The sequence below is a fragment of the Drosophila nasuta genome, chromosome 2L, assembly GCF_023558535.2.
Source record: "Drosophila nasuta strain 15112-1781.00 chromosome 2L, ASM2355853v1, whole genome shotgun sequence".
NCBI classification, from domain to species: Eukaryota; Metazoa; Arthropoda; class Insecta; order Diptera; family Drosophilidae; genus Drosophila; species Drosophila nasuta.
Window position 1 is genome coordinate 6,308,516 of NC_083455.1, and position 968,469 is coordinate 7,276,984.

Genomic DNA, 968,469 nt, shown 5'->3' on the forward strand with positions numbered 1-968,469 from the left:
TCATTATGCAGTTCTTAATATTTTATAAACGTATGGCTTTCGAATACTAATTTTATTTTTAAAAGAATCGATCGTATATTTTGTTTTTTTCATTTTATGCATTTCAATCCATTTAAAGTTTAGCATATTAATTAATTTGAAGTGCTGCTATTTTTTGCAGTGTGTACGGAACAAAAGTGCAAATCAAATATTTGTGCAACGTTTCACTGGGCTGCAGTAGTCGGGAGTCGCCAGTCGGCAGTTGGCAGTTGGCAGTCGGTGTCTGGCTCTGCATCCGCGAGGCAGCAGCGGCTGTTGGCAGTGCTTTGGGGATTGCAGCGACAATATCCTTAGATTGGTTTGTGCTGAATCGCGCCCGGAACGTGGTACAAGAAATTGGCACACAAACCGACATGACAAGCTCAAGAGGAGCAATGCAAGGGGCAAGGAGACGTCTTCTAAATGGCAGGCCAGGACAGAGGAGGACAAGCCTGGCACATGCATTGGCATTGGCAAACAGGATCAACAGGAATTTGCATTTTATGGCGTCTGCGAATGCAGCAACTCACCCGCAAATTGCAGTGGCCCAGTCTGTCTCTCTGCTCCCTTTCTGCTCCCCATTCAATGTGTTCAGTAATTGTTTAAATTAAGAAAAGAAAAAAACATCTCACTAAATGCAATTAAAGCCAGGCGAAGAATTGAAACGAATAGCCGCAAATAATGGACGTCATTTGAGTTTGTAACTGATGTCCTTGTGCGAAGTATCCTTATTGTGTTCTCCACACGCTGTTGGGCAATTAAAATGTCAAAAATATTATAAACACCAAACAGACAACAGCATCAGACACGACGAGGACGCCAACGTGAACGTCGACAAGGACAGCGTATCGCTTTACATTTTTTTTTAATTGTCCCTGACATCGCAGCTTGTTTATCTTTTTCTCCAAAATGCAGTGTGATTTGCAGCAGTTGGCCGAAAGGGGGAGGGTCGGAAAGTTCACGGGTCATGAGTATATAACTGATGAACAGTGTGTTATGCACTAAGTTTATGTGTGAAGCGTTTTTAGCTGTAAGTGTTTCTCTATATTGACTGCAAAAGACTTTTACGAATCATGATTATAAGTCATTTTTATCTTAAATGTTCATTATAAAATATTGTGAAATAATTTTCTTGCTTTAGTTAAATAATAATTAACTTCTATCTTTCTTAAAGAATATTTTAAATATTTTTTTCAAAATACTACGCGAATATCCCAAATTGTTTCGCTAATCTATTTAAAAACAATAAAGATCCTAAATTCCGTAAAATTGTTGTATTTTTATTTGATTATAAAGTGGAGTATCCTCAAGTATTTCTACTTTATTCGATTTCCATTCCTTTCTGTTGTCTTTCACATTTCGTTGGTCGACTTCTGTCAGGATCATAAAATATTTGTCAAATAAAAGCGAAATGCAGTCGAACTCGCTCTCCCTACGTTCTCCGACCTCTTTGTTTTGCCAAACCACTTGGTCTAGTTCCTTTCATGTACATCCATGAATTTTGCTGTAATTTGAGTTTTATGCAGCACTCGACATGCAATTTTGTGTGTGTATGTGACTTCTTGTGGTCGGATCGTCTTTACTTACAGTTCTCATATTCCTCAGTTTCCCTTCTCCGCTCCCCTCTTGATGTCATTTGTCGCTGCGCCACGACATATCGATATATCTTGCAGGAGCCACCCACCCATCAATATGCCCAGGCTTTATATATTTAAGTAAATAGGTCGACAAACGGCAACTTTCATCGTGCTTGTTTTAGCTCACATACACACACACCCACATACTACGCTTGACTTGTTGTTGTCGTTAATGATGTGATAAGACTGATGATAATTATAATAATGCTCATTAAAGCTATTCTTACAGAGCTATAACAAAAGATGCTCTACTATCTTTTACAATAAAGTTTAAAGATAAGCGTCTAATAAACTTTTTATTTTTGTAAGTGATTATCTTAAATTCTTTTAATTATTATTCATTAATTTATTTAAAGTGGAAGTGGATACAACATATAATAAATATACAAATGTGTGAGTGGAAGTAAAATACACAAATTGGTTCAACATTTAAAAAACTAATGAGAATATAAATATAAAATGAGAAGTAAGTAATCTACAGTCAAGTGTGGTCGATTGTGAGATACCCGCTTCACATTTAAATAAAAGCAATACGGTGCGGTATTATTTTTAAGATATAACAAATTAATATACCACAAAAATACTAAAATATACAAAACGCTAAATTTTGTATACTGATATAATACTACATTCAAATTATATCTCTATCTCCTATAGTCTCTGAGATGTTGCAGTTCATACAGACGGACATCGCTCGTCTCGCTGTTGATGCTAATGAAGAATATATATACTTATAGGGTCGGAGAATGCCTGTTAAATACATTTCATACAGGCACAAAAATATAATATGTATGTGTCAAACAAAAGTAATCTATAAGTGAAGGGGAATTGAAACTTAAAGAGTCTGGTTTTGTTTACGCCAAAACTGCTCTTTGCTGAATACATATTCAATTCTCTTCTTAATATTCTCTGCCGCTGCGACTGCTTCTGACTGTTTCCTCTCTTTTGAGATTGCTGATCAGCTAAACGTATTTGCGAACACAAAACCAATTGAAAACAGTGAGCATTTAAATTTTGCTGAGTGTGCATGCGAATTTCCTAGCGCAATGCTGATTGTTGCTGTGATATTTTCACTGTTTGGATTACTGGAGGCAATCGATTGCTCAAATCAAATAACTTGTGGCGATGGGCTGATCTGTTATTATGGAAATAGTTGCAGCTGTCTGACTGGTTATGATACTCGTATAGTTTATTGCGATGTACAAGGCGGCATGTGTGCCGATGATAAAGATCGTGGATGGATTTGTGCCCCTCATGGCAGTTGTTCTGGTGCCAGCGAGCAATGGCAACTCACATCAAGTATTTTTGGAAATAGCTTTGCATTGGCCTGTAATTGCATTGAAGGTCATGCCCGTGATTTTGAAGGAGTTTGTGCCGAGATTCCATACCGATATCATACATCAATGTTAGATTACCTAATTATAGATTTCATTAAGCTTATTCAAAGTAACGCGCCAAAGATTGAAACATTACCAAGTGCGTTGTCCACTTTGAGTTTTATGATACTATTCTTTCTGCTAATTGTATTTCTAATCGGAGTTCATCAACAACTTAAGCGGAATTTTGACAGTACTTTGGCAAATCAGAACTTCAGCAATGTTGTGAACACTTCCTTAACACTTCCCGAAAATAAATGAAATACAAATGAAGAATTTATTATTTAAAATTGCGAGATTGCTTACCGTTTCATGGAATTTTATGGGCGCTCGTTCTCTTACATTTGAGTATATACAGAAATGGGCACATACATAAATACTATATGTACATATTGTATACATTAAGGGATAAAATGTTGAATTAGTGATAAAAGGTGAAGGTTATTTAACATACATAAATATTTTGATACTTTGTGAGTTCTTAGTTTGATCTGAAATACCGAACAATTCGAATCTGTGACTAATATTGATAAGCGTTTTATTTATTTAAGAGAAAAGAATATTCGAATTCGAACTCGAATCTGTGACTCATATTGATAGGAATTTCCTTATTTAAGAGAAGAGAATATTCAAATTCGTACATATATTCTTTAAATGTATTTCAATGGAACATTTATATTCGAGTTATGAATTAATTTAAATAAAGAATATCTGAAATTAATTGTAGTTTTTGTGCTTATATGACAATATATTTTTAAATGTATTTTCTCTTTTACCTAATGGGAAATATATGTACAGTCAGCGCCACAAAAAAAGCCGCACTTTTAAGGGTTACGAATTTGTAACTTTCAGGGCCTGTGGTTTCATTATATGATTTCGGATTCGCCCAATTTTTTTTTTAACAAGTTAATTGATGGTATGTTAATAAAAGTGCATACCAATTTTTATTTTAAATTTGCTTTTAATATTAAAAAAAATGTTGCTTTTGGTTTCACCCTAGTTTTAACGACTTTTCACTATTATGGCAAAATTAATGAAAAAAATCATAAAAGTAATAATAATGAAAAAATTCAACAAAAACTATTTTTTTCCAATCGAACACCTTACTAACTATAAAAACATATTAAATCTAGGCAATTTAACATTAGACATATTTTTTTAATTTAGCTTAATACTTAGAAATGCCGCCTTTGGCCTTAATTACAGATTTTACCCTATGGGGCATAGAATCGTAAATTGAATCCAAATATTCCTTCGTTATATCGTGTATCCATACTTTTTCTATAATTTGTTTTAGCTCCTCCATAGTTTTGGGCTTTCGCTTTCTTATTTTGGCCCCCATATAGGCCCCAACATTCTCGATTGGACTAAGGTCTGGACTGTTTTCTGGCCAATCTAACGACTTAATGCCCAATTCCTCCTTCAAATTTATTATCTTTAGATAGAAAAATGTTAAATTTATCTGAATAAGTTGTTTTGATAACAATCGGACACTGAATAACTCACAGATCGGGCTCGATGGCAAGGTGCAGAATCATCCTGAAAAATGGGTTCTTCTTCTTCTTCACTTATGGACTCAATGCTAGGCACGACTCCACTTAAAATTATTTCTTTGTATTTTTCTGCATTGACCATACCCTGAACCATTAAAATTGATTCAGTTTTATATTTGGATATGCATCCCCATACCATAACATACGGTGAATGCTTTACTGTGGCTATGTAGCAATTTTCAGAAAACCGTTACCCACGTCTACGGCGCACCTTGAGAATTCCATCAGATGCAATGAGATTAAATTTGGACTCATCTGAAAATAGCACTCTTGACCAATCAGAATCAGTCCAATTTGAAGAAAGAATTGGGCATTAAGTCGTTGGATTGGCCAGAAAACAGTCCAGACCTTAGTCCAATCGAGAATGTTGGGGCCTATATGGGGGCCAAAATAAGAAAGCGAAATCCCAAAACTATGGAGAAGCTAAAACAAATTATAGAAAAAGTATGGATACACGATATAACGAAGGAATATTTGGATTCAATTTACGATTCTATGCCCCATAGGGTAAAATCTGTAATTAAGGCCAAAGGCGGCATTTCTAAGTATTAAGCTAAATTAAAAAAATATGTCTAATGTTAAATTGCCTAGATTTACATTTTTTTTATAGTTAGTATGGTGTTCAATTGGAAAAAAATAGTTTTTGTTGAATTTTTTCATTATTATTACTTTTATGATTTTTTTCATTAAGTTTGCCATAATAGTGAAAAGTCGTTAAAACTAGGGTGAAACCAAAAGCAACATTTTTTTTAATATTAAAAGCAAATTTAAAATAAAAATTGGTATGCACTTTTATTAACATACCATCAATTAACTTGTTAAAAAAAAAATTGGGCGAATCCGAAATCATATAATGAAACCACAGGCCCTGAAAGTTACAAATTCGTAACCCTTAAAAGTGCGGCTTTTTTTGTACATAAGTGCGCAGTATGCAGTTGTACTTCGTATTTTTGTACATACATACATACGTATGTAATACATACATACTTACATACATACATATGTATTATGTATGCACAAAGCATTGTGCAAAGCAGGCATCAAATGCATTTGTATTTTCTGCCGAATGAGCATATTTTGGCTTTGAGCGTTTTTGTGGTATGAAGTAACCAAAGCTTTATCTTCAGTTAAGCTGTTGGAATATCGATATATGATTGTTCATATCGATGTTTGCGATGAGTGTTATCGAATACTTTGAATACAGAATATAATTTATTAATTCTTCAATTTTAGTGGTTCACTTTAGACATTGAGAAATACTATGCAAATTTAATAATTATTGAAATATATTGATGTGTTTTTATCTTCTTTATGACTTTGCTTTCCTGTCTGCGCTGAACATTTAGATGCGTTGGATTTGCTGATGTAATATTTGCTAGCTCTGAGATGGCATTGCTTGGAAGCATACGAGTATCATAATTAAATGAGAATTGAGCCAACGAAATGTGCCAGAATGCAGATAAAGAATCGTTACCATTAGAAACCTCACCGTAATGCGCTAAAAAAATTAATGAGAAAAGTTGGACAAATACATACATCAGCGACTTAGGCTATGGTTGCAATTATAATAAACAATGTTTAATAGGGCTTGCAAAGAGCAATATGAACATAGTTTTTATACGAAATTTTTAAAATCAATTACGTCATTGACATATTGATATTATTCATACATTAACATTGAATATTGTATTCGTCACCGTGATTGTTTTAAAAGAGAGTTAACCAAATTTAAGATAGAATAATTAAAGAAATTTAGTTTTTTTTTTTTTTAGCATTTTCTTCATTATTGAAACATAAGTATATTAGTTTATCAAAGAGGTCAGCTAAAAACATTGATATTTTGAAAATAATCGAGCTCAACTTTCTGCGCAAAAAACGTTTCGTAATAAAAAATGTTATTTTCTCAATATGATCCTAATTTTATACTGTCTAATGATATTAAATTCAATAAAATTAAATAATTTATACATTTTTTCCCCTCAGTCCAACACTTTTGATATTCTGCAGTATAGACTCTGCACATGCAAAGCTTCTTATAGTAATCTTGCCTCGTGGACATCTGAAAAACAACTGATATGATTTTCTGTGGCGATTCGTTGCCGAAGTTAAAAAAATCAACTGAAGCTTCTCAAAGCTATGCGAGCTATGTTTTCAGAATTTGGAGACAGCTTATTTACTTTTGCCAAATTTTATGTGGAAGCATGTAGACATGAACTATTTACTTTTGTATATAAATATTTATATGTGTGTTTGTAGGTACATATGTATGCCTGCACCAAATGCACATTTTATTTTGTATGATCTGCCGTTAGCATTTATTTAAATTCAATGACTCACACTGAAATTGCCCTAAGCAATTATTTTACTTTTTCTGAATATTATGTGCATTGAGTCAAGCAGCTAAAATATCGATGTTTTTTAAGCATAAAGAAATATATCATGTAGAATTAGTTAATTAATTGTAATATCTGTCTATTACCCATTCAAATATAAATTACAATTTTAAAAGCTTTTAAATAATTTTGTTTCTGTTTTTTTTTTTTATCGATATTTTAAGGTGCAACATCGATGATTTCATTGACGTTTTTATCTTCGCTGAAGTCTTTGCTCTTCAGTCTGCATTTGACATTCACGTTCAACAGTTCTGTGCTTCGATGGATTTTTTCAGAGAGCTGACTGTTCTCTTCCTACTAACATTTCTTGGAACCATATCACCATTAAAAGGGGAATTCGTGGAAGAATTGTGCGGAGAGGATGAAGGTTTAGAATCGCGTCCATGTATTTATTTGAAGATAAGAAACCACTCCCTCTGCATATGTGTTCTTGGCTTTATTAATAACGGCACGGAAAATTGCGTTCGCTATTGCCAACGAGGTGAAAGGTGGTGTGGAAATTTGAACAAATGCATTTGTGACACAGGATATGGCCGGATAATGGAAAACGAATGTCTTAAGTGCTCACACTGGGGAAGCAAAGATCGTTATAGTGCTGAGATCAAGGACTGGAAATGCTACTATGAAGAAGTTAAAAAACAATATCAATATGAAAGCGGAAATACAAACACAATTTTAGTACCTCGAATTAAGATTACCAAACGAACTACTCGTTTCTTCATTGCTGCTTTTTTCTTGGGAATTGCAGTGATCTGGTATGTCACCAAATGGTGCTTGATTTGTTTGAACAAAATTTGTTGTTCGTAAAAAATATAAATACACCAAATAATATTACCATAAATGGAGACGAATACTGTACTATTAAGAAAAATTATTCATTCGAAATATTCAACGAGTATTTGTTTTAATAAATGAAGATTGTGAGGAAACATTGAATTATAATTTTTATTAATAAAATGTAATTGTGTAATGAAAAAATATGCCTTAGAATCTACAGATGTAAATTATTTCACGAGTATTTCTTTACATCTCTCTCTCTCTAGCAGTCGTTGAATATTGATAATTGTGAAGGATTCTTTTAGCAGTAGCTTAAAAATTACACTGATATTTCATTGATTATTTTAAACTATAAAAGTTAATTACAATTTTTGTAGTTTTTGAGGGTAGTGGTCGAAAATCTTTAAATTGAGATCCGATTTAAACTGGCAATTGTAGAAATATGCTGGAGTTTAGAAAAAAGTTTTTTGCTTCTTGAAGTATTTGTTGTAAATTATAATATGTTGCATAGAACAATTTTTTCTCTTTAGCAGAGATTGGCAAATTTAATTTGAAACTTTTGTACATGCGGTAAGTTAATATATTTACATCTTCCTGTAGGAAATATATGTAGCATGCAACACTATATATACTATATATTTTATACTTTAATATATATTGCCGATTCTGCAAATCAACATCAATTTTGTAGCTAGATTTTTGGTAAATAGTATGTACTACATACAATAATAACTGTAGTAGTTAAGGTTCCTGAAAATTTGGTAGCGATAATATTGAAATAGTAGAAGTTTTAAAAAAAAAGATACTTTTGCATTGGATTTTAATTCCATAGGTTGACAATCTGGTATATTTTACGACATATGGAATATTTTAAATGTAGTACTATATCAATATACCAAATATGGTCTTTGAAGTATTTTTAGTATTTTTGTGGTATATTAATTATGTATATTTTAAAATTAATATTGCACTGTTTAGCTTTTATTCACAATGCTTAGAAGGTATCTCACAGTCGAGCACACTCGACTGTATCTTTCTTACTTCTTTTGTTTGAAATGAATGAATGAAATATTGAAGATGTATGTTAATAAATACCATATGGATAAAAATAATGAATTCAAAAAACTGGGGTACCATTGTGTTACTTGCACATGGCCTTAAGTTTTCTTATCAAGACTTCAACTTGCGTTCGATGATTCATATATTTAGAGTTAAAATCGCAAAGATCGTGATTGTAAGACCCATTTTTTTCGGTCTTAATGCCTCGTTTTTAATGATATTTTTTTAGTAAGCATTCGTCATTCAAAAATACCGAGCATTAGCTTCAGAAATGATTTTACTCTATGAACTGAGAATTCTCGTCGTATTCACATTGCCTAGAAGAATATCAGGATTAAACGCATGGAGTACTGAAATGTGCGGAAATTATGTTGAGGAGCCAATCAATTGCAACTTAACAGAAAATATCTGTAAATGTCCAGAAGGCTACTATGAAAACATTGAAAATAAATGCACTCTCTGCCCAATTCGTGAAAGATGATGCGAAAATTTAAAGAAGTGTATATGTAAGAGTGGCTATTACCGAGATGATTATCATATTTGTTGGCAATGCTTCAAAAAGTTGGAATATGATTTTAATGCGGAGGAATACAAATGCGTCGCTAATAGTAAAACATCAGAAGGCCTTACAACACTTGAAATCAAATTGAATGAGTTCCTGTCTACACCTGAAATTAAAATACATGAGGCGAAAGCAACACCTGACATCGACAAAAGCGTCGCTAATAGTAAGGCACCTGAAGTCAAAGAGAATAATTCACAATATACACCTGACATTAAAGGATATGAAACGACAGCAACACCTGACAACAATGTTCGTCAAATTACTGAAGATCTTACAACAAAAAAAATCCAAGAGAATGAATTACAAGCAACAGCGGAGGTAAACCTGACTAACTTACAAGAGATTCGCAATTCGATTTCAAACTTTTCACATAATTCATTTGATTATAAAAAAGGTTGCATTACATCTAGCGTTGTAGTCCTATTGAACATATTTATTTTTCTCCTTTTCTTTCGTAAATAACGTATTTGTATTTGATTATTAAACGAAATTTGTGTATAATTTGAAGAAACAAACATTGTTAATAATTACAAAAAATTTAACAAAAATTAAAAAAGTACCACACAAATAACTCAAATAATTGCTTATACTCAATTCTCCATTTTTTGGTTTTTTATTCATTTATAGTAAAATCTTCCTCAGTGAAGACAAGTAAGAAAGTTACAGTCGAGTGTACTCCACTTTGAGATACTCGCTATCCACTTTAAAAAAAGAAAGCGAAACAGTGGAGTATTCATTTTACAATCTACCAAATATACCACATGAATACTAAAAATATACCGAATTATATATTTGGTATACTGATAAAGTATTACATTCAAAATACTATATAACAACTATGGCCCGTAGAAAGTATGAGTTTTTGCTCACACAAAAGTATTTCATCAATAACTTCTAACTTTGAATCAAATTTTTGGCAAACAAAAATACTGTAATTATTATTATATATACCAAAAATTGCGACTCTAAATTACGCCATTTATTCGATTTTATCCGTATTGTGGGGGAGGTAGTAGGCGTTGCAAACATTTGAAACCAAATGAGTTTCTGAGATCTAGGTTTTTATATGGACACAGACAGACACAGACACAGACACACAGATAAACAGACATGGTTGTAAAACTCTTATACCCTTTTATACATATTTTCAGTTTTTATACCCGCTACCCATAGGGTAAAAGGGTATGATACGAAACATTGAAGATGTGTGTAAATAAATACTATATGGTTAATAATAAATGAATTCAAAGAACTTACCATTGTTTATCTTGCACATGGCCTCAAGTATTTTTTTCAAGACTTTAACGCGAAAAAACCGAGCTGAGGGGTTTTTTTCGACTGAACTGAATTTGCGTTCGATGTTTTTAATGTGCGTAAACATATATTTCGTATTAAAATCGCCTAGATGGTGATTGTATAACCCATTTTTTCGGTTATAAAGCTACGCTTTTCACAATATTTTTTTAGTAAGCATTTGTTATTCAATAGAGTAAAAGCTGCCAAACATTAACTTCAGAAATGATTTTATTTTATGGACTGAGAGTTCTTTTTGTATTGCTTGGAAGAATATCAGGATTAAACGCATGGAGTACTGATGCTTATCCTTTAATCAAATGCATTCCTACTGATGGTATCTCCAAATGTCCAGAAGGATTTCAAGTGCGTCACTAATAATAAAGCATCCGAACATTCAACATTCGCGTTCAAAAGTTCTGTGCTTCGATGTGTGATCTGACTGCTCTCTTCCTACTAACAGTTTTTCGGAATTACATATATCACCATTGAAAGGGGAATTCGTGGAAGATTTGTGTGATGAGGATGGCGATTTAGAATCGCGTCCATTAATTTATTTGAAAATAAGAAATCATTCCATCTGAATGTGTTTCTGTGTCTTTATTAATAATTTGGCAAGTAAATCTCATTGACCTATATTTTCTTGAACAGTTTTTGAAGCTTTTGTTCATGCGGTAAGTTAATATATTTTTGTTTATATATTTTCATTGGGTATTTATATATGTAATATTGAATAAATATGTGTATAAATATTATATACATATTGTGTAGGGGGGCGTCTTCAGATAAATAAACAACACTTTAACTTTTGAAACTTTACAATTATTTTATTGCACTTGGAAATGCACTTGTTGTGCCGAGAATAGAAACATATGTTGTTAGGAAAAAGCACTAAAAGAGGGCAGGGTGACCAACGTGAGGATAAACTAGATCAGTGTGACTCCGCGTGTGACAAGGTCACACGCACAGTACTACTAGCTTTGTCACTATCGATATTAATTGATCGCGACCACACTTTCAGCTGTTTTGAGTGGTCACACCTGCCATCATCTGGCATCGACATCCTCCCCCCTTGCAATGAGTTGCAAACGGAATTATTGTCCACATGGACCGGGCAGAATCCAACTCTATGTGGAGTTCTGGGCCATTGGCAAACCGTTGCTGCTCGGCAGCAGGCCAGGTTGAATGATGTGAGGATACACATCAGTGTTGAGCACCAAGGAGGTGAAGTCGTTCGGAGAATCGAGAAGAGGAGCAGAAACATCACGCCATGAATCCCTTGGGGTAATCGCATTCGTAGAACAGCAACTGGAACTGATGCGTAAAGCTGGCCACGAATTGCAATCTTTGGAAGGTGGCCAAGTACTTCTTCCACCAAATGAATTCTTGGTACTCGGGTCCCATGGCAGCCATCATGTAGTAGAAGTACACCTCAATGTGTACGAGCGAGTTGAGGCCCATCCACACGGAGAAGGGCATGCAACATGGAACGAAATAAGAACAAATGATTATTTCAGTAGCTTCTTTACATTGTCACATGGAACAGTATACAGTATAGGACGGCACAGGACGACGAATAGAGAAACGAAGTAGGTTATTCGTCTTTGTGTCGGTGCCTATCTGGTTTGAATGAATGATGAGGCAGATAAAAATTAGGAGTGGTGACAGGCTTCCGGAATGGAAGAGTCACCCGAGATCTGCCACATCTGCTGCGTGAAGTTGTGTTTTCGCAGCTAACCAGCTTCGACGGAATATCCTCCGCCTCCCAAACTTTGGAGCTTAGTCTGTCGAGTTGATCGTCTGCTTGGATAGCGACTCTTGTCGAAAACGCAGAGACAGTTGTCGACACATTCTGGGAGACGGGGCCGGTGAGAATCAAACCAAACACGGTTTGTTGGCCAAGGAGCGAGCCACAAATGTTTGGCCGGGAACCGCTCAGGATGACTGACGGAAGGATATCCGCGCCAATTAAGATGTCAATCTGAGCACTTTTGTAGAAGTTTGGATCTGCCAGTTCAATCGCTGGTAGATCCTTTAGGAAGCCTTTCGGCACACGGAATGATGGCAGCTTGTCTGCCAGTTGTGGAATAACGAACGCTGAGGTCTCGATATGGAGCCTCGGCTTTGTTGGACAACCAATGCTGAAGTGGCATAACTTCTGCGGTTGGGCCGCAATTGCATGATTCAGCCCAGATACTTGGGCTTGCACGGATTGGAATGGCAACTTTATGCGCTGGAATAAACGCTCAGAAATGAAAGTCGCTTCGGACCCCGAGTCGATTAGGGCTCGTGTGGTGTAGGTAGTACCTAGATGGCATACATTGACAACCGCCGTGCCGAGAAGGATGTTCTGAGCGTTAATGGCAAAGTAATTTTGCACATTCGTTGCCGATTGATTCGGAGGGGACTGTATGTTGGAAAGTGTGGCTGAAGTGGAAGAGGCACCATTGTGGGCACTGTCGCCCCGATGGAGAAGAGTGTGGTGCCGCCCCTTGCATGTCAAGCAATTGTGCGCACTCGTATACTCTCGGAGTTGGTGACCTCTTGCGAAACAGTTTAAACAGAGACTTTTCTGTTTGATGTAGCTCATCCGATCATTGACCGACATTTCAAGGAAGCTTGGACAAACCCGGACAGGGTGATTCTCTTTTGAGCACAAGTCACATGATTTGCCTCTCTGAGTGACTCGGGCCTTGAAAGAGTTAATTCGCTTTGAACTCTGCTGTGGACGGGATGGTCCAGCGGTAGAGTTCTGCGAGTTGTTTTGCTTCACGTCCTCAACAGCCTCGAGCGTACGATAACGCTCGTTGAGGAATGTGCTCATATCCTGCCATGCGGGAATCTTGGACTTGTCCACCAATGATTGCTCCCATAGTGAGAGTGTAAGTTTGGGGAGCTTGGATGAGCAAAGAAAGACCAGGTCGCAGTCGGCGAAAGGACTAGAGACTGAAATGTCTGAGTGGTCAAGAGCGGTCAAACACCGCTGAATTGTGCCATGCAGCTCCTTAATCGCTGCTCCAGACTCTTGCGAAACCGTGGACAGGTTGAAAAGAATTTTTAATTGGCTCGTTATTAACAAGCGCTTGTTTTCGAATCGCTCGCAGAGAGCACTCCAAGCCGACGCGAAACCATCGTTCGTCAGCGGAAATTTGGCTACGATCTCATTGGCCTCATCTGCGGTTTTTGAATTGAGATGGAATAGTTTCTCAACCGGAGTCAACCTCGGATTGTTGACGTAGATGGCCGTGAAAAGATCACGGAAGGTCGGCCACCGCAAGTAATCCCCACAGAATACTTCGGTGTCGACTGAAGGAAGTCGGCAGCCACTGGAGTACACAGGAGGAGCGGATGCTTCTCTCCTGGTTGATTCGGAAACTTGTGTAATTTGCCCCTTTACATGGGCGAGACACCGCTCATACACTGCATAGCAGTGGTCATATTTCGCCTCCATGGCCTGTATGCCTTCGTTGTCGCCGTCTCGATGCAGTGCATCAGCGGTCTCTACACTGTCCCAGAGGGCTTGCAGGCGGTCACGACGAATCTCGTACGTCTGTACATTGTCGTCTTCGGCTGCAGGCCCTCTGACCCGACTCTCAAAGTGCACCAGTCTGTCAGAGACGGTGACGAAGTTGCTGAGAGCCATCGCACGGGTGTTGTTAAGTTTAGCCTCGACGGATCGTGTAGTTGCAGAAGAAGCAGACGGCGACGGACGATCAACTTTGACTCGGAGTTGAGCGGCAGGAGTGGCGGATTTGGATCCCGAAGGAGCGGGCGAAGCGGACGACAGGCGACGAGCAGTGGTCGGAAGCTTTAAGGAAAGTTTAGAGTCCTTTTCACTCTTTTGGCTTTTGGACAAACTACTATGTATATATATATATATGAAGTATAGTGGATCTACGCGAGTTTGTTTTTAATAGAGTGAAACTTCCTTGTTATTTAGAGTAAAATAACACGAAGAGGTTGCATACACTGGAGTGTGTCAAAAAAGCAGAAATGTAACAAAGTACATACAACAGCGGCCAAATCGTAAAATATAAGCGAACTCTTTTAAACTGTATAGATACTTACACATACATATACATATAAGGATATATATATATATATATCTATATATATATATATATAAAGTATACAAAGTATACACAAAGTAGAAAAGATAGCGGAAAGAAAGCCGGTAGAACGCTTATGTACTTATATATAATATATGCTGTGTCACATATATATAAGGTACAAGGAAAAAGAATATGGCGCGAACACGACACTTGCACAAAATGTATGGAGAAAAAAAGTGTATTCCTTATTTTAACAACCAATTGCTTGCTGGGGTCGAGCGATATCCAAATATCCGGCTCGAAGGACCAAAATGTGTAGGGGGCGTCTTCAGATAAATAAACAACACTTTAACCTTTGAAACTTTACAATTATTTTATTGCACTTGGAAATGCACTTGTTGTGCCGAGAATAGAAACATATGTTGTTAGGAAAAAGCACTAAAAGAGGGCAGGGTGACCAACGTGAGGATAAACTAGATCAGTGTGACTCCGCGTGTGACAAGGTCATACGCACAGTATACTAGCTTTGTCACTATCGATATCAATTGATCGCGACCACACTGTCAGCTGTTTTGAGTGGTCACACCTGCCATCATCTGGCATCGACACATACATATGTATATAAGAATTAATCAACTCCACGATCTGGGGGTCAATTGCTATTCTTGTACCCACGGGCCTGTGGGGCCCCCTGAATTTGCGGTCGATGACTCTAATGTGAGTAATACATATATGGTGATGGTGATTGTATAACCCATATATTATTGCTTGGAAGAATATCAGGATTGAACGCATGGAGTACTGAAGTGTGCGGAAATGATGCTCATCCTTTAATCAAATGCATTCCTACTGATGGTATCTGCAAATGTCCAGAAGACTCCGAAAGGGACATTAACAACATATGTACTAAATGCAAAAGTCAAGAAAGATGGTGCGGAAATTTAAACGGGTGTGTTTGTGAGAACGGCTTCTACCGAGGTGGCTTTAAGCAATGCGCAAAATGCGCTAAAAACACAGAATATGATTCTAATATAAAGGATTTCAAGTGCGTCACTAATAATAAAGCATCTGAAGTCCCTACAAAACCTGAAACCAAAGGGAATGGATTAAACCAAACACAAAATATCCAAGAGAATGAATTACAAGCAAACGCGAAGGTGCGAGTAAACCTGACTAATTCGATTTCAAACTTTTCACATAATTGTATTTGATTACTGAACGAAATTTGTCATTAACCCGCTACCCATAGGGTAGAAGGGTATTATAACTTTGTGCCGGCAGGAAATGTATGTACCAGGTAGAAAAAGGCATCTCCGACCCTATAAAGTATACATATTCTTGATCAGCGTTAACAGCCGTGACGATCTAGCCATGTCCGTCTGTGTGTCTGTGTGTCTGTCCGTATAAACACATAGATCTCAGAGACAATAAGAGATAGAGCTATAATTTTCGACAGCATTTGTTATGTTTGCACGCAGATCAAGTTTGTTTCAAATGTTGTTGCATTACATCTAGCGTTGTAGTCCTATTGAACATATTTATTTTTCTCCTTTTCTTTCGTAAATAACGTATTTGTATTTGATTATTAAACGAAATTTGTGTATAATTTGAAGAAACAAACATTGTTAATAATTACAAAAAATTTAACAAAAATTAAAAAAGTACCACACAAATAACTCAAATAATTGCTTATACTCAATTCTCCATTTTTTGGTTTTTTATTCATTTATAGTAAAATCTTCCTGTGAAGACAAGTAAGAAAGTTACAGTCGAGTGTACTCCACTTTGAGATACTCGCTATCCACTTTAAAAAAAGAAAGCGAAACAGTGGAGTATTCATTTTACAATCTACCAAATATACCACATGAATACTAAAAATATACCGAATTATATATTTGGTATACTGATAAAGTATTACATTCAAAATACTATATAACAACTATGACAAAAGTATTTCATCAATAACTTCTAACTTTGAATCAAATTTTTGGCAAACAAAAATACTGTAATTATTATTATATATACCAAAAATTGCGACTCTAAATTACGCCATTTATTCGATTTTTTCCGTATTGTGGGGGAGGTAGTAGGCGTTGCAAACATTTGAAACCAAATGAGTTTCTGAGATCTAGGTTTTTATATGGACAGACGAATAGACAGATAAACAGACATGGTTGTAAAACTCTTATACCCTGTGGGTAGCTTTTATATTTTTATACATATTTTCAGTTTTTATACCCGCTACCCATAGGGTAAAAGGGTATTATACGAAACATTGAAGATGTGTGTAAATAAATACTATATGGTTAATAATAAATGAATTCAAAGAACTTACCATTGTTTATCTTGCACATGGCCTCAAGTATTTTTTTCAAGACTTCAAGGTTTCCAGGTTTTTTTCGACTGAACTGAATTTGCGTTCGATGTTTTTAATGTGCGTAAACATATATTTCGTATTAAAATCGCCTAGTTGGTGATTGTATAACCCATTTTTTCGGTTATAAAGCTACGCTTTTCACAATATTTTTTTTAGTAAGCATTTGTTATTCAATAGAGTAAAAGCTGCCAAACATTAACTTCAGAAATGATTTTACTTTATGGACTGAGAGTTCTTTTTGTATTGCTTGGAAGAATATCAGGATTAAACGCATGGAGTACTGATGCTTATCATTTAATCAAATGCATTCCTACTGATGGTATCTCCAAATGTCCAGAAGGCTACTATGCAAACATTGAAAATAAATGCACTCGCTGCCCAATTCGCGAAAGATGGTGCGAAAAATTAAAGAAGTGTGCTTGTGAGAGCGGCTACTACCGAGATAACTTTAAGCAATGCGCGAAATGCTTCAAAAATACAGAATATGATTCTAATAAAAAGGATTTCAAGTGCGTCACTAATAATAAAGCATCCGAACATTCAACATTCGCGTTCAAAAGTTCTGTGCTTCGATGTGTGATCTGACTGCTCTCTTCCTACTAACAGTTTTTCGGAATTACATATATCACCATTGAAAGGGGAATTCGTGGAAGATTTGTGTGATGAGGATGGCGAATTAGAATCGCGTCCATGCATTTATTTGAAAATAAGAAATCATTCCATCTGAATGTGTTTCTGTGTCTTTGTTAATAATTTGGCAAGTAAATCTCATTGACCTATATTTTTCTTGAACAGCTTTTGAAGCTTTTGTTCATGCGGTAAGTTAATACATTTTTGTTTATATATTTTCATTGGGTATTTATATATGTAATATTGAATAAATATGTGTATAAATATTATAAACATATGTATATAAGAATTAATCAACTCCACGATCTGGGAGTCAATTGCTATTCTTGTACCCACGCGCCTGTGGGGCCCCTGAATTTGAGGTCGATGACTCTAATGTGAGTAATACATATATTTCTTGTTATAACCGCCAAGATGGTGATTGTATAACCCATTTTTTCGGTTATAAAGCTTCGCTTTTCACAATATTTTTTTAGTAAGCATTTGTTATTCAATAGAGTAAAAGCTGCCAAACTTTAACTTCAGAAATGATTTTAATCTACGGACTGAGAGTTCTCTTCTTATTCATATTGCTTGGAAGAATATCAGGATTGAACGCATGGAGTATTGAAGTGTGCGGAAATGATACTCAACCTGAAATCAAATGCATTCCTACTGATGGTATCTGCAAATGTCCAGAAGACTCCGAAAGGGACATATGTACTAAATGCAAAAGTCAAGAAAGATGGTGCGGAAATTTAAACGGGTGTGTTTGTGAGAGCGGCTTCTACCGAGATGACCGTAAGGAATGTTCGAAGTGCCTTGAAGACACAGAATATGATTCTAATATAAAGGATTTCAAGTGCGTCACTAATAATAAAACATCTGAAGTCCCTACAAAACCTGAAACCAAAGGGAATGGATTAAACAAAACACAAAATATCCAAGAGAATGAATTACAAGCAAACGCGAAGTGCCTTGAAAACACAGAATATGATTCTAATTGCGTCACTAATAATATAACATCTGAAGTCCCTACAAAACCTGAAACCAAAGGGAATGGATTAAACAAAACACAAAATATCCAAGAGAATGAATTACAAGCAAACGCGAAGGTGCGAGTAAACCTGACTAATTCGATTTCAAACTTTTCACATAATTCATTTGATTATAAAAAAGGACGCGTTACATCTAGCGTTGTAGTCCTCATGAACATATTTATTTTTCGCATTTTCTTTCGTAAATAAAGTAATTGTATTTGATTATTGAACGAAATTTGTCATTAATTTTAAGAAACAAACATTTTTATTAATTCAAAAATTGCAAAATAAAAAAGTACTAAATAAATTCAACTCAAATAATTGGTGATACTCACTTCTCCTTTTTTTAATTAAGTAGGCGTGGCAAAAATTTGAAACATACTTGATCTGCGTGCAAAAACATAACGAGTGCTATCGATAAAAAAAAAACAAGTAAGAAAGTTACAGTCGAGTGTGCTCGACTGTGAGATACCCGCTACCCAAATTTAATAATGCCAAAATATTGCGGTATCATTTTCAAAATATACCGAAAATACTAAAAAAATACTAAAAATATACCGAATGATATGTTTGGTATATCGATATAGTACACCATTCAAAATATACCATAGACGGCACAATATACCAGATTGTCAGCCAAAGTAACTAAGACGCCTAGTAAGTAGGCGTTTTTGCCCATACAAAAGTATTTCTTTAATAACTTCCACAATTTTTATCTGATCGCAACCAAATTTTCAGGAATTATAAATACTATTCTCTAGCTTTAAAATAACGCTTGTTATTCGATTTTTTTGATTTGCGGGGGCAGAAGTGGGCGTGGCAAAAATTTGAAACAAACTTGATCTGCGTGCAAACATAACAAATGCTGTCAAAAAAAAATTATAGCTCTATCTCTTATAGTCTCTGAGATCCAGTGTTTCATACGGACGGACGGACAGACACACAGACACACAGACGGACACACGGACATGGCTATATCGTCTCGGCTGTTGTCGCTGATCAAGAATATATATACTTTATAGGGTCGGAGATGCCTCCTTCTACCTGTTACATACATTTCCTGACGGCACAAAGTTATAATACCCTTCTACCCTATGGGTAGCGGGTATAATTATAGTTCTAAGTCTCTTATAGTTTCTGAGATCTAGGTGTTCATACCCTTACATACAAAACCTTTTTACCCTGTGGGTAGCTTTTATATGTTTATTCATATTTTCAGTTTTTTTTTATTTAAGCCCTTTGATATAAAGTTTATATCGTGTTTTATTGCCAGATAGATATATTTTATTTTATGTTGCAATCTTACTTCCGCAATTGTTTTTAAATCCAAAAATTCGCAAACTTAATTTTTTCCTGGTTTTTAGAACTCTATTTTCTCTATTATTCGCGATAAAAAATTAGATTTGAATATTTTTTTTTATCTTATTTTGTAAATGAAAAGTAATGTAGATTTTTTTTATCACATAAGACCTACATACTATTGTATATATAATATAAGTCTTTTCTGTGCGGCGCTACATTTTGAGAGCGATGTTCAAATGCGCATAGAAAAAAACAGGGAAATTTCAATAATGGACGAGATAATGTAAATTCAATATACAGAAGTACATATTTTCAGTACTTCACATTGATATATCCGATAACAAATATTTTATTATAATATTGTAAAAAAAGATTTTTAAAAATCTGTACGAGATCGAGAACAAATGTGTGTCTACGGAAGACTCAAGATAAAATAGAAATACAATACACACACAAAATAATGAATGCATGCATATTCTCGCAAGCTTGGAAATCGCACAATGCAAAGCACGTGGTTGAAGTTCTATTACGAGCATTTCTCTCGCTATATCATCAGCGTCAGGGAGCAGCGCTCTCTCTCTCTCTCACATTTTTTATATTCTATTTATTCTGTTTTGTCATTCAGTTGAGTAGTCAGTATCAGTTGAATTGTGGTTTGCATTAGATGTGTCGTCATTAATTCGCTCGCTAAGATCTTATCAGTAATGCGAAATGTTGTGAAGCTGATTGTGTTGCATGTGTTGATACTACTTGTTGCACTGCAGCGTAGTGAAGCTAAGGTTGCACCAATCTGTGGTGATCACGAAGACGTCGCGCCACCCAAGGACTTCGAAGAGAAGCCACATTGTTGGACACTCTCGGCAGCGCCCCTAGAGGGCACGTGTGACTGTGGCATTGCCTATGTGGCAGACACATTCGGCAGGTGCACTAGCTGCAGCGATGGCTTCAAGCGCAATGACAAAAACGAATGTGTTCACTGCCCCAATCGAAATGAGAGATGGTGTTCCAAGAAGAAGAAGTGCATATGTTTTCAAAACTTCCACCGCAACGAGACAAAATCATGTGTTCCCTGCGATGAGTTTGAGGAATCGAATGGATACTCGAAATGTAAATGTGCTCACGGTTACACACGTAGACATGAGAACGACTCAGTTGAAGGCAGCTGTGTGCTTGCTCCCAATTCTCACGGCACAAAGAGAATTATTGTGGCCATAGTCTCGATTTCCTTTTTGGGCTCCACCATTGGATACACGGAAAGAAACACGGATCACGGTTTATTCCATGTATGAAGAAATAGAATATGTATATGTGTTAGATAAGTTAATGCTGAATCTACTTTATGAACACGTAATTTAATTGTTATTAATTATACATACATAGAAAATAGAGAAAACCTGTTACTCATACATGTACATACATACATATGTGCTCAATTGCTTAAACACACGACGTCTTTGAGTTGTCAAGCTCTAAGTTTTCCAGCTTTTGAATGACGTAATTTAAATTATTCACAAATTTTCTTCAAGAGCGAGAAATTCCCTCCCATAGTTGTTTAGCTTTCCCATTCCATGTAAATCTATTCGAAAATGAAAATGACACGTTTTATAGTTAAGCATTTGGAGTTTTTCCTGAGTTACAGATACAAATAAAGTACACAATAAGTTGCATAAAGAGACTAATACAATAAATAAAAATATAATTTACTTATGTGTCGAAGATGAAGATATATAATATTTGCTATTTATATATAAATATATCTTATAATAGATAGATTTCTAGCACCTATTTCTTGATAATTATTTCTTAGTTCAACGGTTCATACAAAACAATTTTTAGCTTATTATAAAGTACTTATTGATTATATTTAGTTATTCATTTAAAAATGATCAATTAATTTATTTTTATTTTTAATAGAAACGGAATATATTGTTAATACAAAACGATTATTGATTTATAATAGTTGTTTATATTTAGTTAGTCATTGATAAAATAAATAAATTTATTTATTATTACATTGCAATAATTTCTTGTTGAGTTTACTTAATAAATTACGCCCAAAACTTTGCTGAAGCACTCACGTCAAAGATAAGTAAGTAATCGTAATTTCACGTAGATTTTTGAAGTGATCTCTAAGTGTTTAATTTCAGAGTCACCAGGTCAGTTGTGGTCGGTCACTTCAGAGGAGAGGACAACTTGAACCAAACGCTTCAGACGACAAGCAAGAACCAGTACATGTCCTTGTGGAGTTAAAGTTAACACACACACACAAGCACAGACACACAGACACAGTCACTTAACTGATTTAGTATGTGTGTAAATATTTTGCACTCCATGCAAAGCCCAAATGCCTGGCGAGGCAATATGGAGAGAGGTCCTAGTTGTCGTTGCATTTGTCCTTTGTGCCGCACGGTCAGAGCTCATGTTACAAGGACACTCAGTTCTTTGTCCTTCTCTCCCTTTTATTCGCTCCTAATGTGCGGCCCATTGCTCGCCATTTGCTGCAACTTCCGTTTCCGTTGCGCGGGTGATGGCCGCTCTTCGTAGTGTGTGTGTGGGTGTGTGTGTGTGTGTGTATGTGAATGTTACTACACAAAACTACTCAGCATAGCAGGCATCTGGAAATTTACGATTATGCCACATGCTGCATTCCTCAAATTACCGACACGCATATTTTATATTGGACCTGCATTAAAATCCAGAGTTCAGAGTTCGCAGCTCCCAACTCGCAGCTCGCGACTATCTCTTGCAATTTGCGGCGCTTTTAATTAAGGGAAATTTATGCATAATGCTCAAACCATTTGCAGCTATCCATTGTCGCATGGTCGCGAGTTGCAAGTTATGTGCCGTCGACGAAATGCGAAAATTACAACAGGCAACCGCAAATAAACGATCCGTTGAAGTTTATAATTATACTCAAGCATTTTTAATACCTGTTCTCAATGAAAGAGTAATCTGTAAAAGATTGAATATAGCATAACTTGCTGATAGCATATAGATTTATAACTATGAATTAAAGAAAAGCACAGCATTAAAATAATATTATGAAGAAAATGATTATTCAGGAAATAAATTAATACAAATATGAAAGCACATATTCCGCATTAGAATAATAGTATGAATGAAATAATAAAATTAATAAATAACTATAATAAAAACAAATAAAACAAGACGTTAACAATCATTTCATTTTATGTTTTTTGCACTACATTCAACAAGCCAAAAATAAATATTTCTAAAATTATATTGACATCGTTAAAGTTTAGTCAATGACAGAATAATTTGGTAATTTTCATTGAATGCCCAAATATTCCATTTGTTTATTTTCCGCATAGCAACAATTACAAAGGCCAGCAAACTAATATGTTTCAATTATCTGCTGTCATTCATATGACATTTTTCACATGGAAACAAATTCGGACCGCTGTTTTTGCTTTAGTTTGACACAAAATTAGTTAAATACAATTTCAGAATAGATGATAATTCCCTCTAAATTGGCGCATTTCTCAGCAAGCGCCCAAACAAAAAAAAAAGATAAAAACATTTTCCTAAAAATAAACCAAATTTTCATTTAATTTGTTTTAAGCAGCTTTCGAATGTCTACAACAAAAAACTGAAGTAAAAACTGAACTTTAGCTGCGAGGGTCATAAAAAGTTTTCATTGTTGCTAGAGTAACCAAGTGCTGGATAAGAGGGGTGTGACAAAGGTGCAACACTGGGGCAGATTCAACAGGTGGTCATGGCCATTCAATGAATGGAGGCGTAAATCTTGCATTAAGCACACTTCGTTAAAGGACCACAAACATGTACGACACAAGGCAGCTGCCGGCATGAAAATTCTCAAATGCGCAGACTCTGCAACATGTGGCAAGCAACGCGCCAACTTGAAATACTATTCTGCTTGCCTGCTGCCACTAATCTTTCGTATACAAATAAAATATTTTAATATTTAACAATCTAATTTACTAAAAAAAATATAAAAATTTGTTCAATTTACTAACTACATAAAGTAAGTAATAAGTTCGAAAATGTGAAGTTGGTTATCGGAATATAATAAGAATTTATTGCAAGTTTATTTCAAAAGGGACAATATTTGATATAATACAATAAATGTACATTTTTGAATAAAAAGATTACTAATTAAATATGATAACTATTCAGAAAACTATGAACCAAAATACTATCATATCAATTATAGATGATGTGCTAAAAGTTCGGTTACTTGGTATTAATTTATTTAATTTTAATCAATTGTGATTTGATGGGGAAAAATGTAAAAATTTATTTTTTGAGTGCGGTAATACCTTAATAATTTGTTATATTGATTTACTTCTACATATAGTATATTCAAAATATACCAAAGAGTACTAAACATACCAGATTTTCAACCAGAGCAGATATGAGTATATTCTTCGTCAGGAAGCTTAAATACTGTGGTTATTATTGTTACAAAATTACACTCCATTAGATTTTTTGATTTTGCAAACAAGCCTCATCTGCGTGCAACAATAACAAGAGCTGCAAAAAAAACTATCTCTCTCTCTCTCTCTCTCTCTCTCTCTCACATAGTTTCTGAGATCCAGGTGTACGGATACGGATAAATGGACAGATGAACATGGCTGTTAACACGTATCAAGAATATACATATGTATAATCTTTATAGGGTCGGAGATGGCTGTTGCATATATTTAAAATTAAAATTAAAATATTATTTTATTATTTTAAATTTAAATGATTTTTTTTTTATTTATATGTTTTGTAAATTGTTGAAAATTAAAATAAATAAATATAATACAGTATTTAAACTCTTCTTAATTTAGGGGAAGCAATAAAAGAAAATTGCGGCAGAATGTCAACATGTGATGTTGCTGGCAACATTTAAATATGTTGCTGACGCTTCTGTTGCTGCCGTTGCTGTTGTCGATGTCATTGTTGTTGTTGTCGTTGTCGATGCCGTTGCCAATGTTGCCGTTGAATGAGGCTCCCCGAAATAAACAACATAGTTGTGAGTTCAGTACGCTTTGTGCGTTCGACGCGTGCGGTTCATATTAACGGATAACTGGATAACAAAATAGCCAAGTGGCAAATTGAATCGTGGCCAAAACGGATAACTTGGCTCAAAGTTTTGAGTTTTGATTTTTGCAGTTGTGCTGTTGCTGCTCTGTGTGAAAAGGTGCCGCAAGTTTTGTAGGCGCGTGAGCTCGTTACGCATAAATTAAGTTTCTGACCGAGTTTTTTACAACAGATCAACGCAGCAGCAACAACAACATCAACAACAACAACAGCTGCAGAGACTGCGTGCAATTTGTTGCAAGGAGTCGCCAGCGTATTGTTGCAGCTTTCCTCTGTTTGTTGTTGTTGCTGCTGTTGCTGCTGCTGTTGCGGTTTTTATTGGCGTTAAAGGTCGTTTACTGTTTGGCGGCATCAACAACTTTTTTGTTGTTGTTTTGATTTTGATTTTCATCTGCCTGTGTGCGAGTGCGTGTATGTGTGTGCAAGTGTGTGTGTGTCACTAGTGCGTGTTTGTTTTTGTAACTCATATATTAAAACACACTTTCAATTTTCAATAAAATTGGCGCGCTCGACTGCTGATCGATGACGTCGATTTGTTTGCATTACTCGTGACGATATTATGTGCCCAGAGTCGTGATTTCGATAGCCTATAAAAATATTATAAATGTGCCATATAAATACACATTATATCGTTCGTATATGGCACACGTTTGATGTCCCATGTGTCAGTGTTTTATGTTGTTCAAATAGCAGAAATAAAAATAACACTGCAAATTAAATTATTTCACTTTAATTAAATAAATTATGCACAATTAAACTCGGCAAGTGGAAATACATTTTGCGTCAATTAAAACGCACATTTGGAAGTAATTAATTTTGCAAGTGCTACGTAAACAAACAACATATTTTATCTGATATCAAAGCCTAATAGAAAATTGAAGTCTGTTCTAAAGTAAAACAGTGAAAAGTTATCTAGAAATAAATTTAATGTATTATCTACTCAAACTTGGTGCTTTAATTCATTTTTGTGAAATATGAAATTTAAAATACAACAACAGCGCGAAATTTAAAGCAGTTAGTCGAATGGTGATAAATATAGAATAAAATATAAAATGCATACATTCGCCTTATGGAATCGATCGAACATCGTAAATAATGTGAGAAAAATTATAATATTCTCTGCATGCCATAAAATGAATAATAAATGAACTGTAAACATACAATAAAAATATAAAAGGAATGGCATATAAAAAAATTAGCAATTGCATAAAAAGCGTACGAATATGATTTTAAAGTGCATTGAATACATTTCAATTCATTTTCCGCAAACACATTTTCACATTAAATGTTTACATTATAAAAAGATTGCAAACTAAAAAGCATGATAAATAAACTGATATAAACAGTGATACAAACTAAATAACAATTTAATTAAACGCAGAGAATTAAAAATGTTTCGCTCGATGATGCCTTTTAAAAGCGTATCTATTGTGTTTATGTAAGTTAATTTAATTTGCAAACAATGAACTTTTAATTAATTTGCACTTCAGTACAAATCGCGATAAACTAAGTAACTATTTTATTTGGAATGACATACAAATTAAACTTGAATTGTGAATATTATTATAATTAAATGTGGTCAGACTCTTTTATAGTAAAAGACAACTGGCAATTATAAGTTAATTTTGTTCATAAACAATGTACTTTAAATTAATTGGCTCATCAGCTACAAATCGCGATTAACTATTTTACTTTAAATGATTTAAAAAATGAAGTATTCAACTAAATTGTGAATATTATTATAAGAAAATGTGGTCAGACTCATTTATAGTGAAATACAACTGACAAATATGTCAATAAAAATGTCAATGCACTCAGCCAGAGTCATGAGAACCCACCGAAAATCCGAAATAAGAAACAACAGAAGATACAAAGTAACCATCTACGAGCTGATTGCAAGTAATTATGTATGCCAATGTGGTAGCAAAATGAACATAACACTTTAGTGGTTAAAAAAGCGAAGACACAAGAGAAAGAGATCGACAAAGAGATTGAGAAAGAGAGAGAGACAGAGACTGAAATCTCACGACAAGTGTCCAAAAGGCAAACCTTGAGTCCAGCCACCCACCGACCCACCAAAAACAGAAAAAAAAGTGTTGAGTAAGTGGCGCGTGTTTGGATTTTGATTTAGGCCCCAACTTTTGGTCGGGGCACCTTTCTTGCATATTTAATCAGACCCTGACAGCGTTCACAGACTTTAACTTGACTTTTGGGCTACAGTATATCAATTACGTCTTCATTGGTAATCCATCAAGAAACCTTTTTCTGTTTTGTCGATTGTCTAGTTTTTTTTCTGTTTTTCTTTGGAAGCTTCATCAATTTTGTTGCTGCTCAAAATGCGTAGCAGCTGCGTGCGGTCAGTGCAAAAATTGCAGTCAATTGTAAAGAGTATAGAACGAAATATTAAAGCCTAAGTGCATTTCCAAGGCGATCCACACAATTCGATCCGATCCGATCCGAGTTGCCTCTGTGAATTGGTTAACGAGCTTTGGAGGAGGCGTGTTTTGCCTTAAACGCTTGCAACGTGTCGGGCTAGGGGGGAAAAACCACAATGACGATGACGACAGTTTATGAAAATTACGCACAGTCAACTAATTTTCATTATAAAATCCATGCGAATATGCTGCGACACTGAAAAGGCGACAATTAAATGCACTACTTTATTTAATACTTTTTTTTTAAAACGGTTTTCGTTAGTTATAATAAATTGTTTCACAAGTATCTCTTCGTCTTTTAAATTTAAAAGAGTTTCATTAAATATATTAAAAATTTAATACGAATTTCTTTATTATTATAAAAAATATATTATATTTCGTTCATATCTATTGTTAAATACTTAACTTCGATAACAAAATAATTATTCAGTTTTTTTAATTAGTATCTAAATAAGTCTTAAAACTTATCCGAACCACAACAGTCAGAGATATTAGAAAGTATTTGTTAAAGACATTAAGCAATAGTAGCAATAAATTATTTGTCTAATTTCTTTTTATTTATTTCTCTACTCTTAACTCGTTCGATCCTAACATAAATAATTATTACAGAATATAAATACTGTTAATTAATACGATTATTTTCTTTCACTTAAATATTTGTTGCAATTTACCAAAAATAAACTAGAGTGTAGAATTCTTTCATTAACATTTTCTAGTTGCCAAAATTTTAAAGCTTGGTAAAACAAATTTCAAAATAATAATGCTAAATGTAAGATATCAGAAAATCATCTTCAAAGACAACAAGCGTTTTAATTGCTGACATTACAACTTAATCTAGATGATAATCTATATTAATCCGAGTTAATTTAACGTCATCTTTTGGCTGTCAGACTTCTGAGAAAATCGCTGTACTCGTTGAACTGAAAGCGTATGCAAACAAGTCTTGGGGCATCGAGCGCTTTTGGTAGCGCAAAAATAATCATTTTCATTAAAATTTTATATTTATTGAATGGCTGGCGACATTTCTTTGATATGATATATGGTGCGACGATAGGCTCGACCGATATCTGGAGCCACAAACTGGCGTGGGTGTCAGATCGTCGTTGTCTGGGGCGGCAGCGGAAATTATTTTTAAATACTTGCGTATGGAAAATTGCAACGCAATTGACATGATTTCCCAAATAAACACCGTGAGACCATCTAGTATAGATTTACATACTTACTTACATACACATATGTATGTAGTACACATCTTTTGTGTTGCCTTGGTTTTAATCAAAGCAGAGCTGTTGCAAGTTTTTAATGATGTTGCCACTTTTGGCATAATTAGGCAAATGGGCTAAAAGAAAAGTGTGACAAGGGGAAAGGGCAAATGGGAAACGGAAAATCGCTCAAGTTGAAAGCGAAAACTTTTGCGTTAATGCAATTTGCGACAACAGTTGCCACAAATGGAAAATTTTCTACTTCGTTTGTAGCGACAAGTGGCAGGATTCTCGCGGGCATCCCTTTGAGATTGCTAGCTTCGAGAGGTGTGAAATACACCTGAACACTGATGAGGAGGTGTGCTTCAGTGTCGAATTGATTGGAAAAATGAATAGATGCCGCACCATGAAAGGTAGTCAGGTTCAATTTTTTGCTTAAAGTTGAACCTATTCAACTCTGTCTCATTGGCAGTCGTTGCGAATATCCTGATAGCAATAAATGTCACACCCAAATGAGACTCCACACAATTTACACACACACACACAAACACTCATACATCCATAGACAATTCAGAGACCACAAAAATCTGGCAACAACAGCAACAATTACACACGAAAATATTCACACAGTGATGCGAAGAGTGTGAGAGCGAACACAATACTTTTGGGGTGTTCTGGAGCTGACACTGAGCCCCATCGTCCTCGAATAGACGAGGCTCATAAAAATGTCTGCACAACGAGAGAGAACAACAAACGACACAAATGAAATGTTCAAAACGTTCATCTCGTTTAGTTCTTAGTTCTCTGCCAAAATTACAATTGTTATCTATATTGAGTTGAGTCGTGGTATGCGTGTCGTATACGTAATCAATTGTTGCAGCTGGTCCAGTGGCACGCTTGACCTCCAGCACACAGTTCATCGAGGTGGCAAAACTTGCCACAAACCCGGTCGCAGCCAACGAACGAATCGTATTGCCTATTATTTTTGGCTTCTGCTTTTGCTCCGCTTCATTTGCGTTGGCTTTTATAGATTTTCTTTTATATGTTTATTTTTTATTCAATTTTTTTTTTCTTTTTTTTCGCCTTTGTCACAATTACACTTTGCTTAATCGAGTTGTGCGTTCTGCGCATATTTTCAGGTCACTTGGCAGCCTTTGTGTTCCTTTCAGTTTCTATTGATTTTCAACTGTCTCCACTCGAAAAACTGCATTCAAAATTGTTGCAAAAAATATAACGAAGAGTGAAGTAAAATTGAGTTTGCCAAAAGTGTTGAACAAATAAACACATTTCAGTTTCGTTCCCAATCCATTTACTTGTTTATTGTTACAATAACAGACAACAAAATTCTTGTAAAATATCCAAATTTATGCGAACTTCAAGCACTGCTTGTAAATTGCATTTGTGTTTCAATTTGTGCACCAGATTGGCAAGACCAATCACGATCTAAAAGCAAAATACTTCGGTATAAAATTTCTGACAATTTACTTTGTGCAATGTCAGTTCATTAAAGAAGAAATTTTAATATTTTGATGGCTGCTTACTATAGGAAATGTTTGTAACAGGCAGACGGATTCATCTCCAACAAAAAAAAATTATTTATATTTCTTGATCAGCGTCAACATTCGAGACGAATGGATTATTTTGAATATATTTATATAACATGACATATTTTTGGGGTATATTAATTTGATATATTTTATCAATAATACGCACTGTTATGCTTTTATTCAAAAAGTGTTACACTTAAAGTTTATCGTTAATTCGAATTAATATTAAAAAAAACATACAGTTTTGTTTTAAATCATTGTAAATACCTTGAAATGTGCGATTCGCTCACTTGAAACTCGGACAGACCAACACATTTCATTTGACAGACAATTGACCCAAACTGCCAATAAAATTGAGTAGCGTGAAATGTAAATAAGAAGGCTTCGCTAATAGCCCGATTATGATGAGTTCGATGACGTTGCCAATTTCGTAGATTCTTCATAACTTATGTGTATGTACATATATATGAGTATGTAATGAGAAAGCTATAAAATAAACAGTTGAATAATCAGCAATAATGCGAACGCCTCGGGCGGAACACGAAATCGATTCATTGGTAACAAGAAAACAAAAAAATAATAATAATAACAACAATTGAATGAAGAATAAACGCTGGCGAGAGGAGTAAAGGGAAGATCAGGAACAGTTCAGTATCAAGAGTAAAGATCAAAGCCATCAGAATTTAAAATAGCGGCAAGGTGTGAACTTTGATGTGGCATCTTTCCACTTCAGTCAAATGAGAACTGTTCTCAGTCAAAATATATGCATACAATATATAATTGTTATTCGATTTGGTAAATAAAATCTAAACAAATATTATTAATCACATTAATTTATGTAAATCGCATTCTTTCCGCATTTTTTCGTTTTTCGTTCACTGTTTACAGAACAAAATGTTTGCTCATTTTATTTCCTAAACTTTTGATGAATTGGGAAATTTATGATTCAGGAAATATGACGAATTGAAGCGTGAATAAATTTGAAATCATTTTTTCTCTCTTGCTGCAACCGGAAAAGTTCTAAGGTTAAACAATGTTTCTTAATTTATTTTTCACACTCGGCGTTCATCACTTTTCCTCACATTACTAATTAGTTACCATAAAATTGTAGCCCCAAAACGAAAATCACATTTAATTATTTATCTCCTAAAAGTTTGTTGAACGAGCCAAAAAAACAAAAATTAAATAAATTATGCAACAACTGTCATTAATAAAGTCGAGCGAAAAAAAATCCCACAATGAATGAAGGTCAGCATAAAGCAGCATAAATGCAACTACAAAAAAAAAAAAACTACAAAATCAACAGCAAAAGCAGCAACAAAATTAAAGTTGCATTTTGTGTTGAAATACCAGTTTTTGTATTTGGTGAGCTGCACTTGAAATAAAAACTCGAAAATAAGTGAAAAACGACGAAAAGTAAAAGCCAGATTCCATCAAAATATACCCTGTATTTAATTTTTCTTTGGCTTTACTATTCTTGATTAATTTATATTTGTATTAAATATTTCTTACTTTACTCTTAAAGTTTTAAATACACTTTATTCCATTCACAAATTCAATCAATATATGTGTTTTATCGGATATTTACAGGGTATACAATGTTGCTTCCACTGCTTCCACTTTATTTAGCTTTTGGCAAACGATTCGTAAAATGATTTAATCAATGCGCCAAGCCCCAAGCATAGTTCGACACCTTTTTAAGTCTTCGATTCGAGTGACGCACTTTGTTGATGTTGTTTACAATTTTCCGCCAACTTTTCAATTGCATTGTTTGAAACTAATATTGCGCATATTATTGTTTGGTATCTGGTATTTGTTCTCTTATGTCAAAAGCAATTGAAGTGCGTTTTTTTGTGCAAAAGTTCATAGTAATATTTCTAGCTCAGGGAATTTTCATATTTTCCATACGCAGAGTAGTTGTTTTAGGGCGTGGCAGAGTCGCCCAAGTTTCGCTTGTAATTAATCGCTGTGTGTGCAGCAATTTATGAGATTTTCATGAAATTTTGATGCTGTTTGAGTTATGTGTGGGTTGCTCTGAAAATTTTTAGCTTTAGCATTGAAGTGCGTAAAAAACGAAACACGTGTGTCTATAAATTTTCATTCAATTCATGCGTGTTTGTGTGTGTGTGTGTGTATAAAGTGGCTATATATCAATTACAGTCACAACAAATTGTGTGACAATTAAAAATTGGCATGCGTTCAGGTGTAAGCATTTGCATATGCCATGAGAGCGGCTTAGCTAAAGAGTCTAGCAAACAATTTATTCACTTACTTACATTTCGTAGGCTGGCATCTATAACAATTAATTATAATTAATTAAGAAATTTATCTAAAACAACAGCACTAAAAGTTTGTGACTTAAAATACTTTTATTCAATTGAAGTGAGCGATTAAAGTGCGTTCGTTTTTCAAACTTCGATTAATGCATTAATCTTGCAATTTATTTCATTTGATTAGGTTAATTTCTGTAAAAAAAGTAAACACCAAATAAATATCATTATGTTATTAAAGTAATAAGTGTAATGTTGGTTATATAGATAACCTTTGATTAGTTAATATGTGGCATATTTGATAATAATAGTTAATTGTGTTTTTTAGTACAGCCAATAAGAACTAAAGTTTTTTATGATTCCTGAACATTTGATTGCGATCGGACAAGTGTTGTAGAAGTTAAATAAGATATATTGTTGCAGGGGCAAAAACACCTACTTACTACGGGTCTTTGACAATGATATATTTGCACTACGCGGTATATTTTTAGTGTAGTATGATACTATATCAAATTTTAAGAATTTTTGCGGTATATTTAGTATATTTTAAAATAAATACCGCACTGTTTTGCTTTTATTCACAATGGATAGCTGATATCTCACAGTTGAACACACTCGACTGTAGCTTTCTTACTTATTATGACTGATGATCTACTTCTCATGTCTGCTGCTCTACTTCTGACTACTGATGATACCGATAGTGCCTATCGACTTGCTAATGCCAGCCGATATCTATCGACTAGCCTCCATCTCTATTACATAATTATTAAGTAGTGACTGTTTTTCTTTTGGTCATAATTCTATTTCTAGAAATAATTATATTAAATATTTATATACAAATAGAAGTGTAATCGAATTTCAGTATTTAACAATTTATATTCTAAATTTTAACATTGTAAATTTAAGGAAATATTTAAGGTCATGGCTTCAAAATCATAGCAATCACATAATTATTCTTCTTGTTCTTGATTGGCATATTTAAAAGGTCTCTGGCATTAGTTAAATGTAGTGCTAAAATAATAAACTCTCCGTAACCCAAAGTGACGTTTGCCATGCACAAGTTTTGTGTATCTTTTTATCAAAAGCAAACACAATCCTTTCAGTTATTATTAGCACTCGGCAGATGGCAAACACTTTGCCACAGCAGCCGCCAGACGGAGTCTGCCACAAAACCGGCAAAAGTGGCAAAAGTAAAAACAGAAAACAAAAAACAAAACCAAAGCAGACTCAATTGAGACACGTGTGTACGTATCTTAAATTTGTGTATGAGAATTTCTCCATCTTGTTTTCCTACCGTTTCCCTTGATTCACACCCACTTATTAGTTCAGTGTAAATATTTGCATTTTAGCTTCGGTTCTTTTACGGTTGTTGTTTGAGCAAAAACTTAAAAACAATGGATTGTTGCTAGGCATTTCAAATTTTATGGGAAAATCGAAAATTGGCAAAATTGCATAAATCTGGAAAGTGGTGCTAAAGAAAATTGGGAGAAATAATTCAGCAGCTTGTCGCCAATCTGTGAAAACTCTTTCAAAATCGCATTAAAGAACCTGAGCAAATATTGATTGTTTACAATCAAACAAAACGAGTAGCTAATAAATATACAACTACTGCTTGAATATTGTTTACAATTATAAGCACTACCACTAGATTATTTATGAATGAATACTCATAAATACTAAACAGATTCAAATCGATTCGTGCTGTGTTTCGCTTTGAGAACAATTCACAATCATTTCGATTAGCGGGAACAATTGACATTATTCACTTTGGCTTCAACAACGACAACAACATGGCCATCAAAGACAAACTATCCTGAAATATTTATTGTATGTTTTTTATTGTTGTTGTTGTTGCTATTGTTGTTGTTACGGCGAGGTCAGCGGCACATAAACATGTCATAAATCATCGGTGAAATGTGCGAGTTAAATGGAGGCGCGTGCTTCGGATTAAAGCCAAGTGACTGTGGAAAATCGAAGGGAAATGAAAGTGACCAGGAAATGTGCTTTATTTATTGCGACATCTCTGAGATATCTATGGCTAGTTTTGGGCATCCCTTTGGAAATTACTTTTGCCATCGCTGGACTTCCTAGCTCTGCATCTTATTCTTCTTTTTTGCACTCATAACATGGCCAGTTTTATTCACTCACTTTTTTTCTTTTGGGCAATTTAAAGAGCATTGCCAAAAATTCCAAGAGCTGTCAACAGTTTCATTAATTACATGCAGCAAGTGTTGAGAAATGGGCGTGGTAACTGTCAAATTTGTCATTCATCAGTTGCGCTTTGTGCTTGGCCCTCGATTCGTTCTGCCCTTTGTTTCTGACAGCTACATCATCAGCAGAAACAGAAAGAGCAACAGCAGCAGCAACAATCCCACAAAGAATGGGTCACTAACTAGCTCACAGGGATGGAGGATGATAAACTTCAAAATTCTCAACGGTTTTTTTGTTAGAAGTGCAAACATTTGCTTATGATAAAAGTTTAAGAAACAAGAGATAAACAATGACATTATTTTTATAAAAGCTGAATTAATGATTATAGATATTCCTCGTGTTGAACTTCGTATTCCCAAAATAGAAGAAACCTATTTCACTTTTAACTTTTAAGTTTTAAGTTTTGAATTTGTTATTATTTTCAATATTTAATATTTCAATCTCAACACCACACCACATTCACATTGAAATCAAGATCGAAAATAAAAGAAGAAATCCAAGTGTGATCAGCTCATAGAACCTTTATTAAAATTGTCGATATATGAATTGATATTTTTAATTGTTTGAATAATGAAATTTCAAATCCTCGCTTAACAGCCTCAACCAAATAGATACAGCAATAAATTGATTGTATTATTTCACAATGATCGATAAGTACTGTTTAAAGATTAATTCAACAAATATTATGTTTAATTAATTGTGATCAGCTGTTATGTGTTGATAGCTCAAAACGAAGTGGTCGTTAAACAAGGATGTAAAATATTTGTTTCTCTTCTTTGTAATTTATAGGAAAATGTGAATTCCGCTCGTTTATTTTAGCCTCAGTTTTGATTTTACTACCTGACTAAAATGGGGAAAATATGCCGCTAAATTAAATTCGGTATGGACGTTAAGTTGAAGTGGCGTTAATACGAAAAACTTAAGCTCTATATTGGTATATTTTCCACGAAAGTTTATTCTCAGCTCATACTCTATTTATGCTAGTATAAATAACTTCACTTCAATTTAGTATTGCATTGTAAAAAAAAACATTTATTACCAAACTTATGACGCATCAAGTTTCTGAAGTTTAATTAAAAAAATTAATGAATGCATGTATGCCGCTAAATTAAAAACTTTGTGATAATTAAGTATAAAAACAGTTGGTAAGCGTAGTGTTAATAAATTTATTAAAAATATTTATTCTTAGACTCGTTAGCTACACACACATTTTTCTACTACTTGTACTAAATATAATAGTTTTATTGGGTAGACTTTAATAGCTTGATTAAGTAAACCTAACATTTATTTACCTATCATACTTAAAATGCACAGAGTAGCAAACTTAATGCTGCAGTAGGTAACCGACTGCATTTATTGCGTATACGCAACTAATGACAGACATTTCAATCATTTCGTTGCGCCAACTGACAGACAGCATCAATCACAGATAAACTGAGAACTTTTGAAAAGTAAACTTTGAAACCTTAAACAAACTTCATGCGCGATAACAAAGTGAATCGAAGCCAAAACGAAGCTGCAAAACCAACAAATTGCAAACACAATGAAATGCAACTGAAGCAGAAAGTGAATGTAAATCAAATGAAATAAAATAAAATACAAATACAAAGCAAAGACAACACACAAAAAGTGAGCGAACTAACGGCAGCGGCGACACAGCGGCAATCGTGCAAAGAAACAACAACAACGACAACCACATAATAATAATACAACGGGCGGCTGCGGCTGCGGCAACAACAACAAGGAGAGCAGAAAATCATGAGCGAGAAACGAATTGCGCACAAAACTGTCATCAAATGACAAATGCTTGACAGCATCAATCAGCAACTGCTGCAGCAGCGACAGCGACAGCAACGGCAACAGCAACAGCGGCAGAGACTGCGACTGCGACAGCGAGTGTAACTGAGTGGAGAACAGAGACGATGGCAGCGCATTGCCGGCGCCGCCGCCAACTGCGCAGCGACGCCGGCAAAGCAGCAGCAACAGCAACGGCAACGGCAACAACAACAGCGATCGGGTTACAATTGTTGCTGCTCTCAGCATTGCTGTCTGTGCTCGCCACAGCAATGTCGACGTCGATGGCGACGTTAAATGCGACGTCGTCCAGCACTCAGAATGCTGCTCACAATGAAACCAAAGAAAATCGAAGCACGGCGAAGCAACAACTTAGCGAAATTAGTGTCAATATTGTGTCAAGCACGCCCACAGCCACGCCCATTGGCATAAGGGAGAACGTAATGCTGCCCTCATCGGATCCAGAGCGAGAGGCGCAAATTCTCTACGAGAAGTCACTGCAGGAGTATCACGGCGCTCAGCGTGCCACCGAGACAGTCACACTCTCAGCTGGCGACGGCGACGGCGACGTCGACAGCAGCGTCAGCGGCAATGGCAGCAAGAGTTCAGCACAACGCAACCTGCACAGCGTCTGCGAGCTGTGGCTGCAGAAGCATTGCCATTGCACCGGCAGCTTGGAGAATCTCAAATTGAGCTGTCGCAGCATAGGAATTCTCGCTGTGCCAGTCAACTTACCCAGCGAGGTGTTGCAGCTGTGAGTACCCTTTGAATATTCATATTTACACTTCAAGTTTCCCCTCGCATTCATCGAGACTTGGTTTTCCCCTAGGGTAAAAATAAGTTAGTGGGCAACCTCATTTTAGTTCGGAATTTTTCATTTCCACGTGCATAATATTTGGCCTATATTCTAGTAACATTTTGAAGCCTGGGTAAATTAAGACAAGGAAGAAAACTACAAGCAATTAAACACGTGTTTCATTTCTATAAAATGACTTTTAAAAGCTTCTTATCGCCACCAAAGTTGCTGACAATCATTTTTAATTGCTTGCAATAACTTTTAATCTTCTATTGGGTAACTACCCAAAGCTTTAAACAGTAGAATTCATATCATATTCACTCTGATGATTATAAGAAATACCTACATATGTTTGATGCATAGAACTGTAAAAGTCATGAATATTCAAAGATATGAAATGAGCCTTACATAAAAGGAATTAAAGTGAATAGTAATAATAATAATAATAATTTTGACTTTTGGCTGAAATTCAAAGTAAGCAATAAATTTGGTAATGTTTTCATTTACACATTTTTAAAAAGTGTAATAATATTACTAAGAAATTTTAACTGTGAAATAATAGACCATTTGTACATAAACATATTTTAAGGAAAGTATGTTAACTGAGTAGCCATAATCCATAAATTTTAACAACTTTCGACAAAGATGAGTTTTCGCTCTTTGAGGTGGTTCCTTTAGGCAAATATGTATGTTATAAAGCATTTCTTATATATTGCATAAGCAATATAATTATAGTAAACTATTTAAATCCTAAAACAGCTACAATTATTTATTCCAACTTATGTAGGGTAGATAGAAGTATTTATATCATATCATTTCTATAAATTTTTAGATATATTTATCTAAGTGTGTTAGACTATTTAATTAGGTCGTTTAGAGCTGCATACGTAATAGTGCTCCTTACTCCTTTTCTAAAAGATAAAAAAATGTCACAATAAAAGGAACTCAAATTAATTTATACTAAAAATATGTCTTTTCGCTTTTGGTTCAATGTAAGTTGAGCTATTTTAATTGCAACCACAATAAAATATGAAATGATGTAATACATTAAATAAATCCAAGTCATAAATAAAATTGTCATTGATTTAAAAAAAAATGATTTTGAAAATATGTATAATTAGACCTTTTATACTTGAAGACATTCATTGATTTATAGGAATGTTTTAAATTGTTGAGAGTGAGATAGACAGACTCAAAATCAATCAATCTTGACAACTTTTGACACAGATGACTCATAAGGCAAATATGTATAATGTATAAACATTTTACATAGATCTTTTATATTATATATAATAATTTTTAATTAGAACAACATATTTAAATTGTGTTTCAATGAATATTGCAATACATTAGCAAAACACAGCTTTGTTACAAATTATTAAATGAATTCTACCTTTTCCAAGTCAATGAATCTAATCATGATTTCTGACAGTTATTTACCCCTCACTTTGATTGAACTCAAGGAAACAATGTGGAACACATTCCCATGCGTTCATAATCATTCGCATCCATTGGCGATATTAAATGATTAAACGTTTGCATTATTAAGCGATTATCAGATGATAAAATTGAGCAGTTTGTTGCGTGAATTCCTCGTTTTTTCCCCATTCGTATAATTACAAGTCAATTTCGCAGTGTTTCGAATCTGTTTTCGGTTCTGTTTTGGCATGCGGTTTAATCTAATTACACATACGCCACGTTGTGCGGAGTTTCACAATCGTCGTTCGCCGTCGCGTCGTTTGGAGTTTTCTTGTGTATTTAAGTCACGTTTTCTTGCCGCCGCAGACCTCTCAAAGGAGTTAGCCCCATTTTGGTGGCCAAGCAGCGCCAAACTTGCCCATTGATTAATGGCCAAAGCGAGTTGGCCATAAATAAATAAAAAAAAATTATTTATTAATTAACGCATCGCCCAGAGACAAGTCATCAGCTATCAAACAGCTGCAAAATATGTGCTGCATTATTCAAAGTTTTCAATTCCAATTGTTTGGGCCGCGCTGTTCATCTTCATTTTTTTGCCATTTTCCTCGCCTTAGGGCAAGTTCAATATTTTTTTCTTGTATGTACGTTGATGCCATTTACGTTTTTGATTGATGGCTTACAGAAAAGTTTAGCCATGTTTGGCAACATTTAGGATTCATTTTGTATTCAAGAGTCTGTTGATATATTTTATTTCAGTTGTAAGAAGCTTATTGAAATTGATAGATGACATTGAGTGAGAGCCGATAAACTTATTAATTTTATTAAGCCTATTTTCTTCTTTATTATTTTCTTTGTGACAGTGACTTGGGCAACAATAACATCACCAAGCTGGAGGCCAATTCATTTTTCATGGTGCCACATTTAGAAGAGCTGTAAGTATGCGTTAATGTTAATAAAGAGCAAGAAAATAAAATGAATTTTGTTTTTCACAATAATCCAAATTAAATAAAAATGCAATTATTATTCTATTTAAATGTTACACATACTGTTGGTATAAATAATATCTAAAACGTAAACTTGGCTATTATAAATCTTAATAGTTTTCCACCTCGAAGAGCTGACTCGAAGCTGCTAAATCCGTATAATTAATGAGCAGGGTTGTTAAATTAAGCTTCTGCTATTTAGCTTCCCAACTCTGCCCGAGTATTGTTTAAGCTACCCAATTCACGTAATGTTTTTACATGCCACAAAGCCTCATCCCCTTCCCTTTCCGTTTTTAATCTGTATACTAAGCATCTAGTGATTGTTGAAAACACACAAAGTTATGTGAAAAGCATAACAAAAGCAAAACAAAGGCGACAACAACATGCAAAAAAACACAAAAATGAAAGAAAAAAACTTTCATTGTTGCCTGTCATGAGCGCTGCGACTCATTATTCAATTTCACAGCAACCTCCCAGCCACACCCCTAACCCAAAAAAGCGAAAGCGAAAAAAATGAAATCACAGTGGTCAGTCAGCTGTAGTTGATGAGGAGGGGAATGAGGATAGAGTCGGGGGGATAGTCAGGATTGCTGCAACGGCAACAGCAGCAGTTGGGGGTAATATAAATTACTTGATTACGTTGTATATTTCAGCGACTTTGCAGGATTAATTACTCAGGCTGTTATCCTTGCAATTTCCTGCACTTTAGCTTAGCGTCTAAAGACTTTCGACTTCGACTTCTTGCGCGCAACTGTTGACCAAGGGAAGGTTTTTATTTGCAGAACGTTGTCCGACAATAGCATCATTAATATGGATCCCTACACGTTTTATGGACTCGCCAAATTGAAACGTTTAAGTTTGCAAAACTGCGGCCTTAAATCGTTGGCTCCGCATTCATTTCAAGGACTCGGCCAGCTTGTCAGCCTGTGAGTATGCAACACAAGTCGAATTGCCAAACGTATCTGTAAGTGTGTGTGTGTGCCTGTCTGTCTGTGTGAGTGTGTTTTTGTGTGCGTGAGTATGTTTTAATGTTTGCTTTTAAGCGTATGATACAGCGAAGGATGCGCCCGAAGTCGAAACAGACGCCTGCAGGATCAATTAGTACGCTTGCTGCCATTTAGTTTGTTGCCTTCACACACATCAACACCCAACACTCCCCACACACACACAGTCGCACACATGTATACGCACACGCACTAGCACAAGCAAACTTAAGAGGACTTGCCAGCACTTGCCAGCAATTACACGCTATTTTGCTCATACTTTTCGCTTTCCCTTTTTCTCTTTTTTCTTTTACTCATTTCAAATTGCAAATCGTTTAAAAAAATATGAACAAAAAATACACACACACACACTTCACTCACACAACACTCGACCCCAATGGTAAAATGGGGGAAAACCCTGACGGAACTCAGTCAATTGAATGGCAACGCCTTGGTCAGTTTGGATGGCAATTGTTTGGGCAACCTGCTGAAACTGCGCTCCTTGCGCCTTGAGGGGAACCTCTTCTATCGCATTCCAACAAACGCTCTGGCCGGACTTAGAACACTCGAAGCACTGTGAGAGTTTTTTCCTTTTATCATTTCTATATTTCTAGCATTTTGCATGCTTAAAGAACTATTCCAATATAATCCACAGACAAATTGGCAATGCTTTGTTATGAAAATTTATTGCCCTCTAATTATGCATATTACGTATTCTTCCATTTTAGTTGTTAACTATACAAATCCTTATTTGCTGCATAATTTTCCATGTGTAATTAGCAAATTTGACTTCAGTGTTGAAATGTGTATTTTATGTGCGGTTTGGTTACAAATGTTTTTGGGGTCTAATCGAAATGCATGCGCTTAATGAATCATGTGAAATGTATAATATTCAATGCTATGACAAGGGGTTGACAATTGCCTTAAATCGTATGGTGGAATTTAATTTAACCTGCATTTCATTTTCTGCTCAATTGAACAAATATGTAATGTGAGAACTGCTGCGGAATGCAATTAATTATCATTAATAAGATGTGTTGCTTTTCTCAACTGTTATTTAGTATTTATTAACTGAGCAAACATTCATAATTTTCTGTAAAATAAAAATTTAATTGAAATTTACTGATAACTGAAACAAAAAGTAATTCTAATTCCTTAAATAAAATTTAATTTCTTATAATATTTTTAATATTTTATACTCACTTTTATTCTAAGAAAAATGTAACTTCCATTTTATTTTCTAAATAATGCAACTTTTTGTAACACAGAGAACTGCTGTGGAATTATAATTAATTATCATTATAATAATGATGTGTTGCTTTCCTTATGAGTTGTTTAGCATTTATTTATTGAAAAATCATAAATCATGTTATTCTTAATACATATCGTATAATAATTTACTATTGATTGAAGAACTTCATCTAATTCATTAAATTACATTTAACACTTACCAATATTTTAACACTTTTCACTGGTAACATTAAATTAAAGCTGGGTTTTATTTTTTGCCCATTTGAATGAACTGTTTTGCGACATGAAAATTGCTGCGAAATGCATTTAATTGTAATTAATACAATTTATTGCTTTTCTTATGCGTTGTTTATTATTAATTAACTTCAAAAGCATTAATCAAATTAATATTCATTTAAATTATTAAATGAAGTAGCAAATACTTCTATTAATTTTTCTCTATTCGAACATAAAAATAAGTACACGCACAGTATACTATAAGCACTTGCTCTAGAATACTAACTATGACTTCCTAATAGATTTGATATGATAATTCAACATTAATTTAATGCGCATGTTTTTAACGTACTTTGAACTCGTTCAACAAACTCATTTACAATTTTTATCCATAATTCAGGAATTTGTACTTTCTCATCTACTCTATAAAAACAAAACGTATTACAGATCTAAAGATTTTGGCCATTAAATTGTGCAATTACTCATAATTTTTTTCCTCTTCACTTTCGTTCGTAATGCGACTTCATTAACAATTTCGGAACCAACAGCAATTTGGGCAGCAATTTGTTGACAATAATAAACGATGACGATTTTCCAAGGATGCCAAACTTGATCGTGCTGTAAGTGATAGCTTATAGATGGAGTCTGTTTAGTAGTTAATATTATGCGAAATATTACTTTTACTTACATATATGGTTTGTCTTTTTGTTTGCAGTTTACTGAAGCGAAATCAAATCATGAAAATCTCTGCGGGCGCTCTTAAGAATTTAACGGCTTTAAAAGTTCTGTAAGTAACTAAAGCAATAACAAATACTTTAAGAACTTCACACACTTGCCCATATACACACACACACACACACACATATACAAACATGACTTGACAGGACACGACAGGATGGTAGAGAGCAGGACAGACGACCCACGGCGCGACCTACAAAATGCAATTGATATCAAAGTGAAATTGAATTCAATGACTCTTGAATGCTCTAAGATGTGTCATTAAAACAAAACAAATCCATAGCATATACTAAGAAAAAAGGCTACTTATTTCCCTATTTTAAAAACGAAGAAGTAATAAGGAATTTATGGAAAAATCATTTTATCATTCGGCTTCACTCTTCTAATAATTACAATTTTGTTTGAAGTCAAAGTTTGCAAATTAAAATATTTAGAAATTTCAATTCGTATGAACATTATATTTTGTTTGTTATTGAAAACAAATATTTTTTATCTTAAAAATAAGAATATCCATCCGCAAATCATCGTTTTTTTATAGAGTATATATTGAATGTGCCGCTGCACCGCAAACGTCTTTTGAAACTTTTAATACTCGATTCTTCCTCAAGGGAGTAAACACAAGCAGAAGTTGAAGTGCAAGTGGAAATGGTGTTTATCCGTTTCTTTTTCATTCGTTTTTCTTTTTTCGGGGCATAGCTCGAATAAATTTCAATTTTGCAACAAAGCGGGCAAAACTTGTTGTATTTTTTTTAACTTTACTTTGCGACAGCTTAAATTGTCGACGTTGTGACGCCGCTGCTGACATCGCTGCCGCCGTCGCCGTCGCTGTCGCTGTTTACCGCAAATTTTTGGTTTTTGCGTTGCATACTTTGGGGCGTGCGCATAAAATTCGCTTAACTTCAGATGCAACGAGGGCTGCAGACGATGACAAATATGCAAATTTATGTTGTGGCTGACTGACGCGTTAGTCAAACTAAACAGACAAACCTCAAGATACCAGGGGATAAGCAAACGCATGCAACCTCTGAAGACGAAGTATGCATCAAGTGAAAGTGAAAAACTTTCGCCGTGCAACGCGTAAATCTGTGTTGAAAAGTATAAAGAAATTTACCGTATGCATTCGCTGAAGATTTATGAGTATCCACCTTCCTTCAATCTTCCCCCGCGCTAGCGTGGCGTGTCTGTTATGTGTTCTCCAAGTGAAAGTTGGGAAAGTTTTGTTTTATGCCAGGCACGCACATTGCTGAAAAGGGAAATGGACACGCTCAGGGATAGACAGCGTAAACATGAAATTCTTATAAGGGTTTATATGGATATCAATTGATTAATTTCGATTATTGAAATTAAAGAATATTTATATATTTATTTAAAGGTAGCGGAAGGGATCACTTAAATTTAATTGGTACAATTAAAAAAGTAGACTTTTTATTAAATAAGTTCACTTTGAATGAACAAAATATAATTTCAAATTAAATAATTTCGTAATTAATAAGTTTTAAATAAAATGAATAACCCCAAAATCAACAAGTAAGAAAGCTACAGTCGAGAGTTCTCGACTGTCAGGTATACACTATCCATTTTCAATAAAACTATATTCTACAAATATACCAAAAATATACGGAAAAATTAAATATCTGAAAGGCTATATTTGGTTTAGCAATATTACCATATAATATTTAAAATATACCATGGAGTAAAAAATATACCATTACATACAAAATATACAACATATACTACACTCGCAATATATGGTACAATAGAGAGCAAACTATACTAGAAATGGTATTAACAAGTTTTTCTTGGTAGATGACTTTTAGTTACAATTGAAATTAATTTGAACTTTATCGGAAACTAATGTGTTATTTTAATAAATAAACAAATAATAAAATATAATTAAATAATAACCCGATATACTATATTGGACAAACTCAAAATATATAATAGCAAACATGATAAATAAAAATACTAATTGAAAAATTAAATTAATTTATTATTAAATATGTTATTTAACTAAAATACATATAATTGAAATGAATACATTATTTTGAAAACTACAGGGTAGTGAATGAATTCAATAAGCACAAAGGCAAATGTACAAACAAATGTAAGGTTCTTATTAAAAGGAATTTAAAATAATCACCTAAGATATTCAGATTTTATAAGTTGACCACTTGACTGAAATGGCTTCAAACGTATTTTGCTTTTATCGAACACCCTCACGTATAATTGAAATCAATGCACTTTGTGGGAAACTAAACTTTATTTTCATACATAAATTTGCATGGCACACACAGTTGGTGTCCCAGAATCAGATCCAATCAGAATTCTGTACCCCGGCTACGTGCGAACACGTACGGACTGACCCTCGAAATAACCGCAATGTGAGACACATGCAAATACGCTCTTTGAGTTGTTCATGCAGTGCACAGAAGCGAAACCGAAGCGAGTATAAACAAGTAAGAAAGCTACAGTCGAGTGTACTCGACTGTGAGATACCCGCTACCCATTTGGAATAAAAGAAATATATTTTGCGGTATTTTCTCAAAATATACCGAAAATACTGCAAAAATACTAATAATATACCGAATGGTATATTTGGTATATCGACATAGTACCGCATTCAAAATATACCATAGACGGCACAATATACCAGATTGTCAGCCAAAGCAACTCAGACCCCTAGTAAGTAGGCGCTTTTGCCCATACAAAAGTATTTCTTTAATAACTTCGACAATTTTTATCTGATTGCAATTCAGGAATCATAACTACTATAGTTATTATTGTATATACCAAAATTCGGAACTCTAGCTTTAAAATTACGCTTGTTATTCGATTTTTTTGATTTGCGGGGGCGGAAGTGGGCGTGGCAAAAATTTGAAACAAACTTGATCTGCGTGCAAACATAACAAATGCTGTCGAAAAAAAATTATAGCTCTATCTCTTATAGTCTCTGAGATCCAGTGTTTCATACGGACAGACGGACAGACGGACAGACACACAGACGGACAGACGGACATGGCTATATCGTCTCGGCTGTTGACGCTGATCAAGAATATATTATATATACTTTATAGGGTCGGAGATGCCTCCTTCTACCTGTTACATACATTTCCTGCCGGCACAAAGTTATAATACCCTTCTACCCTATGGGTAGCGGGTATAAAAATCGCAATATTTATAAGCGAATTTTGAAATGTGCTTCAATAATATATTGAATATATTTTTGTATATTTGTTTTCTTTGCAGGGAATTGGATGATAATTTGATAAGCAGCTTGCCAGAGGGACTCAGCAAATTGACACAACTGCAAGAGCTGTAAGTATTCATTGCACAGGTGTTGCTCAAAGATTAGCAGCACACAATGACCTCAACGAGGGGTCTGGGTGGGGGCCGGGAGAAGGCAAGATAATGGGGAAGAAAATATCGTTTTCACTTTAGCTGGCAGCACAACATTTGCTACTTTGTCAGGCGGCAAACAAGCGGAAACCAAAAATCATAACGCATCATTACTTTGTGAATTTACGACGAACCCCGCGACGCTCTCTTTCTCTCTGCTAAGTCCCCCTCTTCCATCCGGTGTGATTGCAGTTGCCTTTGACTAGTTCCACATCCTGTAGCCATTGCAGTTGCAACTCTTTTTTCTTCTACTTTACTTGGATACAGTTGCTTTGTCACTCACTTTGTGTCGTTAGCACAACAATGTCTCCGTGTGCATGGATTAAAAAAGTTCACAATGTTTTGCAAGCTTGTTTTCTGCGTTAGATCAATCGCAGTCTTTTCAATAAAGAATCAATTTAAAGTTCATAGTTTTGCTCAATTGAAAATTACATAGAAAAAATTCATAAAGCTTTATGAGACTGTTTTCGTTAGATTGCTTGCAGTCTTCTTCTTCTTTCATAGTTTTCCTCAATCAATATCAATTTAATAGTTTTGCTGAATCAAATATAGAAAAGCCAAAAGCAACAAAATATTATTTAATAACAATAATTTATAGTATTTAAATATTCTTTAAATATTTGTTAAAATATTATAATACATTTTTGATTTAATATTTAGAGTATACAAAATTCGTTAGTTTGCCAGTAATATTTGAAATCTAAGTAGTCGTGGCTGCATTTTGTTTTTGCCACGCACTTCCTGCGAGTGGCAGCTGCGGCAACTGGCGACTGTCATTGGAATCGTTGACATCGTTGCAAGTTTTTTGCCTTGCAACGTTTCTCAAATGTCTCCCCAAGGAAATTCAATTTCTGGTAAACAGGATAATTATGAGCATGTTAAATGTTGCGATAAAAGCCACGCTGCGTTGCACTCACCATCCAGCCGAGCCATTGCATATCCCATGATTGGGGAATTAAACTAGTAAATAAATTCGCTACTTTTGCTCTGCTGTTGTTGAGAAGAGACTTGCACTTTTTTTCGTTGTGATGTGGTTTTTCCCGCTGCTAGAAAAACAAATTTAAAAGGATTAAAAACATTTTGTAATGCTCGCAGTTGGCAGTTTGTTGATTGCCAACAAAGTTAACTGTTTCTTCGAGGGCAACCAAAGGAAAATAAACAGACAGAGTCGAAGCAACAAATTAAACCGATAAATACAGAGATTTCGTAGAAGTTTGCACAAATTAAGCAAAATTAAAGACACCACTTAAATACATTGTTAATTGAGAGATTAAGATGGTTGCATCAATATCTTAAAATGAACTAATGTACGAGTATAGTAAAAGTTAAGTTTTTGTTACCTTAAAGAGTTCACTCTTGGCTCTTCAAACTTCTCCACTGCCTTGAGCATTTCCTGAATGTTGGCCAAGAAAAACCAAAAGACGATAACAAAATGTTAGCCCAAAAATATACACTGATTTTATGCGTGGCAGTTGTCACATGTCCCCGACTTGGTGCCTCGCCAACTTGACTCTCAAATGCAGCTGCCACGCAGTGGCACTTGAGAACAGAGTGTGCAACTTAGAAATAGATGTTTATATGCCATAGATGTTTAGATTTTAACCCTGATTGTGCTACAGCTCCATGACCAGCAATCGCCTGCGCTGGATAAATGATACGGAACTACCCAGAAGCATGCAGATCCTGGACTTTAGAGCCAATCCTTTGTCCACCATCACCAACGGCGCCTTTCGTGGCATGACCAAGCTGAGAAAACTGTAAGTTGAACATATGAATTTATATATTGTAGTATAACGATTTCATTGAGCAGTATATTGTCCGATGTGCGCACCCTGAGAAACTTCCCGGAACTGGAGGCCTGCCATGCCTTGGAGATCCTCAAGTTGGACCGAGCTGGCATTCAGGATGTGCCAGCAAAACTGTGTCGTCAAACGCCAAGACTGAAGAGTTTGTAAGTATCAATTAAATTGCCTAATTACTTCTTTTCTTTACTTTTTTATTTCAATTATTCTTTTTTGCTTAAGAAAGATTCCAAGCTTTAAATTGTTTTCTAAATAAAACAAACATATTAATGTTATACCAAATGTAAAAGTTAATTTAAATTATAAAGCGTTAATTAGATAAATTTGTATTTTATTTTTGTACATAAATTTTTAAATATTTACTATTCTATTTTATTATATTTCTATTATATTTCTTAAGAGCTTACTTTAATAAATAAAATTACTCTAATATCTAATTAATTCAATTTTGTTTCAAATTTCATTTAGAGAACTTAAAACCAATTCCTTGAAAAGCATCCCAAATTTAAATAGCTGCAGAGACTTAAGGCTGTTGTAAGTATTCTATCTATATAGTGTGGAACGACTTATTCATTTTTAATTTGTATTTACCAGAGATTTATCGAGTAATCAAATCGAATCACTGCAAGGACGACCATTTTTCGGGCTGAAACAACTGCACGATCTTTTGCTCTCCTACAATCGCATCAAGTCCTTGCCACAGGATGCCTTTCAGGGCATTCCCAAGTTGCAATTGCTGTAAGTGCAAATAAGATTTACTAAAACCATTATTAACTGCTTGCTTTATTTACCAGTGATCTGGAGGGCAATGAGATTGCCTTTATACATAAGGACGCCTTTGCAGTGTTTACAGCTCTGGAGGATCTCAACTTGGGCAACAACATCTTTCCACATCTGCCTGAGGCAGGCCTCAGTGCTCTGCTCCATCTGAAGACGTTCAACAATCCGAAACTACGTGAATTCCCACCGCCCGAAACCTTTCCGCGAATTCAGACATTGATTCTCTCCTATGCCTATCATTGCTGTGCCTTCCTCCCTTTGGTCGCCATGTCGGCGCAGCGCAAGACGTCCCAGGTGCAGGAGGCGGTGCTCTTTCCCTCCGATGCAGAGTTTGATATGACTCTTTGGAACACCACCATGATGAACATCTGGCCACAAATGTGTGCGTATCCAATCAATCACATAGTACTTTTTATCAAGTGTAAAACATTAGTTTCAGTTCTTTTTAAAGTTTATTTAGCAAACTGTCTCAGAAATACATTAAAAGATCTTGATTTCCAATTAGTCTAAGAAATGTTCCGAAGGTATCGTTTCTATCTATTCTTGCAGAAGAATTGAAATACTTAAGGAATAAATCCTAATGAACTACTTAAATTTTAGAAGACAAGGAATGATTTTTTTTGATTCAGATCTGTATAAAATGGGAACATTTTTTTATAAGAATCTGTTTTAATCAGACTAGTAAGGACACTTAGAACACTTGTCCTAGATACTTCTTTGGAGAACAGTGAATTTTGGAATAGAATTCAACTCAAAAAACTATCCTGGAATGTTGCAGTTACAGCTCTTAGATAACCACCTAGTCAGAAAACAATTATTAAAATTTTGCAGTTTTGTAGTTAGTCTACTAGCAGCTCTCTCATTTTTGGTATGTTATTCAATTATTTGCAAATAAATGAAACAAAATTACTCCAAGAACCTTCATTCCTCAACGTATCTAATACACTTCCGCATTTATTAATTTTTCTTACAGATAATCTGAGCAAGCAGCTGGGCGCCAGCTCACACGAGCTGTGGGATTCACCCAACTACATGACCAACTACAAGTTCAACGAAGATCTGCAGCAGCTGCCAACAGGCAGCCAGTCGCCCAGCAGCTACATGGAAGACTACTTTGAGAGTCACGACGTGAGTGCACCTGGTACAGGCTTTGGCTTTGGCACAGGTCTCTTCAGTGGCATCTCTGCGGATGATCTGCAGCCTGGATCGGTGCAGTGTCTGCCCATGCCTGGTCCCTTTTTGCCTTGTGCCGATCTCTTCGATTGGTGGACGCTGCGCTGTGGAGTCTGGGTTGTCTTCCTCCTCGCTCTTCTCGGCAATGGCACGGTGGTCTTTGTGCTCGTCTGCTCGAGATCCAAGATGGATGTGCCGCGATTTCTAGTCTGCAATCTGGCTGCTGCTGACTTCTTTATGGGCATCTATTTGGGCATTCTGGCCATTGTCGATGCCGCCACCTTGGGTGAGTTTCGCATGTTCGCCATTCCCTGGCAGATGTCGCTGCTCTGCCAGCTGGCTGGCTTTCTGGCGGTGCTCAGCTCTGAGCTGTCCGTCTACACGCTGGCAGTGATTACGCTGGAGCGCAACTATGCCATAACCCATGCGATACACTTGAACAAGCGTCTCTCGCTGCGCCAGGCGGGCTACATCATGAGTGTGGGCTGGATCTTTGCTCTGATGATGGCTTTGCTGCCACTCTTGGGCGTCTCTGACTATCGAAAGTTTGCCGTCTGCTTGCCCTTTGAGACGACAACGGGACCGGCGAGTTTAACCTATGTGATTAGTCTGATGTTCATCAATGGCTGCGCCTTTCTCACTCTCATGGGCTGTTACCTCAAGATGTATTGGGCCATTCGGGGCAGTCAGGCCTGGAACACGAATGACTCAAGGATTGCCAAGCGTATGGCTCTGCTGGTGTTCACGGACTTTCTCTGCTGGTCGCCTATTGCCTTCTTCTCGATTACGGCCATCTTTGGACTGCAGTTGATCTCGCTGGAGCAGGCCAAGATATTCACAGTGTTTGTGCTGCCGTTGAACAGCTGCTGCAATCCATTTCTGTATGCCATCATGACCAAGCAGTTCAAGAAGGATTGCGTCACACTCTGCAAGCACTTCGAGGAGACACGCGTGGGTGGCACAACAGCAGCGCGTGCCGCACGTGGCAAGCGAGGCGTCGAGTTGCCGCCACCACTGTTGCCAGCCGCAGCCGTTGCTCATCCGCCCGGTTGCCGCTGCCTGCGCATGCTGCCCAGCGAGATGCCCAATTGGCATAAGATGGAGCAGACGCCAACGCTCTGGCAACGCCTCAAGCGACTCTGCTGCGGGCAGCGCAGCCGACGCAAGCAGCGCCGTCAGCCGCAACAGCGACGTCAACGTGCCTACACCGCAGCGGCGGCGAATCCGTATCAATATCAGTTCGCTGAGCTACGTCAACAGCGGAAGAATCGCGCCAGCTCCATTTCCAGTGAGAACTTCTGCAGCTCACGCAGTTCCAGTTGGCGACATGGCGCCAACTCATCGACGCCAGCACCGCAGTCGAATTGCAGCATGCCGTTGAAGCTAATGGATCCCAGTCAGGGACATACGCACGGTCGGCGACGGCACTCGGCCTGGCTGATCACCAGAAAGACGTCCCAGGACTCGAATCTGTCCAGTTCGCGAAACGATTCCTCCGCCTCAGCCACAACGGCCAGCACCTCCACATTCCGCTTGTCGCGCTCCAGTGCCGGCAGCAGCACTCCCCTGCCCTCGATTATAGGTGAGAATAATCATTTTAATACTCTACATTTCAAGTTGAATTTTCGATTAACCATGTCGTATGCGTAATTTGCTTCAAAATCCATTTTTTAATGACAAAGTTGTCCCATCAAATTTTAAACGAATGCAGAGATATTATTAATTTATAATATGTAAATTTTTAATGGTAAATTGCTAAAACGTTTGGTAATATGTAACCAAGAAATATGCGAAAACCCATGTTGTATGCGTAATTTTTTTTAATGTTTTTGTATAATTTCATAAAATGTATTATAATTTGTACGACGGTTGCAATTCACTTATACTTTGCAGAACATAAAGATAAGCTAATGAGTATTATTTTGTAATATTAAGTATTCAACCATCCGATAGTAAATTGAACTTTAAAATTTGTATTCATTTTCTTAGGCACATCAAAACTGTTGCCAGTGATGTGAAGAACTAATTATTATATAATTATTGAAGACATAGTTTAATATCATTATGACATAGTTTAATATCATTATTGTTATTGGTTATTTGAATTGTGTAAATTAATTTGTGTTTATTATTTTTATTGATTATCTGCAACCTGCTAACTTTACACAATATAATTTAGCACATACGAATATTTTAGTATTTTTCGAAGTCATTAATTTACAAGAAATAGTCACTGAATCAGAATATTTATTTATGTCTTTACAGCTCACAATGGCAAGCAGCAACACGAAACACTGAACAAGCCGCGTTTGGTGCGCCAGGAAGCTGTGCAAGAGGAGGAGGATTCATCCCCGCCACGATTGGGTGTGAGATTTTTGCCCACAATTCCCTCCGCTGCAGATAGCTCGGTCATCATGGAAGATGGCGACTCGGCCAATGCCGCAGCTGGAGGAGCAGCATTTCTGGGCATGCCACTGCCTGGTGTCTCTAGTGGATTTCTGGTGACGCCACCAGCTCAGCTGCAGCCGGACAAGCCGCCACCAGCGCCTAATGATGCACCACCGTGACCAGACAGTGGTCAAGGATTTTGGGGCAGCTAATGGCGAAAAGGAAGGCAACCTGGATCGGAAACCTTTCTTTAAATGGGGATGTCAATGGGGAACAGAAAGCTCACTGTGTTCATAGATTGTATATGTTTGGTTTGGTAAAAAGAGAACCAGAAATATTTTGGGGACATAGTGTAATATCGAGAAAGGCCACAAAGAGTTGCAATACGCAGCTAAACAAATAAGAGTTAGTATTAAGTAGTCAATTGATTGGATTCGAGTCGGAGAATGAGAATTCCATGTGAATCCAATTGTTGCTGTAGTCTAAGAATGCGAAACAGTCGAACAAATGCTTTTCGGCAAAAGAGTATTACGAGTATGTACTACATAGTACATAGTAAATGTATGTAACTTATTACTAGGTTAGATTATCTGTAGTCTTATATAACATATATACTCCATATATCTAGCATAGTTTAGCATAGTTTATATGTCTATATATTTCGATATACAAATGCAAATGCTAAGCATTTCTCGAGTTGCACCTCGAAATAAATAGAAAAAGAAAATAGTTCTATATAAAAAAAAAACGATTAAAATAAAACGATATGAAAGCAAGTCATACAAATTATTAAAGTTAATCTATTTACAGTAAATATGGTTGATTTATTTTTAACATTCAAAGGATAGCAGTCGCATTACGATTGGTTGTTGAAGGGATGTACTATAGTTAAATTTTGAATGAAATAATATAAATTGAAATAGGCGAGTGATGAAGGTTATAACATTCAACTGATGTGACTGTGTTGTCTCTTATTAAGAACAATTATCGCTTCATTTCTCTATTATTTGGTTCGGTTATAGCACTTCTTATACCCGCTACTCATTCAATAAATTACTTTTATTGCAAAAAATGCCTACTGCAATCGGGTCTTAGATGATTTGGCTGGCAATCTGATATACTTAGTATATTTTCTACTATATGACATATTTAGCACATATATAAATATAATTATATATGTTTTTAGTATTTTTTTCCTATATTTTCGGTATATTTTGAGAAATATTAATTTGTACTAAATATATATTGGTTCATTTCATATAATTGAACATCTTCAAATATCTCAAATATTAGAAACTTGATTCAAAAATTCATGTGAGTAATAAGTACGATGGAGGGCTAAAAGGAAGTTGATCCTGGTAATAAATTATTTTATTTTCAAAAAAATTGCTGGATAATATACTTTATTTTCATATATTTAAAAAATTTTAATGAAGTTATCTTTGATTTTTCATTTACTTTTTCAGTCCAATAACTTTGGGAATGTTACAACTTATTAAGTAGTAGTTAAATAATGTAAATGTCTCAGTTGATTTATTGTATTTCATTATCAAGTAAGTAGAAAAGGTTTTACAATCATACCAGCTTTTTAGTTATTGTGTACTTATGGCTATGAAGCGTTTTAACATATAAGATATTTATTGTTTAAGGGCAATCTAGAGAGTGGCTTAATCTCCCAAACCGATCTCCTGGTTGTCGTTCGATTGCTCCTCGCTGGCTGCCAGGCAAACACCATAGCTGGGATTCTCGATGAGATGCACACGATGCTTGTCGCTCTCCACTCGTCGCCGCTGTTGCACATGCCGCATCAATAACAGTGGCAGCATCACAAGCACCACACACAGCAGCACAGCACCGCCCAGCATTGTCCAGCAGGAGAGGCCAGCGCCTCCACCCGTGGAGAGAGCACGATATGGACGCTGCTCACAGATGTCGGGAGCAACACAGACGCTACCGCTGTCACACTCCTCGTCACAGATAGGTGCACATTCGTTGAGGCTGCCTGGGATGAGGCTGTAGCCAAAGAGGCAGCTGCACTCATTGGGACGTAGGCACTCGGCATTGATGCAACGCTCCTTGCACTGGGCGTTGCACAGATGAGGTTCACTTGAGTTGGTCACCACATAGCCAGCACTGCATTCGCATTGTCCTGGCGCCACACAGCGTCCGTTGACACAGGCGGGACGACAACTTGGTGTGCAGACGTAAGGATTCTTGGTATCCTCGTAGCCTGGCAAACACTCACACTGATTGGGCTCTACACACTTGCCATATTGGCACGTGGAGGCGCAGTACGGTTCGCAGACGTTGTTAGAGAATTCACGCTTAGTATAACCCTCGTAGCAGACGCAACCACCGCCGGTATCGTAACCGACGCAGCGACTGTTGATGCACTTCTGGGGACAGTTGGGCTCACAGGAACCGCTGGGCCAGCGCTTGGCGAAGCCGGGATTGCATTTGCAGATCTCGGGCGCAATACAATGGCCGCCGATGCCACAGCTCTCCGAGCAGATGGGCTCACAAACATAGGGATCGGTTGGACTAGGTCGATAGCCGGTAAAGCAGCGGCAACGATTCGGCGCCACGCAGCTGCCATGGACACACTTGCGACTGCAGCTGGCCGCGCAGTAGAACGACGTCAGAGCTTCGTAGCCCGCAAGACAAGAGCAAACGCCCGGACTGCTGCAGATGCCATTGTAGCATGACTTCGGGCACTGCGGCTCACATTCCCGCAGGCTGCCATTGATGGGCGCATACCCTTCGTCGCACTGGCAGAGGTCGGGCGCCGTGCAACGTGCATTGTTGCCACACGCCGGATTGCAGACAGCTGTGCAACGATGTGGCGCCAGTTTAATGTATCCCTCATGGCATTCACAACGTCCGGGAGCATTGCAGAAACCATTCTCGCATCCTAGGCGACAGCTCGGAACGCAGACGGAATGCGAACTATTGAGCGGGACATGTCCCTCATCGCAGCGGCAGAGATTGGGCGCCACACAGGTGCCATTGACGCAGCCAGGCTGGCAGTTGGGTTCACAGCCCTCGGAGATGCGACCATCCTTATGGGAGTAGCCCAGATTGCAGGCACAGCGTTCGGGCTCCAGGCACAGGCCATTGCGACAGCCACTTTTGCAAACGGGATCACAGCTATAAGGTCGATCGAGTCGTGCCTCATAGCCTGGATGGCAACCACACTCATTCGGACCCACGCAGTCGCCATGCTCGCATTTCTCCTCACATATGGGCAAGCACTTGGCCAGTGTCTCGTTGCGTTGATAGCCCACGTGGCATTCGCATTTGCCCGGTGCCACGCAGTGGCCATTGCTGCAATCCACGCTGCAGATGGGCTCACAGAAGGTCTGGCTGTCGGGTCGAAATCGATAGCCTTCCAGGCACTCGCAGACATCCACCGAAGTGCAGCGTCCATTGATGCAGGGCTCGCTGCACTGCGCCTCGCAGATACTCTGATTTCTATGGTTGTTGTAGCCATCGCCACAGTGGCAAACTCCCGGAGCAATGCATCTGCCGGACGTGCCGCAACCGGTGCACTTGGGTCGACACTGCTCACTGAAAAGATCAACGAAACAAATTAGAGAAATAACTCGGTATAATAGCACATTGTGTGCTCACTTACCTAGAGTCATCAATGCGTTCGTAGCCCTCACAGCAGACCAAATCTATGGACATGTAAGTCTGCAAAATCCAGAAAAATTCTTATTAAAAGGTTGAGTTTTCTATATTTTTATTATTATTATTTTGAATTTTTATTGTAATGTTTATCTGCAGACTGTTCGTAGTTGTCATTCAAATAAATATTTTTAATAATCTATCTGCAAATATCATTATACACATATGTAAGAGCGTTCTTAATAAAATCTTTTAAAATAAAAAACATTGATTCCAACATTAAAAGTAATGCAACTGCACTTGCAAAGTGCTCGTGGGTCAAGTTGAGTCCACAACAATCTTGAAAGTCGCTCTTATTAACAGCATTGCAGCACTGCTGATAAGTAATATATAATTGTTTTATTTGTTGTATCTTTATTCACATTCACTTAAGAACAGCAAAATATGATTACTTTGCTCATTTTAAAATGATAATAGCCCGAAAGGCATGGGAACATTACTAAACTTTCTATTCAAAACATTATTTAAAATTTAGGTTTACACATTACCACCTTAAAAAATTGTTTATATGTATTTTGCATTCAATGAAACTAATTTTAAAGGTAAACTTTAATCACAACAAGCTATAGAAATTTAAAATGCTATCAACATAATAATAAATTATATTAATTTTGCATTTTATACATGTTTAAAAAAATTTTAACATTTATATAAAACTCAGGCCAAGGTTTATAGATTCGGTAATTTTCCTGCTAAATTCAAATTAGATTTACGAAATTAAGTTGTGATAGATCTAAATACTGTGTTATAATCTTTGTGTTGTGAAATATTATGTTTTTTATATCTTCTTATTATAATAAGATATACATAAATATTGACAATAATTGTTACATACAACAGAACAAAAAACCAAATTAAAATAAATCAACATTTGTCAATCAAATGAAGACCGTTAAAATCTTCAAAGCATTGCATTTGCTGAAATCAGTGTTCAAATAAGTCGCCACAAAAGTGAATTTACTTATTTTATGGTATTCTGGTGATATTAACTATAAAAAATTTATTTTTGTTTTCGTTGATTTATTTCAAATTGCTTTCGCTATCAAATACACTAAATAACGTGTAAATGTAATAATTTATATCTTATTGTATTTCAAACAACTCTTAAAATAATAATAAATGCTTTTGGCTTCTCATAAGTCATTTAAGTATTCTATTATTTCCAGCTTTCTTGTATATTTGGAACTTATATGAATTACGCTGCATATTTTATGAAAAGTGCAAACAGAATTGGAAATTTTTATTTTTGTTGCATGTGTCACAGCAATTCAATTCTTTATATAAAAGTAAATACCTTTTATGACATTCAAAAATAAATTTTGAAAATTGAGCTTATCAGCCGGCAATACATACCTCTTTGACGGGTCGCACAACCAAAGCTCCACAGTCGTGGGTGCAATTACTCATGCTCTGATATTTTCGCATAGTCAATAAGTTGATCCTTACTTTGGCGACACTTTGAATTTGGGTGAGGTTATCACTTGATGAAGATTCACAGAATATCGATATCATCGACAGATTACTTACGGCACGCGTTCGACACAGGCATCGATTTGAAGCCAAAGCAGTCCCGAACTCGCTAAGCATATTAATATCACTCGCCACATGGCTAGGAACTCGTGGAACTCACACCACTCGATCGAAGACACAAATTACAAATGAACTGGCAAATGAGCTTCCAATTGGAGCACAAGGCAGAGAATAGGACGGACTTGAAAACATCTTATCAGCTTACAGTAGATACTGCATATAAGCAAGAATAAAAGCAGCAACAGCATGTGTTTGTTGAACCCACCATGAAGCAAGACAAGACAACTTCTCCAACAAGCTGCTGATCATGATAAGTCGAGGTCCTTAACATTGAAAATGACATATGAGTTTTAATATTTCGCTTATCAACCGGTGTTATATACATATATACATACGTAAAACAAGATCTTTCATCTAATATAAAATTGTCTTGTATTTTCATTTTTTTTATATACAACACTGTGTAAGAAAAAACCTTTAATTTTAATTATATTTTCAAATCTCTTTTATTAATTTAATTCCAATTAATTTCATAAAGAGTTTTAATTAGCTTTCATTTGTGATTCATAACATGACTACCCATATTCAAAGAATCAAAGATTAACTTAATACTTGAGTGAGTCAAGTCAAGTGAAGGAAATTATTGCAGTAGACAGTGCTGCCCGTTTATCAATTTAGTTGCTAGATCTAGCAAGTTTTCAAAAAATTTGCAACTTTTTTTTTTGAAAATGCAATTAGTTACAAATCTAGCAACTTTTAAGTTATTTTTTTTTTAGCAGTTTTAGCTATTTTAGCAATTTTTCATTTATATTTTACTAAAAGCCTTTTTATTTTGTATTCCCTTTTTGCCATTTACTGCAAAAATTGCGATTAATAGTTCACAATGAAATCGGAACTTGTACTTAACTTAATGCTTCGATAATTTGAGCTAATTGGGTTCCCTGACTTGAAAAGTTAACTGCATTTTAAAAGTTCACTGTGTCACTATGCCAAAAGTATATAAACAAAATTTATAAGGTAGTTTGGAATTTAAATATTTTATGAAAATAAAAAAAAAAATTATATATTAACTTTCTATATACATATATCTATAAACAGGTATGGACTACATAAGCGTGAAAAATGTTGCCATAAATATGTACTTCTCTATGAATACTTACTAAAACGAAAAGCACACGGATATTTTTGTAATAGGTGTTAACAAAAGAAGATACGAAATTTTAATTTTTTTTATTTTAAATTTCATTATTTGATTCCTAAATTAATTAAAAATGTATATAATCTATGAAAACTTACATTTAAAAGATTTAACAATTTTTTTTGGCAATTTTTTTTTATATCATTTTTAGCTATTTTTACCAACTTTTTTTCTCAAATCTAGCAACTTTTACTCCGGAAATTCTATTTCCTGTGCATTTGGGCTGTGGAAGTGCTTAAAAGGCTGCCGAAAAGTTCAAAATAAATCAGTTTTATAGCGGACTTCGACACAACATGATGGTGCGAAAAAATTGTGTATTTCTCTTTCTATTTCTGATCCAGCTCTACGCGAGTATCAGCAAGTGCGAGGAGAATATTTCGTGGTGCTTGCCCGATACGGTTATCGAAAACACAACGGAATCTGTGAATGTGGAGCACGTTCAAATACTATCAGATGGAAAAATAAATAGGTTTCAATTGAAGGAAAAAAAACCAAGTTCAAGAGGTATAAATTATTTACAAATAACCGATATTGCTGTGGAATAACTAAAGAATCCTCCTGTACAGGCTATCCCAAGGTATAATTCCACTACCTGTAGACCAAAGTGCTCTCCAACTTGTGTTGAGCATTCCACTTGTAAACGAATACCTCATGTCAGACGACCCCAATGCATATGTGACGAGGGCTACTCAGGTAATGGTTGTTTGCCACAATGTGAAAAAACAACTTGCGGTAAAAATACTGTGTGCAACAGTCCAGGATATTGTGAGTGCCTCCCGGGATACATGAGATCGACATACAATACGATGGACTGCGTTCCTGTATGTGATGAGCCGTGTGGAAAATTTCAAAGCTGTGTCGCACCGAACGTCTGTAATTGCACTACAGGATATGAGAAAGATTCACTGGGCCACTGTCATCCAATCTGTAGCAAGAGCTGTAACATTAATAATTTTCAAGTGTGCGTAAAACCTAACGATTGCCAATGTGCCGAGGGTTATGCTAGGGTAGAAAACAAGTGCCAACCTCAATGTCCTCAAAAATGTGGGCTTCATCAAAAATGTGTAAAACCAGAAGTCTGCCTATGCGAAACTAACTACAAATTCGACTACCTTGGAGTCTGTCAGCCAATTTGTTTAGAGAAATGTGGCAAGAACGAAGAGTGTATAAAACCTGGAAATTGCACTTGCAAAGTTGGCTATTGGAAAAATAATAAAACGGAAACGTGTGAGCCTTATTGCTCGAAAGGCTGCCCAAATTACAGTACCTGTGGCGAACCCGAAAAGTGTAAGTGTAATGATGGCTATCAGATGTCCATCTCTGGAATCTGTGAGCCCAAGTGCGATAAGTGTGGCAATCACACGTATTGCAAAGAGCCTGAAAAATGTCTTTGCCTCGATGGCTACCATCGACCAACGGTGATCACTGTCTACCCACTTGCAAAAATGAGTGTGCACCTTATGCCGAATGCACTAGCCCAAACAACTGCGATTGCCATCCTGGATACAAGAAGAACGCAACTGGTGACTGTTTACCCATATGTGCACCAGAGTGTGAGGAGTTCAGCTATTGCATCAGTCCTGGGACGTGCGCCTGCAAAGATGGTTATCAGGGCGAGGGCAATTATTGTACGCCAATCTGCAGCAACGAGTGTGAAGACAACAGCTACTGTGCCCAGCCAGAGAAATGCGAGTGTTTCCCCGGCTATAATGCCGATGATCAGGATAATCGCAACTGTTCCAGCCCGACGGCCATGTGGATACTCATATTCCTTGGCGTGGTTACAGTTATTGCTCTCATTTCGCTTATTTCATTCATTGTCTATGTTTTCACCAGATATTGTAAGAAACCCAGCTATTCTAATGAAAAAGATATCGATGTCTCAGATATGAGAAATGTGGAAATGAAGAACATTACTAAACTTTCTGTTGAAAACATTATTTAAAATTTGATTTTACACATTACAACTAATTTTACACTGAAACTAATTTTAAAGGTAAACTTCAATCACAACAAACGAAAGAAATCTAAAATGCTATCAATATAATAATAAACAAATTTAAACATTTATATACAACGCAGGTCAAGGTTTATAGATTCGGTAATTTTCTTGCTCGATTTAAATTAGATTTACGAAATTTAGTTTTGATAGATCTATATACTATGTTATAATCTTTGTGATGTGAAATATTCTCTTTTTTATATCCTCTTCTTATAATACACCGCATAATTATTGTATACAAATATTGTTACATTTAACAGAAAAAACAAGTAAGAAAGCTACAGTCGAGTGTACTCGACTGTGAGATACCCGCTACCCATTTTGAATAAAAGCAATATATTTTGCGGTATTATTCTCAAAATATACCAAATATACTGCAAAAATACTAAAAATATACCAAATAGTATATGTGGTATATCGATATAGTACCGCATTCAAAATATACCATAGACGGCACAATATACCAGATTGTCAGCCAAAGCAACTCAGACCCCTAGTAAGTAGGCGTTTTTGCCCATACAAAAGTATTTCTTTAATAACTTCGACAATTTCTATTTGATCGCAACCAAATTTTCAGGGATCATAACTACTATAGTTATTACTGTATATACCAAAATTCGTAACTCTAGCTTACGCTTGTTATTCGATTTTTTTTGATTTGCAGGGGCGGAAGTGGGCGTGGCAAAAATTTGAAACAAACTTGATCTGCGTGCAAACATAACAAATGCTGTCGAAAAAAATTATAGCTCTATCTCTTATAGTCTCTGAGATCTAGGTGTTCATACGGACAGACGGACAGACGGACGGACGGACAGACGGACATGGCTATATCGCTTCGGCTGTTGACGCTGATCAAGAATATATATACTTTATAGGGTCGGAGATGCCTCCTTCTACCTGTTACATACATTTCCTGCCGGCACAAAGTTATAATACCCTTCTACCCTATGGGTAGCGGGTATAAAAACCAGATTAAGATAAATCAACATTTGTCTATCAAATGAAGACCGTTAAAATCTGCAAAGCATTCGATTTTAAAATTTTTCGGATTAACATTTATCCAAAGGTTTTGCTGAAATTAGTGTTTAAATAAGTCGCCACGAAAGTGAATTTACTTATTTGATAGTATTCTGGTGATTTTAACCATACAAATTTATTTTTGTTTTCGTTGATTTATTTCATAATGCTTTCGTTATGGAATATACTAAAAACGCGTAAATGTTATAATTTATATCTTATTATATCTCAAACAACTCTTAAAAAAAATAATAAATGGTTTTGGCTTCTCATAAGTCATTTAAGTATTAAATTATTCCTAGCTCTCTTGTATATTTAGATCTTATATGCATTACTCTGCATATTTTATGAAAAGTGCAAACAGAATTGGAAATTTTTATTTGTGTTGCATGTGTCACAGCAATTCTTTCGCATAAATGTAAAAACGTTTTATAAGACTGAAAATTACCCTTTGAAAATTGAGCTTATCAGCCGGCAAAAAATACCTCTTTGACGGGTCGCAAGCATATTAACATCACTCGCCACATGGCTAGGAACTCGGGGAACTCACACCACTCGATCGAAGACACAAATTAAAAATGAACTGGCAAATGAGTTTCCAATTGGAGCAGAAGGCAGAGAATAGGACGGACTTGAAAACATCTTATCAGCGTACAGTAGATACCGCATATAAACAAGAATAAAAGCAGCAACAGCATGTGTTTGTTGAACCCACCATGAAGCAAGACAAGACAACTTCTCCAACAAGCTGCTGATCATGATAAGTCGAGGTCCTTAACATTGAAAATGACATATGAGTTTTAATATTTCGCTTATCAACCGGTGTCATATACATATATACATACGTAAAACAAGATCTTTCATCTAATATAAAATTGTCTTGTATTTTCATTTTTTTATATACAACGCTGTGTAAGAAACAACCTTTATTTTTAATTATATTTTCAAATCTCTCTCATTAATTTAATTCCATTTAATTTCACAAAGAGTTTTAATTAGCTTTCATTTGTGATTCATAACATGACTACCCTTATTCAAAGTTTTAATCAAAGATTAACTTAATACGTGAATAAGTCCAGTATGTGAAGGAAGTTATTGCGGTAGATGCCATGACGTATTTGGACTGTGGAAGTGCTTAAAAGGCTGCAGTAAAGCTCGAAATAAATCAGTTTTATATCGGACTACGATACAGCATTTTGCATGATGGCGCGGAGAAATCGTGAATTTCTCTTCCTATTTCTGATCCAGCTCTACGTGAGTATCAACAAGTGCGAGGAGGATATTTCGTGGTGTTTACCCGATACGGTTATCGAAAACATTACGAAATCTGTGACTGTGGATCACGTTCAAATATTAGTAGATGGAAAAACAAATAGGATTCAAGTGAAGGAAAAAAACCAAGTTCAAGAGGTATAAATTATTTACAAATAACCGATATTGCTGTGGAATAACTAAAGAATCCTCCTGTACAGGCTATCCCAAGGTATAATTCCACTACCTGTAGACCAAAGTGCTCTCCAACTTGTGTTGAGCATTCCACTTGTAAACGAATACCTCATGTCAGACGACCCCAATGCATATGTGACGAGGGCTACTCAGGTAATGGTTGTTTGCCACAATGTGAAAAAACAACTTGTGGTAAAAATACTGTGTGCAACAGTCCAGGAAATTGTGACTGCCTCTCGGGATACGTGAGATCGACAGACAATACGACAAACTGCGTTCCTGTATGTGATAAGCCGTGTGGAAAATTTCAAAGCTGTGTCGCACCGAACGTCTGTAATTGCACTATAGGATATGAGCAAGATCCACTGGGCCACTGTCATCCAATCTGTAGCAAGAGCTGTAATATTACTAATTTTGAAGTGTGCGTAAAACCTAACGATTGCCAATGTGTCGAGGGTTATGCTAGGGTAGAAAACAAGTGCCAGCCTCAATGTCCTCAAAAATGTGGGCTTCATCAAAAATGTGTAAAACCAGAAGTCTGCCTATGCGAAACTAACTACAAATTCGACTATCTTGGAGTCTGTCAGCCAATTTGTTTAGAGAAATGTGGCAAGAACGAAGAGTGTATAAAACCTGGAAATTGCACTTGCAAAGTTGGCTATTGGAAAAATAATAAAACGGAAACGTGTGAGCCTTATTGCTCGAAAGGCTGCCCAAATTACAGTACCTGTGGCGAACCCGAAAAGTGTAAGTGTAATGATGGCTATCAGATGTCCATCTCTGGAATCTGTGAGCCCAAGTGCGATAAGTGTGGCAATCACACGTATTGCAAAGAGCCTGAAAAATGTCTTTGCCTCGATGGCTACCATCGACCAACGCCAAGCAGTGATCCCTGTCTACCCACTTGCAAAAATGAGTGTGGACCTTATGCCGAATGCACCAGCCCAAACAACTGCGATTGCCATCCTGGATACAAGAAGAACGCAACTGGTGACTGTTTACCCATATGTGCACCAGAGTGTGAGGAGTTCAGCTATTGCATCAGTCCTGGGACGTGCGCCTGCAAAGATGGTTATCAGGGCGAGGGCAATTATTGTACGCCAATCTGCAGCAACGAGTGTGAAGAAAACAGCTACTGTGCCCAGCCAGAGAAATGCGAGTGTTTCCCCGGCTATAATGCCGATGATCAGGATAATCGCAACTGTTCCAGCCCGACGGCCATGTGGATACTCATATTCCTTGGCGTGGTTACAGTTATTGCTCTCATTTCGCTTATTTCATTCATTGTCTATGTTTTCATCAGATGTTGTAAGAAACCCAGCTATTCTAATGAAAAAGATATCATTGTCTCAGATATGCGAAATGTGGATTTGGGTCAAGTCGACACCAGCCCCGAAGGCATTGACAACAGCTCCTATATTTAAACTTGCATAGCATATGTATGTAAAATTCAGTACATACTACAGTTCTCATCGACACAATTTTTATTATAGCAAAACTATATGTATTGCGCTATACTTACTCTTTATTCACCGCAATGATTCACTAAAAAATATATAAAATAAAAACCTCAAACAAATGTGGTGTATTGCAATTAGAAATCATAAATTATATTTATTCGTAATTTATTTTATTAAATAAATCACAGACTTAGCAATGGATTACACTGCTATAATTATTTATAACAACTGGTTGATACTCTTGCCAAATGGTTATAATTATGTAACAAAACCCAAAGTATATAGAATTTTGCTCAAAACCGATCATTGCGTTTTGTAATTTATAATTTAAAAACAATCTCATAACCTTTCAGAAAGGGATTAAGATTTCTTTTTGTTATTTGTATTGCCTCTATCTTAAAGGTTTTAAAACTTTAAGATAATTAAAATTGTCATAAATTATCATAAATGCAATCCTATAAGGTGCACGTTTTTTATCAGCATCAAAAATCATACAAAAACCAAATATAATACATACATAAATAATAAATTATCACGGAATAATTGGTCAAAGGCAAAATAAATTAAAGTCTACAATATGTTCCAGTTACATCTACACTTAATGTTTTCAGCCTCAAACTTTTAATTTAGTGAATAGTTTTATGACTAATCAAGAAGTACAGCAAGATTAGTGAGTCAAGTGCAACCCAATAAGCGGAGATTAGAATCCAGATCATTTGCTAATTTAAAAAATGAAAATATCGCGAGCAGCTTCGCGAGTTCTACTTTTTCGTATATGTTTATGTTACATATGGTAACATACATATGTAAATACTGGTAGGTGCGTATACATTCTATGTCTGGATTATGTGCTTAGCTATATTTTCTGTTATTGCGATGCAACATACTTGCTATAATCTACAAATGGATAGCACAAATGGAGCTTTTTTGGTTGTTTTGTCTGGTTGTCTTCAAAATTTTCCATTCAGTTAATATTAAATTCTAAACCCATATGCATAAGATAAGAAAACCGACACTAAAATATTATATATTACATAATAATTGTTTCTCGAGCATAATGCACTGATAAAATGATGAAATGCAGTCCAAGGTCGTTTCCCCTGGAAATCAAGCATATTAGTATTAAAACTGTAGAGGTTAGAAAAAATAATTTTCATATATCTTCTTCAAATTATAGGATTTGTTTTTTATATGGCATTTATTCGGAATAAAATAATATTATATTATTTTTAATATTTTACGCATCAAAAAGTCGCTCCGGCATTCCTCTACAGAATGAAGTCTTATCAAGTCGTTTTTAGCTAAACTCTCGAAACGAGAGAGCTGAGCGGATGTCTACTTACAGAAACAAGACTCGCAAACAAGACTTTATTCTTTAGTTTAGTTTAAAACGCGCTATAGAGCTGTTGAAATCTAGTGAAATGAAAAAAAATATAATTTTTTGTATTAGCTTTCTTATTTTTTGCAATTATTTTGCAATAATTAATGCATATGGACATGTTTGCCTTAGACGAGACCAAGTAACATATATGGATGAAGAGCTTGCATATGTATCCGTGCCATACAAAGAAAAAAATTGGTATGGACGTTATGTTGTTAAAACCAGAATGCAATTTCAGTGGGTTCCAAAGGTAAATTTACAAACCGAATCTGAAACATATAAGAAAGCTACAGTTGAGTGTGTATGACTGTGAGATAGCCGCTATCCATGTTAAATCAAATCAAAAAAGTGCGGTATTAATTTTAAAATATACCGAATTAATGGACTGCATAATGTGTCATAGAGTGCCAGACTGTCAGCCAAAGCAACTTAGACCCAAAGTAGTGCGGTATTAATTTAAATATATACCTAATAAATATTCTGCAAAAACACTAAAAATATTTCAATATACTTGATATATTTATATAGAACTACATTCAAAATATAACAAGAGGGCAAATATATCAGACTGTCAGCCAAAGCAATTAAGACCCCTAGTAACCATGTACGTAGGTGTTTTTCCCGATACAAAAGTATTTTTTTAATAACTTATACAATTTTTATATGATTGAAAAATTTCAGGTATCATAAAGTCTACAGTTATTATTGCACAATATATCTGGACTCTAAAAAATTTCAAGAAAGTTATATCGCTATTTCTTATATTCTCTCCTTCTGTTTATTACATACATTTCCTGGAGGCACAAAGTAATAATATCCTTCTACCGTATGGGTAGCGGGTATAACAATAGTCAAAAATTTAAACAAAAGCTAATGAATTGAAAACGGCAACTGTATTCCTGATAAATATCAATAGTCTATCTAACTTAGCCATGTCCGATGTCTGTCTGACTGTGTAAGATTTCAGAAACTAAGAATTAGAAACATAAAAAGTGAAGTTCTTAATATACCCTGAATAAGATAAGCACAAGAAGGAATATTTGTAGAATAACGTAATAAACTGTGAATTATTAGAAATTAAAAGATTATAAAAGCATTGGACACTACTCTGTGTCAAATCGTCTCGTAGTCAAGCCGTAGTCAAGACGTAAACAGAGTGAGTAAGTTGTAACTTCCGGAACTGAATATGAGTAATGCGCAATTGCGTCTGTTTATATCCGATATATGTATTCATTCGCACATTTTTTCTTGCAGCTCAAATATAAATTTCAAAACACTTATTATTGCTGTGAAGAATTTGAATACATTGAAAAAACGTGTCCCGAGCATAGTTATTGCTCAAGCTCATATGCCAAATGTGTATGCTATGATGGCTATTCTGGAGATGACTGCACGTTGATCGATTGCGATAATTGCGGGACGAACATGCACTGCTACTCGCCCAATAAGTGTGAATGCAACACAGGTTACCACAAGATCTATGACGACGATGTCGATTGTGTACCCGAATGCAACCCGCGATGTGGAGCTCATAGCTTCTGCTCCTCGCCCAACAACTGCGAGTGTGAAGTGGGCTACAAGGCAGTTGTGAACGGATACAACTCAACCGATTGTCGTCCAATCTGTGCTGAGGAATGTGCGCCACACAGCAGTTGCACTGCGCCTGGTAAATGTGAATGTGATGAGGGTTGGCATATGACGGATGGCAAATGCCAGCCAATCTGCAGTTTGAGCTGCCAGGAGCACAGCATTTGTAAGGCACCGGAATTCTGTGAATGTGTCGAGGGCTATCAGCAGAGGGAACCAGATGTCTGTGTCCCAAGCTGTCCCAAGGGATGCGCCGCCTTTGCTAGGTGTGTGTCGCCCAACCAATGTGAATGCTACGATGGCTATGAGATCAGTGCGGAATCAGCGCAAGAGTGTGTACCAAAGTGTATGCAAGGCTGTCCAAATGGTCGATGCATTGCACCTGAAAAGTGTGCCTGCAACTCTGGCTACCTAATGGGCCCCCAAAACAGCTGCGAGCCCCAATGCAGCCCTGCCTGCCAACACGGAATCTGCACTGGTCCCGACACCTGTGAGTGTGAAGCTGGCTATCGGTTCGCTGCGAACTCTCAGCATATTTGTGAGCCGATCTGTGAGCCAAGTTGCCAAAATGCCGCCTGTTTAGCACCCCAGATCTGCATCTGTGATGTGCACTACGAAATGGACATGTCTGCACCTGGGCACGTCTGCAAGCCGAGCTGCCAATTGGAGTGTGTGAATGGCACATGTGTGTCGCCCGATGTGTGCGGCTGCTTGCCGGGATACACTGGTCCAACTGTCGAGGGTAACTCCTCCATTTGCCGACCTCACTGCAGCGGGGGTTGTGAAAACGGTGTCTGCACTGCACCCGACACTTGTGTGTGCTTTGCTGGCTACGAGAGCAGCTCGCAGGGATGTCAACGAGTCACGACTACCACTACTTCTACCACTTCCATCTCCACCACAATCAGCGATACGCCTCCCTCTGATACTACCGAAGATCTATCCGAATATTGTTCGAGCAGCTGCAAATGTTGGACTGAACAATCAACTGAGAACGGTGTTAACACCTCGGGCAAGTGCTTCAGCAAGTGCATGGATGACTTTGAGAAGGCATGCTTGCATCCCTCCAAGTGTCGCTGCAATAAGTCAACAGGACAGCTACACTGTGACGTCGATGGCTCCAGTGAACTGCGAACGTTTTTCTGTTCAGAGATTAGTCCAAAAGATGATTTGTCCTCGAAGGAAGCTGCCTTAAACGCTTCGACGTCCGACCAAAGCGCTATCAACTGGCAGACAATCCTAGTTTGGTGTGTTGCCATAACCGTCCTCTTGGCAATGATCTCGACTGTCGCCTATCTCTATCTTAGGCATGAGAGCCAACAACCTGCACTTTACTCTGGCATCAATGGCAGATTTGAGAATGTGCAGTAAGCAATTGCTTAATTAAATATTATTATACATAAAAATAACATGTATTTTATAACTGTTTTATTTACTGCAAGTTTAACACTAATAAATCATACGTTATCCTGTAATTGTTTTAGTCTCCTTAAACAGGCACACATATCGTCGAGTGCTCGTGGTATGTGAAGCCGGGATCGCAGATGCATCGATTCCGGCTCACGCAGATTCCATTATTGCATTTCCTGGAGGATATATAAAATATAATTAATTATATGTATATAATAGTCTAATAAATTAATTTTGATGATAATTAAATAAATTTAGAACGTCATCGTTAGTAAAACTCTTAGACTACTGAGCATATGCTTTTCCATTTAACTTTCAATATTATTTGTAACAGCTGTGATAGAATAAAGCAATATGTAACAAACCTTTAGCAAGCAATTATAGAATTTTGGGATTAGATGACTTAAGCAAAACTAGATTGGTAGACTCAGACTTCGAAAGCTAGATAATTAACAAATTATATACATTAGGGAATATTTTTTAAGTTCTCATTCTTAAAATTGTATTTACTAGCCCGAAATGTGAAAATGTATGCCAGACATTTAAATTAGCAAAATGGAAATTAGTTTTCTTCCTATTGCAGTTGTAATTCTTGTCAATATACTGTGTTGTCCGATTAGTATATGACTTAAATGATTGTCTGTGCTTAGCGAATACTCACTGATAGCAATCGGTCTGGCAGACGCCATCCTTGAGCGTGTAGCCCGCTCCGCAGTCGCAGATGTTGTTGTCCCGGCAAAGGCCTCCAATGCCACAGTCGGGATCACAGACGGGCTGGCAGCCATTATTGTCGGTCAGCTGATAGCCCTTGGCACAGCTGCAGGTCTCCGGCTCGGTGCAATTGTGGCGTCCGTTGTTGCTGCAGCCGCTGCTGCAGATGGGACGACAGAAGCGACGCGTTTCGTCCAACGTATAGCCCGGATCGCATTGGCAACTGCCGTCAAGGAAACAACGACCATTCTGACAGCCCAACGGGCAGGCAAAGACACAGTCTCCATTATCGTTCTTCACGAATCCCTCGAAGCAATCGCACTCGCCGGGCATACGACAAACACCGTTCAGGCAGCCACAAATCGGACGACAAACAGTAACGCCGAGATGCCGTATGGCAATGGTGCCGGTGCAACAGACCTCAATGTTGGCCAGCTTGTTGGCCATATCTGATGATATGATATTTGCCAACGGATACTTTGACACCATATCGACCCTAAGCAGAGTATAACATAAATATCACATCTAAAGTGTAGGACTCGTACTTACGGCACCCAAATGCGGCACCTGTGATGCTCACGATCCGTGACTGACTCGTGAGCACGCACCAAGTACTCACGACTCAGCGGCTGCTGTTGGTCATTGTCCACTTGGTTGTAGTTTCCGCCTGGTCGCTGATAAGGCGTCTGTAGGGGCAGCTGCTGCCTATTGCCGTTGCTGCCACCTGAATAGTATCGAGATTCTTGTCCCGCTCCTCGCCGATTGTCATAACGCTGCTCGTACTCCGAGTAGCTGGTCACATTCAGAGCAATGCTGGCCAGGCACAGCATTATCATTAGCCACTGACAATGCAAATTCAGTGAGCACATTTCCACATACCAATCTGAACACAGTTGTTGCTCGCGAATCACTCGCTAAATTCAAACTAAATTCTCATGTTCCGCTGCTGTTCCACTGCCCTAATAATTCCGAAAGCCGCTTATCAGTTGTTTTCTGTTCCACAGTCGAAGCATTTCGGAAATACTTACTATATACATATTTTACATATGCCTCGATCCTCTCAGTAAACAACCTTGCGAAAGCCGAGAAGTAGTTTTTTTGAGTAAGTACAGAGACCGCAATTTACTTATTTAATAGTCATAGTATTTATTTTTTATTTTTGATAGCGATATATTTACGATTTGTTTTGAAAAATATATTTGTTTCTCAATTGTTAATTATTAGTACAATTAGTACAACGCATTACAATGATTATTTATTACTACGCAGAAAATAAAACTAAAATTAATTCGAAGTGCACACTAAATTGCCTAATTTCTATTCAATCTTCAATGCAATGATTTTTATATGAAATTTGAGGAATATTACTACAAAACTATGGCAACATATTAACAATTTTATTTATTAATTTTTTTGTTATCATCCTGCAAATACAACTTAGAGATGGAAAACTATGCCGTTATTTAATATTTCTTTATTCTGACAAATTGTATATTTTATATTTTAATTATTTTTATTTCAAATGAAATTATTTCTACAAATCGATTTCTTTATTTATTTATTTTTTTTTAAGTCATTTGGATTTTTTGTAATTAAGAATTTTCTATAAATTGCCAGATATATATCCAAGATTGATGTTTCAAACTTTTTCCTTACATCTCATAAGATGCAAGTCTTCTCCTATAATATATAGTAATGTACATAAAATAAAATAAGAAACATATTTCGAAATTTGATGTCTTCAAACTTCTTCACATAGTCTTCTCTTAATTTCCGTCTCTCTCTCTCTCTCTCTCTCTCTCTCTCTCTCTCTCTCTCTCTCTCTCTCTCTCTCTCTCTCTCTCTCTCTCTCTCGCTCTGTCCATCTCTTATTCTGTCACTATTTCGAATTCTTCTCCTCTCCTCACAGGCAGAATGTTGAAGTACTCTTAATTCCAGTGGTACGCAGCGTCTCGCTAATAATGCTTTAATTAAAAGCCCGTCCTCTTATCGCTGCTTTCCTCCCAGAGCAACGATTAGGCGCTGACCCGTTTCTCTAACTTGCCAGTCGCCGGAACAACAGTAAACAACTGCGAGTTGAATGTTGCAGAGCGGCAAAGATGCGTACAGTATTAGTAGTGTTCCGGATTGCGGCGATCGTGCCCAGGAGAATGGTTTTTGCTTGCCAAGCGGTCGCTGTCAATGCTTCAATGACTATCGAAACAACAATGTGTGCCCACCTGTCCGTTGGGCTTTCCCTATGGCACTTGTAGATGCGACAAGGGCTTCGAGCTGGACGGCTCGAATGCGAATGCTTTCCCAACTACAAAAAGCGTGAAAATCGCTCATCCTGTGAAAGCTATTGTTATTTGTGAGTTTAAAATAACATACTATAACTTAACAGTGTAGTGTAGAGCTGCTTGCCTTTAGATATATTAAGCGCTAGGCAACATTCAGGTTAATGTAATAGTTTAGAAATGAATATAGAACCACCTACGTTTAGATAAAATAAATTTCCTAGTAACAGGCACACATATTGTGGATTGCTCGTGGTATGTAAAACCGGGATCGCAGATGCATCGATTGCGGCTCACGCAGATTCCATTATTGCATTTTCTGGAGGAAATATGAAATAGAATAAATTGTATATAATCGCTTACTAAAATTTTTTTGATAGTAAAACTCTTAGACTATTGAAAATTGGCTTTATCATTTAACTTTCAATAATATTTGTAACGATAGATAGACCTAAAGCTATATCTGGCAAGCCTTTAGAAAGCATTTCTAGAATTTTGGGATTATTTGACCTAGGCAAAAGTAGATTGTTAGACTCAAACTGCGGCATAAATAAATAAACAAGAAATAATATACTTTAGGGAATACTTTTATTTTTAACAAATGGACACCATTTGAAAACAAGTAAAAAAGCTAGTGTACTCGACTTTCAAGTCGAGACACTACCAGCTACGCATTTTTAATAAAACTGTATTCCACAAATATACTAAAACTATACCCCAAAAATACTAAAATATACAAAATAATATACCGATATACGTTCAAAATATACCTGACTGTCAGTCAAAGCATCTAAACCCCGATTGAAGTAGGATTTTTATACCCAGTACTAATAGGGTAGAAGTGTATTACAACTTTGTGCCGGCAGGAAATGTATGTAACAGGTGGAAGGAGGCATCTGCGACACCTTAAAGTATATATATTTTCTTGATCAGCCGAGACGTCCGTCTGTCCGTATGAAACACTGGATCTCAGAGACATAAAGACCAAAGTTTAACGTGAGAGCCTGTCACAAGTGACTTTATCTCACTGTGCCCGAGTACAGGGATACAATTTAAGAGTTGATCAGCGCCCCCTGGAGACTCTCCGCAGATACACCCTGAATCTTTTGGATGTAAATCACAGCCACTACAATACTCCTCGAAGGGCCACAACCCCGCGGACTTTGTCCGCCCTGGCACGAGTCGATCAGTCAGCGTAGCACAGCATCCCACTCCACGTGGTCGAATGCTCCTTTGAAGTCCACGAAGACTTAGAGTACATATCTGCCGGCCTGGTGTCGACAGTACTCCTCATGTGCCTCCAGGCATCCTCCACACAGCGTCCAGGTTGAAATCCAAATTGCCATCGGCTGACCATGATACCCTCAAGCACCTTACCAAAGACTGGAAGCAGACATATACCACGATAAGAGCCAGGATCGCTCCTGTCCTCATCGGGCCCCTTAAGCAGTAGCACAACGCGTGGGCATTTCCACTTAGAAGGAAAAAGTCCTTCGACTAAACAGCGGGCATACAACGCTGTAAGATGCTGAGGAATAGCACGCCATACCTCCTCGCAGATCACTCCAGTGATGCCGTCCATGCCAAGCGATCGTCTGCTCCGTAACCTAGCGACACAAGCACTCACTTCGTACTCATCGAGTATAAGCGGATGCACATCTGGGATAGCAATTGTGGCATGTTACGACTGGCTCGCACTTTCAACCGTGGGGACATCCGCAGGTCAGTAGCAAGTCTCTGTCACGACAACGACCATTCTGTACCCGCCGTCCCTTCTGACCTCACGGCGCTTTTTAAGGTCGGCATTCCACCAGACCACTTTCCGAACGGCTCTCGGCTGCCTGCGTCCAAATACATAGAAGTGTACACTGTGTACCAGTGAACGCGTTGCAAACACTTGATCGTCAATGGACATCTCCGTGTAGTCCTGCGGAACGACTGCCTACGCGCAATGAAGAAGTTCCAGGACCGAACAGGAGCATCGCTCTCGACACAGATCAGGTTGTGGTCACTGAAGTCCCACTCGTCCACTCGACAGCCATATGTGGCCCACATAGACGCTGTTTTGTTGGCAAAACAGCTGACCTCATTAAGCACTGGATTCACTCAGTCAGCAGTTCACCCCGTTGGTAGTTTAAGTTGCCACGCTCGAGCGATTTACTGAAGCACATGGGGAACACTACGTTCGCATCCAAGCCAAAGAAAACCGAACTGCTACCAGCAAGTAGTAGCACGTAATCTAAGTACGCAATGTACGGCTCCAACTCCGTATTGTATTGGCAATATACGCAACTCAGAAAGATTGAGCCAAATCATCCAGTGACACTCACGCATACGCCAAAGTCCGTTAGGACCAACTCAATCGGCATGCAGATGGCATCCGGGTCGTCCAAAAAGATGGCAGCTCGAACACCGATCAAAAAGCACACGCATCCCGGACGGAATGCCCGTAATGCAGTGAAATCTGTCGACAAACGGGTCCTGCACCAAAGCGAAAATGTGGCGGGAGTCTCGCACCCGAACTAAAAGTTCAATGGTAGCGGCTCGACCTCGACCACAATTACCTTGATGAAGCTAAACATCTTAGCACCTAGTTTGCACCCTCGCTAAGCCCGCACCATATATTGGGCATATCTCCGACAGCATATAGTGGCCGAAGGGAAAACCGCAGTTTCGGCAGTTCACGGGGCTAGCAATGCCCGCAATGACGGCATACTTCGCTTTTCAAGCGCCATCTCAGAGACTATAAGAGATAGAGATATAACGACAGCATTTGTTATATTTGCACGCAGATCAAGTTTGATATATACAATAATAATAATAATAATTGTGATTCCTGGTTGCGATCAGATAAAAATTGTCGCAGATATTAAGGAAATACTTTTGTATGGGCAAAAACACCTACTTACTAGGGGTCTTAGTTGCTTTGGCTGACAATCTGGTATATTTTGCAGTATTTTTATATTTTTGGATTGTGGTACTATATGGATATGTAAAATATACCATTTTGTATATGTTTAGTAGTTTTGTAATATATTATTTTGGTATATTATGAGCAAAATACTGCAATATTTTGCTTTTATTCAAAATGGTTAGCGCATATCTGACAGTCGAGCACACCTGACTGTAGTTTTCTTACTTGTTTGCAATACAAAAGTATCTTTTAAAGAACTTCTACAATTTTTATCTGATTTTGGGGAGTCAAAAAATCCAGAGAAAAAAAAAACTCTTATTATACGATTATTTCGATTTGAAAAATTAGGCGTTGCCAAAATTTGAAGAAAATTTCATCTGCGTGCAAAAAATACAAATGTCATCGAAAAGAAATTATAGCTTCATATCCTACAGTCTCTGAGATCTAAGTGTTCATACGGACAGATGGATACCCTCACAAATAGACAGACGGACAAGGCTATACCGTCTCTGCTGTTTTTGCCGATCAAGAATATTGTGACAGAAATCGCATAATATTATTGCTAAACTGATAAGTGCTTAGCTGCTTACACAAACGAATCTTCTGATTCCTAAAAATCTATTAATTAATCCGAAATGGACTAATATATAGCAGGCGTTTAAATAAGGTAAATTAAATTTAGTTTTCTTCGTAGTGCACCTAATTGTAGTTGGAAGTATCGTCTTTTTGTGCGGATTAGTATATGACTTAAATGACTGTCTGTGCTTAGCGAATACTCACTGATAGCAATCCGTCTGACAGACGCCATCCTTGAGCGTGTAGCCCGCTCCGCAGTCGCAGATGTTGTTGTCCCGGCAAAGGCCTCCAATGCCACAGTCGGGATCACAGACGGGCTGGCAGCCATTGTTGTCGGTCAGCTGATAGCCCTTGGCACAGCTGCAGGTCTCCGGCTCGGTGCAATTGTGGCGTCCGTTGTTGCTGCAGCCGCTGCTGCAGATGGGACGACAGAAGCGACGCGTTTCGTCCAACGTATAGCCCGGATCGCATTGGCAACTTCCGTCAAGGAAGCAACGACCATTCTGACAGCCCAACGGGCAGGCAAAGACACAGTCTCCATTATCGTTCTTCACGAATCCCTCGAAGCAATCGCACTCGCCGGGCATACGACAAACACCATTCAGGCAGCCACAAATCGGACGACAAACAGTAACGCCGAGATGCCGTATGGCAATGGTGCCGGTGCAACAGACCTCAATGTTGGCCAGCTTGTTGGCCGTATCTGATGATATGATATTTGCCAACGGATACTTGTACACCATATCGACCCTAAGCAGAGTATAACATAAATATCACATCTAAAGTGTAGGACTCGTACTTACGGCACCCAAATGCGGCACCTGTGATGCTCTCGATCCGTGACTGACTCGTGAGCACGCACCAAGTACTCACGACTCAGCGGCTGCTGTTGGTCATTGTCCACTTGGTTGTAGTTTCCGCCTGGTCGCTGATAAGGCATCTGTGCAGACAGCTGCTGCCTATTGCCGTTGCTGCCACCTGAATAGTATCGAGATTCTTGTCCCGCTCCTCGCCGATTGTCATAACGCTGCTCGTACTCCGAGTAGCTGGTCACATTCAGAGCAATGCTGGCCAGGCACAGCATTATCATTAGCCACTGACAATGCAAATTCAGTGAGCACATTTCCACATACCAATCTGAACACAGTTGTTGCTCGCGAATCACTCGCTAAATTCAAACTAAATTCTCATGTTCCGCTGCTGTTCCACTGCCCTAATAATTCCGAAAGCCGCTTATCAGTTGTTTTCTGTTCCACAGTCGAAGCATTTCGGAAATACTTACTATATACATATTTTACATATGCCTCGATCCTCTCAGTAAACAACCTTGCGAAAGCCGAGCAGTAGTTTTTTGAGTACAGAGAGCGCAATTTACTTATGTATTTAATAATCAAAGTATTTATTTTTTATTTTTGATAGCGATATATATAGAATTTACGATTTGTTTTGAAAAATATATTTGTTTATCAATTGTTAATAATTTATCAAAATTATTAATAAGCAGTAACTACAACGCATTGCAATGACTATTTATTACTACGCAGAAAATAAAACTAAAATTAATTCGAAGTTCACACTAAATTGCCTAATTTATATTCAATCTTCAATGCAATGATTTTGATATGAAATTCAAAGATTATTACCCCAAAACTATGGAAACATAAAATATTTTTATTTATTTGTTACCATTCTGCAAATACAACTTAGAGGTGGTAAGGTATGCCGTTATTTAATATTTCTGTATTGAGACAAAGCAGTACTCTAGCTATTTTTAATTGAAATGAAATTGTATTATACATTATATTATATAAAATTATTATTATACAAATCGATTTCTTTATTTATTGTCTTGAAATGTCTTGAAACTGTTTCATTACATCTTATAAGATGCAAGTCATCTCCTATAATATATCGTTATAAGAAACATATTTCGAAATTTGATGTCTTCACATAGTTCTTCTCTTAATTTCCGTCTCTCTCTCTCTCTCTCTCTCTCTCTCTCTCTCTCTCTCTGTCTCTGTCTCTCTCTCTCTCTCTCTCTCTCTTTCTCTCTCTGTCCACCACTTATTCTGACACTCTTTTGTATTCTTCTCTCCTCACAGGCAGCATGTTGAAGTACTCTTAATTCGAGTGGTACGCAGCGTCTCGCTAATAATGTTTTAATTAAAAGCCCGTCCTCTTATCGCTGTTTTCCTCCCAGAGCAACGATTAGGCGCTGACCCGTTTCTCTAACTTGCCTGTCGCCGGAACAACAGTAAACAACTGTGAGTTGAACGTTGCAGAGCGGCAAAGTTGCGTACGAGTTAAAACAAAAAAAAAGGAAAAAGTACTATTAGAAATGGGAAAATTGCTACAAAAGCTGTCCATACAGGTCAGTTTGCTGCTGATGTTCATCTGCCTGATGCAAGCTTTAGACTTTCACGAGCAGCAGTTGCAGCAACAGACGCTGGACGAGCAGCTGCGCCTGCAACACCAGCAACAGATGCAGCAACAGCAGCGTGAGCAGCAGCTGCTACTACGTCACGCCTCCACGACAACGACACGAAAGCCCTATGTGATACCCCAAGGTCTGTCGCTGCCACAACGCGGAATAAATCCGCCGAAATGTTTCCGGGAAGTGCCGTAAGTCGAGACGTATGTGAAGACGGACGATAACTACTATAATATTGTGTCTGTGGTTAGTGCTGTGTTCTTTCAGTACGACAAGGATGTAAAAATCGTTGGCAACAGCACCGTCGATCGGTACTTCAATGTCATCGAGGTCTGCTGCAAGGGCTGGCGGCGTTACGAGTATGATTGGAGCAGATGTGTTCCGGATTGCGGCGATCGTTGCCAGGAGAATGGTTTTTGCTTGCCAGGCGGTCGCTGTCAATGTTTCAATGACTTTGTACTCAACTATCGCAACAATTGTGTGCCCACCTGTCCGCTGGGCTGTCCCCATGGCCAGTGCTTTTTGAATGGCACTTGCAGATGCGACAAGGGATTCGAGCTGGACGGCTCGAAACGCTTCTGCCAGCCACAGTGCAACACCACTTGTGGCCACAACGAGATCTGCATGGAGCCCGGCAAGTGTGTCTGTGCCGAGGGCTATGCCAGAGGATTGCGTGAATCCGATTCCCTGGGCTGCCAGCCCATGTGTATTCCCGATTGCGGCTATGGACATTGTGTAGCACCAAATCAATGCGAATGCTTTCCCAACTACAAAAAGCGTGAAAATCGCTCATCCTGTGAGAGTGATTGTTATTTGTGAGTTTAAAATAAGAGGTTTAAATACTGAACGAAAATTATAAGGTATTTGGTGAAGAGCTGCTCGCCCTTAGATATAATATATTAAGCGCTAGGCAACATTCAGGTTTAGAAATGAAAACAAAAGCAGCAACGTGTATATAACATAAATGCCCCAGTAACCAACTGTTTTAAAAAAAATATAAAAAAAACAAAGATTTACATACAAAATATTTTTCAAAGTCAAATGTTTCAAATTAGAAAATTAGTTTTGTTGATTGAGAACAGCAACTTATTTGTTTTGTGGCATTATATGAAATAGATCAATTTAAATGTTTCAAAGAGGACAAAATCATCAGTATTAAAATAATAATTCGTAAAGAAAACGTCCGCCACTCAGACAGACTGACAAATACAAAGTCCATATTACAGACCTTAAGAACATTTAATTTACTATTTATTTTGTATTTTATGCTAGTTAAATTTTATCTTACCTTTTATTAAATATTGTTTTGTTTTAAGAGTAATTTCCGCATAGTTAAAATGGAAAATCGTCAGTTCCAAACAAAGTAATTCGTAAAAAAGACTTCTGTCCCATAGAGAAACAGACAAATGGACTCACGCACATCAATATTTACGGCACACCAAAAATATTTGCTTATTAGTAATTTATAAATTTGATTAAGTCATATATAATTTACCTTATTAACAACACACTACTGATATTAATTGACTTCATCCTCTTCATTTAGTCGATGTGAGAATGGCTTCTGTGCAAATCGCACAACCTGTGTGTGTCAAAATGGCTATCGATACGATCAGAACACGACCAGCTGCCTGCCGGACTGTGGAGACGACTGTGAAAATGGGGTTTGCATTTCCCCGGGAAATTGTCGCTGCTTCAATGGCTATGTGAGGAATCGACAGCGTTGCGAGGCGGTCTGTGATCGCGGCTGCGGCTTCTATGGCCGATGCATTGCACCCAATGTGTGCGGCTGTGCCGTTGTTCCAGGCCCCTTTAGCAGCTACCAGAGATGCGAAAATGGCTATTGCAATGCCGAGGGACACTGTCGCTGTGTGGTGGGCAAGACTCGATTCATTGACATGTGCATGTCCCCGGATGCGGTTACCACATATGCTGCCATGAATCCACCGCGGGTGAATGCCTCGCTGATGCATGAGTTCGATCTTCTGCTGGGCAGGCACTTTACACTGGGTGGTGTCGACATGTATCACTCTTCCATGTGGTGGGTGTAATGTGGAGCGATAAGCATACTATAAATGTAAATCCAAATACGCATAATTAATATTTACGTTTTCGATGTCAAGCATAAAAGAAAATATTGTCTTGAAATTGAAATACAGACTAAAACAATATACAGCGCTTGTTATCAGCATCCCAACGGCATTGGCGTAGCTGAAAGGGCGACTGCTCGCAGTCAACTGAAATCCCCCCTTGAGCGACACCACTGCCCAAAAATATACTCTTAATTATCTAGCCACAAGTCTACAACAGTTCAGTTTCTTCTCTATAAGTGCTTCGTCTACAGCGACAACAGTTCAGTTTAAAGCGCGAACGCGACAGTTTTACAGACAGACAGAGAAATGGTCGCGCCATATACATTAATCGGACTGCTGATCGGCTGTCTAGCATTGGAATTACCTTGGCAGACACATGGTCAATTCTGGAAGAACTCGCAGAATCAACATCAGAGCTGGGAGCGAGAGATGATTGCATTACGCGATTCGGGAATTTGCTACAAGACTCAAGTGTAGATACCGTCCAAAGAACTATCCATCTACATCAAAGCATTCCTCTCAAGATCATAATTTTGCAGTGTTGAGACCTTGAATCCCGAGCTGAGACAACGACAAATCTCCTACTGCTGTGACGGTTATCGCAATCGGGGCACCTCGAAAATACTCAAATGCGAGCCCATCTGTGAGGAGGATTGCTCCAATGGTGTCTGTATTGCACCTGGCAACTGTGAGTGTGCTCCAGGATTTTATAGAGAGCTGGCTCGTTGCCGCATATATGGCGACTAACATTGACTGCGAATTGTTAACTATTTAAATATACATAATAAAATTAAAGCCTGCTATTGAACATTTATTTTTGTGTTGTTAGAATACAAACTCAGAACTATATTTAGCAAGTGTCTTATGCATATGTGTGTGTATTCTTGACTTTCGTAATACCTCGAGAGCCGGCATTGTTCATTGCTTTTGATTTTTATTAAATAATGTTTTCACGAACAGTCTCCAACATTGGAATTTAAAAATTTTGATTTAGAATATAAAAAATAATGGGCATAAAAAAAATTTCAAATTTTAATTCATAATAAATTTTTCAAATATATTTGACTAATGCGATCACGATTAGATATTGGACACAGCAGATCTATAGAATTGAAACGTTATGCGTAGTAACTGCAAATGAAAATTAAACTTAGATAAATTCACATTATGTAGTAATTCACTTTTTAAACTACTGAACAATTTTGATGTAGGTGATTGGTCAGTTTTGATAATTTTAACATAACCGTTGCTTTTTGTAAAATCCATTGTGAAAATCAAATATTTTACTTACCGAACTCGACAAAACCTTTAATGCGTTAAAATTCGTTAAGCTAATCAAGTGTAAAAGTTTTTACACAATCATTTAATCTATTTACGGTAATTTCATAGTTAAACAATTCATCAATGTTTTGAAAAGTGAACAAAAATGCCGAATAGCTACATTTACTAAAGTTTTTATATAGTTACCGAATGGAAAATGTGTGTAACCCCATAAATCTGTATACGAAATTAGAAAATAAAAATGAAAAGGAATCCTAATTTTAAAGTTATATACATTTTTTATGATTCCCGAAAAATTTGTTGCGATTAAATACAAATCTTAGAAGCTATTATGTACTGCAATTAATGGCTGCTGCTGTCTGTCTTTTTTGTATTGCTTGCGAATCTGGTATATTTTTAACTCTAAATTAAAAATTTACCTTTTTAAATATAGCCTTAGGCATACTTCAGCAAATTTTCGATATATAAATTGGGTATATTTTTAGAAAAACAACTTTTGCTTTCTTTCTTATTTAAGGAAAATACCTTTCAATTTTAAATTTTATTGTAATAATGAATAAAACATAATATTATTGGTAGGTTATATTGCTACAAGTTTTTAAATAAAGTAAAGTAGAATCTGTGCTCAGTAAATTGATAATAATTGATAACTTTATTAAAATGCCCCCACACGATTAATTAATAGAGTCAAAATAGTATGCGTGAGATGATAAATAATCTTCATTCGCCGACATTTCTTTTGAAGAATATTATTTTATTGAACGACTTAATACAATCAATACAAAATGAGTAATATATTTATCATAACATATCGAAATAAGTCATTATTTTATTGTTTGTTTAGTATTAAAATTAACATCTTCATCAATCTCTCTCAAATAAAATGGTAAATTATCGATGTTTACTCACTCATCGAATTCTCGGAATAAAACATAAACAAAAAAGATTAAACTTTTGACAGGTTGAGACCAGCTTGTCAGCATCGAAAATAAAGCTTATGAGCAAACCAGAGAGCGTGGGTTGTGCCCTCTGGGGTAATGAAAACAACAAACAATAATTCCAAAGAAACATCTGATGAGAGAGTAACCTTCGTTTTATTGATAGACATATTGCGAGGTGCTGATTAGAAGCTGAGCTCTGAGCTCTAGCTTGAAACTAGAGGCTGGAGCCGTTTTGCGACTGGTTTGAGTATTTAAATTATTGTTTTGAATCTGCTTTGCGCTTAGTTAAACTGCAGCAGCTGTGAAGTTCAGACGTGTGCAGTTCATCAATTTGAATTCGTTATTTATAACCTCTCACCAAAAGCTACATCAGGCATGAGGTCATCGTGGCAGCTGTTCATCGCATTAGCGGTGCTATCAACGCTTTGCAGCATCGCCCAAGCCCAGTACAAGACGGCAGGCATCAAGACTCGGCAACCTCCGCCACCGTCAGCCAATCTGCAGTACTTTGGCAATGCCACCGAGCAGCATCAATATACAAACTATGGCAGCTACAGTTCCGGTTATGTGCCTGCAGAGACGTATCAAGGCGGCAGCTTCAATCAGTACAACGGACACTATGTGCAGCCTGTGATCCCTGTAACTCCTGCACCACAAATTCTGGATGAGACGGCGCTGTTCATTAACAAAACTCGCTCGGCCATGGCCAGTGGCATCTGCTATAAGGAAGTTCCGTAAGTCGAGGGGAGGAGGGCGGGGGAAACCCCATTGCATAAGCTTCAGTAATTATCACAGTGTTTTTTGAGGCAATTGAAAATAAGCCAGTGACACATTGAACTAACGACCTCGACATCCTCAGTGGCTTGATAATGAAATGCGTCTTGAAATTCAATTCAATGTGCGATTACAATTAATGTACAAGTATGAATGTGCTCTTGTATGTGTAATACACATTGTGTATGCATTTCAGTTTGAATGTGATATATTTTGTGCGATTAATTTGACGCAGACTTAGAATCAGACTCAGACTCAGTCCTAGAGCAACAAGAGAACTGTTAATGATATGAAGCTGCAATGCACTACAATGAACTTATATTCATTGAAGTGCACTCATATAAGTTTTTAAATTTATATCTTGAAATATTTGTTTAAAAATGAGTAGCGAATAACTCACAGCCGCGCAGACTCGACTGTGTTTATACCCGTTACCCATTTTTGCCACGCCCGAAAATCGACAAAAATCTAAAAGCATGAATAATTTTTGAGCTAAGTCGAATATTGGTACAGACTATAGTAAATATAGTATTTCTTATTCATGAGATCGGATGATAATTGTAGAAGGTATTTAAGAAATACTTTTGTATGGTAAATAACGCCTATTGTAATAGGGTATCAGCTGCTTTGGCTGACAATCTGGTATATTTTGACCTGTAAAGCGCATTTTAAAGGGATAACTTAATCGATATACCAAATACGGTCTTATAAATATGGTATATTTGAGTATTTTTGGTGCATTACTTTGTATATTCTTATAATAATACCTCATTGCTTTTGTTTAGTCGAGTACACCCGACTGTAGCTTTCTCACTTGTTTTTACTTGTTCTATAAACAGAAGCTTGGAGAATATACTATATTATTTTGAATTTGTAACTGGTATTTTTATTAGTTTGTCTTCAGATCAAAGTTTCATTTATACTTTAACTGTTTTCCACACCTTTTCAATCATACGTACATAGTTAAGGCAAATCATTTGTAATTCTTTTTTAAATTTGGTCGTTTTCTGATTATTTTCAATTTTGTAGAACTGCCTCATTGCTGCATGGATCGCGGGACAACTACGTTGGCAATGGCACAACTCCCGACAAGAGCCGCATTCAAGTTTGCTGCGAGGGATACGAACGCAATCCGCACATCTATCGTCGCTGTGAGCCAGTCTGCGCTGACGATTGTCCCAACGGGATCTGCACGGCGCCTAATACCTGTGTCTGCATACCGGGACACGTGAGGAACGTGGAGGGTAAATGCATCTCCACCTGCCCCCTGGGTTGTGGAAATGGCGTGTGCGATGAGCAGAATCAATGTCGCTGTCATGAGGGCTACACCTTAGATCCCGTTAGCCAGAAGTACTGTCTGCCCGAGTGCAAGCCAGGCTGTGCCCATGGCCATTGTGTGGCACCCAATAAATGCGACTGTCTGCCTGGGTATCGGCAAGCAGCCGATGGCAGCTGTGCTCCCGTCTGTGAACAGTGCGAGAACGGACAGTGCACGGCTCCAGGAGTCTGCAGCTGTAACACTGGCTACTTGAAGGTTGAGGGACGCTGCGAACCCATTTGCGAAAAGTAAGTCGATCAACTTAATACCCTATATTGCTGCTAATGAATGTCTTCAATAGACCCTGCCAAAATGGACGCTGCACTGCGCCCAACACCTGTGAGTGCCAGCCAGGCAATGAATGGGATCACAAGAGTGGCCAGTGTGTGCCCCACTGTGATATTCCTTGCTTGAATGGTGTCTGCATTGGCCAAAACAAATGCGAGTGCAAACCTGGCTACATTCTCGACGAGCTGCAGCGCAACATTTGCCAACCACACTGTCCACAAGGCTGCCCCAATGGCTTCTGCAGTGCGCCCAATTTCTGCATCTGCCAGCCGGGATTCATCAAGAGCGGCATCAAAGGACGTCAGAGCTGTCAGCGCGTTTAATATGCATTTTTATTTATAATTAAAGTCGATCTGTGTCTATGTCTCATTCCCAAATCAAATTAAACAGACGTCCAATCAGTGCATTAAATTCGTATTTCAGTTCTTCACTTCGCTCCCTCCGCCGATCCAAGCTACTTAGATGATGTTCAATGTGCTGCGGCTGCAGACAGCGACCAACGAAGTTGACTTGTCCAGTTGGACACTGGCAATGGCCATTGGCATCACAGCTGCCCAGCTGGCAGAGCTGATTATCAGGAACACAGCCACACACATTGGGTGCCAGGCATTTGCCATACTGGCCACAAGATCTGAAAGTAAAGTAGGGAAATCTTTTAAACATTTGTAGTTCACTTCCTGATTAAGAGAAAGACTCTAGAAATTGTTTGAAAGTTCTTTCGAACTTAACTGCCATTCAGTCTATCTTACTATACTTTTAAAAGTCTCTTAATTAATTTGAAGTTGCAATGATATGACTGTTGAGTGAATTTGAGGATTTATTAGCTTTTATACTAGCAATTCATAAGGATTTTTATACCCGCTACCCATAGGGTAGAAGGGTATTATAACTTTGTGCCGGCAGGAAATGTATGTAACAGGTAGAAGGAGGCATCTCCGACCCTATAAAGTATATATATTCTTGATCAGCGTCAACAGCCGAGACGATCTAGCCATGTCCGTCTGTCCGTCTGTGTGTCTGTCCGTCTGTCCGTCTGTCCGTATGAAACACTGGATCTCAGAGACTATAAGAGATAGAGCTATAATTTTTTTTTTCGACAGCATTTGTTATGTTTGCACGCAGATCAAGTTTGTTTCAAATTTTTGCCACGCCCACTTTCGCCCCCGAAAATCAAAAAAATCGAATAACAAGCGTAATTTTAAAGCTAGAGTTGCGAGTTTTGGTATATACAATATTTACTATAGTAGTTATGATTCCTGAAAATTTGGTTGCGATCAGATAAAAATTGTCGAAGTTATTAAAGAAATACTTTTGTATGGGCAAAAACGCCTACTTACTAGGGGTCTTAGTTGCTTTGACTGACAATCTGGTATATTGTGCCGTCTATGGTATATTTTGAATGTGGTACTATGTCGATATACCAAATATACCATTTGGTATATTTTTAGTATTTTTGCAATATATTCGGTATATTTTGAGAAAATACCGCAAAATATGTTTCTTTTATTCAAAATGGGTAGCGGGTATCTCACAGTCGAGTACACTCGACTGTAGCTTTCTTACTTGTTTAAGTTTATTCAATAACCATTTCACTAAACTTACCACTCTGCTAGTATTCTTTCAGTTATTATTTCGAATTAATAGTGGTACTTTAAATTCAAGATTTTGATCTCAAAAAAAAATTCACTTTGAGCTACTTTTAAAAGCTTCTTATATTATATACTGAAATCACTACTTTTTAATCTAACTCATTTTGGGCATTTACTGTCAATACTTTGTGATATTTGAAATTTTTGAGTCTCCCAAAAAAATGTTGCAATGAAGTTACTTTTCAAAGCTTCTTATATACTGAAATCACTCTTTTTTAAACTAACTCTTTTTGGGCATTAACTGTCAATACTTTGTTGTACTTCTAGTTAGTACAACTAAATTGAAATCAAGCTTATATATTAGTTCTTTAAGACTCACCGCTCGCACTTTGGTACACAGCTGTTGCCGTGCAGCTCGTAGCCCTCGAAGCAGCGACAGACACCAGGAGCCATGCAAACTCCGTTGCCCTGGCCACAGTTGTCCTGGCACTCGGGCAAGCAGCTGGTGGTGTTGACATCATAGCGATAACCCTCTCGGCAATGGCACTTGTAGCGTGACTCGCAGAAACCATTCTCGCAATTACTGTTAATATTAAAAGTAAGGTCAGAGGTTCGTCTTTTTTTATAAATTCGAACTGGTTGCACTCACATGTAACACTCGGCCTCGCAGACATTGCGCTGAGGTCGCTTTATAAAACCGGGAAAGCATTCGCATTGATTGGGCGCCACACATTTTCCGTATCCACAGTCTGGGGCACAGATCGGTTGACAGCCCAATTGCGCAGTACGGCGATAACCAGTTAGGCAGTTGCATTGACCAGGAGCCACACATTCCTCATGTGTGCCACAGGCGGTGGGACACTCGGGACGACAGAAGAGACGCGTCTCGGCATCGAGTACATAGCCTGGCTTGCAAACACAGGTGCCATTGAGATAGCATCGTCCATGCTGACAGGCGATGGGACAGGTGTGAATGCATGCACCCTGATCATTGCGCACGAACTCTGCGAAGCACTCGCAATATCCGGGAGCACGGCAGAAGCCATTGCGACAGTTGTCTGGCGAGCTGTGGCCACAATCTGGCACACAATGCTCCGAATACGGATCTGGGCGATAGCCATCACAGCAGACCTCAATGCGATGATAATAAATCGTAGAGCCATTGCCACGCACAGGAGAATTCTTCAGTGTCTGAAAGAAGATTGCACTAAGGCGTACGAAATACTCTTACTTTTAAACTCCGAAAAAGATTAAAACATTGTTACTTACGGCAGCTCACGCTGGCACAGATGCTGCTGCTGCTGGCGCTGTCGTGTTTGACTGAGTGATTCGAACTCTCCCTGAACGTGTATATCGCCATAGAGCTCCGCTTCGGCTGCTGACGTCGATGTCGCTGTCGTTACCTCTGCCAGAGCTAACGTCAACGTTAGCAGCGCTGTTAAAACACTCCAATTACAACGCATTCTGTGTTGTTTCTCCCGCCAGTTTCATTCATCGAATGAGCAACTCAAGATTGCGGCTCTTGCAAGCGGAGCCCTTATCAGTATCACGCTTCACCCACTTGCTCTCAGACTCTTCTTCTCTTAAGTCTCTCGATTGGCAAAGCACATACATATACATATATACATATATTAAGTGTTCAGAGAAAAATGCCTCTTTCCCCTAAATGTCTATGAAAGTTGTCAGTGACATCGAGCTTCACATACATATTATTCAAAATATATTAATAATATAACAATACACCTATTGCATAAGCATTTGCTAAATTACCTCGGTAATGCTGAAGATTTTATTAAGCACAATGGAATTTCAAATAAAGTGCTTCGGACATATTGTTGTCATTGTTGACACTTCATATCTTGATCGAAATTACAATTGCAAATTCAACTAAAATGTGGTGAAAAACAGGAAAATACTAAGGATGCATTCGCAAAGAAGGCATTCTCCGCGAAGAAGATGTCATCGAATGCCTTAAAAATATATGTGATGCCATATGTGGTTACAATCAGATATGTATGGATGGTCAGTCAGCTGTGCCAAAAAAATTTAATGCAAATTCGCAGAACTTTACTTAACGTTACCTGCAATGAAGCATTCCAGTTCCAATGTATTCTGTATTGCTCTACGATTATGGCTCATGGAAGAGTATGAAAACTTTTTCTATGAGTTGAGATTCATTTAAGAATGTTAAGCAAAGTCAGCCTTAAAATATTTAGGATTATTTTTTTAAATAAATGTGCGTTATTTTACAAAATTTACACTTTATATTTATATTATTTATAAGCTAGTTCAAAAACATTCATGAATAACATCAAATTACAAAACTTTGTGATTTTAACCAAAAACCTTAAGATTTCAATATATGTTCTCAACGCTTACGCATAATATAAAATAAAGATCTTTTCGCTGAATATTTTTAATTTCTAAAAATATCACAATGTACCACATTTTCCACAATTTCACAATTAATTGAATTCAGTACACATAATCAAATTGATGATGCAGCACTGACAGCAAATTCACCTAAGTGTGAACAATATCGATATCAAGGTTCTATCTAACCAAAATATATCTAAATATACAAAAATATAAATCATGAGCTAGATTTAAAACGTGAGTAATTGCAATGCGGGTCTCAAACAACCATTTTGGTCTCGCAAATGTACATTTGCGTACCTAATTAGATGGCGAAGGAATGAAAGAAATAGAAAGGGCACAATATGAATAAACCTTCGACATTAGAACGTATCTCTTACGATGCAATCATTTGTGATTCCGCCCAGCGTGCCATGATCCTGCAAAGCCAATTACAACCATCCTCATCTAAGCGGCGCATTGTTCCAAATTAGAAAAACAATTACCACATTTATTATAAATTAAAAACATAAACAAACATTAATACTGAGCAGAAAAGAAAACATTAACATTAATAAATTCCAAGCTTCCGGCCGATCCAGTTTGTTTGTTATTAAATACATTGCATTTAAATCGTCAATATGATGTGTAAGTTTACTAATTATTGTCGACCGCTGCATTATATTCAAAAGCTAAATTAAAATTTTTTAATATTGTTTATTATGTTTTCTGCATATTTCATATACATATCTATCATATCAAATGCAACTAACGTTCAGTGGAATCAATAGAACAAATTTGTGTGAAGAGTTATCATGACTTAGAGCAATTACTGATTACTAAGAACATATTAACATACTACTTAGTTCATAAAACTATAATCATGTGTCTAAGTTTCATTCCAAGACTTCAGTGCCTTGAATCATTTTGCTCCCCGCATCGCCCAGGCTGCTTCGATAATGATCATTGTTCCGCAAACATAGGTAGTATGTTTTATTCAGCTATTTAAATTATCCCTGAACCAAAGCTAATGTAATCATAAGCAGCGCTGATGCATTCCATTCCGCTCGTTCCTCGCGCCATATTCATTCATCGAATGGGTAACTCAAGATGACAGCTTAATTTAGTGAAACTCTTATTTTTCATATATTTTCTACATATATGTATATAGTAGCAAATTGCGAAACCAGGTCATTCATTTGACTCGAGTGTATAATACGAGGGTAGGCTGATAAAAAGTCGGCCTTACAAACAAAATACGTTTTTTTTTTTAATTTTGCTTTTTTATTTCTCAACATAATCTCCTTTTCGACGTACACACTTGGACCACCGATCCTCCAGTTTCCCAATACCTTCCATAAAATAGGATTTGTCCAGGTCCTCAAAATAAGCGTTTGCTTCACAGATTACCTGTTTATTTGACTGAAATTTCTTACCCCCCAAGCCATTTTTTTAAGTTTGGAAATAAATAATAGTTACAGGGTGCTAAATCTGGAGAATAGGGTGGATGGGGTAGAATTTCGTAGTGCAATTCACATAATTTCGACATGGCGACAACGCTCTTGTGAGTGGGAGCATTGTCCTGGTGAAACATGTGCGGCCTTTTTTACTTCAGCTCCGAATCAAATCGTCCCAAGAGATTGAAATAGTATTCTCCCGTAATTGTTCTGCTTTTTTCCAGATAATCCACATGAATTACACTTCGGGCATACCAGAAAACCGTTGCCATCACCCTGTTGGCCGATAAACCGATCTTTGCCTTTTTCGGTGCCGTTTCTCCAGTTGAAATCCATTGCTTTGACTGTTCCTTACTCTCTGGTGTATGGTGATGAATCCAGGTATCGTCAACAGTCACAAAACGATGAAAACATTCGTTTTTGTTTGCGTTAAGCAATGCCAAACTCTCCTTCGCAATGTGCAAACGGTTGCGTTTATTTTCCATTGTGAGCAATCGCGGCACACATCTTGACGAAATCTTACTCATGTGTAAAAATTTGTGAAAATGCTTCCAACGCGTTCCCGAGAAATGTTTAGAGCATTTGCAATCTATCGCAGCTTGATTCGGCGATCATCTATCATTCCATGGACTTTATCCACAATTTCTGGTGTTGTCACCTCTCTGCGACGACCCGGGCGATAATCGTCAAAAATGCTTGTCCGCCCGCGTTTAAATTCAGCAGTCCAATATTTTATTGTTAAAAACGATGGAGCTGAATCCTTATAAACTTTGTCTAGCTCCTTTTTAATATCGTCGTTGGATTTCTCTTTTAAAAACAGAAATCTTATGACAGCACGATATTCGATTTTATTCATGTTGACGACAATGCAAAAGTGAATGCGCTAAAAGTCCCGCCAAAATTACCAGTGTTGATAAAACCGAATGAAACTTTCATAGTAATCAGAAAACACTAATCGAATAAAATATTTACGAATTTTAAAAAATTTTTTTTCTTTGTTAGGCCGACTTTTTATCAGCCCACCCTCGTAACTACGTAAAAAATATTTATTCAAAATATAAAAAGCACATGACTTAAAGTATACGTTTTACTGGAGATGCAGAATTGCTCTGCGGTTCCTAAGCCCCTATGCAGTTCTCAACTTATATAGGTGACTAGCATTATTATGGTGTAAGATTCATATACCAGCACAATTGAAAAGCAACATAAATAGCGAAACCATTTGGCAATTCATCTCAGTATTGTGAAAGATTTTTTCAAAGACCGGCGATTAAAAAAAAAAACGAAACATGAAAGAGAAATGGTACAAATCGGGACTCTTCTGTTTATTGATGTCACTTGTGGTCTTAAATATTGGAGCAGACGAGACTCCAAGTGCGGAACAGAACCCAACAAAAATTGAGTGTGACGAAACATGTGGTAGTGGAAATCAGACCCTATTTGACAACTGCACATGTGGTTGTGAAGAAGGATATGAAAAAGATGATCAAGATTTTAATTGCGTAAAAAGTGTTTGTGCACCTGAATGCCCTTCCATGGAGGGAGTGAAATGTCAACGGAATGAATGCGTTTGTAAAACAGGATATTTGAATGTGAATGGGAAGCCTGGAGCCCCTAACTGCGTTTTGAATACAACAACACAGTTTACCGAACAAAGGTTGGCAACAAAACCTGCACTTCCCACCAACAACAATATACCAACACCTATCCTCACTACTAATAGCACAAATGTAACATTACCACATACTCCCACAACTCAAAACTCAACGGCAACGAAGGCAACCTCACTTACCCCAACCAGTCAAGGCACTCTAACAATACATCTAAACATAACCACCATCACCCAGGATTCGAATCCTGTGAAAAAGCCTGACGAACAAAAATATGTAATGGGTAAATGGGCCATCACCGGAATTATCGTACTTGTAGCTTGTCTGGTTGGAGCTTTAGTATATGTGTGCTATAAGAACAGACATCGGGGATCTCTTAGAATCGCCACATCAACTACATTATAAGTTATCTTCTAACTTATCTCGGAGATACTTCCAATAAATTCAAATAATGAAATAAATTTCACTTCATTTATTAGTTTAGATGGTTTAAAAGAAATACAATAGAGTAAAAAAATCTCGCATATAATAGTTATACATATTATCGATCAAACTCACCGATTCATTCTCATAACCAGTATTTCTATAAATTGTTACGATGTTAATCATTTATATGCAACGGAATTCGTGTACATTGTATTTATAAAGATTAAGATTCATATACCACCACAATTGCAAAACAATATAAATAGCGAGACCATTTGCCTATTCATCTCAGTACTGTGAAAGACTTTTTCGAAGATCGGCGAATAAAAAAAAATTAAAATGAAGTGGTGCATACCGGGATACTCTTGTTTATTGTTGTCATTTGTTGTCTTGACTATTGGAGCAGACGAGATTCCAAGTGCAGAACAGCAACTAATACAAATGGATTGTTTGGAAACATGTAGTGGAAATCAGACCCTATTTGAGGACTGCACATGTGGCTGTGAAAATGGATTTCACAAAGATGAACAAGAAATTTATTGCGTAAAAAGTATTTGTGATCCCTCATGTGATGAAGATGGTGGGATATGTGTAATGGGTGAATGTGTTTGTGATGAAAACTATTCTAATTATGGTATTCCTGGATCTCCTAAATGCGTTATGACAACAACAACATAGCTTATCAACCAAACGATTTTAGCAATACCCGCGGATCCCACCGATAACACAACAACAACACCTGTGCCCACTACTAAGAACATAACAACAACAATTACATAAGCACCACATATTTCGATAACTAACAGAAAAACAGAACAACAACAACACCGATTGCTACGATTACGAAGGCAACCTCACCTTTTCTATGTGCTATAAAAATATATAGTAAATTGAATCACTTTGAGTCGCTCCATCAAACACCTTATAGTTAATTACATAATTTATCTCGAATTTAAAAAATATTTTATACATGATTATACATATTATCGATCAAACTCACAGCCCGTATTTCTATAAATTGTTACTATATTAATCATTTATTTAAAACAAAACCCGTATGCATTGTATTTATAAAAGCTGAACTTGAAACAGCGGCGCTTAGTCCCCATCAAAACTCAAAAGGGTGCATAACATACAATTGTTAAAAATGGCATATGGAATTTTTTACTGCTTCACTGTACTCCTTGCACTAATCCTGAAGGCTAACGCTCAAGTTTTGATTGGTAACGATACAACTATTCCATCGGCGATAAGTACTCCGCATCAAGAGACAACATCAATACATAACTACTCTTCTGCAACAAAGTCAACCAAAACAACGACCATCAGTCCAATATTATCAACCTTTGAGTCAAGGCCAACCTACAGACCTCATATAAAAAAATTGAGTGGATGGGCAATCACCGAGATTGTAATTTTACTGGCGTGTATTATTGCCTTCGGCATATTTCTCTTTTGCAAAAACCGAAGACGAAGGAGTTATCTAGGGACACCGTTTATGGAAATCTGACGAAATACATATTGTACTATTCAAAATTGTCATAATTTATGTCCCAATTAATAGTATTTGATGAAAGTAAATAAAGATAATTATTTAATATTGGTAATTCGTTTATTATTGGCAATTGATCATAAATTAAACTTATTTAAATCTTACAAGAAAAAAGGAAAGTTCCATATACATAAGTTTGCAGATTATTTTGCTCTCCTTTTTATTGATACTGAACCAAAACAAAATAAACAAGTAAGAAAGCTACAGTCGCGTGTTCTCGACTGTGAGATTCCCGCTACCCATTTTAAACAAAAGAAATATATTTTGCGGTATTTTTCTCAAAATATATCGAAAATACTACAAAAATACTAAAATATACCAAAATGGTATATTTGGTATATCGATATAGTACTGCATTCAAAATATACCATAGACGGCACAATATACCAGATTGTCAGCCAAAACAACTAAGACCCCTAGTAAGTAGGCGTTTTTGCCCATACAAAAGTATTTCTTCAATAACATCGACAATTTTTATCTGATCGCAATCATTTACAGAAATCATAAATACTATAGTTATTATACTATACTATATATTATTATGCACCAAAATTCGCAGCTCTAGCTTTTATATAACGTTTGTTTTCAATTTTTTTTTTGATTTGCGGGGGCGGAAGTGGGCGTGGCAAAAATATGAAACAAACTTGATTTGCGTGCAATCATAACAAATGCTCTCGAAACAAAATAATAGCTCAATCTCTTATAGTCTCTGAGATTCAGGTGTTCATACGGACAGACGGACAGGCAGACGGACAGACGGACATGGCTAGATCGTCTCGGCTATTGATGCTGATCGGAGATGCCTCCTTCTACCTGTTACATACATTTCCTGCCGGCACAAAGTTATAATACCCTTCTACCCTATGGGTAGCGGGTATAATTAAATTACTAGAGCCGTGGGGCAAGCGCGTTCGCATTTGCCACAAAAAAACTTTTGCCTACTTTTAGGAAAGAAAAAATTCCAAGCAGCCAATCCAGTTTGTTAGTGCATGATAGTTTTAATTTAGTTCAATACATTGCATTTAAAACGTCAATATGATATGTAAGTTTACTAATTATTGTCGACCGCTGCAATATACTCAAAAGCTAAATTAAAATCTTATAATATCGTTTATTTTGTTTTCTGCATATTTCATATATCCATCATATCAAATGCAGCTAACGTTGAATTACTGATTACTAAGAACATATTAACATACTACTTAGTTCATAAAACTATAATCATGTGTCTAAGTTTCATTCCAAGACTTCAGTGCCTTGAATCATTTTGCTCCCCGCATCGCCCAGGCTGCTTAGATGATGATCAATGTTCCGCAAACATAGGTAGTATGTTTTATTCAGCATTTTAAATTATCCCTGAACCAAAGCTAATGTAATTACAAGCATCGCTGATACATTTCATTGGTTTTGTTCCTCACGCCAAATTCATTCATCGAATGGGCAACTCAAGATGACAGCTTGATTTAGTGAAACTCTTATTTATTTTATATAGCTCTTATTTATTTATACATTTATAAATTGCGAAACCAGGTCATTCATTTGACTCGAGCGTATAATAACTACAAAAAAAAATATTTATTCAAAATGTAATAAGCACATGACTTAAAGTATACGTTTTACTGGAGATGCAGAATTGCGCTGCGGTTCCTAAGCCCCTATGCAGTTCTTAACTAGCATTATTATGGTGCAAGATTCATATACCAGCACAATTGAAAAGCAACATAAATAGCGAAATCATTTGGCAATTCATCTCAGTATTGTAAAAGCCTTTTTACAAGACCGTCGATTTAAAAAAAACGAAACATCAAAGAGAAATGGTACAAATCTGGACTCTTCTGTTTATTGATGTCATTTGTGGTCTTAAATATTGGAGCAGACGAGACTCCAAGTGCGGAACAGAACCCAACAAAAATTGAGTGTGACGAAACATGTGGTAGTGGAAATCAGACCCTATTTGACAACTGCACATGTGGTTGTGAAAATGGATTTCACAAAGATGAACAAGACATTTATTGCGTGAAAAGTATTTGTGAAGATGGTTTGATATGTGTAATGGGGTAATGTGTTTGTGATGAAAACTATTCTAATTATGGTATTCCTCGATCTCCTAAATGCGTTATGACAACAACAACATAGCTTATCAACCAAACGATTTTAGCAATACCCGCGGATCCAACCGACATCACAACAACCACACCAGTTCCCACTACTATGAACATAACAACAACTATATAAGCACCACATATTTCGATAACTAACAGAAAAACAGAACAACAACAATACCTATTGCAACGAATACGAGAGCAATCTCACCTTATCTATGTTCTATAAAAACAAATAGTAAATTGAATCACTTTGAGTCGCCCCATCAAACACCTTATAGTTAATTACATAATTTATCTCGAAGATAGCTTCATATACATTCAAATATTGAAAAAGTACTTAATTTATTAGCTTAGTTGGTTTAATAGAAATACAACAATTTAAAAAATATATTATATATGTTTATACATATTATCGATCAAACTCACAGCCCGTATTTCTATAAATTATTAATCATTTATTTAAAACAAAACCCGTATGCATTGTATTTATAAAAGGTGAACTTGAAACAGCGGCGCTTAGTCCCCATCAAAACTCAAAAGGGTGCATAACATACAATTGTCAAAAATGGCATATGGAATTTTTTACTGCTTCACTGTACTCCTTGTACTAATCCTGAAGGCTAACGCTCAAGTTTTGATTGGTAACGATACAACTATTCCATCGGCGATAAGTACTCCGCATCAAGAGACAACATCAATACATAACTACTCTTCTGCAACAAAGTCAACCAAAACAACGACCATCAGTCCAATATTATCAACCTTTGAGCCAAGGCTAACCTACAGACGTCGTACCATAAAATTGAGCGGATTGACAATCACCGAGATTGTAATTGTAATTATCCTGTCGATTATTATTTCCATCGTCATGTTTGTCTTTTGCAAATACCGAAGACGAAGGAGATATCTAAGTTATCATAATTTATCGAACAATTAATGGTATTATATTTGATGAAAGTAAATAAAAATAATTATTTAATATTGGTAATTTGTTTTATTGACAACTAATCATACATTAAATTTATTTAAATTTTAACCGAAAAAAGGAAAGTTTCATATACATGGTCTCCTTATTATTGATACTGAGCCAAAACAAAACATAACATTATTCTTCAAGAATGTAAATATCCGGAAATGTATGACTATATCGTATCGGCTGCTGACGCTTAATCAATGATGACAATTCAACACTCCTTTCTTAGGCTATGGTGTTTGTCGAAATACTTTAATTAAATTGCTCCAAATTTATTTAACAACGATTTTTCTCCAACTGCATGACTGAAAGAAATTTGAGTGGGAATTTTTGCAAATCAAACCTTATAGCACGATCAAAATTTTTGGTTCCAGCTCTTGCCATTTGAGTCAGCAAATAAAGATTACCACATAGGATATATATATAGTAGATGTATTATAAAATTAAACAAACGAATAAATGTTATTTTTGTTTATTGTACATGTACGTATATATAATAATATAGAGTTTGCAAAAGTTATATTATATGTATGGCCATGCTATTTTTGCGAATGTAATCCAAAACTATTTTTCAATTTAATGACAATTTTAAGAGACAATTGACAAAGTATTAAAAAATTCCTTTGTATCAATGACAAACTCACAAGTGGGCAATCTTTTGTGTTGTAATCTGGTTTGGTACCTGTAGAAACTTTGAATCTTGTGGTGGAATTATTAAGTGGGAAACATGAGAGTTTGGCGCATGTTGCTGTTGATGTTGTTGTGGATGGTGATTTGACTGCCGCTGCATCAATGGGGGCGGTAGATAGGCGGCTGCTATGGTGGAATGCTGGTAACGTATTTGCGAGGTGTGTGGTTGGTGAGGTTGCTGCTGCTGCTGCTGATGATGGTGGTGATGTTGATGTTGATGTTGATGTGGGTGTTGATGATGCAGTTGCTGGAAGTGTTGCTGCTGCTGCTGCTGCTGCTGCTGTTGCTGATGATATCGTATCTCGTCATAAAGATGCGAGTCGAGGCTGCCCTTTCGCGACTTCGGCGAGATTACCGAATAGAGTGACTCCTTCCTGGCATAGGCATATGGCGGTGTTCTAATTGATGAGTTATTACTAGGTGTATCATACAGTTCCGGTTGAGAAACTGCAAGAATTTCTTAAGAATTAGTTTGAATGATTAACTACGCGGCCAATACGATAAATAACTTGATATTCTTAACACGTTTTTATATTCATTAAGAATTCTCAGATTAGTCATCGAATCGCCCTCGCAACAGCCGGGCGACACTTACATACCCTCATTCGGTAGAGTTTGGCTAATGGAATTTGCAGCTGGAACTTTTGGCAGTGGTCCGTGAAATATTTTTCCCATAGCGCCAGACTCGCTAATCACAACTTCGGGATTGGTATTGTGGGGGTGAGTTGAAAGCGTGCCATTCGCATTATAGATGACAGCGTCCTTCTGGAGATGTTGTCGTCGATAGACATAAAGGAAGCCGAGCACAATGACAGTCATCAACACAAGAAGTATGACGATCATTGTGCTCAGCAAACTGGTATCATGATCATGGGCACTTCTGCTTGGATTACTCTCGCCTGCCGCAAATCCCGCAAGGTTCAGCTGAGGCTGATGCTCCTGCGACACACTGCCACCATTGGTAATCACGTGTATGACCTCGGGAGTTGGCACGCCAGCCGCTGCGGCTGTGTGTAAGTTCTCCAAGAGGGCATTGCTCGACTCGTGCAGAATGATCTTGGGCGTGTGTGACGCCTCCTGAACGGGCTGCTTGATCAGTATCACCTCGGGCAGCGGACTAGGCGAGGCCTGGTCAAGGCCTCCCACTTCCTGCATGCTGCCAATGCGCTTGGCAATGCTATTGATATTGTGCGTAAGGTTCGCCATGGTCGAGTTGATGGTCTCCAGCACCACATGACTGACATTCAAGGCACCCACCACATGATCCTGGCGTATACACTCGCCGGTCTGAGGATGGCACAGTCTCTCGGCACATTCGCATGCCTTGCGGCACATGACACCATGTGTGCCCGGCGGACAAGGCTGTTCACAGCTGAAAGTTCACTTTATTCAGTGAATGAATCAATTAAAAATTGAGCGCTTTACTCACAATTGCCCCGCCCAGCCGGCGATGCAATGACAGACGCCAGTTTTGTTGTCACAGACCGCATCGTTTCGACATTGGCACGGATTCTTACAGTCCAGTCCCCAGCGATCGTGATCGCAGCCTGTAAAAATCATGAACTGGCAAATCAGATGAGACAATTGGCTATAAGTGGCGGAGTACTCACGTTGAGTGCAGTGCTTGCCCGTGTAGCCTTCTTCGCAACTGCAGATGTCGGGCATAAGGCAACTGCCGCGCCCACATCCCCCCCGACAAATGGGCTTGCAACTGGCTTGGCTGTCCGAGAGATTGCCCTCATAGCCTTGACAGCAAAAGCGAACAGTGCGCGTTTTGTTCAGTTTCTAATATAAAACACAAAAGAATGTGGAAGTGAGTAAAACGCTATGAGTGACAAGTATTTAGATAAAGAGAGGGAGAGAGAGAGAGAGAGAGAGAGAAAAGGAAAGAGAGAGAAAGAAAGATAAATACATAAAATAATGAGAGCAGTAATGTCAGAAATTTTTTAGTTAGTAGCATAAAAATGAATATCAGGGCTAAATGATGTTTGAAGACACACATTAGATTGAAAAGTATTCATCGTACTACTAATAAATAAAAAAAACTTATTCAATTGTGAGTCGAACATTTATATTCAATAATATGCAGAAAAGGGCATCTCCAAAGTAGATACATTTATTCTTGATCAGTGTTAACAGCCGAGACGATGTAGACTTGTCCGTCTGTCTGTCTGTCCTTTCGTCCGAATGAACACCTAGGAAGACTATAAGAGATAGTGATATTATTTTTCGACAACACTTGTTATTTTTGCACGCAGTTCAAGTTTGTTTCAAATTTTTGCCACGCCCTCTTCCGCCCCTGCGAATACAACCATAATTTTTAAGCTCTCAGTTGAAAATTAATGAAGTTATTATATTTCATGGGCTTGAAATTCTCATTTAAGAAATAATCAACATCTCTGAATGAAAACAGCGGTCTTTCAAAAAATGATTCATATAGTTTATGGAATACATAATATCTATAGAAGACTTGTGGCCATTATATTTATATTTATTTCTTATGAATTTTTGAATTCCCCTACAGTGTTATCAATATGAATTTCCTGTTGCAACCTTCAAATTCACAAGCAAGCCGTCTCAATATCGTTAGTTCTGTACAAGCAGCTTGTGGACTCGGACGTCGGACTACAAGAGTTCTTAGAAATGAATATCAACAAAACTACGTGCAATATATTTTCGAGTGTAATTCACGGGGCTTTGATGCTGATGTTCACTTGCGTATCCTCCCAATCCTATGACGATTACCTAAATGTAAGGGGCAAAAATTTGAAACAAACTTGATCTGCATGCAAACATAACAAATGCTGTCGAAAAAAGCTCTATCTCTTATAGTCTCTGAGATCTAGGTGTTGATACGAACAGACAGACAGTCGGACATGGCTAGATCGTCTCGGCTGTTGATGCTGATCAAGAATATATATACTTTATAGGGTCGGAGATGCCTCCTTCTACCTGTTACATACATTTCCTGCCGGCACAAAGTTATAATACCCTTTTACCCTATGGGTAGCGGGTATAAACAGCGGTCTCTGAAAAAATGGTTCATATAGTTTATGGAATACATAATATCTATATTTATTTCTTATGAATTTTTGAATTCTACTACAGTGTAATCAATTCGAATTTCCTGTTCCAAACTTCAAATTCACAAACGGCTTGAGAGCATATCTCAATATCGTTAGTTCTGTACAAGCAGTTTGTGGATTCGGACGTCGTAGACGACAAGAGTTTTTAGAAATTAATATCAACAAAATTATGTGCAATATATTTTCCAGTGTAGTTAATGTGGCTTTGATGCTGATGTTCACTTTCGTATTCTCCTAGCTGGAGGCCCTCATGATGATCGAAACGACAACTCAATCAAAATCATCTTATGAAACAGAAGAAACCACACAAGTCACCGATGTAACACAACCAACAACCGTTGCACCTCCTCAAGTCACCGACCTAACACAACCAACAACCGTTGCACCTCCTCAAGAGATGCATGGATGGGAGGAAACTTGTATAATCCTTGCGGCTTCTGTACTTCTAGTTGGAGTCTTCATATACTTGATTTGTAAAGTTAAAAATAACCGCGAATATGATGTGCAATCAGCGCAACGTGTTTAATTTTTTTTTAATAATTACACATCATTCCAAAACAAATTACATTATAAAATTATGTCTCATAATAAAAAAATTTAAAATTTAAACTTTTATAAAATTCTTTTAAAAGTGAAATTTGATCAATATTTTGCAATCGGTTAAATAAATGTAAAAATCATTATATAGAAAATAAATGATTTGTTTTTAAAAAAAGAAATAATTAGGAAAGCTTCAGTCGATTGTGTTCGACTATGAAATACACGCTACCCATTTTCAATAAAACCATATTCTAAATATGTTACTAAAAAATAATAAAATACACTGAACGCGTAAATGGGTATATCGATATAGTTCATTCAAAATATACCTAAGAGTTGGCGTTATTTCCCATACAACAGTTTTTCTTAAATAACTTAAATAACAGGAATTGTAAAAATTATAGCTGTTATTGTTTGTATACAAAATCGCAACTGTACTTTCAAAATTACGCTTGGTTTTCGATTTTTATCATGGTGCGTGAACGGAAGTGATCTGCGTGCAAACATAACAAGTGTTGTGGAAAAAAGTTACATATATCTCTATGTCTTATAGTCTCTGAGATCTTGGTGTATGGGTATTTTTTTCCTGTTACGGACTTCTATTACCGAGATATAAGATTTGAACTGAAAATATACATATTTTATTTTTTTGTATTTAAACATTTGAAGTATATAAATTTCATATCTTTTTACATTTTTTTTTATTATGCAATAATTAATTTGTTTTCTTTTTTTTTTTGGTTTATCGGACTAGACAATATATATTATTACGAATACTTTCGTCATTTGAGATTTATTATTTATTTATTTAAATGCTCCTAAAGGTATGCTAATAGTTGGCTACTTAAATAGTACGCCCAAAAGTATGCCATATATTTTTTTATTATGTTTAAGTAGCATTCATATATTCATTCCGCAATAAAAGAACGTAAAACATACAATTTTTAAATTGATGCTAATTTTTCGTGTTTGCACTTTATGCAGTTTTTAATGCGATGCTTAATACTTGAAAAAGATTTGTAAGAACAACTTCGAAAACAGTTTAGTAGAATTTTGAGAACTAGACTTGAAAAGTGGATGGCAGTCTATGCTTATGAGTTTTTAAACCATTATGAAATGTTTTAGTAAGCATCCTACCTATGTGTGAAACATAAATGAAAGACGGTTGGAAGACAATAAGTCATTATTTTACACATTCATTTCATTTGTCATTTCCTCAAATGAACTGAGTAAGGAGCTTTTCTGGTTCCGATGTTCACAATTCAAAATCAGCATTACGATAATCGTAAGGAGTGTCACTTTACAATGACAATTTTCATATAATTCAATTTTCTTCATATGTTATCATCTTAATCATCAATTTTGACACCAGAGCTGATGCGGAAAATCTAATAAGCAACTGAGAGCACTCCGTTGATGCTACATACGAATATTCCCTTCCAAGCAATTCAATGTCAATTTACTGGCCCTCATTGAACTTTGTAACGCTGCTCAATTCTTGAGATTTACAAAAGTCAAAGCGCTGATTATAATAAAGCTGAGACCCACAGGGCGAGACCACAACCACAGTCATGCACTCACACAAAGACTCAGACATTCATAAATAGTCCACCCCTTGAGTTGCCAATTTAATTGAATAACTGAATGCGAACAGCTTCTCACAATCATTTGCAGTGTCCATGCCAAAGCATTCCCGGCTTTCATTCACTACTCGTATAATCCCGCCCAACTTACGCATTGTTCTGTCAGATACTGATGAATTTGTATCCGTGGCCGTTGTTGTTGTGTCTCAGTCTGTGTTTGTCACAGCATAAATTAATAAGGCGGAAATTTTAATATAAACACAGATATTCGATTCGAATTTTTCATTTATTTTTTTCTTTGTACTGTTTTTCCTGTTTTATCGCTGTTTTGCATTCGGTGGAAGCATAATTAAGTGCAGCCTTTTGTCAAATGTTCACCATAAATATGACAAATACCTCATACTCAGTACTCGACTGGTAATTGAATACATGTTGAGCAATGGTTTACATCTACATAAGCGACTCAAATTACGACCACAACTCATATAGCTTCCAGCTCTCTTCTTCCTCGCCATCTCTCCTTCTCTCACTCTTTCTATCTGTCAGTCAATCAATCATCTGATTTAGAAATTTAACTATTAGGCGCCGGGGTATGTTTTTTTTATGTAATTCACTTGATTTGAAAATCTTTTTTGGAAAATCTTTCGGCACTTAGGCGACGCGTCGTTGCAAATTTGAAGACAGAAACTTGTTTTATTTTCCAACTCGTAAATGGCTTTTCGACACTGTATCATTTTTTTGTTGTTGTAATTTTCATGTTAATTAATTAAACGTAATTGGCAATTAGCAAAGGCATTTACTGTGCAAATATTTCGTTGCAAAAATCTAACACCAAAACATGAATTTCTCACCACATATTTGGGACGCACCTAGAAAAACTGGGATAGTGTAATTTAGTTGGCAAAACAATTAGATTGTGATTAATTTCCTTTGCAGTGTCTGCTGCTCTGCTTTGAAATCTAAATCAATTTAATTGCGTTGGCATTTCTTAGTTATATTTTTCAAGATTCCGTGACCGCTCCAGGAAAAAACCCAATGATGAAATCTTAAATACTTAAATTATGAAATTAATGTTTATCAAGCTAAGCAGCCACAAATATACAACCACACACGCACATGCACATGTCCACCATTTGCACAAATAATTAGAGCCGAAACTGTAAACTAAGCTAAAACTGGCTGCATCTTATGGCCACTTTGTGCCGCACGCTGCGGTGATGCAATCGAAAGTGTGTCAACAGCTTCGAATGCGACGACGACTGCAAATTCGACTTCGACTTCGACTTCAACTTGGACTGCAACAACGACAGCAACTTCAACACTAACTGCCCCAAAACTCCTTGCTAGTGGAGCACTTAATTGTGCTGTTGGCCTGCCTGCGCATAGATGCTGGATTTTCCGCTTTTCATTTGCACTTTCCGTCACTGACACCATGACATAATTATTATTTTTTTTAGTTTATCCAAATAAAAATATAAAAACCAGCCATACCTGATTAGGCGCCACACAGTCAACCGGATTCTGACCATATTTGCTATTCACTTGTTTTTCTCGATTTTTCTCGCTTTTTTATTCACTACAAAAGTGTTTACTCTCATCTGCGTTCACAGTATTTTCATACTATAAAAAATAGAGCAAGCATTTACTATAGCTTAATAATGGGGTTAGTGGGTGCCTAATATAGGGGTATAAAAATACGATTTATTTACCAGGAAAAGCCTCCATTCAGTATTATAAATCACACATTTGGCAGCGAATTCGTATCTAGTATTCACTTTGAAAATGCAATATGCATATCGCGTATACGACGAGGGCGCCCAAAAGTTCATACAACTTTTGGCAGCCAAGGACGTTACCTGCCGTTTTATTTTCGTGGGTCAAAACCGGTCGCAATTATTGAAGTTTCAATGGTTTTTCACACACACACAAACACACAGCTGCGACTTCCGTTCTTAGTGTTATTGAGTTTCCTCTCAGCGCGCTTGCGCAACTTTTTCATCATAAGTTTTGTTTCTTTTGGTTTGACAGAACCCATAAAATATACTTAAAATATGAGAAAAATAATCAAAGGCAGCCATCGAATGTTGCCAATTTAATGGAATAGCTAGACGATCGGCTTCCTGGTTGAGCAAATGAAATCAGGTTTGTGGGGCAAGTGGCCAAGACTTGGTAAATGGCCACTGCGAAGGTGTTGCCAGTAGTGAGGAGGATGACGTAATAGCTACCCGCTAAGGTAGAGCCGGCAGTTAAGCAGTTAAGTAGTGAAACACCTGCTGCCAGCTTAGGCAGATTAACTATATAGTAATAGTAATAATACTCACCTGCTCTCTCATCACCTCGCGCATTTCCGTCTTGAACGAGGAGCATCGCGGCGGTATATCCAAGCACCAGCTGGATGTACGAACTCGCACCGGCTGTACCTCCGGCACCTGGATCACCTCCTCATAGGGCTCTTCGCGTGTGCAGATATTGCCCGCAGCCTGTATTGATGGCAAGGCCATAGCTGTAGGGCCCATCTCCTTGAGATATGTGTTCACTCGCAAGCTGCTGTTCTGAGAGCAAATGCAGTTCAGTTGCCAGAGAAACAACAACAGCCATATATGCAACTGTTTCATATTTACAATAGTTTTATAATTTCAATGCTGGAGTCACTTAATCACTGGCTAGCAAGTTGCATTCATTTCACAAACATTTATTTTCAACTTAATTTATTTGTATTTGTATATGTAACTTCACTTTCTTGAACTTTCGCTGACTTTCTAAACAGTTCTGATTCTTTCCGCTCGACTTGCGTTGCGTGTGCGTTGATTGCGCGACTCTCATAAAGACTGTTTGATCCCGCAGCTCAGTCGCATGTTCCTTCTCCAAAAACTCAGTCAGTAAACAGTAAACAAACACACACACACGCACACACTCAGAAATTATAAAAAAAAATAAGTTGTCATTGCAAATTGTCGACGGCGACGACACTTTTTGTCGAGCTAATGAAGGCCGTCGTGCGCTTGGCGGGTCTGAGGCGGCGACAGGGCGGAAGTACGCAATGCACAGTTAAATTCTACAATGAAAGTGAAATGCGAGACACACACGCACAAACTCTACACTACAGCTGCACTCAACTCTCCACAACGATCGAGTTACGCTTCCCCCCGCCCCATCACCTTGCCAGACAGACGATGATTGCATCTAATTGAAATGTTGATAATGTCCTTAACATGCTGATGCAGTTGTCGTTGCTGCGAGGTAAACGCGCTTTTGTTTTTATACCCGGTAGTCAACGATTAGCAAGGTGTAATGAGTTTGTGCCCATCTTTTTTTACTTTGACATTAACATTAACAATAAAATTAAAATTACATTTTTTATGTAAAATTAGAGTATGACTTTATTGTCATATGAATAACTTACATAGTTCGGGTATATTAAAGTCGGACACACTACTGTTGAGCTTTCTTACTTATTTTTATATTTGATCTTATTACTGCGCTTTTCTGTTGCTGGCATAAATGTCATATTGAAGGAAGAAACGTGGGAGAAAGTTAAGCCTAAGTTAATCTAACTAGTTTGACATATGCGAATTAATATGAAATTAAGAAATGGATCTATAGTACTTAATCAAAACGGATCTAACTTGAAAAGACTTTTAATTTTTAAATTACATTTTAGGAAATTTTGTATCAAATTTGAGGTTCTTCATACATTTCATAACTAGATCAAAGCAATCAACAAAAACAATTAAATTTAATTTAACGAAATATTTATCCGAAATTCTACTACTTTATATAAAGAATGTTCTTTCTAATCAGGGACTCTTAATTAAAGTATACTAAATTCTGTAATAATCTAACATAGAACTAACATGGAAGACCGGTTACTTCTAGTTACATTCAAAGTTATTTCTCTCCAATTTGACGCTATTAATTAAGATGTAATTTCCTTATCCGGTGTTTAACAATCTGTCAAATTTAATGCTCACATAAATAGTATTATATTTCAACTTCAAGTAAATATTGTCATGAAGTCAAATTATTTGGGGAATGGCTCATAATATAAATTATACCTTCTACACTTTTATTTTACATACTAAAACTAAACCTTAGAGTATTAACTTCAAAAATGTAATTCTTTATTATCTTTTTTATTCATATTCTTAAAAATTGAGTAAGAGTTTACTAAGCAATTGAGTTAAGTTGCACTAATGATAATAATGATATAATATCTTTTACCACACACACAATCATACGCACAAATAATAAAGCTAGCTCGTTGATAGTAATAGACTTGTAAACAAAGTGCGAACTCTGGCATCAGACGGACAAAGAACTTGCTCTGCACTCACTTTACTAAAGTGTCTGATTTCTTAGACAAACTTTAGAACAATGACACTGAGTTGCACACTGTCTCTTTGCCCCTTGGATGCTTCTCTGCCCCCTCGGTCAAGTGAGGTTGTACCAAGCCCCATGACACTACGCGCTGAGCCGTTGATTATCTTGTTTACACTGAAGTTGCAGTTTGCAGTTGCAGCCCAAGTCGTTTTATGCTTTTTTTGCAATTTATTAAATCAAAAACGAAAAGCGAAACCAGTTGAGAGAAAACAAAAAGCAACAGCGAATGCAGTCGAAGCGGTTTGTTTATTATTTTTATTATTTGATTAAATTATGAACCAACCAACAACAACAGCAACCACAGTCGAAATGTGCGTGCGACGCTGGTGTTCCAATGACCCGCATCAACGCAGTCCCATCTCTCCGCTCCCCAGCTGTTTACTATCCCCCTTTCGCCCAGGGAAACCCCAGCAAACAGGTTTTGCTTAGGGTGCCGCCAATTTGTTTTTTGTTTATGTGTGTGTTTAGTTTTTTTTTTATTGGATTTAGAATTGTTTTTGGCATTGATTCAAGTTCAACACGGCCAGAAATCAGCGATATGTGCAACTTGAAGTTTTGCGGAAATTAATATATTACAACAAAAATAAGTGCGTTTGACTGTTAAACTTAGACTGATTGTACTTAGACTGTTAGCAACCACAGTCCGATCGTGAGAATCAGCATTATAATACTGCCCTCCGATCTGCTCACTCCATTATAGTAGCCACCAAATATCTGCAGTCCGGCTGTTTCGATGCTACGTTTACAGTAATCGCCATCATAATTCCAGCCCACATATTCATTCGTTCGCAGCGATTCCAGGCGCAGCCATTCCTCCAAGGGTGCAAAGTACTCTCTCAGTGCACTTCCGTCCAAGCGGCCCTCGCCCAACGTCTCCTCCAACACCTCTTGCCAAGGCTGTGAAGCGCCCTTCGACATAAGGTTTCTGCAAACAGAAATAATATATAATTGTAAATGAATTTGGTATGCTTTAATCATTGTATCCTTCTTAATTTAATTAATGATTGATTAGGTTTGATTGGTTTCCTATTTAGTTATTCTCTTTGAAGTGCTTTGATTAGTTTTAATGCATTGCATAAATTCAATTATTTTTTCCATTTGTTTGACTTAGTTATTTATAGCTTAATTATTTAATTGTAATTGTAAAATATAGGATTATATGAATTTTATTTAATTGCAATTTAGTGTCTAAACTGATTCAATTTTTTGCTTGGCAAAAAGGAAATTGTTTGTTTTTTTGCTACTTCTAATATTGGATTTTAAATCCGCTTTAAATAATTTTAATAAATTAGTGGGGTTATTTGATTATTAATAAATTTAAGTTTTTTGTAGGATTGATTAAAATCAAAATCTTTTCCCAATAATTTCAATGAAAGTAACATCAAATTATTTTTAATTTTTCTTTATATGATTTCCAATCTAAAGGTTTTCTTTATAATTTGTAATTATAGATAAATTACTTAATTGAATGAATATGTTTGAATGGATTATATTTATTATTACAATTTTGTTAGTTTTAATTGAATGGATTGGTGTAATTTAATTACTAAGTTGCTTTTGTTATTATTTCTTTGTAATGACTTTTTTGAATATCTTATTTACACTCTATATTTATATGTTATATTATAATTAACTGTTTTGATTAGTTTAAGTGTAATATTAAGATTGTATCTTATTTTCAACTGGTTAAATTTCAGTATATTGTTAATACCATATTTAAATAAGTTCACAACTTACTTGAGTATATTGCCTGCGGCTGGCTGCCGATAGATGTCGCATTTGTGCAATGGTTTTCTCGGATCGTTGGGCACATATTGACCGGCGGCAAGGCACATGCGTCTATAAAGCTGAAATTGCAGCACCGTGGAGAAAAAGTATCTGCAAGATACAAACATGTTATGGTATACGGTTAAAATAACATGACTTTTAGAATGGCAACGGTCACGCTTAATGATTATATGTATATACATATATATATGGCACAATGGTTGGGTAAAAATTGTCAATTGTTCTGGGTGAGAGTTGATCGACTGCAGCCAAGTACAAACTTGTTGGGCTCCACATAGTGGCTCAAGGTCGAGCCACAATTGCAACTAAACCGTAGCAACCATTGCAGTCAATATTAAAGTTGATTTTTGCATTTCGCAACCACGCAAAAGTCTGCTTTATTATCCGGTAATTGCAATTCGCTCAGCTCACTTTCATTTAATCACATTTGTAACCAAGGTATCCAATTACACTTCGACAAAATTCTTTGCTTTAGCAAGTCTCAATATTCAAATAATTAAATGAGACTTATAACAGATAATAATAGATTATTAAGAATAATAATTAGTTCCAATAACGTCACTTTTTAATTCAGTTTCTTCAACCATTTGATTCATATTTTTGCTATATAAAAATGATTTAACATTTTCTTGAATAGATTTATTTACATTTTAACTGCGCTTTATGAGCATCTTTTGCAAAGCTGAACTTGACGGTTAAAGATAAAAATAAAATTCAGGGTCGTTGATGGTGGCATTTTGTAGCCAGCTTCGAGATTTGATAATTTTATAAATTAATAAATTTGTCGAGTCATTTCTAAATTGATTGCTGATTATTATGCAATGTTTGGCACATTGTCAAAACAAGTTGACTATTGTGTGATCCAGAACAAGTTCAACTAATATATTTTGTTGACGATTTTGAAATTCAATCAGCTGATCGATTTTTGATAAGTTTATTGTCGCTTCAGTTAAACAATGAATGGTAGAATACTGATGATCTTAAAGCCAGTTATTTTTAGAACTTAAAAGATTCTAATAACGTTGACATAACAAAAATGCAAATTGGTAGTTTCTATGATTGTTCTACTAGGGGATTCACCTATTTAACTTGTTCTTGAATACGATTATAATATATATATTTTATATTTTGTAACTAATTCCAAAATCCAAATTTTGTCAAAGCTGAAAAATGAGATAATCTAGAAAGAAACATAGCTTTTTTTGTATTTTTACTAAATAATGAATACTGATGATCTTAAAGACACATTTTTTTTTAAATGTAAACGATTTGACTAATTCTTGCATAATAATGGTTCAGTTCGGTAGCAAACATGGTTGACGTTCCAGGGGATTCACAAATTTAGCCAGTTATCTTAAGAATTTGAACAAACAAAATAAATTTTATAATAAATATAAAAATGCCTATGCTTTAAAAGAACACAAAATTGAGTATAATAATTAAGTACAATGACATATGATAATTTTGATATTCTAACAGCTGATTGATATTAATAAGTTTATTTTATAGTTTAACAATGAATAATAGAATATTGATGATCATAAAGACATTGATCTCAAGAAAAATAAAAAATTCTATTAATGCCAAAATGTTGTTCCAGGGGAATCACATTTTTTAACCAGTTCTTGTAGACAAGAAGATAATACATTTTGTAACGAATGCCAAAATGTATATGTTTTAAAAAACCTACATTTTGTCAGAGCCGGTTCTTTTTGATAGTCCAGAAATAAACAGTTAATTGTTTGCAAATTGAAAATGATTTCAAGATGAAAGTATAATGAAACAGCACATTGATTAGTGTTACCCTAATTAACTTTTATTACTTGTTTACTTCTTAAAATAATTTTGAACAAGAGCACGTTTGTTGTGCTTCTTAGGCAACAGGTTTGCGGTCTAAATCTTTTGATTGGAGATTTTAAAAAGAGAACTAATTGCTGTGCACGTGCAAATGGCAACAGTTTGGCCACAAAGATCTTTTATTTACCAAGTTACCCAATGAATGTCTTTGAGCTGCACTCAACAGCACTGAACCGAGTCTGAACTGCAGCGAACCATTCATTAGCAGTGTGCAGTTTAACGACATTGCTCATACGCCCCGCGGCACCGAAGCACCGAAGCAGCTGAATAATTGGAGCCGTTTTGTGAATGGCTTAAGAGAATTAAAGATTTTTCAAATATTTCCCATTGCAGAACGCGACGCGAAACACATGTTTCATGTCCAAGCAGAAAACAGAAAACAGTTGAAAGAATTTTCGCAACACTTAATTTTAGCACAAAACAGCAAAAAATTGGACTAATTGCCGGCAATGTTCGGCTGTGGATCGTTTGTGCCGAGTTACCAAGCCACCGAGCTGCCTGACTGACTGATTTACTGGACGTGAACTGGTTACCCCAGTCGCCCAGACCCAGCCATAGTCAGTCTTGTTTTTGATTGAATGATTGAGTGGCACTGGCAACAGTCGACACAACAACACAGACACAGTCCAAGTTGCTCTGCCAACGATGCAGAAGCAACAGCAGCAGCCACTGCAGCGGCATCAACAACAACAGCTGCCGTGTCGCCGTCGCCTAATCCCTGTTATTGGGTCATGTCTGAGACACAGTCTCAGTCACAATTTCAGTCTCGAATTCGGTCTCGATCGGAGAGTCTCTGGGAAAATGTGGCGACGATGTGGCAATTGCTGCCAAGTGCCAAAAACATAACACACCACACAATGTTACTCTTGCTCTTGCTGTAGTTGTTGCTATAGTTGTTGTAGATGATGTTAATGTTGCCGTTGTTGTTGTGGTTGTTGTTGCTGATGCTGATGCACTTAATGGCACTTTGGCATGTTGTTGCTGTTTCTCGACATGATCGAACATTGTGAAAAGTGTGCATTAAAAATATTTGCGTTTTTGTTTCTCTTTTTCTCTCTTGCAACATTCTCATTGGCAAATATTTCGGGAATGTGTGAAATACAAATATGAAACGATTTGATTGGGCGATAAATACGCAGAGTTATCGACGAAATTGATTAATTTCTGCACAAAAAGTCAAAGTAAATCGACCTCCAAGTGGAGATAAAAAAAACAGATTGAGGGAAAAACAAATGCAGAGTAAAATGACCTCTAATCAATGAAGCTCAATTAATTTGATACTTTTCGAAAACTGCAATTATGTCTGTTCAAGAAATACTATTAAATTACTTTAAGGTTTTCCCCTGGATTTTTCACAATTTCATTACGAAATCTGAAATTATTACCAAAATTGACAAATGTCAAGGTCAAGTCATAAACAAGGCAAAAAAAACAACAACAAATTAAAATTTTCGCTTTGTCAAGCACAACAATGGGAAAAGCAACAAGTAACTACTACAACAACATCGCAGACAAAGACAAACGAAAAATCTTGTCAAAGCCAAAAAAACAGAAACTTACATGACCAAAAATTATTGGCCCAGCATTTGACCATTTGAATTTTGTCAGACGCGTCTAGCGAAACGTTTGAATGCATTCACTGAATGTTTGGACAGTGATCAACGTTTGGTGGCTGCCTGCATTGGACATTGAACCACATTTGTGTCTCGCAGTGGACGGCCAAGTGACCACAGCAAGTGGTAGAGCAATCGAAATGACCTTAACGTGCTCACATTAACGTGACATTCACAACAACATACAGTGAACAAACATATTTGATCTGAATCTGATATACGACGAGTGGAGCTATACTCGTAAAATGTATAAACTGTAGTAACTAGCATCTGAACATTTATGAGACCATAAAAGTTAAAGGCACGATTTAAGCAGCTACTAGAAGTTGATGTCAACAGCTGAGAATTCGTTTATTGGAGAGTTTCATATTTAAAATATATTTGTATATTAGATTTTAATTGTTAATATAATAATACTAATTAATAAAGTAATTAATTTACAAGATTGAAATTCTTTTCAAATGCAACTTTAACTATTTATAGTTTATTATTAAATACGAGTAAGAAACAAATGAGTGGCACAACTAGTATTGCACTTTAAGAGAATTAGATCAAGTTCGATTTTGTATTTTTAGTTTACCTGCGATCTAAACGTATCTTGACTGCCTTCAGCGCAATGCATAGCATGAGATCAGGTCGTTTGTTTGCTTGGCTTCGATTGAGGCGAATGACTGAGTTGCTTATTATTGATTTATGCGCACGGATCTTGGCACGGATCTCGCCAATAATAGAGAACTCTATGACGTTATGAGCTTAGCTCAAATTAAATGTTAATTAGCTGGCAAAACGGATCTAGCACAGTGACAATACATTAATTAATGACATAATTAGGAGCAGAACAAAGTGTTTTTTTTTTTCTTAGTTGGCTGGCAATGATTTTGTGTCGCAGCTGTTGCCGAATCGGAATTCAAGCTCGAACTCGAGTGTAAAATCAAAAACGAAACACCGAAGCTGAAACTGAAACTGAAAGTGCATTCAAGTTGTTGCATTGTGCAACGCACCGCATCGAACAACAGCAACTATTTATGGCCAAAACAAAAACCGGCCCCAACTTCTTGTCTGTGACTGCATCCGCAATGTTTCTAAGCGGCTGCCAAACGGCGGCGGCCAACGCAAAACTAACTCGACTCAAAAAAGCCATCAAAACCAAAAAACTTACTATAAAACGATGTCTAAAGGAAGCTGTGCTCTATTTTTCCATTCAGTGACTATATTGTCGATGTTGTTGTTGTTGTTGTTGCTGCAGCTGGTTTTTTTCTGTTTTGTTTTGCACGCCTATGGCGCTTAAATGATTTGCGGCTGGCCACGAAAAAGCGCGCAAATGGCCAACAGGGCGTATACTTAATACCTACCATATATACACATGGACTGGCCGATCGTTTTGCCTGCGCTGCAACGTTTTGGCATTTTGACATATCAAGTGAAAAACTTTACCGATTTCCGACAAGCGACCAGTTTCGTTTGTTTTTATTGTTGTTTTTGTTCGTTTTGAATGTGCATATATTAAAATAAAGAAAAAAATTAAAATAAATCGAAAAGTTGTATTTTAATTAAGGCATGGAAAAGCCGAAAATAACAAAGGGCTAATTGACGGCTCCCTTCACTTCAGATGTCTTGACTACATGTAAGGGCAACTTAGCGATGCTAAAAGGATTTCCTGTTCTATAGAAACAATTAAAGCTTGACTTAACACTTAATTCATTTAAATTCGATTCATGCATAAACATAAATTTGAGTGGCGCTAAAATACAGAAGCAATAAACTAAAAGCTTATTGAATAATCAAAATGAATTTTGGAAGATTTTTGGCACGATAGAGATATAAATAAATACTTTTATTTCCGAAGTTTATCCCTCTGAGTTATTTCTTTTCATACGAAAATTTAAAAATCTAAATCAATTTTCTAGTATTTTTATATTATTTCGAAAATTATTGCAGTAATTATATCGCAAATCGAAAAAAATTAGAGATTTTTATTTTATATATGTATAATAATAACTCAAGCTTGATGATTCCTAAAAATTAAGATATCAGATAAAAATATTGTATGGGTAAAAACGCATACTTACTACGGGTATTTATTGCTTTGGCTGACAATCTGGAATATTTGGAATTTAGTACTATATCAATATACCAAATATAGTGTTTGGTATATTTTTAGTATTTTGTGTATATTATTTTGGTATATTTTAAAATAAGCACCGCACTGTTTCACTTTTTTGCAATATGGGTACTGGGTATCTCACAGTCGAGCACACTCGAAAAAATCTTTCTACCAATTTTTATGTGTAAAAAGTAGCATTAGTTTTTTTGGGTTATTTAAATCTAAATTTATTTTAAAACGAAATAATAAAATAAAAAGAAATATACGTTATATATACGTTATATATTTTGCACCTATTCGAAAATTTCCCATGTTTGTAGATTTAAAATTCGCAATAATGATTTAGGATCCACTTCTTTTTAGCCCAAGCAGCTCAGCAGCTTCTTGTATACGACTAGTTGATTTTGTCAACTGATACACACACTTTTTCCACACTTTGCCAAATTCTCAGACTGTGTGGTAAGCTGAGTCGTCTGCTTGCAATCTTAAGCGATCTGCATACATAAATGTAGCCTATATACGATCCTCTATCTATGTTAGACCAACTGTAGTACAATTGTGTGAATATCGCATGACAAACTGAGGCAGCAAACAAAGACTGTGCGCCTTTTGCCAGCTGCCTATCTGTCTGGCTTGTCAGTCTTGTGGCTGTAATAATCCATAATTATATTAGCTAATTTGAGGCCTTCTTTTCGCATATTGAATTTCAAATAAAACCAATCGGTCTGATCAAGTGGTTGGGCCTTCCAAAAGACCCGCAAAACCAACATATAGCACACAAGCACACATACTAAATGAACAGACAATTGCTCATAAATCAGCAGGTAACAAATGCTCTTGTGCTGGTAAACCCAAGTGGTGGAGAGGCGGGAGGGGAGGGTTTACTCCATTGCAGTGCAGTTATTGTTGTCGTTATAATCAATGAATTACGTCGCATCGGCTGCATCGGTTGACCACAATTTATGGCGATGGCAAACATGAGAATCCGAAATGCGAAGCACAAAAACTGCCAATGCAACTTGCAACTGCAGCAGCCACACGAGTGTGTGGCACCACCACGAAGAGCGGGGGGACTTAAGGGGAGTGGCTAGTAGTGGCTGTAACCAGCACTCGCCTCGGCTTTTATGTTGCAATCCGGAGCATGCAACAAAGCGCCCAAGTCGCATGCCAAGTCACAACCAAGCAACCTCCACAACGAACCGCCTCCGCCTTCGTCTCTTTCTTCTTCTGCTTCTGCTTCTACTTCTTCACCTCCGACTCCACTTGCACCTCGATCTCTGCCACAACCATCAGCAGCAGCAGCAGCAGCAGCTCCGCCTCCATCTCCTGCCAAGCAACAGCCCCAAACGCCAGCATCTCTCAATTGTAACTCGCATCTGTTGGGTTCGTTGTCTGACAGAATCGTAACGTTTGTCGCTGTTTTTGTTGTTTCTATTGCTGTTGCTGTTTGCCGCATTTGTTGTTGTTGCGGGCAGCTGCACTGGTTGCTTGACTTGGTTAACTTGGTTCCATCTGGTCGAACATAGAAAACGACACATTTTGCAAAAGTAAAAGTTGACCACTTTGTCCAGTTGTGCCTTAAAGTGGATGCTACCAACGGCCAACGGCGCAGCACTTCTTGCAACATGCAGCAATAAATTGAACTCCATTTGCCGCAAACCAATCAAGAACCAGAACTTTGTTTAATCCTATTATTAGTTAAATGCCGCTCATAAATTTACAATTCAATTGATCCGAAATAAACACCTAGCAAGACTGAGATATTTTTATCTACAAATTGCAATACAAAAAAAAAAAGATTGTGAACACCAAAAATTGTCAAAATTATAAACGGTCAACAACAAGTCTCAACTCTAATTATAAGCAATAAAATTTAATTTAAGACAACAAAAGAACTAAACGAGATCCAAGGCGGATTTAAGTGCTAAAACACCTTCATAAAATGATCCAATTAAATTAAACAGTATTAAACTATGTTGAAAATAGAATAATGATAATTCAGGCATCTCAGCAAATTTGTTTATTGAAACTTGTTAATTGTTTTTTTTTTTTTTTGAAATTCAATCAGTCGAAATCAAAATTGATTAAATTCAATCGATCCTCAGAGCTTTAAGAATTCAAAATCATTTGAATTTGGAAAGTTGTTTAATGTACTAAAAGTGTGTGTGTGACAAACAAGGTTGTCTAAATGTCCAAGTCCATTATAGAATCGTCTGAAAAACACACAATTGAAAATGCAAATCGATGTTTGCGGAATATTAAGTTGAAGTTGGGCGCCAATATTCCCAACAGGTTTCATTTTGCTCGTGTGTCGCCTCAAATAGATCACAATTTTGTTTTTCTTGCCAGCAATTGCCAAATCGCAGCCATCCATCTGATATGTAATCTGACTTGAGCGACCCATAAAGGCCTTTCACTTTTGCGGCAACTCTCACGCATTGCAAATACCTCGTACCCCACCGAATACACCGCCTGCCAGGGGTTGGCTCAACAGTCAACTCCAGTAGCTACTTATGTCTGTTTGATTTCCAGATTTGTTGCAACACTGTGATTTAAATTAGAAACACGATCTCTCCGCTATTGCTGCCACATGATTATGTGTTGCCTATGCAATCGCAATCGCAATTGCAGCAAACACAATGAAACGCAATTCAAAGCATCCAAAAAGTGCGTGAAATGCGCAATAGGCTATTGGATTGCCCTATGTATGGATCCCAAGCAATATGCCGCTCTTATCGCATTTCCCACAGCTTCCGCTTCCATTTTCCCGGTGAGGAAGTCGAAAACTATTTGCCATACACTCGCAAAAATTGAGCAGTGGGTTTCAAATTAATAAAAAAAACTTAATTTATATTTTTAAAATTTTTCTGCAATATTTGTTTCAACAGATTACTTAATTCAACAGTATAAACAGAAATTATAATTATAATTATATTAATCATATTCTCTCAGTGTCGATGATTAAGTCATAATAAATTCGAATATTATAAGTTGAAAGCATTTCCACAACTGTCGTCTGCGGTTTTGCAGCTCACATTATGCAATCCGTGTTTTGCATATCGAAATCAGATGAGAAATGTGGGAAACAAACCAAGCTATGCAACGATATCACACACAAAAGAAGAGCATAAATTAATGCTTTCATTTGAATAATTGGCACATTCTAATTTATACTTTATTTTGATAATTATAGAAGTCTGGCACAATAAATCTGCCAGGGCATGAAAATAAATGTAATCGTATTCGAGACAATATGATTTTATGTAGGATTCTTTGGGTTTTGCCCGGTTGAGTGCTATTCGAAATCTGGTTTCCCAATGTCAAAAACCTGATAGAAGCCCAATTAAAAACTGTTCAAAATAATCTTATGACATTTCTTAAGATACGAGTATTCTTTCAAAATATAAAAAGGAGACAAACACACAAACAGAAAAAAAGAAAGAAATAATAAATCTAATAAATAAGTTATTTTTCTGGAATTCCCCAAAGCACACATTGTTTCACTTACCGAAAGTAATTTATGGCAAACGAAAACATTTTTAATGACTCTTAAGTTGATCAATTTCGAAAAATCATGATATTCTTCTGCTCGCCTCACTACCACAATCAAAGCTCAGCAGATCTTGCGGTGGTATTAGTGCAATGCATTTGTAGTGGTAAGCGCTTCCGCTGAAAACTTTCCGAGCCCACGCACACTCTTAAAGCTTACCAATACCAACGCAACTCTCGCGAGCTTTGCAGAGAGTCAGACAAAGTGAGAGAGAGCGAGAGAGAGAGAGAGTGCAAAGCGTCTCTCGGCTTTTGCGACTTCGGCTGTGGTTGCCGCTGCGGCTGCGCTTTTGAAAGCTTTTACGACGACGCTCTATTAACTTGGCTAGCTGTGCTTGGCGGCGTTTTCAGTTTCGTTTTGACACAAAAACTCTTTGGGGGTATAAAAGTGCGCCACTGACCACAGACAGCATCCAGTCAAAGGTTTGGAATCGTGTGTGATTCTACACTCCTTAAACAGTTGATTTCAATAATATTTCTGAGTTGCTCGTAAGTGTTGGCAAATGTTTCAAATTTTTCTGAATTTACAAGTTTCTGTGCAAAATTTTAAAATTAAATGAAAAATAGTTTTGTGATATACGATCTAAAAAAAATAAATAATAAATATTAAATAATAATCACGAAAATATAGTTCAATTTGTGTGCACAGTTTTAAACAAAAAAAATATATCAAACCGTTATTAACATGCAAACTATTTTTTTTTATTTACAGCCTTGGCAAGTCCCAACACACTTCACAATGAAAGTTTTCGTAAGTAACAATAACAATTCCATTTGTTTTTTTTCTGAATCAATTATGTGTAAATATTTTCATTGAGAAACATAGAAAAAGAATTTCAGAATAACTGATTTAAATGTGAGAAATATTGAATTGTAATCAAATGAATATCCATTGAAGTCAGTTCCCACATAGATTAAATATGACATGCACAGACCTTCTAATCCATCATAATAATCATATGCACTATATATCTACATATATTGCAAGTCTTCGGATCGGGTGCTTGACCGATCCACTCACTTCCTATATACGCTAATTGCATAATGTCTTTGCCGAAATACAAAAACAAACAGTAAATGATAAACTTCAACTTGAACAAATCAAATCAATGGCTAATTGTCTTTGGCTCTCTATAAATGATGATCATTGCATTATGATTGCCATCCACGTTTAATAGCAATCAAACTAAGCCAACTAGCTAATCAATTAAATTGGCAACAACAAATATGATATAAAGACTGCGGTGAATGCATCCACAACAGCAGCTGGTCATGCGTGACGTCTGCGGCGCACATTTTGTCATGTCTGGGGCAGTCACAGCTACAGCTGAAGCTTGGAACGCATTACGCATGCGGAGCACATATCAATTTCACTTGACCATTTGAAAGCGAAGTAAACAGTAAACAGTAAACCGACAATGTTATAGCCAAGTGGGCGGCATATCGCTGAAATAACTTTCTAATGCGATTACCTAATCAATTTACATGTGTAGTGACATAACTTGTAGGCCCTTGCACTAGAACTAACCGCATTTCAGCCAATTGCAATTACCAATTTAACCTGATTGCATTGTTCGTCTAGATCTGCTTAGCCGCTCTGCTGGTGGCCTCAGCCTGCGCCAGCAAGACCGAGGAGGAGAAGGTTCCACTGGAGAAGAAGCTGGACAAGCGCGGTCTGCTTGATCTCGGCTATGGCTATGGCCATGCTGGTCTCGATGTTGGCCACATTGGTCACGGCTCCCTCGCCGGTGGTCTGACCGGCTACGGTCACTCTGCCCCCGCCGCCGTTGCTGTGGGACACAGCGGTCCTGCCATCGCCTATGGCCACAGCGCTCCCGCCGTTGCCGTCCAAGCTCACGCCGTGCCCGCCCCCTATGTGATCAGCAAGCAGGCTGATGTGCACAAGACCATCACCATCACCAAGGGCATCCCAGTGCCCGTACATGTCGATCGCCCCTACCCCGTTGTGCATGAGAAGCGCGTGCCCGTTGAGGTTAAGGTGCCCGTGCCCCAGCCCTATGAGGTGATCAGGAAGGTCGCTGTCCCTGTCAAGGAATACGTCAAGGTGCCCGTCCCAGTGCCACAGCCCTACGAAGTCATCCGTCACGAGAAGGTGCCAATCCATGTGCCCGTCGACCGTCCAGTGCCCGTTGAGGTACCCAAGCCATACCCCGTCCCCGTCGAGAAGCCCTACCCCGTCTACGTGGAGAAGGTGCAGAAGGTGCCCGTGCACATCCCCGTCGACCGTCCATACCCCGTCTACGTCAAGGTGCCCGTTGTCTCGCACTCCGTGGTGAAGCACGCACCTTCCGTTGCCGTCAGCAGCATCCCCGTCAGCCACTACCCCGTCAGCAGCATCGGTCATGACGCCACCGTCTACGCCGACCATGGTGGTTACCACAAGTAGAGCGGGAGCGAATTCAAATGGAGCAAACGGGATTCACAAGAAATATGCCGAATCAAATTTAGCAACATTTTTTTCAATTCTATCCAAAAAAAAAACAAAGAAAGATAAAAACGAAAACAAAAAAAATGAAACTTCTCACACGGTCTCTGCGCTCCCCCCTAAAAAAAAACACACACACTTTCCAAGAAGTTCTATTTAGTAGAACTTCTACCCTGCCACTCTGTTAGCTCTTAAGACAACCCAAGGAAGAACAACAAAACCTTTTGTAAATTATTTCCAAGTAACCATCAAATGGGACATTGTTATGTTTGGAATTACACTTTAGGATAAAACGCGGCTAAATGTTTATAAAAGAATCTCAATTTTTATAATCATCTTAGCTGTTGCTGTTTATCAGTGATCGGTTTCGTCATACAATGAATGAAAAGCATAGAACAACAACAAATATGTAAAAATCTATTAAGAAATAAAATTGTAAAAAAAAAATAATTTAATCGTTTTACTTTATTCACGTAGAAAATAAAATCAATTAGACAGAAAAGAGATTTAAAAAAATACTATTTCAGAAAGCTATTAAGAATGGTTTTCTACATTAAGAGATTAGTAGTATCTTTGAATACTACCAACAGAAAATTAAATCATCCACCACTCAAGTTTAAAAAATTACACTTGCTCGCTATGCACGTTTCCTAGGAGAAAATAAATGTTTAAGACTTTTCCGATTTTTACATCATTTTATTTTCAATATATGCATTTATGTATTAAGTTAAATTCGTTGACTCCAATAACAATAAAATATTATTAGTTTATCAATTTTGGATAAAACATTATTAAACAACTAAGATAGCAACAGTCGAGCGGGCTCCACTATCAGATACCCGATACCCATTTCAATAAAACATATTCTCCAAAAAGTGTACCAAATTAATATACCGTAAAAATACTGAAACATACCAAAGTCTATAATTATAGTACTACATTTTAAAAAAAAGGAAGGAAAAGGGCGGAAGTGGACGTGGCAAAAAGAAAATTAAAACAAACTTCTTCTACGTAGGTACCAATATAACAACAGCTGTCTCGTATCTGATATCTGTATAGGTCTTCATAGCATGGCTGTCATAACAGCCCTGGCTGTTGACGTTAATCAAGAATATATACTTTATACTTATACTTTATGGTATCGGGGATACCTCCCTCTACCTGTGACATATATGGATTTTCTGCAGACAAAGTTATTACCCTTCTACCCTTTGAGACTCATTATCCATGAAAATGTAAAAAAATATTCATCAAATTTCCGTGACAAACTGAGTGTCTCGTTTATTAGATAAGTATAAAACAACAATTTAAAATGTAATAGGTTAGGTTATTAAAAATCACAAATCTTATTTTCATTTATAATATAATGGCATATTATTTAGCTTAAGATGGAGTGTGGTATTTATGTTGAAACTCTTAGACTAATGTGTTGTTGAAGTCATTAAAAAATTTCTTATAAAATTTATTTAAATTATATCTTATGATCAAGGCGCAACAAAAAGACTCCCACAATTATTTAATTTGATGAATAGTTCGGAGAAATCAACATCTCGGTTCTAAATTGCAGTCAGCAAAGGCAACAAATAGATGACAATATGTATGTAGATGCAAGTCTAAATACTATCTAGAGCATTTAATTTAATGACTTGGATGGCATTTGATGTGATTAAATTTTTAATGTACCTTAATTTATAGATCATAAATTGTGTTTTATATGTCGCAAAATTGCGAATTGAACTGCAGAAGCCGCTCTACAATTCTCGAAGCGGACAATCTAAAGTGAGCTGTGGATTGACCCAGTTTTCTGGTAGATTGCAGGAACTGCATGTCATTGGCATTGAGGGACAATAGCGAAACGATCCATAACTCATTACGCTGGCTGCAAAGTGTCCGTCCAAGTGTCATATAAATGACACAGGGCAACAGCTAAGATATCTTGAAATAAGATGCGATTTATCTGACAGATGCACGTACAAGGCCACCAGCCAGACTTACAGACTTACAGACAGATAGACAGATCCCGGCCTGTCAGATGCGCACATGTCAACTCTGTTTGCAACTGTGTTTACAAGAGGAGTTCAACTAAAGGTCAGTCTCTAAGCGCTCGTAAATAATTTAATAACAACAAATGCACAAAAACGAAACAAATTAAAACCAGAGCAAACACGGACAATTGATATGTCACTTAAAGCATCTTGGGTTTTTTTCTTTCCCAACTTCAAAATACCAAAATTTCAACTTTCAAAAAAAGCAACAAACAATCCAAACTGCAGCGCGCTGTGGCAAGTTCTAAGAGCGAAAGGCAAACATCACTTTTAATTGACCATAAAAACCACTAAAATAAAAATTGTTTTGTTTGCTGGTTTGATTTTGATGAATTGAATCGTTTAACATTTTAGGACTATTTTGCATTTTCCACTTGGTTTTTGGGTTTTTCAAACAGCAATTAGAAGATGGAACATTAAGAGCACAAAAAGATATTTTAAATAAAGAAAAAAAAAACAAAATAAAAAATAAAAACAAAAACAAAAACCGGTTCATTTGGACCGTTTTAATGGGCGGTATAAAAAAGCTTTTGTAAGCGCGTTGACCATATATCAAACATCTGCTATGGGTTGATTTGTTTTACGTTGGGATCTGTGGCGCATCTCATCTTGGGGCCAAAGCCCCCGCAAGTCACCTTTCAGTATGCTCAAGGACATTGCTGACGGAACTAAAACAACTTTCTAATAAAAAAGTCGTCTCGGATCTCTCTGATTTAATTTTCTTTTCGATACGTTACGATTCTGATTCTGATTCGGATTCTGATTCGGATTCTTGTTTTTTCAGCTCAAAGAGTTGCAGAACATACATGATACAACAATCCACACTACAGCACACTACAGACTAGAGAACAGAACCAGTTACCAGGCGAAAGAATTACGAGTAATAATAATATCTACTCAAGGTCATCGGCTTTACAAGGCGCGCGCAAATAAAGAGGCGTGGCAATGCTTGTGTGCAGCTTATGTGTCTACAGCTTGTTTACCAATGCACTTTTCTATAAGTATTATTAATACATTTTAATTTTCGTTTGCCATCATTTGTTACAAATTGTGCAAACTGCAAATTGTTGCTGCAGGTTCCAAGTGTCTCGTAGGTGTTGCCACTTGAATTTTCTTGCAGCTTGTGCAACCGCTGGGCAATTATCAAGCGGATCTCTCAATGAAACTTAATCGTTCTAATGTCATTTTGTAGGGTTCAATTATAACAAATTAAATCGAGCACAAGAATGCTGCACGTAATTAAATACAATAATTATTAACAATTTGCACAGCAGGCGAACTTTTAACGTAGACAAGAACATGAATGCCAAGTGCGGACTAAGTTAATAATATCTTAATTATATTGTTGAGAAAATAATCATTTATATTCTGATTTATCAAGATAAAAACTATACATTTATAAATTATAAATAAGAGTATTCAAAGTAATTCTTTTCATATTATTAACAAACATGCAAATATTACATTTGTTTTTAGTATTTTTCAAGTTATATTTCTAGTCATATTTTATAATCAAAGAATTAAGAGTTCTCAAACTGATTTGTAATGATTTTAACTATAGCAGCAATTAGAAATACTTATAACTTCACAAGCAGAGTTCAATTTTTGTGGCATTTAATCGTGTCAACGACTTCAATTGCTCCATAAAAAATGGATAAAAAGAAACATGCAAAATAAAAAAAAAAACAACAAGAAAAAACGATATGAAAAGCAGTTTACAGCACAACTTGCTGGCCAATTCAAGCATTAAAGCCAAATGCAGGGCAGCCAAAGAATCCCAAAGACGACACACGTATGTTATGTTATGCATGATGTTGGACACAAGGAGGCAAGGGAGGAGGAGAGAGGTTAGTCAGGGATTTCCAGATTGCCACAGTTGCCGCTAGCTGCTTGGACGAGCACGACGGCGACGAATTGCTGCAAATGCTTTCGGAGGCTGATTTCGATATCATTTTGGTTGAGTTTTGGTTTCTGTATCGAGTCGTATGAGTCGAAACTGGTGCAACTTGTACTAAAGCTATGGCGTTTTAGCTGCCAACTGACGCGAATTCGATGCATTTTTTAGCCAAAAACGAAGCCAAATTCATTTCGCAATCAAACTACAACAACAGCAGCAACAATAACAATAACAACAACAACACATTTGCTTCAATTGGATGGACAACTTGGCGTCGGTGACGGAGTCAGCGGTGACCTCCAAAACTAGCTGTCTAGATCAGTTCATTGCTTGTATAGTCGCTCATTAGAGCAAAATGTGCAACGTCTCTCTGGGCTTTTTCTCAGACAGTCAACAACAACAACTACAACGACAACGACATGGACAAAATAAAATCAAAAAGATAAAACAGACCAAATACACAAAAAAAAACCAAAAACAAAAAAAAATAAAGCAAAAAACGAAATTGCGAAAAATTACATTTTGAGTTTTTCCATTTGCCGTCGAAATTGCCGTTGCTGTTGTCGTTGCCTTTGCCGTAGTCTCTGTCATTTTGAGGCAATTAATTAATTTCAACAAATATGCGTACACCCCCAACCTGCCTTCGTTTGCCAAGCAAGATTTTATGGCAAAAATATTGTTTTAATTGCCCCTTTAGTTGCCGCAATTTGTTGCTTGTCTCTTCAGCATTTTGGGTGGCCTCATGCCGAAGTCATCGATGCAGAGAGAAATCAGACACAATGTACCATTTGTTATACTCCTTGACTTAACCTAAGGGCTTGCTGCTTTTCTTATTGATTTATGTCTGCATTAAGCGTTCCATTCAAGTATGATCGAAATGGAGAAGAGTAACTTCAATTATGATAATTAACAAGTTTATCATAATAATTGAGGCAGCAGCAAAATCAATCTTGTTTTAGTTTAAATTAAGGTAGACTTAAGGATAACATTTAATACGATCAAATTTCAACAGAATAATAAAAAGTACGGCTTCATAATTTCTGAGTCATTTCAAAACGAAGTCAGTTGAATCTTAATGCGTGACCTCTCGCTGACTATAAAACCCTTGTCCTCCCACCGAAGTACGAGAGTATGCGAACTATCGGCTATGAAGCGTGGCACATCAGCATAAATATTTCTCATCGCATGCATTTAAATTGCAACAATTAAAGTAGCTACCGCATCGCATCGCATCACAGTGGGTTTTATTATGCAATTGGCCATTTGACCATTTGGCATGGCATTTTTCGCCGCAGTTTTGCACTGTCCGTATCCCGCCATGCAATATGAATTATAGCTCCAAATTGCAGCATTTTCTCACCGGGGTGTGTCTTGGGTGAAATCGAAACACACGAAGCACACACATCTAGCTTGAAGGGGGCACATCGGAGAGCCTCAGATCCTTTCACCTGCTAAGCGAAACAAAAGACTTAGGCAACGAACTCGATTTGCTTATTTGGCTTTTATTTTGTATTATTTTATATCGAAAGTGTTTCGCGACGCTCTCCAAATGCAGTAGCACTCCCTGAAAGTGTTCTCTATCCGAAAGCACTTAAATAATTGACTATTGTAGTGTTACGCCTTTTCAGGGCATAACCAAAAGCAAAGCAACAACATCGAAAACAACGGCTAAAAAAACAGCGCATTTGTAGAGTAATTGAATGCGACATATCTCAAAAACATCTCTGGCAAATACAACATAAATAGCCAGGCGAATGGTTTGCAGCTTCCCAAATGCGGCAGGCATTTGACTGCTAACTGTTTACCGCTGCCTACCACCGATCTGCCGCCGCAGCCGCAGTCGCAACCACTGCCGCTGACGCTGACGCTGCCGCAGTTGTTCCACTGCTAGCAGCTGTCCGCGTTGGCGAAGTCGCAAATGTTGCATAATTTCAGTTTTCTTCGACTTCGTCGTGGCTAAGTTGCATGTGTTGCTTCTGTTGTTGTTGTTGTTGCTGTTGCTGTTGTTTGTGTGCTGCTGGTTTGGAAGTCACCCAGTTAGTGTGTCACTGTGGCATTTGAGTTAGGCCATTGAATAGTTGTTTTTGTTGTTGGCACTGTTGTCGTTATTGTTATTGTCGCTATTGGGCCTTTGTGTGTCTGAAAATTTGGATATTAGTAATTTGATATTCCACATTGTCATGCATGTTGTTATTGTTATTGTACCTATTGTTGTTGTGGTTGTGAAAATCAAATAAAATGATTTCGTTAAATTATATATTTATTTGTCTTCAGCTGTAAATGGGTGTGGCACTCCAATTTTACAATTTTAAAACTTAAATGCATTGATTACAAATAGAATGCTGATTACTAAAATTACAAAATTACATTATCGAAATCTGCTGATCGAAAAGTTAAACTTTTTGCTAAAATGAGAACAGAATGTAATTATTTGTAGAATAAACAAATTTATCGAGGTTAAACTCGAACCTCAACTAGTTAATTTTATGCAAATAAATATCTGATCTATAGAAAACGAAATTCGCGCAGATTTGACATAAAGATTAGAAATTCGAGAATTGGATTAGTATAAAAACCATTTAAAGCATACATCGCAGATTAATGACATAATAAGAATTTAAATTTGAATCAAGATACCATTTTTAAGAAAGGGAAGCTTAATAAAACCTAAAATATGATGCTTTAAAGTTGGCTGCAAATTATGAAATTATAACTTTATATGTTCGCACAAGTAAGTACTTAAAATAGAATGAGATTAAAATAAGCAAATCTTCAAAATCAGCTCCTGAATCGTTAAATACTGCACAGATTCATTAAACAAACCATTGATTTGATATTTTTATTTTAATTAGAATCGACTACTTGAATTAAGAGTTGAACTATAAATATTCATTTTTATTGGGTGTCTTGTCTATTAATGCCAAAAGTTTGATCAGCTTCTACTCGTTTTTATTTCTTTGTTGATTCGTGTAATTTTGAATGTGTTTATTGTGTTTCTTCAGTGACAAGAGTATTGCACCATAAAGACAATAATTTAAATTCAAGTTACTGCAACTTTGGTGCTAATAATAAGAGCAGAGCAGATGTGGTTCCCACACACCTCATATATGTGTGTAACACAACATTCAACACAAACAACAGTCGAGCAAACGACATAATTCCCATAGCAAAGGTTTTGTTCGTTTCTATTTTTTGTTTTTCTCTCTTTTTTTGCATTTTTTATCCAATTTGGTATATTTTTTCGTGATCTTATTGTTTCATTTTTGCGCTAATTGCTGCGCAGTTTTCTCGACATGAAGTGGACAGCAAAAGCAAAGGCAACGACAGCAACTGAATGAAATGATTAATGCATTATTTTATATTGTCAAACACGAGTGGAGTACAACACGACATGGAAAAAAAAGGATTATATTAAGAACTTAGCTAACAATGACAGCTTTTGCTAAGTTTTTAATAATTCAATTAGTATTTATTTCTGCAAAGCTGATACAGCACAGTTATTAATCGAAATATAAAGTAAGTATTTTGACCCAAAATAAATCACATTATTTATTGATATTCAATTCAACCCGTTTTCAATTAAACAGAAAAATCAATATATAACCCCAAATTATATTTAAATAAATTTGGCTTATATTATTTATACACAAATTATACTTAATTCATTCTTAATTGTTTGGGCGTTATTAAATAATTCTGAATTCAAATATAATGTCAAGTTTGTTTGGCAAGCATTAAACCCGTCCGCAACAAATCCTCATTTATTTTGTTTCTTTTTATCAAAACTTGCTGCTCAGCAGACTCTGGGCAATTTGTGTGTTACTTGAAGTGCAAATGTGGGCGTTAGGTGGGCGTGTCAGCCAGTTCTTTGAATCATTTGCCGCCACACGAATGCCGCAGGCCCCTCTTGTAGTATTCTGTCGAGCCTCAAGTCTGGTTCCGTGTACACCTCGTGTAGGTGTAGTTGTTGCTTTTGCTTTGCAGTTGAAGCCTGGCATTGTGTTGCCTATTAGCAAGTTGGATATTTCAAGGTCTTCCAAGCCGTGCCCCTCGCCAATTGCATGGAAAATGTCAAATGGATAAAAATTGTATTTTTCTTATTTTGTGTGTATTTTTTTTCCCAACTTCGCCTTGTGTACGGTTGTTTGTATTTAATGTACAAGCATTTTCCCAAAACATTAAATGAAAATTTAAGTGCGAAAAGTGTTACGGAGTAAACAAAGGTCAGCTACCGTTTATTGCGTTGGGTGTTGAGGTCAAAGCGTAATAATAATAACAGTAATAACGACAACGAATTGGGTTAACAGTGGCTCGAAGATCCGCAGCGTTAACAATGAAATCAAAATTTTTACTTTGCCTGACCTTTTCGTGCAATTATCAAAAATATCCAAGTTGATGGAAAAAATGTATAAAAATGTAAGAGAGTAGTTGTTGTTTTGTTTGGTTTTTATGTAAACAACTTTTTTCTGACCGTTTTCTTAAAAACTAAGTAAACGTGCACAGTTCAAAATGTGGCCAAATTAAATGTCGAAGGTTTTGCACGACTGTCTCGAAGCTCGAAGCTTGAGGCCCGGTGTTTCAATTGACAAATACTATCCGTACCTACCTCAACTAACCTCGATTGGCTCCAACCTAAGCACGAATTCAGCCAACAGAAGAAATCTTCCACCAGTCAGTCAGGCCACCACAAAATTTAGGCCAAATTGTGTCGCTTGAGTTGAACTGTCGACGTCTTTAATTTTGATAAATTTTACTGATTTCTTTCCACTGATTACCCAAATGACCCTGGCACAAGTAATACGAATATACAGGTAACTGCAAGTACTAACCTAAATGGTCAAATTAATCGTTCGCATTTTGTTAGTATTTTTAACTCTTTTTTATGAGTCGTATTAAGTGCAAAGCTTTGTATTTAATATAGTTTTTAACAAATGAATTAAAGCACTAAGTAGAGTGAAATAAATATATTATACAATCATAAGAAAAATAAATATTTTATTGAATACATTATACACTTGTTTTTTTTATCAATACACTAAATATTCATTGCTCACAGTCGTTCTATACTTAATCTTATCCAAAACTTCATGCTACTGCCATTAAAGTGCAATTAGTTGACTAGCAAAAAAAATTAAAAAAAAGTTGCTCTACTAAAAAGTAAAATTAATCGCTTTTTCAACATAGCTCCACGATTGTGCATTTGAAACATGTTCGGCACTCGAAAATCAATTGCAAAGTTTAAAACATGCGACAAAAATGCAACAAATGAGGCATGAAAAGCAGGCAACAAAAAATCCTCAACGATTGACAAATGCGAAGCATCTTAAAGTGGAGCACTTGCAATGAGAGATTGCTCACATCTTTCGACTACAGACCTACGTATCGGAGACTATATTAAAAGTAATTTTTTTCACCAGCTTAACGCGACGAAAAAATTGGCAGACTCATCGATTAAATGGCAAATGACAAATGCTTAACACAGAGCCAATAAATTGATGGGTTAAAAAAACGGACAGACTTGAAGTCGAAATCTGTTCAACATACTTAATGGCAACATTTATTATTTAGCAATACCTCTTAATCACCGTCTGCGTAAAGTATATTTGTCTTAAAACGAAACTGAACACAAACCCTACATGAATGAATGCGAATTATTTCACAGAGTATCTGACAGTTGCATACCCTCAAAAGTTGCTTAGCTTTTAATTGTTCTCCAATAAACAATGGCAACACCGAATTTGAATGTATTTTTCGGCCATAATTTATGGTCTCATGACACGTAAAACACGTAAAATCTTTTTAGTATAAGCAGAACCGCATTTTATACTTTTTAACAAATTTGTGCAATATTTGCAGAAGGTTATTTCTGTTTTTATATTTTTTCTAGATCAAAGCGATAAAAATGCATAAAATCAGAATTTAAGCTGTACTCCCACTCAACCAGCTATTGTGAATAACGTAAGTCTAATACATTATTTCAATGAAATATTGTCATACAGTTGTCTTGTGACTTTATTATGATAATAAAAATAAATACAGTAAAAAATAAATCAACATATTGCTACGAATTTTGATTCACACTCAAACTTCATTGAAATCTATTTGCAATTCCAATCGCTTTATGAAATAAACAAAAAACAAAATACAACAAACTTGTGGAAATGTTTGAATTGAAATGAAGCAAACAACCAAAATTTCTAAATAAAGAAATGCGACTATAATTTAAAAAAAACTCGAAGCTAAACAAATAAAGAAAAAAGAAATCATGTTTTATGCTTCAAAATTTGTTTACTCGTCTTTAGAACTGGTTCACCTCAACACAGCCAGCAGACATTAGGTATTAATTATAAAGTTCCCTGGCAGGCGACAAGTTTTCAGACTGAATATTCCAATCATACTTAACTCAGCTAATGGCCCGTTGATATTTTATGCAAATGCCGTGCTCTGCATTTAGACAGCGTCTGACTACATAATTGGACGTTCGCATAATCACACCAACGATATTAGAATATCCATAAATTTATCAAATTAAAGAATATGAAAAATAAAAACAAATAAAGTGAAAAACAATATAGACAAGTTCTGTAGCTTTGAATGTGAAATACGCTTACTTAAAATAAACTGGAAGCAATTAAATAGATTTTAACTGATTCCACAGAGTAAGAAAACAACAGTCGAGTGTGCTCGACTGTGAGTTACCCTTTACCCATTTTGATTAAGGGCAAAAAAGTGTGGTATAAATATAAAAAAATATGGTATAAATATAATTAAAATATACCAAATAAATATACCGCACATATACTGATACATAACGAAGAAAATATATGTTGTATATTGAAATTGTTCTACGTTTATAATATACCATTGGGTGTAAAATATACCAAATTATCAGCCAAAGCAACTAAGAACCGATTGCCGTAGGCGTTTATAATCTCTGAGATCTAGGTGGTCATCCGGACAGACGGATATGGCTATATCGTCTCGGATGTTGTCACTGATCAAGAATATATATACCTTATGGGATCTGTTATGACTCCTTCTGCCTGTTACTTACATTTCCTGCCTGCACCCAGCTATAATACCCTTCTTACCTATGGGTAGTGGGTGTACAAATTATAACACCCTCGAAGAGGCAATTAGGAGTAATCAATTAATAAGTAAAGCTAAATTTATTGATTGATGAATATTCAACATATATTTAATTCCAAGATTTATACTGGTATCATCCATATTATCAAACACAGCAATTCAAATGATCTGAATATATGGCGCTATAATTTAATTTGAATTTGCATATGGATCTGAGGTTCCTACGATTGTTTTTAAAAACAAGAACGTTACTTTGCTCAGAATTTTAGTGGTTTCGTTTAAAATTCGCGCGTGTGCGAAATGAAAGTTAAGCAATAAGAAGTATGTAAAAAAAACACAACATTTTTAGTAGATATAATGAAACCCCCACATAAAAACATAAAATCCACATAAACTTGAACTTGAATTTAATGTTGGGCCTTAACCGCTACGTTTCCCTTCACTTTGCGTATTTATTATGCCATCGAGAGTTGTTGATTTTCTTCTTCTTCTCCATCTTCTTCTTGGTCTTCTTCATGATTTCAATGCTTTTTTTTGGGGTCATCTGCTTGATGCATCGTTCTTTCAATGCGTTCGACTTGGCCACAAAAGAGGCCTCACAATGCCCAGCCAAGACAAAGGCCTCATTTTTGATCTGTTTGATAATGTGGTTCAACTTTGCTACTCTACTCAAAATGAGCCACATAATGATAATGATAATGATGATGATCGACCTTCGCCTTCAACTGCACATTACAATGCACAGCGCTCTAATGGCGTCTAACGTCTTTAGTATTAATCACAATAATTTCGTGAAAAATGTCCGTAAATCTAAGATTCAGTATGTTTCTGTTCTTTTTATTTCAAATCTTTCCATCTCTCTCCTTCATTGTGTTTTGGCCTCTTGGCACTCTTTGTTCACACGTTCCATTTATGTACATACATATATAGCCACTGACCGGTTAGTCTTATACTGCAAGTACCGACTTATGTATTTCCTATGCACATTAAAATGTCAAGTTGCACATTCAAACACACAAGCAAGCAAAAATTGAGGTACACAAAACATTCAATCATTGCACCTACAATTCGAAATTTGCTTCGCAAAAACAAAATCTGAGATCAAAAGTTCAGTCACGAAACCAACCGAACCCAGCCGAACTCTGCACAGAACTCACAGACCAAGCGGCGCATGTTTTTCTCAAAAACAAAAACCAAAAAAAAACCAAAGCTGAAAAATCAACTTTGGATTCTACTTATGCAACTTATTTCACTTAGTCCCAAAACATCAACATAAGCTATTGTTCATTTAACACTAAAAATACTTTTTATTTTATTTATTTACTTTATTATTCTACTTTCAAAGAATAATACTTTTAACTTTTTCGTTGATTTAAAATACAACTATATATTATTTATATTTATTAAATTGCAATTTTTCTTTATGAATTTTAATGAGTTCCCACTTTTAATATTTTCTTTAACACATTTCAATTTTTCTCGATTTAGGTTGTATATTTTGTTAATTTTTAATAGTGTATTCAGCACCACTAATACTAATTTTAATAATAATAAAAGCAAATAAAAGATTTACTTCGAATTAATATTAAAACTTATTTTTATTATTATAAAAAATGTATTTTGGCTGTTAAATCGCTGAGAGTGTTTTTTGTATCTCATGCCCCCAGTTGACTACTAAGTACTTGGTACCATTAAAAGTTAGGAGACCTGCCAACTGATACGAATGCACACGCACACACTCCCAACCTCACATGTACTGTATATGGCAAGCAGCTCACACGTATTGCTCGTATACACATATAGTATCCGTGTGAGTTGCGCGATCAGTTCGCTTAGAAGCCGAAAGCTCACACCGATTGCCTGCTCAGCATTTCCTTTTGGCATAGAGAGCGAGTGCGCTTAAAGAGCGAGAGCGCGCCTGTTTCGCAGAAGAAAGACAGAGAGGGAGAAGGAGAGAGAGCGAGCTTTTGGTCTGCGTTATGGACTAATGCGGCTGCGTGAATGATCTCGACATCGACGTCGACGGCCATTGCAGAAATCGCAAAGCAGCATCAAAGCTGTCGGCATCGGCATATAAAAGCTTGCAATGTCTGTGCAAAATTATTCAGTTAACAGTTGTGGGTTGGTTGAGACATACACACCCCGGCCAAAGTTGAGTTGAGTGCGCCTGTCTAGGAGTTATAACAAAAAAAAGTGCAAAATGAAATCCATGGTATGTTGTGCTTAAGCGTACTAAATATCAATTCCCAATATAATAATATAACATCACAATCGCAACTGTTGAAAGTTCTTGAAGTGTTTGCATCAAAAATAAAAAAAAAAAAAACTTCTTAAAATGTAACGAAGAATAAAGTGATGTCAACTGAAACTTTAATAATCATTTTGTGCTAGTATATTAATTGTGTTCCCAAAAGTTCTAATTAATTTCTTTATATAGGAAATTTGAAAACATAACCCGCGATATTATAAAGCGTACCAGCTAAAGATGTAAAATTTATATATTTCAAAAGAATTTTTATTAATTTAAAGTTCTGAACTAAAAAAAAATTAATTTTGTAAAGTATAGAATTATACTTAACTAATCATGGTTGAAAAAGAGCACTCACACATATTTATTTATAAGACAATTTAAACAATCAAGTAATATTCAATTTCATTCACATACACTTCATATACAAATTTGCAATTAACTGTGAGAAATTTGCAATGCGCATACGCAGCTTGGTACACAATTCGAGTTCTTGTACATCACGTATGCGCCACATTGCACACGATTTGCCGTCAAATTGAACTTGGCGCACTGCCGAGCAATTGCTTGGCTTCACTTGATTCGATTCGACTAGGCTTGGCTTTGCTTTGCATGGCTTGTCTTGTCTTGTCTTGTCTCGACTTGGCTTTGCATAGCATGCCAGTTCACTTTCAACATTGCATAATTGTCATATTCGTAATTATGGACACAGCAGACGGAAGTGCTGCCGGTGTTGTATAACCGACTAATACGGCTGTCTAACCCACTTTGGTAACATTTTCAATTGCAGCTTATTTTTGGCCTATTGGCTGTGTTCGTGTTGGCTGCCAACGCCAGCGAGGAGGCCAAGAAAGTTGAGGTTGCCGCTGAGAGCGCGACAGCCGAGAAGAAGCAGGAGAAGCGCGGCATCGGCCATTTGGGCTACGGCTATGGTCCATCATCGATCGGTGGTGGTGCCATTCTGAGCACTGGACACGCTGCCATCGCTGCCCCAGTTGCTGTGGCTGCCCCCGCTGTCGCCCATCTGCCCACTCAGGTGCACACCAACACCGTGATCAAGACCGTCCAGGTGCCCTACCAGGTGGAGCGTCATGTGCCCTACCCAGTTGAGAAGACTGTCACCTACCCAGTTAAGGTGCCAGTGCCACAGCCCTACCCAGTCGAGAAGATCGTCCACTACCAGGTGAAGGAGATCGTCAAGGTGCCCGTCGAAGTGCCCCAGCCCTACCCAGTCGAGAAGATCGTCAAGGTCCCAGTCAAGATCCCAGTCGATCGTCCATACACCGTCCATGTGCCCAAGCCATACCCCGTGCCCGTTGAGAAGCCAGTGCCCTACACCGTCGAGAAGCGTGTGATCCAGAAGGTCCCCATCCATGTGGATCGTCCAGTCCCCTATGAGGTGAAAGTGCCCGTTCCCGTGCACGTTGAGAGCCACGTGAAGCCCGCTGTTGCCATCACCCACACCGTTGCCGCCGCCCCAGCTGTCTACAGCCACGGCATCTCTGGTCATGGTATCTCCGGTCATGGCATCTCTGGCCCCGGTATCTCATACGGCAGCACTGGTCACGGTATCTCTGGCCATGGCATCTCCTCGTACGGCATCTCCAGCCACGGCGGTTACCTCCACAAAAAGTAGATCAATTTAACGCACACACACAATCGAGGGCCATCTACAATGAAATCGGGTGAAGGCGAGCACAACAACATCCTCTCGAAATTATCCACTTCAAAAGAAAACAAGCGAAGCCAAACTGGAACACAACCCTAACCCGAATCCGCACCCTCAATGTACGACTTACAATTTAGTTTTTAGTTTGTGATACCAACCGAAATTCTAGGAGGAAGCAACAATCGAGCGACAAATTCCGACAAGGGATTCCGTCTAGACGGAACCCTCTGGAAGCTTGCCAACAATCCCAAAATCGCATTCGTTTGTTATGCTTATGTGTATTATATCACTCGCCCTCTTATGTACAGTTCTTTCTAGACAGAAAAACAAAAATTAGTTGCTCCTTCGACTTTTTCATGTCAATTTCTATTCTATGAAATTTTTGTACATATTTAATAATGTAAATAAAAAGAAAATTAATGAAAAGCTGTTATTTCTTCTTTCAATTGAATGCATTTAATTATATGCATATGCATTATTGGTGGTCAATGATACCGAGATTAATACGAATGTAATTGTCAGACAAGAAAAAAAAATAACTTGAAAATTTTAAGCTAAAAACTTAAAAATCATATTTTTTGGTTTTAATTTTGATTTGATTTGATTAATATGAATTTTGTAGAGGTAAGAACTGGTACTAAAAATATCAACATAATATATTATATTTTTAAATACTGAAATATCCTAAAGGCCACATTTGGTATACTGATATACTAGTCAAAGTATATAGAGTTGAAATACATATATACAGATTATCATTCGAACCAGATAGAACCCGATTGTCGCATCTGTTTTTTGGCATATACAATTATTCCCTAAATAACTTTTACAATTTCTATCTGACCACAAACATTGCTGTCATAAGGATTCAAGATACTACATTTACCCCAGCGTTCAGAATATATATGATATTCGATTTTTTCAACTTGCAGGTGTTGAAGTGGGCGTTGCAAAAGTCTAAAACAAAGTTGATCTGCGTGCATACATTTGCTGAAAGCACAAAGTTATAATACTCTTTTACTATACTCACAGCGGGTATAATAAACATCAGTAGATCCAACTCTGTTACTTAAGTCAGACTTATATATCCAAATATGATTATCAGGTCGCACGATAGCACCCGATTTTAGATTATTTACTTTTAAAATAAAAGCACTAACTACTTGTTTAAAAATGGGTATAACTTTGCTTTTGCAAATCCAAGCTTTGCAAAGCTCTCGTTGAATCGTGCAAAAAGCTCGTCATTGACAGCCCTCAATTTTAAACAAAGCTTTTTGGTAAATTCACAAATACATTGCTCCTATAAGTATGCAACAGATCTTTAATAAATGAATATCAAAATGTAATAATATTAATTGGATAAGCCTAATACTATGCAACTCTACGTACAAATGTCAGCTGTGTATATTAATATATAATTTTTTAACAATTTCCACTCATCTGTAGAGCTTAGTTGGGCTTATCAACTCACTTAAACTCACAAGAGTATCAAGTACCAAGAGAATGCTATTATTATATCCATTTCAGTTCAGTTTCAAGTCCATCCCCGCGAGGAACGTGAAAATTTTGTTGGCACACCCGAAAATGTTTCGTTTTCTTATTGTGATATGTTTTATTCTTTTGCCTAGTGCACTATTGCAAACTGAGAATCCAAACATATGTGAAGAAACTGTAACAGTTGAATACACTGCTAGAGAACGTTTGCCAGTGGAGGCCTATGGATCATTTGCAGAAAGTTTTAGAAAATATGGTATTCAAGGTGCAATGCAAAATGTGGTCAGTAAGCATGATGAGTTAGATACAATTATTTTGGAATAAGGAATTTTTGTGTGTTAATATATAGTTGAAAACGAAGCTGGAGGTCCATAAAGTTTGCTGCCCTGGGTATGAGGACACAAATCCATTGAATCTAAGCTGTCAGGCGATTTCAACAACCACAACAGAGTCGTCTGACTTGTATGATGGAACAACTACAATTAATGAACTGTCCCAAAGTTTCACCAGAGAGCGAACAGGATTCGATCAATGGATTATAATATGTGGTGCTTTATTAGTTGCCATTGCCTTTGTAGCTCTAACATTGTTGTCTTGGCACTTTATAAAACAAAAAAGATTGCGCATGGCTATGGAAAGAAACGACGTTGGCAATGAACTTGATGCACGCACTGCTTTATTTGCTGAGACATAGAATTTTGAGAACGATAAAATAAATTTTTACAAACTTTCCAGTAAAGAACGAGCTTATATTTTGAATTCTGCGCAATTGAATATTTAGTATTAGGCAAACTATGTGGTTTCATTATGAATGTAATTCATAAATGAATCAACGTTCATTGTTGATAACCAGAATATATATTTAATAAATACACATATACACACATATATACAAGATATCTTAAGTTATATAGTACATTCTAGAAGGCAATGAAGCCGCACAGCTCCGTTGTGGAAACTGATAAATTTAGTTACATTGAGAATGCATTATTGCAATCATCGTTGATTATTTAACGCTAAAAATGTCGAAAGTTTGGATATTCATTTCATTTAATCTATTAGTGAACTGCATAAATTGTGCAAAAGATCCTCATATGTGCGTCAAAGACGTCGAAGATGTTGTAAGAAATAAAATTTAATTAATATCGCTTTGATTTTAAACAATTTCTGCCTGCATAAAACTCAATTAAAGTCCCAAGAGAAATGCTGAGAAGGGTATGTGGCATCCTCTATAGAGGGCGAGGGCTGCCAGACTGTTCAATACCTGAAGTGATGTACAATAAACGAATTCCATGAAATTGTTTACATAATAATATATACATACTCTATTTCGTGTGCTCATTGCTATACTAACATACATACATGATAAGAGAGAATATATGTGTATGTTATTACATACGGATTATGCATGATAAGCATGAGCATCTAAGCGAGGCTCTTTCAATTGGAAATTGTCAGCGCAATAGTTCGGATGTTTAACGGAATATATAAAATTCATTCCAGTTATGTGGCGAAAGGAATGTCAAATATATTTCGGATGTCTTCTTCTAGTTTTCGGATGCTTTGCTCTTCCTAGCCCAATAGCAACCCCCACCGATATTCAGACTTCCGACGAAAATACAGCAATTAACGAAACTACGCCTTGTTTAGTCGAAAAAGATCCAAATTTGTGTTCCAAGGAAGAGGAAGTGGATTTGGATAGCTCAGAGAGTCTGCAAAAACTAAGGGAAGCCTTTGAGGAATTTAATATAACATTTCCCAGTGAGCTTTCGGTTAGTATTTAAAATGTTTTTACTATAAACGAACAATACTAATCGCAATTTCTTATCAATAGGATGGCGTAAGAACGAGAACATTTTGCTGTACCGGCTATGAGAGGCAAAGCAATCTTGAACTATGTCAACCTATCTGCTCTCCCAAATGCGGGAGAAACCGGTATTGCTCTAAACCAAATGTATGTGAGTGCGCAACAGGATACGAAGAATTTAATGGCACTTGTCGCAGACTCTGTTCTTCGAACTGCAGTGCAACTAGCAACTGTGCAGATGGAAAATATTGTGACTGCAAGGAGGGATTCCAGATGTTAGATGGAGATTGTTTGACCAGTGAGGAAATAGAGTTGACAGTTGAAGATCCGAATCTATGTACGAAAACGATCGAAGTTGAGACAAATTGTAATTTGCCAACCCCTTGGCTTCCAATGAAACAAGAGTTCGATGAACTAAATATTCCATTTCCCAATGACTTATATGTGAGTACAATTGAATTCAAAGATCAAGTCTGACTGATAAGTTATGCAATATGCAATATTTATAGATAATCAAGACAACAGAAATACAGAAATTTTGTTGCGAGGGCTACGAGAAGCGAGAAGGGAAACACTTGTGCCAACCTGTGTGTCCCGCAAACTGTGGTGAGCATAGTTTCTGTGGTGAATCAGGCTTGTGTGAATGTGAGCTCAACTATCAAGTGACATCGACTGGAAATTGTATCAAGAATCCTGTCGACTTCCTATCAAACGATCCGCATTTGTGCAAAACTAATAAGACTGTGAGCTATGTGGATCAGAGTAACTTAAACACTTTATTGACAACTAAAAAGGCAGCACAGAATCTGGTAACTAATTAACAATTGTAAATCATTCGTAAACTTTATTATTCCATTTCAATTAGATCCGAAGCAAATTAGAAACTCTTTTGAGTTGCTGCCATGGTTACAAGCAAATCACAAACGGCGGTCTTTGCCTGCCAGTATACCACGAAACCCAATGCATGGCTGGCTATCGAAAGGGCAAATACGGAAACTGTGAGCCAATTTGCACGGCCACTTGCCCACCAGATAGCAGCTGTATCAGACCAGAGGAGTGTCAGTGTAATGTTGGCTACTTTAACAGTACCAGCTTGGACAACGAATTCACGTGTGAGCCCATCTGCTTGGGGGATATTCCCGAGAATAGTGTCTGTGTGCGGCCCGAGCAATGGGAGTGTGACACTGGCTATATCAAGGTCCGCACGGCCGATGGGACGGCTTTCCGCTGTTCTCCGCATTGTGAGGAAACCTGCCCCAGATTTTCCAAGTGCGCTTCCCCCGATATTTGCAAATGTCTTCCGGGATACACTGAAACTAATATAGAATATGACCAAAATAAATACCGACAAATTTGTTTTGCCGACGATAATGAACTAAAAAATAAGGATGAAGTAGAAACTAGTACGGCAAGCCTTGACTATGGCGAAATCTCATATCGAGTTGGAAAATGATTTTAAAAAAATTTTGCAAGCCAAAACAATATACCATTGATTTCTTTTTTCTTTGTCTATAGCTGTTGCCTGTCCTCAAAATAAAAATGTTTTAAGATAAATGTTTTCTCTTTTTTTCCATTTGCATTTTATTTTATAAATTGATTAAAAATAAAATTTCTATAACTTTGCGCTTGTTTCTAAAGACTTCGCTAATCTTTTGTTGCACTTTCTTCACTGTAATCAAGTAAGAAAGCTACAGTCGAGTGTGCCCAACTGTGAGATACCCGCTACCCATTTTGAAAAAGAGCAATATATTTTGCGGTATTATTCTCAAAATATACCGAATATACTACAAAAATACTAAGAAAAATATACCAAATAGTATTATGGTATATCGATATAGTACCGCACTCAAAATATACCATAGACGGCACAATGTACCAGATTGTCAGCCAAAGCAACTAAGACCTCTAGTAAGTAGGTGTTTTTACCCATACAAAGGTATTTCTTTACTAACTTCCACAATATTTATCTGATCGCAACCAAATTTTCAGGAATCATAACTACTATAGTTGTTATTGTATATAATAAAAATTATGTATATAATAAAATTATTCGATTTCTTTGATTTGCGGGGCGGAAGTGGGCGTGGCAAAAATTTGAAACAAACTTGATCTGCGTGCAAACATAACAAATGGTGTCGAAAATTATAGCTCTATCTCTTATAGTTTCTGAGATCCAGTGTTTCATACGGACAAACGGACGGATGGTTAGATCGCCTAGGGTCGGAGATGCCTCGTTCTACCTGTTACATACATTTCCTGCCGGCACCTTCAGAATAGAAGAAGAAGCGTATCAAAATCAACAGAAAGCGAATTTGTTAATTTTTGCAACTGTCAGAAGAGAAAATAAAACAGAAAGAAAATTCAAAAAACATTCTTAACTCTAATTAAAGTAACATAGAGCTGTAAAAATAACCTTTTCTTATTTTTAAAATTGTTTCAGTTTATGTTATTTTCAATGTAAAGAGTCTCGCACGGGACAAATACCGTCATGGAATTACCCATATGTTAAAAGACTTCTATATATATTTCGTGTACTAGAGAAACCCGTAAAAGCATACTATATACTCGTACATATACGAGGTGTGTTCAAAAAGTAAGGTGACTTTTCAAATTTCGCGGGCAACATATTTTCCATTATCGATTCAATTGTTTTGTTTTGTTGGTACACTCTTCCCTAATATCTGTACCAAGTTTCAATTAAATCCCCTTTTTTGTTTGGTTGTGAGAGGCGTAAAGGTTATAAGTTGTTTTGCGTGCTCGGCGATTTTTTGCTATCGAAAAATAAGGATTAAAGGATTGCATCAAATTTTGTGTAAAAAATAAAATTAAGTGCACGGAAACACTTGAAATATTGACAGTGGCATACGGTGAAACTGTTCTGAGTAAAAACAAGTAAGAAAGCTACAGTCGAGTGTACTCGACTGTGAGATACCCGCTACCCAATTTGATTAAAAGCAATATATTTTGCGGTATTATTCTCAAAATATACCGAATATACTGCAAATATACTAAAAAAATACTAAGAATATACCAAATGGTATGTTTGGTATATCGATATAGTACACCATTCAAAATATACCATAGACGGCACAATGTGCTAGATTGTTGGCCAAAGCAACTCAGACCCCTAGTAAGTAGGCGTTTTTGCCCATACAAAAGTATTTCTTTAATAACTTCCACAATTTTTATCTGATCGCAACCAAATTTCCAGGAATCATAACTACTATAGTAATTATTGTATATACCAAAATTACGCTTGTTATTCGATTTTTTTGATTTGCGGGTGCGGAAGTGGGCGTGGCAAAAATTTGAAACAAACTTGATCTGCGTGCAAACATAACAAATGCTTTCTATCTTTTATAATCTCTGAGATCTAGGTGTTCATACGGACGGACGGACAGACACACAGACGGACAGACGGACATGGCTAGATCGTCTCGGCTGTTGACGCTGATCAAGAATATATATACTTTATAGGGTCGGAGATGCCTCCTTCTACCTGTTACATACATTTCCTGTCGGCACAAAGTTATAATACCCTTCTACCCTATGGGTAGCGGGTATAAAAATGTTTACAAGTGGTATAAACTCTTCCAAGATGGCCGAGAAGATGCCAATGATGAGCCTCGCTCTGAACGTCAACAACTGATAAACACGTTCAAGCAGTGAAGAAAATTGTTTTGGAAAATCGTCGAATCACTATCAGAGAAGTTGTGAAGATGTCGGTATATCGCTTGGCTTGTGCCATGAAATTTTTTCAAACGTTTTGGGCATGAGTCGTGTGTCAGCGAAGTTTGTTCTGAAATTGCTGAATTTCGACCAAAAGAACCGTCGCAAGAACATCGCTCAAGAGCTGTTGAATGACGTCAACGACGTATGAAAGAACGGAGATTTGCAACGATTGAAGAGTTAAAGACTGCATCGTTGAAAGAGGTCAAGGCTATACCGAAAATTCATTGCTTATGGGAAGTGCTTTGAGAATTGGGAAAACCGTTGGCATAAGTGTATTGTATCTGAGGGGGATTTCTTTGAAGGGGACAACATAAATATTAATAGATAAATAAATTAATAGTTTTTCTTGAAAGTCACCTTACTTTTTGAACACACCTCGTATGTACATGTGTATGTACATATGTTTTTAAATAGGGTGCACGCGATAGTGCCCAGTGAAATAACAACACGTAATTACGCAGCCAAAAAGTTTAATCATCATTCGAAGGAATTTTATTATAATTATTATAGTAACTTTAAGAGAGCTATGAGGTTATTGTTTCCTATAGAACTGGTAATTTTTTTTAATTCACAGAACAAATGACGCATGATGCACAAAATTGCACATGTTCGAGAAAAAATCCCGAGTCTAGAACCAGACTTCTAGCAAGAACTGGTCATGCTTACGTAAATTTGCAGAGTTTTTTGAGAAAAGTAGGTGTTAGGGAAATTACGCGTTGCGCTAAGAGGGCACGTACACCAGCCTCGTTGGCGGACGCTGTCTGCAAGACGAGTCATCCAGCGATTTACTGGACTGTCTGCCAGTCACGGGCATGGCATGACACGAAACACAATTGGGTAGTTGCCGGATGCCCTGCTTTTACTAATACGAAACGACGTTGACAATGAACTGGATGCACGCATTGCTTTATTTTCTGAGACATAGAATTTTTTAACAATTAAATTTTTACAAGTTTTCCAGTAATGAACGAACTTATATTTTGAATTCGGCGCAATTGAATAAATGTAATTCAATAATGAATCAGCGTTCATTGTTGATAGCAAGAGTATATACACACATATATTATATATACAAGATATCTTAAGTTATATAGTACATTCTAGAAAGCAATGAAGCCGCACAGCTCCGTTGTGGCAACTAAGAAATTTAGTTACATTGAGAATGCATTATTGCAATCATCGTTGATTATTTAACGCTAAAAATGTCAAAAGTTTGGATATTCATTTCATTTAATCTATTAGTGAACTGCATAAATTGTGCAAAAGATCCTCATATGTGCGTCAAAGACGTCGAAGATGTTGTAAGAAATAAAATTTAATTAAAATCGCTTTAATTTTAAATAATTTCTGCCTGCAGACTAAAACACAATTAAAGTCCCAAGAGCTATGCTGCGAAGGGTATGTGGCATCCTCTATAAAGGGCGAGGGTTGCCAGCCTGTTCAATACCTGAATAGTGAAGAAGAGCTTGAAGAAGATGAAGGCTCAGTCGAGCCTATATTCCAAATATCTGCAACAATGACTAATTATGTTCCACTAAGCAAGTGTTCTCTTGCGTTGCTTTGTGTGCTTATTTGGAAATTTCCAAAATTGATTTATATTTGGTGCTGTTTTTAATGAGATTTATGATTAATGAGATAATTATAGAATTTGCAATCTCAATGGCGTTTTCTTTTTTCGAAGTAATATTTGTTGTAAAGTAATATTGTACTCTTACAACCAAGCTATTCAATCAATTAAAGTAAATTACTAAGTTCAATCATTTCAACTGCACACATATGTAAATATGTACTATAAATTAATTCCAAGAATTTTAACACATACACATAAATACATACTCTCTTTATTTTCAATCTGTGCTTATTTGTATACTATGTACAAGATAAGAGTCAATATATAAGTATGTGAATATATACGAATTTCATGTTAAGCATGAGATTTATAGTAAGGCTAGAACAGTTTAATTTCATCAGCGCAACAGTTCGGAATCCATTCCAGTTATGTGGCGAAAGGAATGTCAAATATATTTCAATTGTCTTCTACTAGTTGTCGGTTGCTTTGCTCTTCCTAGTCCAATAGCAACCCCCACCGATATTCAGACTTCCGATGAAAATACAGCAATTAACGAAACTACGCCCTGTTTAGTCGAAAAAGATCCAAATTTGTGCACCAAGGAAGAGGATGTGGATTTGAATAGCTCAGAGAGTCTACAAAAACTAAGGGAAGCCTTTGAGGAATTTAATATAACATTGCCCAGAGAGCTTTCGGTTAGTATTGAAATGTTACTATAAACGAGCAATACTAATCGCAATTTCTTATCAATAGGATGGCGTAAGAACGAGAACATTTTGCTGTACCGGCTATGAGAGGCAAAGCAATCTTGAACTATGTCAACCTATCTGCTCTCCCAAATGCGGGAGAAACCGGTATTGCTCTAAACCAAATGTATGTGAGTGCGCAACGGGATACGAAGAATTTAATGGCACATGTCGCAGACTCTGTGCTTCGAACTGCAGTGCAACTAGCAACTGTGCAGATGGAAAATATTGTGACTGCAAGGAGGGATTCCAGATGTTAGATGGAGATTGTTTGACCAGTGAGGAAATAGAGTTGACAGTTGAAGATCCGAATCTATGTACGAAAACGATCGAAGTTGAGACAAATTGTAGTTTGCCAACCCCTTGGCTTCCAATGAAACAAGAGTTCGATGAACTAAATATTCCATTTCCCAATGACTTATATGTGAGTACAATTGAATTCAAAGATCAAGTCTGACTGATAATTTATTTCCATGCATTATTTATAGGTAATCAAGACAACAGAAATACAGAAATTTTGTTGCGAGGGTTACGAGAAGCGAGAAGGGAAACACTTGTGCCAACCTGTGTGTCCCGCAAACTGTGGTGAGCATAGTTTCTGTGGTGAATCAGGCTTGTGTGAATGTGAGCTCAACTATCAAGTGACATCGACTGGAAATTGTATCAAGAATCCTGTCGACTTCCTATCAAACGATCCGCATTTGTGCAAAACGAATAAGACCGTGAGCTATGTGGATCAGAGTAACTTAACCTCTTTATTGACATCTCCAAAGACAGCAAAAAATCTGGTAACTAATTAACAATTGTTAATCATTCGTAAACTTTATTATTCCATTTCAATTAGATCCGAAGCAAATTAGAAACTCTGTTGAGTTGCTGCCATGGTTACGAGCAAATCACAAATGGCGGTCTTTGCTTGCCAGTATACCACGAAAACGAATGCATGGCTGGCTATCGAAAGGGCAAATATGGAAACTGTGAGCCAATTTGCACAGCCACTTGCCCACCAGATAGCAGCTGTATCAGGCCAGAGGAGTGTCAGTGTAATGTTGGCTACTTTAACAGTACCAGCTTGGACAACGAATTCACGTGTGAGCCCATCTGCTTGGGGGATATTCCCGAGAATAGTGTCTGTGTGCGGCCCGAGCAATGGGAGTGTGACACTGGCTATATCAGGCTCCTTACGGCCGATGGGAAGGCTTTCCGCTGTTCTCCGCATTGTGAGGAAACCTGCCCCGAATTTTCCAAGTGCGTTTCCCCCGATATTTGCAAATGTCTTCCGGGATACTCTGAAACTAATGTAGAAGATATTAATAATACCAATAACTACCGAAAAGTTTGTGCTCTTGAGAATGAACTAAAAAATAAGGATGAAGTAGACACAAGTTCGGCAAGCCTTGACTATGGGGAAATCTCATATCGAGTTGGAAAATGATTTTAAAAAAAGTTTTGGAGACAAAAACAATAATAATACCATTGATTTCTTTTTTCTTTGTCTATAGCTGTTGCCTCTCCTCAAAATGAAAATGTTTTAACATAAATGTTTTCTCTTTTTTTCCATTTGCATTTTATTTTATAAACTGATTAAAAATAAAATTTTATTGCGCTTGTTTCTAAAGCCTTCGCAAAATTTTTGTTGCACTTTCTTCACTGAAAAAAATAGAAACTGACCGATGGAAATGCTTCTATGTATGATGCAAGTGTCAACACAAAAGCCGCATCATTCAAACATCTTTTTAGGTGTGAAAAAGTAAACAAACTCAGAAGAGAAGAAGAAGCGTATCAAAAGCGATAGAAACGAATCAACAGAGAACTGGAAAGTTCAACCTGTCCACTTTATTTAACATTTCTCAAATGTATAATCTTCCAGTTATATTATTATGCTCAGCAAAAAGTATTTTGGTAACACTATTGGATTTTTGAGTAACGCAAGCTAGTCTAAAAGCTAGCTTATCTGAAAGCAAACTGAAGTTTAGCAATATGTAAAATGTAATCCAAACGTAGAGAATTGACGGTAAAAAGTAATTAAGCTACAGTCGAGTTTTCTCGACTGTGGGATATCCGCTACCCATTTTTGGTTTTCAATAAACTTGAATATTGTTGTAATTAAAAAATTTGTGTTCGATATATTTGCTTAAAATCAACGTATACGTAATGCGAAACATGCATATGTATGTTCTATTCCAGAGATGAACCCTGTTAATGTAAGCTACTCTGTTATGTTAAGTCAGTCACTACTAAAATGTTGCACAAACCATACAAAGTGGTATCAATAAACTCGAATAATTTGAATTTAATAATTAAAACACAACAGCAAACCAAGCATTCAGTGAGTGGCCAAAGTTGAACGATTATCGTAAATGCAGGCTCAATCATTACTTTGCAAAAAAAACTGGAATAGCTTCTTGTCCTCACACATACTCGCATGTCTGAACACAACTCGCACATAATATATCATAATTAAGCTAAAAGCGAAACCAAAACATGCAAAAACTTTTAGCATTATGTAAGATTTAATGCAAGCGGAAAGCATTGAAAGTCAATGAGATCAACACCCAAATGCATCATTATTAATTGCAATGACAAATTGTATCAACAAATAAAAAAAACACAAATTTTTAATAAAAGACAAACACACAAAAAGTGTTTCAAGTTCGTTGCCAAAGTTTTTCGTTTCTGGCTGCTGCCAGAACCTGTTGAGCTGACCAGCAGGCAAAGCATTGATCTTGTCCTTTACTTGCACACAATTTTTTTTTGGATGGATGGTATGTGGCAAGTGGCAAGCTGCAAACAGAGAATGCCACAACCCAAAAGTAAGAAATTAAAGAAAAATCCAAAAAAGAGTCAAAGCTAAAACAAAGTGAATGCAACAACTGATTCGCAGAGACGCAATCAATTAGCGGCTGTGCGATGACGTCGAAAATGTTGACGACGCGTAGTCGTCGAAGTTGAGGCAAACGTCGACGTCGACGTCGACGCTGAAGCTGAAGCTGACGTTAGCGTTGGCGCTAAAGCCGCTGCCACATGTGGCGGTTGCGTCATGGCGCCAAGCAGACCGTCTAGCGGTAATTGACTTGCAATTTCTTTTGCAGCAACTTTTCGGTTGCAAAGAAATTTGCCAAATATGTTGCAATAGTTGCCAATCCGACAAAGCAGCCGCAGAGAGTGAGGACTGGGACACTGAGCGTTGTGAAGTATGCGGCTAATTTATCAGCATTTATCATGAGGTAGTTTTCTTAACCATTAAAGTACAATGGGAATAGCTTAAACATTTCTTAAAGAGACACAGAGAATAAACAAAAACCTTGGAAAAAGAAAATATAAAATATTTATAGAATTTAAAGGTTGAATTGATGTTTCAAATGTATTAACACATAAAAGATGACTTTCAAATGTGCTAATGTTTCAAAAAATTGCACAAGCTACAAAATAATATAACGTTACTACTAATTATCAGAAGCCTTAAATATATTATATATGTATATGTATAATATATAGTATCAACACCAAGTTCGTCATTAAGCATATGCAAGTTAAGTTCACCTCACTTAATCAACTTTATTTACGGACTTGCAAATTTATGATTTTAATTATAGTTTTTGGTTTTCTTCGGTGGCCTGATTTCCTATCATTTATTATAAAAAACACTCGCAACTTCAGCTCGATGCCAATTTAAATGCATTTTTAATGTATTCATTTTTGCTTTCTTAATGCTCTTTTGCTTCACTTGTTGCACTAGCTTTTTGAGTCGCGAAGAGGAAGTAGGTAATCACTTTTTATCAATTTTATTTTGATTTACGCTTATGGGAGAAAATCATAAATTTAATCGATGTCTTTGGGATGCATATTATTTATTCAATCAAACAATTAACACACATTCAGCGGCATTTTGCAATTCTCCTCAATATTTCACGTTTTCTATAAATATAACTGTGCAAATCTTTTTTAACAAAAAGATATTATTATTATTTTTTTGTGACTTGAGCAATAACTTAATTATTTTATGTTTTATTTGTGCTTTTGGTTAATTTACAAACATTTTAGTGCTGCCTAATTACAGCTCGCTCTATATTTTTACCCCAATAGAGGGTAGCTTAAGTTATTTGAAAAACAAGTAAGAAAGATACAGTCGAGTATGCTCGACTGTCAGATACCCGCTACCCATTTTTAATAAAAGCAAAATATTGCGATATTATTTTCAAAATACACCGAAAATACTACTAAAAATACTAAAAATATACCAATTGGTATATATGGTATATCGATAGAGTACACCATTCAAAATATAACAAAATATACTATAGTAGTTAGTATATACCAAAATTCGCAACTATAGCTTTAAAATTACGCTTGTTATTCGATTCGATTTACGGGAGCGGAAGTGGGCGTGGCAAAATTTTGAAACAAACTTACTCTGCGGGCAAACATAACAAATGCTGAAGAAAAAAAATTATAGCTCTATCTCTTATAGTCTCTGAGATCCAGTGTTTCATACGGACGGACGGACAGTCGGACATGGCTAGATCGTCTCAGCTGTTGACGCTGATCAAGAATATATATACTTTATAGGGTCGGAGATGCCTCGTTCTTCCTACATTTCCTGCCGGCACAAATTTATAATACCCTTCTACCCTATGGGTGCGGGTATAACAAGTAAGAAAGCTACAGTCGGGTGTGCTCGACTACCATTTCGAGTAAAAGCACAACAGTGCGGTATTACTCTTAAAATATACCGAATTAATATACCCCAAAAATACTAAAATATACCAAAGTCTACAATTGGTATATTGATATAGTAAAACATTCAAAATATATAAATACACACATAGAGTACAAATATCAAATTGTTAGGCAATGCTAGAAAAACCCGTAGTAAGTAAGCTGGTTATGTTTTTCCTAAAAGTCATTCCGTTCTAGTAAATAAACAACTCTTTTGGCACCTCTCGCTGCAAGTTAGTCGTACAATGAACGGCTTCTACGCCTCAGTGCGGCCAAAAGCGGCAACCAAAAAAAAAAAGAGAAACAGTGCCGAAAACAAAGACTACCAAATAGATTTACAAAATGTACAACGAGAGTCGACTTCATAGCATAATGTTTATTCAATTTACGCAATTTACACCAAAAACAGCAACACTAACAGCAACAAAACTTCGGCTGGCATTTGATTGCCAACTGTCTTAATATTGTTGTAATTATGAGTCAAGAAAAGGAAAAACCGTATAAAAAACTGTAACGAAATTTGGTACGAGTAAATTATTAAAATGATTTGCCAGCAATGACCAAACAACAAATCACCAAGAAGTTGCTAAATATAGTACACTTAGTTTCTTCTAATTTTAGACGCAAATTACACGATGTGTAGTAAGTCAATGGGTCAAGCTGCACGTCCCCCTCTGCTCTGTTACCCGGAAAATCGACCCCTCAGCAGTTACAACTTGTGACCGGCTCTCGAGACTGGCGCGAGACTGGCACAGCTGCAGATCTCCTGAGGCGGAATTATTACTATGATAATAAATAGTTTTTTGACTGGTTTTTCTGGCTTGAGTTTGGGCGCAAAAATTTGCATAGATTTGCAGTTGTCTGTGACTACGGGATTAGGCCAATGACCAACGGCCAACGGCGAACAGCCAAACAGGTAAACAGTTAATCAGTTAAATAGACAACAACCAAAAGTTGACTTCCTTGTTTATCAGCTGGGCCAGCCTTAAGAGATCTGTAAATAGATCACAACCACAACACACACAGATTAAGTGGACTTCATGCTCTGTTACTCAGCTACTCAGCTGATCAATCGCCACACAAACTTGGCTTAATCAATTGGGCGCAGCATTCAACGGCGCGTGACAATTTGGCCAAGTTAACCACAATCATCGCACAATGGCAGCGAGTGGGTCATAAAACCAAGACGACGCACCACAAGAGTTCAAATGCTTTTGCCATTGACCTCTTTTTCGTTAACCACCAGTTTTAGACCTTAGCTGAGAAGTGTTAAGACTAGAGATATCTATCTGTCTGTCTGTCTGGTCATTCAATTGCCGTGATTATCACTTTCAAATCACAAACAAATCAAATCAGTGACTTTTACATGCTTCAATGTCATGAAAAGGCTGCTGATTGAAAGGGCTGCGATTACGATTACGATTGCAGTTTACAATTTGTAACTTGTTTGCTCGCTCACTCAATTGTTCAGTCAGTTTTCCCATTAAACATTAATTAAGGGGCAAGCTTTACCTTATGTTGAGGTTTCGAAATTGATATTGCAGTTAAATTTTGGAAAAGGTAAAGAAATATATGAGAAGAAAAACAGAATAGCAATGCATAACCAAATTATAAAAAAAATGTTTTATTTTAAAACAATATACATTAATCCTATACATGACAATAATTAACCACATATAATATAAATAAAGCTTAAACACCTCCACAAAATGATTATATCCACCCAATTTAAATGCACAGGGTCTCAGAAGAAATATCTGCAGAATATGGAAACTAAAAGTATTTTTTGGTAATTTTCCGTGGGTAGAAACCTTCCAAAAACCACACAAAGTGCAACTAACTAAATAAGTAGAGAGAGACAATTACTTGGCCACATTTTGCAGTCACTTAGCTATGCTAACAACCGCAACAGCCAAAACAATCCACAAGAGCGACACAAGCGACAGGCAATGACCTTGACCAGAAATGCAATGAACCCTGTAGAGTTTTACCCCAAAAAGCAAAAGTATATATTTCTTCGATATATGTATGTAAATCTTCATCGTACTCTTACACATGAAAAGAAAATAAACTTTAACGTTAATGTTAACGTCAAAGACGAAACTACCGAAACATAAACAGTTACAAGCCTGACTGAACAGAGGCCTTTGTAAGTGGCACATAAAATGTCATAATTGTCAGTTTTCTGTTTTTTTGACTGACTTAAAGGCCTCGTCGGGCCCATTTGCGAGATCATCTGACATCAATGGGAACGAAGTGGAATGGAATGCGCATGTCGAATCACGTCCAAGTCACGTCACACACAAAGTAAATTGTTACACAAATCATCAAAATAGCTAACAAAAAACTGATATAAAAAGCGGCAACACTTAAATGAAAATGCAAATGCAAATGCGAATTGAAGACGCCTCCAATGATGATTAATCGACACCTGCTTCATCTATGACACCTTTGTTGACGTCCCAAGCAAGTCTTGGAAATTGACCAAAAATATAAAACTACATTTAAAAATATGAAACAATTTATGTAAAGCTACGTTTATCGAAACATAAATAAGACAAGGTCAGGTCGTTGAAAAGATGATAAAAATAAAAAAGCCTGACAATGCATTCAAATAAACAAAAGTTATTAATGCATATGATTAACTATGCGAGTGTGTGTGTCTGTGCGTGTGCATACAATATGCGCAAGTTTTATAAATAATTCAAGGAAGTGTGTAATTGTAATGTTGGATTTAAGACAATGGCGCTTATAACTAAGCACTCGATGTCGGTCCGTCTATCAAAACAAACAGTCGACGGCGCCCCCGTGCAAACTTATGACATAATCAGCTGGAGCGTCTAACGGTGGCAGCCTCCAATAGCTCACCATCTCTCCCTCTCTCTCTCTGTTCGTATGTTTTGCATTCTCTCTCTTTCTTTGGCATACATTATATTGAACACAATGTGGTCAAGACATGCAAGCAATGCGAATGAAACTAAATCGAAAGTTGCATGCAACAGCACAGCAGCAACAGCAACAACAACAACTCGTAACAACCTCGCGTAGAGTTGTCTCACACACAGGTATGAGTGTGTCATGAGTGTGTATGAGTAAACCCACCAGACCCATTGACATAATAACGAGGAAGGTAACCAAAGTCTTCGTATACGTATTCGTATTCGTCTTCTTCTTCGACAGCAACTGGGGCGTCAATTACACGACCCACAATATGAAATTGAAACGAGTTGCCGCTGCCCCAAACTTGTTGCCAGTGTCTTAGGTTATGGTTACTGACCGCACAACAAGCCCACACCATACTTACACAGTTACCAACTCTATGACACAATACACAATCAAATGACCGAGTGACACACTCACTTGGTTGACAAACGTTTTCCCCATTTTTGGCCACTTGCTTTCCTGACTCTCGTATTGCGACTGCGACCAACTCTGGTAAGAGGGAGTTGGGCCTGGCCAAGTCCGACCAGGTCTGGTCTTGTCTGGTCTGGTCAAGTGAATGTGCACGTGAATACAAAAGTAAAAGGACAGCATTACGAATTGGCCTTTTGTCGGTTGACAGATGACAGAGGACAGCTGACTGCAGGCAAAAATGTGCATAGGATTGGCCGAAAGTCGTGCTGTGAATACTGATAATAACTACCGAAGAGAAATGCATTTCAGCTGGAAAACTAAAAAGCCAAAGCTTTGGTCTCTACAATTTTTCTAAGGATTGCACAATTTTTAAAAATAACAATTTAAGAGCATAATCAATTGAAGAGCATAATAATTGTTTGAAATGTATTTCAAAAATTTTAGTTTAGTTAGCTTTTAAAGACAATGATTCGTAGAGATTTCAGAATTTTTTTATTGAGCTGTAACTTAGATTGTTAATACAATCTTAAAGAGTTTTAGAACTTTATATTTAAAAAAGCGATTTTATGTCAATTGCTGATTAGAAATTGCTGAAATAAATTTAGTACAATTAATTAGCAGGCAATTAACATTTTCTCAAAGCCGAAACAGTGCTAAAGTTGAAGCCTCATGGCATCACATCTGGCACATTTAGGTATTATTCAATTACCCACACAAAAAAAATGTGGTTTATTGCTATTGGGGATTGTTGTGGCTATAAGTCAATGCTCGTAAAAGGCTTAAGAAACCACAGAAAAATAAAAATAACTGCAACAACAAACGGCAACGGCAGCTGGCAAGTGGCGGTAGTCGAATTAAACAGCAAAATGGCACGCATCCATAGAGCTGCCTTTCCCCCTCGTCGCGACTCGTCGCGCAGCGTTCGGCTGTTGCAATTGCTGCATTTGGCGTCGCTTGCCACTTGGCTGCGTCGAGTTCGCGCCTCCGAAATTCAAGCAACCAACCGATCCAACCACCTAACCAGCCAACAAGCAAACGATCCAACCAAGTAACCAAAGTAACCATCCAACGAAAACCGACGCGACGACTCGAATGACGACAACAGCAACAACTTCGACTGCGACTGCGACTTCGACTTCGACTATGACTACGACAACGAACCATTCACCATTCGCTTCATGTGTTTTGGGACTATTGCGATTATTATTATACTATAGCTTTTGTTGTTATCTTTGCCTTTGTTGTTGCTGTTGTTGTTGTGGAGCTCGGCTTTGGCATCGCTCGTCGGCACAATCATTTAGCCACCGGACTTAAGAGTATAAAAGTTCGGGCAGGCGCTGCAGTTGGCATCATTAAACCGTTAACCATCGAGCAGTGTAGAGTGGTACGGAACGTGTAGAGTTCAGTTCGATTCCCTTCAAAAAACATCTATATATATTGTCGACGGGACACAGTTTCGACGGATTCCCTCAACTAACAAGTGCAGCGTCAAGGATATTACGCCAGCAACATGAAGTTGATGGTATGTATGATATAAAGGATCTCAGTGAAGTGAAGTGCCTTGAAGTGATCATTCAGAACTTTAAAAAACAATCAGAGTATAACTGTCAAGTTGAAAAGTGCATGAATAAATAAACAATTTCGTAGTGCATCTGCACAATAATCTAAAAATAATTCAAAAATTTGGATCTCAAACTGTTCGTCTTTTCTGTGAGATTAAAACTGATCGACATAAACTGAAACATATTCGGTTCAATTTATTAAAAATAAGCCCAAATATATTTATTCGTTTCTTCAACCTTTCAGCGTACAGCGACAACGCTCGCTCTAGTGCTGTTGCTTGCAACAAGCTATGCACAGGCAGAGGAAGAGAAGAGTGCCGCTGTGGAAAAGAAAGAAGCTGAGCCTGTAGAGAAGAAGGCTGAGGAAGCTGCTAGTGAGGATACCACAAAATCGAAACGTGGACTACATCACTATGAGGATTACCATCATCATCATGTGCCACACTTCCCCATCCATGAGGAGAAGACTCTGACAGTCATTAAGAAGGTGCCAGTCCCAGTGCCCATCGAGAAGATTGTCCATGTGCCCGTTGAGAAACACGTCCATGTGCCCGTGAAAGTCAAGGTGCCCAAGCCCTATCCAGTGGTCAAGCACGTTCCCTATGAGGTTAAGGAGATCGTGAAGGTGCCTTATGAAGTTCCAGCGCCATATCCCGTCGAAAAGAAGATTCCTGTGCCAGTCCATGTGCCCTACGATCGTCCTGTGCCCGTCAAGGTATAATTACCTCTACTCTAAGGTAAAAAAAATCGTTCTAATTCTCCAAGATCTATCTTTACTTCAGGTTCATGTGCCCGCTCCTTACCCAGTCGAGAAGAAGGTTCATGTCCCAGTGAAGGTTCATGTTCCAGCTCCCTACCCAGTTGAAAAAATTGTCCACTACAAGGTTGAGAAGCACGTACATGTCGACAAGCCCTACCCCGTTGAAAAGGTCGTTCACTACCCCGTCAAGGTGCCCGTTGAGAAGCCTGTGCCCTACCACGTAGATAAGCCAGTGCCACACTACGTTGACAAGCCAGTGCCTGTGCCAGTGATCAAGAAGGTGCCAGTCCCAGTTCATGTGCCCTATGACCGTCCAGTGCCCGTCCATGTCGACAAACCAGTGCCTTATGAAGTGAAAATCCACGTTCCCCAACCTTACCCCGTGATCAAGGAAGTACCAGTCAAGGTTGAGAAACACGTTCCGTACCCCGTGAAAGTCCCAGTGGAGAAGCCCGTCCATGTCCACATTGAAAAGCACGTCCCAGAGTATCACGAGAAGCATGTGACCTACAAGGAACCCGAGTTTGTGCACAAGCACATTGAGGAAGAGCATCATCATCATCATGAGCCCATCCATCACTCATCCCATTCATATTCGGCTCCTATTGAGGAACATCATGAACATGAGCATGAGGTGGAGCATGACTTTAACTATCATGATTATCATTCATATCATGGTTACTAAAATGGTGAAATGAATTTCTTTCTCTCACTTCTCTTTGCAGCATTGAAAAGCGTAAGCGTAGCGGTTATGAATGGATTAAAATCTAACTAAATTTCCATTTCCTTCACAAACATACTCTTAGAAACATTTCTAACATATTCCATATCATACCATATGCCTACCATTCCAATTCCACATTGCTATGTAGAACGTGATAACGATAGAGATTCAGATATCAATTTTAATAACGACTAACGTGACGACGAACTTAGTTTTTACTTTATACACTCAACGAACTCTCTCTTAACTTAGACTAAGCCATAAAAACAAAACCAGAAAGGATTCGAAAACATAAGAATGATACAAGGACGACGATTAACTAGACTTTATGAACAAGATACCATAACACATTTGGGCCGCACAGCCCACATATAGAAACAAGACCTAGACCAACATAATAACAACATTATCAACAACAACAACAACAACAACATGAAAGGCAACACACACATACACATGAGAAACCTCTAAAGGATCAATCTTGGATGTTGTGCTGTTCGACCTAGACTCTGGGTGCAACTGACGTGGTTGCTGCTGCTGTTTTGTCCTCCAGCTGCGGCTTCTCCTCCTTCTGCTCTGGTCCACCGACTTGTGCACCCGTTTGACTGTTCGACTTGGTTCGATTTTATTTGATTTGAGATGATTTGCGTTGATTTTGTTTCGATAGATGAAATGGTTGTAATATATTCAGATCTCATCGATGATCTGGATAGCGTGTGATATAAGACTTCTGTTAGTGTTTAAGTGTTTACTCGATAAGAACGAAGATGTAAGAAGATGGAAGGCAGTGCGGTTGAGCCTAGCCTAGCCTATTTAAGTCAGTTTGTACTCGTAAACGAACGTATTGTATTATTTGTAATATTGTTTGCTATTTAGTTTGTAACTCAACCATATCTATAGTGTTGCTTATTGTAAAAAGCAATTGAAACGGATTTATAAAAAGTACTTAGTTTACCAAATATTTTTGTCTCTGTAAAAAAGAAAACACCCTCACAAGAAAATCAATAATGATAATGAAGCTGATGAATGTTATTGTAATATTAAAAACGAAAACCAAGTGATCAAACATAAAAAGACTTTTGATTTATTTCTTTCATCCTTGGGATTAGTTAAAAATGTTAAATAAAAAAGCATTGCTCTGAATATGACAAACAAATGTTAAAATATAAAAACTAAAATATCAAATATATAATAAATTTCTGACATTGAACTTTAGAAATTTATTACAAGGCATAAAACATTTAATACAAATTGGGAGGCTATGAAGTTCGAGCACATATTCTGAAGATTTTTTAAATATTTTAAAAATAAGCTAAAATTTTCAAATACATTGACGATAAATAATATAAGCAACTTGGGAAAATACTCTACTCGGTAAATTGCATAAGAAATCATTTTTCATTTCATAATTAAATCAGAAGCTTCGAACTTTGATTCGTTTCATTAATTAATTTAATAAAAGTCATAAAACCTGCCAGAGCATTTTATATGATTCTTTCGATGCTTTTTATACTCTCTACCCATAAGGTCAAAAGGTATTATAACTTTGTGCCCCCAGAAAATATATGTAATAAGCAGAAGGATATCCCACCCTATAAAGTACATATCTATATTCATAATCAGCGTCAACGATATAGCTATCTATGTATGTATGTCCGTCTGACCGTCCGTCCGCTTGAATACCTAGATCGCATAGACTATAAGAAAATATATAATTGTTTTCGACAGCACTTTTTATACACGCATATCAAGTTTGCTTGAAATATTATATATGTCACACCCACTTCCGCCTCCGCAAATCGAATATAGTAGTATATCAATATACCTACCATATATGGCCTGTGGCACATTTTTGTAGTATATTAATTTGGTATGTTTTTATAAAAATGTCGCACTGTATTGATTTTATTCAAAATGAGTAACGGGTATGTCACAGTCGAGCACACTCGACTGTAGCTTTCTAACTTGTTTTAGAGCTAAGTTTAATTTTGGAAACTTGTTCTGTTTTACGATAAAATATATAAATTCGTTCATTTTTTGGTTTTGCGTACGAATTTGTTAATTTTTGCAATTATCAGAACAGAAAACAAAACAGAAAGAAAATTCCAAAACCATTCTTAGCTCTAATTAAAGTACTAATCTAGAGCTATCTATTTTTATACCCGCTACCCATAGGGTAGAAGGGTATTATAACTTTGTGCCGGCAGGTAATGTATGTAACAGGTAGAAAGAGGCATTTCCGACCCTATAAAGTATATATATTCTTGATCAGCGTCAACAGCCGAGACGATATAGCCATGTCCGTCTGTCCGTCTGTCCGTCCGTCCGTCTGTTCGTATGAACACCTAGATCTCAGAGACTATAAGAGATAGAGCTCTAATTTCGACAGCATTTGTTATGTTTGCACGCAGATCAAGTTTGTTTCAAATTTTTGCCACGCCCACTTCCGCCCCCGCAAATCAAAAAAAATCGAATAACAAGCGTTATTTTGAAGCTAGAGTTGCGTTTATACAATATTAAGAATAGTATTTATGATTCCTGAAAATTTGGTTGCGATCAGATAAAAATTGTGGAAGTTATTAAAGAAATACTTTTGTATGGGCAAAAATGCCTAATTACTAGGGCTCTGAGTTGCTTTGGCCGACAATCTGGTACATTTTGCCGTCTATGGTATATTTTGAATGGTGTGCTGTATCGATATACCAAACATACCATTTGGTGTATTTTTAGTATTTTTTTAGTATTTTCGGTATATTTTGAAAATGATACCGCAATATTTTGCCTTTATTAAAAATGGGTGGCGGGTATCTCACAGTCGAGCACACTCGACTGTAACTTTCTTACTTGTTAAAATTGTTTCAGGTTATGTTTATTTTTGGTTCACTGAAAAGATGGTCGCACGCGACATCCGTCAGAAAATTACCAATATATTATCCTGACATATATGGAAAATTGGTTGTGCTAAGAAGTTAATTAAATTTATTTAAAAATTAGAATCTTGTTAACATGTACACAAAAAATTGTAAAACAAAAAATTGTAATAAAAAATGTTGAGGGAAATAAAGAGGGAAAAATTGAAGAATTCGAATTAATGGAAAATAGTTATAAAACCTTAGAGGCAATACATATATTATTCAAATAAATATGATGAGCTTCAACAGACTAGATGAGATGGCCATGTCCAACTATTCGTCTATCTGTCTGACTATCTGTCCGTATAAACATCTAGGTTTTATTGACTATGTTATTAGAGATAAAACTATAATTTTAAAACCTGAAGGGTCATATAACGTGGTACCTGCATGAAATTTCATCTCCGATCTTATGAGGTATATACATATATGATCACCACTTGATCACCATCAATAGATTAACCGTTTATCGGCCTATCTGTCTGTTTGTCAGTCTGACCGTATGAAACACCGGATCTCACAGATTATAAGATATAAATATTGACAACACTTGTTATTTTTTAGCGCATATCAAATTTGTTTTAAATATTTTCTGACACCCTTTTACGCCCTCGTAAATCGAAAACAAATCAAGTAGCAAAATGTAGCTAGAATCTCGATAACAACAGTATTTATGATTCCTGATTCTTCGATTCAATTAGATACAAATTGTAAAAGGAAGGAAAAGGAAACATGACTGAAGAAGTCAGGTCATAGCTGCTTTGGTTCACAATCTCTACTTTATGGTATATTTTAAATGAAGTGGTATATCGACATACCAAATATCGCTTCCGGTATATTAAATGTTTTTCAGAATATTAATTTGAAATATTTTAAGAATAATACCACCATCTTTTACTTTTACTAAAAATGGGTAACGGGTATCTCACAGTCGAGCAAAATCGACTTTCTTACTTATTTTTTGTTAAATACTGGCGACCCTGAATTATTATGAGTTGTGCAAAGTTCATTGATCGGTCCGTTTGTTGCTTTTACAAATAAAGCAAGAAACTTTCGAAGAAGTTGGTTGTCTTTCACCAAATTGTGGAAAATATAAAATAATAAATTATTTCGCCGTGGCTGCCGGAATTGCATATTCTAAATTTCAAAACGAATTACTCATACGATCCTATGGATAGACAAGGTTAATTTTCACAAGACTTTGGCCCTTTGACTACCTTAAAACTAACATGATTAACAAACAATTGTCGCTTAGTCTATTATATTCTGTTTAACTTTTGTTCAGTTCTAATTCGTCGATCTCTATAAGATATCAGTTAAAATTTGAAAATACATAAGATTTTCAGTAACACTAATACAGGCAATTCTAAAAATTATAAAAAAAAAATTATATCATGATTGGATAATTGATGCAGATGTTATTCAAGTAAGCTGTCTACGTAATGCGGTGGCAGCGGAAGCACAAAAAGAAGCAGTATTAACTTCACAATTCGAATTTCGAAGCGTTTTGCAGCTTATTCGTTCGCGTGTTAAATATGTATTTTGTGTGTATGTTTGTGCGAATACTTGTTAGGGTAGTCGAGAGTGCTCGACTTGTTATACGATAGCTAATGTTGCTATTGCTTTCGCTACTGTCACTTTTGCTGTTATTTCACTTGGTACATTCATTCACTGGTCTTTAGAGTATAAAAGTTCGGCAGACAATGTAGTTGGCATCATTAAACCGTTAACCATCGAACAGTGTAGAGTTGTACGGAACGTGTAGAGAGTTCACTTCGATTCCCTTCCAAAACAAATATATCAACTATCGACGGACACAGTTTCGACGGATTTCCTTTAAAATTTCATTTGCTAAGGATATTACACCAGCAAAATGAAATTGATGGTAGGTATTAAGGATCCTAGTGAAGTGCAGTGTCTTGAAGTGATAACAAAGAACTTCATCAAAAACAATTTCAAATGGGACTTTTAAAAGTGAAAAGATTTATAGTTACGAATCATTATAAATTATGTACAAATTGAGTGTTTCGTTTTTCCAATATGAAATGAGTGAATAAGTGTGACGAATTCCACACAAGAAAGCACATGTCGTAAATTTATTTTCTCTGAACTTTCAGCGTACAGCGACAACGCTCGCTCTAGTGCTGTTGCTTGCAACAAGCTATGCACAGGCAGAGGAAGAAAAGAGTGCCGCTGTGGAAAAGAAAGAAGCTGAGCCTGTAGAGAAGAAGGCTGAGGAAGCTGCTAGTGAGGATACCACAAAATCGAAACGTGGACTACATCACTATGAGGATTACCATCATCATCATGTGCCACACTTCCCCATCCATGAGGAGAAGACTCTGACAGTCATTAAGAAGGTGCCAGTTCCAGTGCCCGTTGAAAAAATTGTCCATGTGCCCGTTGAGAAACACGTCCATGTGCCCGTGAAAGTCAAGGTTCCCAAGCCCTATCCAGTGATTAAGCATGTTCCTTATGAGGTTAAGGAGATCGTGAAGGTGCCTTATGAAGTTCCAGCGCCATATCCCGTCGAAAAGAAGATTCCTGTGCCAGTTCATGTGCACTACGATCGTCCTGTGCCCGTCAAGGTAAAACCTCTTTTCTAACGTACAAAATAAATGGTTCTAACTCTCCAGTCCATCAGGTTCATGTGCCCGCTCCATACCCCGTCGAAAAGAAGGTTCATGTCCCAGTGAAGGTTCATGTTCCAGCTCCCTACCCAGTTGAAAAGATTGTCCACTACAATGTAGAGAAGAAAGTGCATGTCGACAAACCCTACCCCGTCGAGAAGATCGTTCACTACGCTGTGAAGGTTCCAGTTGAGAAACCAGTTCCTTATCACGTCGATAAGCCAGTGCCCCACTATGTTGACAAGCCAGTGCCCGTAGAGGTCATCAAAAAGGTTCCAGTTGCCGTTCACGTTCCATATGATCGTCCAGTGCCCGTCCATGTCGACAAGCCAGTGCCTTATGAGGTTAAAATTCATGTACCCCAACCTTACCCCGTGATCAAGGAAGTACCTGTCAAAATTGAGAAGAAAGTTCCGTACCCCGTGAAAATTCCAGTCGAAAAGCCAGTTCATGTTCCAATTGAGAAACACGTCCCAGAGTATCACGAGAAGCATGTGACCTACAAGGAACCCGAGTTTGTGCATAAGCACATCGAGGAGGAGGAGCATGATTCTCATTCTCATCATCATCATCATCATGAGCCCATTCATCACTCATCCCATTCATATGCAACTCCCATTGAGGAACATCACGAACATGAGCAAGAGGTGGAGCATGACTACCACGATTATCATTCAGATCACGGTTACTAAAATGGTGAAATGAATTTCTTTCTCTCACTTCTCTTTGCAGCATTGAAAAGTGTAAGCGTAGCGGTTATGAATGGATCAAAATCTAACTAAATTTCCATTTCCTTCACAAACATACTCTTAGAAACATTTCTAACATATTCCATATCATACCATATGCCTACCATTCCAATTCCACATTGCTATGTAGAACGTGATAACGATAGAGATTCAGATATCAATTTTAATAACGACTAACGTGACGACGAACTTAGTTTTTACTTTATACACTCAACGAACTCTCTTAACTTAATAACAAAACCAGAAAGGATTCGAAAACATGAGAATGATACAAGGATGACGATTAACTAGACTTTATGAACAAGATACCATAACACATTTGGGCCGCACAGCCCACATATAGAAACAAGACCTAGACCAACATAATAACAACATTATCAACAACAACAACAACAACAACATGAAAGGCAACACACACATACACATGAGAAACCTCTAAAGGATCAATCTTGGATGTTGTGCTGTTCGACCTAGACTCTGGGTGCAACTGACGTGGTTGCTGCTGCTGTTTTGTCCTCCAGCTGCGGCTTCTCCTCCTTCTGCTCTGGTCCACCGACTTGTGCACCCGTTTGACTGTTCGACTTGGTTCGATTTTATTTGATTTGAGATGATTTGCGTTGATTTTGTTTCGATAGATGAAATGGTTGTAATATATTCAGATCTCATCGATGATCTGGATAGCGTGTGATATAAGACTTCTGTTAGTGTTTAAGTGTTTACTCGATAAGAACGAAGATGTAAGAAGATGGAAGGCAGTGCGGTTGAGCCTAGCCTAGCCTATTTAAGTCAGTTTGTACTCGTAAACGAACGTATTGTATTATTTGTAATATTGTTTGCTATTTAGTTTGTAACTCAACCATATCTATAGTGTTGCTTATTGTAAAAAGCAATTGAAACGGATTTATAAAAAGTACTTAATTTATCGTATATTTGTCTATATACAATAAACAAAACACAAAACGAAAGTCAAAGGCGATTTGAAGCTAATAAATTTTAACAATAAAATCAAGTGATAAAAACAAAACAACAAATCAATGAATTATTTATTTATATTTTAGTGGGAGGCAACTACTCAAGGAAGACATCAATATTAAGTATTGTCTTAATTTAAATTCATTATTATCAAATCCAACTGAATTTGTTACTAATACAGTTTCCAAAAAATGCAACTATAAATGAAAGTGTTTTTATTTAATCTTTGGAATTTTCTAAATTTATATTTAAGTTTTCTTATCTAAAACAAATGAAAAAGAAAACATATTCACATGAAGTTTACTTTAGAGATTGAAGTGTTTGTTGAGTTTCCCACCGCGTTTTTCTCTGTTTGACAGTGTTTATCCATAAGTGAAAACGTGCAACGTCATGCTAACTGAAATCAAGTCATTTGGCATTACCCATAAACGGCTTATCTAATTTTCAAATGAGGTAAACATTGCCTGGCATTCATAATTGCATATTCAAAAGTCTCTCGCCCACTGAGCGAGAGGCAGGCAACATGTTTATTACATTTGCCACACTACGTTTTTATCATTTCGCTTTCCATGACACAACAACTGCAACATAAGAGACAGCAACAACAAGAAGAACAAAAACAACAACAGCAACGACAACCCGCTGACGGCACTGGCGTCCATTTCCTAGCGTTTATTTTGCGGTCTGGCATTACTTTTTATTAGCACCGACGATTTGTGTGGTTCGTATGCTTGTCAATTACTACAATATACCCTGTAGTCAAGCATTGCATTAAAATGGTCATTATAAATTTGTGTAGTCACGGTGATTTTGGCATTAGTGAAATACAAAAGAATTTAAAGTTGTATGATTCCTTTATCTATTTATTTTTGTTAATTACGAAAATCATGTATATTATTAAAATTAGTAGAGTTCAATAAATCAAATATGTAATCTAGAATTAAATAATGGTACATATTAATAACTATACATTCAGTTGTGTTTTTAATTCGAAATGAAATAAAGCGTAAGATTTATTTACAATATAAAATGTAAGACACATTATATCTATAAATATTCAGTGCAATCATCTGATATTCAGAAATTAAACCAGTTTTGCCAATACGAATATACAAAATATTTGTGCAACTCTACAGAGTATTTAATAACCAAGTAATCGCTTTGTTGCAGCAAGCTTAGTTGCCTATGGCACTGTGAGCTGGGGAGTATAAAGATTAGGTTTCAATTTGCATTTCGGTTCCATTGAAGCGGTGCTGCAATTTTGGTACGAGCAGTAAGTGGGGCATAGATTTATCACGTTTTTCTTAGTCGGTTTGTAGGACATGTGCTCCTAACCGATATTTCAGACGAGGCGCATGCAAAACGTGTTGTGAAATGAAATGAAAAGTGTGCAGAGAGCTCAGCAGTCTTGGACACCAATACAGTTCCCCAGTTTAACTCTGAGCTCCGCTTTAACTGTACCAGTGACTGCGACTGCGACTGAGAGTACGACTGCGATTGTGGCTCTGGTCTTTATTACCATATCTAGGCTAACTCTCTTGGTGGCTTTTGTTTATGTAACTGTAGCATTTGCAGTTTATGGATTATGCAATAAATAATCAACACACTCACTAACAATAGGCCAGCGAGTGTTGTAATTTCCCCCCGCGAAAGAATGGACAGCCATAAAAGGCTAGATAATGGTTTCATGTCTGGCTAATTAAAAGATTACATATAAAAGGGGTTTACAATATAAGTTTTCATTTAGATTTTCCACAATCTTGTTTTCACTACACCTTGAAAGAACTCCAAACTAAGCGATGCAAATGCAAAACGCAATCTATTGGTAAAATCTTATGCAATTTGCCCCAGTGCGACTGTCATAACATTCAAAGCCCTGTCTTACATTTTAAATAGACGATAGACGTTTTGGGCCAACAAAATGAACAAAAAACTGCAGGCAACGAGCTGCGAATGAAATGAAAATAAGAAAAGAAAAAATAAATACAATACTCATAGTACTATAGAAAACATTGTTCCAACTGGTCAGCGGCGGCATGGTCAGCGTTAATGGGCGAGTCGAGTCATTGACACCAACAGAAAACGATGGTGCCATTGCTCCAGTCGGCAACGCTTTGTGGTGACATAGATTTGCATTTGTATTCGCCGGAAAAATGTGTGTTTACATACCCTATAGCCACAGCAAATGGGTATGAAATATGTTAAGAAATAATTTGGAAGAAAGAGAGTTTGGAGTTTAGACACGAACACGAAGAGATCTTCTGGAAATATTTTATATATTTGGGTACCAACGTTGTCCACGGACAAGAATGTCTTCCTATCTTTTTTTAATAATTTAGTATACTCTTTTTTGGATGCAATTTAACAGTAGTGTATTTCTTATTGTTTTTAATACAACTTTAATTATGTAGTTGCTGAAAACGTTAAATTTAATGCACATGTTTTTCCATTTAAGGACATCTGCTTAAGATATCCGCTAGTTGATCAATCCACTTCTTGCCCTGCTACTCGCTCTCTCTCTCTCTCTCTCTCTCTCTCTCTCTCTCTCTCTAATTTAATGGGTCAGTTTTGCCAGACAGATAGCCTGCATGGGAGACAATTCGATATATGTATGACTTTTCGTAACAGTTTCTGTTTTGGCTTATTTAAATGATGTCAGAGCTGCGCCGAGTAAAGCAGAGTCGAGAGTCGAACCAGTCCCCAGCCATGTGGAAAGTGAATGCGGGAAATATCTTGAACATGTAAGTTTTCTATTTCATTTTCTTTCGTTTCCAGCCAAACATGTGTGTGTCTTTTACCGTCCATCCGTCTGTCTGACCGTCTGTCTTGTCTATTGGCTTGGTCATTATGTGCAGTCAGTGGGCCAACTTTGTGGCCACATTGCCTTGCCGTCTCAGCAATTCGAATATTACGACGCGTAATCGACGCCAATTTAATAGAAAATACTAAAAATGAGTGTGTGTTTTTTTGTGTTTGCTATAAGTGTGTGTCTGAGTGTTTGAATTGTAATCGAAAGTAGCGAAATTAATAACATGCTTTATTTGTTTGCTTTTTAATTGCTGCATTTGCGTTATGTGGCAAATTAGATAAGTAAGCAACGATTCATGCGGTAATACATTTAACATGTAATCAAAACTCCTTTAGATGTAATACGACTTTGGATTTAACAAGCATCAGTTATTCATAGTCTCAACATACGCAAAATTGAAGTTCACATAAAATAAATGTACTGCAAAGTCTTGCAAATGCATTTAAGTTGTACTCGCAATAAATTTGAATCCTAAATAACTACATAACATATAACAAAATATTACATCCTTTAGGATATAACTTTTGTTAGTTTAGAAAGAGTAATATTATCGAGGTCATGATGTTAATCCGCTAATTAATCATTAGCAGTTTGATTCTTATAAAATACTTTTTACAAAATTCAGATTGTACAGAATTTGGTAAACAGAATTATGTTGTATAAAAAATCAGTTTCAAATACACCACTGAAAAAGCAGTCAATGATTTTAAAAATCACTTTAAAATAATTTATGGAAGGTAATTATTGATTGAATATTGAATAAGATATTTATGCAAAGAGTTGTACTCACTTAACATAAGGTATATTAGCGGGAATATGATACTTCGCACCCAAGTCAAAGTCCTGCTCGGAACGTAGAACAGGTGGCTTTATGCCCGCATATCTCTCACTGCAAATAAGAAGGGCTTTAATAAGTTGTGACAACATTACAATGACAAGTATTATCACCGTAAGTTCCAATAGTGACAGTTCATAATTCGCTTGTTCACGTTGCCGCTGAAGATGTCGTAACGCCAGTTATCCAAGGTTAAGGCAAAGGGAAGAAATGCAATCTAAACATCCAATACACAATGAGTATTTAGTTATTAAGACTATCTTAAAACTTGCCTTGTCAATGGCCATCGTGAACAAATAGTTAATATCGTAGCTGGACTCATCCAGAGAGCGTTGAAGCAGCCCTAAGGTCTGCAAATGCTTCGGTGTGGAAACTGAGAGACCAATCGCATCGCCCACCGCCTGATGGAAGGCGGGATTAGCGCCATTGCGAAAGATCTTGGGCAAATGGCGGTACTGCAGGAAGTACTGAATATGTGCCATCTCATGATGCACACTGATCAGACTGCGCTGATTGATGTCTGTGCAGATCTTGACGCGAAAATCGTGACGATTGCAAAAGTCCCAGGCAGAAGGTTCGCACAGCACCCGTCTATCGAGTGGCTGTTCAAATACGGAATTTCTATAGAATTCCGGACCCACTGCGGACATATTGATTGAAGTAAAGAACTCCTCGGCCAGCTGGAACATCAGCAGCGGTGTGTAGCCCTGCTCCACCATGCGAGGCGTCACATCAATCAGCTTTCGACCCGGATAGGGTATTATAATGTCCAATACATTCGACCAGGACTGACCGTACATATTGCCCAATATATGCGAGGGAATCGGAGCAATGCGATTAATCCGATCAGGACCATAATAATCCCTCAGCTTGCGACGCACATACGAATGAAGTAGCTCATAAAGCGGACGAATCTGCTCCCAAACAATATCCATATCCTGTCGAAAGTTACCCGATTCATAGGCCAAATACCAGTACTCGCCTCCGTTGGTAACATCTGTGAATTAGCTCGTATTTTTTAAAGCGACTTCTCAAGTTGCTAAAAAGAGTAACTCACTGTTTACATAGGCCACCTCCTGCATCACATCGATCAGCTGTTCGTAGTTGTCGCGCATGCCACGCCCAGCTTTGCGGTGATACTCCACCCAGGTGTGCTGCAGTTCATCCCAATCTCTGCTCTTGGCCATAATGTCCTTCAAGTTGGGTATATAATGCAAATCGCACTGGAAAGGCTGTTGATACGCACAAATGCTGGCTCCATTATACAGGAAGAGCATTTCATTCAACAGTCGATTGTACTGAAATTATAGTTTTGATTAATATTGATTTGTATTTTATTAGAACTAAAACATACTCTATCGAGAACATCTAGTGGCAGCGCATTAGGTCCCACTTCCGATTGCAGCATCAGTTGTCGATATAGTCGTCTATCGAATATGAGATCTTTGTTGATATGTTTCGATTGTTCAGCTGTTATGCGCTGATACTCCACATAACGTTGCTGGGCATTTAGCTATAATGAATTTATCAAAAAATATAAAAATTCATATTAAGAATAATTGGTCGTTAAGATAGCTAAACTCTAAGTGTTCATCACCATCAACGAATAAGGCGAATGATGAAATCAAAAACATTTCAGTTGTTTGTTAAAAAATAAATAAATGGGAAACATTTTTTTGAGTATTTGTGAATCACGTGTATAGGATTTTCAATGTTCGCTTTAAATTCATAAAAATACAAAAAATGGAAAATATTGAAATAGCAGTTGTTAATTCAATCGCGTGTGCTCTACTGTGACAAGGCGACCCATTTTGAAGAAAAGCAAATTATTCCGGTATTATTCTTAAAATATACCAAGCAAGTGCCGTCGAAAAAAATTATATCTCTATCTCAGATGGACAGACATACATACATGGCTATATCGTTCCGGCTATTGACGATGTTGAAGAATATATGTACATATATAATATATACATATATTTTATAGGTTAAATTTAGTGTACAACTAAAATAGGTATAAATTTAAAAACAGAAAAGTTTTAGCCAGAAATTTATGAATGATTTTATAAAAATGTAATGTCAAAATACAATTTTGTTTGAATTTACAAATATACTATATAATATTCTTATTTATTACAATCCAAGTGCAATGTGATTCAATGAAATTAAAGTAGTATTTAAGTTTTAAACATTGTCGCGTTTTTAAGTTTTCTTTAAAAATAAACAAATTATCCTGAAGATTCACAGCTTTACAAGACATGGAGACCGGCTGCAGCCTTGTATAAAAGCGTATATCAAAATTCTCTCGCCCTGCAAAATACTTTATAAAAGTCTAAGAGTACAATAAGAGTACTTTGACATTGGCATGTCTGCCTGGGAACATCGCCAGGCAAACGACCTTCAGCAGCCAACTTTGTTGTGTGAGTGTTGTAAGTGTGTGTGTGTGTCTTACACGTTGTGTCTATTTGCGATGTCAAGAAAATTGTCGAGTTGCACACGAATTAATCTGAGGCTGATGAGAATACACTCAACAGTGAACACACAGTCATGTTTTTAAAAGATCGCGTGCCACTTCGCCACAATCTCAACTCCAATTACGATTGCAATAACAATATTTCAAGGGTGTTTAGCCCGACTTTAACTTAATGTAACCCACTCACCGCTTCCGACTGGGTAAAATCGTTAACATTTGTCTCGAAATTCCATTGAGCCGCCACATTGGCGGTGCACTCCAAGGAGCCTTTTTGATCCGTTTCGACTAGAAGATTACGCAACTTTTCCAACTCCTGCTGATGGCGACGATCCTGTTGATAGCGCTGACGATCTCCGTACTGCTGATTCAGATTGAATCTATCCTGATTGGGTAAATAGGGATTCTCGAAACGATTGCGTTGATTCACATTCACAAATTCCACATTCGGATTGTTGTTGTAGTTGTACTGATCATTCACCCTTCCATCGATTCTATAGTTATTATTATTCAGATTGTTGAAATCGTTGTAATTGCGATCAGTGCTCGATGTGGGACCATAGTTGTGATTCGCATATCGATTGGCATCCCCGCCACTAAACGGTGAGTCATTGACGCGATCACTGAAGTTCAAACGGGGCGTGGGATAGGCGTAACCCAAACGCATACGTTCGTCATAGGTCTGACCGTACTGCAAACGAGAAAGCGATCAGTAGTCAGTCATATATAGGACATATCTATATAAAACACACCCTAAAATCGTCCAGTCCATCATCACTACTGCTGCTACTGCCTCCTCCGCCCCCATCATCCGCATAGGGCGGTCCATAGCGTTGGCTACGATCGCGATCAGCTCGCAGCTGAGCGGGCGTGGTTGCCACATTGGGCGTGTAGCCATTGTAGAAGATCTCCGGCTGTGGCGTGGGCAGTTGGAGTTGTGGATTGCCACAGACTAGAGCCAGCGTCCACATTGTGGAGCACATGAAAATGAGTCCATTCCACATGTTTTGCTAATCCAACAATTGAGATCTAGATAGTATATACTTAGCACTGTCAAGGTCGACTCGCACCGCTTATTAAATCTTTCACAAGCAATTAACAATTTTAATTACAGTCCGCTGCAATGCGATTATATAATGCCAAGCTGAAAGTGCGGATCAGCTGTAGAATAAAAGACTTCACTTCACAAGAAAAGAATATTCACTTGAACTTCAAAATAAAGAATAATTGAAAGTGAATTTCATTAACATTTATCTGGCTGGCTTTTCTTTGTAACACTGTTAGAGCACTTGCTTTTAAGACCGTTTGGGACTTTTCGGAGCCCACATACACCCACGTAACGTCACGGAACGCGTCTAAAACTCTACTGAGTTGAGTGTAAGAATTTTTATTTTCGAAATTACTTTGTGACTTTTTTTTCGACTTGAAAATGAATTCAAATTTCAACAACGTCGCACTTGCAGTCGCGGTCTCAGTCACCGACGCAGTCGCAGTCGCAGTCAACGCAATGCCTGATGCTTCTATATGTTGTATTAGATAATCGCAATTAGCACTCGTTGCGCTGCCTCTGCTGACGTCGACGTCGAAGCTGGCGACACACTGCTGTCAACAAGCGAGAAATCAACCATAAGCTTGGGAACAACAATGGTGTCCATGTGTGAGTGTGAGTGTGTGTGCATGTAAATGTTTTGCATGCTTGCAATTATAAGAGAGGGTGAGGGCGCCATAGACAACAACAAGTACACGAATACGTCAACGAATACTCATACTCATACACGTACACACACGACTACTAATCAGTCAAAAAAAAAAAAAAGGTTTCAACCGCATAATAATAGTGACTGTGAGAAAGTCACTGTAAACCACTCTTAACTGAGTGAATACTTTTGGATAATAGAAAAGATGAACCGCGAATGAATGCCGACTCCGAGATCTGAAATGAATGACAATATTCGTAGTGAACGATCTGAGCTTAATGGACGTTATATCGCCAACTAACTGAGTCCTTTATATTGTTATAGCAAATATGCAATAGCACAAATACATATACATATGTATATAACATATGTATATTTTTTTTGTTGTTTTTTAGAAATGTAGTAACTATGCGGAAAATGCATGCTCATATGGACATACATATGTATGTATATCTTAATTAGTATTGGCAAAGTCTTAATACAGCATATGTAAATAAATACTACATATGAATATATGATTCATGTAATATACTAATTAGTATAACAAACAAACGATAGATTGTACACGAGTAAATATAAAGCGGATTTACATAACAATAGGATATCTGCCATCATCATCAACTTTTAACAAATAACATAACAGTTGCATATACTGAACTACAAATTATTCTGAAATTTGCCATATAGTAAGTAGTCCTAGTCAGCTGTTTTTTAATATTATCACAATTTAATTTAATGGACCTTGTCTATAAAATATTTGTCTCAAAATAATTTGGATTATCCAAACTTTTAATATCTTTCAAAAGTAAGTTCTTCATTTTATTAATTTGTTTGCCCTAAAACTACTGCGAATAGCAACATGAAATGAAAAATAAGTTAAATTCTGAAGTAAATGACAGTCTTTTTGTAATTACAAAAGTATACACTTAAATAACCTTTCATTAGGACTTAGCATTAATTGAGCAAGTTTAAGCAAATCCAGCTAATTCGTGTCGTTAACATATTGAAGCAATTTCTCATCACCTTCGTGTGTGACTGTGACTGTGACCATATATAATATCGCACAATATCGTATAATGCTTCAATGAGTTTGCGAAACAAATTTTCCTAATGCGCCAGCGTTAAGCACTGTCGCGCAGTCGCTGTTAATGCTAGCGTCGACGTCAGCGTCAGCGTCGACGTCGCAGTCACTGGCCGCATCGTTGCTGCTGCGCATGCGTTCCACTACGATGCAAAGCACCCGCAACACATCCCCCACACCCGCACACTTTCCATAATGTCTGGTGGGGCTCTTGGAATGTTTGTTGTAGTCACTCTTGACCTAGCCGCATGTGAAAAATGCTTTGACTCATGCTCTGCTGAGATAGAGGAGAATTGAGGCGGGTTAATTGATGAATATGCAGGTAAGATTTGCTTGAAAGATAAGGAGAGTGCGAGTGAGATGGTGATAGATAGAACTGTCTCTGAGGTGCTAACTGGAGGAGTCATGACTCGCCAGTGAGTACTCGGTCTTGGCATACTGATTGATAGCTTGATTGTCGCATCGAGCATGCAAAATTAACCAGCTTAATTAAAAACGAGATTACTCGACTACAACATACTCAGCACACAATATTTGACATTATTTCATTCAAAAGATGTGATAAATATCCACATAAACAATTTATTATTAAATTTTAATAATTATATAAACACATTAAAAATTACTTATTTAATATTTTTTAATTTAATTTTTTTATTGTTGGTGGGCATATTATATTTCGACTAAAAGTATTAACTTGATTTAATATTTTTATATTATTTAAATTTTTATTAAATTCAAATTTGTTAAGACATTATAATCTTATTGATGTATTAAATAATATTGCAATGTTATTATGACAATAACCCATATAGATCAGTCAAGCATCCATCTGAACGAGTCCAGGGTATTGAAAAAGATGTGATTCAGCGTATAATTAGTTCGGGATTGAGATAGGGTTCTGTCTCGGAAATGAGCTCTGTCTTGGAAATGAGCTCATAAATAAGCGCTAGCTTTGTGATGTGGTTGAAGTAATTCTATATAAACGTATTTATATCTGCAACAATTCTACAAGTCGCATTACTTATTTTCTCTTATTGTTGTCGAGGAACTTGAAAGTCAAGGTCAAGTGCAAAGTACTTGGGATGGTGGTATACTAAATGCGAAGACAGTAAGTGACCAGAAGCCATTGCAAACCGTGGGAAAATCAATTTTCATAAGGTGTCTGTAACTAATTGAGCTATGTCTATGAATGAATAATTTGAGTACCCGTTACGCCCCTACCTTGTACACCCAATTGGCATGGGGCAGTCAACAATAATTTACTTCAACTTTTTACTTTGTTCTAACAATTAGTTGTCGAGTGAAGCACCTCCGAGAATCAACAACAATAATGAATTGCATTTTAATTACATATATTTTTATTATACCCGCTACCCATAGGGTAGAAGGGTATTATAACTTTGTGCCGGCAGGAAATGTATGTAACAGGCAGAAGGAGGCATCTCCGACCCTATAAAGTATATATATTCTTGATCAGCTTCAACAGCCGAGACGATCTAGCCATGTCCGTCTGTCCGTCTGTGTGTCTGTCCGTCTGTGTGTCCGTCCGTCTGTCCGTATGAACACCTAGATCTCAGAGACTATAAGAGATAGAGCTATAATTTTTTTTCGACAACATTTGTTATGTTTGCACGCAGATCAAGTTTGTTTCAAATTTTTGCCACGCCCCTTCCGCCCCGCAAATAAAAAATCGAATAACAAGCGTAATTTTAAAGCTAGAGTTACGAATTTTGGTATATATAATAATTACTATAGTAGTTATGATTCCTAAAAATTTGGTTGCGATCAGATAAAAATTGTCGAAGTTATTAAAGAAATACTTTTGTATGGGCAAAAACGCCTACTTACTAGGGGTCTAATTTGCTTTGGCCGACAGTCTGGTATATTGTGCTGTCTATGGTATATTTTGAATGCGGTACTATATCGATATACCAAATATACCATTTGGTATATTTTTTTTTGGTTTTTAGTAGTATATTTGGTATATTTTGAGAAATATACCGCAAAATATATTGCTTTTATTCAAAATGGGTAGCGGGTATCTCACAGTCGAGTACACTCGACTGTAGCTTTCTTACTTGTTTTTGTTTTAGATTCTTTCCGGTTGTTTTCTCGTTTTGCATTTCGCACAACTTAATTGTCTTATTTCAAAGTGAACTACTAAAATGTTTTTCGAATCCTGATACTCAGTAATTTAAATTCCATTTAACTAATTTAAATTTCATTATGGCATTAATTATGCAACACAGAAATAAGGCTTAATGGTGATTTTAATTAATGTTTGAAATGCTCTTTTTCAGTTATCACTTGGTTGAGTTAAAAATAACTCATGGAAATTAGCATTTGACAATTTTATTTATAACATACTCAAAGTTTATATTCTTCAATTCATTAAATTTTTGTAATAACTTTATCTTAAAATATAAACTTTATGTTTTTCGTTAAACACAACACTTTTTAGCAGCTTTTTTTGATTGCAGAGTTTTGTTATTTTATAAATCATTAAATCAAATATAATTATTTAAGCATTTATTTAGAGAATTTGGAATTGGTAAATTTAAAAAAAAAAAAATGTTTCTATTATAAAATTTATAAAACTATAAGTTTAACTTGCACTGCAAGAAATTTGAACTTTGAGGCCAATTTGATCCATCTTATTACTCTGGGCTTATATTTTTTCAGCTCGCTTTAGACAGCCATAAAGTGCTCGACTATGAGTGCGTTGAGTATGTTATGATATGTATGATTATAAACCAATTTTGTTAAATTAATGTATGAAATAATTGAGTCGCGCTCTTCAAAATGTTCAAGTAAAATCATTGTTCTGGTTACGTGTTTAAACATGGCATGCTGCGAATATGCTCTTATCTATTTTTTATTATATAGAATGATGATAACATTATGGAATAAGAATTATAAGTTAGAGTAGCTTCATGTTGTTGACTGTCGACTATGAACAGATGAGCAAAAATCGTGTTTTCTAAATTAAAATTCAATTGAACTTGTACATAAATAATTGCATACTTTTCTGCTGAACTTCGTTAAACGATTTTTTGTTGCATACTTTCGGGCGGAACTAACTAAATTTAAATCCAGCCAATCTCTACATTATTTTGACGATTCTGTTGTATCAGCCAATCGTGTAGAGGTTGAAAATATGTCAAAAGTCCATCCATGTTAATTTCTTTAGTACCTATAAGATGTTGCAAAACTTCCCTGTAGTGCAACGATGAGCCCAGCGACATGGCATGAAATATACTTGGACCTAACTCACGTTGATCTGATAAATCGCAGAGATCCAATGGCGTGTGCACAGAACCCTCCACATACTGACCAGTCTTACTGCAGAAGTGTTTGTAGAGTTGAAACTGCAGCACAGTGCTTAAGAATTGGCTGCGAATATGGAAGAATCTTTAGGATATATCTAGGGTTATTTTAAAGATTGCTTACCTTGTGTACTGATCATCTACCTCCATGAGTAGCTTGGCGGGCACATCGAACTGCTCATTGCTGCGTCTTCGTGGAGCTGTGGCTCCAGTGTACAGCTCAGTCAGTCTCCAGTATGCTTCATTGTCGTCCGCCTTGATGTGTCCACTCAGCACTTCTACTCTATAGCGATCCAGCACATAGAAAACGGGCAGTAGAAAGATAACCTTCAATCCCTGTAGATACAAACGATTCAGGCGAGCAGGAAGATCCAACCACTTTTTGCTGCGGAGCAAGCCAAGCTTGCGCAGATAAGGTGGAGAGGAGGCAGCGAGGGAGAAGCATTTGCCTAGAGCATCACCAAAGTTGGGAAAAGGTTCCTCCTGTAACAGCGTGGGTTGAGCCGCGGATGCTTGGTAATACTGTAGATCAGACTGTGCCTCAAACATGCTGAAGAAACGCTCCTCGTCGTTAAGTGGACAGTAGCTAAAGTTGACACTGGTGACGGTGTAAAATCTCCAAGCCTTGTGCCAGCATTCATCCTCGTTGTGGGCAGCCACAGTCTTTGCATTAGACCACAACGCACTGCTCAATATGAAAAAAGTCAAATAAATTTTTCGATTTATATAATATTATGATTTACCTATGCAATTGGGGCAACCCCAGTCCATGAAAGTACTCCGCCACATTCCAAAATACACGCTGGGTTGTGCTCATTCCACGTCGATGCAATGCCTCTGTTATATTGGCGAGTCCCCACTCTGGAGACGGCATGTCCTTAAACCAATCATCCCGAGGACGTCTAAAAGCATTGCCCAAAAAGATCTCAGCTAGGTGCTGAGGATAAGGACGACCTCTTGGCACAATCTGCTCGCCATACATCTTTCTAAGCGCAGCACGCACATGAGCATGAAACTGTAGAAATAAAGGACGCAGTGCGGTCATCATGTCATTTAATAGCTTCATAGCCTGGTCACCACTCAACTCCAGTTGTCGGAACCAAAAATCCTCGGCATGGACAAAACCATTGAGCTTCGCCGACTTCTGATACAACTCCATGAAGGCCACAAACTGATGCCGCTTGGACAGACCTGCAGCTCGTCGCCACTCCAACCAATAGTACTCAATCTCGTCCAGATTCGTAGACTCCTGCACCAACTTCTGCACATCTGGTATAAGTCTTAATGAACAATTAGTTGGTTCTCTATAGGCGCATAGCTTAACTCTTTGAGAGATGTTACTCAAGTTGGCTGCCAGAGCATAAAGATGATTCACTTCTACGTCACCAAGTGCCTCGTAGCCCAGCTGAGAAATACGCTCCAGCTGACGTCGCTGCAGTGCATCTCCCACATGCAATCGCTTATACTTGGCCACTCGCGAGTGCTGACCCTTCACATAGCTGAGCAGCTTCTCATTGGCTAAACTTGCTTGGAGAAGTGCTGTGGAATCGCTCTGTCCACTTAACTCGCTTTTCATCAGGGCCAAAATTTCCTCATCGTAAATAGCGCCCAGCTGCTGATTAATCTCTGACAGAAATATAGCCAAGTTGCTATCACTCATGGGATTGGCCAGCACTGAAGCCAGCCCAATCTAGAGAAAAAGAAGTTTTGTGTAAGAATCATGATTTTTGTTTACTCTAGAAACTGTCTATTTTATTGATTGCATAACTTATCTTAGCTATTCAATTAATAAGTTAAACCAGCCACATAAGTATTGTAAATCTTTTATCAATCTCTTATCCTAATCCTCATATCTTAATTATCTTCAACTAATTACTGAATTTAACCGATTTGTTGCTTTACTTACAAAAATGATCAGAACTGTGAGCATTTTACTACTCAGTTTGAGGATTTAAGATTCTCGACACGTAATAAAATTTGAAGTTAAGAAAAAAACGTTGAAAGCATGCGCAGCTCTCGAAAGCAACTGAGAAACTGACAAAAAAAACCTAAATTCAAGAAAGACACCTAGAGAAAACTGAAAATGGAATTGCCAATTTGTAATTGTAATGTGTCCCACTTAATAAGAACAAGTTTTGATTGTAAAATTGCTTTTAATACACTTCAAAACAAGGGAAGAAGCTATAATTCATTGACCAACGAACTTCTGGGAAATTGGTTGGGACATTTCCAATTACGACGACACACATTCTGCGAATATAAAGAAAATTAGATGTTAGAGAATATCTAAAGGAATATATATGATTACTTACTGTCGGATGCGGTCCAGCCAATATGCACATTATTCTTGATGTTCTCGGCCTCGAGCCAGACGCGAAGAGGTTCAAAGAACTCGGCGATTGCCTTGCCGCTCATAATACGCTCCCCGTTGAAGGCCTCCAGTGCATCGGGCCAGGGCTTCGAAGCACCCAAAGAGAGCATATTCCTATTAAGAACAAGTTAATTAATTAAGTTGTACCAAGTGAAATTTGGTCGTACTTACTGGAATGCGGCACCAGCTGCTGCACTGCCATAGATATCACAGTTGTCCAAGGGCAAATCGGGATTTGTGGCATCGTATTGACCAGCCTTGATGCAAGCGGACTTATAGAATTGGAATTGGATGATGAATGAAACTAGATATCTATAAAATATAAACAAATTTTAAAATCCACTACTAATACTCAAAAGCTGTTTTACTCACCTCAAGTATTCTACATCAGCTGAAATGTGATATTTGGCTGGAGGATCAAAGTCCTTCTCGGAACGCACAACTGGGGGTTCAATGCCGGAGTATTCCTCACGCAGCTTCCAGAAGGCGCAGTTCCAGTTGGCTTTGTCCACCTCACCTCGGAACAACGACCAACGATACTTGTCCAGGGTGAACGCGAAAGGCAAAAATACAATCTTATCGAGCGCGGTCCGGAACAGCTGATTGATACGGGCCTCCTCATCGAGCACAAAGTTCTTCAACAGTCCAATCTTCTCCAGATGCCTTGGTGTCGAAACAGACAGCGAAAGCACGTCGCCAACAGCCTCATGGAAACCGGGATTGGCGCCACCGCGATACACAAATGGCTGATGTTGATACTGCAGGTAGTATTGGATGTGACCCTGTTCGTGGTGCACGGTAAAAAACTGACTTTGGGTAACCGAAGTGCACTGCTTGATGCGCACATCGTCCTTAAGATAGAAGTCCCAGGCGCTGGCATGGCAGATCAAATCCCGACCATCAGTGGGCTTCTCAATGATCGACTTATCCCAGAAAGGTCTATAAGCCGAAATTATTTCATTATTTTAAACACCTGAGGTCATAAAGCGTCTCGAGCTTACTGTGGCAATTTGGTAAGGTTCATGGAGGTGAAGAAATCATCGGCCATTTGGAACATCTTAAGTGGAGTGTACCCTTGATTGATCATTTCACTGGTCACATCCACGAGCGGCTTGTCAGGGAATGGTGTCACCAACGAAGCAATATTCGACCATTTTTGTGCCCACATATTGCCCAATAGATGCATGGGCAATGGGCCCTTTTCAGACACGACATCATCACCGTAATGCTGCCTTAGGCGGTAGCGCACATAACCATGGATTTGCTCATAGAGTGGACGAATCTCGGCAAAAATATCATCCAGCTGTTTCTCGAAAGTATCATCCTCATATTCATCCAGCCAGAGTTCAGCACCAGAAGTGAAATCTAAGTAAAGAAGTTATCATTATGTAAAAGATTGAGAAGGAATATATGAATTTAACACTGCCTACAACTATTTGGCGCATACTTTTGGAACTTTAATATATATATTTTGTATTTTAAGCTATATATTTTAAATTGAACCAAATGAAATTAAATTTTTTTAATAATACGATTAAGATAATAGCAAGTAAAAAAGCCACAGTCGAGCCCACTCGAAATGCCGGCTACTCATTTTGAGTAAAGGCAAAAAGTGCTGTATTATTCCTTAAATATACTCGACTGTTGACGCTGACCATACTTTATGGGGTCGGAGATGCGTCTTTCTGTCTATTACAAGAATAATTATGAATCTTTTGCGACATTAGGAAGCGAACTTCCATATTCCTTCAGGTATATTACTACTAGTTTTATTGTGCACTTACTATTCAGTATGGCTGCCTTTGTATTTAACTCAACGTAACGCTCGAATTCGGAACGCACAGGTGTTCCAGCCTTATCGTAGAACTGCACCCAATAGTACTTTAGTTCTTCGGGGTCGCGGCTTGTCTGGATGACTTCCTCGATTTCGGGCTCAAGTGCCAAATCACATTTCGTGTTATTTTTGTAGTCACACACCTTGACTTTAGCATAGTTGGAGTCCATAGCTGAAATGGTCTCCAGGAACTCAGCATAATCGGCCTCGGTCAAAGCAGCATATCCGAGTTTGGAGAGCGATTTGAACTGACGCTTAATATCCTCAGATTGATAGGTGCGCCAACTGAACTTCTGTATATCGGAAGCTACTTCCTTCATGAACTTTGCCAGATCAGCGGATAGCTCGTTCTTATTCTTATCGTTCTCATCGGTGATGTTCGAAGCATAGGCCCAGGAAGCTTCTGTCACAACATTGGTGCGCTTCGCAAGCTCCTTATTTAAATTTTCTAAATATTCCTTCGCCTGAATCTCCTCCTTGACTAGAGCTTGCGTAAGCTACAAATCCCAGAGATAGTTAGATGAAAACTTCCCAAAATTGGGGCAAATAACTTACCGCAAATATAGCCACAAGGGCTAACAATAAAAGCTTCATGCTCCGAAAAACTTTCAGCTGAAAGTAAACATTTTTAACTTTTATCAGTTTAGAATAGACATAAAACTGGTGACGCTGATATTTACTTCTACAGAGAAATATTAAAGTATATTAGCACACAATTCATTAAGATGACTCTGAGGTCAATTTTGGCAGATCTCCATCTCGGGTATAATCATTATTCAAGTTGTTCTTATTTTCTTCGCCCAAAGTAGTGAAATGCAATTTGTCCAGTTGCATAATCAGTTGAATGACATTATTAATACTTCGAACAAGTCGATAAGCAAGTAGTACTTGAAGTAATTATAGTTCAAAACTTGTGCCGATAAGCATTTTAAAGTTATATAAGTGAAGTGTAAGTATATATTTTTTAAATTGGTTAAACATTTGTCGATATATTTCCAATAATGAGTTACAGAGAAATCTGTGAGTTAATGATTTATGGATCATATATTTCAAGTACGTACTTAAAATTGCAAACAAACACATGAAATTAAAAATTTATACTTCGATTTTAAAAGATTTTTTGAAGAAAATGCTATACAGACTTATTCATGGGGTGTCGAATGGAAAGTTTTATAAGTTTTAATCAGCTCGATGGGATGGCAAATATTTGTTAATTGTTCAAAAGAGCAGGAGAAGTTATTAAAATTTTTAAGTCTACTGTAATGTTAGCTTAGCACTTGACTAGCGACAACACGGGATTACGTCTATATCGAAACACATATCAGGATCGTAAACAATTGCTGATAAGCTGGAATAAGAATTCGTTTACTATTTACTGATACTTTCAAGGGGCAAAACGATAAGATTTCAATCGGATTATCGTTAAAAGTCAATTGAATCATATGAAGAACGATAAAAAGAATAAATGTTTTTGCAGTAGTTACTTTAAATTTAGAAACCGATTGTCATGGCAATTGAGTGTTCAGTAAATTGAAACAAATACATTAATTAATTAATTACAAAATCGTGTAATTTGCAAGTGCAACGACTCATTTCAAGTTCTTATGACAATAAAATTAAAACAAAAAACTAATATACATAATAAAAACAACAACATAAACGTACTTAATTGATATGCAGCAACGATAGAGCCGCAAACGATCTTGAACGAACCGCGCGCGAATTGAAACTGAAACTGTTGTAAATTCGGTGCCTTAATTTTATAGAAGTGACTAGCTCTCGGACAGACGAATTGTTCGCGATATGGCTGCCGATAAACTGAATGCCGAATGTCGGCAGTCGTCAGTCGCCGAAAGTGCTGTTAGATAAAAATTAAAAAACTGCCGTCTACCTTAGACGAACCTTGGACGCACTCAAGTCTAACTCAATATTACAAAACTACAAACCGAGCGAGTAATATTCGACAATTCATAAAATTGGAAGACGCAGGCTAACCAGCTGCTGTTGCACCTAGAACCGTTGGCAATTTGTAATTGTAATGTATTCCACTTAATAAGAACAATGAGTTTTGATTGTTTAATGTCTTTTAATACTTCACACTACAAAATAAAGAAATAAGGCATACTTTATTGAACAACGAACTTCGTGGAAATTGGTTGGGACATTTCCAATTACGACGACACACATTCTGCGAATATAAAGAAAATTAGATGTTAGAGAATATCTAAAGGAATATATATGATCACTTACTGTCGGATGCGGTCCAGCCAATATGCACATTATTCTTGATGTTCTCGGCCTCGAGCCAGACGCGAAGAGGTTCAAAGAACTCGGCGATTGCCTTGCCGCTCATAATACGCTCCCCGTTGAAGGCCTCCAGTGCATCGGGCCAGGGCTTCGAAGCACCCAAAGAGAGCATATTCCTATTAAGAACAAGTTAATTAATTAAGTTGTACCAAGTGAAATTTGGTCGTACTTACTGGAATGCGGCACCAGCTGCTGCACTGCCATAGATATCACAGTTGTCCAAGGGCAAATCGGGATTTGTGGCATCGTATTGACCAGCCTTGATGCAAGCGGACTTATAGAATTGGAATTGGATGATGAATGAAACTAGATATCTATAAAATATAAACAAATTTTAAAATCCACTACTAATACTCAAAAGCTGTTTTACTCACCTCAAGTATTCTACATCAGCTGAAATGTGATATTTGGCTGGAGGATCAAAGTCCTTCTCGGAACGCACAACTGGGGGTTCAATGCCGGAGTATTCCTCACGCAGCTTCCAGAAGGCGCAGTTCCAGTTGGCTTTGTCCACCTCACCTCGGAACAACGACCAACGATACTTGTCCAGGGTGAACGCGAAAGGCAAAAACACAATCTTATCGAGCGCAGTCAGGAATAGCTGATTGATACGGGCCTCCTCATCTAGCACAAAGTTCTTCAACAGTCCAATCTTCTCCAGATGCCTTGGTGTCGAAACAGACAGCGAAAGCACGTCGCCAACAGCCTCATGGAAACCGGGATTGGCGCCAGTACGATACACAAATGGCTGATGTTGATACTGCAGGAAGTATTGAATGTGACCCTGTTCGTGGTGCACGGTGAAAAATTGACTTTGGGTAACCGTAGTGCACTGCTTGATGCGCACATCGTCCGTAAGGTAGAAGTCCCAGGCGCTGGCATGGCAGATCAAGTCGCGACCATCAGTGGGCTTCTCAATGATCGACTTGTCCCAGAAAGCTCTATAAATAGAAATAATTTTCTCAGTATATTAAAGACCCGAGGTTGTAAAGCATCTTAAGCTTACTGTGGCAACTTGGTTAGGTTCATGGAGGTAAAGAAATCATCGGCCATTTGGAACATCTTAAGTGGAGTGTACCCTTGATTGATCATTTCACTGGTCACATCCACGAGCGGCTTGTCAGGGAAAGGTGAGACCAACGAAGCAATATCCGACCATTGTTGTGCCCACATATTGCCCAACAGATGCATGGGCAATGGACCCTTTTCAGAAACGACATCATCACCGTAATGCTTTCTTAGGCGGTAGCGCACATAGCCATGGATTTGCTCATAGAGTGGACGAATCTCGGCAAAAATATCATCCAACTGTTTCTCGAAAGTATCATCCTCATATTCATCCAGCCAGAGTTCAGCACCAGAGGTGAAATCTAAATAAAAAAGTTATAAGGAATGAATATAACTATAACTATTTAAAGCATACTTTAAGAACTACGATATGACTTTTTTAAACTAAAATTTTAAGAGCTATGCAATTTCTTAAGAGTTTATGAGGACTACCCGCTAGTGTAGAAGGGTATTATAACGTTGTGCCAGTATATATGTGTATAAAGTATATATGTACATATATTCATCATATGCGTCAGCATTCGAGAAAACATAGCCATATCTGTTTGTCCTTGCGAACACCTAGATGTCAGAGACTATAAGAGATGGAGCTATAATTTTCAGACAGCATTTTCACGCAGATCAAGTTTGTTTAAAATTTTTGCCACGCCCAACAAGCGAATTTTGGTATAGACAATAATAACTATGGTACTTTTGATTCCTAAGAAGATACCAAAATAATTTACCTCAAAAATACTTAAATATATATTCGAAATGCTATATTTGGTATATTGATATAGTACTAAATTCAACATATACCATAGATTACAAAATATACCGGATTGTCAGCAAAAGCAACAACCCCCTTGGTGAGTAGGCGCTTTTGCCCATAAAAAAGTATCTCTTAAATAACTTCTATAATTTTCAATACTCTTACTCTTCAAAACTGTTACTATTGTATGTACCGCTTACGCTTGTCAATCGATTTTTGTCAATTTACGGAAATGGGCTGTCAAATATTTGAAACAAACTTCATTTGCGTGCAAAAATTACAAATGCTGTCAAATTATAGTATATACATTTATCTGTTATAGTCTCTGATATCCAGTGTTTCAGACGGACATGGCTATATCGTTTCGGCTATTGACGCTGATCAATACTGATATAAACTATATATGTATATGGGGTCGGAGATGCGTCTTTCTGACTATTACATACAGTCTTATAAAATCTTTTGACGACATTATGAAGCGAACATTCCTTCAAGGTATATTACTACTAGTTTTATTCTGCACTTACTATTCAGTTTTGCTGCCTTTGTGTTCAACTCAACGTAACGCTCGAATTCGGAACGCACAGCTGTTCCAGCCTTATCGTAGAATTGCACCCAATAGTGCTTCAGTTCTTCGGGGTCGCGGCTTGTCTGGATGACTTCCTCGATTTCGGGTTCAAGTGCCAAATCACATTTCGTGTTATTTTTGTAGTCACACACTTTGACTTTAGCATAGTTGGATTCCATGGCGGAAATAGTGTCCAGGAACTGAGCATAATCGGCATCGGTCAAAGCGGCATATCCAAGTTTGGAGAGCGATTTGAACTGACGCTTAATATCCTCAGATTGATAGGTGCGCCAACTGAACTTCTGTATATCGGAAGCTACTTCCTTCATGAACTTGGCCAGTTCAGCAGATATTTCGTTCTTCTTCTTTTCGTTCTCATCGTTAATGTTGGAAGCATAGGCCCATGAAGCTTCTGTTTCGACATTGGTGCGCTTTGCGAGCTCCTTATTCAAATTTTCTAAATACTCCTTGGCCTGAATCTCCTCCTTGACCAGAGCTTGCGTAAGCTACAAATCCCAGAGATAGTCAGATGAAAACTTTCCAAAATTGTGGCAAATAACTTACCGCAAATGTAGCCACAAGGGCTAACAGTAAAACCTTCATGCTTCCGAACAACTTTCAACTGGAAGAAAACATTTTTAATTTTGATCAGTTTAGAAAAAGAAATAAAACTGGTGACGCTGATCTTTAGTTCTATATTTAGAGTGAAAAATAAAAGTATCTCAACACAAAATTGATTAAGATGACTCTGAGGTCAATTCCGACAGATCTCCATCTCGGGCATAATCATTATTAAATTTGTTCTTATTTAATTTGCCCATATGTCGATCAAAGTAAAGAAATGCAATTTGCCCAGTTGCACAATCAGTCTGATGTGCACATTTCCAGGTATTATTAATACGTCGCAAGCCGATAAGCAAGTACTACTTGAAGTAATTATTGTTTAAAACTTGTGCCGATAACTATTTTTATTTTATATAAGTGAGAAATCTGTGAGGTGATATATTAATGATTTATGGATCATATAATTTAAGTACGTACTTAAAATTGCAAACAAATACATAAAATTGAAAATGTGTAATTAATATTAATACCTCGATTTCAAAAAAAATTTTTTTTTGTAATTCTTATGGGCTGTCGAATGGAAAGTTTTATAAGCTTTAATCAGCTCGATGAGATGGCAAATATTTGTTAATTCTTCGGAAGAGCAGAAAAAGTCTTTAAAATATTTAAGTGTACTGTAATGTTAGTTTGACTAGCGACAGCACGGGATTATATGTATATCAAAACACATGTCAGGATCGTAAACAATTGCCGATAAGCTGGAATAATCTACCGAAGAATTCGTTCACTATTTACTGATACTTTCATGGGGCAAGACGATAAGATTTAAATCTAATTATCATCGAAAGTGAATTGAATCATATGAGTAACGAACAATAGATTATATAGTATTGGATTAGTTACTTTAAATTTAGAAAACGATTGTCATGGCAATTAAGTGTTCAGTAAATTGAAATAAAAGCACAAATTAACAAGGCAGCGCGTCGCAAGCAATGACGATTTCGCATTAATTAATTAATTAATTACAAAATCGTGCTTATTTGCGAGTGCAACGACTCACTTCAAGTTCTTATGACGATAAAACAAAAAAAAAAAACATTAATATAAAAACAACAACATAAACGTACCTAATTGATACGCTGCAATGATAGAGCCGCAAACGATCTTGAACGAACCGCGCGCGAATTGAAACTGAAATTGTTGGAATCTTGGTGCGTGAGTTTTATAGCAGCCGAATGGTTGACTGGCTCTCAGCCAGACGATATGGATCACCTACAACGAATTGATTGCGACGTGACTGCCGATGAACTGAATGTAGTCGGCAGTCGTCAGTGGCCGAAAGTGCTGTCAGATAAAAATTAAAACCCGATCAATATTTATTGCCGATGCGCGCACCTAAGTGGAAAAGAAGTCGCACAGCGCAGCTGCCGCCTACCTAAGACGAACCTGGGACGCACCTATACCTAAGCTGGGTTTATGCTCATTGCTATGCCTGACACACTTCGATGACAAGTTGTGTGTTGGTCAAAAACGAAGAAAGGTGGTAATTTTATATGAACATAATAAAAATATCTATATACATATGTATGTATGTGTACATAAATACATTCATACAACAAGAGAGAAGGTTGCACCGTGCTGATTGCCATACCTAATGCGCATCCCTATAAAATAATTCTATACAAATGTCGCAAATTTACGATTGACTGATTCGTTCAACTCTATAAATTTATTGATAATATCTGTCATCTTTGTTCCATAGAAATATCATTATTTTTATTATTAAATCTGTAGAATAGTAAAAAAACTAATATTACAGTTGTACATACATACAAATTTAAAAAGTGAAATAAATTTAGACATAACATATAACATAATATAACATAAAAACACAGATACACACTTGTAATAACTCAATATTACAAAGCTACAAACCGAACGAGAAATATTCGGCAATTCATCAATTTAAAAAACGCGCGCGCTCCAGCTGCTACTGCCAATAAATATTAACCAGCACTGCTGTAACCTATCGATAGCCGCCTATCGAACTAATAACCTTTTTAACACTGGCAGTGATTCACACATTTTTACGCGCTAGTTCGTATTCTGCGTCAGTCAGTACATAAATCACATCTAGAGCGTTTCATAATTAATAGGTAACTTAAGCAAATATGTATTAAATATTGAATTTGCGTCTGTGATCAATTCGCGACGGAAGCATTCCGCAAGATCCCCAATCACATCAGCTGTGAACCAGTTCCATTTGCAACGCATGGAAATCGCGGTCTGACCGTTCAATGTCACTTTGTTGTTAACAAAGAAGGGAAAAGCGTCGCAAAACGTGAAATATCTGCAGTCTAAAAACTATATAAAACTGATAAAGGTAATGCAAATCACGACTGTAAAACATCTATTTACGTACAATCAACAGTCGCGCGCAACACAAGCAACAATAATACACCAGAAGTGCGTGAAAGTGCAAAAAAACAACACAAAAGTATGTGTATTTCGCCAGCAGTGTAAAAAGAGACTTGCATAGAAAATGCCAGAGCAGCGCAGAAGGCAGCAGCCAGTTTAATTGATTATTCAATACGCAATACATATATATGTATATGTGTATACAACATATGCGAGCATCTTTGTGTGTGTGTGTACAACAAACACGCGTTGTCAGCATTTTTGGCATCAAAAACAAGCTGCAAATTTCTGAGTAAATAAAATTCGTCAGACTAAGAAAATACCAGCAACAATAAATAAGTTGTAAAACAATAACAAAACCAAAAACCCACTAGAAAAAAAGAACTGTACTGAATCAGCTGGAAAGTTTTCGAGTTCATTGCGTCTTTGTTATTGTTGTCAGTCAGTTGTAATTGATATATTTCTTATTATTTTTTTATAGTGTCTAACACTTCGACCATGGAGTCAACACTGAGTTCCGGCGGCTCAAACGCTTCCAGCGAGTGCGCCGTTGACACGGGCGGCGGCAGCATCGGCAGCAAAACTCGCTGCCGCACTTTAGAAGCGACGCTCTGCAGCGTCGTCCATCACAATGGATCGCAATCGAGCAACGGCAACGCATCCTTAAGCCAAGAGGTTAAGGATCTCTATCGGTATAATGCAAACACTTTCAATATTATATTATGTTAGCTAATTCTGTTTTAATTTATATAGCACCTTATACACCGTCTCCAAGCAGCTGGACGATGCCAAGCGAAATGTGCAGAACATTGGTCAACTGTTCCAGCACGACATCGAGGAGAAACGCGCCAATCTAGTGCAGCTATGCAAGCAGATCATATTCAAGGTAATAGTCGAGTAAACACAGGGTATTGAGCATACAGTACACTGTGAATAAGAGTGATGCAACTATCTGCAATGAGCAATTTAATATATTGCTTTTACATTTGAAATATATAGTTTTGATAAGCCCACATTCGGAGGCATTAAAATTTGCAATACGGTATAATCTCTATAATTGCACCAAATTGTTCTTTTAATATAATTGTATCAGATCCAAAAAAATGTTTAATTTTTCCTTTCAAAGATGGGTGCAATTGTGATTATTATACTTTTAATCTATATCCGAAATTGGCAATTATATTCAATTGAAAAGGCTTTACAGCGAATAAACTCAATTTTGCCATTGAAATGCAATTGTAATTTGCTTTGATAAGGCACTTAAAAAAAACAGTATGTATTTCATATTCTTTAATCCGCATTTTTTTAAGTAAATCCATAGGATAAAAGGTACTAATTATAAAATTATAATGCAATTTGTTGCAAAATACTTTTTGTAGCCACTTTGATATTTATTCATAGATTTCAGCATTGTCACTGTTGCATATTATCAATTTATACTGTACTTTATTAATGCTTTATCATCTCACTTAATACGATAAGATGAGATATACTTTCCCATGACGTCATAGAATCGTTATCTTATATTCTTGTCGTTTCTATTGTCTTATTTTTGACCTAGGGATACCATGGGGACAGTGCATGTTAGACACATGTAGGACATACCCTAAACGCATAAAAGTACAATGTATATCGTCTTAAAAGTTATTTTATTGTGATGATTGTTAAAAATAATGTAAAAGCAGTTGATGCCAAAAGACAGTCAAGAATTTTGAAAGAATTTCTGTTTAATCACAAATCAAAATATCTTTGCATAATTTCAATTTAGTATTATTTTTTAAAATAAGCCAAGTGTATTTGTTCTGTATGTACATATAACAATACTGTAATTTATCTCTTCTTTTTTAGGACTATCAATCGGTGGGCAAAAAGGTGCGCGAGGTGATGTGGCGACGTGGATACTACGAGTTCATCGCCTTTGTGAAGAAACATTCGCATAAGCAGGGCATGGATGAAGAGCAAATGCAGAAATTGGAACGCTTCTTATGCGCCGGCATCTTCAACTACAAACGTCTTTCGGCCAAAATGGAGGAGATCTATGATTTGGATTTAAAGTATCTTATTGATTTCTCCATCATCAGCGAAGGCTACATTAGTGATTTTATTGGCGACTCTTCGGCTGTGGGTCAGGAGGTGGAGCCATCGGGAGCCGGAGCTGTCGATAAGAGTCTGGAGGCCGTGTCCTTTGCTTTGGACACCATACACTCATCGCTTCTTAGCTTGGGTGATTTGCATCGCTATTTTCTAGACTTTCGCATTGACAGCCAGCTGAGTTTGAGCATCAGCAAGGAGCAGGTGGCAAAGTATTATTTGGAAGCATTCAAACTGAATCCGGCCATTGGCATGGCTCAGAATCAGCTAGGAACCCTCTACTATGGCCAAAACTATGATTTGGACTCAACTTATCACTATCTGTACTCTTTGGTCTGCATTATTCCATTCGAGCTGAGTGAAAACAATTTGAACAAATTGTTTGCAAAGCACACCGAGTATCTGGAGCAAATGGATCCTGCTAAAGTGGATTTCAACATTGAGGATTTCTATGCACGTTTCTATTTGATTGTGGACATATTCTTCTTTGACAAGGAAGTGCCCGATTTCAATTCCCTGTGCCATTGCGTGCTCATTGATTTGCGCAAGATTCTCTGCGCCCAAATGCTGCGTGTGCCCGAATCAAGCATCTTTAAAATCATCTCCATACTGTTCTTTTGCCTCTCCAAACTCAAGATGATTAACTCGCCCAAGGTCTATTCATTGCACGCCTTTCTGGTAGCCGCCTGCTCCGATCTTATGGATGCCTGCATTGTCAACATCGAGCAAATGATTTTGGCTCGTGCCGCAGACAATGAGAAATTCCAGACAGAGTACGAGCAGCGTTTCCAGGAATTCGACACCACAGTGCGCAAGTCACGCAATGAGTATAAGAACTGGCTGGCCGCTGTAGGCGAATGCGAACGGAAGGACAAAAAACTAATGGCCAGACCACATTCTGTCAAGGATTGCAGCACAGACTCACGCGATTCACAGCACTCGGCCGATGATGGCGGCGCCAAGACACAGGAAGCCACTGATACTGATAAACTTGGCGGCGGCGAACCCATCTCAACACGCTCTAGCGATGAAGCCAAGGAGAGCGATCTCAAGACACCGCTCTCCTGCAAAAGCAAGCGTCGCGGCATGCGTCTACGGCGTCGTCGTCGCAAGATTGCCCAATCGGATGATAGCTCATGCTACGACAGCGAAAGCGACATGGACACCGATTTCTATAGCGATGAGGAGGACTACACCGATCTGAGCTCCAACTTCGATACTGATTTCAGTGACATTGATGTCGCCGAGCCCGATGAGGCGCCAATTGGTGAGTTAACTCTTATCTAGTTTCTTTGTTGATTTCTCTCTTATCTAATAATGTTTGTCTGAAGCAGACTATGCCAAGAAGGAACGTGCTGGACGCCAGCAAGCAGGTGCTGATAACTATTCAGATGGCGAGGATGTGGTAATTGAGGAGGTGCGACTTGTCTATCCAGATGAACTAGAACGTCGCCCCAACTCCCAAGAAATCGACTCTGAGGGATTGTTGCGGAGCTTCGAAGTGCTACAGTTGAATTTCAAGAGCGCCGAGGATCCTTTGGCTAATTTGGCAGCTGCAGCCGGCACGGCATCGCTGGCCCCAGATGCCGGCATTGATGGAGCTCAAGTTCCACCGGTTACCATCTCGGAGCCGCCAAAGAAACTAGTGTATCGCAACAAGTACACCAAGATTAATCCCAACATCATTATCGATTGTCTGCACAATGAGCCCACCATTCGAGCGCTGAAGATGCTCTTCGACTGGCTCCGCATCAATCCAGAGATATTGATTGGTTGCTATCACTCGAATCCAGAATTTGTGCACAAGATCATGAAGTTGCTGAACTACTGCAACATTGATGTGTTCACACGCAAGGTTTACTTTGAACGCGATCTGCTAACCACCAGCAATGTGCGAGAGGCGCTCGTCGAGCTTTTCGATGTGCGCGCCAATGTCCCACTCACCGAAGACTTTGCTTTTAAGAACTTCGACATCTTCCAGAGCACTCAAATCACCCTTGACTGGGAGACTATCATAAGGGAGCGTGTAACGCCACAGGAAGAATCCATATTGCGCATCTTCAAGATGGTTGATTTTGGTTTCTTTATCTGCAAACAGAAGAAGTTTAACTATCGCTTCTGTGTCAAGACGCGTCGCTTCACCGAGAATCAGAAGAAGAAACGCGAAGAGAAGAAGGGCGGCTGCTCCCGACGTCGCGAACGTCGCACGGCTCCAAAAACCACACGCAAACGCAACGAGGGACGCACACGTCGCTACTCGGATCGCAAGAATGGAATCGTGCGCAAGAGCTACACCAGCAACGAGGAGAAGGACACCGTCGAGGAGTGCCGCAAGGTACCACGCAAGGGCTATCTACGCAATCGGAATGCGGAGAAGGCAGCTGCTGTTATTGCCAGTGCAACAGGCACATCGGTGGCTGGCGGCACCTCAGCTTCAGCCTCGACTACGACAAATAGCGTGATTGAGAAACTGAATCTGCAGTCGAGTAGCGGCGCCGATGAGGAACGCTCCGAGGCCATGTCCAAGAAATGCGAAATTATGGGCAAGCTCTGGCTGCAAAACGAGGTCGAAACCCTCGAGGAGGAACTACGTGACAGTCCCGCACACGTCGTGATGTCGCCGTTTGTTGTTGTAGACGCCAAGGCATTGACAGAATACAACGGTATTGTGAAGTCGCTAGTAAGGACCAAAAAGTGTATTGTTCTCATCCCCAATGCTGGTGAGTAATAAAATGAGTGGTGTCTCATTTTTGCTAGTGACTAAATAAGAATTTTCTGTTTCCATTAGTGCTCAACGAGCTGGACGAGCTAAAGAAGCGCAGCGAGAATGTGCGTCACGTTATACGCTGGCTGGAGCAGGAGTTTAAGCATGGCAATCGTCATCTGCGCGCCCAGCGCGACAACGAGAGTCAGCCGCTATCGCTGCTCAAGATCTCACGCAAAATGGGTAAGAGTTGGCAGAGATAAAAGTTAATACAGAGTAATTAATGTTCTTGAAATTCCCACAGATCGCGATGCATCAGTATTTTTGAAAATAGCACAGTTCTGCAATCATCTTGTAGCCAATCATGCCGATCCGCATGTGAGTGAACTACAAAAGAACGTGGTCACGTATCTGTCGGGAGATAATCTACATGAGAAGAACCGTCAGCAGCAAAACTTCAGTTACACCGGCATTCTCGACTCCATACCCGTTCGCTATGCCCAAATCCAAAGCTTCTATGCCAAGTTTAAGGCCAACAAAAAATGAGTGACGACCAGAAGCGGACGCTAGGTGGCAAATGCAAGGCAACTGCAGATGCAAATTATGCAAGGATGCAAGCGTGTGTTCTCTGTACAACCACAAAAAACGACATGGAGTTCCAAGTTAACGAAGTTTCTCTCAAGACGCGACCAGCGGGCAACGGCAACCAAATCAACCAACCAGCGATCGCTGAACCACCTCAAACAAAGTGGGTTGTTTGTCTGTTTGTTGTTTGCTTGGCTGTTGTTGTGATAGAAGCAGCAGCAGTCGCAGCAGCAGTTGTTGTGGTTGTGAATAATTTTCACCAACAATCAATTTAAAAAAAAAAGCAATCATAAGCAGCATCAACAACAACAACATCAGAGAACAACATCATAATAACATCAAATCAAACAAATCGTACAACAAACTGAACAACCAACCCATCAATAGGGGTCCGTCTCATGCGGCAGCAGCATTGCGTGGAATTTGCTTGTGTTGTTGTGTTAGAAAACAAAATCAAAAATGAAAAAAAAAATCGTTCACTTTTAACTCAAATGGCAACAACGATGACGACTCAGCTAACGTATAATGGAATCACGGTCAACAAACAGAAAAAAGGAAAAAATAATGAAAATGGAAAAAAAAACAAAAAAAAAGTTACTACTGAAAATCAAATCAAAGAAATTGTTCATGATACAACTTTATCAACTAACATAACCTCCAGAGCTTAGGAAAGAAAGGTTTACGAACAAATCCAAACAAGGAGCTCATGGAGAGAACGGAGATTATGTCTAATCTAGCTTTCCCTCCCGCACAGCCCCTCTTGCAGCGCATACATTTTAGCTTTCTTTGTAGAGCGCGCTTTCCTCAAACTAATAATTCTTTTTCCGGAGAATATTTTCAATTGAGAAAACTCGTAATTGCATGGAACGGTTCAATAGTTCTCCATCCGCCCTCATCGTGTTATTTTGTTCTATCTTAACTTTTGACGTCGGAGAATTCATTCGTTTTTGCCCAACTCCACACAATTCAAATCTATATAACACATATATAACAATTTAATCTCTAAAAATTCATTGCAAAAACTTTGTCGGATAAATGTGTGTAATAAGACTTATCAACCAAGAAGCGATGTAATCAATTTTCTTACATCACATTTTACATTTTTTCAATTTTTCAGAGACTACATTGTAATACCATTCTGAACTAATAAAAAACACCCGGCAAACAAATTACGCGTATTTTATTCTCCAAGATAAATGAGATGGGAATGCAAAGGATTTTTTTCTAGTAGGCAATATTCTTTCCATTGCCTGAATTAAAAAAGGAATAAAAAGTATCCCTGTTATTTGCAAAACTAAAGGACTCTTCGAATATGCTTTGGCCAAGTCATATAACTTATCAAATTGAGTTGATTAACACGTCAAGACCTGTCTGACGTCTTTTAATCCTTCAAAATTTTCCATGCCCACTCCTTAAAACAAACATTTGAAATTTTTTAGCTGCAATTTGCTTCTAAGTTCTAAAGGCAAAATCTTTCTAATATTTTAAAGGATATAACCAAGTTATTGCTCATAAAAGTATTAAATAAATACAGTAAGTTGAAACATTTTTTTTTTTTTAATTTTAATCAATTTTTATTTGTTGTTTTTTGGGGTGTTTTTGTTTGTGTTTTATATATTTGTGCCTGTTTGCTTTTAATCCAATTTAATTGATTTTTGTCACTTTCTGTTGTGTTTTGTGTTTCGAATGGTACAAATAGCGTACACAATAGGTATTTTGGGGTGTATACATATATGTATATATATAATTTGTTATGTATAGAGATTTTATAACTATATTGTATAATTGGTTTGAAATACTTTCAAGTGTTGCTTCATAGTATATCATATATATTTTGTTTGCCATTTCTTTATAACTGTTCTGATCTAATGCGATCCTCAGACAACAAATGTTCAAAGAGAGTTAATTAATTTGTTTTACATTCAGTTTTGTTTTCTTTCGGATTTTGTATTTTGGAATTTTGATAGCAAAATTAAGTCAAGCGTGTTTTTGACCGATTATCAAGCAATTTCAACTTTGTATATATGTATATATTTATATATTCATATTGTTTATTTATAGTGTAATAAGTGGTTTTTGGCTTTAGTCTTAGTTTCACTATGTTTATACGTATATTGATCTCTTGCCTCAGTTGAGTAAATAATTATATCTACTCACATACAATATTTATATATAGACTGATGACAAATATGAGACTGTTCAAACTGTAATAATTAAAAGGGGGTGCTTACATAATTACTTAAACTGTTGTTTTGCAAACGACATTAAAATAAAAACCTGCACACATTTAAAAACAATAATAAAAGTAATAATAGGTCGTAATAATACATAATACGAAAATAATAAATTAATAAAAAACTTGAGATTACAACAAGACTGTACAGATTGTGCTTATGCATAGATGCAACTTAAAATATAGAAACTTATGTGAATTTCCATTCAACGCTGGCCAAATAATTTGCACATTTTCAATAAAAACTATTAACTAATCGACACTGACATCGACTATTCATCTTTTTTCCTTCTTTTTTGCTTTTTTAAACATTTCTATACACAGAATGAATATTACCATTGCGAATTTAAACTAATTACAGACAACATATTAAACATTTGAAATCAATTGTACAATTAAATACACAATACAAATTCATACAGCTCTTTTCTTTGAAATTCAACTAATCTCTCATCTCTCCCCTTAGATGACACCCGATACAGATTTCTCATACGGTGTGCCCAGCGTGTCCCGTCTCCTTGGCAGCGTACCACTGGCCGTAAGTGGCGCCGATTCCGGACAACCTAAGCCAACCAGTAACTCAACCAGTGCCGTCGTATCCTCCACATTGTATTGTGGAGCCGGAATGCCACCGTTTGCCGCAGCCGATGGCGCTGGAGTCGGCGCCGGAGCCGGAGTGCCAGCTGCCAACGCAGCAGCCGCCTTCATCGACTTGGCCGTGGCCAACGATTGCGCTGCCCGTGCATACGCCAAGCAGGTGCGTCCCTCATGGTCGGTGTGCTTGATGTTTGCACCGTTCTGCAATTGCAAATATAATTAGTGAGATGAGCTTTGAAGGCATTGTAAATATGAACTTACCCAGACGAGCAGCTGGGCAATGGCCAGATTGCCAATGGCACAAGCCAGCAAGAGAGGAGTACGCACATCCCGTGTGCTCACATTGGCATTGGTCACCTCCGACTGACAGTTGGCCAATATCGACACAATCGACTTGATGTCCGCTCGAATCACCGCTTCGATGAGCTGCTGTCCTGGCGAGGCTGCGTTCGCATGATTTCCACTGCCTAGAGGCGTGAGGAACTCCTTGGCCTCGTACTTGCTGCGTATCCAGCGCTCCTTCTCCTCGTGATTGGCCAGTGCAGTGGGCTTTACACGCTGTCGCGTATTCGCTTCCCACACCGAGTTGGCCAAACTATTGCCAATCGCCAGCATGACGCTTAGATGCGGCGCACTAAATGGAGAAAGAAATATGTTACGCATTGTTCTTGTGAGAATATACAAAAACCTTTTTACTTACGGCCAATCATCCAGACCCAGAGAGCGCACCTTGGAGATGTGCGAGCCGAGATTGCGATGTATGCCAGAGCACTCAATGCACATGAGCACTCCCAGATTCAAGCTGGCCCATTCGGGATCTGCAAAATACGTTAAAACATGAAATTAGTATGCCATGCCGAGTCCTCCTAATGGTTCTATTCACTTACTGGGTGCACCACAGTCCACGCAGTGTCCATTGCCGGGTACACGTTGTCTTATAGCCACCATGGCGGCCAACTCGGTGCTGGTTGCCTGCTTCGTCTTGCTGCTCTCGATGCTCTGCAGACTCTTGAAGATCTCCTGCTCGACGGCAGCGACCCACTCATCGCGCTCCTCGGAATTGGCGGCCTCAAAGTGCCATTGCTTCGAGTCCAGCGAGACAATATAGAACTCATAGCCATCGTTGTCATCCGCCTCGTTCGCCTTGACGCTGCTGCTCTTCATGCGACGATGTCGCTTCTTCACATTGGGAGTTTGCGCTTCCAATTTACTGTTGGCCGTTAGCGCCTCACCAGCTATGAACGTCTGTGAATTGGAATTGGACATAGCAATGCCCTCGTCACCGCTGGTCTGTTGTGAGCTATTCGATTTCAATGGCTCTGCGCCAGCGCCGGCGCCCAACAGCGACAGCTTCTCATTCAGCTTACGCTGATTATCCTTGGCCAGCGTGAGGCAACCGAATCCCTCGTTGAGTGTGCCCTGTGCCCGCTGACCGTTGGCCAGCAGTGAACTGGTCAATGCGCTGTTCGTGATGATGGACTTGGAGCCTCGAGGCTTCTGGCCAGGCACCTTCACAGTCACATACTGCAATGGTATCTCCTTGCCATGCACATCGTCCATATAGTCATGAAGCGAGGGATAATAGCTGAGTCTGCCATCAGCACAGATCGTCACATACTTCTTCTTCCACTCCTTGTTGAGCGACTTGCTGGAACGCTTGTACAAATAGCCCTGCTTGATGGGTATGGAGCGTCCGCTGCCCAGTTCGCTGCTCTTCGGCTCCTTGTCGTTCTTCTTCGACGAGCTGGGTATAAAGAGATTTGAGCGCCGTCGACTCTTACGGCTTGTCGTGGGCGTTGAAGTGGGCGTCGGCAGCTCCTTGCCAGGTGGCGGCGCCAAGTCACGAGGATCGCGCAGTTGCACTTGCGAGCAATCGCCTTGCAGCGACAACTGTTGTTGCTGCTGCTGCTGCTGCTGATGAAGCTGCTGCTGTTGTTGTTGTTGCTGTGGTGCTGCAGCAGCTGGATTGTATTTGGTAATGTTGTTGTTCTCATTGGTGGCCAGTGAGGCACCCGACGACGAAGCCGACTGCAGTGACCAGAGCTTCTGCTCCGCCTGTGCGAAATCTGCACTCATCCGCAACGGCAACTGCTGCTGTGCCCGCTGTCCGTTTGTTGGCGCCTGATACGAGGCCAGACCCAGGCGAGAACCTTGCGGCGTCGTTGGACGCGACGGCTGCATAGCCGGCGGAAGCGGCAGACGCTGTGAGAGTATCTTCTGACAAGCTGCGAAGAGAATTAGGAATCAAGTACATGTTGACCAATGATGCTAATCCCTTAGCTTTACTTACCATCCTGAAAGACGCGCTCCACATTCAGGCCGTAAGTGGCGCAGGTCTCGTAGTAGGAGCAACGCTTCAAATCGCTGGCCAATTTCCGGGCGCGTGTGTCGTCGATAACACGAGGATTACGCTCACTGATGGCGTCTGTGGTGAATAGAGAAAGAAATGAGATTAGAAAAATTCAGATTAACTTAAATATAAAAGCGAAGAGACTAGCTCAATAAAAGAGTAAGAACGTCGGGAAATGCTTCATTTGAGTAAATAAAAAAAATATTATCATTTAATGATCGGATTATGGACAATTATCTATTTAATTGCTGATTTTTAAGGTTGACTATGAAACAGAAGTATGATAATTCTATTCAATTTAATCTTAAAATATTAAAACATTTTATTTTTTTTTTTGTATTTAGCTGACGTATTTTAGTTTTTAAACTGTTTTCGGTTAAACTTACCCTGTGTGCCCACCAATATCATGGGTATGTCCTGTCCATTGCGAAAATGCGCCATTTTGGTATAATAATTGTAGACGGTGTTGAAGCTGCCTTCGTTCTCCAGGCTGAACACAAAGATTACCGCATCCACCCAGCCAGCGAACTGAAAGTAAGACAAAAAAAAAAAAACGAATTCAGTTAAATAAGCCAAAAGAACGAACACACACACACTCAGAAAGAGAAAAGAATGAAACCAAAACAAAACAAAAGCGCCTTTAAAATGCACACGAAAATATGAGAAAAAAGGATTAAATCGAAAACACAAAACTTTTGGCCGCGAGTCCTTGACTTTGTGAGTCGCCGTTGCAAGGCGACGCAGTCGAAGGACGACGCGACGTGAGGAGTAAACAAATTGCGGCGTCTGGCAGCGGGCAGCACAAAAGGCGGAAGCGCGCTTAACAATGGACATGCACAACAAGGATCTCTGGCCAAAGGCAGTGGCGGGCGACACAAGGCGAAGAATCAAGGAGCAGGAGCAGTAGCAAGGAGCAAGGAGGGGGGACAACAGCAGCACGTCTCGACACACACTTGAGAAAGTCGCTAATGAAGCACTTGAATCCTTCGGCAGGACCCGTCGCCGTGTGCTAAACTTTTAATGATTTTTGTACAACTCAAACGCACACATTCTCCACTCCAAAACACACACACTCACACATACAGACACATAGGCAATTGCAGGATAATGAACTTTTAGATGGCATGTAAACAGTGGCTTTTGTGTGTGTGTTTACTGCGCAGGATTCAGATGTCCTGGCAACAAACTATCGATTGAATTCGATTCAATTTGAAAGCCATTTTAATTATGCATTCAAATCCAAATCAACTCACTCGCTTTATATTCAACTAATTCACAATCAATTATTTATATAGTTTTCGGTTTTCCTTCGTCGAGTCCTGCAACAGGATTGCGCGATGCGATGCGAAGCACACGAAATAAATGCCGCCCGCCTGCTTTGCCAGTCGACAAACAACTGGCGCTTTTCTCAGTTGTCGTTATCCTGCCGTCGTTGTCCTGCGACGCGTCGTTGCTCACAGACACAGTGGGTGGTTCAACAGACGGCGGGCGGTGGGTGGTTGGGCTGCGTTTTGGGTGGTTGTCGTTGCCGCTTTTTATGATTTGTTGTGAAAAAGTATGCAGAGGAAACAGGAAAGCAACGGCAAAAAAAAGTTGCAGCAAATGCAGCACCAAATGGCGGCGACACGGGAAGCTCACAAACACACACTCGCACACACACACAGACACTCAGTTACACTTGGAAGGAGACACATGCTTGACAACAATACATTTCAATTGCGGGGGGAAACAGAAGCCAGCACAATGCCGTTCAGCCAAATAGAAACGAACAATGAAGCAACTTCAAACTGGGTTAAGAACCATTTCAAGTGTCTCCTTAAAATCAATCTAAAAGGCTTTGGATACAGGTTGAAAATAGTTACGCCAGGATTATAGACTAAAACTTAGACTGAATAAATAAATTCTGAGCGAGAAAGACGCGGAAAATGAAAACAACTTGAACAATTCATAAGAATTTAGAAATAATATGTTTTTTATAACAAAAGCGGACTATATTGAATAATATTTCAATTAACAATGAAAAGAAAGAAGTTTAAATGAGAAACTTCACGAAATATTAGATCACTAATGGAAATTCATTAATTTAATTTTCAATCGAACTGTGAAATTGAATATTGTTTCTTATATAGTTGTTGGTTTAAAATTGTTATATGTTTTTATTGATGAAACATTCAAATATGTTCATATATTACTTTTTTTTGTATTACTATTGAAACTTAAATTCCTATTTGAACGCTTCTAAAAGCATGAACTGCACTGTTTAGTATGTGGCTCTATCCCCAAAAAATATGTAAGAAAAATTGTGCAGAATCGACAACTGTCGCTAGTCGCATGCAATATTGTCGTGCCGTATATGGTAATGATATCCTGTCTCAGCCAGAAAGCAAATAAAAACAAAAACATAACAAAATGCGACTGAGTGGCGTCGCCTTGCCATTGAGTGATTTCATCCAAAGTTGCGAGTTTGTTTTTACTGTACTGTTCGTATTTTCTTGTACCCTATAAGCGCATTTGACAAAGTCTACATTAAGATACCCTCATAATATTGAGTGCTTTCTATGATGAAAGATAACCTTATGAACTTCTCTACTTTTCAGGCTTTACGGCTTTACGTATGCCAAATTAACTACAGAGTATGTCAAAGTTTGGCATTTTAAGCCTCAAAATTCCTGAGCGGGTTTTTTTTTCTTGCCGTCTGAGGGGGTGGCTGGCTTCACATGGGGTTGCTGGAAAACTGAGGGTTATTTTTGCAATGAAATATGGTTTATTGTGTTGCATAAAGACGTCGAATGACAGAAGTTAGCCAAGAAAGTGACATAAAATTAGTTAAATCGCGAGAGAAACGATTTGCGGATGACAACTGTAACAAAAAGTGGGGAGAATCTCAGCCAGACGCGCAAAGAGAGAGAGAGTTAGTTAGCGAGGGAGAAAGGGAGCTATCCACATAATCACCCCGCCACAGCTTGCCAAGCATTGTTATGCAATAACACAAGAAGCTGCCTGCATATCAAGGGCCTTCAAAACTGTTGTGGTGTGACTCTAAAACTGTTTGCGGACTGTGCTACTCAAACTGCAAAGTGCTCGAATATTCCGCTACAAAATTGGGTCAATCACATGCTTGACTTGCACAAATATTAACAACAATAATTAAAAAGGGAAAATTATCAAAAATTAGAATTTAAATAAAGTACGCAAAAGGCTTTCGGCATTAGTCAACTGCTGAGCCAAGGGATGTATAGACTAGGTATTATGGCATATTATTATGGGATTTGCGAGGGTCGCGTCGCGTGTCAGCCACATTTTTTTTTTTTTACTTTTTTTACATTGTTGTCGAGAAGAGCAACCCCTACCCCCCGCCCGAGTCTGCAATACACCCTAACCTATAAAGCGAACCGCAAATAAAAAAAAAATGTAGAAGAGGAATGTGTAAAAAAGCGAAAGCAGCTTAAAAATTATAATCCACACTTTCACCCTTTTAAGCCATCGGTGCCGCCTGTCCCCGGGGGGGCGAGAGGGATTCAGAGGCTGTCAAATAAACAGGGTACATAGAAGTTTGTGCAAATATTGTGTCCGGATTGCGAATTCAAAGGAATCATTGCGCACATTCTATGCAACAAATGCGGAACAAAAGCTTCGAGCGCCGATCAATGAGTCAACAAATTGTTTGCCCTCGAAAAACGGTCCATAGAAATGCAAATAGCTCGAAGAAAACTTTGCTTTAATTGCACGCGGGTTTAGTGTGCGAAGATTGCGAATGCAATAAACTAGGGGTTGCACAGGAGGGGGTGCGGTATGAGGGATAAATGAGCTGAACTTTAACCTATTGAGTGGCGAAATTGTATTGGCCAAGTTTGTCGCATCACATAATGTCATAACGGTAAACAGACCTTTGGCTAGACGATAAAAAAAAGTGTTGCATCAAAAGTTATTTGGCCCGAGGCCAGTTCATCCCCAGCCCCCCAGTTGTTGCCTTGCCAAAGGTCGAAGTTCGATTGAGTGACTCAGCCTGAAAAACCTGCTGCTGGAAGGGAGTGGAGTGGAGGGGGAATCCCCAGTAGCCGAGGCCAAAGGCAACAACATTGTGGCAAGTTTGAATGCGAAAACTGCCAGCACAGCAGAAATTTCGCCATCTAGAAAAAGTTAATAATTGGCAAAATGCGACAAATGGAAAGTTCTGCAGAGAATTGGCCAGAGTTGCCACAGTTACCAGACAAAGTAGTAGCAAAGTAAATAAGATATCAGTGGCTAAGAAAACACTTAGAGCATAAATCACTTAATATTTATAACTAAACAAAGTCGAAACCTATTCCCTTATTTATTGCAGTGTACAGCAAACAAAAAAATAAAAGGCAAAAAAAAACCTGCAGCTTAACAACCCTCAAAGTTCTCTTGGCATCCCCAACTGTTCTTTTTTTTTTTGCTGCGCCCCCTTGTGATCCCGTGTTGACCTCAATTCAAATATTTACAAGATGATAAGGGAAAATATATTTGTACACACAACAGGAAAAACTTTTTCCCACTACAAAGTGCTACCGTTGCCTCCAGCTCCAATTCCTGGTACACCTCCATTCACAAACACGGGCAATACATCATTTTACCATTTCATGCATATTTTATGAATTAAGATTGGGGTAGAATGTTCACATAGCATTACATATGTACCATATATACTACACATGTCTGTCGCGAGTCTTACCTGCATTTCTGGAGCGCCGCCCTCGTCGCGTATCAGCAGTAAATAGCTTTGACCATCGATAAAGACCTCCTTCTTGAAGCGTCCTCCCTCAGGCGACTCCTCTTGCATATAGGAACCGGTGAGATAACGATGCACCAGGGCCGATTTACCCGAATTCAGAGAGCCAACGATGCCCAGCCTCAAATCGGGCACCGAACGCGAAATTGTCCATTCCTGACTGTTCACAAAGGAATCTGTAATTGAGGTTGGGTAGAAGAAATCAAATCGTCATTAGTGAAAACAGTTCTCTCAACTAGTTCGACACGTAATTAGCGAGATTCAAAACTCGTTTCATCTTCATGTCATCTTTGACCTAGAATAGTTGTGGCGGGCAAAAGTTTTTCGAGCCCTCCGCCATCCCAGGCACCCATCATTAGTAATTCTTCTTATGCAAATGTAGTTGAGAACCTACTACAGATATGATGTGTACGCCATATGTATAACATACATATATCATTAGTGTAGTCCTTGCCTCGCACTGCATTTTGATTGACAGCTTTGGAAGCTACTTTTCGGTTTTGAGTCTTGAGTTTTCGGCAATTGTGTTGCTTGTCTTCGGGGTATCTCTCGCTCTCGTCCTGAGGGTTGTGCAAAAACTTTGAAATTGCCAGTTGCTTGAACACTTTTCTGATTTAAATTAGCTTAGCTCATTGTTGAACCGAGTCGTTCAATCAAAACTAAGATCTACAGTCAGCTGTCTGCCGTCTGGCTTCTGATTACGAAGCATTCAAGGTCAGATTAAATTAGCGGCAACTGTTGCCAGGAAATTAAGCTGAAGCACCAGCACAGCTGTCGATGTATTAGTGAGCTTTTGAAAGCTGCACCCAATCGCCTTATTGGTTGCAGAGCTTTCTGTCTGCATGTGATTTATCTGTGTGAAAGCTGTTCGCATCTTTTTTTCTTACTCGCCTCTCTTTTTCCATCATTTTAAATTTTAGACAAATTTCCTACTGAATTTATTGCTCACTTCATGCCCAAAATGTGTAACTAAGTGTTAAACCCAAAATAAAAACACTATAAAAATGCCACTTTGTATGCTCGTAAATCTCGAGAGCAAAGTCCAAACCCAAGCCATTAGAATACGAGTGCCACGATCAATTTCAATTTCAGTGAAGGGCTCAACCCACCAAAGCCACCTCCCCTCTCCTCTTTGAAGACAGCCCAAGACGTTGGGCAGTTTGTTGTTAGGTCGAAAGGAGTGACAATAGAAGGAGCTGTGATCCTTTTTTTTGACTGACCAGTTGTCGGTGCAAGTCGTGTGATGATTTACTAGGCAGCAAGGACACGTGAAAATTGCTCTATTATGAGTTGTTAAGAGTTGCCTGAGTAAACAGTGAAAGGGAGACTGGGACATGGATCGACATGGATATGGACAACGTCTCGAGGGTGACACTGAGAACTTGTTCCAGCTTGTTAATGGACTTCACAAGACAAGACATGCAGAGAGCGGGCTGAGTTGTACTTCGACTTGAGTTGCGACTCCTTGTATGGACAGTGAAGATTCGGTAACAAGTTCAACTGGTTTCAAGCGCTTCACTCGCCTTGACCATAGCACAAAATTACAAATTAAAACGAAATAAATATGCCTTTTGTTATATAATGCAATCCAGAAAAAAAAGCATTGCAAATGCAGAGAAAAGAAGGAAAATACTTTGTGAAACTGATATGCCTAAGGCAGTAGAAGAAGGCAGCAAAAAATTAGCGCGGTTTTGCAATTTGCATGGCCATAAAATGAAATGAAATCAAATCAAACATGGCCGGCAACTGGTTTCTGGAGATCATTTTCATAGTAGAACCTAACCCCAAATTGTAACAAATTCTTCTTCAAAGCGAAATACTTGGCAATGCCGGTCGTCTAATTAATGAGTATCTCAGCCTCGCTCTAGGCGCTTAAAGTTACAAACCGAAGACAAAACCGTCAGTTACAAATGCGTCTTTAAGTTTGACTAATGATGTCAAATGTCTGGTAGGGGGATCAACGAAAAAGAAACAAAAACAGTTGATCGGCTTATGTGTAAAGTTCAAACCGCCAGCCAGTCAGCCGGAGGTGTAAAGATAAGATAACCCCCAACCCTAGCTGTAACTCTCTGCCTCACTCTCTTCTCTTACTTCATTTATCTGTGTTCGTAACGATCGTAACTCAAACTCATGTTAAATGTCGCCATCGTTGTCACAATTCCCAAACTAATTACGTATGCAAACGAGCCTCGTTCTTCGACCCAAGACTGCTTTTGATTTTCCAAAAAAAAATGGAAAACTTCTTTGCGCCTTCTCGATTTGGACTTGGCGAGAACACAGGGAGAAAGTGCACTGCAGAAAGGGTTGTTGGCCCAGTTTGTTTTTGTTTGTTTGTTTACTGCTATTTACCATATATCCCATTTACGATTACAATTCCTATTCTTCGTTTTTCACTCTCTCAGGGATTTGCCTTTTGATGTGGGTTAAGCATTTTAATTAGCGCACAATGTGAACATTTTTATCTTTTCTACTTCATTTTCGACATCTTTTATGCCTTTCTTTCAAAATTCCTTTGCAGTTATTATTGACCTTCTGACCCGAGTTATCATCAAGTAGCTGGCTTAGTTTTTATTGCTGGCAGCTGAAAATAACTCTATTTGATTACCATTGGAAGCGTGCCACGATTAAGGATCAGATACTATACGAAAAGGACCTGAAAAATGTCGTAAATTTTATAACCGTTTTGTGGTCAACGGTAGCCCAAAAACATGAACATTTTGTATCTGTCCAGTTGGCAGTTTTTACGATCGCCCACCACAAACACAGCTTGTGGCAGAACACAGTTAAATTTAAAGAGCTGTCAGGCTGTTGAAATGATCAGGTAAATGCAAAAGAGTACTAAGTAGAGAGAGATAAACGTGGTATTTTAAAGTGTTTAGCGACATTCACCTTGACGAGCATTTAAAATGCAGCCTTGCAACGGTTTCCCTCTCTCATTAGTAAGCTGAATGCGAATGCATTTACGCTATTTAGAGAGACCACAGTGAATGCTGTGAATTCTATTGATATTTCCCATACACTATAGAAATATTCCATGCATGTTTTGATACTTTTGGCAAAATAATAGGTTTTTAATAAGCCATAACCATAAGCCATGGCAAATTTACTTTCGGTATGGAATTGTGAATTTCATATCCACATACATATAAATCATATGAGTAGTAGAGGTTGTATTTGCATGGACCAAGCCCACAAGAACCTATGATAATATTTAGGTAGGCTGACCGTGTCGACATCTCGGCACAGTGGACTGTCCGAGTAGAACAATAAATCAGATGGGAACACACAATGATCTCTCTGAGTAGGGCCTGAGTCTGAGCCTCAGTCTTAGCATTTCTTTTGGATTTCTTTCATTTTCAGTGTTGGCGTTATTGTAGGATGCAGCACATCTGCTCCACAATCTGATTTACTTTCTTTGTGTGCTGCCACGAGAGTAAGAGAGTGTGAGAGAGAGAGAGAAAGAGATCACGGAAACTGGTGGCAAAAAGCAAGCAAAAACGGTAGTTGAAAGCAGATTTTTCATTCCCAAAATGTGAGACAAAGGTAAAGAAAATTAGCCAAAGCCCAAAAAAGGAGCAGAGGGCGATCACACAAACAAGATTAAGACGGGGCAAACACACGACGAGGAACAAAAAGAATCGTAGAGAAAGAGACCAGAAAAGGCAGAAAGGTAAATCAACTACTGCTCTGCAGAAGCAAATTCTTTAGTGTTAATAGTAACCTATTTAATATAGTTCAGCGAATTACTCAATTTTTAGAGAGAGAACTAGCTATCATATATTTAACAATTTAATGATAGTCTAAGTTATCACATAGAACTAAAGTATACGAAATCATATCACTAACAAAAAAAAAAAGAATATTACCATTCATATTCTTGGGAAAAGTGAACGAATTCGCAATTCTTGAAACCTTTTCGATAAGATACAAATGTATAATCATCTCGAAGTTACAGTATGAATTCTTTTACATTTAAAAGTGATAAGATTGTGTTATTTTACTAGGAAATTGTTGAACTAAAAATGAACATGGTAGAACATTTTTTTAGTTGACAATTTCTTTAGCAAAGCTGGCATTATTTGGGGCAAAACATGAATACATCAAGTAGTAATAATTTCAAAATACATCAAAAATTATAAGAGAGAGAGCGAGAGAGTCAAGGAAAGGGTGTGGACTGCTCATCCAACTGTTGTCTATTGGAAAAGTTCTGCACGAATGAATGCGACACCTTCAAGGTTCGGTCACGCAACGTTCTCAGCGTGTTGCCAGATACAAAATGTATCTGACAGCTACGTCACGTGTCACGTGCAGGAATCCCATATGTATTGTACATATGAATATTAAATTCATCAAAGGGTAGAGTGGAAGGAATAGATACTTGCTATGACTTCATCCGTCAACTATTTTGCGTTGTATTTAAGAACTGCTGAACTGACACAGAAATGAACGCATCATTAGCAAAATAATACGAAGCATAAACAAACAAACATATGAATGAGTGAATGAACCATCGAGTAAGTGAGTGTAAGTGAATAGTTTCGAGTGGGGGGGCGTTAAACATGTGTTGAATTTTGATAAATTGAATTGAATATGCGGCGCGCCAAACCGCTCGCTTCCCAATTGCCTTTAATTCGTTGTCCAAACACAGCTGAAGGTTGTGAATGATGCCACATACCAAACGAATACACACACAGAGAAGCATGTGGTTGTGTGCGTGTTAAGTGGCTCTACATCCTGAGTTGAGAAAGATCAGCATAGACCACACCCCTTTGAACTGGCAGGGTCAATTGGAAAGGGTTAGTTCAGAAGATGCGAAATACGCTCTCTCACTGCTCATTGGTCCAAGGAATAAAGATTTACGAGCTCAGGTACAAGTTTAGGCGATATCGCCACTACAATTTATGCATCGCAAGCCTGAAGGTCTTGCACTCCATTTTTGGCAAACTGGAAATACTATAAAATGTGAACACATAAAAAAAAGCAGAAATTAGCTGCCCAATATGCGCATATGGCATTTGTTTCTGCTTCGCTTTTTTATCAGCCAACAACAGTCAATTCCAATTTGTGACTGTATGGCAACTCATTTATCATATAACAGATTTTGTAGAAAAAATAATAATAAAAAAGAATTGAATTGCGAAACACGACAAACGGAAACCAGAAAATAAATTAAACAAAAAAAAGAAAGAAATAAACAACTTTAGTTATCAGCACTTAAGACACCTTCGGTGGGGAGTTTTCTTATCAATTTTCATATAAGCTACAACTTTTACTACGACTTCAACAACAGTCCCCCCATTCCCCACCATTCTCGTTGCTTGTCCCTCGCTCCGTCTCTATGCTCTCTCTTTTTTTTCATTTCAATTACGTGCAATTAGCAAATTGTTTCAGCACATGAAAAATGACACGCAAATGCGCCACAAAAGTATCTTGAACTGTCGAACAAGTCTATGAGAAGGAATGCACAAAGATAAATAATAAAACTAACGAGCTTGCTCGACTCTAACACACGCTGTGCTCAAATCGATTTGTTAAGTAATAAATTGAAGCTTGCACTCAAAATATTGTAAATTTTCCATAATTGAAAGTTTATGTGCATTCGCAATAGGCTTTTTAGGACTTTAGATATGAATTGTAACGTTGAAAGTAATAAAAAATCTATGATTCACTTAATTTAATCTAATCAAATGGTTGAGGAATCTTATCGGAGCTGCATTTCTTCATACGAAGCCAATGACCAGACCTTGCTCAATACCAAGGAAACACAAAAACGATTAAATGTCAAATTTATGACACAGATCAGTTTACAATGATCAAAAAAATACATTTTCTACCTATTTTTTTCTTGATATTTTTTTTCTCTTCCACTTTCTCCCAAGCACAAATGATGATGGTAGAAGTGGGAAAAAAAGGACACCCGTTAGAGAGATGAGGTGAGTCAATCAAACGATATGACAATGGTGGATAGAATGCAAGTGAGCAGCACGAGAATAAAAAGTCAAAGCAGGCGTTTTACTTGGTGGTGGTGGTTGACGAAGATTCTTCTTCTTCTTCTTCTTAGTTCCCAGTAGCATCTCCAGAAGTTGCAACTGCTGAACTCTATTAAATATGACATATTTATGAAGTGCCAGCTGTGTACAATGGAAAAACTGCAATGGGAAATGCACAGCAAAAATGGTAGGAAAAGTGCTGCGATTATTTCTTTCACTTCATCTTTTCTTCTTTTTGGCTGCCCAGCGAGAGTTGTGTATTTGATTTTTCTTGGGATTTTCACTGCACGCGTCCTATGCAGCTGCAGCCCGTGCCTCTAACTGTCGGTCTGTCTGTCCATAACTGTGATTCTATGCCTCTACACCTACCCTTACCCCTGCCCCTGGTCCTGAAATTGTGATTGCTTCTGGGCCCTGCCTCTAGCCAAATGGCAAACGTATTTATATTTCATATTTATGATCATAATCATCTTCATTTGATTGCTTGTGGTTATCCTGTACTCACACATCGAATTCAGAATCAATGCCAGCTTAGCAACCACATTTTAAGGATCACAACATTCGATTCTAATATTTGCTTAAATGATAATTTTTTAATGTTTTTGAAATATGAAATTGCATAACTTTTTCAATAATATAGTTTTTATATTTCTTGATTTCTTTTAATTATCAGTTCTTGGCACTATTCATTTAATGTTTACTTCTTTAACAAAGAATTTTTTGGAACTCTTTTTACTTAGTATATTTCTACAAAATGTTTATGATACTCAGCAGTTAAATTTCTGTTAACTTTTGCAATTGTCTTTGAGATGTCGTAACTGCTCCGAGTTCGCACAAAATGAAATAAATTCAAGCCAATTAATCGATTTTCACGGTCAGCAGCTAATTAAGCAGCGTCTTACATGTATTTCGTAAAGCAGCTGGATCGACTGACCAGCTGACTTTTCTTTCTGCTCGCTTTCTTAGCTCTGGCGAAGCGAAACAAATCTTTAAATTGCTTACTTTTACTTTCCGCATTTTGCCGCCAACCGCAGCGGGACTCTGCGAAACTCTATCGAGAAGCATTTGCTTGCTTGGTTGGTTGGTTGGTCAGTCAGTCAGTTTGTTCGCTTGACCTTTCTATAGAAATCGGAGCGCCTCTCTTGTGTGCAAAGTTATGATGCCCATTGTTCCTGCACTCGTTCATTACATTCTTATTTATGGGCACGGTGCTGGGACCGGCGAGGTTTCAACTAAACATAGATGCCCATAAACAACATCGTGTGGCAGCTAGTTAGTTGGCCGAAAAGCTGAATAACCAAAAAAATAGGTTCATTGGCAGTTATCCTCAGAGTGAATTAAATTAGCGGTAGTTACGGTTTTTCCCCTCCTCGGTTGTCTTCGAGTTGTCTGCCAAAACGTCTGACGTGTTGAAGAGTTGAATTTTTGAGGCTGTTTTTGTTGTTGGCCACAATCCCAATCGGGCCATGTCTCTGTCTTTTGCGGTTCAATGACTTTCAGCTCATTACACTGTTGCTGCTGTTGTTGTTGTTGTTGCTGGTTTAGCAGAGCTTATGTAGGCACCTACTACGACAGACAGTAAGTAACTGCTATCAGTCATACGCCAATGCATGTCTGCTGCCGAGCTATTGAATTACACTCTCCAACAAGCATGCGGATTGAACTTGAGAAGACGCTACAACGAAATACAGATTCTTGAGGCTTCTATTACCTAGCACAATGATAACTATTGTCAGCGCTTGAATTCGAGACTTTTTCTTAAATGTGGCTAATAACTTTGTGTCACGCCCAGGCCATAAAATAAAACAGGCTTAAAGATATTCGTTAAATTCTTAAGGGGCTTCTAAGTTCTCAACAAACCTTTTAAATTATAATGTGCTATTTTGTATCTCTAGCATCTTGAGTGTATTAACAATACTTAATTAGCAAGCCCGCAGGATAGTGTAGATTTCACACACACACACTGTCATAACTGCCCACCAAAGAGGAGAGCAACCGAAAATGCGAAACAACAACCGCAATAACCACTTGAACCGGTTATGTTGTAAGATTCATGTAAGTTCCCCAGAAGAGAATCACTTGAGTGTGACTGAACCTTAGCACACACACAGAGTCATATATGCACACATACATATACAATCATGTATATGATGCCTAACTTAATGATCGACACTTGGGCTTTATGTTTAAGAACCTTGGATACCATTTTATTGGCTATAGTGTTTCAGGGCGTCGGACTGCAACGTCACATTAGAATTACAATGGACAGTTAAGAGCTGAATGGCATCGAACTTCCGCTTTTCGATTTCCCAAATAGGGGCAGAGACATATAGTGGAGAGAGTTAGAGTGAGAGGGAGTTTGGACTTTTGGGATTTGTCCAATGCTCAAAACCCAAAACAATAGAGCTCGACCCAAAGGGCCAGAACCGAATATGGTCAACAAGTGTGCAACGCATTTACATTATTCACTATTCACTATCAAACTATCCACTATTCAATGCTGATCGTTTCTTGCATGCCGAATGCGAGCTTCAATAGGTAATACAATAAAAAAAAAAAACTGGCGGCTTATTTGGTAGGAAAATCCCCGCTAACCTCTAGCCATAGTTCTACAACTGGAACTGGAACGGGACTGCGACTGCCATTGGGATGGATTCGATGAGGTGAGGTGAGGTGAGGTGAGGGGCAGTTGGTAGTGCACTTGGTGGTGGATATTTTTTTGTCATGGACATCAAACAAGTGTCTCTCCATCGAGTTGGCAACGGAAGCGGCGCTTGAAACGTGTCGTTTGGTCAACTCATTTGCATATATATGTATATGTATATTTCTTTTCCTCCCTCCCCATTTCCATTTCTCATTTTCTATGGCAATTTTTCATTAGAGTAAGGAAAATGCATTTAAATTTCATTTCCATTTGACAGGTTTTTCACGTCTTCCATTCAAATGATTTAATTGAAAATACGCAAAGTGTTTGAAAAACTGTCTAAATAAATTTAAATATTGAAGATGTACAACTGACTTGACTGACGTGGGATAGAATGAGGGCTATTCGTATTTCGTATTCCTCTGATTGCTGGGAAAATTCAAGACGGAATTTTCTTACCCAAAAATTGTTTACTATTTTGGATTTCGTTACAGTCGAAAGCGCAGCTTTGCATATTCCGAGGGTTAGCCGAGTGGGTGCTATCAAATGTTCGACTAATTGGTTTGAAAATTTGTTATGAATTGCCTGAAAAGCAACAGGAAGACGCATAGATCAACCGTTCTCTTGAGATCTGTTTCCTTATGCGTATTTCTAGCTACGCTTCAGCGATCATTCTTAGTTGACAGGCGGAAAATTCTCACGGTTTAAACTACAACCAGTTGAAAATTGAAATCTAGAATAGTGATTAAAATACTTTAACTGTTTTATAATAATCAAAAAGAATAATGCATTTTATTAAACTTTTTGGAGCAGCTGAAAAGTAAACTAACCAAATTTCAAGACAGTTTTCATATCATACATCATCATTTTTGGCACCGTTCGACTTTCCAACAACCAGCCCCAATAATTATGACTTGCATCTTAACTAAACGACCTCAATGATAAAGACTTTAAAAATTGGTCAAGTACTTATTAAAATTATCATATCTGCCATTTATGAAAGATCACACAAAACTTCATTAATTATAGCAACGAAAGAGAAAAAGATAATTACAGGTCTAGATCGAAAGGTGCATTTACTTTCGGTTTTGAGAGGCGGCGCGTGCGACGAGCAAAGTAGAAAAAGAATAATAAAAAGATAAAGATATGGGCAGAACAAAGAAAAACAGAAACATATTTAACACCATTTGGTAAGCGCTGTCGCAATCGTTGGACATATTTGGAAGTGCGCCCAACTATAGAACCATATAAAGAAGCGTCACAGTCGTCCCGTCCCGTCTCGTCTTGTTTGTATCTTGGCCGTGAAGTCAATGATTAATGATGCTCGAGTTGAACTCGCTTCTGAAGTCGCGGCGCTCAATCGATCGATTGTTCTGCAAGCGTGCCTAATAGATGAACCTGGTCTAGAGGCCTCAACTTGATTCGAAAACGAATCTATAGTAATTTAGTCGCACTTTTGGCATGACTCAAGTCTGTGAGCTGTGCCCAAACACAGTGCGCCGTAAAAGGCAACTACCACACTATGTTTTTCTTTGCTTTTTTTGTGATTTAGTGGGCGTTTTTGTTTAATTGGCGTGGGCTGATCATTAATTCAGCTTAGCAAGACTCTTTTCTACTCAAATTCTCAGTGAGATCACGAAAATTTGTAGAGTTTAATTAAGGGCACGCGTGAGTTTTAGTATGAGGAAGTTTTGGTTCGCCAGAGGTCATTCTGTAGGCGATGAGAATATTGACGGACTGATGGACAAGTGAAATTTATTTTGTTAAACTATGATTAAAGCAATTATAATGCAATTACAACTATAAAACATGTCTGAAAGTTCCGCAATTCCGTGGATTTCACTTTTCCACAAAATTTCACAGATTTCCCATAGTTTAGCGACCTCTTCTATAATTTATACACGCAATCCAAGTGAAACTTGTACAAGTACATGACCAGAGTTCAGCATTTATTGCCATGATCTCACACACGATCATGTAGACGCTGTTCATGTTGATAGTGATGGTGATGGTGATGATGATGAACAATACAAGCGAGTCATCTAAATGATCCCATGATCTGCTTCTGCCACATACGTACTATGTGTACTCTTGTGATTCGAGACCCGGTTTGTATATTATAATATGCATAAACAATTGCGTATTATTTTAATTATTTTACATTTGTTCGCTCAATTTTATTTGGCAACGTTCTACGAAATCTTCTTCTTGATAAATTATCTTCCTCTTTTCTTCTGTTCGCGCAAAATGTGCTAAGTAAATGCTTGTTTTTGTACTTGGTTTTCTGGTTTGCCAACTAAATGTTTTTTCAAAAAGCTGCGCAGAGTGCACAAGCAACAAAAAAGAACAAAAAAAAAAACTAAATAAAATTTAAGCTTTAAAAGCAGCAACAACAAAGAAATAATTAAATAAACAAATGCAAAAAAACATATAAAAAATAAACTGTGTGGGGAGGTAATAAAGCAAGCAAGAATTATAATTTTCAAGGTACCGAATATTGAATACCCTTCCTCGCATTGCCTTAAGTAGCTAAATATTACTCATATCTACCCAATTTTTAAGACTTAACTGGTCAACTGATTTTATTAAATTAAAAAAAAATAAATGTCTCAATGCGTCACACATTCCGTGGTAATTTCATAACGTCTTTGTGAGGGTAAGCGAATAAAATAAAAGCTTTATTTAAAGTGTTGCTGCCTTTCAGTCATATCATCGTACGTAAATCTAAGATCCATTTCCATGTTAGAACGTCAGCGAAGCGTCAAGGTCTTTGAAAAGTCAACAAGCTGCAGGAAATTGGAGCACATTTCGTATATCGAGATACTGTGTGAAATCTTTGTTATATACGTTTATATACTTGCCCGATATTTGCCTAGACAGATATAGACGGCACCTACTATACATTATCTGACAGCAGTCGCATACTGTCATGCTTATCAGTACAGTTTTGGGTCGCTCGACTGAATATGAATGCGGATTTTTTTATTTAATTAACTATTTATGGAGCAGGCCAAGTGAATGAACGCTAATAAATGAAAAAAATACTATTTGTTTATACGCGCCTATGTTATCATAGCGAAGCGTCTTCGACCATTGCAAGTGGTGCAATCTCAGATCAAGAGCCGTACAATAATGGAATAGAATCTTATATACATACATATTGTTATATATGGAATATCTTAATGAGCTTGGCGAATGTCGTGAAATTCGCAATTTGCGATAGTGTATAAAGATTAATGGGGTCTGGGGAGGTCAGGTTGAAAATAGATGGTGACATAAGAGCAAGAAATAGCCAATGAAAGGCTGAGAATATCGAACAGGTAAAGTGTTAAACCTGATGAAATTATTTGAGACAATTTCGAAAAAAATTGTTATAGCTGTATAATGAAGAGGAATTACCGGATTCTCTCAATCTTGATTTCATTTATACTTAAATTTTTGGCAAGCTAAAGTGTATTATATTATAGCCGAATATACTAAGAATTATTAAATAAAGTTTATTATAGTGCAATGCAGTTCTATTTATAATTTATTCATGCGCAATCTTTTGCTTATTAATTCAATCTTTGACATCAGCTAGCAACCGTGCCGTTAAAGCTTGTTCCACGTCACTTTACAATCTATTTTTCCATATTTCATCATTCTCACCTAACACCAGTCAAGCCCTTTAATATAAGAAGGGTTCATCTATATAGTATATCTTGTAGTCTTATACATTTTACTGTTTGCCTTTGACGTCATTAGCTGACATTGATTGTCGCGTACTACCTGCAAAATATTTCAAGGTTTACGGCTATTGCCCGCATTGTGCGAGAATCGATAATTGCATGCTAAGTGCTACTGGAAGAAGCCAAAAAGTGAGTCAATGTTACACGGGTTGACAATCAGAGCAATTTCTACTATACACTCATTTAGTTGGTGAAGGGTATTTATTTTTGGTTCCTTTGTCAAATGAAAACTTTCGCTTTTTTCGGCCCTTTCACTTGATTTGCAATTCGACAAAAGCATGGCAAATTATCATTATCATTGTTATTGCGATTGGCTGATCAAAAAGCTCTTTTGACAAAATGTTGTCAAATCTCTGCCATTTGTTGGCCAAATTTTGACATAACAGCTCTCGGAACTGAGGAAGTGTCTGAGTGAAAGAAACTATGTCAAATTGCATTATAATTATCATTGTCTTTGGTTGCTGTTTCTCCCTTTGTTTTTTTTCGGGTTTTGTTGCCAAACTTTGGCATATGACACGCAAAGTGCCACTTTTTGATGGAGGTTTCCAAACAATATCTATAGACAATATATTTTTTGGACAACTCTTTCGGTATTAATATAGTTTTTTGCGCAAGGTCATCAACAGTTGATTTTACATTTTGGGTACAATTAAAAATTGCATAAATGAGCTTGAGACTTAATGAATACAACTTTTTTAGTTGAGTTTGTTTAAGACCAAATTATAAAATAAGTAGTTAATGAAAACTATGTTAAGTGTCGATTTCAGGGCTACCAGCTCTTATGCGATGTAACCTAATGACATTAGAGGGGTCTTTCGAGTTATGAGTAGTAAATTTTAAACGATATTAAACGAAAAAGTTCACACTCTAGTGGAGTTAAAGGTAAAGCTTCGTTTTGAATTATATAAAAGATAATAAAAGTTGTCAGATGCATATAGATGCAATTACTTAAAACTTAAACACAATTGGGTCAGTTTATATATGGAGTATTCCTGGAGAGTTCAATCACAGAGCGGACTTAACATTAAAAGCTTGACTAATGTGTGTTGTTGTTTAAGCTGTAATCCGTCTAAGTACGCATTAAGCTCAGCAGGTCGCATTTACATCGACACTGTACCTCACCTGATTTGCGTTTCTCGCGATCCGGCACCACTAAGCTTTTGGCGCGTTTTACTCTCAGAGAGCGACGTCGAATGGACCGCAGGAAAGCTTCTGGCATCCTCGAGAAGCGTTGTGGTGTCTCTGGAGCTTTGGTGCGCTCCGGCAGAAAGAAGTTTTTAACAGCTAGCATGGTGATGATGATGATGATAATCACTAACGAATCGCTTTGCGCCTTCTCTTTTTTTGCCTCCTTCCTACACTTTAATGTTGTTATTGCACGTGTTGGCAATGAAAAACTGTTTGCAGCTCTAGCTGTTGCTATTTTTACTTTGTGTCTGTTTTTGTTTTGCAAGTGATTTTATTTTTGTGTAATCCTTTTCGTTGTTTGTTGTTCTTTTACTTGCTGCTATGCACTTATTTATTTATTTTGCTTTGCACTTATTGGCTTCCTCGGCAACATTCTTGCAACTTGTTTGGCTTTGTTTTGCATTTTAAAATTTTGTTTATGACTAATGTCGGTTTTTTGTTGAATCCATTTGATTGTTGCTATTGTTTAGTCACTTTGCTTTGTATATCTGGCGCAGCCAAAATTTTATATGCAAATGGTAAGTATTTTTATAGCTGACGACATTGGTGCGTGGCTTTGCCAATATATTATTTTATTGATGTCAATATTTTGATTGCCAAAAGAAAAAAAAACTTGAGTTAACCCGTCCAAAATTACGCGAAATGTACGCGATACGCTAAACCGAGAAGCGGCAAAAAATAAAACAGCGTCATACGTCTACACTGTACGCTGGTTGAAACCGAACTGTTGGGAAGTTTTAGCAGAGCACACATAAAAGCGGCAGCAACAGCTCTCTCTGCAAACCGGTGTCTGTTAATACGGGCAGAAGGTAAATTTTACAGAGCGCCTTTACCTCTTGCATTTCCAAGCGCTGCTAGCGTTGTGAGAGCCGGCTTGTGTACTTTAACAGATGGATGTTATACACAGCTCGGATGTCATGTAAACACAACAAACCAACTGGACAGCAGCTGTGTTAGTTTAGCACGTGCTGTTAACAGCTGCAATTGACCCAAAGGACAGGTAAGACCAATATCAAGAACATAAGGAATGTTTTCTTTTTTTATATATACTCAAATATAATATTTTTTGATCTTCTGCTTTAAGCTCGTAATTTTATATGGGAACTTCCGTCGCATTTATGGCGGAAGCGGTGCCGAATTGCAACTGCTGATACTCTGAGTAGTCTGGGGATTTTTCTTAAAACGCAGTTATCCGAGGAATTTCATACTGCGGCTGATTCATTGAAAGCCAATAATAAATTATACATTTTTATAAACTTTTTATCAACTGCACACAAAAGTGACGGATGCCTATGCGGCTGATAAGCGTAACAACAGTCGCAACAGGCTGCCTAACAGAACACTGTTAAAATTTCCCTTCTCACTTGTGGCTATTGAGAGCCAGAGAAGAGAGAGCGTAGCGAGAAGGAGTGGTGATGAGACTGCGTCAGTAAAGCATACGGAAATCAAAATGCAATAATAAACATTTGTTGCCGTTGCTGCGGTTGTTGTTTTTGTTGTAGAGAGGTAATAATCAACTGGCTGCTGTGATGATGATAATAATAATGATAATATGCCATGGATGTGGGGGAAACCGAACCCTGCTGCATGTCTGCAGCATTTGTGGTTGTCGTTGTTAGTCGGGGTTTCGGTTAGTGGGCCGCTTGGGAGCAACCTCAACTGTTGTTGCTGTTGCTGCTGCTGTTGTTTTGGTTTTTGCATTTTATTTGTGCAATGCAAAAATTCACTTCCTATAGAGACGAACAAATATGAACGGACACAGCCGCGAGTCGAACATGTGCCATTATATATTACTATGAACAACAATAATTTGTCGCTCGTTATTGTTGTTGTTGTTTCGGCTTGTTAACGAGATTTATGCAATGCTGAGATAATTTACGAAAGTCTATTGAGGAAAATATATGGCGGAAAAAGGCGTCAAATACCGCATTAATTGAAAATTGATTTTCAAAAGTTATGTGCAGCTTACGTAGGGCGACAGTTTCGGTATTGTATAAGCCCAAAGATAAATGTTAGAATTATATTACCGCGAGCCTATAGATAACCTTATCTTTACAGCTAAGATAATTATTCAGGAAATACTAGTTAAAAAAGATTCTTACATTTTAACGTAAAGTGAACTAATTTTTTTATAATGAGGTTGTAAATTTTGATTTTTATTTAACCTTACTAAAAATAGTAACACATTTGACTGCGTTATAATGGGTTGCTAGATCAACAGAAATATAACTGTTACATATGTTTAAGAAACATTTAATATAGCATCCTTTAAATAAATTTCAAATTTCTGCTTTATATGGTGTACATAATTGATATAAAAACAGATTTCGCAACATAAATATGTATATACTTTTTTAATAAACTTATGTATTTCAAGTTCAGCTGTTAATTAAACTTTCGTTTACTTTATAAGTTGTTATATCAAGGGATCTCACAATCTTTATAAATAGAGATTTTTTGTGGACAATAGGAATGACTTTATAAACTTATCGTAAAATGAGTTCTTATCACTTATCTAACTTTAATGTGTAGAGCGACTCATTTGGGGTTTCATAATAAATGCAAATCTAGAGATGACTGTAAATTCAGTTGAGATTACAAAACGCGATAAACGCGCAAAATACTATGGAGAGCAATCGGATCGTATGCGACACGTGAACTGCATTATGTGCTCGATAATTTGATACGCTCGCCACACTTATCGAGGCCACACGACGCACCAGACGCGTCACGACCACGAACACGAGACGAGACGGAACGAGACGGAATGAGACGAGACGAGACCATCCCAAGCAGGGACACACTTTGCGACTTAATTAGACGACATCGTTTGAAGACAGAGAAGGAGTTTGGGAGAGGAGAGAGCGAAAACGAGAGCGACTGAAGTCACACGCGAATTTGCAATGGAACTTGAAAATTGTCACTAGTTGTCGTTTCATAGTTTCATAGTTTTGATATTTCAGTGTCGAGGGTGGTTTGGATGGGTATCCCCCTTGGAAAATTAGTTGTGGAAAACAACAACACTCGGGTGTGGCTACCGTTCATTTCGTTTTTATAGAATTTTAATGGAATTTCTAATCAACCTGCAGCAGACGAAACACAGCAACTTTAAGGGAGCGCCGACACTTCCCGCTCCCGCTCAAGACTTGCCCAGATTTGGCCAGACAAATGTTGCACATTGTGTTATAAATGAGATGACTTTGGGGTTGCAATGTGGGTGGTTGTTGTTTGCCACGCAACACCCACACACACACACCCAGCGGGGGCGGCGAGCGCGGGGAGCATGTGCGACACTTTCCCTTTTTCAATTGAGCTACTACAAGCACTTCACAGTCGCTGGGTTTTCCACAGAAATCATCGTGACCAAAATAAAAGAAACTTAAATGACGTTCATAAAAATTGCTGTGCTTTTTAAGGGTTAAAAGCTCAAGTGCCGCTAGAACTAACAGTGATGCAGCCCACCCTCGTTTGCGGCTAATTACGTGAGCTACTTGACTTGAGGGTGCGCTCGATACTCGCTACTCGACTCTCCTTGACTCTCCTACCCCCCACCCCTAGCAACTCCCCTAGCAATTTTAATTGCATGTCTATATGTGTGTGTGTGTATGTTTAACAAATTAGGCTTCCCTTGAGCTTTGGTCACTTAATACTAGAAGGCGTTGCCTAACCACCAAAAGTTGTAACCACCACAAACAAAAACCCACCCACCCATCGCATCCCTTCCCATCCCTTGGTCACTTGATACTTTTGTATCAAATGCATGTCGTTTCCCCGCCCGCCTTTTGCATTTGTTCCCCTCGCACAATTTCCGCAACTGTTGCTCAAATATTTGCAAGCTTTATTAGTTCATCATTTGACTTTAACACTCTCAAATTTACTCGCTCACTCTCAGTCAATTTCTCTGTTTCTGGCAACCGCAATTTGTCATATTCTTTTTACTGGGGGATGAACTCTATAACTTAACTGTAGGACAAGCAATTTCATTTGATTTAGTTGCCCAGTATGTAAGCGGAAATTGAAAACTTGGTAAGGTGTTTCCGAGCGGGCGGTGAAAACAATTGAAGAGTCCGACAAGCGTACGCCTCATTTGTATTAACATCTAGCGGAGAAAGTTTTACGGGTCAGTCCGAACATTGCATAGAACACGGTGAATGAGTGTATTCAAATATTCATCACACATGTCTCTGCTGCGTTGTGCGGAAACACAGATGATTCATGAGCTGTTCCAAAATCGCACTTGATGATTATTCATGGTATTTATAATGGTGAGCGAACTGTAAACAGACTCTCTTCATTTAAACCCAGCGAATAATTTTGCCTTACGTATCTGGGTTTTCCGAGAAAAACTTGAAAACTGCTTGAACTGTCATTAAAATAAATATGCAAAGACAATTTAATTTATCGTGCAGATTTGCGTAGAACGGAAAATAGTTCAACTGATGCCCTAGATACTTGTGTGAATATCAATTCAATCAATCAATGTCAAAATATGGATTTCCAATAAACATAAGTTGTATCTGTTAAATGTAAATACACACTTCTTAAGCCTAAAACTAGATATTTAAAGTTAATTCTTTAATTATTTATCAACTTTCATGTTAGAATTTCCCTTTCAGTTCTCTCATTTTTTAAACAGAATTTTAAATCAGATCAGCTTCTGAATATGATTGCATCTTAAAACACTTCTTACACATAATAAATATTTGCATATCAAATAAAACAGTCCATTTAATTTTTAGTTTTACATTCATAATTCCATGGCTTAAATAGAGCAGCAACATAATCGCATTCTTACGCAGATATGACGGCAACAAAACGGATTCCACTAGAAACCAATTTCGAGCTCATTCAATTCGATGCGATTCATGAGCTCAACCAACTAATTTAATATTCATAATTTTGTAATTTCCATAACATGGAGAGTTCGAGTCATCATTTTCGGTGCCATATTCACCCCAATCCTCAATTACAAGCGCATTAGTTCTCACGCCCAAATGGGATTAAATCTTATGGGGCAAGGCAACCCTTTCTTTGGGTTTGCCATAATTAATAATTCATAATTCGCAAAAATCTAAAAACGGCAACGATGAAAATTGCAACTTAAATTTTCGATGGACCTAGCAAAATGCATAAAATATTACATGGGACATTTATTCGCTAATTTGTTTTAATGAAGCGTAAAACGCTCCGAGAAACATGAACAACTTAAAATCCATGAAATTGGACAGCGTAAAGGGCGAAAGAGTTTGCAAAAAAAAATAAAAAGAAAGAATGTAAGGAGAAAGGCCAAAGACAAGACTGAGTCGATTTGCAGAATGTGCAACAATGAGAGTTGACATAATTATTAGAGGTAAGTCAAGGCAGAGGGGCGCGGGGATGGCGACAAGTCAAACCCCTCGACTCGTATGAACTTTGCGGAAAATGGTCGATGTTTCTCTTGCTTAATCAACGCTTTGCTATACTCTGTAACTAATGATCGAATGGGGTAGATATTTATATACATAACATGTATTCCTGACAGTAAATGTACTTGAATCAAATTAAATTTTTAAATATTATAGAGGAGGTATTACCCTGAACTATACTTAAAAGTATTGATTTTTTGAATAGAAGTTCTAAAATCAACATATATTATATATATTCCAATTTACGAGGCACCTGCTAGTCCATCATTATCTTCCACACAATTATTACTCGCTTTTATTTTCTGCATTTTGCACTTTAAACGCAAATTGAGTTGATTAATTGAAATGTGTAGACTCTGGGGATGCGTAGGAGCGACAGCGGGGAATTGGAGAGTTAGGATCTGGGCACGGGGAGGGGAACACTGAGGATGGGAGAAGGGCCAATTGCGTGGCCAAAGGGCAAAATTGCAGACGGCAGAAAATCAATAATTTTAATGGGACCCCAGCCCGCATTTGCTCCCCACTCTTGTGCATACATTTATGTGTATGTATATGTGTCTGCTTGTCAATGCAAATATGTTAAGTACCGAGTACGACAAACTCCCCAAAAATGTGGAGCACATCTTCCTCGCTCTCACTCTCCCTGTCTGTGACAGCTCCAACTTTGAGGGAGGTTGTTGGTGCCTCGAGCGTATTTGGTGCGGCAGTCAAATTGGATTTAATTTTCAAAAGAGGCTACAGTAAAAAGATAAAATGAAGTTGTCTCAGGGGAATGCGATGCTCAAATACCCTAACATAAATAATTGTGCATAAGAATGTGGAAAACACAAATTCAATTTGCACCTATAAAGGAAATCAAAAGGTATTTCTCAAGGCAAAAGAGTTTATCACAGTCCTCAGATTTTTAAAAGTGTTTGTTTTAGGAACACCAACAATTTGTTTTATGAGAAAATTATAAAAAGTTAAATAAATTTGAGATTCTTCAAGTTTCAAATATATATTTACATTTAATATTCAATTATATCCCAAATAATTACATATGAAGCCCTTAGGCATCTTTCATATCATACTGATGAGAACTGAAATATTAAAAGAGTACAAGCTGTGACGTTAAATACAATTTGCTTTTAGATGCAGCAGCCGACGATGAAAATCGCTGGCAAGTCAAAAAATATAAGAAAACGAAGGAAAACAAATTAAAGTAAAATTATGATGACGAGTATTTAAAATGAAACAATTAAATTATATATATTCTCGCTCGCAATTATTCGGATACGCAAAGCCAAGAGCACAGCTGACGCAAATTCTATCTATAAATTGCCCCCACAGGGTCAGTGGGTGAGAGCACGGGGGGCAGCAAGCGGGGTGAGGAAGATGATGGGGAGCCGAATTGCAGCTTGTTTTTCACTTGAATTTTTTTGCTTATTTGTGTTTATTTATTTGTCTTATGCTTTTCGTGTTTTCCTCTCTCTCTCTCTCTCTCACTCTTTCTCTTTCTCGTTTTTAGTACTTAAATAACAGAGCACAATTGTGGCGTTACAAAATATTCTGGATTATTGCCGATAGATTTATGGTCCATTCGAGTATCTCAATTGGAATTGTGAAATTATGCAATAAGCGATAGATGACATATCATATCGGGGGCTGCTATAATTAGATCGAAGCAATTTCCAGCGATAATCGAGTTAAGCCAATTGAATATTCTGTTTCCATTGAGCATCGATCTGCATTGATCAATTTGAATTGTATCAATCTAGTTCTAGTCGAAAAAACATCATTCAGGTCAACTCGTTTAGCTGCTGCCGTCATTCAGTCCCTTTCACTTTCACTACAGAATGTTGTAATTAATATTTCAACATTTTTTCACTTTTTTAGGGATGATTCCACAGATCATAGGCACGCTCGAGTAATTTTTCTTTAGCACGCAAGGTCAGAGTTCAAATTAGAAATAAGTAGAGGCAAAAAAAAAAAAGAGAAAATGAAATACATGAAATATAAATGTTGCAATTTTTGCATTCTTTTCATCCCATTTTTAACAAAGGGTGGAACTGCAAATCTTCTCTGCGATTCTTAGGGTTTCGCTTCTTTCTTTAAATGCCGTGCAAAATGTAATATTGATCAAAAGCGATTTTGACATTTTTTTTGCGCAATTTTTTAAGACATTTTATGTGGTGTTGTGCCTTTGGTGTGACGGTTTTATGATCGCATTACCCAAGATTATCAGCATCAACTTCGCATATTCCTTGTTCCCAGGGCATTTGATGCGCCTGTCATTTAATAATTTCGCAAGAATTTATGTAAGTGCAACTTTATGGCATGTAGCATAATTCGTTGTGCCAAATTGTATGAAGTGAATGGAACCAAAGAGTTGCCCACATTCATGAGTTAATGGCGCAATCGAAAGTGTGTGACTTATTGATACCCTAGAATTTACTAAACTAAAAATAGTATATTTAATATTCCAAAATTTAAAAGACAATCTTTTTACTAAGTATAAGTGTATTTAAAACCCCAGAAAAACCAGCAATCGCTTCACAAATGTTTAGCAATATTTTGAGCTCATGTTTGAGTCAGCGTTTAATTATGATATCAGCCACAACTAAGCGATCAATTAAATGCGCAAATAATATATTATTTATACTTAGTCATTCGATGAGCAACGGTTGATGTAATCATGCTTACCTGCAATGAAATAAAAAAAGAGAAGAGAAAGGAAAAGTTAGAGACACTCAAGGCAGGTGAAGAAGAATTAACAGATCATGATTAAACAGAATTTTAAGATAAATTTAACCTACTTAAAATGTATTCCACATAATGCGGCATTATAAAGTGACTTTGTGTGATTAATTGCGACTGTAGCTGAACACAAATGAATATCCAACAGTTTTAAACGAAAATCAAATATATCACGGAAAATATACCCCAACAAATTTGCCCATGTCGAGACCTAAATCAACACGAAAATTGCAAACAAATTGCAAGAAAATTGCGATATTTCATGTGAAAGTCGAACGAAACTGAAATTTTTGGCCTCAAGATCGAACGAAATTTGTTTGCCAAATCAATCAATTGGCCAAAAGAGAAGAAAGAAATGCGAGCAGGGTAAAAGTAGAAGCGAAAGAACGGTTCTCTCCCTGATCTTGCGGCATTTTTCAATGTCAAGTTACTCAGTTCGTGTGCGGATATTTGACATTAATCTTGCGACCAGTCCAAGGATTTCACGCAACGCTAACGCATTAGATTGCCCAGAACCCCCCTCGCCATCACCTGATAAGGATATGCGATACGGGCATAGAAATTATATCAAACATTCTATTTTCTATTTTTGTAAAACTCACCCCCACTCTACGACGATTATGATCATGCCAGTGCTACTGGAGAGGCATTTGCAGGACACGTGACGCGTGTCCTCGGCACATTCTAACCTGTAATTGTGGTTTTGCCAAAGACAAATCGTTGGAAATTAACTAATTATATTAGCGGCAGCAGCAAACTGGCTTCAGTTGCTCTCCCCCACCACAAAGGCATAATTAAAATAATTGAAATTGAAAAAAAGGACGACGGCCAAAAAAAAAAGACAATTAAACAATCAAATTTATACGGCATTAAAAAACGCAGCAACAGCAACAACGACAACAATTCGCAGGACGAACTGTCAGTGCTAACCGAGGAGGACAATAGAGTTCTGGGTTCCAGATAAGCCAGTCAAACGGGTTGCCATTATGCTAACCCATTCAAGGATAACCCCCGCGCGAATTCGGTATTTAATACGCTATCCTATAAAGTGAGGTAGCTTCGCTATGTTGTGAAATACAGTTAAGTACATAGATAGGTGTATAAATATATATAATAAAGATACACATGTATGGATTAAAATTGATTTATATGGTAGTTACAAATGTATAGATAGATATATACGTAGATATTCATTCCAATAATTCTCTAGCATAAAGTGTCCTTCTATATACTTAAAACTAACTTATATCAAGTAATATACATATGTTTTTTTAAAAATCAACCTTTTGACAAATTTGGAGATATTGATAAGTAAATAATCATAGCTGTACCCATAGAAAATATATTTAAAGATAATACTATACTTGATATTATACTTAAGTATATGGATGTCTGTAAAAATCTAAAGATGACTTTAAATTTATGTCAAAATCTTTCCAATAAAGAAGAAAAGAACAATTAAAGAAACATGTGTATCAAGTTGTAGATATATCGATGTACGTTTTAATAGCTATGAAATCATATATACACTCCCTTTTAGGGTATACACTATTCTATTTTCTGTTTCAATGCTTTCACTCAGTTTGTGATTTGCTTGATGGACAGATATACAATGCATGTCCTGCAGCAGGACATAGTCGACGCGCGTCGCGACTCATTTCATTAGCAGTGCAAAGCAAATAATATGCAACTGACTGCAGGACTCGCCCGAGTTGCTCAAGTGTGCTCATTAGTTGGCCTGCAAGCTGAAAGGGGTAGGAGGTTAGGGGTTGGGGTAGCAATAGAGCTAGCTGGTGCCATGTCAAAAAGGGGTTGGCCCACTGGCTGCTCAGCTAGTTCGTTAGAAATTACGAATGCAGCTCGCGTTCTTTTTGGCCAGAGCATCGCCTCGGGATGTGCTGCCCCCGTCCACTTTCGCTTCCCCTAACTCTGTCCATCCATCTGATAATACAAAGCTCATATCTTGATGTTATGAAATTTTATGAAAAAAAAAAACATTTAGCGGCCACACAACTCTAGTTGCTAAGCAGGCAAAAAAGAACGAAAAGCAGGGCAGCATCCGATGTCCAGGTTGAGGTCCATTTTCCATTTAGCATTTCCCTTTTGCCACTTCCCACTCCCCACTATCGCTCTCTCTCGTACATGTTTGCATAAACGGCCCCTACTTCAAAGTGCTGCTGATGTTGTTGTTATGGGTGGTTCAACTGCTCGGTGGATGCTTCAGTGGGTTTTTGTTAGACACTCGTATTTTTATTTGGGTTGGCCAGCTGCTGGATTAAAGCATCGCATCATTGTGATATGATGTGTGATGTGATGTGTCGGGGCAAGTGATGAAAAAAGTTGTTAGCTATCGCTATCATGGTTAGCTCATGTTTTGGTTATTACAGCTGCTGCTGACCATACACACTGCACCACATAACCTTTCCCTTTCCCATTTCCATTCCCGTTCCCGTTGCCTTCCCCCGACTTCAGCCACGTGCTGATGGTGTAGTCAAATGGAAAGCCAACTAATTGTCTGAGTGCTCGGAACACTGCGAATGCTTGGTGTAGTTATAATAATAATGGCGAACCCTCAATGTGATAATACATATGCTAATGCCGGGATCATCTCGACATACTATCAAAATATGCTCTACTTATATTTTATGCAGCTATAATATGGAACTCATGATGCACTCTATGAAACTTAAATGCTTAGAATTTAATCCGTGGGTAGAATCATAAGATACAATACAAAGTGACGAATTGTATATGAGGATTATATTCTTATTGTTATTATTATTGTATTGTATTATTATTATTATTATTACTAGATACGTGTGGTATTCTATACATTTAAAGCAAATTCTTATCGATAATATATTCAGTTTAAACAATATTAAATTATAACACTCCATCGAACAAGCCTTAAGTCAAAGGCTGCTTTTAATGACATTTACTACAAGTATTGGATTATGATGTTATTTAGGTAAATACATTTTTTATATTTCAGTATTTTAGAGATATATTTATTTGGTATATTTTAAAGTTAATACCGCTTTCATATTGTTTTGTTTGCATTACAATTAAGTAGGGAATTTTTCATAGCCGAGTTCGCCTAGAGAGAGAATACCATAATTATTATGAAAGCATATGAAATTTAATCCGGAACATAAATCATATTTAAAGGAATTGCTATATTTTTTATATTAGATATTTCTTAAGCTCCACTCATTCGTAATCCCCTTTAAAGAACAAATAAATAGAACTCAAGTCCCTCTCTTATTACGCATTCGTTATGCCCGCGATAGCGATTAAAATAATTTCTATATAGACGAAGCTGTCAAATGACATATTGACAAATGACATTAGGCTTGATAGCCATTAAGTGCAGCCGCCGACACTCAACGGTCAGTTGAGACATCAATCAAACTAGGGTAGTATGAAATGCTATATAAAAAAAGAGTTCCCCTCCCTTCTTACCCTGTCGATCGTTGCACTGCGAAGGGTTCGCGTGAGCAACGAGACAAAAAAAAATATAAATAAAACGGAAAGCTTAAAAAGTCGAATGCAACGCGACAACAAGGAAGGATTTCAGCAGTTGACCGCTGGTCAAATGGTAGCAGGAAGCAAGTCAGAGGAGGGGGAGGGAGGAGAGCAGTGAGATCGCTGTTGCAACCCTAAAAGTGTACTAAGTGCACGGGCATTTAAACTGTCTGCGCCTGCGCGTCGCTAGATCGCCAAATCCTGCCGCAGGATACGTGAGCGGGTCAGCGTTATGTGGGGTGGTGGTCGAGGGAGGGGGAGGGGGAGGGGTGGTAGTTCATTAAAATGCGAGCGTTGTAATGAGCAAAATGCACTGTAATGAAATTAAAGTGAACACGCGACATGCGTCAGAGGCAGAAGCAGACAGACTGCCCGCTGGTTGCATGCAACATCCACCATCCCTGCAACAGCAACGTCAAGTGCCGCGCTATTTTGTTGCACCTTGACTTTTATTATTAATTTTTTTCCTCTTTTGCCTTTCTGCATTCATTTTTTTTGCATAGCCCGCATAATTGGCAAATTTGCGCATTGAAGAAGTGTTCCAGTAAATGAAAGCGCACTCATTAGTTCGAGTTTGTTTAGCGAGCACAAAGCGCGATTCGTGCTATGCCAAAAGTATAACACAATGAAGAAAAAGTATGCGAATCTGCTCGACTAGCAGAGACCCTGTAAAAATACATTTTTAGAGTATTCAAAGAAGCTTTTATAGAACGTTTTGAGACTAAGAATTATCGTAAAATATTTTAGAATTTATATTCTGAGTTGAAGTAACATACATTTAATTGTTGAAATAAAACTATATAATAAATTTGTTATAGCTAGCTGTGTTAGTTTCTAGGATCAAAACTTGAATATATTTTATGTTCCCAACATCAACATCAACATCACCTTCAGAAACATATATTCGTAATTGGTGTATATTAACTGCATTAAAAGATTTTTTAATTTTCGGTCATTTAAATTAAAGTTAATTAATTTTTCTCACCAAATTAAAATCTATAAATGTTAAAGAATATGTCATAAAATTTTCAATTGACAATTTCCAAAACTTTGAAATAGATGGTTTTGCTGCATAATTAGCCCTAAAGCTATTTCTGAGTTAGGATACTCCACTCAGCTAAACTTGTATCGGAATACTTAAATCATACTCTTATATACCCCATAGTGCAATAGTTTTCCTTTTGTTTGTAATGTTTATGCATTACAGGGTGTGGAAACAGGATGCTACGTGCCTGCGTCATAAGGATGTGGGCTTTAGCCTGTGGAATGTATGCAGAGCATATCAAAATTATGACAAGCTTAGAACAATCAAAGTGTCAAATAAATATGTCAAATATGCACAGCGATTGCCACTAATCTGTCAACAAAGGTGAGAGTTCCGAAGCTGCTGCTGCTTCTGCTGTTGCTTTGTCGCATATCCTGTTTCCTGTTTTGGTCATTACAACGCCAAGGGGTTGTTGCAACACCAGACAAACTCATTCACTGACTGAATGGCTCGCTGGCTGGCTGGCTGGCTGGCTGGCTGACTGACTGACTTACTGACCGCTCGTCAGCCCCTGGGCCGGCTGTCATAATTAAAATATGACGCGTGTCCATGTCTCGTGCAAGCCGAAACAATTGCACTCGGAGCAGCGGGTAGCTGGACGGACAGAGCGTGCTGCATGCCGCACGGTAGGCGGCAGCTTCGGTAGTTGCCACCATTCGACACGCAAAGCATTCCACACCAGGCCAAGTCTGGTGTGGCCAGCTGAATGGCCATGGCGTCGTCCTTCTGCCAGGACATGTGCCTCAACTTAAGGGCCAAAACTTCAGCGTGTTAAATGTGCATGCATAGATGATCCTGTCCACAGATATATGCATGTGTTTGTATCCATTGCATAGAGGCTAAAGCGGTCATTGTCCTGGCTAGAGCCAGTACGATTGCAGCTAATTGTTTGGCATTTGCCAATTATACAGTTCCTCCAAGGAAATTAACTCAAATCACGTGAATAGTAGCAAAGAATGGCTGGAAAATGCCTGAAAATGTTCTCTATGAATGGCTTAGACTAATTTAGATATTCACAAAGGTCGTAATTGGATCAATTACAAGCATACCAACTGAAAAGTAGAACAATTTAAATATGAAAATGTCAGGCTATGATGGTATTTATTCCAATCAATTTGCTATTGTTATCACATGCTTTATGACGGTGTATAGTTTTTACGTTATGATTTTTTTTATATTGAAGCCTAAAGAATATTTATAAATATTTTTAAAGTTTGCGCAGTCTGATCAACACAGACTGATTTTAAAAAAAATCGTAAACATTTAAGATAAATAAAATAAAAATCGGAATTAAGTCAAGAGAATAAATATTGAAGCCTAAACAATAATAAAATTAAAGTGAAATATGACATGTAATATTCCGAAACTTTTCACATCATATTTGCGAGATATTTATCAAAAGAAATATATGCCTGAATTTTCCAAAAACTGTTTTTCAATAAAAGTGTGCAAAATATATATACCTTACATTATGTAGATATTTGATACAATTATCTAAACTATTTGTAACACTCGATTCCGCTTATAAGGCATAAGATGTATTTCCATCCTTCTCCACTGCCCATTTAACCCATCTTTTGTGTCATATTATCTCCTTCGATTGGCCACAGTCCATAAAAAGTTTAATTGTTATTTTCACGGATCATTTTGTATGTCCTGATCAATAAGAGAACGAATCGTCTCAGATATCAACTAATTCAATGCAACAGCTGTGATGCGAATGGATAAATATCTTCAACATTTCATAGAAGAAATATTTAAGAATATTTCGTGGCAGCTCGTTAACCTTATCCGCCCCAAATTGAGGGTGTGACTGAAAGGAAAAAGAAATAATAAAAACGAGAGAAGCCGATTCATTTAAGCTAATTTGTCTGACGTCGGGATGTGACAAGGATTGAGGGAGTTGAGAGGGAGCTGAAAGGCAGATGAGGAGCAGTTGCCATTGTCAGATGCATTCAATGGGACGACAGCTTTGCGAAAACAAACCGCCGACCCACTTTCTTATACAATGCTAGCCCATTGCATGGCAGGACATTCAGGACATTGAGGACACACAGTAAATGTAACACTGCAGGCGCATCAATGTAGAGCAAAACTCATTTAGAGTAGCTGCTGTTGCTATTGCTGATGTTGACTGTCTGTCGCTGTTATCCTTTTAATGCAGAACGAAGCGAAGCCTATTTCAGGATAGCACAGGACATACATGAAATGATGCGCAAACAAGCAAGCAAGCAAGCAGCACATGCAATTTCTCATTTGACGTCGACGACAACATTTCATCAAAGTAGGTTGAAAACAACATTTCCAAGGAACACAAAAGTTGTGTTGATAGATTGCCGGAGGCATTTTGGGATGAGAAGGGGCGCTCTCGCTACCAGGATTCAGGACTCGAGAGGCAATATCTGTATGTGCCTCTGTGTGTGTGTGTGTGTGTGTGTGTGTGTGTGTGTGTGCAGGTGTTGGCCTCATTGCCAAATCCTTTTAGCTCTGGCAAAAACCAAAAACGTTGACAGCCAACTAATTACTTGCGAAAGCAGTGCTAAAGGGATTTCTGCACAACTCAAACTCTGGCTCAACAATCGCCCAAAAAAATAGCCACCACAGGACCGGAATTTCCAGCAAGTCAATGAATGACAGTTGACATGTTAGATGTTGTATAAGGTCCGGCAGGTAGTCGCCCAACAATAAATCCTGCAACTGAACTGACATTCTGTCACTGTCAACCAACAAACGAAAAACAAAAAATCAAAACCAAAAACAAACACCACTGAAAGAAGCGCAAAAATTCCATCAGGTTGTGTGAAGATTTCGCAAGGATTCTGTGAGGATTACTGTGCCCAGAGGCAGGGCTAAAGCGGTTAGCAGTAGCATTGATAGCAAAAGTTGTAATGATTCACCTTTAACCGTAATTTATAAAAGTAAATCTATACAGATTATTAATATTACTATTAATTTAGAATAACGTCAACTTGTCTGAATAAAAGTTTTAGTGATAAACTGCTCTCTAACATTTAAAACTGTTTTAATAAAACTATCTCATGAATTATAACAATAAATAAAAATATATTTATATATATGTATATACCATTAAAATGTTTCTTATTTACAATTCTTTTTGATTTCCACACGAAAGATTATCACATAGATTTGTATTCTATGAATAGTTTAAATCCGATGCTGATAAACTCAAATCTTGAAAGATTTCTTATTCAATAAATTTCTGTAATTGACTTATTTATAATTCGAATGGAATCATATAATATTTTACGGTTTTCATCGACATGCTTAAACAAATGTTGCGTTTATAATTTCAATAACTCCTTTGCAGCATTGGGATCCTCTTTGGCAAAGCCAAAATCCTCTAATAACGGTTACAAACAAACTCGCAAACTATTCACACACACGCACACTCAGAATCCAATCCCAGCCAATCCAAAACTAAACAAAATGAAATCCTTTAAGGAGACCCCAAAGAACAACAATTTGGGAAATGCCAGGTTGAAGAGAGGATAGAAGTTGAAAACCAGAAATTGCAAGATATAGGCTACTTTCGTGTCGAAGAAAAAGACAAATACCGAACGAAAATAGTTAATCCTTTCACTGCATAAAATTGCAAAGGATGCCGAAAAGGATGCCTTTGGCCGGAACAAGCCTGCGAATTTGTCAAAGAGTTGTGCAAACAACGCAGCAAAGAGGAAAAAGAATACACAAAAAAAAAAAACAGAGCAACAACAAATCGAATGCAATCAAAATTAAAGCGCTTTAGCTGTGACAACAGCCGGGCCAAAACAATCGGGAGTAGACGAGGGATACCGAGGGTGAGGGAGAGCAAGGACACAGGCAATCCTTAAAGGATTTTTTTTTTATTTTTCGCACAAAGGGCATAGCCCCTTGTGTCGGGTCCAATGTCCTTCCGACAATTTAAGCGAATTAAATCAAAAGTTTTGCTAAGACGCTATTGATTTAGGTTGCGCCTTGAGCTGCAGCGAATAAATCGAAGGAAGGAACGAGGAGCAAGGATGTAGAGCGTCTCCTGCTGCGTGTTCAGCGGGAAATAGAAAAAAGCGGAGCACGACGAAACACGCAAACAAAAACAAAAATACGACACTCGAAGCGTTTAACTTTGGCTTAAGTGTTTGCCAAGACGTGCCCCGGGAGGTGTCTTACCCCTTTGCCCCCCTGCTCCCTGCCCCTTACCCCGTTTTACCTGACAACATGCAACGTTGCATATCCTTGTGCTGGCTGCGGTAAAGCGGGCGCAGTTCCAAATATCCCTCCAAGTGTCATCGACACTTGTGCCGGCTGCTTAAGGGTTGCCCCAGCAACAGCGTCGGGATGTGGCAAGCATAGCGCGCTCTGTGTTGCAAGCACCAAATGTGTCGCTTAAGTGCTAATAATTGTGCCCTCGCACAGTTGGCGGTCGACCCAAAAGAATCCCGATTCCTTAACATTCAGGTTCTGGAACGTTGGAAAAACCTGGAGACCTGCCTGCGGGATATGCAAAGCGCTCGGAACTCGAGCATTTAGCATTTTAGCATTTTGGCCACGGGCAAAGAGAGAAGGCAGAACCTGAAAATTTTGTGAACTCCACCCGTTAAATGTTTGACAACAGGCTCTATTGATCTTATTCAAGGGCGTCAACGAACTGATATTATGCCCCGAAGGCGTACGATTTACATGCTAGGAAAAGGCGTCGCGAGTTTTCTTAATTTGAGGTTGCATTTACATAACTGCATAAACAGGTCAAAATATACGTAAAGGGTAAATAAACAATACTTGAAGATGGCGCAAGGCATAAATCTTTATACGAGAAAAAAGTAATTACCGAAACCAAACAAACAAAAAAATCCGTGGACGGGATAAAATTGAGGAAACTGAATTTTAAAATAATGCATATGAAATAATAATCAGTTGAGTGTTAAGCTCTTCCAAAAAAATTCTCTTTGTAACAACTGTTATACATAATATTTTCTGTACCTCTTTCTGTCTTTTGGATTCTATTTACATTAATTCTAATAGATTGATACCCTATTTATAGTATTATATAATTATATTTAATTTTTCTTAAGTATGAAGAGAATTAATTCACTTGGAAAAAATATGAAGTTTTTTAAAACTATTTGAGGCGCATCATATTTCCAATTTTTTAATTTTTGAAATATTCATCGATACTTTAACATATAAATATATTTTTTAACTTTTAGTAAACTTACAAATTCATCAATTTTTGAATTCATGAATTAGCGGCATTACATTTAAAGGTAGAAATGGACTCCACCCCATCATTATTGATAGAAGCAATTTTATTATCAACAAAATTCGATAAGATTTTCCACAAATTTGCTCTATTTTCCCACAGTTTTTGAGTATAAGTTATTCGAGGACGTCAGCAATCGAGCTAAGAACATCAAATTACCCTAAACTAACGCGCAGTAATGAGACTCGATGAATGATTAATGAAACAAATGTGATGTCAACTCTTAAAGTGTGAACTCAGTGCCAGCAAGTTCAATTCATTGACCAGAATTCTAGAGCGAATTAATGTTTGATCCAGGCAAAAAATATTGCGGTTATCCGCATACTGAGGACACTCCATTCATTAGTTGCCAAAAAAAAAGAGAGAGGAAGGAGAGAAAATCATCATTAGCTGCAGCTTCGTAGGGGCATGATTAATGACTTGTGGTATGTGTCCTGTGTGGTAAGGACATGCGGCAATGCATGTTGCTCTCAAGTGCAACAAGCATCAAGCCACTGAACCACTGAACCGTTACAGATAAATCATACGTGCATATGTGGTAGGCATCAGCTTTTCATCTTTCATCTTTTGCAATGATCGCAAAAACCGTAAATTGATTGAGTTTTGATGACGTCACAAAATGTCTTTTTTTTTATCTATGAAATTGTACAGTTTGAAGATGCATTTTCTTTCTTTATGATTTTTTTTTTTTGGGTCTTTATCAATGTGCTCTCATCTAAAAAATTACCTTCAAGTAATTTGTGTTGTCTCTTGGCATTGATCGCATTCAGTTTTTATTTTTACAGTTTTCTATGATTTATTTCGAAAGTGCGTGGACAATTGTTGTCTTACCCTGCGACACAAACAGATCGATTACTGTAGCCATTGTTATAGTTGTTGCGGTTGTCTTTTATGACACTGAAACAGAACCCTAATCGGATCTGATATGGGCGAGCCAATCATACAAAGCTGCTTAAAGTTCAGTCAAGCGATGGCTCTAAGAAAAAACCTCAAGAACTAACCAGATTTCTTTAATCGAGGATATCTTATGAGGGGGAAAACCATGTCCCAAACCTCTTTAACTCTCCTAAAGATAAGATCTACAATAAGATCATGAAATTGAAATCTCTAAATACTTACTAAAATTAATCTCATCGACTTATGTGCAATTCTTCCACTAACCTAAAATGCTGACTAAAGTAAATCTCTTCGACGTATTCGCAATTCTCTTTGAATCTATCAATTCCCAAGATAATTAAAACAATTAATATACAACCCGGCTGGGAATCAGCCTCACTACATTACGAAACTCTAAGATGACAATCTTTTGTACATGGCATAAGATCAACAAACACGCTGAAGGAAATCCTGTGAAGATCCGCTTGACTCCTAAGTCCTACAAGCCGAAAGCTAAACTCAATTTGAAGGAACTTTAATTATAGTAATTATTCAAGCGTAACAGACAGATTCTGTCGCCGACAGAGACGATGACGATGACGGAGAGAGGATTACATCGACGAGACTGGCTGGCGTGTTACAAATCCAGGATTTAACATATGTAGATCACCGCCAGGGGTACACAATTTTTTCTGTCTATTTTTTTCCTTCTTTTCATTAGACAGCAACATGTTTTTTTTTGTTTCATCTTATGTGTGTGTGTCTTTGGCTTGCAGCTTGAGGAACCACAGGAACAATGCCGTAGCATAAAACAGCATCCTTATGAGATTAAAAATGCAAATCAGGCCGAAGGCAGCCGCAGGAAAATATGATGAGCCAAAAGGAAACATCGAATGACGTTGCAGTTGAGGAAAATTGTAATTGTTGTCAGTCAGTCAGTCACTTCTGCCTGCTTGCCTGCATGCCTGCCTGCCGTTTGTTGTATCTGTCTGTTTGCCCAAAACATGACAGCTTCATGTACGATCAGGAGATGCAGCTGCGCTTGCTCCCTTCTCGACTTGGTCTGAAGTAGATCCTCAATTCTTGGCGGTTTCTCGCCTACCGCCAGCTCAACATTTTTATGCACTTTTGCATTGATTTCATTAGCGTTTTCAATGAGGAATTTTTCCCCTCTTTGTTTTTTTTTTTGGCTTCTGCAGAATTTTGAGTTTTTTTTAGCAGCCGTTTGCATGATTTGACATAATTTTGATGAATTATTTTAGCTGGCTTTGGTTTTAGCTGGCGGTTTGCTGCCGCTGCCTCTGACAACCGTTAATAACTATATTCCGCTATGGTTGCAGCGAATAGTATTAAATAACCGCAATGGGAATTAATTTTAAATGCACAGTCGTTCGATATTTATTTGAAAGCAAAACCATAAATACACACATTTTAATGTTATACAAGCACTGACAAAAATTGGCAATGTTAAAGATAAAAAATGTGCTAAACTTAAGAGAAAAACCTTCGATTTAAATCCATTACATTTTCGGAAAACATTTTTTATTTATTATTAAAAATTTTCTAGTTAAAAGGAAAATCAATTTTTTTAAATTCCAATTATTTCTTTTTGAAATAAGCCAGTAAAAATTGTTAGTGCTATGGTAAGCTATAAAAAAATGGCAACCGTATGACAATGAAAAATCTACACTAGATAGTTCGAAGTATAAAAGATATTTTTAGCAATTTGCAGAGCTCAGTTGCGCTCCGTTAATACTATAAATCCCCAAACAAATGGCACTAATTAAACATAAAATTAACAAAACATTGCCAACAATTCGACGACAATTGTTGATCCCGTTTCCTATTCCTATACCGACCCCGTAGACCGTCCAACCTTGAGGACGTCACAAGGTAACCCCTTAACCCAATACAGATGCCGGCTTAAACAATGGCGCCTAAAGGGTTAAAGGTGTAAACATTTGACAAAAGTGTCACATCAAATCGTAGCCCGATTTCTTAAGACATCTGTCCATGTGTTGTGGTGATCTGGGCCTTCCCGGTGGTGGCTGAAGGATAGCCCGTACACTCAATCGCACGGGATATGCAGAAATATGGAATATGTAGCATTGTCATGCTAATGGAAGCAACAAACATCGTGCAAGTGTGTATCTATAGCTCTGGTTTGACATCTGTCAAAAGTCTAATAAGTCATATACAATGTTTGTTAGAGCGCCCCCTGCATGTCAAGGCAAGGATTAACGGAGCGATTGAACTGTAATTGTATAGACCGATTGATTGATTGATTGATGGGCCAACTCAGTTTAGAATATGATACTGTATTAATGTGGAGCTTGTGCAGCTGCTTGAATTAAAGAGCTAGACACCTACTCAGAGGCTGAAAGCTACTCGCACTTCAGTTCACTGGAATTTTGCAGAAAATTTCTCAATTAAAAGGCGCAACAGAGCAGCAAATTGATTGATACTCGCAGCCAGGGAGGAGGCAATCAAATTCAATCAGCTGTCTATCAAAATCGCTGGGAAACGAAAACCAGACTCCGAAATGGGATAAGCCCAAGCTACAGATATTTTGCTTTAAAACGCAAGTGGCAGGAGACTCAGATTCCGATTCAAGACGAAGCGAAGCGAGCTCAAGTCGAAAAGTGTAATCCTGTCGCAACTTTTTCAACCCCCCGACCCAATTTGAAATGCGCAATTTTCAGCTTGACTTGTCGCGTGAAACAAATTTCGGGCGCAAGGAGAAAGGTAAAAGGATACAGGAGACACATGTCAAACTTAATTGAAAAAAACACAAGGCGCCAGCATCCTTGCTGCATCCTTTAGCTGGGCTGTTCATTTACAGGACAACGCACCTATTGGGAAAATTGCGCGGCTCAATTACAAAAGCAACAACAAAAACAAAAATTGTACAAAATAAAAAGAGCACAACGCGAATCCTTGGCGAGGTTGCCTGGACTCGCCTTTTCCTTCACCGTTGACTTGGCGCACACAATTGCCGTGAGGCCCAAAAAGGAGCTACTACGTTTCAAATTAAAACTCATTTAATGCGCAACAAGGGCATCAACTTTTTTTACTGCGTTGGTAAAAATGCTTTAAATAAACACAGCACATCCAGAACTCAATTTCATCTCACATGTTCAACTTTTTGATTTATGTTTGTGCGCCATATTGTTAAGATCCTGCATCCTTTACACCACTCCTTTCCCGTCTTCGTTCGCGTATCGCTAATGAATCGTAATTTTCTCTGTTTAACAATTGCTGCATTCAAGTGCCTCAGTCATAAATTTTAAATAATTCGCGAAAACCCTTTTTATGGCACTCTTAACCATATCGCATACAAGTAAGTACACAGGGATTTCTGTTTGCTGAATAATAAGGACCTCAAGTACACGAGCTGCATGCAAATATTTACGACTTTTTGTTTCGACAAACTGAAAGTTGTCGTCTAAAGTTTTCAATTAACATTGCCTCAGCCGAAGGAAAGTCAAAGGAAAAGCTAACGAAGGATGCTTGAAAGCACAACCGCAGGCAATTTCAACCTAATCCTTAGGTCGGTTGCAGCGAATTATAGCGATTAAAATTAAGTAAAAGGGTTGTAGAACTAAAGTTTTAAGAAGTTCCCTTGAATCGCCTTAAAAAACGAAGCCAGAAGCTTCTTTACTTAACTGATTTTAATTCTTACTTACTATGAATTAGAAAATAGTGAAAGAAATGTAAAATAAACCGTTATATAATTGGGAAACTAGAGCCAGTCTTAGATTGTAAGATTCAGCGAAACAGATTTGAAATATTTTTGTATTTTTAATATTCTGAATTATTAAGAACACAAGTTTAACGTCTTAGATAATACTAAATTACCCACACAATAACTCACAAACAATTTATTTCCATTTAGAGTTAACTGTAATCAACACCTTAGTAAAACTAATGTTTTTGGTGTAAGTTGCCTCTGCCATTACTCTGTTTTTTGCTAGATAAATTAAACTTTTGTGGTGTATGCAAACATCCCTTGCAAGGATTTTAGCTTGAACAAACTTTTTAACTAGTGACATATGAAAACTACGCAACCTACCTAGGCAATTTGTGACCCAAACAAGAATCGAGGCTAATCAAACTAGGCCAACTAGCTGCCAGGGGTTCTGTAAGATGGGGAGCTAAACCGCAAGCCGTAAGAGCGAAAGTATTGACCGAGTTTGTAATGATTTGAGGGGTTTCGGAAAATTGCATCGTAAATGTCAACAAAATGGACATAAACAAAAAAAATAAAAAGGAAAAGCGAAACTTTGCTGGCAACGTAATGGGAAATAGCAAAACGCTCAAGGCTCCCAAGTTGAATGGGCCGAGGCCGCAAGGACATGGAAATCTCAGCAGAAAGAAAACAATGCACAATGCGCAAGAGACTGTTAGTCTGTTCGTTAGATCGTAAAACTTCAATGTTGGACAATGGCAACACCGCAGGATGGCTCAGATGTTTGTGGCTGAGCACGTACTCATAAAAGGACATTTGGCTGAGAGTATGTGCGGTGTCCTGGCATTCTCTCTGTGCATTATGACAGCCTCAAGTCCGAGCCAAGGTGCAAGGTGTGTGCCCGATTGTATGTGTGTGCAAAAGGACTCATAAATTGCAAATGAAATGAGCCAAAACGAATTCGAAACGTACAGCAACAATTTTGTGAGAAGCCAACAATAAGAATAAGCGATTACTGCAACAGGATCAAGAGAATGCTCTTCGGCTGAGCTGCACGATTTGCACTAATTATCAACAAATAATGATATTATTATATTTTCTAGTTTAACAAATAACACAAAAAAGTTGTTGGATAGGATAGCAAGATGAAGAAAAAACATCTGCCACAGACACGGCTGGTCCGAGTCTGGTTTTTAACGGGTGTCGCAAAATCCTCAGTTGAGGCTAGAAAGTGTTGAGCCAAAGGACCACCCGTTGTACTCCTGCTGTGCCAGGACTCGTGCATTGGTTTGAACTCTCCAGCAGCAGGCCGGTCGACCAGAATGTCGGCCAATGAATTGAGATGTCCCGCTGGCGCTCACGGCGACACTTAAATCCGATTATGGATTCTATTTTCATTTCATTTTTTTCCTCTAACCTTCCCCTTGCTGGCTTGGCTCGCTTTCATATGCACATATTATGACCGATAATTTATGGTAAAAGCGATTAGGACTATTCGAATAATGCAATAAATTGATAAGTTTTCAGCATTTTCCTGATGACACAATACCCCGAATATGTTTAGTTTACTTACTCATTGATTAGTGATTATGATAATAGATTTGCAATCTTATCACGCTTACCTGCAAAATGCAAAAGAAAAAGAATTTGATTAGTATTTGCAGTTAATTATAGTAAGTGGCAAACAATAGTGGCGGAAATCTATAAGTTAAGATTAGTTAGGTTTTCTGAGGAAACAATTTGTTAGGTAGTGGAAAAAGTAGCATTATGATTTAAACATATATAAGACTGGGAGAGATAAAAAGAGGTAAGGTAAATGATAATGCCCCTTTCTTCATTCTTATCTGACAAGCTTTTGAAAGGCGGAAGTTTTGAATGAGAGATTCAGAAATTTAATTGAGCTGCGAGTTAAGCAAATGATAAAAAACACGTTAATTTTTCAAGTGCCGTAACTTTTAAAATGAATTGAAGATAACTGTGATAACGAATTTAAAGGACACTTGGGAAACTAATAGAAAAACTTATTTTTTACAACTGTTAAATATGCTCTGTTGCTATCAAGGAGCCGATAAACAGATTATTCCCAATATTCCCCACAACTTCTATCAAAATTTCTCCAATAAGAATCACAGAAAGCAGCCATAGTACTATACTGATTAAAAAAAATGCAATACATTGAACTTATATGAATAGTTGAACCATTTATTGATAACAAACGAACATTAGATTAGACGTTGACAGCGCCCTTAACAGATAGGTTCGACGGGAATTATGCCCTTGACAAGGCCCAGAATAATAGCAGTAATCTCATACCAAGCAACATTATCAAGCACATCATTCATAGGAGGTACGATCAGTTGCTCCATTATCTCCGAAATCTCAGTGGGATTATCATTGATCAGCAACTCTAGGAAATCTTCGATAATTTTATTGAACATCTTAGAAACAATTTGAGATTTGCCCAAGATGCCTGTGATGCGAGATGAAGCTTTGCCGAGCTGCCAATCCACCTTCCAGCTTTTGATGTAAGTGCTATGCGTAATTGCGGCAGGACGGATTATAAAGCTGCCATTGGCACGCAGATCAGTCAATTCCACGTCGAACACACCATCACCCCACAAGGACATATCGGAGCCAAAGAGACGCGATAAAATATTCAGCTTATAGTTAGAACTGCTTATTTGAATGCGAGGAAAAGTCATATCGAACTTAATGGTGTGCCGAATATTGCTCCACTGCAGTTGGAAGAACTCGAAACCATCCAGACCAACAATCGAGAGATCCGTAAAATTGCCCTGACAACTACAAGTCACAAAAAAAGATAAGTCAAATTAATATTGCTCCATATGATGCTGTTTCTCTTACCGCAGACTATCTGTGTTGATGTCAATGGGCTTAAAAGCCGCCTGAGCTGGAGCCAAGATCGGAATGCCACGATCTGGATAGCCACATTGCATCTGCAGGCGAAGGAACTCGGTTAGCTCACGCAGATCATCATCGAAGAGAGTGGCAGTGCCCAAGGAGGAGCAAAGCAATAAACTAAGGACCAACAACGAACTGCGCATGGTGATCAATAAACTAAGACTGTTGGAAACCCCATCGCACATTAGACCAGCCATAGAACGATTAGGAATTGAAGTGGCTGTTCAAATGATTAGATAGGATTAGCACAGGTGTTGTGCATTGATAGCACCGGTTATCGTTTAGCAAACAACTTATCCCAGCTGCCTGAAAGTAGACTAGACTTAGCAATGCACTAACAAGAGAAGAGGACAACAAGACTTCAAAAGCAATAAACAGTTTCACAAACGAACCCGGAAAACAAAAGAGGCGACTGCTTCGGTATGAACAAGAAAAACGATGTAGAAAATACTTGATATAATTCAAAATATGACTTAAGAAGGAATTGTTTTGAAAACTGATAATCTTATTTCAAATAATCACAAGAATATGTTAAGAATCGTCTTAAGCTTCCCTTTTGTGAAAAATACTTTTGAAAAATTATATTCATAAGACAATTGCAATTGTATATTGTCGAAAAGTAACTTTCAATTAGTTAAACAAAAATTTGAATTTGTTAGTAAGCAAGTCATTTCAAGAAAAGACTTTTGAGAAAATTCAATCAAATTCAAATGGGGCACTAAAGGATATCCCAATAACACTAACAACTTGCTTAAAGTACGGAAGTTTTTCATCATGAAGAAAATTCCTAAAAATAAAATACGTGATATCTAGTGAAAAAACTCGTTGGACTTTATTAAGTAAATAATTGTTTGTACTTAAGCCCATGGATCAGCTGGTGCCACACAGTCTACGACAATTGGGTCATCCTCACTTTCGCCATCGCTGCTGGCCAAGATCAGATCAACCAATGTCCAGAAGTCCTTGCCCTTAAGCATCTTGTTGACGCGTGGCACAATCGTATCCTCAATAAGATCTGAGATGCTATCCTGATTGTTGTTGATCGCCGCAACCACAGTTTTCTCCAGCTGGCGATTGATGGCGCCATTGATCTTGCCATTGCCCATGAAACCGGTGATGTCCGACTCGACGGCATCCAATCCAATGGTTGTCTTCAGCGACGTAATCTTGGCCGAGCCCCACAGCACGGGCAGCTTGTACTTCAACACACCGCTAATACGCAAATTGATCAGATCGAAGAGCAAAGAGCCAGAGCCCTCATACTCGACAGAAAGACCCAGCTGACGCAGGGCATCGATCAGAGTATCAGTCTCGTACTTCTGGGCGGTGGTATCGATGTTGCTGAACAGGAAATCAAAGGTGACCTTTGATGTGATCACATTCAATTTGAACTTGCTGATCTTGAAGTCATCCAGACCCTCGATTTTAAGACGGAACACATGGTTGATGGTCTCAAAGATACCCTTCTTCAGGTCCAAGTTCGCCTCATTGATTCTAAGTGGGGCCAATGGGGGAATACCCAAACCGGGCCAGCCGCAGACCATTTGCTTTTGCAGTTTGCGGATCATGCGACGTGCCTGCCACGACACAATGAACTGGGGAGCAACTGCGAAAGTAAAACCCTCATTTAATGCCAAGAACTGCAACTGTGAATTGCTTGAGCTCACCTTCAACTAGACCATCTTCGGGCTCAGCAAATAACTCAATATCGCCATTCTCATCGGCAAATTGCAGCAGACGCTGCTCGATGGGATGGGATGGCTGCAAAGTGCCGGCGGCACACACGGCCACCAAAGCGGCCAAAACTACTAGAAAACGCATGTTGATTTGTTTATGGTAAACCTCAACCAGCTACTGAATGGCCAACCAATCGAGTAGCACCTTTTATAGGCGCACAATCAAGTGGCCTGCAGAACGTGATAAGACTTGGGGGGTAGGCTAGATAATACAATCGATTGGATGGTTGGAAAGGTCTAATTAAAAGTCAGAATCGTTAAATCGCTACACCTGCTTTTGTTTTATTGACAATTCAGAATTGACAGTCGTCCCCATTATCCCCTCACTGAATGGCCAACCAGGGGGCCGGTGTGGGAGTGCACTTCTTGGAGGAGTTGGTCAACATGCCCAGGAGATACCAGACCTTATGACCCTTAAGTTTGTCATTCACCAATGGGACAAAGATGCTCTCGATCTTATCGCTGATCTGCTTTTGACGTCCATTCACAAAGGCAGGCACCTCGTACTCAATGATATCGTTAATCATTTCGTTGATCCTTCCATTGCCCAGAATGCCACCAATGTGCGAAGTGACGCCACCAAGGCCCACAACACACTCAAAGTTGTAGATCTTAATGCTGCCAAAGATGAAGGGCATCTTGTATTTGAACTGACCCTGAATCGATAGGTTCTCCAACGAGAAGGAGAGTGGTCCAGTGCCCTCATAACGCACCGACAATCCCAACTCCTTGAGCAAATCAATCAAGGTGTCTGTGTTGAGCACATGCGCGCTGGCTTTCAGCTGCTTGAAGTTGAAGTGGTACTTAACCTTCTTGCTGAAGGTATAGCTGACCTTCATCTTCTTGATCTCCATGGTCTCCAAGCCATCGAAGCGGAAACGCAAGAACTGCACTAGAGTACTACAGATAATAGAAATAGTTCTTGTAAATCGTGTAAGTGAAGACACCTGCACTTATATAACTCACTCGACAACAGATTGGGCTAGGTGGATGGAAAGATCGGCATTGGTGTAGGGAGCAAGTGGAGGAATGCCGTATTCAGGAAATCCGCAGGGCAGCTGCTCCATCAGATTCTTCACCGCCTTCTTAGCCTGCGAGTTCAATATCAAACCATGCTCATCGGGCTTCACAGCTAACAAAGTCGCAAAAGGGGATTAATGCTATCTGGGATTTATTAGGGGGAAATTTAAACTTACGAGTGGTTTCGACCTTTTCGACGAAACGGTTCCACTGCTCCTCGGTAAGGAAATCTACCTCATAGGCAGCAGTATACGCCAAAAGGGCCACAAAAACATAGACGATAGCTTTCATTGTTACACGTTGAAGCTGATCTATGCAGTTGAAGTAAGCGGCTTTTATAGCCAAAATGACTAGTCGGACTAGACGCTGATAATTTCATTAATAATTTATATCATGCTCTCGAGTTGATTATTTGGAACGACGGTAATCGCCCCATCGTATTATATATAAGGCTATAGATGTAGTGCAAAACACTTGGAGCACTTGTTTAGCAATCCATTAAGTGGTTTAATCTTTAAGAAATTGCCCAATCCGCATGTCGCCATGATTTATTTTCAAATATATGGTATGGAATGTCACTCCAATCATAGTCAAATTTAAAAACAAAAACAAAAAAAATCTTCAACACATTTTATTGCGTCAAAACCACAAACAGGTGTTTCTAGATCCCCCACAGAGTGCACGCGATGGTCGCTTGGATCACGCGGTCCTTTGGCAGCAGCATTATTCTTGCCAGACATTATTATTTATTAATTTATGAACTCGCTCCTCAAGTATTATAAATAATGTAACGTGATCAAAACTTAATCATAGCTAACTCTTTTAAGACCTTTTTAAAACCCTTTTAATTAAAAAAAAAGGAAATATCATTTAATGAAGGGCAAACTAATTGCATCGAAGTTTAATTGTCGCTTTAAACTCATCTATCTCTTTAAAAATATTCCCAAATTAGTATAATTTAATGTTAGTGAGATTAAAGCTGCCTTTTTATCACAAGAGTTGTAGTATATTCTTCCCTCGGTCTAATTTATTCTAGAAATTTACATTCTTTTAAATGCATTAAATTGAGAAAATTCTTTGCTTTATTTGTTACCAAAGAAAGACCATTTGATTTATTAGAGCAAAAGAATGATTGACAAAATAAAATATTAAGTAGGCATTTTGTTTTAAAGTACATAATTTTAGCCTGAGATCGCAGCGCATTGTTGAGTCGATGCAATAAACAAATAATCGAAAAATTTTATAAATACATTCACTTACAAGTGGGCAAAATATGATTATAAATCACACTCAAGTAGCATAGCTAATCCATCTTAAATTCTATAATTAAAAGCTATTTCTGGTCAAACAAAGATACTGTAAATCACAAAGGTAAATTTGACGATAACATTGGATTAAAGAATTCGCAACCCCCCGCGGAAAGGCACGTCTGTATCGATTAAAAACTTTGTACCCAAAGAATGAGCTTCAATTGACAATGTCAACATCTAATGCATTGATTTTTATAACTCATGTGAAATCTCTTTAGTTTCCTTTTGCCGTAATTAATTATATATTTATTTTTCATACACATATATACATATTTCACCTTTCTCAATATTTTTTTGGACAAAACTTGAATCAAGACAAGGTCTTAATTAAAAATTGATTTGACTTTCGCCATTCGAAATTGGCCATTTGAACGGATTCACCAGCGCTAGAGAGTCGAGATAAGACAGCAAACCCGTAGTCAATACCCGTAGTCAATAAAATTATCAAATGTGAAGCAAGTGTTCGATTCCTTGTGTTTGTTGTTCTTGGTTCGTTATCACATCGCACCTCAAGGGGTCTATAAAAGCCAGCTGGACGATTAGTATAAATACCGGTGGCACCTGTTTGGTTAATGAGACTTTTCAGTCAGTAGTCAAAGAACATGAAACGCTTTGTCGCTCTTCTGGCACTCGTTGCCATAGCAAATGCTGCCTCTGTGGGCGAACCCATTGGTAAGTGAATCGAGAGAGAAGAGAGGATGAGTTTCAATCATGTATAGCTTAACACTTCCGCTCTTCTTGACCCCATTTAGATTCGGCGTCCATCTCCAGCACGGTTGTGGATCTTATCGAGGGCATTCGCGACCAGATGCCATGCGGCTTCCCTGGCCTTGGCATTCCGCCAATTGCCCCCCTAAGAATCGATCACAAGAACATCGATATCGATACTGAGGCTTTAAGAATGAAGGGTAGCATCGACCATTTCCGTCTCAATGGCCTCAACGATTTCGACATCGATGAGATGAAGATCAATGCTATCACCAGCAGGGTCACCTACAAGTTCAGTTTCCGTAACGTGAATGTCGACACCAAATACGACTTGGAGGTGTTGTTGAAGAAATTCGGTTTCACCATCAATCTCATTGGTGCCGGCCAAGCCAAATTCGCCATCAAGGATATGGTCATCTGGGGCACACTGAGATACTCCCTGGGCGTTCTCTCTGGCAAGTTGAAGCTTAGGTCTCTGGAGGTGCGCACCCATCTGGGTGAGGTCGATTCCGAGATCGAGGGCATCCTTGGCGATGGCAGCATCAACGAGAAGATGAACGAGTATTTGGCCGAGATCGTTGAGACAACCATCAATGAGAACGAGGATCTGATCGCTGATACCATTGAGTCTGTTGCTTTGCCCGTTGTTAACAATGTTTTGGATGAAGTCAGCATTGCTGATATCATCTCTGGCGGCGGTGGTGATGGCGAAGGCGGTGAGAAGGAGGTCTGCATTCCCCCAGAGTTGGAATGGTAAACAATGTGAAAGATCATTTTGATTAAAGTCATTTTAAACGAAAAATAAAACATGTATTTTTCACTTTATTGGAAACTCTTTTTGGGGACAACTTTAGGATGTTGGACTGGAAGAGCTTTTTAAGCTTAAATATGTTTTAAATTTCTATTAAGGATTGTTTAGTTTATTTAGCCAAAGCTAAATTAAGGATTTGCGTTTGACTATATGAAGTTGTTGGGATATTCGACCCTCTTAGCGATGTTCCACTGTTTGAGCTTTGGAGCTTTAAAAGCTTTGAAGCTTTGGCCCCCTGCTGTTTTTGCTGGTTCCTTGCAGGGTTGAATCTATAAACGTTCTGCTAATCTTAAGCAGTTATTATTTATCAGCTGATTGTCAATAATCGCATAAAGAAATATGTGACAACCGTGTATATATAATTTTTATAGTTTATCTGGGCTATATAAGAGCTATGGACTGGACTCACAAGTGGGCAGTCTTGCTTTGTGCTTCAAGGTAATACTATCAACAGCAAACACTAGAAATGAAGTTCCTGTCGCTACTCGTGATTATCGCAGCCCTTGCTGCTTGTCAAGGAGCTGAAGTGGCCGAAAGTCTGGATGGTAAGTGAATACACAATATTATATAGAAAACCCGGATGTAAATGCAAGTGCTTTTGCAGCTCATCAGCGTTCTGTAAGCAGCATTATTGTTGATACTCTGGAAGACCTCAAAGTGAAAATGGCCGATGGCTGGCCAGAATATGGCATTCCTAGTCTTGCTCCTCTTGAGATTTCCCACAAGGACGTCAATTATGCGACTGGCGAGGTTTTCGCAAATGGCGAATTTGATGATATTGTTGTAAGAGGACTCAACGAATTCGAAATTAAGACCATGGAGTACAGTCTCCTGTTCAGTCGTATCAGGTACGAGTTTGTCTTTGCCAGCCTGAACGTCAGCACACAGTACAAGGCTGATGTCGGCGCTGGTTATCATTTGGCACGCGATGGTGGCGCATTCCTGGCCTTAGAGAATCTTAGGATCACCGGACAGGTCAGATACTCAACGGGTATTGTGGGAAGCAACAACAATTTCCGCATCAGGGACCTTCAGGTGAACATTTCTGTGGACAACGTGGTGTCAAACATTGAAAATCTTTCCAAATATCGCATCATGAATCGCAAACTTAACCAGATTGTCGAGGAGTTCATCGATCTGACAATCAATGAAAATACTGAACTGATCGCCGATTGGATTGATAGCACAGTGACGCCCATTTGCAATGAATTAATTGGAGATCGTTCACTCAGCGATCTGTTGGGTCTTATTACTGGAGGTGGCAGCAATTAGATTTTTACACCTGTGACATTAATAATAACTGCGAAATATTACTCTATTTTACCTGCCTATCACTCAAAAATACCACTTAGTGTGGCCATAAAACACATGTGCAGAAAGCAATCATAAAGTGGCTTAATCTAATCACCCAGATTAGCTTAAAGTTCGGGACTTTTAACACACTATTCGCGAAATATAATCGTTTATAGAACGTGACTGTAAACGCCAATAACTCATTGTATCAACTTTTAATTTATTAATATGGCATTGTCGGGAAATGCAGTTTCATTCATAATTATAAACCCTAGGAACTAGGAATATTTATATGCTAAAAATGTAGATCGTTAATCCTAAAAGTATGCAGCATAATATTTTATTGTCTTACACATACAAACTATTTGTGACAGCCCAAAAGTATGCAATGCTTTTTAGAATGTCTTTATACTGGCAAATGGTTGAGTATTTTTAATAGTTGGTCTACAACTAAAGCTTTTGATAAACTTTCTCAGTATAATATTAAAAAAAAAGAATTTAACTAAAAAGGTGTTTCATATTTCTAATATTCTAATATGTCAAAGCAAACAGCACACATGCGCTTTGAGCAAACTGCATATATGTTGCATACTTTTGTGCAGCCTCGGATTTAGCTACCAATACGATTTTAGTCCAATCAGAATATCATTTCGATAGAATCACATCTCCTTATCAGATAGGGCGAAACCCAGACAACCTATTGGTTGCGATTGACCTCGACTTGACGCTGTCTGAGGGGTAGCATTTTAGAAACGTGCCGAAAATCATAATAATTAAACTAATAATTTGAGGCTGCGACGCAATTTCAAACCACAATATCATGAGATCACATTATTAATATTAACATGAATAAAACTCAATGCGAGAAGAAATTGATAAGGTGTTTTTATTTTTATTTTTTTTTGTATACGCTTTACCCTATATGAGGGGTATGCAGAGGGGTATTTCATTTAACATAGTATTTGCTGTATAGATCTGTTCAGGAAAGTACGGGGTATTTGTCTGGCTGTTCAAAACATTTCCATGTTTGCTGAGTAAAAGCCTCATAGAGCTGATAAGCCTGCTGCAAACATTCGACAGTCATAAGATCAGATTCCTAGTGTCAAATCAGTTTCAAATTATCAATCGATTGCTAAAGACGTACTTTACAAATTTCTGAAAAACATGTTGTTCAAATATTTTCCATTCATTTTACTCTGGGCTCAGGTGAGTTACCGTCAAGAGCATCTCGACTATATTCGGAATTTAAGAAAAATATACATTTTCACAGTGCCTGTTGGCAGCGCCCACACGTGAAGCAGTTTCGGCAGCAGCCCAACATCAGCTGGAGCAGGAGGCACAAGCTGAGACGATCAATTTGCTGAATTCTCTATTCCGGGCACAAATCGCCTACTTTAGCGGCGTGCGAGCGAAACTTGCTCCAACTACGAAACGTGCCCGTGACATTGAGGTCTATGTGACGCGTTTGAATGAGGCGATTGCAGAGCCGGATCTCGACAAGAAGAATGCCATGTGGCTCAACATATTCGAGCAGGTAATTACTTGATCTCTACCAAACATATTTGGAGTTAGCACTATGTTAATATCTATATTTGTATCTCATTTACAGTTTAGTAAATCGCCGCTATTGCTTAACAAGCCGGAGGAAACGGGACTTAGCAATGCTGAGTATCAGGTGTTGCTGACTGATGTCAAGCTGCAGGAGATAACAAAAAGTTACATTCGTGATGTGTCCACCTACTTCTTTAAAATGGCCAGAATCAGCGGCAAAGTTGTCGAGAACGGCATCGATGATTACTTCGCACAAACCAATGTAAGACGGCACCAATAAATAGTTTAAAATTTCATTCCAAAATATGTGTTCTAAGTGCTTAATGGAGCTGAGAACATATCGATAACAAGCCACACCGATAGAAAGTTCGATTAGCATTCAATGCTTTTAAAACTGTAACCGAAATAAAAGCAAGCTTGCGATTATAACTTAATTTGTATAAACTATCAATTATCTCAATTATTTATCCCGCTTATGCTATTAACACCTCAATCTGAACAATACTCAAACTGTAGAAAATTTCGATTATATCATTAGCGTGTTGTTCAACGATATATTCGTATATGTAAGTATGGTTTACACTAGAAACTGCGGAAATGATGCTCTTCGGCCTCCCACACGTTTATCACAGTTTCCATTCATGGCAAACTGAGGGGGGAGAATGAGAAATAAACAGCAAACAAAAAAAATGACGATAAATTTCTATAGCTGTCAACTGTCACGATTTGTGAATCATCATCAAAAGCATTCAACAAATTCAATTTGGGCACATTTGTGACTTAATTGCGCACAAGGCAAATTCTTTTCAGTTTTTTTGTTTCATTTCTTTTCGTTTATTGTAATTCCAATTTATCTTTTCGTTTATTTTTTGTCGAGCTGGGTCAAAAATTTGCAATAACAAAGTTGTGCAATTTCTATAAAAATAGCTAAGCTAAGCAAAGTGCAAGGTATTTTTAATGCAATTTGTGTTAAAAATAAAATGGGCAAATAGTCAGAAAAGGTTGGGGATGGGGGTGAGCTGGGGAGCTGGGGAGCTGGGGAGGGGCACCAGACGGCGGACACGCATGCCTAACTCGCTGTCTACGTCGATGCTGGTGCGGCTGCGGCACACATGTTGTGTTGTTGTCGCCGGTCGCTGATATTTGAAATCAACGCATTTGCCCCCCAAGCCCCTCCAGCTCCTTCCGAGCTCACAGTTGATGCCACATCGCATGCTGCGCATTCGAGCGTGTCGCCTCAACAATTGCCACTTCCGAATGCCCGACTCCACTCCAAAAACACAAAAACCAAAAACAACTATGCGAATGGCACCCACTGGAATCTCGGTTAATTTGTTTAAAATACATTTTATCAATATTATTGTACAATTAAAAAAGAGACACAAATAAAGTCAGCCATAAAGACAACAATTGGCGATAAGCAACAAACAGAGATTGCCAATAAAATGAACAACATTTTCAACAGACAGTCCCAACAAGCGAATATCAGCACCCCGAACTTAAAATGTTCTATCAAACAGTCATTCATAATTATTATTTTATAAATTCCATTTAATAAAACATCGGTTATAATATACTTTTTTACTAATTAAAGTCAATTATTATATTGCCAAGACCTCTTTCCGAAATTAAACGAATTAAGCACATGAAGCTTTAGTAGATTCATAAAAACTCGAATTATTTCAACCATTCTATGAAAAGTTTTAATTATTATTATTTAATTAATAATGTTAATTAGTTTTCAAACTCAAATTTACAAATCTCTGATCCTGTACATAATAAGTATGATCCCGTATTATACATAAATATAAGTGCTCGAGATATTTTGCAAATTCTGTAGAATTAAATACTTGCGACACTTGGTCGATGAATATGATAATGAAATGCGAATTTTTTATTATTTGTATTTCTTCAATAAAGCTTTGCATTGTCGAACCGAATAATATACGTTTTTAATGAAAGCTAATAGCTAAGAAATTCCACACATTTATTTTCAATTTCAAGTAAACAAAATCGTCTTCAAATAAGTCAAGTTTCTTAAAAAAAAAATAAATAATTATATAAACTTCAATACATTTGATAACTAGCGGAATTGCTGCGTAGGTTGACAAACCAATTCGTCAGTATTGCACACATTAATTATATTGTAGTAATACTTATAAGTAAACTAGCTATGAATATTTAATGCTTTCAGGTTTTACAAATGTTTTATAAATCGTCCGATAGGTTTTTACCCTATTCGTGTTACCTTTCAATGTTTAGGGTAGAGTAAACACAGTCTATGGCGGCTAATTGCAAAAGTACTTATTTTGATGGGGGCCACTGTGCCGTAGATAAGAGAGGAAATTTGTTTCTGGCTACCGCCTTGGGCATTGTTTTTATTTGTGTATAGTAGCTAGGAGGCTCTTTGGTGGCTTTTACAATAAACTGAAAGACAAACAAATTTACAAATAGATTGTTGAGGTGTGTGTCGTCCATTAATCTATAATGATGCTATTCATATGCTGATATCATCTGCCATAATGTAAAGCGATTTCTTTTGTCATTGTGTGCTGAAGGTCATAGAACTTAACTAATTCTATTTTTGTGATTTTCAAAGCATTTTTTTTTTCATACCTAAAGGTAAGTTTGACACAAAATGAAATGCGAAAATATTTGGATTTTATTACGGTAACTCACCGTAAAAAATGAGCTTAACATATGAGATGTCTTCTAATTATTTTGTGTTCCACATCAACCCTTTAAAAACAAAAACTCTAATATTTAGTTAAGAAACATTTGCACCTGAATTTGAATTGGAAATTAAATTTCAAGTTGACCTGGGTAAGAATACATATTTTATTTAGAATAGAATACTGAAATTCTAAGGTTAACCGAATCAATTCTTAGCAACCATTTCTTATGCAAATGGCCTAAGTATCGTTCAATTTTTAAGGCATTCCCCAGTTGCTTCATCATGTATGAATATGTTTATGTGTGTCTGTGTATTCACTATTCTGCTATGCACAGTTATTTGACCCTATTGACCACGTAGCACCAAAAACTTTTGATTATTAAAATGGCAATTGGAACACGAATTGCGCGAATCGATCCATCATCGTTTCTTTCCTTCGTTGCCATCGATTAGTTTCAATGCCAATAAGAAAGTCGCGTGCAAAACTAAAACGGTTTATATCATATTTATTGCTCTTATTCTTGTTATTGTTGTTGCTGTATCTGTTGCTTTGGGGTATCTGGTTTGTCGATAAGCACACAAAAATCATGTTGAACAACACGAACTACAACAACAAAAGGCAGACTGACAATTTTTGTTTACATTTTGGCGTTGTTGTAGTTGTTGTCGACAGATTTTCTAATAAACCATTTAGAACCGGTTTTTCTTTATTTCTTCTTTTTTTTTGTTTTTGTGAACGGTTTCGGCTTTTGGTTTTTTGCTTTTGCCTTGCTACCACGAAGAAGAGGAAGAAGCAGCGAGAGCATCAAATTTCATGCTGCACACATACATATACGCATGCCGTACACAAACATAAACGCACACAGCCGCAGAGACGAAAAGCTTGTTTTATACAAAAATGAAGCTCTTTCTTTTTAGGGACCAAGCAACAACTGCTAGCGAATAACGGCAAGAAACAAGAGGCAACACTTTCAATAGCCTTCTGCCTGGGCAAGGGTTAGATTTTTGGTCATAGATTAGCATAAAGCACACACTCAAATTACTCATACACAAAGGAAATCAGCGCACACATATACGTAGGTACACAAATGTAGGTAACAAAAGCAAACCACAATGCACAATAACAATAACATTGTGCGCACACACACACATTGTATGCACTTTTCGTTCGCACTCTCTCACTCCTGCTTTAACTCTTTGCTGTCTCTGTTTATGGCACACGCACACAAAAACACACTCGCACTCACCTTCAATGCAAACGACGTGATCGCGTATCTGTTGAGCAATCTGGGCGTCCGGCAGCGGCAGCAAATCGATTAAATCGTAAATAGCATAAATCGATGGATGGACGCTTTCAAAGCGCTGTATCTCCTGGCGTATGGCCAGCGAATTGCTTATCAGCGGCTGGGGCGGCTGCGCTACCAAAATCGAATTCCCAGTCGACGCAGCAGCAGCAGTGCCCGCAGTCGACGTCGACGTCAACTGAGCTTGGGTGGTTGTGGGCGTATGATTCTGACGCTGCTGCTGCTGGTGCTGGGGAGGCGTCGGCGTTGCTGTCAACTGTAAATTCGACGGCAGATGATGGTGATGATGATTCTGAAGCTGATTTTGAAGTTGTTGTTGGTGTTGCAATTGCTGGAGATGGGACATCGACGCGTGCGGATGATAATTACTCATTTTAAGTGCGTTGGCGAGCACTCGAAACTTAGCTAACGTTTTTAATTAACTTAAATTGCTTGATTGCTTTTACTTTTGCTTTTGCTTGAGATGCCGATAGAGCCCAACAAAAAAAACGTAAACTAAACGCGCACACACATACACATACACACACACTTGCACGTACACGCACTCGCAATGGCACAATTTTCTGTCAGACCGATGACACTGTGGAACAACATATTTGCCATAAAGCAATCATTATTAATAACAACAGTGACGAGTTTATGCAACGAATACTGTAAACTTTACACTTGTTCCACATATAAATCACAAATTTTAAATCGCATTCTTTTCGATGAATTCTTGTTTTTGTTGTCTTAAAGAGCGACGAGCAGCTCGGTACTTGAAGCAGTTTTATATTTACACCTGTGTCGGAGTGTGACCATAAGCTATGTTTCTAAAATATACCATTTAACGCCAATGGCATATACCAAAAGTACAGAAAACTCGATAATTGCATATGGTTACACTTCCATCGAGACTGCAAGCATTTAAAAAAGTTGGCTTAAACCGCTACCAAAAAAAACAACATCTCACTGATCAGATTTCCATAAAAATAATTATTTTCAGATAAATTCGAGATCGAGAAACTAATAACGGTATTATATAATGAAGATGAAACTATACTACTATTTTAAAAGCTCAAAAATTGCAAAACAGCACTTAACGTTCTTTTCAGAATTTACATACCAAAAAATGTATATTATACAAATTAAAAATATATATATTCCAAAATATAAAAAAAAAATTATCCTCCACCTACTAACCTAATTTTCAGTAAAATAAAATTTGTTTAATTCGTTTATTAAAAAGTAATTAATTATTTATTTTCAATGTTAACATTATAGTTTCGACATGCACAAAATTTCACCACTTACAAAATCTACTCAAAATACCAATGTTGTTTAAAAGTATCGAGTACTTTGTGTTTGCCGCAGCGCATGTCGTAATAATAATAAATTAAAAGCAAATATCAAGTAAAATATCATAACTATGGCACAAAGCAGGCTCGAAAAGATTGGTACCATCTTCACCAGGTGAGTTGAAGCCCTGAGCAATGCACCCCACCTACTACTTCCCTGCTTTCACAGAATTCAGGGTCTGTTGCGAGGAGGCGCAATGAAAGCGGAGGACAAACCCATTTGGTATGATGTATATGCAGCATTTCCGCCCAAACTGGAGCCGCGTTATGACCGCCCAGCATCCAATTTGCCCATACGCAGGATTTTCTACGCAGAGGATGTAGTGCGAGCGTAAGTTAATCACGCTTTCCTGCTTATGTGCAACTAATCAAAATCCATTTTGCATATAGAAAACTTCATAAGCAAAACAGACCCAACGAAACCATTTCATTAACGGATCACAGGCGCAACACGCAATCTCAGCAGTTTGTGCAGCTCTACGAGAATCTAAGATCACAGGGTGCGCTGGATGAGCAACGTATCTATGAAACAACACTCGATTTGCTGGCCGAGCAACGACAACAACTGCGTTCTGAAGAGAGAGCAGACGATAATTTGGGAACATTACCTAGTGATGAGCTGGAGACCAACAAGAGCTCGTTGCTCAATGATTTCCAGCAAGCAGAGGAGCAGCAGACAACGACTCCAACTTCAACTCCCGGCAAAGCGAAAAAGGAAGGCGTAGGCATTAACATAGACAGTTTATTCAAAGATTAGACTTGTGATTTCTATGGTGAACTTAATATACATTTCTAATGTGCTGTTGCTAAACCGCCAACGCATCGTTTTGCGACTCGTGACTGAGTTGTGTCTGTAGATTGGAAAGTTTATTCTTCAGCACCTGGACACCCATTATGACAATATTTTCGGGTTTCAATGCTCCTGATGACTCCACATTGAAAAAGAACTTGTTGGCCTTTGCTTCCCAATTATATGGCGCCTCAAATTGATCATCCTCCAGTTCAGTGTGCTCGCTCTTGGGCCATTCATCGGGCTTGGGAAAAAGCGTATGACGCATAGAGTTATCGGGATCGTATTCAAAGCAAACACCCGCTGTGGGATTCCACTTGGCGTGCTCCTTGCCAAAGCCCTTTTTAGCATAAGCGCGCAGCTTAAGTTCTTGTCCCTTGCGCAGTTTTATAATGAGAATTTCGTCCGTACTCTCGCCGTACTCATTGTCTTCCTCGCCTTGGTTACGTGACGTTACAGGCAGCACTTTGGCATTGCTGGACTTCAAATCGGCGGTGGTTACATGACGTGTTTGCTCCTCATTACATTTAACATCCAGAGTAAATTCCACACTGCACTCTGGGCAAAAGTCCAGGCAGATGCAATCACGAGTGTACTGCAACCGCTCGACCACATCATCGGATATGAGGGGAATGAGGCCAATGCGATGAGCGAGGAACTCGTCGGACAACACAGTTGAGTTGGCCTCAAGTTGTACCCAGTCGATGGCCAGTGTTGGTGTCTCGGCAATGAAAACGCGGCGCAAACTGTTCGCTACACTCAGTTCGGTATCCTCAAGCACAAACTTGACATTGTCGTCAGTCAGCTCGTTGATTTGCACAGACGGTTGATTTGCATACGGCATTTTTATTAGAAATTAACCAAAATAAACACAAAACAGCGCTAAAATGCTGTAAACCGGGTAGAGTTGATTTTCTAATAGTTATCGACTGCATGCAAACTTATCAGTAACTGAATTTCAGACGATTAATAGTGTTATGGATTTAAAGAGCCTTACAACACTAAATTTTTCCAAAGTGTGGCAATTTTGTGAATTACTATTTTAAAATTACAATAGAGAATATAATCGAAGTCTGAAGTTCAGACTCTGAACGATTAGCACGAAGCTGCAACCAGTATTGAAATAAAGCGTAGTGTTAATTTATCTAAAGTAATCGATTTTATCGCGAACCTTTCAAAAAGTCGATTAATAATAATAACGCTATGCTTTTGCTCTAGTATATTAACGCTTTGCAATACTGCAAAATTGTCCAAAATGTTGCGAATTGTTTTTACGCGTTTTTATTGCCAAATTGCAGCTAAAAATATTATTAAAACATCAACGTCTATTAATCAAAAGCAAATTGATTTTACGAAACTAAATCATACCACAAAAGTGCCACAGTCGCCGGTTCCAACGGCATTTCCAGACACCAGCGACAACGAACTTGAAATCGACACTAAAACTATTCAACTGTTAGAGCGTTTATCTTTAGTGGATCTGGACAGTGAACAGGCACTGGTTACGCTCAAGAGCAGCATCCAATTTGCGGACAAGATTGCGCATATCAACACTCAAGGCGTGCGTCCGTTGTACACGGTGCTGGAGACGCAACAGTTGCAGTTACGCAACGACGAAGTGAGTGAAGGAAATTGCCGAGAACAGTTGCTAAAAATTGCCAAGGTGACAGACGAGGATTACTACGTGTCGCCGCCGGGCAACATACCGCTGGAACAATAGTAATGTCGACACGTCTCAGCCGCTGCCTCAAAGCTATGCAAACTGTTGGCTTCTGGCGCAGCACAGAGAATGGAAAGACTCCCAGTTTGGAACTGCTGCATCATGGCACTGTTTATGCCAATCAGCTGCAACACCATTGGCTAAGCATGCGACAGCTGGCTGTTAACTTTGGCCACATTGAACACACTACAGAAATGATTGATCAGTCTCGTTTCTCCTTTACCCATTCCAAGCAATTTCGGGAACAGTTTCAACAGCTTCGGCAATCGTATCCCAGCAGGGCGAAATGTCCCACAGTGCTAAAGCATCAAAAGAGCATGCCATCTAACTCAAAATCAAATACAATCTTTCAGCATCAAAGCAACGTCACACAACTAATTACAGACTTCTTTGTGGACCCGCACCGGGGCCTGGAGCACTTTTATAATCTGCAGCGCGAGAGCAAAATCTGGTGGATGCGCTACTCCTCAAATCCCAGTCGTTATGCTATCGTGCCCTACGATTGTCATGCAGACCTAGAGCATTGTCAGGCCATTGATATTAAAGCTGGCTTCGGGGAAGCAGGCGAAGTGACTGTGGAACAGCTCAGTTTGGTGCCGCTGCCCGCTGGAAACGATTTTGAATTACCCGATGCACGCACTACCAAAATGCAGCTGCCAATGGTGATCCGCTCTGTCATCGAACTGGAACCAGCCACCTGTGGTAAACCAATTTAATCTATCTTTATGTATAATTTATAAAGGATTAGGTTTTTGATTAGGTGTAATGGAATTACTATGGCATTTCTCAAACTCGATTATCGTTAGTCAAACAGGAATATAATTGGACGATTTCTTATTACCAAGAATCGCAAACTGCAAATATTTAATCATTACGTTTTAGTAAATACAATAAAAATTATGAATAACAATTGCAGGTTCTTTATGAACAAGTCTAAAAGATTAAATTAAAGTTATGGGTTTATCTACATCATAATTAATATATTCATAATGCTTTTATTAAAACATAATAACCCAAAAGTGAACACTAAAATAGTTTAAAAAATACACAACATTCGTGATTTTAAGATGTCAGCAAAGGTGTAAAGTACAGTTGTATCATTCCGTGCGATTCATTCCAATCGATGAATCTCCAAGTTGAAGGCTTAAAAGATAGCTTCAGTTGTGGATGCTTGAAATACTGACGCATCAACTGTTCATTTTTGTAAGTGTTATAACAATTTAATATTACAGGCTGCAAACGATTGTTCAGTGTCTTCTCCATTGCACTCCGATCAAGTTCAAAAAAATTCTCGCATAGTTTCATACCCGATATATTTAGAATTTTTAGCGATGGGCATTTGGCAACAATTCGCCAAAGTTCCTTCTCATTAAGCCAGCTCTGAAAGTCTATGAAATCCAATCGCTCCAGCTGCTTTAAATTGGCAATCAGCTTACAAATTTTTTTAATGGAGAAATAAACTCTTGCCAGGGTCAAATGGCGCAAGTTGCTCGCCTTGCGCAGCCTGGAAATGTAATATAGATTATTTATGTCACTAAGGGTCATCTTATAAACATCCTTGCCACGATTCTCCAGCAGTTCAACTGCAATGTCTTCGTGGAGAGCATGATGATTAGTTAGGATGATCGAAAGTTTGTATAGCTTGGGCAACGCCATGATTTGATCATAAATTCCAGGCCAACGAAAATAATGATTCAGCTGCAGTTTTTCCAGCATTTTACACTGGATAACCTCTATAGGACTAACTTGGCTTTTATAGTTGGAGAACCAATTGACCAAATTCAGTTCGCCCAACTGAGTCCATTTTGACAGTTGGCCGCAGTGAAAATCACCATGAGGCGTTACACGAAGTAGTCCAGGAAAGAGATTTGACATTATTTGTAAAGCTTCGTCAGCTTCATGTTTAGAACCATACGATGGAACTAATAAGTATTTCAGTGTTCTCATACTGGGAAATGTGTAATTTTTCCATCGTTTTAGAAACTTCAGTGTAACCCATTGTAATATCAATTTCTGCACGATTTCACTAATGCTGGAGAGAAATATGTCCAACATCTCCGGCATCTCCTCAAACCTCTCAAAGTTATATTCATCCAATTTGAAGCAACGCTGATGCTCCCAGGAAAATATCACATTTGTATACAAGCGATTTGAATGGTTTTTAGAGGCCTCACAAAGCGCTATTTGATCGTTAAGCTGTAAATATTTGATTATAATTAACTGACAGTCACTATTGAGTTCGTCCAACATCGTGATATATTTGTCTGTCGATTCCAAAAGTTTTGATTAAAATGAAATTGTTCTGTAAAGATTATAGCTCACAAATAACTGATCGCTCTTTGTTGTCTATAAATAAATCTCGCTTACTCAACTCAACCCCTATACACTCTTTAGGTAACCGTAATAGAGCCCAACTCTCAAAGATGAGTGTCACAAAAATGAACAATATTCGCCTTAGTGAAAGTGAGGGAGGTACAATCAAGTGTGTTTGATATAACAATATAACATATAGTACATAACTTTCAAAATATACAATTTTATAAGCCCAACAAACGAATTGTAGCTTCATCTCTTATAGTCTCTGAGATCAGATAGGCGGACATGTCTATATCATCTCGGCTGTTGACTCTGATCAATATTTACATAAATATTTATTCTTCAGACTTTAATGTAGCAATTATTGAGATGGTACTGTATATGAAATAATAATTATTAAATGCTCAATATTTGCAGCCCTTTTATTGGACGGCTGCGACCATGGCAGAGAGTCGCGTTCACTGCTACTGAATCGAGTGCTGGCGCCTTATCAATGTGGCATTGTAGCAATGCAAAAGGCTGAGAAATCCTCAACAGAACTTCATGATCTTTGCGCTCACATGGTGGACGTTTTACAGAGTGCCCGACTACGGCTTCATGTTATTGATGATCAAGGCTACAGTTTGGCCAAGAATAAAGAAGAAATGACACATCACCTGGAACAATCCGATTGCCTAGGAGTCCCATATATGTTGCTGTTAGATGAGCGACAGTCGCTTACCAATGGACTGATGCAATTGCGCAGCCGCGACACGCAGCTGGCAGAGATGATACACATTAGTGATTTACCAGACTATTTGTTAAATATATTTAGAAGCTTTTAAATTAATTAAATTCAACTTGTTGGCTACATAAAGTCACAGAGATATTGCCGCACATTGAAGCCAACGACTTTGCCAATGTAGAGTACAAACTCGAGTCCAACGGTACACTGTAACTTGGCGGAACCATCCATAATATTTTGCTCGCCAGAGACAAAGCTGAGCAGCTTCAAATGCACCAGCGTTGAGATCTGTGACAGCAGATTGCAAGTGAGACCCACTTTCTCATCGAGTATGGCATAGAAAATAGCCAATAGGCGATCAATGCTAAAGGATTTAGGTCCCAGGGTGGTGGACATCTTTTCGGCATTCTATGATGAGAAAGAGAACTTATTGTGAGTTATATTATGAGCGTTTCTGTGTAATCATCATCTAAAACGATGATTATATATGATGCATAATATAAGAATAAACTTATTTTGGTCGTTAAGTAATAATGATTAAAGTCAAAAATAGAATATAATATAATATTATAATCGTTGCAGAAAACGTGATACTACTTTTTCCTAAAAATAATGATAATGATTTGTGCCTATTTTAAAATATTTTAAGTTAAGAAAAGAGAATCATTTACCTTGGCTCTGGCGTTGACTGTCTGCATTCGCTTTCGCTGCTTGCCATGATGCTTTACAAAGAGTCGCTTATCCTGCTTGGCCGAGTTGTGACTGGCGAGAAAGGCGGCAATCAGTAGATATTTTCCATAGTAGGGCAGCTCTAATGACTGCGCTAACTTTCGTACACTTTGATCCTCCATGACGGTCTCACCCAGCAGCGGCTTCTCAATGCGCATATAGATCTGTGTGAGGGCCGCACGCAATGGACCAGCTATGTGTCGCCAGAGACGCGACACATCCGCGCACTCTACGCTGCCATCGAGAACCGGTTCCATGTAGATGCCAAAACACTTGCGTGCCGTTAGACGTAATTCAGGCACATCACGGCAAGCCTTGTAGAAGACGCTAAGAAACAGATTCAGATAATTATTATAAAAATCTGGCGTCATGGCTGCCTCACAAATGTCCAGTCGTTGCTGCTGCTGTTGCTCCTGTGATTGTTGCTGTAGCAGTTGCTGACGCACTTGATCAAAGTCGGTGCTGAGAATGCGCAACGTTTCCGCCTTGTTATATTGGCCCAAGTGAAGCGTGATAATCTCACTTAGTCCCGTCTTGTTGTAATACTTCTCAAAGGGCAGCTGGGAGAGCAGTAGCACACACACATTCAGACTGGTTATCTGCTGTAGTCGCATCAACACGGGAAGCACATTCGCGTCCATGTCCCGCAATCTTTCCGCATTGTCGATGGCAATAAGAAAACCATGCGTTTCTGCCGTGTGTAAACAACGCAATTGTTCCACAAATTCCAGCATATTGTCGGCCGGCGACTGTTGCACCGCCAACGAATCCAGCACATTCTCTATCATGATCTTGGTCGTATAACATTCTATGGCATTTAGTTGTGCAATGCGTACTTTTTGCTGCTTCTGGCATTGTTTCAGGAAGCTGTTAATTAATGTTGTTTTGCCTGTCCCACTGTGGCCGAAAACATAGATTACAGGTGGATAGGCCTCTTCACAGTCGCCAATAAGTTCGCCCAAAGTCGTTATAGCTGTTTCCCGACACGGAAATTGCGGCTCCAACGCTGCACAGATTTGCTCCATTTGTTTATGTTTGGCAACAAGAAAACGACTGTAGCAGCTGGAAGTATTGCGCGGCAAAATCAAGGGTTGCACTGTATAAGAAACAAACGAACCGGCACGCTATCGATTATTTGAAGGGATACACGAAAAAAACCTATCGAGCCGGTGTCGCTTAGTGACTTGCACAACACTGCTCGCTGACCCAAAGACGCGGTTTGCAGCTACACAACACAGGCTGGCTTCTCCACCAAAGGTGATTAATTTCTGCATTTTACATGTTTGCTGAAACGCTTGAAAAAATTCTGGTGTTTTACTTTTTGTGAATTGACGCAGGTAAAGCGGAATAACGACGTTCAACTCTAGCTTAATCGTGTAGACGGCCCAGAGTCCGCGATTAAAACTAGCCAACAACTCATCAAACAAAACGACGCCTCCTCGAAAAAAACAACACAAAAACAACGCCCAATTGTTCAACGTGTGTGGTTAAAAGTTGTGCAGCATTTAATTAATACCTTTTAACCCAATTTTGCGCTATGGCCGAAAAGTATACCTTTGGCACCTCGCTGGCTTCCATAACGTGCCACGCCTGGAACAAGGATCGCACGCGTGAGTAACAAATGACCTCTTTTATATTTGTTTGCTAATCGAGTGACTCATTTTTGGTTGACTCAGAAATCGCTTTATCACCGAATAACCATGAGATTCATATCTATCGTCGCGACGGTAGTAGCTGGAAACTGACCGATGTGCTGAATCAACACGACTTGCGTGTCATGGGCATCGATTGGGCCAAGAACACCAATCGCATCGTTAGTTGTGCCGCCGATCGCAATGCGTATGTTTGGACCCAAGGCGACGATGGAAAATGGAAGCCAACGCTTGTTCTGTTGCGCATCAATCGCGCCGCCACCTGCGTTAAGTGGTCACCGGCTGAGAATAAGTTTGCCGTCGGCTCGGGCGCTCGCCTAATATCGGTCTGCTACTTTGAATCCGAGAACGATTGGTGGGTCTCCAAGCACATTAAGAAGCCCATACGCTCCACGGTAACTTCGCTGGACTGGCATCCCAATAATGTGCTGCTCGTGGCTGGATCCACGGACTATAAGGTGCGGGTGTTCTCTGCCTTCATCAAGGACATTGAGGAACCACCATCACCTACGCCATGGGGCAATCGCAAGCCCCTGGGCCAGTTGATGGCCGAGTTTAGGAACTCGCTCACATCTGGCGGCGGCTGGATTAACAATGTGAGCTTTTCCAGCGATGGCAACAAAGTGTGCTGGGTGGGCCACGACAGCTGTGTAAGCATTGCCGACGCCACCAATGGCAACGCTGTTATACGCTGCCGCACCGGCTATTTACCCTTCCTCTCCTGCGAATGGGTGTCGCCCACCTCAGTGGTCGTCGCCGGTTACAGTTGTGTTCCGCTGCTGTACAGTTTGACTTCGGACAATAAGCTGGTGTTGAGTGGCAAACTGGACAAGTCACAGAAACGAGAGGCTAGTGGCATAACAGCTATGAGCATTTTTCAATCGATGGATCGCAATATGCGAACGGAGAATACGGACACAGCTGTGGATTCTATACATCAGAATGCCATTACGAGCATGAGACTGTATGCTGGTGAGAAGGACAGTGCCAGCAAGGTGTCCACGTCAGGTGTCGATGGTCAGCTGGTTATTTGGAATGTGGAACAGGGCGGCATCAATGGCGGCATGAGAAATCTGCAAATTTAAATGTAACTTCTGTTGTGTGTCTCGCTTGTTGGATCCGCTTGTTGTGTCAGCCGGCAAATTCTTGTTATTTGTTTAAAACAAAACTTTGTGAGTTGCAGGCCTGGCAGGAGTGGGGGATGCACAGTATTTTTGCCAAATTGTTTTCGAAAATCGCTCTTAAACCAATTGTGTATCGCGTATGAAAGCTTTTATATATATTAATTTTTTATTCAAATAACTAAGGAGATTATGTTCTATCTTCACCCCATTTCATCACAAAAGTCTGTGTATGTGTTTTTAATATGTCTAATCAATTGCAACAAGTGAAACTATTTTATTTGATGAATCTGAATTATCTTTTTGGGGTTTGTTTTGGGGGACTAGTTTAAAAATCAGTTGATCGCTAATCGATGCGAGCACGAGCATCGATATCAATACTTGCATCGAGTAATGATGTAATTAATTTGTACTTGTAGTCATTTATCGATAGTTATGGCTAGCTCGATAAATATTTACTTTTTGCTGCGCGCTGAGTTTTGTGTGTAAATATTTTAAGATTATGACTGAAGTTGCTGACTAACAATGCGTCTGTTACGCTGTTATGCTACCAAAGTTGGCCGCGACCATTATGCTAGCAGCAGCACTAAAGTGTTTCGCAAATTGCCCAGCAAAAACAACAAACCAAAACCAAAGCCCAAACATGCGCAACAAGCTGATGAGGAATATGCCGAAAATCTAGTAAAAGTGCAGATGATATCGCAGAATTTACATAGACAAATCTTTCCCCAGGCATTGCGACAATACAGCGATGTGCAGAAGGCAGCTGCCAATCTGTACAATGCGGAACTAAAGCGACACGGCATTGATGTAGCAAGCACATCGTGCATGCCGGATGTGCAGCTAAAGTTGCCGCAATTGCGCGGTCCGAACATTGAGCAGCACTTCCATGCTATTGCCAAGGAACAAGTGCAGCCTTACTTGGCGCTGCTGCATCCACTTGTGGCCTGCAATGAACTGCCCGCGAAACCCAAGCGTTGGGCCTTCTATGCCGGCTGGACAGCATACGATCCAACGGATGGGAGCGCGACTCCAGTGCAGAAACCGTTGGAGCACGGCCTTGTGTTCGATGTGGAAGTGTGTGTGCGTGAGGGCAGCACCCCAGTGCTGGCCACAGCTGTCAGTACCAAGCGATGGTATTGTTGGGTAAGTCCAAGACTAACGAAGCATCGGCTAAATGTACCATCCATGGATCCCATCGATGTGGATCATAACAACGAACGACCGCATTACAGTTTAGACGAACTCATTTCCCTGGGGCGCGATGAGCCGTCTCTAATTGTCGGTCACAATGTCTCATACGATAGAGCGCGATTGCGGGAGCAGTATTTGATTGAGGACACGGGCACACGCTTTGTGGATACCATGTCGCTTCATATGTGCGTCAGCGGCGTCACTAGCTATCAGCGTGCCATGCTCAAGTCGAAAAAGGAGCCGGCTGTGGAGGATCTCGAATGGTTAGAGCAGAGTTCGCTCAACAGTTTGGTAGATGTGCATCGTTTGTATTGCGGCGGCGACGAATTGTCCAAGGAACCGCGCAACATCTTTGTGGAGGGCACGCTGGATCAGGTGCGCCAGCACTTCCAGTCGTTGGTTAATTACTGCGCTGGTGACGTAGAGGCAACACATCGAGTGTTGCGCGTGCTTTATCCACTCTACGCCGAACGCTTTCCACATCCTGTTACTTTGGCGGGCATGCTAGAAATGGGTTCCGCCTATCTGCCCGTAAACTCCAACTGGGAGCGCTATATCCGTGATGCACAGCTGACCTATGAGGATCTCAGTATTGAGGCCAAATATCACTTGGGTCGTCGAGCAGAAGAAGCTTGTGCCTTACTCCATGATGAGCAATATCGTCAGCATCTTTGGCTGTGGGATGAGGACTGGAGCGTACAGACGCTCAAATTAAAGCAGCCGCCCAAGCGTAAGCCATTACCCAGCGTGGAGTTGCAGCATCGTGATCTCAGCACAAACCAACGGCAGCTGCAACAGAAGTTTCAACATCTCTACGATCAACGCGCCTTGTTGCCAGCGCGTCGTCCCTTGTTGCCCGGCTATCCGCAATGGTATCGCAAATTATGTCGCAAGCCTCCCTCAGTTTACAGCGAGGATGAGCCGCTGGCTGATGAGGAGGAAGAGCTTTGGACGCCGGGTGCCAGTGAAATTAGTACTGGCATGCAGATTGCTCCTAAATTATTGTCGCTTTGCTGGGAGGGCTATCCCCTCCACTACAAGCGGGAGCATGGCTGGGGATTTCTGGTACCATTTCGAAGTGATTCAATCTCCGCGCACACTAAACTGCCCATGGATCAGCTGCTTGAGCGCTGTGCCATCCCAGAATTTGCTCGGCAATTTGCTTCGGAGGAACACAGCGAGCTGGCCATGGATATGCTGCCCCAACAAATAGATGAGCAGCTGGGCAAGCGACAGCATTACAAAAAAATCTCGCAACGTCAGCAACGGCTTGAAGAAAACTACAAAGGTAAGTCGAGATTATGCACATCTTCAACTTTATAAAGTAAATACTATTCATTTTCAGGCTCCGGAGTCTGGTGTAACCAGGTGCTAGACGACATCTGCTTTTTCCTCAAACTTCCCCACAAGAACGGACCGTCGTTTCGGGTGGGCAATCCGTTGTCTAAGGACTTTCTCAACAAGTTCTCGGAGCACGCGTTGAGTAGTGGAGATCCCACTTGCCAGGGGGCGTCGCGGGTCATTGAGATTGCTCGCATGATGTCCTACTGGCGCAACAATCGTGATCGTATTCTTAATCAAATGGTTGTTTGGCTGCAGCCAGAGGAGCTGCCTACGGCACTGGCTTCGCATGCTCAGCGCATTGCCTATGGCGCCATTTGTCCGCAGGTTGTCGTGGCTGGCACCTTGACGCGTCGCGCTATGGAATCCACCTGGATGACAGCGTCCAATTCACGCGCCAATCGCATTGGCTCCGAGTTGCGTGCCATGGTTCAAGCCCCGCCAGGTTATAAGCTCGTCGGTGCAGACGTGGACTCTCAAGAGCTATGGATAGCCTCAGTGCTGGGTGATTCCTATGCGCATGGCGAGCATGGTGCCACGCCTTTGGGTTGGATGACCCTCAGCGGCAGCAAGGCCAATGGCAGCGACATGCATTCCATCACCGCCAAAGTGGTGGGTATCTCTCGTGATCAGGCTAAGGTGATAAACTATGCACGTATCTATGGAGCTGGACAACAATTTGCCGAGACGCTGCTGCAACAATTCAATCCCTCGCTAAGCGCCAGCGAAGCCAAGGCCAAGGCCATGAAGATGTTTGCGGCCACAAAGGGCAAACGTGTCTATCGGCTGCGAGAAGAGTTCCATGACGAACTGGATGACAGAGCGTATGTAGTATTCATAAACCCTAATATTATTCACAGATTAATCACTGTATTGTTCCAACAGCTACAGCAGCTATGAGGCTAATCGCCTGGCAATGCAACGTCAACGTTCCATTGGCGAGGTGTTTCATCGTCCAAGCTGGCAGGGTGGCACGGAGAGTGCCATGTTCAATCGGCTGGAGGAGATTGCCACACGTAAGCAGCCCGAGACGCCGTTTCTCGGCTGCCGCTTGAGCCGTGCCTTGGAGTCGCAGGATCAGGAGCAACGATTTCTGCCCACTCGTGTCAATTGGGTGGTGCAAAGTGGTGCCGTTGACTTTCTGCACTTGATGTTGGTGAGCATGCGTTGGCTGCTCGGACCTCACGCGCGTTTCTGTTTGAGTTTTCACGACGAACTGCGCTATCTAGTCAAGGATGATGTAGCTCCGAAAGCCGCACTGGCCATGCACATTACCAATTTGCTAACACGCTCCTTTTGTGCCTCTCGCATTGGACTCACCGATCTGCCCATGTCCGTTGCCTTTTTCTCGTCCGTCGAAGTGGACACCGTACTGCGCAAAGAGTGCACCATGGACTGCCAGACGCCCTCAAATCCACATGGCCTTAAAATTGGCTACGGCATTGCGCCCGGTCAGAGTCTTAGCATAAGCGAGGCCATCGAGAAGGCAGGAGGTTCTGATGTCAGTCAATGGGAGTGGCTCAAAGAAGAGTCAAATTAAACGAAGAACTGAGCAGTAGTTTATTTGTTTGTTAAGATTTGGTAAAATTACGAGGGTTGCTATTTAAGTTTCTGGCCTAGGTCACTTCTAGCCATATTAGGACCAATTGGCTATTTCCCAAAAAAAGTTTGGACTTTTATCAATAAAAGCTCCATACAACTTGTTCATGTACGAGCACGTTTGATATCGATAAACGATTAATCAAAAACTTACCTCGGCAGAAAAATCGAATTAACTCGTGAACACTTTTGAGCAAAAATTTTTCACAACTTTCGACTTGGATTATTACGACACGAGTGCACCGATGAACTTAAATCTTTATAAGGCGATGAAGTGCCATCCTATAGCCCTGTGAAATACTGGTTTAATAGATTCTATCGTGGCCGATGCTCGCTAGAAGACGAAGGTTGTGAAGGTCGTCCAAAAACGGACGTTGGGCCAGAAAACATTGATGCCGTGCGTGAACTGATAATGCTAGATCGACATGTGACATATCGTGAGATAGAGGCATCCTTTGACATTTCTTCCACCAGAATACATTCGATATTGCATAAACACCTGGTCGTAAAAGGATTGTTCTCATTGGATCCCGCACAATTTAACGATTGCTCAAAAAAAGGCTTGTGTGGATTGGTTCAAAGAAATTTTGAAAAAATACATTCCCTGTGCTTCAAAAGACATTTATAAGATGGTCACAGGTGACGAATCATGGATCTATGGTTATGAGCCCAAAACAAAACAGCAATCGACCGTGTGGGTCTTTGAAGACGAGCCAAATCCAACGAACCTTGTTCGTGGAGGAAGCACTATTCAGCAAATGGTCGCCTGTTTCTTCGGTAAAACTGGTCATGTGGCGACTGTTTCGCTTGAGCAATGTAGGACGGTCAATTCTGAGTGGTACACCATAATTTGTAAGCCTGAACTCCTTGTAGAAATTCGAAAACGAACAAGAAAAGATGGATCATTCCGCACCATGACAACGCGAACTCCCACACACCAGCTCAAACCCGCGCGTTTTTTTGCGGTCAAAACGTGGAATTCATGGGTCATCCGCCGTACAGCCCTGACTTGACTTCTTTTTATACCCGCACATCATCGAAAAAAGGCGTGGTCATTGATTTTCGATGTCAGAAGATGCTGTTAAAGTGTTCAAAAACCATGTTTTGGAGGTGCCTCAATCAGAGTGGAAAAAGTGCTTCGACAATTGATTTGAGGGCATTCAAAAGTATATAAATCTTGCTGGAGAATACTGTGACAAACAATAAATCCATTTTTTTTTATAAATATTCGCATTTTCATTATTAGGCCAGAAATATAAATAGCAACCCTCGTAATTGCTAAAATGTAAACATGTGGACTCAATCGATTGTGAAAGACTATAAGTTTTCAATATATATATTGTATATAAGTATTTAAAAGTGTTAGTGCACTTTGTAATGAAATACTTTGTATGCTGCTTACGAGTGTGATTTATTATCTTGCTTTCTCTTTTCTCGAAGCGTTTCAGTTGCAGTTGAAATAATTTGTTCTGAAATTTTCAGGAAATGATTGCATTTGAAGTTTTGAAATATATTTCCTAACTTCAATGAATTTTGTTTTTATACTTTGTAGTCATATTTAATATTGAAAAGTACTATATTAATTTTGTAATTCATTCGATGATAAAGAAATCCAATTGGCTTATAATAGCAGTGTATGGCTATTGTCAACAAATATTCGCAATCGAAGTCTTTGAGGTGGTATGCAAAAAACTTAATAGACCGTCGAGGTTTTAAGTCTAAATCTTTTTACAACTAAAGAAAGGAATATAATCTTTATATATAATTATAATAAAGAGTCTGTGATCTTCCACTTAACAGAACGAAAGAATTGCATAAAATATCCTGCTTCAAAAATAAAACAGCTAGTTAATTAATCTATACAATCTAAATATTTATTATTGTATCACCTTAAAATACTTAAATTTGCATTACGATGTATTGTGATGATCGCGATAAGTTAATACCGGTTACAATTCCATTGTATGCTATGTACATCATATGCCTAAGAAGAATGTTCTTAATACATCAAAAAGTCGCCTTCGAACAGCGATGCAGCACTACAATTTTTGTCCCAGGGTTTCGATCTCGTTGAGGAAATAGAGCATATCGGATTCATCGAGGCAGGAGTTCTGCAGCACCAGACGGAAGAAGTTGGGCAGCTTGCGCAGCGGCTGATATGTGATCATCATCGAGCCCTTCTTAATCATCGCCTCCTTGATCTTGGGCGCCACCTTATGCAGCTTGTCGTAGAACTCCTGATTGCGTTCCATTTGCCTGAGACTGGGCGGCACATACCAAAACGTGATGTTGGTGCATTCCGGATGATCGAGGACCAGCTCGAAACCAGGACGCTCACGCAGCTTGGCGGTAAAGTACTCGGCCATGGTAAAGACCTGCTCCACATGCGCCGTGAATCCTTCGCTACCTTTGGCCTTCCACATGAACCAAAACTTGAAAACATCCGCACGACGACCACACTGAATGTGCTTGTCGCCCGTATCAAAGGAGGTGTCATAGAACTTATCCTTCTGGAACAAGTACGCGGCATTTGTCGAGTGACATTGGCCGAGAATCTGTGCGTGACGCGTGAGGAAGGTGGAGCACTGCTGTGACGCCGACAGCAGCTTGTGAGGATTCCAAGTGACCGAATCAGCGCTAAGCAATAGAAGTATTTAAAATTATTTTAAGTCTTGCAATCAGTTTATTCTCCACTTCAACTTACAGTTCAATTCCGTTGAGCAACTGGCGATACTTCTTGGACATGAGTGCACCACCGCCCCAAGCAGCGTCCACATGCATCCACATGTTGTGCTTGCGGCACAGCTCCGAGATGCCCACCAACTCATCAAAGGCGCCCAGCACTGTGGTGCCAGCTGTGGCCGATACCATCAGTGGCTGCCAGTTGTTCTCCAGACACAACTGAATCTGCGCCTCCAGATCGCTGAGTCGCATCTTGCCCAACTCATTGGTGGCTATCTTGCGCACATGCTCGCTGCCAAAGCCCATGAACATGGCCAGCTTCTCCACGGAGTAATGCGCATCCTCTGAGGTGAATATTATCAAGGGCTTCGCATTAAACAGTCCGTTTTTCTATGAAATTAAAGAGAATGCAGCATTGCAATTAAAGTGTTGTTAATGATAATGCTTAATGCTTATAAATAATAATTAAAAAATGTAAATATTATAATATAAAAGCAAACAAATATCAGCTCGTAAACATATTTTTGCAAATTTATCGTTACGAATTTATCCTCAATTTAATCAAAAAATCTTTTAAAAAATTGAAGAAATCTAATAATTATTTGAGTTTGAAAACATAACAAAAAATGTATATAAATAATGTATGTAATAAGTTTGAAAACTTATAAAAAAAATATATATAAATTAGGCTGAAATTGTCATTCTCTGTACGATAAAATTCCCATCTAAGTACAGAGAAAAATAAGTTGAAAACGAATAATTATCTACAATGGTTGCTTAAGTCATAAAAGTAATATGAAACTTTCAAATACGTATACGCCGTGGAGTCAGCAAAAATAAACCATTTTTTATACATTGATGAAACATCTAAAAAACACATTACGTATATGTCAAGTATCACATTAAGTATTCGTCACAAACTACAAGAGTTAAGGAAAACTACATATGTAATTATGAATTGAAACTGGTCATTATTGGTATTACGTATACGCCATGTACTGTCGCAAAAAAAGTAAGCGTCACAAAGAACTACCTTGGAATTGAAATTAGTTAATAATTCGTTATAAGAAACATGTTACTACTCGCACAAATGTGAATGAGAACAAGACTGTACTCTAACAAGTTGTCTGTTACGATATCCGAGTTCGCCTCTAGGTCGCTTGCATTGTGCTTCCGCTTTGTTTGGCTTCAAACAGCAAAAAACACACACATACACAGACAGAGTGACACACAGGCAGACAGATAGACAAACTAGCGAACAGAAATGAACCAAAGCAGCAGCGTCAAGTGGTTTGGCCTTCGCTCGGCATGGTGCTCACCTTGGACTCGGGCGCATATTTGTAGCGTGCACAGCTGATTGCATAACCGTTGGCTATCGAACCGCCTGGGCAGAAGATGCCATCGCCATGTCCGTTGTCCGGGAAGCCCACAATGCGTCGCATCTCGGCCAGCACCTGCTCTTCCATGAGTGTAAACACTGGCGCCACCTCATATGTGTACACACTGGGATTGAGGGCATCCGTTAGCCATTGGCCAATGAGGGCATAGGGATCGACGCCCGAATACAACTGATTGATGAAATATGGATGTCCTGTCTTCACCGAGAAGCGTATGGTTTCGCGAAGCAGATTACGCAGCTTGTCCTGCGACTCTGGCTTGTCGCGCAGCTCGAAATCAAAGAGCTGTCGCAGCTCGGCGGGCTCATGCCATTCCACCACCTTGGAGGAGCGATTGGTGCCCTGGAACACGGCCAGCTGTATAATCTCATCAACGCAGGCGCGTATGAATCCTTCGAATTCAGCTGCTGGGTGACTGGCCACAAAACTGGACAAACCATTGGCACTGCAATTGTTATTATTGTTGTTTTTGATGCTGATGTTATTATTATTATTATTATTATTGTTGCTGTTGCTGTTGGTGGTCAACATTTTGGCTGGTGTGTCGAACTCGACTGCGGCCGGTTGCATTGATGCTGCTGCTGCGCCATCGATCACAGCTGCATCACTCGATGACGACGTGCTTAGGGCCAATGTCTTGGTCACACTTGCCAAATCATCAACGTTCGCATTGTATGGCTTATATATAGACTTCTTGAAGTGATGGGTGGGAAATGTTTCACTGGCCAGCATTTTGTTGGCACCACTAAATCTTGTGGCTGATCTCTTGAACTGAATGCTAAAATGATCTTGAATGAATTTCCTCTCAGATTGCTTGCTGCCTTGCCTCTGTATAACTGTTGATCCTGGCAATGTGTTGCACAATGTTTCTGAATCGGATTCTGATTCTGAAGTTCACAACCGAACTGAACAAATTGTTGTGGTTCTTGCCGCTTTTATAAAAGCTGCCGTTCTCTCTCTCTCTCTCGATCTCTCCGCCTCTGCCACAAAGTAAACGCAATGCGACTTACATAAAGACAATGCCGACGCTCTCCCATGACGAGAGAATTAAGATCGCCAACCCGAGCGGTTCTCGGCAGTTTGTTTTTGTTTTTGTTTGGTTTGTTTTTCCTTTTTTTTATTATTATTTCAATCATATGGGAAAGTTAAGCGACACCTGCATCCCCATCCCATCTTAGCAGTATTATCGAGTGAGAGGCTCTTTGCAGGCTCAAGATTAATGCTAATGAACACCAGCTTTTTTATCTTAAGCTAAAGATAACTTCAAGTATGCATATTATATATTGTAAAAGGGGCGTGTTCTGTTGTTTACTTTATTTTACTTTCCAATCATATCAAATATCTATAGAATTGCGAGTTTTTCCTGTTAATGGCTAATTAAGATTAATTAGAAAATATTTATTTAATTGAGGGAAATAAACACATTCATAAATTAAAGAATTATTGTGAAATTTGTAGAGTATTTCATAGCAAGCCAATGCTTAAAGACAGTTTCTTTACTCTCTAAAATTTGAACGTAATTTCATTTGTTCAACACGCGCAGCGACAGCGCGGGGAATTTCAGGTTGATTCACCAGCGATTACTTCGAATCAGTTTTGGTTGTGGGGATTGTTAAAGAAGATACATTTTTGTGATTGGGGGAATTCGCCAATTATATTTGTTATTTTGCCGACTGGCTAAATGATGTGCTCATGTAAGACCATTATGCATTTGACCAATTTAAGTTGCTAATTATGCGAGATGCTATTGCCTTCGAAGAGGTAAATTTGAATTGTTGTCGTTGTGATTTCTCTCTCATTTGCAACAATCAGCAGCAGAAGCAATTAAATGCAAATTCATTGAATAATTTCAGCAATTGCTGTGGGTGTTTCTTTTTCAATTTTTAATTTTGTTTGTCTCTTTTATTATTTTTTGAATGGTAGTTAATTGCACAACTGAAACGTGAAGACGGTAAACATCTGAAACTCTCGAGCTGTGAGCAAATCGTTGGCTTAGGTCGTGACTAGATGGTGTGAATGAAGAAGTTGGTCAAGACTATTGGAGAAATGCAATCAAGAAACAATCAATTCTACTCAATTTAGTGCTTAGCTAACCTTCAGCATTATATATACATATGTATGTATATAGTAGTCAACAACTTTCTCTGAATGTGCAACATGCAATAAATCAATGCGGAAGAATTTTATTCGTTATTTATAAGAATGCTATTGCTAGAAACAGATTTCATTTATGTAGTATCTATTGAGATGCTGCACCCACAAGTTAAGGAACTGATCTTGGGCAATGACCTTGACTGTCTGTCTGTCTGCATTTCAATTCAATTTCTCTATAAATAAAAGCGAAATTACATGCAAGAATTTATTTCTCGCTTACGTTAATTTTCTACATAATTTTTTTTATTATTCAGAATTCTTTCGAATGCGATTACTCAACAAATTTTCCTTTAAACATACAATATCCTCGACGCGTGGTTGTCATGTTCAGTTGTTGCCAATTATATAATTTAGGTTGTTCAACCTTCTACCTGTTGGAAAGGCTAAAAGAACAGCAGGTGCTTCACCAGAACTGCATTAAAAAAAAAAACAAGTGCACAATAAAAATTGCAACATTTGATTTCTTAAGAAACGCACTTGCAACACCCTAACAACACTTTGTCTGATATTAATAAACTTCAATTTCAGTTAGGGTTTAATCATTAAAATATTTCATATTTAAATTTATGAAATTGAAATTATGTACAATGAAAAATGTTTGTATTTCTATTATAGCCACGTTACATATTCCGTTAGGAAATTGTAATACTCTCTCTAATGAATGAATGAAGATCAAAAGCAAAACCTGCCTTCGTTTGTTGCAAAAATAAATGTCTCAAAATGCACGAAAAACCAGTTCAAGCAGCAATCAACCAAAATTCAGGAAGCATTTGAGCGACGTCATCAACAACTCTGTTGGCTGTCTGTCTGAAAAGCGAAAGGAAACGAACGAATCAACATAGTAAGTATAATTGCAATGCAGTACAGCAATATAGAGACAACAATTAGCACAATCGCTATTAATGAGGCCTCTTTCGCTATGCCCCCCAACTTCATATCGCCCTTCTGTGCTCTATGGAACTAGCAATACAACTTGGACGGTGGGGTTCCTATTTCCAACTAATTAACCATAAAGATTTATGTTAACAAATGTCTACGAATGCCTTTCAAAGTGCCTACTGCCAGGTGTTCCGGCCAGTTTGCGGTTAGCCACAGTTGGTCAAGCTTTAGTTGGCTATTTATCTGGTTAATGGCACAGTTTTGTCTTAAATTTTTGATGATTCGACAAGGTCGTTGGCCAGTAGCTCAAAGAATATTTATAATACGGCATGAAAATCGTATCAAATGGCAAAGAGCACGAATCAAAACAAAACAAATGATAAATAAAAAATAAATTCTGATAATTAAAGAAATCATTTAACCTCGGTAACTTTATTACGAAAGAAAGAAGCATGATAAAAAATAATAACAATCCTGTACAACTGCAATCTCAATTTGATATAGTAAATGTGTAGAATAAACGATCGGTGCGAATGTCTAACAATAGTGTTATACTTTATTGTTTTTACGCTCTACAATCATTACAATGTTCTTGATATTTACAATTGTTTATAATATAATTAATATAATAACATAAATTTGCATTTTGCTTTGAGTTTCGAATAATAAAAATCGGTCAGATTTAACTCGGTCCATATCTCATTTGAATACACACACAAACATATACACTTCTTATTTGTTTCATTTTGTATCTCTCGTTCAGTTGTATCCTATGCTGCACTTGCCGCCCCACGTTTCAACGTATCTTGGCATTGTTTTGTATTTTCCATTTTGTTTTTGTCCTATCACACATCGCCAGGCAATAAATATTATTCTTGGTTTGTACTTGGGTAAAGAAACATCGTACCTTTATCTGCAAAATGCCATTCAGTTGTAATTAGTTACGATTGAATTTGAGAGATGCTTGACTCACCTGGATTGTTGTAGAAGTTTGCGCTTAGACTAGGTTTTGGTGGAAGTTTGGGTGTGCCCTCGTGACTCGTATTAATCGGAAAGAATTCCTTTGGGGACGAGCGTCTATTTGGAAGCTGTGATGGATGATGTTGAGTGTGCGGATGTGAATGCGTATGCGTATGATGCGTTTGGTGATGATGTTGTTGCTGTAGCTGTTGCGAATGGTGGTGATGATGATGATGCGTTTGTTGTTGTTGCTGCTGTGCAAAAATCACTGGCTGTTGCTGCTGCTGTTGTTGTTGCTGCTGTGATCTGAGACGCGCTTGATGCGGATAACTGCTCGACGTGCTGTTTTCAATTGTGCTGGGAATGTACGGGGACATGGGCGTCATTGGTGTCATCGGTGATGTGGTTGTGGAGGAGCTTAACGCCGGTGAGATCGACTGCGGTGGCTGCTGCTGTTGCAGTTGCTGCTCATCGCTGACTATTCCAATGGATGCTATCGTTGACGCCGACGAATGTGAGGCATTGATTAGCGTTGAAGCTATGGCATTGGTTGAGCTCAATGCCGTTGCTGTGGCAGCAGCGGCTGTTGTTGCACCAACCCCCAGCGATGGTTGTTTTGCCGAATTGCGGCGTATCATAATACTGCTCGTGTTAGGCAGCAAAAGACTGCTGCTTTTACCCACAAACTCTCTTGGCTGACGTCCATAGCCCGCTGCCATGGAATGATTGAGTCGAGGCGGTATTGGCGGCGGACTCAGTTCGCCATCGCGTGGCGGAAGCTGCAAGGGATGAGCACAATAAATAATTCCAATGGCAACATGATTTACGCATCATACTTACAGTGGGTGCATCGGGAGCCTGTTGCTTTTGCGCCATGTCGGCGCAACTTTCGGTGCGCTCCTTGCGGCGCGGTGGTAGTGGTGGTGGAACTGCTCTATACTCTAGCGTGGCTGTTGGCACATTGACGTGCGGCGATATGGGCACCGCACCCGTCTGGCCCTGCTCACTGTTATAATAGAAACCACCAAGCTGTGGACTTACATCGCCCAGGCCACCGCCAATGAGTGTCACAGTGCTGGCAATGCTGTGCGTGGGACTGTACTGCATCTGCATCTGCGGAGCACGTCCATGGAATGGTGAACGATTGCCTGCTGGTGGCGGTTGCGGAACTGCCTCGTGACGTGGACTTATCATCAATTTGGGAAGCGGCGATGGCGGCAGCACATCCGATACATCAGAACTCACATAAAAATCGTTCACATTGCCCCAACTGCTGTTAGCAGATGCTGTTGCTGCCGTTGCTAGTGGAAGCTGCTGCTCTGATAGTGCTGGACTAAAGTTATCCGTCGCCGCAATGTTATTGTTGTGCGTCCACACGTGCGCCGCTGGCTTTCGGGGCAAGTGCGGCGCCGGCGCCACCTCACCATTGTCTGTCGTCCGATGCAATGAAATGCCACTCCATGTGCTGCCGCCATTGCGCTCCGGTATGATGACGGGTGCAAACACAGAATACGCATGCGGGTTGTGTTGTGGACTTTGATCCCCGACACCTACGCTGGACGCTGCTGATGCTGTTGATGATGTTGACGCCGTTGGCTGTTCAACGTTGATCGGCGCATTGTTGGACAGCTTGTTGCTGTTGTTGTTCTGGTTGTGACGTCGAGGCTTAATGCCCGGCGATTTAAGCGGAATGTTCGGCCACTTACGGGGCTGAAAACAATACGAAAATGAATTTCAAATGACTAAATTGTTTGTAGATTATGGTAAAACTTACAAATTTGGGCACCGTCTTGCAGGAGCGCGGCTCAATGCGCAGACTCTCATTGTATAGATAGTCGGACATTTCCTTGTCAGAACGTCCATTGAAGGGATCGAGTTGCTCAAAAAAAGTGCCGTATGGTTGGCTCCTCGTTGAGGCAATATGGTTGATTCTGATACTGCTGTATCTCACCAATGATTTCCGAAACTTTTCGTCGTTTCGAGAAGTTTATCAACTCCGTATTGGTCAACAGATCCGGATTGCCCTCCTCCAGATGCAGTATATGTGTTAGGTAACGACCAAAGAATGGCACACAGGGCGGATTAATGGAACGCAAGCGTTCCTGGTATTTTTTTTTAAATGGTCTTCGCTCAGTTCTCGACACTCGTCCAGAAACTTGCGATGCCGCTCCGGCAGACCATTAAATGTGGCACGCAGCCGAAACACCGCTGCCGTACCCATGGCTGCGACTATCGACAGAATGCCATTAAAATTGTTTAGCTCCAGCATCACCATCATCACCTCAATAGAGCGCTGCATGATGGCCAAGCGCTCATCAAAATTCTCTGCTTCCATGATGGACTTCTCAATCCAACGCGTCACATTTGTAGTGTGTTTCATGATCTTCAGCAGATTCGGACTTTTCAACTCTTTGTCCTTCTTGGTCCACGGCGAGCCGACCAGTTCCGATGGCTTCACATTCTTGTACATCTCGAACTCCAATAGTGTTAGCTGACGCGCCGCCTCAAGTGGATGCAATGTCAGTAGCGTAATCTCATCTTCTGGCACATTTAAATGAAACTCAATCGGCGGCGGATCATGACCGTAGGCATAGACAATCTTCTTATTGCTTTGTTTGTTCTGCAAATGGACAACGAAAACAATTGAGCAAATGTGTCTATTATTATATATTATTTATTAGTTACCTTGCGATCAACAATTTTGCGTACGGAGTCGACCCATTTACGCATGGATTTACTGTTGACATCGTTTAGGAAATGCAACAGTCTGTCCAGTAGTGTCGGATCCTTCTCAAAATCATAAAAATGATGGTCCACCCAGTGTCGCAATACGTTCAATACACGAAATTGCACCGGCTGTACAAACTCCTTGCGATATCGTTTCCAATCCTCGCGCTGCGAGTTCTTCAACATCTTGTCGCTATCCGCTGTCGCCGTCGTTGTGGTGCCATCCTTGTCGAGATCATTGCCGCCACTGCTGCCAATAGAGGGCTGCTCTTGATACACCAAACTAGGCTCTGGTATCTCAAAGCGTTCGATTAGCAGCGTCAGCAGCTGCTGAGGCGAACAAAAGTAACGATATGTGGTAAGAAAAGTTCGCACAAATGTGGGGTCCGCATAAATGTGATAGGTGAGACGTTCAATTAATTTACAGAGCGTTGCACCCTTTATCATCGGCACCACACCACTGTCTCTATCCTCGAGCACAATATTCTCGGCACTGTCGGGGATAGCGAATTTATAAATTTCAGGACTGGGCATGCGCAACGGATGCTTTCGTTCAATGTCCTGCAGTATGCTGTCCAAAATCCGATCAAGCATTGATTTCGTATTCACCATAATTAGATCTGCCATAAAATTGTTTTTATCCTGTGCACTTTGCGCTGACAATACAATTGCTGGATGCATGCGTGTTGTGAGCTCAAAGCTGTGCTTCAGTTCGTCGGTATCCGCGCGATCACAAATCTCCACACGTCGCATAAAGAACTTCTCCTTTAGACGATACTCGTAGGCAGTGGCGCCCGCTGATGGCGTTTGTTTCTTGGTATTCGCTTTGCAAAGCACCATGAGACCATCGAAAAGAAACACCTTACGTTCACTCCAAATGCGTTTGCCGGACCCGAGTTTACTCAACGAGTCCTCTGTGTTTGTATAAATAGTTTGTGTTATTAGTAATTGTCTTTGCCAATCGGAAAACACAACTTACCGCGTATGAACTCGTTGCAATTTAGACCGACATCCTTGTCGTCCCAATGTTCGACTTTCATCTGCAGTTCGCGTGTGCGTTCAATTGCCATTTGACGTCGCACACGTCCGCTAACTGGCACCGGCATGGACAGATTGGCCATGACTTTCTCAAGATCGCGATGTAGCGGATGCAGTAGTCCCTGCACTTGGGCAAAGCTCTCGATGTCGTCCTGTGATGTACTGAGATCCATGAGGTGTTTGATATAATCAAAATAGACAAATGCGTGGCAGATGGGCACCAGCAACAGCTTGGGCAAATAATACTTGACTGCCTCCCGGAAACCATGACCCGCTGACATAAGCGAAGGTGCCTTGAAGATTAAAATTATATACATTAAGGCTTGCTTCGTTTTAGATATTGATAGAAATTATACACTACTTACATTGGGATTAGCCAGGAGACTACTTAAAGCATCGCGCGCTGCTTGCGAGGTCACATCGTAGGCATACTTTTTGTACACATCGAACTCCTCGGCCTCAGCGAGCTCCTCAAAGCAGCTCGCGACACACGGCGCATTCTGTTCCTGCGACATCTCAATCACATCCTCGAGAGAGCCCAGCAGTGTCACCGTCACCTCATAGATGTCCATAATATTTGAGAAGATCGGTTCGAGTTCCTTTGGGTCGCGTGCTATCTTCACCAGTTCCTCGCGAAACACTCGAATAATCATGTGCAGATCTCGCTGATATTGCTTCTCATCGTTGATCAGCTCCTTCACCGTTTCCTCGTATGTAGCGCTTGCCCTTTGCGCCGGCAACGATAGTGGACTGGGCAGCATATTGCATTTCAGTTGCTCGCTGCTCTGGTCCAGCATGTCCAACATGTCGAGGACACGTTCGGCATTCATGACCACCTCCAGATCCTCTTTGACAATCTCACAGTGCGAGATATTGCACACATATTCGGCAGCCATCTTAAGTATATCGCTGGAGATACACTCAAGCACCGCCACCAAATAGGCCGAAACAGAGTTATCGATTTTATACTGCAGCACATCCTTTTGCAGGAGCGTATGCACCCGTTCCGTGGGTAGCAGAGATTTACGTTTCTTGGAATTGATCACCTCGTTGGCCTCCTTGAGGGCCCATTGCACGATAGGCACGGGAAAAGATTTGTTTACCTTTTCCTCCACATCTTGAACCGAATGTGGCAACGGTTTGGTGCACAATTTGGCCAGCAGGCGCACGCAGAGATTCTCCACATAGAGCAATGCATCTTCCTTGGCCGTGACGTTAGGATTCACTTGCTCCAGCACCTTGCGCAACGATGGGATGAACAGTCCTCGCCAGCGTGCAGCGTTTTCGATTTTTGTAAAGTCATAACCACCATCGGAGGAGCTCTGCATGGATGCGGCAGATGAAACGCCAACGCTAATCCCATGGCTGCCACCGCTGGAAAACATTTCTGCACTCCACACACACAGGCACACGCACACGCGCTACTCACATACACTCGCTCACACGCTCATGCACTCTGACAGTTACACGCACACACACTCTCTTGTTATTAGTCAACAGAAACTTCGTCTTCGTTGGGCAGCATTTTAAGCGGTGTGTTTATCCGTTTTTTTGCCTATATTCTAACGCAGCGCACTTCTTAATTGCAATCGAAACAAATAAAAACAAAACTTTGTTTTCACATGCTATACACACAATTTTTCAATATATTTTCTCTGCAAATTCTGCTTACAACGACGTTAAGTTAGCTGCACAATTGCTTGTTAGTGCTGGTTAACGAACAAAAAGGCATATTCGATAATGATTTAATACCGATTCTCGATAACACATTTGAATATGTCCAAATTTAAATTTATAAACTTACATAAATAGATTCATAGAGTATTTATATGTTATATAATTGGTTGCAAGTGTTAAATTAAATATTATTCTTTACTTGTGTCATTTGGCCAAACAATTTGCTCAATCCATTCGCGATAGTATGAAACTCTGGCGTGAAGAGTAAAAGCACCTTCACCGTCCCTTTGTAATGATGCCCATGACCGAAAAAAGGCAATTCTTATGATTAGGATCTGAGCTAAAAACTGGACCGCCAGAGTCGCCACGACAAACATTTCCGCCAGTTTTACCATTTGGCCCTGCACAGAAGTGAAGAGTTTCATTCAATTCCGTGAAGGCCGTAAAATTGCATTTTGTAATATCGCGTGTCATTAAAGTTGTTTGCAACAATTCACTTGATTCCTTCCCTCTATTGGTCTTGCCAAAACCAGCAGCTCTAAATTCTGTGATATCCTCTCTACTTGATGTGGGCAAGCAAGCTGGTCGAATTTTAAACGTGCTAAAATCTGCTGGTCTTTCCATTTCCAGTATAGCAATATCATTCAATGTATGATTGTAGTTAGGATGTATTGTTATATTTTTTACATTAAATCGAGTACTATAATTTATTTCCGTTTTATTATGGGCACCCAAGAGAACTGAAATCTTTCTAGAAAATTAATATTAACTTTTATCATATTCTTAATTATTGTATTCTTAAAAGACTTACGTTGGGTTTTTTTTGAACTCATGTACACAATGCGCTGCAGTCAAAATAAACTTTGTGTCAATCAACGACCCACCGCATATCCAATCCCAACTAAGATCCGATTTTTTTCTTATTTGCAGTGAAGCGATAAACGGAATTGAGTGTGGATCTACTGGTTTGCCATCTACGACCAATCCTGTCTCATTACACAAATTTTTCAGTTTTGAAAATTCTGTACATTCTGATGTAAAAATAATGAAATCAATATCACATATTGACACAGTGCTCAACTATCAGGTGTCCACCCCTTTATTAGAAAATTGAAAAAAATATTTATACCCACTACCCATAGAAAGAAGGGTAATTTATTTTTATTTTGTGCCGAAAATAAAGTAACAAGCAGATATATTCTTGATCGGCGTGTTTAATATTGTTACCAAAAATTAGATTCGCAAGTTACAAACTTACTTTTTTCTGAGATTGTGAGTTCTAGGGGACTCGGGCAACAATAGTAGTCTTCACTTGGCAAAGGGCAAGGCTGTAAGATGCTTTTATTTGTATGGTATTGTTTAACTTTAGATGCATAATGACATTCACTTTCATGTATGCAATTACATTCAGTTTTAGCGGAATTACTTGACCAAACAAAACAACAAAAATTCATTATAATTAATATTGTAATTGCATACACAATTTTGCAAAAGCTCATTTTAAATAGATTACGATTATTGATGTTATTATAAATCGTATTTAAAACTTTTTCTTGCTTTAATTAAAATGGTCGAGTTATTGATGGCACAAAATATCTTAATCAACCGAACTAGCACGAATGAGAGTTACTGAATTCAATTTTTGTTCAGTTGTCGTAGAATAATTATGGGCGTAATTATACCAGCTACCCAAAGGGCGGAGATATCTCCTCTACATACATATGTATGTATATTCTTGATTAGCGTCAACAGCCGAGACCATATAGCTATGTCCGTCTGTCAGTCTGTTCGTTCGTCTGTATAAACACCTAGATCTCTCTAGACTATAAGAGATAGAGATATAATTTTTGTTGAACAACTCTTAGATAGAGCGGAATTTTGGTACATACAATAATACGTATAGTATTTATGGTTCCTGGGAATTTGGTTGTGATCGGATAAGAATTGTCGAATTTATTAAAGAAAAACTTTTGTATGGCAAATTACGGCTACTGCAATAGGGTCCTAGTTGCTTTGACTGACAGTCTGGTATATTTTGACTTCTATGATAGATTTTTGGAATGTTGTACTTCTTCAATATACCAAATATAGCCATCGGTATATTTTATTATTTTTTAAAATATTACCACATTGTTTAGCTTTTATTCAAAATGTGTAGCAGTCTAACATACTCGAGTGTATATTACTTGTTTTAAAGGAATTTCAGTACATCGTGCATGCATATTGATTAGGAAATAGCAATTGTCATTGTCTTCGCGCAGTTTTCTTATTGTTTTGATTACATTTTCAAATAATTTCTTTCTTATTTATTATTATTTTTATACCCGATACCCATAGTGTAGAATGGTATTATAACTTTGCGCCGGCAGGAAATGTATGTAACAGGTAGAAGAAGGCATCTCTGACCCCATAAAGTATATATATTCTGATCAGCGTTTACTGCCGAGACAATATAGCCATGATCGTCTATCCGTATGAAACTCTTGATATGAGAGACTATAAAAGATAAAACATATATTTTTTTTCGACAGCACTTGTTATTTTTTATAAAGTTTGTTTTAAGTTTTTGCCACGGTCCCATCCAACCCGCTAATCGACAAAAAATCAATTAGCAAACGTAATTTTGAACCTAGAGAGCTGATCCAAAAATAACTAGTATTTGTGACTCCTTAAAATTTGCTAGCGATCAGAAGAACATTTTAGAATAATTGACAAAATACTTTCGTATGGCAAAAACGCCTACTGCAATTGGACATTAGTGGCTTCGGCTGACAATCTGGTATATTTTGTACTCTTTGTTATATTTTGAATGTAGTACAATATCCACATGCCAAATATAGCCTTCAGTATATGTTAGTATTTTGCGGTATATTTTTATAAAAGTGTTTTTTTTTTTTTGAAAATGTTTAGCAAGTATATTACTCGTATATATTTCACAACATAATTTATATTTATAATATATATGTATTTATTAATTTGATATTTCAAACCAATGTAACATACAGTTATGAATTCTTCTCATTGGGCCATACAATACTCTCAATCCATTCTCGATAATACCAAACTCTAGTATGAAACGTATGAGGATCATCGACATTGCAGAAATTCCCTTCGGAAACGATGCCCATTACCGCATAAAGGCAATCATTGCGACCAGGATATTCTATGAATACTGGACCGCCAGAGTCACCAGGACAAACATCGCCACCAGTTCTTCCGTTCGGCGCTGCGCAGAATTGAAGAGTTTCATTTAACTGGGTATCTTCCGTAAGGCGGCAATTTTCAATTGGCTTTGTCATCAAAGTTGTCTGCAATAATGCACTTGGGAAATCGCGCCCATTGGTTGTACCAAAACCAGCAGCCCTAAATTCTTTAATTTCCTTTCCACTTGATGTAGGCAAGCAAGCTGGTCGAATTCTAGGCGTTCTAATGTCTGCAGCACTTCCCAGTTCCAGAAGAGCAATGTCACCAAATGGACTATTGAAATAATCCTCGTGTATTTTAATTGTTACATTAAATCGTCCATAATCATTCCTTTCTGTTGTTTCGGTTATATTATGAGCTCCTAAGAGAACAGTAATTTCTCTGCAAGATATTACGATTAATATTATTTTAGACAAAAATATCTTACTTACGTTGTTGCAGTATCGATATTTTCAAAGCAATGCGCTGCAGTCAAAACAAACTTCGGATCAATCAATGTCCCACCGCACTTCCATTCCCAAGGAGATTTATCATCAGATTTGTCTCTCATTTGAATTGAGGCGATAAATGATATTTCATTCGGCTCTACAGGTTTTCCTCTGTTGATCAAATGATGCTCCTTACAAAAGTTTTCAATTTGCGAAAATTCTTTGCATTCTGATGGAAAAACGATAGTAATAAACATAGATTACTTAATCTTTTTTTTTTAACAACTACTAATTAACCAATAACGCAATTAGTACTTAAGACTTAATTACAAAATATTTTAAATTGTTGTGTTTGGGTTTTAAAAAACAGCTCATTTTTTCCTTAATTTTGGCTCCAAAAATTATTTGTGCTTTTTGAGACGTGTTTAACCTAAATGTGTAAACAAGTAAGAAAGCTACAGTCGAGTGTACTCGACTATGATATACTAAAAAAATTACAAATTATATATTTGGTATAATTATGTCGATTGATATTGATTCAAGATATACTATAAAATGCAAAATATACCAGATTGTATGCCAAACAACTAACAACCCTAGAAAGTGGGCGTTTTTGCGCATAGTATTTCTTTAATAACTTCGGCAATTTCTATCTGATCGCAACCAAATTTTGAGGAATCACAGTTACTATAGTTTGCGGGGCGGATGTGGGCGTGACAAAAATTTGAAACAAACTTGATCTGCGTGCAAACATAACAAATGCGTTAGGTCTATCTCTTATAGTCTCTGAGATCTAGTGTTTTATACAGAAAGACAGACAGACGTATACACGGACATGGCTAGATCGTCCCGGCTGTTGACGCTGATCAAGAATATATATACTTTATAGGGTCAGATATGCCTCTTTCTACCTGTCGGCAGAAAGTTATAATACCTTTCTATCCTATGGGTTGCGGGTATAAAAATACCGACTTATTTTGGAGATTGCTAATTTTTATACCCGCTACCCATAGGGTAGAAGGGTATTATAACTTTGTGCCGGCAGGAAATGTATGTAGTTTTGGTATATATAAGTTTTGGTATATATAATAACAACTATAGTAGTTATGATTCCTGAAAATTTGGTTGCGATCAGATGAAAATTGTCGAAGTTATTAAAGAACTACTTTTGTATGGGCCTACTTACTAGGGGTCTTAGTTGCTTTAGATGACAATCTGGTATATTGTGCCGCCTATGGTATATTTTGAATGCGGTACTATATCAATATACCAAATATAATATTTGGTATATTTTTAGTATTTTTGCAGTATATTCGGTATATTTTGAGAAAAATATCGCAAAATATATTCTTTTATTCAAAATGGGAAGCGGGTATCTCACAGTCGAGTACACTCGACTGTAGCTTTCTTACTTGTTTTTGTTGTCTCGAGCAGCAATAGTAGAATCCCATTCAGGGCTAAGCTGGCACATCGCATGACTTTATTTTCGTTTGATCTCTAGATACATACTACAAGTATATACATATAAGTAAAGCATCACATTGGTATGCAGTTTCATTAGATATGGTTGAGTCAATACTTATAATTACTATAATTGTATATATAAATTTAGTCACATACACGTAAGGGAATGTCATTTTGTAAATGCCTATATGCAACATCCGATCTCTTCTAGTTGGTTTGATAATACCTAGGCTTTAACAATATTGGTTTTAATTTGAATTGTTTTACTTTTTATGCGAAAACCTGAATTTTTGTTACCAAAATTGGATTCGCAAGTTACAAACTTACTTCTTTCTGAAATTGTGGTTTTTATAGGACTCGGACAGCAATAGAAGTCTTCACTTGGCAAAGCGCAAGGCTGTAAGATCCTTAGATCTTTGTAGAAGTATTTAGCTTTAGATACATAATCACATTCACTTTCATGTATGCAATCACATGGAGTTTCACTTAAGCAAACAACAGTTTTGTTAAAAATACTTGAGTCAATAATTAGAATTATTATAATGGTATATGTACATTTTCGATAGTCCATTTTGTTTAGAGTATTGATACTATAAAGGATGTAATTTTTCTTTAAATGATAAGCGATCAACTTTTTTCTTTAACTAACGACTTAATAAAACCAACTGGCGTTACAAATGCAGTGACTATCATTTTATAGAATCTCTCGGGCGTGTCTATGCAATCGGGTTGTATGAGGGATTTCTCAGGAATAGTAGATGAAAATTAAAATTAAAGATTGATTTCTCAAGCATCACATTCACCGAGCTATTTAGCCCCCTAATAATTGGCGATTTGAAAATCTGGAAAAATTGGCCCTGAGGAATGTGTTTGTGCATTTTAAAGTTTTTGCCTCTGTATAAAAAACATCGGTATTATTGAACGCAATTAAAAATTAAAATTTCAGTAGTTACACCGGCTGTTTCTGGAACAGCCCTCGCGTGTGTGTTTTTTTTTTTAATTTATTATTTATTAAGTTGTTGTTGCAATAAATATGAGCAAATAAAGTTATCTTTCCAGTAAGGTGCCCCGTTGCTTTTTCTGGGGGGGCTGAGCAATATCCGGTTTAAAATTAGCACCTAGATCTGTCAGCTTGCCCCCTTTGCGCTGAAGCTGTTTCTCAATAATTCGAGCATTATTCGCGTAACTGTCAGCAATTTCTCGCTAAAAAAAAAACGATGGTATTAATAAGTCAACAACATTTTCATCTGAGCAAAGTTCCACTTACCGCCTCAATTTCGTCTTCTTCCTCATCTATAGTGGACACAGTAACAGAACTAAACTTGCCCATATTTTTTGTATGACGGGTCACCATAACCTTCTTGCCGCTGGCATCCACTATGCCCGAATCATCGACATTTGCAGTCGCTGTCGCGTTTGCCACTCCACTTGGAGCAACAACTGTAGTTGTTGTGGGGTTACTCTTTGTTTCAGCAGCCAGAAGCTGGGCCAAGGGATGTTCGCCTTTATTGCGCACAAGTGCATTGCTCATTACGAAAGTAATTTGGGAGTCATTGTTATGTCGATAGTATAATGGTAGATTGCAGCTACGACACTGTAAAACACATAGGCAATATTATTAAGAATATATTTTTTTTAAATTTTAAAACCCACTTTATAGCGATATTGTTTCTCAATTCCTTTCTCTTTGCGACGAATATAAATTATTTGCGGTGCTGGGTTGAATGTCAATTTGTTGGCGTGGTCATTGGTATCAATAACTCGCGCATTATCCACTTCGCGCAAAGGCAATTGAGTAATAGCGCAATCTAAATAAAAATGAAATTTATTAATAAAATATTTGTATTGGCATTCTAATATTAAGACGTACCCAATATTAATGACATTTTCCCACATAAACAATAGTAAATGTTTAGCGGTTTTTCCTCATTATATTCCTCTTGATCTTTTGTGTCAGAACAAACAATACTTCGTGAGACTACTTTCGGCATGCCTTTTTTTGTTAAAGTTACAAAATTGTTTTGTATTTTGCAACTACAATTATTGTTTTGTTTTTAATATTGTGTTCAGACCAGATGTGTTGTTGTGTTATCGATTCATCGAAAGTCACCATGCAGCACAGGGTGTCTGTTTGTGCCATACTAATCAAAACAGGCATGACTTATATTAAATTGCGTATTATATATAATATTTATGAATAAGAAAAATTTCTATATAATTTATATAAATGTATATTTTTTATGCAATTGGATGGTATATTTTCGGCCGCAGCGGCTACACAATCTGGCACCGATTTGAGATCGGTTTTAATCGATTTTTTGCTAAACTATTTACGAACTCACTTCCATCTCTATTGTTTCTAATGTGCTCTCAAGTTGACAACAAACCAACTGTGCAACAGATTGCACAATTATGTTACAACAAATTCCGCGAATTACCAAAAACTGGCAAACCCACAAATGGACAATGGACAGTATTATCAGGAGTAGTGCAGTACAATAGGCGAACACAAACCAGTAAAGTAGTGTCTCTGGCAACGGGGTAACTATTTAAATTTGTTGTTATAAAGATGATATATTTTATAGAATTGTGAATTAAAAAATATATAGCACCAAATGCATTGGCCGCACTAAACTTTGTGCCAGTGGATTCATATTAAATGACTCCCATGCCGAAGTACTCGCAAGACGTGCATTTCTCCGGTATTTATACTACGAAATACTGAAAGCCGCCAAGCAACAAAGGCAGCCACAGGATAAGGTTGACGAAACAATATTCAGCTGGAAGTCAGATTCAGTTTATTTTATGCTCGACAAGGAACTAGAGTTTCATTTTCTAAGCACACAAACCCCTTGCGGGGATGCGTGCATAGTAGATGAATCTAAGGAATCATTACCAAAACGACAACGACTTGACGTTGATAATGACAATGAAAGTGGAATGCCATTATGTGACAGCAATTCAGTTTTTACGGGCGCAAAACTGATAAATCAGGACGTAAAGACTGGTGATGATTGCATGCTTCAAACACCGGCGGCTTTACGCACCAAGCCCGGTCGTGGTGAACGTACGCTGTCCATGTCCTGCAGCGATAAGTTATCTCGCTGGAATGTGATCGGTATTCAAGGAGCGCTGCTTGATATGCTGATTGACAAGCCCATCTACTTCAGTAGTTACAATTTTAGCTGTCGCTACGCACATATTGACAGCCTAAAACGAGCCATTTACCAACGATGGCGTGGTAAAAACTATCCACAAAGGTGCTGCCCTCCTCAAGAGCCACTGATTCGAGTTGATGCGACGCAAAAATTCGAGTACGCACAACGTGCAGATTGGCAGCCATCACCGAGTGGTTTAATTTGGTCTCAAATGCCAGAATTATTGCGGTAAGCAGCATTACCTTTACAAATTTTTACCGAAGGTGTATTACAACAGTACTAATTTCTTTAGGCCTTTTGAAATTGCGGTCAATGGCAAACGCCAAGGCGTTACTAAGAAGCAATTGTCCACTCCACAAGCCGCATGTGCAGTTAGTAAATATAAGTTACTCCACGGATTTCTAGATATTCTGCATTGCTGCAGCGAGTTGCGTGAAAAGTTGCAGCTGCAATTGACTGATCTGGACAGTTTGTCATATGCGAAGTGTAAAAACATGGCTGTGGATTATCAATTGGCATGGTCACAATTGAAATCTGAATACTTCCAACAATGGACCCAAAAGCCGAACAATCTGCAAGAATTTGCTAAGCACGCGGCGTAAAAATGTTGTCCTTCCCCCAATAGACAACAAATTGCTGATGAAGTATATTTTAGATTTATTTAAATTAAGCCATCGCAGACGCTCAATGTAAGCCATCCATCTAGTGAAAGTAGAATCAGGTCTAAGACAAATGGAAGTTAAAGTAAGCAAATAAAAATGCAAGCTCTTTAAGTTTACCCTTAAATGGACTATATGATCTAGAGTTCGCCTCGATAGACTCACTTCGCGTATGCACACCTAAGCTAAGAGCACACAAAACTAAAATAAATCAACCTCTATTTAGTTATAAACGATCAATCTTCTGCTTTCTATTCTGTACTAATAAAACCCATATAATCCTATGAGTTAATGGTGGGGACTGCTAGCAAAACCAAAATCGATATTTTTCATACAGCCTAGTCAAAAATCTTTAGATCTATTAGATATATAGTATATTCAACTACTGCAGTCTGTTGCCCGAGTCCGTCATATTGATTAACCTACCCAGCGATAGTTATTAAGAATGTGGGTTAATCGCAAGAAAAGATTCAATAATAAAACTAAAGTATAAAAAAAATATATTTATGTTCTCCAATTTTATATATGAAACCAATGTCCAGTTTCCGATTATTTGAGGTTTCTATATTTTTATATTTAGCGTGTTCGTATGAAATGGATGATTAAGTAAATAGAAATAATAAATATTACAGGCACTCTGATAGGTGATGTCATTAAAACTGTGGCATTAGGATCGATCATTACTCGATTTGAACTCCAAGTGAAATGTATCGCTATAAACTTGTTACGGTGTTGCTTCTTCAAATCATGTTGCCATTGGCACTGGTTGAAAGTAAGTTTTTCTAATGTTCACAAACTTTTACTTAAATTGATTTTTTTTTAATTTTCCATAGGCTCTAATTTTAGCACTAGAGTAGAGTACAAGGAAGTCAATACAGTGCCAAGTAATTTGCATAAAAAACCTGGAGCCTTTCAAATTAATCGGACGCAATTATTATTACATAGCAAAGGATGAAGAAAATTGGTTTCAAGCTGCACAGAAATGTCGCAAACTAAGCAGCAACCTTATTAACTTAGCGAATGACGAAGAACGTCTGTTCATAAGTTTGTATCTCAATGAGACTAAGAAGTATTGGTTGGATCTTAACAATCTCGGCCAGGAGGATTATATTTCGATTAGCACGGGATCGCATCCTGTTTATGTCAAATGGATCGATAAAGCCATGAAAGTGGATGACGAAAGAAAATGCGTGGCATTAGTAAGTGATTCTCAAGAGAATGGGTTTGTTATGAAAAAGGTGAAGTGCTTAGAAAAGAGTCGATTTATATGCCAACTAAAGTCTCCACGCACTATTTCCATTTTGGTTTGGTGATAAGTTGTGTAAATTAATGAATAATACAAACATATATAATTCATTTGATTATATACTTAACATAGCTAATGAATCACATGTGAATTTATGGCCTTCATTAAAATTTGTATGTTTTTACTGTATTCTTTTTATTTGTTTTATCTGACTGCAATTCGAGTGTCTACTTAATTTGATTTTTATCTGTTATAGCCAAAACAGTTTAAATTAGGAATTCCTGATCACGAGTTATATCGTCATGCTGATTCAAACTGTGGTTACTTAATAATTGAGTGATGACTGTTCCATATGTTTAATTATATATTTTTATTAGTAACACCAGCCTTAACCAATATTTAAAGCAATTCAAGACAAAATATAAATGTTTAATATAGTAAGGCTGTTTATGCCAAAAAAAGTTCATCCCATAATGAAAATTAAAGAAAATAAATAAAAATAATTTTGCAGAGTTAAAAATTACGAAGGACAAACATTATATTGTCATAATATTTAAAATGACGTGACAAATAAAATGAAAAGCAAGTGTATTCATTCCATATTTCCAACAAAAGCATATTAGAAAGTGTAATTTAACATAAATGGTTTTAAAATTGTTGAATAATATTTGTAGTACTTTTCTTAATGATTGCTATACGGAAATAAAATAAAATAGTCTTTTAGAAATCTTATATCTTTGGATTTTAATAAGTTTAGTAAAATTAATTATTTTTTCTACATAAATTATATTCTTTGAATCTTTTTCTGTCATTTACTTCTATTTACTATATCCTTTTATGCATGTGATCTCTCTTATTTTTTTTTAGACGTTCTGTTTTTTTTTTAATCATTTAATTTCTTGCTTATTAAACCAATTAAGTGTATAATATTAACAATGTAAAAAGTTTTTAAAAATCTCAACGTGGAACTCATGAAACATTTGACCAGCATTGTTGATTCCTGCGATTCGAATTTTTTGAACCACCCGAAAGTATGCAGTTAAAATTGGTGCTATTAAGTATGAAATTTCAATACAATTGGAAATAGTTCAAGAACCTTCGAAGAGGAATGATTAGGTGCTCCTCTATGTTCAATCAATATACATAGATAGCATATAAAAAGAATTTGGGTATTTCTGGCTATCGTTTTGACTTCAGAAGTGAGCGAGAGAGAGAGAGTTTAGACAGTATGTTGCAAATATTAATGTAATGAAAACAGAAGCCGTCCGTCTGAGATAGGTCAAAGATAACAAGATAGTTGCTATTAGCTCTATCTACAAAATGACCCATCTCGTAATCAGTTGAAAGAAAAAAATAAGTAAATAAATACATTTCTTTTGACTGTTTTTCATTGCAACATCTAAACGTAATATATTTATTTTGTAATACCGTAAAGTGTAATACACATTAATCTAATTGTCATTATTTAGCAAATGTTTAACAAACAAACGTACAGATACAAGATACATGTTACACATACAATTATACAAGCAGATACTTAATAAAGAGGTACAAGTGTTTGTTATAAAGTAATAAGAACTAAAACGAGACTAACAATTTGGATCATCGGCATCGAGTGCCTCCCATCCATCTATATAAGGTGCACGCTGTGATATACTAAGCATACGACTTGAATCCAATCACTTTTGACCATCCGTTCTATCCAAGAAATCCATTGCTCCATCCTCAGTGTCCACCAATTTCACGAAGCTCGCGTTTGCCTAGCGGCAGAGGAGGGCGGAAATTGTTGATCACCTTGCCGTTGAACTCGTTGCAAGGACACTCCTCCTTGACGTCGTAGGCATTGAGATTGCGCATGGCATTCAATTGATCGTCCGACACCTGAATGGGTGTCTTGAACACAATCCAGATGACGCACTCAGAGCATGGGGGCGTCGTCAAGGAGCCCTCATAAGTCCAGTAGGTGTGGACATCGGGCAGCAGCTTGCCAGGATCACAGCCCTGGGGCAGGGTGACCCGATCACCCTTGTGCAGCACAAACTGCAGCAGGCTGGTCACAGTGTCCAGCTCAGCATGATGATCACCCGGCTGCAGGAACACGCCCAATACAGCCAGACCATCGGGAGCGGCGGCTGCTTCGCCGAAAGACTTATACTTGGTGGTATTCCAGTGAACCAGATGCAGTTCGCCGGCATAGGAGACTCCATCGACTGTGTGCTCCGACCCCTTGGAGTCCTGGCAGCCCCAGTGGCAATGGAACTGTTCCAGCTTAAAGATTTGATCGCCCAATGGTCCACCAGTCAATTCAGAATTGGCACCATTCACATCCACGCGCCAGCAATAGCCTGCAATCGACATAATCATTGGGAATAAGCAAAATGCTGTGCATAGAATTATCTAGTACTATTTACCGGGATTGACCAGACTCTTGGTGTCTTCTGGCACATACTTCCACTTGAGGGGAGCCACCTTGAGGTCGCTGCCCTTGGTGGCGGTGGAGGGTGTTATATCCACCGGCGATTGACGATGACCGGATGCCTGTGGATAGTCTTTGGCCCAGTGTGCGGGTCCTGGAATTAAGCAAAGTTCGTAAACTATTATTAGCCAGCAATTTAACTAAATGTCATTTCATTTTGGAGCAAATCAATTGACTAACTTCTATTGAAGGCTACAATCTGTAATTACTAATCACCTTTTCACTCAAGTGTTTTATCATTTGGACTTTATTAATAACAACCGATTTGTCATTAAACAAAGCAAAGTAAATAAAACAAACCACAATTTTCCATGATTATTTACTCAATTTGTGGTGGTGACACGAAAGTGAAGTCATTGAAGATAAATCACATTATATATTATATATAAATTCTTTAGGTTAAAATTGGGTAACTTTGAGTTGCGAGAGATGAATTATTTGTGTAAAAAGTTGACACACAAAATCACGAGTTTCGCCTATATCTAGGTGTTCAAACGGACAGCAGACATGGCCATTGGCTATATCGTCTCGGTCTGATCAAGAATATATATACTTTATGGTTTTTAGGATGCCTTATTCTGCCTGAAGGCACAAAGTTATAATACCCATCTACCCTATGGATAGCAGATATAAAAACTACTCCAAGCTCATTAGTATTATGATTTTGGATTTGTTTCTGATCCCTGACAAAAAAAAAATATTTAAACTTGCATTTATTTAACTCAAGAATCTGTGACTATTTTAGTCTATTTCAAGGATTAGTTAAACAGTTTTATTTTATATAACGTTTAGGCCATAATCTCGATATTTGGTATGTGGTTTCCTCTTTATATTTTGAATAATAATGAAATTTAAACAGACATTTATATAAATCGCTCTGCTAAACAAGTAACTTATAGTATGACGTTCAAATTGCGTTAACAATTTCAGCCAAAAACTAATTTGAGTAAAATAAAAATTTATATTTATTATTAATAATTATTGGTATTTTAAGAGAAATGTTTACGAAAAACACAAAAAAATATATAATTGACTGAGGGTAATAAAATATATTACAATTAGTTAGTGGATTTTACGAGCCTAGCAATCGTTTGCTTGCATAAACTTGTTCTTAAGTCTATAGGCATAAAGATAGTTGGGGATTGTAAAAGTGTTTTAATGCCGTTGCAAATATTGCATAAATAACTTTTACTTGAAAAAGCGACAATAGAGGCATTTTATCTAGTCAACCAGCTGTGCAAGCAATCGCTTGATCTTATTTGCGCTGTTTGCTGCATTTGGTTTTTGTTGTTGTTTAATTATTGTTGTCGTGTGGAGCTGCAACAGCTACAACCGCAAGAACAAATAGAAACAAATGTTGACTGCGGGCGTATGGCGTCACGTGCCGATCTACAGAATCACACAAAAGTTATTGGTGCGGGGGAGGAGGAAGGTGGGAGGTGGAAGGCGAGTCATGTGATAGGATCGTCGCACTGACGCATACACGAGATAAACCGCAAAAGAAGCCACCAAGCCAACCCACATACCGTGGGGTTAAAAGGGGGTTACGAGTTGCGGCCAACGAAAAGGAAAAAGTATCTTACGAATGTTAAGGTTGCACCTGCCTTATCTATCTATCTATCTACCTAGCTTGGAATACATTTTGCTCTTTGACACATGATAAATCATTAGAGCCCAAGCTATGGTCTTAAGGTGTCTTTGCGCAGTTAATGTCTGCGATTTTAAAGCCCAGCGAAATTGATAAATCAAATAAATAGTCATGTGCATTGCATTTTTCTTATCAATATCGATGGCTTTGCTCTTCCTCTTCCTCATTGGTTATGTAACTAAGTGAAAGACTGTCAATTCGGCTAAAGAATTGTAGGAGAGTTGTGCAGGCAATTTGAGCATGTGACAAACAAATTGACAGCGTCAATAAATACAAACTGACTTTCGTTTTATATGCGTGCATATATCAAGTATACGCCACGATCGAGAATCCGCACAATCCTTTTCTGTAATTGAGCGAGTTTGTGCAAATTTCCGCCCAGTAATAAAGCTGATGATTTATAACAATATTTTGCCAGCTTACGAAGTTAATGAAGCTGTCATTTTCTCTGCTGCTTTGTTGGTTCTTCATTTACTCAATTTTATCATATTTATCTACTCTGCCTTTTTCGCTCGAGTTTTGTTTTTTCTTTTTTGACTGCAGCCACAGACAAATATTTTGCCAAGTTTGTTGTTGACGTTTACTGGTGATTCTAAAGATCAAGCGTCAACGTTCGCTCAACTGATAAAAAGTTTGTTAAATAAATACAGCCGGTTGAAATTCTAGCATTCTAACTGCCAGCAATTAAATACTCTATCGGGAATAAATAGAATAGTAGAGAAATTTAAGTTTATATTATATTAATCTAAAACTAAAACTGTGATGGAAACATATTCTTAAAAAAAGAGAGACTTACAAAGTCGATGAATGTATTACCGAATGGATATACCCGTCTATTGTAGTGAATACAATTATAATAATTGTCAACTGAACTTGGACACTTGTTCAAAGCAGCTGGAGGAAATTCACGTGCCAGAAATTTACAATTGCAATAAAAAGCAAAAATCATAGGAAGCATATGGGAGAAATGTAGGAAGCTCTAATGGATTAGCACATAAATATTTGCACTAAGCACATATAAATAGTAGAACTGTCGTTAATATTTAAACATATTGCGACAATACACGCTTCATAAACAATTGCAACATTTAGCACTTCAATTAGAGCAAAAATGCTGCAATTAACGACTGATCAGTTGCGATAAAATCCAAATGGTTTTTTAAATTGAATTACTGCAAATAACAAAATAACCCGCTCTTAATATGGCATTCGAAATACACACCATATATGTATGCATAGAATAGTATATGGAGTAAACAGTGGAACAGCCGAGACAGACAACAGCTTGTTAAATCGGAAAACTTGTTTTTTTTTGCGTCTATTTTTCCAGACACCAGGAAATAAGCGAGTGCTAGCTTTGGAAATTTCATTAGAATTTATGCAAGATTCCTCTTTCATGCACTCTCGTTTCCATTCCGCAAAACATCAACAAACAGAAAGCCAACGACGGAAATATACCCTATAAATGAGTATATAAAACGAGATTTTAAAATGCGCTAACTTTCTTGTTTATGGTCTGTATCTGCGATCAGCCAGACAAAGTTTATGATGTCGCACAACTTTTGATGGCATTTCACGACGTTCAAATGAGCAGAGGGTATACGGTGCGTATAAGTATTACAGCTCATGTGTCATCCATTAAGATTTGTGAATAAAATATTCGAGCTATTAAACAAACAAAACTGGGCAGACAAATTATTACGATGCATCTCAAAGCTTTCCATTAATATATAAGAATTTTATATAAGTGTCATCATGAGTTTATTGCGTGCCTCTCATGTGTCAATCGCATCACATCGCGTCGGATCGGGTCGGGGCGTAAGGAAATGCATGCTAATTGGGCCTTCAGATGAATGAGCAACTCGTACAATGAACTGAGACGAAAATGGAATATTCAAGTTGGGACACTAGTATTCTCACTCGAAATGATACCTCCCTCTATAGTATAACTGGTATTGAATAAGCAACCCTCTTGCATAATGCCAGCGACAGACACTGGGAAGCCCCAACACTGCCAGCTTAAGCTGCTAGACAACGTTTATCGAACACTTCATGGCCAGTACAATTTGGACGTAACCCTTTTGACAAAATTGTTTATGGCTAATTATTTGTTTGCATGTGAAAATTGTCGGTCATAAACCGGACGAGGAGGCCCAGGAATAGAATTATTGGATTCCCATAAATACTATTGTAAATAAATAAAACTTTTGCGAATTCTATTGTAAATTCGATCAAATTGTCACGTACGAAGCACAATTTGTGGTGTGGCTGCTTGGAATGCTAATCTGCAGGCAAAAATTTTCCAAATCATAAATTTGATTGTTTTTCTCATTTTCAAGCAAGTTTGCTTATAAATTAAATGTATATTTTTATCACACCGCGCCAGGCAAGAAATTATATAAAAATATTATGAAAATAACATTTTCTCACACCTCCGGGGAGCTCTTTGATCAGCTATCAGCTATCGAGAAAGGAATATTGGGCATAGTATATTATATACAACATATATCTTGAACGCGTCAATAAGTTTATCAACAATTTGAATAATCTTTTGTAATGCTGAAAAGGGAATCACTCTGTAGAAATATGACTATCTAATTCATACATGGCATTAAGAAGTGAGTGTGGAATATAATGAGATAAAAAATAATGATTCAGATTTCTATATGAATTTGCACATTTTTAAGAGCTGGTGTGCAAAGTCTGTGAATCACAAGAGAAAGGAAATTTTAAGTAAAAGATAAGGCAGTTGGCAAAGAGAACAATCAGTTAATTAAAGAATACATCTAAGGTATTTTTAAATAAAATATAAATACGCCCAGTTTTTAGTCATTATGATTAGAAATATATCAAACATCGCACAATTCCCCTGTGACTTCTTTGTAGATAAGCAAAAAGACAGGGGTAAAGTATACTTTATAGGTAGTAAGTTATTAATAATAGAATACAATTTATAGGACTTTGTATTATCAGCGGACGAAAGTAACGCGTCTTTAATGAAATTTGATTGATTTACAAAATATAAACACGCGAGTTTTAATCTGAAATTCTAGTATAAGCGTGTCTGCAGGTTTGACAGGGGCAGAGGTGTGTGAGTGTGTGTGAATTGAAATGCTTTGATTAGAAAGATCACATAATCTTGATGTGTGTATAGTATAATAAACAATATAGTATATACTGCTACCTATATATGAGTATATACTATATACGAGTAAACATATAGAAATACTCAATTTAGGAACACTTATGCTTAATGTAAAAAACACTCAAGCGTTGAGTGGGCCATAAATATGAATGTGTTATACTTGGTATGGAGTACTGTCTTCTGATAAGAGTGGAAGCAAAATAGATAGAGGAGAGCGGCGAGGGGAAGCGCCCGCATTGGAAAGTTTCCGTCGCAGACAAATCAAATCAATCAACGCAATCAGCTCCATTTAAACAAATCAAAACGAATTGCCAAAAATGTGAAGTCGATTTCGTAGATGCAAACATTTCTTTTATGATCGAGCTCACATATCATTTTATTGAACGATAAGTGAAGTAAAATGAATATATCATGTGACGTTAAATGAGTCCAGGGATGGGCAGAGACACAAACAAAGGCAGGGTTTTTTTAAGTTTTTTTTTGTTGTTGTTTTGTTTGCAGCAGAACATTTGACAGGCTGTGAGCCATGACAACAATACAGTATTTGACTTTGGAACCGGTCTTTAATGCGTCCTTAAGAACCGAACATGCACTTGACCAGCGTCGCATAAGTAAATGAACTGCCTTCAAAAGCCACCATATATCAAGAGTTTGTGGGAGAGAGAGATAGAGAGAGGGAAGGCGAAATGAAAACGAAAACGCGAAACGAAGTCAACGATATTAATGCGAAATAAACACTAAAGGCAGACAAAAGAATTGAGAGTATTAACGAATGGCCGATACACTATTAGAATTTAGATTGGAAGAAATTCCCCTTTTAATGAGCTTATTAAAGTTGGCAATTTGAAGGTTGTGTTCTTTCAATGCAAATTTGCTAATAATTACGAATTAAAATGTTAAATACGCTAATTAATAGCCTTTTAATTGGTTTAAATATATTTATGATGCAATAACATGAAATAGTTATTTTATGTGCTAATATGTGACTATTTTAAATCAGATTAAATTGGTTTTCCTTTAAAAAGACTTTTTATGAGAGTTGGTAATATCTACTCGGAATAATTTTGTATACTACAAAATTTGCCAAGAAATGCGTAATAACCCGTGCCACAAGTGTAGCGTTAAAGAGAACTCGGAACTGGTTTCAATGCGATCGGTTTTTGTCTGGCTCTCTTTGCGACTGGTTTAATGGGAAGCACCCGCAACAACTAGCGTCTAGTGGAGATCACGAGACACAGCTCGTGCTAAGCGGCGACTGCTGGAACACAACTCTGCTCTCTTCACCTCTCCAGAGACAGAGCCAGCCCCAGAGTCAGAGCTATACGATTTAATTATGGCTGTCGCATATTTATGAACACCCAACGAACGTGCCGATGTCTCTATATAAAACTCTTGACTGTCGTTGGTGTACTACATATACGATTATGTTTGTGGTTGTGTGTAGGGTGTTTGGGTGTGCGAGTTTTGTGGAGTGGCGATTCGATGATGCATATAATTGAACGCGCCAAGCGTCATTTGCGGGCAAACTGTGCTTGATTCAATTAACTGCGAATGTTCCCACTGAGAACATGAAGCTGGGAACTGGGAACTGGGAGCTGAGAACTGAGAACTGGGAGTTGAAGCTGCGACCCGGTATTAACCAGTGTGAACCCAACAAAAACAAATTACGAAAATAAAAATAAGGAACCAAAATTTGCCACAGCTGAGTAATCAATGATATAGCAATTACTTAAAATTTAGTCACTCTACTACCTCTCTCTGCCTTTCAGTGGGGAAGATAATGACTCGGCTGACTTAAGCAATTGTTTCATTTTTTTTACACGTTTCTCAACTGAGAAATAAAAAACTTACTCGCATGCTCGCATATATAGTATATCTTATCGTTTTGCAAAAATTCATTAGAAACCTTGCTCGCTGTCTGCGGCCACAAATGCCGATGACGTATTTGATTCATCAAACAAACAAACAAGAACAATGCAAGTGCTGCCTGTTATCTATTAGATAACATGTGTATTCAATCAAGACTCGCCTCAATTGACCAGCAAACATTACATTACATAGCATAACATTGCAGCATTACAGCATTGCAGCATTTGTATGCAACAAACTGCACGTACTCGCAGATCAGAGCACCCTTCAGCACTGATCGAACCTGTCCCAATCTGGCTCGACAAAAAAAAACTTTCCCAAAACACGCACGCTGCGCTTGCGTGAATTCGTTTCTTGTTTGTAAACAAAAATTTTTTTGGGTTGAGCACAAAACAAAACCGAAGATTGTATGCACTACTACGCATATGTTTTTAGAGAATTTGTTTTTAACTCATGGTTGAATGCGATCATTGAACTTGATTTCAAATAGCGAAATAGCTAATGAAATTCCGATTTGTATTTCACAAATGTATTTACTTTATTTGATCACTAACACTATTTCCTAAGTCTGCTACTTACCATTCTCTTCGGTGTAACCCCAGTGGTGGCTCATCTTAAGAATTGATCTTTGGTTGTCTATTTAACGTAAGAGTTTTGCTGTTGCACTCGCGGTTTCTGGCACGCGTTTGAGTTTCGTGTAGAACGTTACGGCTCGTTTTATACAGAACCCGGGAAACTTGGTTGGTTACCTTTCACGTTTATGGGGAAAATGGGAATGGGAGCGCGTCTGCTTAGTTAGTCCGCTGGCCGTAGACTGCTCGACTCGAGGTAGCGTCGCTGACTTCGAAGCCGTTGCGCCAACTGAAAAGTAATAAACACAAAAAAACACGCACCTAAACCGTCAGAGAGGCAAGAGAGCGCAAAGAGCGAGCGGGAGAAAGAGAGAAAGACGAAAGACGAAAGAGAGCGCGTCAATTGGAAGCAACAACAACAAACAAGAACGACGACGACAACAACAACAAATAATAAGCGCGATGAGTGAGCAGCGGCAACAAAATGAACTTAAACTACAGTTGAACCTCGTTGAGAGCAGCGTTTTGTATGGTGAGGGGGTATTTGGGGGGTCGCTCGGCTTTGAGTAGTGGCCGAGTGTTAAAAATACTGTTGACAGTTCAATAGCTCACCCCACCATGGCTGGCTACACCTCCCCTTAATGCTCAACGCACAAAGCAGCGCGTTAATTGCCCTGTGCACTGTGGCGCAATACATTGCGTATACGCAATGTCTACAATATACGAATATTAGAGAGCCCTGCGATCGATAACAGTTATCGGTACTGTCAACAGTTAACAGTTTATTGTTAACAGACACTGGTTGCAGAATTGCATTATATTTTCCCTTTGGGCCTCACTGTGCTAAACAAATTGTCTAAGCACGACGTATAATTTATTGTTGAACTTTAGTGCATTGTTTTTTGCTATTTGTGTTGTTGTTATTCTTGCGTGATCACACACACAAGCAGACGTTGTAAGAGAACAAGCGAGAGATGACAAGTTAATCTCGGACTGGAAATAGGAAGAGGGCTTAACCACACAATTGGCATGGGGATGATGTTTTTGCTGAAAACAGGCCGCAAAGGTGCGAGGGAAATGGGGGATCACAAAATGCTGCTGTGCCTCAATTTTCATCAACGATGCTGACAACGTTTATTGCATTAGACCGATCCGCACACGTTGTTGCCGTAGACAGTTTAGCGAGTTAAACCAAATTTGCCGCTAATTGAAATTTTGTATAATTTTCACTGGCTTTGTTTCTGGGGTTTTGTTTTGTTTTGTTTTTTGCTCATATGATAAATCTCTATATAAATACATATCGTCGTGTGACTGCCATAATAGGATTGTATAAGGGACCCGTTCCACGACCGCACCACGCTGCGTATGCGCAATTAATTTAAGCGTGCGAAATTACATTTCCCAATTGTTTGCTTTAGACTCAATTCTATAGACTTATTTTTTTCAATTAAGAGCAGCGACAATTTTTTGTATTTGCACTTTGCGCACTTTTATCTCTAGTTTCGAACTCACGTGAACAGGCCGTCGCCAACTTCATTACATTTCCGTAATTGCGATGCCGTGATTCAAAATTGCATTGGGCGGAGGGGTTAACGTATTTTCGACATTCTGATATTTGTTCGCACTTTCTGACAAAAAAAAAACTGAAGGTCAGTCAGTTGCATTTAAATGGAATTTAATTTCATTAGATTCTTATCTCAATTTATGACATTTAAGTTAGGAAACGCTCTCCAGACAGTTCCTGGCAGAGATCGGGTCATGAACTCTCTCATGGACGCATTATTCGTTAACTAATCACTTGCGCTGATAAGGAAAAATAAATAAACCAGCATCTGACTCTGTGTGTTTGGATCTAAAAGCCTGCACTACTGTGTTTATTTGTTTCTCATTTGTTTTGTCTCGTTGTTTTCATTTTTTTTTTATAGATAAACACGCGTGCCTAGCGACTGTTTTTGGCTTAACATCCGACACGGTTAGGCTTTACAAATTATGATATTAATTATCTTTTATGTCGCCTAACCCAGAGAACCTCAACAACGAGCATATATAGTAAAATAATCCTACTTTGAAAGAGGTTAATAAATTGTCAGGCAATGGCTAAAAACATATCTTATCTCAACTCTGGACAACTAACCTAAAAGTTGTTGAGGACTTTCGCATGACTATTACTCATTGTTGCTCATTTTACAAAATCATATTAAAGATTATTTTTAGATTATCTGAATTTTAATTATTTTATCAGTTAAGCTCGTCTGTAGAAAAACAAAATTAAAATATTCCTCAAGGAAAAAGTATTTTGTTGAATCAGTATCTCTAAAAGAAAAAAAACTAAGGCGAATAAGGTCTGATACACGCATATTTTTTTAACAGATACTAAAAACAACAGAGAAAAATAAAAATGTTATAATTTATACTGTTATTAATCAGGATAAAATATGATCTGCAAAACTTCTCAAGTCTTAAAATTTAAATGATTTTTTAGTTCATCCCTTTCGGTAACTTATTGATATTCTGACGTGCTCCAGTAAATTTCTGGTTTTTTTCTTAAATTGATCATGCAGAAAAAACCGTTCGCTGGCAATTAGCACATCACGAAACCTCATGATTTCAATGGCCACAAGGCGTTAAAGAGTGAGAGCCTGATTAAGTTCCAATGAAATTGACATATTAACAAGATTTATTAGCACAAGACTCAAAATTTGAAATTCACACATTCCCTCGCTTCCCCTACTACTTTCGACTAATAAGTAACACAACACGTCATTCATTCATTCCTATCTATTTTTGTGGTTAGTTAGCAAGCAACAGAGCAACTTTGAAAGAAGAAAGGAATAACAAACATATTGATGGATGTCATGAGAAGACTTTTAACAAACACGTTCAAGGTCCAACACACAAGCATCTCAACACTAAGAATTTTATGTGTATAATGCGAAGTATATGAAACCATTCCTCGCTGCAAATCGTACGTTCCAAGATCCATTAAAATAGACATCATGCGGAATACTTATGAGCAGACATTTGCAGAGGCGAATTAAATGCTTTTTATTAGATTTTATAAATAAATTTCGTGCTATTGGGCTGGACTGGACTCTGCTCTGCTTCTTTAATCAAATTCATTCAAAATTGGCAACAGGCCTCATCGACTATATAGTCGTACGATTATTCAGCCACCACAACCGCCTGCTCCTAATTTAGAATTGCGCGTGTGCTGAAGACTCCTCTTGATTCGCGTACGTATACTTAATATAAGCGTACGAGTGAATTTATTTATTATAATAAATGCGCCACACACATCTTGAGAATCATAAAAAAGCTATAAATGAGCGCCCAAATATCTGCAAAACACACTTAAAACATATGATATTCATTCGACGTAAGTGATTGACTATTTAATACCCTCTACTATTATCATATGGTACCAATGCCTGCGAATGGTATACGTATAAAGAAAGATGTTGTGATGACACTGAGTGACGGGCAAATGTTCTACAGCTATAGTTATGAAATATTTCAACAAACTAAACACATTATTGCTTTAATCAGGTATTTGTACTTTAAATAAATACTTACTGAAATAAATTCATAAATTCAGCTACAATTAAATGAGTTTCGTGTTTTCCCCCTTCTCTATACATCATATTATAAATGTTATTAAAATCCAATATTAAATCCTTTTATTGAGACCGTATTTCTATGTGCCATTTTCAATTTATTTTTATTTTGATTTTTATTAGTTCTTTAGTGTTTTTTTTATTTATAACGAACAAGATTGAATGAGCAATCAAACGAAACTACATTAATTAATAGACTTACTGTATTTGACGAAAATTCGTTGTAGACTTTGAGTCATATTAGAGAAATGTTTCAATAAATATAAGAAAACAAAGATGCAAGTCTTATTGTTGTAATAGATATATTTGAAATATATAATTTGATTTAAATTAAAACTAGCAATATACAGGCTAAGGATTAGCATAGGTTAATTATTATTTATACTACACAATAATAGATAGATAATAATAGATTTAGTAGTGAATAATCAAATAAATGGTTACACCAATAATTTTCATTTTTATTATTTTCTTTTGCCAAATTCAGAACGAAAAACCGAAAAAAAACTATAGATCATACAGGTGACACTCACACACAAATACTCACATATTAAAGCCTTTCACGCGTACGCACACACACACACACACACGCATTTAGTGCGGGTGCAACGATGCGTGCGTGTGCGTAAACATTATATAAAACAACAACACTTTGTTTAACCTATAAACATTACAATTGCATATGTATGTATATGTATATATAAATATATAATAAAAATATAAACTCTGCTTTCGGAGGCCAATGGGAAAAGCAAGATAACAATAAAGCCAAGATATATACTATATGCATGTACATCGGAGTATACGGAGTATATATACGTAACTAAAACGGTGCTAATTGGAGATGTACGTGTGTGGGAACGGGGGCGTGGTGATCGATCGTAACGGTAACATTAATGTTAACGGAGGCGGGGTCATCAAACGGGGCGTGACTGGTAAGTGGAGCGCCTTGACTATTTCATATTCGCACTGACGTTCATTATATTGAATACTGGACCGATGCGCATAAACACGCGCCTAAGGACACTTCTCAGTTCGGGCTTCAGGTCAAAGCACATCATGTCGCAGAGCAGGCTGTAATAGTTTGACACATGTGTGGCAAACTGCAAGCGATGATTGAGTATTAGTCTTTTAAAGTCGTCAAATCATTTAATTAGTACTCACCCGGTCGTCAGACATCTTCAGCAACCGCGTCAAGATAAGTAACAGTAGCGATGTCCAGGCATCGCGATGCGCCTCGCTCTGCAGACTCAGAAAATAGCCCAGCGCCTCTTTGCATACCTGCACCAACTCCTGTTCGATGCCCGGCCAGTCACTGCGACGATTCTCATCGCCGTACATTTTGAAAAAGATGCGCAGCACACAAGCCAACGATGCTGTCTCCTGCTTGAGCAGATTGGGTTTAACCGAACCCTTGAAGCCGGCACGCCACAGTAAATTGCGCTGATCCTGATCGGCGTTGAAGCGTTTAGCAAAACGATGCGACTGCATTAGACACTCAGCGAGTGTGAACAGTTGCCGAGTGCGCAAATATCCATACATGCCCTGCTCCTCACGTTGGCAATCCAACTGCAATTGCTGCGATTGCGTCGAACCACCACGACTACCACTGAGATCGGCTGCAGCCTGAGCCAATGTCTCGGCATCCTCCTTGCGCGATGTCGCTGGGAAGAACACAATGTTGTCCATCGTCTGTATCAGCTCCAACTGCACCACACATTTGATGTGCAACGCCTCAAAGTGATTGTGTGCTAGTGCCATAACTGGCGGCTCCTGTGCACTGTTATTGGAATGTGGAGTGGTTGAGGCGCGACGAGGCTGCTGTTGCTGCTGAAGCTGTTCGTTGCCCTTTGTGGGACGCCAATGGAGCAGCTCCTTGGGCAGCGTTGCATTGAAAATGTCCAATATGCACTGACATGTTTTGTCCCAGGTGACCTCATTGAACTTGAAGCCATTCGAAATGACCAGATTCTCAAGGCAATTGGTGCCGGAGCGTGCGAGTTGTTCATTGTTTTGCTGGACACACCAGTGCAGCTGAGCAAACAGCTCCTCGAGCAGCAAATGACCAAGCACATCAAAGTATTGCGTGAACACATCAATGATGGCATACAGTGCATGATTGCAAGTCGTCGTCATCCACTCAGATTTCTCGGTCACATGCTCAGGTAGCTTCATGTTGTCAAAGATGCGGAAAATCACATTGAACAGATCCTTCCACCAGTTGGGCTTAAAGCTATCGCCATGCGTCTTAACAATCTCAAACAACACAGTGAGACCGCGCGTGCGCACATCCAGCTTACAGCGATTGACCACGCAGGAGAGAGAGAAGAGCATTGGGAACCAGCCGCGAACCCACACACGATCCTCCTCGGCCACAGAAGCATCGTTCTCCATGCCCGCATGCTCGGCAAACAATTGCGGAGCATCGTGAACACATTGGGCGCAATTGCGCACAAGTCGTATAGCCTCCATGCTAGTGTCCGGAAAGCGGGCATTGCACGCAAACTCCGACAGACACTTAACGGCATCCTGAAAAGAGTCTACCATGACGGCAAACTGTCGCCGATAGAGATCGCCAATGATTTTGCCGGTTGTCTGGAACGCCAACTCAACAATTGGCTCCTCGTGATCCCCAGCAGCCAGGTGAAAGATGGAAAAAATGTTCTTCCAACCGGAACGAATGTTGTGCGCCTTTAATAAAGATTTCCACATATATCTATGGTTTGCCAAGACAGATTCTTATCTTACCTGGGAGTTGACCATCTGAGCAATGCAACGCACCACCATGTCGCGTATTGCCGGCGAGTTATTCTTCTTCATGATGTGCTCGAAGGGACGCAAGAAATCCTTTTGAAAACGAAAGTTGCTGAATTCACCCTTCTCCATAAACTTCATCGAAAGCTGACGCAGTGAATCCAGCGCAAAGAATGCAATCTCCTCGTTGCTATTGCAGCCAACCGTATTAAAATGCTCGCCAAGCACTTGCCAGATGCGGGACCATTGCAATCGAATACGCTCCATGTTGTAGTAACTAATCTCGACGATCTTCTGCAGAGAGAACATACGTGGTTGGGTCTGCTGGAGCTCATCCACTGATACTTGGCATAATGCCTTTACAAAGTCCACAATGGCATCGCCATCGAGTCGCATGGAGCCGGTAAAGATGCGATCCACGGCCACCACAACGCTCTGGCTGCTTGTCTCGCCAATATGCTCCTTGACGCTGGGATTAAGTGTGTCCTTGAGCGTGGTCTGTGCTCCTGATAGAAACTGCGGCCGCACTCCAGTGCCAATCAACTGTGCCAGCTCCAATTGGCTAATGCATTTGACAATGTCCAGCCAACTGCTGCCTAAATAATTGCCATCCGTATGGGCGACCATAATCAGCGTCTTGATGGTGTCAATGTTCTTGGCCTTCATCTCATTGATGGGCGAGTTGGCGTTCAATAAGGTGAAACGCGCCAAAGCCTGCACGTAAGCATCTCGCTCCAGCGACATGTGAAAGATGCAGGCAATGCGTATGGCGCAACGTATGCCGTCCAAGCAAAGCGTTGCAATCTCTGGATCGTCGCAGTCTTGAAGACCTACAGAGAAGGCAGCCAGAAACGGTGTCCATGCCATTTTGAACATGGGTCGTACATGTTCCAAGTGCTTGGCCGATGTGAATGGCGATTTGACATGTGAAACCGACTGCATCAGATTGGTGGCCGTCAGCGAGATCACCTCCATTTCCATATTCCAAAGCAGCTTGCGTCGCTTCTCCGTTATGAAGGGCTGTTTGCCAACTGGCTTTGGTGCCATTAGCATTGTGGTATTGTTCTTCATTTTGATTTCATGCTCGGCGATTTCATCATAAATGGATGATAAGTATTCTTCGGGCAGATCGTCCTTGCTATCGCCAATGCCGCGATTCATTTTGATGTATTGCTCCTTGGTCATTTTATGCTTCACCTGCGGCGAATGCAGATCCGTTGTCAACATAATGATGCTAAAGGCGAGCACATAAACAGTATCAGCCATTTGGAATAACTGATTCTGTGGATTACATTCGCAGTATCTGCTTGCAAATTTCTCCATTAGCCGATCAATCTTTTGCGCCTCGCCGGGCAATCGAAATTCCTCGAGCAGAATGCGCAATGCGGCCACCACCTCCAGTTGCCGAAAGTCAAAGGCATCAATGTAAGCGCACATCACCTCCTTTGAGTGATCATCGTTCTCGCCCAGATAGTTGCCAATGACTGTTTTGTCGAGGCGCTCATCTTCATGCAGCCAACGCGCGATATCTTGGCAAGTGCTGCCCAGCAGCTGCTTCTCCTGCAAAAATTGCACACCCTTCTGTGGCTTGCGATTGAACAGCTCAATGCCCGTTTCCATCACCTCTTTGCGCATCTTGCGTTCTTCGAGTGCCTCGGGTAAATCCAAGAGCTCTTGATTCTTGGCGCTACCATAAGAGTTGAGGCTGTGACTGGAGCCTCCGTGAGTTGAGCGCAGGCTCGAATTATGCGCAGATAGCGAGTCCACATTGTCAGTGACCTGCGAGTCCTGCGTCGGTGACTGCAGTGCTTGCATCTGAAAAATAATTGCATCCATTATGGCTCGGTTCTTTTTGCAAAACTACAATATTACATACTTGCAAAGCAGGCGCTGGCATATTGGGATTCACGTACAGATCCTTGCTCCATTCGACCATACACTTTAATATGGAGACGAGACATTCCAAGCCACGTATCCGCATTGATTTCTCCTGCATGGGATTGGCACCGAGTTCCAGTGCTTGTCGTCCCTGGGCAATTTTGGATAAATCATTGACGAGCCGCTCGAATAAGTTAGCAGCCGAAAAATCGCAATCGTAATTCACATAAATGTCCACCACAGACTGGGCATCGGCGCAAATGCGTGTCAGAGCCTGTATGACCATCCATTTGTGCTCGAATGAACTAGAGCTGGCCTCCAGAATATTAAGAAAGATTTCCTTGAAGAAGACCTCAATCTGGCGCTTCAGATGAACCTTAAAGTTTGACAGGAGTGCCACAAAAATAGAAAGCGACAACTCGAAAACTTCGGCGACCAGACTAACGCCATTGTTGGACAGTGCCACACATAGGTATTGCTTGATGGCCATGATGAACATCTCGTTGGAACGGAAGACAGGCCCAGCATTCTGCAGTATAAGCAGCAACAGATGCAGTGACAATACTTTCGATCGCAGCTCATGCGACTTAGGATCCGGCTGACCTTCGGGCAACGGCTTCATAGATAGCTTGCACAAGGCGCGGAACACCAAGAAGGCGTCTTTTTGCAGGATGTGTGTAAATTTAGCCGTTACTATGGCATCATTCTCGCTATGGAGCTCCACGCTGTCGTGATCCGAATGCGAGGAATCCACCGAGCCATTGCCATTCACAGTGGGCTCCACCTCGGCTAGTTCCTCAGCCGAACTCTGCTCTTTCATGGCCTCATTGAAAGCAGCTGTAATAAAAGGCAAAATTTAAGATTTCAATTAAAAAATCGAAATTTGCAATGCCTAAATGCGCTAATGAAATTAAATTTTAAGCATATCGATATTTTTGCATATGGGTAATTCTCTGACGGACCATCTTTTCAGTTAACAAAATAAACACAACCTGAAACAATTTTAAAAATAAGAAAAGGTGATTTTAATAGCTCTAGATAAGTACTTTAATTAGAGCTAAGAATGGTTTTGGAATCTTCTGTTTTGTTTTCTGTTCTGATAGTTGCAAAAATTAGCAAATTCATACGCAAAACCAAAAAAATTAACGAATTTATATATTTTATCGTAAAACATAATAAGTTTCTAAAATCAATTTTAGCTCTAAAAATAGTGCTAATCCAAAGATTTAAGATTAACCTTCACTTATTTTTAAAATTGTTTTAGTTTATGTTTTTTTTTTTAACTTTTTTACCAGAGAATTACCCGTATACATTCTTGTCGCAATAAAGCGTAATCGATTAGTCACCTGTTATTATCTCAGCCAGTAGCTCAGAGGCAATTGCTTCATCACTGTCCGCTCCTTCGGTCGTCACTGCTGGCAGATCCTCCGTGTTGTCCGGACTGTTGATGCCACCATTTAATGCCGCCACCGTTGTGGGAGTTGGTGTTGCTGCCACCTCGTATACTTGATTCTCCATGCGCGCAAAGATCACATTCAACATTTGGGTGAGCGTCGCTCGTGCTGTCGTTTGATTCACCAGATTACGACTAGACAAATAGATGTCATAGCAGGTGCGCACTGCCTGCAACAGGGTGAACTCATGGATCTCCACATGCTGTGACGTCACGACCGTAAGCAGTGCCTTGATGATCTGCAGTTGAACGCCCTCGTCCGTCTGGGGGCCATTGAAGCAGCCATATATGGTAATAACAATGCGATCGATCAGCAAATGCCCTGGATTCGCCGAGTCTTGAATGGCACCCGTCAAATGTCCATAAGCAATGAGTTTCTGCAGGCAATCCAAAGCGGTGACCACAATGCGCGGTGAGCGACTCTTACAGGCGAGTTCGAAGGGCAGAAAATAAGTTTCTGCATTGATGATGCTCGCAGCATCATTTTTGGGCAACGGTAGCGCGGCGCAGGGCAGCTCATTGCCCTCGGCGATTTGGCCGGCTTGGATGAGCTCTGCTTTGATCTGTTCAAGCGCTGTGTCGCAGGACTTTTTCAGCTGCGAGTGATGTGAACGCCGTATGTCCTTATCGGCAAGGATTTTTTCTAAAGCACGCACAATAAACATTTCCTTAGTTTTCGTGGAGTTACTTTGCATATTGTATGCAACTCCAAGGTCGTTCTATACTTTTGTTTTGTTGTTGCTGTTCTCGTTGATGTCTTCCTCTTTTACTAATTACAGTCTTGGTGAAGTGGTGAGACGGCGACGGCGTTTGTGGATAGCGATTGTCAATGGTGTGATGGCCACTTTCGCGCTGCTGCAAAACGACGACAACGGAACCACAACAAGCAGGGCGTGTGTGTTGTTGCTGTATGTTGGGTTGTGTTGCTTAGCTCGATTGCTACACTGGTCGGCACCCACTGTGTGTTATTTGATTGTTATATGTTTTTGCATATTGCAATTGTTTAAATTTTCCACATCAAATATGCTTAAAAAAATACAATGCGTGAAAAAACGTCATCAGTGCTGAACAACATTGCCAGACTGTTTGAACACCGATAATCGATTGCGATTAGAATGATGCAGTCGATAATATACTTAATCCATTTATCAAACTATCTACAGCTATACCTCAACTCATTGGTTATTAGTTAAAAAATTAGTTTCAAAACTTTCGAATCGCGATTTTGCAATTACTTCTAGCTGCATTGACTATACAATTGCCCAGGGCTGCAACACAGCTACAACCAGGGCGTACTGCATTCCTGATAAGAACCCGCAACTTACAGTTTGATGTATATTGCACAATTTAATTCCAAAATTGAAAATCCGTCAATTATCGTTATGTATTGCTTTTATTTGTAATACTATTTAGATCATGTTAAAATAAAAATTGCCTATACTTATAAAAACATATATTCACTATAATTTCCATTCTTCTTGTGTGCAATCCGACATAAGCAACACATTATTCATGTGATCGCTCATTAATTTTTTATGTTGTGCCAGCACTTCAGCGCCAGCGGCTGTAAAAAGACGGGCGGGTGGAATCGCTGATGCAGGAATATGCAGATATTTCTTGGATAGACTGTGCAGAAATGGATGGAACTGGGCGAGATCCTTCCACAAGAGCAATGGTTCTGTTTGCAAACTGCTGATATTCGCGAAGAAATAGCTGGAGATCTCATCCTGATTCTCTTGCTCACCGATCATGGTGATTTGCTTATGCTTTTCCTGTGAAAATGCTCTATATGCAGACCAAATATCATAGCCATCCGTTGTGGTTTCATCATCCGAATCGTCAGCCGTTGTTTCAACTTTCTCTTCATACAGATTGTAGAAATGTGTCATATATTTAGCCACCAATGAGACACTCTGAAACGGCATATTTCGAAAACGTGGATCTAGTAAACTTGACATGGCCAATATCATATTTTTCTCCAATCCGTCAAAACACTCTTCCAGCTGCTTGATCACAAACAATCGCATTTCATATGCGATTTGGTGTTGTTGCTGATTGACATTCTCCGGCTGCTTCAGCTCGTTAAGAATTGTGTATAATATGGGCAGAGCGTTACTAGCACAAGGGTACGAAGATATAGTCGAACCACACACCTGTCGCACAGCACTGGCCAATGGGCCCAGCACACTTAGCAACTCCAAAGCCAGCTCGATTTCATCACTATTCAAGGCAGGTGTCGTTGCATCAATTGTCGACAATTGACTCGAATTCGGATTTTGTAATTTGTGCGATGTATGCGTAGTATGACGCACATACAGTTCAAGCATCTCGTAGCTGCTTATAGCACGTCCATTAACATCCAGCTTTACATCTGTCGTCGTTAAGCTGTTACTCAATTGATGGGCAACACGGCGACGCACCTTATCGCACAGTTCACTGAACTCTTGGCGTTGTACCACAGATTCCATCATCGTTTCCAGTAACTGTGCAAAGCAAGGCACATGCCGTTGACTGCCCAGCAATGTGGCAACTGCATTTTCCAGCATTCGGTTGCTCCGACTGACGATGCACATAATTTTTGACTTGTTGATCTCAAAACGCTGACAAATGCGTTCCAAGCGCTCCACAATACTGCTGGTATTGTACTGCATGGGAAGTGTTTGTACTGAAAGTGTCCGCGACCTCCGATGTACTCCCTCATGGTAATGTGCAGCTACCTCCAGATAAGATAGCTCTGCAGTGCCGTTGGCTTGATTGATGTTGCAGCTTAGCGAAAGTGTTTGCATGTTACCCAATTGCTGTCGCATTTGTGTCGTATGCAGCTCTGCTTTCTGCGCGATGCGTGCGCCCAGTTGCTTAATACTAGGCAGCTGGAAAGATGGGCAGAGTACTTGGGTGAAGCGCTTGAAACCCTCGCCTTTTATGATATCTAATGGCTGTTTATCACGACACACAAAGTAGGCGAGGTTATCCTGATAAACGCTACTGTACACACTTTGACAGTCGCTGTAAAGAAAGTAATTGCTTAGCTCAGTTTACAACTTAGCATGATTGGTAACTGCTTACTTTATATCGTCCAACTCTGGCAAAGAGTCTCCATGTTGCTCATGCTGTTGATCGCTTTGATACAGCGCCTCTTTTGGCTCAAATTCAATTATGTCTGCCGCACTCACAATCTCGGCTGCTGATTCTGTTTCTGCTGTGGTCCAATTGGCATATGTTTCTTCATTCACAACGCTCTCCACTGCAGCATGTGCTTCGGCATCCACAAACTCAATCATGTTCACATCCATGTCCCCCACTGGGTCAGAATTATGTTCACGCTTTGGCTCGGACTTAACCTTAATGGATGCATATTTTAATATCTTTTTGCCCCGTGTTTTAAGGGGCATTGACTCCCTTTTCAACATTCCCCGCACTACAATCGACTGGTGATCATTAACATCTCTGCAATTAAAAACGCAACGTTTAGTAGAATCTAATGCGGCCGATAGACGCGAGATTATGGCCTTGGGGTCTTACATGGTAGGATGGGTTTTCATGTGCTTCATCAGGTTGGAGGTGTTTCCACTGGTTTTGATAATCTTTTCGCATAGGAGGCATTGTGCTGTCTGAAGATCCAATTTATCGTAATATTTCCAAATTTTGCTACGCGCCATTTATGTATGTTGTTTATTTATGCGTCTACGTGCAGTGTGACCGCAAGCTGCATTAAAAAATATACCAAGAAGTACCATTGCTATTAATGAATATATAATTTTTTTGTCAATGTGGCCATAAGTAGATTAAATATTTCACTTCAGTCAGTTTGCTACAATTTCTTGCAAAATACAAATAAACCTATTCCATGAGTAGAAAAATATACAAAATATTCCCAGTTATTTTGGTTTTGTGACAATAAGAAGTTGGCGAAAGTTATTGGCTTACAAAAACTGGTACATAAATGCATTCGTAAGTCGTGGAAATGTAATAACAGAGCATGAGACATAATTTTATGATAATGTGTTATCAGTACCCTGCGGCCATCTTAAGGTAATTAATAATAATACAATACAATGTATGTAAGTTGTGACAATACAAACCTTTTGCCGACATTTATAATTTTATTCGTACTGTATGTGTGTATATATGTGTGTGTTATTACGCGCCAATGAGAAGTTATCGATTGTAAAATTGATGTTTCGATGTTTTCAATACTTAAGCAAAATCGATGTTTATCTTGTCACTATCGATGCTTATCAAAACTCTCGCACAAATTGGTGTACGAAATAAATTAATGGTTTCCCTAAATTTAACAAATGACAATTTTTACCATAGAAATTATTATGGCCAAAGTCAGAATTTTTTTGGCAAGTCCTCATGGCTTATTGACTTTCTTCAATCAAGAAAAAAACAATTACTTTATTTATTGATTGTTACCGTTTTCAATATCCCTTTAGAGAAAACTAGAAATTTCTGTAAAACTTCTCTTCACACCGTCAACCAAATTGTATTGTATAAGAAATAATTCAAATATGTAATTAAAATATAAATTAAACATCTGAAGCCATTAGTAGATAATCTGGTAAACAAATTATTTTTAAAATATGTAAGCACTGAAGTCTTCATCTACTTTGAATGTATTTAATACTGTCATACAAAAATATGCTTTGATTACGAGTTCATACTTTTAAATGACTTCACATGAGACCAAAATAAGATTACCTGGAAGTTCTAAGCTTTATCGGTATCTATTGCCCTTGCTATGCTTAAATTAAACCTACATATGTACTATGTATGTATATTTCAGGGAACAATTATACGTAAAAGATAAATAACGCCTTTCTCGTACATGTTAAATATATTGTATGAAATATATGATTTAATATACATATGTATATGCAAAAAGACTCACAAATCCTTACAAATAATGTTAATTAGAATTAGACTACTTGCGGGCAGAATCAAACGTACTCCACTATCGACGCTGCCCGCTGGGATGATTTTTTGTTGTTTTTCGAATTTCAAAAATATGTCTTCCAGAGTGCACTCATTCACAGAGTAATACTCAACAAGTTCACTTAATCCGTCAGCCAGATAGTCTTTCGTTATTTTAAATACATTCGACCAAATTATTTGCTCATTGGTTTTCACAAAATATGTTAATGTTCCCGCGTGACTTTCACGTAAATCCAAGTTCTCGAAATTTTTCTTTAAAGTGTTGGTTATAGTCCTTACATTGTTCTCCGTTTCAGTATCAATTTTCATTTTCAATTTAATGGTAAAGCCACTTAACCTTTTTAGGGCGCAAATATTGTTGACACATTTGAATTTGCCATCAGCCATAATAGCCAAACGATTGCAGAGCTCCTCGCATTCATCCATACTGAAAGAGAAATTATTTTAACTGGACTTATCATCACAAGACATGCACTCACCTGTGCGATGTGAGCACCACAGTTCTATCCTTGTCCTGGAAATCTTTGATACATTGCCACAAAAAAGCGTCGGGATATGGGATCGACGCCCGTTGTTGGCTCATCCAAGAGAACTAATGATGGAGCACCGATCATGGCCATAGCTGCCAGAAGTTTACGCTTCGTGCCTCCCGAATAATTGCGCACCTGGACATACTGATACTTCTGCAGGTTCATTTTTTGCAACCAAAATTGCACATTAGAATCCACTCCAGACATATCATTCTTATTTGTACTCAGGCCACGCAACAATGCCATATAATGCAGACACTGCTGTGCAGTCATGAATTTGTTCAGTGCGTCGTACTGCGGACAGTAGCCAAATTGTTGACGATAAGTAACCTCATTCTGTTTTATATCAATGCCATCAATCTGTATCTGACCCTTGTCGATTACCGAATTTGCGGTAATCATTTGAAACGTGCTTGTTTTGCCCGCACCATTCACACCGAGCAGACCAAAGCATTCGCCTCGCCCAACAACAAATGCAAGACCATTGACAGCCGGTTTTCCAGCATAACTCTTACGCAGATCGTTGACAATCAGTGGATATTCTTGCACCGCCCTTTGTCCTTCAGCTAACAGCTGCTTTGCGCGCTTCTCCTCTCGCACGCAGTCATCAAGGCAATCCATTGCCAATTGGGGATCAATGCTAGTCACAGTGCCACTTTTCGGCGGTTTTGTACACGATTGACACTGGAAGAAATCCCATATCCGCTGGCAATGATACATATTCTCTAGAATAATCACAAAGAAAGACATGACGGCGGTGCATACAAAAAGCGCATATACAAAAAATATGCCGGTGGGTTCCATAATTCCCTTCGAGGAATGGCTCCTCCGTGATATGAAATTCTCATTTATGATTCGCAATTGATGATTCAAATTGAAGTCGGGAAGGAAACGTAAGAAACCAATTTCTGTGGCGTGCTGTTTCATTGCTTGTACATTTCCAGATGTGATCAGCGGTGCAATTTCTGAAAGCATTTATAAAATAATTAACTGCAGATACGGGCTTGGCAGACGTTCGAGTACTCACGAGAGATGATAAGCATAAGGAGTAGATATGTTGATATGGTTGATATGGATTTGAAGCTATTGCCTAAAGCATACAAAATGGGCAGATAGCTGCAGCCGTAGAAGAATATGCTAAGTACTATACTCTGTAGATCTTCGGTCTTGTAGAGCTCTGCGGGCATTATCAACTGCTGTATCAGAAACAATGCCACACAGAGTGTGCCATGCATGATAATGTCAAAGGCAAATGTGGAGAACCAAAAAGTATAACGCGACATTGCTTGCAACTGCCGGAAGCCATTAGCATTCTCTCGGAAGGGCAAGGAAATGTAGTAAAACATGCTGAAGAACATTGCAGCTGATACAACGACAGCGTAGTACTCCAGTCGCCCCGAACTGACGTCGGCAATAAAGCGCCTAATGGGCACGTATACCGTCTGTATATATATGTCTTTCTGTGAACTAGACACCTGCAGTATGCACGTGTTCACCATATTGATAAGCATGACGGTGCTGTGGTATCGATTTGTGGCGTACAATATTGTTAAGCTGGCTCTGTCCCCGGTATCTTCTATGGCAACTAACCCAATTGTATCTTCCAGAAATGCAGGTAAATTCTCCTGTTGCAACTGCAAGAGTTCATCATTAATGGCTTCTGACGATGATGCACCATCCAGATTGCTACGCAGCGTTAAAGTTTTCGCATTGAGACCACTCTGTTCTATAAACTGGCGTAGGTGCTGCTCCATTGCGTCGTGATGACCCGTCGGATTGTAGATGTAAACACTGCCCGCGCGCATCTGTTTCAGATTTAAAGGCAATACGTCATCATTGGTGACTATGGACATCGCGTGCATTTGTAGAATGACTCCACAGACGAGCAGCAATGGTAGGCTTAACTGCAAAAAAACGAAATTTAATATTTCAATAGTTAGACTGACCCTTTTTCGTAAAATTATTATTAGTATGTTAATTTTTAGTAAATTATGTTTTTAAATTACTCGACTGATAGTGGAATTTGTATGTTAAAAGGTTTACAAGTGGTTATTACATTTTTCAAAAAGCCGAATAAAAATATTGCCTGTTACATATAATATAGGGGGTGAATAATGAATCATGCGTAGATGCACATAGATGCACTTGTTATTTATCAACAAAAAGGGGTGCTTGTCACAAGTACAGTTGTGCATACTAACCATGCAACTAGCATATCGCCATTCGTTGAATAAAAAGGTAAATTTTTTGTAGAAAACCGCGGACCACAATTGTCTCCAATTGGGTTGATTGTGTACCAGGCGTTTATATGGCACGGTCAGCAGTGGTCCATCATTACGTATTCCAATATCTGGGGTATCCACTTGATCTGTTTCGCCAGCACAACTAAAATACATATGCATATTAAATAATCGAATCATTGTAATAAATAAGATTTGTGGCAATTGAAACCTACTTCAGAAATACAGTTTCCAATGTGGTATCCGTAATCGAGATTGTTTCGATGCCCAACATATCTCTATTCGATTCCAAACAGTGTAACATTTCATGGAATTTCGATTGATAATCATATGGCAGACATATGTTAACCGTAGGCTTTACAACGCTCTAATAAGTTGGAAAATTATTAAGAATTAACGACTTAATTTTGTTATTCATTAAATAAGTAACCTGCACACAAGCATTAGGTATGAAACGTGTGATTATTTCCAATGTTTCATTTTCCTGGTAGTGCGTTTCGTGGGCTTCTAGCTTCAAGCGATATCCGCTGCCCAGTTTGCGTTTCAATTGCAATGGCGTACCGTTTGCCTGTAGTTTTCCATTGGCCAGAATGCAGATGGTATCGCCCAGTACTTCTGCCTCTTCCATGTAATGTGTAGTCACCAATATAGCCTTCTCTTTGCGCAATGTGAGCAGAATATCCCACAGTTCGCGACGTGATTCAATGTCTAGACCAGAAGATGGTTCGTCTAGAATTACAATTCTGCAAATAGAAACAAAAATATTTTGGAATTTTCAATTGCAAATAGGAAAACAATATCAATTTACTTTGTATTGCCTGCAATCGCAATACCAAGCGATAGACGCCTTTTCATGCCGCCAGACAGATGTTCACCATATTTATCTGCCTTCTCGGTCAAATTAAGTTTTTCTAACTTTATTTTGGCCCACTCTCGGGCATCGGAACGCTTGGCACCGCGGAGCTGGGCAAAGAACTCGAGATGTTGCTGGCAAGTCATATAGCTCATAAAGACACTGTGTTGCGGACAAAAGCCAATTAGATGACGATACGAAGACACATCTCGTTCGCTGCAAACAACAATTTTACCCGAATCTTTTGGCACAAGTCCTGTAAACAGATTGAAGATTACGTTTAAGCAAATAAGGAAACATTTATTATCATCTTACCCATTATCATGTTCATCATGGTCGTCTTACCGGCACCATTATGCCCCAACAATACGGTGATCTCTTTGTTATTGATTGTCATATTTAAATGGTCTGCAATTTGAGTTTCGCGTTTGCTTGTCTGGAATCTTTTGCAGAGATCACTGATGATGATAGCTTGAGTGCCACGTGGTGATGTCGTATATTCATTCCGCTGCCTTTTTTTGTAAGTATCGGGCTATGAATAAAAAAAATATTAGCTTTCATTTGCGAATTTTTAAAAATGTGCGCCACTTACATTTAAAAAAAAGAACAATGGGCGTTTAAGGCCGCCAGGACCAGGAAAAACACAAACAAGGTAGTTGTAAAGCACTGCATAAAGAATTGTCTGGAATATCAGAACAATATACACAGAAGAAAGACGACTCGAATCGTCTTTAATAACATGAAACAGATCTGCGCCGGTGAAGTGGCGATCTGTAAGTTATAAAAGTAAATTATAGAAAGTTTTTAAAACTGCTTTGTAGTATCTACTTACGTTTGTTGCTGAAGGTTTGAAAGATATCAAGACCTTCCAGGAATGAGTTGGTACAGAACAGATAGAATGCCAGCTTAGTTAACCAGCTACGGGCAAAGCTAAACACATACGGAATGATGAGCAACATTAATCCACCAATTTTGGCGTAAAACACTGTAAAACCAATATATGAAATATATGCTTCAATTTTTTCGATCATTGACACAACTTACCAGAGTGAAAGCAAACGGATATTAGATATGCATACGACATGTTGGCAATAATATACAACAAATACAGAAAAAATATATAAGGAAAACTGACCAGGCCCAAGGCCGCATATTTCCACGACAATATCATAGTTGCCGCAAGGAATATAAAGTAGTAGATGAAGCGCATAAGGAAAAAGGTCAGGCCATTCAAAAAGCTCATGGGAGTGACAAGATTGAGAAATTCTTTGAGACCATTCTGTTTTTCCTCGACAAAGGGCACAACAAATGTACTGAGCAATAAAACACTAAACAATATGCTCATCAGTGTGCCGCAGTTGTTGAGACGATAGCTATCCGAATTGCTAACCTCCAGATTAGCCATTGCCCCCAGCCGCACATCATAATTTGAAGTCAGACCACGATTCTCCACGTACAGTTGATCAATTGCTAACTGCAGCGTAAGGAAACCAGATCGTATATATTCATCACTATCTGCAAGAACAAAGAGAGATATTATAGACAAAAAACAAAGGAAATTATAGAAATGAATACCTTTCTGGTGATTGATTTCATCGTCATTTACGAATCGTTTCTTTGGCGAAGTTCGCATTTGATTCGAACTCAAGCTGTATTTAAAGTCTCCTTCTGCCCTTGGGTCGGGAAATTCTTTGAAATCAATAGAGAAGCATCTAGCTCTACAATCCTCCTCCATGTCCGCTTGCATCTCTGAGCTGCTGTTGTATCCTTTAAAACCTGCAATGCATTTAAAAAATATAGAATTAATTTTTATAAATTAAATTTAATCTTTTACGTACTTGCTGCCTGTATTGAGAACCGTGCTCCCAATTCCTCAATAATCAATCTCTCATTTTCATTGTTGGGCGCATAATATATCCAGTCATAATTTCCTTGGGGAAAGTAGTCCATCAGGTCATGCTAAAAATAAAGTAAACAAAACAAAAATTTGTTACAAATTGTGCCGAATACAACACACTAATGCGATTAACAAAAGATTCGCATGTTAATGAGCTTGGAGCAGTTGTACTAATGTATGTATGTATATGTATGTATAAATCCAAACAAACATTAATAAGTACATATAGTATATAGTATGTATGTATGCTGATAAAGTATTTATAGATAATGCAATAGCTTAGTGCATTATACTTACGAAGTTTTTTTGTTTCGTAGTTTTCCATTCGCAATTGAACTGGACTGTCTGTCCAGTGCAAATATGCGAAAATTACAAGAATCCATCCCAATTGAACGATAAACAATGATATTTTATTATATGACAAATACAGCCAGTTCTTGCGCCAGAACACATAAAACAACGGACTGCAACTACAAGCCATTGTGTTTTAAATTGTTAATTAAGTACATCACTCATTTTTCAAATAACAAAAAGGCGTAACCTGCTGTAGATATTTTTATACACTGCAGATAATGAACGTATCAAAAGCTATCGAAAAGTTACTCTATATATCGAATAGTTACTATACGTTGTAAATGTCAAATGAGGGTGCAGCAACTAATAACACCCTCATTTGCCATTTTCAACGACTATAATAGAGGGTTATACTTGAAGAATTTAAAACCCCGCTTCAAATAATTATTAGTTGTAGTAAGTAGCGTTTTTTTTGAAAATAAGTTTAATTTCTATTTATTTCTCTGAATTGCATATTTATTCGATAAATATCGATTTCAAACTGCCGATTTTTCCGGCATATTTCACTGAACTGGTTCAAAACAAACCTTACTGTTAACAAATTATTACGTATTATTTATTTATTAGTAAATAAGTAGAAATATTTTTGTGTACTCTACTGCAAACGTTTTCATTATTATGTTTTCATTAATTTTCAAGAAGATGGTTAAAAAAAGAAACAGGGGTCCTGAACTGTTATTATGTGATGGAAAAAATTATATACATAAATCATATAGAAATAAGAAAAAATATTTGTGTTACTAGAAGAAAAAGTCTACCACTAATTAGACAATGAGAGCGAAAAGAAATAAAAATGCCGTTGTTGCATTGAAAATCCAAATTTGTTTTTGATAAGTGAAGCTTTGATCATTTACTATATTCATGTACATCACCATTATTAATGATGAATATGTATTTGGCTTAAATCCGTGTGTAACGTCATACATATGTATGTATGTTTGTCGCATGGAACTATTCGATTAATAATATCGATTTATTTAGCAAGCAATTTTGGTACATTCTGTTGTGAAATATAGTATATTCCTAAATTAAAATTGCGGTCACGCTCGCTCCAAAATAGAAAACAAACAAAAAATGAGCAATAAATCAACATTATTTCCTATAAACCTCGATAAACTGTCCGCCAAAGAACGTCACAACTATATTCTTAGTCATTTTGTGCTGCCCACAGCAGCTGAAACTGAATCACGTAAACACAAGCGAGATATTGACGTTATACGGGAGAACCATCGATTTCTCTGGAATGAAGAGGACGAAGACATTGACACATTAACCTGGGAGCAGCGACTGGCATTACGCTATTATCGTAAGCTCTTCAAAGAATACTGCATTGCGGACCTCACTCGCTACAAGGAGAATAAAATTGCCTTGCGTTGGCGCACCGAACAGGAAGTTGTCACAGGTTTGGGACAATTCCAATGCGGCAGTCGACATTGTGGAGAGCGCGAAGGTTTGCGCAGCTGGGAAGTTAACTTCAAATACCTTGAAAATGGGGCTCCTCAAAATGCATTAGTGAAGGTAATAAAACGAACATATATAATTATAATAATTAGGGAATGTAATGAAGTTGAGTACTTTTTGGGAGCCACTTTTTCTATTTTAAAAATTCAATTAATGTCCTACATATATAGGTACGTCTGTGTCCAATACATACGGAGCAACTAAACTATCGTACAAAGAAAAAAGAACACAAGCGCCAACGACGACGGGAGAGGGAAGAACGTAGATCCGAAAGAAAGCACAAAAAGCGAAAGTTAAATGAAGATGACGTGTCGAGCAAAGAACTGGAAGAGCAACAAACGCAACTCTCAGAAGATGCCTCAAATGATGATGAGCCAACTGTAGCCTCGAAAAACAGCCAAGAAGTTGCAGATGATCAAATCTGGAGTAAGCAACTGGATATGAGCAAAGAGCAGCCATCGCGAGAACAGGAATTCGAGCGTTATCTGGAAGATTTGCTAATGTAATTGAAAGAGTACGCTTTGGTTTTGGAAAGAAGAACTGTTGTAAACACAATAGCACTTTTATATATTTATTATTTGGAGCTTTTGCTCTTCTCTAAGCTATAGCTGAAGGATGGCACATCACTTCAGACCAATCCCGCATTGACCTTTCCTTGTCTTGTACATAATAAGTATAGATACATACAAACATTTACATTCATACAATACACAAAAGTTTAAAGTTAAATACCAACACCAAAAAAAAGTAGAGTTAAACTGGACATTGTAAGGCTGTGTGACGTTTGTGTTTTAGAAACAGTTACGAATACGATTGGACTCTCGCTAGTTAAAAACTAAATGTGTAGCATCATTTATTGACTTTTTTTAGTTCGTTGCTGTGTTGTGCTATAGTAATTCCTTCTCATCCTATTATTGTTGGGCCTGCGGCAAAAGTTCTGCAAAAGCCTTTGGGGGTTTGAAGCCACTCACTTCGGTGAAGACCAGCTCTTTCCACTTTTCCACTGGCAGCTCGTTCTCCTCGAAACTTTGATCGTACAACGTCGATGTGGCCTCATCGCTGGGATCATGCCATTTCTCCATATACGGATGAGCCAGTGCCTGCTCAGCCGTAATACGTTTCTCCGCATCCAATTCCAGCATTTTCTCCAGCAAATCAATGGCCAGTGGATTGGCACCACGGAACACATCACGGAAACTGCGGCGTGGCATCACTGGCAATGAACGAATGTAGGTGCGAGCGCTCTCTGAGGATATCTTGTTCATAAACTCATCGTTGGGTGTTCCCAGCACCTCCATGATCAGGTTCAGCTGATGTATGTGATCGGTGCCTGGAAAAAGAGTACGTCCAGTCAACAGCTCAGCCATAATACAGCCCACCGACCAAATGTCCACTGTCTGATTGTAGTGCATCCAGTTGAGCATGATTTCGGGTGCCCGATACCAACGCGTAGCCACATAACCCGTCATTTCACTCTCAGCTGGACGTGCCAGGCCAAAATCCAGGATGCGCAGCTCACAATCCTCGTTCACAGCCAGATTGGAAGGCTTCAGATCACGATGGATAACACCAGCGCTGTGTATATACTTGAGACCTCGCAGAATCTGATAGACCAAGAATTGCACATGCTCATCGGATAGTTTTTGCGTGCGTATAATGTTATTGAGATCGGCATCCATCAGATGCGTCACCATATAGACCTGCTGAAACTGTTCTAATGAATCAGCTGGCTGACCAGGGTGGAATACATCTAGCAGACCAATCACATTCTCGTGATCCATATGCTTCAGTAGGCGTAGCTCGCGATAGGTGCGTTTGGCGTGCACTGCAGATTGAAAGGGGCGGGCTAACTTCTTAATCGCCACCTTTGTGCTGGTGCCTCGCACTAGTGCTTTGCACACCTGACCATAAGCACCTTGTCCCACTGGCTGCAGGTTCTGGTATGTTTCGGGTATTTCCCATTCAGTGCGGTTTATGTCAAGTTTGTAGAACTTCGGCATTTTTCGTTGTTCTTGTTGCTGTGATTATCTTGGATCGCACTGAATTTTGGATTATATTTTTCTTTATTTCACGAAGGAATGCTTCTTCTTTTAGTGATGTAAAAAGCATCGATCAAAAATATTCTATTCATCGATGACCAACAATCGATTTTCGTATATATTCTATGCATCGACATTAGTAGATATTTGGAGGTAAACAGCTGATTGGCGCGAGCTTTCGATACAGTTTGTAAACTTTTCAGCGCCCACTGTATCAGCTGGAAGGAGAACAGCTTTTCAGTCAGTTTCAATCGGTCGTTTGTTAACGCTACAGCATAAGCGCGGTCTACGCTTCTTTGTGTCTTGGCGTTTTTTGCACGAGTTTTTTCCTTACGTATTTATTCATTGACAAAAACTCAAGCTGCGCTTCGTATGTGTGTGTGAGTGCGCGCGTTGGTGAGGCCGCCTTTGTGTGTGTATTTGCAGCTCAGGCTCTGTGTTGATTTGTGTGCAGAATACATTTTTTGCAAATATTCATATGTATATAAAGAATAAATGGAAAATAAGTGAATAAACCAAATACATATATACAATTTTTCCTAAATTCAAACTTGCCTAGCATCTTACGTTAAAGGTGCAAAAGTTTTCAATTTATATTTACATAAAACGTTACGTAGAAAGAAAAGTTGTGATCGATAACCGTCAAAGGAATAGAACGAACGAACTTCAAAAACCGTTGCTTAAAAAAGAAAATGGCCACGACCGCGGCTGCCGTGGCTGCGACCAGTGTTGTTGTATTAGATCGTGGCAATAATACGACATGCACAATCAACTTGCATGGTAAGTGATCATTGATCTGTGTGCGTGTATTTGTGTGTGTCAAAAAGATAATAATAATTACTCATAATTAAGTGAGAAACACAATAACATTTTGGCAGTAAATTCATATCTTCAGTTTGGGAGCTTTTTGAAAAGTTGTTGGCGTTATTTTTAGCGCATGATTAGCAATGTTTTTGTTTCTGCTTTTTTTGTTTTATTTTGCCAACTAAATTGGTTAAGCGTTTTATGGACTTTCGTTTTATAAGATAGAGCTTCACAGCGCCTCACAACTTGATTGAGCTTCGTTCGCTGACGTTCGACAATTTGCGCGCGACCTCTAGAGGTTATCATGAGTACTACGAAAGCCAAACAACCTTGTTAACCTTGTTAATATGCGTTTGTTTTGTGGCAGTATCATTGTTGTGTTCTGAAGTCAGTAAATAGTCCGGTTAAGTGGCCACGTAACCAGTCAGCAGCCAGTATCTTATCAGTGCTGTCCCAATGATCTCTTTTGGGATATGCGCAACTAGCCAAATCGCCTCTGAGAGATCGTCAGTCAAGTCTTTGCGGCTCCTACTCAACCAACTACGACACATTTCGATTAGGCGTTATATACTTGCATATGTATGTCTGATCGCCTGTATGTGTGTGTTTCGTATGTTTTATGTACAGAGCGCACTTTCAACAATTACGACTCGTTCGGTTCGTTCGCTGCCCACGTTGCGTTTGAGCAACAGTCAGAGACACATTTGCCACCACAAAAAAAAAACAACAACAACAACAAAAATAATACAACAAAAAGAGAAACCAGGCAAATTCAATCGCGACTCCGACAAGTTTTCGAGTGCGCTTTGCCTTAGTACAACGCAACTTTACCCACCTTTTTGATTTCCTCTATTTTTTCTGTCTTTCTTTGTTTTGTTTAATATTCAAAACTCAAAATTTTTGCTAGGCAAAAACTTTAAATTGTAAACCAGGCTTGGGCCAAAACAGGCCTCGTCTAACGCCCACAACAAACCAAGCTGTGTGTGTTGCACCCACCCAATAGTCAATGGCTACAGAGCTTTAACTGTACTGGAGCCGAAGCTGGAGATTGCGGTAAAGCTGGAATACTCAAACGTCTTGTGTGTTTCAGTCTCCCGTCAGTCAGCCAGTTTACTTACAGACAAGACTCTCTACACTTATATTTATGTGGGTTAGAGGCGAATACATACATACATACATATGTCTCTAATTTGAACCCATGTGTCTACTAAGTGCGTCATTGGTTCAAACTTTATAGCTGATTTGCATTTGAATAATTCACTTGCTTAATCTATCATATATAACAGAATTAACAGCTAACTAACAGCTAATTAGCTGAAAGCGTTATAAATATTTAAGCTGATATTAAAATAAAACACTAAAACAACTTTCTGCGATCTTTAGAACTTGAAATTTAATGACTCCAAGGTTAGTCGAACTTCTGCTTTAGGCATGCATCATCAAAAAACCAAACCTTGCATTCTAAAGTGAAATAGAGAGAATGAATGAATGAATTATGCGCTTAAAGCAAAACTCGAAAACTTAAAAAAAGCAAATACAAACCAAAAAAGAAAAAATTATAAAATAAAAACTACGAAAATTAAGAAAATGTGAAATGATATTTAATACATTAAAAAAAATATTCTTAATTAGTTTTTTCTTGAATAAAGTGAATATATTTTAATTCAAATATGATTCATACATGCAACCAATAACATTAATTTTTATTTTACGAAAATGCGGTATAATTAAATCAATGATATTGATAAAATATGCGAAAACCAAGGATAAAATTTCTTTATTTATATAAAAATACTTATTTTTAATAATAAAGTTAATTCAGCTAATTTTAAATATTAAGGTTAATAAAATGAATTTAATATAATAAATTAAATGAAATATCTTTTTAACAGGTGCGACAGTTGTGTCCTGGCGTGTGAATAATCAGGAACAGTTGTTTGTGAGGTAAGCGAATTAAGGCACTTTTAAATATAACGCATACGCCACAGTGGCGCGCGCTCTTTAAGCTCAAAGCGCAGCGTCCACAACAGTTTGAAGCAGTTGTTGAAGCTAAAGCTGCAGCGAAGCAACCAACTTACGCAAGTCCACGGTAACTAACGGCATGCAACCTAAAAAGTGTTTTGCTAAAACTTTTCAACGGACTCGCACAAATACGAGAGCTGGCCACAAAGGATGCTTTGCCAAGAGGTCAATAGGGGCGAGGAGTGGTGGGTAGGTGAGTGTAGGCAACTAGCCAGTCTTTGCCATTCTGTTTGGCGGCAAAATGTTTTTGTATGATGCGCCAACAAAAACACGACGGCACCAGCAACAACAACAACGTGAAACCAACGAACCGCACCAAGAGACCCAGCACAAAAAAAGCAACGAGAGAGCAAAGGAAAGAGCGAGAGAGTTTGGAGAGAGAGCTTGCTGCACATGCACTATCAAGCAGGCAGGCAGGCAGGCTGATAGGGAGCGTGAGAGTGAGAGGAGCGGTCGTACAATGGACCGCGGACTGGGCAACTTGTGTTTCTCCCATTGAGGGCCGTTGTTTTTCACTGTTTTGCTGCCTACGTCGTCCTCCTATGCAACAGCAACAACACGCACTCATACACACTAACAACAACAGCAACAACAACAAGCCAAACAATGTGCTGGTTTTTATGAATGGAGTTTTTGGCGCGGCATCTAGATCGATAAATCCCGACTACGACTACATGATGTTCCATGTACCGAATACGTTGTGCGAACAGTGGTGTAGATTTTATATGTGGCCGGCAAACAACAGTTGGGCCACAGTTGGTGCTGAACGTGTCTTGGCATTGACAATGCCTTTTTTTTGTTTAGTTTTTTCTTAAAGACAAATACTATTGTTCTATTTAATACCCTGTATCTAAGGAGTTAGCTTAAATTGAGGTTTGTAATATTTACAAATTTGTTTCGAATATTTTAAACATATTAGTTTGCGTGGTTTTTAAGAACATTCGACTACACATAATTTACTAAATACACAATTACTGGAATGTATAATGTAGAATATTCAACTATTGAAGGTATTTAAAAGGGTATTTGTTATAAATATTAAATGTTGTCCAAAACATGCTTGTGATAAATATCTTTAAAATGAAAACCTTAGAGAACATTGTAAAATTCTCATTGGGAATGCATCTTACAAATTTGTTATATTGTATTAATACAGAGTTCAGTTTAGAATAATATACATATATTTCTGATTTTGCAGAGTATTGTACAGTCTAGCAATTAAATTATGCCTTTTTATACCCGCTACCCATAGGGTAGAAGGGTATTATAACTTTGTGCCGGCAGGAAATGTATGTAACAGGCAGAAGGAGGCATCTCCGACCCTATAAAGTATATATATTCTTGATCAGCTTCAACAGCCGAGACGATCTAGCCATGTCCGTCTGTCCGTCTGTGTGTCTGTCCGTCTGTGTGTCCGTCCGTCTGTCCGTATGAACACCTAGATCTCAGAGACTATAAGAGATAGAGCTATAATTTTTTTTCGACAACATTTGTTATGTTTGCACGCAGATCAAGTTTGTTTCAAATTTTTGCCACGCCCCCTTCCGCCCCCGCAAATAAAAAAAATCGAATAACAAGCGTAATTTTAAAGCTAGAGTTACGAATTTTGGTATATATAATAATTATTATAGTAGTTATGATTCCTAAAAATTTGGTTGCGATCAGATAAAAATTGTCGAAGTTATTAAAGAAATACTTTTGTATGGGCAAAAACGCCTACTTGCTAGGGGTCTAATTTGCTTTGGCCGACAGTCTGGTATATTGTGCTGTCTATGGTATATTTTGAATGCGGTACTATATCGATATACCAAATATACCATTTGGTATATTTTTTTTTGGTTTTTAGTAGTATATTTGGTATATTTTGAGAAATATACCGCAAAATATATTGCTTTTATTCAAAATGGGTAGCGGGTATCTCACAGTCGAGTACACTCGACTGTAGCTTTCTTACTTGTTTCTTACTAATTTTCCTTGCTCTGCGACGAGTTTTTCTCAACTTTTCGTCTGTTTGTCCGAATGTTCGTTGCCTGCTTTTCCTTGTAGCTGTCGTTATTGTTGTCGTTGTTGTTGCTGCTGCGCCCAGTTGGCAATTGCCGTCTCATTGGCATTTGGAAACCCGGCAACAGCGACGAGGAACTTTGAAATGTTGCACAAAAACCGCCCGTGAGTTGAGTTTTGCGGCAAAAACCAGGAGCACTTTTTGTGTGTGCGGTGCGGCTTGTGGAGCCAAAGGAACTCCAACGTGTGCCAACAACTGTGACCAGACTTCAAGCTAGGCAGCAACCAAAACCGAAACAGCGACAGCAGCAGAAATTGAAATTGAATTTCAAACAGAAGCACCAACAGAAACAGAAACAGTTGCAGAAGTTAAAAACGGATTGCTAATGCTTAAAGAGCTGCCACAATAAATGCCACTTGGATGAATTCCACACAAACTGGACGGAGATGTCCAAAACGTCATGTGACCAAGTGATCCGATCCGATGTTGCATGTGCAACATCTTGGCCAAGCACTACAACCTGACAATATTAATGACACAATTGCCCAGCCCAGCCCAGACACACAAAAGGGAGATGGCCAGGTCAGAGCAGGAGCCACTTGATGGATGCGTCGGCAAATTAGCGCACACACAAGACATAAGTATAAAAAAACACACACACAATAAAAAACATCATGGAAAGAGGACAACCTAAAGACGAAACTGACGAATCATCGAGCAAAAAGTGGGCAATTGCCAGACACTTTTTTGTGCCTTGCACCGAGAACCGAGAGAAGTTCTTTCGTTCCTACAGAAATATCTGAATGTCTGCTTGAGTTTTTCTGGCCGGGCTTGCAAAATATTTAGTCAGCTCAAAAGCTTTGCCTGCCAGTTGTCAGTTTCTTAGAGAGAGGGTCTCCACAACCAACAATGTCCAAGACAACCCCCAATCCCTGACAAAGCCCAATCTGCGACAGACCCTTTCCTCTGTCCCAAATATTAATCGAGTATTTCGCTCTTTGCAGCAAACTTGCATCGTTTGATGGCAAGAAGGCGATACGTGGTGGCATACCCTTTGTCTTTCGTAAGTTTCTTATTGCTGCCTTTTCATACTCGAGTCTAAACAGTAGCTCATCTTTCCGCACACATTTAGCTCAATTTGGCGCTTGGTCATTTGGCCCCCAACATGGATTTGCGAGAATCACACGATGGCACTTGGATCGGGCCCCAGAGCGTCTTCACAATGGCGATGTCGAGGCGATATTTTCACTGATGGATAACGAGTTTACACGCTCCATATGGAACTATCAGTAGGACCACAAAAGTCCATAGTATTTCTAGTAATTATCTAATATTAAAACTGTTTAAATTCCAATAGATTCCGTATTACTTATCGCCTGATTCTGCGCGAGAAGGAGCTGCACTTTCATATTGGCGTCTACAATCCCAGCAAAGATCTAAGTTTTACCTTCAATATGCTACTGCACACCTATCTGAAGGTGCCCGATGTTCGTCGATGCCAGATAACAGGACTGCAGGGCTGTCACTTCATTGACAAAACCCGTGAGGGCGCCTTATATCAGGTAAAGTTGTGGAGTTGTAAATAGTATGCTTAGATTTGCAATAATTATTTTTTTATCAGGAGGGCCGCGAGGTGGTTACGGTCAACGAGTGGACAGACCGCATCTATCAGCACACACCACAGGAGCATGTGATTACCAATGTGGTCTCTGGGCGCAAGATGAGACTTCACAAATACAATTTTCCTGATACGGGTAAGTTATATAAGTTAGTAATTAATACTATTCATAGAGAATGAATTTTGAATTTAAATTTAATTTCGAAATCTTTTCTGAATTAAAAATTAAGGACTGTGATTTACACCAACATATATTAATAAAATTTATTCTCAAAATTTTTCTGAAAATGGGCACATAATTTCTGATGACTATGCTCCAAAATTAAAATATATTCAATTCTAAATTGGCTTTATATTAAATTATTATTAATCGGTTGCCTTATAAAGCGGTATTAAATATACATTTTTTATATCTGCTAAAAATTTCCTAAAATAATTAGTATTAATACTTAAATATCTCATCAAATTATACAAATATTCGTTATCCAGTAATTTGGAATCCCTGGATCGATCGCTCAAGGGAAATGAGCGACTTTGGTGATGATGAATTCCCAAACATGCTGTGCGTGGAAGCTGGCAATGTCAGTGCCCCGGTTATATTATTACCTGGCACTGCATTTGAGGCCAGCCAGATACTTCAGGTATTTATTACATAATTACTTTAAGTCTTGAAGTTTTAAGTGCAAATCAAATCAAATCAAACCAACAACCAGGTGGCAAAGTGCCCATACTATAAGCCAACAAAAGATCGTTTAGTGAATATTAATTATAATACCGTTGGCGAGTCGTATCACTCGACTTCTCATACGACTGGATCGTTTATTGATGTCGTTTCCGAAGTGCAACGCCGGCAAATGCCATTTGATTAAGAACTTCAATATCAAATCTGTCAAAATGCTGTGATTAAATTGTAAATTCTTTGAATGCATAGATTATCATCGAGGGAAATGTGAGTCGTAAAACAAAAAGGAATCGCTAGCGTTTAAGGAATCGGAACCCACTGAGGTAAACCGATTCAAGCACTTGAAACTGAAGTCCCCGACAGAAAGAGAGACATATGGAGATGGATATGAAGTCAGATCAGCAGCAATTTAAACAGATTTGTTTTGGATTTAGTTATTAATATGTAAATTTTAAGTAACAATCATTCCGACTAGCAATATTGATTGAGCCCAAAAGTTGTAAACCTATGTACCACTAGTAACTCTATGTTAAATAAATGCTCACATTGAATGGGTTCGTGTCGTGTCCACACAAAACAAAATACAAATGAAAACTTTAAAGATAATTCGCCCTCTCAATACGTACATATGTAAATGTGCATTCACTTACTTAAATACATGATTAGATATTATGTCTAGGCATCAGATTATATGGCAATGTGTATACGATTTGATCTATTTAGATATTTTACAAGTTAGTCTAAAGCGTTTCTGTGTAAAATACTACAAAATAAAACTCAAATAAATGAATTAACATTTACTTTGTCATAGTTTTAGTTAACTAATTGCAAATACAATGCCACACAAATACAATCTTTATGGGTTTCTAGATACCTCGTCTATCTTCGCGACGGATCCAAAATGGGGCAAATGTATCCATAATCATTAGCATACCGTAACTGACATTCGACATGATCTTCTGCTTATCGGATTCTTGGCGTTTCTGTGAGAATAATTATTTCTAAATAATATCAAGTCGATTAAACTGAATGCTGCTTACTTGATAATAGCTATTCCAAAATCCAGAGGAAACTACTTCAATAAATAATAATGCATATACAAAGGAAACCAGCACAAATATAATGCGCATTGTGATGTCTTGCAGTGCTGAGCTTGGGTGTGTCTAGATAAATTAAACAAAGCTGAGCTTAAAACCATCTGTTCAGCTATTAATTCCATACACTGCTACGCCACAGCTGACGAGCTGTTATCAACATTTTTTTTTGTAAGCTTAATGCTGATAAAATCGGGCTAACATTAATCGAAACATTTACAATGTTAATTTTACTTTAATCACTTATTTGCCATTTATACTTAGCTTATTTTATTAGATTTCTTGTATTTATGTTTTAGCTTATAGATTAGGATTTTTACTTTACATATATAAATTAGGCATTTCTAGAATGTATCCTAACGCAATGCACTCGAGACATGAGTGATCCCCAAGGAAAGGAAATACTATTGAAGCGTAGTAATTGAGTTTTTTGTTGGGAAAAGCACAGCAGATGGATGGAAGGAAAATTATAGCACGATTTTGATGATCGGAGAGTAGGAGGAGGAGCTGAAGGTTGAACAGAATATTACACATGGCCTTTGGCTGATTTTTTTGGGGGCTTGGTACATTTGCTTTTATAATGCTAGGCTGTCATATATAAATATTTATAATATAGGCAATAAGTATTACGATCAAATGATATATTGCGGGGATAGTTTGGCGTGCAGCGTTTTGTAAATAAGAAGCTTCTCTAATCGATCTTCACAGCACCATAGATTTTCAGTATGAAAACGTAAGCAGCAAAGAAGCCAATAGATCCAGTCAATAGCCAGAACGTAAGCACCATTAGACCTGTAATTGGTTTTTTAAAGATTAGCAATTGAAGCAATGCCAAATAGTAATGAGGTCCCACCTGTATAACCCAAGTAGAGCAATGTGGGTATAAATTCTGTAATCTCCAGTTTGGTAAAGAAGTAAAATATGCTATAAAAAAGCACATAAACAGCTGAGCCACCCGATACGATAAAGCTTCGCCACCACCAACGATAGTCCTACAAAGATCAAGAGTAAGTTGTACACACATTGACAAGCATGAGAACAATTCCTTTTTACCTCGCCACACAGTTGAAAATATGTCATGACAATTGAGATTTGCGCGCAGCTGACTACAAGAATGCAAAAGACCAAAAACAAAAATCCAAATAGATAATAGAATTGATTCTGCCAAATGGCAGTAAAGACAAAGAAAAGCTCGATAAAAACCGCTCCAAATGGTAAAATGCCAGCCATTAGAGTGCTATAAAAATGAAAGAATAAAAGTTTCATTATTGATTCAACTGTAAAGAATAAAACAAACTTACCTCAATGCGGCATTCATGTACCATTGTTGAGCGGGCACCTGTCGTGGAATCATGTTGGTGCGCACGGGATGCTGATACGGCTGTTTGCGATAGCCCAGATAGAAGCCAAGGTAAACAAGTGGCACTGAAATGCCAAACCAAAGCAACAACAGCGAGATCATTGTGGTAAAGGGAACAGCACCACTCGATGACTTATCCCAAATGAAAAAGTTCAGAAAGAAGCCAGTGCTAAAATAAGATTCGGCATAAATCAAATTATTTAAATAAATTTGAAATATAACTTACCCAAAAACAATACCCGGGTACAAAGTAGCTGTAAGAAAGGCCGCACGCTTCCACTCGCGTCCCTTCATCGTCTTGTAGAGTCGTGCAGCATAGTAGCCAGCAATAGTGCCCATAAACACATACATGAAGATGCCAGAGGTCATCAAAGCGCCACGTGACGAAGGCGACAGCATGCCCAGCATAGCAAAGAAGATGGTTATCATGGCCATGAAGAAGATTTGAATGCCGCTGCCAATGATGGCCGAGAAAAGTCTTGTGTTCTTGGGCGGACGGAATACATCACCATGCACCAATTTCCAGCCGGTCTCTTCAAGAGTATCTTCGATGTTGTCGTCTGTGTTGTAGCGAGCAATGTCGCGACGCAGCGTACGAATCATGATCATGGTCAGTATGCCAGACAGGAAGAAGACGACGACCAGCGAATTGATGATGCTAAACCAATGGATCTGTACGTCACGCATGCCCAGGTAGATGTCCCAGCGTGAGGCCCAGCTCACTTTGGACTCCTTCCAGACCACAGAGTAGGTGAAATACAGTTTGGTTTCGCCCGAGGGATTTACAAGCTGTGGTCGCGGATTATCCGGAAAATTGCAAGTGTCATCCTCAAATTTGAGCTCCTTGTGATTGACAGAGCCTGTAACAACTTCAAAGCCAACCACACGATACTTATCCTTAGTGTACATGTGATAGGACAGAATAAACTTCAAATGATTGTTGATATAAATGTTGTCACCATCTACTTGGCCTAATCGATAGCCATGCTCATAAGTAATATCATTGGGATTGTTGGCACTGACAATCCGTGTTGCCACCGGCAGATTATCGACCAGTAGATGGACATAGTATTCATGTTGTATGCGTTCCGCTACCGTGGCCGAATCCTCTTTGGTCCAAGTAATGGGCAAATCCTTTTGATTGCACAGCAGTTTGCAGTTAATATTCTCTGCCATTTGCACCTCGTAGGGTGTGTTGACAATTCGATCGCCACGCAGCACTTCACCGAGATTCTCCGACTTAAAGATAAGTGTGCCGTTCTTGGGGTAACAGAACCGTAGCGAATAATACTGATATGGCAGCTGTGTGCGGCTGCTCGTCATTTTTACCGCCTTTACATCGATTTTTTGGCCTCGCACAAATTCTACGGGTGCCACGCCGGGCACATAGAAGCAATCGACAATGATGACGCTGCTGCCGAACAGCGCCAGCACTAGCAACAGCAGCCTAGGCGCCCACTACAAAAAAGAAGCAAACAAACAATAAAGAACATAAACAAACAATACACATAAAGAAAGCCACATCAAGAACGAAGAATGTCAATTGATTGCGTGTCTCTTTGCATACGCTCAGTGAGCCGCAGTTTCCATCAATGTATTTTAATAATTAAGCGAACTTTTCTCGATGTCGCATTGCAGCGATAACTTCAAACTTACCAGCATAGTTGGATGCGGGGCTGTAGCTTAAATGATATGCACTAAATGTATATAATAAACTAAAAATTTGCCAATTACAAAACTAGCTAATATTCTTTTACGCTTGCTCTCCTTTAAAGGTGGAGATATATCGATTACAATATCGATGCATCTCAACTTTTGAAAAAATATTAAACATCGATATTTTCATATGTCGAATATCGATGTAAATATTTCTTTTTGTATAAGTTATTCAAACTGAAACATTTGTCATGCACATGGGCATCAATAAAGCAACTTTATGTAACTGCGCACAAATCCCAACATATCCGTTTTAAAGCCGGATATACAAAAATACATTGGTTTCATCGGACTATCATAGTAAAAGAGGAGAAACATCGATGGGTCTATCGATGATTTGCTGGAGTATTCCTCAAACTGTACAGTTTTATTTTCGGCCACTCGAAACAACGATAGTTTAGCAATAGAATATTTCACATAATTTTAAATGATTACTCACATACTATTTTTGAAAATATGTCAATCATAAATACGGGTGCAGGTATGTATATCACTACATTAGGTCATATGATTTTAGCTTTGTGCACCAATTTATTTTATTTTCTTAATATGCATTTAACGGTCAATTTTTTAATGTAAATATGGCAGAGATTTCACAAAAATATGAGTGCTTTCTCTGAATCGGCTGCTCTTTTGTTAACATTGCATACAATAACAATACTAATAATAATAAAAGAAAGCAATTCGATTATTTCTGAATTTAAGACCGTACGACAATATGTTTAAGTTAATTCAAAAATACTCTTAGGGTCAAATTCAAGGAACTCCTCGTGCTATTCCTCGTTCGACTTAATCAAAATTCTCGGCGATGAACTGCTATCATCAGTTCCAGAAATCCAGCTGCTCCAAAAGCCGTTATCAATCAGCTCAAGCTTTTTGTTTTTAACTAATATTTTCGGCTTCTGAAAAATGCATGAAAACATAAGATATATATTTTCAAATACAATTCATACAAGCAAATCTATAGTGAATTAGGATTTGAATTGAAATGAATTGCAAAAGACACAAAAAAATTAAAAATTATACATATGTAAATATTGTTATTTTTTTTAAACATATAATCTCTTTTAAATCAGTTTTAAGTAAACTCGAAAGTCAACTTTTTCAAAGTTCGCGCGTACAGCCATATTATATTCTTTTTAAAGCTTTTAGTATAATTTGCGAAAATAAATCTTATTTTTAGTGTATGGCGCATGCGGCCACACTGATGCACAGTTTGGCGAGTCTGCAAGAAGCAAAAGAAATATGTGTTGTCTCAAATAGTGTTTAATTACTGCAAATCTCATTAACTTTAGCTTATTTTTGTTTCTGTTTATTAAAAAGCAACACAAACAATTTTCTAATTTGCTATACGCGCTGGGGAGTGACGTACACATTTAATTCTTAGCATTTTGCACGCAGTTTGTTGATGTTGTTGTTGTTCCACTTGTTTTGAGAATTGTGCAAGGACGTTGTTGGTGGGACGCTGTCGTGCTTGTCCTCGAATGCGAAGAAGGCGCAACAATTAGAACGCGCAACAAGGCGGGTGAGTGCGTGTCTATCTCTGTGTGTGTACGAGTGTATGGGAAAATCAATAATAGTCAAAAAACTGCATACAAAGCAGCGTCACTTGTACGTGTGCGTAACTTTGTAACTTCGTGTGTGTATGTGTGTGTGAATGCTAATGTCTGTGTGTGTCTGCTGTACAGAAGTATGTGTGTGGGTGTAGGTGTTTAGTACTAATAAACTTTCTTTTTCTACAACAGACAACAATAGAGAGAAATACCAAAAATACCAAAACGTATCAATCGTAATATGGACAATGCAGCAACAACAACAGCCGCAGCAGCAGTCGAAGCTGCCGCCGATGATAATGACAGCGACAATGATGTAGTCACCGATTTTCTAAACTCGAATTGCAACAGCAACGGCGACGTGTCAGCTAAAGTAGTCAATGGAGCCAGTGCAATCATTACCAATGGCAAAATTCTAGGCTCGACACCGCGCGCTACAGTTGAAAGCCAAAACTACTGTATACCTGTTATAAACGCGCCTCCTCCGACGTCTGTTGTGCCCGGCAACAACAATAACAACAGCAGCAACATTAATAGTATTAGCAACAGCAACAACAACAATATGAACATGATACCCACCATAAATGTAACGCCTCATAGTCCCGCCTCGGCATCCAAATACAATAATATCTTCGAGGATACACTCAGTCAACTGCAAAACATTCGTGAGACGGTGCAACAAATGAAGAACTCGACCAGTCAACAGCATCATGACGGCTTGGCAAACAGCTATGGCCTTCTTAGTGCTGCCATCTTAAGCGCCTCGTTGCCGGATCTCAGCAACGCGGGCAATGGCAGCGGCAACGTGGGTGTCATGTGGTCAGCGGCACCGCAGCAGTGTCTTCTGCTGCACACGGATCGTCGCAAGTCCTGGACAGCTGTGGATGATGCCAGCGCCACAGGCGGCGATTGCACTAATAAAAGCGTCAGTCTCTCGAGCCTGGACAGCGAGGAACAGGAAACCATACGAGTCACCGAGCAGCGACGTCGTTCAGCACGCAACAGCACTGGCGGTAAGTAGAAGCTTAAAGTTAAGGTTGCTATCTAATGGCAAGAGTTGGACCAGAGAACAGTGGGTTCCATTTGCTGCAAGATATACATATATTTGAAATAGAAAAGATACCAGTTCCCTTGGGATAAGATAATATCTTGCGAAGTCCAAAATCTCTCAACTTCTTCGAAAAAAGGTTTGTCGAGTAATTGGGATCGCCTCTAACAACAGATTCAGTGAAGTTGTATAGATATAGTATGTACATAGGCTACAGTTCTTCTCTGATTTCTTATTGCAAATTGTTGTGGGTTCGGTTTATGGCGACTGTAAAATCACAGCTAATTAACAGTATACCTACAAACACGGCGGGTGTCTTTCAACTTGACATTGCAAATGCAACTAAAGTGTAGGGGAGAAATCGGAGAGTGATGATGATGAGATCAGTTGAGACTGTTTATTGAATAACCTGGTTCTGGTCTTTGGTTGCATACAACTTTAAAGCGAAAAGTGGTTCTGCCCACGCTGCTGCCTAATAATGCAAACAATGCAGCGAATTTGAAAACAAATGGGGTTTTTCAAGTTGATGCAAGAGACAATTTGACGATGATAGAAGATTCTAGAATCTTGATTAGTTTTAAGATATTTAACACATGAACGATTGTGACGATTTAGTTAATTTTGGATACCCGAAGAACATTTTAATTTTATTTTTTTTTTATAGTTTAGTTTCGCACCAAAATTGTAAGGTATATTTAGGCCAAATGAACAAAAATATACCTGTCTTGTGGTTAAATTCAATTTAAAAAAAATATACCAAACAAAAGAAACCCCTTATCTTATTTCAACCATCTCAAAATTATGATAGTTTATTTTTATTAAAATATTTTAGTGTATCATATAGATCGAATAGTTTTGTATAGTAAAAATAAATAATGATACATGTTAATTTTGGAAAATGAAAAGCTTACACAAAGTGGTTTAATAAGATGATTAAAATTGTGTTGACTCCATTAATATTTAGTTGATTACAATAGCAAATAGGTAATCATGCTAATAATTGATTAAATTTCTTCGGATAAAAGCGAAGTGTTAATTATTGTTAAGTCCATTTTTAGATTACTTCGGGTATTTTTTTTTAATGAATTTTTAATCTACAAAAACAATATCAGATGTACGTAACAATAATTATAGAAGCAAAACAATCACTTTATAAAAATAAAATAATTTTTGTGACGAATACATAAATGAAAAGTCTGGTGATCATAATTAAAGAGAGCCTTTTATTAATATCAACTGTAAACGGTCAAAATAGTAAATTGTGTATGTTTTCATAAAATGTTGTTTATTTACAATCTGTCTTAGTATTATAAACAAAAGGTACTTTCCAGCGACCTCTCCGATATAATCTACACATTTTGTGTTTATTTAAAGAAATGTTAAAATAAACACACAAGAGATTCCATTGTGCCAACATACCGCATCAATTTGAGGCAATTGTGAGTAGGGGATACGTGCCGAAGTTAGTTTCGATTACGATAAGAAATTCCACAAGAGCCCCGGTTCCGTGTATTTGTGTTATCAGTGAGTCGATGGCATTGGCAAGTCCAAGAGGCAACTCACCGTCTAATGCAATAGTTAGTTAACAAGTGTCTAACGCTCTTTATTTTCGCTTGCAGGCATTTCAACGCATTCACTTAACGAGGCAGAGTTGGCACGAGACTTCGAGCGGATTGCAGCCAAGAGGAGTCTGGCCACAGAGATCATCAGTCGGATACCGTTACAAAAGAGTATCTCGACATCGTCGATCATCGCCAAGGAGGACATCAAGGCGCTTGCTCGACATCTCACGGATAGCGAGGATGAGAATCAGAGTCTGTTGCGTTCGCATGCCAAAATCGAGGTCTACGATCACGTAGAGAAGCGTCCCAAGCGCGGTTCCCTATTCTTTCGCAAAAAGAAACCCAAGGCCAAGACGAAGTCTCTGGTGGGCGGTGTTCAGCTAAACGCCTGTGACATGGACGCCCATCTCGAGAGTAGCGGCAAGTTGCATGGCAAGAAGTTGTCGGCAGCGGGTCAAGACTATTGCGATGGCTCCGAGGCGCTACAGTTGCAGCTGCAGCACCTGAGCCATCAGCAGGAGGAGCAACAGCCACTGATACGGGCCGCCGAGCTGCAGTTCCTCAATGAGCCACCGATTGAGGCTCAAGATTTGGGCGCAGATCCAGCATTGGGCATCGTGCTGCTGGAGCCCGATTCCTGGACACCGAATGTGCCCAAGGAGCAACTGAAAGCACTGAAAGAGTTGCAAATCAAACGACAGGAGCACATCTATGAGTTCATCATGACCGAGAAACATCACTGCCAGACGCTCATCGTAATGCGTAAGGTGTTCGTGGAGAGTCTGGAGCGTCATTTTCCCGCTCTCAACATACACAGTATGTTTCCCCGCTTGCAGCAGCTGACGGAACTTCACACCTGCTTCCTGCGCCAGCTGCGACAGAAGCAGCGCGAGAATCTCGTTGTGGACAGTATTGCGGACATTCTGCTCGAGTTCTTTTCGCAGGAGCAGGCGCAATGTTTGCGTCTTGCCTACGGCGAATTTTGTGCAAATCATCGCAGCGCGCTGGAACAGTTTAAGCAGTGTTTGGCCGAGCCAAGCTTTGCGGAGTGGTATAAGCACTGTCTGCAGAATCCGTTGCTCAAGAAAAAGGGCATTCCAGAGTGCATACTTTTTGTGACACAGCGTCTCACCAAATATCCGCTGCTCATCGAACCGCTGCTGAAGAGCGCACGCGACAATAAACTAGAGACGGACAAGCTGCAACATGCTTTAAACTTGGTCAAGTCGCTGCTGGTTGATGTCGATGCCTGTGTGGCGGAAAAGGAGTTGCGCGAGCGTCAGCTGGAGATTTATGCGCGAGTCGATGCCAAATCCTTTGCGATCTACAAAAATAAACCATTTCGTAAAACAGAACTGGGCGTGGAGTCGCGACGACGTCTGAAATTCGATGGACTCGCCACGCTTATGCAGGGACGTGCCAAAACGCAGCTGGTGCTCGTCGTCGTGCTCACCGATTGCTTGTGCTTCCTTAGCGAGAATTCGGCGCACAACAAGTACGCCTTTTTTACGCCCGAGCACAAGGCGGGTGTGGTGCCGCTGCAGAAGTTGTTGATACGCGAGAAGGCGGGCACCGAATCCCGTGGCATTTATATCATCAGCTCCAATCCTGATTTTCCCGAGATGTACGAACTGAAGGTGCAAACGCCCAAGGATAAACAGACCTGGATACAAACCATACGCCAGGCGGTGCTCGATTGCCCGGCCACCGATATTATTGAGGCGGAGGCTTTGACGGCCGAGGAGAAGCTGCGCATTGGTGTGAATAAGCGCGAGACGATCGAGAAGATGCGACAGAAGGACATCGAGCAGGCGCTGCTGCTCGAGGAGAAACTTATGCTGCAGTTCAATCTGCTGAAGCAACAGCAACCGTTTAGCGGCGACATCAACACCAACAATGCCAACGGCAATGCAGCCAATTTTCTGGCTGCCTTCGGCTCGTACAAGGAGCTGGTGAGCACCGACTGTGACACTGCCGAGCTTTGGCGACGTGTGCTCAACACAGTGCAGGACATTAGCCAGCTGGCGGCGAGCATTTACAGTGCCTCCACAGGGCTGCCCGTCTCGCGCACCGTCAGCAGCGTGGGCGAGAAACAGAGCGTGCTCTATGCGTCGCCCACGCTGCCGAAGCGTGCGGAAACATTCGCTGGTTTCGATGAGAAGCGCGGCAAACTTGGAGGACGCGAGACGGCGGCCAGCAAGCTGAATACGTTGCAGGTGTTGACGCCACGACTGCAGGAGCTGGAGGAGAAGCGTGAACTCAAGACGCCTGCAACAGAGAGAGAGCGAGAGCCGCCACAAGCGCAACCGCAGCAGCTGCAGCTGCATGCGAGCACGCTGCCAGCGAACAGCAAAGAGCACAACTATGCAGTGCTGCAGGTGTCGCACCATCTACACACGCTGCTTTGCATCATCTCGCAGCAGATGACCTGCATCCAGAGTCTGCAGCTGCAGTTGGCACTGTATCGTGAGAGTCCGCGCAACAGCAGCGGTGGCGGTGGCAGCGGCTCAACGGGCTATACACACAAGGACCAGCTGGAGGAGCTGCGTAATTTGCAGGACAAGCTGCAGGAGGAGAAGACCGCCTGGTTGCGTCAAAAGCAACAGCAGCTCGACGAGTTGACCGAAATGAAGGCACAGCAGTTGCAGCTGCAGCAGCAAATCAAGGCCGAGCAGGAGGATGTGCGCCAGCAGCGTGAGCAGCTCTATCGCAAAATGGAGCTGCTCTCCAGCCAGGGATTACTGCTGTCGCCAAGCACACCGCTGCCCACTCTGGCGCCGGCCATGGCGCCCGTCGCTGTGCCCGAGGATGCCTACGAGCTGGACACGCCAACTGGTGGCGCCGCAACACCCACAACAACAACGACAGCAGCCGCCGCTTCAACGATTGATCGACGCAAGGAAAAATGGCTGAGTGGCAGCTCCAATTGCAAGACGCCGCCCGTGCATTTGCTGAGCGCCAACAATGCGCCCAAAGCGAATTCAACGCTGGTCAAACAGAAGCTGCCCATGAAGCTATCGTCGCTGTCCTCTGGTGCACGTGTCGACAAATCCGCCAGCTTCAACAACAGCTCCAACAACGGAGCTTCACCTGCCACCGCAGGTAGCGCGGGCGTGCAACAAATGTTTCCCCTTAAGCTGGCTGATAAGCAGCGACAGACAACCGTGGTGACCCCTACGCCGCAACATGCACGCACAGGCAGCTCGCCGGCTATCATCCAGCAATCGACAACCACACCTGCCACCACGAGCAGCACGCCTAGCGTTGCACGTGCCGAGTCGCAAGCGCATTACTCAACCTATGCTTCCGCTCAGCAGCGTCACAACCAGACGCCCACTAGCAGTCGAGGGCAACAATCGACAGGAACGACAGGAGGAGTTCGTAGTGGGCAGGCGCCACGGGCCAAACCCGAGGAGGAGGAGATCTACTTCTGACGCAAGTTCACGCCAGAGGTTGAAATCTAAACTCAAAAAAAAAAAGAAACTTAACATTCCAATGCAGCTCAATAATGCAGCACGATTTGCCTGAAAGTTCCCTCTATAAGTTTAAAGTTAATTTTTTATCGTCTTACGCGATAATTTTTAATTTACGTACTGACTTATTTTTTATTTATTGACTATGCTTATCAGCATAAAGCATGTGTAGTATCTATGGCAGGTTTAAACAACATAGCTTTAAAACCAACTGGAATTTTGAGCAACAGATTAACAAACGACTAATGACTAAATAATAGACAAGCTATAGGCGAGTGTGCTCGACTGTGAGTTACCCGATACCCTAATCTGGACAATATCTTAAACGTGTAACAGAAAAAAGAAAGTCTGATCAACAGAATTTACGACAGAATAATAATTTTCATATTAATTTTCTGATCATATTTAAACGGAACGCATTTAAATTATCGCATACTATACATCTTAATAAGATGATAAACGGTTTCATTACATGAAATTCGTTTTCTCCGTGTCTAGCGATATTCCGAAAAATACTTTATCTACCTCTGACCTATTGGAGTATTATTATCTAATTGGACAGTTTTAGCTCTAATAGTCTCTGAGATTTAAGTATTGTTCTAAATGGACAGACGGAAACACAGTCAATCATATCGACACTTTGGCTACCGGGTATAAAAATACCATAAAAAGGTATTTAAGAGTAATAAATGCTGATTTATTGTGCTTAACTAAACTAAAGACTTAACAATGTAACAACATAGTATTTAATGCAGTAATCTTTCGCTAAGTTACGCAGCTCTTTTGGCATAATTCGAAATTCAGATTTGTTGAGGGCAACTAGGCAAATTGTGCTGCAATCCCAAGGCATCTCAAAGCGTGCAGTCAAAGTTCGAGTGCTCGTCCATAAACTTAAGTAATTCCAAGTCTGTGTTTATCAATACTGTATGTGTATGTATGTTATGTACTTAAAACAACGTTCCATTTTTCATCTCAAGTATCTCAAAGATGTGTGTTCGCTTTCCATAAGCTAAAACGACGACGATAACGACAACGACTTACATATGTAACTGAGTTTTGTTAGTGTGTTCGCAAATGCATTTCCCTTTTTCGCGTTTAAAACTTCAAAATAGACAAAACAAGTATGTAATAATCACATGCGTAGCTTAAATGTTCTTAACGTAAATCTTAACTATTTATTCACTCGATGTATTTATTAATTAAATATCTTTAACGTGGAAGCTTTTTCCTAAATAACATTTCATGATTTTAAACAAACTTCCAAAACTGAATCGACTATGTGTGTATGAGTGTAAAACGAAACGAAAGAAAAACAAAGGCATATTTATATGTTATATATATAAAATCGAAGCGTATACATAATATTAGATAAGATAATGTACTGTATGGCAGTTTAAAGGACATGGATTAACGATAAACTTTCGTAGTTTACGGACTTTTTTTTATTTCATTTTCAAAAGCATTACGAACATGTCCTTTGAAATCCGTTACGCCTAATGGCAGTTTATTTTATCTTTAACAACGAACCCATGCATTATTGTATTATTTTTTACGATATCGTATATACAGTATATACAAAATGTGTACCTTATTTTACATATCTTTTTTTTCGCGCTACAAATGCTTGTAACCCAAACCTTGGAAGGATTGGACTATATAACCAACTGATATCTGTTGCTCGCTCCAATAAATGTTTAAATTATATTTACTGAAGTCTTTTTCCGTTTTTCGTTCAGCAGTCGAAATCGTTCTTACGTGGACACTTGTTCCTTGTATGTCCCTCCTCTCGACACAATCCACAGCGACGTCCTTGTCGATTGCCATTTGTTGGAGCTGGGGCTGCTCTCGTGCCCTTTGTTGCCGAAGAGCGACCTTGTTGCTGGTTGCCTGCAAACGATAGAAAGGGTTTAATGCATTTTCTAGGCATATCACATGGTTAAATGCTTACCCTGATTCTCATCAGTGTCGGCCCACTGGAAGAAGCCACAGCTTTTTTCTCGATTGGCACAGGAATAAAAAGGTCGTCCTTTATTTGGCGTTTCCTTGCGCACAATAAGACTGATGGCGGGCTTGCCGCAGTTGCATTGAACATTGTTGGAGTTAGCTGCTGGTCGTTTGGGACTTTGCGTAATGGTCACTGTGCTGCTGGAATTGGAACGCATTTTGGTCCCTCCAAAGCTAGAAGTTATATTCGAGTTATTGCCACGACTTGTAGCGGCGGATTTTGTGGCGTTGTTACGGTTGGGTTGTGAATTGTTCCAGCTAGAAGTATTGTTTTTGCTGCTGCCCCATGAGCTGGTTTCGGTAGCGTTATTACTGCCCCAATTTGCATTAGAGCTTCCCCCTTTTTGATTTGCTGCTCCGCCTGTGCCCCAACTAGAGGCGTTATGGCTATAATCCTGTGATGTTCTTGATGTCGGTACTGCAGCTCCAGCGCTGCCCCAGGATATTGTTTCGTTCGAAGCGCTGCCTCGACGATTTGCAGCACCGTTTGATCCCCACATCTCAGAATCCTCTGATCCTCTAGACCTTTGCTGCGCAGCTCCACCTGTGCCCCATCCTGACGAGCTATTACCACTGCCCCACGCATCAGAATCTTGCGAAGTTCCCCAGGAATTGTTATTGCGATTTGCTGCTCCAGCCGTTCCCCATGTAACTTTGTCTTGGGAATCTCGTGTTCTTGTTTGTGCTGCTGCTCCACTGTTAGCCACTCGTGTAGGATTATCGCCTGATGTAGCGGGCGGCTGCTCATCAGCCCACTGGAAGAACTTGCACTGTTGTTGCTTGGGACACTTGTAAAACTGTCGCCCTTGATTGGGACCAGCGGAACGTGTCGTGAGCTGAAGTGCCGGCTGATGACAGCCACTGCAAAGAACCGCGCTAGGAGCAACTGCGTCTGGCATTGAAGCATCGCTGAGCCGCACGCGTTTGGGCGCTGGCTGTGCCTCAGCGGCAGCACGCGCTTGTCTGCCCCACACCATTGGAACCTCGTCGGCCTCGTATTTTTTTTTCATCCATTGAGTCAAGCTGTCGTCTAAATTCTGCGGCTCGCCTGCTGGTGGGGGTGAGGGAGGTGGTTGCGGATTGCTGCCACCTGCGTTAACCAATGCCTCGAAGTCAGCATCATCATCGGCTGCAAAGGCGGCGGCAATATCGTCGTCCAGCTCAGCTGCTGGCAGCGGATTCGTTTCAACAACTGAAGCGGCCGCAAGCATCTGCTCTTCGAAACCATCATTGCTGTCAAAGAAGCCATCCAGACTGGCAGTTCTTGAGCTAGCGACTCCCGTGAAGTAGCTTCTGATACCACCAGTTCCAGTTGTAGCTTCAGTTTTGCTATTTCGCTTCATTCTGGTGGCCGTGACTCCACCTGCAGCTTTCTTTGTGGTTTTGCTTGCAGTGTTGCCTTTTGACTTTGAGCCCTTTGAAGCGCCGTCGCCACCAGCACCACCACCAGTCGTGCCCCAGCCACTGACAGTCGCTCCACCACCTGTTCTAGAGCCACCGCCACCTGGTCCAGGACCTGGTCCACTACCAGCGCCGTTCGTCTGAGCCACAATGCGTCCCACCCGCTTCACCTGATCCAGATTGATGTTGAAGGTGTTGCGAAACAACTCGTCACATCGCAGGCAATTCTTGTACCAGCCACTGGGTGCATTAAACAGTCCGCGATAGTAGGGCGTGCTGAAGCGGAATTTGAGCATGTGATAACCCTCACCACATTGAGCACAGCACTCGTCTAGCACTTGGTAATCCTTGCACTCCTCGGGTAGCCACACTACATTCTTGCAATCGGGGAAATTGAGGCATCCAATGAAGAAGCTGCCCGGATTCTTTTTGGGCTTCAGTGCCAATGGCGCCGTATCACATTTGGGGCACTGGAACAACTCGCGTATCATGCTGCCGCTTGCTTCGGGTGCAGTGTCATTTGCGGGCGTGGCCACGGGAGTTTCATTCAAGCGTTGCGATATCTTCGCATCCATGGCGGTAATTTTGTCGGTGATCTGCTGATAGGCCTGCTTGTACTTGGCAACTTGCTCGCGCAGCACCTGCTTGGGATCCTTTTCACCCAAACAAATCCGTTTTAAGTCCGCCTCGAATTCAGCACGCAGCTGCGGTTTGGCCAGAGCCAGCTCCATGGCATCATAGCCCTCATACAAGCCCATGCCAATGACACCGGGAATGAGGGCGCCCTTGTCTACGACGCCAATGTATCCGCGTTCCTTGATAGTGTTTATGTGCTCAGCATGCGTGGCATCGGTGCCAATGCCATGCTTCTCCATCAACGCTATCAGATCGGCTTCGGTGAGCAAAGGTGGTGCTGTTGTGGCGCCCTCATGCAGCATAATCTCGGTGGGTTCAAAACGCTGACCCTGTTTATAGTCGTGAATCTGCTTAGCACTCCACTTGTCATACACATAGACATCCAAGTAGTTGCGCTCATAAATAACCAAGCCGTTGGCACTGAACTTCTCGCCCGCAATGTCAATATTGACAATGGTCTCCGAACCAACGGCATCTTTGCTGACACAGGCGAGAAAGTGGCGCACAACCAGTTCATAGACACGAGCCTCGTTGCCCTGCAGATCTATAAGGCATGTAATAATAAATGAGATAATTTAATATAAAATGTGCACAACTCACTTGTCACCATCTTTGTGGGATGTATCGGAGGATGTGCCTGATCCGATTTGTTACCATTGCGCGGATTTGGACCCCATTCCAGCACGCGACGCGCAAACGCGCCCCAAGCTTCGTGCTCCGTCTGCTGTTCGACAAGTGGTGCTAGCGCAAATTCCTTGGAGAACTGATTCGTCTCGGTACGTGGATAGCTTATTAAGCCTTTGCTGTACAGCTTTTCAGCTATCGCCATTGTTTCCTTAGCCGAGAGTTTTAGTTTACGCGATCCCAGTTTTTCCATTTCCACCGTATCCAGGGGTGTGGGTCGCCACTTGTGCTTGGGTTTTACGGTGACGCTCTCAACGGTGGCACGCGGCTCCGGCTCCGCCAGGCACAGCAGCAGATAGTTCTCACACGCCTCCTTATCGAACAGTCGATTGCGTGCCCAATTGAACTCCACGGTCAGCTCTTCGATGGTGTGCAGCACTGCGGTGAAATTAACATTAAAAACAATTAAGAAAGCCATCAAAATATCAAGTAGCTACCTCTTATCTTCCAAAAAGCCTCTGATACGAACGCTTCGATCTCCTTGTAGCGCTCGGCCACAAAGCCTAGCGTGGGTATCTGACAGCTGCCATAGGATATGAGCTTGTCGGCAATCTTCTCGGGAAACAAACGTTGCAAACGTAGCGTCTGAAACCGTGTGATAGCTGCTCCAGTGCGCAGATCCAGTTCGGTACGCACATCGACAGCATCGCTCTGCCTTTTGTCCGGCTCGCCAAGTTGCTGCAACGCACGTCGAACTGCGGGTGTCGTAATCTCTGAGAAACTGGCACGGTAGATGGTCAAATTGGGCTTGATGGCGCGACAAACTTCGATGATCTCGTAGCCAATATTTTCGCCCTCGCGATCGCAATCCGTCCAAATGATCAAGCCTTGGCAGCCGCGTATTTCACGTTCCAGCGTCCTCTTAATGCCCTGATAGTCCTCGCCGACGGTTTTGCGAATTGGGGCATCGAAGAGCGAACGTGGATCAACGTTGCGCCAGTTGCGATATGAGACGAGGAACTCCAGCCGCATCAAATGACCAGAGACGGAAGTCATAACCATTTTGGCATTGCGACCCCGCACTTGAGCTTCGAAGTCATAAATTTTGTTGTACACCGAGTAGCCTTCACGCTGCAATAAAGATTAGTTAATTATAAGCCGGATATGACCACAAATACAACTTGTTGCTTACTCGATGTGCAGCTCCATTGGATAAAAGGCCAGCGATGGTTTTGGCCGCATCGTTCTTTTCGGCCACATTGAGAAATTTCATTTCTTTATTCCTTATAGTCTTAGTGCTGTGAAAGTAACGCGAACACTTTGTATACCGCAAACATTTTAAGAGACTAAACATTAATGAATTGGTCAACAATTGATGGAATTATGTTTTATTCCCGCCACAAGCAACATATTCGTTGGAGATGGCAAAACCATGAAAGTAGCTTATCAAACGATTGAAAAAGTTTATCGATTGGTTGGAAAATCTACATCGACAAAGTAATCGATATAGTCCAATCGAGTTTATCGTCGCAATCTAATTTAAAAAAAGAAGTAAACAAGGACCGATTACCAGCTGTTAGCCGTCTGATCTTTGTACTTTAATTGATTTCTTCAGAGTTAGATCGAAATTACTGAATTTACTTTATCAACATGGCCTCAGCAATGAAGTATTATTACGATCTGCTGTCTCCGCCTTCGCGTGCGCTTTGGATTGCACTAAAATTGGCCAAAACCCCTTTCGAAGATTGCCCCGTGGCATTGCGCAAGCAGGAACAGCTATCCGATGAGTACAAGAGCATCAATCGCTTCCAAAAAGTGCCTGCATTGGTCGACGGCAACTTCCATTTGTCCGAAAGTGTTGCTATGGTTCGCTTTTTTGGCCGATACGAAGCAACTCACGGAACAACTGTATCCAAAGTCCATTCAAGATCGAGCCCGCATGGATGAGTATCTGGAATGGCAACACTTTAACTTGAGATTACCTTGCAATCTGTATTTTCGGGATGGATGGTTATTCCCCATCAATGGCATTACACCAAAGCCAAAGGCGGAAGAGCTTGAGAACTATATCAATAATGTTGACAATAGTTTGGAATTACTTGAACATTTTTGGTTGGACCAAAACTTCTTGACTGGGTCGCATCTGACGGTGGCGGATTTGTTCAGCTCCTCTGATATTGAGCAACTCAAGCTTTGCCAGTACACGGTGGATGAGCAGAAGTTTCCCAAAGTGGCAAAATGGTTGGATCGTGTACGTGACGCTTCCCAGCCTTATCATGATAAAGCTTATGCATTCCTTCAAAGGAAATCCAAGGCGACTGCTCAATCCCAAGCTATAAGCGGCAACTCAACCTGCGAATGGCTGCCTAAATGTTAACATTCTAATATGTTATAAATACTATAGCTTGTCATCTTCTCGCACCTAGAATTGAATATATTCAATATAATGTCAATTTATACGATTTGACATTAATACGTGCTTTAAAAAGGATTCGCTTGGAAGTCTAAGTAATATTATTTCGATGCAATATAGCACTGTCAAATTTTTGTGTTCAATATAATTTTAAAAAATTTAAATTTTTTGTTTTTGTATATTAGCGAAATAATAATGAAGCAAGGGAACGAGTTCCGATTAATCTCAAACTCAGCTCGAATTTTAGTTTATACGAGTTTGAAACCTGTTTCACTTAGATATGATATAATAGTATTGTTATCTTACCATATCTGCATCTAAAATTATATACATATATTTATATATGACTCTTGAAAGAGTAAGCAAAAGGAAGGTTTTAGTATTATGTACTTTGCTTTCCACAATATTGATTTGACAACCGGTCCCTGGGGGACCAAGTTCTGATAACGTAATTGTTATCACTTGAATCTTATCGCAAGAAATGCGGCACTAGATTTGTTTTCACTTTCGACATTGCAAATAAAACAATTTTGTATTTTATGTGAAATTAAAAGCAAATACGAAACTATTTACTTTATTTTTTATACTCTCTATATAACTTGCTCTTGTATTCACGTTGCTATGTTTTTTGTTTGTTTTTACTTTGATTTGTTTTGTTTTACCATTTTTTTGTTTAGTAATTTTTTGTTTGTTTTTCGTTTTTTGTTTTCTTTTTGTTTTGTTTGTTTGTTTAACTGAACATAAAGGATAGCAGGGGAAAAAATTGTAAATACAAAGAAGTACCTAATATAAGATGCTTAATCAATGCATTAGCTGCATTTTTAACACACGCATAATTGTGTAGCTGTTGTTGGTGTTGATTTTGATCCAGATTCCTCTCTAATGTTCTCTTCTGTTGGTGTTGCTTATTGTTGCTCCTGTTATTATTTATGGACTATAAATGGGCGCTTAGTCTAAACCCTAAATCCATTCGTTTATCGAATGCGATGTACAATTGTATAAGCATATACAATACATACAAATATATAACTTATATTCGGTAAATATTAGTAATAGTAAGAGCGTTTAATTTAAGACCATTACGGTTGAATTTCCTTTAGGATTAGCAGTAGACCTGCACACAAACAGTTGCAAATCTCCATTCTTTTTTTTTTGAGGGGCATGCTGTTTTTTGCCTTTTTGTTTACAATGTTAGCGCTTGTTTTTTGTGTTTTGTTTGTTTTGTGGATGCGTTGTATACAATTAACAATGTTACTTTTGTTTTGCATACGCGCAGTTTTAGATATAGAATAACAACAAATAGAAATACAATAATGCTTTGCCTTTGCCTAACGATTATGAGCCACATCGAGCTTGCCACCCCGCACTAGGAGGAGCGCGGCGGGGCGTTGCATCAACGGCGCCAGGAACGATCTTCAGACTCCTCGTCCTCCTCTTCATCCTCCAGACGTAGCTCTGGCAGTGTATCGCTTCCCAACAGCGACTCACTTTCGCTTACCGACTGCATCAATTGCTTCGGATTGTCCAGTTTATCACCAGCCGCATTCGAAAGAGGTGAAATAATAGAGCTGGCCAACTTATCCGCCGGTGCGCCCATTGGTACAGCTGCTGGCTTCGTCACTACAGGTGCCCAGGATATCTATATACAGTCATCAAAGTGTTATTAGTAATTCGAACTGATCTCACGAGCCTTTTACTTACCTGCAGACGCTTGTCTTTATAGATTTTGCCACGGAGCACAGCTTGTTCCGCATTGATGCGTGTGGCATATGAGAGTATCAATTGTGGAATTTCACGGTCAACATCGTGCTTAGATATCTCGCCGAAATGCTGCAATCATTTTATATGATTATTTAATTATAAGTTGTATATACTTAGTTAGTTATTTATAGTTGAATGATATTGCAAACATGTGTTTATTCTTAGAGTTTTGTATTAGTTTTGTTATTTTCGCAACACTTGTATGTTGTGTATTGCATATTTACCTTAAAGTGACCCAGCACAAAATCGGCCTCTTCAGCGGCAAAACCGGTAACGACAATTGCTTTAGGTCGTCGATCTACGCGGGTGGAGCCTTCGGGGAATGTGGTACGCTTTCGTGCACCACCTCCGGCTGGTTTTGTGCCACCGCCGCCGGCGGTACCAAGAGGTCCGCCTCCTGTGCCGGAGAGCGTGCGCTGCAGCTCCTCAAGCCGTTTCTGTATGGCAGTTGTATCATTACCCTCCTGCTGCTGAGCAATCAGCTCCAATTCCATGTCGAGCAGCTCCTTCTTCTGTTGCTCTTTGGTTTTCTTAACGGCCTGCGGTTGCAGTTGTTGCTGCTGCTGTTGTTGTTGCTGTTGAATTTGCGCCTGCAACTGATCCTGATCGGCATGCACATCCTTGCGCAACTTGTCAATGGTCGCCTGTAGCACTTTGATCGTCTCTAGCGTCGGTGCACGTTGCACATCCTGCAGATCCATGCGTTCGACTAGTTCCAGTGCTGTTTTCATTTGTTTCACATAGCTCTGCAGCAACTCCTGCTTCCGCTTACGCAGTCCATTGGCTAGCTGATGCATCGCCTTCTGCTGCTCCTCCTGTTTCTTCCGTATACTCGCTGCATTTGCTGCAGGTGTCAGTCCACGTGCAGCAGCACCATTCGCTGCCGCGTTGCCCGCTGCCGCTGCGCTCGTGTTGAGCTTTAATCGCATCGAAGCTGGCGCTGCTGTGCTGGCCAAAGCTTGATCGGAGGATGTGGGCGTAATGCCTGCTGCGTTGTTGTTCGTGCTGCCTGCCTCGCCAAGAGGCGTGGTCAGATTTCCATTATTACTGATCTTGGCGCTATCTGCATTCGGCGTTGGCACTGCGGGCACATTATGCAAATGATATTGACTCTTGCGATTCACATTTAAATTGCCCGATTCGTTATTGTTGGCGTTGCTGTTGCCAACGCCGCCACCGCCACCGCTGCTGTTGTTGTCGTTGTGCCAGAAGACCTTGATGAACCGATTGTTGAGCACCGCCTCGGTGCTGCGATAGGCAACATTCGCTTCCGCATGCGTGGAGAAGGTCACAATAGCCGCCTCGGGATCTCCCTCATATGACACTTGTATGTTAACGATTTTGCCAAACTTGGCGAAATGGTTGTTCAGATGGGCAATAGTATTCAGGCCACGCGGCACCTTGCGGAGTTCTAGCGAGCTGTTGTGTTGCTGCATATTAGGATTGACGCGGGGTCCTAGACGACTGTTGATGGGCACTTTGCGCATTTTACTGGGCACATCGGCAATGGCCACGCTGTCCTCCAGCTCGAAGCGGCGTTTGCCCATCTCGGCAGGAATGCCGCCAGCAATGCCGCCGGCACCACCATCCATCACCGGAATGGGAATAAGTTGACGTTGCAGAGGTGTTGTGACCGCTGTAGGATTGAAGGGAAATGGCATCATTGGCGGCGGTGCGGGCACCGGCGGAACCTGACCTGGTTGGCGTGAATAATCCGCTGGATTAGGCACACCCAGCGGTGCACAGGCGCGCACATTGCCACTGAACGGATTGATGCTGCTCTGACCCGGTTGAGGTGGTCCAGGCAAAGGTGGTTGGCTGCCAGCTCCGGCGCCTGCTACGCCCGGCACGCCAGCTGGACCGCCACGTGCCCAAATCTCTGGGGCATCGGGATTGTACTCGCGCATAGACATCATCAGTGCCGAATTGTTAATACCTTCAAAGACAACAGGGTTTATGCCATGGTCCCAAGGACAAGTCTCGCCCCGCACACAATAGCCCTTCTCGTCGAAGTCACGACAACGTTGACGCACTGGCGCCACCGAATGCACCACAGGCGGCGGCACTGGAACTGCAGCGCCCGCTGCAGACGCTGAGGAACCGGCAATGGGTTCCACATTGTTGCCACGGCGCGTGTTGCGTGTCTCCGGGGAATTGGAGCGACTGCGCGGCGAGTGTCGTCCCTTGTTGCCTCCAAAGCGTTGACCGCGTTCATCCATGTTGCTATTGCTGTTGTTACTGTTGCCAATGCGACGTCTGTCAAAGCTGCTGTTGTTGCTATTGTTGTTGTTATTGTTGTTGTTGCGTCTATGTCGCTGATCACTAGCACCCCCTGGTGGAGATTTGTTGCGAAACTGTCGCTGACTTTTTTCGCGCTCATTAACACGACGATCCCGTGAACGCGAGCGCCTAAACGAGCGATCATTGGATCGAGAGCGGGAACGTGAACGGGACCGCAAGGAAGCGCGACGGCGGCGACTATCACGCGGCTGATTCTCCTTGTCTGCGGCATAGGCACCACCAGCAGGATTGCTGCCACCGGAACTACGCATAGGCGGGCTAGCGCTGCGCACAAAGCCGCCAGCTACCGCACCGCTGCTGCTGCTGCCGCTGTGGTGATGATGATGCGTGATCTGCTGTTGTTGATGGCTGCTGTAAGAGTCTTTGGTTTTGTGCTGCCAAGCAAAGTTAAGTTTATTATTATAATTGTCTGAGAAAGAGAGATAAGGAAGACTTACATCGAAGGCTGGTTTGGTGCTGTGTGTCCCTGTTGTGCTTTGTGGTGCATCTGTGGCAGTCGCTGAGACACTGTTACCTGGCATCGAAGACTGTGATTCGGACGCGGGCTCTCTACTGCTTTCGTTATTCTGTTGCTGCTGATTGCCATCGGGCTTTATCACATTATCTTTTGGCGGGGGTGGGGGCGGTGATGAAGCTGCAGCCAATACAGCCTCAAGATCAGCAATACCATCCAGGTCATGCTCCAATTCCAGTTCGGCAACACTAGAAGACGCCGCTGCCATGGATGCTGGCATTGGTGCGGGATTCGTTAGATACTCCTCGCTAGCAATGGCATCAAACAGGCGATCAACGAAACGTGTCGTTTCCTCAGAGAGAAACACATCCAATTGTTCGATCATGATGCGTTTGAGATCTTTATCCGATTTATCTTTTTTTCAGCAACGCAATCACGTAACGCGCCAAAGCCGAGGAGTCAGCATCGCAGCTGGATTAAATAAATAGAAGAAAATTCAATTTAATTTAATTCAAAGTCGAATTCAAATATAAAATACTGCAATCGATAGCCCCATTTCGTAACTTGCGTTTGTATCGCAACTCTAGTTATCGATAACCTCGATTAATACTTACAGCGGCTCGAGCACAACGCTCAGCCAATCCTTGAGCTTATCCGAGTTCTCTAATATCATTTTATTGAATAGCCGCAAATGTTGTTGCTGATCTGCCTTTGCGTTGATCTGCGCTCTTCTTCCTTTTCTCAGAGCTGTTGCCGCTGCTGTTGTTGTTATGTGTAGGGGGCCAAAAATATACTTATTTTTAATATGACCTCTGCTGCTGTTTGCGCCGTCTCTGTCTAACCACCACTGGGCGGGGGGTTTGTTTCGAGTTTACTGCTTTTATGATATATGTACAATATTAGCTAGAATGCCTGCAAATAAACACAAGAACAACATACAATAAATTTATTAGCACTGGGATTTTTTGGGCCATGAAGGTTCTGTTTCTTCTTATTTTACAACTCCCTTATCATACCCACTTTATTAAAGGAAGGGCACAACTGCTGTAAATATTTTCTATCAAATTGCTTACAATTTATGTATTACTCAATTCGGTCTGATATCTGCAAAATATTGATGTAATTTTAGCAATTTGACAGCAGCTGGCTTAAACAAACATACACACACAAACGTACTTCGTTAGCGTGACAGCCCTCGCTTGTTGTATATTATTCCAATAAGAAAGTTTCTCGATTTTGCTACCCGATACTTTTGCTTGCGTACGAATGGCTACACAACACACACACGCACATGCACTCATACTCTCATACACAGAAACGCACACATGCAAAGCGTACACCCAAAATTTTGCGCTCAAATTTCGCCTACTTATCGTAGTTTGTTTTGGTTGTTAATACATTTTTCACATACCTTATGCACTAAATTTAACTTATGCAATAGTCTTTTACAATAAATTACAGTTTAATATAGTTATTTTTGTATTTTTCACTGCACTATATGCTGCGCGCAAGGTTGCTTGCTAGACGAGTTGGCTGCATATCGCACACATACACTGTCTTGATAGCACACAATTATCGATATCGTTAGCGACGCTGAGTACACGACAAAAGTAGTGTGCCACCTCTAATATAAACACGCGCCCAGTTGTCGTGCTTAGATTGAGTTTTTGTTTAATTTCGTTTGCTCTTGAAATACTTTGGATAATGTGTAGTATTGGCGAAGATGACTTTGGTGACGAGGGTGCCACGCATGCAATGCCAACTGGTTCAACAGCAACGGGCACTGTCCTCGGCACTGGTATTTGCAACAAGTGTGGCGTTAATTCCAATGAACTCTACAAATTAAACTTTCGTGCTGCCGAATGTCAGGATTGTTTTCTGAATTATGCCAGGCACAAGTTCCGTGCTGCTTTGGGCGCTGCTAAGTTGCTACCGCGTAATGCCGAAGTGTTGCTTCATATCGATGGCAGCGCTGAGTCTTTGGTATTGCTAGATATGCTGCACTTTGCTCAGACTCAAAACACGTTTAAGCGACTGCATTGCAATGCCCAAGTGATCTATGTGGACATCAACGATCCAGCGTGCGACCCGCTGCCATCGCTACTCGCTCTTCAGATACGCTATGCACCTTTTCAATTTTATATTGTACAACTTGGAGCTGACCCAAGTAACGTGCGGCTGCTTAATGATTACATTGTAACCTCGGAAATTGCTGGCCCCAAGCAACTGCGCAGTTTGACGGCTCATCAGGATTATGAGCAGCAGCAGCGCAAAGCACTCATTGGCGCTGTGGCCGCTCAATTGCAATGCTCACATATATTTGAGCCAAGTATAAGCACAACGCTTGCCACTCAACTGTTGACTTCAGTGGCTCTGGGTCGCGGCGGCAGTGTGGCTTTGGATGTTGCGCTGCTGGACGACCGTCTGCCAGATGGAGTCAAGCTACTACGACCTCTCAAGGATCTCAACGAACAGGAAGTGCAATTCTATGTGCATGCCAAGCTTTTGGAACCTTTCGGAAGCGGCAATCAAGAGTCATCATCACATGCCAGTCTGCAGAATCTAACTAGAGCATTTGTAGACAATCTGCAGCAGAACTATGCATCTACAGTATCCACCGTGTTTCGCACTGGTGATAAAATGGCCATCAACCAACAGACGAAAGATGAAACCCTCTCCACATGCAAACTATGCAAATCCGTTCTAGATTCGGGACTTTCGGACACGTTGCTGGCTATTGAATACTCACGGGCTGTTTCCGAGATGGGCGCGGCACTGCAGCTTAAGAATAATGTAGCGGAATTGGAGCAGAGTGCCGCAATGTGCTTGAAATCAAGCGACGAATTGTGCCACGCTTGTCGCAATATAAAATCAGAGCTAAATAGTGATAGTTTACTGACTTTGTTTTGACAAATCTAAGTACATATGTATGTATGTATATTATAGACTATATGTATATATATAGATGTAATTTATATCGCAAACAGTCTATGTAAGCTTATCCTTCGGTTAACATGAAATCTTTTATTGTCTTTTTAATGCTAGAACCCGATTTAGAAAAATCACGACTGTGAAGAACCACATTAAAAAAAAAAAAACAAATTTGATAACTAAATTTGAAAATCATAAAAAATTATGTTTTTGTGAAATTTGAACAGTTCAATTATATTAGCATCTAGAATTTATTGTTTAAAAAAATGCAATGCAATTTTTTTATATTTATTGTATTAGCATAACTGTTTAAAGTTTGTTATCAAAAAATTATGTTTTAATTTATTTCTTTATTGACTTAAGGGTTGAATTATTAGTGCACAGCGTGAATGCTCAAAGCTAGAAGCCTTTATAAATTAGAAATTTAGAAATTATTTTCTACCCAGCACTGCTTTTATATGATATGTTTTTTTCAAGTATACGTCTTTTTCTTGATCTACGTGTGTATGTATGTATATAGTGTATGTACACAAAAAGAAAAACATCAGCAATTTAACCACAGTATTATGCATAACGGAATATAATATTATTTAGTTAAGTTAATAGTAATTTTAGGACAACTACCTAAATGTTTACTGCCCCGTTACGCTGAATATTTACATACAAACTTTTCTGATTTACTGCCTTAATGACTGAACTGTAAAATGCATCTTAAATAGTTAGAGCTAAAATTGGTGAAGAGTGTAAAAAGTTTTACAATTTAGCTAGCTGAGTGTTGACCAAAGCTTGAAGTGGCAAATGCTCATCAAGTGGCTGTATATTGCATGCCAAATCGACTCGATGAAAATCGTAAATGATATAACGATGATAGTGCTTTGCACGTCGATTAACTTCTTCAATGGAATCCGGCAATATGATTGACTCCGTATAGTTTTGCGGCTGGTCCAGGTAAAGCTCATCGCCGGGCAAAACGCCAAGCAAACATCCATCACAGCGATAATAAATTGGTTGAAACAGCGTTGAACCACGACTGCTCCGTTGACTAGCAAATTGTAGCAGCTGCTTCCAATTCTGCATGTTCATGAGTCTTGCTGTCTCATAGAGCAGCATAAATGGCAGCCAAATGATGGATTCTTGTGACTGTCGCCAGCAGTCGCCTGGATGCAGCCAATGAACCGATGCCACTTCAGTGGGTTCGGGTAGCAGTGGCACATTGCTTGACTCCAAGGCGGCAAAATAATAGACCAAATCGTATTTCCTCGTTGCCGAGGCGGGAGTACGCCAAACAGACCATTCGCTCAAGGCCCAGAGATCAGGTATGACGTCTAAGTAACGGCACAATTGCAAAAACTGTTTTGCATCTTGATGAACGCGGTGTTGCCACAACTCACGGTCAAATGGCTGTAGGAGAACATGAGCTGCATGAGTAGTGTTCGTCAAATTCTTTACAGAACATCGTGGCTGGCAGAGAAGAATACCAACTTCCTCGAAAGCTTCACGCAGGGCAGTGAGACGCAAAGAGATGTCGCGCGTAAAATTTCGACCTTGAGTCATGAGCTCTGGTCTCTCAGACGTTTGGGGACTATGTAGCAACTCCAGTTGGAAGTCTTGGACGCCAGAGCTGTGTAGATAATCCAACCAATCGTTGGATTCATCCGCCTCGAGGTCAAAGACGCCGCCAGGAAAGACGCAGTGATTGAGGGCAAAAGATGTGCGTTCCGTGCGCTTTATTAATAAAACCTGTTGAGTATAAATCAGATGTGTAATTTTGTTTTTTGTTGTAGTTTTATTTCTTACGCTATAATCATATTGTTCGCTGTCTGGAAATGTCTGTTTGCCAGCTAGGATTAAACTAGCCGACGGTCTATAATCCTTGATGCTTGTCATATTGTCAACTAAACTTGTCTCATCTGGTCTTTGAATCCATTTCAAACAACATTTTTTCTCACCTTTGCACCCGCAAAATATCGTGAGTTCAAAACAGCTGCTCAATTTGAGCTGATAACATTTGGCTTTGCAATCGATAGCTTTTGTCAGCGTGATCGATAGGCGCGTGTGACCTATCGATGTTAGTTTCTGTTTTTGTTATCTAGAGAAACGATGGCAAAACAAGTCACAACCAAATTACGTCAATCTGCAAGTTTGATACTCCTGGCAAAGGACAAAAACGCTGTTCCGTCTACTCCCACTTACGACTACAATGTTTGTGTATATTGATTAAATGTGTAAGATGTTGGATAAATATTTGTCTCCATTGCAGGCGCTGCTGCTCAAGAGGCAATCAAAGTCCAGTTTCATGCCGGATTCATCTGTTTTTCCTGGTGGCGTTTGTGAAGCAACCGATGCTTCACCAGCTTGGTTAAAACATTTTGAGCGCCATGATGTTGGCGCTGCTAAATTGAAAGAGTTCTGTCAGACGACACAAATTGAGGCCTTGAACCCGAATGATCAGACACTAAATACGTAAGTTGATTAGTACTCATTTAAATGATTGGCAATACCCGCTTTTTAAAGGGAAGCAGAAGAATATTGTAACTTTGTAAGAAAAGGAAATGAATGTCACTAGAAAAAGTAATTATGGCATCTAAACTATTCATATATACTTACATATTTAGACTCAAAACTCGGCATAGTTTAGCCGACTGTTTTATTACAGATAAAAACCCCTAATTTACTACCATTATTATCCTTATATCCTCACCAGAACAATTTAGTTTTATAATTTAACAGCTCCGTTATTTAGCATTTGACACTCAGTTTACTTAACAGTCTCATCAGGTTTACAGTACAGTTTTAGGTGCACTGAATAAATAGTTTTATCTTTACAGAGTCCTGTCGCTGCGCTTAACTGCCCTGCGAGAGACCTTTGAGGAAATGGGCATCTTATTGTGTCGAGATAGCAAAACTTGGACCAATACAGACGGATATGCGAGGTTCAATGAGCAGTTTGATCGAAAGCATTGGCAACATGAGGTGCATAATGATGCCAGCAAGTTTCTAACGCTTTGCGAAGAGCTTGACGTATTACCCGATGTATGGTCACTGCATGAATGGTGTGCTTGGCGCACACCATCGACATTCAAGGCGCGCTTCCAAACCGCCTTTTATCTGACTGCGCTCAAAGAACAGCCAAATGTATTGAGTGAGGTGAATGAAGTTAAAGACTATTATGTAAGTATAAATATTGAAAATTGGAAAACTTTTTAAAATGACCTAATTAATGTTGATAATTGCATACTTATCTTCTACACATGCGCTGCAATGCGCAATTAAAATATTTTTGGATTTACTTTTTTTACGAACAACAATCGTACAATTTTTTTGCTGAGCTGATAAATGGTTGAAACTGAACAGCTGGTGTGCGTGTAGCCTAAACTTTTATTTTTGATCCTATAATAATTTTATGTTAAGTTCATAAGATATGCATATAAAAAATATTATTTTATGTATAAGCAGCAATCAGAAATATATATATATATTGCATTTTAATGTTGGTGAAAATTATCGACTTTTTCCTGTACTAAGCCACTATTATTAATTTTATTTCCTTTTGCTGCAGTGGCATTCGCCATTGGACTATCTGCAGAGCGCATTAAGAAAGGAGATTTGGCTGCCACCTCCACAATTCTATGAGCTATCGCGATTCCTCAACTTTAAATCGCTGGAACAGCTGCGTCAGTTTGCCCAGAAGCGCGAAGTGAAAGGATGTGTGCTCATACATCCTGTGATGTACAAGTGCACCGATGGTATGGTGCATTTGCTGCCTGGTGACGATAAGTATCCCGAGAATCCTGATGCCACCTCGGATAAGATCGAAACCGGACTGTCTACTGCAGCTTTTCGAGCGCTAGCCAAAAATCTACATCGCTCAGAGCATAAAAATCAACACGAGTCGCAACTGTTGATAAACTTTGATCCATCAGATGGACAGGTTAATCCCATAGATCCTCGTACGCTATAAATGTGATATTGAATGACTCGAGGGATGTTCAAAACAACCACTTTTATTAATATGTAAAAACAGACTTTACACGATAAATTATTGTGAGGCTCAACATGAAAGTGCATTTATTAGTTTAAAAATCAAAACGCAATTGTTGTTAGATTAAATAAATGAAATTTTGTTGTAGATGAAATAGAGGCGACTACTTCTGATCCTTGCCGTACCACAGTTGGTAGAGATAGGAAGCTTCCTCAGCATTAGAGTTGGAATAATCGCTGCCATATTCGGAGTTCGATGATGATGATGAAGATGACTTGGATGGTTCCTTGTGGCTATAAGCACAAAGATAGGAATACTAAAAATACTGCAATGTGGAAGAGAAATTTGAAACATACCCATACTCGGGAGCGTATCTGGGCTCAGCGTAGGAGTCTTCGTGGTGCTTGGGCTCAGCATAGGAGTCTTCATGTTGCTTGGGCTCATGGTAGGGCTCTGGGGCTGGATGACGCTGACACTTCTTGCATTCCTCGAGGCCACGTTCGATGTTCTTCTGAGTGCTTAGCAGCACGCCCAGTTTATTGTCAATCTGCCAGGTGGTGGAGCCAACCTGATGCACTGTTTCACTAATGGCGGACAATTGCAGCTGCTGCGAGACATTCAACGAACGCACTCCCTGCTCAAGGAGCTGAACCTTATTTGCTGTAATGCCAGTCAAAGCGGCAAGCTCATCCAAGTATCCAATCTTATTCTCAATGTGCTTCTGTGAATTCTCCAATTTCTTGGCTGCTTGGTTCAAGTTCACCAACTCCTTGAGCACCGACTGCTTAAGTACACTATCCAGTCCATCAAGATGATCATGCACAGACTTGGCCACATTGTTCAGATCCGCTTCGTATTTGTTTTGATTGGCATCCACCTGGATCAACACCTGTTTGATCTCCTGTTGCGTCTTACTGAGTCCAAGGATGGCGCGATCTGTGCGATCCTCAGCGGATTTAATGTTGTTCGTCAAATTTTTGACGCCCTGTGCCGTCGACTTGAAATTGTCTGCGGTGAGCTTCTCCAGCTTCTTCAGGTCATCCTCGATGTGCTCAATTTCGGACAGATCTCTGGCAATGGCCTTCAACTTGTTTTCAATGCCCTTTTGGGTGTTGCTAATGGTGTGCGTATTCCTGTCCAAGATGTCAAGTTTCTTGCTGTTGTCTTCCAAAATGCGAATGATTTTGGGATCACTGACACCCTTTTCAGGAGCCTTTGTTGTCCTTGGCGGTAGGATCTGGGGGAGATTGAATATTCAATTTATTAACATATTATTATCCAGGATTTAATGAGCTGAACCTCAATGAGCTCCTCCTCCTGAGCAAAGGCTGCACCAGCGCTAAGGCAGATGATGAGTACGAGTAGTTGGCTTTTCATGGTTGGACTGTGACTGTGATTCCAGAACTGTCTTTTGGTGTCATGGGTTACAGTTTAAATAGTCAAAACGATCGTCGCATGGCACGTGTCAGGTCGACTTTAGGCTAATCAGTGTAAGCAAGTGGCTTGTGGCCAAGTGGTCTATAAATATTTTTTATACTCCATTTGATGATAGTTAGAAAAGCGCTTTCTGACCCAGTTTAATTCGTCATTATCACATGTGCGCCAAGCTATCAAATCTTGTGGTTGATGATGTAGTATCATCTATTAAGACCCAGTCTCAAATTGACCTTTTGTCTTATCTAATTAAAGTGGTTCAACGACATTTTGGACTGAACTTGAAACGTGCAAATATTTGTTGAGTCACGTCTGAACATTCTTAGATGATAAAGCTATAAATAGTTTTCGTAGTTTCGTAGCGCCTCTTTTTGGTAAAAGCAGTCGTGCCAAATAATGAATATTTCGGAATTTCTGACTGACTCAAGTCAACTACGTCAGCGTTGTTAGTTGTTGGTTTCCGACTTCAATAGAATTGTTCATTCATTTATTGACATGTTAATTATTATACAAAATAATATAATAACTAAAAGAAGGGAGTGCTAGCAACTAAGGCCATCGAATTGTTCATTCAAAAAATTTTGTTTTTATATATTTGTTTAGAGTTACTAAAAACTTTATTGGAAAGACTCAAATATTGGAAAATTTTTAAATTAATAAGTTATAAACTTGTTATTTTGACTTTTAAATTAAATAATTTATATACAATATTACTATGACGATACAAATATACACGAAGTTCGTGACATGAACCGAGGATATTGCATTTACATATACAAATATTTCTTTAATAACTTTTATCTAATCGCAACCAAAATTTCAGGAATCACAAAGACTATAGTTGTTATTGTAACATATATACTCTAGCTTTGTCGAGTCGACAAAAATTTGAAACAAACTTGATCTGCCTGCAAACATAAGAAGTGATGTCGAAAAAAAATGTATAGCTCTATTTCTTATAGTCTCTGAGATATTGGTGTTCATACGGACAGACAGACAAACAGTCGGATATGGCTAAATCGTCTCGGCTGTTGACGCTGATCAAAAATATGTAACATATATGCCTGTTACATACATTTCCTGCCGGCCCAAAGTTATAATACCCTATGGGTTTCTGTTATAAGAAGGGTTAAAAACACGTATGAATCCGACAAAATTATAATGAGATTCCATGAAATCAGCATAGTTCTACAGTCATGTGGTTACTCTGTAATACTGACATACTATACTTCCTGCTAACCTACATACATACATTGTAGAAAAATGTACATAAGTTGTACTTATTTGTATATTCATTTAAAAAATATAAAATATTGTGTTTATTAAACAATTTCCATTTTTGATCCTATGATTGTAAATTCATAAAGGATTTGAACCGTAGTTTAAAGTGCTTACCGAGACTTTTTATTAAAAATATTACACATAATAAATACCTTTTTTCCCTTCAAATATAATATTGGTTTTATTTATTTTTATTTTATTTATTGCTTAAGATTTTATTGCTTTAATATTAGAATAAAAGAAAACGTTTAAAACAGATTGTTTTTTCCACCATTGCAATTGTGTTTCTTGAGTTTTATTTGTAATTAACAAAGCTCTGTTACAATTTGCCTTCATTTCATATTTCATATACTTAGTAAGTTTGACATTAGCCTTAATTGTTCACAAATTCCGAAAAGTGAAGTGAAGTCTATTTGTTGAAATAGAGATGTGAATTACTTAGCCAGATCATTTCCATTGATACAAGTTTGTTTCTAGATATTTTATACTTTGTTAAATATTTATTTAATGATGGAAAATTTGGCTAAAAAGGGAAATATAAATTAGTTTTAGAAGAGAATTTCAATTGACTTCATTTGGAATGAAGTAAAGGAGCTTTAATAGCTGTCTGCTTGGGCATCAACGCTGTACCAGGATATGGCTTGGCCGGGCTTGGAGCCCTTTTGCTGATATTCTTGGCGGGAATGGGATTGTGGTGATGGTGCTTCATAGCTAGCTGCTGGCGCATAGTGACTTGGATTAGGTGACTGCTGCTGAGCACAAGGTTTGGAGTTGGGTGCTGGTCGTTTACGTTCTGCTCCAGATGGTTTAGGCCTGGGAGATGGTGCTGGGGCTGCGCCGTAGCTTTCCCAGGGCAGAGGTTGTTGCCAAGACACTGCATGACCAGGTTCGGGCTTAGCGGGACTGGCTCCATAATTTCTATTGGCAGGTTTTGGTTTCGACTGAGGGGCATTTGCATAAGCATTCGCATAAAAGGAGCTGGAACCTGATAACAGAATAGAACGCTTAGTTGTGTTAAATAAATGTAAGTGTTCAGAACGTACTTTGCTGACTCGGCTCCTTTATGCTCCAGGCCTGCACTAGATCCACCTGCTTGCCAGCTTGGTTTCTAGCATGCACCTTGGTTGTCTGCGGCTCATAGGACTCATCATAAGAAACGGGGATATCGGGAATGCTGAAGGGTGGTGGCGAGTGCTTTTGGCATGCTTCCAAGTCCAATTCAATGCGTTTCTGGGATATAATCAGTTCACGCAAAGCGCTCTCAATGTGCCACGAGCTGAGTGGCTTCAATTGCTTCACAGCCGAGGACAGTGCAGTGAGTCCTGTGTGCTGGGTGCGATTCAGGCTGCGCAGTTGCTCGCCCAGAGTGTTGAGCTTGCTGTTCGTATCGTCGCTGATGTCCTTTATGCGTTCTAGACCCTTCAGTTCTACCTCAACGTTGATCTGCGACGTTTCCAGACTATCGAAGGAGCATTGCAGTCCATTTAGCTGCGGCAGCACAGCGCGTGTAATCAGTTTCGTCAGCTCCAAGATGTTGTTGTCAATGCTGCGAGCATTGAGCAGCACGTGCTTTTGGTAGGCTTCCATCTTCTGCTCTAAATTGACGATTTGTTGCTTAGTCGACAACTGCAATTGCGCTAGTCCAAAGAGATCCTTGGACAAACGTTCGGTATAGCCTTCTGCCTTGTGTGTTATATTGTGCAAGGCCTCCAACACTACAACAGATTGTACATCCAGAAACTCGTTAAGCTTGGCCAAGAGAACGTCCACATTTTTTATGGCAACTATCCAGACTTGTTGTTTTTCAATGTCCTCTTTAATACGTTTATTTGTGGCATCGACGTGGCTCATTAGCACCTGAGTGTCGGCCAAATGCTTGTTATTCTCCGTTAGCAGCTCTTCAATTTGATGCACGTCGCTTGCACCAGTGCTGCCGGCGCAGAAAATGCATGCCAACCAGATGATTGTTACAAATAGTTTCATGTTACTATTGTTGCTTTGGAAGATGTAAGTTGAAGTGATGTCAATTGGCATTTACTGCCCCTTTAAATACTTGCATCGTACTGTTCCGGTCGCTTCTTTGGCACGTGGTTGTACGCTTCTCAACCTATCTGCTAAAACCATTCTTTTTGTTTATGTTGCTCAAAGCCGCGTTATTAATTTGGTTGTTTTTGTGTTTTGGTTTTTATCATAGTATTCGCTGCTTTTGCCATTTGCCGTTGTGCACGACTTTGAAACGGCGGTAGTGTTGATAAACGCATGTGTTCAGCTTAGGAACAACAAGTACCGATAAAGTGTGTACCGATAGCCGATTATTTGTTTTAATTTTTTTGCTGTCAGCTGTAATCAACCATTCAGCTGTTTAAGGCAGTCACAGGTACACAGGGTGGAAAACTATTGTTCTAGAAAGAACACATATTGTGCATAAATAAATGCAAGACTTATATGTGCGTGAATTTTCGAGTGACGACATTTAAAGAGACTTAATTTACATCTTATAAATACGCAGAACGCACAAAACGAAACGAAACTCCAGCGAAACGTGTTCAAAGTCCGTTAATCAACAGTGTGGGAAGCAGTAAAAGAAAGTAATCTACAAATATGGACACGCAAAATACAATTGAGACTGATGCAACAGTCGAGGAATCTTCATCATTTCTGGCAGCCGCATTTCGCGAAATCTTCTACAGTCCCATGAACCTTGCTCTGCTTTCCATCATTGTCTTCTTGGTCTACAAAATAGTGCGTGATCGCACAGAAGGTCCCGGGGCTCGCGACTTGTCTCAGCAACAGGCGGAACCAGAATTACCAAAGTTGCGACGTGACTTTACGATCAAGGAGCTGCGACCCTACGATGGCAATCAACCGGATGGTCGCGTCTTGGTTGCCGTGAATGGTAATGTCTATGACGTCACAAAGGGAAAACGGTTCTATGGTCCTGGCGGACCATATGCTACATTCGCCGGACGCGACGCATCGCGTAATTTAGCCACATTCAGTGTGGTGGCCAATGAGAAGGACGAGTACGATGATCTGAGTGATCTGGGCGCCATGGAAATGGATTCAGTGCGTGATTGGGATATGCAGTTCAAGGAGAAATACGATTATGTGGGCAAGTTGCTGCGTAACGGTGAGCAGCCGACTGACTATGATAACGAGAACGATGATGATGATGAGGTGCCGCCCGTCGCTGCTGATGACAAGAAAAAAGATTAGAGTGGTGGAAAGCATAGCTGTTGTAACGATGACTGGGCACAAAGCCGGCGATTGAGCACTTGAAATCGGTATATCGAACACAGCTTTGCAATCAACATAGTTGCATTCCCCACCACATCCTCCACAATACACCACACACTGATAGCACACCACAGCCTTCCTCTTCTCACCATACACATAATTATACACACGAAATGGAACAGGCAACCTGTAAAAACATTTAGCAATTTAACGGAAAACTATACTAAGATTTATACATGTACTAAAGACCAAAAACTAATGTTGGTATGAAAATCTAATTTGTGCACCACTAAAAAAAAAGAAACCTAATCAAAATTGTATACATAAAAAGAGTACTTCTTTTCCACTGGCATGATTATTATTATTGTTAGCCCGAAGATTTAAATACATGTACATGTATATGAATATGGCATAGTGTTGATTACAAAATAAATATATATTTGGGAAGTATGTGTGCAATTTGAATTATTTGTTGTTGCTATTAAGTGTAAGCAAATGTGTCAAGTTCACCTCTGGTTAGCTATTATCATTTCGTAATCGGATTGAATAATAATCGTAAAGTTATCGATAAGCTATCGGATTTTGCTTTATGGCCCACACAACGCAATTGTTTAACTGCTGCAGTTGGCAAATGTTTATTTCTGGTTTTGTTGCTGATTAAATAAGAAATATATTTAAAAATACAATATGACATCTGGTACAAAATACCGCACATCGGCGAGTCTCATTTTGGTTGCGCCGCCATCAACGGCAACAAGTAGCAGCGATTATAATGTAAGTTGAATCAACAGGTGAAACTGACAACAAATCTGATCTTTGATCTCTTCAACAGCTGCTTATGCTGAAACGTAGCGATGCCACGGCCATAGTACAAAATCAGTGCGTTTTCCCTGGCGGCATGTTGGACAACGTTGGCGATGAAAGCGTTGCTTGGTTGGAATACTTCGATCAATTTGGTGTCCCAGAAGTTGCACTGCGTCGTCTGGTGCTAATCAGTGATCATCGACCTGGATTGTTGGCGCCCCAGGGCAATGGTTGCTATGATCGTTTCTTTAAACGTACAAAAATTTGGGCACGGTCAGTTCAAGGTTCAAACCACGTATCGTACAGATAGCGTCTAATCATTATGCTACTTGCATTAGAGAGATAATACTACGTTTAACTGCACTGCGTGAATGCTTCGAGGAGGTTGGAATTCTTTTGTGTCGGACACGAGAGCAACTGGCGCATCTTAATGATGAGCATCTGTTGGCGCAGTTCCAGCAAGACTTTGATCGGGACGCGTGGCAACGACGTGTTCATAACAAACCCAGCGAATTTCTTGATCTGTGTCGGGAATTAAAAGTGGTGCCGGATTTGTGGGCACTACAGGAGTGGTCGGCTTGGGCTAGTCCAGCTATTATCAACAAAGGGCAAGTTATATTACAATGCTAAGTTAATAAGCACTGTCATAAGTTTCTGCAAGTTTCTGTTAACTAAACCGTTTTATCACAATGCTAAATTTACAAATTCAGTACAATTTTTGGTGATAAAAAAATAATGGCAGAACAAAATTGGTTTTGGCTAGAATTTTATTCATAATAATTTTCTTAATTTTCTTAAAATTTCAGTGGAACTTTTTTTCTTATTATGAGCCTTGAACTTTCTATTTTGCAGCCACGAGACTGCATTCTTTATGGCTTTTGTAAATACTCAACCTAGTCTACAAGTGGAACCCTCTGAAGTCAAAGAGTGCTTGGTAAAAATATTAATTTTCAACATTGCACGATTTAGTTTAAATTTAAATTTTAATTTAGTGGAGCACACCCAAGGAACTGTTAACTCTATATCACCATGGAGAGCTGTGGTTTTTGCCACCACAAATCTATGAACTGTCGCGTCTGCTGGGCATTAAAGATTATCAGAAACTTCACGCGTTCGCTGTTCAGCGTAGTAAACTGGGAACTACTTTGTTTCTACCCGTCGTTTATAGTTGCAGCGATAGCATGGTTTATGCACTGCCAGGTAGGTTATGTGCTCCTCTTAAAGATTAATTACTGATATTATTACTTTTTTGCAGGTGACGAGTTTTATGTGCCTGAGCCACATTTGGTCAGCGATGTAATTAGTTTTCCAGGGACAGCCTCTGATCTTAGATCCCGTTCCAAGCGTATACATCGTTATGAGTATAAAAACCAGACGGCTATAGAACTGTATTTGAATTTTGAAGCCCCAAATGGACATCTGGCTCCCCAGAAATTTCCTTTCGAGTTGCATAAACTTTAAACGGCTGTAGTGCAATTAAAAAAAAACCTGTATTTGTATTCTCAAGAAATATTGTTATTGATGATTAAAATGTTAGAACGTTTAAGACATAAAATTCACAATCATGAAATTTAAAATGCTTGCTTTCACTCGTTACGTATTCATTAGAATTATCTCTAAAATCAAGATAAAAACTTTTTTTAAATCAAGAATAACATAACATTTTCAATTGTATAATACAAATCATATTGTAATAGGGTCTATTGCATTCCTTTTTATTAAAATGTTTTAAGTTAATTAAATATGTCTGTAGCAATATAATATGAAATATAAAAAAGCAGCTTAAATGTTCATAGTTTTTAATTTCTAGAATTGTAAATATTAAATGTATTGACCATGATTAGATATTTAATTCGATGTCTTAGCGAAAATTTTTGAAATGTTGCTAAAAATTTCGCTGGCAATACAATTTTGTACGAATTATTTCTATTTATCCCTCGACTTCGGTCCATCCATTAGTTAAGCTTCATTGCGAGGTCGGTCATTGGCGTCCAATGCGAATGCGACCGCTGCTTAGCATAGATAAGAAAGTCTTAATGTGACCCATAAACGGCGAGTGCTACAAATTATTCCCTGAAATGATTTTAAGCGGATTTGTGTGTTTCGCGCGTCGCTCATCAAATTTCTTCACTTTGAGAAGAATTTGATAAGCAATGCTTTTAATTAAAAGAAAAATGTAGTTTAAGTGAGAATCATAAGTTAGCTTCAAGCCAGAAACTGCCGAAAGGATGAGTCCCTCAAAGTCCACTTCAACACGCTGTTGTCTGCTGCACATCAAAAGCGCAAAAAGCAAGCCTATGCATATTCAGATTAAGATTGGAGTGGGATACAGCTGAAGGGCAACTGCTGAGTGGAGTGTACTGCGTGAAACCGCAAATCAGACCGAGCACATAATTTCATCCCATTAAGAATGCATTTAAATCACTTTGTGGTCCCCAACCCACCACCCACCGTCCAAGGCAATGCTGCCGCCACCTGCCGTGTGACTTTGTGCGCTTTACTGACGGCAATCCGCCGCTTCTTGCCTTGTTCCTTTCCATGCCAAAGCCCAGTCGTAATTGCTCTGCTGATAACAAACTTTACACTCGACTGTATTTTCAATAAATAGGTACCAGTAGTAAATATCAAAACTAAAATTTTATTTTTATTAAATTAATTTTAACGTTCAAATCTTTATTTCATTACTTCAATTTTAAAAATACTTTTAATTGAACATAATACAGATTTAATAATATAATATGAGGACAGTGACATTTTCATAGGACACTTACGCTACGATGTCCAATAGTCGATGCGCTGTCCTCATCATGTCATGGCATGAAATACAATTGGGTTTGCTTGCTTGCTGTTTCTCTACTTCCCCATGCCATTCGTTTAAAAATCAAAATTTCAGCGAGCTTCCCCCACAGTGCTTGGTGTGTGTGCTTGGGTAACTGTTTGTTGTGCATTGTGTCGGCGTCCAACCCTCCCAAGCAGATGCAGACAAAGATGAAAATGTCCAGTACTGGGGGGTGTTGTCTGTGTCGGTAACAATTACTTCGTTTAATTTAACCTTTTGTGGCTTTTCCGGCGTTTATTGTTCCTTGAGCTCTTCTGAGACCTGCTCATTTAATATCGATTAATTATGTTATTATGTTCCCAGCCAACAACAGCAAGAAGTAATCATTATCAAGCAATTATCGTTGGGGCACACTATTCTGATTAGGTGGCAATGCCACCTGTAAGTGGACGTAAATCTGGTCATAAATTAGAAAATAAATTAAAATATGCGACAAACGTCGTGCTGCAGCCAAGCAAGGCAAATGAGTTATGAGCACCTTTAGTTGAAGTTGGTAGCTTCTAAAGCCGCTTAAAATGTAATAATAAGACGCACGCCTCGCTTGGCAAATTTATTTTGTGGGGGAGGGGCGACAGGTTGTGGCAACCATCTTGATTTATGTATGCAAGCATCGCAGGTACCTTGAAAGACAAGAAGACTTAAGACAACCCAACTTCCTTTCCCTCCCCCAGCCCCACGTTGTAATTGAATTTTGAGCTCATTTTCATTTCCGTTTTCAACATAATGCTGATTTACGTGGTCCACTGATAAATGTGGAGCAGTGGAATTGGCTTATTAATTGCCTCTGTTAAGGACAGTATGAGTAGTAGATCTTGCCAAACTATAATGCACAGCACGTATTTTTTCCTTTCTGGTCAAAGCAAAGCCCAATTATAGCGATTATTGTAATAGGTAGTTGCTGCAAGTGACATGAATACCAAATACACTGTTACTTCTTCAGTTCATAATAACCGATGTGACATCGAGTTCGATGTTCGAAGTAATTGGCAACGCGGTGGACATTGACAGCCATTAAAAAAACCTCGCCACAGAGGACTTCCCACGGGTATAACTAAACACACTTGTAACTTGTACAAGCAACGAAACGCTTCTACCTCACACACATCACACTCCCAGTTGGAGATTTATTTTTATTGTGTGCATTGTTTGCACTCGACTTGAACATGGGCCACAGCTCCCACTGTTTTGCGGGTGACTAAATGAGTATTACCGCAATAAATCGCCGCAATTCATTTAAGGGCAGCAGCAACCCTTAAATCAGCAGCCAAGCAGCTGCAAACTGTTGATGAACCCACCGCACATACAACTCCCACCCATCAACACCCATCTCCCTAAAGTCGACAGACCGTGAACCTGTTACGGCATTTTCAACTCTCATGTCAAATTGCCACTGGGGACCACAAAGAGCAAGGACTAGCTAAAGACTAGTGTACATCTAGCTAGCGACCCAATTGCCGCCAGCTTGTACATGGCTGTCGAACAAATTGCATCAATTGACTTGCGTGTTCAACATAATGGCAAATTGTGGGTGGTGCCGAAAGTTAGACTAATGTGCTACACGATTTTCTAATGATTTCTTTATTTTGTCGCATGTACTTAGATTTCTTCTTTACGACAAGCAGGTGTTGACTTAACGCATTGTGCAAGAGCGAACGATATACATACATACTTTTGCAATTTTGTTTAAAATAAGTTGGCAACGCGTTTATTGATGGCCGCCTTTTTTTCCATCTATCCAACTGGTGAGGGTTAGCAAAACACTAGACAGCGAAATTACTTCAAAATAAAGGTGCAAATAGTTTGCAGCAAGCAAACATAATGTAATGGAAGATTGTGCATGAACACACATACGTGAGTTGATTCACATGCATGTTATTTGCAATTGCCGTCATATTTACACCTACATGCGTACAGATAAAGTTAAACTGAAAATTCTCTCTGCATGCACTTATGTATGTGTGAATATGTGCATTTCGCAAAGAAGACTGCGTAAGGAATGAGAAGAAAGCAAAGAGGGCGTTACATTTCTGTTAAATATGAATTATGCGCTTGCTCCACTCTAATACAAGTACTTGTTGTTGTTATTTCTTGCTCCTCTTTGCGGTTATTTCTATTACTCTCTTTATGCGTCTCTTTAGCTTCACACCTAAATAGCATCGGCTTCAGCATCAGCAGCCATGGCCGCCATTATTGCTTTTTGCACTGTTGTTGTTGTTCTTGTAGTTGTTGTTGGGATTCGTCTGGTGTCGCTCGTTGCCCCTACTACGGAGCACTTGTAATTCATTTTCCAGTCTCGGACCTGCGCAAAAGCAATGCTGGGAAATATTTTTTTACTGTTGGCCACATTGGGGTAGGTGGTGTCTGCTGGTCTCCTCCTACCCCGCCCCTTTTCCATCGCACCTCATCCCTCTCTGTAGCCGTCTACTGGCATTATGTTGTCACGGATTTCAATTGCATTCCATGGAAAGGCGACACACACACATACTTGTACAATTGTATATGCCATGTACATTTGTTTCTCATGTGCAAAATTGCAATTTTGTTAGCGGCGTCGTCGTCGTCGTCGTCGTCACTTTTAGCATTTTTCCCTTGTCTGTGCAAAAATTGTGACCTTGTAACTTGGTTTTAATTGCGATTGTGAATGCAGTTTGTTACATTTTTCGTGGCTCTTGAAAAAAGAATAACAATAACAATAGCATATTTATCAATCAAATGATAGCAACTTTCTTCCAATAAACTTGGCCAATAGAATGTTTTGGCCATAGAAGATACATATTGCATTGTGACCCTTCTCAAAATCCCTTCAATTTGCCCTGCATAATGCGTAGCATGTGCGTCTCAAATTTCACCACGAGCAAAAACAGTTGAAAAAGGGGGGCATCATTTAAGAAACCATAAATTTGACGGCAATAACGGATAAAGTATGTTTATTTCGATATTAGGCTAAGCAGCAAAACGGGAAACTCTCGTAAAAAAAGGGCTACAAAAAGACATTGTTGAGGAGGGAAGCAACTTTGCGACTTCAAAACTCTTTAACACTTGATTTCACTTTTTGACTATGTCATCTTGGGCGCCCAGGGAGAAGGGGATGGTTTGCGTGTGGCATATGAATATGAATTGTAATAGATTTAGATTGGGATCACAAGCACAAAGAACGGGCAAAACTTTTGACAGTGAAAGGAGTCAGTCGCACCGGAAAATCTTTTAAAATTGATACAGAAAAAAGATAGCTTTGTCAATGTTTTGGTAAAGCTGCTTAAGAAAGATCCAAAGAAAGAAAATTGCAAAAATATTTCAAAAAGAATTATTATGTTCAAGCGGGATATTAATTTCTTTTCATAATGAGAAAAATTCTTTTAAGCTAAATGAACTCGTCAATTGCAAAGCAAAACTCTTCAAGTGGTCAACAAAGTTGATAGAATTCGAGACTATCAAAATGTCTTTACGCTTTAAAAACGTTTTTCTTTCCATCAAAATGCAGGAAAAAAGTTTAAAGGCAGATTGAGCGTATCAAATTTGACACTCAGAAAGACCAAATGTATATTAAACTATGATATCCACTTAGACATACCCTTTAATTCCAATAAAATTGTAAATCTTATTTATTCTTTAACTTTTGTTGTTAATAATTAAACTTTATCTACATGTTACTTTCACATTACTATCTGGAATTTAAGAACCAACAAACTATTAACAATATTGAAAAATATAATCATTTCCTATTCATATTTCAACCTATACCGGCATTTAATGTTTGCTATAGGGTATACAACATATATAAAAAAAAGGACCCAGAGAAAAGACGTTGATTTTTTTACTGCTCAGTCGCTTGATATAAATTATATGGCACTTGCCACGTGTCGTTGATTGTACAACAACAGAAAAGTGTGAAAAATGCCGGCATGGGCCTCAAGGACTCTATAATATGGCCAACACGCCCATCGCCCAGCATTTTGTCTGCCAGTTGATGCATGAAATATTTTTTTTTCTTCCTGCATGCTTCCGAGGAAAATTTAATTCGTGCGGAAATTCAGTCAATTTAAAAGACGCTCCACACATACACACTCATATGAGTCCTTACATCCTTGATACACGACACAAGGACGAGAACGAGAACGAGGGCGACGCCTTTGGCACGCCCACTTTGCTGGCAGGGTTCATTGTATCCGATTTGTAGCCGAACTGCTTAATCCGTTTTATTGTGGTAATAAAACTACAATACAAATTGTTTGAATGAGATTGAACAACATTTGAATTGAGCACGAAATGATGCTGCTTGTGACATGGTTTGCTTCGTAGATTCCTTAACAATTTCTTGCCGTTCACTGACTTGTTTTTGTTATTGTCGATATTTATAGATTTTTGTTTCATGGTATTCCCAAATAGCTGGTTAGTTAAAGACCAGATTTTTGGCATTTTTGTGGTTGTTTCGTACGTAAAATGACTTGAGTCTGTTTCTATCGCGGGAGTTGAACGTGGATTACAGATTACACGGGATTTTACTACATTGAAAGCTCATAAGGATACTTTTGAAGAGACTTTGATGTTCACATGTATTTTTTCTAACCTATTCATAAAAGGTGAATTTCAAAACTATTCTAAAACTTTTGATTTTAATCTCCTCTTCAATTTGCTTTCTTTCTTCTTTTAAAAAATATTAGATAGACTGAGTACAATAGTTGTTGACTATCAGAGTCCTGTGCATGTTTTTTTAGTAATCTTGCTGAATTTATAACTCTTACATATTCGATTTAGTAGCTTGAGTTTTCATTTTTACAGTTTGTTTGACTTTCAAAAAGTAAACTCATAAAATTGTTGTATTAATTACATTTTGCAATGCTGTGGAAAAAGCCTATTAAATTTTTGCTAATAAAATAACCTCCGATAAGAAGCAAAAAAGAAAGCAAGCAAGGAAACAAGGTCAAAGGGATTCACGACACACAAAAGGCGAAACACCAGCTTGGCAATTTGCTTGACCGGTTGAATCTCTGTGGTTTCTGGTAACTGGTAACTGGTCTCGTGTATAATCTACATGTTTATGGCTATTTGCGTTTTGACCTCCGCTAAGTCAAGATAAGCCATAATTTGATTAAGTCTCCCCCCCCTTGCAGGAAGTGGGAATGTGTTAAGTGAATAAAAATATGTAAAGCATAATTCAAACAAGGACCACAATGCATATGTACGTTTTGCCGCCCCTCAAAAAAGGCTTATGAACATTCCCATAAAACGGAATGTGTGCGCATCATAAACGGGTTGTGACGCCTCCTCTTCCCTTCCCTTCTCTTCATGGTCCTGCGCTGCCGTAATCCCGTGGTCAGCTTGACCAAGCGTGTGTGTGTGCGGCCTTGTTTAACCAGCGATTATGGAAATTGTGATACCGGGGGGATGCCCCAAAGATTTGTACTACCAGATAGACCAAATGACACGTAGCCCGGAGCTGGAGCTGGAGCTGGTCCGAAACCCGCATAAAGTGGGCGACACCATCTAAAAAATATTTGTTCACACATGTGGGCTGAATGGATGGATGGATGAAGAATGCCAGTGCCACATGGCCCTGACTTTTATGTTGACTAACCACCGGACGATGGTCGCTGCAGTCACGTGTGCTGTCTTTTATTTGTAGCTTTTTTGTTTCTTTTGCTTTCTGCCACTTGCCACACATAAATTGCATTTGCTGTGGGGCACGCGGGGTGACAGGGATGAAAGGGAATCTTCTGGTCAGTGCGAGACAACGCTTTGTGTTATTTTAAGTAAATCAGGTTCCGAGATATCAACGTCAAATTGGCAGACAAGTCGAAACTTCAGCGACTGAACATAAAAATAATCATAAACGTTTATCACATCGAAACGAGCACAACAAAAGAGACTCGCAAGTAGTCCAGCGTTTGATGAAAAGGATAACGTGCATTCGCAGCTCGCCAACCGGAACGTGACATTCGTAGACTGGATATTTCCTTTGTGGGTCAGCCTAGAACCTGGCGGAAGAAAAGCGAAAACAGCCAAAGAATTATCATCATGGGAAAATTGAAGTGACGACAGATTGCTTGAAGCAGGAAGTAAAAGACTGTAATCTAATAAGCAGGGATATGTATAAGGATATCATTGAAGAGGGCAACTGAAAAACGAAGATAGAAGCACGCTTCAGGCTGTTTGATATGCTGCACAATATAGCAAGTAAAAGAATGCATATTAAGTGAAAATTTGAGATGTAGCCTACTTCTTAGGATAAAAGCAGTATAATTCATATAATATATATTTCTAGAATTAACATATAAAGAAACCTGAAAAAGGACTTGGTAAGTTAAGAGTAAAATAAGACTCTAAATCTTCCCCAACTCAAGTAGTAACCCCTTTTGTGAGACTCAATCCATGAGCTAAGTTGCAAATTGCACTTAAGTGTAGTTGAACGGGCAATTTCCGGTTGCAGGTTGGGCGTGAATCTGGACACATTGTTGATGGAACAATGAACACTTAATAAAGCAATGCAAATGATTTCACCTATTCACACATGGCATTTAAAACTCAACTTGCCGAGTCAAGTTAACCACACATGAAAGATTTTGGTTTGGTTTCTGGCTCGCAATTAAATGTTGGCCAACTCATCTGATGTTCCATCCCTCGCCAGTTTAATGGTGCCCCTGGCGCTTGGTTGTGTTTACATCAAATGAGGGTCATTAAGTTGCCCAGTTGTCGACAGTGTGTTCACCAGTTTATCGATGAGAATTGGTCTTCTTCCTCCTCCTCCTCCTTTCTCCCTGTCTTGTTATGTGTGCTAATCTCTTAATGCGTTTAGCGCACATTTCTATTTGCTTAATGAATTGTTACCGAATACATTCATTTCCATTCTTGTTCCCGTATTCGCATTCACATTCGCATTCACATTCATTGATTCATTTACCCAGCTCATTGCTGGGTCATTTGTCGGCGTTTGTCTTTTGACTCGCCCGTGTAGGGCGACAAAAGGCAGTACATATAGTAGTTGTAGCCTGATTTCGAAAAAGGGCCAATGGTCAGCCCAATTAGACTGATTGGGGCATGGTCAGTGCCAACTAGGGAAGAAGAAGATGTTAAGCACAAACATTTCTTAACTATTTGTGTTATAGTTTTATTGAAAAATTAAACGTAAAGAGAAGTATTTTTTTTTTCGAAATGAGTTCGTTTTATTCTGAGCCCTATGAATTGTATATGGAGTAAATTCAAGGAAGACCATAGATCGTATCCTTGATACTTGTCTACAGTTAAAGAGCATTAGAGTCTCCGAGTTTGGTCGCCAGGTACCATCTAACCTCTTACAAACTCCTTCAAAGGAATTCATATTGAAAATGTACAATTTAAAAATCAAAACTTTCTAAAACTACCAAAAAACCTAATTTATAATAAGTACAGATATTTTTTTCAGTCGAAGGCACCAGCAGCCATTACTCCTTTCTATTAAATGTAGTATTAAATACTTGATTTAATATAATAAATACAAATAAGTATTCAAGGGAATATTCCTTTTAGTTCTAATTTATTTTATTACAATTAAAATTAAGAAAATTACTTATTTTACCCGCTACCCGTAGGGTGAAAGGATATTGTAACGACAACATCCATTCCTGAAAATTGGCAAGTACATAAAATAATAACTATCAACTTTATGATACCCGATCAAATAAAAATTGTACAAGTTATAAAAGAAAAAATTTGATGTATCAAAAAATATTGTGCAGAGCGGGTGTATCTGATTTGCATGACAATCTGGAATATTTTGTGCTCTATTGTGTATACCAAATATAACTTTTGATATGTTTTAGTATTTTTTCAGTATAGTTGGGTACATTTTAAGAATAATATCACACTGTTTTGTCTCTATTAAAAATGGGTAGCGTGTTTCTCTAAGTCGAGCACACTCGACTGAAGTTTTCTTACTTGTTTTTTTTTAACTAGAGTGCTGGCTACTATGTATATCCTTCAGCTCTATTCTTTTACAACCATTTCACATAAGATAAATTTTTCTTTTTATTTGCTTTTGCTTTAAGAAGAATTTGACTAAAACTGAAAGGAATTGTCTGCAGGATAGTATTTGCTCAATATATATTAAGTGAATTAGAGATTTAATATAGGAATTCTTATAATATATTTAATATTTAGTTAAACTGTTGGATAAAATATTGACTTGCACATAATTCTAAACCACTATAGTTCCAATTTTACTACAAAAACAAAGAAATTCATCGAAGATATATTTTAGCTGGGCACTCTTCACAATACACTTACTTTACTTACTTGATATTCTCCAGCTCCATTTCCATTTGAACATTACGCTCCAATGAACAACAGTCCAAGAAAACAGACCAATTATCCAGCCACACATATGACATGTATCCAGCGTATCCTCATGCTGTGTATTTGTATCTTTGTATCTTTTAACTGCAGCCGCAACATATCTATAAACAATAATTTTATTGCCACGAGGATGGGGTGATGTGAGCGATATGCAGCCATTGGTTACGGCATAAATTACAATCAAAATGAATTGATATGCGTGTTAATAAAGGCAGCCACTGAGGGGGAGGAAGCGGGTGTACAGCAGACAGACAACTCTCGACACGGCGCTGAGGCAGACAGGAAGTCTGGAAGTTTGGCAGCAGCCACCACGAAATGAAGGCATTTCGATTTTACGCTTTTATGATTTCTCGATTTTTGGCCAGGCAGAAACAAAGAAGGAGATACGCAAAAACAAAGAGTGAGCGGGATAAAGAGCGAGAGGGATGGAATGCTCTTAATTAATAAGCTCGGCAAGTTGTGTGTTTGTATGCTAAATATTTGCCAGGCATAAATTAAGAGTGCCCTGTGCTCCACACACACACACACATGCACACACACACAATGGCAGGTACAGTTGCGACAGCAGTTCGATAAACATGCAGATTGAAATGTTGATGATTGTATAATTGGACATGATGCAAGGCGAGGTGAGGCCAGGCATTTACCATGTAATTCAATATTAATTAAATCATCAAATTGCATTTGTGCGAGCACAATAAATAAATTAAGCGACGGAAAAGACGCTACCACTTAATGCTGATCTCTGCAATCGATTTTCGATATCCGTTCTCGACGTAAAGCGAAGGGTATATGCAGTTGCAATAAGTTTTTAAATGCTTATCGAGTAAGTAATAGTAATAGAGTAAGTATAAGTAAAACACTTTATAACATTGTTTAGTAAGATCCAACTTAGATTACTGTATTTCAATATTCGTTGTTAATTTTAATGTTACTCAAAACTGTTTAACGATTAGTTTAAAATATAAAGTTGTGATAGTAATGTAATAAATTTTATTCGAGTCATTTTCCTTTTGAAAGTTTTGCATTTAATTCAGCTTTATTTCTATGACATTTTAACTGATCTCAAAACAGGTGCAGTCATATTATAATCGTGTACTCTTTAGCTTTAATTTCGTTTCTTCTTCAACTTTCTTTTTACTCTGCCTACCTTTTAATTTATTGCGAATTCAGCGCTAAAAACAATTTGCGCAAACTGTTTTGTTGTTGTTGCTCGCTCGGTCTGATAACATTATGCTGTCGAAATTGAAATGCAATTTATTATAAACATTTTTCAAAATACCAAAAAAAAAGGCAACAAAATCGGAGAAGAATAACGCAAAAAAATGTGCATTAATTGTAACCTCATTAAGTGCATAATTCGTCGTCACTACGGCGCGTGCATTTCCCCGTAGGTGTTCATAGCTGAAAAGCGCCCAGAACGTAAACCCAACTCGAGCGCTAAATTGCAATCGCAATCAGTTTTTCGATTTTTATTTTTTTAATTCGTTTTTTTTCTGTTTGTTTTTTGTGCTTTCCGCCCGCGGTTCATTGACCGACACAGACGACCCCAGAGTGCTGACACGAGCACTTCGCAACGGGCCAATGCAGCCCCCCTTTGCTTGCCCCTTTGCCGCCCCACGTGTTGCAATCGGTTTGCATCGCGTCTTTCTTCTAATCAGCACAAATCAACAGGTCTCTTCTAAATCCCTCGAGACAGACGTCTACACAGATCCAAGCTACATATGTTTGTTACGTGCTCACGTTCGATGAATATTTATATAGTTGTTCCTTATGTTCCGATTTCAGTTGAATTCTAATTGTTTATAGATGAACGTGCTACATGCTGTACTACTTATTGTTTATGTTCCCACGCTGGTGGGAACATTTTTAGGGGTGACAATTGACGAGCTTGTATCTAATTTCAACACTATCAATTTACATTGCTGGCACACTTGAGTAATTATTAAATTGTGACATTAAAACTATTTTCGATGGTAGAATACGTTTTTTTTTAGTAGCTAGATATAAGTTATAGGAATGCTTTAGATGAATAAAAAAGTTTATTGATTTAAATATCAATAAGAATTACATTAATCTATATGGAAACCCTATTTAATACTACGATTAAAAATGTCTAATTGATTTATTTTTTTTTTTTTTGTGAAGGAGAAGTAAAGCTTAGAGAGTAAAGACACTAAATATATGGGAGACATTATAATATATAATTGTATATGCTTAAAAATGCTTATTTATTTAAGAGGAGTGAAGGTTAGAGAGAGAACACACTTTTAAAAAGGGAAACATAAAATATAACTGTATAATATACTTACACTTCATTTACAATTTGGAATTTAATAATTGATCGCTCTACTTGTATTTCCTTCAAATTCTTGTCCTCTTAACAACGTGCTTCGCAGTAAGCTTGCCTGTCTGACATGAAATTGAAACACCTCAGACATACCATAAGTATTATCTTCCTGTTCCTTAAAGAATTTTCCGTATATTCTAGCTTGTTAGTTATCAGTTGTTTTTCTGCGAAAACTTTCGTTAATCTCTCAAACATTTTCAAATGCATTCTTCTTGTATTTTCTGCGAATATTGCAACGCAAAACTCTTACCTATCTAAAGCTTATATACTTATATATATATAGCGGTATATATAAGTGTGCTCATTACTCATCTGCTTTTAGTGCTGCATTTGTTTTTGGTGGTCTTTTTATATAAGCCCCAAAACAGCGACAGAAAACTGCCGAGTTAGCGGAAAGTGGAAACCCAAAACAGAAAAAAAAGAGTATCAACATGAGATTCATATATACCATAAGAATAATAAGTATGCAGCCGTCGTCGTATATAAGTTTGAAGAATTGTAAAGCGAAAAAGCAAACAATAATATGGATGCACCTGCTACAACTACCTGGTTGTTGGCTTCGAGTTCGGGTACGGGGTGCTGCACAACCTTCTGCAGAAGGTTGACCCAAAACCGCTACTTAAAGTGAGCCAAAGCAGCGCGAAACCTTTTTTATGGCCAAAATCAAATTCAAGCAATTTGCAATCGCAATTGGTGAACTGAAGAAGGGGAAGTAGAGGAATGGGTAATGCTAAGGGCAATCCTCATATGCTACATGCTACGTACAGCCAATGAACCGTATACGACCCCCAAAAAGTAGACTATGAAAAAAAAGAAAAGCCGAAATGTGATTTAATTTATTATTACAAACGTTAAAAGGAGTCGAAGTCACAGTCACAGTCGATGGCGGAGTCGAAGTCGGATTCGGAGTTGGAGTCGACGACTTACTCGATTTACGGCAGCGCATCAATAGTAGCGTCCCAAGCAAGGGGACTGGCAAATGAGTTCCATTTATATCATTGGTCATTACGGAAATTATGCGAGCACCCTTCCCTTCCCTTCCATGCCCGCCTGGACTGAACTGAGCTGGCGACTCAACTGACCCGTCCACAAACGAAAGAAAGCACGGAAGCGGTATAAAGCGATAAAGATACATGGCAAACGAATGCGGATATGTATGAGAATCGCCTCGAGAAAGGACAAATGCACTGCCAGCCTTGGCACACACGTTAGTCCAGTCCAGTTGTGTTCAGTCCAGTTCATTGGGTTTGGGGCAGCAGGCAGCAGGCAGCGGGCAGCGGGCAGGAGAGGGAACGATAGTCGTAAAAAACAGCACAGCGGCCCATCAATAAAAATGCAAGACAATGACACACTGAATTGGGGGCGCAAAAATACTAAACAAAAAACGAAGAGAATCGAACAAGATAGAAAGCGTGTCAGGCATGGGCATGAGCAAAATGGGCACAAGTGGGTTTATTTTGAATGGTTTTATGGTTCGCTCCGTTTGCCGGTTGCTCGAACATGATGCCAGTGGGAGATAGACGTCGATATGGAAGTGACTAGATTATCATGCTTTTTGTCTCGTATTGGCGATTTAAAGTTAGGATTGAAACTGTTATAAGACTGTTATTAAAGTGTTATACAAATGTTATGAAAGTGTTATGTAACAGTTATAAAGTGTTATATAACTGTTATACAAGTGTTATACAACTGTTATACAAGTACTAAAAACGCACGATTTTCATAACACTCAGACTAAGATTTTTGAAAAAGATTAAATTTGTTTTTCTATTACTCGATTGATTCGCATTAATTATGAGCAATCAAGAGTTTTACCTTTAAATTACTTTTTTTTATTTTTATCTTAGAAGACATTTGCACTCTTAAAAGTGTTATCCGATTCTAAACACTAATAATATTCTAACACGCTTGTTCATATTAAGTGTTTGATTTGATTTTTACTTTCATACGATATAATAATACCTAAAAAATCAAGCAATCTTTACCTTATAACATATAAAGCAAAGTGTTTAAGATTTATTTATATCTACTACACGTGCTGCAAGTAAAACGTGTGAATTGCGAAAACAACTCGGGCTCAAACAGCATAATTAAAGTAACAAGTGTATTACAAGCGCTAAACAAGTGTTGCATAAGAAGATTGTGAACATCAAAGTAACAGCCATCACTTACCAACTGTTATACGAGGCAATAAATTGCCAAGGACGCGCGCAACTTTGAGTTATGGAAGTTTTTCTAAGCAATCCAATCCACATCCCATCACATACGTCCAATGATTGATAAGCGATGGGAAAAGTTTTTGGCACTTGTCTTTTGGCGCGATAAATTTCGTTTTTTCGCCTTTTCATGCTGCCAAAATGAGATTTACGAGCATATTTTGCACAAAACTTTTACGCAGGACATAGAACAAGGACAAGACAAACTAATGAGCTAATGAGCTTTTGAAGCGCCATCGACTGGGTTAGCTTCATTAGCCTAATGAGTGCCCAGACTTGGACCACTTGGATACTTGGCGTGACAAGGCAAATGAGTGGCAACTATTTACGGTTTAAGGTTAAAGTTAAATACGTAAAAGAGAGAAAAACCCCCAACACGCGATCCGATGCGATGCGGAACTGGTCCGTAGCACTTTGACAATGTCGCAGCTACGTGTGCGGCATGCAAACAAACAAACAACAGCCGACAAGACAACTGACAGGAAGCCCCCCAATCATGTGATTACATGTGTGAACTATCGATTGAATTAAGACAAAAACGCAGTGAGAAGTGGTTTAGTAGTAGCATGGTGGTAGGTGGAGTGTGGCAGCCACTTAAGCGCGTCCACTTGAGGCATAAAAAAAAAGCGAAGAACTCTGGGACGCAACAACCCCAGATGCCGAAGCTCATCAAACTCATCGACGACGACGTCAACACGTCGCACTGCAGGCATAAAAACAGTACGCAGCATAATCAAGCTGTGTGTGTGTGTGTAATAAACGTTGACAACTTACCCGGTCACCAGCCCCTCACACCCTTCGCCGTGGCACTGATTATGCCCCCGCCATGTGCCTCGAACTGGACCCTGAGCTCTTGCCAATTGTCATTGCCACTTTTTGCCGTGTCTATAAATTTCATTTCTTCCCTCGTCTTCTTTCCTTTCCTTTCCTTTATTTTTTTTTTTTATCTTTTTTGACGAGCTGCGTGCCGCCCCTGGAGCAATCACTTGAGCCACTCTTCAACCCCGCCCTCCAGTTTTTAGCCCACGGCCAGGGTCTGGCTAAGCGACGTTTTGCATCAGAATTCAATAATTATTGTTTAATATGCACTTGAACCGAGCCAAAAAAAGTAAATGTCGCAGATCTCAAGTTGGATCTGCTTCGCTTTTGGGGTAATGCTTTAGTCAGAACAAATTGAAGGGAAAGTATAAGATGAGCAGCGACTTATTGTGGGAGGATTACTTCAAAATCACACAAATATTAAAATAATTGCATACTCGTATTTTAATTATCGAATAGTTGGAAAGGAAATATCGGTACAGAAAAATAGGCCATATCTTAAATGATGTCGTAAACGGAATAGTTAGCAATTTGTATTAAATTATTGATGTAGAAAAATAGCTTTTAACTTAAATTATATTTTCTGGAAAGCAGTCAAAGAAAATCTTTTATACATTAATGATATATGTACATATATAGAGATCAGAATCAATGTATCAAAAAAGTAGTTTAGCAAAATCTATAGAAAATAATAATTTCTAATATCCAAACTTTTTATGCTTATTCTGCACGAAACTGATCGAAAGTATTTAATTTGAAATTTTGACTTAATGCCCAAATTAGAGATATTCTTCAAAGTTGTATCGGTTCCATTGAAGGCATTAAACTTACTTGTTTGTTGTTGTTATTTTTTTATGAGACTTCTGGATCGTTGCATGCGCCGCTTTCATGTCAAAAAAAAAAATCTGAAAACAATTGTAACTTGACACTTCCTGCTGGCCAACGAAGGGAGCGACAAGCAAAATAAATAATAAAAGAAAAGAAATCAAATTAAAATGGCCACTTGATGGTCAATCATTTTATAGCGCGATATACTCCAATATGCAAGAAGATGATATATGTATGTACATCAAATTCGACAAAAAGTACTTGCGCAACTCCATCGCGATTTCGTTCATTCTCCGGTCTGCGGTCTCCATTTTTCACTACCCATTCTCCTATACCCGTTCTCAATTACATAAAGCCGAGACGATTGCCCATGGCGTTGGCATTCGTTGGAAGGCAGGAAATCCACATAACGCTTATAAACAATAACAAAAACAAAATTGTTTATATTTTGTTTGTTGAAGTCGAAGTTTTAAATACCCTAAGAAAAATTACCAAATATTGAATATTCATAGCAATTAGATTCGCATTTTAATGCCAGGATTAATACTAAGTTCATGTTATTAATGTAAAAGATAACTATTACCAAATCCGTAGAATAGTTTTCTCCAAATTCTCTTTTTATATATCTCCCAATTCCACTTTCTGTTCAGGATGATAAATTAGTGATGCTTTCTATGGAAGAGTGAAAAATACCGCCACCAAAGTCGAGTAGCGAACCGGATAATCATAACGAGCCCTAAGAGGATTTGGTCAGATCTAAACAAAATAAACAACTTAATATTTCGGTACATTAAAAACCGAATTGTATCGTATAAAGAAGCCGAATGGGGAACTTTACTGAAATCTACAGCGATGTCCACTTCACCGAATTACGCCCCCGATCGGGAGCTCTTTTTTAAACAGAGGTTCTGCAGTGACTTCTGTAGATGGCTGTAATCCAGTCTTTTCAGATCTTGCTGTCCCCTAAGTATTGGCAAGTGGCACAGTCGTTCTCTCGATTTGTTTGTTGACACAATTTTGGACCCTTGCACTTGGACTTGCGATCGTCTGCGGGATGCTGTTCAGATGCCATTGTATTTGTTTACTTTGAATGTATCGAGTTCTGCAACAGTTGCTGGTGGTCGGCTTCAACAATGCCGACAGACCACACAATATAAATTTCGTAGAATTCAGAAGTTCTTATCAATCCCAAGAAACGATATAGAGCTTTGGTGAGCAAACATATGCAGGTGAATTTAATGCTCTCGTTTGGTATTATATTTATGAGCTAGAAAAGCAAACTTAAAAATCTTAAGAGACAACATAAAAAAGTTCTACAATGCTTCAATAATACATTGTACTTTTTAACATTTTTTGTTTTTCAAAATGTTTGGCAATGAATAGAATCAAAATTGCCATTAATATGTTATAAAGTTTTCGGAAAATTAGGATTCAGATTTGTATTTTCCTTGCAGAAAGAAGCTCTACATGACCATGGTCATTTTGTTTGAAATAATACCAGTCGTTGTTAAAATTAAAAAAAGATAATAATTTTGTTAATTTTCAATAACAATGTCAGCTCATGAATAAGATTAACTTAATGATTAGATTCTAATCAATGCTTCTCCTGGCACACATTTTTTATTTGTTTTAATTTGTAATATGTAATAAAAATTGAAAAAAAATTTTAGAGAAACTGAATTGCAAAAAATATCAAAGTACTCGTATTAAGAAACACAGTTTGTTGTATTTTATTTTATAGTTGTTTTGCATTTATTACTAGTTTCATTATGCACACTTAAGAACTATTCACAATTTTTCGTATCGTATTCTTTAAACTTTAATTGTAAAGACAGACAGCGAATGGTTTAGCTTATAATTTATACAATTTATTTTGTATTTACAAATAATTTGATTTATTTCGTCGTTGATCTCATTGAGTTTATAGGACTTTGATTTATTGTAGTTGTTAGTTGCAGTTTCGAGTGTCAAGTGTCAGCGTGTGTTGTGTTTAAAACATAATACAACCTTTGTTTTATGGATTAGGATGTGTGGAAACCAAATGAAAGCGAAACATGCTATACAGATTTATTTTTGTAGAACCTCAGACTACATAGACATAGTATATATAAATACTATATACTCGTATTGGGTTTATACTATATAAGTATGTTTTGTTTGTTTAATGATATCTCTCGCTTAATACTAGGGAAACTAAAGCTAGAACTAATCAACAAATAAGCGTGTGTTACTAACTCGTAATTTGTAATACAATGTTGTGATCGATCGAATGTCCGATCCGACAGTTCAACCGATCGATTTATCATTAATCAGTAGCTGAAACTAAACAAATACAAATACAAATAAATTCTAATGCTTGTCATACATTATTTTAATCAATAAAATTGCCCTATGTGTTTCGGGGTGTGCGATCAATGTGTATATATGAAATGATGATGATTATTCAGCCAAAGTTTCGATTCGAATCGTATCGCATCGAATCGATTCGATAACTTAACAAGAACTTACAAAATTAGTTGAAAATTTATTGTCACAAATCGAAAGTGAAATATATGTAGTTTTTTTTTTATCATGAATTTCATGCTTCTTCAATTAAATGCTCGAAAATACCTTTAGCAGTTGTTGAGCAACTGAAGTTAGCCGCAAAGCAAATCGTAATATAGGAAAAAGATTGAAGATATTATTATAGACTTAGATCAGAATATCTTATTAAAGAAATTAGAAGTTAAATTTAAATGATGAAGAAATTAAATTAAATGAATTTCAGAGAAAGATTGAAATATTTTTAGATGGACTCTTGAAAATAGTTGAGAAGGGATTGTTTAAGAGATCATAGAAAGCTTTTAGAGACACTTTTAGAATAAGACAGAATTAATTATAGATTAATTGTGAAAGAATTTTCTAAACAAATGTGAAGAATGTAAAGAATATAAGTCGAGGGGATAAACCTTGTATAGTTTTGAAATTGGAAGATTCTTAAAATGGTAGATTTGCTTTGGAAATGACTTCAGCCACGCTTCACTTAATGTGTAGTTTACTTAATTGACCACCTGCTGAGGTGGCCACTGCGGATGAGGATGCCCATGTGGATGCGAATGTGTGTGTGTATGCGAGGCACGATGCTGCTGCTGTGGCTGCGACTGCAACTGATGCGAGTTCGTTGAGGTGGAAGCTGATGAGGCCGCCGCCAGTTGGCGTCATAGATAGAACTCGGGTGAACTCTGGCTGTCCGCACCGGCGGCGCCCGTTCGCTGTTGCTGCAGACGCTGCATCAGTGTGTCGCGCTCCTGGCAGACGCGCGAATACTCCAGCTTGAGTCGATGCAGATCCTGATTGAGCTGGCGATTGGCCTTCTCCAGTTCGTGTCGTTGATGTAGTCTCTTGGAGCGACAGTTCTGGGCATAGCCGCGATTCTTGAGCGTGCGACGTTTCTGCTTCAGACGCACAACCTCCTCACGTGGACAGCCATGAAGGCGTTTATTAAGTTCCCGCACCGTCAGTGTAGTCAGCATGTCATCGTTGATGCAATCCTCAAGCGTCGCATTGCTGTATGCGCCGGAGCACGTGCGTGGCGAGTTGTTTGAGCTGCGTGAGGAGCTGGCCGAGAGCGGACGACACGGCTGCAGTATGGAGCGCACACAGCCGCGTGAATTGGAGCCACTGCTGGCGCCGCTACTGCTGCCCGCCGATGGCATATGTGGTCCGCATTGGCTGATCGTGGGGCAGAGCGAACCGCCGGGTCCGAGCACGGTCACGGGACCCGGACTGCCCGCATATGAGTTGGTGGAATTCGAGTGCATGTTAATGGGCAGCGCGTGCTCCAGACTGTGGAAATGATGATGCGAGGGATGCTGTGCCTGCGCCATTAGCCGGCCCGGTCCATGATGATGGTGACTCTGCATCAGCGGATGGCCATGATGATGGTGTGCAGCCGCCGCTGCCGCATGCATCGCATATTCCCGCTGACGTTCCCATTCCTCGGCCTCTTCCTGCGAACCGGGACAGGCCAGTGGACGCAGATCCAGTGGCTGTTGATCGGCGCGCATCGCATTGGGCAGCCATCTCATTTCCTGACACAGACCCACAGCAGCCACATTCGCGGTGGCATTACTGGGACCGGCATGGTAGTGATGCGCATACGCCTGACTGGGACAGCTGCTGCTGCCCGTTGGGGAACCGACCACGGGCGGCGTCTCAGGCGGTGTGCTGGGTACGCCGCCAGGCACAGCGGAGGCTGAGGCGGATGCAGAGGCGGATGCAGCAGCCGCTGCAGCAGCCACAGCCGCCGCTGCTGCCGACGAGGAGGAGGAGGAAGTGTTCACGAGCACGGCTTGTCCGCCCATCGGTCCGCCCACGTAGCCCTCGGGCGGCGGACTTAGCGGCTGCAGACGCCGCTCGTCCATCTGCCACTGTTGGCCCGAAAAAGAGCGTAGCTTAATATGTGATTCGGCCGCCAGTTGGACGACGTCCCCGGCGGCTGCTTCCGGCACAGCAATTGGCAGTGGCATTGCGAGTGGCATCGGTTCCGACTCATCATCCGCTGGCGGCTCTGCGCCGTGCACTGTCGTCCATTTGACCGGCTGTGGTGGACTGTGATCTTCGCGCTTCACATGTCCAATGGCGGCCACGGAGACGGGCGTTAGTGTGGTCACTGAGTTACCGGCGACACCAACTCCCAAATGATCCAAATTAAATTCCTGCACATATGTGTCTGCAATGGTGGGATCTTCCATTTTCATTGGATCGCCGGTTCACATGCAACTCAATTCTCAAGTGTCGTTATGTGGGGGTGATTCGATTTTGTTAGGGGTAGTTTTGTCAGTGATCAGTAATCGCGGAGAGGGAAGGGGAGGCGACTCACTAAACAACACTTTACACTAAAGCAATGATCAATATTCGATTGCAGTTTTGGTCACACTTTAATTAAATAGTCACACTGCACTTGGGCTTAATAATTATTCTAGCGCTAAATTCGTTAGCACTTTCTCTTAAACTATTTCAAATTATTCCAATGTGTTTTTTAATTTTTTTATAAATTGTGTTTTTGAATTAAATATATTTTCTCTGTTGAATTTGGCGCGCCCGCGTCGCTTTTGCCGCTCGCTGCGTCCAGTTTCAAAGAGTTAACGGTGGCGACTGAGTCTGAGTCTGGCCGAATGGATGACTGAAGGGTGGCCCTGGCGGCAGAATGGCCGCGACGCGCGCATCGCATCAATTTTATTCACACACATACTCAGAGGTTAAAAAGTTTGTGTATGTGTGTATATGCAAAGAGCAACAGCAGCAGCTCCACCATACAAACACTTTTGCAGCTCGCACGCCATTCGCTGTTGAGCTCCTGCTGGAATTGCAAAAGCTTGACTCTTGAGCATTTTACCCAAACACTCAGAGCAGCAGCAACAACAACCATTCGCTGAGAGCATTGGGCACCCTTTTCGTCGTTTTTGTTGCCGCTCTTGTTCAAATCAAATGAGAAAGCTTTCATCTGCTGCACAGTGTCACGCAGACCGATAGAAATTGTGAAAATTCAAGTTATGCAGACTTTGTAGCATGTTAGAGCGGTTGTTTAAGAAATGTTAATTTCGTATTTCAAATATTACAATTTCAATAAAAACTGTTTCCCGCTTATGATTGTAGTGTAATGAATCCACTGTGCAGGAACTTATGAGAGTGAGCGCATTGAAAGCTTCTCTTCGCGCTTGCTCTCCCTGTAGCTTCGGATATGTTTGTTCGTGTTCTGTCCCAATGCTGCCGACTTCGTTGTCGTTGTAGCTGGCTATGCTTTCGTTGTTGTTGCTGTCATCGTTGTCGTCGTTTGCTTTACTTTCGGTGGTGGTTGTTGTTCTTGCTGTTCTTGAAGTAGGCGTTTTGAATTGCCATGGAGCGCATAAAAAATGGCACATATATTCACACACACAGACACAAGCGCTAGCATAGCGCGACAGAGTACCACACAGACAAGCGCACCTTATGCTGTCACGGCTCCGCCCACTTGCTGCTGACCATGGAGTGTTGTATGAGTGTCGAAAATGTATGTGTGTGTGTGTGTTGCGCATATTTATGAGAAACTACCACAGAAATTCCTACATAGTCCACATTTCCAGTTTGGTCGCAAACGTTTGGTTGGCGCTTGCATTGGAAGTTTAGCATGCGATGGGAGCGCTTGCTTTACTGAGCATCCTGTGGGGCATCCATTGTTCCAGTTTCCAGTGCATAAGTCAATGGGGAGATACTTTAGTGCTGATAAGTCGCTCGATTTGTTTTGCTTCTCGCTATATACTATATGTGTATAGAACTTCACACATACACACACGTATGCATATAATATGCTTATGCTTATGTATTTGTGTGTTTGCTTTAGCTTGGCTTGTGTAAAGGATTTCGTAGTGGACTGCACAGGTGCATTGGGTTGTTGCTGAGCCAGCAATAAAACCGTTGGTCCCTCCCATCGAGTTTGACTTGGTCGGTGTTGGGTATTGGACATGGGCGTTGAGAGTTCTCTTGTTTTTATTTTAATTTGATATTTTTTCTGTGCAAATGTTTTGGCTGCCAAAACCAAACAGATTTCGTTAGATTCTGTTATGTAATATTGTTGTGAGATATGCGCGTTGAGGGGGAGAGTATGTGTGTTTTATTGCCCCAACTTTTGTGCAACAAGTTTTTTTTTATTAGAAGTTCGGACGTAGGCCATGGGGAGCCACCAAATATGGGCTACATATCGAATACAAAAAAAAAACAAGTAAGAAAGCTACAGTCGAGTGCACTCGACTGTGAGATACCCGCTACCCATTTTGAATAAAAGAAATATATTTTGCGATAATTTTCTCAAAATATACTGAATATACTGCAAAAATACTAAAAATATACCAAATAGTATATTTGGTATATTGATATAGTACCGCATTCAAAATATACCATAGACGGCACAATATACCAGATTGTCATCTAAAGCAACAACCCTAGTAAGTAGACGTGTTTGCCCATACAAAAGTATTTCTTTAATAACTTCGACAATTTTCATCTGATCGCAACCAAATTTTCAGGAATCATAACTTTAAACTACGCTTGTTATTCGATTTTTTTGATTTTCGGGGGCGGAAGTGGGCGTGGCAAAAATTTGAAACAAACTTGATCTGCGTGCAAACATAACAAATGCTGTCGAAAAAAAATTATAGCTCTATCTCTTATAGTCTCTGAGATCTAGGTGTTCATACGGACGGACGGACAGACACACAGACACACAGACACACAGACGGACAGACGGACAGACGGACATGGCTAGATCGTCTCGGCTGTTAACGCTGATCAAGAATATATATACTTTATAGGGTCGGAGATGCCTCCTTCTACCTGTTACATACATTTCCTGCCGGCACAAAGTTATAATACCCTTCTACCCTATGGGTAGCGGGTATAACAACATAAAGAAAGCCTAATTTATTCAACTTTAAGTTCTGGCGAAACTTAGGCGCATTTAATGGAATCGGTTTCGTTTTAAAACTCTTCCTGGAATACACATTGTTTTTCAATTTATCGACAACTAAATATACATTTGATAACTTTTTAAGATTTCCCTCACTCTTAAAATATTTGTGAAAAATAACATTTAAAAAAAAAAACAACTTTAACACTAATAAATTTGATGAAAAAAAATTTCAATAGATTCTAAAGAACTCATCAAATATATTTACAAATATTTAGTACTAAAGGCAGTTACAATTTTTGCATTCGAATTAATTTCATAAATAGTTAAATTTTTCAAACAATTTTTTTAATTTTTATATCAAATTTGAGTTTTTCAATTCAAAATTAAGTCTATACTTTACCCATTTCAATAGGTTTCACATCTCATAACAAATATTAAACAACATTTAACAGAAAATACTTTTTAGAAATATATTTCAAATTCTAAATAATATTTATTAAATCGAAAATTATAAAAAGGTATTTTCGAATTTGACAGATTCTTACTTAGAATTCATAGTTTTTGTTTTGCTTGTTTTATGATGTCACTTTAATTGGTGCTCCAATTTGATGAAATAATAGCCGATTGTCCATTGGCTTCTAGTCAACTATTCTAAGCCACAAAAAGTGACCACAAAATCTATTTAAGTCTGCTGTTTCTCCTCTTAGTTTTACCCTTAGAGAGCTATTCTCCGCATCCCCCTGCACAGCAACTGTTGTATCATTGTAAGAGGGGTAAACAATGTGGCATATACAGCCAGCAGAAAACATAAAACAAAATCAAATCAACTGCCGCCTCGCCCAGTTCTTGTGCCGTTCCACACCCCACTGGGATGCATAGATCCTTGGGCTAGGATTGCTGTGCCATTGAAGCTTGTCAAAATTAAATTGAACACAATCGAATTATTCTCCAGTGCATGCTCCATTTGGCTTTTTGTTTTGTTCCTTAATACTCTGTGCTGAATGGCGTAGAAGGTTGTGTCAATTCGTAACAAAATTATTTATTTTCTAATTTCGAATCTTAAATATTTTCAATATAAATAGAGGAAATACATATTATTTAAACATAGTTTACTTAAGGTTTAGCATATCAAATTATGTTATTATAGGGTATCTTTACGTTGTTCTTACATCATATATATTTTTTTTCCTACTTTTTTTTGCTCATTTCGATGGCCCCATTTGGAAATGACTAGAGACTGCGGTCGGACAACTGTGATTTAACCAACGAGGTTTCCATTTGGCTGGATGAGAGTCAACAGTGACGTTGAGTCGAGCGAAGCGAAGCACTTTGGCATATTAAAAAGGGTTAAAGGTGTGCAAATATTTACCAGCGGCCAATTAATAAATTGTAATAATCAACGCAATCGACAGGAGAAAGGGAATCAAGCTGGGCCACCCATCAGGCAGGTGGCGGAACGACACGTGTTGTGAGAGACACAGCAGAGAAAACTCCGCGCCGTTCTATTTACATTTTGCCCTCATGCCTAAAAGTATGCAGCGGTTTTCTCATTTACAACTAAATCGCAACTCAAGAGCCACGCTTCGACTTTTGTTTGTTGACTTGTCGTGGATTTTGTTAGTCTTATACAAATCTGTGAGTGTATTTTGCATTGTACTGTGGGTTAAATTCCCCATTATTAAGAGTTAACTCATTCTCTTATTTCCAGTTTATTAAATAATGCTGTAAAACTGTGGCATTTACCCCATAGTCAATGTATCCAGTCAAATATTTGCATGACGAGTCCTTTTCAATTGCATTTCAATTGATTCCCGCATATTACGGTGAATGTTTATTACGCCGGATTAGGCAGCATTAAAAGTGCATAGTTGTTGTCCTCGCATGTCGCCGACTTCAATCCGCCATGTGATCTGATTGATTGTAAGCCAGTCAACCAGCATCCTTTGCACACCCCACGCAATCGTGTTCTCTGTACAGCCTTCACTACGTCTTCTTCTTCTTTGCTCTGTATCAGCGCTCCTTGTCTCCTGGAGTGCACTTTAAACATGAAGTATATCGTGTTTTATCACAAATAATTTCTGGTAAATCAACAGAAAATCGATGCCAACGTTGACATCCTCTCTAAAATTTACATTGTCCTCACCCGCCATGTCCTGTTTGTTGCGAGTGCAGTCAGCGGGTTGTCGCCTGTGTGTTAGGCAATGAAATTGTGCACTCAACGGGCGAGTTTAATGACATGTGAGGGATGCTCCACGTCGCGTCGTAGGGAATCGATATTGGCGGACGACAGTTCGATTTATAAACTTCACCATTTTGATACGTATTGGGTACTGTTATAATTTATTAACTGTTAAACAGTTCAGGTTTTTTTTTACATGTGAGTACAAAAGTGTCATTAATGTAAATTGTCACTGTCATTTATACAGCAAATTTTAATCACTTCTACTCATACATATACCTTTAGGATACTCTTTTAACATATTGCATATTGTAGTGAAATAACTGTAACACTATGATATTTTGCAGAAACAGATTTTTAATCAATACTTAACAATTTGTTCGTAAGATCATAATTGATTCCTTCTAAACACTATTTTATTAAATTATTACTGATATTCGAATTTTAAACTTTGACTTTTATTAAGCTGTTATACATTATAAGTAGTATACTGTTATACAATCGAATCATTTACTGTAAATAATTCAATAAACAATTGATTGCTCCCATAAAATTGACTGTGGCCAGTCGAGATGGTCTCATTATACAGCGTTTATAGCTCAATCCCATCTTAATCCGCAATGATTTCTTCGGCACGCACAAGAGTGCCCATATCCAAAGAACAAGTCAACTATAGATATATATTTTGCAACCATTTATCAAACATGGGTCGCGACCCCCATAACGATGTGGCCATGGTCCTTGTGCCATTGCCTGGCCGGTGTCTGTGGTAACCAGAGCCATAACGAGCCACCATTTATACAGTTTACACCTTCGCCTCCGGACAGAAGAAGATGCTCGGCTCCGGCCAACTGCGGACAACTGTGAACGACGCCAACGGAAGTCAACACATTGACAGCAAATATTTCAATTATTTTAGCCGGGACTTTATTTATGGGAAATATTTGCAGTGATTCTGGGGTTCTACTGACGTTGTATTGTTTACAAATCGCTGCCCATTATTTATTGTCCTGCTTGTTGTGGCTTTGCTGCCAATGAGTGAATGATAAACTGCGTCCACAGATAACTAGCGACATTGGCTGATGTATGCTCAGCAGACACAAAGAATGAGACACAGCAAGAGGAAAAGAGGACAGAGAGAGAGAGATGGAGGGTTGGACAGTGGTTATAGAGCTCATTAGGAAACAATTACAAAAGCTGGCACGCTCTCAGTTTAGGGTTGCCGTCAAACGTCACCCTTCTCTGTAAGTATGTTTGTGCTCGGTGAAAGGTCAGGTACGGCATGTCAAATGTCGAGAGTTGACTGACGGATGACATCAGGGAGACGCCCACAAATGTGGCCCTTCTGTAATATAGTTAATTTTTAGTGGGGTGTGAAATAATGGTGGGGGAAATCTGCACAAAATATTAGTATACGGCTAAGAACAAAACGTGTTGCTTATCATTTTGATGTGAAGATATTATTCTTTAATTTGACAAATAATAAAAAGTTATGATAGAATAAAAAAAAGCTTCTCTATCTTATCTATATATGAAAGAAAAACTATAATTTAACCAATAAATGTTATTATAGCAATTATAAATGTTCAACAAAACAAGAACAAAGTGTTAAAAAAATGTCTGGATTGAATTATAACTTAAAAAATATTCAATTGACCTAAAAAATTGAAAATAAAAGATTTTCTGCAACTATAAATTATTTATTAAATCGTGAAATGACATTTTTTTAAATCAGCAATTATTTTAATCCATTCTATCGAGGAAGTACAATATTAATTATCACAAGTTTCTCGCCATTTCTTCACTTTTTTATTTTATATAAGTAACTGAATGCAGTCCATCCATATCTGATATATCTTTTGCCACACAAGAACACTATTTACAAAGCAGTCATAACTCGGCGTCTTATACGACATAAAGTGCGACATATGTTGAGGAGAATAGAGTACTGTTTGGGCAACTTGGACACCCTTTGCCCCCTGCACAGAGGCACAAATAAATTTGGTTCGCAAGCAATAAATTATGGACAGTTCAGCCTTTGGCTCACACACGTGTTACCCAAACTGAACTAATAATGGGACAGTGGCCGTGTCTCCCCAAAAATGTAGGCTATACTGTACTCTCATATGTATATGTTGGCTGCCATTCTATTTTTTGGTTTTTTTATTTTTTTTGCTGGGTGTGTGATGGTGCTACTGTCCCCATAAATATTTGCGCAATAAATTTTTTAATCTTGTCGGTTTAATCGCACAAATGACGCTGCCTTTTATACGCTCGCATCGACATCGAGATTATGTCCGGGGCTCGAACAGGGACCCCTTGGCACCCAAAATCAATTTCACTATCGTTTGACCAAAGGCCTGGTAGGGGAGGAAGTGGTAAGGGGAACGTTTTTTTATTGTTTGTTTGTGAGACGGCAGCAGTAGCAGCAGCTTCCTGTGCCAAAAGAATTCAATAAAAAATATCAAACATATTTGTAACGGTCAACAGCAACGAGATGAAGCGAGACAGACTTAGTTTGAGTGAGAGGGAGTGCTAGATATATTTATGATCTGGAAGCAGCCGGGCTGCATTTAATGCGTTGTCCAACACTCAATTACCATAACGGCAAATCACAGCTATTGTCCGTCCTGCTCTAGCACCAACAAGCACTTTGCATATAAAACACATAAAACGAACATGTCGAAGATGTCCTCGCCTTGAATCCTTGACCGGAACAAATTTCCATGTGGACTCGTTTCCTCATTTGATTTGTTTCCTCTCTCCCTTGTTGTTGTCATTTTGGCTTTGTCTGACTCACAAATGTGTAACACATAAAATTTTATAACAGACCTAACCTCAAAATGCTCATTGCCTAACCTCAAATTGTTTGCTCCAACCTCAAATTGGCATTCGCGTTTAGATTAGTATTTTAGCATTATGATTAACACTGACGATTGACTCTGAAACATTTAGACTGATAAACTATGAAAATACTTTCAAGGTGAAAATTTCCTATAGATTAAACATATTATTTTTTAAAAGTGTAAGTCTGCAGATATACATATATGAGTTACCGGAACTTAATGAAAATTAAAATTATATGCCTTATTAATTGACATTTCCCAGTTTAAGTAGAAAATAGAAGTAGAGAGAACACCATAAGAGAGAAGACACAACTTATTCGAAAATAAATCCCAGCTGTTCCATATCCTTTTGAACTGAATTGCCTGCACAGTCATGCTGCAGCATGTCCAACCACAAGGTATAGGAATAATCCTCATGCATACCTCCATATCTAAAGAAAACAAATGTAATGGTATTCCATTTGAAGTACATATCATCTTACCTCTTCGGTAAATTCTCAGGATTAATATGTTTGTGCAAGGAACTCATATCACTGCCATGTACAAAAAGACGTTCCCGCATGCCGGCATTGAGAAAAGGTTTGAAAATCTTAAATGCGGCATTGAACAGCCAGTTCTGATTAACGATATGCAGGGCTGAAGTGCGAATGGGCATAGAAGTCTGCAAAGGGAAGACTATATTAAAGAAATCTAGAGGTGCAATTAAAGATCACACATACCACCAGTAGAGCAATCATCTTTTGAGCCACACTCGGACTCAGATGCAGCAAATGCTCCAGGCCCAAATCTTTTAGATCGAAGATGCCAACACCTCCCATAATCTGAGAGATTGGCTCCAATGATCCAAGTTCTTGTAGCACGATGGTTGCACGAAAGATATCATCAACAGTAACACGATTTGGTCGCCAGAGTCCAAAGCGATAGATGAGTATACGATGTCCAAGTTGATCGCGATACGGCGTCACTGTCAATATATCCTCATCGCCGAGATGCCGCAGATCAAAGGGACGAACCTTCTCGTAGAACTTTTTGTTCTCCTCTCGGAACTTATAATAGCTGCACAGCTGTCAATGCACATTGTACAAATTATAATCGCCAATTAAAACTTTTACCTTCGATGCAATCTCACCAATTTGTAACTGTTATCAATTTTCCAGTAGCGGGCCCGTAAAAACTTCTCTAGGTACTTATCATCATTACGATGTGGTTGGCACTGTTTTTGATCTAGAGGCAATAAAATCCATTTACTTCTAGATATGTGTTTATAAGCATGCTGAACTTACCTAAAATGTAATGACGGAATTCGGCAATGGTTTCCTTTTTGGTCTTTGGACATTCTCCTTGTTTTTCCGATATTAGACGTATATTATCGGGTATTTCCTCCTCAGTGATATTCAATTTGTGCTCAATTGCCGGCATTTTGTGACTTTGGCTTAATGCGGTTGTGGCCTTTTAGTAAAATAAAGTAAATTCTACAGCAATTAGAAAGTTTGTTACACAACTTGAGCTAGCAACAATGTTGTTAGACTATTATATTTACAAATAATTGATGATAATTCTGGCCTTAATAATCTTGGAAGAATATATTATTTTTGTCATGTATGTGTGTGATTGAACGAAACCCACTTTAAGAACGTATTAAAATATTAATGCTTTGTCTTGTGTTTATTTCGCAATCTAATTAGCGAAATTGATGACTAAAGTGTTTCAGTGTTTCATGCTAAGTGTATCAGTTAACTTTACTTAACTAAATAATTTTCAGTTTTGAGCGAAAGAACTTGGAATCTAAATTTTGAATAAACTTTATTAAAAAAACATTTTAGTGTCCGATTGACATTCGCATAAAAAGTATGAAAATCTGCTAGGATTATAAATTGTTGAAATACTATTTTGTTCTGGAAGATTATGATTAAATCAGAGTACAAATCACGTGCTCATCTCTAATCATCCTTTGCAACATTGTTCTTAATGGCAACTCTCACTTGTTGCAGACACACGAGAATGTTGCGTGTTTCTTTTGTACAACAGTTAACAAATGTGAAGTGATTTTCACACAGTTGTTGCAGCAATTAACTGCACGTTATCACAGATATATACAGATATAGCTAACCTCACGTGTCACACAGACATTCTCACAGATTTATTACTGGGTTCAACTTGAACTGCTGCACGGGTATAATAAAAAAAAAACACTTGACATTGACGAACAAGCATCTATTGGATTGAGTATACAATTAAAATGGGAAGATGCTTTACCATATTATTTTATTTAAAATTTTTGAAGTGTGTTCTCCAACCCACGATTTGCTGCCTTCGACTTCAAGTTTGAAACTGAACAAACAACATCGGAATCAGGCCAAATGCTTTCAATCCCATGCAATTTGTTGTGACACATTTACGAACAAATACATTGTCACATTCAACTAAATGTGTATATTATAAAAATGATAATCAAAACGTTGGTAATTGCGATATGTCCCAAGCAAGTGACATACATACAGACGAGTACAAGTTCGAGCAGTCGAAGCAAAAGCGATTATCACAACCACCCAGTCCAATCCTCTGGCTGTTCTGAACTCAACTGAACCAAATGGTTTCTGATAAGGGCATTCTCTTGCTCGTAGTACTCACAATATACCCATCATTCTAATCTCTGTGGTGATGCATTGTGTTTCCCTGATCGGGTTCGAGCACGTACCGAAAATTCGTGCTAATTGCCTCAGCTCACAACTAACAAGTTGACAATAAAATTAGCAAAAATCCAAGTAATTGTACAATTCAAAGTGCAATGGGATATAAACTTGTGCAAATATTTATCTTTTTCTACCTGGAGTATAGTACAAATGCAACTTGTCAATATGTCAGATACTCGAAGAACCACATGTTCACATCATTGCTTTTTGCCCTTAGCTTGTCAGGCAATTATTTGTTTAATATTATATTAGACGCTTTAACCAATATTTTTAGTGGCTATCCGTCTCTACTTTGTAACGTGACACACCCAGCTTATTACTTGTAAATTCGCGTGGAATTACAAAGTTCCAAATTCCATGTCACTGGCACAGATGGCAAATATTGATGAGTGGGTTTTACTCACTTGAGATAATTGCAGGGCACTGCAGGGAACTCGAATGCAATTCGGAGTGTAGTTCAAGTGTTAATGAACTATTACTTAAGTACTCAAATGCTGAATACTAATTGGTCTTGCACTTTACTTAATTGCAACACTCCATCTGATTCACAATGAAAAGCGTGAATTTTCCTTTTTAGATTATTAATTCCGATTTAATTGGCATAACAAGAAGTGAATTCCAACGCAGCATCAATTAGTTACACTTGAGACATTTAAATAGATCGTATTTCTACTTGGAACATTAACTACTACGTATGCGAATTTAATAAGAAAAAAGTTGTTTATTGTTGATTATTTATTTACCTAAAGTTATTACTTGAATACTTGAAAGTACTTATTGTCGTAATTTAAGACCAACAGCTGCAAAAAGCCGCATCGCCCGTCACACAAGTTCGCACTAAGACTGAGCCCAAGATCGCATAGAACAAAACTTTAAATGCCCCCACATCAAAACCGTATAACACTTCAAACAACGCTCACAGAAGCAAAACTTGTATCCAAGTCGAATGACAAGCATCAAGCTCATATTTTAGCAGAATGAAATGCTGCACTCACCACCTCAAAGAATAAATGCTCTTCCCCTATTTATTCTAATCATTGAGAAGGTAACTTTAAATACAAATTTGCTTTGATTAAAATTGCAAATAATTGCAATATTCGACAGATGCCAAACTTGACATTTTTATGAAAAGACAAAAAATGTACCAAATCTTATTAAAAAAGAAAACATTTAAAAAAATTACAAGATGTTATGAAGATTTAGAATAAGTCCGCTAAAAATATATAAATGCTTTGTAAGAACATTTATATTACTGTAAAATTTTAATAATAACAGATTTACACATAAGATAAGTTTGATATTGCGCTTAAAATATTGAAACTATTTTATGTGCAAGGAATGTGAAAAGACATTTGTAGGGTATGTTGCTATTCGAATTTGCACTAAAATGTCATCAAGAGTGAAAACGAATGGAGTTGCGAAGAAGCGTTTCAAAATGGAGTACTGAACTTTTTGCTCACATTCATACAATTAAGCATGTATGTTCATATGTTCATTAATTGAGAGTCTAAGGCAAGTTCAAGTTGCTTCCGTGACGTCACATGGCGATACGTAGTTATACGCAATGGGTAACTGACCTAAACAATTTCATTACTTGCAAATTTTCAGAACTGCTGATGGCGCTTTTTATACTCTCTGATTATTTCAATTCGGAGCATTCTCTGTTTACAACTAAAACAAGTTTTAGCTGATCGCTCATAAATGTGTTTGAGTGTGTTCACACTGTAAAGTGCAACAAACCCCATATAACCGTTGGTCAAGGTCAGGTGACCGGCTTGGGAACAAAACTTGTTTAGCTGGCCATTCTGTTCTTTTAATTTAAGTTAAATTACCTTTCTACCTTGTATATCTAATTATCTACACCTATCTCAGCAATGTTTCTAATCCCTGTGAAATAGAAATATCAAGAAATGCATTTTTCCCCTGTTGCTTTTTTCACATATTCAAAATAAGGACCGTTTTATTAACATGCCAATAACAATCATTAAAAAAAAAAACGTTAAACAAAAAAATATTAAATTTGGAAGCACGACGGTTATAATTTAAATTTAAGTGCTGCCACACAGTTAAAAAAATTATAATTCGACATGTTGAGTTATTTGGTATTTTTATTTCCTCGGCGTCATCGGAAATGCTATGTGATTTCAAATGCCTTATCGATATTTATCGAATTTCAATCTTCTGTTTTCAATCATCTCTTTACGTTTATTGGCATTCTCATATGTTTTTTCGTATTCTTTCGAAGTGTTTATTTTAATAAAAATCAATAAATTCAGGATTTCATCTACTTTATTTTGAAATATTATTAGAATAACAAATGGAAACTAATGCGCCTTTAATACGTAACCGTCGATAAGATTGATCAAAATATAGAAATATCGATAATTGTCACCAGACGACATACAATTTATTGAAATAAAAATGTAGTCAGATGACAATTATCGATGTTTATATATATTGCTTAGAAATAAAATACGAAAAAATAAACTACTTTAACAAAGCTAGTTAAAAAAAAAAACAAATAAGTCTGAATTTGTTGAAAATAACAATTTGTCCAATAATAAGTGATTTTATAGCTACAGGCAATCATCGATGTCTTTTTCCATAAAAAGCGTTGTTTGCAACAATTGAGAGTACATGAGCTTATCGATATTGCAATCGATGTTGATTAAGGTACGCTTCATTCGGGTGGCATCTTTTCAAGTAGTTGGTCGTATTATTCCTTAATACAGTCGTATTAATCCTTAATACAACTAATTGCTGCGAGTGTATTTTAGCATTAAGTTTTACTCAACAATATCTACCATCATTGTCATCAAAGTGTGGTTTTAAAAACTCATACCACGCGTACGTACCACAATACAAAACGAAGTGCGGCGTCGTTTATTGTGTGTGCAATTTTTGCTGTGGCGGCCGCGCGGTTCTTTATCCATTGAACAAACGAACAAATTCTTGCAACTAAATAAAAAGGTGAGCGAATTACTTAACCTATTTGTTAAAACAACAACTTAGCAGAACAGTTGAACAATTAAATGTTAAGAGGTTTAGTGTTTGTGGCCAAAAAAGAGTGAATTTGGCCAGCGGCATCGCATTTGCAAATTAAAAATGGCGCTGCCTATGTAGATAGAATTTCTGTGCGTGAGTTGTGTATACGAAATTCCCTTACTCAAGGCAAAAAACAAACAAGCCACAAAACCATCTATTAATTAATATAATATGCATGTATACACAATTTTCTTTCGAGGCATTTCGGTATTTTTGTTAAATGGGTTCCTTGCGAAAGCCGGCATAAAAACTATTAAAAAGAGAATGAGCAAGAAAGGTACATGTGTACCCGACCACGAACATAGCTGTGGTGCCGTCATTTAATCTCCTTTGTTACATAATTACTGAAAAGATTTGTTAAAATATATCGTTTTTTATTCGGATTTTTGCTGTTGGTTTTTTTGTTGCCCTCGATGGAAGATAGATGCATTAGCAGCCGGCTCAACAGTACAGCGAACACTTAAGACAGGGTTGTTTAACACATGCGTTGCGCGCGCTCTTTTTTCTTTGGCTTTAAATACACTTCTTCTCGCTCTTACATGGTATTTGCTGCAGCGCGTAACTGCCTGCAGTCGTTCAAATATGTTATTCTGAATGCAAACACAAAATACTCAACGACTGGATTTTGTTGACTTCTGTTGTGCAGAAAATACTCTTAAACGACAACTTTATAGAACGCTTAAATAAATAAAAATAAAACTGAAATATTTTAGACGACTATACTTTCCATAATACCAAAGAAAATTAGATTTCTATTGATATCAATTTGAATTCTTGAAGCAACTTTTTTGCAATTATTAATACTGTTGATCCTCACCAAGCACTTCTCAAAAGATGACAGAATAACATATTTCATGTTAAAAAATAACTGAAATTTGACATTAAATAGAGAACATGTAGGTTCTTTCAGTATACTCAAGGTATATAACAAAATTACCTTAAAAAGAGACAGCATTGAAAAATGTATACAGTAAAAAATATAAAATAAAACAGTTCTCTGGAGCACTGTACTAATCTTATGGTGAAATTGCTTATGTTTCGTAATTCTATTAAGAAAAGCGTTGGCTCGTTTATGATTAATCGCAGTTTGCCGTTTGTCTTTCTATTCGTAAATAAAAGCACAGCAAAAACAATAGCACCAACAGCAACTAGAAGAAGAACGTTTAGTGGGTACAGTTATGCAAAGTTATTCTTAACAGTTTTTCAATAAATTCATAATTCTATGTTGTGGTTGTTTTTTTTTAGCACGTTCACACGAACAATAATAAACTCAAGATGCAGAACGGAAACAAAGCCATGTCCATCGAGCAGATGTACCAGAAGAAATCGCAACTGGAGCACATCCTGTTGCGTCCCGACTCATACATTGGCTCCGTTGAGTTCACGAAGGAATTGATGTGGGTCTACGAGGCAGAGGGTAATCGTATGGTGCAGCGTGAGATTTCATTTGTGCCCGGTCTGTATAAGATATTTGATGAGATCTTGGTAAATGCGGCCGACAACAAACAGCGCGATAAATCCATGAATACCATTAAAGTGGATATTGATCCCGAAAAAAATCTGGTGTCTATATGGAACAATGGCCAAGGTATACCGGTCACCATGCACAAGGAACAGAAGATGTATGTGCCAACGATGATCTTTGGACATTTGTTGACGTCGTCCAACTACAATGATGATGAGAAAAAGGTTACGGGTGGTCGCAATGGCTACGGAGCCAAACTATGCAACATCTTCTCACAGAGCTTCACTTTGGAAACGGCGACTAAGCAGTACAAGAAAAGTTTTAAGCAAACCTGGGGCGATAACATGGGCAAGGCGTCTGATCCAATTGTACGTAAAATAATTATTTTGTCTTAACCGCGTCTAATTATAATTCTATTGAAAATTGTAGATTAAGGACTTTAATGGCACGGATTTCACCAGAATTACATTCAGTCCAGATTTAGCCAAGTTTAAAATGGAGAAACTGGACGAAGATATTGTGGCATTGATGTCGCGACGCGCCTATGATGTGGCTGCCTCAACAAAAGGCGTTTCTGTCTATTTGAATGGCACGAAAGTGGGTGTGAAGAATTTCAAAGATTACATTGATTTGTTTGTGAAGAATAGTGAAGACGACTCCCAACAACCAATAAAAGTGATTTACGAGAATGCCGGCGAACGCTGGGAAGTTGCTTGTTGTCCCTCTGATCGTGGATTTCAACAAGTCTCGTTCGTAAACTCCATAGCAACGACTAAAGGTGGTCGGCATGTTGATCACGTAGCGGACAGTGTTATCAAGCAGTTGATTGAGGTGCTGAAAAAGAAAAACAAGAATGGCATCAACATAAAACCGTTTCAAGTTCGCAATCATCTATGGATATTTGTCAATTGTTTGATTGAGAATCCCACATTTGATTCACAGACCAAGGAGAACATGACACTTCAGGCCAAAAGTTTTGGCTCCAAGTGCACCCTGTCTGAGAAGTTCATTGGCAATCTAGCCAAGGCGGGCATTGTTGAAAGTGTGCTCGCGTGGGCAAAGTTTAAGGCGCAGAATGACATTGCCAAAACCGGTGGTAAAAAGTCAACTAAAATCAAGGGAATTCCCAAGTTGGAAGATGCCAACGAGGCGGGCACAAAGAATTCATTGAATTGTACTCTTATCCTCACCGAGGGAGACTCAGCCAAATCTTTAGCTGTCTCTGGCCTAGGTGTCATTGGTCGCAACTATTATGGCGTCTTTCCACTGCGCGGTAAATTGTTAAACGTGCGCGAAGCATCATTCAAACAGCTAACCGAGAACGCTGAGATCAACAACCTCTGCAAAATTATTGGATTGCAGTATAAAAAGAAGTATTTAACCATGGATGATTTAAAGACACTGCGCTATGGTAAAGTAATGATCATGACTGATCAGGATCAGGATGGTTCTCACATTAAAGGATTGCTTATCAATTTTATACACACAAACTGGCCCGAACTATTACGTTTGCCCTTCCTGGAAGAGTTTATTACACCTATTGTGAAGGCAACCAAAAAGAACGAAGAGCTTTCATTCTATTCGCTGCCTGAATTTGAGGAATGGAAAATGGATACACCCAATCATCATACGTACAATATCAAGTACTATAAGGGTCTCGGTACTTCGACATCCAAGGAGGCCAAAGAATATTTTCAGGTATATGGATTTATAGTGTTATTACTCTCCAATTTGTATTCATATTCTGTTTCTATTCTTGCAGGATATGGAACGTCATCGTATATTGTTCAAGTACGATGGTGCAGTCGATGATGATAGCATTATGATGGCATTTGCCAAGAAACATGTCGATTTGCGTAAGACCTGGTTAACCAATCACATGGACGAAGTAAAGCGTCGCAAGCAGCTGGGTTTGCCCGAGCGTTATTTGTACACCAAAGGTACCAAGCATATCAGTTATGCAGATTTTGTCAATTTGGAACTTGTGCTCTTCTCGAATGCTGACAACGAACGCTCAATACCAAGTATGGTAGATGGCTTAAAGCCTGGTCAGCGGAAGGTTATGTTTACGTGTTTTAAGCGTAACGACAAGCGTGAAGTTAAGGTTGCCCAGCTGTCGGGTTCCGTTGCCGAAATGTCATCGTATCATCATGGTGAAGTCTCGCTGCAAATGACCATTGTGAATTTGGCGCAGAACTATGTGGGATCGAACAACATTAATTTGTTAGAGCCACGCGGTCAATTCGGTACTCGTCTCACCGGTGGAAAAGATTGTGCAAGCGCTCGTTACATTTTCACGATAATGTCGCCACTAACACGTCTCATTTTCCATCCTTTGGACGATCCATTAATGCAGTATCAGGTCGACGATGGCCAAAAAATTGAGCCGACATGGTATATACCTATTATACCCATGGTATTAGTCAACGGCGCTGAAGGTATTGGTACCGGCTGGTCAACTAAAATAGCCAATTACAACCCTCGCGAAATTATTGAGAATTTACGTCGCATGATCAACGGCGAACCGCAAACAACAATGATTCCGTGGTACAAGAACTTCAAGGGCACAATGGAATCTGTTGGGGATAACCGCTTCTGTCATTCGGGCAATATTCAGATACTTCCAGATAATCGCATCGAAATCACTGAATTGCCTGTTGGCGTCTGGACGCAAACGTATAAGGAGAATGTGCTAGAAGCATTGTCCAACGGCACTGAAAAAGTTAAGGCGGTGATTTCTGATTATCGTGAATATCATACCGATACAACAGTGCGATTTGTCATCAGTTTCAATGCGGGTGAATTTGAGCGGCTTAGGGCTGAGGAAGGTGGTTTCCATCGGGTGTTTAAATTATGCTCATCCATATCCCTGAACCAGATGCATGCATTCGATGATAACAATTGCCTGCGTCGCTTCCCCTCACCTAAGGAGATTATGGAGGAATTTTTCAAACTCCGCTTGGAGTATTACAATCGTCGCAAGGATTATCTTGTTGGTCAGCTCACAGCTCAATCCGATCGACTTAGCGATCAAGCCCGCTTCATTTTGGAGAAATGTGAGAAGAAGCTGGTAGTGGAAAATAAGCAGCGTAAGGCCATGATTGATGAGCTAATTAAGCGTGGCTATCGTCCAGATCCAGTTAAGGAATGGCAGCGGCGCATTAAAATTGAAGACGAAGCGGAACCGGAAGATGATGGGGACGAAGAGGAGCAGGCATTATCGTCGTCTTCTAAAGCCAAGGTTAAGAAAGAAGTGGATCCTGAAAAGGCATTCCAGAAGCTGACAGAGGTCAAGAAGTTCGATTATTTACTGGGCATGTCTATGTGGATGCTGACGGAGGAGCGTAAAAATGAATTGCTTAAACAGCGTGATAACAAACTGGAAGAGCTCGATAATTTGATAAAGAAAACGCCGCAAATGCTCTGGATGACTGATCTCGATGTGCTGCATCAAAAGCTGGATGAAGTGGAAGAAAAGGAGCGACTTGAAGAACAAGGTATTAATTTGAAACAATCCAAGGCGATCAAGGGCCAAAAGGCTGTTGCTGGTAAAGGCAAGGCAAAGGGCAAGGCTGCTGCTGGCAACGAAGACATCTTCCCCGATCCCATCGGCGAAAAGGTGGCATTTAAGGTTACTGATGATCTGCTTAAAAAGTGGCAGCCTCCGAAGGAACGCGTACCCCGAGTGAAAGCTGAAAAGAAATCAGCCGGCGATGAGGTCGATGATTTCGATGCGCTTGTCGAGGGCGGCGTTGCAAAGACATCACCCAAAGCAAAGAAGTCGGCTGTCAAGAAGGAACCGGGCGAGAAGAAACCACGTCAAAAGAAGGAGAACGGCGATGGTCTCAAACAGGGAAAACTCGACTTTACCAAGTCTAAGGCAAGTTGTAACTATAAAATTGATTACGAATACAAAATATAAAATTATTTATTATCTATTAATAGCCCAAGAAGAAGGCAAATTCATTGGATGATGATGATGATGAAGAGGAAGATTTTGAGAGCATAACGGTGGCACCTCGGGAGGATCGTCCTGGTCGCCGCGCTGCAAGCAAAAAGATTGATTACTCTTTCATTGATGATGATGATGAGGCTGCTAATGATAACAGCAAGGCTGGAGAAGATGATGATGACTTTGAGTCGACTGACGACTCACCCATCAAGCGTCCAAAGAAACGTCAGCGTGATGACGACAGCGGCAGCAGTGGTGGAAAGAAAAAGGCAACTCAGAAGAAATATCGTGCTCTTGAAAGCGATGAAAGCGATGATGCCGAATTTGTGGACGATGATGATTCGGATTTTGAAGGATAAACTATCATTTCTTCATCTCATTATTTTGTCGTGGTCTATGTTCAAGTTGATCTATGTACTATGGTATATTATTTCAAATATCTTTATAAAAGCAAAAAGAAAACAATCTGTTGTTAATCACAGGAAAGCAATTTATTTGATTGATTAAGTAAAAAGATTTCTAATATACCTATGCGTAAGACCGAATAAATATGTATCTAGTTGACACCACACATAAACCGATCCACCATAATCACATACACTTTTATATGTATAACCAAAAAGAAAAATAATTTTTTTAAATGTCACAATTGTCCATCCCCCACGTCGAAAGTTTTAACACATATTTTAATTACTCATATTTGTATAACAACAACTTCGCAACATTCTTTAATTGTAGTTTTAACAAAGAAGCGATAATCCACCAATAACACGATACTATACATATTATACAATCCGAATATAATGTTTTATTAACGTAGTTACTTTTTTCATGTAAATAAATTTATTTTACGTTATTTTGTGGATGTACCGGGTCTTTATTGTATTTACTTACTAGGACAGGCAGGAAAAAGTTACTTCGTCTCAGAAAACTATTCAAACAAATAAATATACTTATTTGAATAAAATTGTATAATTTTACATTCATTTTATTTGGAGTATTTTGTTTCTTTTGACATACTTCCGGATATTCTATATTATTTTTATTTATATATATATAAAAAAAGTAGTTTTTTACTTAATATTTGCAGCTGCTTTTAAAACAAACTAACTAAATGTCAAGATTTATGTATATACTACTTTTTTAAACATAATTTATTTACATCTCAATTTTTCTTTTATACGTGAAAATTTCTCACAATTCTTTTCTTTATTATCCCTTGAAATTTCATAAAAATTCTTGCTTAAGACAAACCAACCAAATCTTAAGATTTAAAAATTTATTTATAATTTTTATGCAAAATTTATTTAGTAGGACAACAATATCCTAAATACGAATTGGCAAACATGACGTTAGGAATCTAGTTACACATCAAGTTTTTCAAGAAATAGTTTAAATGTATTTTTAATATTATCATTGGCAAACTGTTGTTTTTCCAGAGCTTCGCGCAAAGCATAGCGACAGCTTTTAACATCATAGTCCGTTTTGAAGTGCTCCTCACTTCGCAGCAAGCCAAGCTGCTTTAGAACATAATCCAATACTCGAGTCTCTTGATTCGTTTGGATGGCATAATCAAAAGTGGCCTGATACAGTGAAATGGCCAGATCCAGTGCAGGTTTTGAGGTCTTCGACAGATGTGCGCACTTCAGTGTCGTGAAGACCAGTAGCAACAAATGATCATCGCCGTTGAATTGCTGTAATATGATATGATGTTATGATATGTAAGTTAATGTTGGCAAAAAATTAATGGGCTCATACTATCAACTTACATTAATTATATTATTCAGCGAGAGCAGTTTATCAGCTTCCAGAGAATTGAACTGCTGCAGAGAACAGGGTGTTTGACTCAAGCAGAACTCAGCTGGTGTGCAGCTAGTATTGGCGGCAATAGTGTTACCATTATTGCCAAAAGCAAATGTATTGTTGCCGGTTCCGACGGTGTCATTAAATAGCTAGAAGAATTAATACATTGCTTAACATGCCGTAATCAAAAGTGAATTTTGTTGTCAAACTTACCTTTGGAGGAAAGTTATTTGTGGTCACGTATGCTGTCTCTTCAGCGGAATTGTCTTTGCCGTATTCCTCCTCATCCTCCTCTTCGTCGACCTCTTCGGTAGTATCATTTGGATCATATTCGTCCTCCTCATTTTCATCATAATCATCGTCCGCGTACTCAGCGGTATCATTGTCATCGTCCTGTTCATCGTCTTGGCCACTCTCGTCGCCCTCCTCCGCCGACACATCCTCTTCGAAGGGCATCAATGCATTAGGATTCAAGCTGTGCGCCATTTGCGCAATGATTTGTGCACAACCCTCGCGACCAAATGTATTTCCATCCAAGTATAATTTCTTTAGATTTGGCTTGTTCTGTATGGCGGTTATAATCATGAGACCAGCATCGTCATTGATCTCATTGTAACTTAAATCGAGCACTTCCAAATTAACATGATTCCTTTCCAAGGCCTCGGCAAACATATAGGCGCCATCGGTTTTCAACAGGCAATCGCCAAAATTGATCTCACGCAAGCTGCCAAATGTAAAAAAGGGGATTATTCGGATTATTTAAGTCTGTTTCATTGTTACTCACAGTGGCGTATGCTCAAAGACCTCGGCAATCTTGGCAGAGCCCTTGGCGGTCACCGTATTGTCGTTCATGTTGAGCAATCGCAAGTGTGGATTCATTTTGAAGCCCTCGGCCAAAGCACTGATGCCTACATGGTAGATGGAATTCTGTGGCATGCTAATCTCCTCCAGCGTTTGTAATGTCTTCAGCGTTAATGACAGCGCTTTGGCGCCCACATTCTCCAATCGATTGCGTCCGGCCACAAAGATGCGCAGCTGCAATGGCGATCCCGCTGCCTTGGCATTCTCGTAGAGATCAATCAATGCTGTAGCTAGCATTCTGCCACCCTCAGGTCCCAGGCCACAGTTGTTTAGGTACAGCTCCTGTAGCGAATATAAGACAGGTGAGCGCAAAAATTCCTCCAATCCCCGCATTCCATTGGGTCCAAGTGCATTATCGCTCAAATCAAGCACTGTCAACTTCGCGCCGGCGGCAATCAGACCAGCGCCCAGATGCTGCAGTGCCAAAGGGATTTCGGATTTGAGACGGCGTGTGAAGAGATTCTTCCATAAGGCTTTGCGAAATTCCGGATGCCGTTTGAGGGCCTCGCCAATGGCTTCGGCAGCCTCAACTCCGAGTGTGTTGCCATCCAAGTTGAGGAAGTGCACCGGCGTCTTTGAGTTTAGCTCATCAACCACCGCCTTGACTGCAAATTTAAACAAAACTTTCAGTACTATCAATATAGATTACAGGAAAAATTGCTTACCATCTACGGCTGTGTTCCAGGTTTCCGCTTTATCTTGGAACGAGATGCCTTGCTCGACACTCTCTTTAGCCGCCATGCTGGCAAAGTTAAAGTTAGCCATTGCCATAATTAGCAAATCGAATTTTTTGAAATTATAATTTAGTTCAAGTTAAGCACTGTACTTTTTTCGCAAAACGCTGTGCAAATTTCGTTTAACCTCGCAAGCAAGCACAAAAAGAGCGCTAGAAGTTTGACAACCGTTGCGGCAGCGGCTTCGGTTTGTTTGTAGCAGCTGCAATTTTGACAGCTGCTTGTGTTTGTTGCTCTCGCTGAGAAATTAGCGTCGTCTCGTTCTAGCTTTTTTGTGCAATGTGCAAAACTGTTTGTATAGTTGCACCACTTTACAACACTGTTTAACACAGCTGTTTGCTGTCAATTAGTTATCTGCTGCCTACCAACAACAACGCGACGCAGTTAATAAATTGAATTTTTAAACAAATAAATACTGGCATTTTTTTTCGTGACGTTTTTCACCTTATAAAGGCATCTACCACTTCTCGGTCGGGTGCTTAGGGAGCGGCCAAATAATTCCCCCCTGCCCATGCGTCGGGTGGTAACTTAAAACACAAAAAAAATAAATACTGGCACTTAGCGGTGACTGCAAAATATATATAGTATTGACTTTTCTATTCAGTATTAATACGATACAACGTGTTCGCAGTGCTGTAAAAATGTTTGATACACATCAATGAACTTACTAGTTTAAGGAAACTGTGACATGTTTAAGGGAACATTAATTGGTGGTGTTGGCGGCTCCTGGATCGCTGCTATATTCGATGAGATAGCATTAGAAGGCTTGGATGGCTGCACACTACCATGTAAGTGCACAAAGCAGTAGCCAACAATGATTTTTTTTATCATTTACCCTGTTTTAGGGCTATGGACGTTGCTCTCCATACGCTTGGAATGTGGACCACAGCTCTCAGAAAAATTGCAGCAACAAATTTGGACGCTGCTGCTGCGATCCATCGACAAAGTTTCGTTCTATCAATTGAAGGAGGAGCGTCCTTTGCTGCCACCATATCGACGCAGCGATGACATGGACACTGAGATCAATAACCCATTGGTGCCAAAAACATGTCCCATTGTCCGTTTGCCCTATGGACCTATCAAGGATGGCCCTATCATGGGCAACTGTTTCGATTACAGAACACGTCAGCGTGTAGACGTTAAGGAGCTGCAAGGCATGACAGCCAGCGAAGCCACTCAGCACTGGCATCAAACATTGGTTGTTGTGGCCAGTCAGGAGCTGCGTTCAATGGCACTCCAGCCGAGCAATGCGGTGATGCCCAAGTCACTGCCCATTCAGCAGTACGTGTTCCTAGAGAATGTGGGTCGCTCGCGGTACAATGGGGAGACCACGGGAGGTCCCTGGTCCGCGATGTATCACTTCAAGGACTCCAGCTTTATATTCTACATGAAGTAAGTTGCGGTTACGATTAATATTATTTAATATTCTATTAAAACCCTCGGAACCTTTTTTATATTAAAATAATTTATTTACATTAAAAATTCATTTAGGGGCAAGAAGCTTACAGATTTATGTTAGATTACTTAATTAGAAAAATATTAAAAGTCGAAAAATAATCAGTGCCATGTTATTTGCATAATATTAATATCTAATAATGTTTACGCTCTTTGATAATAATACATATTTTTAATTCCCACCCCAACAGGAACAGGTTGCGTACACTACGTTTGGTCACTTCCCAACCTTATGTGGAGCGACTTCCGACCCGTACAATTTGTTCAAGCTTGGTAATGCTGCCACGCTTTCAAAAGATATACAAGACTCATATGCAGCGTGTGCTTGAGAAGCTCTACATGGTCATTAAGGTGCGCCCAGAACGTCACATTCCCATCGCGGAAATACCAGATGTTCTCGATGAACTCACTTCAGGGCAAACCAAGAAGCTGTTGATTTCGCATGGCCTGCGTAGAGTCTATGAGTCGACACAGGTGATGCAGCCCAGCAAGCAGACGGGCAAGATGCGCAAGGTGACGGTGTTGCGACTGCGCAATCCTGATCTCAAATTCGATGAGATAATGCAACACGATAGCAATGAGGGCAAAGAGGACAAATCTACAGCGGAGTTTCTCAATCAAAGTCGCGTCTATGTGGATATGCCGTTGGAACTCGAATGTCTGCGTGCCGTCGCACGCTCGGGTACGAGGGGCATGAGCACAATCGAGGTGGCCCAGTATGTGGCAGCCAATATACATGCGGTGCGCGGTAGCCTTAAGTACTTGCAGCGTGTCGAAGAGATCAAGAGCTTTACGGAGTCGGAGGGCAAGACACGTATCACACGGTTTGTGGCCGGTACAGAGGCGGCTGCTGATATGGCTCAAAAGCAGGAGCAAATCGCTGCACAGTCACAGATGCTGCAGTGTCAGGAGGAACCTGTAAGTAGCGCAAAGAAAACTAATTTAAAATCTATGTTAGTATAACAATATTATTGCTATTTTAAAAAGTTTTAATCTGTTTGAAGTAGGTTCTTAAGTATATGATAATAGCTGGATTCACAAAAAAGTAGTATAAATACAAAATTGGTAAAGAAATTTCAAGTGGCTTAATTAGTGTAGAAAATTTGTATGTTTCAAATAAACAATTCGGTTATTTAACATAGATAATAAGCTTGCATTGCATGTATAAAATACATATTGACTTTAAATACTTTTGCAGACCGTACCATCACACGTTGACATTGTGCTGAACGACCTGCCCGAAATAACGGCCAATATACGGCACTTCACATTCCCGCCAGCTGTGAAATCGGAGAAGCAATCGCAACGTCTACTCGATCGCAAGATACTCATTGTACGGCAGGTGAACGAGCGGACTATTGTGCACTTCACCGATCTGATCAAGGTGATCAATGAGATGGACTACTATGTGAACAGTCAGGAGTCCATCTGCCGCAAAACATTGTTTCGTATGCTGCATAAGATGCAAACGGCGGGCATCATCAATGCCTATGAGCTGACGCTGAAGTATGAGCAGCGATTGCGCATCTATCGCTTGGTGACGCATCCCAAAATAGACATGGAACACGATCTGATGCGGCGCGAAGTGTTGCGGCTTAAGAGCAATTTCCACTTGATTAGCGAGGAGCAGCTGCGGCGACCCTCTCAGCTGAACAGCATGAAGAGGAACAAGGACATTTTACCACGCAAAAAGCTGACAACGAGTGCCAAGGGTATACCGAAGCCATCCTCACCCAAGCTGCTGCTTGCCTGCATCCTGCACGAGTTCTTCTTCTATCTTGTCTACGAGCAGCAGCGTGATCAGAAACCGCTGCCCATGAGCGCTGAGTTGCTGCAGCATTGGCAGAACACGGAGCCATCGCTGCAGACGCGACAATACCTGGAGGAGTGGCAGACCAATGAGTCGCATGTGTTGCCCTACACGGATGAGATTAGCTGGCGCACGTTCCTGCAACCGTTGCCCAGCTACGAGGACAAACCGCCAGGTTGGTTCTACTTTATGGATGCCTTGGAACGCATGCCATTGTCACTAATGCAGCGCATGTTTCGTGTGGAGCGCGATGGCACGGAACAGCTGCGTCCACATCTGCTTCATCAGGTACGGCAGCACTATCAGTTGCGCCAACTGAATCTGCAGCTCTTGATACCACGTCTGCGTCAGCAGCAGATCTACATTGGTACTCTGAGACTGCTCAATAACATGGGGCTGATTCAGGTTAGCGAACGACAGCAGGGACGTGATCCGCTGCAGCGTTGGGTCTACTTGAATCAACGCAGCTGCCTGCTGGACACCACCACGAGCAGTGGTCACAATTACAATCGCATCAGCGCAGGACGCAAGTACGAGGAACTTCAATTTGAGTTTGCGACGCGGGAACATGTCACCGACTATTGGGCCAAGCTGCAGCATGTCTGCATCTATACCAAGCTGGGATTTATGAAACATCGGGAACCATCGAAAGGTAAAAAGGCCAGAGTGCGTCTGCCGCAGCTGACCTTTGTGCGCAAAGTGGACTTTGATGAGGCGGAAGCGTTGGACAATGGCAGTGTGCCGGGTGATCGTCAGGGTGCCGCTGGTCTTAGTTCATTGCTGTTTGCGCATCAGTTTCGCCATTGGTCGTGGGTGAAACGCACCATTGCCACCACGAAAAGATCAATTCTGCCAAACGCTATGGGCAAGACGGCGAATGTAATGCCGGTGCGCAAGCGGATGAATCGATTGCGTTTGAAGCCAGTGGAAAAGTTGCGCAGAGCACGCGGTGTGAACGCCTGTGCGAGACGTAAGTCTGGACCACGAGATGACGTCGATCGCGATGCCTTGCGCAACATGCGCACATTGCGTGTCACCTGGACAGCGGCCGAGGATCGTCTGCTGAAGATGGGACGTGCTGTCTACTTGTTCATTGATGCGCCGCTGCCAGCTTTGGCGCTCTGCAATGTGGGCACCGTTTGTCGGGATGTGATACGTCAGTACTTGGGCATCTGCAACAAGACGACGCAGGCGTGTGTGCGTCGCCTGCAGTTCCTCATCCGACAGAAACGCGACCAACCCGATGTGCCCAATTGGATTTACGCCATACAAACACAGCCCAAAATCTGTGCCATGTACAATGAGAACTTCCTTGCGGAAATAAAGCGCGAGTATCCTGTGCGCAGTGAGCAGAACGAGGCGCTGCTCGTTCACTTTGTGCTCATTCTAAGCATGCTGCATCGCATGGTCAGCAGCGCGGTAAGTCACAAGACTTTATTCTTAAACATGCTCTCATATACAGTAGTATTCGGTTATAACGACTCCGCTTATAGTGTCCGACCGGTTATTACGACGAAAACTCGATGGTTTAGTTGGTCCCCATACAAACTTATATGAAAGGGCTTAGAACGTCTCCGCTTTTAGCGACTAACCGCTTATAACGACGAAATTTTTCAGAATTCAACCGGATATTGCGACGAAAAAAAAAATCAGCGAAATAATGCCAAAAAATTTAAGCATCAAACGACGCTGTTAGAAATGTATGTATTTAACAGTGATCGGCAATCTTGCTTGTTGCGTTCGAGCGACAGGAAGGTTCTTATATTCTCACTACTCTCTGTTAGTTTTAGCTGATAACTTAGCTTATGCTAAGGAACATGCAGGTATACGATTTATTATGGAAAAACGACGATATTAAATGAAATTTATAAATATTGTTTGTATTGTTTAAAAATTAATTTGTTTTATCTTAAAACCCTATTACGAACATGGCAACCATAAAAAACAAAACAAAACAAAAATTTGTTTTGCTCCTTTCGGTTAGTGCGTCTTCCGGGTAAACCTACGTAAAATCGTCGGTCCCTTGAAAGTCGCTATAACCGGAATCTACTGTATTTACATTCTTAGCAGGAAGAAATAAAAATATAGAATTTAATAATTCCCGACGTTAGTAAAATTGTTGTAAATCGAATCGAGATCAATTTTATTTGCCTGTGTTTAAAACTCTAAATCTAAACTTAGAATCTTTATAGAATTTGTTTACAATGCTAATATACATTGTTTGTTATTTGGAGCCCTATTTTTGAAAATAACCTAATAGACATTTCATTTTGTTTTTATAAAATAATTGCCAATTAACAATCTGAGATATCGTGTCAAGATTCCGCCTACCAATGTAAAAAGAAGTTATAAAATAGTGATCAATATGCAGTTCATGTTTTTTTTGTTTAATATAACCATGCTCTATCCCTTATTCTTAAATAACTACATAGGTATTTCTTTTTGCTTAAACTGATTTCTATCTGGCTTACTGTCTGTTCTTACTTTTCATCATAAGTGTATTAATTAAATATTACAGTTACCACAATTGTTGAGAACAATGGTACAAGCTCTTTACAAAAATCGTATATTCGAGAATATTACCACAGAATTTAAAAGATTTCATTTAAATAACTAACATAAAACTTAGAAATTTAGTATTAATTAAAAGGTTTTTTTTTTGCAATTTAGAAAGTTTATTATATTTTACTTACATATGGTTATATAACTTATAATTTTATTAACGTTTCTTCCGTACTTGTCTAAATTTCCATTTCATTCCATTACCAATTGATATATTGTCAGGACACCGTGCGGCGTCAGTTCACACTGCCCGACTACATGGAGGATTATCAGCGGCAGTTCAGGGAATGTGGGCCCTTAAATGCGGATGCGGATCAAGTGCTGTTTGCGAATCCCACCACTGAAACCGAGCTGCAGGTTAACATCGCTCTTGGCGTGTTGCACAGCATACTGTGCAGTGCCAAGGACAAGACGCTATTCAATCTGCAGGCCTTCGAGATCTACAAGAACTTCTCGGAGGATGTGCTCAGCGCCGCCTTTAATAAAGCGCGTATGGACTCGCTGCTGGTGGCTATGAAGCGTCGGAACATTCATCCAGTGAGTCGTCAGGTGACGGGACCATCGCATCTGCTCAGCGCCAAGTACAAGAGCCGTCTGTTCTGTCAGAAACTGGGTCATCTACTCTACGACACATACCATAGGTTTGAGAAGCAATTGCAGGAACAACGCGCGGAGAATAAATTGCAATTGTCGTCACCCAACTTTGCCCAGCTGTTTTTGATGGGCGAGTGGATGGCCAAGGACCGTCTACAGTTGAGCCTGCAGCTGCCTGCGAATATACTCACCGTGGACACCTGGAGCATGTCGCAGCCGGGCAGCTCCTCGACGGATCGCATACTCGATCACTACAGCAGTATCTTTGACAACGCACCGCAAACTGAATATTCCAAGCGGCTGGAGAGCGAGTGCAGTGCACGGCAAGCGGCGCGTGTTCGCTTCCATCCGGCGAATCTCACATATCGTCTACAGTGCGGCGTATACAATCAATTGTCGAAGCTGCCGTTGCGTGCTATGCACTTCTTTTGCGCCTTGGACTCTATTGGGCAGTCGGTGAACATCAGCTGTGCTCGGCTAGAGCAGGGCGAGTGTCCCTTTGCCACATGCATCATGCGCAGCGGCAACTACTTGAATGCCGTGGAGCGCATCTCGTATGAGCATCGTCCCTTACTCAAGCAACTGATTGCCGATGCCTTACCACCAGCTACATCTCAGCTGCAATTGCCACTGGATGGCTCCAGCTCCGTGGCGGGCAGCACAACGCTCACCGTGTCCGCAACCAATTGGCTGTCGCTAGTCCAGCAACTGGAAACGTATTGGCGCCAGCAACAGCATCAGCAGGAATGCAAGGATGTGGGCAAGGCGCTTGCCGAACGCACGCTCCACAAACTGACGGACTGGCGTAGCCTTTGCACTGGACTGCTGGAGTTTGAGGCGGGTAAGGAAGAAGTAGAGCGCACTCAGGATTATGAGCCATCGCTCAACAAGGAAGAGCGTGCCAGGGCGCAGGATGTGTTTGTGGTGCATCTGCCCACCATTCAGCTTCATATGGAGCAGAATGATCAGCAGCAGCAGGCCAAGGAAGCGCAGCTGCATAAGTCGCTGCTCGAGAAGGTGATCAAGTAAGTGGAAGTGAACGGTACCAACATTATTTTTATATTTTCAAGCCGCAACACTTGTCGTATTTTTGCCGTCACTTGATTGCAGCTCTTCGTTTTGGCGCTATACGGAGAACAGCTTTGAGACGCTGCTGCCTCAGCTGCAGGCCATGGATTACGATGCCAATGCCATTCAGCACATTAAGGAAATTCTCGAATACATTGAGCAACATCCACTGGGCGTGGTGGGCTTGGAGCTGCGTCGCATTTTCCCATTCAACAAACTGCTGCTGGAGATGCTGCATCAGCTGGAGGCGCACGATCTCATCAAGCGCGTGGGCATCGCTAGTCACATGTATGTGCACAAGTTGCACATGCGTCACTGGGTGGTGCACACATTCCACATTACACGATTGGAGCGAGAACGCATTCAACCGCAGGTGGCTGCCGTGTCAGCAATGCCACACGTGGCGTTCGCCAAGAAGCGCAAGGCTTCTGCTGGGGAACAGGATACGGAGCAGCCCACTAGCAGTAAACAGGCGAAGCTAACATTGGAGCCACTGCCAGTGAGTAGTGAGGACTCGAGTGATTACGAGTTGCCCAGTCGAAGCTCGAAACGCATCAGAGCGAATATCAACAAGCAACAGTCGCCATCGACAACGCAGCCAGTCACAGAAGATGTTGCTCGAGAAGTGATTGTGATGCGTCCGCAGCCCTGGATACGTGCGAATGCTTCACTGAATCGTCGTGTGCTTGATCGCTGGCTGGGCGCTTTGCTGAGTGAGTGCATCAGTCGAGCCGGCTGCACGGTGTACAGTCTGTTTCTGCGTTTCCCGCATCTCCAGCCTGTGGATATTATGCTGCTAATGGAGTTGTTGTGCCATCTGGATTGCATACATCTCATGGAGTTGGAGACACCAACGGTTCACATTGAATCTTCTTACGATGACGACTTAAAGGAGGAGCAGGTCAGCGAGCTGTACGACCCTAGCTGCACCTATGTGACAGCTCATTGCAATGCCATAGGCAGTCTCACCAGATTCATTGGCACAAAGAAGTATTCCAATGAGTTCATCTAAGTGGTAAACTAGACTAAGATAACCAAACTTTTGGAAATAATGTGAAGTTATGCTAGGACTAAATTGGTTCGCGTTTTCCATAAGCATTGGATTGAATACTTGCTATGTTTTGTGCCTTAACGAAGCTGCGTTCTGGAGCCAATTTTAATTTATGATTTTAAATAATTAAGTGGTGACAATCTAAAAAAACAATTCTTAACCTTTACAATAAAGGGCGCGATAAGCGTCAAGCATAATGTAATAATAAAGCATTGCAGCTTTTAATAGTTACCAAATGTAGTTTTTGTTTTCATTCCTCAAAGAACAGTATATCTAAGTAGCTCCTAAGTGAGAGGCTGAGTATTCTCATTTTAAGAGGTAGAAATGTGAAATGCTTAAACAATTATCATCCTAATGCCTAATGAAAGTGGGAATCTTTTGCACATTAAAATGCTGTTCTGTAAGTGTTAAGTCCTAAACTAGGAAGTGGCTCAATGGAAATGGAAATGAATGGTATTTGGGCAGAAATCAACTTCATAGTGACATATAGCACCATTTCTTTTAAGTGTTGCAATTACTTTGACTACAATCCTCAGTATTTACACTAGTTCGAGAATTAATTGAATTAAATGGCACAAATATTAAAAAGGCGGATAAATATTGGCCCATTAAACGAATTAAATAAGGTGTAATTAAATTACAGCTATCAATTAGTTTTTTTTCACTATGTTCTTTATACACCAACAATTAAAAAACAAAATCAAACTTTTTTCGCGCTACAAACTTTCATTTGTAACTCTTTTTTTTAATTAGTTTGTCACTATGATTTTTGTTGTTTCTTAAATGATGTTTGTTGTTGTAAAACCGTAGCACTTCACTTTGCTCTCCGTCGCAACAACCGGTAAAACTAACAGACTGCTTGATGTTGTTGCTGCTGCTGTTGTTGTTGTGGTGGTTGTTGTTGTTGTTTACCGCTTTCCACCGACGCGAGGCGCAGACTTCTGCGTCACCTTGGTGGCCTTCTGTTTGGGCGCGGACTTCTTGGCGGGAGCGGGGGCAGCAGCCTTCTTGGCGGCCTTAACGGCGCGCTTCTGTTCCTTTGCCACCTTGATGGCCTGATCGCGCTGTGCCTTGCGCACCTCGGGCTTCATGTTACGCTTGGCCATGATTTCCGCCAGCGAGGCACCAACAATGGCGCGCTGGAATTTCTGTGTGCGACGGGTGCGCTTCTTGGAGGCCTCCTCCTCGATACCCTTACGGTGCTTACGACGGTACAGCACAGTCCAGGTGACCTTACGGGGATTACGCTTCATCAGATAGGAGCGCTCGCACTTCTTGTCCAGGAAGGTGAAGGTCTAAAAGCCAAAAGAGCGCATTTTAAAAGCCATTGACGCTTGTTATATGCTTTTGTTTACATTACCTTGCCATCAACTTTGACCATGGTCTTGCCATGGCCCGGGTAAATTTTGTACCCACTGAATGCACACAAACCGATTCTGCAATTAAAACGTATTGTTTGAGCATACACATAGGAAATAACATGTTGTAACACCACGGGGCAATATTAATTGTTGCTTTTAAACAGTTACGTTTGCCTTTGCCCAGTGATGTTGGCATTATTTATAAATTAATCCAATTTTTACGTACTTCATCTTGCTGGTCAAAAGTGAAAAGAAACGGAAGTGGACGCGATATTTGACAGGCGCTGTCACTTTCGAACAGCTGATTAGTGTTTATAATCATGGTGGCAACCCTTTTGTATTTGTAGTGTTCTTAATCGTCTAATAAGATTATTTAAAAAACTGTAGTTCGTAATGAGTACATTACATTATTTTTTTAATAATTTTCTTAAAAATTAAATTAAAATGAATTATAATTTTATTGTTTTTTTTTAGCAACATCCACAATAAGTCAAAAATAAATATTTAAATACTGCTGCACAAAAAAAACAAGTTGTAATAAGATACTGAAAAATATCTAAAATGCTGAGCTCAAAGTACTTCCATTGAAAAAAAATTGATTTTTTAACTGATTAGTGAGAACTTTAATGGCGAGAACGCAGTTTGCAAGAGACCGTACGGATTCTTGGAAAAAGGCGAAAATAACAAGCTTTTAAAATAACACCTTTTTACTTACACGCCGTGAAAATATACCAAAATACCAAGTGAAGTGTAACGAGGTGACTGTCCCTGTATTTAGGGTATATGTACATATATTCTCTTCTATTTCCAAAGAACAAAACCAGTTGATTGACTTTATTAAAGATTATAAACAACTAATTTATTGAAAAGCTATTGCTTTAATTTACGATTACACAATGATTGAGAATGGGATGGGTGTCAGTCATCAAACCTCATATAATCCAAATCATCCTCATAATAGCCCAATGGATCCTCCTCTTGTGTGGGGATTATATAACCAATACAAGAATATCGATCCATGTGCACACTTGTAAAATCATCCAGTTCTTTCCGTTGCGCCTCAGTTAAGCTGCTCAGGTCGTCATATTTGAAAGGATCCTCCGCGGGCGGCAGATTAAGCAATAAACGCGTATTTTCGCGACCTGCCATATGATGATGAACTCCATTAGGGCCATAAAAATGTTTGGCATAAGACACATCATAAATCTTATTGTTAACAGCAAATAAAATACGTTCGCCTTCCACAGTGCCATTATATTTTAGCAGCTCCCTCAGCGTAAAATCTTTGAAATGCAAAGACGGCGAGAAACGATGTGCCAAAATTTGTGCATCTATATATTCAATATCAGGTTCAGCGATCGCAAGCCGGTTCCCTGTTGCACCTTGACTTTGTCGACCTGATGTCTTCATTTTGTAATAGACCAATGCGGAGACACAGAGCAAAGTTAGTTGCGATGGAGCCTCTTTGATGGCGTTGTATAGTCTATGGTACCATGGTATTTTTTCCTGGTTACCATTTGCGTCGTTCCTTTCCGACATCTTGTGAACCAGTTTTTTATGTTTGATTCCCCGTTAAACTCACGGGTCGTTATATTTTCAGTGATCGTGTGTGCTGTTTACTTAAAAATCAATTTTATTTTCCAGATTATTACTCCATAGCTTTTGCAGCCTGCTATAGTAATATTTTATTTTTTTTGTTATATTCTTCAAATAACGGCATTCTGTTCTTGTACGAATATGGTCGCAATAAAATTTGATAAGTGACCGCCAATTGGATTTTGAAATATACTATAATTAAATACGGTCCTCCTAATTACGGTATTTTTTCATACCGGGTTATTCGCCGTAAAAATGAATTAATTTTGAAATACATTACAAATATTTTGTGTGGTAATAGTAAATAAAAAAGAGAAAATGTATCAAATTTCAAGCAATATTTTAGAAACAATTGTTATGCTTATGTTTAAATTAAAAGGTCCAGGGCTGCAGAGCATTAAGCCAGCTGTTGCTGCTAGACGCCATTTTGCAACACTGCTGAATTTGTGACGCGCAATTAGCAGCTCTCAATTTCGCCGCATTCCATTGCAACCAAGCGCGCAGTACTATAAACAATTTCGAAAGCATATAGCTGTTATTATATATTATGTTAAAGAACAATGTAAAATAGCAGAACAGAGTGCATCAATTGGATTTGTTTAAAAAATGATTATTAGAACTGGGAGATAATGGAAAATGGTACGTAGTAATTAATTGATTTCAAAGATGCAACGTTGCGAAGTGGTTATGACCACTTTAAAACGCTAAATGAAACCGAATTAGTGTGGTTTAATATTATATTGCCGTTTGTAGATATCCTTGCTGACGTGGAACTTCAGGAATTTTTGGCGTTGGAGCGCAAGCAGTTGGAGCAAGAGCGTCAGCGTCTTAATGCAGTCGACAATCAGTCAAGAAGCAACAACATCAACAATGCACAATCGACTTGTCCAGCGGCCTTGTTACTGCAAAAGGATAACTTTGTAGCAGTGCAATGTCAGCGCATGGCCAATGGGTGCAATGAACCCAGCTCAGCAACAGCGACGTCTTCTGCCTTGGCAACGCAAAACCAAAACTACGTCGAACTACAGCTGCAACTGGATGAGCTGAAGGACGACAACAAGGACGAGAACGAAAACGGGAAACAGGAGGCCACTAGCATAACGCTGCTTAAGTCAGCCAAGGAATTTGTGAATCAGCGCGAACTGCTTGTTGGCAGTGCGCGACAATACAAATCACCAAATGCGTCGTCGTTGCATCGCCAGTTGGAAAGCGAGCGACCCCAAAGCGAGAATCGTTTGCCAATTGGGCGGCACAAAAAGGCGGTAAGTCGAGAAAGGGGACTGGGGGTCGCTTGCCAATTTGTTGTTCACGCTTGATTGGCGTAACGCCAAAGAATAACACAAAAAACTAAAAAAATGTTCGCATTTATTCCATAACTGTGAGAAATTCTTTACGGCTCGTTGAACCACTTGAAGCTTTGAGACCAGCTGCCAAATCTTTGACGTTTAGTTGTCTGCAGTTTTCCAAAAGTGTTTGTTCATAGTCACTTCGTCAGCCAGTGAGTTGGTGAGTTTTCCACCCACTTTCACTTTCCACATTTCGCTTTCATCAACTTCGTAATTGTTAATTATTAATTGCATGATGTCAATTATAATTGCCACAACATTTGTGCCCCACTTATGCGGCTTAACAAATATGACTCTCTAACATGACAATGGGCTGCAGCTGTTGCAAGTTGCCACCTGGTCTAGGACAAACTATTAAATGTTGTGACACCCGCTATATTTACGATAGAAGGGTATTTTAATTTAACGGCAAGCATAAGAGGGAGTAAAGTGTATATATTTTTGATCAGAGGACGAGACTGTATCGAAGATTTTAAGAGCTAAAACTACCAAATATATATATACAACATCTCTATTATCCATCATTCAACATAAACGGTTACAAACTGTATTAATAAAAGATTTGGACAAGTTCTAAAAACCTTATAGCGGTCCATTTCTAATTTATATATTTCGTCAGGTATATCAACGTCGAGCATTCTGAACTGTAACTTTGCGACTTGCTTTTCAATAATTAAGTAATTCATTTGTGCATTCTAAAGTTTTAAGCGCATTTTGCGCCCCATATTCGTTAGGCTACATGAAACTTTAATGACCTTTTTCTACTGTTGTTCTATTGCTATTGTTGCTGTCAACGCTTTTGTTGTATCTGCTTCTATATATAACGTATACTATAGGCTAGCAGTAGTGTTGGTATTGTGTTATTTCGTGCTCCAGTTACTATTTCGACTCTCTATTGACGTCCATTCGCTTAATGAATTTGCCTGCGCTGCTCAGTTGTAATTTGAAGCTCGTTTCGTTTCGTTTGTTGCGTTACTTTTGTTCGCCTGAACTTGAAATTCGTTGAACAAATAAACCCTACAAAAGACGTACTTAACCATTATACTATACAATATAAATTAATTGCATATGTGAAGGTGAGCTGGGCGTGTTCTAACAAATTGTCACTAATTTAAATGCACAAAGAGGAACAAATAAATTATAGCAAATTTAATTGCTCTTATTATAACTACGTGCTCACGTTTGTCGTTTAAATGCAAATTTCACAGTGACCAATGTATGCAAAATGCCGGTGATGGGGGAAAATGAAAATGCAAGAAATTGTTGATGGAAAATGCAAGCAAACAAAACGTCGAAAGTTTACACATGACAAGAAAAATGTGCACGACTGTAGGAAATATATTCTAGAGCTGTATGCCCTATAACAACTGGAAGTTTATTAACTAGTTTTTCAAATGAAATTCAGTTATAGTTTGTTTTTTATTATGTTATTGCAGTAATAATGAATATTAATGAAAGATATGCCAACAAAATCAATAGCATTGTCTATGTAGTTCTATATATTTTATTGCGATGCCTTTGTGTTCTCGGACTATAAAATAGTTATAACATTCCTTGGCATAGGAAATTTGCACTTTAGTTTACCAAATTTCAAGTGGAAATACAATAGATTTATTTTTGTCTTTTTTATAGCAGAATAGAACAAAATCTATAAATTTTTGTAATAAATATTTTTATTCTGCTTTAATATTTTTAATCTTTTGGTTAGTTTGGCACTAACAAAAGAATTAGATTTGATTATATTATAATTTTTGCAAATTGTACTCTATTAAAGCTATGGAATTTCATTAAAGTTAAAATATTTGTAATAAGTTTTAGGGTATTGTTTTTTTTTTTTAAATAAACATATAAGATTTTAAATTGCTTAATTAAAATATTATAGAAATGAATAAAGTAATAAAATCCCATATTCAAACACATATTCGTCATAGAAAAAAAAAGTTTTTGGTTCAAAGGGTAAAGATATTTCACGTATGTATATAAAAATCAATAAGAACTTTCAGGAAGAGTAAAAATAAACCTCATATGGTAAAGCCTTATTTTTTCGAAATATTTGTACAAACTATTTTTTGTCGACTTTAAAGTTTTTTCCTCGCCAACTTGTTTGTATTTTTTTAGCGGTTCTTTTTATATATTTTTTTATGGGATAGAGCATGGAAACCGAAAGCCGTTGGTCATGCAATTTCCGTCCACAAAGTGCATTGTGCCATTTGGGTTCGTTGACGAGGTTTTGCACGGGATGCGGGGGTCATTTGCCCGGTCATTTCCGCAACCGCTTGCTTACTTAATAGCTAATGACAATTTTGTATGTGGATGATTGATGAGGTGACCAAGGCTCATCGATAGTTATAGTTTTATAGACCATCGAAGCCCTTAATTCACAAGAGGCCAAGGGAAGCGACCTGCGCAAGGTCATATAACATATTATGTATAGCATGCCCTCTAATTAATTTGTCAGCTATTTACTACTTACAAACGAATCGGTAGTATTGAGATTATTATTAGTATTATTTCGATTTAGATTTCATGTCGCTTAGGTCAGCGTTTGGTCGTCATTGGTTAATGAACCGTTAAGAGTAATTTGAAAAGCGTGACACTAAAAGCTTTCGGTGCTTAAAAGGGGTTGGAGAGCAAAGAGAGATACGCTGCGATATGTCCTATAGTGCTTTAAATTCCATTCAATGGCCTTGAACTTAAAGCTAGCATAATTGTACCTACCTAATGATATTCCAACACCTTCCCCCGCTTCTCCCAGTCGCTTGTTGTGCTTTCCACTCGCTGCGCTTTACACGCATTTTCATTAGCTTTCGCACTTTTCGCGCTCGGCATCGGCAAAACGAGTTTTACCCACTTAGTTAACCTAATTCGAGCGGAACACGCAAGAGGAGACGCTAATGAATGGACGTAGTAAAACTTTGATAATGTCCAGACAATGGACAAGTAATATGGCAAAGTGTGGATAAAATTTAACTAAGCTTAGCATTAAGCTCAAATGGGTTAACGGTTTACTGTATACGGTGCAAAAGCTTTTAGTAACTGCAAATTTTTAGTTCAACTGTAAGTAGAATATTACTCGTATATGTATTCAAAATTGCTTAGAGGTTGTAGCTTGATTGACTGATTGTCAATCAACGGAAAGCTCAGCCTACAAACTTAAAACTTAAAACCTTTAAAAAAAATGGCCATGTTGAGTTTGCACTTGTGTTCGATTTTTATCAAACTTTTACTTAACTAAGTAGTTTCCATAGGTTAATTGAACTCAAAAATAGTTTTTTTCTTGAAATATATAAACATTTATTTATTTAAGCAAATAAATTGTTATTTATTTTTAACAATGCTGTTTTACTATCATTCGAATCATACAAAATTTTAATAGTTAATATATTTATGTTTGCTATCTTGTTGATTTATAATTTACATTTGAAAGCTCATAAGAAAGCCGTAGCAAAAATAGTAATTATCGACTAGCTATATATTGACTTAAAGGTGTTGGTCTGTAAATCTCTTCTCGGAAATTAAGATATATTTTGTGGTCGCAGATGTTCACATTATTTGTACAAACCTTATAATTTTATTTTGCTGATTTTTTACATTTTTGTCAATTAAATCGTGATCTGTTCGATTGTACTTACCAACGTCTATGTCTTAGATCAACGTACCCTTAATACACAGTAGGACACCACAATCGAACCCACTCCTAAGATGCGTGAACTATTTATTTTCTCTCTTTAGCGTTTAACACGCCTTTCTTTGTTCTTCTTGTTTTTGTTTTGGTTTTTGTTTCGTTGATAGTTTCCTTGACCCGAATAACAAAGTGCGAGTATATGCAAATTATTTGAGGACTATTTGTTGACGGAATGGAATGGCTGACTAATAACACTCACTTGCTGTCGATTTGAGACTTTTAACTCAAAATTGGCATTAATTATCGCATGTCTTTAACTAAATTGCACAACTTGAAGCTGTCAAGTGATGAAATTGTTAAAATGTACTTTAATAAAGCCGCACATCACGGCTAACGAGACGCGATAGGACGAGTCGAGTCGAGTGAAATATATGCTGCTAATAAATTGAAGCACCTTTTTGGGGTGCAAGAACTCATGCTAGAAGAGAAACCTTGCCTTGTGTTGCCTTGCCCTGGGTTCGAGCAGGTCGTAACAGCTGAGCCTTGTTGATAAACTGCCATGGCGAGCGTCTTTACCTGGTGTTGATGACGCAGTTGTTGCTGCCCCTCCGTACTGCTCATAATGTGAATTGTATATGTATATAAATGTACCCTGCATTTTAAAATGAGGGGTATATATAGCATAACATATGCTGCAAAGTACACTGTATTGATTTCGATAAATTGAAATAGTGTTCTCTCGTAACTGATTTAGAGACAATATGAAATGTTGTATGTCTTTTCTTCTTTCCTAAAAGTATAATATTCAGGACATTGTTAGAGAATAATAATAATATAATAATATATAATAATAAGGTTACCAAAGCTAGTAACTGTATCTTTGAAGTTCGTGATCTTCTTGTTAGCCTTCTTAAATATACTATATTATATAATTCGAAACAAAAGGTATTATATATTTACCGTAGTAAAAATCTATTTTAAATTTGTCCAGAAAACTTCACTTATTTTATGAGTTTAAATTGAATGTGAATTTAAGAAATATTTTACGGAGTTTTATTTTAGGTTCACTTTAGTTGTAGTTGCAAATGAATCTTAAGGAAGACTACATTGCCTTCCCAGGATATCTTGAAGTTCATTCAAAGTCAATGTGTTCAATTTCTCACCTGTGTGTTTTTTATTTCTCTATAATTTTTGATGCCATCGCAGCACGCGATTTGCAACGTCGACGTCAAAGTCGCGCCGGCATAAAAATTATGTGGCAAAAGTGGCAGTAGGCAATGTGGAGCCTTCGCTGGAGCAGCTACAGCTCCAGCTCCAGTCCGTTGCCATTTGAACACTTGAACGCCATCGTCTGACCCCAAAAACAAAGAAACGTAGTTAGACCCATAATTTCCCCTGTTGGAGCGCGAGGGTCGCCTCGAAATTAGAAGAAGAAGTGGTCAAGAGAAGCAAGCGAGCGAGCGAGAGAGCGAGCAACCACCTTAGCAAAATGTACACGAGCTTCCTGCTGGTGGTTAGTGTCGCCAAATCCTGCGTGACACACACAAATACAAATACAAATCCACAAATACAAATAAGAGCAAAGCATAGACCGATATTAAGTATACGAGAGTTTTTCTTCTCTTTCATTCACTCTCAACAGGATGATATGGAGCAATGGGTTACGGACACATTTTACTCGTATTTTCCCGGCTTTAACAATGAAAATCAGAAACGACAAAATTATTTGCGTGAGCGACAGCGCGAGAATCAGCAGAACTTTCTCAAGCACCAGGTAAGCAGCAGTCGCAGTCATAATCCATGGCGTCAACTTCGGTTATGGTAATCAGTGTGAAATTTATGACCTGTGGACGACTATGTTAATGATTTGTTGTGCGTTCTACAACTGTATTTGTATAGATGCTACATCCGCCGGCGCCGAAACAGCGACGTCAGGTGAAGCTGTCGCAGCCAGAGGAGTTGCAAACGTCGCGCTCGAATCATTCCACAAGCACGAGCTCGACGTCCAACAGCAGAACGGATAAGACTGACCTAGAATTAATTGTAAATAGTAATCCCAATTACGTGCCGCCCAAGAAACGGCCAGGCACCACACGACAACAGCTTCTGCAAGATCTGGGTCACGTGGAGCTCTCCAACATTGTCACTGGCGATGGCATCCTGGAGCGTAATATGCGCAGTGCCGAATTGGAAACGGCGCGCAAAAGGGACTATCAACGGGATCTGATGCAACAGATTGAGGAGAAGCGTCGCTCCATTGAGATTCTGCGCGAAAAGGAGCGCAGACAGGAGGAGGCTTTGACCAGGTGAGCTTCACATTGAAATCAATGAATTTCAAAATTCGATGAATATCACATTGTTTTATTTAAAAGGCGCTTGGAAGCTCAACTGAAGACAATTCACTTGCAGGAGCAGCTGGAGAAGCAGCGACAACGTGCCGAAAAGGTGAGTTGAGTGTTGATAAATTATTGTAAAAAAGATATAGATCAGCACAGATAGAATTGCGAGGTATGTACCATTGATTATTAGACATAGGAATATCTGCGCATATACTCAAGAAATACTTAGACTCCGTTACACTAACCATTATTTTGGGACGAAATAAGATTGAGGTTTACAATTCAGATAAAATGTTGTTCTTTGCTTTAAATTGAGTTAGAGCTCCTTATTTTTGTAATTTATCGATTTATTATTTGATTATTACTATTTATTTTATGCAATACATTAATAAAATGTATTATTTTGAATTAATAACTAAATTGTGCAGTTTACAACATATTATATTTACTGAAGAAGTGTAGGCTTCAGGTTGAATTTTTATTTGGTTGGTGAATATCTCGAAGTAGTTCATTCAATTGAGTTCTCCTTAGTTCAGTGTGGCTCTGCTTTATTTGGTTTGCTTGTATTAGTTTTGCATTAGGGTCGCAAAATTAGCACAACATACTTAGAGGGCGGAAGTTGCGCGACAATTAATTACAAATTGAACAAATCAAAAGCTAGCTATAAAAGAGAAAGGGCAACATAATTAGTAATGAAATTAGCGAGCAGAGCAATTTAATTATTTATTTTTGAACACCTCACATATTAAAAAGAATATATATTAAAACAATAGAATAAATGGAATAATCAGATATTATTTATTTAAAATAAATTAATAATTTTATTATTATAATTCTTATATTTACCTATTTACTGATTTGTCTATTAAACCTATAAAAATGTATACCTTTTGTAACGTGTAAATTTGTATTCAATAGGCACGCAAGGACTCAGATCACAATCGCCTGATGCGGGAGCAGCTGCTGGCCAAGCTAGAGGAGGATGCACAGCTGTTGCCCGCCAAGGAACACAACGACTTGGCTGGATCTGTCAGGAATGGGAATACAAAGGCCGACAACAAGGATATCAATGGCAATGCCAACAAAAGCAATACGACAAACACCAACAAGGTGTACAAATACTTTAGCAATTCGGCGCGACACGAGTATCGTCGAGGTGAACCATTGCCTGCGGGCGTGGAGCTTGACTTTGAGTTGCCGGAAATGTCGAAAATCGAACGCGAGTGCTTCCATTTGTGCGAAAAGATCTGTCCGCTCTGCGATGAGCCGTTGAAGAGCTATGAAAGCTGTTGTCTGCGCTGCCAGCGCAAGTTGGCACTGAAAATGAAACAGCAGCGACAGCCCAGCGATGATACAGGTGGACAGCAGAGCGACGAGACGACTGAAGCTGCTGATGCTGTGGATCACGATTGCCAGAATAGCTATGCGCTCGTTTGTCTCAAGTGCGAACGCCTTTATGCGTTGTGTAGCCAATGTCTGGTGAAGAGTGATGTGTGTCGAGCCTGCCAACGGGAGCGCAATGTTTGCATGAATTGTCGCCGAAATCTGTGCTCCTTTTGCTTGGAGGAGATCGCGTGTGGCCGGGACACTGAGCGCACACATGTCAACGAAGTGAATGAAGAAAAACCACAGAAATCAGATGACGCGTTTCGTGTGCTGGAACTTAATTATGCTGTGCCATCCCCAACAGCGGAAACGAATGCCGCGAATCCCACTGAGGCAGACTCGCCTCCCTATTCCTTCAACATTTCACCGAATTCAGTGTTCCACGCGGATTACAAACCCACGCCGGTGAAGCCGCTGTTGATCGATCAACTGCCCATTGCCACGAGTAGTGCGAACAACAGCTTCGAGCTGGATAGCGCTGATGAGCAGGCGATGGAACGAGTGCGCCGGCAGACAGATAAGCGTCTATCACGTTACCTCAAAAACTACGGCGATCTGGCTTCCAAGCATCAACAAGATGCGCGTAGCAATAGCGAGTCACGGCACCGGGGCACACAGACAATGCCTCAAAGTTTAGGCAGGCGAGATGTGGTGCTGCTCGAGCCACCGACGCATAATCTATCGATGCCACTGCTGCGTGAAATGCCCAAGATGACGCGTAAGGAGACGAGTGCGTTGCCTGCCGAGAGCACTCAACGAAAGATGGATAATCTCAAGAAGCGCTGGGAGGTACGTAATTACGATATTCGTAATTGTTTACTTACCTAATCAGTCCAATTTGTTACAGGTGCCTGCGGTGCAAAAGTTTACCGTGTCCTCTACATCTCCTAAGATACTCACCCAGGTGGGTGCCATACGTAAGCAACTGCAGGCATCGCGATTCTTTGACGATGCCCAGGACGAGGTGGATGGCGATGACGACTACTGACCCTTAGACCGAAGGCTAACAACAATTTTTCAACTCTTGAACAAATTGAGTCTGTTTAGTTTTACAGTCTTGCCAGTTTTTTTTTGTTTTGTTCGTTCTCTTTGCACAATTCGATTTCACTTTTTTGCAATTATTATGGATTTTCATTTAATCCGTTTTGATCTATATAAAATTCTAACCATCCCTGAGATATTGATAATGTAATTAATGAGATACCATGTGCTTCTGCTGTTTCATGCAGCGTCAAATTGTATATTTAAGGCAAAAAGTTTGTTAATGTTTTTACAAATATATATAAATCAAACTCATAAGCTTAACAGACAAAAAGTGTTCTTGTTTTCATGAATTCGATTACATTTATATTAGTTTTTAACCTATAGAAAATCTATTGTTTAATTTTTATACCCATTACGTATGTAACAGGCAGAAGGAGGCATCTGCGGCCCACTAAGTTATATAAATTCTTGATCAGTGTCAACAGCCGAGAAGAAATAGCCATGTCCGTCTGTCTGTATGAACACTTAGATCTCAGAGACTATAAGATATAGGGCAATACATTTTTTCGACCGCATTTATGTTTTTTTATTATTTCATTTACGATTTCCGAGAATTTGGTATTAATCTGATAAAAATTGTAGAAGTTATTTCTGAATTGCGCCTGCTGCAATCGGGTCTTAGCTGCTTTGGCTGCCAAGAATGTAGAATGTAGTATACATCGATATTCCAAATGTAGCCTTTGATAAATTATAGCATTGTGCGCCATATTTTCAGTATATTTGTATAATATAGTTTTATGGAAAATAGGTAGCGAGTATCTCACAATTGATTGTAGCTGTCGTTCTTGTTAATGCTAAAATAGTATATATGTCATTTTTCGGTTTTTATGATCATTTCAAATATAGAGCACTGAAGATTATTATATTATATTATACTTTCAAATGTGCTATTATAAAAAAAATCTTTTTGGCGTCTTTAGGAAAACATCTAGCTCAATTAAGTGTGTTACCTCAGTCAAATTTGATGAAACAGCAAAACCATTGAAGCGATTCAAGGTGGAATCAACCATGAAATACCCATAAAGAAAGTAATTCGAATAATCCAAAATTGCAAAACAGCATTAATTTGTAGGTAATAAATTCGTTTTTTATTCAATTGATTTAGTGCGTCGTGCTGATCGTGCTGTCAGTTTACCACTGCAGAGGGCGGGGTGCGTAGACGGGAGCGTAGTGGGAGTAGGCGCCAGCGGAGCCATAGCTAGGTGCTGGAGCGCTGCATGGAACTGGCGTCAAGTTGGGCTGACAGCTGAACAAGTAGTTCTTGGGGCAGGGTGGCGCCGGGATGGCAACGGGGGCTGGTGCGGCATAAGAGGGAGCTGCGGGTGCAGGTGCGGCATACGCTGAGGCAGCGGCGGCTGCAGCGGGCTGGCCATATCCACCACCTCCGTAGGAGGAGCCTAGCATCTTGTCATCTTTATCGGTAGCGGCGGCGTTGACGTATACGGCCAACAGGCAAACGGCGATGAGCACAAACACTTTCATGTTGATTTTTGAGCTAAACTTGGCTTGAAGTGAACTACAATGTTGACTACGACAATTCATCGGCCTTATATACCCAAAGAGCTGCCAGCAGTCTAATAAAACTGCCGCGTTAAGCATTGACCAAGTTTTGAGCCAATTCAACAAGCTCAGCATTTTTTTTTTCAAGCTTTGCGACATAAAAACTATTGGATTTTTTTTTATATTGTATATTTTTTATTTGTTTCCGCTGTCATTTTTAAAGTTTTTTTTTTTTAAATTATTATGCCAGTTTACATTAATATTTAAAGCATTTTTATTTAAATTTTGTAATTAATTCATGTAATTATCTATAAATATGTAAGCTTGAATATTCAAACCATTTTTATATATTCATAGTTAACATATGTATATGTATATTTAGATGCGAAAAGGTCGCGTGCGATATTTTTTAAATTGAAAAACATATACCCAAACATTCTTTCATTTTAAATAAAGATTTATTTCAAAAAAATAATTAAAAAATAAAAAAAATTAAATAAATATTTATTATACCTTATTAGCACTTTCATTAAAATTAAAAACAATCTTGGAATTATTTTTCAATTTTAAGATAATTGCAAAAATGAACAAATTCGTACAAAAAATATACAAATTTATATAGTTTATCGTAAAACAGAAAAAGTTGCAAAAATCAATCTTAGCTCTAAATGAAGTGTCAATCTAGAGATGTACAATTAATTTGTACTTTTTTTATTGATTCAGTTTATGCTTTTTTTTTAATGAAAACATTGTTGCATGTGAAATTTTTCGCTAGGGATTTACCCATATTAAAAATAAATGTTAAGTTAACAATCTCTGCTTATGAATATAGCGATTTTTCGCTTACTAATTAAATTAAAAAAAAAACATTATGTTTAAAATATCAACTTGACCTCTATAAAACTAATAACTAAATTTTTGAAGTAATTTGCATTTCATTAAATTACAAAAAATAATGTTTTAGGTTTAAAATTGAAGTTCCATCATTATGTTATTATGTCAGGCTTAGACTTTTAAGTTTATCAATAGAAAATTATTTAAAAAAGTGCTCTCTAATTTGGAATACCGAATGATGCCCCTCCTGCAACTTTGCTGTCGCGTGTGGCCAAGAGCAGTTGCATTGCAACGCTGTTGTCACTCGTTGCCCACTCAAAATTTAAAGAGCATCGATGAAGCTTTGGTGAAGGGAAAGTTATTGCAAACGGAAGCGATACTCAAGCAGGCTACAACTTTGTATAAACCCGACGAGGTGATGCTGTGCTTCAATGGTGGCAAGGATTGCACCGTGCTGTTGGACGTGCTGATCAGGCAATGCAAGGATGCGACGCCATTGCGTGCGATGTGCGTTAATTCCCACGAACCCTTCGAGGAGATGGAACAGTTTATTGCCACCACCCTGCAGCGTTATTCCGTCAAGCTGCAACGATACAATGGCCATCTGAAGCTCGCTGTCGAACAAGCGCTGGCCGAGCAGCCGCAGGTGCGTGCCATGTTTCTGGGCTGCCGACGCACCGATCCTGGCTGTGCTGAGCTCACATCGATGATGCCCTGCGACAATGGTTGGCCAGCGCTAATGCGCATCTTTCCTCTGTTGGACTGGAGCTATCACGACGTTTGGAACTATCTCCGCAGTCGTCAGCTGCCTTATTGTTCGCTCTATGATCAGGGTTACACATCGTTGGGAGAACGCAGCAGCACTCGGATGAATCCTAGCTTGTTAGCCTTTGATGAGCAGCTGGGCAAATTGATTTATCGGCCGGCGTATGAGCTCAAGGATGACAAACTGGAGCGTGCCAATCGCGAAGATACTCAACTAGTTAATCGCACTCGCCAGCACCATCAAAATCCTTAAAGCAAAGCATCCTTGCATACAAAAAAGTCAAATAGAAATCATGTCAAGTGCAAGTGTATTTTGTTGTTGTGCTTTTTGTGTTTCAGTCAGTCAGATTTGGCTTGAAGTTGCAGCCAAATTGCCAATTTCTTGCAATTGGAGCAGCAAGTGTCAAATAAGTGTGCCACACGCACACTCACATACACACACACACTTACACTTATCAGCTAAATTGGCCCGACAGTATGCGAGTACTCGTATGCTAGCAATTTTCGAAGAGTGCAGGCTGAATATAAGAGCTGCGAGCGCACTTGCAGACTATTTGTTGTACCCATATTTTGTGGTTAAAATGTACCATTTCCGAAACCAGTTTACTTAAAAATAAGAAATATATTATATTATATATATTTATCAAATATATATACTACCATATATGGTAGATGTGAAATACAAAAACATTTTACTTGCTTATGTGCTTACAAAATTTCTAGTTTGCGAATTTAAAATTGTTTTCAGCGTGAAATTGTTAGAGTTTTAAATTAAAAAGCATAGTTTAAATTGCGGCATAAATATATATTTTTTCATTCTTTTACAGATAATTGTTGCATAAATAATGATGATAGATTTTATATTTTGGAGTTGTGGGATTCTGCAAAATATGATAATGAAAGTTAAAAAATTATTTTAAGCCCTTGATAAAGTACACAAAATTCTTGACCATTGAGACTTCAGTGCCATTTTGCCCCTTATTGTGTGGGGGCGTGGTATTTGCTGGCAATTCGCCCACCAGCAACAGTGGTCGATTGCCGTTCGATTTCAATAGCTGTTTGACTTCCAATTTATTGTTTGATTCGTCGTGATCTTCGCTAGCCAACAATTGGCCGTAGACCTTGAGTAGATTGTGCTCCTCGGATCTTTCTAAAAAGTTGAGCAACTCTTGTATGGTCTTATCATGTTTATGCGCCAGCTGTGCATCGAAGGGCGGAGATTTTCTTGTTGCAAACTGGGCGCGGTAACCGAATTTGTTGTTGTTGTTGTTGTTGGTGGGCGTCAAACTGACGCGATACCAACGCTGATCCTCAGGATCATGGCCGAGTAATGCATATTCAAACTGTGGCGCGGCCGTCGTAACTGTCTGCTCTGGACGCTTCCCACCCAAGCGATCTGTTGTTGGCACCAGGCTGCTGTTGTGGGCACTGGAGTTGGTTGCTTGCGGTGGCTTATGTCTAGTCCATAGAATGAGAATACATGCTGTAATTTTGTGAATTCGAAAGTGACTTTTACTTACCCTAGTTGATTATAGCGAGGCACTTCCATGGGCAAAGCGCCAGCAAAGACTTGCATCAGACAATGGATGCAGATGGAGATGACGAGAGGGACGCTGAGATTTTGCTGCTTCCACATATTTGCAAGTTGCACTGCGCTGACTGTTGCCCATTTGTGACTTTGTCTGTCGTTTTTATAGCTCCATAATAGACGCCACACAATCGCAACTCTTGCTGTTGTTGTTGTTGGTATTGAATTGCATCAGCTGCTGGCCTCGAATGCGACGTTGTAAATCAGCATGTAAATGAAGCTTTGACTATAACAGAACTTTTGATTCTACAGCGGAACTTCTTAGATATCGCAGAACTCTTCCTCAGCCGCATAATAATAGAGAGTCACGTCTGAATTGTTGAGCGATATAATTTGAAGCCAGCTCGAAATAGAATGAGATTTGATAATAACACCGAATATAACAAAACGAGTTATTAAATTACATTGTTATAAAAATATATTGCAGTATTAGACAAACTTATCGATGGTGCATTTCTTTAGGGTTGTGAGCTCTGCCAGTACATTTGACTGGTAGATTGTTTTTAAGTCTAGGTATTTTATTATTCTTTTTATTTTATAAATTTTATCGATTTGCGGAGGCGGACGTGAGCATAGAAACAATTTGAAACAAACTGCCCACAAACATAACAAGTGCTGTCGACAATATTCTCTCGCTATCTCTTATAGTTTCTGAGATACAGGTGATCAAGAATATATATAGAGATATCGGAGATGCCTCTTTCTGGAGGCTTAGAGGCTTGAAAATACTATTCAAGCGTAGCGGCTTTTACTGGATTTAATAGAAATGTTAATAAATCATAATGAAATATTTTCTTGTCAATAATAAATCATGTCATAGACAGAAATACTCAATTTAGTTGAAAATGTCTTACACTTGGCTCGTTTTTGATTTGGTTGAATTGCAACTTATTGGCAAAAGCCGTTGGCAATTGTTTGCTTAAGGAAATGCCACTTACCAACGGCCACTTCCGGTCAGCAATTCAAAAGTGGTCAGCGAGTGGATTATTGTTGTCTCTCTCTCTCGCTCTTTCAGTCTCCTTGTCTGCTGATAGCATTGCCAACATCAATGATAAATTATTATCAGTGAAATTGGCGACCTTTCTAATGGCATTGTGTGTGTGTGTGGTTGTGTGTGGGTGGAGGGAGTGCCCCACAATTGCCTGTTAATCAGCAAGAATACTTTCACTTTAACAGGCAAGCCACTCTGCGCGTGCTCTCTCTCTTTCTCTCTCTCGCTTTCGCTCTTTTTGACTTGCTCGCTCTCGGTTTGTTGTGGCTCTCGGTTAACTCTCAGCAGCTGTCGCTGTCGCTCAGCTGTTGTGGGCGACATTGCCATTTGCCTGTTGTGTGCAAGCGTTGGCAATTTGCGCGCGCATTGCCCAACACTGAACTACACCGACACACGCACTCCGCACGTTACACATACGCAACGTTGACCGTAGAGTAGCACCATCACCAGCACCAGCAGAAGCTGAAGCAGAAGCAGCAAAGCTCTTCTGTCTCTGCCTATGTCTCGACTCAGTTCGGTTGGCTGTTGGCTCGGGCCGAGTTTTTGCAAATTCAGTAGACAATCTTTCCTCATTTCGTTAACACACACAGACACGCAACAGCACAACAAACTGGCTTCAATTTCAAGCAACAAACTGTAACTCTAATAAAACCAAATTCCACAATAATAAGAATTATTATAATATCAAACATAAAATAAAAGCCAACATATTAATAATAGAATCAATTGCAAATCTAAATTAATTAATATTAAAAAAGAAATATTCAAAATACTTGAATTAATTTGGTAGTGTTTAATGAGCTTACTGTGTGCATCTTTGTCTATCGGTCGTGAAATTAACAAACAAATAAAAATTCGAAAACGTATTGAACTAACATAATTATTAACCACACGAATATCTGTTGTCCATGCAAAATGTTTCCTGCCGTGCGCGTCTTGTTGTTGTGCTTCTTCTTGCTCTGACTGTAGCTTCTAACGAAAGTACGTAAAAAAATGTATCTCTTATCAGCAAAGTTATGCGTAGCGTCTCGAATAAGCAGATAAAATGCTTTTAGTAAACAGCCAATTGAAGTGTTGCCCCATTGCATGTCTCGGCCCAGTTATGTTTTGCATCTTGGAATGGGCTTTGAGCCCCAAGCACCTCGTGTTTATATAGTTATTAGAGCCTCTGAATCCTCCATAAACAGACTGACAACGGAAATAATGAAATTATAATTGTTGTGTACCATGTTTAATAACATGGGCTGTCGAGTGAGAAACATGTCAATGCAAACCCGAAACAATATATTAAATATTTTTCAACCATAAATCATACAGTAAACCTTTGCGTTTTATTTGTACATTGCAATATTTTTGTTTAATTCTATTTTGTTTGATTTAAAGCATAGCAAAATATTGTTTGCTTGATATCAAAGTTTAATATACGTTACACACCCAAAAGTATGCTAAGTGTTAATTAGAAATCTGGAGAAGTTTCACTAGGGAAATTTCTGTTACAGCTGTAATATTATATTCGGTAAACAAAAGTGTATTTAAAGACTATAGTAGTTTTTGCTTAAATCGTTTGTTGTCGGTTATTTTTTTTTTGTGGTTTGTGGTTTTTCTTTGGTTTAATTCACATGCTATTTTTAATTAAATTAAATGTTCAGCTCATGTCCGGGCCTGGAATTTACGAATTTACGTTGCCTGCGTGTTCAAGTAGCGTGTAAAGTAATTTAGCAGGGCCAACAAAAGTTTCGTGGCTGTTTAATTTTTAGCGCAAAATAAATAAACAATCGCAAATGGCAAGAAGAGAACAAAATGCCAAAAAGTCCTTCAAAATGAGCCAAGTTGATTTTCACTTGAGTTAGTTAAGCAGAAAAATAAGAAAAATAAAATGGAAACTTTGACTATGCCATTACTTTCGCTTTTTGCTGCCTCAGTTGCTTTGTTGTCGTTATTGTTGTTGCTGTTGTCTAAGTCAAGTGTAAAGGCAGAGCGTATATTCCACATAAGTATGTGTGAGTATATGCTTGTGCGTATGTACTCCGTCTATAGAATGTGTGTATGTGTGTGTATGTGTGTGTGTGTCTGACACTCAGGTGTGTCTACTACACGTGCGCTTGACTGTGTGAGTGTGTGTGAGTTCGCCTGTCCTTCAACAATTTTGCAATTGTAAAACTTATGGAGGGTATATTATGTGTTCTTTCTTTCTTCTCAACTTAAGCATATAATCGGTTTTTATAGATGATCCAGTTTTTTCCACATATACAATAATGGACTTTAAATACGCTTAAACTGTAATCTAATATGCTTGTACAAAATCTTCTTTGAATAAGTGGACAAGTCTCATTATCTTTGGCATCGTTGATTTTTATCATATTAATCATTCTCTAGAGTCGAATATTTCATTGAGAATTATCTTCTTGATTGATGTTGCATCGCGGAATAAATAGTTTTTTGTTCCACTTCATAACGACTATTAAGTTGAAATTGCTTTTATTATATTAACCTCTTAAATTTCTATAGCCTTATCAAACTTCACTTTCATTTTTTTTTGCTATTTGATTTTCTTTTATTTTTGCTGGAAACCATTTATTTTACTTAAGCCCAATGCGAGAGAACATGTGGGTGGCCCATGTGAGTGAGTGTGAGTGTGTGTATGGGTGTGAATGGGGGTGTGTATTGGTGTGCGTGTGAGAGCGCCTTTTCTATAAGGTGAGCAGGCTGAGCCATAAAAACAGTGGTCCTCCTTTCTCTGGAGTCGTAAATTGTTCTTGTTGGTGCTGGCCGACTCGTTGTAATGAATATAAAACTGGCTTTTAACTGCCTGTATTTTTTTTTATGCATTGTGTTTGAGGGCAAACATATACACATCGATACCCTTGTGTTGTAGATTTTACATTTTGTGCATTTCCTTTACACATTGGTGGACTTGGCCTAGACTTGAGCTTTAAGTGTTAGCCAAGCTTTTTTGTCCAACATGTATTGTGTTTCAACAAGAAACTTGTTGAGGCATTGACCAGGCAAACACTTCTGGCAGCGAAAATAATGCACGGAATAAAGAAATGAAGAAATATTTAAGCTTTTTGGCATGCCATAAACAAGTATACAATTTTTAAGCACTTTCTTTGAGACCTGCAATGCTCAAAAAACATTTCGACATTTCACTTACAATTTCTTGCTCCAATTCCAGTTGGCAACTTTTCGTTTTTCGTTTTTCTTTTTCTTTTATTCTTTATTCTTTTTTTTTCGGTGTGTATGTGTGTGTGAATTTTTTTTTTTGCAAATTTTGCCATAGACTCACAAGCAACCAGTGTTTCCTGTGAGATAAGCAGCTTGCTGATGGGGCTGGTAGGATGGTGCAGCAGGCAACGCAGCTGCACGAGCTTGCGAAGCTTGTGGCGCTACCAAGGCCAGGCAGTGAGGCAGTGTGGCAGTCAGGCAAGGAGGTTGCTTTGGCTTCTAGCTTGGCCTGGCGGCACGTACGAAGCTAGATGATAATTTCGTTGAATATATACAAAGCAGTCTCGAATATATAACACACTTTCGTGATGGGGGGCGGAAGGCGTGCCATTGAGAGGGGGAGTTGTACTGGCCTCGGTAGTGTTAAGTGTTGAGCTGCTATGCAAAATAGATTATAGCTTCGACTTTTGCAAGCCAAACTGAATTGCATTTCTTATAAGCACTGCACTAAGAAATACTGCAAATTTGCCAACTAAGCCAAGGCATTCTTCAGCTCTTTTTCAATGTATTCTCGATGGACAATCGTGATGGAAGTTATCTATTCTTTTTTAGAGGGTGTTGTAAACTTGCCACAACATGTGAATGATTTGTATTCAACTTATTGATCGTGACGATAAGCGGTTTCTATGCTATTGAATATTTTAATGTATTCTGATTCAGTTTATCAAAAGTTGGTTTATTCAACAGCTTTGACGACTTGCAAATTGTTGACATTATCATGTGTTTTAAAAACATAAAAATGATTTATTAATTCTAAATATAAGACTAAATATACATAAGTAATAGACGATGGTTGTTCCTTTGCAAATAATTGTATTTATCTGTAGTATTTATTGACTTTTGTAGTGCCAATTAGCTGTCAATTAGACAAACGAATTGATTGATGGACGCCAAGCTGAAGGAGTGCTCGAAGCTGTTCGTTTTACCTTCTCTGATTAGCACGATTAAGTTTGGTTTGGCCCTTTAATGGGACCTGGTCAATGCCAATGCGAGTGTTTATATTTATTTCAAAGTCGTCATCTTCATCATCGATTGTGTGGGTGTGAGCCACAGCCAAATCCATATGTGTGGCCTGGCCAACGCCTGACAGTCTCAGCAGAAACAAAAAACAGAAAACCGAAAACAAAAAACAAAAATTTCTAAGTAAATTCCTTGAAATCGGTTGGAACAAGGCGCCGCGTGCGTCTTGCCAACTTTTCAAAAGTTCAAGTTAAGTGCTGCAACAGCAGCAACAACAACAACAACGACAACAACATAAATCTCAATAACAATAACAACAGCAAGAACAACATCAACAACTATGACTACACACTTTACTGCCGAGAGAGTTTTGTTGTTATAAACAAGCCCGAAAGCGAAGTCAACTCTCCCAACTGCCGCTCTTTGGATACGCTGCGCGCGCATTTGAACAAAGAGCCGAGTACAGGATACACGACACACTCTTCCCACAGGAGCTGAGACGCAGCTGCTCCACATCTGTCCTTAGTATACAAAACGCTGGCGAACGCGTCGCATGCCACAGGCAACAGCAACAGCGGCGGCAGTGGCAGTGGCAGTCGCAAAAGCAGCTGAAGCGAGAACTCGCAGCGCCAAATAGAAATATGCGACGACTGTAGTGAGAAGTGAAAGTTTTCAAGGTGGCCCGTTTCATGTGGCGTATGTGTAATATTCTCAACAGTTCTTTACGACTTTATACGATTTTCAACTTTAATCAACTGCCATACACAAACTCTCTGATTGCTATATTACGCATTTCGGGCTTCATTTTCTGTAGGCTATTACAACTTTTATTGCTGTCTAATAAACATCAAAAGCATCATGAAAGTCTACGTCGGTTTTACTTTTTAGAGACAATCCAGTGGCTAGATTCTAATAAAAAATGTTTTCAAACATACAAATTTTGGTCAAAAATTTCCATTGAAAGTGTTGTCTTATAATTGCACAGAAGTCATATAAAAAATTCGTGTCAATTGCTTTTCCGGACGATTTTTATAATTATTGTTATTCCTTTATCTTTTTCGAGATGAGCCAGTGACTAATTTCCAACAAAAAATGTTTTTAAACTTTCAAACTTTAGTCCGAAATTTACATTGAAAGTGAAATCTTATATTTGAATAGAAGTAAATTAAACTTTGAGTAAATTTTTTCGGAAAGACAAATATTTATATCCCATAGCGCTTTTTACAGATAAGCTAATAACTAAATTGAAAGACAAAAATATTTGTAAACCTATAGATATATCCGAGAATTATATAGTCAAACATGTGCAAAGAAATGCTATTTAAAATCAAATTGTTGTTGTTATGTCGACGAAAAGTATTTATAATGATATTCTTATATTTGTTATCTTTTGTTTGTCGCATTATATTCGGTTTTGGTTTGTGATCTTATCTAAAGCCAACTCAGGTGCTACCATTTCACATTATAAACAATTCTTTTAACGGGTTTTGTGTATTGTTTATAATCATGAAATCAAAGGAAAAACATAGATGGCTTAGAAAGTTTATCTAAAATGATGTTTAAACAATACTTTGATATTCATTAGCTTAAAAGTGTTGTATGTGTATATTTGATACTCAATAACACATAAATAATAAAAAGCTGTTATTAGTTTTTAAGTATAGTAATATCGCTTGGGGGTTTATAAGTTAATTAGTTTAGTTTGAATATATACATAGTTTACATAAATATTGTGAAGAGATACATAAGAAATCATTGAGTTATTAGAAAATGAAATTTTTTGACGAGTTTTTTTAATGCTTTCAGAGCATCGTTTTATGTGAATTGTATGCAAATGATGCACATTGCAAGGCTAAAATGAAACAAGAAACTGAAACTAAAAGCCAAAACTGAAACTAGAACTATAACTTTGGAAGCCATTAAACCAACGACTTTGATAACAAACTTAAATAACTGCTAACGGCAATTGTGAAATTGTGGAAAGTGCAATCAAATAATTTTTTGCTGACATACAATAAACGTAGCGCCAAAGGTCAGTCAAGGAAAATGTGTATTAAAAATTGCGCCCACATTCAATTTGGGTGCAGCGACAGCAGCAGCAACAACAACAACAACGACAGCAATAGTAACAACAACAACAACACTTTAAACAACAACGTCAACGAAAGCAAAGAGTCAGAAGAGAACGTTAGCCGGTTAGAATACCAATTCCAATTGCAATTGCCCAGAAAATCAGCCAAAGGCGGCAAGTTATCGAGCTTAAAAATATTCATGTGTTGTTGCTATTTTATCATCATTATCATGTTGATCTAAACAAACAAATGAATGTAGTGAATCGAGTAACTAAATAATGTTTTAATACAACGTAAAACACTCGCTGACAACTGCAACACGCATCAGCAGGTAAATTCGATATAATTGGTGTATTTTATGTACATAAATGATGTTAATGTAAAGTACTAAGCTGAGTAAAAATAGCAATGTTGGATATCAGTATGTATAATATACGTTTAATAATTCGATCATAATTGACTTGCATATGAGGAAGGTCTCACTTTTCTATTTGTATTTTTATATATATTTATAATTAAATAAATTCTTTTGTAAATACAAATAAGGAATAAAATACTGAAATATATTAAATTTATTGATATAAATTTAACATTTTGGTAAACGTATTTTATCCATATTACTGCAGGATATATTTTAACCGTGAACTGACATTGTTTACATTCTTTTATTAGTCTGCTGGTATATTTAGTCTTTATTGAATGTGACATTTAGCTTTATTGAAATTAGTGTTAAATTGATTTATGCCACAATATGTTAACGTACTAACAACAACAACCACACAAAGCCACACAAAGAGAAGAGACATACAATATTACGCATACACAACATTGTACTGTGCGTCTTGTTTGTTTGCCTGCTGATTACTCATACGACGCGTGGCACAGTTTAATGAAAATTGATTTTACAGCGTGACAAACAAAGCACAAAACATTACGCACACACTCACAGCCGCACTCCCACACCCTGAACACCTATGTATGCATACATACTCATACATACATACATATGTGTAGTAATTCATTGTTGTTGTCGTTCTCATTGCTGCTTTTCAATTCACATTGCTGACCTACATTTCCAATTTTTTGTTGCTATTGTTATTGTTCTTGTTGACGGTTGAGTGGGTGGACTGTGTTTTTTATCCTGTCGTCCAAGCGGTTTGAAAAAATTATGACACTTGGCTATAAATATTGTTGGTTTGCAAATGTGCTGTTTACCAGCAAATTAATTAGTCCAGAAGCCCGCAAAATTTACACCTGTCCAACCCAATCCTTGCAAGATTTTCTATTTATATTTCAATATTATTTATGGCATTTGTCAAATGTCATGTATGACAGAAAGGAATATTTCAATTATATTATTTGAATGTGAATATTTCAATTATATTATTTGAAATGGTTATTTGTAAATTTAAATAAATAGTAAAATATCTTTTAAATTTATATTAAACAAAATTTATTAAAATTAAAAATTGTCAATAGCTTTATGTGTAAGTTCTTTTTAAAAGAAAGTGTAAATTAAATTTACTTTAATAACTTTTAAATTATTGAAGAGCCTCTTTTGTAACATTCGTTTCAATTTATAAATTGTCAATAGATTTATACTTTTCATTTTCATACGTATCTGCCAGTCAAAAGAATATTTTTTCTACTGGTTTTTATACGCTCATAACTTCAATATTTTCATAGCGAGCCATCTGTGCAATGCAATAGCCGAGCTTATGCGTGTGAAGGATTTGTAAATGCAGAATTCGGTTCTCAAATACATTTATTTTTATATTATCGCACTTTATGGCCGCAGTAAATATATGCATTTTGAGAAAAGCCTTGTATAGGTTTTATCTTGAGTTTTAAAGCTCTTGCACATGCCTAATCTACATTCAAGATTTATATGCATATTTATATGTCGTGCAGATGGGGCTATTTATGTAAATCCAATTCAATCCATCGTAGTATGCAACCAAATCCGAAACGGGACTCGTCATAAATTTATTAAATATGTGAAAAACGTGCATTAAAAGTAAAAAAATAAATAAAACACATATATACACAAAAATCGATGGTAAATGTTCAATGGGCGTGTGTAAACACGCAAAATATAAGAGATATTCAGATACTCTAACTTTTGATCTGGATGTTTTAAAATAACTTTCACTTCTGTAGATTAATTTTTACAATAAAATTACTAAAGGGTATTTTTGACAAAATTAAGTATTGTTAGCGTTAGATAATAATAATCAAAAATCTAAGTGCATCAATATATTTTTTTATTTAATGTAGTTTTTCACTTATCTATGTATATAACAATTATTATTTAATGTTTCCAAAAATTCAATTTGTATTTCTTATGTCATCAAAGAATTTCACCTGTCATTTTGAATTGGCAAATTTAATAATAATTAAGCACATTATTTAAGTGATTATTCAAGTTTATTCTATATGGACACGGACCACTGTGCACGCGACTTTCAGGTTATACACAGACAGAACATTCGGCTGAATATCATTTTAGCGTTGTATGCATAGATAAACCCTTTATTACCTTTTCGATGGCCACACAAAACACTCAGCTAAATATATTTGTTTGTTGTTGCTGTCATTGTTGTCAGAGTTGTTGTAAAACAAATCGGTTTGATGTTGATTTTGTGTTAGCAGCGCTTACGCATGCATTTACAATAAATTATATGGAATTGTCACTAATGTTGTGGCAAGGACAACAGAGAGTTGCCCCCATTGAGAATTATGTTAAGGTGCAGAGGTTATATTTAAGGGACTGCAATAAGGTTAAGAGATATAATTAAATAAATATTCACATATCTTTTATCAATATCTTCTATTTCTAGCCACGGCGAAGTTGGCCATAAAATATAATTTGAATTACCCAACTCTGCTTATATGTGTATTAGTGGTAAACTATTTCAGTGTCTATCTTAATATCGTGTATAAATAATATAAATGTCTACGTGTGTGCTTTAAAATCAGATTTAACCTATTTTAATAGAAAAATATGCCATAAAGCAAAATAAAATTCGAGTTCCAGTGGTCAGTGTATATAAAGTGTGAAAGTGTGCTTTAATAACGATGGCACATTCAATATAAGCACCATGCTCTCTTTAATTTACCATGCAAACTAAACCAACAACTCCAATCGGCAGCCTCATCATAAAGGAGACATTCTCAATGTGAGTATATTAGACAATGATATCTTGTTGTAGTTAATTGTGGAATATTTCAAACATTTTTCTTAAATTGGTATTGAAATCTTTCCCGTGTATATAGTATAAAAAATAATGTAATATATTCATAGCGTAATTTAAGTTCTGTAGAGGATATTTATCACGTATGCTTCATTGTTTAGCTAGTTGAATATAGCCATAAAATCTTTGTAATATTTATAGCAAATCTTTCCACCTTAGCGTTTAGATTCGCATTAAATCATCAATAGGATTTTTGAAATTTTTAAAATTGCGGCATATTTATCATGTTTATGAAGCCATTCTGCAAAAATATTTATCAAATATCAATATTTAATGCCACGCAAATTGTCAAAATGTTAACATGCGAACATTTCTAAGGTAAAACAAACAAAAAGTTACCAACTCAAATCATAGACAGTCAACAGCTCTCTCTCCCATGTGTGCGCCTGTGTCTGTCCGTGTGTGTGTGTGTGGGTGTGTGTTTTGTGTGTTTGTGTGTGTTCAACCGGCTAGTCATGCGTTTAGCCTGCCACTGTGTGATGTGGTACTTGTGTGTCCTTTTCAGGCTGCGGCCCTTGTCAATAGCACAGAAAATTTTAAACATGTCGAGTAATTGTTTTATGGCACTCATAGGACACACAAAACAAATCAAAGCCAAGGCCCAGGACTACAAATCCTGCTCATATAAACATTATTTTCAAGATTTACGACCACTTTGTTGCAGATTAAGCTGTTGCTATTTGCACGCACACATTAAATTGTGAAAAATAAAATATGTTTTTCGATTTAAAATCATCGATGGTGTTAAAAATGTTAAATATACATACATAAGTATTGAAGTCAAATATTTCGAAATGTTTTTCTTATAGCGTAAGCTTTTAGTAATAATACTACGTATTTATGATAGGAGTATGAGGTTTGACTTGAATGAGTTTTCTCTAAATTGTGTTGTTATGGTACTTTATTGTACAGGTTCAACTATTTAATAAATTTAAACATATCTTAAACGAGATAGAACGGTAGAGTCAAATGTGCTTGACTGTGATATGTATATCCGCTATCCATTTTGAGTAAAAGCAAAATAGTGGGGTATTGATTAATATTAATATACCAAAAAAATACTAAAAATATACCAAATACTATTTTAGGTATGTTGATACAGTACAAAATATACCATAAAGTGCAAAATATTTTAGATCGTCAGCCAAAGCAACTGAGATCCGTAGTAAGTAGTCGTTTTTGCCATACAAAAGTATTTATTAAATAACCTCAACAATTTTTATCAGACAGACAGTATTTCTTTAATAACTTCAACAATGTTTATCAGACAGACAGTTTTTGATAAATCGCAGGATTCTGCCAATTGTCGATTGCTAAATAAAATCGATTGCTTAAAGACTAGTAGAATTAAACTTTAAATGAAGTCAGTTCTTGAATGGAGGTCAAAGTTGACAACATAACGCAGAAGGCAACAGCTAAATGCCAACCAGCAGCAATGACATTTACTGATATGTACTGCCACATCCAGTCAGCTGACGGCCACTCTCATCTGTATTACGAATGCAGAGATACCAACAAGTCGCGACTCGCGACTCGGAATCGCGTTTCGAGGCGTCGTTCAAGGTCTGTCTTTGCGCAATGCGTTAATTAAGTAATTTTGGCCAGCCCAGCTGTGGTCTGGTCACGCTCACCTTTCTCAAACATACCTCAAACGGTTTGAATGCTATGGCAAAAAATCGATTTGCGGCGCGTTTCGTGACTTCTTCAAAGAATCATTAAAAAAGAAGTATAAATACACAGTGAAAATCGATGCAATTTTCAACTCAGTTCTCATTAGTTTGTCTTTAATCGGAATTCTAAATTTAAAAAAATAATAATAATATTATTAATTTATTATATCCTTTTTTTAAAGTGCATTTCTCTAAGCTAATGTCCTTTGAAGATTTTCATTGAAAAACAATAAAATTTCCGATTAATATATATTTTTAATTGTATTATTGCCTTTAATAAAGCGCTAGGCAATTTTATATTTCGTTTGCGATTTGTATTTATCATGCACTTTCTTCTTATCCATCCTTTTTCTCGCCCTTATAAGTCGGATCGTATGGTTGAACCTCTGCTGTACCCCAGATTGCAAATATTATAGCAGATATTACCATAATTATTAGGCCTATCCAGAATACAATACGCCACTCACTCATTGTTGCCTGTAGAAGAAGAAATGTTTATAATTGTTTTATTTTTATTGCATCTAATGCTACTATGTGTTATATTTTGGCAAATGCATTGAGATACAGAATATTATGTACATGAATATATCATTATGTATATATCGTTTTCAAAAGCCTTAGAAATCCTTTAAATTGAGCATACTTCAAAATTTTCATTTTTTTATCGTTTATATGGTACTTACATTAGGCGTTAAAAAACCGACAAGAGTAGGCGATAGTATGCCAGCTAAAGAGCCAAGTCCATTTGAGATGGCTGTAAGTGTGCCTGAAAAGCTTGGCGACATATCCATGGGTGTCAACTTTTGTCCAGCGTAATAGAGACCCATTACAAACATCGAGATGGTAAAGAGTGCTATTACCAGAAATTTATCGCATCCTGCATACGACGCTGCCACCATCAAAGCTCCAGGTCCAAGGGCAGCTAATATAAGCTAAATTATTAGATATTTACTCCTTTGATGCAGTTACTCACCTAAAAAAGTGAGCAATTTGCGAATATTGCTTATAGATATTAGACCTTTGTGAATTACATAATCTGTCACAAATCCACTGATATTCGAAGAAATGAACATAGCAAGAAAAGGAAGGGCCGTCACAAATCCATTAGATCGTATCGAAAACCGAATTACATCACTGATGTACTTGGGCAAACACGTGATCATTACATAGTAACCCCAGTCATGGCCAATTTGGCTTATTATCAAGGCCACTAATGCTTTACTCAGCAACAACTCCTTCCAGGGTATTGGTAATTTACCTTTGTTACGATCACCCATTGTTTCAATGAGATAGCTAAGCTCCTTGGGCTTCATACAAGGATGACCGTCTGGTCGGCTGGTACACAATAACAGCTAGAAGAGAATTTAGATAAAATTCGGATGTTTCCAATAACATAGAAATACTTACAAAAACTATGCACCAAACAATTGACAAGCCACCAAAAACAATTAACGTAACCGACCAGTGGAAGTAATGAAGCATGACGCCAGAGCAAGAGTTGCTTACGACAGTACCTAAAATAACTCCACTGTATGTGAAGGCGCCCAAGGAGCCTCGTTCCCTGACTGGCACCCAAGCGGAAAGTAGTGCTGTTACCGCAGGGAACATGGTTCCTTGGGCAGCTCCCATGATTACACGATCGACTATTAGACCCCATTCTTCGAAATAAATAATTGCTAAAGGACAAAGCATTGTACATAGTGCGGAGATCAACATGCATATGAGCAGCACCCATTTGGCTCCAAATTTGTCCGATAAGATACCACCGGGCATATGGGTGATAATGTAACCTACATAGAAGCAGCTAAGAATAATGCCCTGCATCTGTTCACTCCAACGATATTCGCCTCTATGCTGAGTACGTATTCTAGTATTTACCATCTATATAAGAATTAGTTTAAAATGCCACTTACATCAGAGGGAGTCGTGGACACGTCATCATCTGCAGGGCATACATCCTCTTTATCCTCGTCGTCTGAGGTTCTGTTTATAGGTACTACTAGCTGGGTGATAACATGAGACAGCGAGACACGGTGTGTATAGGCGAACAGGAGTGCAAAGAACGACATTATCCCGACGATAATGCGTTGAGGTACACAACAAGCTGTTATATATATATATATAGGACACAAATTACATTATATTTCTAAGTTTCCACTAACCATGACTGCATGCTTGGCCCCATTTTGGCCGATTATCCTCCATGTATTAAGAACACTGAGAATTTTGTTGATTTTTTTTTTTTTTTAAATATATTTTCTTTGAGAATTTTTAAGTGAACGACATATTACTGATGGGGATTCCAGATCACAATTATGAAATTGTTAAACGGTGGAGCTGCAAAAACATCGATAGACCATTGATGTTTTCAAACATCAAAATTTGTAGATTAAAGAAAGAGTATTATATCTTTTCACGCATAAAAAGCATTTCCGAACCCATAAACTATATATATTCTTAATCAGCGTCAACAGTCAAGACGATATAGCCATACCCACCTGTTTGTCAGTCAGTCAGTATTAAAACCTAACAAAGGTCTGAGAAACTATAAGAAATCGAGATATATTTTTTCGGCAGCACTTGTTGTTTTTCGGGTCTTTCGCAAATTGAAAAGAATAAAACATAGCAAGCGTAATATTTAAGTCTTGATTTTTGTTATATGTGTTATAATAATAACTAAGGTCTTTTTGGTTCGTTACGAATTGATCCAAATTTCCCAAGTTATTTTAAGAAATAAATGTATTTGGTAAAACGTCGGCTTTTGCTATCAAGTCTTAGTTTGACGATCTAGTATATTCTGTACATTATGCTATATTTTCAATGTAATAGTAATGATTTTTATTTAAGTTAATTATTTAATTTTATTTTTTCGGCATATTTTCAGAACGATACTGCTTGTAAGCGGATATCTTATACGAGACTGTAGTTTTCTTAAAATTAATAAAAATATCCTCATGAATGAATCATGAATCATCATGAAACATTTTTATAGATATTGTAGAATCTGCATATGTCATTATCTGAAAAGGAATACTAGTTGGATTGTTAAACTCCAACTAGATTGAGGCAATTAAGGAAGCACAACTGAACGAAAACTGTAAAAAGAATAAAATAAAATCAATAAACTTCAGTTAACATTGTGAATTGCTTACACGTGCGTACAACATCTTTAATATTCCAATATTCCATATTCTAATGAGTTTCCATGCAGCGCAAATTCAAGCATTTAACATAAGTGATCGTAAACAAAGTAATAAATAATGGTCCCTTTGGAGAGATTTATAAAAATAAAGAAATATTTATAAGCACAATAGGGCAAAAAAATATTGGGAAACAAATTTAAACAAGCCAAAGACATGCTGACACTTTTTATGGCTTATTGCTTGTTAGAGAAGCATGTGTATAAAAAAATGGGCCATCTAATTGGCTAGCCTGCATATTTTACGATGCTAATGGCCTGTTGCTCCATCACTTTGTTTGACAGCCTGAATGTTCCTCAAGGACAGTCTGACGTTGACAGGATGTGATTAAAATCCCTTATTCCGTCAATTGTCATTTGATAAATCAACTGGTTATTTTTTTTAGGCGTGCTTACAGATACTCTTAATAGATGGATTGAAAACTATTTCCGGTCGAAAGTAACAAAGTAGAACTTAAAAAAAAAATGTAATATTTTTTGTAAAATTATTGTAACTACTTTATTCTATATTCATACATCATAGATTTATCCTTTTTTCTTTTCGCCTGTATATGCTGGATCGTAAGGCTGAACCTCTGCTGTGCCAATGACCGCAAATACAATGGCAGATATGATAAAGATCACGAAACCCAACCAAAATACAACGCGCCACTCATTCATTGTGGCCTGTTAAAAAGATACTTTAGTTTAAGCACACTTGTTGATTGAGCATCAGCTTACGTTTGGCGTCAAATAACCGACAACTGGAGGAGAGGCTAAACCTGCAAGAGAGCCAAGTCCATTGCAAATCGCCATTAAGGTGCCTGCATAGCTTGGTGACATGTCCATGGGTGTCAACTTTTGTCCAGAGTAATAAAAACCCATTAGAAACATTGCAAAAGTAAACAAACCAATTACAAGAATCTTATTGCATCCTGCATATGAAGCCAAAACGGTGAATGCACCAGGTCCAAAGGCAGCTAGTAGAAATAATATTAGAAGATAAATAAGATGGAATATTCAATAGTGACAGCTTACATATAAAAGTATATAATTTACGTTCATTGGTTATAGACATTTTTCCCGACTTAATTATATAATCTGCAAGTAAACCAGCAAGATTCGTACAAATGAACATAGCAAGAAATGGAAGGGCCGTCACAAATCCATTCGATCGAATCGAAAACCGAATAACATTAGCAATGTATTTGGGAAGACACGTAATCATTACATAGTAACCCCAGTCATGGCCGATTTGACTTATTACCAACGCCAGTAAAGGTACACTGAGTAACAATTCCTTCCATGGTAGCGGCGACTTTCCCTGGCTACGTTCTCCTAATGCTTCAGTCAGATAGCTAAGTTCTTCAGGCTTAATGCACGGATGTTGGTCCGGTCGTAGTACATAAAAAAAACTTAGATTGGGATAGATTAGAAACGGGTTCATAGATTCGCAACTAGGAATACATACAAATATTATAAACCACACAGGTCCCGTTAAACCAAAAACCACAAAGGTAACTGACCAATGGTAGTAGTGAAGCATGAGCCCAGAACTTAGGTTACTAACGACCGTACCTATAGTAACTCCACTGAAGGCAAAGGCACACAATCTGCCACGCTCATGGGATGGTACCCAAGAGGAGAGCAAGGCCGTGAGCCCTGGAAACAGAGGTCCTTGTGCTAGTCCCGTAAACACACGCATTACTATTAGTCCCCATTCTTCACCCACATGTATTGCCAATGGCAAACACATTGTACACAGACCAGAAAGCAGCAAGCATGCACTCAGCACCCATTTGGCACCATATTTGTCAGCCAAGACTCCGCCTGGCAGTTGCGAGATAAGATAACCCAAATAGAAGCTGCCCAGAATGTAGCCCTGCATCTGTTCACTCCAGTCGTAATCGCCTTTATTCTGCATACTGCGTAGTATCAATCGAAAAGCTTTTATTAAATGCAACTTACTAGAGGGGTCTCTGTCGAGGTGTCTTCATCTACTGGGCATACATCTTCGTGATCCACTTCATCGTTTGTCCGATTAATGGGTACTACCAATTTGGTGATAACATGAGAAATTGAAACACGATGAGTGTAGGCGCAAATAATTGCCAAAAAACTCATTATAGCAACAACAACACGTTGGGGTAAAAGACATCCTATATATACAAAAACATTAGACATAAACAATATACATATAGAAACCATCTGAATTAATTTGTCACATACCACGACTACATCCTTTTCCCCACTCTGGTCTATTATCCATATTAAATAAAAATACTTACAATTTTGATAACTTAAATTTTTTTTTATTTTTTGTCCTTGATTTAGTTTGTAAAAGTAAAATAAAGGTAATGCATAGTTTTTTATTGACAGTTAATCAATAGGAATCTTGGTATAGCACCACATATTTTGTTAAGCTAGAGATCTAAATTGGTAATTTATGAAAATTCGTCTGATAGACTTAGGTTGTCATAAGAAACATGAAATTAATGCGGTGTCCTTTTTCTTTTGTAGGCGAATTGTAGATGATTTCGATTGATTTTTATCTTTTCTTCTTACCCTTGTCAAGTTGTTTATTCCTTCACATCTAACTTGTCTTTTCTCTTACCCTTGTCAACTTCTATATTCATTTAAATCTAACTAGATGCAACATCCTCACTCACCTGAACTAATTAGACTAATCGCAAATCCCCAGCTTAATATTTTAAGATTCGAAACCTTACAACAAATGTCCGTAATATAATGCCAACTAAAATGTAGCTGTAGTTCGAATTACGTCCTGAATCGTCTATTCAAATTATGCCACAAATGAGTGATTTTAAGATGAGCCTGCAAATGCTTCCTTTATTAGAATTATATTTAGTATTATACTGAACATTATTATATATATTTATTAGAGCCTGTTGGCATATCCATTATTTGAAATTCACCTGCAAATGTGTTTGGCTTTAATTAAAATTGGATTGGCTGCTTCAGAAAATGGAACGAGAACTGTGTTGATAGGTGACGTGTGGCCTTTTCCAACTATTCGCAACTGTCGCTTGTCGTCATAAATCAGCCAAGTGGAATGCTTGCATAATTTGTTAGGGCCGTCTCAGGAGCTGCTGCTAAAAGCAATTTGCTGTAAAAGTAAATACCAAATCGTATTTCATGTCCTACTCGACAGCCGGCAGGCAACACCACACTATACATACATACATATGTAGTACATTCGTGCATACATTTAAATAAATATACATACAAATTTAGATACACATACACATATGCATATCTCAATCAAATTGCGTTGTTTGTAAGGAGATTGTTTTTTATTTATCTTTTTGATTTTCGACAGCAATTTAGGCAACTGCTGTACTCTGGTATATCCTGATAAATCCACGCTGATTGTACTAAGGGGTTCCTGGTATACATACTGCAGAAGAAGTCTCAGGATGGACTCCAAATTGAAACTCAATTTCATTTAAAACGAATTCAAGTACTGAACATATCTAGTTGTTGGTTTGCGACCGGAAACGGAAGTGTGCACATTGCGAAATGGCGCAAGTCAGAGTCGCCAAGATGTTGCAGAATAGCTTGGCCCGACTTAAATAACTTGCACAACTTGCTGTAGCTGGGGTATTCTTTGGGGAGTTGGCAACGTTCGGCTTTAGACTTTTGCTCTGGCCACTTAAATACCTGAAAAAGTTTTTCGCGCTTCCTCCGGATATTACTGCACATACAGCAAACATGCCAACTGAACTGCAAGTTTGTGGGCGTGTGGGCTTCGTATGAAATCTTCTGAAATGCACAACCAGTCAAGGAAATGCCAAAGGAAATTCATTTTCTTTTGAGACACGCAAAAAGAAAAGTGACAATGTGCGAGTTTGAAAGGAAAATTCCAGTTACTGAGCCCTTTCAGTTGTACACCAAAATGTTGCACAAGTGTTCGACAGTCGCTGAGCTGTGCAAACAGTATTCAAAACTGCAATAGCAACAGCAGCAACAACAGCTCGTTAAAATTACAAATAGAAGGCAAGTGGCAGAAAAGTGCGCTCAAGGACACGCTTAGGGCCGTCTAAAGGTGCGACTGGGGGTTTGTTATCCATGCTGCCCCTTCAACCTTCCACGTTCTGAGTTTGTATTTGAGCGTCAGAGAACTGCAAGTGAAACTCAGTGCGTTTTGCTTATCGCCGCATCAAAAATTTCCTTGAAACTACTTCAATTACAAAACGCGTTGCATCTTGGTTGATGTGTCCTAAGCAGCGCACTGCTCAAGTATAAAAATGACGAGAAATAGTACAAAAAGACTTATTAGAAATATAAACATTGCTGCTAGAAGTACGAGGATCAACTTATTTGATATTGTTGGCCCTGCTGGAAGACTGGTCAGAATAGGTGCTTAGGGTAAACAAATGAACTCTTTTCAGTGCGTACCCTGATTCCTGTCGTGCGTCCCTTCAATAGCCTCCATTTGCACCTACAACGCGTTCAATTTTTAAATTAATTTAATTTTGACATACGATAAAAAACAAAAATAAAATTTGACGTTATTATACTCGATTCCTGTACCTTGGAAGGGTATTATAAATTTGTACTGGCAGGAAATATATGAAACATCTCTAACCCCATAAAGTATATATAATATATTCTTGATCAGGCGATAGGCGAGACGATATAATCACGACCGTCCATCTGTCTGTCGGGATCAGAGACTATAATATATTGAGCTATAATTTATTACTTTTCCACGACCATAAAGTTTATTTAAAATTTTTTTTATACGTCTACTTCCGTTTCGCAATTCGAAAAAAATCAAATAGAAAGCGTAGTTTTGAAACTAGAGCCACAAACAATAATAAGAACAGTATTTATGATTCCTGATTTGGTGTGATCACATAAAAATTGTCAAAGTTATTTAAGAATTAATTTTACATAGCAAAAACCGGCTGCTGTCTGGAATCAATCAATTACACTCAACTGTATTTTTCTAACTTGATTTAATTATACTTTATTGTAGTATTGAGATAATCAATACTAACAAGCGTTGTTTTTATACCAGCTGGGAGGCATCACCGACCCGAAAAAGTAGATATAATATATTCTTGATCAGCGTCAACACTCTAGATGATATAGCTATGTTCGTCCGTCTGTCTGTTTGGAATGTGGTTTAAACAGTTTTAAGTTTTAAATGTATTATGGATTACTTTTAAATATTTAATTATAAATATCCTTATCTTAAATTATTTAAAATCGTTGCACAAATGTATTATTATTTATGATAGTATGCTAAAAAGAGAGAAAAAAAGAAAATTGCATTAATAAAAAGTTCAAACATATCGATTGGAAATCGATGTCGCATATTACATCATGTCGGTGTGTCAAACTATCAACAATTGCAGTCGTCTTCGTTTTCGAGTCTTCTGTCGCTGAAGCTGCACGAGCTGAGCTGGATCGGTAACTTTTGCTGACCGCTGGGCTCAAACTTCGAGTTTTGAAATGACCCGAAGAGACTCCGGAGATCAAATCGCAGCGCTCCGCTTTTCTTTACTTCAAATATGCTGTTGAAAGTGAATTCACTTAGCTTTAAGAGATAAAGTCTCTATGTATAGTGGTTTGTGGTAATAGTATCTCGATATAACAAATAAAGTCTTCGGTATATTTTAAGAACAATATAACAATTGAAACTGAGTAGTGGGCATCTCAGTTTTTTTACTAATCTCATATTGACTTAATGACAAATTGAGACAACCAACATGTATCAAGAAAATATAGATTCGTATACATTATACCAGTTATCTGTTATCCATGATTTTTTGCAGGTTTTTTGGAGATCAAGGCAAACTAATCTGCTGTGCTACATTTCAAGCTTTTTAAAATTACTCTCAAAATCAAATATCAAATATCTTAATGAATTTATTATTATTATTTTAAAGCATTCTTATAAAATGTAATTCTTATTAAACCCTATGAATGCTTTTGCTTTTATTTTGTTTCATTTTTTATAAATACATATTCAACATAATATTAATTAAGCAGGCATTGAAATTTGTAACTTTGCTACCTTTTGCTCGCTTTGAAATTTCAAAACTAAATTACAATGCAAAACAATTTCCCTTGGCAATAATTTGAATTAATCTCGTCTCAGCACGCTTGTTGTACTCTATTAGTGAACTAATTAACAACTCGCTATCCTTGATCGGGACAGACAGAGAAACGAGAAAGTGGAGCGGTCAGTCGCCAGTGATTTGTGCTGACAAATTATGCACATTTATTTTCACATACTCGTAAAAGCTAAGAGACCCCAGACCAGGGACCCATTGGTCGCGGTTCGAGTACAGTGTCGCCAGAAGAGCACATAATAAACTTGTAATGCGTGACAGGATGTGCATATGTATGAACTGTGTGTGTGTTTATGTGTCTGTATAACCATAGTGAACTGAACCAAAAGCCATAAGTGGTTATGCCTCATTTAGCAGTCGATGCATCTTTTATATCGCATCGCAGTATTCGGCTTGACTTTTAGGGTTCTGTTTAATCCACATTGATTGAAATTTATGTGAGTGCATTTTTATTTAAATTTAATTGATATTTGTTCTCATTTATATGCATAGTCGTATGTGCTTGTAATATAGTATCAATAATTACAATCTCAGCGTTATTGGACTATTATTTATATTTACGACTTGGGAGCTCCGTCTTTGAGCAGCGCTTTACTATGACAGCTATATTTTATTATTATTTTGGCAAGTAACAAAATTATTTTATTGTCTTTAATTTTTTACAACTACAATCTCCAAACAATAAAAATAAAACGAAAGTGGTGTTATCGATAAAGTATGCCTAATTAATGACTTAAAAAATCTTAACATATGTATATCAAAATGTATATTTGGTATATCAATACGAAATTCCGCTCTTAACTACAAATAAAACAGACTTTGCTGCGTGCAATCAAAAGTCTCAAATATCGCAGAGCACACGCACAATGTTGATGCATGTTGTTGTTACTGCTGCTGTTGCTTCTGTTGATGCGGCAGATATGACATGCATTATGGCGATATAACAAATATGACCCAGCTGAAGGGGTGCCAGAGGCATGTGGTATGCGGCATGGGGCGCCACTCGAATGACATAATCGAGCGCTGCAGTTTCCGCCTGCTTCACAGAGAGAGTTGGGTGCTGTGGCAGCTTCCTGCTGCTTCCTGTTATGAGACGACGATGTCATGACACTGCGCCCAGTTGCTATTATATAACCTAGAATATTTTTTACATACACACACACTGCTATATACCTATGTACATTGGTTTGTAGGAATGTATGAGCTTCTTCTCTTGCCCTATCTGATAGCTTTTGCAGCTCTCTGTAAAGTTCTTAATTAGGCTAGCGAGCGTGTGAGCGGGCGGATAGCATATAAAAAAGGAGAAAAACGACTGGTTAAAAAAATACTAATAAGAAGCTTTGACTACAAAATACTCTGCAGTTTTGTATGTCCAACTTTACCATAAATGTTTTAAATCTAATTGAAACAAAGACTAAAATTATCCAAGTTTTGTTTCTGAATTGTTATTCTAGATATTTGAATAATGCTAAGAACTTCTAATTATGATTTTAATGCTTTGAATAAATATAGTGCTCTTTTTATTGATAGAACAAGCAATAATTAATGATTCGATACTTGATTAGTGATGCCGAGTTACAACTCTCAAATTTAAGCATGGTGACGCTTTCCTTTTATCTTTTTTGAATGAGAAGGGCATGCCAAAAATCTGTAAAGTTTTCTTTGTCGCAGTTAATTGCAGTTGAAGTTACTGCTAATGCGGGTTGATGCTGATGCCATTACTTGTGCTTCTGCTTTTGCTGCTTGAGCCAACGATGCTGCTGCTGTTGATATAATGATAATTATGACGATTAATCAGACTGTGGCGTTGATTAGCTTACGCCCGCCAACTTTTTCTATGGATGCGCGAAAGTTGGCCGGAAATGATGGAAATCTTTTTCGTATTTTCCTTATATATATTTTATATATATATATATATATATATTTTTATTACATATTGGCGTAAAGTTTGTGTCAAGTACTTAATGGACTTAATGAAAAAGCTGATAAGTAGTTTTGAAATAATGTTAAGATTATTGATAACATATTTTTTTTTATATGAATTGAAAATATTTTAAATGAGTTCAAAAGCTTTATAAGTGATTGAACGTAACAGCATTTAAACATATGTCAGTGGCTTTCAAGTGTCCTAAAATAAAATGATTTCTATTACTATTAATTATATTAAGTTAGTATGAAGAAGCCCACATATGCTTTAAATAACTTACATTGTCTCAAAGAAATTCCTACCATCGATAAATTTATTAATCAAATGGCTTTTAAATGAGTCACCCGAATTTCCAGTATACGTTCCCAAAGATGGCAACTCAAAGGTGTCGGATTCACTCTTTATAGTAAAGTGACTATATCGAGTTCTCTAGCAGTATATACAACTCGTGCGGTTGCGATTTAGTTAACAGCTAATCCCAAAGGATTTATACCAAAGCCTTTGCAGTAATCCAAATCTATGACAATGATGGCAACATGAACTTATCGATCTCTATTCATTTAATTCATTGCTTCATATTTTTATTTAGATCAATAGTCATTATTAATCAATTGTGTATATTTTCAGAACACATTGGTTTATGTTTTCGAAACTTCGTTTTGTTGAACTTGTCAATTTGATCGCCAACGTCTGAGATCAGCAATAAACTTAAACTCAATGCTGAATCATCTGAGTTTTCAGCTCTTTCGCGAACTTTTATCTTTTGTTTGTTTTCTCATAATAGCAAGCTCACACTCAAGTGTTGGAGTAATCATTAGCTGTGCAATACCATTAAATAAATATTTACTTTGTACTCGCTTGGTTCATTAGTTTTGCCCCCCGCAGTCTTCTCAACTAACATTAGAAACTACGTTTCGGATTTTCTTAATTTCTCCATTGCGCATAAGGCGTCATTTATCCGGGGGTGAATCCTTAAAATGAATATTTTTCAGTTCGCTGAATCGAATGATGCGACTGGCGCTGAACTAAACTGCAAACTTGCAGTATTCCCATTTGCAGCACCTTTTTTACGTCTCATTAATTTCCACAAGCGTAAAGTGTAACAATTGCAACAACAACCACAACATTGGTTGCCATATCTATGCGAGTGAGTGTGCATGTGTGTGTGTGGGTTCTTATAATTTATTGTATGTTTGCTTTACACTCGAGTGCTAGCGATATGGAGGTCTGGGCATTTGACGACTTGCTTTTGTTGCACTTATGCGGCATTTGCATATTTCGTGCCCCGCACTCTTGCCGCGCTTGCCGCCTGGATAAATGCAGCCAGCCAGCCCGCCAGCCAGCGAATGCAACAATTTCTCATTTGCAACTTTGCTGCTTATGCAAATAAAAAATGGGCAAAAGATGACTGAAAGGTACACAGATACGCATATGTGTTAGTGTGCATCTGTATCTTTGAGCAGATATTTTGCATACGTACTCGTACTCGCATGTGTGCATGAGAGAGTTTGTGTGCTTTGGTCTTGGCCGAGCTTGCATAATTTATTCGCTGCAGTTGTTTTGGCCAACAGGCAAAATGTTCTTGCCTCCAGGAGGCCGCACAGTGGAATGCGTACGACAATCTCCGCTTCGACAAAATGATAAAAAGAGCCAACTTTAATGGCTATTGTTATAGATTTTAATTTTATACTTGATGAAATCGCTTTGTCTGCACAGTTGGCGTCTTGTGCTTCATATTATTATTATTGCATTTGCTTGCTGCTTACCCAATTTGAAGGAGTACTCGTAAGTTTATCTCGTACATTCAATATGATGGCCGTGCCAGCCGTTTGCGTAGTTTGTAGTTATTTAAACTTGGCCCCTGGAAAAGTTCTAGTGCTTCAGTTTGTCAGTTCTTCATTCAGGCCAACAACCCTCGCCCCATTCACTTTCGCAATCCCTCAATGCGCCACAGGTACGATGCGAGTACGATGCGAGTGCGAGTACTTTGTAGATACATTCTGTATAGAGAGTGTATACTATATAAAGATACAAGCTGTGCCTCAGCTTTACGTGAAAGTTTGCTGTAGGGCAACTCGTTTTTTTTTCCCAAACATTTTTAACTACCCAGTGAAATTGTAAATGCAGATATGATGAATTGATATTAATTCAATTTATTTGACTAATAAAAATTAGAAGATTTTGTACAGTTATAACAAACTGAAATAAATATAATTTATTAATGATTTCATCACATTTTATTCCCTTTGCTGAGTATCTATCGTTTCTCACATTTATAATTTCGCCGATTCATTTGACTAATAAATATCACAAGATTTAGTACAGTTCCAATTTAAATACAACTAACTGATAAAAAGTAAAAGTTATTAGTTAGTTTTTCGCATTGTATTCTTTTTTGCTGAGTATCTATCGTCTCTCACTTTTATAATTTCACCGAAAACTTTTTGGTATTTCACTTTTTACGCTGTTTTCTGTCGAATTTGTTGTTGCTGGTTCTTTATTTCGGCGTTGTCGCATTTGTTTCATGCGCCGTTGCATCTGAACACTTGCGATGTCGACTGCATCTGCATCTAAAGTTGACAGCAGCAGCAGCATCTGTTTAATTTCTATGCTGCTGGGCTGGATCAAGTGAATTCCCATTGGGGACGCAGAGGTGCGTTGATTTTCCCCTCTTTTTTAATATACCCTATATTAATGTGTAAACGTGCTCTACAATTGCAACCAAAATTATTATTATTCTTTTTTTTTTTAAATTATTTTTAATGTCACAACTAGAAACAAATCGCCTTCGGTTTTCCAATGAAGGGTAACTTTAAGTCAAGCATAAACTTGTGCATACACATTTGGCTTTTCATACGAACTTCTATCACAGTGTGTGTGTGTGTGTGTGTGTGTGTGTGTGTGTGTGTGTGTGTGAGGGTGTCCTTGGCGTGTGCATCGGCAACTGCGAGTCACGCCCATGCCCAAGCACCCACACGCCTCGTCGCAGCATTTTTCGCCTCTTCTGCGGTCTGTGCACAACAGACCAACACCAACAACAACAAAAGCGTTAGGGACAGGGACAACAAAAACGAAAAAACTCGTCTACTTAGCTAGCTTTGAACTGCAGTTGAGCGTTAAATTTAATGGCGTTGGTTGGGTCTGAATTAAAAATAAACCGCTCAGGTTAAAAATATTCATTTGTTGCTGTTGCTTTTGGTGCCAAAGTCAAAGAAAAAGTGTTGAGTAACGCAAAGCTTTGCACAGCAGCCATCATTAAAATTGCTGAAAGACCTCAAACCGTTCAATTACTTCGAGCGATTTGCAAATCATCGAAGTCTTGAACCTTTAAGATTAAAGTACCACATAGAAATTTAGCAAAAGTCTTAATCGAAACTTAAGTATCGCTTGCAATATTTGTAATCTATTGCGGTTACAGTCAAAGCTTCTTTTCGATGCCATGTTTAATATTGTGTGCACTTGATAAATTTCTCACTCAGCTGGCATTTGATATTTGGCGAACTGTCGAAGAGCAAAGTCATGCTAAATGTAGCGTACAAATTGCCAAATGCAATTTTTCTTACAAAACACATGAAATAACAGGCCTGAGGGGACATGAGGAGGACCAACTCGACCATGGAAGTGAGAAGGGAGGAGGGAAAGGAAATTACACATGTGGTTGGCCGCAAGAAATGTTGACAACACTTTCTGCTGTTGCACACAATGAGAGCAACAACAAACTAGAACAGCAATCGGATGCTGACAAAGATGATGCGAAGATGAGACAACAAAAAGACACAATCATACACACTCTGACACACATTTGAGTAAGTTGTTGGGTGAGTACAGTATAGCAACACCTAGCATACAAAGCGATGGAGGCGGCGACGCCTTCAAGACCATGAAAGACAAAAACAGAAAACAAAATCCGGACATGCTACAGTTGCCATTTATTATGGCATTTTGACAATTTGGGCAGAGCAGCAGTCGAAGCAGAAGCAGAAGAACCAGCTGTAGTAAACACAGTGCAACTACGCGGCGTATACTTAACATTTGTGCAGCAACCAAATAACAAATTGCCATTTGCTGCGCTGTGGTCCACCATGCGAGCACCATGAGAAATGTTGTTGCCCGACAAATTGAACACTTTCTCAGCAAGTTGCAAGACGCTGGACAAAATGATTGATTCGAGTGTAAGGCATACACGAATATTAGAAAGAGAATAAAAAAGCAAAGGGGCAAGCTAATAACAAGGTGCATCAATTGGGCAGTTGTTGGACACGAAAAAATTGCTGCTCGCCTTTATGTAATTTGTAAACTAAATTGATTTTTATGGGTATCAAGTTTCCGATCAAGGTAATATGTATTATCGGGTTTAATATGTTTTTAATAAATAGTTCTCATCTGTGAGCAATTTAGATGATTACAGTTTATTCACTTTTATATTTTTGGTTCGTTATTACTCAAAGACCATGATTTAATCTGATTGGTAGCCTTTTATCTCATTGCTCGAGTCACTAGTTTTAATTTTAAGCAAATAACAAATAAACTATAATCATTATTTTATATAATAAAATCTAATAATAATCTAAAATAATAATAATAAAATCATTATTTAGAATTGGAATTATTATCATTATTAGAGACTAAACAAGACCTGAAAATATTTCTCGAATTGAAATTCTCAATATAATACTTTTAATGATTAAAGTCCCTGTTTTAATATATGCATCTTGAAGCTATTTTAATTTGTTTTACTTGCGGAAGAAGTCAAATAGTTGTATTGCTTATACTGTGGAAAGTAAGTAAGTATTTCGTATTGGTTGTCAAAAGTTTCCTTTAAGAGAAACTTTCAGTTTGCTTGCATCAAAGCAAGTGTGTGTTTCGAGTGGCCTAAATGGCAATTCGTGTGGTGCACAGTTCCATCTATGCCCACATTAGACAACTAACAAATTCCTTCTGCTATACTGACTATACGCAACGTTTGCACATTTCATTGATAGTGAGCTGTGAATAGAATTCGAGAAGCAGCTAACATAACACAAAAGTTTATTGATTTGAGACCAAAAGTTGATCTCGTTGCTCAATGCTGGTACATTTAATTTGATTTTTCAAATGCCAAGCACAGCCACACACACATACATAAATGCATGTGGAGTTCACACACAGATAGAAATTGCACAGATAGAAATTGCACAAAATGTTTGGCACAGAAAGAATGGAAATGCATTTCATTTGTGGTCTCAGCAGCAGTAGCAGCAACAGTAGCATTGTCCTGGTTGTAGTTGCTTTTGTTGTTGTTGCGGTTGTTATTTCTATTTGTCTATGCTGCAATGTTGTTATTATTGTTGTTGTTGCCTTGCTGCTTATTTATCCAAAGAGCTTAGATGCTGTCGGTGCTTTGTGTATATTTTGATTTAATTTGCAGACTGCACTTCAAATGCTCAAAATGCATTTCGTTTTCCATCGTTTCATTCCGCATGCAATTTGCCAAATGTCAAGGGGGAGTTCTGTTGGGTGGAAGGAGGGATTTGAATGGATTTGGATCTGTTGGTTTAAGCTGCCATAACAATTGCGTTAGCTGACAGTTGCCAGCTGCCGGTTGCCTTCTGTTGCCATCATCCCAGTTTGCCACGTGCCGCAGGACCAAGGGACTGACATAAATTAGCTAAGCGGTTGAGCTATGTATGCGTCTGTCTCTTGGTGTCTGTGCTTTATATGTGTTTGCTGTCTCTGTCTGTGTCTCTAGCTGCGTCTGTGTGTGTGCTTGGCAATTTAGTGTTGACATTTATGTGAAATGCCCTTTTAAGTGGTCCAAGTCCAAGCTGATTGATGTGGCTTTCAAGCGCCGTCAACCTCTCTGCCATTTGCATAACGAAATCTGTGCGGCACACTCAACCGAATGGAGTCAGAAGCTCATTATTATTTACGAGGGTTGTTCATTAAGTACTCTTAATCATTTACCCCCTCCCCATGTCGCAAACAGACGAAATTGTGTCAGATACAACTGAACGTGTCATACATTTGAAAATTAATTACACTTCCTTTAGTTTTGCAATTTTACATGAAATGCTGAGTGTCCTCAAAGTCAAGTGAGTCTCTCAGTGGCCACAATGATGCCGGTCGAGTGTGAAACTCTATCAATCACATGTATTGATACTTAACGTCTGCACCTGCAACGTGCACCACATCGCGTATGCGTAATGCCCATGAACATTGTGTAATTGGGCGTAAAATTGTGTTTGATTCCTGAAAAGGTCAGGCTTATATGGACGAGCTTCTCGCGGGACTTACATACAAGATCCTTTTAATTGTCGTTGAAAAGTTTTTTGACTGGTATGGGGTATGTGTGTGTGTATGTGGGTTTGTGGTGCGAGGCTGCGCGTCGCTTGTCCAAAACTGTTAATTGAGTTGCAGCCGTCAAAGCAAAAATGAATTATGAAAAACTTGTTCGAGGCGGGGGCTCAAATTTTTACGTGGCTGGCACCACAATTTCCTAAAGTTTGCAAGGTCTGGTCTGGGTTCTGGGCCTTCAGCCCTTACACTATGGGGAATTTAACCACTTTTTGTGACCAAAATTAATTGCTCAAAAGAAGAAACCAAATATCTAGAGTTGGCTTTTCGAATTTAGTTTATGCCACCATTAAATATTAGATTTGAAATGGTAGGCGTTGCACTATCCTTTGTAGTTTACGATGGGCGTGGATCGTCTAAGTCTTAAATAAAACATAAAAAAAAAATAAATTTACCACCTGTGTCTTGGACGACATTCCTTAAAACTTTATGCGTGATAAAGTTGTTTACATTTTTTATATCCACGATTCTGCTCATTCTCAAAAATATTGTATTACTAAAATGCTATTCTAAATTGTGCCAGAAGTAAAGCAAAATCTTATTTTTATTTTACTGTCTTTATAACTTTTGGCAGATGAATGTATAAAAACATATCAAAGTAATTCTGTAATTTTCAATAAGCTGCTAAGAGGTATTCCAAGTTTAAACAAATAATTAGAAAAAGTCTAGAAAATGTCGTATTTTTTATTAAGATTTTTTTTATTGTCCTTTAGACTATCATTTTACCATTTTTGTGCATTCTCAGCTAAAGTTGCACTATTATTTAATAATTTTTCACTTTTGTCATGTTAAAACTGCGACAAAATATTTTGGCCTTGCAACAGCTGCGTTTGTCACCCAGCTATTGAGATGTCTTGTATGCTACTTTGAAGATTAATCTTTAGTTAATTTTGTGACTTTTTGGGAATACATTTGTTTTCTAAGATTAGTAAAATTTCCCACAGTACATTGGCTTTTGAGTTTTCGTTTAGGCCTGGCAGGTAGGACAACCTTGGCGGACAAGCTGGGCTCATGACGATGGCAATGCTTGATTGACTTGGCATTATGGGGCAACTTATTTTTGATCATGCGTCCATGTGGGACGACTCTCAGTTAAGGTTGAAGCTACGCGGATACATAAGTTATTGGCCGGAGCGTGGGTCTGTACGCAGCTGTCACAGTTTAACGGTTAGACGGATTGACGGCTGGAAATGTTGTGCGTTTACTTGTGAGAGGGGTGTGTCTTTGAGCTAAATATTGTGGTCGCCTCATTGATTATACTTGGGTATACATTAAGGCATTATTCCCAGACGTCCATCCATTATTGATACACGTATGCATAAACAATTCTTAAAGTCGCATTCTGGCCACTTAGCTGTTGCGAAGGTACTTAAAAAATGTTGAAATATTTATTAGATACAAATATCCATAAATACCTCACAATATGTAGATTTGTTGTTAACAGGCAAATAAATTAGTGAAATATCAATTGAAAATTGTGCGAAGACTGTAAGTGCACGTGATTTTTAAATCGATTTTAAAAATTTTGTGAGTAAAGTGTTTGGGGTGTGAAGCCATAAAAGTTGAAAGATATGTTAATCGATATTTAAATTTTTAAATAGTTTTAATACAATTACAAGTAATTATTGATAGTAATGTGTAATGTTCTTAGCATCAAACATAATGGAAAATGTTGATAGTTCCTTTTTGAGACCTAATGATAGTGATCGATACTTGAAGTTCACTTTGATTTGTCATTTCAAATATTTAACGCCCCTACTTGGTAAAAAGAAATCTTATCGCGGTTTGCTGACTATCAGCAATTTGCGGTTCTTTAAAGTAGGCAACAAATTTTATTGTTTTATGCATTTCGCTAGTTTTGTTTTTAGCTTCTGACTCATGTACTCTTCTCAGTCAGTTCATTGATAATGTAAAAGAACCCCAATCCCAAGAACTAATACGAGAAAGTGAGTAAAAGACTGTATTGTCCCCTTGACAAACGGTTTAGAATGAAGAGCGGCAATCATAAATGAACGCAGACAATCAGCTGTGAACCCCTCGCAAGTTGAAAATAAATCAATATGGTTTTTATTATTATTGATAAGCCACTAGAGATGATATAATACCGCGCAATTTTGAAGCTAATTCTGACCAAGGTGATTGACTACAAAGATTAAAATTTAAATTATGACGTTAGTAATCAGCTCGTGACGGACTATATATAATATATTTAATATTAGGAACACAAAAATAAGTTAGTAACACACTTAACAGGGGTTACAAAATTGTTGCTAATTGGATGTTTTGGCCATTTTAAGCAGTAACTATATTTTTAATTTTCATAGTTTTTTAAAACAAATAATTTGACATTGATGACATTCCTGTGACATTTTGATCACAAATTTAATTGTATTTTTAAAGAATGTCCAATTTTTAACGGATTTAAAACACATTTTTTTCTTTTAGATGTATCTAATTTAAAAGTTTTGAACTCTTTTTTGCACACGCGTTGAACTCTCGATGTTGTTGATTGAACGTAGGCACCTGTTGTTTGTTTCCATTTTTATCAGTCTTTTGCTCGTGTCGCAAATATAAGTGTATTCGTTGTCACTGGTATGTGTCGATATCGATATCAATGAAGAGCAGACTCTTTTCCTGATAAGACGATGATAAAGAAATATACTCGAAGCAATGGCAATTCGTTGTGGCAAAAGTCAAAAATCCAGTCACACTTGAGGCGTTGCCCTAGCCGCTTTCGTTTTCCTCAGTCGTCGCCAATGGTCGCGCGCATAAAGTGAATAACTAATGAATTAAATGTGTATAATTTGTGAGTGTGAGTGCGAGCACGAGCAAACATGTTCTCTTATCAAATTCTGCTCGTCATTATGACCACACTTGTGGCCACAGACAGAGCTCAGATCGTTCCACTCTCGAGCTATTGCCATGATGTGCACGATGCGTGCACCTGTGAACCGCAATCGAATCTTGTGCGCGTCCATTGTCCATATGAGTACGCGATGATTATGGAAGTATCAAACGATGGTGTCAATATCGCAATGAGTTACTATTCCAACAACAGTGTTACTTGGTTGCCGCGTTTTGATATCGATCAGGTGTCTCTATTCGAGTTTGATGCCTATAACTATTGGTCCGAGACATTCTTTCGCGATTTACTCAGCTCTCTGGGCGTGCAGGAAGTGCTCAGTGTGCAGTTTCGAGATCGCAGTATGGAAACCGAAGTTAATCGTCAGGATAAATATGATAGCTTCGATGAGTTTTTGGCTGCCAACATTACCAACACTTGGTACTTTAGTCCTGTGCCTGCCTTGGAGTATTTCAAATTCGAAAGCACGCAACAGGTGCTGCCAGTGACAATATTTCAAGCTTTCAACAATCTGACAACCCTCGAGCTCCGTTTGGCTGTGCGCGATTTGCCGACGGGTCTTTTCTCCTCGATTTCGCATAGCCTTCAAACGTTGTCGATTGTAAATCCGCACATGTTTCACTTTCGACCCGAAATGCTTTGGGAGTTGCAGCAGTTGCGCAATCTCAGTTTGATGTTATCACCAACACCGGCGAATAAATCCGATCAGCTGAGGAATCACATATTCACCTCAATGCTGAAGCTGGAAGAGCTGCGACTCTCGCGTGCCAACAATCATGTGGATGCCCAGATGTTTAGGGGCAGCTACAGATTGCGATTCATACATATCAATAAGAACAATCAGCTGACGGAACTGCCCAGCGAACTCTTTGTGGATCAGGGTAATCTTACGTTCTTGGATCTTTCCTGCAACTCATTGTCCAAGCTGCCTGTGGATCTGTTCAAAAGCCAGGGCAAACTCAAGTTTCTAGATCTGTCGTCCAACAGACTGGCCAGCATATCAAGGTGGGTGGCTATCTGCAGATTAACAGATGGCTCAAATCAATGCCCGATAGCTGATAGTCGCAAATAAATAAGTTTAGGCCAAATAATAAATAAACTTGGTGGTTTGTCTACCGCGCACTTTTCAAAGTTTCAACAAATTTTTGTTTTTTTTTATTACTTATCACTTTTCGCTTATCGGCGGCGCCTTGTTTAGATTGCGACTCTCAAATATCAAATGGCGGCTGAAAAGTTGAAAATAAATATTGATTTCTTGATGCTAAGATGGGTGCTTCGTGTGCAGAATACGTGAATCAATCAACTGCAAGTAGATGTATCTCGAAGTTATTTCTGTTGTTAGACATCTAAATATAGCATATCTTCTTTATTTTTGTCCTATGATAACTTATATCAATACTTATTATTTTTATATTAACTGTGTCGACAGTCTATTGTATCTATATTATGATGGATATTTAAAGAATAGCCTCACAATCAATCATATCACAATAAAGTAAATCGAAAAACCAATAAAGTTATTTAATAATTGTCAAATCAAATATCTGATAAATTAATAGAGACATTAATATTTTGTTTTAGAAACAAATTGTTTTTGTTAAACCTTATTATAGATCAATTTTTTGGGATATTTGTACTTCATTTCGAAATAAATAGTGTTTTCAAAAAACCTAGCTAGATTCATACAACATAATACTATAATGGTATACATTTTTTCTTAAACTTTATAGAAAAAGTAAATTAGAAATACATTTATAGCGAAATTCAAATTTTATTTGAAGACAAATTGTTATATTTTTTTCTTAACCTTATAGAGTACAACATTTTAGATACACTTTATATAACCAAGTTAATGTTTCTTCTGAGTAAATAAATGAAATCTTAGCAATTTACAAATATTGATTATTTTTAAAATAAATTGTACATACTTGCAGTTTATATACCGTATTTAAAGATTAGCAATTCCAAAAAAAATTTGCGTTTTAGCTTGGAGATATAAATGGAAAAATATATAATATGTATGTATTTCATTGTATAGGCATTTTGTAGATAAAGTTCTGGTCATTCTCCATTTAGAACCCCGTTCAGCATCACAGAATTCAGACAATGCTAGCCTAACACAATTTATGTTAATAACTCACGATCGTTCCACAGCGAATTGTTTGGCCCACTGAAGTCACTTAAGAAACTGTCGATCAATCAAAACTCGCTGACGGCGCTGGATCCCACGACCTTTGCTGAAGTGAGGAGCCTCAACTTCATCGATATGCGGGGCACACAGTTCTATGGCGTCAAGCTGGACATGCCGTTTGAGGCACTTGTGTGCACTAACGATGACATTTGTCAGTACAAGTCGGATCACTGGGAGTGCGATCCCCACTGCATCTGCTGGGTGCAGCACCGATCGCTGGAGCTGGTTATGGACTGTCGTGGTGCAGCTTTGGGTAGCTTGCCGCCTTTGCCGCACACCAGATTGGTGACCACGGTGCTCAAGTTGAAGAACAATAGCATCAGCGAACTGCCAGAATCTGGGGAAGTGATTGGATATGCCAATGTCAGTCAGTTGAATCTGTCGGACAATGAGCTGAGCAGCTTGGATGCAGTGCGTCAACTGCCCGCCAACCTCACTCAACTGGATGTGCGTCGGAATTTGATCAGCGTCTTGGATCAGACTTTTATAGAATATATGCTACAAGAGAATAATACTATGAACATGTTTTTGGCCGGCAATCCATTGATCTGCGATTGCAATGCATTGCCTCTGCTGGGATTTGTTCGAGCTCAGCCACAGCGCGTTTCAGACATTGGGGAAATCTACTGTCCCGGGTTTCCGGATAGACCCTTTCAACAACTGGAGGTTTGGGAATTGTGTCCCTCGTATGTGCTGCTCATCGGCTGTATTCTCGGTGGCCTCGTCATTGTGGCATGCCTGATCAGCGTGTTCTATTTGATTTATCAGCAGGAGCTGAAGATTTGGCTCTACAATCACAATTGCTGTCTGTGGTGGGTGTCCGAGGAGGAGCTGGACAAGGACAAGACCTACGATGCCTTCATTTCCTACTCACACAAGGATGAGCAGATCATTGGCGAGCTGTTGCCCAAACTGGAGAATGGTCTCCACGCCTTTCGTGTCTGTCTCCATGGTCGCGATTGGCTTGTGGGCGATTGCATTCCCGAGCAGATTGTGCGTACCGTCAATGACTCGAAGCGGGTGATCATTGTGCTCTCGCAGCACTTTATCGACTCGGTCTGGGCTCGCATGGAGTTTCGCATTGCGTACCAGGCGACGCTGCAGGATAAGCGCAAGCGCATCATCATTATCCTGTACAAGGAGCTGCAGCATTTTGATGGCATTGACAGCGAGCTGCGTGCCTATCTCAAGCTCAACACCTATCTCAAGTGGGGTGATCCACTGTTCTGGAACAAGTTGCACTATGCCATGCCCCACAATCGGCGAGTGCTCAAGGGGCAGAAGAAGCATGCGGGTCCTCTCATCTGATTTCGATTATAGACGTAGTTTCTAGGTTAACCATAATGGGGGTGCGGGGGTTTTAGGTGGACTTGAATTGATATTGCTTCGATTTAAAAATATGGTTCACGTCATTCTTTATGATTAACTAATCTTAACTTTATTTATGATAAGGAATAAGTAAGAGATTTTTTCTATAAATGCCTTTAAGTTAATATACACGATGTTTTCTTTTTTAATGTTATCTCTAACTAAATTCTAAGATATAAAAATAAAACTACATACTATTGTGGTTAGTGCAATATTGTAATTTACGCTTACCAAACTTATTAAAGTATTTTCTACATACCTCAGTTTTCTTGGCTTCTACTTCACTCAAATTTAATAAAACGTAAATCAAAACGACAACAGAACGTGTCCCCTTTTCAGCTTAGCCCAGTTCCATTTTTCTTTCCCTTATTCCATGTACGGTTTCTCCCTGGAAAATTATGATATTGTTTTCGAGAAATTTTAATTAAAACCTAACGCTGGACATATTTTGCAGCAATAAATTGTGCGTTGGGGTGTCGAGATAGAGCATTGTGTGTTGGAATATTACCAAGGAGATTTTGTCATATATTTTATATTTAATTGCACGTCATTTAGCAACTGACATCAGCACAGGGAGGGACTGTAAATAATAAAACTTATTCTACTTGTTTATGAAAGAACGGAAAATGCATTTTATGAAATAGCAACAGGTCTCACTCAATGGAATAATTACTATTGAGCAGCCTAGGCACTTCATCCGATTGCGCTGTCATTCGGTTTGTCATTTTGTCGCTAGCATTACAATAGCTTCCGTTCAATAAACTAACTTAAATATTTATTTAGTCGACAGCGCTCCGAAATGGGCCTAGCGCCAACGTCAGACTCTAATTATCCACTTCAGTAATTGTGGCGGCCTTCAATGCTCGGGCCCCCAGTCAGCTACTGAGCACAGCCCATGGCAAATGGCAGCCAATTTCGAGTGAAAAAATATAAAAAAAGATGTAGAAAAAAACGTTTGGCCAAGTTTTACGCTGTCAGCCCTTTTGGCCACAATTGCTTGGCCTTTTGGACATCAGCTATAAGTATGCGTCTGTGTGTGTGTGTGTTTCTGTGTGTTTAAGTGGGTCTTGAAGATTCATTGCCCGCCCGCCGGCTTCGCCATCTCCATCGCCAACGCCAAAGCTTCGTGGGCGTTTCAAAGTGTCATAAAGCAAATGGCATTGAAGCGAAGACAACCCAGCAATTTCATACTTAAATTTGCGAGTTCCGTATATACTTGCGGAGCTGAAATTTATATCAATTTCGTTTCAAATTCATAACAAAAATGAGTAATATTGCAATGTTTTCATTATTGATAAGAAATTGAAAAAGTATCTACGTGTAAAATTATTTATATTTTCAATTAAATACATATTTTAAAAATATACATATTAATGGTTGGTCCCTTATTTATTTTATTTTAAACATTTTCCAGCATTATGTATCTTTGTTGTAAGTGGTCTAAAACCCATAATACTTAAAAAACGCAAAGCTAAATTCAACGGAATGCGGATTTTAACATAATAGCTTAACATAAATAAGAGTGCTTACAGAGCACTGATAACTCAATAATTTTGCCAAAATAATATTCAAACTTACATTATTCCAACAATCTTACACTTAAAAGAATATAAATTGCATAGCATTATTTTTGAAATAAAATTTAAAAATATAATTATTATTTTTTTTTTTTGTTTATAGAGTACATAATACTCTCTTATGAATATCCAGTTAAAAATTTGTTTTTTATTTTTTTATCAAGCTCTGAAAGATATACTTTAAAGAATATAAAATGCATTAAATTAATGTGGAAGTGTAATTAAATGGATTGCATACTTTAATCAATATTCACAGAATATTATCCCTATGAAGTGACCCAACTGAACTTTATCGTAATTAACGTGTATATAAGCTGTAATTATATAGATGCTTGCAGTTAAATGAAGCATGGCGGAATGAAACGTGGCAACTAATGGAAATTGATTGCAGGGCTCACACTTTGCAGCTGCCGCACACAATAATTTCAGCTCATTTTTCATAAGCTCGATTTCTGCAAACCGTTCGCCGCGATGCCGTTGCCGATGCCATCGCAACCCATTTCATTCATTCTTTCTCCAGACATCTCAGCATCTCGTATTTATCACAAACATCTGTTTGCAGCTGCTCTTCATTTATCATAACTTTCAAAAGCAACTACTCGTATAAAAAATTCTGCTTGTAACTGCTCAAGCCTCAAGCTCATGCCGTAAACTTATGCGGCTGTTGCCGTTGCTGCTGTTGCTGCTGTACGTGACCTAGCTGGGCATATACTATTTGCGAGCAGTGTAGCACTGATGCTGCTGCCCAAACAGTTGCCAATAAACTAACGGACCTCAACTAACCGTGCAGACTGGAGAACTTGAATGCATGGCACACAAGAGGTTAAAGGCCTTCATTATATCTAAGTGTGTGTGAGTGTAAGTGTGTGTAAGAGTGTCTGTATGTATATATTTGTGAATAGAATGTGGTCGGTTGGGTGGTTTATCGGGATCGAAATGTGTGCGCTTTCTAAAGCCCAAGCATTTGTTACTGCCGAGAGCATTACATAAAATGGAATCGACAGCAAGTCATTTGAGCCATAAACCTAGCAGGACACAAATCACAATAAACGAGCTCGTGTATGAGTAAGAATACGAGTATATTCAATATTATTTGATATTATTCGATATTATTTGCTGAGCACTGCAATTGTGTGCATGTTGCCGATGCAGTTGCATATTATTACATTTGATTCCATTGCCAGCTCTCAGTTCCATTCATTTCATAAGCCCTTTCTGTGGCTGCCATTGGCAGAAAAAAGAAAATTCAAATTCAACAGTTATGTCGAGTTATGAGAGTGTGCTTCAAATTCAAGTGGGTTACTTCATAAACTTTAAGTTACTTTAAATGGATCAAACAGCGTTTGTGCTGTAATTTAACCCCATGTTTAATGAACTATGCTAATCGAGAGAAAAAGTTTTTGACGTTTGACAAAACTCTTACAGACTTTAATGTTCAAGGAAATTGTCAATTCAAACAGGCTGTTTTTGTGGCTTCCCGAAATTTCTTTTTGCAGCTGTTCGCATTGCAGCCGATGGCGAAATCATTTGCAGCTCGCTATTATTGGTAACTTTCTATCAACTAACCACAATCATGTATACGCACTGTTGACATACTATATATCGTATCAGCAGAACGCGCAAACGAAATATCAACACAATTTACAAACAAGTACACATCAATTCATGTTATAAATGTCTCCCGATCTGGAATAAAGTTATTCCTTTCCTTAAAAAATTACCTTCTTCAACACAATTTACAAACAAGCACTCATCAATTCGTGTTATAAATGTCACTCGCTTTGGAATAAAACAATTATTTTCCTTAACTAATTACCTTCCTGTGTTTTACATGCAATTATCTCTATTATTTTCACTGCCATTTGATTTACTTTGTCAACCTACAAAGCGCGAAACCTTGATATTGAAATTTCACAGAATTTAATTAACGAACAAGGTCAAATCAGGTGCAAAGAGTTATTTTATAATTACTCAATAAATTGAGAAATGGAGGGTTGCAACTCGCAATTATTTTGAAGTCGCCCATTTGGTAAAAGTTAGTTAGTTGGCAAGCTGTGGCATTTGGCAAAACTCGTTGCTAATTGCTGGCAAGCTAGCCAGCTTGGCTCTAATTAAACAATTTGGCTAGTTGCCTGAGTTACCTCAGTTCTCTGTTACGCTCTTCCCACGTTGAAGAAATGAGCGACAGTTCTTGGGTGACTGATAAGATGAGTTGCCCTCATCTAGAAATACACAGATTCGGCAAAATACTTGATAACAAATTTCAAGTTCTAACGTTTCAATTTCATATTTTAATTGGTGCTTGGCAAGTGCAAACGTCAGAGATGATTATAAAATTAAATATAATTTTTGTATTAATTTGTGTCTTCATTAAAACGAGTGAACAATGGAAAGAAAGTGAGACTTCATGTTCGGTTATTAAAGAATATGATAAACAATGTGGTTATTATTGTTACACTATTTTGAAACCACTTCTACAATACACAGCATCGATGAGATTAAAGGAAGATAAGAACAATGAACTTGAAAGTAAAGTACACGAACTTGAATTGACTATAAAACATTTTGAAGAAATCATTACAAATAAGGAAATACAACTGACAATGCAGATTGAATTGGCTAAAGTTTATAAAGAAAAGAACATAATTAATGAAGAGTTAATACGGGAAAAGAATAAACAAATATCAGATTTAAAAATACAAATATCACAAAACCATAATAAAGAGAATTTAGAAGTCGATAATAATTCGGAAAAAATAATAGAAGAATTTGTGAACCCATTACAGTCAAATCGAATGCAAAATCAAGAACTTAATTTACCAATAAAACAAACAGAAATTAGAAATCACGAAGATTCTGAAAATATATTTGTAAAATATATGGACGTAAATTGTATAGGCAAAACAACGGATGCTTATATGGTTAAATTACCAGGAGTTGAGAAATTTGTATTACCTTGTGATTCCAAAATCGTCGGATCCGGTTGGACAGTTATTCAACGCCGTCAAGATGGAACTGAAAATTTTAATCGCAATTGGACAGAGTATCAAAGGGGTTTTGGAAATATTAGAACTGAATTTTTCATTGGACTTGAGAAACTATATCTCATAACGAATGCGCAGCCACATTATTTGTATATTTATCTCGAGGACTTTAATAACGATATACGATATGCAACTTATCAAAACTTTGCTATTGCTAATGAACACGAATCCTATGCCCTCAAAACACTTGGAGAATATTCAGGAAATGCTGAGAATGCATTGTTGACTCACAAGAACAAGAAATTCTCGACACCCGATCATTATGTTGACAATGCGTTCAATTGTGCTGAGAATTACAATTCTGGTTGGTGGTTCAATGATGACTGCTATCTATGGTAATGAATTAACATTGCTAGTCCATAAAAGAAATTTATAAAATTGCTAATTTTCAGTAATCTCAATGCACCATATGTTAGAGGGAGTGATGAGAACTCAAATGGCATCGAATGGAGAACTTGGCATTTCAGGCCGCTCAAGTTCGTTCAAATGATGATTAAGCCGAAAACTTTTAAATAATATATCAAATGGTTTATATTAAAATATATTCATAAGGTCAGGAAGTTTAGGCAATAACTTAGTTTAAACATTCTGTTAGTTTAAGGCCGGCAAATAATTTCCAAACCGTTAACATTTGTTAATTAAATTATACTCATTGCTGCTGAAATTAAACCTGCATTCATAAATACGTAATATCATTTAAATTATATGTGTTTTTTATTATTTAAATACAATTAATACACAAACCATTTAATTTAATAAAAAAAAATCTGGTAGGAAATTCCATTGTGACATTCCTAGTTCTCGAATGCTAGTCACTGCTTTTAAATGGTCGAAACGCGGAATACTTTGTTTTGATGACGTACAATTCAGCACATGGCAACTGTTTATATATTAGGATCTCATTCCTCCTCGCTTTAGTCCGACATCAACACAGTGCTGACCTCTGTCCAGTGGCGCTGTTGATAAATGAACCTTTTTTGTGACGGGGAGCAGGGCTTAGAAGAAGCTTGACCACAATGTGGAGTAAATCAAATTTTGAAATGACTGTTGACGGATGCAGTTGCGCGTTCGTAAATCGCCGTCAGCTGTCATGTGGCATAAGGTCATGCATTTGTCTTGCAGCCAAATTGTAAACGTCGTCTAAGTGGCAGTTCACTTCAGCCACTGTCCACAATACAAAAAAAAATCAATCGGAATTCCCGTCAAGCAATCTCCCCAACCATTCTCTCTTTCTCTGCAAGTGCCAGCGACATGCTGGGCATTAATCAAAAACCCATTTCGAGGGGCCAAGGACGAACAACTACTACTACTAGTGCCGAAGTGACTACAGCTGTAGGCTTAGGTGATTAGTTGTGCGTTAACCCCGCTGCGGTTCAGTTCAGTTTGGTTCGGTTTGGTACGGTACGGTAAGGTTCGGTTCGGTTCGGTTCAGTTTTGTTTCCGTGTGGCTCAGTACGATTTGGTTTGGATTGGTTTTGGTTCGTTTCCCTTCGGCTGCTGCTGCTGCCGCTGCTGCATTCGTGCGTTGCATTGAATTATTCATTATTCATTTCACTTTCCGCTGTGTTTTTTTCGGCGAGTTCAGTGGAAACGCCTTTTTTGGCGCACTTGCAGATAAATTTACAGTGGAAATTTATGTGGGCAACTGTCGTTGGCATGTGGTGGCAGCAACACTAGGTCAATTAATAGCGCCCGACAGCCAGTCGTTGTGTGTGTGTGTGCGAGTGTGCGAGAGTGTGTGGCATTTATCTTTAGTGGCAGACGAAAATTGCAGCACTTGCGTCACTTGGCTCAACACGACACCAAGTGATTGACGCTACGAAAAAGCAATTTATTAAAGCTCGCCCAGAAATACTCCGATATCCATTATTGAATGTTACCCACGCATTATGAGCCTCTCGTCCTTCCCCCTCCCTTAACCAGCCAACAATCAAACCAAACCTCTAATTGAACCTGCACCAAGACACAAAAGGAACCAACAAACTTCCAAAGAAAGTCAGTTCCTAAATCGAGTGGTTGAACGATAGCAGTTTCAACAGCAGCAAAAGCAACCGCAGCAAAAGCAGAAGCCACTTGTTTAACGCTTGAGTGCAAATTGGATTAGCCTACAAAAGGGAGGAAGTTGTGCAACAACAACCATGATTGAGAGGATGCTTAAACTCAATGCACGCGATCTTCTGGTATGTCCCTATAAAGTCTTTAAGTGCAAGTCAATTTATTCCACGAATTCCAGAATTTGTCATTGTAAATTACATGAGCAATTGTGTTTTCCCATTTGTAATGATTGTAGAAACAAATTGTGTCTTGTTTAACACATTGTTATACAGATGTGACTTCACTTTTAGTTCTTTTTTGCAAAATCCATTTATTAATTTTAATTTTCAAATGTTAAAAAAGTTAAGTGTCTATCGGTGAGCAATTTTCTCTTTCTCGAAAATAATAATAAGTAAAATTATCCTTTCGTATTTTCAATTAAAGTCAAATGGTTTTTATTTATACAAGAACTTCGTGATGTGTGAGATAAATTTAGAATTAATCTATCAAGAGTAGTGTAGAAAGTCGTTGGCTGTGCAATTGAGATACACTACTTAGGTATATTATGTAAAAAGTATATTTTCATTTATCAGCTATCAAACTAAGATAAAAACTGATGAAATTGAATGAGATTACAAAAATGTAATTAACAAAACATTACTGATTGTAAAGCGAAATACACCGTACTATACATATGTGAACAGTATGTATTAAAAATTGTCAGTAACTATCTTAAAAAAAAAGATGAGATTAAGCGGAAATTAAACAAAAACAGTTAACATAACATTCCTGTGTGTAGACTAAGAATAGTAGTAAGAATTCTTTGTTAGGATTCGAGTCGATTGAAATTCTTTAATTCAATTTGGGTTTGGCACGACCACGACCCAATTTCTTGGCACGCAGCTTGGACATGTGCGACATGACCAAATAACTGCCCGGAAGAGCGAGCAGCAGGAGATAGACTTTCAGAAACAGCACCATGTCAAAGGTTGAGTTCCATTTGTTGGGCATATCGACGCAGAAGCGTTTTGTCTCCTCAATATAGGGTATGCTGCGCAGCAGAATCACACCTTCACATACAATGCCCATGGGATAGAGTGGTATCCAAATGGTATAGCGCAGCCATGTCAGCAGAGCACTCTCTCGCTTCAGCAGTTGGCTAACATAGTATGGATACCTACGAGATAAATAAATCTGCTAATTACAATGGTATGAGAAGGAAAATATTTCACTTACCGCACCAGCTCAACCAGTGACCATATTATGAACACATAACACACTACGGGCTTGTCATGCATGCGTGGTTCCATTTCTATCATTAGAAAGAGCACAAAATTGCGTCCAGAGATTTGAAAGAACGGTACCAACGGGCTGCCCTTTGAGTAGCCAAAGATAGGATGCATTACCTCCATGTATTGCATCAATTGCACGAATTTAAACGATGTTCCCACATACTCATAGGTGTGCTTTATGCTGGCCGTGCCATCGCGCAAATACAGCACTCCAATGATAATAAGAATGTGCAGATAACCAACAAACATGGCCAGATTGTAGATGACCAAGTAAACCTTTTTGGCATTCTCTAAAACACATAAAAGACAATTGAATTTGGATGATGAGGATATGGAGAACTTCTTGCTTACCCCGCACATAGCCAATTTCCTGCTTTTGCAGATTGCTATACTCCTCTACATAATCTTCGCGCACATCTCGCGGTGGATCATTCAATTCCCCATCATCCTCAGAGACCCATCGATCAAAGTCAATGCGCAACCAGTGCGGTTTCTGTGGTGTCGCCACTAGACGTACCCACCAAGCCGGCTCCACTTTGCGTATCATAAGCTCAATTTTGTGGTCAGTCACTGTGAAGGTTGCCGTCTCATCGTCGATGAACTCGTAGAAGCGCAGCTGGAACTTGTACGCATTCCGGCCGCGGGCTCCATGGCCATTGGCACTAAATGAGAGCGTTGTTGGTGTGAAGTCTGCAATAACGCCCTGTAACAAATGCCGGGTCAAGCAAATATTGATTTTTCCTTCATGTGGACGACTGTCTGCTACTTACCTTGGCATCTTTTAGATCCACTTTGAGAAGTAATGTGTGCTTCGTTTGTGACCAGTAAACGAAGGGACTTAATTCAGTTGGGTCCATGGCACTTGCATTGGACATCGGAGACATCTTTCTTGTCTTCAACTGCCGTAAAGTTTGGTTGAGATAACAATGTAGCAATGTACGAGATTCACGCTCTTATTGGCATCGAAAACATACTACTTTATTTACAATATATTACAACTGTCAATACGCAATTATTAACTTAAAAATTAATTAACTTCAATCCGTCACCCTTAAAATCGGAAACTGTGGAATAAGGGTCGCGAATAGAGAAGCATTAATGAGAAATATTTGAATCGATGTTTTTAAGGCATCGATTTCTTGTCGTAAGCATCGATATTTTATGCAACCAAATAAAAATTTTAATATTCTGTTATTGAATAAATTAATCAAAAAAATTGTTTGTTTTAATCAATATGATAAATAAGCGCTCTATTTGAAACCAAAAACTCCCTTTAATTAAAATATTTGTGGTTCTCATGCTAAAATGAAGCAACCCTAACGATAACTTTTCACATATCGATAACATTGACATTCTGTGCCTCGTTACGGTAGCTGGTTGCTATGAGACGCAACTAACGTATGTAGTAAGCTAAATGCTTTATACAAGCGCGCGCAAATTCAAAAATTCGATTTTTTTTTAGAAACAGAATTTTTACATGGTAAAACAAATAATAAAACAATTTAAAAAATCATACTAAATTTAAAGCATTTATAGTTGACGTTAAGAATAACTAACCATGTTACGCATATTATTGCCCATGTAATGTTATGAAATATTTATTTCTGAGGTTGCTTGAATGTGTAAATGTGTGTGTGTGTGTGTGGCGTGTGAGTGTGTGGCTGGGGTCATTTTGATTTATGAGCCGCCAGCACAAAAGTCGGAAGCCGCCAGACAAAATGACTGAACAGCTGAGGGTCTTGTTGTTGAGTGGGAGAATGGGTTTGAATTTTATGACTGGCTTGGGTTGTGTTTTGTTTTTGCTTCTGATATCCTTCCGTTGTGTGCTTCCTTCCTAGAACGTTGCTAAAACAAAGAGCGACAACTTGTCAAAAAATGTTTTTGAAGATTGGTTTTTATGCGAAAACAATGGAGCATACGAGTTATCAGGCTTAAAGTTTTAAGAGAACTATGTATTTGTGTCGTCTAGCTAATCTCTATATGCGAATATTTTTCTACTTTTGCAGCTAACAAATCCACACACGAATTTACATATACTAATACTAATTTTGCACACCGAACACTTCTGGCACCACAGCAAAATGTTGCGTTTTCTAAAGAACCGTTAGACACGGCCCAGATTAAGTTGCGCCTACCTACCGCACCATCGCTCAACCTATCTATCAATCTCTACCATATACCATATATATATATATATATATTATAAATATATTGTATATATATGTGTGCGTATGCGTGTGCTTACTGTAATGACGTCATGCTTTTGGTGTAGCTCACAGAACGTTTAACATGTCATAGAAAAGGTAAGTGGATTGATTTATTTTATAAACTCAAATTTATTTAATTTAAGTCAAAACATCGATGCAAAGTTCTCAATGGTATCCCCCAAATGAATTTGTACAAATAAAAACGTACCAACTAAATGGTCAACATGATTTAAATTAAAGATATTCAATTTAATAGTTATCGCATCGTTTATATCGCGCCAAATACTGGGACAGAGTAAATCGATAATGCAACAATCGAGAATTGACACAGAACTGATAATGTGTTCAGCCAATTTGCTGTTGCATTATTCAAAGCGTAATTTTGTCAGCACAAAATTGAGCAGAAACACCGTTGAGCAAGTGACCCCATAAATTTGTAAATACTATACGTGTAAGCGTATATTATAAATGTGTTTGAGTGTGTTACCAGATGTTGCAGTGTGTTTCAAAAAGTAATAATCATTTAACCCTCAACCTGAAGCAGTAGCTGTATAATACGTATACGCAATATGCTTCACACTCTTTTCTTGCTATTATTGTGGCCAATCATAGTAAATGACGTATATGGTTTGCTACGCTAAAGCAAATATAACATTCAGCTATTCACTTCGATGTGGAGCTAAATGAAAGCTCTTCTATTTCCGCTTCGCCTTCTGTTTTCCGCTTTACGTTTTCACCATTGTTGTTGTTGCTGGCAGCTGGCAGCGGTTAAGGTCAAGTAAACAAGTTGGTTAAGTGACAGTGCTGAGCCTGATGAAGGCGGCGTAGTAAGCGGAGGGGGGTCTGCATTGTGTAGGACTGCTCACTCTGAATTACTGTCTGTCTGTGTATCTGAGTGTCTGAGTGCCTGCGTGTTCACATGAGTCAAATTATAATTGCCGGCATGAGCATAGTAGATAAATAAAATGCCTGATACACTGCAACAATTAGGGATGCATTAACATTATCGCAATAAATGTCTTACGACGATAAGAATTGTTCAGTAAAAAACGAAAGATTGCTGATTAAGTCTATTTTTGAATATTACACAACAGTGAAATTAACCATGGACTATCTCGATTCCTCAATAATCAATGAATAGTTTCGATATATATTATTTTTCAATTAAGTAATAGAGCGCTTTAAAATCAATAGACTATATTACAAAAATAAATATCGTTGTTTTCCTAATTGTTTTTGAAGAAATAAATGCAACTGGAATGGTTCAATAGTAATTCTATTTCTGCATAACTTATTTTGGAATATATTATAATATTTTTTCTGCAATTTTTGGGTGACACTAAACCACTGTGCAAAAATAGATTTCAACTGACAGTCACAATTTAGTGGCAGAATGTTTTGCACGCGTAAATAGTTTTATTTTTAAGCCTTAGAGCATTATAAGGGAGACAGAATTATATGCAAGCATTGTCGACTATAATCCTAATTTAAAAATATCCATCGTAATAAAACACTTCCAAAATTTAGTCGAGTTCAAATAAAGTACTTCCGATAAACAGTTTCACTTCTTGTGTAGGGTATCTGAAAGTTGATAATTTAAGTTTTTCTCGACGACTTTTTACAATGTTCCAAGTTGTGTTTTTTTCATTTCGTAATTTTATTTTAACAACAAATATTATATTTGCGCCATGTTTTCAGCCTTGTCTTTGCCGCTGTAAATGTGTGTTTCTATACGCCACTGTGTGTGTGTGTGTACATTTGTGAGTGTATTGTGTGTGTTTTTGTTGTGTTCATTTTATTAAATGTGTTGTGCACGTGTTGGTAAACTAAAGCGGACACACGACTGTCGCCATCACACACACACACACACACACTGATATACGCATACACATAGAGAGACACACACACACAAACAGAGACACAGCTGGCAGACAGTCGCGTCGGACATTAATATTAACGTTAAAAAAATAACAACAACAACACGTTCATCAAACATGCAGCGTTTAGTAAGCAAACAAAAAGAGAGAAAGATACACAGCAAGACAAAGTGAGCAAGAGACAGAGAGCAAAAGCGAAATCGAAAGCGAAAGCGAGACTAAAACAGAAAAAGAGAGAGAGAAAGACAGAGAGAGAGGGAAGGCATTTGAGCGCGAGGACACGCTGTGGGTTAGTGCTATGAGCGAGAGCGAGATGCGAAACTTAGACATTTCCTTTTTGGCTTTTCCGGTGCGTTTCGCTGTCGCTTACATTTTCGTTTTGCTTGTTTTGTCCGACGCGACGCTTTTCAGTTTGCGGCGAGCGTTTTGTTCGATCAAAACGAAGTCGACCACGCGGCGGCTGCTTTGATTTTTGTGTGGCATTAACCACACACACGACTTGCGTCGGCCAAGCCAAACGTGTCTCGTCCTTTTTGGGGGTCAGCAGTTTTCATTTTCAGTGTTTGCCGTGTTCGTATAGTCGGTTGTGTGAGTTCAAGAAGTTGCAAGCATGGCTCTGGTGGCGCATCGCATGATGCTGCCGGCGCGCCATCGTCGCACCCAACAGCAGGTGGCGCGCAATAAAGTTGGTGTCCTGCTTGTGCCTAGTCTGGCGGATTACTACAACAAGGATGGCGATCAACTGCAGCAGCAACCACAACAGCAGCAGCAGCAACTGCAGCTGCAACTGCAACAGCAGGTGACACCGGCTACGTCGCAGCTGGAGCTGCAGGCCGGCGAAGGCAAAGTAAGTGCAACAAGTTGCAGCAAACTCAAATTTCACACGCGTTGCATGCCAAAACAATTCGCTTTTGCCGTCTTTTTTTGCCATTTGGCCAACACTTTACCACGTGGCTGAAATAGTTAGAATTTCCCTCTCAGCTCTCTCTATCTGCTCCTTGCTAAATTATTCACCTCCCACTTTCTATTATTTGTCTAGTCTCCTCTTCATTTCGTTTCGCTTTCGTCCTTTATTTTTTTTTGCTTTGCTGGCGCCAAGTTTATGCGGCTCATTGTGCTCAGACATGCTTAGGATGTTGTTTTTGCTCTATTCCTTTGCTTTTTTTATTGTTGTTATTGTTGTCGTTGCTGCTGGTCAGGGTTTTCCTCAGCGGGTGGTTTTCTTCATCTTCAACTTTGCTGTCTAGAAAAAGCACCAGTAAAAGCTGCTGGATTCTTATTTTTGCCCCAGCCAGTATTAAGGGATTAGCAGTATCTTATAACTAATACAATTTCCACATTCTTGAATTTTATTTACTATTATTCATAACATTTTTCACCCAAAGAAGCTGTTGAAAAAATGTAATTTGCACTTTAATGCTGCTCCAAAAAGTATGCTATGAATTTTTATGCAAGCGTATTTCAAGAATTTGGCTGTGCTTAAAATGTGAATAGAGTATTTTTTTTTAATATAAGCAATCTTTATATCACTTACTAAATTGTGAATATACGACTCATAGAAATTTAAAATATCATATGTAATGATAATGATTGAAACTCATATCAAAGGCCAGATCATTATTCGATTTTCCTCTTATTCTAAAATGTAATTATCTAAAAATTCAATTGTAGTAATTGATAATGCTTTTTATAAAACTAGTTGTTTCAGTGGTTTTCTATTTTGAATTGGAAAAGTTTAGAATATTTGAGTTCAATTAAGTTCTATTTATGTCACTACACAAAAAAGACTCGTTATCGAAATGTCATTGTATTTGGAGTCCTCAATTCTGTGGAGCTAAAGTGTTTGATTGACGGAGTAAATAATTGATTTACAATGATTCGTGATTTACTTTCGATTATTCTTATGGCCATTTGATGTGTCGCTCTTTTGAACAACTCGTGTCGTTTCGTTGTATACAAACTCGAATAAAGTTTATTACACCTACACCACACAAAATACTTATAACGGAAACCAAAACTCTCGCCTCTCGCCTCCACTCAACAAATGGAATTTTTAATATTAATGTTTGGCTGCGTAATTGAATAGGTGTCGCCTTTTGTTTTGGCTTCAACAGCGTCAGCGTCGGTCAACCCAACTCTCCCTCTCTCTTTCTCTCTCTCACTGATGAGGGAAAACAATGAAAAGTAAACAAATTGTTTATTTAATGGAAAGGGAAACTTATACAAACTGTTTGATAGACTGATACCAACTACAGCAATCAATAAGATTGAAGTCACAACCTTGGCAAGCCACTCGCACTATATATAGCACAAGATTCTTTATATAGCTCTATCATATTACTGGATTAATCACTGGGGTGGAGTGCGTTGACATTTGTTTGTTTGGACGAAACTCGCTTCAAGACGAGTGACAATACTGATATAAGTATTAAGCCATTACCATTTCATCGGGCTTATTAGGATAATTGTCGTGGTAATTAGTTATTAGAAGAAATATTTCAGGTGATTAATTTGATACAAGTCCATGCTCGAAAGTTCAATACGATTAGGAAAAATATATATAAGATGTTTGACAGTGATATGACAATTGTAATTCATAGTTATTTGTAATAATAACTGATAAATATAATATCATAGTTCAAATTTTAACTTTTACTCACAAATTAGTTCACAGTAAAAATAAATCTAAACTTCAACACGATATAAGCTTAATCAATTAAGCTAAGCTTAGTCAATTAAATTTTACATTTTGTTTTTATATTAATTGTATTTTAAAACTATTAAAATTAATAATTATTTAAATATTTTTAAATTTAAGTTTAAGCTTATATTTCTATTTTTTTTCTTGCAATTTCTTGAAAAAACATAAATATTATAATTGTTTAATGATTTTTGTAATTAAGTGAAAATATAGAAATTATTTTTAAAATAAAAATGTGTCCTGCTTCCTTTTGTGTCTCACATTCAGGACCAGAATTTGATTTAGCTCTAATTTTTATAGATTTTTTAAAACCTTTAACTATATAAATTCTTTGAATATGGTGTGGAATGTAGATTTGTTCACTAATAAGTCATTACTGACCTACTGTCTTGGAACCTACCACAACACACAAGAAAGTGGTGTAACTCTAATGCAATAAGTGTTTCTGGGAGTTAGCGAGGACAGCAACCAGCATGAGCTTTAGCAGGAAACTGAGGAAACAGGCGGAGAATGTAAAGCGCCGGAGCTTTAGGTGGTTTGAAAAGCTCTCACAAAGCACACAGGTTCTGTGTACAATTAGCCCTTAAGCCTTTAATGAACTGGCTGCGATTTATGCGGCGCCTTTGACCTAGGCACTCAATGGGTTCTGAGCCAAATTGTTCACTTACTTCACACTTCGTACTCTCAATATATCGTTATTGAAAATTGACACAAATTGAAATGAACGGGGCAAGTTGAGAGGCGAGTGAAATGAGTCGACTTGTTGATGTGGGAAGTTAGACTGGGCCTTTGTCTGTGCAAATTGTTTACAAAAAACTGAAATTGACTCGGAAGCCGATAGGAAATACACAAGTATCAAATTATTTGCTGGTGTTAGCATCGCTTATTCCCTTGAATTGCGACAACTGTATTTGGGGCTACATTGGAATTGGAAGAAATGCGTTCAGTTCAGTGTGAAGCGATAACTGAGCTAACCAAGACAAGCTGGCCCATATCTGGTACCGCCTCGAACCCGCCGCCTACGAGGAGGTGCGCAGCAATTACAGTCACAGAAATAATTCAATGGAACAGGATCGAAAAAAGGAAGAGATGGTGGTTACCGAGATCATCACTCAAGCAGCAGTGGATCATGAAAAGCAGAAGAAACAATGGTTTTATGAGGCCAAGGAGAAGCACAGCATCAGCTCTTCTGAAAATAAAAATAAATACAGCTAGCATCGAAATATAAGAATTTATTTTCAAGTTCAAAGTCCTAATAAAAATGATCATCTTGGTATAAAGTTCTATGTTTTAATTCCAATGAGTTGTCCTGAAGGATAATTTGTAAGTGGAGAATTCGTTAATTATGTTAAACTTTTTAGAACCTCAACTTATTTATTATTCCCAAAAAACATTTTTAACACCTTACCCAAAAGAATGTAATCTAATTAAAACTATGCATAAATGATTGCAACAACATGCAAACTTACCAAACTGTCCCCGAAGACTACTTGAAAATGAGAAGATATTTTATGTAGATTAGCTAAAGATGATTACAAATCCGTATAAATATTGTAGTTAAGTTCTTGTAAGCATCTTTTAGTCGCATGGCCAATTGTCATAATTTATGCAACTCGAGTCTCGGTCTCAGTCTCGAGCCAGCCAGCGATTTGTCCCTTTCTGAAACTTTAATTAAGTTGAACTTATCTTTGCGTTACACATGAGACCCAAAGCATTTCGTTTGCGGTTCACCCACTGTCGCTCTCGCTCGTTCTCTTGCATTATATACTCTCCTACTTTCCTGTTCGCCTGCTCTCACACTTTCGCTCTCTTTGGCAGTGCCACGCACACGACAGAAAGTGCGCTCAAATATGCAAATGAATGTGGCACTGACACGTCAAATGCGGCTTTACACCCACGTTCGCTCACATACATACGCGCACACACACCTAACACGAGGACACACTCATAAACAATCATACACTCTTTTACACATTCGCACACACCTTAGGGAACATGCATTTTGGTCATGTTTACAATGTCAGCTAGGATAACATGCAAGCACATGAGTTGCTCTCATTGCAGTCGAAAGCTTTGGAGAGGCGGCCTTAGCAATGTCAGCAAATTGGGGCAAAGCAATGAAAGCATAGAAACAGCTGTTTGCCTGCCAGCGAACGAGAGATAGTGCACAACACTGAGAGAGAGAGTGAGAGAGCTAGGGTATTTCGACAGAGAACAAACTGTATACGAACACAACAGCAACGCCCACACACAGCTGACTGAGAGAGTGCAAACGAAGCTTTTAACGAGCACGTTCAGCACGTTCAGTAGTTACCTGACTCAACTTCGTGTGACTGTGACTATGGGCATGTAAACAAAGCGCGCGCTCTGCTGCTTCTGCTGCCTGCTGCAATGCAGAGCAGAGTCATGAGAGGCCGAGTGACTGACTGAACAACCGAGCGAGCGACCCACTTCGTGCCAATGCCTTTCAATTTCGTTCAACCTGAGTTACTACGGTGCGTCGTCGGCTTCGCTTTCAATTTCGTGTTCGTTATTCGTTGCTGGCCGTTGGACGGCTCAGTCGTGTTTTTGTTGTGGTACATCGCGCGTGTCTCGCTGTCGTCGTCCTCGCCGTCGTCGCCGCGGCAGCACCAGCAGCAGCAGCAGCACAAGCAGCAGCAGCAGCAGCTGGGCTACCAAGCACAAGGAGCGTTGGTCCGTCTTTTCGCCTGCAGTTTTGCACGCCGCGTCGCGTTGCCGTTAGACTACGAACAACAACAACTACTACCATGAGAAAAATAAAATATATATATTGAATAAAAGGGAAAACAAAAACAAACACAACAAATTTCTACACTTTTTTCTACTCGCAATAAAAGCAAAGTTGTTCAATTCAGTGCAATTCAAAGTGCAATTCGCAATGTAAATTCGCAATTGAGTTTTATGCCTTAGAAATAGTTTTGTGTAAATTAAATCGCCTTACAACAAATCTTGTTAATAATTAAAACCAGACAAAAGGCTGCCGATGCGAGTCCTCTGCATAATAAATAATAATGCTTCAATTACAATGCAAATGTACGAGTAATGTCTTATTAATTATACTACAACAACAGTCAACAACAACAACAACCACTAAAAACTTGCAACGACAATAACAAATCTTTGCAAACTATATATCTTCCCACAAAGTGTCGTCCATTCGGCCTATTATCCTTGTGTCCTGGCAAATGGCGATGCATGACTGACAACTGTCAATTTGCACAATTTGCAGAACAACAACAGCAGCGACAATAAAAGTCAATCAAAATCAATACAAACTTCAAATAAAATAAAAATAAAATCACTTAATAACGATTGTTGTGTGTCCATTTTATTTCGAAATTCAAATTACACGGAAATTTATATGCCACTACGATTTCTGAAATTGAAGTCATAAATCAATGAAAAAACACATTTAATCACTACAATAAATGAATTCAAATTGAAAAATAAATAAATTAAAATATAATAAGAATATTAAAATATACAAATACGTTAAATCCAATTTTCGATAACATGGAATTTAATAACTTTAAAAAAATAACAAAAATAATGCGACATTTAATTAAAAATATACAAATTAAAAATGACATAGAATATTGAGAGTTAAGGAAAACAAAATTCGATTGATGATTTTCGTTTAACATAAATTTCATAAAAATTCAATTTTAAACTGATATTAGTTTTGAGACTTTGCATGATCCTCGCTGCCTTTTTTTTATTGTACTGAAAGTTTTTTTTGTCATCATTTGTTAAGCTTCTCATTTTCATTGAATTCGGTAAATATTTTAATAAAAAAAATATTTTTTTCAAAACTTTTATGAACATAAAAGTCAATTTTTTGTAAATTCAGAAATGATTTTTTTAAGATTTGAAGCCAAGCTGAAACTAATAACAATAACAACAAATTAAAACGATGTGACAACGTTAACATTAAACTATAATTATCTTTTCAAACAGAATAATACAAAAATATAAATTTAGCACGCTTATAAATATTCTCGTTACCAAAGCAGAGATTGTCAAATTGAAAAGTTTGCTGAATAGGCGCAAACAACTACAAAAAGCTGTCTCGTATAAAGGGTATGTGTGGATGTGTGTGAGTAGATTCACATGTGGGGATGGTTGCCACATGTCAACAACAACAAAAACCACAACACACATCAAACAGCGAATAGCAGCCAACAACAAAAACAACATTAAAAAACCAAAAAAAAAAAAGAAAAACAAAAAACAACAAGTGCAACAAGACAGCGTGAAAAATGATAATGACAGCCGCAACTGTGGCAGCCACAGCCAATGTGAAAAGTGATTATATTTACTTATACAAATATGCATGTAGATGTTATGAGGGGTTGGGAGGCGGGGGCGATGAGTGCTGGGAGTTGTGACTGGAAAATAAGTTAATTACCCACACAAAGAGCGACGTTGATATGCAGATAAAATCGTGCATCGATTTTACGATATTTACTCAGTCCGATTTCAACGACGTCCACCTCCTTTTGGCATTGCGAACTGTTTAAATGAGAATTTGCCTTCTTCTTCTGTGTGTATTAATTGCAAATTATAACAAGCTGTAACCGAACACCGCTAGTTACCACACCACACATACACTGCGTATACGTAATGCGACATTAATTTGTTACCACAAACCGAGCGAGCGAGCTAGCAAGCGGTCTGCCCCATTTACAACCAATTACGCTAATATCTGCCACTTAATTAGAGGACCCACCTTCTCAGCCTCAACAGTAAAAGGCGTTCTTCCATATACTATATAGTCGAGAAGAAGAAGAAGAAGAAGAAGAAGAAGGGAAAAATGCAAATGTAAATGCGAATGCGAATGAAAAATGAAATATATTTCTTTTGGCCATATCTCAGTTTCTGTTAGTTGAGACAACTTTGTTCAGGTGTTGTTTGTCAGCACATGTTTTCCACCTCCTCCTGTGGTGTGATGTCTGTTTTTGAAGTGCTGAGCATGGCTTCAGGTCTTGAGTGGATGACTGAGTGGGTGAATGGATGGTTGGTTGGTTGGCTGGTGGTTCTGCTGACACCGCCTTGACTTACCTTTGGCCTTTTTGGCAGCGTGGCAACCTTAAAGCACGTGTAGCTGCAGTTTCAAGCACTGCACAAATTTCATAATATATATTATAATAATTTTACTGAGTGCTGAGTTACAAGAGATCCTTGAAATGAAATATGCAGAGTCCTTTGTATAATGCAAAATACAAACAAAAAAAATTGAAAAACTTTTTCATGTGTAATTCTGAAGTTTTTATTTGTTAAAAAATAACTTTACAAACAGCTCATGGCAATGACTTTAAATGGTATTTAAATTTAAGTAAATCTGTAGTTCAATATTTATTCAGTACTTTTTTACTTATTCTCGAGTTTTTCGGCGAATTTTAAAAATAATACCGCATTGTTTTCTGCTCATAGTTGTTTTAAGTATAAACATACTATAAAAAGTTTCTCAGTTTTTCAGTTCAATTCTGAAATGTTTTTGACTTTAAACTCCCTCTTCTTAAGTTTTGCTTTTATCATTATCGTAAATGTTTCACTCGCTCTTGTTGCAACCACAAGCTTTTAAAACTCACTCAACTAAATTTTGCGAATTCTTAAAACTTTTAAAATGATCCTAACAAGTTTTGAAGACATTGAAAAAATGCGTTTATTTAGTCAAGCTCAACTGAAATTCAACGTTGAGGCTTATCCGCAATGGATTTCCCCAATTACGCTCAAAAGGGTAACAGAATTCAATAGAATATTTATGCTGAGCTGGAGAAATTCATTAGGGACACATGTATGTGACCTTGAAGCCCACGCCTTTTGGGAATTTTGTTGGCGTGCCTCTTCGGTCAGTCGACCTACAAGAATTCCGTTTTCTTCTCTTCTTTCGTTGTTCGTTTTTCCATTTCGTGCATGCGAACCATATTTCAAAATTCAATTTTAGCCACATGGTCGAGCAGCCAAAATAGTGCAAAGTAGTCAACAATAACAATAACAATAACAGCAGCAACCACAGCCACGCACAGGAATCAAACGCATGTGTGTGTATGTGTGTGTGAGTGTATATGTCAGCCTAAGGCATAAGCGTTTGTGTTAGCTTTGGCGTGGGCTGTGTGCAAGCACTCATAGAAAGGAACGCAGGCTGCGTCGGCGAACGTGGTCATAATTCAAACGATGCGCCAACTAACTACTTAATGTTATTAGATATGTCTTTGCTGGGCGCTGCCACGCCCCTCACACCCTATTCGCTATTGTTGTAGGCGCGAGTCGTCGTCGACGTCGACAACAACAAAAAAAAAGAAGGCAGAAAAGTTGCACGGATTTTTTCCCGAGTTCTACATACGCATCCTGTCGACGGCTGTGGGCAAGTGTGTGTGTGTGTGTGTGTTTGTGTTATTCTTGTCTTTTTCAGTTAAGTTTATGCTGATGTTGTTGATTACAGATGCTGGTCGACATCTTTTTTCTCAGTTTGCCTACTTTTTTGCCTGCTCTCTACCCTACAATATAAATCATATGCAAGAAAGGAACTGTGTAAAAAGTAATTTTATACGTTTAAAACATTTTTCATATTTATAAAACTTCTACTAAGTAGAGGATATCTGCTAGTCGCATTTTTTCCACTTTCTACCTCCGGTGTGTGCGCCCAACATTCTATCGTTGACATTTTGTTTTCAACGTTCGCTCTCGAGGTCTGCTGCTTTCATTTTTTCTATTTTATTTTTGCCTGAGCCTGAGCCTGGTCCTGGCCAGAAGAAGTGGAAGAAGAAGAAGCTGAAGGCTGTCTGAGCTGCAGGTGCTGCATTTAAAATGAAATATGGCAGACATTTTTGCGGTTGAGATAAATGCGGCGCAGTTTGTTTGCGCTTTGCGTTCCTCTTTGCTGACTTACTTATTAGATTTAGCCATTTCCTCTTTGCCTTCACATTTCTTACTCATAGCTATTTATTCTATCGGTTTGACAGTTCTATTTTTGCTTGCCATACCGTAATAATTATGTCTTATACCCAATAGGAATTATTTTTCGAAATATATTTGTTTTTCAATTTAAAATATAAATTAATAAGAAGGTGGGTTCGACTGTGAGTTGCCCGCTACCCAATTTTAATGAAAGCAAAGCTGAGCGGAATTAATTTTAAAATATACAAAATTTACATACCGCAAACTTATTACAAAATATACCAAAGGTATGTTGTTTGGTATGTTGATATAGTACAGCATGCAAATTATACCATAGAGTACAAAACACCAGATTGTCAGACCGTAAAATATGGGCGATTTTTTCTATACAAAAGTATTCAGCTTCTCATTTAGTTTTCAGTATTATATTACATTCATATAATTATTATATATGTATGTATATTATGAATATTATATTCATCTTACAATACATTTAATTGAAAGCCTAAAACAATTTTTTGGAAAGATTACGAAATACTTGTTTATACCTCTTAAAAAGAAAGAAAATATAAATTGAAAATAAGTAAATAAATAAAAAAAAAAGTTCAAAAAATTCTTTAAAGTTGAAATGATTTATAATACTTAGTTAAGTGATACTTCAGAAATAATATTAAAACTGTAAACTTTGTTAGTTGTATAAAAGCAGAGAGAGGAGAGAAATGCAGCACTAAATGAAAAGTACTGAACCGTCTTCAAGTCTCCAATTCTTCCTCCCTCTTACTTCTGCCTCTTATGTATGGAAGCAATTAGCTTAAATCACAAGCAGAAGCAGCCAATCAGGCAATGTGCAGCACTTAAAAACTTTGCACAACTCGAGATGCAATGGAGCTCTGTCCCAGAATGGGCGCAGTGGAGTGTTAAGATCCTTGCAACGGGGTCATAAAAATCTATGCGCCGTAACAGTTTGCAGAGACCCTGAGTGGCTCTCGATGTGCTATAACAATCGCTTCAATGATTATTTTGCATATGGTCTTTAGGAATTGAAATGTATAAATTTCAAGCAGCTCGTTAAAGTTTTTTGTAGCTAGCACATTTATCAGGTTTTAGGCCAGTTGTTTGTTGAGATTTTAATCTCGGCTCGGATTAGGTGGTCGAAAGCAAAAAGATTATTTGTATTTGGCAAATTTACGCTTATCGGGGGAGCAAATGTTTTTTAATGAATCAGCTCATACAGCTCAGACAGACAAGAGCAGGCCAGAAGTGAGTTTGGCTGCTCAGCTCACTCTTTTAGCCATCAGTCGTCTCGTCTCCCCAGTCTGAGGTTGTTTATGGCCTTAGCTTGTGTGGATAGATATGAAGATAGGCCTGTCATTTATTAGCTTGAATTTGCATTTAAGCCCACAAAAGCCGTGCCAAGGGGTTGAGCAAATTTTGCCTAAGACAACAGCCTTTAAAACACGCTGTCACTGGCTAGTTCACGATACAGCCAATAAAGCAGAGTTATCCTCTGGCAGTACAGACAGCACTCTGTGCTTGTGTAATTAAAACAGTAAAGCTTCGTACTGAAGAACTTTTAACAAAATACCAAGAAGGGGGGAGAGAACTGCAACGTTGTATATTATGTTTTGCAGTCAACATTTCCACTCGCTCTAGAGTCTCGTCTTTACTTGTGAAGCACACTTGCAAACCCTCGAAAAATACGTCTCATGGTTTCTGTTCAAAATGCCAACAAGCCATAATGACTAAGCACCTAATTTACAGAGCGTAGGCTCTCAGCTTCTTCTGCTAAGCATCGCTTCAGTCAATATACAGCCCAAAAATGCGAAAGTTTCCCTTCTCCCCGCTTCTCAGAGGTCTTTAGCAAGTCGCTTTCCGTTTGCTTTAACTTTTAAGTGTTGCTTTGTTTTCATTGCTCTGCGCAATCTACGACAGCGCCCCTCGCCCCTCAGTCCCTTAGTCCCTTAGTCCCTCTCTGAGGTTCCACCTGCAACCCCCAAGTCAAGGCGCTGACTCTAGCCTACTTATGAGCGCAGTCTACACACACAAACACACTCTCAAAGCTGTTGACACTGCTTCTCTGTGTTGTTGTTGTTGTGTGCCAGGAAGCAAACACTCTACGCCTACTTGGAGGGTTTTCTAGATACCCTACACAAGTAAACAATGCCAAAGGGCATACACAAATTATGTAAGTCGCCAAATCGAACACGAATCTAAGACAAATATTTAGAGAAGCTCACAAATTTAAAGTTTATTAAGCGTATTTAAATTCAATACTGTTTTTTAGGTAGTTAGATTATCAGTCCAGGGTCCACTTTAGTCGGTGCTTTGTCCCTTTCCCTATGCCGGAGGCTGCAACGCTGCTACAGCGCCTCAAGCTCAAGTGTGTGTCGTGCCCTCCAACGCTGCCAGGGTCATTTCATTTGTTCATTTGCATTTTCAAGACTTTTGTCTTTCGCATTCTGCACTTTGCATTTCACATTCTGCATTGTGCTTTATACTTTTGAGCGTTGTCTGCATTTAAAATGAGAAAATTCGGTTATAAAAATAATTAAAAAAACAACGTTGAGCGTGACGCAAATGTAAAATGCAAATTGAAATCGTTTGTGGCTAGCTAAGAACGACGTCGCTGCTTCTAACGCCAAAAATGAATTGACATCTTCTGCTACCATGTTGTTGGGCAGTCTCAACTAATTGGGTTATGTTCTCCCCAGATACACGTGCCGCATGTGGCATGTTGCATGTGCTGTACTTAGCAAATACGCCTACCCCTTGCCGATGACGTTGATGGCTCTCAAAGTGCACTTCATTGGCACTCACTTGTCGTACACAAAGGCAAAGTCACTTATAGATTCAAATCAGATTGCAGCTGCAGCAACATTTTGGAGGTCAAAATTGATGTTCGATATATTCGGTCTAATCATTCGACCAGCTGTATGTCTAATTTTAGAAACAAGTAACAAAGCTACATTCGAGTGTGCTCGGCTGTGAAGTACCCGCTACCCATTCTCAATAAAAGCTTAACAGTGCGGTATTATTCTTTAAATATTCCTAGTTCATACTCCGAAAAAATATACAGGTATACCAGAGGATATATTCGGTATATTGATATACTACTAAGGAGTAGTAAACATGCCACATTGTTGTAGGCATAATTTGGCATACAAAAGTATTTCTTGACCTTATGTTAACTGTTACATTTTTATCTGATCACAAGCAAATTTTCAGGAATCATAAATATTGTAGTTATTATTGTATGTATCGAAAATGTAGCTTTAAAAGACTTGTTACTTGATGTTTTTTGATTTGCGGGGTGTTTCAAAAGTTTGAAACAATCTTGATCGGGATGCAGAAATTACAAATGTTGTAGAAAATTATAGCTCTCTCTCTCTCTTAGATTAAGGTGATGAACAAAATACTAATAATTTATATTTTTATTTGAAGATCAATATCTTTTATATATAAATAAAATTATATATAATATATCATTTTTGCTCTATTTGTTCTAAAATAGAGTGTGATTTTAAATTTTAGTTAAGCAAATTATATTAATTGACTGTGAAATCCCTGATTCAGATTTCTATAAACATGTCTAAATATCAAATGTACAACTACATTTAAATATAAAGTACACAGCACAGAAGTTTTATTCGTTGACTGGGATAAAGAGGAAAGCGGGGAGCGGGGAGCAGATCGGTCAACATGACATTTTCATGTTGAATGTACAACAAAACGTCAACAAGATAGCATTTTCCATTTTACATTCAACATTTGCATAACGCGTTGCTTTTCCGATTTTCACCTGGCTGCCTTGCTGACTTTGACTGGCAGCAACATTGTCAATAGAGACGAAGGAGGGAGCAGACACCGAAAAAGCGAGGAGGAAGAGGAGGCGGAAGGACACGCTGTGTTGTAGTAGGATAGATAACAATGACAATGACGAGGTTTTCAGGTTCAGGTTGTTGCTACTTATTTGTTTGCCGTTCGATGTAGTATTTACATAGCAATCTATTTGTTTACATATTTTATTATTTATTGGTCGCTCTGCCAGTCACATTGTGGCATTATCATGTAGCATGCCACTCTGGGGCTGAACTGGGATTTCAAAAGCAAACAGCTGGTGAATGTGATTTCGATTCCCATTACGTTTCTGATGCCGATTTAGTTTCTGTTGATTCAACAAGTGCTGCGACTGGTCTGAGTATTAATTACTAAGCATATTTCAAATGCCAATTATGAGTGTGTGGGATAAAAGGGTCAAGGGTGTGGCTGGATGACGAGGGTTGAATCTGGAAAATCAATCATACGCCAAGTGTGTCAATATGTCAAGCATTTCATGCTGACCTGACCCAGGCATTGTTTGTGTGTGCGCCTTTTGTTTTGTTGCGGCCAAAAAGGTTATGCATAATATTTTTCTTTTTCTGATTTTCTGATTTTATACTGCCGTCGCCTTCTCCTTTTCCTGCCTTCGAGCAATGCTGTCTAAACAGAACTAACCTCATTTTTTATTGGTCAACAAAGGAGGCTCCGACAAAACTGACCTCAATACACAAAGCAAAATAAATTGCAAAATGTGTTCTCAATGCAAAAAGGATGCAAAATAAATTCTCCGAGACACCCTTTGACGCCGCCCACACACACACACAAACCCAAACGCAAACAACAAGGAAAACCGGTCAGAGAAAAAAAGGAAAACAATGTGAGACAGAACTAAGGTTGGCTCGCAGAGTCAACTGCGAGTTTCAAGTGGAAAGTCGAGTGCAATTTTTCCAACTGCTGCACAGATAAACACACACTGTTCTTTTTTATGGGCAATGGACAACAATTTGTAAAAGCCATTCCATAATAATTCTTTTCCATTTGCATAGCCATTATAATAATCGATTAAGTTGCAAATGGAGCGCAGATTAAGGGATACTTATTTAGCGAAATGAAGGTAGCTTAAGCTTATACCAAAAACTTAAAAAGTATTACTTAAGCATTATAGGTTTACTTAGCACTTGAATGAATTTACAGGCGAAGATGCAAATCAGAGCAAGTTTCAAGACTTTATTTGTCACGTTCCGAACACCCGCAACTTTGCATTCAGCTTCAATCCTTGCCCGGCAACACTTTTTGGTCAGCACTTGGGAAACTGTTGCTGATTGTCGTCAAACTGTGCGATGAGAACTGCAACTGTATTTCACTTGCAAATGGCGACGGGCAACTGGGCCCCAACCGAGCCCAAATGTAGCCATTAAGGCAGCACATAAAAGGCAATAAACACAGTCGCTTCACGGTGTAGTTTATGCCATTTATGCCCAGAGAACGAGCGCCCTTAGCTGCGCTTTAAACTGCTCCCCTTAAGGCAGCCAACCGCCAGGCTTGGGAGGCTTGTCCAATGGCTTTTTGCTCGATGGCTCCTGCTGCTATATTGTGGTGTTGTTATTTATGTTCATCGTCGATGTTGCCGTTGCTGTTGCTGGCTTTATGTTGTGCTGCCTGCCTGAGCCTGAGCCTGAACCTGACTGCATGACTGCCTGTTGCCGGGCATAGGTGCTTTGTCTTAATCCAAGGCTCATTCTACGCAACATTGCACTCTACCTTGCTCCTCTTTCACTGCGGGGGCCTTAACGGCTTCAATTAAGCAGAAATGATAGCAAATGATATAATGTATATGCGTTCGATGCCACAACTTACGCTTGACTATAAAGCAATCAATATTACGTATACGTAATCCAGCTCGGGCAAAAATGTTTTCATTTATGTTAAAGCTTTTGCAACTTGAGTTTTATGTCAGTAAATTAGTTTTTATTTTACATAAAAATATTAAAAGCAATAATCAATAAATTTTTATAATAAATGCAAATTGAACTGAAATACTAACCAGTTTTCTTTCTATTTATAATATATATTCATTTTTGTATGTGTGTATTTAGAATATTTGTTTTTGTATTTATTATTTGTTTTTTTAATTATCTATTTTTTTAGTTATTTATTTTATATCTATGTATTTGCATGCGCAATTTTAAAGCTTTAGTCGATTTTTGGTCAACAATAAAAAAACAAAAATATAAAAATTGTTGAAGTTATTTAAGAAATACTTTTGTAAGGTCTACTTTTTACGGGTCTTAGTTGCCTCGGCTGATAATCCGGTATATTTTGTACTATATGGTATATCGTGAATGCAGCACTGTATGAATATACCAAATTTAGAATTTTTGTGGCATATTAATTGGTATATTTTAAGAATAATAACGCACTCTTTTGCTATTATTCAAAATGGTTATTTGGTATCTCTTTGTAGCCTACTTACTTGTTTACTTGTTCACTTTAGTCCCAATGCCAACGCTTCAGGTATAATTCTTTTAATTTATTGGGAAAGTTACATCAATGCATTGGGAAATATAAATATTTTGTAATTGGAACTACATGAATTTATAACAAACAGTTAGTAACGCAATATCATTATAGTTAATTAAAATGTTTTAATTTGAACGTGTCTTGTACGCAAAATTTTAGTAAAATTAGAAATGTGTAACAAATTATTAGTTGCCATGTTGCAAGGAAACCACTCAATGTCAGTGGCAACACTCAATTCGCTGCTTTTGAAGTGCCAAAAAACAGCCCTTGCATGCCACTCAGTGAGTGAGTCAGTCAGTCATTCCGTCATTCAATCAGTAAGTTAGGCAGAAAGTCAGTTAGTTAGTTAGTCAGTCAGCTGTTTGGCTAACACTTTAATTAAAAATGTGCCTAAATTTGATATCAACTCAAAACCTTTGAATGACAGCCACTATTCCCCTCTTCTTCCCTTCCTCCAAATTCCCTTCGCTTGCCAACAATCTGCGCCCTTGCCAACAGCGTACTGTCTGCTTCAAGTGTCGGCAAACGAACAGAAAAAAACAACGCAAACGGAAACGGAAGTAGACAGGCAAAGAGCTGAAATAGGGACAGACAGCGTGAAGTAAGGGGCAGGAAGAAGGGGCGGTGCAGATAGCGGCTTATTAGGACTGCAGCAACAACATAAGCAGCAACAATGGGAACAACAACTGTAACAAGCAAGTTGCGTTTTGCCATTTGCCCCACTTACATAAGAAATCAAACGGCTTGTTGCCAAAAATACCAGAAACGGGGCGACCAGCCTCAAATAGTTGCTATCAAATTGATATGTTTTCTTGCACATGTAGCGCGTGCCACAAAAAAAAAAAGAAAGAGAATGGTTGAGTAATAAATGGAAATGATATAATATAATAGAATAAGGGGAGAAAAAAATGTTAAACGTTGCGATAATCAATAATATTTCCGGCTCTGACTGGTTATAAGCATTCCCTACATACTTCTCCATAAAGGGACGTTGTCTTTTCCATATGCCTGTCAGCCATTCAATTCCCCCCGAGTCCTTGGTCCTGCACATTTATATGTAAGATAGAAAGAGACAGCGAGAGAGCGAAAGCGAGTGTGTTTGTGTGTCAATTTTATTGACAAATTTGCATGGCGATGGCTCTGAAATTGTTTGTAGTAAATTGTACAAAATTTGGCGCCCTCGAGTGCTGTCAATAAGTGCTCAATAACATATCCACTACCACTACTACACAGGATTGTATGTACTCTTGACTATATAGTATGGTGTGTGCGTGTGAAGGCAGCAAAAATATTGAAAAATAGACAGTCGCAACATAATAATGATGACGATAATATCAGCGCAGGTAAAGTCAATAACCTGTAGATTGCATATTCAGTGTGCAGATATTATTCAATCATTCAATGCACAACGGTGCCGGAGTATCAAAAGGTGAAATTGATTTTAATAAGTTGTGGTTCACATTCATTCTAAATGTGCCCTTTCGAAGTCTTGAGATTAAAGACCCCGGAAAAAAATATTTTGTATTGCATTTTCCCTATGAAATATGTCTTAAAAAAATACAAATTGTAAAAAATCGAAATTAAAGTATAATGTATCTTGAAGACAAGAGCATTTATTTTAAATTAATGAGGACCTCTCGACTAATGAATATGTTCAATATTCTATACTTTGTTTATAGTAAATTTCAATTTTTAAATTTAAAGTAACATTAAGTTCTATGTTTACCCATAAAAACATCTTTTAAATTACTGTTTGATATATTCGAATTAATGATTCATTTATTCTTATGCTTAATACAATACATATTAAATAATATTTATATATTTGCGAGCATTTATTATTGTTTGCATTCGCAAACATACCCAAAAAAAACAAGAGTATCAACTGCAACTGGCAGGGCAAACAAACTTTAGTTAATTCACGCTAAATTAGCCTACAAAGAGTAACTTTGAAAGGCCCTCAAAGGCAGCAGCAGCTACTCGTGTGTGCAACGTTCAACGCAAACGTGGCGTAGGCCAAAAAAAGAGCTGGCTGGCTGGCAACAAATAAAACGATGGCCAAACTGCCACAAAAGTCAACTTAAAATAAATTTAAATTTTAATTTCAATCTCAACAAGCGGTGCACACACAAAAGCCAAATGCGGCGAGAGTGAGCAGAGCGACGGCGGCGGCATTGAAAGCTGCTGCTGCTGCTGCTACTGCTGCGTAGACAACTTTACGTGCCACAGCTGCCACTACACTAAGAGACTGTGTGTGTATGTGTTTGTGTGTGTGCGGTCTGACGGCAGCCATTGGCAGGTCCCTGGTAGGGTGCCGCCTGTTCGCATGTCTCCCTCACGCTATGTATGGATGTGTGTGTGCATTGCACACACGGGCAAACTGACGCATGAATGACTTAATCGCACGTGTTCTGTAATGCGAAATCTCCTTTTTAAAATCGACGACCATTTGTTTTGAAATTTGTTGACAAACTTCTCCATGATCAATGCTTATGCTTTGTTTCAATTTGTATTTTTCTGTTTAACGCGAACAAAAAAGGAAACTTTATCCAAATGATTCTTGGAATGCTCTCGCTTGTTGACGTATGTGTTTTTGTTGTCGCGGAAGGAGAGAAGAAAGCTGAGGAGGTGGTGACTTTTGTGTGGTTGTGTGGCTGTTAGATATTCATGCGCCATGAATGAATAAAGCGAATCGCTTGTGCTGCTGCCGTCTGCTGCCTGCTGCCTGCTGTTTGCTACCTTTTGCCTGCTGCTCCTTTGGCAGCTCACATGACGTATACGCCGCGTTGTCTGACTCTGACTGGCAGACGCTTGATATAATGTCTCCTGTGGCCAGTCGGCTTGCTCGATTTGCGTAACTATGCACAAGTTGACTCATGCCTTACTCTGTGAGTGTGTGTATTTGTGCTTACACTCCCCTCCCGTTCACTCTCCCCGCTCTCAGGCTCTCAATGCGTGGGTGTGTTGTGTTTGCCGCAAAACAATTGTGGGGACTTTTTAACTATAATGGCACACGCCTGACCAACAACCAACGACCAACAGCCAACAGCATCAGACTGTAATTAGCTAACTTGCATAATTTAGGGCCGTGTTTTTCGGTTACTCAGTGTTTGTTGCCCGCATTTTACACCGACGACTCGCTCTGAATGTAAGCCAACGCCTTTTGTTGTACCACAAACTGCTATTTGTTTGCAATACTCGTTGTATTGATTTTTACCAAGCTTACGACTGCTGCAAATGCGCCATTTCAGAGCATTAATTGCTGTCATCTAAATTCATATTACCTGGCTCTCAGCCATTTCGTTAGCCATATTAATTTGTGGTCAACACGCAAAATATCCTTCGCCAATTGTACAAATTCCTTCATTAACCTTCTGGCGTTAGATATCCAATTTAATAATTGCAATATCGCTAGTGTTTGTTTTTATTTTGTTGTATTTTAAATTGCATTCAAAGGTAGATTAAGTCTTTTAACATTTTATAAAAACTAATGTATCAAAAATACTGAAATATACCAATCGATGTAGTACTACATTCAAAATATACTATAAAATACAAAATATACGAAATGAACCGGATGTTGTCATATATTTTGAGTAAAAGATACATTATTTTTCGTTTTTATTTTACGCGTAATAAGTGGCATTCTCAAAAGAAGATGGAAAATAGTCAATACTTATATTCAAATATACCAAAAATACTGAAATAGGACAAAATCTGTCATATTTCAAGTGTCAACATATCTAAAATATACCGTAAAATACTAAACATATGCCATATTATAAACTAATGAATACAACTGCAGTATTAAACATACAAAAAAATCCCTTAAAAACTTCTAAGTTTATTTTAATTGTTTTAGTATTTTGCGAACTTAGTTGCACTTGAAATAAATCTCTAAGGAATAATAAAGCTAATAACGTTCTAAAGATATAGCGCATAAATATACCGAAATATGTATGTATATATGTATAAACATACTAATATATATATAATATTTAATGATACTATAACTTTCAAAATAAACCATTGAATACAAAATTCAATAGGTTCTTAAGCTGCAGCCAGTTATTGTGACATATTTCTTAAATAATTTCAAAGTTTTTTGTCTCATCGCTTTTATCTTTCGCGTAATTGCTTGCACTTTAAGGAGGATTAATGCTAATACCATGTAATGAATTGGGGAATTAATATTTCAGCAATATTGCAAAACAATTATGTGCTTATCTCTAATTAGGTTTTTGCATTAGAAGTAAAATTAAATTTGAACTTTACGACCCGAATGCTTCTACAAATATTTGGCTGTACACGTGCTCAGGCATATACAGCTAATTGTATTATTGCAATCATTAGTTAAACGAACTAGCAACACGTCAGCAGCACCCGGCCAGGGCATTTGGCATTTGGGCCAACTACCAACTATCTGGGCTATATGCTCCAACTATGGAGCAACGACTGCGGGCGCCCTGTGCTTTGGCTGGGGCGTTGCCGGGGCCAGAGTTTTAATTAGTCTTGAGTGCGTGTGCCGGGCCAAAAGGCATCAACAAATTGTTATATAAACACACGCCCAACAACAAAGTGTTTTAAGGGCCTAAACATTGTCGCCACTTGCGAGTATTGTACACAAAGAGCAAAGCAAAAAAAAAGAACAAAACCAAACCGAGTTGGGACAAAGCGAAGCGGCTGAGGAAGTGAAATTTAGGTAAGAAGGGATCGCCATTGGCTTAAAAGGATATGTTAGCGCTTATTATGACCCTGAATGTTTGTTGAATGTGTTGTTCGGCTTTGGCCTGACGAACCGAACCCAAAACGCAAAGCCGAAGCTAAGCGAACCTCAACCTCGCAGAGGCCATCAGGGCAAATGTTAAGGTTACAACACAACCCACCAACACAAAAAACAAAAACACAACAAAAAAAAGTGAACCATTTTTAATTTGCGTGTTTACGACAAAATTGCATGTGCCAACATTAAAACAAACAAAAGCCCCAAACTGAAAAGTTGCAAAAGAAGTTGCAAAGAAAGCAAACCGAATCCGAATGGAACCATATGCAATCAGCGGCAAAATAAATAAATAACACATAACATGGTTATTGTTATTGTCGAACAGGAACATGAATATATGATACGAGAGTATCCCGCATCGATTCGTGTAATACTCCTGCCCCATTGGCGCATCGTTAACTTGGTTATTATGGCTGGTCTTTTTTTGCAACAAAACTTTAAGCCATTTTGCCATTGCCAGTTTATGCCAGCGAAATGTGTGGTCGAAAAGATGAAAATTCATGGCCTGCTCTTTTCGCTTATTCTTTTTGTGTTTTTTTGCAATATGTTGGCAGTTTGAGGGTTTGAAACTTTTGTCAGACAACTCGAAGGATTCAAAGTGAAAGTCAAAATGAAAAGTTTGCGCATTTTGATTGTTTGACGGCGTTTTTTCTTTCGAATGGTGGGCGTGGCAACGCGTGAAGATTGTTTTCAATGGTTCTTTTCTTTTTTCTTTACTTTACGTTCAGCAAATCATCCATAACGAGTTGCGAAATTGATTAATGATGGATGAGTTGGGAATTGAGTGCAATTGAAAGAGGGAGTAAAAAAAATAAAATGATTTCTTGACTGAAAATGAATGCTTTGATTACACTTATCACTCGGACAGGCTTCAACAAGACATTGAATAATTTTCTAGGAATTATTAAAGTTAAATTCAATCTTCTTCAAGGTTTTACATTAAACGTCTGACTATTTGATATATTAAATATTGCGCGTGATATTATTGAAAATTTTGTTGGGAATTTTTATTAATGTTGGAATTTCTCGACAACTGAAAATATATTATAAAGTTTTTCAAGGTCTCTTATTATACATCCTATTACTTAGTTTATTAACCATTAATATTTTTTTAAAATATATGTTGCATACTTTTTGGGGCTTGCCAACGAGAACTTTGCAACATCGATGTTAGTTTTAATGCATTTCTATTAATTAATCGGTATTATTCAACACTCTTTAATCAACGCTTTACAGCCTAGTTAATAAATTGTAACATTCAATATATGTGTCTACCATATAGTTCATTATAATTTTAAGTACTGTTACTACATGATCGTCGTGTTCCTTGCAGCAAATCCGTCTTTATGTATAAGTTTAGATAAACAATGAAAATGTTAAGCTGTCAAAGTGCAACAATGCAGCAAAATAGTGCAACAATTTAATTATAAATTAGAGAACAAAGCAAAATTGTAAAATGTAGTCCAGCTGATCCGATCCGATCTGACAAGGATAAAGCGTGTGAGAGCGTGTGTATATCAACTGGCCAAAAATTGTGCATCTGAATGTTAGCAAAATAGAGAAATTAAAAAAAAAAATAATAAAAAACACAAAAAACAAATTACGATAAAGTTATTTAATGACAACGGGCTTTAGGACGCTTCCATGTTAAACTGAACTTATGAGCCACAGCAGAGTCAAAGGAACAAAAGATAGAAACCACAAACAACAGAAGAAGAAATAATTAAAATAATCCATTCAATTGCTTACATGTATAACGGTAGTGAGTGTGTGCATGTGTGTGTGTTTTGGCTATAGGCGCTTTTTGTACGCTAGTGGACACTAGTTAGACACAATTACAAAACAAATATATACATATACATATAGTTTATATAAATGCATATAAATATGCGAATTAAATTTTATAAATAATCCAGGCAGCTTTTAGCAAAAAACACAAACAACCGAAATAGTAAATGTATTAGTTAATTTCTTTTGTTATGTAACCCGAAGTGAAGTACAGAGCTCTAAGCAGAAGCAAGAAAGATAAAAAAAAATATACAGACAATACGCCCGAAATAAATAGAAAATATGCAATTCGATTGTGAGACAGAGCATATTTTTGAAATGTTTATAAGCAGAGAGTCAAAGTATTTGTAAAAACCCAAAAGAAATAAAAACAAATTTTTAAAAAATAGACATCAAATCGATAACAAATTTTTTGACATATATATACATACATATATATAGATATCTATATATTTTGATAAACAAACGAAAACGAAAACGAAACAAAGACAAGAAGTTAAGTGAAAATAATGCACAAAATGTATTTATTTGTATACCCTAGCCCAAGTTAAATGAGGTTTTAATTTAGTTAGTTCAAATTTGAAAATAACAACACATTTTTTACTTTCGATGGTTTCACGAGATTCATTTCAACGATTTTGTATGTCACTCGGTTGATGCTTAAGCAAGTAATCCAAAGTACAATCATTTTTGTCAAACAGACACCCCAAAACAAAACAAAACAAAACAAAAGAAAACCAAACCAAAACAAACAAAACCAAATAGAACAGCACAGAAGAAAACAAATAAACACACAGATGGAAAACTATCGGAAAGGCATCAAAGATAGCAGAATAACATTTTAAAGGTTAGGCACATTTACAGGGACAACAGACAGACAAGAAAAACAACAAGTAAACAAACAAAACTTTTGCTAAGAATTTTTAAATTTATTTTACACACGCTTTATATGAGCAACTGAAGAGAGAGTTTTTGCTTAAAGTGAGATTTCAAAAGCGCAAAATTGGCATTAGAATCGAGACAATTGAGATTAGAATTGCTTAGACAGAAATTCAAAACAACATTCCTACAAACTGATGAGTGAATTGAAAATTGTAAGAAGCGAAGAAGAGAAGAAGAAGTCATTATAGAAAGTGCTAAGTGCAGTCATTAAATTATCGAAACCGAATGTTAATTAAGTGCAAATTCGTAGTCTGTAACTAGAGCTACACCTAAGCAGAAGCCGAAGCCGAAGCCGAAGCAGAAGCAGCAAAATGTATGCAGCTGCTGGTGGCGCCTCGTTGGCATCGCGCCAAGCGCGTCAACGCCAGCGCCAGCAGAAGAAGAACCAACAACTACAAGCGAAACTACATCCACCGAAAGCGGCGGGCGCCGGTGCGGGTCTCGGGGCAGCCGATCATGGCGGCGCCTCGACGCCAACGCGCAGCCAGTCGCGGCAGTTCCATCAGCTGCCCACCAACTACTTGCGTGCCCCGCAGCCGCAGGGACGCAAGCTGAGTGCCACCTACACGCAATCGCGCTCGCTGCTGCCGATCGAAGAGGCCGGCGACACGCAGTCCGTGCTGCAGTTGCGCATGCACTCGCACACACATGGCCCACACGCCCACGGACATGCACACGCCCACATGGGCGGACATGGGCACAGCCATCTGCATCACAGTCATCTGCATGGCGGCGGCGCCGTCGCGGGTCCACCTCAGACGCCCTATCAACAGTTTGCCTCGTCACACGGACGCGTCTCACCGAAGCTTGTGCATCGTCACAGCGGCAGCAGCAGCGCTGGCTTCCACCCGGCTGCCACATCGCAGCTGCACAAGTCGGCGACGGCAACGCTGCCGCTGGTGTCGCAGATGGAGCCGACGCCGCCAACGACACCCGCGTTGCCATCGGCTGCGGTCGGCGTTAAAACGACAGCGATGTCGTTGGAAGCAGGCGCCACGCCAGAACCAGAGTCAACACTGGGCATGGGCATGGCCATGGCCAGCACATCCGCAGCAGCGGCGGCGGCGGCTGCCGAGGCCGTAGCCGAAGCCGATGCCGCTGACCTGCAGCTGGCCGGCGCCGCAGCCATGTTTGCAGCCCACCATGATGCGATCATTGTAACGCCGGCCACGCCCATGGCCTCGCCGGGTCACGTGGCTGCCATCAAGCTGCGTCGCGGCGATCACGACCAGGACCACGACGACGATGTGCTGCACGATGCCGCCGAACGTCAGCCGCTCACCGCCGCCACCGATGCCTACGACGAGGACGAGGCCATGCAACCGCCAGCCGGACCGCTGGAGCGCAAGTGCAGCGTCTATCGCATGCGGCGCAGCGATGCATTCGAGCAGGGCGACGCCGGGGGCGGCGGCGTCACCGGCGGCCTCAAGCGTCAGCTGCGCGAGCTGCAGTTCCAGCAGACGCAGTACGAGCCCCTGGTAAGCGATGAGCCGCAGCTGCTCTTCAAGGGACTGGGCAATGGACGCAAGTGGCAGCTCTGTGCCTACTGCGAGGAAGGTATCTGCGTCTGTGAGCACATCGAGGTAAATCGGAGCAATTCCTAATGCCCAACTACTGCGTTTATTTCAGTGTAGTATTCTATGTGTATCTTTACGTATGTGTGTGTGATTGTGTGTGTGCTTAAATTCTCTTGCATGTCAACCTAAGTGTCTGTTGTATGCGATTGCAAGTGCCCCAAAAAGTATGCAATTCTTTTGACAAATTTATTCGTATTGTGTTTTCTTATATAATTTATTATTTAAACTGGGTTACAGATACGTATTTGACAGCTAAAGAAAGAAAAAACAATAATAACAATTTAACACCTTAAACATTAAATAATGTTATGATATGAAGAATACATAAATCACCTTTTTAAGCATTATGATGAAACACTGGAGAAGAAAATGAAAATTTATTTTATGGCATAGAAATGCGATATATGACAATTCTTATTTTAGATTTTATCTCTAAAAGAAATACAGTTGATAAATATTAATCTTCCAAAACATTTCTTTGATATAAATTTGCATTTAATCTACCTACAAAGAAATGCAATTTCATAAACTTATATATTTAATTCAATCCATCTTTATAGTTAAACAAAATTGCATATTAGATACATTTATAAAAACAAAAATTAATTATTAATACACTTTCTACATTTCGAACAAAATTTATTTAATGAATCCTATGAATCCTTTATATACATATTTTTTCAAACGTCTAGTTAAACGTCTGGTTGCGATTGATTTGGGAATTGTGTAAAATGTTGCTCATATTTGTTGGTTTGTTCTTCGGTTTCTTTGAGGTTATCTATAACTAATGCGATTCTAGGATATTTAAAATTTTATAAATAAAAGAAAACCCATATTGAGAACACCTCTTTTGTCTCTGCATTGTGCATTCTCGTGTACGTTGGCTCCACATTATCGAAAACAACTTCTAACCTGATTTGAAGTTTCGAAAAATATTATGTCGTTTGTTTGAACTGCTTTAATGGACATTCGCTGTGTCATATCTTTCTCGCTTAGCTAACTTAACTAACCTCATTCTGTTGCGATGCCATAACTGCCAAAAACGAGAGCAAAAGCAAATCGGATGCGCATAATGTACCAATGTATCGGTCTGATAATGCGACGCCCCGACAAAAAAAAAACACATACTTGGCAAACTGAGAGACTCCCACGCCTCGGTGCCGCCCAATTTTTAAACGTGGCGCCACGCTTGCCAAATGTTGTGTAAAAGGCAAAAGTCAGCCACCGAAAGTATGTCATAAAAGTGCAACATCCAAAAGCTTTGAAGGTGAAAACGGAAGTGGAAAGTGAAGGCGGCTGGCGTGTGACGATGGGGAAAACTCGCTTTAAGTTTCATTCAGCTTCACTTAACGAGCGACAGCAACAAATTAAAAAACTTAACGCTGTGCAATTATTTGACTTGCATAAGCAGCTGAAATAGCAGCAACAACAACAACAACTACATTACAACTGCACAACACAAAAAGATAGAAAATTGCTAAAAATTAAACAAAAGAAAATCTCTGTAGCGAATCAACGAAAATTAGTTGCAAAAAAGCAAACAGCAAAAGCAAATGGCAGCTAAAATTTATTATATTCTGCACACGCCCGCACTTCATCTCCCACTTTCGCTCACTTAGTGAATCTCTAGTGCAACATCCTTCTCTCTTGCACTTCCACTTCCACCGCCGAGTAGCCACTCAAGTCTCTAAAAGAGACATAGCTATAAATATATATATATATATAGTGATCGAGGGCAGTTCGTCAAGTTTATATCGAATGGAAATACCAGGTTATTTTCAGGTTATATTTTCATTTACTTGACACATTTAACTTACGTTCAATATTAAAGCAATGAAATCCCAGTTTTAGAGAACTTGGAGTGTTAGTTAAAGCATTTTCGACTATTTCCAACTCCAATATTAAATTTTATAACATTTTTCGATTTAATCAATGTTCATTTAGAATTTAGAAATAAATTTAAGATGCATCAGCCAAATTCAGTAACTTTTAAAACTACCCTCGCTCTGATATATATGCTGCATAGTTTTCTACAAGAACAACAGCTAGTAAATTAGCTGGAAAATAGTGGAAAAAGTGTGCGGCGAAATGGCGGACGCCAAAAATGTGAAAAAATATAGCGAATAGAAAAACAACAGCAACAGCAGAAAAGAACAACAAAAATAACGTTATGAAAATGCCAAAAGGTAAAAAGGCAAAAGGTGTAAAGATATGGATTTATGTATGTGTGCTATAAGTAGTTAGTTACGTCGTATGTGTGTGTGGGTGAGCTTAGCTGTGGCATGAACTGAGATGGAGTGTTGTCCGCCATGAATAAGCACCTGAGCAAGATGACGACATTGAGATTGTCGACTGCATTAGCATTAGATGTCGCAACGCGAAGTAGCTGATATGTTCACTATCGTGAATTTATTTCAACTTTAAGTTTAATTTAGAGTGGTTTTTAGACTTGCAGCTCGCAAAATTTGTGGGATTGATGATTGATAGATTATTGATCTGTATTCAATATTTTATATAGGTTATCCTGTTTGTTTGATTAACCTTTGTTTAGTTTAATAGGTAAATGTTTTTAATATTTGGAAAACCAGTTTTTGTCGTTGGCACGTCAAAGCAATCAAAATAACCTCTCTCGATATTTACTCGTTCCTCGTGTAATCGATAGGATAGATTCTGCAATCGATAAATTCCTCACGCGGCGTTGCCAGATCCAATCCCACATAATAAACAGCTAACCAATTTATTGCTCTACTCATTATATTTAACTAAAATGTATTCCGAAGCTGAAACTAAAACATACTCTTGATTCGATGCCATTGTGTAATATATTTTAATTGAAAATCAGCATAATTGAAACAAGTGGTAAAGCAGTAAAGATTTCGTTTAAATAATTACGAGCTTTGCCAGTAACTCTTTATAAAGTCGTGCTTCAATTTAATTGTTATGTCATTCACTTTTCTGCGCTGCAATTTTATCTCTTTAATTTATATGAAATATAATTATTAAAATTTATTAATTGATAGGCATTTCAGCTACTGGTTGACAGAATTGCCTTAATTGTAATTTTTCTCGGTTGACTTTTATCACTGATTGAAAATCTTTTGTTATGGATTTCAGAGCAATCAGCTGCAATTTGCTGGCCATGAGATAATATCTTTGGCTGGTCACAGCAACGAATCGAGTAAATCAAATTGTTAACGCTTAAGTGCACTGCCCGATTTAGACATACATATATATATGTATGTATGTATATATATACTATATATTTTTTACACTCACCCTTTTGGCAGAAATTGTCATCGAGCAGCAATTTAATTTTCAATTACGCGATGGCTGCCAAAAAATGAGACTGTTGTCGATGTTGGCCATTCCAAAATTGCAGTCTCAATAATTACTCAAACTGTCGCCTGTGGCATACTAGCATCCTTTTCCCATCTCTTTCTCCTTCTGCTGGCAGCCTGTCGTCCCCTTCATTGGTTGGCTGTGCATGCTGCTGACCAAGGCTCACAGGAGACTCGTTTGGTTCGCTTCGCTTCGGTTTTTTCGTGTTTCTGTTGTTGTTGTCGTAATTGTTTGTCAGGCTTGTCGTTTACTCTTTACTGTTGTTGTCGTAATTGTATGTGACACACTGAAGTCCCAGTTACCCCATTTGCCATCTTTTTCAGTCGTTCAATTCATACCCTATTCAATGACAAGTCACAATTAAGTGACAATCAGCTTGGGCTTGGCCAAGCAGTGAGCGACAGTTGACTTTCTTTTGCGTTCTTTTTTACAGCATGCTGAGAAATTGAATTTCAGTTGCATAATTCATTGACTCACATAAACACACACACACACACACACACACACACTCTGTGACAAGCTTTGTGGCCACTGAGACAAGATAAACGCATATCGTTTATTATAAAGCCACATTTAAATTCATTTTCGATTTTGGCTCGCTGCGTTCACCCTCTCTCGCATCCTTATTGGGCAAACATTTATCTCCAGTGTTTGTCCATTTTATATATGTACATGTGTGCTACATACATGTGTGTGTGTGTGTTCTTGGCGTTGTCGCTGTCATTGACAATAAAAAGCATTTAAAAGGACACAAATTATAACGTCCCCACAGAACTCAATTGCAGTTGACATTTTTATGGGCTAAACTTTGAGATGCGATTCGAACAAAATGAATCCAACAAATATGTTGCTTAATCGCTCGTATGGCTTATTGACTGTAGCAAAGAATGTTTTATCTTGTAGTTTATTAAGTCTGGATTGCGAGTGTACTTTGTTTGCGATAGCATTCTATAAGCCATTTTAATTAACTGGACACTAATCAAATGCTTGTTCAAGTCACATCAAATGGCTCAATAACTTGTGCACAATTAACTTTGTTTCGCGGTGGCAAATATAGCTTTTACGGTTGAATAAACAACATTCAATACACAGACACACACATCGATATCCACACACAACACACAGAGACAGGTTGTAAGATATACGATTGCTTTCGACAATCAAATAACATGGCTTTCAACGAGGACAGTTGCCATTTCTCACGGCATGTGGCATATGCAAATTTTTCGAGGCGATTCACTGGCTTTAATTACCTGTAGACAAGGCAGTCATAACACACCTCCCTTACCCCCATCACCCATCCATTGCCTCACCTGTAACGACCTTTTTGCCCAGCGATGGTAACCCCAATTGACATGTGAACAAGCCAACGGGCGTTGTGCCAAAATTGGCAATACCAAGATGTATGCGAATACAACTGAATACTAAGTGCCGAATGAACTCAGTGCTGCTGAGTACTACTAAAAGCTGAGTGCTGAGTGCTGAGTGCTGAATGTTGAATGTTGACTACTGAAGTGCTTAATACAAGAACGCTGAATGCTTGTACTTGTAATTCGCATTAATTAGCAAAAGGGCAGCAACTTTGTCAACTTTGTTTTAGCCACACAACTCGTAATGTGGGCGTGGCTCTCGGTTGTGCACATACATAGTGGCTGGTTAGTGGCCATTACGATACTAAGTTGAGGTGGTTTTGAATATGGAAAGTTTTCCATATGCAAACACAACCTTTGAGCTTGTGTTATTGATTCCCTCAGTCTTGGGTCGCAATCCGACTGCAACGGCATTTAAATGTGAAAGTTGACTTTGGCTGTTGGCCATCATAAAAAATACCAGATATGTCTATGACTGCATACCCACTGCATAATGCTTAAGATAAGGCAAGACTTGAACGAAAATTTAAAGTAGAATCACGAAAAACTTGGAACCCCTGTTAAGAAGTAGAAAGTATATAAGACTTAAGAGTTGATTGCGAATAATATGTGAACAATATGGTGCATACATTTTCTGCACATTTGATAAATGACAAAAACCATATTCTTTTGATCATTTTCTAAAGTGTGTTTCACAAATGTTTAAGCTATGTACGTGTCAATGAACTATTGCGCAACACGATAAACTGATATATATCTTATTAAACTGACTTTCTGGTAGACAAAAAGAATTTTCTTAATTTGCATTCGAAATAACTTCATGTCATAAAACATTATATAAAAAGGAATGAATTACTAAAGAACTAAATTAAATTAAACTGAACGTTGTATGTATATAGTAATGCCTATAAGCATCTCAACTAATTTCCGAGTTCATCTATTTATGTACTCTAACCTTTAGTTTTTTAATAGATAATTACTTTTACGTGTGCACTTATCACGCTGTCAATTTCGATTTGCATAAATTGAAAAAGTTATCGCTAGCATTTAATGTCAGTCACTGGACTGCGGTCAAGAGCCAAGAGCACAACTCGCTTCGAATTGCAAATGACAATTTAGTGTTAATGAAATTTATAAAGTATATGTAATATATTGCTATTTAGAGGAGCATCCATGCAGAGTTGTGTCTGGCACGCACACATTGGCAAAATCTGGACACAAATTAATTTCCATAGCATACTTTCGAGCGCTTATGTTGTCAGCGTGACATTGTTGCTGTTGTGATGGCAACAACAGCAACATGTGTACGCTGCACATGCAACATGCAGCACAACGCATATAACCAGTGCCAAAACATTGTAACAGTATGTGTGTGCGCGTCTGTGTTTAATTGCAAAAATGTAGCAATCTTTTAGGCGTCGCTTTTGTTATGTCAGCTGCTGCTATGCCGTATATCTATGTGTGCTTGTGTGTGAGGGTCTCTGTGCGCCATGTTATTGTCTATTAACGGCCCTGACTGCAATGTTCCTTTGTGTGTGTGTATGTGTGTGAGCTAGTGAGAGTGTGTGTGGTTTTTTCATGAATCTGTATTTCATTAAAATTTCATCTGCATCGTTCAACGAGTGACTTTTTCCGCTTTGCGCTGTTGAATTATTGAAATTTTTGGGTTCGCAGTTGCCAGTTTTACTCAGTCGCCACGCTCTGCTTGCAACTTGCCACCAGCTCTAAATCTCAAAAAAAAAAAAGAGAAACAAAAAAAAACACCAGAAGAAGAAATGTACAACAAAAACAAAAAGTCAGCCTCGGCTGCTGTTGCAGCATTTGCATATGAATTCCAACAGCTGCATCAGTTCTCTGTAACTTTTGTGATTTTGAGGGCCGCGAAATGGTCTCTGACACATTCATACTACACACACGCATACATATACTCATAATACATACACACATGCATCTCGTATTCACATGAATGTGCTGGATAGCAGCAAGTCTTGACTGGCATTTGAATTATGGCTTAGCAGTGCTGTAACATGGCTTATACGAGGAGTCTAGTATGCCATAAATATTTGCTATGTTTGCATTACTCACAAGACTTTTGCCAGAGATTTGCAAACGGTCTGGAAAACTTTGCACTCGACTTGACTTTGAGCTCCAGCAACATGCAATGAAAGCCCCCCAAATGTAGAAAAGGGAACACAAATGCGAATACTCGTAGTCTGCAAATTGATTCAAGTCAAATATAAAATTAATATCAACGGCTTGGAATCTTGCTAAATAAATGAGCAATTTCCTACATACATACTTGGAATATATGAGAATGTGTACAAAATGCATTTCACATATTTCGACTTATGCATATTTATCTGCCCCCAAAGTGGTTCTTAGGCAGAGATTGCAAATGAGGTGGTGAAGGTTGTGGCTTTCATTTGCGATTAAATCCACAAAGTGAAAAGCACTTAGCAAAAGTAAAATCAATGTAAGCTGCATGATAAAATGAGCATAAATATAAATGAAAACCACTTGAATAATATTCTATTCAACGATATTATTTTAGTATGTGCAAAATCAACTTTCAAAAATAATACAAACTTGATAAATGAAATGAAATATTCATAACAAATGTCCTATGAATAATTAACATGATCCACATCAATCAAATAAACGATAAACAAATTTGCATAAAGTTTGCAAATCACAAGATAATTTTTCAAAATATTGACTTGTTATATTAAACTGATTTGATATTGAATTTATAAATCGATAATTACTCAGATTTGCGACGTAAAATGGACACAACAATCAGTGAATCGTTATTTAATACCTATTATTAAAAATAACATACAATTTTCCCTCAAATAGCATGTTTTAAAAGGCCACACGTTACTATTTATGAATAATAATACAACCAAACATCTATAGATAAAAAAAAATATATGAAAAAGCAAAAAAAAAAACAACTGCAACATATGTGATATGAACTAAAAAAAAATTATTTAAAAATATATATTCTAAATCAACATGACAGCAGATGGCAGCAAATGGAGAGCGAATCAAAGCAAATGCAAACAATCTGTAGTTAACCTTTGGAGCTGCAGTAAAAGCTTTAAATATATTTTCTACTTGAATAGAAACTGTTAACAATAATAATACAAATTAAAGTTAAAATTCAAACGCACCAAATGTGATCGAACGTAATAACGTATTGAACGTAAAACTAAAACAAAATTCAATTGAACAATAAATTCAAAACAACAACATTGCCTTCTTTCATTTACATGCAAAACGTAAATCGAAATCGTAGCTTAAAATTACACTAACTAAGCGAAAAGTAACAAAACTGACAACTAAAATTGTTAATCGATAGGATTTGAGTACCAAAAAAATAATAATAACAATAGTGACAATTTTTCTACGTACGCATTAGCTGTAGTTTAGTTAGGCAATGCATAGACAAAGTCTGGTAATCAATTACGGTAACGTGATAGTGCGCTTACGTTAACGTTACGCCAAAGCGGGCAGCAGGCAACACAAAGAAATCAATAAATGTTTATAGCTTTCAATGCCAAAATACAAACGAAAATGAAATCACCAACGAATACGATGCTGCGTGACGTTAACGCGACGTAGCAAACGCAGCACTAGCGTTACGTTACGTTACGCTGCGCTACGTAGCGGAGGCCAATCAATAGACGCAAAGAACAAATTCTGCATTACAATCAATTCTCTCACGCCATTGCCATAAAACCAGTCGAGTATAACGTTACGTAAAGTGAACGCGAAACGATAACAATTACGTCATCAACGCGATCAACGCAGCCGAAACGTCATTTCAGATAACGTAGCAAGCAGTCATCGGTGTCTCATCGCGGGATACGTAACAGCAGCAGAGCAGCAGCAGCAGCAGCAGTAGCAACAACAACAACAACAACCACAACAACAACGACGTAACGGAGCTAGCGAGCAGAGCCGACCACTGGCGATCAACGCAGCCCATCCTCAGCCCGCCACTCAGCTGCGCCAGGGCTTAACCACTGACGCAGCTACTTCGAATTCAACAATCCCCGAATAAGCACAACAGAGAAAAGAACAACAACAAAAACACCAACAACCAACCACAGCAATAACAATAACAGCACAACAAACACTTAGAAGAGAAACAAAAAAGAAGAAAACAAAACAAATAAGGAATTTTTCTTAAAATACTCTTTGCTTCTATATATATATATATATTTCTATAATCCTCCTCCTTGTGCCTAATCGAACGTGCGCTCATTATACGTATTCTCTCATTCGAACGTTGCGTTAACGTAGCTGTGAGCATTACGTGACAATTTGTTACGCAATTGGATGCAGCCACATGCAAATCGATTGACCTAACTTGAATTCTTAACGTGACATTTAGTTTTGACGTAATTAAGCTCCTAAAAACGTAACCTGTATCATCCCATTGATTTCGTACTGAACACTTAACTCTAACTTTAACTATACCAACAACCAAAAACAAAACAAAACAAAACAAAATAAAAACAAATACTAAACTTAAACAAAAGAAAAACAGAACAAAAGAAAACTTAACAGACGCTGTTTATATTTTGTATGAGACGTTAAACGTTTGACAGTCGACAATCGACAGTTGACAGTTGACCATTGACAGCTTGACAGCTTGACTGCTTGACCTTTTGACCGTTTAAACAAAAAGCAAAACAACAACAAACAAGATGCAGGCCGCATTGATGCTAAGATCGAAATCTCGGGTGGCGAGAAGAAGAAAGCTACGAAAATTAGGTGGAAGACTTGAGTTGCCTAGTAATGTAGCAACTAAAGAAATAGCTCCATTTCCTCGTTATCCACCTGAGTCATGGGTAATAATATAAAATACCAAAAACCAAATACCAATAAATTATAATAAATTTATACCACATTCTCTCTAAATAATAGAAAGGCAAAGTACCCACAAAAAAAACAAAACGATTAAATTGCTTTCTATCTCTTAACTACTCGATAACATAAAAAAATAAGAAAAGAAAGAAAAAGAAACCACAACGAGCGCAATCTCTTTTAAAAAGCCGTCAAATGAAAATCATCAGCTAAAATGAAACTCTAATGTCCAGTTCCCTGATCCAATTAAACCAAATATATACCTTAAACTGAATACGAATTAAATCCCAGTATCTCAACTATCCCTTTCGAGCTATCTCTCTCTGTCTCTCTCTCTATCTCTCTCGCTCTATGTCTATGTCTCAACTGTCTCTCATTATCAACTTCTGTCTCTCTCATTATATCTCTCCTTATCTCTCTCTCTCTCTCTCTATCTCTGTCTCTGTCTCTCTCTGAGTCCAAGACACACTCCATTATGATTTTGTCAATCCCAAGAAATAACTCCACAGAGCATTTGATTTAATATTAGTTGTGTGCCTAGAGGTTAAGCACAAGTTATACGCTAGGTTTTACATGCTAGTATTCAAGTTTTATTCAAATCTTTTACATATATACTCTAACATCTATATAGATCTATATATATATATTCTTGATCCTGATATTAAACTTGAACGTGCAGTTAACTTTAGCGTACGCCCAAATCTGTTTGGCATTGAAACGACTCCCCTCTAGATCTTTTTAACCGCTTTGGAACGTACCTAACTCTTTGCTCTCTTAACTTAGTAGTGATAATAATAAAATAATATTCGATATATGGAACTTTAGATACAATATATACTTATATTTCAAGTTTTGAGCGCTCTGCCAGCCAACTACTTAATGCGCTGTACAATTAGCTTAAAAACCACCTATTTTCCAACTCTACAAGTACTTAATATTTAACAAATAAATACAATTTATATCTCTAGCGCTTTTGCTCTACTTCTAAGACACACCTACCCACCCGTTACTCTGTCCCCAAACGGCTTTCTCTATCTCTATCTCTCTCTCTCTCTCTGTCTCTTTCTTTCCAAACTAACTACTATAACTCTATAAATATTCTAACCTACAACTCTCTATACGTAAATCTATATCTGTCTCTGTCTATCTCACCCCACCCACCACCAACCACTTCACACCTAGCTTTAAATGTAGTTGTACTACCCAAAATACCGCCCGCACTGACAACCTACCCCCCACTGCCCACTACCCACCTCACCCTTAGCAAAGATCAAGCAAACACTTTCGCCTACCTTGCACTTGCTTCTAAACCCTCTTTAATCTTAAACTCAACGTACAACGTGTGTAGCTCTTCACACCACAAAACAGCAACTAAGACAAATTAGTGCGCTCTTTCTCGCTCTCTATCTCTCCTCTCTGTCTAACAAACACACACGTTGCACTATTAACTAGACCAAGTAGTAATCAAGAAATATCAAGCAAAACGCTTCCTAAATAAGTATATTTCACATAAAACTCTAAACAAACCTTAATCAAATAGTAAAAAACGAGCTATGAAATATCAAATACAAATTACCTACATAACAAATATAAAGCACATCAATCAATTTGCGATACACTCACACCAACACATACACAACATACTCTCTCTCTCTCTATATCTCTCTCTTTCACTCACTTTTACGTTGTAGTCACCAGATTTTATTTTCGTACTTGTTGCATAGATCGAAGACTATTTAATAGATCCATGGTTCAAGTTTTTAAAGTTTACACATTTAGTACATTAGCTAATCGCTCTCTTTCTCCCATACACATACATATATCACATCACATATTCTGTATCTTACCATCTCTATCTATCACTCTATCTCTCTCTCTCTCTCTCTGTGTATTTCGCGCTGTCACTTTCGCTTGCTGACACTTACGAATACGTAACGTCAACATGACAACACATTAAATAAAAACGTGCAATTCTTTTCACGTATCTTTTACGTTTTTCAATCTTACACACTTGCGTCTCGATGTCGTTGCGATAATACGTAAACCAATTACCACATTACGTTTACGTAACTCTTTTTTGTAACTAGAAAAATACATACGTAACAACGCCACCGGCGCCACAGCCGGAGCCGCCGCCGCCACCGCCGGAAGTAAGTGACAATAAAAGAGAAAAATTCAAAAAGAAAATTCCCATTTCCCATTCACAACTCAACTCAACTCAAAAAAAAAGATATCGAACAAAACACATGCAACTGAATAATCTTTTTTGCCGTTTTTGAACGTTCATCACGTATACAGTTTTTTTGTGTATGTGTAACGTAATAAACACTATGCAACAACGTTGTGCCGTTTACGTTGTCGTCTTGCAGTTGGTTGTAATTTGAAAGTACAATGAAAATGCCTGTAAATAAATTCATTGCTTTTGCCTACAACTCTATTTATCTACTCTTATTTCTCTATCTGTATTTTGTAATTGTAACTGAAACTGCTTTTTTTTGTTTAGTGTATATTTTCTTTTAATTTCCCACTACGCATTTGCATATAAAATATTTAAAATACTTTGTTGGTGTGCATTTGGTGTGTTGTTCTTCCTTTTCGCCATTTTCATTATGCCAGAGCCAATAAAATATTTTAAATATTTTATAAACTGCAAAGCAAGGACGTAGCTGATGAGTGCAAAAAAAAGCCCGCCTTTTAAAGCAAACAAAAGAAAAGGCGAAGAAAAAAGAAACAAAAAAACGAAATTGCATTGAATATTTACAAGCATTTTCATTGCTTTGATTTGAACGACCTATGTATGATATGTACTTGGAGTAGTATCTCTGCCCCTCCTGATGCCGTATAAGTAAAGAGCAAGCGACTGTACTGCAAGAGCTGCCAACCTAACTTAAATCACACATGCAAACTAGCAACCTCAGACTGCCAACTCATGCCATTAACATATTTAAATCTACACACATACACACACATGTATTGTATTTATTTAATTAGTATTCCATTAAATGAATGCGCGCACACAAAATATTGTATCTTTTTGTTGTCAACATTTTAGGGAATACACCAATTAATTTAGAAGAAATTCGAAAACATTTTTAATGAACAATTCTGCGAATTTGTGATAGAAAAAATCATAATTAATTTTAGGTTTTATTTTACAACTATAAATATTTTATATAAAATGGATTCAAAATAACCTCTGCCAGGATCTCTTGTGCACTATTGGGAATTTCATTTGAAATTGAATTTGCAATTAACCATAAAATTTGTTGTGCCAAACCTCTCTAAAACCACTCGTGCTAGATATTTCGTCATAAATTAACGCTTTAATTCGCAAATGCAAATGTTGCGGATTTTAATGAACATGGCAGCGGGCCGACTATTAGCATAAATCAATTTAGCTCCTCAACAAGTTGAAAGCCACAAAGTGAGCACTTTTGAGTGAATATTTGTACATCAGAATATTTTGCGTGTGCGGTTTAAAATAGTATTTAATGATGTTTTATTTGATAATTTAGATAAACATTTAATTTTGCTCATCTTAAAGCTTTACTTTGATTTGTAGTCATTAAATGAAAACTAAACTACATACAATACAAATCAACAAATATCAACAAATAAACCAAAAGAAAGTATGCAACATTAACTAACAACCAGAACAAACCACCAACAACAAAATACACGAAAAACACAAAACAAGCAAAACAACAAAATAAGCATTTAAATCTAATAATTATGAAAAATGGTATCAAGTTTTCCCAAAAAGATTCTGTAAAGCTTACTTGCCTCTCATTCCCGTTTTCGATCTAGGAGCTCAACTTGATTCAATTGCGAAATTTGTTCCACAAAGTCAAACATAGAAAACAATAATAAAAAAAACCAATACGCTCAGCTTACGGTAAACATAAGTAAACATAATTTGAATGTTTTACAAAACGTATAAAAATAGAATTTTCGTCTTGACAATCCAACTGACGATTGCCAAAGCGAAACCACTTTTGTCTCAAATTTAAATGCAAATTTTTATTTGGGCTCAATCAATAAATATTATTTATTCTTTTGTGGAACATTCACATGTTGAAGCAAGCGCTAAAAACTAAAAACAAATCTTAAAATTAAAATGCAATATCAAAAAGAAAACAAGGAAAATTACTAAAAGAAAAACCGCAACGTGTACGCATAGCATAAGTTAAAAAAAAAGATGGGGTTGCTGGGGTCTTTCATTGTTTTTGCTTGGGTTCTCGTAAGTCTTTAAAAACAAATTTACCCACTTGCAGCACTCTGGGTAAGTCGGAGCTGGCGTATTACCAACAAAACATACATAACTACATATTACAATACGTTATACTAAATAATGTGTTTCAGTAGATTAGCAAGCCTTTGAGTTTAGCTTTGCCGGCCCATCCATATGTACAAATATCTTATCTGATCCTTGCTGAAATTAAAAAAAATAAAATAAAAATAAATTCAGATTTCATCGTAACCAAATTATTTATTATTTCGCATTATAAATAAAATTCTTAAAACGTAATTTAAGAACATTTCGATTGAGTTTCGCCCTTACTCGTGTCCAGATGCCAAAAGTGAATTTAAGCACCCTTTTTGGGATCGTACCAAACATTTTGCTGCATACCTTTCGAGTCTCTGAGAACCTAAGAACCTACTTGACTGATAATGCATCACATCCACATACTATTTAATGAATATTTATTATAAGTTTATTTGTTGAACACTTCAAACTTGCGCTTTATAAACAAAAAAGAATTGCTTTCGTTTTCTGTCGCTCATCTTCAGCTTTTCTTTTCCACAAACACAGACACACACTTAAACAAAAGAAATTGCTTATCGTTTCTTCTATTTTTCTATCTTTTTCTCCCTACTATCCCTTTTTCCCTCTCTTTCTCTCTCTCAGTTTCTTTCTCTTTACCTCGACTATTCGAAGCACGCACCGAAAATTTAAAAGAAAATAAGTACACACACTGACACACACACACACACACACACACCTAACACTTTACTGTTAATTTTTTTCTCAACGCAGGTACGCGACATTAAATTACAATTTATCATGCGCTCTTTTCTCGCTCTCTCTCTCTTTCTCTCTGACACACCCAACCAAATAACGCCTTAAAGTATGCAACGCACTTGCCAAAAAACAATATCTGAAATATTAGGTACAGTCAAAAATTTAATGTTTCTCAGCATTTAATAAACTATTGGTGTCTAAACGTCTAATCGCAATGCTCTCTCTCTCTCTTTCTATCTCTCTTAAATATATATTATATTGTATATCTCTCTCACTCACTGTATCTCTCTCTCTCTCTCTTTGTGCTGTGACCCATGCTCTGTGTGACTAAGAACATAGTAGCGTGCTAGGTTTAGTAAATATAGCTTCTAGCTTATATGAGTATGGCTGTCTGTCTCTGTGCGTCTGTGTGTGTATGTGAGTGTGTGTGCGAGCGTGCGAGTGTGTGCGACAACTATCTGTATCTGTGTATGTATGTATGTGTGCGGCATATCGAAAGTATCGTTAGGCCAGCAACTATCGTATAATTTTCTAAACAAAAAACAAAAACAAATATTGCCTCTTGCATGTTTGCATTGCCTTGCGCTCATTTTTAAAATTAAGCTAACTATTGTTGTTGCTCTCGCTCTCTTTATCTATCTCTCTCTCTCTCACTCACTTTTCTTACTATTTCTATTGTTCTCTCGTTTGCTCCTTTTGGTGTTTGTGCGTTGCTCGCATGCGCTTAATTATCAAAAAATATTTCATTTTCTTGTACATTTTTTTTGTTAATTTTTCGATTCTTTGTTTGTTTTTCGTTTGATAAGTGGGCCAGAAAGTAATCGCATGGCATCTATCCATAATGTGGGGCTGCCAACCCGCTAAAAACTATCGAGCAGCTAATGATTTACAATACACTCTGTGTGCACTCTTTAATCTAACAACAAAAAATGCTTTCCTTAGTTTTACGTTTGGTTTTTGGCAACGTTTTCTTGAAATATTATAGGGTATACAACTTAAAACATCATAGTCTTTATAGCAGGACTAACTTAAATATTGAGAGATCATTTACCCAGTCTATAGTACAAGGCCAGGCCCAGCCATTTTGCTCTAGTCTTCCATCAGTAACATCCGACATAATGAATGATTACCATGAAATCTCCAAGTTTTCGCTGTAATTCTTCTCACTCGCGCCTGTAAATATTCGTGTCTAAACATTGTGGTAAGATCTTAACAATCTACGTAAATAATTGCCATGTTCATGTAAGTAATACGCTTTTCAAATATGTATACATCATTTCTGCTGAAATCCTAAAATCTTTAAGACATTTAACTTTAACAAGGCCTCTTTTTGTCAACGAAAAGTTTTGTACAAGTTGCAGCCCATTTCCTGCTGCAACTGCACTCGACTGCAATCAAATGGAAACGAAATAAGAACCGATTCCCCCCAGCCATTCCTTTTCGCCACGTCTCTACAGCACTCTGCTCCCCATTGTTTTTTTTTTCCTGTGCTCGGCATCTCTCGAGTTGAGAGTTGAGTTGAATTTTAGTGCTTGGCGCAGCACTTTTAAAAATTTGATTGCGAGCAAATTATGTAGCATATTTCTGTCTGCTCCTCCTCCTTCTCCTCTGTTGCCGCTCTATGATGTATGTGAAATTGAGTGCAAGACAGATCGATGGAGCAAAAGTGGCTTGTACATAGTCATGGTTGGAATTCTCTTTAATCAAGCCGCGACACGCGTTCAATTAGCAGCATATTTCGACTTCGTTTGGCGTCAGCAGACGGCAGTCGGCAGTCGACAGTCGTTTGACATTTTCATTTTCAAAAGAAAAAGGAAAAACAAAAGAATCCGAAAAAGAAAAAGAAAAAGCAAAACTAAAACGACGTTTACATTTCATGGCCGGAAGTACAGCAAAAGAAGAAAAACTAAAAGAAACGCTCACTTCCGCTGCAGCACACTGTGCGTCCACCCTGAAACAGAAAACTCAAAGACCAACACTCACTCACACACACACACACACAGTTTTACAAAAAAACAAACACATACATATATGCTTATATACACTGACTGCCACATTAAGCCACAAAACGACTTTAATTTGCGGTGCCCGTGGGTTAGATCCTGCCCCGGCCTCAAATACCCCATTCCACATGTCTAAACTTTGAGCCGTTGGTCCAATTCCGATTCCGATTTCATTATACAATCTGCGCCTTGTGCTTTCCTGGCTCTGAAACTGAATTTCTGCCCTCTTCTCCCTCGCCTATTGACAAGGTATCTTAACTTTTGTATGCTCAGACGCAAATAAAGTTTCGATTAAATCACACCACACTTTGATAATAAATTTTTGATGAACTGCAACTTTGCTTGGCAAACACAAATATTGATTTCAATTTAACTAGTTTTCAAATTGAATGACTTTCCAAAAATATAAATGCGGATAATACTTGATAAATTATTATAGAATTTATAATTTCACTAGATCTGTTTAGAGGATATCTGTCAGTCGAATACGCTCGACTAAAACAAGTTTAGTTGTTTGCCTTTAAATTGGTTTTTTTGGACTCGTCGCTGCAACTTTTCTCTTTGGTCGACATTTCCTTTTTTTCCTGTTGAATTCGTTACTCTAAGCATAGCCTTGAAAGTTTTCTCTTTTGCTCACCCGTTTTCTCTGTCTCTTCCTGCGTGTTAAATCTGTATGTGTCTCATGTGTTGAATGTGTTTTATGCATTTAACGCGCACCAAACTGCATTTCAATTGAATTTCATTCGATCGACTATCCGACTAAGTGAGAAGATACAAATCCAATAGCTATGTATTTCAGGATAGCAAAAAAGAGCTTTAAGCACTTTAGAATAGATTTTATCAAATGTATTCATATATTTAACTTAACAATTAACAAGTAAGAAAGTCGAGTCTGCTCGATTGTGAAATTACAGCAATCCAATTTAAATAACAGCAAAACAGTGCGGTATTATTCTAAAAATATACCAAATTAATATATTATAAAATATTAAAACATACTGAATGCTATATTTGGTATATTAATATGGGACGACATTCAAAATAAACGGATGAGTATACCAGATTGTCATTTGAAATGTTAAGACCCGATTGCTTTTTTAGTCATACAAAAAAATTTCTTAAATAATGCCCCGTTTCCTCAGCCACTCGGTATTTTTTATTTTTACCCATTTTGACGTTTTTACACAAAAAAAAAATTTAAAAAACGGCAAGGGTAAATTTTTTAGTGTGACAGCAAAACACTTGAGCTGAATGTAATGAAACTTTAAAGACATATTCGCACATATTTTTATTATCAACTTCAAAATACACCGAAAAAATTATATTTCTACGTTTGTGTTCGATATTTTCACATAGCTCACGAACATAGAAAAACCGAGTTTTTTCTTATGGATTTTCACATGGGGCAAATGTAACATTTGAGGGAAATTGAAAATAAAATGCCCAGAAAAACCAAGTTTTTGATGCTATGAGAACATTGCACAGCTTCTACAATTTACAATTCTACAAATGTTCAGGAACCATAAATAATGTAGTTAATTATAGCTCTATCTCTTATATTCTCTTCAATTCTGAGTTTTATACGGACAAACATACTGTTGGCGATGATCAAGAATATATATAATTTATAAGGTCGGAGATGTCTCCTTCAGCCTCTCACATCCATTTCCTGCAGGTACAAAGTTATAATACCCTTCTACCCTATGGGTACCGAGTATAAAACCTCTATCACTTTATGTTAAGTTAATTTTGTTCGCAGTGAAAATATTTACTCTTTAAAGTCACAATTGGTGTATTTTTGTTTGAGAACAAGCATTACACACTAGATTGGACCACATTGCGGTTGTCTTTGAAGTGGCCAATGGCAATATTGACCCTAATGAACTGCTGGAGAACAGGTTGAATAGGGTCTGAGCTTAGAGTCCTGGGTCTATTTAATGCTGATTTGTGTAGCAAATTTACTGCAAAGTCTCTTTCGTATGCCCTCATCCTTGCCCCTGGCCATGGACCAGATATAGGCTCCATAAGTAGAACCATGCACCGCATGAGCTGTGAACACCTTGAGGCTTTTTTGCTTCAGGGCTGCGACAGCAAAACAAAGGAAACATCAACACCCGGCAAGGCTCTTGCCAGAAACTAAGAGACTGTTGGCCGTTGAGGATGTTGGATGTTAGATGAGGAATACGGGTTGGAGGGGGTAGGGCCAACACGTTCAGTGTCATTTAGTGAAATTGGCTGTAATGTCTCTATAGCTGTCCCTGAGTAGCATAGTGTCGTCTCTTTCGGTTTCTCCTTCTCGTTTGCACTGTTCCCATCCAGTTGACTGCATTGTCTAAGCATTACGTTTTTCTTTTTTTTATGCGCCTCTCTCTCTCTGTGTGTGTCAGTCGCAGCTGTGGCTGCTGCAGCTGCATTTTTCATTAGCCTGCGCACATTTTTTTCCTTCAGCTCTCCAGCTCGAGCTCGAGCTCGAGACTTAGGGACTTGGCTGGCAGCCCACCTGTGTGCCTCTGGCTGTGCCACAGTATTTGATTGTTGATTTTCAAGTGCATTTTGCACTTGATTCAGCTCAGCTCTTTCCATTTCAGCTCAACTAAACTCAAGTCGTTGCTTGCCGAGCTGCTTACATTCACAATCACATACGTCCAGTGGCAGTTAGTAGCTGTCGACAAGGACGTGGACTGAACGTAAACGTGGAGATGGATGTGAACGTGCAATTGTAATGTTATGGTTGCTGTTTGGGTAGATCGAACTTGGAGGAAATGGAAAGCTCTTAAATCGAAGTCAATGTAAAATTGAACGAAGATTGAGTTACAACCAATTGATAGTTCAGTCTCCAACTAAAGTCGCTTTGATAAAATTAAAGCATAACTCAAACGAAACTAGTTGACACATGTTTCCAGTTGTCTATGCATTCAATCAGTGAATTGAACTTCCGGCTACAGTTGTGATTGTCAGCTCCATTTCCAACTCGAAATGAATTATTTATGTCCCTCGCTGATCTATAATTAGGCATACCTCGAGTCCCATGTCAGTCAAGTACTTACAACAAGTTAACAGCAAACAAAGCCCAAAAGGCAAACAACAATCACAAAACAATCTTCAACAATCAATAGGGCCACAATAAATTACAGTCGTTAATGTGTTGTACACTTCCTGCGCCTTTGTCACGTCGCGGCGTATAGTTGCAGCTACATGTTAATTTTCGGCGCCACAACAATTTATTATTATGAAAGAAATCAATGGCGGCAATCTGTGTGGCCAGAAAATCCCAAACCAGCAGCTAATTATCGTTATTAAAAGCTGCACTGCAATTAACTTGTATTTCCCCAACAACATTTGTACACACGAAGTATATAATCACTCATTTTATAAGTATAATTTAATATAAACTAGGAGAGAATTGTCATTTACCAAATCAATTTCATTTTTTATAAGAAAGGTTTAAAGTGAGGTTAAATAACTTTTTCTAATCAACTGGCTTACAGGTAATGAACTAATCACAATTTTCGATGTTAAGGTAGCCTGTGTGACCATATTTTTGAGTTGTCGTAGTACTTCGATTTGCCATAAAACGTCAAATTTTGTAGCACAATTTTTGGGGCAGCTGCCATTTGCTTCCGTGAGTGCTGTTCATTAGCGTTTTGTCACCCTCGTACAACATGAAAAAGAATGCAAAAAGAAGAGAAAAATTTTGAGGTTTTGGCTGTAATTTCGACAACCTTTTTTTTCGGTGCTCGACGTTGCGTGTGCTTAAAAACGTTGAGTGTAATACTAAGGAAGGGGAAGAATGAAGGAAATAGCTAGCTAGCTAACTTTATGGTATGCGGGTAGTGTGTTTAAAAATAGCTAATCCATTGTGATATGGATTCAGCGATTAGTTTGGGAAGCCATTGTCAAAAGGTGAAAGTTTAATGAACACCTGGCGTGATCGACTTGAAAATAAAGTATGCAAAAAAAAAAAATAAAAGCGAACATGAAAAAATTTCTACTGAAATAGAATGCAAATTTTAAATGAATTGCCATTTGCCACGTGTCGCTGTCACAGTTCGGCCCACAATATTGCAATAATAATAATAATAATTATATTTGTGGTCTCACAATTGGCAAATTATATTCCAGTTAGCTATAATTTTCGCATTTCACATTTGGAGGGCCGGGCAGGCCAAACAAACCAAGAGCCCGAATAAACACACCTGCCACGTCGTCAACTGCGAACTTGACAACAACATTTTGTTTACAACCAACCACCTCAACCCCCCTCTCCATGCAGCTCAGCACAAGCTGCGTGAATGCGTGTAAGTTACTACAACTGTGGTCTGCTGTGGCGCCTCCGTCATTCGTCAATCAGCGTCGCAAATTGTTGATTACACCTACTACAAGAACAGCAGCAGCAACAACAAGAACAAGAACAAGTCAAGGGCAACATACAACACAGTTACAGTTATGTGGAGCACTCAGTGCCGATCGATAAGCCTCCTCCATGTGGCTGCGATTTCGCACACGAAAAGCAAACGAAACCAGAAACAGAAACAGCACCAAAAACTCCGTCGAGCGTGCGAGCGACCTGACGACGCTTTCACATACTCGCTTTATATGATATACTATAGCATATACGTGCAGATATTATATATACTATATATATATATATATATATGTGTATATATATAGAAATAGTAACAACACTTAGATATCTATATATCTGATGGCTCTGTATATAGGCCACTCTGTGCATCTGTATGTCTGTGTGGATGTGTCATTTTATTTGCCTTATTACTAACACGCAGCATATTTAGTAGCTGGCTTAGCGGCAGTCCCCTGTTAATATGGTATCGTATCGTATAGTCTAGTAAGGTCTACGGCTCTGAGGTTTAGCGTCCCCGTATCGCGAGTCGCGACAGCCCATTAGAATGTCTAAATGTGGGTCTGTCTATGCCTGTGAGTGAATGAGGAGTGTGGAGTGGGTGTGTGTGTGTGTGTGTGTTTGCTTGTGTGTCCAAGTTGAAATGGCATTGACTTTTGTTTGTCTGATTTGCGGAAAGTTTACTTTAAAAAGCAAATAAATAAATAAAACATATGTATATGTATACAGTGGTTAAATCAACCTAATTATTCATTTTAACATTTTAAAATTTAATACATTATTTTTTTTCAATTACATTACAAATATTATCTATTTTATTGATTTCACTAAACATTAAAAAATTAACAATTTTGATCAAATATAACTTAAATAAATATTAAAATTTAGTTTATATTTGATACCTTTTTTTAATATATTAATAAAGGTTGAGAGCGTTTTGTGGCAAACATTTCAGGGACTTAGTCTATAATTTGAATATTATTGCATGACTGATCTACGATGATTGATACATATTTTTACTATATCTTGCTATGAAAGCTTTCCCAAGCTTGGCGCTGAGGCATGAGAATATTATTTAAAGTTAGCATATGGAGTTTGGAATACCCTACAATTTCTTGAATGCAGTTCAAGTTGTGTCTTGCAGTGTGTTGACCTTTCTCTTTCAATTAATATTTATTTTTTATGTTTTCTTTCTCGATGTGTTGACGTTTCCACTCTTCTCTCTTCCCTTCAACCTCTTTCCATTTACTTGATGTGTTTTTTCATATATTATGTTTTCATAACCTAACTGTTAACTGTTTACTCTCCTTCTTAACTCAATGTGTGTTTATGCCTTTTACTAACAAAAAAAAAAAAAAAAAAAAATCGAAAATATATACTTAAATCGTTGTACAAGTTATTGGCTGTCAAGTATTTTTAATATTGTTGTTGTAATTGATGGAAATCATTGAAAGTGTAACCCAAAACCACAAACAACTTTATGAAATTGAATATTGAATTGAGAATTGCAAAATTGAAATTAAAAGTTGATTGCTTTTGCATTAGTCGTTACTCTCTTGTGAAATGAGTTGTACTTTTGTTTTGTTACATTTTCTTTTTGTTGTATGCTTTTACCAAATATATATTTATACTAATAGTCGAAAAAAAAAGTCAAAAGTAAATAAGAAAAACAAAAAGAAAATCCACCGAGCGATGCTCTCACACAGCCAAACTAATCACAGTAACTGTATATATTTTCTATGCATTTGCCCCACCACCACAACCACCGACCACCGACCACCAACCACCGACCACCGATTAACGACTAACGACACTACCCACCACCCACCGCCACCAACAACACAACACCATCCGGCCACACCATCACGCTATCTATGTGTGGGCGTGCGTGCGTGTGTGTGCGCGTGTGTTTGTGTGTGTGCGTGCGTGCGTGCGCGTGTTGTAATCGTCGATGTCGATGTCGCTGTCGCTGTCGTCATCGTCGCCGTCGTCATCGATACCACTATCGATATCGATATCGATGTCGCATTCGCCTTTTGATGTTCGTGACCATACGTTGTCCGCATATCGATAAAATCTAACCAATCGATACTGTGATCCCACAGTGCGCTCAGGGACGCGCCGCTTGGCTGGAACGCGGCCGCCGCTGCAGCGTACAGGAGCAGCAACAGCAACAGGCCACCTGCCATCGACGCTGGGTGAAGCGTAACCGAGTAAGTCCATCACGTAGAGCCTCTCACATAGCGCTGTGTAAATACCGTACCATCTGCATCTGCATCCGCAACAACAACTACAACAAAAAACCAACCTACAACAATAATAACCCAACTACCACAACTATCGAAAAACAACAAATTACCAACCAATTTACTACAAATCAAGGAAATCAGTTTCCTTTTATCAATTGTCGCACATTTAATTCCTTCAACTGCATCATTTATTCGTATGTCCTCTTTCTTTATGATCACACCTCGCTTTAAGCAATATGTTCAGCGCATTCGATTCTAGGTGGCGCAGGAATTTATATTTATAGAAGCCATATATACTCGTACCTACCATTATTATTATTATTATTGTTGTTATTGATACTCTACAATCCAAATGCCAAACATTTTTAAGTTCATTTTAACTGCGATTTTCATGCCCTTTTTACCCATATTAAACTATAATTACAATTCTTTTCCATTTCCGAGTGTTAGCCCCTCTTTAGAATGCAAAGATAACTGAGATAATATCAGACTGTAGCCAGGACTTGTATTATATACGAAATTCACATTTTTCACATCCTCAGTTATCTCAATTAACTTGCATAAGTTGGGGAAATAATGCTCTGATCATTTTCATTTGTACTCGCATAGTAATAGATTTGTCTCTCACTTCACAGATACAAGATGCCTCTTTGGGCGGCTCCTCGGACGATGAAGATTTCCTGGGCGTTCTACGAGGACCCAGCACATTTGCGAACGCCTTTCTCTATGTGGGACTTGGCACAGTGGCGCTGGGTCTGGTCATTGCATTTGTCGGCACCGGCGAGAAGGGTTTTAAAACAGTGGAGCTAAGACTTATAGGGCCCTCTCTCATAGGCAATAATACAATTGTTATCTCTTACTGTATTACTATCAACATATTAAATGTGTTTCCCTTACAGGACTGGGCCTGATCTGTTGCATTTTACGCATCCTCTTCTGCATCTGTCCATCACACTGCATCTCATCCAGCAAGAAGACGCGCAAGAAAAATGGTAACAAGATCGATGCGGATCACACAACTTCTCTGCTTCGCAATGAGAGCAAACGCGTCTCCATTGCTCGCGGACCTGCGGTGCAGGTAAGTTAAGATCCTGACGAATAATAGTGTACAACCTTCAATTTCAAATAATGTACAGTAGAATTTGGATATTTACATGCAATTACAAGTAATTGCATAAAATTGTTTGTTCATCAAAAACTTAATCGCATTGCGCATAACTGCCCATTTTAGATTATCGCATAGTTTTTAAGACAGCACATTTTGTGTTGTGTGTGAAAAGTTGAAAACAAAGTTGTAGGTAAACATAAAGCAGCTATTAAATCTCGTCACTTGTGCGATTAACAAAAGTATACGATGATCCAGTTTTTGAGGGATTTCTTTCAGTAAAGCATACTATAGCTTTGAAGTTCCAGGTAGCTCAATGAAAATATACCAAAGAATATTAATAAACCAGATTGTCAATGAATTGTTTTAAGCCACATTTTTGTGTTAAGTATTAGAATACAATTATCGACATTCTACTGTACTACTGTACTACTGTAGATGACTTATCATTTCATAAAATTTGGTTGCAAACACATTACAAATTGTAGAAGTTTTTTAAGAAATTCTTTCATATGGTAAAACACCTACTAACTACGGGTCTTATTTGGCTTGGCTGGCAATGCGGTATGTTTTGAATTCGATGGTATATTTTAAATGTAGTTCTATGTGATTACACCAAAAATAGCCCTTGGTACATTAGTATTTTTGTGATAAAATCGGTAAAGGGTATCCAACAGTCGAGCACACTCAACTGTAGCTTTCTTCTTAAATAATAAACAAATTATTTTTTCAGCCGAAATATCCGATTGCGCATAAGCGCAGCCAGAGCAAGATGCTTAATGAGGGAATGGAGGCACTGCGACAAATTGCCACCACATCGCTGTTCATGCAAAACGAGCAGAAGACAGCGATCAATCGAGTTGTGCCCATCATCAATGAGCCAGAGAGCATGGATCACATGGGTGGTTAGTTTATTTGAATAGTAATCATTTGAAATGTATGTGTATTTATAATGTGAACTAATTACAGCTGATGCGCCGCTAGAGATGAAGAAACTGCAAACGGCTCTGAACATGTGCGAGATGAGCGATGAGGAGCAGGAGATTGTGCAGCAACAGCTGCAGCTAGCCAAACGTACAGCAACAACAACAACTGCCGTTACGAGTAGTACCACCAAAGCAACAGCACCAACAGAATCAACAACAGCAGCAACGGCAACCAAAGCCACAACAACCCTGAGCACACTAGATGAAAAACCCAATAGCAAATTGGTGCGCCAACGTGTTGCACTGCAGCAACAGAGACAACTGCAGCAGCAACAACGACAGCAACAACAGCAACATCAACAGTTGCAAGAGCAACCGGAGCAGTCGCAGTCGTTGTCCTCCTCCTCCACCGTTAGAGATTCGCTGGATGGCATTGTGGTCGTCGAGGAAACTTCCCTAATGGACACAGAGATTGTGCCACCAACGACTACATCAACTGCAACATCAACGTCTACATCGACGGCGCCGATGCCGATGGCATTGCCAAGCAGCTGCAGCACCGGAGCGATACCAAGACTCAAAAGCAATACGGCGGCGTTCAGCACGCCAGCGCAACGTCCGGGCATCTCAACGGGTGCCACGCCCAAGACGACCACAACGCCCACCACCAACAACAACACACGTCTGACCAGCTCACAATCACATCCCACAAGCTACGATCTGCCGCCGGCGCAGCCGCACACCTATTCAGCCGCGGCGACGGTGCGTGGTCCGCTGGGCATGACGTTGACAGGCTCGAGTTCCGTCTATGCGATGCCAGCCAGCCGCTTGAGTGGATTAACGGCAACGTCGAGTGCGTCGCCAACACTCAGCACAACGACAACGATCAGTTTGCTGCCGCTGCCCGCGCCGCCGACGTCATCGATAGCGGGCACTGCCATGGCAAGCATACCCGGCCAGGTTCTGGAGCCAACGGGCATTGCAACCACAAGTCTGAGCATATTGCAGCCGTTAACAGCAGCCAAGGCAGCGACGGGGGCAACGGGGATGACAGGGATGACGTCGGCAATGACAATGCAGCGGCCAGCAACGGCCTCATCGGCATCTACGTCGGCGTCCCTTTTTGGCATGGAGCACAAATCACAGCCGTCATCCGCAAGCGCAACAATGGGAGGGCGTGGCAGCTCCCTGCTGCCACCGCCACAGCCATCGGCTAGCAAATTCGAGCCGGAGCTGGTGCTCAGTCCAGCAAAGCTTGGCCAATAAATGATGATGCGACAGTTAGTTACGATTTTAGTTAGGATTTCATGCAGCCACAATCTAGGTACCATTGTGTGTGTATGCGAGTGTGCTCGAATGTTTGTGTGTGCGTAAGTGAGAGTGTGAGTGTGAGACTGAGTGAGTATGAATGTGTGCGTGTATGTGTACTATAACACTATCTTTTGAATGTGCCACAAGATCAAGCAACAATTACTATAAACAAGAAGAATCAAGAAACAAACAAACAAAAAACACTCCGTTAAAAGCCCAACAGTCGTGTTCTCAATTTCCAAATCCCCAAAATTATGCAAACCTAAAAAAATATTGTAACTATTTGTTCTCATTTTCAACATTTGAGAGAAGAACAATGTATTATAATAGAACCTAAATTCGTGAATTCAGAGCATGACTGACATTACAATATACTGTTGAACCTTACAACGAGCTTTCAGTGTCTATTAATTCCCTAGGGCTTGCTCCTTTTAATATATGTAACATAACATATATTCTATCATTTTGAGAAACTTCTTGAACTGTTAGTATCGACTTGAATGTATTTTTCTTTCTGGATCAGAATTCTCTTTATTTTCCAACTCTGTGGCAATTACATAATTGGCCAAGTGCTCAGCAAAAAAAAATAAATAATGAAAAGAAAATTGCCAACCCGCGCTTTCTAAAGCTATCCCTATATTAGTCAGGGTATTATAAAGTTTGTATACCAACATATCGTTAAATAAATATACAACAGATAATAGAATACTTATAATAACAAGAAATTTTTGAAAAAAGCGAAGGAAAGCCATCGTGTCGTCCAGTTGGTTCCCATCAACTAAGAGCTAAATTTCAATAAGGATTTCCGTGTGGGCATTATAAAAACTAAAAGAATCAAATAATACAAAAGTAATTGAATTAAAAACAAAAGCATGCAATATAACAATTAGATATGTATCCCCAAAATTGAGTGTCCATGTAGTTGAATGTAACAAATTAAATAACAACTACACTGGCCCAAAAGTAACAAATAAGTAGAATGAACAGAAGCATCCCTAAAACACAGACAGTTTCCAAATGAGTCTTAAAACGTTGAAAGAGCTCTCAACCAAAAACAAAAGAAAAACCAAAAAAATAAAAATAATTTATGACAACAAATTATTAAAGTATAAGAAATATGATTCAATTTCGTTCAACTTAAACACACATTTTTCATTTTCTCAAAGTTCTTTTCACTTTTTAAGGCACTTTTTAAAAGCTACTGCAAAAATTCAAATTCGAACAATAATGGCTGGCTCTTTCAACTAGCGCATCGAAGAAATTATAAAAAAAAAAAACAATTAAATCGATAATGATAGCAAAAAAAACCAAATCAAGTGATTCAAGAGAATAAAGCTACATAACATTTGGGCAAATAATAGAAACTACTTAATTGAAAATAAAATGCATAACAAGCAAAACTATGCAACTAATAGAAAACTATGATTATAAAGATGAAATATGAATTAGTATGTATGTCAGTAAATGTATGTGCAGAATAAAACCGAAATACATAAAGAAAAATTATTGGAATCTTTTCTTTAGTCTAATAAATATTAAAAAGACATTAGTCAAGTATTATTTAAAGACCAGGGTTTATATTGTCTTAAAGAATATTTCTTTAGACTGTCAAATTTGGGATAGTCTTAATGATTTGTCCGTCTTTCATAGATACAAGTGTACTATGTTGTCAAATGCAAATTTTACAAAACTTTGCATACTTTTAGGATTTTAGGCTTGTGAATTCAAACATATTGACAATATGTCGAACTGTTATATGTTATAGATAGATTTTTACCTGTGTGGAACTCTTCCCTAAAGCTGTATTCCATAGTACCTTTGTCTAGATGTGACCGCACGCAAAATTTACCAAAATATTTGGTATATTTCCATTTAGCACTGCGTTGATTTTAATATTTCGCAAAATAATTTGAATATTTTTTCGGAAGCTTTAAATGTGTTTCTCTCAATCTCAAGAATTGTTTCCGAAAGATACAAATCCATAAAATGAATAGCGTAATTTATTAAATTAACCGTCAAACAGTGCTTAGCTTTTGCACACAGCCAACTTCACGTGAGTACAATTTTTGCGCGCAGCCAACTTAACTATTATTTTCAAAACTTACCTGGTCACCCTAAATTTGAAAACTTGAAGGGCTAACGTATTTTTGGAATATAAGAAAAACAACTTTACCAGTTTCATAACCATATTCATTTATTTCATTTGTATTTGTTGAAAGTTTTGTGTTGCCAAAAGGTCTGTTTTCATTTACATTATCTATTTTTTTCACTATAACGTAAAATATAAATTTGTATGATAGATTTGATTGGGTTTAAGTTTCGCTACGGTTTGAAACGGTTTCAGTCAAGCTGCTAAAAAGGGACTTCTTGATTTGAGAATTACAATATATGCATGCAGTATGTACGTTATGTGTGTATGTATATTATAAAAAGATCTACTACAACAATAATATCAGTATCAGTTTGTGTGTACCCATTACCAAACAATTCAATTAATTATTTTGCGTTATCATCGATTTTAATCAATTCAGTCTCGCCGTGGTTAAGCACCTGGCATCATAATCCTCATCATTATCATAATCGTCATAGTCATCATCTTCAGTTCAAAAGTTTACTCATTGTGAATACCTAAACTTTGAGTTCGGAATCGCATCCTCCAAAAGTGCTCGAAGAGGTTATTAGTACATAAATGTACATAATATTGCATATCTTGAACTATGTATTTATTTTTACTTGTATATTTGAGAATATATATCAATTTGTTTGCTTGTTAATAGAATTTCTTTTCATCATTTTTGATTGTGGGCATTTGACATTAAAGTTCTACTAATGTTTGAATTGTTGAATTCTAAATTGATTAATTGCCATTTCTAGGGATTAACATAGACACCAAAAAAACATGAGTAATAAATATGTACGTTTCGTGTATTTTGAGTGTATTATGTGTAGTATTTGTTATAAATCTATTATTAGTTGCTCTTTCATTTTATGTATTTAGAAATGTTTGTATTGCTTAGGGGACTGGATCTCTTAACTCAACTCAATTTATCTCAATTCAACACAATTCACCTTCCATCTTAACTGGTTCGAAAGGCCTACGGGCGGCATTTAGGGCGCTAGTTTAGAGTATTCTAAACTAAGCATACAATTTGTAATCATTCGTTTTCATTATCATTTTCTTCGTCTTTGTTTCGGTTTTGTTTGTTTTATTCTGCCTTTCCTTTTAAAAATCCCTGAAAATTGCTTAGCGCTGCTTATGACTTTCGAAAATTGTTTAGCTAATGTTTAAATCTTTGATGACATTTAATATGTATTGTATTTTTCACATTAAAGCAAAGTTGTTGATTCATTTTTTTAAATGCTCTATGCGCATAGTTAATAAATAATGTATAGTATGTATATTTATATATATATATATATCGTATATCGTATATATTGTGCTCTAAAAGCAAATTTCAAAACTGCATTTCTTTTTCGTTTTTTTTGTTTATGTTTAACTACGTTACATATAATTATTATTTATAAATGTATCATTTGTTTGTTGGTTTGTTAGACATTTAATTATCACACCAATTTATATGCTGGCGGGTAGTTGCTTATATAGATACAAATCTTATGTTTATCAACTTTATCCACAATGTATCACCCTTGCGCTACAGTGAAGCCTGACTTACGTGTCTACAAAACATTCAAATGCAAAGGTAAACGCTACAAAGTATAAGTACTCTTAGTACATTTACACACACCACACCCATGGTTATTATTATTATTGTTATTAAGATAAATTTTTCTTTTAGAGCTGCTGCACATCATAGACTCTTTCTCTCTCACGAATTTGCGCTTCTCCCTCTTTATTCTTGTAACTTTCTTAGCTACTATCACTTTTCACTACGAATTGTCTTGTAAACGCATCCAAATTGCATTTATCAGAACATGCAAAAGGTTTTACAACTAGTATCATAGCTTTTTTGTGAGTATTGCTTTAGTTTTTACAGGGTTCCATTTGTTAATCTATTTATCTCGAATATTTACGTCTGAATACTAATCATGCTTCAACTTGATTGTAGCTGCATTTGTCTATAAGTATACAAATTAATAATTCAATATATAATAACGTTACCTTAAGAATGCTGTAAAATTAAAACAAAAAGAAATAAAACAAATTCAATTGCATTTGTAAATCAAAAGTTTTGCTTGTACTCGTAAGTAAGTGTTGTAACAATCGTAAATGATAAAGGGAATAGACAATATTATAAAATCTCAGCTATACAGATCCATTTTCATAAATCTAAACACTGCTTCATTATATTGATAAGTTTTTCGCAAAACATAAATTCATTGCTAATTGTTTATTCAAAGTACTCGAGAATCGAAAATTATTTAAATTACTTTTGGCCTTGCCAAAAAGGTCACACAGTTTGGCATGTCGCTTTGATAGGAAATTAATAGACCTCCAGCGGATCATTCATATTCCAAACTGACGAGAATATTTAGATCTGATACAGGAAATTTACAAAAAAAATACAAGAGAAAGCACACGCATAGAAATCTCTCAACTGAGGACTAGAACATATTCAATATAGTAATGCATATTTGGGACTGCTTAACAAGTTATTAATATGGCTCAATGTTGTGACTGGGAATACTTAGAGAAAACAAAAGAAAACTCGCACTCAAAACGGACAGACAGATTAAAGTACGAAATTTTAAGGCCATGCCAGACCGTTTTTGTTTTTGTAAAAAAAAATATATGTATATATATATTGTATATAGTATACAGTATTAAACAGAGCGACAAATACGAGAGATCGTGTAAAAGTGGACCACAATTGTTAGTCCATAGATTTCAAGCTATTTTACATTATGTCATAGATTCTATAGATGTAAGTATGTTTATGTCTTATGATCTAGATATACATGTGTGTATTACTATATATATTTTTGTATATATATATATCTATCGTTTAAGATTTGATTTGACTTGTTGTTGATTGCCTACAAGCTAGTAATACCTTAGGTTTGCGCTAAGATTTCTAAACTTCATATTTAGAGATAAAGATGTATTATCATATTATATGTCTAGGTAAATATGTATATGTAAGTTATTATGTATACAATTGTATAATATTGCAAATATTTCAAATATTCAGTTTCATGAATTATATGCGAATATATAAATATAAGTGTGTGTGGTATGTTTGTGTGTGGTGTGTGCTAAGCCTATATACAATACAAATTGCTTGTCTTCACTTTGTTATCATTTAATATTACAATTTGAGTTGTCATTTTTTTGAGAGGGAGCTTGCTTATAGAGCGTTCTTAGAGTAGAGGAAATTTCGAGTGCTCTCCATGTACAATGTTTGTTTTGTTTTCTTCGTGTGTTACAACTACAGTCTATAAAATTATTATATGTTTCGGGTTTTCAATTTAAATACAACACAAATACAAAATTTGCAAATGAAATGAATATTACTATGTTTTGCATTTTCACTTTCATGTAGTAATATCGAATACATGTAATTGAATTGTTGAGTGCGGAATTTTCACTTGGTACAACTGTTTTTAAATCATTTTTATATTGTAAAAGTGAATTCTCTCCGTATTGAAGTTTTCAGTTCTTAACTCATTCTACGTTTGGTTTTTCTTGCTTTTCATAAGAGTTCATAAGTTTTATATAGAAATGTTAGTTAGTTTCAATTTTGTTCGCGTTTCACCTTACAAAGTTAGGGATGATTTAAAGTAAAATACATGTAGATATAGAAGCATGTTTGCATCTGCATCAGTTTCTTTCGGTTCTATTACGGTTTCTGCATCAGTTTGTGTATCATCTATTTTCTATTCGCATTGTCCTTCACATTCAGAATAGACCCTTGGCGCCGGCTAATCGATGTCGACGCCGAAATCACATAAATCATCATTTGAGCGTATTGTATATGTTATCCTCGCCAGCCAGCTCCACTGTAGTCACATGCTGAGCTCCCGCAGTCGCATGACGCTCGCCAAGCGGTTCCTCGCCCAAATAAACCGTGTGGTAGCTAATGGCGCTTGTGGCGGGCGTGCAGTTGATTTCCACGCGACTAACAGACTGTGGTCCATTCGGCTGATACTTCAGCGAGGCATAGTCACCATCATCATCATCATCGTCCACATTGTCGTCTCCCTCGTCGTGTTGTGGCAGCTGCGTCAGCTGCGTAACGCCCGAGAAAGTGTCACATGTGTGTGAGGCGCAAATCTCCGCATATATATTCTCCTTGGTGTAGTCGACAGCAATGGGTGCGACAGTTGCTTGAGGTGCTGCCGAAGCGGGGACACTGCCCAGGCTGGACAACACCAGAGAATCGCGCACATTCGAGTAGGGCAAATCATCCTCCACCAGAGAGGTGGGCGACAGCAATGCAGCTGGCGACAAAGCCACCAAACCACCCAGTAATGAGACGCCACCAGCAGCACGTCGTCCAGTGATGGGCTCCTTGGCCAGCTGCTGCTGCTCGGCCTTAAATTGCGCCAGACTGCGACGTTCACGTTCCGTTTCATGCAGCTGCATCTTCTGCGGCAGCGAAAAGTGTCGCAACTGATGCAGGCTGCTCGACGATTTGCTGTATTGTCTGGTCTTTACATGGAACTCATTGTACAGCTTTTCGGTGATGAATGATTGCGGCGGTGGCGTTTGATTCTCCACATCTTCCAGCTCGGTGCCTGCCTCACTAATGGCATCCGCATTGCCAGCCGCATTATGTGCCGAAAGAAGATCGGGACGCTGCTGTCGCTGTCCATTCAAGAGCTCAATGTCCTGCAGCGACATTGACTTTTGCAACAGAGTGTCCAACGACTTGGGCATGGAGCTGTGGTCAATGCTGGTGGTTAACGTTGTCGTTTCCGTCTCGCTGTGTAGCGACTGTGTGTCCGCGTGGACTGTGGCAATGGATGTCTCATTGTCGACATTGCCAAAACGCTCCTGCAACAACTTGGACATGTCCGTATAACGCTCCATGCTCATGCGCTTCGCCTGCACATCCATTTGCAGTTCCGCAACACAAGATTTATCCTCCTGCTGTTGTTGCTGCTGCTGATGTTGTTGTTGCTTGCGAAACCACTTCTTTTTGGTGGATTGAAAGACCTTCATGCGCTCGGTGATGCGATTTGTTCCCTGCGTTGAGGTTTCATTGCTGCTGTTGAGCGTTGCCGCTGCGGCTGCAGCAGCTGCTGCCGCCTCTTTGGCTTCGAGTTGCTCCAGATCGGTTTTGCTAAGAAATATGATCGAGTCCTCCTTCTCATGGGCCGACGTATTCGTTATTGCCGCCATACTGCTCTTCTCGCGCCGCAACAGCTTCGGCAAATGCAACGGCTTGAGGATCTTGAGACCTTCACGGGTTTTACTGCCGGATCGTTCGCTGCGTTGCAGCAACTCAACCTCCACCAGTTTTAGAAACTGATCGCAATTGAATTGACAAAACTTGAGCAAACTCTGCACATATCCATTGGCCAGCATACGCTGATCTGATACGAATCCCAGCAGACACTTTACCAACTGCATATCACTGCTCCAATACAATTTGCGCAATTGCAACGGCGGCTGTGCGGCCGATGGTGGTGTTGAGCTGTGAGCATACTGTTCGTCAATGGGACAGCCAATGACCACATCCTCCTTGCTCACATGACTGATGCACAGCTGCTCGGGTATCTCGGTGCCGGCGGGTCCCGAAATGTAGCGCAACATCAGTGGCAACTGCTTGGCCGCCGAGACAAGAGCACCCAAGCGATGTACACACTCTGGATTCAGTTTGCGTTGCGTGTCACCCAGTTTCTGCAGCAGCTGCGGTATTCCCGGCTCAATTTCATAGAATTTGCCCTTGGTGGAGAGTGGCACATACAGCACTTGTCGCTGTTCGTTCAACAGCTGAGCGTAGCGACCCTTCTCCTTGTCGCGTCCCATGTAACCGCCGCCGCTTGCCAAGTGCGGCTTGCAATTGCTGAGACTATTCGATTGACTGTGACTGTGGCCATTCTGACCATGCTCCTGCTTGCCATCCTCAAAGACGGCCAACAGCCGGAATACCTGTCCGCCTCGTGCCGTTGTCTTCACGTACTGTGGCCGATTCTTGGTGGGCAGGCAGCCCTCATGACTGGGACTATTGCTGGCTGCACTGGGTGATGATTCGCTAAACGCCGGCATGTTGTCCACCGAGGCAAACTTGTAGACACGCTCTCGCACCAGTTGCATGAGCGAGCCATACTGTGTGGCCGTTGGCAGCCCCTTCTCGTTCAGCAGTGAGAAATAACCTGAAGACAAAGACGGGGGAAATCAGTTTGACTCGTGTTGCCATGTCAACAGTTGCCTCAGCAGCAGCAACAACAGCGGCAGCAGAGCAACAGCTAATTGCATAATGTTTGCTTATTGCATTGGTTCGGTTTGCGCCTCGTGGCTTCAAGTGGCTGTGAAAAGTCACATGGAGCCAACAATGGGTTCAGACAAATCCAACACACAAAAAAAAAAAACAACTAATGTACTTGCATAATATTCGAGATGAGCAATTGTTGTGATTATTCTACTGTAACACTGTCTGTCTGTCTGTTTATTTGCCCTCCACCCCCATGTTCCATTGTCCCAATGCCTTTCTCTCGTGTCAGTCAGTCAGTTAGCTAGTCTGTCACTTCAGCAGTCTGTCACTCTGTCACGCACATTAGCAAACCAAAGCGAAACTCATATCTTCTATACTTCGGCCCTCAACTCTCATGGGGAGGCCCACTTAAATGCTTGAATAGCTCAGTAAACACCAAAATTAGCCAACTGTTTGAGCCATGTCATGAATAAGTCATGAGAATGCAGCGAGTTAAGCACTTCAATTACGTAATCGCTTTAAATCCTATTACTAAATAGTCAATAAAAGCAATTTACAATACTAATAAACTCAATACAAATGTCAGTTTAGAGCAAACGCAAAAAACCTAATCACAATTAGAATTAAACAATGATAGAGACCACATTAAGTTTGTGGATCATTAAAGAAAAGTTTTTGAATTTTTAAGTCATTTGTTTAATTATGCACAAGTCTATTTTCATATCAAAATAAATTATACAATAGGTGAAGTTAAGACCATTTCAAGTTTTACACGCAATATTGAAATGACATCATTTTCTTTTCAGAGTTCTGTATTAGACAATAATTAATTTAATCTGTTTAAATTGAGTTCACATTATTTAAAGGACACAATGTACGTTTAAAAGAAATGAACTACGCTTTTAATTAAGTAAAGAGTATCGAATAGTTAACAAACCTATTTTTAATAATGTATAGTACAATTTCGCAGAACTCTTGACAGACACTTAATAAATTACATTACTCCTTTGGCTTTTTCTCATTAGCTTTAAGCTTGCAATTACTTTGCCAACTCTATACTAAATTACATTCTGATTCATCAGATGAATCATTTAGTTACATGAAACTCTAGTCGTTGCACACTTCCTCAAGTCGTCCAAATATTTTAATATTCCATTCATTGACTCATGCTCAACCTGCTGCTGTTGCTGTTGTTGACACTGTTTGAATTTCAATTGATCTACTCACCTGGAAACTCCTGCGGTATGAGAACAGTTTTCTTGCGCTGCGACGCCTGTAACTTGGCATTGTATCCATGATAGATATCGCGCTGCCGCACCAGCCTATATAGCAGAAAGACTTCATCACTGAACCCCAGAGTGTTGATGCTGTTATTGTGGAGTTGCTGCTGTTGATGATTTCCACTGCTGCCGCTGGACGATGATGTGGTGCCAGTGTTGGCATCGTTGCTGTTGCCATTGCTGGTGCTGTGCGACGCCTTAAGGCCCCCCGAGGAGCTGCTTGATGCGGCCGTCGAGGAGCCGTGCGACGAACTCGATTGGAGCGTCTCGTTTGAGTTCTTACTGGGATACAAAAAGCGTGCAACGCGAGGCAACGGATACCGCTCAAGGAATACATCAGCGGGCAGGGGTTCCTATTGACATAAACAGATACAGTTGAAAGGCAACACCTAAGTCAACGAGCTTATTATACTCACCTCTCTTCTGCCGCTGCCTTTGGAGGTCTTGCTGTCGCCGGTGGAGTAATCGCCGCTGCCATTGAGTCCGCCACAGAAACCCGTGTAGCCGCCATGGCCATTGCTGGCTGTGAGGCCACCACCAGTTGCAGAAGTGACGACATCGCCACCGCCACCGCCGCCCAAGCCATAGCTACCATTGGCGCTATTGCGCTGGCGTCGCGCCAGACGCTGCTTCAGCTCGATCTCGTTGCGGCGCGCCAGACGCGCGTTCTCAAAGTCGGCGACAGAGAACATGTTGGAGCTGGTGTCGTGGGAGTTAAAGCGACGCAACTTGGGCTTGCGCGCCTCAACAGCAGCCGTGGCAGCAGCCATCGCCAATGGCCCGTGATGTGCACCAGATGGGGCACCTGCAACAACAATGACAAAGCGCAGGTAGACAAAGCCCACAGCACAAGTGCATTAGTGAGGCAATTAGCTCATGTACACACACAAAAGTACTGCATATACATCAAACTTATATGTATTATATATGTATGTATATGGATGGATATATACAATAATTGTTGCCCTCTGTCTGCACTGGGGCAAATCCCACACAAACTGACACACAAACACGCACACACACACTGACAGAGAAATGCACAGTAAACGCGAAAAGCAAACAGTTGATTTTTCAAACTGTTGCTAAGCGCAGCCAATTTTGCAGCCCAAACGAAGGCACAGTGGTTGAATGCACTGCGGAATGCAAGCAAATTAAATTGGCAACTACGAATGCAGGTACACTTTATTTTGAGTATCGATATTATTTTAGTAAGTGTTTTTAACTATCGAGTAGTTCTTGTTGTTCTCTACCAAATGTATATATGTATATATTAAATAAAATGTAATTATTGCCTTACATAAGTTCTCATTGGAGCTATCAAAATAGTTTTGTAATTTCTTTAAATCAGAATTATTGAAAATATCGCAAAAACGTATGAAATTGTTTTTTTTTATATTATATATATTATACTGCTCATGACCATAATAAATTATGACATAAATATCGTAATTCTTATTTAAGACTCATTGAAATTGTGTGAATTATTCTGTTAAATACTGTCTTTTTACTAAAAATATCGTTAGTATCGATTAAAAAACCTTTTTCTGCAACAATTGATCAACCAAAAGACTTTATTCTTCAAATTAGGTCCTTGTTTTCTGTTTTTTAATAAACTAGAACTTAAAATATCGCAATTTTTTTAATAGCGGGAAACAGTAGTTTTATATCTACATGAATGCCAATAATTAATACACACCGAACGTTGTTGTTCAACAACAAGAAAACAAACGTAATAAATGAATATACTATAAAATATCGCTTGGTTCTTAATGGATTTGTAGACAACTTGATAACGTTTTATGGAAATATTTACTATTAAACAAAAGAGATTAATGTTTGTTATGATCGTTTTCAGTGACTACATTTAATGTCAATCTCTTCCGTTATTTGATCAATCATATAAGAATGTTATCTTTAAACAAGAATGATAAATACTCTTGGCAAAATTGCAATTTAAATTGTGCACAACAACTTTAAACATTTTTGTATTGCTTTCAACTTCCTATATACATATATCAAGCTAAATACAATAAACAGATTATAGTGAGTAGTATTTTTAATGCTTTATTATTATTGAATATCGTATCGTGTTTAGCTTTTGTAAACAGAACAAAGTCCCTTCCATTCATTGTTTTTTAAATAAGTGTGAACGAACTTTCTACGAAACCTGATATGCCACTCTATAAGATTGTTCATAAAAATTCGTGAGTGCGTGTGTGTGCGAATGTGTGAAATAAAAAGTACGTGACTTTTTCATGTTCCCAATAAATATTGAATACATTTGAATTATTTGATTTAAATTTTAACACAAAATATGATGATAAAAAAATATTATGTATCTGTCTATTTATTTGTGCATTCACCTAAAATAAACGAAAGTTTAAAAAAGTTTTGCCAAGATCTAATTAAATTTACATACACACGTTACTGTTTATTAGCCACTGGATAATTGATGGCTTATTTAACCAAAAAAAAAAAAATTAAAATAGGATAGGTTGCAGTGCAAACACATTTAACAAAAGTACTTTATTTAAATACAATTAGTGATTGTAAGTTAATTAAATGCATTGTATCAAAATCTCAACTTTAGGCTAAGTTAACAGTGGGCACTCAACTGATTAAATATTTTCTGAACTTTACATTTATTTTAATAAGCTTAGTATTATTTTTTTGTTTACTACCACTTCATTTTACACAACGGAAAATCATGAATTGAGGCAGGTTTCCCGGTAGCAGTTAATGCTATATAGCTTGCATTAAGATGTGTTTACTGTACTATTATTGTAGCATTATTGCTGTGTCAAGTAAAAATATATTTCCTTTATTTTTCGTTTATATCATGTATTTCCTCAGGTGAGCACAGCACTTGACTTTGTTCTATTAATAGTTTATTACCGAGTCAAGTACGCCTGCAACTGTTAAACACAAGCAAACAAACATATTATTATATATGATTTCATAAGCTTCAAACTCCTCAACGCAATTAAAGTTTAATATCTCTCGATTTTGATTGCTTATTGTTCGATTGCTGCCCATTGTTTGTAGTGTTGTAGTTGTAGTTGGTTTATGGGTCGCTTGAGCTATTACTCACTTTAATTGCGCACATTTGGCTTAATTTTTTTTGTATACTTAATAAATACATACGAATACGAGAGTACAACTGCAGAAGCGTCACAGCGACAGCGCGTCGCAAAATCACAGTGATATTATTATTGTACAATACAAGAGAAATAAAAAAAGAAGCAGCAGAAAAAGTAAACGTTTTGAAATTTTGCTTATCTTTTGTGAAATATCAATTGCAACAACACCACAGCACCAGCAACAAATATCAACATCGAAAGCAAAAGCAACAACTGTGCCGAAGCTTTTGGGTGGGTTGGAGGAGCGTGAGAGATGGCGTTGTCGTCACGTTTCTGCGAAATTACGCGAAGCGAACGACGCGCGCGCTATTCAACAGAAAGAGAGGCAATGCAAACGAAAGGAACAACAACAACAACAGCAACCACCATATGCAAGTAATGAGCAGAATCAAACAAATCTACAACCGTAAAACGTAAAACTCTCTCTCGCTCTCTTCCATATCTCGCCATTGCTCGCGCGTGCCTTGCCTTGCATTATATACGCACACACAAGCATGCATTTGCTTACACACGTATATCTTTTGAATGTTCTCCATTCCCCTTGGCATCACTTACCATTACAGGCTACAGCGCTGTTGCCGGGCGCTATTTGCGCAGCAGCTGCCACACCCCCTGCTCCAATCACAGCTACCGCTGCTGTCGACGCTCCAGTACTGCCAATTGCTCCCGCTGCTGTGGGTGGCTGCGCTGCACTCGCCGCTGCAGCTGCCATGTGAGGACTGCTCTTCACCAACCAATTGGCCAGATGACGTTGACGCTCAAACTCGATGTTAGTGCGTTGCATATTTTTCAACTAGGCAAATATTCAAATTGCGTTTTATTGTATTTTTATTTTGTTATTGTTGTTGCGTTTACCGACGACTGCGTCGACAGCGGCGACGCGTTGCCGTCGTCGTTATTAACTACCGTGCGCGTTAAGCGTCTCGCGTTGTCAACTGTCAAAAGCTTACTAACGCAGAGCGTAACGTAACCAAAGTACAGATCGCCCACCACGGCGCTCCCAGACGACGACGCTTCGTGGTTGTCGCTGCTGCGGCTGCTGCTGTAAAGAGCCATTGAGAGCAAAAACAAAATACACAAAATGAGAGAAAAGTTTACATAAGTGAGCGCGCAAATATAAAGCAATAACAACAATGTGCAAATGTGCACAACCAAAGTGAATAAAAAGATGTTGAGAGAATGGAGTGTAGTGGAGAGAGTACGTGAGAGAGAGCGCAACTGAACGAGTGAACGAGTTGATTGTGAGTGCTTGCTTATGTGCGTAAGTGTGTGTATACGTGTGTGTTGTGCATAAATTAAAATTGGCCTGCGTATCTCTGGCAACAATGACGACGTTATCACCCAGCTGCGATTGAAATGCTCTCGTCTCGTGCCTCGTTCGCTGCTGTTGCTGCTTCGCTGACTTGTTCAATGTCGCTCCGCACCTTAATTGTTAACGCCCCCCACCACCAACCCGCTCGGGCGAGCCAAAACGTCTGGCAGCGCAACAACTGAGCGTCATCTTCAAACGATTTGCGACAATGTGCGCGACAGCGACGTCGGCATCGCCAACAACAATGGTGCGGGCGTGACTGTGTCAGGCCTGACGTATAGCTACACTAATACACGCTAAATATGTGCATGTGTGTAAAAGCAAAATATCATACATATGAATGTATACATATGTATGTATGTACGTTTATATATTATTGCTATTGCTTGCTTTTTGTTTTTATGTTCTTTCCTAGAAAGGGTCTCATAATTTTGTCATAATTTTGGCAAAACAGCGCAACGGCAAAAAGCCAAAAAGAACACATTGATACATATATACATGTATATGTACATATGTACATGTATGTATGTATGTACAATGTATGTACATATGTATGAATGTATGTACCAACAATGTAGTACATACTATACTTGTGTACATTTGTAAGTGTGTTTGTACTTGTTCCGCATGACGTGGTGAATTAAGTGATCTGTCGACTTTGTATGGCATATGTATGTATGTACGTCGTATTCCACTGCCACTGTTGCCAAGCAAATTCTCTTTTTTTATTAGAGCAATTAAATTGGATTGTATCACTAAAAGTACTAGACTACTAAAATTGTTGGTATTATCGAATAGTATGATATGTACGATACATACTTACATATGTACATACATACGAACATATGTATGTCTGTATGTATTTCTCTATCTGTGTATTTTAAGCTGCGATGATACTTAAGAACTTTACGACAATTTTGTTGTCGCCATTTTCGCGGCGAAAACATGTCAATTGGCGGCGAAGAGCAGAGAACAAATATACAAAGCAAATTGCCGAAATACAAATTGAAACACAATTTTGCTACTGTTCGCACAACACGCGATTCATATTTTCCATTTTCGTTCTGTTTGACGTACATACGTTTCATTTACGTGCACCTAACACATACAGTATGTCAAGAAACTCTTTACACACTGAAAAAAACACATCATTTTTGACTTTGCATGCAAAAATAACGCCTTTAGTTATTATTTTTCAATATTTTTTTAATGCAGATCTATTATTTAGTAAATTTCAAATTAGTATGTACAAAAATAAAAACAATACAACGAAAGGGAAAATTTTAAATCAACAAAATATGAGTTTACACATTTTTGACACTGTCAAGAAAGTGTTTACACACTTTAGTTTTCGATTCTGTTTTGTTCTATTTTTCGAAAAAACTGTACTTTATTGTTATCTATGCTTCTTCACTATTCACTATTTTTGCATTCCTTTTCATTCAATTGCAAAATCTGGCTACGTACTTGTCAAAAAGCTGATTTTTAAATTATTTGACATGCCTGGAGCTGGTTTGTCTTTTGACGTTACCCAATTGACTTATTATAGTCACCAAATTGGAAAATTTGTAGCTTTAGCTAGTGGAGCTTATTGGGGTATCGCAAAAAATAATTTATAATGCTCCAAATCGAGCCGAAAATGAAGAAAAACTCCAAGCAAAGTGTGGAAATGGTCGAAAAATGGATTTTGACGAGCGAGCATACCGCCTTAAAATGGGCAAGGTCCGTCAAAACCCCCAAATTTTGATCAGAACCCATGCCAAGGAGTTGGAAGAAGAGTGTGGCACGGTCGATTCGCATGAAACCATCCGCCAACTAATTCTGTGGAGCAAATACTATTTTCCTAATTTTATTGTCAGAATGACGTTGCGCTGATGTAAGGCTGTTAACGACTTGTGCCATACTCTAGTTGGTCCATCATTGTAGTATAGCTTTTTTTTTTTTGGTTTGGACATAGAATACGACGTCATCCCAATAGTTGTCCGGCGTGATTCTCATGTTAAAAGCCAAAATTTAAGCGTTTTCAACATTTACTTTCGAAAGCAGCGGCTTCTTACGCGCAACCGTTGCAACGGTTGAAGAGTATTTGCTCCACAGAATTAGTTGGCGGATGGTTTCATGCGAATCGACCGTGCCACACTCTTCTTCCAACTCCTTGGCATGGGTTCTGATCAAAATTTGGGGGTTTTGACGGACCTTGCCCATTTTAAGGCGGTATGCTCGCTCGTCAAAATCCATTTTTCGACCATTTCCACACTTTGCTTGGAGTTTTTCTTCATTTTCGGCTCGATTTGGAGCATTATAAATTATTTTTTGCGATACCCCAATAAGCTCCACTAGCTAAAGCTACAAATTTTCCAATTTGGTGACTATAATAAGTCAATTGGGTAACGTCAAAAGACAAACCAGCTCCAGGCATGTCAAATAATTTAAAAATCAGCTTTTTGACAAGTACGTAGCCAGATTTTGCAATTGAATGAAAAGGAATGCAAAAATAGCGAATAGTGAAGAAGCATAGATAACAATAAAGTACAGTTTTTTCGAAAAATAGAACAAAACAGAATCGAAAACTAAAGTGTGTAAACACTTTCTTGACAGTGTCAAAAATGTGTAAACTCATATTTTGTTGATTTAAAATTTTCCCTTTCGTTGTATTGTTTTTATTTTTGTACATACTAATTTGAAATTTACTAAATAATAGATCTGCATTAAAAAAATATTGAAAAATAATAACTAAAGGCGTTATTTTTGCATGCAAAGTCAAAAATGATGTGTTTTTTTTCAGTGTGTAAAGAGTTTCTTGACATACTGTACATATGTACATATGTAAATATGTACATATGTATGTATATGTATATGAACAAATGTAAATGCATATACAGACATATGTATGTATGTATATATAGGCATAAGAAAACAGCTGTTAATGATCAATATTTGTATGTATAAATGTATAGTGGATGCAGATTTTGTTGGCATTGCTCTCGCTTTCCTCAGCATTATAAGTTCCATGCATATTGCCTTTTCGCTTTCTCATTATCTCATTATCGGAGAGCTTTATTAGCCAAAACAGAGTTGCCACAATACTTTAATAGAACAACTGTTTTCTAACGAATTAATATAGCAATGAGTTTTTTTAATTCTATTTAAAGGTATTTAACAAAAAAAAAAACGACTGTCGACTGTTGTTTACTTAATGATATCACCATTAGTATTTCATCACGAATTTTGTTAGTTAGCGAGTGCATTGCTGACCCAATGAATCATACATATTTGAATGAATTATAGTTCAGAGACAGACAGCCTTGAGAAAGTGTATACGAAATTCGATCTTTTATTTCGTTTAGATAACGAAGTACACATAAAATTAAATGTTGTTTTTGTTCACTGCTATCCGGAAATCAATTTACGTGATAGAAAATAACGGGTATCGCCATTCGCATTGATACTCTTCATCATCATCTACATTTGCATGCATTTTAGGGGTATAGCTTTAATTATACGCAACAATATTCAAACTCTGTTGCCATGCGTGTATATTTGAACGGGAACAAGTTTGGTTTGTGAGTTAAGGGTATTTCAACTTCGGCGCGTCAGGTTTAACTATTTTTTACTATGTGATACGAACACGCACGCAAATTTGCAATTAATTTGTACACATATTAAAAAGATGTTTGGGCCATAGACCGCACTGTGTTTAATGGCTCTAAATCAGTCGAGTGAACACGCACACTAAAGTACATAAACACGTAGTACATACAAATATTTACAACAACTGTATGTACTATTCCATATATTTTAACTATGTACACACAATGTGCTTAGCTGCATTGATTTACGGTTGCGTTGAAATGTTAAGGTTTTACGCGCTTTAAGTTTGCAGCCGCATAAGCTTGCGATCTTTCAAGTGAGAGAGCATTTGATCTTCGGCTTACTTCGCCCACTTTATGCGCTCCACCTTCTATGGTAGTTTTAATTTTTTTTTTTTTTCTGAGTACGCTTTGTCAACTGCTTCGGTTGAGCTAATGAGCATCGGCAATTCCCGAACGCCTCAGGTGTTTCCCCCGGCGTATGACGCATGGAGCGCGGCTTTACGGGGTTGAGTTCGCTGTGGTGTCGCTGGTGTGTTGAGTTCGCTGTTCTATTGCCATTGTCTATGCCTTTTATTTTTTGTCGTAGTTTTGCTAAATTATTTCCATGCGTAGCTGCGCGGCCCTGTTGCCCTGTCGAGCTGTCGGCGTGTCCGACTGTCAGCTGTCGCCGCTCTTTTTGATGAATCACAGGCCTGGCCAAACAGCTCTAAAAATACTTGGGTACACATAGAAAATGCAAAATTCATGGCCGTCGGTCTGTGGAATGCGGTGAAGGCGGCTTCGCATTTACTACAACATCATCTACAACTGGGCAAATAAGCTAGCTAGCTAGCTAGCGAATGCAAGAGAGAGCGAGAGAGAAAAAGGGTGTGGGAGCAGAGCGGCGGCCACAAAGCAAGATGTGATAAGTTCAAGCGCCGCTTGGGTTACGCAAATATTTGAAATCTGTTGCCAGGCGACGCAACGCCACCGTTGCGGTCTGTGACTCAGTAAAGCATCGCATCGCTTCTACTGAAACAGTTAGTGGTCAGCCAAGCGGTCTCAACGTCAGGTGGCAGCTGAAAGCTTGCTAGCTGGGAACTGCCAGCTAAACATCTTGGCAAGAGACATAGTTTTTGGCCATTTTGCCAATTGGCTGCTCGGGTCAAGACCTCTGCCAAGGAATCTGCACACAACTACAATGGGCAGCATTAGCTTCCATCTGATTATATTTAAAAATTTACCAAATGAAGTTCAATGTACTCACTTACAATGAACCCTCACCATGATAGGCCTAAAACATTATTGATCGACAAAAGAATCAATACAAATATTTCTCATGCAAGAATGTTCACAGAATCAATAATGAAACTAATACAGAAATATAATTTTGTATAACCTCATCAACAGATTTAATTTCGCTCAGGGTAGCATTCAGTGAAACCCCATAATAATAAATTTCAGTTAAAGACATCTGATTAACTTTCCACAGCTATTCAACGAAGGTATTAGTGAAATAATAATCACTCCAAAACTAATAATAATAAAATATGGCTGTTAGCAACACTATAGATAACCAACAAAGGTTTCAGTAAAAATAGTTCTGAATCGAAAATAGTCTTTAGCGTATAAAAAATTTATCGCAGATATATTAAGTTTCTTATAGTTGACAAATTGTGTAACTCATTGAGTTAATTCCAAATCAATAGTATAAATAATACATAATAAAATGAGAGTATTTTTATACCCGCTACCCATAGGGTAGAAGGGTTTTATAACTTTGTGCCGGCAGGAAATGTATGTAACAGGTAGAAGGAGGCATCTTCGACCCCATAAAGTATATATATTCTTGATCAGCGTCAACAGCCGAGACGATCTAGCCATGTCCGTCTATCCGTCTGTCCGTCTGTGTGTCTGTCCGTCTGTCCGTATGAACACCTAGATCGCAGAGACTATAAGAGATAGAGCTATAATTTGTTTTCGACAGCATTTGTTATGTTTGCACGCAGATCAAAGTTTGTTTCAAATTTTTACCACGCCCACTTCCGAACCCCGCAAATCAAAAAAATCGAATAACAAGCGTAATTTTAAAGCTAAAGTTGCGAATTTTGTTTTTATATACAATAATAACTATAGTAGTTATGATTCCTGAAAATTTGGTTGCGATCAGATAAAAATTGTCGGAGTTATTAAAGAAATACTTTTGTATGGGCAAAAACGCCTACTTACTAGGGGTCTTAGTTGCTTTGGCTAACAATCTGGTATATTGTGCCGTCTATGGTATATTTTGAATGCGGTACTTTATCGATATACCAAATATACCATTTGGTATATTTTTAGTATTTTTGTAGTATAAACGGGTTATTTTGAGAAACATACCGCAAAATATATTTCTTTTATTCAAAATGGGTAGCGGGTATCTCACAGTCGAGTGTAGTCGGCTTTCTTACTTGTTTTTTATAATTTGCACAACTCTTTTTACAGAGATTTCGCAATTTTTGCTTAGCTCCATATATATAATAGAGCTTATAAAGTTATAAACCAAGTTAAGCGTCCAAATGTCATCAATAACCATTCAAAATTATAGTTTGACACATTCTTTAAATGAAAATGGTCGTCTTCTTTGCGTTAATTAGCAATAAAACTAAAATTAATTTGAATATATAATATGATTATAAATCATGTCTATAAAGACGTGTGTGCAAATTAAACATATCAATGCGAGGTGCGTTTAACAAGTTTGTAAATAAGTAAAGCAAGAACTAACGTTACCAACTTTTTCCAAAGTAATTGTCATAATTGCGTTACCATATTTCTAATTGTTTTTAAACAAACTGAAACTTTTTTAATTTGTATTTATATTTATGTACATATAAATTTTAGGTGTTATAGTTGCTGTACATTTATTAAATTTCTGAATATAGAGAATGCTTTTGGAATTCCGAATCGCCTAACAATCAACATAGTTTTCAAGAAAACTTTCTTTAAAATTTGAATTTCAATGCAAATAAAGTAATCCAAAGACTACAAAAGTCATTTAAGATTCATTATAACTACACAATTGGTACAGTTATTTAATAACTTAATCGTTGCGAGTAATTTATAATCTAATGTGTATTGGAGCAGTGTGGCATATGGACGGACAGATTGTAGATGCGAGGTAAGAATGGCCTAGACAAAAGCTTCTTAAGACGTGGCTTAAATGGGCTCGTCTGCGGCCGTCTGTGCATTGCCCTAACCATTTCATGTCCCCAGTCGAACCCCTTGGCCCGTTCTCTTGGTGGGTTTGCCCCCGTGAGGTCCCATGTTATTGCATTCATGTGCAACTAATCGACGTATGCAGGTTTATTGGTTTCGGCTTCGACTGAAGAGCCAGTGTTGAGTTTGGAGAGTGGAATAGCGATGGGTGGGTTGGGGAGATGTGGTGCGGTGGCAATTACGTCGCTTTTGCATTTCGCATTTGATGATGTGGTCAGCCAGGCAGCCAGGCAGCCAGCCAACCAGCCAACCAACCAACCAACCAGCCGACCAACCAGGCAGGCAGCCAGGCAGCTTGGCAATGCGGTTGAAAATGCGCCGTTAGAGCAGGAGGGCAGGGCGAGAACAGCATGTGGTCACCTGGCAAGCAACAGACGTACATGCATAGAGAATATACATATGTATATATGTTTATGCGATCTGGAATGGGTTTAGAGGATATGGGGAAGGCAAGTCAGTACTTGTGACTGTATATGCAATATGAACGTAACTTTGCATGTTTATGTACCTAAACGCATTAAACGATGGACAATTATTTATTTAACAAGCGCAAAGAGGAAACAAGAGAAGAGATATAGAGAAAGGGAGAGAGCGATTTATGCCAGAAAGAGAGAGAGAGAGAAACGAAATGACAAGCGAACGGATGATGATGAATGATGGATGATAATGGGGGCGAGCTATGAACTACGAAAAGGAAATGCGAATTGCGAAATGAACTTCAAGTGGGATTTTTCATTTGACGCGGCAGATGATGAATGTTTAGACTTAAGATTATTAATCAAGCCCACGTTATGCAATAATTTTCTATAATTGTTCACGAAATACAACGACCACTGCACTTGAAAATAACAATGAGTATTATAAGAACTTATAACATACATATGTATGTACACATGGAGCCATGCCATACACATGCTAATAATGACCTTTGTAAGTGACAGACAAATAATTATTATTATTACAGAATAATTAATTCATTCGTACATTTGTGATGAGGAATTATTTAAGAAAACTCTCGTAAGTAGATTGCAAATAGATAAATAAAATGTTGAATTAATTTGCAGTTTATAGTATGATAGGATTCATTAATTATATATACATTTTTACGAATAGCATACATATTGTATTATATATTATATTATATTTATTGAATATCTATATGTAAAACTAAGTGATTTTCTTGGCTAGAAATCAAAAAAAAAAAGTCAGAAAGCTACAGTCGAGTGTGCTCGAATGTGAGATACTCTCTACCAATTTTGAATAAAACCATAATATAACGGTATTTTTTCAAAATATTCCAAAAATAATATCCCACAAATTTTCCAAAAATACACTAAATTGTATATTTGGTACTGCCCTCAGTATATACTAGCGTGCAAAATATACCAGATTGTCAGCCAAAGCATATAATACCCCTAGTAAGGCGTTTTTGCCCATACAAAAGTATTTTTTTTTTATAACTTCTATATACATTATTTTATATACTAAAATATTAGCTTTAAAATTCGTTTTTTGTCAATTTACGGGGCGGAAGTGCGCGTGGCAAAAATTTGAAACAAACTTTATCTGCGTGCAAACATAACAAATGCTGTCGAAAATTATAGCTCTATCTTTTATAGTCTCTGATATCTAAGTGTTCATAGCCTGCAGTTTTGAGCGCTAGTTCGTTGCTGGTGAAATAAGCGCTTACCAGGAGCCAGTCACTACTTACAAAGTGGCGTCTAGCCATGCGTTTCTTAATTTCCGTTTTTGTATGAAATGTCCGCAAATAGGGTCAATCGCCACCGCCTCGATTACCACGAACTAGTGAAATAGTGCAACATATTAGGGTCAGTAAAATAAGTGCTTACATTAGAACCCATGGAACGGCCGGTAAAATAAGTGCTCACATGGGACCCCATGGAACGGCCGGTAAAATAAGTGCTTACATCGGACCCCATGGAGGGGTCGGCCATTATAAATTAAAAAAAATTTACAATTACAATTACAGTTTTTATTTAATTTTAATTTTTCTTTATTTTAATAAGACGGATACTTTTATTACTTTAAGGCAACTTGAGTTTTAAAATATCGTTTTTTTTTTTGGAGCTGCAAGGCCTTTCTCAACTGGTCCTCAGTTATTGAATCTGGAAATAAAGGATTAAAAAGTCTTAATAGATTAAAGTGGGTAATAATTTTTAAATAATTATCTTTTAAAATACTCACCGATCATAACACCAAAGAAATTGTCTTCTTTTTTAGGCCGCATTCCCCTGTCATTATTTCTATAACGTAGATTTTCTGTCATAATTTCCACTTCCTCTTCTTTAGGCACATTGTCGCTTTCCACTGTAGAACTTTGCATTATATTAACTGCTTGATATTCTTTTATTATCTGTTTATTTAATATTTTACACATTAAACATATAATGCATACATAAATTATTTTTTAAGTAACTCACCTAATAATTGATCGCGGATCCGCTTTGCACTTCTCAACTCAAATGCTTGCAATAATTTCATCATCTAGGAAACACAGCTGCGTTTGAGTAAAAGAGTAGCACAAAATAAAACAAAGACGCGTAAACAAACAGCGATGTAAAGCATAATCGAAGTTTTCTCTTTAAACTTGTGTATACTTTTTCCATAAAATAACAAAAACAAAAGCGATGCTTGCCGTTATTTTGTACTTATGCTTTAATGCGCATATATTTATTAACTAGGTGGTTCGACGTTCGATTACTATAGGGTTAATCTAGTAAGTAGTAGTGATCGACGAGGTAAGGACTTATCTAGGGCCAATCGCAAATTCGAGTCGACTAGGTGGTTCGACGTTCGATTACTATAGGGTCACTTTAGTAAGTACCCATGTAGTGATCGGCGAGGTAAGCACTTACCCAGGGCAATCGACACCTCCAGAACTGCAGGGTACGGACAGACGAATAGACGCTGATCAAGAATATATACATACATATATGTACTTTATGAGATCGGAGATGCCTCCTTCTACCTATTACAATAATAAATAAGAAAGAAATTATTTGAAAATGTATATCGGGTTAGAGAACTGCTCGCAGACAATGACAATTGCTATTTCCTAATCAGTATGCATGCACGATGTACTGAAACTCCATTAAAACAAGTAATCTACAGTCGAGTATGTTCGACTGTGAGATTCCAGCTACCCATTTTGAATGAAAGCAAAACAATGTGGTAATATTGTCAAAATATACGGAATATTATACCACAAAAATAATAAAATATACCGATGGCTATATATTGTGACATATATTATAGAAGTTCAACATTCTTAAAATATATCATAGAAGTCAAAATATACCAGATTTTAAGTCAAAGCAACTATTGCGGTAGGCGTAAGTTGCCATACAAAAGTTTTTGTTTAATAACTTCTACAATTCTTATGCGATCACTACCAAATTCCCAGGAACCATAAATATAATACTATACGTATTATTGTATGTACCAAAATTCCGCTCAATCTAAGTGTTGTTCAACAAAAATTATATCTCTATCTCTTATAGTCTCTGAGATCAAGCTGTTTATACAGACGAACGAACAGACAGACAGACGGACATGGCTATATCGTCTCGGCTGTTGAAGCTAATCAAGAATATATATATGTATATACTTTATGAGGGCGGAGATGCCTCCGCCCTATGGGTAGCGGGTATAAATACGCCCATAATTATTCTACGCCAACTGAACAAAAATTGAATTCAGTAACTCTCATTCGTGCAAGTTCTGTTGATTAAGATAGTTTGTGCCATCAAATACTCGACCATTTTAATTAAAGCAAGAAAAAATATTAAATACAATTTATAATAACGTCAACAATCGTAAACTATTTAAAATGAGATTTTGCAAAATTGTGTATGCAATTACAATATTAATTATAATGAATTTTTGTTGTTTTGTTTGGTCAAGTAATTCCGCTAAAACTGAATGTAATTGCATACACGAAAATGAATGTGATTATGTATCTCATGTTAAACAATTCCATAAAAATAAAAGCATCTTACAGCATTGCGCTTTGCCAAGAGAAGACTACTATTGCTGCCCGAGTCTCCTAGAACTCACAATCTCAGAAAGAAGTAAGTTTGTAATTTGCAAATCCAATTTTTGGTAACAATATTAAGCACGCCGATCAAGAATATATCTGCTTGTTACTTTATTTTCGGCACAAAATAAAAATAAATTACCCTTCTTTCTATGGGTAGTGGGTATAAATATTTTTTTCAATTTTCTAATAAAGGGGTGGACACCTGATAGTTGAGCACTGTGTCAATATGTGATATTGATTTCTTTCTTTTTTCATCAGAATCTGTAGAATTTTCAAATCTGAAAAATTTGTGTAATGAGACAGGATTGGTCGCAGATGGCAAACCAGTAGATCCATACTCAATTCCGTTTATCGCTTCACTTCAAACAAGAAAGAAATCGGACCTTATTTGGGAATGGATATGCGGTGGGGCGTTGATTGACACAAAGTATATTTTGACTGCAGCGCATTGCGTAGTTGATTTCAACGAAAATACAACGTAAGTCTTTTAAGAATACAATAATTAAGAATATAATAAAAGTTAATATTAATTTTCTAGAGAGATATCAGTTGTCTTGGGTGCCCATAATAAAACAGAAATAAATAATAGTACTCGATTTAATGTAAAAAAATATAACAATGCATCCTAACTACAATAAATCACAAACATTGAATGATATTGCTATATTGGAAATGAAAGGATCAGCAGATTTTAGCACGTTTAAAATTCGACCAGTTTGCTTGCCCGCATCAAGTAGAGAGGATCTCAAAGAATTTCGGGGTGCTGGTTTTGGTACGATCGATGGAGATAATCCTTCAAGTGAATTGTTGCAAACAACTTTAATGATACACGATATAAAAAACTGCCAGTTTAAGAACGAAACGGCATTGAATGAAACTCTTCACTTCTGTGCAGGGCCAGATGGTAAAACTGGCAAAGATGTTTGTCGTGGCGACTCTGGCGGTCCAACTTTTAGCTTTGATCCTAATCATACGAATTGCCTTTTTTGTGGTCATGGGCGTCATTTCAAAGGGAAATCAATGTGACGGTGAAGGTGCTTCTACTCTTCACACCAGAGTTTCATACTATCGCGAATGGATTGAGCAAATTGTTTGGCCAAATGACACAAGTAAAGAATAATATTTAATTTAACACTTGTAACCAATTATATAACATATAAATACTCTATGCATGTATCTATGTAAGTTTATAAATTTAAATTTGGATATTTTCAAATGTGTTATCAAGAATCGGTATTAAATTAACAAACAATTATGTAGCTAACTTAGCAGAATTTGCAGAGAAAATATATTGAATAAAATTGTGTGATTAGCATGTGGAAACAAAGTTTTGTTTTTGTTTGTTTTGGTTGCAATTAAGAAGTGCGCGGCGTAATAATACAGGCAAAAACGGATAAGCATACCGCATAAAATGGTGCCCAAGGAGGCCAACGAGGTGATCAATTCCAAGAAACGAAAATCTCTGCAACCCACGGAACGGATGCATACGCTCCTGCAAAAGGATGTGCTGCAGTATAAAATCGATAACTCTGTTTCGGTTTATTTGATGGCTGTGCTTGAGTGTATCTCCAGCGATATATTTAAAATAGCTGCCGAATATGTGTGCAATATCTCGCACTGTGAGATTGTCAAAGAGGATCTGGAGGTGGTATTGAATGCCGAACGTGTCCTCGAGATGTTTGACATGCTGGACCAGAGCAGCGAGCAAGTGTATTTCTTTAATAACTTCCACAATTTTTATTTGATCGCATCCAAATTTTCAATCATAACTACTGATGATATTATTGTATACACCAAAATTCGCAGCTCTAGCTTTAAAATTACGGTTGTTATTCCATTTTTGTTGATTTGCAGGGGCGGAAGTGGGCGTGACAAAAATTTGAAACAAACTTGATCTGCGTGCAAACATAACAAATGCTCTCGAAAATTATAGCTCTATCTCTTATAGTCTCTGAGATCCAGTGTTTCATACGGACAGACGGACATGGCTAGATCATATCGGCTGTTTATGCTGATTAAGAATACATATACTTTATAGGGTCGGAGATGTCTCCTTCCACTAGTTATAATACCCTACCCCATAGGGGTAGCAGGTATAAAAACAGCAACGGTCATAGATTTCATAGGTCTTCAAATATTTCCCGATATTTATTTTATATATTTAAGGATTCCTTTAATTATAACCATGGTTGCCATTCAAAAAAAAAATTTTTGTACCAAAATGTTGAAAAAATGTACCAATTTTAGCAAAAATGTACCACAAATTTTTTTCTCGAAAGATTTTTTGTATTTCACAAATTGTGATTCACAATATATTATATAACTGTTTGCGTAGTGATAGACCTTAGATTGGCGCATACATATTTTCTCAATTGACACAATACGTTGCAAATCGACTGTATGCGATATTTTCCAGTGTTAGTCATGGTTCAATTTCTAACTGATTCAAAATTTGTGTCTGGTGGAACAGAGCCATTTATTAAAATAATATGTATGGACATAAAATTTTATGAAAAATTTAAGTTCTATACCAGGCATATTGAAAATGTACCAAAATTAAAAAATGTGATCCAATGTACCAACGCATAAAAAATGTACCAGTTTTGGTACATTTGTACCAAAAGTGGCAACCGTCATTATAACCCAAAATAACAGAATCTCTTAGAACTATAGATTTAATTGCTCTACTCGATAGATATATATAGTATTCTTAAATTATCCCATACATTTGACTATTTCTCTCTATATTTCTTCATATTTGAAACTGTTTAATGCGAAATTGATAAAAACAAAATGGATGCTTTGTTTCAGCAATTTACAAGTCAAATGTAAAGTAAAGAATTGCACTTTAATGGAGCTAAAGGGGCGTGTGTTAATGCTTTATGGCACGCCTCTAGAAAAGTTGCAGCCTGGTTAAGTAAACTTTTTTGGTAGCTGGCCGGCAACTGAAGCAGTCGGAGTTTGGTTTCCGAATGGGAATGGCAATGGACATGGGCTAAGGGAGTTGATTTTCGGTGTACTTTTTTTTTGAGTTTAGGGATTTCTGGGGAGGGATTAGGGGCGTAAAAACATGAAACGTGGCTGTCTGTGGCGCCGGCAGCTGCTCGCTGCTATCTGCAGCTGCGATTTATTAACAGTTAGCTGCCGTTGTTATTTTAGTTGTACTTATTGTAGTTGTTACTCCTGCTGCTGTTGTTATTGTTGTTGTTGCATTTCGCAGCTAGCCGAAAATTTATGGCCTGCAGCCACATGATGAATGATTCTGATAATAATATTTTGTTATTGCTTTTTGCCTCGGTATGGGTTTTTTCTGTTTTCCTTTTCTTTTTGACGTTTTTTTTGTGTTTCGTTACTGCTGCTGCAGCAACTTTTGGCTGCGTTTTGTTGCCAATTTTTTTTTTGTTTCCTTCTTATTTTTTTTGGGAAGTCACCATGGAGCCATGGCTCAAGACCTTGTCCACAACTCTAGGGAGAGTTGGAGTAAGAAGAGGAATGGGAAGGGGAATGGAAGAAGGGAGAAGAAGCTGCAGAGTTACTGCAAGTTGCCTTATGCTGTTAACCTAAAACATTTGGCGGACTAAGGAAAGCATAAACCAAAGTAATAAACTAAAGGTTGCCATAAGAAATTTGACAGTAAATTCTAAGGGTGCAAGTGAAAACATTCTCCATAAATGTATTTATAGATCCAGCAATAGGGAAAAATATTTTTTTTTATTTTCACTGTGTATATAGAAATCAACATCAAAATGCATCCATATGACAGCTGTTCAATTATTTTGGGGTTCAAAAGAAGGTTGAATAAAAAAGTCATGCACATAATAGTACAATATTGTAAATTGTATTTGGCTATTTTCAGGTAATTGTTACGCAAAAGAGAAATACAAATTAAACACTCCATACATTGATTACTTTAACCTTTTTGTTTTTGGTTTTCGCTTATAGTAAATGAATCCCGGGAGTCAACAATTACATTCATAGCAATTCAATTTAAAGTCTTGACGCTAATTGCAGTGCAAATATTATGTATAAAATTCTATATTTACACAACGTTTTTATGCCCGCTATTATAACTTTGTGCTGGCAGGAAATATATGTAAAGTATATACATATATTCTTGATCAGGGTCAACAGCAGCGACGATATAGCCATGCCCGTCTTTCTATTTAATAGGGGTCTTAGAGATTTTGGTATATTTGTAGAATTTTTGCGGTATATTTATTTGGTATATTTTAAAATTAATACCGCAAAAAGTTGCTTTCATTAAATTTCGGTATCTAATCTTTATCTCACAGTCTAGCACACTGGACTGTGGCTTTCTTAATTGTTGGTTATAAAATGTGTAATTAAAAGTAATTAACAAATTTGGCATTTAAATATTAAATTATTGGTTTTATATCATAAATAAGGAGGTTAGCATAATCAATAAAGGATGAAAAGGATTTTGTTTCGTTAAAATTATAAAGTTTATTTAAATATAATAATTTACACAGTATGCTCGTATGTTAACTTCTGCTTATTTCAGTTGTATTGCTTTTTTTGTGAATACCGAATTTTACATTAATTCAATTTGAAACCATTACCTTTTTTTTTTATTAATTTTTGCTCACATTGTGTAATAGTGCAATTAGACGTAATGAATATTTTGTATATTTAAATATACGCATGTATAAGTATTTAAATTATGAATAATATAATACATTTCCAATATTTACAATGCATCGCGAGGGAATGCAGATAAAATGATACACAATTTATTTTCGGTCTTGTTTGAAATTGTGAATTTATTTTTTTAGATTATAGTATATTATTATGTATTGTAGCAGTTTAATATTTTTAGGCAAACCAAAACTATGTTATTTGATAGAATTTCATCATACTCTGTATTAGATTAGTGTGCAATAAACACAAGAATTTTAACAAACTATCTCTGACTCACAAGGTAACTGGGAATTAATTTATTTATCTAACACTATTCCGATAATTTGAGTAGAGATTGAAAGAGTTTCATAGTAGAGTATCTATTAGCGTGTCATATTATTCATTTGTTTATAAGAATTCTGTGCGGGTTTATAAACTGCAAAAGTTTTACATTTCTCATTTGGAATTCTGTGACGTTCCGAATATTTGTTTATTGTGATCCACGAGACTACCACAAAATCTAATTTCACAGCGAGAAACCATAAAACAAATAAAACCAGATGCCATAACTAATCCAACTCCAAAGAGGGAGCCGACTGGAGAAGGGAGAGAGGAGGAGACTTTAACACGTTAAAGCGCGCAATGCAAACAACAATTTTTTGACAAATTTATGATGATGGAATTTTAAGTGATTTTTAACGAGCGAGGGTGGGATAAAAGTCTGTGAAACATATATATATATATATATACTATAAATGTAGGATAAATATACAGTATATAGATGCAAAGATTAGATCGCTTTGGAAGCATCTGCAATGCAACAACATCTACATCTACATTTACAACTACAATTACCGCTGGTTGTTGCTGTTGTCTAATAAAAGCCAAATTGCTTTGCTTAAATAAACAAGCTACATGCTGTTGGCAAAGGGTTGCAGTCAGGTGCAGCTGCCGCTTCTGTGTTGATAGAGGGGGTGGAATAGGAAGGCAGACGGGCAGAAGGACCACTCAAAAGAGCAGCGAACATTTATGAATTTATGTTTACAGCCAACACCCATTTACACACACACCCGTAAAAATTGAACAAAAGGCCCATTTAGCCCGCTGTTGCCAAATTGCCATCCTCAATAGCTAGCCCACCCTCTCTCTCTCTCTCTCTCTCTCTCTGTCTCCCTCAGCCCCCGCCTTTATTCCCATGCAACGTCAACGCCAAGCGCCACCTGTGCGTCCAACTGTAAAATTTATTGATTCGAGCAAATAGGTTCGGTTGCGTTATATGTAGTATCCACGAGAGCGTCGACTCCAATAGCCAACAACAACTGTGAATAACTAGCTATAATTAGAGAGCTCCCAAGCCGATGTGGCACACAGCTTAGCTCTAAATTAGCATACACAAATCTGCTATACCCTGCATCAGATTTAATACTTAGATAACATAATAAATATAATATTGCATACAATCCATATTTTTATATATTGCTGAAGAAAAATCTCTATACATATGTTATTTTAAATAGTAAATAAATTTCATTAATTGAAATAATTATATTTCACTGGAAGTATTGTGTTATAATTTATCAATATGTGCACTTTTTGATATATTTTTGATATGAAGTTAAATTTAATAAATAATTTTGGTTTTCAGTAAAAAATACTTTTGTACGGTCTCACGCTTTCATAAAGGATTCAGGCAGTAATTGAATAATTACACATTCAGGGAATTTTTCCAAATTAATAATACGGATACTATTAAAATCAAGGTTTTAGAAATGAATTAATTAAATGCCCAATTACACAACAAATCCATCTTTGCATCTTAGAACTGTACATTTGTTAGAGCGTTTAAAGTTTTAATAATCAAAGCCAAATGTTTATTAATTTAATATACATTGTAACATACTATAATAATAGAATATTAATTTGTTATATTGAAACTTACAAATATTACACTACATGTGTAATATAAGATAAATGAACAATATTCAACAAAATCTTCCAAACCCCTTTAAATTTCCATCGCATTCAATAAGTCCGATTGTTGTAGGGTATCGAATGCGGTAAGTACTTTTATTTCTCAATCTCAACAACGCACACACTCTCAGTGAGACTTCTTGCATGTACCTGATTGACATGCATTCTCATTGAATTATTAATTACGTAATGTGAAACCAATCAGCTGCAATTTGCATATGCAATGAGCCTCACACGCGCATGCATCTACTCGTAAGGCTAATTATGCCCATATCCCATATCTAATATCACATATCCCACACGACCTCATCCATTATTTCACCTGCTATTCTTGGCTTAGACCCGGCGTCAAATCATCAATGAAAATTGCTCAAATTTGCATTGGATATTTGTGTTAATGCGTTGTGGGCGAATCAATTGGTTGAGGTGGCATTATATTATACATAATGCCAGACATTAAATGTATCAACCAAAGGTGTTAAGCAAAAACGAAGAGTGAACACTACAAAGAACTACAATATATAGAATCGATGCATAATACTTGTTAGTTATTTTCAATATAACATTTTCAATAACTCTCGTGGTTTGTGGGATGCAAAATTCGCACACAATTTGTGATTGAAAGTGTTTTCAGCTATCTACAAAGACTACATACTATGTCTACATGCACAGCTCCGAACCCCATTCCAGAACCAATCCCAATTGCCATCGCAATGCCAATCCTTGTTGTATACACACAAACATAATATGGACCACAGTAGCTGTACTCTAACTCTAACCCGAACCTGGTTGGGTTCTCTTTGGTCTCAGTAGGTGTGATGTTTGAACTACACTCGACTGGCGTTACTTTACTTTACTTTACTTTCCTTTACTTTGCTGATGCTTGCTTTCTCTATTTTACGGCCACTGTTTTTGCTTCACTTGGCTGCAGCCATAAAGCACAGCACATCAGAGCACGACCGTGGCTCATCCCTGACTGTGTTGACTATGGTGTCCGGGTTACGGGCGAGAAGACGCAGTGCAGCACTTGGCGTAAAATAGACGGGAGCACAAAGCACTAACGCCAACGCAAGCGCCAACACCAACACCAACACCAACGTCATCGTCATTGCCATCGCCATCACCGACGCTAACGCCCCAACGTTGGTGTTATTAACATTTCTGTTGACATCCTTTGGGTTCCGTTTTCCTTCGTTTTTTTTTTAGAGAGTTTCCATTTATTTTTCCCTCTTTTTTTGCACTTTTTCATATGTACTTAGACGCTTTCTTGACTCAATCTTTCATATACGAAACATTTTCATTTTCCTGCATGCATTAAGGAGTACAGTGGTGTCAAAGCAAATATATTTGCTTCAACTTATTCAAAATTTGTTTATGATCCAATTTTTGAAATCATCACTTCAAGAAATGTATGTCTTTAATTAATGAATGGAATGAGCAGTGAAGAGTTTATTGACCACAGTGGAAGAAATTTTCTAAAGCAGATTTGATGATAATAGCTTTACAATTTCATCGACATCAAGAGATGTTGGGTTTCTAAAATTCACACAAAAATGTAGAGTAGAATGATATTATAACTTTGAGTCTGTAGGAAATGTATATAAGAGACAGAAGGAGGCATAAACTTTAACTTTGCCATAAAGTATACATATTCTTGATCACCATCAACAGCTAAGACAATATAGCCATTTCGAATCTACTACTGTAGCGATATAATATATATGTTAGATATGATATCATCGGATATCTCATTGTCGAGCACACTCGACTGTAGGTTTTCTACTTGTTTATAATTAGATTTTATATTTTTTATGTAATCTTATTTATAATAATGTAGCGTCACGTTTGTTCAATAATTGGATTATTGGAATTGTGTCATTGTTTGAGATTATCATTTATAAATCGATTAGCTGGGTAAAATCATGCGCCATAAATTGCGCCACAAATAAAAGAATTTAGTGTTTGACTGGCAAATTTTTCGGAATCATAACTCAAAACATTTAGACGTTGCAAACTAGAATTCCAGAATGGGTCTGCTACAGCACTATTGTGCGTTTTTGCTCCTCATCAGCTCTGTTTACTCCGAGTATTTGATTCGTGTTAATCGTTTTGATTTTCGAACGGAGGACCATGAGCTAATCACCTCGCAGGGCTCATTTGTTAAGCAGGATGGCAATCGGAGTTATCTCTATGGCCACTTAATATTTAGTCGACCATTTGATGACATTCAGTTATTAACTACTATGGATATTCAACGTCAAAAAAAACAACGTATGCGTCTTTTCGAAAAGAAAATGGATATGTGCTCTTTTTTTGGAAACCAATATCGCAGCAGTTTGTTCAACAGCTTCATCACAATTACATGTCATTTCTAAATGAGAAACCAAAGTGTCCCCTAAAAGCGGTGAGTATACGATGTAGAGTTTCCTCTGATTTGAACCCTTTCTTTGCTCTATCTTAGAACTTTAATTATTCGCTGTACCGGGCATATGTGGATGACAGTTATCTACCAGAATTCATACCTGAGTGTCGTTTCTTCATGAAGTTAGAGTTTAGTCACAAGACCAAACGCGTTGCAAATATGTTTTTCAATGGGGAATTAGGGCCTGTGCATAACAAAGCTACAACTGCTAAAAAGAAAGATTAAGCCTAAGACATTAAGACATTTTAAAAAGCGGAAAATGTAATTTTATTTTTAATTTAATTGTTTTGACTTGTACTTTGTCTTGCATTTTCAGTGACACAGTTGTCCACTAAAAAGTAAAAACATTTTTATAATTTAACAGATTCCACAAAAAATACAAATTTGAATTTCTTATTATGAATTTCTTATTAGTGATTTATTTCTTTATTTAACTTCATAATATAATAAGATAGTAATATCTACATATTCCATCTCATCTTAAACTAGGACTATATAACATAGTTCTTAAGTAAAGCGACATTTCGGCATCAAAGTATTTCGTATAAAAGGTAATTACTATATTTTGTTGAATCAAAATAATTATATCATTGTAGTTAATTATTGATATTTCTAAACAATATGTACTTTATATATTTGATTTTTTTAGAGACAATTGTAAAATATAATATATTACCAAATGCAAGTAATTCCATTTATACGGAAACAAATTCTCAAATGGAAATTTGATTATCATTGAATATCCATTTCAATCAGACAATTTTTACTGCTAAATTTAACTCATTAGAATAAGCTCATTAACTTTTGTTATTAGCTAAATCACTAAAGTTTCAATGGTAAAAGAATATTCAAAGCTCATCTATCGGCATGTCAGGTTGGTTCTGGTTGTGCACTTTTTTAGGATTACTCGCCCTGGATGTGGATGGAAAATCCGATGTACGCAATTATTGGGTTATTATCGAAAAAATTACTCTTAAACACATAGCAAAGGAATACGTCAATGATATAAACTGTGTGTTGACACAAAGACACAATAACAGCGTCGTCGATTGTTATTTAATTCTTCAACGAAATGTTAAAAATATAAAAATGGAGGTTTATTTAGATATGATGAGACCAAACACTCAGAATCTTCGTCTCTTCAATACCCAGCTAGAGGTATGTGAATTTTGGACATTAGCACACAAAAATCCTTTGCTAAATATATTGACAAGCACTTTTACTCGGGTGATAGATTCCAACATAAAGTGCCCATTAAGAGCGGTAAGATATTTGTAAAATAGATAAATAAATTATTTCATGAAATAGATTAAATAAAAGACCAATTTTTTTACTTCAGCACTTTAACTATTCATTTAGTAACTGGCAACTGAAGGAAGGTGATTTGCCAAGTTATTTGCCCGACTGTCAATTAAGGTCCATAAGCAAATTCTCTACAAATAATCAATTAGTTTTAATCTCAAATGTTTTGGCAAAAGTTGTACGTAAAAAATAAAGTTTTCATTTACAATACTAAATTACTTTTATAAAAAATGATAAATAAATAATAATAATGAAAAGTTTAACATTTTCTATTGAGTCAATTTAATAACTTTGTTATTTTTTGCATACCTGACCCGCAGCCTTGACCACGCATCACAAAATAGTAAAGAGGATAAGTATGTATGTTAGTTTCTTGGATTACATCGGAAAGTTCTCGTTGTACATACTCTTTGGATTTCTATCGTTTACCATATTGAAATTTTTTATAATGATTCATGTTAATATTTATTTCATTTTTACTTTGTAGTAATTTTCTTCAAATGCTAATGAGTTAATTTATTAATTAAGGCATAATAAGTTTTTGATAAGTGAACTTGTATTCTCAATTAACAATATTTGATTGTTAAAAGAGTATACCCAGTATTTAGTTGTAATTATTAGCATCATATATCGATTTTGAATTGGAAAAGAAGAATAAATATCCTAATTTGCCATAAACTTGGAAATAATTACTGTTATTCAATTTCAATCACTCGAAATAGTATCTAATTTGTATGACATGCGTTTTTTTTTTGTGAAATTTGATTTCAGTAAATTTGAAATTTCATCAGTTAGTCATCAGAAGATCATTAAGCTTATTTAGAGCTCTGTTGTCGCCATGGCTAGATTATTATTCTTTTGTCTTTGGCTGTGTATTCCCTTGGGAATCGTAGGAAAGATAAAAGAACGTAATTTTCGATTTGTTATCGACAAATTTGAGTTCAAGTCAACTAATAAGGAATTATTTAAAGACTCTAACTGCATAGTATCGCAGTTGCAAAATCGTAGTTTTCTAGACTGTCATTTTATGCTTTTACGTACTGTTGAAAATTTCGATTTGGAAACACAACTGGATATGTTAAGGCGAAACCATCAGTTAATGCATCTATATAAAGTACGCATGGACGCCTGTCAATTTTTGTCAACTGTGCACAAGAATCCATTGGTAAACATATTGGCCAAAAGACTCATGAAAGTTTCAAATGTCAACTTTAAATGCCCATTGAAATCGGCAAGTCACTTGAGTAATTGGATTTTGATTTTTGTAATAAGATTAATCTCTCAATTTTCAGCACTTTAATTATTCAGTGCACCACTGGCATATGGACGAAAGTGATTTTCCAAGTTATATACCTGAGTGTCAACTTAAAGGTAATACCAAGTTTTTTACCAACAATAAGATGGCTCTGATCATGAATTTCTTGGGTAGTATCGTTCACAACAAGTAATTGTAATAAACTAATTAATAGAAAGTGAATGTACCTTATATAAGTATGTTTACCATTTGTTTCTCACACTAATTGCATTCAAAAATATTGTTTTGATTGAACTTTAATAAATGTGGCACTCGTAAAAATTAGATTAGTTTTATAATAAGTATACGGCTGTGAGCTTTATTGCATTTTTAATGACTTTTTCATGAATTATGTCACAATTCAATTCAACTTTGGTACTTATAATGAACGGTTCGGTTTATCTTTCACTCTTGTTACTTATAGATGTCGTGCACTCTGAACGCAACTTCCAAATGTATTTAGAAAATGTAACATTTCAAAACTCTGATCAAAACGTATTTGAAAATGTATTCGGTGAACTTGTTCAACTCAAAAATCGCACTTATATCAGCGGAGGCTTCACATTGCGACGAATTGTGTCAAAGTTCGCCATAAAAGCTTCTATCGATTTGATTAAAACTCATAATCAAAAGTTACGCCTTTTCAATGTGGATGTAGACGGATGCAGCATTCTGAATAAGGGAACTAGAAATTCCTTGTACGACATAATATTAAAGACATTCAGAAGGCATTCAGCTAATGTATTGAGATGTCCATTTTATCCGGTGAGTAAGAGGATTAAGATTTTTCGTACTATAATTGTTTCCTTTTTGTTTTGAATAGAAAGTCAATTATACGGTTCAAGGAATGTATTTAGATGAGAATGATTTTTCGATTTATGTGCCCGAGTGTAAATTTCAAGGAGTTTGGGATTTTCTTTCGAACAAGAAAGTCATTATTCGCCTCTTATTCAATGGAGGAGTTAAACGCAATTAATACAAAGTATTTTAATGAAGTTACAACCGAAATAAATAATTAAAAAAAAGGAATTTAGTAAAATTTCATTTTGTTCTGAATTGAAAAAGGTACAATTTTCTAAAATTGTGAAAAAAATTAAGTTCTTAAAACAGAAACAAAGACCAAATTATTAAAAACTAAGTACTCAGAAAAATGGCAAAGGCAAAAACATTTTGGAATCTCTGGAAATTCCTATACAGTTTTAATCTATTCATTCTTCATAAATAAAATAAATAAATTATTATTAATAATAGTTAACAATCTTATAATATATTTGAGGTCTTAAAAGTATTATATTTTTTTTTTTTACATTTTTTTGTATATTTTTCTATAAAATATTTTAGTCATCGTATTGCGATTTCTCAATTCAAGATTTACGTGCTTTCGACTCACTTATTATTTTAAAATTCTTAGTACTAAGATGAAAATCTTTATTTTAGAACTCTTTGTTAGCAGTGTGGAAATGTTAAAAGTTGATTTACTTAGAATATTAACTCAAATAGTTAATATTTCTATATAGTGTCATACAGTGTATAATTAGTAACCATTCAAAACTGCATCATTATATTTCGAACATATTGGTTCATCAGAAACTCATTATATGTTAGTACATTATCTATCAATAGGTTTACCATTTAAAGCGAGTATTTTGAGCTATTCAATAACGAACTATGGCTAGATGGTTCAGTTTGTGGCTTTGCTTGTGTATCGTATTTTCAGCGCATACAAAAAAAGAGAAACGAGACTTTCAATTCGTTTACGAAGAGTTTACTTATAAGCATTCGGCCCCGGATTATATTGATGTTTTTAGTTGCCAATTATCGACAATACGTAATCGCAGCTGTCTCAATTGTAATATGATATTACAACGAAACATTGAGAAGGTTATATTAGATGCCAGTTTTGAAATGTTAAAGCCAAATAATCAAACCATGCGTTTGTTTCATATTAACATGGATGGTTGCCAATTTTTTGCGAGCATTCATAAAACACGACTTCTTCGAATGTTCGCAAAGAGTCTTGCGAGTACAATTCATGGAAGTTTGAAGTGTCCTATAATATCGGTAAGTCAAACAACAGTTCTTTCTATGAAAATATGTCATTTCTGTTTTTTTTATTCAATTGCAGCAATTTAATTATTCGATTACAAATTGGCATTTGAACGAAAGTGATTTTCCAAATTATGTGCCCGAATCTCGTTTATTGTTTTATACTACGTTTTATATTAATTCTAAAGTCGCTTTAAAAACAAAAAGCCGTTTCAGTGTAGTGTACAAATAAAAAGCCTTATGAAGTTAACAAAATAATATTATTTTTTACTCCGTATGGAAAAATTGCAATGAGCAAAGGTCAAAAAATTTTCAATATTTGGATGTACTTATTAATCAATAATTTCATCCATAAAATTTAATATCAAATAATGGATTATAATATTCAGATTGTAATTTTCTATAAACACACAACCATTAGAGGTTGACTATTGGCCATGACAAGTTTTATTTATCTGTGGCTCCTATTTTCTATTGCGAGCGTTAGCTCGGAGGAGAGTTTGAAATTTATGATCGAGAAATTTGTTTTAAAAGTCAATAATCCAGCGGTGATTGATGAATTCAACGGACATGTAACTCGAATGAATAATCGCAGCCTTGTCCATGGTGTGTTAAGGCTTTCTCGCCTTGTTAATCAATTTAAAGCACAATGGATTATGGATCTCGTCAAGTTGAATAATCAAACTGTGCGACTTTTTAATGCTCGATTCGATGGTTGTAAGTTCCTGGAAGGCACTCACAAAAGTCTATTGCTTAATGTATTTTTAAAAACGGTTAAGAGTCACCTCTCATCAGATATTTTCTGTCCTATAAAGCCGGTGAGTGATATATAAAAATATCTATTCAATGTAAATTACATTTGTTGCCTTCTTCAGAACTACAATTATACGCTTAAAAATTGGATTTTCGAATTAAAATCATTTCCCAATTATGTGCCCGAATGCAATTTTAAGGGAATATTCGAAATTTCAATGTACAACAAAAAAGCAGCTAGCGGAAAATATTACGGTCAGATAACACGCGATTGAAATACACATAATTGAGGCATTATTTAAAAATTCAATAACTAATACAAGTATCTGCAAATAATAATATTTAATTGTATGTATTTATGATATCTGCATAAATATCGCAACTTCGACGAATAATTTATTTGAAATATGATTTCCGATTTTCGAGCAATTTAGTTGAAGTTCAGGTCTCTTCATGACTGTTTGGTATCGGTTGCTGTTTTTCCTTATCATTGTTTCGTCAGAGAAACGAAGATTTCATTTAATATTCGATGTAGTCGACATTAAATCTTGGGCACCTGATCTCATAGATGAGATCAACTCAACACTGGTTCAAATAAACAATCGAAGCATAATTAATGCTTATTTGATATTAAAAAGAAATGTTGATAAAATTGATGTGAATACAGTATTGGACTTCTGGAAAGTCAATAATGAGAGGCGAAGGCTGTACAATCTAACAATGGATGCTTGCCGATTTTTAACAATGATTCATAAAAATAATCTATTCGCTATATTCTCTAAGAGCTTTAAAAAACATACGGATGGATCATTAAAATGCCCCTTGAGAGCTGTGAGTATTTGGAGTTTAGTTTACTAAGTTTAGTTTACTAAGACTTCTTATTTATTACTCTAGCATCATAATTACACTCTTCAAAACTGGTATTTGGACGAAGAGGATTTTCCCAACTTTGCTCCCGAAGGAAGTTTTGTGACTATGACAGAATATATAATACATAAGAAAAAGGTTTTGCGTGTAGTGACGCGTGGAAGAATTGTGTACTAAGACTTTGTACTTTCAATAATAATATCAATTAAAATGTTTAATTTGCATTCCATTTGAGTTTTGGCTTAACAATGCTGTGTGAATTTAGGAGATAAAGGTTATTAGTTCCGCTTGACTTTTACATCAATTCCGTTTATTTATCATTAACAATGACTGAATTCTTTAATCGGAATGATTATACTCCAAAATATTACTTCAGTTAGGAATTCGAACTATACGTGGTTGGTCATAAATTCTTTAATAAAATACATTAAATTATTGAAAGATAGATGATTGGCATTATCTTAGCTTTAAATATTTTGCAACTTCAATAAAAAAATTAATTATCGCCTAAATTGAACGATCTGTTTGTGGCATATGTTAAAAATGGTTTCCAGAATTATGACAATTATTCCTATAGCTGTGATATTCAATATCTTTTTGATATCGCAAGCAAGGAAGGTAAGATAAATGCAAATGAATTATTATTATACACCAATTAACTAATTAAACATTTATGTCTTACTAGCGACAACTTACTACAGAGTTTTCTAAATTCGAGTGTGTAAATCAATGGCCTGAAATATTACAAATCAAATGTCACATTAACAGGACATCGAGAAATATCTCTGCATTATATGGAGAATTCAAATTCTGGGAAGATGTAAATAATATAAACGGAAACTACCTTGTGGGTGTTGAATACAATAAGAATTTTATCAACTATACTGCAGTTGAGTTGGACTATTGCGCTGCTTTGCATACTGCTTACAGTCAAACCTTACTTCAAGTAGTTGCTGTCGGACTTCGGAGTGTGTCTAATTTTCCACATAATTGTCCATTCAAGAAGGTAGGAAAAAAAACAAGATCAATATAGTTTGTGGAGAGTTTTCAATGAACATCGTCTTTGCAGAATAAAACTTATTTTGTGAATGGCTTTACAATGGACCCTAAAATAGTTCCTGTTTATATGCCTAATTTATCATTTATAACGAATGCGACTATGTTCTTCAATAGACGAGCAGTTTTCTACGTGGCTTGTTTTGGTCGAATAGTGAGAAAGTGAGGAATTTATCTATTTAAAATGAAAACTTATATTTGACGTTCACTGTGCACAAGTATAAGTAAATTAACAGACGATTACTGTAAATTTCTAGCAGTAGAGCTTGAAGTAATTATGAAATGTGCTTTAGAAATTGTATTATAATTTACCTTTGAAATTAAAATACCAAATCCACTTTTGAATATCTCTATCCTTAATAGTTTCTGTGTAGGTATTCGGACGAAAAACAGGAAAACATAGAATTAGTACCTTTATTCTTAAAATTGATTTGCGAAAACCTCAATTGGCGAAATATTTCTCTTGGTTGACACTTTTTCTGTGGCGTTTGTTATAGTTTTGAAAGCATGTTCGTCTCTTCTAGGCATATGAAAATTAATGATCGTCCATATGAGATTCATATTTTAGCATCAATTGAATAAAGAAAAATTTTAACTTATGTTCTGTGTTTGATATGTTGTAACTGCATTTTAGTTTTTAAGCTATTGATTTCGTATTCAATTTAAAAATTTACTGCCTATACTAGATATAAACTCATGTCATTATGACTATGAAACTTATTAGTTAAATTAAAAAATAGTTTATTATCAGAGCTTAAGATGCAACTTTCAACTTGTTTTGCAGTTTCTGCAAACGACTTCTAAAAGTCGTTTCAGTGTAATGTTTAAACAAAAAGCTTCATAAAATTTACAAAATAATATTATTATTTTTGCTCTGCACTCGTATGGTAAAAAAATAGTAAAAATTTGGATGTATGTACTTATCGATCAATAATTTCATCCATAAAATTTAATATCAAATAATGGATTATAATATGCAGATTGTAATTTTCTATAAATACACAACCATTAGAGGTTGACTTTTGGCCATGACAAGTTTTATTTATCTGTGGCTCCTACTTCCTATGATTTTTAATGCTCGATTCGATGGTTGTAAGTTCCTGGAAGGCACTCATAAGAGTCTATTGCTTAATGTATTTTTAAAAACGGTTAGGAGTAACATCTCATCAGATATTTTCTGTCTTATAAAGCCGGTGAGTGTTATATAAAAATATCTATTGAATTTTGTTTCAATCTTCAGAACTACAATTATACACTTAAAAATAGGATTTTTGAAGTTAAATCATTTCTTAATTGTGTGCCCGAGTGCAAATTTAAGGGAATATTATAAATTTCAATGGACAACAAAAAAAAACAGCTAGCGAAAAATATTATCGTCAGATAACGCGCTATTGAAATACACATAATTGAGGCATTATTTAGAAATTCAATAACTAATATCTACGAATAATCATATTCAATTGTATGTATTTATGATATCTGCATAATTGTCGCAATTTCAAAGAATTTATTTGAAATATGATTTCCAATTTCACGAAATGTAGTTGAAGTTCAGGTCTCTTCATGGCAGTTTGGAATCGGTTGCTGTTTTTCCTAATCATAGTTTCGTCAGAGAAACGACGATTTCATTTAATATTAGATGTAGTCGACATTAAATTTTGGGCACCTGATCTCATAGATGAGATCAGCTCAACACTGGTTCAAAAAAACAATCGAAGCATAATTAATGCTTATTTTATATTAAAAAAAAATGTTAATAAAATTGATGTGAATACAGTATTGGACTTCTGGAAAGTCAATAATGAGAGGCGAAGGCTGTACAATCTAACAATGGATGCTTGCCGATTTTTATCGATGATTCATAAAAATAATCTATTCGCTATATTCTCTAAGAGCTTTAAAAAAACATACGGATGGATCATTTAAATGCCCCTTGAGAGCTGTGAGTATTTGGAATTGATCATCAGGTTACTAAGACTTCTTATTGATTACTCTAGCATCATAATTACACTCTTCAAAACTGGTATTTGGACGAAGAGGATTTTCCCAACTTTGTACCCGAAGGAAGTTTTCTGACTATAACAGAATGTGTAATATATAAGAAAAAGGCTTTTCGTGTAGTGACGCATGGAAGAATTGTGTACTAAGACTTTGTACATTTAATAATAATATTAATTAAAATGTTTTATTTGCATTTCATTTGATTTTTTTAGCTTAACAATGATTACTGCAAAATATTAGTTTAGCTAGGAATTCATACTATATATCGGACTTCGAAGTGTGTCTAATTTTCCACATAATTGTCCTTTCAAAAAGGTAAGGAAACAAATTTAATTTAAAGAGTATATTTTAATTTTCTCATTTTTCTTTGCAGAATTACAGATATTTTGTGAATGGTTTTACAATGGTCCCGAAAATAATTCCTTTTTATATGCCTAATTTATCAAATGCAACTATTTTTTTCAATAAGCGAGCAGTTTTGAGTTTGAAATTGTACTGTAATTTTTCATTAAAATTAATATTAATTTAATGACTCATTTATAAATGCTGAATTTGTGTTAGGACATACAAACCAAAAGTCGTAGTAGAAGAATTGTCAAATTAAATGATCGGTCAAAAGATAATAAAAAGATATTAATATTATATAATATATTAATTTTGCTATTTGACTTTTTTGTTCAATACTATTGAAAGAGTTGATATATAATATTTAGATCTTTCTGTCGCCAATTTTTTTAAATAGTTTATTATTGAGCATTCGATATTAATTAAAAACTAAGTATAGACAACATATGCGTAATTCTCTGACGGATGTCGCGTACGACCATCTTTTCAGTTAACAAAATAAACATAACCTGAAACAATTTTAAAATTAAGAAAAGGTTATTTTTATAGCTCCAGATAAGTACTTTAATTAGAACTAAGAATGGTTTTGGGAATCTTCTTTCTGTTCTGATAATTGCAAAAATTAACAAATTCGTACGCAAGACCAAAAAATGAACGAATTTATATATTTTATCGTAAAACAGAACAAGTTTCTAAATCAATCTTAGCTCTAAAAATTGTGCTTTTCCAAAGCTTTAAAAATAACCTTCACTTATTTTTAAAAATGTTTTAGTTTATGTTTTTTTTTTTTTAACTGTAAAGGTGGTCGCATGCGACATTTACCAGAGAATTAAATAAAAGTTCATTGAATGAATCATTTATGGCTTATATTCTTGATCAGTATCATCAGCCGAAACGGTATAGTCCGAACGTCTGTCTGAATATCAGAGACTATAAGAGATAGAGATATATTTTCAACAGCACTTGTTACTTTTGCACGTTCTAGTATGTTTCATATTTTTTTCAGGCCCCAAAAAAAAATCAAAGAACAATAGTTAAAGCTAGAGCCCACATTATTGGTACCTACTATAATAACTACAGAGCATATAAATTGAAAATTAGGTTGAGAACAGATACGAATTTTGTAAGAATAATAAATTATACCTACATATGTATATACTAAATATATTATAATTAATGGTAGTAGAAATCTAAAATTGACTTGATCTGCATAGAAAAACAACAACTCATGTTTTCTTTATGGGGTCGGAAATGCCTTCTTCTGTCTGTTACGTATATTTTCTGTGGGCACAAAGCTAAATTACCCTTTTACCCTATGGGTAGCGGGTATTAAGGGAACTGCATTTAAAAATTCGTTTTTAAGCTTTTAATTTCGCTATTCAAATTAAAAATCGTTTTGAGTGCCTATAGTATATATAAATTAATGCCTGATTTGCTCAATTTCATTTTTGATACCAATGGGTTTTTTAAAATGACAAAATAATATTCATTAATCTGCATTTAAAAGTAACTTTATTATGCTTAAATAACAAAATAGTTTATTAAAGGCGCTTAACATGTACGTTACAACTTTGTTTGTTTTGCTGCTTCTGCTTCTCTACAACTCTATTTCGTTTACTCAGGGATTAAAAGTAAGTTAACTATTTATGAATCTTTGAATTGAAATCTGTACAAAATACATTCGATTGTTAATTATTAATCGTTCTATTTATTGACAGCGTGAAATAGTAGCAGAATTTGTAAAAATAGAAGCAGAAAATCTTCTTCCAGAGTTGGTTAACATTCAGTACCAAATAAATCAAAAATCGAATAAGTCTGCTGTCTATTGTAACTTCACAGTTACCGAAGACGTCAAAAAATTAACTGGTACTTTCAGTATAAGTATGAAATACACTGACAAGTTTATTAATTATATCACTATTGACATTGACTACTGTGACGCAATGCAAAGCCCATATACCCAATATGTAATACAGATGATAGCTAAGGAGATCCGTTCCGTTTCTAATTACCCCTTGGAATGCCCGATAAAAAAGGTAGTACTTTTAATTATTATTCATATAAAATTTTATAAAAGTGTTTCTATATTTGCAGAATATAATGTATTATATAAATGGGTTCACAATCAACACAAACCTCATGCCAAGCTATTTTCCACCGTTAACATTTGCGGCAAATGCAACATATATTAACAATAGCCGTCTTATTCTAAAGGTTCATGTTTTAGGAAAGATTCGGAGGAAGTAAGATAATAGAATTAAATTTCCTTTCAACAAACTATAGAATTAAAACCACATTTGGTGTCAAAATTATGCGAATCGTTCAAAACATTTGTCACATAATGCAAATAAATTCGGGAACTATGATACATATCAGATGTTCATACATAGATAATAGATATTGTAAATTCTTGAATTACTACTTTATTCACATTCACAAGAATATAGAAAGTAGAAATATAATTCTAAATTGTATTGAAAAGGCTCTAAAACAAAAAATAAAAAATATGAATATATGACTTACTTATTGGCAATTATAAAATTTTGCATAAGCCGGGTGACAGATAAGGCCGAACTGTACCGAATATAATATTCACTGAGGCCAACGGGGACTGTAGTGTTTGAAAATAGGTAACACTAATAGTAAAATACAGTGGTAAAAGTATCATGATTGACCCTGCTGAACAAAAAAGAAGCAAAATAAATGTGCTTCGGGCTTAAGATTTGACCAAGATAAAGCCTCGAAGCAAAAATCGAACATCAGCGCAGTTACCAGATTTTTGATAAACTAATGTTTCAGCTATAGAAATATTAATGGGCTTGGAAATTAACTTTTAAAATTATTTGTTGATAATTGTAAATTTATCTTAATATAGATTGCTGTAAAAATAAAAAGTACTTTATTACTATTATACTAACGATAATTATGTGTTTTGAATCAGTTTGTTACGGAAGTTAAACATGAACACACAAATCGCGGTTGTTTTCATATTTAATTGTATTTTAGTTACACAGGGAGCGAAGGTATGTTACAGCCTGATTGATACCTACAAATAGCAATTAAATGATTGAACTATTTCTTGGAAAATTATTTATACCATAACTACATACTAACATAAGATCTCTTTGCCAGAACAAGAGATTTCTGTTGGAGTTTACTAAGATGAATATTGATAATAAGTCTCCAGAACTTATGGACTTTACCTATAAAATAAATCGGACTTCAAATAACATTTCTGCGATATACGCCGATTTCAAGTTCTCTGCAGATGTGCTTAAATTAACAGGGACTTTTAGTTTGGGACTAAAATATACTGAAAAGTATATCAACTATATCACTCTTGACTTAGACTACTGTAAGGGATTGCAGTTTCTGTATAAAGACTTTGTAATGAAGGGTATTGCTGATGGAATACGCGCTATTTCCAATTATCCTTTGGACTGCCCATTATTAAAAGTAAGTTTATTGGCAACTATATATATTTATTATACCGATTTTTTTTTTTTCTAGAATGAACTATATTATTTCAATGGCTTTACGTTTAATACAAAAGTAGTACCAAGGTATTTTCCTGAAATATCTTTTGCGTTACATACCAAATTTAATGCCAATCAACGTCCTCTAATGGAAGCTCAAATTTTTGGAGAGCTTAAGAGAAGGTAAATAAAAAAAGGTATAGAAATTTTGCTTCAATGGCGGTAGAGAACCGAAGTCAAGACATAACTGAAGAACCCTGTCTCGCTGATCTCACTGGCATAATGGCTTCTGTGAACCATTTTGTATTTTTGTGGAGCATTCCTTACTTAGCTCATAAATAAAGTATGTATACAGTGAAGTTCTTATATCGTATAATTTTTAAGCTACAACAAAATTAAAAAAAAAACAAGATCTGCGTTCATCTGCAGTCTGCAATCGTCTTAATAATACCACATTATTTGCATGCGTAGAAAAAATCTAAAATAAATCTCTTGTGGGTATAAAAATAACAAGTGAAAATTTTGCCGTATCTTTTATTGTTTTTGAGATATATACATATGTGTTCATTAGAAAAAGCACCTAAAATAACTATTATTAGCAAATATAAATTGTAATTTAATAGAGATTACTGTTCAACAAAAAAAGTACCTAATTAGTCTAAAAATAATTGAGTTTTGTTAAATCAAATAACAGTTTGCCGCAGACTTTAAACATGAACCCTCAAATCGCGGTGTTTTTCATATTTAATTTGTGTCTGGTTGCGCAAGGAGCAAAGGTATGCAATCATTTGATTATCATTTTCATTTTATCGAGAATTTGACCTTAATAAAAATAAATGATCTTTGACAGCGCAAAATATTACAGTTGCAATTTACAAAGATGAGTTTTGATAATAAGAATACAGAGCTTTTCGAATATAACTATATTATTAATCGGACTTCAAATAACATTTCTGTTATATATTCAAATATGAAGTTCTCTGAAGATGTGCATAAATTTACAGGGACTTTTAGTTTGAGACTAAAATATACTGACAAGTATATTAACTATATCACTCTTGATTTAGACTACTGTAAGGCATTGCAGTTGCTATACAAAGACTTGCTTATGAAGGCTATTGCTGATGGAGTACGCGCTATTTCCAATTATCCTTTGGACTGCCCATTATTAAAAGTAAGTTTAAAAGCAACTATTTGTATTTCATAAAGATAAATTTCGTTTTTTTTTTTAGAATAAACTGTATTACTTCAATGGTTTTACATTTAATACAAAAGTACTTCCAAGTTATTTTCCCGAAATATCGTTTGCCCTACATTGCAAATTCAATGCCAATCTTCGGCCTTTAAGTGAAGTTAAAATTTATGGTGATCTAAAGAAGAATTAAATAAAAACTAATAATATTGCAATTTAATATTTTACAAAATAGCTATAACATGTATGCATATCCACAAGAGAATATAACAAATGTACATAAACAAAATTTTAATGATTTCTAAGGACTTGAAAATAAATAATTTAAATAAATTGCACTAATAAATATCTTCCACGTGAATGGTTTGACCTTAGAAATTTTCAAAAGTACAAATGATATACATACATATATATCTGTTTGACAAAGCGCTTTTTATATTGTTGATGAAAAAATACTTTCCAATCATTTGCGTGCACAGAGGTAGTCGTGGAGAAAATCTGAGATCTGATTGTAATAATAACAAATAATGTTCCAAAAATATATATATATATATATATATATATTCGGTAAAGCTTCCTTCTAGATATATTTCCTGCCGACCCAAACTTATAATTCTACAGTTTAACAGATAACTGTTATACGATACAGTTTAACGATACAGAAATGTTTCTTTTTATGTAGAAAGATGTTATCCACCGAATAACCAACCATCCCTGATTTTTATACCCGCTACCCATAGGGTAGAAGGGTATTATAACTTTGTGCCGGCAGGAAATGTATGTAACAGGTAGAAGGAGGCATCTCCGACCCTATAAAGTATATATATTCAACAGCCGAGACGATATAGCCATGTCCGTCTGTCTGTCTGTCCGTCCGTCCGTCCGTCCGTATGAACACCTAGATCTCAGAGACTATAAGAGATTGAGCTATAATTTTCGACAGCATTTGTTATGTGTGCACGCAGATCAAGTTTGTTTCAAATTTTCGCCACGCCCACTTCCGCCCCCGCAAATCAAAAAAATTTAATAACAAGTGTAATTTTAAAGCTAGAGCTACGAATTTTGGTATATACAATAATTACTGTAGTAGTTATGATTCCTGAAAATTTGGTTGCGATCAGATATTGTGGAAGATATTAAAGAAATACTTTTGTATGGGCAAAAACGCCTACTTACTAGGGTCTGAGTTGCTTTGGCCGACAATCTGGTACATTGTGCCGTTTATGGTATATTTTGAATGGTGTACTATATCGATATACCAAACATACCATTTGGTATATTTTTAGTATTTTTTTAGTATTTTCGGTATATTTTAAAAATGATACCGCAATATTTTGCCTTTATTAAAAATGGGTAGCGGGTATCTCACAGTCGAGCACACTCGACTGTAACTTTCTTACTTGTGGAGTAACTATTCTTGTCTCTTGAGGGTAATAAATGAGGTTGGAAAAAGCTCGTGGAATTACTAAATTATTGATAATGTTAAATTGTAACTTAATATAGATAACTGTTTAACAAAAAAAGTACTTTATTAGAGGAAAGATAATTATATTTTTTGAATCAAATGTCAGTTTGTTACGAACTTTAAGCATGAAAACACAAATCGCGGTGATTTTCATATATAATTTGTTTCTGGTGACGCAGGGAGCGAAGGTACGTCAAAATTTGATCACACTTGGATCCCACTTTTATCTTATGAGAGCAATTATTCCATGATTGATTTATCTTTGTCAGCAAAAAAATATTACGATTGGAATTTACTAAGATGGGTTGATAATAAGAATCCAGAGCTTTTGGAATACAGCTATATTATAAATAGGACTTCAAGCAATACATCTGCTGTATACGCAGATGTAAAATTTTCTGAAGATGTGCTTAATTTTACAGGGACTTTTAGTTTGAGACTTAAATATACTGAGAAGTATATAAATTACATCACTCTTGATTTGGACTACTGTAAGGCATTGCAGTTGCTATACAAAGATTTTGTTACGAAGATTGTTGTTGATGGATTACGCGCTGTTTCCAACTATCCATTGGACTGCCCATTAATAAAGGTATATGTACAATAAATTATTTGTATTTATTATAACTATTTTTTCAGAATAAACTATATTACTTCAATGGCTTTACATTTAATGCAAAACAATTACCAAGTTATTTTCCCGAAATATCGTTTGCGTTAAACGCCAAACTCAATGCCAATCTACGCCCTCTTAGTGAAGTTACCATTTATGGTGAATTAAGGAAAAAGTAAATAAGAGATAATATTAATAAAATAGACTCTTCTACAATATCCATATTCACGGTAATATTTAATATTTCAAGAAATAAAACAAAATTTGAATTACTCCTATGAAATTGGAAAAACAATCTACTTTTAATAAATTCTACTCCAAATATAATTTATTTCTTATTTTCTACATAAGGAATTTGACCTTGAGTATTCTAAGTATGTTGTAAGTACATATCTGTTCGATTAGGCGCTATTTAAATTGTACATTTTTTATGAAACATATTTTTCTGAGTTTTACTGTATCATAGTATATGTGAAATATATTACTGTCAATACCGATATAACTACTTAAATTTAAAGAGTTGCGGAGAATTTAAAATGACTTATGAGTGATAAATAAACTGAAATTTTGTATGAAAAGAACAAACTAAATATAAACTGGCAATTGAGCAAGGGACAAACTAATAGGATTAGGCTAAATCCAATTCTAGGTTTTCTGTAATCTATATATTGATTGAGCAATGACTGAACTCTTTATTTAAAATGATTATTTTTATTCCATAAAGTTACTTTAATATTTAACATTACTGATTAATTTTAACTTTACGAATTTAGTTATAAACTGTTAAATGAAGTTGAAAAAGACCCAAACGTTTAAATTACAATAAGTTTTAAAATGCTTTTAAATATTGCAAGCAGAAACCTATTAAAAAAAGATTTACATTAGCATGAAGTACTTTATTAGATCAAAGTAAGATTATTATATATTAATAGGCGATCAGTTTATGACATATTATACAATAAACATGGTTGCTCGAATAGTGTCCGTTTTTTTGATAGCTACGTTATTCAATATTTTTTTAATTTCTCAGGGAATGAAGGTAAGTTTCCTGTAAGTTTAAATATAAAGTCGGGAAATAAAAAAATAATTTATATTGACTAAAATACCATACATTTCTCTACAGACAAAAACAATTATTGAGTTTACCAAATTTGATTGTGTGAATCAATGGCCTGAAATATTACAAATTCAATGTCATATCAACCGCACATCGAAAAATATTTCCGCAATATATGCAGATGCCATATTTTCTGAAGAAATAAAAAACATGGATGGACACTACATTGTGGGTGTCGAATATAATCAAAAGGTTTTCAACTATTTGTCAATAGATGTGGACTATTGCGCTGCTTTGCATATGGCTTATAGTCAAAACTGGCTTCAATTAGTTGTTGTAGGACTGCGAAGTGTAGCAAACTTTCCATTTAACTGTCCTTTAAAGAAGGTACCAAAAATATATAATAATACAATTTGTAAACAGTTTTAATGCCTTTCGCATTTTTCTTTTCAGAACTACACATATTTTATAAATGGCTTTACAATGGATATGAAAAAAGTGCCTGCCTATATGCCTGAAATATCATTTATAACAAATGCGACGTTTTTCTACAACAAACGATCATTTTTCTACGCGACTTGTATGGGTCGGGTGTACAAAAAGTAAGTTCTCAATCGGATATACATATATGATATATGCAAACGCTGCACTTAAGGTTGCTGCAGAATATTGCATTTTAGTTGATCAATTTTTAAGTGAAAATTTCCCAAGGATATTATATTTTTTCTTTACCAATAAAATTTTTCCGTTGTTTATTTTAAATCCTACTTTAAATCACCTGGATGATTAAAAATCGATATGACTTAATAAGAAAGTGATTTCCTTTACCATTGAGACAACATTTATACCATGATTAAGTTATCTTTACAACGAAAAATATTACGATTCGAATTTACTAAGATGAATGTTGATAATAAGAATCCAGGGCTTTTGGAATATACATAGCTATATTATAAATCGGACTTCAAGCAATCTGCTGTATATGCAGATGTAAAGTTCTCTGAAGATGTACTTCAATTTACAGGAACTTTTAGTTTAAGACTTAAATATACTGACAAGTATATTAATTACGTTACTCTTGATTTTAGAGGCTATACAAAGATGTTGTTACGAGGATTGTTGTTGATAGACTAAGTTCATTGGACTGTCCATTAATAAAGGATTGTTTATTATTAATTATTTGTATTTATTATAACTATTTTTTCAGAATAAACTATATTACTTCAATGGCTTTACATTTAATACAAAACTATTACCAAGTTATTTTCCCGAAATATCGTTTTTTTTAAACGCCGAACTCAATGTCAATCTACGCCCTCTTAGTGAAGTTAATATTTATAGTGAATTAAGGAAGAAATAAATATGAGAGAATATTAATAAATTGGACTAATCTACGAAACAACTACAATATCCATATTCACGTTAAAATTTAATAGATTTATATCAACAAACAAAACAAAATTTGAATTATTCCTATGAAATTGAAAAAAAACTATCTAATTTTAATAAATTCAACTCTAAATATAATTTATTTCTCAGTTTCTTTGTAAAATATTTGACCTTGAGTATTCTTAATATGTAGTAAGTACATATCTGTTCGATTGGGTGCTATTTAAATTGTCAATTTTTTATAAACATATTTTTCCGAATTTTCCTGTACTATATGTGAAATATATTACTGTCAATAATGATATAACTACTTAAATTTGAAAGAGTTGCGGAGAATTTAAAGTGATTAAGGGCCAAACTAATCGGATTAGGCTTAATCCAATTCTATTCTAGTAGAATACTATATAATAAGAATATGTTCCGCTAGGTTTTGTTTTATTATCTATGTATATATTTATTGATCAATGACTGAACTCTTTATTTAAAATGATTTTATTCCAAAAAGTTAATTTAATATTTAACATTAGTGATTAATTTGAACTTTACGAAAGTAGTTATAAACTGTTAAATGAAGTTGAAAAAGACCCAAACGTTAATTTAACAGTAAGTTTTAAAATGCTTTTAAATATTGCAAGCAGAAACCTATTAAAAAAAAGATTTACATTAGCATGAACTACTTTATTAGATCAAATTATAATTATTATAACATATAGTAATAGGCGATCAGTTTATGACATACATTAATCATGGTTGCTCGAATTGTGTCCGTTTTTTTGATAGCTACGTTATTCAATATTTTTTTAATTTCCAAGGGAATAAAGGTAAGTTTCCTGTAAGTTTAAATATAAAGTCGATAAATAAAAAAATAATTTAAATTGACCTAATTACCATACATTTATCAACAGATAAAAAAATCTATAGAGTTTACCAAATTGGAGTGTGTTAACCAATGGCCTGAAATATTACAAATTCAATGTCATATCAACCGGACATCGAAAAATATTTCCGCAATATATGGGGATCTTATATTTTCTGAAGAAATAAAAAACTTGAATGGACACTACATTGTGGGTGTCGAATATAATAAAAAAATTTGTCAACTATTTGTCATTAGATATGGACTATTGCGCTGCCTTGCATATGGTTTACAGTCAAAACTTGCTTCAATTAGTTCTTGTGGGACTGCGAAGTGTGTCAAACTTTCCACTAAACTGCCCTTTTAAGAAGGTTAAAAAAACCGAAAAGAATACAATTTGTAAACAGTTCTAATAACTTTCACATTTTTCTTTGCAGAACTATACATATTTTATAAATGGATTTACAATGGATACGAAAATAGTGCCTGCCTATATGCCTGAAATAACTTTTATAACAAATGCGACGTTTTTCTACAATAAGCGAGCAGTGTCGTACGTGACTTGTATTGGTCGGGTGTCCAAAAAGTGAAGGCTCAATCGGATATAGCTAATATATATTAATCTAACGCAAAAGCGGCACTAAATTTTACTGCAGAATGTCGCACTTTCGTTGATAATTTTTTAAGTGAGAATTTCCCAAGCGTATTATATTTTTTCTTTACCACTAAATTTTTACCCATTGTTTATTTTAAATCCAAATTTAGATCACCTGAAAGATTTTAAATCGATTTGACATCATACGCAAGCTATTTAATTTTTTTGGGTAGCACAATTTTAAAGCACACTTTTCAGCCCATTTAAACATGAGAATATCGCATTTACATTCCTTTTGCAACACTGCACTTCGAAGCTCGAAGGGGCGAACAAGTTTGTATGATTTATAGAGGCATTGCATGTTTGCATTATTTTACGCTACTTTCTGTTGACATTTCAAACCGTTTACTTCGGCTCTTATAAAGGGCATGCTAGCATCGTTGTTAACACTTTTAATAGTCTCGCTGGGAGTTGTGTGATTTTTGCATACTGAATGTGTATAATTGCTTCGCTGGTAATGGTTCAATATGATTATGATACCAGTTCCTATCGCTTGCCGAGAAAAATTTTATTTTTTCGAAAAAAAGAAAACAATTACAAATTTGAAAAGAATAAATATTTTTATTCGTTTTATTAGAATATAAATATATGTAATAAAATAAATAAAAATAAATGTATATAAATATATATTTAATAATATATAATTTAGGTTACCCTTTAAGTAATAAGAGTTTTGGAATGATAGTATATTTTTTTCACGGAAGAATTTTTTGGAAAGTTGTGCTGTTTTTAATTTTGCAGCTTTTGATGTTAACTCTGTCAAATTAAAAAATGATCACAATCTAAGATTGAATTATGATATCTAGCCATTTATAAAGATCTCCGGTCTGGCGAAGAGTATTATAAATTCGGTTAAATTTCTATTTTACTTGTTTTTTTTTTGTTTTCTGCTGTTGTGAATAAACTTGATTACAGGTGCGCTAATTTAGTTGCACGCGAAAACACGCGCGTAATCAAAAACGGTTGCTGAAGTGGTGGATCCCCCCATTGCATATTCCCTCCCTCTCTCCGTCCCCCAAACAGAGCAACGTGGTGCCACCGTGTTGCAAGCTGTGTAACCCTCAACCCGTAAGTTGATGGTTTAAATTGGAGTTCATGGCATGCCATGTCGGCGGTTGTTCGCCCCTGGGCGCACAACAATTTAATTTATACATACACACACACACGCAAATATAAGAGTCTAGTTGTGTGCAAGTGTGCAACTGTGTGTAAAAGTGTGCGTGTGAGTGAGTGAGTATTTATTTTATATGCAATGGCAGCGCGCAAAAATGTATGCAATAAATTTTTAATTTAAATCAAGCCATCACCCACTCCCCATAAGTTATTAATATATGAGTGCAGCGCACTCACTTACCTGTCTCTACTGTTTGAGGAGACTCTTCGTGCGTCTATTCCGACTGGTTGACTCCGAGCATGGCAGTGCTGTTCGGCGGATTCGAGTGTCGACACAACTGCAGGTGACAATAAACAAAAAACAAGAAACTTTTATATTAATTCGAAAGTCATATGTATTCTTTAAATGGAGATAGCTATGACATATAAGTCTCTCGAACTCACAAAGTCTTTGATTATAAAAATTAGTTTGCAATTGTACATTTTTATTATGTTTTTTTTTTTGATTGTTTTTTTTTTTACTACAATATTATTTCTATACAATTTAAAAATCAATTGGTATACTTCTTATATTATGCTTTCCTTTTATTTTATACTATTTCAAATCAAATTTAATTTGAGTAATAATTCTATTCAAAACAAGGAAGAAAGCTCGACTGTGAGATACCAGCTACTCATTTTCAATAAAACCATATTCGAAAAAAATACCATATTAATATACTGAAAAAATACAAAAATATATAGAAGCCCATATTTGGTATATCGATATGGTACTGCCTTTACAATATACTACAGAGTGCAAAATAAACCACATAGTCAGCCAGAGCAAGAAAAAGTAATTTAGACAATTCTTATCTGATCGCAACCAAATTTTCAAAAGTCATTGCTATAGTAGGGCTCGGAGATGCCTCCTTCTGCCTGTTACATACATTTACTGCCGACACAAAGCGGATATAGAAATGTATATATGTATATATGAGCAATTGACATTGAATCTAGTAATTAAATGTTCAAATTAAAATAATGCACATTATACCGTAAACAAGTTTCCATATATATAAACAGGCAAATTGATGTGAATGAAGTCATCATCTTAATTAAGATCGCAGTTTCACTTAATATGCAGGGTTTATTGCTGATATTTGTATTTATTATAACTATTTTTTCAGAATAAACTATATTACTTCAATGGCTTTACATTTAATACAAAACTATTACCAAGTTATTTTCCCGAAATATCGTTTTTTTTAAACGCCGAACTCAATGTCAATCTACGCCCTCTTAGTGAAGTTAATATTTATAGTGAATTAAGGAAGAAATAAATATGAGAGAATATTAATAAATTGGACTAATCTACGAAACAACTACAATATCCATATTCACGTTAAAATTTAATAGATTTATATCAACAAACAAAACAAAATTTGAATTATTCCTATGAAATTGAAAAAAAACTATCTAATTTTAATAAATTCAACTCTAAATATAATTTATTTCTCAGTTTCTTTGTAAAATATTTGACCTTGAGTATTCTTAATATGTAGTAAGTACATATCTGTTCGATTGGGTGCTATTTAAATTGTCAATTTTTTATAAACATATTTTTCCGAATTTTCCTGTACTATATGTGAAATATATTACTGTCAATAATGATATAACTACTTAAATTTGAAAGAGTTGCGGAGAATTTAAAGTGATTAAGGGCCAAACTAATCGGATTAGGCTTAATCCAATTCTATTCTAGTAGAATACTATATAATAAGAATATGTTCCGCTAGGTTTTGTTTTATTATCTATGTATATATTTATTGATCAATGACTGAACTCTTTATTTAAAATGATTTTATTCCAAAAAGTTAATTTAATATTTAACATTAGTGATTAATTTGAACTTTACGAAAGTAGTTATAAACTGTTAAATGAAGTTGAAAAAGACCCAAACGTTAATTTAACAGTAAGTTTTAAAATGCTTTTAAATATTGCAAGCAGAAACCTATTAAAAAAAGATTTACATTAGCATGAACTACTTTATTAGATCAAATTATAATTATTATAACATATAGTAATAGGCGATCAGTTTATGACATACATTAATCATGGTTGCTCGAATTGTGTCCGTTTTTTTGATAGCTACGTTATTCAATATTTTTTTAATTTCCAAGGGAATAAAGGTAAGTTTCCTGTAAGTTTAAATATAAAGTCGATAAATAAAAAATAATTTAAATTGACCTAATTACCATACATTTATCAACAGATAAAAAATCTATAGAGTTTACCAAATTGGAGTGTGTTAACCAATGGCCTGAAATATTACAAATTCAATGTCATATCAACCGGACATCGAAAAATATTTCCGCAATATATGGGGATCTTATATTTTCTGAAGAAATAAAAAACTTGAATGGACACTACATTGTGGGTGTCGAATATAATAAAAAATTTGTCAACTATTTGTCATTAGATATGGACTATTGCGCTGCCTTGCATATGGTTTACAGTCAAAACTTGCTTCAATTAGTTCTTGTGGGACTGCGAAGTGTGTCAAACTTTCCACTAAACTGCCCTTTTAAGAAGGTTAAAAAAACCGAAAAGAATACAATTTGTAAACAGTTCTAATAACTTTCACATTTTTCTTTGCAGAACTATACATATTTTATAAATGGATTTACAATGGATACGAAAATAGTGCCTGCCTATATGCCTGAAATAACTTTTATAACAAATGCGACGTTTTTCTACAATAAGCGAGCAGTGTCGTACGTGACTTGTATTGGTCGGGTGTCCAAAAAGTGAAGGCTCAATCGGATATAGCTAATATATATTAATCTAACGCAAAAGCGGCACTAAATTTTACTGCAGAATGTCGCACTTTCGTTGATAATTTTTTAAGTGAGAATTTCCCAAGCGTATTATATTTTTTCTTTACCACTAAATTTTTACCCATTGTTTATTTTAAATCCAAATTTAGATCACCTGAAAGATTTTAAATCGATTTGACATCATACGCAAGCTATTTAATTTTTTTGGGTAGCACAATTTTAAAGCACACTTTTCAGCCCATTTAAACATGAGAATATCGCATTTACATTCCTTTTGCAACACTGCACTTCGAAGCTCGAAGGGGCGAACAAGTTTGTATGATTTATAGAGGCATTGCATGTTTGCATTATTTTACGCTACTTTCTGTTGACATTTCAAACCGTTTACTTCGGCTCTTATAAAGGGCATGCTAGCATCGTTGTTAACACTTTTAATAGTCTCGCTGGGAGTTGTGTGATTTTTGCATACTGAATGTGTATAATTGCTTCGCTGGTAATGGTTCAATATGATTATGATACCAGTTCCTATCGCTTGCCGAGAAAAATTTTATTTTTCGAAAAAAGAAAACAATTACAAATTTGAAAAGAATAAATATTTTTATTCGTTTTATTAGAATATAAATATATGTAATAAAATAAATAAAAATAAATGTATATAAATATATATTTAATAATATATAATTTAGGTTACCCTTTAAGTAATAAGAGTTTTGGAATGATAGTATATTTTTTCACGGAAGAATTTTTGGAAAGTTGTGCTGTTTTAATTTTGCAGCTTTTGATGTTAACTCTGTCAAATTAAAAAATGATCACAATCTAAGATTGAATTATGATATCTAGCCATTTATAAAGATCTCCGGTCTGGCGAAGAGTATTATAAATTCGGTTAAATTTCTATTTTACTTGTTTTTTGTTTTCTGCTGTTGTGAATAAACTTGATTACAGGTGCGCTAATTTAGTTGCACGCGAAAACACGCGCGTAATCAAAAACGGTTGCTGAAGTGGTGGATCCCCCCATTGCATATTCCCTCCCTCTCTCCGTCCCCCAAACAGAGCAACGTGGTGCCACCGTGTTGCAAGCTGTGTAACCCTCAACCCGTAAGTTGATGGTTTAAATTGGAGTTCATGGCATGCCATGTCGGCGGTTGTTCGCCCCTGGGCGCACAACAATTTAATTTATACATACACACACACACGCAAATATAAGAGTCTAGTTGTGTGCAAGTGTGCAACTGTGTGTAAAAGTGTGCGTGTGAGTGAGTGAGTATTTATTTTATATGCAATGGCAGCGCGCAAAAATGTATGCAATAAATTTTTAATTTAAATCAAGCCATCACCCACTCCCCATAAGTTATTAATATATGAGTGCAGCGCACTCACTTACCTGTCTCTACTGTTTGAGGAGACTCTTCGTGCGTCTATTCCGACTGGTTGACTCCGAGCATGGCAGTGCTGTTCGGCGGATTCGAGTGTCGACACAACTGCAGGTGACAATAAACAAAAAACAAGAAACTTTTATATTAATTCGAAAGTCATATGTATTCTTTAAATGGAGATAGCTATGACATATAAGTCTCTCGAACTCACAAAGTCTTTGATTATAAAAATTAGTTTGCAATTGTACATTTTTATTATGTTTTTTTTTTTGATTGTTTTTTTTTTTACTACAATATTATTTCTATACAATTTAAAAATCAATTGGTATACTTCTTATATTATGCTTTCCTTTTATTTTATACTATTTCAAATCAAATTTAATTTGAGTAATAATTCTATTCAAAACAAGGAAGAAAGCTCGACTGTGAGATACCAGCTACTCATTTTCAATAAAACCATATTCGAAAAAAATACCATATTAATATACTGAAAAATACAAAAATATATAGAAGCCCATATTTGGTATATCGATATGGTACTGCCTTTACAATATACTACAGAGTGCAAAATAAACCACATAGTCAGCCAGAGCAAGAAAAAGTAATTTAGACAATTCTTATCTGATCGCAACCAAATTTTCAAAAGTCATTGCTATAGTAGGGCTCGGAGATGCCTCCTTCTGCCTGTTACATACATTTACTGCCGACACAAAGCGGATATAGAAATGTATATATGTATATATGAGCAATTGACATTGAATCTAGTAATTAAATGTTCAAATTAAAATAATGCACATTATACCGTAAACAAGTTTCCATATATATAAACAGGCAAATTGATGTGAATGAAGTCATCATCTTAATTAAGATCGCAGTTTCACTTAATATGCAGGGTTTATTGCTGATGTCATTGAATTGTAAGTAAGCATAAGCAAAATAAAATAATGAGTTTTATATTAAAATACATTAGCCAAGATTATGACTAACATTATTTGCAAAGGAGAGAATTAATAAAGATTTCATAAAAAGCTCGCCTCACAATCAAACCAAAACCCTTTAAATATAAATAAAACTAAAAAACAGATCTTTACTTATATATGTATTAATTATGTATGTATATGTATTAATAATTAATAATAACGCGACCAAATAAAACTTATATTTTGCAAGTAAGCGATACAAATGAGTCGTTCTCTATTATTTGATGGCGTTATGCGCATCCAAACGAGCCTCTTGACAGAGCTGATCGACAAGCTTCATGGACTGCTCCATTTCTTGACGTAGCTTAGCGAGGCTGATTTGCATGCGAGCCATTCGAACATCGCCTGCCCTTATCTTTAATTCCTGGGTTGAGGTGAAATCCATAATTTGTCGCTGGCCGGTTGTGCGTAAGCGATTGACGATTGCATTCTGAGAATTGGAATTGGGTATTTTGTTGCGATAAGATATTCCGTCATTATTCTCTGGCATTTTAGTTCTCGCTAGAAGGCTTTTTATTGTTTATATTAACTGAAAATTTGGTTAACCGAGGTTTGGCTCAATAAATGCTTTGTAAAATGTTTCATATCGTTTCAGAATAGTTTGCTTTGCTTATGACACAATCAAAAGCGACTGCTTCGTCTGAGTGAATCGAGTGCAAAGGAGTGGAATGTAAGAACATTGAGCGAATGCCAAGCAAATTGAGTGTGGGTGCATGTGTGCACTGAAGCAAGCCACTGAGCTTTAATTACAATTAACCGCAAATGATGTACCGACTGCGGTGACGCAAACGGCATTGGCTTGCGGTCAAGTCTCATGCCAGAGCAATAAATGAAAATGAAAATGTAATAGTCACCGACTCACGTATACGCTATGGTAAATGGAACGCAATGAATAAAAAAATCATCTCTATGATTTTGATATTTTAAATACTAATTAATAATACAATTGAATACAAAGCAAGCACATTTAGCTTTTGAGTTCAGCAAAGAAGCATTTCGAATGGAAGTTTCCTTTCTTTTTCATATAATAGAGTATTTATAAGTCAAGTCCAACTTGTTTTTAAAAACGTGACTCGTTCAGCAAATGATCGTTATACGGTCTAATTGAGGCTTATCAATTGATGCCGACATTAAACAAATCATACACAAAGTTCAAAGATCATTTGCGTATATATTATATTAGATAATTTCAAAGCTTAAAAAATCTTTACGTCATACTTGATAAGAAATTTAAGACGTCAAAGTTTATTAAGTGACGCATACACGTCGGTGAGCAATTGAAAATGATTATTTAAAAAGAGCGAGTAAAAAAATTAATCATTCCTTTGACAATAATGTAGTACAATTGATATATTAACAAAGTTTTCCTTTTGACCAATAATAAAATCAATTTTTAGTAGAAAAATAAATCGCAAAATAATTGCACAATAAACACAAAAGATTAACAAGAGTGTTTACAAAAATTGCATAATTCTTTCATTAATAAATAACGAGCATAATTCAATCAATCTTAACTCCATTATGAGTCTACAAAACGGGGTAGTTGGTTTCCAACAAAGAGTATCTGCACAACATGAACATATTAAAAATATATATGTATAAGTGACGCAAGGTGTAGAAGGCAAGTGAAAGGAGAAGAGAAGAGAGTAGAAAAGGGGGAGTCAGGCCTGAATGGGTCAGTTTTGTTGGTTGGTAAATTCGAAGCGCGTCGACTTGACTCGGGCATGCAATTAATTAAAAATACATGCAATGTGAAGTGCCTCAGACGTTTTGATCCCTTGGCCAACTGCAACTAACCCCACATCCTGTTGCCCACAGGACACAGCCTGCTGCCTGCTGCGTGACGTTGGTATTTCGAAGTATACACCGAGAAAAATATACGAATATGCGATGTGGCTACAATTTGACCGCACCACAGGGAAGGGAAAGGAAAGGATGGGACCAAAGCGGACAAGGGCTTCAGGCCACGTATATTACGAGTACTCTCAAGCACCGCTAAATGCATTAACCAACCTCTTGCTACTCGTTTCAATCTCTCCCTTTCTCATTCTCTCTCTCTCTCTCGCTGTAACTGTGCGTGCAAGTGGTCAACATACGCGGGTCCTGGCGCAGCTCCTGTTAGCTCCCAGTGCTGCCAGAGATCCTCATGGTTACGGGCGTTCATTTGTAAACAACGTTGTCGTAGAAAACAAATAGCATAACGAGTACAAGTACAGTAACAACATCCAACATCCAACAGCATCAACGCAAGGACATCAAATAAAGTTAAGCAAACAAGAGCATTAAGTGCATGCTAGTTGTTCTTGCTCCAGCATCCGTTCGAAGGATGCTACAACAACAACTTCATTAGGATGGACCACGTCTTTGACTTTGCTGTTGTTATTGATTTTCTTTCTTTTTTTTTGTAGGTCTGCTCATATTTCCATTAGCCGTATACACTGGACCAAAAATTATACTGTACCCTGGCAAGAAAAACCAAAACATTAAAAGGGATACGGAAATTAAACTTCATGGTTTTAAAACTATGCGCCTTACATTTAGCAAACACTTAGTTAAACATACGAGTATCGTGCTTATTCGAAATATTTTGTAAAGTTCATAAAGTAAATATAAATAGTTGTTGACACTTTTTTATACATTTTATTCTCAGATGCATAATGGATAACAGAGAATCGTGAAAACTTAAATTTGAAATACACTTCCTTCCAGTTATCTATTTTTTTCTACTTTTCGCTATTTGCACCTGATGTTTTTTCCTTTGTCTTGCGGACACGCCGTGCAGAGTGTCAAATGCCATTAAATGTCAACTAACAGCAGGAAAGGAGCAAGCGACGGCGCCCAAGTGGCCATCTAGGCAGTCAAAGCCGAGGTAGAGGTAGCTGGTAGCTACTGATTGCCAGGTAACTCTCAATGGACGGGAGCTGAAGTGCAAAGAGGAGCAGGAATTGAGGGAATAGCGGATATTTCACTTACCTTTTACCTTGTCTATAGACAAGTGGCAAACGCTCTGACAATGTTTTGACGACTCTGGCAGGTGTAAGCGATTCTGACATGAACACACAGACAGAGAGTAACATAAACACACACACACACACACACACACATGCATGTAAGTATAAGAAATTAGACGGAATGTGTCATGGGTGTGGCAGAAAGTCAACACGAGAAAATACATATATCTTATCTAAATATACTCGAACTTGCTGTTCAAATATTATGAGTCGATGGCACACAAGAAACTACTTACGATGACTAAACTTGGAAAACCCTGAATGTGGCACACATAAACATATAAAAAGCTAAAGCTATATACGATATTTCAATATGCATGCATTTACATTCCGTTATAGAATATATTAACCGGAGTTTCAGAGTTTATTAACTTTTGCCAAGGCTGTGGTTAAATTCGTAATCGTGACGTATACGTAATTAATTTGGGTCCACACAAAGTACCAACCAACCGCACAAAGTATATATGTATGTTTTTTGCTGAGATTATACCTTACACCTTATCTTACACCTTAATATCATAGACTTTAAGAGATATTGACAACATTTGTTATTGTTGCAAGCAAATACAAATTTGTTTTAGATTTGGAACTTATAAAAGAATTGCAGTCCTCATGATTCCTGATTTGCATTTGGTATATTTCAGTATTTTTTGTATATTTTTTTAGTGTATTCTATCGATAATACCGCTCAAATACTTGTTTTATTATCAATTCAATTATTCAATTTTGCTGTCAATTAGGTTTTTCAAATGGTAAATTGTTTAATTCCTCCGCAGTTTTTATTTTTTTTTTTTTTAATTTTAAAGCCAAATTTTAATTGAATTTCTCATATATGTATATGCACTAAATCGTTTCTCATAATCAGTTGTGCCATTGCTTTGCCAAATTGTGGCAATAATAATAATGATAATCATGATAAAATTTTGGAAATCGTGGCATAACTTAATTGAATGCATGCTGGGCGCTCGACTTGCTAAACTTTGGAACAATCGCATGAGACAGATACCAAACTTGCAGCAGGCGATGATAAACGAGCGAGTCGAGTAATAGGAATCAAACAAGCATTAAGCCAAGTATATATGTAAGAGCACATAAATATATCTAAACAAATAATATTTATGGGTCCGCTTCTCAGAATCTCTCGGCACAAGAGGCGGAGACCATCACCAAGAATTTTTGGCAAACGCTTAGCCGCCTCTGCAGGGCCAGTTAAGGGTCGAGCAAGCCAGTTATATTTATGTTCTTCGCTAAGCATAATCAGCAACACCTCATAAATTAAAGGCGTAACTGTGGCTTAAGTAGTTTTAGTGTGCAATAAGGTCAGCATTTTGGATAAACTATTATACGCATAGATACAAATGTATTAATTTCATCCCAACTAACAACTGAGGATGGAAATGTAATACTTAATCATTCTCTGAACAGATTTTCAAAATACAGTTTAATTCTAATCGCAAGCCAAAGTTAATTATAACTATTTATTTGAATAAATAAATTGAGAAGATATTCAAATAGTTCTACACACACTGTAGATGTATATTGAACTAAGCGAAAATAAGAATATAGCAAGTAAATATAATACTATAAGTTTTAAGCAATTACACTTGAAATTCAACTATCCCCAAAGAAGCCATTGGGAACTTTCTATTTCAATTGTTTTCACAAACACTTTTCTTATTGTTATTACCTTCTTGGAAATTAAAAAAATCATTCTAAAACATTTAAATTGATAGAAGAAAAGTTTATAATCAATATAATACTAGCAAAGGTATCAGAATGTAAGATATTGCAGAAATAATGGAGCCTTCATTTCAAAACTGTAAGAATTCCCAGCAGAATGGAAATGTGTCTATTCTGCAACTCGCACAACGTTCGCAACATAGTACCATAAATATTATAGTCCACAAAAGTGTGCAGCTGCTGCTGTAGGGTATGCAACAAATGTGCAATTTAAATGTAAAATTTAAAACAGAATCATTGGGGTGTGGGGCATGGTCTGGGGGCAGACTGGGGAGGAGGCTTCGGGCTGAGTTGTTTTGCTTCAGCACCTTCAGACACACAAACAGCAATCAACTGGCAGACGAATCAGGCGCAGGCGTTGGCTGCCTGTTGGGCCCAGTGCCCTGTGCAGGGCAGACGATGGTAATGGCGATGCCTGGCAACAGCATCCTCGTTGCACAAACACACTTGCCACACACACAAACACACACACACTTGATGTACTATGTGCGACAAAATCAATAAATTGTGTTTGTTGGTTTTTTGTCCTCATCGTCGACGTCGTTGTTGTTGTTGTTGGGTAGCTGTCCTGAAGGGAGATTTTAGCCAATGGGCAACAAATATAAATCTTCAGCTCACTTAAGCCCTTTAAATATTATTATCAATGGCCAAAGCAAAAGATACACATAACAAAAAACAACATCAGCAGCGGAAACAACAACACACAGCTGCAGCCATTTGGCCAGACCAGTAGATGCCTCTGTTTGTGGCAGGTGTCAGAATGTGTTAAAACCGAAATGGAAATGCCCTTGAGCATGACTACAAGAAATTCAATGATTTAGTTATGTTTCTACTGGGCCAATGAATAATTAAAAGTGCATTTGGATTTCCTGGTTTTTTACGACTCAATTTAAATTCAGATTTGTAACAAAAAATTTTACAAAAATGTGTCAACTTGAAATACATAAATAAAATAAAGTTATTGCTTAAAGGCAGATAAAAACGAAGCCCCAAAAAGTATGCTACACAAATGTTGCGAATTTTTAATTCACCTTTGGATGTTTGAAAAATCATGAAAATATAAGACCAGGAAAACATGCTGAAATTAACAAAAAATAATTTGCCTTCTCGAATAAATACACATCAATTTGGAATGTCAAAACGTTTTACTTTAAAGTTGCTGCCCAAAATGCAGATATGCAAAATAATATTAGTTCAGCAGACCGTTATAATTGTCGTATTAGAGTGAAGCCGGTAGATAGCTCGAACAACGGAGTGGTCAAGTGGTTGAGTGGTCGAGTGCTTCGTTGGTTGCCCATTGGTCAGTTGCAATTTTGATGTTGAGTTCGAGTTTGAGAAGCGTGCAGACGGTTTCGGGAAATTGCTTAATTTAGCGCACAAAATTATCCACTAGGCGAATGGAACTGACTTAGGGTTAAACTCAGACGACAGACGACAGGCAACAATTTCAAATTATCAAATGACAGAAATGAAAATACGACAGATACAACAGCAAACATATACACACAAACAATACTCGACAACACTGAAGCTCGACTTCGATTTTTACCATCACTTTCATACTTGCATTGAGCACACACACACGCACATAAATACGAAAATTGCGGGCAACTATATAGCCAACAGACTCTTCAGCGAGATTAACCATCATTAATCCAACTAGACGAAATGCCAGTGACAGAGATGCCGGAGAATAGCAGCGACAGCGCTGCTGCTGTGGTGGTCGACATTGAGGGCAATGACTGTAAATCGAATGCAAATGCCAAGAACATTGGCTGGAACATCAAGAAGCCAGAGCAGCCGAGCGACTTGAGTCCACCCAAGTTTTTGGCAGATGTTCAAGAGAGTCACAAACACATCACCGATCGATTTGTTGAGCTGCTTAGTCTCTTCGAGAATTACTCAAGGATCATGTCGAACGAACAGATGCCTTACAAACCACAGTCCAAGCTCAAGCGAACCCAATCTGAAAAGTTTACAAAGGAGCACACGCAACTAGAGCGTAAGAGAGAGATGCAAAAAAACACAGTAGTGTTGTACTAACCAGAATTTGTCTGATACACAGGTAATAGCAGCGAGCTTTTGCGCGCCACTGTGAGTCTTAATCGCATGCAGCTTTCAAATAGCACACTGCTGGCGACACCCTGTAAAGTGACCCGGGAATCGGCTTGCCAGACTTCCAGTCATGAGGTCAGTCATGACCAGGACGACAAGAGACAATTGCTAATGGCTTTGGAAAAATCTGGAAAAATAATGCAAAACAGGCGGAATGAGAATCTTATGACGAGTGCCCCTTATCAACATACCCTACACATTGAGGTTGAATCGGTTAGTTCAGCAACAGCGCTGCAGCGTGCCCCATTGCGGCAGCGAATGTGGCAAGTTGCGGTCGAGGCCTGGCGATCTTTGGTTGCGTGTTTTGCTATGATGGGCGAGAATTTCACATATGTGCTCTTCGTAGTCTTGTGTCTGTGGTGTCTATATCTGATAATATCCCATTACTATAGCTTCTTGGGCTCAAGTTTATCACCCCGAGGCGATGCAACGAGCACTTTGGCTCGCGTACGGGGGAAGCCAATATGAATTCATGTCTGATATATTCTAATGTATTAAAAACTATATTAGATTGCCTGAATGAAGTTTATCGAAACATACTGGGGGTACAACAACACATAATGGCGAGACTGCAGTACAATGCCGAAGCAAAATCTGTCAACATATAGCAAAAGCGATCGGATAATGGCGGTCGACTTTGTATATTGGGCGTCTGGACAGACACCCCATCAATAAAGATCGTCTGGCGATTCATCTCACAGGGTGCTCTCTCAAGTGAATGAGCATGATCATTAGTTACTGCAGATGGTTGTAAACGTTTTCGAAAACGCGGTTGCTCAGTTTGGCAGGCAATATCCGACACATTCTTAGTCCAACTATCGCTTCTTAAGTAAATCTCCAATTCATCTCCAGAACTATCTGTGAGTTTAAGAGGAGTATAATTACGAAAATCAGTTCTCTTTTCAAACTCAAAATTCACCTTCAGCCAATGTAGGCAGCAACCACTTGTGCCATTGACATCGCTGTTCACCTTGATGATCGCTCTGAGGATGAATTTGACCAAGAGTTGGAATCAATGTATTGCTAGTTTTGATAGTGCATTCAATATCAACATCAATATCTTCATCATTTGTGTGGCACGGCGCAATGCCCAAGATATCATAGAGCTTTTGGCAAGGTCCTTGATTGATGGGATCTTTGCTCAACAGCCTTTCTTCGATAGCCTCGTGCACTAAATCGGCTATTAGGCTGTTAATTACGATGGCAGACTGCGTCTCCCCTGAATGCCATATGGCGAGAAATTTAGAATTTGTTCACAAATATGTGATAAGATATAAAATAAACATATTTTTTTGAATGATATGTGAACGTCATACTTTATCGCATAAAAATGATTTTCAATTCAGGCCTGAAAAATTGACATCCAAAATTAACAATGGATAATGACAACAATAAACCGCCAGACGATGAGAAGCAGCAGCCAGAACAGAGTTCAAGTGTTGAGAACGTGCTTCAATTGTTGGATGGTCAAGTGGGCGAAACGGAAACCGATCTGCCCATCGAGCTGGCGCCCAGTCTCAATAGTCTGCAGAACGCATTGGAGCATCTGAATTTTAGTGAAGCCAAGGCTTTGGTTGAGGAAATGATCGAGAGTTTACTGCCAGACCCTGGGCCCCTCAACGAAGGCAGCTCCTCAACACTGACATCTGTGGCAAAGCCACCCATAGGCTATGACGATGAGCGACTGCATCGCATTCTACATCTTCTCGAACGCTACACACGCAATCTGGAGGTAATTGAGGAGTTAATGGTGAAAGCCAGAGATAAAGCGGACACATCTCTGCAGCAAACACAAAACAATGAGCTGGCAACTCAGACAATGCCACTACTTCATACCAGAAGATGCGACACCATGCGTCCTCAGAGTGATCGACGGATTCAACAGCAACCCGTGCCCCAGCCTCAATCACAACATTCGGAAATAGTCCCGCCCTGTGAGCGTAGACAGCACATTATCACGATCAGTGGCACCAACTCCTCCCCTTTCGCAGCACGTCCACTGCCTCGCACATTCATGGGACGAATCTGTCGCACTTTGGGCGAGTTTGCCGGAGCTTTCTGTCTGTGCTTGCAGGTGAACAGGGATTGCATTTTTTGTCTCGGCTTCTTCATTGCGTTTGTGATCAGTGCCAGTTTCTTGACTGCTTTCTTTTATCGCACCATCAACCTGACAACGTCGCCCATCCGAGTGCCAATTGATGCCACTCCAATGTCTTCGTCGGCCAGAGATACGGTCTCACTGCGTTCAAATGGTGGCTACTACTACATCTATAACAGCAATCGACAGCATTTTGTATAAGATTGGGAATATCTTCAAATAATAAATAAAAACGTGTAAATAAATGGTAATTTAATGTGCTCTATTATTATTGCTAAAACTGTACTTAAAATATGTTGAATCTTATGTCAGTTGATATTAATTTTATTGGCTGATTATTTTTGGTATATTTTAAATGAATATACCATTCGGTATATTTTAGTTTTTTTTTAATTCTTTTCGGATTACATTATTTTTATTTAACAGGGTTTCCATAATTAGGAAACCAAATTCTATTAATTTACTTTATTTATTTAATGAATTTTTGTTTAGCGACCTATTCTATCATTCTCATATAAAGCCGTTAGATCCTCGTAATTATTATGTACAATAGTCACATTGGAAATATAACATTCCAATAATAATATCGGTCTACAATACTTAAACTTAACTTAATTGTGATAAACAAAAAAAAAAACAGGCGATTCATTTGCCTTACCTAACGACTTTTCATTCCCATTTAAATCCGATAGGTGAGGTACAGTTACATAATTATTATTTACATACAATAGCCAAATGGAAATTGTTTTTCATAAATGTTGTTAATATAAGTAAACAAAATTATCTCTTATACTATATGGTTAATTAATTGATGTGTAACCAGCATAAATATTATAAAACGATTAGGGACTATATTGATTCAACATTTTGCCAAAGAAGTAACTTTGGTTATATTTGAAAAAATACTATTATTCAGTTTTTTGTAAGCACTAAGCATGAACACTACAATTTTGTTTGTTTTGAAATTGGTTCTACTTTTCTCTTGTACTTTGATTACTCAAGGAGCAAAGGTAAATAATTACAGACATTTTACTTCTATTAATTAATCTTAATTGTATGTGTTTTTATAACAGAGAAAAGCAGTGGTTTATTTTGACAAATTTAAAATTGAAAACCACAACAAAGAGCTACTGAAGATAGACTATCAAATTAATAGCACTTCTGACAATGTATCAACCATCTATGCAAACTTCGAGATTGCTGAAGATTTGGAATATTTCAATGGCACCTTTAATTTGAGTATTCGAAATGGTGGCAAATATGTTAGCTTTGGTAATCAGGACATTGACTGCAATGGAATGGGTATGATTTACAACCATTATTTAATCCAGATGATAGCCGTTAGTTTACGATCCTATTCCAATATTCCTCTAAGCTGTCCTTACAAAAAGGTTGCATTCTAAATTATTATATTTACATATACATATGTTATTTACAAATTTTTGTATTTTCAGAACAAACTATATTATATAAACGGCTTTAAAATCGTAACGGATATAGTACCAAGTTATTTTCCCGAAGTATCATTTACCACAGATGCGAAAATTTACTTCAATCAGCGTCTTAGTCTTCGCATAAGAACGGAAGGTCACTTGGGCCGAAAGTAATGTAAATAATACTATTGTATTCTAAAAATGTTGCATGTCATGTCAAAATAAATGTTTCACAATTTAATGTATTTTCCAATTTAATACAAATTAAATATTTTTATTGCTTAAAAAAAGATAAATCGTTTTAGTTCTGCTTGATAGGACTGAATTCATTTACAAAAACGTTTATTCGACTTGCGAATACTTTACAATGACCAGATTTTATTATTCATATGACAGCGTATAACATTTATCATACCACAAAAAACTAAAGATTAATCTAACGCATGTTTTTTAATTACTATTTACTTTAACATTTTTAATTCAATAAATGTAAAAAACAATGTTCAATGTTTTCAAAATAGCTATACACATTTGTCATACTACAATAAATTTGATCAGGAGCCCGATCATAATATGCTCTCTATGCTTGGGTTACTCCAGACATATTAGAAATCAATTAATGCTCTCATTCATTAAGGACCATATTAAACTGAGGCTATTAATTTTATACAAAGCGTCATTAGTTTTGAATTAGCAGTAAACATGTGCACTTCAATTTCGTCTGTTATTACAATATTTATTATATTCTCTTGTACACTGATCGCACAAGGGACAAAGGTAAATACATAGGGATAATTTATATACTATAATTACGAATGCTTGATTAGTAATTTTATTTCTCGTCAACAGCGATATGCGGTTATTGATTTTACAAAGTTGGATATAAAAAATAACAATGAAGAGCTGCTCCAAATCGATTATAAGTTAAACTTTACATCTCAAAACCTTTCAACTGTATACGTAAAATTTCAACTTTCTAAAGATGTTGAATACTTTGATGGTATCTTCAATTTAGGTCTTCAGCACGGCGGAAGATCTTTTAATTTCACAAATTTGAAATTTAACTGCAACGGAATGAGTGTGATCTATAACCACTATATGCTTCAAATGATAGCCGATAATATACGATCATTTTCCAATTTTCCATTGACATGTCCTTATATAAAGGTTTTATTTTTACAGCATATACCATAAATCCGCTTTTAATCAATAATCTATATTTTCAGAACAAACTTTATTATGTAAATGGCTATTCTATTATGACGAGTGTAATACCAAGTTATATACCCGAAGGAACATTTACTACTTATGCAACTGTCTCTTACAATCAACATCAAATTGTTCGCATAAAATCGGAGGGGGGAATGCGCCGAGTTTGATATATTTCTTAGCATATATCGATATGTATCAGGAATACATTAATTTAGTGAACATTTTTTTGAATTTTTTTAATTAAATTGTTCATCACTTGTTCTTGGTCTATTTCATATAAGCAGAGATATTTAACCTTTCAATGCATTTTGAATTTAACAGTAAATTCAAGAGATGAAAGCTAATATACAATGGATCTTATCTAAAATCTATTCGATTTGACAGTTAACTATTATACATACTTTTAAATACTAATAATTATATAATTCCATACTGAGTATTAAAAACCGATTAAAACCAACATATAAAGCATTTCATTACACCATAGTCAATTAATGTGATTCAAATTGATCACAGTTTTAAGCTAGCACTAAACATGAGCACTAGAATTATATTTGTTTCGACATTAACTCTGTTATTTTTCTGTACTTTATTCATACAAGGAGCAAAGGTAACTATATTTCAAATACAATTTGTGTATTCACTACAATTGTAAATCATTTTAGAAGAAAAAAACGGTAATCGATTTCAATGTTTTTGAAATTGAGAATTTTTATAAAGAGTTAATACATATCAACTATAACTTAAAGTATAACCCACAAAACATTTCAACGCTCAATGTTAATTTTACACTCAACGAAGATATAAACAACTTAAGCGGAGTCTTTAATATTAAAATTCGATATGGCGGGAGATTTATGAACTTCACTGGTGTAGAATTTGATTGTAATGGATTGGGTATGCTTTATAATCATTATTTACTCAAGACGTTAGTTTCTAATTTGCGTTCCACTTCTAATTTCCCAATCGGTTGCCCTTTTAAGAAGGTAACATTAATATCAACAAATTAGTATCGTTTAATATATACTTATTTTTATATTTGTAGAATCAGCTTTATTATTTAGATGGTTTTAAAATTATAACAACTTTGGTACCAAGTTATTTGCCGGAAGTACCCTTTGACTCATATGCAAAAATTTCGTACAATCAGCGCTTATTAGTCATCATAAAAACAGGAGGTCAACTACGTCGCAAATATTTATTATGAGTTATTAATAATTATGTCAACAATATAATAAAAAATACTTTTATTTGTGTATATATAATTCTGTTATAAAAATGCTTAAGTGCTTAATTATTTATAACACACAAATTTATATTCTTACAATATTGTTATATCAAAATTAAAAAGGTTAATATTCGAACAAAATTATCTGACTTTCGTACCTAACTACAATTTAACGAGAAAAGAACTGACAAACCTTTACAAATCAAATTTAGCAGAAAACTATACAAGATAATCATCTTGTTTACTGCTGAACATATTTTCAATTACCTTTAATTATATTATTCAAAACAAAAGTATTAAAAATCGTTTAATTTCAACATTTTATGAACTTTATTAAACAAAAGTCAATTAATGTGATCCAGATAGATCTCAGTTTTGAGCTAGCAGTAAACATGAACACTACTATTATATTTGTTTACACATTAACTCTTTTATTCTGGTGTACATTATTCACACAAGGAGCAAAGGTAAATGTATTTTAAATACCTATTTTTTTTTTACAAATATTGGTCAAATTGTTTTGCAGAAAAAGAGTGTGATTGATTTCAATGTTTTTGAAATCGAGAATTTGCAAAAGGATTTGTTACACATCAACTATAAATTAAAATATACACCCCAAAACATTTCAACTCTCAATGTTAATTTTACGGTTAACGAAGAAGTCAAAAACTTATATGGAGACATCAATATAGGACTACTATTTGGCGGAACATATGTGAACTTTACTAATGTAGAGTTTGACTGCAAAGGATTGGGTGTGACTTACAATCATTATTTCATGAAAATGTTATTTTCTAGTATGCGCTCCACTTCAAATTTCCCGCTCAGTTGTCCTCTTCTAAAGGTAACTTCAAATTGAAAACGTGATTCATACATATAAACTTAATTTTATATTATATTTTCAGAATAAACTTTATTATTTAGATGGCTTCAAAATAATAACAGATATAATTCCAAGTTATATTCCTGAACTACCTTTTGAGTCATATGCAAAAGTTTCCTATAATCAACGCATAGTAGCTGTTATAAAAAACAGGAGGTCAACTACATCGAAAATATGTATTATGAGTTGTGAATAACTATACGCTTTTATTTGTGTATAATTCTGTGTATAATTTAAGTATGGAGTGCCTAACGATTTATAATACACAAATTTACATTCTAACAATATTATTAATTTAAAATTGTGGATGACTTGTCTTTCATACATATATCTATTATTTAATAAATCTGGCAAAAAAGTTGTTATATCAATTATATAGATTTCGTACCAAACCATAATTTGGCAAGAAAAGATCTGAGAGAAGTTCACACTTAAAATTTAGCACAAATCTATACAAGACAATGAATATTGATCAACATATTTCGAATACCCAATAATAATTATGTAATTCAAACACAAAAATTAAAAATAGATTAAGTTATGTTATGTACTTTATTACACAAAATTTATTTAATGTGATCTAGATAGATTTCAGTCTTGAGCTAGCAGTTAACATGAACACTACAATTATATTTGTTTCGACATTAACTCTGGTATTCTGGTGTACATTACTCACACAAGGAGCAAAGGTAAATTTATTTTAAATACCTATTTTTATACCCGCTACCCATAGGGTAGAAGGGTATTATAACTTTGTGCCGGCAGGAAATGTATATAACAGGTAAAAGGAGGTATCTCCGACCCTATAAAGTATATATATTCTTGATCAGCGTCAACAGCCGAGACGATCTAGCCATGTCCGTCTGTCCGTCTGTGTGTCTGTGTGTATGTGTGTCTGTCCGTCTGTCCGTATGAAACACTGGATCTCAGAGACTACAAGAGATAGAGCTCTAATTTTTTTTCGACAGCATTTGTTATATTTGCACGCAGATCATGTTTGTTTCAAATTTTTGCCACGTCCACTTCCGCCCCCGCAAATCAAAAAAGTCTAATAACAAGCGCAATTGTAAAGCTAGAGTTGCGAATTTTGGTATATACAATAATAACTATAGTAGTTATGATTTGGTTGCGATCAAGTAAAAATTGTCGAAGTTATTTAAGAAATACTTTTGTATGGGCAAAACGCCTACTTACTAGGGGTCTTAATTGCTTTGGCCGACAATCTGGTATATTGTGACGTCTATGGTATATTTTGAATGCGGTACTATATCAATATACCAAGTATTCTATTTGGTATATTTTTATTAGTTTTGCAGTATATTCGGTATATTTTGAGAAAAATACTGCAAAATATATTTCTTTTATTCAAAATGGGTAGCGGGTATCTCACAGTCGAGTACACTCGACTGTAGCTTTCTTGTTTTTTTTACAAATATTGGTAAAATTTTATTTCAGAAAAAAAGTGTGATTGATTTCAATGTTTTTGAAATCGAGAATATGCAAAAGGATTTGTTACACATCAACTATAACTTAAAATATGCACCCCAAAACATTTCAACTCTCAATGTTAATTTTACGCTTAACGAAGAAGTCAAAAACTTTTATGGAGACATCAATATAAGAATACTATTTGGCGGAACATATGTGAACTTTACTGATGCAGAGTTTAACTGTAAAGGATTGGGTGTGATTTACAATCATTATTTAATGAAAATGTTATTTTCTAGTATGCGCTCCACTTCAAATTTCCCGCTCAATTGCCCTCTTCTAAAGGTAACTTAAAATTGAAAACTTGATTTATACATATAAACTTTATTTTACATTTTTAGAATAAACATTATTATTTAGATGGCTTCAAAATCGTAACAGATTTAATACCAAGTTATCTTCCTGAATTACCTTTTGAGTCATATACAAAAATTTCCCATAATCAACGCATAATGGTTGTTATAAAAACCGGAGGTCAATTTCGCCGAAAATATGTATTGTCATAAGTTCTTATGACAAAATGATTAAAGTTAACGTTTGAATGAAATTGTTTATTAAAGTTATCCAATTTTACTTGTATGAAATAATTTTACAAGAAAAAAGCTGACTAATAATTATAAATAAACTTTTGAAACACTTTATTAGTCTCATTTAAATTGATCACAGTTTTGGGATAAACTTTATTTCATCAATCGATTTAATATTGTAACAACCTTAATACCAAGCTAATCCAAAGCTTTAGGAATACCCTTCACTTATTTTAAAAATTGTTTTAGTTTATTTAATAACCATAAATATATTTCCGTCATTCAAGTCATTAAGTAAACAAATTATAAATATTATTAAAAAGAGATTTCTATGATGATGAATGTGATACCAAGTTATTTACTCAATATATGGTGCGGTTTATATAATTTTATAAACTATAAATTCTCGATATCTTGTCGTTAATATATCTGTAATTTGTTTTTGGGTTATTTTCCATGATTTGAAGTTACGTTTGAATAAAATAATTTAACCAGAAATTAAATCATATATGCAATTTAAAAAAAATCTACACAATATGACAAATAGTTGAATACTAAACATATTTTTAATTACCAATAATTATGTTATTCCATGCTAAATTTGAACCATTAAAAATCGATTGCAGCCAACATTTGAAGCACTTTATTAGTCCTATTCAAATTGATCACAGTTTTGAGCTGGAAGTGAACATGAGCAATAAACTTTTACTTATTTCGATATTAATTCTGTTCATCTGTATATTATTTACGCATGGTGCAAAGGTAATCATTTTTAAAATTATTTTTTTTTTTTTAAATTTCTGCGTTTTTAACTAAAATCGCACATTTGTTTAACAGAGAGCAATGATGGTAGATTTCAATGTTTTTGAAATTGAGAATTTCTATAAAGAGTTAGCTCAGATCAGCTATAACATAAATTACACGGAGCAAAACATTTCAATGCTTAATGCTAACTTAGTGCTGAACGAAGATGTAACAAGTAAGAAAGTTACAGTCGAGTGTGCTCGACTGTGAGATACCCGCTACCCATTTGTAATAAAGGCAAAATATTGCGGTATCATTTTCAAAATATACCGAAAATACTAAAAAAATACTACAAATATACCAAATTGTATGTTTGGTATATCGATATAGTACACCATTCAAAATATACCATAGACGGCACAATGTGCCAGATTGTCGGCCAAAGCAACTCAGACCCCTAGTAAGTGGGCGTTTTTGCCCATACAAAAGTATTTCTTTAATGACTTCCACAATTTTTATCTGATCGCAACCAAATTTTCAGGAATCATAACTACTATAGTAATTATTACATATACCAAAATTCGTAACTCTCAAACAAACTTGATCTGCGTGCAAACTTATATTATAGCTCTATCTCTTATAGTCTCTGAGATCCAGTGTTTCATACGGACGGACGGACAGACGGACAGACACACAGACGGACAGACGGACATGGCTATATCGTCTCGGCTGTTGACGCTGATCAAGAATATATATACTTTATAGGGTCGGAGATGCCTCATTCTACCTGTTACATACATTTCCTGCCGGCACAAAGTTATAATACCCTTCTACCCTATGGGTAGCGGGTATAAAAAGCATAAATGGAGCATTCAACTTAAGAATTCTACATGCAGGAAAATATACAAACTTTACTGGAATTGAGTTTGATTGTGAAGTATTGGGTATGATTTACAATCATTATATACTCAATATTGTATTTGCTGGTTTAAGATCGTCTTCTAATTTGCCTCTAAGGTGCCCTCTCAAAAAGGTAATTTTAATTTGTAAAAATTTGATTCAGAAAATATAAAGGGCATTTTATATTTTTTTAGAATAAGCTTTACTACCTTAATAGATTCAAAATCATAACAAATTTATACCAAGCTATCTTCCTGAACTATCCTTTGAAACATATGCAACCATTTCTCATACTCAGCATTTAATGATGGGCATCAAAACCGCAGGTAAACTTCGCCGAAAGTAGATTTTATTATATTATTAATCCATTTACAATCCCAATATGTTTTTTTGTCTTTGTTATTCGAACATTAAATAAATAAATATTTAATTCTCCAGTATTCACGCAGAAATAAAATTTTCATTTAGATCATCTATCATATATCATATATCTATCATATATACCTATATATCAAATATTTTTTCTTGAATTCAGCACAAAAATGTACAAAAATATAAATACAATTGGTTATGTGTTGTTTAATCAAGTTTAAGGACAATTTGAATAATTTTGCATTTTAAGGTTACACGTTTGTTACCACTGTAACAGACTTCGATACTACATCCATTCCGCTCTCAAAAAAGTAAATTCAATTTAAACAAATTTGAATTATTTTTAGAATAAACATTATTATTTGCATGGATTCAAAATTGAAACATATTATTTTTCGAAAGTACCTTTTAGCTCACATGCAAACCAGCGCATTTTAGGTGTCATAAAAATGTAATGATGTCAATAAATTAAGTAGTGGAATTTCCATATTAGTGTCTAAAGTATGAAATAAATAAATACATTTGGAAATAACAATAATTAATGTTATTGAAATGCGATTTCTATGTCGACGAATGGGATACAAAGTTTAACCGAATAGAAAGGGAACTATCAATCTATATTTTATTTTTTTTATCTTCAATGAATTATGACTTCAATTAAACATCATTTATACTTAAAATAATTGAACCAAAAAAGTACAGACAAACCTTAATAAATGAAATCTTGAAATAATCTATGCAATCTGGAAAAAATAACATATTTGTAATTACTAATATTTATATAATTTGAAACAATGTTATAACAATTAAAAAGCGATTGTAACCAACATTTAAAGTTCTTAATTAGTCTAATCACAGTTTTAAGTTGGCACTAAACATGAACACTACAATAAAATTTGTTTCGACATTGGCTCTGTTGTTTTGCTATATATTATTCATACAAGGAGCAAAGGTAAATATACTTTGAATAAGGTTTTTATAAGGATCCTTTTGTTCATTGGCTATCATAAATCTTTTCAACAGCAAAAAATGATAATTGATTTCAATCTATTTGAAGTACAGAATTTTTATAAAGAGTTAGTGCAGATCAACTATAACTTAAGCTACACGGCGCAAAACATTTCAACTCTTAATGCGAACCTAATATTCAACAAAAATTTAAAAAACATAAATGGTGCCTTCAATTTAAGGGTTCAATATGGAGGAAAACTTGTGAACTTCACTACTGTTGAATTTGATTGTGAAGGAATGGCTATGATTCACAATTATTATTTTCTCAATATTATAGCTGCTGGTTTACGATCCTTTTCCAATTTTCCTCTTAGGTGCCCTATCATAAAGGTAAGTTGAATTTGTTCAAATACTTTATTTATATTATTATTTATATTTTTTCAGAATAAAATGTATTACGTTTATGGATATAAAATCGTATCAAATTTAATACCAAGTTATGTTCCTGAATTATCCTTTGAAACATATGCAACGGTTTTCCATAATCAGCACTTGATGATAGGCATTAAGACTGGAGGTAAACTTCGCCGAAATAGATAATATTGTAGTATGAATCAATTAACAATTTGAGTATGTTTATTATATTATTGTCAATTAAAATGTAAATATGTAATTATTTAATTCTTCAGTACTCACACTTAATTAAAAAAATTTAATTCTGGTATCCAATTATCATGATTTTGGAAACTTTAATTCAAACAAATTTTGATAATTTACTTTTATACTCGCGGAGTAAACTTAATAATTTAGATAGCTTCAAAATTGTAACATATTATTTTCGAAAAGTATCCTTTAAGTCAAATGCAAACAGCTTTTTTATAACCAACGCATTGTGGTTGTCAGAAACATGAATGACTATATTCGCAATGATGTCACTAAATTAAGTAGTAACAAGTAAGAAAGCTACAGTCGAGTGTACTCGACTGTGAGATACCCGCTACCCATTTTGAATAAAAGAAATATATTTTGCGGTATTTTTCTCAAAAAATACTGAATATGCAGGAAAAATACTAAAAATATACCAAATGGTATATTTGGTATATCGATATAGTACCGGTACAAAGTTATAATTCCCTTCTACCCTATGGGTAGCGGTTATAATACTAAGTTTATATTTGCATCAGGAAATAAAAATTATAAAAATTAATAATGTTATTAAAGTGAGATTTCTATGAAGGCAAATGTTCTACCAAATTTTCCCCAAGGAAAAATAACATTATAAGAAAGCTTATCGTTGATATATCTATCATATAGTTTGTATCTCTCTAGATATTTTTATTATTTGGTTAACCTTCGAAAAAATTAGACAGCTTTCATAACAAATGGAGCACTAAAAATCTGTATATGTTGATAAATAGAACGTTTATAAATATATTTTTAATTACCAATGATTATATAAACTAAGCTATTAAAAATAGCTTGTATCCAGCATGTGAAGCACTTTATTAAGCCATAGTCAATTAGTCTGATCCGAAATGATCAGAGTTTTAAGCTTGTAGTAAACATGAATACTATTATATTTGTTTTGGCATTAACTCTGTTGTTTTGTTGTTCATTATTCATAGAAGGAGCAAAGGTAAATAACTATATTTTAAATAAGTTTGTTTTACTATTATTTCATTAATTTATAATCTCTTTAGCAGAAGAAGGCTGTGATTGATTTCAATGTTTTGGAAATTGAAAATTTCTATAAAGAGTTAGCTCAGATCAGCTATAACATAAATTACACGGAGCAAAACATTTCAACGCTTAATGTGAACTTAGTGCTGAACGAAGATGTAAAAAGCATAAATGGAGCCTTCAACTTAAGAATTCTACATGCAGGAAAATATAGAAACTTTACTGGAATTGAGTTTGATTGTGAAGTATTGGGTATGATTTACAATCATTATATACTCAATATTGTATTTGCTGGTTTAAGATCGTCTTCTAATTTGCCTCTAAGGTGCCCTTTCATAAAGGTAACTTGAATTTGTGCAAATTGGTTTCAATTGATACAGATTGCATTTTATATTTTCAGAATAAACTTTATTACCTTAATGGATTTAAAATCGTGACCAATTTAATACCAAGTTATTTTCCAGGAGTATCCTTTCAAACATATGCAACCATTTCCTATAATCAGCGATTGATAATGGGCATTACAACTAGGGGTAAACTTCGCCGAATATAGATATCTATATTATTGCTATTATATTGCTAATCAATTAATAATGTAAATTTTTTTAATTGGCGAAATTTTAATTTAAAATAAAAAGGAAGAAAATGTAGGAAAATATTTCATTCTTCAGCACTCATACAGAGAGAAAAAAAATTTTGACATTATATTAATACATTTGATCTTGATTTTAACACGTTTTTGTCTGTGCAGTACTATTGGCATTATTTGCTATTAATCATATACAATTGGTAGTTTTTTCTTGTTTGTTCAAGTTTGTCGACAATTTGAAGACTTTTGCATTTTACTGTGGACAAATGCCACGTTTGTTACCGCTGCGAAGGACTCAGAAGCCTGTGATACTCCATTGTCCATTGCCCATCGTAAGTTGTGAGTTTTTTCTGAATTTTATTTTTTTCTTTGTGTCAGGCGTCGCATTTAACTTCAACTGACAATGGGTCACAAAACGGAGACCATTCCACCGCGCCACCTCGTGGGCAACCGAAATTGGCCACAAAACGTTCGTCGCCTGCTGTGTAAGCACAGGGAGAGGCCGAGAAACTTTTTGGCAAGATGCCAGCACAAAGGAATTATTGTTAATATAGGCTGCACGGACAGAGCAAAATCTAGAGCTGTACTGAACCAAGCTGAACAGTTCAGAACAGAACAGAACAGAACTGAGCTGAACTGGCCTGGCAACCAGTCTGACCGACCCCTCGGCTTTGAATGTAATTTATTTATGCGAAATATGCCAAACAGTTTGAAAATTCAACACTTCGCACATAAAACATGGACAACTATCAATCCGAAGTTAGCATACACTATGATATATATTAAAAAAAAAGATAATAAATATTCACTATGAATCATATTTAAAGACAAGTTTAATTCATTTATTTGTTATGATTATAAATTAAAATTTTATATAATTATAAAAAGATAGAATTAATCGATACTAATTTAAAGAGATTATTTTAGCGATATATTTTCATAAACAAAATTGTAAGAATTTTATTACTTTACTTTGTTATATTATTATTTTAATTTTTATAAGATTGCTGTTTTATTATAATCAATAAATATAACAAAACAGTTAAACATCAATTTTAATTTTAGAAAAATATAATTTTAATTAACTGTAAAGGCTGTTCATAAATACATCTTATATTTACTTCGTATAATATTCTGCGAGCATTCAAACTTTGTGTGAAATATAATAGACTTTTGAGTCTTTAGATAGTACACAAACGATATGTGATATATTGTATTGAGTTCTTCGTCCTTGGGGGTGATGGGCAAAACGGATAAGCTGTTTAGACAGCAAATTTTGCAAAATTGATTTCTTATTTATTTATTATTGTTATTTTGTATCTTTCTTCCTCTTTTCTTTCTATAGATTTATTTTGGTACAATTGCACTTTGCAGGAACAATTAAAGCTCAAGAAAAAATGAAAAAGAAACTGTCAAACAATTTGGACAATGCTTTCAAGTTTGTGTGCGAATGGTCGGCAGTTGACTGTTAAGAATGGAGGGTGCATTGGATAGTGGATAGAGGATCGAGAGATGGGGCAATTTTTTGGGTTGATATTTGGGTTTGTTTGGAGGGTGCCTCTGCGATGTTTGACTACAATGGGTGAGCAGAGCGACGCGCGTTTCCGCTGGCAGGAAATTGAATTGCACGAGCACGCGAAATTACATCATTTTGGAACCACGGTAAACAATTTCCCGTTCACCTGGCAGTGTCGTTTTTTCACAGATTGCGGCGGCGGCGGCGACGACGACGGGGACGACGGCGGGTGCAGTGCAGGAAGGTGCAAAAATAAAATTTGACAAGCGAAATGTTGTTGCTAGGTTGCTACCTTGTTAACGGCTATTTTGTGCGAAAAAATATCAATTTCACTTTTTTTTTTCATTTTTTGTTTGCGATTTGAAAAAATACAAATACAAATACCTCTTTTGCCATATCGTGCGGGTATCATCTACATATCGTATGCTCCCCACATACTGTGTAGCTATGACTCGAAAAGCAAAATGGCGGCGGGCATACAACAGCAAAAAAATAATGATAACAGAGAAAATAAAAAATAAAAATAAAAACAGCAACAACTGGCAATCAAAATGTCTGCAAACTCGAACCAGAGAATGACAGCCAGCATATGGAGGGATAGACATACGTACTTTTATGCTAGAGGGTGACTTGAAAGGTTTTCTTTTATTTTCTCAAAATCTTCGATCACGTTGCGAATAAAAAACTCTTTATTACATAAACTCACCGTGTGTTAACCCTTGAAAATTCTTGTAAATTACGAAGTAATATTGAGTGTAAGCAAAAACAAAATTTTCTTCAAAATATCTAATATCAGCACAATTTTTCGATATGAGTATATTTTGTTTAAGAATTTATTTTTGGGTAATATAAACTAATTTCAATTTATCAGCCTTGAAATAGAATAATAATATCTTGATGATATTAACAGAATATGTGTTTAATTTAAAAAAGAGCGCATTAAATTCGAAATTAAAATATTGGCAATGAAATGTGAAATATATATAAATAATAATCAAATTGAATTGTGATGCAAGCGACTTAATTGGGTTACAGCTGAGTAATTTTGAAGTGCCCCTCGTATAAGTTCGCACATATATGCTGTTGCAAACTAAAACGAAACTCAGTCAATGTGCCACTCCCACTTGGCAGCCCTTCCACAACTACATCTGCTGTTGTCGCTGCTTCTTCGTCTTGCACTGCGTCGACATGGCAACGCTGTCAGTTTGAAAGGATTATTGCCACTTGCCGCTTGCGGCGAACGTTCTTAAATGTAACACGTTTGAAACAAGTTTAGATACGTGAGCGCTGTTCGTATCTTTTTGGTTTAGGTTCGAGTTTGCGTTTGCGTTTGAGTTCGAGTCACAGAGTCAGAGAGTCGGAGTTTGAGTTTGAGTCGCTTCTTTGGCTATGTAAAAAGTCATCAACGGCCCAGTCGGCCAGTCAGCCAGTCTCAGCCCAGTCAGATAGCCCGAGATAGCCAGCCAGCCAGCCAGCCATCCAGGCTAGGCAAAAGCGAAATGGCTGCGACTGGTTTGACGGGCTTTTTGAATGGGCCCGCGGTCTCTGGCCACAATTTGCCCTCACTTCAATTTGAACTCTCTGTGGCAAAGAGCCCCAGCCAAATAGTCGTAAAAATTCGCGATAATAAAAAACCAAAAACAACGACAACAACAGCCAAATAACAAAACTGCACAACTTTTAAGATGCTCTACGTAAAATAACCAGCGAAAAAAGCATTTAAAGTTTCGCGTTTGCTTTGGGAGTCATTGGACAACCAAAAAGATTGATTGAAGACCCCAAACTCATTCATCACGCAAAAACCCGCCATGACAATCAAACATGAACACAATTCCAATTACAAAACTTTAAACATTTTCGCACTTCTCTCGAGACGATGACGACGGTTAAACGAACGAAACGAATAATGGAAATAAGATATGAGTATGCGTCCTTAAAACTGACATAACACATGGTTATTATGGATTTGAAGTAGGCTCTGTCTGTCATTATAGAGGGTTTTATTGTTATGGCGTTTAATACCAGACTAGACTGGTAATTACATAAATATAACAATTTTATGCCCCATAAACTGCAAGTTCGTTTTATGTTATAGAGCTTCAAGGGCTTATCTTAATTGGAAGACAGATGCTTTAACACAGGCAGCAGGTATCTGAAAAGGTTATTTGAAGGGTGCGAATATGAAATCATATGATTTTTCAATCAAATTCGCCATCATTGGTATTTCTATGGAATGCCCTTACTTTACAAGAGAAGAATGCTTTATAAACCAATTTATAACACCTTAGGGTCTAATTATAGCATAGAGTGAAAAGAGTTTCGATAAAAGTTTGGACTAAAGAAACTTCGTTTAACTTTCCACTATAAATGAAAGTCAGACTAATTTTTTAATTTCATAAAAGAACAGACAGCGTCAGACAAAATTAATAAATTATACTTCTGTTAATATTCTAGAAATTAAATTGGAAATTTTTAAAGTAATTATAATGAAAATGCAAATTATATGTATTATTCTATTTATTCTTGAAATAAAATAAAAAATTAAATTTACCGAATTTAGACACTTTACTTAAAAATTTAAAATAAATCTTTTTTAAATTTTACCTCTTTAGTCGTTTATATAGTAATAACATAATTGTAAAATAAAAATATTTCAAAAGAAAATGGTTCTAATTTCGGTTATCTAATGAAAAATGTAATGTAGCGAACTCCCCTCAGAAACGAACGACTTTTATTTATTATCTTAGAAAAAATTCGTGGAGATTTCACTTCCGTCTATTTCATATCCTCTTAATCATGTAACTTTTTTTTTGGGCCTACTTTGTACGTATTTAAACTACCCGTCATTGGTAATCTAATCTTATAGGGTATGTGGACTTAAACGAAATTTTGATAAGCTGATCTAAAGCTGACCATTTGAAGCTTTCGACAAGTATTTTGAACTTTAAGTTACGACTCACCTTTATAAGTTAGTTTGGTTGCCTCTGATGATATCGTTTCCGCTGCCGATGACGTTGCCGCTCTACCTCAGTTGTTGGTGTTGTGTACAGGTGTATGTCAAGCTGCTGGTGCATAAATGCTGCTAAACGGCGATGCTGATGAAATTGAGTTCGATGATGATGTTGCGATGCATCCTGGCGTCCACTTTGTACACAGAGGACATACAGCAGCTGGTGGCACAACAGAAAATCACATGTTTATGATTTGTTATTGTTGCAATTACTGTTTTATTTGCTTCTTGATTTTACTTGTTACTTGAATTTTACTAACGGGTTTTTATTTAACGCTTTGTCTGAATGGTTAATTGGTAACTTGTGTTTAATATTGTTGTATATTGATTCACTGACCGTTTTTCGATTTTTGTGTTTTTTTTGCGAACGAAGAGCGGTCTACGGGGGCTACGAAGGTGTGCGGTCTATCTGTCGAGGGTTATAAATCAAGTTTTCTTAATGCTTTTCGAAAGGCCCACGCATAAAGGCAAAACGGCAAAATAGTAGTTGAGAAATGAAACAAATAGAAAACACACAAATTAAAGTGTAATAAAAAAAAGTAGTTTAACCACTTTATTGTTGTGTTTTTTGGTGGTTTATTTTTTGTGTGTCTCTCTGCTTCTTCTACGCGCTGTTTTTTTTTGACAATGTGCCACAAAAGCGACGAAACAGCTGAAAAACAGCAACAGACGCTGGCGAACCTTTTGAAAGCCGGTTTCAAACCGAAAAAAACGTAGTAGGAAAAAGAGCCGAAACAAGTTGCAAAAAAAGAAGAAAAAAAGGGAATTTAAAAAAGCAGGCAAAGTCTAGTTGCAAGTGATGTCGACGCGTCGACAACAGCAGCAGCTGATTGGCGAAGCGCGCTTCTAGAACTTGAGCAAAGGACCTGCAGCCGGGCTCTAAAAGCCTCAGCGATATGTCAACTTATGTAAAGCTTCAATTTGAACAACACAGCAGCGCAGTTAGCAGAGCAGTAGCTGGAACAGCAGCCGCAGTAACAGCAGCAGCAGCAGCAGCGGCAACGGTGGCTGCAGAAATGAAGTAACAACAACAACGGCTACGACTACAACTACAACTACAACAATAAAGCAATGTTTTCCGGCATGTATTAACTGCGAATGTTTGTGACTCAGTGCAAGCGAGATGGCAGCAATGCAATTTACAGGCCAAATTCAAAGTAACAGCCTATGGCATCTATATATATGTGTGTGTGCAGGAGTGCGTGTGCTTGCATGTGTATTTGTATTTGAATGCGTGTGTGTGCGCGCTGTTGGCGTCTGCGCTTTTATCGCACAGCTGAGAACGTTGGAAATGTTTGCTGCTGCTGCTGCCCCCACGCGCTGTTGCTAGGGGCCCGACTGCAAAAGCTCAGCTGTTTTCTGGCATTACAGCAGCAGCAGCGGCAGTAGCTACATTGATCTACCTGCCTGGAATTTAATTCCAAATTTGATTATATTGATTAACGAAGAAGAAAGCAACATTACAAAATCAAATGCATGTTAAATAAACAGGTTTACTGCAGCCGCACTAGCGAACAGTGTGGCAAACATGACGTATAACAAAGTGTGTTTCACTGTGCATCTGTGTGTGTTTAAGGACTGCAAAAGACCTTGCAAAGGATGCGCACACACACACACACAGTAAATATAAAAAATTTATGCGGTTCCCCCTTTCCGCGAACTGCTGTTGCTGCTCGCAGCTATTGCAGTTACTTTTCAAAAGTTCTCTCTTGCTCTCTGGACTTTGCTGATTACTGGCGTGCGCTCTTTCTTGCTCTCTCGCTTGCTCTTTTACTTCCCCACATACCACACTGCACGTGTGTGTGAGTGTGCAAACCTGTTTTATTGTTTAAGAATTTTCGCCGCCCGCCTGCCACACAGCCAGAACACAACAGCAGAACACTTGCCACCAAAACGTTACGTTTCACAACTTTTTTTGTGTTTATATTTTTGTATTTTTTTTTTTTGTATTTTGTCTCTTCTGATTTTAAGGTTGCTGCTACTGTTTGGGCTGCTGGGCCGCTGATATACCTATTGTTGTTGCTGGCGGTGTCGATGTTGTTGTTGGTGTATAACTGAACGACACGCGACTCTACACCTACACACATTCGCACGTACACTCACACACTCAGGCACACGCACACGCATACACGCGCGCTCGAACACTCACACAAAACAGAATGGAAATGACAGAGGCCGGCGGTCTCCACGTCCGCGCGCGACGATGAGAAAAAACGAACTGAACACAGAATTCGTTGTTGGCCGTTTGAAGCTGTTTGGCATTGGCAACATGTTGGGGGCAATTTTCACCAAATCTACACAAATTCTATGCAAGCGGTTGCACATACGTTCGTAGTACGAACTTCGTACGCATGTATTACAATCTGGATTGCATTTTCATTGCTGTTTGAGTAACTTTAAGAACAGACCTCTTGTCACCTTGCAAATTAAATTATTAATGATCGCATTATGCGCATGAGCGTGCTTTTGTGTTTCCAAAATTTCATTTTTCCAATGTATCCATATTGTTTATTATATACACTCATTTAATAATAAATTCTATATTATTTATTGCAAGGCACAATACGCGAAAAATTGGCAAACTAAAAAGCGGGAACATGATAAGCTTATTTTTAAAAGGTGTGTGTCCTCACTGATGCGGTTTGTATCAACGCTGCCAAGCTCGACGAACTGTTAACTTTACATTATGTTAACTCCCCGAAAGCTTCGTTAAGTGAGCAACATTTGGAGTGCAACTGCAAAAAAGATTTGTTCTGCATATATGGAATACAATCGATAGCTCATTGACCACAAATAAAATTTATCGCTTTCAGTAAAATTTGAAATTTTAATTGGCGGGATTTTAAAACATAGTTGTAAATTATGAACAATCAAGTGCAAAGTATGTGAGAATTTTCCATTTAATTTACATGAGCATAAACATAAGACACAAAAAACATTTCATTTATAATTAATGGCTAATTAAGACGAAAATATGATTAAAGCTAATTAAGATAAGATAAAAAGGCGAATAAACATAAAGCACTTGTTAACAATTGCTTAGGGTTAGGTATTTGCATAAATTTAAATATATGTACGTGTATTTATATATATATTTATTCATAAATATTATAATTTATATACAAAGGACAACAAGGAGTCCATGTTAACAGTTTGTTTGTTGCATATAATAAGTACGAGCTATTGCTAGAGTTAATCATAATCGTAAATTCAAATACAAGCTCCAAGTTGTAGGGATTTAAGTACATTTATAATATTGATATTACTTTCAAGATATATTATACTTATTTATTGGGGATTTTGCCATTTGCTCAGCTTGGCATTAAATTTTGCATATCTATAGGGTTGATTTTCTAATATTTTGATTGCACTATTACAATAGAATGGAACAACTGATGCAAAGCAACAGAGCTTCAACTATATATTTTAATATCCTGAATTCTAGTTGCTATTGCTTTTGGATAGTGTTTCGAGAAAATTGTTTGAAACGTATGTACAATATGAATAACTGAAAAGAAATGTGAAATAATTAGTTTCACTGCTGACAACGAAGAAGAATTGGAACTACATAGAATAGGTATGTGAATGATTAAATTAAAAGACATTACTCTTTTCGGAAGAAACTAATACCTTACAATCTTATCGTTACAAAATTTACAAAATAGCTTATTTACGCGAAAATTTCGAAAATTAAATTTCGTTATGTTTTATCCGAAGCAAAATTCAAGATGAAACTCTGTTGCAAACACATTGCTCCACTGCTATACATATTATAGAATTAGTAAGTGAATAAATAATTCAACATATTGTGCAAAAAGGTACTTCGAAGGGGTTTTTTATTTTTGGTCATTCCTGCGACTCCACCGCTTTTGACTTTACGTCGATAGCCGCATCTTGGCCAACGCGGATGTATTGCGTTGCATGACTGTTCGCATACGATCTCTCAGATATTCACAGATCGACGTATAGTTCTCATGGTGCGCCAACTCCATGGCCGTCAAACCATCCTGATTCTTCAACATTACATCACTGCCGGCAGCAACCAACTGTTTACACACGGTCATATGCCCGAACATGGCAGCCGCATGGAGCGCCGACTCGCCGTTGGGTAGGATGCCCAAATTGGGCCGATATTTGAGTAGCACAGTTAGAACCGAGGCGTGACCCTTGTGGGCGGCTTTGAAGAGTGGCGTGGCACCATCACAGCGCACAGTGTCCACATTGGCGCCGTTTTGCAGCAGCACTTTGCAGATATGATCGTGTCCCATTTGGGCGGCTATCCATAGTGGTGTGGCGCCATCGATGCGTTTGATATCCATCGATGCATGCGCCAGGATCAACAGAGACAACACCGTACGATGTCCATTCTGAGCCGCAATAAATGCCGCCGAAGCGCGATCCTAAAAACAAAATTGAATTTGTAGTAAAGTAAAATTGTATTGATGTCAAAACTAACCTTCATGCAGGCATTCACATCGGCGCCACAGTCCAACAGCTCTCTGATAATCTTCACATGTCCGCCTTGAGCGGCCACAAAGAGGGGCGTGCCACCGTCCAACGATGGCGTGTCCACTTTGGCGCGTGCCTTCAGCAAAATGCGCACCACATCCAAGTGCCCGCCCTGTGCGGCAAAGAAGAGCGCTGTGGTGCCTGTGGATCGTCGAGAGTTCAACTCCGCGCCCTGTTCCAGCAACTCCAATACACAATGGATATGTCCGCCCGCCGCAGCCAGAATTAGTGGTGTGGTGCCGTCCTGCAAGTGGAAATAACATTGTTGTTTAATTGCTTGATTCATTCAATCGAATGCTCTTTACGAGCTGTCAGCTTTGCTAAGCTCTCCGTTCGCAATAATGAGACAAGCATCATTTGATGGCAAAATCCACATTTGTCCCAAATTATATGATGTGTACACCAATTGGAGGGAACTGTATTTAATCGATGTCCAGTAGCCACCATGGTAGCAATACTGCTATTTAAATGAAATGTTAATTTACTTAATACATTGATATCATTTGTTTTGATATCAACTATTTTGAAAATCCAGCAACAAATAACAAGAACTTATTTAAACTAGTATGCTCAAGAGCTTCTTAAATCGAATGAATTCATCTCGTATTGTCTTAGTTGCTTTTGCTGACAATCTGGTATATATGTACATATTGGATTTATAGTGTATTTTGAATGAAATAGTATATCAAATATAGCCTTTGGTATATTTTAGTATTTTTTAATATATTCATTTCGTATACCTTAATAATTACACCTTGATTTTATTCAAATTGAGAATTGAATATCTCACAGTCGAACTATTACATTTGATATATTGATTAGAAGCTTTTTAGATTATCTCTCTCTGTTGAAATCTTCATTTAAACCGGTTATATAATTAGTTAACTAACATAACAAAACTATTAATATATGTATATTTAAATGAGATTATATAGATGACGATGCTTAAAATACAAATTTATTTTTGACGAGCTAAGGCAATTCGTACTCTTAATATTGTATTGTAGTTTTGACTGACAGATCGAATAGTTATAGTTACCCAGTCATATCTATTTAAAGGGATATACGATTAACGTTTATTTTCGGTACTAGATAGTATGATAACTTGGCATCACTAAATTATATAATGCACAGCAATAGAGCTACAACTATACATATATTTAAATATGCTGAATTTTAATTGCTATTGCTCTTGAATTGTGTGTTCGTTAAATAATTTCGATTTTAGTTAGAATGTGTGTGTTAATGATTAAATTTTACATTTTTTACCATACATTTATTCTCGTCACTAGTTAGAAACTTAGCATTAGTAATGCTTAACTAATGAAAGTTAAATACAGTGCTCTTTATTTTTACTTTCCTTTGTGATTTAATTCTAACATTTTTCATACAAAAAACATGTTTATGAACAGTTTAAGTTTTGACTTAATGTTTAAATATTTTCCTTTCTAAGTCTCTTCAAAATTAAAAATTCTTAATAGAGTGTTATGTCAAAAATAAACCGATTACTCTAAATAATTTTATGGTCGAAGTGACCGACTGACAGATTGCGATGATGACAATAATGATGACTATTCAATGATATTCGATGAATAGAAGCGTCACGCGATTTTTGTTATTACATAAAAATTGTTTAAACAATTCGCCGAATTGCACAATATTTAACAAAAAAAAAAAAAGATGAAGCACTCAAAGCAGAAAGCGAAAAGTAGTGTTTAAAGGCAAGTTAACACTTTGTTTACAAAAGTACGCACCAATTGGCAAAGAAGCCGAAATGTGCAGCACAAACGAACGAGTAAAGTAAAATTAAATGAAAATTAAATTTCACTTGAAGCGCAGCGAAGCACGAGCTGCTCCAATGGACAATCTGGACGCAAATATATATATATTACAGCTGCATACATACATACATATATATTACCCGATTCGACTCGACTCGAATCGCCTCTTAGCTATGCATTCAAGCCAAGTGCTGTTGTTTGGGGCCAGTGTGCCAGCTGTTGGCTAAAACTACACACAAGGGCACAAAGCGGGCCAATCGGCCAGCCCCGCAAACTCAACGCTGCAGCTACGTGACTGAGCTATACCCCCTTCCCCCACCCAAGGGGAAAGCATTTACCACCTCAGATACAACTACTGCAACGGATCGAGATTTGTATATTGCGCTCTTGATTTTCGCTTAGCGACATGCATGCAAATCAACACGAAACTAAATGAAACAACTTAACTGCGGAGACCGGTGAAAACTAATCGCATTCGCATTCGCAATTGCAATTGTAATTGCAATTACAGTTGAGATTGAAATTGAAATCATGGGATGCTCAATTAAACAATTAAAGCTACTCGCATTTAGCTCGTTATTATTGGCAGATAACATAATTGATAGTACATTAAAATGATTTGAAACGCACTGGGAATAGCACTGAAAGTATTTAAGTGTTTAAGCTAGCTCAAATTCCAATTAGTTTTTGCTGAATTAATTTCAATTTTATAGAATAAAGCTTAGCTTAAAGAATTTGAATTCTATTTGAAGTTTCTCAACAATATTTTAAACTTAATCAAATTCAACTAACTTAAATAAACAAACAGACTAGGACAGAATATTATTTCAAATTCAAAGTAATCTAGTTTAAAAATTTCTTTACAAGTAATAAGCATTTTTTCAAATTTTTTGCATTTCCTACTCTTCTAAACATAGAAATAACCTATCAAAAAATGGTCCCTTTAAAAATATGTTCGCAGTATTATTGCTGCATGTATTATTAGCTGACTTATTGCTCTACATTTAATCTGAAAAAAAATAGGTATTCCCGGGAAACTAAAACTTATCATGGCTTCGATTAATGAAACATAATTGTAAGTGTTTTAAATATATAGTGATAAAAATTATTTGCGCATTTCTTTTCTGACAATAAATTTGCACATAGCTTATCTTAAAAAAAGATAGTCAATCAGTTTGGGTATTCAGATTAAATTTGAGTTTAAGCTATTATTGAAGTCGTATTAAAAACAATATGAATATTAATATAATAATGCAGTTGACTATAAAATAGCATAGCCTGCAAAATTAAAGAAATAACATTCAATCAAACTTTAACTTCTATATAGCTTTTTTTATTAAAAAATGCCAACTACAATGATTATGATTATTTTACGATTATATTTTAAATAAAGGCAAAAATACAGTTTCTGCAATTTGGTTGCCAAGTTTGTAATAACTTTCTATCCAATTATTTTTTTTGTATTTATAACCCAGCTACCAAAGCCGTCTCAAATTGCAATAAACTGTGTGTAAATGTCATTTGAAATATTGCTCACCTCATCCTTACAGTCCACATGCACTTTCCCAGTATCCAGCACTCGACGCAGCTCAACGACATCTCCACGTAGCGCCGCCAGATGCAACATCACATCCGAGGGTGTTTCTTTCTGTAATAAGAAATAGAAAACAAATCACTTTCTTGTAGTAGGGTTTTTTTTTAAACAAACAAATCAATTAACAAGTTGAACTTTGGCAGCTGTCAAAAGGAGCACAGCCACTTGAGTAATAGCTTCTGTTTGCGTGTGGAAGTCTGAGGTGTGGCAAACGCCCACAACAAAACACACACACACAACCCACATAGTCCATGGAGCAGCTGTCTGGCTGCTTTGGGGCGCCACTCTTGAGTAACACTTATGTAGGAAATTAGTTTTACTCGCTCCCCACAGCAAATTATAAATTACAGTAATTAAGCGTCATAGGCGGAGGGGAAAATGCTGGAAAAAAACATATACACACACACACACACACGCTGACATAGTGGAAAAGCACTTGCAGCTTGTCCAAGCAGCGGATGTGGATGCATTTTTACAATGCTTTTGACATTGCATGCGACTATTAACCCTTAAGAGGACCCTGCACTTGAACTGTGAGAATGCAATTAATACAAAACATAATCATCATAATATATGGAACTAAAAATATTATTAGTTTTTAAAGTTAAATATTTTATTTTGATACCCTGCGATTCCGTAATAATATTTGTATATACAAAGTTTTGCTATATCAAAAATGTTATCGAGTTTGTTATTTTAAAAGAATATATATAAGCTATATATGAAAATATTATTATGAAGATTGTATGAAAAAGTTGTTTTTCCTATATAATTTTTTTTCATTATGATAATATATTTTTGATTTATTTAAGAAATACTACGGTAAGGCAAATTACGAATACTGCAATCGGGGTTTAACTGCATTGGCTGACAATCTAATATATTTTAACCAATAATGTATATTTTAACTAATAATATAATAATTTATCGATATACCAAATATGATAGTATAATTTAGTATTTTTTGGTACATTTTAAGACCTCACTGTTTTGCTTTTATTCAAGATGGGTAACGCGTATTTCACAGTCAAGTACACTCGATTGTAGCTTTTGATGCTTGAGTCTCTTTCTTAAGTATAATGCACTCCTTATTTATACGTTTTAGAGTACTACTTAATCATTCTTTTGTATATTGACCTATTTTAACAACATACTATTGTGTTTGAACTCATATTTATTAAATAAATATATTATACAATCTAATTATATACATTATTTAAATATATATTTTTCTGATTATATATTTATATTTATATATTAATGCGTCAACTTAATTAACTATAACATAACTATTTATTCCTTGAAATATATCTTATTATATTAAATAGTGCGTATATTTTTTTTCCATAGCAAGTGTGGTTAAATTTACCCAGCCAAAGCTATTAAGTGTTAAGGAAGAGCTAAATGCGATGATGACGATGGGACTAAAGTCAGAGTTTAACAATTGCGCTTAGAGGAAATGGTCGTACAATAAATATTTGAACTACTTGAAAAGAGACATTGGAACAGGAAAAGTGTCAACTGTGAGTTAATGAAGCGCATTGACTCAAACGAGGGGGCACCTGTTGAAAGACCGCTGCAGGCAACAGCAACAGCAACAGCAACACCAACCACAAGCGAAGCAACAAGAGGTGAAGCAAACAGTGTGGCAACAATGCGAATGCTGAAATAATGATGATGATGCTGCCATCGTGATGATGATCATTATAATATTTATAGACAAACTGAAATGTCAGATGCTGGCTGCTGGTTGCTGGCTCTTGGCTGCAGTAGTAGCAGGTGAGTAGCACTTTTAAAGCTTCAGACGAGCATTAGACACGACTCTTGCCATATCTTGCTTGCCACATGCTTGTGCCACACACTTGAGTGGCAAGTGTGGCAAACAAAAGCAACAGTCTTTGTCTGTCTCTCGAGTGGCTGTTGTTGCAACAATTGTATCAATAATTAAGTGACCTTCTCAAGAGTCTCCGCCACTCGAAGTGTATCTAATGCCACCTTATCATGCCAACTTAAAGCAAAAGCGTTTCCAAAGTGGCAAAAGAGAGAGAGAGAGAAGCGATAAACAACTAAAAGCAGGCTAAATAATGGCTTCATCAATATTTGCTTGCTTAGTCAAATGAATTGCTTAGACGAGCATCCAGCTGATGCATGAGAAGTTTACTCTTCTTAGTGTTTTTGTTAGTCTTGTCAGACTATGAACTCATAAACATATATTGTGCGGGTAATTTAAGTGGGTGTGCCATACGAGATAAATAATGAGTTGACTCTAACTATAAAGTCTGAGAAATACTTCGGTCTAATATGCTAGCTAATACCTGAGAATCGAGTTAAAAGTAAGATATTGATACTTTGCAGAGTTTATTGCATAATTTTATCACTCTTTAGTCGCTGGTTTAGTTTTGTTAATAATAATGATAAGTTGTCAAAAATGTTATTGAGTTATATTCTTAAAACTGATTTCTTTTTATAGTACTAGATTTCTATTAATAGTACTAGTACTCTAAATGATTTTTGTAATATCGGTTCATTCCTTTAATAATGGCTTCTCTTATTTATGTCAACTTAACAATAGCACTTGAAATAGTACGATTTAAACTGTGTGTCATCGCACAATTCTATAGTCTTTAATAATATGGTAGCTAATACAGGGGAATCAAGTCAGAAGTAACATATTGAGACTTTGCAGACTTTATTGGATGATATTAAAACTTTTTGTTTAAATTTAGTATTATTGAATTTTTATATTCCTAATAGTGATTTCTTTTTAGATTTCTTTTAATATTACTAGTACATTGAACGATTTTTTAATATCGTTAGAATGTGCATTTACTTAAAGCTTACTCGGTTAAGCTTTCATTCCCTTAATGCCTTTCATTTAACTGCAATGTCTGTTTGATTGCATCTCTTGAATTCTGTTTTATCTTATTTTTCTTATCTTAGCAACAGCACTCGATGTGATGCGATTAAAACGATGTGTCACTATTGTCTTTGATTTGCTTTTTATCTAAGATTTGCTTTTTCATAACGTTCTATTCTTATCACAATTTGCTACAGTTCGTAATATTTTTTGTTAGCAAACTATATGATACTTTAAAATATGAATACAGTTTAAATAAAAACAAATTTTCTCTTTCAACGAATTTTTCTTTTTGTGATTTAGATAATTAGAGAATAACCATTTCAATTTATTGTAGTTTTATTAATAGAGTTATTATTTCTTTTATTGAAACACATAAATAAATAAAATAGGTTAGATTTAGTAATTTGGCTTTTAGAGAAGGAAAAATGATAAGTTTCGTCCATTTTTAAAATGACTCAGGAATTATCTTTATAGAAATGCTAATTCGATAGTTGTGATTTAATAAAGTTCTTGATTTATAAAATTTTCAAAGAATTGTGTCTTAGACGGAAGAAAAATATAAAGTTGTTTAGTTTTGTAAGAATTGAATGTTTTGAGTATTGTATGCTAGTATCTACAAGCAGAATCTTTGAAATGTAACTGCAATATTTTCTATAATGATTAAAGAATTTTCTACTTTTCTAGATTTTTAAAGTCTATAAATTAATGTGAATTAAATATGTAATACAAGGCAACATTTAGTCTGTGATTTTGGGAGCTAAACTCTTGCATAATTCCAAAAGAAGTTTGTGTCTAGACGAGCTGCTAAAGTGGGTGATTCGAAGCAAGTTTGTGTCGAGTTTTACATTTGAAATGGGTCAAACTCACCTTAAGTGACATGTTTTTATATTCCTTCAGCTCTCCCTCGCAGTCCCGCTAGTTGTGCTGTGCTGTGTTGTCTGTGTCTGGTTCCTTGTCTGGCAGCAGTTGCAGTTGCACCTGCTTAAAAGCCCGTTACCATTGACCGATATTCAAAGTGTAACGCAGCCTCAGCAACTGCGGCAACTTCTAGTAATAGTAATGGCACGACGGCAACAACAATAGCAAGCACAGTAATAGTAACAGTATAATGCAACAACAACGTAGAGAAGTAGCAGATGGCAGATGGCAACTGTGGCACCAATCAAATCAAAGCAACAGCAAGCCAGAGATCATCATTGAGGAACCAACGAAGCGACGAACTGGCAAGCAAGAAGCAAACGACCAGTTCCAAAGTATCCGAGTCCAGGCGCTGCAAATAAAAAAAGAGCAAAGCCAAGTCAAGCCAAGTCACGGGGTACATCAAAATTAAGTTGCAAGTTGCACAGACTGTTGCGAATTGTGAATTGCTAGTTGCAAGTTGCCAGCTGAGAGTTTGGGTCGACAGGTTTCCTAAGCGACTCCACGCTTAGAATGCAAAAGCAATACAAAAAAAGTGGAAAAGAAAAAGTTACAATCCAATTGCCAATTGCTTTGGGCCAGCAACAAGAGCGCAATTTTATGCATTTGCAAAAAGGATTAAATTATAGAAGCTCCCAAGTAATTATAGAAAGAACCAAAGCTCAACAAAGTATTAAGTTCTAGGAACTGAAAACTACTTAGAAGCTAGTTAAAGTTTTAAGAATTTGAAAAGCTTTTAATTAAAGAATTGTTGTAAGTTACTCAAAATTAAAGTGATCCAAATAAGAGTGCTCCAAAAGTGACTTTATACTTTTAAGGTTACAACTGAATAAGTTTTAAGGAAATTTTAAGAATTAAACTGTATTATTAGATAACGTATTTTATGATTATTATCAGTTAATCATACTCAATGAGAATTAACTAAGGCGAGTTTGCACTCAAATTTATTACTATAGTGGTATCAATTATTAAGAACTATTAAAGATTATTTTAAAATTGTTAGATATTCCTAAATAAATTAAATTATATTTAATTATTATAATAAAGTTACAAATACATTAAAAGAACTGATAATTGAGATGACTTAAATGTAATAATTTAATAGTTTGCTCTATCTTAACGAGAATTATACTTGAAGACGATATAAACGAATGAAAAATTTTATTGAAAATCAAATCATTGCTACGGGATTAAAGTACCTTTTTAAAGAAGTGTTTTATTTAGTTGTGCATTAGGATAATTAATAACATATATTCCTATCTTTACTTTCTGGACTCTGTGCCAAACTTCTTCAATAATATTTTGTTTAATGTGCACTTCAGTTTACAGTTTCTGTCCATTAAGTTCTAAAATGTTTGCATATATTTCAATATTTTTATATTCATTTAAATGATTGCATTATATATTTTCTACTGTTGTATTTTGTCTACCTCGTAATATGCTTAACTATCCCTAAGCTGAACTTAATGCAACTTTCGTTATTACCGTGCAATTTTATTTGATTTGCAGGCTAATCAATAATTTTCCATAAATGTTTAATTTTATAATTCGCTGCATTGACGTCGTTGAACCTCACAACAATTGACAGTTGGCGGTGGGAGATATGATAGGTGGGCGGTGGGCGGAGTTAACTATAGGGTCTCGAAAGAGGCAATAGAGGAGTAAACGTTGCATTGCTTTTACTTTATGTTTGTTTTTTTTTAATTGCATTTCATGCTGCCACATTTTGCTTGTTTTTTTACGATACTTTTTACATTTTGTATCATCATTATCATCATCACCATCATCATTATAGCCACGACCATCAGCCGCCTTTCAACTTTTGACCTAGAAAGTGTTTTACTTAAAGTTTTCTTCATGTGCTTGCGACGTCATCAGCCACAGCAGCAGCATATGATGAGGAGGGCACGCATTTTGGTGCTGACATCACAGTTTTCCGGCATTTCTTCGATTTTCTGTTTTTGTTTCTGTTTCTATTTTTTCTCTATTTTAAAGCTCTCTCTCACAGAGGTTGTGTGCCCATCTTAATTACTTTATACTTTGTTTCCATTTTAATTAAAAATGGTTTCTATTTCCAGTTGACGGTTATTCCCCTCGCTAAAAACCCGTTGCTTTCATTCATTCATTAAATTCCAATTGGAAATGTAATCTGTAAGTTGGGAGGGGGAAGGCCTTGAATTAACCGAGGTTCTAGGTCGTTCTAGCTGTTGTACTGCGAGTACTCTAAAGATAAGTGCCTATCAGATAGTAGCAGAGCTGTTTCATTTTGATAAATGCTGATACTTTACAACATGCTATCGGATAGTTAACAGTCTTCTTTAGCACGGTAATCATTTGGTTTTTATTTTCGCTTTCATTGCCGGAGTCGATAACATCAACAAAAATAATAGTAAAAATAGTATTTAAACCAACACTCAAGGCGCATCTTCAGGTAAATAACTGGCTTTATAAATAATGAACTGAATATACCATAAACTTAAAAATAAACAAAAGATTGTATTGTAAATATAACTAAGTGAAAGAAACTTAAAAGCGGCAAATAGAGAAGTTTACACAAGTTAATGTCAGAATAATAAAAAAAAAACTTCAGTATAATGCACATTACTTTAAAGTTTTGCTCACAACAATGCAGCTTCCTTTTATTGCAGTTGCTATTGTTATTGTTTATTTTGTTTAAAAATAGATGCTCACTAAATAAATATGATCTCATTTCGCAGCTCGCGTATAAATTTACATTTTTTAGTTTTACATTATGCAAAAAATGACACACTCGCAGTCAACAGTCGCACATACGCGTTAAAGGTCAAGAGGCTGGGCGACCGGCCCGTTATGAGCTCTACTCAAGAAGAGCTACAATAACAATTACTGCAACAACAACAACGTACCCAAAGCAAATACAAAACACGCCGCAAAGTAATTGAGAGAGCAAGCAACGTGGAAGCACCGAACACGACAAAAGTTGAAATGCGACTGAACTGGCAAAGCAAAAAGTTGCCCAGCTGAACCTGCTTTGACTATATTTATATATTTTAGCCGATTTGGATGTGTTTAGTCTATAACGAAAATTACGTAGAATAAATATTAATTTTATGATGCTAAGCCAAATATGATGTATTCACCACTAAAAATATAATTATTTAAATTAAAATGAACGATAAAGATATAACATACTGTTACTGTTAAAAAGTTTTGTCCACTGTTAAATACATTTACTGTTATCAAAGAATACACTGATCTAATAAGAAAAACGTTCCACTTCTACTTAACTGTTATCTCTTACTGTTAAGTTGTATATGTGCTGTTATGCACTGATCTAGTATTGGATTTTTTATTTACATTTATTTGCTGTTCGTGTTATTTAAATTAATGTGCTTCGCGCTCTACATATGCGTTAAAATTGAGTTTTATTTTAAATAAACACATATGTTTTCCTCTTCATTGACCACTTTCCGCGCTGCTTAGTAACGGTACAAATATTGAAAATAACTTTTGCACACTGGCCCCTTGAACTGTAAATATGAAAGGCAAAACCAGACGCGTTAATCCACAATGAAAACAAACTCACAAGCCCTGCTCACCACCCACACTCACACACCCACACACACTTAAAAATACACACACAAAGTTGGCGAAGCTACAAAAAAAGTCCTGCGGCTTCCATTGACGGAAAATTGGCGTTGACACCGGATCAAGGACACCGACAACGACACAGCCTCTGTCCAAAATCAATACTCACGCACAGTAAGACTTCTGCGTCCGTTCACGAATAATTGTTGTTCGCACAGTTAATGTTCACTGATTAACTATTTCGATTGAATATAAACAATTTATATATATAGATTACGAATTTATAGCTACCGACCGACTTTTCAGTAGGCACTAAGGCCGAGAAAGCAAGCTCCGGCGCCAATTTTAATGCGAAGCAAGCACTACTCTTTCTAACTGGTACCGATTCGATATCAAACCGACTTAAATCGATTACTTTTTGGCAAGGCAATCGAATAATTTTTTTTTAGAAACGCGCTTTATATTCGATATGCGTAAGTTAAAAAACAACGGTCAGTCTAAAAAAAAAATGATTTTCCCATTGGACGCGTAATGTGACCAAGGAAGCTAAACAAATATACCAACATATTTTATTTGACATTTTTTTACACCATGCAAAAAGAGGAAATTTAAACTCAAGTTAAAGCACTATTTTTTTTAAAAACACTTTATGTATTTAATAGTTACAATTACACCAAAAAGCTTTTCAATCATTATTGGTCACCCTTCACTTAATTTTCAAAACTAAGAAAATAATAATGATTTAGAATAAAGTTAATATGATATAGTTGATTGTAATTGAACATGATATAGATAATTGTATAAATGAATTAAGTTTTTCTTTCTGAGTATTCTGCATGCACTTCGATAACCTCTAGAAATTTAAAATGAATACCCCTACAAATAGTAAAATACAGTGCAGTATTTTTTGTGTTATCGATATTATTTGTGCAACCCTACAGCGCAGCCAACTTCACTCTTTCTCTTTTCAGCCTCCATTTGTCGAGTGTTGGTCGCAAATTTGTAAATTATTACAAAATGTAAGTAAAATTGCCATTGGACTAGCTAAAATGCGCCCAAAACACGTATTAAATGTTCCCCTATACATTTCAGCATAATGGAGAACGACGCCGGTGAGAACGTTGATTTGTACGTGCCCCGTAAATGGTATGTGTTAGAACACGTGTTCAGCGCACTGTTCGCTGATGTATTTAATTTAGAAAATGAAAGAATAAATGATGCTAATCAACTTAATGTATAATTTGCACACAGCTCGGCATCGAACAGAATCATCCACGCCAAGGACCACGCTTCTGTGCAACTGAGCATTGTTGTTGTGGATCCCGAGACCGGTCGCCAAACCGATGGCACCAAAACTTACGCCATTTGCGGTGAAATCCGTCGCATGGGCGAGTCCGATGACTGCATTGTGCGTCTGGCCAAGAAGGATGGTCTCATTACCAAGTAAGTTTACTTATCCTTCCTCTTCAAATGAACACTGGTATTCAATGCATGTATTTCTTTTTGTTTTGCAGGAACTTCTAAATAGAATGTAAACAAGAATTGGTAATAAAGTGAATTCCTTTTGTATGTAACGTTAAATACGTGAACTGTGTGTTTTTTTTTAAACTAATGGATTGAATAAAATGGCGCAAACTGGAAGGTGAAATCAAGTATTGTAAATCTCTGAAATTTGGAGCTACATATTCAATTCAGTAAACAAATGCTTGGCGCACAACTATTCATTGAGATAGTTAAAAGTACCTTATATTTGGGATTAAGATAACTATCTTAAATTGTTATACTCCCAATTCTGAATCACTTTCAGGTTAAACAAATTGTACCTTGCTTGAATATCTTACTTTAACTGCATTGAAAGTTGTTGATACTGAGAGAAGCTGATTAAGTATCAATAAAAACATAGAGTCAATAAAGAGAAGTAGACACTAAATTTTATTAAACAATTCCAATGGAATGTAGAATATGACTTAAAAAAGCTAAGTTTTCAAGTAGAATTCGAAATTCTTATCAATTGTTTGATATCATCTTGCAAACATTTATTTGTATAATTTGGGCATTTGTACAACTTTATTTAAATAGGCTTTGTAAAATTGCAACATTTTGAAAATATTACAGCAAATTTTGCAATAGTCAAAAATAAGCCTTTAAGTTTTAAGCTTGACTATTATTGAAAACTTTATTTAGCATTCTTCTAAAAATAAAATCCAAATTTTTAAAATCATTGAATTTCTAAATCTACTCTTATTTTATCTCCCTTTTAACTGATTCATCTGTGAAACTAAAAATATAATATTGCGAACACAATAGTGAGTTATTGCCAGTCAACAATGCTATTTAAAGAATGAAGTTAAATTTGCTTGATTTTATTTTTGATCTGGAAATATTTGAAACCTTTCGGCATTTCGATGGAGACCGCGACGGTTTCTCAATTTTAATTTTAACATTAATATTACAATTAGATTGTCTAGTTCTATATTATTGAATTGCCTTTAATATAAGCTGTAAAAGCATTTATTAAAATTGTATATATTTTTGCAACATAAAAATATATATAAATATCAAATTATTATATTAAAATTATCCACCCTACGTAAAAAAGAACCTATGTAGGCGACATTTAATAGGAGTAATAAAAATACATCATTGTTTAATAAATATGTAATGTGATGTTTAAAATCATTGCACTTTTTGCCGGCGCATTTAAATTATTCTCTGCAGTTACACAGCATACTAGCCTGTGTTTTTCGGCATATTGCATTTGTAAGTGTGACCCTAGCGTGAACATTTTTAGTGTTGGAAAGTAGCATAAAGTAAGAACGACGCACGTGTTTGACCAAACGTTTCAATTATAACTCTGCCCCTCAGTGAAGCACACCAGCCGAGAGGTTGCATTTCAATTTAATAAAAAACAAAGCTAAATTCAACCAATAAAACCCCAAAATGGTAAGTTAAATGAACGTTTATTGGTATTGTACGATTTTATTAATAAAAGCCTTGCATTCTCCATAGACCGAGGAAGTGAACCCGAAAGCATTCCCATTGGCCGATGCCCAGTTGACGGCTAAAATCATGAACCTGCTGCAGCAGGCTCTCAACTATAACCAGCTCCGCAAGGGCGCCAACGAAGCAACCAAGACGTTGAATCGCGGTCTGGCCGATATTGTTGTGCTTGCTGGCGATACGGAACCTATTGAAATCTTGCTGCATTTGCCGTTGTTGTGTGAGGACAAGAACGTGCCATATGTGTTTGTGCGCTCAAAGCAGGCACTGGGACGTGCATGTGGCGTTTCACGGCCAATTGTAGCATGCTCGGTGACCACCAATGAGGGCAGTCAGCTTAAGTCGCAAATTACATCCATTCAGCAGGAAATTGAAAGGCTGTTAGTTTAAGTAAAAAGAGTACAAATACATTTGTAAATTGTAAACATAATTAAACCGTGTATTTTTTTAATACATATTCCCAAACACATGGTTTTTCATTCATTAAATTTAAAAATACTAAATGTCCACTAATCGATAACCGATAACACATCGTGCACGCTTTAACCTGCGCTTGTTTTGTAACACTGACAATCAGCTGTTTTAACATGCCAAAAACGTTCGCGGTGTGAAATTTGGCAAAATTTTCATAGGGGATTTGAAAGAAAAACCTGCGGAAAACGCCACAAGAAACAACACAAAAATGCCGAATCATTTGCATGACAATCGAAAACATTTAACTCAATGCAAGTGACAAAAAGCATTCAAAAGCAAACGACACAAAGTACGCTACGCCAACTACAACAACAATAAAAGCAAACATCGTCTGGCAACGGACAACGGAGACGCCTCAGCGTTAATAGTAACTGTAATAGCAGCAGCAAATATAGTTGCAACATGAAATTGTTGGGCAAATACGTAGACAAGGGTATGCAGGGGTAAGTACTATAATAATAATAATAATACTATAATAATCTCAATAACGAATTACTTTTAATCCCAAAAGTAACGTGACCCTCATGCCCGAGGAATCGGAGGACATGTGGCATGCCTACAACCTGATTGCCGAGGGTGACAGCGTACGCAGCACCACCATACGCAAGGTGCAGAATGAAACGGCCACCGGCTCCTCAACCAGCAGCCGCGTACGTACAACACTCACCATTGCTGTGGAGAGCATTGACTTTGATACACAGGCCTGCGTGCTGCGCCTCAAGGGGCGTAACATTGAGGAGAATCCCTACGTCAAGATGGGCGCCTATCATACGCTCGATCTCGAGCTGAATCGCAAATTCGAGTTGCGCAAACCTGAATGGGATACAATTGCGCTGGAACGCATTGAAATGGCCTGCGATCCCACACAATCGGCGGATGTGGCTGCCGTGGTGATGCAGGAGGGTCTGGCGCACGTGTGCCTCATTACGGCCAGCATGACACTGGTGCGCAGTAAAATTGAGGTTTCCATACCGCGAAAACGCAAGGGCAATGTACAGCAACATGAGAAGGGATTGGCCAAGTTTTATGAGCAAGTCATGCAGAGCATTTTGCGGCATGTGAATTTCGATGTGGTGAAATGTGTGCTGATTGCATCGCCGGGCTTTGTGCGCGATCAGTTCTACGATTACATGTTCCAACAGGCTGTCAAACTGGACTATAAACTGCTGCTCGACAATAAAAGCCGATTCATGCTGGTTCATGCCTCCTCGGGCTTTAAGCACTCACTGAAAGGTTTGTTTATCAATTAAAGATACTTTAATTTTATATTAATAAAAATTTGTGACTTTTCAGAGGTGCTACAAGATCCCGCTGTTATTGCCAAAATGTCCGATACGAAAGCTGCGGGCGAGGTTAAAGCATTGGAGCAATTTTATATGATGCTGCAATGTGAACCAGCCAAGGCATTCTATGGCAAGAAGCATGTGCTGCGTGCTGCCGAGGCTCAATCTATAGAAACTTTGCTCATCTCCGACAATCTATTCAGGTGAGTGAAAAATTGAGAGTCAAAAATCACAATACCGCAAAATGTACATAGATTGACTCATAGATCATAGATCATTTTTAAATATGAGCTCAATTATTATATATAAACAACCGTCACTTTTCGCATTGAAAAATCAATTTGTTAATCAATGTAAAATAATACATTTACAAGATCAGCTTTCATTTTATATGAAACTAATCTTAAATACTTTTTAAATAGAAGCTCAATAGAAATTTTTTAAAACTTCCCCATTTTCGATTTGCAAGTAAATTATTGATTTGTCGAAGATGTAACTAATCTAAAAACTCTTTAAATACTTGTTGAGTTATTGATTTCATATCTTATCTCAACAATTTAAACTTTTCCACTTCTATGAAATCATTTTGTCAGTACAAGACAATAAATATTTGAGAATGCGACAAATGTTCATAAGAATAACTAATCTAATAATAACTAATAACTAAATTATTTTCAAAAATAAGCTAAAATATTCGTAAAATAGTAATTCTGACTTTACTCAACCATTTCTCGTTACAAACTCACGCAATAATTAGTTACAAGGCTACAAGTTTACATATTTAAACCCTAAATTTTTAATATATCAGTAATTAAAGGTTTTCCTTTTTTTCGCTCTTTAAAAACTGAAACATTTCCGTATTGTAAAATCACTTTCTTTATCGATTCAATGTGTCGATCGTAAGAGATTACACATTACTTACATATAGTAAATGATACTCAGAGTAGCCTTATCAAGTGTATTCGTTCTACATGTTCATGTTGCAATTCAACAAATTTCAAGTTTAATCAAGCAGAAAGATCAAGAGCACGATCCGTTGACAAGCCCACAACGCCAAACCTTCAACTTTAACAAATTGCCAGCTTATTTTTGTTTTATTGTTAACCATACAGAGCATCTGTTGATGCGCTTCATTTTGAGAGGGTCGCCAAGTGATGTACTATATATTCGATGTTAAGAACCGATTTTGCAGCGATAATGAACTTACAGTTGATATTAAGTTTTTCGAACGTTTCGTAGCTCATACATTTTATAAAATGACAAAGCACTCTCATCATTTAACTAAACAAATATTTGATATTTTCTGCTATTTTTAAAAATATCCATATTGTATTCAATAAGTATAACTGTGCAACATGTTCAGCATTTATAATTATCCAAAAAATTTCAAGAAATCTTCTCGTCTTGATTTGCAATTTCTGGTTTTAAAACTACAATAGACATTTAAGGAATTGACTGCTATGAATACTTCTGTTATCTATTTATTAGCTTCAAGATTAATCACTTGACATTTTAACAAGTTTATTTTAAACTTGATGGTTGCCAATTAAAAGCAAGTGATAACGTAATTTTTAAAGTTATAATAGTATTTTTTTATTGTATTAAATTGGTTAGACTTGAGATCAACATGATATTCTTATAAGTATCTTCCTTTTCACTACTTTATCTTTAGTAAGGATTTTAGTTAATATTTCCTTACTCCATCGCTGAATTACATTTATTGTGTAGCGCATCCATAGCTTGACTTTCGTTCAATTTTCAAATGATCTCAAGCGCTTTCGGATCTTCCGTCTGCCGTAGTTTATGTCGCAAATTTAGCCATTTAAAGAAAGCACGTTCAGAACGCTAATTTAATGTGCCCCCCATGACGTGCTCATGATCAAGGTTGCCCCCGCTGGCGGCGACTCGAATGGCTGCCATTTTTGGTCAGCTTTGTCGTTTTGTATTGCGTCTGTTTTGTTTATTTGATTCTGAATCTAAATCAGAATCGGAGTCCCAAGCTGAAACTGAATAAGTGCCTTTATCGCATAGCCCGTTTACATTTTTAATGAGCCGTTGAAATTCCATTTGTTTCTGTTTTGTTTGTGTTTTTTCTCTCGTTTTTATTGTTTGTTATGCAAACTGCGTGGCATGCAATTAAATTAAGTGTTATTACTCATGATTTACTTAGAATTAATGCTTAAAAGTCTACGCAAAATGTTTTATTCTGTTTAAAATTTAGCACGTTTAATCAGTCCCGTCATTTTTGTAGTTCAGTTGCTGAGCAGAAGCTTCTTCTCAGGAGGCTTCTCCGGCCTCTGACAATCAAAAACTATTTAAATCGCAAGTCACCAAGGTTGCCTTCATCGTTGCTGCTGTTGTTGCTGTGGTTGCTATTCGTGCTGGCGATGTTGCTTGTGCTTTATCTCGACAGTTTTGATTGCTGTTGATTGTTTCGCAATTGATAAAGAAAAAACCAACAAAAGAAAAAGAGCATACAAATTATATTTTTGACTTGATGAAATTGATTTGTTTTACCTACCGTCTGTGATTGCTGTTGCGGTTGTTGCTGCGCTGTTGCTGCACGTTCCATTGATTCTTGTGTCTCTTCTGCTGTGCGACAACATCATCCAAGTCTCTGTCACAATTCTCAACTCTGCTTCGCTGTTCACTCAACAGCAGACGCTTGTAATAATCATCCAGCGTCTCACGCAACGGCAGCAGGCGGTTGGGACTGGAAGTATGGCTGGAACTGAAACTGTGGCTATAACTGGTATTAGGCGGTGGTGGGCGGCACTTTCTGTGTAGCTTATTATCATCGTTCCACTGCGGATAGCCCAGCTCGGAGATTGTGTAGTCTGGCTGCTTGGTTAGCATCTCGATACGTTCAGCGATCACTCTTTGTCTAGGAACTAAAATGGAAACAGTGAATAAGACAGTTAAAGAATGCTCGACATAATAATCGCAGAGTATAATATTTGCCTCATTCTATTTTAACTTCCTTTGTGAATATCATTACTGATCTCTCTATTTAATTACTGTGCTCTTTTAGAAGTTCTTCTAATGTCAATGTTCAAACGAAATTAAAATTCCCATTAACAGCTTAAGTTATTTATAAATTCAAAAATAGACATAAACATAACATAAATAAACACTTGAGATTTCAAATAAACATTTATGAAGATCAGATAAATTTAATTCACAAAACTTATTTATTTACTTCTTTTCAAAATAATTTCACAAAAATTGCATTTCAAATTAATTGTTGAGAAGTGGTTTAGTGACATGAATATAATATGACGAATAGCAATATATTTATACATATATAATAGTTATGGTAAGTCACATAGATAGATAAAGCTGACTAATTTTCACATCTCTCTCTCGTTCAAAAAGATCGTCTATTTAATTAACAGGTAGTCGTTTAATTTGGCAAATATAATGTAGCTGTTGTTTACATGAATAACACGTAAACAGTCTGAAGTTTTTAATAGTCTTTAAGTACTCAAGTACTTTCGGAGTTGCTACTCTATTAAACAGAGAGTGAGAGAGAAAGAGAGAAAATAAAGCCGTAAGACAGTTGCTAGGTGTTCTATTTTCCAGTCTTTGTGTATTGTGTGTTTTTTTGCTTCTTTCACACGCGTATTAAGTACGAGTAATTCAAGCTTTGTTCAATACACAATTCCCGCAGTCCCTCAACTGTATTCAGAGTCGGATGTCAGCCTGATTAGTAGCGGCGTCTGAGAACTTTGTTTACACTAAGTTATTTAAGTTTGTCTTAAGCTTTAAGCCGTGAGTTTTGATTTACACTGTCCAAAAAACGCATGTAATTTGTAAATATATCTGTTTCTTTTATTATTTGTGTTTTGTATATAAAATTTGACTATTCAGCTGTGACATTTCTTTGTTTCGCGCTGCTGAAACGCAAAACGCGTGCTAATTATTATTATACCGCTCAGCTGTGGGCGTGAAAACAACTACAACATGAACAACAACATTAATTAGGAATTTCAATCTATTAAATCGCACCGTTTATGGTTTGCCCTGGTCAAGTCTTGCACCCATTTTGATTGAAAATTACTTTTTTGTTCTGCTAACTTGTGTTCCACATGGGAGACACACTTTGTGTTCTGCTGTGTAATATGATCCACATTTGTCGAGTTGTGGCAAAAGTCTTCGACTGCTTCTTGAATATTTTTAATGCCACCTCCCGTCTATTTCTGCCTCTGCCTCTGCCTCTTTCCTCCCTCGCGACGCCCGTTTCTTTTCTTTATTGCGCTGCGCTCTTTCAATGGATTTATTTTTCTTCGATTTATCTGTCCAACCAGTTTTTCTAGTCTTTTGTTTTAGGGCGTTGCAGACCACGTCTTATGACTTGCAACGCGCCCCTATTTGCAGTTTGCAGCTGCGATTGCTTGTTGTTTTCTTTTTGTCTTCGGTTTTATTAATATTTCTGCCTGTTTGCATTTGAGCTTGTGTATGTAAATATTGACTTGAAAACATTGTTGTATATTTCTTTAAAATTATTTTGGTCACGTGTTCATTGCGAAAGTTTCGTGTTTTTTTTGGAGTTGTGTAAGAAACGACAGGGCTCCGATTTTAGGTTGCACAAAACGTATATACATTCCCCTCTTATCTGTCAATTTATTTGCTTAGTTTTGGAGCCAATTTCCAAGTGCTGAAACTGTATCATTATCGAATCGTGTTCTATTTATATGCCAGCATTGGAATGCTCGATTGATCGTGGAGTTTGTTGCATGATTCATGCACTTTCAGAGCATAGAAGAAATCTTAATTCTTTGAAATATTCACTACTTCTGTATATTAAGCAATAAGTGTATTTCATGTTCGACATTATTTAAACAACTGTTTCCAAAGTCACTTTGAATTTGGGTTGAGTAGAGATGTTGACGTTATTGTGGCCCACAAAAGAAACCAGCGATTGTTCAAGTTTTGCATTAGATGACAGTTGACTACTTGAGTTTTACCTTTAAAAGTCACAAGAAATTAACAAAAAGACAGACAGACGTCTTTGATTAAAAACTCGTATTGTGATGCCCCCAAAAATGTATTTTATTTGTTTATATATGTGAGACGCAGTTGCTTTCATTAAAATACGTTTGGTTGGCAAATCTGAACCAGTTTATATTGTTTTTTTCAATTCCTCTCAAAGAGATGCAAAATTTCACAAGATTTTCATGGCTCAATTTGCAAGTTAAATGAGACGGAGAACGTATCTTGAGGCCAGCAGCGAATGTGACCTCCTCCCCTTTGCCCCTGCCCCATTCCACCTCCACTCGATGCCGCTTGGCTCATGGCTCTTTTCACCTACGTTCCGTTAATTCCATTATAACAATTGATTTCATTGTGCAATCATTGTCACGCAACAACAGTAACAACGCATTCAATGTATGCATGGCAATTCAACGACAGCTCTTGCGGTTAACGGATGAGTGTAAAGATACACAGGTATCTCACAGATGCACAGATACAATTGCAACCAGAGTTGCTGCGATTGCTGCTGCTTTTAATGTTGATCTTGTCTCTTCTCTGTTTTGTTGCCTGTTGCATTGCCCAGCTCTGACTCAAAACCACAAAATTCCAAAGACGTCAGCGGTATTCACTATTCACTCGAATGCTGCTCCAAAACTTGATTTCTTTCTTTCCTTCTCTTAGTTTTTTCCCCCCATTTGCACTTGACATGGCCAACAACAACTTTCACTTGGTTTTTTTTTTGCACGCACCTTTTGCTTTCTTTTTGTATTTTATTTGTGCACTGTTTATTTGGGCGGTTGTAGAAGGGGGTCTTTGGGTTTCTTAGCACCAATTTCTTTCTCGACACGATGTCTGACGGCGCTTCGCTTCTCGCTTGCCGTATTCTACGCTCGTTTCCGATGTGTTCCGCGCCGCAAGAAAGCCGCTTTACAACTGATTCTACACGAATAGGCAGCGCTGCAGTCTCTGCGGCTCTCGAACGCTCTCTTCTGATACCCTGTAGATTGTCGACAAGCTGGTTGCTTTCTCATGTGCATGAGATTGGAGATTCTACTTGAGTATGGTTTTTTAAGCTTTTTAAAAGTTACAATATACTATATACAAAGTAGATAATGCATTACAATTTCGATTTATTTAAAATTAACATTTAATTCTTCTGTTTGAAATTCAACAGCAAATTATTTCGATCCGTAAAATAAATGCATATGAGAACTTCTTAGTTGTTTAGAGACTAAAGAAAACTTGCGTATAAAATACAATAGATTTATTTATCTACTTTAGTGTGATTATAGCCATTTTTCTTGTTAGAGCAATTTAAAGTATCTTTTAACGGCAATAAGCTATATCAATTTAACTAAATTTGTTTATTAGACATTATGATATATATTATAAATTAATTTGGAACAAAAATGTCCAGGGTGTGCTTCAGTCGGCAATTTACAAATGGACAAACTTACAGTTTTTTGCCATATGCTACTACACGTGCTGTGGAACGTATTCCACACAGCGTATGAGTTGATAAAGCGATCGATAGCGCAACTGGTCACACTTAAGCGTTCGTTAAGCTCTTCGACGCTCTTATGTGACCAGAGAGTAAAAGAGAAGTCAAGAAAAAGAGCGAGGGAGATAGAGAGCCACTCTGTCTGCTTTTTTTGTACCATCAATAAAATGATAATTGAAATTTTACCTGCGCTTGTATTTTTTGCGGCTTGCTGTTTATTTTTTTGCATACATTTTTCTCGCGAGGTATTTTTTTTTTTTAATCTTTGAAGCATTAACATTTTTAAGGTTTTTGAACCTGTAATTAAAAGTGCCGGCGTTTTAGTCATTTATAGCGTAATATACTCGTACTTTCTGAGGGTTCTGCTGACTTCATACTTGCATTTTCATCACCATTACCTCAACAAGTTATTAAACGTAACCTTTGTCGCCTGTTTTTTCTGCTCCCATAAATTCCCGCTAAGCTTGACACCTTCATGCATTATGTATGTACATATCATACAGATAGGTTCCACTCATCACGTGCCATCATTAAGCGCTTTGGTATTTGTATCGAGTATAAAGTATCGTTTTGGATGTGCAATATCACGTACATTGAATCGTAATAGATATTAATTGATTCGCATATAGTATATGCATAATGCGCTCTCAGGGCTTTTGAGCTCCGCTGCTGTTGCTGCATTTTCTCATTGAAAACATTTGAAGGTAAATAGCTTTAACTGATCTTAACATTTAATAGGGCTTACTAAGCATCTGCATAAAGTGGATGGACTTCGTAAGTTTTTATTACCTTAATTTTAGCCAAAGAATTCGCTATAGCATTCAACTAATTTCATTTTATTTACTAAATGCAGCCCCATTTAGTATAGAGTATCCTCAAGAATTTCATTCATTAAATCTTGGGTTAAGATTGCCAGCCCTTCCAAATTTAATTACTTTCTATGTAAGTTTATATTTAATTATTGTAGATGAGATATTTATTTAGAGCTGGACTGCATTTTATATTATTATGATTTCCATGGTAGTCTAGATGGCCAGATATACAGAATTTCGTAATGATTTGAATCTATTATAAGAATGCTATTTCCGAGAATCGAATACATTTTATTAGAAATACTCACTTTTATTTTAACTTGAGTAATATTTTGTCAATGATTAAGCTCATTTAATACGTATTTCGTAAGTTCGATTCCAGTTCAGTTGACTTTACCACTGAAGGGTTTCAAATAATATTTAAGGAATATTATTTTTATTATAAAGTCAGCTGATCTTCATAATACAAATCTCCATTTTCGTTTTCAACTTGTAAAACTTTTGTTTCCCATGCATTTACTCGTTATAAGAAAACAATTTTCCATCACACTCTTCTTGCTGTTTTGCAGATGCCAAGATGTAAATCTCAGGAAAGAATATGTTAACTTGGTGGAATCGGTGCGCGATGCAGGCGGTGAGGTCAAGATATTTTCCAGCATGCATATATCGGGAGAACGTAAGTATTATATATATATATATACATATGTGTATATATACATATATCTAATATGAATTTGTAAAATCAAATGTGTGAGATCAAAGGGTTGTCCGGCTTGAAGAGTATTTGTTTGTCTGCCAAAGAATCTTATCTTGCATCATATGTTCTACTATTAAGAAAATATGCAATTTTCTATGCTTGTTGCTGATTTGTGTACGAGATTATGCGAGTGTGTGTGCTTAGGCCTCCCCCTGTCTAATAACCTCGTTAAGAATTCTATTTTTAAATGGCTCGCATTGCACACACTATACACACACACACACATACACACTCTCGAGACACATGTATTTCTGTTAAGGAATCTCCCGCAATGCATTCATTCTACATGTGTTGTGCATCTTCACAAAACCATTGAAAATCATCGTGTGTAGAGGACACTTTCAATTTTCAAATTAATTTCACTTGACGTTAATTAAAAATGCATTTTACATGTTCCCGTAAATATTTCGCAGATACATTTGTATTTGCTTTTTAAATAGATGCAAAATGCGCTTGCTTTCGCCGGCTGCTTGGCAAATGACTCACGTGTCGCATTTTATTTGGCTTTATTTTGTTCTTATCAATTGTCTGCGACTTGGCAACGCATTTTGCCAATTTTTTCACGTAAATGGGTCGCTTCGTTATAAAAATAGAATCCAATACTTTGTAATTGCATGTTCAGCAGCTACAAAGCGAACAGAGAAATAACCCAGTGAAGAATATTGCTTAAAAATAAATCAAGCTTGTTATTTACATTTTGTAAATGTTTAAAAAGCAATTATTTTATATCTGTTGCAAGCTTAAGCCACATGGTCATATGATAACGTAAGGTCTTTTAAGTAGTAAATTAATTTTAAATGTGCTTTATGAGTGTAGATTAAATTCTTGACTTAAAGTCTTGTTATCTATTTTGATAGTCAGTCTTTTAAACCATTTCATTCAACGTGAATCAAGTGAGGCAAGTCTATAAAATTACAGCGTATTTTTTATTCGTACAGACTCTTATTTGCACTTCTGTGTATGCTGGATATAATGAAATTTGCATATATCGTAGCTGTCTTTCAACACCACTTGAACATTTCTACATTATTTTACGCCTTATCGCTGCTGCGCGTCCTTCTCAAGTACTTTTGTTTTTTATTTTCCACGCTATAATCAGCTCTAAATTACTTGTATAAACATTGTAGAACGAGTTGTAAACAAAACGAGCACTTGATTTAAATTGTGTGCAGATAACCGGACAATTTCAATGATCAAACCGAATAAGAAGGAAAGAACAGAATAAAACAAAAAACAGAATCGAACTGAACCTATACTAAAGTCAAGCACATTGAGCAATTCACAAAGTTCACACGGAATGCATGTTATACTTTTTGTTGTATTTTAATTCTAGTTTTTAATTGATTGTAGCATTAGCATATTGTAATGTACCCCCAAGTTGAATGTTAAGTTCAAAACTGAATCAGATTGTTAAAGTTAGAACCGGTGAGCCTTGAGTTTCACAGTTGTTAACTCCTACGCCCAGTGCAAAAAAACGTAATATGTAAAACTTGTTCTTTTCCATTGCATATTGCTAGCCTTGATTGGCAAAACTGTGGGAATACCGCTCTTAGGCCCAGTTTTTGATCGGATTTAATCTAAATGACGGGATGTCTAAATTGTTCTATTATTTGGGTTACTTTGAACCAGTCAAAGTTGGTTTAGCTCCCAGCTAGTTAATAAAGTTCAAGATTATGTCAAAGAACGGAATAAATAATATAAAACTCACATAAAACTAGATGTTAAGCATTCTAAAAAGAATATGCATATGCATTGTTCAATAATTAAATGTTCTAAATAAGCTTGTTGGCTAAAAGAAAATAATTAAATATTATTTAATCTTTTAACTCTTATTATAGAACTCGCTCAACTGACTGGTATTGCAGCTCTTCTGCGTTTTCCGATGCCTGAGCTGGAGGACAGCGATGATGATGACGATGAGGATGGTGCGGCGGGCGGCGACAACAGCGATAGCGATTAAGAACCTACTCCTAAACAAAAATAAAACCCCAATATGTAGAAACCTTAGCATTTTGTAAAAAAGATAAACGAAATATTTGACTTAGGAACAAAAGCGTCGAACTGGAGACTCTCATGAAACAGAGTTACAAAAGGAAAAAAAAAAAAAAAACAATACAAGATATATACATAAAATCATTTATATATATACACACACATACGTAGAGTAATAGGTACTATGACAGACTTGGACTGTGTCAGGGCATATACAATACACGACTACTATATACAAATATCTAGGTTTATTTAATGAGACATGAAAGGCGGCATGCGTTAGTTCAAATTATGAGGAGAACAAAATGAAAAAAAGAGAAATAGAGATCAACTAAGTCGTTAACATATACATACATATGTAATAAATATAAACAATTGCTTTAGCTATAAAAACAGTTAACCCTCCCTTAAGAAGCAACCAACTAATACGAAACTATTCTAATTACAGTCGGTGTTCAGTGATTGCAATTTACACATACAGCTTTTTAACATTATTATTCTCTTTTTTTGACCACATACTTATAACAATTGTTACTTTTTGACTGCGCTCTTTTTGTTGTTAATACTTTATATTTTGTGCTTTTATAAAATTTCATTGTGTTCATTCACAAACTTATAAACATTGATTATTACAAGATTCTGATTGTTCGAAATTTGATTCTAAGCTTTACAAATAAATTTAAATAATTGTGCAACGGATGTGGAATTGTTTTAAATTCAACTGTATTATTATCTTGCCAACTTTTCACGTGCCCCCAACTTCTAAGTACATAAAAACTATTATGATTTTGTTTGAAATGTTTGTTTTAATTTTTTGTTAGATAAAAGTTAAGCCTAAGGATCAAGACACAGCTAATGGAATACCGCAAAGGCAGATCCGTTTATTTGCCACCCAGTTTGGAGGCAGCTGCTGCTGCAGCGGCTGCCGCTTTACGCGCTTCCCGCTTCGCCGTCTTCTTGGCCTCCTTGTCATTGGCATCGATAGTGCGTCGCTTTTTGCGCAACAGCCATTCCTCCTTCTCCTGCGTTTGTTGCTTGCGGATCAGATGGCGGAACAGATTGCGATGGCGTGGTTTCACCATGCGAGCCTTCAGACGATGCTCATCCACCTCAGCCTTGCGCTCTTGCCGTTTATTTACCTTGTGCACTTTGCCAGATTGCACAGACATCTTTTGCTTCTACAGAAAGAAATTTATTAGGAAATGTGTTTAACTTTAATATACGATGACGCACCTCTTCTTTCAATCGTCGAGTCTTTTCATCGACTTCCTCTTCTTCATCGTCCTCTTCGCTTGCTTCTTCTGCGTCGCTCAATTCATCCTCTTCATCCTCGTTAACACCATCTACTCCACCATACTTCTTGTACTCTGCAGTTTCTTCCTGATAGGCACGCTGCAGCTGTTCATCGAGCAGCTCCTGGTCAACACCTTCTTCCTCTGGCTCTTCTCCGTCATCAGATTCATCATCGCTTTGAACTGACAAAAAAAAACAAAATGCAATTGATTAACCTATTAAAAGGATTACCTATTGTATGTACTTACCGTGCGTTTCGATCAACGAGGGATCGTGCAGCGCCTTTTCCTCGGGCGGAATATAAGTATCGCGCTTGGCATCGACAAATGGCGATAAATGTGCCGGCAACTGTTCTCCCAGGAAGTACTGATTAGTGGGCAGCAATTGGCGACGATTGACACAGTCGAAGAGCCACTGCGGCTGTATGTAATCTCTTGAGATGTACTGAGTGCTCAGGCTGGGTCTGTCGACAATCTGATGCGTAATTGTTTCATCGCTTTCGTCAAAAGTGGCACCCGAAAAGATCGATGAATCCCACGAGACTTTGCCGCCAAACGAGCGGATGATGATGACCAATGGTTCTCGTGGCACCTCGCGATTAATAAAGAATTTCAGGCCCTTGAAGAGAGTGCGCAAACGCGACACTTCCTGGGCTTCCTGTTTCATTTTGATGATGCGCTTAGAGTCGCCATCCTGCTCTAGCAGATCCATATCAATTTCCGGCTCCTCCTCATCTTCCTGCAGTTTGTCGGTGCGCAACAGCTCAAAGTTCAGTGCTGCAATGCGATCGGAGACAAAGCTGGATTCATCTTTCAAGGTCTCCTCACTATCCTGCAACACACTGCTGGGAAATTGTGGTGGATATGCCAAGTTGAGGCCATGGAACAAACGGAAATTGGTGAAGCCCATCATGATAGTATAGAACTCTACAAAAATGGACATGACTTTGAAGTCAACCTCTTGACGCGACTGAGGCTTGAATGGATAGTAGTGTGGTACAATCCAGGTGACCTTCTGTCCCTTAATCTCGGCTTGGAAGTAATAACCCTTAATGGATATAAAGACCTTGCGCAGTGACTTTGAGGCGATGATATAGTGCAAGAATTCGATGGTCAATCGGCGGCACAAGCTTGACTGTTCACGTGGAATCAAATGCAGCGATGGAAATGTGCTGAACAGAAACAGCAGCGTTAGACAATCATCCAAATCCTTGAGAGCATCAATGAAAGTCGGATAGCGTTCCTTAACAATATGATCCAGTTTTAGCTCGGGGAACATGGCCAGACGACGATTCAGATTGCGGAAATCTTTGATAGCACGATCGCGTCCTGTTTTTCGGGCAAAAATCTACAAAAGCAAAATTTATTTGTCGACATTTCATATGAGCGTTTTGTTTATTTACCTTGTAGTCACGCAGCGTCCACACGATGGACTCGTGCAGTAGAAAGCGTATGTCCTTGGCATGGTACAAAATTTTAATCTCCGATGAACCCTTCTGTGCACGACGTCTGTGCTTTGGCTCGCGGGGATAAACTCCCTTCAAGATGCACAGGCGGCGAAAGTCATTCAGCGAAAGCTGTAGTTTCCGCAAGGCAGCACGACGGCTGATATATTGTGTGGCCTCGCCAGCTTCGTACTTCAAATGAAAATATATTCTGGGTTAATGATTGCTTAGCTACATAATGTAGTCGATATGCCGTCACTTGGAAAGTGTATTGAAAATAACCTCACAGTCAACGGCAAACAACTGCGTTGTTAATATTTTCATTTATTTTATTGCTTACCTTCTTCGGACGTCTCATATTGTCTGTCGATTAGTACAAAATCTTCGTGTGGACTAAAAGAATAGTTTTTCACAGCTGAGCTGGCTGTAAATATATTTTTTTTATCTAAAAAACACGCGCCGAACCAAAACACACGTTTTTGTGTTGTTGGTCGCGTGGGAAGGGAATAGTGTGACCAACGTGCGATATTAGGTAAAGGTAGGTTAACATCGATGGCATTATCGATGTTTTTGAAATTCCCTTAACCATCGATATTTTTGCAACAATGTTTAAAATATAAATTAAATTGTTTTTAAATGTATTCTTTTATATGGGGTTAAATTTTAATCTGTAATCTGTTATACCAAAAAAAGACAAATTCTATTAATAGCAAAAGGTAAGTGCCGACTTGTGCATATATCGATGTTTCTCCCTTCACCATTAAAAATAAACTCATCGCAATTTGAAATTAAAGTGCTGCCCATCTACCTACGTGGAATGGCGCGAAATTCGAAATTCAAACAGTAGTTAATTGCCTTTGGATAACTCATTTTATTGAATCTGTTTTATTGTTTTTATAGGTAGGTATTGTATTGAGAAAATAACATACAGTCTAAGTTTGTTGTATTATATAATATTCGTTATATATTAGTTAGTTTGAACATTAACTTTATATTTTTTTGTTTGCAATATGCTGACTGCAATTTTGTTTTGACAATTTTTTTGTTGTTGTTAAATAACAAAGGTTTATATTAAACTTGCCATTTTGTTTCGTTTTCATTTTTCGTTTGCTGCGGCTCTGCTACAACTTGGCGATGTAACGGTATTAATAATGCTCGTTATTTGACGCCCTCATCAATGTTTGTGAAATTGTGTGTTAGATTCTGTGTTTAGTGTGTGTTTGTTATTGTTAATTTGTGTGTGTTGTTTGTTAAGCGTTGTTGGTTATGATTCCAATGTATCTGAGTGTGATTTGTTGTATATTTCACCTAAATAACTAGTTAACATTGTATCTATGTTTATAGCTTCGATTTTTTTTTTTTTGATTTACATAAGTGTCGTTCCGTTTGCGCCCCTCTCTTCATTTCGTATATTTTCGCCATATTTGACTCAATTATTCATATATTGTGTGCCAGCTCTACGTACATCGTACATATGTACATACATATTCGAAATTGACTATTTATTTGATTTGCTTCTAGATTTTTTGGTTATTTCGGATTTCATGTAATGGTTTGTGGATGCGCAGGATGGGGGGGACTGAGGGTAAATTGAGTGTGTGTACTTTTTGTTGTATAAAATCTAAATGTTTCCCATTAAATATAATATGTACTTCTATAAAGTAAATAACATTCTGTATTATAGCATTGCTGTATTATTTGCAACTGTTGTAAAGTAAAGCTGAAATTGATAATTTCAGCAAGTTTAGGGATTCCCGGTTTATTAATCCATCATATTGCATCACTTCGTTTGACTGGTTGACAGGATCGCCTTCGTCGGTCCTGTTCTTTAAGGCTTACAATATACAAATACAAATATACGGAATTTATCGAACTTAAAACAATAAACAGAATAAAACATATATTGTATAACTGAGACTATTATTATTGTTGATATTATTATTATTATTATTATTTACTGTCAGATTCGTTTCATTGACAGTTGACTTTTTTATGATCTTTTCATATTATTTGTATAAATTATTTTGTACAATCTTATGTGCTAAAAGCGTATCAGTTATTAAAATTAATTCTCTTTTGTTATAATACTCTCTTGTTCACTATTCAAATTATGTATGTATGTACTAATTACATGCTCATTTAAAAAATTAATCATACATCATATAATTGTGTGTAAGTGTAAATGTAAATGTAAAGTAAAACTTGCACAACAATTAAACTCAACAACACAAAATCACTGGTGGGTAAGGAATTGTTGTATTACACACGACGGTTATGTTTTGTTTATATTATTTGTGTTAAGTTTACGTTAAATTTATCTTTTTGCTTCTTCTCGCTTGCCAACGATACCAAATTGGTTTTGCCTGCCTATTAAAAATAATAAACGCATTGTTCTTGCTCTTGTTATATACTTACAAATTTGAAAACGCTATAAAAACTTTAAATTAGTCTACCAATATGTTAACTATTACTTTTTTACTGGATACTTTTTGACTTAATCGGTTCGTTTGTCGCTATCGCCTATCGTAATCGTTGTTTGTAGCTTACAAAAACAACACAAAGTAAAGATCATCGAGCGCTTGCAGACGAAAACTGACAGCTTTGCGATTGATCGTTGCAGACGAAAGCTGACAGCTAAGCAACTTGCAATTGCTAGTCTAGCTGCGGTTATTATTGTTACTTGTTTTTAGTTTTGCTTGTATTTATTAATTATACAACGGACGCAACTTGAAACGTTAATATATGCACACACTAATATATATATGTATTAGTATGTTTTCGAATATAAGTTGTGTATATATTGCGGTATATATGTATATTTAAAAAACATAATAATTAAAAAAATTAATCAAGATTTTTTTTCGTTTGCAACTATAGGCAATATCTGTGGGTATATACATAATATATATGCGTTTATATAAAAATCAATATATTTAATTTATTTATCATATATGTATCTTGTATTTATCTATGGTAATTAAAGCTGAAATCAATGATTATGTTTGCTGATTCGTTACAGACGATTGTGTAGTTCAAGTTCGAGTTGTGGGTGAATGATTTGTTTGCTATATCCCAACTCATCTGTATCTCCGGGGTAGATTTATCAGTTATGTAAGTAACTACCCTGTGGTCTGTGCATATATGTATATATGAATGTTTATTTGTGTATGTGTTTGCTAATTTCATATAACAGTACTAGAAAGTTGAAATTTGGTTGCCAATTGGTTGCGTTATTCAATTGAAATAAGAATAATTTATTTGGTTTATACTTACGGCTCATTTGGCTGTAACTTAAAAAATTTGGTCTAGAATAAAATTAGCAGACACAAGAATTGTACGCGTGTTTGTTGTTGTTTTTTGTTTTTCAGTTTTCTTTAATTTCAAACAATGATTTTTATTTTGTAAGTTAAATATTTCATAAAGTATATACTGTATTTATTAATTTTTAATTTTATTATTATTATTATTAATCTTGTTCTGTTACGCTTCTTTCGTTTGTTATGAACAATTTTACTAATTTTTCAACAATTTTTTTTTTATTTTCCTTTGATATATTTTTGGTTTTACGCAATTATTCAACTTGTTAAAAATCTTTAACCATAACAATTTCTCATATATATATTTATTTTTATATATATATATATATATTTATTATATATATATATATTTACGTTTTATTGTATATATATATATAATCTTATATAATTTGTTTTAAAACGAGACTTCTACGACCACTTGACGTGTGTGGATGTGTGCGTTTTATTTATTGAGTTAGGATCTGGGAATTTGATGAAGATGAAGAGATGAACGATGATATAGTAGATCGATCGATGCTAACTACTCTGAATTGATTGCTGCTTATTGTTTTCTATGTACGAGTAAGTTTTTTAGTATATTCATTCTTCTTTTGATTAGAGTTCGATTTGTTGTCGATAGTACTGTAAATGTTAACAGACGCTTACATTTGTACTGCGCTCTATTGGGATTGAGAGAGAGAAGTGCCTCGAAACGAACGTCTATCCATCAAATCAACATTCCATGCAGTTGATTAACAACTTCTCATAAATTTCGTACGTTAGTTGATTTTGTCTATCCTTATTATTTTGGAATATAGTACTGTTAGTTCTACGTAAGGTTTTGTACTCTTTCGTACTTCATAGAAAAAAGTGGGCGCGATATGTTTTAGGTGACTGTGTGTTCGAGTGTACGGGTATGTGTTTGTATTGAATGAATAGTATGTGCTGAGTGTCATGTTTTAAATATGTAAATATTTAGTATGTACGAATTATATAATGTTTATATATTTGTTGTGTATATATATATATATAAGTATGTACTCGTTAATTTGGAAGATTATTGTTTAGTTTTAACCATATACAGCTTGAGTTTGCTTTGTTAGTACTGGAAGTTATCGCTCTTCAAGTCCGGCGACACGCTTTGCTCTCGATCCCCATTGATCATTGCGTGTGAGCGTCCGAGTTGGAAAAATTGCAGTGTATGACTTCTATGGGTCAGTTGTTAAGACTTCTGGGCACGGATGATACGAAAAGAGCGAGGACAAGACTGAGCAGATAGTTTGTAGAGAGAGCGAGTAAGTGAATACACAAGAGAGCAGAATTATAGAGAGAAATGAGCGATCAGGAGGTAGAAGATCGAAAGAGAACTATAGTAAGACTTAAGGTGAAACCAGAATAGAAATATGAAAAATAATGGTGTTTGAAATTGCAACAAATAATATACAATAGTCGACAATTACAAAGGTTTGGAAAGATCTTATATACGCCGTAGTAGATTAATTGAAATGTGAGCTAGAACGAATTTTAAAATTTCAGATTATTTAAATTTGACCAGGATTAACCGGCTGCGCTCTCTGTGTCCATTTTCAGCCCCTTCTCGTTATGGGGCGTGTTCCCATTTTGGCCATACAAGTTGGAAATGCTAGTTTTACGAGTACTTGTATGTTAGAGTGTGGTCTGGTGCCATGTAGTACTATAGTAGATTTTCTAGAGCATTTTTGCTAAGCACGGTAGTTAGCGTGACGTGCCTAATGTATGCCTCGTGGTATTATTATACAATGTCCTTATTTTTCTGTTTTTATTTTATTTGTTACTCATATTTTATGTTTTTTGTTTCTTAGTATTTGGTGTTCTCTGTTCATTTCTGCACTGTATATGTTATACACTCGTATGTATGTCCGACCGTATAATTATAATTAATTTGTGCAATACTATGCACTGCACCACCCATGGGGTGTAAGAGCAGACATTTCAATACCGTTCTCTTTGAATATGAAGGTATTTTCACACATATATATATATATATATATATATATATATGCATATATATAGTTTATATATATATATACGTCTAAGTATATCCGATGGCTTTCTTGACTAGGGGGCTAACTCTCTCTTTTGCTTTTGACGTCTTTTGCAAAGTTGCCTTCGTCTTGCTTCTCGCTTGTTGGCCATTCTTTAATACACATTGTCTCATATATGTACATATATAATTAGGCATATACATACATATATATGTAGATATATATTATTATGTTGTATATATGTATAAGGTTATGTCACTGCCACTAGTTCTCATTTTAATGTTATCGCCCTCGACTTGTTGTAAAAATTATTGCTTTCTGTTCTGTATGTGTTTGTGTGTGTGTCTGTGTGTCTTTAGTGTTGGCTGGTATGTGTATGTGTGTGTGTTATTATTTATTTCTTTTATGTTGTTGTTGTTGTGTCCTCAACTTCGATTTGCGAGCCATATGCAAACGGTTTTGGGGTTATCTTTAGATATATTGCCTACTTAAGTTATAGTTGCATGTATATATATGCTTATATACATATATAATTTACTTTGTTGTTGTTATTTATATATAAAATATATATATATATGTTTATGTTTATATGTATTGTATATAAGTATGTATATATGTTATGCGTTTTATGTTAAATTTTGTCCTTTGCTTGCGGCCACTTTTACGAGTTGACAACTTACGATATTCGATTTACGATTTACGGTTTACGGTTAAAGGTGTTAGTTTGTTTTAGTTTAGTTTAGAAAAATGTTACGTACTTCTAAATAAAGAGAGCAAGTTTTGTTTCTTGTTTAAATATCATTTCGTTTTCGTTTCTTTTTGTTTGGTTTTGTTGCTTTAAATGTTTGCATATATATATAAATATGTTTATATACTCATATATAATATATTTATATATATAAATATACTTTTTTTTGGGGAGGTTTTATTAAGCAAAAAGTATATGAAATCATTATTATTTGGTTTTCATTCGAATCTTTATGAAGTCTATCATAAATATTGTTTAAATTTAAAGTTAAATTTAATAATTACTGCACCTTTTACACGCCAACAAGAATCATAAGTGATAATCGTAATAATAATAATCATAATAAGTAAGTTGTAGAGGTTCGATCGAGCGTCATGTTTAAAATTATTTATGGCAAATGCTTAGCAAAATGTTAAAGTATTTCTAGATTTGCTTTTGTTTTTAGGTTTTTTTGTTTAAATGTTATAATGTTATACCTTATAAGTTATAAGTATTTCTTTTTGTTTTCGCTTTTCGAGTATAGTTGTAGCATATTTGAAAGTTATCATTTTGCCGTTTAATAAATACGCAAATTATCACTTAATCAATATAGGTCAATATAAGTAAGTATATATATGCCATGTAAGTGTGCGTGTGGTATATAAGTATATATAGTATATAGGTTCTTTTGTAAGTAGTAAAACTAGACTGATTTAGGCTCTGGCGTAAAGCTTTTTGGGTGTTTCGCTACAACAATTTAGTAGAGCAGGCGAAATCAAAAGAGTTGCAGTCCGACAAGTGTTAGTTCCACATCATTTGACTCTCGATAGAGTCAACAATTATTATTAGACCTCTTTAATTGTTGAATGATTCACTTCTTGATACAATACATAGAACGTATAGCAATTCTTGTGGAGATATTCAAAAGCGCTTTAGCGCATTTCGATTACAATTCATAAAATAGCTCCCGAATTTGAAAATGGGTTTTCTAACACTTGTTCTGCTTGATTTTCTTGTTTCATAACGTATATGAGGTGCTTGTGCCATGATAGACTTAGTTGTATAGAAGTACTCGTAATTTTTCAAAAATAATAAATAACCCAAACTTTTAAGTAAAGTAATTGATTGGGAAGCCATTTTGTTTTTGTTTTTTTTTTTTCATTTCCATTTTGTTTGGTTTTGTCTAATTAGTAAGTAAGTAATCAATGAATAAGATAGTAAGGTTCATAGTTTGAGTAGAGAGATAGAGAGAGTTTGTGTTTGATTTTTGAATTTGTTGTTCATCTTGTTTTTAAATAGTATTTGGTTTTGGTTTTGCTTAAAAAGCTGCTGCTAAACATTTAAAGTAAATGTCTCTTTCTTTTTTTTTCGTAATTTTTGTTGAAAAAGGAAAAAACGCTGCATGTATAGCACTAACTAACTCGTTTCTTGTTTGTTTTTGTTGTTATTAACTTTTCTTGGTTTTGTTTTGGATTTCGTTTAGTGTTTTTGGTTTTTTTGTTGTTGTGTTGTATTTGTGATTTATGCATTTTGTTTAACAATTCGATTAGTTAGCTTAGTCCATTTGTTAATTCATTGGTATTTGTTTTTTGGTTTTTTGTTTTTTGTTTTGGTTTGTTGTTCGTAATTAATTCATTAATTTGTTTTGTATATAAATTTAGCTAATTGGTTATTGCACGGATCCCTCGGCAATATGTGTATTATGATCTTTGTCTTTATGCTGGACGCTTTAAACGGGGCATGTGATCAAATCATATTCGAACATCAGCGATACAGCAACAAAGACAAAGTACAACAGAAACATGGTAAAGCCCAGACCCTTGTTCATGCGCCAACGGAAGCAGGCAATTGACAGCACCACAAATACGAGCATCATAAACAAAATGGTAATGGAACAGACCATGCCCACCGAGTTCACTTCAACGGGTGCGTCGTAGATAATCCCATATAGCAGCCACGGTATCGGCAAGCTGCATTATCAAACACAACAAACAGTTAGTCATACGGTCAGTCAGAGTTGATCAGATGATCAGATCGATCATACATCATCGAATCAAACGAATCTCAACTTACCCCACAGTCACATCGAAGATGTTGCTGCCCACCGAACTGGACACGGCCATATCGCCAAAGCCTTTGCGTGCCACAATCACTGAGGTTATCAAATCCGGTATGGATGTTCCTGCTGCCAGGAAGGTTAGACCCATTACCTATGAAGAGGTTGAATTTTGAGTTTTACAATTTAATTGAATTACCAGCAATGCAAACAGTGGAGGAGAATCGTAATGAGCTATTGCCTTCGAGAACACGTAAATCAATTAATTTTAAAGTTTATATTCTATAAGCTCGTTATTGTATTAGTAAAGTTGCTAGTATAATTTTCAAAGAGTGTTCTGGCCATTGTACGTTATAGTCAATGAGCACAAATTCTAATTCGATTGGTTCGCTGACATTTAAATCTTTTAATAATGTTTAAATACTGAAGAAATCTGCGAGTAAGCAAAGAAAAAGTACACCTTATTAGCTCGTCAAAATTGATTAACTAAATTGGAAAAGAGAGAAGAAATGTTTTGAATTTTTCCTAACTTAAACCATTGAGTAGTAAATCTAATTGTAATGTCACCAAAATGTTAGTATGCTATACCATATATTGGTATTGGTATTTCTTAGATAAATTAGACAGTCAGTTAGTTAGGATAGATTGGAGCTACTCAAAGTCACTAATGCTTAAATATGAACATTTTAAATTCAGCAAGTTAAAAATAAAGTTGATGTAAAAATATTGAGCTTATAACACGAACCATCTATTGAATTGTGCTCAGCTCCAAGGCTGAGATTACTTCACGAGTACTTCGCGAGTATAATGTGCATTTATTGACCTACCTCGGGTGGAATGCGCGCTGTATCACCAGCGACATTGGCCCACCAGACCATCAGATAGGAGAAGGCAGCTATCCACACAATGGACCCTATAAAGGTGACCGGAAAGAAGCGTTTGCCGCGCGGTGTTCGCGTATCGGGCAATGTCAGCCACATTGGGACCAGAAGTGGTGCGACCAGGACGTAGGTGAGACGCTTACGGGCCGTATCCGGCCAGGCCATGCTGAGGGGCTCCGGTTCGTCCTCGATTTCAGGCGCCTTACGGTTTGTGAATGAGCATAGTATATGTATACGTATATATATTTGTTATATAAGGTTAAAGTCAGAAAATTGTGCAGTGCTTTAATTGTGTTTGAAGTTATTTGTTTATACAGTAAATGTTGTCTTAAGCTTAAGAATATATATATCGTTTGTTAGGTAGTATTATATATAGAAAATTTATATATATATATATATAGTAGTATATGTGAAATGAATGAATAGTATGAATGCTGTATGGTATGGTATTTTGGCTATGTATACACATGATCAATGAGCTTGTCATATATATCATTTCAAGAGTTTAACTTGATTTCGAAACAGTGTTCGAACTGACCGAGCGACAGAGATAGAAAGAGAGAAGTAGACAGAGAGGTAGAGACACAGAGAGAGAGAGAGAGAGAGAGAAAGGCAGACAGAAAGAGAGACGCACTCACAGACAGGCGCTAAGAACTTTGCTTAGTTGCCAGAGTTTGACACTAATTAAGTACGGAAGTAAGTACGCCCTTGAGCATAGTATATAGCATATATATACGAGTACGATTAGCAGATGGTGCGAAAAGTTAGGTGTGGCCAGAGTAGAGTTTTGTGAGTGCTGTACGAGAGTAGTGTTGGACAATATAGTAGTATGGAAACATACATATAGTAGATATGCACTTACTTTCTAGTTAATAGATTAAATACGAGTACTGAGGGTGCTAACGTGCAGAGAGATTTCAGATTTCAGATATCAGCATCTTTGGCTTAGGCATGCTTATAGACGTTTGTTTTTATAATTATTTAATTTTGTTTTAGTGCATGTGCTAGAACACGGACACAGGCTACACACACACACATACACACACTATGGATGCGCATGAGCACAGCCCGAACTAAAGGCGATTACAAAAGAAAAAGTTGAACGAAAATGGAAAGGAAAGTATAGTATTAAGGTAGTTAAATACTTAGATGATTCCAAAATCTAATACGCTACATTTATTTATACGATTAAGCGGCAATAAAGCAAAATGAGTGAATTTACTCTTACAATTTGCAATAAGCAAAAACTAAAATCAGTATTATTAATTCTTAAATGTTTTCATCTTAATTATTATTATTCTTTGCTTGTGGCGTCTGCGGTTTTTTTTTAACGCTCCTGTGCAGCGATTGCTCATTTGACCCCAGCTCACGGCGTGACGTCAATCGAAAGTTATCGAATATTAAATTACGTATTTTTCAGATTACCTGATGAGTCATGTCTGTGGAACTAGGGTAAATCATGATGGTCTGTTCTATGACTAGGCGCAGCATTATGATTGCATTTTAGGTGTGCTACTAGATTTGCAAAAAAATTAGCTGGCTTTATTAATAATTGTGGTCAGATTTTATTTACGATATCCGCAATATATATACTATATTAAAAGGCATATTTAGTATAGGTATGCAAAGTAGAAATTCCTTTAAAGGTTAAAAAAGAGTTTTACAATTGAATTCCGATTCTTAAATTAGTACTTTACTTTATAATTCTACTATATAAACAATAATTAGTCAATTTCATTTATAGTTGTGGTTAAGATTGTTTGACGTAGTTTCGTTGCTAACACCCATAATATTTTATACTATATGTTCTATTATATTCGCAATAATCAGCCAATTTTTTTTTTATAATTGTGATTAAGAATGTTTGTGCCTTTACGATATACCTAATATGTTTATATGCGTGGTTCAATTAGTTAAAATTTTTCAAATATTTTCTCAGAGTGTGAACCTTTTAAAGGTGAATCAGTGCTTTTTAAACGGTGCATATTTACACAATTTAATAGTTAATATTCCATTGGCTTCGCTTACTAGTTTATGATATTCAAATTTGCACAATTCAGAAATGTCTTTTCATTTGGTAATAACTATTTTCAGGCAATAATAGTCAACTACTATGCAACTCAGCTAATATTGACCAAGTTTGCTTAATCAATTATTACAACACACACCACACAGTTTACGATATTTGGACCGGTTGCTTCACTGACATTGCATTGCCTCCCCATCAAATTATCGTCACGGATATAAATAATTACAAAATTCAAATGAATTTTATGCAAATTTGCAATGACGATTGTCTCATTTAACAGGCATTTTGCATGCCAGAACCTATGCCATTCCCATTGTCAGCCTTGGCATTCCACTGCACAGGAGCGTCTTTACACATAGCAAAGATATACATACATACAATATGCATATACTTATATTGTTATTTTTGTTAACGATATTTTGAATTAAAATTATAATAATAAAATTTGTATGCAATATAAAGAGAAGAGAGAGAGAGTAAGAGAGAAAGAGAGAGAGCAATAAAAATTGTTTATGAAACTAACTTTGATGCTAAATTTGCGTGTCTGAATTTTGACCCTCTGCTCAATCCAGCTAGGACGTCGACCACTTAACGATGGCTTTTGATATAAAATTGAATTTAAGTTAAGATTGGTTCTTGTAAGAAAAATTAAGTATTTATTGTACGAGTACATATTTATTTTTTTGCCTTTGACTTAAGTTCTTATTTTCAGATATTGAAATAAAAGTTCATTAATAAACCAAACTGTTAGACAGAGTTATAGAGAGAGAAAGAGAGATAGAGAGGTAGAGCTGGGAGATAGAGAGCTTTTGTAATGTGTAGAAGAAGTGTGGGGAGTTTCTTGTTCGGGTTATTACATAACAAACACATAGAACGGGATTTTAACACAATTACAATTTTTTTTTGTTGTGTAGGACATTCGAATGTGACAGAGAGAGAGAGAGAGAGCAAAAGAGATTTTTTTTTATTTTTTGGTGTATTTTTTTTAGATTTTGTATGACTCAGATCCAACTCGGAAATACGTTTGGTTCAGTGGCAATTGTGAGTCGAATTCAAATCAAATATTGAATGTCCATTGAATAGTCTGCGAATAGTCTTTGAATTTTGTTTGTTTGCTTTGTCATCTTTTTCACAAATCAAATCAAAAGAAAATCATAAAACAAACACTGATACAAAACATAGATCTTCGGAGTGCCGAAGAGGCAATACTCTTGTAGCTAGTGTATTTTTTTTTGTTTTATTTTGGATTACTAAATAATGTGAATACATATTTGTAGACATCGGAAATATACGTTTTATTTAATCTACAAGAGTAAATTAACTTAAAACATAAAACACAATGTTTCTGCCTATGCATATATAATGTATCTTTAAGCAAAATCGTCAACAATAACAGGTTACGATGCGATGTCTTGAATGGCGACTTGGTATGAGGTGTAGTGTGTGCTAAATGGGTGTGGTGGGTGTGTTTGGCGATTGCACAGCGTATTGTAAGTATTGCATCTGGCTTGGCGCGTGGCAGCTACATTGCAATGAGTGCTGCTGAATAAGTGAATAACTCAATGATTTCATCGAACAGTCGTGTAAACAGTTGAATGAAAATGACAATAACACAAAATGAAATATGAAACTAAAATCGATCGATTGTATGATATTTATATAGAATTTGATATTATTAAGCGCGTTTATTTATCATTCTTTAAACACTAGTCAGTGATTAAAGTTCAAGATACAAAGCAAATGAGTTCCAAATGGTTTCAGTTTCAGTTTCTCTTTTTGTTTTGTTTTTTTTGTGAATATACGATAATTGTAAATCGTAAATTCTATGCGAACTGGATAATTCCGAATTAGCTCTTTAGAAATATTTTGCAGGGGGGTTGGAGCTTAACATTGAAACACACACACGCACACATACAGAGAGACAGACAGAGAAATAGAGAGAGAGAGAGAGAGAGAGAAGACATAGAAAGAGATAGAGTGATATATGGATGGTGGGCATGGTGGGCGAATAGAGAGTATCACAGTTAAGGATATAAGTAAACATACACAACAAAGGATCGTGATTGAGAGTTGTGGGGTGAGTGTCAGTGGAATGTGTGTTGTGGGGTGGAAAGTTTTATGGAAAGTTATTTTCATATAAATTCATTTTGATTATAGTTGAAAGAAAACACAAAACAAAATTTTGATAAAAGTCACACATAAACGTTGCATAAACACACAGACCGCATATTTTTGGTTTTGATTTGGTTTGCAACAGTCTACATACTATAATTAGAAGATCCGCCAATACAACAAAGGGAAGTGTAAAAAAATACACAAAAAGAACAAACAGTTATTTGTCGGGTAACATTGAAAACATACGTTTATAAAGTGGTTCATACGAGTGGTTCAGATTCAGTCCAAACGCATCAATCAGTTAACCAATCTATCAATCAATTTAGCAATGTAGAGGTAACATGCCAACAGCTAAAATCAATTTCAAAATAATCTAAAACAATTTCGTTGAACGCGCTTGAACCTTTTCTTCTAAATTTTGACAAAAAAAAACGATAAAGTTGGGTGGGGAGGGGATAAAAAGAAAAATATACTGATAATTTACTGGTAATTTCACATTTTATGATATTATACAATTTGAATCGTTAAACCGGCATTATCGCAATTGAATGATTTTGTTTCAAGTGTCAAATTTGTCTGAATCTGGCATGGGGAGCGACGTACTTAGAGAGTATAAGACATTCGACAATACGATATTCGATTTACGATATTCATCTGCGATTTTGTTGTATGAAGAATGCAGCGCATTGTGTGTGACGGAGCTCAATTCGATTAAAAGTTAGAGAAAGAAAATCACATAATGATAAGGAAACCATTTAATGAAATTAAAATTGGAAAACCATTTGTAGATAAATCATGCCTATAAAATCATGAGCATTATATATCATTAGCACATTTCAAATTGAATCATAGCGTAAATAAATAGATGTATTTCAATAGTCACAAGAGCAGAACTCACCGAGTCAAGTGTGGTATCGATATTGCCATTGGGACGATCGGCCAACGTAGTTTCCTTGAGATTGATCTTGACGTGATTGGCCGCTGAGGTGGTGGCGCCACCTCGTTGCGGCTTTGTGGCATCCAGCAGCACTTTAAGCGAGGCGATGGCATGCAGCTGCGTTGCCTTCTCGTCCACTTTGCCTGGAACATCATCTTTGTCATTGTAATTGTGTGTTGGGTTTTTTGAGGGGGGTGTTCGACAAAAATGCAGTGTATTCATTTCAGACACACACACACAGTGTGTTTGTTATATGTGCGAGTGTGTTGTGCGTGTGTGTGGTACATAAGTGTGGTGGTGTTAATCAGAGTTGTTGTAGTTGTAGTAGAGTAGTAGGCGGTGTTGTTGTAGTAGTTATTGTAGTTGTTTGTTGTTGATGTTGTTGTTGTTGTTGTTAATATATTTGGTTTGATTGCAGACAACGAATTGAGTTTTCAACGCAAAATCCAAGTGTTTTTTATATTTTTTGAAAAATTAAATCGAAAAAAAAAGAAAGAAGAAAGAAAGAATAAAATTGCATCGATTAAAAATGAGAAGAAAACGAATTAACCCAGTTAAATATATATATTTTTTTTTCTTTTTTTTGGCTTTTGTTAATTAATATATTTTTGTATTTTTTTTTTTGGTTTTATACAAGCAAATTATAGCAGCTAAATGCCCATTGGGTTAGTTAGACGAGTATATTGAAAATATTTTATACAAAATGTTGATGTCAGTTGCGAAATAGCATTTTGGAGATTTGGAGGTAAGTAGTTGTTGTAACAGTAATAGTAATAGTAATAGTATAAGTAATAGCTAGAAGGTTAGAAACTAAACTAAAGTTTGAGGCATAGACTAGAGCGGAGAGCAATGAGAGTAGTACGAATAGACAGATAACGGCACAGACAAGAACTGAAGCATAGTTGGGGGCGCACATGAGTGTATTGATTGAGTTGATTTCGAGGGGTTTTGATTTTGGTTTTGGATGGACTGCGAGAGGGGGGGGGGGGGCATTACTAAACTACAGCTAAGACTATGTAAATATAACTAGTCTAATACACTACTAATATTTACCGTGTTGAGAGTCTCATGGTTAATTGGTCTAACTTGTTTTTAATTTTTTTTTTTTCATTGTTTCTTTTTTTTCGTTTTTTGAGTGTGACAGCGAACTTGTGTTTTGCACTAGCTGGGAATTGGGAGCTGATTCCAATCGGTTCAATTAATTTCGATATTTCAGTTAAATGCGAATGCAAGTTTTTGTTTGAGTTTTGTTTTTGTGGGAAACGGACGGGTTGTTATTATAATTGTTTGTCTTTACTTTTTGTGGTTGTTGTTGCTGTAGTCATTGGATTCGTTTTTGTTCTGATTATTATTGTTGTTGTTGTTGTTATCAATGTGGCATGAAGTGATACGTTCTTGGGTCTCAACTGACAGCTATTTGTGGACCCCAAATATGGCACTAGCATTTTGTATATACATATACATATGTGTTCATATTGTCAGTACAGGTTGGTTTACAGAAACTTAGATTTAGGCTTAACTTACACTTAATTATAGTACAGTTACAATACTTAATTTTGTTCATTTGGTTTAATACATGCTCATTGGCCGAACTAAGCAAAAAGCATGTTAATTCTGCCACGAAAATTATTCAATGATGAACAATTGAAAATAGATTCAGATAAATGATTCACACGAACATTTGTAATTGCTGAGTTTTAATTTCTTAATTTTAAATTAATCATCTGAATGTATTTCAATGTTTGAATGTATAATACAACGAAATAAATTTGCAGTTGCATATACTAGAAAACACATTTGAAAACATATGTAAACATTGTAAGTACAATGAACATTCCAATGATAACTCTAAGTACATGTATTTATAAACGTTTAGACCTATGCAAAAAACAAAAACAAAAGTAAGAAATGAAAAATAAGTAAATACAGCCCGCTCGACTAGTCAACGTCAAGTTGATACATGCAAGCACCTCGCTAATAACTTGTAGCTATTAAGTACAATTGAGTATCTGGGTATCTGAGTATCTGGTACTGCTCTACGAGGCCCAGGCCAATTTTGAGCAGCATTTTTGTAAAGCCAATTGTACTAGTTGCTAAGTAATTACAATTAACACATACAACATTACATTAAACATATTTATATTTATATATATATAGAGATAGATATGTTGATATATACATATTCAATATAAATTATTTTGTTATTGTCACGCGTCAAAAGTTGACGCTGCAAAAAACACGCAAACAACAAACTCTTCGAGCGAAGCAAATGGAATGAAAGCAACGAAAACAATCTTAAAGATACATACATACATACACACACATACTAAATACTTGTTGTAGTATGTACATAGGTACGATATGTAAGTAGATTCACTCATAACTAAACGAGTGTATTCGTTAATTCATATTCATTAATGCCACTAAGCTGCGCACAACATTCTAGGAATGTCTATGGAATACAAGATAGATGTATAGTATGTATCTATTGTTTTTATTGATATATAACGCATATGTATATTGTATATAAATGTAACTCCAAACTGACATTGAACAACATAAAATATTTTCGTTACTTGGTTTTCATTTTTCATGTTTTTTTCTTTGTTTTTTTTTTTTGTTAATCTTTTTTGTTTAACGCAAAATTAAATTAAGTAGAAAATGACTAAGCCAAACAAAATATATTAAAAATTAAATTGATTTTTAATGAGGCAACAGTAGCAGCTAAATGAAAAAAATTGGCAATGAAGCTGAAATTATAATGTGGGAAACTTGAATTGAAGCCATCAACAAATCATAATATTTAAATTTTATTTCCTAAGATTTCCCTAATACTACAAAACTCATAACAAATAAACATTGAAAGAAAACTCATATAGATGCCCCAGATTCACTCATTAAAAGATTATATACAAATAGAAGAAAATATGTATCTTACATATATAGTTTTTTAAACGAGAAAGTTGGAGAATTGATGTACATACTGAATGATAGGAGTAAAATTAAAGATTGACCAATACAGGGGTTTAAATCTGCTAATCGTTTATCTTTGAATTACATTTTATGCTATAATCGTATAATTTCCCATTTGTAAATGAATACTTAATGAGAGAAAATCCCACACAATTTATATGTTCTCTTAGAGTGAAACTTGGATAACAGAATAATCTATGAGGTTCTTAAATAACTCAATGTAAATTTTCAGCAAAGTTGTAGACTTGATCACAAATCAAAGACTCTTTCAGCTCTGCTCACAGGTCGAAATACAATGCACTTTGCAAAAGAAAATTAAAAGAATTCTAACACTTTGCACTCGTAAACCTTGGTGAACGCCCCAATGTCGGTCTTGGCCCTGGCTGGTTTCATTTGTTTTTTTGTTACAGTTTCAATTTGTCTTGGTCTGTAGGCCATTGCCGTGGCAACAACGCTACTTGTCAGCCCCATACATACATATTTACGAGCCATACCCCTAGCCACCATATCCATACCTAATCATACCCAGTCAGCCAGTCAGGCAGCTATGTGCCTAATACATAATAAATCAATGCGAGCACGTCCGGTGCTCTAATAGAAAGTCGAACCAGCCGGGCCAGTGTATTGTATACGTGCCCCGAAATGTCAGTGCATGTTTTGGGGCAACAGGGGTAAAGAGAGAGAGAGAGAGAGAGAGAGAGAGGGAGGGAGGGAGTGAAAGAGTCGCCTTCATACTGGAGCAAGGACTACAATTGGAGTGTGGGATTTTGGGAAGCGAGTTAAGCGCAAGGCGCTAGACATAGACGACACACAGTCTGGTTCGGTCTGGTCGCGTTGGTCGTGGTAATTAGATAAGTGGCCTCAAGGTCAGCGCATTAAAAAAAGGGCCAAGTAAATAAACAAACAAACAAACAAACAGAAGAAGGAATGAAGTTAAATGAAGAAGAAGTAGGAGAAATGCGGCAGGAGGCAGGAACGAACAAAGCAACCAACAAATGAAAATATACAGTAAAGAGTAGAGTGAAGAGTAAGTAAGTAACTTTCTTGCTAGCAAGTCAAACATCCAATTAGGAAGAAACACAGAATATACACAGAACAGACTTTTTTAAAAACTGAACACAAATTATTATTAGTTTTTTTTTTCGTATTTTTTTTCATTTTTTTTTTTAGAGTTAGGTATGGAGTATATAGTAAGTAGTTGGTATTATGTTTATTGCTTTTGTTTTTCGAATGTAAGCGTTTGGGAATTGGCATAGGACTTTGTAGTTTTTGGTTATTGGTTGTGGGCTTTGGATTGTGGTGATGGGGGGTGTTAGCGGTTTGGAGGTTTGGAGAACAGGTGGGAGGTTGGGATCGTTGGATTTCTTTTGAAATTGGTCTCATTTTTATATTTTCTTTAACTTGACTTGACTTGACTTGTGCAAAACACACTGTGACAAACTCAACGAACTTACCATCGTGTAGTGGATCTATCGTGTGTATCATTAGCTGTAATAGGCCATGACGGAATTTTGCACCGGTCTGTGTACTACCAGCAGTCCCACCACTGCTATTACCTGTAGCGCCCGCATTGCTTGTACCGGCCGGACCCGAACGGGTCTCGCTGGCCGCTCGTGATGTTACCGAACCGCCCGGCTGGGTGGCCATTGATGTTTCCGATGAGTTGGCAGCATTACCCTGAAGTGAAGGAAGAACGGATGGACGGGTGGTACGGTTACGGTTACGATTACGGTTACGTTTACGGTTACATTTACGTTAACGGTTATGTTCAGAGTTAAGGGGTTTTTGTTTCATTTTTTTTTCAGTTATTAGTTGAATTTTTTTTTGAGAAGAGTGTATGATTTTTTGTTGTTGTTGGATAGTGTATTTTTTATTGTTTTTGATGGTAAGCATTTTGTTGAGAAAAAGGTGAAAAGAAGAAGAAGAAAAGTTTATTATTGCAATTTGTAAAAATGTACAGTTTCGTGTTGAGCATTGATGTTGTCGTTGTTGTTGCTGTAATGTTGTATGTATTGTTGTAGTTTGTTGTTGTTGTTGATTCAGCTTTTGTATCGCTTAAAGTCTAATCGAATTAATAAGTGCAATTAATTTGTAGCCAATATTCCGTAAAGATAAGACAAAAACTAAAAACTCGAAAATTAAGTGAAAAGAAAATTGTTTAATTAAATTCAACCACAATATTCATAATACAGACAGTTAAACAAATACTATACGGACCACATAACTTGCATAACTGCTGATCTATTAACTTGGCCTTGATAACTCTCAAGTTTCAAAAAGATCGTACATCTTGAACTTAATGCTGTGACCATATATGACCATAATACAAAAAAGTTGGGAATTGGTTTTGGTTTACTGTTTTTGTTTTTTTTTTCGATTTAAAGTGCAACAAATCAAACATTATTTCAACAGTGAGACTCTTCATATGTACAGCTGGGATTGGTGCATACAATTGGATTTATCGGGTGTAAAGATCGGGCACAGACCACAGTTGATTGTGTGGCTTCGCTTTGGAAATGCATTTATTCCATTGCATTGGCCTCTGAGAAACTCAGGAGATTTTTGTTGTGGTTTTCAGTTAACATAAAACAAAAACAAATACTATAAAAAATGAATACATTTTCAAATAAATTATAGTACACTTTAAGCTTATTGTTGTTTTTTTTTTTTTAACAATTTTCACATTTTTTCTTATTTAAATTTTGTTTGTTTGCAACTGTTTTTTTTAAGTATACATACAAGCTTCAGTTTTTCAATGACTTGGTTTAGTTAAGAAAAAAAATATACATATATATACTTTTTTTGTATGTCAAAGCGCAGTGGGAAGTTTTGTTGTATTTCATTTTGCCTTCACTATAATCATAAAATGTAAACACATAAAACATAAAAAGTTATGTTCGAAAATTATACATTTGCAATATTTATAAATATATATATGAAGACTTCAGTTATTACAGAAACAATTGAAACAAACTTAAAGCTTAGACTTATGACTGGCCAAAAGGAAAGCTCTAGAAGTGCGAAAGAAAACAAAAATCGAACCATCTAATTACGATATACGATAATATGGTAAGTGATAAATGACTAAGTGATAATTAGTTAAGATATAGTAGATGCATGTCAAGTACACAAATATGACAACTTATAGAATACATAGAAAAAAAGCGATTATAGTATAGATAGATTGTTACGAGACCTACTACGATATACGATAATCGAATGTGTTATGTGATAAATACTTAAGTAGATAGTATGAATACGCTTTGAGAAGTCGTCAATCCAGATCCCATTCATAAAAATGCGGAGCTGAAACTGGAATTGGAACTGGGGCATGTGTAGGGCGATTCAAGATCGAACGAAACTAGCAATGAAACTAACTAACAAATAACTAACCTGAGGCCAATTAGCGTGTGGCTCGTGCCCAGGTGAACTACCTCATGGTTCATTATAATGCTAATTAATTGGCAAGTCATGTTGTTTTGCCAGTTTGATAGGCTACACTCATTCACGTTTCAATATAACTCAGTCGTTGAATGACGTAAAACCCTAGAGGATCTATGAAATAGGTGTATAAAAATAGTTGAGCTGCGATTGAGTGAAAGACATCGAATGAGAGAGAATAGAAATTGTTTTGCGTTAATAGACGAAATTGATCGGAGATTTTCCTTTTAATATGTCTTTTTCTCTATGGGTTTTGTGATCTTTTTTTTTTGTTTTTGGTCAAAACAGATGTGAAATCATGCTAAAAGCATTTTATAATAAACAGCAGTTACTTCAGCTGCTTAAATCGCATAATAAATTATTTAAACACGCATGAATCACTTTTGCACAATTTCAAAAACTCAGCGCAGGTTCAAAAATTTCGCCCAGGCAAACAAAAAAAAAACCGAACTCAAACCCGACAATGCAGACAAAGACGTCGTCAACCACGAAGCTGAATTCGAAATACGAAATCGAAATCGAAGGCGAAGGCGAATCACAATAAAACACTTGACCAAATGATCTAAGAAATGTAAATTGCAAAATATATATGCTTACAGTGAACCTGAGTGACTGTGTGCGACGACTCTCTCGGTCTCGATAGTTCGATATTTGTTTTGTAACTCAAAGCACGGCTGAATTTGTCACTCAACCAGTTTGGTCATTGAATGCAATCCGCGCCACCTGTCTCAATGAAGGGGCAGACCCCAAACCAGTTCCAAGAATTAATGCAGATATTCCTGGGATTTCAGATTGACGTCGACTTTGTTTACGTTCACGTTCATATATACTTGTTGACGATATAACTATTCAAAGCTGATAATGATAAAGCCAAGCGCCTCAAGCTGCCCCCTAGCTAAAGTGACGGACGAACCGACTGAGAGACAGACCGATTATTCGAAGTCGCTTTGACTCAGTCTTTGTTTCTCTTTCTGTCTCTGTTTGTGTCTCTATCTGTGCTTGAGACTCAGTTGTATTTTGAGCTGGTGTGTGAGCTGGCTGCATTGATCGTTGATTTGTCGATGGCTGCGCTGTGCTTTTATTATATAGCAGTGTTATGCGCTCTGTGCACATCATTTAGTAACGAATCTTGAACCCAAACACAACGAATAATCGCGCGCGCACGCGTCGTTCAAAGTAATCTCAAGCAAACGGGAACAACACCAGCGACAATGTTTCAGAAAAGGATTATCGAACTGTTTACATTGCTATTTTATTGGATGGTTATCACGCCAGCGATCTACCAATATTGCAAAACACAAAATTGGATACTCTGGGATTTAAATAAACCATTTCAATCATTTTCGGATCATGCGACATTCGCATTGTGTTTACTCGCTGGTTATGTGACCTTTTATCGCATTGTCATCTTCATCTACATGAAGCTGAAAGTCTGCGATGTTAAAATGTGGCATAAACTGAAGAAAACCCAGGAGGATCCCGAGTCACAGCTTAGCGATAAATCACACTATCAAGCCGTATCCACGGAAAATCTGGATACCGTTGATGGTCACAAAGCGGACAAAATGATGCCCAAAGTGATACGCACCATTAGCCATCCGCTGTTGATCGAAAGTGATCTGGCTCGCATACACATCAAACATGAGACACGTCCATTGCGCAGTGCGACTTTGCCACGCGAACAGCAACAACGACTGGGCCAAAATCAAATCTCTAGTCCAACGCCTAGTCTACGCTCAGCACCACCTGTGCCAGCAACTCCGCCCCGCACTCCGGGCATGGCTCGAAAGTTGAGCCATGGTGTCATCATGTCCCCAGACGTCTTAATGGGCACAACAACACATCACTCACATCATTCACACCTGCGACAAGGGGTCAAGACGTGATTAGTGAAAAAGAGAGAGCGAGAGCGTTTGATCGAAGTGAATCAGCATTCAAGTATTAGCATTAGCACCACACCAAAGAATCACAAGCGATGGACAAGTTCTGTCTGCAAATTATAGGCAATTCTTAAATGAATTTTTCAATTATTCCATCATTGCAGCACTTGCAGTGTTTTAAATTAAACGACATTTTATTTATATATTCGAGTTGTAGGCAATTTTCAAATTCATTTTTTAATCTTTCGATCAGCATTTCTCATTGAAGTATTTGCATTGTTTCAAAATATTCCAAGTGGGATACTTTCTCAAACAATTTAAGCATTTCGAAAATTAAGATTATTTCGAAGGCTTAAATGTTTTTTGTAAAATGGTAACACTTCTTGTAACAGGAATTAACCATTCAGTAAGTTATTTAAGTAGCGAATACCTACACTTAATTATTTGTGTATTTGTAATCTAAATATAAGGGATCAGCTTAACTGAAAACATATTATGTATTATATTTAATAATATATTCCAATAAATCGAATCAATGTCCAAAATGTAAAAATTTCTTTCAACATTTTCTTCTCTCAAAAAAGTTATAGAACAGAATATATTGATTTTGTTTATTGTCTACAAAGTCATAAATAAATATAAAGGTAAAGCTAACGATAAATTAACTGGTATTTATTATTATTATTACAATTGTATTTCATTAATGACTATGAAATACAATTCTAAATAAATATTTTCTACTATGATGCATCTCAATACTACGCGTTTTATATTTTGCACTCGATGGTATATTTTGAATGTGACACAATATCATTATATCAAATATGGGCTTTGTTATATTTTTAGTATCTTACAATTCAATACACAGGTATTAAAGAAGAATGTTGTTTTAAATTTAAGTAAAATTATTGGGCTCGACTATAAACAGGATCATGGAAGTGAGTAATATTCAAAAATAAATAGGTTTATTAAAAGACCGCAAACTTTTAGTTGTTCTTATTCTTATATTCTTATATTACTTCATTAGTTGGTAATCGGCTGTTTAGAGAAACAAGTGTTTTAATTTCCGTCAAATATGTTTGGCGAACAAATTGTTGAAGTGTGTTGAAGTGGGGATCTTTGCTCCAATCTTGATGGCTAATTCAAGAAATACGACATCAATACGAATTCCCTTTTACCCATATACCTTTTACCTTTTACATTCAGCATTGTAATATATACATTCTTTCAAATAAAGTCATTAGACATACGTTTATGGAGCAAATTACACAGAACTAAGTATGGGTTAGATTATCAACTGGAGGAAAAAAAATCGTACTACCAAAATCTGGACTGTGATGGACATTCTTATGTGGGAAGTATTCCTCCATAGAAGGCACCCACCCCTCTCGGACCACCTCCAGCACCTCCTCTTGGCATTTTAAAAATAATTGTGGAACACGAAGCGGCCTGTATGAACATCCAGTCCTTAGAGACTGTATAAGATAGAGCTACAATTTTTTTACGGCACTTGGTGTTGGTGAGCTCAAATAAATTTTATTTATATTTTTATTAGTTATATTTAATAAATGTTATACACATTTTACACAATTATTGATATTCCTTTATTTGTTTTGTATTTATTATCAACATAAAGTATTTAAATTATTTTAATTTTTAACCATTTTATAAAATTTAGCAAATAATTAAAAAAACATTTTAGAAACGAAAGCGCAGTTTCTTCACTTTATCCGAAATATTCATCTTGGACTCAATCTCTTTCTTTATAGCCATTTTTGAGTGCTTTTCCTTTCCTTTAAGCACGATCTTTTTATCAAGTTTCTTCAATTCGCCGTAAAAGTACATGGTAGTTCGATAAAAAGCTATGTACACTATGACACTGAGAAAACAAAACACAAGTAGGGGTTGAAATCTCTTGTAAAATTCAACATCTAATTTGTTAATGTTGACCCAATCCCGTTGTTTGCACTCTTCATGAGCATATGGAATAAATTGCGTCCAATAACTAATTACTAGGAATAATTCCAAGAATGTATGTTCAAACATCCTGAATATAAGACTGATGAATGTTGTTTCTCTGTATATACCTTATAACGAACTGAAAAGAGTTTTACTAAGACCTTACGATAATAAAAAGTTATCGCAAAAAAATGTATACTATATGAAGTTCGTTATTCAGCTTCTGATTTAAAAATAGGTAAATATGCTGGTAAAATATAAATTTTCCATAAAATAAAAATCTGATTAACCCATAAACAGGAGCATTTCGAATGGTGAATTTAAATGAATGTTAAACAATATTCAGAGTCATAAAAACAGAGGCATGAATTCTTATTTCCAAAACCTATTAGAGAGAATCCGTACTAGCGTTAAACCAAAGTGTAAATGATTGATAACAATAGCTTGACTATAAATTTATTTTGAAATAAATGAACAGAATCTTGCGGTTGCAGACTCAAATAAGTAAGGAAGTTTAGTCGAGTGTGCTCGACCGTGAGATATCCGCTACCCATTTTGAATAAAAGCAAACTATTGTGGGATTATTCTCAAAATATACCAAAATAATACACCACAAACCTTCAAAAAATATGCGAAAGGGTATTTTTGGTAAATTGATATGGTACATTCAAAATATACCAGATTGTCAGCCACATTAACTAAGACCCATAGTAAGGAGACGTTTTTGCCCATACAAAAGTGTTTCTTTAATAACACCAACTGTTTTTATCTGATCGCATCCAAATTTCAAGAATCGTTAATACTACTGTTATTATTACAATTACGCTAGCTATTTGATATTTGTTAATTTGCAGGGTAGGACGTGGACGTGGCAAAAAATTGAAACAAACTTGATCTGCGTGCAAACATAACAAAAAAATTATAGCTCTATCTCTTATAGTCTCTGAGATCCAGTGTTTCATACGGACGGACGGACAGACGGACATGGCTAGATCGCCTTGGCTGTTGACGATGATCAAGAATAAATATACTGTATAGGGTCGGAGATGCCTCCCTCTACCTGTAACATACATTTCCTGCCGGCAAAAAGTTATAATACTCTTCTACCCTATGGGTACCTGGTATAAAAAGAGTTCTGTCCGCTCAGTTTTTAGCCTCTATGTTAAGGGGGCTCAGTTATATTCGTTGTATTCCTTACGATCTTATTAATATCAAGCCATAGGCAGATTAAAAAAGAGCAAGCATAAATTCTTAGTTATAAAAGTATATATAAGAAAAGTATTCGAATTCCTTTTGTTTTCATGTTTTTTATAAAATTCAGCATATAATTAATTTTATATTTGTCTGAGGGTAAGATTTTCGTGGCAACGCTCATAAATTTAATAAATACAAGAAAAATACATAATGTCAAATATAATTAATGTGTAGTTTTTCACATGTAAGAAAGTTGGTTTCCAGAAAAATGAAGTCAATTATTTTTGGAAACGAAAACGCAGCCTGGATATCCATGAACGTTTCTCCATTTTATCCGGAATAACCATATTTGCCTGAACATCTTTTTTTACCATATTGGTTGAGTACTTTTCCTTTCCTATACGCACGATTTTTTTTATCAAGTTTCTTCAATTCGCCGTATAAGTACATAGTATATCGATAAAAAAGTGCATACACCATGGTAATGATAAGACAAAACACTAAAAAGCGTTGGTACGTGTCTTCAAAAGCTCTAAATCTAAAATTGACCAACTCTTTTTTTTTGCACTCTTCATAAGCATATGGTGCGAACTGCGTCCAATAACCAATTGCAAGGAATACTTCCAAGAATGTTCTTTCAAACATCCTGAATAAAACACTGGCGAATGTTGTTTCTCTGTTTAAAGTATAGAACGAGCTGAAAAGAGTTTTGCTAAGAATTCACGATTCTTTGATCAAGTTTCTTCAATTCGTCATAAAGGCACATGGCAAATTAATGGCAACAAACACTACGACACGTCATAAGCAAATGGGAAGAGCCGCATCCTATAAATAGATGTGAAGAATTCTTCCAAGATTCTCTTTTCAAAGATCCTGAATGGAACATAGATGATAGTTGTGTTTCTGTATAAGCTATACAACAAACTGAAAAGCTTTTTACGAATAACGCACAATGTTTATAAGTTATCACTGTAAAACTTATACTAAATGAAGTTCGATATTTAGTTTCAGATTTAATGATAGGTAGACTATTTTTAAATATTTTTTTTGGATAAGACATGTATTAATTATTAATTATAATTATGAATCTATATATGCTTGAGGATATTAAACTTCACGAATTTTAATGGGTCTAGATATTTATTATTTATCATATTGTTCTGTATTCCGGATGGAAAGAAATTTCAAGAAAAACATAGCACATGAGATAAATTTTGATTAAAATTTAATTCGGTTGTATAATTTATATTTACAAATATATTTATATATAATATTTAAAGTGATACAAACTCCCTTTCTGTACAGTCAACACCTAATCCCCGACTCTTAAACGAAAGCTAAGTTGCGGAAATGTTGGCTAGCTATTTTTAAATTATATTGTGGTTTATGTGTGGAGTTATGAATAATAGAAGAATGTAGCCTTTACTGTATGGCGATACATGTTTATTTTTTAAATTATAACTAGTTGTATTTGTGAGTTTCAGCGAAGTTCACGCAGTCGGATCGTCCAGCAATGATACGAAAAATTATTGTGGAAATATTCACATTTATCTTATACTGGATTTTAATTGCACCCCTTGTAGTTAGCATTTGCTCAACAAAAAAATGGGTTACCTGGGAGGATGATGAACGTATGGAATCTATAAAAGGTATTTCTGCGATGGTTCTCGGACTGGTGGCGGGCTATGTGGCGATCTATCTGATTGTTGTAGTCGTGTATCTAAAGATAAACATCTGTACGATGAAAGAATGGCATAATCACGAAGCAAATAATATCGAAATGCTGAATGCCGAAAAGGGACTCTATGGAAGAGAAGAAGATGTGAATGAGGACCATATCGATGGCCCACGAACATTACGCCGAACTCAAAATATGCCCCCATATCCCCTCTATCAATATCGGCGACCAATAGAAGGAGTTCACCCACCAACTCAAAAACCAACAAAACAGAAACAAAATAAAAGGCAAGATGCACCACCCCCACCATATACAGCGCCAGAGAATTAGTCTGATGATTAAGAAAGCAGAAACAAACAAACAAAATATTCTAATAAATAATTATAAAATATTCAACTTTTTGTCAATATTAAATAAAGTTTCTGCTGAACAATCGTAACAAAAAATTCTAATATTATTATTATTTCATCCAGTTTACTGCTTTTACCATATATGACCATATAACATATATTATAAAGAAATAGCTGTGTTCAACTTAGGTGAACTCATTTATCAAGAATATATATAGGGTCATGGCAGTGAGTGTTAATCATAAATAAATAGGTTGATTAGTAATCACCATCAATAATTATATCGAAAGACCGCAAACTTAAGGTTATATATGCTGTGTAATGTACATTGTAGAAATTACTTTATTATTCTAGTTTAGTTCGAAAACTGCTGTTAAGAGAGACGTGTGTTTTATTTTCCGTCAAATATGTTTGGCGAACAAATTGTTGAAGTGTGTACAATACTTGGGTATTGGGGGATCTTTGTTCCAATATTTATCTCTTACATGGAATGGGAATTCGAGGGTAATCCAATGGATACCTTCTTTAAGGAATCCCATAAGCCCTTATATCTAATAGGAGGCTATCTGGTTACCTTCCGCATTGTCCTATATACATTCTTCCAAATGAAGTCATTAGACTTACGTTTATGGAGCCAATTACAGAGAACTAAGTATGAGTTGGATTATCAACTGGAGGAAAAAAAATTGTACTACAAAAATCTAGACTGTGTAGATGGAGATTCTTATGTGGAAAGTATTCCCCGTAAGAAGGCACCCACCCCTCTCGGACCACCTCCAGCACCGCCTCTTGGTATTTCAACAATAATTATGGAGCACGAAGCGGAAATATACGCGTGCCCGGAGTAATATTGCATAAATAATATGTGAAATATGCTAACTATATTATTTAAATTAAGCTTATTTTCAAATAATAATGCTGTAATATGTTATGTGAAAACCAATAAACTCCAATAACTAGAAGTTTTTTACATTGCTTTATAGGGGAGAAGGGTATTATAACTGTCTGCCTACATTCAGCATATATGTACATATCTTACTTTCATTTATATTCTTGATCAGCTTCAACAGACATGAGGATAATGCCATGTCCGTCTGTCTGTTTGCCTGTCCGTCTTTTAGTGTCTATGACTTGTTATTGCTGAACGTTGATTAAAGTTCTTTTAGATTATTCTCATGCCCATTTAATTCCAAGGAAATCAGAAACTCTTTCTACGACCAAAATCGGCAGCAGTTGTCGGGTTTGGATTGCCTTAGTTTCTACTTATATATTTTGTGTTCTATATATGAAGAATGGTATACAAATTTTAAATGATTATTAATATTCCTTTATTTATTTAGGATTTAAAAGTATTTGATTTTTTAACTTTAAAGCTATTCTATAAAATTCAACATATAAATTGTTTTGTTTTACAATAATACAATAAAAGTACATAATGCCAAAGGATTAATGTATAGTTATCAACAATCAAGACAATTATTTTTTAGTAACGCAGCCGGGATATCCATGAACGTTTCTCCAGTTTATCCGAAATATTCATATTTGCCTCAACAGTATTCTTTATTACATCTTTTGAGTACTTTTTCTTTCCTGCACGCACGATTTTTTTATCAAGTTTCCTCAATTCGCCGTGTAAGTATTGGGTAATTCGATTAAGAGTCATAAATACTATGACACTAAGAACGCCAAACGCGAAAATAGCTGGAAAACTCGATCTCATTTCCAAAACGTCAGGTTTAACCCAATTCCGTTCTTTGCACTCTTGAAAAGCATATGGTACTAGCTTTAGCCAATATATAATTATGAGAAAGACTTCCAAAAGTCTATCTTCAAACATCCTGAATAGAACACAGATGAATGTTGTTGTTTCTCTGATTAAGGTATACAACGAACTGAAAAGTTTTTAGCTTATAAAGCACGACAATTAAAAGCTATTGTAAAAACCACAGCTTATTCAGCTTCTGATTTATAAATAGTTAAGTATGATAGGATATTTTTAAATAAAGTCGCCACAATAAATGTATACATTTGTATATAATCTTGAGGTTTCAAAACAATTATTCATTTCAGTTAATTTCTACAATTTTTCAGTAAAATTAAAATTATGTTAGAATTTTAAATTAAATATCAGAAAATTTAAATGGACCTATTTATTATTTATCGAATCGAAATTAAATCAATAATCAATTCGCGGAAATGCTGGCATTTTTATATTATCAACAATTGCAGAATGTAGCCTTTTTGTGAAATAGCCGAAATAGTTACTATGGAAGAGAAAATGTAGGTGGAAGACGAGATTAATGGCTCACGAACCTTATCACACTATCAATATCGGCGACCAATAGAAGGAGTTCACCCATCAACTAAAAAGGAAACAATCAGAAACACAATAAAAGGCAATATGCACCACCTTAACCATATTCAGGGCCTGAGAATCAGTCTGCTGATTGAGAAAGCAGAACTACGATGCAAATAATTCTAATAAGAATTTATAAGAATATTCAAATTTGTAAAAATATTTTATAAGGGTTCTTTTGAAGAAACGCGTAAACAAATTCTTTGTTTGTAACTTGTAATTAGTACATCCTGTTAGGTGAAATTATTTAAAAATAATATAAACAGAACATTAATCACAAACAAATCGATTATCCAGTAGTGACCATCGCTAATCAAAAGACCGCTACCTATATGTGCTATAGTCTATACATAAGAATTATTGAATTATTAACTAGAGGAATCAAAATCGTAATTCCAAAATCGTATCGATTGTGATTTGTATTATTATACTGCTAAATACTATATAATATCTCTATTATTTCAAAGTATTTAATTTAATAAATTCACAAGCTTATAATATTATATTTGCAGAGAATTAAGATAAATAAGGTTAATAAATCCCACGTACACTGAGTAGCGTTGTTTTTATTTCAAATACCCAAAAATGCACTATAGAATTTCAAGTATTCATGTCTTGCAGAAAATTTACAAAACTAGGGATGTCCGTTAAACATAAGAATGTTCGCTATACAGGGCATAAGATTTAAATAATAAAACATGATTTCATTTAAAGAATTTAACCGGTGTAGTTGAAATATTTGAATACGCCGTCCTTTCACAAACGGAATTAACGCTGGTCGTTGATTCAATGCAAAAACTATCTGTCAGGTAATTGGTAAGTTTTCGTTTCTCCAATATTTTTGCAATGATTGTCATACTTTTAAATATTGAAAATATCTATAGCTGGATATTATCAACATTTGATCTCCATTTTGTGTAGTTTACTGTGGGAAATTTTACTTAAATGGTAAGTTGAGTATTTCATAAATCAAGTCATACTGTGCGGATCAAAAAAAGCAAGCATTTAAATGTGGAGGCACTACGACACATGCGTGAGCGCGAACGAGAGAGAATATCAGCGCTCCATAATCAAGTTCAGATCAAATTCAAGTTCAAGCTGTGTGCACAGTTTGATTGGCTGCATGCAAAGTTGTATTTGTATGTGTTGTCGCTGCTGTCTGTGTGTTTCTTAGTGTGTGTATGTGGGTGAGTATTTATATGTAGAGTATATATGAGTTAATAAGTCGTTAGACGCATAACAAATGAGAAGGTGTTTTAGTAAATAAACAAACGCTAAGCACTAAGAACTGAATCTTTAGCTAGAGTTAAGATTGCTTAGCGCATGAAGAATAAATGTAAGTTTGTCAAATGTAAATAATAAATTCAAGAGTTAGTTGAAAACAATAGATAGATTGAACGATAGCTGAGACTAACCAGTTGACAGTTGGCAGTTGAAATTCACGATTAAACGACCGATGGGAAAGTTGCGAAACATCGGAACACAAAAATAAAAAACCCCATTACATTAAGTCATATTGATGAGTCATTCGTATGTATGTAGAGCATGATCTAACGTGTCGAAATCAGTTATTAAATTGAATTATCTTTCACATTTTTGTGTCACCTGTAATAGTCCGCGTAACCTTGACAGATTTCGGAAATATTTCATGAAAGTATCACTATGGACTGGTTTTAAGTGAAAAAAGATTGAGTTAAATCTCAAACTCAGGTGAAATTCAAGCTGCGCAATTATTGTCATCTCATCATCATCATCATCATTATCATCATCATCATCATCATCATGATAGTAATGATGATCGTCATCAGCATCTTATATTCAATGCCAAAGTCGCATTTCATGTTAGTCATGCAAGTTTCATGTCCGATTGCAACCGCACGTGGTGCCTGCCCTTAGTCATAGTAACTAGCACAGCTGTTAACTGGTTAGTGTCAGGTTGTTGGAAAAATGCATTTGAAAAGTATTACTAGACCAAAGTAAGAAGAAGCATACTTAACAAAAAAATGAGAATAAAACGAAATTATTTCCTGGCAAAGGATTTGAATTTTCGTTTCTTTTTTTCATATTAATTTTTGTTTTTTTTTGCAGACAATTTGCAAATTTTACTTTCGCTTAAACGACTTTTGCAATTCGTTTTTATACATTTCTTTAGCATTCTTTTTTTTTTTTTTTTGATCTTTTAAGAATTGGAATTTGTTTGCAAAAAAACTTCCCAACTACTTACTGCTGGCATAAGTTGATCTGTACTTCTGACGCGAGTCACCTTGTTTTTGGTAATCATCTTCTTGACGCAATGCTCCACCTGTACGTTCCACTTCATGAAGGTCACATAGGCAATATAGATGGTGAACAGGATGAGCGCCTCCCACCAGAATATGCGATTGTCGCGAAAAAAGTAGATCAACACCAGCAAACTGATGCTGTAGAATGAGCAATCGCGGAATAATGGCCACCATGTCAGCGATAATACAGTTCTTGAGAATAGCGCACACATCCCAATCACGAAGAGTATGTTAAAGACAGCCGATCCAACAATCGTACCAATGCCAACATCATCGAACGACACGAAAACGCCAATGACACTCGTGAAGAGCTCCGGGGCACTGCCACCCGCAGCCATAAACGTTGCGCCGGCAACATCGTCAGTGATGCCGAGCTTTTCAATGATTACGTCAAGGGAAGGCACGAAGAATTCATCGCAGACAATTGCCAGCGCCACAAACATGTATATAACACCGATGATGTGCAGGATGACAGCGCCGTTCTCGAGCTGTTCTTTCGTGAATAGATCTTTTGGAAATAATGGCGTTTTCGTGGTGTTTGAATTGTCGGTTGTAGTTTCTGGAATGAGCAGAGAACATGTTCGAAACGATATTGGTTAGTTCAAGATATTGATTGCATTCAGCTAATTTATCATTGTTAAGAGACATTGTGTAAAGGAGACAAATATCTTTAGTTGGAAAAATACTATGCAACTCTTAATTGTTACATATGTACATCTTAGAGATAGATTTAATTAATTAATCATATTTGAAATTGACAAGTAACCTAATCTTCTTGTTTAATAGTTTAATTCCTATTTGTTTTATTTATAATAGTTTAATATTTTACTCTTTCTGTTAAGGCCAATTCTATACTTATATATAATGAATAGGCATAGGTTTTTCTTCATTCATGTAATCAATTGCAATTATTTTGAAAATCCCATCCTCAACACAATAATTTAATGAAAAGAATGGCAAGAATTATTTTAAAATTTATTTAATAATTTATTTTTTTGTTAAAAATTTAAAGCTTAAATTTGTGTTATTACTTTATATTGTTTTCTAAATTATTACTTTATATTGAGTCTAAATTTGCTATCCTTAGCCTAATAATTTAGTGAAATAATAGAACCTATAACAAACGAATTTTTGATTGTGCTTCTTTTCAATTCTTTACTATCATCCATTTTTTTGTGACATATCTATTGTTGACAATATTTTAGGAGTTACGGATAACTTTATTATGTAGCCCAATAAATAATTACAAATATTTCAAAATGCTTTCTAGATGTTAGATAAATACTCGTAATCGTAATCGTAATCGAAACGTGGCAAATAGTAGTTAGCATTAAATGAGGAAGCCTGACCTTTAGCGCGATAAACGCTCCCAAGACACTTGGAGTCGGCACTTTTGAGTGCCGTAAATACTATAGTTATTACTAAACACTTGTATTATCATACTCGACTCCGACTCATAGTTAACTCCCCAATTACACATCCTCAATTAAATAGCTCGACCTTTTGCTGGCTGCGATGATAAAGAGGAAAAAAAAACGCTCGCAAATCGCAGGCAAAACGCGTGGCGCAGGCGGCACCTTTTGTGCGATTTGCCACATAGCAATTAACCGTAAATTATGCAGCACATTTTGCAACAATTAACAGATTGCAACTGCAACTGCGAAACTGCAACAGCAACTTCAATTGGCAAATGTAAATGTTTATCATTAATTTGTGCTCTTTTTTTGTTGCTGTTGTTTTTGTTGTATGAGCAATCATTTTGGCGCGTGTGCCGAACAAATAATCATCGCGTTTTTAATCGCCAGCAGCACAATCGCCGACTCTCCACTTGACTCTGTGGCTGTGACTGATTCATGTCATTAGTCTGTCTAAGCTGTTGTCATTCGTATTGTTTGTTGATTTATCATAAAAAAATGCGAAAATACATGAGAACTGAGTGTGCAGCAAGTCTTTGCGGCCTCCCTAAGAAATTCTTATCACTAAAGCAATTTTAGCTGTGCGTATTCATACTTTGTACCGAGTCTATAATTAAATGAACTCATTTTCTCTTGTTGACTCACAATCTGTGGCTGTGCCTTGGTCAACCCAGAACATTACTCTTGATTTTATGAAAACCGGTTTTAAACTTTGAAAAACAAAAAAGTCACAACTCATTCACCCAATTTGTATTGCGATAACGGGGCCCTACACACCCGCACAACAAAGTCTCCTGCCATCAGTTACAGATGAATGAAATACCCTGGAATAGTAATTTAAAAATTTCCAAGCATATTTAAATTACTTACTTTACGTGTTTAAGGGGCTATTAACTATTTTTAGATCTTGTAAGTAATGGCCTATATAAATTCTCTACTTATTTTTTGACTATAACCTCATAAAAAGTAGAACAAAAATAAACAAATAACTTGTATAAATGTATTCGAGCAAAGTTAGAATGAATCACAAGTATGATATATTCATTTTATCCATTATTAAATTCAATATAAAAATATTATTAATAATAATAATTCTTGAAAATTGTTTCGTAACATCCGGAATGCAGTAAAATGAATAACAAGGTTTTCTTTTAGAATTTTATTTTTTTATTTACGCTGAAATCTATACAAATAACGCTTAACTAAGCAGACCAAAATAAAATCAATATTCGAATGTAATAAAGAGAAATAAAGATTTACGAAACAGGTTTACGCAAAATTTGTGAAGCAAGCAACCCTATAAGATATTCTCAATTCTCATTCTTATTCTCGCGTACTCTCTCTCTCTCTCTTATTCTCAATTTGCATGCAGTTAACGGGCTTCTACACACCCACACAATTGCTGAACCTGCCTTTCGAAAACTGCAGGCTGTCCCCCCTCGGTATACACCCTCCCTACATGCAACCTAAAAACTGAGGTTTTTCAGAACTCAACACGGGAACGTGCGCTATAAATCAATGTTACAAATGAATCACTTGCCAAATGCTTAATGAATGACGATTGCTGCACTTGGTGTATGAAAGATACCCTGTAATACTTAAGTATTTGCTTATTTAAACACTCACAGAGACGATTAGTCATTTGAAGCTATTTTCAAAACTCCTCCTTGTAATGAATATCACTATTCAACATCCTATAATATGCATAATGCATTAGTAATCATAATACAATGTGTAATAGCAGATATTATGCATAAATAATTTGACAACTTTCAAAATTGAGCAATTTTATGGAATACCCTACAATGAGTGTCAATTAAAAGTTTTGTGTTTATTTTATTTAAATATTGAGCTTCAACTTCTGCGATTCTAAGCTTTGTTAATACATCAACGACATTATATGTTAGACATAAGTTTGCACAATCTTTCTCTGCTAGTAATGTAAATTTATTTGCAGAGTATTTTGTAGTCTATCAACGATTTGTAGTCAAAACGTTACTTGTTTTTTTATTTACTTGCAGGTAAGATAATTTGTATTTTGTTTGGATGTGGGCGTTCATTGAATAAGCTACAGTTAACACGGAGGTAACGCTTTGAATATCAAACCAGATCATCGAGAAATTGCGCTCATTAGAAATATGAATAAATAAATGACTAAGTGCAAAGCTGAGCTAGTCAAACTGACGGAAGACTTAACACCCGATAGGGAAGCAATCGACAGATATGGAAGCTTAAGATCTTAGACAAACAACTTCTAGATGCAAATTCTAGATATTCAAATAATAAATATTGAAGTCATTACGTAGAGGGAAGCCAGGTATGATCATTAAATAAATAGAATGTAGTCTCAAGAAATGTTAATTAAACGAGTTGTTGCTATCAGAAGCGATAGTAACTTTTATGTCGAAAATAATGAAAGATAGAAAAGTTGTTTATATAATCATTTCTATTGGATTCTTCCAGAATTGTTCAAGTTTTTTTAAAGATCGAGTATTTATTTGTATAGAGTATTTGTCATGACAGTTTGGCATTTATATATTGTCAGCAAACCAGATGTTATCTCAGATATTTTAGTATCATACATAAAGCAATCACGTCATAATACAAATTAGACATTTTGTTAAATGTTAAACAATTGCTGTTATCGTCGCTAGTTGTTAATTCAAATTTGATAACGCGTAATGGAAGGTAGCATCAACACGAAACATTATTTGATTAGGTGTTTATGAGATAACAAGAATAATATAAATAATTATGTAGACCGGAAAGTGGAAAATCCAATTTGGGAGAAGTTGAGCCAGAATTGTTCTGTACTTTTTTTAAGCCGCATTTAAAGCCGCATTAAACATTTCAAAAAGAAAAATTATGATATGGCAATCGCAATCTCGGATATTATGGATCTTATGGTATATCTTGAATACAATACTGTATCGATATATGAAATACATATAATAGTATATTAAGCTGATCAATATTAACAAGAATTGTGCACTGTTTTGTTTTTATTAAAAAATAGGTAGCTGGTATCTCACAGTCGAGCACACTCAGCTGGAGTTTTTTTTTTTTAATAGAGCAATGACTAGTTGAATATGCTGATTGTTTTGAGCTTTGTTGTTAATTTGTTTGTTGTTGTTGTTGTTGTTTAGGTAACATTTTGTGGCAGGCCCAAATGTGGGCGCGTGTCGTGTCGTCTGCCTGGCTGTGGCTGTGGTTAGAGTTAATACTTAGAGGCCGACTCACGGTCGAAACCAGTTTCAATTGCCAAAGTGCCAAATGCCACAACAATTTGACTAACCGCTTGCACTCGAGGCAAGCGCGTCCGCTCAGCAAGCTTCTAGAGCAAGAACACACATACATTGGTGAGAGACACACCTACACAGGTAAAACCATAAACTGGCAATCTCAGACGTGATATGCGTCATACTCAAAGTCAAAGTGTGGAGAACAAAGCCGCAGAAGAGTCGCTTTTGCATTCGCATTCGCAATCAGTTGCAAATTGAAACTCGATTCGTTCAGATGGCAGCAGCAACCGTCGCCAGCAACCGCAGCATGGAACAAACGTACATCAGTCGGGTCACCATTCAACTGAAGCTGCCTCCACGCATCTACGAATGGCGCACTCAGGTCGCTGGCGTTGGCAAAGAGGCAAATGAAGCGCCTGTCGAATGCATTAGACACAACGGAAGCACATCAGCAGCACCACCAACACCAGCACGACCAGCAGCAAAAACCACAAGAACACCGTCCCCAATGAAAGTGCCAAAAAATACGTCTATGTACACGCCCCCACTCATCTATGGCGATGAGGCGAAACAAAAGAATCTCCTCCATACGCTGAGGAACTTCTATGATGTCGAACGCTTCCATAGCGACTGCAATCGCGTGACTAAGTGAGATGAAGTCAACAGCGGAACTGTAGTATATACATACATATATATAGAAATTATACATACTGTATACATAATATAAACATGCGGATATACTCTAAATATTAACCCATTATGTGCCTGCAATAACGCCAAGTTTGGCTCTGTTATAAGTTAAATACAACTTGTGTGTATAGCGTAATTGTTATAAATAATACAAAATAAATTCCCAATCTGATGAATTTATATTTGTGGTTTTATTGGCGTAAATTTTGCGATATTTACGCAGTTGTTTATACAAATTTAGAAGATATGATGTATAAAATAAATGTATTTTATTTGTAGCTAAAATACATTTTTATTTGGTAAATGCATATATGAGAGTTGTTGTTGGAAGTTGTTTCTATAAATTGAGTAAACATATATACATATATAATAATATTGAAAAATTTTCATTCGAAAATATTTGTAGTATGTTCAATTCAGGTTCTGCGAAGTACTTTCTGAGAAATTTTAAAATGTCAGATTGCGATCTTTGTTTTTTGATTCAACACAATTTGCATAACAACGAGTTTTAACTTATTTTGTTGTTTTGTCTCTTATAAAATAATTCAGATATATTCTAAATTTGAGAGCTATATACTATTCCAAACATTGCTTTATCGGTAATACAAATTTTTCATTCGCCCATTGAAAGATTGTAAATATAAAATAAATGTTTATGACAGCTATAAAAAAACACTTAGACACTTTCGCTATCTAAAGTTTATTGTCTTTGTTTTTATCTGTTCATAGCTAGCTTTATCAATTAGTAGCATCATTTTTGATATCTTGAGTCATATTTGATTTATTTTTAACAATTCGACAAGATGTGCAGCGTAGCGGGTTAAATTTTAGCGTAATTAAACGCAGCTCGATAAGAATATCAAAAGTAAGCGAAAATAAAAGCAAAAACTGTTAACTCGTTCGTGATTTTTTTTGTGTTGGGCTTTAGCTGCTTTGCTTTTCGGATTTTTGTGCGACGTCATCAATGTGCATAAATCACGGCTGAACAAACGCACAAAATTACACGGACCGAGCACGTCGTTCGCCACGGCCGGAAGTTCATTATGGAGGCTACCTCGCCCTACAAAGCGGAAGCTAAAGCCGTAAGTCTGTGTATGTGTATATGTATGTACTATGCTATATCCTAATAGAGAGCGAGAGAGTGAATGAGTGACTGTGTGTGTATGTCGATAGTGGTCGCATGGTTTCACGCTTTGAAGCAGCTGCTAATTTATCAGAGAGACAGCGCGCTTTGGCACGGCACAAGTTTCAAGGTAGCTCGCGAATCGATTAGCGGCCACCCAAAAAAAAGAAATGTCGAATCCAGAGCGAGAGTTGAATGTGAATGCGAACGGAATGGAAACGAAATGGGTACGATGAGCGAAATGAAACGAATTGGAATGAAAGACGATAGCATGAACGAAATCGTACGAAACGTGCATTGCACATGCAAATTGACAGCTTGATGGGCTTTTGGGAGAAGGGGAGTGAATTGAGGTATGGGAATTGGATCGACATCGCCATCGACATCGACATCGGCATCGTCCCTGGCCCGCTAGGGTTGTCAAGTGGCTGTTGAATCAATGCAGCAAAATGTAACAATGTGAGTGTGTCTGTATCTATGTATGTGTATGTATGAGGCCACTTAAAGATTGCCACATAAACTTTATGAGCTTCAGTTACGAGCAGCTGTCGATGAGTTTGATGAAGGTTCATTGCAGCCAAAAACCCCCTTAACTTATTGTCAAAGTTTTGCGCTCCTATTCCCACTCACACACACACACACACACTCTCACACATACACTTATCCAATGTGGCTAATCAACCTCATGGAATGCTCCTCTGGGATGCTCATTGCAACCATTTGGCCATAAATAGTTTGGGGGCAGCGTCCCAAAAATGTTATGGTACTTAACTGATGGGATTGCCCGTCGTCCAAGTGTCTCCAAAGTGCTGAACACAATTTTCGTTCAAGTTTCCAACGGCATCAATATTTAACTTTACTATGTCCTCTAAAATGGGTTTTTCCTAATGCATAACCCGCCGTCCACCCCCTCCGCAAAACTTGTTAGTTCATGAAAATAGAATATTCATTTAACAACCGGCACTTTGCGCACATATGTACATATATTGCCCTGTAAAAACCTTTAGGAAATACCAGCAAGTTGACAGTAAAGACCAAAAGAATATTATGCATTAATTAAAGAGCACGTGATTTCCTGGTTTCAGAATAATTACAATATTCCATTGAACAATGAGTCACTTGAAAGTGTTTAAATTGAAATTATATAAAAAATAAAATGGTAAATACTTGTTTCTTTTTTAATTGCCATCAATGAAATAAAATCAATTCATGTTCGCAATCAGAGTAATTTAAACGAGAGTTGATTACAGAATATAGAATAACTCTATGAAATTTATTTAGTTTTCATGCCCTCTACCTATAGTGTAGATGGATATTATATATTTGTGCAAGCAGCAAATGTATGTAACAGGCAGAAAGAGGTATCTTCGACACCATAAAGTATATATATTCTCGATTAGCCTGTCCGTCTGTCCGAATGAACACCTAGATCTCAGATACCATAAGAGATAGAGATATAATTTTTTTTCAAATGTTTCCACGCCTACTTCCGCCCCTGCAAATCGATAAAAAGCGAATAACAAGCTTAATTATTGGTCAAGTTTTTTTTATAGCTATGAATCCTGAAAGTTTGGTTGCGATCACATAAGAATTGTAGAAGTTAACTAAAAAATACTTTGGTATGGGCAAATACGCCTAGTTGGTTTGGGTAGCAATCTGGTATATTTTGTACTCTTAAATATATTTTGAATGTAATACCATAACAATATTGTATATATTTTAGTAATTTTGCAGTATATTAATTTTATTTTAAGAATATTACCCCACAGAATTGCTCTCATTCAAATCGGGTAGCGGGTATCTCATAGTCGAGTACACAAGACTGTAGCTTTCATTACTTGTTTTTGAGTGTTATTTCAACATTTTCATTGGAAATGTATTCATAATTCGCAGAAATTACATTGTGAATTGAAAATGGAGATTTAACTCACTTACGAAATTCGAGCAATTCATGCAAAATGCACGCGAAATAAATTGAAGCAGTTCAGAGTGTGTGTAACTGTGATGCGACATAGCTCATTATTTATGCATAAAATGCAATTTACTGGAATAAACGCAACAAATTAAGCTGTCAACTGTTGATGTTTTATAAATGAAATAGTTATTATTTATTGCATGAAATTAATTAAATGGCTTTGCATTTCTGATAACCAGTTTTAGAATGAATCACAGGTGCATTGAACTCTCTACCACCATCGGGAGATAGAATGACTGATTCCATGAATCAACCCCAAACGTATCATATTAGCTGTTTTGTTTTATTACCAAGGGGTTTTTGCATTGACTGATTACAAAGAACTCTGTAGTCGTCTTTTTTGAGCCACGCGGAATCACCCGATGAGTTGAAAGGCTTTGCTTTAACGGCCGCTGAATCACAAGAGTCAAATGCAATTTAATGGCAGATTAATATACGTACACTCCGGGGCAGTCAGGCAGTCGGGCACGGCACCCTGACACGGTCACACTGGCAATTAGTGGCCACACACAAAAGAAAGAAAGAAAAAACAGAATGAAAAAAAAAACTGGGGAATGTCAATAATTAAAAGTCGGCCAAATGTTGTCATTTGTGCTCCGAGCCGCAAAAGCGACTTCCTGCCACCCACAAAACTTTATGCCACAAGCTCAGACATACACACACAAACACAGGCAGAGGTACACACACACACACACACACACATAAAGAGAGTTGTTTTTACCGTGGCGTGGCATGGCTTTTAGCATGCAAGTCACACGTCCTTGCTAGCCTTTTGCCATTGTTGTTGGCATTTTGATTTATCGATTTAAATTTTGTGCTCCGACTGTTGGCTTTTCCTCTCGCTTTTCCACATTACCAGCTCAATCATTATTATTTTGTGTACGAGTCGGTGTGTGTGTTTGTGTGTGTTTGCTGTGCTGCTTCTTCCACTTTTTACATGCCTTTTAAATACTTGTACTTAGTTTGTTGTTGCTTTTGACCGCCTGCCGTTTGGGTCGAGGTCTTTTTGAGTTTTGGGTTTGAGTTGCTGCCGTTGCCGTTGCCGTTGCCGTTGCCTCTGCTGCTGCTTCTTCTTCGTTTTTCGCCACCCACGACAAACGTCGTTAACAGTCACGTTAGCGTGCGCCACACACAAACATTCACACAGAGACAGAGAGAGTGTGAGAGAGAGAGACACAAACAGGCATACACTCAAGCGTACGCACATAAGTGTGCTTGCTATACTATACTGCCATATAAAAACATTTCAGAACGTGCGCCTGTGTATATGTATGTGTGTGTGTCTGTTTGTTGTTTTTATAGCAGCTCGCGCGCAATTTGGGTCGATGGTAAAATAGAAAAGCCAAAAGCAAGGCGAAAGCACAAACACACACACTACATTTCCAACAAAGGTCGTTTCGAGCAGACCAATGCACATTTATTTCTACTATATGTATATACATACATACATATATATAGTATTGTAGTACTACTCGCACACAAACACACACTCAAAACTATATGTGCGACATATATACAGATATATATGCAGCGACATGTGCTCTTCTCCCCCGCTTCTCCCTCTCTTTTAGCGAGTTATGTTCGCGTTTTGTTTAGTCCTTTTTGAACATTTCTGCTGCTGCTGCTGCAGCTGCAGCTGCTCTGGTTCTGACTGAGTTCTGGGCTCTGCTCTGGTTTCATGTTAATTGCTCATAGCGTCGCTTGTTCCGGCAATCTGCGTTAATTTTAAAGCTTGATTTACAGACTACAACTAGTCATGGCTGTTGTTGTTGTTGTTGCTGTTGCTGTTGCTTTGCGGTTGCAGCTCAACTGCAATTTGCGCCCTAAAGCACACAACAGAATTTTTCTTTTTAGCTGCTGCCTCGTCGTCATCATTGTTGTTGTTGCTGTTGTGCCCTGTCCCTGCATGAGGTCAGAATGGAGCATATGCACAAAAGGCAACTTTGGGCACACATACATAATATATTTACTTGGTCAGCAAGGCGGAGAGGATAAACATTTGCATGCCATTAGTTTTATTTTATAGTTTAATTAAACTATGAAAATGCAATTACGCCATGACTAGCATGCAAATTGAGTATAGTAACATTTCGCCTGCATTACCAATCGACTGGAAAAGTAATATTGGCAATTTCATTCAGCCTAGGGTCTCACGTAATAATTAAATTGATACAGATACTTTAATTGAGTGTGCAATATGCTTGGCAATTCAGTTAGAATAATTTATATTACATGACATATTAATAGCTATACTAATTATCGTATATTCAAGTTTATTAAATATACCAAAAACCAATTTAATTTGATACTTTAGAGCTAATTATCATTGTCAGTAAAATATTGTACAATTTACTGATTTTGATTTCAAGCAAATTGTTTTCAAGATTCGTATACTTGGTAAAATGTCTTTAGTTTGAACTTGTTAGAAATGGATTAATGTTCATAATAATGAAATATAGTAATTAATCATAATCAGTAGTTTTACTTTTGCAATAATGTTGATATTAGGCATCGAAAAATAAAATATATTTCATAGAAGTAAACTTCCCCTTCTAGCAGCTCGCTAAATAAATCGGATATTTAAGTAAGTAAATTTCAAAAATGTTTTAACTTGTTAGATAATTATTCATATTCATAAGAATTGTTTAATACTATTATTAAGTTGGACTTAACGATATACTTAGGTCTTGAAAAATACAATAAAATTTTGTTTTCTAGCTTTTCGCAAGTCAAATCGATTATTGAAATAATAAAATATTAAAAATTCTTTTTAAGACCCATCCCAATCAATATTGAAGTGAAGTTTTGGTGCTTTAGCCTAGTCCAACTATGAAAATTTCAGCTCTTCACAATATCTCTAACAAATATAATCCAGTTTTTCATAAAAATATTATCTCGCATTGCAAAAAAAGGAGTTTAATATTAGACTAACATATTGTTGCTGTCTTTTCTTAACTTTCTCTCTTTCTGTTTTTATATTTTATGCAATGAAAACACTTGTGAAAATGAAAAAAGAGTGCTTAAAAAGTCGTGTAAACTCTTGGCGATGCCATTTAACTGCTGCTTGTTTTCTTTGCTTTTTTTGTTGTCAGCCACTTTGGCGCGTGTGTGTGCAGCAGACAGATAGAAAGGGGACACAGACAGCAGCAGAGCGGGAGAGGGACACAGGGAGTGAGGGAGGACTGCTAGGGAGACAGCTCAGTTGAGTCATTAAAATGAGAAATGGCTCCGGGGTCCGCACGCCTAGGCAAACACACACACACACACACACACAGTGTGGCACCACGTTTGGGGTTTTAATTGTTGTTGGCCAAAATATATGAATGGCTATGAGTGTGTGCATAACATACCACGAGCTCAAAGGTGAAAAAGGTTTCCCAACTTGACTTTGCCGAATGAAGAAAGTGCAGAATGCAGTTCACAAGGCATCGAATATATAGTATAGTAGTGTCGGCACATATGTGTATGCTGGCAGCTGTTTAACTGCCATCAATTAATTGTGCTTGCAGGTATTACGTATACGTAATTTATGAGCATATTTATGGCATTACGTATACGCTATGCTCAAAATGAGTACTAATTCAAGGTGACTGCGTTGTCCATGGGAATACTTTATAGCATTTATAACATTACATCAAATCGAGAGAGTGAGACATACATATGTAACAACTTTTCACAATTACTAATAAATCATTATGAATTACTTGCAATAATTTCATCTAGTTCCAGTACCAAATTAAGATGGCTTCAATTACTCCAATGGAGGTTGAATAAAATAATACAATAAAATATTCCGACACCTCAATTCCATTTTGCAATTATAGCAAATATCCTAAGCATTGCATACTTTTAGGCTCAGTGTAAAATAAATCACTATTATTGTTGCTCCTAAAAGTATGCAATAGAATTTTTCACATCTCGGCAATTATCACACATACGCCTCATTAAACAATTCCATTATTCTTATTCATAACTTATTTGAAAAAAACTAAAATGAATAAATTTCTAATGTTTGCCTTGCCATTTCATTGGCTGAGTTATTACGCATACGCCACGTGGAACACGTGTGAGTGGCGTATGGAAGTCAAATTGAATTTGCGTTGAGTTGAGAAGAAGAGTAGATGCCTTCAGCTCTCTTGTACATTTGCCTGTCACATAAATCACTTATACGACATCCTACAGATATTCAACATCTCGTGCCTAACCTCGTTGCCTTATTTAAATACAAATGCCATTAGTCATAGCTCAGCCCAAAAGGACGAAATCACGCAGAAGCACAGTGCTGTGCGTTTCTTAGTGGGTGTGTGTTGCGCCTTGTTCTCAACACAATTTGAAGCTGGGAAAAATTTGCACTTACCATTGATACCATGCTGATTGGCCACATTATCCTCATCGCTGCTGCCGTCGCCGCCGTTGCCGCTGTTCGCGGCGTTGAGTTGGGCACCTTCTTCCTCCTCTTCGCCAAACATTTGTTCGTCGTAGAGCAATTCGCCCTCATCCTCGTTCGATGTTTGCGATGATTTCACTTGATAAGTAGGCGGTACACCGGCCACGCCTCCCATATTATTAACCGTCACATCGTTATTGTGAGCCGGCTGATGTTGTTGGTGTTGTTGCTTGTGCTGTGTGGCGGTTTTGGGCTTATGGCCCTGGACACTGCCCAGCAGGGGAAGCAGAAGGCAGCAGAGCAGCAGCAACACGAGTGTGCAATTAAATGCCTGGCCACGCCCACCAATTGCCTTCGCGGCTTGATGTTTGCTTGCAGTTGTTTGTTCTTTCTTTTTGCTTGCAGCTGTAGTTGCTGCTGTTGTTGTTGTTGTGGTTGTTATTGGAGTTGTTGTTGTTGTATTTAATGTTAATAATACTAAGCGTTTTAAAATATTTACACAATCGACAATGTACGCGCACATTATTGATAACAAAAGCTTTGTTGCATGGTGTTTGTTTGTTGCTTGTTTCTGTTTCTGTTTTGCTTGTTGTAGTTGTTGTTGTTGTTGTGGTGTATAAGCAACATTTGCATCTGCTGCTGGCACTAATTGGCAACATTTGGGCACGTTTCGTAGTCGTCCGCGTCGCCTGCGACTATTGAAATCTATCGTTGTTGTTGCTGTTGCTGTTGCTGTTGTATTGTTGTTGTTGTTGTTGGCTGCATGTCTTCCGGCTGGAAACATGTTGCTAAAGCGAATGTTGCTAATGCTTATGCTGCTATTGCAGCTGCTCTTGCTGCTGTTGTTGCTATAGCTATGAGCTTTAGCTGTTTGTTGTTGCACTTGCTGTTGCTGTTGCCGCTGTTGTTGTTGTTGCTGCAGATAACTCTGCTGTCGCTGTCGCTGTTGTTGTTGTTGTTGCTCTAATTGCTGTCGTTGCTGCCATTGTTGTTTGCTGCATGTTGTTTGCTGCAACATTGGACCCCTTTAAATGTTGTTGTTGTTTCTTATTATTTTGTTGTATTTATGTTTTTTTGTTTGTTTGTTGCTGCTATTGCAAAACCGTTTGTTGTCGTTGTTTGTGTTTTGTTTTTTTAATTTTTGCTTTTTGCTTGAACTTTTTGCTGAAACTTTTTGAATCCGACAGCGCCGATTTAAAGTTCTCCTCGTCGTCTTGCCTTATCTCTTTCGCTTTCCGTCTCCTGCGTCGCGCTCCTCTCTATCGCTCGCTCTAGCTATTTGCTGCTATGCTTTTGCATTTGCACAACTTTTGCTCATTGTTGTTGTTGCAATATCACACAAATTTATATATACATAAATAACAATTAACACAACACCACACTAAACAGGCAACGTTGTGTTGCAGTTGCAGTTGCAGTTGAAGTTGCTGCCGTTGTCATTGAGGTTAAGGTTTGTCGCAGCATTTCCTCGAAATTTGCTAACAACTATTGGCCAGGCCATGTGAAGAGATATTTGCTTTTTCTGCTTTTTTGGCAACGCAAAACGTCTGTGTATTGGTGTGCGTGAGTGTGTGTATTTTGTGCGCGCTAGTGTGTGTGTGAGTGTGTGTGTGTTTTTTGGAAAAATTCCCTGAGTTTTGCCAGTGTAGAGTGTCGAGCGCGGAAGCAGCACACACTGTACACTACAGCACTACGACGAGGACGTGGAGCGGTAGCAGCCAGGACGCCAGGACGACTGGACGACAGGACTCGCAGGACAGCACTGCTGACGTTGTTGTGGCCGTCTGCTGCAGCAGGCCCCACTGGAAGGCAGCGACAGCACGAGGAGAGTCGCAGCAGTCGCCTCAGTCGCAGTCTCAGCCTCAGCCTCAGCCGCAGCAGCAGCAGCAGCGGGAGCAGCTTTCTGCTCGGTCCCCAGCTGGAAGGCAGTCAGATCCAGTTTTATGGCAGCACTCGAGAGAGAGACAGAGAGAGAGACTGAGAGCGAGTGTGTGTGAGAGTATTTCCTTTTGTATTATTATTTTTGGTATCGTGTTTGTTTGTTTGCTTCCTATTATTATTGCTGCTGCTGCGCGTGCGCTACATTTGTTTACATTTTCGTATTTTCGTATCGCATCGAAGCTATCCACGAGAAGTTGTTCAATCTGCCAAAAGAGAAATATACAAGAAAAGGAAATGTAAATTTGAAGCTCAGTTAGCATGCAAAGTGAAAGAGTTATGTTAACACTTAACAGTTTGCTGTTATCGTTTAACAGCGTTTCGATCAGTCTTCGCACTCACTCACACCACAATGTTCACGCTCTCAGGCAAGCCTACACAAAAAAAAAATATAACACACATTCTCCCGTTCTCTAACTCTCTTTGGCTCTCTCTGCATTGTTATTTCCATGCTTACGCTCTGCTGCTTATCTCAATGTTCTTATCGCTGCTCACGTTTTCTGTTATTGCTTTCGTTTTCTGCTGCGTGTGCTGCCGCCTCTGCCGTCGTTGTTGCTGCTGCTGCTGCTGCTGCTGATGTTGTGTTTGTTGTTTTAGCTTACGCTTACAATTTTTACTTTCATTTAGTTTAGTAGGTAACACACTCGTTCCTCTACACCCACTTTCATTCCATGCTCTCTCTCTCTCTCTCTCTCTCTCTCTTACTCTCGTTTTTTATGTAGCTGCTTGTGGCTGTCTATGGCTGTCTCTGGGCTCTATGTGCGGTTACGTTCATTGTTATGCTTTGAGTAGCTGCCGCTAATGTCCTGCTCCCCGCCCACTCTTCCATTTCATGGACTCTTTGTATCTGCCTCTTCATGTTCGTGTATGCGTGCGTGTATTTGTGTGTGTCTCTGTGTGTTTGGGTTTGTGTTTGTCTTTGTGTTTGTGTGCGTATGAGCCTCGCACTTTTTGCTGCTACCTTTTTTTGTGGTTCCTTTTTTGCTAGTATTTTTAGTCATAGGCTAAACTTCAGCCACGAATTTCGAGAGTCGCTAGGCATTATTATTAATTATGGTATTTGATTCTCTTGAGGTGCGTGAAATTCTGCTGCCAAATTGCGTAACATTTTTGGGCTTCTTCAATTTTAGCCTTTACATAATTGCACATTAAATTGATTAAAACTCAGAAACGTCACTTAAAACCCTTTTAATATATCAGCAAACTTTCAGGAATTAACATGACGTTTATTAATTGAGAAACCTTAATCTTTTCTGTTCTTCAATGTATTATACAATTAAGCCTCCAAATTATTTTGCTTATCATTAAATAGGTAAATAAATTCCGTTTTGAAGACTAAGATGATATAGTTTATAGAGTTTACTTTAATCTTTACTATTAAAAATAAAAAATAATTTCAGGTTAAAAGAAACAGCACAAATAATATTGTATAATATCATTATGAACTCAAGTGAAGAGATTTCTCTTTAATATATTCGATTCATCATATTTGTTTTATATAAATAAATGCTCTTAATATTGCTATTGACTAACTTTAATTTTTTATTAACATTTTTTTAAGTAAATTTATATAAATAAAAACTACTTTTTTGAGCGATTTATTTGCCATCTATCTTTATCAGTTTCAATTGACTATCTCAAATTTGGTACTAAAACTAGCTCCTTAAAGTATGCTTCAGAAATGCAGTTTGCATTGTTTTAATATCCAATTTGCTTACGATTGTTTTACACCATTTTGCTAATCATTATATCATTTGCTCGTTGGCCACGCATAGAGCGCACTTTAAGAGGGGCGGTGCCAACAAAAAAAAAAAACGGTGACTACCAATTTTTGGCTGCCTGTTAAATTTGCTGTCTTGGTCAGAGCCAGAACCAGAGCCAGAGCCAAAAGCAGCAGCAGCAACAGCAATAACAACAAGAAGACCGAAAAACTTTTGCACAGTGGAAATCGTAGAAAAAACGAAAGCAACGTTTTGACCTCTTTATGAAAGGCCTGAAGGCACGAGAATACACGCACACACACGCAGAATAAGCAGAAACACACTCACACACAAACTCTTGCACACAGTCACAGTCCGAGTCCCTCACACACACACATACACACGCACACAGAGACACTCATGTATACATTTGTTACAATGGCATTAACATTTCTGCACTCGCACACAAACATACACAGCCACTCACACACACACACACACACACTCACTCACTCACAGACACTCACTCACAGACACTCACTCACAGACACTCACTTGCGCACACACACAGACGAGAGCTGTGTCATTTTTATTGCTTGATTATATAAAAATTGGGTTTGTATTCAATTTTCTAGAGCACTTTTCAATTAGATTTTGCATTCGTTTCTTTACTGTTTCGTTTTCTTAATTCGTTTTGGTTTTTTCCATTTTCTGGTTTTATTACACTGCCGATTTGTTTGACGTCTTGTGGGTTTTTAAAGTGCAATCAATTTACCAACACCTCAGTCACAGTCACAGTCACAGTTACGATTAAAAGTTTCTGCACACACACACATACACATATGCACCCTCACATTTATTTATATATATATAGATTTGGTTGTGTGTCACAACGCACCGTCCGCTTTTTGGTCCTGCGAGGATGTTGTCAGCGCAGCGCACGAAAACGTTTTGGGTCCTGCCTCGACTTGTCGTCGAGTCCTCGAGTCTGGGGCCACATGCCACGAAGCCAAATGGAAGCCGACGCCGAAACAGAAACCGAAGCCGAAGCCGAATCGAAGCGACACAAGAGCTATAAAAACGACGACTTTCCAGTTCAGGAGCTGAGTTATTTCAACAAACTGGTCACATTACACACTCTCATTCTCTCTCTCACCTCTCTCTCTCTCTCTTTCTTGCTCTATGGCTGCTGCGCCATGTTGTTATAATTTATATTTAATTAATTTATTATTCTTTCATTGGGCAACCCGAATATTTTTGGCACCAGCAAAGACACAGCAAACATTTGCTCTCACTCTCTTATACGAAGGAGCTCTCCTAGCTTTTGCTCTCTTCCAGTTTATAGCAAACTTTTGCAGCGCAGCTGAGAGCGTGGAGCGTAGAGCTCGTCAGACTGTCAGCACAGGTAGAGTTTGCTGCCAAACAAATATCAGGCTAAAAAACCCACACACACACAGAGAACAAAAAAAGCGTACTATATATGGTATATATATAGAAGCGAAAAAATACGCTGTGCACGCGTTACAACACTTACAAACAGTCACACACACCCACACATACACTCACACACATACATTCGCAATACACACGCACATTCTCGCACAATTGTATTTTGATTATGCCCGGTTCGGTACGCCGCATAGCTTAGATATTTCTACGCACAACAATGCCACGTCGTCGTCGTCGTCGTCGTCGTCTTCGTCGCCGTCGTCATCGTCATCGTTGTTGTCATGGACCCGTCCTCAATCCTCAGATCCAAACACCTCCCTCCCCTTCCTTCGGTACCCAGCAGCCTCATTGATAGCCCCAGTTCGCCATATCAAATATTTATAGAATTAAGAAAAGGAGAGGAATGCCACCTAAACACTTAATACAACGAATTATCCATACTCTGATGACGGCAAGCCTTGGTATTTAACTAAATGAAAACTATTAATATTTGTTAATCAATACAACTATTTTTAAGAAAGGTGCCATACATTTTGGAAGCTGTTCAGCTGTTAATAATGACCAAATTAAAAGGGGCTCATGTTATAAAATCTTCGCTTGATTGAAATTAATACGATATACTATCATTTACCTAAATTTTAGCACATCGCTGAAAATATTTTTTAAATATGCTTGCTCTTTGAGCATACATTTGCTTTATAAATTATGACAAATTCTTTCTTTAAAATATGTATTATTATTTAAATGTATTACCAGATTAGAATTGTCTTAAAAGTTCACTTATATTTAAATACACGTTATATTAGTTTTGTTAGTGAAAATTTATATTAAAAATGGATTAATTTTAAATATATTTGGATATACTATAAAATATAGCACATTGCCTTATATACTTGGAACAAACTCAATTTATTCATTGATAAAAATTCTTCATTATGCAAACATTTGTTTTACAAAGAATGAGAACAATTTTTTGTTTAATATTTTGATTTGATTTGTCCTTAATATGCACTATTATTTATAAGCAAATTTTGTTAAATTTGTAAATAAAATTCTATTAAAATATGGTCTTACTTTAAATATAATTTGCTATGCTATCAGACTGCAAAATAAATCGGATAATTTATTCTTAAATCTCTTATTTACGATACACTTATCACATCACATTCTCACATTGCCATCCCACAACATCGCTTTGCAGAGTATGGACGAAGAGAAAAAAACAAAATAAAGAAGCAGCAAAGCGGGGCAAAGTTTTGCACGTTTGTCATAGAAGTGAGCTCTAATAGGCGTTTAGATCATTTATTTTATGCACAGTCTCATAATAAAAACGCCAAAATATATCATTTGTAATTATAATTTGTGGGCAGGCCCAAAACAAAATTGGTAGTTGGCAACAGCAACAGCAACTGGAGATGAAGCTGAAGCGTTGAATGTGAAGAGAGAGAACTGCGAGACTAAAAGGTGGCAGATTGAAGCGAGGAGACAAGACAAGAAGACAACATGTGGTCTGCACTTGTCAGGGACTCAAACTAAATGATAAAGATATATATTTATATAAAAGGGTCCCCAACCAGACAGCCAAACAAATGGCCCAAGTCAACTGCGGCCAAACAAAAGAGTTATATAACAATAGCTGGACATAGACATAAGACGTAATAACTAAACTATGGGCCAAGTCAGCTCTACTGCAAGATGCTATACAGCCCATTACTGTGCTTTTAACCTAACATTAGTACAACAAAAACGTAGAAAAAAAAAAATCACAAACGAGGCAAACAAAAGCTGATTGTTTGCGCTTTTCTTTCTACTAAGCTACTTAAAGCTTAATTTGCCTGAAATGTAATTGTGACATCTGCTGCTCTTTTTTGAATCCGGCATAATAAAATTAACAAGTTAAGTTAATTAGAATAAAGTCGCTTTAAACAGTAGTAAAGTGCTTGCTTTGGCTTTTATTTCTAAAGAACAATAATATTTAATAACGTGTGACTTTAAGATCAACTGAGATTACTCGAAAGAATAATAATGTAATTTAATAAAATTAAGTATATTTATATAACAGATTTTACAAAAAATAATGTTCAAAGTAGTAAATTATTTTAAAATAAAATTGATGAACTTTTGTTTAAATTAAAGTATTTTAAAATGCTGGTTAATTAATAATATGCACATTGGCAATATTCTTGCCAATGTCAAGTGCAAGACTAATTAAAGTAAAAAAAAACATATACTAAATTATATTTTTATTTTGAATAAAAATGAATAGTATAGCTCTTAACTAACGTTTTAATTAGAGCTAAGAATGATTTCGGAATAATTTTTCTGTTTTCAGATTATACCTATAAGAATTACATTTACTTCTTTTTAAAATTCTTCAGTTTTTGTTTTTTTTTCCCCGTGGATAATCTGACACTCGACAAATTCCGCCTGGGAACAAGATATATATATATAAATTCAATACTAATCTAATAACAATGATAAAATACAGAGAATGTATATTTAGGGAATCGTATTGAACGTAATAGACAACTAAAATTTTGAAAAGTATAATGTGCTAACATTCATCTAAATTCAAGTATTTTCAATTTTATTTATTTATTATTATTTATTTTCAATCGAATCTAATAAAACCAGACTGAAGCTCTTAGTCGGTCTGGCTCATCGCATAGCAATAAGGAATTGTATTGGTTATTTCAATAATAAAACTCATAAATTAACCGAAATAAATTGCAAGAGATTGCTACATCAAAAAAAAAAACCAAAACCTTTAAATAACAATTAAAATCAATTCATATGGAATTTGATTAATTGTAAAACAATAATGAAAAATTAGCTTTTTAATGCGCCAGCCAAGACAGATAATACTTAGATAAGTTGACTTGGTATGCATATAAATATAAATATCCATCATTAGAAGCGTATTAATCTACATTAATTTGAGACATGCGAGGCAGCGATCTGCAATCATTAGTAGAGGGTATACAAACGAGATTGAAGTCCTTTGCAGCTGCAAAGGATATGCGGGCTGCTGGTTTGTCTGGATGCTTAATAAAGCATATAATATGATTATTAATCAAATGTGGCGTATTGACTTTTCATCTGTTCGAGGTCGGAGTTTTGGAAAAAGTGTACACAGACTGGGATGGCAAGCTTCTGAAATCATAAATCAGTTTACTCAGAGGAAGAAAAACCAAAAAACGAAAGTTTTGCACTCTGACTGTGGCTGTGGCTGTGGATTGCTGACTGCGAGTGTGACTGGCTTTTATGGCACTTTGTTTGGATTGTAATACGCTTGACAGCTCAATGCTGTTTAATAGCATTGGGCAACAAACTAGCTGAGAAAATTTTAATGAATGACGTCGTCATCATCAAGGACATTCTGCCGTTTGCCTTATGCCTGCCCATCCGCCGAGCCACCGAGCCACCAAGCCACCGAACCACCGAAAACCCAAACCCAAGGTCGCACAACAGTTTCGTGGCTCGAGCTTGGCGGCAGCGGGTGGTGCACAATTTCAATGAACTTTGATAAATCGCTCTGGATGCGGGGCCGCATTTACACAGAGCCTGTGACGGATACGAGGGCCAGCTTATTACACACACACACACACACACACACATGGACAAAGGAAAAGAGAGAGAGAGAGAGGGAGAGAACGAACTCAACATGGTTGGTTGAACTTCCTATTTTGGTTTAACCAACAACCAAACCAAGCCAAAGTTCTGCTCGCTCCCCGCCAGTCTGATAAAAATGCTAAATCTTATTTTTAGATCTGCGATTGTTACTTGCCATTGCTGTTGCCTTTGCCCTTCTCTTTGCCTTGGCTTTGGTTTGGCTTTGGCTTTCACTTTGACTCGGCTTCCGCTTTGGCCACAATTTGTGCCGTGATTATGCGAAATGCTTCTTATATTTCACTAATTTCCCTGAGCTTACCTCGAATATATTTAGATACATATCTATAATTTGTAGCCATCATCGATTGAATCAATCCCAAAATACATCTACTTCTTTTAATTGCAATCAAAAACGAGTTTAATGCGTAAAGTTATTTTCATCTACTGGTCTCAGCTATTTCTGTTACGTTTAGTTTCCACTTTCATTCATTATTCCCAAAATTGAAAATTAATTTTAATTAAGTCTCTAGAGTTTTGAGTATATTTAATAACCATATTTGGTATATTTAGTATAACGATATTTGGTATAACATTCGAAATATATTATTAAGGTTAATAATTACATAACAATAACATCTACGATTGCTTTTTAATTACATTGTAAAGATGAATCGAAATGTATATTCGCTCGAAATAAAATATTATTATTGAATTGAATTCTGAATACAGTTCAACTTTTGCAGAATAGTTATTGTTATCTCCTTAAACTCGACATTAAATTTAAATTTAAATTCACTCAATTTCTAACTAACTTTTAGTACAAATTTCGGCATAAGTTAGAAATATGCCCTAATCATTTAAAATTTAATTACTTTCATTCATAATCATCTTTGAGAACGTACTAAACGTACAGAAATAACAATGAGACAAAGGTTGGATTCGCAATTTAATTTAGAATTGGCATAAATATGTCCTGACTATTCCGAATTGAAAGGAAAAAGAAAAGTAGAATAAATGTGATGGCTGGCAAAGTATTATCATGTGGCAAGCAATAGAAACCGTTTGTAATACCCTGAAATGGGCATAGTAATGCTCATGCCCATTCTTATTATAATTGCGGTTGCCTAAGTTATTCCATCTACTTTTTCAGATAAAGCCAACGACGTCCTTTCCGTTCAATTTGCATATCTTTTGCTTGCGCTTGTAAACAATTCACTTGAAGCCAAAGGACAGTTTATCGGCAGAGTTAACCGCAGCGACGGCTTATCAACTTTATAACATAGCCCTAAACACATACCAACACACACGCACACAATTGGAGTGACTAAGTATGTGTGTGTGTGTGCCCATAATTATCAGACACTTGAGCCACATACTTAAATCCTTGCCTTTGAACAAACAATTCCAGAAAATTATACACAGCGTGTAGCTCTTTCATTTGCTCCACCCCTGGCTTCCCGTCTCTTTACCTGCTTCTCTCACAATTAGCCAGTGTCTGGGCAGGTTTAATGCATTTTACTTGAATACATTGCGCATACGCCTCGTTGTGCGCACGCAACGAGCTCCTGCATAAAAAACTTTCGCACGTTTCACGAAAGCCAAAACTAAATCTATAGAACAGAACACCAAGCAGCAAAAGCAAAGTGTGCCGAAATGAGAGAGGAACACAAAAGAAAGAGAGAGGCTAATATGTGTAGAACAGCAGCAGCAGCAGCAGCAGCAACCGCGTTTACTAGCCACTTAAAACGCAACTCCCTTGAGATATACCGAACTCACACTCGTAAGCGAAATACCCAAGCAAAAGGCTAAAAACACAAACACAACGGGGCATAAAAAGCTGTATAAAATGTTGCAATCAGTTAATTTAAGTGCAGGCCCAAACAGCGAGCACTGAGCAGCAGCAGCAACAACAACGAAACAGCGTAACAAACCAACAGACGACTTAATCTATACCCTGTAAATGCCAAACCTGCTAAACCTCACACACAATGCAAACAATTTGGAATTTGTTAAGGTCTTGATGACTTTGTAAACGTACATATACGTAATAAAAGATGAAGATGAATAATTAATAAACAAATTTTAAAAGCATACTATCACTCATTTTGTCTAAAATATATTGGAAATAGTCGTAAATAAATGTCTGTAAGTTTAGAATTTGAAATCCAAATTTGCGTATACGTAATTTATTGGGTAATTTATTAAATTTTTAGTTTTACGAATTTTACTTCTTTTAATTTTTCTGAACTTCTTTTGTATTTAAAATAGGAATCAAAAGAATCATAAAATAAACAATTAGACCACCATAACGTATACGTAATTTTAAACAGCGTACTTTGTTTTCCTGTTTTTTTTTAAAGCGTCTTTAATCTGTTTGAATTTTTATTATTCACTTACTATTTAATTTGAAGCAATTAAAATGAATGTCAATTTAGAATTTAAAATGAAACTTTTTGAAGGCACCATGCGTATACGTCATTTTTAAATTGATAGTTTTAATAATTTTATTTGATTTTATTTTTTTTTAAATTCTATGGAATTTAAGATAGGAATTAGAAGGGTAATAAAATAAAATAAGCATTTATCTTCAAAGCATTACATTGATTTGCTTATTGTAAATCAATTAAAATGAATGTGAATTTAGAATTTTATATGTTACTTACGTATACGTAATTTTTATGTATGAGTTGTTCAGTATTACGTATACGTAATTTTCGCAATAAATTCTTTTTAAGTATTATATGGTAAATCTTACTGCAACCAAAGCATATGTTAATTTAAAAATTGGTCAGCTAACAGAACACATTACGTATACGTACTTTTAATTTTATATTTTCAAATACTTTTTGTTGTGATTTGAAAGCATTTGTTAATGGTAGTTTTATGAAGGTGTAACTCAGTATTTTAACGAGAATAATGCGTACTACGCACACTAATATTACGTATACGTAATTTTGAAATTCAATTTTTAGACTTCTCTCACATTTTTCAATAATTTTGATTGATTGTGGTTCTACTTGGATAGGAAAACCTTTAATTTCTAGCAATACTAACTTATCGTAATAATATTACTGCAATTCGTTGCGAAAGAGAGAAATTAAACTGCACTTTAGGTTTTCTTAAATCTAATTTTCAATTTGGCTCTTTAAGAACTCTTTAGAACTCCTTTCCTGCATATGCTTGTTAACAGGGTATTGAAACAGTAGCAAGGGCAGCCACGAGAAGGCAAAAAAATGGAAATTTCAATGTGCATACGTATATGTATATGTGTGTAAGTAAGCGTGTGTGTGTACTTGTGTGTGTATATAAACAAACACGCAGCAGGGCAAAAGAAATCTAGGGGCTGCCAAACCGAAGCAAAGGGGCGTGCAAAGGCACTGCTGATGGCAGAGGGGGAGGCGGAGGCGGGGTGAAAAGGCGGCTAGGTTACTGACTAAAACTTGGGCAGGTTTTACCAGTTTGCCTGCGGGCAGACCAAGCGCAACTAAACGCACACACACACAAACAAACAAACACGCATACACCGAGAGAGAGAGAGAGAGAGGCAGAGAGGCAGAGAGACAGAGAAATACACATACGCACACACACACACGCAGAGGGCACAAGTGGCTACTAATGCAAATAATTTACAAGTAGCAAATGTGGGCGGTGGGCGTGTAACGTGACAGCAGCAGGAGCAGAAGCAGCAGCGACAGACGTCGAGGCGAAATGTCGTCAACAACAACAACAACAACAACAACACCAACAGCAACAGCAGCAACAAAAGAAAACAAAAATAAAACGAAACGCAAGCAAGAATAGAGAAACGAAGAAGCAGCAGAGAGAACAGAGAAGAAGAAAACGAAAACGAAAAAAAAATATACAAGTAAAAGGACATTATGCGTCTTTTCACATTTGAGAAAAAGGACAAATTTGTAAGGACAAGTGTAAGTGAAGGAAGCATCAGCCCCCCTCCTTCCACCTCTACCCACCACCCTCTGCACTTGCCCTCCCACAATCAACTATATGTACTCTCTAAATGTGTGTCTGTGTGCCTGAAAATGTTTCACAGGGCGACCGCCTTTTTGATGATGTCGAGTGAAAATCAATGCGCTTAATTTGTGGAAAATAAAACGAAAACAAAAGAAAGCACAAAAAAAAACGAGAGAACTATAAAAGAAAATTAAAGTTGAATGTGTTACGAATTTGGGGCATGAACTTGAGCAGAAAAATAGACGAGCTACTTTAATTTCAAAGCCTCTGAAATAAAATTAGCCAAAGTGTTGAATACCCTGCTTTTTTTATGCACATTTCGATTAATTAACTTTGCTCTCATTTTGTGTTTAAGCCAAATCCAGTTAGCGATTATTAAAGAGCAACTGTCAGTCGAGTTTCTCAAGCAACAACAGAAAAACCAAAAAAAAACAAAACACATTCAGTTTACGGCTTTTGTTACAGCTGGCGGAGTTTGCTTTACAATATTAACAAAGACATCTGTTCCGAATTTCTCTTTAGCATAAATTTCGTTTCACTTAACAAAGCATACGCTTTACGCTGATGTTAAAGTCTTTGCAGGGAATTGAACAACGCGAAAGATTTGCAATAAAAATAGACTTGGCTTAGCTGAGAATTGAATACGATAGTGCAACTGAGAACAGACTTGCTTTCCACCGATTTTTATTGCTCTCGAATGGCAAGTCAAGCGCTTCATTTCGCTTAGTATTTTTATAGATCTCAAAAAATTTGTCAAAATGTTGCCGTAGTTTGCACAAGTCGAAGGTAAGAAAAAACGTACAAAAAAAAAATAAAAAAAAATAAAACACAAATGCAAATAAAAGCAGAGATGAGTTCGAGAGAAGAAACGTTGAAATTGAAAATGAAAATGTAGGGAAATTCTTTAACTTTGGCTGACTGACTTTTCACAATTTTTTGTGTTTTTTTCTCTTCTTTTTTTGCGGCGACGTTGTCGGCGGCGGCGGCGGCAGCGTTGGCGCGTGGAGGTAATTGAAGTGACGTTTATGAATGTCATCCGTCAAGCACTCAAGGACATTTACATACAAACACACACACTGGGACACACACACACACGCACACACGCATAGAGAGACGCAGGGACACATGCGTGGGGCGTTTGGTTGCTTGACAGATGCGCGTTACACAGATTTTTTTTGTATACTACACCAATACACACATACAGGCATACAATACAGCGACACATATACGCTATACAAATGCGCACACACACACATACATATACACATGCATAAGCTTAAGTCACATGGCGCATACGACGCGTTGTCCGTCTATATATGGAGGATGTTAGCTGCTGTAATTGTGTGTGTACGAGAGCATGCGAATGTGTGTGTGTGTGTGTTTGTGAGTTTGTTTATGTGTGTGCGAAACAATTTAAAAATAAATACAAGAAACTAGCGCAGAGCTTGGCGGTCGAATGTGCGAGGCGAGGAGGCTAAAGAGGCGCGGGGCGGCATTTGCTAACCGCGAGGGCAGAATGACAGATTGAAAGGGACTCGAGAGAGACTCTAAAAGCAGAGAATGTTTAGTGCAGTCCACATTCTCTATTCTATCCCTCTCTCTCTCTCACACTCTCAGTCTATTTCTCTCACTCCTCTCGTTTACCGCACTCCATATGAATTCTTTTTTTGACAGTTTTGTTTGTTTGTTTGCTATGAGAAATTGGACACGTTGTCGGGTCTCATCGGTTCATATGTCATTGTCTGGTTACTATTGGATCGTTTTTCATCATCTTAATGATTTGCGTTTTTCCAGCTATTTTTCATTCACCAGCTGTTTATTTTTTATTATTTTATTTTACCTTTTCAATAGTTTGTTGAGTGACAGCCTCAAAACTCAAACTATTTCATTTCTATTTAGTTGGACTATGTATGCTGAAGGCATTATTACATTTTTCATTCTCAACAATAAATAAATAATAATATATCAAAACTCTAGTTACAAAGAAATAATTTGCGAAGAAGAGTTCAGAAAATTTTATTTATATATCAACTGAAATTTATCGATTTATTATTTTGATGTTTATTTGTAATTACAAGTTACATAAATATTTTTTTGTTAATCGTTAATTTTATTTAAATAAATTTAATATTAATTGACTGTAATTATATTTATATTTTTTTACTATACATATTTTCAGTAGGATTGAAATTACTAAACTTTTTAAGAAATGCGAAATACATTCAACGATAATAGTATATCGATATACTAAATATTGCCTTCTATATATTTTTGTATATTTGCAGTATATTGGTATTTGGTATATTTAAGGTATAATATCGCAATATTCTGTTTATATTGAATCGGGTATCGCACTTGTTTTTAAACTAATCTTATCCTTTTGAGCCACCCTCGCAGTTGACTTTCATCTTCTTCTTTGGATGCGTTGCATGCATATGTAACATAGATGCCACAGTGGCAACCCACTTGGCTTGTCTACTAATTAAAATGCATGCAATAACCTGAAGCCTTTGTTGCCACATTGTTGTTGCCGAGGTTGTTGCTGCCATCGTTGTTGTTGCTGTTGTTGTTGTTGTTATTGTTATTGTTGTTGCTCGTATGCGTAGAAGGACGCACAGCGTTGACAATTTGCACAAAGTGCTTAGACTTGGACTTAGGTAGGAGGATGCTTTAAGGGTCATATATAGGCTGCAGAGGGGGAAATTCAAAGCCTGGAGCAATTCTTCTAAGGCGATTTGTTTTTGTATTTTGTATTTGCTTTTCTTTTTCTTTTTTTTTTTTGCTCATAGTCGCTGCAGTTGCTTTCGGGCCTCGAGCCAAACTATTGATAGCTTTTGTATGCAACATTTTTAATTGTCTATCAACGCGTCTATTTTAAGCACAAAAGCTGTAAAAATGTCCTTGCGCTAAGCTCAGCTGCCGCAGGATCACAATGTGCAACATTCTGTGTGCCAAATGCATTTTTCATGAAGCCAATTTAAGGCCCTAAATGCAGCAACTGTTGCTGCCAGCCAGTTGTTTGGCTTCTCATTGTTGCTGTTGCTGTAGATGTAGCTGCTTCTCCACGTGTTGCAACAAAAATTAATGCAAATTTGCATAATAAATAAACACAATAAAGTGCAACGCGCAACAGCGGCGGCAACGGCGACGGCAACAAATTTTGCGTGACTAACACAAAGTGCTGCGCATTGCAGGCTCATTTACAGATACCCTGCAATGGCACGCAGTGCGGGAAGATTGTTTCAGTGCATTTTTACTTTAAACTACGTACTGGATTACTACAATGTATAAGTTGGCAATACTAATTGGTTAAATTCCAATAGTTTGATTTATTTAATATAGAATAGATTGTTTGTTTAATATACTTTAATATACTAATGATAATTTGTAGTGTTCAAAATGCGATTACAATTGCCAACAACATCGACTTAACACAACAAACGAAACACAAACATCCTTAGATCCTTAGATAAATTGTATAGTTGAAGAATACAAATTTAAATCTAATTTAGTAAGACTACTGTAATTTAAACGGTTATATTTCTGATGTATTTTGGTAACTTTCGGTATTTAATATTATATTAAATTATTTCATGCTTTTAATATACTATAGATAAAAGCGACTATCTGATCTACTTTTAATATAATATATAAATTGGCTCCTTGTATATTTCTGATATTTTTATGGTAACTTGCGGTATTTACTATATATGTACATACATCTGTTTGTTTATTTATATTTTGATATACTGCCTAAATCGCTTACATATATTCGATAACAACGACATAACTTTGACCTATTTCTACAGCAACCAAGTTTTCTAGTTGGTTTAAATTATCGGCTTAATAAAAGAAAGTAAACACAAACATCCTTAGAGTAAGGTGTAAATATTAATTAAACACATGTAAACAAATTTACCACCTGAGCAGCATTCCTCTACACTTATGATAATAAATACTGAAGAATTTTACTATATAGTTACATAATTTTGATACTACACTTTTGATTGCAAATCTTTCTGTCAAATGGTTTTTCCTGGTCAGCCTATGAAACTTATCATATTATCTTACATTCACCCCTTCATATTTTGAATGCTTACATATATAATTTATAACAAATTAAACATAATTGTATAAAATATAACCAAACAAATTAATGCATTTGCTTTGCAATCATTTTCCTGACAAACTTTAAACTCTACAGTGTATTTTCACAGTCAACCTAGAGTCGGCGTTCACTTGGCGTTCTCACTTGTTGTTGATACTATTATGGTTGTTTACTTAAATTATACAGCAGACTATAGCAAAGCGATTTAGGAAATTGGAGAGCTCTCCATGGGGTTATGAGTAGATTAGATTTGATGGACAAAGGGCATGTCTAAAGGGTTTTCCTAGCAAATCTAATTTATGTGATTTTTAACTAATAAGTTACAATGCAGCTTTCGATGCTTACAGAATGTTTGGATAAAAACAAAGAATCTAAAAATAAGTGAATTATTAAATCAGTAATGATATAAATTAGCATGGTTTTGTTTTCATATTTTATGTGTAAATATTATTTTAATATTTATTTAAGTAAATAATTTAATGATTAGCAGCTACAAAATAATGGAGAAGCCGGAAAAGAATTCGTTTGTCTCCTTTCGGGATGCTAAACTTGCTATACACAAAAATTGTAATCTTAAAAATATATTAAAGTGTTTGTTTCACTTTCTTAATACATTTTCATAACTTGTTTATGCGCTTTGAAAAGTATTTGTTAGGTATACGAGAGTTTTCGATGTTGTACACAATTACGTAGAGTCTTTACAGTTCGTTTGTAGCCCCAACTCCATTTCAATAATGTCTTCATTACAGTCGCAACACTTACGGGTTATTACTTTAACGACATTAGGGGGGGGCAATTGGATGCCCAAATCCAAATGCAATGCGCATAAATTACGCAAATAACCTTGAAAATGCTACGCAAAAATTACAAACTAAAATGTTGGCCGCAGCTTGTCGAAAACAAATTAAGAAAGAGAGGCCCGCACAAAAGGTGACATAGAAAGACAGAGACAGAGACAGATTGAGAGTGTGTGTAACAATTTTACGAAAAACAGCTGAAACCGGTTCGATTGAACTTGACCCGTTAGCTCTGCGTCCCCTTTATTTTTTGGCGCATATTCGCAGTATTTTCCCCCTCCCTTCTTCTAGTATTCGCCGTTGTCGCGTGCAATAATGCGGCATTAAGTAATTGTTTACAAAACATATTCTTGACAGCTGCCGAAGACGAAGAAGAAGACTGAGCAGAAGTGAAAGAATAATAATAACAACAACAGCTGTTGCTTCCGTCATACGACAAAAGCTTTCGCACACGATCGTTGCGCCGGCAAAAAAAGCTTTTTACGAGAGCATCGAGAGCTTTCGCTCAGTTGGCAGACCTGCTGTTGCGAGTCTAAGCTAGTTTTAGTTTGGAAATTAACGCACCGACACCACACGCGGATCGACAAGATCTATAAATACTTATAAATTGTACGAACGAGCGGCGTGAAAATTGTTTTGATTTTTTTATTGAGAGTCGAGTAGTGAGTGAACCAACAACATTTCATTCAACTTTTCGCAAAACGGTAAACGTCACCAGTGAAAACTAAAAACTAATATTGAAACCAGTATTACATGAAATAAGCGAACAACGGCAATTTGTCAATCGATCGTGTGATTGATCCATTGACATAAGCTTACCTCATTTGCTATATGAGCACTATGGCACTCGACAAAAGCCGTGGGAAAGATTCGATCAAATGCTAATTTGCCAATTGATAGAACAATTGATAGTTGATTCAGTTTTATTAATATTTTGAAATATTTTGAAACAAAACCTTATTCGCAACTCTTTGTGTTTACAAACTTTCCATATGCGGCAGTTCAAGTTCAAATTACTTGATCACGATTGACGTAAAGTGAAATCTTTGCATGGTTAATTGAGTTATGTTTTATATGCGAAAATTAAATTGTTTAAAACTGAGCAGAGGTTTTAATTTAAGCAAAATGATGGAAACCATTAATAAATTTGTTATTTTAATCTTATGAAATAAGGCAATAAGTTCATTATTTATTTTGTCTGAACCTATGTACTCATAACACTCTCATTTCTCAGAAGTAATTAAATATTTAAGACTTGTACTTCTAAGCTTGTTTAGGGTTCATGTGTCGTATACTTAATAGAAGCGCACATTTTGCATTTTATTTTTGTTTTCTTTTTTTACGTTAGCAGTTTTCTAGAGATCATTAAACTTTGCTTGAGTGTGCTACTGAGATTAATCTGATTCAACACCTCCGCAAAACAAAATTCAACTTATATTTTGATAAGCATTTGACCTATTAAAAAAACAATCACAATCAAAATCAATCGGAATCGACATAAAACTAAACTTAATAGACCCTTTTGAATTTCAATGACTTAAATTATATTAAGTTTCATATTAATTTCTCATCTTAATATTTCTGTAACTTGTTTGATTTATTTATTAATTTTCAATTTTTACAAAATTTAAATTTTTGTAAGTCAAATTTAAATATTTTTCTGTCGATACGTTAAAATTAGATCACAAATTAAATATCTTGAACCACAGTTAGCAATAGCTCATTATATTATTGATGTAACAATATTTAATTAGAGCAATACTAATACTTAAACTGTTTTTTTTGTTTTTGCAGTTAATTGAAATCTAAGATTGACGTCACAAGATTCTAATCAGTTTGGGGCAATTATTATAGTCATATGAGTGCAAATTTCCTGAAGTTAATCGTCAGCAAAGAAGCACACACACACACACACTCAAACTCAAGCTCTAGAAAGCCTCACAACGAGTGCCCTTGAGTGATGGCATAATTAGAATTATAATTCTAAGACATAATCGGCAGCTCAAGTCCCTCAATTAAATTCAAGCCAAGGAAACTGAATCTGGGCACAACTAATTACGCATAATTTATATGTGACAACAACAGTGACAAGCAAATCAAAGTAACTGAATATAAACATAAATACGATTATATATAGATGTATATATAGCATAATAAAGATCAGTGGAAGCGCTGATTAACGGTCATATAGTCAATATATAACATATACGTTTAACAATTGTAACGAGTCGGCAAAAAAAAAGAGGAAAAGTAAAACATTAAAGTAATTGTGAACAACGTAAGTGAAATCGTAGCAATCAAACAAAAAAAAAAAATAATAAAAACATTACAATCAAAATGAGAAACATAAAAAAAGAGTTACAACTTTTATTAACTAAACGGATTTTTATATATATGTGCTTTTCCCGTTGATTTTAGTGTTCGAAAAAGTTAACGGAGCAGGCCGTGTGGCACCGGCCACAGAGCTTACAACATTCCGCTGCAAGCCTTATAAAGTGGGTCAGTCTTTGGATAACTGCCACAACTGCCGCACACTCGCACTGCACAAGAAATATCAAAAGTTACGATTACCAAATATGTGCACAATATTGTTAATGCAACGTCCAACAGCAGCAGCAGCAGCAACCGGCAGCAGCAGTATCGGCAACGGTGGCAACAACATGTTGTGGCTGTTGTTATTGCTGTTGCTGCTATTGAGCGGACACATCGAGCCAGTGGATGGCCACAAAGTGACGGTAAGTTGTTGGCCAATTCCAATTCCAACCCGAACTCCAAGAGTCTAACATTGCAAGTTTACTAGACTCGTTGGGCTCATTGGGTAATTCCCATGTTCAAAATTTGCCAGCATTGCGTATACTTGATGTTGCTGTTCAAGGACTGCTTAGAGATTGTATATATGGAAATCAATTTCAATGTTTATTGCAAATTTAATACATATAAATGCGCGTAGGCTACAGAGCAATCAATAGATGAGAAAGGCAGACTAAATAAATTATGAATTTCCAAGAGTTATGAGAAATACGAAATCAAATCATTTTCAAAATGTATTTCATAATAAATGATAACCATAAAAAAATTAGAATTAGCATTTGCTGCTGTTAGGTGCAGAAAATTAACAGAAGTCAGTTTGTAACTTATAATTTGAGACCATAAATACTTATATAATCAAGGCAGTCATGATATTATATAATAGCTATAATCTAAATTAGAATCTATCACATCACCTCTGTCAAGGCTGTCATGATGTTATATAATAGCTAAAAATCGAATTTAAGATTTTTATCATACCGCCCATAAATTTCGCACTTCTTTCATTGAGAAATCAGCAGTCATTCAATCTTCGTTGCCAAGTGTGTGCATAAACATCCGATTCGGACAAAAGGATCTAATCATTATCAATGTGTCAGACAGTCTGCAAACAATAAAATTCACCTTTTCCGATTAGATATCGGTCACTTACTTACTCATTCTAATTGTGGACTTTAGTACAGGTGGGTGGACGAAAAAATAAAAAAAAGCTGCAAGTGCCCTAAAAGCAAAACTTTCGTTGCGGTTTGAACAACTTTTTATGGCAATCATAAAGTGCTCAACTTTTTTCTGTTTTTTTTATAGATGCACTTGTCGTTTGACAAATGACAAAGAGCTCAATGAAAGGTTTGAAACAAAGCAACTGTAAAATACGTTTTGATTAAAGATAATATATGAATTGCATTGAATGAGTTGAGTGTGACAAAAGTTTCTAATCTATTAATACTAATGATAGAAATGGAATAATTGAACATGCAATCAGCAAGAAGATAAGTACTAGTCTAGCTCGTCATTCAATTATAATTACGCATTATTATGCAAGCATTATTATGCTGATCGACAGTGACGTGCCCTATAAACTTGGAAGTTATCTTAGTTACACAGAAATCATAGTTCAAGCAGTTTAATTGAGAAACTCTTTAATACCTTAGGAATGATTAAAGATTTTAAAAAATTAATTTTCCCCTTTAGTTATTCTATAAGAATTTTACACCCCTTATATTGGAAATGAGGAAATAAGGCTATGACTTAGAATATTCTAAGGTATATATTATGTTTGGAAATCCAGGAAGTATATATAGGTTTCGTTAAGGTACACTACAAAAAATAAAGATCTGCTCTATAAATTGATTAACGATGATGTTGTATATCTACAAATAGTTTAAAAATCTCTCTCATATAAATTGGAAATGAGGAAATATTATACATGCGTTCAACTGCTGATTTTAACTGCTGTTCTATCAAATTGATAGCAAGCACATGATATGTGAACGCAGCAGGGAAAATACCGGAAATTTAGATATACTTATCAATTTAACTAATTTATGTTTGCCATAGCGGTAAAAGTGACATAATAACCTATGATATGCCCAACCCTTGCTGATAAGGTAGTGCCAATTTTTGGCAGACGAAAGCTCTAGAAGCACGCGCAAGCTAATTAAAAAAAAACAACAAATAAAAACAAATAAAAAAAAAGAATAATAAAGCATTTATTATGTAGAACTATGCTCCATAATAAAATGCTTCCGCAGGCACGTCCGATTAGCAGAAATGTGATTATAAAATCAAGACATGTATTAAAATAACATACATACAGTATGTTGTCCAAATCACAATAAACATTTCTATGTATATACCGCGATATATATTTACGTTCGTATTTATATAGTTCTTGTGGGGGCCACGTATGCATACGCATGTATGTGTGTGTGGGTGAGTGTGTGTGTATGTGTTCCACAGCAGCCCGATCACCCGATCATCAGGCAACAACAACAACTACAGCTGGTCACGCCAAATACGAAGAGAGTGCGAGGAACGAGCATTGTCTGATAAGAAAGAAGTTGTTGAAGAACGCAAAAACTGCTTGTCATTATCGCAATATAATAATAACTACTCGTCGCTCAATTGCTCGGGGCATAACCTCCCACCGCCCTCCCCTGATTCAAAAGCTTTGCCTGCCACGCCCCGCAAACGCCTCATGAATGGCACACGACGCATTGTGGGCTGATTTCAAAGTTTGTCCGATGACGCGTTGTGTGCGCTTGGACTTTGGCATCGTCGTCGTCGCGATCTCGTTTGTTGTTATTGTCGCTGCTGGGTGGCTGATGCGTTCGGGTTTCTTCGTTTAGTTTCTTCGTTAAGCTTTCGGCTGCCTCTCTTTGTTTCAACAATGTGTGGGTGTGAGAGAGATAGACACTGCCCACACGCAATCGGCACGAAAGTTGTTGTTTTCTTTATTGTTCTTATTTATTTTGCGAAAACCTTTTAAAGCCTTCTTCTAATCGCAATGTACAAGTGAAAATATCTTTATATTGCATCTATAAAGCAGTAAACACTTGAACTTTGCTTATTTTGTATTTTTCTATCAAATCATCAAGCATGACACGTTGGGCAATTAATGAAGAATACATGTGTAATTACTTTGAAGGAGCTGTTTCATTATCTACTTATTGAAATAATAGGTTAGGCCATGAGAATTCGCTAAGCAAAAGTTTGCTATAGTATGAGGTACTTTCAAGGTCATTGTACTTAATCCGAAAATATTTAAGTTTAGCATTTTGTGAAGTAATATGAAATAAATATGTATATACAAGAGTTGTTATGTATTATTATTTTATTTCAATATTATATTTCTTAAAATATTGAAACGTTTCAGTTATAATATTAAAACCATTAAATTTTCATGCAGGCCAGCCTCATTACGAACCACAACTATCCAGTGGAGGAGCACACCGTACACACTCCGGATCATTATATACTCACCATCTATCGCATACCCACCTCACCGAAACTTGAGCCTCACAACGATACGGCACAGAAGCCAGTTGTCTTTCTGCAGCATGGCATCCTTTGTGCCTCGGATGATTGGATCATCAATGGGCCAGAGACATCGTTGGCCTATATGTTCGCCGATGCTGGATACGATGTTTGGCTGGGCAATGCTCGAGGTAATACGTATTCCCGTCAGCACAAGCACATACACCCGGATACTACGGATTTCTGGAAATTCAGTTGGCATGAGATCGGTGTATATGATCTGGCTGCCATGCTGGACTATGCGCTGGACGTGAGCAACACAAGTTCACTGCATTTCGTAGCCCATTCTCAGGGCACAACCACCTACTTTGTGCTAATGTCTTCGCTGCCATGGTACAACGAAAAGGTGCGATCGGTGCACTTGTTGGCTCCCATTGCCTATATGCGAAATCATTCCTTCATACTGTCCAAGCTGGGAGGCATCTTTCTGGGCTCGCCGTCGTTCATCAGCTGGGTGCTGGGCAACATGGAACTGCTGCCCATTACCAGCATACAGAAGTTATTGTGTGAGCACGTGTGTTCCGAGGGCTCAATGCTGAAGTTTCTGTGCTCTGGCCTTTTGGATTTCATTGGTGGTTGGGGCACCAGGCATCTGAACCATGTAAGTTAACTTCAACTGCAAGCCATACATAAATATTAATGTTAATAACTCTTTAGACTCTTCTCACTGATGTCTGCGAAACGCATCCTGCGGGAGCTTCAACCACCCAAATCATTCACTATATGCAGCTTTACACCTCGGGAGATTTTCGGCAATATGATCATGGCAAGGAACAGAATGAGATCATCTATCAGCAGTCGACGCCGCCCTCGTACAATGTGAAGAACATCAACAGTTGTGTTCACATGTATTATAGCGATAATGATTATATGTCCGCGGTGGAGGATGTAGAGTATTTGGCAACGTTATTGCCTTGCGCTGAGCTCTATCGTATACCGTATAAAGACTGGAATCATTATGACTTCTTGTGGTCTGTCAATGTGAAAGAAGTGATAAATGATAGAATAATAGATAAAATGCTTAGTTATGATATTGAACACGCAACGGGTATGAGTTTCTAAATACGTATATTAGTGATAAACAGCACTGACATCCCAAAAATCAAATGAAGCAAGACAGAACAAACGTAAAAGCCTAGTAAAACCCCAAATGAAAAGTGGCAAAAGTTTAAATGTAAATAATTGTATATAATATGGTTAGCAATGAGCGTGTGCGTGATATATTTGTTAATATTTAGCTTATAAGCTGCAAAAGGTTTGTGAAATGCTTGTTAAAAAAAGTAAAATAGCTTTAATTACTCTGTACAATAAAACATATATATTTTGTTACCTGAAATGCGCATTTAAAATTACCGCCTTGAGAAAAACGATAAGTATCGATAGCTTACGTCAAAACTACTCAATTGAGGTAACATGAATCTGTTTAGGTGAACAGTGCAAAGCAATGTTAAATATCATTACAAATGCACGCAGATGTAAAAATAATAATTTTGTTAAATTTCTACGACAATAAATTAAAGCATAAAATTTGCAAACGCCCTTTTATAATATTTGCAAGTGAATATTTATTTAATGGGCACAAATTGCTGACATTTTCAGCCGTGTCACGCTATGTAAAGGTATTTCAGTGCAGTAACAGGTACGTGACAATCGCTCATCTCTAATGTGTATTCTCTAAGTGTAGAACGCAAGTAGTTAAATTTTTTCACAGTGCTGCTGCTGCACAACAACAAATACGCAAAATACTTGCGCCTAATTTTTAAATTTTTTGCGGCTAATAAGTAAAGCAAAGTACACATACATATGTAAAAGCAAAAAAGAAATTATACTACAACAAAAATGGGTATGTAATAGGAGCAGAAAATACTATAGTATTTATGTGTAAGCCGCAGAACTACAGTGTAGCCTCTCACCCCCTTCCTCGTCAACACATTGACAATCAACAGAACCAGGGCCAGACGCCATTGCAGCCAGGGCTGCGACAACAAGCCAAAAAGAAAACAAACAAAACAAGATTAGTGTTTTGAATACAATTTGAATGAAGTTTTGCTGACGTTCTACATAACTTATGCATATTTAACAGCTGCCCAAACGATTGGCCAGAAAATGCTGGTGGAAATTACTACAGACGGCGTTCCCAAGTTGCATTGTCCTGTCTGCAACAAGGCGCTCGTCTCGCTGGCCGGTTATGTGAAGCATGTGAAAAAACATGAGCCGCCGGGAGGATTTCAGTGTCGTCACTGCGATGCCCACTATTGCCATGAGAATGAACTGAAGGAGCATGTGAAGAGCACACATGGAGCATTAAGCTGCCGCCTCTGCTTGGGCGATGAAGTGCTGTTTAACAGCAAGGCGGAGTTGGATGCACATGTCGAGGAAGCGCATCAAGATCGCAAGTTTAATGTGTGTGTGGTCACTGCCGACAAGCCTTTTAAGTGTGAGGTAGAATACCAATTCAACTATTCACATTTATGGATATTTTTTAATATCTTTACTATATTTGCAGATCTGTGGCAAAAGCTTTTCGGATCGTGAGAGCTGCCTATCGCATCATTCCGAGCACATTAACGCTTTGCCCGTCGAGTGCAAGTCGTGTGCACAACGTTTCTCTTGCCAATCCAGTTTGACCAAGCATCAGCGAAAGCATCCCGACACATGTGGTCGCCGTCAACGCAGTATGTTCACTTCCAGTAGCCAAGTAACAGCTCGTATTGACTAATGCCTTGTTCTTTTATAGCTTCCGCTCCAGCTGAGTCACCCAATGAGGTCAAAAAGAAACGCGGCAGGCCAAGGAAATGCAGCCAACCAGCAGTTGCTAGAGCAGTCAAAGCCGCAGTAGCTTCCTCGGGAGATAGCGACGATGACGTGCCGCTAGCTACGCGACTGAAAGTGCAGACGCCGATGTTGAAGCAGGAGCCCATTAGCAGCCAGGAGCTGAGCGATTCCGCAGAAGAATATCCCGACTTTGAACCCAACAATAGCGATGACGACGCTGATGCTATGCAATTTAAGCTGCCCACGCCAGCGATGGTCAAAGTAGAGGCCATTGATCCGGACTTTGAGTACCAGGATGCCAGTAACTATGTCAAGGAAGAAAGCAGCGCTCACGATATCTATAGCAATGAGAAAGACAAGCTGCTGGATGTGCTGCTTAGTCCCGATGAGAGTCTTAAGCCATTTGAGAGCCTCAAGGTGGAGCATTCGACAGGAATACTGGATGAGATTGCTGCAGTGCCTCTGGGTAAGCACAATGGTGCCGAGCACCTGGAGGAGGATGCGCTGGCGCTGTGGGAAACTGGAGCAGGCAGCTCCGACGATGATAAACAGCGAGAATCACGCACAAAATCGAATGGCAAACGCAAATATCGCAAACGTGGCACAGAAACATCGCCGTCGCCAGACCAATCCTCGGCACCAAGGCGCGTGTCCAAGATCTCCAAGAAGGAGCTGAAAGAACGCTTGAAGATGCTGAATAAAATGGAGAAGACCTGGCAGTGTCCGCATTGCGTGAAAATCTATCACATACGTAAGCCATATGAAAAACATTTACGTGACGATCACAAGCTGAACGAGCAGGACATCAAGGACATATTCAAGGATGTGGGCGGACATGCGGAACTTGAAGAAGAAGTTTTCAAATGTAAAATATGCAGCAAAATCTATTTGGTGGAAAAGCGACTGGAAACCCATATGAAAGTCCACGGCAACGATGGCAGCTTAACATTCAAGTGTCCCTGCTATTGCAATCTGTTCTTCGCCAGCAAGGAACTGGCCACACAGCATGCCCATCAGCAGCACAAGGAGTTGCTATACTGCGAGAAATGTGACAAGTACATGACGGGCCACGACAGTCTCAAGAACCACGAGAAGAATTATCATGCCAAGAAGGAGCCACGTAATTTGCCGCGTAATCTCATCTGCGACAAATGTGGGAAGAAGTTCACGGGTCGAACTTCGCTCTCGGATCACGTGCGCTCTGATTGCGGCCGTGTGCCGCTCTATGAGTGCACCAGCTGCGGCAAGCGGTTGTCTACGGCTGGCATACTGAAGACGCACATGCTGCTGCACCAATCGGAGACGCCGTATCAGTGCGACAAGTGCGGCAAGACGTTCAAGGTGAAGGCGCAGTACAAGTCGCATCTGAAAACGCGGCACACCGACTACAAGCCCTATAAGTGCCATGTGAGTTGCCAAATGTTGCTTATTTTTATTTGGAAAAACTATTTTTAATTTATTTTAGTTCTTACTTATTTCAAGAATTCATTATAGTTCTTAATCTTATTTAATAATTTATTTGAGATTTTTATTTTTATTTATATATCCTTTTTTTAATATAAAAACTCCACGAACTTAAGTACAAAACTTAATTTTGTTAGTTATTGACTAAAATGTTTTCTTTGTTTGTCGAATCGTTGCAGCTCTGTCCTAAAGAATATCCATATCGCGAGAGTCTGCTGACGCACATGACTGTTCACACGGGCATCAAGCGCTTCCTATGCAACAATTGCGGCAAACGCTTTACTTGCATCTCCAATCTACAGGCGCATCGCAAGGTGCACGCTGACACCTGTGGCCAATTGCCACTGAATGCCAAGGCCACGGAATACATGGGTGTGCAGCGAGGCAAACTGCTAATGGGTGCCAAACCGGAGGCGGGCATGGAATATGAGGAGACGAAGACACTGATTGCGCAGGATGTTATTGATCGCGATTTACCGATGGCGCAGGAATTGAATTTTCCATCCGATGGCATTGCGCCGCTGGCCACAGTGCCGCTCAACTATGATTCGTCGCATCTGGTGCCGCACATTGTGCTGCAGACGATGCAGGCGGAGGCACGTAATAAGAATTAGTATAGGATCTTAGCTTATAAAAACATATTAAACGAATAAAGACGCTTTTTGTATATTTACGTAATCTATGTATTGTCTTAAGCTATATATTATATGTTAAGTAACTAGTTTAATCTAAAGTAAGGTTGCTGAAAGCGTCCAATGGGCATGCGTCCTTTGCTGCGTAATCGACGCACAGCTTCGCGTATGAATTTTGGCTGCAGTGCGCCAGATTCTCCTTGCGCTTCCATCACATCCAGAGCTATATGAAATTAAATTGTAATTATACTTTATGCAGGTTGTTTCCCTGGTATAACGTTGCGCTTACCTTCCTCCACCACTTCGCCCACAAATACCTTGGCAATGCCTGACATGGCTATGACCACATTTTGGGAGACTGAGCAACCTGTTATAGTCTGCATTAGTCGTTTAACAGCCGCTTTTGGGAACGCGGATCGACGATACATTTCATAGCGGTCTAGTTGCTCCTCTGTGAAGTTGGACACCAGAACTCTGCAGCGTACATAAACAAGATAAATAAGAATCTCCTAAGAGTTTACGTGAAACTTACTGCATTCTTTCACGTTCTTCCTCTTCGAGCTCTTTTTTAGTCTTCAGCTTCTTTTGCGAGGGCTCTCCAGAGTCGCCATCGGCATCAACGAAGTGTTTGCTTTCCTTGGCATCAGTGTCTCCGTCATTTCCGGTGCCCTCACCACCGGTATCTGATGTTTCGCTGTCTTTTCTGCTTTCAGTGGTCGTGTTAAAGAACTTTAAATCCCCATCATCATTGTCACTTAGGGAATTTTGAGTTGGAAACAAAATTTCATCCATATCGTTAAAAGTAAACACCTACTTAATTATCGATCCACCGCCACCTTTTAGTTACGAATTATCGATAACATCCATTGTTTGGCAGCATCAATGTTTTTTCAAGTATCACGATAATTACATAAAATAATTTGTTAAAAATAATTTAACCGAAACAATTTCTTGTCAAATGTTGAGCATTAAAATATAAAAATATTTTTCGTTAAGGAGAAAACAATTTTCAACAAAATTATTTATTTACTAGCTAGACTATTATTGGTTTTACAACACTTGCGCACCTAATATCTATCGATAAAGACGATGTTGATACAATCACAATAGTTGCATTATAATAGAATTGTTCATTTGAGACAATACCATATACTGGAAAATGGTGATTTTCATTTTATTATCAATCAGATAAGCTTATAAAATTAAGTTAGCCGAATGGAGTAAAGTTCAAAATTGTGCGTGTTCTAAATAAGCGATATAACTTATCGGTAACGTGCTAAAATATATCGTGTGTGCGTTTCTTCTCATCACTAACCTCGTGCTTTAACTTCATCACTCATTGCTTTTGTAGCCGCAAGTTACTTTTTGCAATTTTACACAAAAAGCATTGATATTATGTCAGCCGTGGAGACACCAAAAGTTGAGGACGTTGTGTCCGAAGTGGCTGCAACAGCTGCCGGCGAAGATGGTAAAAAACAGAAGAAGCCAAAGCCGAACAACAAGAAACTACGGCAAGGTGAGTGACCTGAAATTCCAAATGCACTTTTGCACACATGCTGATGTACATACATATATATATAAATATGAGCACATACTTGTGTGTTTGTATGTACATTCATATTTCACATGCGCAATTCTTTCCCTACTTACATATTTGCAATAATTCAGAGGCTGCTGCTAAAAAGATAGCCGAGGGGGGTGAGCCAGAGACGACCACAAATGGTGATGCTGAGAAAAAGGCGCCAACAGGAACCGGTCAGCCGGCCAAGAAGAAGAACAAGGGCAAGAAATCAGGAGGTGGTCAAACAAATCCTCCAACCATTCCCATTTCCGAGCTCTTCCCCAATAACATCTATCCAGAGGGTCAGATTATGGAGCATCCTACTCCAAAGGATATGCCCGACGATCGCACTGCCAAGGACCGCTTCACTTCAGAGGAGAAACGTGCCCTCGATCGCGTGAATAACGACATCTACCAGGAGCTGCGGCAGGCAGCCGAAGCACATCGTCAGACACGTCAGTATATGCAAAACTACATTAAGCCAGGCATGACCATGATACAAATCTGTGAGGAGCTGGAAAACACGGCACGTCGTCTAATTGGTGAGAATGGTCTGGATGCTGGCTTAGCTTTTCCCACCGGATGCTCGCTCAATCATTGCGCTGCCCATTATACGCCCAATGCTGGTGATACTACTGTGCTGCAGTACGATGATGTGTGCAAAATTGATTTTGGCACACACATCAAGGGACGCATCATTGACTGTGCGTTTACGCTGACGTTCAACAATAAGTACGACAAGTTGTTGCAGGCTGTCAAGGAGGCCACTAACACTGGCATCAAGGAGGCGGGCATTGATGTGCGCCTATGCGACATTGGCTCAGCTATTCAAGAGGTGATGGAATCGTATGAAATCGAGCTCGATGGCAAAACCTATCCCATCAAGGCCATACGTAATTTAAACGGACACTCGATTAGCCCGTACCGTAAGCAATGAAATTAACCAGTAGAGTAAATTGGATATTTTAATTTGATTGGTATCTTGCAGGTATTCATGCTGGCAAAACGGTGCCAATTGTTAAGGGTGGTGAATCCACACGCATGGAGGAGGATGAGTTCTATGCCATCGAGACATTCGGCTCGACAGGTCGCGGAATGGTCCACGATGACATGGACTGCTCGCATTACATGAAGAACTTTGATTTGCCATTTGTGCCATTGCGTCTGCAGTCTTCCAAGCAATTGTTGGGCACGATCAACAAACACTTCGGCACCTTAGCCTTCTGCAAACGTTGGCTGGATCGCGCTGGCGCCACCAAATATCAAATGGCATTGAAGGATCTATGCGACAAGGGTATTGTCGAGGCCTATCCACCATTGTGCGACACTAAGGGCTGTTACACGGCTCAATATGAGCACACCATTATGCTGCGGCCCACTTGCAAGGAGGTCGTGTCTCGTGGCGATGATTATTAGGTCGAGGATGAGAAGGACAAGTTTTGGCATTAGAATACACAACAAACAAACATACATAACTGCAGTTTATTTTATATAAGTTCGATACGATTTGTTGAATTTATATAAGCAATTGAAGCGATTTCAATATATACTGTGTCTTGTGCTAAGCATTCACATAAATCTATTGTTCTACATATGTTGTATTATTCACGGCTTACGCACTGATCGTGCAGCTGCACGTGGCTGCAACTCATTCCAGTGAAATGTGTAAACGTTTGCATCTGTTTTAGAACACTTCATTTTATTGCTGCACACTCGATAGTAGTACACAAACCATTTGCCCGTCAGATAGTAAAGTATTTCAATATAGCTGATAATGCTAAAGCCATACATCAACGATAGAATTCCACCAAAACGATCTGCAATAGAATGAATAATGAACGATATTGTGAATGCAATTTAATTTATGTAACTCGGTTAATTCTGACTCAATACTGGGATCGGTAAATGCGAAATATGTTGTTAAGCGAACTTCTCTAATACTTGTCCGATACTCAACGGAAGACCCAAACAATAAATTGAAAAAATCTACGTTGGTAATTGTTTGTTATATTGTTTAAGATAGTCATTATTACTGATAGGGAAATTACAAGAGAACTGTCTAAACTCGACATGAAAGCGACTAATTTATAATCTCTACTTTTGTTGAACAATTAAAACAGGGAAGTCCCAAAAATGATAATAAATTTGCCCCTGCAGTTTGTAAAATTGCAAAACACAAAAAGTAAAGTTTTTACATAAAAAAGTACAAACAGCTAGAACGTTTAAAGTGTGCAATTAAATAAGTTAAATTAAAACAGCCAATCTGTTTAACCAATCTCAGATAATGAAAAGAATATATGTAAGTTAAGACAGACTCAACTGAGCAGAACTACCCAATCGCCAACCATATCCATTTCAGTTGCCTGAGCAAAGCGCAGTCTGAAGAATAACTTGATAATGGACAAAGGTCGATCGTTGGTCAAGCCTTTGCTGCAAATATGAATATGCATTTATTGTATGGAATCAGCATGTGGAATGTTGACTTACAGCAAACCATGGAAATAGCCAGATGAATTGTAGGTACGGCGCAATGGGGCCACATTACTCACAATCTCAAAGTCGACTCCATTGCAGGTGGGCAAACAATGGTTACACTGATCAATGCCCGTCTCAATTTCCTCATTATCCTGATGCACATATGGGAATTCCGTGTAGCTGAACCAAACGCGCTTCCACTTCATCAGACATGGCAAATCGAGAAGTGTGCAGTAGGTGATATTCATGACACTGCCTGCCAATGGCGAGGAGACGCAACCACAATGCTGCAACATGCTGTCGATTCGACAACGCAACAGGCACTCGTCCATTGAGTAGTAGGATCTTCAAAATATTAAATAATGTTATTATACGGATTTCTGACCGTGATTTCCCTCTTACTGATTCAATATCTTCTTGCCCTCCTCGGAAAAATAGCAGCGTCGCGTCTCAGGTGTAACACCTCGCACTGCAGCACTGCTGTCGAAGAATTTGGGTTGTATGGGAATTTCCACTATGGTTTCATGGTCGACAAGAATTGCGCCATTTGTGTTGGACTGAATTGTCGCATAATCATCCTTGGGAAATAGTTGAAGCTAAAACGTAGTATATTTGCTATGAAAAAAAATTTTACCGAAAAAAAAGTACTACGCTAAATACATAATTAAATTTATCTGTGTACATTAACTTCAGTAAAGATTTTTATAATTATTTGCATCAATAAATATTCTCACATCAATTTTTGAGAAATTATTGTAAAAATCAAATTGTACATGATCGATATTTTTAACACATATATAATAGGTAAGTGTGCAAGTAATTGCTTGAAAGTTGTTAGTATACTTATGAACAAAATGTTTTTTGATCAACAAACATTTTATTCTCATACCTTACATCATTCAATTCAATATCTAGTATAAATTATTAGTATGAATATTTATAGTCAGTGAAACCCAAATCTATTAAGTACCCAGAAGCAGAACTGAGAGTAAAACTTGCCCGTTTTAATCACAGATTAAAAAAGCAATCACTTATTTTATTTTAAAATTCTTCTTTGGGTAAAGAACTACATCGAGTCCGAAGTTAAGGAAACAGTGGCCCATCTTCTCTGTCTATGTCTAGCGCCTACGGCTGAAATACCTAGTGCCTAAACGATCTTTTGCCTGCATACTGTGCGATTTCTGAGACGAAGATACCTTATACCGGCACAAATACGGACCTCCACTGGTAATGCTCCGCCTCTCGTAGGGGCAGCCGGATCTACCTAAACCTAAAGCTAAAGAGGTACAATTTGCTACAAAAAAGAATTGTACTACTCAAATTTTGGTTCAAATAAGCCAAATATTTTAATCCGGCATATAAATTATTTGAAAACGTAATATTTATTATCAGTGCTAAACGGATCATAAAAAAATCTCTGTTTGTTCTAATAGAGTAAAACTGAAAAATGCTTTATTTGATATAATATATAATTAAAACGATTAATCCAGAAACATGAATAAAATCATGATTAAAATCGAAATCAATAAGAAAATTATTTAGTTTTTAGTAATTATTTTTATAAGTTGGAACAGAAATCGAAATGAATTCATTTCAATAAATTTCTTACCCGAAACGCTGTATTACTAAAATATGTCATTGTGTAATCATCTTTCGTTGTGTCCTGCAGCACAAATTGTATGCCATTTAAAATGGAATTCGACTCGAACATAACATGTGGCAATGCATACAGTTCAGCATCCTCCAGCGCACGCTTCCATCTGCATAAAAAAAATGTGCATTCCATTAGCTTAGACTTTGGACAAGTACTTTTCTAAATTTCTCACTCACGGATATTGCGAATCACTTGGTCGACGATAGTTAAATATGCAGCACACACCCGACGAAGTGGTTCGCTTGATAAATAGCTGACTTGTGTTCACTGGCGCGCCATAGATTATCCCACGCAGCACCAAGTCACCGCAGTCGGGCGATAACTCCCTGAGTATATCGTGCACCGAGTAGTCGCTCCCATTGTGGTAGCTGCTGAGCAGTCGATGAAGTTGACCTAATTCCTCGACGTCTAACTGCGACTCATCGTGGGCATGCAGGTAAAAGTTGGCCAACAGAAGCAGTCGTCGCGCCAAGACGTCTAACTGCGGGGATTCTATCGGGGAGTAGAAGGAGGAGTTGCCACTCGGTTGTGGATTGTGTGTTGACTGGTGTAGATAGCTGTCGATTAGATTTGACATTAGCATGCAAGTTGAGCGTGAATTCAAATAGAATTGGCCACATAATAGTCACATATAAATAGCTTCTGATTTTTTAAATAATTTAAGTTTAAATACCTAAAATATTCTTTGTTATTTTGTGAAATACAAATGATTAAATTTCATTAATCAAAATAACAAAACTGCAATTTGTAATCATTTTTATATTTACGATTGCATGATTTATAATCAATATTTGTGCTGATAAGACAAAATTCTTACTTCGCCTTACCAGCTTATTTAAAGCCCAAGAGATTGACAAACTGCAAGGACAATAAATAAGATGCCTTTGATTGACTTATCGCCCCACAATCAAGCAGACACGAAGAATCTAGCGACAACAAATGCCCGCCTATATAAGACCACAACACACCTTCGGCAAACTCATACCAACGACAACCATGTCGCTGAACAAGTCTCTGATATTCGCTCTCTTTGGCCTGTTGGCCACGCTTGCTGTTGGCCAGGCGGAACGTGTCCGCTACGACAACTATCGCCTCTACAAGGCCAATGCAGCGAACGAGGCTCAACTTGCTGTGCTGAAGAATCTGGAGGGTTCCACCGACTCCATCCTCTTCCTAGATGGTGTGCACATTGTGGGTAAAGATGTTCAGATGGTTGTCGCTCCCCACAAGGTGCCCGATCTATTGGACCTGATGGGCAAGGCTGAGATTAAATATGAGCTGCAATCGAAGGATTTCCAGAAGTCTATGGATGAGGTCGACGAAAAGGTTGCCATCAAGGGTCGCGCTAGCACCGACTACAACTGGGTGCAGTACTATGAACTGGATGACACCTATACCTGGATGCAATCCCTGGCCAAGAAGTATCCCAATGCTGTAACCCTGATTGAGGGTGGCAAGACCTACCAGGGTCGTTCGATTCTGGGTCTAAAAATCTCCAAGAGCGGGGCCGAGAAGCCCGGCATCTTCCTGGAGGCTGGCATTCATGCTCGCGAATGGATCGCTCCCGCAGCTGCCACCTACATCATCAACCAATTGCTGACCTCTGAGGTGGATTCTGTCAAGAACTTGGCCGAGAACTACAATTGGTATGTCATTCCCCATGCCAATCCCGACGGCTTCGTTTACACCCACACCAATGATCGCCTGTGGCGCAAGACTCGCACTCCCTATGGCAGCTGCTATGGCGCTGATCCTAACCGCAACTGGGCCTTCCACTGGAACGAGGTGGGCGCCAGCAGCAGTGCCTGCTCCGATACCTACGCTGGACCCAAAGCCTTCTCTGAGATCGAAACCCAGTCACTGTCCGAATACATTGCCTCGATAAAGGACAAGATTCAGCTGTACATCTCGCTCCACGCTTACTCCCAGTATCTGCTTTATCCTTATGGCCACACCAAGTCGTTGCCCGACAACGTCAAGGACTACCAGCAAGTGTTCAATGCCGCTGTAAGCGCAGTGTCCAAGCGCTACAACACCAAGTACACTGGTGGCAACGTCTATGATGCCATCTATCCAGCAGCTGGTGCCAGCATTGATTGGGCTTATGGCACTCAGGGTGTGCGCATGTCTTTCTGCTATGAGCTGCGTCCTTCTTCCACCTCTTATGCAACTGGCTTCAGGTTGCCCGCTGCACAGATTATTCCTGCCAGTGAGGAGTTGTTGGACTCGATTGTGGCCATGGTTAGTGAGGTCAAGACTCTGGGATACTTCGATTAAAAAGAACTACGAAATAAACGACTTACATTTTGGCAGCATAAGTTTGCATTTGTCGTTTGCTGATCATGTTGGAGCTGCAGATGGCGACGGCAGGAAAGGGACTGTTTGCCACATGCACCTGATTGGGGGACATATGGATTTCAGTGGGTTGCACGATGTACTCGAGTGTCAGGTTGACGATAACGATGTGGGTCGAGACTACAATCACAGCCAGAAACGTTAGCCAGAGAGCTCTGTCAATAGACTTTGTAATGGTCTCACAAAAGAGGGAAACTGCAGTCATACTCACTTGGCATAGCGCACTGAGGTCTCAAAGAGAAAGGGCTGCAGTCCGCTGATATAACTATTGCGTAGAAAATCTCTGAAGAGTCGACGGCTCTCGGACTCCCCTTTAGCTAATTGAACCATCTTGTTATAAGGAATTCTCGATACAGTCTGAAAGACATTTTTATCATCTTTGGCATTTAGTATGGCTCATCAATTAGCTGGCATATCACGGTGTGTCAAGAGCTGTCAATGAATGATTGATTGATATGCCTAAATTCTCATTGCAGGCTAATTGGAAGTGAAGAAAAATTAATGTTGGAGTATACATACAATTATTGAATTTTGTGTTTTATTAGATTTATTACTTTCTACTTTCCCAAAAAATAACATACTATTAAAAAAACAAATAATATTCATAAATTGTTTGGGACTCATAGAACCAAATATATGTGCTCCATACAATGCGATAAATATTGAAATTTAATGCTCTTAACAAAAAACCAATCCAAAAACATTTCTCGCATGCACACTTGCAAATGGCTAATCAATATACTGCATAATTTAATTTTATTTTCAAATTTTTCATTTTGCTTCACCCCTAGTTAGAGAAGATAGTAAAACATCGAAATAGAATTGTTGTTGATCGCCTTCTGACGTAGACAATTTGGCGAATGTGATATCCAGGTTGTTATTGGTATATCCGGATTCTTTTGCTGCATTTATAATATTAGATGCTTTAATCTGGAAAGCCGTATAATATTGAGCGGTGAGTTTACGTAGATCGGATAGAATTTTGGAGTAGGCACCATTCGAATATTCATTTAATTTTCTATACGCTTCTTGTGGCGACTGAGACAGAAGACTGCGTTGGGGCTTATTATAATCGTCATCGATAGTAACATTCCAAGATTTTAACTGAACAGCATATGCATGCCACTTTGGAAGGTCCTCTTCAGGTAAAATCTTATTGGCCTCAATTACTTCAATTAATTTAATGAGAAATTGTACGGCGGCTTTGTTGACGAGGATTTTAGTCTCGACAGCAGCTTCTTTCAAATCATGTTCGAGGCTGGACGCTAGAGCAGAACTTCCGATGCTCTGTAAATGCTTTCGTTATTTAAAAACGCAAACCCACTGTTTATAATTATTTACCAGAACACACAGGAGTGCAAGAATCGCTGTGTACGAAACACTCATCTTCAGAAAATATTTAAGTCGTACTAACGTTTCAAATGCATAATTATCAGCTTATATAGCAGGCACCGACTGATCACGCGACCGCGATCCGAAAATGTAGAATAGTTGAGTGCTTAGATTTGTGAAAAAACATACATATATATTTATACATATATATTAATAATTATATACATATATGTTATATACATTAAATATAAAAACTTCCAGTTTTATTTCACTTTCCTTTATTTTAGACTATGATTGTGGCGAATTTTGCAAGCAAACTTGTACTAAAAATAGTGTTGTCAACTTTGCTCTCTCTAAGAAGCAGACTGATAGAAGTATGATTTCGGCCATGAATATTCTTGCGCTGTATTAGTAATTATTGCTCCCATTACGTTATAACTTTTTTGAAATGAAAAGATTAGTGTTGATGCTTGCAATATTTAATTTTGGTATTTAGGATTAAATTGGCATATCCTGCCTATTTTACTACATTTATAATATCAGAGGCCCTATTCTTAAACGACGTATAATATTGAGCGCTGAGTTTATGCAGATCGGATAAAAGTTTGGAGAAGACACCATTCGAGTATTCATTTAGTTTGTCCTTATCAATTTCTCCTGATTTTCAGGCTAATTAGAGGTGAAAAAGAATTAATGTTGGAGTATACATAAAATTGTTGAATATATGAGTTTTTAAGATTTACCCTTAATTAGACGAGATAGTAAAATATCGAAATAGATTTGTCGTCGATCGCCTTCTGCTATAGCAAAATCAGCAAAAAAGCTATCCAGAATTATATTGGTATATCCGGATTCTTTTGCTGCATTTATAATATTAGATGCTTTAATCTGGAAATCCGTATAATATTGAGCGGTGAGTTTACGTAGATCGGATACAATTTTGGAGTGGGCACCATTGGAATATTCATCTAATTTTCTATACTCTTCTGGTCCTGGCACTGGCAGAAGACTGCGTTGGGGTTTATTATAATCGTCATCGATAGTAACATTCCAAGATTTTAACTGAACAGCATATGCATGCCACTTTGGAAGATCCTCTTCTGGTAAAATCTTATTCGCCTCAATTACTTCAATTAATTTAATGAGAGATTGTACGTCGGCTTTGTTGACGAGGATTTTAGTCTCGACAGCAGCTTCTTTCAAATCATGTTCGAGGCTGGAGGCTGGAGCAGTACTTCCGATGGTCTGTAAATATTGTCGTTATGTAAAAACGGAAACCCACTCCTTATAATTATTTACCAGATCACACACCAGGATGGCGAGAATCGCTGTATAAGCAATGCGCATCTTCAAAAAATATTTAAGTCGAACTAACGTTTCAAAAGCATATTTATCAGCTTATATAGCAGGCACCGACTGATCACCCAATCGCAATCCGAAAATGTAGAATAATTGAGTGCTTAGATTTGGGAAAAACATATTTATATATATATATATATATATATTAATAATTATATAACATATATGTTATTTACATTTAATAAAAAAAACTTCCAGTTTTATTTTATTTATTTTAGACTATGATCGTGGCGAAATTTGCAAACAAACTTGTTGTATTAAAAATAGTGTTGTCAACTTCGCAAAGCATAGAAACAGATAAAAGTATAAGTTTGGAGAAGGCACTATTTGAGTATTCATTTCATTTGTCCTTATCAATTTCCCTTTTTGGCGATCGAGGCGCGAGACTGATTTGTGGTAACCTGTAATCATCTGCGATGGTCACATTCCAGATTTTGATTTAGTTTAAGGTTTGCCACTTTTCAATGTCGTCTTTAGGTGAAACACTACTCGCCTGAATTGCTTCAGCTAATGCAATAATATATTGTACGTAGGCACACCAAGAGAGCGAGAATCGCTGTATACGCAAAACGCATCTTAACAAAATATTTAAATCGTACTAACATTTTGAGAGCCTATGTATCATATTATATAGGAAGCACAGATTTTGAATCGACCTCTTATAATTTACCTCGACCTCTTATAGTTTTAAATCAGTTTTCTTGGCTTTAGACTGTGACAGTAGCAAAAGCTGCTATCACTAAGAAAAGGTCACTAGAAGTATGATTCAGCTTAATTTACTCTAGTGTTTTATTAATAATAAATGCTCCCATTCCAAGTTTAAGGTCCAATGCTTGCGGAATTTAATTTAATTTTTCATTCATTCATTTTATCAAAATCTTAGCTAAATAAACGAGCAAAATATCAAAATAGATTTCCCGTCGTTCGGTGTACAGGATTTTATTGGTATAACCGGCTTTTTTTTTTGCTACATTTATAATATCAAATGCCCTAATTTTAAAAGACTTATACAATTGAGCGGTAAACTCACGAAATTCAGATTCTGATGCTTAGTGCGACATGGCTTGAATGTTCAGCTATGTCTATGTTAAGGTGCACATTATTATTTGTATAGCTCTAGATAAGTACTTTAATTTGAGCTAAGAATGGTTTTGGAATTTTCTTTCTGTTTTGTTTTCTGTTCTGATAATTGCAAAAATTAACAAATTCGTACGCAAAACCAAAAAATTAACGAAATTATATATTTTATCGGAAAACAGATTAAGTTCCTAAAATCAATCTTAGCTCTAAGTATAGTGCTTATCTAGAGCTTTAAGAATAACATTCACTTATTTTAAAAATTGTTTCAGTTTATGTTATTTTCACTGCAGTGCAGTGTAAAAAATCTCGCACGGGACAAATTTCGCCATGGAATTACCCATATATGGGCAAATCCTAGAAACAGTCCACCAGCGATCAATTTTTAAATTTCACATTTTGTAATGTTTCTTTATATGAAACATTAAAGTAGATATCGAATTTTAAGAATTTAAAGCACAAAAAGAAATTTCGATCATTATAAATGCAAAAATTTGTATCAAACCCAATTTTCATTATAATTTTCATAATTTTACTTACATTCGTGCTCTGCGCACACCTTCAAATTCCTTTTGTATTCTTCACAATTTTTTGCCTATGCTTGGGCTTACATACAAATCAAAAGTAAATCACGTTGAAATAATTGTTAAGCACATTTATGAATATAATAAATAATGTTTAGTTTAAATAAAAAGATATTTGTCTTATGTTAATGCCAGCGGAAAATATGTAGCGTGCGACACGTAGCGTGCGACACAATGGGTTTACGGCTTTGCTAAAAATCTATAAACATTATTAAGACCAAACGATCGGTTTTTGTCTTCTAACATTCTTAACTTTCTTTAGGATATTAACTTTCATAGGGTTTATTTTGCAGAATTCGCTAAAAATTGTGTTTGAAATGAAAATTTTGAAACTAACTTCCACTTTGTGTAGCGTGCGACACGTCACAATTTTATTAATTATTTTCAAAACAGTGACTCCAGTGAAATTGAATCTTATACCCTCCGAAAGTACTCAATTCACTCTAAACACATAACAAAAGTTTACGGTGAATCTTTAAAAAACCCCCAAAAAAATTGATTTTCATTAGCTAAAATCGTGCGAATGTAGCGTGCGACACGTAGGATTTGCCCATATATAAAAGAAAGTCTATAAAGTTTCACCACTTATAAATCAAGAACGGCAGAACAGATTTGAGTGAAAATTTGTAGGGAGGTAGTTTAGAGCCAGGAGACTGCTATACGATATTTTTATCCCGTTCGACAGCGCGAATTTTACTCCACCGACATGGTTGCAATGAATAACAGTAAGTAGGCTGTGAGCGTAACGTAGCATACACAATATTACGATATTATGTATTTATACATTTATATTTTTTTTACAGTCAGCAACGCCACGAGCAAGACGATCGAAAAAAAAAATGAAAATAAGTTTTGAAAATTGAAAAAATGTAAAAACTTTGGAAATTGAAAAATCATTTACATTTATTTTACAGTCAGCAATGCCGCGAGCAAGTCGATCGAATCTGAAATAATGAAAAAAAAAAATAAAATGAAATAAAATAAAATAAAAAATCTATTATCTATCAACAACAACGTCGATCGAATCTTTAAAATTGAACAAAAATAAAAAAAAATAAAAATAAATAAATAAAATTAAATAATGAATGGTTGAGTGAGCAAGCGATTTTAGCGAAAAAATTTGTAGTATCGGTACAATTTTAAAAATCGGAAAAATGTTGGAAAATGAAATTAATGTAAAAATCGGCAATATTTGGAATTTGAAAATATAGTAAAATCGGCAAAATTTTAAAAATTAAAAAAATTGTAAAAATCGGCAGTTTTGAAAATTGTAAATTCGGCAAAATTTTGAAAATTGCAAAAAATGTAAAAATCGGCAATTTTAGAAATTCATAAAATTGTAAAATCCACAAAAATTGTGGAAATTGAAAAAAATTGTAAGATCGGCTAAATTTTGAAAATTGAAAAAAATCTTGAAAATTGAAAAAAATCGAAAAATTTTTAGAAATTGAAAAAAATTGAAAATTAATGTTGGAGTATTACTTTCTACTTTCCTAAAAAATAACATACTATTAAAAAACAAATAATATTCATAAATTGCTTGGGACTGATAGAACCAAATATATGTGCTCCATACAATGCGATAAATATTAAAATTTAATGCTCTTAATAAAAACCAATCCAAAAACATTTCTCGCATACACACTTGCAAACGGCTAATGGTGCGATCAATCAATAGAGTATATTGCATAAGTTCATTTTATTTTTAAATTTTTTATTTTGTTTCGCCCCTAGTTAGAGAAGCTAGAAAAACATCGAAATAGAATTCTTGTTCATCGCCTTCTGACATAGACAATTTGGCAAATGTGATGTCCACGTTACTATTGGTATATCCGGATTCTTTTGCTGCATTTATAATATTAGATGCTTTAATCTGGAAAGCCGTATAATATTGTGAGGTGAGTTTAGATAGATCGGATAGAATTTTGGAGTAGGCACCATTCGAATATTCATTTAATTTTCTATTATCTTCCTCTACTGACTCATGAGGTATAAGACTGCTTAGGGGCTTATTATGATCGTCATCGATAGTAACATTCCAAGATTTCAACTGAACAGCATATGCATGCCACTTTGGAAGATCCTCTTCAGGTAAAATTTTATTCGCCTCAATTGCTTCAATTATTTTAATGAAAGATTGTATTTCGGCTTTGTTGACGAGGATTTTAGTCTCGACAGCAGCTTCTTTCAAATCATGTTGGAGGCTGGAGGCTAGATCAGATCTTCCGATGCTCTGTAAATGCTTTTGTTATTTTAAAAACTCAAACCCACTGTTTATTATTATTTACCAGGACACACACCAGGATGGCGAGAATCGCTGTATAAGCAATGCGCATCTTCAAAAAATATTGAAATCGTACTAACGTTTCAAATGCATATTTATCAGCTTATATAGCAGGCACCGACTGATCACGCAATCACGATCCGAAAATGTAGAATAGTTGAGTGCTTAGATTTCTGAGAAAAACATACATACATATATATTTATACATATATTTTAATATTTATATACATATATGGTATGTTATATACATTAAATATAAAAACTTCCAGTTTTATTTCACTTTCCACTTATATATTATACCCGCTACCCATAGGGTATAAGGGTATTATAACTTTGTGCCGACAGGAGATGTATCTAACAGGTATAAGAAGGCATATCCGACCCTTTAAAGTATATATATTCTTGATCAGCGTCAACAGCCGAGACGATCTAGCCATGTCCGTCTGTCTGTCAGTCCGTCCGTCCGTATAATCACTTAGAGCTCAGAGACTATAAGAGATAGAGCTATACTTTTTTTCCGACTACATTTGTTATGTTTGCATGCAGATCAAGTTTGTTTTCAATTTATGCCACGCCCACTTCCGCCCCCGCAAATCAAAAAATAATAACAAGCGCAATTTTAAAGTTAGAGCTGCGATTTTTTGTGTATACATAAAAATTGTGGGATATTAAAGAAATACTTTTGAATGGGCATAAACGCCTACTTACTAGGGGTCTTAGTTGCTTTGGCCGACAATCTGGTATATTGTGCTGTCTATGGTATATTTTGAATGTGATACTATATCGATATACTAAATATACCGTTTGGTAAATTTTTAGTATTTTTGTAGTATTTAAGGTATATTTTGAAAATATACCGCAATATTTTGCTTTTATTCAAAATGGGTAGCGGGTATCTCACAGTCGAGCACACTCGACTGTAGCTTTCTAACTTGTTTTAGACTATGATCGTGCAAGCAAACTTGTTTTAAACATAGCGTTGTCAACTTTGCTCTCTCTAAGAAGCAGACTGATAGAAGTATGATTTCGGTCATGAATATTCTTGTGCTGTATTATTAATTATTGCTCCCATTACGTTATAACTTTTTTGAAATGAAAAGATTAGTGTTGATGCTTGCAATATTTAATTTTATTTTTTAAATATTTTTTTTTATTTCAGTTTCAACTAGATAAGAGAATAAAATATTAAAATAATGGTCTTGTTCTTTGCCCTCAGACTCAGCAAATGCTTGCGAAATTAAATTTAATTTTTCAAAATTTCAATTTATCAAATTTTAACTAAATAAACGAGTAAAATATCAAAATAGAGTTTCCGTTGACTCAACAACAACTCAACAACTAAATTTGGTGTACAGGATTTTATTGGTATAACCGGCTTTTTATACCCGCTACCCATAGGGTATTATAACTTTGTGCCGACAGGAGAGGCATGTAACAGGTAGAAGGACGCATAAAAAATCGAATAACAAGCGTAAGCTAGAGTTATGAATTTTGGTATATACAATAATTTCTATAGTAGTTATGATTCCTGAAAATTTGGTTGCGATCAGATAAAAATTGTCGAAGTTATTAAAGAAATACTTTTGTATGGGTAAAAACACCTACTTACTAGGGGTCTTATTTGCTTTGACTGACAATCTGGCCGTCTATGGTATATTTTGAATGCGGTACTATATCGATATACCAAATATACCATTTGGTATATTTTTAATATTTTTGCAATATATTCGGTATATTTTCAAAAAAATATTGCAAAATATATTTCTTTTATTCAAAATGGGTTGCGGGTATCTCACAGTCGAGTACACTCGACTGTAAATTTCTTACTTGTTTTATATAAGTTCGATACGATTTGTTGAATTTGTGTAAGCAATTGAAGCGATTTCAATATATACTGTGTCTTGCTAAACATTCACATAAATCTATTGTTCTACATATGGGTAATTCTCTGAGGGATGTCGCGTGCGACCAGCTTTTCAGTGACAAAAAAAAAACATAACCTGAAACAATTTTAAAAATAAAAAAAGGTTATTTTGATAGCTCTAGATTAGTACTTTAATTAGAGCTAAGAATGATTTTGGATTTTTGTTTCTATTTTGTTTTCTGTTCTGATAATTGCAAAAATTAACAAATTCGTACGCAAAACCAAAAAATGAGCGAATTTATATATTTTATCGTATAACAGAACAAGTTCCTAAAATTAATCTTAGCTCTAAAAATAGTGCTAATCCAAAGCTTTAAGAGTAACCTTCACTTGTTTTTAAAATCGTTTTAGTTTATGTTTTTTTTGTCACTGAAAAGCTGGTCGCACGTGACATTTACCAGAGAATTACCCATATATTGTATTATTCACGGCTTACGCACGGATCCTGCAGCTGCATGTGGCTGCAACTCATTCCAGTGAAATTTGTAAACGTTTGCATATGTTTTAGCACCCTTCTTTTTATTGCTGCACGCTCGATAGTAGTACGCAAACCATTTGCCCGTCAGAAAGTAAAGTATTTCAATATAGCTGATAATGCTAAAGCCATACATCAACGATAGAATGCCACCAAAACGATTTGAAATAGAATGAATAATGAAAGATATTGTGTATGCAATTTAATTTATGTAAATCGGTTAATTCTGACTCAATACTGGGATCGGTAAATGCGAAATATGTTGTTAAGCGAACTTCTGTAATACTTGTCTGATACTCATGGGAAGACCCAAACAATAAGTTGAAAAAATCTACGTATGTAATATGTAAAATTGTAGTGCATAACTAAACTTATTAGTTTTAGCACCCTTCTTTTTATTGCTGCACGCTCGATAGTACTACGCAAACCATTTGCCCGTCAGATAGTGAAGAATTTCAATATACATAGCTGATAATGCTAAAGTCATACATCAAAACGATCTGCAACAAAATGAATAATGTGCATATGCAATTTAGTTTATGTAACTCATAGCTAGTTCAATAATGGGATCGGCATATGCGAAAAATGTTGTTAAGCGAACTTTGGTAATACTTGTCAACGGAAGACCCAAACAACAAATTAAAAAAATTCTACGTTTGCAATTTGTAAAATTGTAGTGCATAACTAAACTTATTAATTTGTAGAAAGAAATTTAAGAAAATTGTTTAAGATAGTCGTTATTACTGATTGGGAAATTACAAGAGAACTGAATCAACCCGACATTAAAGCGACTAATTTATAATCTCTACTTTTATTGAACAATTATTCAGTTCGTTACATTGCAATCGTGAAAAACAGGGAAGTCCCAAAAATGATAATAAATTTGCCATTGCAGTTTGTAAACAGCACAAAAATTAAAGGTTTTCATAAAAAAGTACAAACAGCTAGAACGTGAAATTAAATAAGTTAAATTAAAACAAGCATTTGGACACTAGAATGTTAAATAAGCTGTCACTAGTTCTACAAATTTGTTAATTGTTTAACCAATCCCAGCTAAATGAAAAGAATAAGTAATAAGTAGGTTAAGACAGACTCAACTGAGTAGAACTACCCAATCGCTAACCATATCCATTTCAGTTGCCTGAGCAAAGCGCAGTCTGAAGAATAACTTGATAATGGACAAAGGTCGATCGTTGGTCAAGCCTTTGCTGCAAATATGAATATGCATTTATTGTATGGAATCAGCATGTGGAATGTTGACTTACAGCAAACCATGGAAATAGCCAGATGAATTGTAGGTACGGCGCAATGGGGCCACATTACTCACAATCTCAAAGTCGACTCCATTGCAGGTGGGCAAACAATGGTTACACTGATCAATGCCCGTCTCAATTTCCTCATTATCCTGATGCACATATGGGAATTCCGTGTAGCTGAACCAAACACGCTTCCACTTCATCAGACATGGCAAATCGAGCAGTGTGCAGTAGGTGATATTCCTGGCACTGCCTGCCAATGGCGAGGAGACGCAACAACAATGCTGCAACATGCTGTCGATTCGACAGTGCAACAGGCACTCGTCCATTGAATAGTAGTATAAACTTATATTATACGGATTTGACCGTGATTTCTCTCTTACTGATTCAATATCCTCTTGCCCTCCTCGGAAAAATAGCAGCGTCGCGTCTCAGGTGTAACACCTCGCACTGCAGCACTGCTGTCGAAGAATTTGGATTGTATGGGAATTTCCACTATAGTTTCATGGTCGACAAGAATTGCGCCATTTGTGTTGGACTGAATTGTCGCATAATCATCCTTGGGAAATAGTTGCAGCCAAAACGTAGTATATTTGCTATGAAAGTTTATTATTCGAAAAAAGTGTACCGTAAAAAAAGTACTACGCTAAATAGAAATTCATTTATCCTGCTACATTGACTTCAGAAAAATAATAATATTTTTCTTAAGATTTTTGTTAATTATTTAAATTTTCTTAAATACATTGAGTCCTATATGTATATATGTATAATATACAATATATGTGTGTACCTATATTAACAACGCGTTACCCTGCTTTAGAGTTAGGGCAGCTAATTTCGATCTAACGCTCTATTTAAAAATGTTATTTTCCATTAAAAAATAATCAGCGTTATCCTGGCTACGTCTGAAATACCTCGACCCTAAACGATCTTTTACCTCCATAATGTGCGATTTCTGAGACGAAGATACATTATACCGACACAAATACGGACCTACACTGGTGTATGCTCCGACCCTCGTAGGGGTAGCCGGACCTACCTAAACCTAAAGCTAAGTAGCTACAATTTCCTACAAACAAGAATTGCAGTACTCAAATTTTGGTTCAAATATGCCAAATATTTTTTTTAAAACGTAATATTGATTATCAGTGCTGAGGCGCGTAATCAATTGCTAGTGTTTGTTCTAATAGTTTAATTAGCAATACTGAAAAATGCTATATATGATATAATAGATAAATAAAACAATTAATCCAGAAACATGAATAAAAGTATGATTAAAATCGAAATAAATAAGAAAAATAATTTAGTTTTTAATAATTATTTTTCTAAGTTGGAGCAGAAATCTAAATAAATTCATTTAAACATTTCATTTCTTACCCGAAACGTTGTATTACTAAAATATGTCATTGTGTAATCATCTCTTATATGCAGGACATATGTCGTGCACCGAGTAGTCGCTCCCATTGTGGTAGCTGCTGAGCAGTCGATGAAGTTAACCTCATTCGTCGACGTCAAACTGCGACTCATCGTGGGCATGCAGGTAAAAGTTGGTTAACAGAAGCAGTCGCCGCGCCAAGACGACTAACTTCGGTGATTCTATCGGGGAGTCGAAGGATGAGTTGCCGCTAGGTTGTGCTGATAAGACACATTTCTTACTTCGCCTTACCAGCTTACTTAGCCCGAGAGATTGACAAACTGCAAGGAAAAAGATGCATTTGACAAACTTATCGCCCCACAATCAAGCAGACACGAAGAATCTAGCGACAACAAATGCCCGCCTATATAAGACCACAACACATCTTCGGCAAACTCATACCAACGACAACCATGTCGCTGAACAAGTCTCTGATATTCGCTCTCTTTGGCCTGCTGGCCACGCTTGCTGTTGGCCAGGCGGAACGTGTCCGCTATGACAACTATCGCCTCTACAAGGCCAATGCAGCGAACGAGGCTCAACTTGCTGTGCTGAAGAATCTGGAGGGTTCCACCGACTCCATCCTCTTCCTAGATGGTGTGCACATTGTGGGTAAAGATGTTCAGATGGTTGTCGCTCCCCACAAGGTGCCCGATCTATTGGACCTGATGGGCAAGGCTGAGATTAAATACGAGCTGCAATCGAAGGATTTCCAGAAGTCTATGGATGAGGTCGACGAAAAGGTTGCCATCAAGGGTCGCGCTAGCACCGACTACAACTGGGTGCAGTACTATGAACTGGATGACACCTATAACTGGATGCAATCCCTGGCCAAGAAGTACTCCAATGCTGTAACCCTGATTGAGGGTGGCAAGACCTACCAGGGTCGTTCGATTCTGGGTCTAAAAATCTCCAAGAGCGGGGCCGAGAAGCCCGGCATCTTTCTGGAGGCTGGCATTCATGCTCGCGAATGGATTGGTCCCGCAGCTGCCACCTACATCATCAACCAACTGCTGACCTCTGAGGTGGATTCCGTCAAGAACTTGGCCGAAAACTACAATTGGTATGTCATTCCCCATGCCAATCCCGATGGGTTCGTGTACTCCCACACCTACGATCGCCTGTGGCGCAAGACTCGCACTCCCTATGGCAGATGCTATGGCGCCGATCCTAACCGCAACTGGGGTTTCCATTGGAACGAGGTGGGCGCCAGCAGCTATGCCTGCTCTGACACCTATGCCGGTCCCGAGGCCTTCTCTGAGATCGAGACTTATTCGCTGTCGCAATACATTGCCTCGATAAAGGACAAGATTCAGCTGTACATCTCGCTCCACTCTTACTCGCAGTATCTGCTGTATCCTTATGGCCACACCAAGTCGTTGCCCGACAACGTCAAGGACTTCCAACAAGTGTTCAAAGCCGCTGTGAGCGCAGTGTCTAAGCGCTACAACACCAAGTACACTGGTGGCAGTATCTATGATGTTTTCAACGGCATAGCTGGTGCCAGCGTTGATTGGGTTTATGGCACTCAGGATGTGCGTATGGCTTTCTGCTATGAGCTGCGTCCTTCTTCCACCTCTCATGCAACTGGTTTCAGGTTGCCCGCTGCCCAGATTATTCCTGCCAGCGAGGAGTTGTTGGACTCGATTGTGGCCATGGTTAGTGAGGTCAAGACTCTGGGATACTTCGATTAAAAAGAACTACGAAATAAACGACTTACATTTTGGCAGCATAAGTTTGCATTTGTCGTTTGCTGATCATGTTGGAGCTGCAGATGGCGACGGCAGGAAAGGGACTGTTTGCCACATGCACCTGATTGGGGGACATATGGATTTCAGTGGGTTGCACGATGTACTCGAGTGTCAGGTTGACGATAACGATGTGGGTCGAGACTACAATCACAGCCAGAAACGTTAGCCAGAGAGCTCTGTCAATAGACTTTGTAATGGTCTCACAAATGGGGGAAATCGCAGAGATACTCACTTGGCATAGCGCACTGAGGTGTCCAAGAGAAAGGGCTGCAGTCCGCTGATATAACTATTGCGTAGAAAATCTCTGAAGAGTCGACGGCTCTCGGACTCCCCTTCAACTAATTGAACCATCTTGTTATAAGGAATTCTCGATACAGTCTGAAAGACATTTTTATCTTCTTTGGCATTTAGTATGGCTCATCAATTAGCTGGCATGTCACCGTGGGTCAAAAGCTGTCACGACAATGAATGATTGATTGATATGCCTATATTCTCATTGCAGGCTAATTGGAAGTGAAGAAGAATTAATGTTGGAGTATACATACAATTATTGAATTATGTGTTTTATTAGATTTATTACTTTCTACTTTCCCAAAAAAATAACATACTATTAAAAAACAAATAATATTCATAAATTGTTTGGGACTCATAGAACCAAATATATGTGCTCCATACAATGCGATAAATATTGAAATTTAATGCTCTTAACAAAAACCAATCCAAAAAACATTTCTTGCATACACACTTGCAAATGGCTAATGGTGCGATCAATTAATATCAATCATTTTATTTTAAAATTTTTCATTTTGTTTCACCCCTAGTTAGAGAAAATAGTAAAATATCGAAATAGGATTGTTGTTGATCGCCTTCTGACGTAGACAATTTGGCAAATATGTTGTCCACGTTGCTATTGGAATATCCGGATTCTTTTGCTGCATTTATAATATTAGATGCTTTAATCTGGAAAGCCGTATAATATTGAGCGGTGAGTTTACGTAGATCGGATACAATTTTGGAGTAGGCACCATTCGAATATTCATCTAATTTTCTATACTCTTCTGGTCCTGGCTCTGGCATAAGACTGCGTTGGGGCTTAGTATAATCTTTATCGATGGTAACATTCCAAGATTTCAACTGAACAGCATATGCATGCCACTTTGGAAGATCCTCTTCAGGTAAAATTTTATTCACCTCAATTACTTCAATTAATTTAATGAGAGATTGTACGTCGGCCTTGTTGATGAGGATTTGAGTCTCGACAGCAGCTTCTCTCAAATCATGTTCGAGACTGGAGGCTAGAGCAGAATTTCCGATGCTCTGTAAATGCTTTCGTTATTTAAAAACGCAAACCCAATATTTATAATTATTCACCAGAACACACATCAGGAAAGCGAGAATCGCTGTATAAACAATGCGCATCTTCAAAAAATATTTAAATCGTACTAGCGCTTCAAATGAATATTTATCAGCTTATATAGCAGGCACCGACTGATCACGCGATCGCAATTCGAAAATGTAGAATAGTTGAGTGCTTAGATTTGTGAAAAAACATACATATATATATTTATAATTAAATACGTATACTATGCATATGTTATACACATTTAATAAAAAAAACTTCCAGTTTTATTTTTCTTTCCTGTATTTTGAACTATGATCGTGACGAATTTTGGAAGCAAATTTGTACTAAGAATAGTTTTGTCAACTTTGCTCTCTCTAAGCAGCAAGAAGTATGATTTCGGCCATTTATACTCTTGTGCTGTATTTTTAGTTATTGCTCCCATTACATTATAACTTTTTATACCCGCTACCCATAGGGTAGAAGGGTATTATAACTTTGTGCCGACAGGAGATGTATCTAACAGGTATAAGAAGGCATCTCCGACCCTATAAAGTATATATATTCTTGATCAGCGACAACAGCCGAGACGATCTAGCCATGTCCGTCTGTGTGTCTGTGTGTCATATTTTTTATTTTCATGGAATCCGCAGTAAATATATTATTATTTTTTTATTAACTCATTATTTAGTAGAGTAACGTAGTTAACCTTTGTTATATTCAACACACGGATAGAAAGAAATTTATTTTTAATAATAATAATGAGAAACTTTTTTAAATTTGTGTGCATAATTTCATTTTAACATATTTTTAAATTTTTCTCCTTTGTTTCACTCTAAATTAGACGAGATAGTAAAATATCGAAATAGATTTGTCGTCGATCGCCTTCTGCTGTAGTAAAATCAGCAAATATGCTATCCAGGATGATATTGGTATATCCGGATTCTTTTGCTGCATTTATAATATTAGATGCTTTAATCTGGAAAGCCGTATGATATTGAGCGGTGAGTTTATGTAGATCGGATAGAATTTTGGAGTGGGCACCATTCGAATATTCATCGAATTTTCTATACTCTTCTGGTCCTGGCACCGGCAGAAGAGTAAGTTGGGGCTTAGTATAATCATTATCGATGGTAACATTCCAAGATTTCAACTGAACAGCATATGCATGCCACTTTGGAAGGTCCTCTTCAGGTAAAATCTTATTGGCCTCAATTACTTCAATTAATTTAATGAGAGATTGTACGTCGGCTTTGTTAACGAGGATTTTAGTCTCGACAGCAGCTTCTCTCAAATCATGTTCTAGAGTGGAGGCTAGAGCAGAACTTCCGATGCTCTGTAAATGCTTTCGTTATTTAAAAAAACAAATCCACTGTTTATGATTATTTACCGGAACACACACAAGAAAGGCGAGAATCACTGTATAAAGAATACGCATCTTCAAAAAATATTTAAATCGTACTAACACTTCAAATGAATATTTATCAGCTTATATAGCTGATCACGCAATCGCGATCCGAAAATGTAGAATAGTTGAGTGCTTAGATTTGTCGAAAAACATAAAAATATATTTATATACATATATACGAGTATAATATATTAATAATTATATACATATGTATATGGGTAATTCTCTGACGGAATTTGTAGCGTACGGTCTTTACAGTGAAAAAACATCAACTAAATTTTAACAAGTAAGAAAGCTACAGTCGAGTGTACTCGACTGTGAAATACCCGCTACCCATTTTGAATAAAATATATTTTGCGATATTATTCTCAAAATATACCGAATATACTGCAAAAATACTTAAAATATACCAAATGGTATTTGTGGTATATCGATATAGTACCGCATTCAAAATATACCATAGACGGCTCAATAGACCACATTGTCAGTCAAAGCAACTAAGACCCCTAGTAAGTAGACGTTTTTGCCCATACAAAAGTATTTATTTAATAACTTCGACAATTTTTATCTGATCGCAACTAAATTTTCAGGAATCATAACTATTATAGTTATAATTATATATACCAACTTTAGCTTTAAAATTACGCTTGTTATTCGATTTTTTTGATTTGCGAGGGCGGAAGTGGGCGTGGCAACAATTTGAAACAAACTTGTTCTGCGTGCAAACATAACAAATGCTGTCGAAATGTTCTATCTCTTATATTCTCTGAGATCTAGGTGTTTATACGGACAGACACACAGACGGACAGACGGACATGGCTAGATCGTCTCGGCTGTTGACGCTGATCAAGAATATATATACTTTATAGGGTCGGAGATGCCTCCTTCTACCTGTTACATACATTTCCTGTCGGCACAAAGTTATAATACCCTTCTACCCTATGAGTAGCGGGTATAAAAATAAGTGAAGGTTATTCTTGAAGCTTTGGGTTAGCGCTATATTAAGAGCTAAGATTGATTTTAGGAACTTGTCCTGTTTTACGATAAAATATATAAATTCGTTCATTTTTTGGTTTGCGTATGAATTTGTTAATTTTTGCAATTATCAGAATAGAAAACCAAACAGAAATAAAACCAAAAACCATTCTAAGCTCTAATTAAAGTACTAATCTAGATTAGTAGCAATAAGAATAATCTTTACTTATTTTTAAAAATGTTTCAGTTTATGTTTTTTTTTTTTTTACTGTAAAGATGGTCGCACGCGACATCCGTCGGACACTTATACATATGTTATATATGTACATTAAATATAAAAACTTCCAGTTTTATTTCACTTCCCTTTATTTTAGACTATGATTGTGGCAAATTTTGGAAGCAAACTTGTACTAAAAATAGCGTTGTCAACTTTGCTCTCTCTATGAAGCAGACTGACAGAAGTATGATTTCGGCCATGTACGAGTATATTCTTGTGCTGTAATTGTATTGTATTAATTATTGCTCCCATTACGTTATAATTTTTTTGAAATGAAAAGATTAGTGTTGATGCTTGCAATATTTAATTTTTTTTTTTTTAAATATTTATTTTGTTTCAATCTTAACTAGATAAGAGAATAAAATATTAAAATAATAGTCTTGTTCGTTACCAAATAATATAATAACTAAAAGAAGGGATTGCTAGCTACTAAGGCAATCGGCTCATGTTTTATACATTCAAAATACAAACTACTAAATTCTCGTTTTAAATCAGTTTTCTTGGTTTTAGACTGTGATGTGACGATGTGGGTCGCGACTACAATCACAGCCAGAAACGTTAGCCAGAGAGCTCTGTCAATAGACTTTGTAATGGTCTCACAAAAGAGGGAAATTGCAGTCATACTCACTTCGCATAGCGCACTGAGGTCTCAAAGAGAAAGGGCTGCAGTCCGCTGATATAACTATTGCGTAGAAAATCTCTAAAGAGTCGACGGCTCTCGGACTCCCCTTCAGCTAATTGAACCATCTTGTTATAAGCAGTTCTCGATACAGTCTGAAAGACATTTTTATCTTCTTTGGCATTTAGTATGGCTCATCAATTAGCTGGCATGTGACCGTGGGTCAAGAGCTGTCAAGTCAATGAATGATTGATTGATATGTCTAAATTCTAATTGCAGGCCAATTGGAAGTGAAGAAGAATTAATGTTGAATTATGTGTTTTATTAGATTTATTACTTTCTACTTTCCCAAAAAAAAAAAATACAATTATGCATTCAATATAGCCGTATATAGCATAGTTTCATTTTATTTTTAAATCTTTCAATTTGTTTCACCCTTAATTAGACGAGATAGTAAAATACCGAAATAGCTTTGTCGTCGATCGCCTTCTGCCACAGCAAAATCAGCAAATATGCTATCCAGGAATATATTGGTATATCCGGATTCTTTTGCTGCATTTATAATATTAGATGCTTTAATCTGGAAAGCCGTATAATATTGAGCGGTGAGTTTACGTAGATCGGATAGAATTGTAGAGTAGGCACCATTGGAATATTCTTCTAATTTTCTATCCTTTTCTGGTCCTGTCAGAAGACTGCGTTAGGGTTTATTATAATCGGTTTTGATGGTAACATTCCAAGATTTTAACTGAACAGCATATGCATGCCACTTTGGAAGATCCTCTTCAGGTAAAATCTTATTCGCCTCAATTACTTCAATTAATTTAATAATAGATTGTACTTCGGCTTTGTTGACGAGGATTTTAGTCTCGACAGCAGCTTCTCTCAAATCATGTTCGAGGCTGGAGGCTAGAGCAGAACTTCCGATGCTCTGTAAATGCTTTCGTTATTTAAAAAACGCAAACCCACTGTTTATAATTATTTACCAGAACACACACCAGGATGGCGAAAATCGCTGTATAAGCAATGCGCATCTTCAAAAAATATTTAAATCGTACTAACGTTTCAAATGCAAGTTCATCAGCTTATATAGCAGGCACCGACTGATCACGCGATCGCAATCCGAAAATGTAGAATAGTTGAGTGCTTAGATTTGTGAAAAAAACATACATATATATTTATACATATATATTAATAATTATATACATATATATTATATACATTAAATATTAAAACTTCCAGTTTTATTTCACTTTCCTTTATTTTAGACTATGATTGTGGCGAATTTTGCAAGCAAACTTGTACTAAAAATAGTGTTGTCAACTTTGCTCTCTCTAAGAAGCAGACTGATAGAAGTATTATTTCGGTCATGAATATTCTTGTGCTGTATTATTAATTATTGCTCCCATTACGTTATAACTTTTTTTGAAATGAAAAGATTAGTGTCGATGCTTGCAATATTTAATTTTATTTTGGAAATATTCATTTTGTTTTAATCTCAACTAGATCAAAATATTGAAACAATAGTTCTATTCTTTAACCTCTAACTCAGCAAAATTAGTGAATTAGGTATTTAGGAATTCATTGGTATATCGTTTTTTACTACATTTTAAAATACGCATAATATTGAGCGCTGAAAATCGGATTTAAGTTTGGAGAAGGCACCATTCGAGTATTCATTTAATTTGTCCTTGTAAATTTCTCGTTTTAGCGATCGAGGCGCAAGACTGATTTGTTGCAACCTATAAGCGTCTGCGATGCTCACATTCCAGATTTTGATTTAGTTTAAGGTTTGCCACTTTTCAATGTCGTCTTTAGGTAAAACCGTACTCGCCTGAATTGCATCAGCTAATTCAATAATATATTGTACGTCGGCACACCAGGAAAGCGCATTTTAACAAAATTATTATTATTATTATTTACATGTTAATTATTATACCAAATAATATAATATAATAACTAAAAGAAGGGAGTGCTAGCTACTAAGGCCATCGACTCATATTTTATACATTCAAAATACAAACTACTAAATCTAGTTTTAAATCAAAACTTGCAAACAAACTTGCTATCACTAGATGTATGATTCAGCTAAATTTACTCTAGTGTTTTATTAATAATAAATGCTCCCTTTCCCAGTTTAAGATTTAATGCTTGCAGAATTTAATTTAATTTTTTAAAATTTAAATTTATCAAAATCTTAGCTAAATAAACGAGTAAAATATCAAAATAGATTTCCCGTCGTTTTGCCTTCTGACTCAACAAATTGGGTAAATTTGGGGTACAGGATTTTATTGGTATTATTATTATTATTATTGGGCATTTGATATTAGCCCTAATTTTATAAGGCGTATAATATTGAGCGATCAACTCACGAAATTCAGATTCTGATATCGCAGTCGGAATCCGAAAAAAAATCAAGCTAAGTGCGACATTGCTTGAATGTTTAGCTATGTCTATGTTAAGGTGCACATTCATATATATTTATAATAATACATATGTTTGTTTTGAGTATTTATATACATATACATTAAATCTACTTAATTCCAGTTTTTTTTCAGTTTCTTTGGGTTTACACAGTGAGCGTGTCGAAATTTGCGAACAAACGTTGTGTACTAAGAGAAGTATTGTCAATGTTGCTATCTCTAAGAAACAAACTAAAAGAAGCTTAATTTACTAGTGCGCTATATGTATTATTATTAAAACTTTTTTTTAGAAGTATTTAGTATGATCAGTTCAAAATGCTTCCAGAATTTATTTTATTTTTTTAGTTTCAAAAGTTTTAATTTTCAACATTAACTAGATAAGAGAGTAAATGGTCGAAATAGAATTCTCGACGTCTTCCTTTTGATTCAGCAAAGTGCCTAAATGTGGTGTTCACGATCTCATTAAAATAACCTGATTTTTTAGCTACATTTATAATATTAGACATCGGAAAATAATTTGGAGAAGGCACAATTGGAATATTCATTAAATTTGTCATAATCAAATTTTATATATGGCACTTTTCAATCTCCTCTTTAGGTAATACCCTACTCGCCTCAATTGCTTCAGCGAATTCAATGTTAGATCGTAAGTAGGCTCTATTTATGAGAATTTAAATCTCAATAGTATTTAAATTGATACACACACCCAATCCTATACAATCATTCACAAAGACACACACCAGGAGAGCAAGAATCGCTGTGTACGCAACACTTATCTTCAGAAAATATTTAAATCGTACTGATATTTCAAGTACGAATTTATCAGCTTATATGCAGAAATATTTTGTATACATTATTTTATAATACATTTATTATATACATACATACATTAAATCTACAAAATTCTAGTTCTATTTCAGTTTATTCATGTTTTTTTTTTGCAAATAAACATTGTCTACTAAGAGAAGTATTGACAATATTGCTTTCTCTAAGAAACGGATTTAGTATAATTTACTCGTATGCTATAATAATAATAAATGGTCTTGTGGCTTTAGAACTTTTTTGAGAAGAATTATAGTATGGCCAGCTTAAAGTCCAATATCATCAGAACACCCGCTCATCTACAATTATTCACAAGGACACACATCAGGAGAGCGAGAATCGCTGTATACACAAAAGGCATCTTCAGAAAATATTTAAGTCGTACTAACATTCCAAGTTCATATTTATGAGTTTATATAGAATGCGCCGATGTTGAATAGTCTATATATGTATACAATGACGCAGACATAGACACTAATTAGTCTATTCAACATCGGCGCTTTTTATATAAGCACATATGTATGTATATTTATATTTATATTATTTATTATTTTATTATATGTATTATATACATTCAATCTGCAATCTGCAAAATAAATTTGTGTACTTTGAGAAGTGTCAACTTTGCTATCTCTAAAAACGAACTAACGGAAGCATGATTTAGGTTAATAAATAAGTTTAGCACGTCTTTGGAAAAAGATTAATAAAACAAGTTAAAAATACAAATCTTTATTAGGCGTATCGCAACTCAAATTTATTTTTATTTTCTGAAGTTTAATTTAGATTCAAACCATTTAGATAAGAGAGAAGAACATTAAAATTGGATTCTAGTTGGTTGTCGTTTTTTGAATAACGAAAATCATTAAATTTGTTATTTAGGATTTCATTGGTATAGCCTGCCTTTTTTGCGTCATTTATAATATCAGTTGCCCTAATTTTAAAAGACGTATATTGTTCATCATTGCGTTTTATCATGTCGGAATCAAATTTTGACAATTCACCATCCAAATATGCATCTAATTTGCTTCTAAGTTGGGTCAATGGGATGTGAGACACAATCCTTCTTAGCGGTAAAAGATAATCCTCCTCGATTGTGACATTCCAAGATTTTAACTCGGAAGCATATCCGCGCCAATTTTCAATCTCCTCTTTAGGTGCAATTTTATTTGACACAATTGCTTCAGCTATTTCAAGATAAACTTGTACGTCGCCCTTATTGATAAGAATTTTAGTTTCTATGGCAGCTTCTTTCAAATTATTTTCAAGGTTGTTGCCTAGAGCAGCATTTCCGATGCTCTGTAAAGATTGTCGTTAAGTTAATACATGGACCCACTCCTTTGTAATTATCCACAAGAATACACACCAGGAGAGCAAGAATCACTGTATACGCATTACGCATCTTCAAAAAATATTTAATTCGTACTAACATTTCAAGTGCGAATTTGTCAGCTTATATAGCAAGCAACGAAGTTAAATCGACGGATCACGCAATCGCAATCCAAAAAAGTCGAGAAATTGAGTGTCTATGCTTATATACAGAATACACATACATATGTGTATATATATATATATATATATATATATATATATATATATAAAGAGAGAGAGATAGCAGTTTTGAGTATATATATAATATATAGTTTCCTTGTGCTAATAGTAGTGTTGTCAAAATTGCTATCTCTAAAGAAAGGTCTGATAGATGTATTATGTATGATTTAGTTTAATTTACTCGTGCGCTATATTAATAAGCAATGCTCCCATTAATTTAACCTTTCTGAGAAATTGTTAGTGTGGTCAGTTCAAAATTTGATGCTTGTAGAATTTTATTATAATTACATAATTAAATCTTATAGAGTCATATAACTTTGTGCAAACAGAAAATGTATTAAAGTAACAGATCAAAAGAGACATCTCCGATGATCTGTCATGTTTTGTACACTAAAGTGTAATTTGAATATAGTTGTATATCGATATATCAAATACCATTTGTATGGCAATATTTTTTTGGTATATTTATTAGAATATTTAAAGAAAAATACCGCATAGTTTTGATTTTATTAAAAATTGATAGCCGGTATATCACAGTCGAGCACACTGGAGCTTTCTTACTCATTTAGTCTTATTTTGCGAGACAATTATAAACAAAATAATGTTTTCCAACAGAATTTGATTAATTATTCGACCAAAATTGTTTAAGCATTTTGCATTAAAAATTAAAAAATTTGTGTAAAGTCTTCTTATTATACTTTAAATTCTATTAGAAAATGCTTTCTAGACAGTATTACATGAAAATCCCCTTTTAACGCGACTGGCCTTTGGAAACGTATATTCGGTTTCTTGATTGCCAGTCATTCATTTATAAACTGATAGACGGCCATGATTAAGCCCATTTGTTTTACAACTAGCGTAAACGAAACTTTTTTTTTCAAACATTTACAAAAACATTGTACGTTTCCAATGGAATTTTGACGCGCGCCCAACAAATGTATACTATTTTTCCCCCTGATTTATGCCGAGAGAATCGTGGCATTGATAAGTTTGGGACGCAGATAATTTTTTTTTTTTTTAGTTTTATTCATTTTTTTTATTTATGCTTCTAAAAGGTGACAATGTAAGCCTAAAGGTAATAAATAAAATTTGGCCAATTGTCTTATCGCCGCTTATCAGATACGTTATGCCCAAAACCCCGACCATCTATATAAGTCAAACAAATGCTCACAAAGATGTTATACCAACGACAGCCATGTCGCTGAACAAGTCTCTGCTATTCGCTCTCTTTGGCCTGTTGGCCACGCTTGCTGTTGGCCAAGCGGAACGTGTCCGCTACGACAACTATCGTCTCTACAAGGCCAATGCCGCAAACGAGGCTCAACTCGCCGTGCTTAAGGATCTGGAGGGTTCCTCCGACTCCATCCTCTTCCTAGATGGTGTGCACATTGTGGGTAAAGATGTTCAGATGGTTGTCGCTCCCCACAAGGTTCCCGATCTATTGGACCTGTTGGGCAGGGCTGAGATTAAATACGAGCTGCAATCGAAGGATTTCCAAAAATCTATGGATGAAGTCGACGAGAAGGTTGCCATCAAGGGACGCGTTGGCATGACGGGACGCGCTGACGACGAATACAACTGGGCACAGTACTATGAACTAGAGGATACCTATACCTGGATGATACAGCTGGCCTCGAAATATCCCCATGTTGTCACACTGATCGAGGGTGGCAAGAGCTATCAGCGCCGTTCTATTCTGGGTGTTAAGATCTCCAAGAGTCTGTCTGACAAGCCCGGCATCTTCCTGGAGGCTGGCATTCATGCTCGCGAATGGATTGCTCCCGCTGCTGCCACCTTCATCATCAACCAACTGCTGACCTCTGAGGTAGACTCCATCAAGGAGTTGGCCGACAACTACAACTGGTACGTCTTCCCCCATGCGAATCCCGATGGCTATGTGTACACTCACACCACAAATCGCTTCTGGCGCAAGACTCGCACTCCCTATGGCAGCTGCTTTGGCGCTGATCCTAACCGCAACTGGGGTTTCCATTGGAACGAGGTGGGTGCCAGCGATAGTGCCTGCTCTGACACCTATGCCGGTCCCGAGGCCTTCTCTGAGATCGAGACTTATTCGCTGTCGCAATACATTGCCTCGATAAAGGACAATATTCAGCTGTACATCTCGCTCCACGCTTACTCGCAGTACCTGCTGTATCCTTATGGCCACACCAATGAGCTGCCCGATAATGTCAAGGACTACGAACAAGTGTATGAAGCTGCTATCGCGGCTGTCTCGCAGCGCTACAGCACCAGGTACACTGGTGGCAACATCTATGATGCCATCTACCCCGCAGCTGGTGCCAGCGTTGATTGGGCGTATGGCACTCAGGATGTGCGCATGTCTTTCTGCTATGAGCTGCGTCCGTCCTCCAACTCCATCCTTACTGGCTTCAGACTACCCGCTGAGCAGATTATTCCCGCCAGCGAGGAGTTGCTGGACTCCATTGTCGCCATGGCTACCGAGGTCAAGGCTTTGGGCTATTTCGATAAATAAACGACTTCAATTGTTGTCCACATATAAAACTGAATTTTATCTTAGTCTTAATTACTTTAACTGCCTTGGATAATCTAAATAGAATGTGTACACATGTCATTATTATTATTAGGTGGCACTACAACCCATTTCGGGTTTTGGCCGACCTCAGCGTCTCCCTCCAGGCGCCTCTGCTCTTCGCGCGCCTCCTCCAATTGGAAATTCCCAGCAGATTAAGGTCCTGCTCTTGGTCCTTCCAACGAAGATTTGGTCGTCCCCTTCGTCGTCGCCCGTAGTCGACTCTCGCTTCGAATACCTTCTGAGCTGGAGATTCTTCATCCATACGCACAACGTGTCCGAGCCAGCGCAGACGTTGTATCGTGATGCGCCGGACCACGTCCACGTCGTCGTACAACTCGTACAGCTCGTGGTTCATCCGAATGCGAAAGTCGTCCCCAATCCGAACGGGACCGAAGATCTTGCGAAGAATTTTCCTCTCGCACACTCCAAGCGCTGCTGCATCTGTCATTGACACTACCCATGCTTCTGCGCCATATAAGAGCACGGGTAGGATGAGTGTCTTGTAGAGTGCTAATTTTGTTCGGCGAGAGAGGTCTCTATTGCACATTTGCCTACTCAGACCAAAGTAGCACCTATTGGCAAGTGTGATTCTTCGCTTGATCTCCAGGCTGACGTCATTTTTGGTGTTGATGGCAGTGCCAAGGTATGTGAACTCCTTGACCACTTCGAACATATAGTTGTCTGCTACCACCTGGGAGTCTAGTCGCCGCGCCTCCCTGCTTGTCGACAGCATATACTTCGTCTTGCCCTCGTTTACCGCCAAACCCACTTTTGCTGACTCTTTTTCGATAGCGGAAAATGCAGCAGTGACATCACGCTTGCTGCGGCCAATGATGTCAATATCATCCGCGTAAGCAAGGAGCTGGACACTTTTATAAAATATAGTGCCAGCACGATGCACACCGGCTTTCCGCAAGACCCCTTCCATCACAAAGTTGAAGAGGTTGCACGACAGGGGGTCGCCTTGTCTGAAACCTCGAACGGTATTGAAAGGTTCGGAGAGGTTCGTTCCTACCTTGACAGAGCTGATGGTGCTGCTCAATGTCATCCTGCAAAGACGTATCAGCTTTGCAGGAATACCGAACTCACACATGGTGGCATATAGGCGTTCTCGTGTCGGACTATCGAATGCAGCTTTGTAAGAGATGGTGTGTGTCAATCCCATTTTCGTGGGTTTTCTCCAGGATTTGGCGCAATGTGAAGATCTGGTCTATGGTGGATTTGCCAGGTCTGAAGCCGCACTGATAAGGTCCGATCAGTGTGCTGGTATACGGCTTCAGTCGTTCACATATTACGCTCGATAGGACCTTATATGAGATGGCAATCAGGCTAATTCCCCGGTAGTTGGTGCATATCGTCGGGTCACCTTTCTTCAGCACAGGACAAAGGACGCTGAGATTCCAATCGTTGGGCATGCTTTCTTCTAGCCATATTCTGCAGAAGAGCTGATGCATGCACCTTATCAGCTCTTCGCCGCCGGCCTTAAACAACTCTGCAGGCAGTCCATCAGCACCGGCTGCTTTGTTGTTTTTGAGTCGCATAATAGCAACTCGGACCTCGTCATGGCTAGGTAGTGGTATATCCACATTGTCGTCGATTGGTGGTATCGGGCTGCTTCCTCCAATGGCGGGATTGGTGCCGTCATCGCCTGCTAGCAGCTTGGAGAAATGCGCCCTCCATAACCTCAGCGTGCACTGCGTATCTGTAACCAGATTCCCGTTTTCATCTCGATAGTTAGATGCTCCGGTCTTGAAACCATGTGTCAGACGGTTGACTTGTTGGTAAAATTTTCGAGCATCATTTCTGTCCTGCAACACCTCGAGTTCCTCGCATTCTCGCTTTTCTTTCTCCCGTTTTTTCCGTCTAAAAAGCCGCCTCTCTTCCTTGCTTTTCTCCCTGTAACGTTCACACGTAGCTCGCGTTGCGCCAGACTGCAGCGTTCTTCTGTAGGCGGCGTTTTTTGCCGCAGCTGCGACGCGACACTCCTCGTCATACCATTGGTTCCGTGTGGGTGGGCGCTTGAACCCAATGGCTGTTTCAGCGGCAGCTCGCATGGAGTGGGATATGTGCGCCCAGAGTCCGCCGGCGTCAACAGGAAGAGGGGTTGGTTGGTGGAGCAGTTCCGAGAGGTGAGTGGAGTAGGCTGTTGCTGTCCGTTGTGATCGCAGCCTAGTGACGTCAAGCTTTCGTTGCATGATGGGGCGTACGTTTTTCGCTCGGCATAGCCGCATGCGTATCTTGGCTGCGACAAGATAGTGGTCCGAGTCTATGTTGACTCCACGGAACGTACGCACGTCCATCACGCTTGAGGCATGCCTTCCGTCTATCACAACATGATCACATGGTTGCGCGTTTTCTGATCAGGGGACAGCCATGTGGCCTTGTGGATGTCGAGGTGCCGAAATCTGGTGCTACTCACTACCATGTTTCGCGCCGCGGCGAAGTCAATCAGCCTGAAACCGTTCTTCGAGGTGGTCTCGTGGAGGCTGAATTGACCGACGGTGCGGTCAAAGATGCGTTCGCGCCCAACCTTTGCGTTGAAGTCCCCGAGGATGATCTTCACGTCGTGGTTTGGGCAGCGGTCGTATGTGTCCTCGAGTCTCGCGTAGAATGCATCCTTAGCAGCATCGTCCTTCTCCTCCGTCGGGGCGTGCGCGCAAATTATGCTAAGATTAAAAAATCTAGCTTTGACGCGGATTGTAGCCAGCCGTTCACTCACTGGGGTGAAATTGGAGACGTGGTGGCGAAGTCTCCGGCTTACTACAAATCCGCATCCAAATTCGCGCCTCTCCGCATGGCAGCTGTAGTAAATATCACAGTTTGCTCGCTTGGAACAACCTTGTCCTGTCCATCTCATTTCCTGGATGGCGGTAATGTCAGCCTTTAATTTCTCGAGGGCATCCGCCAGTTGGATAGAGGCACCTTCCCAATTAAGGGTTCGGACATTCCAGGTGCATATCCTTAAATCGTAGTCCTTTTTCATTTTGTGGTGGTCGTCAACATAAGGGGGGATTCTTTCCGAGGCTTTCGCTTTGGTTTTCCTTGGGCTTCTTTTTTCCGAGGCGGGTTCCAAACCCTGCGCTCAACCATTTACCGTCCGGATGACTCGCTGCACACATTAGCTCGCTATTTAGCGGATGCTAAGATAGCTACCCAGGAGGTGCCACGAGGAGGCTGTGTGTCAACTTGCAATCATTCGTAGACAGAGATCGCACTGGCGGCCACCAAGTTGACCGCAATCAGAAACTTTACTCTGTACGAATGAAAGCCATCCCAATTTATTATTAATTAATTTACTCGTGCGCTATATTAATAAGCAATGCTCCCATTAATTTAACCTTTCTGAGAAATTGTTAGTGTGATCAGTTCAAAATTTGATGCTTGTAGAATTTAATTATAATTACTTGGTCTATGCTTTGCTCCGTACAGGTGCAGCCGGTCCTACCTAACCTAACCTATATAACTTTGTGCAAACAGAAAATGTATTAAAGTAACAGATCAAAAAAGACATTTCCGATGATCTGTCATGTTTTGTACATTAAAGTGTAATTTGAATATCGATATATCAAATACCATTTGTATAGTAATAATTTTTTTTTGGTAATATACCAAATTAGATTATTTCAATAATTAGAATATTTAAAGAAAAATACCGCATAGTTTTGATTTTATTAAAAATTGATAGCCGGTATATCACAGTCGAGTACACTAGAGCTTTCTTACTTGTTTAGTTTTATTTTGCTAGAAAATTCTAAACAAAATAATGTTTTCCAACAGAATTTGATTAATTATTCGACCAAAATTGTTTAAGCATTTTGCATTGAAAAATAAAGTCTTCTTATTATGCTTTTGATTCTATTAGAAAATGCTTTCTAGATTGTATTACGTGAAAATCCCCTTTTAATGCGACTGGCCTTTGGAAACGTATATTTGGTTTCTTGATTGCCACTCATTCATTTATAATCTGATAGATTAAGCCCATTTGTTTTACAACTAGCGTAAACGTAACTTTTTTTTTCAAACATTTACAAAAACTTTGTACGTTTCCAATGGAATTTTGACGCGCCCCCAACAAATATATACTATTTTGTCCCCTTGATTTATGCCGAGAGAATCGTAGCATTGATAAGTTTGGGACGCAGATAATTTTTTTTTCAGTTTTATTCATTTTTTATTTATGCTTCCAAAGGTGACAATGTAAGCCTAAAGGTTATAAATAAAATTTGGCCAACTGTCTTATCGCCGCTTATCAGATACGTAATGCCCAAAACCCCGACCATCTATATAAGTCAAACAAATGCTCACAAAGATGTTATACCAACGACAGCCATGTCGCTGAACAAGTCTCTGCTATTCGCTCTCTTTGGCCTGTTGGCCACGCTTGCTGTTGGCCAAGCGGAACGTGTCCGCTACGACAACTATCGTCTCTACAAGGCCAATGCCGCAAACGAGGCTCAACTCGCCGTGCTTAAGGATCTGGAGGGTTCCTCCGACTCCATCCTCTTCCTAGATGGTGTGCACATTGTGGGTAAAGATGTTCAGATGGTTGTCGCTCCCCACAAGGTTCCCGATCTATTGGACCTGTTGGGCAAGGCTGAGATTAAATACGAGCTGCAATCGAAGGATTTCCAAAAATCGATGGATGAAGTCGACGAGAAGGTTGCCATCAAGGGACGCGTTGGCATGACGGGACGCGCCGACGACCAATACAACTGGGAACAGTACTATGAATTAGAGGATACCTACACCTGGATGATTCAGCTGGCCAGGGATTATCCCCATGTTGTCACACTGATTGAGGGTGGCAAGACCTATCAGCGCCGTTCTATTCTGGGTGTTAAGATCTCCAAGAGTCTGTCTGACAAGCCCGGCATCTTCCTGGAGGCTGGCATTCATGCTCGCGAATGGATTGCTCCCGCTGCTGCCACCTTCATCATCAACCAACTGCTGACCTCTGAGGTAGACTCCATCAAGGAGTTGGCCGACAACTACAACTGGTACGTCTTCCCCCATGCGAATCCCGATGGCTATGTGTACACTCACACCACAAATCGCTTGTGGCGCAAGACTCGCACTCCCTATGGCAGCTGCTTTGGCGCTGATCCTAACCGCAACTGGGGCTTCCATTGGAACGAGGCGGGCGCCAGCGATAGTGCCTGCTCTGAAACCTATGCCGGTCCCGAGGCCTTCTCTGAGATCGAGACTTATTCGCTGTCGCAATACATTGCTTCGATAAAGGACAAGATTCAGCTGTACATCTCGCTCCACTCTTACTCTCAGTATCTGCTGTATCCTTATGGCCACACCAATGAGCTGCCCGATAATGTCAAGGACTTCGAACAAGTGTTTGATGCTGCTATCGCGGCTGTCTCGCAGCGCTACAACACCAGGTACACTGGTGGCAACGTCTATGATGCCATCTACCCTGCAGCTGGTTCCAGCACTGATTGGGCTTATGGCACTCAGGATGTGCGTATGACTTTCTGCTATGAGCTGCGCCCGTCCTCCAACTCCATCCTTACTGGCTTCAGACTGCCCGCTGAGCAGATTATTCCCGCCAGCGAGGAGTTGCTGGACTCCATTGTCGCCATGGCTACCGAGGTCAAGGCTTTGGGCTATTTCGATAAATAAACGACTTCAATTGTTGTCCACATATAAAACTGAATTTTATTAATGATGAATTAATTAATTAATTACTTTAACTGGTGTTGGAATGTGTACACATGTCATTGCATTTGTGCATTGCGAATATTGTGACATGGGTTTTACGTTATTGTTTGAATCATTTGTAATTATCAACTTTCGCATTTCGTAGGAATTTTGTGTAGAGCAATAAAAACCATGTGATTGATACTAAGTTAAAAATACATTTAACATACCCAATAGATAGATGCTCTTTCGAAATTTATTTGCGATCACGATCTACACTCTGCCCACACATCTAATCAAGTATACGCATAGTACGTTTCAATATCTGTAGTCAGAAATTCGTTATAAATACAATTTGCTGGAGTATAATAAATTTATTAAAAGAAATTTACAGCAGATTAACTTCGAGTACGTGTCTTGATTCTTGGGCAAAACCATTTTGTGCATTGCGAAATTTCCCATTATTGATTATAGTAAGGCATTCACGTAATCTACAGTGAACTGTATTGATTGAGATTATTTGAAATTTAGTCTCTATCACGGTTGATGTAATTGAAAATAGGACGAAATGTAAGGAAATAAACAAATTCGAAGGCAGTGACAATGCTGAAGCCAAGAATAAGGCCCAACAGGCCGCCAAATGAAGCTGAGAATATAGAATAAAAAAAGAATCAAGTTTTTATAGATTTCTTTTAAATTGAAAATATACTCAGCTTACCTAGTGCCGATAGCCAGTTCTGAAATATTTCCATGCGGTATCGAGTGGACATCAGGTCGCTGAAGAATACATGAACCAAAATGCTATCTGTTTGACTGGAGCTATGAATGGTAAAATAATTTAATATATAATAATTGAAATAATAGAAAAACAAGTAAGAAAGTTACAGTCGAGTGTGCTCGACTGTGAGATACCCGCTACCGCTTTTGAATAAAAGCAAAATAGTGCGGTATAAATTAAATAAAAAATGTATCAAATGAATATAGCGACGATACAAAAGTTTTTTCTAAATTACTTCTACATTTTTAATCTGATCTCAACCAATTTTTAGCATCCATAAAGACTATACTTATTATTGTATGTACCAAAACTGTAGCTTACCCTTGTTATTGGATTTGCGGTGCGAAAGTGGGCAAAAATTTGAAACCAACTTAATCTGCTTACAAAAATAACAAGTCCTGTCAAAAAAAAATATATGTATATTTCAACCTCTTATAGTCTCTGAGATCTAGGTGTTCATACAAACGGACGGACAGACAGACGGACATGGCTCCTTCGGCCTGTTACATAAGTACATTTCCTGCAGGCACAAAGTTATAATACCAATCAATTCTTTGGGTAGCGGGTATGATAAACACACTATGAAATATAATGAAATGCGAAGAAATAAAATGAGACTTGCCTGCTACTTCTTCTGCTGGAGTAATTAACCTCTAAGCGGCCCATGGTGCTCTCGGAGACATACAAATTGGACTCACAATCAGGGAGACAATCACAGGGAAAACTGGTTGTACGACGAACTCTGGAGAGCGACGCGCCCAGATTCGCCAAGGCACGAGAATAGAGACCTTCAGTGCGAGAAATGACAAATAATAAAACGCAATCAAATTTAATAATTCTCGCTTACGTTTGCTCTCAATAATGCAGTTTAAATGAAGAACTCCGCACACCTTGAAGGTGCCATTGTTTGCCACATAGGCGGGCAGGCAGCCGCAGATCTCTAGAGTCATTCGCATTCTGCACTCGAACATGCAGTTGATGAATGAGTATCGTCTGAGTCCATCCAGCTTACGCTCGTTGCCAAAGAGGCAGTTCCTCCACTTCAAGTCCATGCGCTGTATATCCCTAGTGGCATATGTCGATTCTGGATTGATGCGCACGAAACTTTCTCGCGTGGAGGTTACCACTTTGGACTCTGCGTTCTCATCGGGAAAATTATGCGAATTGTGGATGAGCAGGCGAAAGCCAAAGCCGCTAAAGAATGTGCCATAATAATCGGCGACCATGGGATCGAGGAGCACGGAAAGTCCAGTCGGATAGCCACACCCTGTCACCCGATACGGCCGCTTGGGCACCTGGTAAGCAATCTTTCTGTAATTCATACAAATGATTAATTATTAATGAATAATTCGAATCTATAAATAGCTCGCATTCTTATGTTTGCTAATTAGAGTACATATAATTATAATGGCAGTTTTATTTTTGTGTATGTGTATTTTTAATTAAGCTGATTTATCTGCGTAAATGTGCGAGAAATAAATTCGTAGATATCTGAGACGCTGTTTTAATTGGTTGGGTATATATGAGTGAAGTTTATTTGTATAAATATTTTGTTTGAAGTCATAAAGATTTTGAGTATAAAAAACGACGGAAAAAAACTCTTTAACATTTTATGAAAAATAGAAAAAAAAAGTTATTAATCTTTTGTTTATCTTAAGTTTCTTTGCATGCTAGATTTGTGTAAGTCAAGACATATCACTAAGTTTTAGTATTTAATAGTACAATGGAATGAATGACTTGGGGTTTAGAAGACTGTTTAACTCAATAAAAATTTTGGATTTTATTATAAAACGGTTTACAAATGAACTTTACAAAAACTAACAAATTAGAAGTCGAGCACACTAGACTGCGAGATACCATTTTGAATAAAAGAAAAATATTGGGGTACATTACATTTTCATCTACTCACGTTGGAAAATTATTGGTCAATGCAGCAAAGTAGTTGAAGCTGCAGCAAGTGCCCTCGAGTGTCATGATGCGTTGAAAGAGACTCTCGCAGCGTGTGTTGATGCCCTTCCAGATGCATCGAGAGATCATCTCCAGGCAGTCGGGCGAGAGTTGTTTGCTCAGCTCCGTGAGAGTAATATTATTCATGTTTAAAATATTGTCGTAGATCTGTAGTGAATCGTTGCTAATGGTGTTGCCCACTGGGAGTAGTGTTAGGTTAAAAAGTTGCTGCAAATGCTCATTGGTGACGTTGGGTGGCAGTTGCCTGAAGAGAAGTGAAGTTACTGAAAAATAATATTATTTTCTGTATACCCTCTACTTACATATTTCGCATCAAGTTTAAAGCTTTGGTCTTCGAAATCTTGTTGAAATTGCAAATCGTTACAGCAGGAAAGGGAATATTCCAGGTGGGGAAATGTGAACTCTCGATGACAGTCACCGTTGGCGTCTCACGATTCGCATACAGCGAAACTAATACCAGAGATATGGAGGCAATAATGGCAGACAAGACAACAAACAACCAAAAGAAGCGTTCATTCCTGCTGATATCCTGGCGAGTAATGTAGCTGAAGCCATGCAACGATGTGGTCTGACAATAATTGCGCAGACTTTCCGTGAACCAATTCCAAATAAGTCGCAGCTGATAATATTTCCAACGTCGGCGACTGTGGCCATGACTGAGCACTGAGAAGGTAGCGGTGCTATTGCTGTTCCTGTGGCCTTCCAAAGACCTAGACATATGCTGTTGCGATTGCACCACGCGTAGATCAAAGATGCGCCGCTTCTTGAACGCCATCTCATGCGCTTTTCACTGCCAACTGATTTGTCTTTGTTCAGCAAATTGGGCCAGTTAGTGAGCTTGGCCTAATTACCATTGGCCGCCTGTTCGATTTGACGACGACGACGCCGCAGTCTATAACGTACTCTCTGTCGGAGCAGCCAGTTGCAAGTGGGTCGCACACAAACGAAGAACACCAGCTCGAAGACGGACACGAAACTGCAGCCCATAAACAACCCCGTGATGCCGCCGAAGGTGCCTGTCCCCATTGTTAAATGATATACACTTAATTAATATAGGCCTAATAGCTCGTTAGTCTCAGCAGAACAGTCCAAATCCTTGATAATGTACAAACAAATATTTCTTTGCTGAATTCTTCAATAATATCAAGTGTTTTTTTTTGTAGAAATTGAACACTTAGTTTGATTGGGAGAGTTAAAAAATTTGATTCAAAGCATTGATCATAAATATCATAGTGAGGTACAGCTAGTAAGTGTTTCGTTTAAATCATTTTTAATACAAATACATAATCTATGCATAATAATTAAATGTTTTTTTTTTTTTGCAAATAAAACAAACTTAGACAAGCATTCTTGTCAAAAAATAATAATAAAAGTGTCTTAAGTAAATTTCGCTTCAGTTTTAAAATTTTGAAAAATTGTTAAAATAATAAATAAATTAAATTGAAATTAGCTTTATTCTAATCCTATAGTGTCTTTAAGAAATTCATATTATTTTCTATTTTGCTTATTTTAAATTCTTGTTTCTTTCTGTTTTTAAGTTCGTTTTATAGCAGTTATCACGGTACTTGCCTATGAAGGTCAACCAGTTCTCATAGACATCCAAGCGCAATTGCTCTGCGCTCAACGAGTCAAAGTAAATGTGCACAACCAGCTCATCGGAGGCATTAAAGTTCTGACTGTGCGAGCGGAATAATTAATATGATAATTATTGTATGGACGGCCAATAATAGATATTCACTTACAAGAAGCCATCATTATTGACATTAGTCATAGATTGGCTGGCATCCAAGTTGGTCACATCGCTGTGTACGTCATAACGATAAAACTGGCACGGAGGTAAGCAGTTGCAATGCGACTGAAGTTCATCCCAGCTGAGATCTATAGTGAACACATCATTTATTCATTAAAAATATTATATTATGTCAAAAGAAAAATGTTGTTCACACTATAAAACAATTCTCAACATCAAAAATTTAAAAAGTGTTGGATATTTTACGTTCGTAAAACATAATTTCATAATTCATAATTTAGATAACTTTTCGCACCAATATATATAATTTTTTCCAACTATCACTTTTATTCACATTACTCTCTTTTATGAATTTCATTTGACAATTGTATTTTATTTAACACTAAATTTTGCTTTCTTTTCAACTCATGCACTGAATCGATGTATCTATATTTGTTTTAAATCAACTGTGGTCGACTACGGCTACCCATTTTCAATAAAAGAGAAACAGTGCAGTATTATTCTAAAGATATACTTAATTAATATACTGAAAAATACTAAAATATATCAATGGATATATTTGGTATATCGATAAAAATATACTATGTAATACAAAATATACCAGAATTTACTTTATGGGGTAAAAGATGACTCTTTAAGCCTCTTCCACTCATTTGCTAAAGGTACAATGTTAAAATACCCTTCTCTCCCATAGGCACCGGATATAAAAATTCTCTTACATTTTTTTCATTTAAAAATATTTTCTGAATTAGTCGTATTACTCAATTGGTTATTAGTAGCTCTGAACATTTGTAAAATAAATTCTGATCTTTGATTTTGAGCTATATGATAAATATATGAAAGGCTTAGTTCTTACCTTGATCTTGGACGCACTTGTACTGCCCAACTGGACATTGGGACCAATACCACCTGCTGGGCATATGGGGAGGAACACAACCGCACTTCTCAAAGATTCTCGCACTTCTACATTCGGCTACACAATTCTCCTGATTGTAGATGGAAAATTGAAACATCTTTCGTTCATTGGGCAAATAACAAAGTCGTTGTTCGATTGGTAGACTGGCTATATAAGAAGATGCATGCGTTTCATAAGGTTTAAGCATTAAATGAGACTCTGTTGCTTTTGGTAAAAAGACGCGTTGCGTGGTTGCATCAACTGTGGTGCCTGCCTCGTGTATGAAGAAATGGAAACCAGCTGTGACAGCCGAAGAGCTGCCGTAATCTTCGAGTTTTGTGGCCAGACGTATAGTTAATCCTTTCGCTGATTGGCCCGACGTAAGCGAGCACTTTGGCTGTCCCATAAAGCTGCAACAACGTCCTTCACTGTAGCTCCACGTGGTGGCAAACAGATCTTTGCAGCTTTGCGTCTCACCCTGCCACAAGCAAGTCAATAGTTGAGTTTCACAGAGTTGTGGCGACAGTTGCTCCAAAACCTCCGACCAAGTAAAGTTTAACCAGCTCAAAGTATTGATCATTGACTCGCTAACTTGACCTAAATTGCGTTTAGGTAACCACGGTAATTGCTGCAACGAATTGCTTGTCACATCCCACTTCCTAGCCTTGCTCAAGAGACTCCGCTTAGAGATACGATTCGAGTCGCAAATAGTAAGAGCTGGAAAGGGAATTGAACGTTCACCACTTGGTTGCATTATGCTCTCTATGTAGCGTATCGTTGGCGTCTCTGCACTCCTGCCATACGACATGATCAACACGAGCAGCGAGAGTACCACGGCAATGCAGATGAAGATCCACCAGAGCACACGCTGCCACGTCTTCGCTCCCACAAATAAATGGAATCCATGTATGCTGGACATTTCGCAATATATCTCGAAGCCAGTCTTGGGCTTGCATAGTCCATCATCATTACGCTCTCGCAGAAAATTCAGGAACCTGGGCAACGGAACTTGCTCTAGTTTTTTCGACAATTTTGAGCGAGTCTCTCGCAACCATCGCACGAACTTGAGACGTTTGTAAATCTTGAAAAACTGGCTTTCGGGTTTTATAGGCTTATCAAAACATTGTAGCGCCGTTGACTTGTGAGGTTGCTTGGGTCTCAGATACTCCTCAAAGTTGATTAAATAAATGGGGTGCTCTAGCTCTTCTTTTGACATTGGAAATAGCTGTCGGGTTTATTAATAAACGAAGTGATGAAAAATAATGCAGTGAAATAGATATGTGATTATTTTGGTTAACAATTAAAAATATTATATACATTGTCTACTGTGATTGACAATTTCATAAAATAAAAGAACTATGTTAAAAATAATAAGTGGTTATTTTGACAACATCAAAGACGTAATCTTAAAATATATTCTGAATATTTCAAATCAATCAAAACAAAAATATATTATTTAATTTAAATTTTTCAATTATAGTTAGTTTTAATTTCTGCATGAATAATCTATAAGCGAAAACTTACGAAATATTAATGATACTAATTTCATATGTATACTATTTCAATTTTAAATAACTGCTTAAATATAATGAAATATAATAAATTTGTTATAATAGCAAATATTCGCAACAGAAGTGAGTAATTACTTAAAAAAAAAACACAGAAAAGAAATATTCAAAGCTAGATGGCATAATATCATAACAGTTGTTAACGCTTTGATATTCGCCGCAAATGAAATAACCATTAATTTCTAAATTAAATATATTCTTTAATATTTATTACGCTTTTAATAACACTTGAGTTACACGATTAAACGCTTTTCGATTCTTGAAGTATTCTATTCTCAAAGTGCCAATTGAGAATGCTTTATATGCAAAAGTCGCTGCGATATTGCCAGGCCCCCAAAAAATCAATTATCCACGCGCCAATCAATATTAAGTATACGTCGGTACGCCTTTTAGGTGTTAAAATTATCTGTAATAATTTCGAAAGTACTTGCTCGACGTTTGATTGCATATTGCCTCCACACGCAATCAGAAGAGTGCATCTATTGTTAACTTCACACCTGAAATAAGGCAAACAGAAAACAGAAGAAATAACAATTAGCCATTTTTTTATGAGAAGATGGGAAGTCCGGGCTAGCCAACGATAAGCATGGTAAATATCTATTATGATATAATTGTTTACAGTCGCATTTCATATTCTTAATTGTTGCTATTGTTACTGATATTACATTGAAAGTCTACATTGTTTTTATTTAACTAATGAGTTCACGGTTGCTGCACAATGCACACACACCCATTCCTCGAACAAAGCCATAATACAAGTAGACGACTCTATCAATATTTAACTACATAGGTAGTACTTTTATTTAAATACTATTTCTAGCACAACAATTATGCACTTTCTAATTATGGATACATATTTACATAATCTTTGAACAGAAACGAGTATAAATATCAATTCTGCATTTATATGACAACTTAAAAGGTTTTTTTTTTGTGAAAATACGACAATAGCAACATTTAACGTAAAAAAATAATTGAAATATTTATGTTTAATATACCCGCTACCCATAGGGAAGAAGGTTATCATAACTTTGGGCCTACAGGAAATGTATATAAAAGGCGGAAGGAGGCATCTTTGACCCCATAAAGTATAATATTATATATATATTCTAAAGATATGATATGGCCATGTCCGTCTATGAACACCTGGATCTCAGAGACTATAAAAACCAGAAATATAATTTGTTTTTGTCAGCCCCCGATTTTCAGAACATACGATTTTTGGCACATACAATAATAACTATTATTTTTAAAATCAGATAAAAATTGTAGAGGTTTATTACGAAACTCGTTGGTGTGGAGAAAAATGTCTACTTAATACAGGGTCTCAGTTGCTTTGATTGACAATTTAATATATTATGTTCTGTATAATATATTTTTAATGTAGTACTATAACAATATACCAAAACAACATTCTGTATTTCAGTGTTTTATACAAAAATGTAAATATTTATGTTTAATTTATTTATATAAAGTTGTGTAGAATGTATAACCTCCCACCTCTTAACATTTTGACTATGTTGTGATAGCTCTGTCAGTCAGTTCTTATGCAATATTTTGATTCAGTTGGTATCGTGACAACCGTTGATCATCGAAGCTGCTATCTTTTGTCTTTTTCTCCACTTTGCTATGTGTCTCTACCTATATTGAATACATAAGTATATATGTATATAGTTTGTATGCCGAGTGCCCAAATAGATACATCAAAGTCACGCGCAAATGGGGCGTTAAAATTGGATATGAATTTCATCAGGTGACTCGTTAACGATCTTTTCAATCACTGAGATATATTTAAATATAGTAGAAATCACTATAAACCAAACTCTGAGTTATTGTAGTCAATGCTGTAAAAGAAAGAAAGCAAATGTAGACAAAGACAGCGCTATCAAGACTGAGTAAGACAGAATGAGGAAGTGGAGTCATGCATGAATATGAGGGCGTATATAAAATTGAGAGAAATCCGGAAGTGGAAAAGAAAATGCGGAAGAAATATTTTATTGGTTTCACTTATTTTGCTTATAGATGTAATGAATTATTAAACCATCAAATGTGAAACGTTATTCAAAAATTCAATATATTCAAAAAATACAAAAAGTTGTTTGTTTAATGTAAAAAACCTTTAATGCTAATAATTTATCTATAAATGATATTTTTATACAAAAATTAACTCGTCGACTTAGATTAATGAATGATAATTGAAAATTAGATCATGCTTCACATTATTTATTCTTCAATTTGATTTTAAAAGAGCTGCTGCATACTTTTAAGCGCAACATAAAAAGTCATTGGCTCGTGTAAGCAAATATTTGAATGGATAATATTTACAGAAGACTCTGCTTTCGACTTGGTCAAATATTTGGCTTCTATGAAAAACTGAATGCCATAAATTTTCGCCGAATTGACGTTCGCATGGCTTTAATTAATTATATTTTTTGTTTTTTCATTTCTTTTGAGTATATTATGGCTTGGCACACGGCGCAAGGTTGCCCAAATATGTACACGGTTTGTATCTCTAATGATATTTTAATAAGTATTCCGTGAACATTTCATTCATTTAGCAGCCACGTGCCCGACAACGCTTGTCTGGCTGGTATACCGACAAACAAATATATGATATATACTATATACATTACAAAATTATGTGTTCGTTCCGATGTCGTGTGTCGATAAGCCCCGTTCGACAGCCGACAATCGACAATCGATCTGAGCTGGTTTGCACTGGAAACTCCAACTGCATTGCAATTGTATGCACATTGTAATCCTATTGAGTGCCCCAAAAATATACATAACTTCAAGGGAGACCCTAAAATAAGTATGAGTATAAGCATTAACGGTAAACATAATACCTTATTGCGTCACTTGAACGGTAAAAACCTGCATCGGACTGCAAGCTGACCGACTGACGTGTCGCGTGAGCTATTTTTGGAACTGCGCCTTGTAAAATTAAACTTTTGATAAGCCGACGACTCAGTTTCAGATTGCGCTGTCTCTCCCCATCTCTCTCGTTTGATCTCTCCATCTTTCTCTTTATTTTTTGTGTCTGCTCATCGCCCCCCCCCGCAGCGATTTTTGTTTGTATTATCAGACGTTGATTTATATAGACGTATCATCATAATACGAAACTGGGGCGAGGCTAATCTTTTCGTGTAATTGACGCAAATTGAACATGATTCGATTTTGCGAACTTCTGTTGTTGTTGATTTAAAAACGTATCGTCCATCTATCATTCGACTTAAGTCGACTCGACTCTGGGCAACGCCATTTGAACCTGAACCCACCACCGAACATAATACCCACTGAGTCAGCATTATCCAGGTTCTGGAAGAACGTGCTCTATTGTATTTACATTTAACCCAATCGTGTCATTCGCTTGTTGCTGAAGGTCGTAAATCTTTTTTGTGATTTCCGATTTGAGTTCAATAAATCGTCTGATGAATATTATATTTGCTGAACTGGACAGTTTTACAGATGCCACGCGCTGCTTTCGAACATGCGATAGATCAATTCAGGTTTGCGATAATTCCTTAGAAAAATATACTGATTAACAATTAATGATTGACGACACTATCTTAAAAAGAGTTATACTGAAATTAGTATGAGCAAAATACATATATCATTATTATATTTAAAATAAATTGTTTTCTTTAACTTCGATATTTAAGTTTTTCTTATGTGAGTTGTTTTGGAATTTCTTTTTTTATGCTCAATTAAATGGCAATGTGCGAAATTTCAAGGAAAATTTGAAATTGTGCATATATTTTTTTAAGTAATCAGAAATCCTTTCATATTTTGATTATTGCACAGAGGTGTGCTTTTAATTGTTTTCATTAAATGTTAATAACAATTTTCTCAAGGTCTGCTTTGAATTCTTTCACAATTATACTCACGCAATAACATTAAAATTCTTTGTTTATCAAAAATACTTGTAATAGGTAAATACTGGAAAAATTTCAGGCTTGCGGCCACTTGCTCGAAATAAATAAAAATATTTTGTGGGATGACAAATGAACGATTAAATTTCTTCGCGCTTGATTCAGCTATTTTCATGAGATAAACAATAAAGCGCAAATAAGATTGGCAGCCTTCTCTTCTCGGTTCTAATGTAAACAAATAAAAAATACTTTTTAATCTCGTGATTTAATTGTTGCCAAATGATTCTAAAAGCAAGAACTAGACCAGATTGAGATTATTTACAAATTGTGAGTGATTGGTGCAATCGCAAATGTTGTTTTCCCATCGTGTTCTCTTGTTTGGTATGATAGGTTCTTAGCTCGTTTGATTTAGATCAACGTTTGAAATGTTTACTCATATAGTATAAACGTAAATAATACGATTTTGTTGTTTTAAAAATGTATTTATATTATCTTTTTTCTTTCGTTTTGTGTGTATTTTTACGATTATTTTTTGCACATTTCGCCGTGTTGTTTTTTATTTAACTTTTCTGCTCTGGCATTAAATTTGAGCATTTTATTTGGGCGTGACCTTAGATTAGCACATCGGCACTCAGTGTACATATGCATATATATCTCTCTAGGTACGTCTATAGCGTGACTTTTTTTTTGTATAATTTTTTTCTTGAGCAGTTCTTATCAATGCGGCTCGCGCCATTCACATTCACATGTTACCAAGCTATTTTTAACATTTGACAATCAAACAATTATATGAATATCATTTGGATTGTACTGAGGGTAGCAATTCAAATTAGCAGGTTGATAGCCTCAAAGCAGGAAAAAAACAAGTGTATTCATAGTACTTTCCCTATCAGTGGTGCTTGTTACCAGGGGTAGGACGTACAGATAGACTTCAATATACATATATATTATATATGGAATTTTCGCCACAATATTCCATTCATTGAATTTTTTACAAGCCTCTGACGCAGTTGGTCAGATTATTTGTTAAAATACTGTGTAGAAGTACTATAAAGAGTTGAATCCTAAGCGCGCTGCTTAATTTATTAAACATTATCTGCATGGTTGAGAACCGCGTATTATTAAGTGGAATACATTCAAGTGGTCATAAGCAATCGCTGCTCTCACATTTTAATGGCCATATTGTTATCAATGACGTTAATCATCAGCCCATATACGACAGTTTCCTCGAAAATTGTCAACAATCTTTTAACGGGGAATTTAGTTATGATGACGCAGCGAAACCTCTCCAATCCTAAAGCGCCAAATATTTTTTGGAGAAGCTTTTGGATTTACGTAGTTGCGGTTGGAAATGCGTATGTCTCGACCAAACTTCAATCCCGTTTTCCGTTTTGCACTCAGGTGACACATATATTCATTTAAGGCATCTCAACATTTGCTTATGGAATTATACAAAAGCCTTATATAGCCGGCCAATTGACGCATTAATTAGTGCTCTAAGCGATCAGGTCTAATGCTTTGAATTTCTTGGGTAAATATTCTAATTAAATGCAACGATTATGTTAAGTTTTAGATAAGTGCAAGCAGTAAATTATATACAAATTTGATGAGTTTATTTCAAAAAAAAAATAAATGCTATTTACGTATTCGGAAATAAAATAGATAATTTTTTGGCATTTATATTAGGATTAATGAAATACCAAGAATTAAAATAAGAATGGAAGTAAATTAATTTAAAAAAAATTATATATATGTATTTGTATTATTATTATTATTAATATATTTGATGCCTATATTATTAACAGTTTGAATAGTGCATCGCAAACTGATTCTGCCACTCAGCATGAGTTGTTATTATTTATTAAAGAAATTGTTACTCGTCACAGTCGGTCGCAAAATTAAAAATGTATTCGTTAATGTACAAATATGGGAAGAATGTGTAAAATATTTGGTATCATCTCGCTGAAAATATGCTCGAATTTTATTTGAGTTCATGTTTGCTTCCCGAAGATCAGACTAACGGTATGGCGCCGGCTGCTCACCAACGAAAAAAATTAAAAAAGAAAAAAATTAAAATCAAAAACGTGTACTCAAATATTCTCTATCCAAACATATTTGTATATCGAGTTAACGATCGCCTATACGCACTCACGCATACATAGACACAAGACACCCACACGATAGTGGGAGAGCTTGAAGCTCGCAGAACAAAGCAAACATGTTAATGAGGCAAACTTATTGTTATTGGTATTGTTGGAGCTTAATACTATGACGTCAGTAAAGTCATTGAATTATAAATTAATAACGAGCGCCATGTTCAAAATTATATCAAACATTTTGTTCTGTTGTGCGTATTAACAACACATTAAAAACATGAACAAATAGTTCTGCTAAGCCAACTAAATATTTTTTTATCAGAGCGGAAGACCGAACGCGCGACAGAGTCAACGAAGCGTCGCTACCTGAGCGAACTATTAAGTTACAGTTATGACGAACGACCATCTTACTGCCTCCATCCCCTCCCTCTACCCACTCCGTCTTAGTCCAGAAGATAATCGCGATGCGCGCTGAATTTGCTGTTGTTGTTGTTATTGTCTGAGTCCAACTGCGAGTCGGAGTCGGAGTCCGATTTCGATTGCGATTGCAGGCCCGTGAGCTACGATAAAGTCGCGAGATTAAAAAAGTCAAGTGACACGCAAATGCGTCAATCGAAAGCGCAAAAATACAACAAAAAAAGTAACATTAAAATTATAAAAATCAAGCAAGAAACGCTTAGTATTTAACTGATCGAAAACTTAATACACTTTAATATGTTTGCATCGTTAAAGAGCCGTTAATAGAATTTTAGAAAAATCAAAAAATATGTACATTTCAATTAAGAGCAATTAAATCAACCTAGACATTATTAGAATACAACATATATATTAATATATGCAACTTTACTGAGAGCATATATAACAAAATGGTTCAAATAATTATTATTAATTATCGGAATATATCAATGAACTTAGTATTGTTAATTTAAGAGGCGTCAAAACAAGCAACAATACTTATATTAAGTATACGCAATGTTGTTGTCTGTTTTGACGTCACTTAATTGTAAACGCCCTAATTAATTATCTTGAAATTACAGGAGTATTTCCCTGTGTTATAATTTGAATTAATCAAAATATTTGTTGCTTATAATTTTCCTTGTATTCTCTTTATATAGTATTTAAAATTGTTATACACAATGACATCTTTAAGGTATTCTTTTTTGCAGGGTATATAAAAGCAAACGTCAAACGAGATTGGTGTTGACGGTAGCATAAATCTGGGAGCTTCAGCTTGAGATTGTGCTGGATTGCTGGAATCTCAGTCTCTTTGTCTTTGCCATTGTCTGACGATGGCCATTGAGAAGCGCAGAAAGCCACTCGACTCCACTCCACGCGTCACTCGAAGCTCTGCCTCCATTTCCACCATCCACCATCCGCTCTCCGTTCTCTGTTCTGGCCGCGATTCTCTTCCAGTGGCTGCTGCTGTTGCTGCTGATGATGATCATGACAAAGAAATGTCAGTAATCGTTGATGTTCCGTTTGTTTGTTCCAACGAATTCCCCCCCATTCGTTTTGTTTCTCCCAGTAAAAAATTACGTTTGACGTCAGTCGTTTGAGGCTTGGGCTTGGGCTTTTCTCATCGTGGACTTCCACAAAGTGTGATGCTTATTCTAAAGAGAAAGAGATAGACAGAGAGAGAGGGAGGGCAACAAAGAGAGCGTTACAGCTCGTTGTACTGTAAATGCTATTCAATCAAGAGATCTGAGACATCGATAGATGTGGCTAAATTGGAATGCAGCCCCCAACAATGCACTTAACGTTCCAATGTAATGCTCGACGTACGCGAGGCGAGTATTATGAATGAATTTGATTCAAGCTTGACGATGAATAGCTGCACATATCACTTTAAATTCATTTTTCAACAGAAACTCTCATTCTATTGTTATATATCGGAACTAATTCCGAATTCTTTTTGTACCACTTCAAGAACATAGAGCGGCAGCGTCTTTAATGCTATCAAGTTCAATTACCCATAGCGGTAAAAAATAATATGATGATATTTTTAGTCACAACTTGAATAACATCTCAGCTTATTGTTCATTTAAAACGGGCAATTCCAGGAACAGCTGGCAAAATACGTAAATAGAAAGCATTATTCCAGTATTCATCGCTCTCTGACATTAAAAGTAACTTATATTTCTAGTCAATTTAGTTCCGTTAACTTTAGCTAGCAACAAATTATGACATTTAGTATTTGGGTCTTTGAACTTGGAATTCTTTTAGAAAGTTCCATAATCAAAATCTATTATTGGCTTTTAACATTTCAAAAAAAATAAACATTTTTGTGACTTAAAGTTATTTATAGTGAAGTTGGTGAATTGAAGTAAAAAGTGAATATTATTTCTTGGGTGCATTGTAAATTCATTGCATTAACTGCGCAGCTTGTTTTGGAGTTATTTTGCCTATTAGTTGTCAGTAGTAGAAAATTGGGACAGCTTCCGCTGGACTTGTATAGAATTTCCATACATGTTGATGTTGTGCATTCAGATTGTTTATTAGAATTGCACAGCTTCTATTATTTGAATGAACGTATTCCCAATTGCCCAATACAATACATATACATACATTTACACTTAGCTCCGGTCACGTGCAAATGTAAGATCTGTTATTATCTGCTGTTTCTGTTGTTACTCATTCCATCGTTGCCACGTTGCAGCGCTGTGTTGTTCTGCGCTGTGCTGTGCTGGCAAAAGTTCAATGCATTCGGAGAGGGTTCTTGAGTGTGGGCCGTAGACTTGCAAAAATTTGCATTGCCATTGGCTTCGCCTCGCATAACAATGGGAGGTGTTTGACGTATGTGGTTGCCATGTGGAGCAATTCGAACATATAACATGCAACAGCGACTCGACTGGCAAATGGCAAAAGGCAAAAGAAGTCAAAGTAGACACTCAACTTGGGGGTTTGTATGTCACTCAACATTGGCTGGAAGACTCAACTGCGACTGTGACTGCGGCTGCGACTGACGCACGTCGCGGCCCCGTCCCATAAATATTCGTATTTTGCACTCTCCCTTGCGATGGCCATGAACCGCGTTGGCCTGGTGCGGGTGGCAGGGAGGTGGGACGCTTTGGCAGCAAGGAGGCAAGCAGAAGACAATGACAGACAACGAGAGAGAGAGGGAAACAGAGCAGCACATAGAGCTCAAGAAACTGGCGCAGATCTTATCGATGTTTGCATAATCCCCATTCCCTACCAAAAAGCTGCGCAGATATATTTCGTATTTTTGCAATGCAGATCAGACCATGCCATCCCAAGCCATACCCCGGGTATGTCCCGAGTTCAACAATTTCGATAAACAACTCCGCAGACAGTTCATTGTCTGAGTCTGACCTTAGATGGCGCCATGTGATCGTCGGGATGACGGTTTATCTTCTATTCTAACAACAACCCCATCTTATCTAATTGCGACGCAGTTGCAAGTTACGCAATCAAAATATTCCAGGTAAATACATTTTGGAAAATGATGTGATCCTCAAGCAAATAAAATACAAATTAAAAAAACTTATGAACTGAACGCATAACTTCCATTCAATGATTGAATAACGCAATGCAAATAAACTTTATAAATTATAGATTTATAAGAGAGCACAAACAAAAGAACTTAGAACTACATATGTATGTAGATCACAGCATTAAATAATCAGATGCTATTGGAGGATCCGTTTGAATCAATCGACGAAAAGCTTTTTTTAAACAGAATACTAAGCTGAAAACAGAAGTGATAATACTATTCATTGATAATAACTTGACTACCATACTATGGTATATAATTTATGTGCATATTTTCTAAGTTTCAATAGTTGATTGAATCATTGGATTTTCTTGTGGATGACCCAATAGTTTCAGTCAGATTCTAGATAATTATCCATAATTTTGACAATTTATTTATAAATAATTCTACATATACATACATATTTGATAAATATTTTTATGGGGTAACATTTCTGGTTTCTCTCGTTGCCCCGCCTTTCTTTAGTATATAAACGTGTTAGGAGAGGCGCTCAATAATAGATCGTTTGAGATAATCCCCATTCCTTTTGGGGAAAACTGTCCAGTTCCTCTTTTAGCTTTCGACTCCTCTGCATTTTATATGCTATTTCTCTCTATTCTTCGCTCTCAACACATGTTAGGAATCAATATTTTTTTAATTTCTATGCATTTATAGTAACTTTGATGCCTCTCTTTCTCTTGATATTAATCAATGCTATCCTCGCTCTGTGTCTGCGAACTACGCTCTCTCACCCACACACTGTTGTTCTCTCTCATTCACACCTCCCCCCCTCTAAGTGAGCTGAATACTCCATTTCGTGGCGCTCTCGGAACGATCGCGTAAACATTTCGTTCGGCTGCTCAATCCGAATCGTTCGGCTTGCTCGGCTTGCTCGTCGTGTGCTTCGTTGTTTCGCTCCAGCACAAAACTGACAGGCATGCGGCCAAACCAGTTAGTCGTCACACAGAGCAGCACGCGAAAGCAACGCTTAAACGTCTCCAAAACTAATACAGAATATTAACGTGTATGCTTCGCGTTTATTGTGCCAAAACCAAAAAAGAAGAAGAAACAAATATAATTGCAGTCGAAACAACTGTAAAGCAAATGTGTAGTTGTGAGCAGTGCAAAAAAGTTAAAGCAAAAGTAATAAGAAGAATGCGCGTAGTGTAAAGAAAGCGCAACGGGACTAGGAAATACTACATTAAAAGAAAATGCAAATTTGTTGAGCATAAAGCAACAACAGGCAACACAAATAAAGTATCATATATATACGAGTTACTAAAACAGCCCCCGCGTCGATCGCCAAACGAACTCGCTGTTAACCAAGTGCGATAACTAGAACTAAAAGCTAAATGACTATGACTTCAACAGTGCTGCAGCGTCCAGTAACGACAGCAACAACAACAGCGACAATTGTAGATAAACAGCAAACTGCAAAAGCAACAAAAGCAGCAACAACAAGAAGTCGCAACACAATGGCCTGGTCTCATGAGAAATTGCGTTTCTCATGCATTGATAACATTGGCCTGAAGCAGCTATGGAAACTGATTGCATTGGACACAGCTCCCAATGGGACAGCTTCCCCCACTAGCAACAACCACAACAACATCAACATCAACAACAACAATAAGTCTGGCAATGTGGAACAGCCGAAAGACAGCAACAGCAACAATATTAACAATGAGGTAAGTTAAACTGTGGCCGAAAAGAAAGCTATTGCAAGGGAGTCAAACATAAAGCAACGACTGTGACGTCAATGACAGAGACAGACTGAGAGTAAGAGAGATATAGAGAGTAGCAGCCACATCCGTGTAGAAAGCAAAACATAGTAGAGAAAGTGACCGAAGCTTGCCTTCGTCACCTCCTCCCTAGTAACTCCGCAGTTCGCTGACTTTTATCTGCATTATTTTTATCATTAAGTACGCTCGCATTATTATTGTTTGTTGAAACAACTGTTGGAATATTCTGAATGGCCCAAGCTATGTGGCGAGTAAACAAAGCCGCTGCCTCTGGAATTCCAGTAACCCACGTAACGTCAATTTGCATACGCGTTGATGCCTGGCGCTAATTAAGACAAAAGCAGTTGAAGCTGGCAACAGCCTCCCTTGAGCGAGATACTGCACAAAGTATGGTACATATATATTTATATGTAGAGGGAGACAGCGATAGAGCGAGTGAGCCGCATAGAGCGTGCCCATTCAGGCTGACAACAAATCAATTCATTTTATTGAAAACAATTGAAAGGCTTTGATCATCATCATTTTGCATCATCAATTTGACTGCCATGTTTTTGCATTATAAAGATTGCTGTCTATAAAGTCCTTTTAAGCACTTATGACAGCTGCCAGTTTATTCACCTTTTTGACTGTGTGGCCTTAAAGATCAAGTTCATTTGCCCAAAAGGCTCAGCAGCTATTAACGGCAATCAAAGAAGATCATTATTTATTTTGTTTAATTTATGAATTGTAGTCTTCGGCGTATTATAATTATACTATGCAAATTTTCTGAACTTTTTTGACAACTCTTTTGCCGGTTTCTCTCAGTGTACGATCACTTAAAAATGTTTAACTGTCAAGTGCAGCAGCCCACGCTGTCATCAGCTGCTAGACTCGCGGCTTTATCAGTCCCAGCCATAGCCATAGCCATAGCATTTATTTCATTTAGATTTGAGCTTTATTTCGTATTATTTTTTGTTTTTTGGTTTTTTTTTCGTGTTCGACATGGATCAAGGCACTTGATAAGTGCGCTTAGCTTTTGTGTGTTGCGAAGGCTGCCTGTATGCTAAAAAGTGGAGTAAAGTTCATGGCACTGCTAAATACCCTGCATCCATTCTGGTTAAACAAAAAAATTCCCTGCTTTTTAATTATATTCACTAAACCACAACTCGTCATAGTGTAAGTCCGACTTGACGCAGTTTCTTTTGTCGGAAATGTTATAATGATTCACGCTATTCGTTTGCGAGTCACAATTTTAAGCTATAAGGAAAAGAAATTAATCATACAGATTTCAAATATTTGGTCGCTATTAGTAATCAACAAATTGGATTCCCATGTGTCGCGCTTGGTCTCACAATAAATAACACTGTTCATAACGGCTTCCAATGATAGATTTATAGTATCGCCATCTCGGATTTATTAGATATAGGATTGCCACGAGCTTGAACCCGAAGCCCCGAACGAAACGCGTTGACCCTGCCTTCGTCTTTTTTTCGCCTCGCTTCAGATATCGTAACTACGATGCGTTAACTTGGCGTTATGTTTTATAACCCATAACTGGTTTTTGTTTTGGTATATATATACAAATATATATCTATATATCCCTCTGCACCACGTTTCCCCCTCTTTCCCCTCAGATGCCCCAATGCATTGACGTCAATGCAAATAAAGCGACTTGCGACTTTTTGTTTACCGCCCGTCTCTGTGCAGACAACAGACACTCTGTCATCCCAATCGGGCCTAAACGAGGGCTGGCAACCACCTTCGATCCTGTTTTCCAATGTCAGGGTTGTGTTCTACAAAAAATACAGATGAACACACATCTAGAATAAAGCGGTGACTGAGTCACCTACACCTACAGGGCCGCAGTTGCCAGAAACTAGTTTTCACTGGGATCAAGTCAAGTGCGTTCGATGCCACCGATCCACCCCATACCTCTATGCCTCCCTACATCCTCATGAGGGCAATCAGTGGTATTATAAAGGTAAAGATAAAACAAAACAAAAAACTAGCTGGCTGAAAGTTTCAATTTGACAAATTCGGCAAGTTGATTTTGTTTAATTAACAGCTCAAACGCTTTGACGTCACGCGCATAAATTTGTAGCAAAAAAAGAAACATTTTTTCGTATCTTTATTCTTTTGTTAGTTCTGTTGATCTTTTTTTTTATTATTTACTCTTTTTTTTGGTTTCTTTGAGTTAACACGTTCAGCCCCGGGGGCAATACAGAATTTTTAAGTAGTCATAAATAAACACTACTAAACTGTTAAGTTAGTTAAACAGCGCGCAAAGCTAAAAATAAACGGCGCGACTTAAAACGCGTGAGAAACGCGCGCAAGTTGCGCTTGCTCAGTGATGCGGATGAAAAATAACACAATATAGTATGCTGTAATTTCTATTTGCGATATTACATTGTTATCAAATGCGCCTGAGAAATGTCACATCAAGTAATTGTTGCGGCCTGTCTGTCATTCAAAATTAACACATTTTATGCTTGTTTTTGTTCTCTTTTCTCTGATGAGCTGTCAAAAGGCACAATGAGGTTTCCAAACCACAAAAACAAACAGAATGGAAAAATAAGTAATGAAATAATTACATAAAAAGTCAAGTAAAAATGAAATAATATTGTTGCAAGTGTAATTATCAATGGCGGTTCTACACAGAAAAAGCTTTCGACATTTGCCTTTGTTGTGTTTACCACTTCGTTTAAGGCCTTGTGCTAATTGTGGCCTTAAAATACGTACTAAGACCCCAATAACCATTACAGTCTACGTGCTAAAATGCACAAACTTCGGCGTAGTCTCCCATTAATGCGTTATACATATATTTCTGTAATTGCATTTTATATAATCTCATTGGGGTTAGAGTCAATGAAAAACGGAATCGATATGATCTATGTGACGTCTGTTCTATAATTAAACGTTGTCAACTTCTAACTGCCTTTTCTAACTACTCTATAGTGTGTCTATATGTCTGTGCTGTGCATGCCGATTTGTAAAGGTCAGTGCTGACGACACGACTTTTGGCGCTGTACTAAAAATAGAAAAATAGAAATAGAGTTTTTAGCACTCGCATGCTGTTTTGCTAATCGAACAGCTTCGCCTTAAAAATCAGTTTTTTGATTGACACACAATGGTCAGTCAGATTGATTAGCATTTAATTGCTTAATTAGTTGATCAAACGTTTATGTTTTATTAAGGCTATAAAATTAGTTCGTTTAGGATTAGAAACACGTTTATGTGTCGATTTACTTAATGAGTTTTTTTGAATTTGAAAATATTTACTTGCTTTAAGCACTAATGAACTTTATTTATCGGATTGAGGCTTATGGTGAACCACTGTGCACATAGGAACCTTGGCCTAACCATTACTATCTAAAGCCGAAACGCAACGATAGGCGTTATCTTTATAGAGTACGAATATTCTCATATCTTAATGCCGCATTCATTTAGTACTCAAACATTTACCCACTCGACAGTCGTAAAAAGCGAAATGAAATATGACAGCTGTGTTTTGGTCACACTGTGATTACAGTGGGTCGCAGAAGGGGCGAAGCGTGATGAATTTGTGCCACATATGCAAATGTCATTTGAACTTACGTAAAGCCAAGCCAAGCAAAGCAAAGCCAAGCAGGACGGAGCGAAATAAATTAAAAACACAACAAACAAACAAAAACAAACTTGTGCCAAAGTTGATCCGAGAAAAGACGCAGCGCTATCGCATGTTGCGATAAGAGATAAAAACAAGGCATAGCGCGCAGAGAGATAACCGATAAGTGATGTGAGATAAGACTAGAGGCCAAAGCCCAGCAGCCTACGTGACTATAAAATTGTGATCTCTTCATTAACAATTACAGCACAGTAGAGAGCGGCACAGTTAGTTTTGAATCGATTAATTAAAAAAGATTTCCCATTCCCAGTTCAAGACTCGAGTTTCGAGTCTCGAGTTTAATTTCCGAGTTTTAGATTCGCCATTCGTCATAGCCAAGCAGCTTATAAACATATAACTCAATTTAAGCTTCAATAACAACAACAACACCAACAACAACAACAACGGTAACAACGACGACAACAACAAGATAATAAATACAAACAACTTTGCATACTAAGTGGCTCATTAGGGGGCACGTTGAAGAACCACACACGTCGATTGGGGGTATGATGAGTATGGGCTGAGGATTTGGAATTGAAATTGGAATTGGAATTGGAATTGGAATCGGAATTGCTATTGCTATTCGAGAGGTGGGATTGTCACTGGTTTGGGCCCATAAAACAATGAGCCGTTTTATACGCCAAATGCGATTTGAAGGCAGCGCGTAAACAAAATAGATTGTTTGCACTTTGCTGTTGCATTCTGATTGTATAATTAACGAGCTTCGCTTTATTGCCGCTGCTGACTCACAAAGTTTCACACTTTTTTTGTGTTTTGTTTTTGCTACTAATTAAAATGTAGTCGAATTTCCATTTCACACCCTAGACGAGAGTGTTTATTGAGCAGTTTACTCAACAAACAACTCAGAAACAGCACTTTTGGTATTTAAAGTATAAAGGAGTACAGGGTATATCGCAGTTGAGCAGTCTGCAGTTGTTGACACTCTTTAGTGCCTAGTTGTTAATTTGCGTGTTAAATTTTGTAGCCGTGCACTGACGTCAAACTCTTCCCAACTCTGCTCTAATTCACAGCGCCTAACCATACCCTACGATAACTGCGATAACTTGGCCGACTATTTGAGCCTACACAGAGCCGATCTGGCTCAAATGCAGGAGCCATCGTCAACGCCAACGAATCAACAGCGCATGTCACTGCTCAAGTTCTTGGCCATTGTAAGTACTTTATATCTGAGCTGAGTCTTCCATAACTCTTTAGTTCTCAGTCTTTAATGTTTAGTCTTCTGCCTTTCCCTTCGATCATCATTTCAATTGATGTGATATTTATGATCTTTACGATGATCAAGCAGTATTAACTTGGCTTAAACGCTTCCTGCTTGTAACCTCAGACAATAAGCGAGCGATTGCCAATGTTGCTTGCATTAATTTCACATTACAATCGTGGCGTGGGGCGTGGCGCAGCAAAGGGGGCGGCGGTGAAGTGCGAGTAAATTGCATATTAAAATTTTTGTTTGATTATTTATAATCTTGAGCAGACGGCAATAACTTTAATAATTCAACGCTTCATCGCACGCTATATAGAAAATAAGAAATTTTGTCTGTTTCTCTTTCTCTCTCTCTCTCTCTCTTTCTCTTAATTCTCTTTGTTTGCCTGCCGCTCTGTGAAACCAGTTTGATCAGATCCGCCTCTTGGGAGGTCTTGTCTCTAGGCTCTGTCGCTGGGGCGTGATATCGCCGCAAGTGTGAAAATGCCTTTATCAGTTCGGTGTTTGCACCCTTGCGATATATGATGTATGTACATACATATGTACAAATATAGTATATGGAATTTTATGTAGTCATTCGTATAGGCAAATGAACTTGAGCTATGGCTTTGAAATTGAATTTCATTAATTGTGGAATAATTGCCAGCATGTGACTATAATAATAATAATAACCGATGAAGCTTATTGCCAAGTTCAACTTGATTGAAAGACTCTGCTTAAAACTGTGATTAAATTGAATATTAACTAGATTTAGTCTAATAAGGGGTTCTAGGGATTCCCGACTGCATGCAAATTATATATTATTTAGTCCAGCACTCGACACTATTTTCATAATTAATGAGATCTCTTATTACATTGTACACTTTTTCGACGTGATATTATAATAATAATTGTAAGCAGAATTTCGATTCATTTAGTTTTGCAATTCTGAAGGCAGTCAAATCTTTGCACTCCCCATCGATTCATAGTTCACTAACGATCCTCTTTTTAATTGCAGAATGCTTTGGAACTGAGCGCCCCAGCCACGCCCTTGCTTTTGCAACAACAGACACAATCGAAGCCACACGGCTGGATGCAGCTCTCCGGTCATCCCGAAAGGTAATCATCCACTTAACTCTCATCTCAACCCTATGAAATCATTGCTTATATCTGTTTTCTCCTTTCAATTGCAGCATTGTGCCCACATCGACAGGCATTGTGCGGAAACGGATCGTTGGCGTGGAGGACAGTGAGGTGCTTGCCTATCAATGGATCTCGCAGGAGCCAAAGACCTCACAGATAGTGCCCGCTTATTTGGGGTTGCGTGAGATGCAGTCACAGCATTACATCGAGTTGCAGGATCTATTGGCTGGCTTCAAAGATCCCTGTGTGATGGACATTAAGCTCGGCAGTCGCACATTTCTGGAGTCTGAGGTCAGCAACAAAACCATGCGCCCCGATCTCTATCAAAAGATGATCGCCGTGGATGCCAGTGCCCCAACGCAGGCAGAGCACGAGGCGCAGGCCATCACAAAGCTGCGTTACATGCTCTTCCGTGAATCGTTGTCGTCGTCGCACTCGAAGGGCTTTCGCATTGAGGCGCTGCGTCTGCGTGGTCGTGCCCCCGTCAAGGATTTGAAGACGTGTCGCACCGGTGAACAGATCTCACAAACCATTGAACAGTTCCTTGTGGCACGCAGGTCCGTGCAAAAGGAGCTGATCAAGCGGCTCAAGCATATGCGTTTGGTCATCGAGCAGTCTGCCTTCTTCAATCGCCACGAGATCGTTGGCTCCAGCATCTTCATTGTCTATGACGATCATCGTGTTGGCGCCTGGCTGATTGACTTTGCCAAGTCGCGCCAATTGCCGCCGCAGTTGAGCGTCAATCATCGTAGCCCTTGGACGCCCGGCAATCGGGAAGAAGGTCTGCTACGTGGCATGGATGAACTGATTCGTTCCTTCGAGGAGGTTTACGCTCGCAGCAGCAGCCATCGTGGTTGCCTCAAGATTTAAATAGGTTGCCATCTGCATCTGCCCAGTTATCTGGCATTTTAAGACTGATTTGCACAATTAATTTATGTTCGAATCTCGATTCGAATGATTAATCGCCCCATTGCATCACCAGAAAAAACTTACACATCCCGCCAGGCTTTGACTATTTTCCATATTGGAAGCGTCCATCTAAGCGCTGGATTTTTGCACTTTTAGAGAATATACACACATACACTCACACACACATACATTTATTTAATAAGAACGATTAGTATTGATCAACACCAAGCAGCATTTGTTTGATTGAAAACAGGTTTAATTTCCTTCATTTACTCTAAGTATTGCTATTTTGAAAATATGAAATACAACAAATGGAAATATGAATGAAAAAAGCATTAAGAATTTACCCACTGTGAATTGTTGTACACAAGAAATAAAATCTCAAGAAAATAAGATGGAAAATATTCCAATGATAATAATGAAGCTTCACTGTGGTTTTTATTATTTTTTTTTCCTTTACAGCTTTCAATTAAACTTGGGAATGTTCTGCATGGGAAATAAATCTTAAGAATGTATACATAACATCCGCATGTATTGTTACTGATGTGTGTTCTATTGAATTGTTATTATCAACTTTATTATCAGATCCTAAAAAGTCAGGCTCTTATAGTGCTTATATACCAACTTAATTTAAGCCGATGTTTCAATTACAAATTGAGTTGTTTTGAATAATTAAATTCATTTAATCTTGAACCATCTCTACAACCTCATATAACAGCAAGTTTTCAATGAATTAGAGTGGAACAGTTTTTTGAATGATCTTATATATAGTTAGAGTAAAGTAAATACTAATTTGTAGCATTACAAGGTACACAAGAAATGATCTGCATCGATACTTGAGTAAATGTGTCCCTCCGATATCATAAAGTCCAAAATGTTGCTAAAAGCAGAAAGAAATAAACAAAGATTAGCGACTGCTCGCATTATTGAACTTATTTCACTTACTTCATTTCGGATGCGCTGATGTGGGAGAACTTCGAATTGAGTTCACTGCGATGAATTCCCTCATCGGACACCTTGCTCTTGATCGCCTGGAAGACAGCCAACTGCTTACTATCCAGGCCAGCAACAATGGCATTTCCCTGGCTGGAACTAAAGCCAGATGACGACATATTGGCGTTGTTGCCGCTGTTGGCGATAGAGTCGCCCTTGGCATGGTACTCCTCGGCCTTGTAACGGGAATGCAGCGCCTCCAGCACATGGGTGCAAATCTCATTGGGGTCCAAGACGTTGAGCAGCTTAAAGACCATCAACACTCTTTGACCCGCCTGCGAGCGCACAGAGCCATAGATTTTCACATAGTTGTTGATCATTACATCGGGCGCATTGATGGCATCCCCCTCCTCCAGCCAATAATGAGCATCGATACGACCACTGTGATCTTCCAGAGAGTATGTAATCTTAGTGGACGAAGTCTCAATGTTGCGAACAATTCCAACGGCACAGACGAGAGCGTAGTTCACGTCGAACATCTTGAAATTGCCCTCGGGTGAGTCGAGAATTTGCTTGATCAAAAGCGAAATGATGCCCTGTAGACAAATATATAGTACTAACACTTGAATTGATAATTAAACATATTAAACAAACCTCTCCGGATGCCTCTTTTGTGGCGCCGGCTGTCGCCGTTTGTGTGGAATTGAAATCACCAACTGGAAAGGCAGAAAAGTCACATTATTCAAGCTAAACTAATCGCAAAAGCTTTCAACTTACAGGAATCGTTCATTTTATTTTTTAAAGTTGACGCCTTTTACTTATCAACAAAAAATTGCAAAGCAAACTAAATTTTGCAAGACGCATAAAGTGCAATTTGCGCCAAAACTGAGATGAGCTCTCAATTACATTTTACAATATACCAAAAATATACATTCCTGAAAATATACCAACAAGGGCACACTTAAAACTGGTCTATCGATAGTTTTCGAGAATATGCGATCCGAATTATTAACAAAAAAATTAATCTACTTCCACGAACTCTTCGTTGTGAAATAGTTTTGGTAATTTATGGCAGAGCAAATTTTCTTGAGACATGAACTGCATTTTGCGCCAAATCTGATAACTATGCAACGATGATTCCAATAATTTTTACACGAAAGTGCTGCCAACTTGTTCGGAAATTCCTAAACAGCCGAGCTGAGTGCGCGTATTTTGGCCAAGTAGAATTAGTGTGTTTTGTTAATTATTTAATAATAGTCAAATTATGAATACACTGCGTCCCTGTGGCTGCAAAGGCGTGCGTACCTGTCTGACTTGTGAGAAGGACTTTGCGATCGCCAAGCCCACGTGGCAACAACAATTCCAGCAACTGGAGGCATTTTCCTACTGCGTGCAATGCAAACTTCTTTACTCCGGTTGGGACATCGAAGCTGTCCAAGCTTCGCATCCAGAGCACGACCAGACAAGAGGTCTGCCACTGCCTGGCGTATTCGTGCAAGAGATGTTTCTTTCCAGCGAAGAAGGTGCTCAACTGATGCGGGACTTGGATGCATTGCCTTGGGCAATTTCACAAAGTGGACGACGCAAGCAAAACTTTGGACCCAAGACAAACTTTAAAAAGCGCCGACTGCAACTGGGCGCCTTTGAGGGTTTTCCTGCCAGCACACGCTATGTGCAGGAACGGTTCAAGTCGCATCCACTGCTAGAGAATTTCCAATCTATTGAGCAGTGTTCGCTGGAATACGAGCCAAGCAAAGGCGCTAGCATTGATCCGCATGTGGACGATTGCTGGATTTGGGGTGAACGTGTGGTCACAGTCAACTGTCTGGGAGATGCTGTGCTTACTTTGAATCTTTATGAGGAACATCAGGCGGGCAAATACAATCTAAATGTGCTGGAAGAATACGAGGGGCAGTTGCTGGAGCCTCTACTGACAGCGGAGCAACTGGCGGAATACAAAGGCAAGGTGTTGCGCATTCCCATGCCCAAGTAAGTTTAAATGTTGTTCTGTAAAACTTCTTAATTATATTGTTGCCGTCTGACTTGCAGCCTTTCACTGATTGTACTTTATGGACCAGCGAGATATCAATTTGAGCACGCTGTGCTCAGGGAAGATGTCCAGGAGCGTCGCGTATGCATTGCCTACAGAGAGTTCACGCCCATGTACATCGAAGGCAAACACAAGGATCAAGGCAAGACGGTGACACAACAATCCCAGCATTTCTGGCCAATAAAATCGAATTAATTGAATTTGCAAAATCTTTATTCATCATTATTTAACGGGATTTGTCGTTGAGGAGCTGGTCGATAGTCCAAGAGCGCTACCTGAGCAGGCAATTGAACACCATGCATACGCTTGAGATGAGCACGCAGATTGCTGCTGGTGCTGAAGCTGTTCAAGCACACAACACATTGATGACTGTTCGCATGCTTGTCCCGGATGTGGGCATTGAGATCCTTGACTTTGGCAAACGCTGTTGTGCAATATTTGCAGACATGCGAGCGTCGCACATGCGTTTTGAGGAACTGCTGCGAGGCGTAGGCCAAAGGACAGTATTTGCACTTGTAGATTGCCTGGCTGCTCCCGCTGGGTTCGCTGTTCAGCCAGCGATTCGTTTCGTTGTATTCGTCGAGATTGTCGTGTTTTAGCTCGACGGCCGCGTAGTCTAACGTCCGCAGTTCGAAGCTGGGAAAACGCATTCGACTCTGACATTGACTTTGATCGATTTCGGCTTGTTCCTGCTCATCAAGTTCAGTTGCGGGCAGAAATTCGGATACGATGAGCGAATCTTCGTTGGCCAAACGCTGCGAGGGACGCGGCGGCTCATCCAGGATTTGTGGCGTGGAGAGTTCCTCCTCCAGTGTTTGCTCCTCCTCTTGATACTCTAGCTCCGCCTCCTCCTCCTCTTCAAGTAGCTGCTCCCGCTGCTCGCTTAACTCAAGCTGTGCCTCGTTGTAGAGTTGACGCAGCTGTCGATTAGCAATCGCCAGTTTGCTGAAGTAGGCGTAGTGCACCAGACATTCCTCCAGGCAGGCATTGCATATCATCGGGAGCTCTGACGTTAAGTCTAGGGTCATGTCATGCTACCAAAGATTGTGTTTTATTATCAACGCTCTACGGAAATTATGGGTAAGCTTTTATTAACTTACAAACATGGCCTGCATTATTTCGCATATTGTGTGCTCCTCTTCGATATCAGCATCGTTTGTCTGTCCTGCTGTGACTACCTTGTGGTCCGTGATGTCAACATCTGCGTTGTCCACGAAACAAATGCGACACAATTTACGTAAATCAATGTTCATTGTTTTGATTGAATTTTGTTATAAAATTCGGCTACTCAATTGTTGTTGCATTTGAAAATAACTCAACAGCTGTTATTAGAGATGGAAAACATCGATGGCACAGCCATTTTAATAGTAATCGAAAACCAGGGCAGAATAAATATTTAGTATAAAAATACTAAAATATATTTATGAGGAAACTTCTCTTCTCTTTTTTTTAATTTCGCGTCGCAAAATGCTGTTATTTCAAGGCAGAATTTTGCGTTTAATTTGAAATTCAAACCATTTTATTCTCTTTTCAAAATAAATTTTATTCAGTTTTTGTGTTCTGTTTTTTTTTTGCAATCATTTCTCTCGGTTTTAAAGTTAATTTATTATTTAAATCATTTAATTCCATTTCAGCTTACAATTAATTATTATCGTCAATGTGACGAAACTTATTTGTCTGTCAATAATTCCTTATCGACAACAGACTTTTTGCTAATTTTGTTTTTTTTTCTTTTTGTCTTTTTTTTACATGCATAAATTGGGTTTCATTTTGTCAATTTGAAGTTTACACAATTTGCGGTAACGGATTATTAATTATGCAAGTAGATATTTAAATTGAATTGGTAGTTCTTTTAGTTTTTTTTTACTTTTTTTGGTTTGTCTGGGATAGGCGTTGGGATTTATTTTAACGGTTTTTTGGATTTTGTATTTTTGGTTGGTGAGTTTTAGTGCTTAACATTTGCAGTTTTTACCCTACTTTGTTTTGGTTTTTATTTAAATGCTAATATTAAATATATATCTTTTAAAATGTGAACCGATCATTCTTGTTTAGCATCTATTGAGATTTTAGTTCTTGTTTATCTGCATGAGCATGCAAAAACAACAAAAATTATTCAAAATTAATAAATAAAACGGAAGTCGCTGTTTGAATTGTTGAGTTGCTCTTTATTGAATAAGACGAATCTGTGTGTGTATGTCATGTTTGTGTGGGTGTGTGTGTAGAGTTTTTTTGTGTACTTGTGTGCCAACCTTTATTAATTAGCATTAGCATTTAGTTTAAACTCTGATCTGAAGAATTAGTTAATTTATTTTAGTTTTGCAAAAGTATTTTTCATTTTTCTTTTCCAAATGATGAAATGTCAATTTTCTCTACCCTTTTTCCATCTTCTTCTTTACGTTTATTTTCAATTTTCCTTCTTCTTCCGTTTATTAAACGTTTATTACTTTTTGCTGTAATATTAAATTCGTTTTTTTAGTTGCCCTCTCCTAATGTAGGACGCTTATTTTATAGTTGTTTTTTGGGGGTTTTCTCATTTTTCATCATTTTTTATAATTGCCTATTTAATGCTATAGTATTATAATACATACATGTAGACTTCATTCTTTTAAAGAGTGTAGAAAATGGTTTTGCTTCATTTAAAATAGCTTCTTTTTATCAAAAAGACATTCATACACATACATATATAAGTACTAGTACATAGTAGATCTAATTATGCGTCTAGTTGCTTGAAGATTAGCACTAAATTAGATTATAATATAAAAAAAATAATAATATTAATACAATTAAAATTATTTAATAGGCCTAACGCATCTGATTCCAATTGAATTCCATTTGCTAATTGCGCGAATTGCAAATTAATGAAAGGAAACACAAAACACTTTTTTTTTGCTTGTTTTTAAATAGTAGTTCTCTATAAACAACCTTAGGGGACAGACACAGTTATCGGTAGGATTACGCATATTGGGCGTAAGTAAATATTACATTATATCAAATGCAAATAATACGTAATACATATACAAAATGAGTGCCCTGTAGCTGTAGTCGTATAACTTTCAGATCTTTAGTTGTTTTTTTCCCACAAACGTGGGGATTGATTTAGCACTCATATGGATATTGCTGGGACTATCGTAGGATATTGGATTGCTGTAAGTGCAGTTTACGATGTGAATCTTTGTAATTAAGAATAGCTTTTAAGTAACATTTTGTCTGGTAATTACCATCAAATGAGATGTGAGCACAATTCTGTTAGAAATTTACAGAGACAACGAAATACAGAGACAGGGATATAGACAGTTAAATATGTAGATTTGCAGAGTGGGAAGTGGGATTGAAAGTGAGAGAGTGAAATATACCATAGAGAGGACTAACTTATAAGTACAAGAGTATAGATCGTTGGATAGAGCGAGTACGTGCGAGTTATACGGCAGTGTTTACGAGTACATCGTGAAATATTCATTATGTAATCGTTTCAACGAGGAGGTAGGTTTCTTATTTTATTTGTTTCATTTTCATTTGCTTTTTGTTTCGTTTTGTTTGGCTTTGTGTAGAAAACATGTACATTAAAAGGTTTCATAGGTGGGTTTTTGAAAAGTTTTACAATCTGGGAGCTTTTATTTTGGTTTTCATTTCGTTTCATTTTTGTTCGTTTTCGACCGTAAATATCACTGTTTCGCTTCAGAGAGATATTAATAAAATTGAAAGCGTGAAAGCTCATACTCGGAAGAGGAACTTTAACAGAAATTTCAATACAAAATGAAATTATGAAGTAAAAGAATTTTACGAAATTTCCAACAAAATTGTGTTGTCATTGTTGTTTGTTTGTCTGTGTGTTAGTCTGTTTGGTTATTAGGTTGGTTAGTTGATTGGTTGGGTTGGGTTTTATATTGCGTTTTCATTTGCTGCTTTTGCTAAGTGTGTTTAGTTGTTGCCTGTTTCCGTTTTATTAAAAATATATGTATTTATATATTGTATGTATACGAGTATATGCTGGTGATATATGTGTCATAAAATATATATACACCTGTTTGTTTTGTTTTATTTCTTGTATTTTCCTTACTTATTTTCTGCCTTTCATATTGCTAGTTTTTCATTTTGACTAAATTGTTTTTGTTGTTTATTTGGTGACTATAACGTTTGGTTGTCTTTTTGTTGGTATTCGGTTTTAGTATTCTCTCAATTTGCTACAATATTTCAACAATAAATTTTCTAAAAACAGCTTGTTCAATGAACATATTCTCAAAGTTTTTCTTTTGTTTTTGTATTTCATTTTGTTTGTATGCGCTTTTTAAAAATTAATTATATGTTACTCTATTACAATATATATTTTTATGTATATATATAGATCTATATATATATATCATATTCATTATTATGTGTCAGTTTGTTACCATTTATGCCCACCAATGTGCTATTCTATGCACACAACTGTTACGCACGCTCAACCAAAAATTTAATATGGAATTTGTATTCAAAAAAATGTACAAAATTTAAGAGATCTGATTTCAGTAGAAACTATTGTAAAATTCAAAACTATTTCTGTATAGCTTTAAAAAATCAATAGAAGAAACTTATTTAGTTTATCAGAAGCAAAATGTGTTACTTTTGGTCCACGTGATGTAAACACAAGTTGTAAATTAATATTCTACGATGTAATTCATAAATAATCAGTAATTAATTAATAATCAAAAAAGGTTGCTTAAGTAAAGTCCGTTGCTGAATTTCTTACATTTTCCTACGAATAAAATGGTTGCTGTCCCTTGTTTTGGTTTTGCTTTTGTTTCTTGTTCTTGATATTTCTTGTTCTTTGCATTTGTCAATTAAGTGCTTGAGTGTGCGTGTGTGTGTGTGTGTGGGGTTGTGTATATATAGGTGTGTCATTGTGTGAGTTTTAAATACATATCTAATGTCTCATAGGAACAATCTCTCTTATATACATACATATAATGTATTCTCCTCTTAGCGTATGTGTTTCTTACATAAATTATAACAACTCAGCATAATTAACTTATAACTTCGACGCACACACACGTAGTATATGTATGTGTGTGTGCATAATTGCAATATCCTTTTTGTCCTTTTGAATCGTTTCCATTTGTATATAGATGTGTTTCCATATGTGTGTGACTGTGTGTTTGTAGTTTTCCTTCTTTGCTATTTGTATGCAAATGTTTTTTTTGTTGTGGTTTTTCCTTGCGTTTTTGTGTTTTGCTCTTTATTTGGTAATTTATATTTTTTAACTTACTAAACATTACGCAATTTGCATTTTCTTTATTTCTTCGGTTTTGTTGTACGGCAGTAATTTTTGCTTTGTTTTATTTTGTTCATAAAATATTTATCATAGTGTCATTTTGCATCTTCTTGTATTCTATATTTCATATGCGAAATTTGTTTCATGTTTCAGTTTTTCCTTTCAATTTCCTTTTTGTTTATTTGCTTTGACTTAAAAATGTAATTAACAATTTGTTTGTTTTTTTTTTTTATCTTTTGCTTTGTATCGAAGCAGCTTCGCTAGTTTTTTGTTTTGTTTTTTGGAAAAAGAACTTAACTTTACTTCTCCTCATATACAATAACTGTATATATATATAGTACGATGTAGGTGTGTGACTATTTGTGTGTACATATATATGTGTAGCTTAAGTGTCTAAATTGAGCGGCCTTATTGCACGATTATGTGCGGAGCTGAGAGCAGCACAGTTACCGTTGCAATAATCGTAAAGAGCGTAAAAACAATTAAACAAAATCTGTAAAATAGAAGAGAATAGCAAGGCATGAATTACAATTCTTTAATAATCATACACAAACACACACAAAATGGCCACCATGTTTGCTTATAAGTGCCACGTGTTGTGCACCTATTGTGTGTATGTTTTTGCTTTGGTATGCGTGCGGGTGTTCCACGCTTCGCAAACAACCGGATGTTGTGTGCCAATTTGATTGTTGCCTTAATTGTTTGATTTGGGGGAATTTCATGAAGCTCCCTGCAGCCTACCTATTTGCTGGCACTGTATTAGTTATTGACTAGATATGGGTTTTGCTTTATGTGAATGGTTTATTAGGCAGATTTGATAAATAATTGCTTCTATTGTAAATAAATGCTTAAAATTGCTTCATTTTCACTTAAAACGGAAAGCAAAAGCCGAATGTACTCGACTATGTGTTAAAAGCAAGTTGAGAAAGGATTTTCGATAAAATATACAAAAATAATATTCCAAACATATTTTGAAGTATACCGAAATTCTATAAAATACGATATTTACCAGATTGTCAACCAATAAAACTAAGATTTGGTAAGAAATACCAAAAACAAATCCGATATAAACCGAAATACAAAAACTTTTTACAACATTCCAAATATAACAGATTATTAACCAAAGAAATTAAGATTCAATAAAATATACAAAAATAAATATACATAAAAAGTACTGAAAAACCCGTTATACAAAAACAAACAAAAACATTAAAAATATTTCAGATTATCAACCATAGAAATTAAGATTTGAATTGAAAGCACCGACCGTTTTTGTCATTTTATCTTCTCATAACTAAGAGGTCTACTTTCTAAAAGTATGACCATTAAGCAATGTATTAATAACATTCCTAATCTGATTAAACCTTTAATTATAATTTACCTATCCACAACCATTGCAGCGAATTTCCAATCGCTTATCAATTCCGCTTCGTCGTCAGCTTTGCGCATGCGCGCCGTTATAAATTGCAATTCTTTAAGAATTAAGTGTAAATCTTTGTGATTGCAGCCTATTGCAGTGTGATGCTCCTCCACCGTTGTGGGTCGACCAAAGCTACTGTAGATATCAAATTGAGCATTTAATATAATGTGGAGCATCATTGAAAAAAGTAGGAACTTACGCCGACGAACCGATGGCGGTCTGTGAGCCTGATATTGTATGACGAAAATCATCATCGATATCGAGCACATTGGCTAGTAAGGATTTGGAAGAACGTTCCTTCAATTCCAGCTCTTTCATGCGATTGCTTAATAATATTGATTTGCGCGTGATCTTGCGACCAGGCCGACCCATGCGCAGTATCCAGGGCAGCCATTGTAGGAAAACGGATTTGATCTAACAAAGCAGAAGCGATATCAATATGTTGTTGTATTGTGTGTTCTCAATCGATTACTTACCCACGGTGGCATCTCGTGAATATCCGCTGTGCGATGATGATAGTTGAGTACCACAACCGTTAGCACCACAGACGATGCAACCATGAACATGATGCAGTTAAAATATGTACCTAAATTTCGTGTCGTGTTTTTGTGTATGGATCGATAACAAGCAAAACAGAAAGTTTTATAGGATTAGTGGGCTGTTCAATGGGTCTCAACTTTTTGCGCAACACTAAGAACAAAAGATTTCGAAATAATAATTTACAATAAAACAGCATTTACATTACGTTAGTTAGTATTCTTTTTTCTTTTCTTTTCATAATAAGTAATAGAGTTTGAGAATTAGAGTGGATCAAGTTTACTGTGTCAATTTTTGTGGCATTCAAATGCTGTGATTTATCGGATGCAAGACTACACGATTTAGCTACTACTCAAATTACGGGGTTTGGAGACATGCATTACATTTTTTTTGCTTTGATTTCACGTTTACATCATGCTTTAACATGCAGTTTAGACTCTCCTCTATTTTACGATTAATTCATGCATTATGTGTGCATCAACTAAGTTAAATAACAAAGAAAATGAGGAGCATTAAAAGTCAGTCATATAGTCGGTATTCATTTGCTGTTTCAAAACTCGTTTTTTTTTATTGATTATTAACTGGCGACTGTCCAAATAGTTTTGACTAGAATAAATGTGCTTATTGCCTGAAGTGTGTTGAAATGATTTCAGTGCAAGCAATGTTTAAATTTCTTAAAGATGTCAAAAAAAATTATGTTATTAAGTTGAATTATTATAAAAATTACACGTTCGTTATTTGCGCCAAAAAGTATGCTATATGTACGTGCATCGGGCAATTATTTAGTCACAGAAAAGGTTTTCTTGACTATTTCCAACAAACTACTTGACTGTCTTCTAATCTCGTAAAATATTATGAATAAAAAAAACATAATATTCATGCATTAAAAAAATTGAAGCCATTTTTTGATTGTTATTGTTTTTTCTGTATTTTCTGTACAAGTTGAACAACTAGAAAATGTTCTGAGTTAATGAATTCATTTGCTCGAATGAACAAATTTGTAGTTTATTATTATTTTTGTTTATGTAAATTAAATGTTTAGTTTTTGTTGCGGTATATTTAGTGAATATTTAATGATTTTTTTATGTATAAATTGCAATTATTGATTTAAGGCGTTTTACGGCTTGCGATTTACAACAATTTTTCATTATTTAGTCAGCTTTTGATACTTGGATATGAGGAATTTCAAAACGTGTCTCTGTTCGATATATACAAAATGTTTGTATACAATTTTACTTAACGCATTCTTAGCTTGCATATTGCATACGAATTTGTACTTATTTAAACGATTGTTTAGAGAGGGTTGTTATGGAACTAAGTAAGTTAAGCCAAGCACCCTCCGTAGCATATTTATGGATTGGTTATCTAGTGTTAGTGTTGAAGATACTACGAGAGTTTAAAATTTTCCTTTGCAGAGTATTTTATTTCAATTAATATTTTACTTATATTAGTTTAAACATAAAAGTTGTCAAAAGTGTTGATTTATTTCAATATGAAAATAATAAAATGTATTATTTTATTGTCGGACAATATTATTTGTAAGTGAATTTATCGAGATCCTTAAAATACGAATCATCTATCTCTTATTTATTCAATTATATGTTATTTATAAATTTTGTCTGCAAGAGGATTTTACCTTCGACAATCCGAAGAGATTCACTTAATTTTTTGTTAGTCATTGCTTTCACTGTAGATGCTGAAGTTTTCTTGTTCTGCTCAGCATTCTACCTTAAGATTAAAAAAGAGGTTCAGCCAAACTCTAAAGAAGCATTTGTTACGATTGTTGGGGAGTTTTATTTTTTGGGTATATCTACGGCAGCCATAGGAAAGTATTTGCATTTGTTATGTTATCCTTTGGAGTTGTACTTCATGCTCTCGATATTGTTCGATTTGTTGAGATTTACCTACTTTAAACGCACTGCAGAGAAGCCTGCAGTCGCACTAATTATTTAATTTTGTACAAGATATATATTTCATATAATTTCGATTTTAATCAGCTGATTTTTTATTTGGAAACTTTTCGTTTGCTACATTCGTTTTTTTTTTTTTAGCAGCTAAAAGAGAAAAAGTTATTGGTTTTTATAGCGCTAGGAAATTCTGGATTTGTTGTTGTTGTTTTTTAATTGGAAAATTATAAAAATTATAATTATTTAAGAACGTGATTGTACTAGTACCTAGCAGCGGTACGGCTTCGCTCGTCTTTGTTATGACATTACCGACCAATAAAGAGAAAACTGTTTGCGACAGTAGAATTGTAACACCTGCAAATATTTGGTTCGAAAAATTTGTTGATTCAGTCAAAAAACAAAAGCAATTGATATGAAAAAAGGACCATTCTTTTGTTGTTAGGATAAACGTTAGGTTATCTGCCAAAAATATGTGTAGTTAGTTGGAGAGAAGCAATAGAATTGAAGATACCATGTAGAGTAAAATAAGGACAGAAAGATAGATAGATAGTCTGCTGACACGGGCTGTAGTAGAAAAGTACTTTCTATAACGATTTATTACAATATTTACAACTCGTGTCCAGCTAGATATTGTTGGTCTTTTGCTAAATGATATTTTTTGGCTGAACCTTTTTTTGTTCAATTTTTTTTTGGTTTTTTTTGCGCGCTGTGCTTTACTTGAGGGTGCTTGTGCTCAAGTATATATTACGTATTTACATAGATACAATTTAAACGTTTTTATTTATGCGGTTTATTGGTATTATATAACATTTTGTAATGACAGTGCAATTTGATTGATGGGTTCAACGAGTATCAATCCAAAATGAATGGCAAGCGAATGCAGAGATACAAATTTCTGACCCATTTTTGCACAGTTAATAAAAAAAAAAATACAAATGAAAATAATAAATCAAACTATACGAAATGATATTTTTATATTTTGATATGAAACGTTTTAGTTTTTTTTATTTATTCTGCGGTTTAGAAGTTTATTCGAATATCGATCAAAAAGGTTCTTGAGCAAAAAATATCATTCCGAGAAATGGGTCAAAAAGTGTAAATAGTATTTATAAGTAGCTTAATGACTGCGTGATAGAATTATAACAAATAATTATCAAGTATTAATGGATAGGTGCTAATTTGGAAATATATAGCGTGTGGTGGGTTGGTGGCGTGGAATTTTTGGAGGTGGTCATGAATTTTTTAAAATTGATTATTTTTTCTTTAACTTGTGTGTACGAACTTTAAGATACTTTTTTGTGGCAAGGTGGAACTTTGGGTGTATATATATGCATATATATATGATATATTTTTATATTTTTTGGGTGATTCTATGCGTATGCAGTTAACGTTTCTAAACAATGTGAGGCATGGGTGAATGAGAGTGAGAGAAACAAAATAAATCAAGTACAAATCAAAGCTATTAGCAAAAATAGTTAAATAATACCATAAGAATAAAACTTCTTTCTTTCTTTCATCTTCATCGATCGGCGACGTGAGCGGCGATGATATATATATATATCTCTTATCGGCATTTAATTCAAATGTTATTTCACAAGTATTTTCCCAAACTCACTTGTATTGAAATCTGTCTCATAAGTATCTTTTGTAATTACATTTTCATTTTGTTTTGAAAGAGTTACATAATTGCGAAGTGAAAATAAGTACAATTAGTTTGTACTGCATTAAATATATATAATATGTATATAGAATATAAGTTTATAATAGAAGTTCAATATGTTTTTGAATAATTACAAATCGAAGTTTTCAGGTTGTGTGCTTTTTCGTCAAATGCAATAGAGCAAGTAAAGAAATATATTTTTTTAATGTTAACATTTTGCTTAAAGTGTATACATTTTAAAATAAATGTATTTTTATGAAATTCTACATATAATTAGAAGAAACTTGGTAATCGGTTGAGGATGACTATGACTATTTTAATAGTTTCAAAATTCAAATTCGGAGAGGTTTTTTATCAAACGAATTGATCGGAATACAGTTCCGAATTGCATAATTGGAAAAGATTGAAAAAAACCAATTGAAAAGTTGAAAGAAATTGGGTTTCTTGAAATTTATATTCAGAGGTTAAGTATATTTGAGTAGAATATCCCTAAAATTGTTGGATCTATTGCACCGATAAAAGCAGCACAAAATTTTGCGGAAATATTGGAGTAATTGTATTGAAGTGAATTGATTGTATCATTGACGTGGCTCTTAGATTAGTGCTGGGTAGTTTCTACATAGTATATAGAATATATATGCATATAATAGTTGTATAAGTCAGCCACGTACCAATGATAAGTGAAGAAGTTGTAGAGAAAGTTTTGAGTTTTTAAGAGTTATAGATCAGAAGTGTTGTAAGTAGATAACGATAGCATTTAAAAGATTTCTTGTACGGGTTTTGCGTTGCTTGATTTGGTATATTGTGATGGGTGTGGATGCAGTGCCGTAGCACTGAGCTTTGGTATGTCTACCGAAGATATTGACTTTTTAAAAAGCGAACGAAAAGAGAGAGAGAGAGAGAGAGAGATGTGACGTTGATAGAGTGTTTGTAAAACAGAGATAGCAACATAATAATATGATCAACTAAGAAACGGCGTCATTATATATATAAATATTATTTGAAGTTCAATTTTCGAACAAGATAGAGATATAGATAGAGCGAGAGATAGAGAGAGAGAGAGCGTTAGTTGAGTTGGTTTAGTAATTAATTTAAAACTTGTTGTAATTAGTAAACATATTACGAAGTACACAAATAACATTTAACAACTTTTGGCACTTAGCATTTTGTATTTGTTGACTTTGTTTTAGTTAGACTAATACTTTATTTATGTTGTAAGATTTGTTGTTTGGTTTTTGGTTTTAATTAAGGATTATATATGCGAACAATTTAGCAATGTGTGTGAGTAATCATAATTGATATATATATATAACAACAATAACAATAATATTTATGAATATATATAGATATATATATATAGTATGTATGTACGTATATATAAATCATATTAAGTAATTTGTTAATTAACGTTTTGATTTTTGTTTTGTTTTTTTTTTTTTTGACAAATTTGAATATATATTTGCATTTGTATGTTTTTTAAATGCAATCGCTACCTAACAAGGGGATTGCATCAGATACTTGGGGCAATGTCTCAGCTACAAGGTTGAGAAACACTGTGAGCGATAGAAGAATTGTAACTCCTGAAACAAAAGAATTTCGTTTGATAAAATACAATATAAATAATGACAAGAAAACGAAATTATAAAACGTATGTTGGTGTTGTTTCTTGTGACATAAAAAACGAAACTTTAAAAAAGACATATCAAGGGCATTTCACAAGTTCTGTGTGTGGTTATTGTTGTGGTTGTTGTTTAGTTAGTTGTGTTCGAGTTGTTCTGAGTTCGTTTGATTTGTTTTGTTTTGCATTTTTCTCTTTTAAGACGCCGCCATGATGGGGATGTTTTTGTGTTGTTGGTGTGGCTTTGGTATTTTCTTTTCTATTGTTTTCAATTTTTAGTATATATTTAGTATATACTTTTAATGATGATTACGTTTGATTTCAATCTCGGATCTCGAATGATGTGTGCTTGAAAAGTGATGAGTAATATGATTTTTGTATGCTTTGAAGTCACGAACATGAAACTCAAAAACCGGGCATTTGCGGAATGGGGAAAGCTGGGCAAGGGGTCTCAACTTAAGCGTTTGTAAAGTGAGGGTATTTGTTTGGGGATACATTTAGTATACAATGTATAATATATATAATAACGCCAATTAGCTTTCTCAAAGTTGAACATACATATGTCAGCTGAATGTTGTGAAAATCTTCGAATACGTTTGTTAGCTAAACTTTACCATATACTAGATTTATACTGTTTTTATCCTTTTTGTGTTAAATAAAGATTTACATTTAATTATAATATTATTTCATTCTTCTAATAATGGTCAGTTTAATTTTGTTGATGTCACAGTTAAGCTGAACTTTTAATTAGTCCCGTGTTATCAGCTTACATCTTCAGAGCGACACTGAAAATTTAGATCTATAATTACAGTTACTTTAGAAGTTTGAACTTCTTAATCCTTGACATTACAGGAGTCATTAACTAGCGAACTCTGACCAAGCACTAAACATTTTGGCCCAAATTTTCACAACATTCCAACAAATGAATGTTTTCATTTCGTATTTTTTCTAGTTGGCTCAACTTTTTAAAAGCTTAATGGTGGTAAGTAAGGTGCACAATCTTCCAACTTTTACCCATTAGTTTGCACTGTGAAGAAGGCCACCGAAAGTGGCGAGTGGCGATGGCAAGTGGCAAGTGGCAAGTTTCTGGCATTAGATGAGAATATTTTGTAAATTGAACTGAAGTCTGCGTGCTGTCTCTACTTTTCTGCACTTTTCCCTTCTTTTTTGTATTATTCTTATAATTTTTTCTTTCGAGGCAACGAGTTTACCGCTACGTGTCGTCAATTTGCCACTCTGCCATGCGGCCCATTTAATTTGCTACGTGCCACCCGGGATAAATGTGGGGCCAGTGGACATTTGGTAAGGAATTTGATGCACAGTGCATGCAAATGATTTTAACGCTCATCGGTGGGTCGTTGTTGGAAGAGATCGGAAGTTGGGTCGGATATAATATGACATAATATGAACGCATGATGAGCGATACGATATTATGTGGAGTTGCAAGTCTACCATCAGGTCAAATGGATCTGCATAAATGCAAGTTCAAATGTTGCGCTTTGATCATCTTATTTGGTTTTTGTTTTTTTTTTTGGTTTTAGCTTTTCGCTTGGTTTAGTTGAGTTTCGTTTAGCGGGAAGTTGTGGGGGTTTTGCTTATGCTCGGTGGGATTTCTTTCATTTAAAGTTTGGGATTTTACAGGTGCGTAAATATGAGAATTTTAGAGATTTCTTTGACTATTTTTTGTGTATATATATTTTGAGCAAGAAAATATATTTATTAAAGGTTGATTTGGGTGTGAGTTGTGAGTGTTCAGTTTGGGTTTCTTATGTGACTGGGTGCAGGTTTGAGAGAGTTCTTTGCCAAAACGAGATAGATACCGATTTGGAAAGTTATATAGACAGGGTGAGATTAACAGAGAAAGAGATAGAGTTAGAGAAAGAGAGAGAGAGAGAGAGAGAGAGAGCGAAAGAGAGTGATAGTGGCATGGCTAAGACTGAGAACTTTTGGCCTTTTGGCCAGTTTGGTTTGTTTGTGGCATGCGCTTTTCGGTTTTTCATTGTCGTGTGTTGTTTCGTTGAGAGTTCTTAGACTTTGTGGTTCATGTTCTTGGTTTTTCTTGTTAAGTTTGTTGTGCGTGTGCAGTATGCGTGTGTCTGAGTCTGCTGTGTGTACTTACGTCAGTTCAAGTGTAATTTATTTACAGTGTTTCGTTGTTTTTTTGTTTTATTATTTTTCAAATTTGTCCATAGCTTATAAGTAATTCAACTTTAATATATGTTATACCTACCAAATCTACAAAGCATTTAGCTTCTGTATTATATTTATGAATAATTCTTAGCCTAAATGCTATACAAACATGAACATACTATATACATGTGTATGATTGTATGTTTTTTTTATTTGTTTTGGTTATTGTTAATGGTTGCCTATCATTCGATTTTTCCTCTCTACCTTACCAAGTATCAAAATGACATTTGGCTGCGTTTCATTTTCGTTTTCGTTTTCATTTTGATTGCATTTGTTTTTATTATATTTTTGCCTTGAATACAAACCTTTACCATATACTGACATTGATGTGAATATACGAGTATATATATAGTATGTTGTATATCAATGTTGTTGTTTTAGTAATTGTTATTCGTGGTTCTTTTATGCATACAAAATCATAAAAATATAACTATTTTTTTACATATTGCAATTGACAGTGTCTAACTGGCAACATTTATCAAATTATCTATGTTAGAGTTGATGGACTTCGCCAACAGGCACAATGCGAGTGAAATGTTCTGTTTTCAAATATCATTTTTGGTATTCATGTTGCTGGTGTTGAAAATATGCACACTGATTTTAGTTTTAATGTGTTAAAACTTTTGTAAAGAAGTAAATAGTTTTGTATAAAACTGATATAAATATTATAATTATAGTAAAGGAAAGAAAAGCATTCGATTTCATGTGTCTGTATTGATTTGGTTAGTCTTTAAGAATTTTTTCTTTAAGTGCGCATATTTTCATGACCATTACTGTAAATGCTCGAAAAATCATATTGAAATTTGATGTTATATTTGTTTTGGTTTCTTCATGTGTTTTCTGACTAGTTGGCTTAGTTGTAGCCCAATTTGTTGTAGCGTTTGAGAATTGGTAGCGAAAAAAGGTTGTTCGTTGGATTTGTTTATAGTTTTTGGCTATATACAATTTAGCTATTTTTGTTTAAAGAATACATTTAACAAGTATATAAATATAAAGATTAGATGTCTTTAATTGCATTTGCTCTACGTTTAAATGCGATTTAAATGCTGCTATGCTTTTAATTAGTAGATGATACTATTGTTCAGGCAATTAATGCGACCTCTCCTAACATGATTATGATATACTACTCTATCGATAGAGAAGCTTATTTACATAATGTTCGTTTTGGCTTTAGTTTATTTTAATATGTTTTTTGTTTTTTTTTAGGATTTTTTTTTTTGTTAAAGAAATTAATTAGTCAGGCTAAGAACAGAAGAATGAAATAAATGATATAAGTATATGAAAACAAATATCATCTAGTGGCAAACACGTAGAGAAAACAAACGAATCGACAGAAACAACAACTGATAAACTAAGCTTTTTAAATGGGATTGGAGTAGGGGACAGCTTAACATACGCTTTTGAAACAGCAAGTATGGAAATGAATATGGAAATGATAACGAAAACTTTTCATTTGCGATTCGAATATCGATTATGAATTTGTGTGGAACGTCTGATTGAGGTTTGTGATTCGTGAGTAGTGATTCGTGAGTGTGAGTGTGTGTTTCGTGTGGTCAAATACCAATTATTGTCAGAGCTCTTGATGCGCGACTACTTGGAACAGCTGAATTGGGTAGTTAATGATCAAAAAAGTAGCAGAAGTAGCAGTATTAGAAGGAGTAATAAATATTCTATATATTTTAAAGTAGTCAGCTAACTAAATGATCAGTAATTAAGAAGTTGAAAGAAAAATTGCTCCGGCTGGTTTTTCGGTACGTTACATTTATTAGACAGTGACAGTGACAGTAACAGAGACAGAGACAGAGACAGATAGAGACATAGAGAGAAATAGGTAGTTAGATAGTTTGTGAAAGAGATATTTTTTCGGAGGTGTTTCTTCGGGTATTGCTTGTGTTTGGTATAATAATATGGAGCTATCATTGCAAAGGTCTATCCAAAAGTTCCGGCAGGAAGAGAAGTAGAGTAGTAGCTGGCTGAAACTGAAATATGTATTGATTTTGTGGCACACAGTTAAAGTCCAGAAGTTAGAATATACATATCTATTAGCAAACATACGTATAGAATTAAGATAAGTATGTGGCATATTTTCATTCTCCATACGATTGACGCAGTGTACTTGTATGCGTGTGCGTTTGTGTATGTCTGTATGTGTGTTTACGTCTGTCTGCGTGTGTGTGTGTGTGTCTGGGGTTTAAGATCTAAATAATTGGTATTTTGTAGTTTCGAATATCTTGTTAGTTTTGTATTTTGTTTTGTTGGTTAGCTTTTATTGCACTACTGTAGTAAAACTAATGACAACTAAAAACAGCATTAAACACAGCACATTTGTTAATTTCGTTTTTTTTTTTCGTACTGCCTCTTTTTCATTTTTAATTTCTTTTTTTTTTTTTTGAGGTTTGGTTAACTTTTTTTTGTAATTTTGTTAAATAAATAGCGTGTGTGTGTACCTATAAGAGGAACAGCATCCGACGTTGTCGGCATAGACTCGGCAACAAGGTTTAGAAATACTGTTAATGAGAGTAGTATAGTTACGCCTGGAACAAGAGATACAATAAATACTTATATAAAAAGAATTTAAAAAGAAACGCCAAAGCAAAATCGACTGAAAATATTAAAGACAAAAAGTAACAAATATTATTAAATAAATTTTATTTGGTTTTTATTTTACGCATTTTAGTTTTAAATACTTTTTTTTTTGTTTTGGTTTTTTTTAAGGGATTTAAAAGTTTTGTTGTTGCTCTAAAGCTTTTAGTTAGCATGTTGAGAGTTTTGCCCTTTGCATCAACTAAATGAAATAAAATATTCGATTTGAGAGAAGCAAAGTTACAGAGGGCAACACTCTTGTTTATTATTTTTACGTTTACGTTGTTTTATTTATACTGAATAATAAAACATGCACTTTTTAGTCTAACTAATTTTAGGAGCAGCGTATACTTTGATTTTTGGATGTAATTAAGTTTTTTTTTTTTTAAATATATATGTAATAATCCAGCTAAGCCTCATTTCGCTACCGCTGCTTTACCTGAACAAAAACCTTACGAAAACCCTAACCAAAACACTTTTTTATTGTCACATTTACCACACGCTGAAAAAAGCTTATAAGATAAAGTATAATATAAATATCATAATAACTGGTCATAAAGGGGGTCAATCAGTGTCGGAGAGTTGAAGTTGTTTCTTGATTTCTACTGTACTTAGCAATACTTACCCAGCGTTAGTTTTTCGCCCGAGTCGGGTGGCAATGTGAAGCCCAGGAGGGCCATCGATGAGATTAGCACGCATGGCACAATTAAATTGAAAAAATAATATAAAGTACGTCGGCGAATTTGTATAGTAAAGGTGATATCGACATATGGTTCTGGGCAGCACTGGTAGACTATGGTATTCTTCTTTCCGGGCATAGCTGGACGATAAAATTGACGATTAGTAATACTCGAAATAATTGTGTTGCATGACACTGATACATTGATACACACAATTGTACACAAATCTTATTGAGATTCGTATACAATAAATACTTATAGTAATATATACATTTATTTGCTATTTACACTACGAATCAAAAGTTCAAATGAAATCAAAAAGAGAACGCCAGCAAATAAAATGGTTCTATGAAGCATTTTTGCCTAAAATTGTACTACAATGTTATTGATATATACAAAACAATAAGCAAAATAATGATATATTTATATTATAAATATGCATGTATTTAGAAGATTGAAGACATTTACACATGACAACGAAACACAGTGATATAAGCATTAGGTTTATGATGATTTTTACTAACCAAGCAAGTACCACTCGCCATTTGTTATGAAATCGGAAAGATCCCCTCCATCTTCGGAATTCAAAACCAAATCCAACTGATTTTTTCAACGATTTTTATTGTAATTTTTTTTTTTTTTTTTTTGGTATTTTCAAAAAAAAATTTGTTTTGAGAGAAACGAATTTTTTTGTTTGTTTTTTATTTTTTTCAATGGTTGGTCATTGTTTTGAGTTTGAGTTTTTATTGTTTTTGGAGAAAAAGAAATTTAACATTTTTAGTTTTATTTTATAATAAATTTGAGACTTCACTTAAAGCCACGTTGAAACAACATTTATGTACAAAGAGAGCATGTGTTCAAGGTGTACGAGACAGAGCGAGCAAAGTAGAGAGCTTTATTTATAATAATAGATTTTTTTATCTTAAGTTTACTTAGTTTGAAATTGCGTTTTGAGTGCAAAGAAACGTGAATATAATATTAAATGGTATTGGTTGGTATTGAAAACCTCTTTTTGTTTCACTTCCATTAAGAGTCTTTACGTACGTCCAAACATATTTCATAGTTTTGATTCATTGTTTTGGGCGTGGTTTTTGGTCTGCTAACATGCAAAATAGTTGAAACTGAAATTTCATTTCGATAATTTCAAGGGTCTCACACATGATTCCATTTCTATATAATGCTCAAATTGTGTGATTTCCAGTGCTGAGAACTACTTCAAGGAGTAGTTGAAAATACAATTGCACTGGCAATACACAAAGGGCAACTTCTATGTATTCACTCAAGTATAACTGTAAACACCTAGGTGTTGTCATAAAATATTCAAAATTAGCTTTGAAAATTTTACCCAACACTAAACTGTTAATAGTTTTTTTAGTGTTTTGTTTTTTCATTAAACACTTTTGATACTTTTGGTTTTGTAATTCGCAAAAACGCAAAGAATTGTTCGACGTGAGGGATATAAAAAAACTGGAATACAGATTTGGATAGATATAGATGGAAGTAGAGAGATAGACAGAGAGTGAGATTACAAAGAGTGAGAGAGAGAGAGCAAGAGAGATAGCGATAGTTTGGAAAAGCATAAAGGAAATTAGTAAGAGTTTTACGACTCTTTGAATAACTAAATATTCGTCGAACCTCAAGTTGTTTTACACATATTTCATACTGTCGCATCCTAGAATATCCTGCAAAAGTCACCTCCCTTTATTTTCTTCCTGCCTATTGCTGTTGTGCATGTGCACGTGTGCGTGTATTAGTTGGTTGTGTTTTTTCTTGTTTATGAGTGTGAAAGCGTGATTGTGACCTCTGTGAACGGTGTAGCCAGTCATTACTGTACCGGTGTACGGTGTTAGCTCTTTTTTTGATTTGTGGCGTGTACTGTTACTTGTACTGTACTTTTACTGTAATGTGTACTAAACACTTTACCTGATTTCCATCGTAAGTCCAACTACCGAATTTCATTTCGCAATGTTGGTCATCAAATGGGAACCACGTGATGTCTATCTTGCATGTGCTCTTGAAGATACCAGGGGGCACGTACAGACAACTGCCGTTATGTTTGACCACAATGTTGGTGTGATACGTGCCATCGAATCCCTCATCCGCGCTAAATTATTGTACAATTGTTTATATATTATTCTATTTTCATTGTCATTTTCATTTTCTTATTTTTTGTTATGTAGTTTTTGATTTTATTTGTGATAGGTTCTTTTTTGTTGCAGTTATTATTTATAATTGTTGTTTTGTTTTATGTGATTTGCGCTTTGATTTCTTTTTCATTTTGGCTAGTTATAAAAAATATATATTTTTGTTTTTGGATAGAGCTGGGGGCCAGGAGAGTTGTGATTTGTTTTGTGTGTTCAATTAAAGGAACAGCTCTAGGGATATCTATACTAGGTGGATGTGGTCAAATCAGTGTTGTTGTGTTTTTGCTCTTATACTAAGTATAACATATCAGATATAACATTTAAATACCTAATTCTACTTATATTACGATATTCGATACAGTCTACTTTTATTGGTTCTTAATGAGGTCTCTTACATGAAACGAACAGAATAATAAAAATAAAAATGTTAAGAAATTAAAATTGTTTATTTATTTTCATTTAATTTATATTAATCTATTTAAGTGTTAGTTATTAAATCTTACGCTATTCCATAATATTGTAATTGCTGTTCTGAGGTGCAAAAATTATCTTTGAGTTGCAGATATAATAAATTAAACTAGTGCAAAATTCATATCCACCGAAATTTGGTGATAATTCTAACTGTCCAATTAGTTCTATGTTGCAAATAAATTCACTTGGAGACAATATTTGCATCTGCAGAATGGTATCCATTTATTCCACTGGCATTGCGCAGAATATTAACCATAGTTAGCCGCATCATTTGATGAAACAAATGACAATTTTGTTGTCAGCACTTTTTGGGCTGCGTAAATGACATCTGTTAGATACAATATCTGCATCTAACTACATGGTAAATCTCTCTGTGCATATGCAAATGAGTTTCAGACAAATTTGTATGCTGAAAGCCAGTCGCAAGTGGCCCAAATCATATATAGTATACGATATATATGTACGTAATCTGTACAGAAAGTGAGCTCTAAGGACTCAGAGTAGCGAGTGAGAGTGGCATTGAAATGTATATCTGTCGGAATTGCTTTCTCTTGCATTGAAATAAAATGCAATTACTTTTATTTTTGGTTGAGAGGCGTACTCAAAAAACTGTTGCACAAACATTTTATACGCAATTTGCATAGATATTTTGAGTTACGAGCTGTTTGCCATCATTTTGTGTTGAACAAAATGTGTGATTGCGTGTGATAGAGACTAAAGAGAGAGATGCAGATACGCACTTTAAATCATGGCGTTTGTGATTTTGTGGTCAAAGTGTGCATTTAATTGGCCGTCATACCACCTGTGTGCAGTTTGGTTGCTGTGTGGGTGTGTGTGTGGCAAGAGGTAAGAGGTAAGTGGCATGCGCCATGTGGCAGTAACCGTAGCTTACATGCTATTGTTGTGGCATTTAAGTGGAATTTGTGCCCTGATTAGCGGCCGGTTGTAATGATGGCCTAAGCACGGACAAGACCCATGTGCCACAGGTGCCACAGAAGCTGCTGTTCCGCGTTAAGGCTTGAGAGATTGTGGTCGGCAGCAGTAAGAGACGTGCCAATGTGCCAACAACAACAATACAATTTCCACTAATTGGATTAATAGCTCAGAGCATATCCCAAATATCTGTGTGCTTGTGGATAGCCACAAAGTTAATATGTTTAAAAAATTGTAAATAAATCTCTAAAGGAAATAGAAATTTCAATATCATAATAAATATTAATTAATCTCACTCCTTTTCCTGTTAATTGTTCATTTTGATTTTTCTTCATTTCAAATGAAACTTTTATTATTTCGTAAATAATGGAATAACTCTGGCTGAACTAATAAGCTGATTGTCTGCACAACTACGCAGTTATCAGTTATTCAATGCCTTCATCGCACTCGTCTTTTATAAGTAGTACTTTCACTGGCTGACCAATCTCATTTCACATTTAAATTCGGACGTACATTTTAATATTTGAAAGCACAAGATTTGGCAGCGTTTGCCACGTCCTTGGCTGCTCTTGTACTAAAACAAGACCAGGACTTGGTTTGGCTTGGCTTGGCTCAAACAAATAAATAAAATCATTGCCAGGCATTATTAAAATTGATGTTGGTCTGTTTCAGACTTCACCAAGTACACGAGCAAATGCGCCCGAATTTGGTCGACGGTTCGCTTGGCTAAGCCACAACCGCTGTCAATCTCATTTGGGTATGCCTCTTGGTCCTTCGAAGGCGGCTTTTCGACTTACTTATAAACTTGCACATGCTTTGTAATCTGTTTACGCCAGATACCAGATAACATTGCAATTAATGTAAAAGCTTTTCACTTTCCAAATTTACGTTATTTATTTATACCCTTGCACATCCTACAAATGTTATTTTTGGCATGAAATTTCTTTGGCATTAAATCGCGTGAATACAACTGGAACTCAAGAAACTTTTGTAGATTCTTTCTGAAAATAGTTTCATTGACAAACCTCATTGATATATTGTAATTGGAAGAGCATTCAAGATTTGTGAAGCGTCGTCAGCTTTTGCTGCCTTGTTGATATTGACATTAGTCGCTTTTAATCTAGGCGGCCTGTAAAAAGTATCTCAATTAAACATCTTTTGGGTGGAGACTTAGTATGGCGCACATTGAAATCAGCATAAACAAATTACGAAAATTGAAGCCGGGCAGATTGATTGCAGAAGGCGTTGATGGGTTTCGCATAGCTGGGCACAAGGCCAAAGTCAAAGCGAATCCATGCTCAATTGGGAGCACTGTATGCGTGTGTGTGTGTATATATATAATATGGAAGCTGTGAATGTAACTGTATTTGTATCTATAAGCCTTGTCGTCTTGCTATTGATCTAAATGATGGCCACACATTAGCAGCACTGACGACGCATACAAATTAGGCTAGCAGGGTCCACAAATGTTGGCCAACTCAGGCTGTGACGGTGGCTGTGACCGTGGCCAAGACGAAAAGAAAAGAAAAGAAAAGAAAAGAAAAGAAAAGCAGAGAAGAATTAATAAATTAAGCGAAATGAAAGTCAGTCGCTCAGCTGTTGTTCCACACAACGCAATCTCCCTCAAATCTGAAACGCAAGACGTGCATTGCCTAACGATGTCCATCAGAATCGAGGCAGAACTGAGGCATTGTAAATTTACCACGATTAAGTCTTAATGAGTCGATGAAAGCATTTGGCGAAATTGGTGTGAAATTATTGGCTGGAACAGTCGTGGCATTGATTATTGCCTCGACTACATCGACCCTGGCTACGCAATGCGCAAGTTCATTAGTAAATAAAGTTGACAGCCAAAAGGTTTTCGGTGTAGGAAGACACACGCAGTGTGCGTGTACATGCCACGCCCATTGCTCATGGGCCACTGACTGCGGCCCCAAAAGTCCATCTAGTTTCAGTTTCATCCCACCCATACAGTAATTTCCCCAGACTCAATTCAAATGACTACATAGCTAATCAATATGAATTTTATTCCTCTCAGTACCTCTTCTCTCAGCCGGAACCTGTGTAGTCCGCTTTCATTGCCATTCCGTAATCAACACCGGATGCTGCGTGCCAGGCAAATTAAACCTGAGCCTACGCCTCGAATGTTCATGGCTTTCAAGCCTTTTGTTCTTAATCCCAACCCTAATCGAGGGCCAAATGTGCTCTTTTAGTCACAGCTCGTAAATCTGCCGTCAATCAGTCGCAAAAATGTGACTAAGTAAGCTCCACTGCAGTTTCAACATCAGCATAACTTGCAATTAGTTGAAGCAGAAAAAGCCAAAGCAAATGAAAAAAAGACTACTTGACTTTCTGCCAGGTGCATTTTAGCTAAAATGTGTGCACCTGCCATATTTGTCTTCATTTGTGTCCAAGCCAGCCAGTTTTATGTTGAGCTTAACGCGCTTTTTAGGTGCCTCCCAGAATAGCTTAGAGTGTGTTCGAGTCGCAGCCAGGGGATTTGTGGCATTTAAGTAGTTTTTAGTCGCCAGTTGGATAATTTCTTCTTTATTTTTTTTATTGCACCAGCAAGAAATTTTGACATTTAAGTTATGGCTTAAAATGTTTCAGTTCATTTTGTTATGGCACTCGCTTTTTGCCACTGAATAGTAAAAGATTTTAGCACGCAGCTTAAAAGTATGCTATGTTTTTTTACTGCCATCAGTGAAGTTAATACAAGAAATTGTGAAAGGCTTTTAAAATATACTTTGTACATAAGCCGAGAATATTCTCAACTTTTTGCTTACGACAAGAGAACACAACGTAGTTGTAGTTGTGCTTATAATTGAAACTCTCAACTCTTATTCTGCAGCATATCTGATATCTGCAATATATTGATTTCTTATATGAGAAGTGATTTTATGTTTGCACAACAGAAGTCGAAATACGTTTTACCTATCTGCTTGAATACAGTTCAAATTCAAAGAGTACTCTATTATTTATCGTATTTAATTTTGAATAGAAAATGCCTGTTGATTTAACAGAAGACAACATCAAAGTGATAAATGAGAACTTTGTGTGCAAAACCCACAATTGTGCGGCCAAACTTGTTCTGGGTCTTTGATGGGAAATTGTGCACACTTGAGATACTTCATTAGGTTTACACTCCATTGTGTGTGCGAGTGTTTGTGTTTGATTTGCAACTATCAGTAAATGTAAGTCTAAATAAATAAGCTGAGCTGACATGCAACTAAGCTGAGCTTAAAACAAAACTTAAACTAACTTACAGTACACTTAATGGGATGACAAATGATTTGGTATGCTTTTGTTGTCAATCGAGACTTAATGTAAAGACTTACACATTAAAATGAGTATTGCTATGGTATTAATATTACAACAGAATTGTTATAACTGGACATCGACTAACATGGAAGGCATGAAAATATTTATATTTATAGACACAGTGAAACATAGCTAAGTAAAACGGAAAATAGCACACACAATCGACATTGATAACAATTGATTACTTGGGTAAATGGTAAACACTCCAACGCACACACACACGCACACACTCGCTCGCACGCATACATTAACTCGCTCACATACACATTCAATAACTTGTTTGCTAGCACTGAATAACATTTATAAGCTTACCGCCAGTAATGGGAATGAGTATGATATGAAATTGTAATTATGTGGGTATTTGAATTGCTTTTTGCCAATTATCAAGCAATCATTGTTATTATTATTATACTCAGTGCATAGAAAAATGACAGTAAAGACTATACAGGTCTGGCGTTTAATGGCATAGATTTTCACAATATAAATTAATGGTTGCACATATATTTTTTTTAATTATTAGATTTTTCAGATATATTAATAGTTGACTTCTAAATTGTCTAAGGGATATTCGAGATTCGAGCATTCGTTCTATTTTCTATTTTCTATTTTTTTTTTGTTTGTTTTTCATAAGGTGAAAATGGTTTGCTTGTCTTATGGGGCGTATGATGTATGAGCAGCGTTATTAGCGCTGAAGCGGCGTAGTTATTGTTTTTTTGTTATACTCATATATTAACTAGACACTCAGACACATACACAGAAAGACTTTCACACATATATATACGAATAGACAGATAGCATAGAGTGAGGTATACACATAGTATGTTAGTACGAATCGAGGAGTTCGTTTGTATGTTGGAACATGGAGTAAGTGAAGAAAGCAAATGGAAATAAAGTTTCGGGCCAAAAATTTGTACTTATTGTTGAGTGATTGATACGTGAATTAGGCAAAAGTTTGTCTGCATTTGGAGCGTGATTCGAATATAAGCATTTAGCACAAAATTCATTGATGAGCTGTCCAAAATAAAAGAAGAAGTTGAAATAAGAGAACTACAAGTAACAGATGGAGCAACCGCATCAGCAAACTGCGGCAGCAAAAAAGCTAAGAGTTTAGCTGCAAAAAGGCTAAGCATTTGATGATAATTGAGCACGTTTTGCAACTCAATTATTCAGTTTGTAGATGTTATGCTCTGAAAAGATGTCGAACCGAACTTGAGGAAAATGGGAAAATGTCAAGATTGAGAAAAGGATGGTATTCGATTTAGACTTTGCTCGTTACATCGTTTGGGAATATAAATAGCTTTAGAACATTAACCTAGAGACCAAACTATTGAGGTAATAACTAATTCAATATCGGACAATGAAAACTAAATAAATTACGAAGATAATTCAATAGACACATTTTTTTGGAAAGCACATTAAATTCCCGGTTAACCGAGAACAAGAGTTTAAACTTTAGTACAATAATTTTTTTAAAAGCTTATTTTCAATTCTGAAAAACATGATTTCTATTTACGCAATTGATATACATGACTTGTGCTATACTTTACTTATTGTAGTAAATAACGAATGAGTTCATAGATTTGACATTTAGAGCTTTTGAGTTGTGTTTAGTCTAACTAATATGATGAAAAATATAATTCACATATCACTTACATAAATATGTATAAAAAAAATTTTTAAAAATATTTTTAAAAATTTAGTTAATACATTTAATTAATTTTGTGGTGTATGTGTGTGTATGTATATGTGATGTGTAGGATGTGGGTTAGCAATTAACAAAATGTTTTGGGATTTTAGTTTTTAGAGGTGCCAACAAAGTCGAGATTTTGTTTTCGCTTTGTTGCGGCACGTTTGGGTATTAGGTTTAACTTTTTTTGGTTTTTTGGTTTTGAATTTTTCATTGGTATTATTTATATATGAGTTTTATTTAATTGTTGTTTAGTACGAGGGATTTGATTTCTCATGCACAATACTTGAAAATCTATTTTGCCTTCATATTTTTTTTTTCAATTTTTTTTTTTTGCAAGCTACAACAAATAGGAGAATTACATTGTTGTTGTAAATTTGATTGATGGCTAAATAAATTCAAGTACTGAACGTCTAACCAGAAATATTACACCAGCATATTGTTGAACAATCTCTTATGTTGGTTATTGTCTTTTGTTCGGAAATAGTAAGTACAAAAAGAGCAAACAATATTCTACATATGCATTGACTATACAGACCACATGAGTTAGATATACTATATGTAAGTACTAGTTGTTATAGTTTTATATAGGTTGTACGATCTGTTCAGGTATGATGAATCTATCGATATATATGTATTTATAATAAAATGATTCTTAACTTTTCGTATTGCTTTTTTAGTTTCGTTTTTGTTTTTTCAAATTGTTTCGAACAAACTACTTGCATAATATTCTGGTTAAACAAAGTGTTTAAGTTCATGGAGTTTAGACTGAGATATTATTTAGGCTTTTTAATTGAGCTGTGTTTAGCTGCTTGGCTGTTAAGCTGTTATTAGTTTATATTAGATATTACGGTTTATATGTACGTTCGGTTAGCATTACGAATCCAATTACAATGTGAGGCCCACATCAACGGCAAGCTGACAATGTACAGTCCCACTAGAACACCACTGCGTGTAAACTACTCTTATTTGAAGTAAACAACATATGTATGTATTTTTTTTTTTGGTTTTAGACATATTTAGGTTGAAGATTTTTGTTTTTCTATTTGGGTTAATTTTTTTAGTCGTTTGTTCAACATAAACATTGAAAGCAAATCAAAAATTTGGGTAACATTGAAATACAAATACAAAGAACTAACTAAAACAAAAACATAGTCGTTATGTTTAAGTTTCAGCTTTGCTTTTTTTTTTATAATATAGTAGACACACAAACAATAGCGAGTGGATTATGATACGCTTATAATATGTCATATATATGTAAAAAGTTAATACAGTAGCTTAACTCGTTTTGGGTATTTGCTTTTGCAAATCGAATGGGAAATGATAACGAAACTTGAAACATATTCAGCTAAAGTTACAAATAATATTTTAACTGCATTTTAATTCTGGAGTAATGGAGATATTATACAAATTTTTTTTGGTTCATTTTCAATTCCGATTTTGTAAGCTCCTGTACTCCGATAAAAAACATTTTAAAACAAAACAAAATAAAACTTGAGCTGAGCAATCAATGGACTATACATTACAAATAAAACTAGCTAAGAAACGCAAGAAGCGTTTCGTTTAATAAACTAAAGTGCACTAACCAACTACGTAATCGATATAATATATTATAATATTACATAGCTCGAAACTGAAAATTTTAACGCTAGAACGGAAATATTTTATAAGATAGGTTACATGACTCAACTAGTATATTCTGGCTTGATAATCATAAATGTATTAATATATGTAATGCTGATGTACAACTGCAAACTTACCATCGATTATCGATATTATATATATAGAATATGTGGTTTATTAGGGGCTTTATACCTATATAGCAGAGGTAATGATATATGACTGCTATAAGTTCTGGCTACGTAGCGCACTATCAAGATTATTTTTGTAACATCAAATTATCGATTTTCGGTCGGTTTATCGCTTATTCGTTATTTGGTTAGTCAGTTGTAGTTTAGCCAGAACCTCCTGGGCTGGGCTGAGTTGGATACTTGGGGCACTTACCTATTGTACATGAGCACATCGGGCTTCCACAGTTTGTTGGGCGTGATGCGGAGATCCTTGACGCCGCCATATTCTGTTTCATTCCAGCGCAGATTGTAGTCGTTCCATTCCTATATCACACATCAAACATGTTTTAGTAACCACATAAAATGTTAACAGTTTACATTCTAGTACAACAGAATATGACTATATAAAAGAAATCATAAAGCGACGTGATATGACAAGAAAGTGTTTTTGTTGGAAAAAGAAATGGGAGAAACTAAGTTCGACTATGCATGCGACATTTACGATATAATATTATGCTGAGCACAGGCACAAACATGCAATGAAACTATGTTAACACTATGTTAAGTCTCTGTTAAGTTGAATGGCACGCTGTTGCGCTTAAATCTAACAAACATTCGCATTACACAACTAGTTGACAATAAATTGAAGTTAAGTTCTTGCATTTGGCCCCGCACACTCGTACACACACACACACACACACATACAGACACCGAGCACATGACAAGTTTTATCAACATTTCGTTTGCCGTTTTGCCATTGTGAACCGAGGGCGAGTGCGAGTGCGAGACCGCGACTGCCTGATCCTGTCCTGTCCCATCCTGACTTGTGTCTCTCTATCTGTGCCCCAGGACTGCTGCACACAGTCATAGTGAGGACTAGTTCCCAGGCTCAGTGGCAGTGCTTTGTGTCATTTTGCGGTTGTCGGTCTGCTTGTTGTTCTCGTTATTGTTGTTGTTGCTGCCACACACAACTTGCAACTCGCGCTTTGCGTTTTGCGGCGTGGCCTACAAGTGGTTCTTGTCATAAAAGCGGCAAAGTTTTCCACTAGTTTTCCTATACTTTTCCTATAGTTGCTCTTCTTAGTTATTACATTTGTTGTTGCTGCTTTTTCTCCTTCTGTTGCTGCTGCTGCTTTTGCGTCGCTCGTCGGTTGTTGCTTTATAATTTACACACATTTGTGGCATTTTTAGAGCAAGCAATTGTCTCTCGCTGCCTTTATGCAACAGATCCCTTTTTAAATCACAAAAAATTTAATTACATGCCATGGCATTGCATTAAATTATACATATCACTGGCTTTGCTTTAAAACTTTCTACTTTAGGTCTGTTATTGTGGTGTGGTTTTATGACAGCTGTAAAAACAGATGACGGTACACACAGAACACACACAACACAGAACGTCGAAATATATATGACCGACCAGGTTCTGGTCCCTTTCTTCCATGCATTTTTGTGGCCGGGCCATGGACCAGCCCGAGCGTTTCGTGTCATTCGCAATGCGGCAATTAGTTTTTCCGAGTAGTTTTACGTTCCCAATTCTAGCTGGGATTTTATTGCAGGCCATTGTGTGTTTGCACTAACTGATTTTAAACTGAAAATATTCTTGGAAATTATTTTCATCTGAATTAAGACTTCTGACTTCTCTTTTATTGTTGAGATTTATGTGTTGTTAAATTTCCATAGCGTTAATGAGTGTTGTTCATTTATTCATTTTAGCATTTAAGTTTTCTTTAAATTTTGTCAAGAAATATATGTTCTATAATTCTGGGTTTTCTACTGAGAGTTCTCCATGTTTCATTTTAAAAGTAAACATATTGATATGCTTTTTCAAAGCATCAAATATATTAATATTTGTTAGTAGCGTATTTTCTAAATGCAAATCTTGCTAAATTCCTATAGAATTTATGGGATTTGTTCATTTATGTATTTAATCACTTCAGTTTTTCTTTCCATTTCCTAAGAAATATATTTTGCATAATACGGAGTTTTTAATTCACTTTATATGTTAACTATTAAATTTGCCTTTTCCAATCTGCTTATATATTAAAATTATTTATGTAATAATCTTGTATACCTTGTATATCTTCAACAAATTTGCTTAAGTTTTTTTAAGAAACATATTTTTTGAGTTTTTTTACTTAAGTATTTCTACTATCCATTTTATAAGCTGTTTATAAATTTTAATTTATTTTTATTATATTTTGAAAAACTTTATCTTTATCAGTCTAATGAATATCATTAAATAGGTATTTGCTTCAAATTGTTTCTGTTAAATTTACATTCCTTTCTTATAGTTTCTGTGTGTAAATACTAAATTAGTAGTTCAAGAGGCAGCACAAGTGTTTGTTTTGTAAGATGTCAGATTTGCTGATGGAACCATCAAAACGAACGCCTTTCAACTCCTTATCGAAAATGTGTGGGAACACATTTGGCAGGCAGTGTAATCATAGTATCCATTATACTAGTCTGTCCTTCAGTTGCGATATTTAAATTACAATTGCTGCTCGAGTCGTGAATTGACAAACATTTTGAGTACATTTCAGGCTGTCAGTTTATAAATGACGTATCAAGCCATCAATCAAATTGGCAATCGGATGCTTAAAACAACACAAAATGTTGTTCGAATCACATTTTGGGGTTTTGCAATTGCCAAATCGAAAATTACAAATTATGTACATATGTACATACATATGTACTTCAATGCCGCAGGCAACATTCGGCGAGCGTGCAACATATGCGATTGGTTTCTATACAATCATCACTACAGGCGTATTATGGGTTAACCCTGGCGATAAGAGAGAGAAGGGTGATAGGACCAGAACCAGGGTGAGTCCGATCGAATCGATGTGTTAAATAAATAATTTAATTAATTTCGCAAATTGACGGGGACTTGACGAGTGCTGAACAAGCCCAATGCCAAATATAAGTACCGTAATTCCATGAAAAAATCATGTAAAATATCCTTCTCCCTTTCAACGCATCCGTTCAATAATGTGCATATTTACAACGGCTTATAGCACAATTTTTTCTGAATACCCTAAGTGAAGGCATACAAAATTTGTTGTTTAGCATGCATCTCTTTCCGTTTTTCTGACTTATTATCTATATAAAGTCTTTAAGGGTATTATATTTTATATTTTATGGTATATTTGAAATGTAGTCCTATATCAATATACTAATGACAGCCTGATATATCAGTTTGGTATATTTTAGGAAAAATACCGCACGGTTTTCCTGCTATTCAAAGTGGCTCGCAGGTACTTTACTTATTTTTTAATATTACGCAAAGTCAAATAATATGAAGGTATTTTTATTTGTTGATAAAACTTGTCGCTGTGCAATTAGCTAATCGAAATTATAGTGTGCAGAATAGTTTCGTTTTGCAATCAATCAACAGTAAGAACATGAAATCTTCATCAATATTTATGATACTCTTAAATGCGCAAATACAAAAATGCATATTTATGTATACTCAACTAACACAGAAAAAATCATATCATAAAACACATAAATCATGCGAGATAGTATATATAGAGAGAGTGATATAATGGAATTTTCTGGGCTTATCGCACGATGCAATTTAAATTATTGTTTAAATCATGCAGAATTGGTGTTTGATTGTTGCATTGTTCAACTGTTGTTTGTTTGTTGCTGCTGTTTAGAGTTTTGGTTTTGGTTTTTGTTGTTTGGCATTGTTTATGTGTTGACTTTTAGTTGCTCTTAATAAATGCGAAAAAAGGTCGGTAAACGAAATGAATATCGTACTAAGTATTCCCCAGTTGAAAGCTAAAACTCAAATCGAATAAAGAAAACTATTGGAAAAGCGTTTGCTACGGAAAAATTTAAGTATATAAAACTAATAATAGAAGAGATTTGTTGAAAGGAAATCAAACTGCATTATGCTTTAGCTAGATAAATAGTTAAAAATGTATTTGTTGTAGTTGTTATTGTTTTATTTGTTGTTGGATAATATGTGTATAATGTAGAGAATTTAATAAAGCGCATTGATTTAAATAGATATTTGGATTTAACTCAATCATATTTAAAGTGTGATGTTTAAATAATTTATCACACACGTCATAAGCCACGCAATCAAACTAATGAGTTGTCTCTTAATTCAGGGAAAACAGAGAGAAGTTGAGAGAGAGAGAGAGAAAATTTTAGAATGAGAGAAAGAGGGAGAAAGAGAGATAGTGAGTATTGAATACTTTACAATAGCAATGGATACTAGACACATGTATATAGAAATACGGGAGGAATGTTTGAATCTCTCGAATGAATGCATTTCACAATCAATTTTGAATTATCAAAGGAATTTTCCTTATGATTGGGATAGTTGTAGAAGACATTGAACGGTACTTCGAACAACTCTTAGTATAGATATGGCCCAAGTGTGTGTGCATAAATTACGAGCAGGCAAAACACATTTATTTAGCTATACGAAGCGGCAAAACTAACTACGAACTAGGAGAGGCTTAATTGATGATGGTAAGCCGCTGGCATAGCTAATAAATGGTTTCTTAAACTATTTATGATATGATATTTTAAAGCACATATGAATTATTTAATATATATATGTATATATAGCTATATTTAAGGTTTTATGTTTAGATGACTTTTCAGTTTAAGTTGAAACTTACCAACGAAAGCCAAAGATTCGTTATAAGTAGTTGATTTTTCTCGTCCTACAAACGCATTTTATAAAATTTGTTTTACATAATCACAAAAACAAAACAATTGAAAATAATTAAAACAAAAACAAATAATAAATGGAAACAAAGCAATAAAGAAATATTTAAGGTAATTAAAGTGAAAAGTAAAAAAGAGCAGAGCATGATAATAGAAAGTTTTTATATATATTTGTTTTATGAGTTTACAAGAGATTTTTTTTGAGTGTACTTTTTCTGTTATATTTATAAAGTTTGTATTTATGGCGTTTTTAAAGCCTTCAACTTCGAACGATTTAGCTTTAATGTATGGAACTTGGCTTTTACATTGTTAAGATTGGACGAGGTGATATTTAATATGTCTATATTAATATTATGCTTTTCTTTGTATATATATAGAAATTGTAATTAGCTTGTCGCAGACAAAAAGTCCTAATCAAATGGCGCAAAGAGCGAAACGGAAATGCTATCAAAACTTTTGTTAGCGCACACACAAAGCTGGCAAGAAAGTTGTCTTTGGTCCAGCTGCATGTCCTTGTCATGAAAGAGAAAATTCAATAGGAAATTTTAATCTGCTGGTAGGCATGCACACACACATCTGTGTGTATGAAAGGACATGCTTAGCTGGAGAGACAGTGTCCTTTTTGATAGTATGTTCAATGTGCCAATTTGCTTAGCATTTTATCCGATGTGGGCATGTCTGTGCAATAAAAACTTTTGAACTAGGTATCAAAACCCATTTATCTTTATACAAATTTTAATTAAAGATATTTCATGCTGGCCTATTGTCAGTCACACAGATAGATGGACTAAGAGGCAGACAAAGGGACGGACAGACAGTCAGACAGTCTGTCAGTCATAGAGTCATCTGTGTGATAGATATTTAATGTGTGTGCTTCTTTCTTCTGGTTCAAGGTGGTTCCGGCAATTGTCGTTTGTAATGCAGATGAAGTTACCTCATGCCAGATTTACAGATTCGATCGACTTGCCTCACATCTGCATATGAAAGCCAAAATGTTGAGGTGACTTTGTCATTAATAACTTGCCAGTGTAAACAAAAACAGGCACGAAAACAAAAACAGACACAGACCCAGAAGCTGAGTCTGATGCTGATGCTGATGCGAGAAAATCGTTGTCGAGCCCAAAACAACTTGGCCCAGTTAGTGTCTGACAGCAGCTGCAGTAACGACTTGAGCCATTAAAAGATACATGAGGGGTAACTGGGTAACGCTTTTCGCCCCCGCACCGTAATGATATGCACAAGAGGAAACGAGAAGCAGACGGTGTTGGGAAGAGTGGAGAGAGGGGTAGGAGGTATTCCCTACTCAGTTTTGAGCCACTTAACGTTTTGGGTAAGCCAATATGTGGCAACTTCCTTTCGACATCAAATGCCATAACGTCTATATATGTGCATGTGATATGTGATATTTGCTGTTGACACCTTATAAAAATGGCGGTTTTGTGCAAATTTCATGTTTATGACAGGCTGTTTGCTAAGCGCACTTCCGCCTGGCGTACTCTGCATTCCCCTTTTCAAGTGAGAGACACACAGCAAAAAAGAGAGAGAGAGAGAGAGCAGAACATTCAGTTTCGGAGTTGGGACTAAAGCTGGGACACGTCTTGCTACGTTTTTGGAAATGTCGACAACGTCAACACCAACGCATACTAATGACATTTTTGCCTGATTCTTTTTGCTGTGGCAGATACACTTTTTGAATGTGGGCATTATCATTTGATAAGCTAATGCGTCATTTTATTATACGATCTTCAGCACAAAATTGGTTTACTGAATATTAAGAATGCGGGATACATTCATTCAATACACTCACATTTTTATCATAATGCCAGCAAGTGTATTCAGACTTCGGCTCACATTTTTAGCGAGACACTTGAAAAAGTTAAAGGCATCATTTGCAACAAATGACATTTGCATTAAATGCTCTCATTTTGCAGCCACGTCGTTTAATCGCATAATATTTATAAGCTTACGTATATACTTGTTAGTATATACTGTATTATACAAGTATATACCTAATAATATAGTATGTGACAGCATAGTGAAAGTTGTTGCGGAGCCAGAGAATCATCGAGCACGTTGCCATTGCCATTGCCATTGCCTGCATAAGCTTATAGATTTATTTTGCATTAACGTGCCAAATTGTTTTTAAATGAGTTTCTAATGAGCCAACAATTGCCGTTGTTGTCCTTTTGTCCCAGTGTTATCCTTGATTTTGCCCCCCTTCCCCCACCTCCCACCAAGATCACAGTCAAAACATATAGACGGCGACTTTTATGATAAATGTTCCAGGCAACTTGCTCTAAATGGGGTTTACTCTCTCATGCATATGTCTCGACTGTGTTCAAGGACAAAGTTTGTTAGCTCCGCCATATGTGTCCTCCTGTTGTTTGCCACCACCAACCTCGATCTGTGTCCTCGCTCTTTTGTTAATGCCGAGACAAATAAGTGTGTGATAAGTACACGCAATTTGGTTCGACGACAAAATGTTCAGCTATAAATTTGAAATTAAGTGTACAGCTTAATGTAATGACTACAGAATTTATTCATTCATTAATTGAATATTGCAGCTATTTAAAACATACATGTGCTTAATATTAGGTGAACGTACATGTAGTAAATCTGTTAAGATTGAAATCAATTCCAATTCAAGTGAATAAAACGTATATTAAACTGGCTGTCGATTCATTACATTCCCTTGAACTATTTTGGCTCTAAGCTTAAGCCTAACGAGCTGTTATTAGCACTTCAAGCACCTTTTCGAGTAGCTGTTGCACTTCAGGGGTCTTTCAATTGCATTGTTAGCATTCACACTGAACCCTTTAGACATTTCCTTTCGACACATTTCTATGGCCAGTCATTTGGCTGGGCTTTTGTGTGGTTGTGTCGATGAGATGTTTGCCTTGTTTTTGGGTGGTTGCAACCTGGAGATGTCATTACTACGATGTGCGACACCACAGACTAACTTTGTGGTGTTAGCCGAAAAATGCTAATGACTTTATTTCTTAACTTTTATGCTGCCACAGTGTGCATTTTAATGTCACGTACCGCCTCCCGAATGCCTGGTAATTTTGTGAATGGCATTTTGCATCTGCCTGGTGTCTGGTTGCATTCCCAGCAAACTCTGACTGACATGCCGGGGCCATCAATGCTAAAAGGACCATCACCATCAGCATCAGCATCAGCATCATTGTCATCACCATCAACATGTGCAAAAAACAAAAATGAATTTCGAACCAAAAAACCTTGGTAACTGGTGAGCATGTTACCACACCATGGACACTTGTAATGCTTGTTGGCTCTAGTTTTTTGCACAGGTAAAGTTTAACATGTGCGTTGAACTAGTCAAATTAGTAGCAATAAAGGCGAATACTGAGAAATATAAAGCTGGTTTAAAGCTGAACAGTGATGGACAAAACTTAATATTGCAGATATCAATTTTGTAATAAATCACTTTTCAATGTCTGGTTAAGTATTTATTCTGTAATCAAGAACTTTTTATGCCCTGCTCCCCTATGGGTATTATAACATTGTATAACAGAATGAGGCCATAAGTACATATATATAATATATTCCTGTACAGCCGAGACGATATAGCCATGTCCGTCTGTCTACACCAAGCTCTCAGAGACTATAAGAGATAGAGTTATATTATTGGCTAACAATCTGGTAGTACCTCATCGATATACCAAATATCATATAACCTTCACTTTATGTCAGTATTTTTGAGGGTATCTCACAGTCTCACAGCTTTCTTATTTGTTATATATAGATAGGATTCTCTTTTTGCCATTTTCTTAGTAATTGCGAAGGTGTAAGTCGACAGTGAAAATTATGGCTGTTCGTTTTTGATGTATGGCAATAGCAACTATTTATCAGAGGAGCATGTGTGCCAGCTATTAATTATTAGTAAACTAATTAGCGTAATTGACAACGTGGCCGGGGAAAGTTGTAAATGTCATGGCTAAAATTCATAAAGCTGCAGTCGATGGGTTGCATAATTTATGTGGTTTGCAAATCAACAAACTCTGTGGTTTTGTCAGTCTATCTATCAATTGCGAAACGTTGCATAAATCAAATTGTTGATTATCTAAATGAAAATATTCTTGAAATGCACTAAGTCATAAATAATCAATTAGAATGCTTTAATTAACATTACTCGTACACCAATGCGATTCGACATACATTAAAGCCAATGTGCTCGGTCGGGTTTTGTAGTTTTGTTATTGATTTATTGATGTTTAGAAATGTGTACAAATTATTAATATATTTAGGTATACAATTAGAACAGCTATGGTTTTTATTTTTGTTTATTTAAATGCCTATTTATTTAAACAACATGCATGCCACTAATGTTGTTATTGCTTTTGTTTTTTTTAGTTTCGGATTTATGATATCCCTGCAGATGTGCATTTTTCGACTTATCTGCAAGGACATGAAATATTCGGCTTGCCGAATTGAGCTGTTCTTATTGATTTTGCTTTCATGTTTATTGGCATTTAGTTCAGCTGTTGAAAACGTTTTATGACATGTACCCAGCACTAATTAAAGTTATTTAAACATAATCTGTAATAGATACTCGTGTAATTAGTTGAGGTAATCACACATCAAACACACACTCTCTCACACACACACTCATCGACTCACACACACTTCAAAAGAAGGGGGTTGCGGTTAAACATGAAAATGAAAAGTCGTCTAGAGAAACTCACGAGGTAAATAAAATGAACATCGAGTTAAGAATAATATTTATGTTAATTAGTTTTAATTAAATGCATATTAATGTTTGCTTTAATTTGTGTCTAATGCGCTTAACACCAGTTGTTTGTTATTGTTCACTGGACTTTCAGGACTTTATGATGCGATACGATACGATACAAATTTGTGTGACAATCTTTCCATGTGCTGATATAAATTGATTGACTTTAAATATTTGCTTGAAAAATAATTGAAACTAATATTATAAAATTTCACGATGTTTTTTGTTTGTGACAATCATGTTTAGCGTGTTTTTGTCACATATTCACAACAATTTAAGCGCATTCCGTTTCTTGTTTTTATCGAGCTGTCATTTAAATTAATTAGATTTTTAATGTGTAAATTTAATATGTGTCACAAAACGTGTGGTAAAAAATGCGCACGCAAAACATTTATGAAAATTATAAAATACATATATACATACATACATACTATATATAAGTAATTGTTATGTATTTATATATGTAAACTGCTATAAATCACACACAGACAACGACAAAACGCCTAGACACGCTGCTAAAAATTTGTTTATTATAAAAAATCGCTTTTTGTGCTTGTTTAAAATGTGTGTTTAAACGTTTTTTGTTTTGCTATTTTTTGGTTTTATGCTTTATTTTACAACAATTAGTTAGATTTCAGTTTTGGCAACATTTCACATTGTTTTTGCTGTCATAAATCTGGCGTGGCAATAGCGCTATTAATTATATTGAAAAGGGTTTTTTGATCAATGCCCCCAGCTTCAGGTGCGCTACAAACAAAGCGTTCAATTTGTTGCTCTACATTAATATTATTTATGTGCTTCGGTTATACCCTGTGCACAGAAGATGCCATTAAACTTGAGGTGATAGAAGCGCTTAAAAGCAGAAGTGCTTAATAAAATTATTTATATTTTTTTAATAGCTGGGTATTTGCTAGTCTGGCAGTGCTATTTTAGCTCTGTTGATTTATTTGTTTATGCTTATGCCGGGCAATTTATGCCAATTTAGCAATAACACATCCCTTGCCCATACGTCAAACAGTTACAACGAGCTAGAAGCCCTTGTTCTGGTTCAGGTCAAATAGAAATGTATAAATCATAAAACTTTTGGGATTCTGATAGATAGGGATAACGCACTAACGTCATGTTAACGCTGGCTTTTAACTTATATGGGATTATCTCACTTTTTAAAATTGTATTTGCTTATTTAATTCAATTTTGTTTATTAATAAAGTGATTTCCGTTTGCAGAGATTTTATAGTAACAAAAAATTGGTGTTTCACAGCAAAAATAAATTGTAATTTTTATGTAAATATTATTTTTCACACACATATCGAGACAACACATATTGGATAAAGGAGCTCCCAGTAAAATAATAAATGAAAGAAATGCTTGTGGTTATTGCAATCTAAAGTTAGTTGTTAGTCGCTCTTGAGTTGAGGCAAAACTTGAACACATAAATGAAAGCAAATTGTTAAATTGTTTAAAAAAGGAAAGCAAGTAATGGTAAATGATAAGCCCTATCAGTTAATAAAAATGACAGACAAACAGGTGCTAGACATTTTGACAGCTGGTACATGTCACTTACCAAATTTAACCACGCATTTGTGGTCAGAATCTGATTCTTTTCGTCCTATAAGAAACGCAAGAACTCGTAAATTTAATCGGTTATATCGATTTTGATCTTTTGCAACGGTTTAATATTTCATTTATAATTCGAGTGCCCTTAGAGTGTTCCAACTATTTCGTTAACAATTTTAAAAAACTGCTTTCACGATTAAGAGTAGTTTTCCTAGTGTTATCCAATTTTTAATACCAACTTTCTTTTAGTACGATATTTGACATTGGTTTTTCATTAAAATACTTGTCACTAGCAGTCTTGTAGTGTAAATTAAATATGAATTTACTATATTCCAATTTAAATATAAATAACCAGAAAAATTCTTTCATGACATCTACTTTTTATATAGCCAGAAATTGCGTTTTATAATGTAAAAAACATAAACAAAAATTTCAAATACATTTATAAATGCTTTGTGGTTCTTGCTTTTGATATGTGAATGCGATGACTAAAAAAAATAGAATCAAACGCGTATTTGAAATAGAAAACCCTGAAATATGTAAACAGTTGATGCTGCTATAGAAGTTTAACCACGGGTACATGTCACTTACCAAGGCTAACCACAAATTTGCGGTCATAAAACTGAATCTTTTTTGACCTATACTACAGAATATATATAGTACATATATTTCTATGGAGAGAAATTGCCGCGATGGGAGAGACAAACTCCGCAAAACTTTCTCATTAATTTGTGATTATAATTTTGTTTTAGTTGATTATATTTGTGGAGCAGATGCTCCACCAATTTCGATTGTCTTTTTGCTTGTCCCTCTTCAATGTCAGAACTTACCACGTCGATGATTTGCTGCAGCGTCAGTCCAAATTTAACCTCCAGTGGCTCCGATTCGTTCGCAACGGGTCGCTCAAGTGTGTTGTATGTGGAGAGCAGGTGATTCAGTAAGCGCTTCTCGTGTGGTCCCTGACAGCTTTCTGTAATGACAGCCAGAACGTGTGTGAACGCAATTAGTTGTGGCTTCAAACTTAGCACAAACCAACAAAAAAAATTCGACAAATTTTGATTTATATTTGCGGCACATTTGCCCCAAAAATGCAACTTGTAAGTGAGCCGCAGTAATTGGCAGCTCATTAGAAAGCTATTAAAAATCTTTTGGTTCGCCGCCACGTTGCCGCATTTTGGCAGTCGAGTTAATTGCCTGTGTCATTTCCATCATACGGGGCGAATGCGCAATGTGTGAGGCCAACATTAATGAATTGCTTTCCATGCATCACGGTATGCGTTACACTTTGAAAATAAATCATATTCCGCTTTTGATTGCATTTTGCACACCGACAATTGCCAATTATTTGTTTTTATTTGTGTGTAAAAATATACTTTTATAAAGCAAAATAATTTATTTTTTTTCAATATATAAAATAAAATCTGCTTCAGCTGAAAGAATTTGAGTAGTGAAAAATCTTCATAAAATTATGCGAATCGTGTGTCGATTAATATATGTGAGACATTGCGCATACGCCACATGGTCACAACATTGCTGCACAATGTTGCAGCACTTGAAAGCAGCTTCTGCCCACTGAAATGCAATGCACATCACACTAGTAATTAACAATTTACTGGCACAATATACACACCGACACACTCGTGCACTAACATATGCACAGGGACAAAACCGGTGGAGCGTTTGGGTTTGTCAGCAATTTTCGTGCCATTTGCAGCAAGGTTAAAAAACTCATAAATTTTTAAGGAGAAGAAGAGAAAAGAACGCAAAAGCTGAGAGCATTTCGTACTCGTAAAAACACTCAGCATAAAAGGTGCAAAAATGGAAATCACAGTGCCAAATGTCAAAAAGTGTTGCAAAACAAAAGAACTGAAGGGCAGTAGAAGGCAGCGGGGCAATGCCAAAAAGAAATAGTAAAAGAAGTTAAATAGTTTTAAATCATGCAAAAGGGTGACCTATGAGACACACATACACACATGAACAGGGCCTGTGTGAGGGCGTGAAAGTGTGTGTGTGTGTGTCTGCGACCAAATGTCAACTGGAAATGCAAGGACAACTGCAGCTAGAGAAGTTTGCACAACATTCGCTCAAGGGCAAATTGATCAGAGCACACGGAACGTAACTAGGTCAGCTCACTCAAGACTACGCAATTCAAATAAGTTAAGAATATAGTATATGCACATATATACAATATTATTAGTGTCACTTACTAAGTGCTGTTCGACTCCAAATCGAGAGTCCTTCACATACTACGCCTGCATATTAATGACTCATATAATAAACAGGAATCCGTTTACAGTCACCTTGACAAGTTTGGTTCATCGGTGGTCGGTGGTCGACGGTCGTTGGTGACTGTTGGTCAGTTCCAAGTGGTTGGCTCAGAGCCATGTCAAATTCATGGCCTGTGTCCTGGCTTGCATAATTTACAGTTAATGCCAACATGAATTCGATTGCACAGCCTGACAGCTCCCTAATGCATTTATGAATGAGCTGCTCGACCAACATATTCACCCAAGGCCCCCACACACCTCTCGTCCTCCCCTCAGTCACAGGCTCTCTTCTAGCCTAGCATGTCCTGGCCTGTCCTGGCCTGGCTTCTGGTCAATATTTACTCTCGAGTCCGCCGCTAGTGGCTGTCCTTAGTCCCTTTGTTATACCTCCATTTTATGGTTCTATTTTACTTGACAACTTTGCCGTGAGCTAAGTAGCTTGTGGGACACGCTGCTCTGCTGTTGCTGCTGCCCGTCATTTCGCCTAATTGCGTGCAAATAGTTTTCGCAATTGAGTTGTCAATTTCCGACGTGTGCCAGGTAAACGTGTGCTCTCCTATTCCATCCTATCCTATCCCATGCTATATAGTACTATCCTATCTTTTTTCTCACCTCAGCTCACCTCAACTCGTAAATTCTCAACGTTTCCTCCTCGTTATTTTTTTTTTTGCTCACCTCAAATATTTGACATAGCCGTTTTACGGTCTGTTATAAAACACTGTCCACTGCTTTTTAGTGGTTACTTGAATGCTAGTGGTTGTCAAACTGAAGTGCGGTACCGAGTTCTTAATGGCGCATAATAGCTCTTGTTGCAATTCACTTGATAACTCATAACTAAACAGTTGAGTGATCTTGGTGTTTGTGTGCTTATAACATATGAAATTTAAAAAGGTCTGTGGATTAACTAAATCAGTTTAGATTCAAGTTTCTATCAAGAAAAAAACAACTTTTACAGTTCCAAAAAACAACTAACTTTCATTACAAGATATTTTAAGATTATACATGAAGCCCATTTATCATGATATTTTGCAGTTTTTGAAATAGTCACGATTTTTTTATTAGTTAGTTTTCATTTACTACGTACGATTTGTTGCATTCTAAACTCATTTTTCTGGGACCTATTAATAGAAATATTAACATTATTCATGATAACTCATAGAATTGTGGAGATACCAAGAAGACATTTTGATGTGTATGTCAATGTACTTCCACTCGTTTCATGTGTTTTTAAAATGAGTTTTAGTTTTAATTTATTTATTTATTTTCATGAAATACTCGTTCTATAGTAAACACTTTTTCTTTTGAAAGTAAGTTCCTAAAAGCTAAATGGCTTTTAAAGGACAATTAAAATTATTTTTCAGTTTTCTTTCTAGGAAAAGTGTCTATCGCAGAAAATTAGTTTTTGCTTTTGGTGTCATTTGAAGATAATTTCAGTTGGCAATTAAAGAAACGTCCGCCACGCCTCTCTTTGATCCGCCCCGCCCATGTCACACACAAGTGTTGATAATGCACTCGCTGAGAAAGTAAGAGGAGAAAAGACAGAGTGACAGAGGCTGGGATAAAGAGAGGACAGTTTGTATTGCGTGTATTTCTCGGCTTAATGATATGCAAATAGAAGCACAACAAACGCGACTTAAACAACAACAATGACAATAAGATGCTGTTAATTGTCTGCTAGCCTTTATTGTTGTTGTTGTCGTTACTGTTGCTATTAACATTTAATTAAACGCCTTTTGCTGTCAAAAGCACGACATGCGCTGCTTAGTCCTCGCAATTACGCATCATTTTCACTTTTCTAAACGAATTTTTCACGAAAATTTCTCCATCACTCTATCTCGCGTGCACAGTGCTATTGCCGTCTCTTTCGCGCCAGGACTCTCCGCATTATTGTTTAATTGCAATTAGCGCGAAGCAGGCAGCTGACAAAATGATTATTACGAGCTTGTGTGTATGTTTAGTCTATGCATTATGCAAAGGCCATGCCACGCCTCATAACAACACCTCTGCACATCTACATACACACACATACGTACATAGCGATACATACTTACACCTACACACATTGCAATTAAGTTGCAAATGCCTAGCGCCCATTGTCCTTGTTGCTGTTTTGTTGCTGCTGTCGAAGAGAGTGTTGAAAATATCTCCTTGAAGTGTGTGCCGCCACTTGAGTGCTCCCCGCTACCCTACGTCTCCTACACCCCCCTTTTCCCGTTGTACTGCCGTCCTCTTGAGCTGCTTCCCTCGTTTTGCTGCTTGAGCTCTAAGTGCTTCCCGCTTGGAGAGAGTGTTAGATTATTTTTACGTGTGTTTTTCTCTTTCTTCTACATTATTTTAGCATGCCAAAGTAGTTAGTTTAATAAATTGCATTTCATACTTAGGTGTGTGAGTATCTTGGGGAATATAGAATAAGAAAAATTAATAGCTAGTTATAACTTTGGAAGTTTGCAACCTACATTGAACTGATTTCTGCATTTGAAATTCTTAACTAAAGTTTGCATTCTGCTTTGAAGCATTCATAATGCCAGCAAAGTTTTGTGTATATTTCAACAACGGTTATGGCTGAAAATTATTATGCAACTTTAATGAATTCGCTACTTTCGTAGGCAGATTTTGGTGGTAACAATTTGTACGATGAACGAAAATATAAATAGCGATTTATTTTCACATAGTGTGAACTAAAAGAGAACTTAACACATAACATGTGTTATGTTAACAGAGAATTTTTCAAGCTTTATTATAGACCAAATTTTATATATTTCAAGAATTTAAATAAATTAAGCTTAGTTTTTAATTATTTTGGTTTAATTTTGCAACATATTAATCAAATATACTTCACATATAAAGCAGGTATTCTTTACGAATCAATTTTGTTTTTTTAACCCAGTTCTGAACCAGATCGAGTTAGTAAATGAGTCGAGTATTGCCAACGGAATGAATCTAATTTTCTATTCTAACCGAAATGTCGTTTGCATAATATGACTACAAGATCCCTTCGCATATTGTCAGGTCAGGTCTCATTATGCTGACCTTGGTCATAAGTAGAGGCCACTTAAGAGCCATAAACAATCAACACCCAACTGTACAAATTTCATTATTAGTTGAAGTACACAAAAAGAATTCTCGACATGTACGCATAATATGCCAACTTCTATGCCCATTTTCATTTCCATTTCCATTTGAATAGTCGATTCTCATTTCGGGTAACCATTTAGTGCAAAGAGTTTTATGTGTTTTTCAATTTGGTTTTCTTCTTGGCAAAAATTGAAGATGAGTTGAGACTGCGTCTTATACGCAATCCTCTTTCATATTAAATGCATATCGTAATGCGAATGTGTAAATTTTGTGTTAGCCGTGGCAGCAAAAAGGCCGCGTACGTTGAATAACAGCAACAACTCGAGACAAGCGGCGAGCGGTAAAAAGAGGGGAAACTGTGAAAGTCACAGAGCCTAGCGTTGAAGAGGGCGCTTTTTGGGGTCGGTCATGAGTTTGTGTCACGTTCGCGACTTCATTTGAAATTCATGCATAATAAGCAGCCAAGTACACGCCACATACACATATATATATACAGTATACATATATATACATATGCAGAGATAGCTATACACTCACACACTCGCCCACGCAGGCAACCAAAAGTGTGTGCATCATGCGAAGCCGCCCGGTTGCTCTTCGGGGTCGCTCGACTGTTGGCTGCATAAACAAGCACCCAATGCCGGAGCTAATTTTATTAAAAAAGGCAACGCTAAAGCTACAGCAGCCCCTTCTTCACATGGCCACACACTGTACTCCCAATTGTGAATCAAAATTGACAAATTCAATGCCCTAAATGCCATTAAGATTCAATGATTAACTAAATAGCACAATTTGTGCGTATCTTTAAATCAGCAAAAGAAGCTTCAATGCATTTAAGAATGCTGCAAGCACCTGTTGAATTGTTTATTAGTTACAATCTGTTTGCCCTTAGTTATTAACTTACTTCAAACTATAGAAATAATAAATTGTGAAAATATTTTAAGATATTTAAATTCATTTTAACTCATAAATATAAGAAAAACTTCTTGAATTGTGATGCAATATATTTCTATATTAGTTCTTTAACGTATTCCCCTGATCTTTTTCGAGCAGTGTAGTGAATACAGTGGCATGGACTGTCGACTGATGGAGTGGCCTGCTGTTGTCGGCGAACTGGCAGCACATAAAAATGCAGCTCTGGAGCATAAACAAACAGATTGTGCTTTCGCCCCTATGCCACTATTGCCCCCAGCACGTCCACGCACGCAGCGGGCGCAGGCACATGGCAAATGAGACTATATAGGACTGGGGATAGACCCAGGAGTAGTTTGCCAGGGACTAGCGAAATTTATGCGGCATGATGTTAGGCGAAGCGCTAAACATACAGCAGAGACTTTTGTTGCCTCTTCCTCTCATCTGTGTTTTTTTTTTTTATATGCAACGCATTCATGAGCGCATTTTTTATGCGTTTATTTTAATTAGATACATAAATTTAGACGGCATCGTTTAGGCAAATCATTGAGACACTCTAAGAGAATGCAACACTTTTTATGGCCTGCTTTTGCATCAACGAATTTTATTCCTCTATTCTTAACGTACAAACTTGCTGTCAAGTAAATCCTACAACTTTAATACTGACTTATTTTTCCACTGTGTTAAGATTTCGAGTCAGAAGCAAACAAATGTGAATGTATTGTCGTTATTTTTATAGAAGTTTATAAGTATGTTTTTATACCCGCTAAAGTTAAGTAACGTAAATTATATCATTTTATTTAACTCATTTTCCGGCATATTTATTTGGTATATTTTTGGTATTTGGTATTATTAAAAATGTGTATCTCATAGTCGTGCAGATTGTTAAGTTTAGCTTTTATTTCAAAGCCTGTCAACTTAATTAAGATAAGTTGCAGATTAATTTAACTTATTGCTGTGCAATGGAAATGAATGCTTTAATTACATGCAGTATTTTTTCAAACAAACGTTTTTATTACGATTTTTTCAATCCCTATTTAATACTGAAGCCATTTGCTAACATGGAGTTAATTAATTTTACGAAGCTGTTTCTTTTGAGGCTGAGCTTTAAGTTCTTCTTTTGCTACACCTCTGATTATTTCTGTATTCTTTTGGAAATTGTTTTCGCTCTGCTTTTTCCTTCTTTCACTATTTCCTCTCATCATTTTTTTGCAACTATCTCTGTAATCATCGTACTTTGCGTTTGCTTTAGCGGCATGCGTTGTACTTACTTTCCCATCTCATCTACCTGCGGCAACCGCTTTCATATTTGGTCCCTCGTCACGGCTTTGCCTTAGAGCTGGCAAAGCTTTTTTTCTTCTCGTTCGGTTTTTGTTTTCAATTTCGAGAGGTTTTAAAGCGTAAATCTTTGTCCTATATAAACATGCGGACGCACGTGCACTTTAAAATTAATCGCACGATTTATGACGCTCAATCTAACCGCTAATTTATAAGGCTTAAAAACCAGCCATGGCCTGACAACTAGCTAGGCGTCGCCTTGGTCTATAGACAAGCCCTCTTCTCCCCTTCCCTTTCCTGCCACCACACTACCCCGCATAATTTCCACGTCTGTCCTTTCAACAGTTGCGCCTTTGGCGCAAAACGCTTTACGCATTTCAAATGTGTTGTGGCTTACACACGTTTGCTTTTGAAGTGTTTTCCAGTGTGTGTGCGAATGAGATAGCCTATGCACTATACACCCCACATACATATATATATATTTCGATATTTGTACATATACATACACATGTATTTGAATTGTGTGCGTGCATAGATTTTACTCGCGGTTTTTGCGTTTTTGGCTCAACACTCGCAAATTCAATTTCCATCACCGATGCCAACGATTATTTTGCGCTGCGTTTCAACCGCAAAAATTTAATATTGCCAATGTTGCTTAAAGCACGTTCAACGCACAGAAAATCTGTGCCAACAATTATATACATATGATCAACAATATATTTGTATAGATTGAATCGTATGCATGTCAAGTGTAATAAATAAATTCTTTTTTAATTGTTACTGTTAAATAAAAAATACTCAAAGAAACTAAAAGCATGTTAATTTTTTAGAAATTTCGGTTAGTTAAAAAAGTAAATGTTTTAAGATCGATTAGTCTATTTGAATGTAGTATTAAATACTAGATTTAATATAATAAAATAAATAAAATATTTCAATTCTCTTTCTTCACATATATTTGAAATTTTATTAAAAGGAAGCATTTTTAAATTTTACACTTTCAAATGTAGTAAATAACCATAATTAGGTATATTTTGTCACTGATTTGTTATACCATTAAATATGGGTACATATATAAAATACAAATCTAGAAATAATAAAAGTAAAATTTATACTCAATAGAAATTGTTTTTTAATTTTATTAAATATCAAAAACACTTTTAAAAATCTAAGAATTATTGGAACTACATTTATAATATTAAACTAATATATAAATATGAATTGGAATTAATTTGTGCATTTACCAAATGTGGCAAGAGTCATAATTTTTGTTAACGACAATGATAAGCATTAGCAGGAGGTGCTGTGGGCTCATTATCATTAAACACTTGGCGCAAAGTACAATACTTTCATTTGTGCCACGCCCATTTATTCATGAGTCTGTGCAGAAGAGTTGGCGGAGCCACTGAAGCATGGCAGCCATATAAATTTCGGCATAGTTTTATTGCGCACCAAAAAACTTGTGCTAAAGTCTCAGAACCCAAAGCGGAAATGCCACCCACCTACTTATCTGTGTATGCTCGAGTGTGTGTGTGTGTGTGTGTGTGTCCCAGCAGTGCCTAAGTATTGGTAACAAAATTAAATGTGCGCTAAGTAACGAGAATTGTATGTGTGTATGTGTGGGAGTCTCTGTCTCTGTCTGTGTATTCCCTCGACGTGGGCTGCGCATTTACTAGGACAAATTAAAAGCACTTGTGATTTTATTTTATGATATGATTTCTATGCGAGTCTCTTGAAAAATTATGCATATGTTAGAAGTCAACGGGCAGGTCTATAAATCGTTGTGCAAAGCTCCAAGCACCAAGCTCCACTCGTAAGTGGATTGTGCACATACACACAGAGAAACTTGCCGGCGAACTGGCGGGCGGAATGCGAACAATGTTGCAAATTGCTTTTGGCAGCAGAGCACTAAGAACTTTGCCGACAACTCGAGGGCGGTGTAATGCTCTCAGGGCTGGCCCTCAAATATTGCAGTGCTAACTAATAGATTGTTTAATTTATTGACGTAACAGGAAATTGAAGATATACATTCAATATTTTAGTTTAGTGAGGTCCGCACATAAATCGCACTTAACGTTGACCAGCGAAATTGATATTTTGGCTTTGGCGACTAATGAAAATGTCTTTCAATCTTCGATTTGAACAGCTGCGAATAACCCTTTGAGCAAATGTGGTAATCAGAGCTTGCATGGGATTGTTGTGAACTGATTTCGACTGGCCATTAAGTCAAATTGCTATGCCTTTTGCAGGTTCAACTGCAGTTGCCGGCCCCTCACCGAATCCCCCCTCAACCCCAAAGCAGACACTTAGCAACTCATTAACGTTTGTGCCTAGGCATTTTGGAGTCTGAAGTGAACGAAACCAAAACGTACGCCTATTGATAGCAAAGCTGAAGGGAAACTAAAGCGAGAGAGAAGAAGGAAGAGAGAGGGGTGGTTTGGTGGCGGTGGTGGGGATCTGTAGAGATTATAATCTGGTACAAATGAGGAAATCCCAGAAAACCGACAGATTAAATTTGTATTCCACTTGTGCAAACGGATGTGGGCATGTGTGGAAAGTAAGTTGGCTTCCGTTGGAGCCCGGCTCGGGTGTTTATATCTGTGTCGCTTTATATATGAGTGTGTGTGTGTGCGTGTGTGTGCGCCCATGCGTTGGTCATAAAGTTTGCCACATGTGAAAAACAAAAGTCACAGTCGAGGCATAGATACTACCCAAAGAGCATTTCATTATTTATGAAAAGGCAACGCAAATTATACACACACATACTCATACATACATACTCTAATAACGGTGAATAGGAGCGTGTTAAGGGGGGGGAAGGGTATTTCCTGAGTAATTTAGGGAAAATGGCTGGCGCACAGTGGCTTCTTCGCTGTGGCAGTTAGTTACCCCCAAAGAAAGAGATAGAGCTAAAGCTGGCAAATGTAATTTTGTGTAAAAATTTTCATGAATGAAATCGTTTTTGTCGTCGCACACACACAGAGCGAAGACTCATACACACACACACACACATACATAGGCGCCTGTTAACAATTGTGTAGCATATTTTTGGTGGTCACTCGAGCATGCCACATGTTGCCAGTTAGTTTCGCCCTGTTCTCGTTCTCGTTCCCAATCTCAATCCAAGTCCCAATCCAAGTTCCAGTCCCAGCCAGTCGAGCAGGCTTAAAAGGCTGGATTAAATGACTGCTCAGTAAATTCTCATTTTCTCTGCAGACTCCTCTCGCTCTCTTCTCAGTGTGAGTGTGTGTGTGTGTGCACTTAAGCACTTGAAATTAATTTGACATTTTTATTTACTGAAAAGGCGCACAAATTGTGCACATAACTTTGCCAATGCCTTTAAGCCCACGAAACTTGGGACTTGGCCATATTGCAGCTGTCTGTAAGCGTTACCTTTAATGCGATTGCTATTGCTTTCGCTTTTGCTGCTGCCTGGAGTAGGGAAGCCTCTAATGTCTGACAGCTTAGCGTTCATAGATCATATTTCTATGCAACGTGCGTTGCCACATTCGTTCAATTGGCCAACTCATACGTATTGGTCAAATTACTCGTACTCGACACGAACTCGATTCGACTTCATGTGCGGTTTTGCGGCAAAGTTGCAGCTTGATTAATGACAGTTGCAATACGATTTCAATTGCTTACGTATCGTAAGGAGAAAAAGTGAGCAAGAGAACGAGAAAGAGAGATAGAGAGAGATATGTATGCAGCAGTCGAGAAGGACACGAGTGTAAATGCATTGTTCTCTGTGGTTCTTTTCAATTTGTCAGACTACAAACCAGAACTGTCGCACATTCTTCACAGTTTATATTCCATTTGCCACAGCATTTATCAATCTCAATCTCAACGCTGGCGACAGACTCAAGTTACGAATGCAATCATTAATATGATTTGCTGCACGTGATTAATTAAAAGGCTTCTTGCCATTTAATCATTTTTAGTGTATATGATACTATATTGAATATTGAAGTCATCATCTCTTACATATTTTCTGAGTATTCGCCAATTATAAATTGACTCCTTATTCAATCATATTTATTACTGATAAGTTATTATTATTTTGTTTTTAAATAAATATTTTATGAAAAAAATTTATTTTGAAATGGATTCACTAATCCTTTGAATTATTTTAAATTTCTAGTCCTTATACAATGTTTTTGATTCTTAACAAATAAAGTCTAGAAACCAATTATTAATGCACGTTGCAAAGGCAATAATAACTACAGTATTTAAAACTCCTGATTTGCTTGAAATCAGATAACGGTTGTAGAAGTTATTTAAGGAATAATTTTAAATAGCCAAAAAAACAGCTGCGAATAAGGCTTACATAATACTTGGATGACGATCTGGTGTATTTTTTACCCAATGGTAAATTTTTTAAATAATAATATATCAATATACCAAATAAAACTATCAGTATATTTAGTATTTATTTACCATTCATATTTGTATACTCTATCAAATAGTCAAATACAAAATCACAAAATTTTCAAAATTAGCAAACTGTAAAACTTTAAAGTACTTTCCGGTTATTTAAGTGTTCGACGTAAACAGCCTGTTTTATAGTCATCCGTATAAGTAGTTCACACCTTGCCACGCCCTACGCCCTATGAACGTTGCATGACCCAGTTGCAGTGTTGAAACTGTCGCAACAAACTTGTCTTAAATTATTTGCAGGCATTTGCCGAAAAAGCCGGACGGCAACGGCAGTTGCATAAATTCTATAAATTATATTATGCTACAGAAGTGTTGCACCACATTGCAGGTGGGCGGTGGCAACTAGCAACTGGAAAGTGGCAAATGGGAGGCATGCAATGTAAACAAATGCGACAAAGTTTTGTTGGGTTTTTATTTCAGTTGCTCATAAATTGTAAACTGATTTGAAGGCGGCGTCCTCGCAAAAGGTTTGTTGCCTCTTTTAATATTTATGGAAACAAAGGCGTGTCACAAACACCTCTTCACTCCACACACGCACACACCTTACTCTATATGTGTGTGAGTGTGTGTGTGTGAGTGTGTCATTCATTTATGCATGTTGTGTACACATTTGATAGCTGTCAACACACGAGACGTGGCGGGCTGCTTAAGTGCCCTTCATCATATTTTATGTTGCATGCAGCATGCTGAGGCTGAAGCTGAAGCTGAGGCCGACAGAGAAGCAGAGAATTTTACGAGCTTTAGAAGACCAATTCTCAGCCTCGGCAATGGCATTAACCTGACACATACACGAGTACCCGTATGAGTGCCCATATGAGTACTCGTTAACTCGTCAACTTGAACTCTGAACTCGGTCTCGCCGTCACCGTCGCCGTCCACATCGAGTTCGGCTCTTTTATTTCACAGGAAATTAACAAGGAGTAAAAATCGGCAATAAGCCTGAGCACAGACAATATCCTTTCTTCGTCTCCTCTTCACTCTACACTCTCCACTTCTTTTCTGTCTCGCTCCCATTCAACATCCTGGCCGAAATGGCTGGCAACAATGCTACAAGCCGTTTACGTCACCAATAAATGTTCAAATAAGCAAAGTTATTTACAGTTGGCAGCAGTTGCCTGACAGCCAACCAAAAAGCGAGTGGGAATTGTGCGCAGGATGAGCGGAGAGGTCAAAGCAGGCCACACAATTGTAGCTCATAAAGCAGCTGAAATGATGCTAGGCAGGCAGCAGGCAGCAAGAGGCGAGGACACGCCTATATAGGTTCTCTTTCGGTCGTGTTAAGCCTTTTACTGCGTAGCCTGTCCGAATTTATTGTAAATGAGTAGCCCGAAAATGCCATGAAAAGTGCCAAATTGCCAGAGCGGGTTGACCAAAGAGTTGCAAAATAAAAAAACTAAAAAGTTTTCAGTTTCGTGATAACTTCTAAGCAAACAAAATGTACGCAGTAATAAATCACTTTCTTTTTTATTTGGTTAGCTATAAATATCTAGAAAATGTTGCGCTTACTTCAATGCGGTAAACTTTGATTATTGCATTTAATTAAATCAACTGCAGCTACTAAAAATTATTGCCCAACAAAATGCAAGTGAAGACAACTAAGCATCAAAGAAAAAAATCAGAGAAACTTTAAAAATTCATTAATTTCATTGGCTATCAATAATACATGATTTAATTATTTGTCAACTGAAATCTATTAAGAATCGAATATAATTTCTTACCACAAATAGTAAATGTATTTGTTAGATTTTATGTCAGCAACATTTCATCTCACTTAAATAATATACATATATTATATATAATTATAAATTTATGTACATATGTATGTACTATATGTTATAAAAATTTTTAATTCAAAAAATGATGAATTTTTAGACATATTATTTTATCTTTTTCTTTGTATTATATACTTATATACCATCACATACATATATTGTAAAAATATCAATAGCATATCGGTATACTGATAACAGGTTAGATCGATTGCGGAAGAGAGGAGATTAATATATATAATTACAAATGTGTTTTGAGCACTTCACTTTTTATGATAATAATAATAGACCTAAATAAAGACACTCGTAATTTAACCTGACATATTGAATATTTAAACAACTCTTTGATTGCGTCTCGCAGCAACCTTAAATTGTTCGCGTAATTCGTGTTTTTGACGATGCCCAGCAATTACAGCCAAATGAGTTCGAAAATAAATTAACATTAATTGTTGTTGTTTTGGGCTATTTGCTTTAAAGTTGGGCCCACATTTAATTGCTCAAACAGGCGGTATACGATTTTACGAATATACAAGTAAGCCTCTTGCTCCGCCTCCATTTCCAACTGGGGCCTATAGCAGCTAAAACAAAAAAAAAAAAACGAAAATCAACGACAACGTCGCGGCTGGTTGAATATCGTTGTAACGCTCTGGCGACACATTGGCTAAACGTGAGGCGAATGCAAGGACTATGGAACAGGAGTCGAATCTTCGAAACAAAGGCAAAAAGACAGAGTCAGCGACATAGTCATAGCCCAGAGACAGAGTCAAAATCTGAGTTGAAGTCAGTTGCTTGGAGCTGCACTTAAGTATGTATTTCACTTACGGCTTTTATGGCAATTGGCGTGAAAATTGTAAACTGCATTGTAGCTGTGTGTCTCTATCTCTATCTATATATATATGTTCTATATATAGAAATGTGTGTGAAGATGTGTTGCATGCTGCTTGCCTGTGCTTGCTCTGTTTTGCCAGTTGACTAAATTGAGTTTCAATTGCCGGCACATGGCCGCACGTGGGGAATAGTCGATTGTCGTTGCTGTTGCCATTTGCTGTTGCTGTTGCTGCTGCTGTTGATACTTTTTTTGTCGCCTTTTGGGCTTGTGGCACATTGTTTATGCATGTGGTGCTGCATTGGGCCCTCCCAGCAGCTGTCTAAATAATTGAACTACAAGCTTGTTGCAGGCAATTCAATTGCCTTGCCACTTCGCTCACAAATCAACTTTGGCTTCATATTGCATTTAATTAATTGATATACAACTGATTGGCGTTTGATAAGCCTTTCATAAAACTTTCCTTCCTTCTACGCCCTTGGGCCCAATAATCCCTTTAGCATTTGCCACAAAATGTTGCACTCAAATATGCATAACTTTCCAATAATTAAATGTCGTACACTGCGTATACGCAATTCAAAGAAAATTTGGCACACTTTATGCACTGGGGAGAAAGGGAAAACTATTGACAACTCATCATAACATAAAGCAGAGTTTGTAATACCTATTACAATAATGTCAAATCAATTGATTTGCAATGTGTTGACAGCAACAAATACAATTCTGCATTAGAAGTAATACCCACGGGGCCCAATTATTAAATGTCCTTTCGAGCATTTTATTAAAGGTATTTAGGGGATTATTTATTCATCTGTACTGCGCAAATCTGTAAAGCAACTACTGTCAATGGATCAATGCGTTTGAATCCTTGAATATCATTGAAATTAAATGGGAGTTCATATTATGCATCCAAATGCAGATAAACACAAATCTGCTTGCAATAATAATACTAGGATTTTAGTTTCATCAAATGCTTTGATCTGTATTTGGATTTCATATTTGAATTGCAATGTTTTTAGATTTTACGTTATATTTTTATACCCGCTACCCATAGGGTAGAAGGGTATTATAACTTTGTGCCGACAGGAAATGTATGTAACAGGTAGAAGGAGGCATCTCCGACCCTATAAAGTATATATATTCTTGATCAGCGTCAACAGCCGAGACGATCTAGCCATGTCCGTCTGTCCGTCTGTGTGTCTGTCCGTCTGTCCGTCTGTGTGTCTGTTCGTCCGTCCGTATGAACACCTAGATCTCAGAGAGATCTAACTAGAGATCTAACTACTATAGTTATTATTATATATACCAAAATTCGCAACTCTAGCTTTAAAATTACGCTTGTTAGTCGATTTTTTTGATTTGCGGGGGCGGAGGTGGGCGTGGCAAAAATTTGAAACAAACTTGATCTGCGTGCAAACATAACAAATGCTGTCGAAAATTATTAGCTCTATCTCTTATAGTCTCTGAGATCTAGGTGTTCATACGGACAGACGGACAGACACTCAGACGGACAGACACACAGACACACAGACGGACAGACGGACATGGCTAGATAGTCTCGGCTGTTGACGCTGATCAAGAATATATATACTTTATAGGGTCGGAGATGCCTCCTTCTACCTGTTACATACATTTCCTGTCGGCACAAAGATATAATACCCTTCTACCCTATGGGTAGCGGGTATAAAAATGAATTTGTGTTGCTCTGAAACAATTTATGCTTCGAAAATTTCGTCTTGAAAAGTTGGAGAACCCTATTTTACGATAGTAAAGAAAAATATTAGCTATTAAATTTTATATTTATGTGCAAAGAAACAAAATTTAATAAAGATTTATAGGTGATTTTTTTTTTTTTAAATTAGAATTTTCATCTTGAACCTAATATTCAATTTCGTAATTTTAGCTCAAGTGTTTGTATCTGTTTCCAAGTCTCAAATTTATCACAGCATGGCTTTGAAAATGTTTCTGCTAAGAATGTGTTTTTATCTTGCTTTTCACTTTTGTTCTATATTTTTATTTTTTGCTGCTTTGCGTTAATTAAATTTAGTGGCAATGCCATTTATGAGTTTTTCTCCCCCACATTTGCTGTCATAGAGCGCTGGCACATACATCAAGCAAATTGCTGAAACAAAATGATTAACTCTCTGCGTACTTGCCACATGAGTCCAGTCTGAGCCGTTGCTTCTGTTTAGAGTCCAGACTTACGGTCATATCAAAGGGGGAGAGAGTGAAAGAGCGGGAGGCAATTCGAGTGAAAGCTGCTAAAGCAACGGAATCAGCAACAGCCACGCAACTTTTTGCTGTCATTTTGAGTAAATTTTTCATTTGAATACCACGTAGTGAGCGTGGGGTATGACAATGCAGATGGGAAACTACAAAAATGAAATATGCAGATTGCAATGCAGATAATTAAAGGGTAACTTTTAGTTGAGCTCTACTTGCCGAGAATATATTTCTATTTATTATTATTTCGTATTGTGCAGTTTGGTCGAGCAAGTTGAGTGGTTGTCTGGTTGGCAGTTTAGCTCTTGACTGGTTGGTTGACTGCTTTGGTCATTCTTTCAGTTCAGTTTAGTCAGTTATTCAGTTATTCATTCAGCTGCCGCGGGCAGCATTCTGCTGAGTGCTGCTGGGAGACAGAGATTAATGAGCAGTGCCACATTTAGTTAATTTTGACAACTGCTCCGCGCTGACTATGAGTATTATTGCTATGAAAGCTGCGCATTGAGCTGTACATTTTGTGGGTAAAATTTAATTGCCGCCAACGCAACCAACACCAACAGCAACACCAGCAGCAAGTTGCCTCCATCATCACGCCCAGATCTGTTTTTTGCATTGGATCCATTGGCCATTTCAAACCCGGCTAACTTCTCGCCCGCCTCATTATGTAAGCAAAATTTCGTTTTGCGACTGTTGCTGCGGTTCATTAAACTTTTGAGTTTCATTTGTCATTCCGCCGGACGACTGCGACTGCGACAGCGACAGGCGCTGGAAGGGGGCGCGGTAAAATGCAGAAGCACGAGATGGGTTAGAGGGAGACGTAGCTGACGCATTGTTTTAATTCCCGTATAACAATTGAAATGTATTTGTCAGATAAACTTTTGTTTTTAGCTGCAGCCCCAAGGGAAATACATCGGACCTGCTTCCCCAGACTCTTTCTCTCTTCGTCCTTCGTGTTTCGTGCTTCTTCTCCTTGATTTATTTTCCAAGTGCTTAAAGCGTATCAGAATTTGTCAAACTGTCACTAAAGCCACTTTAATTAGCCGCAGCTGCTCAGTGTAAACTCCTGTTCACAAATTGTATTCGAGGTGATCTATTCACAGAGTTTATGCTTAATGCCAGCGGCGTTAATGAGGCTTTGAGTCGAAGATAAAATGAAAATCTTTACAGTTTAAGCTAATTAATCACCAAAAAGGCGAATGTTAATTAGAAAATGAGAAATAAAAAATTCCATAAACAAGTATTTATGGTAAAGATAATGAAGGAAAGATAAATATGAAATTAATTTTGGGCACATAATATTTTATTTATAAATCGATAGCTGACAGCATATACATAAATACAGGTCTAATTTTAATTATAAATGTACATGACAAAACCTAACAGTATAAAATACCTTTTAATAGAATCTGTATGATGTAGTATCTTGTGTTACAAAATTATCTCTAAGATATATAAACCAATTTAATTGTAACGTGATAAAGGTAAAATACCATGTTTTTACGGTATATTAATTTGGTTTATTCTGAGACTATTACCGCAATGTTTTTCTTTTATTAAAAATGGTAGCGGGTATCTCACAGTCCAGCACAGTCCAGCTCGACTGTAGCTCTCTTACTAGTTTTTATTTTGGTTTATTAATTTGTTGAACCAGTACAGCCATAAAGTACTATAACAACACATTTTAGGGAAAACTTATTCAGACCAAACCTCAAACTCATATAATCGCAATCGCTAAGATAAAAATGCCAATGTATGATTTTTGTATCTATGCTCAGTTTCGTGTGTAACTAACTTCAAATTTGTTAGGGTTTAATTACTATTCTTAAATACTTTGCGCGTTTGCTTTGCACTCGCAGGCGTTCTAATCTTTTTTTGCACACTCGAGTTTTACCCCAGCCATTTTATTTTAAGTAGCTCTCTCATCGGCTATCTTCGCGGCACTCAGCACTTAACCTGCCTCTTTGCCAAGTCTTGCCAGTTTACCAGCTACTCGTCTCATTACCGTGGCCATAGAAATGTATAATGGCCGATGGAGATGGGGATGGGTATAAGGATGAGGTTGCCAAAGAGAATGAAAATGGGATTGCTAATGGTAGCGGTAATTACTAGTAGTGTGATAGTTTGCCTTGAATTACAATACATATGTATATAATAGCGAAAATAAATATAAATATTTATTATATTTAAGAGAGAATGCGAGAGAGCTGAAATGCGTGTGTATATATCTCAATTAATTTAATTGCAATTCGTTCGATTTTTCTCGCAGTTGTCGACCTTTGCAACACACACTCACACACACTTTTGTGCATTTTAATTAAAGTTTATTACGTGGCACCACTCGGTGGGGCACCACATTCAGTTGCCGTATGCTTCAAGTGGGCAAAGAGGTGGCTGAAAGTATTGTGTCGGAAATGCAAACGTATCCCTTATTCTGATCCTTGGCAGGCTCCGCCGAGCCGCGGCGTGACGAAGAGCAAAAGCGAAAAGCCGACCAAGTTGAACTTTTGTTAATGAAAATAATGCAATTTCAACAACAAAAACAACAAGAGAATGGCAACCCCAACGAATGCAGCTCATGTGTGAACGTGTTTGCGGTTTGCCATCACTGACTGCAATGCGAGCTGTCGCGAGGGGCGAAAGTAAGAGGAGAATGTGCCCCGGGATAAAAGGGGAAGAAGGAAGCCTTGCTGCAGTGTGTCAGCCAAAAACTTTTGGTTCTCCTTTCTCTCTTCATCTGTCCCCTCTTGAGTGCCTCCGGTCTATCTCGGGGTTTGCTTAATGCAATTAAGCGAAGCGGAAGTAATTCTCTCAGCTGCCTGTTTGACTGACTGACTGACTGACTGCTTGCCTGGCTGACTGCTTGAATGGATGGATATGTCTGCTGAATTCTTGCTGCAACTAACTTGCAACAACAGCTCGTTCATACATTCAGCTTCAGCCTTAGCTTCCTGTGCCAACTGCTAATGAATCGTAGCACTTGGCGCGACGCGTTACCCGGAGCCGACAATGGCCAACAGCAAAACAAAGGAAACAAGTCGGAAAACTTGTCAAATGACATTTGCGAAACGACTGTGCAATACCCTATACAGTATACACCTTTAATTCTTTAAAAACAGTTTTTAAATTTAATTGAACGTATTTATTCAAATTGATTTAATTCCGATCATTAAATTTTAATATATTTGTAATACAAAAAATATTCAAACAAATATAAATAAGGCTCATCATTATACTTATTAAACTTATGTATTAGTCAATAATAATTATTGTTTTGTTAGTTCTTGCTTTTATTTATAATCTAACCTGCCTTACTAAGCAATTTTTATGAGAGAATAAATCACTCTCATATTGAAGAATGATATATAATAAATTTATTGACATAATAAAGCAAATGTCAATAACTTAAAGTATTCATAATCAATTCTGTAAAAGCCACTGCAATAAAACAATTCAATGATTTCGAATACTCGTTTATCATAGATGAAATAAATTAAGTTAAAGTTAAATAATCAAAACAATTGAATAATTTATTTGTCAAGTATTATCCCAAACTTTATGTTTAATTCTTCTCTCCCACCTAAAAATTGAATTAAGCACAAGAAACTTTATATATCAATTGAAGCTCAACAATAATTTATTTATTCAAGCTGTCTCTGTAATTGTCTTCAACATTTTTATTGCGGGAGCGATAGAAGTGACCAATGTTCCCATCGATCTGAATAAATGGACCTTTGGATCACCTTTAGATTAAGGGGTATTGAAAAAGTTTTGCCTTTTGTGGCCATGCATTTTTTATTTAACTCCTGCCAAGTTTTAATTTCTTTTTCTTGCGCTTGGCATTGTTTCCGCCTCTTGGCAGTGGTGTGGCTGGAATGAGGTTGCAACATGTACATTGTACAGCAAGTTGCACCTTGGATTGTGATTGAGGCAACGACTACGACAACGGCAGTTGGCCACTTGCCTCAAGTTGTTGTAGCGGTTTCGTTGCCATTTTCTTTTGTTTTGCTTGGCTTTGCGGTGCATGTTAAAGTGGCTTCAACAGCAGCAGCAGCTTGCAACTTCCATTGCCACTTCTTTGGTCTCTGCTTTTCTTATGCCAGTAGGAAAGAGAGACAGAGAGAGGGAAGTGGTTGCAGCTGTGAATTTGATTACCCAGTAAAAGCAATAAGAGCGACTGCCATAATTATTATCACACGACTGCCTTTGGCCTTTGGCCTTTCTTCATACATATGCACATGTGGCAGCACACAGATTGCACTTTGTTGCATGTGCAAAAAGTTGCAGTCAAAACATGTGAGAAAAACTGCAAACAAACAACTACAACAACAGCAGCAGCGGCAGCGGCAGCGGCTGACAAGTGAAGCGTCAACTCAGAAAAGCCAACACCACAAACTCTAACCATATGTTAGCCAAGTTTATGCCACTTTGGTAGAGCCCAACACACATGCATAACACGGCAGCTGCATACGAGATGCAGTTTGTTGCAAGTTGCAACCACTTCGACTTTCTTTGCTTATCGCTGCTGAAGTTGAACTGACATCCAGGTACAACTGAGCTGGGTGTGAAATGCCTCACTCGAGTCGAGGCAAGAAGAGTTGTTGCTTGCCACCGCAATCGATGGCTACGTAAGCTGAAAGCTTAACAAGCCAAGCTAAACAGATAAGCAGCATGTAGCAGCATGAGTTCAACAACACCACTGCAGTGAAGTGCTCTATCTAAACAAACGTGCTAAAATCAGGAATTCACGCATTTGTTTCCTGTTATGTGTGCCAATCTGAAAGCAACGAAAGCTGTCTAAAAAAATATATTAAATAAAATTGTAAAAAATGCATAAAGTAGTTCAAAAGAAAAGTGTTTACCTTTTTCTATATGTATCGATTACATTTTCTATGTTTATGCAGAAATTAATTATATTTAAAGCTTAAAATATTGCACATATTAAACCATTACGATACTGTAATTAATTTCTGAAAATTTGTTATCCGCCAGATAATAAAGTTATTCAATTGTATTTAATTTCTGTTCTTAACTGCTGTGAGTTATATTTTATGTGCCTTGATTTAATTCACTTAATTAAAGGTTCACTCTGGACATCAGATAAGCAATGCGTTAAAAATTAATTGAGTACAATTTAGCTAATTCTTGTATATTAACATTATTGTTGTTATTAGTAAATTGAAATGAATGCGTAATGAGCAAGAGTTGCTTTCGCCCAACTACATATTTTATCTAACTTGATAACTTCGGCAGAAAAACAAAATAGTTCGCATAAAGCCAGTGAAATAACAAAATCAATTCTCTTGTAAAAATGTGCCACCTCAATCTGCTAAAATAATATACTTTAGTTAATTTAATTTCAATGTTTGCTTTTAGTACACACATTGTGTGTCACACAAATATGATTTACAAACAATTATTTTAAATTATTCTCACGTAATTAACAGAAAGCTGTTAAATTGTTAGAAAAACAGAGAATGAGCAACAACGAATTAACAGAAAGCTGTTATTCTTCAAGTATTAACAGAAAATTGTCAAGATTTCATATAAGCTTGAGGAATTCATAAGCAATTGATATTAGACATTTTGCTGTTAGCATCTAGCCTATTATTTGAAGCAGTTTTATGAATATTTTATAATGTTATTACGCAAGCAGTAATATGCTCCATTTGTGATCGAGTTAAATAAAATAACGCAACGCACGCTGAAAGTGAATTACGTTTCTAAGGCGAAGTCTCTCCCGGGCTTGTGCATATCCTTTGCATAGTTAATCTAGCACATGCCTTCACTGTACTATGTTATATTATATATATCCTGTGGCTTACACACACCATGCAACAGCAGCTGTAGCTGTAGCTGTCAGACGCGATTTTAAGCGGCTACGCCATTTGCGTGAAGCTTTCACCTTTCAGTTATTGCCTCATAATTTAAATGGGCAAACCGAGCAATAATCCTTAATTGCTCATTTTACTTGAGCATATTTTCTTGATGCCTAGCACGCTTAGATCCGCGACTGTGGCAGGGGAGGCGCGGCAAAAGCTTTTGGCTTTACCTTTTTACCTTTACCTTTACCTTTTCATTTAAAATGCCCAGCGCAAACAAAGTTAACAACGAGGGGACTCAGCGAGGGGTCAGGAGGCAGGAGGCAGGTGTGAAACTTTGCGAGCGCCTGTCTATATGCCACGTTTTCCATTATGCATGTACTCGCTCTACACACAGACGCACACTAACTCAATCTCTTACACACACATATACACACAACACAATTTTAGGCCTTTCAGCGACGACCGCGTGTGTATTTACTTTGGGAACGCCAACAACTCAGAGTTGGGGCAGCGCCACAAAGACGACGCCAACGTCGACGACGGATGTGCACTTGCAATTTACGTGCAACGTGGCGTATGCAAAATATTTGCATTGATAAACAGCTCACAGCACAGCACTTGCCAAAGCAGCGACTATGTGTGTGTGTGTGTACTAGCTGAGTCTAGTGATGTATGAGAGTGTATGAGTGCCTTCTATGTGTGAATGAGTGTGAGTCCTATGGACATTGTACAGTGGCCACTTAACACAAAACAAATTTGCATATTTGAAAAGAAGCCATTTTAAACCATGTCAAATGAATAAATTGTGTTGATATTATTTAAAAAAGATTTAAAGCCTTTTACTGACTAATTCTTACGCATTTTAAATGCTTTTTAATCTCATTTGTGAAGCAAAAATCACTATTAAAAGAAAAGCTGAGGTTCAAAGGCCTTAAATTAAAAAGATTGGGAAATTGTTGATTATTAAAAAGTAAATGCAATATGATGAATCGAATAATTGATGAATATTAATAATTATAAATGCATAAAAATATTAAATTGGTGAACATAAATTTAATTATATTTAGTCAACAATTATGTAGAGTATTAACCCCTTTCAATGAAAAGCTAATTCTATTTCTACAAATATTTCAAAAGCATATACATATTTCATTTATTATAAAATACTGTTTTAGAACTACATTTAAACAATAAATTTAATTTTTATGAAAAAAGTTGCAAAATAGTTTTAATTTAGAACTTTCATTGTAAAAACCAAATTTAATTTGTTAGAAAGTAGTTGCAAAAATAACTAATTGTAATTTTCTTTAATAACTAGTTATGAAGCACTTTGTTTAACAATTTAAAAATATATAATTTTGCCATATTATAAAATTCAAAAAAATTGCACTGTTATCCTTAGTTGATTTAAATATCATCAATGCTATGAAAGCTGCACTTTGTGAATCATTTGCCAAATATTGGCAAGTACCTTGAGTTCAAAGACATTAAAGTTTAGTTCAAGTAATGAAAACAAGCCACGCGTGAAAGAATTCACCATAAAACCCAAGCGCAACCAATGTGCAACGTCACAAGCACACATACCTACACACACACACACACACATCTGCGTGTTGCACTTAAAGTTTTTCATTTAAAGTTTTGAACGGTAGCTGGGACCGGAAGAGAAGAGTGAGGATGAGGACTCGGGTGACGTTGAGGATGGTTCCTGCCAACGCCTCCTTTTCGCACATCTATGCAAAAGGCTTATCGATTGTCAGAGAGCGAGCGAAGAAAGAGATGGCTATAACCAAGAGCAAAAGGAAGAGGAAGAACCAATAGAGCGGGCAGCTCTATGCAAAGGAATTTTTATTATATACTACACTATATAATATATTTTTCAATGGCAGTTGCCATTGAACCAAATGCTGCTGAAGTGCCCTTTGCGGCTATCGACAGTTCCGCAAAGGTTAGGGGCGTTGCATTTATTGATTATTATTAACCGCAAAAAGCACCCTTCGTATCATCAACACCATCGTTCTCTCACATTTTCTACCTTGTCCTCAATCCATTGGCAAGTTGAGCAACTTTTTTAGTTTTTTGTTGTTTTTTGCTAATAAAACACATACTATACAACCTTCACAGCTCTGGAACGCAATTACAACACGCCGTGTGCTTTAATTGCACAATTGACTGCGATAACTGCGCAAAGCAGACAATGAGATATTGATATATTGACACACTGCGCGATATTGAGTCACGCAGCAATTGCAGTTCACAAGTCAAACAAATGCTCTGTGCTCACATACTGCTGCCCATTTTTATTGCGCCTTTAAAGCGTGACTTCGTGCTTCATTGAGCATCGCAAACAACAACAAACAAGAAAGAAAAAGAAAACGAAGAAGAAGAAGAAGAAGAAGAAGAAGAAGACAACGAATACAACAAGAGCAATAAATATGACAACAACAGCATCTGATAGGATGATGGAGAAGCATGCAGGCATCTTCATGAATGAATGCATCATGAACGGCATGAAAATATACTTGCATTCTACAGACTTTTGTCTTGGTTTTGGCTGCCCAAGTTTAGCTTTATTTCGCCTAATAGACACGCCGAATAAGGAGGTAATAAAGCAGATAATGAAGAAGATAGAGAGAGACAGAGAGAGAGCGCGACAATGATACAGAATTTAGCTGCAAAGCTTGAAGCCGCTTTATTTTTATTGTGATTGTAAAAGATTTGCAGCCCCGTAACTATGTTATGTTACTATTTAAGAAGACATCGTTAGGAGGCTTATAAGTTCACTTGAGTTACTGAGAGCCATTAACTTTATATTATTTAGTATTTAGTATTTAGTATTTAATATTTAGTATTTTGTATTTCGTATTTAGTATTTAGTATTTAATATTTAGTATTTTGTATTTCGTATTTAGTTGTCTTAAATTCATTTATTCAAACATAAAATAGATTTAAATTTAAATGTTTACTTAACCTTTTTTATTCCAAAAATATATAAAAAAAAATAAATATTGAGCTGGTTTTTTCGATGTAAGTTTCCTTTGGTATTGATTTCTGCATTAGAAAATGTAAATATATATATTTTTTTGTAGTGAAGAGAAAACCGCACTGATAAGATAAAATTGCATTTCAATGTTTCCGTAATTGAAATTGATTTTCCTTTCCAATTTTACGTAAAAAAAGAAACTATGTGCTGCTGTGGAATGTCAGTTATTGCATATTTGTAGAACATTTAAATAATTTGAAAGTCAATATGTTTGAAATTGATAAATATCTTACGATTCTCAGCTATTTGTGATTTCTACGAATTTTTCTCTCATTTCTTTTCAATAAAATTTCATTTGCTTTTGGCTTGTCAGCAGTTCTGACAGCTTCTTGGCTGATGTTTGCACTGCTTGTAAATGCCGAATGCATGAGATGCATCACAAACACTCACATACAAGCCAATTCCTGTGTGTCTGGCATGTGTGCGGTTTGTGGCAGAGTCGAGTTGCATTGAATAACACAAAATTCGTGAGGAAAATAACATTAAGCGAGCGACTGGATACAGTTACAAAACTGGTGTAAAGCTGAGCCGGAGACACGACACAGGGCTATTCGTTTTTGCAATTGTTGATTTTCGTTCGCTGTTGTCAGTTATTGCTGTTGCTGTTGTTGTTGCTGTCTACTGTTGTCAGTCTGGCTCTGTCGTTACATGTAGCTAGGGAAAACAATTTAATGATGTTGTAGCAGACGCATTCATGAGTCTGTTGTCGATGCTCGTTGCCTCCTCTCAGTGTTCTGTTATGTTTTGTGTTCTGTTGTAACTGCGTGTTGTGTGCAACTGTTGAGCCGACAGCTTGCAACTCATAGCTGCCTCATTTGACAATGGAAAAGAAGTTGGCAGCGAGAGAGAGAGGAAATAAGTGTAACATAAGTTGCCTATTGGCAGCTGCGTTTTATTTACTTATCTTTGCTTTTGTTCTGAACATTTTTGTCGGCGGCAGCCTTAATTAAACGTAATTAAAAAGTTCGCTTCACACGCATTTGTTAACGCTCCGCAAAAAGCCACTTCCTTAGACTCATTCCACTCACTGCCAAGTCAGCAAGAGCTTCTACCTGTGCTCGCCTAATGGCTCGAAAGTTATCCAGTGGCACCGCAAAGAACCTTTTACTTTTTTATGACTTGGCCCATCCACAACCCCTTTATGGTCACTACTGAGCACATTTTTGCGCATAATTAGACAAAGTTGGCTTTGGCCAAAAGTTTTATGGCCGCAAATGCGAACGGAGGAGGAACTTCGTCTTCGACTAGTTCTCGAGGACACTTCACGTCTTTAATATTCATCGCATAAAAATCACAAGAAAAAACTTTCACATTGATTCAAAAGGACTTTACGTTTGTCGAGTTTAATTGTCGTCATCTCCGTCACTCCATCTATTTTAATCTTTATCTGTACCTAAAGTTTCATCTGCATATGCATTTGCTTCTCATACGCACATGCTTCTCAGACTATTACAATATAATTTTATTTTTATCTACTACTTCTCATCTGCATTTATATGCTATCATTATCTGTAATTCTTCTACGAAGCCAGCAAGTTTGAACGAAATGTTCCCACACGTGCCATATATATAAAGCGCATAAAAAGAAATATTCATAATAATTATTTTTATTGCCAGTTTTGGCACATGAGTCACATAAGCTGACTGAATCGTTCGCCGCCCACAAGCATGACGAAATAAAAGAATCGCATCTTTTGCAGCTGCTCTCAATCAGCTTATTTTATCACAAGAATTTCTACCCAGAAAGCTCTCGACGGATTCCCTCCAACTCGCTTTATTTCATTTTATTCCGGTCATCTTTCTTTCTTTTTTAGTTGATTGAGCATTAGAAATTGATCTGTACGTTTATTGCCTTGTTTGCCTTTGGCCTGTGTTAGTTTTCTTTTTTTACGGCTCGAGTCAAAAACTTGGACACTGGACACACACCTGAGCCGAAACGAGTCGAGTAGAGAGCTGAGAGCAGAAAGCTTTGGCTGTGTGGCCTGTGTTGTCCACTGTTTATTGCTTTCATATTTCTCGCTTTATTATGGCTCGTAAATATTTTGATGTGTTGACGGTTCAAGTGATTTTCAGGTCACATCTTAAAGCGACTCACGCTCACGCTTCTCTGTTTGGTTGTTGGTTGGTTGGATGGGCTGTCTGCCTCTGGCATTCACTTAGCATCAACGTGGCCTTAGTGTCAACATAATTTCGCCCGGCCGTTAATTGATGGCCATAATGCATACAATGTGGCAGCTCTACCTCTCTCATCCCTTTGGCCTTTCAAGCTGACAATGATTTTAATGCCTGCTGGCAACGCATGTTGTGCCAAAATTCAACCAGGCATAGACACATTGCTGTCATTTTTAACACTTTTCGGCAACTTTTTTGTCTTCCTCTAATTTTCTATGCGGCTGTGTGTGTGTGTGTGTATGCGCGAGTGTCTTCAATTACTAGAATGTGGTAGGCAGAGCTGAAAGATATGTGTGTGTCTCTGTGGTATGTGTTGCATGCAACATGCCGCAAATGTCTTAAGTGCCTCCAGGGCGCTGTCGACGTCGACACTTTGATGGCACTCGGCAGCCAAGGGCTACAAGGGTTACACACACTCGCTCGCTTTCTCCTATGAATTTTCACGCTGCATATTTGCAGGCGCTGGCGCACGTGTTGAGGTTTTGTGTCGGCACTTGGCGCGTGTTTTTCACTTGAAGGTCATTTCCATTTTCAGTTTCAAGAAAACGACTGCGCGCCGTTTAAAGCCCCATTTTGACAGCGACAATCCCAAGTTGTTTATAAGTAAGTTAAATTAAAACAAGCGACGGCCTATGCAAAGCCGTTGAAAGCAAATGGTCCAGCCAAAGCGCAAAAAGCAGAGCCAAAACGTAGCGCACAAAAAATAAAAGGAAACAGACACACACACACACAGATAGAGAGAGAGAGAGAGAGAGCAAAAAAGGACACAGTAGAAATGGAAAAAATGACGGTTGAAAATGTGTCAAGGTCTTTTGGGCGCGCGCGGATTTGAATCTCGCAAGAGCACAACGAGAGTATCGCAGGGGGGAGGCTGCTCTTATCCTAGGGGTTAAGTCCGCGAGGAGTTTTCACCCAACGAAACTGAAGTCGCTTCAAGTGGACGTTGGCACTCGTAAAAACAGACATTAAATGAGATACTGTTGCGCTAAGTCCGTGAATTGCAATGCGACGCAGACGCTATTAATTTAATTCCAAGTTTAGCTGCCAAAACGAAATTAAACTGAGCGAAATGCTTTGGCAAAATGCTGTTGATGCTGGCCTGGCCTTAACGAGTTCAAAGAGCAAATCTGCTTTTGAATGCCAACAGGCTATAGAAGGCCAACAGGCAGCAGCAACAGCAGCAGCAGTTCTGCTTGATTGAAGTAGATGGCAAGCAAGGACGACGACAACTCAACAAGCTGCATTCAAACTGGCCAATCGGCCAGCTATTGAGTTAACCACTTGGCCAACACGTTGTATGAGTAACATTTACTATGTATGTATATTATACATTTATCTGTGCATACAGATCTTCTCAATGTTAGCTAACGACTGCCGCTGAGCAGTCACTTTCTAGTCATTCGCGTTCAATTCCGCATTCACGCCCGACCACCATGACGTATGAGCAATGTGCATTCATCTACAGATTGCTTATACGCCACGTTGCCACGTTGATTGTGCTTTGCTGTGCTTCGAGTGATTTATTCTGTACAACCACTCGAAATGTTTCGCACAGTTTACCACATTCATTATCTAGTCCAATGCAGCAGCACAGTCCATGAAATGCAGGACATTTTGGCCAAAGGCGAGACGAGTCCTGCTTTATTGGTTATCAGAATGACAGTGCTATCTGAGCTCCTCTCCGTCATTAGATAATTCAAATTTTCAAACCTGTATGCCTGTTGTGCATGGCGTATACGTAACATGCATTACTCATACGCCACGTTGACTGCTCAACGACGAACTTGTGCAACTAGAATGGTGCCAGTTCTTTGGAGGCGCATAAATTTATCAGCCACTCTGATGCTGGTCACTTGATGCAATAATAAGACAACTTTACTGTGTGTGCGCTGTTGCAACTGTAGCCTACAGCAGGGCTCACTCACATGATTTATATTCTTGTGCGCGTGTGCGAATGTGTATGTGTGTGTGTACAATAAAATGTCTTGTCAACATTTCATAACTCACTTTGTATGCCTGCGAGTTGGTTTGTCTGCTCGCCCAGCCGACGCGTCTTCCTGTTTGTGCATGGCCAACACAATGGCCGGCGCCCCAGACACCTCTTTTAGCGTCCGCCTGCTGTGTGAGTGTACGAGTGTGTGTGCAAGTGTGTGTGAATAGCGGCAAACAGACACGCACGAGTGTCTGTTTGCCAGCCTCTTCTCTGTCTCTGTGTATGTCTCATTTGTAACTGTAAATGTACAACGTGTAGTAATAAAACATTTTTCATATAGTTCCGCATCGCAATAATACCTCTGACACCTTCTGCCAACGTCTCTCTATCTCGCTCTCTCTCTGATTCCCTGTAGAAGCAGATGATGATGACTTTGTAATGATAAACACCCAGTCAGACTCTCAGAAGTCAGTCATGAGAGTCATGTGTTAATCAAATGCCGCAGCAAAGCAGAAGCACTTTAAGTTCCACACCGACATGGTCATGACACAGAAATTATGGCTTTCAAACATGCGATCATTGAATTGATTAAATTTGAATGAAATGATTAATCAATGCCACTGACGATAACAACATTCGACCCGAATTTAATTATATGGCTTTTGATGTGGTTTCAAATATTTTCAAATCGATTGTTGACATAATTTATCACACCTTTTAAACAAATTTGTATAGTAAAGACATTCAATAAAATTTATATTGAAAAAATATAAAAAAAAGTATTCTAGCATGTCTTACAAATCAAATGAATCTAATTTTAAATTTGTATACACAAGATATTCTAGATTTGCAGTTAGATGTTTATTTTCTTTACTATATCTTTAATTTTTGCTTTAAATGGTGTGTATTTCTTAAAATTGGAAAGAAAATATTAATCTAAATTTAATGATTCATTTACTAAAATTGTAATTTCAGAATTCAATTGTTGCTCGAACATTGTTTTTATACCCGCTACCCATAGGGTAGACGGGTATTATAACTTTGTGCCGACAGGAAATGTATGTAACAGGTAGAAGGAGGCATCTCCGACCCTATAAAGTATATATATTCTTGATCAGCGTCAACAGCCGAGACGATCTAGCCATGTCCGTCTGTCCGTCTGTGTGTCTGTCCGTCTGTCCGTATGAACACCTAGATCTCAGAGACTATAAAAGATAGAGCTATAATAGACAGCATTTGTTATGTTTGCACGCAGATCAAGTTTGTTTCAAATTTTTGCCACGCCCACTTCCGCCCCCGCAAATCAAAATCGAATAACAAGCGTAAATTTAAATTTTTGCAAATTTTGGTATATACAATAATAACTATAGTAGTTATGATTCCTGAAAATTTGGTTGCGATCAGATCAAAATTGTGGAAGTTATTAAAGAAATACTTTTGTATGGGCAAAAGCGCCTACTTACTAGGGGTCTGAGTTGCTTTGGCTGACAATCTGGTATATTGTACCGTCTATGGTATATTTTGAATGCGGTACTATATCGATATACCACATATACCATTTGGTATATTTTTTTAGTATTTTGCAGTATTTTTGGTATATTTTGAGAATAATACCGCAAAATATATTGCTTTTATTAAAAATGGGTAGCGGGTATCTCACAGTCGAGTACACTCGACTGTAGCTTTCTTACTTGTTAATAATGCATCCAATTATCGTAAATTAAATCTTCGCCTTCGTCTCTCATACATTAAGTTTTAGATGTGCATAATTTAAATGAATATGACTTTAACGTCTCAATCGATTTGTAGACAGTAATATTTATTTGACTGTTTGACACACGCCTTCAGATAGCCTCAGTGTTGAGAATGTTAATGGCAATAATTGAATTGAGGTTTTAATGTTTCGGCATAAGCCATAATAAGAGGCTAACCAAATTTGTGCACTTTAAAGCTCATATTCGAAATATGATTAGCAGACAAACAAGCATATATAATTAGACTATACATATAGATGTATATATTTATATACATATATTTGTCGACTAATTTACGAAATTAAATTAACCACGAGCCAAAATGTTTCGCTTTTGGATGTCTCTCAAATTATTTCAGGCAATTTGCGAGTAAGTCAATTAAATTTGAACACCGCCAGGTGAGTGCTTTTGCCTTTTCCGGTTGCCTTTCAAGAACTTTTTTGTTGGCGCTTTGTTTTGTTTTTTTGCTTTTTCCTGTTTCTTTTCTATTTTGTTGTTGCTGCTCTTCAAGTGCTTGACTACATGTATTTTTGCTAGCAAAGCGCCATCAAATGGCAATTTTTACGTTTTTCTTAAATGACATTTATGTTTCCCAATGGTTACATTTTATATCAAAACTGAAATTGTCGCCGCTCTGCGTGACTTTGCTTTGGGTTCAAAGTTTGGACTCTCACACCGACAGGCAAAGTGAATTTTTAATGACATTTTGATAAGTGTCGGGGCGTTTTGTCTTCCTCCATTTTGGTAATACTTATAAACAGTCGAGCGAGGAACACAAAATGCTGATTAAATGCGACATTTTTGTTGAAAAATGACTTTTCTATGTGAGCCCAGCCCCTTTGATTTCGTGTATCATTCCTAATTCGTGTAAACAAGAAAGTAAGAAAATAAAAAACTTGGCTAACTCTTTTCTCTTTCTTTGCGTTTCGTGACTTGGGTGGGGGCTATCAAAGTTGCAAAACTCGAAGATTTATTGGCTTGTTTTGTCAATTTTTTTAACATAAATTCTTAATACAAATATCATAGCATGGCATTTTAAATAACTTTATCAAATTCCTTGCAATAATTTAAATAAAATTGCCCATAAATAATTGCGGTGTTTTCGAAATGAAATAAAATGGGTTTAAAACGAGAAATGGTTGTGACATTTTTCATTTTTACTACGTTTTGCTATGAATTTAAATTTATATTCAAATATATTTCAAACACACAATACGTATGTTTGTATGTGTGGAATGCACATTTGTAACCTAAGGCTATTTGGTCAACAACGCCACTCAACGACTGCAAACAATGTCAAAAATGCCAGCAATCAACTCCAGCCCCCCAAAACTACACCCATGTCCATCGATCATAGCGGTTTCTGACCTGAGAGACACAGAAGAGAGTGTTGAAAGAGGGGCGGCCAAACGCACTTGATGTCGGCACAAAAATATCATTCAATTGTCAGCACTATAAATGTGCGATCATAAATCATGTAGACACATGGCCACGCGCACAAATAACTAAAAATAATACAAAACAATAAAAAGAAAAACAACAATGTGAAAAACAACTCAGAGCGCCTTGACAATGCTGTCCCAAAAGGATACCCTCTTAAAGGCTTAAAAGCATATGAAAATTCAATTATAGAATTGAAATTTACGGATGAATAATTGATGAGAGTTTAAATTCTGTGGAATTCGAATTGAATAGTATATATATTTCACAGAATTATTTAGTTCCATTTATTATTTTTTAAAGAAATGAAATTCAATATTTTATTTTTGTAGTCGAGTCTCCTACATCTTTTATTTATATTAAATATATTATTTTTTTTAACAAATTAACATTTTTCAGATCATTTAATAATCTTAAAATCAAAGTGTCCTAATTTGCAAGCCCTTCTGTAATCGGTTCTGTTAAATATTAGCTGTTAACAGTATTCTGTTAAGCACTTGCCTTCTTAACTGTCCTGGGTAATTGTGTGCTGTTAAATACAAGTCTACTAATCACCTATGCTGAGAGCAGTGCATCAATTATGTTAAGCTAACAGCATGCTGTTAAGCGATTACCTTGTTAACAGGACTGGTTAATTATGTGCTTAGTTGGCGCACATTCTTGCAGTTAAGACACTTGGCATTTTGCTAATGTGAAGCGTACACGTTTTTCAATGTCACGCATTTACAGGGTGTAGAATGGAAAAAACAAGGGAGAAAGGTGCGCGTGCCATCAAGGACAATGCGTTAAAGGGAAAAGGGCTAAGGCCACAAGCAGCCTCACTTCTCAGAAGACGAACACATTCACATTCACTTCTATACACATACACACAAATACCAGTACCCCAGTGTGGTGAGTTAATAATTTATATATTTATGCCGCTGAAGCGTAAAACGAAGTTGAAAAACCAAAGCCAAAAACCAACAAAAGCGTAATACAATAAAAAGCACACATAATAAAAGGGCAGCCAAGTGGGAGGGCAGCCAACGGAAAGAGGAAGAGAGCAGAGCAACATCCATATATATGTATGTATATGGGTTTCTTAAGCAAATGGCGCCAGAAATCGAATTGTGTTGTGTTATTTTCGTTTTTTGTCGAGCACAACACTCGCAGTATAAAATGTTTGAGCATATTCTCTTAAAGCACTTTTTCGCTGCGACCTTCCCGAACTTCATTTTGCGGTTGCACTAACCTTTTTTTTTTGTGGTTTTTTGCTATTGTGCTGAAGGGGCTTGAAGTTGTTCTAGTTCTCGGGAGCTTGTGCTATGCATAATTAATATTGACACACTGTGGAATGCAACGCCAAGGCTAATTTTTGTGTAGGCACATGCATTTGCCACATAAATCAGCTCGAAGGCCTCGACACTGGCCTGCCGCTGTGCAACACAAGTAGGGGAAAGGAGGGGGCTATGGCATGGCTAAGTAACATAGCTGCTTTTGTTTTTTAAGCAACTTTCTAATTGCCACTTTAGCACAGACATGTATCTCGACTGTGTGAGTGTGCCACACACATATGTATACGAGTGTGTATGTGTGTGTCTAAATGTTCATTCATTAAAACAAACTGCCGGCAGGCGAAGGAGCAGCACGAGCAGCGTTCTCGCTTCTAACGACAACAATGAAAACAAACGGCATGGCAACAAAAATACACACACATACACATACATAGAGAGGAGATACCGACACATTCGCTCCTATAAACATATACCCACATATACTCTCTCCCGCATACACACACACACAAACATAAAACTTGCAGGCTTGCAAAACGCTCATCATGTGCTGCGGCCATGAAGACAGCTGTAAGCACGCTACGCCCAAAAACGAAGGTTCAGGAATTTGTTAGGGTTTCTAAATATTAAATGAATCAGGCGAGTTGGTTCATCTGAGGATGAGTTCCAAAGTAATTAACCTCTCACTACAATTAATGACGAAGATTGTTGTTTATCTAGCTTAATGGCAGACAAACATCTTAAGAAAATTCTAGAAAAACTTAGAATATAAAAACAACTTTGCAATAAATGAATCAAAATTATTAGTATTATATAAATATCATATAAATGATATTTTTATTTTTAAATTGATTACATTAAATAATTATTTCCTTTCATTTATTTTAAGTACTTCTTTGCCAATAAGTATTATAAATTTAATTTAATATTTTAATAAAAAATTGAGAAAAACACCGTAAAGGTGTTTGAGTTTGAAATAAATGAGGATAAGATGTTAATTTATTTCTAATATGGCTTGTACATATTAAACTAAGAAAAAAAATATTTTTTAAAAATTTTAGGAATTCAAGAAATTTAAAACTTCAAATTAAGAATAACATTCGATTTGATTAATAAGATTAAAAATTTTTTATTATTAAAAAATTATTGTAAAATCGTTTCTATTTTAAGAATGTAATAATATTGCATTTAAGCTAAAGTCCAAATTTTTAGTTGCAATTATACATTTTAATACAAATAAATATTTATCTAAATCAAAAAGTATAATATTTTCCACGAATTTCGAAACATTTAACTTTACTCGTATTTTATTATTTTTTTTTGTTGGTAACCATTTATCTTTCGTTGACAGTCGATTGAATTAAAAAATAATTGTTGACTGCAATAAGATATTAATTATAAGTATTGTGTAATTGAGGTTGCACATTGCACTCGATTGTTTTCTGCACATTATACAAATTGACCAAATGAATTATGGCTTCAATAATGATTGTCGAAATGTCTTCATTATGCGCCTGAACAATTATATTTTTGCAGTGTAATTACTTGAATAACTTCTTTAATTACCAGCAGTAATTAAATAGTAATGCTGTCATTACTGAGCTGCTTCTGCTGCTTTTTACTTTTTGCTGACAAACTCTTTGGCATCGGACACGTGCCCGGCGTGAGAGCAGAGCAGAGGGCTTTACAGTTACACTCTCCAACAGGCTCTCATGCGTTGCAAGTGTTTCGAGCGGAAATGGCATCAGAGCAGTTCAGAGCAGAGCCAAGACCCCCCTCAACATTTCCGCCCCTCCGCCCCCGCAGCACGTTGCTGTTCCGGTAGCCTTTTGGGTTGTTGAAGCAGTGAAAGTGTTGCACACACTTAAAAATTTCTCAAGTATACCTAACGGACATCATTTCACATAAGCAGCACACACAGATAGAGAGGGAGCGAGATAGAGATAAGAGAGCGAGATGAGCACAGAGAGAATCCGCATGTTGTATGCTCATATTCATTGTTTGTCTGCGGAGCGAGGAGGTGGAGGAGAGAGGGAAGCAAGGCGACGTCCTTCCTGTGCAATGGCCGCTGGCTACAGCTGTAACTAAATAGCCCGTTGCTGCTGAGCTCATTGTTGTTGTTTGTCTTTTCTTCGGCTTTCATTTCGTTGTTTGTTGCACAGCACAAAAGTTGCGCGTGAAAATTTTATTAATATATATCTCTCGTTCGCTTTTTTTTTGTTGTTGTTTGCTTTGTTGCTTGTCTTTTTGTTGTGCTTTATTTATATTTTGAAAAAGGCTTCAAACGAGTTGCCAACCATTTGCAAGGGCAGCTCTCTCGCCACTTTGGCTTTGGCTTTGCCTGTGCCCAGCAACATTTCGCTGAGTGGTTCTAGGGTGGCTCTGGAGGGTCTGTGGGGTCTGTAGGGGGGTGGTGTGGGGCGGCACTTTCACTCTTACGCAAAAGTTCAAGGACTTTTTAGCATTTATAAAGCAATTAAAATTTAAATGAACAGTTTTTTGGCTGGCGCCAACTCGCCAAAATGTTTTCCGCTCACAATTTGTGACATGCAAGTCATAAAATATTTATGAATTACTTACTGTTAAATAATTGTTGGCATTTTGTAGCATTGGACGGAGGAGGACATCCCCCGCCCACCAACCACTTTGGCCCTTGGCTCACAGCAAAAACTCAGCTCGAATTACATTTAGTTGGCGCTTTTTGTTGCCCTTTGCGAACTGAGCTCAGCGAGGCAATTAGCTTAATTTCGAGTGCTTGCCACGTGCCGTTTTTAACTGCTGCCAAACAATCGTCTAATAAATTATCTAACTTCACACGACTTCCAACTATAAAATGCAACTGTTGTAATAGTTTTTTTTTAAATAGTGTTATTACTATTACTAGCAAAGCTTTTTACATCGCATGTTTTTAAAGGATTTTAGAAAAATTGTTAATCGCTCTTGAAATGTGAAAACTATTTTAATTATGAAACTTTATCAATAACTGTTTTATAATTATTTTAAAATCTAAGCTGTTCAATCTGGAAATATTTCGAGAAAGTATATTAAGTTTTGAATTTGTAAAAGATTTCACAATTAATTAATTAATTTAATTAATTAACATTCATGACGCCATTATTTTATTATAATTTACCAATACTATATATTTATTGATCTGGGCGTGCAGCCTATAGTAAAAATGCCTGAAAATATTAGCGAGTGTTGCAATAGCATTAATATTTTGTGCACAAGGTTGTGGCTTAATTGTTAAACCGCAGCACAGAGTTCCTCTGGGCCCCAAAAAGTATGCTATAGTATTTTGCATAAGCCACAGAGCATTTGCATAGGGCAGAGAGAGAGTTACTGCGATAAAAAGCCATTGGCTTAGTTCATATTTAGATATAATTTATATTGACTAAGTGTATTGGCTCCGCTTGGCCCCAAATGGCAGCCATGAGTGTTTGTGTGTGTGTGTGTGGGAATTTTCATTAAAAAAGATTTTTGCATCGCTTTTGTTTTTAGCGCATTTCAATTATGATGAGGGTCAGTTTTAAAAGTTTTTTACAACATGCAGCCTCGCTTCGACTGTTCGAGGGGCATTAACTTTACTGCCGCTGCTGGGGGCCACATAAATTACACTTCGTCGTTGTGTAAATGTGCGCGAGGCATGCAACACAGAGCAACAGAGCCATCCATGCAGCCATCCAGTCCAGTCGCTCCACTTGCTGTGCAACATGCGAGCATTTCGCTTAAATTGAAAATAAATATGGCCAGCCATAGCCTGGGAAAATGTCAATACAAACTGCACAGCATTTATAATTTCCGCTCTATCATCTCTCTCTCTCTCTCTCTCTCTCTCTTTCTCATTCTCTTCATCTCTCGCTCACCACGGTGAATTGAAAGTCACAAAAGGCGATGAACAAAGCATTTTATATGAAATTTCGACAGAAGCTGTTTAGAGAAATAAAGAGCACATCAACGATTGATTGCTTTTTATAATTCTCTATCATATTTCCAGCTGTCGAATTGACTTCACTTCCCGCTAGACTGTTATACGCTTAAAGTGTTATACACTTAGCAGCGAGTTTACTCAAGCGCTTTAGTTTCTTGCTTATGGTCAGAGTGAGTACACTGCATGTTATAGTGTTAAACGCTTAAAGTGGTATACGAGTAAGTGTTCTAATTACCAAAGTGCTTTAAGTTTCTGCGCTTATTGTAGTTAATTTTTGTGCTGATTGCATGGCTATGTAAATGAAATGTAAATTAACATGGCCTCGACACAGACAAAATTTCAATTACAAATTTAGCAATTTGTCAGCAAAACTGTCTCTAATAATTAAATTTTATTGTCACAATTACTAAAGCAATTACTTTCGCCGAGCTCAATTGCTTAGCGCCCCGTCTCTAGTTCTATCTCACTCGCTCTTTCTCTTGGTCTCGCCCCCATCCTGTTTCATAAAGCACATAAAATGTGCTTTTATATATTTTAAAGCTACATTTCTGTTAGTCTTCTGCAACCCTGGAGCTCAATGGGCGTAGTAACTACAAGAGAAGCAGCAACAACAATAACAACAACAACTACATTAACATTAGGAACAACGACAGCAGCGACAACAAGAGCGACAACAACAACAACGAACCGCTTGTCGGCATTTAGACTTAATTTAAATGCAAGAGAAAAACAAAACAACAAAAAGCAACTGCAAAAAAAGTAACAACAACACAAAACAAAAGCCGCTTCAGCATCCCGTAAAACGCAACGCCAAACGTAACGTAGCGCAACGTAACGGCTGTGGAAGGCAAAAAGTATAATTTATGTGTATTTTGTTGTGTGTTTTTGCTGCTGTTGTTGTTGTTACTGTAGCTGCTGCTGCTGCTGTTGTTGTTCTTGTTCTTGTACATACTTTGGCACAAATGCTCATTTCATCGTTTAACTTGGCAAGGGCACAAAGCTACATGCTACAATTGAATTTGAGTTAGCTGGGGTAAGCATACACCACACCCACACATACACACACACACTCACCTCAACGCACACACGCACACACACTCAGCAGGCTGCTTAACCCAATTCGCTGTCACTGTCGCTGCTTTCGTCGCCGACGCCGTCGCCGTCGCGTCTCAGGCATCGGCAGCCACAGTAAATGTTGAAGTCGACGTCGCAGTCGGCGTCACCGTCTACTTTGTCGTTGCTAAAGCTGTTATTCTTGTAGTTGTTGTTGTTACATTTTTTTGTTGTACTTTTTGTTGTTGTCGACAGCGCAGCAGGCGTTAGAGGTAGAGAGAAAGAGAGAGCGATAGAGTGTTGAGTTTTGGCCGAATGCGTGCGAGTGGCAGCTTTTCACTTTTGCTTAGACATTTGCGGCGAAATGATTTTGAAAATTTTGTTTTTGCCAAAATGCGAGAGTTGCCACAGAAATTTAGTGTGGTTTAATTAAAACAATATATATTTAAATATATAATATTACACAAAATTCTAGTTAACATGCAGCTGAAACAAGCAGTGCAATAAATAAATGCCGTCTCGCTCCAGCAATGTTAACAGGCATGCTAACAGATGTGCAATTATGTTAATGGGTTGTTCAGACATGTTCGACTCTGTTATGGCACTCTGGGGCAAGAGAGGCTCATATTTATTTCTCTACTTTATGTGTGTGTGTGTGTATTAATATGTAAATTAAAGAAATTGTTAATTGCATTGAGCATGTACAACTGATTGTTATTACCAAATTTGTTGGAAGTTCCATTATATTAATTTACTCTGTTTTTCATTTTTTTTTTTTGCTTTTCTACCTTATTTATTAGGCGACCCTTTTTGTGAGCAATGCCAAAACAGCTGAAAACAATTCCGTGAGTTTCATTCGTTAGAATTAGCATCTTTTTTTTGAGTTTGCTCCCATTATTTGCTGTCTCATTCAGGCCTGTCATTGGCTCAACAACTTCCACACCCGCTGTCATCTGCAATATCATCATAGTCGACGTCCTCATCGTCATCGTCGTCGTTGTTGGCATCGTCATCATCGCCGTCGTCCTCGCCCTCGTGCTCATGCAAAGAATGCTTCTCAACTCATCACCCAAAACCCATGGAAAAACTCTCGCCTAAGCTAACAATTGAAGTGCGCCTGTTGTGGATGTTGCTCTTGTTTCACGAGTTTTCTTAAATGAAATCAAAGTTTTAGCTATGATTAACTTTCCCCTGCCTGGCCTGGCTCTGGCCGTGGAAACTATGTCAAGTTTAAAACGGATTCAGAGAGTGAGAAAGACAGAGAGCGAAAGAGAGAGCCAAGGGAATGGCATGGCTCGTTGCCCGATAGTTTTGCAATGTAATTTTCTTTATGATTTTCCATGGCAAAACTCGTGCGTGCGTAAAATTGAACAGTCGCCCATTCCTTTTTTTGCCAACCAGAATGATTACCCGCTGCTCTCTACTCTCAATTTTTATGAGTTTTTCTTTTAGTTTAAAACGCAAAACGAGCGAGCCAGCGGCAACTTTAAGCTCGTCTCGTCTTGCTGCAAAAGTAGAGGAAGAGCATCAAAAGGAAGCGACTGAAAGGAGTTACTTTTCAGCACAGCCTTTGTCACACAGTTCCTCATGGCCTCAACAGTTCCGTTTGCCTTGTCCTTTTGTATGCCTCTGTCTCTCTGTTGGCTATAAGGGAATGTGCTCCATTGTAAATCTGGACTACAGGATATGAGTGTATGTATGGTATGTGTGTGTGCGAGGATCTCTCTCCTCTTGATAATCAACTAAAAGCCAAATAATCAAAAAGTCAACACAATACTCAACCATCAGGGGACTGTTGACTTTCTGTTAACGAAGTTTTCATGCCCTTGCATTAAATATGATTAATTATTCAGTTTCCCAATAGCTGAACTCAATTGACATTTCACTCCACGTTGGCGGCAACCTTATAATTAACATTCTAATTGATATGGGTATTTTTTCTTTTCAAAATATTTCAAAATTTACAAAAATTTGATAAACAAATTTAAATTTTTGTTGCAAGCAAAAATGTAACAAAAATTTCATTGCAGTTATCAACTTAAGTGACAGACTTTTCGGCGGTGTGGCAACTCTTTAACAAAAAAAGTAACGGTAAAGGATGCCTGTTGTCATTTTGAAGGCGTTGGCCGTAAAAATCAATGAACGCTTGGGCCAAAATAGTTGGCAGCTGGCTAAGAAAAGCTTGAAAATGAGTTGAAGGGTTTTAAAGGCTTTTCTTCGCTTTTTTCCCCTCATTCTTTTTTTTGTTGGGTATTTCTGTACTTTGGCCTATGCGACCTTCTTGGCCCTTTTAGAAAGGAGGCAAGCTGTGTGTAGTAAACTTATATACAAAAAAAATATATCAAAACACAACAAGAGGCAGCTGAGCTTGCTGGCCAGTAACAGAGAGGGGTTGCAGGGGAGGGAGGAAAGCCTTGCACACAACATGTTGCCTACTTTTTGACATTTTCAACATGTGTCCAATGCCTGGCATCACAAGTGTGTAAGTGTGTGTGTGTGTGTGTGTGTGTTTTTTGTCGCTTTTCAGCGTTGACGTTTGCGTTGATTTTTGACAGCTGCCTAGGCGGGCACAACACCAAACGTCAAACACACTCACACACACACAGACAGTCTCTGCTCTGAAAACAATAACAAAAACTTGTTACCAAAGTTTGAGCCAGATTGCCTTGCCACCGCTTCCCTCGTCTACCTTCTAGCCACGCCCTCCGCCTTCTTGCTCAGTCTCTGTTATTGTTAGACTTTTGTGCGTTATGTGCACATATACTTTTTTACTCATATCTCTAAGGTTTATGTCAAGGTTTTTTATTACTTTGATATGTTGTTCATATTTTGCCTCATCTCTATCTTTTCGTTTCTTTTATTTTATTTTATTTCATTTTGTACTCGGTACTTGTAGAGCTTTATACTTGCGAAAAAGATTCCTTTGCTCCTCCCCCCGATCATTTCCCATTTTATGCCACACACGAATTGCAGTTTAAAGTTGACAGCAGAGCAGCCGGATGTGCGTACTTACCTGTAAATAAGCAGAGGTAAAAGAGAAAAAAAAAGCTGATTAAATATGAGCACAGTACAGACAAGTCAGAGAGATGGTCTCTCTATTGGTTTTGTGGCATGCGTGTGTGTGTGTGTGTGTGGAGAGGATGATACACTTAACATTTATTGAGCAATATCAAACTCGGAATTGCGCTCGCCTCGCTTCATCTCAAATAAATGGCAAATGTTCTATTATCGTAGAGCGGTGATAGCCCTAAGCCCAGTTAAGACCTCTAAATTCCAATGAATGCTTCGCATATCTCTCAGTCTACTCAAGCGACAATTGGATCAATAATATTGAGTGAATGCCAGAATGTTTTTCTTATATGTAAAAAACACGTATTCAAATTTTTCAAATATAAATATATTGGAGTTTTTGAACGTTTTTGTTATATAATTTACTAATATATTTTTGAGCTTAATTAGTTTAAATTATCATTGTTACTGTTGATGCTGATCAAGAATATATAAACTTTATGGAGATGCCTAATTTAGTTAATACCCTTCTACCCTATGGGTAGCGGGTATAATAAAGGAGAAAATTTACGTAAAATTTACAATTATTTTGAACTATTTGTTGTATCGACTTATTTCACTTCTTGTATTTGATCTATATATTTTCGAATTGTCGTCATAAAAACCAACTAAAGTCATCTCGAGTGTGGCCATTTTATGTCGCCTTCGTTTTCTATGCATCTTACAATCCATTTTGTCAGAGTCAAGAGTTCTGTCAACGCTTGGCGTAAGTGTAAAAATATAATAGAAAACCATTACATCAAACTTTATGGCTGTCATAAGATTTTATTTGTACACCATACAGCAATGCCCTTAAATCCATACATTGCTAATATTTTTCCTTCGATTTAACTACTTTATTTATCTTGCAAAATATTCTGATCAGCAATTAAGCATTCAAGTTCCATAAACATATTCAACTGAATGCAAATAGTAATGGGCAATTTATATCTATAGTGCTGAGTACCAAAAAAGCAAATACACTTTTAATCTAACTAATTAAATGCAGTCCAAAAATACAGTTGGGATTGTTCCATTTTAAACTTTTCATATTACTCAACAGATTACAAAATTACTCATAATTTTCTTTGTTTGCCTTAGAATTGTTTTTGGCAGAACTGCCAAAGTAAGAAGACTTGAATTTAATTTGCATATTGCATCGACAATTGAAATCAATTAGGTAAGTAGCTATCTTAGTTCTAGTTGAGTTTATATTAAATTTTGATCAATCGAAGCGTAACTCGAACCCACAGAACGTCGAATGCAAATAGACCAAAATATGTCATTCAAATTGCAATTGCTTTTTGTTTGCTCAATCAACAGCAGCAACAAAATACAAACTACAATCAACAAAATGTACTTAGCAGGTGATATATTGAAACGTTGTGAGACTGGATGAGTTTTCTCTTCACTAGCGAGCTTAGCCTTTAGAAAATGTAAAAGCATTTAACGCATACAATATTGAATAAGCGCAGCAGTAAAAAACAATCTGCAAGAATTACAAACTGGGTATGATTGACTATCAGAACACCGCGTTATGATTGAACTACTTATTATTTTTATTCAGAATAGAGACATTATTATACATATTATTACATTAAATAAAAAAAAAATTAATTTTTACAGTTCCTACTACCCATAAACGAGAAGAACAGTTGAACAATTGAAACTGAAAAAATAATAATATGAAAAATAATTTACATTATGTGATACGAGTTTCCTTAATAATATAAATACTACTGTGGGCAAAAAGTAGTAAGACTTTTTAATTTATATTTCGTGCGGAAATCCATTCGTCGAAATATTTTGTTTCTAGGTTGGCAAGACTGTCAGTAACTTCTATGCCAAAAATCACATCAAAATAATCATTAGTGTTTAATATATGCTTGTTTTTCTGAAGTACAAAAAGTGCATTCGGCGATTTTTACAATGAGTGAAATTATTCAACAAAGAAGTTCCATTAAATTTTGTGTGCGGAATCAAATTTCGGATGCCGAAATGTTCCAAAATGTTGCAAAAGGCCTTCGGTGATTCTACCATGTCACAAAAAAATGTTTATAAGTGGTAAAAAGACTTCAAGGAGGGTCAAGAAAGAGCACGTCAAAGTCGTTCAAAAATCATGGTCATGATGACAGTTTTTTTTCGATTTTCGTGGTGTTGCGCACCATGAATTTCTTCCATCCGGCCAAAATGTTAATAAGGACTATTATTTGAACGTTATGCGTCGTTTTCGTGAAGCAATTCGTCTAAAAAGACCAAAATTATGGATCAACAACTGTTGCTTTTTGCATCACGATAATGCACCGTCGCATACTGCATTGATTCTTAGTGAGTTTTTTGCCAAAAATTCAACCAATATCGTTCCACAACCACCGTATTCGCTCGATTTAGCTCCGTGTGACTTCTGGCTGTTCAGAAAACTCAAACGATCGCTCCGGGGAAACCGTTTTGAGTCAATTGAAGACATTAAACGAGAATCGCTACGCGCATGGAAGGCTATTCCGGAAATCTACTTTAACAACTATTTCCAATATTGGAAAAAAAATTTACGAAAGTGTATTGTGGCCGGGGGGGATTACTTTGAGGGGGACGAAATAGATTTGACCGAATAAATAAAGAATTTTAAAATTATGAACAAAGTCTTACTACTTTTTGCCCACAGTAGTATCTAAATTGGTATTATTGAAATTGATTCATTTAATTTTATGAGTTTTATTAAAACCAAAAAAAAAATATAACTTAAATATATCAAAACGAATTAAAAATATCTTTAAGATCTTTTAATTATTTGCAAAATATATAAATTATTTAAATACAAAAAAAATACAATACAATAAAAATACATATTGGAGTAAATTGAACTAAATGTACATTTGTTAGATAATTTTATATTGATCAAAAATTAGAAGGTTACTTAATGTGATTTTAATAAATTTAGATGAAAATATAAAGATTTAAATATATATATATTATATTAAATAAAATTATGGGATTTAATATATAACAGAGTTAAAATAGAAGAATAAATTCATATTAAATTTAATTGATTATTAAGAGCTTCTTTTAATAATTTAGTATAATATCTAAATATATTATGTATACTTCTGCAGCATTCTAAGAAGACTTTTAATTAAGAAGTATCTAACCATTATGAACATCCCTCCACTATAAAATCAATCGACCCTAAGTCCCATCTAAGCTGCAGAGTATGCAGCAGTAAGTGCAGTATATCAACGCCACAATACAACAAGTCAAATATTGATACACATGACACGACACACACGCAGCCAGGCAGCTGGGCGACATTGCACTAGGGGGGTTGGAGTAGGGTTCGGGTTGTTCTTTGCTATTTGTATGAACGACACACAAAAAACCAATGAAAAAAGAAAACCCCAACAATCGAGGAAAGGGAAAGGGTAAGGGGAAAATGCTCGTAAAAAAGAGGAAAAACTTTCTCAAAAGCAGCACGCGCCAAACAAAACAAACAATTTGGTAGATGCGACGAACGCAAAACTTGACAAAAGCAATTGCAATTGCATCAGTTGGTTTATGGCAAGAGGAGTGGTGGGAGGAGGTGACATGGAGTGGAAGTGCGATGTGGGCGAGTCTGTTGTGGCACCACAACAAAAGTTGTTGACAATGGCAAACACGTTAACCGAAAACTTTTGGCACGAAGATAAACGCAAATAAATTTTTGGCAACTTGCAATGTTTTTAGGGGCCTCACTGCAATTCTCTCTCACTTCTCCCTCTCAATCTCTCACTGTCTCTTAGTGATTCTCTCAAAGTGCTGCATTGGACAAAAGCAAGCAAGCAAGCGGGCAAACCCGCATGTCAAACAGTGCCTACTAGTGGTAAACACCCGCATCTAAATCACATAAATATGTATATACTTGTGTATGACACAAGGCTCGACCACAGCTTTGTCCCTAAACGATTTTCACGGGCCGCCCCCACAAACAAATCGGACCTCGATCGCTTGGGTGGATTTTGTGGTACGACAGAACCACAAATTGACATGCATTGAGCGTTTCATCTACGTTCCATTTTATTGTGTGCATTCCAAGCCATTTGCCCATCCTAAAAAGCAGAAGCAGCTGAAAACATGGCAATGTATCTGGCAAGTTGTGCCGAGATTTGCAGACGCATGACACTCATAAGGAAAATACCACCAGCAATCGAGTGTATACGATTCTCTTAGCTTAAGGAAGCGCACAAGAAGACAAACGGATGGGACACAATACACCACAACAACTGACCAGCACATAAATCGCTGTGCGGCTGCTGTCTTGACAACAAGCCGCTTGGCCAAAAGGCAGTCTTTGGTTTCCTTTTTTTGTGTAGCAAAGCTGGACAGCTTCTGCTACAGCATCAGCTTCGACAGCAGCTAGATTTTTGGTTGAGCAGTCGAAATACACACTATAAGCAACCACAGCAGCATCAACAACAATATATAACAGAAGCAGTTCGCTGCCAACGAGGGCAGTTCAAGAAAAACAAAACGAGCAAAATCTGTGTTTGATGCACACAGAGTTTTTTATGCACATATGAAGCTATCAGTCTGGGCAGTGACTAAGTCACTAAGTTAAGTTAAAAAACAATTAATTATTGCAAAGGGAGACAATGTGTTGTTTATGTTTTAGAGTTCAAAATTCAATTGAAGTTTAATAAAGAGTACCGATTAATTATACAATAAATTATCGGTTGTGTACAAAGATTCGTAAATGGAACTAACAAAACTATGTTAAACATTGATCAAAATGATTTTGAACAGAGTTAGAACAATCTGAATAGTAGAGTTTTAAAAGTAGCATTTGGAAGAGCCAACAAATTATATAATACTCTTAGTTAAGTATTAAATTAAATGAAATAAATCTTAACTTCAAATTATTTACTTTGATGAGATCTATATTTCAATACAATAAATACTATAAAATTTTATAGATGTATTAATTCGTGGATGTTTTTTCGGCACAAGACTAATCTCTCTAACAAGTATGCAAAATATTGATTTTGCATTTAAATTTAATTTATTTTTATAGAAGAATAAGGCAATTTCGAATGAAGTTTTATCTCGCTACTGTTAATCTAATAAGCGAATTAAATTGAATTGTTCAATGCTGCAACTAATACTAAATTTGATATGACAAAAAAATATAATTTTTATACTTAATCAAATATAAATTAAATATATATTAATATGCAAATCGTTGCGAATTGAAAATTTTTTGCAATATGTTCAAATTCCCATTGAACTTTGTATCCAACCCCGCTGTGTGTGTTGCCCACGCTTGAAATGTCCAGTTCCATATTGGCTTGTTATTGACAGCATTGTTGTTCATGTGCTGTATTTTTCTTCTCTATTTTTTTTTTTTGTATTTTTTGCTTTGCAGTTTAAGAAACGAGCAAAGCTGTCGAGCATTCGAACAGTTAGTCACCCAGCCACAAAGGACACGGACAACGAAAGATGGCAAGAAAAAAAAAAACAAACAGCAAGCATAAGAAAGAAGCAAGAGAAACGCAAAGGCTGACGGAGCAATAGCTAAATTGTTGTGTAGTACTATAAGCCAAGTTCGTAGGATATATTAAAGGACATTAGGCTCGTTTTTGGCCCTTAACTGCTGGCAGCCAATAAGCAATTTTTGGTCATTTTTATTGGCACACCATAGTGGCGTATACGTAATGTGTGCAGGAAATGAAAAATGTAATTAAAAAAGTTTCCTTTCGTTTCGTTTTGGCTTCGTTTCGTTTTGGCTTTACCCTTAACGTTGGCCAAGTCTTTTGTGGTAATAAATGTGGGAAGCGAAGGGCAAACCAAGTGAACAATATGCGGCGCCTTTTAAATGTGTGCCATGTGACATGCCACATGCCACTGGGTTTCAGTGGGCCAGCTTTCAATCTTTTTTAGTTTTATGTGTGCCACAAGCGCGCGCACACATACACACACACAGATACACTCACGTGTGCATGTAAAAAGTGCTCATTAAAACATATCAACAAGCTTTATAGACGACGTCGTCACCGTCACCATCGTCGTTGCTGTCCCACCGACAGCACTTAAATTCATTCATAAACTACGTGACAAAACGAACGGAAATGTAGAAGCGGAAATTGCCAACAAACACATGTACAAACCTATACACACACTCACACTTACACACACACATATGTGCATAGACATAGCAGCATCAGCATCGCTTTGCCAGACAGTCAGTCAGTCAGTCATTCAGTCTGCCTTTCAGTCACTCAGTTCTTCTGCCAGCCAGCCTGACGGTTCAACGTGCGCGAAATATTTTCGCACTCGCCGTCTTCGCCTGGTATTTACAATCAATTTTTAAAATGCCTGCATTCACCGCAAACCGCACCAAAAATACCCTAGAATGCAGCCAGAATTTAATGGCCTGTTTGCTAGTCTGATTCGTGAAAATAATTGACATCAATTTCAAATCTGTGATATAAATTTCAGTACCAAAAAAAAGTTAATCTCAATAAAAATTAGTAATAAACATATGTATATCACTGTTAAAAATAACTGCATATGCAAATACAAAAAAAAAGGAAACAAAATATTGAGATTAATCAAATTTATGTAAAAATTATTTGTTTCTTTCTGTAATATTTCAATACTGCATAGAAACATTTCTTTTATGATAAATCATAATTATTTATTAATTATTACATTTAAACCAACTTTCACCTAAAACTCATAAATTCTATTTAAAATAAATGTCAAGCATCATATTTATATTATATGAATAAGTATACTATAATAAGGTTTCTTATATGACAAACTATTTTTATCACTACTATTTTTAAGTTCCAAAAATAAGTGATATATAAATATACTCTCAAAATGCTGTAATCTTTACAGGATATTCTCAAGCCTTGCCGCCCCAACACCTACTGCTACTCGGCTTTTTTATAGCCCAACCCGTCGAGTGTCTACTTGAGTGTAGCAAAAACGTTGAATTGCTGCGCCGAGCCCCAAAATGGAGGGGGAGGTGAAAGAGGAGAGAGCCGCACACGCTGCATTCGCCCCTGCTCTTCACCGCTCGCCTTGTCAATTGGCGCACCAACAAGCATATTACATTTGCAATATTTCCCTCACTCGCAAGTCATCAAGTAGACTGCGAAGGGGTTGAGGGGGGAAGGCGGTAAAGACACGTAGGCTGCGGGTAAAATGGAAGCAGTGTCAGTAGAGGCGCCGTGAAATCTCATAATATTGATAGTGCGCTTTTGGCAAGGATGTAAAAAATCAAGCGTATTTTTTGATTGCAGCCATTTGACCCCTACATATGAGTGGGCGGTCGAAAAGTGCTGGAGGGAAACCGAGGCGAACCGAGGAGGATGCGATAGGTAACGGTTGCATATGAAGGCATAATTCTGTACATTTTTATTTGTATTTTATATATGGTATATTGGAATTTCGTACATGACAAACAATTGAGTATACGTTTTTGGTATCGTCTCTTTTTGCTGTGTGCCAGCTACAACAACAACAAATTGATGCAGGTCAGCAACAACAATAACACTACCACAAACACTGACAACAACAATAAAATCCCGCAATGAGTGTACGAGTGTTTCCGGCAGGCAATCCTTCTTCCTCTATACATTCCTTTCTCCTTTTTTTGGGAGGGAGGGAACAGGGAACGCGAAAGCTTATTGCTTGGTTCAATCAGAATTGTATTGTCTTGTTTGGGGGTTGCTGCTGTGTATTGTTTGTCGGGTTGGCAATCTGATTGCTTGCTGGATGTGACTACCTTTATTACAGGCATCCAGGATGAGGGCAAGACGAAATGAACTGGATGTCAATGAGCCATGAAGTTCATTTTAATTGAAAGTATTCGAAAATATGCTGCAATGATTTATTTATATTGACTCGACACACATTTGATTCCATACGCTTCAACAAAATTGATTGGATAGCGATCTAAAGAATAAAAATGCTCAACTTATGAAAAGGTGAATTTAACAATCTCAATTTTTATATATAATTCATTTATTTGATTTGAAATTTTAATTTCAATATTTATTCTCTCTTTGCACTTTAACAATCCCCCACTTTCATTTTGCTGGATTTGTTAAAGTATTTTAAGAATTAAGTTACTTATTATCTGACAGGTTAAGCAACAATGTTTGCTGTCAATGTTCTGGCTGAAGGCCAACAGAGAGGGAGAAGCGAGACGAATGCAAAGCTGGCAGGAGGGAAAAGCGACTCGACAAAGTATTCAACTCAACGAGCTACCACTTGCTAGTTGACCTAATTTAACCTTGACCCATTTCCACGCTCATGAAAGCGCAACATTGTGTGAGCTTTCTTTTCAATGGTTAAACGTGAGCGCAATGCCAACTCAGTCAAATAGTTAATTAAATAAATATACAATTTTATTAAATTCTATTAATGTGGAAAATGTTGACTTTACTTCGAAAAGGTTTGCTGCTTCCACAGACATCTTTTAGATAATTTATATGAAAATTCACAATATTTTATTTTTCTAATTTTATTTTTTAGTGATTTGCTCGATTTTATATTTTACTTGTCTTAGCCTGAAGGCCTTAGGCGCTCTGTCTTATCTGACTGCCATGAGTAATTATATTCTTTACAATTATATTCTTACAATAAAATTCAGAACATAAATGCTAATATCTTTCACATTTTTAATTATTTTTTTTTCCTTACCTAATTATTTAAGCCTACGATTTCGCACTTATTGTATTTAATATTTTGAAGATAGTAATTGTCTTACAATATTTTTTTGAATTCAACTTTTTGTTTGTTTAATTCAAAATAGTATTATACTAGTTCTTTAGTCAGCTTTATTCTTTTAGCTCTGTGATGTTGCAATTATTCAAATAAAAATTAAGATTAAATCATACTTTTAGGGAACTATTTCCGGCATTCTAGATTAAAGTATGTTATAAATATCTTAAAACGATTTTTCGTGTCAGTTTACATGAGTTTCTTTATTTTTATGGCATTTGTTGAGCTTTCAATGAATTTATTCAGTATAAATTTTCGTCGAACTTTGGCTATTCCGTAAGTGAGCATCGTTATTAGTATTTGCATAGTTTATGGCTTAACCTTTTGGTACTGCTGCTGCCAGCTCAACTTAACTCAATTGAAACTGAACACAGCTCGGCTGCTATAGAAATTCGCATTACAATTCCATTATTTGTTACCTGTGCTGAAATTACGTATACGCAACGTAGCACAGCGACAGCCCTGGGGGACATACGAATTCGAATTCGAATTGAGAATTGAGAATTCCAGGGCCGCTCTTGGGTCCCACTGAGAATGTGAATGCGAGTGTATGCGAGTGTATGTGTGTGTGTGTGTGTGTGTGTGCGCGGTCCATAAATGTCAAAGTCAATGCAGTTAGCAGAGCATCTCGGGTCAGCTCGAGCTGTTGAGTCAAGGTCTGCGAGGTTGGGTGTTCCATAAAATATACAGCAATACGAGGCAGACGATTTCAGATGCGTGTTAAATAATTTCACCTCACTCTCTCGCTTTCTCTCTTCCTCAATTTTTTGTTGCCGTTGTCGTTGTTGTTGAATAATTGAAACGATAAATTTTACACACAATAAAGCGCTAGGAATTCAATAAAGTTTACAATTTGCACGGGGCGAGCGACACGTTGTATGACGGGAGGGCGGGGCGCAATTCAATGACATGTAACTTGTATAACTTGTTGCTGCCTCGCACACACACACCGACACACACACATACTGCATGCATAAACATTATTTTATGCGCACACAACACAACAATAAAATCACGCATGAATTTCATGTGTATACAACGAGAACACACACAGAGCCCCAGAGTGAATCGCCCCACAGTGCCACTTGCATCAACAACTAAAAGCTAGCTGAGTTTATGTATGTGAATGTATGTGTATGTGTGTGGGGCAGCTGTGGCACAAAGAAACGTGCGACGCTTTGGATAAAAAAGGTCGTCGAACAAAAAACCTCAACACGAGTAAAACAAAATGTAATTACAACAAGGACTTTTGAAAGCGTGCGGCGAGTTGGGCGAGAGACTGTAGCAACTGTAGCAACAATGCAATTGTTGTGCTACCTGAAAATGCAACAATGTTGCATGCAGCAGGCACTGAAAGTGAAGGTTAGCTACCAAAAAGCGTTGTTGCCATGTGCAATACACGTGTATGTATGTGTGTATGCATGTATGTAGTGTGGCAGGTTGCCAGCCACAAGCTCGGCGCTACACTTGAGCTTTATTGCATACATTAAGGGGCCAAGGTGCGGCACAGAGCAACTCACACGCACTCGCCAGCACACACACACACACACACACTACGTACACACTCAGAACTATATAACCCATTCGAAACTGCACCTGGGGGAGTGAGTGTGGGCGAGTGCGTGTGTTTCTATTTTGTTAATGGACATTGTCGTTTTGTAACGCAGCTTGTTTGCTCTCAGCACAGCTCAGAGGGAGAGAAAGAGATATATATATATATATATATAGAGATAGAGAGAGAGAGGGTGGAAGCTGAACAGTTTGAGTGGTTACACTCGACGCATGGAGTGAGTGAAGCATCATAAATAATGCCACAAAGCCTGCTTGATGAGGTAAGTATATGTATATAGTACAATATATTGCCCATACATATTCCGGAACAGTTGATGAATGACCACAAGATATGAACATTTGTTGCATCCAAATATTCAATTTATTTTGTAAATTGCACATGCGATAAATACCAAAATATCGCATTTACTTTAGCGTAGTTCCTTCCATATCATTTTGCATAAATTTGACATCGAAATATATACAATATTTGCCATTTTATTCAATTTACAATTTCATTTGGTTTTCCATTAAAAAAACAGCATCATTCGCTGTTCTTTATTTACGTTTTCATTCATTTTTTTCATCATTTTCTTTTTTTTAAAAGAGTTTGTTGAAAATCACATTGTTCACATTTTATTTAATTTATCTCAGTCACAGAATAGTGTTAAAGCTGCAAACAATGCTGATCTTGTTGAAACTCCATGCATTGATAAATAATATATTTTGAAATGATTTCAATGGAAAAAATAGAAAAGAAAAAGAAAGAAATATTGTCTTCATTAATTTATGATTTACAACTTGTTATTATCGGTTAACCTAAATGGCTTTAAAATGAAAATAGCAGATGCAATGTGTGCTCTCTTGCAATGAAGCCTTACCTATTGGATGAATATAACTATATTATTAATTCAAAATAAATAGTTAATGAAAAAACAGAAATGATCTGGATGATCTTTCATTGCTTGTCGTAACTATTTTGCAGTATTGTTCTCTCGTCGAACTCTTTTATCATATGAATTGTTTTATTCTTCTACTGCAATCGGGTCTGAGTTGCTGGTATATTTTAAAAGTAAAACAATATCGATATACCAAATATATCTTTCGGTATATTTAAGTATTTTTCGGTATATTTGTAGATTTTTTGGTTTGTTTGATCGAGTACACTCGACTGTAGTTTTCTTACTTGTTTTTTTTTTTAATTTAATTAATACTTATTATTACCATCGCTTCTTTATACTTCAAATTTCTTCGTTTCTCTTAACACTTCATTCAGGCCACTCCAAATCATTTATTTAGCAAATATATATTCATTTCAGAATTCAAGTTGCTAGTTTAATTTGATTTAATGCTGCCTATTATACTCATATATGCTGCCTCTCATGTGGCACTCAAGAGGCTAAAACCTACAACATTTTCTACTCATCATTGTTTGGCACTTAGTCAGACTGCGACGACAGCGGCGGCGACGGAGACGGAGACGGCGCCGGCATAGTTATGCCGATTAGATGAAGAGACCTGCTGCTTGCTACCCGCAATCTGACATTTGCCACAGCGACACCATGCCGCAGAGCCACCTTGCACCTCGCACCTCGCACCTTGCACCTTGCTACCGCATGCGTCTCGGTCATGTGCTATGTGCTCCTCATATGGCTAACGAGCAGCTGATATGACAAACGCCATTTGGCTTTTAGTTAGTAGGACACACATACACACATAGATACAGAGACACGTTAGGCCAGGTGCATGCCACACCGACCCCTGCCACATGCCCCGACCCTGCGAAACCTTTCGAGCCTTGCCTGGCGACAGCATCCTTGACATGCTTGCGGAGCGCCGTGACAATTGTGCCTTAGTTTCGGGGTTTTAGATGATGGACTTGTCTGCCACACTATGCGGCAGGCAGTGTGGCAACGTAGCAACGTGGCAAGCGTTGCATGTGCGGCATATTTCTTAATTAAAACGTTGCCGTTTTGGCTCAATTAAAGCAGCTACTGCAGATGCAACTGCAGCTGGTAACATGGTAACGCACTTTGCAGCTCTTTGCAAAGTGCTTGCCGTGTTGACAGGCAATAATGGATTCGAATCTCAGTCGAATGTTGCACACACACATATACACACACACACACACACACACACATAGACACGCAGCCAGACACAAAATGTTGCATGTTGAATGTTGGTCAGGCGGCCGCACGCAGCAGACATAAAGCGCATAAAAAATTCAACTGTCTGTCAATTATGAGCTCAACACAAGCAGAGAGAAATGCTCACGCATACAAGCGCACATAAGTCCTTACACATTTACATTATGTCTGTGTATATAAGCTCTTGTATGTATGGAGAAAAATCTATTGAATGAACCCACGCAGCATTCGAAGCTTTGAGTGAAAGAGACCCACATCGTCCCGTTCCTCCCTCCGACTGTTCGTCTGCTCAAATCGCTCTTTTGCTTTCTCTCGCTCGCTCTCTCGCTCTCTCGGTCTGGAATTGAGCGTAAAAATGGGCCAGCAAAACGGGAATAAACATGCGCATCCCAGAGTATTCTTGAAAAGCGTTGTGAACCGCCTGGATGCGTTGCTCGTTCCAGAGTTTCTTGTAATACAATTTGTGTGTGTATGTATTTACGAGTGTGTGTGTGTGTGTAAAAGTAACTCAATGCCAGTCGTACACTTTGTGTGACCGTGTGGCAAAGTCAGTCATTGGGTCGGTCGGCCGGCTCGTCTCGACACACCTGACCGACTAAAAAACCTGATATCTGCCCTCGTCCCCTGAACATTCCGGCCCTGGTTCGCACAAATCCAAAAACCCGCCACGCTGTTAATGTCACCATGGAGACAGAAGCTCCGGCTGTAGCTGTAGCTGTGTGTTGCCTGGGCGCCTTCGCGTAGGCTATGCAAATCGCCGCACAACAAAAAACACAAAGGTATAAACTCGCGCTGTGCCTCACCAAAATTTGCATGTTTCGTTTTGCTTTTGCTTTTCTCGTTTTTGGGGCTTGTAAGTCAATTGGGTTGGCGCTGTCTACACACACACACACACACGCACTCTCTAACAGAGTGAGCGGGAGGGCAAGCGAGAGTATTTATACACATTCACATTCACATTCATTTAGGCTGACGCTGGCATTGCATACATTAAGGCGCCATGGCGCCGCGGGACTGCCAAGAGCCGTTGGGCTCTGTTTGTAATTCGCTTTGTAGTCGCCTTGGGCGCAATTATTTCTTTCAGTTCGCTGCTTTTTTTGGCTTTTTTTTATTTTCTTTTTTTCACCTCTGTAGGCAACTCTTCTTTTTAAACGCTTTTAGTGTAGCAAATTGAGTGGCTGGCAAACAGTTGAGTATTGTCTAGATTTTAATTTCTTCTTCTTTAATTTATTCTTCTTCAAAATGCAGTCGACCCATTGTGAATCATTTAAAATGCTATTATTTAGTTTTTTCTCTCGATTAGCAAAAGAAAATGTTAATACGCTTTGTTGATTAGCATCGCTTAACACTTAACAGCGCCCACTTAACAGCGCCTACCTAACAGTGGGTATTTAACTGTGAGCTGTTAAATTGCACAGACATTCAACAACTTGTTGTTGATTGATTTAGGTGGCTGTTGATTTATCGAAAATTATAATAATTATAAATGCATCAAATTGAGAAATAAATATATAATGTAAAATCTTGTAACAAAAGTAAGAGAAACATTTTAAAACCTATTTTTCCCTTCCCAGAAAACAGAAAATTTTAATTACTTAGCACTTTGAATTTGTTGAGATCAGGATTTAAACACAGTTGCAGTTATTTATATAAAAATTATATTTAAATAATAATTTTTTAAATGAATATATATATATATATATTCATTTATAATTTAAGCGTTTTAAAGTTAACAGTTTTATGCATTTTATTAATGTTAACGTAATGTTAATGTATCATTCATTCCTGTATAACTAACGTAGCAGATACAAGGATATCATTTTAATGAACCTTTTCAGATCAATGCTGTAAACTTAACATATCAGATAAGTACAAGTAAAAAAGAAACAACTCAACAGCTGTTGTTTATGTCAACCAAACAAAGGGCGCCATAAAATGCCACAAGAAGTAATAAATAATTTATTAAAACAATTTTGCCGATTTTATTATTCATTTTATTTTGCACATACTACTTTAAAATGTCCGGGCTTTCGTTTTTGTTGCAGGCCATTGTTTAGTCGGTTATGCCAGGAGAACACGAACACAAACTCGAACTCGAAATTGGTAGCGTGGCATCCCATTGTCGAGTACTGTCGTTTATAGGTCTTTTACTTGTTTTCTTTTTATGACATTTTTAAGTAAGTCGCAAGGCGCTCGCAAGTTTTTGTTGTTCTTGGTGCTTCGTTTTTTTTTGTAATTGAATGCGTTAAATTACAGCAAATTTATGCCTATCAAGTTTGGCTTTCTGTTGTGTTTTCGTCGTTGTCTGAGAGGCCCACGAGTGCCGTTTACGGTTATTTAGGCGCAGGCACTAAGTTTTTTTTTTACGATCTAGCGACGAGTGCTGGGGGAGTGGAGTGTAAAAGAGAGAGAGAGAGGACAAGATAGAGTGGGATTGGCCATATAAAAAATGCTTATTTGCAAAGTTTAGTGACGGCAATGCTGACTCATTCGACGCCCTACAGGTGCCGATGGCACTACCCACCGCACCCACTGCCCCATCAAAAAAGACAGACGACGGCTTGGTGCTTGGTGACTGGAGCAAGGTTACGACTAACTCTAAATCCAATTCAAGAAGCTGCCGCTGAAGCAAAGTTCAGCTGGCGCCACGGAAGTGCAGAGCGCGTAACTAAAACTTGTTTTTCGTACAGTGCAGCTTGCTTAACGACTGACTGCTGAGGGTGGCCAAGGTGGAGAGGTTGGTTGGCTGTGGTTCAGGCGGCTGCTTCTGTCCGCTGGCGGCCTTGAAAGTTGTGCTTGGAGGCTGAGCAACTTGATGGCGTCGCCAAGCGGAAGCCGATATCCTCACTGGCGCCTCCCACTCTCTCCCTGACGCCTGCGACATGGATTATCCGCTTTACCTGCAGGCGTCAGTGGCTGCTCCCAATAGGGAGTAAACTTTGGCAGCAGTGGCAGCCAAAGCAAATACGAGTAGTACAACAAAACATGCAGCACAGTCGCCAAATACGATAAGCTAGGTTTCGTTTTTTTATATTGCGGTTTTAAGTTCTAAGCCAAATTGCTGTTTGGGATAAATCAATCGTAAAATTGTTTGCTTCCACAGCAAATCATAGAAAAAATCAACTAGCAAAGCGTATGATTGCCATCAAACAAATACAAATTAAATGTGATTTCGGAAAGAAATAAATTGTTTATTTTTCATAACAATCCATTTTAAATATGTTTATTGTAAATTGAAAACAACAAAACATTGTAAACATAATTTTTTATTCCCATATTTCATTTATATTAGTTAACATTCCTTTAGTTTCCTGTTTCCAAACATGACTTTTATCATATGAAATTATCAAAATAATATCATTTATTTCTTCAATATATTGTGCACAATGATTCACTTTGCAGACCTTCAGAAATTCGATTTAAAATGTAATTATTTTGTTATCTGCATCTTTCATTTGATATTCAAAGAAATTTGTTTTTATTTCATCTTAAACCCAATTTAGTTGTGAAGCTTATTGAAACGTAAAGCCAGAAAGGATACTGCAAATATGCCAATTCTCTTTGGTGTTACATGCTGCATAACAGTAAATAGTATTTAAAGGCTGTACGATATGGTATGGTATGGTATGTAAATTAAAGCTCAAAATATGTTGAGGACATTTTAAATGGGCTCTGGCATTTGGTGCTGCCACGGCAAATCCAATAGAAATTTATGTGATTTAAATTTTTGCAGAATGAATAAAATGCCTTAAAAACAAAATATATGACCAGCAATATTGTAGCCTGAGCGAGAGCCGTGTTTTTTTGGGATGGCAAAAAGCTTCAAGGTGCGCAGAGCCGCTCGAATTGCCATGAAATTTATGCGTTTACCAACTGGCAGCAACAACAAGTTGACAACATTCGGCTGAATCTCTGAAATATTGTATTTTCCCCTTCCGCCAGCTGCTTCCTTTGCCGCTTGCCGCTCGCCATTCTCATTCCCTTGGCTTTTCTTTCGCTTACACTTCCCTGCGCTTTCTGCTCTACGCTTTTGGCAATTTTCAACTGCTGATTTTCCAATCAGTGCGCACTTTGTTACAGCTACGCGAAGCTTATTGAAAATATTTGTCCTGCCCACGAAGTCGAATAAGAATGCGAATGAGAATTCGAATGCGACTGCCACTGCCATTGCCACTGCGATTGCGATGGCGATGGCAAATGTGAATGTGAATGCGAATACGACGCCATCTTCATTAGTCCTTGTCTTTGTCTGACAATCTCTCTGTGTGCGGTAGGCAAAAGTGAAGAAGTCAAAGCAGTCGAAATGAGCTGGAGAGTCAGAGATGTTGGCATAGCGGAGACCATCAAACATTTCCCCAGTTAGCTCCCACAGCGATGCTTAAATTATAACAACAACAACATTGCCGAGAACGAAGTCGTAATAAACAATAAGAGCCTTGAAGAGCGGCACAGGACAGACAGTTATGGAGCATTTTGAGTGGCAGCTGTTTGAGCTGTTTCCACTGGACAGCAGCAGAGTCTGCATTAGACACTAACTTGTTGAAAGTTTTGTGGCATTATTTATTTTAATGCAGCGTCAAATGTTGTTAACATTTTACCAAAATCATTTCAATGCATTTTGAAAAAGCTTCAACTCGTCAAGTTTACTGCACTATAAAATGTCAGTAAAACGTTTACAAAAATACCAAAGAAAATAAAACACAAAGGAGTACTATGACGCTGATGTAGTAAAAAAGCTTAAATTTAAATACAAAATGGTTTGGACAAAAATCTAATTAATGCTCTTTTTACCAAAAACCATTAAATTAAAGAAAATAAAATAATAAAATAGGAGTTGACATAATAAAAGTAGAATCTAGTTGAAGACTAAATATAAAAGTTACTTAGTTACAAATAAATTCAATTTAAATATTTTATTATATTAAATAAATAATTTTAAGGGAAATAAAAAAGATGCGCAAACTTCACACGCAACAAAAAGAAGACAGAAGCGAATAACTATCTAGGTAATTGTTGCTTCAAATGAGGTTAACAGTCATGCAAAGAGCGGCATGTGTTGAGCTAAATATTGATGTTGATACAACTAATGCTTTGCACTAAAGTGGAAACAATGGATGTGGAGCACGACGAGGCATTGAGAGAATTGCGAATTGAGAATCGTGCCTCGTTACTTGTTATTTTTGACAACAGTGGATATAACACATGAGACTTCAGTTGTGCCGCTTCGAAGCGCCAACATCTCGCCCATCCCTAAAAATAAAAAAAAAAAGCCAAACCCAACTCAACGAGCCAGAAAAAACAACTTCTCGACTGAATGCAAGTCAGGAAAAAAAAACTTGCAAAAAAAATAACCAAACGAACTCAAACGCAAAAGCATTTGAGTGTGTGCGTGTTTGTGTGTAAGTGTGAGTGGTATGTAAGTGTGTGTGTGTGTGTGTGTGCGCGCCTCTTGCACACTAGGGAACAGCTGTAGATTTGAAGTAGGCCCTCCTGGGGCTCACTCTGACAATTGTACGAGTAATATTTTTTTTTTTTCTTATACCCTGCAGCCAACAGGGCGTATACAATATATTCAATGGCAGTTAAAACATCGTGGAATAAAATGTGTTAGGGTATCTATTAGTGGCATACACAGAGTGAATTGAAACAAAGTGAGACTTGAATATTTGTCTCATTGCCGCGTATTATTTTTTTTCTACTTTGGCAATTGCAGAACGCTCTCGCGAGCAAACTTCGTTGAGCAAACTAAAAAATATGACCAAGTTTGGCTCTGGGCGATCTCCTCAGTTGCATGTTGATGGTGATGGCGATGGCGACAATGTGAATTTATAGCTGGCTGCGTGGGAATTTACCCATGTAACACCGCTAGACGCACACACACACATACAATAGACAGTTTATACCATGTATGTGTAAGCACATAAGTTTTATATAGAACTCCTATTCTCCTATGTATCATGTGTGGCTTTTACATTTTGCACTACGTTTTCTATTTGTCTGTTTGGCCTGCTTAAAGTGCCGTGAAAATGCTGCAAAGGAAAATTGAAAAATCCGTTGTGGAATTGAATAATGTGTCGGTGGCACAAGGAGCTAAAAACAGTTGCAGTTGCAAGTTTGCTTCTCCCTTTTTTTCTGCCTCTCTCTCTCTCTCTCTCTCTCTCTCTCTCTCTCTCTCTCTCTCTCTCTCTCTCTCTCTCTCTCTCTCTCTCTATCTATCTTTGTCTTTATCTCCCTTCGCCATCGCCATTTGTGTGGCATGTTAGTAATGTGACAAGAAGATTTATGCATAGTCCACAGAGTTGTGCATTTCAAATTGATAGTGGCACACAAGGGTTTTGTGCAACAGTCTCTTTCGATGTACACGAAAAAGACAAACTAAAATAAATTGTTTTTGCATAGTTATTTATGCAGTTGGAGAGCCAAACATTTGTTGCCCGAATTGGCTTTGTAATTTAATCAGAATACATTAATTGTTAACATGTGAACTGATTTTTTGCAACAATATTAAAGTGAAATTAATAACTATAATTTTTTTGTATGATTCATTTATAAATATTACAACTGATTTTAAAAACAATTTAGTTGATTAGTAAATGAAATTAAAGTATATGAAAGCTTCAAAATTAAATATATTTAAATAAATGGTTAGGCTGCATTATTTTTCTAGCAACAACTTAAATTTTTGCAAATGAAAAAATCATAATAAAATTAAACAATAATAATTTATAGAATGTATTTAATCAATAAATATAAATTCATATGATTGTAGAAATTACTCTAAAGCACTTTGACAAAATTAAAGCCAACCATTTTACTTTTAAGTTGTCTTGATAACACACAGATTTATTGAATTGACAATTTCCAACTTGTTAGATTTAGATTTGACATGAATAAGGCATGAAACTTGCATTTAAAATTCAATTTTCATGTCATTAATTAACTAATGTTTACAATTATTTAATTAAGGTGGCTGAAACGTTTGCTTGACTTTTCATTAAACGCACTCACATACCCAACGAGTGCGGACAGACAATTGTAAAAGGTAAAAGTGTGATAAAAAGGCAAGAATAGGGGCAAGAGCAGAAAAGGGTTGGAGAAGTGGATGGGGGAGGGCAAAGCACTCACCTTTAATTATCACAAGGAAGATCAACACGACAAACAGCGTGCACGACGACGACGAGTCCATGTCCTTGGTTTTGTTGTTTGCGTTGTTTTTAGGTTGAATTGCTGTTCGGAATGTCCCTGCCCCCGTTGCCGTTGCTGGTTGCTAGTTGCTGGTTGCTGGTTGCTATTGCTGTTGCTGTTGTGTGTTGCAACAATGTGGTTGGTGGTCGCCCTGGTTTAAGTGGCCTGCGTCGTGGCACGTTGCTGCGATTAACACTGGAGTCAAAAGACAAACGCGTCGAGTGGGTCAAAGTTCAGCGTGGCACAACTGCAGTTTCGTTTGCTGCCTCTCTTGTTATTGCAAGATGTCACTGCGCACAGCTTAACCAACTTATTTAGAATATTTTGTCATTTGTTTTACTTTGAATACGATTTTCCCTATTCTCTATTCTGTTTTTTTCACTTCTGTTTTACCCCCAGTTGTTCTCTCTGTGAATTTACGCAACAATTTTTCAACTCGCTGCAATTTATGCGTCTAATTGCTGGCAATTTCTTTAATCTGAACAAACATTTGCCAGCGGAATTTCTTTATTTCTTTATATTTTTTTATATTTTATTTGCTTGCTTTTGAGATTTTTTGGCTACTGCGGTTTGTTTGCACTACTTCTATTTTATTTAACTTGAGGTTATGGCTGTTGCAAATTTAATTTCCGGCTTTCTGGTCACGCATTTTCAGCTGGCTCTTTTTATCAGAGTTTTAGTTTGTGTGCTTTTTGCAATATTTTTGGTTTTTATTTTTTTTTGGCTTTTATATTTTTGACTTTACATAATTCGCACTCGAATACTACTTTAAAGAGAGCTTGAGAAACCGTAAGTAGCAGTTGTTGTTGTTGTTGTTGATTAATCTTATATATTTTTTATGTAGATTTGCTTGTTCAGTTAAGTATCGTTGTTTCGTTCTGTTGTGAAATGTTGCCTGCAAATACAAGAAGATATATATTTTAAAACAAAGTAAGAAAGCGGTATTAAATATATACATTCTATATTATTTCTACACATTGTATACCAAATTAATATACGGAAAAATACTGAAACATGCCAAAGACTTTATTTGGTATATAAATTTACCATCGAGTACAAAATATGCCATATTGTCAACCACAGCATCTAAGATCTGTTTGCAGCAAAAGTCTTTGCTATATCTAACATAATTATTTCTCACATAACTTATCTCATCGCAACAAAATGTTCAGGAATCGTGAAGGCATATATTATCAAATATATATATAAAATCGTCCACTTTATTCGCAATGGTCAATTATTCGTGCTTATTGTATAACAAAATAATAATTTATTTCTAATTCTAGTTCGTTTGCACATGGAGCATAAAGTACTGTCAGTTTTGTAAGCTCTTTGAAAATTAGTATTTAAGTTTTTGCTCTCCAGAAAAGAAGTAATTTCCGACGTAGCATTTCTTTCAACAGTATCTCATTAGCTAATCCTCTTTCGCTCTTGCGTTCTGTCCACAAAGTTTTCTCTGCTGCCTTTTGAAGTTTATATTTCTGGCCACAACTTAGCGAGCTGCGGTTGCCTCAGAAGCCCCAAAAGCAAATGCCAAATGCTGTTTGAGTCGCAATGGAAGACAGTCAAAAAACAGTAACAAAAATAAAATAAAAACGACGCTCTTTTGAGCCACTTCGAATACCGAAAACCACAACACCAAAAAAAAAACAAAAAGTTAGCCAGACTTAATGTTTAATTAAAAATGCTACACTGTTTAACCCTACTTTAGGCTTTGACCTCATTTCTGCACAAACGCGTTTGCTTTGTCACCTAACTCCCAGGGGGCATGCAGCTTGGCCCCTCTCCCCCATACGCTTACAATCCTGAGGCGTTCACATTGATTAGTTTTTGTTTTCGGTCAACAAACTTGAGTAAATTAAAACAATGAATTTGCGTAAAAGCGCGAGAAAATAAAATAACAACAACAAAAACAGAAAAAACAAAAATATGTATAGCAAAAAAAAGGCAACAAAAAATGTGCGCCTGGCACAAATTAAAAATCCATAAAAAATGCTGGCCTGTGGTAGGGCGGGGCCAAAGAACGCGTTACCGTTATAGGGGCGGGCCATGGGTCGAGGGTCGAGGGTCGCCGCCTTCCGTGCGTGCCCCCTGCCCAACTGAGTGAGAAATGCAGTAATTGAAATACATGCGGCGAGAGGCTGCGTGTAACGTTGCCTCTGTGTTCGCAGTTAGCAATAAGCAAAAAAAAACAACAAAAAAATATCAAAGCATGCTTTCAGGCGTCGCCCATCCATGCCAGCCCACAATAATTTACACGTGCACAGGGCACCGAGCTCAGCATACACACAATCACAGTGAGTATTATGGATTAGTTGCGATGCCTCTAATGTACTTTGCTGGAAACAAGCGAGAAGATGTTTTCGCCCCTATTCGGCACGGTTTTAGGTGACTGAATACAACGTACACCTCCAATGAGCTAAGATCAAGTTAAATGAAAACATTCAAACACAACAGAATACTAAATTTAGATATGAAATTAGTTATTGGCATTATTTTAATTTTCGAAATGGTAATTTTTGTTAAAATTTGTTGAATTTTAATAATTTGTGTTAAGTTGATTTCATATTTTTATTAAGGCAATTTAAGAATTTAAGTTTTAACATGAAATTTATAATACTTATAGAAAACATTAATTTATATTTCAAATCATTATTTATTATTTATTAATTATTATGTTTAATTATTATTATTATTTTATTATTTGAAATCAGGAAACTCATTATAAAGAAAATCAATTTTGTTTGAAATACTTTGAATATAGAATTCCATCATGTTATGTGTTTAATGTTACAATTAAATTCAAATTTAAAATGGATATTTATTTTAATATTTTCGAAATATATATTTTTTAATACTTTTACAAAATTGCGATATATGTACATATATGTAAGAAGTCGTGTTCACCACATCACCAAACAAAAGTAAAGCGGCAGTAAAAGACGTAAACAATGAACTCAACTTCAGATTTATGCAATTATTTAATAACAATATTTTTATTGAATTACAGTTTAAGCCCCAAGGCGTCGAAAATATACTTTTCTTTACCAAGCATATTTTTGGTTTCTGAAAATTATTATTATTAAACATACATAACAAGCTTAAAGGCGAATATATTAAAATTGAGTCTAGCAATTTTAAGCTATAGCAATCTTTGTGCCGTCTTTGCATGCTGTGCCATTATTTCTATTATTCTCAGTTTCATTCTTTTCGGTTTTATTTTGTCTACGACCGCATCAGCTGTTCATGTAATTAGGGGTTTTATGAGTTATATGGCAAATGGCGAGTCAGGCGAATGCTAATGGTAACGTGCAACGACTTCGACGACGACGACAAAAGTGAAGCCAAATGAAACGAAATGAGTGGAAAGTTTAAATTGCAGAAACTCACAGGGATATATTCAGTGGGTTTCGCTAGGAGAGTTCTTTTTTTTTGCAGCTAGCTTTGCCCTTGTCGCGGTTAATTAATTTCAAGTTTAGTTTTGCGCTTTTTGTGTTGCTGTTGTTGTTGTTATTTGTGGCAAGAGGCAGGCAGGTGGAAAGTTTTAAAGTCAATTTAATGGTTCGCCAATGCCTCAGTGGTACACAATGAGCCTTGAAATTGAAGGCGCACTCTAGGCCCTGAGAACTCTTGTGACCACAACCCATTTTGGCCAACAAAAGTTGCAGCCGCTTAGACGCGACAACAACGATAATAATCGTATGGGGGCTAAAGTTGAAGGCGTTTATGCCCCAGATGACAGACTTTACACCTCGGAGGCTACATTTTTCACACATTTCAGAGTTTCACTGTTTTTCCCAGTTTCCTGATTTTGACTCCATCACCTTCACACCCACCAAATTTGTTTGCATAGCTCGACCCAGACTGGGGCTTTGAGGCGACCGCATTGTCACCTGAAAAGCTCTGTTCATAATTGAACCCTTTGGCATACACGGCACACAATGCGCTCAGCAAATTTGTTTAAATTTATGCTTTATCAAGGAGGCAGGCAGCAATTCGGTAACCAAAAGCACTTTTTTGGCGCTTTGTTTACTTTTTGTTGCACTTGCACTTGCAGCTGCTGCGCTTTTCTTTGAAGGTTGTTGGTGAAAAATGAGTTTGCGCCAGATAATCTGCTTCAATTTCAAGAGGTAAATATTGGCATGCTGCTTGATAAATAAACTATTGTAAGTTACAAGTTCAGTAAATGGGTTTATTTTTTGATGTCAGATAAGGAACGAAAATCTAACCATAAAATTACCAATTTTACCTAAAAGAATGTTTTTCTCTTGACAATATCTATATACAACTAATATAGAATAAGCTACGAATTGAATTTAATTTAGTTAAGCTTATATTTTACCTTCAAATAATTAATATAAAAGCTGTGCTAATCCATGCTAATTACCATATTTTAATTAATTTTAGATTTTAATTTTAATGTAAATTCACTTATTATTGTGCCTCAAAATAAATAGTCAAACTAATGGTTAGCAGTTTGAATTAACTTTCATATTGATGTGGGTGCGGTTTTGCATATGAGCTGCAGAATTATTCTTCAGCCCTGTATATTGATGAAGCCCTAGACAACAGTTCATATAAACAAACATCAACGGCTTGTAGTTCATCTAACGAGTGAGGATTAGTAAGCAGTAGCATTAACAGCAGTAATTAACTAATCATCAAACGTCGATGTACTTTGATTTAAAACATGTAAGCTGAAAAAAAAAACAGACCAGTTTCTAAAATCAACACCATTTGTCTTCAATATTGTGTTCTTAAAATAGGATCACTTTGATAACATTTTCTAAAAACTAGGAACATTAGAAAAATTTTCCCACGTATTAATAAGAACTTGATTCTTATATCAAATGTTCTTGAAATAAATTAACTCTAACTTTAAGATTTTCATGTTCTCGGATAAATTTGTTAGACCAAAATTCGTAGTACTAAGGCAAAAATCTGTATTTTTTTAGTGAACAATATTTGATTTCTTTTAATTAGAAGCTAAGCTTTATAAATTTATTTTAAAAAAATAGCCACATACTTCAATATAATATGTGACTTAACTATTATTTCTTAATTGATTGTTTACTTCTGAAATTTTCTAAATACACAAAACTAATATACCTTAATTTCAGCTCAATTTTCCAAAAATATATCTGTTTAAGGTACACTTTAATTTAGGGGCAAAACATTTAAGACTCGCTGCAATTTATTAAGCGCACACATAAAATAATCGACCATAAAAAGAGCTAATCATGAAAATACTCCACATTTGAACTGCAATGCAGCTAGCTAAATTTATGTACTTTCAAATATTTATAGTAAATTTTTGCTGCCCGAAAACAAAAGAAAAACTCAAAAAAGAAAATGACTGAGCGGAAAACAGTTTTTGCGATATTCATTTGAGAGGCACTCTTTGCTGGCCTTTGGCATCAATGCCAGCAGCTAGAAAAGCAACCAGCGGCACTAACATGCCGATAAACACTCTACATACACATACATGCGCATACAACCACACACACACACTAACACACACTCATGCAGAGAGACCGCATGCAATTATTGCCATGCGTCGAGCATCGAGCGTCAAGTCATTTTGGAAAATAGTGCTGCATACTTTTATGCGCGCGCTTTCAAGTGCGGTTATTGGTGTTCTCTCTCTCTTAAAATACTGCATGCTAACAGAAAGCAGGAAGGGGGTAGAATAGTGGTAGTGCAGCTGGCTTTTGTTATCTCAAAGCCAAAACAACAAGTGCTTTGTAATTACAACAGCGACAGCAAAGCACTGACAGCAACTGCAGCAGACGGCAAGCAAATTACGACGTATTGCGACGTATTGAAATTAAATACTTTATCATTAAAGCGCTAAAGCGACAAACGTATTATTTCATTTCAAGTTTTATTTGATTTCAAAAAAATTGCCTCTTACGCAGTGGCGGCAGTTTATTTTGTCAGTTGTTTGTCAGAATTGCACCACGGTGCCACAATGACTGACATTGCAATGCTTTTGTATGTCGACTCACTACGCCCACCGCCCATCACATCCTTAACTGGGTCAGTGAATGACAGTCAATGATGATGATGATGGCATGAATACTGTTTGTGTCTGTGTGTGAAGAGAGAGCGTTGAGTGTCTGACATTATAAACAATTTGCAGCCATTGCCGCTCCCGCTGCTGCAGTTTAATTAAACTGGCGACCAAAAGAAGCATTTATATTCTACTATAATCTATTTGGGGAGCTCGCTAGCATAGCTGCAGCTTCTCATCTTTTCGTTGGCGCTGCCTTTTGTTTCGCTTGCTGCCGTGGAAATACAAGTGTCATATACAGAGAAATACACAAGTTAATTTCATGTTGCTAGCGACTGGCTGGCGCAAAGGAAATGGCACTGCAAACAAAGCCAAAGACAATGGCAGGCTGGAAACGCGCGTCTGTAGCTCGAGGATACGTGCTCACACACACACACACACACTATAATGCATAAATACTTATACACACACAAACACACTTACAGAGAACAGGCAACACAGGGCAGCACAGGGACAAGAGTCACTCAGACAGAAATTAAATTGAAAATGTGCTACGTGCAACAGCAACGGCAGCGGCAAAGCTAAAAGGAAATAAAGCACAAGCAATGACTATAAAAAATGTGCAACAACAAGTGGCCGGGCAGGCGGGGCAGGACACGGCAACAACAACAACGTCTGCGGAAACCAGCCGGTTGCAACCGGCAGCTCAACTGTGTTATTATACAAATGCAGGCAGCTCCCTTATAAGTTGGAAATTGTCTCAGATTTGGCAAAAAAAAAGGCAAAGTAGTAAGCATTTAAGTCTGGTCGACGAAGCTTTCATTCTCTTTCAAACGTATTCAGAAGTAAAAAAAAAGACCGAAACCAATGACGATTTAATGCTTAAGTAAGTAAGTCTTATAGATGTTATAATAAAAATGAAAAATAGATAAAATAAAACAAAGCAAAATAATATATAATAAAAAAAATAAAAAAAATAATTTAATAAAAATAAATGAAAATTCTAACAATACTTCACTATCGAGTTAAACGAAAAAATATAAAACTTTACTGACAATTTTTATATTTCTAAATAATTTTTCATTCAAAAATTAAAAATTTATTTGTATTACATTATTTCTTCAAAGAAAGAAATACGTGAAATTGAAAGTAAATTAAATTTCTTTATTTCTAAAATAAGTTTCATTCAAAAAAATTAAAAATATATTTTTATTGTTTTTTTGCTTTGGAGTAAGAAATACTTAAAATAATATGTAACAGTTATTTTATTACTAAATATTAAAAATATATTTTTATTACTTTTCTGTAATTACTATACTATCCCAATTTTTTCTTAATGAAGTTGTTCACTTAGCTTTAGTAACTCTTGTTACTGAATATGTTTTTGATTTCGAACATAGTTTGTTATGGTAAAGTTTTAAAAATTTATTATAAATGTCATTCAGTTATTAAAGTTTATTGCTTGTGCCAGCAAGTTGAAATTAATTTCATTAATTTTTAAAATGGATACCTTAAAATGGTCAAAGTTTTCATTCCAAGTAAACTTCAGGTCGTTGGAAGAATTTGTTTGGTTGATGAGCAAAGTATTAACTTTTGTGGTGGCCTGAAGTGATTTCCCTTGTGAACGAATGGTCAAGTCTAATCACATAGCCATTATACGCAGTGGCATTGGCTATAAAACAGTAAAAGCAAAGGGAGCAGTGGCGGCAGCAGCAGCAGCTGGTCAGCTCTTAAAGGGACCCAGACAAACAATGGGTTGGGAGCCACAGTAAAGGAAAGGAAACGCTCGACATTATTTAGGTTTAATCAGCAAAGGAGATTTGCATTGGAGCATCAGTCTCCCTGTCTGCTTGCAAAGTGAAGTAAACCAACTGGAATTGAAAGATAGACCCAGAGACAGGCTCAGACATGGAGAAATGGTTAACTAAACACATAAACATTTACACACATACAAACATACAGAGATCTATACAGATACACACACACACACAGAGACATTCAGGAAGAACATCAAACAAATGGCAATCTCCTTGTTTGGAGCGGTTCGGTTTCGGTTTCACTCCGCTCGGTTGAGCCAAGAGCACAAAGGCAAAAACTATTATAAACTGTTGACAACTGGGGAAATGAACTTTTCATTCAAAATGACAAACGTCCGACAAGCTGCCCAGTCTAAACACAGCCAGAAGATTTAAATAACCAGAACTGCTAAACTGTTGTTTTATTTTACCTAACATTTTTTTCAATTAAATGCGTTTAAATGAGAATACAAAAAGAAGAAAATAAAATGCAAATGTATTGAATACATTTTATGAATTGTTGAGCCTTGTAATAAGATTTAACGGGAATTAACTGCAAATTGCTTATTTCAAATACTCAATGTGCAATCATTTTTAAATAAAAAAGTTTTTTAATGCATTAAAAATGAACTTTAAATATTTATCGAAAAAAAATGCTGTATAAAAGCTCATGAGAATGTTTAATTGCTACGGTAAAGAATAAAATTATCTTTATTGCATTGCAATGAGAACAAAGTGAGCGCGAATTAATGTGATCCGATGACTTTACAATTGCAGCTTAGTGCACTCTCTGACTTGAATTCCAAAAAATACCCTCTGAAAAAGCAAAACGTCAATTGAATATGATGTAAGGAAGATGAAAAAACTTGAATATAATATTTACTATTTTGATAACACTCTCAGTCAGTTTACTAATTGCATAGGTTACGGGAAAATAAAGAAGAACAAATGAATAGAGATTTTTGTATAGTTTGGAAGTTTTCTACCCGTTTTGTTAATTCGATTGCTTACAGGGTATAAAGTGGAAATAGCTACAAATGACAGGCATAGTTTTTTGCTTGGCAGTGAATTAAAAGCAAATTAAGCGAATCTCGCTGAACGAAGCAGAAACTGCATTTGAATCTCTCGCGTTGAAGGCGTCGCACAAAAAAAAAACGAAAAATACAGAACATGTCGGAACGCGTTCTCCCTTAATCCATTACGATAAATTGCAACAAATCTGCCAGCACTTGTGTGAGCGTCAGTGAGTACTTGTTAATGTGTGTGTCTATGTTTGAATGTGAAAAAAGTGGACAGTCTAAATGCAGAGGAAAAAAAACGAAAGCCAAAACTTCAGCCGTCAACCCAATCTCCGTTTCGCTGCTCAATTTTTTTTCTATTTTAGATTTTTATTTTTTGCGTTTATTTCACTTTTTTCACTAACTGTTCTTTTTTTGTTGTTGTTGTGCTGCTAACGAAAATTGCTTTCGGTGATTTTTATTGGATTTTCGTATGTACCTAATATGAAATTCATAACAGACAAAACTGCAACTCTGACTACGAATCCAACCGAATACGATTGCAACTGCAGTGAGTGCGGGGAAGAAGAGAGGCAGTGGAAAACTGCCACTGCATCTCTGGTTAGCCTTCTGCCACAGTTTGCAGCTGCTTTAACGCAATTTTATACGTTTGCCAAGCTGCCTGGTTGACGATGCTGAGCTCAACGCTGTTTGATTGGTGGTCGTCGTCGTCGTCGCCATCGTCGGTCGCTGTGTAACTCTGACAACTTGTTTGTCATACTACACTACTTAAAAACCAACTGGGTATTAGCAATATGTTAACAAATATGCCCAAAAAACATTAAAAAATAATGCAAGCTTTTAGAGTAAATTCCATCCAAATGAATCCTTAGCATTTACTTGACGCATGTCAATTTATTTCTCGGGTTCAATTTCGACATTTAATAATTTAAGGTCGTAATTCATTTGATGACTTGACTCCACATAAATCGCTTTTGAAGCGTAACATTTTAAAATTGATGTGCACTTAACTTGCACATAAATCAACTATAAACTAAATTTTACTATCAACTGATGGAAAAGATCAAAATTGGTAACTACTCGTATATTTTATTCCTTTTTAAATGCAAAGAGTATACAAATGCTGTTATCGCTCAACCATAATTGAGTGCGTGGTTTTTCGTGTACGCTTTTTTTCTGTGGCTGCTGAATTGAAATGAAAGTTGACTGTACCGAAAATTGTGTGAAAATTTAATTTGAAAATTTTGTTAATTTGCAAAATTTGTTGGATTTGCTGGAAATTCGCATGTGGCAGCTGTTTTTTTTTGTTTTTCTTTTCTGTTCAGTTGTTCAGTGGCACTTACCCAGCAAATGCGTTGAGTGACGTTGTCGCTGCAGTTGTTGTTTTGGTTGTGGTTGTTCTTCTTCTTGTTGCTGTGGTTGTTGTTGTTGTTGTTGTTGTTGTTGCAGTTGGGTGTGTTGCTTCTCTTGTTGCAGTGTTAATTTGCCTAGTGGTCGTTGTTGTTGCTGTGGCTGCAGCTGCAAGCAAGCGGCGGCCTTTTCGTTTTGGCAATGGAACAAACACAACAAAAATATTGTTGATGAATGTTCCATAATTAATTAAAAATGAATATTTTTTATCGCTTTGTTTTTTAGTTAGCTTGTTTTTATTTTTGTTTTGCTTCGTTTCCTTTTTGTTTAAGTTTATTTTTCTCTGTTTAAACTCGTTTTATTTTGCGTAATTTATAAGTAGCATTTAATAATGAGCATTTAAATTATATTTATTATTGCCATTTGTTGTGTGTGCTGGTGTTTTTGTTGTTGTTTTGTTGTTGTTGTTGTTGTTGAATGATTGAATGGCAGTTGCAATTGATGATTGGGCGCTTGATTGGCTGCTTGGTTGGCTGATTGATTGGATCGATTTGGTATTTTTTTGATTTTGGATTGGGGCGAAATTGAGTTTGCATTTTTGTTTATTAGCGTTGTTTAGTGTTGTATAGATGCAGATACAAATACATGTACAGAGATAAAGATATAAAGATACAGATGCAATTTAAGCTGGCAATTTGTATTTATCATATTCTGGGTTTTTTGTTTAGATTTTATTTTTCGATTTTGTTTTTACGTTTAACTACATTTGTTTTAATAATTATGAACACTTTGTTATTGTATGGATTTTAAAGATTTCTTTTGTCTTTATTTTTCTTTTATTGTTGCATTTCATATGTATTTAAATATTTGCATGTCGATTTTACTTATTTATTATGTGCCGAACGATTCGATTTTTATAAAATATCCTTATTTAAATTGTTCGCATAATTGCATTTTAGCTATATGTGGCATTAAAAAGAGAGAAAGAGAGAATAAAAGAGAAAGAGAAAATTGTATGAGTATTTTGTATATAATTCAACAAACTTTTAATTACAAAATGGAATGCAATCATTGTGAAAACGAAAGTAGTAATACGTGTTAAAAAAATTCATATCAAAGAGAAGAACTTAATGTCGGCGGTTGTCGCATAAATAGGAGTTTAATGCAGTGAATGTCAATATTTCTCAATACAGATAATTTTAATGGACAAATGAATATTTGCAGTTGCTCAGAAAGTGCATGAAAAGTCGTAAACAAGTTGCGTTAATAAATGAGCATAAATTGTAATAATATAAATGTGTTAATAAGGAAATGACTTGACATGCTCCATGTGGAATAATTAATTAGCTTATTGATTATTTAATTAATAATAATTATCGAATTGTGTTGCAGTTGCAGATGACCAAGAGTATGCCATCTCCAAATAATATTAAATAAAATTGGAGTATAATTTAATGAATAATACTTGGTTTTAAAGGTATAATTTTAAACAATTAAGAAAGGTTCAGTTGAGTGTTCTCGACTGACACATTTTGAGTAAAGGCAGAAGAATGGGGTATTCATTTTTAAATATACACAATTAATATACCATACAACATATGCCATATACTATATTTGGTATATTGATGTACGACCATATTGCCGATTTTGCACATACACAACTTTTTCTTAAATAAATTATACAGTTATAATATCCTTCTACGCTATGAATATCGATTATAAATACGATACTACATAAGTCACTTCTAATGATAGTTGTTTTCAAAGCTCTGCTATGGAATCAATTGAAGCCAAAAGTCAGGTAAACTGATTATATTTGTTCCCTTCGACATCATAACTGGTAAAACCGATTTTTCTGTCAGAGTTTTGCTCTTGCACAAAGGAGCTGGACACTCATAATGTTCTAGCTGTCCATACAATGAAAATAAATTTGTTTACCAGTTGCATTGTCTGCAAGAAATCTCAATGCAAAGCCATTACCCAATGCCAATCAATTGTCGTACAGTTGATACAATGGAATAGTATTTAATAGTTTGTGAACACTTAACTGGAACAGATCCGATGACTTCATATCGAGTAGGAAATGATTATCTAAGTATGTCTGAACTTTATCTATTTAAAAAACGATTAGTATTTTATGTTGCTCTAGTAAATCAATGCGTATTCGCCTTAACACAACTTTTATCATATCAAATCCAAGTTCAGCAAAAAGAGCAAAAAAAAGAAAGGAAAATATCTTGAAGCATTTACAATTGCGACACTCACAAACTGTCACAGCCCATAAAATTCAATTCAATACAAAAAGCAATTTGCCTTGTCACGCCCAAGCTCATGCCCATCACGTGCCACGATTTACTGACAAAGTTTCGAGGGTCGACACTCAAAAACTGTAACGAAAGCAACTAAACATTAGTTTAATGTGCCCCCGTCCCCCGCCACAGCACAGAGGCCATTGATAACCATGAGTACTCAGTGTTTGGATAGCTGAGCACAAAGTTGAACAAAAGTCACTTTAAGCAGCAGCTATTGAAATTTCCGTTATGAGAACCATCAAAAAAAAAATCAAGAAAAGGATAACAAAAACACTAGATGAGATGAGGCTAAGTGGCAGACGAGATTATACCCTTGTATATGAAAAAGAAATTTAAATATCTATGTTATTGGTAAATATTCATTTATTTTAAAGACACCTAATGAGGTACATAATGAGAAAACTGAGGTTGGAAAAAACAGAAAATATGCATGGAATGGTCAATTAGGTAATTAATTGGAAACAAATGAAAAAGAACGATATAGTAGAAGATATTTAAAAAAAATCGATAGTACTAATGAAAGCTAAAAGCTTTATCGATAGTACTTAGTTTTTTACATACAAAACATTTTGATAGCCTCTTATAAAATATGAAAGCAATATAATAAGGCGTGAGTAATAAAACAATATATCATTGTACTGGAAAAGCAACAGATAAACCGAAAATTCACATCCGATAGTAATAATCGATAGTAACTTTACAACTCCCATCGCATTTAATGCATTTTCAATTGTTCAACGTGCTAACGATAACTATCGAAATTAAAATGAACGATTGCAATGTGATGCCGACGATGAAATGAATTCTATCGCTTTAACAGCTACCCGAGGGTCAGGTTTCAGTTTTCACTATTGTTGTCTCCTTTAGTAAGCACACAATACTTAATATACCCTCTCTAAATACCCTTTTGGGGGCATAAAAATGACAAAAAGAGTTGAGCTACTGACCAAAAAAAAAAAAAATTGAAGAAAATAAAGGAGAAGAAAAATCAGAAAGGAGTAACGAAAAAAAGGAAATCACTCGGCTGGTTGGACATTGCCAGTGTTTGTTATTGTTGTTGGCTGAGAGAGAGAGCGTTGTTATTTATGAAAATTTCATTGTCTTGTCTACTGGCTGCCCTTTTTATTTCCGTCTTTGCCTTTGGCTTATGCAGTTCACATAAAGAGTAGAGAGGCTTTTGTACTATGCGTGGCGTTATCAAACGTTTTCCGCGCTGTTACGCCTAGCGATACCCTGCAATAATCGACTTTTTAAAAGAGGGGGTATTCAAACTATATGTAGATGAATGATTTTGATAGCCATCTTATCAAATATTAAGCGATAAATAGCTGAAAACCGAAACTCGAGAGCTCTCTCTCTCTCTCTCGCATCTCATGTTATCACTTGTGTTGTTAATATAGACAGCTAGAAGTGCTTGTGATTGTGTGTGTGTTTGCGTCTGGCTGTCTGTTATCAGTTCAGAGAACCCAGCGTCCATTGATGGAAAATTTGAGCACAATTTTTGCGGAGCCGAGTGCAATGTGTTGTTTTTGGTTTTTGTTGTCAGCTTGAGTGAGTGGAAAAATAATGTCGAGCGCTTGGAAGGCGCAGGACGGCTCAAAACGAACGAACTGTTTACACTTGGAAGCGAAGGATAACGACAACGACGACGAGGACGAGAACGAAACCCTGAGACTGCCAATTGTTGCAAACGCCAACCAGCCAGTCAGGATAACAGACAAGTTCTGTGTACCTTTTTTTTTCATTTTCATTTTCATTCTTGTTTTTTCTTTGTTGCAGTCGTTGTACAGGGGGAGTCCAAAAGCTTTTGGCGACACATACAAAATATTTATGTATAAGCAATTGCGATTGGTAAATTTTGTTTAAAAGATTCCTGCAAGAATGCCACATGCTTAGAGAAATAATACATATTTAATTAACCCTTGACTGGCAATTGTCATAAATCTGCGCACAAAAGCAGAAATTGTCCCATAAGTGTTTTATGGCTGGCGCATGATATCGAAATATGAGCACAACTTTCTACATGCCACATGCTGTCGTTGCCATGGCTATGTGCTCCAATTCCCACACGCACACACACACACACACACACACACACATACTGACAACAAAAGATTTGCAAAAAATATTTGCAACTTGTTTGCTTTCACTTTTGGCTTTGGATTCAGCTTCAGCTTCAGCTTTGACTGCTGATTAGAAAGGCTTTTGATCTCCTCACTGATGAAAATCTGTTAACCAAGCGTGCAACACTTTGCGGTAAGTGCAGCAACAACCCTAATCAAACATAATGAGCAATTAAAAACTTTTTCTACACAATTTCAATCGTGCCACCTAACGATGCCCCTCGATTCGATGCCTTGCCTCGCCTATTTTCCTGCCTGCCACATTGCGTGGTCATAAAAAAAAACAAACAACAAGAACAACAAGCAGCACATTGTGGGGTACGTGTCCTGTGGCACGAATCGTGCATCAACAACAGAGCGACCAGAGCACCAATGATGGATGTAAGCTTAGGCTCCAGCAACCATCGACTGATGTTTGCCACATGTTGAAGCAACAACTGTGGAAGCTGTCACTACCACAGCCACTGCTGCTGTTGCCGCTGTTGCTATTTGCCACTGCCTCTGTCGTTGCCACTGCTGCGGCTGCTACTTGACATTTGCCTGGTTCAAAGTTGATTGCAAAAAAGAACAGTTTTTAGCAATTGATTTTCCAAGTTTTACCCAACGCAGAAAGAAGTGCTTCTGCTTTGTAAATGAGATTAAATTTCGTTCAATTTATTACCTACTTAAGTTAATAAAATTATCGTTTTATTCGGGTAATACGACTCTAAATAAATTAATAATTTTTTGAAAATTATGATGTCTTGATGTAAATAAAATGCTAAGCCTGTCAAGGGCCAAAGCAGCCAGCCGTAATAAGTGTAATAAGATCTAAGCACTATAAAAATAAATAAATAAAAGGCTAAGCTATTTAAAAATCTATAATAGCAGAAAAATATTAGATGAAATGAAACAAAATTAAAAGACGTACAATTTTTTTTATTTTAAATATGTTTTTAAAAATGAAACAAATATTTAGCTTAAGCAATCATTTTATTTGTTATAATCAGAGAAAATGGCAAACGTTAAATTACAAATATATATTTGTATTTAATTACCCACTACAGTAAATTTTTATACCCGCTACCCATAGGGTAGAAGGGTATTATAACTTTGTGCCGACAGGAAATGTATGTAACAGGTAGAAGGAGACATCTCTGACCCTATAAAGTATATATATTCTTGATCAGCGTCAACAGCCGAGACGATCTAGCCATGTCCGTCTGTCCGTCTGTGTATCTGTCCGTCTGTCCGTCCGCCCGTATAAACACCTAGATCTCAGAGACTATAAGAGATAGAGTTATAATTTTTTTTCGACAGCATTTGTTATGTTTGCACGCAGATCAAAGTTTGTTTCAAATTTTTGCCACGCCCACTTCCGCCCCCGCAAATCATATAAATCGAATAACAAGCGTAATTTCCAGAGTTGCAAATTTTGGTATATATAATAATAACTATAGTAGTTATGATTCCTGAAAATTTGGTTGCGATCAGATAAAAATTGTCGAAGTTATTAAATAAATACTTTTGTATGGGCAAAAACGCCTACTTACTAGGGGTCTTAGTTGTTTTGGCTGACAATCTGGTATATTGAGCCGTCTATGGTATATTTTGAATGCGGTACTATATCGATATACCACATATACCATTTGGTATATTGTAGTATTTTTGCAGTATATTTGGTATATTTTGAGAATAATACCGCAAAATATATTGCTTTTATTCAAAATGGGTAGCGGGTATCTCACAGTCGAGTACACTCGACTGTAGCTTTCTTACATTTCCTCTAGTTTTCTAAATTATAATTTAAGTTACAATTCCAACTGCTATTATCAAATATTATAAAACGATTATGTTCTGAATCTTTGCTCGTCGCACCCATTCAAATTATTTGCACTAACTTTGACTGTCTGCCAATCCTTTAATAACATTTCTCGCATAAACAACAAGATACTTGAGAACTCATCGTTGATTGGCGAACAATAAAGCGTCTCATCTGCTTTGATTGTAAATAAAATTCAAGAACTATAAACTTCAGTTGAGCCAGTAAAACAGTTTTGTGCAAGCAGATTTCTCTTTGAAGTTGCAACAGGCAGCGTAACAAAGCAATCCTTTTGTGGTTAAACCAAAAAAGAAGAACTTCTTTTGAAAGAGCATTCAAATTGCAGTCTTTTGCTGAAACACTAGTTTTTCTTGAGCTGCCTTGCTTACTACTTCAACTCTCTCTCTTTCTCCCTCTCTCTCTCTCTCTCATCTTGTGTGTGTCTGCCATATCCCAAGAGACTTGAGTTACATTTATGTAGCTGCTATGAGACTTTGATAGAGCCAAAGGTAACAACTAACTGTCTGTCTAGCTGTCTGCCACTGTGTCTCTCCGTTTGTCTCTGTCGCTGTCTCTGCCTACCTCTGCTATCAAATCTGAAGCTCATCCGTTCTTGCGCCCCCTTCCCTTACGTCTTTTTGCGGGCAACCAAAAATGTAGTAAATCGCCAAGTTACGTTTAGTGCAACAAAGTCGCGTTTTTCGTATGATGAAAATAAACTTGAGCGGAGCACCGCGAAGGAAGGAGAACTGAACCAAGCAAGCGAGAAAAGGTTGAAACAGTTGTTGGCAAGAAAGGAAAAACCAAAAAAAATAAAAAAAAAGCGCCAGCTCAACAAAAATTCGATGCTGGCGACGAGGCAAAGTTGTTAAAATCAAATAGAGACGAAACACAGGACGAGCAATAAAAGTGCGTAAGGAAAAATAGAAAATGGCAAAAGCAACCAAAAATAAGAAAAAAGAAAAGAAAAACCAAAGCAAAAGCAGAAGCAAAAAGGAAAAGATGCTGTTGAGCAAAAGAAGGAACGATGACGATGTCGAAATTAATACGAAAAATCACATTAAAACTTCCACAGAGCAACGAGAAACGAGAATGTTTGTGTGCTCTGAGGTGAAGAGAGGGGTGAGCAAAGCAAAGAGAGAGAGGGGTGAAAAGAAGGGGGAGGGAGTCAGTCAGGCAGCCAGCGAGTTGAGCGCAAGGTTTGGGACGAAGCTTTTTGGCTGGGTTAAAGACGAAACATATTGTGCGTAGACGCAAGAAAAAGGACGAACAGGACGCACACCCATACACCAATACACCGATACACTCGCAAACACACACACACATATACGCAGTGGCTCAGTCAGTTGCACAGACAACGTGTTTATGTTTAAGTGTTTTGGATACACAGAACGCGCGGCAATATGAGGGCGGCTTTGGCAAGGTTTGGGGCACAATTCTCTCTCCCAAATACACGGACACAGAGACACGCACACTTACGCATGCACAGTCGAATGCTCTATATATACATATATATATATATATATATATAAAGTGGAGCAATTTAGACGACTTCATGTGTATTGGTGTTTTGTGCTTTCAATTTGTGTTTTAGCATTTAGCTACGTTAGATACACATACATACACACAGAGAGAAACACACATACATATACATAAAAGTTTTTATGATGTCTACACTGTCGCTTATCAGCCAGGCAGGACGCGACAACAACAACAACAACAACAAGGACAACAACAATGGGAGACCCGAAACAGTGAGCAATGTTGGTAATAACTTCGGACCGGACTGATTTTAATGAAGATAGGTTAAGCAGAATGACAACTGGGGCAGGTCTACAGACTGCTCTTAACCGTACGTGTGTATGAGTGTATATGCATATGTGTGTGTGCGTGTGTTTATTATTTGTTCAGTAGCAGGTGAAACGCTCCTGGCTGTTATTCTTCTTATTTGCGTTGTTGTTGCTGCTGCTGCTGAACCCAACTGAACCGAACTGAACTGGACACTGATAGATGACAGTGACAAGGAGTAGTTGAAGAAGATGAGAAGAACATGGCAAATGGTAAATGGTAAATGGAAGATGGAAGATTGAAAGTAAAGGAAAAACCTTAATGGAAACTGCACACAGCTGCAATCTGCTAAAAACAATCAATTGCCAATACACGAGATTACACTTTCTGCCATAATCAATAAAACAAAAATAAAAGAATCCATCTAAAAATAACGCAAGCATTTACATTTCTTTTTGCTGCAGCACTTCAATTTATTCGCAAATTATTTATCAAATTCAATTTGTGCACTTTATTCAATTAAACATCTACATTTTGTTTGTCCAAGTCGAATTTAGTAAATTGTTCTCAATTTGGCAAGGCCTGAAAACCTTTTCATTTTCCTATTTTTTTTTTTTGCCACTACAGCTCATTTATGGGAGAACAACAATTGGCAAATTGTTAACCTTAACGACCTTTGCTTGTGCCATGAAAGAAAATACGTTGCGGACAAGAGGACGAAATATGAACCGAAGCGTTTAAAGGCGTTTCGCAAAAGTCGCCATTGCAAAAAAAAAACTGTTTAAGCCTTAGATTCGCTTAGGAAAATTCTAAAATTAATTACCTTGTAGCTTAATAATTTTTATTTCATAATTTTCTCTTTTTAATTTATATTTTTCTTATTATTTTAGTGCACATTTTGGAGAACCTAAAACATAAAATATGTTATTGGCTCGATAAGTAACAGTTACGAAGAAAAATTATATACATAATTAATATTAAAAACAGTAAAATTAATAGAAACAGATAAGGAAATAGCCGAGCAAAATGCAAAACATTTTTTAAATACAAAAGTATTGGACACAAATTTCTTAAATGAGTAGACAAGCAAATTTGTAATTGAAATACATTTTAATATTTTCAAAGAGTTGTCAAAAATGTAAGTAAAATAACATCACAATAGAAGCAGACTAAAAAGACAATAAATTTTAAAAAAAATGGTAAATGAAATAACAAAATCTAAAATACAAAATTGTTAATTGATACACTAATTTTTTTTAATTTTTTAATTTTAATATTTTTAAAGATTCGCAACATTCAAAAGTAATGAAATGAGAAGAAGACAATATGATCGATTTTTTTTTTTAATGTAACTTTAATAATGTCAAAGAGTTGGTATTTATGATATCATTTATGTATTCATGATTGCTGATCGGAGAAAAATCGTCAAAGTTACTTAAGAAATATTTTTGTATGGCAAAAAACGCCTACTTCAATTGGGTTTGAGTTCCTTTGACTGACAATCTGGTATATTTTGCACTCTATGTGAATGTAATACAATATCGATATACCAAATATAGTCCTTTTAATATTTCAGTATTTCTTCGATGTATTAATTTTAATGTATTCAAAGAAGAAGCAAAAATTTAAAATAGGTATCTCACAGTCGAGCAAACTCGTATGTAGCTTTTACATTTGTTAATCAAAGAGTTGTCGAAAATGTAGCAAATATTTATTATATACGCTGGAGAGAAATAAATTGAAAACCTTTTGACAACATTTTATTTTTGGTTTCCATCAAACATTTTAATTAAAATTTAATTAAGTTTCGTTCGAGTTTGATTAGAATTTTTATTAGGCCTTCGAAAATTGCTAGTCACTTTAAGAATGCAACTTTTAATTGCAAATCATTGTCAATTATTTGGCTGACTATTTTCGTAAAAAGTTAAAATTTAGCAGCTACATACGATACGGCGGATAAACCAATTAAATGACAATAACAATTGCCAAAGCAACGAAAATTGCCGACTGTAATGTGAACTTGGGGCAAGGCGACGCGACGGTGTCGTCAAGGAAAAATGATTGATGGAAAAGGAATCTGCGGGTGTGCACAACTAGGACACTGAAATACAACACTAACGAATATGTAGAAAGCGCACATACTCGAACACCCACACATAGATGAACGCCCACTTCTCGACCACGCCTTAGTCAGTCAGTCGGTTGTTAGTTTGGCGCAAAAGTTTTCTTAAGCATTTTCATTTTTGTATACTTTTTTCGGCACCAAATTGAATGATAAGAGCTGTGTATGTGGGTGTGTGTGTGTGTGAAGGCGGATGATTGGGGGGTGTGGTCAGCATAAAAGTTTTTCCACATGCGACTCACAACTGATTGATAGCAGTGCAAAAGTTAATTGCATGTGGACCCCGGAACCAACAACAGCAAAAAACCCAACTCAGCCCAACCCAACCCAACCCATCCACTTCGATGCGATGCCAGGCAACTCGAAATTGCCCCCAAACCTTACCGAGGACAGCGGCAGTCAACGCAGAGAGTAGCTAGAGTAACATTTTGTTGGCCCTTCAAAAATTTTGTGGCCCAGAGCAGAAACCACAAAAGTGCAATTTATGTGCGAGCATTGAAATCTCGACACAATGAAATTGCAATTTAAAGTTGTGTATAATTAAATTTTAATTATCGCAGCAGCAGGCGGAACACAGCAAAACAGCAAAAAAGAGAAAAGAAATGAACGAATTAAATGAGAACGACGCGACTCAGACGTACCCTGTGGACAATTATTTGAGAGTATTTCTATTGAAATATTATTTTAAATGCAAACACAATTTACGCAAGACATTAAATAGAAATCGTTTTAATTCGTCTGCCAATCAAGCTCAATAACATATGCATAAATAGACAATAAACAATAATAATACATGGGGCAACTTGCCAGACGGAAATATTGCGCATACGACGTGTGAACAGCAGGACGTCCTCGGCACTTAGCCAGCAAAATACCACTAACAGCAGCTTGACTCTGCAATAATTTGTTAACTGACAAGCGCAACAGTTATGAGCAAAATATCTGACACGAAAATTTTAACTATTTCAAACTGTTCGTATGAATTTCATTTAACAACTACTTTAGGAATCCAAATAACGAAAAGTATTTAAAGTTTCTAATTGTTTTACGATTTTGAATTAAAGGTATAATTTTCACATTTTAAATTTCATCTATTCAACAGAATCTTTATCATCTTTTATATAAATACTAAATAAAATTATTTTTTTTTCATATTTGTATATTAGCGAATAAAACTTGTGTGAACTCAGCTACTGAATGCCTCCAAAAAATTATTTAAAAATATCACAATTCACATATAAAATCTTATTCAAACTCACAATGCAGATACGCAAAAATATGACAAAAGAAAGTTACTCAATGGAAATTGATAAGCAACTGAAACTAGCAACACAATATCAACTTTTTGGAACTGTTCAGCAACATTTTATTCAATTAATTTCGATTTTGTTGGAGCAAAGAAAAATAATTTGGCTTAAAAGCTTGAATGCAAAATAACTCAATTTAAAAGATTTGAACAACACAGATCAATAATAATTTGTTCTCAAAGTGCTTTCCCTCTGCATTCGATTTAACGAGAAGCGCAACAATTTTGCACGAAAATCAAGCAGAAAAAAATCATAGCATACTTTTAAGCTGTTGCACCAAAGCCAAAAATGGGGGAAACCGCAATTTGCCAAACTGCAGCTTTGGTGCATCAACAACAAATTGTATGGGAGTGGATGTGTGTGCAGTTAAGTTGTGGTAATATTTTTTTGCATGTTGTTTACCTTCAAAATTTGATTAAGAATACATTTTAATTGGTTGGTTTAATGCACGTGCAAAGTTGTTTAAATTTATTTCGTGAAGCAATTAAAAACTGCTGTTGCTGGTTGTTGCTCTTGATGTAGTTGTTGTTATTGTGAACACACTTGAGATTAAGTTTGGCCACACACACACATACACTCGATTACACAGACACACGCACGCACTGATAGAGAGAAACGCATACACACATTCACGCATACACTTACACACACACACGAGCGCGCGCGGGAGACGCCAAAAAGGCAATAGAGAGAAGTTTATTGTTGTGTTTCTTTTCGTATTTTTTTTTTCTTTTTTTTTTTTTTTTTGTATTGCGAGGGGGCAGCTGTTGTCGTCGGTACGAGAGAGAGGGGAGCACGAGGCACTCACGTATTTCTTGATATTGTTGCAAGCTCTGCGAGATGTTTTATTTTTGTGGGATTGTTGTAAAATTGTATTATTGCATATTTCGTAGTTAATTATAATTGAAATTTTTGGAACATTCTTTGTGCACAAACTGTTGGGCACTGTTTGGAGACGTTTCACAGAGAGACGAGCGCCTAGAACAAACGCGGCAGCTTGCGGAAAAAGTGCGTCCTATCTGGTTGTACCCTAACGACTTAATGCGCTCAACACAGCTTTTCACACGACCATGGACCAGAGTAACAGCAGAGTCAGGAAAAACCAAGCAGTCACAATCTACACACAGCGCACAGAACTCGCAAAGCTGCTGCTGCTGCTGCTTCCAACACACGAAGATGGATCCCACAATCAGACTATGTTAAACGAAAACAAAAACAAAACTCACTCGGCATCTCGTGCTCGTTGTCTCTCTCTATCGTTCGCTCGCCTACGCATGCGACTCATCTCTTCGCTCTCGCTGGATGCTGGATGCTGGCTCAACGTTGAGTGAAAGCTTCGGCTCATTGGAATGTTTACAGTTGAGCAGAGTTAACAGCGTGGGTGGCTTTTGTTACTGCTGCTGTTGCTGCTGCTTTGGACGCTGCTTTGACTGCTGTTTTGGCTACTGCCTGCCACTGCTTCTGTCGTTGTCGTTGTTGCTGTCGCAGTCGCAGTCGCTGCCTCGGCTGTTGGTCAATGTCTCTATACCTGCGAAAAATAATGGATATTCTGAGTGAATGTATTTGTATATATATGTGTGTGTGTGTGGAGCTTGCTGCTCGGCAAACTTTTATTAATGAGCGACAAGTGTGCCCAGGCAGCTGCAGCCACGCTCAACATGTGCGCACCAAGCACACTCCCTTCTCCTCTCTTCGCACCTCTCCGCTGCCCTCTTACGCTCTTCACGCGCTTGAAAGAAAAAGTGTTGTGCCAAATATGACAACGGGACCCGTGTTGAATGCCTCGCTTGTTAATGACTCTCTAATATTTTAGAGCTAACCAGCAGCTGCCCCGATTGATAAAATGCTAAAATCACAAAAAAAAACAAACTCTTTACAGAAATGAGCAACAAGGGGGTAACGCACAGTGGTCTCAACACTATGAAAATATGCACAGAGTTTTTTATTTAGAGCAGATATAGACATTTATTATAATAAAAATCTTGGTTTTTATTATTTGTTATATGAATAAATATATTTTTAATAAATATGTATATTATATTATATATATTTTATTGGTTAACAATAATAATATACAATTATATTATATATATTTTATTGGGTAACAATAATAAGTTTTTTATTTGAAATATTTTTTCGATTTTAATTAATTTTTTGCTACCTAGTGTGACAATACATTTTAAGGACAAAGCACCAAAATTGCAGGCACTCAAATAATTCTTTTAATAGAGATACTTATAATGTAATACATATATAATGGATATGCAATATAATTTTAGACTTTATTTGCTTTCAATTATTTTCTTCAATTTATTAAAAGGAAATAGTTGAAAAATAAAATATTTATAGTTTGTAGTGTGTAAATGAGGCGGTACGCTGTTCTTGTATTTTGTTATTATACATACGATATATAACAATACAAAATGAATATATTTACCAATTATTTTTTGAATAGAGAAAGTTTAAATATATGAAATTTGATATATTTCGTTTCGCATATAAATACTCATATCTTTATTTAATCCATGTTGAAAGGATTTAATAAATATAATGGTCAAATAAATAGTTGATTTTAGTATTGCATGAAATTCAAAAATAATGCCATGAAATACTCAGTACGTCCCACTGTACACACAAACAATAAGCACTTGATTTAATTGTTGTTGTTGTAGTGACCGCGTTTCTGGATTTGTTTTGCAGCTTATAGAAATGAATTATGAAAACCAATAAAATTAAGTGCATTATTGCCGAATCGCCATCAGAGTTTGTTGTTTTATTATTCTCCTTATTATTAATATTATGTATTGGGACAACATTGCGAGCATAAAACGCAATACATACTGCAGGGTATACGAGTCGTATACTTTATATTTGTGACATAGCCTCCAAGGCAATTAATAATGTGTTGTGGGTCAAATCACAGCTAAATGCATATGCGACTAATTCTAATTGCAATTAATCATGTCCGAGTGAGTAAAATGAATTAATTTAAATTTAAACCTTTTCCAATTGAACAAAGCGTTCGCGTTTATATTGATCGAAATAGCTGTCCACAAACGTCAAACGTCCTTGATACTGCAGATGCATTATAGTCTTCACCAGCGGCGGATGCTCGTTGCCTAACTCCAGCCAAAGTTTGCCTCCTGGTCGCAAGTGGCGACAGGCCAATTCAAAGACTAGACGTGCCACACGCAGACCGTCCGAGCCACCATCCAAGGCATTAAGATTCTCATATCTAAAATGAATTCTTTAATAAACTTACATCATAAACAGATAATTTACGGAACTTACACGACCACCTCAGGATGCAGATATTGAAACTCGTCCGTCTTCACATAGGGTGGATTAGAGATAATCAAGTCATACTGTTTGTCCTTGAGCTCCTCCGGCATATATTTATCCTCTTCCATGGTGTGATTATGCACCTTAAAGCGCTGATGAAGTCCCAACAGTTTGGCATTCTCCCAAGCCAATGCTGTGGCCGCTTTGCTGCGCTCAATGGCAGTGGCATCCACCTGTGGCAGAGCATGCAACATCGACAAGGACATGGCACCTGAACCGCAGCCCACTTCGAGCATATCCACATGCTTCACGTTCTTGTAGTTTTCAATAACCAAGCGAACGAATTCTTCAGTTTCAGGGCGAGGTATAAAAACAGTTGGCGCTGTTTTTAAGGTGATGTCCATGAAGTCCCATTCGCCAATAATGTGCTGCAGAGGCATGCGAGCACAACGTGCCTCGCAAAACCGCTCAAAATCCGCCAATTGTTCGGCATTAAATTTGAGTTGAGCAAAATCATCGGGCACCGTGTTCTATAAAAATCGATGTGAATGAATAAATTTATTATAACTGTAGACCATACTTACAAACTTGCGTTGCAGCACATGTGACACAATGCATTTTAGATTAAACTCGGTGTCCCGGACGCCGGCGTCCTTTAGTTTATGCTCCCAACCATTTAATGCCTTGTTGACCTCAATCAATGAGCCGCCGTCACTTGACGTTATCGATGTTGTCGCTGCGGTGCTGCTAAGCGAACGCGCCGTACTACGCGCTGCCATTAGCAGGGGTCTTTTCAGATATTTAAACATTGTTTAATTCAGCTTATTACCTAACTCTTATATTGATTAAAAATTTTGTACTTGAGTGGCGAGCCACAACACACGAAACAGCTGACAATTATCGACTGACCACCATCAATTATCGACGGGAGGCGGCGGCCGTGGAAATGTAATCGAAACTTGATACATTTATGGAATTTCATTCAATTTATCGAAAACCGTAGGTGAAAGTAATCGAAATTCGAAAACCAACAAAATATACAATACAAGAATACAAGAAATTTCATCCAAACTGGTTTGGCAAAATGTAATTTTAAAAGAAATAAAGAAAAATTAAACAAAAAACCATAGTAAGATGTTTAATTATACTTAAAATAAGACACTGTATTATTCTTAAAAATAAGCGAGTATAGTTAGAAGGTTCATTTAAAATTGTAATCAATATATTTTCGGATCATAGTAAATCTAGAAATAGTTTAACAAAATAAAAATTACAAAATAATATTGCACTCGGGCTAAAATATATTGCACTTAAGCATCCGGATCATCCACCTTGGGAGCCAAATAATATCGAATATATCCATAGTCCTCAATGGGATACTCCACCAAAAGTGGGACATCGGCCGCCATGCCAATCTTCACCTTCTCCGACAGCGGCGTTGCGCGCGTAAAAGTTGATAAATAACGTCCGGCAAATGAAAGTGTAACTGGCTCCTCGACAGTGAGATCCACATCCCCCTTGGATGTCTGCGATAATTTAATATTTGCCGAACCCATTTCGCCGCTGGCTGAGAATTTGATGCCATCCTTAGAGCAGGCGATGACTACGGATTCGCTGAAGCTGGTCATATCCCGGCAGATGCGGGCAAATTCAATTGCGGGCATGATGACAACACAAGAGTAATCCGTTTCTGGAATGCCGAGATGTTCTTGATCCAAGTTCAAGAGACGCAGTTCGTAATCAGCAGTGCGTTCTTTGCCAGCTGACTCAAAGCTCAGCTGCACTTTATCCGCTTTGTCTGGGGCACTGATAGTGACAGCATCGTCGCCACTGGCGCATTTTAGAACCTTCGATAGAGATTTAAGATCCAGACCCAAGGAGATATTGCGATCACAGCGATACTTCTCAAAGCAATCATTTTGTAGCAACATTGATACGAGCGAAACATGTGAATTATCCATTGCTTGCAACTAAAAGATACACATATTGTTTACATTTGAGATAATTGTGCTTTAAGATACTTTCTAGCTTACTTGAATCCCAGAGTCGCTGCAGTCCAATGTGCTCTGACTGAGAATCTCCCGAAGTGCATCAACAATCTTTTTTAGCAGCGTTGTGCTGCCTAAACGTGCCTCAAACATTATTCCGACTTTACTGGGAACTAAGCAACAAACGTAGTTTACAGTATTTCACAATTTATGTCAAAACTTGGGAAATAACTTAGCATGTTGATCAACTACGAAATGCCCTGTAAACAACTGAGGCTAGTTTATTGAAGCCTATTTACGAAGTATATTTAATGGCATGGAGCTGGCTGGGTAAAAAGCTATTTTAAGCTATTATATTCACCAGATCTATTAAACTTTACAATAAAATTGATATAAGAATAAATAAAACAGTCGATCATCCTCTTTGCGGGTTTGAAATACATATTAGTAGTGTGACCACAGCCTGTTAATCAAAATATGCCGTTCTGCATTAATAAAATACTAATTGCAAAAGGAAGAAAATTGTTACAAAAGTTATATATAATTTATAAATTGCTAAACATTTAAATCTTATATTTTAAGTCTCAAATTCATTAAATATTAATATAATTTAATATACCTCTAGATTGTTTTTATGAATTAATGCTTACATTTTTGTCATAAGTAATGAAGTTCATAATATGTACAGAAGTAACTGAAATTTAACAGTGTACCCAGAAAATGTACCATGCTAGCTATGCTGTTAATGCATTGCATCTGGCGATGTTAATGCGAGCTGCTGCTATTGATTTCGTCTGCTATCGATATTAGTACCGCAGCGAACAGCTGCTATAGAAGATAATCACAAAATTGTTTTTGTTGGCGTTTTCCAATTTTCTTCATTTGTAACTAAATTAATCACATGCATACAAATGTCTGCCGCGACAAATGAAACAAACTGAAAATGCTTAAATAGCAACAGCAATTGTATTAAACTCTGCAATCATGGCAACTGATGAACAGGAGCAGCAAACTGATGAAATTGCGATTCCAGCAAACGTCGAGCAACAAATTGACGATTGGCGTTTATGGTGTCGACTTTGTGCTAAGAATGATGCGGAGGGTAACATCAATGTGTTCCTCAAGAGTGAACAGACAGCACCTGGCGACATGGCGTTGGCCACAGCAATTGGAAAATACTTTTGGGTTAATGTGAGTTTGTATTGATAATGAATTAAAAGATTACTAATTTTGGATGCTGAATAGATCACACGCAACGAAGAACTGCCGGAGATGATTTGCAGCGAGTGCTTGTCGCTGGTCACTTCGCTGGTAAACTTCTCAGAACGCATAACACGGGTGCAAAAGCTTTATTGTATACTGCAGAGCACGGCCAAGGAATCCATTAATCTGCTGGAGTTGCGCGCCAAGTTTGGTTTGCTAGAGGACCAGGAGCAGGAAGAGCAGACCGAGACCCTTACAGAGGTGCACTATGTGGAAGAGAAGCCCAAGCTCAATGAGCTGGAGGAGGCGACGTTAGAGTTGGAGAATCCGCTCACGCCGTGCAGAGGAAACGTGGATAAATTGGAGCTAAATGATAGGGAGCTGGAGCAGGAGGAGGAAGGCAGAGATGCTGCAGAGGATGCAGTAGAGGACGAAGAGCCGGCAGAGGAATATGAAGAAGCCAGCACCGAGTTGCTTTTGAATCTATATGAGGCATTTAGTAACGCGGATAGCGACGAGAGCAGCTCAAGCGTCAAGCAGCAGCCTGGCAAACTCAAAGATGCCCCCAAAACACATCAGTGCAGCGAGTGCACACGCAGCTACGCCTTGCCACAAACGTTGCAGCGACACATACGGCAAGAGCACGCTAAGAGCGAGCGGGAAACGAAGCTGCTGCCTTGCGAACAATGCGACAAGATGTTTCGCTCGCATTATCAGCTCCAGCGGCATATGCAACAGCATCTGCCGATGCCCAAGCGCAAGCTCTATCCCTGCCCCAGTTGTGGCAAGAAGTTCACCACGAATGCGTCGGCACAATCACATGCTCAGTACATGCATCAAGAGGAGCGTCCGCGTCCAGTGATCTGTGAACAGTGCGGCATTGCGGTCCATTCGTTGAATGCGCTCAAGGAACATCTGCTCAGCCATACGGACTATGCGCCCTACGAGTGTGAGGTGTGCAAAAAGTGCTTCAAGAGCGTAAGTCGATTGAAGCACCACAAGGAGACGCATGATCCGCATAAGTACATTTGTCCCGAGTGCGGCATGCAACTGAATTCGCGTCCCACGTTGAATCGCCATCGTCTCGTGCACACGGATCAAATGCAGCACAAGTGCGATTATTGTGGGCGAGAATTCAAACGTGCCAAGGCGCTGAAGAATCATCTCATCCTGCACACTGGTCTGAAGCCGTACTCTTGTGACTTTTGTGATCGCACATTTGCCAATGGCTCCAATTGTCGCACGCACAAGAAGAAGGCGCATCCCGAGGAGTTGGCCGCCCAGGAGGCAGCTGGAGGTGGCAAGAGCTACAACCGCAACATACCCAAGCTGGAGGCACTGAAGGCATTGTAAGTGTTGCATGCATTTTGTGGAAAAATGTATTTATATATTGGTTTTGTGGCTTGTCCGTCTGTATTTCTATTTACGTGCTTGTATCTAAGAAACTATATATAGTTTCTAATTGTTTCTATTTTCATTACTCAGATCGAGTCTAACATTTTTTTTATTTTGGTTGTCATAACAATCTAGAGCTAGACGTATTCTGATTAGCTAAACTGCGTTTAATTTATAGTTTTCACTAATATAATTTAAAATTTTATACGTTTCCACCCATTGGGTTTTAAGCAGACAAAATGCGGTTGAAATGTGTATTATAAAAATATTTTTTTTTTAATTTTGTGATTTGTTTATGATTTTGAAATGCGTAAATATTGAGAATATTGGCAAATGAAACTTTAAATTAAGTAACTCATCTAAAATAAGTTAGTAAACAAAACACAAAATAAAACATTCACATATGTACATATTTTAAAAATGATTAAAACAACATTACCTTAAACAAATATAAACAAATTTAAAACTATTTAGTAAATATTTAGAATATTTTTGATATTTTGATAGCACATATGTACTTATGTAAGTTCAGAAAAAAATAATATTGTCCCGATTCCTCACGAAGTTTGAAGATTGGCCTAAACATTAATCAAATTAAAATTATAAAAATTTTAGAAATGATCTTAATAAAAGCGTAATATTCGGCACGAGTTCTTTTAAAAAATGTAAAATTAATGTTAATCAAGATAACTTTAAATTCATCTTTTAAAATATGTTTAGAACAAAACATTATTTTTCATTTTTAGAAAATTTTGTAGAGTATTAAAATTAAGTTCTTTTACAAATTTATAATGCATAAGGACATTTTATCCTTATTATTAAATTACATGCCAATATATTTCTTTTACAGCACCAAGAACAAGGACAACTTGTCGCCGGTGGCCACGAAGCAGAGCGGCTGCTTTGCCTTTGGGAAGAAGCCCAAGATGCAGCAGCAGCTGCTAAAAACCGAAGCTGCCACAGTGCTGCAACCCGTCCAAACTGCGGCAGCTGCAGCAGCAGCAGTTGCAACCGTCATAAACACGATACCCACCATCGAGAACATTTACAATCACATTATGAAGCAGACACCCGATATGCCGACCCAGGAGCAACAACAACAGCAGCAATTGGTGTTGTCGAGTGATGGCAGCGCCACCATAATGAGTGTCCAAGAGGAGCAACAGGAGCTGGCGGAGCATTCAAATGCCGCCACCCAAATGTTTTCTTACTAGAAACAAAGGTTTTCTTAGATAAAAGAATTTATTCTCATTTGACATTTTGTTTTGCGGCATTTGAGCACACAAATCCATTAGAGCTGGTGTGAAAAGTCTTAAGTCCCAATTAGATAGAACTTCTAATGAGACATTTTGTAATATGTAATTGCACTAAAACGGTTAGGCAAAAAAAAAAAATAACCGCTTGTTGGATATTTGTGCGTTTCTACTAGATGTGAATGCTTGCCTATACGATTTTGAAGGCGCGCAATTTGAATGTGTCACTCCAATTGGAGTACAGGGACTGCGCATGTTTTGACAAGGCAACCCCCGTTATCCGTTTTATGCTTGCTTTTCTTACTTTTCTTATTGGGGCTAGCGCCAAGTGGCCAATATATCCTTTCTGAAGGAATTTAGTTCAGTTGACAGCGTGTGCGCTTCCTCGTGTCTGCTCCAAATGGGAATTTGTTGTAAATTGACTTACGAAAAACAACTAAAAGAAAAATTGTATAGATTTTTTTGTGGCATAGTATGCTAAACTATGCGAATTTTGTGTTAATGGTGCGAAAATGCATTGATTAAAGTGTGTACAAAAACAAAACTTTCAAAAAACCCGAATTTTGCTTTTGTGTTTCGAGCAGAAAATCAAAAAAGCCCAACAAAAAAAAATCGATTTCTCACCAATGACAACAAAGTGGATTAAATACCGCAACTGAAAAGCATGCAGTACAATTAAAAAACAGTGTCTATGCTAAGAGCACTCAGCTCTAAGCCCTAAATAAAAGTTATTAACAAATCCCCTAAAATCGCTTAAACAAATGCACAGAAAAGATCAAACATCATAAAAAGAGAGCAGTAAGTCGCAGCAAAAAGCCGCACACATTGTAAGTAAATGTTAAATGGTCAAAAAGATACTACGTCTAAATTAAATAATAAAATAAAGGCGTGTGCAAGCTAAATAGCTAAGATGTAGTTGTAGTAGTTCATTTTGTTTAAACAATTTTGCAGCAGCTGCTTTTGTTTGCCAGCCCTGGTATGAGTGTAAAGGTCCGCTGACAGTGCCATTTTGAGTCAGTAACAGTGCCATATTGAGTTTATGCTGCTGTTAAGCGTTTAACATAAATCCACAAAAAAAAATACCCCAAAAACAAAACGCAACAACAACGAGTCGGGTTCGCGGTGCAAAATAAATGGAAAAGTGCGATTTGCAACGAAATTTGCGTGGAATTTTCAAACAATAAACGGTCAGTGTTAATTAAAGAAGTCTGTATGGTTATTAAACGTTTGTGGTTGTTGTTTTTATCGTAAACAGCGAGGTGCCGCTGCCCGCTGCCGCAGTCGGCGTTTTTCACTTGTTTTTACGCACGTACGCGTAAGATATGCGCGTGTGTATGTGTGTTGATACGAGTATGTGTAGTAGTAGTAGTGCATACTATGTGAGTATATCAAAGAAAATCGATGCGCTAGTAAGATTTTGGGTATAAAATGTGCATTTAAACAATTAAATTGTGTTGGCATGCAGAGCAAACGCCAGTGGTGCCAGCAAAGATTAACATGTGTGGCCAGTTAACATAGTTGTCTTTATTGTCTGTCGTTGTTGTTGGTCACTGTTGCTGTTATGATTGTTGTTACTCTTGTGATTGTTGTTGCTGCTGTTGTTGTTCAACGAACGGGTCCAGACGTAAGGCGTAGGCGGGCCTGAAACGCAGCCAGTTTATCTCTTACAACAACAACACCACAGCTCAGCTATAACTACAACGACAACTACAACTACAACGTCAATGACAACCATAACAACAACAAGAAACCAGCGCGCGCCAGTCGAAAGTTGAAGCAACAGTGCATTCTAATTGGACTAGGTTCGCCCCTTTCGCTTTACTGCTCCCTCTCCCATGCGCCAAAACGAATAACCACAATAACCGAAAACTGCAGCAGGCAGAAAACTAAGAAAACAGGGCTGCAAACAAAAGTTTTGTGACTTAGCACGACTTACCATCTGCACTATATGCGTGTAGTTGTGTATTGGTGTGTGTTAGTGTGCGTTTGTGTTAGTATTTGTGTAAGCCGCGAACCGCATTATCCTTTTGGCTTGACCTAAATTACAGTAAGTTATTTTTATTTTTCATTTTTTTCTACTACAATTTCTCTGGCTGCGTCTTTTGTCTGAACTTTATTGAAGCTGCAACAGCACCTCTGCCTCCCTCCTCCAGTCCCGGTATGCTCTTTTTGTGCTGTTGTTATCATTTAATGTGCGGCCAGTTAATTGTCCCCTCCCACTTACCACGGCCCCCGCGCTTGGAAATAACTTTTCTGAGCTGTCGCCTTCAACTATTTTATCAGCTGAAAGTTCTTCTTGTTGTTTTTCATTCATTCTTTTCGAAATTGTTTGCTACTCTCATTTTTGAAATTAAAATTCTTGGCCCATCTTAACCTTCATCTAGTCTCCCGCTCTCTTTCACACCCAGCTCTCTCTCTCTCTCTTTCTTTCGCTCCTTGACTCATTAGTTGGCAATTATGAGACTGTCAAAAGTAAGAATTTCCTTATTGAAATTGCTTCGTACACAGTCCTCAGAAATCAATAGGATATCCTAGAGATTTGCTCATTTTCCCCATTTCCTTTTTTGTTGCTCCTACTTAAAATGACTTTTCATTTTCGGCAGCCAAACTGAGTGATTTTCCGGGATAGAATCGGGTTGCTTATGGAGGGCACTTTAATTAGTTGCTAGGCAATTTTTCAAAGATTTATTTTGAATTGTTAAACTGTTGCCTCGACTCGGAATACTCACAAGGGTTGCTACTACTTCTTGACTAGGGTCAGCGTTTCTCTCTTCATTATTATTTGCTCGGGGGTGTTGCGTGTTTCGCTCTATCTCCACCCCGCCCAAAAGTTGTCGCCTTTTATCTAAACTGTCAAATTAATTGGTCATAAATAATGAAATTAATGTATAGTTCAATTCACTGGGTTTCTTTCGCTTAATGGCTAAACATTTTGTGGCAGGGCAATTTGGAGTATTGGGTTCTTAATTCAATCAAGATCAAGGTTATTTATTTCTTTAATATAAGCCTATATATACTTTGTACAAAAATTATAAAAATAATACGCTAGTCCTTTGCAATTGTATTAAATAGTTCGAAATTAAAGAAAGAAAGTATATTCTAGTCGAAAACGTTTTGTTAGTTTTTTTTATTTTAATTCTTTAAACTATTTAGTACTCAGCGATTTAAAATCATATAATGCATTGTACCCAACATCAGTAAATATAATATGTTTGTGCTCACGCATGAAGACACATTTAAATGATTATGTGATAAGAAAAACAAAGATCCAAGCTTGAATTTAATTGCAAATTTCATAGTTCTAAATTTTAGGCAAACTATGTCGTTCTATCCGTCGTGATAAGCGACTTATTTACTTAGCAAACTATATTGAACTCGAAAGTTTTGAATGCGATAGCTAACACGACTATGAACAAAAGTATTCAATCTAATTTTGGCTAGCAACACTTTTAAAGATCAACTTTTTTTCAGTTTTTCAGACTGACTTTTACCTATAGTAGTAATAGCTATAATGATTACAGATATAGACTTTTATGAAACTCGTGCTTTTAATTTCTTAATCTAAACAGTGTGCTTCAAATCCACGAGAATGCCAATCAATGAATTATAATTTAAAGTAATTGAATTTGTCAATATCAAGTTTAATTAGATATTTACAAAGAAATGTTTCGTTATTATTCAAAAGTAAAAAGTTCTTAAAATTTGAATATATGTATATATATTTTTTAAATACTTTAATATGGTTAAACTAAATTCTTTAAGATTTTCATACTGTCTTGGTGCCAGCGAAGAGCGTTGAACTTTGTACTACATGTGTTTTGTGTCTTGTGTTTTGTTTGCTCTCAAGTCGCATCCAAAACGTTGTTGATTGTCATCTTTATCATCACTATCAAGCGCATCCATAACTCGAAACTCGCTATCTTTGCGCTTATCTCATAGGGTTACCTCGATTGCTTGTATTCTTATCGCTAATGTTGCCAAGCTTCCTTTCCACTGCCCATCCATAATCCAAGACAGCTTTAATTGTGGTAGTCACTGTGCCTATGACAAACTTTATTTGGTTTAATTAAAAAAAAAAACATTCGTGATACCCACGCTGCAACAGAGTCTCTTTTTAACTTGGCCCATAGTCAATTTGTTATCAATGTGTTTCAATCGTTTTGGCTTAGTTTGGCTTTTAGCAGCGCCCACGACTAAGCCTAAATATAAGCCACTTGACATACGCATACTTAAGAAACATCATATTGATAAGCTTTGGCCAACTTTTGGCAGGCTTTTGCTTTGCTTTGGCCTGTCTCTTTGCGATTTATTTGTTGTTTGTTGTTGTATTTGATATTTGTTTGTGTTGGTTATGGTTTCTTGCAACATTCACATAGCTTGGTCAATATAAACCGCATTGCAGCAACGTTTAAGTACAAAAGAATATTCTATACTTCAGTGTGTACGTATTTCCTTTGTTAGAAGCCGCATATTTTACTTTAATTTTCTTTAAGTGACTTTTTAAAGTTACTTTTTGCAAATTTAATTGAAATATTTTTAAATAAATCAGCATTTTTCTTAATTTACTCTATGTATTTGGCATATTAATTTAGTTGAGTTCTGCATTTATTATGGCAATAAAAGCTGCCATAAACCTTAAAAGGCCATGAGCTTTGCAAAGCTTAGTACGAATTTGTCGTATTTGGCTTATTTAGGTCGAAAAGCTTCAACTTCAGTCTGTGCTACTTCAACCCTTATCATATTGTATGACAGTTGTTTACTTATAATTTGTTATACTAAGAATACCTATTGTATAACACCACATTTTTAATCATAACTAGACAGTATAACAGCATAATACTATAGTTCCTATCTCAAATTTGTGTAAGTGGTATACGTGTGCTCTTATACATTGTGTGTAAAGGTATATTTTAGCTTTATACATTTAGCTGTTATACATGCAGTTTTTTAAATACATAATAATATATTCTTGTTAGTTTGTTCATAGTAGCACTTAAAAACGTTTGTATATTTCTGGTTTGTAGCAAACTTTCTTTTTACCTTCTTAATTGGTTCAAGTCTTTTATATTTTAGAAGTTGCTAATTTCCCACATACTATAAATTGCCAGTTTGTTTTGCAACCAATTTTGGAGACTTTGTCCCTTAAGGAACACATCCCTTAAAGGGAAATATTTGCACTCGTACTGAAAATGTACCCCAAGTGTTGTAGAAGGAATTTATTCCACCCCTGCGTGGTTTCCGTTGATTAGTAACTCGTGTAGCCCCCTTCAGACTGGATTGTGAGTGGAAACACAAACTAATGAGTTAAATGTGTCTTCGGAATGCTGCCTGCCATCCGCCGAAAGCCAAAGTCCGCCCTTGCGCTTGTCTTGTCTAAAAAATGGCACGCATATAAATTGCACGTTATTATCCTTGCAAGTGCAACAAACGGACGCATCCCTTGACGACCACATTTTTTCGCAACCGAAAACGCAAAGCGAAAACAAAAACCAAAAAACTGAATCAACACCAACAACAACAGAATACAGAGAAAAATTAAAAAATAGAGAGAAAAATTGTAGTAAAATTGCAAATAGAGAAAAACCAAAGCTTTTACTTTAATTAAATGCGTGCGTGTTCTGGCAAGTCCCAATTTAGAAATTCTCTGCTGTTTTTCTTCATTGTTGTATCTGATGTTGTAGTTGTTGTTGCTGTTGCAGTTTCTGATTAACGGCGGCTGCTTTGACTTAACCGTTAGCTACTTTTCTTCTGCCCCTTCCATATTTCGCATATTCTGTACTGTAAAGCCCCAAATACTTTGCATAGCATACTTTTATGCTGATTGAGTGGGGCTTATCTGCAGTGCTCTGGCTGCTCGCAAAGCCCTGGCAGTTATAACATAACTCATATGATCCCCCGTTATGTCAATTGTAAGCAAATCAGCGCCGTGGCCCATAAAAAACCGCAGCCGAAGAAAAATGTTATTATTAAAATGGCCTCCACATATAAAAAACAATGGTCGAAACGCGTTATGCGAGGGTTGCCATCAACATTGTCATGTAATATAAAATTTACTTTATGATGAAGTATTATTTGTATATAATTATAAAAATTAGTCTTAACTTCATAAAGATATGGCTTTCATTACTTTTAACAAATACATATAAAGTAAAACTTCATGGTTTTAATATTTATTTAAATTATTTTAGACTTTTTAATTGTGGTTTTTGTAACAAGTCAATAACTATTCAAGAATATTATAAATAAATTTTAAGCGAGTTATATACAAATTTAGATTCTCATTATTGTGATGGTAATTGTGATTCTCAATTTTCGTCAAAACATTAAAACAATTTCTTGTTGCTCTAGAATTCTTTGCGTTTTCATGTTTTCATAAAATAGTGAGTTTTATATTTAGATACTATTATTCTTCTTTAAAGCAAACTCTATTTCTAGGAAAAATATATATTATATAAATATATTTAAAATATATAATATATAAAACTTGTATTTCCTATATTTGATGATTACTACCTTTTTAATTGTATTTTAAATTGCTGTAATATATATAACATGTAAAATATATATAAATATTAAACATTACATTAATATATTTAAAGTATATATAAAACTTGTATTTATTTTTTTTGATTAGCTCTAGCTTTTCAATTGTATTTGAAATTGCTGTAACAGCAAACTGATTGAAATTATGAGCAACCCACGCGAGTTGATGCCCTGCACATCCTTTAAGCAATAAAATATCAAGCTAAAAGCCCTTCAAAATGACAGTGAGTTGTTGTTTTTGTTGTTGTTGTTGTTCCTGCTGCTGCTTTTGTGGCTGCTGCTATTGCTGCTGCTGCTGTAGCTGTTGTCATTGCTGTTGTTACTGCTGTTGCTGTAAGCGGCTGCTATAAATTTGAAGTATTAAAACAGATATCGAATGGATTATTTTTAATATATGACCATGCATACAGTGCCAGCGTCAGCTTCAGCTTCAGCTCCGGCTCCATCGCTTGGCCCCAAAAAACTGCAGCCTGGCAGATTGCGGGCGTAGAGCCGCCTGCCAAGGCGAAACGCAATTAGCCCCATGCTGCAAGTGCCCCACACCCACACCTCCCCCCGACATTGCCACCTCCCTCCCTCCTCTCTTTCTCGCTCTCTTGGTCTCGGTACTAGGCAAGTGGCGCTACAAATTGCCACCAGTTCAGCATTCACATACACAGTCACATCCTCAACCGCATCCGCATCCACATCCGCATCCACATTGGCACTGCCATTGCCATTGCCAAGTTGATGCCGGCAACAACGCAGCTGGCATTTTCCGCTGCGTAATCCTTTTATTAATCCCCTTGGCTTGAGCTAAGATCCTTTACACTGCTGTTGGCACTTTTGCAAATCATGAAAAAGAAACCAGAAACCACAAAAAAAAAAAAACACCCAACAACTACCTAAGAAAACGATAGTTGACATAGCTTGGCTAACGCATATCCTATACACTTCAAGTGTCTCAAGAAATTGTTTTACTTAAAGTAGTTGATTTTGCTAAAGCTAACGCTTCGATGCACTTAATTAGTTTACATTTTGTTGCTTGAAATGTGTCTTTTAAAAGCTATTCATGATCTTTTTTCTGTGATAACTTTTTTGACTGTCATCAGTTTATTCTCAAGAAAATTCTTTTGTGCTTGCTTAGCTCTTGAATGCCAACTCGCAGAAATTAAAAATATAAGTGTTATTTGAGATTTTAGTAATAAGCTGTAACTTTGTATAATTATACAGTTCTTATAAATAAAAGAAAATTGGTTGGGTGGGAAATTGTCTGTTTTTATGATAAATTAACTTTTTGCCTCAATCCAGATTAGAAATAAACCAAAATTAAAAAAAAAACACTCAAATTAAAATGTCATCTTGTATAGAATCAAATACGGAAATTAAGAAGACTCAGAGAGAGCGTTTATTAGTTGGCATTTTGTTCAATTCCCATGAGTTTGTAACAAACAGAAAATTACTATCATAATTTCAACATCTTAACATCTTAATCTTATTACCTTGAAAACTTTTTATTCAATATTTATTAAATAGCAAGAATTAGTAATAAAGCATTATCAAAATGTACTATTCTTAGTACTTAGTAACTTAGTTTCTTGAAGTTATAAAAATATTTTGAATTTAAAATGTTTCCTTATTCAAAACTTTCCATATTTAAATTTTTCCATTGAAAAACTTTGTTTTTCTTGATCAGTCCTTCAACTTGAACCCTTACTTTAGAATGCCTATTTGTCTCTGCTGCTAAGTACAGGGTATAAAAAAAAGCCAACATAAAATTAAGATAAATATGTGGCTTCGCAACATACGCAAAACGCTTCACTGCCTCCCTCTCCTCTCTCCTCTCTCATCTGCCGCTGTCCCAGCTGTTAGCTGCCTGTCGACTGACTGACTGTAGAGTGCCGCCTGCCGTCGGTTAGTTCACAATTTGTAGCGAATGCTTAGCGAAGATTAAAAATTAATTGCCCTGGGATTGAGGATAGGGGCCAGTAGAGGCAAAAAGACAGAGCAGAACAGAACAGAACAGAACCGAACACGCAAGTAAGGTGGGTGGTAAAAAAAAACCTGTAACTTGGCATATTTATGTTGTGTTGCGCGTAATTTGTGTTGATTATTTTTGTTGGCGCCACAGCTGTGCAACGAACACACACACAGCGAAGAGTGCGTATTTCTAGCCGTATGGTTTTTTAATAAAGCAGATTAATCAGCCAGCCTTGCCGCTAAGTCGAGAGCCCATCGTAGTCACCTTACAACACCCCGTGCACAACAACACACACACACACACACAGAGATAAACCCCTTTTGACCCAGCTCTCTCTTTTAGAGCAGCTTGCCGTGACCCTCTCCAGCGTTTGCTTCAACGCTTTGTGCAAGTTTTGAAGAGCGCGCAGCATTAAAAATTCAAAATGCACTTAACGAAGCATAGCGCGTAAACCGATAACCAGGATAGTAGAGAAGCACAAGGAGCAGCTGAAGCAGCATGTTTACCAGGACACGAAACATGGACACGAAAGAGACCACGAACGAGAATATCCCTTGCATACACACCTCCACACCTCCAATCCAGACACCCAACTCCACTCCACTCCACTCCACTCCACTCTACACTTTCTCTTCTCCTCGTTGTCACCCTCCTCTTGGCCAGTAACTGAAACCCTTTCGAGCGCTACACAACCAAGGGCATTGCGGATACTGTGAGTCACTTTGGCAGATTACGGTAAACCGCTGAAAGGCAACTTTGATGAAACTCTATTAGTATCAATGGAGTAAAGCTCCCCACTCAGTTATGGATAGATAACAACATGAATGTCGGACCAATTTCTCATTAAATTGACTTAACAAAGCACAAAAATTGAAAACTTCAACATCGCAAAAAAACAAAAGAAAGAAAATTGCAAAAGGCGTAACTTTAATTTCTGTTGCATGTTAATTACAGTTACTTAAGACATCTGTGGAAACTATAGCTAATTATAATTATGAGTTATTGACAGCAATTAATTAGCGACACATTTTATTGCGCTAATTAACATGGTCTTTTCTTTATTGAATCGCGCACTTTCTGCAACTTTTGAAAGTTTCTAAAAACGACTTGAGTTCACAAATTAAGCTGCAGTCTAATTCAATAATAATTACATGATTAATGGCAATTTGTATGGTGAATATTTCGATTAATCAACAGACAAGTGTCACCCTTAATTGATATATTTACCAAAGGGCATTTGCTAAGTCAATGCAAGCCGCACTCATCATCATTTTCTCATTTCTTATTTGCTACATGGTTTTACATTTTCTTTTTTTTATTTTTTTTAAGGTTTGTACCCAAAAACTCGGGAGCAAAAAAAATATTGTAAAATCTCTTTGAGTTGGCGGCACTTTATCAACATTAGCGCAACTTGTTTCGCATTTTGCTTGCTGCTTTCTTGTTGTTGTTGTTGTCGTCGTTACCACTGTTGTTGTTGCTGTTGTTTTTTTGTATGTTATTTTAGCCTTTTTCACGCACCACGCGACGGGGTTGAAAAGTTAATTCAATTAGCTTGACTCTGCCACTTAAGCTGGCTTTTAATAATAAGCAGACAGTTAAGTATTTTGCCTGGCAACAGGCAACAGCAGACCGCCCTTAAAACAGGGAGGGACACACGCTATACACCTACTACTTTCTCCGGGTGAAAGCAGTTTTGATATAATTTTCACAATATTGTAATTTTTCATACCCATTTAGAGTGCGCCAGTAAAGTTGTCAAGCAAGTTGAATACATCAAATGTGCAGATTCCTTTTTTTTTTGTTGATATAAATTTGAAATATATACCGGGTCATTTCCGGTGTTCGAGTAGCTTTCGTTAATCCCTGGCTGTGAACCTTTGCTCATAAAAATAAAAAAAAATCAAGTGGATTTTGCATTTTAATTAAAATGTCAGAGCATATTGTGAGATGGTTTACAGCGCATCTGTTAGTCGAGTTGTGTTTACGCTCTACCCACGAAAATTAAGAACTAAACAGCTCAAAACTTTGGCAATTAAGCAATGAAGTGTTAAAAGCCATGGCCATTGCTAAACAGAGGAGTATAGGGGGAGAAGGCGAAGAAAGGGGTGTAAGTGGCGCATAAATCATGAGGCTCAAAATGTTGGCAAGTGTGTTAAATGTCAATAAAACGAATGCTGACCCAAAAACTTCACGCTGTTTAAATGTCAGAGTCCACACAGCGTATGCGTAATAAATGACATATTACGCTATGCCTAAAGGGAGCGTGTGTGTGTGTGCTTTTGGGGGTGTGTGTGAGTGTGTGTATAGCTGTTGTTTGCCTTGTGCAATTGCACATAAATCAAACAAAACAACTCAATTGAAATGCTAGACGCAGTAATTTCATAATTATATTGTCATACGCGGGCAGCAAAGCTACGGGTGTTCCTCTGTGTTCTTCTTCTGTCCTTCTGTCCTTCTTCCTCCACCCCTCCCTCGGCGACTCCTCTTGATGATCATCGTGAAAGCGTTGCATACTTTTTGGGGCGTTCGCTTTGAGACTTTGGGCGCGCATTTCCATTGCTTAATGAGTAAATCGTAAACTAATTGCAAGATAATTAATTTTAATTATTTGTGTATTTTACTCGCTATACGGCCCCCTTTCTCCCCTTTCTCATCTCTCCCATTGTCTTTTATTCTCACACCTATTCCCATTCGCATCGCATCCCCCCTTTCTGCATGATATAATCAGCTGGACACACGGACCATTAAAAGCACATTAGCTTGTTAAACGCTGGAATTGTTGTTGATGGCAGCGGCAAAACTCAACTCAAACTCCACCTAGCCCAGAAACATCAACAACATCAGCAGCAGCTACAACAATAACAATAGCGGCAACAGCTACAGCAACAACAACGCCAACAACAATAATAAACATTAGAACAACACACGTGGAACTTCTGTTTGTTGTCTTTAGTTGTTCATACATCATTATCATTAAAGCGTTAAATTGTTTTGTTGTTTTTCCTCCTCGCTCCTGTTGCTGTTGTTGTGCAAAGATGAGGGCATTGCGTATCACATGGGGGGAGGGGGAGGTTATCGCAGTGTTTTGTGTGGGGTATCGTATCATAAAGGCAGCAGGCACTGTTTAAATGATTTCAACATTAGGGTTTTGCACAATTCACTTTGGACTGAGTCTCATAATAGAGTGTCAAGGGATTTTACAAAGCTGATGAACATTTGTTGGCACATTCCTTGGGTTATTACCAAAATTGTTCGAGTACTCCAAACGTATACGTAATGACAGCCAGGATCAACTTGATTAGCTGAGCGTAGTTTGTGAGCATTAAAAAATCATTTCATGGTACTTATCTGCTGCAAATGTTTACGCTTCTAACTAGCTGAAATGTTCTCATTTTTTATCATCATCTAATGGGTATGTAAAGATAAAATTAGTAATGTCAGTTGGTTTGTTTTTAGAAAACTTTGCTGTTACTATTCGACAATTTTTTTAAATGAACTGGCAGAATATGTTTTTCAATTATTCCTTATAAAACAGTCATTAAAAACGTCATTGAATTTGCCCTGAAGTGAGAAATGTTGCTAGAGACTTTATGTGTAGCTTAAAATTTCAGTTTTTTTTAATTTTTTCTATTATGTTATGAGATGTTGTATCAGTACAAACATAAGAAATTACATATATATCTTTTTTGTATTTAAAAACAAGTTTAAAATTTTGTTTAAGCTGTGCATTTCTTTATTTTTAATTGAAAAATATTAAGAGTTGCAAATGTATTTGATACTGTTTTTTCTCTATGTAGTTTCTGTTCACTTCAATTTCATTCCAATTTTTTATTGAACACAAAGTTTTCTCCCTTTACCGGGCAACTCAAGTGCCTTGCGAACGAAAGTGGAACCCAAGTTCCGTTTTGATATTTCGAAAAATTGCCCCAAGAAGAGTTTTGGAATGCTTAGCTGGCAGTTAATTCTGTTTCATTCGAGGCGAAGGTAACAAATTAGCCACGAGATGCGAAACTTTCTGGTTACATATGCAATTTTTCTTGTCATTCGTTTTTGCAGATGTTTTCAGAACTTTCGACATATACATAAACTCACACATACACACACATGCACGCATCAACACACACACACAGACAAGCATGTCTCTAAGTTTACATCTACATCTACATATATTGTATACTTTGTACATGTCAGCATTAAATATTCATGATACAGTCAGATAGAGTGGGATTGGGAGTGAATGTGCGAGGGAGTGGTAATGGTGAGCGGAAGGGAGGCGAATCGAAGGCAAGGTAAGGGAGGGGGAACGGTTAACTGAGAGATGCAGACATGAATGTTACATCTTCATACGCAGCGCAAAAGTATGCTACGTTTTTATGCCTTGCCCCTTCGTCAGTATTAGTTTATTTGCCGTTACACGCTCAGTTTGCAAGCGATGATGAGAATGAAGAGAGAGCAAATGAGAACGAAGGCGATGCAAAGGTGAGCAGCGGGGGGAAACGGCTGCCATTTGGCGCTGCCATTAATGTAGCCGCTAAGTGGCAATGTCATGCTAGGCTAGGCCCAACTCTGCCGAAGGGGGAGGTTGGGAGGCAGGGGTAGAGGCGATGCGGACCAACCGCAACCAACAAAAAGCCAACGGAAGATTTCCGGCTAAAAGGGTGCGTGCCTTGGCTAAACTCAGCTGTGGTATGATATGGAACCGGGAGAAGGATGCGGGGAAAGCATATTGAGGGTCTGTTTGGATGGTCCAAGGCGGTTACGCCTTTGCATATTTCATAAGCAATTACTAAGCGGCTTTTAGGCGTTGGCATTGCGTTGAGTATATTTCAAAAAACACAAACAAACACATAAGAAAAATTGGCGCAGTTGACAACACACAACACGCCCCGCAAAGTAGGCAACGCATTTCTATAATACACACATACACTCGCACACACACACACACTCACTCACACGCACTGCACTTGAGCACAACAATGCCAAATGGCTGGGCATATAATTTATGATTACATTTTATGACTACACTCGTTGCCTCTGTCTTTGGCTTTGTTTCTTTTTTAAGTCATTGCTTCCTATTATTTTGTTATTAAATTACACGCAATTGCCTTTGGCCCTGCCTGTGTGTGTGCGTGTCAAGTGTGCGTCTCTGTAAGTCTGTGTGTGTGTGCGGATGATTTTTATGACTTTAGCAAAGTTCAAAGCGACTGCCTACCGTCTCTCCTTATATCCAAGCTCCCCTTATTACCCCGCCCAGCACCCAATGCCATTAAAAGTTGATTTCATTTTATTAAATTTGCGCGGTTTTGTGCCCTTCTGATTTTTGATTAATTTTCTCGTATATACTTGTATGTTTTTCCAATGAATTTAAGAAGTCACAGGTATTGCATGACTGGCGAAAACGTTGGCTTTGCAATTAGCTCTTTTATAAAACCAAATTTAGTTTGGAGTATATTTTTAGTCCAGCTAGCCGTAAAGTAGATTTGGTGCCTGAAGGAAATGTATGAATCAGGCAGAAGAAGGCATCTACGACCTCTTAATGTATATATATTTATTATTCTTCAGCGTCAACAGCCAAGTTGCTATGGCGATATTCCTCTGTCTGTATATGAACCTTTAGATCTCAATGATTATAAGAAAAAATAAATAATAAGCGTGATTTTAATTAATTTTTTAGTACACACAATACTAGCAACAGTATTTACGATTGATTCCTCATTGCGATCGGATAAAAATTGTTTAAGTTATTTTAGAATTTAGCCAAAAACGTTTGCCGCCATTTTTTTTAACTCGTTGGTATATTTTTATTGCAGTACTATATCAATTTACCAGATATATTCTTCATTATATTTTAGTGTTTTTGTGGTATATATTTTAAATGTGGTATATTTTATAAATATTACTATTTTTTTTCAAAATGGGTAGCGGATGTCTCACAGTCGAGCACAATCGAGCAATTTTGAATTTGTGTATTTTGGTCACATTTATTCTTTAAAATGTTATAAATTGGTTGATTCCATAACCGGAATTTTTAAAAAATTTGTAATACACATAATAAATTTCTTTTAAATATTACCAAACAAAAAAAAAATGTATTTTGAAAAATACGAAAGCATTAATATAAATAAATATATATAATTCTAGTGAAATATTTTATTTTTATCTAATATATTTAGTATCATTTATTTAATAATTTATTTTTCACATTTTCTAAAACGTTTTCTTGAATATAATAATTGATTTGATTTGATTTGATTGAGACCTTTATTTAAAATTAAAAAAAAATTGTATACAATAAACATACAATATTTAATTTATCATCTTAGAATGTCATTAAAAAAATGGTGTTTAAAACTTAATGCTAGTATGCGTACAAGTTAATACAATTTGTTTGTTAAAGAGCAGCACGTTTCATGCATTCCAGCTCGATTTGATGATGGCATTCAATTTGATTCCATTCAGTAGTTTTTGGGGACGAGCATGCTCAGTCGATTATCTTGTATCTTGTATCTAAACAAAGGCCGACAATTATCTTAATGCCAGGTGCAAGAAATTAATGTGCTGTAAGCACATTTCAGCACAATACTCAGTATAACTAACGAATGCGATGAGTGCGATGCGAATGGAAATGGGAGTGAAGATAGAGATGGGGCCTGAAGGTAGATGACGATGTCGCACTTAATCTGCGATAAAGACGGCCCGTCCTTTCGGTCCATTCTAGGCAAAAAAGGTATCTGCAGACAAATCGCTGTCTGCTGCATAGTGAGGGGGAAGCATACAGGAGGACAGAGAGAGAGGGAGAGAGCGAGAGTTCGGAGTGGAGTCGAGTGGTGGACATTATAAGAACTCGATGTGGTCCCTTTTTTCGTTGTTGTTGCCTTAGCTGGGTGTCATCTATTTGTATTTTTATGTGCTTAATGTCAACGAAATAATTGAGTAACTCTGTGGTGTATGTGTGTGAGTGTGAGACAGAAAGGGAAAGGCAAAAGGTAGCCAAGTGCAGCCATTGTACAAGAGGCGGGTGGAAGTTTTTCGGCATGGACAGTTGGACTGCTGACAGCTTGACTGAAATGGAAAGTTAATGTTTCAACCGTAACACAGCCTTGGGCGGAGAATGGAAAACGGAGAACGGAGAATGAAGATGTCATGAGGTGAAAATCGTATCTCTATTTTGATGCTTAGCGCATTTTCATGTTATCATGTGCCACGTTGAAAGTGCTAAAAGCAGATGCTTGAAATGCTTTTGACTTTTGAAGGAAGACAGCAAATGTTTAGCAGTGTTAAAAAATTTAGATGGCTTTTTGAGATTTCTGCATTTGAGAGAGAAATTGATTTTATGAAAGTGCTTTAAGAGTCGGTAATAATATTGTAGAAAAGTCTATTCGATTTAAAAGTTTGCAGTACAAAAAGTTGACCGCTATTGTTATTAGTTTGGATTACATTTAAAAATTGTTTGAGCTTCAAAGTTGCATTACAGATTTTGGGTTGGTGATTGTTTTATTCAACATTTATCTGTGGGAAATAAATATTCACATATCAAATATTATGTGACGACTTATCTTGAGTATTTTATATTTTAATATAAATATTGGTTGTGTTTCTGATATGTTAAAATTAATTAATTCTTAGAAAGTTCAACGATTTAATATTATATTTTCTCAGTTTTTCGTTTTAATCTGCATAACTTCAAAACCATTTCTCTTCAAAAGTGATCCAACAAATCATACGAATCTTTTGCTTACAGCTGTTCAAAACTATATAATGTTCACTTGTTGGGAATGAGAATACACCCAACTATATTTGGTTAATCGGATTTGGGGAGGGTAAAAATTCATATAGCTACTGCTTTGCTTTGGTTTTTATGGGCAAACTCTTTAGGCTGCTCTTAGGCTTTATGTCTTTTCAATGCATTGGAAAAGAACAAAAACAGCAACGAGCAAATTTTATGTGCACAACAGCAGTCCACCTGTTTGGCATACGAAACTAGTCGAAACGCTATTCTTAGTTTACTTCGCATCGTTGCGTTGCGTTTCATTTCGTGTATATACATTTCGTTCGGTTTTTTTTTTTCACAGATATTATATTTTCGGTTGGCATGGTGCGTGGGAAAACCAATTTCCTCAGCGTAGCACTTACCGCTTTCTGTATATTTTTTTTCGTAATATGACCATTTTATGGCACACGCATGTGGTGTATGTCTCGCTCCCTCAGGGTGTATAGGTGTGTGCATAGGTGTATGGGTGTATGGGTGTGTGTGTGCGTGTAGGTGCTAAAGCTAAACACGTACTAGCATAGCCCAAAGGTAGTTCCAGCTAGCTCTGGGTACAGCACCACCTGCTTTACTTTTTTTAATGAAACAATCTCAGCAAATATGATATTTTGTATGCAAACATGCAAAATATTGCCTGCGCCTCAACTTGGTCCTGGGCCTCCCCTCCTCCCACTCCTCGTTTTCTCGTAAAACGAAATAAGCGAAGCAGCCCCCATGCTGTGTGCCCCACTCTGTGGTGCGTTGCCTCGCGGCCTGCTGCAGAGGCTGTTGATGTTGCTGTTGCTGTTGCCGTTGCCGTTGTGTATCTTGTGTGGTTCGGTGGCTGCGTCTTACGTCAAAAGACAAACAAACAAATATTTACGCTGACAATAAGTTGAGCGAAGCGCAAACGAAAGGAACCAACCAACAAAAAAAAAAAAAAAACACAACGTGAATTAAATACAATGCGTGCGTGTTCCAGTAAACAGTATCGCCGCAATATAACATATACTGTTGACTGAAGTCTTGTGTGAACTGATATTAATCAGAAAATTACTTTTTCCTCGCTTCGGTTTTAATAAAACAATTGCCAACAAACAAAAAATGGCAACTCTACGAAATGAAGTGGAAAAGGCAGCAATTATTCTTTATCGAAGACGTACAATATCAAATTCAAATTTTTTTACTCGATATTTAAATGATAATTGTTTTCAGAATAGATAGCAAAACACAGACAGTTCTATTTTCTTTTCGCCATCAATTTTCATAACATTTTAAAAATTCTTTGTATTTGATGTTTGGCGGAAATCTCTTCGGAGAACAGCCTAGAGAGGCGTCATGGTTGTCTGCCTCGTTGGTTGCTTACTTTTTCAATACATCATACGCATTTTGAGAGGCGCTTTTTATGAAAATTTTATGTTTTTAGTTGGCAAACGCAAATTGTCAGCTGCATTTGAAATGAGCTCGCATTGAGCAGATTGCGCTAAAAACCCTTTGATAAGTAAATATAAAAATTTCTTCCTTTTAACTTCGCTGAGGACGCGTGTCCTTATCAGCACTTGAATGTGCAAACATATCTATGTATGGTATGTTGTGAGCATGTGTGAGTGTGCTGTATTAAATATGTATTGTATATCAATAATTCAATATTTATTTTCACTTTTTGTCATTTTTTCACATTTTCTGCTCAGTCGTAAGTCGTAACAAGGAAATTTAATCTTTTCATTTTTTTTTCTTTTTTGTTGTCGTCATTTCTCCACCTGCTGTCAATTTTTTTTTTGCTGTTGTTGCTGCTGGCGAATTTCGCTTCCCTTTTTGACGAGCCCTGAAACCCAATTAGTTGACGACCACGTCGACGAAGACGGCGACGACGATATTGACGTTGAAATTTGACATCCCGGCAGCGAAAACCAATTGAAAATTGGACTCCAAATTGTATTTTATAACAAACGAAATGGGAGCATCAATATTTTTTCTTATTCTTTTTCTTTCATTCTCTCCCAATTCATTTTTGGTGTCTACTTCCACATCCACCTCCAAGGATGAGTGGTCTTAAGTTCCTCGTGCCGGACAATTGATAATCAAATCACAAGTAAATACGGGTGTATACATGTAATGTCCTCGGGCAGCCTGAGGGCTCGTGTTGGCAGGACAACGTGTGAAATTGTAGAGTATAAAACTTTAGACACGCAACTCGCTGCTTAATGATGTGTTTGTTAACCTCTCTTAGTTTTAGTTGTTCAATAAAGGGGGAGGAGAGAAAACATAGATATTTGTACAACAAGATGAGAGATATTAAGTTGTAAAAGATATCCTAGAGAGATAAATCCTTGCTTGTAACTCGTAATATTTTTTCGGTTGCCGTTGGTAATTTTCATACTTAAACAGAACAAGGCTGTAACTTTTCTAAAATGTTAGCAACATTCTCTTGCACAACTAAACTTGTTTTTTTACAAAGACTACGAATGTTTCTCTGTTTTGGAATGTAACACGCTCTTTTTTTGGCACAAACATTTTATTTAAATAGTTACAATTAAATCTTGGTTTTTAGTACACAAGTTTCTAGTTGTAGCGCATAGAAAATGCAATTGTATCTGTGTGTTTTCATTAAACCAACTCATTTCCTTAGCAACTTTGTATCTTGTATCTGTATCCTCTAAACTATTGCCATAGTCACTAATTACAATTGCACGCTGTCCATTCGGTTCCTTCACTTCTCTCCAGTTGCTGTTGCTGTTGTTGTTGTTTTTGTTCCTTTCCTTTCGCACTCAACATGGACATGAACGTCTTGTAGCCTCCAAGGAGTGTCGACAGTAGAGAATACCGAACTGACCAGTCCAGTCCAGTCCAGTCCAATCGAGTCCAGTGCAGAGCACAGCATACAGTTTCGTTTGAGTTCCGTTCAGTGTTGGGCAACTAAGCTGTCAACAAATTAACTGTAACGCTCTCTGAGCTTGGCCAACATGCTTGGCCGTGTTTTGTTGCCTAGTTTCTGGCGTCGCTGGGCCGTGCACATGTGTCGTAAATTGCATGCCCCAAAGGAGCTGCTAAAGCGCCGCCAGCAGCTGCTTCCACTCCACATATATTGAACAATTAGCTAGATGGCTGAGACCCCAAGCTCATGCCTAAACCTCAGTTTCCAGTTCCCAGTTCCAACCTTCAACCACCCAACCTCCATCAACAAAAGATGCTCTTTGGATGATTTAAATTTGTTGCGTTTTTTTTTTTTTTTTTTGTGTTGTGTTTTGTTCTTTATTGCTTCAAGCGGGTATTTGGATTTTATCATAGTTTTTGCAAAGTCCCTCTCAAAGCAAAGCTCTTCAGTTTCAGACTCAATCTAATCTGCTGACATCAACATATTTTTCCATCTTGCCTTTATCTGCCTTCCATTTCATAAAGTGGTCTGCTCCGAATTTTCAGCAGGCAAGCATGTTTCACTTTTTGCCGTGCACTTTCTTTGAAAGTTGACTTTGAATTTCTCTGTTTGACATGGGCTCAGCACAAGTAAATCATCACTTAGTTTGATGATTTTCCATTCAATGTGCAAGTTGCTAGATACAATGAACATTTACTTATACTATAGACTTTTTTTTACAACTAATTTGAAGACATTTATATGAAAATATTTTAATTTTATTTGCGAGAAAAGCTTAATTGATAACTTTCTCAATAATATATGTACATATTTTTATAGCTGATGCTAGGGGAGAACTTTGTGCCTGCAGGAAATGTATGTAACTCTATGGTATATTTTAAATCAATATACCAAATATATGCTTTGTTATACTTTAGAATTTTTGTACAAAATCGAAATACTAAATATATGATTTTGTTGTGGTATATTTTGAGAATATGGTTAAATGATGATAGGTAGCGGGTATCTCACAGTCGAGCACACTCAACTCTAGCTTTCTTACTTTGAATATAATGAACTTCTACTTCTCATAGCAAATATAGTCTATAAATAAATTAACCATAACAAGCTCTTCAATTTATATAAGCTCACAATAAACTAAATTAATGATCCTTCATTTAGTTCATCTTTCTAGCTGCTAAAAATCGACATCAGATGATTTGACTTTTATTGATGCGAGAAGATAATTCAATTATTATTATTTGTTATGAATTTTCCAATAATATATTATATTTGTTTTGTTGCTACAGATATACTGAATATATAGTATTTTTTTTTTGCCATTGAATTTGAATTGAATGTAATATCAAGGGTATTTAATCTCTTGCAATCCTGTTCGCATTCTGTATGTTCTTATTCTTTTCTTTTTTTTTGTGTCATGAGGGATGATAAGAAGCTTTGTATGTTGAGGGGGGAGAAGTGTGTGTGGGGGAAGATGGTGTTCGGTATAAACGATATACATTTTGTATAAATAACGGCGCTACGTGCGGTAATGATGGCGACACGTGACAAGCCAGCGAAAAGAAGGTAGACAAAAGGCGCTGAAATGAGATATTTTTCGGTGAATATTTATTATGGCGGCGCGAGGGCAGGTGTATAAATTTGCATGAGCTACTGCGATATTCCGCATATGTGTGTGTGTGTGTGAGAGAGGAAACAGTTCACAAAGCACTGCATAAACAAATAAACAAACAAAACATAAATTTTTGCACACAAGAATATATGAGTAGGTGGGCAACACAAGCCGGATAGCCTCTGCTCTCTCTCTCCCTCACACACTCAGTCTGTCTCAGTCTCTTCTTCTGAGATGTGGCATGAGTTGACTGAGGGGGCAAGCTCCTTATGCGGTGCACGTTCCTTCGCCTTTGCCGTGGCACCAGTTTCCGTTTCCATTCTGCTCTCCTGCTGTGCGCCTTTGCCAGGTCTTGACATTGGCTCTGATAACAATAATAATAATAAGAAGGTATAATAACAATCATTTTGTGCCCATAAATGCCGCTGCATGTCTCGACCTGACCCGTCTTTCAGCCCCTTTCCCCCTTTATCCCCAAAGCATTCCACTAAGAAGTAACTCGATTCTTTTTTTTTATTGACTGACTGGCAGTTTCAATGGAAAATTGGTTTATTTATAGCAATATTTTTATATTTATTGTTGCGGTACATAAGAATTCTTTTTTTTTTTTGAAGAAATAAATAATATATATTTGAAGTGGCCGTGCTGCTCGCTTCGAGAGAGATTTCCAAGTCGACAACTGTAAATAAAATACAAAAAAAGTACATGAGAAACTTATTGTTAACATAGAGTATAAGTATAAGTAATAGTCGACTTAAAACTAATAAAAAAAAACTTTGCTTATTTATGCATCTTTTTAGCTGATCGATTTGTGAAGACGAAAACAACACGAGAGCGAAATTATGGAGGAATTTAATAACGTGAGTAGCGCTTTCTTTTCTGTTATGGTTGACTGAATACTTAAGAGCTCGTAATAATAACCATATATTTTCTCTATATAAAGATATGCAGTTTTTATAACACTCTTCTTTTTACGCAAACATAACAATATAAAATGAAAAAGTAAACGTGATAACTTTATGAACAAAAGTTCAGTATACTGACTGACAAACAAAAATGGTTGATGACATTTTTTGTACAGCTGAAAGTGATGAGATTAGTTAGGACATCTGTCAGCAACATGGTATATTTTTATGACGCTCTTGTGTTGCATGATTGGGAATATAACTTTATTCTATATATGTATCATATATTTGTATACTGTTTGAAAATTAAATGTCTAAGCTGAATTTAGTTTCTATGTTAATTATTCAATTAGCTGTTGTGAGTTTTATATTAGACTTGAATAAACAAAATGAAACAGTATTAAAATGATGCACATAGTATATCCAGTATATACTAAACCATTAGCTAATGTGAGTTTGACTTGAATAAACAAAATGAAGCAGTATTCAAATGATTCGCATAGTATATTCAATATATACTAAATGACCTATCATTCAGAAGCATTTTGCACTAATTGAGTGCAAATGGATTAAATGAAAACGAATAAAATCCCATGAAAAGCAAAGTTGACATTTCATTTATAATTGCCGGACATTTTAAGCGTTCGACTGTTTGAGGTGTTTGATAAATACGAGCAGAGCATAGAGAGCTCTGTTGGCTATCCCATTATAAATCTAATTATTGCTTAATTAAATTTAATTTGAATATTTTAGCAATTTCGAGACAGTTTCTAGCTTAGCTTATCCCCAGTGAAATGGATAAGACAAATGATCTGAGCAAGGAAAATGATTTAAGGACATTTGCATATCCACTTGGCCACTCGGTCTTATTGCTCACGTCTTTAGGCCAAACACACACACACACACCCACGCACATATACAGTTGTAGAGACACACTTTCTGTGGCTTTGCTCATTTGTCAAGTGCTGTCAAATCTTTTGGCCACATACGTAGTATGACACATCCAACAGAAGCTTTTCTCGTAACTGAGAATCTATGATTTGGCCATTAGTCGTTCCGTTGAATGTTTGTTACGTGCCAATGCAAAATTGAGGCAGCTTTTCAAGTGTCTAGACGACTACTCGGACAATTCCAATGCAAACAGTCAATTGATGAGTGCTCTGGCGTTGGCCAGAGGGAAGTGAAGGGGAAAAGAGTTGCGAAGGGGGGGACGACAACACGTAATTACTGTAAGCGTATCGAATGGGGCTTTTATTTTTCGGCCAGCGCCTTTCCATTTGCCAGCCATAAAGCAATCTGCTGCTGTTCATAAAGTAATCTCATCTATGTGTGTGTGTGTGTGTGTGTGTGTGAGTGTGAGAGTTATATGCGGGTAGATGCTCCGAGACCCCTTCTCCCTTCACCGCTCTCCCTTCGAACAGCATTGCATATGCTTTTGTCCAATCCTTTGCAGTTGTAACTTTTCAGTGGAGGCTGAAAAGGATATCGGTTGGCACAAAGGCAACAAATTAAACTGTTCTATTTGCAAATGAATTGTGCGTGTCTGCCCTGCGTAATTTCGTAATTTCGCAGAAAACTTTCAGCTTGCCACACACACACACACACACATTGCTTGCTGCTTGCCCCACGGCATGTGTTGTAAAACTCAGCCAATATCTAGGCAAATAGCGAATGCTGCAACACACACGTTTCAATGCTTCACATAAAATAAGTAGCTCACATATAAAAGGAAGCGAAATGAAAGAAAAGGATTCTACTGTCTTTTGTATCAGCTGCATGTGTGTGTGAGTGTCTCTTTGTGTGTGTGTGTGTGTATGTTGCAAACTTTTGTGAGGGCTTTCTTGCTCCTTGCTCCTTGCTTGTTTTTTTTGTTTCTTGGGGCGTTTCATACGCTCAATTGCTGTTGGTTAGCCAGCACCGGCTGCGTGTTCTGGTCGACAGTCAATTGAAAATGAAATTGCTAAAACTTGCCAGCAAACTCTCTAAAAATGAGTGTGTGTGCGAGTATGTATGTGTGTGTACCGGCATTTCTGTTCAAAGCAAACGTGCGGACAAGCATGCATAATGAGCGGCAGCCCAGCAATGGAACCGAATCAAATTGGTAAGCAGCAACAGCAGCTACTCGACTGAAGCTGAAGCTGAAGCAGAAGCTGTGCTGTGCTGTGTGTTTGCATGCGGGCCAAGAGAGTTACCTCAGAAAATTAATACTAACAGACGCATAAAAGTATGCAACATCAAATGCTTAAAGCTACGTGCCAAACTTTTATGACCAGCAGCAATAAGAAGGGTGTTTTCCTCTTTAATGATCGTTAAGTTGCAGCTGCAAGCTGCAAGGGACTCACTCTGCTTCCCTCTGCCCCTTTTTATCATTGGCACGTTCGTTGTTGTCGAATTGTGTTATTCTTTTTTATAGATTTGTTTGTTGTTTTTCTTTTTTTTTTGAGTGCATTTGCTTGTTGCGTTGACTACGCAGTTTACAGATTTTTACGATTTAACTCTCGTGTTGTTGCACATGTGCGAAGCGAAAGTTTTCATTATTGTCACAAAGTGACAGATTGTTCAGAGCAAACATCGACAGAAAAACAAAAGGATAAAGGATCATCTGCATGGCAGTTTCGGGAGGGGGGAGAGTGAGGGGTGCTAAAGGGTCCTGAGTGCGCTGTGTAGTTAAAATGGATTAAGCACCATAAAAAGCAAACATAATGCGGCTATATAACGGAAACAACAAGAGCTTTTTACGACAACTTTTGGACTAACTATACAAGCATAAGAAATCATTACCATTTTATGAATACTACTTACGACTTCTTCTTTCTTCTGATGCACAGATAGGGTTAGAACTTGTCTTTGTACTTTAAGATTTGTTTGCATGAAAGGTGCGGTTCTATTCAAAAAGGGGAGTGCTAAAATACTTTTATGTCTAGCCAACGAACAAACTGAGTTTCTTTAGTGTGCTAATAAATTCAGTGTTATATACAATAAACTGGCTTTAAAGTGCACAAATATGATTTCACTAAACGATTTAAAATACCTATTGTGCAGTTTGCCAAATTATTATTATTTTTCAGAAACAGATAATTAAAAAAAAAAGTTAAAAAGTTAACAAATGGTGATATTGGCGAAGTTTCAAACATTTTTGAATTTAGTATAAAATACTACAAATTTAACTTAATAATTTGTTACCCAATTTTTTAGTTTACATTTTTAATTTAAATTTAATGAAGCTTAAAGGAATTCGCGAAAGCATTTTGATTGAACATTCTCAGCAAAATGCATAAATTAAGTTTTTATAGCAAGTAATCTACAGAAAAACTTACCCAATCTTATTCGCCAGAGAACTTTAAAAAGTTTTTACACATTTGCCATATTTTATCTTCGTGTTTTTCAGTCTTACAATTTCAGCTTCATCAGCTTCGTTCACCTGAAAAAGAAAAATAAAAAATAAATTACTCATGAATTCAATTAAACACATTTAATCTTGTTAAAGAATTCCAATATTTTTCAATGAACAATTTATCGCTAAGAATTTAAATAAATAGCCATTTTGACCAATTTCCACATTTAACAATAATTGCATTTCTTAATTTTGGGAGCAAATTTGGAGTTTTCCAATTCATTCTAAATTCATTTTAATAATTTCTTTAGTTTCTAGTTTCTGTTTTTTTTTTTTATGTTCTGCCGCAAATTTCTCAAATATTTGTGGCAAATATTTTGCATAGAATGTGTGTCAAAGCTAATTCTGTTTGACTTTTCATTTGGGTGAATTGGTTTGGTCATTTGATATTTGCATTTGCATTTTTTGAGCCAAATATGCCAATGTGACGTCGTTTTTGCATTCTCATCGAATTTTAAAATGATGCGCAATATTTGTCCTTTTTTTTGTGGATTTTTCATTGGACAAATGAAATGGAAAATTCATTTGCATGCTTCAGTTTTGGCAAACATTATACCCAGTCCTGAATAACTAATGCGACGAAATGTGAGAAGAGTTTGTTTCCAGTTTTTTTGTGAATTCTTGAAAGTAAGCTAGCTTTTAGCAAAATTCAATTAATTTAGTGTTTCGGAGTTGAAAAGAATTGAGGATTTTCTTTGTTCTGAAACTCACTTTGCAATACGGATTACAGGGTATTACACAGTCACGCACACTTTCACTCAACATAATAGGCAATTTCATATGAATTTCAGTCAGCGCGATAAATTGCAATAAAAATTGCGCCACTCAATCATTCGCTGAATAGCGCGAAGGTACTAAAAATTCTCATTTTATATAGAAATTTGACAAATTAATCAGTTTGATTTCGGCCCACGCACTTTAATTGACCTTATGAAGGAGCTCGCAACATTTGACGGCCCTAACGATCATCACACTCACACTCACACGCACGCACGCACACACACTCAGACACTTGAGACACTCCCACACAACAACTAAAATCGCACATAAAAATTTATCACCCCAGCCAGCCAACAACTGTGGCACAAAACACAATAACAAGGACAAGGACAAGGACTCTGGCGCCTAATTCAAACATTCGAATTTACGTTAAAACCTCATAAAAATGCGCGCGCCAAAAAAAGAAAAAAAAAAAACAAAAATACAGAAACAAATAAGACGAACAGAAGCGTTATGAAGTTCATTTCTTTGTTGTTGTTTTCAGGATGGGGAGAAACTGGATATTTATACTCACATGAACTGTGCAAAAGGACTCGCTATCAAAATGGCAGACGGCAGCATGCTGTGGCGCCACCGCTTTTGCTGTTGCTCCTTTCACAGTTGCTTACGTATTATTTTCTTTTTTTTTTTTTTTTTGTTTTTCCCACGGTGGTATTGTCGTTTACATATCGTCCTGCTGCTGCTGTAAGGATCTGTGTCCAAGTCCGTGTCCTGGGCGCTTGCCACGTTTGCCGTCTAAACGATTTACGACACTTTTGCCAACTGCTTTGCCGCACACATTTGCAATATTGTTTCGACTAACTGTGTGAGTTTGCTTGCTGGGTGTGTGCGTGAGTGTCTGTGTGTTATTAGCATTAAACAAAACCAACACAAGCACAGTCAGTCACAAACACACACACACGCAAACAGAGTGAGCGAGTGTTACAAAAACTTGACAAAAACAGCAACGAATGCCGCACACGTTCGTTTTTATTATGTTAAATGTCTCCTGGGGCCAACCAGGACCAGGAAACAACCGGGACGGTGTTGAGGAGAAGGAAGATGGCCAGTTGAAGTCCCAGTACCGCAACGGTAACTTGTGCCGTCTGCTTTGACTTTATTCCTCTTGTTTTGCTGTCTTTCTTTTTTTTTTTTTGGTTGCTTGTTTGTTTGTTTGTTGCCACTGCTAGTTCACGTTGTTGTTGCAAATGTTCAACTGTCACTGCGTCTGTCACATTTCACATTCATTCAACTTCAGTTACAAGCTCAAGCTCTCCGAGTCTCGCCACAAATGTAAACTATTTTATGCTCGCGCCAAAAAGTATGCAACACAATTTGCCATACAGTAGCTTCACTTTGATTTTATTTTTGCACCTGCCGCTTTTAGCACACAGCACGCCGCTCCAGTCGAGACTGACGCTACGTTTGCCCTCAGCCTATGCGAATTGTCAGCTTCGGCAATTTCACCCACGCCCGAACGTCAAGCCGAACGTCGCGACGCTTCGTGTGTGCACGAACATTTTGCATGGAGCTTCGTTTTGAGTTGTGTTTGGGTTCGGCAAAGTTGAGTTTCTTTGAGTCGTATTACGTTTTGAGCTTTACGCTCTCTTTGAGCTGCAATGATTAGTGAGTCGTTTCAACAACTTGTGTAAACTTGGAGTGCAAATGGTTGAGGGCTGCTCTTGAGCAATTGTTTCTATGCTCAGTTTGCATTGAGTAGCTAACTTTGAGATGAGCCTTGTTTCTGACTTTTATTTGCTCTTTGCGCTCTTTAGCTATATTGCATCTAACTTTGAGTTGCTTAAGCAGTCTGAGTAATAATTATAACTCAGTAACTTTTTGAGTTGCATTTTGAGCTTATTTATCCAGGCAAGTGTTAAATATTGCATTTCAATCAAATGCATTACAGTTGAACAAATATAAACAAATTAATTTTTTGGTTTTTAATATTTTTATATTTTACATGATTTATAAAAACAATTTCCAGTAGAGTAAAATTGAAATATCTCTTTTGAGTTACTTTGTCTTGAGCACAATAGTGTTGAACTTTCAATTTTTGAGTGTTTTAAGCAAACACAAATGCATTCTCTTTAGTCTTTTGCTGCAGTGCTGCTTTGAGTGTCCTTTTTCGCTCATACTCACTTAAAATGCGCTCTTTTGAGTGTGCCCCAAATTTCTCTGCTTGCATTTGCACTCGCTCGCTCTTTTAAGTTGACTTTGAGTGAGTTCAGCAAGCGAAGCTCTGAGCGGAGCTCATTCGTCGTTGCCACCACGAAACTCACCACAGCGTCAGCCGAACGACACGAGCGACGTTTTGCGCTCGTCGTGGCTCGGCAAACAAGCACACATCCACACACAAACACAAAGACACACACGGACTGTGCTCGCTGCACAGGCGGCTACTGAGCCTTGGCCAATCGTAAAAGTTTTGTACGTATTTAGTACAATTTCGGGATTTGGCAGGATGTAACGAGCCTGTAAGAAACTGAGCGCGCTGTGTGTGATAAGTAAAACGCAAAACAACAACAACAACCCCAAATTTACGACAACAACATAAAAATTGCAAAAAAAAAAATTTCAATAATTTTAAAAAAAAAAGAATACAAAAAATACTAATTGCAAAAATAGTGTTAGAATCGAGGCAAATAAAAAGTGTCAGTTGATATCAAGTTCATTATTACAACCGACAATCGTATTCGGCTTGCCTCGGTTATATAGTTCGTTACAACGCCGTTCGCCGTTGCCGTCCCCCCTCGTTGCGCCTCCCCGCCCCCCACTCAAGAAATTCATGCCGCGCATCGTTGTGTTAACCGCGTGCCGGCTAAACGGGTTATTATTTCGCCTTTAACGTTTTGCTTTTCTGAAATAAACTAATTCAACAACAGATACCGATTAAAGGTTCCACAATCGATACGTTAAACTGGTAAAAAAAAATGCATTCCTTTACATAAAACAGATCTCTCTCTCTCTGACACGATTCCAATTGCATCGTGCATATGTCTGTATGTGTGTGTGTGGTATATACAAGGAGTAAATAGAAGCTATTGTAGTTGGAAATGAAATGGAGTGGAAAATGTGAATGAAATGTAAATAAGAAAGGATATAGGCTGGGCAAAAGCGCAAAAAAAAAGAAATGCAGCAATGCCTTGACTACACGGCAATGATAAAGGATGAAGGATATGAAATGTGTAAAGTAATTAAAACGAGTCGAGGTGCCAGGGAAGGCAGCACCAGCAAAAGGCAGTAGAAATGTTAATAAAGGACGAAATGCAAATGAAAATGAATTGAAGAAATGTTCAAACTGTTTTCACAAGAAATAGAAAAGAAGAGTGTAAACGATATAACTGAAATACGAATATGAAAGGACTTACAACTAGTCATGGCAAATAGGCAAATAGGTTTAAAGGAATATGAAAAGTGGACAACTGTTTTAAACCTCCTCAGCTTGCGCTTTCCGCTTAATTTGCTTATGCAATTCCAAGCATAACCTTCGACAAAACTGTGACAAAAAAAAAATAAAGAAATAATAGAAGAAGCAAAATCTGTTCAAAAAAAAAGTAGCTCAACAAACGAAACGATTTTCGCAGCAATTGGCAGAAAGAGTGACCCAGGGGGAAAAGGGTAAGAGGGGCGAGGGGAGGAAGGTTAACCCAAAAAAATCTCAGCGATTCTCGTTGTTGTTGTCCTTGTGTCCCATGTCTGGAGTCGCCATGTCTTGTGCTCCGTGTTCTGTGTCCTGTGTCCTGTGTCATTGTCCTGCCGCTAGTCTTGGGTAATAGTGTCGTTTCCTTTATTTGAGCCCGCATTGACTTTTATGTTACCTTCTTCTTCCCTTTGTTGCTGCTGTTGTTGCGTTCGACGCACACACAATTGAAAATTCAATTGATTTACAAAATGAAGTCCTTGCATCATGTGTGTATGAGTTTGGTTTGCTTTTCTCTCATTTTTTTTTCTTCTTTTATTTTTTATCTATTTTCATTTTCATTTTTACGAGCGGAACAACAATTTTTGAGCTGCTTTCGGGTTTTCGGCTTAAAGCGTGCCGTTAACGGTTCTGGCCGTTTTGTAGTTCTTCTTTTCAATTCGAAGGGTCAGCGAAAGAGATAGATACACATAGAGAGAGGGAGACAGCATTCGACGCCCCAAATTTCCTGCTTTTGTTTTGTGCGGCGAAACTAGCGTCACGTTTGTGGCAACTGCGACTGATGGCCACACAGCGCTTGCTACCAAGATGTCTTTACTGTGTGTGTTTGTGTGTGTGTGTTTGTGTGTTTGTTAGAACGATGCGGCCTAAATCGTTTTAGGAGCAGTGATTCTCATTTTCTGCTTTTTTTGTTGTCTTTCTTTTTGGTTTTTGGGGCAAAGGCGTTGAAATGTTTGCCATGGACATTGGCTTCAAGTTTATGGAAGACAACGACGAAGAAGAAGTGCGAACGGATGCGCGATAGATTGACACAGTTTTGCCTTTCACATTTCGAATCTCGGATTTACAGCAAAAGCTGTAAATGAGACAAACTTGGAGGCTCAAATCGTCCAATTCGCTTGACGAATCGACCAACTATAGATATCGGTGGCAGGCCCCAAATTGCAGTGTCATTAACACTTTACGATTATGCATCGCATTGTTTTGGCTTTGTGGCTTTAAACAGTTAAATTGAATGCCAGATAAATACCCATAAATAAATGCAAAGCCTATGCCAATTATAAATCAAATTACAACTTAGATAAATGTGTTTTTGCTGCTGTCGCTTTATTAAAACGAAACTAAGCGTAATTGCATTAATTTTACATGCAATGCAAAATAGTTGGCTCTCTATATAGCAGCTAATTGAGTTCTATTTAATTGCCAACTATTTCGAAAAACAAAAATCTCCCAAGCTTGGTTATCGTTTAGATAGAAAATTTATTTTTATTTGATTGTTTGCAATAACTTTAAAACTATTTTACATGTCGCATAAAATGGTTGCCATATTGCAGTTAATTGAGTTGCATTTAATTACAAGTTGTTTCGTTTAGAAATCAAAAATGTTTTCATTACTTTGTTTGCAATAAATCTAGAACGAAACAGAATATTTTTAATGTTGTTTAACTTTTAGTGGTATTAAATTAAATTTGGATTACAGCTAATTAATCAGTATTAAGTTGAAATCAGCTTTTACTAAACGGTTTAAGCATAGTCTTCGTAGGCAACAAACGTTTTGTTTAGCATGCCAAGCATATTTACAGTTTTCAATAAATAGTGAATAAATCCTGACGCCCTGAAGTATGCAACAGAAACGTTGTAAGCTTATTTTGTACTCTAATCCGATTTGAGTTGCCTTCATGAATCGCAAACTGACTCCCTTAAGCACTTGGATTTGTAAAGAAAGTCGATTGAACGTGGCGAGGGGAGACACAACAGTTAGTTGCCACATTAAAACTGTAAATGCGCGCGCTTTGTTCCCATTTTCCTTTTCTCTGGTTTCGTTTTTTTCTTGCTTTGCTGTTACTTTGTTGCTAGCTGGTTTTATTGTGGCATCCTTTTAGTGTCCCGTGGACAACTGTGCTTGGGCTGTCGCTTTTTGGAGAAGCATTGATTGCTTTGCCATGGAGATAATTTGCAGTTAAGCTAAAGAAAAGCTGCTCAGCAATGCACAATGTACAACTCGCACATTGTTACTGAGTTCTCCATAGTTTCGCAGTCAACTATGGCATAGCTGTAGCTGTAGATGTACAGCCCAGGCAGGTGTTGTGCTGTTGACGGAAACTTTTGTGAGTGCATTACAATTCATTTAGTTGCTTTAAAAATTTGAAATCCACAGGACATGCTCATTTCTTCATTCTATCATTTGCACCCAACGTCGTTGTCGCTCCCACAGACTCGCTCAAGTATTTTGTTTAAGCAACTTTCCTCGTTTCGGTGTCAAGTGCTTTTATTGGACGCAAAAAAAAACTAACCAAAAAAAAAAAAAGAAATGTATAGCATAAAAGAAAATAAGGGAAAAGGAAAATATAATGTGTAAAGAAAAAAACGCTGCAGCTACTGAGACGACAGCTGGGGCAAAAAAAAGGGAGAAAAAAATATAAAATAAGAGAGCAGCTACTGCTTCAATTGCTACTCCAACTTCCATCTTGAAAACACTCACTCCATAAAAGCTGTCGCCTGCTTTGACTATTTTCCCAGCATTGTGTGTACTTTTTATGAAAAGCTGTTGCTTTTCCTACACACCGCCATCATCTCCTTCCCCCCGCTCGCCCATGTGCGTGTCTATCAAAATGGAATTTAAATAAAGTTGTGTGGTTAGCACGCAGAATTTTTTGCTTCGGCCTTTTAAAGACGAACAACTTTAACACATAACACGCATACGCCATGTATGACAAACCAAACTTCTTGCTGCTGTTGTTGCTGCTGCTGCAGACATCAAGTTTACACATTGATGACATTTCTCCTTTTTTGTTGTTTTTATTGATAGCCAAGCAAGCAGTTGCTTTTATCAGATGTCATTAGCTTAATTGACAAAAAGTCAGCAAGTTTTCTCTTGCAACTTTATAAATGTCAAACGAGTAAATAAACGAAGAAGAACCCACACATACATAAGTATGCTAAAGATATGTCAACTGCAGATTGTATCTTGTTGTAGTTTGTTTGCTCTCTTATTAATAAATAATAATTCCGAGTACAAAATGCTAGATTACCAGCAATAAAAATGACTGCCAGACGCAGCGCCATCTGTTGTCGAGTAGGCATATTGCTGACTTCACAATTCCAACTCTTTTGACTGACTTTATTTGATTAATTTTTGCCCTCTACTACTACTATTGGCTTGTTTAGCCGAGTTTGAAAGTTTTCTCTTTCGCTTTTAGTTAAGTTGCATATTGAATTCATCTCATCTTTTTTTTGCTGTTGCTGTTACTATTCATTCAGTCAGTAACTAGACATTTATTCGACATTCACAACTTGCTGAACTGAAATCAACGCAATACGTGAAAAAAACTTTTGTGAAGACTTCAATTTGTTTAATTAAACTGGGAAAAAGTTATTAGAAATATTGGATTACCGTAGAGAGAAGCACAATTTTATCGATTCGATTAGGCATGCCAAAAAATGCTTCTAAAGCAATTAAGTGCGGTTCGTTCAAAAGGGCATTTGGTCAACTCTCAGTTAAATTTGGAAAATTGCTGGTCAATTGAGTGCAACCTTGAATATATATAATATTTGTTGGCTTGATACTTTGACAGGATATGCCATAGAATGTTGAGTAGTTATTGTCGGTTACAAAATTTATTTTATGAGCTTTTGATATTTTGAATATATTATTATTTTCCATAATCAATTTGAGGTTCCCTTTTTTGACTTGTTTGGATTTATTTCTGTATTAAATTGTTCACATAATTATATTAATATTTGAAAAAAGAAGACTTTAGAGCAATCAAAAAAGTTTCTTATTTTATAAGTTTGATAGTCATTCTCAATTTTCGTTATGTGAAATATTTTCAAATCCGCTACTCATAAGGTAGAAGGCTATTATAACTTTGTGTCTGCAGGGAATGGCTGAAGGAGTCATCTCTGATCCCATTGATCAGTATCAACAGCCGAGTTGATATTGCCATGTCAGACTGTACGTCTGTCTGTCAGAGACTAGAAGAATTAGACCATCAACACAAATCGAAATTTTGAAGTTAAATTTTTAGTATTGACAATTATAAATAATGTATTTATGATTCATAATAATTTAATTGAGATCGTATACAAATTTAAGGCAAATTATGCCTATTGCAATCGGGTCTTAGCTGCTTTGACTTCGAATTTTGTCCTACATCGATATACTAAATATGGCTATAGGTATATTTTAGTATTTCGCAATATATTATTCGGTATATTTAATGAATAATATAGCATTGTTTGGTTTTTATTCGAAATAGGTAGCGAATATCTCACAGTCGAGCACACTTAACTATAGCTTTCGTGTTTTTTTTAATATTGTTTATGGTATTTATTTTTTATATCCACCCATAGGGTAGAAGGGTATTATAACTTTGTTATGCTTGCAAGCAGATTTTTTGAATAGTTGAACCATTAAATTATAATAATTATATTATTATACAAATTCCTTCTTAGAATAAATGTCTCATTGCTTTCATTTCGATAAATATATTCAGCAAATAGACGCTTCACTAAAGTCAATATTTCGGAGCTATTGATAGTTGTTCGATTTCCTTAATTTCCTTCTAAAGCGAGCTTGTTAACACAATATCCTTTTCCATCTTTCAATCATCGCATAGTCATGTTAATTAACTGGCGACTTGTAAATCTTAAGAACTAATCTTGATCTGCTGGCAAATGGTATATGTTGATAGTCCCATTGAGTACCTGAATGTGATTGCAACACAATAAACTATGTATGTGTATGTGTGTGGTTGCATATGCAGCTGTGTAAGTGATGAGGCCTTGCAACGTTTCGAATGCTTATCTGCGCTCGATAATGACAGGCCGTGTGGCATAAAACCCATTAAATCACCGACGAGTCGACGGGCAGCACTTCAAGTTTGGGGGCGTAGGTGAATGAGGGAGATGGAGCTGCCCAACCCTTTAGCACATTGTAGGCGTCGGATCGGAGGCACGCCCCTCCGTCCCCCGCGCTAGCTGTTGTTGTTGACGTTTGCAATTGGTGTTGAAAACTTCAGTGGAAATTGGGTAATACGCTCAACGATGACGACGACGACTACGATGACGATGACGACGACTGCAGTCAGCATTAAGTGTGCTCGCTTCGCCGTCTCCATCTCGCTCTGGCACACTGACGGTACCTTGCTGTCAGTAACAAAGAAAATTTTAATTTTTGTAGAATGGGCAGCACTGGTTTTGGGGTATCTGCTCTCTCGTTCGCTCGCTCAGTCGTTGGCTCGTTTGTTGGTTCGTGCTCTGCCTGTGCTTACAGCAAAAGTGCGATGGCAAAAAAAATCCAATTATTTTAAAACTTTTGACAACTGCAACAACAACTCGTGCTGCAGCAGCAAACGAGAACAACAACAAGAAGCGCTAGCAACAATGCAAGGCTATGAAAACAATAAGAAAGGCAACAACAGAGCGAAAACGAGAGAGAGAGAGAGAGTGAGAGAAAAAACGAGTTGGCAGCCATTATAACTTCACTTGAAAAGTTTAATTGATTTTTACAAGTGCATATAGAGCATAAAGCTTACTCTATACTATATATACAATATGGACTTTTATGCTAGCGAACGTGTATGTGTGTGCTTGTAAGTGGGCTGAGCCACGCCCACCTGCGGCTATGGCCTGTTTTTTTAGTCCAGGCTGCAGCTTGTTATTGCGTCTCCCTCTCCCTCTCCATCTCCGCTAGTTCAACGGGGCTTGGGGAAGAAATCAAAAGTAACCAAACTCATGCTATGGCGCAGTGACTTTTTATTTACCTTTTGGCAGTGCTGCCAACCTGTCTGTCTAATGGACTGCACACCCGGCTCGAGGTTAGAAGTTCAAACGACTCTCGAGTTTAAGGCATTTTTAGTTCATTTTAATTGCCAAGCCAGCAGATGTTGAAATTTTCGTTGTTGTTGTTGTTGTTGCCGTTGGCTCAAGTGCCGAGAAGTGCAGCTAATGATAGGCTGTTGTCCTTTTTTCCTACCGCCTCTTTTCCTCTTTCCTGCTGTGCCTCTAGGCATGCAATAAACTAGTTTTTTTTTACTGTGATTAACTAAATTGAGAGTGCAGCTATTGCAAATTGCTCTTTCAACCTTTTAGTGCATACTTCATTATGCAGACTTTAAGTTTAACTTTCCAGAGACTTTCAATTAGTTTGAAACTTGTTATGATTGTGGAAAATAAATTTGTTCAATATTGAACAAATATTTAGTTACCTTGTAGTTAGCTAAAGGCAATTGTTGCGACAGAACGAAATATGATAAATATGTATAGCAAAAATTGAATTAAATTAGCAAAATATTCTGCCTATGAAAATGAAATAAAATTAGCTTTATACCAAAGTAGAAGGATAAAGTTTCAGCTATGCAATGATATATTGGTGATGAGTATAGTTTGTGGCATTAGCTTGTTTATTGCAACAGCTCGTTTCGCTGTCTTTCGACTTTCATCAACTACTTAAGCGTAACTACTGAACGCATTATTAACTTTCTTATGACTGATATCAAAATTAGTTCCAACAGTTGTTTCCATTCTAGTTGTTTGTTGCCCGTGCACAAAAGGTGCTTAAATGTTGTCTGTTTATTTTTGCAAATAAAATATCTGATGGTTTCTCGTTTTACAGCTTTCGGGTTCAGCTTAACAAGTCAAAGAGATTTGCCAGCAATCACACACACACATTCACATTCATTCAGTGAAATGACTTCAAGGGAGAAAGAGAAAGAGATCTGCTTTTGCTTTTGTGTCCTTTTACCATGTGAAAGGATGTCAGTGTTAAGCCATAGAAACGACAAATCTCTCAACCTTTGACCGTTTCTTTGTTTTTTTTTGCAGGCGGCAACAAAACCGAGAAAACAAAAATATAAAATAACATAAATCAATATTAGTCAACAAAAAGAAGAATATAAAACTGCATATCTCTATATATATAAATGTATATTGTTTAAGAGTTCTCTTCTTTAAGTATTTAGTTCAACTTTAAGCAGGTAAAATTTGGTCGTATAGTAACAACAGCTTCCCTCCACATGACAACAATAAAAACGACGACAACGATGATCCTGAACAACTTTAACCTTAACTGGAATTGCAACAACTAATAATCGACAAACATAATGCCAATATCGTCAACAACAACAATGTATAAACAACGCCAACAACAACAAATACATCAACAATCCAAACAACAACAACAACAACGATGGGCGTGACAATGAAATCAAATGCTGTTTTATAATGCCAATATTATTATGATGATGATGACATCGCATTTACTAACACATCTTGTAATATCCGATGATTTTCGGCTTGCGAAAATGTATTTAACAAACGATTGAATGATTAAATTATCACTCACGAACGATCATTGCAACTAAATGCTAACAAAACAAACTAACTAAATATAAACAACTAAAAACAAAACTAAATACACACAAATCAACACAAATACACAACCCACACAAAACTCTCTCTGCTACAACACGCGCAACAAAACTCTCGCTGCTACGACACACTGCTACACTATCTGTCTCATTCGTTCACCCAACACATTACATTACACTCTTATATTTGCTCCCTTTATGCATAATTAGCGCGAGCAACGTCGCGTTGACGAGAGAAACTTCTGAG

The 968,469-nt window shown here is 37.1% G+C and overlaps 123 protein-coding genes and 7 long non-coding RNA genes across 182 annotated transcripts; 64 read left to right on the plus strand and 66 right to left on the minus strand.

Moving 5' to 3' along the window:
• Positions 1-12,265: 12,265 nt before the first annotated feature.
• LOC132784924 (uncharacterized) lies at positions 12,266-14,314 on the minus strand. Its single transcript, XM_060790834.1, has one exon. It carries the CDS (start codon positions 14,312-14,314, stop codon positions 12,266-12,268), a length of 2,049 nt encoding a protein of 682 aa, XP_060646817.1.
• A 10,775-nt stretch (positions 14,315-25,089) lies between these two features.
• On the plus strand, positions 25,090-53,070 carry LOC132783479 (leucine-rich repeat-containing G-protein coupled receptor 5). 6 transcript variants are annotated; one of them, XM_060788672.1, is made up of 15 exons: positions 25,090-25,221; positions 36,200-37,334; positions 39,656-39,727; positions 40,561-40,704; positions 41,194-41,337; positions 42,777-42,848; positions 42,944-43,015; positions 46,213-46,281; positions 47,982-48,119; positions 48,173-48,313; positions 48,633-48,698; positions 48,759-48,902; positions 48,959-49,326; positions 49,918-51,699; positions 52,383-53,070. In XM_060788672.1, exons 2-15 carry the CDS (start codon positions 36,709-36,711, stop codon positions 52,682-52,684), a joined length of 4,140 nt encoding a protein of 1,379 aa, XP_060644655.1. In that variant the 5' UTR covers positions 25,090-25,221; positions 36,200-36,708; the 3' UTR covers positions 52,685-53,070. The 6 variants fall into 6 exon arrangements, with proteins under 6 accessions (XP_060644655.1, XP_060644658.1, XP_060644659.1 ...); XM_060788675.1 differs by having other exon boundaries at positions 36,216-37,334; XM_060788674.1 differs by lacking the exon at positions 25,090-25,221 and adding an exon at positions 26,527-26,559 and having other exon boundaries at positions 36,216-37,334.
• A 1,002-nt stretch (positions 53,071-54,072) lies between these two features.
• On the minus strand, positions 54,073-57,854 carry LOC132783481 (multiple epidermal growth factor-like domains protein 10). The gene is made up of 4 exons (XM_060788679.1): positions 57,720-57,854; positions 57,546-57,648; positions 56,140-56,198; positions 54,073-56,072 (listed from the first exon to the last, which is right to left on the minus strand). The coding sequence occupies exons 1-4, from the start codon at positions 57,797-57,799 to the stop codon at positions 54,173-54,175; spliced, it is 2,142 nt and encodes a 713-aa protein (XP_060644662.1). The 5' UTR covers positions 57,800-57,854; the 3' UTR covers positions 54,073-54,172.
• Positions 57,855-60,213: 2,359 nt separating this feature from the next.
• LOC132785052 (platelet endothelial aggregation receptor 1-like) lies at positions 60,214-65,019 on the plus strand. The gene is made up of 4 exons (XM_060791022.1): positions 60,214-60,817; positions 63,019-63,053; positions 63,109-63,349; positions 63,412-65,019. The coding sequence occupies exons 1-4, from the start codon at positions 60,305-60,307 to the stop codon at positions 64,807-64,809; spliced, it is 2,187 nt and encodes a 728-aa protein (XP_060647005.1). The 5' UTR covers positions 60,214-60,304; the 3' UTR covers positions 64,810-65,019.
• A 1,232-nt stretch (positions 65,020-66,251) lies between these two features.
• On the plus strand, positions 66,252-69,257 carry LOC132788063 (tenascin). Its single transcript, XM_060795363.1, has 2 exons — positions 66,252-66,476; positions 67,481-69,257. Exons 1-2 carry the CDS (start codon positions 66,267-66,269, stop codon positions 69,182-69,184), a joined length of 1,914 nt encoding a protein of 637 aa, XP_060651346.1. The 5' UTR covers positions 66,252-66,266; the 3' UTR covers positions 69,185-69,257.
• LOC132788072 (epidermal growth factor-like protein) lies at positions 69,247-70,865 on the minus strand. Its single transcript, XM_060795374.1, has 3 exons — positions 70,484-70,865; positions 69,885-70,430; positions 69,247-69,399 (listed from the first exon to the last, which is right to left on the minus strand). The coding sequence occupies exons 1-3, from the start codon at positions 70,801-70,803 to the stop codon at positions 69,303-69,305; spliced, it is 963 nt and encodes a 320-aa protein (XP_060651357.1). The 5' UTR covers positions 70,804-70,865; the 3' UTR covers positions 69,247-69,302.
• Positions 70,866-71,186: 321 nt separating this feature from the next.
• LOC132798551 (epidermal growth factor-like protein) lies at positions 71,187-76,895 on the minus strand. Of its 2 annotated transcripts, XM_060810450.1 has the most exons (4): positions 76,504-76,895; positions 75,905-76,450; positions 72,411-72,529; positions 71,187-72,355 (listed from the first exon to the last, which is right to left on the minus strand). In XM_060810450.1, the coding sequence occupies exons 1-4, from the start codon at positions 76,821-76,823 to the stop codon at positions 72,291-72,293; spliced, it is 1,050 nt and encodes a 349-aa protein (XP_060666433.1). In that variant the 5' UTR covers positions 76,824-76,895; the 3' UTR covers positions 71,187-72,290. The 2 variants fall into 2 exon arrangements, with proteins under 2 accessions (XP_060666433.1, XP_060666434.1); XM_060810451.1 differs by lacking the exons at positions 71,187-72,355; positions 72,411-72,529 and adding an exon at positions 74,863-74,953 and having other exon boundaries at positions 76,504-76,893.
• Positions 76,896-77,917: 1,022 nt separating this feature from the next.
• LOC132788081 (tenascin) lies at positions 77,918-80,302 on the plus strand. Its single transcript, XM_060795386.1, has 3 exons — positions 77,918-78,322; positions 78,383-78,946; positions 79,678-80,302. The coding sequence occupies exons 1-3, from the start codon at positions 78,039-78,041 to the stop codon at positions 80,180-80,182; spliced, it is 1,353 nt and encodes a 450-aa protein (XP_060651369.1). The 5' UTR covers positions 77,918-78,038; the 3' UTR covers positions 80,183-80,302.
• Positions 80,303-80,465: 163 nt separating this feature from the next.
• Positions 80,466-81,980, plus strand: LOC132788103 (cell death abnormality protein 1). The gene is made up of 2 exons (XM_060795425.1): positions 80,466-80,697; positions 80,764-81,980. The coding sequence occupies exons 1-2, from the start codon at positions 80,531-80,533 to the stop codon at positions 80,969-80,971; spliced, it is 375 nt and encodes a 124-aa protein (XP_060651408.1). The 5' UTR covers positions 80,466-80,530; the 3' UTR covers positions 80,972-81,980.
• Positions 81,981-82,728: 748 nt separating this feature from the next.
• LOC132788093 (epidermal growth factor-like protein) lies at positions 82,729-85,237 on the plus strand. The gene is made up of 3 exons (XM_060795413.1): positions 82,729-83,180; positions 84,250-84,786; positions 84,840-85,237. Exons 1-3 carry the CDS (start codon positions 82,822-82,824, stop codon positions 85,147-85,149), a joined length of 1,206 nt encoding a protein of 401 aa, XP_060651396.1. The 5' UTR covers positions 82,729-82,821; the 3' UTR covers positions 85,150-85,237.
• LOC132788089 (epidermal growth factor-like protein) lies at positions 84,340-87,878 on the minus strand. The gene is made up of 4 exons (XM_060795399.1): positions 87,685-87,878; positions 87,065-87,622; positions 86,795-86,998; positions 84,340-85,457 (listed from the first exon to the last, which is right to left on the minus strand). Exons 1-4 carry the CDS (start codon positions 87,876-87,878, stop codon positions 85,193-85,195), a joined length of 1,221 nt encoding a protein of 406 aa, XP_060651382.1. The 3' UTR covers positions 84,340-85,192.
• A 3,605-nt stretch (positions 87,879-91,483) lies between these two features.
• Positions 91,484-92,603, plus strand: LOC132798848 (uncharacterized). The gene is made up of 2 exons (XM_060810838.1): positions 91,484-91,884; positions 91,951-92,603. Exons 1-2 carry the CDS (start codon positions 91,517-91,519, stop codon positions 92,240-92,242), a joined length of 660 nt encoding a protein of 219 aa, XP_060666821.1. The 5' UTR covers positions 91,484-91,516; the 3' UTR covers positions 92,243-92,603.
• Positions 92,604-97,416: 4,813 nt separating this feature from the next.
• LOC132798847 (uncharacterized) lies at positions 97,417-105,614 on the minus strand. Of its 2 annotated transcripts, none has more exons than XM_060810836.1 (5): positions 105,114-105,614; positions 99,194-99,368; positions 99,013-99,130; positions 98,183-98,955; positions 97,417-98,030 (listed from the first exon to the last, which is right to left on the minus strand). In XM_060810836.1, exons 1-5 carry the CDS (start codon positions 105,405-105,407, stop codon positions 97,534-97,536), a joined length of 1,857 nt encoding a protein of 618 aa, XP_060666819.1. In that variant the 5' UTR covers positions 105,408-105,614; the 3' UTR covers positions 97,417-97,533. The 2 variants fall into 2 exon arrangements, with proteins under 2 accessions (XP_060666819.1, XP_060666820.1); XM_060810837.1 differs by having other exon boundaries at positions 97,915-98,030; positions 98,179-98,955.
• Positions 100,189-101,261, plus strand: LOC132797833 (uncharacterized). Its single transcript, XM_060809607.1, has 2 exons — positions 100,189-100,334; positions 100,908-101,261. The coding sequence occupies exons 1-2, from the start codon at positions 100,227-100,229 to the stop codon at positions 101,193-101,195; spliced, it is 396 nt and encodes a 131-aa protein (XP_060665590.1). The 5' UTR covers positions 100,189-100,226; the 3' UTR covers positions 101,196-101,261.
• LOC132798191 (uncharacterized) lies at positions 102,631-104,378 on the minus strand. The gene is made up of 3 exons (XR_009633912.1): positions 104,284-104,378; positions 103,909-104,216; positions 102,631-103,845 (listed from the first exon to the last, which is right to left on the minus strand). It is a non-coding gene; the product is annotated as an uncharacterized LOC132798191 (long non-coding RNA).
• Positions 105,615-107,613: 1,999 nt separating the features above from the next.
• Positions 107,614-170,678, minus strand: LOC132798938 (angiotensin-converting enzyme). Of its 2 annotated transcripts, XM_060810972.1 has the most exons (9): positions 170,075-170,678; positions 169,513-170,013; positions 168,207-168,365; positions 167,910-168,150; positions 167,125-167,849; positions 166,966-167,069; positions 166,808-166,906; positions 108,910-109,050; positions 107,614-108,097 (listed from the first exon to the last, which is right to left on the minus strand). In XM_060810972.1, the coding sequence occupies exons 1-9, from the start codon at positions 170,324-170,326 to the stop codon at positions 107,794-107,796; spliced, it is 2,526 nt and encodes an 841-aa protein (XP_060666955.1). In that variant the 5' UTR covers positions 170,327-170,678; the 3' UTR covers positions 107,614-107,793. The 2 variants fall into 2 exon arrangements, with proteins under 2 accessions (XP_060666955.1, XP_060666956.1); XM_060810973.1 differs by lacking the exons at positions 169,513-170,013; positions 170,075-170,678 and adding an exon at positions 168,765-168,855 and having other exon boundaries at positions 107,615-108,097.
• On the plus strand, positions 118,466-120,593 carry LOC132798951 (E3 ubiquitin-protein ligase RNF12-B). The gene is made up of 3 exons (XM_060810989.1): positions 118,466-118,572; positions 118,796-118,834; positions 119,666-120,593. Exons 2-3 carry the CDS (start codon positions 118,823-118,825, stop codon positions 120,488-120,490), a joined length of 837 nt encoding a protein of 278 aa, XP_060666972.1. The 5' UTR covers positions 118,466-118,572; positions 118,796-118,822; the 3' UTR covers positions 120,491-120,593.
• Positions 133,659-135,903, plus strand: LOC132798948 (chorion protein S38). The gene is made up of 2 exons (XM_060810987.1): positions 133,659-133,772; positions 134,599-135,903. Exons 1-2 carry the CDS (start codon positions 133,761-133,763, stop codon positions 135,442-135,444), a joined length of 858 nt encoding a protein of 285 aa, XP_060666970.1. The 5' UTR covers positions 133,659-133,760; the 3' UTR covers positions 135,445-135,903.
• On the plus strand, positions 138,408-146,367 carry LOC132798940 (fibrillin-2-like). 3 transcript variants are annotated; one of them, XM_060810975.1, is made up of 4 exons: positions 138,408-138,743; positions 138,806-139,222; positions 139,288-139,587; positions 145,671-146,358. In XM_060810975.1, the coding sequence occupies exons 1-4, from the start codon at positions 138,477-138,479 to the stop codon at positions 146,259-146,261; spliced, it is 1,575 nt and encodes a 524-aa protein (XP_060666958.1). In that variant the 5' UTR covers positions 138,408-138,476; the 3' UTR covers positions 146,262-146,358. The 3 variants fall into 3 exon arrangements, with proteins under 3 accessions (XP_060666958.1, XP_060666960.1, XP_060666959.1); XM_060810977.1 differs by lacking the exon at positions 145,671-146,358 and adding an exon at positions 139,644-140,332; XM_060810976.1 differs by lacking the exons at positions 138,408-138,743; positions 138,806-139,222; positions 139,288-139,587 and adding exons at positions 144,410-144,775; positions 144,834-145,250; positions 145,315-145,614 and having other exon boundaries at positions 145,671-146,367.
• Positions 154,238-162,454, plus strand: LOC132798913 (titin). Its single transcript, XM_060810946.1, has 5 exons — positions 154,238-154,421; positions 154,706-155,176; positions 155,244-155,903; positions 160,975-161,445; positions 161,502-162,454. The coding sequence occupies exons 1-5, from the start codon at positions 154,410-154,412 to the stop codon at positions 162,177-162,179; spliced, it is 2,292 nt and encodes a 763-aa protein (XP_060666929.1). The 5' UTR covers positions 154,238-154,409; the 3' UTR covers positions 162,180-162,454.
• Positions 170,679-174,746: 4,068 nt separating the features above from the next.
• LOC132787065 (angiotensin-converting enzyme) lies at positions 174,747-177,486 on the minus strand. Its single transcript, XM_060793949.1, has 4 exons — positions 177,336-177,486; positions 176,173-177,119; positions 175,554-176,114; positions 174,747-175,496 (listed from the first exon to the last, which is right to left on the minus strand). The coding sequence occupies exons 1-4, from the start codon at positions 177,357-177,359 to the stop codon at positions 175,190-175,192; spliced, it is 1,839 nt and encodes a 612-aa protein (XP_060649932.1). The 5' UTR covers positions 177,360-177,486; the 3' UTR covers positions 174,747-175,189.
• Positions 177,487-177,562: 76 nt separating this feature from the next.
• LOC132787056 (angiotensin-converting enzyme-like) lies at positions 177,563-181,402 on the minus strand. The gene is made up of 8 exons (XM_060793936.1): positions 181,300-181,402; positions 180,190-180,246; positions 179,585-180,131; positions 178,802-179,165; positions 178,173-178,739; positions 177,972-178,112; positions 177,742-177,914; positions 177,563-177,679 (listed from the first exon to the last, which is right to left on the minus strand). The coding sequence occupies exons 2-8, from the start codon at positions 180,226-180,228 to the stop codon at positions 177,663-177,665; spliced, it is 1,848 nt and encodes a 615-aa protein (XP_060649919.1). The 5' UTR covers positions 180,229-180,246; positions 181,300-181,402; the 3' UTR covers positions 177,563-177,662.
• Positions 180,326-182,736, plus strand: LOC132787073 (uncharacterized). Its single transcript, XR_009632500.1, has 3 exons — positions 180,326-180,583; positions 180,647-180,687; positions 180,750-182,736. It is a non-coding gene; the product is annotated as an uncharacterized LOC132787073 (long non-coding RNA).
• LOC132787048 (angiotensin-converting enzyme) lies at positions 181,701-186,193 on the minus strand. Its single transcript, XM_060793923.1, has 8 exons — positions 186,020-186,193; positions 184,893-184,950; positions 184,288-184,834; positions 182,948-183,311; positions 182,316-182,882; positions 182,115-182,255; positions 181,885-182,057; positions 181,701-181,822 (listed from the first exon to the last, which is right to left on the minus strand). Exons 2-8 carry the CDS (start codon positions 184,929-184,931, stop codon positions 181,806-181,808), a joined length of 1,848 nt encoding a protein of 615 aa, XP_060649906.1. The 5' UTR covers positions 184,932-184,950; positions 186,020-186,193; the 3' UTR covers positions 181,701-181,805.
• Positions 186,194-187,083: 890 nt separating this feature from the next.
• LOC132798935 (nonsense-mediated mRNA decay factor SMG5) lies at positions 187,084-193,311 on the plus strand. 2 transcript variants are annotated; one of them, XM_060810966.1, is made up of 7 exons: positions 187,084-187,275; positions 187,792-188,002; positions 188,064-188,196; positions 189,159-190,668; positions 190,733-192,121; positions 192,190-192,348; positions 192,410-193,311. In XM_060810966.1, exons 2-7 carry the CDS (start codon positions 187,809-187,811, stop codon positions 192,649-192,651), a joined length of 3,627 nt encoding a protein of 1,208 aa, XP_060666949.1. In that variant the 5' UTR covers positions 187,084-187,275; positions 187,792-187,808; the 3' UTR covers positions 192,652-193,311. The 2 variants fall into 2 exon arrangements, with proteins under 2 accessions (XP_060666949.1, XP_060666948.1); XM_060810965.1 differs by lacking the exon at positions 187,084-187,275 and having other exon boundaries at positions 190,736-192,121.
• A 1,404-nt stretch (positions 193,312-194,715) lies between these two features.
• Positions 194,716-254,797, minus strand: LOC132798937 (centaurin-gamma-1A). 3 transcript variants are annotated; one of them, XM_060810969.1, is made up of 8 exons: positions 253,978-254,797; positions 202,567-202,799; positions 198,257-198,398; positions 197,811-197,945; positions 196,408-197,745; positions 196,221-196,338; positions 195,782-196,154; positions 194,716-195,721 (listed from the first exon to the last, which is right to left on the minus strand). In XM_060810969.1, the coding sequence occupies exons 1-8, from the start codon at positions 254,405-254,407 to the stop codon at positions 195,386-195,388; spliced, it is 3,105 nt and encodes a 1,034-aa protein (XP_060666952.1). In that variant the 5' UTR covers positions 254,408-254,797; the 3' UTR covers positions 194,716-195,385. The 3 variants fall into 3 exon arrangements, with proteins under 3 accessions (XP_060666952.1, XP_060666953.1, XP_060666954.1); XM_060810970.1 differs by lacking the exon at positions 253,978-254,797 and adding an exon at positions 216,108-216,897; XM_060810971.1 differs by lacking the exons at positions 202,567-202,799; positions 253,978-254,797 and adding an exon at positions 199,124-199,146.
• On the minus strand, positions 240,881-241,799 carry LOC132794190 (uncharacterized). Its single transcript, XM_060804481.1, has 2 exons — positions 241,571-241,799; positions 240,881-241,507 (listed from the first exon to the last, which is right to left on the minus strand). The coding sequence occupies exons 1-2, from the start codon at positions 241,768-241,770 to the stop codon at positions 240,952-240,954; spliced, it is 756 nt and encodes a 251-aa protein (XP_060660464.1). The 5' UTR covers positions 241,771-241,799; the 3' UTR covers positions 240,881-240,951.
• LOC132798947 (uncharacterized) lies at positions 242,436-243,491 on the minus strand. Its single transcript, XM_060810986.1, has 2 exons — positions 243,295-243,491; positions 242,436-243,233 (listed from the first exon to the last, which is right to left on the minus strand). The coding sequence occupies exons 1-2, from the start codon at positions 243,446-243,448 to the stop codon at positions 242,485-242,487; spliced, it is 903 nt and encodes a 300-aa protein (XP_060666969.1). The 5' UTR covers positions 243,449-243,491; the 3' UTR covers positions 242,436-242,484.
• On the minus strand, positions 243,621-244,699 carry LOC132798949 (uncharacterized). The gene is made up of 3 exons (XM_060810988.1): positions 244,560-244,699; positions 244,330-244,495; positions 243,621-244,263 (listed from the first exon to the last, which is right to left on the minus strand). The coding sequence occupies exons 1-3, from the start codon at positions 244,672-244,674 to the stop codon at positions 243,687-243,689; spliced, it is 858 nt and encodes a 285-aa protein (XP_060666971.1). The 5' UTR covers positions 244,675-244,699; the 3' UTR covers positions 243,621-243,686.
• On the plus strand, positions 246,255-247,226 carry LOC132798759 (uncharacterized). Its single transcript, XM_060810727.1, has 2 exons — positions 246,255-246,365; positions 246,446-247,226. Exons 1-2 carry the CDS (start codon positions 246,296-246,298, stop codon positions 247,156-247,158), a joined length of 783 nt encoding a protein of 260 aa, XP_060666710.1. The 5' UTR covers positions 246,255-246,295; the 3' UTR covers positions 247,159-247,226.
• LOC132798446 (uncharacterized) lies at positions 247,617-248,530 on the plus strand. The gene is made up of 2 exons (XM_060810305.1): positions 247,617-247,757; positions 247,817-248,530. The coding sequence occupies exons 1-2, from the start codon at positions 247,679-247,681 to the stop codon at positions 248,482-248,484; spliced, it is 747 nt and encodes a 248-aa protein (XP_060666288.1). The 5' UTR covers positions 247,617-247,678; the 3' UTR covers positions 248,485-248,530.
• LOC132798447 (uncharacterized) lies at positions 249,576-250,501 on the plus strand. Its single transcript, XM_060810306.1, has 3 exons — positions 249,576-249,711; positions 249,776-250,039; positions 250,115-250,501. The coding sequence occupies exons 1-3, from the start codon at positions 249,670-249,672 to the stop codon at positions 250,334-250,336; spliced, it is 528 nt and encodes a 175-aa protein (XP_060666289.1). The 5' UTR covers positions 249,576-249,669; the 3' UTR covers positions 250,337-250,501.
• Positions 254,798-255,342: 545 nt separating the features above from the next.
• On the plus strand, positions 255,343-256,300 carry LOC132798953 (small ribosomal subunit protein mS23). The gene is made up of 3 exons (XM_060810991.1): positions 255,343-255,486; positions 255,541-255,702; positions 255,762-256,300. The coding sequence occupies exons 1-3, from the start codon at positions 255,443-255,445 to the stop codon at positions 256,126-256,128; spliced, it is 573 nt and encodes a 190-aa protein (XP_060666974.1). The 5' UTR covers positions 255,343-255,442; the 3' UTR covers positions 256,129-256,300.
• On the minus strand, positions 256,094-257,005 carry LOC132798952 (DNA-directed RNA polymerase II subunit RPB3). The gene has a single exon (XM_060810990.1). The coding sequence runs from the start codon at positions 257,003-257,005 to the stop codon at positions 256,178-256,180; it is 828 nt and encodes a 275-aa protein (XP_060666973.1). The 3' UTR covers positions 256,094-256,177.
• A 260-nt stretch (positions 257,006-257,265) lies between these two features.
• On the plus strand, positions 257,266-257,881 carry LOC132798954 (glutamyl-tRNA(Gln) amidotransferase subunit C, mitochondrial). Its single transcript, XM_060810993.1, has one exon. The coding sequence runs from the start codon at positions 257,417-257,419 to the stop codon at positions 257,879-257,881; it is 465 nt and encodes a 154-aa protein (XP_060666976.1). The 5' UTR covers positions 257,266-257,416.
• A 2-nt stretch (positions 257,882-257,883) lies between these two features.
• On the plus strand, positions 257,884-261,021 carry LOC132798946 (DNA polymerase subunit gamma-2, mitochondrial). 2 transcript variants are annotated; one of them, XM_060810984.1, is made up of 2 exons: positions 257,884-258,583; positions 260,615-261,021. In XM_060810984.1, exons 1-2 carry the CDS (start codon positions 257,884-257,886, stop codon positions 261,019-261,021), a joined length of 1,107 nt encoding a protein of 368 aa, XP_060666967.1. The 2 variants fall into 2 exon arrangements, with proteins under 2 accessions (XP_060666967.1, XP_060666968.1); XM_060810985.1 differs by lacking the exon at positions 260,615-261,021 and adding an exon at positions 258,642-258,777.
• On the minus strand, positions 258,778-260,620 carry LOC132798944 (uncharacterized). Of its 2 annotated transcripts, none has more exons than XM_060810982.1 (2): positions 259,444-260,620; positions 258,778-259,385 (listed from the first exon to the last, which is right to left on the minus strand). In XM_060810982.1, the coding sequence occupies exons 1-2, from the start codon at positions 260,129-260,131 to the stop codon at positions 259,354-259,356; spliced, it is 720 nt and encodes a 239-aa protein (XP_060666965.1). In that variant the 5' UTR covers positions 260,132-260,620; the 3' UTR covers positions 258,778-259,353. The 2 variants fall into 2 exon arrangements, with proteins under 2 accessions (XP_060666965.1, XP_060666964.1); XM_060810981.1 differs by having other exon boundaries at positions 258,789-260,183; positions 260,249-260,267.
• On the minus strand, positions 260,982-262,766 carry LOC132798942 (origin recognition complex subunit 5). Of its 2 annotated transcripts, none has more exons than XM_060810978.1 (2): positions 261,593-262,756; positions 260,982-261,329 (listed from the first exon to the last, which is right to left on the minus strand). In XM_060810978.1, the coding sequence occupies exons 1-2, from the start codon at positions 262,673-262,675 to the stop codon at positions 261,045-261,047; spliced, it is 1,368 nt and encodes a 455-aa protein (XP_060666961.1). In that variant the 5' UTR covers positions 262,676-262,756; the 3' UTR covers positions 260,982-261,044. The 2 variants fall into 2 exon arrangements, with proteins under 2 accessions (XP_060666961.1, XP_060666962.1); XM_060810979.1 differs by lacking the exon at positions 260,982-261,329 and having other exon boundaries at positions 261,785-261,977; positions 262,033-262,766.
• A 55-nt stretch (positions 262,767-262,821) lies between these two features.
• LOC132798945 (actin-related protein 2/3 complex subunit 1A-B) lies at positions 262,822-264,708 on the plus strand. The gene is made up of 3 exons (XM_060810983.1): positions 262,822-262,907; positions 262,988-263,260; positions 263,327-264,708. Exons 2-3 carry the CDS (start codon positions 263,188-263,190, stop codon positions 264,385-264,387), a joined length of 1,134 nt encoding a protein of 377 aa, XP_060666966.1. The 5' UTR covers positions 262,822-262,907; positions 262,988-263,187; the 3' UTR covers positions 264,388-264,708.
• Positions 264,709-264,811: 103 nt separating this feature from the next.
• LOC132798936 (DNA polymerase subunit gamma-1, mitochondrial) lies at positions 264,812-268,767 on the plus strand. The gene is made up of 3 exons (XM_060810968.1): positions 264,812-266,905; positions 266,963-267,782; positions 267,844-268,767. The coding sequence occupies exons 1-3, from the start codon at positions 264,949-264,951 to the stop codon at positions 268,496-268,498; spliced, it is 3,432 nt and encodes a 1,143-aa protein (XP_060666951.1). The 5' UTR covers positions 264,812-264,948; the 3' UTR covers positions 268,499-268,767.
• A 1,642-nt stretch (positions 268,768-270,409) lies between these two features.
• Positions 270,410-273,554, minus strand: LOC132798939 (cysteine sulfinic acid decarboxylase). The gene is made up of 3 exons (XM_060810974.1): positions 272,559-273,554; positions 271,262-271,629; positions 270,410-271,194 (listed from the first exon to the last, which is right to left on the minus strand). Exons 1-3 carry the CDS (start codon positions 273,366-273,368, stop codon positions 270,597-270,599), a joined length of 1,776 nt encoding a protein of 591 aa, XP_060666957.1. The 5' UTR covers positions 273,369-273,554; the 3' UTR covers positions 270,410-270,596.
• A 582-nt stretch (positions 273,555-274,136) lies between these two features.
• LOC132786580 (uncharacterized) lies at positions 274,137-276,124 on the plus strand. 2 transcript variants are annotated; one of them, XR_009632460.1, is made up of 3 exons: positions 274,137-274,397; positions 275,406-275,631; positions 275,698-276,124. It is a non-coding gene; the product is annotated as an uncharacterized LOC132786580 (long non-coding RNA). The 2 variants fall into 2 exon arrangements; XR_009632459.1 differs by having other exon boundaries at positions 275,755-276,124.
• Positions 276,125-276,203: 79 nt separating this feature from the next.
• On the minus strand, positions 276,204-282,200 carry LOC132786572 (protein son of sevenless). The gene is given in 9 exon segments (XM_060793134.1): positions 276,204-276,582; positions 276,643-277,408; positions 277,470-278,339; positions 278,404-278,517; positions 278,519-278,743; positions 278,746-279,249; positions 279,315-280,270; positions 280,336-280,687; positions 280,760-282,200. Coding segments are annotated over 9 exon segments (4,851 nt in total). The 5' UTR covers positions 281,780-282,200; the 3' UTR covers positions 276,204-276,538.
• A 70-nt stretch (positions 282,201-282,270) lies between these two features.
• LOC132785068 (chymase-like) lies at positions 282,271-284,293 on the minus strand. The gene is made up of 3 exons (XM_060791046.1): positions 284,258-284,293; positions 282,883-283,151; positions 282,271-282,822 (listed from the first exon to the last, which is right to left on the minus strand). Exons 1-3 carry the CDS (start codon positions 284,291-284,293, stop codon positions 282,348-282,350), a joined length of 780 nt encoding a protein of 259 aa, XP_060647029.1. The 3' UTR covers positions 282,271-282,347.
• Positions 284,294-285,054: 761 nt separating this feature from the next.
• LOC132795913 (serine protease persephone-like) lies at positions 285,055-287,979 on the minus strand. 2 transcript variants are annotated; one of them, XM_060806885.1, is made up of 3 exons: positions 287,723-287,979; positions 285,707-285,932; positions 285,055-285,656 (listed from the first exon to the last, which is right to left on the minus strand). In XM_060806885.1, exons 2-3 carry the CDS (start codon positions 285,823-285,825, stop codon positions 285,077-285,079), a joined length of 699 nt encoding a protein of 232 aa, XP_060662868.1. In that variant the 5' UTR covers positions 285,826-285,932; positions 287,723-287,979; the 3' UTR covers positions 285,055-285,076. The 2 variants fall into 2 exon arrangements, with proteins under 2 accessions (XP_060662868.1, XP_060662861.1); XM_060806878.1 differs by having other exon boundaries at positions 287,495-287,979.
• Positions 287,980-288,118: 139 nt separating this feature from the next.
• On the minus strand, positions 288,119-289,263 carry LOC132787888 (STING ER exit protein). Its single transcript, XM_060795231.1, has 4 exons — positions 289,038-289,263; positions 288,821-288,975; positions 288,435-288,761; positions 288,119-288,370 (listed from the first exon to the last, which is right to left on the minus strand). The coding sequence occupies exons 1-4, from the start codon at positions 289,156-289,158 to the stop codon at positions 288,215-288,217; spliced, it is 759 nt and encodes a 252-aa protein (XP_060651214.1). The 5' UTR covers positions 289,159-289,263; the 3' UTR covers positions 288,119-288,214.
• A 240-nt stretch (positions 289,264-289,503) lies between these two features.
• LOC132787864 (tRNA-specific adenosine deaminase 1) lies at positions 289,504-292,419 on the plus strand. 2 transcript variants are annotated; one of them, XM_060795212.1, is made up of 5 exons: positions 289,504-289,708; positions 289,777-290,553; positions 290,618-291,069; positions 291,617-291,756; positions 291,818-292,419. In XM_060795212.1, the coding sequence occupies exons 1-3, from the start codon at positions 289,530-289,532 to the stop codon at positions 290,925-290,927; spliced, it is 1,266 nt and encodes a 421-aa protein (XP_060651195.1). In that variant the 5' UTR covers positions 289,504-289,529; the 3' UTR covers positions 290,928-291,069; positions 291,617-291,756; positions 291,818-292,419. The 2 variants fall into 2 exon arrangements, with proteins under 2 accessions (XP_060651195.1, XP_060651187.1); XM_060795204.1 differs by having other exon boundaries at positions 290,618-291,756.
• Positions 292,420-293,600: 1,181 nt separating this feature from the next.
• Positions 293,601-302,190, minus strand: LOC132787880 (carbonic anhydrase). Its single transcript, XM_060795222.1, has 3 exons — positions 301,948-302,190; positions 294,642-294,800; positions 293,601-294,575 (listed from the first exon to the last, which is right to left on the minus strand). Exons 1-3 carry the CDS (start codon positions 301,979-301,981, stop codon positions 293,956-293,958), a joined length of 813 nt encoding a protein of 270 aa, XP_060651205.1. The 5' UTR covers positions 301,982-302,190; the 3' UTR covers positions 293,601-293,955.
• Positions 302,191-305,994: 3,804 nt separating this feature from the next.
• LOC132794536 (brefeldin A-inhibited guanine nucleotide-exchange protein 1) lies at positions 305,995-312,734 on the minus strand. The gene is made up of 5 exons (XM_060805048.1): positions 311,533-312,734; positions 310,185-311,023; positions 308,303-310,123; positions 306,719-308,245; positions 305,995-306,657 (listed from the first exon to the last, which is right to left on the minus strand). Exons 1-5 carry the CDS (start codon positions 312,332-312,334, stop codon positions 306,508-306,510), a joined length of 5,139 nt encoding a protein of 1,712 aa, XP_060661031.1. The 5' UTR covers positions 312,335-312,734; the 3' UTR covers positions 305,995-306,507.
• Positions 312,735-313,013: 279 nt separating this feature from the next.
• On the minus strand, positions 313,014-315,800 carry LOC132794568 (E3 SUMO-protein ligase ZBED1). Its single transcript, XM_060805050.1, has 4 exons — positions 315,722-315,800; positions 315,162-315,345; positions 314,706-315,086; positions 313,014-314,645 (listed from the first exon to the last, which is right to left on the minus strand). Exons 2-4 carry the CDS (start codon positions 315,296-315,298, stop codon positions 313,100-313,102), a joined length of 2,064 nt encoding a protein of 687 aa, XP_060661033.1. The 5' UTR covers positions 315,299-315,345; positions 315,722-315,800; the 3' UTR covers positions 313,014-313,099.
• Positions 315,801-316,460: 660 nt separating this feature from the next.
• LOC132794552 (retinal-specific phospholipid-transporting ATPase ABCA4) lies at positions 316,461-322,669 on the minus strand. Its single transcript, XM_060805049.1, is given in 15 exon segments — positions 316,461-317,004; positions 317,057-317,121; positions 317,123-318,072; positions 318,135-319,011; positions 319,309-319,492; positions 319,563-319,714; positions 319,778-320,090; positions 320,156-320,456; positions 320,516-320,732; positions 320,793-320,971; positions 321,033-321,185; positions 321,245-321,715; positions 321,776-321,976; positions 322,039-322,159; positions 322,395-322,669. Coding segments are annotated over 14 exon segments (4,650 nt in total). The 5' UTR covers positions 322,151-322,159; positions 322,395-322,669; the 3' UTR covers positions 316,461-316,529.
• A 781-nt stretch (positions 322,670-323,450) lies between these two features.
• Positions 323,451-324,833, plus strand: LOC132794642 (protein FRA10AC1). Its single transcript, XM_060805056.1, has 2 exons — positions 323,451-323,969; positions 324,083-324,833. The coding sequence occupies exons 1-2, from the start codon at positions 323,526-323,528 to the stop codon at positions 324,416-324,418; spliced, it is 780 nt and encodes a 259-aa protein (XP_060661039.1). The 5' UTR covers positions 323,451-323,525; the 3' UTR covers positions 324,419-324,833.
• LOC132794600 (mitogen-activated protein kinase p38b) lies at positions 324,433-326,027 on the minus strand. The gene has a single exon (XM_060805052.1). The coding sequence runs from the start codon at positions 325,910-325,912 to the stop codon at positions 324,824-324,826; it is 1,089 nt and encodes a 362-aa protein (XP_060661035.1). The 5' UTR covers positions 325,913-326,027; the 3' UTR covers positions 324,433-324,823.
• Positions 326,028-326,211: 184 nt separating this feature from the next.
• Positions 326,212-333,630, plus strand: LOC132794616 (uncharacterized). 2 transcript variants are annotated; one of them, XM_060805053.1, is made up of 8 exons: positions 326,212-326,731; positions 328,648-328,699; positions 331,784-331,842; positions 331,912-332,068; positions 332,137-332,341; positions 332,401-332,533; positions 332,887-333,038; positions 333,111-333,630. In XM_060805053.1, exons 1-8 carry the CDS (start codon positions 326,644-326,646, stop codon positions 333,264-333,266), a joined length of 1,002 nt encoding a protein of 333 aa, XP_060661036.1. In that variant the 5' UTR covers positions 326,212-326,643; the 3' UTR covers positions 333,267-333,630. The 2 variants fall into 2 exon arrangements, with proteins under 2 accessions (XP_060661036.1, XP_060661038.1); XM_060805055.1 differs by having other exon boundaries at positions 326,213-326,731; positions 333,329-333,630.
• Positions 333,631-334,388: 758 nt separating this feature from the next.
• On the minus strand, positions 334,389-337,339 carry LOC132794584 (transmembrane 9 superfamily member 4). Its single transcript, XM_060805051.1, has 6 exons — positions 337,190-337,339; positions 335,760-336,991; positions 335,475-335,702; positions 335,227-335,410; positions 335,027-335,165; positions 334,389-334,965 (listed from the first exon to the last, which is right to left on the minus strand). Exons 1-6 carry the CDS (start codon positions 337,193-337,195, stop codon positions 334,865-334,867), a joined length of 1,890 nt encoding a protein of 629 aa, XP_060661034.1. The 5' UTR covers positions 337,196-337,339; the 3' UTR covers positions 334,389-334,864.
• A 1,126-nt stretch (positions 337,340-338,465) lies between these two features.
• Positions 338,466-344,930, plus strand: LOC132792487 (rho guanine nucleotide exchange factor 18). Its single transcript, XM_060801892.1, has 3 exons — positions 338,466-338,774; positions 338,995-339,815; positions 341,470-344,930. The coding sequence occupies exons 2-3, from the start codon at positions 339,044-339,046 to the stop codon at positions 344,844-344,846; spliced, it is 4,149 nt and encodes a 1,382-aa protein (XP_060657875.1). The 5' UTR covers positions 338,466-338,774; positions 338,995-339,043; the 3' UTR covers positions 344,847-344,930.
• A 1,451-nt stretch (positions 344,931-346,381) lies between these two features.
• On the minus strand, positions 346,382-350,980 carry LOC132792494 (DNA topoisomerase 3-alpha). The gene is made up of 5 exons (XM_060801903.1): positions 350,743-350,980; positions 350,048-350,681; positions 349,527-349,988; positions 346,834-349,470; positions 346,382-346,772 (listed from the first exon to the last, which is right to left on the minus strand). Exons 1-5 carry the CDS (start codon positions 350,902-350,904, stop codon positions 346,618-346,620), a joined length of 4,050 nt encoding a protein of 1,349 aa, XP_060657886.1. The 5' UTR covers positions 350,905-350,980; the 3' UTR covers positions 346,382-346,617.
• Positions 350,981-351,070: 90 nt separating this feature from the next.
• LOC132792561 (glutathione S-transferase theta-3-like) lies at positions 351,071-352,110 on the plus strand. The gene is given in 2 exon segments (XM_060801989.1): positions 351,071-351,422; positions 351,424-352,110. Coding segments are annotated over 2 exon segments (726 nt in total). The 5' UTR covers positions 351,071-351,200; the 3' UTR covers positions 351,928-352,110.
• A 411-nt stretch (positions 352,111-352,521) lies between these two features.
• Positions 352,522-358,021, minus strand: LOC132792502 (zinc finger protein swm). The gene is given in 7 exon segments (XM_060801913.1): positions 352,522-353,602; positions 353,665-353,793; positions 353,949-356,399; positions 356,463-356,900; positions 356,902-356,950; positions 357,094-357,391; positions 357,891-358,021. Coding segments are annotated over 6 exon segments (3,372 nt in total). The 5' UTR covers positions 357,153-357,391; positions 357,891-358,021; the 3' UTR covers positions 352,522-353,356.
• A 64-nt stretch (positions 358,022-358,085) lies between these two features.
• On the plus strand, positions 358,086-359,664 carry LOC132792511 (cytoplasmic tRNA 2-thiolation protein 2). Its single transcript, XM_060801925.1, has one exon. It carries the CDS (start codon positions 358,184-358,186, stop codon positions 359,387-359,389), a length of 1,206 nt encoding a protein of 401 aa, XP_060657908.1. The 5' UTR covers positions 358,086-358,183; the 3' UTR covers positions 359,390-359,664.
• A 36-nt stretch (positions 359,665-359,700) lies between these two features.
• LOC132792526 (acyl-coenzyme A diphosphatase NUDT19) lies at positions 359,701-361,408 on the minus strand. The gene is made up of 2 exons (XM_060801951.1): positions 361,208-361,408; positions 359,701-361,150 (listed from the first exon to the last, which is right to left on the minus strand). The coding sequence occupies exons 1-2, from the start codon at positions 361,295-361,297 to the stop codon at positions 360,164-360,166; spliced, it is 1,077 nt and encodes a 358-aa protein (XP_060657934.1). The 5' UTR covers positions 361,298-361,408; the 3' UTR covers positions 359,701-360,163.
• A 73-nt stretch (positions 361,409-361,481) lies between these two features.
• Positions 361,482-363,379, plus strand: LOC132792537 (acyl-coenzyme A diphosphatase NUDT19). The gene is made up of 4 exons (XM_060801961.1): positions 361,482-361,612; positions 361,671-361,873; positions 362,239-362,581; positions 362,970-363,379. The coding sequence occupies exons 1-4, from the start codon at positions 361,511-361,513 to the stop codon at positions 363,369-363,371; spliced, it is 1,050 nt and encodes a 349-aa protein (XP_060657944.1). The 5' UTR covers positions 361,482-361,510; the 3' UTR covers positions 363,372-363,379.
• A 70-nt stretch (positions 363,380-363,449) lies between these two features.
• LOC132792523 (uncharacterized) lies at positions 363,450-364,807 on the minus strand. The gene is made up of 3 exons (XM_060801938.1): positions 364,692-364,807; positions 363,749-364,629; positions 363,450-363,685 (listed from the first exon to the last, which is right to left on the minus strand). The coding sequence occupies exons 1-3, from the start codon at positions 364,767-364,769 to the stop codon at positions 363,556-363,558; spliced, it is 1,089 nt and encodes a 362-aa protein (XP_060657921.1). The 5' UTR covers positions 364,770-364,807; the 3' UTR covers positions 363,450-363,555.
• Positions 364,808-366,365: 1,558 nt separating this feature from the next.
• On the minus strand, positions 366,366-368,395 carry LOC132791489 (uncharacterized). The gene is made up of 2 exons (XM_060800431.1): positions 367,151-368,395; positions 366,366-367,092 (listed from the first exon to the last, which is right to left on the minus strand). The coding sequence occupies exons 1-2, from the start codon at positions 368,139-368,141 to the stop codon at positions 366,704-366,706; spliced, it is 1,380 nt and encodes a 459-aa protein (XP_060656414.1). The 5' UTR covers positions 368,142-368,395; the 3' UTR covers positions 366,366-366,703.
• A 78-nt stretch (positions 368,396-368,473) lies between these two features.
• Positions 368,474-369,794, plus strand: LOC132791510 (membrane-associated progesterone receptor component 1-like). Its single transcript, XM_060800465.1, has 2 exons — positions 368,474-368,554; positions 368,617-369,794. Exon 2 carries the CDS (start codon positions 368,709-368,711, stop codon positions 369,321-369,323), a length of 615 nt encoding a protein of 204 aa, XP_060656448.1. The 5' UTR covers positions 368,474-368,554; positions 368,617-368,708; the 3' UTR covers positions 369,324-369,794.
• Positions 369,795-369,850: 56 nt separating this feature from the next.
• On the plus strand, positions 369,851-371,852 carry LOC132791496 (acyl-coenzyme A diphosphatase NUDT19). 2 transcript variants are annotated; one of them, XM_060800444.1, is made up of 6 exons: positions 369,851-370,118; positions 370,177-370,421; positions 370,487-370,756; positions 371,001-371,082; positions 371,141-371,348; positions 371,404-371,852. In XM_060800444.1, the coding sequence occupies exons 1-6, from the start codon at positions 370,032-370,034 to the stop codon at positions 371,607-371,609; spliced, it is 1,098 nt and encodes a 365-aa protein (XP_060656427.1). In that variant the 5' UTR covers positions 369,851-370,031; the 3' UTR covers positions 371,610-371,852. The 2 variants fall into 2 exon arrangements, with proteins under 2 accessions (XP_060656427.1, XP_060656435.1); XM_060800452.1 differs by lacking the exon at positions 371,404-371,852 and having other exon boundaries at positions 369,929-370,118; positions 370,955-371,082; positions 371,141-371,240.
• Positions 371,853-389,234: 17,382 nt separating this feature from the next.
• LOC132796434 (transcription factor MafB) lies at positions 389,235-392,699 on the minus strand. Its single transcript, XM_060807608.1, has one exon. The coding sequence runs from the start codon at positions 392,265-392,267 to the stop codon at positions 390,726-390,728; it is 1,542 nt and encodes a 513-aa protein (XP_060663591.1). The 5' UTR covers positions 392,268-392,699; the 3' UTR covers positions 389,235-390,725.
• A 7,424-nt stretch (positions 392,700-400,123) lies between these two features.
• Positions 400,124-403,557, minus strand: LOC132792547 (alpha-tocopherol transfer protein). Of its 2 annotated transcripts, none has more exons than XM_060801979.1 (6): positions 403,416-403,557; positions 401,263-401,428; positions 401,109-401,203; positions 400,699-401,043; positions 400,462-400,640; positions 400,124-400,410 (listed from the first exon to the last, which is right to left on the minus strand). In XM_060801979.1, exons 2-6 carry the CDS (start codon positions 401,396-401,398, stop codon positions 400,293-400,295), a joined length of 873 nt encoding a protein of 290 aa, XP_060657962.1. In that variant the 5' UTR covers positions 401,399-401,428; positions 403,416-403,557; the 3' UTR covers positions 400,124-400,292. The 2 variants fall into 2 exon arrangements, with proteins under 2 accessions (XP_060657962.1, XP_060657955.1); XM_060801972.1 differs by lacking the exon at positions 403,416-403,557 and adding an exon at positions 402,236-402,362.
• Positions 403,558-405,342: 1,785 nt separating this feature from the next.
• On the plus strand, positions 405,343-411,999 carry LOC132798601 (DNA topoisomerase 2). Of its 2 annotated transcripts, none has more exons than XM_060810524.1 (5): positions 405,343-405,642; positions 406,963-407,550; positions 407,612-408,880; positions 408,945-411,062; positions 411,128-411,999. In XM_060810524.1, the coding sequence occupies exons 2-5, from the start codon at positions 406,993-406,995 to the stop codon at positions 411,491-411,493; spliced, it is 4,311 nt and encodes a 1,436-aa protein (XP_060666507.1). In that variant the 5' UTR covers positions 405,343-405,642; positions 406,963-406,992; the 3' UTR covers positions 411,494-411,999. The 2 variants fall into 2 exon arrangements, with proteins under 2 accessions (XP_060666507.1, XP_060666508.1); XM_060810525.1 differs by lacking the exon at positions 405,343-405,642 and adding an exon at positions 406,706-406,887.
• A 413-nt stretch (positions 412,000-412,412) lies between these two features.
• Positions 412,413-414,713, minus strand: LOC132798602 (ran GTPase-activating protein). The gene is made up of 5 exons (XM_060810527.1): positions 414,464-414,713; positions 413,722-414,403; positions 413,151-413,661; positions 412,904-413,086; positions 412,413-412,828 (listed from the first exon to the last, which is right to left on the minus strand). Exons 1-5 carry the CDS (start codon positions 414,567-414,569, stop codon positions 412,499-412,501), a joined length of 1,812 nt encoding a protein of 603 aa, XP_060666510.1. The 5' UTR covers positions 414,570-414,713; the 3' UTR covers positions 412,413-412,498.
• Positions 414,714-414,881: 168 nt separating this feature from the next.
• LOC132798600 (general transcription factor 3C polypeptide 1) lies at positions 414,882-423,302 on the plus strand. The gene is made up of 6 exons (XM_060810523.1): positions 414,882-415,320; positions 415,378-415,924; positions 416,179-416,905; positions 417,186-419,216; positions 420,582-421,978; positions 422,064-423,302. Exons 1-6 carry the CDS (start codon positions 415,221-415,223, stop codon positions 423,031-423,033), a joined length of 5,772 nt encoding a protein of 1,923 aa, XP_060666506.1. The 5' UTR covers positions 414,882-415,220; the 3' UTR covers positions 423,034-423,302.
• Positions 423,303-423,838: 536 nt separating this feature from the next.
• Positions 423,839-424,736, minus strand: LOC132798603 (large ribosomal subunit protein eL24). Its single transcript, XM_060810528.1, has 3 exons — positions 424,660-424,736; positions 424,433-424,508; positions 423,839-424,367 (listed from the first exon to the last, which is right to left on the minus strand). Exons 1-3 carry the CDS (start codon positions 424,662-424,664, stop codon positions 423,981-423,983), a joined length of 468 nt encoding a protein of 155 aa, XP_060666511.1. The 5' UTR covers positions 424,665-424,736; the 3' UTR covers positions 423,839-423,980.
• A 525-nt stretch (positions 424,737-425,261) lies between these two features.
• On the minus strand, positions 425,262-426,174 carry LOC132790082 (membrane-associated progesterone receptor component 1). The gene has a single exon (XM_060798518.1). It carries the CDS (start codon positions 425,970-425,972, stop codon positions 425,352-425,354), a length of 621 nt encoding a protein of 206 aa, XP_060654501.1. The 5' UTR covers positions 425,973-426,174; the 3' UTR covers positions 425,262-425,351.
• Positions 426,175-426,507: 333 nt separating this feature from the next.
• LOC132790065 (uncharacterized) lies at positions 426,508-436,030 on the plus strand. 2 transcript variants are annotated; one of them, XM_060798499.1, is made up of 7 exons: positions 426,508-426,668; positions 426,783-427,291; positions 432,643-432,774; positions 432,900-433,306; positions 433,373-433,445; positions 434,258-435,514; positions 435,573-436,030. In XM_060798499.1, the coding sequence occupies exons 1-7, from the start codon at positions 426,659-426,661 to the stop codon at positions 435,711-435,713; spliced, it is 2,529 nt and encodes an 842-aa protein (XP_060654482.1). In that variant the 5' UTR covers positions 426,508-426,658; the 3' UTR covers positions 435,714-436,030. The 2 variants fall into 2 exon arrangements, with proteins under 2 accessions (XP_060654482.1, XP_060654489.1); XM_060798506.1 differs by lacking the exons at positions 426,508-426,668; positions 426,783-427,291 and adding an exon at positions 427,640-428,451.
• Positions 436,031-436,834: 804 nt separating this feature from the next.
• LOC132790092 (vitelline membrane protein Vm34Ca) lies at positions 436,835-437,297 on the minus strand. Its single transcript, XM_060798529.1, has one exon. The coding sequence runs from the start codon at positions 437,249-437,251 to the stop codon at positions 436,901-436,903; it is 351 nt and encodes a 116-aa protein (XP_060654512.1). The 5' UTR covers positions 437,252-437,297; the 3' UTR covers positions 436,835-436,900.
• A 942-nt stretch (positions 437,298-438,239) lies between these two features.
• LOC132798648 (FAD synthase) lies at positions 438,240-439,179 on the plus strand. Its single transcript, XM_060810586.1, has one exon. The coding sequence runs from the start codon at positions 438,339-438,341 to the stop codon at positions 439,119-439,121; it is 783 nt and encodes a 260-aa protein (XP_060666569.1). The 5' UTR covers positions 438,240-438,338; the 3' UTR covers positions 439,122-439,179.
• A 485-nt stretch (positions 439,180-439,664) lies between these two features.
• On the minus strand, positions 439,665-440,861 carry LOC132798649 (uncharacterized). The gene is made up of 2 exons (XM_060810587.1): positions 440,389-440,861; positions 439,665-440,326 (listed from the first exon to the last, which is right to left on the minus strand). The coding sequence occupies exons 1-2, from the start codon at positions 440,502-440,504 to the stop codon at positions 439,780-439,782; spliced, it is 663 nt and encodes a 220-aa protein (XP_060666570.1). The 5' UTR covers positions 440,505-440,861; the 3' UTR covers positions 439,665-439,779.
• Positions 440,862-441,963: 1,102 nt separating this feature from the next.
• On the plus strand, positions 441,964-510,945 carry LOC132783631 (protein toll-like). Of its 6 annotated transcripts, XR_009632172.1 has the most exons (5): positions 441,964-442,428; positions 447,439-448,035; positions 450,545-450,883; positions 486,546-486,842; positions 510,604-510,945. XR_009632172.1 is itself a non-coding variant. In XM_060788941.1 (4 exons), the coding sequence occupies exons 3-4, from the start codon at positions 450,825-450,827 to the stop codon at positions 476,530-476,532; spliced, it is 1,404 nt and encodes a 467-aa protein (XP_060644924.1). In that variant the 5' UTR covers positions 442,008-442,428; positions 447,439-448,035; positions 450,545-450,824; the 3' UTR covers positions 476,533-476,895. The 6 variants fall into 6 exon arrangements, 5 of the variants coding, with proteins under 5 accessions (XP_060644924.1, XP_060644926.1, XP_060644927.1 ...); XM_060788941.1 differs by lacking the exons at positions 486,546-486,842; positions 510,604-510,945 and adding an exon at positions 475,188-476,895 and having other exon boundaries at positions 442,008-442,428; XM_060788943.1 differs by lacking the exons at positions 486,546-486,842; positions 510,604-510,945 and adding an exon at positions 475,188-476,895 and having other exon boundaries at positions 442,008-442,428; positions 447,439-447,664.
• On the minus strand, positions 452,962-454,939 carry LOC132798815 (putative inorganic phosphate cotransporter). 2 transcript variants are annotated; one of them, XM_060810801.1, is made up of 6 exons: positions 454,791-454,939; positions 454,542-454,732; positions 454,036-454,482; positions 453,602-453,980; positions 453,312-453,550; positions 452,962-453,105 (listed from the first exon to the last, which is right to left on the minus strand). In XM_060810801.1, exons 1-6 carry the CDS (start codon positions 454,831-454,833, stop codon positions 452,965-452,967), a joined length of 1,440 nt encoding a protein of 479 aa, XP_060666784.1. In that variant the 5' UTR covers positions 454,834-454,939; the 3' UTR covers positions 452,962-452,964. The 2 variants fall into 2 exon arrangements, with proteins under 2 accessions (XP_060666784.1, XP_060666785.1); XM_060810802.1 differs by lacking the exon at positions 454,791-454,939 and having other exon boundaries at positions 454,036-454,477; positions 454,542-454,716.
• Positions 455,288-456,789, plus strand: LOC132783633 (uncharacterized). 3 transcript variants are annotated; one of them, XR_009632176.1, is made up of 4 exons: positions 455,305-455,450; positions 455,513-455,782; positions 455,840-456,151; positions 456,214-456,789. It is a non-coding gene; the product is annotated as an uncharacterized LOC132783633 (long non-coding RNA). The 3 variants fall into 3 exon arrangements; XR_009632177.1 differs by having other exon boundaries at positions 455,288-455,374; positions 455,840-456,789; XR_009632175.1 differs by having other exon boundaries at positions 455,306-455,450; positions 455,840-456,789.
• On the minus strand, positions 456,339-458,185 carry LOC132783632 (putative inorganic phosphate cotransporter). Of its 3 annotated transcripts, none has more exons than XR_009632173.1 (6): positions 458,036-458,180; positions 457,775-457,965; positions 457,278-457,731; positions 456,845-457,221; positions 456,548-456,786; positions 456,339-456,493 (listed from the first exon to the last, which is right to left on the minus strand). XR_009632173.1 is itself a non-coding variant. In XM_060788945.1 (5 exons), exons 1-4 carry the CDS (start codon positions 458,073-458,075, stop codon positions 457,180-457,182), a joined length of 720 nt encoding a protein of 239 aa, XP_060644928.1. In that variant the 5' UTR covers positions 458,076-458,185; the 3' UTR covers positions 456,556-456,786; positions 456,845-457,179. The 3 variants fall into 3 exon arrangements, 1 of the variants encoding a protein (XP_060644928.1); XR_009632174.1 differs by having other exon boundaries at positions 456,341-456,493; positions 457,278-457,724; positions 457,775-457,857; positions 458,095-458,113; XM_060788945.1 differs by lacking the exon at positions 456,339-456,493 and having other exon boundaries at positions 456,556-456,786; positions 457,278-457,724; positions 458,036-458,185.
• Positions 473,035-476,532, plus strand: LOC132785074 (protein toll). The gene is made up of 2 exons (XM_060791060.1): positions 473,035-474,038; positions 475,188-476,532. Exons 1-2 carry the CDS (start codon positions 473,035-473,037, stop codon positions 476,530-476,532), a joined length of 2,349 nt encoding a protein of 782 aa, XP_060647043.1.
• LOC132798452 (fibrinogen-like protein 1) lies at positions 480,480-481,877 on the plus strand. Its single transcript, XM_060810311.1, has 2 exons — positions 480,480-481,548; positions 481,606-481,877. Exons 1-2 carry the CDS (start codon positions 480,494-480,496, stop codon positions 481,727-481,729), a joined length of 1,179 nt encoding a protein of 392 aa, XP_060666294.1. The 5' UTR covers positions 480,480-480,493; the 3' UTR covers positions 481,730-481,877.
• LOC132798429 (very-long-chain (3R)-3-hydroxyacyl-CoA dehydratase 3) lies at positions 483,668-485,638 on the minus strand. The gene is made up of 4 exons (XM_060810283.1): positions 485,310-485,638; positions 484,891-485,242; positions 484,484-484,829; positions 483,668-484,424 (listed from the first exon to the last, which is right to left on the minus strand). The coding sequence occupies exons 1-4, from the start codon at positions 485,421-485,423 to the stop codon at positions 484,100-484,102; spliced, it is 1,137 nt and encodes a 378-aa protein (XP_060666266.1). The 5' UTR covers positions 485,424-485,638; the 3' UTR covers positions 483,668-484,099.
• Positions 489,234-489,581, plus strand: LOC132785084 (uncharacterized). The gene has a single exon (XM_060791070.1). It carries the CDS (start codon positions 489,234-489,236, stop codon positions 489,579-489,581), a length of 348 nt encoding a protein of 115 aa, XP_060647053.1.
• LOC132783630 (mucin-5AC) lies at positions 493,883-541,726 on the plus strand. Of its 4 annotated transcripts, XM_060788937.1 has the most exons (8): positions 493,883-494,378; positions 521,240-523,242; positions 525,346-525,408; positions 536,753-536,860; positions 537,532-537,730; positions 537,796-537,974; positions 538,735-538,906; positions 538,971-541,726. In XM_060788937.1, exons 2-8 carry the CDS (start codon positions 523,099-523,101, stop codon positions 540,191-540,193), a joined length of 2,088 nt encoding a protein of 695 aa, XP_060644920.1. In that variant the 5' UTR covers positions 493,883-494,378; positions 521,240-523,098; the 3' UTR covers positions 540,194-541,726. The 4 variants fall into 4 exon arrangements, with proteins under 4 accessions (XP_060644920.1, XP_060644921.1, XP_060644922.1 ...); XM_060788938.1 differs by lacking the exon at positions 525,346-525,408 and having other exon boundaries at positions 493,884-494,378; XM_060788939.1 differs by lacking the exons at positions 525,346-525,408; positions 536,753-536,860 and having other exon boundaries at positions 493,884-494,378.
• A 2,680-nt stretch (positions 541,727-544,406) lies between these two features.
• On the minus strand, positions 544,407-628,573 carry LOC132798833 (uncharacterized). Of its 4 annotated transcripts, none has more exons than XM_060810832.1 (8): positions 628,393-628,573; positions 626,333-626,542; positions 599,914-600,010; positions 595,952-596,048; positions 553,553-554,039; positions 550,274-550,662; positions 549,805-550,210; positions 544,407-548,518 (listed from the first exon to the last, which is right to left on the minus strand). In XM_060810832.1, the coding sequence occupies exons 5-8, from the start codon at positions 553,779-553,781 to the stop codon at positions 546,153-546,155; spliced, it is 3,390 nt and encodes a 1,129-aa protein (XP_060666815.1). In that variant the 5' UTR covers positions 553,782-554,039; positions 595,952-596,048; positions 599,914-600,010; positions 626,333-626,542; positions 628,393-628,573; the 3' UTR covers positions 544,407-546,152. The 4 variants fall into 4 exon arrangements, with proteins under 4 accessions (XP_060666815.1, XP_060666807.1, XP_060666829.1 ...); XM_060810824.1 differs by having other exon boundaries at positions 626,333-626,791; XM_060810846.1 differs by lacking the exon at positions 628,393-628,573 and having other exon boundaries at positions 553,553-553,790; positions 553,853-554,039; positions 626,333-626,790.
• On the plus strand, positions 566,611-580,669 carry LOC132785154 (uncharacterized). Its single transcript, XM_060791149.1, has 3 exons — positions 566,611-566,907; positions 580,130-580,456; positions 580,520-580,669. The coding sequence occupies exons 1-3, from the start codon at positions 566,611-566,613 to the stop codon at positions 580,667-580,669; spliced, it is 774 nt and encodes a 257-aa protein (XP_060647132.1).
• On the plus strand, positions 607,086-608,219 carry LOC132798275 (uncharacterized). The gene is made up of 2 exons (XM_060810070.1): positions 607,086-607,638; positions 607,702-608,219. The coding sequence occupies exons 1-2, from the start codon at positions 607,305-607,307 to the stop codon at positions 608,217-608,219; spliced, it is 852 nt and encodes a 283-aa protein (XP_060666053.1). The 5' UTR covers positions 607,086-607,304.
• Positions 608,236-609,004, minus strand: LOC132798276 (uncharacterized; the record flags this gene model as incomplete). Its single annotated transcript, XM_060810071.1, has 2 exons — positions 608,236-608,609; positions 608,671-609,004. Coding segments are annotated over 2 exons (666 nt in total), but the record flags the coding sequence as incomplete, so codon positions are not given.
• LOC132798274 (uncharacterized) lies at positions 608,934-610,100 on the plus strand. The gene has a single exon (XM_060810069.1). It carries the CDS (start codon positions 609,127-609,129, stop codon positions 610,048-610,050), a length of 924 nt encoding a protein of 307 aa, XP_060666052.1. The 5' UTR covers positions 608,934-609,126; the 3' UTR covers positions 610,051-610,100.
• Positions 610,785-611,456, plus strand: LOC132785165 (uncharacterized). Its single transcript, XM_060791160.1, has 3 exons — positions 610,785-610,859; positions 610,923-611,240; positions 611,304-611,456. The coding sequence occupies exons 1-3, from the start codon at positions 610,785-610,787 to the stop codon at positions 611,454-611,456; spliced, it is 546 nt and encodes a 181-aa protein (XP_060647143.1).
• LOC132785249 (uncharacterized) lies at positions 620,948-621,820 on the plus strand. Its single transcript, XM_060791244.1, has 3 exons — positions 620,948-621,223; positions 621,288-621,608; positions 621,668-621,820. The coding sequence occupies exons 1-3, from the start codon at positions 621,152-621,154 to the stop codon at positions 621,818-621,820; spliced, it is 546 nt and encodes a 181-aa protein (XP_060647227.1). The 5' UTR covers positions 620,948-621,151.
• A 1,613-nt stretch (positions 628,574-630,186) lies between the features above and the next one.
• LOC132798237 (ankyrin repeat domain-containing protein 29) lies at positions 630,187-641,950 on the minus strand. 2 transcript variants are annotated; one of them, XM_060810022.1, is made up of 5 exons: positions 641,781-641,950; positions 637,994-638,396; positions 634,210-634,320; positions 630,839-631,135; positions 630,187-630,782 (listed from the first exon to the last, which is right to left on the minus strand). In XM_060810022.1, the coding sequence occupies exons 2-5, from the start codon at positions 638,003-638,005 to the stop codon at positions 630,258-630,260; spliced, it is 945 nt and encodes a 314-aa protein (XP_060666005.1). In that variant the 5' UTR covers positions 638,006-638,396; positions 641,781-641,950; the 3' UTR covers positions 630,187-630,257. The 2 variants fall into 2 exon arrangements, with proteins under 2 accessions (XP_060666005.1, XP_060666006.1); XM_060810023.1 differs by lacking the exon at positions 641,781-641,950 and adding an exon at positions 640,930-641,050.
• Positions 641,951-642,521: 571 nt separating this feature from the next.
• Positions 642,522-643,192, plus strand: LOC132787829 (small ribosomal subunit protein eS21). The gene is made up of 4 exons (XM_060795149.1): positions 642,522-642,630; positions 642,704-642,757; positions 642,863-643,054; positions 643,126-643,192. Exons 2-4 carry the CDS (start codon positions 642,708-642,710, stop codon positions 643,133-643,135), a joined length of 252 nt encoding a protein of 83 aa, XP_060651132.1. The 5' UTR covers positions 642,522-642,630; positions 642,704-642,707; the 3' UTR covers positions 643,136-643,192.
• A 1,202-nt stretch (positions 643,193-644,394) lies between these two features.
• Positions 644,395-645,076, plus strand: LOC132787115 (NHP2-like protein 1 homolog). The gene is made up of 2 exons (XM_060794011.1): positions 644,395-644,554; positions 644,621-645,076. Exons 1-2 carry the CDS (start codon positions 644,552-644,554, stop codon positions 644,999-645,001), a joined length of 384 nt encoding a protein of 127 aa, XP_060649994.1. The 5' UTR covers positions 644,395-644,551; the 3' UTR covers positions 645,002-645,076.
• Positions 645,077-645,176: 100 nt separating this feature from the next.
• Positions 645,177-656,570, plus strand: LOC132787105 (protein pelota). Its single transcript, XM_060793999.1, has 5 exons — positions 645,177-645,528; positions 645,597-646,318; positions 646,379-646,571; positions 654,225-654,331; positions 656,251-656,570. Exons 1-5 carry the CDS (start codon positions 645,488-645,490, stop codon positions 656,370-656,372), a joined length of 1,185 nt encoding a protein of 394 aa, XP_060649982.1. The 5' UTR covers positions 645,177-645,487; the 3' UTR covers positions 656,373-656,570.
• LOC132798492 (uncharacterized) lies at positions 648,433-652,272 on the minus strand. 2 transcript variants are annotated; one of them, XM_060810363.1, is made up of 3 exons: positions 652,092-652,272; positions 648,890-649,259; positions 648,434-648,790 (listed from the first exon to the last, which is right to left on the minus strand). In XM_060810363.1, exons 2-3 carry the CDS (start codon positions 649,222-649,224, stop codon positions 648,673-648,675), a joined length of 453 nt encoding a protein of 150 aa, XP_060666346.1. In that variant the 5' UTR covers positions 649,225-649,259; positions 652,092-652,272; the 3' UTR covers positions 648,434-648,672. The 2 variants fall into 2 exon arrangements, with proteins under 2 accessions (XP_060666347.1, XP_060666346.1); XM_060810364.1 differs by lacking the exon at positions 652,092-652,272 and having other exon boundaries at positions 648,433-648,790.
• Positions 656,571-657,190: 620 nt separating the features above from the next.
• LOC132787094 (pescadillo homolog) lies at positions 657,191-659,657 on the minus strand. Its single transcript, XM_060793991.1, has 5 exons — positions 659,482-659,657; positions 659,100-659,333; positions 657,946-659,044; positions 657,638-657,879; positions 657,191-657,582 (listed from the first exon to the last, which is right to left on the minus strand). Exons 1-5 carry the CDS (start codon positions 659,497-659,499, stop codon positions 657,286-657,288), a joined length of 1,890 nt encoding a protein of 629 aa, XP_060649974.1. The 5' UTR covers positions 659,500-659,657; the 3' UTR covers positions 657,191-657,285.
• Positions 659,658-666,324: 6,667 nt separating this feature from the next.
• LOC132783724 (sodium/potassium/calcium exchanger Nckx30C) lies at positions 666,325-706,295 on the minus strand. The gene is given in 10 exon segments (XM_060789072.1): positions 666,325-667,158; positions 667,262-667,398; positions 668,072-668,326; positions 670,678-670,752; positions 673,168-673,349; positions 677,634-677,856; positions 691,262-691,878; positions 704,122-705,023; positions 705,025-705,118; positions 705,121-706,295. Coding segments are annotated over 10 exon segments (2,775 nt in total). The 5' UTR covers positions 705,170-706,295; the 3' UTR covers positions 666,325-666,917.
• On the plus strand, positions 680,706-682,057 carry LOC132783725 (uncharacterized). The gene has a single exon (XM_060789073.1). It carries the CDS (start codon positions 680,832-680,834, stop codon positions 681,504-681,506), a length of 675 nt encoding a protein of 224 aa, XP_060645056.1. The 5' UTR covers positions 680,706-680,831; the 3' UTR covers positions 681,507-682,057.
• On the plus strand, positions 690,306-691,418 carry LOC132783727 (uncharacterized). Its single transcript, XR_009632183.1, has 2 exons — positions 690,306-690,373; positions 691,222-691,418. It is a non-coding gene; the product is annotated as an uncharacterized LOC132783727 (long non-coding RNA).
• On the plus strand, positions 696,207-696,846 carry LOC132783726 (uncharacterized). The gene has a single exon (XM_060789075.1). The coding sequence runs from the start codon at positions 696,251-696,253 to the stop codon at positions 696,626-696,628; it is 378 nt and encodes a 125-aa protein (XP_060645058.1). The 5' UTR covers positions 696,207-696,250; the 3' UTR covers positions 696,629-696,846.
• Positions 706,296-722,283: 15,988 nt separating the features above from the next.
• LOC132798208 (lipase 3) lies at positions 722,284-728,907 on the plus strand. Its single transcript, XM_060809982.1, has 5 exons — positions 722,284-722,431; positions 723,522-724,005; positions 724,146-724,462; positions 727,444-728,172; positions 728,229-728,907. The coding sequence occupies exons 3-5, from the start codon at positions 724,304-724,306 to the stop codon at positions 728,631-728,633; spliced, it is 1,293 nt and encodes a 430-aa protein (XP_060665965.1). The 5' UTR covers positions 722,284-722,431; positions 723,522-724,005; positions 724,146-724,303; the 3' UTR covers positions 728,634-728,907.
• Positions 728,908-729,247: 340 nt separating this feature from the next.
• Positions 729,248-732,424, plus strand: LOC132784170 (gastrula zinc finger protein xFG20-1). Its single transcript, XM_060789593.1, has 5 exons — positions 729,248-729,414; positions 729,655-730,013; positions 730,078-730,246; positions 730,309-731,753; positions 731,990-732,424. The coding sequence occupies exons 1-5, from the start codon at positions 729,411-729,413 to the stop codon at positions 732,422-732,424; spliced, it is 2,412 nt and encodes an 803-aa protein (XP_060645576.1). The 5' UTR covers positions 729,248-729,410.
• A 9-nt stretch (positions 732,425-732,433) lies between these two features.
• On the minus strand, positions 732,434-733,399 carry LOC132784199 (transcription initiation factor TFIID subunit 11). The gene is made up of 3 exons (XM_060789639.1): positions 732,975-733,399; positions 732,732-732,916; positions 732,434-732,665 (listed from the first exon to the last, which is right to left on the minus strand). The coding sequence occupies exons 1-3, from the start codon at positions 733,232-733,234 to the stop codon at positions 732,529-732,531; spliced, it is 582 nt and encodes a 193-aa protein (XP_060645622.1). The 5' UTR covers positions 733,235-733,399; the 3' UTR covers positions 732,434-732,528.
• Positions 733,400-733,571: 172 nt separating this feature from the next.
• LOC132784179 (methionine aminopeptidase 2) lies at positions 733,572-735,475 on the plus strand. Of its 2 annotated transcripts, XM_060789614.1 has the most exons (4): positions 733,572-733,710; positions 733,794-733,958; positions 734,111-734,929; positions 734,992-735,475. In XM_060789614.1, exons 2-4 carry the CDS (start codon positions 733,838-733,840, stop codon positions 735,417-735,419), a joined length of 1,368 nt encoding a protein of 455 aa, XP_060645597.1. In that variant the 5' UTR covers positions 733,572-733,710; positions 733,794-733,837; the 3' UTR covers positions 735,420-735,475. The 2 variants fall into 2 exon arrangements, with proteins under 2 accessions (XP_060645597.1, XP_060645589.1); XM_060789606.1 differs by lacking the exon at positions 733,572-733,710 and having other exon boundaries at positions 733,747-733,958.
• Positions 735,153-738,709, minus strand: LOC132785257 (sodium channel protein Nach). The gene is made up of 5 exons (XM_060791257.1): positions 738,309-738,709; positions 738,088-738,238; positions 736,881-737,074; positions 736,491-736,823; positions 735,153-736,433 (listed from the first exon to the last, which is right to left on the minus strand). The coding sequence occupies exons 1-5, from the start codon at positions 738,707-738,709 to the stop codon at positions 736,319-736,321; spliced, it is 1,194 nt and encodes a 397-aa protein (XP_060647240.1). The 3' UTR covers positions 735,153-736,318.
• Positions 738,710-739,056: 347 nt separating this feature from the next.
• Positions 739,057-740,450, plus strand: LOC132784188 (zinc carboxypeptidase A 1-like). The gene has a single exon (XM_060789626.1). The coding sequence runs from the start codon at positions 739,072-739,074 to the stop codon at positions 740,407-740,409; it is 1,338 nt and encodes a 445-aa protein (XP_060645609.1). The 5' UTR covers positions 739,057-739,071; the 3' UTR covers positions 740,410-740,450.
• Positions 740,451-741,028: 578 nt separating this feature from the next.
• On the minus strand, positions 741,029-741,885 carry LOC132799015 (uncharacterized). The gene is made up of 2 exons (XM_060811113.1): positions 741,829-741,885; positions 741,029-741,774 (listed from the first exon to the last, which is right to left on the minus strand). Exons 1-2 carry the CDS (start codon positions 741,871-741,873, stop codon positions 741,259-741,261), a joined length of 561 nt encoding a protein of 186 aa, XP_060667096.1. The 5' UTR covers positions 741,874-741,885; the 3' UTR covers positions 741,029-741,258.
• A 4,524-nt stretch (positions 741,886-746,409) lies between these two features.
• LOC132798351 (uncharacterized) lies at positions 746,410-748,415 on the plus strand. Of its 2 annotated transcripts, XR_009633930.1 has the most exons (5): positions 746,410-746,500; positions 746,574-746,737; positions 746,829-746,930; positions 747,009-747,074; positions 747,131-747,266. It is a non-coding gene; the product is annotated as an uncharacterized LOC132798351 (long non-coding RNA). The 2 variants fall into 2 exon arrangements; XR_009633931.1 differs by lacking the exons at positions 747,009-747,074; positions 747,131-747,266 and adding an exon at positions 748,283-748,415.
• Positions 746,494-747,209, minus strand: LOC132798348 (uncharacterized). Its single transcript, XM_060810168.1, has 2 exons — positions 747,128-747,209; positions 746,494-747,072 (listed from the first exon to the last, which is right to left on the minus strand). The coding sequence occupies exons 1-2, from the start codon at positions 747,173-747,175 to the stop codon at positions 746,554-746,556; spliced, it is 567 nt and encodes a 188-aa protein (XP_060666151.1). The 5' UTR covers positions 747,176-747,209; the 3' UTR covers positions 746,494-746,553.
• Positions 748,416-752,533: 4,118 nt separating the features above from the next.
• Positions 752,534-753,927, plus strand: LOC132798346 (zinc carboxypeptidase A 1-like). The gene has a single exon (XM_060810167.1). It carries the CDS (start codon positions 752,549-752,551, stop codon positions 753,884-753,886), a length of 1,338 nt encoding a protein of 445 aa, XP_060666150.1. The 5' UTR covers positions 752,534-752,548; the 3' UTR covers positions 753,887-753,927.
• A 768-nt stretch (positions 753,928-754,695) lies between these two features.
• LOC132798349 (uncharacterized) lies at positions 754,696-755,390 on the minus strand. Its single transcript, XM_060810169.1, has 2 exons — positions 755,315-755,390; positions 754,696-755,260 (listed from the first exon to the last, which is right to left on the minus strand). The coding sequence occupies exons 1-2, from the start codon at positions 755,360-755,362 to the stop codon at positions 754,745-754,747; spliced, it is 564 nt and encodes a 187-aa protein (XP_060666152.1). The 5' UTR covers positions 755,363-755,390; the 3' UTR covers positions 754,696-754,744.
• Positions 755,391-756,072: 682 nt separating this feature from the next.
• Positions 756,073-756,726, minus strand: LOC132798350 (uncharacterized). The gene is made up of 2 exons (XM_060810170.1): positions 756,673-756,726; positions 756,073-756,618 (listed from the first exon to the last, which is right to left on the minus strand). The coding sequence occupies exons 1-2, from the start codon at positions 756,718-756,720 to the stop codon at positions 756,118-756,120; spliced, it is 549 nt and encodes a 182-aa protein (XP_060666153.1). The 5' UTR covers positions 756,721-756,726; the 3' UTR covers positions 756,073-756,117.
• A 5,854-nt stretch (positions 756,727-762,580) lies between these two features.
• On the minus strand, positions 762,581-763,210 carry LOC132785264 (uncharacterized). The gene is made up of 2 exons (XM_060791272.1): positions 763,170-763,210; positions 762,581-763,102 (listed from the first exon to the last, which is right to left on the minus strand). Exons 1-2 carry the CDS (start codon positions 763,203-763,205, stop codon positions 762,581-762,583), a joined length of 558 nt encoding a protein of 185 aa, XP_060647255.1. The 5' UTR covers positions 763,206-763,210.
• Positions 763,211-764,536: 1,326 nt separating this feature from the next.
• Positions 764,537-765,885, plus strand: LOC132798718 (zinc carboxypeptidase A 1-like). Its single transcript, XM_060810673.1, has one exon. It carries the CDS (start codon positions 764,550-764,552, stop codon positions 765,849-765,851), a length of 1,302 nt encoding a protein of 433 aa, XP_060666656.1. The 5' UTR covers positions 764,537-764,549; the 3' UTR covers positions 765,852-765,885.
• A 2,352-nt stretch (positions 765,886-768,237) lies between these two features.
• On the minus strand, positions 768,238-768,894 carry LOC132785347 (craniofacial development protein 2-like). Its single transcript, XM_060791417.1, has one exon. It carries the CDS (start codon positions 768,892-768,894, stop codon positions 768,238-768,240), a length of 657 nt encoding a protein of 218 aa, XP_060647400.1.
• Positions 768,895-770,227: 1,333 nt separating this feature from the next.
• Positions 770,228-771,588, plus strand: LOC132798116 (zinc carboxypeptidase A 1-like). The gene has a single exon (XM_060809838.1). The coding sequence runs from the start codon at positions 770,241-770,243 to the stop codon at positions 771,540-771,542; it is 1,302 nt and encodes a 433-aa protein (XP_060665821.1). The 5' UTR covers positions 770,228-770,240; the 3' UTR covers positions 771,543-771,588.
• On the minus strand, positions 771,562-775,081 carry LOC132798115 (pickpocket protein 11). Of its 2 annotated transcripts, XR_009633903.1 has the most exons (7): positions 774,609-775,081; positions 774,248-774,550; positions 773,186-773,649; positions 772,961-773,126; positions 772,279-772,379; positions 771,953-772,206; positions 771,562-771,885 (listed from the first exon to the last, which is right to left on the minus strand). XR_009633903.1 is itself a non-coding variant. In XM_060809837.1 (6 exons), the coding sequence occupies exons 1-6, from the start codon at positions 775,079-775,081 to the stop codon at positions 772,088-772,090; spliced, it is 1,626 nt and encodes a 541-aa protein (XP_060665820.1). In that variant the 3' UTR covers positions 771,944-772,087. The 2 variants fall into 2 exon arrangements, 1 of the variants encoding a protein (XP_060665820.1); XM_060809837.1 differs by lacking the exon at positions 771,562-771,885 and having other exon boundaries at positions 771,944-772,206.
• Positions 775,082-775,149: 68 nt separating this feature from the next.
• On the minus strand, positions 775,150-778,167 carry LOC132798114 (pickpocket protein 11). The gene is made up of 4 exons (XM_060809836.1): positions 776,913-778,167; positions 776,049-776,184; positions 775,876-775,982; positions 775,150-775,322 (listed from the first exon to the last, which is right to left on the minus strand). The coding sequence occupies exons 1-4, from the start codon at positions 778,165-778,167 to the stop codon at positions 775,150-775,152; spliced, it is 1,671 nt and encodes a 556-aa protein (XP_060665819.1).
• Positions 778,168-788,925: 10,758 nt separating this feature from the next.
• On the plus strand, positions 788,926-797,006 carry LOC132785631 (inositol-trisphosphate 3-kinase homolog). 2 transcript variants are annotated; one of them, XM_060791821.1, is made up of 4 exons: positions 788,926-789,662; positions 794,373-794,513; positions 795,561-795,661; positions 795,736-797,006. In XM_060791821.1, exons 1-4 carry the CDS (start codon positions 789,330-789,332, stop codon positions 796,553-796,555), a joined length of 1,395 nt encoding a protein of 464 aa, XP_060647804.1. In that variant the 5' UTR covers positions 788,926-789,329; the 3' UTR covers positions 796,556-797,006. The 2 variants fall into 2 exon arrangements, with proteins under 2 accessions (XP_060647804.1, XP_060647813.1); XM_060791830.1 differs by lacking the exon at positions 794,373-794,513.
• A 204-nt stretch (positions 797,007-797,210) lies between these two features.
• LOC132785663 (replication protein A 32 kDa subunit) lies at positions 797,211-798,447 on the minus strand. The gene is made up of 4 exons (XM_060791864.1): positions 798,305-798,447; positions 798,182-798,243; positions 797,540-798,123; positions 797,211-797,474 (listed from the first exon to the last, which is right to left on the minus strand). The coding sequence occupies exons 1-4, from the start codon at positions 798,315-798,317 to the stop codon at positions 797,396-797,398; spliced, it is 738 nt and encodes a 245-aa protein (XP_060647847.1). The 5' UTR covers positions 798,318-798,447; the 3' UTR covers positions 797,211-797,395.
• A 190-nt stretch (positions 798,448-798,637) lies between these two features.
• Positions 798,638-799,787, plus strand: LOC132785653 (alpha-ketoglutarate-dependent dioxygenase alkB homolog 4). The gene is made up of 2 exons (XM_060791853.1): positions 798,638-799,516; positions 799,577-799,787. The coding sequence occupies exons 1-2, from the start codon at positions 798,792-798,794 to the stop codon at positions 799,770-799,772; spliced, it is 921 nt and encodes a 306-aa protein (XP_060647836.1). The 5' UTR covers positions 798,638-798,791; the 3' UTR covers positions 799,773-799,787.
• LOC132785645 (zinc finger protein 236) lies at positions 799,753-800,906 on the minus strand. The gene is made up of 2 exons (XM_060791841.1): positions 800,678-800,906; positions 799,753-800,611 (listed from the first exon to the last, which is right to left on the minus strand). Exons 1-2 carry the CDS (start codon positions 800,828-800,830, stop codon positions 799,790-799,792), a joined length of 975 nt encoding a protein of 324 aa, XP_060647824.1. The 5' UTR covers positions 800,831-800,906; the 3' UTR covers positions 799,753-799,789.
• A 494-nt stretch (positions 800,907-801,400) lies between these two features.
• LOC132783694 (neuronal acetylcholine receptor subunit alpha-7) lies at positions 801,401-923,385 on the minus strand. 7 transcript variants are annotated; one of them, XM_060789031.1, is made up of 15 exons: positions 922,696-923,385; positions 910,834-911,799; positions 900,603-901,557; positions 839,596-839,735; positions 838,773-838,817; positions 827,981-828,090; positions 819,344-819,524; positions 817,945-818,020; positions 817,366-817,560; positions 816,605-816,691; positions 811,843-811,929; positions 806,722-806,831; positions 806,445-806,659; positions 806,207-806,380; positions 801,401-805,318 (listed from the first exon to the last, which is right to left on the minus strand). In XM_060789031.1, the coding sequence occupies exons 3-15, from the start codon at positions 900,661-900,663 to the stop codon at positions 805,234-805,236; spliced, it is 1,566 nt and encodes a 521-aa protein (XP_060645014.1). In that variant the 5' UTR covers positions 900,664-901,557; positions 910,834-911,799; positions 922,696-923,385; the 3' UTR covers positions 801,401-805,233. The 7 variants fall into 7 exon arrangements, with proteins under 7 accessions (XP_060645014.1, XP_060645009.1, XP_060645010.1 ...); XM_060789026.1 differs by lacking the exon at positions 816,605-816,691 and having other exon boundaries at positions 922,696-923,383; XM_060789027.1 differs by lacking the exon at positions 811,843-811,929 and having other exon boundaries at positions 922,696-923,383.
• A 1,400-nt stretch (positions 923,386-924,785) lies between these two features.
• On the minus strand, positions 924,786-926,488 carry LOC132798439 (MTRF1L release factor glutamine methyltransferase). Its single transcript, XM_060810297.1, has 3 exons — positions 926,160-926,488; positions 925,585-926,105; positions 924,786-925,528 (listed from the first exon to the last, which is right to left on the minus strand). Exons 1-3 carry the CDS (start codon positions 926,382-926,384, stop codon positions 925,288-925,290), a joined length of 987 nt encoding a protein of 328 aa, XP_060666280.1. The 5' UTR covers positions 926,385-926,488; the 3' UTR covers positions 924,786-925,287.
• Positions 926,489-926,758: 270 nt separating this feature from the next.
• LOC132788193 (proliferating cell nuclear antigen 2) lies at positions 926,759-927,845 on the minus strand. Its single transcript, XM_060795527.1, has 2 exons — positions 927,609-927,845; positions 926,759-927,545 (listed from the first exon to the last, which is right to left on the minus strand). The coding sequence occupies exons 1-2, from the start codon at positions 927,714-927,716 to the stop codon at positions 926,886-926,888; spliced, it is 768 nt and encodes a 255-aa protein (XP_060651510.1). The 5' UTR covers positions 927,717-927,845; the 3' UTR covers positions 926,759-926,885.
• Positions 927,846-928,363: 518 nt separating this feature from the next.
• On the plus strand, positions 928,364-931,397 carry LOC132783487 (zinc finger protein weckle). The gene is made up of 3 exons (XM_060788689.1): positions 928,364-928,754; positions 928,809-930,115; positions 931,012-931,397. Exons 1-3 carry the CDS (start codon positions 928,548-928,550, stop codon positions 931,373-931,375), a joined length of 1,878 nt encoding a protein of 625 aa, XP_060644672.1. The 5' UTR covers positions 928,364-928,547; the 3' UTR covers positions 931,376-931,397.
• Positions 931,398-952,667: 21,270 nt separating this feature from the next.
• Positions 952,668-958,613, minus strand: LOC132783488 (uncharacterized). The gene is made up of 3 exons (XR_009632155.1): positions 957,745-958,613; positions 956,374-956,477; positions 952,668-952,830 (listed from the first exon to the last, which is right to left on the minus strand). It is a non-coding gene; the product is annotated as an uncharacterized LOC132783488 (long non-coding RNA).
• Between the last annotated feature and the right edge of the window lie 9,856 nt (positions 958,614-968,469).

Bases quoted from the DNA above. Each gene is read 5' to 3' on its own strand.
- LOC132798600 (XM_060810523.1), top strand. From the start codon at position 415,221: ATGTTTAAGGGAACATTAATTGGTGGTGTTGGCGGCTCCTGGATCGCT. The intron at 416,906-417,185 runs GTAAGTAGCGCA...ATACTTTTGCAG, and splicing joins TGCAGTGTCAGGAGGAACCT to ACCGTACCATCACACGTTGA. The intron at 421,979-422,063 runs GTAAGTGGAAGT...ACTTGATTGCAG, and splicing joins CTGCTCGAGAAGGTGATCAA to CTCTTCGTTTTGGCGCTATA.
- LOC132794616 (XM_060805053.1), top strand. From the start codon at position 326,644: ATGGCCACGACCGCGGCTGCCGTGGCTGCGACCAGTGTTGTTGTATTA. The intron at 331,843-331,911 runs GTAAGTTTCTTA...GCACACATTTAG, and splicing joins TGGCATACCCTTTGTCTTTC to CTCAATTTGGCGCTTGGTCA. The intron at 332,342-332,400 runs GTAAAGTTGTGG...TTTTTTTATCAG, and splicing joins GTGAGGGCGCCTTATATCAG to GAGGGCCGCGAGGTGGTTAC.
- LOC132787888 (XM_060795231.1), bottom strand. From the start codon at position 289,158: ATGCCGAAAGTAGTCTCACGAAGTATTGTTTGTTCTGACACAAAAGAT. The intron at 288,976-289,037 runs GTACGTCTTAAT...ATTTTTATTTAG, and splicing joins GAAAATGTCATTAATATTGG to ATTGCGCTATTACTCAATTG. The intron at 288,371-288,434 runs GTAAGTGGAACT...TTTTTTTTTTAG, and splicing joins AAGAAGACGAAATTGAGGCG to CGAGAAATTGCTGACAGTTA.
- LOC132798815 (XM_060810801.1), bottom strand. From the start codon at position 454,833: ATGGAGGATAATCGGCCAAAATGGGGCCAAGCATGCAGTCATG. The intron at 453,981-454,035 runs GTAAGTATTTCT...ATTCTCTTCTAG, and splicing joins TTGTTTGGTGCATAGTTTTT to CTGTTATTGTGTACCAGCCG. The intron at 453,551-453,601 runs GTGAGTAACTGC...AGCTTATATTAG, and splicing joins CAAATTGCTCACTTTTTTAG to CTGCCCTTGGACCTGGAGCT.
- LOC132798944 (XM_060810981.1), bottom strand. From the start codon at position 260,131: ATGTTGGACGAACTCAATAGTGACTGTCAGTTAATTATAATCAAATAT.
- LOC132798115 (XM_060809837.1), bottom strand. From the start codon at position 775,081: ATGGCGTTCAAGAAGCGGCGCATCTTTGATCTACGCGTGGTGCAATCG. The intron at 774,551-774,608 runs GTAAGTAGAGGG...ACTTCTCTTCAG, and splicing joins TTAAACTTGATGCGAAATAT to GCAACTGCCACCCAACGTCA. The intron at 772,207-772,278 runs GTAAGCTGAGTA...CTATATTCTCAG, and splicing joins GAACTGGCTATCGGCACTAG to CTTCATTTGGCGGCCTGTTG.
- LOC132792487 (XM_060801892.1), top strand. From the start codon at position 339,044: ATGGACAATGCAGCAACAACAACAGCCGCAGCAGCAGTCGAAGCTGCC. The intron at 339,816-341,469 runs GTAAGTAGAAGC...TTTCGCTTGCAG, and splicing joins AGCACGCAACAGCACTGGCG to GCATTTCAACGCATTCACTT.
- LOC132791489 (XM_060800431.1), bottom strand. From the start codon at position 368,141: ATGCCAATTGACATCACTTCAACTTACATCTTCCAAAGCAACAATAGT. The intron at 367,093-367,150 runs GTACGTTCTGAA...TTCTGTTATCAG, and splicing joins AAAGGAGCCGAGTCAGCAAA to GTTCCAGCTCCTTTTATGCG.
- LOC132788089 (XM_060795399.1), bottom strand. From the start codon at position 87,878: ATGCGTTGTAATTGGAGTGTTTTAACAGCGCTGCTAACGTTGACGTTA. The intron at 86,999-87,064 runs GTGAGTGCAACC...TAATATTAACAG, and splicing joins TGCGAGGCCGAGTGTTACAT to TAATTGCGAGAATGGTTTCT. The intron at 85,458-86,794 runs GTGAGTCTTAAA...CTTTACTTTCAG, and splicing joins TGTGTACCAAAGTGCGAGCG to ATCTTGTGGCCAGTATGGCA.
- LOC132792523 (XM_060801938.1), bottom strand. From the start codon at position 364,769: ATGAAAAGCCAACTACTCGTACTCATCATCTGCCTTAGCGCTGGTGCA. The intron at 364,630-364,691 runs GTTCAGCTCATT...AATCTCCCCCAG, and splicing joins AGGAGGAGGAGCTCATTGAG to ATCCTACCGCCAAGGACAAC. The intron at 363,686-363,748 runs GTATGTTTCAAA...TTGTGCTTATAG, and splicing joins AGATACGCTCCCGAGTATGG to CCACAAGGAACCATCCAAGT.
- LOC132792511 (XM_060801925.1), top strand. From the start codon at position 358,184: ATGTGTAGTATTGGCGAAGATGACTTTGGTGACGAGGGTGCCACGCAT.
- LOC132785165 (XM_060791160.1), top strand. From the start codon at position 610,785: ATGAACACTACAATTTTGTTTGTTTTGAAATTGGTTCTACTTTTCTCT. The intron at 610,860-610,922 runs GTAAATAATTAC...TTTTTATAACAG, and splicing joins TGATTACTCAAGGAGCAAAG to AGAAAAGCAGTGGTTTATTT. The intron at 611,241-611,303 runs GTTGCATTCTAA...TTGTATTTTCAG, and splicing joins TAAGCTGTCCTTACAAAAAG to AACAAACTATATTATATAAA.
- LOC132798551 (XM_060810450.1), bottom strand. From the start codon at position 76,823: ATGTGCTCACTGAATTTGCATTGTCAGTGGCTAATGATAATGCTGTGC. The intron at 76,451-76,503 runs GTAAGTACGAGT...TACTCTGCTTAG, and splicing joins AGGTGCCGCATTTGGGTGCC to GGTCGATATGGTGTACAAGT. The intron at 72,530-75,904 runs GTGAGTATTCGC...TATTTCCTCCAG, and splicing joins TGTCAGACGGATTGCTATCA to AAAATGCAATAATGGAATCT.
- LOC132798348 (XM_060810168.1), bottom strand. From the start codon at position 747,175: ATGCGCATTGCTTATACAGCGATTCTCGCCATCCTGGTGTGTGTCCTG. The intron at 747,073-747,127 runs GTAAATAATAAT...AAGCATTTACAG, and splicing joins CCATCCTGGTGTGTGTCCTG to AGCATCGGAAGATCTGATCT.
- LOC132794600 (XM_060805052.1), bottom strand. From the start codon at position 325,912: ATGCCGAAGTTCTACAAACTTGACATAAACCGCACTGAATGGGAAATA.
- LOC132798913 (XM_060810946.1), top strand. The intron at 155,177-155,243 runs GTATAATTACCT...TCTTTACTTCAG, and splicing joins ATCGTCCTGTGCCCGTCAAG to GTTCATGTGCCCGCTCCTTA. The intron at 161,446-161,501 runs GTAAAACCTCTT...CCAGTCCATCAG, and splicing joins ATCGTCCTGTGCCCGTCAAG to GTTCATGTGCCCGCTCCATA.
- LOC132798937 (XM_060810969.1), bottom strand. From the start codon at position 254,407: ATGAGTAATTATCATCCGCACGCGTCGATGTCCCATCTCCAGCAATTG. The intron at 198,399-202,566 runs GTAAGACTCGCG...TCTTACTTTCAG, and splicing joins GCGGCGCTCCAGAAATGCAG to TTCGCTGGCTGGGTGGATGC. The intron at 197,746-197,810 runs GTAAGTAAAGCT...TTCTCTTCGCAG, and splicing joins GGAGCGCGTCTTTCAGGATG to CTTGTCAGAAGATACTCTCA.
- LOC132798940 (XM_060810975.1), top strand. From the start codon at position 138,477: ATGTGGCGAAAGGAATGTCAAATATATTTCGGATGTCTTCTTCTAGTT. The intron at 138,744-138,805 runs GTTAGTATTTAA...TCTTATCAATAG, and splicing joins CATTTCCCAGTGAGCTTTCG to GATGGCGTAAGAACGAGAAC. The intron at 139,588-145,670 runs GTAACTAATTAA...CATTTCAATTAG, and splicing joins AAAAGGCAGCACAGAATCTG to ATCCGAAGCAAATTAGAAAC.
- LOC132798952 (XM_060810990.1), bottom strand. From the start codon at position 257,005: ATGCCGTATGCAAATCAACCGTCTGTGCAAATCAACGAGCTGACTGAC.
- LOC132788193 (XM_060795527.1), bottom strand. From the start codon at position 927,716: ATGTTTGAGGCACGTTTAGGCAGCACAACGCTGCTAAAAAAGATTGTT. The intron at 927,546-927,608 runs GTAAGCTAGAAA...TGTATCTTTTAG, and splicing joins GCAGCGACTCTGGGATTCAA to TTGCAAGCAATGGATAATTC.
- LOC132788081 (XM_060795386.1), top strand. From the start codon at position 78,039: ATGGGAAAATTGCTACAAAAGCTGTCCATACAGGTCAGTTTGCTGCTG. The intron at 78,323-78,382 runs GTAAGTCGAGAC...GTCTGTGGTTAG, and splicing joins AAATGTTTCCGGGAAGTGCC to TGCTGTGTTCTTTCAGTACG. The intron at 78,947-79,677 runs GTGAGTTTAAAA...CTCTTCATTTAG, and splicing joins TGTGAGAGTGATTGTTATTT to TCGATGTGAGAATGGCTTCT.
- LOC132798446 (XM_060810305.1), top strand. From the start codon at position 247,679: ATGAAGTTCCTGTCGCTACTCGTGATTATCGCAGCCCTTGCTGCTTGT. The intron at 247,758-247,816 runs GTAAGTGAATAC...GTGCTTTTGCAG, and splicing joins AGTGGCCGAAAGTCTGGATG to CTCATCAGCGTTCTGTAAGC.
- LOC132798946 (XM_060810984.1), top strand. From the start codon at position 257,884: ATGTCGACACGTCTCAGCCGCTGCCTCAAAGCTATGCAAACTGTTGGC. The intron at 258,584-260,614 runs GTAAACCAATTT...CAATATTTGCAG, and splicing joins ACTGGAACCAGCCACCTGTG to CCCTTTTATTGGACGGCTGC.
- LOC132783694 (XM_060789031.1), bottom strand. From the start codon at position 900,663: ATGGACTCGTCGTCGTCGTGCACGCTGTTTGTCGTGTTGATCTTCCTT. The intron at 828,091-838,772 runs GTAAGTGACATG...TGTGTGATATAG, and splicing joins CAAATGCGTGGTTAAATTTG to GAATGGAACGACTACAATCT. The intron at 811,930-816,604 runs GTACACACACAC...CTTTTGTTTCAG, and splicing joins GGATGCTGTTCCTCTTATAG to GAGTTACAATTCTTCTATCG.
- LOC132794642 (XM_060805056.1), top strand. From the start codon at position 323,526: ATGAGCAATAAATCAACATTATTTCCTATAAACCTCGATAAACTGTCC. The intron at 323,970-324,082 runs GTAATAAAACGA...CTACATATATAG, and splicing joins CTCAAAATGCATTAGTGAAG to GTACGTCTGTGTCCAATACA.
- LOC132785052 (XM_060791022.1), top strand. From the start codon at position 60,305: ATGTCTTTGCCTCGATGGCTACCATCGACCAACGGTGATCACTGTCTA. The intron at 60,818-63,018 runs GTGGAAATGAAG...GAATAAGTCCAG, and splicing joins ATGTCTCAGATATGAGAAAT to TATGTGAAGGAAGTTATTGC. The intron at 63,054-63,108 runs GTATTTGGACTG...GAAATAAATCAG, and splicing joins ATTGCGGTAGATGCCATGAC to TTTTATATCGGACTACGATA.
- LOC132798938 (XM_060810972.1), bottom strand. From the start codon at position 170,326: ATGTGGAATGGACTCATTTTCATGTGCTCCACAATGTGGACGCTGGCT. The intron at 170,014-170,074 runs GTGTGTTTTATA...TCTCGTTTGCAG, and splicing joins ATGGACTGGACGATTTTAGG to TACGGTCAGACCTATGACGA. The intron at 108,098-108,909 runs GTAAGTTGTGAA...TTCTGTTTGCAG, and splicing joins GCCGCAGGCAATATACTCAA to AAACCTTATGTCGAAGGGCG.
- LOC132788103 (XM_060795425.1), top strand. From the start codon at position 80,531: ATGGTCGCGCCATATACATTAATCGGACTGCTGATCGGCTGTCTAGCA. The intron at 80,698-80,763 runs GTAGATACCGTC...ATAATTTTGCAG, and splicing joins ATTTGCTACAAGACTCAAGT to TGTTGAGACCTTGAATCCCG.
- LOC132797833 (XM_060809607.1), top strand. From the start codon at position 100,227: ATGAATATCAACAAAACTACGTGCAATATATTTTCGAGTGTAATTCAC. The intron at 100,335-100,907 runs GTAAGGGGCAAA...GTATTCTCCTAG, and splicing joins CCTATGACGATTACCTAAAT to CTGGAGGCCCTCATGATGAT.
- LOC132798954 (XM_060810993.1), top strand. From the start codon at position 257,417: ATGTTGCGAATTGTTTTTACGCGTTTTTATTGCCAAATTGCAGCTAAA.
- LOC132798346 (XM_060810167.1), top strand. From the start codon at position 752,549: ATGCCCGCCTATATAAGACCACAACACATCTTCGGCAAACTCATACCA.
- LOC132788093 (XM_060795413.1), top strand. From the start codon at position 82,822: ATGAGGTCATCGTGGCAGCTGTTCATCGCATTAGCGGTGCTATCAACG. The intron at 83,181-84,249 runs GTAAGTCGAGGG...TCAATTTTGTAG, and splicing joins ATCTGCTATAAGGAAGTTCC to AACTGCCTCATTGCTGCATG. The intron at 84,787-84,839 runs GTAAGTCGATCA...TGTCTTCAATAG, and splicing joins TGCGAACCCATTTGCGAAAA to ACCCTGCCAAAATGGACGCT.
- LOC132787048 (XM_060793923.1), bottom strand. From the start codon at position 184,931: ATGAAGGTTTTACTGTTAGCCCTTGTGGCTACATTTGCG. The intron at 184,835-184,892 runs GTAAGTTATTTG...TGGGATTTGTAG, and splicing joins CCCTTGTGGCTACATTTGCG to CTTACGCAAGCTCTGGTCAA. The intron at 182,256-182,315 runs GTGAGTAAAACA...TATATTTTATAG, and splicing joins GCTGATGTAGAATACTTGAG to ATATCTAGTTTCATTCATCA.
- LOC132798759 (XM_060810727.1), top strand. From the start codon at position 246,296: ATGAAACGCTTTGTCGCTCTTCTGGCACTCGTTGCCATAGCAAATGCT. The intron at 246,366-246,445 runs GTAAGTGAATCG...GACCCCATTTAG, and splicing joins CTCTGTGGGCGAACCCATTG to ATTCGGCGTCCATCTCCAGC.
- LOC132784179 (XM_060789614.1), top strand. From the start codon at position 733,838: ATGTCAGCCGTGGAGACACCAAAAGTTGAGGACGTTGTGTCCGAAGTG. The intron at 733,959-734,110 runs GTGAGTGACCTG...GCAATAATTCAG, and splicing joins CAACAAGAAACTACGGCAAG to AGGCTGCTGCTAAAAAGATA. The intron at 734,930-734,991 runs GTAAGCAATGAA...GGTATCTTGCAG, and splicing joins ACACTCGATTAGCCCGTACC to GTATTCATGCTGGCAAAACG.
- LOC132787864 (XM_060795204.1), top strand. From the start codon at position 289,530: ATGTGCTCTCAAGTTGACAACAAACCAACTGTGCAACAGATTGCACAA. The intron at 289,709-289,776 runs GTAACTATTTAA...AAAAATATATAG, and splicing joins GTAGTGTCTCTGGCAACGGG to CACCAAATGCATTGGCCGCA. The intron at 290,554-290,617 runs GTAAGCAGCATT...TAATTTCTTTAG, and splicing joins CAAATGCCAGAATTATTGCG to GCCTTTTGAAATTGCGGTCA.
- LOC132799015 (XM_060811113.1), bottom strand. From the start codon at position 741,873: ATGAGTGTTTCGTACACAGCGATTCTTGCACTCCTGTGTGTTCTG. The intron at 741,775-741,828 runs GTAAATAATTAT...AAGCATTTACAG, and splicing joins TTGCACTCCTGTGTGTTCTG to AGCATCGGAAGTTCTGCTCT.
- LOC132798275 (XM_060810070.1), top strand. From the start codon at position 607,305: ATGCCAGTGACAGAGATGCCGGAGAATAGCAGCGACAGCGCTGCTGCT. The intron at 607,639-607,701 runs GTAAGAGAGAGA...TCTGATACACAG, and splicing joins GGAGCACACGCAACTAGAGC to GTAATAGCAGCGAGCTTTTG.
- LOC132798208 (XM_060809982.1), top strand. From the start codon at position 724,304: ATGTGCACAATATTGTTAATGCAACGTCCAACAGCAGCAGCAGCAGCA. The intron at 724,463-727,443 runs GTAAGTTGTTGG...ATTTTCATGCAG, and splicing joins TGGATGGCCACAAAGTGACG to GCCAGCCTCATTACGAACCA. The intron at 728,173-728,228 runs GTAAGTTAACTT...ATAACTCTTTAG, and splicing joins GCACCAGGCATCTGAACCAT to ACTCTTCTCACTGATGTCTG.
- LOC132783631 (XM_060788940.1), top strand. From the start codon at position 473,005: ATGTTCTCTTATCAAATTCTGCTCGTCATTATGACCACACTTGTGGCC. The intron at 474,039-475,187 runs GTGGGTGGCTAT...ATCGTTCCACAG, and splicing joins AGACTGGCCAGCATATCAAG to CGAATTGTTTGGCCCACTGA.
- LOC132787094 (XM_060793991.1), bottom strand. The intron at 659,045-659,099 runs GTAAATAAACAA...TTGCTTTTGTAG, and splicing joins GGACGCTGCGTGACTACAAG to ATTTTTGCCCGAAAAACAGG. The intron at 657,880-657,945 runs GTAAGTACATAC...TTTTTTTGTCAG, and splicing joins CTCGTTGATCGAAACGCACG to TTCAAAGCGATGATGAATCT.
- LOC132787105 (XM_060793999.1), top strand. From the start codon at position 645,488: ATGAAATTGTTGGGCAAATACGTAGACAAGGGTATGCAGGG. The intron at 646,572-654,224 runs GTGAGTGAAAAA...GCTGTTTTGCAG, and splicing joins ATCTCCGACAATCTATTCAG to ATGCCAAGATGTAAATCTCA. The intron at 654,332-656,250 runs GTAAGTATTATA...CTCTTATTATAG, and splicing joins CATGCATATATCGGGAGAAC to AACTCGCTCAACTGACTGGT.
- LOC132785154 (XM_060791149.1), top strand. From the start codon at position 566,611: ATGGTGCCCAAGGAGGCCAACGAGGTGATCAATTCCAAGAAACGAAAA. The intron at 566,908-580,129 runs GTGTATTTCTTT...GTTTCGTCAGAG, and splicing joins TGGACCAGAGCAGCGAGCAA to AAACGAAGATTTCATTTAAT. The intron at 580,457-580,519 runs GTGAGTATTTGG...TTATTACTCTAG, and splicing joins TAAAATGCCCCTTGAGAGCT to CATCATAATTACACTCTTCA.
- LOC132783725 (XM_060789073.1), top strand. From the start codon at position 680,832: ATGTTTCAGAAAAGGATTATCGAACTGTTTACATTGCTATTTTATTGG.
- LOC132792547 (XM_060801972.1), bottom strand. The intron at 401,044-401,108 runs GTGAGATTGCAT...GTGCATTGACAG, and splicing joins TTGATAACAGTTACAAATTG to CTGTGCAGCTATTATAAGTT. The intron at 400,411-400,461 runs GTAAGATGATAT...TGTTTTCTTTAG, and splicing joins CCTGAGAATTTACCGAAGAG to ATATGGAGGTATGCATGAGG.
- LOC132787829 (XM_060795149.1), top strand. From the start codon at position 642,708: ATGGAGAACGACGCCGGTGAGAACGTTGATTTGTACGTGCCCCGTAAA. The intron at 642,758-642,862 runs GTATGTGTTAGA...ATTTGCACACAG, and splicing joins TTGTACGTGCCCCGTAAATG to CTCGGCATCGAACAGAATCA.
- LOC132794536 (XM_060805048.1), bottom strand. From the start codon at position 312,334: ATGCAAAGTAACTCCACGAAAACTAAGGAAATGTTTATTGTGCGTGCT. The intron at 310,124-310,184 runs GTATGTAATATT...ATTATTTTTCAG, and splicing joins TGCCAGCGCCTGCTTTGCAA to ATGCAAGCACTGCAGTCACC. The intron at 308,246-308,302 runs GTAAGATAAGAA...TCTTTATTAAAG, and splicing joins CTCAGATGGTCAACTCCCAG to GCGCACAACATTCGTTCCGG.
- LOC132798601 (XM_060810524.1), top strand. From the start codon at position 406,993: ATGCAGAACGGAAACAAAGCCATGTCCATCGAGCAGATGTACCAGAAG. The intron at 407,551-407,611 runs GTACGTAAAATA...TGAAAATTGTAG, and splicing joins GCAAGGCGTCTGATCCAATT to ATTAAGGACTTTAATGGCAC. The intron at 411,063-411,127 runs GCAAGTTGTAAC...ATCTATTAATAG, and splicing joins TCGACTTTACCAAGTCTAAG to CCCAAGAAGAAGGCAAATTC.
- LOC132785074 (XM_060791060.1), top strand. From the start codon at position 473,035: ATGACCACACTTGTGGCCACAGACAGAGCTCAGATCGTTCCACTCTCG. The intron at 474,039-475,187 runs GTGGGTGGCTAT...ATCGTTCCACAG, and splicing joins AGACTGGCCAGCATATCAAG to CGAATTGTTTGGCCCACTGA.
- LOC132783630 (XM_060788936.1), top strand. From the start codon at position 512,409: ATGTATGCAGCTGCTGGTGGCGCCTCGTTGGCATCGCGCCAAGCGCGT. The intron at 513,681-536,752 runs GTAAATCGGAGC...GTGATCCCACAG, and splicing joins GCGTCTGTGAGCACATCGAG to TGCGCTCAGGGACGCGCCGC. The intron at 537,975-538,734 runs GTAAGTTAAGAT...TTATTTTTTCAG, and splicing joins CTCGCGGACCTGCGGTGCAG to CCGAAATATCCGATTGCGCA.
- LOC132785631 (XM_060791821.1), top strand. From the start codon at position 789,330: ATGACTATGACTTCAACAGTGCTGCAGCGTCCAGTAACGACAGCAACA. The intron at 789,663-794,372 runs GTAAGTTAAACT...TCTAATTCACAG, and splicing joins GCAACAATATTAACAATGAG to CGCCTAACCATACCCTACGA. The intron at 795,662-795,735 runs GTAATCATCCAC...TTTCAATTGCAG, and splicing joins CTCTCCGGTCATCCCGAAAG to CATTGTGCCCACATCGACAG.
- LOC132788063 (XM_060795363.1), top strand. From the start codon at position 66,267: ATGAAAAAAAATATAATTTTTTGTATTAGCTTTCTTATTTTTTGCAAT. The intron at 66,477-67,480 runs GTAAATTTACAA...TTTTTCTTGCAG, and splicing joins AATTTCAGTGGGTTCCAAAG to CTCAAATATAAATTTCAAAA.
- LOC132798116 (XM_060809838.1), top strand. From the start codon at position 770,241: ATGTCGCTGAACAAGTCTCTGCTATTCGCTCTCTTTGGCCTGTTGGCC.
- LOC132794584 (XM_060805051.1), bottom strand. The intron at 335,411-335,474 runs GTAAGTTTGTTT...TCATTTTTATAG, and splicing joins TACATGAATGCCGCATTGAG to CACTCTAATGGCTGGCATTT. The intron at 335,166-335,226 runs GTAAAAAGGAAT...TGATCTTTGTAG, and splicing joins ATTTTCAACTGTGTGGCGAG to GACTATCGTTGGTGGTGGCG.
- LOC132798833 (XM_060810832.1), bottom strand. From the start codon at position 553,781: ATGCAACGCACTAACATCGAGTTTGAGCGTCAACGTCATCTGGCCAAT. The intron at 550,663-553,552 runs GTAAGTGATGCC...TTGTTGTTGCAG, and splicing joins CAGCGCTGTAGCCTGTAATG to GTGCCCCATCTGGTGCACAT. The intron at 548,519-549,804 runs GTGAGTAGATCA...CTTTGTCTTCAG, and splicing joins CATACCGCAGGAGTTTCCAG to GTTATTTCTCACTGCTGAAC.
- LOC132798847 (XM_060810836.1), bottom strand. From the start codon at position 105,407: ATGAAACAGTTGCATATATGGCTGTTGTTGTTTCTCTGGCAACTGAAC. The intron at 99,131-99,193 runs GTGAGTACTCCG...TGATTTTTACAG, and splicing joins GGGCAAGCACTGCACTCAAC to GCTGCGATCACGATCGCTGG. The intron at 98,031-98,182 runs GTATGTAAGTGT...AAATTCTTGCAG, and splicing joins CCAAACTCTACCGAATGAGG to TTTCTCAACCGGAACTGTAT.
- LOC132798274 (XM_060810069.1), top strand. From the start codon at position 609,127: ATGGATAATGACAACAATAAACCGCCAGACGATGAGAAGCAGCAGCCA.
- LOC132791510 (XM_060800465.1), top strand. From the start codon at position 368,709: ATGGACACGCAAAATACAATTGAGACTGATGCAACAGTCGAGGAATCT.
- LOC132785645 (XM_060791841.1), bottom strand. From the start codon at position 800,830: ATGAACATTGATTTACGTAAATTGTGTCGCATTTGTTTCGTGGACAAC. The intron at 800,612-800,677 runs GTAAGTTAATAA...AATCTTTGGTAG, and splicing joins AAATAATGCAGGCCATGTTT to CATGACATGACCCTAGACTT.
- LOC132783487 (XM_060788689.1), top strand. From the start codon at position 928,548: ATGGCAACTGATGAACAGGAGCAGCAAACTGATGAAATTGCGATTCCA. The intron at 928,755-928,808 runs GTGAGTTTGTAT...GATGCTGAATAG, and splicing joins GAAAATACTTTTGGGTTAAT to ATCACACGCAACGAAGAACT. The intron at 930,116-931,011 runs GTAAGTGTTGCA...TTTCTTTTACAG, and splicing joins CTGGAGGCACTGAAGGCATT to CACCAAGAACAAGGACAACT.
- LOC132798429 (XM_060810283.1), bottom strand. From the start codon at position 485,423: ATGTCTCCGATGTCCAATGCAAGTGCCATGGACCCAACTGAATTAAGT. The intron at 485,243-485,309 runs GTAAGTAGCAGA...CATTTGTTACAG, and splicing joins TGGATCTAAAAGATGCCAAG to GGCGTTATTGCAGACTTCAC. The intron at 484,425-484,483 runs GTAAGTGAAATA...TTTATCTCGTAG, and splicing joins TCACTGGTTGAGCTGGTGCG to GTATCCATACTATGTTAGCC.
- LOC132798603 (XM_060810528.1), bottom strand. The intron at 424,368-424,432 runs GTAATGTAAACA...TTTGGCTTTTAG, and splicing joins TGGTCAAAGTTGATGGCAAG to ACCTTCACCTTCCTGGACAA.
- LOC132792537 (XM_060801961.1), top strand. From the start codon at position 361,511: ATGGCAAAACAAGTCACAACCAAATTACGTCAATCTGCAAGTTTGATA. The intron at 361,613-361,670 runs GTTTGTGTATAT...TCTCCATTGCAG, and splicing joins CTCCCACTTACGACTACAAT to GCGCTGCTGCTCAAGAGGCA. The intron at 361,874-362,238 runs GTAAGTTGATTA...TTATCTTTACAG, and splicing joins AATGATCAGACACTAAATAC to AGTCCTGTCGCTGCGCTTAA.
- LOC132785264 (XM_060791272.1), bottom strand. From the start codon at position 763,205: ATGCGTAATGCGTATACAGTGATTCTTGCTCTCCTG. The intron at 763,103-763,169 runs GTGTGTATTCTT...CAATCTTTACAG, and splicing joins CAGTGATTCTTGCTCTCCTG to AGCATCGGAAATGCTGCTCT.
- LOC132795913 (XM_060806878.1), bottom strand. From the start codon at position 287,738: ATGGACTATCGAAAATGTACATATACCATTATAATAATTCTAATTATT. The intron at 285,933-287,494 runs GTAAGTTTGTAA...TTTTTCCATCAG, and splicing joins AACCACAATTTCAGAAAGAA to AATGCAAAGAATTTTCGCAA. The intron at 285,657-285,706 runs GTAAGTAAGATA...AATATCTTGCAG, and splicing joins AATATCGATACTGCAACAAC to AGAAATTACTGTTCTCTTAG.
- LOC132798439 (XM_060810297.1), bottom strand. From the start codon at position 926,384: ATGTTTAAATATCTGAAAAGACCCCTGCTAATGGCAGCGCGTAGTACG. The intron at 926,106-926,159 runs GTAAGTATGGTC...CGATTTTTATAG, and splicing joins ATGTGCTGCAACGCAAGTTT to AACACGGTGCCCGATGATTT. The intron at 925,529-925,584 runs GTAAGTTCCGTA...AATTCATTTTAG, and splicing joins CTGCATCCTGAGGTGGTCGT to ATATGAGAATCTTAATGCCT.
- LOC132792526 (XM_060801951.1), bottom strand. From the start codon at position 361,297: ATGACAAGCATCAAGGATTATAGACCGTCGGCTAGTTTAATCCTAGCT. The intron at 361,151-361,207 runs GTAAGAAATAAA...TATACTCAACAG, and splicing joins GCGAACAATATGATTATAGC to GTTTTATTAATAAAGCGCAC.
- LOC132784199 (XM_060789639.1), bottom strand. From the start codon at position 733,234: ATGGATGAAATTTTGTTTCCAACTCAAAATTCCCTAAGTGACAATGAT. The intron at 732,917-732,974 runs GTAAGTTTCACG...TGTACGCTGCAG, and splicing joins GAAGAACGTGAAAGAATGCA to AGTTCTGGTGTCCAACTTCA. The intron at 732,666-732,731 runs GTAAGCGCAACG...AATTTCATATAG, and splicing joins GGGCGAAGTGGTGGAGGAAG to CTCTGGATGTGATGGAAGCG.
- LOC132798936 (XM_060810968.1), top strand. From the start codon at position 264,949: ATGCGTCTGTTACGCTGTTATGCTACCAAAGTTGGCCGCGACCATTAT. The intron at 266,906-266,962 runs GTAAGTCGAGAT...ATTCATTTTCAG, and splicing joins GCTTGAAGAAAACTACAAAG to GCTCCGGAGTCTGGTGTAAC. The intron at 267,783-267,843 runs GTATGTAGTATT...TTGTTCCAACAG, and splicing joins GACGAACTGGATGACAGAGC to CTACAGCAGCTATGAGGCTA.
- LOC132798848 (XM_060810838.1), top strand. From the start codon at position 91,517: ATGAAAGAGAAATGGTACAAATCGGGACTCTTCTGTTTATTGATGTCA. The intron at 91,885-91,950 runs GTTGGCAACAAA...CACTACTAATAG, and splicing joins ACACAGTTTACCGAACAAAG to CACAAATGTAACATTACCAC.
- LOC132798447 (XM_060810306.1), top strand. From the start codon at position 249,670: ATGTTGTTCAAATATTTTCCATTCATTTTACTCTGGGCTCAG. The intron at 249,712-249,775 runs GTGAGTTACCGT...ACATTTTCACAG, and splicing joins TCATTTTACTCTGGGCTCAG to TGCCTGTTGGCAGCGCCCAC. The intron at 250,040-250,114 runs GTAATTACTTGA...TCTCATTTACAG, and splicing joins GGCTCAACATATTCGAGCAG to TTTAGTAAATCGCCGCTATT.
- LOC132785068 (XM_060791046.1), bottom strand. From the start codon at position 284,293: ATGCATGCACGATGTACTGAAATTCCTTTAAAACAA. The intron at 283,152-284,257 runs GTAATATACACT...GACACCTGATAG, and splicing joins CTGAAATTCCTTTAAAACAA to TTGAGCACTGTGTCAATATG. The intron at 282,823-282,882 runs GTAAGTCTTTTA...TTAATTTTCTAG, and splicing joins GAGTTCAAAAAAAACCCAAC to AAAGATTTCAGTTCTCTTGG.
- LOC132798114 (XM_060809836.1), bottom strand. From the start codon at position 778,167: ATGTCAAAAGAAGAGCTAGAGCACCCCATTTATTTAATCAACTTTGAG. The intron at 775,983-776,048 runs GTAAGTGAATAT...CCGCTCGCACAG, and splicing joins GTCAATAATGATGGCTTCTT to TCAGAACTTTAATGCCTCCG. The intron at 775,323-775,875 runs GCAAGTACCGTG...CAATGGGGACAG, and splicing joins GAACTGGTTGACCTTCATAG to GCACCTTCGGCGGCATCACG.
- LOC132784170 (XM_060789593.1), top strand. The intron at 730,247-730,308 runs GTATGTTCACTT...GTTCTTTTATAG, and splicing joins ATGTGGTCGCCGTCAACGCA to CTTCCGCTCCAGCTGAGTCA. The intron at 731,754-731,989 runs GTGAGTTGCCAA...GAATCGTTGCAG, and splicing joins ACAAGCCCTATAAGTGCCAT to CTCTGTCCTAAAGAATATCC.
- LOC132798602 (XM_060810527.1), bottom strand. From the start codon at position 414,569: ATGGCAATGGCTAACTTTAACTTTGCCAGCATGGCGGCTAAAGAGAGT. The intron at 414,404-414,463 runs GTAAGCAATTTT...TTAAATTTGCAG, and splicing joins CTGGAACACAGCCGTAGATG to TCAAGGCGGTGGTTGATGAG. The intron at 412,829-412,903 runs GTAAGTTGATAG...ATCATATTACAG, and splicing joins CGCTGAATAATATAATTAAT to CAATTCAACGGCGATGATCA.
- LOC132792494 (XM_060801903.1), bottom strand. From the start codon at position 350,904: ATGTTTAGTCTCTTAAAATGTTTGCGGTATACAAAGTGTTCGCGTTAC. The intron at 349,989-350,047 runs GTAGCTACTTGA...ATTTCACCGCAG, and splicing joins GGCTTTTTGGAAGATAAGAG to TGCTGCACACCATCGAAGAG. The intron at 349,471-349,526 runs GTGAGTTGTGCA...CATGCCTTATAG, and splicing joins TCCCACAAAGATGGTGACAA to ATCTGCAGGGCAACGAGGCT.
- LOC132783479 (XM_060788672.1), top strand. From the start codon at position 36,709: ATGGCAGCGCATTGCCGGCGCCGCCGCCAACTGCGCAGCGACGCCGGC. The intron at 41,338-42,776 runs GTGAGAGTTTTT...CGGAACCAACAG, and splicing joins CTTAGAACACTCGAAGCACT to CAATTTGGGCAGCAATTTGT. The intron at 48,903-48,958 runs GTAAGTGCAAAT...TTTATTTACCAG, and splicing joins ATTCCCAAGTTGCAATTGCT to TGATCTGGAGGGCAATGAGA.
- LOC132798945 (XM_060810983.1), top strand. From the start codon at position 263,188: ATGGCCGAAAAGTATACCTTTGGCACCTCGCTGGCTTCCATAACGTGC. The intron at 263,261-263,326 runs GTGAGTAACAAA...TGGTTGACTCAG, and splicing joins CTGGAACAAGGATCGCACGC to AAATCGCTTTATCACCGAAT.
- LOC132790092 (XM_060798529.1), bottom strand. From the start codon at position 437,251: ATGAAAGTGTTTGTGCTCATCGCCGTTTGCCTGTTGGCCGTATACGTC.
- LOC132785084 (XM_060791070.1), top strand. From the start codon at position 489,234: ATGGCTCTGGTGGCGCATCGCATGATGCTGCCGGCGCGCCATCGTCGC.
- LOC132783632 (XM_060788945.1), bottom strand. From the start codon at position 458,075: ATGGATAATAGACCAGAGTGGGGAAAAGGATGTAGTCGTG. The intron at 457,966-458,035 runs GTATGTGACAAA...TTGTATATATAG, and splicing joins GGGAAAAGGATGTAGTCGTG to GATGTCTTTTACCCCAACGT. The intron at 457,725-457,774 runs GTAAGTTGCATT...CGCAGTATGCAG, and splicing joins CCTCGACAGAGACCCCTCTA to AATAAAGGCGATTACGACTG.
- LOC132798949 (XM_060810988.1), bottom strand. From the start codon at position 244,674: ATGAAAGCTATCGTCTATGTTTTTGTGGCCCTTTTGGCGTATACTGCT. The intron at 244,496-244,559 runs GTAAGTTTAAAT...CGACTTTGTTAG, and splicing joins CGAAAAGGTCGAAACCACTC to CTGTGAAGCCCGATGAGCAT. The intron at 244,264-244,329 runs GTGAGTTATATA...TATTATCTGTAG, and splicing joins CTAGCCCAATCTGTTGTCGA to TACTCTAGTGCAGTTCTTGC.
- LOC132783726 (XM_060789075.1), top strand. From the start codon at position 696,251: ATGGCAGCAGCAACCGTCGCCAGCAACCGCAGCATGGAACAAACGTAC.
- LOC132798492 (XM_060810364.1), bottom strand. From the start codon at position 649,224: ATGCTAACCAAGCAGCCAGACTACACAATCTCCGAGCTGGGCTATCCG. The intron at 648,791-648,889 runs GTAGGTAAAACA...AACAATCAACAG, and splicing joins CGCAACAGCAATCACAGACG to CAATCAAAACTGTCGAGATA.
- LOC132798237 (XM_060810022.1), bottom strand. The intron at 631,136-634,209 runs GTGAGCAATATT...TTCCACTTGCAG, and splicing joins ATGTGGACTGTAAGGATGAG to GACGGCACCACACCACTAAT. The intron at 630,783-630,838 runs GTTAGTTTTGAC...TTTTGTTTTTAG, and splicing joins ATGTGAATGCCTGCATGAAG to GATCGCGCTTCGGCGGCATT.
- LOC132785249 (XM_060791244.1), top strand. From the start codon at position 621,152: ATGAATACTATTATATTTGTTTTGGCATTAACTCTGTTGTTTTGTTGT. The intron at 621,224-621,287 runs GTAAATAACTAT...TAATCTCTTTAG, and splicing joins TATTCATAGAAGGAGCAAAG to CAGAAGAAGGCTGTGATTGA. The intron at 621,609-621,667 runs GTAACTTGAATT...TTATATTTTCAG, and splicing joins TAAGGTGCCCTTTCATAAAG to AATAAACTTTATTACCTTAA.
- LOC132798953 (XM_060810991.1), top strand. From the start codon at position 255,443: ATGGCACAAAGCAGGCTCGAAAAGATTGGTACCATCTTCACCAG. The intron at 255,487-255,540 runs GTGAGTTGAAGC...CTGCTTTCACAG, and splicing joins ATTGGTACCATCTTCACCAG to AATTCAGGGTCTGTTGCGAG. The intron at 255,703-255,761 runs GTAAGTTAATCA...TTTTGCATATAG, and splicing joins GCAGAGGATGTAGTGCGAGC to AAAACTTCATAAGCAAAACA.
- LOC132794568 (XM_060805050.1), bottom strand. From the start codon at position 315,298: ATGGCGCGTAGCAAAATTTGGAAATATTACGATAAATTGGATCTTCAG. The intron at 315,087-315,161 runs GTAAGACCCCAA...TTTTAATTGCAG, and splicing joins ATGAAAACCCATCCTACCAT to AGATGTTAATGATCACCAGT. The intron at 314,646-314,705 runs GTAAGCAGTTAC...CTTTCTTTACAG, and splicing joins CCAGAGTTGGACGATATAAA to CGACTGTCAAAGTGTGTACA.
- LOC132798718 (XM_060810673.1), top strand. From the start codon at position 764,550: ATGTCGCTGAACAAGTCTCTGCTATTCGCTCTCTTTGGCCTGTTGGCC.
- LOC132798349 (XM_060810169.1), bottom strand. From the start codon at position 755,362: ATGCGCATTGTTTATACAGCGATTCTCGCTTTCCTGATGTGTGTTCTG. The intron at 755,261-755,314 runs GTGAATAATTAT...AAGCATTTACAG, and splicing joins CTTTCCTGATGTGTGTTCTG to AGCATCGGAAATTCTGCTCT.
- LOC132788072 (XM_060795374.1), bottom strand. From the start codon at position 70,803: ATGTGCTCACTGAATTTGCATTGTCAGTGGCTAATGATAATGCTGTGC. The intron at 70,431-70,483 runs GTAAGTACGAGT...TACTCTGCTTAG, and splicing joins AGGTGCCGCATTTGGGTGCC to GGTCGATATGGTGTCAAAGT. The intron at 69,400-69,884 runs GTGAGTATTCGC...TATATCCTCCAG, and splicing joins TGCCAGACCGATTGCTATCA to GAAATGCAATAATGGAATCT.
- LOC132798939 (XM_060810974.1), bottom strand. From the start codon at position 273,368: ATGCTGGCCAGTGAAACATTTCCCACCCATCACTTCAAGAAGTCTATA. The intron at 271,630-272,558 runs GTGAGCACCATG...TTAATTTCATAG, and splicing joins AATATGCGCCCGAGTCCAAG to AAAAACGGACTGTTTAATGC. The intron at 271,195-271,261 runs GTAAGTTGAAGT...TCTATTGCTTAG, and splicing joins TTGCTCAACGGAATTGAACT to CGCTGATTCGGTCACTTGGA.
- LOC132787065 (XM_060793949.1), bottom strand. From the start codon at position 177,359: ATGCTCACAGTTCTGATCATTTTT. The intron at 177,120-177,335 runs GTAAGTAAAGCA...CTTTTTCTCTAG, and splicing joins TCACAGTTCTGATCATTTTT to ATTGGGCTGGCTTCAGTGCT. The intron at 175,497-175,553 runs GTAAGCAATCTT...CCATATTCGCAG, and splicing joins GTAGATGATCAGTACACAAG to CCAATTCTTAAGCACTGTGC.
- LOC132791496 (XM_060800444.1), top strand. From the start codon at position 370,032: ATGACATCTGGTACAAAATACCGCACATCGGCGAGTCTCATTTTGGTT. The intron at 370,422-370,486 runs GTCAGTTCAAGG...TACTTGCATTAG, and splicing joins CGTACAAAAATTTGGGCACG to AGAGATAATACTACGTTTAA. The intron at 370,757-371,000 runs GCAAGTTATATT...TCTATTTTGCAG, and splicing joins CCAGCTATTATCAACAAAGG to CCACGAGACTGCATTCTTTA.
- LOC132787880 (XM_060795222.1), bottom strand. From the start codon at position 301,981: ATGAGCCACCACTGGGGTTACACCGAAGAGAATG. The intron at 294,801-301,947 runs GTAAGTAGCAGA...GCTTAATTCCAG, and splicing joins GGGTTACACCGAAGAGAATG to GACCCGCACACTGGGCCAAA. The intron at 294,576-294,641 runs GTAAATAGTACT...TGTCGATTGCAG, and splicing joins CAAGAGTCTGGTCAATCCCG to GCTATTGCTGGCGCGTGGAT.
- LOC132783481 (XM_060788679.1), bottom strand. From the start codon at position 57,799: ATGTGGCGAGTGATATTAATATGCTTAGCGAGTTCGGGACTGCTTTGG. The intron at 56,199-57,545 runs GTATGTATTGCC...TGGATTTTGCAG, and splicing joins TTGTGCGACCCGTCAAAGAG to ACTTACATGTCCATAGATTT. The intron at 56,073-56,139 runs GTAAGTGAGCAC...TGATCTTTTCAG, and splicing joins GAACGCATTGATGACTCTAG to TGAGCAGTGTCGACCCAAGT.
- LOC132784924 (XM_060790834.1), bottom strand. From the start codon at position 14,314: ATGGCTCTCAGCAACTTCGTCACCGTCTCTGACAGACTGGTGCACTTT.
- LOC132798350 (XM_060810170.1), bottom strand. From the start codon at position 756,720: ATGCGTATTCTTTATACAGTGATTCTCGCCTTTCTTGTGTGTGTTCCG. The intron at 756,619-756,672 runs GTAAATAATCAT...AAGCATTTACAG, and splicing joins CCTTTCTTGTGTGTGTTCCG to AGCATCGGAAGTTCTGCTCT.
- LOC132790065 (XM_060798499.1), top strand. The intron at 432,775-432,899 runs GTAAGCAGCAGT...GTATTTGTATAG, and splicing joins AGAACTTTCTCAAGCACCAG to ATGCTACATCCGCCGGCGCC. The intron at 433,307-433,372 runs GTGAGCTTCACA...TTTATTTAAAAG, and splicing joins CAGGAGGAGGCTTTGACCAG to GCGCTTGGAAGCTCAACTGA.
- LOC132798947 (XM_060810986.1), bottom strand. From the start codon at position 243,448: ATGCGTTTTCTAGTAGTTTTGGCCGCTTTGGTGGCCGTGTGTGCCGCC. The intron at 243,234-243,294 runs GTGAGCTCAAGC...TTACTTTCGCAG, and splicing joins CGAAGATGGTCTAGTTGAAG to TTGCTCCCCAGTTCATTGTG.
- LOC132798935 (XM_060810966.1), top strand. From the start codon at position 187,809: ATGGAGTCAACACTGAGTTCCGGCGGCTCAAACGCTTCCAGCGAGTGC. The intron at 188,003-188,063 runs GTATAATGCAAA...TAATTTATATAG, and splicing joins GAGGTTAAGGATCTCTATCG to CACCTTATACACCGTCTCCA. The intron at 190,669-190,732 runs GTGAGTTAACTC...GTTTGTCTGAAG, and splicing joins GCCCGATGAGGCGCCAATTG to CAGACTATGCCAAGAAGGAA.
- LOC132785663 (XM_060791864.1), bottom strand. The intron at 798,124-798,181 runs GTTTGTTTAATA...ATTTGTCTACAG, and splicing joins CAAAAGAGGCATCCGGAGAG to GGCATCATTTCGCTTTTGAT. The intron at 797,475-797,539 runs GTAAGTGAAATA...TTCTGCTTTTAG, and splicing joins ATCAGCGCATCCGAAATGAA to CAACATTTTGGACTTTATGA.
- LOC132790082 (XM_060798518.1), bottom strand. From the start codon at position 425,972: ATGTCGGAAAGGAACGACGCAAATGGTAACCAGGAAAAAATACCATGG.
- LOC132784188 (XM_060789626.1), top strand. From the start codon at position 739,072: ATGCCCGCCTATATAAGACCACAACACACCTTCGGCAAACTCATACCA.
- LOC132785257 (XM_060791257.1), bottom strand. From the start codon at position 738,709: ATGTCAAATCTAATCGACAGCTATCTACACCAGTCAACACACAATCCA. The intron at 738,239-738,308 runs GTGAGTGAGAAA...TTTTTTATGCAG, and splicing joins CCAAGTGATTCGCAATATCC to ATGGAAGCGTGCGCTGGAGG. The intron at 736,434-736,490 runs GTAAGTCAACAT...TCATATTTGCAG, and splicing joins GGCTATTTCCATGGTTTGCT to CAAAGGCTTGACCAACGATC.
- LOC132785347 (XM_060791417.1), bottom strand. From the start codon at position 768,894: ATGAAAAAGGACTACGATTTAAGGATATGCACCTGGAATGTCCGAACC.
- LOC132798942 (XM_060810978.1), bottom strand. From the start codon at position 262,675: ATGGAGCAAATCTGTGCAGCGTTGGAGCCGCAATTTCCGTGTCGGGAA. The intron at 261,330-261,592 runs GTAAATGATTCT...TTCTCATCATAG, and splicing joins CAGTCAACGCCAGAGCCAAG to AATGCCGAAAAGATGTCCAC.
- LOC132787056 (XM_060793936.1), bottom strand. From the start codon at position 180,228: ATGAAGCTTTTATTGTTAGCCCTTGTGGCTATATTTGCG. The intron at 178,740-178,801 runs GTAAGCTCGAGA...TTCGGCTTATAG, and splicing joins AACCTTACCAAATTGCCACA to ACCTTTCTGGGATAAGTCGA. The intron at 177,915-177,971 runs GTAAGTACGACC...TGTTCTTAATAG, and splicing joins GCAGCTGGTGCCGCATTCCA to GAATATGCTCTCTTTGGGTG.
- LOC132798648 (XM_060810586.1), top strand. From the start codon at position 438,339: ATGATGCCCCTCCTGCAACTTTGCTGTCGCGTGTGGCCAAGAGCAGTT.
- LOC132794190 (XM_060804481.1), bottom strand. From the start codon at position 241,770: ATGCGCAGTTCGTTGTTGGTCCTTAGTTTATTGCTTTGCTCCTCCTTG. The intron at 241,508-241,570 runs GTAAGAGAAACA...TGTGACTTGTAG, and splicing joins ATCAACACAGATAGTCTGCG to TTGTCAGGGCAATTTTACGG.
- LOC132785653 (XM_060791853.1), top strand. From the start codon at position 798,792: ATGAATACACTGCGTCCCTGTGGCTGCAAAGGCGTGCGTACCTGTCTG. The intron at 799,517-799,576 runs GTAAGTTTAAAT...TCTGACTTGCAG, and splicing joins TTGCGCATTCCCATGCCCAA to CCTTTCACTGATTGTACTTT.
- LOC132796434 (XM_060807608.1), bottom strand. From the start codon at position 392,267: ATGAAAATGGAAGATCCCACCATTGCAGACACATATGTGCAGGAATTT.
- LOC132798452 (XM_060810311.1), top strand. From the start codon at position 480,494: ATGATTATAAAATTAAATATAATTTTTGTATTAATTTGTGTCTTCATT. The intron at 481,549-481,605 runs GTAATGAATTAA...GCTAATTTTCAG, and splicing joins AATGATGACTGCTATCTATG to TAATCTCAATGCACCATATG.
- LOC132798649 (XM_060810587.1), bottom strand. From the start codon at position 440,504: ATGTGGAAGCAGCAAAATCTCAGCGTCCCTCTCGTCATCTCCATCTGC. The intron at 440,327-440,388 runs GTAAGTAAAAGT...TCTATGGACTAG, and splicing joins CCTCGCTATAATCAACTAGG to ACATAAGCCACCGCAAGCAA.